At 42.2% G+C, this 1,153,433-nt stretch overlaps 4 protein-coding genes across 8 annotated transcripts; 1 reads left to right on the forward strand and 3 right to left on the reverse strand.

Moving 5' to 3' along the window:
- Nucleotides 1–12,552: 12,552 nt before the first annotated feature.
- Nucleotides 12,553–15,598, reverse strand: dkk1b (dickkopf WNT signaling pathway inhibitor 1b). Its single transcript, XM_060842336.1, has 4 exons — nucleotides 15,245–15,598; nucleotides 14,262–14,412; nucleotides 13,359–13,505; nucleotides 12,553–13,236 (listed from the first exon to the last, which is right to left on the reverse strand). The coding sequence occupies exons 1-4, from the start codon at nucleotides 15,437–15,439 to the stop codon at nucleotides 12,992–12,994; spliced, it is 738 nt and encodes a 245-aa protein (XP_060698319.1). The 5' UTR covers nucleotides 15,440–15,598; the 3' UTR covers nucleotides 12,553–12,991.
- Nucleotides 15,599–36,314: 20,716 nt separating this feature from the next.
- Nucleotides 36,315–863,335, reverse strand: prkg1b (protein kinase cGMP-dependent 1b). Of its 4 annotated transcripts, XM_060841871.1 has the most exons (19): nucleotides 759,727–760,100; nucleotides 664,155–664,321; nucleotides 548,361–548,474; nucleotides 322,100–322,205; nucleotides 301,803–301,866; nucleotides 267,237–267,314; nucleotides 263,817–263,911; nucleotides 191,696–191,761; nucleotides 181,801–181,875; nucleotides 119,171–119,267; nucleotides 83,220–83,359; nucleotides 62,408–62,497; nucleotides 54,462–54,485; nucleotides 53,639–53,780; nucleotides 51,347–51,510; nucleotides 48,414–48,536; nucleotides 48,114–48,176; nucleotides 46,792–46,858; nucleotides 36,315–39,844 (listed from the first exon to the last, which is right to left on the reverse strand). In XM_060841871.1, the coding sequence occupies exons 1-19, from the start codon at nucleotides 760,035–760,037 to the stop codon at nucleotides 39,746–39,748; spliced, it is 2,085 nt and encodes a 694-aa protein (XP_060697854.1). In that variant the 5' UTR covers nucleotides 760,038–760,100; the 3' UTR covers nucleotides 36,315–39,745. The 4 variants fall into 4 exon arrangements, with proteins under 4 accessions (XP_060697854.1, XP_060697856.1, XP_060697857.1 ...); XM_060841873.1 differs by lacking the exons at nucleotides 54,462–54,485; nucleotides 759,727–760,100 and adding an exon at nucleotides 863,073–863,335; XM_060841874.1 differs by lacking the exon at nucleotides 548,361–548,474.
- Nucleotides 863,336–1,003,685: 140,350 nt separating this feature from the next.
- On the forward strand, nucleotides 1,003,686–1,036,706 carry a1cf (apobec1 complementation factor). 2 transcript variants are annotated; one of them, XM_060842337.1, is made up of 11 exons: nucleotides 1,003,686–1,003,784; nucleotides 1,006,581–1,006,715; nucleotides 1,011,333–1,011,463; nucleotides 1,014,018–1,014,256; nucleotides 1,019,715–1,019,879; nucleotides 1,021,807–1,021,904; nucleotides 1,021,998–1,022,268; nucleotides 1,024,547–1,024,764; nucleotides 1,024,864–1,025,000; nucleotides 1,032,645–1,032,775; nucleotides 1,036,555–1,036,706. In XM_060842337.1, the coding sequence occupies exons 1-11, from the start codon at nucleotides 1,003,686–1,003,688 to the stop codon at nucleotides 1,036,704–1,036,706; spliced, it is 1,776 nt and encodes a 591-aa protein (XP_060698320.1). The 2 variants fall into 2 exon arrangements, with proteins under 2 accessions (XP_060698320.1, XP_060698321.1); XM_060842338.1 differs by having other exon boundaries at nucleotides 1,024,571–1,024,764.
- A 13,540-nt stretch (nucleotides 1,036,707–1,050,246) lies between these two features.
- Nucleotides 1,050,247–1,117,028, reverse strand: asah2 (N-acylsphingosine amidohydrolase 2; the record flags this gene model as incomplete). The annotated part of the gene is made up of 19 exons (XM_060841769.1): nucleotides 1,050,247–1,050,439; nucleotides 1,063,071–1,063,159; nucleotides 1,064,857–1,064,916; nucleotides 1,066,690–1,066,842; nucleotides 1,074,388–1,074,483; nucleotides 1,077,378–1,077,476; nucleotides 1,082,853–1,082,892; nucleotides 1,084,879–1,084,973; nucleotides 1,086,204–1,086,319; nucleotides 1,086,465–1,086,546; nucleotides 1,089,541–1,089,645; nucleotides 1,090,864–1,090,950; nucleotides 1,091,770–1,091,895; nucleotides 1,094,803–1,094,923; nucleotides 1,105,879–1,105,956; nucleotides 1,110,466–1,110,593; nucleotides 1,114,710–1,114,886; nucleotides 1,115,895–1,116,044; nucleotides 1,117,020–1,117,028. Coding segments are annotated over 19 exons (2,004 nt in total), but the record flags the coding sequence as incomplete, so codon positions are not given.
- Between the last annotated feature and the right edge of the window lie 36,405 nt (nucleotides 1,117,029–1,153,433).

The following is a 1,153,433-nucleotide window of genomic DNA, read 5'->3' on the forward strand; positions in this document are numbered from 1 at the left end:
GACCAAAGAGCATTTTTCACTGAGTTGAGGGGTCATCCAGGGGCAGTCGATATTTGTCCCTGTACGTGTCCCCGAGGAACAGGCTGCAGGGCGCAGAGTCCTGCATCTCGGGATGATCCTGAGTGTCAGTATGACTTTTCCACTCTTTGTGAAAGCTTCTTCTTCATTAAGCATTTCCCTATTCCATTTGACATGAATTTGATTCTCAGATGGATTGTTGAGCCAAATATGCGAAATTTGAACAAACCCTCAGTAAAGCTGCAACCTCCTGATCTTATCAGTCATATTTAATCTGAATGTGTCCCAAGCTAATAAACTGAGCTTTTGGCATAGGCTACCAGAATACCTATTCCACACCGTTATTGATCCACATTCCATTGTCATTGACGCAACTGTTGTCATGAATATGCACAAAACCTCATACAGGGAGCCTGAGTTTTGGAAGGGAATGAAAATTACTGTTGACTTTGGTTTGGTTCCATCAGCTGAGCAGTGTAGTACCACTATGAATCTTGTCTATTGTTCACTTTCTATGGTTTTCCCGAGAACTGCTTTCAGACCTTTCCACCCTACAATTCAGATTTTGGGCACATTGAAATTAATGTCGTGAGTGTGGTGATGGAAAAACACAGCAGGCCAGGCAGACACCCGAGGAGCAGGAGAATCGATGTTTCGGGTATAAGCCTTTCATCATACTCCTCTCTCTGATCTCCACCATCTGCAATCCTCACACTCTCCACATTGAAATTAGTGGGAATTTTAGCTATGATTCTAATGTAGCAATAACCCTTCTTCTATTCTCTTTTAGGTTTTCACAAGCAGAGGTTCCTCTCACTACAGCACAGCAATCTGGCAAGTTAGTAAATGTTATGGCTTTCAGCTTAAATTGGAACTTCATTTCTTATTTACGACTTCATACTGTGAAGTACTGTAATGTTGAACTGTTTTTTATTTTGCTACATTACACCTAAGATTTTATGTTGGTACCTTGTACCTAAGAAGGCACCGTGAATGGTGACATTATAAACCTTTCACTAATACTCCTTGGATGCACGTGACAATAAAACCTAATTCTAATTCTAATTCTAAAATCAGCTTCATACTGCAGTCTTTTGCAGGCAAGTTCATCAGTCACCTTGTGCAGTATGCTCATGTCTTAAACATACACAGCTTGGGCCTTATTACCTTCTTGAATGAATGTACTAACTTATCAAGTGAGTATAGCCGCAAACATATAATCATGAGCTTAAAAATTGGGGCTAACTCCTAATGCAGGTTTATCTCTTATCTTGCCTTTGTTAGCTGAAAAATGATAGAGTTGACATATACGCATATGAGTTTAAACATGAATAATGGTAGCAAAAAACATATTAGGCTGACTTATGAGCCAGGTCAACTTAAATGTCATGAGCTTTGGTACATAGAATAGAATCATACTGAGGAAAATACAGTCACTGAGTCCATCATGCACGTGCCAACTGTTTGAAAGAGATTTCCAATGAGTCTCATTCTCCTGCGTTTTCCTCTTGGCCTTGCAGATTTAACCTTCTCAGGCACAAAAACCAACCCACTTTTGAAAGTTAGTGTTGATTACTCTTAGACCACATTTTTCAAACAGTAAATTCCATAACTCGCAACATCATGAATTATTCACTCATTTCGACTCCTCGTAAATCCCAACTGTTTTTGGCTAAAGCATTGTTAAAACAAAGAATGTCAATGAAGAATTGCATTTAAAGTCTTGGTTCCAAATGCGCCCATCAATTTAACAAAAACTAATTTTGCAAAGACCACACAGTGAAACTTTGCACAGATGGAAAATGTTCCATCAGCATAACTCATTTGACTCTCTATTTTGGGTGTGGTTCCTGGAAATTGTCCGCTGATTAATCTAGAAAAGGATAATGTCATCATGATTGAACACATTAAAAGACATTACACAAGGGTCCTGCAAGGTTGGAACTGGCAACTTTGTCATTAATATTTTCAGTTTGTCTAAAATTCTAAAAAAAAACCCACAAATGCCTGACACTTACTCTGCTGAAAATATAATGCAATATATCTTGCTACATGATCAGGAATGGCAATAGGTTTCTTGGAATATCTCCTGCTCAATTGACACTATTTTACTAGAAGTGCAATGGGAATATTTTTTACAGCTTGGAGATTTTGTTTCCTAGCCAATTAACTAATTCAATGGTTATTCACAGGCTTCCCAGCTTCTTTAAACTTGTCCTTTAAAAATCGCATGCAAACTACATGGAATCTAAGTAATAGATTGTTTATGATAAACTTAAAGTTAGACATATTTCCAAACTTGCATAAATAAAAAAATCTAAATTGCATAAACTCCAGCTAAAATCATTTGCATTCTCAATATTCTTGAGTAGATTTTCAAAAGATGGCGATCCTAAAAGATCTCTTAGTCCCACATTAGATGGGTGAAGGGATTCCCATTGCAATCCCATTCTAAGCTTCAGGCAAGCCACACATCCATGAACATAGATTCAATCGTTCTTTTGAAGCTCTTTTTGATGAGCTGACTTTAGGCCCTACAAAGCTTATGAAGTTGTAAAGATGTGCCTTTGAGAAACTTTCTCCGTGCATCACAATCTGCTCTGTAATGAAGTTCGTGAGTGCAAAAGGTACTATTCACATATATAATGTTTCACAGCTTAGGGTGTTTGGCAATCATTTGAATATATCATGACAAGGGAAGCATTGCATTAAATTAATATAGATGCCTCTAGGACATTCACAATCCAACCCTTCAACCAGTCTTCACTGAAAGCACAGTACAGAGAAGATCTTAATGAAACCATGAGCTGTCACCCAAGGCTAAGTATACCCAGCAAACTGGAAAGTTTGCCAAATGGTGCTAGACCTGGTTACAAACTTTAAAGGAAAGATGGTAGGCTGTTTTCCTAAGAAAGCGTTCCCCAGCCTTCCCTTCGTTAATTGCTTCCTGATGAAAATCAGAAAAACTGCATTTTTTCCCCTCTTAAATGAGTCTTAATAACCTGTGAGTGGGCAGATTTATCAGGAAAATATCCAGAGGACATTTATTCTAATGAGATGGCCTTGGCAATATTTCTTCCTATTTCCTGTCAACAAGGCAACCGTGCCTTGGCAACTTTCCAACTAATGTGAGGCCTCAAATGCAATGACAAATGATAGAGGGCTCTTAGGGCACACACCACCCACTCCCATAGGATTTCACAGTTTCTTAAAACTAATCTTGTTTTTCAATCGACCTGATAACAATCCGAAACATTCTGGTTGCCTCATCTGTTATGCAGTATGGAAAGGGTACCACTCTGAACTGTATATTAGGTGGAGGTGCAATTGTGAGATGAGTGGTTGGAGTGCAGTTGTAGAAGGAAGCAAAAGGTGGTGTTGGTGTGGAAGTCCTTCTGTTTTATCCAAACTGAGTCTTTGTGGTCTGAGGCCATCCTTGTCATCTTGGGCAACAATGTCAATGGTTTTGTGTTGCATGCATTTCTCCATTCACTGTTTCATTATCCATGCCTGCCCCATATTTTCATCCAAAATGAATGATCAGCCTGTTCATCCTGTCCTGTATTTCACCATCACTGCTCGGCAATGTTGTGCAAGATAAAAATGCAACACTGTCATTTTGTGCTCTGACTACTGGGGGCAGCCCAGGTCTATCTTGATATTTGAAGCCTACCTTCAACATCCTTGATCTGGGACTAACGTGATGCTTATGTTTCTGTCCACGTGCCAGTGTGGCATTTCATCAGTGAGGCTCCTCAGAGGTATCATGAAACACAAACAGATCTGGGGCAGGGAACTGCCACAATGCAAATGCACCATGTCAGCTCCTTGATGGACTGACAAATACATCCAACTCATCCAGCTTAATCTTGAGATGTTGAAAGACTCTCAAGTTGAAAATAGCTGCATTTGTACAATAATTCTTTGCTTAACCAATGCCAGAGGGATTTTGAACATCAGCTATGAAAATCACCATAGGCAACTCTCTCATTAGAGAGAATGAAGAGAGAGAGAAAGAGAGAGAGGGAGAGAAAATGGTGACGTTACGTTGAATATCACCACAGCTCAGATGGGGAATAAGATTTTCATGGTGATCTCGACCAGTAGAGGAATTGGATCCATTCTATGAGTATCACAAATTCATGATCCACCTAATGGAGCTAACTGATGCCTCCACCCCTTAACTGTAATAAATGAACTTCTGTTCAAATGAGATAAAGACAATTTAAACATTCACCTGAACTCTTTACACAGTCTCATCTTTAGTAACCAGTAACCAGTGCTGAAGGTGTGACACTTGAAGCTAAGTTACGTTAGATATTTACAGCAGCAGCTAATGTCCTACGCATAATAATATCTCAGAAGACATTAGTTGCTGCTGTAAATACCACCCTGCCAGAACTAACGAGAACTCCAGTAAGTACCTTATCTACAAACGTCTGAATACACTTCAGTTAAATCTAAACGTCACAAGTTTTAACTGGAGTAGGCTCATAATTGAAAGTGTACTCATTTTAGATTCTGTACAATCCTAACCCACCCATACTGAATGTTAAAACTGCCAAGTCTTTAACTCAAAGCCCATGAACTCATTCAATGTCTGTCTCACCTATTGTGCACGAGATTTCAGTACCATGAAGATTTTTGATTGTATCCTTGCATAAATTGGTTGGAGACATAATATCAAATGCCTACTCATTGTTCTGTTTCCATAGACCAATGGTTTCTCTTGAAAATGGCAAAAGTAGAAATCAAGGAAAAGTTTGAATAAGCTGCATCTTTCAAAACCACAGAATGTGCCAAAACTTATAATAGGTGATGAAGTGGGTATTGAGGTAGAATCACTGCTGTAATATATGGAAAATAGAAGCCACTTTGTGCACAATAAGCTGTCACAAATAGCAATGTAATGTTACACAATTCATTTGTTTTAATGATGTTGGTTGTGGGATAAACACTGGCCAGACAACTCTCCCTTGTTATCTTCAAGATAATGTGATAGGGTGTTTTGCATTCACCTGAGGGGCACTGGGTTCTCAGTTTAATACCTAACTGAATTACGGGAGATGAGAGTGTGGTGCTGGAAAAGCACAGCAGGTCAGGCAACATCCGAGAAGCAGGAAAATCGTTGTTTCAGACAAAAGCCCTTCATCAAGAATCCCGACAGTGTGGGAATGTCTCAGCTTTACACTGAAGTGTCAGTCTGAATTTTGCACTAAGGTCTCTAGAGTAGGATTTGAATCAACAACATTTTAACTCAAAAACAAGGATGCAGTCATGAAAGCACCATCAAATAACTATTTATAATATGTTTGTCATGCCACAACCATGATTGACATCTTTGCTTCTTTTAGCTTAAAGTTCTCTAGCCTTCCGTACATGCCTTATTTTCTAATTTCCTATGATATACAGAATCTGTCATGCATACAGCTTTGTACCCCTTGTTCTAGACAAAACAACCACTTGATCAGCACCCCATCTAAGACCAGTTGGTTTGTGGGGTTAATGATGTCACCATGCAAAAGCGCCTACTAGCTGAAACCAAAAAGGCTTCAAACAGGCTCTACAACTGGCTTTATCATTGGAAAATGCAGCAAGTTGAGCACATGAGTTGCAGGCTATTCCAAAGGATGTGGATGCTCTCGCCAGTCCAACTGAGCTTGGGGATCACCACTTGAAGGCAATTGCTTAGTTTTACTCACAACATAACCTGAACGGAGGGACCCTAGGTCAGCCCACAGCAAAACAAAGCCAAGCTTCGACCAAACAGTTCACATTTTCTTTAGGATCTCTGTAGTTGCTACCGGGTATTCAGACTCGGGACAGCAAAAACATCCCACTAGACTTAAATTGAATAAGATAGCTCACAGGCTGGTATCCAGGAGAGTGCATATCCCGGAAAATCCACCTCCATCTGGTTTAGAATACTTAAATTATTTAGCAACATCCAAATCAGAATCAAAATCAAAATAATCATCTAGCTATATAGACCACCTAGTTCTAATGGATACAGGCCCTGCCATTTCAGGGATCGCAGAACCAGTCTTTAACAAAATTCACTTTGGACTTCAACCATTAAGTTTGTACAAGACCTCAGCAAGGCTGAGAACTTATAAGGAGAACCTTTACAGATTAAAGGTAGAACTTCAGTTCTAGTCTCTAATGAGAAGCAACTGGTTTAGTTACCACTGATTGTAGTAAAAGGCTCTGACCCAAATGATGGGACAAAATTAGGTAACTTACCTAGATTGGCTCATCATTTTTCAATTGGAAAATGGCTGCCTGAGTGACATTCTAATTAAATATGCGCAAGTGTTTCAGGAAGGTCTACAGACTATCAAAAGAGCCGAGGCAACCGTACATGTTGACCAAAAAGCAATTCCATGATTTGGCAAGGCCCGTCCAGTGCCATTTGTCTTATGGGCAAAAGTAGAGGCAGCAATCAGAAGGCTGGAATGCGAAGGAATCATCAAACCAGTTTGTGGAATGGGCAGCACTGGTTGTATTGTTTGTGAAGCCTGAAAGGTCAGTTTGCCTTTGTGGGGATTTTAAAAGCAATGTAAATCCCATTTTGCAGCTGGATAAATACTCAATCCCTTGCGCAGAGGAATCATGCATAAAGTTGGCAGGGGGACTGTCCTTCATGAAGCTGGACTTGAGTCATGCATACTTGTAATTGCAGTTCGATGAGGATCCCAGAATCATGTTACAAATTTGTACCAATATACAAGACTGCCATTACCTGTGTAATCTTTCAGCAGATAATCAAAAACATTTCACAAGGTCTACACCAGTATACCATGTATCTAAATGAGGGTCTAATAACAGGGAAGATCAATAAGGAGCACTGAGAGTCATAGAGTCATAGAGACGTACTGTAGGATCACAGACCCTTCAGTCCAACTCATCCATGCTAACCAGATATCCAAACCTAATCTAGTCCAATTTGCCAGCATTTGGCCCATATCCCTCCAAACCCTTCCTATTTATATACTCATCCAGATGCCTTTTAAATGTTGCAATTGTACTAGCCTCCATCACTTTCTCTGCAGCTCATTCCATCCACATATCACCTCTACGTGAAAGAGTTGCCCCTTAGGTCTCTTTTATATCTTTGCACTCTCACCCTAAACCTATGCCCTCTAGTTCTGGACTCCTCCACCCCTGGGAAAAGACCTTTTCTTTTTATCTTATCCATGCCTCTCATGATTTTATAAACCTCCATAAAGTCACCCATCAGCCTCCGACATTGTAGGGAAAACAGCCCAGCCTATTCAACCTCTCCCTCTACTTCAATTTCTGCAACATCCTTGTAAATCTTTTCTGAACCCTTTCAAGTTTCACAACATCCTTCCGATAGGAAGGGGACCAGAATTGCATACAATATTCCAAAAGTGGCCTAACCAATATCCTGTATAGCTGCAACATGACCTCTCAACTCCTATACTCTGACCAATAAAATAAAGCATACCAAAAGCCTTCTTCACTATCCTATCCACCTGCGATTCTACTTTCATGGAGTTATGAACCTGCACTCAAAGGTCTCTTTGTTCAGCAACACACCTTAGAACCTTACCATTAAGTGTATAGGTCCTGCTAAGATTTGCTCTCCCAAAATGCAGCGCCTTGCATTTATCTAAATTAAACACTATCTGCCTCTCCTCAGACCTTTGGCTCATCTGATCAAGATCCTGTTGTGAACTGAGGTAACCTTCTTCGCTGTCCACTACACCTCCAATTTTGGTGTCATCTGCAAACTTACTAACAATTCCTCCTATACCCAAGGGGAAGCCTGTCGAATGCCTTACTGAAGTCCACATAGATTGCATCTACCACTCTGTCCTCATCAAATCTCTTTGTTACTTTTTCAAAAAAAACTCATTCATGTTCATGAGATATGCTTTCCCATGCACAAAGCCATGTTGACTATTCCTAATCAGCCCTTGCCTTTCCAAGTATGTGTAAATCCTGTCCCTCAGGATTCCCTCCAGCAACTTGCTCACTACCGATGTCAGGTCTATAGTTTCCTGGCTTATCCTTACCACCTTTCTTAAATAGTGGCACCACGCTGGTCAACCTCCAGTCTTCTGGCACCTCACCTGTGACTACTGATGATACAAATATCTCAACAAGAGGCCCAGCAATCAATTCCCTAGCTTCCCACAGAATTCTAGATTACATCTGATCAGGTCCTGGAGATTTATCCACTTTTATGTGTTTCAAGACACCCAGCACTTCCTCCTCTGTAATATGGACATTTTTCAAAATGTCACCATCTATTTCCCTTCATTCTATATCTTCCATGTCCTTCTCCACCGTAACCACTGATGCAAAATGCTCATTTAGTATCTCCTCATCTCCTGCAGCTCCACACATAGACTGCCTTGTTGATCTTTGAGGGGCCCTATTCTCTCCCTAGTTACTCTTTTATCTTTAATGTATTTATAAAAACCCTTTGGATTCTCCTTAACTCTGTTTGCCAAAGTTATCTCATGTCCCCTTGTTGCCCTCCTGATTTCCCTCTTAAGTATACTCCTACTGCCTTTATACTGTTCTAAGGATTCACTTGATCTATCCTGTTTGCACCTGGCATATTAGAGAACTTACAGTCCTTAGACGTTTCTCCCAATTGGTCATCACGATCAGAACTGAAACTTTTTTGGACCCAGAGAGACAATTTCACAGTAGAGGAGGCATATTATCATGAGGAGCAAATGAAGATGTTGACAAGAAGTTATGTCTGGTGGCCAGGATTGGATGCAGACATAACCACGTTGGTGGGGCAGTGCCCAGAGCCACAGCAGTGACAAAAGTTACTGCCATGAGTTCCACAATATTCATGGAAATGGCCAGGTAAACACTGGGCTCAGTTACACATAGACTGTCAGGTTCTTTGATGGGCTCAATGTTCTTAGTCATTGTGAAAGCTCACTCAAAGCACTGGACGTGTATAGAGTTCACTCATCAATCATATGGACGATGATAGAAAAACTGCACACACCTTTGCAATACACAGACAACCAGAAGTGTTGGTCACAGATAATAGTCTATCTTTTCCCAACAGGGAGTTTGAGCATTTCAAAATCTGAAAGGTATGTACATTTAAGATCAGCTACATACTATCCAATGGTCTGGCAGAAAGTGCAATCCAAACATTGAAGGCAGCCTTAAAGAAACAGCCTACAGTTTCACTAAATGTCAAACTGTCCCAGTTCTTGTTTGATTATAGGACCACCCTTCATGCAACAACATGGATAACTCCAACAGAGTTTCTAATGGAGAGAAGACTGTGCACAAGGTTAAATCTGATCTTCCCAGAGCTGGAGGGGAATGGGGCAGTGAAACAGCATAAAGAATATGAAGGCTGGACAACAGACTATGCTACGTAAGAGCGACAGTTTGCTTCAGGGGACAAAGTTTAATGTAAGAACCATGGGAATAGCCCTGCATGAGTAAGAGGTATGGTTGATGTAAGATCAGGTGCAGTGACGTGTAATGTTGGGCTAGGTGTGACTGCCTTGAACAAGGACATGGACCATCTGAAAGATGCGCACTCACAAATGGGGCAGCTATTCAGAACAGTTGGAAAGGCTGACAGAATCCATGGGTTCTCCATCTCCATTAAGCATTGAAGAGGCCTCACAATCTGAGATGGACAGGATGGATGTCGCAGCCTAAATTACATTGCTGCCTGAAGAAGAGAATGAATTTCTTCCGAGGTATTCCAGGTGGAAGAGGCAGGTTCTGTATGTGACACACCGGTCATATCAGATGCAGCATCGGAGGAACCTGACCCAGTGTTAAAACACCCCAGGAGGAGGGAGAAAAAAATAGTACTGGTCTATGGCTTAGGACTTGGGGTGGGGAGGGGTGGGGGAAGCAATGTAGTGATTGAAATGATGTCACCCAACGGGATCTCATCGAACATGACTTCCCTGTTTAGGGTTGTTAATCTGGCCCAATCAGGGAGCCCTAGCTGATGGATACCAACAGAAGTGTCAGACTTCCTGTTCACTCTGAGAGCAGTATCAAGAACTTTCCACGTGTGAGTAAAGAGTGACTCGGTAATGGGATACCATTTCATCTGTGGAGCCATTTCATCTTAAACACAGAGACAAAATTGGGCACCGTTCTCTAAGTGTGGTCCCATGAAAACCCTAGAGTGTAGACCATTAGGTCCAAGGACATTTGCCAGTGCATGCTCTGTTAAATTTATGAGTTCAGAATGTTCATGGCATTCCACAGTTGATTTGTGGCTTCTGAAATGTGCCACCGGGGAGAGGAACATGCTTAAAGGTATGATTGATTTGCACACAAGGTCTCACAAACACAAGATCTGAGGGATGTAAATATTATGCAGTATTATTCCAACCTTTTGGGAGACCGAGTATTAGTAGTAACATGGCAATGCAGTGAACTGCCTATCAAGTTGATGAACATTTTTAGTCAGGGTGAGCTAATCATTCTTGCAAGTCTGCATTCCATGTTTTTTAAAAGTTCTTGCATCTTATTTTAGGGTGGTTGACCAGGCCTGCATTTCCTGCCCACCTTAAATTATCCTTAAGCTGATTGGCTCTCTAAGCCATTGCAGAGGACAGTTACAAGTTAAACACATTGCTCTGGGTCAGAAGTCACATGTCAGCTAGACCAGGTGAGGATGTTAGATTTCCCTCTCAAAACGGCTTTATTGAACCACATGGGTTTTTTGTGACAATTAGCAATGGATTTCATTAGAGAAATCTTTGTTTAAAACCACTATACCACCACCTCTCATCTTATTTTGTAAGTCACGACTAAATGAATTATTAGTGGTTTACTTCAGGGAAGCTCAATACAGACATGAGGGAGAAAGAATAACTGGAGATTTGGTGCATGCATCTCTTATAAAGCATGAATGCAAGCATTGATGTTTTGGGCTACTGACACTGTAAAGGTTAATGGAATAACTTCTAAACCCCTGTGTCCTCTACCCACATCTTACCTGAATGTGAAAAGATCAGGATATTTATTGTAAAGTTAAACAAAGAACTGCTGATGCCAGAAATCTAAAACTAAAACAGAAATTTCTGGAGAAACTCAGCAGGTCTGGCAGTGTCAATGGAGAGAAAGCAGAGTTAATGTTTTGTGTCAGTGACCCTTTAGAACTGAAGAACTTCATTGCATTCGGGCAGTTAGTGCTGTAAGATTTGATTTTTTTTTCTTTCAGTGAAGTTTTCTCTGCCATTCCTTTGATGTGATCCCTGAACTGGCTAATATAAAGAGCAACCATTCAGTTATCCTGGCTATTTCTGGCTTTTAATCTATCAGGATGTGTCAAGTCTCTCCAGGGAGTATTGTGCCTCTAAATCGAGTCTATTATTTAGGTCACTGTTCATGATCTCTGAAAGATTATGTTGTAATTTCAAAAAGGACAAGACCAATCCATGGCATCACTGAATTATATAGGAAAGGGATATCTTGTTGGAAGCTGTGGCAATGCCTTCATATCAAAACAAATTGCCACTGCTTGTTCAAGTATCATCTCCTGCCATTTAATGCTACATTGTCATCAATGACAAATGCTAGCACAACTGAAGTGTATTCATTCCATCTGTGAAGTACAAATTTTGGCAATGAGAGCTGGCACAGCACTGCATTTTTGTGCTTTGTTTCAGGTGTGAGAAGCCTGATCTCCCACTTCTTTTGAATGTTTCCCTTGTGACCTGCATTGGCTAGTTGCTACTGGATTGTTGGAAGGTTTTGTTTACAGGACCTTACTGATAGATGACTAGAATGACTCGAGGTCAGTGGATGAGTTTTGTAGAAGTCCAGAAATGTACATTAGCCAAATCAGAGACTGATGGTTGATTTACGTAACTCTGGTCTGTTGTATTGGATCTGCAGTGTCGTAAATTGGATGTCCTCTTGCCCTATTCCAAAGAACATGGCACATATATATTGCATTGTTTGAGTAAAAGGAAGTCATAGCATTATTCAACAGGCTTCTGCTGACATTGTGCTCCTCACTCTCTCCAAGGATGATTCAGACAAAATGGTGATAAATGGATATCAGTCTGGGAGCATTGAATAGACAGTCACCATGCAACATAGGCAAAACATTTTGTGGAAACCACATCTAAAGACTGACAAGATCTGCAAACTCTGCTGGGAAGATATCAAGGTGAATAAAGGAATACTGACCATTTGAGCTATGTGGGAACATAGAACTTAGAAGCAGGAATAATGCATTTAGGTCTACAAGACTGATTCACTGTTCAAGAAGGTCATGCTGAACTCAACCATGGCTGCAACACTCCTTCCATAATCCTTGACTTCCTGGTCCTTAAAAAATCGACCTGAAAAAATTCCTTTAATAGGTTTATTTGATGGAGATCAACAAGTGCTTGGAATGTTGTAATGTGGTAGGAGTGGCTTTGCAGAGTAAACTTTCACTCCCAATAAGTGTGTATCTTAAAATGATGCTCAGAATATCTGAATTATGATACCACCATAATTAACAATTATAGCTCCCAAATGAGACTGCAGTAACTGGTGACATTTTTATTTCAGTTAAAATATAGAAAATTTATATTACAAGACACTCGTTAACAATAATATAGAACAATTTACAACACTGGCTGAACAGGGAGGAAGGCATTGCAGCATTTTCCACAATACTGGTCAGTCAAGTATTTACAGTGTAAGTGCCAGACTGAATCTTTTACAACACAGTAATTTACTGCAAGCATTACAGTCTACATAGTTCCTTAAAAGGGAACCAAGAAAAGCTCAATACACTTCGAATTCTGAAGGATGCCAGCATGCTTCCAGTCTAAAGCCCGCAAGAGGGGGCTCGGCTCGTTGGCTGATCATGAAACGAAGTCTTCACCATCCACCCCACACCTCCCCCACCTTCCCACCAAACCTCCCTCCCAAGCCCAATGCCTAAAGGTCTTGGGTCAGTCCTTTCACCATTGTTCACAGTGGTTCAGGGTCACTGGCAGGTGTGCAGCCTCGAGCTCTTGCCATGATTCCCTCCTCTCTGTATCCGACATGAGAAACCCTGGGCGCAGTCACATCTCTGGAAGATCTCCAGGCCACGGGAGCCTTTGCGCTTGTGTTTGGTGCACACCTGACCTTCCCTCAGCACCGGTTTGCAGATCTTGGACCAGAAGTGTCGGGCACAGCATAGGCCTTGGTCACAGTCAGAGGATCTGAGGCAAACATCACCTTCTTGTCCTAAAATGGGAAGGGGGAGGGGGGGGTGGGGGAGGAGATGAAGAGAGAAACAGTGAGAAACTTTAAAGACTGAGGTGCAAAGCACAGATTTTGAATCTGTTTGAATTTGCCTGAGCCCCTACCTTTAACTGGATGGGACCGTGCTGGGAGGGTTGTCCTCCTCAGATGACTATCCAGGGTGGTTTGCTGCTCCTCGTGGTTCCAACTATCCAGGATGCTCTCCTCAATTTCACCAGGAGTGTGTTCAACATCATTGGGCATGCACAGTCCTGCAAGACAATTCACACATCAGAGTCCAACTCATTAGTTTCCTCCAAAAACTAAATCATGAACCCGGCTCCCACTACTTCCATTGGCCCAAAGATTCTGACAACTTACACCTGATGGCTATCAATTCCAATGGAGTTCAGGTTAGTCAGTGAACTAAGTCAATCAGTTCCTGTGGTGCAGTGAGTATGGGGCCCTGAGACCCAGCAAACTCAAACAGAGAAGATGGAGGAGGAGGTGAGGGGATTACTGCAGCGGGACCTAGGGTTCGCCTCTTGGCAACTTCAAAAATCCATGATCTTACTTCACTCTGGGGAGACGGAACTGCTGCTTTGGACTAACTGAGGCACCGTAGTGCAACATGGTGTGGATAGAGGAATTTCCTTGTCTTGCGCTTCCCCAAATTTCCAATATGAAACATTTTGCCATCGGGCTGTGTACTTGACATGGAATGTATATTGTGAAGAGTTAACCTGTTGTAGCGGTATTGACAGGATATGTGCGGACAAGTTAAATTTTACTCAAGTTTCTGTAATATTCATGTTGTAACTATAAAATACGTCTAAAAATAAACACAACACTCCGATTGAAAAGTTTCAAGTTTTCATTACTTTTTCTCTCTCCATTAGCCTTTATCCAGTTCGATTAGATCCACAAGATGCCTCTTCCCCTAGCCTAGCCCAGCACAGAGGCAGCGTTTTGTCCTGTTCCCCCACCCCCTCCTCTCTCCCACTCTCTCCCCGCACTATGAGACTCACCATTGCTGCAGCGAGTCCCCGGACAGCACATCGCATCTCGGAGACAGCGCTTCCGTCGCCGGCGGCAGTTCAGGCAATGTTGGGCAGCGGCTCGGGAAGAGGAACAGAACTGCTCGACAGCGCAGTCCCGGTCATCCAGACAACTGGAGATCTGCAAAAAGGGAGCAGAGTTTGGTTATTCCCCCCAAAACCGTGTGGCACAGCAGTACATCAGAGTACACAGGAGCAGACCCTGAACCATTGACACTCCTACAGATGTACACTGAGACTTTCAACACATACAGATATACCCTGAAACACTAATACCCATTCAAACATTACCCTGAGACTGACACACATTCAGATATTATCCTGAACCATTGATAAACCTTCAGATATACCCTGAGACTTTAACACAAATTCAGATATTAACCCACACAAATATACCCTAAAACTCCGACATACATACCCTGAAACGGTGGTATAAAGAAATATAGCCTGAAACAGTGAAGCATTCGCATATATATTCCGCAACATTGGCACATACAATGGCACACTGTCACACACAAATATACTCCGCAAATTTGACACGCAGATATACTCCACAACCTTGGCACACACACACACACACGCACGTACTCCGCAACACACATGCAAGAGGTAGACCCCGCGATACATTCACCAAAACATACCCAATCTCTAACGCACGAATACTGCAATAGTGTAATTGCTGCAACAAAAAGTAGTGTCTCCAAAAAAAACTTCGTCCAACCGAACGGAAATATTTTTGCAACAGACACTGTTGTGTTAGAAACACAGGTCTGAAACATTCAAAAAGTTGGTATAATATTTGACGGCAAAATCTTAAATCGAGAAAATTTCGTAATTCCAATGCAAATATTGACCATTTCAGATGAAACAATGTTTTGTTTTGTTTTGTCTGGATGGCCAGCTGGGTTTTGGAGGGAAGGAGAGGTTCAGGTGCTAGTGGGTTTGACACTGACCTGGAATTGCTCTACAGCGTGGTTCTTGTTGACACTGTGATAAACTACAACCTGGGGAGCCGCGCTGACTGGGTGGCTGGGACTCAATACCACACCATTGGCTGTCTTGATGGCATTCGAGTTGAAGGAGCTCACGGTGTTACAGAGGCAGAAGGTGAGCATCAGCCTGCCAACTCTCACAGCTTCCAAATACATGATCAGCAGCACACTCCGCTCCTGGACACCGCCGGATGAACGCAGCGAGATGAACCAGCCACCAGAGATACCTGACAGAAACCTTGGGAGCAGCGAAGTGATAAATCCAGCTGTCCAGGAACGCGGAGATTTGCCTGCTGGTTAACTCACTGCCCTTGCAGAAACTTTTCCCGAGTGCAGCCGCTTCCTGAGCAGTTTTATAGCTGCTGATGGTACCTATGTTCCCGCCCCCCTCTCTCTCTATGTGTAACATGGGACGGCCTGGGATTTCCACACATATGCTCAGAGAGTTTGCAAACCCACGTGTGTGTGTGTGTCTCTCTCTCTCACCACCCCCAACCCCTCCCCCATCCAAGGTAGAATCAACACTCATTCCCATTAACTTCTTTCATCATTTCCCGAAAGATGCCACCACATTGAGGCTTTCTGAAACCTCTCTCGATCTTTATCTCCCTCTCTCTAATCTGTCTGTCGGAATCTCCCTCTTTTCCTCTCTTCCCTCTGTATCCACCTCTCCCTTATTACATCTCTTTCTCCAACACCCTCTCTTTGTCTCTAACTTTTTAAGCCCCTTTTCTCCAGTTCCCGCTCTCTGTCGCCATCTCCTTTTCCTCTACCTTCCCTCGATCTCCCCCTCCCTCTGTCCCCAAGTGTATCTCCTCTGTATCCATTTTTTTTGCTCCCCTTTCTATCTGTCTCGTCCTCCTCTTGTTTTCCTCTCCCCTCCTTGCCTCTTTCACTCTCTCATTCAGTCTTTCTCGCTCGCTCTGCCTCCCCACTCTGTACCTCATTCTGTCTCTGCCTCTTTTCCTTACAGTTGTCATTCCTTTTCTTCACGATTCTATTCAGAGCTTGGCGATTCGATCACTAACGCTTGTCTCTCTGTCCTCTGTCTCTCTCTCCATGTTTTCTCTCTCTGTGTCACAGTGCCGCTGTGCTCACTTTCTCTCTCTCTCTCTCTCTGATGTATTTTGCTCCCTCTCTGCCTTTCAACCACTGCCTGTTGGTCTTTCTATCCCCTCCTGTCTGCACATCCCCTCTCCCTGCTTCTCTAACTTGCATTGTGTGTCTTTTTTAATGTCTTTTAAATGCCTGTGTCCAAATTGAATAAAACGATTGTGTGGGGATGGCGAATCAGGGGCGGAAAGGAAAGGCTTTTCGCTCTGAATTTCCTCTATTTGTAGAAATCATGGGCGCGGGACCCATCCTGTCGCAATATTCACCCTTTATCCGATGAGTTTCACGTCTGCTTTTTGTTTATTTTGGAGCCACGGAGAGTTTCAGGACCAACACACCCTGTCTGGTTGGGAAATAAAAGAATTGAATGCATTCAGATCATCTTCGCTCCATTAGCAGCATTTGATTGGAACGGGGCCCCAACTTTGAAATCCACTTGATGAAACAGACCAGGGAGATCAAAGAGCTCGGGGAGATTCAGGACAGGGAAGAGTTTACCCAGTGAATTATCATACAGCAAAACAAACACAGGGAATTCAGCGCTGAATAATAAACAAGTTAAGCCGCTTTGTGTGAACTGCTATTGTGGTCTTTGACTTGGTGATAAAACTTAGCGTAGTTTCTCAAATTGTTGAAGAAGTGTCAGCTGATGCAATCTTTACAAAAAAAATTAAACATGGAAATAACCAGGGGGAACGCCTTGTGCACCTGTTCCTCTTTTGGCTGTGAGGTTTTGCTTTGGTTGACATCGCGAATAATGAGTTTGGAACCACAGACTTTTTTTTTCATGTGTGCGTGTTCTTTTCCTTCAAATTGAAGCTTTCTGGTTACAATGCTACGGGGCTCTTTGAAACGGGAGGGAGAAGGCTCCAGGTAAGTATAGCCCTCACTCTCAACCGGGTTTGAAGTGCACCAGCTGTGGTAATGCAAGAAACTCAGGAGACAGTTTGCAAACGGGCCAAGCTGCCAACAGCAACGTTGTTCTCACAGGGATGTTACGCACAGAAGCAGACCATTTGCTCCAGCTGTATGATGTACTTGGTACCATTCCCCTGCCTTGTCCCATAACCCTACCATTATTGCTTAAGAGATAATCAATTCCATCTTGACTGTTTCAAATGAACCTGACTCCACTATTTACAGTACTTATTGGGCAGATTCCAATACTTTACTGTTTGCAGTGGGGTGAGTTCCTCCTCTCAATCTTCAATTGCTCAGAAATGTAGAAAATAGGAGCGGGAGTAGACCATTCAGCCCTTCAAGCCTGCTCCATCACTCACCCTAGCCAAGCTTATCCCTCCACGCGTCAGACTCACTGCCTTTATTCCTGATGAAGGGCTTTAGCCCAAAACGTCGATTTCACTGCACTTTGGATGCTGCCTGAACTGCTGTGCTCTTCCAGCACCACTAATCCAGAATCTGGTTTCCAGCATCTGCAGTCATTGTTTTTACCTTCATGACTGATTATGCAACTCAGTTGCTTTTGTCCCATAATGTTTGGTCCCGTTTAGCCCTCAGAACTATACTTCACTCCTTCTTCAAAACATTCAATGTTTTGGCCTCAACTGCTCGCCACTCTCTAGATGAAGATATTTCTCTTTATCTCAGTTCAACCGTTCATTCCCTCCACCACCAATGCTCAGTAGCAGCAGTGTGTACGGTAGAAATTCACCAAAGATCTTCAGTCCGCAGCTTCTAAACCCATGAACACTGCCAGCTCAAAGGACAAGGGCAGCAGACACATGAGAGCACCAACAACCTGCACATTCCCCTCCAAGCACCTCACCATCCTGACTTGGAAATATATCACCGAACCTTCACTATCCGGAGATTCCCTCTTTGAAGGCACTGTCAATCTACCTACATGGAATGCAGCAGTTCAAGAAGGCAGCTCACCACTACCAGCTATGCCTGCCTCTTCGTAGGCCCCAGCTATGCCTGCCTCTTCGTAGGATATGTGGAACAGTCCATCTTCCGCAACTACACTGGCACCACCCCCCACCTTTTCCTCCGTTACATCGATGACTGTATCGGCGCTGCCTCGTGCTCCCACGAGGAGGTTGAACAGTTCATCAACTTTACTAACACCTTCCATCCTGACCTCAAATTCACCTGGACTGTCTCAGACTCCTCCCTCCCCTTCCTAGACCTTTCCATTTCTATCTCGGGCGACCGACTCAACACAGACATCTACTATAAACCGACTGACTCCCACAGCTACCTGGACTACACCTCCTCCCACCCTGCCCCCTGCAAAAACTCCATCCCATATTCCCAATTCCTTCGTCTCCGCCGCATCTGCTCCCAGGAGGACCAGTTCCAACACCGCACAGCCCAGATGGCCTCCTTCTTCAAGGACCGCAGATTCCCCCCAGACGTGATCGACGATGCCCTCCACCGCATTTCCTCCACTTCCCGCTCCTCCGCCCTTGAGCCCCGCTCCTCCAACTGCCACCAAGACAGAACCCCACTGGTTCTCACCTACCACCCCACCAACCTCCGCATACAACGTATCATCCGCCGTCATTTCCACCACCTCCAAACGGACCCCACCACCAAGGATATATTTCCCTCCCCTCCCCTATCAGCGTTCCGCAAGGACCACTCCCTTCGTGACTCCCTCGTCAGATCCACACCCCCCACCAACCCAACCTCCACCCCCGGCACCTTCCCCTGCAACCGCAGGAAATGTAAAACTTGCGCCCACACCTCCACACTCACTTCCCTCCAAGGCCCCAAGGGATCCTTCCATATCCGCCACAAGTTCACCTGTACCTCCACACACATCATCTATTGCATCCGCTGCACCCGATGTGGCCTCCTCTATACTGGGGAGACAGGCCGCTTACTTGCGGAACGCTTCAGAGAACACCTCTGGGCCGCCCGGACCAACCAACCCAACCACCCCGTGGCTCAACACTTTAACTCTCCCTCCCACTCCACCAAGGACATGCAGGTCCTTGGACTCCTCCACCGGCAGAACATAACAACACGACGGCTGGAGGAGGAGCGCCTCATCTTCCGCCTGGGAACCCTCCAACCACAAGGTATGAATTCAGATTTCTCCAGTTTCCTCATTTCCCCTCCCCCCACCTTGTCTCAGTCGGTTCCCTCAACTCAGCACCGCCCTCCTAACCTGCAATCTCCTTACTGACCTCTCCGCCCCCACCCCACTCCGGCCTATCACCCTCACCTTGACCTCCTTCCACCTATCCCACCTCCATCGCCCCTCCCCCAAGTCCCTCCTCCCTACCTTTTATCTTAGCCTGCTTGGCTACTCTCTCTCATTCCTGATGAAGGGCTTATGCTCGAAACGTCGAATTCCCTATTCCTGAGATGCTGCCTGGCCTGCTGTGCTTTAACCAGCAACACATTTTCAGCTCACCACTACCCTCTGAAAGGCATCCAGGGATGGGCAATAAATGCTGATCAGACAACAACACTCATGTATGAATAAAAATAAATTGGCCTGCCCCATATCTTTAGACCCCTGTTATGGACTGCTTAGCCATAAGGAACATCCTATCTGCATTTGACCCATCTAGTCCTGCCAAACGTTTATCGGTTTCTGTGGGATCTCCTCTCATTCCTTTAAACTCTTCTGAATATTGTCCTAAATGATTCAACCTCTCTTCATACATCAGCCTGCCATCCAAGCAGCAATCCCCAATCACTCCCTCCAAAGTAAGAACTTCCTTCCTCATATAAAAGAGACCAAAACTGCATATAATCTTATAAGGCCCTGTAAATCTGCAACAAGACATCCCTCTTCCTGTACTCGATTCCTCTCACAATGAAGGCCAACATATTACTTGCCTTCTTCACCACCTGCTGCACTTGATTTTTTTTGAGAGTTGTCTCGAATCTGTGTTCTCCTGTTCTCAGTCCTTCCATCATTCCACCATTCTGTCCAGTCTCTTCATAATTATTCCGAGATCATTTGGCTTTTTTTTGATCTTGATTGATAAACATTGGTATGAATACTGGAGTTAACTTCCCTTGTGTTCTTCAAAGTACACACCTGGAACTTTTACATCGATCTGAGAGGGCAATGGGCAGCAGTCCCTCAGTACTGCACTGCAGCTTCAGCCTTGGATGCTGGGCTGAAATCCTGGAGCGTGAAACTTGAAACATCAGCCCTCAGCCAATGGTTCATAGACAAACTTTTCATGCTCTGAATAAATGGACACAAGGAAACTGCAATAGCTACAGCGGTCACTACCAGAGGCCAGGATTGCAAACACAGACCAGATATCTGACTCACTAATCTATGTACTAATGTACCAACAGAAATGGCCAAGAGCAGCACATCTATGTTGCTTTACTCTCAATGACTAACAGAGATATCACAGCAACAGTGTAGAATGGGTGTGACTCTGACTCCTGCATCTTCTGGTGAGAAATCATTTTTGTTTGACATTTCCAGATTTAACAAGATTAAGTTAGGTTATCTGGTTGTTATGAATGGGTTGGACAAAAGGGGCAAATTCCATGCTATACATCTCAATGACTCTATGTATTTCTATTAGGAAATTGAGATATGGGTGGCACAGTGTCTCAGTGGTTAGCACTGCTACCTCACAGTGCCAGGAACCCAAGTTTGATTCCAGCCTCAGTCCGTGTGGAGTCTGCACATTCTCCTCGTGTCTGTGTTGGTTTCGTCCAGGTGCTCAGTTTCCTCCCACTATCCAAAGATGTGTAGGTGAGGTGAATTGGCTATGTTAAATTGCCCATAGTGTTCAGGGATGTGTAGGTAAGTGCATTCATCAGGGGAAATGTCAAGTAGTAGGGTAGGGTATGGATGGGTTACTCTTTGGAGAGTTGGTGTGGATTTTGTTGGGCCAAGTGGCCCGTTTCCACACAGTAGCGATTCTATGAGATATTGATTGGTTAGGAATGTGAGTATGTTGAGAACAACATAATTACTTTTCATTGTAGGCCTGAAAAGCATTTTGGATGTTTGATATTGACACGAATCAATGAAACTGGTATGTAATATTGCATAACATTGAGAGTGATGTTAAAAGGATACAGGCAGCTCTGATTGTCCTTTCTTTGCGAGCATGTTTGCTGCAAATGATCATGACTGACATTTCAGCATGTGTTGGCACAGGGGCTCAGTCAGGCACCCAGGTTCAATTCCAACCTTGGGCTACCACTTGTATGGAGTTTTCATGTTCTCTCTGTGTCTGTGTAGGTTTCTGCTCAGATGCTCTGCTTTCCTCCTGCAGTCCAAAGATGGGCAGATTAGGTAGGTTGACCACGTTAAACTGTTCTGTATTGTCCAGGGATATGCAGGCTAAGTGAATCAGCCATTGTAAATGCTGGGTCACAGGGATGGAGTGGGAGTCTGGGTATGGTGGGTGTTCTTTGGAGTATCAATGTAGACCTGATGGGCTGAATGATCCCTTTCTACATTGTAGGGATTCTATAATTTCACCAACATGGCTACGAGAAGATAATATATTCATGAGTAAATCGTCATCATATTGTTTGATGAGTGTCTATGAATGGATGAATCTTCCCTCATGTTGGGTATTTTGAAGAAAAACCAACCTGGGCAGGAGCTGATGTGATCAAACCTGGACTGCCCAATGCTAAATCAAATCTGGCCACACTTGCAACAGCCAACTTAAATGCAATTAGAGGACACAAAACCCATTACTTTTGAGTAAGGTTGGTTAGTTGAGTTATGCTGAATCAAGACACCCAGGCAATATTTTGTTTTCCTTCCCATCTGAATTGGCAAATAGGAATTTGATCAATGTCAGATTTGGAGGCCATGATGAGGAGGTGCTGGGGTTGGACTGAGGTGGACAAAGTTAAAAATCACACAACACCAGGTTATAGTCCAACAGATTTATTTGGAAGGACAAGCTTTCAGAGCACTGCTCCTTCGTCAGATACCTGATGTTGTGTGATATTTAACTTTTAGATTTGGAGGCAGTAGCCCCTCTGGCAGTGCAGTACTCTCATCCTAAGCACTGGATTTACAGTTTGAATGAAATAATAAAAATCCAGATAGCTTATCATCACATTATCAATTGTTTATATAAATTGGAGTTTTGGGCAAGTTACGTCAACTGTCATGCCCATTGAGCATTTGGGATGTCACCGTACCAAAGCATTTCAGGATTGAATTAAGAGCTGGACATAAATTCATTGAAGGATTTTGCAACGTTTTCCCTCACTACCCATTCCCACTGTCACATCTTTGTAAAACATAAGATGCATCATAACATGAATGCAAAAACCTATGAAATGCTTACAGATCACATTAGTAATAGAACAAATTGTATCATAGGATATTATACTTAAATGAAATAGGTTTGCATTGGGGGCCAGTAGCATAGGTTCAATAAGCCTGTCCATTATTCTGTTTTGAGATGATCAGTGGAGTTGGAGATGGATAAATGATCTGGAAATTTTGATTAGCTACAATTAGGATCACAGAATATGAAGGTTTGTTTTCCTCAAGAAGTTTCATAGCTTGGAATAGAATCCATGAGAAGGTGGATTGAATGAAAGAAGCAGGTCAGATAAGCAGATGACCCTTTTACAGAAGTAAGTCACATTAGTCTTGTAACTATATGTGTTTCTTTAAATACTTATTTAACAACCCTCCCGTGATCACTGGTTAGCACAATGTTGTTTTCAAGCAGAGTCTTGAAATGATTTCTTATCTAAGTAATCCTCCTGAACAATGCATTTTGTTAGTTCCATTCCAGTTAAGTGAAATGGTATTACTGGGATTCTATCAAGAGTTCCAAGTAGGGTGATATTCATAGGATGTGGGTGCCATTGGCTCAGCAGGATTCAACAGCATAGTGGCATTATCACTAGACTGTTAATCCAGAGACCCAGGGAATAGTCTGGTTACCCTGGTTCAAATCCCACCATGGCAGGTAGTGGGATTTGAATCCATAAAAAATTGGAATAAAGATGCTAATGATGACCATGAAATCATTGTTGATAGTTGGGAAAAACCCATCTAGTTAGCTCATGTCTTTTAGGGAAGGACTCTGCCGTCCTTACCTGATTTGGTCTACATGTGACTCCAGACCAAAAGCAATGTGGTTGACTCTTAATTGACCTTTGGGAAGGGCAATAAATGCTTACCTAGCCAGCAACTCCCTTGTACCATGAAAGAATATTAAAAAATTCTAAACTAGGGATTACCCACATCTAATTGCCCAGAGGGCAATTAAGAGTCAACTGCATTTCTGTGGGTCTGGAGTCACATTGTAAGGCAGACCAGGTAAGGATGGCTAATTCATTTCCTTAAAGGACTAGAGTTTTTCTTAAGAATTGAACGTGGTTATATGGTTGCAATTGGACTGTCTTTTTATTCTAGAACATTTTTTGAACTGAATTATACTATAGATTATGTTTTAGCCTCAACCGTCTCTCTGCAATTTCCTACAGTCACTTTCCATGAAGTCTGGACTAATCCTGTCTTCCTTTCATACACCATTGGTGACCTTGCTCTCAGATCTAGGATTCCTCTGAAATCTCTGAGTCCATCATTCCCCTTTTAGGAATCACTTAGTTTATTGAATAAGCTTTTAATCACCCTGCTTGATAAGTGACTCTTGGGTTTGGGGTCAGTTTATTGTGTTTTAATATGTAGTAAATTATCTTGGGAGGTTGGTATCCTTTCAAGGTGCGGTGTAACTGCAAGTTGTTTGTAAAGAAAATGAATCTAGAACATGTAGACATTGCAACTGTCCTTTGTGGTTTACAATATAGTGTACACTGCTAATTATAATTCCACCCCAATCCCCACATGCCAGTATAAGATTTAATTTTTGGTCGATGTGTGAATGTGTGTTGTGTCTGGTATGTAGTTGCAGCACTTTGGCCTGACCCTCACTGTGCCTTTCAGTACAAGCATTGAAGGCTGGCACATTTCAACTTCCAGGACTATTTGCTGAGGAACAACTTAAATTTGGAACAACTTAAATTTCAGGGCAGCTCCTGCAGTGGCGCAATGGCCACTACCTAGAACCTTTCAACCACACTGTACTGAGTAGCTGGGAATCATAATATCCCATGGCTGTGTGCTTTATTTTTTTATTTCAAAAATATACTTTATTCATAAAATAATTTGATGGTCTGTACAATTGGTCATGCCATACATATGGAAACATTTACAAACAGAGATCAGAATTTATCATTTTTTTATACAGGTCTGTACATTTTTCAATCATATGCCCATACGTTTAGCTGAGGCGTCAGCAGAGCCCAAATGACTGCATGGGCCCCCTGTTCTTCTTTAGGCAGGCAGATGTTACACGGTGGTCTTTCCTCACCGCGCCTTGGCGGCAGCTGCCTCAAGCTTCAGCGCATCCCTCAGCACATAGTCCTGGACCTTGGAATGTGCCAGTCTGCAACACTCAGTCGGGGTCAACTCCTTCAGCTGGAAGATCAACAGGTTTCGGAATGACCAGAGACCATCCTTCACCGAGTTGATGATCCTCCAGGCACAGTTGATGTTCGTCTCGGTGTGCGTCCCGGGGAACAGGCCGTAGAGCACGGAGTCCTTTATAAAAATGTATGCTGTAAAACAAGGGTATTGGTCATGTATTGAGGCACCTCAGAGTGGAACATGTTATATAGAAAGCTTCATTTGCATTTTCTGTGATCTCCAGTTTGAAATGTTTGCCCTCAGGCTGTTGCCTGATGTGCAATTTTTTTTGTGTCAATACCAAAACTGCTGTAATTGTATTGAGTGGAACATGTTGAAAAATCGTGCAAATCTTGTGATACGCAAGTCAAAACGTTTTGTAAGATGTTTTGTTTACGACTTTAATAAATAAAGTGTATGCTTTTGACGAAAAAAAGAGCTTTTGGATGGAACCAAGAACAATGCTCCCCAGATCCTTGCTGCAAACCTGGAGTCGCCCTTGCTCTTTGCCTGCCTGCAGATGGGAAAGGAGAGAGAGAGAGGGAGACAGTGTTGTCCACCTATTTCTGGAATGTGCCTTTACAAAGGAGGCCTGTGGACAGATGTGGTGTTTTGTTTTCGTGAGGTTCGTTCTTGGCACCTGTGATGGAAAATTCTGTTTCATAGGGTGTTCCCGGGGGACACACCCAGATGAAAGTGGAGTATCATCAACCGGATGATTTTTTTTTCTCTCGGTGTGCCCAAAACTCTCTGGTGTTGCAGTTCAAGATGTCCACTAAATGAATAATAACCGATGCCGAGATCCAGGATTATGTTCTGAGGGATACACCAAAACTTGGGGACGTTGCTGCAGAGGTGCAGGGGGAATTTCACCATATTTTATTCACTGTTAATGCCTTCCAGCTCGACAGTACACTCACTTCTGGTTAAACTGGCGAAAGCTAGTGATTCCAATTAAACCTGTGGGACTATAACCTGGTGTTGTGTGATTTTTAACTTTGTACACAGTCCAACGCCGGCATCTCCAAATCCTGGTTAAACTCAGAAGTGCTACCGTAGATCCCTGACGTCGGCCTGATTATATTGTCTCGTTGTCAGGCTCTGACGGACAAGGTGGTTACGTGTTATCTGCCTGGGGCCCGTGTTCCTCACCCCTGTGGATAGCAAGGGGTTGGTGTATTGCAACTGAAGTACCCCAGAGTGCAACATATCTTTGGAGAAACGTTGATTGTACTTTGTGTATTATTAAATTCAAAAGTTTTAATCTTGTTTTACACTTTTTTTAATGAATAAAGCACACCTTTGTGATGAAAGAAATTGCGTTGCACTCAGTAGACATGGATGTGAAGTGTTAGATACCATTTGGGGTCACTCTCGGTGGCACCGCCTCCCAGATTAATTTCTCTCCAAATTTCTCTTGCTTTGCTTCCTCCAGATATGGCTGGAAGTGATCATGTAATTTGCGATTCAATACTTCCATTTTTGGACAAACTGAAGCAATTTGTTACATTAAAGGGAAATTGCGACACCCTCCGAGTGAAGTAAACCTGGCGTTGTGATTTTTAACTTTGTCCACCCCAGTCCAACACCGGCTCCTCCACATCATTACACTGACAGCATGAGGTCCCTTCATGCTGTTTTAAAATTTATTTTGTTGGAATATTTTGAATGAAAATGAATCTCAACTCGGAACTAGTTCTTGAAACAAAGTATTCATCTAAGTCCAATTGTTAGAACGCACGAGAGGTTAGTTTAAAAACACGCGGGCCATTGATTAAGTTCTATGCTGTTCAGTATAGAGAACAAAACCAGCAGAAAGTTCATTTAAGTTTAATCGTGTGAATTGTCATTAATCAGAATCTGTGGTAAAAGGGGGATTTGTTTTAACAACTCAGCCAGTGCGGGGAGTGGTGTGGAAAAGAAGGTTATTTAAGGTATTCTTTGATGAAGACAGATCAAACAGAATTGTCAAACAACACTAACCTCGTCTTAATCAGGCTTCGAGGGGATGGCGTTTATACAAACACAACTCTGTTATTTGTTGCCCTTCTCCCTATTGACTGCTACTCAATAAACCATCGGAATAGGTACATCTAATCCTAATTAAGATGCTTGGCTGCCGAACTAATCCATTCAGACTACAGTGGCTGCCCGTAAAGGCTCGAAATACATGTCAATTTTGATTAGAATTGACACAGACTGGGCAAGGTTCAGATCCTGAGCAGTAAGTGATCACTGTACGCCACCTCGTGGTTCCCACTGCAGCGGCGTGAACAGCACTCAGTGCAACCCGTTTCCCAACTGTTTGTGGAAAAGGGGAATTAGAGAAATTGTTTATCGTACGGTTTCCATCGCGAGTGATTAGTCACCCGTAAACAATACCAGTTGTTTTGGTCAATTCAGAGAGAACAAATTGTTTTGATGCAGTTTGCGTGGTTGGAAGAACAGTTTGTTTTGTGTAAGTAAAGATTACCACCACCATTTAAAATGGAAGATTTGTGATAGTTATGGAATAAATAATTTTCGTTGCATGTTGAATGACTGGGATGTTTTGTCTGTTCGTTTTTAGGCTATAGACATTTTTATTTGGTCACATATTTTCAGTACATGTACTTTTTTGTGTAACCGGGTTTTACTTCGTCTAAACTGCGATTATTTCTTTTCATTTCCTGCTGCTTCATCTAAGGGTTAGCCTCGAGTATGGGATACACTTAAAAGGAAAATCATTTCCTCAATAATCTAGTTCGTTTAGGGAAATACTGATACTCCAGACACTACCCTTAGAAGAAAAAAAACTTCCATTTATTTCCCAACCACGGGTTATCCCAAAACAATTTGCAGTCAACTTGTATTTTTTGAAGAGTGGACTCTTTCTGAAAAAAGAAACGTGGTAGCCAATTTGCAAACAGCAAGCTCCCACCAACAAAGATGTGGTAATGGCTAAACTTTGTGTAATTATCTATTTACCAAGTTAAATCTTCAAAGTCAAGCAAGGGTCTCCCAATTTGCTGAATTCAGCATAATTCATCTAACGACTTTGTCTGTATCAGGGACATTCCTTGGGTAAGAACAGTTGTTGTTTGTGTCATTGCTCATGTACATAAGGTGCATATTGTTAACCACACAACAAAGATTATTCCTTTCATAGTGTATATCCAACACAAAAGTGACTTTGCCTCTGTGTTAACTGGTGCTGGTCATTTTTTTTCTTACAACTGCAAATTTTCCTTAAAACATAGAGAATGCTAGAGAAACTCAGCATCTATGGAGAGAAACTAAAGTTACCCTGATTTATTGTTGTCACATGTAAAGTGAAAAATGTTGTGTTGTGCACTATACAGACTGATTGTACCATAACAAGGTGCATCACGGTAGCAGAACAGTGTTACAGCTACAAAGAGGGTGCGGAGAGAGAGAGAGATCAGAATTAAGATTTGAGAATTTTGTCAAAATGTTGAGGTCTCGACAATGGAGTAGAACAGTAGATGCTGAAGATCTGAAATGAAAATAAGTTGCTGGAGAAACTCAGCGGATCTGGCAACAACTGTGGGGAGAAAGCAGAGTTAAACACTTTGAGTCTAATGACTTGGTTTAATTTTTTTAATCTATTCCCCACACTACCGCCTAACAGCGATAGTGCTTATATTTTCCCCAGCACCCATGATGTGCGTGCTGGGGTGTGAGACACAGTGAAAGTCAACAGGTGTATAAATCTTTGTATTTTTTCATCAGAAAGAAAGGAACCACCTGAGGTGCCAGTGACCAGCAGTGCCCTTCACAACAATGGGCAATGCTGCGTGATCAAAACAAAGTGAAGGGGAGGGCACTCCCTGCAGTGCCCACTTCTCCCTGAAAACCTCAAGGCTGTTGGTGGACACCACGTGCTCTCTCTCCAGGGACACCCGGGCTTTGACATAACTGTGGAAGAGGGGCAAGCAATTGGCAGATATGAATACCTCCATGGCCCGCTGCCTTGACCTGTTTACAGCCAGTTTGACTCTTGGTTTAATTGGTCATCAAATCTGGATGGGTATATGAATAGGAAGGGTTTGGAGGGATATGGGCCAGTGCTGGCAGGTGGGACTAGATTGGGTTGGAATATCTGGTCGGCATGGATGAGTTGGACTGAAGAGTCTGTTTCCGTGCTATACATCGCTATGATTCTATGACTCTAAACCAATTATTCAATTGGTTAAATTAATGGTTCATAAATTCAAATAATGTCTGCTAGTTTATTTTTATTTCAAAAATATTTATTTACAAAAATAAGTTTATATGCATAGTCACTAAAGCAATTTTGTTCTGTGCAGTAGTATATGAAGAAACAAACAAACAAACATTGGAACTTGATTCTGTCCAACAAACAAACCAAAGGTATTTGTTACTTGTACAAGTCTATACTTGTGTATATTTGAGGCACTGGGGTTAGCTTTGGGAGGGATAACAGAGCAGACCCTCATTTACCTTCAACAGAAAGACCTCAGACAGTGGTCTTTCCTCACTGCGCCTTGGTGACAGCTACTCCAAGCTTTAGTGTGCCCTGCAGCATGTGGTCCAGGACCTTGGAATGTGCCAGTCTGCAACACTCGGTTGAGGTCACCTCCTTGTTCTGGAAGACCAGGAAATTTCATGCAGACCAAAGAGCATCTTCCACTTTGATGGTCCTCCAGGTGCAGTCAATGTTTGTCTCGGTGTGTGTCCCAGGGAACAGACTGTAAAGCATGGATTCCAGCATCTGGGCGCTGCTTGGGATGAACCTTATCAAAAGCCATTGTGTCCCTCTCCAGACTTTTGTTTGCAAAGGCACATTCCAGCAGGAGATGTGGGACAGTCTCAATCCCAATGCAGTGGCACAGACTAACCAGACCTAGATGAAGAATCTCACAGACCAGCCCAGCAATGTCTTGGTGCTGGTTAGAAAATTCTGGTGATGAGACAGAATGCCAAATGACCTTGACAATCTACTCAGGGGACCATGCGACAGGATCCAGCTTCTTCTTTTCTATTGGGATCTCGAGGATGCTGCATGCTAACCACTTCCTGTTAGACTTGTGGTTAAAGATGTTTTTCTTTGCAAATTTCTCCAGGAGGGACAGGTGATCAGTTCAACTACTTAGTGTTGTGCAGCAACAAGGACAGTCTCATCCTCTGCAACACTGGGGACAGGTAGAACCTTGGTACATAGTGATGCTTGGTGTTTGTGTACCAAAGGTCTGCACACAGCTTCATGCAGTCACATACAAAGGTGACCATCAGGATCAGGGTGGCATTGGGATTGTCCTTCCCCATCACTTAGCCAGAGCTTTGTACATGGTGGTCTGCGAACACGGTCCAGCTTAAACCTCCAGGTGAAGTGGTAGATGGTTCGGGCGACTGCAATGGTGCAAGTTCTGGGAATGGGCCAGACCTGTGCCTTGGTCAACAACAAAGAGAATGCCTCACCCTGATGACCAGATGGAGAGGGAGCAATGCTCTAAAAAGCTCAATTTCTGCCTCACCTTTATGATGTCTTCCTCCCAAACCTTTTACGCATGCCCTGGCCCTCCAAACCATATTCCTAGCACCTGAAGGGGATAAAGAATTGGTTGGCCCAGTTCCGAAAGAACATGACCTCTCTATTGGTTTGATTTACCCAGGCTTCCGAGACCAATTCAAACTGGTTGCAGATATTTTATTTCAAAAATACAGGTTATTCATAAAACTATCTTTCCTTGCATGCATAGTCCCTCTAGAAATTCTGTTCTGCCTGTAGCATATGAAGTAACAAAAAAAAATTGGAGTTCAAACTGGTCACAGTTTTTGTTAATTTTGGATGCTCCTCAGAAATGTTGCTCCTATTGATGGAAGAGCTGGGTTGAACAGGACATCATGTAATTGAGAACTTTGGTGATGTTGATTGAATAAGAAACGTTTGCCAATGCCTTTTCTAATAACAAATATTGGACATAGTTTCCATGAACCCATAGTTTTCAACCAGCATTTAAATCCAGTGACATATAAACAATTGAAGAACATTAAAGCTGCTTAAGATTGAACAGTTATTTATTTAGTATGGAAGATGTTGAACTTCGGAAGAGGCTGCATATGAACCTTTGCTGCTTTCCCATATCACGTAGAGCAGGTGAAATTGAAACTAGTAGAACCTCAACAAATAGTTATCTCTTCATTATCGCACAGCACAGTTGTACCACCGCTGTCACCTTGACAGGAAGAGTCACTCTGCTTTCGCTTCGCAGATGCTGCAGATCTGCTGAGTTTCTCCAGCAATTTCTGACTTCCAGCATTCACAGTTTTTGTTTGTTGAAACAGAATGATTTGGGTTCACCTTATTGTGAATGTGGCATTTCACTCCTGAGCTCACTGAAGAAAGAGATAATGGCCCAGCCCAGCTGGTAGTCCCACCACAGTGAGATTTCAGTGGACCCAGTTCAGCTCTAGATTAAGGCAATGACCCATATTAAAAGTATGCACATGGTCTTGGGAATTTCCATGCATTTTTGTATTCCCAAGCACTTAATCTAACTGACATAGAGAATAGAACTAAGATTACGTGAAACAAACCTGCCTGTGCTCAGCTCTTTGTCAGTATAACTTATACCAACTATTTTCTTTCTCGCCTCCCTCAACAACCTGGGATAGATCCCATCCAGTCCTGGGGATTTGTCCACCTTAATAACCTCTAGCATACGATTTGCTTCAAACTGTCTGTGCACCAAAGAAAATTGGTAACTTAAAGAGCTTACCTAAACCAATGTAATCAGTGGAACTTGTAAGTCTAACCAATGAGCCATTGCCTGAATTGCTGCAGCCACTCTTTTAAATGTACTCACACTGCAGCATGTAGGAGGTTCGAGGGTTTCAACTCGGTGGCACTGATATATTTTCAAGTCAGGATGTTTGAGAGTTGGAGGGGAACTTGATGGTGCTCTTATGTCTCTACTGGCCTTGTAGAAGTCAGACACTTGGGTAGTGTTTTTAAAGAAGTCTTTGGTAACTTATTGTATTGCATCTTCTATATGCTGTGCACTGCAGTCATAGTTCAACAGAAATGGAGGCAATGAGTTTTAACGTGGTAGATAAGGTTCTAATCAGGTGGGCAGCTTTGCTCTGGATGATGTCAAGTTTCCTGAGAGTTGTTGGATCTGCACGCAACCAGCCAAGTGGACAGTCTTCTTGTGCTTTTGAGGAGTCAGAATTACTTCATGTGGAATATTCAGACACACAGAATTCTTATACCCACAGAATGATAATCAAGCAGAGTACATGAAAACACAAACTGTTTCATTATGTGAGGAATTGTAATGAAATGGGACACTGAAATCATCGTCAAACATTTCCAACATTATGATGGAATTCAGCCTTGGATCTGCTTAGAAGGTCAGGGAAATCTCAAAGATTATACAATTAATGGTAGGGCCCTGGGTAGTGTTGTAGAACTGGAAGAGACATAGGGTTTCAGGTACACAATCCTTTGAACTTTGCATCACAAGTAGATGGAGTGATTAAGAAGGTATTTAGCACACTTGCCTTCATTGCTCACACTTTTGAGTACTGGATTTGGGAAGTCTTACAGGGTTGAGGTCTTACAGGGGTACTGTGTGCAGTTCTGTTCGCCCTGCCATAGAAAGGAAATTATTAAGTTAGAGAGGGTTCAGAAAACATTTACCAGGATGTTGCCGGGAATGAAGGGTTTGAGATATAAATAATAAGCTGGGATGTTTTTCACAGGAGAGTAGGAGATTGAGGGGTGACCTTATAGAGGTTTATAAAATCATGAAGGTTCTAGATAAGGTGAATAGCAAGGGTCTTTTATCTAGGGTGGGGGAGTTCAAAACTAGGGGACATATTTTTAAGGTGAGAGGAGAAATTTTTAAAAAGGGCATGAGGGATGACTTTTCTACCCAGAGAGCAGTTATAGTGTGGAATGAACAGTCAGAGGAAGTGCTGGATGCAAGTACAGTTACAACATTTAAAAGACATTTGGATAAGTCAACGAATAGGAAAAGTTTGGAGTGATATGGGCCAAATGCAGGCAAGTGGGACCAGTTTAGTCTCGATGTATCAAGTTTAGACTTGATGTCTCGAGGAATTAAGGGCTACGGGGAGAATGCGGGTAAGTGGAGTTGAAATGCCCATCAGCCATGATTGAATGGCAGAGTGGACTCGATGGGCCAAATGGCCTTACTCCCACTCCTATGTCTTATGGTCTTATAGTCTAGGATATGGGCAGCATGGATGAGTTAGATGGAAGGGTCTGTTTCCATGCTGTATTACTCTATGCTTAAGAGTATTTGGTTGTAATACACCTTGATCATAACTTCCACAATCTTTGCACAGGTTTGTCTAATTCCACTCTATTTCAACTGGAATTTGAAGGAAAATATTTTGGAAATAGGCAAGACTTCTGAAGCAAAGGTATGCCTTCAGTAATGTGGATAATGGCAGAAAATGTGAGAAAATACAGTGAGAGTCAAAAAAACTAATACTCAACATCAAGAATTGGTTACTACCTTACTTCCATTTATTTGCGATCTCATTAATGACATAACTGCCTCATTTATATGCGGTTTGCATTCTTCCCTCCTCTCCCGAAAATCTGGATGGTGACAATTCCAAACATGAAAGTTTAAGTGTGGTGGACGCAGCTTGTTTCTTGTTAACGCTGGGCTCTCCATTCTAATGTCCCCGAATGCTCAATGGACAGTGCCTTCCTCCACCAGCTTCACCGCGTTATTATAGCTGACCTCAGAATCCACTTCAGGTCTCCGTGTCAGAGCTCAGGAACACTGCTAACTTGCAAACTCCTCCCAGTTTGTTTTGTGCAAAGAATCGCAGTGATTTCCCAGCTCTAAGCTTCATTCTTTAGCACTTGCTCATTTTGTGATCACTTGGAGGCAGCAGCCTCTGTGGATTGCATAGATTTTAGTCAGAGGGCAGGAAGGGTTAGTAGTCACAAAATTTGGGGTGAGTGAAAGTTGTTCAGTGGAAATGCTGCATACAATAGTGAGGTTGGTAGCCCATAAGCATTAGTGAGGTTTGTGTCCATTGGCATAGTTACAGTAAGTGTAGTAGTAGAGAGAAGCTGATAGCATTAACCTTGCAGAGCACAAAAACCATTGACCTTTCCCTGCAGTGCTATCTCTTCTATCTGACCTTGGAAGCATGAACCTGGGTTGTTATCTCCTTCCAAGTCAGTTTTGTTTGGTCCCTTAGTGTTCTGTATTGGTTAGCAGTGTAGAGGATAGCCCTTTTCATGATCACCCTGGCCCCTGTCTGGAAAGGAGAATGCCAGCGTCCCTTTCTGAAACACTTTGATACCTGTTCTTGGCTTGCAGCAAGTGAAGTGGTGTGCAGCTGAGCTTTAAATAGGGCACTGTCGACTTATACACAGGAAGTATACAATGGCAGTAGTGGGAGTTTCACCTTTATTATGATTTTAATGAGAAGGATATCAAAGAGGCCAGTTGTATAATTAATGAAGTGAGGAGTGGAAAGTAGGGTGAGAATAGTCACTGTGAGCCATGATAGGACAACTATCATGAAACTCCCCAAAAATAGCACAACCTAAAACAATCTGAAAGTCCAACCCCCAACGTTAATTATGTCTGGTGCTGCTTAGCCATTCTTAAAGTGACAGTGACAGGCTTTAGTGTGGAAATGAAGATGTTGCCACATAATTAAACATTCATTTTGAATGCAGCAATTTGGGTTTGACAATCCCAAATAGCAAAAACAATGGTCTGTGGTTTCCATTCTGATAATAACATCTTACTTTTTGGTGTAATTTGGCTGATATTAGCATAACAGATACAAAAGGTAAAATTTTAAGGGCAAGTTCTACTCTGTACAATTTGAATTAGCTTTAAAAGCATTACCCTAGAAACAAGGAATCACCACTTGAAGTTTTGCTCATGGTGTTCACTTGCAATCCTTCAGTGAAGTTTTACAAATTAAACTGGAATGTTTATGTACAAGGTCAGCAAAAGGTATGTTTTGAAAAGTTTTGATTGTTGAAAAGTTCCCAAGCGACTGGCAATTGAGCCCATACCTTTATGTTTTTCTAAAAGTCATTTTCAATCAGTTTAAAACGTCACTCACAGATGGTGAATTGACACTGATTAAAACTTGTTTTTTTTGTGCAGGCAAACAAAACACTTCTTGCTACCTTATTTCACTGGTTGAAGGCAGATTTTGCTAATGTTGATAATACCAATATGTTTGACAGGCCAGGAAAATGGGCAAAGAAATGGCAGATGGTAGGAAGACTAGAGGAGTAGATTATTTTCTAAGTAGGGAAATTCTTCTGAAGTCTAAACCACAAAGGGACTTAGGAGTCTAAGTTCAGGATTCTCTTAAGGTTAACATGCAGGTTCAGTTGGCAGTTAGAAAGTGTTAGTATTCATTTCAAGAGAGCGAGAATACAAGAGCAGAGATGTACTGCTGAGACAATATAAGGCTCTGGTCAGACAGGAATTGGAATAATCTGAGCAGTTTTGGGCCTCATATCTCAGGAAGGATGTGCCGGTATTGGAGGGACTCCAGGGGAGGTTCACAAGAATGGTCCTGGGTATGAAAGGCTTGTCGTATGACGAGATGTTGAGGATTCTGGATTTGAACTCGATGATGTTTAGAAAGAGAAAGGTGACCTAATTGAAAACTTTACAGAATACCAAGAGGTGTGGATAGCGTGAACATGGAGAAGATGGTTCCAATAGAGACTAGGACCGGATGGCACAGCCACAGAGTGAAGGGATGACCCTTTAGAAATTAGATGAGGAGGAATTTCTTCACCCAGTAGGTGGTGAATCTTTGGAACTCAATGCTGTAGAACAGCATGGAGGTAAATCATTAAGACAAATAGATAGGTTCTTGATAAGTAGGGGGATCAAAGGTTACCAGGAGAAGGCTGGAGAATGGAGCTGAAAAACATATAAGCCATGATTGAATGGTGGAGCAAATACAATGGGCCAAATAGCTTAATTCTGCTCCCAAATCACATGGTCTTTTATCACATGCTTCACGTGCATGTGCAATGTTTTTGAAACTAACTCACTCTCTTAACACAAAAGGTTGTGGAAATTGCAGTTATAAAAACTCCAACTGGTTCTTGAATTATTCAATTGTTTGCTCTGGTTGTATTGATATGAGGTGAAATGTACTGAAAACCAGTTTCATAGATTGGAAGCATCTATTCAACATATTTTGTTGCCTTCCCAGTCCTTTTCTTTGCTGTCCTCTATTCCCTACTTTAACTTATATCTCATCTGATGCACTTTCTTGTCATCATATTCTTATCTTCGATAACCTAACTCACTCGATATCATTATGGCCTATCCAAATTTAATGTGTATAGTCACAATTTCCCTGTTTTAAGAGTCTAACTGAGTCTGTTCGCTGATTTTTACTCACCTAGCTGTCAGGGGAGTATTAAAGATTGGGTTTTCATGCAATCTTTTAAACATTGAAACTCAAAGAGTTTTCATATAAATAGTTCAAAAGTAATCATCTTTATTTTAGCTCTAGAAAGTATATAACAGGCACTCTGCATTGACAGCTGCAGGGAGATACAAGACAAAATCAGGGACAATTAAATATGTAAAAGTTAAAAATCTACAACCAAGGGAGTGCAACAAGCCTGTGAACAGCATTCAGTGACAAAATATACATTTTGACAAATTCGCCATGCTCATCTATTCAAACAGAAAAAAGAAGACTAAATTGGAAACAACTCCCAACAAATACTTCATATAAATTTATAAATGTTCAGTAAGTTGGAACAGTTGATGATAAACTTCGAGTTAAATAGAGACAGGAAATATAGATCTTAAAAGTGGGTATCAGCTATGTTAAGCCAATGCTTGAACACAGTACTCTAATGAGACAGTTTACAGTTATCCTGAAAGATTTTGAACAATGTTCACCAGGGCCACATTCATTGTAATTTGACAACATTAAGGAGATACTTATACCCTAACATTTTGCAACACAGGTATATTAAAAGACGATAGGCTTCCATGTGTCAGCCAAAGTAACGGTAGTTATAGTCATGTGACTTTTGTTTTGTGGCATGTGCACACATTTCACAGAAATGATGCACTATGTCATCACCATTCTCACAGCCTTCCTAAAACTGAACATAACTTCTGGTACCACAGGATATTTACTGTAACTTGTACATCATATTGACAAAAAAGCCTATTGAACCTTACAGAACAGAGAATTTATACAGAAGCCAGTTAAGAAGGATTGATCCTTGAGATTTTTTGTTTGTTTTTGTTTTAAGTTTACGCAGCAAAAGACCAAATTTATAAATTTGTTTGGATGCCATGTGTTTTAAGGCACTTGAGACAATGCCAAAGCTTGTCTAACCTATGGTCTTTAAATTAGTTGAGAATTTGTTTTAGGCAGATAAAGCCTTTGGACTTTATCTTACAGTTAGCTCAACAGCATTGGGCTCTTTTATAACATGGAAAACGCATCAAGTCAGCTAAAAAGAAAAAAAGGGGTTAAATCACATACAGAGTCTCAACACCCAAAACAGATCAACTTATTTGCAATAATATGGAACTTGTGGTCCAATTAAATAAAAACAGGAGATACAATGTTTTGAAAATACAAAGCCGCAAATATGACAAACCCTCTTGACCCACAGTATTTGATTGCTACTTCACATGAGATTGTATCCAGAGCTTCCTCCTTCACTTTCACATTGTATTTACAGGTCCCCCTCCATTATTTCTATGCTCATCTTTCACAATTCACCAGTAATAGAAGTTACATTGTAACCCTGACACTCTTGATGAACTTATCGACACAGAGAGAGCATAAATAAAGAAAACAGCCCAAGAAATACTTAAACATTGCTGATTTTTTTAAAAAAAATCATGATTGATAGATATGTGGCATCTTTTAAATATTGGAATGGGCACTGGGAAAATGTGTTCAGCTTTTTCGTTAATTTTGCAGGACTTTGTATTGCCAAAGGAGAGTTGGTCATTTCACACCTACAGTTTAAAGAATTTTTATGGTGGCTTTCAAAGCAATACCCAGGTGAACTGTGGGCTATAAAGGATTACATCCATGTTTTTCTAAAGAGCATTTACCCTTAAATAAAGACTTGAGATTAAATTCAAAGTGACACCTTGTTAGTATTGAGGGTGATTAATATGTAAGGTAATTAGTGAGATTAGTGGGTGGTTGGTAGTGACCAGCTTTTCCATTCTTAATTCAGCTTCTCACTTTGTCCCCTTTAGTGGTGTCTTTCTACAATAGCACAGAAGAGTAGACGAAGAAAAACATTGAGGTAAAAACAATGACTGCAGATGCTGGAAACCAAATTCTGGATTAGTGGTGCTGGAAGAGCACAGCAGTTCAGGCAGCATCCAAGGAGCAGCGAAATCGACTTTTCGGGCAAAAGCCCTTCATCAGAAAGAAAAACATTGCACTGATGAAGTAAAGTCCACACAGTCCAATGTTCCAATGGGTCTTTTATTAGTGAGAGAGAGAGAGAGAAAGAGGGCAATGACTGGTGGCGCTTTAACCTGAGGACCACACAACTCAGATGAGGCGAGAGGTTAAGAAGGAGAGTCCTTCATGTTAACCTCAGCCAGTGCAGGAATTGAACCCACTTGTTGGTGTTACTCTGTGTCTAGCTGTCTCATTGACTGAGCTAACTGACCCCCTTTGATACAATTCCTGCCCAAATCCCAGGTTGTGCAAAACTAACATGCAGTCAGTCAGAGATATATTTTGAAAAGAAATGATGTAGAAAATGCAACACTTTGTGCAGAACATGGTCCTAAACAACAATGCGATATGCAACTGGATGATTAATTTGTTGACCTTGTTTGAGGGATAAATAAGTTCATTACTTACATTTGATCCATTTCGAAGCTTTTGACTGGGAAGGAGGTCAGAATTCTATTCAAGGAAATCTTAAATAAAAGGCTAGATTTAAAATAAACACACCTTTGAGCAGCATGACTTAGAAATCTAACTGTAATAACAAATTATTAGACACAGTTCCATGAGCCCATAGTTTTCAGCCAGCATTTAAATGCAGTGGCATGTCAAACACAAACGATGACTATTAAAATGCATCTTCAGGCAGTATTTGACCGTCAGTATCTCTACATTGTGATACAGAGAAAGGTATTGGCCTTTACAACGTATAGGAGACCATTTTAATTGTATTTGATCAGGCAGGCACTCATGTTCGAGTGGAAATAAAGTCCCAGTAGCAACAGCAATTGTGCTTTATGCATATAAATATTGATGCCACTATTAAATATATCATTGGAACAGAGATGTAGTATCCAGACTAATAATGAATAAAGTGACTTAATGTGAAGAGTGAGGTTTAATGGTCCTTTTGGAGGGGGGGGGGGTGGAGATACATACACACACTTGTCACACACACACGCAGATGTGCGTACGTGCACTTGAGTGGGAACATCCCGAATTCAATTCTATAGTAAGTATCATTGTCCCCTGAATATAAATCCCCTGAATAAATACCTACATTTGTCTCTTTATTTTAATTAGAAAAACCCCTTAAGTTTACTGGTTTCAAATGACCCATTTTATAACCTTTTTGAGTATTACTTGGTCTCTGGAGCAAAAGCAATAGTCACCTCAGTGAAGGGAAAGCCTTACATGTATGCTAATAAAACAGGTTGCTCTAGGACCACCATCTAAGTTGCTACTTTTCCATTCAAATCTAGAGTGTTTCTTTTTTGAAAGGAACACCATCGCAATTATCTAACGGCGTCGCTCCTAATTCCGCCATTGTCAGTGGAGCAGGCATCAGTCAAGGCATCATGGTGATCCAGAGCACTAATCCTCTTTCTGGTTTTTTTCCCATTTACTGGCAGCCTCTTTTCCACTTTCCTCTGACCAACATGCTGTCCTAGGCAAGGCAGAAGCAAGTTTGCAGGACAGATTTAGAAATCTGCATCCCATCCAGAGTTGTCATCAGGAGGTGGGTCATCATTGTCTTCAGGGAAGCTGTCAAAGTTGCTTGTGTCTGTTGGAGATGTGACCTGCAAAAAGAAACGTCATGACATTTTCAGCTGACAGCTCAAAGTAGGTGAATTCTTATCTCCCGCTTTCAGTACTGGAAGGAGACTTGCAAGGCTACAACATTACAACCAAGTTACTCCTCCACAAACAAAAGAAAACTTTTTTTGCCCGTGTAAAATAAAAACTGAAAGAACTGCGGATGCTGTAAATCAGAAACGAAAAGAGAAGTTGCTGGAAAAGTCAGAGTTAACGTTTCAGGTCCAGTGACCCTTCTTCAGAACCATGCAACTGAAGAAGGGTAACTTGAGATGAAACGTTAACTCTGATTTCTTTCCACAGATGCTGCCAGACCTGCTGAGCTTTTCCAGTAATTTCTGTTCGTGTTTTTTTTTTGCAGTGTCATTCAAAACCTCAGGAAGTTCCCAAAATATTCCACAGCCAATAAAATATTTAAGTTCAGACACTGCAGTAAATGTAAGAAATGCACCAACTAAATTATTTTGTTCTTTGAGCATTGCTGGCAAGGCTAACATTTGTTACCCATCCCTAATAGCCCAGGAGATAGTGGTAGCAAGACACCTTGTTGAAGTACGACTGTCCATTTGATGCAGGCATACATCTCATGCTGTTAGAATGCTCCAGGAAGTTCCTCACGTGACAGGAAGGAACAGTGATTTGGTTCCGAGTCAGGGTGGTATGTGTCTTGAAGGGGAGCTTGCCAGTGATGGTGTTCTCATGCATTCACTGCGCTCGTCTTTCTAAGTAGTAGAGGCCACTGTGTATGTATGACTGGAACAATATGATCTTTTTGCTTCCATGTTCCCTCTAAATGCAGAGACGTACGCAGCGTACTTGGTCTAGTGTGATAGAGGAAAGTGAGGACTGCAGATGCTGGAGAACAGAGTCGAAGAGTGTGGTGGTGGAAAAGCACAGTCGGTCAGGCAACTTCCAGGGAGCAGGACAATCCGCTCCACCCTTTGACCTGTTACCTTCAATTCCACTTTAATCATCTATCGCATTCCCAGGTATCTTGCCCCTAGCCCCACCCCCTCCCATTTATCTCTCAGCCCCCTTGGGCACTGCCTAATTCCTGATGAAGTGCTTATGCTCGAAACATCGATTGCTCCTCGGATGCTGCCTGACCTGCTGTGCTTTTCCACCACCACACTCCACGACTAGTGTGATAGGGGAAAATCACTTGATCATCTAATTAGAGGAACCTATTACCTTAAAGAAGACATAGTTTATTGCATAACATCAACTAGATACAGGTTACATTGATGAGTTTAGAAGATTGAGAAATATAATGAGGTGCTAAAGGGGATTAATAAAGTAGATGCATAAAGGATGTTTCCTCAATGTAGAAGAATAGGTCATAATTTTAGGATATTGGGTAGCAGACTTAAAACAGAGATGAGGAGAAATTACTTCACTCAAAGGGTCAAACATCTGTGAAATTCATGACTCCAGAGTGCAGTGGCTGTTAGGGTCCTGGGTAAATTTAAGGATGAGATAGACAGATCTTTAATTAGTAATAGTTGAAGGGTTAAAGAGAGCATGACTTTAAGGCCGAAATGAGGTCAGCCATGATTGTGTCAAATGGCAGTGCAGGCTCGAGGGGCTGAATTGCTTTCTCCTGATTGTAGTCGAGAGAGTGGTGCTGGAAAAGTACAGCCGGTCAGGCAGCATCTGAGGAGCGGGAAAATCGACGTTTCAGGCATAAGCCCTTCATCAGGAATGAACCTTGTGAGCAAAGGGGTAGAGAGATTTCAATCTCCTGATTTTAGTTCTTATCTTCTTATATGATACTCATTGTTACAGAGACTAGAAGTAGAAGTTTTGTTCACAAGTCCATTTAACATCATTATAGTGGGTGGTGTTTATGATACTCCACATTATTAAGCCTTTCAGATATATACAGCTCCCCCAAAAACTTTTACCCCATTATTAATATATGTTGATGGTGGGGGTTCAGCCCATTCAATGGCAAGGAGTGTTGGTTAGATTCACTCTTGTTGATGAGGGTAGCAGCCTGGCACTTGTGTGGCATGACTGTTGCTGATCACTTATCAACCTAAGCTTGGATCTTGTTGAGTCCCTGCTGTGTATTGGCATGGGCTACTGCTGTGCCTGGGGAGTGTCAATGAGCAGGACTGTCAATAATTTCTTCCACTACTTTGCTAATGACCAAGAGTAGATCGAAGGGGTGATATTTTGCTAGGTAGGATTTGACCTTGTTTTGACCCCTCCTGCACACATTGGACAAAAACTGGTCCAAAAATGACTGGAAATGCTTTAAGCTGAAAATGTGTTGCTGGTTAAAGCGCAGCAGGTCAGGCAGCATCCAAGGAACAGGAAATTCTATGTTTTGGGCAAAAGCCCTTCATCAGAAATGAGGAAAGTGTGATGGAAAGATATCTTAGCCTGCTGGACACACTTTCCTCATTCCTGATGAAGGACTTTTGCCCAAAACGTAGAATTTCCTGTTCCTTGGATGCTGCCTGACCTGCTGCACTTTAACCAGCAACACATTTTCAGCTCTGATCTTCAGCATCTGCAAACCTCACTTTTTACTGCAAATGCTTTAACTCTCGTACAATGTTGGGGAAGTTAAATTCTCCCATAATGACCACCCTGTTCTTTTCACTCCCACCCAGAATAATTTTGCCAATTCTCTCCTCCACCTGCCTAGAACTCTGCGGAGGTCTTTAAAAAACTTCAAGCAGTGTCTTCTCCTCTCCTGTTTCTAACCCCGCCCCATACCACCTCAATAGATGAGTTCTCGTCACTCAGGGATGGTGAGCTGCCTTCTTGAGCTACTGCATTCCACCTGCTGTGGGTTGACCTGCCAGGCCATTAGTGAGGGAATTGTAGGATTTTGACCCAGCCTCAGTGAAGGAATGCTGACTTATTTCCAAATCAGGATGGTGAGTGGCTTGCAGGGGAACTTGAAAGTGCTGGTGTTCCCATATAACTGCTGCCCTTGTCCTTCTAGATGGAAGTGGTTGCGGGTTTGGAAGGTGATGCCTGAGGATCTAAGGTAAATTTCTGCAGTGCATCTTGTAGATAGTACACACTGCTGCTACTGAGCGTTGGAGGTGACGGGAGTGGATGTTTGTGGATGCAGTGCCAATCAAACAGACTGCTTTGATCTGAATGGTGCCAAGCTTCGAATTTTGTTGGGGCTGCACTCAGCTAGGCAAGCGGAGAGTATTCCATCACACTCATGACTTGTGCTTTGTAGATAGTGGACAAGCTTTCAGGAGTCAGAAGGTGTGTTACTTGCAGCAGTATTCCTAGCCTCTGACCTCCTGTTGCAGCCACCGTATATATGTGGTGAGTCCAGTGAGTTTCTGATCAATGGTAACTTCCAGGATGTTGAAAGTGAGAGATTCAGTGATGGTAACATTATTGAATGTCAAGGGGCAGTGGTTAGATTGTCTCTTGTGTGATGATCATAATCTGGCATTTGTGTGGTGTGAATGTTACTTGCCACTTGTCACCTCTGGATATTATCCAGATCTTGCTGTATTTGGACATGATCTGCTGCAATGTCCAAAGAGTCGCGAATGGTGCTGAATGTTGTGTGATCATTGGCAAACATCCCCACTTCTGATTTTGTGGTGGACGGAAATTGATGAAGCAACTGAAGATGGTTGGACATTACCCTGAGGAACTCCATAAGAGATGTCTTGGAGCTGAGATGATTGTCGTCCAACAACCACAACCATCTTCTTATGTATCAGGTACAACTCCAATCACCAAAGAGGTTGCCCCCTGATACCCATTGATTCCAGTTTTGCTAGGGCTCCTTGATGTCACACTTGGTTGAATGCAGCCTTGATGTCAAGGGCTGTCACTGTTACCTCATGACTGGAATTCAGCTCTTTTGTCCATGTTTGAACCAAGGCTATAATGGTCCTGGTAGAACCCAAACTCGGCATTGCTGAGCAGGTGCTGCTTGATAGCACTGTTGATCACACCTTCTATCATTTTACTCTTTAAAACTGAATATTTACCATATCGCATGAGATTTCTTTTAACTGGTATTACAGTACTCACTAGGCTTCTATAAATATAAAAAGATCTCTAGAATTTGAAACAATTATAGGCTAGGACACTATGAACAACATGCCTCCAAGTTCAGTAAATCTATATGCATAGCTGTGAATTTTGAACAATACCCAATGTTACTACATTCTCATGACATTTGACTATTCCCTATTTTGAAGAAGAGGTATTTGGGGAAATCGGGAAAGAACAGAGGTAGTCTGGGAGCTAAGAAACAACCAGTCCAAGGGTGAGGCAGGAACAGGTGGGGGATGATGTGTCTGTGATGTGGGTCAGGTCTCTAGTTATCCACAAGTTAGACTAGGTTTGCAATCTCTAACAATTCCAGACTAAGTATTGTTGAACCGTTCCAAGTTGGTCAGCCTGAAACTTAATTACTTGCAGATGCTGGAATCTGAACTGAAAACAAAAAAAATGCTGGCAATCTCAGTGGGCCAGGCAGCATTCCTAGAGAGAGAGAGAGCAAGCTAACGTTTCAATTTTATGATGTGGAAATGCCAGTGTTGGACTGTGGTGGACAAAGTTAAAAATCACACAACACCAGGTTATAGCCCACCAGGTTTATTTGGAAGCACTAGTTATCAGAGCGCTGCCAGATGACTTTTCATCGGAGCTGAAGTGAAGTGTGGAGGGGCCAGCATTTATATAATGCTGGGGGTGGTTGGTGGGCAAGAAAGGATGTTGATAGTTCAGATTAAGTGATTGGAATGTGAGAATGGCAGGAAAATTGTGTGTCACCTACCAGACTGGAAGGAACAGACAGACAGTCTCACTGGGGTGGGGGAAGGGGAGAAAGGGTGACAGAGAATGTTTCAAGCAATGCTAAAAGAAAGGGAAGAATTGGGTTCACAATTTGAAGGTGTTGAAATAAATATTGAGCCCAGAAGGGTGCCCAGTCTGAAGATGAGATGTTGTTTGCGCTGTGATTCACTGGAGCACTGCAGCATGTTGAGAACAGACAAGTGAGTATGCAAGCAGGATGCTGTATTAAAATGGCCGGCTCAAAGAGCTGGAAAGACGAACATCATCTCCACCCATAAAAAGCAATGGAAGGGTGTGAAAATGAGAATTGAAAGGCTTGCATAGAGGTAAAGAAGTTAAAAGAAAGGATAGGACTGGAAATGTCAGATTTGGGAAAATGTTGTTACAGACTGCCAACACTAGGAGTAAGATGATATGGGCTGAAACATCAGCTGTAGGCCTCCAACATGACAATGTGTCTAACCAGGAATATCAAACCTCCTCTCAGCTCGTGACCTCAGTTCAATCTTGCTGCAAAGAAAACACGGAAACTAGCTGTGGTTTGAATTTTACACTGTTTCTAGGATAGAGAATTAAATCTGATTCTGCACCAAAAATGTCTAATTACAAGTTTGTCTCCTCCCTTTTCATGGTCCAAGGTCCCAAGCATAAGTTCTAGCTTGAACCGTGCTATAAAGTATTGCTTTCCCATTAGCAAGTTGTATTCACTTCTCAAAATGCTACTGCTTATAAACTGAGGAGACCAAGTGCCAACTGGGTGACCACTTTGCTGAACACCTTAGTGCAATCTGCAATTGCCACACAGTGTTTCTAGTGATTTGCCATTTTAATTCTCTGCCCCCACTATCATCAACTCTTTTAGATGAACAATTTTATATTGTAACTGCTCTGCCTTTATTGTTTTGGATTGTCACAAATGGTGGACATGTTAACTCTATTTCCCTCTCTCCACAGATGCTTCAGATTTGAAGAGATTAGATGAGATTCCCTACAGTATGGAAACAGGCCCTTCAGCCCAACCAGTCCACACCGACCCTCCAAAGAATAACCCACCTAGACCCATCTCCCCCCAACCAATGCACCTAACACTATGGGCAATTTAGCATGGCCAATTCAACCCATGCAGACATGGGGAGAACGTGCAAACTCCACACAGTCATCCAAGGCTGGAATCGAACCTGGGACCCTGGTGCTGTGAGGCTGCAGTGCTAGCCACTGTGCCACCCTAATTTGCTGTGTATCTGGAACATGTGCCATTTTCTTTGCTCATGATTTTATTTTCATTGGGTTTGGGTTATAATTAGTTTGGGAGAAAGAACCAACATGGACTTGAAGAACACATTATCAATACCTGGCTGGATGCCTCAAATACCTTCAGATTTAATTAGTTATTGTTGTCATAAGCACAAATACAGCAGTCAGGTTCCCACAAACAGAAAATCAGATTTATAAAGAGCTAATTAATTCTTGGTTACGGGGAGAATGTTGAACATTGAGAGAACTCAAGATGTACTGGCATGTAAACCAAACTTGATTTGGAGTCTCAGGTTACTATGTTAACACAAGGAAAAAGCCACAAGCTATACACAGCACTGAGGTATCAGTCGATACAGTGTACGTATGCTCTGGCATTGAAATGCCGACCACATAACTCAGAGGTAAGATTGCTATGGAACCTGTCACACTAGTATCAAGAGGAAAATTACAAATGTGGCAATTTGCTATCAGCTATCAGGTACTGGAGCTTTAATCATGATTATTGAACATAATTGCCAGCCATGGAATAGCTGTAATTTCAACTTGAAATTATTTATCAGAAATAAAATGTCATCACCAACAGGAATTCTGTGCAAAGGCACTTGCTCACAATGGAGAGAAAAATCCCTTAAACTTTCCAAAACTGATACATCAGAATGATTTTAAGAGATCAACCTTAGCTTGGGTCGTAATGCGCTATGCTTTTGAGTAATATATGAACTCCTTATTTAGAAACACCCTCAGAATCATAGCAGTTAGTTATTACTTGCCAGAGAACAGTTTAGAAATCTGGCAGATCCTGTTTAATAATTTTTTTAACCTAGGTACAACAGGTATGACGAGCAATTATATAAGAATACCTCTGCTGTACACTTACACTGGATACGATTGGAGGTGTTAATGTGCCTTTTCTTAATCCTTCCCAGTTAAAACCTTCAAACCATCTGGAAAAGAAAAGTAAATTTCCTTTGTTGTAAATCTGTTAAAATTTGATGTATTTTCGATTTTATATCAAATAACTTTACTAAGAGCTTCCAAAGCAGGCACATTGTAAGTCAGCCAAGGGTCTTTGTGGGTTCTCCCTAAGCCTTTTGAGATCTGCAAATGCATTAAGGACCAGAAATAGTCTACAAATGCTTCAGATAAATTTTCAAGGAGATTTAGAAAGGCACAACTCAATCTGAGTTTTCTTAGGATCTCAAGACCAATATCCCTCTGGTACAGAACTGTTTGACATTGTTTGTGTTTAACTGACTCATCCAGTACCATGCACATTGTGGCAAGGAAGAAAACAATTCAGAGGGAAGTAGTGAAAGGTGTACTTAGACAAGCTTTCCTCCTGATAATGAAGACCAGGCATTTCATTGTTGCAATTACAGTATGTGGATGAAATGGCATAATGCATTTGCCAAGTTTTTGAGGGGAGGATAGCATTAAATGGCATTTCAGGGAAGGACTTGAAGGAATTGGTGACTCACTTATCAAGAAAATTTGTGTACATGGCAATCAGCTGCACGAGAGTTTCTGATCAGAAGCAGGTTTAGCTGTAATTATGGATGACAATAAGTGGAACAGGACAGGAAATTAATTTGATAAATACTACATTAATAAACATAAGTGTACAAAAGATGAGATTTTCAATGAAGTGTGGATGACGTAATGGCTAATGCAGAAGCCTAAGTCCTACCATTGTGTAAGTACCAAAGGAGATTGGAATCTCATGCATAATTTATAGCCTTGGCCCCAGTTTCCAACCGCAACATTTTCAAAGAAACTTTATACAAGTTTTTTTTTTCTCAATCTTAACTGAGATATAAATCAGTCTCAATGTTTCTTTCCTGGTTGTCTCGCTTAACATTTTAACTAGCATCAGTAACTCAATGTACATGTTAATGAAGACTCACTCATTTTAATTGAAACTTGATTCAGGTCGCCTAACAAGGGGAAAAAAAAACCTCTGAATACTGACTGCACAGTCAATAATTTTTCATGCAGAATAGCAGTTAGAAGAAAGAGGACAAAAGGAGATGATCCATTCATTAAATCAACACATAAGATTACTACATTATAATGTATAAATAGTGATCCAGAGCCCCACATATTTAAAAAAAAACTGATTTTCTTTATTGTTGCCACAAGATCCTAAAGGAATTTGTTTAACACAACGTTGCATAGAGGTGTGATTAAAGATCCACTCACTTGTGCTTTTGAATATCTTTAACTCCATTTTTCAAGTTCCCAAGTCTTTCTGAAGGATTGTCCCTGTTATAAGAGCAGAAAAACATTTTGAACGATTGAAGCCCTCTTTAATACTTCAACTTTATGGTCGTGATTTGACTTGCAGCACAAAACAAATAAGAGTGATACGAGGAGAGGGAGAACCTGCATTGACTTCTTCGTCTAGGTGTTGAACATAGGCAATTGCTCAAATAGGAATCCAACCAGTTATAGGTTGAAGTTTTTACATCTCTCCTCTGACCAAATTGAGTAGGAACACACCTGCATAGTTTCTTGATGAGGTTAGCAGCATTTTTGGTAATCTTCTTTGGAAATTCAATCATATCAATCCCACGAAGTATGATGTTATATGTCTTCATGGGGTCGGGACCTGAGAATGGTGGGCTTTGTAAAAACGAAGAGACAACATAGAATTAGAATGAGTTTCACTATAAGACTTGGAAACCAATAGCTTTCCTTGTCTCAAAACAATTAATACAAGCTCAAGATTATTCTGTCAACTCCATTCGTATAATTGATTTTCTTCTACATGATGCTTGTTTCTTGCCAAAGAATAAAAAAACCCCTGCTCTCACAAGAAATAACTTGTACTGACATAAAACACTTCACGTTCTCTGAGTGTCTCCAATTACATCAGAATTAACCAATGATTTTCCAACATTTATTTATGGCCAAGTGCAGAAGCCAATTTGTACAAAAGGGCCCATCAACAACACAGGGTAGAATAGTTGGTTAAATTTGTTCTTCTGTGAGTTTTGAGAAGATTTGTAGCTCAGGTTGAGGTTTTGGATGTAGGTTTGCTCGCTGAGCTGAAAGGTTCATTTCCAGACCTTTTGTTACCTTACTGGGTAACATCTTCAGTGGGCCTCAGGCGAAGCAATGCTGAAAGTTCCTGCGTTTTAATTTATATGTTTGGGTTTCTTTGGGTTGGTGATGTTGTTTCCTGTGGTGAAGTCACTTCCGGTTCCTTTTCTCAGGGGGTGGTAGATGTGGTCCAACTCGATGTGTTTGTTGATAAAGTTCTGGTTGTAGAGTTCTCCCCTACATCAAAGGCATCTCTGAAATGACTGCCAGACTACTCAGACCCCTTGGCATCATGGGAGCCCACAAACCCACCAACACACTAAAGCAGCAGCTGATGAACTTGAAAGTCCCCATACAGACAATGAACAAAACTAACGTCATTTACAAAATATCATGCAAGGACTGTAGCAAACACTACATTGGACAAACAGGCAGAAAATTAGCCACCAGGATACATGAACACCAACTAGCCACAAAAAGACAAGACCCTCTCTCACTAGTATTCTCACATACGGATGAGGAAGGACACCACTTCGACTGGGACAACACATCCATCCTAGGAGAAGCCAAACAAAGACAAGCATGAGAATTCCTTGAAGCATGGCATTCCAACCGGAACTCTACAACAAACACATCTACCACTCCCTGAGAAAAGGAACAGGAAGTGACTTCACCACAGGAAATGACATCACCAACCCAAAGAAACCCAAACATATAAATAGAAAGCAGGAATTTTCAGCATTGCTTCACCTGAGGCCCACTGAAGATGTTACCTAGTAAGGTAACGAAACAAATGGAAATGAACCTTGCAGCTCAGCGAGCAAACCTACATCCACAATTGGTTCTTCAGTCATGTTATTTGAGATATGCACATTTCTAATCAGTATGATCCAAGAAAGAGCAATGGTTAAATGGTCATTTAATCAGATTACTGTGCTTGGTGAATTGATGGACACAGAGATGAACACAATATTTTCCCTTTTCAGTATGGACTAAGGGATCTTATCTGTCCCCCTGAGTAGTCAGATGAGGTGTTGGTTCACTGTCACATCTGAAGGACAGTTCCTTAGTCAATAGAGAAGGTCATCAATATCAACGTGCAGTGTAGGCCTGAATGGTGTAATCACACTGTGATTTGAGACTTTAGCTTCAACTTCTGCCCCAGAGGCAAGAGTGCTACCAAGTCAGCCAGGCAGGTAGTTTCTCATCAATATTTACAGCAGCATTGAGATTGCATCTGTAACAGTGTTATTTCCTGTTGAGTTGAAAAATGTGGTGCTGGAAAAACACAGCAGGCCAGGCAGCATCCGAGGAGCAGGAGGATCAACGTTTCGGCATTAGCCCTTCTTCAGGAGGGCTCTTGTTGAGTCTGTTTATGAGCTTGAATTCAGTTTGAGCTAACTTATGAGTTTCTGGAGGTGATATATGGCAGCAGTCAGGGATAAATTGTACAGGGGTGCATGGCTTATGTGTCTGCAGCTGTACAGGGCCCTGGTGAGACTGCACCTGGAGTATTATGTGCAATTTTGGTCTCCAAATTTGAGGAAAGACACTCTGGCTATTGAGGGAGTGCAACATAGGTTCACAAGGACAATTCCAAGAATGGTGAGACTATCATATGTTGAAAGGTTGGAGCGACTAGTCTTGTATACACTTGAGTTTAGAAGGGTGAGAGGGGATCTGACTGAGACATATAAGATTATTAAAGGATTGGACACCCTGGAGGCAGAAAGCATTTTTCCGCTGATGGGTGAGTCCAGAACCAGAGGACACAGTTTAAAAAAATAAGGAGTAGGGCATTTAGAACAGAGTTCAGGAGAAACTCCTTCACCCAGAGAGTGGTGGATATATGGAATGCTCTGCCCCAAAAGGCTGTGGAGGCCAAGTCTCTGGATACTTTCAAGAAAGAGATGGTTAGAGCTCTTAAGGATAGTGGAATCAAGGGTTATGGGGATAAGGCAGGAATAGGATACTGATTGTGGGTGATCAGCCATGATCATAATGAATGGTGGTGCTAGCTTGAAGGGCAGAATGGCCTACTGCGGCACATATTGTCTATTGTATTCTAATGACTTTTAAAGAGACGGACTGCGTGTTTCAAAATGTTTACACATTGCATTGTTTGCAGCCCCTTCACAGTTAGAGAAATAATATGGAACTGGAGACTCAGAATCGCAAAGTATGGTGCTGGAAAAGCACAGCAGATCCAGCAGCATCCCAGCAGCAGGAGAATCAACATTTCAGGCACAAGTCCTTCATCAGAAAATGTTACTGCTGCATTTTGACAAGAATTGTGTACTATACTTTCAAGCCTTGTAATATGTTCAGGATGGATGAGCTTATTGAAATAGTTGTAGGTAACAAGGGGCACTGTAAATGTCTTTTCTCACCTGCCAGTCAGGAGTTCATACATAAGGATTCCTAGTGACCAGTAATCTGCTGATATGTCATGGCCTTTGTTCAAGATGATTTCTGGAGCCACATATTCAGGCGTCCCACAGAATGTCCATGTTTTCTTCCCAAACCCTATCTTCTTGGCAAACCCAAAGTCCACCTAGTCACACAGAGACAAATAGCTTTAATTTGTGACTTTGCAAAATCCTCCTGGCCTGTAGTTTGCAACGTAACATTTTGAGTGGCTAATAGAGACACTAATTAATGTTTGGCATAGACATTATTTAGACTCCAAACTCAATCTTCATTCACTGCATTGTGCCAAGTGGTGATGCCAATATATGTAAATTCATGTATATAGTTTTCCTTCACATTTCCTCCAACATATTTCTTTCCCATCAGGGTGGGAAGTTAATCTGGGTTTTGATGCACAACCATTGCACCAATAATCAACATCTGGGACAATTTGAGCAGAATACTGAACCAGATGGATTGTGACCTGAGCTGAAAATGTGTTGCTGGAAAAGCGCAGCAGGGCAGGCAGCATCCAAGGAACAGGAAATTCGATGTTTCGGGCATAAGCCCTTCATCAGGAATGAGGAAAGTGTGTCCAGCAGGCTAAGATAAAAGGTAGGGAGGAGGGGCGATGGAGATGTGATAGGTGGAAGGAGGTCAAGGTGAGGGTGATAGGCCGGAGTGGGGTGGGGGCGGAGAGGTCAGGAAGAAGATTGCAGGTTAGGAGGGCGGTGCTGAGTTCGAGGGATTCGACTGAGACAAGGTGCGGGGAGGGGAAATGAGGAAACTGGAGAAATCTGAGTTCATCCCTTGTGGTTGGCGGGTTCCCAGGCGGAAGATGAGGCGCTCTTCCTCCAACCGTCGTGATGTTATGGTTTGGCAATGGAGGAGTCCAAGGACCTGCATGTCCTTGGTGGAGTGGAGGGAGAGTTAAAGTGTTGAGCCACGGGTTTGTTGGGTTGGTTGGTCCGGGTGTCCCAGAGGTGTTCTCTGAAACGTTCCGCAAGTAGGCGGCCTGTCTCCCCAATATAGAGGAGGCCACATCAGGTGCAGTGGATGCAATAGATGATGTGTGTGGAGGTGCAGGTGAATTTGTGGCAGATATGGAAGGATCCCTTGGGGCCTTGGAGAGAAGTAAGGGAGGAGGTGTGGGCGCAAGTTTTGCATTTCTTGCGGTTGCAGGGGAAGGTGCCGGGAGTGGATTGTGACCTGAGGCTTTCATTGTTACAGGAAATGGAAATCTAAGTTAGGGAAGAAAAAAACTTTCTACGTGCTGTGGCCAGAACATGGACCTAGAAGTCAATATTTAAAATATATGACCTTGATCTCTGAGCGAGATTGCCCAAGGAAACGGTGTTCATCAATAAAACCCAAGAGTTTGAGGTATGACCCTCACATTCATGTTGGACTGAGGAAAGCAGAGCAATCAAAAACAAAATATTTGCTTAAAAAAAACAACCAATGTGCAGAACCAAGTTGAGAATCAATGGAAGCAAAACAGAAATGGTTATAATGTAAAATAATGGATAGGAGAGGAACAGCCAGAAGAATTGAACGGCTTATGTTCTTGGGATTTATTTGAGTATTATTATGAAAAGAATCAGTTGTCAAAGGTTTTTCATCATACACTCATCAGAATAGAACTACAAGGACAGAAAATTGCACAGGAAACAACAATTTATGTTGCAAGAGAACAGGGTGCTGACTGGTTGGCACTTTGGACTCTGATTGGTTGAGCTGGTGCCATGGCAAATGCAACATTTATTCCCAAAGTAAATACAGAAAGTACTGGAAAAGGTCAGCAGGTCTGACCTAGGGTTCTGAGGAAGGGTCACTCGACTTGAAATGTTAACTCTGATTTCTCTCCACAGGTGCTGCCAGACCTGCTGAGCTTTTCCAACAATTTCTGTTTTTGTTTCTGATTTACAGCATCCATAGTTCTTTCAGTTTTTATTTCTTCCCAAATGATTGTTTAAATTCAAACCTGGCAGTTGAATCTGAATACTTAGAGGTGAAGCCATGGGGGAATTTTCTGGGGACATGTTGTTCACCAATCTTTCAACTAAATGCTTTGGCTAATTAACCACGTTAAGCCACTTGTGAATTCTAGATAGCATTGGGTTCAGTGCTGCACTCTATAAACTGAAGGTTTAATTAGCCAGCCGAGGGTGGTTCTAATTTTCCCCTTGCCCCAGCAAACCCATTCCAGTGGCACTACAGAAGCTAATAAGACTGTAGTCCATTTTAATAAGCCACAATGTTTGAGTACTCACCAGTTTAGCGTAACCCCGATGATCAAGGATTAAATTCTCTGGCTTGAGGTCCCTGTAAATAATTCCTTTGGAATGCAAATAGGCAAACGCTTCCACCACACAGGCTGTATAGAAACGAGTGGTAGCATCATCAAATGAACCTCTGCAAGAAAAACACCAAAAAGAATACATTTTCCTGTTTCACTTGACCTGTGATGTGTTAAATGTATGGTTTAGATTGGCATGAGATGCAGCTAGTGGTATAGCCAGGCAATGGTGCAACATGTTGGACTCCACCTTGATGTCATGCGTGCACACTCAATTGTTGTGAGGTACAGTGTGAGCTTTCATGGGGGAGCTGGCTGCAGGAGTGGAATCCTGGATGTCAACGCATGCAAGGTTATTTCCAGAGACTGAATGGAAACCGATTGAATGAATTTGTCCCTCGACAAACTTGGTGGATTTGCTTCAAAACAGTTAGTTTCTCTGTGAAAATGGAACCTATGACAAGGGTTTGCATAATAACAGTATACAATTGTAACAGATGGAACATCAGGCCTTTGAGTTGATGGAGTTCACAGTGAAACGTGGATTTCAGACGTTTTTTGATCTTGAACTACAGAATATGATGGTAAACTGAAGAAACCACAGCTTCGGCACTTGAGACATAAATGCCAAACAGAGTTGTTATCCCATGCAATGGACTAACACCTAACACAATGAAAATGGATCAAGTGGGGTCTTTTAGATGGATGACGCAAGCTGGATGGGTGGAGTGGCTTGTTTGCACATTCCAATTCATGTGATTGCAGTCGAACTGTTTAAATGCACAAGTACCACATACCTTTTAATATTGTCTTCTTTGTATCTACGAAAAAAGGTCAACAAAATATTATTCAAGAAAAAGGGGATGCTACCATATAGCTGGGAACTTGTCCATTTAAGGCCAGTGACCTGTTATTAATGTTTCAATAGAGTTTGGGCACTAAGAGCTATTGGTTTCTTTTTAAAGAAATATTCTGTCAGCTTAAAATATGGGGAGAATTTTCATCTTCTTTGCCTGGGGACACCTGGGAGAGGGTGCTGCCCACCCATTGGATAGCCTTTCCAACTTTCATCCTGCCAATCTCAATGATGTAAAGTTTTGTGGGCACTATAGTGGACAAGGGACGTAATTACATTACTGTCCAACGACAATGGCCATATTCACAATCCAGGCCTTTCGACTGCTGATCAAGTTGCATAACCAAAACCTAAATCTTGTTTTTTGTTAAAATGCCAATCCTGGGGATTACCCTTTAGCTCTCTCTCTCATAACCTACTATGTTGCAATTTGTTTTGCGAAATGAGTTTATGAGTCATTGTAAACAAATGCTGGCACATTTGCCAAAAGAACAGGCTGTTGTTGGACAAAATGTGAAGAATTAATTCATTGAGGGCAGAACAATTTAACTTGCTCTGCCTTCTCTTCAGCACAGATGTTTCCCAAAGTACTTCAGAGATTAAATCAACATTTTCAAAAAATATTCATTTTATACAAGACTTTCACAGTGTATGCTTATCCACCAATCAGAGAGACAATCATATAACCATAGAATCCTTACAGTGTGGAAACAGGCCTTTCAGTCCACACAGACCCTCCAAAGTGTCCTACCCAAATCCATTCCCAATTACTCTACATTTACTGCTGATTAATGCACATAACCTCCACGTCCCTGAACATTACATGCAATTTAGCATGGCCAATTCACCTAATCTGCACATTTTTGGATCCAAGCAGTATGAGAAGCATCATTCCTAGGATGCTAAGCACCTGCAGATTTTTCACGTTCAGAATATAGAGCCAAGTTTTACTGCAATATGATACACCTCAAAGCAAACACTGGATGGGATCATGGATTTAAACGCTTTACTGTCAAATGTTCAGTTCCAACCTTGATCAGGCAAATAATTTATTGGCACAACACAACTATTTCAATATTGCTGGATCCTTCAGTCAGTCATGAAGATACATTGTTTATTGCTACCCTTTGAGAAAGCAGTCCACAATGATCTAGTGATCTCTGCATTATCAATATTTCCTTTCTCAAGTTTGAACTTGATATCAATGGGGATCTCAAGGCATTGAGTGACAGTGATATCACCAAGCACGCAGGCAAACATCATGGTGGAATTCAACACTGCATCCTGTCAAGAAAAGTATAATTGCTAATAGCAATTTATGAATTTTGACATACAGCTGCTCATATGCATATTTCTGAAGCTGCTGTAAATTGATTGGAGCAATAACATTGAACACTGACAACTTCACCATCATCACAACTGCAAAGTCCAGATCCTTGTACATCAGGTCCACTCATGGTCATGTCCAGGGCCAAACTTTAAGGGATGAGAGGGAGCTTTGTTTGACAATATTAGTAGCGTAAAGGACTGAATGAAAAGAATGGTCCTATTTGTATTTCTGCTGTGTACTACAATGGAATAGGCGGTGTCTGGCCACAGACTGGTTCATTTTATTCATTCAGATGGTTCACCTATACGATTGAATACATTGAGCACCATCACAATGATAAGAACGATCATTAGGCCATCTAGCACGGCCCTTGTCGACAGTACTTTCACTGTGCCTTACTAAATCAATCTGACTCTTAATGATTCCCAGGCTGAGATTACGCCCAGTGTGGAAAATTTAATTGAAAAGTACATTTAAAATAATAGGCTACATTAGACCCATTAAGTGGTTAAGTGTGATGGTTTTGCCTTTCTGCTCAGATTTGTCGCCAGATTTTAATAGGTTTCACAGGATACTAGTCATTAATGACTTAACATGAAATCCTTTCATTATTTCCAAAGCATGTTTTGAGGAACACAGCTCTTGCTACAGGACAGCAGATGGCACCACAGGATAGGAGAGTTGTATTGGGTAATCCAATTGTAAATTCTCACAATATACAAAGGTCAGGTAAAAACGTTTGATGGACAGAATAATTTAACATGATTAGAAGAGCTTCTCATATTTTATTATTAATACCGCATAAATCAGCTAGGTATTTTCAATTACTCAATTCTTGGATTTATCATTAAAACTGTTCAAAAGAAGGAATAGTACATGATTCAACCAATAACAACAGTTTATACAAATCAGGTTCAAGAGGCTACAGAGTGATGAGTGCGTTTCAGGCAGAGATATGAGTGAAGTATGTGTGAGAGAGAGAGAGAGAGAGAGACCATGTGTTCACAACGTGAGAGAGTTACTGTGAATACAGGAGTAAGCGAGAATGGAAAGTTTGGGGAGGGAGATTCCAAATAGTTCATCTAACAGACCATGAGGGAAGGAGGAGAGTGAGAGAAATGAAGTGGAGGTAGAGACTATCACACATCTCCTGCTGGAATGTGCCTTTTTTGAAGGAAGTCTGCAGAGAGATGCAGTGGTCCTTGTTGAAGTTCACCCCAACCAGCTCTGTGATGCAGGACTCTGTGCTCTAAGGTCTGTGCTCCGGGACACACGTTGAGACAAACATTGACTTATGTTCTTTTATAGGAATTAAGGGATATGGTGCAAGTGCGGGTAAGTGGAGCTAAGGCCACGAAAAGATCAGCCATGATGGTGGAGAAGACTCAAAGGGCCAGATGGCCTACACTTGCTCCTAGTTCTTATGATGGTGCCTGGAGGAATATCAATTAGGTGAAAGACGCTTTTTTTCTGTCAGATACTTGCTGATCTTCCAGAACAAAGAGTTGCCCTCGACCGAGTGTTGCAGACTGACACATTCAAAGGTCTAGGACTGTGTGCCAACGGACACACTAAAGCTTGGAGCATCTGCCACCAAGTTGCAGTGAGGAAAGACCACTGTCTGAGGTCCTTCTGCCGAAGGTAATTGGGGATGCACTCAGTTATTGGACCCTCCGGCAATGTTATACAAGTTAGAAGTCCTTTGGTTTGTTTGGTGGATAGAGTCAAACTCCAATGTTTGTTTGCTTCTTCCTTGATATATTACTGCACAGAACCGAACTGCTTCAGTAACTATGCATATAAAATGAATAAAATGTATCTTTGAAATAAAAAAGATTGAGAGTAAGGGAGGGAGACAGAATGTTCAAAAGCAAAAGAGTTTGTGTGAGGGAGTGAAGAGACGGGAGAATGAGGGTGACTGTTGGTGTTTTATGTCTGGATGCGAGAGTATAGGGGTGAGAGAGTGCAAGGGAGAGAATGTGCAAGGGGAGAGATTATGAGAGGGTGAGAAAGTGCAGGGGGAGAGATTGTGATGCGGCGAGAGAATGTGATGGGGAGACATTATGAGGGGGTGAGACAGTGTGGGGGGAGACATTGTGAGGTGATGAGTGTGAGGAGGAAGAGATTGTGAGAGTGCAAGGGGAAAGATTGAAAGGGAATGAGAGAGTGTGAGGGAGAGAGATTGTGAGGGGGTGAGAGAGTGCGAGGGAAGAGATTGAAAGGGAGTGAGAGTGTGCTAGGGAGAGAGTTTGTGGGGATTGAGAGAGTGTGAGGGGGAGAGATTGTGAAGGGGAGAGATTGAGAGAGTGTGAGGGGAGAGATTGAGAGGGGATGAGAGAGTGTGAGGGAGAGAGATTGTGCAGGTGAGAGAATGTGAGGGGGAGAGAGTGCAAGGGGGAAAGATCATAATGGGGTGAGAGAGTGTGAAGGGGAGAGATTGTGAGGGGATGAGAAAGTGCGAGGGGAGAAATTGAGAGACAGTGGGAGGGTGCAAGGGGGAGAGATTGTGAGGGGGTGAGAGAGTGCGAGGGAAGAGATTGAAAAGGAGTGAGAGTGTGCTAGGGGGAGAATTTGTGGGGATTGAGAGAGTGTGAGGGGGAGAGATTGAGAGGGGATGTGAGAGTGCGAGGGGGAGAGATTGTGAGGGGGTGAGAGATTGAGATGGCGTAAGAGAGTGCGAAGGAAGAGATTGTGAGGAATGAAAGAGTGTGAGGAGGTGAGAGAGTTTGAGGGTGAGAGATTGTGGGGTAAAGAGATTAAGACAGGGTGAAAGACTGTGAGGGGGAGAGATTGTGAGGGATGAGAGTGTGCAAGGGGGAGAGATTGAGAGGGGCTGAGAGGGAAGGGATTAAGATCATGTGTGAGAGTGTGAGCAGGAGAGAGTGAGAGGGGGTGAGTGTGTGAGGGGAAGAGTTTAAGAGGGGGTTAGAGAGTGTGAGGGGGAGAGATTGGGAGGGGGAGAGATTGTGAGGGGCTGTGAGAGTTTGGGAGAAGAGTTTAAGAAGGGGTGGCAGAGTGTGAGGGGGAGAGATTGAGAGGGGATGAGACAGTGTAAGGTAGAGAGATTGAGAGGATTGAGAGGGCGTGAGAGAATGTGAGGGGGAGAGATTGTGCGGGTGAGAGAGTGTGAGGGGGACAGATTGAGTCAGAGTGAGAGAGTACGAGGGAGAGAGATTGAGGGAGAGAGTTTAAGAGAGGGTGAAGAGTATGTGAGGGAGAGAGACTAAGAGGGGGTGAGCGAGTGTGAGAGGGAGAGGTTAAGAGGGTTTAGATTAGAGTGGTGCTGGAAAAGCACAGCAGGTTAGGCAGCATCCGAGGAGCAGGAAAATCGACATTTCGGGCAAAAGCCCTTCATCAGGAATGGAGCTTAAGAGGCCTAGAGATTAAGAGGGGATGAGACAGTATGAGGGGGAGAGATTAAGACAGGGTGAGAGAGTGTGAGGGGGAGTGATTGAGATGGGATGAGAGAATATGAGGGGGAGAGATTGAGACGGGGTGCAAGAGTGCAAGGGGGAGAGATTAAGAGGGGTGAGTGAGTGTGAGGGGGAGAGATTGAGAGGGGGTGAGAGTGTGAGGAGGCGAGATTAAGAGGGGGTGAAGAGAGAGTTGGGGAGAGATTGTGAGGGTGTGACTGAGTTTGGGGAAGACATTAAGAGGGGTTGAGAGAGTGTGAGGGGGAGAAATTGTGAGGGGGTGAGCGAGTGTGAGGGGAAGAGATTGAGTCAGAGTGAGAAAGTGTGAGGGGTGAAAGAGTGTGAGGGGAAGAGTTTAAAGGGGAGTGAAGGGATTGTGAGGGGGTGAGTGTGTGAGGGGGAGAGATTGTGAGGGGGTGAGTGTGTGATGGGGAAAGATTGTGAGGGGGTGAGTGAGTGTGAGGGGGAGAGATTGAGAGGGAGTGAGTGTGTGATGGGGAGAGATTGAGAGGGGGTGAAGAGAGTGTGGGGGGAGAGATTGAGAGGGAGTGAGTGTGTGATGGGGAGAGATTGAGAGGGGGTGAAGAGAGTGTGGGGGGAGAGATTGAAATGGGGTGCAAGTGTGAAGGGGAGAGATTGTGAGGGAGTGAGCGAGTGTGAGGGGAAGCGTTTGAGAGGGGATGAGAGATTGTGAGGGGGAGAGATTGAAACAGGGTGAAAGAGTGCGAGGGGACAGTGTGAGGGGGTGAGAGAGTTTGTGGGGTGAGATTGTGAGAGAGCGTGAAGGGGAGTGATTGTGAGGGGAAAAGATTGCATGGAGGTGAGAAAAAGGGGATGAGAGAGTACAGGAATGTGAGAATACAGGGGCACATGACAGACTATGGAGGTTGAGGGTAGGGATGAGAATATATGTGGGTTGAAAGCACGGGGTGAATGAGAGTGAGGGGAGGAGAGTGACAGAGGTGAGTATGCAGGATGGTAAGTGTGGGGGAATGAAAGAGATGTGATTCGGTGTGGGGGGATTGAGAGTGTCGGGGGATGAGTGTGGGGAGTGTTGAGAGTGAAGGGGTGACAGTGAGGGGAGAGAGAGTGAGGGGGGAGTGAGAATCAAGGGGGAGAGAGTAGGTTAGGGGATGAGATTGAGGGAGGAGTGTGAGGGGAGAGTGAGAGCAGAGTGAGGGTGGGGGTGGAGTGAGAGTGAAGGGAAGAGGGTGTGTGTAGTGGGGACTAAGAGGCCGGGTGTGCACACAGATCAGAAAAAAACCTACATCATGAACTTTGTCACAAACCCATTGTCATAGACGTGTATGGCACATAAACAGATCTTTTGGTCCAATTTGTCTACGGAACAGGAGATTCGACGGAATCTAAGAATCCAAGGAACAGGAATCTAAGATTCCTGAAGAAGGGCTTATGCCCAAAACGTCGAATCTCCTGTTCCTTGGATGCTGCCTGACCTGCTGCACTTTTCCAGCAACACATTTTCAGCTCTGATCTCCAGCATCCGCGGACCTCACTTTCTCCTCCAATTTGTCTACGTCAACCAGACATCCTAAATTGATCTAATTGCATTTGCCCATACAACTCTAATCCCTTCCTATTCATACACATATCCAGATACCTTTTAATTGGTGAAATTGGATCAGTCTCCACCACTTCCTGTGGCAGCTCATTCCATACATGCACCACCCTCTGTGTGAAAACGTTACTCCTTAGGACCCTGTTAAATCTTTCCTCTTTCACATTAAACCTGTGACCTCTAATTTGGGGAAAAGACCTTGTCTATTCACCCTTATGATTTTATAAACCTTGATAAAGTTACCCCCCAGCCTCTGGTGCTTCAGGGAAAGTGACCCCAGCCTATTCTGCCTCCCCCATAACTCAAAACCTCCAACCACAGCAACATCTTTGTAAATTGCTTTTGCAACTGTTCACATTTAACAACAGCAGGGAGACAAGAATCGAATTCAATATTCTAAAAGTGGCCTCACTATTGTCCTGCACAGCCGAAACATGACATCCCAATAGTTCTGAGGAAAGGTCACTTGACCTAAAATATTTACGCTTGATGTCTCTCCTCAGATGCTGCCAGACTGCTGAGCTTTTCCAGTATTCTGTTTTTGTTACTATACTTAATACCCCAATGATGGCTAGCATGCCAAACTCCTACTTCACCACCCTGTTACCTGTGATTCCACTTTCAAGGAGCTATGCACCTGCACTCCTAGGTCTCTTTGTTTGTCAACACTCCCCCAGGGCCCTACAATTAAGTGTATCAAAATGCAACACCTCACATTTATGTAAATTAAACTCCACCTTCCACTCCTCAGCTCATCTGATCAAGGTCTTGTTGTAATTTGAGATAACCTTCTTCACTGTTTTCTCAAAAATCTTCCATTTTTGTGTCTGCAAACATACTGACTGTACTTCTTATATTACATCTAAATCACTTATATAATGACAAAGTGCAGTGGACCCTGCACCAACCCTTGCAGCACACGACTGGTCACAGGCCTCCAGTCTGAAAAGCAACCATCCACCACCACCCTCTGTCTCCTACCTTCAAGTGAATGTTGTACCTAAATGGCTAGCTCCCTATGGATTCCATTCCTTGCTACCCAGTCTACTGTGTGAAACCTTGTCCAACACCTTGCTGAAGTCCATACAGTAAACAGCCACTGCTCTGCCTTCATCAATCCTCTTGGTCACTTTTTCAAAAACTCAATCATAAGTTAGTGAAACATGATTTCCCATGCACAAAGCCACATTGACTATCCCTGATCTGTCCTTACCTTTCCAAATGCATGTCAATCAGATCCCTCACAATCCCCTTCAACAGCTTACCCAGATTCCGAATCATTCATTGTCAGTCAAATTGCACCAACTCCCACATTGGCTTTTGAACCCATGTTTTCACAGCGTCAGTTTGGCACTCTGAAATTTCTAGTGGCATTTCCACTGCAACAACATCACCCTTCATTTGAACTCACAATGTCCTGACTCAGGGCTGAACACTGTTACTGAAAAAATTGGTCATACCATCAATTTTGAAAACACCAACTTGTTTTGGTGATTGCACATTTTGTCAACGTAAGAACAAACTTTTTCAAAGGAAGTGAACTTGAAGAGAAGTAATCTCCTTACCTGTCCCTGAGTATTGTCCACAGCTCTCCACCAAGGCAAGCCTCCATTAGCATGTACAGATATTTGCTGTCCTTGAATGTCCTGTAGAGCCTATATGATTAATACAAAATGTCAAGGTACAATGGACATTTCTAGTTGATTCAAGCTTTAATTATTTCAGTACCATTCACACTGCCGGTCTGAACATGCTTTGGTCAGCTAACAACTATTTCCTGGATCAGTGGTGCTGGAAGAGCACAGCAGTTCAGGCAGCATCCAACGAGCAGCGAAATCGACGTTTCGGGCAAAAGCCCTTCATCAGGAATAAAGGCAGTGAGCTGGAAGCATGGAGAGATAAGCTAGAGGAGGGTGGGGTGGGGAGAGAGTGGCAGAGAGTACAATGGGTGAGTGGGGGAGGAGATGAAGGTGATAGGTCAGGGAGGAGAGGGTGGAGTGGATAGGTGGAAAAGAAGATAGACAGGTCGGACAAGTCTGTTCAAGTCATGGGGAGAGTGCTGAGCTGGAAGTTTGAAACTAGGATGAGGTGGGGGAAGGGGAAATGAGGAAGCTGTTGAAGTCCACATTGATGCCCTGGGGTTGAAGTGTTCTGAGGCGGAAGATGAGGCGTTCTTCCTCCAGGCGTCTGGTGGTGAGGGAGCGGCGGTGAAGGAGGCCCAGACCTCCATGTCCTCGGCAAAGTGGGAGGGGGAGTTGAAATGTTGGGCCATGGGGCGGTGTGGTTGATTGTGCGGGTATCTCGGAGATGTTCCCTAAAGCGCTCTGCTAGGAGGCGCCCAGTCTCCCCAATGTAGAGGAGACCGCATCGGGAGCAACGGGTACAATAAATGATATTAGTGGATATGCAGGTAAAACTTTGATGGATGTGGAAGGCTCCTTTAGGGCTTTGGATAGAGGTGAGGGAGGAGGTATGGGCACAGGTTTTACAGTTCCTGCAGTGGCAGGGGAAAGTGCCAGGATGGGAGGGTGGGTTGTAGGGGGGCGTGGACCTAACCAGGTAGTCACGGAGGGAATGGTCTTTGCGGAAGGTGGAAAGGGATCCAAGGCCCTAAAGGAGGGTGGAAATAACAGCCTTGACAGCATTCATTTGAAGGCTCCATTTTCTGAAAGAGTGTTTCCCCAGTTTTTGGCCTAGTTGTTAGTATATGATCCTGTGGGAGGGAGGTCACTGGTATATTGGGTTTTTCGTAATCTTTATTAGTAACTGTGAACTGAAAGCATCAGTATTGTTCCTGGGCATTGGTGTAGTTATTGCTCAGTTGCTCCCAGAGAGTGAAGGAGAGTCGATGCATTTTGTCTTGAGAATATGACGTGTAATGGCACATTCCCAGTCATTTCACAGGGACATTATAAAGCAAGGAGTGGCACTAAGCCACATAAGCCTTCACCGCACTAAGTTCACAGAGCTGAATTACATTTTCCTCCTCCTAGATCTTATGTTATAATCAGACATTACATCAAATGGAGTCAAAGAGTCATAGAGGTGTACAGCATGGAAACAAACTCTTCGGTCCAACTTGCCCATGCCAAGCAGATATTATAATCTCGTCCTATTTGTCAGCATTTGGCCCATATCTCTCCAAACTCTTCCTATTCATATACCCATTCACATGCCTTTTAACTATTGCAATTGCACCGGCCTCCTCTACTTCCTCTGGTAACTCATTTCATCCTCTGCATGAAAAGGTTGCCCCCTTAGGTCCCTTTTAAGTTTTTCCCCCTCACCCTAAACCTATGCCCTCTAGTTCTAGACAGCCCCATCCAGGGAAAAGACGTTGTTTATTTATCCTATCCATGCCCTTCATGATTTTATAAACGTCTACAAGGTCACCCCTCCAGGGAAAACAGCCCCAGCTTATTCAGCCTCTCCCTATAGCTCAAATCCTGGCAACATCCTTTTAAATCATTTCTGAACCCTTTCAAGTTTTACAACATCCTACCAATAGAAAGGAGCCCAGAATTGCGCACAATATTCCAAAAGTGGCCAGACCAATATCCTGTACAGCCGCAGCATGATCTCCAAACTCCTATACTCAACGCTCTGACCAATAACAGAAAGCACATTAAGCATCTTCTTCACTATCCTATCTACCTGTAACTCCACTTTCAAGGAGTTATGAACCTGCACTCCAAGGTCTCTTTGTTCAGCAACACTCCCCAGGACCTTGCCATTAAGTGTTTAAGTCCTGCTCTGACCTGATCTTTCAAAAGGCAGCACTTCACATTTATCTAAATTGAATTTTATCTACCAATCATTGGCCCATTGGCCCATCTGATCAAGATCCTGTTGTACTCTGAGGTAACCTTCTTCACTGTCCACTGCACCTCTATTTCTGGTGATCAAAAGTTTGGTCAAACCAATTAAAGGAGGTGAGTGAAGTTGAGAGGCAGAGAGGTTTAGAGGGAATACTCCAGAATTCAGGCAGCTGAAGGCGTGGCCAAGAATGATGCAGTAGTTATTATTGGGAGTGTACAAGAAACTATCAACTAATTGGTACTAATAAATGCAAGTTTTCAAAGAGAATTAAATAATATTTTATTTAATGTCTTAATGAATTTACTGCACAGTTACTGGCACCTGTGTTCCAGTGATAATTCTTTAATTCCAAGAGACTCCAGGACATCCGTGTAGCCGCAAATGGGAATCATCTGATTTATAAGGACTTTTCTCGTATAACCCACTGGTGCAGATGCATTAAATTGAGCCCCACTACTCCCCGATGTAAAATGTTAAAGGTTGTATATAGTGCGCAAATTTCCTTGATTTACTTGATTTTCCAATCAGGTTAATGGGAAGAATGGACCAGGTTTCTATCCTTACCAAGAATGACTATTTATTGCAAATAGTTAGATTCTAGCTGCATGTAATCGGTTATAAAGCTTTAAACATATAATACTACCAAATAAAACTCTAATCCTCTAATAAACTCCCCTTGATATGAACACAGAGACAGACAAACAGACGGGATAAAATACATTAAGAGCAGAGGGGAAAAATTGGAAAGAAGTTTGATGGTCTTTTTTCCCTGGAATGTTATTGAGATGACACTTATAAGTCTTCTGCTGGTCAGAATATTGCCTTAGTCATCTTTCTCTGGATGCTGCCATTGGTTGGTAAGACACACAAGGTCGCTCACTCATTATAAAACCTCTCTGACTTATCACTTAAAAGTTACAGCTTTCACCAACTTTTGCAGGAAGGACAAACTGATTTTGTGTAAGTTTACAGTGAATTTTAACTGCAGAGAGGCGAGAGATCACTCTTGAACTGGGGAAGAACTGAATGCTTCTCTCTCCCTCTCTCTCTCTCTCTGTGTAATATGTTCCCAAATCTGAAGTATTCAGTTACTGGCGAAGTAATCACACAATTGTTGGCAGGCAAAAGGATCTTCATCACAGGTGACTGGTCACTAGTCCAAGAGTGAAGGTAGCAGGGTGGTTGTTATGGGGGACTTTAACTTCCCAGATATTGACTGGGAGAGCTATAGCTCGAGTTCATTAGATGGGTCGGTGTTTGTACAATGTGTGCAGGAGGGTTTCCTGACACAATATGTCGACAGGCCAACAAGAGGGGAGGCTATATTGGATTTGGTTCTAGGTAATGAACCAAACCTGGTTCCAGGCCAGGTGTTAGACTTGGAGGTAGGTGAGCACTTCGGGGACAGTGACCACAACTCGGTGACTTTTACTTTAGTGATGGAGAGGGATAATCGTGCGCCGCAGGGCAAGAGCTATAGCTGGGGGCAGGGAAATTATGATGCAGTGAGGCATGACTTAGGATGTGTGGATTGGAAAAACAGGCTTCAAGAGAAGAACACTAATGAGATGTGGGGATTGTTCAAGGAGCAGCTACTGCGTGTCCTCGATAGGTATGTACCAGTCAGGCATGATGTAAAGGGCCTTGTGAGGCAGCCGTGGTTTAGTAAGGAATTGGAGTCCCTTGTGAAAGGGAAGAAGGCGGCATATGTAAAGATGAGGCGTGAAGGTTCAGTAGGGGCGATTGAGAGTTATAAGGTAGCCAGGAAGGAGCTAAAGAGGGAGCTAAGAGAAGCGAGAAGGGGACATGAAAAGTCTTTAGCTGGTAGGATTAGGGAAAACCCAAAGGCTTTCTATAGGTATGTCAAGAATAAAAGGATGACTAGGGTAGGTATCGGTCCAGTCAAGGATAGTAGTGGGAAGTTGTGTGTGGAGGCGGAGGAGATTGGAGAGACATTAAATCAGTACTTTTCATCAGTATTCACTCAGGAACAGGACACTGTTGCTGATGTGAATATGGAATCACAAATAATTAGAATGGATGCCCTGGAAATCTGCAGGGAAGAGGTTTTGGGAATATTGGAGAGGATGAATATAGATAAGTCTCCTGGGCCTGATGGCATTTACCCCAGGATCCTATGGGAAGCTAGGGAGGAGATAGCAGAGCCATTGGCCTGGATTTTTATGTCGTCATTGTCAACGGGAATAGTACCAGAGGACTGGAGGATAGCGAATGTGGTCCCCTTGTTCAAGAAAGGGAGTAGGGATAGCCCTAGTAACTATAGGCCAGTGAGTCTGACTTCAGTGGTGGGCAAAGTCTTAGAGAGAATGGTAAGGGATAAGATTTATGAACATCTGGGTAGGAATAACGTGATCAGGGATAGCCAGCATGGTTTTGTGAAGGGCAGGTCGTGCCTCACAAACCTTATTGAGTTCTTTGAGAAGGTGACTAAGGAAGTGGATGAGGGTAAAGCAGTAGATGTTGTGTATATGGATTTTAGTAAGGCGTTCGATAAGGTTCCCCATGGTAGGCTAATGTTAAAACTACGGAGGTATGGCATTGAGGATACATTAGAGGTTTGGATTAGGAATTGGCTGGCTGGAAGGAGACAGAGGGTAGTAGTTGATGGATTATGTTCATCTTGGAGCGCAGTTACTAGCGGTGTACCACAAGGATCTGTTTTGGGACCATTGCTTTTTGTTATCTTTATAAATGATCTAGAGGAAGGACTTGAAAGCTGGGTAAGCAAGTTTGCGGATGACACAAAAGTCGGTGGAGTTGTGGATAGTGAGGAAGGAAGTGGTAGGTTACAGCGGGATATAGATAAGTTGCAGAGCTGGGCAGAAATGTGGCAAATGGAATTCAATGTAGCTAAGTGCGAAGTCGTTCACTTTGGTAGGAATAACAAGATGATGGATTACTGGGCTAATGGTAGGCTACTTGGTAGTGTGGATGAGCAGAGGGATCTTGGTGTCCATGTACACAGATCTCTGAAAGTTGCCACCCAGGTAAATAGTGCTGTGAGGAAGGCATATGGTGTACTGGGCTTTATTGGCAGAGGAATTGAGTTCCGGAGTCCAGAGGTCATGTTGCAGTTGTATAAGACTCTGGTGAGGCCTCATCTGGAGTATTGTGTGCAGTTTTGGTCGCCATACTATAGGAAGGATGTGGAAGCTTTAGAACGAGTGCAGAGGAGGTTTACCAGGATGTTGCCTGGAATGGTAGGAAAATCTTATGAGGAAAGGCTGAGGCACTTGGGGCTGTTCTCATTGGAGAAGAGAAGGTTTAGGGGAGATCTGATAGAAGTGTATAAGATGATTAGGGGTTTAGATAGGGTAGATACTAAGAACCTTTTACCGCTAATGGAGTCAGGTGTTACTAGGGGACATAGCTTTAAATTAAGGGGTGGTAGGTATAGGACAGATGTTAGGGGTAGATTCTTCACACAGCGGGTTGTGAGTTCATGGAATGCCCTGCCCGTATCAGTGGTGAACACTCCTTCTTTATGGTCATTTAAGCGGGCATTGGATAGGCATTTGGAAGTTATTGGGCTAGTATAGGTTAGGTAGGATTCGGTCGGCGCAACATCGAGGGCCGAAGGGCCTGTACTGCGCTGTATCCTTCTATGTTCTATGTTCTATAGACCAATCAACTTCTTGTTGCCAGCATAAGTTGCATCTGTAGTCACTCTCATCCAAATGGTCTGCAACTGAAATTTCAATTCCTGCATGTTGAAATAATTGATTATATGATGTTCACCATGGCTGTCAGGTTATTTCCTTTCAGCATCTTTCAAATGCTGTTTTTTAACATATCTCTTTCTCATTTCAGTTCAGATTTTTAAAGAAACAGGGTCATAAAAAGATATGGCCCTTACATTTCAATGACCTTGCCCTCCCAACTTGGAAACTGATGTTAGCCAACAATGGACCAGAGGTCGGCAGCATAATTAAAGGAGAGAGTTCTTTTCCACAGGGGCATCCAAATACTCATTAGAGTATTAATTAGATGAAAATAAGAAGCTTCAATTTTACTTTTAGTAATTTTTCCTTGATTTAAGATATAACACTCAGACTTTCACCAGTTATTGATAAGGATCAGGTCATTCATGCCTGATTGTTAAAACTGTTCAGTTTGACAGTTTCATGTAATACTCTATTGCTCAGACTTGCCTACCAGAAGCAGCAAGTTCATGTCAAAAGGAATTATCTCTAAACATGACAGACTAGGTTCTCATGTGGGTCAGGAAACATAATTTCCCCCCTTTTGCACATTCTGAAATGCATGCACCATCTATATCCGACTTGATGCAGGATTTATTTCTCTTCACAGAGTGGTGGAGTTCACAGTGCATTTTGCAAGCCACGGTGATTTCACAAGGATTCTGAGCAAGGAGGAAAGCTGTTAGAAAATCCACCTCAGTTCTCCAGAGAGGTTCAACTCCTGATATTGTTTAAAGGATACCCATGCCACCATGTCATTTCATGTCACATATGCCACCTCATGTCATATGTGGCACCCCATGTACTCAATCTCCAAATCTCCCTCAAACACCCCATTACCAGGGCTTCTCAGTTCCCTGTATCACCATTACACCCTCTTAAGTATCTTCCGTAGCTGCTGACCTAACATCCATTATATAGAGTCTTCAAAATATATAATTGCAATGCAATAGTAATGATAATTATTTACAAATCATTGGGATAAAACCCTCCAACAACAGCTGTGAATCCAAAAAAAAAACTATCCTTGCTCTGGATTCCAGAAAAGTCTATTCTTTAAGTGCTTTTAGCTCCATTTCTGATTCAGTATGTGGATGTGCCTACGAGAGAAGATATAAAACTTGATCTACTCTTGAGAAATAAGGCAGGGCTGGTGACTGAGGTGTCAGTGGGGGAGCACTTTGGGGCCAGCGACCATAAATCTATTAGTTTCAAAATAGTGATGGATAAGGATAGACCAGATCTAAAAGCTGAAGTTGTAAATCGGAGGAAGGCTAATTTTGATGGTATTAGGCAAGAACTATTGGGGGCAGATGTTCACAGGTAAAGAGACAACTGGAAAATGGGAAGCCTTCAGAAATGAGATAACGAGAGTCCAGAGACAATATCTTCATGTTGGGGTGAAAGGAAAGGCTGGTAGATGTAGGGAATGCTGGATGACTAGAGAAATTGAGGGTTTGGTTAAGAAAAAGAAGGAAGCATATGACAGGTATAGACAGGATAGATCGAGTGAATCTTTAGAAGACTATAAAGGCAGTAGGAGTACACTTCAGAGAGAAATCAGGAGGGGAAAAAAGAGGACATGAGATAGCTTTGGCAAACAGAATGAAGGAGAATCCAATGGGTTTTTACAAATATATTAAGGACAAAAGGGTAACTAAGGAGAGAATACGGCCCCTCAAAGATCAGCAAGGCAGCCTTTGAGTGGAGCCACAGGAGATTGGGTAGATATTAAATGAGTATTTTGCATCAGTGTTTACTGTGGAAAAGGACATGGAAAATATACAATGTGGGGAAATGGATGGTGACATTTTGAAAAATGTCCCTATTACAGAGGAAGAAGTGCTGGATGTCTTGAAATGCATAAAAGTGGATAAATCCCCAGGACCTGATCAGATGTACCCTAGAATTCTGTGGGAAGCTAGGGAAGTGATTACTGGGCCTCTTGCAAAGGTATTTGTATCATCAATAGTCACAGGTGAGGTTCTGGAGGACTGGAGGTTGGCTAACGTAGTGCCACAATTTAGGAAAGGTAGTAAGGATAAGCCAGGGAACTATAGACAAGTGAGCCTGACGTCAGTGGTGGGCATGTTGTTGGAGGGAATCATGAGAGACAGGATTATTTGTATTTGGAAAGGCAAGGACTCATTAGGGATAGTCAACATGGCTTTGTGCATGGGAAATCATGTCTCACAAACTTGATTGAGATTTTTGAAGGATTAACAAAGAGGATTGATGAGGGCAGAGTAGTGGACGTGATCTATATGGACTTCAGTAAGGCCTTCAACAGGGTTCCCCATGGGATACTGGTTAGCAAGGTTAGATATCATAGAATATGGGGAGAACTATCCATTTGCATATAGAACTAGCTCAAAGATAGAAGACAGAGGATGGTGGTGAAGGGGTTTTAGACTGGAGGCCTGTGACCAGTGGTGTGCCAAGCTGTAGTGATCCAAGGATCGGTGCTGGGTCCACGACGTTTTGTCATTTATATAAATGATTTGGATGCGAGCATAAGAGGTATAGTTAGTAAGTTTGCAGATGACATCAAAATTGGAGGTGTAGTGGACAACAAAGAAGGTTACCTCTGATTACAATGGGATCTTGACCAGATGGGCCAATGGGCTGAGAAGTGGCAGATGGAGTTTAATTTAGACAAATGCAATGTGCTGCATTTTGGGAAAGCAAATCTTAGCAGTACATGTACACTTAATGGTAAGGTCCTAGGGCATGTTGCTGAACAAAGAGACCTTGGAGTGCAGGTTCATAACTCTTGGAAAGTAGAGTCGCAGGTAGATAGGATAGTGAAGGCGGCATTTGGTATGCTTTCCTTTATTGGTCAGAGTATTGAGTACAGGAGTTGGGAGGTCATATTGTGGCTGTACAGGATACTGGTTAGGCCACTGTTGGAATATTGTGTGCAATTCTTCCTATCGGAAGGATGTTGTGAAACTTGAAAGTGTTCAGAAAAGATTTATAGGGATGTTGCCAACGTTGGAGGATTTGAGCTATGGGGAGAGTTTGAATAGACTGGGGCTGTTTTCCCTGGAGCGTCGCAGGCTGAGGGGTGACCTTGTAGAGATTTATAAAATCATGAGGGGCATGGATAGGATAAATAGAAAGATTTTCCCCTGGGGTGGAGGGGTCCAGAACTAGAGAGCATAGGTTTAGGGTGAGATGGGAAAGAGATATAAGACGCTGAAGGGACAGCCTTTTCATGCAGAGGGTGGTACATGTATGGAATGAGCTGCCAGAGGAAGTGGTGGAGGCTGGTACAATTGCAACATTTAAAAGGCATCTGGATGGGTATTTGAATAGGAAGGGTTGGAGGGATATGGGTCGGGTACTGTCAAGTGGGTCTAGATTAAGTTGGGACACCTGATCGGCATGGACGAGTTGGAGCAAAGGGTCTCTTTCCATGCTATCCATCTTTCTGACTCTATGACTCTAAGAAGCTACATCCAAGGCATGTTATTAGATGTTGTGGTTCTGCTCTCCGAGCTGGAAGTTTTTGCTGCAAACGTTTCGTTCCCTGGCTAGGGAATATCATCAGTGCTGTTGGAGCCTCGTGTGAAGCGCTGCTTTGATGTTTCTTCCGGTATTTATATTGGTTTGTTCTTGCCGCTTCCGGGTGTCAGTTTCAGCTGCAGTGATTTGTATGTGGGGACCAGGTCGATGTGTCTGTTGATGGATGTTCTTGCCGTTTCCGGGTGTCAGTTTCAGCTGTAGTGGTTTGTATATGGTGTCCAGGTCAATGTGTCTATTGATGGAGTTTGGGGATGAATGCCATGCTTCTAGGAATTCTCTGGCTGTTCTCTGTCTGGCTTGTCCTATGATAGTGGTGTTTTCCCAGTCAAATTCATGTTGCTGGTTGTCTGAGTGTATGGCTACTAGAGATAGCTGGTCGTGTCGTTTTGTGGCTAGCTAATGTTCATGGATGCGGATTGTTAGCTGTCTTCCTGTTTGTCCTATATAGTGTTTTGTGCAGTCCTTGCATGGTATTTTGTAAACTACATTAGTTTGGCTCATGCTGGGTATTGGGTCCTTTGTTCTAGTGAGTTGTTGTCTGAGCGTGGATGTTGGCTTGTGTGCTGTTATGAGTCCTAAGGGTCGCAGTAGTCTGGCTGTCAGTTCTGAGACGCTCCTGACGTATGGTAGAGTGGCTAGTCCTTTTGGTTGTGGCATGTCCTCGTTCCTCGGTCTATCTCTTAGGCATCTGGTGATAAAGTTGCGTGGGTATCCGTTTTTGGCGAATACCTTGTATAGATGTTCCTCTTCCTCTTTTCGCAGTTCTGGTGTACTGCAGTGTGTTGTGGCCCTTTTGAATAGTGTCCTGATGCAGCTTCGTTTGTGTGTGTTGGGGTGGTTACTTTCATAGTTTAAGACTTGGTCTGTGTGTGTTGGTTTCCTGTGTACCCTTGTGGTGAATTCTCCGTTGGGTGTTCTCTCTACTAACACGTCTAGGAAGAAGCATTGCATTCATCTCCAAACTCCATCAACAGACACATTGACCTGGACACCATATACAAACCACTACAGCTGAAACTGACACCCGGAAACGGCATGAACATCCATCAACAGACACATCGACCTGGTCCCCACATACAAATCACTGCAGCTGAAACTGACACCCGGAAGCGGCAAGAACAAACCAATATAAATACCGGAAGAAACATCAAAGCAGCGCTTCACACGAGGCTCCAACAGCACTGATGATATTCCCTAGCCAGGGAACGAAACGTTTGCAGCAAAAACTTCCAGCTCGGCGAGCAGAACCACAACAACGGATACCCGAGCTACAAATCTTCAATCAGATTTTAAGCATGTTATTAGAACCTCTTAAAATTGCCATTAATTCCTGGATCAGCCGACCATCTGCTAGTTGAAATAAATATCCAAGTTTTAAATCCACCTTAGCATTCATAATGGGTACAACTGTAAAAACAAAATCTTCAGGTACATTGTTTAAAACAGATAGAACAAAATGGTATCCAATTACCATTTCAGCCTGTCAGTCAATAAAAGGAAGCAAATGCAGAGATTTTATCAACTTTTAAAGAGGAATTTGTTGTTTTTTAAACATCAAGAACAGTCAGTCAATTTAAATCACAGTGCAAATTATGATAGCAGAATTTGATTTGCCTTATGTTCTGCACTTCTAATATATTACAGGATTTTGACTATGAGAGAATCACTGTAATGCATGACAACAACTATACAATGCTAATCAATATAAGGATCAACTTACTTCTACTGAACAGATTGCTGTGAAGCATCAGTGTTAGAAACACATCTGCATTACGACATAACATCTAATAATGCCATGTGAAAATAACAAAACATCTTATATTCATCTTTCAGAATATTCCCAACCTCTGTAGGGTCCCCTCCCCTCAATAATCGCTTCATGGAGGGATTTTGTTTAGGGCTTCCACAATCCCACACCAAAATTTCCTATGGTCCTCACAATGGGACGCTGACATCAAGAGAGATGAGAGTGAGTCTTACACACCAAGCTCTGCCAATCCACAAACAAGGGCCATATATAACTGGTGCAAGTTCAAGAACACAGCGGAGGATTCCTTCAAAAACAGAGTGCAACATCTTGCACCCAATTCCCATCTCTAGTCGGAGATAAATGTGCATCTTAGTATCTAACAGCCAAAGGGGAGCAAATCCATTACAACTTCTGATTTAACCTCTAAACATATTCAAATTAATATAAATTAACCACAATAGACAATAAGTGCAGGAATAGGCCATTCTGCCCTTTGAGCCTACACCATCATTCAATATGATCATGGCTGATCATCCTTAATCAGTATCCTGTTCCTGCCTTATCTCCATAACCCTTGATTCCATAATCCTTAAGAGCTCTATCCAACACTTTCTTAAATGAATCCAGAGACTGGGCTTCCACTGCCCTCTGGGGCAGAGCATTCCACACAGCCACCACTCTCTGGATGAAGAAGTTTCTCCTCATCTCTGTCCTAAATGGTCTACCCCGTATTTTTAAGCTGTGTCCTCTGGTTCAGCACTCACCCATCAGCGGAAACATGTTTCCTGCCTCCAGAGTGTCCAATCCTTTAATAATCTTATATGTCTTAATCAGATCCCCTCTTAGTCTTCAAAACTCAAGGATATACAAGCCCAGTCGCTCCAGTCTTTCAGTGTAAGGTAATCCCGCCATTCCAGGAAATTGACCTCGTGAACCTACGTTGTACTCCCTCAATAGCCAGAATGTCTTTCCTCAAATTTGGAGACCAGATCTGCACACAGTACTCCAGGTGTGGTCTCACCAGGGCCCTGTACAGCTGCAGAAGAACCTCTTGGCTTCTATACTCAATCCCTCTTGTTATGAAGGCCAGCATGCTATTAGCCTTCCTCACTACCTGCTGTACCTGCATGCTTACCTTCATTGATTGGTGTACAAGAACACCCAGATCTCTCTATACTGCCCCTTTACCTAAATTGATTCCATTTAGGTAGTAATCTGCCTCCCTGTTCTTGCCACCAAAGTGGATAACCATACATTTATCCACATTAAACTGCATCTGCCATGCATCTGACCACTCACTTAACCTGTCCAGGTCACTCTGTAATCTCCTAACATCCTCATCACATTTCACCCTGCCACCCAGCTTAGTATCATCAGCAAATTTGCTAATGTTATTACTAAGTAATAACATTAGTAATGTTATGACTAATACCATCTTTTATATCATTAATATATATTGTAAAAAGCTGCGGTCCCAGTAATGATCCCTGCGGTACCCCACTGGTCACTGCTTGCCATTCCGAAATGGAGCCATTTATCACTACTCTTTGTTTCCTCTCAGCCAACCAACTTTCAATCCAAGTAAGTACTTTGCCCCCAATACCATGCGCACTAATTTTGCTCACTAACCTCCTACGTGAGACTTTGTCAAAAGCTTTCTGCAAGTCCAGGTACACTACGTCTACTGGATCTCCCTCATCCATCTTCAGAGTTATATCCTTAAAAAATTCCAGAAGATTAGTCAAGCATGATTTCCCCTTTATAAATCCATGCTGACTCTGACCTATCCTGTTACTACTATCCAGATGTGTCGTAATTATATTCTTTATAATAGACTCCAGCATCTTTCCCACCACTGAGGTCAGACTAACTGGTCTATAATTTCCTGCTTTCTCTCTCCCACCTGTCTTAAAAAGTGGTTCAACATTAGCCACCCTCCAATCCGCAGGAACTGATCCTGAATCTATTGAACTCTGGAAAATAATCACCAACGCATCCACGATTTCTCGAATCACCTCCTTCAGTACCCTGGGATGTAGACCATCAGGCCCCGGGGACTTATTAATCTTCAGACCTAACAGTCTCTCCAACACCAATTCCTGGCAAATATAAATTCCCTTCATTTCAAGTCCTTCAGCCACTGTTACCTCAGGGAGATTGCTTGTGTCTTCCCCAGTGAACACCGGTCTGAAGTACCAATTCAATTCTTCTGCCATTTCTTTGTTCCCCGTAATATATTCCCCTGCTTCTGTCTTCAAGGTAGCATAGTGGCTCAGTGGTTAGCACTGCTGCTTCACAGTGCCAGGGAACTGGATTCAATTCCTGCCTTGAGTAACTGTCTGTGCGGAGTTTGCACATTTTCCCCTTGTCTGTGTGGGTTTCCTCCCACAATCCAAGAAATTTTCAATTCCGGTGAAGTGGCCATGCTAAATTGCCCATAGTGTTAGGTAGCTTAGCCAGGGGTAAATGTAGGAGTCTGGGTGGGTTACTCTTCTGAGGATGGGTGTGGACTTGCTGGGCCAAAGGGCCTGTTTCCATCCTGTAGGGAAACTAATCTAATGCAATAATGCATTATCTGATAACCAAGTCCCATCTAAGTAAAGGATAAGTTTATTATTCTTGATCATACTTCATCATCATCAATTGGATAGAAGGATTGAATGATGTGTATTGAGTGATAAATTGACTTCATGAGAGTTACACACAAGTTTATTTGAAACAAACTTTGTACTAAGAGAGCCAGGCTCTCTTAACATACTGTATTATTCAGTAACTAAATATTCCTGGTAATTTTTATTAGTAAAATTTTCTCTTAAACAGATGCATGAAATATACAGAAATCTTCAACTTTATTAATCAACAATATTGTTATTTCCTGAATATTTCAACAAAGTCCTTGCAGTATAGTTGTTACCATTTTCACAAACTGGTGCAGCTGCATGACTTAACATTGTAACTGTAATGCTGTTTGTTTTCTGGTACTGAGGAATCTCACACAGCAACAACTAGTTCATGCTCCAGCAACAGGTCTGTAACCATATGCCACCTCATATCAATCATAGATCAAAGCAGAACTGAGCCAGTTGTTCTGGGCGATTTTAGTGGCCATTTATCTTGGAACTACCGCAGTTTGAATTTGTCAATGAATTGTGCTTGGCGTGACACTTAAACTGCTTGAATTAAAAATATGAGAGATGACATACATATCGAGTGATATATATTATGTTGTGGTGAGGCAGGTTAAATCCAATTCTCAGCTTGTGGTATCAGCACCAGTTTTCACTTTGCTGGGAGGCCAATCTGGTTAGAATTTTCAGTATGATTTCAGCTTACATTAGTCTAGTTTTATGAACCATTGCTCATCAGTAACAGTTGTCAAGCTCTCTGTATCATTGTACGGTGGATGAGCTGCCACCATCTTTTTTCAGAGAAGGGTCTCCAGGGCCCATTTGGTCTATGGTGGTTGAGGAAGACCACTTGGTTGACCAACAAGAGGAGGCTCATATCTTCAGCAATATCTTATTACACATAGTACAAGTTATATTGATGTAATAGATATTGTTACAGAGATGTGAGGAGGATAGGAGGTCTCACTCCATGGAGATCCTTAGCTGTTCTCCCACCAAACCTATATGACATCATCATATTCAATGGTGGTGAAGGCTATCCTCACTAATAACCCTTCCATCCCTTACACTTCTACACAACCCAAGCTCCTCTTCATTATTTATATTTATCCATTCATGTGAAGAATTACTTTTATCACTATTTGATGTCACAAACTCAGGCAATATGGAAATTTCACTTTTCTCTAACATCACATTCTCAGTAAACTTGCAAGGTCAGTGGCAGTGTTCCTATTAATTTTGATTTCCCTTTGGAGACCTCAGAGTTTAATGTGTGGCAACGACTTCTGGAACCAATACTGTGAATGATGTCAGACCTCCATTGCAGAATGCAGAACTTGGAGCAGTGGTGTGACCCTTAGAGAGACGGTGGTTATTGGGTCTTTGAGTTGAAGACTGTTTCCTTTGATTTTATTCCTGACAGGGAGAGGTCGGAAAGTCCCATAAACTCCCTTTCAATTGGAGGACCTTTTATCTCTGTGGTTTATTTTGCAGAAGATACTTTGTCTGTTGAAACAGGCAATTACTTCTTTGCAAAGTCAAAAGGATGTTTAATCTCATGAACTTCTTTCCCGGAGAATGGCTGCCCTGTTGAAAAAGACACTTTCATCGCAACAAAAGCCTGGATTACTGAAAAGTAGATATTTTCTTCCCAACCATGTCTGAAACTTTGAACAATCATATTCCTCTTTAGTGTTAGTTTCTATGAAGTCATATGCTCCTTGCTTTCAGTCTGTATGAACAGATCTTTATTCACATTCTATCTATATCTGAGTTGAAGTGTGTAGATTCTTTACTTCAATATGTTATTGAACTCAGCCTTTCATGCACTCTCTGTGATTGTGGTATTGGTGAAACCAACCTGCTCACTTTCTCAGTCATACTATTTAAGCACTGCTGCGTGCTTGCATGATCTCTAACACTGAAAGATATGGAAATAAAATTCCCTGATCGAAATTACATCTTCAGAATCAGCTCAGCATCTGACCTCACACTTATTTGTTCATCAAGCTGTGTTCAACTCCGAGTTACCTCTGTTGAAGATTTATTAATGATTGCAAGTGGAGTACACTGCTGACTATGTGGTTACTCGCAGTTTCTCACAAATCTTGTTGATTCTCACAGCTGAACTCTTTGCTGTGTTGATAATAGTGGAAATCATTTCTGCAAATCAGAATATTGCAAGTTTTCATCACACTTACAGCTTGACACAAATTACCTATGTAATGAGCAAAACTCAATGGATTCAGTCCAAAGTTTGGGTTCCATCATGAATCTAGGGAGCCCAATAAGATCTTCTACAAGGTTTCCTTTGATTGGCTGTTCCACAACTGTCTATTTCTTAACCACATGTTCCTTTAACTGATTGGACACCATTGGATATTTGAAGAAGACTGAGCACAACATATGCATTTATTGTTGAAAGTTCAAATTCTTGATTGCGAAGTATGCATTAGTTCTCTATTGAGGAGAAAGTGAGGTCTGCAGATGCTGGGGATCACAGCTGAAAATGTGTTGTTGGAAAAGTGCAGCAGGTCAGCCAGCATCCAAGGAACAGGAGATTCGACGTTTCGGGCATAAGCCCTTCTTCAGAAATCTGAAGAAGGGCTTATGCCCGAAACGTCGAATCTCCTGTTCCTTGGATGCTGCCAGACCTGCTGCGCTTTTCCAGCAACACATTTTCAGATTAGTTCTCTATTATCTGACACCCCTTATATTACACATTTGCTCATACCAAATCTTTAATCTTACGTAGTAAAGATTTCTGACCCTGTAGATGCTCTGTCATCAGCTATAGACAGTGTGTTTTCAATAATGGTTCAGTACCTGATATCTCAGCACTGAATTAAGCTTGAAATTAGTGAGATGCACATTGACATAAATATCAGCTTGATAGAAGGTTGAGATTCGATCACCTATTTCACCTCTGAAAACTTTACAATTTTCTTCGATTGTAGACTGTTCTACCTTATGAACCTCTATTAGAAAATTAAAATTAATAATTAATATATTCTGATGGTGACCTATTATGTTGCCAATAAACCATTCCTTTTTATTAACTGTGCACTGCTGGTATCTGATAGATCTCCTTGCTCTACAGCACTTATGAGGAATGTTAGTATTTCCCATCTGTCCTACTTTTTAAACTGGTTTTTCATCTGGTCTTTAGGGGGGTTTATAAACATACTTAATTTTGCATATTCTCCTTTGATAAGCTTGATCTTCTCTTTGCAGGATTAATCTGTGTTGCTTCTGAATTTTAAGCTCACACATCATCTGAATGGCTTTCTCTCGAGTCAAATCTTCTTTTGTGTGTAATGAATCTGATAGAGATTCATCAGCATTTTCAATAACAATTCTGTCTCTTATGCATTCTGACTTTAAAACCCTATGGTCACATTTTTCCACGAATCCGTAGAAATCATTAACAAGATTATCAATATATACTCTTGGATGCTGAAACTTCTGATTAAAATTTTCTCTTTCAAGGGTGTTATTTGTTCTAATGGTAAAGTAATTGTCAAAGGCTTTTAATACTTCTTAAAAAGTACCAGCTCATTCTTTTATACTTTGCTGAATTATCACATCATCAACTATAGTCTCAATCAAGCACATGAGCATATTCACTTGTCCAGCTTCTGATTTAATATCTAATTTAGAAGTTATCTGTTTCTTGAAAACTGTTTTCTCCAGGGTATCCAATATTGTACATTGTTTGGCCCATCTCTGAAATTAAATCTCACTGGAAATATTAATTTTGGTAACATGTCTTTTTAATGTGATTAATTATTTTCTTTGTTTTAAAGGCCTTTAATTTGTAAGAATAGCCATGTTACTGCTGTGTACCCCTGACCTGGAAGGTTTTTCTCTGATGAAGAAAGATTCCTACTTTAGTGAATAAATTGGAGGATTTGCACCTTTTGTATAGCTTTCCTGGATGAACTGTGCCAATTGGCAGCCTTGATAAACCATTCCTGTCTCCTTAACAGCTCAACTGAACAAATCCCATCTCGTTAACATACTTGCCCAGATGATTCCCTGTGTTTGGAGTTTGAATAAATGTTTTCTGTCCTTACAACAGTTTTGATAATGAATCTCTTGCTTTTGCTGCAGCCTCAATAGTCCCCTCATTTTCTGCTTCTGTAAGACCTGATCTGCTTAGGCTTTTAAGATGTTCCTTGCTCACATTCATTCTGGCTTTATGTTATTCCTGGGTCTGGAATCTCATTTTAAATTACTTTTGTGGTCTTTCATTTTCTATACTGTAGCTGTGCCTCATGGTACCCATTCAGGATGACAGCGAAGCTGATTATTGAGCCCGGAGTACTTCTGCTTTTCGCTTTTACAACCTGCAAATCTGTATCATCTTTAAAGCTTTAATTATCCAGCAGGGACTTCAACTCCACTCAATGACCCTCCAATGTCCATTCACTCTCTCACTGACCACTAACATGAGACGGCTTCCACAGATCACCAACACCAAATACAATCTGCAACTTCCTTGGAATGGCGCCAACCCCAGGGAGTTCTGAACACTCCTGCTCCAGCATATTTCTTCCCAGATGCCATTCATAGTAATGTTCAGCCAGAAAGTGCCAAGTAGATTAGATTAGATTACTTACAGTGTGGAAACTGGCCCTTCGGCCCTACAAGTCCACACCGACCCGCCGAAGCGCAACCCACCATACCCCTACATTTACCCCTTATCTAACACTAGGGCAATTTAGCATGGCCAATTCAGCTGACCTGCACATCTTTGGACTGTGGGAGGAAACCGGAGCACCCGGAGGAAACCCACACAGACACGGGGAGAATGTGCAAACTCCACACAGTCAGTCACCTGAGTGGGGAATTGAACCCGGGTCTCTGACGCTGTGAGGCAGCAGTGCTAACCACTGCGCCACCGTGCCACTCACCGCGCCGATCCATCTCAGCTTTCTCCAGATGTCCCAGCATCACAGATAACACATTTCAGCCAATTTGATTCATTCCACTAGATATCAAAAATGGCTAGATCCATTAGTTTCTGACACTGGCAATAGTATTGAATATGTGTTTTCCAGTAGCCACTGCAAATCCAGCCAAGTTGTTCCAGTTGAGTTACAACAGTGGCATCTACCCAACAATGTAGAAAATTTCCCAGGTATGTCCTGTACATAAAAAGCAGGATAAATCTAACCCGGCCAATTACCACCCTATCTGTGCATTCTCAGTCATCAGTAAACTGATGGAAGGTGTCATCAACAGGGCTATATAAGCAGCACTTACTCACTAATAACTCAATTTAGGTTCGCTCCTGACCTCATTACACCCTTGGTTCAAACATGGACAAAATAGCTGAATTCCGAAGGTGAGGTGAGAGTCACAGCCCTTGACATCAAGGCTGCCTTCAACCAAGTATGGCATTAAGGAGCCCTGGCAAAACTGGAATCAATGGGTATCAGGTGGCAAACTCTGTACTGATTGGAGTCATACTTGGCACAAAGGAAGATAGTTCCAATTGTTGGAAGGCAGTCATCTAATCTTCAGGATATCTCTGCAGGAGTTCCTCAGGGTAGTGTCCTAGACCCAGCCATCTTCATGTGCTTCATCAATAATCATCCTTCAACACTGTTTGCTTATGTTTGCACAATGGTCAGCACCATTTGTGACTCCTCAGATACTGAATCAATCAGTGTCCAAATGCAGCAAGACTTGGACAATATCTGACAGGTATATTGTCCGGGCAAGCAACATTCATGCCACGCAAACGCCAGGCAGTGACCATCTCTAAGAGACGACCTAACCGTTGCCCCTTGACATTCAATGGTGTTACCATCACTGAATACCTCGTTATCAACATCCTGGAGGTTACCATTAATTAGAAGCTCAACTAGACTGGACCAGCCATATAAATGCAGTGGCTAAAAGAGCAGAACAGAGGCAAGACATCTTGCAGTGAATAGCTCCCTCCTGACTCCCAAACCTGGTCCACTACCTGCAAGGCACAAGTATTTTGGATAGTTCACTGCAGCTTTCAGTTTGAAAATGCCATTGCTCCATAGATTTCTTCAAAATCCTCTTGAGGAAAATCAGTTTTATTTACACAATCTAAAGAATCAAATACAAAATTAATCATTTTGTTCCTCCCAATTTTTTTGGGATTGATTGCATGTTTGAACAGTTTTTGAGAGGCCAACAGGACCTAACTTTATGCTGATAGTTCTCAGCTAAATGTTTGTTAATGGTTAAGATTTTGTTTCCAGTTTTACTTATAGTGAGTGAAATAGCCAGATCCCCAAGCCAATTGCAGCAAACTATGGAACCAAATGAGTAAATTAAGTTTTTTTTAATCAGATCATCATAATTATATGTTGTTTTTGAGTTGTAAATTCTGTCAGTTCAGCCTGAGGTCTATGTTATCACTGTGAAGTTAAAAAGTGTTTAATTTCACTAAAAACCAAAAGAATGGTTGTTTTAAAATTATAAGAATTTTGTTTTGTAAAGTTTGATCATGACTTTCTACTTTTGACATTCATCCTATGTTAATGCCCTAAGCTCAACTTCCACCCATTCCAACTAATTCTATTAATATACCCTTCTGTTCCTTTCTCCATTATATACTTAACTAGCTTCCCGTTAAATACATCGATTCCATTTGTTTTGACTATCCCTCATAATGGCAAGTTCTACGCTGTAAATACTTTATGAGTAATGAATTGGGACAGAATTAAAATATGCTGTATTATTCAGAAACAAATTAGGGCAAGTTGTGAGTGAGAGAGAAAATAGAATTGTATGAGAGAGGATATAATCTGGAATGTTTTAGAAGCAGATGTTATATCAGAGGCATGAGATGTCAGGGTGACCCAATACGGGACCAACAGTTACCTAGTTGACTTGCTGGCTGAGGGCCTTATATATTCAATGACATGATCTGATGGAAACTTACCTCACAATGAAATCAGAATGAGCCTCCTGCATTATCTGTTTCTCTGATCGTATGTGTTCCTGTTGCCGTGTGTCTACTATGTGGCGTTTCTTCAGGATCTTCATTGCAAACGTTTTGGATTCCTCACTCTTTAATTGGACCTTTCAAGAATAAAGAACAAGTTTTATTTGCACTTTCAAAATTGCCTCTGTGTCCTTTACTGTATGGTTTACAATTCTGGAATTTCATTTGTCACTGTACATCGTAATCAATATGTTTTTACTGTTTACTTCCTTTTCTTCTCAAACAAAAATTCCATTTAAACCGTAGACATAATCTGTAGTCAATTAAAACAGTGTTCAATGACATAACATGTAACATTTGCATACATAGGAGACAAAATGTTTAGCATTTCTAGACTGCATTCTGCTTGACATGTGACCCAATGGTTTTGCTTGTGATGAAAGTGAAACTGTCAGTCTTTACCATTATTGCCTGTGGAACTGTCAGCAACCCCTGGTATGCCTTTACCTGCATTTGAATGCAGCAATTGACAAATTCCTGTCAGTGATTCCCATCTTGTTCACAGGATATGTTATTAAAGGTTCTGTTGATGCAAATCTTTGAAATCCTTGGATTTGACAAAGCAAGCTCACATTAGGTACACTGATCTCATTCCAACAACCCCCGCAAAAAGATTAACACATGTTAAATACAGGTTGGGGTGGGTTGGAGGGAGCAGAGAATGTCATGGGTGTATTTCCTGGTGTCCACCAACACACCCTGACCCCCCTGAAATTTTACAAACTGCTGGGCAGACCTAGGGCTGCTTGCTTGTCCTTGTGCCAATTGATGCTCTTATGTGTTCAATTTATAGTCATTTAAGACTCATTCTCTCACTCCACAGCTAATTCATGGGTGGTGAGCTGATGCTGGCAATGGGTGGGAAGCCCTGCAGCTATCTCTGCTTGGGCATTTGACAAGAAGGGAAGAGAGTGGTTACCTATTTGGACTCCTATTTCCAGCAGAGGACTCTCTCATGCTTGAAGAAACCCGACATTTCTCCGTCTCTCCCCGCTCCACACCCATTTCCTTTCTGACCCAGCACTCCCTTACTCCCTTGCTTCAGTACAATCTCAGCTAGATCCCAGCCTTACACTGTGGGCATAAAAATTGTTGGGACCATGTAACTGGCCAACAGCTCTTGGGCACAGACATCTGCAAAGGGGTGGAAGTCTTGGCAAGTAATGATAAGTATGAAATGGCTGAGGGACAATGAGACAGGAAAGGATCCATCAATAAAGCTATTTCAATTTCCATTTATACCATGAGCTAATTTACTGTAAATTTCACCCCTTAATTACTTCTGAACAACATCTCTAACCCTGAAAACTGAAGTCTATGTTTGTAGAAACCCAGCTAGAAGGACAAGGGCAGCAGATCCAAGGGAATGTTACCACTTGCAGGTTTCCCTCCAAGTCAATCACGATCCTGACTCAGAAATGTATCACTGTTCCTTCGTTGTCATGGAGTCAAAATCCTGGAACATTTTTCCCTAAGGGTCTCCCAACACCATGTAGCGTGCAGGGGCTCAAGAAGGGAGCTCAGCATAACTGGGGTTGGGCAATAAAAGCTGGCCATCGAGTGATGCCCACAAGCCAAGCGTGAATTTAAAAAGTGTTTTATTCCACTAAAAACTAAAAGCATGGTAGATTTTTAAAATAGTAAGAATTTTGTTTCGTAAAGTTTGCTCATGATTTTCTATATTTGATATTCATCCCATGTTTATGCCCCGAGCTTTATTTTGCTGCCTGTAAAATGATTAAAAGGTAGACAATAATCAGTTCTCACTACTTCTTCATTGTCAGTCAGTAACAACTCTTCCACATGATTGATTGTTGCGTCTGCTTGATGCCCACAGGGTTGGGAGATGCCAGATATCAACTACAGCTGCTGCCAGAATGCAAGTAACAAGTAACATTGAGAACAGTGACACACACATGAGAGCTCTTATTAGATCATTGCAAGCTATCTTCTTCAAAGTCATTGACAAGCCACTTTGCAAAATCTGAGCCATCAATTACTGGAGAGAGTCTGTTCATTGACAGTGATCTATAATAAATAGCAAGATTCAGACTACCTTTCCACAGATGATTGTAAACCCTTCATATCTATTCTCCAATTAGGCATCTTCTTATTAAAATGATTGAGAAATTGTTCAAAAATTATGCAAGTTCTTAGCTATTTACCTTACTGATCGATATAGTGTACTTGGGATGAATATTGGTAGTGGACAAAAAGTTGTCTGAGTGGCTTCCCTGGTGCCAGGATCAAGGATGTCTCAGAGAGGGTGCAGAATGTTCTCAAGGGGGAGAGGGGTCAGCAAGAGGTCATTGGCCACATTGGAACCAATGACACAGGAAGGGAAAAGGTTGAGATGCTGAAGGGAGAGTACAGAGAGTTAGGCAGGAATTTAAAAAGGAGGTCTTTGAGAGTAGTAATACCTGGATTTCTCCCGGTGCTACGAGCGAGTGAGGACAGAAATAGGAGGATAGAGCAGATGAATGCATGGCTGAGGAGCTGGTGTATGGGAAAAGGATTCACATTTTTGGATCATTGGAATCTCTTTTGGGGTAGAAGTGACCTGTACAAGAAGGACGGATTACACCTAAATTGGAAGGGGACTAATATACTGGCAGGGAAATTTGCTAGAATTGCTTGGGAGGATTTAAACTAGTAAGGTCAGGGGATGGGATACAGGGAGATAGTGAGGAAAGAGATCAATCTGAGACTGGTACAGTTGAGAACAGTAACGAGTCAAACAGTCAGGGCAGGCAGGAACAAGGTACGACTAATAAATTAAACACATTTATTTCAATGCAAGGGGCCTAACAGGAAAGGCAGATGAACTCAGGGCATGGTTAGGAACATGGGACTGGGATATCATAGCAATTACAGAGATGTAGCCCAAGAATGGGCAGGACTGGCAGCTTAATGTTCTAGGATACAAATGCTATAGGAAGGATAGAAAGGGAGGCAAGAGAGGAGGGGGTATGGTGTTTTTAATAAGGGATAGCATTACAGCTGTGCTGAGGGAGGATATTCCTGGAAATACATCCAGGGAAGTTACTTGGGTGGAACTGAGAAACAAAAAACGGATGATCACCTTATTGGGATTGTATTATAGACCCCCTAATAGTCAGAGGGAAATTGAGAAACAAACTTGTAAGGAGATCTCAGCTATCTTCAAGAATAATAGGGTAGTTATGGTAGGGGATTTTAACTTTCCAAACAGACTGGGACTGCCATAGTGTTGAGGGCTTAGATGGAGAGGAATTTGTTAAGTGTGTACAAGACAATTTTCTGATTCAGTATGTGGATGTACCTACTGCAGATGGTGCAAAACTGGACCTACTCTTGGGAAATAAGGCAGGGCAGGTGACTGAGGTGTCAGTGGGGGAGCACTTTGGGGCCAGCGACCATAATTCTATTCGTTTTAAAATAGTGATGGAAAAGGATAGACCAGATCTAAAAGTTGAAGTTCTAAATTGAAGAAAGGCCAATTTTGACGGTACTGGGCAAGAACTTTCAAAAGCTGATTGGGGGCAGATGTTCACAGGTAAAGAGATGGCTGGAAAATGGGAAGCCTTCAGAAATGAGATAAAGGGAATTCAGAGAAAGTATAATCCTGTTAGGGTGAAAGGAAAGGCTGGTAGGTATAGGGAATGCTGGATGACTAAATAAATTGAGGATTTTGTGAAGAAAAAGAAGGAAGCATATGTAAGGTATAGACAGGATAGATCAAGTGAATCCTTAGAAGAGTATAAAGGCAGTAGGAGTATACTTAAGAGGGAAATCAGGAGGGCAAAAAGAGGACATGAAATAGCTTTGCAAATAGAACTAAGGAGAATCCAAAGGGTTTTTATAAATACATTAAGGACAAAAGGGTAACTAAGGAGAGAATAGGGCCCCTCAAAGATCAGCAAGGCAGCCTTTGTATGGAGCCGCAAAAAAGGGGGGAGATGCTGTGGTTCTGTGCGCCGAGCTGGGAATTTGTGTTGCAGACGTTTCGTCCCCTGTCTAGGTGACATCCTCAGTGCTTAGCAGCCTCCTGTGAAGCGCTTCTGTGATCTTTTCTCTGGCATTTGCAGTGGTTTGAATCTACCGCTTCCGGTTGTCAGTTCCTGCTGTCCACTGCAGTGGCCAGTATATTGGGTCCAAGTCGATATGCTTATTGATTGAATCTGTGGATGAGTGCCATGCCTCTGGGAATTCCCTGGCTGTTCTCTGTTTGGCTCATCCTATAATAGTAATAATAATAACTACTATTATAGGACAAGCCAAACAGAGAACAGCCAGGGAATTCCCAGAGGCATGGCACTCATCCACAGATTCAATCAATAAGCACATCGACCTGGACCCAAAATACCGACCACTGTAGCGGACAGCAGGAACTGACAACCGGAAGCGGTAGATTCAAACCACTACAAATACCAGAGGAAAGATCACAGAAGCGCTTCACAGGAGGCTGCCAAGCACTGAGGATGTCACCTAGACAGGGGACGAAACGTCTGCAACACAAATTCCCAGCTCGGCGCACAGAACCACAACAACGAGCACCCGAGCTACAAATCTTCTCACAAACTTTGAAAGGGGGAGATACTAAATGTGTATTTTGCATTAGTATTTACTGTGGAAAAGGATATAGAAGATACAGAAAATAGCGAAATAGATGGTTACACCTTGCAAAATGTCCATATTGCAAGATCCTGTACCTGTTATGTTCACATCCAAATCCAAGAGGAGGAAGTGCTAGATGTCTTGAAATGCATAAAGGTGAATAAATCCCCAGAACCTGATCAGGTGTACCCTAGAACTCTGTGGGAAGCTAGAGAAGTGATTGCTGGGCCTCTTGCTAAGATATTTGTATCATCGATAGTCACAGGTGAGGTGCTGGAAGACTGGAGGTTGGCTAACGTAGTGCCACTCTTTAATAAGGGTAATAAGGACAAGCCAGGGAACTACAGAGCAGTGAGCCTGACGTTGGTGGTGGGCAAGTTGCTGGAGGGAATCCTGAGGGACAGGATGTACATGTATTTGGAAAGGCAAGGACTGATTAAGGATAGCCAACATGGCTTTGTGCATAGGAAATCATGTCTCACAAACTTGATTGAGTTTTTTTGAAGTAGTAACAAAGAAGATTGATGAGGACAGAGCGGTAGATGTGATCTATATGGACTTCAGTAAGGCGTTCAACAAGGTTCCCCATGGGAGACTGATTAGCAAGGTTAGATCTCATGGAATACAGGGAGAACTAGCCATTTGGATACAGACTGGCTCAAAGGTAGAAGTCAGAGGGTGGTGGTGGAGGCTTGTTTTTCAGATTGGAGGCCTGTGACCAGTGGAGTGCCACAAGGATCGATGCTGGGCCCTCTACTTTTTGTCAGTTACATAAATGATTTGGGTGCGAGCATAACAGGTACAGATAGTAAGTTTGCAAATGACACCAAAATTGGAGGTGTAGTGGACAGCGAAGAGGGTTACCTCAGATTACAACATGATCTGGACCAGCTGGGCCAATGGGCTGAGAAGTGGCAGATAATTCAGATAAATGCGAGGTGCTGCATTTTGGGAAAGCAACTCTGAGCAGTTCTTGTACACTTAATGGTAAGAGAGTGTTGCGGCTGTACAGGACATTGGTTAGGCCACTGTTGGAATATTGCGTGCAATTCTGGTCTTCTTCCTATCGGAAAGATGTTGTGAAACTTGAAAGGGTTCAGAAAAGATTTACAAGGATGTTGCCAGGGTTGGAGTATTTGAGCTATAGGGAGAGGCTGAACATGCTTGGGTTGATTTCCATTGAGTGTTGGAGGCTGAGGGGTGACCTTATAGAGATTTACAAAATTATGAGGGGCATGGATAGGATAAATAGACAAAGTCTTTTTCATGGGGTCGGGGAATCCAGAACTAGAGGGCATAGGTTTAGGGTGAGAGGGGAAGATATAAAAGGGACCTAAGGGGCAACTTTTTCATGCAGAGGGTGGTATGTGTATGGAATGAGCTGCCGGAGGAAGTGGTGGAGACTGGTACAATTGCAACATTTAAGAGGCATTTGAATGAGTATATGAATAGGAAGGGTTTGGAGGGATGCTGGCAGGTGGGACTAGATTGGGTTGGGATATCTGGTCGGCATGGATGAGTTGGACCAAAGGATCTGTTTCCATTCTGTACATCTCTACGATCATGACTCTACGACTAAGAGTAGATGAGGAGTTACTTGTCAGAAAAGGGCAATAAAATGAAGATCCTCAGAGATCAGCATTAGAAATATGCGATTTCATCAACTTTACAGCTTTGTGAATGAGGAGGGGTAATAGAAGGCAGCACAGTGGCTCATTGGTTAGCACAGCTACCTCAACGTGCCAGGGACGCAGGTTTGATTCCAGCCTCAGGTGACTGTCTGTGTGGTATTTGGACATTCTCCCCTTGTCTGCGTGGGTTTCCTCTGGGTGCTCTGATTTCCTCCCACAGTCCAAAGATATACAGGTTAGATGAATTGGCCATGCTAAATTGCCCATCGTGTTCAAGGATGTGTAGGTTAGGTGCATTAGTCAGGGGAATGGTTCCGGGTGGGATACTCACTGAAAGGTTGCTGTGACTTGTTGGGCTCAATGGCCTTTTTCCACACTGTAGGGATTCTATGATGAAGATAACCCAGAAATTAGAGAAGAGTTGGACAATGATTGTCAATGTGGACAGCAATGCGATCTTTAGAATAGAAATTTATTGTCACATGTACTTTTACATGAAAAATACAGTGAAAAATGTTATAAGTCACCCCACCACAGTTTCTATTATTCAACCAAATGTAAATTATGGAATATAGGAAGGAAAATAATGGTTGACCCACCTACTCCAGGTATGAGTCAAATGTAGATAAAGATGAAACTGCAAAATAGTTTCACACTTAACCAACCAATTAAATTGAACAATCAAAAACGCAGCAGGATAGTAGAATTGTACAATCAAAATGGTACAAACCGTGGGAAGTCAAGGCCAAACATGCATAGTGCTTGGGCCAAACAATATCTCAAATACTGCACCTGGTTCTAGTTTAACATTCAAATGGGCTGGTTGAAGCTCTAGGGACAGTGTAGCAACAAGAAAGTGATATCAGAGATCCAGGGGAATGGGTCATGAGGAACAACAATGGAAACTTGAGCCATTGAAGCTGGATGGAGCCATGTGAGAAATTTTACTTATAAAGGTACACATGATAGCTAGGAACAGTTGTAAAGAAAGAAGTCAATCTGAAAAACGGCTTTAAACCAAATTTTGACAGTTGGACAGGGAGATGTGTGCACAAATGAGTAAATAAAAGTTACAAGGACTGATATCAGAAGGACCTTTACACATACATGACCAATATTTAATGGAGTTGAGAGTGTGGCGTTGGAAAAGCACAACAGGTCAGGTCGTCTCCGAGGAGCAGGAGAGTAGACGTTACAGGCATAAGCCCTTCATCATATTTCTCCCAATATTTAATGAAACCTGGATAAAGCAGGCTAGAAAAATATTGTGGAACCAATTTTGAACCAAGATCAAAAGCGCAAACTTCCTCAATCAGTTTATAGCCCAACAAAACAGAAATGGTGCAGTTTATAAACAAATAATTTAATTACACATTGTCATTTGGACTTGGGCTGAAAGTTGGCAGCAACAGGATTTATGAGAAACTTTCTCCAAAGTTACAGCAGTGGTAGAAATGTCTGGAAGAAGTTATTGATTATTGCTGAGGGTAGCCTTTGAGGTGTCCTTGGACTCAAAGGTATTGTGCTGTCATCAGCTAACAACTTACCTCCAACCTATGAAGCACTCTGTAAATACAGTACTCAAAAGCATCACATTGTCAAAAAGGATTCTCACTGTGCTAACTTGACCAGCTTTAATCTGTGGTTCACCCGGAACTACCAAAGCTTCAGAAAGCTCTGGGCCAAATGAAGGCTTCAGTGAAAACACAAATACCACATCCCGCACATCGTCAAAGTGTTAAAATGCGTTTCAAGCCAGTTAATTATTTTAAAAAAGTAATCACAATATTTTATCAGCAAGCTTAACATCTAAGTTCCCTCATCAAATAGGGTTTAACTTGTCTGTTTGTTCTAGAAAGAAAAATGTAGGTGGCACAATGGCTCAGTGGTTAGCACTGCTGCCTCACAGCATCAGGGTTTCATTCCAGCCTTAGGGAAACTGCCTGTGTGGAGTTTGCACATTCTCCCCATGTCTGCATGAGTGTCCTCCACGTGCTCCGGTTTCCTCCTACAGTACAAAGATGCGCAGGTCAGGTGAATTGACGTTGCTGAATGCCCATAGTGTTCGTGGATGTGTAGGCTAGGTGCATTATTCAGGGGAAATAGAACATAGAACATTACAGCGCAGAATACGACCTTCGGCCCTTGATCTGTGGAACCAATCTGAAGCCTATCTATCCTACACTATTCCATTTTCATCCATACGTTTATCCAATGACCATTTAAATTCCCTTAACGTTGGTCTGCATTACTGTTGCAAACAGGGCATTCCACACCCTTACTACTCTCTGGGTAAAGAAACTACCTCTGACATCTGTCCTATATCTATCACCCCTCAATTTAAAGCTATGTCCCCTTGTGATAGCCATCACCATCCGAGGAAAAAGGCTCTCACTGTCCACCCTGTCAAACCTCTGATTACCTTGTATACCTTGATTAAGTCACCTCTTAACCTTCTTTTCTCTAATGAAAACAGCCTCAAGTCTCTCAGTCTTTCCTCATAAGACTTTCCCTCCATATCAGGCAACATCCTGGTAAAACTCCACTGCACCTTTCCTAGTGCTTCCACATCCTTCCTATAACACAGCAACCAGAACTGAATGCAATACTCTTAAGTGCAGCCGCACCAGTTTTTTTGTACAGCTACAACATGACCTCATGAGTCCGAAACTCAATCCCTCTATACACCATATGCCGCCTTAACCCTATCAACCTGGGTGGCAACATTTAGGGATCTATGCACACAGAAACTGAGAGCTCTCTGCTCATCCACACGACTAAGAATCTTACCATTAGCCCAGTACTCTGTACTCTTGTTACTTCTTCCAAAGTGAATCGCCTCACACTTTTCCACATTAAACACCATTTTCTACCTCTCAGCCCAGCTCTGCAGCTTGTCTATGTCCCTCTGTAACCTGCAACATCCTTCAGCACCATCCTAGTGTTATCTGCAAATTTACTAACCCAACATCTAGGCCATTAATAAAAATGACAAACAGCAGTGGCCCCAAAACAGCTCCTTGCGGGACACTGCTCGTAACTGAACTCCGGAATGAACATTTCCCATCAACCACCACCCTCTGTCTTCTTTCAGCTAGCCAATTTCTGATCCAAACTGCTACATCACCCTCAATCCCATGCCTCCATATTTCGTGCAATACCCTATCATGGGGAACCTTATCAAATGGCTTACTGAAATCCATAGACACCACATCAACCGTGTTACCTGTGTCCACCAGTTTGGTCACTTTCTCAAAGAACTCAATAAGGCTTTGAGGCATGACCTACCCTTCATAAAACCGTGTTGGCTATCCTTAATCAACTTATTTCTTTCCAGATGATTATAAATCCTATCTTTTATAATCTTTTTCAACATTTTATCCACAACTGAAGTCAGGCTCACTGGTTAATAATTACTAAGGTTGTCTCTATTCCCCTTCTTGAACAAGGGGACAACATTTGCTATCCTCCAGTCTTCTGTTACTATCATTGTAGACAATGACAACATAAAGATCAAAGCCAAAGGCTCTGCAATCTCCTCTCTGGCTTCCCAGAGAATCCTAAAATAAATCCTATCCGGCCCAGGGGACATATCTATTTTCACACTTTCCAGAATTGCTAACACCTCCTGCCTGTGAACCTCAAACCCATTTAGTCTAGTCTACTGTGTCTCAGTATTTTCTTCGACAACAATATCTTTTACCAATCTGAATACTGACAATAAAAATATTCATTTCGTGTTTCCCCTAACTCCTTAGACAGCACGCACAACTTCCCACTACTATCTTTGATTGGCCCTAATCTTTCTCGAGTCACTATTTTATTCCTGATATACCCTTAGAAAGCTTTAGAGTTTTTCTTGATCCTATCTGCCAATGACTTCTCATGTCCCCTCCAGGCTCTTCCTAGCTCTCTCTTTAGGCCTTTCCTGGTTAACTTGTAACTCTCAAGTGCCCGAACTGAGCCTTCACACCTCATCCTAACATCAGCCTTCTTCTTCCTCTTGACAAGATATTCAACTTCTTTAGTAAACCATGGCTCCGTCACTCGACAACTTCCTCCCTGCCTGACCGGTACATACTTATCAAAGCTTCACAATAGCTGTTCCTTGGAAAAGCTTCACATTTCAATTGTGCTCATCTTTGTAGTTTCCTCCCCCATCCTATGCATCCTAAATCTTGCCTAATTGCATCATAATTGCCTTTCCCCCAGCAATAACTCCTGCCCTGCATGACACAATTATCCCTTTCCATCACTAAAGTAAACATAACCAAATTGTGGTCACTATCACCAAAGTGCTCTCCTACCTCCAAATCTAACACCTGGCCAGGTTCATTACCCAGTACCAAATTCAATGTGGCCTTGTCTCTTATTGGCTCGTCTACATACTGTGTCAGGGAACCCTCCTGCACACATTGGACAAAAACTGACCCATCTAAAGTACTTGAACTATAGTGTTCCCATCAATATTGAGGAGGTTAAAGACCCCCATTACAACTACCTTGTTACTCTTGCTCCTCTCCAGAATCGTCTTTGCAATCCTTTTTTCTATATCTCAGGAACTATTCGGAAGCCTATAAAAAATTGCCAACACGATGACCTCTCCTTGCCTGTTTCTCACCTCTACCTTCAGTAGATGGGTTCTCAAACATCCTTTCTGCCACCATAATATTGTCCTTGACTAACAATGCCACACCTTTCCCTCATTTACTGTCTTGTCTGTTCTCACTGAAACATATAAATCCTAGAACCTGCAACAACCATTCCTGTCCCTGCTCTACCCATGTCTCTGAAACGGCCACAATATCAATGTCCCAGGGAGTGTAATATAGAGTAAGAGGGGAATGGGCCTGGGTGGGATACGCTTCAGAGAGTCGGTGTGGACTTGTTGGGCCAAATGGCCTGTTTCCATCCTGTAGGGATTCTATGATGATTCTATAATATACTGTAAGGTGGGGGAATGAGTGGAGGATATGGCCAACGTGACCCAATCTGGATGTGGAGCTTGGGCAATTATCATAGTCGCTTGATTTCCTGAGAAAAAAAATTAAAAATAAAAACAGCATTTTAAAATGGCGTGTTTCTAACAGGGTCAGCAAAATGGACGTTTCTGGTGAGAACAGAACCCAGCACGTCCACTGGCAAACTATTCCCTGGACAGACTTTCTGATTTCTTCTGAAAAAATACCAAAGAACTGTGGATATGGAAATCAGAAACAAAAACAGAAATTTCTGGGAAACTGTGGAGAGAAATCTGAATTAATATTTTGGGTCCAGTGACGCTTCTTCAGAACTAGTTTCTGAGTACTCCATTGGGTGGTCACTGTTTAAGGATCCTGACTGACATAATGACCCAGCAGTGATAAAGCAAACCAAGATAAGTTGTCTCTCAGCCCTTGGAATTTTGGTAACATTATGACTGGAGCCTTTGATGACACATAATTGAACACTTTCACTTCTGCCATTTTTCTGAACTGCAGCCTTCGACATATAGTACTGAAGTGGGGTCATTAACATGTTGTAAGGTTTAAGAAATCTTCTCACCCTATTTGATGAAAGAACTTGGTTGTTAAGCTTGACAATAAAATATTGTGATTACTTTTTTCAAATAATTAACTGGCTTGAAACACATCTTAACACCGTGAGGATGTGCAGGGTGCTATATAAACACACTATTTTTGCTTCTTTGCTCCTTGTCTGTGTGTTGTCCAGGTGCCAAACGCTGGAATATCCTCCCTAACCCTCTCCCACAGTCCACCTTCAAAGACACTCCTTATATCTAGATCTTTCATAAAGCTTAGTCAGCTGCTTTAATGCTTCCTTCTTTGAGCTGGCATTAATTCTTGTCTGATTACATGGCTACGGAGCACTTTAGGACTCTAGGAAGTTAGAAGTGCCATATAAATGTGAGTTGTGGTTATAGCTAGACTTAACAATCCTAGTCAAATAAAGACTGCCACCAATTGAAAATAAAATACTGCAGATGCTGAAAATCTGAAATAAAAATAGAAAACACTGGAAAAACTCAGCAGGTCTGGCAGCATCAGTGGAGAGAGAAACATGGTCAATATTTCAAATCTGATACAACTCTTCTACAGAATGAAAATATGACTAGAAATACTAACTCTGCTTCTCTCTCCACAGATACTGAGAGACCTGCTGAGTTTCTTCAGCGTTCTCTGTTTTGAATATAGCCAACTTGGTTTTTTTGGAAATATGGCTTATTCAGTCAAAACTGCCAGATTGCCTTTCCATGCATTTGTATTTTACTTGTGATGCGAACCAATAAATTAAATGTTGACAATGTTTTGTAATTAATTAAAACATCCACATTTTACTTCTCATGTTTAATTAAAATACAGACTGTTACTGATCAACAAGATTTATTACACCTCATATTGCGTGTCATCACACTTTCAGTCACATGATGGACAATGGAGGTTTACTTTCAGTGAAAAGCATGGCTTGCTGGAATATCTAGTGGAGGCTACAGGATAAATACAGCAAATGTTTTATTAACTTGCACCTATGGGACCAGGAGTATACCAGTCGATCAAATATTCCGGTTGTAAAAACACAGACTAAGTAATAGAAACATAAGGCAAGGGGTATACGCATCACTGTAATACTTTATCTACAGCATAAATCACCTAAATAATAACTTAAATAAAGTACACTGGCAGAGAGCCTTCTCACCCACACTCTTGACTAACAACTCGGAGATCACGAAAATACAGTAATTTGAGGGATGCTCTAATTTTTGCCTTTAATCAAGAATGGCGGTTCACAAGGTGCTGGGTAAAACAATGGTTGCTGTAGTTTCAAAAATGCCAGATACCTTGTAATTATTGTTAAGGCAGAAATCCTATCTCAGGATACAGATAAGAACTTCTACATCCCTTCAGCTTTGCTCATACCACTTGTTAGATTACATGAATCCATCAAATATCCTGTAAACTTAGAAACTCCCAGGATTCATTATTCCAAATTGAAATACAAAAGGAGAAAATTATTGCAATCATTAGAGAATTTCCCTTTAGAGACATAAACTGTGAAATTTCCTCCTCAAACATCTCTGCTTCTGCACCTCTCTTCACCTTTAAAACGTTGCTAAAACATACTTTTCTGACCTTGTTTTTGATCATCATTTTTAGTGTCCCCTTATGTAGCTCAGTGACAAATTTTGATTGATAATATTCTTCTGACGTACCTTGGGATGTTTTAATTACTTGGAGATATTTCAATTTAATACTTCAAATAAAAAAAATACATTTTCCCTCTCCAAGATGTGGTCATTAAATCAAAAATTCATGTTTATTGTAACACTATCCTTCAAACAGTCAATTTTATGATAAATCCAATGTTGTTCTTGTTTATTTTTGTACAGATTTCCAAAATGCCTGCCACTCATTTGTGACTGGACTAGGGTGTAGGTTTGCTCATTGAGCTATAGGTTTGATATCCAGACGTTTCATTACCTGGCTAGGTAACATCATCAGTGGTGGCCTCCAAGTGAAGCGAAGCTGTTGTCTCCTGCTTTCTATTTATATGTTTGTCCTGGATGGGGTTCCTGGGGTTTGTGGTGATGTCATTTCCTGTTCATTTTCTAAGGGGTTGATAGATGGTATCTAGATCTGTGTGTTTGTTTATGGCGTTGTGGTTGGAGTGCCAGGCCTCTAGGAATTCTCTGGCATGTCTTTGCTTAGCCTGTCCCAGGATAGATGTGTTGTCCCAGTCGAAATGGTGGTTTTTTTTCATCCGTGTGTAGGGCTACGTGCGACAGAGGGTCGTGTCTTTTTGTGGCTAGCTGGTGTTCGTGTATCCTGGTGGCTAACTTTCTTCCTATTTGTCCTACATAGTGTTTGTGGCAGTCCTTGCATGGAATTTTGTCCGTGGGTTGTACTGGATCTTTTAAGTTTATTAGTTTTTGTTTGAGAGTGTTGGTGGGTTTGTGTGCTACTAGGATTCCAAGGGATTTTAGTATTCTGGCTGTCATTTCTGAAACTTCTTTGATGTATGGTAAGGTGGTTAGGGTTTCTGGCTGTGTTTGGTCTGCTTGTCGTGGTTTGTTCTTGAGGAATCTGTGGACTGTATTTTTTGAGTATCCGTTCTTCTTGAATACGTTGTATAGGTGGTTCTCCTCTGTTTCCGAAGTTCGTCTGTGCTGCAGTATGTGGTGGCTCGTTGGAATAGTGTTCTGATACAGCTTCGTTTGTGTGTCTTCGGATGGTTGCTGGTGTAGTTAAGTATTTGGTCAGTGTTTGTCGGTTTTCTGTATACGCAGGTTTGTAGTTCTCCGTTGTCCTTTCTTTTGACTTTGACGTCCAGGAATGCGAGTTTGTTGTCAGTTTCTTCCTCCTTGGTGAACCTTATGCCTGTGAGGGTGTTGTTGATGATATTAAATGTCTCTTCTATCTTGTTTTGTTTTGTGATGACAAAGGTGTCATCTAATTAGCAGACCCAGATTTTTGGTTTGATGGTTGGTAAGGGCTGTTTGTTCTAGTCTTTGCATTACCGCTTCTGCTATGAATCCTGATAGTGGAGATCCCATGGGTGTGCCGTTGGTTTGTTTGTAGATTATGTTGTTGACGGTGAAGTGGGTGGTGAGGCACAGGTCCACTAGCTTCATGATGTTCTCGTTGCTAATGTGATTGATGGTGGTTGGTGTGTGTGTGATGGTCTGTTCTAAAAGTGTGGTGAGTGTTTCCTTTGCCAGGTCGATGTTGAGGGAGGTGAACATCGAATGGGATCATTGTTTTGTCTTCCTCTATTTTGGTGTTTTTGATGATTTTTAGGAATTCCTGGGTGGAGTGGATGGAGTTCTGTGGCTCTTCTACTAGGTATTTCAGTCTTGCATGCAGTTCTTTGGCCAGTCTGTAAGTTGGTGTTCCGGGTAGTGAGACTATAGGTCTGAGGGGGGCTCCTGGTTTATGGATTTTTGGTAGTCCGTAGAATCGTGGGGTGTTGGTCCCGTCTGGTTTCATTTTCTGGAATTCCGTCTTGTTTAATTGTCTGGAATTGTGTAATTTTGTTTCCTAGTTGTGGGGTCGGGTCTAGAGCCACCTGTGGGTAGGTGTTGGTGTCTGCGAGTAGTGCATCGGCTTTCTCGATGTAGTCCCTTCTGTTCAGGATGACCGTGAGCCGACCTTTGTCTGCAAGTAATATAACGATGTTTTTGTCTTTTTTGAGGTTTTCTAGGGCTTTCTTTTCGTGTGTGTTCGGTTTGTTTTCCTTCCCTTTTTTGGCTCACAGTAGGTGCAACTGTCTGTCTGATCGTTTGTTGTGTTTCTTCCTTGAGTTTGTTGTCCTTCAATGTGGTTTCTAATGCAGCTAGGAAATCCTTCTTGTCAGCATCTCAGTAATTGAAATTTAGTCCTTTTACTAGTATCGCTTTTTCTCTGTCTGATAGGGTTCGGTCTGATAGGTTCTTTATCCATGCCCCTGTGTTATCGGTTTTGTCTTTGTTTGTGAGTTTGTCAAGTTTTTTCTTCAGGTCCCGGTTTTTCTTTATCTGTGTTTGTCGTTGTTTGGTGTTTATGGCTCGTTCCACCGCGTCTGTCCATACAACGTATTCAAGAAGAACGGATATCAAAAAATACAGTCCACAGATTCCTCAAGAACAAACCACAACAAGCAGACCAAACACAGCCAGAATCCCTAACCACCTTACCATACGTCAAAGAAGTTTCAGAAATGACAGCAAGACTACTAAGACCCCTCGGAATCCTAGTAGCACACAAACCCACCAACACTCTCAAACAAAAACTAACAAACTTAAAAGACCCAGTACAACCCATGGACAAAACCAACGTTGTTAACAAAATTCCATGCAAGGACTGCCACAAACACAATGTAGGACAAACAGGAAGAAAGTTAGCCACCAGGATACACAAACACCAGCTAGCCACAAAAAGACACGACCCTCTCTCCCTCATAGTCCTACACACGGATAAAAAAAACACCATTTCGACTGGGACAACACATCTATCCTGGGACAGGCTAAGCAAAGACATGCCAGAAAATTCCTAGAGGCCTGGCACTCCAACCACAACGCCATAAACAAACACATAGATCTAGATACATCTATCAACCCCTCAGAAAATGAACAGGAAATGACATCACCACAAACCCCAGGAACCCCATCCAGGAGAAAGATATAAATAGAAAGCAGGAGACAACAGCTTCGCTTCACTTGGAGGCTGCCACTGATGATGCTACCTAGCCAGGTAATGAAACGTTTGGATATCAAACCTACAGCTCAGCGAGCAAACCTACACCCTAAACCTCAACCTGAGCTACAAACGTTCACAAACCTTGTGACTGGACTGGTGTTGATCAGCACACAGATTCTAATTATAAGTGCTAAATTACACTCCATAGTTACAGTGGTTCTAATTGATGGTCATTAAGAAAATGACTTGCATGTCAATTTTTTCTTTAACAAGTTTGACTTGCAAAATTAGTTTGCTTTCTCATTATGAAGATTGCTAACTATCTGCTTTAATCTATCCAATCCCTGGAACACTCAACAGTATTGTCCTATCACTGCAGACACTTAAGGTAATGCAATCATTGTTTCGTGTTTAAATGATTTGTCTAATATATTCTTTAACTAATTCCCCTCCGTGACTTTGCCCTCTGATAATTTTCCCATTACTTTCTCTGCTCTGCAGTCAGTTTTTCTTCCTTTTAGTTTCCATAAACCTTTTTTGCTCGACAAGAACACATTAAGATGAAGAGACAGACTATTCACTCCATCGATTAGACCTTGAGATTAGGATTATTTCCTTCTGCTTATTTCACTTTAATTTTGTTTATTTTCCACCATTTGTGTTTGGTGTTGATCCTCATTTTCTCTATCATTTTCTTTCTGATTCATCACATATATATTTTCATGCCCTAACCTTCTACAAAATGAAAACACAACGTTTTCCATTCCTAAACTGTAGCTCTTCCATTTCCCTAGCTCCTCATTCATGACTTGGTTCTATAATTGTTGGCTATCCTAGCCATCCATATAGAGACATGCCTACGTACAGCATGGAACCAGACCCTTTGGTCTAAATCATCCATGCCGACCACATATCCTAAATTAATCCAGTCCCACTTCCCAACATTTGGTCCATATCCCTCTAAACTCTTCTTATTCATGTACCCTCATCCAGATGCCTTTTAAATGTTGTAATTGTGTCAGCGTCTACCACCTCTTCTGGCAGCTCATTCCACACACACTGTGTGAAAAAGTTGCCCCTTAGGTCCCTTTTAAATCTTTCCCACTTTAAACCTCCATTTTTGACCCTCCACCCTGGTGAAAAGACCTTGGCTATTCACCTATCCATGCCCCTCATGATGTTATAACTCTCGGTAAGGTCACCCCTCAGTCTCTGACACTCCAGGGGAAATAGTTCTGATCCTTCAGTTTCTAACAAAAGTCAGGCAAAAGAATTGCTCTCTCCTTCAACATTCAGTTGGTGCTCAATAATTAATCTGCTCTTCCATTCCCCACTTCTGGAAAAAGACCCATTAAATGTTGACTAAGGTGATAAGGGAAACATAAAGCTAAAGATCTATTGGCAAGCAGCTTGATAACTGAGCAGTGAAAGAACACAGAACTTTTAATTTTCTAGAGGGAATTACAAATAAAGCGCTGGAGAACATTATGCAGTGAAGCAATCTCCAACCTGTTTTTTTATTTTGATTATGTGGCTCCTGTGGGTAACTTTCACCCTTTTCATATTTTCATTCTCAGGATGTGGACAAGGCCAGCATTTATTGCTCATCCACACTTCCCCTGCTTTGATACAAACGTGTGGCTTTTCAGGCCACTTCAGAGCAGTGTTAAAAGTCAACCGCACTAGTTTGGCACTGAGTTACATATTTGCCTGACTGGGTAAGAGCAGCAGGTTTCTTTCCCTAAAGGTCATTGGTAAACCAGTTTGGTTTTTCACAATGATTCAATTGCCTTTGGGCACTTTCAAATGATATTTTCCAGTGGGTTCAAATGTGGAAATTGCCAAAATAAGATTTGAACTCACTCCCAGAGTATTAATCCAGGAACAAAACCGTAAACTACAGACAGAAATAACACCCAATCTCTGATCAAAAATCTGATCTTACTGCTCAAACCAACTACTCACCTGGACTTAGAGCCATCCTCAAATTAGATTTGAGACATTGTAGATAAACTGGCTCAGAATAACATGCAAACAATACCAACATAATGGTGTTCAGATAAATATTTAGATTATATTTAGATTTTATTGTTATGTGCGCTCAACTAGAGGTGTGCATTGAGAAGTGTATAATGTTGCCAAACACAGCTCCATCTCAGGTACAAAGGTATTTAGGTACAAAAAAAACCTAGATACAAAGTACTAAAAGAAACACAGTTTTAAAAAAGTTAAGCATACCTTCATAGAATAAGTGGAAAAATAAAGAAATAATGTAATAGTTAACGTTAAAGCCCCTCTTAATATAAACTAGAAATAAAAAGGAATAGAGGTAAAAGTTCAACAGTCTCAGGGTTATTAAGATAGCTGGCCTTTTGACACCTTTAAATATGGTCAGAGGAGATGGCAGCCCTGGATTAGAAATCTCCAGGTCACCATCATGGTGACAATTGGCCATTCACAAACTTTGCTGTTGCACGTTCCATATTCAAAGCTATAAACATATTCTCTCATTGGAAAGCATCTGGCAATACGCCAGCCAGTATTACCAGAGCAACCAACTGTTTACGGCTTCAGGAGCTTTTCATTTCAGAGTGCTGGATGGCAATAACAATTAGCACAGAAGTAATAAATCACCACTCATCCTGACTGTGAGCTTTGCTGGTTGGTAGTTTCAACTTTCTTTTTAATGAAAATGGTCCAACAATCATCTACTTTTCAAAGACTAATTAATTCCATGGGGCACATTATTTAAAACAGTAAACACATTATAAGTTGTAAGTATGTATGCAGTTCATAAACGCATAACAGGCAAACTGACAAGCACAGTCTCATGATTGTACACACACAGCACAGGGAGTCCTTAAAGGTGAACTGTCTTAAAGGCAAGACGAGAATGGTGCTGGAAAAGCACAGCAGGACAAGCAGCATCCGAGGAGCAGGAAAATTAATCAGGAATGAAGGGCTCTTGACAAAGCCAATTAAGTCCCAGGGTGAGGGCAAAAGAGAAGTCCCATTTCATTTGAGAGCCAACAGAACAGACCATGGAAGCAGAATCCTGCTCACCTCTCACTGTGGGAATGACAAGAAGACCTTGGCCAGTTGTGTTCCGAGCTATTTCTAGTCTTAGGTCAAAGGTAAGAGATAAACCATATGATGTATTGAATTCAAGGTAAAAGTTGAATTCACCTTCAGCCTCTGTTAATGTAGAGAATGTTGCAGGCGCACAATAGTTAATGGGACTGGGGAATAGTGGTGCAGGAAAGGAGGAGGATATTTGACCAATTGATCAGTCCCTATCTATAAATAATATCCTTCCCAATGTTAATTGCATAGTAATTCCACATGCATGCGGACATTAACTGGAGATTCGCTTGTGCTCCTATACATAGAAAGAAAGGAAATCTAAGGCTGCTGGATTGGAAGATGCATGTTCCATAATGTGTAGCTCTCTAAATCAATGTTTATAAAGTGTGTAAAGGTTGCCTCTAGTTCTATCCATTGCTACTAGGCTTTCTGAATTAGAACATGGCAGCAAAGAAAAGCTACCAGAGTTTAAGATTGGAAACAAAGAAAAAGATTTTCAATTGTAAAATTAAAATTCTAATCAAAATTCATTGCGGTAAATGACAACAGACAATGGAATTGTCAGGATAAGATTACCCTCCGATACTCTTAAGCACTATGACCAGGGGAATAATGAAGTTGACATGTGGACACAGATTATAGCTCTACCAAAAACCATCAAGAGATGACCTGAATATAGTTGATCCTACAAGAACCAAGTTCATAAGCATTTTGTAAAAGGGATGTTTTTCAGTTGGATGATGAAGATGATTTAGGATTATGTTGGGCTTCCTTTTTGGGAATCTAAAGGAAATGAAATATAATGGGGAGAATTTTCTCAGTCCCTGAAGGACTGAGAAATGGTGAGTCAGTTGGAAAAACATGATAGGATCGGAAGAATGATACTCGTGACTGTAAAAGAAAGATCCAATTTTCCACACAGGGTTTTCATGTTGAGATTAAAATCTTACTGGTGAGTGACAAGAAACCTATTTCCATCGCATTAAAACCTCATTAATATCTAATCTCACCTCACTTCCAAGCAGATTACTATTCTTCCAGGCAGAAAACAGAAACGAGACAATGAAAATTTCTGACATGAAAGTCAGGTGCGGTACCTGCTGGCTCCAGCTCACAGCTTGCTCCTCTGAGCCTCCATCTTGGCCAGCAGTCCCTGGCACCTCAGAGCATGCTCCAAGGGAAGTGACTGACTGCAATGTCTGGCCCTCAGCGGAGGTTGGCGCTAGACGTACACCAGCCTCCCCACTGCATCATGGCACATCTCTGACCCACTTAGAACACAATTACCCAGTTCAACATTGCACTTTGGAGCAAAGCAACACCTTACATTATAATTCTGCTGCTGGACAACTTTGCAGGGACAGGTAGTTTAGGAACAGGCACCCAACTCTTGCTTTGGAGCAGGGCGCACCTTCATGGTCCCTTGCTTGCTTTCTTACACTGATTCTCTTCATGTCTATTTGGATGCTCACAACACCTCTGCACTGCCTAGTCTTGTCTTTTTGCACTTTGCCAACTCCTTCAGATACCAAAGGCTCATAGGCGTATGTCCTGCCTTGCCATTTCATTCAAAAACAAAGTCAGGCAGTTTTTCATGGTTGTCAGCAGTGATCAGTCAAGCAGGTGGACATACGGCACTGTGCTAAATTAATGTCACAAACCGCAAACACGCTGTATATACATGGCCAATGCCTATGGAGCAGTCAGGAGTTTCTGCACCAAGGAGTGGAACATGCTCAGTCCTGCACATCAAGTGCAAGCATTCAAGGAATCAGCAGGAAATAGTTGGGGAAGTGTACGGAGGTCAGGCAGGGGTCTGCCTTTCCAAGTTAGTCAGGGGCAAGGTTTCAATACATCTGCTGCAAATACAACCTCCCACTGTCTTTGCGTGGCGTAGCAGCACCGCATTTATTGGAATATGGTTCCCAATGTCAAAAGCTTTCTGTGACTCTTCTTTTCAGAATTTTCCATGTCCCACTGTAGGGAGAACAATGCTAAACCTTCATTAGTGTGTAATATGAATGTTGGCTGCTCCCATTATTTAGAACTCTTTCTGACACTGTTCGCACAGGATTATTGGAACTGTGATCAATCGATCCATCTGTAGGAGTTATCATTACTGAGGCTGCAGTACAATAAAGATGCAGAGAAATTAGGGAGGAGCAAATGCCTGGGGTCAGCAGTAAACTCCAGTTACTGCAAATGACCTCCATGTGAAGAAATGACAGTTAAAGGCCCCTTCAGGATGTGAAGGTGATATGGGAGGCTATTGAATTGTCTTCAATGAGAGTTCCTTCAGATGAGCTGAGTACAATTATGGTGCAATGTAATAAGCTGTGGAAAACTGCACGAAGTAATTCACTGCAGCTCACAGAGAGAAACTCTCTGTAAAACACTCTGAAGTTACACTCAGCCATTTTTGCTAAGATTTAGCCCGATATGTTAAACATCTATTAGACCTGGTCAGAATTTATATAGATTTGGAAAATACACAGTCATTCCAAGGCCTTTAACAGATTTTTGTATAATATTGACATATTCAATTTGGAGAACCCTGGATTGATCATATGAATGACAATGAACCAGCATTCAGTTCCTGGAGGAGAACCTGTTGAATCTGGTTTCTGTTGCTTTATAAAGAAATTTCTGGGGAACAGTTACTTCCTTCAATCTTTGTGCATTCCACAAGGAGAAAAAACACAGGACCAACTAATAGCCAGATTTTGAAATGGTCCAGAGTTTGGGTGCAGGCATCAATACAATTGAAGAATTAAGATGAGGGAGAATAAGGCTGAAAGCAAATCTTGTTAGAAGATCTTGTTATGAAAGCACAAGACACAAACTGGAACAAAAGTATGGACAAGTGGAATGTCAGGAATCCCCAAAGAATGATAACTGGTGTTTCAGGTATGACTTGAAGTAACTACTGAAGATGAAGAGGCAGAGAAATTAAAATGGCACATGGCCAAGAGAATACTGACAATGAGCATGAAGATAATGTTGATCCAAACCAAATTACATTGGTCACAAGAGCTTTAATCTTGCAATGAATGTGTTGGACATGGAGTTAACTACATAGTATTCTTGTTTTACAGTTGGTTAAAATATTATTTGACTCACTAGAGAGACGTTCAATGCTAGGTTAGGAAATTAAAAAGTATTTTTTTAGGTTTGACAATTAAACACATTAAGGTCATTCAAAGGATTTGTAACTCCATGTGAAATAGTTGAAAGTCCCCTTATGATAACTGATGTAATCTCTTATGAATGCCCAATACCATTGGGTGAACTTTCAATGAAAAAGGCATTCAACAAAACTTGAGATGGAGCATGATTGGACAATTATTTTTGTCAAGTCAGTTGATTCATTTATATTGTGTTCAATTAAAAATCAATCCTCCCATGTTTTATTGGTATTATAGGGATACATCTTCAGACATCTTCATGATCCTCATGGGGATCTAACTGCAGAATTTGTGAACTGAGATTAGAGTATATTTTAAAATTGGGAGTCATGTATGCCAGAATTTTGAATATATTGATTTAGATATTAAACAAAGTAGGTCTGGTATCATTTTAAAGATTTTAGTCGCACCATGGTTAATCATGCTGTTATCTCAGAATGACGATATCAAATCTTACAAGAATAATTGTGAACTTTGATTCATCCATTCAACTAAACCAGTTGTAGAATATAATGTTTTAAAGTTAAGTAATGTATTGGCAACAGGAGTATGTCAAGGGCAAATAAAATATTGAATCTGATAAATGCATGTTTAAATTCTCAGTAATAGGTGATCCAAAGAAATTAAAACCAGTCACATTTAGTGATGAACCACATCCCAATTTTCCCGATGGGTGTTTCAGGGCAGCTGGTTTTATGATATTGCAAATAGGTGATAATAGGAGATGTTATTTTCTCGACTCAGGAAAATAAAAGTCATTGTTAAAAATACCTCGGCAATAAAATGTTGACCTTTGTGAAATTCATGAATGTTGGGTATTATTTGTTAAACATGTGAAGTGAAATTCTTTATACTGGACATACTGAAGGTACAATATGCATGGCATGTTACATAAATAATTATTCATCAGAGAATATTGTATGCTCTGCAAAAATTCAATCACACAAAGATTATGAATTAACCTTGCTAGCTTGAAGCAAGGGTTGAAGGCAAAGCAAATCTCCAAAATTTAAATCACCATTAACTTTTCCCCTGATTGACACAAAGAAATGCCAATTTATGAATGCTCACACTTACAACATGATCCCATAAAGATTCAACATATGAACATTTCCTGTACTTACAAATGGCTATTTTGTCCCGGATTGTGTTTCGACTTGTGGGCAATTCAACTTATGAATGGACTCCTGAACAGGACCTATTTGTGATCCGAGGACTGCCTGTACATGAAATTGTGAGTGGGTCTAGGGGAGGGATGGCTCGATGTCATGCCTTGTACATTGAGACAATATATCAAGAATATAGATATTAGTGATTTAAAGAAAGAGAATGGAATCCAATAATTGTGCTTCATTGTATGCAGATGGTAGCTATCGATTATGACTTCAATTATGATTCTGTATATGGGACAGACTTGAAACTAGCATTGCTGTGCTTGTAGTTCTGCACTGCATATTTCTGTAAATATGACTGCTTTCTGGGCTTTACTGCTTTACTTCTGGGCTTTCTGGATTAGGAAGGTCTGCGTTGTGATGATGAAAACAGAAGATGTTTGCTCCCATTACAGTGAAGCCACTAGCTCAAGAACACATTTTAATTTGGCATTTTTTTAAAAAATCCCATTCATTTTTTTTTAAATCAATAGAAAGTGAAAACAGCAAAAAGTTAGGAGAAGAATTTGGCATTTCAATGCAAAATACCTGCTGTCTTGGAAACATTATGTGGAGAATTTATACTGCATTGGTGCTTCATTTTAAAGTTCAGGCCTGACTGCTCTTGATCATAAAACATAATTTTTCAAAACTGTAGACTGTAGTTAATTCATGAAAGATGCAGTGGCCAAGGTCATTCGTCTAACACTAAAATGAATCCCAAAGGTGATGACTCGTCAAGGACGAAAATGAAAAGACCAAATGCACGTTCTCTAATATAATCAGAATAATGATCTAGGATTGTCAGCAACCTTGAGCTTTTAATCTCTTTCCCTCTGGTAGTAAAGCATTTGAGCCACATTCCTGTTAAAGTCTATGGCACCAAGAACGCATTGTGAAGTGTATTACTCTACTGTATTCTGATCCCAGCTGATTGTATGACTGGACAAATCAGATCAGAGAATGAAATCTAACTTGATAAAAGGTGCATTTTTTTTTAGATTACTGGTACTGACAGTGTAGAAACAGGCCCTTCAGCTCAACAAGTCCACATTGACCCGCCAAAGAGTAACCTATCCAGACCCGTTCCCCTACATTTACACGACAGGCAATTGAGCATGGCCAAGTCACCTAACCTGCACATTTTTGGACTGTAGGAGGAAACCAGAACACCCAGAGGAAACCCACGCAGACACGGGGAGAATGTGCAAACTTCACATAGACAGTTGCCTGAGGCAGGAATTGAACCCGGATCTCTAGCACTGTGAGGCAACAGTGCTAACCACTGTGCCACCCAAATTTTAAATTTAAAAAATTTAGTTAATATGGTTGTCAGTCATCCCACTGTTTCAGTCATTGCAGAAACATAATACACAAAAGAAGAAACAGATTTTAAACAAACCTTTCCAATTATAGAACACTGTTTAGAAAAACCTTCAAATAAACTGGAAAACAAAATTTTCTCATTGATTTTTCTGCTCCTCAGATGCTGCCAAACCTGCTGTGCTTTTCCAGCACCACACTCTATCTCTTTCTATCTATTTTCCAACACCATGAATTTAGAGATTTAAATTCAGAAAAACTACATGCCACTTCTCAAATTCTTAGAGTTCTACTTAACAGGTTCCTGACAGTTTCTTTGCCATGGACTGGGAGACAATTCAATGAGTTCTTCCCAAATCTGTCTGACGCATATTCTCTATCAACTCTAAACTCCTAAATATTTTCGGTTCTAATAACCTGCAGATATCAAAACAAGTTTACCAAGTTTGGAAGCATTACAAGCTAAATTTTTCAACTGAGGCAGCTGTGTTTTCCTTGAGCTGCTTTATACCTAGAGTCATAGAGATATACAGCACGGAAACAAACCCTTTGATCCAACCTGTCCATTCTGACCAGATATCCTGAATTCATCTAGTCCCATTTGCCAGCACTTGATCCATATCCCTCTAAACCTTCCTATTCACGTACCCATCCAGATGCCTTTTAAATGTTGTAATTGTACTAGCCTCCACCACCTCCTCTGACAGCTTATTCCATACACATACCACCTTTTGCATGAAAAAGTTGCCCCTTAGGCCACTTGCAAATCTTTCCCCTCTCACCTTAAACCTATGCCCTCTTGTTTTGTACTCCACTACCCTGGAGAAAAGACCTTAGCTATTCACCCTATCCATGCCCCTCATGATCTTATAAATCTCTATACAATACATATCAGCCTCCGATACTCCAGGGAATATAGCCCCACCATATTCAGTCTCTCCCTATCGCTCAAACCTTCCAACCCTAGCAATATCCTTGTAATTCTTTGTTGAACCCTTTCAAGTTTTATAACAGCTTTCCTATGGCAAGGAGACCAAGATTGAATGCAGTATTCCAAAAGTGGCCTAACCAATGTCCTGTACAGCCATAACATAATCTCCCAACTCCTAAATTCAATGCACTGACCAATAAAGGAAAGCATACCAAACACCTTCTTTACTAACGTCTACCTGTGACTCTACTTTCAAAGAATTGTGAACCTACACTTTTTTTCAGGAACCCTCTCCAGGACCTTACCATTATGTGTATAAGTTCTGCTCTGATTTGCTTTTCCAAAATGCAGCACCTCACTTTATCTAAATTAAACTCCATCTGCTACTCCTCAGCTCATTGGTTCATTTGATCAAGATCCCATTGTACTCTCAGGTAACCTTCTTCCTTGTCCACTACACCTCCAATTTTGATGTCACCTGCAAACATACACACCATACCTCCTATATTCACATCTAAATTGTTTATAGAAATAACAAAAGACTATGGTCTTGGCACCGATCATTGTGGCACACCACTGGTCACAGACCTTCAGTCTGAAAGGCAGCCCTCTACCACCACCCTCTGTCTCCTGCCTTCAAGCCAATTTTGTATCCAAATGGCTCGCTTGCCATGTATTGTACCTGATCCAACCTTGCTAACCAGTCTCCCATGCAGAACTTGTTGAACACCTTGCTGAAGTCCATATAGACAATGTCTATTGTGCTGTCTTCATAAATCTTCTTTATCACTTCTTCAAAAATTCAATGAGTGAGAAATGATTTCCCTAGCACAAAGCCATGCTGACTATCCTTAATCTGTCCATGCCTTTCTAAATACATGTGAATCCTGTTCCTCAGAATCCCTTCCAACAGCTTATCATCACAAGCAGCCTGCTTATCAGTCAGTAGTTCTCTGGCTTTTCCTCACTACCTTTCTTAAATAGTGGTGCCACGTTAGTCACACTCCAGTCTACCAGCACCTCACCTGTGGTTATGGATGATTCTAATATCAACGCAAGGGGCCCAGAAATCTCTTCCCTAGCTTCCCAAAGAATTCTGGGTACACCTCTATGAGTTTAAAATGCCCAGCATCTCCTCCTCTTTATGGGCACTTTTCAATATATCACTATTTATTTTCCAAGCTAGCTTTTACTATCATCTAATCTAAGTGTCACTTAAATGTCCCTAATGTATCTGACTCTATTAGCACAGCTGACAGCGCATTCCACGCACTCACCATTCTCTGTATAAATCTACCCTTTGGGTTTTCTAAATTAGAAACAATTTTTGACTATTCTAAACTGAAGACAAGCTAATAGACTTCAATGTTTATTCTTCCTGTCAGAAATGCCACCTCTCTTCTGTCATTAACTCTAGAGGTTCACAGTCATCCTACTCTCTGACACATACTGGATTAGGTCACTGCGCCAGAAGCATTAAAAAAAATCACAAAGTAACCCATACTCATATACCACTACTTTGAAATCCAATCTCTAAAAGTGATATTTATGGATAGATCACACACCTTTTATTACAATAATACAGTCAAAAACACATATATACCAACAATTACTCTCTTATTCCTTATTGGACAAACAGTAATTAATGAGATCATGCAGATTGAAAGGGTTAAAAATGCTTTATTCTTTCCATTAAAACCAATAATATCATCACAAGATTGATAGGATATATGTAAAAGAACTCGTCAACCATACCTCTTTCATACAGTGTGGCACCTGTTTTTGATGGACTGGTCTGGGAAACCTCCAAGTTTGATAACATGAAGACTTCCTTCATAGCTGGAGCATCCTTCCTCAGATAAGGGACCAAAGCTCCACACAACACCCGGATGTGGTCTCACTAGGCCTTGTACCCTTGCAACAAGGCATTGCTGTTCCTGGGCTTGAGTTCTCTCAGCAACAAACAATTTGCCTTTGTCACTGCCTGCTGCATCTGCCTGTTTAAATGTACACTATAAATATCAAGGAGTTAAAGGATAGCTCTTATAAGTTTGTTCTGCTGGACTAGGCGACTCTCTAGGGCTTTGGCTGGAGGACAACAGCAGAAAGGAATTAATTGGATAGAAAATGATATGTAGCACACTGACCTCTTCCTACTTTCATTAATGATAAGGCACCATGCAAATCCCGTACATGTGCCTCTTGAACCCGTTGGAATCAGTGTAAACTTTTCTAGAAATGAGTAATAGAATGGTCATCATGTTTGTCGCTCTCCTGCATGTGCCATAATTGTTCAAGATGCATCTGATCACTGGACAATGAGAGATATTGGTCCAATGTGCTATTCTAAACCTGCACCAGTTGTTTTAATATCGAAGGGAAGCAAATCCTCAGGAAATGATTTACAGAATGCTAATGATGTTATCTCAGCCATGTAGATACATGCAGTCATAAGAATTCTTCAAGATGCAAACTTCAGTCTCCATCATCCCTGTCAACTCTATAGCTGTCACTGTGTAGACAGCAGTACTTGAGGGCATTCTGTGTTCAATTATAAACAGCTCCCCTCCAAATCCCTTCCCTCTATTCCTTAAGATGAAGCAAACAAGTTTGACCTGAAGCTCAGCTTCAAAACTCACTTCCCAATCTTTCTCTGTCCTCCTCATTTTAGTGGTATCTATTTTTCTTCATTAGCCAAATGTCAGGGCAGTTGCCCAGTGTTGGGTTTACATGTAAGAGAAAGTGAGGACTGCAGATGCTGGAGATCAGAGATGAAAAGTGTGGCGCTGGAAAAGCACAGCAGGTCAGGCAGCATCCGAGGAGCAGGAGAATCGACGTTTTGGGCCATTCCTGATGAAGGGCTTAAAAAAAGGAAACCGCCTTCTTCTCAACTAATGGGGGTACCTCATCCAAAGTCTCAATGAGTGACTAAATGCTGGCAGTTGGCTGATAAGGAAATGTAAATTTGTTTTCTTTCATTCTTTCATACAACGTGGGTGAAATTGGCAAAGCCAATTTTGATATTCTAATTTCTTACCCTAATTGCCCTTGAACTGAGTGGCTTGCTTAGTCATTTTAGCAGACAGGTAAAAGCCAATCATATTGCTGTGGGTCTGGAGGCACATGTTGACCAGACAAGGTAATGATAGTGAACCAGATGGGTTTTTACAATGATCGATGAGTACAATCAGTTCTGCTGTAATGCGCCTTTCGTTAACATGAATTAGCTGTAATATAATTGGTGAATAGGGAACACTATTTTAAATCACAATCTTACAAAATCTGTGTTGGCTATAATGTGATTGGACCGCCAACACTTCCTGGGCAGCACAGTGGCACAGTGCTTAGCACTGCTGCCTCACAGCGCCTGAGACCCAGGTTCAATTCCCGCCTCAGGCAACTGACTGAGTGGAGTTTGTACGTTCTCCCCATGTCTGCGTAGGTTTCCTCCGGGTGCTCTGGTTTCCTCCCACAGTCCAAAGATGTGCGGGTCAGGTGAATTGGCCATGCTAAATAGCCCGTAGTGTTAGGTAAGGGGTAAATGTAGGGGTATGGGTGGGTTGCGTGTCGGTGTGGACTTATTGGGCCAAAGGGCCTGTTTCCACACTGTAAGTAATCTATTCTTAAGTCTTATTTGTATTGCGTGATTTTTGTACAGTGTGGGATTGCACAGGAATGCGACCATTGCATTATAGAAGAAGAGACTGTAATTTTGTTGCATCTTTTATCTGGTTAATTTCAAGTCTTGACTTGTATTAAATTCAAATTATTGATTAAAAAAAAATCCAGTGGCATTACCACTTTGCCATCGTCTGCCCATCAAATCCATTAATAATTCCAGATACCTCAAATAGATCAACTCTAGACAGTACAAATGAAATTTATATTACTATCTCAATAATTTATCCCTTTCAGCTTCAGTATCATGCTGATAATTTGTGATACATTTTCACCAAGGTCAATATAACTGTCCTAAGTTATAGCATTTAACACTGAAAGCACATTTCAAATAGAGTTTCACCATGGCTCTGTACAAACAAAACATAATTTCCTCCCTTTTGAGTTTGAACTCTCTTAAGATAAAGACCAACACACCATTAACCTTTTTCTGACCTGTGCAGAAGCTTTTTTTTATTCAATATTGGGACGTGGGACTTGCTGGCTGGGATAGCAATTATTGCCCATCCCAAACTGCCCTTGAGAAGGTGATGGTGAGCTGCCTTCTTGAACTGCTACAGTCCATGTGGTGTAGTTAGACATATAATGCCCTCTGGGAGAGAATTCCAGGATTTTGACCCAGTGACAGTGAAAAAACTTGTGATATGTTTCCAATTCAGGATGCTGAGTGGTTTGAAGGGGAACTTGCAGGTCGGGGAGTTCCCATGTATCTGCTGCCTTTGTCCTTCGAGATGGAAGTAGTGTGGGTTTGGAAGGTGCTGACTAAGGATCTTTTGTGAATTTTGTAGATGGTACACATTGCAGCTTCTGAGTGTCAGTGAATGTGGTGCCAATCAAATGGGCTGCTTGTGGTGATCTGTGAATAAATAATTTTCTTTGTCCCTTCATAATTCCAAATTATTCACTATTAAAATATTCTGATTTGTCTCTCATATCCAAAGTCAGTGATGTCTCACTTTACCATGTTGAACTCTATCTGCTGCTATTTTGCAACATATTTACCTGCTTACTTCTCTTTGTAACTTCCCCTTTTAATGCACACAATGTCCTCGTCCAATGCGCACAACTATTTTCTAGCCACTTATAACTCTTAACCATCGAAATTATAGATTTGAGATCAAAAGTGTAGAGCGAAAAAAACATGTTCAACTTCACCTCTTAAAATGGTGATGGCAATAGCAATAATTTGAACTTGTAAAACTCTGTGAATGCAGTCATTATTTCATGACATTTCAGATAAGAGAAGTATGGAAGGGGAACAGATTTAACATTAGTAAACATGATATGAAGCTAGCATCCATATGCTTGGTAAAAGACGTAGACTCTGAAGTTGTGGAAAGATGTAGTAACGTGGAAGATCTAGTGAGAGTGTAGCTCAAAACTTGCTAAGATCTAGAGGAAGTATTTTGGAGTGTAAGACCAAGACAGTTAATGGCACTTGAGGTTGAGAAGAAAATGCTTAGTAGGCTAGTGTCAGAAAAGCAGGAAATAGGAACTGGAGAATGGAGAAAGTTATGGGACTTCAGACAGATAAATCTCCAAAACTATAATGGTCTCCATCATAGAATATTAAAATAAAAAAAAGCTTTAAATAAGTGCAGATGCATTTGCCCATTTCTTGCGCAGCATTGCTTATTAAGGACCTGTTTGCCTGGTTTACAATATTTCAGTTGTAGTTGCATTATTTAAGGAGAAAAACTGTCTACCATGCGTGATGATGATTCAGACACCTACCATTGTCAGCACAGAATTGTTAGTTATTTCTTTAAAATACTCATTCGTATGGTTTAACACAAGATTCAATGTATCAAAACTCAATTAAACATGTTGCTGCTTTTTGTCAAATGCCCAGTGAATTCAAGCCCTTAAGTGATTAGTACCACACTCAATAACATTCAAGACCATTAATATTCATGATTAAAAGCATTACATCAAGCATGTGTCCTTGAGTATGAAAAATATATATCATACTAACATTGTGTCTTTGAGTTTAAAACTCTTGAAAGACACAAATTGAATACAAAATGGCAATAACTCAGTGGGAAGAGAACAAATTTAATAGGGTCAAATATGATTCAAGATACTTTCACATTCCACAAGTTAGAAATTGAAACCACTTTTGAACCCATGATCGACGTTGCATGCACATCAAATATGAACACAAAAAGTGACACTGATATGGAGCAAGATTTCCTCCTTCTGGAAGTCTCACACTGCTGTTTGGGATAACAGATCAGCCCCTAATATTGAGTGTAAACCATATTGGGATGGACGATTGCTTTAAGACAGCCAGTATTTATGTAAGACAAATATGTTGCAAAAGTGCAGTTGCAAAAGTCTCAGGCCAAAGAATGCTTCTTTCCTTATCCACAAAAACGTGAACACATCTCGTGACATTGGTCACTTTTCAAACTTCAGGCAGCTCCGTGCTTGCCTCAGTTCAGACCTCGTGTTCGTTCCTAATTTAGTTCCTAGTTCACTCATTGCTCTTCCCCTCCCTACCCTTACGCTCCGTGACTTCAAAGCTCAATCCGCATCCTAAAGCATAATGAAAAGTAAAATAAGAGGCAACCAGTTTAAGTAAAGATCTGATTAACAAGCTGGAGGGAACCAGGCAAAAGCCATCAATAAACATATTTATAGCTTAGATTGTCATCTTAAATACATGTTTATTTTCACACAGACACTTCCATTCATAGGTGTAAGATGAAGTCTTTCATTTAGAGAGCAATGCCCATTCATATCAATGTGAAATCTCAAGTCACGATCTAGAAGATAACTCTCATTCATGTGGTTATATAAGATATATGCAGCATCCACGTAAAAATGTATTACTTGAAGTATAATAGGCTAATAAAGAATGAAGACGGTCTTTGAAGATTTAGTTGTAGAGTTGAAAGATAAAATGGACTGAGGGTACCCTAATGCCTTTCTATCTTTATTTTATTGGTAAAAGAGAAAGGAGTGGATTTTCAACGTTTGAGCTGAATTGAAGTTTAGTTGCAAATCCCCCACTCATTACAGAAACCACTCTGCTACATTTCCCCACTAGAAGTGAAAAATTTGCTTGCTTCGGCAATAGGCAGCTACATTGTGTTGTCAATTTTGTGTGTATATGTATATTAAATTAAAAAAGAGAGAGCTGGGCAAAATGGAATACTTCAGTCCCTTAATGGAAATGTACTGAGATGTTAGTTTACTGCATGGGATCACCTACAATCATAATATTGAACTTGGGAGCTCTTGTTGGTAAATTTTAACTGTATTCTCTACTATTTCTTGCATGCCTGTTTTCTAAGATGTCATAAGGGGTTAAATATTTACCTACTGTGCAGAACAAAAGTTAACATTTTCGCAAAACTTTTTACCTCAAATTGGACAAACATGGAATACATTCCTTGGCTCGCATCAGTTGTTTTATAATTAAAACATGACTGAGAGGCCATGTATCCTGAACCACATGCCAGCCATCCATACAGGTTCATAGAAAATATAACTAACAATTGGTCAATCAAAGGCAGCATGGGAACATTTAGGTTCCCATGAAACAAAAAATGAGACTCTTCATTGAAGAGGCTAAGAAGATTTCTGTGGATGGTATTTTGGTATTATGGTATGGCTAGATATTTTTTGTGGCTAAGAAAGAGAATAAACATAAGGCTTAGCATGAGAACATCCAGATGGTGAATAATAGTCATTGACCCGCACATGAAAGGCTTTGCGGAAGAGATCAATCAATTTGACCAAAAGTACCACAATAATTCATGATTTCATTCATTATGATTTCACAATATATGTTCCCTTCAAAAACGAGGATTGCTGCTAAGAACACAAAACACAATAAATGACTGTTAACAATCCTGGTTAGATTCAGTGGTTTCACACTTGTCTCTGAATGAGAAGGTTACAGGGTTAAGTCCCACAGCAGCGATCTGAGCACACAATCTCACTTGACACTTTAATACAGTATCAAATATGTTGTTGATATGAAAGATACTGTTACATCCTTCAAAAAAACAACACAGGAGCTCTTTTAGTGCTCTGGCTAATGTCCCTCTCACAACTAATGTCACTATCCAGGAAAACGGAAACATTGCTGTTCATGGGATCTTGCTGTGCAAAAAACTGGCTTCACTTTTTCCCTACATTACAACAATGATGAACACTGTTGAAGTACTTCATAGGATCCCTACAGTGTGGAAGCAAGACGTTTGGCTGATTCGGTCTAACACTGACCCTCCGAAGAGCATCTCATCCAGACCCACCCCCTACCCTCTCCTTGTAACATTACATTTTCCAGGACTAATTCACATAGTTGCATGGCCCTGGACACTACAGGGCAATTTAGCAAGGCTAATTCACCTAACCTGCAGATCTTTGGACTCTGGGAGTAAACTGCTGCACCCAGAGGAAATCCATGCAGAAACAGGGAGAATGTACAAAATCCATACAGTCACCCGAGGATGGAATCAAACCCTGGTGCAGTGAGGCAGCAGTACTAACCACTGAGCCACCATGCTGCCTTCATTGAAGCACTATGGGATGCCCTGAAGTAACTGAAAAGTATTGGATAAATGCAAGTTGTTCTTTGATAACAGTTGTACAATGCCACTGGAACAATGGACGTGGCATCTGATATTACAAAGAGGGTTTTCTAGAAAGGGAATCTGCACCATATAGCAACAAAATTAATAACACTGCCCAGGAGCTCAAAATGAAAGTCAAAGATTTGTGTGACTGTAACATCCATTTCTGTCACTCTGTGCTACTAATAGTGATCAAGCAGATCTCTAGTGTCTATTTCAGTGGGCAGCTATGAATTTGAGGTTGAGTGCTTGGTAAAAGCTAAAAAAGGTGCATGGATCCAAGTAGGAAGGATTGCTATTTGACAGGGGACAAACACTCATGCACCTCCTTCCATGCTAACGCTGTAAAGAATACAGTGTGCTACATCATTCTGCCAATTCACTGTGGGTCATATTGTAAAATATTGTAAGATTCACTTTCGCTATTTTTCAACCTCACTTAAGGAATGTATAATTGCAACAAGATATTTGCATGGTCAACATTCTCTGATAAAAGAATAGTAACTCTCAGAATCTTTTCTGAGATTAGATTCTGGTCAAATTCTGAATATTGGTTTTCTAATAAAAGAGAGGGAGGGAGGGAATTGTTGAAGGATATACAAGTGATAGTGTCAGTGCAATCAATCTACCCTAGAAATGCTGCCTAATTCATAAAATTGGCTCTATCTAGACAGTTTTGTACGATACGTAGAAAGATGACTAAGGCACCTGTTATTTCTGTGGACTGCACCCTGGCTGACTTTGCAATGTCTCCTGCCATTGCCTGTAAGGAGCCTGTAGATTGATTTAGTGTGGTTTTCACATGCAGTTCCCATTCCAGGAAGTGCCATTAACCATTGATCAGGTCTCCAATAAGCACTTACTTTCACACAAACCCTTCCTTGCTGAGGTGTAAATGTATCTTACAATGGAGTGTATGTTGGAAGGCTTAGACCTTTCTGGGATATCCTCACTTGCAGTTTCTGCTTTAGCTCTCCAATGTCACCAACAACAAACTCAAAAGCTAACTCACATTTCTGTGTTATCTGAAAGGCATAAATTTTCCCTACACAAACAACCAGCCCTCCACTTTAATAAACCCCCAGTATATTTGCATAGTTCCCACTGATACTGCAATGATAAACATCTCATGATGTACAAAAATCTGCAAAATGAGTTGGTGCTTTAATGCGATTTAAAAACTATTAACGTAACAAGTAATTGCAACAGGAGTGAAATTGTATGTTTGAGGTACCAGCATTTATTTTTAATTTTTACACATTTTTATTAAGGAGCAACAATTTTTTAATGTTGGCATAACCTTTAAAACACACCCTCATTACCATCACTGAAAATGTGGGACTGGAAATTCTGACTTTAGGCAGCAATTTAAAAAAAACATCCTTCATTCTGTTCATTACATACTTCAAAGCCACTTCTTTGACTAGAAAGCATTTTGAAATGTCCTGACATTGTGAAAGGTGCTATATAAATGCAAGTTCATTCTTTTGCTGAACAAAATAAGAGGCAGGGTTAGATAAACCAACTGTTTATAAAAGAAATTGCACCTACCAGCTCAACTCTTCCAAATCCTCCAACTCCCAGCGTATCAATGATGTTAAAATCACATAGTTTCAGGTTTGAAAAGAAGGCAGACTCAGCTTCATATCTAGATTTTGTCACATGAAAAAATGGAAAGTTCTTAGTTGTGATGAAATGGCAATTCTGCAGCATTATTACAGGATGGAAGGGCAACGCAAATGATCTGATCTTAGTTGCTTCATCAACCGGACCTACACTTCCTTGTGTAAACTGACCATGTTCTGGCCCCAGAAATCCAACATCCCAGAAATGTTTACATTCTGCTGCTCCCCTACATTCATCAATTCAGAAAGTGTAGCTAAGGGTCTTGCTGGTATTAATCCTGGACCAAACACATTTGTCTGTATGCCTCTCATTTCTTCACTTCACTTTGGCAATTTTTTTTAAAACGAAAGATTTAAATAACCAATTATTCAAGGCAAGGGAAGGAAGATGTAAATTCTTAGGTTTCCATATCTCATTATCAGAAGTACCTCCCAAACCAATTCCTCGTCTGCAGCTGGTAGAGCTTATCGAGATGGGAGGGATCAGAAATGACAGGTCCACAAAAGTCAGCAGAGAGCAGACACGTCCAGTTTTGCACTAGAAAACCGTTCATAGTGAATATCACAAAGTACTTTCCTACAACATTGTACATGGCTTCAAGGTATTGCACAGCCCAAAGTCTTCATTAATGCATTACTCAGAAGTTGCCTTTTCTGAACTGAGTGACAATATATGAAAGTCAGAACTTGAACACTGCCAAAAATGAATTACCTGAATTTAGAATCTGACAACTACAGATGAGAATGTAGAAGCCCCACATCCATTTACTAACAAGCATGCAGCTTTAAAAATAGCAACATGTGGTGTGCCCTGGTATGAGGAGAAAAATCTGATGATATGCACTATGGATAGGCATCTGGTGGCTAAAAAAAGGGTTAACCACATGATCTGATGATTGGCCTTTAACCCACTTTATTGCAAGGTTCTGAAATGCATTGTCAGGACTGTTCTTTGCCTTATTCTCGATACAACATCTTGAAATTATTTTCCCAGTTAAAATATTAGCTTCCTTCATTTGTGTCTGGAGATGTAACAATGCACAAATGCTTCCTTATAAGCAGTCAGTTATACTTTCAAAAAAAAGACTTGCTGATTGAAGACTTAGCTGTATTTGTATCCAGTCTGAATCTATGAAGGAATATTTTAAGGTACATTGCATCATAAATTTGACAACACCCCAAATGACTATCATCCCTAATCTGCTGATGAAGATGGACCTTTTGATATGTAATTTCCATTCTAAAATGTAGAAAGGACCATCATTTGAGGAATCAAAATGTGTACATGATGCAGGGTCTGCACAACAGTAGCTGACAGATCTCCAAAGGAGAACCCTCAGATATTATACTGATGATCTATCTATCTTCACAGACAGATAAGAAAGATCCTATAATGCTAATCAAAAATAGACAAATTCCCAAAAGTGCTCCTATTGACTGTCCCTCCCTCCTGAAAAACTCTTGTCTCCCTTTCTTCTCCAAAGTGCTTGAGTTTCTTGTCACCTTCCAAATACAACCTTTTCTTTCACTCGGTTTAAATCCTTTGATTTAGATTTCTGTCACTGCCATGATATCAAAAGAGCTGATCCAAGTCACAAACAATAATCTGTGACAGTGACCGTGTTAAACTTATCCTCCTCTTCCTCAATTTTTCTGCAGCCTATGACACAACTGACTATGTCATCCTCCTCGAAAGCCTCTCCTGGGTGTAACAATCCTCACCTCAATCCATTCTTCTCTGCACAATTGCAGCCAGCAAAGGTTACTCATCGCACTCATGTTACATTACCTCTGCAGTTTCCCAACAAACTACATTGGCCCCTTCCTATTTCTCATCTCTGTACAATCCCTTGGTTAAATCTCCCTAAAATATAATCTTAGTCTCCATCTGCACATTGTCACCACCAACCTCTACCTCATCATCAACTCTCACGACCCTGCCATAACCATTCATACTGCCTCTCCAGCTTGTCAAGACAAATAAGCAGAAATTTCACCAAATAAGCACGACTAAGCCCCTATCACAAATTCCATTTCCTTTTGCATCAACTCAATTCTTCATGCTGGGAACTGTGAGGGGATGATCCAAATCTCTTCACATCATGATGTTGTTGATAACTCTGAACTAAATTTCTGATCACACATTCACTCCATCGACAAGACTGCTTACCTCAACTCTGTAACATCACCCAACCCTGGCCTTGCCTCAGTGCTTCTCCTGATGAAACTCTTTCTGATGCCTTTGTCACTCCTCGATTGACTGTTCCAATGATCCCTTGGCTGACCACATAACTTCCACCTTACAAAGACCTGAAGTTATCCAAAACACTGCTTCCTACATTTTGGGTCAACTAACATTCCTCTGTTTGCTGATCTCGATTGGCTCCCTGTCCATCAACACCTTAATGCTACAATTCTCAACTTCCTTTCAAATCCATTGATGGTATCATGACTCCCTAACTGCTTCCTTCCTTGCAACCCTTCAAGATTTGTGTGTTTCTCCAACTCTTGTCTTTACAGTCATCTCTGATGGCTGTGTCTTCAACTGCTTTAGTCCTGAGCTCTGTTCTAACACTTCTAACCTATCTGCCTCACTACCCCGCTCCCCTCCTTCATAGATGATCCTTAATATTTCCTGCATCATTAAGCTTTGTGAATATTGCATGTTGTACTGACGTAAATTTTGTCTGATAACGGTCCTGTAAAATGATTTGGGACTTTTTACGTTGTTAAAGATGTTGTGTAAATACAAGCTCTAGTTATTATTGCTTTTCCTTTCTTTCAAATAGCAAATAGGATATCTATTTAACTTATTTCAAATTATTATAGAGAAAAATCTTAATGGTTGATTTAAAACTGAAGGACAGAAAGTTTGGATAAGTATTTCTATAACATCTGAAATATGATGTCATGCATTCCATTCTCTTTCACAAACTACCGTCTGTTAATGACCAGCAATCAGTTCACAAATCGATCAAAGAAATGTCCAATTACAATTCCTTAAAAGTGGATTTGAAATATTGATACATCCTGGAAAGCAAACATTAATTAAAGTTTGATAGAATGTAGTGCCCTCCTCTTTAACTCTGTACATTTCCAACAGCCATTTGCGAAGCAAATAGATGAGGTTGTTGACCTGCTCACTGAGGTGGTGAGGGAGCGGCGGTGAAGGAGGCCCAGGACCTCCATGTCCTCGGCAGAGTGGGAGGGGGAGTTGAAATGCTGGACATGGGGCGGTGTGGTTGATTGGTGCGGGTGTCCTGGAGATGTTCCCTAAAGCCCTCTGCTAGGATCCGTTGTTCCCGATGCGGTCTCCTCTACAATGGGGAGACTGGGCACCTCCTAGCAGAGCGCTTTAGGGAACATCTCCGGGACACCTGCACCAATCAACCACACCCACACCCAGCATTTCAACTCCCCCTCCCACTCTGCCGAGGAAATGGAGGTCCTGGGCCTCCTTCACCGCCGCTCCCTCACCACCAGACGCCTGGAGGAAGAACGCCTCATCTTCCACCTCGGAACACTTCAACCCCAGGGCATCAATGTGGACTTCAACAGTTTCCTCATTTCCCCTTCCCCCACCTCATCCTAGTTCCAAACTTCCAGCTCAGCACTGTCCCCATGACTTGTCCGGACTTGTCCTACCTACCTAGCTCCTTTTCCACCCATCCACTCCACCCTCTCCTCCCTGACCTATCACCTTCATCCCCTCCCCCACTCACCCATTGTACTCTATGCTACTTTCTCTCCACCCCCACCCTCCTCTAGCTTATCTCTCCACACTTCAGGCTCACTGCCTTTATTCCTGATGAAGGGCTTTTGCCTGAAACGTCGATTTCGCTGCACTTTGGATGCTGCCTGAACTGCTGTGCTCTTCCAGCACCACTGATCCAGAATTAATAGGTTGAATGACCTGCTTCCACACTGTAGGGGTTCCATGGTTAGCTACATACACATTGGAAACTGGATGCATACTGTAAACAAGAAGTGTGCGAATGATACAATTATTTTCCACTGCTGTGAACACTGAAGAATTCTCAGATTGCAAGAGCGAGCAAAGTTCTTGAAGAAAAACAAGCATTGGGATAGTCAGCGAACAGATTCCCTTTGATTCAATTCACAAATCTGCAACAGATGTAACTCAGACAGCAACACAGCTGAGTAAACAAATAACTAGGGCAGATTCAGGACTGATGTTAGACACTGAACTAACTTGGAAGAAACTAGTTCAAACAGAATATTGACTTCTTTATGTTTCCAGGAAAAATCCTCAGCATTTGTGGCAGAGATCAGTCATTATTGATTTTATCAATAATGCGATCACAGAGGGCAGTAAGAGAGTCAAAACCAATCCAAATAGAGTCATAGAGATGTATAGCATGGAACAGACCCTTTGGTCCAACTTGTCCATGCTGACCAGATATCCCAACACGATCTAGTCCCATTTACCAGCTCTTGGCCCATATCCCTCTAAACCCTTCCTATTCATATACCCATCCAAATGCCTTTTAAATTGAATTAACCTCCATTGTATGAAAAAGTTACCCCTTAGTTCCCTTTTAAATCTTTCCCTCTCATCCTAAACCTATGCCCTCTAGTTCTGGATGTCCCACCCCAGGGAACAGACCTTGTCTAGTTACTCTATCTATGCTCCTCAAAATTTTGTAAACCTCTATAAGGTCACCCCTCAGCCTCTGACGCTCCAGGGAAAACAGCCCCAGCCTGTTCAGCCTCTCCTTATAGCTCAAACTATCCAACCCTGGCAACATGTTTGCAAATATTTTCTGAACCCTTTCAAATTTCACTACATCCTTCCTATAGGAGGGAGATCAGAATTGCGTGAAGCTTCAGCACAAATTGACAATAAAAATCAGCGGATTGAAGATATGGTGCTTACAATTTCCAGGGAAGTCATCTATGAGAAGGAATAATCAACATCCAATGATTCAGAAAACTGCAAAGAAGAAATAGTCTGTTCCAGCAGAGATGACAGCCTCTACAGAGAAAATCCAACTGATTAATGGTCCTCCAATTTAAGGGGACCTATAGACTGCAGACTATCAGGAAGAGAATCAGAGCCATTGGTCATCCAGCCATTGAACAAAATCTTTCCAAGTCCAAACAGAATACATTTCCAGAGAATAATGAGACCTCTATATCACCCGAATTTGCAAAATAAACAATGAGAAAAAAGTTTGAGGGAATATGTTATACACAGTTAAAAGGATTAATAATGAGGTGCACCAAAAACAGAGTCATAAAGTAATAGTCATGGAGTCATACAGCACAGAAATGGATCCTTTGGTCCAAACAGTCAATGCCAAACATAATTCCAGACTAAACTAGTCCCACCTATCTGCTCCTGGCACATATTCCTCCAAAACTTTTCTATTCATGTATTTATCCAAATGTCTTTTAAATGTTGTAACTGTGCCCTCGTCCACCACTTCCTCAGAAAGTTTACTCTACACAAGAACCACCCTCTGTGTAAAACATTTGCCCTTCATGTCTTTTTTACATCCTCTTTTACTTAGCTTTCATGTTCTGCCATATTTGACTTTCCTGTCAAACTAACACAACTGATGTCAGAATTAGGTTGTTATGGAAGGAGGAGAATTTCTGTTTCTAAACTGATGTTCTCATTCAGAACCTTGCATGATGTGAGGGAGGTTCAGACAGCGCTGCACAGACAATGGCGTGCCCGAGAGGCAACCCTTCCTGATTTATTGGTGGGCTATTCAATTAGGAGGGCTGAAAATTAGACTCAGTGCACTCCAAATCTGGGTGACACCGCCGAACTGAAGCTTCACGCCAGAAATGCCAATTCTAGAGACTGACCCCAGACATACTTCAGCACAAATATATCAATGTCTTCTGGTCAGTCATGCTGGAGTGAAAATGATTTACCCAAACAGTCACTACAGCACAGAATGAGATTATCACGGAATCCCTACAATGTGGAAGTAGGCCCTTTGGCCCAACAAGTCCACACCAACCCTTCAAAGAGTAACCCACCCAGATTTGTGGGCGGCACGGTGGCACAGTGGTTAGCACTGCTGCCTCACAGCGCCTGTAGACCCGGGTTCAATTCCCGACTCAGGCGACTGACTGTGTGGAGTTTGCACGTTCTCCCCGTGTCTGCGTGGGTTTCCTCCGGGTGCTCCGGTTTCCTCCCACAGTCCAAAGATGTGCGGGTTAGGTGAATTGGCCAAGCTAAATTGCCCGTAGTGTTAGGTAAGGGGTAAATGTAGGGGTATGGGTGGGTTGCGCTTCGGCGGGTCGGTGTGGACTTGTTGGGCCGAAGGGCCTGTTTCCACACTGTAAGTCTAATCAAATCCGTTCCTCTACCCTAATATCCTACAGTTACTTCTGATTAATGCACCTAATCTACACATTCTTCTATACTATGGGCAATTTAGCATGGCCGATTCATCTAACCTGCAAATCTTTGGATTGTGGGAGGAAACTGGAGCACCCGGAGGAAACCCACGTAGACACAGGGAGAACTTGCAAACTTCCCACAGACAGTCGCCCGAGACTGGAATTGAACCCGGGTCCCTGGCGCTGTAAGGAAACAGTGCTAACCACTGAGCCACTGTGCTGCCCCATTATTCAGCCTATGATGTGCATGTTATGCCCTCTACAACACAATCCAATCACTCCCATTCCCCAACTCTATCCCTGTAGGGCTGCACGTTTATTGCAAAATGCCAATCCAAATTCTTGTTGAAAGTGAGTGAGTCTTCACTCCAATCACCCCCACATCAGTGTGCTCCAGGTCAGCACCACTTGCTGCAATAAATAATTTAAGAAAAAATCCCTCTGCGTCTCTTGCCTGAAATCTCTCGTCTGTCTCCTGTTGTCCTCTAAACCACCGACAAATGGGATCAGCCTTTCTTGATTTACTTCCTCTTGTATATCTTGACCCAATCTTCCCTTCTCCAAGGATAATAACATCAGCATCTCCAGCCTTTCCTTGCAGCTAAAGTCTTTATGCCTGGAATTATTCTACTAAATCTCTTGACCCTCTTAAGGGTCTTACCATCTTTCCTGAAGTATGGGAACCACAACTGGACACAATAATCCGTGAAGTTCCTGCAGACCCCCCCTGCTTTCACACTGATTGTCTGTAATTATGAAGCCCAGGTTTCCTTCTCCTTTGCTTATTTCTTTCTCTCAACATACCCTCCCAACTTCAAAGGGCTACACCCACAAACCCACGGTCAATCTGAGCCTGAACACTCTTTGTATACCTGTGCCGCTCTCCTACCCCTTCTGCTAAACTGCATTCCTGCACATTACCTCTCTATTAAATTATCCTGTCACCTGGTTATATCCTGTGGCAGTCAATAGGTACACTCTCATTATCTGCAATACTTCCAAGTTTTGTGTCACTAGCAAATCATGAAATGTCATTTTGCCTTCCAACGTTCAAGTTCTTGAAATGTTTCAGAGAAACCAGTTGGCCTAGCACTACTCCTTTGGGGATAATACTGTCTACCCTCCAGTCTGAAAAACAATCATTTGCCACATTTATCAGAGTCAGAATTTTATCCAAGTGACTCAGATTCTCCTATTCTATGAGCCTCAATGTAATTAACCAGTCTTTTGTGTGACTTTGTCAAAAGGTACCTGCAAATCCAAGTAGACAATATCTATTGCTTTCCCTTCATCCACCCTTCTCTGTTTCTTCATCAAAAAAATAATTAGACTGATCAACCATCATCTGTTTTATAAGTTCTTGCAATTTCTCGAAGTGTCTATTGATTTTAGTTTCTCTGTTTATCACTTATTCACCGATCTGACAGGCTTGTTGTTAGAAGAAATGGTATAACACCCTTTTTTGAATAATGTTTACATTTACCAATCTCCAATCATCTGGCATCTCCTCTGCATTAGTGGTAAATTGGAAAGTTATGGGAAACCCACCTATTATCCCCACCCCTACTTCCCTTAGTAATCTTGGATGCAAGCTATTATTACCCATTACCTCTACCATCTCCAGTTTTACTGATACATTGTCAGATTGCTCTTCCTCAGTAAAGACTGATCAAATGTATTTAAGTATTTTAGATTTGCTCTGCTTCTCTAAACATACATGGCTTTTTTGTACCTAAAAGGCCCTTTTCCACCACTTGCTCCTAGCGTACTATTTAAATACTGGCAGAAGATTTCTGAGTTTCCTTTTATATCAACAGCAATTCTATAAGACTATGATAAGACCACAAAAAGTAGACTAACTAGTCCATTAAATCTACTCTGCCATTGAGTGAGACCATGGCTGACCTGATAACCCTCAACTCCATTTCCTTGCCCCACTGGCATAACACCCAATTTCCCAGTTGATTGAAAATTCAACCTGTCTCAGCCTTGAATGCTTTTAAAGAACCAGCTTCCACAGCTCTCTCTGGTAAAGAATTCCAGAGATTGACTGCCTTCAGAGAGAGAAGAACTTCCTCTTAACCCCGGTCTTAAATGGGTGGCCCCTTACTCTGATGTATGCCCTTTGACTCATGAGGGGATGCTGTTCTTATATTCACCTTGTCAGCCTTATTTTCCTCTTTACTTCTATTCCATTTCACTTCTACACGTTAACTTATTGAATTTAGCCTGGCTCTCACTTGAACAATTCACCAGACATGCATTAGTCACCCTTTGTTGTTGTTTCCATTTCCCTTATCATTAAGGTGGCTTTCATTCCCTTGCCTTTCAACCTTATTGGAATGTACCCGACATGTGCCTGAATTGCCTGTTCCCTACACTGTTCCGTTAAACTTTGCCTACCTCTTCGATTCCAAAGAACTATCAAATACTTCAAAGTGTTATCTTCCTCTCACAGTTGTAACAAGTGCTTGTTGCAACATTAGGCAAAGGATAAAACAATTTCCCTCTCATTGTCACGACTTGGAAACTCCTCTGAGCTGGTATTCCAAAGTGATTTCATTTATATAGAAGCATATTTCAAAGTTTTGGTGAAAATGTATGTTTATTCCACTGAAAGGTGGAAAGGGAAGTTCATCCTTTTCAATTTCTTTTTAATTAAAAAACAGGGCTACAAAAGAATCAAAAATATTGAAGTCTATCACTCTTAGCTTTTGATATATTTTAAAAGGGGCACTAATACTTCCTCTTTACTGTAAAATATTAATTTGTCTGCATGATCCCATTTATCTTTTACCATTAGTTTCCAGATAATTTTACTCTGTTCCAATTTGGGCCTTGCTAGGGTCAATGGGTTACAGCATAGATTTCAAGTGGTACATTTGTTCAGAGGTTCATCCACCATTCTCAATAACATTGGCAGAGAATCCTTTAAAAAAAACCTGAAAGTGGCTGAGTGTACAACTCCTCCTCTTTCTTTGGGTTTTTCATAGATTTTCCATTGGCAGCGAAAAAGCTTGCCGAAGTTCAAAGTCATGGTGTTAGAACCTCGTCTGTGATTCAAGCCAATTACTTGTAATGGCTTAAATGGATGAGATTGTGTCACACTTTCATCATGTACCTTCTAAATGGTGAGCTTTGGTTAGGCAGGAAGTAAGTCACTCCTTGTAGACTTCCAAGTTTCTGACCTGGTCTTCTTACCACAGTGGATATCCAGCTATTATAAACTGGCAGCAATGCTCAAGAAACACAACAGTCAGTTAGATATGGGGACATTCATGATACTCAAGCCCCATTTCACCACTAGACACATCAGGTTTGGAAGATGAAACACTCATAACAAGACCAGCATCAGCTCAGAAAAATGTCTCAAAAAGCAGAGTACTGAAGAATGAACAGTTCTAAGACTTTGATGTCAATGGGTTTATTCTGAATTTGACTTTATGATTATGATGAACAGGGTGGGTGTTTCATTAACATGGTTCAAGAAGCTGGACAAGGAACCACTATAGATTCTGATGAACATTACTGTCAGAAAGAGCACCGAATCATCGTTGCAATAATCAACAGATTCAGTTTTACGGGATCAATGTTTAGCAATCCACAAAAGTGGAGTAGAAACAGTAAATGTTAGTAATACTCAGCAGGTCAGGCAGCATCTGTGGAGAGAAAAATAGAGTGAGTGTTTCAGGTGGAGGATCTATCACCAGAACTGGAAAAACTCGAAACACAAAAGTTGTTAAGCAAGTACAGAGGTACGAAAGGTGAAGCCAGGTAAAAACATTTAAAGGAATGTCTGTGATAGGACGGAAGGCAGGGGAGATTATATAACAAAAGGGATGATTTTTCAATGTAAAGGGAGATGGTAATGGGATGGGTTTACAGGAGCTGAAAATAGCAATAACTGCTATATTACTTTTTCATGAATAAAATGGGACCATTCATTATGATCTAATGTTACTGAAATTAATATTAAGCTTTCAATGCGCCAAATTAAAAGAGAAGAAGCTATGCTGAGAGGTTCTACTAGAGATACGGTTTGGTGGTGTTAAAGTTGGAGAGACCAAAGGCAGCTAAGATGATTGTTCTTCAATCCATGAGTGTGACTGACATTGAGCTTCTGGTCACAGCATTTTAATTCTTCCTTACAAACGACATCCTCAAAAATTTCAAGTAAATCTGTCAAACACAATTTTCCTTCTGTAAAACCATCATCTGATCACACTCTGTTACGTTCCATTTCTGTTGTGGAACGTTTGTCCTCTCCTGCGAAGATAGACATATTGCTCAACCATTTTGTCTTTTCTAATTCCCATAATAATTTCTCCCATCCCTGCTTGTGTCAAAACTAGTGTCATTTACAAAATACCGTGCTGGGACTGTAATAAACACTACATTGGACAAACAGACAGAAAACTAGCCACTAGGATACATGAACACCAATTAGCCATAAAAAGGCAAAGCCTTCTCTCACTAGCATCCTTATGTACAGATGAGGAAGGACACCACTTCGACTGGGACAACACATCCATCCTAGGACAAGCCAAACAGAGACACACACGAGAATTCCTAGAAGCATTACATTCCAACTGGAACTCTATCAACAAACACAAGTTAGACCCCATCTACCACCCCCGAGAAAAGGAACAGCAAGTGACCTCACCACAGGAAATGACATCACCAACCCAAAGAAACCCAGACATATAAATAGAAAGCAGGAATTTTCAGCAATGCTTTGCCTGAAACCCACTGAAGATGTTAGCTAATAGGGTGACGAAACGTCTGGAAATGAACCTTCCAGCTCAACGAGCAAATCTGCATACTATTAGAAGCCACTTCCTTTAATTTAAGAGTAACCTTAGCTTCTTAGATAAGATTCCTATTTTTGATGAGCATGTTAGATGTTTCTTATTGCTTATTTATAGTCATTTCCTTTTATCTGCTCATTCCAATAAACCTTCGCCAGTTCTTTGTTCATACCACTGTATTTGGCTGTGTTTCAATTTAATATTATTGACTGTGATTGCAGTGTGTTGTTTTTAAACTTACCACAGAATTTAATTGCATTTTGATGCCTTGATCCAAGTTGACCGTTTATTCTGAGATTACTAATTAACTCTGCTTTTTCACACTCTTATAGATCCAAAATAACATACTCCTAGTCAATTCCAAAATATGTTGCTCCAAGAAGCTGCCCTGGAAACATTCCACAAACTCATTTGTAGACTCTCCTTCCCAATTTGATTGGTCCAGCCTTGAAAGAAATATTAAAGCCCATCACAATTATCGAATTACCTTTGTTGCAACACCAATAATTGCTTGTTTCATGATCTGTCCAATGGTATATGACTGGTTAAAAAAGCAAAGAGTTGATAAACTAGTCCCAGCAACATCTTGCACATCTTCAGCTTTAATCACTGCACATTGGCTGCAGTAACAGCAGCTGCCTGGGGCTTAAGGTTCTTCACTAGAGCATTCCTTACTCCTTTAATACTTTACTCAAATCTATCCCTTTCAACAGTTTTTGGCCAACTATCCTAATCTCTAATGTGACTTGGTGTCAAGGTTTGTGAAGTAGTTTAATGTGGTACAAGTGCCATATAATTAAAATGTTGTCATTATCAGTAGGTGGAGTGAACATAGGATTTAGTGTCCAAACTGTAGACAAGATAATCGACCAATAAAAGAAATAGCTTTCATCTTCAGCTGTGATCTCCTATTAGGAAACTTGTGGGTGGCTGAAACAGCACTTGGAAGTGAAGGACACCTGTTAACTAAGTTGAATTATTTCCCACAAAGGAAGTGTTACAGAGTGTAGAATGGAATGTGTAGTTCAGCTGCTTGAAACCCAAAGTCAAGGAGTCAGGGGGAGTAGGCGAATGCCATGCACAACTGATTAACACTTGTGTCTCTGAAACATACCCCAGTGAGATCTGTAATTACTGGAATTCCAACCGCCTGTCAGTGAAACCCCAACTGTCAACCAGCAAACTTAATCCTTTCACGTGTGAATAACTTAGATGTGCTGGCTTGTTTGGTGTCACACAACTAACAGCATAACACTGACAGCAACCAACAGCTTCATGTCAACTCAACTTGCTGTCATTGTTACACTAGAAATGTAATCCTTAATTTGACTCATGGCCACAGACTGCAATAAACCAGTAACAAGCAAAAAAAAAAATTCAAAGAGATAACATTAGAAGAACTAAATATGTAAGTATCTTAATACAGTGAATTGACAGGTATGGTTTACTCCTCCATGAAGTTGTGATACATTACTTCTGCACTTCCTGATTTGTGACATTCTGTGTTTCCACGTGAGGGCAGCGCTCTCATCTCTGAGACAGAAGGCTGGGCATTCAAATCCCATTCTACAAATCAGAACACACAACGTAGATTGAGAACCCTCTCGAACTGCAATTTCAGAGCTGTCATTTCCAACCACGGGACGAACACTTGAAATGCCACAGGCTAGATAGCAATGAGCCAAGTGCTGTAAAGCAGGACTGGAATAGGTAGATCTTTGATGATCAGTATGTACACAATGGGCTGAAGGGTCTCCTTCTATGTTGTGAAAACTCTGTGACTCTATGATTGACATCTACTCTTATCTTGTCAGTTGTCCACAGCACCATAAGAACATTAGAAGTAGGAACAGGAGTAGGCCATCTGGCCCTTCAAGCCTGCTCCACTATTTAATGAGATCATGGCTGATCTTTTCATGGACTCAGCTCCACCTACCTGTCCGCTGACCACAACTTGTCATTCCTGTACTGTCCAAAAACCTTTCTATGCCGTAAAAACATTCAACGAGGTAGCCTCAACTGTTTGACTGTGCAGGGAATTTTAGATTCACAACACTTTGGGTGTAGAAGTTCTTCCTCATCTCAGTCTGAAATCTGTTCCCCCTTATTTTGAAGCAGCATCTGCAGCCATGTATTTTCCCCAGCCCACCAGAGTTTGCTGTCTCTAGGAGTAATGTTCCTGGGGATGCAAGGGATACACAGAGATTGGGACTGGGGTGGCTAGTTTGTTATTCACCTGGCTAAACATCATTGTCCAGTTGAACTGAACTCTTCAATACAAAAGGATATCTGCTTCAGTGCAGCTATTTTTAATGGTGCTTCATGGAAAATTAAACACAATATGTTGATAGACTGCCCTGTGTGCAACAGCTGTTATTGGGTGGCATGGACTTCCCCAGCCCTCAAAACCTTCCAATTGGCAGAAACTACTGACATCAAAGAACAAAAAAGTGGCAATCCAACTGTAACATCCCTTGTGGTGTCCGTCAGTTTAGATTTAATTACCAACCTGTTGAAAGGACATAATGTTGAACCTAGGGCATCATAGAAGGCACATCTGAATGACATTTGCTTTTCCCCAGAGCTGCCTATATCTTATTACAAGAATCCAATGTGATTACCAGATACATTAACCATGCTTTCATCTTCCCAGAACTGAATTCCAAAATAAAACAAGGAGCGTCCACCTGGATGGGAGCACACTATTATCACCTGACAGGTTGTCCTAAAATCTTCTGACCATCACCCAATCCCCTCCCTGACCCACATTGGCACCCACTGCAACAATGCCTCCATTTGGGATATCCTTGCATTAAAAGAGCCATCTAAACGGAACCTGTTGTGGTTTGATACAGAGTTGCTTGAAGTTAATTGGAAAACCATAATAATATTTATATTTTGGATCAAATGCCAACTACACAAATAGTTAAAATGCTTTTCATTCTAACACCTATCACTGTGTAATGTGACATCTTATTGTTTTGATTGACCATTGTATGGGCTGTTTGAGTGTTTTCATAATGAACTTTGGACTGAAATGAGAAAAAATCATTTGAAAATCTGTTCAAAAGTGTGGCTATTTATTTTCCCCTCTGCTCAATAATCTATTTCTTGTGTTTGCTTGTGTGTGTGTGTGTGTGTGTGTGTGTGTGTGTGTGTGTGTGTGTGTGTGTGTGTGTGTCTGGGTGTGTGTGTCTGTCTGTCTGTGTGTAATGGGGCGTTTATAACTGTCTATCTATAGTAACTGTCTAATCACCTTGTAATAAATAGTACATTTTGTTCAGTACAGAAACTTGGTCGATGCTTTCTATCTACCTTGGTCTGAAAGTCAGGTAAACTGGGGAACTTCAGGTAATTTTAAAAATGTTTACCTTTTGTGATGACGCTAGCAATTTCAGGGCTTAATTTTCAGCATGTTATCTCAGTGACACATAACACCATTATCTTCATCAGTAAAAACCAAATCAATGCCTTTCCTAACCAGTAGATGGCAGTGGCTAAGGGTACATACACCATCGGATAATGCCATTTCTCAGTCTTTTTCATTGAACATTCAACATCATTAAAGTTGTCATCGATCTTTGTAAACCGTAGCTCAAATTGATAAACGTGACAGGATGCTTGAATTTTACACAAATGGCTTGCTGCAGTGAATAATGTCAAAAGTTGAAAAACATTCCTTGTCAAGAAGCCAGTTCCTTCATTTGGAAACTAAACCTATTTTGTTCTGTCATGTTTTGAACATTTTTACCAAAATAGCAGGCCCAAAGATCTTGAGGGATGTGAAAAGTCATTATTTCAAAACAGATGGAATCCCAAGTGTGCTAAAATGCTTGCTTAACAAAGGGAAGAGTGATAATCAGGAAACTGCAGGATAGTCAACCTAACATCGATGGTGAGAAAGTGAGGACTGCAGATAGGGTCATAGAATCATAGAGATGTACAGCACGGAAACAGACCCTTTGGTCCAACCCGTCCTAATCTAGTTCCATTTGCCAGCACTTGGCCAATATCCCTATAAATTCTTCCTAATCATATACTCATTCTTTTAAATGTATTAATTATCCCAGCCTCCACCACTCCCTCTGGCTGCTCATTCCATACACGTACCACCCTCTGCATGAAAACACTGTCCCTTCGGACTTTTTTATATCTTTCTCCTCTCACACTAAACTTATGCCCTTTGGTTCTGGACTCTCCCACCAAGGGAAAATACCTTGTCTATTTATCCTATCCATGCATCTCATGATTTTATAAACTTCTGTAAAGTCACCCCTCAGCTTCTGATGCTCCAAGGAAAACAGCCACAGCCTATTCAGCCTCTCCCTAGAGCTCAAATCCTCCACCCTGGAAACATCTTTGTAAATATTTTCTGAATCCTTACAAATTTTGCAATATCCTTCCAAGAAGAAGAAGACCAGAATTGCATGCAATGTTCCAAAAGTGGCCTAACCAATGTCCTGTATAGCTGCAACATGACCTCCCAACTCCGTTAGAGCAATAGAGGAAAGCATACCAAGCATCTTCTTCATTATCCTATCTACCTGCGACTCTACTTCCAAGGAACTATGAACCTGCACCCCAAGGTCTCTTGGTTCAGCAACACTCCCCAGGACCTTACCATTAAGTGTATAAGTCCTGCTCTGATTTGCCTTTCCAAAATGCAGCACCTCACATTTATCTAAATTAAACTCTATATGCCACTCCTCAGCCCATTGGCCTTTCTGATCAAGATCCCGTTGTATTCTGAGGTAACCTTCTTCATTGTCCACTACACCTCCAATTTTGGTGTCATCTGCAAACTTACGAAATATACCTCCTAGGTTCACATCCAAATCATTTACATAAATGACGAAAAGCAGTGGGCCCAGCACCGATTCTTGTGGCACACCACTGGTCACAGGCCTCCAGTCTGAAAAACAACCCTCCACCACCACCCTCTGTCTTCTACCTTTGAGCCAGTTCTGTATCCAAATGGTTGGTTCTCCTTGTATTCCATGAGATCTAACCTTGCTAATCAGTCTCCCATGGGGAACCTTATCGAACTGAAGTCCACATAGATCATGTCTACAACTCTGCCCTCATCAGTCTTCTTTGTTACTTCTTCAAAAATCTCAATCAAGTTAGTGAGACATGATTTTCCATGCACAAAGCCATGCTGACTATCCCTAATCAGTCCTTGCCTTTCCAAATACATGCAAATCCTGTCTTTCAGGATTCCCTCCAAAAACGTGCACACCACCGATGTCAGGCTCACTGGTCTAGAGTTCCCTGGCTTTTGCTTGCAACTTTTCTTAAATAGTGGTACCACGTTAGCCAACCTCCAGTCTTCTAGGACCTCACCTGTGACTATCAATGATATAAATATCTCAGCAAGGGACCCACCAATCACTTCTCTAGCTTCTCACAGAGTTCTACAGCACATCTGATTAAGTCCTGGGGATTTTTTCACTTTTATGTGTTTCAAGACATCCAGCACCTCCTCCTCTGTAATGTGGACATTTTTCGTGATGTCACCATCGATTTCCCTACATTCCATATCTTCCATGTCCTTCTCCACAGTAAACACTTGTGCAAAAGACTAGTAGTATCTCCCCATCTCCTGTGGCTCTGCACAAAGGCCATCTTGCTGATCTTTGAGGGGCCCTATTCTGTCCTGAGTTACCCTTTTGTTCTGAATGTATTTATAAAATCCCTTTGGATTCTCCTCAACCCTATTTGCCAAAGCTATCTCATGTTCCCTTTTTGCCCTCCTTAATTCCCTCCTAAGTATACTCCTGCTGTCTTTATAATCTGCTAAGGATTCATTCGATCTCTCCTGTCTCTTACTGACATAAGCTTCCTTCTTTTTCATAACCAAAACCTCAATTTCTCTAGTCATCCAGTTTTCCCTACACCTACCAGCCTTTTATAGAACAGAGAACATGGAACATTACAGCACAGGCCCTTCGGCCCTCGTTGTTGCACCAACCTGTAGAACCAATCTGAAGCCCACCTATCCTACACTATTCCATTATCATTCATATGTTTATTGAATGACCATTTAAATTCCCTTTAAGCTTGCAAGTCTACTACTATTGCAGGTAGTGTGTCCCACACCCCTACTACTCTCTGATTAAAGAAACTATCCTCTGACATCTGTCCTATATCTATCACCCCTCAGTTTAATGCTATGCCCACTCATGCTAGCCATCGTCATCCAAGGAAAAAGACTCTCATTGTCCACCCTATTTAACCCTCTGATTATCTTATATGTTTCAATTAAGTCACCTCTCAACCTTCTTCTCTCTAACGAAAACAGCCTTAAGTTCATCAGCATTTCCTCATAAAACCTTCCTCCATACCAGGGAGCATCCTCATAAATGTCCTCTGAACCCTTTCCAAAGCTTCCACATCCTTCCTATGATAAGGTTACCAGAACTGTACGCAATACTCCAAATGTAGCCGCATCAGAGTTTTGCACAGCTGCAGCATAATATCGTGGCTCTGATATTAATCAATCCCTCTACCAATAAAAGCTTACACACCATATGCCTTCTTAACAATCCTATTAACCTGGGTGGCAACTTTCAGGTATCTATGTACATGGACACCGAGAACTCTCTGCTCATCTACACTTCCAAGAATCTTACCATTAGGCCAATACTCTTTATTCCTGTTGCTCATTCCAAAGTGAATCACCTTACACTTTTCCACATTAAATTTAATTTGCCACCTCTCAGACCAGCTCTGCAGCTTATCTATGTTCCTCTGGAACCTGCAACATCCTTCAACACTATCCACAACTCCACTGACCTTAGTGTCATCTGCAAAATTACTAACCGATCCTTCTACACCCTCATCTAGGTCATTTAGAAAAGTGACAAACAGCAATGGTCCCAAAACAAACCCTTGTGGTGCACCATGAGTAACTGAACTCCAGGATGAATATTTCCCATCAACCACCACCCTCTGTCTTCTTTCAGCTAGCCAATTTCTGATCCAAACCACTAAATCACCCTCAATCCCATGCCTCCATATTTTGTGCAATACCCAACTGTGAGGAACCTTATCAAATGCCTTACTGAAATCCATATACACCATATCAACCACTTTACCATCATCCACCTTTCTGGTCACTGTATCAACGAACTCAATAAGGTTTGTGAAGCATAACCTACCCTACACAAAACCATGTGGACTATCCCTAATCAACTTTTTCCTTTCTGGATGATTATAAATCCTATCTATCTGTCATAACCTTTTCCAACACTTGACCCAAAACCAAAGTAAGGCTCACTGGTCTATAATTACCACGGTTGTCTCTATTCCCCTTCTTGAACAAGGGAACAACATTTGCTATCCTCCAGCCTTCTGGCACTATTCCTGTAGACAATGATGACATGAAGATCAAAGCCAAAAGTTCTGCAATCTCCTCCTTGGCTTCCCAGAGAATCCTAGGATAAATCCCATCCGGCCCAGGAGATTTATCTATTTTCATACTTTCCAGAATTGCTAACACCTCCTCTTTGTGAACCTCAATTCCATCTAATCTAGTAGCCTATATCAGTATTCTCTTTGGCAACATTGACTTTTATCAGTGTGAATACTGACGAAAATTATATTCATTTAACGCTTCCTCTATCTCCTTGGACCCACGCACAACTTCCCACTACCATCCTTGATTGGCTCTAATCTTTCTCTAGTCATTATTTTATTCCTGATATACTTATAGAAAGTTTTAGGGTTATCATTGATCCTATCTGCCAATGGCTTCTCATGTTCCCTACTGGCTCTTCTTAGCTTTCTCTTTAGATCTTTCCTGGCTAACTTGTAAGTCTCAAGTGTCCGAACTGAGCCTTCATATCTCATCCTAACTTAAGTTTTCTTCTTCTTCTTGACAACAGATTCAACTTCTTTAGTAAACCATGGCTCCCTTGCTCGACCACTTCCTCCCTGCCTGGCAGGTACATACTTATCAAGGACATGCAGTAGCTGTTCTGTGAATAAGCTCCACATTTCAATTGTGCCCATCCCCTGCAGTTTCCTTCCCCATCCTATGCATCATAAATCTTGCTTAATCACATCATAATTGCCTTTCCCCCAGCAATAATTTTTGCCCTGCAGTATATGCCTCTCTCTTTCCATCGCTAAAGTAAACATAACTGGTTTGTGGTAACTACCACCAAAGTGCTCACCTAACTCCAAATCTAACATCTGGACAGGTTCATTACTCAGTACCAAATCCAATATGGCCTCGCCCCTTGTTGGTTTGTCTATATACTGTGTCAGGAAACCATCCTGCATACATGGGACAGAAACTGACCCATCTAAAGTACTTCAACTATAGTATTGCCAGTCAATATTTGGAATGTTAAAGACCCCCATAGCAACTACCCTGTTATTCTTGCTCCTATCCAGAATTGTCTTTGCAATCCTTTCCTCTATATCTCTGGAACTATTCAAAAGCTCATAGAAAACTGTCAACAGGGTGCCTCTCCTTTCCTGTTTCTCACCTCAGACCACACTATCTCAGGAGACAAAACCTTTCTGCTAGTGTAATGCCATCTTTGACCAACAATGCCACACCTCGCTCTCTTTTACCATCTTCTCTGTTCTTACTGAAACATCTAAACCCCGGAACCTGCAACAACCATTTCTGTCCCTGCTCTTTCCATGTCTCTGAAATGGCCACAACATCGAAGTCCCAGATACCAACTCTTGCTGCAAGTTTACCCACTTTCCTACAGATGTTGAAACAGACTCACTTCAAACCACCTTCCTGCTTGCTGGTGAACTCTTGTGACCTTGAAACCTCATTTCTGACCTCACTACTCTCAACCTCCTGGGCACTGGAGTGACAGTTTAGGTTCCCATTCTCCTGCTGTATTAGTTTAAACCTTCCCGAAGAGCATTAGCAAATCTGTGCCCCCGCCCCCCCCCCCCCCCACCCCCCAAAAGAGATTGTATCGTTCTGGTTCAGGTGTAGACATCCTGTTTGTGGAGGTCCCACCTACCGCAGAATGTGCCCCAATTATCCAGGTATCCAAAACCCTCCCTCCTGCACCATCCCTGGAGCCATGTTCAACTCCTCTCTCTCCCAATTCCTCGCCTCACTAGCACAGCGCACAGTCAACAAACCAGAGATAACAGCTCTGTTTGTTCTGACACTGAGCTTCCACCCTAGCTCCCTGAATTTCTGCCTTAAATCCTCATCCCTTTCCTACCCATATCATTAATGCAAATGACAGTCATTTCACCCTAATGGGAATATACTATCTCTGGACGCTTCTTATGTCATTTTTGAAGGTTTCCTATTTCCCAGCCATCCCTTTGCTATAATATCCCAGTCCCTTGTTCCTAACTGCCCCCTGAGTTCATTTGCCTTCCCTGTTTGATGTCTTGCAATTGAAGTAAATGCAGTTTAATTTACCAGTCCTACCTTGTTCTCTGCTATGTTCCTGTCTGCCCTGACTGTACCAGTCTCAGATTGATCTCTTCCCTCACTATTTCCCTGAGTCCCACTCACCTCACCTTACTAGTTTAAATCTTCCCGAGCAACTCTAGCAAATCTCCCTGCCAGTATATTAGTCCCCTTCCAATTCAGATGCAATCTGTCCTTCTTGTACAGGTCACTTCTATCTCCAAAGAGATTCCAATGATTCAAAAATGTGAACTGTTCTCCCCTGCACCAGCTCCTCAGCCACGCAATCATCTGTTCTGTCCTCTTATTTCTACCCTCATTAGCTCGTAGCACTGGGAGTAATCCAGATATTACTATGCTCAAGGACTTCTTTAAATTACTGTCTAACTTTCTATATTCTCCCTTCAGAACCTCATCCTTTTCCCTTCCTTTGTCATTAGTTCCAATATGTAAAATGACCTCCTGCTGGTCCCTCTCCTCTTTGAGAACATTCTGCACCCTCTCTGAGATATCCTTGATCCTGGCACTAGGTAGGCAACACACCATTCAGATTTTTCGCTGCTGGCCACAGAAACATCTGGCTTTGTTTCTGACTAGAGAGTCCCCTGTCACAATCAATCGCTTGGAACCGGACGTACCCCTCATTACATTAGAACTGGTCTCAATATCAGAAACTTGGCTGTTCTTGCTACATTCCCCTGAGAGCCCATCACCCCCTACATTTTCCAAAACAGTATACTTGTTTGAGATGGGAATAGCCACAGAAGAGTCCTGCATTACCTACCTACCCGTCTGCCTGACTATATCTGCGGCTTCTCTCCCTTCCTGTAACTGGCATCCATCATCCATCATTGTAAATTCCTTATTACCTCTAAATGTCGTTTCAACTGATCCATGCGACATGATAGGATTCGCAACCAAAGACACTTTCTGCAGATATAATCATCAGTAACATGGAAACTCTCCTTAAACTCCACATCTGACAGGAAGAGCATATCACTCTACTAAAGGCCATCTTTGCTCCTTCACAAACTATAGACCCAGAATATAGCACTGTCCTATTGCTGTAAAAACAGTGCTCCAAGCTAATTTAGTACTTATGGTTTATATTTTTAAAATTTAATCAAGAGACAGATCACAATAAAACATATAATCAAGAAAGAACCCACTCTACTCACTACTGCAGACTCACAGCAAGGCTACACTTAAAAATACTGCACTTATCTGTTCCTGTGCTGTGAGCTCTTCCACACAGGTTCCTCCAAGGTCAGCTGTGAATTTCACTTTTTGTTCGATCAGAGTCGAAAAGTGTGGAGCTGGAAAAGTACAACAGGTTGGGCAGCATCTCCTGCTCCTCAGATGCCGCCTGAGCTGCTGTGCTTTTCCAACTCAACACTTTTTGACTAAAATCAATGATAAGGATAATTTTAGAAATTACAAACTGGCACAATATTAAGTGGCATTTGTAAAAGTACAGGCTCATAAATGAAAGTCAGCACTGATGTGTTAAAGGCAAGCAAAGTTTGCTTGATGGAGTTTTGCTATGAAGTCATACGAAAGGGGTGATGAAGATAGTGAGACTGATGCTGTCTGAAGGGTTTTGAAAGAGCATTTGATAAATTATAATTTAATAGCAAAGTTAAAGCTCAGGGGATTAAAATTACAATGGTACCAAAATTGCCGAGGGAACAGAAATAGAGAGTAGCGATGAACAGTTATTTCTCAGGACGGCAGGGAGCGGTTGGTGCAAGGATTTCTACACATTGTGATACATGTTAGTGTCCTGGCCTTGGGTCTGCAGACAAAAAATTGCTTGGAAATGTAGGACGCAATGCAAAGGATTGTCAAATTCTTCAGGACTGTACAGACAGAGTAGCATAATGAGAAGTCATGTGCTGTTGAAATGGAACACATAGAAGCAGAAAGTATTGCATTATGGTTGGAGGATGGAGGATACTCAGGGGGAATTAAGTAGTAAAGGACAAACAGGGTGAGGGAACATGAAGGCCTGGCAGTGTTTGGATGGGGGTACGGTGGCTCAGTCGTTAGCACAGCTGCCTCACAGAGCCAGGGACCAGGTTCGATTCCACCTTCAGGTGACTGTGTGGAGTTTGCACATTTTCCACATGTCTGCGTGGGTTTCCTCTGGTGCTCTGGCTTCCTCTCACAGCCGATGCGCAGATTAGATGGGTCGGCCATGATAAATTGCCCATTGTGCCCAGGCATGTGCAGGCTAGGTGGATTACCTATGGGAAATGCAGGGCTACAGGGATAGTGTAGGGAGTGGATCTGGATGGGTTCCTCTTCGGAGGGTTGGTGTGGAATCAATGGGCTGAATGGCCTACTTTGATACTGTAGGGATTCTATGATTTGCGCACAAATAGCTGTTGCCAAAAGCACACAGAATCACTCCTTAGATGGAGGAATTCATTCAATTCTAGACATGGCATTTTGGGGAGAATGTCGAGGTCTTCAAGATGGTATTGAAGAGATTTACTAGAATGGCAGCAGGGATGAGGAAATCTAGTTAGACGGGGAGACTGGAGAAGATACAATTAGTTGCCTTAGAAACAAGAAAGAAATTTGACTGATACATTCAAACTCCCCAATGGTTTTGGCAGAGTAAGAAAGAAGAAACTGTTTCCAGTGCAGAAACATTGGAAAACAAAGGATTCATGTTTAAAACGATTCGCAAAAATACGAGAGTCAAGGTGAGGAAACATTTTTAAGAGTTATTTTGATTTGAGATGTGTTCCCTGAAGGAAGCAGATTCAACAGTAATGTTTTTTAAAAAACTGTGTAAATATCTGAAAGAAAAATATTTACAATGCAATCACAAAGTACAAGAGTGTAAAACAAACTGGGTACTCCTGTACTCGCAGGTCAAGGTATTGAGTGGTCGCTTTGATGTGTTGATGCTTCCTATGATATTTTAAAGGGCAGTGTGACTCCTGAAATAACTGCACAGAGGCTGGTATCCCATCACCAAGTCACCCTTTATTTGTGTGTGGAAAGTCCTTGACATTGATCCAGCTCCCTCAGAGCCAGCCCTCAGAGTCTGAGGATCTCTGACACTCAAGCAGAATGCTTGTCATTCAAATTCCGCATGTGTTACCTGGTTTCAGTCCTAAACATAAGGGGAGTTGGGCTCTTACTGTCTGTCAAGGGAGAAGTAACATCAAAGGGAAACTCCCTACCTGAGGTATGCTTGCATGCTCACTGTCTTCATTAGCGCATAATCAATATATGTTTGCAAGTCATTTAGCTTATCCTCACAGATCTCACAGACAGATCATAAAAGTATATTTTTTTAAATGTGGGTTGCATCCTGAAACACAGCAGATAAAATGAGTTCCAACAAGTTTGCTGGAGCAGGTAGCCATACTGTATATAGTTCCAACAGAGATAAGGGGCACTTAGAGGCAAAACGATATACAGCACGGACATAGGCCCTTCAGCCCAACTCGTCCGTGCCAACATGTTAGTTTCCTGAACTGAACTAATCTCATTTGCCTGCATTTGACTCATATCTTGCTAAGCCTTTCCTATCCATGTACCTATCCAAATGTCTTTGAAATGTTGTAATTGTACCCACCACTAACACTTCCTCTGGCAGCTCAGTCCAGATTTGCATCACCCTCGGGACCCTTTTGAATCTTTCCCTTCTCACCTTAAACCTGCACCCTCAGGAGACAGTGAGGGTGAGAGTGATGAAAAGGGGCAGTGATGGATGGAGAGGGTGATTGAGAGGGACAGCGATAGGGAGGTGACGTGGAGGGAGATTGATAGAGAGGGAGAGCAATAGGGAAGGTGAGGTAAAGAGAGAGATTGACAGAGAGGGAGAACGTTGGGGAGGGTGACATGGAGAGAGGGTGATAAAGAGGGAGAATGTTGTTCACTAAGTTGGCAATTTGTTTTTGTTTTAAGTTCTCATTTTTCACTGAATGCAGTATGCTCTTGATAAGGTCCTGGAGGATTTCCTTCTTGTATTTCTACAATTCATGTACTGAGGTTCCCCTACAATGCTGTTGAATGCCAAGGGAAGGTGGTGTTCGAGCTCTTGTTGGAGACTGTCAGTTCCCATTCCCCAACACTTGTGTGATGTGAGTGTTTCTCACCCCTACCGATTGGCTCAGGTGTGGATATTGTTGAAATCTTGTTGCCTGTGAGCAGAAAGCTTTATCACCTGAGGAATTGCAAATGGAGACGGACACCGTGCAATCATCAGTGACCATTCTCGCTCTGGCCTTCTGATCGAGAGAAGGTTACGTTTTAATCGGATGAAGATAGTTTACTAATACATAGTAACCGCTGGAAAGGTTGTCAACATATTTGCAGCTAGACAAATTGTCCTTTAATCAAGGATAAGTGTAATAAATGATAAGGTTTCATTTTTACCCGGTGTAAAATCTTCAATCTTCTTGTATGAAACAGGCAGAAAGAGCAGCAATATGTTGACAATTATAGAATCATTGAATCCCTACATTATGAAAGCAGACCATTCAGCCCATCAAGTATCCAAAGTCTCCGAAGAGCATGTCACCCAGAACCCCCCATCCTATCCCCATAACCCTACATTCCCCATGGCTAAACCAAGTTTGCACATCCCGGGATTGTGGGAGGAATCTGGAGCACCCACAAGAAACCCACATAGACACAGAGAGAATGTGCAAACTCCACGCAGATGGTCACCCGAGGGCAAAATTGAACCCAGGTCCCTGGTGCTGTCAGGCAGCAGTGCTAACCACTGAGGTAACATGCTGCCCACGAAAAGTGTTCAATTTAAAACTGTTGTTTTGATGTTAAATTGTTTAGCACAGAGTACCAAGGCAAACCTTTCAACCAAATACGCAGAAAATGTGTTGCTGGAAAAGCACAGCAGGTCAGGCAGCATCCAAGGAGCAGGAGATTCGACGTTTCAGGCATAAGCCCTTCTTCAGGAATGAGGAAAGTGTGTCCAGCAGGCTAAGATAAAAGGTAGGGAGGAGGGATTTGGGGGAGGGGCGTTGGAGATGCGATAGGTGGAAGGAGGTCAAGGTGAGGGTGATAGGCCGGAGTGGGGTGGGGCGGAGAGGTCAGGGAGAAGATTGCAGGTTAGAAAGGCGGTGCTGAGTTTGAGGGATTTGACTGAGACAAGGTGGTGGGAGGGGAAAAGAGGAAACTGGAGAAATCTGAGTTCCTCCCTTGTGGTTAGAGGGTTCCTAGGCGGAAGATGAGGCGCTCTTCCTCCAACTGTCATGTTGTTATGGTCTGGTGATGGAGGAGTCCAAGGACCTGCATGTCCTTGGTGGAGTGGGAGGGGGAGTTAAAGTGTTGAGCTACAGGGTGGTTGGGTTGGTTGGTCCAGGTGTCCCAGAGGACTTGCAGGTCCTTGGACCACCAAGGACATGCAGGTCCTTGGACTCGTCCATCGCCAGACCATAACAACACGACAGTTGGAGGAAGAGCGCCTCATCTTCCGCCTAGGAACCCTCCAACCATAAGGGAACCACCAAGGACATACAGGTCCTTGGACTCCTCCATCGCCAGACCATAACAACACGACGGTTGGAGGAAGAGCGCTTCATCTTCCGCCTAGGAACCCTCCAACCACATGGGATGAACTCAGATTTCTCCAGTTTCCTCATTTCCCCTCCCCCCACCTTGTCTCAGTCAAATCCCTCTAACTCAGCACCACCATCCTAACCTGCAATCTTCTTCCTGACCTCTCCGCCCCCACCCCACTCTGGCCTATCACCCTCACCTTGACCTCCTTCCACCTATCACATCTCCATCGCCCCTCCCCCAAGTCCCTCCTCCCTACCTTTTATCTTAGCCTGCTGGACACACTTTCCTCATTCCTGAAGAAGGGCTTATGCCCGAAACGTCGAATCTCCTGTTCCTTGGATGCTGCCTGACCTGCTGTGCTTTTCCAGCAACACATTTTCAGCTCTGATCTCCAGCATCTGCAGACCTCACTTTCTCCTCGAAGCATTCAACCAAATAGACAGGCATCTCTGTTGCCAAAATGTATAAAATGTGGAGATGAAGATTTTCTCTACGGTCTGATTTCTAGGATGTAATTCTCTGGGAGGGTAGGGGAAAGACTGTTGATTCAATAGGTGGACATGAAATGTTTCCACAACTGATGCAGCCTGACACTTCTTTTTCTCTTTTGTAGTTTACCTCATTTCTCTATTTTGACCTTTCCTGATTTTTATGTTGCAAAAGGTTTGAGACCTTTTACGCAAATGACCTTCCATCTTATGTATGAATTAGATCATGGCTGATGTGCAGCTTAACTGTATTGACCCACCTCCGTTTTATATGCATTAATGTCCTTGTTAATAAAACTTTATCAGTACAGTCAGTTCTGCTCTGACACGGTAATTCCATTCTCGTGCAATCCTGTGTTATAAAAAAATTGCGTAGAAGCCGCACCATTTAAACTAAAGGGGTAAGAATCGCATTATAACTCATACATGCTTTAAAAGTTCATAGAAACAGTGTCCCCAATTTGTCAATTGCATCAATGAAACACATGTTATAGCTGAATGACCTGTATTAGATGTGAGTTTTTCAATTCAGATTCTATTTGTAAATTTTATACAGCTCAATTTTGTTCTGCAGGTTTGTATATGCTTTTGAACAGCAAATGCTAAACTTATTTGACCCAATAAAAAGGTATATTCCAACCACAGTGACTCACAGCACAGGGGGGAACCATCAGGCAACTTTATTGTGTTAGCTCTTAGCTAAAACAAAAATGTGTCCCACTGATTTACTATCTCTCATAATCCTGAATCACTCCCTACTTCCAACATTGATGTACTCTTGCAGAAAGTATGAAGAGGCATCCTCTTCAACTCCTGTCAGTGCAACGCATTCCATGTTTTAACAACACTATGTGAAGAATGTTCTCAGTCTCTTCTGATGGTTGTCAGTTAAGGGTAATTTGAAAATTTCAAAGCTAATATTGAATGATATTTGTAAGGCAAGGACATCGTGGATAATGGAGCTACAATGAGAACATTGAGTTAAGGTATCGACCAAGTCATGATCTGACTGAATAGCCAAAAAGCACTTGAGGAGCTGTATAGCCTCCTCTTATTCATGTATTATTCTCCAGTTCTGATCACAAATATTTGAAGGTACCCAAGGTATTAATGACCTATTCTTGTCCCTGTATATTGAGACCAGGCTGATTTGCACATTATAACAATCATCACCATTGTGGTCCTACTGGAAGTCTTGAAGGGGAGGCAATAGCCTAGCAGTCCTGTCACAGGATGGTTAACCCAGAGACACATCTGATGTTCTGGAGACCTGGGTTTGAATCCTGCCACGATAGATGGAGAAATTTGACTGCAGCAAAAACAAACTAGATTTAAGAGTGTAATGATGAACATGAATCATTGTCGATTGTTGGGAAAAACCCATCTGGTTCAACATTGTCCTTGAGGGAAGGAAACTGCCACCCTTACCTGGTCTGGCCTACACGTGACTCCAAACCCACAGCAATGTGGTTGCCCTTGAGCAGTTAGGTGTGGGCAAGAAATGCTGGCCTGGCCAGCGATGCCCTCATCCCGTGAGTGAATCAATAACAAAACGTTGGTTCTCTACTTTGTGGAAGTTGCATATTAGAAAATGAGGGATAGCTCCACTGAACTGCCGCAATGGCAAACAAAAATTTATTAAAAAAAGAACACTTTACATTTAATACTTACAATAGTATCTGTTATAAATTATTGGTCAACACTGCCTTGGAAAATGCTTCATTCGTTCATATCACTTGGTTTATTAGTTAAAAAAAAACTTTTGCCATTTCATAATTTTCCCTTGAGCAAGGTTTATTTCCTTCCCACAAAACAACATAATTGAAGCTAATCTATTCAGCTAAATTATAGCTATTTAGTGGCGCTAATTCCAATCTTCCTGTAGACAATAGGGAATGGTTCCTCTTTGTGCAAACATTCAATGTTGTAGCAATAGCTAATTAGAGGTTTTCAATATGATATCTGTTTAGACAAACATGGAAACACTTCATGGTTGTCAATTTTCGAACAACGTTGCTTGTTTGTCTCAGTGCTCGTCATGGCAACATTCATTCTGTGAGGAAAATCTCAAACACCTGCTATAAAAATGGATCAGAAGAACATAGCTCCTTTGATGCACTCAAACTTATAAAGGACTGTCTTCTTCTGAGATTATGAGCTGTGCCTGCCAGTTGTGAACTTTGAAAGACTTGGCAGAGATAGAACAAGCCTTTTAATGAATGACACCAACTTATTCCTGATAGTTGTTTAACATTGCATCAGTATAACTTCACTGTGACCTGGCCCCAAAACGCATTGGACCCTGGCATATAAATGCATTAGATCCTTAGTCCTATGCAATGGCCAGCATCCTCCATCACATGGCTGTCACCATCCAATGTCATCTTGTTGAAACCTTTCCGGATTCTAAAGTCCACCTACATTTCTGGCCAGGATGTCCAAGGGAAGGATACAGACCCTCATAGAACTCCATTGCATTGCAGGAGTGTGCCAGGGAAGTCACTAGTTGCAACAAGGCAAGGTTAAATGCCCAGTGTGAATGTTAGTGAATGGATGGGCGATGGGGTTTTGTGGAAGAGTGGGTAGATGGGTTGGGTAAGGGGGTACGGTGGAAAGTGGGTAAAGTGCTTACTAGGCAGAGTGGCAGGTGTTTAGAGAAGTGAGTCATGGTATAGTCAGGTAGAATCAGAATGGGGATAGTCAAGCTGAGTTGGTGGGTGGACCAGTGTTTGGACATGGTCAAATCTGTGTAAGGAAAATGGGTAGTTTGGGTAGGCCAGTGATGAAAGGGCTTAGTTGAAGGGGTGTGAGTAGGGCAATGAAAGTGGTCAGTATAAGTAATGGGGAAATAAGTTCTATAGTTACATATTGCTAACACTAAGATTTTTCTGACTAACATTTCCTGGGTAATACCCAGGAAAGTACATTGGAACCATCCACAATCTTTGGCTCTACCTCAAGAGTCAGCGACATTTGTTGAAGGTCCCAAAGAATAAGCAAATTGTCCATCAGAATGTAAAACTTTTCAATAATTCACACAAATGCAAATGTTTCAAAATGTCCACAGGACTCGCGTTGGGCCATGTGACTAATCTCCAATGATCCAGAGACAGGAAACTCTGAGCCAATATCCCTTTCTCACAGTATCTCTGTGGCTGAATCCCGGCTGACACTTTTTAATTCTGTTTTGATTAATGCAGCCCTAAGATTCCAGATCTCTGGACTGTACATCCCTGACGCAACTGTTTCAACAGTGATAGAGAGTGGTCTTAATTTGAGGCATAACTGAGGCATTTTGAGGACCTTCTTTGCGATGAGAGAGGTGGAACATTTTTGATATCATACTTCAATGCAGCAGATCCCAGCTGAGAGCTTCCAGCTGTCAAAAGTAGTCAAAGAGATGTCCAGCACGGAAACAGCTTCGGTCCAATCAATCCATGCTGACCAGATATCCTAAACTGATCTGGTCCCACTTGCCAGCATTTGGCCCATATCGCCCTAAACCCTTCCCACTCATGTACTCATACAGATGCCTTTTAAATGTTTTAAATATACCAGCCTCCACCACATCCCTGGCAGCTCATTCCATACATGCACCACCCTCTGTGTGAAAACATTGTCCTTTATGTTTTAAATCTTTCCCCTCTCACCTTAAACCTATGCCCTCTAGTTTTGTGGGTGATGGGGAAAAGGCTGCATAGTTCACATTATTAAACTTCAGCAGTCTAGAGCACTTTATCTATGAAGGAACATTATTCAACATAGAAGCAGAAGATAGAAAGAATTTTAACTAAAGTAATTTTTATTGTCTAGCTCCAAAACCTTTGTCTTGAGTTTATATCAGACTTGGTGCAGGATATTTCTATGCATTAATTTCTGGGAAAAAGACCTTGGCAATTCATCCGAACCATTCATATCCTTTAAGAAAATTTTATGACCACTAGAATACCAAAGGCCTCCCGAGTGCAAATGATGACTGGAACATTTCTCTTTGCTTTAGTAAAAGACCAAGGTTAGCACAACAGCTTGGGTACCTTGACAGCAGCTACACTGGCATGGGTCATCCATTCTGGTTAGTCAAATAGTCATGTCTCTGCAGCTCAGGATAGCATCCTGTCAAGGTCAAGGCATCAGACATAAGGGATTATTCTACCACACTACATTTTTCACACAGCTATGGACCTCAACTTTATTACAGTTTTATACATTTATCTATACATAGAACATTACAGCACAGTACAGGCCCTTCAGCCCTCGATGTTGCACCGCCCTGTGAAACCAATCTGAAGCCCATCTAACCTACACTATTCTATTCTTGATCATATGCCTGTCCAATGACCATTTAAATGTCCGTAAAGTTAGCGAGTCCACTAGTGTTGCAGGCAGTGTGTCCTATGCCCATACTACTCTCTGAATAAAGAAAATACCTCTGACATCTGTCCTATATCTATCACCCCTCAATTTTAAGCCATGCCTCCTCATGCTAGCCATCACATCCAAGGAAAAAATCTCTTGCTGTCCAACCTATCTAACCCTCTGATTATCTTGTATGTTTCAATTAAGTTGTCTCTCAACCTTATTCTCTCTCATAAAAACAGCCTCAAGTCCCTCAGCCTTTCCTCGTAAGACCTTCCCTCCATACCAGGCAACATCCTAGTAAATCTCCTCTGAGCCCTTTCCAAAACTTCCACATCCTTCCTACAATGCGGTGACCAGAACTGTATGCAATACTCCAAATGTGGCTCCACCTGAGTTTTCTACAGCTGCAGCATGATATCATGGTTCCGAAACCCAATCCCTCTGCCAATGAAAGCTAACAACCAAATGCCTTCTTAATACCCCTATCAACCTGGGTGGCAACTTTCAGGGATCTATATACTTGGACACCAAGATCTCTCCACTCATCTATACCACCAGGAACCTTACCAATAGCCCAGTACTCTATACCTATTACACCTTCCAAAGTGAATCACCTCACACCTTTCTGCATAAAACTCCATTTGCCACCTTTCAGTCCAGCTCTGCAGCCTATCTATGTCTCTCTGTAACCTACAACATCCTTTGTCACTATTCACAACTCTACCGACCTTAGTGTCATCCACAAATTTACTAACCCATCCTTCTATGCCCTTACCCAGCTCATTTATATAAATAATAAACAACAGTGGACCCAAAACACATCCTTGTGGTACCCCACTGGCAACTGAACTCCAGGATGAACATTTCCCATCAACCACCACCCTCTGCCTTCTTTCAGCTAGTTAATTTCTGATCCAAACCACTAAATCACCCTCAATCCCATGCCTCCGTATTTTGTGCAATAGCCTATGTGGGGAACCTTATCAAGCTCCTTATTGAAATCCATTTACACCATATCCATCAATGTACCCTCATTCAACTGTTTGGTCACCTTCTGAAAGAGCTCAATAAAGTTTGTGAGGCATGACCTACCCTTCACAAAACCATATTGGCTATCCCTAATCAATTTGATCCTCTCTAGATGATTATAAATCCTATCTCTTATAACCCTTTCCAACACTTTATCCACAATCGAAGTAATTTCCAGGGCTGTCTCTACTCCCCTTCTTGAGTAAGGAAACATTTGCTATCCTCCAGTCTTATGGCACCATTTCTGTAAACAATGATGACATAAAGATCAAAGTCAAAGGCCTTGCAATCTCTTCCCTGTTTTCCCAGAGAATCCAAAGATAAATCCCATCTAGCCCAGGGGACTTATCTATTATTCCACTTCCCAGAATTGCAAACACCTACTGCTTATGCACTTCAATCCCATTTAATCTAGTAGCCTGCATCTCAGTATTCTGCTCAACCACATTGGGTTCACTCAGCGCTTCCCCTTTCTCCTCTGACTCCATGCATAACTTCCCACCACTATGCTTGATTGACACTTCAACCACCCCGTGGCTCAACACTTGACATGCAGGTCCTTGGACTCCTCCATCGCCAGAACATAACAACACGACGGTTGGAGGAAGAGCGCCTCATCTTCCGCCTGGGAACCCTCCAGCCACAAGGGATGAACTCGGATTTCTCCAGTTTCCTCATTTCCCCTCCCCCCACCTTGTCTCAGTCGATTCCCTTGAACTCAGGACCGCCCTCCTAACCTGCAATCCTCTTCCTGACCTCTCCGCCCCCACACCACTCCGGCCTATCACCTTCACCGTGACCTCCTTCCACCTATCACATCTCCATCGCCCCTCCCCAAGTCCCTCCTCCCTACCTTTTATCTTAGCCTGCCTGGCACCCTCTCCTCATTCCTGATGAAGGGCTCTGGCCTGAAATGTCGAATTTCCTGTTCCTTGGATGCTGCCTAACCTGCTGTGCTTTAAACAGCAACACATTTTCAGCTCTGATCTCCAGCATCTGCAGACCTCATTTTAAGATTTTAACCTACTGCGAATCCTCTTACAAGGATGCCTTCCTTGAAGAAGCTCTCTTCCTCCCTCTACAAGGATTTCAGTGAGTCTCTCTCTCACTGCACCCCCCAGGTCATCTCCTCTGCACAGAAGCTCTTCAGCCACATTCTCAAACAGACTCGTTACCACAGCCACATCTCCTTCCTCAGCACCTGCCTACGGAACCGACTGATCCCACATGGACTCCGGACTACATTCCAATCAACAAAATTTGGACCCAACCAGGACAACCTGTACCTACAACAAATCCGAAGCCTCCAGCAACAGACCTCCCTCTGGATCCTCCGCTTCACCCTTGCAGCCATGCGTCGCTACCTACATTCCCTGCAATCAGCCCTGCCCCAGCTCAGGACAACACTCTCACAGACCTGCAAAGGACCTCTACTGTTCTTAACGCTTCAGGGAACACCTCTGGGACACCCGAACCAACCAACCCAACCACCCCGTGGCTCAACACTTTAACTCTCCCTCCCACTCCATTGAAGACATGCAGGTCCTTGGACTCCTCCATCGCCAGAACATAACAACACGACGGTTGGAGGAAGAGCGCCTCATCTTCCGCCTGGGAACCCTCCAGCCACAAGGGATGAACTCGGATTTCTCTAGTTTCCTCATTTCCCCTCCCCCCACCTTGTCTCAGTCGATTCCCTTGAACTCAGCACCGCCCTCCTAACCTGCAATCCTCTTCCTGACCTCTCCGCCCCCACCCCACTCCGGCCTATCACCCTCACCTTGACCTCCTTCCACCTATCACATCTCCATCGCCCCTCCCCCAAGTCCCTCCTCCCTACCTTTTATCTTAGCCTGCCTGGCACCCTCTCCTCATTCCTGATTAAGGGCTCTGGCCCGAAACGTCGAATTTCCTGTTCCTTGGATGCTGCCTAACCTGCTGTGCTTTAACCAGCAACACATTTTCAGCTCTGACCCTAATCTTACTCTAGTCATTCTTTTATTCCTGATATACCTATAGACTTTCCTTGATCCCATCTGTCAATGACTTCCCATGTACCCTCCTGGCTCTTCTTTGCTCTCTCTGGCTACCTTGTAACTCTCAAGCATTCTAACTGAGCCTTCACATCTCATCCTAACATGAGCTTTCTTTTTCCTCTTGACAAGAGATTCAACTTCCTTAGTAAACGGCTCTTGCATTCAACAACTTTCTCCCTGCCTGACTGGTACATACTTATCAAAGATTCGGAATAATTGATCCTTGAATAAGCTCCACATTTCAATTGTGCAGTTTCCTTCTCTATCTTATGCATCCTAAATCTTGCCTAATTACATCATAATTGCCTTTCCCCCAGCTATAATTCTTGGTCTGTGGCATATACCTATCTCTTTCCACCACTAAAGTAAACATAACTGAATTGCGGTCACTGTCACCAAAGTGCTCACCTACCTCCAAATGTAACACTTGACCGGGTTCATTACCCAGTACCAAATCTAATGTGGCCTCACCCCTTGTAGGTCTGTCTACATACTATGTCAGGAAATCCTCCTGCACAGATTGGACAAAAACTGACCCATCTAAAGTACTCGAACTATAATATTTCCAGTCAATATTTGGAAAGTTGAAGCCCCCCATAACAACTACCCTGTCACTCTCGCTCCTTTTGAGGATCATTTTTGCAACCCATTCCTCTACATGTCTGGAACTATGTGGAGGCCTATAGAAAACTCCCAACAGTGTGTTCTCTCATTTCTTGTTTCTATTCTCAGTCCATACTACCTCAGTAAATGAATTCTCAAAATCCTTTCTGCCACTGTAATACTGTCCTTGATTAACAATGCCACACCTTCCTCTCTTTTACTATTTTCTCTATCCTTACTGAAACATCTAAAATCCCAAAACCTGCAATAACAATTCCTGTCCCTATCCTATCCATGTCTCTGAAATGGTAACAACATTGAAATCCCAAGTACCAACCCATGCTGCAAGTTCACCCACCTTATTCCAGATGCTCCTGGCATTGAAGGATACACACTTCAAACCAACTTCTTGCTTCCCAGGGCCTTCTTGAAATCTTTGTTCTGCCTTCACAACTCTCATCCCCCCGTGTACTCTAACTGCAACTTCAGTTCCCATCCCATGCTGAATTAGTTTAAACCCACCCGAACACCATTAGCAAATGTCCCCACAGAATGGTTCAAGTGAAGACCATCCTGTTTGTAGAGGTCCCACCTACCCCAGAAATTGCCCCAATTATCCAAGGTGAGCATAAAATATTCAGTTTTAGACTGAGGAGTCTAAAGATGCATTTTCACTCTTTGAGATTTATTATGATCCTCATTTTGTTCACATTTAAAATGCTGCGACTAGTCAAGCAGGTAAGTTAATTTATTGTTCTCACATGGAAATATTTCAACAAATGATTACTGAAGTTGAAAGCTATATCTCTCCAAGAGATAGGAAAATCAGGGCACTGAAGTCCGGAGGGCGTGGTCTAAAGTGTATGTGGCTATCAGACAGGGAAACAGTGAGACAAAATAAAATACTTCGGACGCTGAAACAACAACTGAAATTGCTGGAGAAACTCAGCAGGTCAGGCAGCATCTGTAGTGAGTAAGTGGACTCTGAAAATGAATCACTGACCTTGAAAAGTTAACTTTTGCTTTCTCTGCACAGGTGCTGCCAGTCCTGTGTTTCTCCATTCAGTTTTGTTTCTGAGGCAGGGAAACAGGTTGAGACTATCCGGTGTTCTGATTTGATTCCCTACAGTGTAGAAACAGGCCCTTCCGCCCAACCAGTCCACACCGACCCTCCAAAGAGTATCCCACCCAGACTCATTTTTCTCTGACTAACGCACATATGGGCAATTTAGCATGGCCAATTCACCTGACCTGCACATCTTTGGACTGTGGGAGGAAACCGGAGCACCCGGAGGAAACCCACGCAAACACAGGGAGAACGTGCAAACTCCACACAGACAGTCGCCCCAAGCTGGGATCGAACCTGGTTACCCTGGTGCTGTGAGGCTGTAGTTCTAACCACTGAGCCACCGTGCCGCCCCAAAAAGCTTAACACACTGAAGCACAAACAGCGACTCACACGAATGGCAGTGGTGAGATTCAAACCCACGCCTCCTTACAGAATGGAGACTTAATCCAGCGCTTTAGACTGCTCAGTCACACTACCAGACACTGCTGCAGCGCAATAGTTTACGACACTTCCTGCACAGATTCACAGAAGGAGCTAGCTGGATGTGGTCCTAGAGTTTGCTGAGGTTTGTGCAAGTATACAGCAGCTGCAAAAGGAGCTAAAGGGGGTGAACTTGTTTTCAAAGTGAACAGAGGGTGATAAACAAAAGAAAAATTGTCTTTGTTTAGTAAAGAAGCACACTAAAAGTTTGATCATTCAAATATTTGAACTTTCAAACCCTAAATAATACAGTAAATGTACAAGGGAACAATGTGGAAGATGAACGAAAGGGATGGATTGCTTCTGTGAAATTCTGATAAGCCGTGCCTGCCAGTATTAGGAGGTGGTTCCACTAGAGGGCAGGCTTGCATAACAAATTGTTAATTATTTGCTGATAATCTCATTGTAATTTGCTTCTTGTTGGATACCAAGTGCTGAAAATGCACTAGTAAACCAATAAGTAAGGTTGTAGCATAAGATTGGATGTCCCTTAAAATATCAGTCTTTGGAAAAACTGATTCTTCATGGTCATACAGATCCTGATGAATACTGAAACATGGGGTGGACACTGAGTTATAGAGTCATAGTCATAGTGGGGTACAGCACGGAAACAGACCATTTGGTCCAACCAGTTCTTGAATGATTTAAATTAACAGGAATTCCTGACACGAAGCTTCAGCCATCGTATGGCAAGGGTCCAGAATTCCACTGCAAAGTACCAAAGCAAGCCACCAAAAATCTGATACCATGGAAGTTGGAGGGGGTGGGTGGTTAATATTCCCTTGTGAATATCAGGAGAGGAATTATGGATTGTAAAAGTCCAATAACAGAACTCCATCAAACTTTGTAAACAGATGCCACCATTTTTGTTGAATATTTTCTCAGGAGGTAGGACACCACATCATATTAAGTGAGGTTCATTCTGGAGTGCAGTGGGGAGTTTGACTCGAATGATGGGATAAGCCGGGATTGTCAGAGCCAAGTTGAGATCTGCTGGCTTTGGTAGGTAAGAGCTGAAAATGTGTTGCTGGTTAAAGCACAGCAGGTCAGGCAGCTTCCAAGGAACAGGAAATTCGACGTTTCGGGCCAGAGCCCTTCATCAGGAATGAAGGTAGGTAAGAGCTTTACCTTCATTTGGTAGGTAAGAGCTTTCCTCATCGCTTATGGCTTTGAAGTGCTCGTGTGACCTTCTCAAGTTGATCTCCTCAAATCAGTTAGTGCCTCTACAACCCTACACCTTCGTGATCAGTGGTCTGATAATCTCCCGACTAACACCTTCATCTCTCCTTCCAGCCTGGTTGCCAGTCCGACTCCATACTCTGTGATGCAATCTCTCCTTTCCCAATGCATTCTCATGCCCCATGACCGCATCGCCAACTTCTGACTGGATTCAAGGATATTTTTGAACTGGGCTTTCTACTCCTGGCTGTTCCATCTTGTCAATCTGGCTAACTATGAAATGGAGTCAAACGGTAGTGGGGGAGGATCTGTTGGCAAGGCCCCAAGGTTCCCAATATTTCAAGATGTCCAGCAAGTGATTGTGATTAAAATGGAAGGGAAGGACTTGTTGAAGGGTTGATGTGGATCCAGGGAGAAAAGGGAGGTTTTCCCCAGCTGCATTGCTTTTCAGAAGCCCACTACTGACCAGTCTCCCACACCAAACTCCTCATGACACAATGACTGAGAATCTAACCTTTCATGGTAAACCACACCACAAATACATATATATCTGCCTTCTGCCAACACTGTACATTGATTGGAGGAAATGTAACACACAAGGTGCCCATGTAGACCTAGAAGTTGAGCAGAAAGTGCAGTATGTGATGACGTGGCTGGTATAACATTGACTGGTGTGAATGAGGCAGTGTTACTGATATGCCTAGGTTGGTATGGTATCTGCCATGGACAAAATGCAGATTTTCCTGATACAATGATTGAATTCCTTCTACGGTGGCACAGTGGTTAGCAATGCTGCCTCACAGTGCCAGAGACCCGGGTTCATTTCCCGCCTCAGGCGACTGACTGTGTGGAGTTTGCACATTCTCCCCGTGTCTGCGTGGGTTTCCTCCGGGTGCTCCGGTTTCCTCCCACAGTCCAAAGATGTGCAGGTCAGGTGAATTGGCCATGCTAAATTGCCCGTAGTGTTAGGTGTAGGGTTAAATGCAGGGGAATGGGTCTGGGTGGGTTGCGCTTTGGCGGGTCGATGTGGACTTGTTGGGCCGAAGGGCCTGTTTCCACACAGTAAATAATCTAAAGTAGAACCATGAACACAGGCCATTCAGCCCTTTGAGTTTGCTCTGTCATTCATTCCACCTGCTCTTTCTCCTCAACACCATCTTTCCCATTCTCCCCTCCATATCCACGATTCCTGTAAAACCCAAAACTCTATCATTCTCTGTCCAGAACACATGGTCGGAACAATGAAAGGAAGAGGTTAATCCATTTAACTCATATAACATCAAATCAATGTGATTATAAAGCACAATCAAATTATTTCAAGTTTTAGAGTTAGTCTTTCTGAAAATGACTTGAGTCCGCACAGAAATAAGTAAAACCTAACAACCATTTTAGGTCAGTTTTATCTTCAGGTATTTGTCCCTCTTTCCTATCAACCTGCTGCCATCCATCTGTCTCCATCCTTTCAAAGTTCTGCCCCAGCTCTGGGCTCCCTTTCCTTATCAAAATCTTTGAGTGTGATGTCTTCTTCCAAATCCAACCTCATCATTCCTGGAGGTCCATGTCAAAAACCCTCTGAACAAGTTTCCAACATGGCCATAGTACTAAGACAGCACTTGTGAAAGATACAGTTTAAGTTCTACTTTAATGTGATAAAGACAAGCATTCCCTCCTCACCATTTTGGCACTTCTGGCATGGTTGACTACATGTCTCCCACGGTTTTCCACCGTCATCCTGCTGACCGGGACTATCCTCAGCTGGCTCCATTCTTATCAATCTCACCTTAACTAGAGAATTACTTGCTAGAGAATGTTCTTTCTTACGTTGCATGGCATCCCTCGCCTCAGCAATAGTCTGAAATTAAACTGGTTTGATCACAACAGCGGGATCTTTTATGACTTTTTAATTTTACATTCAGTCCATTCCTAGGATTGCTCATTTTCATCTGCATAACATTGTCCCATCTCGACTCCTCACTGCTGCAAGACTCCAAAAGACCATCAGTCACAGGAATAGAAGTAGGCCATTCAGCCCATTGAGTCTGCTTCACCATTCAATGAGATCATGGCTGATCTGATAATTCTCATATCCATTATCCCGTCTTTTCCCCCAGAATCCATGATTCTTTTACCAATTAACAATCTGTCTCAACTTTGAATATACTTATTAACTCAATCTCTTGCACCCTCTCTGGTAAAGAATTTCACAGATGAAGAATTACACTCATTGATGTCTTTGTTACCTCTAGAGTCATCCAGCATGGAAACAGACCCTTCAGTCCAACCGTCCATGGTGAACTGTAAACTAGTCCCACCTGCCTGCTCCTGGCCCATAGCCCTCCAAACCTTTCCTATTCGTGTACTTATCCAAATGTCTTTTAAACATTGTAGTAGTACCCATATACACCACATCCTCAGGAACTACCTTCTGTAAAAAATGTGCCCCCCATGCCATTTTTGAATCCCTCTCCTCTCACCTTAACGATGTGCCCTCTAGTCTTGAAAACCCCACCCCAAGGAAAAGACAACTACCATTAACCTTATCTATACCCCTCATTATTTTATAAACTTCTATAAGTTTGCCTCCTAACCTACTAAGCTCCAGTGAACAAAGTCCCAGCCTTTCTTTATAACTCAAACCTTCCATAGCTGGCAACATCCTGGTAAATCTCTTTTGAATCATGCCCAGCTTAATAATATGGTTCCAATAGCTGCTTGACCAGAACCAGATACAGTATTCCAGGACAGACCTCACCAATGCCCTATACAACCTCAACATGACGTCCCAGCCCCTATACTCAAAGGACTGAGCAATGAAGGCTAAACAGCTTCTTAAACACCTTGTCTATATGTGAAGCAAACTTCAAAGAATCATGCACCTGAACCCCTAGGTCCCTCTGTTCTACAACATCACTCAAGGCCCTAATTGTACACTAGCCCATTCTGATGCAGTCCCATTTGCACTCACGCATTCTACTTTTTATAAATTTAAGGTGATTCAAAATTGCTGTTTAACCAGCAGGACTCCTGCTCCGTATTGCCCCCTATGCTTGCTGACTAATATTAACTTCTTCTTAAGCAATTTCTTCATTTTAAAATTGCCATCTTGCATTTTTAAAATCGTATCCTTGCGTCCTAATCCCTCATGATCTTACCCTTCCATATCTTTGAAACCTCCTTCAGCTCTGCAATCTTTTGAGATACCTACAATCTGCTAATTCTGATTTTAATTTTAATTGCTGCACCATTGGTGATATGCCTTTAGCTGCTGAAGCTCCAAGCTGTGGAAAGCTCTCTGTGTGCCATTCTGCCTCTCTCGCTCATAGTCCTCCTTTAAAACACTCATGAAAACCTAAAATGAAAGCAAAGTGCTGCAGAGGTCAGAGACCCTGAAACAAAATCAGAAAGTGCTGGAGAAACTCAGCAGGTCTGGCTGCATCTGTCAAGAGAAGACGAGACAACTTTTCAATTCCAGTGCAATTTCTCTCCCAAAGACGGACTTGAAATGTTCCCTGTTTCTCACTGCCCGACCTGCTGAGTAACTACAGTCCTTCTGATTTTATTGAAGTCAGAGAGTCATAGAGACATACAGCATGGAAACAGACCCTTCGGTCCAACCTGCGCTCGACCAGAACTAAACTAATCTAGTCCCATTTGCCAGCACTTAGCCCATATCCTTCTTAACCCTTCCTATTCATAGACGTATCCAGATGCCTTTTAAAAGTAGCAATTGTACCAGCCGTCATCACTTCCTCTGGCAGCTTATTCCATAAACGTATCACCCTCTGTGTAAAAAATCTCTACCTGTGAAGAAAAACCCATCTCCTGAACCAAGTATCTAATCATCTGACCAAGAATTTCTTTACGTGGCTCAGTGTCATACTTTGTTTCATAATGCTCTTGGATGGTTCATTACAAATCTGAGTTGTTGCTATTGGTTAAATGCTATGAATTTACATTCTCTCCAAATCCAATATGCCTCCAGTCAGGTCAATGAAAGAAATAATGGGGCCTGGTGCTTCTGACATTTCCCGTCACTTTTTCAACAAAAAAGAGAAAATGCTGGAAAATCTCAGCAGGTCTGACAGCATCTGTAAGGAGAGAAAAGAGCTGACGTTTCGAGTCAAACTGACCCTTTGTCAAAGCTTTGACAAAGGGTCAGTTTGACTCAAAACGTCAGCTCTTTTCTCTCTTTACAAATGCTACCAGACCTGCTGAGATTTTCCAGCATTTTCTCTTTTGGTTTCAGATTCCAGCATCCGCAGTAATTTGCTTTTATCCACTTTTTCAACACTGCCTGCTATTTTTCTAAGTCAGGAACAAGGGTCGATATTTTTCTTTCCCACTAAGGCTTCTTCTTCGGATTTTCCTCAGGGTGACATTTTGATTTTAGAATGTTCTTATGTAATGCTCACCAATTCATTTATTCAGTGAAGCAGTTGCATAGAAACACCCTCGGTATTTGTGTTGGCAAATATGGTACTTGGACTCACACAGAAGCAGAATATTGACTTGATTTGATTGAATTTATTTATTTGATTTGTTTGTCACATGTATTTCGTTACAAAGTGTTGTGTAATGTCACCACTTCCCGGATGCCATCTTAAGACAGAAAAGTAAACCAACATGATGAATGTAACGCGTTAAAAGAATGAATCATTGTCCTCAATAACTATCAACCATCCATCAAGTATAAAGTCACAACTATCTATGAAAACATTAAGTTCTTAAACCTTGCGGTATTCATACTGTGACAGCACATCAGGCAAAACTGAGCAATAAACTCTTTTCAAAGTGACACACTTCTCCATGCAAAACCATCACCCCAAACACACTTTTGATAGGTTAGTACATTATGCTAATTTGTTTCCATGTCATATACAACAACGCTGGATCAGTTTAATTAAGCAACTACTCTTCACTGCATCTCAGATCTCAATCTCAGATTTAAATTTAACAGCTGATGCAGTATTTCATAGTTTTCCTCCTGCACATAACAGCTTCTGAACTTCTCAGCCTTAAAATAGAGATCCATATTCGATTGCTTGGAATATCATTATTTCCAGGTTTGCTAGTTCCACGTTAGTTCAATATTCCTTTGTTGACCAGTTTAATTTTCTTACACAGCCTTCCTCCCTCTCTCAACATCCTTGTGACCTTTTCATTGCTTCCAGCCTCCCTTTCCCACCGGTTTCTTATCTCTAGCTTCCTCTCTGGCCTTCATGAAGCTCCCACTCTGTCTTGCATCTATATAGCTCCCTTTTTGTCCCTTTCCTTGCAGCCTGCCTCTCTCTTCCTCGAGCCTTGCAGCATTCCTCTCTATCTCTCTGTTCCCTATGCATCTCCATGCTCTTTATTCATTTCAGCCTCCCTCTCGGTCTCCTTATCTCCACCTTGCAGCATCCCTCACTATCCTTGACCTAATCCCCTCTCCCCGCGCAGCCTCTCTCTAATCTGTGTTTCTGCCTCACACTGCATCTCCATCACCTTGCAGCCATTCTCTCTCTCTCTCTCTCTCTCTTTCCCTCCCACCATCACCCTGCAGACTCCACCTTGCTCACTCCTAGTTTGGCCCAGTCCAGCAATTTAACACCCCAGGGCCTTGCAACTCCTCACTGCTGCCACATATCCTCTGCTGCCCTTACCCTTCTGCTTGATCTAACAGTGAGCCCATCCACAGCAGGTAAGGCCAAGAACAGGCCTGCAACTGCAAGAGCAGTTCCTCAGAGATTCTGCAAATGAATGTACCTGGGTGTTCTGACGACAGGTTTGCCCTCTGTTTCTGTGTGATTTCAGAACTGTGCATGGCTACAGAGCTCAGGCCCCTCTGCAGCATGGGTCCTGGTAACTAGTACAGTATATACCCCTCTGTTGTAGGCCCTGGCCTCCAGTGACACCAAGGTAGAAAGTAGAAGTGTGACAATGCAAATCCACAAAGTAACCTGTGGCGATCATAACAAGGTCAGCCTCATAGAATATGAGATCCCTGATTGGTGCTGTAATCTGGTCCAATTAGGGACCCCTGGCTGACAGATATAAACAGGAGTGTCAGAGGTTCTGCTCACTCTGAGAGCTGGCTCTGAGGCAGTTGGATCAGTGTCAAAAACTCCCCATGTGTAAATAAAGGGTGACTGGGTGACAGGATGCTGGCCTGTGTGGTCTTATTACATAACCCTCTGGAATTGAGAATATGGACAGTGGTGTTGTCTATGATATACACTGACACACTTCATTAAGGAAGAATGAGCTGAAAAACAAACACTGCTTTATTTTGAGCTCTGCAGATGAATAAACAAATTTCTTTGATGTGATCCAGTGTACAGTGACAAAAAAAGCAACTCATTACTGTGCTCTCCTTTAACACTGTAACTGCTAAAATGTAGCAACAAGCCTTTATTTGTTCGGTTGTCAAAGGAGTTGTTTTGCACCATACACAGTAGTGCCTTTTGTAAATTCTACGAAGTTGCAAGTTAATTGCAGTGCTCCATTCAAGCCCAGTGCTTCAGCAAGTCGTTCATTTTAATATCATTCTCTATCCAAGTTATCCGCAGCAGATCTATCCATCATTAAAAGTAATTATGCGTATCTTTTCAATGAACTCCCTTATGAACATCCACACCATGTGCCTACAGATGTAGAACAATCAAATTACTATGTATTTTAAAATCTCTCACAGCATTGAAGTAACCTTAACATAATTGCAAATAATACTTTGTCTATCCTACACGCATGAATTCTGAATAAGAAAAGTGAATACATTAGTTTTGAAAGATAAAAGCTTTTATTTGACACAACTAACTGAACTGCTTGCATTTCTTCCAGATACCGTTACTATGGTGTTTTCTTCAATGATGAATATTCTTTTCGGGTTTTTTTTTTGACCTGGGTAAAGAATCACTCTCTGAAAGAACAAGCCATTGTTTGAGGGGAAAAAAAACAACAGCTGTGCCAAAATCATGCATATTTTCAATTTCTCCTGTGATTCAATGAGATTACATTCCTTCTTTTCCTCCAGAATATGACTTTTAAAGATATAATGCAAACTCCTAGAGTGAAGCAATAGCCTCCTTATATGTTGAATTTAAGGCAATTAACCTGATACTCAGTCTGTGAAAGGGATCGATATCAGGAAGGTGCAGCATTGTTTGTGTCTAAGGACATAAGATTAGTTCAAGAAGGGAGACCCAGCTGTGGCAGCAACAGAGGAATTACACTGCTGTTGGCCACAGGAAAAGGTTATCACAAGAATCCTCTTCAAGTGCCATCTGTGTCTGGCTAAACAGCACCTCCCAGAGTTGCAATGCAGATTTAGCTCTTTAAGCGGTGCAATGGACATGGTCTTTACCTCATGACGACAAGAGAAATGCAGAGAACAGCATCGTTTCCCACTGTAGATGGTATTCTTTCACCTCAAAAAAGCCTGTGGCATTGTCAGGGATTATAGAAAGTCTATTTCTGTTTCAGTTACCGAATCGGAAGATTGTCACCACTCTCTGCCTGATCAGCTATGACAAGCAAGCTCTGATCCAAAGCAATGGAACCACCACAGCTCCAAGACACATTTAGATTTGTGGTTAAGGAAGCCTGTGTTATCGTGCTGATATTCTTCTCAATCTTCCTGCTGTGAAGTTCAACATCACCTTCAGCAAACCTCTTGCAGTATGCAACTGAGCTACTCAACTGAACAAATAGGAACCTGTTCAACTGATGCAGATCGTCTCACCTTCTGGACTTGAATTCCTATTGACAGATGATGCTTGAGTCTGCGATCACTTAGAGGCCAAGCTTCGAGTCATCATCCAAACCTTCACTGAGCTCTACACTAAACACACATGAGACAAAGGTCATCTACCAACCTGCCGCACCATACTGCACTGTCATTTCCTCCCCACTACCCAACATTATCAAATTCCATGACGTGGCCTTGGACAATGTGCACCATTTTCCATACTGTTAACAGGCTAAATATTGATGGCGAGGTTGCTTTCGATGTGTCAGTGCAGCCTGCAGTCAGAATTGGAAGGGAATTTTGGAGACCAGCACCTCAAATGCAGCACTAAACCCACAGTCTACAGAACAATAATAATACCCTCTCGCCTGTATGACTGAGAGACATGGACTATGTAAGCCAATCAGCTCAAAATGCCATAACAGTATTCCAACTTTAACCTCTATAAGATACTGTGAATCTATTTGCAGGAGAGGTGCATTAATGTCAGTGTTCACATTCAGACCAATGTTCCCAAAGCATTGACACGCTTGATCATCATCCACATGCCTGACCCAAGATTCCTGAAATAAGTGATCCATTCAGAGCTTCAATATGGTCAGTGAGCCCCAAGCGGGCTGGCTAAATGCCTCAAGGACATCCCCAAAGCCTCTGAGGAAAGGTGCAATATTCCCACTGACACCGGCAAAATCTTGGCTGCTGCCAAGTGAAGGGAAAACATCTGGGAAGGATCCGTTCATCCACAGTCTCGCCGCTGATGGCATGCTGAAGTCAAGCCTCAATAGCGAAAAGTATGTGGGGCAACTTGGGTAACCCACCCTCCTATTCTGCGGACGGCACGGTGGTTCAGTGGTTAGCACTGCTACCTCACAGCGTCAGGGACCCGGGTTCGATTCCAGCCTCAGGTGACTGTCTGTGTGGAGTTTGTACATTCTCTTCACGTTTGCGTGGGTTTCCTCTCACAATCCAAAGATGTGCAGTGTAAGTGAATTGGCAGTGCTAAATTGCAGGTAAAAACAAGGACTGCAGATTCTAGAAACCAGATTCTAGATTAGAGTGGTGCAGGTCAAGCAGCATCTGAGGATTATTATTATTATTATTATGCCTGATTTCAATCCATTTATCAGTGATATCAGTGCTGTATATGATCAGACAGGGCGTAATATTGCTGAGCCAATCTGCCTAATTCCTGAGGCCAGTTTAGGTTTAAAGCTGAGCTTTTTCTCCTGACAGTATTTGCCATTATACAAGAGTGAGTGCTCACCATGTGCTGCTTTTATTGGATGATGCAGCTCTGTTATTGACATAATCACCCTGCTCATTGGACAATATCAGATGCAGATATTATTGGGAAAGAAAGGGAAAGGGAAAAGAACCAAAGGCCACACAAGCTGACTAGTCTGAACCTTAAAGAAAGCTTAAAGATATTTGTTGTATAGAAAAAAAGGAGGAAGAGCCCAATTATAACATCAGCCTCACTTCTGGCTGCAAGGACAATGAAAGTCTGAATTGGCAGACCACAATGCAATCGATTCTGATCTACAAACACAAGCCCAACTGTAAAGAGAAAAGGATTTATCCCTATGGAACTTTAGTTGCATTTTAATTATTACCATCACACCTTGAAAAACATTGCAGTTATGTTGCTGGCATTACAATCTTTAATACTTCCTTATTTCATTCTTGACTTTCCATTGGTATTATCTGAACTGATGCCATCCCATGTGGCACTAAGAGAAGGGAACTGTATCTAAATGTCCCCAGGATAGAGGTGAGGAGAAACATGACAATGTTCCAAAACGTGGCCCTGAGCTACTGACTCCTTTGGGATCTGAAATTGTCAGACCATTAAGTAAAGGCTGGGGCATGTCCTTTGATCCCCTTAATTAATAGACTTTCACTGTCTTGCTGCAAACACAATAAATGGCATTTGTGTGAGATACCTGTGGTTCATTAACCTTGGTAGGATTTTACATCTATACTCAGATCACCTGATGTAGTTTCACTTAGAGGCGGACAGGATCTCAACATTAAGTAGTAAGATGCAAAGTGTGTGTCCTATTGCCATAAGGTCAGGACCTGCTGAATGGTGAATTTAGTGTTTCCTGGAGTGGTACAGATATCCCTCAAATGGGGCTGATTTGGTGACTTCTCTGAATTCAATTTGCCAGTAGGATCATTTGCCTCTGCAGGAGCTCCTGGGTGGTGATGGTTAAGGTGGGGACTGAGGTGCAGGGTCATTCTGAACACTGATCCACTATCCCCCAGTTCGATCAAGAAATGGGAACCATGAAAAGTCATTGACAGGTTCCTTGTCACAAACTCTATCTGTTGAATAGCAGGCTTTTGAACAGCTACAGTGAGGGGACTCCTTGCAAGACAGGTAAAGAACAAACTAGGGACCCTGTGTAGCCAATTCCTAGAACTAGAAATATGTACAAGCCCCTTCTGTTCTTCCTGGGCAGTCCCTTATGGGTGAGGGACATTAGAATGAGTCCTAAGGTGACTAAAGAATCCACTGCGTGGCCCACAGTCTCTGTCACAGGAGGGGCAAGCAATGATTGGGGTAATCTAGAACATAGAACAGTACAGCACAGAACAGGCCCTTCAGCCCATGATGTTGTGCCGCCCATTGATCCTCATGTACGGTAAACCTAATGTATGAACCCTCAAATTTCTGTAATCATATGCAAGTCCAGCAGTCTCTTAAATGTCGCCAATGACCTTGCGTCCACAACTGCTGGTAGCAATGCATTCCATACTCCCACAATTCTCTGCGTAAAGAACCCGCCTCTGACATCCCTCTATACTTTCCGTCAAACAGCTTAAAACTATGACCCCTTGTGTTAACAATTTCTGCCCTGGGAAAAAGTCTCTGGCTATCAACTCTATCTATGCCTCTCATTATCTTGCACACCTCAATTAGGTCCCCTCTCTTCCTTCTTTTTTCCAATGAGAAAAGTCCGAGCTCAGTCAACCTCTCTTCGTAAGATAAGCCCTCCATTCCAGGCAGCATCCTGATAAACCTCCTCTGAATCCTCTACAAAGCATCCACATCTTTCCTATAATGGGGCGACCAGAACTGGACACAATATTCCAAGTGCGGTCTAACCAAAGTTTTATAGAACTGCAACAAGATCTCACGGCTCTTAAACTCAATCCCCCTGTTAATGAAAGCCAAAACACCATATGCTTTCTTAACAACCCTGTCCACTTGGGTGGCAATTTTTAAGGGATCTATGTACCTGCACACCAAGATCCTGCTGTTCCTCCACACTGCGAAGAATCCTGTCTTTTACGTTCGACATCAGGATGAAGGGCTTTTGCCCAAAACATCGATTTTCCTGCTCCTCGGATTCTGCCTGAACTGCTGTGCTTTACCTGTGCCTTTCTAATCTGGAACCATGCTAAATTGCACATAGCGTTCAGGGATGTGTAGTTTAGGTGCATTAGTCAGGGGTAAATATAGGATAATGGGTAGAGGAATGCAGATGGGTGGGTTACTCTTCGGAGGGTTGGTGTGACCTTGTTGGGCCAAAGGGCCTGTTTCCATACTGCAGCGATTCTATTCTAAGCGAAGTGATGCATTTTGGAAGGTCGAACGTAAAAGACAGGATTCGCAGTGTGGAGGAACAGCAGGATCTTGGTGTGCAGGTACATAGATCCCTTAAAAATTGCCACCCAAGTGGACAGGGTTGTTAAGAAAGCATATGGTGTTTTGGCTTTCATTAACAGGGGGATTGAGTTTAAGAGCCGTGAGATCCTGTTGCAGTTCTATAAAACTTTGGTTCGACCGTACTTGGAATATTGTGTCCAGTTCTGGTCGCCCCATTATAGGAAAGATGTGGATGCTTTGTAGAGGATTCAGAGGAGGTTTATCAGGATGCTGCCTGGAATGGAGGGCTTATCTTACGAAGAGAGGTTGACTGAGCTCGGACTTTTCTCATTGGAAAAAAGAAGGAAGAGAGGGGACCTAATTGAGGTGTGCAAGATAATGAGAGGCATAGATAGAGTTGATAGCCAGAGACTTTTTCCCAGGGCAGAAATTGTTAACACAAGGGGTCATAGTTTTAAGCTGTTTGACGGAAAGTATAGAGGGATGTCAGAGGCGGGTTCTTTACGCAGAGAATTGTGGGAGTATGGAATGCATTGCTACCAGCAGTTGTGGACGCAAGGTCATTGGCGACATTTAAGAGACTGCTGGACTTGCATATGATTACAGAAATTTGAGGGTTCATACATTAGGTTTACCGTACATGAGGATCAATGGGCGGCACAACATCATGGGCTGAAGGGCCTGTTCTGTGCTGTACTGTTCTATGTTCTAGATTACCCCAATCATTGCTTGCCCCTCCTGTGACAGAGACTGTGGGCCACGCAGTGGATTCTTTAGTCACTTTAGGACTCATTCTAATGTCCCTCACCCATAAGGGACTGCCCAGGAAGAACAGAAGGGGCTTGTACATATTTCTAGTTCTAGGAATTGGCTACACAGGGTCCCTAGTTTGTTCTTTACCTGTCTTGCAAGGAGTCCCCTCACTGTAGCTGTTCAAAAGCCTGCTATTCAACAGATAGAGTTTGTGACAAGGAACCTGTCAATGACTTTTCATGGTTCCCATTTCTTGATCGAACTGGGGGATAGTGGATCAGTGTTCAGAATGACCCTGCACCTCAGTCCCCACCTTAACCATCACCACCCAGGAGCTCCTGCAGAGGCAAATGATCCTACTGGCAAATTGAATTCAGAGAAGTCACCAAATCAGCCCCATTTGAGGGATATCTGTACCACTCCAGGAAACACTAAATTCACCATTCAGCAGGTCCTGACCTTATGGCAATAGGACACACACTTTGCATCTTACTACTTAATGTTGAGATCCTGTCCGCCTCTAAGTGAAACTACATCAGGTGATCTGAGTATAGATGTAAAATCCTACCAAGGTTAATGAACCACAGGTATCTCACACAAATGCCATTTATTGTGTTTGCAGCAAGACAGTGAAAGTCTATTAATTAAGGGGATCAAAGGACATGCCCCAGCCTTTACTTAATGGTCTGACAATTTCAGATCCCAAAGGAGTCAGTAGCTCAGGGCCACGTTTTGGAACATTGTCATGTTTCTCCTCACCTCTATCCTGGGGACATTTAGATACAGTTCCCTTCTCTTAGTGCCACATGGGATGGCATCAGTTCAGATAATACCAATGGAAAGTCAAGAATGAAATAAGGAAGTATTAAAGATTGTAATGCCAGCAACATAACTGCAATGTTTTTCAAGGTGTGATGGTAATAATTAAAATGCAACTAAAGTTCCATAGGGATAAATCCTTTTCTCTTTACAGTTGGGCTTGTGTTTGTAGATCAGAATCGATTGCATTGTGGTCTGCCAATTCAGACTTTCATTGTCCTTGCAGCCAGAAGTGAGGCTGATGTTATAATTGGGCTCTTCCTCCTTTTTTTCTATACAACAAATATCTTTAAGCTTTCTTTAAGGTTCAGACTAGTCAGCTTGTGTGGCCTTTGGTTCTTTTCCCTTTCCCTTTCTTTCCCAATAATATCTGCATCTGATATTGTCCAATGAGCAGGGTGATTATGTCAATAACAGAGCTGCATCATCCAATAAAAGCAGCACATGGTGAGCACTCACTCTTGTATAATGGCAAATACTGTCAGGAGAAAAAGCTCAGCTTTAAACCTAAACTGGCCTCAGGAATTAGGCAGATTGGCTCAGCAATATTACGCCCTGTCTGATCATATACAGCACTGATATCACTGATAAATGGATTGAAATCAGGCATAATAATAATAATAATAATTTATCAATTTTGGGGTTTGGAGCTGTGAATGAACACTGAGCTGAAAATGACCTTTGGACTGTGAACAGTAGCTTGTGTTTAAAAAAAAGAGAGAACAAACAAGATGCTGTTTGTTTGAGGACAGGCCTGGGCAGGTTGGTTCTTAATTAAGAGTTTCTATAGATGCTTTGTCACTGGAGGAGCATGGAATGCTTAAACAGACAGTAAATGTTGGCCCTAACAAGGTCAGTACCTGGGTTCTGGTTCCAACAAGTCTGGAAAAGATCTCATGCTCAATGGCAGTTGCTGGATAATAACTGGGACATTGTGAAGGAGATGGTCAGTCTGATAGGGAGAGGCCAGTGTCCTGAGCTAGGTTTTGGACTGTGCTTTCTGAGAAGACGAGCTTGGCTGGTTGACGGTAGATAGGATAGTGAAGAAGGTGTTTGGTCTGCTTTCCTTTATTGGTCAGAGTATTGAGTACAGGAGTTAGGAGGTCATGTTGCGGCTGTACAGGACATTGGTTAGGCCACTGTTGGAATATTGTGTGCAATTCTGGTCTCCTTCCTATCAGAAAGATGTTGTGAAACTTGAAAGGGTTCAGAAAAGATTTACAAGGATATTGCCAGGATTGGAGGATTTGAGCTATAGGGAGAGGCTGAACAGGCTGGGGCTGTTTTCCCTGGAGCAGCAGAAGCTGAGGGTGACGTTAAAATCATGAAAGGCATGGATAGGATAAATAGACAAAGTCTTTTCCCTGGGGTGGGGGAGTCCAGATCTAGAGGGCATAGATTTAGGATGAGAGGGGAAAGATATAAAAGAGACCTAAGAGGTAACTTCTTCACTCAGAGGGTGGTACGTGTATGGAATGAGCTGCCAGAGGAAGTGGTGGAGGTTGGTACATTTGCAACATTTAAAAGGCATTTGGATGGGTATATGAATAGGAAGGGTTTGGAGGGATATGGGCCGGGTGCTGGCAGGTGGGACTAGATTGGGTTGGGATATCTGTTCGGCATGGATGAGTCGGATCGAAGGATCCATTTCTGTGCTGTACATCACTATGACTCTAGGACGCTTTAAAAGCTCCTTGTCTAACTTTGCATTATCAGCTATTGGAAGCTGAGAGATTAGAAACGAAGTTATAAGTAGCACTGGATTTCTCAGAGTAAGGTGAAAAGGTGGCCCTGATCAACATCTTCAAAAAAATCACCCAAGAGACAACCATCTGTGCCGGTGGAACACGGCATTGTGAAAACTAATTAAATAACCTGGCTGGTTTTGTTATTTCTTTCATTTAGCCCTTGATTGTGTTTGTCTGTCTGTCTGTCTGTCTTTGTGTCAATAGGGCTGAAAACACAGGTTACTGAATTTAGACATAGACATCAACGAGTTTATTTTGTTGTTTTATTTTGCTTTGCTGAAAATTACTGCGTTGTTAATAAATTGCTAAGTCTTCTGTTAAAGCTGCAAACTGGTAAGTGAGAATTGATTATTCAAAGAGTCTGGGATTAGTTATTCACAATTCTAGGAGGTAAAAACAATGACTGCAGATGCTGGAAACCAGATTCTGGATTAGTGGTGCTGGAAGAGCACAGCAGTTCAGGCAGCATCCAAGGTGCAGCGAAATCGACATTTCGGGCCAAAGCCCTTCATCAGGAATTGGCTTTTGCCCAAAACATCGATTTTGCTGCTCCTTGGATGCTGCCTGAACTGCTGTGCTCTTCCAGCACCACTATTCGCAACTCTAGTTAGGAACCATCGGGGGCAAATTCAATAATCTTTGAAGGTTTTAATTTACTGCATTGTGATTACCGAGGTAGAAAGATTGGTTTGGTTCACCCGCCTTCATGTTGTAACAATCTGTATGATTGCATGATGCAAAAAGTATGTCATTGGATGTAAAACAATTTGGATGATATAAGGATGTGACAGGTACCATCTAAATGCCACTCATTTCTCTCTTTAATACCTGGACATTTCTTACTGACTTTGTGAAACTGGGACATTTATCCGAAATGTTGATTTCTCACGATGCATTCCTTCACCCATTAAAGGCAGTCAATACACTCAATTGTATCTGTAATTGCTTCTCTGTTAGCACAGTTTTATTGCCAGTCAGTTCAGGAATCCTGAGTCAAGCAGGAGAATCAGGCAAAACAGATGGGACTAAACAGCAACTGACTGAGCAGCTTCACTTTTAGGGAACACTGCATGAAGACAACATTTGATTGCTAATTTGTACTGAGATTCATTGCCAAAACTTGCTTTATTACAGACAGATTATCAGAGATGCCTTGGGTGTCCTCAGCTTGATCTAAAACCTGGAATGAAGTGCAGTTATCCCATGCTGTGGATCTTATCAATGTTGGGACCAATCCAACATCTGTAATTGAGGTGGGTGTAATGCTCCTTGGATTCAGCCCAGCCCATAATAAATAACACTGCCTGAGCTCAAACACAGGGCTGTGTGGAATTACACATGGAAGCTGCCTGTTCAGGAATCTTTAGCAACCACAGAAATCGATCCTATTCAAAAAGAAAAGCACCCAAAATCCACCTGGTAAGTTCATCGGCCTTCCCCTTCCTTAGTGATAGCGAAGTCACGAATATTTTCACCAAAGCGTGTGGCCAATTACTGTCCTCTACAAATGAGTACCAGTCTTTTCTGGGAATTAAACTGCGCACAGAGGACATGAGGTGCATTGATAACTGATCTCCACAGACAGTCCCAGCAGTGGACAATAGGCCAATAAACCAGACCTTGCATTAAGCTGCAGCGTCTCTCGTCCCTTCAGCACCACAAACTACTGGATCTACAGGGACAGATGTGTTGACCGTGTGTTCGGAATTAATGCTGCCATGTGTAAAATCCCAGTGTGCTCAGCACAAGAAACTCCAAATTGTGTGGCATTTATCTGAGCTTTTCAACTTCAATTTCCATCTTGCATTTACCCTGCTCTTTGAACACAGTTTAAAAAAAATCTAAAGGGACTGCACCGAAAAAAAGTAACTGATATTTACACTGAATAGCTCGATGAGAGGAGTCATGAGAGGAGATGAAAAGCATGATCAAAGGGATTGTATTGCTTTTGTGAGTACTTTGACAGGAGGAGGGTGGGGAGAGAGACAAGGGATTCAAAGGACACCAGATTGTGAAGTCAAGGAAGCAATAGTCTAGGATGATGGAATGACACAAGGGTTCTGAATTTCAGAAGACTCCCGGTAGATATAAAAACAGAAAATTGCTGGAAAAGCTCAGCAGATCAGACAACATCATTGGAGAGAAGGCAGAGTTAACATTTCAGCTCAGGAACACTTCTTCAAAATGCTTCCTCAGCAAAAGTATTTTGTGAAGTCTTGCTGCAAGAGAAAGACATTTCAAAGACATGCACCAGACTGGAGTTACAGTATAAGTGGTTTGAGAGACTGAAGTAGAGAATGGCCAGCTAATAATCACAAAGAGCAGGGAAATACATGGGATTAGTGAGAGAGTGCTGCATTATGGGAGAAGCTGTTATCTGCTCAGATGGATACAAAGGATCGCACATTATTTGCAAAACAAAATAGGAAGGCCGTCCAAGTGTACCTTATCCTTTTGTGATTGGCCCCAGATCCCAGCTAAGGGCTCCATGCTCAGGGTATGAGTTACAGCCAATAGCAGAACCAACAAGTTTTCAGTGTTGATCTTGGAAGAGTGAGAGCCTAGAGATACAGCAGCTGTTTACAGGTAGTGCATCCTTCAGGAACAAGATTCTTTAAGGAAACACAAAGAAAATAACAGGAACCCACCTAAGGTATTCCACCCATTCATCATCTCGCTCTTTGAAGTTGTAAATTCAAGAAACTCAAGAGAAAAATGCAAGACATCAAGATATGGAGAAATGAGCAAACATTGTGCCCACAGGCCAATCACCACCACACTTGCAATGACATGGAGATATTATCACTAGACTATTAATACAGAGTCCCAGGATATGTTCTGGGGACCTGGGTTCAAATCTCTTTAAGGCAGATGGTTTAAATTGAATTGAATAAAAATTGGAATGAAGAGTCTGATGATCATGAAATTATGGCCTTTTACCACGCAGTCGGGATTTTATGATTTTGATCCAGAGACACTAAAGGAACAGCTACCCTCATGACAGCTCACCCCCTCACCCGTTTCTCCACTTCAGTGGCATTTCTGCCACATTATGACCCCTAGACACCTACTGCCCTGATAGTCAGGATTTGATTCTCAGCCCCAGCTGGTTAAAATAAATGTACCTGGTCTTCCACAGTGTCTCAGCATGGAGGTTGCCTCCAGTCTCTTTTTGCAGCACCTGCAATGACCAGCATGTGTAAGTGGCGCTGTTGAGCTGCGGACCCTCTGTTGGGACATGATCCTCATGTAAACAATTAATCCCAGCAGTGAGCTGCTAATTGGCTGCTGCCATTAAGACATCATCCCATAGTCCTCGCAGCTGTTGGTGTGGGGTTGTGCCTTACATTTCACCCCGTGGAGGAGCTCGATTTTTGCAGAAAATATTCAGCCTCTTTTTCTGAATACACTGCCGCAGATTCTGGCTGTGACACTGGAGGATAGCTAACTCATAACACTAATTTTAGATTTTGAGAATTATTACACATTTTGGTTGCAGAGTTGCAACACTTTTTGCACTGCATCAAAAAATTAGTGTGGTGCTGGCAAAGATTATTCTGGAAGAAGATATCTGTGGCCAGGCTAAATTAACACTGATTTGCCTAATGAGGAAATGATACAAAGTGGAACATTTCATGTAAATAGCTCCAGCTCAGATTTCTTCTTATTATGTCCAACCACTGCATTGTTCCTGTCAGCTGCCACTCAAACAGCAATGGTTATAATAATCACCATTGTCGTTATGACTGACCCAGATCACCCAACCTGGGCCGGGCTGGACACCATCTCTTCACGAACGCAACTAAGTTTCAGCTGTTTACAGCATCAGACTACCGAACAGTTACTGACAACAAATCAAGAACAGCGATGTCATATGCCATGGTAAACATTGCAAAGAGAAGCTAAATTCTTGATAGCGTGAATATCCTGAGATAAATTTGAATGCATCATTTCATGTCCCTTGCATTTCAAGACCCAACCGCTGAAACACTTATTGACCTGACTCAGGTATCTTTGAGAAATCATGTATACTCATCATAGACATTCATCTGAAAAAAATAGTAAGCAATGCTTTCATCAAAGAGGGAATGATTAAGAGCTAAACTATTAGCTGCAATTATTTTTGGCCGTCTCCATCCAGTTCTTATTAGGTGTGAGCCCATACACGACAAAAATAGCCGCGATATCATCTTACTATTGAGGATATCAAGAAATCCCAGTGTAGGAAATGGAAAAGTACAAGAAAGGGCAGGAATATTGTTGTGGGTTGGGAAAGCCAAGCATTTTCTTGGAATTAGAAGATGAATAATAACTTGGGTTGAAGTTATAGTGAAATGGGAGCAGTATAATGGTAATTCCTGGTTACTGCAGGTATAGATCATAGTTTAAGCTTTAACTTGCATGGCAGACTTGACCAAGGATTGATAATGGTATTTCCCAAGGTCCTAAAGAGAAAAGCCACCATATTCAATTTTTAAAGTGTCTGCCCAGTTGAGAGAAATAATAAACTTGTATTCACTATTACAATTTCAATGCCATCTCGTCTCATTCTCTTGTTTTGACTAAGTGCACTACTGTATATGGTTCTCAGTATTTGCCACTCTGGCTAAAGCATTAGATTAGATTAGATTCCCTACAGTGTGGAAACAGGCCCTTCGGCCCAACCAGTCCATACCGACCCTTTGAAGAGTAACCCACCCAGCTCCATTTCCCTCTGACTAATGTACCTAACATTATCAACAATTTAACATGGCCAGTTTACCTGACCTGCACATCTTTGGTAGGTTGCCATCTCAAACTGGTTAAAGTTCCACATTTGTTGAGAATAACTTCTGGCATTTAAAACTGCACAGACAAATCATCATTACAATGTAGCACTGGGTAATTAGACAACGGACTCTGTACTGTGAGAGACTATATATTCTGTAGATGCATATTGAGATAGCCTGGGTTATTAGCAGATATATTCAGATAGCCTGCATTGTTAAACAAATACAGTGAGAGAGACTGGGTTATTAAACAGATAAAGCAAGTAAGATTGGGTTGTTACACAGTCAGTGAGGCTGAATGGGCTATTAAACAGACAGAGTGAGAGAGATTGGGTTGCTCAACAGACAGTGAGAGAGACTGGGTTATTAAACAAATACGGTGAGATAGATTTGGCTTTCCAAGTTCATTCTAGCATTTATTGCCCATCCCTAATTTCATTTTCAAAGGTGATGATTATTTGCCCTCTTGAGCCACTGCAGTCCTTTTGGTGTAAATAGTCATTAAGGAAGGAGTTCATGCTTTTAACTCAGCAACAGTGAAGAAGAGCAAAATATATCCAAGTCAGGATAGAGACCTGCTTGGCATGAAACTTGCAAGTTGTAGTGTTCACATGTATCTGCTGGTCTTGTCTTTTTAGATGACAATGGTCATGGGATTGTAAAGTACCCTTTAAGAAGCCTTGATGAATTTGGGCAGTGCATTTTATAGATGTCACACAGTTCTGCTACCAAGTATCTGAGGTGGAGGGAGTAAATGTTTGTGGATGTTGTGCCAATTAAGCAGACTGCTTTGGGCTGGATGTTGTTGAGATTCTTGGGAATTATTGGAGCTGCACTCATCTAGGCAAGTGGAGAATATTCCATCACATGTTCCTGACCTGTGTCTTGTAAATGGCGGACAGGATTTGGAAAGTCAGTCATTAGATTCTGCATTCCTAGTCTCTGAACCTGTTCATGTCGTCACAGTATTTAGGTAATTAGTCCAGTGCAGTTTCTGATCAACGGTAACCTCAAAGATGTTAATAGAGTAGGATTAAGTTTTACTTATGCAAATGAAACTTAAGGGCTGATTCGAGATTCTCTCTTGTTGGTGTTGTTCATTGCCTGGCACTTGTGTGATGTGAATGTTACTGGTCAGTCCAAACCTGGATACTGTCCAGGTCTTGTTGCATTCGGGCATGGACTATTTTAGTATCTGAGGAGTCGCAAATGGTGCTGAATATTGCAAATCATTGGAGCACATCCCCACAACTGATCATAATGATGGTGGGGAAGTCATTGATGAAGCAGTTGAAGATAGTTGGGCCTAGGATAGTAACCTGGGGAACTCTTGCAGAGATGTCCTGGAGCTGAGATGACTGACCTTCAACAATAACAACCACCATCTTCCTTTGTGCCAGGTATGACTCCAACCAAAAAGAGTTTTACTCTGATTTATATTAACTTGTGATAGGCTGGGGCTCTTTGACGCCACACTCAGCCAAATGTGTCCTTGATATCGTGGGCAATGGTCCTGGCAGTACCCAAACCGGGCATCACTGAGCAGGTTATTGCTGAGTAGGTGCTGCTTGATAGCACAGTTGATCACACTGTCTATCACTTTACTGATAATCGAGAGTAGACTGATGGGGCGGTAATTGGATTAGTCCTGCTTTTTATGTACAGGACATACTTGGACAATTTTCTACAATTTTCCCAATTCCCGATGAAGGGCTTATGCCTGAAACATCAATTCTCCTGGTCCTTGGATGCTGCCTGACCTGCTGTGCTTTTTCAGCATCACACCCTCGACAATTTTCCACATTGTTGGGTAGATGCCAGTGTTATAACTGTACTGGAACAGCTTGGCTAATGAAAATTGAGCCATCTCATCATTGTGAGAATGCATTGGTCTGTAGTCATCTGTAATCATTATCTGAACTTTCAAAAGGCTTTTGACAAGGTTCCACATAAACAATTAGAAAGGAAAATTAAAACTCATGGTATTTGGGGTAAATGTCGTGACATGGATAAGTGGTAAATTCTGGAGACAAGTCTTCAGTACTATGGTCAGAATGGAGTTAGGGCCCATAGCATTTGCAGTATCCAGTGCTTCCAACCATTTCTTGAAATCACGTGGAGTGAATCGAATTAGTTGAGGACAAGCATGTGTGATGCTGGGGTCAACTGGAGGAGGCTGAAATGGATCAATGACTTCACACAAGCGGATGACGATTACAGCAAATGCTTCAGCCTTATCTTTTTGCATTGATGTGTTGGGCTCAGCCACCAATCAGCATGCTTGTGGAAATTTGTGATGCCTCCTCCTCCATTGAGTTGTTTAATTGTCCATTCCCATTCACGACCGAATGTGACAGGAGTGTAGAGCTTAGATTTGATCCATTGGTTGTGGGATTGTTTAATCTGTCTATCACTTTCTGTGTATGCAGTCTTCAAAGCCCTCCATGGCTTTGCCCCTTCCTATTCCCAACATCCTACAACCTTCTAAAATAAAGCTTTTACCTCCATTTCTGTTCAGTGATTATGGTCAAATCGTACGTGCCCTGTACTCCTTTGGATCGTTTTACAATGTTCAAGCACTATGCAAATCTAAGTTGGTGTTGTACCAGCCAATGCTACTACCTCAACAAAACAGAACGATGCCATCTATGGTAATTCAATGGTACTGCAGGACAAAGCCTGAAGTACTGGAGTTGCATGAACTTAATTTAATTTAAAATCACATGAACTTCATTGCCAGCAAAGATAACCTGAAGCACATCAGCTTTGCAAACCAAAGAGTCTCAACTCCAGGTATGCTACAGATATTGAAAATGCATTAAGTTAGTTAAGTGATGACTAATCTCATAAGAAAAGGAGTAAATCATTCAGTTATTCAATCCTGCTGTGTCATTCGATCAGCTCAGAACTAAGTTGTTCTGCAACTCCACGTACCTGCCTTTTCTCCATATTTCTCAATACCTTTAACCTAACAAAATTGAGCCACCTCATCGTTGTGAGTATGCATTGGCCTGCAGTCATCTGCAATCAGTATCTGGACTTTCAAAAGGCTTTTGACAAGGTTCCACACAAGGGATTAGAAAGGAAAATTAAAGCTCATGGTATTTAGGGTAATGCCTTGACATGGACAGAGAACTGGTTGGCAAACAGGAAGCAGAGAGTTGGGTCCTTTTCAGAGTGGCAGGCAGTAAAAAATTGGGTGATGCAGGGTTCAGTGCGGGGATCCAAACTGTTCACAATATGCATCAACAAGTTGGACTGAGCAATTGAATGCCATATCTCTGAACTTGCAGATGACACTAAACTGGGTGGCAGTGTGTGCTCTGAGGTGGTTGCTAAGAGGCTGCAGGGTGACTTGGACAGACTGGCTCAGTGGGCAATTATTTGGCAAATACAATATAATGTGGATAAATGTGAGGTAATCCACTTTGGCCACAAAAGCAGGAAGATAGATTGTTATCTAAATAGTGGCAGTTTAGGAAAAGGAGAGGTGCAACGAGCCCTGAGTGTCATGGTGGAACAGTTGCTGAAGGTTGGCATGCATGTGCAGCAGGTGGTGAGGAAAGCTAATGGCATGCTCTCCTTCATAGCGAGAGGATTGGAGTTTTGCTGCAGTTATACAGGGCCTTGGTGAATCGCTAGTTTGCATACAGTTTGGTCTCCTAGTCTGAGGAAGGATATTCTTGCTATTGAGGGAGCCTAGTGAAGGTTCACTAGACTGATTTCCAGGATGGCTGGACTGACATGAGGAAAGACTGGATCAACTGGGCTTGTATTTGCTGGAATTTAGAAGAATGGTTGGGGGATGGAGGGAAGGTGATCTCATAAAAACACAAAATCCTGATGGGACTGGACAGGCTAGAAGCAGGAAAAATGTTCCTAATGTTGGGGGAAGTCCAGAACAAGGGGTCATAATCTAAGAATAAGGGGTAAGCCATTTGGGACTGAGGTGAGGGAGAATTTCTTCATGCAGAGAGTTGTAAACCTGTGGAATTCTATCCTACAGGATTTTGTTGGGGCTAGTTCAGCACATATATTCAAGAGGCCCTTGCAGCTAAAGGGATCAAGGGGTATGGGGGAAGGTGGGAATGGGATACTGAGATTGCATGATCAGCCATGATCACTTTGAATGGTGGTGCAGGCTCGAAGGGCCGAATGGCCCACTCCTGCACCATTTTTCTATGTTTCAATCTTTTAGATAACCAAGGCCCAGTACCCCTTGAGATAACCTTGACTTTACTTAAAAAGGGCTAATGCTAATTTAAGCACCATCAACCCTAGCCTGTCTTATGTTGAGCTTTGTCCTCATCACAAGATGTTTTATACATTATTACCTTAAATTGTTATCTCTATTATAATCTGTGTCGAAGGCTTTTTGTCTACTGTCTTTGTAATGGATGAAATATTCTGTATAACAAATCCACTGTTCACGGCATTTTTGGAGATACCGACAGAACTAACCAGTGTGCATGTTCGACTGATTTTAAAAATATCATCATAGCCTGGTTAAGATTGGATTAAGCTTATTCATGGCATATTATACAGGTTGAGACAGGAAACATTGGGCTGCACACACAATTATAACAGCAAGAGGCAACATCAGCTGACCAGAAACATGTTAAACTAAAACGTGAGAAGCTAAACAAAATGAACCAGCTCAAGTGTAAATCAGATCACTTATTGATAGTAACTAGCTCCTTCTATCTCTAATTCATTCTGCTGGCTGAATGAGCAAATCCAATTCCATTACTGAAACATGAAATGAGTTACAGTCACAAATGTACCAATGCTGATGCTCGAAAAAAAATTCACCATTTAACAAAAACAAAAGAAATACCTGAAAGATTAGTGGAGCAGATTCATTAATATATTTCAATACAGTACTAAATGTCTGTTCTTTAAAGAAACGCATTTGTAGAGCAATGGGTGCTAAGCAGGAGAATGGAACCATTTGGGAAGGGCCAGCACAAGTAAAATGGTCTGAATGACCTCCTTTTGTACTGGGTGATTCTATGTATACATTGCACACTGAATTCGGTGGGGTTCACACCATGTCAGTTCTTTAGAAGTGGACTTCTCTAGATGGTAACTCCACAGAATTTTGGGCATTTTCTTTCTCTATTAATACGTTGACATGTTAATGGGAAGCAATGGCCTATTGGTAAAATTGCTAGATTATCAACACAGAAACTCAGCTAACATTCTGGGGGCGTGGGCTCAAATCCTGCCGTGGTGGATTCTGGAATTTGAATTCAATAAAGAATCTGGAATTAAGGAGGGGAAGGTGAGGATGGGAGATCAGAGTCAAAGATCAGATCCAGTGCCATACTTTTTGACTCTGGAATTAAGACTCTAGTGATGATCAGGAAACTATTGTCGAATATTAGAAACACCCACCTGGTTCACTAATGTCCTTCAGGGAAAGAAATCTGCCACCTTTATTTGGTCTGGCTTACATGTGACTTTAGACCCACAGCAATGTGGTTGACTTTTAACTGCCCTCTGGGCAATTAGGGATAGGCAATAAATGTTGGCCGAGCCAGAGACGCCTATATCCAATGAATGAACAAAAACAAAATGTGATTTCTACAATGAAATCAACATCATGTTCAAAGGTTTTGCAAGTTAATCACATGGAAACAAAAGGGATTTTTCTCCAGACTAAGGACTTAATGTTTAACCACCAGCTGCAGAGGGCAGGATTGACAAAGATACAGTTCAAGGAGATACATGACGGACATACTTAGCTTTAGCTTCAGCATCTTCATAGGCTTTGTTGGAAACATCTTCCAGGCCTCCGATCAAGTGCTTGAATGAACTGTAAAAGTCAGAATACAGCTTTCAGCAAATCCACAGACTTATTAAACAACGCAAAACAAAAGAAGGAAAGTCATAAGTCACAAAAACAAACACTGCTGATGAAACTCAGCAGATCTGGCAGAGTCTGTGGGAAGAAAGCAGAGTTAACATTTTGAGTCCGATGGCTCTTCAGCAGAACTGATAGCAGCTAGGAAAATGTGGTATTTATGCTGAAGATGAGCTTGACCCTGTTCACATCACACACTCTCTGGGCTCTGCCTCCATGTATCCACTCACCGCCAACACCCAAAGCTGGTCTGCAGCCACATATACCACCTTTTCTTAGCAGCCATCAGTTGGAGTCACTGGACTTGAAAGATTAACTCTGCTTTCTCCCCACAAATGCTGACAGACCTACTGAGTTTCTCCAGCAATTTCTAGCTTTGTTTCTGATCTATAGTGTCGTAAATTTTTGTTTTATTTAAGGAAGCAAATCAATCTGGGCAAAGTAAACAGCAGGAATATCATACCTTTTACCTGTCACATTTAATAGCCAGGCGCACATGTGTACAATACATTCAACCTTAATATCTTGAGGGTTTTTATGAATAGGAAGGATTTAGAGGGATACAGGCCAAGTGCTAGCAAAGGTGACTAGATTAGGTGAGGAAATATGGTCGTCATGGACAAGCTGTACATCTCTATGACTCTAATTTATGATTTTCACAATGCAGGTTGTGTCCAATCTGCCTGCTAGCTCTCAGGCTTTGAGTCTGTACATTAGACTAGACTAGACTTACAGTGTGGAAACAGGCCCTTCGGCCCAACAAGTCCACACCGACCCGCCGAAGCGAAACCCACCCATACCCCTACATTACCCCTTACCTAACACTACGGGCAATTTAGCATGGCCAATTCACCTAACCCGCACATCTTTGGACTGTGGGAGGAAACCGGAGCACCCGGAGGAAACCCACGCAGACACGGGGAGAACGTGCAAACTCCACACAGTCAGTCGCCTGAGTCGGGAATTGAACCCGGGTCTTCAGGCGCTGTGAGGCAGCAGTGCTAACCACTGTGCCACCGTGCCGCCCAAAGTACATGTACCATCAACAAGTCTAATGAAGGATCCTACAGACATGGGGAGGTCCCAGTGGACTGAAGTCAAGAACTTCCAAACTAATGCAATGTCATACATTATTTACCCGATTTGGAGATGCCGGTGTGTTGGCTATCACCCGATGAAGGAGTGTCGCTCCGAAAGCTGGTGTGCTTCCAATTAAACCTGTTGAATTATTTACCTGGGAGGCACGGGATAAAACATGAAAGCCTTAGAGGGACGCATATTCAGTGAGAAGAGGGAAGGAGGGACTAAGAGCCAGTCACCATTTCACCAGACCTCCTTGGAACAATTATAGAATTGGTGGGACTCTATTTACTTGTTGAAAAAAGAAACAAAAACTGCAAATGATGGAACAATGGGCCCCATTTGGCTTGGGGATTTGAAGACCCACAAGCCTTCGGGATCTAACACAATGCCCAAGGTGAAGCTAATGACCTGTTAACTGGATGTGAATGGCACACTGAGGGACCCTCATGTGGTTGGAATGGTTCACAATGAATGGCACTTTACAACTAACTTGAGACTTTGTCTCATCATAATTGAGGAGTGATCGCATTATTCCAAATGTAGCAAAGACTGACTTTGCAAATTGCTCCTAATAACTTTGATTCCCAAGGTGATCTAAAATCTATTGACCTCAGCCTTGAATGTGCTAAATAATGGAGCATTTGCAACCCTCAAGGCTCGAGAACTCCAAAAATTCACAATCCTCAGAGTGAAGAAGTGTCTCCCATTTCCATCAGAAATGATTGATTTCTTGCGATAAGGGGCCAATCTCTCAAGCCTCTTCGAAACCTTGTATTTTTCAGTCTTAAAAAGGGTTGAATTTACTCAGCATTTTCCTCTCTTTCACCTCAGCTTCTAGATTGCACCAAATCTCAGAGAGAGATGCTGTTGTCCCATTTGATGACTGACCTCTGAAATGTAAATTATGACCAAGGAATAATGCTGCAGTTCCCTACAAGTGCTAGTCATCTCCATTTGCTCAAATACAGCACTGTACGAATCAATTAAAGGATAGCCTCATTTCAAGTTAAACAAGTCCAAGTTAAACAGATGACCGAGAACTAGACAGCGTTATGCAATGTGATGGTGGGGAGTGCTGGAGAAGTGAAAGCTTTCAGGAGGACATGCAGACAGGCACGTGGAATAACAGACACATCGTTGAAGACTCCAATACAGAGAAGTGCAATGTGATACATTTTCGGAGAAATAATTAAAAGTGGTAATATAAAATAAAGGATTTAATTCTAAACTGGATGTATAAACACAGAGACCAGGGTATACGTGTTCAAATCACTGTGAGCAGCAAAGGTGTTTGGGAAAGGGTTTAAAAGCATACAGGAGCCTGAACCTTAATGACTGAAGCATATAATTCCAAAGGGATGAATGACAGGTTAGAAGATTGGACAGAATACAAAGAACAGTTTCAGACAGACTAAAAGAGAAATGAGGGACAGATGTAAGAAAGCTAGCTAGAAGTATAAAATCAGATAGTAAGAGTTTCTGTACGTATTCAAAACAAAAAGTTGCCACAGAGAGTGTGTCTGGGGAATTAATAATGGAAAATAGGACAATGGCACATGAATATAATATATATTTTGTATATCTTTACAGTAACAAACCCAAATAACATTCCAAATAAAATTGTGAATCACAAAGAAAGGGAGTGAGGTATTTAAAATAATTACAATCACGAGAGGACGGGTACTAAGAAAATGATTATAATTAAAATTGAATGTGCAGAATCTGAGTAATTTTTGAATGACATGGGCTATGGTAAGACGTGGGAGAGATGAGACAAGATTCTAATGAGGCCCATCTCAGTATCAGGAGCATCTTACTCCATCTCTTACACTTTTCACAAGTGGCATGGCAAGATTCTCACTAGACAGCAGCAAGTTACCAAGTAAGAAGGAGTTCTTACGATCTGTTAAGTAGGAAATGAAGGAAACCTTTTTTTTTCCTCAAAGGATCAGGTCTTTGAAACTCTCTTCACCACAAAGTGGTAGAGATGGAGCCACTGAATATTGTTAGGCCAGGGGTAACATCGTGGGCCGAAGGGCCTGTTCTGTGCTGTATTGTTCTATGTTCTAAGGGTAAACATATTCTTGACTATAGCAAAGATTATCTTGGGAGGAAGCATTGTGGATTTGATGCCAAAATCTTGTTAAATTGCTGAGCAAGCTGAAGGGGCTTGAGGGACTCCTTTTTGCATGAAGGGTTTGGACAGCATAGATGGGGAGATACCATTCCTATTCATGTAAAGGTTAAAAACCAGAGGTCAAGACTTCATGGTGATTTGCAAAGCGCAACACAAGAGAGACATTTTGAAATCTGCTGTCTGAAAGTGAGGGGAGGGAGATTTAATCTGGGTACTCAAATAAAATGGAGAACTACCTGAAGGGAAATATATTTCTATGCCTGCAGGAGAGGGTTGGAGAGTGAAGAGAGCTCAGTTCTCTTGCAAAGAGGAGGCATTTGTTCAACATCTGGAATAACCATTGTATGATTCACTTAAACTAATGAGTTAGCCTCCCTGATCTCAAATGCAGAAGTGATTACTTTGGACTTGGTCTATCCAGTATCAGACTTGTACATTAAAACATGTCACAGATAATATTTAATTCTGATTTCCACCTTTCCTGTTTTATTTCTGCATTTATGCTGCTCGCTGCTACGGTTGAGCCAGCCCTGACCAAGCATTTAATCTATTGAGAAAGGTCAGATTTCTGCTCTCTGGTTACAATCCTGCATCATAACATTGTGCCAATTTATTTAAGAAGAGTGAATAAGTCTCTCAGAATCCCAATGCAGCAAGATGAGTCAGTTTGAAGTGATCAGCAGGTGGAACCACTTGTTGTTTTATCCATTTATTTGTTCCCTGACAATTAACAGTGATCCGTGACACTCTCACAGAGTGTACAGTTAAAAAGGTCAGAGTGAGAGAGCGTTGAGTGGCCGTCATTGTAGATAGTTCATGAACATTCAAGAAACTGAAGACAACAGTTGCATCCTGAGTTTTACAGCTCACCCAATGTTATTCTCCAATGTATTTTAGCAAGGACCAATAGAATAGAAACCCTACAGTGAGGAAGCAGGCCATTCGACCCGTCAAGTCCAGACCGATTGTCCAAAGAGCACTCCACCTAGGTTCCCCCTACCCTAACATATCCCTGTAACCCTGCATGGAATGTAAAATCAGATTGTGGGAGATTCCCCCAAGAGTGAAACTGTTTCTTCATTTCAAGTTGGGTCGGATCCTACATGGCTTCCAACCCTCCATCGCCATCCTGAAACAAAGCAAAGTTTTCACGGGGTTGGGGTCTTAATGACCTCAGAGAAGGGTTTACTGTCCAATTATTATCTCCCAGAAAGAAAAAAAAGTTAGTAAAGCTGTATTATTTGCAAGTTAACACACTGATCTTAATGAAGCTCAATTTAGAAGGTAAATAGGATCAGTAAATGCCATTTATTGGTCTTTCTCGTTGATCTGAGGAGCAGTATGAAGGAGAAGTAGGTCACGTTCTGGCCTGAATAGGCAGCCATTGCTGTGATTGGTGCCTGTGCATAGTCTTAAAAAACCACGAGAGGACCATCGTCTTCAAATTGTCCGAGGTAAATGGAGAACTGGAAGCCAATTAGTGTAGGGAAACAAAAACAGAAACTGCTGGAAAAACTCAGCAGGTCTGGCAACATCTGCAGAGAGAAAGCAGAGTTCACATTTTGAGTCCAGTGATCTGTTGTCAGAACTTCTTTAGTGTACGGGGAAGCTTGATTCTATTGAAGTTTCATTGTTCCTCAGTTCTTTTTTTTTTAAAAGAAAGGATTCTCTACAGTGAGGAAACAGGCCATTTGGCCCTACAAGTCCACACTGACCCTCCGAAGAGTAACCCACCCAGACCCATTCCCCTACATTTACCCTAGACTAATGCACCTAACCTACCCATCCTTGAAGACTGTGGGGAATTCAACTGACCTGCACATCTTTGGATTGTGGGAGGAAACTGTAGCACCCAGAGGAAACCCAGTCAGACATGGGGAGAATGTGCAAACTCCACACAGAATGTCACCCACGGCTGGAATCGAACCCAAGTCCCTGACGGTGTGAGGCAGCAGTGCTAACCACTGAGCCACCATGCTGCCCCTTTGTTAGTCACACTTCCTCTGTATTTTTATCCGTAGTTAATAATAACATTGCAGTGTGCCACTGTTCTGCTTCCACCAGACTGGTGTTGATCAGCTTTTGAGAGTTGTTAAAGATGTCCTGTCCGGAAAAAAATGAACCCTGAAGCTGAGTTCATCACGACCTCAACAATGTGCCTGATGAACAGCACGAGATACTTTTATTTTCCACACGCACCCCCAGCATCGCCTCATCCCCAGGAGCATTGCAGATTCAAGAATGGAGGCAGCTGGCCAACTCAACAGGTGATCAGAGTAATTTCTTTCCCATTCTGCCTCCAAACTGCTCTGATTAGGAATGGGAAAATCCAGCCACCCAGAGATTCTGGAATTATCCACCAGCCTGTCTGATTTAGCCTTGATCATCCCAAGATATTTTTCTGACTGAGATTCGTGGTGATCATTCTTTAAACCAAAAATGATGCAACGGGTAGAAGAAATAAAATGGCTGAGAGGAAAAGTTGAAGATTGAAATTTAGAAATATTTGCTCATGGCAAAGATTAACGCAACAGTACTTCCCTGTCCTACACCAACATCTGTTAAATTATATATGTACACTAACAGGTAACCACAGTAACTGAAAGGAATTGTCACTTTTGAGTTAGTGTTTGATTTTGGTGAAAGGAGATTTATAAGCGAGTGTACACAGTATGTAAAAAATGTCTAACAGAAAGAGGATTAAACATAGATTTTATAGTTTTTACAGCTCCTATTGCTGAACTATCTCCTTCACACTGAGTGTTTATTTTCTACTTATTCATTCCTTACACCACATTTGCCTACATTTCCTTAATCTCCTCACCACCGCTGACACCTCCACTCTTTCCCTCTCTCGCACTCCCCTCTCTCGCACTCCCCTCTCTCCCTCTAGGTTCAGAAAACCAAGATGACCTCAGAATCCATAGGCCGCACTGGAAAGATATGGCAGGAGTTTTGCTCTGAATCCCAGAGTTACTTGGGTGAATGAGTATTAGGTGAGCAGGATTGGTCTGAGCTGGCAGAGACTCTAAGAATAGAAGAACACACCGAGGACACTATTAGTAATTTCACTTGATTCAATTTGATTTTTTGTCACATGTACCTAGCTACAATGAAAAGTTTTATTTTGCATGCAGTAAAGATAAATCATACCATACAATGTTCATGAAGTTAACAGAACACAGCTAGGAATACAATGTTACAGCTGCAGTGAAGGTGCAGAGAGTGAGACCAACATTAAATTTAAAACTTGAGATATCTGTTCAGAAGTCTGGGGAAGAAGCTGTTTTTGAGTCTATTTGTACATACATATGTTATGATGTGCACACTGGATCAGGGAAGCTGCAAACAAGGGCTATGTGAGGCAGAAAAAGGGAAAATAAACAAATTGGTTTCATTTATATACAAACAAAAAACATGATGTTGAAAACAACAATCTTATGAAACCAAACAAATAGCACTAGCATCATTGGTCACTCATGTGGGAACTGTAAGTAGGACATAGATTTTCTGATGTGCTTCCCATTCTATCAAGCTCACACAGTCAATGAGGCTGTAACAGATATCTTGTAAAGCCAGGGATTCAATAGGAAGGGCAAATAGAGGCCTCATAATCTGCTGTTAAATTACAGATTCAAGAACAGAACACCAACAACAGGTCACAGACCAGAAAAGGTTACAGAGCAAAAAGGTTACATGTAGCATAAAGGATACAGACCAGAGCAGATTTCAGAACCACACAGAGCACACTTTGACCTGACTACTTCTGAAAGTGAAGAACCTTGAATTTGGGGGACATCTAGTTTTCTTCTGCAGTGACATTGCAATGTTATATGGCACACTCATGGCAGGCTGAGGGAGGCTCACTGGGCAGTACGTTTCTCTTCTGCATTATTGTCTGTCACAGTATATCTTACCCACAAGCAGGAAGCTTCTGGAAAAATTCAAGGCTTATACATGTCAAGTGTGCTGAAAATATCCTTTCCCAATACTTCTGCTGGTCACTCCCAAAAAAGGTCTGGATCTGATGTTGAAGAGTATAGTCCCAAATCTAACAATATAATTACATAACCCAGGGTGTAACAATAAGCCTCCCTTGTGATCTGAACTTTGCATTGTGCCTTTCACAAGTGCACTTCGCCAATCTTTCCAAAGGTAGCCTGGCTTGGTAACATGAGGCCAGATGTCTCATTTCACATGCGAATAGATTAAACACTTACTTAGCTGAATGGAATATCTGCCCTGGAGAACTGGGATTAACTAAACCATGTGCTCCACTCTTTACAGGGGTCGATTCACTTAGAGTTATAGAGATGTACAGCACAGAAAAAGACCTTTCGGTCTAACTCGTCCATGCTGACACTTGCTTTCTGAATTCCAGTTCTTTCAGATCGCTTCAAACTGCTAAGCGGATGACTCTCACTTTTCTGAATTTCCACTTCCAGAATGCCAGCCTCAAACCCTCACCTTGCAGTCTCCACTGAACCTAAGTTCTCCGCTATTGCTTTGTCCCACTTCTGACCATTAATATTGTCTTTTTCCTCTGGCCAGGATCCATGCATAGATGACCTACTCTATGAAAACATCAAGGCCTTAGAAAAGGTGCAGTGGAGATTGACTAGAATATTAACATGGGTGAAGGGTTTCAGTCATGTGGGAAATGATGAGATTAGCTGTGATCATTTTCACTATAGAGATGATTGGAGGAAGGTTTGATTGAGATGTTCAAACTTATGAAGAGCTTTGATCAAGTAGGTTTGGTGAAGATTTACACTGGCAAACAGGGTCATTATCAGAGAACACGGGCTGAAAATAATTGTCAAAAGAACTGTTCAAAAGATGAGGAGGCTGTGCCCTGCAGCAAGTTATAATCTTTCTGACAGGATGGTGGAATTTCATCATTAACTTTCACAAAGCAACTGGATTATTTCCTGAAAAAAACTTGCAGAAAATATGGGGAAAGAGCAAGAGAGAGTGGCAGCAAATGGAAAACTCTTTCAAAGTGTTGGTATTGATGGCCCAGAGGTCTTCTTTTGTGCTCATTGATCCATGATCTATTTCCCATTTGGAATGTAAGTTGCACAAATCTACATTCGAACATGAACAAAATGAATATGCTTAACCCCAGGCTAGGATATTGACTCATCACTGTTCCAGGAGTGTGTTCCATAAGTCTGTTCACCTGAATTCACCATGGATACTCAAAGCCTGCGAGCTGACACTTTAAAAACAAAGTGATCAAGAATTCACTTTTAAACACAACATCCAAACATAACACTTTAACAAAATAAGTTCTATGAAGAAAGGAGACCAAATTGTGACAGCAAGGAAACAATTAACAGGATTTCTTGGAATGAACCTAAATTAGTCCAATTTACTGTTGAATCATACGTCACATATCATTCTGTTGGCTCAAATTGAAATTGTATGTGTTCTTTTACTTCAGGTTATCTTCAACATCTTTGAAATTTAACAATGACTCCATGGAATTGCAAATCCAATTCTACACAGAGAGCAAAATGTCAAAATTGATGAATGAACACCCACGACGACTGTCCAGCAAGTTGGTAAAAGCTTTATTTTCTGCATTTGCAATCGTCACAGTTAATCATCAGCAATGCTTCTAGGAAGGTTAAGAGTGATAGAACTACAATCCTCATGGTATGGAACGGCCAGCCACACCTCCGAGTCAACCTACACCAGCTAAGTGGTCACCTGGCCAAGGCAGGTGCCATTTCTATTGTGGAACCCAACCAATTTCATTCCAATAATGATTGCCCTCTATCACTGCACTGCCCTATTTATCTGGCAAGACGTATCCCAATCGAACTTTCTTTATCGCTCTGAATGAATGCTTGCCACTGTCATTTGACCTTTGAGGTGAAGTAATGCATTGAGCTATTACTATGTAACTATGAAGTCTTATAGATTAACAATAACATGTTTGCCACTCCACCACCACATCTCACGGTCAACATGTTATCTAATGCGGTCATGTTCAATAGAACCATTTGAAATGCATTGGGTAGACTCACTGGCCCTAATCCTTATTTGTATTGTCCAAGTTACTGATACCAAGGTGGGAAGAATATCCTCGCCATTCTTCAGCAGAAGATGGCTCAATCTTGAAAACACGAAAGGTTTGTTACTTACTAATTTATAGTATTTGAACCACAGCTGAGAAACAAGATAATCTCTTGTAAAACTATCAGACTCAATTTACACATCACTGCTACTGAAGTAATCTCTCATACTAACATGGTGACAAACACAGAATTGGTTAACTTCACCCAAGAACAGTCCTTGATAATTATTTTTTAACAACCTGTTTGGAGATGTTATTACACACCTTTGGAGCAAGTGAAGTTGAGCTTGGATCTCCTGGCTCAGAGGAAGGGGCACTATCACCACACTCCAAGAGCCCGCCAACATCCTGGTGGAAGGAGTTTACCTTATATTGTCATACAACCCTAACAGGTACTAACTGCCTTATGCAACAACATGGGCCATGACTCACATTAATGTGGAAATGATAAGATTGGTTGTACTTACTCCCTGTCAATCACTAGACAGGTCACTGTTTCAGCTGCGATCACATTAGCCGTCCTCACATCCTCTCTGTAAAAGAAAGGGGTAGAGTGTAAATGAAGGCTATACACATCACTCAGATTTGTTAACAGTACAGAGAATATAGAACATTGAACATAGAACAGTATAGCACAGAACAGGTCCTTCAGCCCACGATGTTGTGCCGCCCATTGATCCTCATATAAGGTAAACCTAATGTACAAACCCTCAAATTTCTGTGACCATATGCATGTCCAGCAGTCTCTTAAATATCCCCAATGACCTCGCTTCCACAACTGCTGCTGGCAACGCATTCCATGCTCCCACAACTCTCTGCGTAAAGAACCCACCTCTGACATCCCCTCTATACTTTCCGCCAAACAGCTTAGGGTAACTCTAAACTTCAACACTTGGCAGGGAACCTGGTGGACATCAGATCTGCCTTATTTTACATAATCTTCACACAGAAAGAACACCAAGCAGTATATACTGAGTGGTAACCAGAGGTAGAGGAGCATCAGAACGTCAGACTCAGAACTGCTGAAAAGCTCTGTATAGATGGCAACAATACCACACTTACAAAAGGCTTTGATTCAATTTTAGGTAGGATTTGATTTATTGCAGTTGCTGCTCTCTGTTTGTAAAAGAAAATAAATATAGACAGACCGCATCTGTGAAGTGTCACTGGAAAGTTAGAGCCATTCTTCTCTTTCCATTAAGTCAGGGAAACGTGAGCCATGCTTGCCAGTGGAAACCAGACAGGCGAGCTGTTAAAGTTGCCCTCAGAGCACTCTGTCACTGTTGATCCATTTTAACCTACTTTTCTGAGCAGGTGATGGACAGACGCAACAAAACTGGCAGGATCTTGCTTAGATATACTGAACAGACTGGAATGGTGCCAGTTGGCCAAGTTTGGTATGTTCTCCAGATGCCTGAGTGAGGAAAACAGCTCAGGATCCCACAGTGTGCCAATCTGCCTGGAAATGCAGTGAGGATTGGAAGAGGCGCAATAGGAAGGTGTTCTCAATTTTTTAATGTTTCAGATGGGAGAAGGACAAGGGGTACACCACAATCTCAAAGTCCACTCACTTCCCACTCTTATGACCATTTTTTATTCATTTCACAAATTAGCTTTACTCATAAAAATACTTTTATCTCCACACATAGTCACTCGAGCAGTTTGGATCTGTGCACTGTTGGGCCTTAGTGGCTGGGCTTTCTGCTACCCAACATTCTTCTCCTAACTACCAGTCATCTGCCACATCTCAATTGTACTGGGTGGGAGATTGGAAGGAACTTTCACAAATGAAACATGGAGGTTAAAGATGTCCTCGTAATGGAATCGTTTTACCTGTCAATCAATGTTTTCTGTATCATGTTTTATGATTATACTCAATGTGACTAGACTGAAAGATTGACAATTCTGATTGGCTGCCTTTTCCAAAGTCCTGACCTTCTCACTTTCACTTCTGAGTTTCTAATGTCCACCTTCGTATTTTGCTGCATTCCTCCAGAATCTGGAAAGTCAGGAAAGTAGGAAACTGGGTGCAGAAGTGCCTGTCTGTTGACTGTGTTAGGAGTACCCTGAAATTCCAAAATGGCATCTCAGCATACTGGTCGAGTGAGTTACATCAGGGTGACATGTCAGTAAGGTGTTTTACTTGCACAGCAAGTCCCCACACGAGTACATGGAACGAGCATATCGTAAGATCAATTGTGATATGAGCCTTTTCAGAACTCAACGCTCCAGCTACATCCTTTCCTAACTTCGCATGTGCTCAGAGGTTAAAAGGACCGTCCACCAGCAGCAGAGTTAAAGATTCATCAGTGACAGGCAGTTGGGTTGCCAACTGCTTCTCTCTGGCCATCGCAACATCTGACATATAGTTCGAGTTTTGTTTAATTTATTCACTTTGAAGTTTGCATTACATATAGACAAAGTGGTTAAAAAAGCATTTTGCACATTTGCTTTCATTGTTCAGTCTTTTGAGTACAGGAGTTGGGATGTCATGTTGTGATTTTACTGGTGAGGCCTCTTCTGGAATACTGTATCTAGTTCTGGTCACCCAGTTATAGGAAGGGTATTATTAAGATGGAGAGGATTTAGAAGACAGTTACCCAGATGTTGTTTGGTATGGATGGTTGGAGTTATAAAGAAAAGCTGCATAAGCTGGAACATTTACTGGAGCTTGGGAGGTGGGAGGCAACCTTACAGAAGTTTATAAATTAATGAGGGGTAAAGATAGGGTTAATGGTAGTTATCCTTTCCCTAAAATGGGTGATTTCAAGACTAGGGGGCACATTTTTAAGGGGAGAGTAGGGAGATTTAAAACAGACATGAGGGGCGAATTATTTATACTGAGGGTGGTTCGTGTGTGGAATGAACTTCTTGAGGAAGTGGTGGATATGGGTATAGTTACCATGGATAAAACACATTTGGATAAGTACATAAAGAGGAAAGGTTTAGAGGGATATGGGCCAGGGACAGGCAGATGAGACTAGTTTAGTTTGGGATTATGTTCAGCATGGACTGGTTGGATCGAAGGATCTGTTTCTGGGCTCTATGACTCTATGAGTTTATGTTGCAGATATCTGCAGGGACCAGTGTGACAGATGGGAAGACTGCAGATAATGGCAGAGAATGCCCTCAAACAGCTGTGGCATTAGAGGGCCTGAGATTGGTTTGCATCCACTTGGCACAGAGGTGGTAGCAGACTGGGCTGGTTGGCTGACACCTAGTGGCAGGGGCATGCCATGAGGAAGATGAGTGCTTTCCAACTAAGGGATGACAGTGGGTTTGTTCCATGGAGCTGCTCTCATTCACCGAGGCTGGTGCCGAATCAATCCCAGTCCTGTTCAGGAGCACTGATTATTGGAATACTGTCAGAGCCAGCAGATGCTTCCATTCCACAGCAGCCTCAATTTCACTTTGAGCAGCACTCCATTGCAGCACTCCTGAGGATATCTTCTCCTAGGCTGAACTGAGACTTCCGGTGGCACAGTCAGGTTGGCAAGCCTTCTTACAGAGTTGGATGGCATTCCCCAAGCTGGGAGTTTGGGCTCCTGCGCAATCCCCATGCAGAGGCGGTGCCAGGCTCCGCCAAGGTCCTTGAGTGGGCCTTTGATTTTCACGAAGTTTTGCTCAATGCATCAAGCATTTTAGCATGTTGACCCATGAGCCTTTTTCTGAGGCTGCATTACTGAAGTGTTGATCTGAGGTCTCTGTTCCAGAATCTCTGTTAACCTTGCCCCTGCCCTGACCACAGGACACACCTACATGCAAAGTCTTGCCAGATGTGAATCAAAGTTCTAAGCTCTACTCTAATGTCCCATACAGTGTTAGTACTTGAACTGGTAGCTGTAAATGTGAATGACAGCTTTCTTTAACAACTCCCTCTCTTCCAGTTTTGCCTGGCTAGGTGGCTTTTCTAGGATATCAGAAAGGAAGAGGTCATTAGGACACTGAGGGGATGTGGAGAAAACAAGGGGTGCATATATAGTCTAAAGATATGCAGGTCAGGTAAATTGCCCATAGTGTTAGGTGCATTAGTCAAAGGGAAATGGGTCTGGGTGGGTTACTGTTCAAAGGGTCGGTATGGACTGGTTGGGCCGAAGGGCCTGTTTCCACACTGTAGGGAATCTAATCTGTAACTTGTAAATCAGAATAAACTGCACAATAAGGGAGAAGTATGGTGTGAGTCACAGGACAATTTCAACTTGAAGAGTTTTGAACCCATTACTGGCCACGACCTTAGACACAGCTGCTCAATGCCAGTTTAACTACCAACCCATATAGAGACTTAAACCTGTTGTATTTTCATGTTTATTTCCTTGACACAGAATTGCCTCTCACATTGGATAGGCCAGCAACACAGGTTCAATTGACTTGGAAATCACAACCAGGTTAACTTAAGAAATAGCTGAAAATGTGTTGCTGGAAAAGCGCAGCAGGTCAGGCAGCATCCAAAGAGCAGGAGAATCGACGTTTCAGACATGAGCCCTTCTTCAGGAATGAGGAAAGTGTGTCCAGCAGGCTAAGATAAAAGGTAGGGAAGAGGGACTTGGGGGAGGGGCATTGGAAATGCAATCGGTCAAAAAGAGGTCAAGGTGAGGGTGATAGGCCAGAGTGGGGGTGGGGGCGGAGAGGTCAGGAAGAAGATTGCAGGTTAGGAAGGCGGTGCTGAGTTCGAGGGATTTGACTGAGACAAGGTGGTGGGAGGGGAAATGAGGAAACTGGAGAAATTTGAGTTCATCCCTTGTGGTTGGAGGATTCCTAGGGGAAGATGAGGCGCTCTTCCTCCAGCCATCATGTTGCTATGGTCTGGCAATGGAGGAGTCCAAGGACCTTAAGAAATAAATTGATAACGCATCCTTTGTCTAACATGCTGCTGTTTCACCCTCATGGTCCTGTAATGTCATTCTGGTCCTGGTTCATTGGCATACTCAATTCTCAAAACAGCAATATAGCACCATCTAATTGCTCTGTGTTTAATTGTTTTCTTAAGCTCCCTCAGTTCCAAGACGATTCAAAAGAAGCACAAGATGTGAACATATTCAGGTTGTTTGCAAATTGTTTCCTGAAAATGAATGTATGTTGTTTCTGGAAAGTATAAAGCCGTGGCAGCCCAACTGATTATTTTAAACTATATGTTTGTGTAACTATTACTGCTCTCAGGATTGTTGAAGTTGGGATGGCATGTTAAGATTATACAGGACATTGGGTGAGGCCTCTTCTGGAGTTTTCTGTGCAGTTGTACATGACCCAACTTAGGAAGGATATTATTAAACCGGAGAGGGTTCAGAAAAGATTTACCAGGATGTTGCCAGGATTGGAGGGTTTGAGTTATCAGGAGAGGCTAGGCATGCTGGGACTTTTTTCCACTTGGAGCATCAAAGTTGAGGGGTGACCTTATAGAGGTTTATAAAACCATGAGGGGGCATGGATATTATGAATTTCGGGTGTATTTTCCTTTTCAGGGACTTTCAAGACGAGGGGACATATTTTTAAGGTGAGAGGAGAAAGATTTGAAAAAGATATGAAGGACAACGTTTTTACACAGAGAGTGGTTGGTGTGTGGAATGAACTTCCAGAGGAGGTGATGGATGTGGGTACAGTTACAAGTTTAAAAGACATTTGGATGTGTACATGAATAAAAAAAAATGTTAGGAGAGCTATGGGCCAAACATAGGCAGTTGGGAGTAGTTTAGTTTGGGGTTATGGACAGCATGGACTAGTTGGACTGAAGGATCTACTTCCATGCTGTATAAGTCTAGACTCTATCACATCCTTCTAAGTTGGGAAATAAAACTTGGTTCTCTGGTTGAACATTCTGCTTGAAATAACATCATCTCCTTTAACACATGACTGTGTAACTCTGAATTTTTTGCAGGCTGTACAAGAAGTGTCATACTTCAAGGCTGTTAAGAAAATAATTTTCTCCAAACACTTAAAAACGATGGAGATCCAATTGAAATGGATCACAATTGTCAAAGAAACAGCAATTACAGAGATAGTGAGAAATGGCTCTTTGAGCCAATCCAAAATAACTGAAATTACATTACAAGGAAGTCATTTTGATAGTGATGATGGTGTCCCTTTAAGAACACAGCTGCCCACATGACTTCAATGCCTTTTGTTATGGTGGGAGGGTAGGAGGAGCTGGGGGAGCTTGTCCCTACAGCAGAGATACTCTTTCATTTCCATTAAAGTTTGCAACTTTCAGAAAAAGATCAAGTTTGTTGCTGTTATGAAACAATTCATAAACAATATCTTTCCCACAGTTAACCACAATTTCCAATCAGTATTTTTTTTGTTAGATACAATGATAAACAGAATATTTAAAACATGCAATAATAAACACAGATCCCCTGTTAACATAACACATTAATCCAGGACAGTGTTATTGCTTGAACAATATAAATACATGAACAAATCCTAAATTCATATGCTGTTACAGTCCCGACACTCATTAATGATTTAACACGCAAGTCTTGTTGATATTAGATGATTTTACAATCAAATGAACTGCACTGAGAGCCAAATATTATGGTTGACATCTCAGATTAACTTAAATAAGTTTTAGAATCCTCTCAAAAATATTTACCCACTTACGTTAGTTGGTTTGTGGTTTCTGGGTTGATTTGTCAACACGTTTCATTTTAATGGCTTCTCATTCCCTTTAGTTAGCAACTGCACTTACATTGTGAGAAACCTAAAGTTAATTTAAAACTCAGTAATACTTTCCTAAGAAAAAACCAACAGGGTACAATTCAGCCAAACAGATGCATTTTAAGGAAAATAAATTCACTAACTCGGATATCTCCCCATCTGTTTCTTCATCAGTGTATTCTGAAGAACTGTTCTCGAACTCTGTTTCAGTATCTGAATTGCTCATATTGCTTTGAAAATCGTTTCCTTCCATTAGACTCCACATCAAACTCTGTCAGCTTTTAAACAGCCAGCTGCAGTATCCTATTCATTAGAAGGAGTCTGGCCTGGGTCCAGAGCACCTCCAGGTTCAACAAGCAACAGGACACCAGGAGTTACAACTGCTGAGGAAGGCAAGAACCCGATACCACCAGGGGCATTTTGAAAAGTACACCGTCGATCCAAAATGTTGGTTTGTCGCTCATCACTGGTGGCCTTTCGTTTACCCAGGCTGCTGCTTCTATCTATATCAGCAATTACAAACCCTCGCACACTGTTTTTGCACTGTACTGTTTCCCTGCCATGGGATACTTTTAACTTGGCTCTTGTAGTCCTCTGCACCTGTTTATTAACATGTTTGTCCCCAAGACAACACTCATCTACTCAACAAATTATCCTTGTGATGAAGCAAGTGTCACCTGCCTGTGATGACCCGGAGTTTATAACCACTGGTAAGATCTCTCACTCCATGCAGAACTGAGCCAACACGTCTTGGAATGCAGGACTGCATTGTAGTGGTGAATTGATCTATGGGATCTAACAGTAGCTATTGCAATGTAGATTAGAAAATTGTATGATGGTTCAGGCATCAATATTCCACTTTGTCCACTGAAGGTCCATGGCAACTGCTACTCACAGGATACTTTGAAATGGAAAACAATGCAAATTAGCTGTATATAAATGGAGGAACAAAACTAAATTCCACTGCAATCTCAAAAGGGCTAAGATTTAATTGATGTAAGATGGTGAACTCTCCCATTGGAGATCTCGACCTTAACCTTGTATGTGGTTTTCCCTTGGCTGACTGCTTCGGAGCATCACTGTGAAGCCATTAGGCAACTATGTCTTTCCCATTGCAAGCAACATAACTAGCAGTGCTCCTGCAGGTGCCCCTTCTCAATGTGCCTGTACCAGTCATTTTCTTCAGTCAGCTAATACTCAACACTTAGATTAGACTTACAGTGTGGAAACAGGCCCTTCGGCCCAACAAGTCCACACCGACCCGCCGAAGCGAAACCCACCCATACCCCTACATTACCCCTTACCTAACACTACGGGCAATTTAGCATGGCCAATTCACCTGACCCGCACATCTTTGGACTGTGGGAGGAAACCGGAGCACCCGGAGGAAACCCACGCAGACACGGGGAGAACGTGCAAACTCCACACAGTCAGTCGCCTGAGTCGGGAATTGAACCCGGGTCTTCAGGCGCTGTGAGGCAGCAGTGCTAACCACTGTGCCACCGTGCCGCCCTGTTCAGTGTGTTTCAGAATCTCGGCTTTCGTCTTGTTCCACCTGATTGCCTATTGTACGAGGCTCAGGTACATGTAACTCTCTCACATCCTGTCAAATAGAAACTAAACATCTTCCAAAATAAGGATTCAAGAAGAATTATTCTCCATTCACTCTGTTCCTCTCCCTTATCCCTTAATGATGAAGACTATTAGATTGTATTCATTTTCTGCACTTGCACTTATAGTAACATTGTCTGCTAAAAATGCTGCTAATTGCAGGATATTCCCACCACCTTCACCTTCATCTCCAATATGAAGTGAAAAACACTAATCAACTTCTTTATCATTAAGATTGGGGCTGCCAGACTGCCTTTGCTATTTTTCTACCTACCACTGCCCCATAGGCCAAACTTCCTTTAAAGTTTTCCCCTTACCTTGGCATAAAATTGCTTCTTGCTGTAGTCTCAAAATGACTTCCCCTCCCGTCTCCAAGCTCAACCCTCAAAGCAAGTTCATTCACAGGACCGGAGCCCCTGCTTCCCACTGATCTCTCAACCACCCCTCGAGTCCCCTTGTTACTCGATATTAATATCAGTTCTTCCTCTTAAGGTGGTGTCCCTCTTTCCTATATATCAGTCATTTGTAATGTAGTTGACATTTAACTGCCCTCTGGACAATTACAGATAGGCATAAATGCTGGTCCAGCCACTAATGTCCACATTTCATGAACAAATGAAAAAAAATCGTCACCTATTGCCTTCGCAAACTATTTACCCATCTCCAACTTATTTTGGGAGCAAACGTGACACCAAAGTTGGTAACTAAATAATCATGGCATAAAGTCACAGATTTCCAACTGAGTATCATTAATGACCATTCTTCATCTCAGCCCATCTACTGGGGAAAAGCCCACACTCATGGCTTTATCTTTAGACTCTGCTTTTTGACCACAATCCTGGTGAAACTGGCTCATTCTACCATCCATAAAGTTTGCTGTATGCTTCCTCACCAAGTCACCAGTGGTCACTGACCAACCTTGTTTCCCAGTCAAGCGATATCTTATTTTAAAAGTCTTATCATTGTTTGCAAATCCTACCAGGGCCTTGAGTATTGATTTGGCCTGACGGGGGTTTATTGGCCTCCAAAACAGACATTGAACTCCGTCACTTCTGAGGCGTTGGGGACCATTGAGAACAATCCTTCAGGAACTTAGATGGCCCACTATTGGACCTTCCCCCTGGTTGCAGGATCTCAGGGATGGGAATGCTATTTGCTGAACTTGACTGGCAGCTCCTCACTGCTGCCTGTGCCACTGGGAGTGGTGGCAGCTGCTTGTAATGCATCAACTGGAGGTCTAGGATCAGTGAGGGAATCAAAGACCAAAAGGGTGAGCGAGGATTCTGAATTACAGTGGACTCAGCAATAATGGATTTCAATTGGCTCATTATTAAACCTAATTTACATCCATCACTGTTGGGGAGGTGACAGACTATGATATTATCACTGGATTGTTAATCCGGAGACCCAGGTAATGCTCTGGGAACCTGGGTTCGAATCTCACCACGGTAGATGGTGGAATTTGAATTTTGAAAAAAAACTGGAATTAAGAACGTAATGATGACCATGAATCCATTGCCAATTGTCAGAAAAACCCACTTGGTTCACTAATGTCCTTTAGGGAAAGACACAGTTGTCCTTAGCTACACGTGACCCCAGACTCACTACAATGTGGTTGACTCTTACCTGCTTTCTGGACAATTAGGAAAGGGAAATAAATGTTGGTGTAACCAATGATGCCCTCAACCTGTTGATTTAATTAAAATAAAAGTCATGAATCCTTCTTCATCCAGGTGGGAATCCACCTTCCCATTCCGAATTAAGTGGAGGAGGATTTGCCACTACTGGGATCTGACCAGGCCTCTCCTGTGATTAAATGACCATGGTTCATGCCATGATAGACTGGAGGAAATTCAATCCTAATCTTCTTCAGTTCAACAGCACTCCAAAGTATGAATGCTCCTCTAAGTCAAGTCACTTGAATACCGCGATTGAATTGATTGCACCTTCAATGGTAGCCATCAGCTGAGGACATTCCTTGTGAACTTCCCCTTCTCTCACTCCTTTTTTCAGAAGCGACTGCCCTAACTTCACATCTTGTGGCGAGGTGCAATTTTAAGTTCTGTGATGTGTTTCAGAGCACTTTATGCCATGAAAGTTGTTGCTTTCATAATACAACAACCGTAAATTAATGTAGGAATAGAAGTGTTTCAACCTGACAATACTAAAATATTAGGGAGGTGGAGCTTTAAAAGCTAAAGTCACAATAGTCCTACCAGATCATATGCTGCTCTCCTGGTAAAGATAGGAGTGACTGGTGGTGATTTAACAGAAGGGTCATCATGTGTCAGGTGAGGTGATGGGGGTGTGGAGAGGTTGAGAAGGAGTGTCCTTCATGGTAGCTTCAACTGGCGCAGGAATTGAACCTATACTATTGGCAACATTCTGCATTGCAGACCAGTCATTCAGACAACTAAGGTCATCTCTTTGGTCATCCACAACCATGAGTTAATGTCTGCAGAACAGGCTTCGAACCTACCGTGACAATTAATGAAGTTTGAATTCAAAAGAAATATGCAATTAAAGAGCTAGCCTAATGGTGACCATGCAGAAATGATCAATTGCCATAAAAAGAACCCATCCTCAATGTCCTTAAGGAAGGAAATCTGCTGGTCTACATGTGGCACCAGACGCACAGCAATCTGGTCGACTCATTACTGCCTTCTGGGCAGGTTATGCTGGCCAAGCCAGCGACCCTCAAATCCCGTGAAAAAATTTTAAAAATGTTAACAGTTCCCTTTATGGCCTTTACAGATCAGGGATATAGACAAAGCAGAAAAGAAGTTGGAGGAGCAACAAACCTTGATATCACTATGCTCAGATCATAATTAAATTATATTCTGCTCATCAAAAGAAGGGAAACATTTATGTACTGGTGACAGGGATGGATTTCTGTCAGACGATCTTAAATATCAATCAGTCACAGTTAATAAGCAAGTTTAAGGTAGTTATTTTTAAACAACCTGTTCAGAGATGTTACAATACACTCCTGGAGCAGGTGAGATTTGAACCTGGAAGTTCTGGTTTAGACTACCACAAGGGCCCTAGTTTGGGGTGTCCTTGGCTTTTCCCACTCTTTGAGAAAACTTAACTTTAGGACTGATACCAGGAAATTACTTTTCTTATAAAGAACAATCAATGTATGAAGCAGACTCCCATGTAGAGCACGGGAAACAAACAAATCCTGCAACTGGTTAAGAAATAATTAAAGTTTATAATGGGTGTGTGGAGATGTTGGAGGGGGTATAAAAGCACATGCTTTCTGAATGTGATTGTTGTTTAAGGTAATGGTTTTGAAAGGGACAATGTTAGAGGTTACATTTGTTTCACCTTGATCTGGTGATATTGTACAGCCTTGGGTGAAAAAAAAGAGGTTGGGAGTGCGGTGCTGGAAAAGCATAGCAGGTCAGGCAGCATCTGAGGAGCAGGAGAGTCGATGCTTTGGGCCAAAGCCCTTCATCAGGATTTCTTCTCCTCGAATGCTGCCTGACCGGCTGTGCTTTTTCCAGCACCACACACTTGATCTGACCTCCAGCATCTGCAGCCTTCACTTTATCCCTGAAAAAAGAGACAAGTTCAGCTCAAGATCATGATGGAATCAAATATGCCATCCCTGTCTCCTAATAATTTTTGTTATTCTAATTAGCCAATATAATTTGTGATAATTATTATAATCACGCTATCAAACGAAGCCTGTTGTTAAGTCTCACTGATGGTTCATTCTCAGCCACTCTAATCCAAGCAGACCAATACAGAAATGAGGCTTAGTAGTCATAATCTACATCAACCATCCAAGATACAGGAGTTGGAAACTACCATCTGATTGCAAAAAAGCAGGAAGGCCCTTAGTAAACAATACAGAGGTACAGATTGCTATTTGACAGAATTTAAAAGTTGAAAAGAAATAAAATACTACAACATTGCTTTAATAGAGAATGGGAAGCTTTATTAAACAGTAATAATATAACATTTATATAACAGAGTTTTAAAGCTTGTAAACCCCTAGAGGACAATGAGAGGTTTGTTCTAGTGCAGAATTATCAAATCTTGGAGCCAGAAGATTAGAAAAAAAAGTGTTGATTTAATGCAAGATTAAAAACTTAAAAGGGAGCAGATTACAAACAGCCTGAGACGTTGCAGATTTAAAACAGATTACAGGAACAAGAATGAATGTGATGGCAGGAGAAATAATATCACCACAAAGATTGAATGTCAAAGATGAGCAGATCGGAAAACTGGATTGGACCTCACAGAGAAACAGTCCTAAAAGGTTCTGCAATGTTTTAAAATTAAATACTTACTCACAACTGAAATAACTCAATACACTATTGTACTCAATATCACTTGGAGGAGTTGATGTTATAAATAATTTCAAAAAGAAAAGAAGGGACACATACTTTTGAAGTTATTCAAATGTTTAATAACTACTTTAATGTAAGAACAAACAAATCCCTTGAAATGGCAAGAAAGCTAGTGGCAGCAATTAGCAAGACTTGCAGATAAGTCCTGAGAGGAAAAGCTCAGGAAAGTAACAGCACATTTCCATTTTCCAAACACTCTGCAGTCACCCACATCACAAGCCAATACAAAGTGTATGCAAAGCAGCAGATACTGCCAATCAGTGTCGGTGCCACTGAGAAAAATCAAAGACACTCACAATGCGCAGCTATGTTAAACGAATGTTATATCCATATTATATCTGTGAAAGTCTAAGTCATTTCCAGAAGATGTGTAGTAGGACATAGTTTCAGAGTAGCAAAAAGCAACATGCTTATTGTTGCCAATTGGTTAAATGTGGTGCTGTGTTTCACAGTTAGTAGGCACTGTACCTTTAAGAGACAGGCTCATGTCATCATCACCATATAGTATGAGCCATGAGGATATCAAGGTTTGTTCTTTGTTTCTCATCAAAAACTGTACAGAATTGATTTATAACCATTATAATGTATTTATACATGATTTTTAAAATGAATAAAGTATATTTTTGAAACAAAAAAAAGTACAAAGAGGATGAGACTCTACGTTAACTGGTGCCACTTGGATCATGACGCACTGATATTCACTACCATAAGTAAGAACTCAATGTCAGTGAGGTCATTCTAAAAGATTGAACCAATGCTTCAAAGTCATTTAGATAAGTGCATGTGTAGGAAATGTTTGTTAGGGACCTGGACCAAGCCTGGGCAGCTGGGACTAGTTTAGTTTGAAATTATGGTTGGCTTGGATTAGTCGGATTGAAAGGTCTGTTTCTGTATGACTCACTGTTTATTACTGCTCCTGATATGTACATATATCACATATTAGCCAACACAATGCCATGTCCGTGACTCATCAAGTCACTACCCTGCTAGAGATAAAATTCTATTATCATGGTTACAGGTCACCACCCACCAGCACTGGGAAAAAGTACTCAAGACATTGATTCAACTGACTTGATTTTGACAGAACTTCTTTATATTAATGGGCAGCTCATTAACCTTTGGCTTGATGCAAGGGTGAGTGCCACTGTTCTATCAGATCAGATGTTGCAGCCTCCAGAGATAAAACCATATGTTCCAGTTGGAGTGACTGTCAAGAGTGAAGGTATGCCATATGAAATTTTGCAATGAGAATGAGAGTTGCAGTGAGATCCTGAGAGTTGAAAATGTATTCATAATTCACAATGAATGCTTCTCATTTTTGAGCCCACATGCATGCCCTGACCTCAACATCCTTCAGGTAGCAAAAAAAATGTTCAACTTGTTTTGTGGGAATACTCAATCCAGAAAGAAATTAAAAGCGAGATTCTTTAGGCTTCTTTGATTCATGGGGAACATAAAAAGGCATTTAGCACATTTGCTTTCATTGCTCAGATCTTTGAGAATAGGAACTGGGACATTATGTCGAGGTTGTACAGGATGTTGGTTAGGCTTCTTCTGGAGTACTGCTTACAGTTCTAGTCTCTCAGTTATCGGAAGGATATTATTACACTGGAGAGGTTTCAGAAGAGATTTCCTAGTATGTTTCTGGCAATGGCGGGTTTGATTGATAGGGAGAGATTGGATAGGCTAGGACGTTTTTCACTGGAGCATAGGAGGTTGAGGGGTGATCTTATAGAGGTTTACAAAATAATAAGGGTTGTAGATAAGGTGAATGAAAGATGATGTTTCCCTGGGGTAGGGATTTCAAGACTAGGGGACATATTCTTCGATGAGAGGAGAAAGATGTGTAAAGATATGAGGGTCTTTTTTTTACATAAAGACTGTGGAATGAACTTCAAAAGTAAATGAGAGAGGCAGGTACAGTTACAAAATTTAAAAGACATTTGAATGGGTACATGAATGAGAAATGTTTGGAGGGAATGGGCCAAGTTCAGGCATGTGGGACTAGTTTAGTTTGGGATTATGATCAGCATGGACTGGTTGGACTGGAGGGTATGTTTCCGTGCTGTATGTCTCTATGTAACCCACTGAAATTATTTCTGTAATTAATTAATTCATATTTTCAATAGGAAGGAAGCCTGTGACTTTATAAAACTGGTGGAAACGTTTTTCGTTCCTATCATCACCAAGAAAGCTTCAGAACACAAAAACTAACAAGGTTTGACAGAAGAAGTAAATATTGAGGACAAGAAAGACCTGTAGAAACCATTCAAATTTATTGAGGGATCTTTTGCTGAAGCTGTACAGACAGCAGAATAGTCTACTGAACAAACTGATACAGCCAACTTCATTGTCAGACAATGCAGCACAGTGGCTCAGTGGATAGCACCACTGCCTCGCAGCATCAGCACCTCAGGCCACTGTCTGTGTGGAGTTTGCACATTTTCCCCGTGTCTGCATGGGTTTCGTCTGGGTGCTCCATCCACAGTCCAAAGATGTGCAGGTAAGGGGAATTGGCCATGCTAAGTTGCCCATAGCATTCAGGGATGCGTAGGTTAGGTGCATTAGTCATAGGAAATGCACAGTAACAGGGCAGGGGAATGGGTCTGGGTGGGATACTCTTCGGGGGGTCGGTGTGAACTTGTGCTGAATGGCCAGTTTCCACACTGTAGGGATTCTATGAAACCATTCTATGAAACAACAAAGAGCAATAGCTCTATCCTTCGTTGTTCAAAGAAGAATTATCAGTGCAAGTGAAAGAGATAACACTAAGTAAGCAACACTCCAAGTACAACGGCTGAGAATGTGAAAATGTCCATTTGCTAGGAAGCTGACTTCTTCCAACAAAGCAACATCTTCCATGATAGGATATTCAAGAGATTTAAAATCTCCCAGATGATAAAATGGGACAATCATTTGAGCCAGCAGGGAAGAATTCTGTTGCAAAGGGAATTCAGGAAATTCAGGGTTTTCCACGTAAGGTGATGAACCAACTACTAAATTTAGCAGGAATGGTGTCCTCCATGAAGGATATCTGAAAGACAGAAGATCCTCAAGTGTAGAAATGATCTACAGATGGGTTAAGGTTAACCCTAAGCCTACTGCAGAATAGAGGTCAGAAGTCACATGACACCAGGTTACAGTCCAACAAGTTTATTGAAATCATAAGCTTTCGGAGTGACACTCCTTCATCAGGTAAATAAAAGTCACCATTCTTCACGTCAAAGACCTACCAAGCTTTCAAGTTGGTAAACAGCCTGTCCTGGAAGAATTGTATAACCTCCAGACCGCCCAAGTGTGTGGGACATCATGAGTTGGCAAATATATATTCAGGTATGTAACTACATTTCTAAGTGTTAATGATAAGCAGGAAAAGGCTGGGGATGGGGGGGGGCAATATTTTGTATGAGGTAGTAGTTCTGAAAGAGTTAATATTAGAAATTGTGTTCAACTCCACCAATTTGATGGTGTCATGCAGTTGTGCGTGGGGAAAGGCATTGTGTATGTGGAGATCCTGATAGGGACAGACATATCATCCCTGGCTTTTGGTAGTAATTACTACCTAACTGACCAATCTATCTTATATGTCTTACTATGATGAAATCAAGCACATCTTTCTGTTAAAACAATCGTCTCATCTTGATAATGCTCACTTGTAAATGTACCCTCTACCATGATTAATAAAACAACCCTTCGACCCAGTATAGAAAGGAGAGTTGGAGGCAGCACCCGATTAAAACATTAGTTCGTGGAGATTAGTTCCGTCATACATATAATAGATTTTATGAGTTAAAATAGGCTGAATGCCTTCCTTATTTTCTGCTTTATTCCTTTCTTTGTGTAGTGCTCGGCTCTAGGTGACAATTCTGTAGATTTACATAATCCCACATGACTAAACAGCAGAGTACTGTATCCAAATTAAAAGCACAGGCAATCTTAAGCATTTATCTTCTGAATAGACATAAATACTTTTATCACTAATTTGTAGAGCAAGCTAATTAAACACAGGCTATGCTAAATTCTTTTAATACATTGCTAATTCGAATTAAGAAGCTCCTGAGATATAGATATATATATATATATAAAAAAACAGCTGCCCTTGGCTTTCTGCATTTAGATAATCAGGAGATACAGTCACATTTTCCCAATTATGTTTTCTACCCACCATTAGTTCCTAATTTTCAATAAAGCACAAGAAATACCCAAAAAGGATAATAATATTTTACTGTGAGAGTGCAGGTGAGGTTGTGACAAAGAAATAAATTTGCAGCCTAATTGCTGTAACTCTGATCTCAGAATCAGGATGTTATCTACATAAGGATAAGGCTCTGTCAATGTCTCTCAACATTTGAAGATGAAACTCCGAAGACCAAAAGGGAATATTAGGATTTTTAAGAATATTATTTGAAAACATTAGAATATTTGAGTTTAACTACTGGAAATATATGTTCAAGAAATTAAGACCAGCAGCCCATTGTCAGAGACACATGGATTCCAGTTGGCTTTGAACAGTAATTTGTTTGCAAATACTATCACTGCTAATATTCTTTCATTCAACCTTTACCCAGAACCTTATTGTAAAAAGGATTCCAATGTAATTCTCTGTCAATATGTAATTGGAAACTATGGGGCACTGAACTAAAGGAGGAGATGTTAGCAGTGACCAAAAACTTAGTCATGGAGGTAGGCTTTAGAAGAGACTTAAAAAAGGAAATGGAGAGAAATACAAGAGGTTTAGGGAAGTTATACGGCCCGGATGAGGAAAGCACAGCCATGAATGGGATGTAGAGAGGACAGCATTTAAGTAATGAAAGACAAGAACAGAAATTGCTGGAAAAGCTCAGCAGGTCTGGCATCATCTGTGGAGAGAATCAGAATTAACGTTTCAGATCAAGCGACCCTTTCTCAAAACACTCTAAAGAGAGATCACAATTCTGGTGTCCCTCCCATAGGAATGATGTTGTGAAACTAGAAAAAGGTTCAGAAAAGATTTGCAAGGATGGTGCCAGGATTGGAGGGTTTGAGCTACAGGGAGAGACTGAATAGGCTGGGGTTGTTTTCCATGGAGCATTGGAGGCTGGGGGCTGACCTTATAGAGGTTTGTAAAATCATTGAGGGGCCTGGATAGGGTAAATTGACAAAGTATTTTCCTTGCGTTGGGAAAGTCCAGAACAGAGGGCATAGGTTCAGGGTGAGAGGGGAAGATTTAAAAGGGACTAAGGGACAACTTTTTAATGAAGAAGGTGGTGCATGTATGTGAGCTGTCAGTGGAAGTGGTGGAGGTTAGTACAATTGCAACATTGAAAAGTGTTGTGGGAGAATTACTCAATGTTCTATAAAAAATTACCAGGAGACGCAGAAAATCCTTCATGAAATCAAACATTAATCTTGCAAAATCAAAGCTGTGGCAGTCAGAAAAATGTCTTCCCTGACTGCCCACAAAGTCTTTGTTCTTCTACGACATATACAGTTGTTCTTCCCACACTTATTGGATAACATTAGCATACCCAATTATGCTGGCTTGCTTTATCCTTCTAAATTAATTGTCTGCCACACTTGTTCCCTCCATCACACTTAACCTATCACATTACAGCACCATCATCTTCAGCATTAGCTCATCTCCCAGTGATTTAACTAACCTATCACAATGCATGACCATTATCTGTTACTGGAACCCTGTAACATGATCCCGGGTATTCATTGCAACACTAACTCTATTACTGCCATAATAACTTGTATAAAAGGCACCTAGATGAGTTTAAGAATAGGAAGGGCTTAGAGGGACATGGGTCAAGTGCTGACAAATGGGACAAGGTTAATTTAGGATATCTGGTTGGCATGGATGAGTTGGACCAAAGTGTCTGTTTCCATGTCATACATGTCCATGACTTTATGACCCAAAACTTTAACTTTGATTTCTCTCCATAGATGCTCCCAGACCTGCTGAACTTTTCCAGCAATTTCTATATTTGCCTCTAATTTGCAGCATCCGCAGTTCTTTCTTTTTTTTTAAGTAATGGAAAGGTTTTTGAGGAATTCAGAGCTCGGGGGTGCGGGGTGCTACAGAGATAGGAAGGAACAAGACCTTGATGGATTTATAGCTTCCTGCAACTGGTGATAGCAGTGAAATTTCTGCACTATTTGGGAATCATTCTGCGTGTGCAATTTTCATTCTAAATATGGGCATTGAAATTTATAATGTGTAGAGTTGAAAGGAAGTGTAAAGACAATTTCATTCTGCTTTGAGAGAAAGCTGAAAATAGTTCTAAACTGCTATCATCATAAACTAGCTCAACATGTGTCAGATAGGAATGTGTTATTTATCAATATACTCTTAATGGTACTTCTGAATAGATAGTCATTTTAATCCGTACAAAGACACAGAGTCAAGAAAACATGCTGGACATCCCATTTGAGCTCAAACCAACTCTTAAGCACGTGTAATACATACAATGTGATTGAAACGATGGAAATGGGTTCACTTGTTCAGTGACTTAGTACAATTGAGAAAACATATCAGGTTCGAAATGGAAGGATAACATCAGGAAGACTGTCTCACTGAATGTTTCCTTCATTCCACCTACAATAGGAATATATTTTCAGATTTTAACGCAGCATTAGTTTGAGCAACAGTCTAGAGGTTCTGCCATTCCATTCTATGAGAAGGATCATACTTGCTTATACCCAAACCAATGTAAAATGAATTGAAAGATTTCAAGGATATATTTTAAACATCAGTAAATTACATGCATTGGGAGATTTCCTTAATATCCATCAACCCATCAGTTCCAGCTCTACTTTAATGGATTTCTGAGATTTTGAGGCATAAATGAACATAAGCCTTCAAATAAGTTCAAACACATTTATGATTTTTGTAACAATTGAACTTATTAACGTGTACTAGAAAAAATAAATGTTGCTGCACTAGAATGCAGTCTTTTGAATTCACTGTGTTTTTTAATCTTCTATTCATGGTAACCTAACCCTGCTATCTACTTGATTCCATAAAGTACTTGGGTTATCCTTTCTCAGCCTCTGGGGTTAAAAAGTTCAATTTTAAAAAATACTTATTTTTCATTTGTATGGCACTTTTCATGACTATGAATAGCTTAAAATATTGTGCAAGTAATGAAGTAGGTTTGAAGTGTGTAAAATATATTCATCAATTCAGTGCTTACAGAAAATTTTAAATTTACAACTGTCACTTTACAACAAATGCTGATGTACTGGGAAGTGAATATTCATTGACTCCTGCAATTGCTAAGAGCTTTTCCACGATGTATTATTATCAGGCTGTCAGCCCTAGCCTTGCACACAACCGAAATCCATGGAATGTACGTATATTGCTGATATTTTGGCTCATAATAATCAGTCTGGTTAGAAAGTTGCTTGGAGCATGTAAGTAGCTTCCAGGGTTCCCAAGCCAATATTAGCAAATGGCCATACAGTAATGAGTCCACAATGCCAATCAGTAAATCCATGGAGAAAGGAAATCGGAAGAATTTTAGATGCGGGAAGTCAAAAACAAAAACAGATACTGTTGGAAAATCTCAGCAGGTCTGGCAGCAGATTTCTGAAGAAGGGTCATGCATCCTGAAACGTTATCTCTGCTTTCTCCCTGCTGATGCTGCCAGACCTACTGAGTTTTCCAGTGATTTCTGTTTTTGTTTCTGAGTAAACGTATAGTGTTGCTCACCATTATTGTACTCAGAAACATATTAAGTAATTTAAGTGCACCATGTGGGCAGACCAATTTATTCAATCATAAGGAAAATAATTAAAAACATTCAAAAACATTAATATTTCTGTCTTTGAATAGATATCTTGCAAATTCCTTTTGCAAAGGTACTTTAAGGTTCTGAAAGATCTGATCAATAGTACTGTCAACGCCTTTAACTATAAGTATTATTGGAATTCCAATTGCAGTTGGCTCTGTGAATGAAAAGTGACCATCTAAAAAAAAATTGTTAAAAATGAACTGCTAGGATAATAAATTATACTGAACTTAGGGGTAAGCCTATGCTCATTGAGTTTGCTTGGGAAATAATTACTCATAGTTGTATTTCTTATGTAATAACTCTACCTTCTGATTAAGTAACTAACACATCTCAGGCTTTGCTCTGATAAAAAAACATACGAGTGAAATAGTCTCAAGGTCAGTCAGAAGTACAATGATCCTCATTTATTTTCAGCTTTAGAACGTGGTGACACAGAGTTGAAACTATGAATAGGGTTCTTGCAAAACATTAGCAAAGGAGTGAAGAGTTACAGCTGCTGATGTTTGTAGGAGAACTCGAGACTCTTTTACACTTCATACTGTGAAACATAATACTTGCCAAGGATTGTTAACCATGTGTTGCAGGAATATGGAAGACCTCAACGTGGAGCAATGTGCAATGCTGGACCTCCTTTCCCTAGAGCTGACTTCCATGGATTTCCGCAGAATGCTAGCCCACAATGGCACGAGTTGAATTGTTCTTTTCAAGGACCATCACAAATGCAATGGGCTGAATGGCGTCTACCATTTTATGCTAAATGGATGATCAGCTGATTATCACATTGCTACTTATAGCACATTGTTGGACAAAAAATGTCTGCTGCATTTCCCATAACAAAAGTTTTTAAATCAACCCATACAGGCATGTGATGACACAAAACTAGGACACGTGGGTCTTGAACCAAGCCTTCCAATCCAGAGGCAGGGACACTACCACTGCGCCACAAGACCCCTAAGGCTGCTGTGTTGGAATCATATTTTTCATTACTATGCTCCAAAAGGATTAAGTGAACTGTAAAACACTTCAGGAAATTCTCAGATTATGTAGGATGCTGTAGAAATGAAAATTCTTCTCAAGATTATGATCTCGACACACACCAAAACAAAAATAATAAGGAACCATAAGTTTCATAAAACAAAGTGGAGAGGCTTTTAATAAATTGTTTTCCAGCACCCTCTAAAGTGGTTTAGTAAAACAATGAGTTATTTTTAATTGTTCTCTACTCCTCAAATATGTTAGTTATTGTCAGGAAAGGCTTATTTTGCGGCAATAAATTTTCTATTTGTGACATTTCATTTTATGTGCATAGATAGATATAGAACTTGAATCTAAATAACTTGCTCATGTCTCATTTATTCACCCATCTCAGAATTAAAAAGATGGACTCATTGCCACATTGCTTCTGTTTCAAAACCTTATACCCATGCACCTGATCTCACATCAGCACGCAGTATTTAAAGTGCACTCACCCAGAAGTTGATTTGATGGATCTGTTTGTAGACAATATTACAATGCACAAAGCAACTGTTATTTACATATCATCAGGGTAGGAGTTTATTGTGGTCAGGTAATGTGTATGCATTGCAAAAACAACTGTTCCCAAATCGATTGGAGCAATTGTCTGGTAATGCAGTGATAATGTCCCCATCTCTGGCTGGAAGGTTTAGGTTTCAGTCCTATCTCAGAATGACATGGCCCTGGAGGTGTGCCCAAACAGGTTGACTGAAAAAAACTATGATAGGGGAAGCTGAAAGTGTGATGATTGGTTAAAGTTGCATGGCATACAACATGGCTCTCTCTGTAAATACAAGCTTCTCACAAAATAAAGACTAGACTCCAGTGCTGTATTCTTTATTGCCTTCAATGTGAATTCTAGCAACAATTACTGAATCCAAATTCACTAACAAAGCACACAATTGGCTGAAGTTCATGGAGTGATGTTTAAATATACATTGTCTACAATGAAGAAGTGCTTATTTTCCACCAGTGAGTGTATTAATGTGAAGACAGAGCTTGGCTTAACTTTTCCCAGTGGCTTTTAAGCACTTGATTTGGCAATTGCTGAAACACTGGTCAAGTATATAACTGCTGGAGATGATAGATATACAAAGCTAATGTACCTGCTGACTCCCATTGGAACAATTATGATACATAATACAGTAACCTTGAGGCAAGTAGACAAAAGCACAACAGTAAATAAATACTTCTAATAGAACAAATTCTTACCAGGACAGGGAAAAGAATTAATGACTTATCATAAAGGAAATCCTGAAGAGAAATATTTGAAATCTTCATCACAAGCTGTGCTTCATGAACATCAGCAATATTCTCTAAACTGTGAAGTTGCTTCAATGGACAGAGGTCTGGAGGTGTGAAATGATTCTAGGTTTTGGAAGCAAGCATTTCATACTCACAGAAACTTAAGTATTGGATGTAGGTTTGCTTGTTGAGTTGAAAGGTTCATTTCCAGACGTTTCATTACCTTACTAGGTAACATCTTCAGTGGACCTCATACAAAGCAATGCTGAAAATTCCTGCTTTCTATTTGTTTGGGTTTCTTTGGGCTGGTGATGTCATTTCCTGCGGTGATGTCATTTCCTGTTCCTTTTCTCGGAGGTAGTAGATGGGGTCTAACTCGGTGTGTTTGTTGGTAGAGTTCTGGTTGGAAATGCCATGCTTCTAGGAATTCTCATGCGTGTCTTTGTTTGGCTTGTCCTAGGATGGATGTGTTGTCCTTCCTCATCCATATGTGAGGGTATCAGTGAGAGAAGGTCATGTCTTCTTGTGGCTAGTTGGTGTTCATGTATCCTGGTGGCTAGTTTTTGTAGTTAACACTACATCGGACAAACAGGCAGAAAACTAGCCACCAGGATACATGAACACCAACAAGCCACAAAACAACATGACCCTCTCTCATTAGTATCCTTACATACAGATGAGGAAGGACACCACTTCGACTGGGACAAGCTAAACAAAGACACGCATGAGAATTCCTAGAAGCATGGCATTCCAACCAGAATTCTATCAACAAACCCATCTACCACCCCCTGAGAAAACGAACAGGAAGTGACTTGACCACAGGAAATGACATCACCACAGGAAATGATATCACCAACCCAAAGAAATCCGAACATATAAATAGACAGCAGGAATATTCAGTATTGCTTCGCATGAGGTCCACTGAAGATCAATAGAGTCATAGAGATGTACAGCATGGAAACAGGCCCTTCGGTCCAACTTGTCCATGCTGACCAGATATCCCAACCGAATCTAGTCCCACCTGCCAGCACCCTGCCCACATCCCTCTAAACCCTTCCTATTCATATACCCATCCAAATGCCTTTTAAATGTTGCAATTGTACCAGCCTCCGCCACTTCCTTTGGCAGTCTAAGGAAAAGTGAAAATGGTAGTTTCAATAGAAGGTAAAAGTTTGAAATTTAATCTGCCAACAAAATGCAATCATAATCTGAAAGAAAAGAAAGCACACATAGTTCAATGAAGTTGGGTGAAGTCACTTTCCCAAATAAATCTGAGTTTTGAAAGCAATATGCTGGATTTAAGCCCACCGTCACCATCTCTCATGGAGAAACTGGAAGAATGAAATGAAGTCCTTATAGGAAGTGGGGTGTGAGGATGTATAGAAGTAGTAATGGTGGGAGTCCAACCCATTTAGAACTATTTGTTTGAGTTTGACCTATTGTTCCCATATGAACTGAGATACGGTGAAAAGTGTTGTTTTGTGTGCTATACAGGCAGATTGTGCCAAACAAAGTGCATCAGGGTAGCAGAACAGAGTTACAGCCACAGAGAGAGAGAGAGAGAGAGAGAGAGAGAGAGAGAGAGAGATATGAGAATTAACATTTGAGAAAGATGTTACCTAACAAGGTAATGAAATGTCTGGAAATGAACCTTTCAGCTCAACAAGCAAACCTACGTTCAAAACCTCAACCTGAGCTACAAATCATCTCAAAACTCACTAAACTTGAGTATCTTCTGCCTGTAGTATTCAGCTCAACCTCTGCAATTTTGTTTCCAGTATTTAACGTGTGAAGGGGGACAAGTGAAGAGGTTATTTTACTGCGATGCAGTGGACATTCGGGTTTCTACTTATTACACCTCAAAGACTGGAGATTAAAAGCCAAAAGAATTCATGTTATGTTAATTGACTTCGTATTCATGACTTATTTACAAATATTACAGGAATCAGAATCAACCTTGGTAAAAAGATATTTTGTGAGGTGTGGATGAGATGTCAATAAAACATAAGGGTTGGTTTTTGTAGTCAGATTGATGTGCTAGATTTATGCTTAATGGATTATCAGGAAAGAATGATGTCTTTTGAGGCTGACTGATGATGAAATCGAATGAGCATGTTAAGAATAGCGTGGAACCATTGAATGTGTTTTTTTTTGTTAAATCAAAATTTAATTACTCATTACTTGCTAAATTCATTTTTGAATTGTTATTATTTTTATGGCCAACAAAAAACATACTGCAAACTTCATTTGACAGATACTTATATTCAAGCATTGCATACTTCTCCATTTTACTCTCATCAGTGAAATTAATTTAGCAACGTCAACCAGGGCAATGAAATGCAGTGCTTTCCTTCTATTCATGGCAAGTGATAGAAACCAATAATTTAATACAATCAGTGCTCAAAGGTACTAAATGGGTGCAATGCCAATAGACCTAATAAGACATGTGTTTCAACTGTTATTTAACTGTTGTTAACTTTGCGCCATTTTGATCTTTCATACTTTAATTTACAACCTTTTTACAATGTTTTTAACCTTTCTCCACTATTAACAACCCCTTTTTGTCATTTGCACTGGGTCTCTATATCATCTGTCCTCTTACCCCCTCCTCCAACTCTGTCAAAAATATAAAAAGGACCCATAATTTCCTTCCAGTTCTGAAGAACAATGATACTGGACTCAAAACATTAAATCTGTTTCTCTCTCTTGACATATGCTGCCATATCTTCTGAGTTTCTCCAGCATTCTCTGTGTTAATTTGTGTGAGATACATCAATTAGATTCTTCAATACCACAATATCCAAACCTGGGTTTTTCTAAACCTATAGTTCCAAATGAGATAAAATAACCTGCTGGAGGCAAAATTACCACTTGGCGATGTGGTGGTCATTGAAGAAAATCAAGCTTTCACGCACCTGATGGTTTTTAAAGGGTGGAATTTCTAACAATCATTGGCTCAACAACAATCAATAAAAATGATTTCTTCAGGGTGTCTACCTGACCTGATGCTCCCTTTCTCCCAGCAACATTGCTTGAACTAAACCCTCCCATCTTCCAGATAACTTCTGGATGTGTCCGATAAGAATGTAGTAACACAGCACTTATTCTTCTCAGGTGAAGTCCTCAATCAATACTATTTCAGCATTGGTAATGTGTTATTGAACTATTTCCTTGAGGTATTTTGATAAGTTTCAAATGTTCTCAAGGCAGCTCCAGCACTAATAACCCTTAATATGGTGACTATCGCTTTATGGAGCACATGCAATCAGCATCAATGCCTTGTCTTCTGCCAAACAGCTACTTATTGTTTGGAGAGAATGTGAATTGAAGCACTAGACTCCAAGATAGCATGCTTTATTGGATGTTAACAAGCAGCTTAAGTGACAGTCAGATTTTTAACAAGCCTCAAGGTTCCATTTCTAATGCCAGTTTCAACTCCTTTTCCAAGGTGATGTCTTGTGCTGAATATAGGGGCTTCTTGAGGCACAGTGGTAGCGTTCCTACCTCTAATCTAGGAGGCTTGGGTTCAAGTCCCACCTGCTCTCAAGGTAGGTGATAACATCTCTCTGAACAGACTGATGAGGAAAATATCTTGCGCTAACTGTGCCTGAACCAGAATATCAGTTTGGCATTCTCCTCTGTGAGTACTGCATGGACCAAAAACTTTATTTAAAAAAAAAATAAATATACTCATAATATTGCAACAAATGTGAGAGCTTGGCTGCATTTCAGTTACCTGTGCTCACACCTCATGCTTTCATGCAATTTTTTAACAACTGTAATTTATTATGACATTTATTCCAGGAATAAAGAAGTAAAAAACATTTTCTTTATAAGTGGTATTACCTGCAAACACAAATGTTGAGTGAACACATTACACATTTCAATGGCATTTATCTGACCAGTCTTTTAATGGAGATGCTGATCACAGGCTAACACCACTACTATCATGGACAGAGGAATACTAAATGAATATGCTAATTATTCAATCATTTACTGCCAACATAAATACCTGTCTTTGTGTACTGTGAAATTTTGAAGCAGGAAGTGTTGATTATGTACAATGGGTTGGTTAGGATCTAAAAGGAAGAAAATACTGAAAGTTCTAAGCTTAGTTTTATTTCAGATTGACTCATCCTAATCTTTCCAGTAAATACTTCAAAGTGATAAATCACTTATTTAAGTTATATCTACGTAGCTTCAGTTGAGACATTGCTCTAGTTATCTGTGGTTTCAGACAGTCCTCGTGACTACTTTTAACATCTTAGTTAAAATATCTGAAAATTGAGAATTTTCCTTGTCTATGTAGCTCTTAACCAAGAGCATCAAAGGGATTAAAGGGTAACGACAAATCACTCTGTGTGGGAGCCTGCTGTGTACAAATTAGCTGCTGTGTTTCCTACATTACAGCCAAGACAACACTTCACAAGTATTTCATTGACTTTTAAGTGTTTGCATGTCATAAAAGGCTTTTTAACAGAAGCTGTTTCTTTTCTTTCTGATGTTTTTGCAGAGATTAACTTTGGCTTGATACATAATCTTATAGTACAGTTCAGGAATGCTGTATACAAACCATAAGAAGGACACACGGGTATCCAGAATCTGTTTAACCATAACAATCACATGTTCAGTCATATCTAAATTTCCTGGCCATAAGTTGTGTTTTGTGTTCTTAAGTTTTTCTTTAAACTTTCTGAAACATTGGCCAAACCAGCCATTTAAATTTCATGCTTTTATCCCAGTGTATTCTGAGCCCAACGTCGTGCCTTCATACTTACACTGTCAAGAATTTAGAATCAGTAGCTTCAAATAGGCTTGGATAATTCAGAAAAGCTATGGTTTGAGTTTCTAGTGTTAGGGATGCGCATTTTATACTGAATTGATTTCAGGCATCAAGTGTCTCAGAAAAAGGTTGTTAACATTGCCTGAAAATCAAACTTTTCACCGTCTTTCTTGGAAGGTCCCTAAATCACTTTTATTTGAGGCAGGCAGTGATAAGGGGGATTGTTAAAGAACGTACTTAATGCTTTCATTTCCGAATTGACTGGCCTGCAATCATCTCACATTTTCTCAAGTGTAAGCTTCTCTCAGCTCAAACTCCTGATCCAATTTCCTTTACAAATAGAATTACACAAAATACAAGCAAGGATTTTCTTATACCCTGAACTGGAGATTCCCTTGCTGAGAGTCTCAGGGAGATTGGTTGACAACACCAAAGGATATCCGTTGAAATGAGCAAGATTTCTTAGGGTCAATAAACAACAATTACATCAGCGTAATACTGGCTAGGGAATTATGCTTTACAGCAATGCTGAACATCGAATATAGAACTGGAGGTGGACTTCTTAATTCCGAATGGGAGTGGTGTAAAATCCAATAGAGGAAATATCTTTTGACAATACTCATGTATGCGCTCAGTTCTGCATTAAACAGGAGAGAAAGGAGTGACATTTATTCAGCAAAACATGGAGCAGAAACATTGTGTTGATTAATTAATAGACAATTCAAATATTGCTTAGAGTTAATTTCACTAGTTAGGAGTCATAGAGATGTACAGCACGGAAACAGACCCTTCAGTCCAACTTATCCATGCCGACCCAACCCAATCTAATCCCACCTGCCAGCACCCGGCCCATATCCCTCCAAACCCACCAGGTGGCTTTTAAATGTTGCAACTGTGGTGCAGATACAATCAGAGTATAGGTGCAGTTTCAGTCAGAGTTATGTTAATCAAGGTACATTAGCATTTGGAATACAGCATTCACCCCATTGAGCCTGCTCTGCCATTTTCTTTTGGCTCCTTTCTGTGTAAACTTCTTCTTTCTTGCCTTCTATTGACTTCTCTAAGTATCCTTTGCTAATAAATAAATTATTGATAAGCAACTTGAAACTGGACAATATCCACAGTCTTTTCTGCAAGAGATACAGCCTTGCAGGAACAAATATTCTGTCTCAGAATTGTAGCTGTAGGATAACAACACATACCCTCACAAGTCATTGATGCATAAGAAGGTTATCCACTAGTGATCCATATTCACCCACAAAGACTAGATTAAAAGAAGTGGCACTGAAATAGCGCCCTTCGTATTAGATCCAAACTGTATTCACAAAATATAATGTCTAGTGTAATCATTGTATGTTGCAGCCAGTTTGCATACAGAAAACAGTAATGTGATGACGACCATACAATATGTTTTTAATGAAGATTTAAATTAATATCCTTTGCTATTGTGTAAGATAGAGTCGATAAGTAGGGTACTGGAAAAGCACAGGAGGTCAGGCAGCATCCAAGGAGCAGGAGAGTCGACGTTTCAGGCATAAGCCCTTCATCAGGAGTGTGGGGAGTACTGAGAGATAAATAGGAGGTTGAGAGTGGGGCTGGGAGGAAGGCAGCTGGGAAAGTGACAAGTGGATGCAGGTGGGGAGTGATGGTGATAGATTGGAGGGTAGGGTGGAGCAGATAGGTGGGAAGGAGGATGAACAGGTAGGACAGTGCCAAGTTGGAGGTTGGATCTGGAATGAGGTAAAGGGAGGGAAAATTTGGAAACTAGTGAAGTTGACGGTGATACTGTGTGGTGAAGGGTCCCAAGGTGGAAGATGATGTGTTCTTCCTCCAGTTGTCAGGTGGCTTGGATATGGTAGCTGAGGAGGCCCACGATTTGCAAGTCCTTGGCAGAGTGGGAGGGGGAGGTGAAGTGGTCGGCCGCAGGGTTTTGAGGTTGTTTGGTGCATTTGTCTTAGAAATGTTCCCTGAAATGTGCTGTGAGTTGGCGTCCTGTCTCCCCAATGTAGAGGAGACCACATCAAGAGCAACAGACACGGTAGATGAGGTGGGTGGATGTGCAGGAAAATCTTTGCCGGATGTGAAAAAGTCCTCTGGAGCCTTGGACGGAGGTGAGTGAGGAAGGTGTGGGTGCAGGTATTACACCTCTTGCAGTGGCAAGGGAAGTTGCTGGGTGTGGAGGGTGGGTTGGTGGGGTGGTGGGGATGGGGGGTGGACATAATGAGGGAGTCATCCACCCACCTCATCTACTGTGACCATTGGTCTCTAAATCAGGGAAACAGAACACCAACTCACAGAGCATTTCAGAGAACATTTTTAGGACACACACCCACCAACCACACCGCCCTGTGGCTGACCACTTCAACACCCCCTCCCACTCCACCAAGGACATGCATGTTCTGGGCCTCCTCCACCGCCAAATCCAAGCCACCCGACAACTGGAGGAAGAACGCCTCATCTTCTGCCTTTGGACCCTTCAACTACATGGCATCACCATTGACTTCACTAGTTTCCAAATCTCCCCTAACCTCACCTTATCCCAGATCCAACCTTCCAATGGCATTTTCCTCTTGACTTGTCCATTTTCCTTCCTACCTACTGACCTATCACAATCATCTCCACCTGCATCCACCTATTGCCTTCCCAGCAACCATCCCCCCCCCCCAGACCCAGCCCCACTCCCCTTATTATCTCTCAGCCCCTTCCCCTCCACACCCCCCTCCCCAACCCCCACTTGACTTACTGAATAAATACTGAAGCTATTGGCCAATATGTTTATTCATAGATCAAGATACTTATCTCTGAACTAACAAATAAGTCTGTTTACATTTTTAGATTAGATTACTTACAGTGTGGAAACAGGCCCTTCGGCCCAACAAGTCCACTCCGACCCGCCGAAGCGCAACCCACCCAGACCCATTCCCCTACATTTACCCCTGTCCCTAACACTACGGGCAATTTAGCACGGCCAATTTACCTGACCAGCAGCACATTTTTGGACTGTGGGAGGAAACTGGAGCACCCGGAGGAAACCCACTCAGACACGGGGAGAATGTGCAAACTCCACACCGTCACCTGAGGCGGGAATTGAACCCGTGTCTCTGGCGCTGTGAGGCAGCAGTACTAACCACTGAGCCACCGTGCCGATCCACTATGTCTGAACGAGAACTCTCATTTAAAAAAAAACACAGCATTATGCCACCGTTCAACTGCTGTTTGCATTGGAGCACCTGCATTAACTGTTTGCATCCCCTCTACGTAAACACACATTGTTAGTGCTAGACTCAAAGAACAAAGGTGGAATTCTTATAAATAAGATTTCACTACGATATAATATGATAATTGTCACCACATTGCAATCTCATGTTCACTGTAACCTAATTACTTTTTTCTGATGCTGGGATTTGCACTGACAATGAAACAGCTCAGCCAATCGAGGAATATGTCTCAATGTAACATCATTAATTTAATGGAGGCAGTTCTCAGTAAAACTGGATGCCTGTGTGTGAATATTGGGGTTGATAAAATGTGGAGCTGGAAAAGGCACAGTAGGTCAAGTAGCATCAGAAGGAGCAGGAGAATCAGCTTTTCAGGCAGGACCCTTCATCAGGATGAAAGAAGGGTCCTGCTCAAAACATCGACTCCCCTGCTCCTCTGATGCTGTTTGACGTGCTGTGCTTTTTCCAGCTCCACATTTTATTGACCCTGACTTACCAGCATCTGCAATCCTCACTATCTCCAAGTGTGTGTGAATGTTCACATCATTCTGCCACTGACTGTAGTCTGACAGCTCTCTATGTCCAGAATTAGGGTTCTAATCTCCAAGCCTGAAGTGTTAGTGTCAGTTAGATCAGTTGGTTGGATGGCCTGTTTGGAATGCAGGTTAATGCCATGGGTTCAATTCTAACACCAGCTGAGCTTTCCATGACATACCTTCTCAACCTTGGGGGAGTCCAGAACGAGGGCATAGGTTTAGGGTGACGGGGAAAAATTTAAAAGGGACCTAAGGGGCAAATTTTCACGCAGAGGATGGTGCGTGTATGAACTGAGCTGCCATGGGAAGTGATGGAGGCTGGACATTACAGCATTTAAAGGCATCTAGGTGTGTATATGAATAAGTAGGGTTAAGAGGGATATGGGCCAAGTGCTGGAAAAATGGGATTAGATTAGGTTGGGACATCTGGTTGGCATGGACGAGTTGCACCAAATGGTGTATTTCCATGTTGTGCATCTCTATGACTCTATAGCTCTCCCTTTGCATTAGTTGTGGTGACCCTCAGGTTAAGCCTTTAATCAGAGATCAGCCCTCTTACCTAATCTCAAGAAACACTTGTAACTCAATAATTCCTAGGTCAGATGTCTGAACTGGCATGTGAGATGATTAGATCATTTCCCTCTGTAAGGATGGAGAGTACAGTTTTGAAATATTATTAAACTGCAGCGTAGCATGAATACAAACGGTTTACCTGCACAAATCAGTTGTGAAAATGTTCTCTGATGTAGAAAGCAGCATTTATAACTTACTCAATCCATTGCGTTGGTCCAGACATAATTCGCATTAAATGCATTGCAGGAACAAGTCAAGGTTTTTTTTGATAATACTATCCAAATCCACAACCTCTATTACTTAAAAAGACCAAAAAGTATGAGGCATATGAATGTTCCCTTCAAGACACACATTTTCTGGAAATATATTAGCATTCCTTCATCACTTATTCGGTCCAAATCCACAATCTACCTTTTTAACAGCACTGTTCCACCACACAGATTATAGCAGCTCAAGCAACACTTCCACTTTCACAAGGGCAGTTTGGTATGGATCTGTGGTATGTTGGTCTTATTGGTCATGCTTGCAACCCACAAGGGAAAAATTAAAAATGAAAGAAAATCAGTATTTTTCGACAAATGGTGAAAAACTGAATGAAGAGGTCCATCTTATGGGCTTCCCAATGTGCCACTGTTCTTACATCATATATCTGGTTCACCAACCACTTATTTGGGGCTACTCATAGTTGCAGTTATGCAGAGGATGTAACAACATCAGCAGAAAATGATAACCCTCACTCTTGCAACTCTACATACAGAGTTTGCCCATTTAAGTGGACAATTGCATTAAATCTCTCCTCAGTCTGAAAATGGCAACTATCGTACAGCACAATGATGCCATAGACCCCTCAACAATCCATTTTTATCATACTCCTTTAAATTTGTTGGCTAGAAATATTAGTTGATTTTCCCAAGAGTGCAGTGCACTATAACTGGAAGAACACTGAGTGCTTATAGACACTTTTTAAATGCCAAGGGTCACTTGAAGCATTTCCAAGAACTGTGTATGTACATGTGATTACAAAACCATTTTCACTTTTGTTGCTGGATATATACATTATATTTGCATATGGATATTCATATAATTTTTTTGCTGAGTGTAAGCTGGTAGCTATTAGGTAGAAAATTGGGATCCCATTCTAGAAATTCAAAGCCTTATCGTTTTATCTCCAGCACCTTTTATTTTCATTAGTTCTGAGGTCAGAATGCTTGGCTGAACACGACGTGATGATAAATCAGCCTATCATGGGAGAAAGGGGTTGAAAATTTCCATCGCTCAATTACACCAAGGAAAAAGGCAAGCACTTTTTCATTAGCTCAGCAAATTCAACAGTAATGTCAACATCGCCATGCCATAAGTCAGGAGGTAATCACTTAAAACCATTTGGTCCAAAATTCTGAGTTGCTACAACATTTTTTTCCAAAAGTAAACAAATGTATGAAGACAATAATATTGGTTATTTGTTTTATTAGTGGCTTATTTAATCTCTTTTCAGGTCAGAACGTTTCTTTTCCCCCAAGATCTATATCATTCTGCACTTGGCAAAAGTTCAGGGACTAATGTCATGTGCTTTCAGGTTTCCTAAAGAATCTCCAAGACAGGATTGAGTCAAGGCACTTTTCAGGCATTCAGACTAACTCTCTTTGATGAGCATTTGGGTCTTTGCTATACCAGTAAAGGGATTAATATATGATATCAGAACCCCTTGGGATATTTGTGTAAGAGGTAGGTAATAGTGACACCCGATCAAATGGAACTGTGGTCTGTCTTATTTGATATGTTGAAGTAAAGCCTGTTAATCATCACTCAGATCTGTGTAGACCTCATCTGAATCATGGATTCCAAAACATTAGTCCTTTTTGCCACCAATGCGGGTCCCCTTCTGGACGGCTCTCTCTCCTTCATAGGATTCTCCCTCTAATGAGGAAATCTGGTTGGTATTTATTAGAAAACTATGTAGTTTCCTTCCCTCTCTGTTTTGCCTTCAGTCTCTAAGCCCCTTGCAGACTCCCCTACCTCCATCACTCAATCTCAGGGACTTCTTCTCGAGGCTGTGGTCAGTGCAGAGGGAATGCCTGAGCTGAAGCTGCTAACAGATACTTTCTTTCTTGCGCCAGCACAAACTTTGGATCCACATGCTTCAAAATCCCTTACCTGAGACTTTGTATCAGCACATGGTGCCAAGTAACTTTTCATCAATTCCTTCAGGCTGCAACTTGTGTTGATAGGTCCCACCCTGAGGTCCCTCTCAGTTACCTTCAGCATCTAAGCATAAAAGTTTACAACCGATTGTGGAGAGGGCAAATAAAAATCCCAACTTCACTCATGACATGACAGAAAAAGTTAAATCATGCCTCTTTCAATAAACTTGCAAAAGTTGCTATTTCTGTTACCTGAACAAATTATTGAGTTTTGAGAAGATTTGTAGCTCAGGTTAAAGTTCTGGATGTAGGTTTGCTCGCTGAGCTGGAAATTTCATTTTTACACATTTTGTCACCATACTAGGTACCAACTAGTCAAAAAACGACATGACCCTCTCTCACTATCCTTACATACAGATAAGGAAGAACACCACTTTGACTGGGACAACACATCCATCCTAGGACAAGCCAAGCAGAGACATGCATGAGAATTCCTAGAAGCATTGCATTCCAACTGGAACTCTAACAACAAACACATTGACACGGATCCCATTTATCACCCCTTGAGTAAAAAAAAACAGGAAATGACATCACTACAGGAAATGATGTCAACACAGGAAATGACGTCACCAACCCAAGAAAACCCAAACATATAAATAGAAAGCAGGAAACACCTGCAGTGCTTTGTCCAGAGGCTCAAAGAAGATGTAACCTAGTATGGTGATGAAACGTCTGAAAATGAACCTTCCAGCTCAGCGAGCAAACCTACATCCAGTACCTGAACAAATTGCTACAGCTTTGTTTCTTTTGCTCATTATGAATGAAGAAATCTGCAGATTTACAGGTTGCACATAGAGATTGCCTTTCACAAACAAATAGATTCCACAGCATTTCACAGGAATGTTAATCCAATCAGATTTGAAACTGAACAACATAAGGAAGCATCAGCAGAGGGCATGTAAATAGTGTTTTTCTTCATTCACAATTGGTGAGCATTGCTACTGAGGCCAGCATTTCTTTAAAGGTTTTAAGGAGCATCTCAAATGAGTAGATCAAAGTTGACAGTTGGAGAGGTTAAAGGAGGTCATTCCAGAGTTTAGGGCCTAAGAGATTTTTAATAATATTCATCCAAGGATTGCAAACATCACTAATACATTTATTGCTCATCGTCAGTTACAAGTCACAGTTAGACAGATTGCCTTCCCCTAACAGGCACTGGATTGGTTTGTAACAACATGGTCACTAACTGGCTAGCTTTTTATTTCAGAATTTTATACTACTAGGCCATCACCTCCCTGGGCCATACATGCCTAATGCACAGTGGGGGTGAGGTGGGGAATTTCTCCTTCTCATGCATCCTGTACTAGAAGGGAGAAACTCACAGGAGACAATGAAGAACTTGCAGCAAATTACTCACCCAGCTTTTACCAAGACACATTGGGTGGTGTCCAAGGGCCCTAGAGCTTCCTGTATTTCCATGCCCTTATCCTGTGTCTTCTTTTACAGCGTCAGAACTTCTGTTAAATGCCTTTGTGATAAGTTTTGCATCATATTGATTAGGATAGCACAGAAGGAGACCTTACAGCCCATCCAGTCAGCCTCACTTCTTTCCAAGAGAAATCCAGTCATTCCTCCATTCAACCACTGATCTGTTTGGCCTCAAGTTTTATCTCTCTAAGCACTTTCTGAATCACTTGTCCAATCATGAATTGATTGCTTGCTGTTGCTATATTCACCAGTGAACCCATCACAAAGGAAAAGTGAGAGAACCAGCCAGTGATTGAAGGAGTGGCTCCTCTCGCATTCTCTGCCTCCCACATACAAAGGGTGACCATGCTGTGGTTAGTCATCGCTGCCAAGAGGGAACATGTTGTCAGAACATGCCCCTCCCCCCTGACTCCCCTCACCCAGACTCCTCCCCCTCAAGGCAACAGTCCCAGTGAACAGCACCATCTGCATGCCTGCCACCATGTCTCCTGAGCCCTGACCCGTTCCTGAGGCCCCGGCAAATGCGAGGATTGCAGATGCTGGAGATCAGAGTTGAGACTGTGGTGCTGGAAAAGCACAGCAGGTCAGGCAGCATCTGAGGAGCAGGAAAGTCAATGTTTCAGGCAAAAGCCCTTCATCAGGCTTACCTGGCTTACTTATCCACATCCACCCCCCACCCACCACCCCCCCCCCAAGCAGGTGATAATGTCCCAGCCATGTGCTGTCCAAGGCTCCAGTGATCATTAATCCGTAATATCCCACTGCCCATACCATCTGCGGCCACCACTTCCAGTCTCTGATTGGCCAGCACCAGGATGTGTGGCAGGAAGTAACTCCAGGTGGAGACAGGAATCCTGACAGCAGCCGGCATACTGCCATGTTCAAACTAACTCCCAACCGAACTCCAAGGAAATGGGTTGCGGAGGGAATAAGGCCCACCCCCATTGCCATTAAACTCTGGTGCTGAAATCCAAAGGAGACAAGCAGGAGCTTGAAAGAACACAGCAAGCCAAACGGCACCAGGAGGTGGAAAAGCCAATGTTTGTAGAAGATGAATGGATTCGGGAGCTCAAATGTGAGTTAGAACCAATTCTGGTGCATCTACAACTTGATGTTGAGCATGCAGGTAGATGGCACAGTGACAGTCATAGACCTGACTGGTCAGAGATGAAGCCATCAGCATATATCTGGAAATGGTCTGAATGCTCTTCAAAAAGCAGAATTCCATGAGGAATGAGAAAGACCACTCAGGGAGATGTACAGGCTGTAGAGATGGAAGTAGAAGCCTTTGCTCGCATGAGCCAAGTAGGAATGGAATTGTAAGTGGCTGGTGGAACCTGGAGAAGACTGAGTGAATGAACAATTAAAGCTACACATTGTGAAGAGAGTGATGATGGATAAGATGAAGTGCTTGCTGTAGCATGAAACACAAGAGATTTTGATCAGGCAGTCCAAAGAGATGTTTACATAGTATATACACACATATTGAGCATGCATTTCCTCTTTATCACAATTTCCTTTTACCCACCATACATCAATTCAAATATTTCATCCAAATCTCTGTCATACTTCAAAAAGTATGAAGAAACAAAAGCAGGTGTTAGACACAGGATCCAAAGTTTGCAGTGACCGCCCTGATCAACACTGTACAAAAGAAGAGTCAACTTAGAACATAGAACATTACTGCACAGTACAGGTCCTTTGGCCCTCGATGTTGCGCCGACCAGTCATACCAATCTGAAGCCCATCTAACCTACACTATTCCATAAGTTTGTCCAATGATGACTTAAATGCACTTAAAGTTGGCGAATCTACTACCGTTGCAGACAAAGCATTCCATGATTTTACTACTCTCTGAGTAAAGAAACTACCTCTGACATCTGTCCTATATCTATCATCCCTCAATTTAAAGCTATGCCCCTTCATGCTCGCCGTCACCATACTTGGAAAAAGGCTCTCCTTGTCCATTCTATCTAACTCTCTGTTTATCTTCTACATCTCTATTAAGTCACCTCTCAACCTTCTTCTCTCCAATGAAAACAGCCTCAAGTCCCTCAGCCTTTCCTTGTAAGACCTCCCCTCCATACCGGGCAACATCCTAGTAAATCTCCTCTGCAGTCTTTCCAAAGCTTCCACATCCTTCTTATAACGTGGTGACCAGAACTGTACACAATACTCCAAGTGACAAAGGATGTTGTAGGTTAGAGATATATAGATAAGCTGCAGAGCTGGGCTGAGAGGTAGCAAATGGAGTTTAATGCGGACAAGTGTGAGGTGATACACTTTAGTCAGAGTAACCGGAATGCAAAGTACTAGGCTAATGGTAAGACTCTTGGTAGTAAGATGAGCAGAGAGATCTCTGTGTTTTGCACCAGAGTTTTGTACAGCTGTAGCGTAACCTCATGGTTCCAAAACTTGATCCCTCAATTAACAAAAGCTAAAACACTGTATACCTTCTGAACAATTCTGTCAACCTGGGTGGCAACTTTCAAGGGTCTGTGTACCTGGACACAGAGATCTCTCTGTTCATCTTCACTACCAAGAGTCTTACCATTAGCCCAGTACTTTGCATTCTGGTTACTCCGACCAAAGTGTATCACCTCACACTTGTCCACATTAAACTCCACCTCTCAGCCCAGCTCTGCAGCTTATCTCTGTATCTCTTACCTACAACATCCTTTGTCACTATCCACAACTTCTCCGACCTTAGTGTCGTCTGCGAATTTACCAATCCACCCTTCTACACCCTCATCCAGGTCACTTATAAAAATGACGAACTTTGGGGTCCATAACTTGTGGGAAAGTATAGCAGGTAATCAGTAAACAAGGCTGGCAGGGCCACACGAGGGAACAAACAACAACAGCACAAAAGGTGCACTGGCTACTGCCAGAGTCAGGCAATTACAAGTGCTGCATAAAGTTTGTGTGTTGTTCATCTTAATCTGAATAGAAAACAGTACACACCACAAATCTCAACTCTGCACCTAAAAAAGCAGAGTAAATACTGTCTTGTTCAATACTTTTAATTCCCAGTGGCCTTCTCGAAAGACACCCAGACATCCCAATTGTTCAAAAGTAGACATCATGGTTCAGGAATGAGGTGCAGCACCACATTCTCCATGGCAACTGGAGCTGGGAAAAAGATATGACCTTGCTGGCATCAGCCATAGCCCCAGAAAATAATAAATAAAAATGTAAATAATGTGGCACAATTTCAATGATTATGTGTATAGCCATGTGAAAAAAAAACACATATACAGAAATCTCCTCCCTGTGCAACATTTACTTCACTTTCTGATCCTGATCTCAGTACTAGCCCAGATTTGGTCTGGGGCCATGCCTACCAGGCTGCCAAGATGGGGACAGAAAGTCACATGTTGCTCTGAATACGTAACTCTATCCGAAGGAGATGTGTACAAACCGACCAAGCTCTGGGCAGCTGGTCTGCAAGATCTTTGCCCCAATTATGGAGAAAAGTAGAAAATGAATGTTGGATTGGTGAATTGACAGCGTGACTGTGTTGCTATCAGTGCATATAGCTCCTTTTTACAACATCAGAGGGGAATGCTAGAGCACTGCCAGTTTCACCATACTGAACTACACCAGGCAGATGCTGCTGCACAATATTAATGTGATGTATCTGATGTAGTTTACTGTTAACCAACCATTAAAGGACAAATCAGAGTTTTATTTCTAGTTAGTGCTTAACATTAAGAAATGTTCTGAACAGTGTATTTTGACTCATTGTTCAACTAAGCATTCACTACAAGTGAAGTCTTAGAACCTCAATTTCTATCATGGATAAGGTTGTAAGCATCCTCACCTTAAAGGTAACAAAATGATTTGTAAATCTTGTTAAAAATCAAAGTAGCTGATTGAATTGGAGCTGGGCATTGACTAATCTGCTGAACATGCTAATGAGTGTCAATCTATGCTTATTAAATTTGTGTCGCAGTTAAGATCAAACATCCTTTGATCCAAATAGATGTCTTTCGTTAATTCAACACTGTTCAGTGGATCTGCACTGGGTTGATACATTATTGAGCTGGATGTCAAGTTAAAATGTCACATTCTCTGTGAATAAAACACACAAAATCCTTAGGGGACTTAACTGTCTTGACAAGAGAGGTTCTAATGATTTCACCTTGATATTCAACAGCATTACCACTGCTGAATCTCCCACTACCAACATCCTGGGGGTTATCATTGTCTAGAAACTTAACTGGATTAGCCAAATAAATACTGTGACCCACTCAGGTTGACAGAGTAAATGTGGAAAGTTTGTTGCCCCTTGTGGGATAATCTAAGAACAGAAAGCATAATTTTGGAATAAAGGGTTCACACATTGAAGACCGAGATAAAAAGAAATTGCCTCTCTCAGAGGGTTGTGAATCCTGTAAAATCCTTTACTGCAGAGGGCTGCTGAAGTTGTCAGTAAAAATATTCAGGACTGAGATAGACATTCAATCAATCAGGGAACCAGGGGTTATGGGGAAAAGAAAGAAAATGAACCGAAGGATTATCAGATTGGCGATGCTCTCGTTGAGTGGCTGAGTCAAGGTGAGAGGTCAAATTACTTCTTTCTTCTCCAACATCTTCTGGTCTCATGAGATGACAATTTAGGCTCTGAGGCATGAGAGGAAATAGTGGAAAAGTGGGCGCATAACCAACTCCACATCGATTATCAAAAACACTCGTAGTGCTGATATTTCATGGTGAAACTTAACCCAGAGTCTACGTGGGACTAGGCTTCTGTAAACAGCAGGCTTTAGAGATAATTGTCAAAAAAGCCAGGCAGGAACTTAGGATGATATTTTCTCTCAGCAATTTGTTCTGATCTAGAATACACTCACTGAAATTGAAGTTGAAAGATTTAATAGCAAATTTCAAAAGGGAAATTAATATACACTTAAAGGTATGATTTGCATAAGATGAGGTAAAAGAAGAAAAGTGGGACTAACTAGACAGCTCTTTCAGAGAGTCGTGGAAAGATCACATCTGTTGATTATTTTTCTGCAACTTTGATTGCAGACAGAAATGGGAAACAACCAACTGAGAACCAAGGATTGCTGAAGGATTACTGCACTTTTTAAAAGCAAGTAACTTTGCACACACTGTAAGCATTGTTTAAACAGTTACTTGTTCAAGCAGTACTGGAAGCCGAGAATCCAGAAGAGTTAAAGCCAAGAGATCTATTGTATTCATTCAGTCATGAGACGTGGACATTGCTGGCTGGTTAGCATTTATTGCCCAAACCTAGTTGATCATTAGAAGGTGGTGGTGAGCTGCCTTCTTGAACCACTGCAGTTGTAGTTTGACCCACAGTGTTCTTCGGGACGGAATTCCAGGATTTTAACCCAGTGACAGTGGTGGAACAGCAATATATTTCCCATACAGGATGGTGAGTGGCTTGGAGAGGAGCTTGAAGGTGCTGGTGTTCCCATATAACTGCTGCCCTTGTCCTTCTAGATAGAAGTGGTTGTAGATTTGGAAGGTGCTGCCTAAGGATCTTTGGTGAATTTCTGCAGTGCATCTTGTAGATAGCACACACTGCTGCTACTGAGGATTGGAGGTGATGGGAGTGGATGTTTGTGGATGCAGTGTCAATCAAGCAGACTGCTTTGTCCTGAATGGTGTCAAGCTTGAGGGTTGTTGGGGCTGCATCCATCCAGGCAAGTGGGGAGCATCCCATTATACCTTGACCGGTGCCTAATAAGTGGTGGGTAGATTTTGTGGAGTCAGGAAGTGAGTTACTCACTGCAGTATTCCTCGCTTCAGACCTGGTCTTGTAAAAATATATTTATATAGGAGTCCAGTTGAGTTTCTGGTCAATGATAATCCTCAGGATATTGATAGTGGGGGATTCAGTGATGGTAATACCACTGAATGTTAAGGGGCGGTATTTAGATTGTCCCTTATTGGAAACAGTTGTTGCCCTGCATTTGTGTGGCACCGATGTTACTTGCCATTTGTCAGCCCAGGCCTGGACATTGTCCCGACCTTGTTGCATTTGAACATAGACAGCTTCAGTATCTGAGGAGTCATGAATGATGCTGAAAATTGAGCAATCTTCGGCGAACATCTCCATTCTGATCTCACGTTGGACGGAAGGTCCTTGATGAAGCAGCTGAAGATGGTTGAGTCTAGGACACTACCCTGAAGAACTCCTGCTGAGATGACGGAGCTCCAACAACCACAACCATTTTCCTATGGGCCAGGTATGACTCCAATCAGCAGAGAGTTTGCACACTCATATCCATTGACTCCAATTTTGCTCGGGCCTCTTGGTACTACACTCATTTGAATACAGCTTTAATGTCAAGGGCTGTCACTCTCACCACAACTCTGAAATTCAGCTCTTTTATCCATGTTTGAACCTAGGCTGAAATGAGGTCAGGAGCCGAGTGGCCTTGGCAAAACGCAAACTGGGAATTACTGAGCAGGTGCTGCTTGATCGCTCTGTTGATGATACCTTCCATCATTTTACTGATAATTGAGAGCAGACTGACAGGGTGGTACTTAGCCAGGTTGGATTTGTCTTGCAGGACGTACCTGGACATCTTTCCACCTGGTCAGGTAGATGCCAGTGTTAGAACTGTATGGGAACAGCTTGGCTAGGGATGTAGTAAGTTCTAGATCATGAGTGTTCAGCACGATTGTCGGAATGTCATCAGGGCCCGTAGCCTTTGCAGTACCCAGGGTGCATCTAATAATTTCTTGATATCACATGGAGTGAATCTAACTGATTGATGACTAACATCTGCAAAGCTGAGGATTACCAGAGGAGGCTTAGATGCTTCATCCAAGTGACACTTCTGGCTGACAAATGCTGCAAAATCTTCAGCCCATCTTTTACACTGAGGTGTTGGACTCTATCATTGAGGATGAGGATATTTGTGGGGCATCCTTCTCCAGTAAACAGTTCAATTGTCCACCGCCATTTACGACTGGGTGTGACAGGATTGCAGAGCTTAAATCTCATCAGATGGTTTTGAGATACTTATTTCTATCACTTGCTGCTTATCCTGTTTGGTAGCTTCACTACGTTGAAACCACATCTTCGGGTATACTTGGTGCTGCTCCTGGCATATCCTCCTGCACTTTGCACTGGACCAGGATTGATCCCCTGGCTTGGTAATGTTTGAGTGAGAGATATGCCAGGCCATGAGGTTGCAGATTGTGCTGGAGTACAATTCTGCTGCTGTTGATGGCCCACACCAGCTCAGATGCCCAGTCTGGAGTGACTATATCTGTTCAAAATTTATCTGATTTAGCACGGTGATTGTGTTGTGTAGCACTATGAAGAATATCACAATGAGAAGGTGGAACTTTGTCACCACAAGGACTGTGCAGTGATCACTCTTACTGATACTGTCATGGAGAGATACATCTGCAACTAACAGTTGGTAAGGATGAGGTCAAGTATGTATTTCCCTCTTGTTGGTTCCCTCACCATGAGCTGCAGAAACAGTCTCATAGTGATGTCCTTTAGGACCTGATCAGTCCAATCATAGTGCTGCTGCTGAGTTACTTTTGGTGGTGGGGACCTTGAAATACCAGAAGATATTCTGTGCCCTTACCACCCTCAGTGCTTCCTCCAAGTGTTGCTCAACATGGAGGATTATAGCATCAACTATAACTATGGGTGAGGTGCTGAATGGCCGGAGAGTGGCTAATGTTGTGCCTTTGTTTCAAAAGGGATGTAAACAGAAGCCTAGGAACTTGTTTAATCAGTATTCACATTTACATTGGAAAAGGGCAATGTTACTGAGAAAACGGAGATACGGGCTAGTAGATTAGATGGGATTGCAGTTGACAAAGAGGAGGTTTTAGTAATTTTGGAAAATCTGAAAATAGATAAGACCCCTGGGCCGGATGGCCGAAGCATGTTGTAGGTTACAGAGAGACATAGATAAGCTGCAGAGCTGTGCTCAGAAGTGGCAAATGCAGTTTAATGCAGAAAAATGTGAGGTACTTCACTTTGGAAGAAGTAATAGGAATGCAGAGTACTGGGCTAATAGTAAAATTCTTGATAGTGTAGATGAGCAGAGAGATCTCTGTGTCTAGATGCATAAATCCTTGAAAGTTGCCACCCAGGTTGACAGGGTTGTTAAGGCGGCATATGGTGTATTGGTGTTTATTGGTAGGGGGATTGAATTTCAATGCCACAAGGTCATGCTTCAGCTGTACAAGACACTGATAAGGCCACATCTGGAGTATTGTGTGCTGTTCTGGTCACCACATTATAGGAAGGATGTGGAAGTTTTGGAAAGGGTTCAGAGGAGATTTACTAGGATGTTGCCTGGTATGGAAGGAAGGTCTTAGAAGGAAAAGCTGAGGGAACTGAGGCTGTTTCCATTGGAGAGAAGAAGGTTGAGAGGTGACTTAATGGAGACATATGAGATAATCAGAGGGTTAGATAGATGATGAAGACTAACAGGAGGGAACATGGCTTTAAATTGAGGGGTGATAGACTTAGGACAGATATCAGGAGTAATGTTTTCACTCAGAGAGTTGTACGGGCTTGGATGACCTACCTGCCATGTAGACTCACTGACGTTAAGGGCATTTAAATGGTCATTGGACATAATAATGGAACGGTGTAGGTTAGATGGGCATCAGATTAATGTCACAGGTCGGTGCAACATCGAGAGCCGAAGGGCCTGTACTGTCCTCTCATGTCCATTGTTCTAACTATAGACCTGTGAGCATGACTTCAGTGGTAGGCAAGTTGTTGGGAGTGATTTTGAAAGATAGGATTTATATACATTTGGAGAGGCAAGGAATGATTAGGGATAGTCAGCATGGTTTTGTGTGAGGGAAAATTGGTTGAGTTTTGTTAAGGAAGCAACCAAGACGATCGACAAGGGCAGAGTGGTAGACATTGTTAATTTGGACTTTAGTAAAGCCTTTGAGAAGATTCCACATGCTCAACCAATTCGTGAAGTGGGATTCAGGGTGAGCTTGCCAATTGGATACAAAATTGGTGGTAGACAGAGTTGTGTGGTGGAGGGTTGTTTTTCAGACTGGAGGCCTGTTGCCCACAGAGTTCCACATGATTTTGTGCTGGGTCCACTTTCGGTGGTCACTTATATAAATGATGTGCTGAAAAATTTGAAGGCATGACTAGTAAGTTTGCAGGTGACATCAAAATTGGAGAGTGGACACTAAAACTACAAAGAGATCTTGACCAATTGGTTCAGGAGAGGCACATGGAGTTTAATTTGGATAAATGTGAGGTACTGCATTTTTGTAAAACAGACAAGGGCAGGACTTATAGAATTAAAAATAAAGCCTTGAGTAGTGCTGTAGAACAAAGAGATCTAGGGTTTCAGGTACATAATTCTTTGATGTTTGTGTCATATGTAAGCAGGGTGGATAAGGAAGTGTCTAACATGCTTGCCTTCATTGCTCAGACTTTTGAGTATAGGGGTTGGGACATCATGTTGAGGTTGTACAGGACTTCGATGAGACCTCTTCTGGAGTACAGTGTTCAGTTCTGGTCTCCCTGTTGTAAGGAAGGATACTACGCTGGAGAGGGTTCAGAAAAGATTTGTCTTCAGAAAAAGATGTTGCCAGTTATGTTGAAAATGATGTTTGAGTTATAAAGAGGAGCTGGATAGCCTGGGGCTTTTTTCACTGTGGGGGGATCTGGTAGAGCTTTATAAAATCACGAAGGGTGTACATCAGATGAATGGCAGGTGTCTTTTGTCTAGAGTGGGGGATTTCAAGATTAGGGGGCACTTTTTAATGCGAGAGGAGAAAGATTTTAAAAAGACACAGGGACAACTTTTTGAACAGAGAGTGGTTCTTGTGGGGAATGAACTGCCAGCGGAAGTGGTGGATGCAGGTACAGTTATAACATTTAAAAAACATTTGGATGCGTGCACGGTTAAGCAATATTTGGAGGGATATGGACCAAGCGCAGGCAGGTGGGACTAGTTTAGGTGGTTTATTGTCAGCATGGACTGGTTAGACTGAAGCTCTGTTTGTGTGCTGTATGACTTCATGACTCTACCAACCAAGGGAAGATGGTACATGGTATTCAGTTGGAATAATTAACTTGAAGCCATGAGACTGCATGAGGCCTGGTACCAAGCGTTGAGGACTCTCTCCCAACTGTATATCATTGTGCCACCACCTCTGCTGGACTCTGTCCTGCCAGTGGAACAGGACATATCCAGAGATAGTGATCATGGTGTCTGGGAAGTATGATTCTGTGAGCATGTCTATGTTAGGCTGGTGCTTGACCTGTCTGTGAGACAGATCTCCCAATTTTGGCAATACCCCCAAGATGTTATCAAGGAGGACTTTGCAGGGTCGACAGGGCAGTTTCTGCTGCTGCCTTTTCTGGCAGCTTGGCCATTGCTTGGTGGTCTGTCTGGTTTCCTTTATTTGTTGAGACTTCACAGGGATTACTGCAACTGAGCTGTTTGTTAGGCCATTTCAGAGGGCAGCTGAGAGTCAACCACATTGGTGTGGGTCAGGAGTTACGTTGAGGAATGGAGCATTGACTGGCAACATTGATCGTTTTGACAGTGGTCATTTGCCAACAGCTATGTAATTAGCTGCCAGGTATCTGAACAGCTGGGAGTGTTAGAAAATGAATGACAATTTATTCTCACTCACACTCTAATGAGCAAGTAGTAAAATGCAATGAAAACCTTCAACTGTCACCAGAATTTGGTGCCATTCGAATAGTTTAAGAATAAAAAGGCAAAGCTGAAAAGAAGTCTATCTTTGTTGCGCTGCCTGCATCATGAGTCCCAAGGCCTGAACTGACTGACCAATGATAGCTGCACCAGACACACCAAATGTTGGAGTCACCATTCATCAGGCGCCATCTCATTGACAGGCCACCGATGCTGGGTCCCATGCTTTTTGTCAAACTGGATCTTGAAAGTCCTGGAAATTGGGAAACTTTGCTTACTCTTATAAAATCTTTCACTTTTGTGTCAAAATCTCAGAATAATGTTGCTTTATTGCCAGCATGCCTACCCCAGTACGATGTGGCAGTCTGAATAGATACCGTGGGCTCAATTGTTTCCTTTGTATTGTTTCATGCTGTCATTCTGAATCTCTGTATTTTCATACATCAGCATGTAAGCCTGAGTATTTAATTATGTCAGGAAGATGCATTGGAACATTACAAACACTGAATGATTCACTAATACGCATTTACAGCTCCAACAATTAAGCTGTTTATAGTTTGACTTGACAGTGAACCTCTTGTTTATGCACCATTCATCTGTCATTGCTTGTATTTAAAGTTCACTTCCTACAAACTACTGGCATAAATGTAAGTGAAATTGTAGCCTTTCTGTATTGCAGCATTTACTGATAGACATGTTTTCTCTGTTGTATGTTTCTTTGAATTTGTGCTTGACAAACGCTCAACATTCCAACTGATTGTGGAGTCAGGTCACCAGGGACTCTGGGGAATGTTATTTACTTGTCAACAGCTGAAAATTTCGTCCTTGCAGACCTTAGCCAACAGGAATCATAGCCACATGTATTCCTATCCAAATAATTCAGCTTCCTTTGTTGCTGTTCTTACAATGATCTTTTAAAAAAAATGTCAGTGGAACAAACTTTTAGGTTTTTTTTTAAGGCTTCCAAGTTCAAACGAAAAGCTCCAAGTTCTTTATTTTCTTCATCTTATTTTCAGATTAATCAATCAGTCAGTTACAGGAAAAAATTTCTCCTCACCTGTTGAATAGATTTTACTTACAATGTTTATATTTACAGTGCAAGTCTCACAACGACAGAGTTGCAAGTTTAAACCAACTGCTAAAATATCCAGAGTTGGAAGATGCTCCTCAGTTGCACGAGGGATACCTTTAATCTGGGCACATATCAATCACGAGGTTTGAAAGATCACCAATTTTGGTCACGGATGAGTTATCAATGTCACTGCTATGCTCAAGTATCCCCCAATTATTTACACCATTCCATCAAACCCTCTGAATCGCTGTGCTGACCTTGCCAACTCTTAACTGATGAGGATTTACCTCACAAACTGACTGGGAAAATCTCTCAACATTGGGAGCAGATGCTTCAGGTATGCCAGCAAATATGATTATTGTGGTCTCCTAATCACCATTCAATCACCACAGTTAACTATCTACAAGGTACAATGTATGAGGCTGATAGAATAATCCCCATTTGCTCTGATGGCGCTCAAAAAAAAGCACAACATCATCTCGGACAAAGTATCCCACTGATCGACACCCCATTCACCACCTTAAGCATTCATGCCTGTTTCCAGCAGGGCAAATTGGCAGCAGTGTGGACCATCAGTAGCAGGTCTGCACCTCCCAAACTGGAAACCACCACCTTCTGAAAAGGATCAGGGCAGCAGCTATATACGAACATGACCACCTGCAAGTTCCCCTCGGGTCACACCCCAGGCTGAATTCAAAATATCCTGGCCCAGAATTTCCTGCCATCAGTGAAGCAGCCAGATATACTGCTGGCCATCCCACAGAATCTGTACATACCTGGTCTGTGGACTGTAGTGAATACTCGCTCCTGCAGTAGGACCCAGTATCCATGCCCCAATTTAACATCACAAGCTGAAGACATGCCCTTTCAGCTTAGGTGCCAGCAAGTTAAACTTCATGATTTTTAAAGATATTCTCAAGCAAGGGCACATGCTTACACATTTAGAAAGTATAGCAGAATATTTGAAACCAGCAGTGGAGTCTGTCCCCATTCAGCTCCTTTCCATCTTCTCCTCTGAACCCTTGAGCACGCCTCCTCATCAACCACAGGCCCCTCTCGGCCTCTTCCTCAAACCCTTTACCATACTGTGCTCACCCCCACCCTACCAACTCCCTCCTTCACTCAAAGCAACCTCTGGTTCATTTCCACCTTGCACTCAGACCGTCCAATCACCAGCAACCATCACCACCTCCACTCAACTTCCTGCCTGCACTCCTTCCCCACTGCTGCAGAAACTCCCAGCTTCTCTATAGACTAGGAGACCCCTTGGCAATGTGAATCGATTGTGACTAACATTACCCGCTGGAGTTTCCCAAGCACAACTGCATAGACAGCACAATTGCAAACCACTGTGCTTTCCCAAGCGCAGGTTTGACCTCAAGCATGTGCATTCAAGACAGCTTCATTCCTGCCAGTGAGTTCACTCAAATCAGGGATTTCAGATTGCCATCTCAACTACCCACTGCTTTAAGCTAGCTGACAGCATATTTCATTTGGAACAAAAGTGTCTGGAGAATGAAGGCCTGAACCGAGGCTGCAAATTAAATAGTTCAGCAGAATGCTCTGTCCACAGTGATATTAATGTTAATATTCAGCCTCATTAGCTTCCTGCAGATGTGACACCGCAGAGATCCTGAATCATGCCGAAATCAGACTGGGCACAAACAATGTCGAGTGGAGAACTGTTGGCAGATTGAAAATTATTTATAAAAATGGACACAGAGAGGGAAAAGATGTATTTCCACATGTGTGTGCTGGTCCCTCAGAACAAGGATGATGCTTGCTCATATACAAACCTGGATGCAGAATCTTTAAACATAGAGAGGCTAAGAGAGAGGCAGTCACCAAGTTTCTGGCCAGACCAGAGTCTCTCCCACTCTTCCCGCCTGGCGTAGATGCAGGAGAACAATTTAGTAATCAACCAGTTTGGCCACATTATGACATATCTTCCACAGGCATCAAGTCCTGAGATGGAGTTTGAACCTGCCAGTTTCTAACCGAGAGCTAGACACAGCATCATTGCACCACAAGCCATGAATAAAGTGCAGTGCAGTGCAGAGCTGAAACAGGCCCTTCGGCCCACCAACACAGCATTGACCCACCCTACCTTTCTAAATGAAATACCTGCTGCCTCAAAGTAGTTCACATTTGTCCACACCCCACCTATTGATATATCTGTCATAAATGTCTTAAACGTTGCTCTTGTGTCTGCAACAATCACTGTCAGCGTACTTCAGGCTCTTACCATCCTCTGGGTAAAAACGTACCTCTCACATAGAATCACAGAATCCCTACAGGGTGGAAGCAGACCGCACCAAGCCTCCGAAAAGCATCCCACCCGGACTCAGCCCCTTACCCTCCTCCTGTAACCCTGCATTTCCTTTGGCTGATCCATCTAGCCTGCACACCTCTGGACACTATGAGCAATTCAGCATGGCCAATCCACTTAATTACCTCCTTTAAACTTTCTCCCTTTTTACCTGAAACCTATATCCCCTTGTATGTGACCGCTGGGTAAATCTTACTTTCGAAATATGACATCCAACAAGATACTAAATTAACATTCAATATCCCTGAAAATCCACACGTAGATTTACATAGCTGTCACACTCCCATTTGCCAATCCTCTCAAATACAGCCTATCAAATGGTGGCATGGTGACTCAGTGGTTAGTATTGCTGCATCACAGTGCCAGGGACCCGGGTTCAATTCTAGCCTCGGGCGACTGTCTGTAGGAGTTTGTACATTCTCCTTGCGCCTGTGTGGGTTTCCTCTGGGTGCTTCGGTTTCCTCACACAATCCAAAGATGAGCAGGTTAGGTGGATCGGTCATGCTAAATTGCTCATAGTGTCCAGGCGTGTGTAGGTTAGGTGCAATAGTCAGGGCTAAACATAGAGCAGTAGGGTAGGGGAATCGATCTGGGTGGGATATTCTTCGGAGGGTCAATGTGGACTTGTTGGGCCAAATGGCTTGTTTCCATATTCTAGGGATCCTATGATTTTAAGTCTAATATTAGCTCATTTCAAGATTTGTAATGGGAATATAATGCAGTCTTTAATGTGCTAAGAGCAGCTAATTTGCAACATGCTGAATCATGTGGGGCGGCGGGATGAGTTGCATGGAGCATTGAGGCAGTGAGAAGGTCTCAAGCTCGATGGGATCGGTGCCAGTTACTGCAATAGGTACCTGATGTGATTCAATACCAGCCGTAGGACATGCCTTCACGAGGTAAATCTCACTGGACCAGTGAAAACAGGAGCAAGCCCTGTCAGAAGACAAGGAAAAAAGATTCATAATTCCAAAAATGCTAACTTTGAAACACTAAAGATGCTGGAGATGTTGGAGGGGTGAAGAACCTCAGAAAGAGAGAGAGACAGAGAGACAGAGAGACTGAGAGACTGAGAGACTGAGAGACAGAGAGACAGAGAGACAAAGGTGGGCAAACAAAAGAGTGGGAAAATGTCATTCAGGGAAAATAGTGATTGACAACACTTATTGTCACCCGCTAGGTGCCCTGATCCGACGTAATTGGGTGGCTTGTCAGACCATTTCAGACAACATGCTGATGTTAAACTGAAGTGTCATATAGGCCTATGGGTTAAAGGTTTTATAAGGGTCAGTGTTGGGACCACAATTATTCATGTTACACATTAATGATCGAGGCAAAGAAACTGAGGGCATTGTTGCTAAGCTTGCCGATGACACAAAGATAAGTGGAGGGACAGGTAATGTTGGGGTAGCTAGAGGCTACAGAAGGACTTGGACAGACTAGGAAAATGGGGTAAAGAAGTGGCAGGTGAAATATCACTTGGGGAAGTGCGAGACTCTGCACTTCGATTGGAAGAACAGAGACACGGACTATTTTTTTAAATGGAGAAAGTCTTCAGAAATCTAAGGCACAAAGAGACTTTGAATTCCTAGTTCAGGATTCTGTTAAGGTTAAGATGCAGGTTCAGTTGGCAGTTAAGGTGGCAAATGCAATGTTCGCATTCATTTCGAAAGGGCTAGAAATCAACAAAGGGTATGTACTGCTGAGGCTGTATAGCACTCTGGTCAGACCACATTTAGAATATTGTGAGGAGTTTTTGACCACATAACTAACGAAGGATGGGTTAGTATTACAGAAGAGATTTTTGAAGAATGATCCCAGTATGAAGATCTTGTCATTTGAGTACTCTGGGTCTGTACTCAATGGAGTTTAGTAGGATTGTGGGGATGGGGATGGGGAAATCTCATTGTACCTTACAGAATACTGAGAATGTCTGGACACACCAGAAGGAGAAGTGTGAAGGAACGACCCATTAGAACTGAGATAAGGAGGGATTTCTTCAGAGGGTGGTGAATAAAGGAAACTCATTGTTGCAGAAGGCTCTGGAGATGAAGTCATTGATTGTACTTAAGACAGAGATAGATAGGTTCTTAATTAGTAAGGGGACCAAGGGTTATAAGGAGAAGGCAGGAGATTGGGTTGAGAAACATATCATTGAATGGTGGGGCAGACCAGTAAGTTGAATGACCTAATTTGGTTTCTGCACCTTAGAACCATAGAAATGCAGAGGGAGCTGTTCAGTTCAACTTGTCCATGCCAAACCGAAGATACTCAGATGCCCTTTCTAATCCCATCTTCCTGCACACGGCCAATAGCCCTTCGGCTTACAGCACCTATATTACAGATCCAGATACTTTTTAGGATAATTTATGGTCTCTGCCTCCACCCCAACTCAGGCAGTGAATTCCAGACATCCACCAGCCTCTGAGTATAACATGTTTCCTCATATCCCCTCCATTCCTTTCTGCCACTTAGCTTGAATCTATGACCTCTGGTTTGAACTCTGCTAAGGAAACAGGCTCCTCTTGTCGACTCTATCTCTAACCTTCTCAATTTTGTAAATGGGCCCCTCAGCCTTCCCTGTTCCAAAGAAAACAACCCCAACTTCTCCAGTCTCTCCCCATTGCTACAATTCCCAGGCCCTGGGGCAACATTCTAGTACATCTTCTCTGCACTCTTGCCAGTGAAATTATGTCCTTGCTGTAATGTGCTGACCAGAGCTACACACAATATTCCAGATGTGGCCTCACCAGTGTCTTATACAGTTTCATCATTATAGCCCTACTTTTGTAATCTGCACCTCTGACAATGAAGGAGAACATTTGGTACAACCTTACCTATCTGTACTGCCACCTTTAGGAAGCTGTGCACTTGGATGCCAAGATATCTCACTTCATCGTCCCCTCAGTCTCTTCCCATTTATTGTGTAATTCCCTTTATTGCCAAAATTGTGGTGCTGGAAAGGCACAGCAAGTCAGGCAGCATCCGAAGAACAGGAGAATCAACATTTTGGGCATAAGCCCTTCATCACAAACCCTTCCTGATGAAGGATATTTGCCTGAAACATTGACTCTCCTGCTCCTCGAATGCTGCCTGACCTGCTGTGCTTTTCCAGTGCCACACTTTTCAACTCCCTTCTCCAGCATCTGCAGTCCTCACTTTCTCCTAATTCCTTTTATTGTTTGACCTGCCTAAATGCATTACTTTGCACATCTCAGGGTTGAACTCCACCTGCCACTTGCCTGCCAACCTCATCAACCCATCTATATCATTTTGGACCTTACAGCTATTCTCTACATGGCCAATTGTTGTGTTAGCTGCAAATTTCCCAATTGTGCCCCCCATGTTCAAGTTAATATACAAAACAAACAGCAGGGGTCCCAACACTGAGCCTGTGGAACACCACTACAAACAACTTTCCAGTCACACGGGCAACCATTGACCAATCAAACAAATTTTCTTCCATTGTTGTGGAACTGAGTCTTTGCAACAATCCAACAGCTGCATAACCACATTTTCCAGTTTTTTTATGAAGAAGTTAAATATATGTTACCATGGTGGGAGCTCAGCTCCTGTCTTTATCCAGGTCTATGGATTACTACATCAGGAATAGAAGCACTCCACTGCCATATATGAGCAATAGTTGTTAATGTAGCGATCACAATACCATGTCACCGTCATTTAATTTTTTATGCTGTTAACGACACCAATATTGGTGCCACTGAAATTAACGTTTCTTTCACTGCACACTGCTTCATCATTCCTTAACCAGGTAAAGATATGGCTAAACCAATCAACTCTTACTGAGAGCATTAGCAGTGGGCATTTTCAGCACATGTTTGCTGAGAAGTTTTAAGAAGAACAGGTAATTACAGATTTTTTAAAAAAAGCTAACCAGATTTAATAAAAGGTGATTCAGACAAAAGTAGATCATGAAGCTGTACATTGAAGAAAAAGGTCAGGAAACGAGCCAAGTACAAACTAGGGTTCTACGGAAGAAAAAAATCAAGTTGTGTGATTAAAAGAAAAGTTTGAGAGATTATGCTAATTAATCAGGAAAGTGTGATTAATAGACAAAAACTCATTCAGATTAAATTATTTTATATAATATTGAGCATATGTCCCCTCAATCAGACAAGGGCTGGAAATGGCAAGGAAAATAGTTATAGCTACTATATACTTCAGTCAATTTGATTCACACCATAAGATATGAAGAAACAGCTGAAAGCAATGGCCATAGGCTCTGTCAGCATTCCAGCAATAGTCAGCTCTTCCAGCATGAAGTTGAGCCTGTGTAAGGAGGGACAGAGTCATAATGAGAATTTGAGTAGATTGGGCCTGTACTCTTTTGAATTTAGAAGAGCAAAAGGTGACTTTATTGCTATTATTATTCTGAGGGGACGTGACAGGTTAGATGTGAAAATGATTGTCTCACAATGGGAAACAACGTCTAATAACAGAGGACAGAATGTCAGAATAAGTTGTTGCCCTTTTAAGACAGTGAGGAAGAATTTGTTCGACCAGAAGGTTGTGAATTTGTAGAATTCTTTACTGCAGAAGGCTGTCAAGGCTGGTGAATTGAGCATATTCAAGGGTGAGACAGACGCATCTTAATCAGTGAGGGAATCAAGAGTTATGGGGAAAAGGAAAGGATGTTGGTTAGGCTGCTTTTGGAATATTGCGTGCAAGTCTGGTCTCCTTCCTATTGGAAGGATGTTGTGAGACTTGAAAGGGTTCAGAAAAGATTGACAAGGATGCTGCCAGGTTTGGAGGATTTGAGCTTTAGGGAGAAGCTGAATTGGCGGGGGCTGTTTTCCCTGGAACGTCGGAGGGGTTGAGAGGTGACCTTATAGAGGCTTACAAAATCAAGAGGGGCATGGATAGGGTAAAGAGACAAGGTCATTTCCCTATGGTGGACAAGTCCAAAATAGAGGTCATAGGTTTAAGGTGAGAGAGGAAAGATTTAAAAGGGACTTAAGGGGCAACCTTTTCACACAGAGGGTGGTGCATGCATGGAATAAGCTGCCAGAAAAAGTGGTGGAAGCTGATACAATTACAGCATTTAAAAGACATCTGGATGGGTATATGAATAGGAAGGGTTTGGAGGGATATGGGCCAGATACTGGCAGGTGGGACTAGATTGGGTTGGGATATTTGATCGGCATGGACAAATTGGACCGAAGGGTCTGCTTATGTGCTATACATCTCAAGGACCCTATGACTCTAAGTAGAGTTGCAGATTATCATATCACCCATCATCTGATTGAATGGCACATCAGACTTGAGGGGCCGAATGGCCTGTTTCTGCTCCTGAATCTCATGGTCCTAGTACAGAAGAGATGTGCTCCAGAACAGGCCATTCCCCTGGCCAAGCAGTTCTAGTACAGCTACAACACTAGCATCAATCTGGAAAACAGCCCAGGTGTATGCATTCCACAAAAAGCAGGACCAATCCAATCTGGCTAATTTCCTTTCCATCAGCCCACAATTGACCGCCAGTTAAACAGCGCTGTCATGCAGTGCCTGCCAAGCACACATGCTCAGTTTAAGTTCTGCCAGGGTCACTCAGCTCTTGACCCCATTCTTTCTTCGTTCAAACATGGACAAAAAAAGCTAAATTCCAGAGATGAGATGGTTGGTCCTTGACATCAAGGCCTCATTTGACCATGTCTGACATCAAAGACGCTGAAAATGTGTTGCTGGTTAAAGCACAGCAGTTCAGGCAGCATCCAAGGAACAGGAAATTCGACGTTTTGGGCCAGAGCCCATCATACCTGTACAAAGATGGCGACTGTGGTTGTTTAGGGATAGTCACCTCAGATACTTGACATCTCTAGAGGAGCTCCTCAAGGCAATGTCTTAGGTCCAACCAGCAACACCTGCTTCAGTGGTGACCTTCCCTCCATTATAACATCAGAAATGAGGATGTTTACTCATGACTGCACAATTTCTAGCATCATTTGTGATTCCTCAGTACATAGGGGATTACCATTGACCAGAAAATGAACAGGACTTACCATGTAAATACAGTGACTACAAGGACAGGTCAGAGGCTAGGAATAGTACAGCAAGTAGCTCATCTCCTGACTCCCTAAAACATGTCCACTATCTACAAGGTACAAGTCAGGAATGTGATGGAATATCCCCACTTGCCTGGATGAGTACAGCTCCAATACCACTCAAGAAGCTTGACACCATCCAGGACAAAGCAGCCCATATGACTGGCATCACATCCACAAACATTCAAATCCTCTACCACCGATGCTTACTAGTAGCAGTGTGTACCAACTATAGGATCCACCTAACCTATGACCACTACTTTCTACAAGGTCAAGGACAGCAGATATATGGGAACACCACCACAAACACATTCCCCTCACCATCCTGACTTGGAAATACATCAGTGCTCCTTGAGTGTTACTGGGCCAAAATCCTGGAACTCTCTCCCAAAAGCTATTGGGATTACACCTGCAGCAAATGGACAGCAGCAATTTCAGAAAATAGCTCAGTCCCACTCTCTGAAAGGCATTTGGGGGTGGGCAATTAATACTGGCCCTGCAGCAACGCCCATATCCCTAAATGAAAGTTGAAAAAAATTCCCCAATCCTCACTCAGCACTGTTTTTGATCTTCATTGCCATTAAGTGAACAAAAGATTGGACAATTCGCAACATAATGCAAGTAACCACACATTTTCATCAAAAATTGGCACAAAATACATATTAACGGAAAGCCGCATTTTTGACAAAATTGTCAATATTTTCTTAATGTGAAACCACCTCAAAAATCAGCACTGTGCTGAAGCTACCTTTATCCAGTCAACTTTGGAGATTGCACCACACTTTCTCTCTATTGAAGACTTGGAAGAAGATGATCCCTTGACAGTGATGAAAGGCTAACACAGTCCATTTCTTTAATAAGACATCAATAAAAAGAAAACAAGGACATGATGAATGCACTTGCTTGCAGTTGTTCTACTGGAGATGGACAGCAATGCGACTCCCATATTTGTTGGCAGAGGGTCAAACAAGTCACTCGCTGGCTACATTGGCTTTGCAATTTGGCTGCCTCTGTGTTCAGCAGGGACTAAACAACATTATCCCAATACAATGTGATGCACCAGTCTGCCCTTCTTAAAGGCAGTCTGTCCCTCTTAAAGGGAAATTACACTGAACAATAAGAATGGAAAGGATGGAAAATGGAATAAGGCATTTCCAGGAGGATGATACAATATTAGAGACATTGTGGGTAGGAGGGGAAAGATGGAGCTTCTGCAGGAGGTCAAAAGGCACTCAAAGATCACCGTCAAAAGGGAAACGGGCACTGGTCACCACAAGAGATCAATTTATGGTGTCTGCATGAAAGGATCTGTCAGCAGAATCGCAAGAAGTTTGATGACCTCATTTGGGTAGTCATAGTGAATGAACACATCTTCACACAATATCTCATGTGGACAAAACCAACCTTGCAGGCTGATCAATGCAAGCTTCCACATCACCCACACTGGTGCTCAGAATGAAAGGTTCACATATAAAACTCAACCACATTTCCCGACGCTACCAGGCTCACACCCACTCAGAGACAGAGACACTCTCATGGTCTCTGCATAGCTTCAATCTATTCATCAATGACAAAAACATCACCCAGATAATATCCCACACCATTATTACCATTATGCCCTTTTCTTTGCAGGACAAGGCAAAACACAATAGAAAATTGTCTTAAGTGTGAGACACTTTGTTTGTTAATTGTCAGGAACAATCATGTCAAACTCCATAGACAGTTATGTTTCAATAAGATCACCTCTCATCCTTCTCAATTCACATGAGTATGGGCCCAACCTTTCCTCATAAGACTATTGTCTCATTAAATAAAAGTATGAGTCAAGGGAAACCTCTTTGAACTGCTTTCAATTCTTATATATCTTCCTTTAAGCACATAAGCCAGAAATAACATGCTAGATGTGGTCCCATCACCTATTTTTGTACTCAGACTTCCTTGCAATGAAGTCAACACTATTTGCCTTCCTAATTAACTGCAGTAGCTGCATTGCTAACCATTTGAGGTTCATATGCAGGAATACACAGACTCCGCTGTATTGCGATCACTTTCCATTTTAATAATCTTCTGTCTTAATCTTCCTGACAAAGTGAAAATTCACATTTTCTAGATTAACAAATAGTTTACACCCCCCAGAGGGCAGTTTTACAGAAATGTTTACAACAAATACAGAAAAGGATACATTCTGTGTCTTCATTTCAGGAGACTTACACCTGAAAGCTTTATTAATACAAGTATTCAACCACAATATGTAGAATACATATTGGTCTTATGAGGAAAGGCTGAGAGACTTGGGTATGTTCTCACTGGAAAGAAGGTGACTAAGAGGGGATTTGATAGAGGCATACAAGATGATCAGAGGATTAGATAGGTAGACAGTGAAAGTCTTTTTCCTAGGATGGTGTCGTCAGCTTGTACGAGATGGCATAGCTATAAATTGAGGGGTGATGGATTTAAGATGGATGTCAGAGGCAGGTTATTTCCTCAGAGAGTGGTAAGGGCTTGGAATGCCCTGCCTGCCAATGTAGTTAATTCAGTTACATTAGGGAGATTTAAACAATCCTTGGATAAACACATGGATATGATGGGATTTTGTAGGGGGGTGGGCTTAGATTAGTTCACAGGTCAGCGCAACATCGAGGGCAGAAGGGTCTGTTCTGCACTGTATTGCTCTATGTTCTATGTCTCCATACCCAGATCATTTTTATCATTTATTTTGATGAACAGTCAGAAAACTCAAAATGCTAACTCTGCTTTCTACTCACAGATGCTTCCAGATCTGCTCAGTTTCTCCAGCAATTTGTTTCAATTTCAGATCTTCAGCAACTGTAGTTCTTTATTTCATTCTTACTAGTGTCGCTTGTTCAGAAACACAAATACATTTCCTAAGTACCTTCTTTTCTCTCCAACATGTCAGCCATGTTGGCTCAGCCAGCATTTATTGCCCTTCCCTGATTGGCTTGGAGATGGTCATCATGAGGCACTTTCTTGAATTGCTACAGTCTGTTGGGTGTAAGTATGTCCACAGCATTGTTAGGGAGAGAGTTCCAGAGGGTTAAGCCATGACAGTGAAGGAAAGGCAATATTGTTCCAAGTCAGGGTGGCTTGTGGTTTAGAAGGCAACTTGCAGCTGGTGTTATTCCAATACGTCCATTGTCATTGAGTCACACAGCGCAGAAACAGAGCTTCGGTCCAAAACCAGTGCATGCTGACCACAATCCCAAACTAAACTTGTCCCACCTGCCTGCGCTTGGCCCATATCCCTCCAAATATTTCTCATTCATAAACTTACCCAACTGTTTTTTAAATGTTGTAACTGTACCTGTATCCATCACTTCCTCTGGAAGTTCATTCCACACACAAACTACAGTGTGTAAAAAAGTTGCTCTGCATGTCTTTTTAAAATCTTTCTCTGCTCACTTTATTCCCTAGACTTGAAATTCTTCACCCCAGGGAAAAGACACCAGCAATTCACCTCATCTACACCCCTCATGATTTTTTAAACTTTATAAGCCCAACCCTCAACCTTCTATGTCCCAGTGAAAAAAGTCACAGCTCATCCAGCCTCTCCTTAGACCTTAAAACTTTTATTCCTGGCAACATCCTGGCATATCTCTTCTGAAACCTCTTCATCTTAACTGTATCCTTGTTCTTCAAGATAGAAGTGGTTGAGAGTTTGGAAGTGGTGTTGATGTCAGTGCATCTTGGTACACAGTGTTAACACAATGTAGTCAAAAGCATGCCAGCCAAGTGAGCTGCTTTTTCTTCGAGAGTGTCAAGCTTCTTAGTTGCTGTTGGAGCTGCATCCATCAAGATAATACAGTTATTCCATCATTTTCTTTATTAGCTGGAGAGTACTTTGGGATGTGCTCATCCATACCAGCACCCTTGTAGTGCTCAGAGTGGAACATTGGTTGGTTCATGTTAAGTGATGTGGCCTCATTTATAGCTACCAGAGTTGATGCAAAAATGTACAATTTAGTGCCTCGATTAGCCAAACCACTACAGAATGATCTGAAGTTACGGATTGCAAAATCAAACTGCTGTCTCCACAACAAAAGAATAAGCTACAGGCGTCCATCCACCAATAACTGCCATCAATTATCCAATCTGACATTTATCTACTTCTCACTGAATGTTATATCTTACAGGCTTCTGAAACACAATGACTGATACTACAAGGTGGACAACAGACAGCCCAAAACTTCATATCCACCAAGAACTGAAATGCTCATTGACAATCGGTTACCTTTTAGAAAAAGGTAAGGATATAGCAGTGGAACAGAAATGTTCCTGGATTTATCTGATTGTTGAGATCATGATGTAAGTTTTAACATTCAAGCTTAGCTGAAGTAATCTATCCATTCAGTTCCACTCTGACTACCAATTCATCTTATTCTAATATAAGACATGCACAATCTGACCTTGGGGACATTGGAAAAGGAGGAGACCTTTCAGCCACTCCAGTGGAACTTGGAGCAAAGTCAGATCATGGTCAATTCATTTAACTGCATTTACCCCTCTGTTGGTTTTGGAAGGATTAAGATCCACACTAAGAAAAAAAACTAACAATTTTGAGACTTTCAATTCACAAAGTTCAATAGTTCTTTGAGCAAAGCCTTTCAAATTTTGACTCTCATCTGTGTGAAGAGGTGTGTGCTAACAGCACTCCTGACTGGTTTATCTCTAACTTTATGGCTCTCTTCCATGTTCTAGACTCCAGCATATTGAAGACATAAAGCAAAAAATGATTAGTTGATTTGTTTATAAGTTGTATGAAAATTTAATAAAAGTGCAGATCTGATTCCCCATCTCCATCTCACAGAAATGCATCCACCACTGTTTCCTAATGCAACCTCCCTTTTGCACTCATTTCAAGTCCTTGTGGGAAAAAGTCATATTGTGGCATTCTCCCAGCAATACTCAGTGTGATTACAGTGCAGTGTACATGAAAGTCCTAATAGTAGACCTCTCCTGGGTCAACACATGCAATCCCAATAATCTTTCCTCAATCCATTTAGACAGTACTCTAGATTGTTATTGTATGGGAAGTACAATAGATTACCAGTAAGCATAACTTACAATAAATGCATCAGGATTTATACACCGAACAGCTCCAGTTAATCGGTTTCCTCTTAAAAACACATGATGCTTAGACAGATGAAAATTATACTAATGTGTCACCATTTTTCTTTTGGGATATAATTTGTCTTGTTGGACAGAATTATGACAGTACTGTACTTTTACAAGCAAGACAGTTGTATGTTCTTCTTAATCTTTGTGATTGGCATGTAAGATTAATACAGGACTGATCCTAATTTGTTATTGAAAGAAGGATAGCTCCCTGAGGCAGCAGCATTATATTCGGTACACAAGAAGTGCAAATGGCTCCGAATGCTGGTGATTAAAGATATCTATGTGACCAGATCAGTGTACCAGGCATAAAAATGCATTTGGGGGAAGAATGAGGTTGTCTACTACAATACACAGATTGCATTGTATTGCATTGTCCAGTACTTTTGTCACTCCATCACTAGTGACATTGCCTTCAGCTACCTAGGCGTTAAACTCTAGAACATATCTGTCTTTCTCTCTTCATTTAAGAGGCTGCTTAAAATCGACCTCTTCAACCAAGACTTTGGTCACCTCCTGTAATTTTCAAATATCAAATTTTGTTTGAGATTTCCATGGGGAGCACTTTGCAGGGCAATAGATCATCCAGCTCCTTTTGGAGGGATGTGGTGGTAAAGGGTCAGGGAAGTCTATTGGATGGTGAGCAGCTGAGCTGGTGGGAGTAACTTTTTAAAAAAACTATTAGCATAATTGAAGCAGAATTCTCCAACATCTCCAACCTTAATGGATTCTTTTGGAGGGTCTTAGACACAGGGAAATTGTCTATCAAAAATGTCTACTTCCCTCCCCTGCAATTCCCACAGAATAAACTGCACCTGGAGTTCTACATGGAACTGACCACCAACTCCAGTCTGTGCTATTCCAATGACTATGTGGCCAATGGAATATACAGTTCTTTATATCAGATGACCAACAGGCTTGGTCAAAGAGATAGGTTTTAAGGAGTACATTCACGAACAAAAACCTGGTACAGAGGCTGAGAGGTGCAGGGAAGATATTTTGGAGTTTACAGCCGAGGCAAGTCGTAGGTAGATAGGGTAGTGAAGGAGGTGTTTGGTATGCTTGCCTTTATTGGTCAGTGCATTGAGTATAGGAGTTGTGAGGTCATATTGCAGCTGTACAGGACATTGGTTAGACTACTTTTGAAATATCGTGAGCAGTTCTGGTCCCTCTGCTATCAGAAGGATGTTGTGAAATGTGAAAGGGTTCAAAAAAGATTTTCAAGGATGTTATCATGATTGGAGGGTTTGAGCCATAGGGAGAGGCGGAATAAGCTGGGACTGGTTTCCCTGGATTGTTGAAGGCTGAGGGGTGACCTTATAGAGGTTTATAAAATATGAGGGGCATGGATAGGGTAAATAGACAAGGTCTTTTCCCTAAAGTGGGCAAATCCAAAACTAGAGGTCATCAGTTTAAAGTGAGAGGGGAAAGATTTAAAAGGGACCTAAGGGGCAACCTTTTCACACAGAGGGTGGTACGTGTATGGAATGAGCCACCAGAGGATGTGGTAAAGGGTGGTACAATTATAACATTTAAAAGGCATCTGGTGGTTATATGAATAGGAGGGGTTTAGAGGGATATGGATGAAATGTGGCCAAATCGGACTATTTAGGATATCTGGTCAGCAATGAATGAATTGGACTGAAGGGTCTGTTTCCGTGCTTTATATCTCTGTAACTTTATAAATGAAGGTGCTCACAAATGACTGTGACCTCAACTAATCGAAAATGTTTCTCTAAGTATTCTACTAATTCTTTTCAAAATCCTTAAAAAACTCAATCAAATCACCCATTAAACATTTCTATCACAAGTTTGGTTTCTGCACTTTTGTCTCAATCTACCTCTGGAAACATTCTGGTGAATCTGTGCCACAGTCCTTCCAACATCCATATATCCTACAGTTACTGCAGTGTACAGAATGATGCACAATATACCAGATATGGTTTACCAGGGCTTGGTACAGCTATAGTGAAAATTTATTCCCTTTATATTTTGCTCTCATTCCATTAATGTTCTTTGATTTTTCTTTCCCACCTGATTACTAAATGTCAGCGTTTTGCCAATGTGAACCTCTAAAGTTCTTTTGGACTTCCATTAGTCACAGCTTTCATCATTTAAAATATTCCTAGATCAGTTTCTTTTCGTTCCACTATAAATGGCAAACTTAACTGTTTGGAAATCCATCTGTCATACTTTTTTGTCCAATCAATCAATTAACTTTACCATCATGATAAACTTCAATACACGGCTCTACAATGTGTTATCAAAGGGTTTAAGAAATACTATGAATTATCCAGTATGGATCCTTCCATTTTGAAAATAAACACATTAGATTCACTGTTCGTCTTCTGAGATTTGTTTAAAAAATTATTTAATCTATTTTTCTAATCAATCTGTTCAGAGATGTTATTGCACACCTCTAGAATAGGTGGGACTTGAACCTGGGGCTCCTGGTCTAGGGTAGTGACTTAACCACTGCATCATAGGAAGGCCCAACTGTTTGTCTTCCATCGCCTAACCCATCTCCTAATAATTTGTCGTCAAGTCCTTGAGCTTCAATTTTAGCTAGACCATGTGAAACTTCACTTTCTGGAATTCCATATAAACTACAGCCATGGACAACATCCCATAGCTACTTCACTATTAACTTCTTCAAAATAATTCAGTTAGGTGTGTTATGATCAGATTTGTTTTTTTTTTAATGCTCAGTCACTCTAATCTTAATTAATCCTAATTATAATATCCTTGTTTCCTTCATCACCATTCTAGTATAATGATGATACACCTTCAATTTTCTAATCAAAACAGTGAATAATTACAGCTAAAGTAGTTGCAATTTCCTCACTAACTTTACTGAAAACACAAGGGTGAAAACATCAGTGCCTAAGCGTAAGTGCCTTTATTTTCAAACACTGTTTTCTTGCTTACATTACTGTGCCTGAGTTTCACCCTGGAAAGGTAGCACAGGAAGAGTATAGTATACCAATGAAAACTGACACAAAATAATTACATCTCTTCTGCAATCTCTTTATTTCCATTTGCATTGTTACCTCCAACTGCTTTTAAAGAGATCAACAAAGAGAAGCTAATCTGATAACTTGTGATTTTTTTCACTATTCTATGCATTTCTCCCAGTGTCCAAGTCCACACTTCTCTGTGCACTTTTGTAAACTCTTTTCTTTAGTTTTATTTTATTTCTTTCCTCTCTTAAGTAGAGCTCTTGTCCCTTGCCATCATGCACTAAGCTAATCTATCAAAGTCTCCTTATAATTTACTGTTCTTTTAAATAATAATCTTGCCCATCAGCCTGATACTTTGACTCCTTGCCACTTGACCCAGCCCATCCCTCTCTGCCAGCTTGTCACCACGTGGGCAACACTACACTTGCATTCACTTCACTGCCAGCACCAACCTCATCCCCATTATGGGACCCAACCAAAACCTTCTCCTGAACTTCCCCACCTCCAGCTCCAATCTACAAGAGCCAATCCATCACTCACCTGGTATCTAAAGGGTCTAATGTCACTCCTCTGCAACCATCAGTTCCAGAGATGGGACTGAAAGCGAGACCTCCTGGCCCATAGGGAGGGAGCTTGGTGGAACCACAAGCAACACCACCAGGCTGAATGAGTTAGGATGTCATATTGCAGCTGTACAGGTCATGTTTTTGACATTAGAATCCCTAAAGTGTGGAAACAGGCCCTTTGGCCCAACAAGCCCACACCGACCCTCTGAAACGTATCCCACCCAAACCCATTCTCCTTCACTATTACTCGACATTTACCAATAACTACCACAATGCTGAGCACTATGGGCAATTTAGCTTGGCCAACTCACCTAACCTGCGCATCTTTGGATTGTGGGAGGAAATCAGAGCACCCAGAGGAAAACCACATAGACAGTCACCCGAGGCTGGAACCGAACCCAAGTCCCTGACACTGTGAGACAGCAGTGCTAACCACTGAACCACTATGCCACCCTTTGTTAGGCCCCTTTTGGAATACAGTGTTCAGTTCTGGTCTCCCTGCTACAGGAAAGATGCTGTTAAGCTTGAAAGGGTTCAGAAAAAAGGTTAACATGGATGTTGCCAGGCTTGGAGGGTTTGAGCTATAGAGAGAGGCCGAATAGGCTGGGACTGTTTTCCTTGAAACGTCAGAGATTGAGGGGTGACTTTATAAAGGTTTATAAAATCATGAAGTGCATGAAAAGGGAGAATAGCCAAGGTCTTTTTCATAGGGCTAGGGGGGTCTAAAACTAGAGGGCATAGATTTAAGGTGATGGGGAAAAGATAAAAGAGGCACCTAAGGAACAACGTTTTCACACAGAAGGTGGTGCGTGTATGGAACGAGCTGCCAGAGGAAGTGGTGAAGCCTGGTACAAGTACAACATCTAAAAGGCATCTGGATTGGTACATGAATAGGAAGGGTTTAGAGGGATTTGGCAAATGAGACTAGATTAGTTTAGAATATCCGGCATGGGCAAGTTGGATCGAATGGTGTGTTCCGTGTTGTATATCTCTATGGCTCGGTATTCTGAAGGGGAGTGCACAAGAGAAAACCCCAAGATTGTGAGGAGGAGGAGTTGGGGATCATGTTGGTACATCGAGACAGGTCGGGAAGAGCTGGGATAAGTCCCATAACCACCCCATCCCTCAGTCCCCACCGGCTCCCCACTCAAGGACAGAGCAGGGCAAAGTATCTAGTGCCTGCTGGTCACTGAGACCCTCTCATTGGCTGAAAAAGTGTGACCGAGCAGCTCTCAATAATTGACCATTTGGCAAGGCAGACAGTCCAGGCCTTGTTCACTCACCCAAGAAACTACAGACAAGTCGGGAGTGGGCGGGAGGGCAGCAGATTAATTCTACCCCAGGTTAAAATTGGAAGAACATGATCAGAACCAAAAATTGAAACCCCCCAACTCTCTCTGCATAGACTTTCCTGCCGTCTGTTCTAAAGCTCTTACATGCAATGTTGTTCTGGAAAACAAAAGCTTATGACATCGGGAGGAAATTGTTGGTATGGACAGAAGGCAACTGAGCTCTCAGGAAACAGAAAACTGGCATAAATGGGTCATTTCCCAGTTAGCAACATGTAACAAGTGCACTTCACAGGGAATGTGTGCTGGAGCCTGACTTGTTACTATTTACATAAACAATTTGGTGACAGCAAGGCAAGTTATGAAGAGGATATAAGGAGTGTACAATTGGGTATGATAAGTTAAGTGAGGGGTTAAAGATTAGCAAATAGAGGATAGAATGGGAAAATGTGAAAATGTCCATTTTGGGCAGAAAGGATAAAAAAAAATCTAAAATATGAGATTGTAGAGCTAGTGCATTAAGCATAAAGTCTTAGTATGCAGGTAAAGCAAGTCATTAGGAAAACCAACAGAATGTCATCATTTAAGTACAACAAAGAACCACAAATGGTAATGTTTACGATGTTATCAATTATTGCAAGAGGAAATGAAAGTAAACATAAGTGGTTATGCCTCAGTTACACAAGGCATTATTGAGACCACATATAGAGTATTATGTACAGTATCGGTCTCTTTATTTAAGGAAGAATGTAAGTGTACTGGAAGCATTCCAGAGAAAGTTTACTAAAATGATACCTGGAATGGACGGGTTATATGAGTAGGACATGTTGTACTAGCTATACCTGTACCCAGTGGAGTTTAGATGGGCAGGAGGTGACTTGTTTAAACATAAATCATCTCGCTTGGTCTTGACAGGTGCATATGGAAAGGATTTCCCTTGAGTGAAAATATAAACCCACGGGTCATATCGTGAAAATTCAGGGTCACCTATTTAAGACAGAGACAGCAACAAGACGATACGTTTTCTCACAGAGGCTCTCGAGTCTTGCCAGTGGAAGCACACTCCTTGAATGGCTTTAAGACACAGGAAGGTAGATTTTCGATAAGCAAGGAGGTGAGTTATTGGAGAGTTTCTGGAAATGTGGGGGAATCAGATCAGCCACAATCTTAGTGAATTGTACAGCAAACTCAAGGGGCTAAGTGGCGTCCTCCTGCTCCTAATCACACGGGTGTTCAGCTCCATCTCTCTGATCCTTTGTTCTTGACTCAACTGTTGGAAACAGTCTGCCTCTATCTAATCTGACCTCTCCTTTTAGTACACGCTAAACACAGTCCTGGTCTCACTCCTACCCATCATAATTTGAAGCAAAATGAGTTCTGAATTATACTTGACAATAGATGAGGTGGAACACTGTCATTAAATGGAAAACAACTTCAGTGAACAACTAAAACAAGCTTTAGTAATAAATCAGCTGATATACATTGTCAAAGGTAAACAATAGTGAAAAGTAATCAATCATGACTTTGAGATGATATTGAAAACTGCCCAAGATTCATGCTTACTTATCACCAGCATCATTTGATTTATCTCCAGCCTTCCATTTTATATATCTTTCATAACTTCTAAAGATACGCAGTTTCATAACATTTAATGGGCATTCTGTACATCTTCAAAATGAAATCAGATATATGTTTACAAGTATTGAAATTTAAATTAACCAAAAGTTTTTTGTTTTTAAAAGCTTCAGACACATGCATTTTGGGTAATTTCATTTCTTTACTTAATCAAAAGGCCAGGATGAATCAGATGTTTAGTGTTGGAGTTTCAGTACGATTAAAGTCCCATTAACAAACTGACTGTACAATACACCCTCTGCAGAAACTGAATTACTGCTTACTGCAGCGATTATGTCTATGCTTTCGAGAGAGACAGATTGTAATCCCTGAGGCATTATTAAAACCCATTGGTCTGTTCAAAATAGCAATGTATTATCCTCTAGGTGTCAGCACCTGCGCAGGATGCAAAGAATCTGTGGAGATGCTCTCAAATGTTTTTCCCTTTGGGCAATTTGCTGTGTATTTATTTACAGCTTCACTCTGCCTTTTTGTGTATCTATTTCTACGCTCTGTTTCTCTTAAAAGCAAATGCTGCAAAGTTGTGAGGATCTGCCAATGACTTGGAAGATCTTGCCGGGGGGGGGGGGAAGCAGAGGTGTTGCGTGTTGTGTGTCCCAACCTCCAGTTACCACGTAGCTTATCCACATACTCTGAAAACCATTTATTTCAATCCTAAAAATATCAATTGATCCTCAGTGTTTTGAAGCATCATCTCTCCAATACCTCACACTGAGTCTATCTCTGCCACTTTCACTATTGCCTGCAACACTTTCCATCACCCTCTTCAACCTCAATGCCATTAACATGGCATGCCCTCTGTACCACCTACTCACTCGCTAGGGTTGCCTACCCAGCTTCACAAACAACAGTGCCATCCAATTTTATCTCCAATATTACCCACCTCTGCCTTATCCCAGACAAAAGCAGCCCACAATAGGGCAGGAATAGTCAAGAGAGATGGTGGGCTGTCCAATACATGGCCCCTCATCCCTGTTGAGGAGAAGATCCTGATTCTGACCAGCCTGAGTAGCTGCTTAACAGTAACCAAGCCCCCAGAATGGTATTGTAGGCTGCCTTTGACTTACTGTGCTGGGACCTGCTAATGGAAGGCTATCTCACTTGACTGTGGTTGGCTGACAACCATGAGAACCTTTCTGACTTTGTCTCTGTGCTAAATATCATGGCAATTGTGAGCCTGGTCTCTCTGGCTGATGGGGAAAAAAAGCAAGACAAGGCAGGGGGCACTATGAGCATCCAGGTAGGCTCAAAGTGTGTGAGTGCTAATTGAACAACTCAAGTTGCAGCCTGGTCCAATTTACAAGCTGGATGCATGTCTCTGAGCCCGGGGTGGGGGTGTCTGAACTGCAGCATTAAAATTATGGTTGCTGATGCTGCATTAAAGTATAGGAACTGTAATTAGATCAGAGATGTGCCCTAGGGGATTTTCGAGGCTGGTACATGGATGCCAATGTCCATGAACCTGGAGTGTGTGCGGCCAGTACCTGTGGAGCGTATGCTGAGATGTTGCTGCCTGGTATCCAACATGCAAGTTTTCCCAAAGCAAGCAGTGTGTTGGAGTGGCTATCTCCGCTCTGACTGCCAAACAGAGAATTCTCGATGTCTGGTTTGCTTGTGGCGGATGGTAGAATAAGAAGTTAATGAGGCAAGATTTGCAGTTTGTTAACAAGCAATCACCAGAATCTCATCTTGATGCCTGAAACTCAGTTAGTAGATGCAGCCACTTTTTCCTGACGTTGCCATTGACTTCACTAGACTTGTGGTTCTGCCACATTTAGAAACATCAAAAATAGGTGCGGGAGTGGGCCATTCAGTCCTTCAAGCCTGCACCATCATCTAATATGATCATGGCTGATCATCCCACCCACTTCCCAAATTCCTGGATCCCTTTAGCTGCAAGGATCACATCTAGCTCCATCCTGAATTTTTCTAATGACTTGGTCCCAACAGCTTCCTGTGGGAGAGAATTCCACAGGTTCACAACTCTTTGAATGAAGAAATTCTTCCTCATCTTAGTCCAGAATGGCTTGCCACTTATTCTTAGACTGTGACCTCTAATTCTGGACTTCCCAAACATCAGGGACATTCTTCCCACATCAAGCCGATCCAGTTCCATCAGGATTTCTCACCATAGCACGCATTGTCCAGACCCCGATAAGAATCTACCCCCAGTCCTCAACCTGGCAGTACAGTGAAAGCTGTAGTTTTGTAAAATCAGAGCTTTCAGGTTACGTTCACCTTCAAAGTCTCGATGCTTATCTGATGGAACCCATCACCTGTCCAAAACTTGTCTGACTTTTGCACCTTTGATTTTACTGGGATAAAAATAAGATGGGATCTGTAATGGACTAGTGACATACAATCCAGGAATTGAAGGGGAGTATGAACCATGCTGAGTTACAGTCTACTTCTAGCTACCTGTACAATTGATGAGAGATTTGATATTTATCTTTTCGTCCATGGAAGGTGGTTATCGCAGGTTAGGATAGCATTTATTTCCCATTCCTTATTGTCCAGAGGTAATTCCAAACTAACCACATTGCTCTAGGTTTGGGGTCATCTCCAGGCCAGACCAGGTGAGGCCAGCAGATTTCCTTCCCTAAAGGACACTAGTGAAGCATAACTAAAGGAGTAAACACTAAAGCGTTTCTAATAATCTTTCCGACAAGACTATGGTTCACTAAGCCAAATCCCCAGCGGCTGTTTTTCTGCTATCACCCACATCCCAGTTTTTTCCTGTTATATGGGATAATATAGACATTGCTGCATTAGACAGCGATACCCTGTTGCAAGCAAATGTACAGCAAGTTCCTCTGCCAGAAGTTATTTACCTCATTGATTATATTCCATGTATCATCAGAATATGAATAAAATGAGTCCTGTGACGGTATTAAATCTCACAATCAGCAAGATCCAAAAATCATTTATTCTCTAATAAAACTTGGGAGGAATGTCTAAATATTTTTGTTTTAATTGCCATTGTGTTCCTTGATTGTCATTGACGTCCCAGAAAATTAGGCGTGGGTGCTCATTTTGTTTTTGGAAACATTGCACTTCAACTCTCTCTCCCAACACTATCTGAAGTGTCACTACAAACCACTTCACACAACTCTCCCTGTCAAACATCAGCAAGCAGCAATACTGGACTGGTCAGAAAAGATGATTGTCCTCAGTCGGTGGCAATTATACTTGAGAACCAACTTTTATTGTATGAATCCATTCATCTCTGTTTGGAGAAGTATAACATGCCCCAACAACGTTCTGAGTACCTACAGGTAGACACTGGCTCGCCACAGACACGTTAGGTTTGCCTACAGTGACTCCTATCAAATAGTTACATTCAACCTCTTACACGAAGATCAAACAAAAGATTTTGAGACTTGTATCTGCCAAGAAAAGGCACTGAGGAGAAATGAACTGACACAAAAGTGAGAAGAAAATAACAAAATGGTGACAAAAAAAAAATCAAAAATGGATACTTCTTGCAAAATAACACAAGCTGCAAGACAAGAGTTCTTCAAACATTAATGTGGATAGAAAGATTGACATTACCTTTGATGATTGGTAATGTTTAAGTATAGTAGATAGCGTCAGTCTTGGTGGGTAACTTCAAACACATGAAAGGGTGCTGCTGGTAAGATTTGGGGTCCATATGCAAACAACTCTGAAGGTTTCTGAAAAAATCTAATTTAGATCAAGACAGCATTGTGTCATGAGCATGGAGGCATCGATCCAACTGCGCACATGGCATGTGGCCCACAGTCCGAGTGGAAATGTCATGGGTTGACCTTGAAGTAGATCCTTGCTGCTGAGGGATACAAATGGGAAGCAGGCAGCCAGTGCTGCTGACTCAACATTTCTTGGTTAAGAGACAAATCAATCACTGCCAGACCCTGGAATCAGGCCACAGGATAGCAATGGACAAATGCCTCCCAGTGCTGTTTTAAGAAGGGATAATAACTGGGCTAATCCATCCACTGAAATAGCACAGAGAGAAGTTTAAGAAAAGCACATTAATGTTTGTATTATTGTGTTTGCAAAATCCCCTGACTTAGTTCAACAACAGTTAACCAATGGTCAATAAATCCTTATCCTAAATATAGGCTGTTGTGCAGATTCACAAAGTACAAATGTTTTTCGGTGCTTAACATGTTAAAAGACAAGTATTAGGCAATCAGCTCACACAACAGTAAGCCAGGTCGCTGACTGTCTATTTTCTTTATCAGCCATAACTGAAACTGAGTGCTGGGTTAACAGATTCAGCACCATGGATCCAAACACTCTCTGTACATGGGGACAGCTTATAGTGTCTGTGTCTTTCATTACTGCATTCTGCTTTCCCGCAACTTTACTGATCTGTTTTCCATAAGCTTACATCTCGCTGCAAGAATATTCAAGTGACTTTCTGTATACCAGTCAGCCGTGAGTGGTATATGTGTACAGTGTCAGACCACATCCCTGCCCTAATCCTGGCTGAGTTCTCTAGATCACCTTCTGGCAGCTCAGTGACAGAATATGCAGCAGAAATTCGCAAGAGGCAGGAATGCTGATGTCAGTGAAAGATGGTGCAATAATGGATGCTGCACAGATTGAGTACAATGATGGAAGGATCATCATACATGAGGTCATGTAACATGACCCTCACATGGTGACCGCTAAGTATGGTAGATGCGGTGACCATTCATTGTTTTCAAATAGAAATGGAATTGAGGGTGGCAAGGTGACCCAGTGTTTAGCTCTGTTGCCTCATAGCGCCAGGGACCTGGGTTTGATTCCAGCCTTGGGCAACTGTCTGTGTGAAGTTTGCACATTCTCCCCATGTCTGTGTGGGTTTCCTCCGGATGCTCCAGTTTCATCCCACAGTCCAAAGGTTAGGTGAATTGACCATGCCAAATTGCCTATAGTATCCAGACCGTGCAGGTTAGGTAAGTTAGCTCTGGGAGATGCAGCATTATGGGGATAAGTAGGGGGTTGAGTATGGATGGGATGCTCTGCAGAGGATCAGTGCCGAATGGCCTGCTTCTGCACTCTAGGGATTCAATGAAGAAGAACAGCAGAAGCTATTTTATTAAGAAATGTCACAATTATTGGGAGCACAGAAAGACTCCACTGGGGCATTTGTATTGTTACTTTTGCACTAATGCAGTTTGCAGGACATCATCATCAAGGATTCAGTAGGTGGCAATTATACATGAGAACCAACTTTTATTACATGAATCCATTCATCTCAGTTTGGAGAATTATAACATGCTCCAATAATGTTCTGAGTATCTCCAGGTCGACACTGGCTCGCCACAGGCCCATTAGTTTTGCCTATAGTGACTCCTATCAAATAGTTACATGCAATCTCTTACATGAAGATCAAACAAGACATTTTGAGTCAAGCATCTGCAAACTTCCTCTCATTTTACAACAAAAATGAACATTCCTTTCAATAGAAATTAATTCATATTAAGCTTCTAAAGTAAAATAGGCTGTTTCCCAATGGACTTACCCCTGCAGAGCTTTTTCTCCAAACCAATCTCCCTTTCCTAATGTCCGAAGAAATACAGCTTCTTCATTTGATGACTCTTCCCGTGTCACATTCACCTGCCAAAATTAAACAAAGAACCACCGACATTGATTTTTCACTTATAGGAGTAGATACAATTTCTCCGTCATCTAAATCATCATTCCGCTTGTTCCAAACGCACTAGGATAGCCGGGCAGATGATCCTATCTGCATTGACAAGTTCCTTTAAACCTTAACCTGTACTTTATTCTTACAGTCAAACCTATCTGGCTGTTCCACTCAAGAGGCTTCACAACTGCTTACATTATTGTCCTATGTCCACACTGAACATTTGGAAGAGGGCAGAGTACAGAAGCGAACTGATATTCCCTTCTTCTGGCCATTTTCCCAAGTTTCTCCTTGTGCCATACAGATCAAGGTATTTACACTCGAATCCATTCAGACAGCAAGAATCCAATTTAAAAGAGGAATTAATGGGGTAGTATAAGCAGATAGCTTTCTTTGCATAGTCACAATACCAAGCTCCCCCTTCCAAAACCTAATCAGCTTTCTGTTCCAAGCCAAGTAGAGAGTAGGTGACTTATCAAAAAACAGTTCACACTAACACCACATAAGACTCTGGATTCATTGAGTTGCAATGAAACTACCATGGAGTGTTCTGGCTCTCAGCCTGACTGCTAGCCTGTCATGGAGAAAATTGAGTCCAAAAGGTAATTCAGATACTGCATTCCCTATCTAATGGTAGCAGCACTGGAGAAAGAAACATTTTGAGTCCAATATGACATTTCTTCAAAACTGAAATTGTGGAACTATGGTCTGAAGACAAGTCACATTAGACTCACAATGTTTCGGTTCTGTCTTCACAGATGCTGCCACACATTCCAATTTCCTCCAGCACTTGTTGTTTTTATTTCAGATTTCCACATCCAGACTAATTTGCATTTGACGTTAATAGATCTCTGTGGTTAAAATAATTTGGCTTTTGCAGAGATAATTAAATAAAGTTTGCTTGGAAAAAATAACTACATTCCTACCTTCCACAATGATTGAGCAATTATTTTCACAAACATCCTATTGATTGATTGATTTTATTGTTGTCACGTGTGCCGAGACACAGTGAGAAGTGTTGTTTTGTGCGCTATACAAGCAGATCATACCATACAAAGTGCATCAGGGTAGCAGAACAGAGTATAGAATAGTGTTACAGCCACAGAGTAGGTGCAGAGATGCATTCAAAGGTCTGATAACAGCGGGGAAGAAGCTGTTCTTGAATCTGTTCGTATGAGTATTCAAACTTTTGTATCTTCTGCCTGACGAAAGAGCGTAGAATGGAGTATAACCAGGGTAGGAGGGGACTTTGATTATGTTGGTCGTTATCAGGAGGCAGTGGGAGGTATAGATGGAGTGAATAGATGGAAGGCTGGTCTGCATGACAGACTGGGCTGCGTACACGATTCTCTGTAGTTTCCTATGGTCTTGGAAATAGCAGTTACCATACCACACTGTGATGCATCAAGATAGGATGCTTTCTATGGTGCATCTATAAAAATTGTTGGGGGTCTTGTGGACATATCAAATTTTCTTAGCCCCCTAAGAAAGTAGAGATACCATTGTACTTTCTTGACTGTTGCATCAATGTGGGTGGACCAGGACAGATTGTTGGTGATCATCATTCCCAGGAACCTGATGCTCTGTCGACCATCTCCACCTCAGCTCCATTGATGCAGACTGGAGCATGCTCCCACTGTGCTTCCTGGAGTCAATGACCAGCTCCTTCATTTTGCTGATGTTGACGGAGATATTATTGCCTTTACACCATGCCATGAAACACTCTATCTCTTTCCTTATTCTGTCTCACCATGGTTTGGGATATGACTTCCAACATTGGTGTCATCAGCAAACTTGGAAATGGAGTTGGGATGGAATTTGGCCACACAGTCATGAGTTTATGAGGTGGGCAGTACAGGGTTAAGTATGCAGCCTTTTAGAGCACTGGTGTTGAGGGTTATGGCGGAGGAGGTCTTTTGCCTATTTTTACTGATTGAGCTTAATGGGCCAGAAACCCCAGGATACAGAGCAGGGAGCCGCGACCTAAATCTTGGTGTTTACAGATGAGCTTGTTTGGAATTAAGTCATAGAAGGAAGAACTTAAGTCAATAAGTAGGAGGCTGACATTGATATCCTTGCAATCCAGGGATGTATTCAAGGCTAGAGAAAATGGTGCCTGCTGTGGACATATTGTGCTAGGAGGTGAATTGCAAAGGATCAGGGCAACCTGATAAGCTGGGGTTGATGTCAGCCATGACTAACCTCTCAAAGCACTTAACAATTACAGAGGTATATATGGAAGGATAGTAACATCCATACATCAGAAGAAGTGCTAAACATCCTGCAAAGATGTTAAATATAGTGTTCTCTAAATGTTTCAAGCAATATAACTGTCAGAAACAACTGCAACGTTTATATTCCATTCTGTCACAAAACTGAAATGTTCTAGTCAATAATAGAATCTGCCTTACGAAACCAGAACTCTGTAAATTGTCAGGTATAGGGAATGAAGTATTTAAACCTAATTCCATTCTAAAAAAGAATGACTAAAGACTAAAGCAGCAAAATCATAAAATAGCACCCAACTAACAACATTTAACAGCCCTGAGATTCCTGTCCACAGTATGTATGTGTATGTGTGTACACACACACACTTTATATATAGGTAAACAGATGCATCAAAATGCAGATCTTTCAGCTGCACAAAAAGTTACCTCTGTCACAATTAGAAAAAGGTTCAGCGTTCTCATGAAAAAATTCAGAAAACCTGTAGAAAATAGTAGTCTATTCCACATATCAACTAAACTCTGGGAGATGAATAATCCCTAATGTCTAACATAGTCCTGTATCACATGGAGCCGTGTGATATGTGCAACAGCTACACAAATGCTGTTGTGAATTATAAATATATTGAAATTTTAAATAAAGTTCAGCTTGCCTCCTCGGGCTGCTACCAAGAAAGGATTTGCTCTTGTTATCCATTGTGTTGTTCACTTTTCTCCTGAATTTGAGTTGCTCAGTAGGAATATTATACCCAGAAATCAATTCAAGCAGCCTTAAAGATTTGACACTGGTTAACGTAATTGGTCACTAAACAGTGGAAACCAAAGAACTGCGGATGATGGAAATCAGAAACAGAAACAGAAATTGCTGGGAAAATGCAGGAGATCTGGCAACATCTGCAAGAAAAAGCAGAATGAACATTTTGAGTTCAGTGACCTTCTTCAGAACTGATCTAAAGAAAGGTCACTGGACCCGAAAGGTCAATTCTGCTTTCTCCCCATAGATGCTGCTCGACCTGTTCAGTTTTTCCAGCAATTTCTGTTTGTGTAATGCACTCGGACTTTGACTTACCTTCCCCTTGCTAATAATGAAGAAAGTGTCCCCTCGAGCTCCTTGCCTAATAATGTACTCCCCATCTTCGTAATATGTCTGCAAGAGAAAGAAAACAGAATTCATTCCAAATTCTCCTGGGATTGTCAGTGGCAAATAACATGAGTGGCTGGTTCACAGATGGGACAATGTCAACAGCATATGAACAGGCGCAAATATCAGAGCAAAACCCAGCAATGCAAGTTATTTAAATATTCAGAAGTAGTTTCTTGTGGTTTGTGTTTCGTTTTTTCTTCTCAGAGAGCTCTCCAACAGAGAGAGATTTGACAGTGAGTAATGCTGAGCTATCCAAGTTGAGTGTATCACGGTCCAGTTTAATTCTGTCCATCGCCAAACTCTACACAAGTGTACATTTCCTGAGGAGTGAATAATTCACAACTAAGATTGCAAATTCACCCTGCACTTGTTATTTCGATATCCAACTGTGAGAAAGTGAGGACTGCAGATGCTGGAGATCAGAGCTGAAAAATATGTTGCTGGAAAAGTGCAGCAGGTCAGGCAGCATCCAAGGAGCAGGAGAATTGACGTTTCGGGCATAAGCCCTTCTTCAGGAACTGTGAGTCAAAGAGTGTGGTGCTGGAAAAGCACAGCCGGTCAGGTGGCATCCGAGGAACAGGAGAATCGATGTTTCAAGCATAAGCCCTTCATCAGGAATGAGGCTTATGCTCAAAATGACGATTCTCCTGTTCCTCAGATGCTGCCTGACCGGCTGTGCTTTTCCAGCACCACACTCTTTGACTTTGATCCTCCAGCATCTGCAGTCCTCACTTTCTCCATATCTAATTGCAATTCAAAATCAACAAGATTAGCAGAGGCTAGGAATGTGAACAAACCATTAAAGCAGAGTTGGTTGTCTAACTCCTTTGGATGGTATCTCTCCCCACGAAATCAAAAAGAAATGTATATGTCACAAGTATTTCAAATCCCCAAAATTTACTGATATATTTAACTCACATCTTTTGAATTCAGTTCTGAAACGCGTTCACATTTGCTACACAGTTCTAACACAAGGGGGTGTCAGAGAGGTAGTATTCACTGTAAGATTCATTATAGCCAGTTGCAACAGTCATAGAGTCATACTCATAGAGATATACAGTCGCTAAGCAACATTCTAAAAAGTAGGGCTGGGAGTAGAACCGCAGAAGTTTAGCTATCACGAAGGATGGAAACCTCATGCTCATTGAAGTAATGATACCAGTAATTTTCAGAGTACATATGAGTACTGTGGAATCTCACCCATCTCTAGCACGGGTTCTGAAATCCCACAATGAGATTATTAATTTTAATGAACTCATTTAGGATTTTAAAATGGTGTGCACTCTCATAAATTGTCCCAATATATCTTAGGATCCTTACAGCATGAGAGCAGTCCAATTGGCTGATGGACTCTGGCTAACAGAGAAAATTAGATGGGAATTGTAACATTCACGGGATATGGTGCTACAATGGGTGACATATTCAATCCTGACCAGGAACAAGGCTGGGGCTTATTCAAAGGCTTTCAATAAGACAACCAGCTCTATTACAGGGTTAAACTGTGACTTAAAGGTCAGGGTTTGTTTGAGTCAGTTAGTCAGAGATCGTGGAGACAGAGGGCTGCTACATCAGGTTGCCTGTCAGTCAGCAAGCTCCATTGCAAAAAGGGTGCTGCAGGTTCACTGAATTTGGGATTCAGAGAAGTCCTGTCAGCTGAGAAGTGATGGGGGTAGGGCTCAGGATAAGCCCTAAAATCAAGTTCAATTAGAAGCAGTTTATGAGCTTAGTGTAGCTGAGAGCGGAGTGTGGGAAGCCCACAGTAAGTATTAGCTTGGTGCAGCTGACAATAGTCGGAGCTTAGAGAATTCCCATCCGCACTTGCTTGGTGAAGTTAGCTGTCTGTGCAAAATTAGAATTATGCAAGCGGAGAGATGATGGAGTATAGTCTTAAGAATTTATGGGAGGTTAAGCACAGGAAAAGAATGGTTGCAATTGTAAAGGAGTGACCAGTCGTCGGGTAATCCATATCAAAACAGTTTTTGGGGGAGTATCAGAATGAAGAAATGGAATCCTAATGAGATGTAATAACTGCAATGTCACGAACATTGGAGTGGTTGATTCTAGCTGAAAATGTGTTGCTGGTTAAAGCGCAGCAGGAGAGGCAGCATCCAAGGAACAGGAAATTCGACGTTTCGGGCACAAGCCCTTCATCAGGAATGAGGAAAGGGTGTCCAGCAGGCTGGATTCTAAGAAATTGTGGGATCTATCTGACTGCATTTACTATTTAATGTGTTCTGGATGTTAGAATATTGTTATGGCACAGGGTAAATGCTCCTGCTTAATTTAATCCAGCAACACAGAAAAGATTTATCCTGTGCAGTAATCTGTGAAAAGTCGATAGGCCAAGAACAAGATTAGATTAGATTACATTCCCTACAGTGTGGAAACAGGGCCTTCAGCCCAACCAGTCCACACCGCCCCACTAAAGAGTAACCCACCCAGACCCATTTCTTTCTGGCTAATGCACCTAACACTATGGGCAATTTAACATGGCCAATACGCCTGGCCTGCACATCTTTGTGATTGTGGGAGAGAACCAGAGCACCCGGAGTAAACCCACACAGATACAGGGAGAATATGCAAACTCCACAGGACAGTCACCCGAGGCTGGAATTGAACCTGGGACCCTTGTGCTGTGAGGCAGCAGTGCTAACCACTGAGCCACTGTGCCGCCCCAAACAAGTTAAAGTAAAAATTAACAACTCCATTTCTTAAAGTATAACAAAGAAAAATTAACTAACAACTATTTACAATTCCTTCCTTGAACCTATCTTTTACCTTCCCTTCTATAACACTGGTGTGATTAAACTTCCAATTGAGATTTATAAAACAACATTTCTTTCCTCAAAACCAGGCAGCTTTAGTTTCTCCTCTGTATTTCAGTATCTTTTCTTCTTCTTGGGGATTCTGCTTTATGGGTTACTGATTGATAAAAGTACTTTTAAGAGTGCTATTTTTCAGGCAGTCTTTTTTACATGCTGGTGGTGTGGCAGTTTTCCTCTCAACTGTTCATTTTTTCCACACTCTTATACCCCCAAAGCATCAGATTGTGGTCATTGGCTTTTAGGATTGTCAATACACTAAATTCAAACTTGATTGGAATTTAGCATTTTCACAGCATAATTTGAACTGATGGCCTAATTCGAATCGGTTTTGTCGTTTCCAAGCAACTAGCTAATTTAGCTTTGGACCAAGTGTTACATTGTTACCTTTTTGAGAACACATGGTGCTGTCAGGTAGCTCTACCAACTTTTAACTCTCCTAAAGGTACAGTACACCTACATCTTCAAAACACTTCCCTCTTAAGAAAAAATGAACAATCATAATGAAAAACGGCTTCATTTTTTTCCTCAACATTTTAAACACAGAGATAATTTTAATATAAGTTCACTTTAACTTCTTCCCATCTCCCTGTATAGATATACCATTAAAGAAAGACAAATCTCATCTAAACTCTCAGTTAAATCCACGATAACACATCTGCAATTATATTCTTACGTTCCACAACATGAACAATTTTTAAAAGTCTGGAACGTAAGACTCCAACGAAATTGTCTCATATTCTTGTCTTCAAAGTGTTCTAAGAATGTAAGTGGATTGTGATCCGTGTACACCGCCATCTCTGACACATTGTTCGTGACATACATATTAAAATGGTGTAAGGCCACTCAATAGTTCCTTTTCGATTGTGGAGTATTTCCTCTGATCGATGTTAATCTTCTTCGAAAAGTAACCAACTGGCAGTTCAATCCCATCCTCATCTTCCTGTAGGAGTACAGCTCCAACTCCATGGTAGCATCGATGGTCATTTAAAAGGTTTAAAAAGTTTGGTATAGCTAAAATTGGTTTGGTCGTTAATATGACTTTCAAATGATCGAATGCCTCCTGGCATGGTTCTGTCCACCGAAACTTTGTGTTCTTCTTCAGCAAATCGGTTTACGGTGCCACTACATTGCTGACATTTGAAACAAACGTCTGATAGAATCCGCTGAGTCTGAGGAATTGAAGCACCTCTTTCTTCGAGCTTGTTTGTGGAAATTCCTCAATGGGTTTTATCTTTGCATTCCGTAGGGTCAACCTTACATGACCGATGTTATGTCCCAAGAACATCACCTCTGCTTTCGCGAATTCAATTTTATTTAAGTTTATCACCAGTTTTGCTTCTTGTAGTCGTTCAAAGGGCTCTGCTAACTGTACCATGTGATCTTTCCAGGACTTACAAGGTAGACTGCATCGGTTGTTAACCCAGCCACAACTCTGTTCATGAGCCTTTGGAATGTGGCAGGTGCGTTCTTCATTCCAAAGGGCATCACTTTAAATTGATATAGCCCATTTGGGGTGACAAACACAGATTTCTTTCACCATCTCTGATAAAAGTACCTGCAGTAATCATGCAGTGAGTCCAACTTGGTGATGTAACTGACTTGTCCGACTTCCTCGATACAGTCCTCCAATCTAAGAATTGGATAGGAGTCCGATTTTGTAATGGCAGTGACCGTCCGATAATCCACGCAGAATCGTTGAATCGTGCCTGGTTTGGGAACTAAGACGATTGGCAAACTCCACTCGCTCTGGCTTGGTTCGATGATGTCCTCGTCGAGCATGGCCTCCACCTCCACCTGGACCTGTCTGGCTTTGAAAGGATTAAGCCGATAGGAGTGTTGTTTTATTGGAGCAGTATTCACTACATCTACTCCATGTACAATAACATCAGTCCTCCCCATCTGATTCCTACATATGTCCTCATACTGCAGTAACAAACCTTTCAACTGTGTTCTATGCTCCTGAGACAGACAATTTACTAACTTACCCCACTCCTCAAGGACTTCGTCATCATTTAATCTACTTTGAGACACCTCAAAATCCACATCATCTGGATTTAACGAACACCGGTTTCTCCAGTTCTTTCTCTCTTGTATAATGCAGTTTCAACATGTTCACATGACATACCTGATACCTTTATTTTCTATCTGGCATCTTTACTAGATAATTCACCTGACTCAACTTTTTCTCAACTTGAGAGGGACCATTAAATCTGGCTTTGAAGGGATCTCCCATCACTGGTGACAGTACTAACATGTCATCCCCTGGGGAAAACATCAGAGTCTCAGAGCTTTTATCTGCCACCTGCTTCATTCTAGACTGTTCCCTCTTCAGGTGCTGTTTAGCTAACGCACCGACTTAATTTAGTCTCTCCCTCACCTCCGATACATAATCTCAGTGTGAGATCTCTGACTTTGGTCCTGTCAGTTTCTCTTTAATTAATTACAAAGGGCCTCTCACTTCATGACCGAATATTGACTGGAAGGGAGTGAACTGAGTAGATTCGTTTGGGGCCTCTCTAATGGCAAACAATACGAATGGGATACCTTTATCCCAATCATTCGGGTAATCCTGACAGTGTGCTCTCAACATGCACATCAGTCTGATGCCACCCTTCTAAAGCTGCCTGAGATTCAGGATGGTACGCACTGGATTGAAAGTGCCATATACCTAAGCTATCCATAACCTCTAAGTAGCCGAGCAGTAAAATTTCACCCTTGGTCTGACTGAATCTCTCTGGATAGCCCATACCAAGTGAAGAAAGCTATTAACTCCTCTACTGTCCTTTTTGCCTTGATACTCCGTAACGGAATTACCTCCGGAAATCTGGGAGACACATCCATTATGGTTAACAAGTACTGGTTCCCACTTTTAGTTCTCAGGAGGGGACCTACACAATCAATTATAACTTGTGTAAAAGGTTCTTCAAATGCGGCAATTGGCAACAAAGGTACTGGTTTTATTACTGCCTGTGGCTGACCTATGATTTGGTATGTAGGACGTATACGGTAAAAGTTAACCACATCCTTGTGAATTCAGGCCAATAAAAATGTTTTTGTACCCGAGCCTGAGTATTTCGTACCCCAGTGACCTCTTATAGGTAGTTCATGTCCTACCCGTAACATCTCCTGGCAACACTAAGTAATCTAATCTAAAAATCTCAAAAAACACACTCTGGAGCACTTCAGCCCATTTTTCCACTGCACTGACCTGCAGTAATCTCCATTTTCACCTTAGGATTCTATCTTTCAGATAATAACCCGCCAGAATATTCTCTGCCTCCTTTCCAGAGTACGCATCCACACTCCTGTCTGACCCTCTGCCTGTTCACGTTTTTCCTGCACCATTACATCAAAGAGGGTATCCACTAACTGAACCTCAACTCCGTCATCTTTCTCTTTAGTTTTCACTTCATGCTGTGCACAGTCTGGGAAAATAGCAGGATATTTCTGTTTTAACTCTTCAGTTTCTTGATCTTCCTTGAGCTTCTCCACAACAAGGGATGTCACTCCTACCTTGGATCCTGCCAAATCATTCCCAAGAACAAACCGAATTCCTGGAACTGACATTCTGTCAATTCCTCCCACTGTAACTTCCCCATTCTGGAGTTGGCACTCGAACCTGACCTGTCCATCTATCCCACAAATTACCACACTCTCGGGTAACAGATTAGAAAGGGTGCTTATTCAGTCATCTCTTACTATCAGCGACTGGTTAAATTTATAACTTTGTGTCCTTCTCCCTTGTTCTTTCTGACTAAACTTTCCCGACAGAGGCGCACTCTTTATAGACATCAGGTACCACCTCCATATCCAGCCCCTGCCTAGGCTGTGCACTTTCCTGCTCTTCGTGAGTCTCCTTTACTACCTTCACTAATGCCACTGGGTTCATTATTTTTAACCACATCTTTTCCCATAGTGCCTTTCTTTAATGACTAGCACTGTGTCTCTATGTGTCCCGCCCTCTGGCAGTGAAAACACCTTTTCCCCATGCACCTCTAAACCCACCGGCACTGTGTCCCACTCCATTACAGTGAAAATGCCTGAGGCCTTTCGCCTCCTGCCCACCCTCTTGGGCTTCTTTAACCTGTGGTAAAATCTTACTAGTGCACTCAACTCTTGATCCTTTCTCCCAATTTCTATACCTCACTGGATGAAATTCTGGCCAGAAGCTTGTCTTATGGACCAACATATACTCATCTGCTAATTCTGCTGCCTTTCTCACTTCCTGAACTTTCCGTTCCTCCACATGAATTCTTATCATCTCTGGAAGTGAGTTTTTAAATTCCTCCAGCAGAATAATCTCTCTGAGAGCCTCAAATGTCCAATCTATGTTCAAAGCACGCACCCGTTAATCAAAATGACTCTGTTTAATTGTTTCAAACTCAACACGGTTCCTTCTTTGTGTTTCTGAAGTGCTGTCTATATGCTTCTGGTATGAATTCATTAGCACTTAAAATGGCCTATTTAATCTCTTCATAATCTCTTGACACCTCATCTGACAGTGCGGCAAATACCTCACTAGCTCTGCCTACCAGTTTAATCTGAACTAGCATTACCCATAAATCCTCAAACCACTCCATCTGCCGAGCACCTTTTTCAAATGAAATAAAAAAAGGCTTCAATACTTTTGTTACCAAAGTGTGGCAAAGTTTTGACATATATATTACCTTCTCTTTTAACCTCCATTCTGTTAACTTGTCTTTGCTGACTAAGTCGCAACTTTTCAAGTTCAAATTCCTCTTTTTGCTCAGCTAAGACCTAGCTTTCTCTTTCTTTTTCCTCTTTCTCTCTCTCTTTGCTCAGCCACAAAGCTTCTCTCTCTTTCTTTTTCCTCTCTCTCCTCACTTCTCTCTCTCTCTCTCTTTCCCTTTATCATCCAACTCCATTTTCCTTAAATTGTAATTTAAGTTTTTCTACCTCTACTGAACTTGTCTGTTTCTGACACACCTAAGTGTTTGAGAAGAACAATTTCAGCTTTACTTTTGTCCTTGGTTAAATCCAAACCTAACTTATTTTCCAATTCTAAAAATAATGCCTTTTTCTTTCCTTCTAAACTTTCTTGGCAAATTTGAGAATCATCTTCAAACCCCAAAACCTCTTTAGCAATTTTAAGAGTCATTTCTCTCACTTTTATTTTAACCAACCACAAGTCACCAAAAGTAAACAAATTGTCTCACCAACATTTTAGTTAAACATTAAGGACGCTAACCTGCAAGTGTTTAAATCTGTTGAGATTTTTCATACCCCCAAATCTATTCAAATCTGTCTAAACCAGTTCAAATCCCAGACCTGAGCCCCCAAACTGTTATGACATGGGGTAAACTCTCCTGCTTAATTTAATCCAGTAACACAGTGCAGTAATCTGTGAAAATTCGACTGGCCAAGAACTAGTTAAAGTAAAAATTAACAACTTCATTTCTTAAAGTATAACAGGATAATTAACTAACAACTATTTACAACTCCTTCCTCTAACCTATCTTTTACTTTCCCTTCTATAACACTGGTCCAATTAAACTCCCAATGAAGATTTACAAAACAACACTTCTTTTCCTAAACCAGGCAGCTTTAGTTTCTCCTCTGTATTCCTGTCTTCTTTACTTCTTGGGGATTCTGCTTCACAGATTACAGGTTGATAGAGGTACTTTTAAGAAAACTATTTTTCCATCAGTCTTTTTACAGGCAGTTCTCCTCTCAATTGTTCATTTTTTCTCGGTCTTAGACCCCCAAAGCATCGGATTGTGTCATTGGCTTTTAAGATTATCAATATACTAAATTCAAACTTGATTGGTATTTGGTATTTTTCAGGGTATAATTTGAACTGATTGGCCTAATTTGAATCTGTTTTGTCAATTCCAGGCAACCAGCTAATTTAGCTTTCAACCAAGTGTTACATTGTTACCTTATTGAGAACACTTGGTGCTGTCAGGTAGCTCTACCAGCTTTTAACTCTCTTAAAGGTACAGTACACCTACATCTTCATAACAATATATTGTAAACTGGTATGTTGTTCTAACTTTGTACAGTAACATTTATTTAGCTTGCTCAGAACCTAGTAATCTTGCATCTTTATTCCCTTCGTAGTCAGATCTCACACTTTAGTTACTAAAAATAAAAATCACTGATTCCTCACTAGATCACTTGTGTCCAGAATCATAGTACTAGGCAGGTCATATGACTACTTGACTCACATGTCTACCCAATAAATGTATGCAAATCGAGATCTGATCACAGAGGTTGGCAGCTCAGAAGATACAAAAGCTTTAACACACATACCAACAAGTTCAAGAACTACTTCTTCCCCACTGTTATTAGATTTCTGAATGGACCTCTCAAATTTCAAAATAATGTGATTTTGCTTTTGTACACCTTCTTTGCAGTCTTTACTTGATATTCCTCACTATGGTCAATCATCCCATGATCTTTGTATGGCATGATATGCCTATACTGCATGCAAAACAAAACTTTTACGGCATCTAGGTACACATGACAATAATAAATCAAATCCGATCAAAAACAAGCACCTAATTATTCTAAGGAGGAGAAAGTGAGGTCTGCAGATGCTGGAGATCCCAAAATGTCGAATTTCCTGTTCCTTGGATGCTGCCTGACCTGCTGCGCTTTTCCAGCAACACATTTTCAGACCTAACTATTCTAACCCTATTTTCCAGCATAGCGTTGTATATGTCGGCATCACTTGTATTGTGTCACCCAGGACTGCCTTCCCTATTCCCAAAACCCTTGTAAAAACTCCCACCTCACTCCATCCCAGTATTCTACCAGGGAGCAACCAATGTGGCCAACTGCTGTGAGGCACTGGCAAGTTGCCTTTGATAAGCTGGCATCGGATGGGCATTTCTTAATTCCTCTAAAGTATTTAAGGTAAAAGCTGGATTACAGTTAGCACTACTTGAAGCATAACAGTCGAGGGAATAGCCACCGTATCTGTTTGCACAAGCTTGTTGCTGGTTAAATCCCTTCGTTACGATGCAGGTCATCAAATTATAATGCACTGCACTTCCACTGCCCCATAAGTTCCATTCAATTAAATGTTCTTGAAGTGAAGAGTTGGACAAATAGTTGCATGACAATCAACTCAGGTAAAAAAATCCTTCACAGACCTAGGCTGTGATTTTCGCTGAGGCGGTAAGTGGTGTCAGAGACCACAGTGTGAAATGCTGACACCATTCATGCTGCAACTAAGTGTTGCTCAGTTGCATTAAAATGATTCCCAGCAAGCTGTTCCACAGCATCAATAAATGTGTCAAGCTGTCAGAGCCAACATTGCCTTACGGGCTGTCAATAGGCCTGTCCTCAATTTGCTGTAAAATTTGAGACCACCAGAGTATTCAATTAGAGGTCAGGAAGTGTGTGAGAGAAGAATTGATCATAATGGGTGCACAAAGGATGATTTAGCGTAGGAGGGCAAATTTGATACACATCTGTTGCAATGCCTGACAGAAAGGGATTGCTACACAAAGGCATACTGTGTGCATAATAGTAGAGGAGGTTATCAACAAACAGGTAACAAATAAACTTGCTAATTCAATAGGCACAGAACAGTTGCACCATGTAGAATTCCTGAGAGACTGTGCTTTCATGCGCATGATGTGAGATTCTAAATGGTCAGAAGTCTGACAACCTCATGAAGTGAGCTGCTGGTGGTAAAGTTGAAAAGGTATGTCTTGTGGGTTTATGGAAAGCAAAGGCAGCTTTAGGCTTGTGCAAAGTATCCCAGCTTTTGCCACTTGCTGTCTGTAATTTTCCGAGAGTTGGGTTTGATCACATTTGGTTGTGGCCAAAATATTTCCTGCCAGTCAGAGTTGCGATCATCTCCGGCAACAATTCATATTGTTAAACCAGGCTCAAAACGTACCTCCATTGAACTAGTACTGCAATTGTCAGGATAATTCATTACATATGATTCAAAGTTAAACATAACGATTTCTGATTTTTTTCAATAAATTTTAATCATTGTGACCTATTGTTACCAAATGGACTGATCTATAAGTCGGCCATTGTTTTATTTTATATATCTTTATTATTTTCCAAAGGGAAACCACTCAATACAACTGGAGATTTCTGCTATTAATAGTGAACAAGGAATTGAAATTTGACTTGAGGGATATAAAGCTACTGACACAGCTTCTCCTACTGGTTATACTGCATGCCTGCTAATTAGTTTCATGTAAAATAATAGAACAGATTATCATCCGGACATACACCTGGCCAGCAGAAATTGTTGGCTTTGCATCTTCTCCCAAGTCAAATTTCATTCCCATCTCTAAAATCTCCAATTAAAATTGTACTTGCAATACTAAATTATTCTATAAGGTTCTGTTCAACTATCTCTGAGCATCCTTGTACCACTAAAACAATAAAAGAAAATAGAAATGAGAAATGGCATTACTTTATCAAGGTGCAAGATATGTTATGAACACAATCAACAAAGGTGAGCCCATGGATGTAGTATACATAGATTTTCAAAAAGTTCTTTATAAAGTGCTAATCATGAGGCTGGTTGGAAAAAAATCAAAGCATATGGGATAGCAGGTATACTGGTTTGATTATTCATTGGCTAACAGGCAGAAAACAGAGAATTATAGGAATAAATCTCAAGTTGGCAGGTTGTGGCTAGTGCGGCAGGGCAGGGACCAGTACTTGAAGCGCCAGTGAAAAATCAATGATTAGTAGGTGGGGAGCCAAATGTAATAATTTCAATTTTATGATATAAATTTAAATAGGGATTTGTATTATGAGGAAGATGTAAAGTAGTTTCAGCAGGGTTTGAACAGGAATAGTAAATGGACAAAAACATGGCAAATCGAATATAAATGTAGAAAAACCTAAGGTTTTGTCGGAGGAACAGATGTGCAGAGTATCTCTGATAGGGTAAGAGATTAAAAGTGTCAATGAGGATTTGAGTCGTGAAGCCCTGCTTCAATTATATAGGAGCTCAGTTAGATTGCACCTGAAGTGCAGTGTGCAGTTTTGTCCTCCTTAACTCAGGGAAGGTATTTTGCTGTTGGGATGTTTCATGATTCTGATTACGTGTTATACAAAACTGCTCCAAAAAGAACCAAATCAGGTGAGACAGGACTGTGCCCAAAGCAAGGCCAAAATTGAACAGCACACTGTGGCTCTCAGTGCCAGGACTGAATGTGGATCCTGATTTCACATGGGTAACTAGCTGGGTCAGAGAGATGATTTTACAAACAGCAGCCTATCTCTGCAGTTTGCACGGGTTGCATCTCAAAATGAGCCATAAACATTCAGAACTAATCTGTTAGACAGCAGGGGCAGGATGGTGATTATGCGAGAACATCTCTTGCGAATACTCACACGGCTGTTGCACCAACATCTCCACCATACTCCTGCCCTGGTTTCAGTATCTGGGGGATCAAACAGGAGGAACTTTGACAGAGAGCTTTACAGGCAGCACTGCCCACTCACTAGGAGTGGTGAACACAAGGAGGGACAATATCAAGTGGAAGATTGCTGACCATTTGGTCTAGGCCTGAGAATTCCAGGGAACGCCAGTATGGTCTGAAATGGATCAGGCAGAAGTCCAGAATCAGATGCTCTGGCCATTTTTATTACATTTTCATTTACATTGAACAGATGTCAGACTTTAGAACAAAAGATTATGCATTTTAAGTATATTATTGGAGAATTCAGTTTGTCACAATCCTGTTGCACTTGCCTCACTGTTATTTGCTGCTGGCACAGATTTACTTTCACTGGATCTTTGATCTCTTCGAGCAAGAGCAGTTTGCCAGAATTGCCCATTTGAACATGTAATGTTTCTGAAATCATTAGATAATATACTTACTCCCAAATCAGCATTTAAAAGGGATCTGATGCACTAATAATTACGTTACCAAGGGTTATCCAAACAAATAAACCGTGTAAAACACAGCTGCTGAAATAGCAACCTTGAAAGTACCAGACTACTGCACAATGTGAAGATTAAATGCTGCATTTTTTGTCCTGGAGCATTTCTTCCTCTATTGAAGAAAAAACTGACTGTGAATCAATATCATGGAGTTCAGAGTTGAAGATGGGTATACAGAAACAGGAGAAGGCCATTTCACTCATTAAGCCTGTCATACCACTCAATGAGATCTTGAGAAGTGTGACCGAACACCAGTTACCTACCTTTGGCTTATAGCCTATAATACATTTGGATGCTCAGCAATTTTCAGTGAAATTATACCTCAGATTCTTATTCTGTATTTCTGTAGACCAACGAATTAAGCCTAAAGGTTTGCTTGTCAACTTTGTTATTCTGCTGATGTTCCGTCTGTCCCAGGAAAAGGCATAGCAATGCCTTATATAGAGTCAACATCTCTCTAATTGGATCCTCATCGTCTGCCTTAATACTACCCTGCTACACTCGTGTATTCTAAATATCCCCCACTCCCACACCATCTCAGCTGCTTGGCATCCAGTCCTTCAAGCCTGAAGATATATCATATGGACTCAAAACACTAACTCTGTCTCCCTCTCGTATTATTTTTCCCAGATCTCCAGCACTTGCACTCGTTGGCTCTTATTTCAGTCCTTCAAGTCTGTTCTACCATTCCATTGTAGAATGGAGTTGTTCTTTATATTTTGTGCATCTTAGTTCTGTAACAATTAATATCAGAAACTATTTTTTTAAAATCTCAATTTTGCAATTTTCCAATTGACAAGAACTTTGGATTTCCATCCATATAACTATTGGGCACTGTATTATAGAGGTAATGGAGTTAGTAATCCAGGGATATCAGCAAAATTATAATTAAATGCCATCAAGGTGGTTTGAGAATTTGAATTCAATTTAAATAAAATCTGGAGTTATGAATCGAGCTATAGTAAAAGAGACCATGAAACTGTCAGGTTGCTATCCAAATTTGACTCAGGTTGCTATAAGGTCTTGCCTCGCTTATACAGCTCAGACTGGCTTATATGTAACTCCAGCCCCCCCCCAAAGCAGTTGACTCTTAATCAGGAGGTTTGCTGATCATTTATGAAATCGGACTGGAAATGAGAAAAATCTGTGCAAGTTCTTACTTCTGATTCAAATGCAAAACGTGCTGGAGAAACTCAGTATATTTAGCAGCATCGGTGGAAAGGGGAGAGGTTTAAAGTCAGAGGGGATAGAGACAAAATAATCCAGAGGGGCAATTTGTTTCACACAGAGGGTGGTGAGTGTCTGGAATGGATTGTCAAATGGAATGGTGGAGGCAAGTACAATTTTGCATTTAAGGAACATTTGGACAGGTACATGGATGTCAACCGAATGCAGGCAAATGGGATCAAATTATTTCTGAAAATTGGGCGGTGTGGACAAGTTGGGCTGAAGGGTGTTTCCATGCTGTAAACCTGTATGAATGTACATCACCTGAAATAACAAGCTTCTCAGTCATATCAAATTGCCACAAAGTGGTATTGACAATGTGGTGTCAAAAAGATTTAAAGGTAGCCCATTACAAGCTTCCCAAGGTCGAGGAATGAGCTATAAATACCTAGCCTTGCCAACAGCACACACATTTCTACAATGAAACTGTGACCATTGCATGAGGTGGATGTCAGTTCAGCAACAGGTCATGATTTGCTTGTGTGTGGATACATATATGCATCAAAAAAATGATAGCATCACAACATGCAGAGGTTCCTGAGGAACTAATGAATCAGGAGTGTGCCATTATTGAAATAAGTCTTGGTTGAGTTTGAACTTAGTTCCCAAAGATAAAGGAACAGTCTCCTAAACTAAAGCTTCTCCGATCATGATGCTAATTTCAATAATGGAAAAGGCACTACCCTTAGGGAACCTTTTGTTTATTTAATGGGTCTTTGATACATCGAAATATGTAGTATTCTATGAATATTCAACCTGCACTGCATTCCAGCCTGTATTGTCGGCAGTATCTGGAGAAGGCACTAATTAGTACGGATTCTTTTTCTTCCTTGGTACAATGTGGGAAGCAGATTTTCCAAACCAAGCCCGTCATTCCCAGAATGTGAATGACAACACAGCAATGACAGAGTGGAGAAAACAGTGAAAAGAAGTATGGGATTTAAAAAGTACTCACTCACGGTGTCACCTGTAGCCGATAGTGGTGTAAACCAGTTAAGTGCTGGCAATATTGCTAGTTGGCAATTTATGTTTTCCCAGAATGGGTATTGTGTCAGCCATGCATCCATCAACAGGGGGCCCACGTAGTCATTTGGGCTCTGCTGACGCCTCAGCTAAATATATGGGCACATGATTGAAAAATGTACTGACCTGCATATAAAAATGATAAATTCTGATCTCTGTGTGTAAATGTTTACGTATGTATGGCATGACCAACTGTACAGACCATCAAATTATTTTATGAATAAAGTATATTTTTTAAATTAAAAAAAATCCATCATCTCTACCCAATGTGGCTACAGAAGCTCAGCGCCATTTTTGGGTCCAGATCATATTACGGTGGGTCACTCACCAGGAACTAGCAAGCAGTTGCGAACCAGGTTGGGAAATACAGTAGCTCAGTGTGTAAGTTAATATGAACATGTTAATTAGGAGCAGGAGTAAGTCACTTGGCCCCGAAACCTTGCTCTGCCATTTGACTAGATCATAACTGATCCGTTATTGGCCTGATCTCCACTTCCCTGCCTACCACTGCCTTGTTAGTCAAACATTAATCTAACTATGCCTTAATAAAGTCAGAAACTGGTCATAAGAAGCAGTAGTTGAGGGAGGGGGAAATATTACCTGAGGTCCTGACCCAACAAGTTGGTTTAAAATGGTTATTTCTGAGGCACAGATGGCATGGGCAGTCTCTTCTGATATCCTCTGGAGTTCTGACTAGGTCTATAGATTCTGGTCCCAGCAGCAGGGTAATTAGTGCCCGGTGTGACTGCCCCAATCTCTCATCCACCCTCAGATACGTCCCTTCCTACTCTAAGTACACATGAGCTGAGTCAGGGACAAAGTCTGGCAATATTCTGAGCAGACATTAGGCAATGGCATGAGTGTATATCTTGAGGTTTACCTTGGGATTGCATGTAACACCAGGGCTGAGTGCAGAGTAGATTGTCAGAATGTTGCCTGGGACATCGATCAAGTCAGCAGTGAACAAATGGGGTGCCAAGCAAAAATAATGGCTTCTGTTTCCCATAAGATACCTGGAGGAAATTTCTGTTCTTCCAGTGCTGGGTGTCAGATAGCAGTTTGATTATTTGATAATATGATGGTAGTGCAAGGTGTAGGGATTGAAAGCCCAAGCCCAGCGCATGGGGAGAGATGGAGCCCAGCCCGTAGGGAGAGATGGAGCCCAGCACAGGACCGGGGAGAGATCGAACCCAGCACAGGTGCAGGGAGAGATCGAGCCCAGTGCGCAGGGAGAGATCAGTGTGGGAGATATCGAGAGAGAGAGAGAGAGAGAGAGAGAGATCGAGAAAGAGAGAGAGAGATCGAGCTAAGTCTCAGGGAGAAATCAAACCCAGTTTGAGAGGGAGGATGGAGCCCAGTGCGGGAGATAGACATCTAACCCAGTAGGAGAGAGAGAGATCGGACCCAGTGCATGTGAGAGATGAAGGCCAGTGCTTGGGAGAGGGATCGAGCCCAGTTTGAGAGCGAGAGAGAGAAATCGAGCCCACTGTGGGGGAGAGAGATCGAGTCCAGTGTGTGAAAGAGGGAGTGGGGATGAGAGATTGGGTCCAGTGCCCATTGTGAGAGAGAGCTTTGGCCCATTGTGGGAGGGGGAGAGGGGGAGAGAGAGAGAGAGAGAGAGAGAGAGAGAGAGAGAGAGAGAGAGAGAGAGAGAGAGAGAGAGAGAGAGAGAGATCGGTCCCAATGTGATCGAGCCCAGTGCGGGAGACAGATGAAGCCGAGCGCATGGGAGATCACGCATGGTGTCACAGAGAGACGATGGCAGTTGGTGGTGAGATGGCAGCACAGAGGCACAGAAGAGAGATGGAGCCCTCATAGGAAAGTTCAGTATGGAACAACTGCAGGCCCAAGGATAAAGGAGGACTGTAATTTGGAACTTTTAACTTTATTTCTTATTTATTTCTTTATACTGTGAAGAACTGTAAATGTTGAACTTTTACCTTATTTCTTCACTATTCTACTCTTGGCCTATGATTTTGTATACCTTGTACCTAAGATGACACAATGAACTTGAGGACACGTTACAATATAACCATTCCTACTTCTCATAATTGAGGAATAGTGGAAAATTCAGGAGAGGTGCTGTTGATGTGAACCTTGTTATTGTCAGTGAAGCTGAGCAAATTGATGCTGTTGTTTTGCACGATGATGCCAAGAGGAAGCATTTGCATGAAACACAGGAAAGCAAGAAAGATGGATCATTGAGTAACACCAGAGCTAATCGAGTTGGATGAAATAAAGTAACCTGAATGTGTTAGATATCAAGAGAACATCCTACTGCTCTGCCTAACAATGTGCCTCAATTTACATGTAAAAAAAAACATACCTGTTAGAATCTAAACTTTCAGGGACCGAATGTAGCTTTTCCCTAGTGTTGATTCTATATGACTGTGCAAAACTGTCTCACGCTTTACAAATTTTAATTTCCCCACGCAGCCGTTCAAATTTACTGAATAAATGCTCTGTGGGAGACAGAAAAGAAACTTGCTCCAGAAAGGTAAAAGGTCAGCGATTCATCTGTTTATTGTCAAGCCTGTGAGTGAACGATCATCAAACACCTTCTTGTGTAACCTCAGAACATAATTACTGCCTTAGGTGTACCTTGGTATTTGTTGTCTGCCTGACAAGAAGGACCTTCAGGGGTCACCTGCCATGAATCACCTGGACAGGTTTTTTTTTGACAATTTTGCTGGCCTACTCCACTCTGATGACATTTCAGAAATTCTTTGGAAATCTGGTACAACCCTTACCCTTTTTGTTGTTTGCATCTCACTTCTCAAATGCAATCGGCATGATCATACATCAGCAGATAGAATGTCCTGCCATCAGCTTCTCTGGCTGAATTACTCCATCTCTTTCATCTTATTTTAGTGCTTCCAAGAAAAGATATTATCACTGAATTTTTAAAAAAAACATATATTTTGTTGCCAGCTTTCTCTTTGATGAATCTGAACTGCATGCCCTATTCTTATTCATTTCACTACTTGAATAATTATTTATTTTCCCTTTAGAGATGGTCTCCTGTACAATCTGTTGGTCAAGATTGAATCATTCAAATCTTCCTATTGCTCCTCACTTTTTTAAACATTGTCTTGCTCTCACGTCTGTTAAACCCTGATCCCATTTCACTGTATATTAACAAACTAAATGTAGACTTGTTCAAATTGCTCAAGAAAACATATATTGAGAGACTGAATGACAACATTCAGGTTCAGACTGAATACTATAATCTGCATTTTTATTTCACACTCGCAGATCATCAATCAGTCCAAGTTGGGATAATATATTTCACTGCATCACCTGAAACCAATATCATTTGGGGAAACAAAACAATATACAACTCTACTGAGTGAGGACAACTGAACAAGATTAGTTTTGGATTTCTCCAGCAGAGATTCTGCCTAGACATGAATACGGTAGAATTGATACATGTTAAAAAGTATATAGAAAGGTCCTAATTAGATAATGTGATGGCCTTCACCAAATCAACACAGGCATTGGTCACATCACTAACCGTGTGAGGACCATTTTGTATGCATTGCAATCTTTAGGCATCTTAGGGTAGTATTTCCCCAAAGGTTTACCCCATGATCCATTTCAAGTGCTGAAAAATGCTGTGATCCACCAGTTCATAACTAAAGAGTGTGAGAGAATCATAGAATGCCTAGAGTGTGGAAACAGGCCATGTGGCCCAAAAAGTCCACACCAATCCTCCGAAGAGTAACTTACCCAGACCCATTCCCCTACACTATTAATCTACATTTACCCCTGACTAATGCACCTAACCTATACATCCTGAATATCAAGTGCAATTTAGCATGGCCAATTCACCGAACTTGGACATATTTGGATTGTGGGAGGAAACCGGAACACCCCGAGGAAACCCACGCAGACATATGGAAAACATGCAAACTCCACACAGATAGTCACCCAAGGCTGGAATTGAACCAGGGTCCCTGGCACTGTGAGGCAGCAGTGCTGAATGATGGCTTTGTAGTTGGGGCAAGAAGACCTATAATGCACTCCCACCTCTGACTGAAGGACCATGCACCTCAGAGGTACTGACTTCACAATATCCACTTGTGACACCAATTGGGGTCCTGACCTCCACTGTGTGAATTCTCCTTTTCTTTAATTCATTCACAGCAAGAGACCGTTGCTGGCAAGACCAGCATTTATTTTTCATCGCATGTTTGTGTGTGCGTGTGTGTGAGTGTGCGTGCATGTGTCCATGTGTGTGAGAGAGAGATAAGTTCCTAATTACTAACAATCACAGCTCACTCCCTCATACTGCCTAATATATACTACATGTGAGATTACGTGGTGGCCTGTGTTAACTCTGCTGCATCATCTAATGTGTGTTGACCCTGGTTTTAGGTGCTTTACTATTACAGCAGCTGAATAAGAATGTCCAATTCCTTTCAGACTGTAGGAATGGACTATCACTGCAGGAGTACAGCTCACTAGGGAAACATTGTGGCTCCCTGAAAACAGCTGACCATGCAATGGCAGGAAATGATCACCTGATAGGAAAACCAGCCCAGCAGTGTCAATGCTACACTATTGCATACAGCCAGAGCCAATGGGACAGATGGCAAGACCATCTAGGTAGTGGCTTCTCCATACCATTCAAAGGCACCTTGAGGGTCAGGAAAAGAGGTTTCTTAAACGAAAAAAACTAAAACACAATGACCTTATTGCCAACAGATGAATAGAATAGAAAACTAATCTATTGTTAGTCTCAGTTAATATCCAATATTCAAACTTCTAATTCAATTATGCTAATAATACACTGCAATACCTTTTCTCTTCCTTATAGAGATCAAGACAATATTTGGAAATTTAGCTCATTAGCTGTGGGAGATGTGAGGTCCTCTATCACTAAGTTCTTCCTTTGATAAAGGACTTAGACTTTGAAATCTACATCTGAATGCTGACAACAACTGGAGAAACCATTTAATCTAAATTTAGCAATTAATGTAGTTTTCTTCACAAATGTGTGTCTTCGTGATACAGGCGACAGGTAATGAATAAACATCAAGCATCTTTTTTTAAGGCATTTTGCAATGCTCCTGTTCCATTTTGAACACAGCAAATTAGATGAGAGCAAATAATACATTTTCATAAGTTTGCATTTGATCCACTAAAGACCGTGGTTAATGAAATACCAAGGAGACTATTAGCGTGCCTTGAAAATTATGCATTTTCACTCCCAAGTGAGAGTGGTTAATTTATGACTTTTTGACTGGAAAATGTGGAAAACCAATTTATAAAGTATTATACTGTTCAGTTGCTCATGACTTTGCTTTTCTTTGTTCTTATTCCTGTGTTTGGCTTCAGTGTTGTGTGCTCCTGGAGAAATGCTTTATTGATAAACACAGCAAACATAAATGATTCATCCTGCATGAGTCTGAGGTACTTGGATGGAGGGATGATCCTGTGGTCGTGTCTTTGCCTCTGAGTCAGAAGGTTGTTGATACAAGTCCCACTCCATAGAGCAGTGCAAAAGATTCAGAATGACACCCCCGATGGTGTACTTAAAGAGCTCTGCATGATAAAATACAGTGAAAAGTTTTCATTTGTCACCTCAAAATGGTGCCGTTTTGAATAAATTAGGCAGAAGGGAAACCAGAAAGGTATAGCTTGAAGAGAGTCCATCAGCCCTGAACCAGCTCATCACCATCAACAATGCTTACGCTGCCATCCTCTTCCACCACTTGCCCGCTGTCTACAGCAGACCCAACCAACATTGAAGTCACTGGTCCTCAGGTGCCATCTTTGCTGCTGGGCCGATATTCCTCTGTCACCACCTTACTGCCACCTGCACTGGACCCACCAATGTCAGAGTTACGCCCCTTGTGGCTGGGCCCATGTCGATGTTTCTGTGATGCCCGTCTTCCACTGCTTCAAAGTCACCAACACTGGACTCAACCAGCAATGAAGATAATGTCACCTACTGTTGGGTTGAGGGTTCGGGTACTCAGAAATGTCCACCATTTTCCGCAACTGAGGATTCCTCACTATTGCTGTCAATAGAGCCCTTAGCCCATGTTTGATCTATCTCACGTGCTTCTGCCCTCACTCATTCCCTTCCCTCCTATAACAATGATAGTGTCCCCATCATCCTCACTTATTTACCATCCCACCAGTATTCCCATCCAAAGGATTGTAAGCCATCATCTCCAATGGAATGCCGCAAGCAGCCATCCTTATCTTGTCAGCATTCCACAGGGACCATTTCCTCCAGGACACCATAGTCCACTCCCCTTTCACTCCCAACGCCTCCCCACACTCCCAAGGCACTCTACCGTGCAAATTGCAAAAGATGTAAGACCTGCCCATTTCCCTCCTCGGTCCTCACTATCCACAGCCCCAGTCACACTGTCTAGCTGTAGCAGCGATTTATCTGCACTTCACTCAATCTGATTTATTGTATTTGCTGCTCAGTGTGATCTCTACATGGGGGCAGACCAAACGCAGAGGGTGACCACTTGGCAGAATACCTCTATTCTGTCCACAAACATAACCCTGAGCTTCCTGTTGCCTTCCACTTCAATGTGTCACTGTGTTCCCACCCCAACATTGCTGTCACAGGCCTGCTGCAGTGTTCCAACGAATCTAAGCACAAGCTCAAAGAACAACATCTCATTTTCCACCTGGTGATGCTGCAACTCTCAGACTCAACCTTAAGTTCAGTATAGCCTGATTCTGTCTTTCCATGATTTTACCCACCCCACCCCGATCCTGTTATGACGTGTTGCTTTTAGCACAGTCACCCTAATTACCAAGTCTGTTGTCATATTATATGGGTTTCTTTCAAAACAGCTCACCCATTTTCTCCAACCCTTAGCTTTTATTAGCACTCATTCAGCTTTTCTCCAGTCCTAACCTGCTATCCATAAATCTCCTTGTTACTTAACTCTTTCATATCTCTCGATATCTCTCTCTGGGCTCCATCTCCACCTTCCTGCTCACCTATTGCCTTCCCCCCACCACCCCAACATCATTTCCAGCATAAATGCCACTTTTTCCGAGCTGCTAATAATTTGAATGAAGAGTCACTGGATTTGAAATGTTGACTCTGCTTTCTTCTACGGATGCAGCCAGACCTGCTGAGTTTCTCCAGCAATTAAGTTACCTCTCCTTCCTTCAATCTGAAGTTCGCGCCCACTTAAAGAAAACCATCATCACCCATGCCAAAGACAACATTATGCTGTGTACCTCAATGACTAGCACCCTGGGGTTCGGACCTCCATAGTTATGAAGTGCTTCGAGTCATGGCTCACATCAACACCAGCCTATCAAATTGCCTTGATCCTTTTCGATTCATCTACTGACGTAATGTGTCCACAGCTGACACAATCTCCCTAGCCCTACACTCATCCCTGGAACACCTGGCTAACAAGGATACCTATAGCAAGCTCCGGTTTACTGATTACAGTTCCTCTTTCAACACCATAATCCCAAACAACCTCATCCACCATAATCCTCAACATCGGTGTTCCAAAAGGCTGCATACTCAGCCCATTACTGCCCTCCTCAAACACTCGATGTGTGGCAAAATTCCACCCCAAATCCATCTTCAAGTTTGCAGAGGACACCAATAATGTAGATCAGTTCTCAAGCAATGACAAGACAGAATATAGGAAAGTGATTGATTGCTTAGTGACATGGTGTAAAGACAACAATCTCTCCCTCAGTGTCAGCAAAATAACAGAGCTGGTCATTGACTCCAAGAATCAGAGTGGAGGGCACAGCCACCTGTATCAATGGTGGTGAAGTGGAGAGCATCGGGTTCCTGGGAGTGATGATCACTGACAATCTGTCCTGGTCCACTCACAGGAACAAGACAGTCAACAAAGCACAACATCTTTACTTCCGCAGCAGCTAAGGAAATTCAGTATTTCCATAAAGGACTCTTACCAGTTTTTATAGCTGCACCATAGAAAGCACCCTATGTTGAAGCATCACAGTTCTGGATGTAGGTTTGCTCGCTGAGCTGGAAGGTTCATTTCCAGATATTTTGTCACCCGACTAGGTAACATCTTCAGTGGGCCTCAAGGTGAAGCACTGTTGATAATTCCTGCTTTCTATTTATGTGTTTGGGCCGGTGACATCATTTCCTGTTGTGACATCATTTAATGTGATGTCATTTCCTGTTCTTTTTCTCAAGAGGTGGTAGATGGGGTCTAACTCGATGTGTTTGTTGAGAGTTCCGGTTGGAATGCCATGCTTCTAGCAATTCTCGTGCGTGTCTCTGTTTGGCTTGTCCTAGGATGGATGTGTTATCCCATGAAGATGAGGAAGAACACCACTTCGACTGGGACAACACATCCATCCTAGGACAAGCCAAACAGAGACACGCACAAGAATTCCTATAAGCATGGCATTCCAACTGGAACTCTATCAACAAACACACTGAGTTAGACTTCACCTACTAACCACTTAGAAAAAGAACAGGAAATGACATCACCACAGGAAATGATGTCACCAACCCAAAGAAACCCAAAATATAAATAGAAAGCAGGAATTATCACAGTGCTTTCTCTGAGGCCCACTGAAGATGTTACCTAGTAGAGTGACGAAACGTTTGAAAAAGAACCTTCCAGCTCAGCGAGCACACCTGCACCCAGAATTTCAACCCGAGCTACAAATTTTCTCAAAACTCGCTAAGCATCAGTGTTGTATGGCAACTGCTTTTCCACGAGAAACTAGTGAATCAAAACACAGCCCAGTCCATCACTCAAACTAGCTTCCATCCATAATTTCTATTGCCATGGGAAAGCAAACATCACAATCGAAGACCCCTCCCACCACAGCTTTACTCTCTTCCACACTCTTCCATTGGATAGAAGATACAAAAATTTGAATACACGCATAAATACACTCAAGAACAGTTTCTTCCCTGCTATTATCAGACTTTTGGAACAGACCTCTCTCTACACCTTCTCTGAAGCTGTTACACTGTATTCTGCACTCTGTTCTGCTACCCTGGTAAACCTTTTAAGGCTTTCACTGCATCTAGGTACATGTGATAAAAATAAAGCAAATCAAATTTCAGCTTTTGTTTCAGATCTCCAGCATCTACATCTTTGCTTTATTTGCATCTTCTTTTAGTCATGGAGTTTTGAAGTCATAAAGATGTACAGCATGGAAACAGATCTCCAACTTGCCCACGCCAACCAGATATTCTAAATTAATTGCCAGCACTTGGCCCATATCCCTCTAAACCTTCCTGATCATGTACACATCTAGGTGCCTTTTAAATGTTGTAATTGTACCAACCTCCAGCATTTCCTCTGGCTGCTCATTCCATGCATGTATCACCCTCTGCATGTAAAAATTGCCCTTTAGGTCCCTTGTAAACTTTTCCCCTCTCACCCTAAACCTATGCCCTCTAGTTCTGATTCCCCTACCACCACCTGAGAGAAAATACCTTGTCTACCCCCTATCCATGCCACTCATGATTTTAAAAACCTCTAGAAGGTCACCCTTTAAATCTCTGACACTCCAGGGAAAACAGTCCCAGCCTATTCCACCCTCTCCCATAGCTCAAACCCTCCAATCCTAGCAACATCACCTCAAATACTCTAGATTAATATGGATGTTATTTCTGTTGGTTTTGCAAGAATTGCACACAATCTGTATACACATAAGATGAAAACATTGCAGAATAGCACATGGATTACAGAAAGCAAATCACATCTATAGTATAACTGAAAGCACCCGATTAAAAATGAAGTACTTATGAAGTGTGATCCCTATTATACTGTATGAAACACAGCAAGATTTAACGTATCACCATCCTCCTTGAGAGAAAGCTTTTCACATTTCAAATAATGTAACAATTTTCCACACTTTAAAGAGGTTCGCGAAAGATATTTTCAAAATGTGACAATTGGGACCATTGCTAATGGTAAAATGATAACAGGAGCTGAAATGCAGACCACAGCAAAGAAAGAAGAAAAAGGCCCTTACAATCAGCTCTTCAGCACACCAAACATCTGCAAAAACACTGGATAGTTTTTAAATAAACAATACAGTCAAATGGAAATTCATGCAGTAAAATCCGATGACATCTTGTCAGTTTTGTGTGACATTCAAAAAAGGCCATTCATTGAAAAGATATTAATCTATTTCTTGTAAATGTGTTCATGCTGCCACCAATACAGCAGACGGATATAATGTATATAAATGTTTATTAATGATAGCACCAATCATTTCAAAGTTCATGTCATGAACGATCTAGTCCTAATCAGAAAACATTCACCAATGAATTCATCCAAATACAACAAGTAGAAAGGCACTTTAAACAAACAATTCCACTGCGCTTCATCCTCTCACAAGATTGGTAATGTTGCTTTTGCAGCCAGGTTTACATTTGCTGCACATAATACACAACAGGACTCTCTTCCCTTATGTCTATGCTAAAAACTGTCCCAGATTGCAACAGTGGTATGGAATTGTTTGTGTTGACTGGGTTGCAAGGCTGAGCTTGGGACAGTTTGCTGCCACCAAGTCAGTCTTTAATAAGATGTTGTTTTTTTTTTGCACGATAGCTATCGATTGTATGGTAAGATGGACATGGTTACTCGGACTATGAAGAGACCAAGCTTTCTCTAATCAGGTACAAACACAGAAAAAAAACTCTCCAGGTCTGGCAGCATCTGTGGAAAGAAACAAAGTTGATGCTGAGTCCAGTATGACTTTTCTTCAGAACTGATACTTAGCTGCTCCACCTTATTCCCATCCAAGGCATATGACATAACTGGATTGTGTGGAGCTTAGTAAAGTCATGAACATGAACCTTTTCTAAAGGCATCGCCTTATATGACTTCTCCCTTCCATCCCCAGCTTTATTGCCACAAGTAAAATTTATATATCCTTTATCTGTGATGACATCTGCAAATACCTCTACCTCCATCCAAGTCTCTGAATATACAAATTCAGGTAGTCTGAAGTCTGTTCTTGATACAACGTAGTCCATCAAGCCTCTCTACACTGAATGACCATTAATCACTCGGATGTCCTTTACTGAAGCATTAATAGATAATCCCTTATCACGAGGAACTTTATCTCCTTAATTTTAACTGCAATGGCATTCTTCCATTTGAATTAGGCAGTTCCTTCATAACATCATTTGGGTGTCTTTTAATTTCCTGTATTCCCTTCATAGAAGACAGCTGCTTTGTTGAAGTATGCATTTTGTTTTTCCTACACACCGAATTTCTGAGACGGACAATCACTTAGAGTCACAGTCTTAGAAATGTACAACACAGAAACAGACCCTTTGGTCCAACTTGTCCATGCCGACCAGATATCCCAATCCAAGCTAGTGCCATCGGCCGGCACCCAGCCCATATCCCTCTAAACTCTTTCTATTCATATACCCATCCAGATGCCTCTTAAATGTTGCAATTGTACCAGCCTCCACTACATCCTCTGGCAGCTCATCCCATGCACGAATCACTCTCTGCATGAAAACGTTGCCCCTTAGGTCTCTTTTATATCTTTCCCCTCTCACCCTAAACCAATGCCCTCTAGCCCTGGACTCCTGCAACCCAGGGAAAAGACTTCATCTATTTCTCTATCCATGCCCCTCATTATTCTAAAAACCTCTATAAGGTCACCCCACAGCCCTAGCCTATTCAACTCTCTCTATAGCCCAAAACCTCCAACCCTGGCAACATCCTTGTAAATCTTTTCTGAACCCTTACAAGTTTCACAAGCTTCTAGGAATTCCTAGAAGCATGGTATTCCAACCAGAACTCTATTAACTAACACATCGAGTTAGACCCCATCTACCACCCCCTGAGAAAAGAAACAGGACGTGACTTCACCACAGGAAATAACATCACCAACCCAAAGAAACCCAAACATATCAATAGAAAGCAGGAATTTTCAGCATTGCTTCGCATGAGGTCCACTGAAGATGTTACCTAGTAAGGTAGTGAACGTCTGGAAATGAATCTTTCAGCTCAGCCCATCATGTCTTAAAATAAGCATCCACACCTTGTGCCAATCTTCTGAATTTCCCATATCCTTGCATACCGTCTCTATTCGAACGATCATCCAATGCCCTCTTGAATACCTCAGTAGAACTGCCTCAACCACATTTCCAGGCAGTGCATTCCATACCCAAACTACTCGTGCGGGAATTTTTTTTCCCCTCACATCACCCCTGTTACATTAGCACCTCATTTTAAAACTATACCCTCGATTTCTTTTCCTTTGTATAAGTGGGAACATTATCCCTAGGTACTCCATCCAGCCCACTCACGATTATGAAAGCTTCTGTCAAATCTCACATCCAAGGGGAGCGGTCTGAACTTCAATATATCCTGATAAGGTCCTCATTCCTGGAACCATTCTTGCAAATTGCTTCACACTCTGTCTAATGTACTCCTTTTCTATCATGTGATGCCCATTACCATATACAATACTCCAGATGAGGTTTAACAAATGTCTTATGCAAGTTCAACATCACATCCTTGCTCTTTTACCTGATTCTCTTATTAAGAAAGCTGAGAACACTATCTTTTATCAATTGCTCTCTCCACATGTCCTGCTATCTTCAGTCATATACACCCAGGTCCCTTTTCTCCTCTACCCCTTTTAGAATTTTATGTTGTCCTTCAACGTTCTTCTAATCAAAGTGCATCAGTTCACACTTCTCCGCATTCAAGCTCATTTGTCACCTTTCCACTAACTCCACCAACTTGTCAATGTCCTTTTGGAGTTTGACACTGGTCTGTCTTGTTCACATTTTTCTATTCTTTCAAGTTCTGTGTCATCTGCACATCAGGATCCAGATCATTAAGATATATCAGGAAAGCACCAGCTCCAATATCAATCCCTGATGAATTCCACTATGGACCTTCCTCCAGCCTGAAAAGCATCCATTGACTCTCTGTTTCTTATCACTTAGTCAACTTTGAATTCATGTTGTTACTGTCTCTTCAACACTATGGCTTATTCCTTTTCTCAAAGTCTGCTGTGTGGCACAATGAAAGCCATGCATATCATATCAACAGCATTACCCTCACTGAGCCCATTACCCCTTCAAAAACTCCAGAAAGTTTGTCAAATACAATTGCCCCTTTAGAAATCCTCTCTAATTTTTTTTTCCATCTTTTCTGTGCAACTACTCTTTCTACATCACATAATTATGTTTCAAAGCTTCCCCACCACTGAAATTAAACTGACTGATCCATAATTGCTGGGTTTATCCTTACAATTTTCTTGAACAAAGTCATAATAGTGGCAATTTTCCAGCCTTCAGGCATCTGCTTAATAGCAAGGAAAGTCTGAAAGATTATGGCCTGTGCCTATGTAACTTCTACCTTCATGACCTTCAAAATGGCCAGGTGAATTGGCCATGCTAAAATAGTGTTCGGTGTATTAGTCAGAGGGAAATGGGTCTGGGTGTTACTCTATGGCGGCACGGTGGCACAGTGGTTAGCACTGCTGCCTCACAGCGCCAGAGACCCGGGTTCAATTCCCGCCTCAGGTGACTGTCTGTGTGGAGTTTGCAAATTCTCCCCGTGTCTGCGTGGGTTTCCTCCGGGTGCTCCGGTTTCCTCCCACAGTCCAAAGATGTGCGGGTCAGGTGAATTGGCCATGCTAAATTGCCCGTAGTGTAAGGTAAGGGGTAAATGTAGGGGTATGGGTGGGTTGCGCTTCGGCGGGTCGGTGTGGACTTGTTGGGCCGAAGGGCCTGTTTCCACACTGTAAGTAATCTAAAAAAAAATCCTTGGATGTATCTCATCTGCTCCTGGTGCCTTATCATCTTTCAGCATAACACAGTATAATTAAACAGACAACAGTCAATGTAATGTATTTGAACTTCCAAAAGCCATTTCATAAAGGCACTACACATAATGCTCCATAATAAGATGAAAGCCATGGTGTTGAGGGGAGCATACTAGCACGGATAAAGCATTTTCCAATTAATGGAACACAGGGCATTGAGAATAAAGAGTAATTTAAGATTGTCAACCTGTAGCCAGCAAAGTGCTGCTTTGCTGGAGAAAGTCAAATGATTTACAATATACATAAAAAGTAGGGTTGTTGCTGGTGTTGTAGAACAAAGAGACCTTGGAGGTCGGGTACATAATTCTTTGAAATTTACATCTCATGCAAACAGGGTGGTTAAGAAGGTATTTAGATTGCCTTTATTGCTTAGAACACTGAGTATAGGATTTGGGAAGTCATGTTAGAGTTGTGCGGGACGTTGGTGAGACCTCTTTTGGAGTACTATGTGCAATTCTGTTTGCTGTTTTATAGGAAGGATATCTTCAAGCTGGCGAGGGTTCAGCAAAGATTTACCAGGATGCTGCAGAGAAGATTTGAGTTACAGGGAGAGGCTGGACAGGCTGGGGCTCCTTTCACTAGAGAGTAAGAGGTTGAGGGGTGAAATTATAGAGGTTTATAAAATCATGAGGGGTATAGATAAGGTAAATGTTAGGTGTCTTTATCCTTCCATGGGGAAGTTTTAAGACCTGGGAGCATATTTTTAAGATGAGAGGAGAAAGATTTTGAAAGATCGTTTTACACAGAGTGGTTCACATGTGGAATGAGCTTCCTAAGGAATTGGTAGGTGTGGATACAGTTACAACATTTAAACAACTTTTGGATAAGCACATGGATAAGAAGCTTTTGGAGGGATATGGGCTAAGTGCAGGGGGGTAGGACTAGCTGAGTTTTGATCGTGGTTGGTATGGACTAGTTGGACTGAAGCGTGTATTTCTGTGCTGCATGACTTTATGACTAATGACTTGGATAATGGAAATAACTGTACTATTGTTAAGCTTGCAAATAGCACAAATATGGGGAGGAATGTAATTAGTGAGAATAATACAGTCTGCTAAGGAAGAAAGACAGGTTAAATGACAGGGCAAAAACTTGCAAGGTGAAATATAATAGTAGGACAATGTGAGGTTATGCATTTTGCCAGAAAGAATAGAGCAGCTGAATATTACTTAAATGTGGAAGGACTGTGAAAAGCTGCAGCACAGAGAAATTTGATGGGGTTCTAGTACATGAATCACAAAGAGAACACATAGGATTAGCAGGCAGAGGGTAGGCAAATGTTTATTCAAAGGGAATGGGGTATAAAAAAGGACTTGCTCAAATTATACAGTCAGACTCCAGCTGGAATACAGTATACAGTTTCCATCTCCGTAACTAAGGAACTGTATACTGTCATTCCAACACAGGCTCACTAAACAGATCCCACATAAAGATGGATTTTCAGATGAGGAAAGGTTGGTTGGGTTGGCTTTGTGCTCAGTGGATCTCAGAAGAATGAGAGAAGGTCTTATTGAAATGTAAGATTCTTTGGAGGATTAACAGGGTTAGGAGTGGGGAGATTGTTTTCCCTTGAGGGTGGGTCTAGGACTAGAGGGTATTATGTCAACAGGAGGGATCACCAAGAATAAGCTCGATGCAAGGAGGAACTTTTTTTCTCTGGTGGTAGTGAATCTGTGGAACTTTTTACAGCAGAGGGCTGCAGAGTTTGGAATGTTAAAGATACTGGAGGCTGAGATCAACAGATTTATAACCATTAAGGGAAACAATGGTTATGTGGATAATGTAGGAAAATGAAGTTGAGGATTAACAGATCAACCTTGAACTTACTGAATGGTGGAGTGGACACTCTAGGTTGAATGGACTTCTGCTCCTAGATCTTATGGTTTATGCGATTACATTTTATTCACCAGGTTAGGTTAGTGCCTGAACAATTTCAGTTAGAAATTGATCAATGAACTCCCATTGTTTGTACTGGGCATTCATTTGCTCCTCATCTGCATCTTCTTGCAAACTTTGCTGGTTTTTGTCATCCAAGTTATCTTCAGTGATGATAGAAAGAGGAAACATTTCTGTCAATGCTGTGTAATCTCCTATTTCCATCCTGCTGACAGTGTTCAAGACTTTTCTCATGCCGGTGGAGGTAATTCAGTGGATTCTGACTGTTTTTTGCATTCCTCCACAAGTCCGGGAAGTCCAGTTGAATATTTTATCAATTGTCACTTGACCTTTTGCTCCTGAGCCAATTCTTCTTTGGCTGGTTCGTCTTTGGACAGGGTAAAAACAAGGACTGCAGAAGCTGGAAACCAGAGTCTAGATTAGAGTGGTGCTGGAAAAGCACAGCAGGTCAGGCAGCATCTGAGGAGCAGGAAAATCGACGTTTCGGGCAAAAGCCCTTGCTCCTCAAATGCTGCCGGACCTGCTGTGCTTTTCCAGCATCAATCTAATCTAGACCCTTGCCTTTAGACAGTCTTGCCATAACACTATCTCATTTGACCTGCTCACCATTCATTGTAACTTGCTGAACTCCCTCTGCTACTTCAGGAAGTTTGAGGTCCAAGGTTTGAGGACTTGCTTAACTGTCAGTTTTCTTGATTATGAATAATGTATACATTCTCTACAATCTTACCCCCTTGTTTGCAAGGCTGCTTACAGCATATTTTTCATCTCAAGAGCTATTCTACTGGGACTGTGTAATTTTATCTCAATAGGTTGTAACTTTTGTTTCTTCACCCATGCTAAATGACTAATCCAATGGTTAAACTCACCCGACATGAAGCTTAAAATTAATGAGATATCTGCTGACATAAACATCTCTCAAATTTGAGTGGGTTCGAGGTCACCAATTCGATTTTTTTTCTAATACCTCTGACTCTACCATAATAAAATTCTAGCATGAATAGCCAGTTGACTTGTGCTGCTCTGCACTGTGACTTACTTTTGACACATTTTCTAGAAGTGATGCATCATTTTGCAGATATTGCATTCTTTGTTAATTTCTGTGCACTGCTCATGCATGACATTTTCTTGTTCTACAGCACTGACAGAGATTCTTAATATCTGTTATGTGACTTACACTTTGTGCTAATTTGTCACATTTGTCTTTAGGATTTTTATACCTTATTAGTTGATTGGATTCTGTTACTCTGTGATATGTTATTCTTCTCACAGGGTTTCTGTGAGAATTTTCCTACTTTCTGCTTCTAATACAACATGAATAAACTTACCCTAAAATGAAATCTTCTTTGGACTGCAATTCATCTCACAAAACTTGATAGCTAATTCCCAACAACAATTCTCTCTCTTATGAATACAGATTTCAAAGCTCGATTGTCACACCTTCATGTGAATTTGTACAGATCATTAATGAAATAATTTACTATTTGACCTGGATGCTTAACTCTTCCATTAAATCTTTGAAGAATTCAATTTGTTTGCAGCTTAAAGTAATTATTGAAAGCTTCAAAATCTCCATCAAAAACATCAATACATTCTTTTATGTTTTGAATAGTCATAACTTCTTCAGTAGTAAGTCCTATTAAACCCAAAAGTGTACTTACGTGTTCAGCTTCTAATTTATTCTCTAGCTTGGAGGCAACTCTATAACTTAAGAACTGTTTTCTCCAAGATGCCCAAGCCTGTGTTCAACTTTGATCAGTCTCTGAAGGCAAGTATTCCAGACAACATTATTTCTGTTCCCAATTCTTCCTCATGTCATTACTTGCTATTTTCTTGTCAGAGCTTTTTAATTCTGCAGTGTCTCAGTGCTGTTTTATTCTGTTTGCCAAGCAGACTTCTAAATCAGAGACATAGCAATGCTTGTTTATTTTCCTTGAACTAAAGGTTTAAATGCTGTAACATCACAGAATCCCTACAATGTGGAAGGCCCATCGAGTCCACACCAACCCCTCCAAAGAACATCTCACCCAGACCCAGCTCACGACCCTTTTCCTTTAACCCATGGCTAACCCACTTAGCTTGCATACCTTTGGATGATTTAGCATGGCCAATCCACTTAACATCATTGGACTGTGGAGGAAACCAGAGTACCCAGAAAAAACCCACACAGAATATGTAAACTCCACAAACAGTTACCTGAGGCTGGAATCAAACCCTGGTGTCTGGGGCTGTGAGGCAGCAGTGCTAACCACTGAGCCACCATGCAACTCTTTCAAAATGAGGCTCAACCACAGTAACTACTTACTGAGGATTCCCTTATGCTTTTGCAGTCAAAACCGAAGCTTCCTGCTATCTGCATATGAAAAAGAGTTTTTTTCCTTTTTCACTGCCTATTTAAAAAAAACACCTTTCCCATAACTTTCTTGGTGGCTGCAGCCTTTAATCATTTATTTCCTACTTAAACCACACTTTAAATAATGGAAATTCCACTATTATTGCTGCTTCAATTGTTTTTGTCTCATTCTCTTCTGTAAAACTGTCTATTTAAAACTTTGAAGTGTCCCTTAAGTCACCTTAACTTTGGATTTAGGACACAACCAGGCCTGAAACCGCAGTTAATTTGATTCGATGGTCCTTCATTCCTCATTGTAGCTGAACCCCATAGTATCTCCTTGCCACAGTGGCAATGCTCCTTGTGAACTGTAATTGTTCCTTCTTTTTCCAACTTATAGCTTTTTTAGCCCATTCTGTGCCATGAAATTAATGACTTCCTTTTGCCCAACCAGGAGTTGTTTAAACTGAAAACAATAAATGCTGGAGATCACTGTGAGTCAGGCAGCATCCATGGAGAGCGAGCAAGCTAATGTTTCAAATCTAGGTGACTCTTTCCTCACAGAGATCTGATACCTGCTCACTTCCTAGCTGAACCTCTATCGAGACTGCTCCAAAAGATTTCACCTCCCAACAGAATGAGTACCGCCAGTTGTGATTGGCTTCTAGCTCACACATACTGCTCACAAGGTCTGAAACAAATGTTTGATCATTAAATGCTGTTTCTCCCTCATTGATCTTTCCCATAGTTTGGCTGCACACCTTTATATGGTTCAGCTGTTGCAGATGCCCATTGTTTGTCTGAGTATTCCTTAACCACGTAAAGTTTTAAACACTGCAAGTGTTCAGCATCGAGGTCCATTGGCATTTTCATACTTGGTACCTTGTGGTATTTAATAATAATGGAGGAGAAAGTGAGGACTGCAAATGCTGGAGATCAGAGTGTGGTGCTGGAAAAGTACAGTCGGTCAGGCAGCATCCGAGGAGAAGGAGAATCGACGTTTCAAACATAAGCTCTTCCTCAGGAACCTAAATCAAAGTCTGCCTAAATGAAATTCCAAAGTGCCCTCCCAATCATCAAGTTGTGAGTTTTGAAATACCAACAATTACCAGCATGTGATTGGTGTAATTTCATCCCAACAAGTGAGTGTCCATAAGAAGGGGGCTCCCAAACAAGATTAGTTTTTTACATGTTAGCAATCAGGTACAAATTACAGTACAAATATAGACATTGTTATTAGACAAGAAGAAACTCAGGATATATGTCTTTACTCCAACAGATGTATGCTGTTCTGCATTATCCTACTGAGTCACATGGGGACATCATCAACATGGGGCGAGCTTAATGTGGTCTCCAACTTTAATCCTTTCAGAATCATTACTTCATTAGGTCATTTCCTCAATGACAGTTCTACAATTTTAGTTACCAAGCAAAAAGCAGATCACACTAGATACAAGATTGATGTTGTAAATGTCATCACTCACCTCTTCAAGAACGTCAGCTAGCTTGCTGAGTATTTCCTCTGAAAGGTTCTGGAATGTTGGAACACTGTGGAATAGAAAAATACTTCATCAATAAGAGAAACTTTCATTTTCCAGAAGGAAGGATTACACATCAAACCTAATTATTACTCAGCATCAACAAAGTACTAATAGAAAGCATGAAGAAGTAGATAGATTTACAAAATATGACACAGGTACATCAGTAGGTCACTCACTCCAACAGGTCTGCTCTGCTGCTCATGGCTAATCTGATAATCCTCAACTTCCCTTTCCTGTCTTATCTCCATAACCTTTGCTTCCCTCATGGATTAAAAATCTCTATCTCAACCTTAAATGTACTTAAATGACCCAGCTTCAACAGCCCATTGTGGTAAATAATTCCACAGATTCACTACTCATTTAAAGAAAAATTCCTCCACATCGCTCTCTTAACTGGATGACCCTTTACTCTGCGACTATAGCCTTTGGTGCTAGGGGAAACAATTTTTTAGTATCTACACTGTCAGGCCCTCTAAGAACATTATAACTTTATTAAAATATATCTCTCATTCTTCTACACTCCAATAAGTACAAGCCCAAGCTACATCAACCTTCGTCATAAGAAAATCCTTCCATACCCGGGATCTGCCTTGTGAATCTGCTCTGGACTCCTTCCAATAACAGTACATATTAGTTTCAAGAAGTTGTGGTTGAATTGGTGCCTTTTATAGTTTTAGCAAGACCTCCATAATTTTATACTCCATTTCTTTTTGAAATACAGGCCAAAAATTTCATTTGTCTCCTCTGAGACCTGCTGAACTTATGATCTATCTATAAAAGATCACCAAATCCCTGTGCTGTAACCATTTGCAGTCTTTCCCCATTCAAATAACATTCAGTTCTCCTGCACAAAGGCATAGTCTCACATTCTCCCACACTATCATCCATCTGCCTAACTTTTGCCCACTCACTCAACCTGTCTACATCCCACTGTGGACTCACTGTGTCATCCTCTCTACCTGACTTGTTACTTATTTGTGTATCATCTGCAGACTTGGTGATAAAACATTCACCTCCATCATACGAGTCATTAATATATATTGCAAATAATTGTGGCCTCATCACACAAGACAGCATTAGATACAGATGGCCATCCTGAAAATGCACCCACCATCTCCATCCCAGCTCTCTGTCCTTTAGCTAGCCAATCCTGTGTCTATAATGTGCCACCTTCAACATTCTGGACTCTTTTCTTATCAAGTCGCCTTGTGTTGTAGCCTATCAAATAACTTTTGGAAATTCAACAACTTCATCTGCTGCTTCTATCCTACTTGTCACTTCTCCAAAAACCTTTTTTTTTCAGGCATGCACGACAAAGGGTGTCTCAGTGGTTAGCACTGTTGCCTCACAGCGCCTGGGACCCAAGTTCAATTCCACCCTCAGGCAACTGTCAGTGTGGAGTTAGCACATTCTCCCAGTATCTGTGTGGGCTTCCTCTGGGTGCTCCGGTTTCCTCCCACAGTCCAAAGGTGTGCAGCTCAAGTGGATTGGCCATGCTAAATTGTCCACAGTGTCAAGGGATATGCAGGCTAGGTGAATTACCAAGGGAAATGCAGTGGTAGGGTTATGAGGGTATGGGTAGGATGCTTTTCAGAGGATTGGTGTGGACTCGATGGGCCTTCTTCCACACTGGAGGGATTCTATTTCATTATGTATTTTTTGCGCACTGCTATTACATCCTTCATAATAGTTTAGCTCTTCCCGTGTGGCAGATGTTCAGCGAGCCAATCAACAGTTCCATTTGTTTTGTCTTGCTTCCTGTTTTGAATAAGGGTGCTACACTGACATTTTTCCAAACTTCTGGGACTAGTCCAGACACTAAGGATTCTTGCAAGATTGCTATCAGTATGTCCACTAATTCTGCAGCTAATTATTTTAAAATTCTAGGGTGCAACACATTTGATCCAGGAGACTTATCAGCAATTAGCTAGATTAGTTTTCTTCACACGTTTTCTCTCTAGTGAAGGTAATTATGTTTATTTCATCCTCCCTCTCCCTTTATTATTTAGCAATTTTGGAATTCAATTAATGTCTTCTACCATGAAAATAATGCAAAGTATTTAATGCAACTCATCTGTCATTTTGCTGTTCATCAGGTGATAAGATAGTATGAGCATTGATTACTGAAATCTCCCTTTACAATTGGCACACTGGTACAGTTTTCATAGTGGCCATAATCCCACTAAGGAGCTGCAAACTCATATTGCTTCAAACCATGAACCATGTTTATGTTTTCTTCGGAACTACTGTTGCAATTTTTGAGGAACTCCGTGCATTCACTTTTCGTAGTGATTGGAACATGGGCCAGGCTGATCTCATTGACTAGGAGATCCTTGATTGGGGTTGTTAACCTGGGCTAATCAGGGAGCCCTGGCTGACAGATATAAACAGGAGATTCTCTTCAGTCTGGGGACTGGCTCTGAGCTGGCTGCTCAGAGCCCATGTACTGTGCACACGTAAATAAAGGGTGACTTGGTGACGGGATACCAGCCTGTGTGCAATTATTTCATTTTCCATTATAAATCATTCTCAATATTGGTTTTGTTTGTTTAGATTACAATAAAACCATGTGAATTTTGAAGTTCAAATTCCATTTGCCTCACCTAAGAATTCCATTTTACTTAAGCTACATTTACTGGCACAGTTTACATATATTTTGGTATTGATGCAGTACTCAACATCAAGGCAAGACTATCACATACACACACTAAAGATGGGAGGCACGATGCGCTCTTTGAGTTTGCGCTAAGTGTAACTGGGAGCCCGGGGTGAACAATTATCCTGGTGAAACTCATTCATGAATCCACATTCACATCACTTACGTAAGCAAACTTTAACATAAGGATTGTGGAGGAATGAGCTAGCGCAATCTAAGTAGAATTGTCACTTCCAGGGAAGAATATGGAGCACAAAAAGACAGAATAAGCTCCCAATTTAGACAATTAATCATGTATGCATAAACATTCTAATGATACAATGAATTCATTAAATTTACCCAAGCTTTCAATAATAAAACTCATGTTTATCAACATTTGTGCACAATGTTAACCATAAGCCAACTCTCAATTTTCTTTTAAATGCCATTCATAGTACAAAACAAACACTGATAGCCTATGCTGCCTCCCATTGTCATAAACCTGGCTCCAAAACTATGAGCCGATGCCCAAATTTGCACAATAAATCTAAAGAGCATTCAGTCACAAGGTCACTCTGCTATGTTTCATGAATTATCCGTCAACCAGTGTCAGTCGTTAATTTTTGACTGATCTCGAATGGAAATCTAGGCTAGCTGTTCATAATGTTTTTACATGGCTACTTTATGCCAGCTCTGTAGTCAAAATGAAATTAAGGATAGGACTCCCCCAGCCGGAAGTGGACACTTGAGTGATTTATAACACCCACAATAAGGTTGTTGCTTTCCCATTCGACCTGTATCAATAGCAAATAGGCTGCTTATCCTGAGATCAGCATGTCCCAGTTCACATGTCATACTGCGCCAAGCACTGGGAGGGTTGGTAGGAAGCAGAGTTGTGCCAGGAAGGCCAAAAATAGCTAAATACTAAAGTGGGCACTTAACATTTTTAAGCATAATGCTCTTTCTCTCAGTTTATCAACTGATATAGTGCAAACCAATTGCTTTATTCAGCCATCAGTATTGTTCAAAACAAATAGCAATGGAGCAAATACTTGCCTATACTGTTCCTGGTACAGAGTTGGAATGGATATTAGAATGGTCTGCAGTTTTAGCTCACAATATTTCATCCAAGAAGCACAAAGTGGGATTTTTAATCCAATGTCACGAAATCATTTTTAAAGAACAAACCTTAAATATAATAATAATCCACATTCATATTACATTTTAGTTATGCACGATACGGAGGAAAACAGTATTTAAATAAAAATTTACACTAATTTGCATTAAACTTAGACAAGCTGTTACTTTATAGAATGGGCAAGTATAAATAATCACTTTACACCAATCCCTACAACCCACAACCCCACATTTTCCATGCATGACAATGTTCTGACCTCTACCCTGTTCAGAGATAACATTAAGTAGTACAGCCAGTTGTGTGAATGAGAGCTGGAAATTACCAAGCAAACAGACTACATGGAGGGGGCAGCTAGAGTTCAATGTGGTGAAATGGGACATCATCCTGCTTGGATCCAAGAAAGACAACATTAGAATATTATCTGAATGGAGATAGACAATGACCTGCGAGGGAGCAAATGGATAGAAGTGTTCACATACACAAATCATTAACTGTTGGAATGAAAAGCAATGACAACGCACTATAATCCACATAATAGAACCATAGACCTTTATTTGTTGTACTGTCTCTCATTGAAACATTCAAAATACTTAAAGGGATAGACAGAAGTGAAATGTTTTCCCTGATACATAGAATTCGTAGTATGGAAGCAAGCCATTCAGACTATTGAGTCCATACTGACTCTCTGAAGAGCATCCCACCCAGACCCACACCCTTCCCCCCCCCCCACCCCCCACCACACACAATCCCATAACCCTGCATTTTCCATGGCTAACCCACCCAGCCTGCACATGCCTGGACACAATGGGGCAATTTAGCCTGGTCAATCCACCTAATCTGCACACTTTTTGACTGAGGAAGGTCACTGGAGCACCCAGAGGAAACCCACGCGGACACGGGAATGACTGCACACAGAGTGGCCTGAGGCTAGAACTGAACCGGACACTGTGCGGCAGCAGTGCTCATAACTGAGCCACCATATTACTGCTTGGCTGGGGAATCAAGCGACATTTTTAAAAATAAGGTGGGGGCACGGATAATTGAGTGTGAATATCATACTAATCAGTACATAAGATGAAGAGAGAAGTATTATTTCAGACGGTTAAGAGTTTTTGGAATTTTGTGTCTCAGGGAGCTTTCGAAACTTAGCATTTCATTAACGTTTGAAGGAGAGATGGAAACATTTCTGATGGCCAATGACAAAAAAGCTGTGAGTAAAGGGCATTGAAGTGTTCAATCAACTATGATCACGTTTAACGGGGGAGCAGGCATGATGGGCTGAATGGACTAACTCTGTTCCTATTTTAGGGTTAATTAGAAATCAAAGGGGAGCATCGGACAGGCCCAGTCTGCAGCAGCAGTCAGCTTTGAGCACTACCACACAGAGGCTACTACAGGGCAAATGGAGCAAAAGAAAGCTGCTTGGTTGCTGCTGTTGTAGCATGTATTTCAGTAGTTTGCATTAGCTTCGAAAAGGCTGAGGGAGAGACTCTTCACAAACCCAAACTTCATAAATATACCCAACGTGCAGCATGCTCAGTAAGGGGTGACATTAACTTAGACTGTAAAGCAGCCTTCTCTTTGAATTTTATTGATCATTCATCTTTTGAAGCAAAAGGTGAATTCAGTGGTGCAGGGAATATCCAGACGGACAGCAGGACATCGGAGGGCAGACTGCCAAATTTAACTTGTTTCTCGGAATATAAAAGGTCAAGAGGTAATCTAATCAAGGTGTTTCGGTTGATGGTGGTATTTGACTGGGAAGATACAGAAGCCAGAATAAACGGGCATGCCCTTCAGGGAATGGGTCTCCTCCATTGTTAAATTCAAATCAGCCAAATTGTTCAGGGTTGATGTTGAAAAGCACATTTCCACACAAACCTTTGGAGAGTCTGCAACAGATTTGCCCAAATTGTTGAGTTCACTTGGGCACAACACTGAATAAGCAAGAGAAACTCTGGTGGGATTTGTCCTGTGGAGTTGAGGGCCCCAAGGTTAGGTTCCATGTCAATCAGAAGTCCACCCCATTAGGGGAAGTGGTGGGGTGGTGCACAGTCATCAGAGATTTCTCCCCTGTTCGTCAGATAGCAGCCTGAGAGTGGACTCTCAAATGTTGGTTTTGAAAATGTATCAGGCCGTCTCTTTGGGTATTTAAACAGGAAAGTGCCTCATGATTGAGGTCATTACTTTCCAAACTTTGCAAATGTTACTTAGAAAAAAAATCCCCTCAGTAACTGACATCTCATTGCAAGGGACAGGGAGAGTGGAGGTGAAATCCCAGAGGGTAGAGTCAAGTTGTAGTTGGAGCCAGGCATGGAGGGGTGGTGGGGTCTTGAAACCTATCTGGAGATGGATTCCCCACCAGGACTACTGTGCAGGGATGAAATGTAGCCAAAAGACTCATGTCTGTTTTCATACACACCCTTAGCAAGTCCTGGGCCCCCTCTACTACCAAATCCAAGCCACTAGAGAACTGGAGGAAGAACACCTCATCTACACGGGACCGTACAACTACATGGTGTCAGCATCGACTTCACTTGTTTCCAAATCCCCCCTTCCCCCACCTCATCCCAGATCTAACCCTCCAACTCGGCAACACCCTCTTCAACTGTCCAACCTGTCTATCTTCCTTCCCACCTATCTGCTCCACCCTCCCCAGTGACCTATCACCATCACCTCATCTGCGTCAACTTATCACCCTCCAAGCTACCTTCCCCCCCACCCCACCCCCCAATTTATCCCTAGCTCCCTCCCCCGCAACAGCATCCCGCCCCCCATCCCACCCCCACACATTCCTGATGAAGGACTTATGCCTGAAACATCAACTCTCCCCCTCCTCACAGCCTGACGTGCTGTGTTTTTCCAGTGTCACACTTTTTGACTCTCACAGTCTCAGAAATGCCGAAAGATCCAGCTCCCCATCTTTGTACATGGGGGTGGGGGGGGATTCTCACCATATTTCTGCTGAGGAGGCAATGAAGCACCAGTCTAACAACCAGCAACTTCAACGTTTAGAATGATTAAAATCCCCAAATGTCTGGAACACTCAACCAATCTGAATTGCTTAAATGAACACTTCAAACATCGTCGCTTGCCCAGAGCATGTGCCAGCAGTGCAGTGACATAACTCACCTGACCTCAAAAGAAAGTAATCCACAAAAATGGAACAATTTCTGTTCAATGGACTTCCCCTTTCATGAAGCAGTGTTGAAACTGGTGACAGAATGGGGGAGTTTCCATCAACATGAAATCTTCAAGCAGGCGAAGCAACCTTGAAGAATGCTTACAAGCAGAAAGCATGGGCTATCCTTCACTTTTTATCAATTTTACAAAGTGGCATAATCACAGGATTTGTATGGTACTGAAGGAGGCTACCCAACCCATCACACTTGGACCAGCTCTACTACCCAGTGCCAGTTCCCTTTGTCTCTGTATGCCATCACTCTTCCAAAAACTATCCAATGCCCTCATTAATGCCTCAAACCTGTCCCCACCACATTTCCAGGCAGTGTATTCCATATCCTAACAACTCGCTGTGTGAAGAAGATTTTTCTCGCATCATCTCATCCATAATCATTGCACACACCCTTAGGAAGCTGAAATCTCAGAAACAACCCTGAAGAGCAGAATACTTAAAAAGTTTCAGAACTATAGCAATGAAAAAATTGACTTCATATAAATACTAAATTAGATTGGTTTTTCAGGACCAGAGCAAAAGTCGTTATGTGGTAGTTACCCCAGTTCCACCTCATTAACAAGCCTTATACAGGGCAGGGCAAGGGAAGGATTAAAAGCAATTTTAAAACATAAATGGAGACATTCTCATTAGCTAAATGATTTCTTGAATGTGCTGTGTCTGATGATTAAATACTGAACAGCAGGTGAGCTCCAGATGGACACAGGAAGTGCTTCAGTGAGACTCACTGACGAAGTGCAGCATTCCCAACGACACCTGGGAACCACTGGCCCAAGACTGTCCAAATTGGAGGAGGTGGTTCCAGGAAGGCATCAAGTACCCCGAGACATGCCGTCGAGAAAAATAAAAGCCAGGTGAAAACATCAGCAGCCCTGCCCCAAGTGTAACACAGCTTGCAGTAGCCACATGGGTCCCTACAGCCACCTACAGACTCACCCAGAGAGTGAAAGAGAGTCATCCTCATCTGCAAGGGACCACCGATGATGACTGCAACCTGTGGAGATCACTGACAATAACTCTTGGTTTCTAAATTTACCTGTGCAGGTAAATTTGCTCTCAAATTTCATGCAGCGATGATGGTGAATAGCAGCAATTTCACTCCCATTAAGACTGGGAAAATTCACCTTCAGGAATTAAAACTGTTCAGTCCATGAATCCTGCTCATCTGATCCTCGTTGTTCTTCTCTTGAAAATCCTACACAAACCTTTATTTACACATGCACCATTGCTACTTTGTGGTGAGTAAAACTTAATACATCATATAAACTTGTATGTAAATAATGCCTGGGATCACTAGCCTGGATTCATGCCCAGTTTCACTCTATCACACAGTCCTGGTTCAATGAATCATCCAGCCCGTTACCTTTGCAATATGTAATAATTATGCAACTGATCGATTTAAATGAAATGTTTTGTGGCTGTTTGGATTAATTTTATGCTTTACTCAACTTCTAAAATCAGTGCAGAGCAAACGACAGATCAAAATGTTCTAGGTTTTGAGAAATAACCAAATGACAAGTCATGATTGGCTGTGGAAAAAAAATCAGAGCAGGAATAACACATTAATGGCTTGCAGATTGCAAGAGAGATAAAATAAAGGATCAAATCCGATATTACATTCCATCAAATGCAGGTGTCTCACAAACTTAATGTGGGTGAAAAGAAAAGGAAGGTTGATCAGGATTTCCCTTTGTAATTAAAAATTGCTGCATAGAAGATGCCCCACAGAATGAGTTCCTGTAATTGCTGATCACAGCTGATAATTCCAACTGTGAAGAACAGATGAAGTCCATAGGTGGTGCTGTTTACAAATGCCAGCCTTGAAAATATCTCACCAAGCACCAAGAGCAGATCTTCTCCGGTTATAATGGGGAAACACAGCACTGTTTGTGGATGGGAAACCCTTTAGCTGATCCACCAGGATTTTCCTCCAAACGTGACTTGATGCGAATACAATATCTCCATGAGAAAGTTGAACAGACACATTGTGATAAAATACAAATAGGGGACTTTGTGCCATCATCGCCAGTCCAATCAGAAGGGGTGCAAGAAACAATGATTCTCGCACTCAGAGGGATATTGCAGAGAATGAGACATTGTGGCTTAAGGTAGTTTCTTGCGGCAGTGACCAATCTCATTGGTCAAGAAGCAGAATTTAAAACTTTAAAGAACACTTTAAAAAGTCCTTCAGACTGCTCTATGAATCACACAATGTTGGAGTGAAATGCAAAAACAAATACTCAACTCCTGCCCTTGATACCAAAACTGACCTGAGTGATGGGATGGGGAGAAGTCCTGGTTTACCAGAGATCTGATACCACAGGGACCGTGAAGAAAATCTTCACCCTGGGACCTCTCTCCATTTACCTTATCCCCGGAGCAAAACAAACTGTTCAACGATGAGTGTAGCATGCTGAATGCTTTAATACAGTTAAATTGTTCAGTTTAGTGACAATGCGTTTCTTAAAATTGTTGTTGCTCTTCATGTAAGACGACTGAAGTTCCCATTCTAAGTGACACTTGAATCAATTGAGAGTCAACTTAATCCTAAATCAGGAGAAAAACAGTTTGAATATAATTCAGGTTTGCCCACACCACTTGCCATTTTAGAGGTGAAATTCCATCTGCTATTTTGTTAGTAGCAATCAAAGTGACCATAAAGTTGACAGAACGTTGTAAAAGCTAAATCACTTCTCTAATATGTTTCGGGGTAAGAAGCTTGCTGGTCTGGTCAATGGGGAGAAAGTGAGGTCTGCAGATGCTGGAGATCAGAGCTGAAAATGTATTGCTGGAAAAGCGCAGCAGGTCAGGCAACATCCAAGGAACAGGAAATTCAACTTTTCGGGCATAAGCCCTTCATCAATATATTGTTCCCAGCACACAGAAACGTGCTCAGCTCTAACCACCCACACAAATGATACAGCCACCAGTCACGTGTACTGTATTAACATCAAGTTACTTCCACTTGGTTATACCAACCCACTCTCAAGGTGACCAGTAATGCTAGCACTGCTGTCTTCTAGCGTCAGGGAATCCAAGATCAATTCCAGCCTCAGACGATAGTCTGCGTGGAGTTTACACATTCTCCCTGTGTCCACATGGATTTCCTTCTGGTGCTCCGGTTTCCTCCCACAGTCCAAAGGCAGGTGGGTTGCCTATGCTATGTTGTCCCGTAGTGTCCAGGGATGTGCAGGCGAGTTGGAGTAGCCATGGGAAATACAGGGTTACAAAGTAGGAGGGTAGGTCTGGGTGGAATGATGTTTGAAGGTTTGGTGTGGATGCGATGGACTGAATGGTCTACTTCCACACTGTAGAGATTTTATGTAGATATAAATAATCTAATGGCAGTACCTGAAGAAAAATAGGATGTCCTAGAGTCATAGAGATGTACAGCATGGAAACAGACCCTTTGGTCCAACTCGTCCATGCCAACCAGATATTCTAAATTAATCTAGTCCCATTTGCCAGCACTTGCCTCATATCCCTCTAAACCCTTCCTATTCAAATATCCATCCAGATGCCTTTTAAGTGTTGTAATTATACTAGCCTCCACCACATCCTCTGGCAGCTCATTCCATGCACGTACCACCCTCTGCATGAAAACATTGCCTCTCAGGTCACTTTTATATATTTCCTCTCACCTTAAACCTATAGTTCTGGCCTGCCTCATCCCAGGGAAAAGACTTTCTCCACTTATCCTATCCAAGCACTAAATGATTTTATAAACCTCTATAAGGTCATCCCTCAGCCTCCAATGCTCCAGGGAAAACAGTCCCAGCCTATTCAGCTTCTCCCTCAAGCTCAAATCCTCCAACTCTGGCAACATCCTTATAAATCTTTGCTGAACCCTTTCAAGTTTCACAACATCATTTTGATAGGAAGGAGATCAGAATTGCACACAATATTCCATAGGTGACCGAACCAACATCCTGTACAGCTGCAGCATGACCTCTTAACTCCTATACTCAATGTTCTGACCAGTAAAGGAAAGCATATCAAATGCCTTCTTCACTACCCTAACAACCTGTGACTCTGCTTTGAAGGAACTATTAATCTGCAGTCTAAGGTCTTTATGTCCTGCCCATGCAATAAAACCATCGGGTAAAAAGTGAGGTCTGCAGATGCTGGAGATCACAGCTGAAAATGTGTTGCTGGTTAAAGCACAGCAGGTCAGGCAGCATCCAAGGAATAGGAAATTCGACGTTTCGGGCATAAGCCCTTCATCAGGAATGATGAAGGGCTTATGCCCGAAACGTCGAATTTCCTATTCCTTGGATGCTGCCTGACCTGCTGTGCTTTAACCAGCAACACATTTTCAGCATGCAATAAAACCACCAGAGACAGACAAAGTGTTCTGAAGAACAGTCATACTGGACTCCAAACATTAACTCTGTTTCTCTCTCCACAGGCACTACTCCACACCAACTGAGTTTCTCCGGTATTTTATTCATTTGCTTCAGATTTTCCACAGTATTTTGCTTTAATATGATCGCTGTTTCCTTTGTCTTTATGTGCCTGCATAAAAATGACAGTACTTCAAAAATAACAACTGGTTTTGAAGTGCTTTGAGAGTTCCGGATGATGTGGTAGGTGTTATTGAAACACCATTTCTTTCAGTCAAATGCAGATTTTCTTTCAAGGTCAAGTTGTTTTCCCGTAATTGAGGAGGAATACTTAGGTGTATCGCTTAGTTGATTTAGAAAGAGTTTATACTGTGATTTTCGGCTTCACTTATTTGGACACTGGGGCTTGCAGATTCAGAACCTCTCAGTTCAGTGTGTGTTCAGTCCTGAGTTTCATCTTGTGCTAGATTTGCAAGTCTACATAACTTTAGCTTCCATAATGTCAAATAGTGGAGAAGTCAACAACCGGAATTCTCCTATTCCCCTCAGTTCGATAAGCCGAAACAGTTCTTGCGTGGAGGGAATCATAACTGGCTTCTAAGTTCCATCATTATCACTATTCTGACAATTGTCATGTACAAAGAAAAAAATCCCTTTAAAAATGCCACGGTACTTACTTTGACACAAGTGCTTATAATAAAACTGACAGGATCTGGGAGAGACAATTTATTAAATGTGAAATGTGTGGCAGAATCAGATGAAAAGGCTGGCGAGGTCCATCTCAATATTGAGATCATTTTGCTCCCAAGTTCATGCTTTTCACAAGCTCATTGCGAGATTCTCCCGTAGACAGATATGAAATTGATGGCAATTACAGTGTGTTCTGGTATAACGTAACAGTTGCATTCCTCTGCAGCCCCGCACTACAGAAAACCGCTATAGAAAATTGCATTGTAAAAGATCACCAGGTAAAATTGCGATACCCATTCAGTGGAAAATTTGCATTATCCAAACAGCACCCACTTTTCATCAATTGCATTACAGCCAATTCGCGTTGACAAACCACACATTTTACCAGAATGAACTTGCTTGCTAAGTGCCGTGTTAATGGCACAATTTATTAATACAGAGGGACCTCAATTATCCGAACGAGATGGGTGGGCACTTTTTCGTTCAGATAATTGATTATTCTGTTAATTGATTTTCTCTGGGGCTCGGAGTTTTCTGTGAAGTCTGCTCCCCTTTCAGGAGACTAGGCAACAGCACACACCATCCCGTCCTCCAAATGTCATCCACCCACTCTGCCCGCCCACACCCACCCCCAACACCATCTGTCCATCCCCACCCCCCTCCCAACACCGTCCACTATCATCCTGCACCCCTGTTCAAACCTTACCCACCGTCTGTCCCCCATCTGCGCTCTCATGCCTTCCCCCCTCCGCCAACACCCAATTTTTTGACAGGTTCCACCTCTGCCCTGTACAGGACAATGTTGGCGAGATTATCTGGGGAAGCAGGGTTCAGAGTACACCCTTATGTAGAACTCCAGAGAAAGTGTGAGGGGAGAGAAACAGAGAGGGCAGGAAGTTAGTCTTTTAGAGACAGTGCCTGGACTGTCCAGGCCAGTTCTCGTCAGCATTTCAGTGAGCTAAGGTCGTTTTTAATCATTATACCTGTAAACAAAAGATGTGATCAGGGTTGAAACAGCTCTTTGACGTAATGTTTCTATTGGGGCCCTAAGATCCCCTTTGGATAATCCGAAACCTGGATAATTGATATTCAGATAATTGAGGTTCCTCTGTATTAAGCCTTCCATCTTACCCAACAAGTTCAATGCCAGGAAAATCTGGCAAAGCAGGCAGCAGACTCCGTGCACCACACACTCCAAAAACAACATCAATGCTGCCTACAATCAAACAGTAGCCCACGGCATAACCCATGGGCATCAGTCGCATGTGCCCCTCATCCATAAACATCAGCATCTGCCAATCTCCCATGATCACCCTGGCACTTCCACTGTTAACTAGCAGCACACTGGAAGGTGCTTCAGTAATGAGCATTTGAAAGGCTGCAACGGAGATAGAGCAAATCTGCAAACAGAGATGGGCACCCACCTTGCAGAATGGACCAGGCTGCATCTCGAGTGCTGTCTGCTTTTTCTCTCAGCACCTGAGAGAAGGATGCTGGATGCTCATAGACCCACTCAGCTGGGGACAGGGGAGGGAGAAGGTCAGGGTGGGGTCTTGCAGCCATTGGATTGAGCCTCCAGCAGTACAATTGTGAAAGTGGGAACAGGACTTGAAAGGGGGAGCCATATGATAAAAACGGCCGGGAAGGATGTCACCTGTGGATTGCTGTCCATAGTCAGGAGCACCATGGATTTGGAGGATTTGAAGGGGTGCTGTTCAGCCTGAGGATTGCAGCCATTTGCAAAGGAACACTCAGTGCCACCTCCCATCAAACTGGAAATGGAAGGAGTGCAATTTGGTCAAGGGGCAGGTGAAGTGGTCTCAGGCTGGAACATACAAAACTCTAATGGCTGTTTTAGGCATAGCCCTGGGTGCCTCTTTTGATGCTTCAGATTAGACAAAGAGAAACTTTATATATACAGGAGAACTGAGAACCACACAGCCCCAGGAGAGGCAATGATAACTGAGGAAACTCTGATTTTTAAAAAAAAATAGATTGTGTTTTTCAGGTCAGAATTGCATTGCCTGAGGGTGTGGTGGAGGGAATTTCAATCGCAGCTTCTAAGCGACATGAACAATGAGAAGAAAAATTTGACGGGCTGTGGGGAAAGGCAAGATTGCGGCACAAGGTGTATTGCACTTGCAAGCAGACAGTACAAAAGGTGGTATGCTAAATGGTGCCCCCTTGTGGTGTAATCATACTGTGTATCGACCAAGACTTCAGGCTCAATGAATGACTGGAAACTGCCTGCTAAATAGGACAGTGGCACATCAATTCCTTGCATAGAGCATTCATTGATAATGGTTTGATTTCTATGAATGCCACTTCGCTTTCACTCCTACGTGCTACGCTTGAATTAACCACATCAGAAATGTACTTAATTTCCACTACAACAAAGAAAGAACTGTGTTCCAACCAGACAACTGTGACATCAGATGCTCTGGAAGAGGATGTTGTCCACAGTATCTATGACTGACATTACAGAGAATATACCCTCACTTTAAAATGGTGCTGCACATATCAGCTGAGCACTTTTTAAACTTACTGAGAGATGTTTTTAAATTTCTTCCTAGCAGTATATCTCACTCCCTAAACTGTAGTCTTCCCCAGCTTGACAATCATCGACGATTTCCATTCTCCTCTGGTTCTTTGTAATTACCCCAATTTACATCACTCAGCTGTAATTTCAGTTGCCGAGCTTCTAAAATCTAAATGCAGTCCATAAACTTCTCCCCCTCTCTTTTCTCCTTGAAGATGATCCTTAAAAATCTATCTCTTGACAAAATTTTTGGTCCAGTCTATATGTGACTTCATTTCCAACGCTGTCTGATGTTTCCATGAGGTACCTTTATTCTGGAGACGATGCTGTACACCCCACAATCTATTGTCCTTGTTGATTTAACTATACTGTGTGACAAACAACTGGAACAGGAGACAAGCGAATGGTCTTTTTAAAAAGGGCAGGTCCTGTTAAAGAAAGCCTCTTTATAAATCCAATATTAATTGATAAAAATGCAACCTTTTTACAAATTGAGCATCTAATTAATGGAAGCACTTTTAGAAAGCAGAACAACCAAAGCAGTTTAGAAATGGGAACAATTCACTTGAAGTTACAATCACTGTTGCAATGCATGACTGTCTTGTTGTGCACAGCAAGATCCCACAAATAGAAATGCAACCCGTGACCATTTTCTTTTGGGAAAAAAGATGTGTTGAATGAGGGAGAAAAATGTCTATGACACCAAGGGCAACTTCCCAAAAGAATGCCATGCAATTGTTTATTAATCTGAGGGAGAAATTGAGGTCTCAGTTTTGTAATCTCATCAGAAAGATGACAGTGCAGCACTCCCTCGATCCTTCCCCCGGGTGTCCGTTGAGATTCTGTGCTCAGGGCTCTGGTGTGGGCCCCAATCCCATAATACTTCTGACTGAAAGCAAGCATTGCTACCAAGTGAGTGTGACTGACATTGTCTACATCTTTATGATAGCATTCACTAAACCTATTCTGAGGAATAGAAATACAGCTGGATATCAGAGACCATAATTCGATTGGGAAATCAGGAAATATTTCTCTTGGGAACTAAGGCAGGTCAAGTGAGTGCGGTGGGGGAGCACTTTGGTGCCAGTGATCATAACTCTATTAGTTTTAAAATCGTTATGGAAAAGGACAGACCTGATCTAAAGGTTCGAGTTCTAAGTTGGAGGACGGCCAATTTTGACAGTATTAGGCAAGAACTTTCAAAAGCTGATTGGGAGAGGCTATTCACAAGGGAAATGGATGGTTAGAAAGTGGGAAGCCTTCAAAAATGAGGTAACATGAATCCAGTGGCAAGGCTGGAATGCTGGATGACGAGAGAAATTGAGACTCTGGTCAAGAAAAGGGTCACAGGAGATGTCCCCACATGCCATCTTTTGTACAGAGATGAGTTTGATAAAGCCTATTAATGCTCAGTCACCAGAGTGTAGACCACTCTGATCACATGGGGCACATGGTGGGCAGACTCCCACAACTGGAAGCAAGCAACAGGAAGTGAAGCCTAGAAACAGCAAAGTGCTACTGGTGAATGTTGAGACCAGCCCAACAATCTGATCCCAGAGGGAGGGGAAATCCTGAAGAGAAGGCCAGCAGTCTCAGCAAAGTGACCAATTTCAATATCCATCTGGCCACCAGACCACAGAGAGGGAAAGGCCAAATAGATTCATAGAATCCCTACAATACAGAAAGAGGTCATTCAGCCCAACCAGCATCCCATCCAGACTCTATCCTCATAACCCCACAGTTTATTAAGGTTAATCTACCTGGCCTAAACATCCCTGAACATGACAGGGCAATTTAGCATAGCCAATCCACGTAACTTTGGACTGTGGGAGGAAATCAGAGCAGCTAAAGGAAATCCACGCAAACATGGGAGAGAACATGAAAACTCCACACAAGGCTGGAATTGAACCCAGGTCCCTGGCTCTGAGGGACTGTGCAAACCACTGAGCCACCACGCCACCCAATATGAGGCTAAAAAGCCTCAAATGAAAGATCATAGCAGAGAATGCCACAAACCATTGGTAGGGTGGGGGGATTAATTAATAAGCACAGTGAGTAAGAAACCATTGCAGATCATACGCGTTTCAAGTTTGAGAGTAAGAAACATGGGCCAGAAACAATAGAGTTTAACTTAAATAGGGGAGTACAACTGATTGAGGATAGAGTTAGCTGAGGTAAACGGGGTGGATAGATTAGCATGGATGAGAGTAAGCAAGACTCTCAGCAAAAATGCATCCCAGTAAGAGGGAAAGAATCTAAGAGACAGAGAGCAGGAGAGAGACAGAGAGCAGGAGAGAGCAACAGACAGAGACAGACAGACAGAGACAGACAGACAGACAGAGACAGACAGACAGAGAGCGAGACAGTTAAGAGAAGTATTAAATTGAAAGGAAACCCATGTAAGGAGGCAAAAGTCAGATGACAGCCCTGTAAACTAGGATACATTCAGAATTTATCCAAGGAGCACTAAAAAGTTAACCAAGAGAGAATAAAATAAACTTAGCAAAGTAGTTATAACTTGTCAGTAAAAACTGACAATAAAACTTCTTTAAATATAGATAAAAGAAGAGAGAGGCCAAGTGAACAGAGGTCCCTTTGAAAATGAATCTGGGGAAACAGTTAAGGGAAACAAGGATGTGGCAGAGGACTTCAACAAATATTTTGCATTAGTCTTTATAGTGGGTGATACTTCAAACACCCCATTCATAGTAAAGAATGCAGGGGGGGGAATTAAATACCATCAACATCACTAGAGAAGCATTTGACAAAAATTAATGGGGCTAAGTCCCCTGGCCCTGATGGCTTGCACCCTAGGATCCTAAGATAGGTAATGAGACAGGTAATGGTGGATGCATTGATTGTAATTCTCCTCAAATTCTTGAATTTCAGGGAAATGCCAGAGGATTGGAAAACTGCCAATGTGACACCCCTGTTCAAAAAGGGAGCAAATTAAAATATACTAATTAGCCTAAAATCTATGATTAGAAAAGTATTGGAATCAATTAAGTAATGGTAGAACATTTGGAAAATCATAATCTAATCGAACAGAGTCAGTCCAGTTTCACAAAAGGGATGTCATGTCTGACTAATTTATTGGAGATTATTGAGGAAGTCTCAAGCAAAGTGGATGGAGGGGAACCAACTGTTGTGTTGTGAATTCGAGAAAGCATTTGACAAGGCACCTCACAAAAGATTAAGTCATAAGATAAAAGCCCATGATGTTGGAGGTAATATACTACCATGGATAGAGAAATGGCTGATTAGCAGGTAACAGTGAGTGGATGTGTAACTTCTTTTCGAACAGGGAACCTGTAACCAGTGAGATTCCACAGACATCAATGCTGAGATTACAATTGTTTACAATATATATTAATGGCGTGGAGGAAGGAAGTGAATATACTGTAACGAGATTTGCAGACAGCTCAAAAATAGGTGGAAAGGCAACTTATGAGGAGAATGCAAATATTTTACAGAGAGAAATTTGTAGATTAAGTGTGCAAAAAGTTGGCAAATGGAGGAGAATGTGAAAAAAACGTGAAGCAGTTCACTTTGGAAGGGAGAACAAAAGAACAGGGTATTATTTAAATGGTGAAAAACTGCAGAAAGCTGCAACACCAAGGGACTTGTGGATACTCTGCTCAAAACCCAGGAAGCTAACACATCAGTGCAGCAGGTAATGGGGAAGGTGAATGGAACATTGGCCCTTACTTCAAGGGGGTTGGAGTAGAAGAGTGAAACTGAAATGGTACAAGATGCTGATGAAACCACATTTGGAGTACTGAGAGCTGTTTTGGTGCTCTTCTTTAAAGTAGGATACCATTTCATGAGAGGCAATTCAGAGATGGTTCACTAGGATGATGTCAAGTATGGAGGAAATGTCTTATGTGCAAATATTAAACAAGTCGGGGCTCTACTGACTGGAGTTGAGAAGAATGAGAGGTGATCTCACTGAAACACACAGGATTCTTAAGGGGCTTGACAGGGTAAACAGTGGGAAGATGTTTCCCCTCATGGTAGAATCCAAGACCAGAGGGCATAGTCTTAGAATAAAGGAGCACCAATTTAAGACTTTGATGTGAAGGAATTTCTTCTATCAGAGGGTTAGAGTCCTTGGAACACCTTGCCATTGAGAGCTGTGTGAGCAGAGTCCTTGTGCATATTTAAGCATGAGTTAGGTAGATAGATCCTTGAGCAGCAGCAGAATCAAGGGTTATGGGGAAAATTCAGGAAAGCGGAGATGAGTAATGTTGGATCAGCCATGATCCAATTGAATGGTGCAGCAGGGTCAAGGAGCCATGGCTTGCTCTTGTCCCTATTTCTTATAGTCAGGATCTGAGGCTGTATGGTTCCAGAGCTTTCCACTCTTAACATTCCTTATAAGTAATAACATTGAATAAAACCAGTTCATGTCCACTGAAATGAATATAGACCTGATTCCACTACACCTTGGAAGACTCCCAATGTCTATTGCTCTCAACCTCAGTCTAATAACCCTAATAAACCTTAAATATGTGGAAATGCAGTGAAAATTAAGAGAAATATCATCTTCACAATTCCCATCTGTGATTATTTTTCTGAAATGCATCAAATTTAGAAAATAAGTGACATTATATGGACAGTTTCAGGTCATCCACAAATGATGACAATCTGGGTGCCATTTCGTTTTGGTTTCACATGTGTATTAATAATAGGATTTTCAAAACTGCAAGTAAAGCTGACTTATACAGGAAGCACTTTCAAATTTGGAAGGTCCACAGGGAAAGATGACTGCATTTTGCGTATTATTCCCATGCCCTATACATCACCCCATTACATTCTCTTCCACATTCTCTCTTTTTTTCCCAAGTGACATTCAACCAATTATAGTTTGCCAGGAAAAACAAAGAACAAACTCTTTGTAACTCAAACTTGTGTGAAATTAAAAGAGGTTAACTTTGGAGTGCAACTTTGCATTGAGCACTGGGAAAGTATTGTTCCTTGTAAAACCTTGGAGATTGAATTAGTTGATTATCAGGAGTTGTTGTCTTTTCCAAAATGCTTGTCACTTCCCACAATCTCTGCTGCCCTTCTGGAAAAAATTGCTTTAGAGGGATCTTTCATGTAACAATGTTTAATATGATGGTTCTGACTGCACAAATTTTTTCAAGGAATCAATTATTTTCCTTTCTTTTTAAACCATAAAGAGTTTGCCAACTTGTATTTCTAATTGAAATGATTCCTAAGTAAATTAATATTACAATGTGTATTAACATAACAATTCCAGTTATGAAGTAACACAATCTTGTCAGCATATTCCATTATATGTGAAAGGGGAAAACTACAATTTTCCTATCTGTTTAGTGTTTCTGAAGTGTCACAATGAGAAATAGCAGATTCATAACTTAGACAGTCCCAACCATCTATGACAAGATGAAATAGTTGCTTTTTCACTTGTGTTACCCACACATATGTCTGCAGCTTCACGGTAACATTTGAAAATTGCAAAATCCAATGGGAATGAGCAATCCACCTAATTAAAATAAATGAAGAGGTTGGATTTAACACGGGCTTTCTGGGGAGCTGCACACACACTGTGGAATCAAACAGAAGGCACAAGCTGGTTAATAGCAGTTGTTACTGTTATTAGACATGGAGTGGGAGGAAATGACTTTAATGTTGTTTCAAACAGGGAGGAAACAAATGTAACAAAAATAACGAACCTCTTTAGAAATTCCATATATTCGGCATGCTTGATTAGGCCTGTCCTCATCATTATTGTCTGAAAACATTGTCGATCGATGGCCCAGAGTTTTACATTCGTAAGAGCTGTCAAAGCACAAATGGAGAAATACAGTTAAACAACAAGTGAAAAAGGTTACCTTTACCAGAAAGAAAGCACATCTGGACTTATTTCTAAGAGTGTTCTTTACTTGGAGGTATAATTACTGCTAGGCCAATTTAATTCCTCCAAAAGTAAATGAGTAAGCATAACTGGGTATTCACGGGCGGCACGGTGGCACAGTGGTTAGCACTGCTGCCTCACAGCGCCAGAGACCTGGGTTCAATTCCTGCCTCAGGCGACTGTCTGTGTGGAGTTTGCACGTTCTCCCCGTGTCTGCGTGGGTTTCCTCCGGATGCTCCGGTTTCCTCCCACAGTCCAAAGATGTGCGGGTCAGGTGAATTGGCCATGCTAAATTGCCCGTAGTGTTAGGTAATGGGGTAAATGTATGGGTATGGGTGGGTTGCGCTTCGGCGGGTCGGTGTGGACTTGTTGGGCCGAAGGGCCTGTTTCCACACTGTAAGTAATCTAATCTAATTATAACAATGCTTAAAGTTAAATTGAATTAGCTTTATTGTTACATGTAGTCACATGAGTACAGTGAAAAGTTTACAAGTCCCCATTTATGACACCATCTTAGATACAAAGATACCTAGATACAGATTCTGGAATACAAATTCTTCAAAAGAAAAAATTCGTAAAATAAGGAAATAAGATGTCCAGCATTACAGACCATCAAAAGCACAGAAATCATAATAATAAATTAGAAAAATAAAGAAATAAAAAGTTCAGAGGAACAGTAGCCCTTCACTATTCATTCAGGCTTAACATTTTGACTATGGGAATTACAAAAGTAAATGAGTAAGCATAACTGGGTATTCAACTAACTGCAAGTTTATACTGCTCACTGTGTTAAAGGATTTCCCCTCATACCTGTCAATCTACCTGATTAGCCAGGAGTCAGAACTGAAACTTTCAATAAACAAACTACAAAAACTTTAACATACTGGAGAATGTTATTCCATATTAGATTAGATTACCTACAGTGTGGAAATGGGCCCTTTGGCCCAACAAGTCCACACCAACCCTCTGAAGAGGAAACCACCGCCTTATATTTACCTCTGACTAATCCACCTACCACTACGGGCAATTTAGCATGGCCAATTCATCTAACCATGGATTCATCGTGTTTCTACCAAGAGTTGAAATTTAAACACTTCTATCTTCCAAAAGTGCAGTCACTAACCAATGCTTTAGTGAGTTGCCTGAATTCATTTCCCAACTATTACTGGAGGTCATCTACTCTTCAGCAATCCCACTGCACTGTCCACTATTTGCAATTGTAGCATAGTCAATTTTGATTGGATGTTTTCTAGAGGACGTCAATACATGAACCCTTGACAGCAAAAGATCTCCCAAAATGCCTCACTCATGCACCAACATATATACAACTGCCATTCAACTTGAACCAAAAACAAAAGTTGGTGGAAAGGCTCGGCAGGTCTGGCAGCATCTGTGAAGAAAGGGTGATTGGACCCAAAATGTTATGCATGCTGCCAGACCTGCTGAGTTTCTCCAGCAATTCCTGTTTTTGTTTCTGATTTTCAGCATCTTTAGTTTTTTTTTAATTTTGTGTCACTCAACCTAACTCCATGGAGAACCTAACGTCAACTGGTGTGAAAATAGATTCTGTTACCTAATTGCTCAATAACCAAGAATCAACAAACAGCTAGTATTCACCTCTCCAATGATTTTACAACCAAAAATTGAAAATGTTCAGAAAAACACAACTTTTTAAACATTTTACAAATATTTCTCTGAGCTTACTTGTAGAAATTCAAATGAACAATTCTACACAAATGACCCAGGCACTGAAGAAAATTGTTTAAACCACTGCAACCACAGGAAACTCATTAATTCAGCGAACATACAAAATGTCCCTTAACATTTCTATCACTCCATCTAATCAGTTCCAGGCTGGAATCCATCAATTAGCAAACAACTTCAAAATACAATTAGCTTTACAAGTAAGCTATACATTGACTGGTTAGGTTTCAATTGAAATCAGGCAATTGGGCCCAACCAGCTTATGTCTAGATTTATCACTCAGTAGTAAATCCAATTAGCCACCAATACCACTTCCTTTCAAACTCCTTTTCTTCACCCATCTAGCCAATCTAATTTTGAGCACTAACAGTTTGTACCTGAACCACCAACTGGAATGCAAATTCCATATTCTCATGATCTATATTAAAAGAAAAAAGTTTCCTTTTGTTCCAAATCTTTTAAATTTCATCTTCTATTTATGGCTCTTCATACCTCACTGCTCAACTACCAGAGAAACATGCTGTTGACTGTGTCCCATCTATCCCTAATGTTGAATGTTTATATTTCAATTCCTAATAATCCGTGATGTTCAAATTAAAACATCTAATTTCTCAATATTGGTATATAAATACATTGCTCTATTTGCTCATTCCAGATAGCTATTTGGTGAATCTATTTTGCAATCTGTACATAAAACAATATCTTTCTTGCAGTTGGCATTCAAATGCGAATAATATCTGAGGGAGTTATGTAGGTTCACCTTTCCCTCCTGGTTTTTATATCGTACATCTCCAATTAAACCCTAAAATTCTATTAGCTTGTTTGATCCTTTACAAACAAGAAAAGCAAAATATTCAGACAAGGTTGATCCTTTATCTCTCCACAGTAACTAAACACTCTGCCTCTTGATCAGGAAAGGCAGAGCTCTGAGGTGGTTATACCAACATGACATTTTTTTTAGATTATATTACTTAAAGTGTGGAAACAAGCCCTTCGGCCCAACAAGCCCACACCGACCCGCCGAAGCGCAACCCACCCATACCCCTACATTTACCCCTTACCTAACACTACGGGCAATTTAGCATGGCCAATTCACCTGACCCGCACATCTTTGGACTGTGGGAGGAAACCGGAGCACCCGAAGGAAACCCACGCAGACACGGGGAGAACGTGCAAACTCCACACAGTCAGTGGCCTGAGTCGGGAATTGAACCCGGGTCTCAAGCGCTGTGAGGCAGCAGTGCTAACCACTGTGCCACCGTGCCGCCCATTTGAGATATAAGTCAGAAACTCCAGATGAAATTGTCCCTTTAATGTGCATTTTGATTCACAATTTGATCAAGGGAATTAAGTGAAGACAATCAGTGAAGAGTTTGCATAAAACAATAACAAATTGCTTTTGTAGAGCACCTTTCAGAGTTCCAAGGTGCATTGCACACCTACAAACTTAATTACAGAGCAAATCAAATCCACTTACATACAAATATTAAAATTCATAAACTCAATTAATATTTCTAATTATGTATTTCTGCCACATTGTCAGCTGTCCTTGCAATATTACAAACTTCAAATACTACATTCAACATTCAATTAAAAGGATAGATAAAATACAGAATGGGAATTTTGTCTTCAAACTGCTTAGACTTCTGTATGTATTAATTTTGCCTCACATCTTGACTTCACCGAACAGAGACAGAATGAAAGCACCAAATGCAGGCTCTTTACTCTCTGCTCCCTCATTCAGTATGGCATATTCAGTATTACACATCATTTCCCAGGCCTGAGCCAAAAGAACAGCACAGGTACAACATTATGCCGATGATTGAGAAAATCCAGGCACAGGTCACCCCTTTTACATGCTACACTCAAGTATGATCAAAATCTGATTCCACAAACCCTCTGCTGATGAATTAACACATCTCCACCCCATATTACAATAACACCGCTCAAGCAAGATACCCAAATTTTCACCAGCTCTGCATGAGCTGCTGCAATTTTAAGTGCAACAGAATCTGGACCTGGAAGGGATTGGGGGCAGAGATGGTAGGTGGTCATGATCGGGTATAATGGTAAATTTGGTAGTCAGGTTAATACTTTCTCAGGAGTTACTGCAGGTTTTAATTCCTCTAGCTCTTCTGGTAATACTTTCAATTTTGCCTGTTTGACAGCTCATAATACTTTATTCCATATACTTTGAATGCATTTGGATGAGAGGAGAATAACTTGCATTACAAAATCTTCCACAGACTGTTTATGGGGGAACAAGGTGGTTGTGGTAATGTCACTGGACTAATGTACTGGAGGTCCAGACAAATACTCTGGGTCACAGGCTCAAATCCCGCCACAGCAACTGTGGAATATGAATTTACTTTAAAAATATCTGGAAATTAAAGCTTATCTCAGTAACAGTGATCATGAAACCATTATCAATCATTCTAAAAGTCCACCTGGTTCACTGATGTCTTTTTTCGGGAAGGGAAATCTACTACCTCTGTCAGGCTTCCATGTCACTCCAGACAACTGCAATATGGATGCCTCCCAGTTGCTCTCTGAAAGGGCCTGGTCAAACCAGCTCAGTTCGCACCCAATTAGAACATAGAACATAGAACATAGAAAAACACAGCGCAGTACAGGCCCTTTGGCCCTTGATATTGCACCGACCCATGCCCACCTAACTGACACTAGCCCACTATCCTCCATATGCCTAGCCAATGCCCGTTTAAATGCCCATAACGAGGGAAAGTCCACCACTGTTACTGGCAAGGCATTCCATGAACTCACGACTCGCTGAGTAAAGAATCTACCCCTAACATCTGTCCTATACCTACATCCCCTTAATTTAAAGCTATGTCCCCTCGTAATAGCTGACTCCAATTGGGTGTGGGCATAAAAAATGCTGACCCTAGCCAGTAACATTCTCATCCCATAAAAGAATCATATAAAAGCATTTTTTTAATGGTTCTGTTTCAAATGTTATCTTCAAATTTTGTGCATAAGAGAATTAAATAATACTGATAAAAGGTGTGCGCATAGTACTTTGAGGGTCTGTTCATGCTGTTTTGCAGTAATTATCCATTACAGTATTTTATACGTGTTAGCCTATGCAACCTAGTGTTTCATGGAATTTCAGTATCATTCACTAATAGCTGTTTCAGGAATTCCACACCAATGACACAAAACTTCCAATTAACTTCAGAATAGATCTGCTAAATATCTTATCAAACATATCAAAGAATGGCCACTTGCCTCGTCATGTTTGCTGTTCCTGGATGTCTCCATCACAGGAGCAGAGTCTTGATACAGTTCAAAGGAGGCAAAGACACTCCCTGCATGATAGCGGAGACCTGGGCATGGCCCTTAAGGACAGCAGCAAACAGCACAGAGATTTACACTGCAAGTGCAGCAAAAGCTGTGTGTGTCTTTATTTTTAATTTGTTCCTTTTCTAACATACCATTGCTAATTTTATTGACTACCTGTAATATAATGATTTCAATTTAAAGATTTAATATCATTGCGATTTAATAATTCCAATTAGATTTTCTTACATATTTTAATGTTCAAAGTTACTTAATGATTTTCAGAGAAAGTTGTAAGTCACTTTTGAGTCTATCAATTTACGAGATATATAGGTAGGGTTGACAGTCAGAATCTTTTCCCAAAGGTTGAAATGTCTAATGCTAGGAGACATGCAATTGAGGTGAGAGATGGAAAGTTCAAAGGAGATGTGATAGTCAAGTGTTTCTCTTTTACACAGAGAGTGGTAGGTGTCAGGAACATGTTGCCAGGAGTGGTGGTGGTGATTGATAAAATAGGGACATTTAAGATGAGCACGTGAATACGCAAGGAATGGAGGGATATGGACCAAGGGCAGGCAGAAGGGATGAGTTTAATTTGGTGTCATGTTTGGCCCACTATCGGAAGGCCGAAGGGCCCATTCCAGTGCTGTACTGCTCTATGTTCTCTGTAGCTAAACACTGTTAGCAAGAGGATGGGTGACAGGTAGGTAGGGTGCCAGATGGATGGGGGTGGCGATGTGGCAGGTGGGTACGGTGGATGGGCTTAGGGTGGTTCAAAGACAATTGGATAGGTCGGGGGAAGTGATGGATGTTGGGCACGTCAGACAGGACACTGGGGATGGGGATAGAGTTGGATCAGGATGTGGAGGATGTGGTGGAGGGAGACAGGAAAATCAAGTTTGACCATATGATCAAAAATGTGGGTCTTTTTGAGTGTAGGGCTAGGCCTCAGGTGTCTTTGTGGCATTGTTTGGGTGAAGGATTATGAGATAAGGTGATGTTGGGTTCAGAGTTAGGGTTAAGGTTAGGTTTAACACCAACCCCAAGCACAGTGGTCTATGGAAGGTTGGCAGGGGTGAGCGGTGGTTGGGTCAAAGTCCCCATTCAGTTTGTTGGAGGAAGTGGTCAGGGACAGAGATGTCAGGTGGCCAAGGTGGGACAATGGAGTGTCATGTTAAAACTTTCCGTAACTCCTGAGAAACTGTTAATTCCTCTAACTTGGCCTGAGTAACGATCAAAATTGGAGTGTCTGACTTTCACTCTAACTTGGCCTGAGTAACTATCAAAATTGGAGTGTCTGACTTTCACTCTAACTTGGCCTGAGTAACTATCAAAATTGGAGTGTCTGACTTTCACTCTAAGTTGGGGACATTTTCAGAGGGTTGCAGATGCCAGAGATTCAATGTTTAAAACTTCCCAGGCAGTTCCTATGGAGTCAGGGGTCATCTGCACAATGCTGACACGGAGCTCCAGTGTGCACTGCTGCAACAACGGTCCACCTGTTGGAAGATATGAGCTTGTGTCTGTACACAGACATGTACGAAACAGCACCGAGTCTGCGGTGCTCTCAAGGTTTTAATTAACGGATATGTTTGCAGTAACGATAAACAAAATGTTGAATCAGAGTGTGAACTTCAATTCTGTCATTAAATCAGTCAACTCTAGGCAATCCAATGGTGTGGGATTCTCACTTATGAGTCTTTTAACCCCCTCCACCAAAAGTACTTGAAAGGAGAAATGTGTCTCCTGATTCTAGTAAATAACCAAATACTATTCATGGATTTTTCATACAGTCAGTTTGTAACAATTTTCCTCATTTCATTTTTTAAAATTCTATTGCTGTATTCTTTTTCTGTCACTGATTCATCTCAGCTTCTGGATTTATCCACCCTTTTCCTTGCTGTTGATGGCTTGCGAATGAAAGGCCTATTTGTCAAGACAGATTGCTGTATTCAAGAGTTTAGACAGCATTGTAAAATTCAATATCGTTCTTCCTCCCCTTTCTTTGTGCCAGCACAACCAGTCTGAACAGTCACTTCCCACTGAAAATATTCAACTTTAGTTTAAAAGACCACATCATAGTTCACTAATCATTTAATGTGCCATGCTCTGTAACACATGTCTTGTTGAAAGAAGCTATTGCCAACTTACACCATCCAAACCCATTGAAGAGGACACTTATTTTAATAGATAATTTGAGAAATTATTTACAAGAACAACTTTACTCTAATTACTCTTTCATTTTATAGGTAGTCTGCAAGCCAATAAGATTAACCTCATCTATTTGGTTCCCTTCTGAGTATACTTTACGCAATTTTGAAAAGAAAGATATCAGAAACAAACTGCAGTGTTTAGTCTAAAAAGCATCAGTTTATGAGTCTTGAAGAGTTAGGCTGAATATAAAATAAATGTTAAGACAACTTTGGAATTAGTGTAACAACAAACTGTCCTCTACGCACCTTTTTCTCTCTTCAAACTGATGTGCTTTTTTCAAGTATTGATTTTTAGCTAATCTCTCTGGATTTCAATAAGATAAACTCAAATATTGGGAACTGTTAACAGCAGTAAAGTCATGAGCAACAGCATTCAGGCAGGTATTGACTATTGACTGATATATTTCAGCCTGATCCCTAGCTAGGATTTCTGAAATTCTGCTCACTGCAGGCAGCTTTTGGAGAATTGTAAATGCAGATCCGAGAGCTTTCAAACTATTGCCATTGTAGTTCCATAATCGGGCAATACAGTGGCTCAGAAGTTAGTACTGCTGTTTCACACCGCCACAGTCCCAGGTTCAATTCCTCCCTCAGGTGACTGCCTGTGTAGAGTTTGCATATTCTCTCAGTGTCTGCATGGGTTTCCTTGGGTGCTTTAGTTTCCTCCCACAGTCCAAAGACATGTAGGTGGATTGGCCATCGGAAATTATCCATCGGGTTCTGGGATGTGTAGGCTAGGCGGGTGAGCCATGGGAAATGTAGGGTTATAGGGATAGGGTGGGGCTGGGCAGTATGCTCTTTGGGGGGGTCAGTGTGGACTTGAGCTGAATGGCCTGCTTCCACTATAGGGACTCAACGATTCTCTGCACACATGAGAGCAGACATTCCAGTCTGACTATCAGGGAAGGGAAGGAGGGTTGCAATGTTGAAAGGGCTGTGTTATAAATGAGCAAGAGGGCTGAAGGCCCACCTATTCTTTCAATTGCATGTAAAAGATTCCATTTTACTATTTACAGAGCGCAAACTAAGGCTTTCTGGGATTATGGCTAACATTTACCTTTCAAACAGATCAGTTTGTCATCAGCTTGTTGCTGTTTGTGGGAACTTAGCTGTGAGAAAATTGGCTGCCTTGTTCCTACGTTGGTAGTTCACATGATAAAACCAATCTCAGTGGCTATAAAGAGCTTTGGGACAATAGGAGGTTATGAATGGACTATGAAAACCTATAAACTTGCTTTTGTATAACGTAACAACAATTTTCTAAAGACTTTTGCTTTTCTTTGTGAATTATTGCTGCTGGAGAAAGTGTGGTTTCTCTTGAATTACGAACAGTTAAATTGGCCTTGAGTTGCTGGTTTTATTGAAGTCCGAACCATGTACCAGAACATTAGACCTACATCCAATACCAGTTAGTTTGGCTATCCTAAGGGGATCTCTTGCATTAACCTAAAGTAACATTGAAAATGTTAAACATGCTAGAAAATAAACGTAAATTTTGTCTTCACATTTTTCAAACTTCCTTAAAGTGGAGGCTGGAGGAGTCAGGATATTAATCTTGTCTCCACAGCAATAATACCAACCTCTGACTGACTGCTCCTGACTGTACCTTCTCAAGTGACCTCCTTCAGCTCCCTTAGCATCATTGCTAGTGTTACCTGCTCCCTAAATCAGATCCAACAACAAAAGAAACCTCCAAGCAAGTAGTTGCAATATCAAGCATTCCATAGAATCCCTGGAGTATGGAAGCAGGCCATTCAGCCCATCAAGTCCTCCAATAAGCATTTCACCCACTCACCTACTTTCCCCCTCTAACCCCACATTTCCCACAGCCAATCTACCTAATTTACACATTCCTGTACACTATGAACAATTTAACATGGCCAATCCACCTAACCTGCAAATCTTTGGATTGTGGGAGGAAACCGGAGCACCCAGAGAAAACCCACACAGACAAGGGGACAACGTGTAAATTCCATACAGCCAGTTGCCCGAAGGTAGAATTGAACCCAGGTCCCTGGTGCTGTGAGGCAGCATTACTAACCACTGAGCCAACATGTACGGGCAGAACAAACAACAGTTCGCAAAACTGCCTACAAGGTCAGGAATATATGTACACATTTGCAAACCAGCTTTTCTGGAAATTGGCAATCCCATGCAATGTGCCACTCTGACCCTGCTTTGTTATGAAGGGAGGGAGTTGGAGGTTTTGCTCAGGGGTCCTTCAGAAATGTAGAACTGCACTTCCATGCTGACAGTCTGCTCCATGCACAGAACATTACTGCAACTTGGAGCTCACTGACACATTATAATGTAATGCTGCTGCTATGCGACTCTGTACACAGAGACAGACACCCAGTTCATGCACCAGGGCAGGGTGCATAACAGAGCCCTGAGCATCCACTTACACTTAGCACAGTGAGGACGCTTGTCACACCGCTGAAAATCAAAAGTTGGACATGTTGGTGAATGGCACTATCAAACATCACACCCACAGCATGCAGCAGCAGCTTGAGTGGTGAACACATTGTATGCGCTTCAACCGAATGGCTGACTCTGAAAGTGAAATAGGACCAGTCCTGCGTCAAGTCAAGGGGGCTATGGTCAGTCAGTGGGTGCCAACACAGTCTGTCAAACAGGTTGTTGAATCTCAGTGCAGAGTGTTGGCCAGAGGCAACAAGTAGGTGTCTGGAGATTACTGGGCAGTCACTCAGAAATCAGTCATGGGGCTGATCTGTCCTCAGTCAAGAAAGGTAGTGAGGTGTCATAGGTGAGGAAGCACAGCAGGAAGGGCGGGTGATTTAGGGAGAGGGGATAAGTAAGAGCCATTGTGGAATGACGCTGCATGCAACAGTGAGAGCAGTAGGTGATGACCTTTGATGGGAGTTGGGTGCAGTAACAGATGGGATGAGAGTGAGGTGGTAGAGTGAAGATGGCAGTACTTATTGTTGTGCAGCACAATCCCCTGCACCCTTCATTAACTTGGGTAATAAAAGCAAAACACAATGGATGCTAGAAATCTGAAAAAAAAAACCAAGTGAGAGAGAAACACAGCAGGGCTAGAAGTATCTGTTAAGAGACAAGAAAGGCTTAGCAGTACAAGTCCAGTATGACTCTTGAAAAGGATTCAAATTTAACTTGAGGTATTAAATCTGTACTGGTACTGCTAGACCATCAGGGTTTCTCTGGCACTTTGATTTCACAATAACCTTGATGACTACCTCAGACCAGACAGGCTGTAGGGTTACCTCTGGCGGCCCTGGGGAAAGGGGACAGGACTCCATTGCACCATTCCATCCAGGGAGACCTCCAAAGTCCCTGTGTTGCAGGCCACCAACATTTCTCTCTTGGCTCTGTAATCTGCACTTGGAAGGACAGGTTCTGACTTGCAGCATTTGAAACGATACACACCCAGGGTTTAAATATAGTACCCACGGCATGAACACTCTGTACCGCTTACAATTACATGACAACAGCATCTTTGAGACTAATGAGATGAGCAATCAAGAATTGTGAGAGAAAAGTCACCATCGCACATGAAGGGATAGTATCTATGTACCTTCTCAAAATTGACACCGTCAAAATATGGGAAAATTCCACCCATAGTCACTGTTCACAGCTATAATGAAATAAAAAAAACACAGCAAATAATCTGTGTCAGTGATGTATATTGATCAGATACTGAGGAGGACTTCCATGTCTTTTCATGGAAAACTATTATGGGATATTTTAGGTCTGCCAGAGAAGACCTTGTCTTTTAGATTAAAAATTCATTCAATGACAGGAGTGTACCATTCCCTTAGTACTGGACAGGAGTCTCCATCTCCAGTTCAATTATCTGGAATTGGACTTGGACTCTCAGTCTTCTGAGTCCAATGAGAGTGGTACCACAAAGACATGGCTGAAACGTACATGTTCCAATCTGTTCCGATGATTTTCCGAGCCTTGTTATTTGACCTTCATGGGAAATAGTGATTCTTCCATTGAGACCCCTATTTCGATTAACTGTGGATAATGTGGCATTGTGTAAAATGAAGCAAGCTATCCCGATAATTCAATCAATGGGATTGCACTGCCAGATGTGATATTTGGCAGACAGGGATTCACAATTCTGAAGTCAAGGTCTGTAACAGGTTCCTTGAGTTCAGTTGAGAGGTCACTGAATTTGCATCGATTGACTTTAAAATCCCTGGGCTGAAGTAGAGCTAAAAATCATGGAGATTAAAATGACTTGAAGATCAACAGCTCCTGCAATTCTGCAAAATGTACTTTGCACTGAATAGAAAATGACAGGTTAATGAAACATAGCTTTGTGATCATGCTTCTGTGTCAATGAATATTTAGCAAAGCTTTTGCTTGTTTATAAAATGCAGCCTCGAGGACCTGCAGAAGCTCCAGTTTCGATGAAGGTTTTGAGCAATTATAGTGTTCCTTCATGCTTGAATTCTTTTAATTTTAAAAGCTGCTATCATAACTGTCCACCTCCTAGGATCACCTAGATTCTTGTTAGTGCAACCAAAAATAATAACATGATACCATTTCCCAGAGTTAAGCTGCTGCTTTGTGTATGAAGGAAGAAGCTTGTCAAACCATGGCATTTACTGGTTTATCATGTTCCAATGGAGATGAAATCTGCCACACCGCATCAGGAAGCAGCTGGTTAATGTAACTGTGATCACATACAGTCTCCAGTTCCTTTACATTGCCTTTACTCCATACATCCTAGATTGGAACCAGGGCTTTTCTTGTTATTTTCCCCTTGATGCTTCTCCTCTAGAAGAGGGAGTGCAGAAACTGTGATGATAATTTACGTGGAATTGCGTTGCATTTGCAGCGCAGAATCTGGTCACTCTGCATAACTGGTCTGTTCGATTATGATAGGTGAAAGTGAGGACTGCAGATGCTGGAGATCAGAGTCAAGATTAGAGAGGTGCTGGAAAAGCACAGCAGGTCAGGCAGTATCAGAGGAGCAGGAAAATCAACATTTCGGGTAGGAGCCCTTCATCAGGAATGAGGCTGGGAGCCTCCGGGGTGGAGAGATAAATGGGAGGGGGTGGGGCTGGGAAGAAGGTAGCAAAGAGTGCAATAGGTGGATGGAGGTGAGGAGAAAGGTGATAGATCGGAGAGGAGGGTGGAATAGATAGGTGGGAAGGAAGATTGGCAGGTAGGACAGGTCATGAGGATGGTGCTGAGTCGGAAGGTTGGAACTGGGGTAAGGTGGGGGGAGGAGAAGTCCACATTGATGCCCTGGGATTGAAGTGTTCTGAGGCAGAAGATGAGGCATTCTTCCTCCAGGTGTCAGGTGGTGAGGGAGTGGCGATGGAGGAGGACAAGGTTAGTATTGCACACTGTCGACACTACCAAAGTGTACAATACCACACATGTATAGAAGCCGCTGCTATCCAACCAGATGGCTGGCATTCACTTAAGCCAAGTGAAATACTCCAGGGTTGATGCAGTGAAGAAGCAAGAGAAGAATGTGGACCACACAGGAGCTGTGGATGACCATAAACAGAAGGCCATCTCCCACTTTGGGAACAGACTGCAGAACTCATGGAAAACCCAAAAACTGGGAAAAGAAATGCAAAACAAAGATAGAAGATGGTAAGAGAGTTACTGGAGGCAGAGCAATCTAACACATGAGAAAGAAAAAGAACCATTGTTATGAAGAAAATATGCAAAACCAAATGAACAGGTTGCAATCAGATGCTGAAATTCTCCAGGATCATACCGAAGGACACAAAGACAGAAACGATAAGAGCTAACTTGGATAGCTCAGGCAGCAAAAGAAAGTGGCTTCCAGAATTGCACAGCCCTCCAGGATGAAAGCTTAGAATTAGAGAATAAAGTTGCCGATCTTCATGAGCCAAAGGCTGAGCAAGACTCAACCTGGCAAAGTAAGTGAGCACATGTGGAAGAGAATGTGCAAGGTGGACAGTTAGCACCAGGAAGCATCCAAGAGTGAGAGCCTGAACATCAGCTCAAAGCTTTGCCAGCAGATGCTGCAAATGGAAGAACTTGGAAAAGAAAAGAATGAGTGTGCTGAGTTCAGACAGTGAAATGACGACTTGCAGAGACAGCTTGACATTATATCACATTAGAGACCAACAATTTGCTAGAGGTTTACTGGCATGTTTGAAAGAGGAGAAATGAAATGCACGGAGCCGAGCAGTCCGAGCACAGCTGAAGCTGCAACACAAGTGAATACAGATGCATTAGAGTGATTAGAGTGGTAGAATTATCAGAACGAGCTTGAGGAGACATTACTGCCAGGCCGAAGCCCAACTGAGAAGCATTGCGTCAGCTCAAAGGAAGAGGCATACCATTTATCATCTAAGCAATGCCATTAATGAATCTCTGAGAGCGGAAAACAAGCTATAAAATATTTAAGGTGCTCAGTTTAATTATGAAAGTCCAATCATAATCATCTTTAAGTTTTGATGTCATCTTTCCTCCTTTTTCATGTTCTATTGACATTGAGACACATTATAGGATTTTTTAAAGAGAAATAACGGCATTTTTAATATTATTCCATATGGTTTAGAAACTCTCTCACTTACACATGCCAGGGTATATATTGTTTTTAAGGCTGTTCTTCAAATATTTCTCAAAGGGCACAAACTCATGTCATAACAAAAATGTTCTGTCTTTGTTTTGACTAATGCATTATTTAGACCCACATTATTTAGAAGCAGAAGTAGAAGTGATCATCAAAATTCTCAATAATTATCAACCCTCCATTTAACCTGAAGCCACAAAACACAATGAAAGCATTAATTTCCACATACCACATTATTTCAACAGGTATCAGAAAATATGTATGTGTGAACAACAATTTTTTTTCAAAATAACTAACACACAGACAGGCACATCAAAATCTATCATCCTAAGCATACCTTTCACAAATGGACGAGGACACAGCCAATGCATTTCATGTGCAAAAAGCTGGAAGAATTCAGCTCAACATTTGCTACTCATTACTGCAATTCAGATTTCAAACTTTGATTTTAATTTAACAAATGACAGAGTGTTCATTACAATAGCATATCCTACATTTTGTTTCCCCTCCTGCATACATTACCTCATGAACATATGCAGCTTTAAGCTAGAGACTCCACATTTATTTGCAAGTTCATTACCTTGGCCAGCAGTTAGCTCAGAATTTCTTTAAATTTCTTCGGTTTCCTTTGAAACCTCTCCCTTCCCAACAATAATGTTCCGCTCTTCTTTCTTTTTTAGCTTTGCTCTCTAACTGTGCCCAAATTGCAGATTCTCCTTCTATTCCCACCACATTTTCAGCCTCATCACACCCCATCCACACTCCTTCCAGCTTCCTCCACTTCCCCCAACCTATGTGCAGCTTCCAACTCCACTTTCACTCCCTTTGCAGCCTTTCCTCATTGTCCTATTGGTCTCCCTTGACCCTTACCTCTCTTGGTCCTGCAACCTTTCTCTTCCCCTGTGGCAGATTCCAACCCCATTAAACCTACCTACATCCCAGTAGGCAGAATTAGTGGGCAACCTGGTGGCTCAGTGGTTAGAACCACTGTCTCACAGCGCCAGAGATACAGGCTCGATTCCAACCTTGGGTGACTGACTGTGTTGAGTTTGCACGTTCTCCCCATGTCTGCGTGAGTCTCCCTCGAGTTTTTCTCCCACAATCCAAAGATATGCAGGTCAAGTGAATTAGTCATGCTAAATTGTCTATAGGGTTGAGGGATGTGTAGGTTAGATGCATTAGTCAGGGGGACTGTAGAGTAATAGGGAAGGGGAATGGGTGTGGGTCGGTTACTCTGTAGAGGGTCAATGTCGATTTGTTGGGCCAAAATGGCTGTTTCCACATTGTAGGTATTCTATGAATTCCCAACAGATGACACCACCTAGCCTCATCCACTATCTAGTTTAATCTGCACACGTTGGGATAAGTCACCAAGATCACACAGCAACATGATTTAAATGTTCAAATGCACGTGAGAACCCTGAGTCAATGCCATTCCTAATCCAGTGAAAATGGGGAATACACTGTTTGTGGGCAGCACTTAGATTTTCCAATGATTTCTAACATTTTTGCCAGAGGGTCTCTGATGAGGTGAATGTCTTGGCTAATCTTATGATCCCAATTTTCATTCACATTGTAGGGGTGAAGTAACGATGAAGTTGAAGAAAATCAGTATGGCCTAGGCAATGCAACATGTGTAGGCCAACTCAGAGATACCTTCAGATAATATCCTGAAAGAATTTGTGCTCAGTCATCTGATGGTTTTGTAACAATGATGCAGACAAGGAGCTCCAGCAGTCAATGAAACAACACCATTTCAGTTTGAACAAGTGAAGAGAAAGAAATGCCATTTGATGCAGCAGATTCTATTCAGTAGCTTGCTTCTCAAACAATCACCATCGTAGGATTCACTCAGAAAACAGGTTTGCCAAGGTCTGGCTAATCATGGAGCAAACACCATTGAGTCTAAGTACAACTCTCACCGGATGTGTTAAGTTCAAGTTCAAGCTCTGTGTTGGTTAATTCAGCAGACCATTAAGTAGTTTGTCCTATTCACCCAATGCCTTGTGCAAAGCTGCACACAATTACAGACTTTATTTACCACATTATTGCTATTGTTAAGGAGTCACCAATTCACTGGAATGGAGAGTTTGAGTTATAGGATAGACTGGGACTGTTTTCACTGGAGCTCAGGAAAATGAGGGATGACCTTATAGAGGTTTATAAAATTACGAGAGGCATGGATATGGTGAAATAGTCAAGGTCTTTTTCTTGGGTAGGGGAGTCCAAAACTAGACGGCATGGGTTTAAGGTGAGAGGGGAAAGATTTAAAAAGGACCAGAGGGGTAACTTTTTCATGAAGAGAGTGGTACTTGAATGGAACAAATTGCCAGAGGAAGTAGTGGAGGCTGGTACAATTACAACATTTAAAAGGCATCTGAAGGGTAAATGAACAGAAAGGGTTGAGGGGGATATGGGTCAAGTGCTGACAAATGGGACTAGGTTGATTGCAATGTCTGGTCAGTGTAGATGAGTTGGTCCGAAGGGTCTGTTTCTGTGCTGTATGACTCTACATTAGTGGCTGCAATACTGGGCAATAAAAGGTACTTATATCGGCAACCAACCAATGTATAAGTAGTACTGACTACATGCAGCAATCATTTAAAAGCAATTTAACTTTGGAATCTACAACACACAAGTGTTGAATCACTGACTCGGATCCCCATGCTGTTGTTTAGGAGCTAGCCAATTTAACTCTTCTCATTACAGAAGGAGCAGAAACTTGGCCACACTCTTACACTCTCAAACACGGCTTGAATTTAGTTCTGTGCCACTTCAGTGGGAAATGTCATTGTTATGCCATTAAGCTGCTAATAGTCTAGAAATTTAAATTGAGTTAGTGTAAAAATAATTGAACCTGCAGCATTTCGATGCAAAATCGATGGCATGTTCTCAGTGCAGTCAAACAGAATTGATGCGACCTTTAATTTAAAATGCCACTTGCTACAGTAATGACCATTCTAGGTATGCAGTCATCCTGTGGTTCATTGGTTCCTTTAATACTGCTTGACACATCCATATTTTGAGTTGAAGGTGAACTTCTGGTTACTCACTTGTGAATAAAAATATCACTATTTTCATAGAATGACTTACCTGTGCTCTTAAGAGATGAGGAAAATTTTTAAAGAATTATGGAACCCAATGAATGTGAAAACACAGAGGGGGATTATGAGATGCATTGTCCCAAAGCCAGCTCTTCATCAAATGGTCCAATTCTCATGCCCTTTATCCACGGTCCTGTATTTATTTCCTTCATAAATATTTTTCTAATTCCCTTTTGAAAGTTACTATTAAATCTGCGGTTGCTATTCCTTCTGGTGATGTTTCCCAGAACATAGAGCTATCTACGTGAAGACAGATATAATATTTCAAATGTCCTCACTCAGGAAGACTGGATCAAGTTCATAATTTTGTCTTGTAGTGAGCACACAACCATTTGAAATAAAATGTGCTTGAAGAATAAAATCTAAGCCATAAAAGGCCATGTCACAAAATATCGCCATGGGATGAGGAGTTTTCAAAGTCTAGAGTAAAATTGGAAAAGGAACATAGGAAAGCAAAGAGAGGGCACAAGAAAATACTGCCAAGTACATTAAAAAATACCAATATACCAGAACCAGGGGATAAATAAAGGAAAATATAGGGCTGAGAATGACTCATGAAAATAACGCGTGAGTGGAAGCAGAAGACATGCGCAGGATTGTTAATGAATACTTTGCCCCTGAGTTCATGTGAGTGAGTGAGTGAGAGAGTGAGAGAGTGAGAGAGTGAGAGAGAGAGAGAGTGAGAGAGAGAGAGAGTGTGTGTGTGTGTGTGTGTGTGTGTGTGTGTGTGAGTGTGTGAGAGAGAGACAGACAGACAATGTGCACGTTGACTAGTATTCAATGCCAGCAATACAGGTCTTGCTTGTTGGCTACAGAGGGCCATGTCACTACTTTTCAGGAAAGTCTGCAGAAAATGCCAACAGGCACTCAATTGGAAAGCAAAGGGCCTTCTACTGAAACAAGGACCTCGGAGACTGAAGATCACTGCCAGCCAATCAGAGGCCATCAGTAGACATGATGGCTTCTGCCTGTTCTGCATCCACTTGTTCTCATCCCAACTGCACAAGTCAGATCCCAGAACGACTTCTGGTCTGAAGGATCATATTTTCTTTGTTTGATTTCAGTTAACATGTTGATCAGTCACTGAAACACAGTCACACGAGACTGCAAAGATGCTTTAACAACAGAACTTTATTACACAAAAGTACAAACCCAATAAAAAGCAAACCAACCTATCTAACTATAGAGGTCAATTTAGAAAAATCTTAAAACACACAGAAAAAAAAAGTTTTCAACATACTTTCCATTACCAGCTCTTTCGAGACATAAGGACATATTTATGAGGGGAAAGATATAAAAGGGACCTAAGTCACAACTTTTTTTCCACACAGTGGGTGGTATGTATATGGAATGAGCTGCCAGAGGTACAATTGCAACTTTAAAATGGCATTTGGATGGGTATATGAATAGGAAGAGTTTGGAGGGATACGGACTGGGTGCTGGCAGGTGGGGATTGGGTTGGGATAACTGGTCGGCATGGATGGGTTGGACCGAAGGGTTTGTTTTCTTGCTGTACATCTCTATGACTCTATGATCTTACTGAATGATGGACCAGAGCCTGAGATATACTGTAGATCATATCTGTTCCTATTTCCTGTAATAGGAGGGTTTATATTTCTTTTATTTGAAAATTTAATAAACATGTGTGATTAGTGTAACCTCAAGCGAATAATCAGGTGTTCATTACACATCACAGTATTCTTTAAAGGTTTAAGAAACCAAAAAAGTTTTCAGAAGTTATATTTCATTTGATCACTTGAAAATTAGGCTCTCACAGCAAATATTTGAAACTTGAATTTCAGTCCACTGACATTTGGAAATCGTAAAAACAAATAAACAGTGTTGATCATTCGATCTTTGACAAAAGCTTTCCATGGATGAACAAACTTTTGTTGTAGCCTTACCATCACACAATTTTCATTAGATGAAGTGAAAAAACAAATCAAATAATAAAACAAAAATCGCACTAAAAGCACTGTGAACATTAAGGACACAAACAACATGAATATCACTAATAGCATTAAGAACATCAATCCAATTGTTGAGATGCACACTGCTTTTATTATGAAACAAGTCAGATCCCAGACAGAAATATAGTTTGATGGACCATATTGTGTGTTTTTATTTGCTTTTAAAAAGCTGGTTTATCACTGAACCACAAACACACAATACTGCAGATTTGGTGTCAATGATAAAACAATACTTACTGACACAAACAAAATGAAAATAAAATAATCAAAATATCTATCAACACAACTTTATAGATTTCAAAACATACAACAAAAATAATCTCATTAATCCCAAAAGTATCCTATTACAGTACTCAGAGATAATTCCCTTCCCTATTATTCCATAAGCCTTAATTTAATTGGACCCTGAACTACAGTCTTGAGAATCTGACAGTGCCTTCCCAGGGCATTCATGCATCTGAGCTTAAACTTTCTCAGTTTTAAATAATTCTTTCAGGGTTTTATTCAAACATATCTAGTCTGGAATATTACCCTGTACTAAACTTCTTACACTAAGGCAATGTAAAGTACCTTTCCCTTTATCATTAGCAACTAATTACAAATCAACCCTTTTAGATAAGAACCCTGTAGAACTACTCAACTAAAACTTAAACTAAAACTGTTGAAGTTTCTCTCAATTGGAGTTTCCATTCTAAGATTAAAAAGTCTAGTATTTTCCATCGGAAAGCTTATGTAATGCACTACATAATTTTATCATGCTTCATTAACCCATTAAATCTTGAAGGTAATCTTTCTCAAACTGTTCGAAAAGAAATCACCATGAACACAGAAATGTGGACAAGTTAATCACCAATCCTCTTCAGACACACAAAAATCCCATGTGCCATCGTTCTAAACTTTAATATTAAAACTCAAAAATAAGTTATGTTAAAATATAAATAAATAACACACTCTGCATCACACCATTAACACCACTAAGAGCACTAATACCACTCAAAACTCTAGTGACACTAATATCAGGAAGGACACTTCTTGAGCAGATGACAGTCTCAAAGTGCTTGTATGCTTGCTTCTCATTAAATATGCAGTCAATACTGTGAACACACTTCAGTGAAACATCTACAAATTTCATACTTGCACATTTCTGGAAGTCAGTGGGAGATCATTATCATAATAATGCCAAGCATTCTTTTTTCTTTCATTACGTATCTCTCCTGCAGAATGGTTTTTTGATGGGCTCCAAAGTAAATCGCCAGATGATCAGTGAGAATTTTGAATGAGGCTGCATAAAGCTGAATACCTTGAATAGTTCATTAGAACATTCTCAAAGAATCACAGAATGGCACAATACAGCACTTGAGGATGTTATTCAGCCAACTGTTTCAATACAACTCTTTGGTACTGTTATCTAATGTTACTACCCTGCTCCTTTCCCATAACTCTGTAAAGATATTTTCTTCACATATTTCTCCAATTCTTCTTCAAATGTAATTCATGAATCTGCTTTCATTGTCTTTTCAGGCAATATCTTCAAAATTGAAGCAAACTATTCTTTTTAAAAAAATGCTTCTGCATGTCTTCTAATTACAACTGGAAATAAATGCTCCAATTTTATTTATTCATCCACGGGACAAGGCACCACCGGCTGGGCCTGCATTTATTGCCTAATTGCCTTGAAGAATGTGGTGGTAAGCAGTCTCCTTGAGCTTTTTTTTAGATTAGACTTACAGTGTGGAAACAGGCCCTTCGGCCCAACAAGTCCACACCGACCCGCCGAAGCGCAACCCACCCATACCCCTACATTTACCCCTTACCTAACACTAGGGGCAATTTAGCTTGGCCAATTCACCTGACCCGCACATCTTTGTGACTGTGGGAGGAAACCGGAGCACCCGGAGGAAACCCACGCAGACATGGGGAGAACGTGCAAACTCCACACAGTCAGTCGCCTGAGTCGGGAATTGAACCCGGGTCTACAGGCGCTGTGAGGCAGCAGTGCTAACCACTGTGCCACCGTGCCGCCCCATTGCAGTCTTTGTAGTTTGGGGCCATCCCCAGTTCTATTAGAAAGGGGACGCCAGGATTTGGACTCAGCAACAGTGCAGGAACATCATACTGTTTGAAATTAAGTGAGAGACTTGGAAAGGAAAGTTCAGGTAGCGGGAACATTCTAACCCAGGGTCTTAAACCAGAATTTGTTTATTCCATCATTTGTTCCATTCTGCACAGTGGAAAGATAATTATCGTAATCTCTGCTGGAAGTTTGCAACCTGTAATTGTTCCCCTTATTGCTTTTAGTAAGTGTACCTGGGACAGACTATTACAACCTATCTTCACAGTCTCTTACTCATGTCTGCTGGTGTCACTGCTACACCATGCTATATATCAACAACTTATTGTTATGGCCATTCTCACTTAATTACACAAATAGCTTTGTGCTGATGTCAAGATACTTTTCTAATCCCTGTTCAACTGATCCATTTTATCTACCATTACTGCCTTCTCACCCAATAGCTTTACAAAGTGAACTTTTCACTACTGGCTCCATGTTACTATATTAGTGTCAGACAGATGTACAGCAGGGAAACAGGCCCTTTGGTCCAACTCATCCATGCCGACCAGATATCCTAAACTAATCCAGTCCCATTTGCCAGCACTTGACCCATATCCCTCTCAACCCTTCTTATTCATATCCCCATCCAGATGCCTTTTAAATGTTGCAATTGTACCAGCCTCCATCACTTCTTCTGGCAGCTCATTTCATACACGCACCACCCTCTGTGTGAAAAAGTTGCCCCTCAGGTCCCTTTTAAAATTTTCCCCTCTCTCTGCTCTCTATTTCTGGACTCCGCACCCCAGGGAAAAGACCTTATCTGTTTGTATCCACCTTATATAATTGGTTAGTTTCCACGCATTTTCATCCTCAGGACGTGAGGAACAAGACTAGTTTGTCTCAGTTGCCCTGAGAAGGTGGTAACAGGCTTTTCTTTCTCTTGAACCTCCTCTGGTTTCCTCACACAGATCAAAGGTGTGCAGGTTATGTGGATTGGTCATGGGAAATGCAGAGTTACAGTGATAGGATTGGGGATTGGGGATGGGGGGTTGGTGGAACAGTGTGGACTCAGTGGACCAAATGGTCTGCTTCCACACTGCAGAGATTCTGAGAATCAAAGTTGTTGAGATGACAGAGGGTCTGTTTTTTTGGTTACCTTAGAGAGCAGTTAAAAGTCAACCAGGTTAGAGTGGGACCACGTGTAGACCAAACCAAAATGTGTGAGGTTCCCTTTCCTAAACAATATTTGCCACAATTTAAAAATTCTCATTCTTGCTTTCAAATTCCTCCAATGTTTCCTCTCTCGTTTTATAAACTCTTCCAACCCTATAACCTTGAACTTAAGATTCCTCTAAATAGGCCCCTCAACCCTGCTCCACCATTCAACAAGATTATGGCTGAATGTCTACATTATTGTAAGACTTAAGTTTACCTGATTTTAAGTTCAGGAGAGAAATCCTTTTCTCAATAGACTTCATGTTCTAATGCATGCATAGAATGCCAGTATGACAGGCTGTGGATATTCTGTAGCATTTTTCTTTTTAATCATGTACAATAGTGGTAAACATGGATTATCAATCTTTGACTTCCTTCATCTGTTTTTACTGCCAGGACTTTCACGGACTATGACGATTTTTAAGGAGGATACATACTGAACTAAAATGGCTGCCATGGTCACCTGATCACAAATTGAGACAAGTCCAGGACACCAGTGTGGAATAAACTAAATAGACTTCAGTGAAATCATCATTTAAGCTTAAGACAGTAAAGCCAGGTGACTGAGTCAGCATCAAGAATTTTGCATTTCCCGTTTAATTCACATTTGTGACAAATTGCACATGGTAGAATAGGAATGCTTCTCCGTTACTAGTGTCAAAAAGTGTGGTGCTGGAAAAGCACAGCAGGTCAGGCAGCATCCGAGGTGCTGGTGACTGATGTTTCGAGCATAAGCTCATTCTCACTCTGTCCTTACCTGTAATTAGTTCAGCTTGGAAAGAGAATGGAGATGGACTCAAGAATACATCAAGTGTCATACACTCAGTTCTGAAGATGAGTCATTGGACACAAAATGTTAACTCTGCTTTTCCACCATAGATGCTGCCAAACCTGCCGAGTTTCTCCAGCAATTTCTGCTTGTGTTTCATATCTTCAGCAACCACAGTTTTGTTTTATTTTGCCATACTTCAGCTCCTGCATTGAACAGCAAAGCAGAAGAAACAACATGGATTCATGATAGCAGAATCTGGAAGTCTTGCTCTGTTTCATTCCTTTTCCTGTTTCTTGCCATCTCGAAAGACTGTGCCCAGTGAAAAAGCAATTTGGGAAAATAACATTTCATCAAAAACTCAAAAGTTACCTGCAAATACTGCCACTGCTGTGGATATGAGTTGGCAACTAATCAACTGTGTTTAGGTTTAAGATCCAATACCTTGCAAACTCTAAGTTGGTTGCCTTATTTTCCTCTGATTGTACCCTCTCTCTTTTCTATACTTACTACCTATGTTTGTGTGTATGTTAATGATTGAATGAATGATTTAGCCAGGTATATGTTACAGTGAGGAAAATAGTAAAATACAGTGAATAGCACTTCAACTGTCACCAGAATCCAGTGCCATTTTGAACAGTTTTAAGAATAAGAAAAAAAAGAAAGATAGAGTTGAAAGAGAGTCCTTCATCAGAATTTTCCTGATGAAGGGCTTTTGCCCAAAATGTCGATTCTCCTGCTCCTCGGATGCTGCCTGACATGCTGTACTTTTCCAGCACCACTCTAATCTTGACTCTAATCTCCAGCATCTGCAGTACTTACTTCTGCCTAAAAGAGCTTCCACCAGCCCTGAGCCAGCTCATCATCAACAACACCTATGCTGCCATCATAGTCATTTTTTTCTTCATGTTAGAAGTCTTATTTTATTACTCTTTCCCCCTCTGTGTTAGCAGGTGATAAAATTCTTCTTTCTTTCACTCAACAAAACCTTGTAACCAGCTGTTTGATTTTGATCTACTTAACTGTGACTAACCTGAGGAGGTTAAAAGGGCTGAGTTTATCACCCTTCCTGATTTCATAGTGACATGCATTTAGAATACCTCGCTAATTGGGTCATCAGGAGTATGCCTGAGTGGTTCTGGAGCGTGCAAAGGTAGACCATGGGACAGGAACTAGCCCCAAACACACAGCACAGGACCCAATGTGGCCAAGCAAGGTAAGTCAAGTAGCAAAAGGCTTCAAGCAGTTAAAGCTTAGAAGTTCTGGGAATTAGTACGTGCAGCTGAAAGTTGAGCTTAAAACTGTGGAAATACTGTAGGAGATCTCTGGAGCAATAGGAGCTCAGAAGAAGTCTGTGAGTGATCAGTAATTCAGTTTGGTTGAGAGCGGAGCTGAAGGAAGTCCCACTAGCAATATTTGCTTGGTGCAGCTGAGAAATATTGGACCTTGGATAAATCCATGGGCAGTACCTGTATAGTAAAGTTAATAATGTGCAGAATTGTGCCTGTGAGTAAGTGCTGGAGTGCAGTCTCCATAACTGAGGGGAATGCAGTCTTAGGAAAAGAGAGTGAACTGCCAGAATATAAGCAGATGTTGAAGCAGTCTGTGACATAACAGCATGTGTGGAAGTTCCAAAGATAAGGCTGACCCATAGTGTCACTAATGTCTGGTGTGATTAATGAGATATTCATGGGATCTGTATTGCTTCCATTTACTTTCTGATTCGGGGTTGGAGGGGGGGGTAATATTTAAATGCAGTTTATTACCCATATTTAGTTAATGTTAATTTTGGATTTGAGTATACATACATAGCACATTGTAGAAGTTTTTAAACTTTAGCATCTTAAATTTATTTCTATTTGTTCAACACGGTGAAATTTTTATTTCCGTTGCAAGTATCTGGAATCTCAAACATTGTCTGTTTTAAAAGAAACAAGTCATTGGTCCCCAGCCAAACTGCAACATAAAATTGGCAGTCTTGTCAGAGATCATAACAATATCAATTGCACTTCCTGACCTAAAAGTCTCCAGCATACGCAATACTTGCCATGTGTAACGCCCCTTTCTCGCCTTATTCCAATTTTTTTGGTCTCTTGCTCTACCCAGATGCCCTGATTTGATCAAGTTACCAATGATGGCTGTGTTTTCCACTGACTAGGCCCTACATTCTAAAATTCTAACACCACATTCTCACACCTCAACCTTTTCATGGTTTCTCTCCTCTTAAAAATGCTGCTTAAAATCTATCCTTTTAGACAAGCCTTTTGTCATCTGCTCAGGATCTCCTTAGGTAGCTCACTGTTCACGTTGTCTGTTAATACTCCTATGAACTACCTTAACATGTTTCACAATATTAAAATTCTTACATAAATGCAAGTTCTTGTAACAAATCTACTGGATTTGCACAACAATCTCACAGTTTTGTGATCATTTTTACTGATACCAGATTCACATTTTAGCTTTATCCTTATCGTTGTGGAATTGGCTACTATCACTGTCATCACCAGCTTGGTCCTGTGCAGTTTTCAATTCTCATCTTGATGCTTCTATCCTTGTATTAGCTCTGCCACAATTGTTTCAAGGGTCCTTTTTTTAATATACACAAGGGATGCTTTTTGAGAACCAATTCCTTCAACAACAATCTGCCTTCATGAGCATTATTTGCAGAGCAGTTGCGGCAACTGCTTTTGCCAGAATTATTCTGGTCATGTTCTATCTTTTCTTTTTCACTGGAAATGTCAACAAATGTATCTTGATAATAAACAGGCTTGTCACATTACTATCTTTATTCAATTTACTCCAGTCTCCCTGGCAATCTTCCATTTGTGCTTGGAGCCCTTAAGCTAACACTGATGTCTACAGCTTGTTATTCCATGGTCTGATCTGATGATGTACAAGGAGTTTAAAACTACTTCATTCCTGAAACTATTCCACTTTATCCGTGCTCAAATGTAATACATCTGGGGTTTCCTTACCAGCGGAGGGATTTATTTGTTTACAGTTCTCCACCTTTCTTTGTAAGTCTTTCACTTGTAAATCAGAAGTTGAATTCCATGATGTAAATTCTTGCTTCAATTTGCATCATCAAGAAATGTATCATAAAATATCTCTTTGTTTAACTCCTACACGTCCCAAAAGTAAGGAAGTTACAGATGAGGGATACACTGTGTTCATGGAACTTAAAGTATATCGGTATGTAGACTGTACCTCTTGAGCTTTTCCATTGGCTGATGAGTTACAGAACAATTCTACAACTGAATAAATATTTAAAGGAGAAAAGATCACAGGGTTGTGAAAAAAGAGCAGAGAAGAGTGTGTAATTACTTCAGTAGCTGTTTCAGAAGAGCTGGTAGAGGCACAGTGGCAAGTAGCCTTCTGCAATATACTGTTGTACATTTCAGGTTTAATTAACATAGGAGACTGATGTTACTTTCTCATATGCATGCTGAGATGGGATCCTCCTCCTCACTACAGTTCCCAGATTATACATTGTAGCTAAAGCTACAGGAAAAATCATTAATCATGAAGATCCTGGTTTCTCTTCCTCTTTATTGTCATCATGAGAGGCTCTCTTCCTGTAGATGAATCATCTGAATGTTATATCTCCTATAACATGTCCACACGTTCTTTTACAGAATTTGCATTTGAAGGGGTCTGATTTCTTTTGATTATCTTTGTGCATTAATCTTGATAAAATTTCAGTAGAATTCTGCAAATGTTGAGGCATAGAAAAGTTAAGCCTTGCTATTCACTTCAGAGATCTAATCACCCACATCAGCAGCTGCAAAGACTGACAATAAACTTGTGCTGAATAGATGTCATCTCGTAACAAATGATCTCATCAGACAGAACCAAAGTAGCTTCAGGAAGGAAAGGTGAACAATTGGTCACATGCCCACATTGAGAAGGTGAACAATTGGTCACATGCCCACATTGAGAAGGCTTACTGAAGAAAGAGATAAAAACAAAATATCGTTACATATCATTCATGGATTCTAAGACGAACTTAATTCCATCCATCTTGATGAAGTGCTCAAAATTCTTAAGGCAAATAAAATTCGATACAATCTCCAAAAAGCGACTCGAACTTGCAGCTGAGAGCTGAAGGAAAATGGCTTAAGATTTCACATTTTAACAAATAACATTAACAAATAAATAGAAAAAGAAACGCAAAGTGCTAGAGACACTTAGCAAGTTTGGCAGCATCTGGGAAGAGAGAAACAAAGTTAACACTAATTCAACTCATTAGCACTGTTTCTGTCTGCCTCAATGCTGTCAGAACCGCTTTCTATATCCAACATTTTGTGTTTACTTCAGATTTCCAAGTTTCACAGTAGATTTCTTTTTAGAGAAAGCACTACTCAATAAACACTATTTTCTTTTTGTTGACAAATTGTGCGCTTTAAGCTCCAAAGAGCGACACTTGCTACCACCCACTTGGGAAAATGCACTGATTGTCGAACTCCAGTCCTGCCTGGGCTCACCGCTTAAAATTATGATCTAATCAGAGTATGTAAAGTCCCTGATTTACCTGTCTGTTGGAATCTAGTCAACAGAAAATACTAACCAGGGTGCTGAACTTAACAAAAAATGGCTATTTATTGCAAATAAATGAATCCGAATCACAAATAAACAGCTATGAACTATCAACATGTGGCTCTATTAGTTAAAAATCTAAATCTCTTTAGAACCCCTTGTCTCTCAAATTCAGATGAACACAAATGAAAAAGAATTGGTTTTATACGTGGAAAGGAAGGGTGTGGGATACTCAGTTCAATAGCACCAGTCTCCAGGGTTTGCTGAGGTGATCCCTTTGACTTTCTGTTCCTCAATCTCCTTTCTCCAGGTTCTTTCCAATTCTTTGCATTAAACACAGGACAGTTGGTGCACTGACGATGACAGCTTGTTAGTGACTGGTAAAAGGCAACAGTGTACAACAACTGGTACAATGAAAGCCTGCTTTCTTTAGGTTTCAGGTATTTCTCCTGCAGAGAAAGACACACATCATTATGCCCTTCTAGTAGTCCTCTACAGGCTTCTCACTGTATTACTAATATCACAAGCTGTTCAACCTTACAAGAACCAGAAACTTGTCATGTTGATGATATTTAGCATCTCCAACTGGTCACAACTACACAAACTACTCAAATCTCACTGTGCACACACCTTGGTGCAGTGCCACCTACAACTAGCTTCCCCCACTGCTTGAACACTCGCAGCCATTAACTTGTATACTGACCAAGTCTATAATTTAATGGATAGCCTACAGAGACAGAGACAGAGACAGAGACAATCAGTGTACATTGAGGTTGTGGATGTGCATAGTCTGCAGTAAGGATAGCACAGGTACAAGCTGAGATTGACAGCACATGCGATACCCCTGTAGAAATTTCGTTGCTGGGCTCCCCAAAGTGGTAGCAGGGTAGGGGAGGTTTCAATGGGTTGGATTACAGAAAGTGGTTGAGGAATATGAACATCTAATGAGACTAGTTTGCCACAGGCCTGCCTTGGAACCCATATTCCTCAGTGAAGAGACAGGTCATCTCCATTAGCACACTTCAAGGCCTAATCATGATGCGGCATCAATGATCAATGTCTCAACATCCATGCAAACACCACGGGTGCTGTGATGGCAGTTCAGACTGAAGTCATGCCAGCTAATTTAACTTGATGCCATCAGGTTCAAAGTGCTATCATCCGAGCTACAATCCCTGTGTTACAGTTTAACAATATACTGTAAAACAGGATACTGGGATTTTTCTTCTAATTCATTCATGGGATAAAGGCCATTGCTGGCTAGACCAGCATTTATTGCCCATCCCTAATTTCCCAGAGACAACCACATTGCTGTGGATCTGGAGTCACATGTAGGCCAGACCAGGTAAGGAAGACATCGTTCCTTCCTTAAAAGGACATCAGCATATTAGATGGTTTTTTCTCAGAACTGAATGGATTGATGGTCATCACAAAACTCTTAACACCAGACTTTTATTGGATTCAAATTCTATCATCTGCTGTGGTGGGATTTGAACTCGGGTCGCCAGAACATTACCTAGGTCTCTGGATTAACTGTTCAGTGATAATACCACTAGGCCATCACATCCCTCAGGATTATCAAGGTGCTGCTCCAGTGAAGCGGTAATGATGCATCTGCCTGTCTCTTTTAGGAAGGTTGAAGTCATACCCCTATCACTTACTGTCACCAGTCGCCCTGGCTGGACTGCTACAGCTACGTAGGACCAGTGCTGTTCAACATTGTCCTCCAAGACCAAGTACATGTTGCCACATTGAAAATCAGCAGCCAGCCACCAGGCAAGTTCGAGTTACTGAGGCAGCACCACATTAGATCAGGAAGCCAGGTGAATGCAGATAATGACAGGCATGAAGGGAATGTGCCAGGCTGATTGACCGTTGTATACAATATATAGTATCTTTATTTGTAAAGTCCATTGGTGTCCTCTTGCTGTGACTTTCATTTTTGCACTTGGGCCAAGCCAAAATGATGATGGCCCCCAACAGAGAGAAGATAGAAAGAGGTGAATGGGAAATTACAGTTTTGGTTCCTGGTAGTACATTTGGATATATTTATCATAGACAGAAAGCAGAAAGAGGATGCCTTGGTTACCTCCTTCCTTCCTCCTGCAGTTATGTTCCTGTTCCCTACCTGCTCATTGTATAGCTGGTGATAAGGGCTATGTCCTCATAGTGGTGAGATCATAAAGGATGAAGCAGACCATCAAAAGTCCTGGTCCCGCCAGCCAGAGAACTCCGCACTGCAGTCCAGACAGTACACCAATGGTCTACATGATCACATCGTAGGAGGTAGCATGGCTCTCATTCAATGCATGCTGCCCATGTCAGTACGGACCACATACCAGAGTCAGCAGCCATGTTGTAAGCAGATAGCCCTCAATATCCAGAAGCACACTTTGGCCGGTAGTGCAAGTTTGTTCACTAATGGGCTGGTAAAGCTATTGGATCAGGTATGGGGCAGAATTGGTGTATATGGAACTTCTGGCACCTGCACCAATAAGGGAATCCACGGACTGAGGAAAATTTCATGTTTGATTGTGCCTGCTTCTGTCTGGAAAAAGAGTGGATTGTTACTTCCCTTTCACCTCCCTCACACAACAAACTAAGAGATGCTGGAAATAATCAAACTCCAACATGGAAGGAGGCAGATGGATAAAAGCTGCTCACTGTAGTCACCTTCATATACACTGGTGATGAATTCCTTGCTCTGCTCTGAGGTTAGCGTTGCTGCTGGTAGATCTCAGTGAGAACATCCTGACTGAACAGCAGGCACTGCATACATTATACCTCTCCAAGGGTCAGGTCAGGGGTCCTGAAAACCTCGGACGTACATTTCCTTCACTTGAGCCCTCCAATACACCTTCCCCTCTTGGAGATATGTATGTTGCGTTTTATATTTTCAAGTTATATTCTATTCTAAAGGTTATGGCTGCAACTGTTTCTGCAACAGTCTTCAGTTTAGCAGGGAAAGCATCAAGCAGTTGGAACAGCCAATAGCTAACCTGCACGGATTTGGTGATCCTCTGCAATAGTGATGATGAAGGAGGTTTCATTCTGTTGGTTAGCTCAGTGGGTTTATGACAGGATGCTGGCTGGTCTCTTGAACTTTAAAATAACATTGTGGTGTCAAATCAGCATGATATGCGGATTGACATTGTCTGCTCTGTATATTTCTGTTAGTGTTTTACAGCATCTTGCTATTGCCCTCACTAATTAGCACCCAATGGGATTTGCTCCAGAAATACAAATGCATGCTGCGGACATCATTTCAGAGATCTACGAGGATTCAGAGCACCAAAAGAATGGACACAAATGGCCCATATTTTGCATTCTAGCTTTTTCAGTACCGGAGTGAAGCCACTGAAAAATAATCTCTAAACAAGAATCACACCTTGTTTCAGAGCAAGTGAAGAATTCATCGTGTCTTCTGAATTTGTACCATTAACACAGGTGTAAGAGATTCTCACATCTTGGCTTCAGTGAAATAAAGGACTTTTCCTTTCCTTCTATAGTCTTTATTTGATTGAATCAGAAAGGTGCACGGCTTGAAGGGGAGCCTGTAGGTGGCGATGTTCCTGTGCGTTTACTGCCCTTATTTATCTGGGTGATAGAGGTTCCGAATTTTGAAGATGCTATTTAATGAGTCTTGGTGAGTTACTACGGTACTTCTTGTAAATGGTACACATCTCTACCACTGCATACCAGTGGTGGGGGGAGTCAAGGTTTAGGTAATTGGATGGGGTGCTCTTCAAGTGGGTTGGTTTGTCCTGAATAGCGTCAAGTTTTTTGAATGTTACTGGAACCACACCCATCCAATCAAACAGGGAGTATTTCATCACACTCCTCACTTATGCCTTGCTGATGATGGTCAGATTTTGGGAATCAGAAGATGAGTTACTTGCTGCAGTATTCTTCTCTCCCTATTTACCTGCTCTTTTCACCATAGTATTCATATGCTGGTCCAGTTCAGTTCCTACTTAACAATAATGCCCAGAATGGATGAACATTAATCCGTTTCAAAAAGTAGGTCTCCTTCACAATCAATTTTTCTGTTTTAGCATCAGCATATATTTACCAGATTTAAATTTTCAGCATACCACAGTGATACAGGAGTTTGAACTCAAAACTGCTGAGTAATTGTAGTGCAATAATGAATAAATCACCATTTATCTTATCAAACTCACACCAGTCTATTGCAATTCTACGTTCAGCAGACAGATTTATTCTTAAATAGTATTTTGCCAAATGTTGTCAGTGGATTGCAATCTGTTTGACACATTATTACTGGAAATGTTGCTCAGTTTGCCAGCACAGCTGTCAACCTAATGCGTTGCACACAAGATTTGATGAAATGAAATAAATAGCCAATCGATTTATTTTTTGAAGGTATTGGTCAAGGAGCAGCTGTAGTCCACCACACCAGGAAAGTGTCTGCCCTTTTTCAAGCATTGCTGTGGGATCTTTAACAGCTCCTCAAAGAGAAGACAAGATCTTGGTTTAACTTCTAATCACAAGCATAGCCCCAACATAAATCAAAAACTCACCTGGATTTTACTGACACATGTTAACACAATTGAGGGATCACTTAATCTATCCCTTTTGTTTGAAACAATGATAAAACAGCTACAACACTCATCTAGATTTAGTTAACGACAGAGATCAAATGTGTTGCTGGAAAAGCCCAGCAGGTCAGGCAGCATCCAAGGAGCAGGAGAATCGACGTTTCAGGCATGAGCCCTTTTTCAGGAAGGGCTCATTCCTGAAGAAGGGCTCATGCCCGAAACATCGATTCTCCTGCTCCTTGGATACTGCCTGACCTGCTGCACTTTTCCAGCAACACATTTTCAGCTCTGATCTCCAGCATTTGCAGACCTCACTTTCTCCTCTTATTTAAGAACAGCACAACATTCACTTATTTTCTGGAGGGATGTATTTACTGAGTGTATTTGACAGACAATAGTTAATTTCTTCAAATGCAACAACCCATTTGAAGATACTTCAAATTCTGATATCAAATTGCATTTGGGTAAACAATTATTATACAGGTTTCTGCACTCAGAACAACTGACAACTTTCATCTTTAAAAAGGGGTACAATATACAAGCCAGTCAATTTTTTAAAAATGAAGTTCTTTTATTTTTGCATACAACAAATCTTTCAAGACTGCTGCTTTTGGTTTGACAAATCAATCAACATTAAATACTTTCCTTAAGTTTTTTTTGCTGCAGGTATTTTCCACTACCATTCATTAATTCCCTTGTACAAAATCTGTCTCCTTCATTTTCATGGTCAAACAGTGGTACAGTGGTAATTTTACTGGACTAGCAAACCACAGGGGATAGACGCCATATTGGACTTGCAATCCAAAGCCCCAGTACAATGTTCTGGGAATATAGGGTTGAATCCAACCGTGGTAGATGTTGAAAATCAAACTCAACTAAAAAAAAACCTGGAATTAAAAGTTAGTCTGATGATTCCCAAGCAACCATTGTTGATTATAGCTAAAAAGGAATCTGGTTCACTAATTCCCTGTTGGGAAAGAATCCTGACTTTGAGTACAGAAGTAAGGAAATCTTGTTTCAATTTTTAAGCACTTGGTTCAACTGCACCTGGAGTGCTTAGAGCAGTTTTGATCTCCTTACCTCAGGAAGGATATTATTGTCATAGAGGGAATGCAAGAAGGGTCACTAGACTTGTTCCTAGATTGGTGGGAGTGTCCAATGGAGAGAGATTGGGCAACCTGGGCCTGTATTCTCTTGAGTTTTGATGATTGAATGGTGATCTCATTTTAACCTACAAAATACTTCAAGAGATAGAGAGGGTAGATGTTTCATGTGGTTGAGGAGTCTTGAAAAAAAGGAGCAGAATATAAATTAAGGGGAATGCCATTTCAGTCAGAGATGAGGAGAAATTATTTCACTCACAGGATATCATGAACCTGTGGAATTCTCTACCACAGAGATTTGTGGGGGCTCAGAGTATGTTTGAGGTAGAAACAAAAATAGAAATTGCTGAAAAAAACTCAGTAGGGCTGGCAGTATCAACGGAGAGAAATCAGAGTTCATGTGTCAGGTCCAGTGAACCTTCCTCAGCACCTCATGGGACCCGAAATGTCAACTCCCGATTTCTGTCCACAGATGCTGCCAGACCTGCTGAGCTTTTCCAGCAATTTCTGATTTCCAGCTTCCACAATTCTTTTGGTTTTTATGTTTGAGATAGATGTTGATAGAATTTTGATTATTTAGTGGCATATGAGGGTTATGTGAATGAAGTGAGTGAAAAGCATTGAATTGTTCGATCAGCCATGATCCTAATGAATAGCAGAGTAGGCTTGACAGGTGAAATAGTCTACTCATGATCCTATATTCCAAAGGTTAGGCTAGTGTTCTGGGGACAAGTGTTCAAATCCTTCCACAGCAGCTTGTGGAATTTAAGTTCATCGGAAAGATGCTGTGAAACTTGAAAGGGTTCAGAAAAGATTCATAAAGATCTTGCCAGGGTTGGAGGATTTGAGCTATAGGGAGAGGCTGAACAGGCTGGAGCAGTTTTCTCTGGATCGTCAGAGGCTGAGGGGTAACCTTATACAGGTTTACAAAATTGAGGGGCATGGATACGATAAATAGGCAAAGTCTTTTCCCTGTGGTCGGGGAGTCCAGAACTAGAGGGCATAGATTTAGGGTGAGAGAGGAAAGATATAAAAGAAACCTAAGGGGCAATGTTTTCACACCGAAGGTAGTATGGGTATGGAATGAGCTGCCAGAGGAAGTGGTGGGGGCTGGTACAATTGCAACATTTAATAGGCATTTGGATGTGTATATGAATAGGAAGGGTTTGGAGGGATATGGACTAGGTGCTGGCAGGTGGGACTAGATTGGGTGGGATATCTGCTTGGCATGGACAGGTTAGACTAAAGGGTCTGTTTCCATGCTGTACATCTATGACTCTTAATACATTTGGAAGCTCGTCTCAGTAATGGTGACCGTGTCAATTGGCATTAAAATCCAAACTTGTTCACAAATATCTTTCAGGGAAAGATGTTTACCATCCTTACCTGGTCTGACTGACATGTGACTGATCACTCCAACAAAATGGCTGACACTCACTTGCCCTCTGAAAAGGCCTTAACAAAGCACATAGGTAAATGACAATTACAAATGTCAACAAGTGAAGTTTTGCCAGTGATGCTCAGTTCCCATTAAAGATTATGTTTTAAAATCCACTTAAAACCCAAACACATTCTGATGGAAACATTTACTGAAATATGCCTTCCTTAACAAACATCTACCTGACTCACTACACACCCCATGCAAATAATGAGTCAAATATAAGATTTGTTACCTATACCTCTAAATGGCCAGGTCTCCTCATTTCCCCTGCTCTCACCTCCAGTCCCACTTCAATCATTAGGCTTCAATTATGCCTTTCATTCCACTTGGCATTAACAATGTGAACTTCAGTTTGGTCCACTCATTCTTCTGTTTTAGTGCAGTGGGTGTATAGATTGGTTTAATAATGTGACAAAGATAATCATGGCTTACACTATCGAAGGTTAAGTACATAATTTATAAACACACTCAGATTATTAAATTAATTTTAAAGTGTAGATCTAATAACAAAATAATGATACATATTGCAAAACTGTACTGAGCAGGAAAACAAAGCTATTAAAAGTATCAAAAATATAATAATCCTTGATGAATCTTTCTCTCTATAACTTTGATTATTCTACGGCTGCATGTTCACGCTACACAGTTTGGGCAAGATTTGGAGTCCTGTGTTTTATAAATTCATCATTGTTTCTTTAGTTTTCCCCTAGTGTAAATGCAGAACTCATTTTAGATTTTTTTAAACAAAAATCTTTATCTATTTCCAGCCATACTGTCAAGGACTCTTCAGTTTCTCATTTCAGTGTCTCACTCATGAATGTATACTCCCATTCCTTGCTTTTCTACTGGGAATACTTTACCCCATATTTAACCACATTAAATTGCATTTGCCCTATGTGCATCCATTCCATTGCCTGGATGAGTGCAGTTCCGGTATTTTCCGCAAGCATTTTACAACCTGCCTCAAACCTTCCACGATTATGACATTATCAAACTTGAAGATTGTTCAAGAAAAATTCATGATTTTTTAAAATCATTTATGGGATTTGGATATCACTGGCAAGGCTAGCATTTATTGTCACATCCTTAACTGGAAAATGTGACTGTGAGCTGCTTTTGTTACCTGTGGGAGGTGCCGGGGTGCAGGCACACCCATAGGAACTGGAAAGAAGAAAATTCCAGAGTGTTGAAGATAAGAACAAGGAGCAAGAGGAGGCAATCTGGTCCCTTGAGCCTGCGCTGCCATTCAAAAAGATCATGGCTCATCCTTTTGTGGCCTCAGCTCACTTACCCACCCTCTCACCACAATGCTTAATTCCTTTACTGTTCAAAAAGAATCTACCTTAGCTTTAAGAACATTCAATGAGGAAGCCTCAACTACTTCACTGAGTAGGGAATTCCATAGATTCACAATCCTCTGAGTGAAGAAGTTCCTTCTCAGTTCAGTCCTAAATCTGTTCCCCCTAATTTTGAGGCTATGCCCTTTTGGTCTAGTTTCACTCAGTGGAAACATCCTCTCTACTTCTATCTTATCTATTCCCTTCATAACTGCACGCAGTCTTCTAGGTGTGGCCTCACCAGCACCCTATACAGCTGCAACATAACCTCCCTGCTTTTAAACTCAATCCCTTTAGCAATGAAGGACAAAATTCCATTTACCGCCTTATTTACCTGTTGCACCTGCAGACCAACCTGCATGGACAAGGATACCCAGGTCTCTCTGCACAGCAGTGTGCTGCAATTTCTTACCATTCATGTAATAGGCCTTTTTACTGTGATTCCTTCACATGGATGACTTCACGTTTATTAACATTGTACTCCATCTGCCCGACCTTTGCCCACTCACTTAAGCTATCTATCCCTCTGCAAAGTTTCACAGTTCTCTGCACACTTTGCCCTCCCACTCATCTTAGTGCCATCTGCAAACTTTGACACATTACACGCAGTCCCCCACTCCAAATCATCTATGCAAATTGTGAATAATTGCAGTCCAACACTGATTCCTGAGGCACACCACTGGTCATTAATTGGCAACCAGAATAGCACTCATTTATTCCCACTCGTTTCTTCCTGTTAGTTAACCAATGCTCTATCCATGCTAATACATTATCCATAAAGCCTTGCATCTTAATCTTAGGTGACAACAGTGAAGGAATAGTGACACCGTTTCAAACCAGAATGGTGTGCACCTGGAAAAAAGCTTAAAGACAGTCATGTTCCCATGGATTTGCTGCCCTTGTCATTTTATGTGGCAGATGTGTGTTTAGAACATGTTGATGGAAGAGCCTTAGTGAGTCACTGTATCCTGCAGATGGTACCCATTGCTGCCTCTACAGATCGATAGTGAATGTGGTGAATGGAATCAGGTAGGCCACCTTGTCCTGGATGGCATCAAGCTTCGTCAATGTTGTTGGAGCTGCAAACATCCAGGCAAGGGGACTGCATTGTAGTGCACTCCTGAACTTTTTAATTGTAGATTGTAGACAGACATTGACAGAAAGTGACTCTTCAGAGTCTCTGACCTGTTCTTGTAGCCATAGTATTGAAATGACTGGTCCGGTTCAGCTTCTGGTCAATTGTATCTCCAAGGAATTACTGTTGACATTGAAGGACTCAGTGATAGATTAGATTAGATTAGATTACTTAGAGTTTGGAAACAGGCCCTTCGGCCCAACAAGTCTACACCGACCCGCAGGATGGAGTGATAGTAATGTCATTGATGGTTAAAGTCACTGATTTGATTCTGTCTTGTTGTAGACGGTTGTTGTCTGCAAACTGAGGGGGAATAAGGTTGTTTGCTCCTTATCTGCCCAAGCAACATAAATATGGCAAGCACGACTTGAGTCTACAAATCTTTAACAGATCACCTTGATTAAATCATCTACTTCTACATGGGCTTAATAACTTCATTTCAAATTATGGAATCTAAAATAATTTTATAACAGTAAACTAATAGTTCTGCAGTTTCTGTTGTTAACTTCATTTTCTGTTTAATTCTATTGTGATAAATTGACTGTTCATCTGCTCTTTAGCACTAATTACATATTTAAGGCAGATTGGAAAATTTGTGACTGGGTGTCATAGCTTGTTTCTGTCTTTTTTCCTCCACAGTACATCCAATCAAACCCAATGACGTATCCACCTCGAATTGCATTCACCTGTTTCAGTGCTAATTCGTTCACCAGTTTTCACAAGTAATTTTTCCATTTCATTCACTAACGCACCAACATTCTCCCACCACCTTTTGCTAAGGTCAATGGCAAAGCTTCGTTTAATACATTATCAGACTGCTTCCTTCTTCTCCACTCATCAGTAAACTGGATCTCTCCAGCAAAACAAACTTTGAATTATTTTTCCTATTCACCTACTATTTTACAAAGTTTGTTCAAGAGTAAAGCCCACTATATTCTTACCTTCAGAAACAACTTTCATTCCCAGCAGGAATTATATTATATTTTCTGCCTTGTTGCTCTGCAGAATTTGCAATATATATAAAAAAATAATGACTTCCTTATTCAGTGGTTTATTTTTCCTTATGTCCTTGAAACATAACAATCAAATATCTGTAAAAATAAAAGTTTTTCATTTTACTCCCTTTTTCCTGAGGTCCTGTTTACACTTGTGATTTCTGTTAGTGCTGTCATTTGTTTATTCTTGCCTTACCTGTGGCTGGACCCATCAGACGCTGGTTATTTTCCAGAGAGGAATTGGAGAAATAGGAAGAATGAACAAAAAAAAAGCCAACCCTCTCCCAGACAGGAAGTGAACTAGCTCGTCCGACCCGCAATTTACTCTCCATTCACCTTTGATATTTTAGTAACATACTTCCTTTAGCTGTGAATGGTGCATGAGCCTGGAATATCAAGGAACGTTATGTGGGCTTACAAGCAGAAAAGCATAAACTGAAAACATTCTGCTGAGGAAATATGGTGGTCATTTCACTCATGGTCCAGATGCTGACACTAATGCTCTCAGATTTTTATGCAAATACCACCATGGCATCTTATGGAATTTAAATTCAATTAACAAATTTGGAATGTAAAGCTATTATCAGTCATGGCGGGCCAAGATAACAGATTGACTTTTGTAAAAACCTGTCCAGTTCACTTTCAGAAGGAAATCTATTACCTGATACACAAGACTACAGGTCCATAACTGTGTGATTGCCTCTTAACTGTCCTATGCGATGACCTAAAAGCTGTTGCGTTTAAGAGCTTTTAGGGTTGAAAATGCTGTCATTTCTAGTGATGCCCACATCCCAAGAATGAATAAAAAAAAATATGACATGGAGGTGCTGGTGTTGGACTGTGTGGGGGACAAAATTAAAAATCACATAATAGCAGGTTACAGTCCAAAAGGTTTATTTGGAAGTACAAGCTTTCAGAGCACTGCTCCTTCGTCAGGTAGCTGGTGGGGCAGGATCACAGGACACAGAATTTATAGTAAAACATCAAAGTGATGCAAAGTATTGAACAAACCTACATTGCTGTTAAGTCTTTGATCATTTAGAATGGGAAAGCAGTGATTAAAGACTTAACAGCAATGTAGGTTTGTTTAATATTCCGCTTCAGTTGTATGACACTTTGATCTTTTCCTATAAATTCTGTGTCCTATGATCCTACCCCACTAGCTACATGATGAAGGAGCAGGGCTCTGAAAGCTTATGCTTCCAAAAAAACCTGTTGGGCTATAACCTGGTGTTGTATCATTTTAAAGAAAAATAAACATTGTTGTACTTGGACATTGGCAAATATTGACACATCATAATAAGTCAGCTTCCTGTTACATATGCTCTGTTAACAGCTAACTCGAAAATGCAACTTTAAAAAAAAGGATTTGTGATTTACACATGAAAGAAGTGAAACTATCACTGTATTCTAACAGATGAAAAGCTTAACAGACAATCAATTTTTCAATGTATAATTTTAGTTACATCACACTGTAAATTTTTGCTATAAATTCTGTGTTAGGATTGAGACCTCCACTATCATCTGATGTAGGAGCGTCGCTCCGAAGGCTAGTGTGCTTCCAATTAAACCTGTTGGACTATAACCTGGCGTTGTGTGATTTTTAACTTTGTAGAATGCTAGGTCATTTCTGCCTACACTGTCAACTCTGCTGACTAAAGATACATTGCTCCATGGTTTCACTTATTCACATTTCATTTTGACCTTTTGTGAAAGCTAAAATGCTCTGAAATGCAAACACAAATTTCTGTTGTCATTTCATATCATTCACATAGTTAGCTCTGATGTCTCTTTTGAAACACATGCACATGGATGACTCACTGCTGTGACCATGAGAAAGCTTAGACAATCATCAAACAAAGAGCAAAAGTGTTAATATAGCCAGTATGATTAAACAGCATCTGGATTCAATTGGATTATTTGGCACATTTTCCCATTTTTTATTCTATTCAAAATGATCACTGAAGTAGCAATGTGCTCCAAAAGTGATCATTTTATCAGTATTGTAAAATGCCAGAGAAATGTCACTCCTCCACTTTGCTATTTTGATGATGATTAACTGGGGATGACATGTCTTTTATGACTGATGTCAGTACATCCTTAGTCAAAACTTTTGAGAGTCAGATTTATTGGTTTATGTCGTTGAGCATCCTAACTACCCATTAGTTAAGGTGGTTCCTGGACAGTCCACTTTTCCCAAGTGTCTGCTAGATTTACGAGAGTAATTTTCTTACTGACCTAGGTTCCATGACCCAAATTCCTTGTGGTCTCGAGACATATTTAACAGCATTGGACTAGATGCACATTTGAGCAATGTTTTCTTTCATTCAAATCAAAATCTGAAATCAAAACATTTCTAAATACTTCAAACTATGACAATGAACAAATATAGAAAGGCAGTTAGTCTGGATAATGGAAGTGTTTGGTTGAGATTTGTGCTAAGTTTTGATTTGATTTATTCCTGTCATGTACACAGTGGTGCGGTGAGAAGTTTTGCCTTACATGCTTAACAGGTAGATCATACTATACAAGTACATCAGGGTAACAGAACAAAGTGCAGGATATAATGTTGCAATGTTGGGATAACTTGGGAGCCTTTTAAAGATGGCAGGCAGGTTACAATTTTGGAATTCCCAACTTCATTCGTATTATTTCTGACTTACAGCCTTTTTTTCTTAAGGTGTGGGGTGGTGTGGGTTACAACTCTGATCCGAGACGCCCAACTTGGCCAGCTATAAAATGATTGTATGGGTAGAACTTGTCTCAACCAGGCCTGTATTCATTCGAGTTTGGGAAAATGAGAGGGGATCTCATGGAAACCTGTAAATGACTGACATGGGTGCACAGCCTGGACGTAGGGATGACCCTTCCTTTAGCTTGATAGCACATGGGGTATGGGGTGGAGGTGTGGAGGTCCAGAACAAGGGGACATGACCTCAGTATATAAGGTAGACCATTTACAACTGAGATAAGGAGAAATGTGTTCACTCAGAGTGGAGAACCTGTAGAATTTTCTGTAACCTAAAGTTATGCATGTTTAACTGAATATCTTTAAGGAATAAACAGATTTCTGAACACTAAACATGCAAAGGGACATGGCGGGAAAAAGAGGAGTATGGTGCTAAGATAGAGGATCAACCATGAGCATTTTGAATGGTAAAGGAGGTTTGATGGGCCAAATGACACAATGCTGTTTCTGTTTTCTACATTCCTATGTCGTAGACCTCTGCAATGTTCATACAACCAACTCTTAAAGGACACGTGGTTCATAGCACCTCAGAGGTTAGGGTGAGAGAACATAGCCTGTCATGGGGCATGGACCACAGGTGGAGGGCTACAAGCTGGCATGAGGACTGTGAAGCGATGTGTGGCGCCGAAAGGGCTGAGGGTGCATGAGGGGTGAAAAGGGTATGATGATGGGCAAGAGGCTACGTGAGAGTGAGAGGGCTTCACATTTTCACTAGCAATGGAATGGAGTCCCACAGCACTGTGTCAACACCAGACACCCTCAGAATTCTTTCCTAGGTCGGCTAATTCAGCAACAGTCCACACCCACCTGGCCTGGTCTCCAGAACCACTGTCACCTGAAGATAGCATGCAATTGCAAATAACTCTGCTGGGTAGCTCTTCCAGCATTGAGAATAAAGGTTTCTCCAGCTTTTGGAAGAAGCACCTGATAAATTGATGAGACTGAATTAAAACAAACACTGTCCGAAATCCATTGTATCCCTCACTCCAAACAGAGCTCACCCATCCCAAGTAACAACACATTGACTTCTTTCCTCACATCTGAAAGTGTTCAGCCTTCTCCCTCAATGCCTAACAGTTCCCACCACCATGTTCCCACCAATCCCCATTCACACCACACCCCAACAGCACTCACCCCCTCCATCATTCCTCAGCGTTCACTTAACATCAGTCTAACTGGAAAGACAGATTCCAGAAAGTGAGTCTGGTTGGAAGTGGGATGTGCAGGAGGGAGTGAGTACTGTCACTGGGGGTGGGGCAGAAGGAAACATGTTCCAGAGGATGAAGGAGAAGTGAAGAGGTCTGGGGAAGGGACTAGGGTTCGGGAGGGTGGGGGAAGCAGCACTGCCTGTTGGCAGAGTGAGGGACATTACTGTAGGTGTTGAATTAATATAGACAGTCCAGGTGATCAATTGCAAGTAAGGTCCCTGAACAGGCAGAACACCTGCACTGAAAAAGGGCTAAGAAAATCTGTGAGTAAACCAAGGAAAGTATAAGATAAACAGTCCATGTCTCCGAAGTTATAGCCATCTGATCCACCTGTAATTGGAAATATGGAATAATCTGAGTTGGGTAAAATTTACAATCAGAAGTTTAAACCTGCCACATGAGTAATGCGGATTTGCTAACTGGGGTGGGGAGGAAGGGGGTATTCCAAGGTGCACCAGCGGTTTAAGCTGAGTTAAAGGACATATCCCATATTATAGGACTTTTCAGAAAATCAATGATGAGATGTGTACATCACTGGCTGGGCCAGCATTTATTGCCCATCCCTAACTAACTTGGCGGTCATGGTGGTGAGCTGCCTTCTTGGACTACTGAAGTGCTGGCAATGTTGGGACATGCACAGTGATGTTAGGAAGCCTTCTTAGTATTTCAGATCATCACTGGCTTTAAAATCAACCGATATCTAATTGTTCATCTAAACCCATCACTTTCTGAAACAGGATTGGCAGCCAAGCATTAAATATTCTAAAATCTGATTGAAGATTTGTAGCTCGGGTATCCGTTGTTGTGGTTCTGCTCGCCGAGCTGGAAGTTTTTGCTGCAAATGTTTCGTTCCCTGGCTAGGGAACATCATCAGTGCTGTTGGAGCCTCGTGTGAAGCGCTGCTTTGATGTTTCTTCCGGTATTTATATTGGTTTGTTCTTGCCGCTTCCGGGTGTCAGTTTCAGCTGCAGTGATTTGTATGTGGGGTCCAGGTCGATGTGTCTGTTGATGGATGTTCTTGCCGTTTCCGGGTGTCAGTTTCAGCTGTAGTGGTTTGTATATGGTGTCCAGGTCAATGTGTCTGTTGATGGAGTTTGGGGATGAATGCCATGCTTCTAGGAATTCTCTGGCTGTTCTCTGTCTGGCTTGTCCTATGATAGTGGTGTTTTCCCAGTCAAATTCATGTTGCTGGTTGTCTGAGTGTATGGCTACTAGAGATAGCTGGTCATGTCGTTTTGTGGCTAGCTGATGTTCATGGATGCGGATTGTTAGCTGTCTTCCTGTTTGTCCTATATAGTGTTTTGTGCAGTCCTTGCATGGCATTTTGTAAACTACGTTAGTTTGGCTCATGCTGGGTATTGGGTCCTTTGTTCTAGTGAGTTGTTGTCTGAGCGTGGATGTTGGTTTGTGTGCTGTTATGAGTCCTAAGGGTCGCAGTAGTCTGGCTGTCAGTTCTGAGACGCTCCTGACGTATGGTAGAGTGGCTAGTCCTTTTGGTTGTGGCATGTCCTCGTTCCTCGGTCTATCTCTTAGGCATCTGGTGATAAAGTTGCGTGGGTATCCGTTCTTGGCTAATACCTTGTATAGATGTTCCTCTTCCTCTTTTCGCAGTTCTGGTGTACTGCAATGTGTTGTGGCCCTTTTGAATAGTGTCCTGATGCAGCTTCGTTTGTGTGTGTTGGTGTGGTTACTTTCATAGTTTAAGACTTGGTCTGTGTGTGTTGGTTTCCTGTGTACCCTTGTGGTGAATTCTCCGTTGGGTGTTCTCTCTACTAACACGTCTAGGAATGGGAGTTGGCTATCCTTTTCCTCTTCTCGTGTGAATCGGATTCCTTTGAGTGTGGCGTTGATGATTCGGTGTGTTTTTTCTATATCTGTGTTTTTGATGATAACTGAAACACCTAGTCAGCGGATCCAAACACTCCATACAATCAACACAGGAATTCTTGGACGTCATCAGGAATACACACATAGACAAAGAAGAAACCATGGTATCATTCGACGTGACGGCACTGTTCACTTCAATTGACAAAACCCTAGCCAGAGAAACAATAGCCAACCTACTGGACATACATAACAGAACACAGGAAGCCAAACCTATCAACAAGGACGGCATACTTAAACTACTGGACCTGTGCCTCACCACACACTTTACATTCAACAATCAGATATACAAACCAATCAACGGAACACCCATGGGATCACCAATCTCGGGACTCATAGCAGAGGCAGTTATGCAAAGGTTAGAACATACAGCCATACCACAAATCCAACCCAAACTCTGGATCAGATATGTTGATGACACCTTTGTAATCATCAAAAACACAGATATAGAAAAAACACACCGAATCATCAACGCCACACTCACAGGAATCCGATTCACACGAGAAGAGGAAAAGGATAGCCAACTCCCATTCCTAGACGTGTTAGTAGAGAGAACACCCAACGGAGAATTCACCACAAGGGTACACAGGAAACCAACACACACAGACCAAGTCTTAAACTATGAAAGTAACCACCCCAACACACACAAACGAAGCTGTATCAGGACACTATTCAAAAGGGCCACAGCACACTGCAATACACCAGAACTGCGAAAAGAGGAAGAGGAACATCTATACAAGGTATTCGCCAAGAACGGATACCCACGCAACTTTATTACCAGATGCCTAAGAGATAGACCGAGGAACGAGGACATGCCACAACCAAAAGGACTAGCCACTCTACCATACGTCAGGAGCGTCTCAGAACTGACAGCCAGACTACTGCGACCCTTAGGACTCATAACAGCACACAAACCAACATCCACGCTCAGACAACAACTCACTAGAACAAAGGACCCAATACCCAGCATGAGCCAAACTAACGTAGTTTACAAAATACCATGCAAGGACTGCACAAAACACTATATAGGACAAACAGGAAGACAGCTAACAATCCGCATCCATGAACATCAGCTAGCCACAAAACGACACGACCAGCTATCTCTAGTAGCCATACACTCAGACAACCAGCAACATGAATTTGACTGGGAAAACACCACTATCATAGGACAAGCCAGACAGAGAACAGCCAGAGAATTCCTAGAAGCATGGCATTCATCCCCAAACTCCATCAACAGACACATTGACCTGGACACCATATACAAACCACTACAGCTGAAACTGACACCCGGAAACGACAAGAACATCCATCAACAGATACATCGACCTGGACCCCACATACAAATCACTGCAGCTGAAACTGACACCCGGAAGCGGCAAGAACAAACCAATATAAATACTGGAAGAAACATCAAAGCAGCGCTTCACACGAGGCTCCAACAGGACTGATGATGTTCCCTAGCCAGGGAACGAAACGTTTGCAGCAAAAACTTCCAGCTCGGCGAGCAGAACCACAACATTAAATATTCTGAAACTTTCCTTTTTATTCCAGACATGGTAAATTACTGTTCAATAAGACTAGAATGATTTTGCTGTGAACATATCAAACCTAATTGACAATGAGAAGATCCTGAAGCCCATTCTTAGCAGCTAACTGAATGAAGCAAGCTGGTTGTGACAGTGATTTCTACATTAAGCACACATTATCATGGTCATACGGGTGCTGGGAAAAGCTCATGAATGAAAATATCACCTCAGTAATCATGATCAACTTTTAATTTAATAATTAGGCTTACATTCCCTGCTGTTCTATGGTGCTTTGTATCAAATTTCATCCAGTGCTGTTTATTTTCTCCAAACATCTATCTTCTGATGTTGCTCATTGATTTTAACTTTCTGCAACACTGAACGTATTTGTTGCACAGCCTTGAGCTACAAATTGACTTTACTGACTAAGTATTTCCAAGTGCCTCTAATACATTTGTTTATTTTCATACTTCCAAGCACTTGCTTGTTCATAAAATGTTGATTAGTCACTGTTGACATATCCCTGACCTTACCTTTTCACTCTGACACAGTTCTTACAGTTCAGATACAGCTCAATTAGCATCCTCCCAGCATGATGAAATAAAACTTCATTATATGTGGTCCAACACGGAGGTAAGAAAGCATCGTCCAGATGATGCACCTTCTGTGGCTGACTAACCACCTATTGTTCCGCATTGTTACCTTGAATTTACAAAAATCAATCCCACACAAAACCAAAGGTTACAGACTGAACTTAAGCTGTAACCATATGGAAAAGGAGACAATGATCAAAAATAAAAATGCGCTTTCCACAGCACCTTCCAGACCTGCGATCATTACCATCTCGAAGGACAAGCAACACAGGCTGCAGTTACATCACCACTGCAAGGTCCCTTCCAAGCCCCACACCACCCAGGCTCAGAACAAATATTTTACGCTAAATTCTGTGACCTATAATTATAAATTTCTAATTTGGAAATAGAACCAATCTGACTTAAGGTTGGGATAAAGGCAGGTTCTAACCTCACACCTTTAAAGCTGAGATGTCACCTTAAGTTATCTCAGGAATGAGATTTGAAAGAAGTTCTGGGATTTACATATTAAATCAATCAAAACCTGCATCCCCGTTCTAAGTGATCAAAGACATAACATCAATCTAGGTTTGTTCAATACGTTGCATCAGTTGTAGGACACTTTGATCTTTCATGATAAAATCTCTGATCTATGTCCTATGATCCTGCCCCACTAGTTTCCTGAAGAAGATGCAGCGTTCCAAAAGCTTGTACGTCTAAATAAACTTGTTGGACCACAATCTGATGTTGTGTGATTTTAAACTTTGCCCACCCCAGTCCAACACTGGTGCTTCCACATCAGAGATATATCAGCCATCCCATCGCTGTTGCTTAGTCAAAATCTTGGAAGTCCCTTGCTAACAGCACTGAGGGGGCAACTGCAATATGTGGACTGCAGCAGTTCAAGACAGCAGCTCTTCACCTACTTCTCTGTGCAATTAGAGATGGGGAATAAATACTGGCCCAGCCAGTAATGCTCACAGCCCAAGAATAAATATGTTGAACTCAAATGATAAGAGCAAATTCCATTTTGAGCAGCATGAATACAAAGGCCACGTAACAATAAAGCAGGAAGATAATTAACATGTACATATTGATGGAGTTTCACATAAATTAATTGAAATGCTTTCAACAAGAAAATAGACATTAAACACACTCTGATCATTGTTATATATGAGGTAATTTAAATTATCTAAACATTAATGAAAATGACTTGACACTGAGTAAGTTTTCAATATCAAAAGGATGATCTTTATTAGCTAATTACTTCATTCATTGGGTCCCTTAATTCTGAGCTCCTCACCTTTATCTAGATGTGTTCATCAGTGGTCAGCTGGTCACCTAGTTTCCACTTCAGTCTAATGGAAACATTCAGATGAAAGATCTTATTGCACCTTCAAATGTCACAGAATGGTTATGACTGGCAAGCAGTGGAATGACCAACTCATTTCCTGACTTTCCAGCTATTAAACATTAGCAGGAATAAGATCACAAGGATAAGTGCAATAAGTGAAGACATCTCCCTGTGGAAACATAATGCTTTGGTGGCTTGCCACTAATTAATTAAGCAATTAATATGCAAGAAGTTTCAGGAGCATCCCCACCTTCATTTGATGCCAATGACTGTATGAGAGATTAGACTGATGGGTCTGTAACAAAGCTCCTGCCAGTTATGCAAAGTCGATGGTTCATCTTTGATATCATAGTATCAGTACGGTGTGTAGCAGGCCATTTCTCTTACCAAATCCATACTGACCCATCTCCCTGCATTTTACATGGTTAATCCAGTTTGGCCAATCTGCACAATTTTGGATTGTGGGAGAAACCAGACCACACCCAAAACAGATACAGGGAGAATGTGCAAGCTCCACATGGACAGCTGCCCGAGGCTGGAGTCGAACCCAGGTTCCTGGTACTATGAGGCAGCAATGCTAACCCTGAGCCACCAGACCACATGTGTCTTTCTCCTGAGATCCCCAATGTCACTGAATCTCCAGGCCTCAGCCAACATGACAAATGACATCAAGAAATGGATGGTTTTATGTTGGGAAATGGCAAATGATGAAGTCCAGGCATGCCTCCAGAAAATCTGTTCTAGTTTTGTTACGATACTGAAGATTACCCATGATTCCAATTAGCACCTCATCAGTCTGTTCTCAACTATTAACAAAATAAGGGAAATCTCATTGATGATGATGCTGCCAAGTAGCATTTGTCAGCTTCCTTTAGATTTAGCCAGGGCCAACTAGCTCTAAAACTCATTAAAGTCTTAGTCCAAATATAGACAAAAGAACTGAATACCTGAGGTAATTTGAGAATGACTGCCATTGATATTATGGCAGCATTTGACCAAGTTTAGCATCTAGGAGTTCTGACAAAATTGAAGTCAATTGGAACTTGAGTGAAAGTTTGTCACTTGTTAGCATTATACTCACAACAAAGGAAGATGGTTGTTGTTGTTGGAAGCTAATCATCCCAATTCCAGAAAATTTCAGAAGATCCTCAGGGTACTGTCCATGGTGGCCCACCAGCCCTCTTTCCCATCCCCCCCCCCTCCTCCACCCATGTTAAAATGCTTTGTCATTACCTGACCTTCAGCATAAAAGGACAGATTGGGAATGTTTACTTTTCTTCACCACCACAACTGAGACCCTTGCTCCTGTTGTCATTGCCATTTCTCCAATGCACTCCCAACCATTTCTTGATGTCATTGGAATGTTTCAAGTTGGCTGAGGCCTGATTTCAGTGATGATGGGGATCCCAGCAGAAAGTTAAGATGAACCATCACTTTGCACATCTGATTGGACGTTGTGACAAATGCCTCAAGCTTTGTTTCTTGTACTGATTGCATAAAAGCTGAAAATGTGTTGCTGGAAAAGCGCAGCAGGTCAGGCAGCATCCAAGGATCAGGAGAGTCAATATTTCGGGCATGAGCCCTCAGCTCTGATCTCCAGCGTCTGCAGTCCTCACTTTCTCCTCCCTGATTGCATAAAGGACAATTTCCATTTGTTACTCTTCACAGAACACAGCTAGATTTGGACAATGTTAGGGTTGATAGTTTCTAACTAAATTATCCTCTCAAAGAATTCCAGATTCCCACCACCCACTGAGTGAAAGAAATTCACAACCTCGTTGCCTTCTACTGCTCATCTTAAAGCCAATGCAATGCTAATATCGGATAAGAGGCAATTAACATTCGTGGCATCTGAATGTCAGGCAACACTAATCTCTTAAAGATGGTTAAAGTAAAATCACAATAGTTCTACCCAGCTATAACACTGTTGTCTCATTAGAGAGACAACCGGTAGTGGTTCAACCCGAGGGTCACCAGACATTGAGAAGATGAATCCTTCATGGTAACCTCAGTCAGTGTGGGAATTGATCCCATGAATTTGACATCACTCTGTTGTCGAGTGCAAACTGACCTAAGCACTCCCCAGCAGCATTGGCATTACTGAATTTTCAATGATTGACATCCTGGGTGTCACCACCGAAAAGAAACTAAACCAGCTGTATACAGGAGAATTCTGTGATGAATAACTCAACTTCAGACTCCCAGAGCCTGTGTACCCACTGCAAAGTAAGAGTCAGGAGTGGGAATACTCTCCACTTGCCTGGATGAGCACAGCTTCAACGGCATTCGAGAAGTCACCATGAGGTATTTGCCATGTTTCAAACAAATTAAGTCACCTTGCTGCGAGCATTCCAGTGAAGTATTCAAGGTTTTGAAGTAATTGGAATTAATTACAGCTCCGTGTGAGAGCTGAGGGGAATCACTTTCCCTTTGCTGACTGGACTTTCCAACTTACTCAAGTGTCAGGCAGAAAACAACAACTTTCAGAGTGAGTGAGAGCTCTTTTTCATCTGTGTAGATGTTCTTTAAATCAACCTGTTCAGACATAGTGTAGCACATGTCAACAGCAGGTGAGATTTCAACCGGGATGTTCTAACCCAGAGGTAGGGACACTACCACTGCACCACTAGACTCCATCTTTATCCTTGGATATTAGGAAGTTTCACATATACTTCCTAATGATGGCACTAATTGGGGACATACAAGATTACTCATTAAATTCAACAGATCTTTCATGTAGAGGATAGTAAGTGTATGGAATGAGCTGCCAGAGGAAGTGGTGGAGGCTGGTGCAATTGCAACGTTTAAAAGGCATCTGGATGGGTCTATGAATAGGAAGGGTTTGGAGGGATATAGGCCGGGTGCTGGCAGTTGGGACTAGATTGGGTTGGGATATCTGATCGGCATGGACGGGTTGGACCGAAGGGTCTGTTTCCGTGCAGTCCATCTCTATAACTTGAAAAGTATCCTACTGAAAAATAAAATGAATCAAAATTCTCAAGAAATTATTCTCTTACTAAAATTCACCTGTACTTCAGAGGCTCAGACCAACACCACAAATGGAGCCAGAATTGCATCAACCACATAACATCTCTCAACAACAATGCTTACACTAAATTTGATCTTCCAGAAATGTCTTATTCACAAAAACTGAACCAAGTACATCCCTCAAGAAAAAGTATACGAGTATTTTTTTCAAAAAGCGCATTCCTCCTTGTTGTTCTATGTTCCTTCTAACATTTTGAAACCTCAACCTGACCCATTGCTTTCATGCCTCACCAGAATTTATTCTAAACTTGCAAAAATATCCTTCTTCCTTCTAGCAGGTCCAGCAGTACATACGCTCACTTTTTCAAACTCTCACTCACCATCATCATTTTTTGTGGGCAGCACGGTGGTTAGCACTGCTGCCTCACAGCGCCAGAGACCCAGGTTCACAGGCGACTGCCTGTGTGGAGTTTGCACATTCTCCCCGTGTCTGTGTGGGTTTCCTCCGGGTGCTCCGGTTTCCTCCCACAGTCAAAAAATGCGCAGGTTAGGTGGATTGACCATGCTAAATTGCCCGTAGTGTTGGGTGGAGGGGTAAATATCGGGGAATGGGTCTGGGTGGGTTGCGCTTCAGCGGGTTGGTGTGGACTTATTGGGCTGAAGGGCCTGTTTCCACACTGTAAGTAATCTAATCTAATTATTCCAACTTTGTCATGTTTTTGATGTCCCGCTACATGCCCAGCCTTTCTGTGCTGTATGGTTTTCTCAGTAATGGAATTAGCTTTTTCATGTGATGTCCTGGAAGAGTAGTCGATAATTAAGTCGGTAAAGCCAAAGAAAGTTCAATCATGAGGGAACGTAAGAGACGAGACAGCGAAAACTATTAACAGAATTACGTAAATTACACAATGAAGTCAAATATTGAAGGTAATTCAAATTAAACCCTAAAAACAAGGGTATGTGTACAAATTTTAAAAATGCAGAACACAAACCAGCAAAATGTGGATCAGAAATGTAAGACTGTCCCGCTTCATAGTTATACAGTTGAAGTCAATATAACCTGGTGGTTGAAGCATTACTGCCCGTTTTGCACTATTCTTCGAGGAGAAAGTGAGGTCTGCAGATGCTGGAGATCAGAGCTGAAAATGTGTTGCTGGAAAAGCACAGCAGGTCAGGCAGCATCCAAGGAACAGGAGTTTCGACGTTTCGGGCATAAGCCCTTCTTCAGGAATGTACTATTTTTGTACTATTGCCAATGTCAAATTCCAATCTTTTGGGGCTGGCTCAAATTGAATGCCACAGTTATCACAACTCCTAGAGCTAGGAGCTTTCTCTCTGTCTCTCAGCGCTGAGACCCTAGATCAGATTTCTAGTGCTTCCTAAACCAAGAATTGACCTCACAGCTGCAGAGAAATTTGGATTTTGCTTTCCCTTAAGCTGTTCGCACTTGCTGCAGTGGTCCTGGAATTTCAATTTCTAATGTCCTTCTAGCTCCATTATGCCATACCCTTGAATGTCCCCTTGACATGAAATTTTCATCCTTGTAGTGCCAGGCACTCAGTCCTTCGGTTTGAAATTTGTGACACAGTTAGACAGGGTGGTTAAGAAGGGGGTTAGCATGCTTGCTTTCATTGCACAGACCTTTGAGTATACAGGTTGGGATATCATATTGAGTTGTACAGGATATTGATGAGGTCTCTTCTTTGTGCAGTCCTGGTCACCCTGCTATAGAAAGGCTAGTACTGAATTGGAGTGGGGTCAGAAAAGATTTACCAGCATGTTGCTGAGAATGGAGGGTTTGAGTTAAAGAGACTTTTTTCACTGGAATGTAAGATGTTGAGGAGTGACCTTATGCAGGGGTTGACAAAATCATGAAGGGCACAGATAAGGTGAATAGCAAGGGTCTTTTTCCTGTGGTGGGGGAGTTTAAAAATAGGGGGCAAATTCTTAAGGTGAGAAGAGTAAGTTTTAAAAAGAACATGAGGAGCAACATTTTTACACAGAGAATGGTTAGTGTTTGGAATGAACTGCCAGAGGAAGTGATGGATGCAGGTACAGTTACAATATGTAAAATACATTTGAATTAGTACATCAATAGGAAGGGTTTGGAGGGATATGGGCCAAGTGAAAACATGGGGGACTAGATTAGTTTGGGAACATGGTTGGCATGGACTAGTTGGACGGAAGGGTCTGTTTCCATGCTGATTAGACAGTTTCTATGGCAGTGTACCTTTAAAGAAGAGGAAGAAGGGGGTGAAAATGAATGCACGTGTAAAATTAATGATCAGTTTGAAGTTGTTTCTGCTCAACATGGAATATAACTTTACCACATGAATTGGTAATGCTTTGTACTTAATCACGGTATACTGATGAGTGTGGAGACAGTGACGCAATGTGTCTGACTTCAGATCAGAGATTGTAGGTTTTCCTCCTGTCTGGTTTGAGTGCAGTTGACAACTTATCAGGTTCTACAGAGAGGAGAAATATGCCTGGGTGGGATGCTATTCAGAGGGTCAGTGTGGACTCATTGAGCCAAATGGCCTGATTCCACACTGTAAGGTTTCTATGGACAGTTCAACATAAGGAGTGGCATCTAAACATGCAGCAGGTCATTAGCAAAGCAATCTATACCTGAAGCAGCATCTGTTCTACATTCAAGATTAGAGTAATGCTGGAAAAGAACAGCAGGTCAGGCAGTATCTAAGGAGCAGGAAAATCAGCGTTTCGGGTAGGAGCCCTTCCTCAGGAAGGCCCATTCTTGATGAAAGGCTCTTGCCTGAAACACTGATTTTCCTGCTCCACAGATGCTGCCTGACCTGCTGTGCTTTTCCAGCATCACTCTAATCTTGACTCTAATCTCCAACATCTGCAGTCCTCACTTTCGCCCTCTGTTCAACATTCACCCCAGTCTATCTATATTCTCTGACAGTCCCTTATGCTTTCTGCTACTCCGCCAACCTTTGTGTCATCTGCAAACTTGCTGATCATACCAACAGTGCCCTCTTCCAGATCATTTATGTATATTACAAACAACAGTGGCCCCAACACTGACCCCTGTGGAACACACTGGTTACCTTTCTCCATATCGCGAAACTCCCTTCAACCACTTCTGTCTCCTGTTGCTCAACTAGTTCTTTATCCACCTAGCAAGAACACCCTGCACAGCATGTGACTTCACTTTCTCCATTAGTCTACAATGGGAACCTTATCAAACGCCTTACTAAAGTCCATGTATAGGAGGGGTTTGGAGGGATATGAGCCGGGTGTTGGCAGGTGGGACTAGATTGTGTTGGGATATCTGGTCAGCATGAACTGGTTGGACTGAAGAGTCTGTTTTCATGCTGCACCTCTCTATGACCCTATGACTGTAAGTCACCTTTCAACCTTTCCTCGTAAAACTTTGCCTCCATACCAGGCAACATCCAAGTAAATCTCCTCTGAACCCTTTCCAAAGCTTCCACATCCTTTCTATAACGTGGTGACCAGAACTGCATGCAACACTCTAAGTGTGGCTGCACCAAAGTTTTGTGCAGCTCAGCATAACCTCATGGTTCCGAAACTCGATCCCTCTACTAATAAATGCTAACACACTGTATGCCTTCTTAATAGCCTACCAACCTGGATGGCACTGAGATCTCTCTGCTCATCTATACTGCCAAGACTCTGTATTCTGTCTTCCTGTTACTCCTTCCAAAGTGAATCACCTTACACTTTCCTGCATAAAACTCCACTTGCCACCTCTCAGCCCAGTTCTATGTCCCTCTGTAACCTACAACATTCTTTGGCACTATCCGCAACTGTACTGACCTTAGTGTCATCCGTAAATTTACTAACCCATCCTTCTATGCCCTCATCCAGGTCGTTTATGAAAATGATAAACAGCAGTGGATCCAAAACAGATCCTTGCTGTACACCACTGGTAAGTGAACTCCAGGATGAACATTTCCCATCAACCACCACCCTCTGTCTTCTTTCAGCTAGCCAACTTCTGATCCAAACCACTGAATCACCCTCAATCCCATGCCTCCCTTTGTTGTGCAGTAGCCCACCATGGAAAACCTTATCAAATGCCTTACTGAAATCCATAGACACCACACCAACCACATTACCCTCATCCATCTGTTTGGGGACCATATCAAAGAACTCAATAAGGTTTGTGAGGTACAACCTACCCTTCACAAAACTGTGTTGACTATACCTAATTAACTTATTCCTTTCTAGATGATTATAAATCCTATCTCTTATAACCTTTTCCAACACTTTACCCACAACCGAAGTAAGGCTCACTGGTCTATAATTACTAGGGTCGTCTCTACTCCCCTTCTTGAACAAGGGAACAACATTTGCTATCCTCCAGTGTTCTGGCATGAATCCTGTAGACAATGATGACATAAAGGTCAGAGCCAAAGAACTCTGCAATCTCCTCCCTAGGTTCCAGAGAATCCTAGGATAAATCCCATCTGTCCCAGGGAACTTATCTATTTTCACACTTTACAGAATTTCTAACACCCCCTCCCTGTGAACCTCAATCCCATCTAGTCTAGCAGCCTGTTCCTCAGTATTCTCCTTGACAACACTGTCTTTTTCCAATGTGAATACTGACGAAAAGTATTCATCTAACACTTCCTCGATCTCTTCTGACTCCACACACAGCTTCCCACTATTGTCCTTGATTGGCCCTATTTTACTCTTATGTGGTTGACTCTTAACTACCTCTGGACAATTAGGGATGGACATAGTCAGCCATGCCTCATCTCGTGAATGAATAAAAAAAATTAGACATCAATTTCATTCTGGATAATGCTAAGGTAAGATCATGTTACACCCCTTAACTATTCCTACCTTACGTTGCCTGAATTTCACACCTATGGAGTATAATCCAAGCCATGACTGTACATTAAGATTCTGGTTTAAACCATCATTTTTTCTTGTTGTTTAACTGATTTTTGTTCCTATTCCACGACTAACAGACTCTGGGAGTTACCTCGAAGGAACAATTCAATGGGGTGAATGTAGAACAGATACTGCTTCAGGTTTGGATAATATTGCCTATGATCTGCTCCTCTGTGCAACCCAGATGCCACTTCTTGTGTTGAATGACCCAGTGACTTAGCACATAACATCATCAATTCATGTGGCACCTTGCTCTGAAAAATGTTGCATATAATTTACATTTGAGCATTAGATTGAAACATTGAGGAGATGATTCGTTATTAAGATCATGACTGTGCTGTAGTGCAGTCTAACCAGTGTAACTTCTCTGCTGTATCCCTGTAGCTCTTCAAAATTGTTGCCCTCAAGCGTGCATCCAATTTCATTTTGAAGTCATTGAGCATCGCTTCCAAGGAATGCATTAGGTTATGTAAACTGACAGGTTTCCTAACATCTCCGCTAAAATGGCCTGAATCTCAATAACGAAGCTGCTGGCTGACCGGAATATTAAAACAATTCAGGCAAACATGAAAAACCGAGTTAAGATCACACAACACCAGGTTATAGTCCAACAGGTTTATTTGGAAGCACTAGCTTTCGGAGCGCTGCTCCTTCATCAGGTGGTTCCAAAAGCTAGTGCTTCCAATTAAACCTATAACCTGGTGTTGTGAGATTTTTACCTTTGTAAATCCCAGTCCAACACCGGCATCCCCAAGTTGTGAAAAACCGAAATGCATTCTCCCTCGTGGGTATGCGCTCCAAAAAAAATTATTGCAGCTACTTGAAGAGGAGTTAAAAACACCTGAAGAATGAATGTGTCAGAAACAAGAATGTTGACGGCACCTATGTATCGATGGACACTCTTGGTGAAGGAAGCATCAGTCACTGAACAGTTGTTTGTTCCTTATGGCCTGATTACACTGTGTTCATTGTTATGAATAACTAGCTTCCATTTCTGATATTGCTCACTGTTATGGTGAGGTACACAAGACTATGACAGGTGTGGATAAAGAAGAATTGCTCCCATTAGATAATGGTATATGGACTGGTGACACAGATTTAAGAATTTGGACAAAAGGTAAAAAGGGATTTAAGGAAGAACCTTTCTTCAGCAGGTTGCAAGTGGGAGCTCATTGCCCATGAAGGCTGACGGACTGTGAATGATTTCAAATTGAAATTAGAAGAGGAACGATGGGAACTAATTTAGGGGTGTGGGGGCTGCTCATTAGATCAAACTGGATTAATCCAGCGTGGACCCAATGAGCTGAAGGGCTTTTTGGCGGGCCAGTCGATTGCATGCGCTCAAGACAAATTTAATAGCAATGTTTTTTTTCGCTTAAGGATTCTAGAGGGGTCTATATATCAAAAAATGTCATATTTCAAAAACACATGGGCGAAATTTTACATTTCTCAAAACCTTTCCAGTTTGAATTAAATAAGGAATGTAATTTCTGTGCTATGTATTTATGTCTAAATAAGTATGGACATTCTTCACAAAGAATATGCTTCAGAGAGACGACAGATAAATAAGCCTCCCAGTCCTTTACTGGATGTGCTCACACAGCCATTAAAGTCTAAGGTTAAACATATTTCGCAAAATTGATTGAATGGATTTGTATGATTGAATCTTTCTTCTTCTTTTGTGATACCTATTATTGTTGCCAGGCAACATGCTGGTAACCCCTAGTAGCAACAGGATGGCATTAATACTGTAATTCTGAGCCTTTATATAAAGACTCCATCTACTCAATGGATCTCACACTGTCATTCTCATTTCAAGACCGGTTTGATATAGGTTACTAAATGTAGAAAGGCAATGGTCATGTAACTTGTCCAAAACAATTCTTTAGTGAAGCCTGCTGAAGGAGAGAGTGTGTCCTATTGAATGTCAAATCATTTCAAATGCTTCATTGGGAAATGCCTGTACACTTACTGCTCTAACTTATTTGTTATGATTTGTTGTGATCTCCTGTGTTTTACAATGATTGGCTACAGCTAGCTGAGGAATGGAAATTAGAGGGTAAAATTTCACAAGTGGGGATTATTGGCATGGAGCTTGAGCCAGGAGCTGTACATAATGGGAAATCTCAGTCTGGCATTTAGTATTACCCAGGAGTTACTGTGAGTGGCCAATAAACCTCGAGAGCAGCATTCAGAAAATTGCTCCTTTAGCGTCGTAGTCAAAGCCTCAAAATGTTACCAAGCAATGGATGCAAAACATTTTCAATCATCATCCTTCGTAAAATAAAACATTAAAGAAATTTGCTGAAGATGGATAGAAAAAGAGGTAGATAGAAACAGGTTGATACAGACAGGAAGTCAGGCAGATTGATACAGGTAAGTGGGTCTGTAAGTAAATGTGCAGCAGTAGAGAAATAGTTAGAGTGCTAGGGACATACAGAGATAAGTAACCCAGAGCCAGTAAAGTGCACTAAGAACCAGCCCTCAAAATGGATAGGACTTTCTGCTCCATTATAAAGTCAAAAGTGAGAATCGTGCTCGATTAGTAATTTGGACTTATAACATTCACATGACACAAGGCCAAGCAATGAGAATTTCCAACACAGGAGATTATAACCATCTCTCACAACATTCAGTGATCTTATGGCTGAGTTCCCCAGTGTCAACGGAGGTTACCATTGGCCAGAAGCTATACTGAACCAGCTAAATATGTAGCTACAAGAGCAGGTCAAAAGTCTGGGAATTCTGTACTGAGTAATCCACCTCCTGACTCCCAAAGCCTGTCACAAGTCAGGAGTGTGATGGAATACTTCCCATTTGCCTGGATGGATGCTGCCCCAACAACACTCAAGAAACTCAACACCATCCAGGACAAAGCAGTTCATTTTATCCATACTCTAGTGCACTGCTGTCCACGTTCACATTCCAATGGCAGCAGTATGCACCACAGCAGTTGCAGTGCCAAGAATCCTTTGCCAGTGCCTTTCAAAAACTTAAAAGGTGAAGAGCAACTGGTAGATAGGGACACCACTTTTGCAAGTCCCCCTCCAAATCACACACCATCCCACCTTGAAACTATATTGTCATTCCTTCATTGTTGTTTGGTCAAAATGTTGGAAATCCTTTCTTAAAAGCACTATGATGTACATTCACCACATGGACCACAGCAGGTCAGGAAAGTGGCTCACCACCACTTTCTTGAGGGTAATTAAGGACAGGCAACAAATGCTGGCCTGGTTGGTGATGCTCAAATCCAGTGACTGGATAAAGAAACAATGGTCAATATATCTATGCAGAAATCTTGATGGGACAGAGATTGGAGGAATCAGAGAAAGGAACAAAACAAAAAGTGTTTCACAGCTATTAAAGTAGTTCTGAAGTGTTGTTATACTGTGGCAATGTTGTAAATGCTAATAGCTAATTTGTGCACAAGCTCCCATAGCAGCAATGCCATAATGCCAGAAGAATCATATTTTAGTGGTTTTGGGCGGCACGGTGGCACAGTGGTTAGCACTGCTGCCTCACAGCGCCTGAGACCCAGGTTCATTTCCCGACTCAGGCGACTGACTGTGTGGAGTTTGCACGTTCTCCCCGTGTCAGCGTGGGTTTCCTCCGGGTGCTCCGGTTTCCTCCCACAGTCCAACGATGTGCGGGTCAGGTGAATTGGCCATGCTAAATTGCCCGTAGTGTTAGGTAAGTGGTAAATGTAGGGGAATGGGTGGGTTTCGCTTCGGCGGGTCGGTGTGGACTTGTTGGGCCGAAGGGCCTGTTTCCACACTGTAAGTAATCTAATCTCTTAGTGATGCTGGATGAGAAGCAAGTACTAGCCGAGACATTATGGAGAACTTTTCTCTTCTAAAGAAAGTCAATTTGTTTCTTTTTACATTTGTCTTAGAGCATGTTAGGCAGCAATTTTAACAGCTCTTCTGAAAGACAGCACCTCAGACAGTGTAGCTCCTGCTCAGTAAGGCAGAGGATGGTCAGTCACTGTTCTCACTCTGAAACAGTTCAGGGTGTCCTGGGACTGAACATGTGGAGAACCTTTTACTATGCGAGCACAATTGGCCCTGAACACAAGCAGCCAAAGTTTTCTCTTCTGTTCTATTCCTCCGTTCCACTGTTTATTTCACTTAAATATCTTCTTACAACTTGTACAAAAATGGAGGAAATGACTGGTGTCAAGAGAGTGGTGCTGGAAAAGCACAGCAGGTCAGGCAACATCCGAAGAGCAGGAAAATTGACATTTCGGGCAAAAGCCCTTCATCAGGCTCATTCCTGATGAAGGACTTTTGTACGAAACGGTGAATTTCCTGCTTCTCGGATGCTGCCTGACCTGCTGTGCTTTTCCAGTACCACACTCTCGACTCTGATCTCCCGTGTCTGAAGCCCTCCCTTTCGCCTAGCAGAAATGACCAGTGGTCAACTCCAATGGACAGAGCAACTGTATTTACCTACTTAAGATTATCAGAAAGTTTTATTTGTGTTCCATGATTCTCACCATATCATCAAATTCAAGACTTGACTGAATCTCAGATTTGCACTGGTATGGTGGTGAACTATTTGAACTACGCTAACAGGCTGCTCACAATGTTATATTGCTTAGTTCGATTTGCAGCCAGTTTCACTCAATCATTTGAAATTCCAGCTGTCTGGAAAAAAGCAGATTTCCAACAGGCTGCCCCAGTAATAGAAGTGAAATGGCAGGCACACAGAACCTAAAAACACTGCATGTTTCACTCTTTTATTGTCTAAGGAAAGTGTGGTTTGAAATTTACTTCACAGAGTCTGGTTTAGCACCTCATTCAAAACATGCAATGGCTTACAAGACCAACAAGAAGTGAAAGGCTGTTAATGTTGGGAAGGAGTTCAATCTGAACATTTGGTAAAGCGAACAGTGCAATAACCAGAATTCATTCAGTGTTTTTTTCACACTTCCCATAGTCCCAAGTCATAATTCCAGCATGAGCAAAGTGAAATAGCAAAGCATTTTCCACTGTGCAGAAACTAATCTGCTATCTTTTAAAGTATTTGTGAAAGGAATCAATCATGACTAACTATGTAAATATGCCGCATAACCAAATTGAACAAGGTGTGAAATTTAAATTATCATACCTTAAAAGGATTTGTTATGCTGATACAGTATTTAAATCTAATCATGTTTAAAACATTTTCTGAGTTGTATTTAAAACGTAATTCAAATGATATTTGTAACTTGTTCCAAAGTAAGATTAAGCCGTTTCAACTAGAAATTTGTCGGGTTGGAAACAAGGCACTCGATTTGACGTTAGTTCTTTCTGTTAGTGGTCTTTTCCCTTGAATATTCAGTGACTCAATATCTTCTTGACCCTAACTATTAGGGGACACCAAAGAAAATCAGGTGATTTTGATTAATCGTTCCAGAATAGAATTATGATTTATAGATAAAGAAATTATGCAGAAAATTACACAGGATTGGTCATAAAGGATTAATATATTTCATTGGATTGATATGTCCTGGGCATAGATGTTAAATAATCTTTTGAAGGACCATATTTACTCTCCTGGTTATGGTAGGCCTCTCAGCAAATGTAGTGAGCCAGAAGTGGGAATGGGGTCTCCAATAGGAAAATTGCACTGCATTTTATCATGGGGAGGGGGGGTGGCATTAGCAGGAAGAGGGCTTACTTATACCTATGGCCATTGATATTTGACTCTGATTATTAATTCAACAGCTGTCAGAAATCTCCAGGGCCCATAGTGAGCATCCAGAGGGAACAAGTGAATCCAAAATACTCCAGCTACTATTTGCTTCCAGGTTGTCCAGGGACCACTTGTTTTGCTCAACAAGCCCTCAGATCCTGGTGCCAGATGAACCTTGGCCCTGATACACCTCATTCCATCAACATTTCACGTATGAGGTTGTAGATATGTACTGTATCTACCTTTAAGACAGATTGGATGCTGGCATGGATCTAGAGAGGCACAGAGTGTGCTGAACAACTTACAACTGTAACATTTGGTGAAACAAATAGCTGGAGCTTCGTTCCCACAGTACAAAGCAAATTCAAATTTAGCTCCCAGATACCAAAATCCAATCAAATTTGAATTTGATTGTTTTGGATGACATCAAACCAAACCAATGAAACAACCCGATATTTTGGGGTATAAAATTGGACATTTTGAACAGTTAGGGAAAGAACAGCAAAGAGCAACCAAGCAAGTATCAACTTAAGGCCAGCCGAATAATTCTCTGAAAGGTATCTGTCCATAAAACAATTTGCAGCAGAAGACCGAAGCCGACCGAGAGAAATCTACAGAGAAAGTTCAACATCTGAAGACAATGGGTTTAAGAGTGATTTGCCATAAATTCAAGAGGGAATTTATCAGACCAGTATTGCAGAGTGGGAGGTGGAAATTGGTTTAAGAGAAAGGAGTTGCAAATAGTTGATCAGATGTAACCTAGAACTCTGAGAAGCTAGAGAAGTGAGTGCCAGGCTTCTTGCTGAGATATTTGTATCATTAATAGTCACAGGTGAGGTGCCAGCAGGCAGACTGGAGGTTGGTTAACATGGTGCCACTGTTTAAGAAGGGTGGTCAGGACAAGCCAGGGAACTATAGACCGGTGAGCCTGACCTCGGTGGTGGGCAAGTTATTGGAGGGAATCCTGAGGGACAGGACGTACATGTATTTGGAAAGGCAAGGACTGATTCGGGATAGTCAACATGGCTTTGTGCATGGGAAATCACGTTTCACAAACATAATTGAGTTTTTTTGGAGAAGTAACAAAGAAGATTGATGAGGGCAGAGTGGTAGATGTGATCTACATGGGCTTCAGCAAGGCGTTCAACAAGATTCCCCATGGGACGCTGATTAGCAAGGTTAGATCTCACAGAATACAGAGAGAATTAGCCATTTGAATACAGAACTGCCTAAAAGGGAGAAGACAGAAGGTGGTGGTGGAGGGTTGTTTTTCAGACTGGAGGCCTGTGACCAGTGGAGCGCCACAAGGATCGGTGCTGGGACCTCTACTTTTTGTCATTTACATAAATGATTTGGATGTGAGCATAAGAGATACAGTTAGTAAGTTTGCAGATGACACCAAAATTGAAGGTGCAGTGGACAGCGAACAGGGTTACCTCAGATTACAACAGGATCTGGACCAGATGGGCCAATGGGCTGAGAAGTGGCAGATGGAGTTTAATTCAGATATATGCGAGGTGCTGCATTTTGGGAAAGTAAATCTTAGCCGGACTTATACGCTTAATGGTAAGGTCCTAGGGAGTGTTGCTAAACAAAGAGACCTTGGAGTGCAGGTTCATAGCTCCTTGAAAGTGGAGTCACAGGTAGATAGGAGAGTGAAGGCAGCATTTGGTATGCTTTCTTTTATTGGTCAGAGTATTGAGTACAGGAGTTGGGAGGTCATGTTGCAGTTGTACAGAACACTGGTTAGGACCACTGTTGGAATATTGCATGCAATTCTTGACTCCTTCTTATCAGAAAGATGTTGTAAAACTTGAAAGGGTTCAGAAAAGACTTACAAGGATGTTGCCAGGGTTGGAGGATTTGAGCTATAGGGAGAGGCTAAACAGGCTGGGGCTGTTTTTCCCTGGAGCGTCGGAGGTTAAGGGGTGACCTTATAGATGTTTACAAAATCATGAGGGGCATGGATAGGATAAACAGACTAAGTCTTTTCCCTGGGGTCAGGGAGTCCAGAACTAGAGGGCATAGGTTTAGGGTGAGGGGGAAAAGATATAAAAGAAACCTAAGAGGCAACTTCTTCACTCAGAGGATAGTATGTGCATGGAATGAGCTACCAGAGGAAGTAGGGGAAGCTGGTACAACTGCAACATTTAAAATGCATTTGGATGGGCATATGAATAGGAAGGGTTTGGAGGGATATGGGCCGGGTGCTGGCAGGTGGGACTAGATTGGGTTGGGATATCTGGTCGGCATGGACGGGTTGGACCAAAGTGTGTGTTTCCACGCTATACATCTCTATGACCCTTTGACTCTATGCTCTCTTTTGGACTTAAAGAATAAAGTTGTTAATTTTTCTTTAAATCCTAAGATCTGGGATAGTTCTTTGCCTCTCGAAATTGAGCAGATTACAGCACAAGGTGAGCTTTTCTGTGTGGATGGTTTAAATTAGCAGAGGGGTTTACCCTGTGTAATAACAGTTTGGGGGCTCATCACCAGGATTTGAACTGTTTGGGTCTTGGATTCGTGACTTGGATGGGTTTAAACAGATCCAGTCTGAGATTTGGACAGTTTTGAAAAGATTTGGGGTATGAAGAAAGCCCAGTAGATTTAAACACTTGCTGGTTAGTGTGCTAGATCTTCAAATAAAACATTGGTGAGACAATTAGTTTAAATTTTGGTTAGTTGTGTTGGTTAAATTAGAACTGAGAGAAATTTTTCTTAATTGTTAAAGAGGTTCTTGGACATGAAGATGATTCTCAAATTTACTAAATAAGTTTAGAAACAAAAGAAAAGACCATATTCTTAGGATTAACAAAGAATTGGGTTTAGATTAGATTACTTACAGTGTGGAAACAGGCCCTTCGGCCCAACAAGTCCACACCGACCTGCCGAAGCGCAACCCACCCATTCCACCCTTACCTAACACTACGGGCAATATAGCATGGCCAATTCACCTGACCCGCTCATCTTTGGACTGTGGGAGGAAACTGGAGCACCCGGAGGAAACCCACACAGACACAGGGCGAATGTGCAAACTCCACACAGACAGTCGCCTGAGATGGGAATTGAACCCGAGTCTCTGGCGCTGTGAGGCAGCAGTGCTAACCACTGTGCCACCGTGCCGCCCACTAAATTAACCAAGGACAAAAGTAAAGCTGAAATTATGAGGGAATTACTCAAACACTTGGGTGTGTCAGAGAAACAGACAAGTGCAGTCAAGGTAGTAAAACTTTAAATTACAATTGAGGAAAATGGAGTTGGAAGATAAACAACGGGAGCAAGAAGAAAGAAAGAGAGAGGAAAAAAGAAAGAGAGAGAGAGAAAGATCTTATCTGAGTGAAAAGAGAATTTCAACTTGAGAAGTTGTGACTTAGTCAGAAAGTCAAGATAACAGGATGGAATTTAAAAGACTGATATATACAAATATGTCAAAACTCTGTCATATTTGGATGAGAAAGATGTCAAAGCCTTCTTTATTTCATTTGAAAAATTGGCTTGGCAGATGGGGTGATCTGAGGATTTATGGGTAATACTAGTTCAGACTAAACTGGTAGGCCGAGCGAGTGAGGTATTTGCTGTGCTATCAGATGAGGGGTCAAGAGATTATGAAGAGGTCAAACAGGCTATTTTAAGTGCTTTTAATTGGAACCATATAGGCAGAAGCATATAGACAGCAGTTCAGAAACACAAAGGAGGAGCCAGGTCTGACTTGTGCTGAATTTGAAATAATTAAACATTGTGATAGATGGATGTGAGCCTTAAAGATAGATAAGATCTATGAGGCTGTAAGAGAGATTATTCTGCTGGAGGAGTTTAAAAACTCACTTTCAGAGGTGATAAGAATTCATGTGGATAAACAGAAAGTTCAGGAAGTGAGAAAGGCAGCAGAATTAACAGGTGAGTACATGTTGGTGCATAAGACAAACTTTCGGCCAGAATGTCATCCTGTGAGGGATAGAAGTTGGGAGAAGGGGAAACAAAGAGTAGAGAACACTGGTAAGTGTTTACCACTGGTTAAAAATAAGCCAAACTGGGTGGAAAGGATGTGAACGGCCTTAGGTGTTTCCATTGTGGTAAAGTGGGATATGTAAAGTCACAGTGCCGGTCGTTAAAGAAAGGCACTGTGGGAAAAGATGGTGGAAAAGAAGTTAAGCCAGTGGCATTTCTGAAAGTAGTAAAGGAAACCCCTAGAAAAGCAGAGAAGTTGCGGGAGAGTGCACAGCCTAGACAGGGCTGGGTATGGAGTTACTGGCTGATCTCTATAAAGAATTCACCTGTGGGTAAAGTTTACTCAGAAAGAACAGGGGGAGAAGGGCAAGAAGTTATTATTTTGAGAAGTACAGCATCTACCCAATCTCTAAGTGTAAGAGATGAGCTAATTTGCACTCTTTCTGATCTGTTACCCAAGAGTGTAGTAATTTGTCGGATAGATTGGAAGCAATTTAGCTTTTCCCTGTGTAAGATCAGGGTGGAGTGCCAACTCAAGACTGGGAAGGTAAGAATGGGAGTGTTTGACAGAATGTCAGTTCCAGGAATCTAGTTTGCTCTTGGGAATGATTTAGCAAGGCCAAGGTGGGAGCAACACCCTTGTTGTGAAGAAACCCAAGGAAGATCAAGAAACTGAGAAGTTAAAATGGAAATATCCTGGTATTTTCCCAGACTGTGTAGTAACCAGATCCCACTATCATAAGTCACAGCACGAAGCAAAAACTAAAGAGAAAGATGAAGGAGTTGAGGTTCAGTTATCGGACATCCTGTTTGATGTAATGGTGCAGGAAACACCTGAACAGGCAGAGGGTCAGGCAGATGTTTTTAATTCTGAAAGGCTCAGAGACTTGCAACACCAAGACAAGATAATAAAGGTATATATGTGGGTGCATACTCCGAAAATGAGACAGAATATTCCAAAGGGTTATTATCTGAAAAACAGAATCCTAAGATGAAAATGGAAACCATGGCAGGTCAGTGCAGAGGAGAAATGAGCCAAAGTGCACCTGATAGTGTTGATGGTAGCATACAGGCAGGAAGTGTTCCAGGTTTCACATTAACTACCTGTAGAAGATCACCTTGGGGTACAAAAGACTCGGGTTAAGGTACAAACGCATTTTTATTGGCCTGGAATGCACAAGGATGTGGTTAGCTTTTGCCGTATATGTCGTATGTGCCAAATCGTAGGTCAGCCACAGGCAGTAATAAAACCAGTACCTTTGTTGCCAATTGCCGCATTTGAAGAACCTTTCACACGGTTATAATTGATTGTGTCGGTCCCCTCCTGAGAACTAAAAGTGGGAACCAGTGCTTGTTAACCATAATGGATGTGTCTCCCAGATTTCTGGAGGCAATTCCATTACGGAGTATCAAGGCAAAAAGGACAGTAGAGGAGTTAGTAGCTTTCTTCACATGGTATGGGCTATCCAGAGCAATTCAGTCAGACCAATGGTCAAATTTTACTGCTAGGCTGTTTAAGATGGTCATGGTTAGCTTAGGTATGTGACTCTTTAAATCCAGCATGTGAATCTCAGGGAGCTTTAGAAAGGTGGCATATTGAGGCCACCTGAAGATCATATTGAGAGGATTACCCGAATGATTGGGATAAAGGTATCCTATTATATTGTTTGCCATTAGAGATGCCTCAAACTCTAAATCTACTCAGTTTACTCCCTTCCAGTTAATACTCTGTCATGAAGTGAGAGGCCCTTTGAAATTAAAGAAAAATTGACAGGACCAAAAAGTCGGAGATCTCACACTTTTATTATGTATCAGAGGTGAGGCAGAGATTAAATTGAGTAGGTGAATTAGCAAAACAGCCCCTAAAGAAGGCATAAATCATAGAATGAAGCAAGTAGCAGATTACAAACTCTGAGACTCGGACGTTTTCGCAAGGAGATGATGTATTAATACTGTTACCAGTGATAGGAGATCACTTCAAAGCCAGGTTTAGTGGTCCCTATCAAACTGAGAAAATATTGAGTGAGGTGAACTATCTAATAAAGATGCCAGATAGAAAAAAAATGTAACGGGTATACCATTGAACATGTTGAAACTGTATTACACTCGAGAGAAAGAACTGGACAAACGGGTGTTAGATACTGCCCCAGAGAGTGAGGAATCAAATCCAGATGATGTGGACTTTGAGGTACCTCAAAATACGTTAAATAATCCTTGAGGAGTGGGATAGGTTAGGAAATTATCTGTCTCAGGAGCATAGAACACAGTTAAAAGGTTTGTTCCTGCAGTATGAGGACATATGTAGGAATCAGATGGGGAGGACTGACGCTATTGTACATGATGTAGATGTAGGGAATACTGCTCCAATAAAACAACACCCCTATCGGCTTAATCCTTTCAAACCCAGACACATCCAGGTGGAGGTGGAGGCCATGCTCGACGAAAACATCATCGAACCAAGCCAGAGCGAGTGGAGTTCACCAATCGTCTTAGTTCCCAAACTGGGCGGACTCAACAATTCTGTGTGGATTATTGGAAGGTTAATGCCATTACAAAATCGGACTCATATCCAATTCCTAGATTGAAGGACTGTATCGAGGAGGTCGGACAAGTCAGTTCCATCACCAAGTTGGACACACTGCGTGATTACTGCAGGTACCTTTATCAGAGATGGTGAAAGAAATTTCTGTGTTAATAACCCCAAATGGGCTATATCAGTTTAAACTGAGCCCCTTTGGAATGAAGAACGCACTTGTCATGTTCCAAAGACTTATGAACAGAGTTGTGGTTGGGTTAACAAACTGTGCATTCTAATTGGATGATGTAGCAATCTTTAGTAAGTCCAGGAAAGATCACATAGTACAGTTGGCAGAGCTCTTTGAATGACTATGAGAAGCAAAACTGGGTATAAACTTAAACAAGATTTAATTCACGAAAGCAGAGATGATGTTCTTGGGACATAACATTGGTCATAGAAGGTTGACCCCACAGAACGCAAAGAGGAGGCCAGCGAGGAATTTCCACAACCAACCTCGAAGAAAGAGGTGTTTCCATTTTTGGGACGAAGTGGATTCCATCAGAAGTTTGGAACAAACTTCAACAGTGCAGTGGCACCATTAACCGATTTGCTGAAGAAGAACACAAAGTGTTGATGGACAAATCAATGCCAGGAGGCACCAGACCATTTGAAGTAAATACTAACCACCGCATCACCTTTCGCCACACCAAACTTTTCCATACCCATCAAAGTCTCCATCGATGCTAATGACATCGGAGTTGGAGCTGTACTGCTACAGGAAGATGATGAGATTGAACTGCCAGTTGGTTACTTTTCAAAGTAACTCAACGTCCACCAGAGGAAATACTCCATGATTAAAAAGAACGATTGAGTTTGGTACTGGCCTTGCAACATTTTCATATGTATATCACAAACAATGTGTCAGAAAAGGTTGTTTATATGGATCGCAATCCTCTTACATTTTTGTAACAATTTATAGACAAGAATATGAGACTATTTCATTGGAATCTTATGTTACAGACTTTTAATTTACAGATTATACATCTTGCGAGTCATAAGAATGTAATCGCAGATGTATTATCAAGGATTTAATTGATAAAGTTTAGATGAGATTGTTATCTATCCAATGTCATATATATGGGAAGAAGTTAAGATGAACTTAGATGAAATTTATATGTATGCCATGGTAACAGAGAAGGAATAGAAAAAAAGAAGCCATCTTTTCATTACGACAGTTCATTTTTTCTTAAGGGGGAGGTGTGAAGAAGTTGGAGGTGTATATTGTAACTTTAAGAGAGAGTGGAAGCTGGCACAGATGTAAAGAGGCACAGAGTATGCTGAACAATTTACAAATGCTGGAGCTGTGTTACCATAGTACCCATCAAATTCAAATTCGGCTATCTAGTTTAAATTATGCCCCAGATACCAAAATCCAATCATGGGAGTCCGTGGACCATGTATATATTGGGTGTGGGGTGCTTGCACCCCCTTTTTGATTTTCTAGAAACCTCCTTCTCTTTTTATGGTTGCACTTCAGTCCCATGCTGCTGATCTTTGGGCACCTGATACAGAGGGAGGAGGGCAGGTCTGAAGACCTCCTCGTGGGTCTGCTCCTGAGTCTGGCCAAACTGGCCATAAACAGGTCCAGGCAGTGGGCCGTGGAGGAGGCCGTTAGGGCCGACTGCCTACCCCTCTTCCACGGTTATGTTAGAGCCCGGGTGTCCTTGGAGAAGGAGCACGCGGTGTCCACCAACACCCTGAAGTTGTTCAGGGAGAGGTGGGTGCCGCAGGGAGTGGAGTGCATCATTTCCCCCTCCAACTCTACTTTGATTTAGTCCCTGCCCTCCCCTTCACTGTTTGATCACACAGCATTGCCCTTTGATGTGAAGGGCACTGCTTGTCACTGGCCACTCGGGTGTTTCCTTTCTTCCTGGTGGTGGAAACTAAATAAAGATTCATGCACCTTCTGTCTCTCACTGTGTCTCACACCTGCACACACACACAACATGGGTGCTGGGGAGAAATAAGCACTACCACAGTTAGGCGGTAGTGTGGGGGTAAAGAAAAGAATAAATAAATAAATAAATATGTAAGTAAATAAGTAAATAAATAATTAGTTAATCAGGAGTCTACTGGCCTCTCAGTTATTTCTGTAACACCACCCATGGTGATGCTGTCATAGATTACACTGCCTTGTTGTTTGTCTATAAACCAGTTTGTTAACACACACATGACTCTAATCTCTACCAGCTAGACCTTCAGGGAGAACACTCTGCATTCCCAATACAAACAAACAAAATCCAATCAAATTTGAATTTTATGTTTTGGACGACATTGAACCTATGAAACAATCTGATGCTTTGGGGTATAAAATCAGACATTTTGAACAGATGGGAAGGGAACAGCAAAGAGCAGTCAAGCAAGCACCAACGTAAGGCCAGCTGAATAACTCTCTGAAAGGTTTCTGTCCGGAAGAAATTTGTGCAGAAGACCAAAGCCGATCTAAAGAAATCCACAGAGAAACTTCGACATCCGAAGACAACAGCTGGGTTTGACAGTGATTTGCCGTAAATTTAAGATGGAATTTATCAGACCGGTATTGTAGAGAGGGAGGTAGAAATAGGTTTAAGAGAAAGGAGTTATAAATAGTTGTTGTTTATTCTTTAAGTCCAAAAGAGAACAGTAAAGTTGTTAATTTTTCTTTAAATCACGAGATCTGGGATAGTTCTTTGCCTCTTGATATTGAGCAGCACAAGGTGAGCTTTTCTGTGTGGGATAGTTTAAAATGGCAGAGGGGTTTACCCCATGTCATAACAACTTAAATAATTTGATCTAAACAACAAGTAAGGGCTAGGCATTATTGTCTACTCCTAGGCTTTAAAGCATTGTCCAATTAGAAAGATAGGAAGAAAACGATGAGGCCTGCACAACTGTAGAGTGTGTGATCTTCATTGATTATCGATGAAGATAACAGGTTCAAGATTCTCATGCTAGGTTCATGGTCTCACTTGTCCCTAGTTCTTGGATCGCCTCCAATCCCACATAACTGAGAAATCGGTGATCTTTCATCGACTTCCATCACTTCACAATTGGCAGCCATGCCTTCAGCTATCTCGACACCTGAATTCCCTCATGAAAACATGCTGCTACTCCATTTTTTTAAAATCAACTTTTCTGTTTAAGCTTTCAGACACAACTTCTAATGTCTCCTTTTTTTAGCTTAGCGCCACTGAGTCCCATTACCGTTCGATGAAGTGCTCTGAAATGTTTTACTACAATAATGGCACACTCTAAGTGTGTTGCAGTTCTAAACGACATCAGAGGCGATCTGTAACAATCAACCAGGACTTTTCAGTAATCCTAAACTTGTTGTTGATCCCTGCCACTGTTCTGCTAACCATAAAAATGTCAGACAATCAGGGTAGGCCATTTACTCCAAGACCTGCTGTTCTATTTCTAATGTCTACATCAGATGTTTTATGGTTGAGCAGAACAGTAAACTTATTGAAGCTTTACATCACTGACTGACTCAAGGCAATTTTACACGTGTACCAGCTTTTACCAGCATCTGTCTATGCAGCTACATGAGCTCCACAGTAGGGACACAGTGCAGCTTTTAAACAACCGCATCTGCTTGGCATTACTGGACAAGTTCTCTGCTTCTTCTAAACAATCAGACAGGTATGTATTCCACCGCACTTCCACACCCAACTCCTTCCAACTGTGCCCCCAAATCAGGCAGGAATGATGAGCTTTTGCTGTCAGCTCACCTTCTCAATGAGACAACGAGTTAGTCAGAAAATAAGAGAAAATAAAATGAAAATAAGCTGTTATTCAAAACAATACAATTATTACTTATGCAACACTTCAAAGTACTTAAGATGCAACAACTGCCCTCTTGCGTCCTCTCTCTTCTCAAGGCTCACGATCCCGAGCACCCTTCACAGTTGAAGCAGCAGTTTTCTTTCAATAGATTTAGATTAGATTACTTACACAGTGTGGAAATAGGCCCTTCGGCCTAACAAGTCCACACTGACCCGCCGAAGCGCAACCCACCCAGACCCATTCCCCTACATTTACCCCTTCACCTAACACTACGGGCAATTTAGCATGGCCAATTCACCTAACCTGCACATTTTTTGGACTGTGGGAGGAAACCGGAGCAGCTGGAGGAAACCCACGCAGACATGGGGAGAATGTGCGAACTCCACACAGTCAGTCGCCTGAGACAATATGGTGAATTGTGTTCCCTGCTCATGATGTGATATCTCCAACAATGTGGAAACTAAAAACAGACTGGGTGACAGCTTTGCAGAACACTGCTATTGAGTTGATGAGCACAACCTGAGCTTGCAGTGACCCATCGCTTTAATTCACAACCGTTCTGACCTCCCTGACCTTGGGTTCCTGTTGTGTTCCAGTGGTGTTCAAAACAAGCTCAAGCAACAGCGCCTTCCCTTTTTACTGGATGCTTCACATCACTGAGTTTAGCAAATTTCAATTCTAACCTCTGCCCCAATTTTGTTTCCCATCTTGGTTTTATTTTTTCTGTTATGTTTCTGTCTTTCTCCTTTACGCACAGACAGCAGGTTTCAGGAGTCAGCTACTCACAACTCCTCTGAGTATACTTTTCACTTTGCTTTTTGTCCCATCATCACTCCCTTTGTATTTGCAGTATTGAAACTTTTGTCATTTAATCTGTCTTGTCTTCATCTGTCTTTCCATCTGTTTTAAATCTCATTATTTCATTTGGTCAAAACTCATAACACTCCTAACTTGCCTCAGTTCTGATGAAGTGGCGTAAACATTAAAATGAATCTTACGTTTTGTTTTGGCTAATTGCCAGTTTTATTGAGTTTCTTGGAGGGTTTTGTTTTTGCCCCGAGTCCCAGTGAGAAGTCAAAGAAAGTGCAGACTGGAGATCAGAGTCAGGAGTGTGGTGCTGGAAAAGCACAGCAGATCAGGTAGCATCTGAGGAGTGGGAGAATCAAAGTTTCATGCATAAGCCCTTCATCAGGAATTCCTGATGAAGGGCTTTTGCCTGAAACGTCGATTCCCCTGGTCCTCCGATGCGGCCTGGTCTGCTGTGCTTTCCCAGCACCACACTCCTGACTCCCTGTAAGGAGTCTCCTGCACCTTAATAAACTTGCCTCATTGACGACTGACTCAACCCTATGACCCTCCTCTTGTCCAATTCTAGCCCCACCTTACCATTCACCATTCCTGGAACAAATCACCACCCACCAGGTGTCTGCTGAAGGGCTAACATTCCTGATTGCCTGCGCCACATTTAAAACACCACTGGGCACCAAGATGGGCACAGGTATTCCAAAGCTGCCCTGCACAGAGATGATGGGAGGGATGGCCACTGAGAAGAGCGAAAATGGCATTGTGATCGTCTAACGGAGGCATGGAGGTCCTGGTGGATGGGGTGATGCACAAGAGGGGCATCCTCTTCATGGCAGACCTTGGGAGCATGGTCCAGTGTTGCCACTCATGGTCAATGCAGTCTCTATGGTCCAAAAGGATGACCAACATTGCTGCCAGTTCAATGACCCTCTCCGCTCCATATTCTTCTCTCTGATATCCCATGCCCTTTCGTTATTGTGCCCACGTCTCAATTACTGCCCCATCAGTCTACTCTCGATGATCAGTAAAGTGGCAGGTGTCATCAACAGTGGTATCAAGCAGCACCTGCTCAGCGATGCCCAGTTTTGGTTCTGTCAGGGCCACTCAGCTCCTGACCTCATTACAGCCTTGGTTCAAACATGGACAAGACAGCTGAATTCCAGAGGTGAGGCAAGAGCGACAGCCTTTGACAACAAGGCTGCAAGTTACACAGCACGGCATCAAAAAACTCTGGTAAAACTGGAAGCAATCGGTGTCAAGGGCAAATACTCCACTGGTTGGAGTCATAGCTGGCACATAGGAAGAGGGTTGTGGTTGCTGGAGGTCATTCATCGTAACTCCAGGACATCTCAGCAAGAGATGTCAGGATGGTGTCCTAGGCCCAACCATCTTCAGCTATTCTACCAATGACTTCCCTCCACCATAAGTTCAGAGGTGGGGATGTTTGCCGATATCTCATTCTTTCAAAGTCACATTGCCAGACAGCTGTAGTGTCAGTTAGCTGGTTCACTGGTTTGTAATTCAGGAGGATGTCAATACATCCGCTCAATTCCTGTACCTCTGGCTGAGATTCCAAAAGGACTCCCTTCGACTTCCCCACTCACCTGAGGTGTGGTGACCCTCAGTTTAAACCATAATCTCTCTAATGAGAGAGCAGCCCTATGGCCTGGTAGGACTATGACAGCTTTAACTTTACTGTAATGAAGTTGAAGATATGAGGAATGTTTCAGAGTGCACTGATACAAAAGGGTAGATTTTAAAACATTTCTGAGCCATAACTGATTTAGGAAGATTCATTGACATTGCAATGGATTGAAAAATAGAGAATGAAATAATTCATTACTATAGTCAATTATCACCCCATGAAGCTTCAATTAATCTCAATATTTGAAATAATTGTTAGAAATCCTGTGCATCTATTGCATGGACATTTTGAATATAATAATCCATGACAGTTCAAATTGATTATCAGATGTTATCATTTTCTATAAATAGCAGCAAAGATGGCCTCCTCTAAATGCAAAACTGCTCAAGTTAAATTATCTGCTAATTGAATTTCTCCAGCATTGCTTAATTAAAATTAGTGGATAATTCAATTCCTTTTTCAAGATGAAATCTGTGCTTGGATGTAGTGGGCTGTAGAAGATGTTTATCCAATGACTAGAATGCAACACCCTTACATGCTCATGAGATTATATGTTTGCACATTTTCCCGATGACTGCTCAGGTTTCCTTCAGGTACCCTGGCTTCCTCACACCGTCCAAAAGATGTGCAGGTTAGATGCATTGACCATGTTAAACTGCCCAGTAAGATTCAGGATGTTCAGGCTTGGTGAACTAGCCATGGTAAATGCAGGGTAAATGGGAATAGGATGGGCCTGGGTTGGATTCTCTTCAGAGGGTCAGTGCAGACTCAAGGGGCCAAATGGCCTCTATCTGCCTTGTAAGAATTCGATCAATTATTATAACTGTAATTGGGTCTATGCATTTATTGTGGAGTACATCATCATGCCACTAGCCCTTTATTCCCATCTAAATGGGATTATTTAGTACCATAGGAACAGATGTAGGCCATTCAGCCCATCAAACTTGCTACTGTTTATGGTTGATCACCTTACCCTCACTCAATATCATTTAAGCGCATTTCAAACATTCATCACCTTCTGAGTAGGGAAATTTGGTTTTAAATTGCCTACAACTATACTTATTTGTTCTAGAGTCATTTACTATATCCCATCCACATCTGCCATGTCAGTATGAATTTGTCAGCTTTAATAATCACCATCTCACATGCTTTGAAATTCTAAAGAATACACGCCCAGTTTTCTCATTGACTCCTCCTAAGACAACCCACCTCCACATTAAGACAATCCTGTGAAAACACTCCCTCTGCGACAAGTATATGCTTTTCCAGATAACAAGACCGAAAACTACACAACACTCCAGGTGTAACCTCACCAAGATTCCATACAATTGTAGACTGACATCTACGCTCAAGACTCCTTGTGATCAAAATCTGACAAATCAATGCCTGCAGAAATTAGGTCCAGGTTAATCATGTGCTACAATGCATCGCAGCTACTTCAACAATGTATAGGCATCCAGACCAATGTGTATCCCTCAACCAGCATCATTCAAACAAATCATTGGATGTTTTTAGGTCTGTTAGTGTGCAACTAGATGGGATGTTTTCACAGTGACTTCAAATCTGAAGTGATTCCAACCTGAAAAAAGCTACGGTTTGCAAATGTAAGCTCTTCCTGAATCTTTCAGGAGAAACTGGGAAACATAAATGCATCAATCCCCTGGGTTTAACAGAATGGAAAACAACCAAAGTCCTTTTAATAACTGAATTAAGTTATTTAGTTAAACTTAAAAGGACACATGTGAAGAATGCAGGTGAAATAAATAATACTAAGATGGCTATCCATGTTGTGGAATTGCAGCGAAGCGAGTATGTTTTAGGCTTAAGGGGTAAAAATGAAGGCACATATTGAAGACAAAATAAAAACTTAAAACAATCACATTCACTTGTAACAAGTTATTAATTAGGATCCCAGGCTCTTTAGAGTTCAAACTGTTAATTGAGACTTTTTTGAGTAACTGTATTTTTGCAGAATTCAGATTCCAACTTAAAATGACACATGAAGGAAAATGCAATCAAAAGAACCAATTATTGCTGCAGAATCATCTGATAATAGTCAGAGAAAGATGGAGTTCTTATAGATTTCACATACATCAGCAGGACAAGCGATGAATGAGTAAGATTGACATTGATAGATTGATTCATGTTGAGTAAAGGGTATCAAGGGAAATGGAGCAAAAACAGGCAAATGGAGACTTCTTTAGGCAGGCCACTGTCTAATTGAATGGGAGAGCAGTCACAAGAAGCCGAGTGGCCAACATGTGGACCAAGTGTGTTAGTACATCACAATTCGGTTTAAAACAAAGTCATGTAGCCACGAAGGACACAGGTTCAATGTGTAGACTGCTTGGAGTTCATTCACCATTGATAAGGGATTAACCTCAGGGTGACCAAGGACTGTCCACTCCTGATCACCATCTGATAGTCCCTGTAGATTGCGTATACATCGCTTCATGGACATGACTACTCCAACTTGCTGTTTAGAGGAAATACTTACTGGCAAGGCACAGACATTGTACAACTAATCAATACCCATTGAGTCACCAACCTCAGAGGACTACAAGAGAATCCAAGATGGAGGACAGGAAAATCTCTGGCTGTAACAGGTTCCTCCTTTTTTGAGGTATTTTAGGTGTTGGAGGTGATTTCCTCAAATTCCAGGAGCAAACATGACTGTTTTATATGCTGTTGCATTGTTTTGGAACTTTGAAGAAAAAGAAGAGTTAAAACAACAGCACTTTTAAAAAGAGAGAGGAACAGACAAACGCAGCACGTGGTCAGGTCAGCGCAGGACAGAGAGAGACAGAAAAAGAAACCCACACTGTTAACTGACACAGCAGTGAACCTGCGTAGTTACTGCCTTCATTGTTTGAATTCATGTATCGCTGAACATCGTAGTGCATCTGGGAAAATTAACAAACACCGAAATTCACAACTGATTGTGGAGGAACCTGTTTGGGAGAGGTCACAGCACAGAAACAGATAAGTGAATATTTTTAAGTGTGGCCTTACAGTAAGTCTGCAGTAGTGAGTAGAGTGGCTTCTTTCTAAAGCATATGTTTAATTGAGATATGTCTCTTGATTAACCTTAAACATTTTAAGCCATCAGTATTAAATTAGCCTGGAGAAGTATTTTGTAAAGGAATAAGACAGTGCTATTTTCTGGGTCTGTATATTGGAAAAAGCAAAAATGGCCTTTAGAAAAGTGATATGCTCTTGTCGGATATGGGAGTTTATGGAGAGTTTATGTGTTACTGAGGATTATATCTGCAATAAATGCCATTGGTTGTGAATCCTGTCAGATCGAATGGATCGGTTGGAGAGACAGTTAGAGGCAATGAGGAATTTACCGGAGCAAAGCTATATGATGGATGGCAATTATAGGAAGGGAAAAAAGTTGCAGATACAGTCACATAGATGGGTTAACTCCAGGAAAGGTAAGAGAGGTAAGCAGGTAGTGTGGAAGTCTTCAGTGGCTATCCCCATTTCAAACAAGTATGCTGTTTATCAAACATAGAGGGTGATGGATTCCCAGGGGAATGTAGCAAGAACAGCCAAGTTTCTGGTACTGAGACTGGCTCTAATGCAATGAGGGGTGCACTGGGTTCAAAGAGAACAATTGTGTTAGGGGATTCTCTAGACCGAAGCACAGGGATGTTTCTGTGGCCAGCAGTGAAAAATCAGAATGGTGTGTTGCCTCCTGGTGCCAGGGTCAAGGATGTCTCAGAGAGGGTGCAGAATGTTCTCAAGGGGGAGAGGGACCAGCAGGAGGTGATTGTACACCTTGGAACCAATGACATTGGAAGGGAAAAGGCTGAGATTCTGAAGGGAGAATATAAAGAGTTAGGAAGGAATTTAAAAAGGAGGTCCTCGAGAGTAGTAATATGTGAATTACTCCCGGTGCTACGAGCTAGTGAGGGCAGGAATAGGAGGATAGAGCAGATGAATGCATGGCTGAGGAGCTGGTGAATAGGAGATTTTTTGGATCATTGGAATCTCTTCTGGGATAGAAGTGATCTGTACAAGAAGGACTGATTGGAAGGGGACTAATATACTGGCAGATACATTTGTTAGAGCTGCTCGGGAGGATTTAAACTATTAAGATGGGCGGGCAGGGGGGCCCCAGGGAGATACTGAGGAAAGAGATCAATCTGAGCCAAAACAAACAAACAAACAAATAAACAAACAAACAAACAAACAAACAGTCAGGGCAGGAAGGGACAATGCAGAGAAGAATGTATGGACCAATAAATTAAATTGCATTTAATTTCAATGTAAGAGGCCGAACAGGGAAGGTAGATAAACTTGGGCTAGTTAGGAACATGGGACTGGGATATCATAGTTATTACAGAAATGTGGCTCAGGGATAGACAGGACTGGCAGCTTAATGTTCCAGGATACAAATGCTACAGGAAGGACAGAAAGGGAGGCAAGAGAGGAGGGGGAGTTGCACTTTTGATAAGGGATAGCATTGCAGCTGTGCTGAGGGAGGATATTCCCAGAAATACATCCAGGGAAGTTATTTGGGTGGAACTGAGAAATAAGAAAGGGATGATCACCTTATTGGGATTGTATTACAGACGCCCTATTAGTCAGAGGGAAATTGAGAAACAGATTTGTAAGGTGATCTCAGTTACCTGTAAGAATAATAAGGTGGTTATGGTAAGGGAATTTAACTTTCCAAACAGACTGGGACTGCCATAGTGTTGAGGGCTTAGATGGAGAGGAATTTGTTAAGTGTGTACAAGACAATTTTCTAATTCAGTATGTGGATGTACCTACTAGAAAAGGTGCAAAACTAGACCTACTCTTGGGAAATAAGGCAGGACAGGTGACTGAGGTGTCAGTAGGGAAGCACTTTGGGGCCAGCGACCATAATTCTATTAGTTTTAAAATAGTGATGGAAAAGGACAGACCAGATCTAAAAGTTGAAGTCCTAAATTGGAGGAAGGCTAATTTTGACAGTATTAGGCAAGAACTTTCAAAAGCTGATTGGGGGCAGATATTCACAGGTAAAGGGACGGCTGGAAAATGTGAAGCCTTCAGAAGTGAGATAACGAGAGTCCAGAGACAGTGTATTCCTGTTAGGGTGAAGGGGGGTGCTGGTAGGTATAGGAAATGCTGGTTGACTAAAGAAATGGGGGGTTTGGTTAAGAAAAAGAAGGAAGCATATGTAAGGTATAGACAGGATAGATTGAATGAATCCTGAGAAGAGTACAAAGGAAGTAGGAGTATACTTAACAGGGAAATCGGGGTGGGGGAGGGCAAAAAGGGAACATGACATAGCTTTGGCAAATAGAGTTAAGGAGAATCCAAAGGATTTTACAAATACATTAAGGACAAAAGGGTAACAAGGGAGAGAATAGGGCCCCTCAAAGATAAGCAAGGCGGCCTTTGTGTGGAACCACAGGAGATGGGGGGAGATACTTAATGAGTATTTTACATCACTATTTACTGTATAAAAGAATATGGAAGATATAGAATGTAGGGAAATAGATGGTGACATCTTGAAAAATGCCCATATTACAGAGGAGGAAGTGCTGGATGTCTTGAAACACATAAAAGTAGATAAATCCCCAGGACCTGATCAGGTGTACCCGACATCTCTGTGGAAAGCTAGAGGAGTGATTGTGGGGCGACTTATTGAGATATTTGTATTATTGATAGTCGCAGGTGAGGTGCCGGAAGACTGGAGGTTGGCAAACGTGGTGCCACTGTTTAAGAAAGGTGGTAAGGACAAGCCAAGGAACTATAGACCAGTGAGCCTGACTTCAGTGGTGGGCAAGTTGTTGGAGGGAATCCTGAGGCACAGGATGTACATGTATTTGGAAAGGCAAGGAATGATTAGGGATAGTCAACATGGTGTTGTGCATGGGAAATCATGTCTCACAAACTTGATTGAGTTTTTTGAAGGAGTAACAAAGAGAATTGATGAGGGCAGAGCAGTGGACATGATCTAATATGGACTTCAGTAAGGCGTTCGGCAAGGTTCCCCATGGCAGACTGGTTATCAAGGTTAGATCCCACAGAATACAAGGAGAACCAGCCATTTGGATACAGAACTGGCTCAAAAGGCAGAAGACAGAGGATGGTGGTGGTGTGGGGTTGTTTTTCAGACTGGAGGCCTGTGACCAGTGGAGTGCCACACGAATCAGTACTGGGTCCACTAATCTTCATGAGGTATAGTTAGTAAGTTTGCAAAAAACCCAAAAGTTGGAGGTGCCATGGACAGTGAAGAAGGTTACATCAGATTACAATGGGATCTTGATCAGATGGGCCTATGGGCTGAGAAGTGGCAGATGGAATTTAATTCAGATAAATGCAAGGTGCTGCATTTTGGGAAAGCAAATCTTAGCAGGAATTAAGGTCTTGGGGGAGTGTTGCTGAACAAAGAGACCTTGGAGTGCAGGCTCATAGCTCCTTGAAAGTGGAGTCGCAGGTAGATAGGATAGTAAAGAAGGTGTTTAGTATGATTTCCTTTATTAGTCAGAGTATTGAGTACAGGAGTTGGGAGGTCATGTTGCAGCTGTAGAGGACATTGGTTCAGCCACTGTTGGAATATTACATGCAATTCTGGTCTCCTTCCTATTGGAGTCATGTTGTGAAGCTTAAAAGGGTTCAGAAAAGATTCACAAGGATGTTGCCAGGGTTGGAGCATTTGAGCTACAGGGAGAGACTGAACAGGGTGGGGCTGTTTTCCCTGGAGTGTCGGAGGCTAAGATGCGATCTTATAGAGGTTTACAAGATCATGAGGGGTATGGATATGATTAATTGACAAAGTCTCTTCCCTGGGGTGAGGGAGTCCAGAACTAGAGGGCATAGGTTTAGGGTAAGTGAGCAATGATAAACAAGAAAGCAAAGAGCAACTTACTCACACAGAGGGTGGTGCGTGTATGGAATGAGCTGCCAGAGGAAGCGGTGGAGGCTAGTACAACTGCAACATTTAAAAGGCATCTGGATGGGTATATGAATAGGAAGGGTTGGAGGGATATGGGCCGGGTGCTGGTAGGTGGGACTAAATTGGGTTGGGATGTCTGATTGGCATGAACAAGCCAATGGGTCTGTTTTCGTGCTGTACATTTTATGGCTCTGTGACTATACAAGAATACTCTGCATTACTGAAAAGTGATAGCAACAGTGAATAATACCTCAAACCTCAGAACGACAATCTTAATCCTCAAGAATATTAAGTCATGATGACTTTCAGCAGACATCAGCATGAATGAAATAGCTGGAAAAACACATGATGTACTATCTATTCCAGTCATATTAGCTTTATGAGCATAGCAATTTATCGCAGCTAAAGAATACACAGGGCAATAACCACCTCCACTTCCCCAGAGTGTTTTGTTGGAGAATTATCATTACAAATGGTTTTGTATTCAGATGTGCTCGAGGTATTTGTCTCTGCACCAACAGGCAACACATAAATGAATACAATTACAAGGAGAGCTCTATTAAAAAGTGGTATATCAAAAATTCTCAATGATAACAGCCGTGAGCACTGCTCAGAGATGCTAGTTTATGTGCATATTATGTGAAAAATACAACTGCAGTGCCTAGGTTTTATTTGGATCATTTCTACCCGACTGCGTCACTATCAGATAAACTTTCTGTCACGTCTTTAAACCAAAGGCACCAGGAAGTCTGTATTATGTTAGTTTATTTTTCAAATTTCAATTCCTCAAGGAAAATGTTTATAAGTACGGCCCTAACCCAGGTGTTGTGCGTTTCGCTTTCTGACTTTGCAGATTAATTTTGAAGAAAGCAAGAGTGAAACAAATCAATGTGCTTCTGCCCCGTGGCAAAGAATTGCATGCAGGAGTGGGTTACACTTAGGCATGTCAAATTAGAATTGATACATTAGCCGAGAAAACAAAAAAAATGCATCCAACAGAACAAGCAAAACACAAAATAAAGGGATGAAATGGGATGTAAAATAATGGCATAATTCATCTCTATTGCTACCAGAGTAAAATATGCTAACCCATAATCATTGTAACTTCGTTGAAAACAGGAGAATTCACCCAAGTTTCAATGCTTTTCAGAGCTTCCGGGTGTGGTGGTAGCATGGTACACAGTCATTTTACATCAAATCTTCAGCTATCTCCTTGACAGGTTGAACAATGAGGGGGACAGACTTCAGGTAAAGTTGGATTCAGCGAAACCATGTACAGCTAGCTCACAACTGAACACCAAGTAGCGAGCTTCATTCATCAAATCACTTTCGCAACTTGACATAGCACCAAGAATTTAAAATAAATTTGAGGAGGACAACTAGATTTCAGAGGACACTTGAAAACAAGTCTGGCATTTATTGGCCATTCCTAATAGCCCTGAAAGGTGGTGGTAAGCCACTTTCTAAAACTGCTGTAGAACATGTGGTTATATGCTGTGGTGTTATGAAAGTCGTTCCAGGATTTTGAGGGAACAGCAATATATTTCTGAGTCAGGATAGTGAGTAACCCAGACATGTTGTTGCCCCCCTTACATCTGTTGTCCTTCACCTTGTGGATGGCAAAAATGACGGGCTGGGAAGGTGCTGATAAACAGCCTCAATGAGTTGCTGCAGTACATCTTATCATTGGTACATCAAGCTGCTACTCTGCATCAGTGATGGAGCAAGTGAATGTTTAAAATGTTGCTACCTCCTTCCTCTTTGCTGTAACATTACGGAGTTGTCAATCAGCAGCAAACGGTCCATTGTTTGTGGTTCCTCAGTGGAATCTAGCATCACTAAGTACCTGTCTGTGCAAACACCATTCCAGTATAAGAATAAAAAAAAGAGCAACTAACACATTGCCAGAGGCATTAAAAAAACCTCAATTTACTTTTATAAATGTCTTTGGAGATTAGGGAACAAACATTTGCTGCATACTCGTAGATTCTATAGACCACAGAGATGATTTTTTATTTCTATTTGGATGGCATGATGCAGCTTCATTTGATGCTCATGATTTACATCAATTCCATCTCTTAGTTATGCTCTGCACTGCATTTAAGTCCACTTCAACTGAAAGTTTACAATGTGCTTATATTTTTGCTTCAACTTTTAAATATCAAGCTGCTTTTTACATTTATACATTGCCAATAAAGAATTCACTTTGTCAACATTGTAAATCATATATATACAGCAACAGAAATTGATTAACACTTTCTTGTTGATAATAATGATTTAGCACAATCCAAAGTGTTGAATCCTTTATTCCATCAACTATTGCACTCCTAAGGTGTTAATGGGCAAACAATCCCCTCTGTGACACTGCAAGAAAGCTCCGATGGAACACTGGTAACTTACTGCAGCCACCTGATTAGACAAAAGTCAGACCATGCTTCAGAACCATCCATACCTGCAAAAACTTACTCTAACCCAGCTCTGCAACTTTCTCCTGTTCTATTCCAGTTTTCAGTTTTTGCTCTCGTTTCCCTCGGCAATGCTTCAATGCTCACTTCCCAAGTGTCTGCACCCTTCCCTTCTCCTTATTCCTTCAATACCTCCTCCCCATCTTCAAAAGTCTCCTTCATAGTTATCTCACTGACTGAGCCATTCATTACATTACCCCACCTCCAAATTTTGTCCTACTGTTTGCTCAAGTCTTCCATACTGTAATGTATTTTGGAACACATTGTTACCTTCTATCTAACAATGTAAGTTGTCATATAGGGTAGATGACAACTATCACACAGCTAGTTGCACCTTTAATAGGATTAAATTATTTTAAATTAAGATTAAAATGATTTAAACATTTAGAGTTCTGTTTCTCACAGATTGACAGCACATGTTATAATTTGTGTGAATAGGACAACTCTGCACAGTAACACGTGTCTGATTCTGTTGTAGAGGGAATTCTAATTGATTCAGAGCTATCCAGGTCTGTGCACACTACATTTGAGCAGTTCTTGATTGAATTGTCCTTTGCTCATGACCAAGACACTCTCACCGACACTACTAGGGAAATACTGGGATACAGCAAGGTGATAAATCAATTTGAGGTATTTGATGATTCAAGCATGAGACAGCACTGAAGAACCTACAGTGAAAATGAGAAAATGTTGAAGATAGTTTTGAATGTTTCACATGCGGATTCCAGATAGTTTGAATAGTTTTGGATAATGGAGCTTAGCTAGAATCAGCCAAATGAATTGCGCGAGGTGGAAAAACTGCAGCAATCAGTAAGATTTCTGTCAATCAGAAGACAGACATAGGTGGTGAATAGCTTAGAATCACAGAATCCCTACAGTGCAGAAAGAGGCCATTTGGCCCAGCGAATGGTGTTAACCTCAACACTTTGGATAGTATTCCTAATTTCAATGAGCAAGCCGGATGCTTCTGTTTAAATGGAATGGCTGTGGAAATGTCAACAACATTATCGGACTGGACAGTTTTCCAACAATTCAACTTCAATAATGATAATCAGAAACAGCAACCAATCACATGATATCTGCAATAATAATCGATTGTGGCTTCTTAAGTTGGTAACTACTTCAGTCGTTGGTAGGAAACTCATTGATGCAGCTCGAATTTATGTAAACTGCAATTGGAGTCTGACAGACTGTAGCAAGCAGCCAGGCTCATACTGGTTACCTTTGTAACAGAACATTAAAATTAAACAGAACAGTCTGAAAATATGCGAAGGAGTGAACAGGCACAGTTTATGTTAGTGATGGAGGCAGCTTTAGCTCAATGATCTTGAGAATTTGGCAGGAGATCAGGAAGAAACTGCAGAATGTAAATAGTATCAAGTAAAAGCTGTGAACATGACAACTATATAACGTAGCAACTCAGGACATATATGGACATGTTAGAAGGGAGTATTGAGAGATATGAAGAAATAAAGCAGCCGTGGGAAAGAGAATACATTGGAGGAAGGAGTTTCCACAGGGTAATCATTCCGGCTGAATCCCTGCTGCAAAACTGGGACATAAAAAAGTTTGAGTGCAGCAGGTTTTGGACTGAATGGTCAAATACAATCTGCAACATCCCTGGAAGCAAAGAAAGAGTTTTTCACAGTGTCTCAGATTTGTGGGCACAGGGCTTACAGGAATATGCAGAACTATAAGTCTATCATTGGCTTAATCAGGATTGGAAGGGCATGCTGCAGCTGTACAGGACATTGGCTAGGCAACTGGATTAGCTCAGTTGGCTGAGTCATTGGTTTACAGAACAGTGTGATATGAAAGTATGGGTTCAATTCCCATCACTGGTTTGAGGTTACCATGAAGGATTCTCCTCAACCGCTTCCCCTGCCTGGGTTCTAGTGGCGCTCAGGTTAAATCACTACCAGTCATGATTCTCTCTAACGAGAAAGTAGTCTTGATGGTCTGGTAAGTTTATGGTGACAACCAGATTACACTACAATGGGGAAACAGGCCCTTCGGCCCAACAAGTCCACAACGACCCTCCGAAGACCAACCTACCCAGACCCATTCCCCTACCTTTACCCCATTCACCTAACACTATGGGCAATTCAGCATGGCCAATTCACCTAACCTGCACATTTTTGGACTGTGGGAGGAAACCAGAGCACCCGGAGGAAACCCACGCAGACACAGGGAGAATGTGCAAACAAACAGCCTGATGCGGGAATTGAACCAGGGTCCCTGGTACTGTGAGGCAGCAGTGCGAACCACTGTTCCACTGTGCCACTTATAATCCAACATTTGGAATACAACATTCAATTCTGGTCTCCCTGCTGTATTAAAGAAGTTGTGAAACCTGAAAAGGTTCAAAAAAGCTTGACAAGGATGTTTCCAGGATTGGATGGTTTGAGCTTTAGGGAAAGGCTGAGGCTACTTTCCATGGAGCGTCAGAGGCTGCAGGGTGACCTTATAGAGGTTTATAAAATAATGAAAGACATGGACAGGGTGAATAGTCGAGGTCTTTTCGCTGAGGTGGGGGAATCCAAAATTAGAGCATATAGTTTTGGAGTCAGAGGGGAAAAATTTAAAAGGGACCTGAGGGACTATTTTTTCCACACAGAGGGTGGTGCTTGCATGGAATATGCTGCCAGAGGAAGTGGTGGAGATTGGTACAATTATAATATTTAAAAGGCATCTGGATGGGCATACGAATAAGGAAGGATTTAGAGAGATATGGGCCAAATGCTGACAAATGGGAATAGATTAATTTAAGGTTTGTGCGAAGATTTGTAGCTCGGGTGCTCGTTGTTGTGGTTCTGTTCGCCGAGCTGGAAGTTTTTGTTGCAAACGTTTCGTCCCCTGGCTAGGCGACATCATCAGTGCTTTGGAGCCTCCTGCGAAGTGCTTCTTTGATGCTTCTTCCGGTATTTATAGTGGTCTGCCCTTGCCACTTCCGGGTGTCAGTTTCAGCTGTCCGCTGTAGTGGTTGGTATATTGGGTCCAGGTCAATGTGTTTGTTGATGGAGTTTGTGGATGAATGCCATGCCTCTAGGAATTCCCTGGCTGTTCTCTGTCTGGCTTGCCCTATGATAGTAGTGTTTTCCCAGTCGAATTCATGTTGCTTGTTGTCTGCGTGTGTGGCTACTAGGGATAGCTGGTCATGTCGTTTCGTGGCTAGTTGATGTTCATGTATGCGGATTGTTAGCTGTCTTCCTGTTTGTCCTATATAGTGTTTTGTGCAGTCCTTGCATGGTATTTTGTAAACTACATTACCCAACATGAGCAAAACTACTGGACTTGTGCCTCACTACACACTTTACATTCAACAACCAGATATACGAACAAATCAACGGAACACCCATGGGATAACCAATCTCGGGACTCATAGCAGAGGCAGTTATGCAAAGGTTAGCCCTACCACAAATTCAACCCAACCTCTGGGTCAGATATGTCGATGACACGTTTGTAATCATCAAAAACACGGAAATAGAAAATACACACCGGATCATCAACGCCACACTCACAGGAATCCGATTCATGAGAGAAGAAAAAAAGGATAGCCAACTCCCATTCCTAGACGTGATAGTACAGAGAACACCGAACGGAGAATTCACCACAAGGGTACACAGGAAAACAACACACGCAGACCAAGTCCTAAACTATGAAAGTAACCACCCCAACACACACAAATGAAGCTGCATCAGGACACTATTCAAAAGGGCCACAACACACTGCAGTACACCAGAACTGCGAAAAGAGGAAGAGGAACACCTATACAAGGTATTCGCCAAAAACGGACACCCGAGCAACTTTATCAACAGATGCCTAAGAGACAGACCACGGAACGAGGACATGCCACAACCAAAAGGACTATCCACACTACCATACATCAGGAGCATTTCAGAACTGACAGCCAGACTACTGCGACCCTTAGGACACATAACGGCACACAAACCAACAGCCACGCTCAGACAACAACTCACTAGAACAAAGGACCCGATACCCAACATGAGCAAAACTAATGTAGTTTACAAAATACCATGCAAGGACTGCACAAAACACTATATAGGACAAACAGGAAGATAGCTAACAATCCGCATACATGAACATCAACTAGCCACAAAACGACACGACCAGCTATCCCTAGTAGCCACACACGCAGACAACAAGCAACATGAATTCGACTGGGAAAACACTACTATCATAGGGCAAGCCAGACAGAGAACAGCCAGGGAATTCCTAGAGGCATGGCATTCATCCACAAACTCCGTCAACAAACACATCGACCTGGACCCAATATACCAACCACTACAGCGGACAGCTGAAACTGACACCCGGAAGCGGCAAGGGCAGACCACTATAAATACCGGAAGAAACATCAAAGAAGCGCTTCGCAGGAGGCTCCAAAGCACTGATGATGTCGCCTAGCCAGGGGACGAAACGTTTGCAACAAAAACTTCCAGCTCGGCGAATAGAACCACAACATAGATTAATTTAGGATATCTGGTCGGCATGGATGAATTGGACTGAAAGGTCTGTTTATGTGCTGTACATTTCTATGACTCTACCTTACATCCAAATGTCCCTGTACACTATATATGTTATACTACTGGAACAGGTAGCGTGTCCTCTCAGTCTAACATTACACTTTCTCAAGCCTTCAGGGATGCTTTGAGCCCCGACTTAATTCAGGCATGCAGAGGCTATTTATTTCAGAGGACTGGGAGCCTAATTTACATGAAGCTATTGAGACAAGTAAATCACTTTAGTTGCAGGTCTGACCAAGGCTTGGCCAAGATCCAAGCCTGAAGTGAAAGCTGACAGCAATAGGAGGAAGATAATGTAAGAAATAGGAACATTAGAAGGCCATTCAGTCCTTTGATCATAACTGGTCTACTTCAACACCAATCCTGTAATCTTTCAAAATCCTTTTTGACAATTTTAATATTTTACATCCTTGGGTCTGTTTGATCTCCTTTTTAACCTATTTTCTATTCAACTTGCTCTGCAATGTTATTACACACTGCTGGAGCAGATGGAACTTGAACCCAGGCCTATTAGCCCACAGGTCGGGATGTTTTGAGACCCAAAAACGTTCAGAAAAGATTTACAAAGACGTTGCCATGGTTGGACAGTTTGAGCTATAAGGAAAGGCTGAATAGTCTGGAGCTGCTTTCATAGCTCACTGTTCCATAAGATACCCCAGCTATGTTTATTTTTAATACATTGTAATAAGCCTGGTTAGAGATGTTATCATGTACCTTTAGAGCAGGCGGGATTGAACCCAGGCCTCCTGCTTCAGAGGTCTGAGCCTGCTTTTTATTTAAAATCTCGTTTTCTAATCAATCTGAATCAGAGAGATTGTTACGTACGGATTTATGGAGCAAGTGGGATTTGAACCCGGACCCCCCCGCTCCCCTGCCCCAATTCCAGGGGCTTCAATGACACGACAGTCTCTGGGTTTGCTTGACAAAATTTTTTTTCAACCTATTTTTAGTCCACCTGTTCAGAGATGTTATTATACACCTCTGGATCAAGTGGGACTCTGGGTTTGCTTTTCAAAACAAAAAATTAACCTATTTGAGTGAAGAAATCCTTCTTAATCCCAGTCATTAGTACCTGCCCCTTGTTCTAACTCTGTCCCCTGTTTTGTTTCCTCCCACACCAGGAGATACATCCTTCCTACATCTACCCTACTGATCCCTGTGAGAAGATTCTACGCTTGAAATATCTTCCAGAGAATATACTTCCAATGTATTTCTCCTTATCTCATCGGACAATCCCTCCATCCCAAGAATTGGTTGGGGGCATTCCCTCAATGGCAATCTTTCTATGAGGAGTCAGAAACTGCATGCAATACCCTTGGTCTATATAATTACAGTAAAAAGAATTTTAATCCAATACTCCGATCCTGTTGTAATAAAGGTCAACGTATTATTTGCAGTCTGAATTGCTTGCTGTACCCGCCTTATATCTTTCAGTGACCCACAAACAAAAACACCTATTCGAGTGTGTTTGAAATTTACCATCTCCCAGTTTGACACCATTTCAGAAATGGTCCATTTCTGTCTTTCTTACCAAAGTGGATAACTTCCCATTGTTTTTCATTGTATTCCATCTGCCAACTTAAGTCTCTCTCTCTAATGCTGAAGCATGTTTGCATCCTCCTCACAACTCAGTTCCACCTTTTTTTCAAAGAAGATGGCAGCAGCAAAGGTAGGCAGGGTTTAGGCCTCTGGGCCTGTCCACTCTAGGCAGCTGCTTCTTTCCTCACCCTTTTTGTCTTCTCTCCTTTTCTTTTTCTTTGTCTTCTTCCTGTCAGTGGCAGAGCAGGTGACAGCACAGAAATAGAGCAGCCAGAGCGGGACTCTTGGCAAAGTGGAGGCCTAACCTGGTGGCGGAGTCAGGGCGGGTTGGGGGGGAGGGGAGGTGGGCTTCTGGTTGTGGAGTGTGTGGGAGCTGGGATAGGTGGCCTGTAGGCAGGATGGTCCCAGCGTCTGGTCTCTGAAGAGTGGCGACTCCAACACTGGTGGGTCTGGCACAGGCAGCAGCGCAGATGTGGTTGGACAGCCAGCTCAGGGCTCAAGACTCATGGTAGAGGCAGCGAAAGAAAGGTGGACTCTCGTTCAGCTTTGCCTTTTTATTCTTGAAGTATTCGAATGGCACCAGATTGTGGCGACAGTTGAAGTTTTTCACCGTATTTTACCCCACTTCGTTCATTGTAGCATATAAGCGACAATAAATCATAATTCATTCATTCACCCAGTTTTGAGTCAAGTCTGAATCTGGAAATATTACATTTAATCCCCTCATTTTTAGAATTAATACGAACAGCTGAGATCCAAGCATTGACCTTTGCAATATGTCCTGAGAGGACCGCAATTTCCCCTCAGGCATGGTTGACGATGCTCTCCACCGCATCTCCTCCACTTCCTGCTCCTCTGCCCTTGAACCCCACCCCTCCAATCGCCACCAGGACAGAACCTCACTGGTCCTCACCTACGACCCCACCAACCTCCAGATACATCGTATCATCCTTCGTCATTTCCGCCACCTCCAAACGGACCCCACCACCAAGGATATATTTCCCTCCTCTCCCCTATCAGCATTCCAGGAAGACCACTCCCTCGTCAGGTCCACACCCCCCACCAATCCAACCTCCTCTCCCGGCATCTTCCCCTGCATCCGCAAGAAATGCAAAACTTGCACCCACACCTCCCCCCTTACTTCCTTCCAAGGCCCCAAGGGATCCTTCCATTTCCATCACAAATTCACCTGCACCTCCACACACATCATTTACTGCATTCGCTGCACCCGATTTGGCCTCCTATAATTGGGGAGACAGGCCGCCTACTTGCGGAACGTTTCAGAAAACACCTCTGGGACACCCGGATCAACCAAACCAACCGCCCCGTGGCTGAACACCAACTCCCCCTCCCACTCCGCCAAGGACATGCAGGTCCTTGGCCTCCTCCATCACCAGACCATGGCAACATGACGCCTGGAGGAAGAGCGCCTCATCTTCCGCCTAGGAACCCTCGAACCAGAAGGGATGAATGTAGATTTCTCCACCTTCATTTCCCCTCCCCCCACCTTATCTCAGTCCCAACCCTCGGACTCAGCACCGCCTTCTTGACCTGCAATCTTCTTCCCGACCTCTCTGCCCCCAACCCCTCTCCAGCCTATCACCCTCACCTTAACCTCCTTCCACCTATCGCATTCCCAACACCCCTCCCCCAAGTCCCTCCTCCCTCCCTTTTATCTTAGCCTGCTTGGCACATCCTCCTTATTCTTGAAGAAGGGCTTATGCCCGAAACGTCGATTCTCCGGCTCCTTTGATGCTGCCTGACCTGCTGTGCTTTTCCAGCAACACATGTTTCAGCTCTGATCTCCAGCGTTTGCAGTCCTCACTTTCTTCTAATATGTCCTGAGAGGCAGTCTACCAATGTGGGAGTGGCCCATTGGTTCTAATTTCTGCTTTCTTTCCAATAATAAATTTTCAATCCATGCTAGTGTATTCCCCCCTATCCTATGTGCTTCAATTTTGTGTGGGACTTTATCAAAAGCCTCCTGAAAACCTCAACATACCACATGCATTTATTCCCCTTTACCTCTTCTGCTAGCTATATCTTCAGGCAACTCTAGCAGGTTTGTAAAACATGATCAGCAAGGTTACATCCCAGTGAGGAAGAAAGACTCATGAAAGGGGCACATTATCTGTGGCTAAATAAGGAAGGTCAACTTAAATGAAAGAGTAAAGATTCAGCAAAGATTCAGATATTCAAAAAAGCAAGATTGGACAGAATAATTTTGAAAAAGCAAATGATGCAAAAAGAATAATGAGGAGGGTGGAATTTGAGTATGAGAAAAAGCTAAGTTGGGTTGGGGGTGTGGTAATTTGTTTTCTCTCAGAGAGTCGTGGATCTGTATAACTTCTCTTCCTCACAGATTGGTGGATGCAAGATCATGGAATATTTTTTAAGGCAGTGGTGGAGAGGCTCATGCCTAGCAAGATAGTCAAAGAGGTTCAGGGATAGGCAGCAAGGTGAAATGGAGGCCATAATCAGATGAGGCATGATTTTATGGAATGACAAATAAAAACAGGGGCCTGGTGCAACAACAATTTAATTCTCACTTTCTCAAATCCTGGAGCAATGCATATGGTTGCAGAATGTTTCATATTAGTGGTTGTAATGATGCGTTTAACATAGCATCATAATAATGGTACATGTTATTAATGTGCCATTGTTATGCTGCAACTCTTTCAAGTACTTACATGTCTATATACTTTTCCTGACCCAGCTATATTGGCTAACAATATATTGGTTTGGGGTCCATCAACGTCCAAACTTTAAATAAGCATGATGTACAATTATCCCATCTTGCAGTTGTTGAAATCCAAGTGGATTTTAGCTGTCAGCTTGAGTTCCATGATTAGTTCAGCCAGCAGATGCAGTTTAATCTTTCAGTAAGACAATATGCACAACTAGGAGAGAACCTTAGTCAGTACCTGCAGTGTAGCAATACCTAAGACATGTTACAGTAATCAGTTTACTCAAAATAATTTCATCAATAAGACACCTTTTGTAAAGTAGCAACAGGCAACCATTGACGTACAGATACAAAGCATTCACCTCCCTCCCTTTATAGGAACCGATAATGTAGATACGGGTGATAGAGATCTGGGAAAAGCACTTGTGTGCGTCCTGATAATCCATGATTCACATGAGTGAATCATAAACTTTACTGTGCCCATGATTGCCATGCGAATGTGTCGGTTCTCATGCAAATGCAAACCATTTAACTTCTGCAGCAACTAACTGTTTAAAGGCCTCAATGCAAACCTTGTTTGTATTGTCAGATACACAGGGTAAGGCATCTACATCCCTCAAGTCAGGCAATTGTCCATTGAAATAACCTTGGATTGCCATAAATATTTACCACATGGAAGGAGGCTATTGAGCCCATTGTATCAGCATCAACTGATGAGAAGCCAAGCTTATCCTATTTCTGGTTCTTAACCCATAGCCTCTCAAGTTATGACTCTACAAGTGCTTGTCCAAGTAGATTGTCCTAGAATCCCTACAGTGTGGAAACAAGCCCTTACCGACTCTCTGAGCAGTAACCTATCCAGACTCAAAGTACTTTTTAAATGTTATGTGGTTTTGTCTCCACCATCAGTCAGCCATTTCCACATCCCCTCCACCCTCTGAGTAATAATAGATCCCTTGAACCACTCCAAACCTCAAAATCTTACCCCAAATATGGATACTTCATAAAAGGGGTATTGGGCCTTCCTATCCACTCCATCTGGATCCCTTACATGTTATACATTTCAATTGGGTCTCTCCTTAACATCATCTGTTCGAAAGAAAAGCTAAAATATCCAGCCTTCTCTCATAAATAAAATTCCTCAATTAAGGCAACATTCTCATAAATCTCCTCAGAACACCTCGAGCACACTCACATCTTTCCTATAATGCAGTGACCAGAGTTTCACACAGTATTTCAACTGCAGCGTAACTAGTGTTTCATACAGTTGCAGTGTAACTTTCTAACTCCTAGATTCTACATCTTGGGCAAGAAAAGCAAGAAACCTATATGCTTGCTTGAACTATCTTGTCATTGTCTCTCTGCCTATGTATTCTGCGCCTGTGTGTTTCCCTCCACTTCACCTGACGAAGCAGCAGTGCTCTTAAAGCTTGCAATTCTAAATAAACCTGTTGGACTGTAACCTGGTATTGCGTAACTTCTGACTTTGTCCATCTCAGTCCAACATGAGTACCTTCACATCCTTGTTAACCTTAGCTAAATTCATCACATTATATTTTTCTTACTGAACTCCATTTGCCACTGCCTTGCCCACCTGACCAGTTGATGCGTATTTTCACACAATTCTCATTTATTCTTTGTTATCAACCACATGGCCAAATTTTGTATCAGCCTCAAAGGTCTTAATGATACCTCCCATATTTAAGACCATATCACTGATATTTAATATATAATATGCCACTCAGGTAAGGTTTACAACACTTAACAGGGGAAAATCCCATTGATGAAAACCATTAAAAGCTTTTAAATTTCCAGTAGTTAATCTCTTACAAAACAACAGTCAAGCCTCTATTCATACTCTACACCAAAAACAGTTAAAGCATTTACGTAAAATCTTAAGTTGCAGTCATTTTATGAACTATTCTGTCTGGGTCACTCAATTGTCTCAGTTTCAGGTTAGAGTTTGAATCATTAGGATTCAATGTGCAAAAGGTGTGAAAACAAGATATCAAATGTGTACAAACTTGGGTGAAATATCATTAACAAGCAGTTAACACAGAAAACTAGCTCCAGACTCAATCTGTGTGCCATACTCATTTATGCTTTGAGGAATTAGTCATGCTGGTATTAACGTGCAGCACCTCAATATAACTCATCCATTTGTTCCTTATTCATGAAGAGTTATTGTATGCACTGAGGAATTTGAGCTTCATAGATACAATCATCAGCTTACAGATGAATTGAATCATTTGACATTTTGTTAGAAGCAGAATTTTCTAAGCTTGCACCAAAACAATAAAGTAAGTTTGAACCCACGGTACAAAGACGATCAAGTAACTCCACTGAAATGCACAAACTGCCCATATTTTAACCAATTAGTATATTCTTCCTGTTGGATAGTCCCTTGAGATTGAGGGCAACTTGCTTAGGCTCTGCTTGTGAGTTGGCTCTGCTTGATGAGTGGAACGTACCAATGCGGGATTTTATATAATGTGGTGCATTCAGTGAAGACCAACCGTCAAGCAGTGTCAGCAAGCACAGCCTTGGTCCAAGGGCAAGGGTTCTCAAGATGTTTGGAGGTTAGGCTCTGCAGTCAAGTATCAGCACAAGTGCATATTCCTCCCCTCCCCAGACAGAGGGCCATCCACACCCCAGTTCCCTGCTGTATGCCATACTGTGTTACTGGGTCCCAATCCTGATAATTATTGCTCCATTCTCTATCTGCACTCCTATTTGAAGTTGAATAAAACAGCCTTGTTAATTATCCAAACTTGCATTAGGAAAGAGTTAAAAGTGTAGAGGGACAGCTGGTTATTTTTATTGGGGTGGACATTGAGATTACAAGGCAAGTGGCATTAATGAAGTTATGAATGGACCGAGGATGAGAATGTAAGGTTAGATTAGATTACTTACAGCGTGGAGACAGGCCCTTCGGCCCAAAACGTCCCCACTGACCCTCCGAAGAGCAACCCACCCAGACCTATTCCTCTACATTTACCCCTTCACTGAACACTACGGGCAATTTAGCATGGCCAACTCACCTAACCTGCACTTTTTTTTGAACTGTGGGAGGAAACCGGAGCACCCGGAGGAAACCCACGCAGACACAAGGAGAACGTGCAAACTCCACACAGACAGGTGCCTGAGGCAGGAATTGAACCCGGGTCTCTGGCGCTGTGAGGCAGCAGTGCTAACCACTGTGCCACCATGCCCACCCCAATATATGATTCGACTCCCTACAGTGTGAAAACAGGCCCTTCGGCCCAACCAGTCTACACTGACCGTCCAAAGAGCCATTCCCCTGAATGATCCACTTAACACTACGGGCAATTTAGAATGGCCAATCCACCTAACCTGCACATCTTTGGATTGTGGGAGGAAACCCACACAGACACGGGGAGAATGTACAAACTCCACACAGACAGCTGCTCGAGGTGGGAATTGAACCCAGGTCCCTGACGCTGTGAGGCAGCAGTGCTAACCACTGTGCCACCGTGCCGCCGAAGATTCACAACCCTCTGCACTAAATTCTGTCTGACTGTGTCACAGAAATCAAGATGTCTTGGTTACGCCCAGGCTTAACAGGTGTCTGTGGTAGAGTGGGAGAATAAGTTAAGAACAATATAAAAGTTAAGATGATCAGAGGAGGGGTAACTGGTGAGAGTTGAGGATCAGCCTGAAATATAGTGAGAATTAGGACTGAGACCACAACAGGTAAAAAAAAGTGGACTTTTTTTTAGATTAGATTACTTACAGTGTGGTAACAGGCCCTTCGTCCCAACAAGTCCACATCGACCTGCCAAAGTGCAACCCCCACCACCCCCCCCCCATATAATTACCCCTTCACCTAACAATACGGGCAATTTAGCATGGCCAATTCACCTAACCTGCACATTTTTGGACTGTGGGTGGAAACCAGAGCACCCGAGGAAACCCACGCAGACACGGGGAGAATGTGCAAACTCCACACAGCCAGTCACCTGAGACTGGAATTGAACCCGGTCTCTGGCGCTGTGAGGCAGCAGTACTAACCACTGTGCCACCGTGGACTTGATGAAACAGAAATTAGAAACAGTGATCAATGTTGTCTAATGCTGGTCAACTAAGCCATAAGATGTAGGCAACTTAATCCAAGCAATTTGAGCTCACATGCCCCAGTGTGTAAGCCACTGAGAGCCCTGTAAGGTTTAGCCCAATGAAAGAGTCTTTCAGAAGGAAGCACATTGCAGGTATTTAATCAGGCAGTGGAGGGATTTCTCTGGGCTCAACAACCCCAACAGTTGAAATCCCAAATCCCTGAGTGTTGTCAGCAAATTGGAAGCTGGCAGCTATTCATTGTAGGTAAACAATTCCAAAGATTCACAACCCTCTGCATTAAAAACAAATCCTCCTTATCCTGGTCCTAAATTGTGTTTACTTGAGTTGTAGGCTCCTCAGCCAGGGAAGACATCTCACCAACATCTATTCTCTCTGTCCCTTTAACCAATCTGCTGGAAAGGCTCAGCAGGTCAGGCAGCATCTATGGCGAGAAGTAAGAGTTAACGTTTTGGGTCAAGTCAGCCTTCCTCAGAAATTGAGGCGGCTCTGAAGACAGAGGATGGGAATGTAATCATAAACTAAATTCTGTCTGACAATGTCTCAGAAATCAAGATGTCTTGGTTACGTCCAGGTTTAACAGCTGCCTACTGTAGAGTAGGAGAATTTTATTCAGAAATTGAGGAAGTTCTGAGCAAGTTTCTCTCAGCCCAAAATGTTGACTCTATCCACAGATGCTGCCAGATCTGTTAAGATTTTCCAGCAATTTCTATTTCCATCTCTGATTTACAGCATCCACAGTTCTTTCAGTTTTTCTGTAAGTAATCTGGCGGTTTCAACTGGAACTAGTGAGTACAAGCTCATTACCAATTACATTAGGGTAGAGTAGCTGTTATCTTTCTAAATTCAAGTCAAACATTCAACAGCTTTTAAAAGTTCCCATTGAGTCTGAAAAGAAAATCTAATGCCTTGATCAATGCTAAGTGGTCCAAATAGTTTAACCTTGGTTCAGGTGCCAACACTCCTGCCTGTGACTCAGAAGATCATAGATTCAATAAGTACCTGAGATTTGAGTATACAATCTTGCTGGCACTCTAATGCAGTACAGGAGGAGGAGGAGGTTCCAGCTTTCTCAGGAGTCATTACGTTTCAGCCATGTCTGGTCTCTCAAATGGCTATAAAGATCCTAGGACACTCTTTAGGACTACAAAAAATACAGAAAGGCTATCACTGGAGGCCTGGTCAAACTTCATCCCTTAACCAACATGAGTGAAAATGACGACAATGCTTCAGAGATAAGTTCCTTGCTCAAGTTTTACTTCCTGAGGTGAATTCAAAACAAATGAATGACTACAAACCTAGGTTTTTGTTCATTATGATAGGGAAGGCCAATGAAGTCTGTTACAACAGTTATTTGTGAGCATTTGTTTAACATTCTAGTCAAAGATGTGTTATTTTTCAACTCTTGTTGCCAGGTTTAAATTTAATGAAATTTTGAGCACGTAAACAGTATTCTCCGAACAAAGAAAGCCACATCATGAGTTGCCCCTTGGGATGATATGATTAATCTAACCTGTGAAGATGAAAATTGCCCAAATGTTCAGGAAGCTAGACTGACTGCAAATAAAGCTTTTATCTCCTGTAACAGTGGTATAGCTGAATGGTTTTCTCCTCATCAATTGTTCCACAATCAACTATGGCCTTGACAACCCAAAACACAAACACTTCTTGAATGGCACATCTCAAAATTTATAACCATTTGTTCCCTTGTTTGCTGAAATCTACTGACAGAATGATGGAACTGCAGGGTAACATTGCAGTGGTTTGAAGTCCCCAGATCTGAACACTCCTCTCCTTCAAACTCAAGATGTTGAAAATGCCTGTGAAGATTTAGAATAAAAGGCCAACAGGCGTTTCTCATGCCTTCAAAATGTCACAAGTGGATAGTTCTGCTTTCAGGGAAGTGAATCCTGAGGTAGGAGGCTAAGTCATCCTGACAATGGTGACATCAGCCTAAGTTGCTGTCAGTGGCTATGATCATTGAGGAAGTTTCTTTTAAATATGGGTATAAGTAGTCTGATGTCTATCATTGGGAATATCACAATAAGGGAGTAGAGAGAGCTTTAGGAACACTCTAGATATGAGTAGACATGAGTAGTAACAGGCAATACTCTAGTGAGACTTTGGCTGTTAAGTCCTTCTGCCCTCATCCCTATCCTTCCCTCCCACAACAACGATAGGGTCCCTCTGGTCCTCACTTACCACCCCACCAGGTTTAGCATTCAAAGGATTGTAAGCTGACATTTGTGTCAACTCCAATAGGATGTCACAATAAATATTTCCATACCCCTGCCTTAAATAATTAGATCATAAATCATCCCTTCACTTGCTACTCAGCTGTTGACACTTTATTCACACCGTTTGACACTTCTGATACCTGCAAAGACTTGTTATTCAGTCCGTCAACACTCCATTCACTATTTCTTTTGACACTTAATTACTGGAATTATCTTGCCATTACCTCTCTGCCTATAAATTCTGCGCCTGTCCACTTCCCTCGACTTTACCTGACAAAGAACCGGCGCTCCGAAAGCTGGTGATTTCAAATAAACCACTTTTCCAAGTGGCCTGTCAGCCCACCACATCAATGTTTTGGTACCTGTGAAAGAGGTTGCCAATGACATAGCTCCATCTGGAGTCAGATATGTAAGCAATATCAGAAAGAAGCCTGTTTCTGTCTTTATTTATCTTGGTTAGCTGACCCTATTTGAAGCTACTTGGAAGTTATGAGGATACTGCACCAAGTTTGTGACTTTACCAATAACATTCTTTTCTATATTAACAAACCCAGAAAAAAAGGCACTCAATGTTTCCTAATGTTTGTGGAAACCTTTTCCTCATTACCAATCCTTTAAAGATTAGGGAATTGGCAGAAATACACCCCTTTGCACTGTGGCCATCAAATGTGGGCAGATATTTCTTTCTTTCTCAATTTAAAGCTTTGAGAGTTTCTTAAACCAGGGCATATAAAATACTGAGTAAAAAGTGAGGTCTGCAGATGCTGGAGATCAGAGCTGAAAATGTGTTGCTGGTTAAAGCACAGCAGGTCAGGCAGCATCCAAGGAGCAGGAAATTCGACGTTTCGGGCCAGAGCCTGAATTCCTGATTAAGGGCTCTGGCCCGAAACATCGAATTTCCTGTTCCTTGGATGCTGTCTGACCTGCTGTGCTTTGACCAGCAACACATTTTCAGCTCATATAAAATACTGATATTGAAGATGAATTCTCCAATCAGTTCTGATGTCAGTTTGTAATATTTCAACAACCTGTTCATGTAGAACTAGATGGCTCATTGATGCCTTCAGGAAAATAAATCACCATGAACCCGACTTTTAATTCCATCAATTATTGATGATAATCTGAAAGTAGATGTTTCCCTGCATACATTTATATCCAGCATTTATGGAAGGTGAGACCCGGAACATATAACCTATTATAATCTATAGGATACTGAATCCTTCATTGTACTGCATGTAGTTCTGATCTGACTACCAAATTAGTCCCATTGATACAAATTTTTCCCACTTCAGCTATTTCAAACCAATGCCCAGTGAAAAGGAATGACTGAATTCACTTCCCATGACCCTTTCAGACACTGCATTCAAAATCACACTCATTTCAGAGAACACATCTAGAGAAAACGAGCTTTGTCACCTTCAAAGACCCTGGGTCCTTCTATTTTTCCCTTTAAATTGCACCAATTAGTTTTATGGCCACTCATCATCGCTCCCGCAAAAATAAATCACTTCAGAACTCTCTGCCTTCAATTTGATCTGACTTGCATTCACCCATTTCATCAGTGCACCTTTTGAAGTTTGTCACTCTCCTCTTTGTTATTTTCATTTCTGAGTATTGTCTATAAATAGTCAAATTATCCCCATACACGAGCCCTAACCCAGGTCATCAATGTATGGGCATTTCTTTTGCTTTTGTAACATTAGCAAGTGTCAGGCAATGACCACTTCTAAAATGTGAGAGACGACCTCCTTTTGACATTTGACAGCATTATCTTACGTCAGCATGTTAAACCCTAATATAATGAATAGAGCGAACTTCACTGGACTAGTCATATAAATACTGTGGCCAGAACCAAAAATCAGAGGCTGGGAATTCTGCAATATGTAAGTTATCCCTTGACTCCTCAAAGCCTTTCCACTAGCTACAAGATACAATTCAGGAGTGTGATCGAATTCTGTCCAACTGGATGAATGAGAGTTCAACAAGGCTCAAGAAGTTCCCTGCCATCCAGGACAAAGTCAGCCCTCTTGATGAAACATTTTTCACATCTGCTCCCTCCATCAGACAATGACAATAGCATGCCTCACATACAAGATGCACTGCAGCAACTCACCAATAATGCCTTTAAAACCCCCATTAGCCAGAAAGATAAGAGCAGCAGTTGCATGGGAACACAAGTGCAAGTTTTCCTCCAAGCCACACATCATCCTGGCTTGGAACTCCAGCACCTTTCCTTCACTGTCATTGTGGATGTAATTGTACCACAGGGCCGACTCAGGTTCAAGAACCAGCTCAACACCACCTTCACTGGGCAATTAGGGAAGACAATAAATACCAGCTTTCTCATCAACTCTCACATCCCATGAATGAATAAAGTGTGGAAAATAACTGTTCATTAATGCTTCTGATTGACTTTGTTTATCTCCCTCCAGTTGCTGTCTGATCTGCTGCGTTTTTCTAACATTGTCTGCTTATATTTCGATTTTCCAGCATCTGGAGCATTTCATTACTCTCACTAATTTGCCACTTAGCCAGCTTTGTATTAATGTCACCAATGTCTCTTTAATCCCACAAACTTTAACTTTTCTAACAAGTCCATTGTGTGATAATTAATCAAACGTGCATTGAAGATTTAAATATACAGCAACATTTGTACTTTCCTTATCTGTGACTTCAAAGAACTCAATCAAGTTACTCAAACACAATTTGCCTTCAGAAATTTATGCCAGCTTATTGTGTAATTTTTCAAATACCAATTAATTTGGTGTAGTTTAACATCTCAGTATTTCCTCACCTCTGGCGTTAGGCTGAATACTCTGTAGTCGATATCTTTTTGCCCTCCTTTGTAACAGATAACAGCATTTACAATTTTCCAGTGATCTAGCACCATCACATAACTAAACATAATACAGAAAACTCAAGCCTGGAAACTCTTGGATTTTCAGTATTCCTTAGGTCATCAAACTCAATGACTTATCTACTTTTGAAAACAGCCAGCCATTTGAATAACCTCCTCTTCACCTATTTTTATCCTGTCAAAATTCTCTAAAACTTCTTCCTTTACTGTGACGATGGGGCCCTTTGCTTTCATGATAATGGGCGGTGCAGTTGCTCAGTATTAGCACTGCTGCCTCACAGAGACTCAGGTTCAATACCACCCTCTGGTGACCGTCTGCTTGGAGTTTGCACATTCTCCCACTGCCTGCGTGGGGTTTCTTTTGGGTGCTCTGGTTTCCTCCCACAGTCCAAAGACGTGCAAGTTAGGTGAATTGCCCATTGTGTCCAGTGATGTACAGGCTAGGTGGATTAGCTGTGGGAAATGCAGGGTTACAGGGATAGAGTGGGGGAGCTGTCCTGGGTGGGATGCTCTTCTGAGGGTTGTGGACTCAATGGGCCGAATGGCCTACTTTCACACTGCAGGGATTCTATGATTTAATATTTCAGCTGTGCCCTCAACCTTCACAACAACTCTCCCTTTAATATTGATTGCCTGCAGTTGCTTTTGTCGACTGTATTGTCATTTGCACTTACAAATGACATTTAATATTACCTCCTGTTGTCCAGTAGTCTATTCTCATCCTCCCTTTCTCCCTTGTTGCTTCGTTCTTACTTCTCCGTGTGCTAATTATACTCTGCTGAATAATGAAGCTGATCTCTAAAATAAAAAGAAACGTAATATAATCTATTTATCTTTAGTTATCTCAGGAGGTCTCATTTTAGAAGGTCTTCTTATCCTCCATGTGGGACTGTGTATAATCTGTATCTGCGCTCTCTTCTTTAAAAGTTTCCCATTGCTCATTTGCAGTTTTACCAATCAGTTTTTAATTCCAGTTGACCCTAGGCCAGATCATTTCTGAGCTCACTGAAACTAGCCCTCTTGTGGCTGAACATTTTTAGGTTTGCATATTCCTTTGTTATATTCCAAGACGACTCTGAACCTGATAATATTATGGCCATTGCATTCTAAACTCAACTTAGTCTCCTTACATTTTTCCTTTATTGATCTGGCTTATTTTTGGACATTAAGTTGCAATCTCAGACCTGGCAAAGCTAACATTTCACTCTATTAAAGATGCTGGTGAAATTGACATTACTGTACATGGTGTTCGCTCCAATTCAAGGGATCTGGTGTCTGAAACCACCAGCTATCCAGAAATGCTAAACAAATGGGAGTCAGGAAGGTTCTAACATTAGCAGGAAGTCCTGTTAGGAAGTCCAAGGCAGGCACAATGCAAGCTGCAACCCTTTCAGTCATTCTTCATCAGTCATTCTTCAACAATCACACACTTTGCTGTGGTCCCTGATGTTGCAAACAATAATTTATCCTTTAACCTATGTTTCTTTTCTCCTCCACTTTTTCTGGAATTACAACTGCTGAGGCAGTGATCTTTTATGTCTTTCTTTATTTATATTAAAAAAATTCTTCCATTTCCTTCTATTTCAAAATATCAAATGAACTCCAAGGAAAAGAAATGTCACGATTCATGACATTCCGATCTGCTTTAGTAAAGAGGAAACGTTACGATGCTCAAGAATTTTACCCGAATGGATCCCAAAGTGGACAGTGACTGGGCAAAGGTGGATTAGAAATTGACTGGTGTTATAATATTAGTGATGCTTTTTGAGTTGGATTGAAGTACTTAATTAGTAAAAAGAAGAGGGGGAGGGAAAAAAATAGGTTAAGGGATAAACATCAGGGACAACACTACTGTTCAGTGAGCCATGGAACTGCTCCATTCCAAAGATGGCTATGTCAACAATGGTACTCCCTGGCTACTCCATTGGGAAATAAACCTAGATTTATTGAAGTATCTGGAGTACAATTTGGACCCATCATCTTTCTTGGAGGCACTGAGTTATGACAAACATCCAAGAAGAACAGTGTTACTCTCCAAGCAAGCCAGCAATGTATGCTCTCTAGTGCAACATAGGCCTCTCTGGTTGGCCGGAGGTTGGTAAGAGTCAACTGGCATTATTTGTATTCACCTATTTGTTCACAAGAGGCAGGTATTGTAGAATAATCCACCATCTATATCCAACCCCTAATCACCCTTGAGATGAGGACTGGACACTGTGTAGGCCAAACTGAGCCAGGGATTCAGCTTCTCACAGGATCAGTGAAAAAAATTTAAATTTTTTGCCAGCCATAGACCAGCAGATTCATTGCATGCTGCAGACTACCAGGAAGGTGATTTGTAGATGGTTCCTTCCAGAACAATCCAGGCTGTGGAATCAGTGCTGTGTGATGCCAATGGTCCATGTGATCCAGTTCTTACAGTTGCTTGGTTCTCATTCCATGCCTGCTGCACATATGCATACACATTGCAACCACAGCCATGTTGCCAACAGAAAGCCCTTACTGTCCAACAGCTTTAGACTGCCATAGTGGTGAAATACAGAGTACCACTGAAGATTGAAAGTGTTGTGAATGTTATAAGGATATAGACATTGAGCTGCATGATGTATTGTCTGTGGACACACCTTTGAGCTACTGAAATCCTTTTTAGTTCAGAACGATGATAAACTTAAAATGAGTGTATGCAATGCTGTATGGGTGCAGTCACTGATACCCTTGTGTTGTGTTATATCTCATACTCAGGAGACAGGTTTACCTTCAAGGTGTGTGTAACGAGTGGTAGCTCAGGTGCCTGGTGCAGTTGTTGTGGGTATGTTCACCGAGCTGGGAAGTTGCAGATGTTTCGTCCCCTGTCGAGGTGACACCCAACGGCACTGAGAATGTCACTGCGAAAGGGGACGAAATGTCTGAAATCCAAACTCCCAGCTCGGCAAACATATCCACAGCAACTGCAACCAGCTTATCTTAATCAAGACTGTGTGCTAGATTTAACCTAAGAGTCACATTATACCTTAGACTATTGGAAACAGGACACTCTGCTGGAAGAATTATCTTTTGTTTTAACATGATAGCTTAATATTAACCTGGGTCTGAGAAATGTAATTTTTTTATACAATAAATTGTCTGGAGAATACCTCAATATCACTTCTGAGGAAGGGTCACTGGACCTGAAATGTTAAATCTGATTCCTCTCCACAGATGCTGCCAGATCTGCTGAGCTTTTCCAACAAATTGTTTGCGTTTCTGATTCACAGCTCCCATAGTTCCTTTGGTTTTTATCACAATATTTATGCTCAGTCTCTTATGTTATACATAAGTATTACTACATCAATTAAACACCGTTTAGGCCAGACTGATGACCATCTCCATTGTGGAAAACCTGCAATCCTTACACATCCTCACTCTCATTTTGCCTGCTTCTCTATTGTCAGACCAAAATATAGCATTGCAAAACAAACTAAGAGAGGTTACTTTTTAATAGCAGGTTAGAGAGATCCAGACATATAAAACTTTATTCCTGATGAAGGGCTTTTGCCCATAACTTCGATTTTACTGCTCCTCGGATGTTGCCTGAACTGCTGTGCTCTTTCAGCACCACTAATCCAGAATATAAAACTCACAGTCATTTCTACACATATTGGTGATGTGCTCCTTGTTCCTGCTCTGAGGTTGCAATTGCAGTTGTAGCCATAATTGGAGCAGAGTTTAGGGGTGGTTTCCTTAGTGATGCATAATTTTGCAAACGTGAGCTAATTACTTGTTACTGAGACTCAGATATGGTCCCTGAAAACCCAGGGTGTATGAATTCTTCAGCTGAGAATTCCTCTCTTCTCCTTTACCCCCTTATCTAGCCTCATGACCCCTACTCATTCTCCAAGTCATAGAAACAGACCCTTCAATCCAACTCATGCTTGCCAACCAGGTTTCCAAACTAAACTAGTCCTATTTGCCAGTGTTTGGCCCTTATACCACTAAACCCTTCCTATTCATGTACTTGCCCAAATGTCTTTTAAACATTGTAAGTGTACCTGCATCTACCACTTCCTCTGGCAGTTCATTCCACATATGCATCACCCGGTATGTGAAAACGTTGCCCCTTGGGTCTTTATAGATCTTTCTCCTCTCACCTTAAAATTATGCCCTTTAGTTTTGAACGCCCTTACCTTTTGGAAAAGGCATTGCTATTCATTTTATCTATGCTCATTATGACTTTATGAACCTCTACAGTCACCCAGCAACCTCCTACACTTCAGGGAAAGAGGTCCCAGCCTATCCTTATAACTCGAACCAGTCCCAGTAACCTCCTGGGAAACCTTTTCTGCCTTTGAAGAGCGATACCTACTAGGCCAGCTATGTCTGATAACAACTGATTGGTATCCAAGCCTATCAGTTATTAATGAATTACTTCAGCAGTATCCCCCCAATTCCTTGTAGGTGACTATAACTTTTAACAAGTTGGGGAGGACACCCAACACATTCACAGTGACAGAGAAATCAATTTTCTCTTTCCCCAAGTAATTGCCAATTTCTTTATGTTATGCTGCTGGGGAGGATGATACATTGTCATTGATTGCATAGTCAACTGCACAAGAAGCCCCAAAATAGCAGCACAATTAGAAAAGGCAGTACCACCAAGACCAATTTCACCTTGCACCACCAGCGCCCCCCCCAAACCCCGTTACCCCATAGTTAAACATTACAGAAACCAAAAACACTGGATGCATTCTCATTTAATCACCATCGACCACCATACAGCCATACAGCATGGAAAAAGACCTTTCAGTCCATGGCAACCATAATCCCAAACTAAACTAGTCCCACCTGCCTCTGCTTGGCCCATATCCCTCTAAACATATCTTATTCATGTGCTTATCCATTGTAACTGTACCCACATCCACCACTTCGTCTCAACATTCATTCCACACATGAACCACACTCAGTGTAAAAACAAAATCGTTCCTCATATATTATAGACTAGACCAGACTCCGTCAAAATATTTTAAGAAGGTGACCCACACCTTCACCTTTTCTTATGTCAAAGGCAAATGTAAAGTGATGTGTTGCAGATCCAATTCGACTGCTCAAACTGCTCGACGTGAAACAAAACACAATTTATTTAAACACTATAGTTAAAACACAACAAAAGAAAGAAGAATGTATAATAATGTAACTCTGTTGGAAAACTCAGAATAATAAACACAGTAACTATTACTAATTAACTGTTCCAATATAGTAACATCCCATAAGCCAACCTTTGGCAAAAAAGCAAATTCAGAAATCAAATTGTCTCAAATGCAACCTCGCAGCAGAGAGAGAGAAAAAAAAATCAAGAGAAATTTCAGAGATAGTAGCAGCCAGGAGACATTTACTGCAGCTTTTGCCCTGTGGAGACTCCAAAATGCAATACCTCATGGGTTTTGAGAAGATTTGTAGCTCAGGTTGAGGTTTTGGATGTAGGTTTGCTCACTGAGCTGAAAGGTTCATTTCCAGACATTTCATTATCTTACTGGGTAAGATCTTCAATGGCCCTCATGCAAAACAATGCTGAAAATTCCTGCTTTCTATTTATATGTTTGAGTTTCTGTGTGTTGGTGATGTCATTTCCTGTTCCTTTTCTCAGGTGGTGGTAGATGGGAGTCTAACTTGATGTGTTTGTTGGTAAGAGTTCCGGTTGGAATGCCATGCTTCTAGGAATTCTCGTGTGCGTCTTTGTTTGGCTTGTCCGAGGATGGATTTATTGTCCCAGTCGAAGTGTTGTCCTTCCTCATCCATATGTGAGGATACTAGTGAGTGAGGGTCATGTCTTTTTGTGGCTAGTTGGTGTTTATGTGTCCTGGTGGCTAGCTTTCTGTCTGTTTGTCCAATGTAGTGTTTGTTACAGTCCTTGCATGGTATTTTGTAAATGGCATAAGTTTTGCTCATTATCTGTATAGGGTCTTTCAAGTTCATTAGCTGCTGTTTTAGTGTGTTGGTGGGTTTGTGGGCTACCATGATGCCAAGGGGTCTGAGTAGTCTGGCAGTCATTTCCAAGATGCCTTTGATGCAGGCGAGAGTGGCTGGGGTCTCTAGACTTTTTTGTCTGCTTGTTTGGGTTTGTTGCTGAGTGTGGACTGTGTTCATTGAGTACCCTTTCTTTTTGAATATATGGTATAGATGATTTTCCTCTGCTCTGCGTAGTTCCTCTATGCTGCAGTGTGTGGTGGCTCATTGATATAATGTTCTGATGCAGCTTCATTTGTGGTTGTTGGGATGACTGCTGCTGTAGTTCAGTATTTGGTCCATATGTATTGTTTTCCTGTAGATGCTGGTTTGAAGCTCCCCATTGGCTGTTCGCTCTATTGTGACATCTCGGAATGGCAGTTTGTTGTTGTTTTCCTCCTCTTTAGTGAATTTTATGCCAGTAAGGGTATTATTGATGGTCTTGAAGGTTTCCTCTAACTTGTTTTGTTTAGTGATGACAAAGGTGTCATCCACGTAGCGGACCCAGAGTTTGGGTTGGATGGTTGGCAGAGCTGTTGCTCAAGTCTCTGCATTACTGCCTGTGCTAAGAACCCTGATATTGGTGATCCTATGGGTGGTCAGTTGGTTTGTCTGTAAGTTTTGTTGTTGAAGGTGAAGTAGGGCATAGGTCTACTAGCTTGATGATATTGTCTTTGTTGATGAAGTTAGTGCTGTTTGGTGTCTGTGTCTTTGGGTCTTCTAATAGTGTAGTCAATGTTTCCTTGGCCAGCTTAATGTTGATTGAGTAAACAGGGCTGTTACATCAAGGGAGACCATTATTTCATTCTCTTCCATCTCAGTGTCTTTGGTGGTCCTCAGGAATTCTTCGGTGGAGTGGATAGAGTGGCATGAGCCTTCTAGTAAGCCTTCGTGTAACTCCTTGGCCACTCTAAGTTGGTGTTCCAGATAGTGAGACTATAGGTCTGAGGGGGGGCTCCTGGTTTGTGAATTTTGGGTAATCCATAGAAGCGTGGTGTGTTGGATCTGTCTGGTTTCATTTTTTGGAAGTCGGTCTTATTTATTTGTCCAGATTTCTGAAGTTTTTGAGTAGGGCTGTGATTCGGTTCTCTAGTTGTGGGGTCGGGTCTATTGCCACTTGTTGGTAAGTGTTGCTATCTGTAAGTAGTGCATTTGCTTTTTCAATTTAGTTACTTCGATTTAGAATGACTGTTAAGCGTCCTTTGTCTGCAGGTAGGATAACAATGTTTTATCTTATTTTAGTCTTTCCAGTGCTTTCCCTTCTTGTGTATTGAGTGTGTTTCCTTCCTTTTTTCTGCTTAATGTTGTTGTGACTACTTGTCTGATGGATTATTGGGTTTCTTCTGTGAGTTGGTTATCTTTTAGTGTTGTTTCTAAGGCTTCTAAGAGATCTTTCTTGCCCGCATCCAGGCAGTTGTAATTTAATCCTCTTACTAAGACGGCTTTTTCAGTGTCTGTAAGGGTCTGTTTTGTCATTGTTGTTACTTTGTGTAAGTTTGTCTAGTTTTTCCCGCAAGTTTAATTTTTTCATTTTCTGTGTTTGTTGTTGTCTAATTTCTATGAATTGTTGTACTGTGTCTGTCCATTCATGGTCTGTTGCATGACTGAGTAGAAATTTTTGATGCAAAATTTCCTGGTTGTATTTACGGAGTCTGTTTTGGACATCATTAATCCATTTCTCTCAGCATTCTGCGGCCATTTTGCTCTCCTATTCTTATGGCTACTGTGGTGTTAAGAGGAGGTTTGTATTGAAGACATTTTGGCCCATTTCCTTAGGCATTTGTGCAGGAAGTACAGCTGTTCGCAGGTGGCACTCTGTTGGATGGCATTCATTTCCCATTTTCAGGCAAGTTTTAGCGTATCGCGCCCATAGGTCTTAGCGAGTTTTGACAAGATTTATAGCTTAGGTTGAGGTTTTGGATGTAGGTTTGCTACTTAGAGACTACTCAGACCCCTTGGCATCATGGTAGCCCACAAACCCACCAACACACTAAAACAGCAGCCAATGAATTTGAAAGGTCCCATACAGACAATGAGCAAAACTAACCACATTAACAAAATACCGTGCAAGGACTATAACAAACACTACATTGGACAAGCAGAAAACTAGCCACAAAAAGACATGACTCTCTCTCATTAGTATCCTCACATACGGATGAGGATGGACACCACTTCAACTGAGACAAAACATCCATCCTAGGACAAGCCAAAGACATACACAAGAATTCCTAGGAGCATGACCTTCCAACCGGAACTCTAAACAACAAACACATAGAGTTAGATCCCATCTACCAACCCCCTGAGAAAAGGAACAGGAAATGGCTTAATCACAGTAAATAACATCACCACAGGAAATGACATCACCAGCCCAAAGAAACCCAAACATATAAATAGAAAACAGGAATTTTCAGCATTGCTTCACATGAGGTCCACTGAAGGTGTTACCTAGTAAGGTAACGAAACGTCTTGAAATGAACCTTTCAGCTCAGCAAGCAAACCTACATGCAATACCTCATGTTCACAACTTAAACTCCATCTGCCACTTCACAGCCCATTGATCCAATTGATCAAGATCTCTTTGAATTCTCAGATAACCTTCCTCACTGTTCACCATCAATTTTGATATCATCCACAAACTTACTAACCATGCTTCCTGTATTCACATCTAAATATTTAGGTCATGCAGAGGACAGATAGAAATTGCTTGCTGTCCTGATTTCTCTGTGTACTGCCTAATCGACATCGTGGTGAAGCTTGTCTTTCACAACGATGACTTGAGTGATGTGATCAGGACCTCCTCACTCCTGGAAGGACATGAGGAAAGGAAATGCTAAGAGGAGTTGTCCAAAAGCTCCTCAATAGCAAAACAGGGAAAGGAAAATTATGCATTTCACTGGCTGTGAAAAGGCAGCTTCACCAGCATCGTGGGCCCAGTCACTGTAGGTCAACATGACACTGAAGTCTGATCTATCAAAAGCATGTGTTTAAAGACAGTGGTCCAAATGGCCAATGTTAAATGAAACATGTCCGCCCATAGATATCTAGGTTGAGATTAGGCCAGTTCAGTATTACAAAAATCATGACAGAAACGAGTGAAACTGAGTGACAAACATGCACGATGACAACCTAATTTCCTCAAGATTTGGAGGTGCCAGTGTTGGACTGGGGTGTACAAAGTTAAAAATCACACAACACCAGGTTATAGTCCAACAGGTTTAATTGGAAGCACATTAGCTTTCGGGGCGACGCTCCTTCATCAGGTGATAGTGGAGGACTCGATCGTAACACAGAATTTATAGCTGTTTATAGCTATAAATTCTGTGTTAGGATTGAGCCCTCCACTATCACCTGATGAAGGAGCGTCGCTCTGAAAGCTAGTGTGCTTCCAATTAAACCTGTTGGACTATAACCTGGTGTTGTGTGATTTTTAATTTCTTCAATATATATTAAAGTGCAAATTAAATTCTTTCAGTAAATAATTACAGATGTCTTTGAATCCTAAAAGTTAGCATCTCAATTCATCAAAGCAATGTCAATCTGAAAGTCAGCAACATAAAAGATCCAACTAACTAAATCATCCCACTGTTTCCAATGCCTTCCCATCAACAAGGACAATTCTCTCTTTGGAGCTCACAGGCTTGTGGCACGCATTAACAAGGTCAGATATTTGGAATGGCTGCCACCAGGTATAATCTACTGTTAAGATAAATTCTGAATATAAAATCATGACAAAACATTTAAAGTGGAGGAATTGTTCTTTATTCTTTCATGGTAGTGGAGTTTTTCCTCATGTTCTTCAAGATTATGCACTAACTACAGCTGTGCAGGTAAACAGCTCACTTTCATAACTCTGTCACTGCAACAGTCAAGTAATTGCTAAGTGCTTTGCTGAAGTGTCCCAGAGAGAAATATTCAGTGAGAAATGCCACAGTGTATTAGCACAACCTTAGATCTAGACAAAAGTAATGCAGAGGATTGATCTCATATTTTGACACTTCACAGCACCATGTGCTGGATTACTGTGCATTCAGACTGGGAAAAATTCAATTATCTCAAGGCTGCCGTTGAAACAAGTCTCTTGCAAACCTGAAAGAAACATCTCACAGATAATTCTCCTGAGCAAAGGGTATGAGGTGGCTGGTGAGCTGAAAGGACAAACGGGCCATGTGCAACTACAGGGAAGATAAAAGAAATGCCAGTGTGTACTCCAGTAATTAGAGAAACTATATGCTGAATCACTTGTATACAATTCTTTGAAAATACTTTTCTAAATGTTGAATTCATGTACAGAAAATCTGCTGCCCTAGTATATTTATTCTAAGCAATAATTGCTTCACTAAATTGACTTGAAACACTTACAAAAGAAATTTAGGTATAATGTATTCAGGCAAAAATCAGAGGAACCACAGTGATTTGATTTCATATGATTTTATTTATTGTTGTCACATGTACTTAAGTACAATGAAAAGTTGTGTTTTGTGTGCAGTACAGGCAGATCATATCACACAAAGGAATAGGATGATTGAAGAGCGAGGAATATAAGAAGAAGGTGCACAAAAAGATCAATCGACATTAGATTTAAAACTTGAGAGGTCCATTGAAAAGTCTAATAACAGTGGGGAAGAAGCCATTCTGGAATCTGTTAGCATGTGTGTTTAAGTGTTTGCATCTTCTGCCTGATGGAAGAGGTTGGAAGAGATTACAATCAGGGCAGGAGGAATCTTTAATGATATTGTAGACAATAGACAATAGACAATAGGTGCAGGAGTAGGCCATTCAGCCCTTCGAGCCTGCACCGCCATTCAATATGATCATGGCTGATCATTCCTAATCAGTATCCTGTTCCTGCCTTATCTCCATAACCCTTGATTCCACTATCTTTGAGATCTCTATCCAACTCTTTCTTAAATGAATCCAGAGACTGGGCCTCCACAGCCCTCTGGGGCAGAGCATTCCACACAGCCACCACTTTCTGGGTGAAGAAGTTTTTCCTCATCTCTGTCCTAAATGGACTACCCTGTATTTTTAAGCTGTATCCTCTGGTTCGGCGCTTACCCATCAGCGGAAACATGTGTAGTTACCAACATCGTCCACTGGACATTCCTGTTATTATCCATTAAATTAACGAACCCACTCCTTTCGGGGTAAAGCATTAGAGCCAAATCCAATCTACACAATAGCAAACGAGGCTAGGTTATTAAAATTTGAATAAGGCAAAACTCACTGCCTTTTATGAAGATCCCAGACTGACAAATGTTTCCTTCAAAGTACTTAATGGTGCAACATCCCAGCAGAAAGAAGCTTCAATTTCTTAGACAAAAATATCAAAATCTTAATTCCTCATCAGTGATTTCTTAATGGCAGGGACTGGCCTTCCCCATCCAGCATTACTTCAGTATGTGCCATGGAGATGGATCAGGTGAGCATGACATTAGAACTTGAGATTAGAGATGATACAACTGTTTTCAAAATAAAAGAGGATGTTAAACAAACTTCAAACTCAAAGAAGAGCTCATATTAGCAAGTTAGGCTTTGGAAATAAAAATAGACAAAATTGGGAAGGATTAGTCAATACTGAGGATGATTCAAGTTTGAAGGAGAACACTAATAAATCTGAAGAATGGGACAATTGCAAACAAAGTTTATCACGGGAAAGTGTTAAATAGTACATTTTGTTAAGGAGTTTGTAAAGACAGGGTTTAATGGTTTGGTAGATGAGCCTTTGAGGTAAGCTGTGAAGTCACAGTGACCTCAGTAGTTATGTTGTGCTATATTTGACCCTGTACAACACAGAGCACATTGCACTGTGGCTTTACCACTTTTACAGTGGAATTATAAAGATAGTTTAACTGTTACTAAGACACCTGGCTTGAACTTGTACTAAATCCTAAAGAACTGTCACTAGACCATGATCAAACAGAGGTCACAGATTGGAAAATGTGGTCGAGGAGCAAAGGATCTGGGAGCACATCCACACAAATCACTAAAAATAGCAACAAGTCCATAAAAGTTAAAGAAAAAAACTAGGCACAGGGATGCTTGAACAGTAATTAAGTTGTGCTAAAATTATGTCGACCCTTTTTTGGACCAAAGTTGAAGTATCGCGTACAATTTCTGGTGGAGTACTATAAAAGTGATATCGAGGCCTTGGAATGTACACAAAAGCAATCAGCAAGGATGACCCCTGAACTGTGGCTGCGTGCATATCCGAAAAGAACAGACAGACTGGGTTTCTTCCATCCTGACATGAGAAGGTTGAAAGATGACCAATACAGAACTTAAAAATGATCACGGGTTTTAATAGTGTAAACATAGCTGGTGCTAAATTAGATTGTTTGTGAAATCAGAGTTAAAGATCATATTCCTCATCCTGAGGAAGGACTCATACCCGAAACATCGATTCTCCTGCTCCTTGGATGCTGCCTGACCTGCTGTGCTTTTCCAGCAACACATTTTCGGCTAAAGAACATAATAACCTGGGCCCATTGATTGAAATGTAGAGGCTATGCCATCTTCATTTTCTTGTTGTTTGCAGTTAGTGCTAGCTCTGCTGTTCAGATCCTGCGTTCCTACATCAGCAGGTAGTCATGGACGAGTTCTTCGTGACTCTTCAGTGCCAAAAAAGATTTATATTGGACTCAAAAGGGTAACTCTGCTTCCCTCCATAGATGCAGCCAGACCCGCCAAATCACACTAACACGTTTTCTTTTCATTTCATATTTTCAACATCTTCAGTACTTTCCTTTTAATTGAGTGTTCAATATCAGTGACAAAGCAAAAGGTAAGAAAATCAGTCAGGTTCTTCAATCCCACTTCCCTGCTCAAGATTAATATCTGCCCAAGGCAAGTGCCAGCTTGTTTGATTTGGAGGTGGAGCAGGACCAGGGTGATAGGTCTCAGTCATCTCTATTCGTTCTGTTAATAAAATGCACAGCTTATTGCCCAGCAATAGCTCTATGGTGGAGCACACACACCTTGGTATCAGGTGGCTATGGGTTTCAAGTGCCACTCCACTACATGTAGCAAGTGCTATCTTTCAGCTGAGGTGTTAAACAAGGGTGTCATCTTTTCTCTCAGCTGGACCTTTAAGATGCAGTGGCACTATTTGAAGAACAGGGAGTTTTTGCCAGTGTTCTGCCTAATATGGTTCTTTGTATGCTCTCTCTAAAAATCAATTATCTGATCATTTTCACAGTGATGTGCTACCTATCTGTTCACAAACTGACTATCATGGTTACGACACTGCAACATTGTGAAGTGCTTTGGAACATCTTAAGGTTAAACCGTGACATACAAATGAAAGGATTTTATGGAAACCCTATGATCACGGTATGATTGTGATTTCATCCCATAGTCAGATTATCTACCAACTTGCAAAACCCCAATATAACAACTAAAAATGATATTTTCTTCTCCTTATTTCTGCACTTGTGTTAATTTTTAAAAAGTTACTCTTGGAACATTTTCCAATTCTGAAAAAAACCCACCATCAACTGAAACATGAACTTGGTTTCTCTCGTCAAAGTTGGTGCTTAACCTGAGTATTTCCAACATTTTGTATTTTATGCCATATTGCTTTTGCGTGGAAAACATACAAAGATCAGGAACAGGGCCTTTGACCCAACAAGCCTGCACCAATAGATGAGGCCTATCTAAACTACATCGTCCATATCTCTCTATTCACTTGACATGTTTCTGTCAAACTATCTCTTCAACTAGATTTCCCATTCTGATTGCACCAAATCTCTGAGGTTTTCGTTGACTTTATAACAGTAAAGAAACAAGTCTCCTGTTCTACAGAGGAGGAGTTCAGAAGTGTCCAACTTGATTTTAACTTTGTGTGAAAACTCATTAAAACCCTGCCACAGAGTCTCCATGGGAAACCTTCAAAGAGCGAACAGAAGCAGCTGACTTCAAAACCCCAGCTCAAGCAGTTACTCCAAAAACAGTAAATCATGGCTGTACATTTAGCCCATGCTCAACTTTATGCCACCATTTCAGTGTGTTTCAGAAAGGGGCAGAAGGGAGACTATTTAACTTTGATGTGCTGGGACTAGGTCACGTACACGAAAGCTATATCCCCAAATACTGAGCAGTTTCAACTCAGTGTCATGACAACAAATTCAAACATTGACAATAGGAGGAGTAGGCCACTTGGGCACTCAATATCATGGCTGTTCGGCCAATTCAAGACTGTGTGTTTCTGCTTTCTCCCTTTGATCCCTCAAAACTATGTGTAACTCCTTGAAAACATTCAATGTTCTGGCCTCAAACACTCGCTGCAGTGCAGGTAGTTCCACAGATTCACCATTTTCTGGGTGAAGAAATTTCTCTTCAGGTCAGTCCAAAATGGCTGACCCTGCCTTATCAGACTGTGACCCCTGATTCTGTATTCCCCAGACATCAGGAACATCTTCCCTACATCTGTCTTGTCTCAACATGTTAGAATTTTACAGATTTCATGAGATCCACCCACTCAGTCTTCTGAACCTGCATGAACACAGTACTAACTGATCCAGTCTCTCATCATATATCAGCCCTGTCATCTCAGGAATCAAACTGGAAAATCTTTGTTGCATTCCCTCCATAGCCAAAACATCCTTCCTCAGGAAAGGAGACCAAAACTACACACAATACTCCAGTGTGGTCTCAGCAAGGCCCCGTCCAACAATAGGGTGATTTTATGTCATTTTTTAATGGAACAAAACATTTACAAGGTATTTTACAGGAGCATTGGGAGACAAACAATGACTGAGTCACATGAGGAACAAAGAACAAAGAAAATTTACAGCTCAGGAACAAGCCCTTCGGCCCTCCAAGCCTGAGCTGATCCAAATGTACTGTCTAAACCTGTTGGTCAATTCCTAAGCATCTGTATCCCTCTGCTCCCCACCTACTCATGCATCTGTCCAGACGCATCTTAAATGAATCTACCATGCCTGCCTCTACCACCTCTGCTGGCAACATGTTCCAGATGCCACCACCCTCTGTGTGAAGTACTTGCCGCTTGCATCCCCCCTTAAACTTTCCATCCCTCACCTTGAAAACGTGACCTCTTGTTATGGAATCCTTCACCCTGGGAAAAAAGCTTGTCTCTATCCACCCTGTCCATACCCTTCATGATTTTGTAAACCTCAATCAGGGCCCCCCTCAATCTCCTTTCTTCTAATGAAAATAAACCTAACCTACTCAACCTCTCTTCATAGCTAGCAGCTTCCATACCACGCAACATCTTCATAAACCTTCTCTGCACCCTCTCCAAAGCATCCACATCCTTTTGGTAATGTGGCGAACCGAATTGTACACAGTATTCTAAATGTGACCGAACCAATGTTCTGTACAATTTTAACATGACCTGCCAGCTCTTATACTCAACAGCCCGTCCAATGAAGGCAAGCATACTATATGCCTTCTTGACCACTCCATCCACCTGTGCAGCAACCTTCAGGGTACAATGGACCTGCACTCCCAGATCTCTCTGCCCATCAACTTTTCCCAAGGCTCTTCTGTGCATTGTATAATTCTTTCTAGAATTAGTCTTGCCTAAATGCATCACCTCACATTTGTCTGGACTGAAATCCATCTGCCACTTTTCCGCCAAACTCTCCAGTCTATCTGTATCCTCCTGTATTCTTTGACAGTTACTTATGCTTTCTGCTACTCCACCAGTCTTCACGCCATCTGCAAAACTGCTGATCACACCAACAGTGACCTCTTCCAGATCATTTATGTATATTACAAACAAATGGCCCCAACACTGACCCCTGTGGAACACATTGGTTACCTTTCTCCATTTCGAGAAACTCCCTTCCACTGCTACTCTCTATCTCCTGTTACTCAACCAGTCCTTTATCCACCTAACTAGAACACCCTGCACACCATGTGACTTCACTTTCTCCATTAGTCTACAATGGGGAACCTTATCAAACACCTTACTAAAGTCCATGTAAATGACATCAACAGCTCTTCCTTCATCTAACAACTTGGTCACTTACTCAAAGAAGTTGGTAAGGCACAATCTCCCCCGCACAAAACCATGTTGCCCATTACTGATAAGCCCATTCTTTTCTAAATATAAATAGATCCTATCCCTGAGTACCTTCTCCAGCAACTTTCCCAGCACTGACATCAGGGTCACTGGTCTGTAGTTACCTGGAATAACCCTACTACCCTTCTTGTACAGGGGGGACAACATGAGCAACTTTCCAGTCCTCCTGCACCTCACCTGTACTTAAGGACGCCACAAAGATATCTGTCAGGGCCCCAGATAATTTCTCTCTCACCTCCCTCAGCAACCTAGGATAGATCCCATCTGGTCCTGGGGATTTATCCACCTTAATAACCTCTAGCATACCCAACACGTCTTCCCTATTTATGTCAACGTGATCCAGACTAATCAAACTTCTATCTCTAATCTCAAGATTCATCATGTTCCTCTCCTCAGTGAACACCGATGCAAAGTAATCATTCAGAATCTCACCCATTCTCTTAGGTTCGACACACATCCTTCCTTCATTATCCTTTAGTGGACCAATCCTTTCTCTAGTTACCCACTTGCTTCTTACATTAGAATAAAATGTTTTGGGATTCTCTTTAATTCTGCTTGCTAAAGCTATTTCATGACCCATTTAACCCACTTGATTTCTCATTTAAGACTTGTCCTACTCTTCTAATATTCCTCCAGGGCCTGTTCGGTTCTTAGCTGTCTAGACCTTATGTACGCTTCCCTTTTCCTCTTGGCTAATCGTACAATTTCTCCTGTCATCCACAGTTCACGAATCCTGCCCTTTCCTATCCTTTGCCTTCAACGGGAAATGCCTATCCTGCACTATCTTTAACCTATCTTTGAAAGCCTCCACATATCAAATGTGGACTTCCCTTCAAATAGCTGTGTCCAATCCACATTTCCCAACTCCAGCCTAACTTTGGCCCAGTTTAGTACTCTTCCCTTAGGACTACTCTCATCTTTATCTACGAGTATTCTAAAACTTACAGAATTGTGGTGACTATTCCCAAAGAAATCCCCAACCGCAACTTCTGCCACCTGTCCTGGCTCATTCCCCAGTATCAGGTCCAATATGGCTCCTTCCCTCATCGGACTATTGTCTTACTGCTCTAGAAAATTCTCCTGGACGCTTCGTACAAATTCTGCCCCATCCAGACCTCTGACGCTAAGTGTAACCTAGTCAATGTTGGGAAAATTAAAATCTCCCATCACCACTACCCTATTGCCTCGACATCTTTCGATAATCTGTTTACCTATTTGTTCTTCTATCTCACGATCCAACGGTGTGACTGCACCCTTCTTATTTCTCAGCTTCACCCATAATGCCTCACTACCCATGACCTCCATGGTGTCCTCCTTTAGCACAGCCATATATCATCCTTGACCAGCAATGCAACTCCAATCCCCTTTTACTTCCCTCCCTGTCCTGTCTGAAGCATCTATATCCTGGAACATTTAGTTGCCAATCATCATGCCCTTCCTCCAACCAAGTCTCTGTGATTGCAATAACGTCATACTCCCAGGCACCAATCCAAGCCCTATGTTCATCTGCCTTACACACTATACTCCTGGAATTAAATTAGATGCATTTCAGGCCACCAGTAGTTTTGCGCTTATCTGCTCTCTGCCTACTCTTCCCTTTATTAATGTTATCTTCATGATTCTTACAGTCTCCAGTCACTACCTCGCTGCCTACTTGTTTTCTCTTCTGGTTCCCAGTCCCTTGCCACATTAGTTTAAAACCTCCCCAACAGCAGAGGCAAAAACTCCCCCAAGGACATTGGTTCTGGTCTGGTTCAGATGTAGACCGTCCCTTTTGTAATAGTCCCACCTTCCCCAGAACTGGTCCCAATGTCTGAACCCCTCCCTCCTACACCATCTCTCAAGCCATGTGTTCATCCTGCCTATTCTTTCATTTTTACGCTGGCTAGCACGTGGCACTGGTCGTGATCCCGAGATCACTACCTTTGAGATCCTCCACTTTAACTTCTCTCCTAGATATTAGGTCAGATGACCAAATGTTGCTCAAAGAGGCAAAGGAGTTAATGGAAGGAGAAAAGTGAAGAACTGAGGTGGAGAAACTTTGGCAAGATCTCTGGAGTTTGCAGGACAGGTTCAATCCCAGCCTTTCAGCCTGATTAACGTGAGCGAAAGTGAGGACTGCCAATGCTGGAGATCAGAGTTTAGAGTCTGGTGCTGGAAAAGCACAGCAGGTCAGGCAGCATCCAAGGAGCAGGAGAGTCAACGTTTCAGGCATAAGCCCTTCATGAGGAATGAGGCTTGTGGCCCAAGGGGGCTGAGAGATAATTGGAGGTTGTAGGGCTGGGGGATAGGTTGCCAGGAATGCAATAGGTAGATGAGGGTAGGGCTGAAGGTGATAGGTCGGAGAAAAAGGTGGAGTGGATAGATGTAAAAGGAAGATGGACAGGTAGGCTAGTTCAAGAAGGCAGTGCCAAGTTGAAGGTTGGGTCTGGGATAAGGTGAGGGGAGGGAAATGATGACGCTGGTGAAATCCACATTGATCCTGTGTGGTTGGAGGGTCCCAAGGCGGAAGAGGAGGTGTTCTTCCTCCAGGCATCGGGTGATTAGGGTTTGGCAATGGAGGAGGCCCAGGATCTGTTAGGGTTTGGTGCCTTTCCCTTTCCCTGCCTGAGATAGGAGCCAGACGTCAGTCCATTGGTGTTTGCTTCTTCACATAGTTTCATTTTTTGGGGTAATTTAACTAAGCAGCCCATAGGATCTGCGAACTCACACTGAAACTGTACCTCCCCTTCTTCCACCATCCCCCAAGAAAACTTCTTCAAGAGTAGGAAAGAAAGGAAGAGTTAAGGAAAATGGAGATCCAGAATGGGTGGCACAGTGGTTAGCACTTCTGCCTCACAGCACCAGGGACCTGGGTTCAATTCCTGCCTCAGGAACCGTCTGTGTGGAGTTTGCACATTCTCCCCGTGTCTGCGTGGGTTTCCTCCAGGTGCTCCGGTTTCCTCCCACAGTCCAAAAATGTGCCGGTTAGGTTAATTGGCCATGCTAAATTGCCTGTAGTGTTAGGTGAAGGGTAAATGTAGGGGAATGGGTCTGGGTGGTTTACTTTACAGAGGGTTGGTGTGGACTTGTTGGGCCGAAGGGCCTGTTTCCACACTGTAAGTAATTGTTGTACTCCAGACTGAATAGATGTTCCCCTATTCAATCTGCTGTGCAGTTCTCTGCTCATGTTGCGGCAGTAATTCCTACTCAAGTTCAGTCACAAATTCAACATGAAAACATTCAATAAAACACAGCATGATCTAATGTATGTGGAGAATGTCAGTAAGCATGGCGAATGATATAGAGAAAAAAGCAGTGAGCTTGTCTGATCAGAGGACTGCAACCAAACATGATGAATACTCTGAGGACAAACATGAGGGAAGATCGGTTGCTAGCTCAATCAATTGGAATACTTTTCAGAACTTAGTTAATGAAGGATTTTTTGTTGTCTTAATCAAACTTTAAAAAATCTACAGTTTGCACTGGTTATCAATCAAACATGTTACATCTGTCCAATTAGCTTAACTTCTTAAAGTACACTTCCAGCACCCCCAGAAATCGATATAAACCAATGGATAATTGGACCTTAGCTGGCCCCCATCTTCCTTCATCAGTTCATTATGGCTCACCTCAATCGATAGTTATTCAATTGTCAGAGGTTTTGTGTTGATAGCCATTGGAAACAAGTTGTCCCACTGTACAATTGACATGCAATTGTGTCTGAGGTGGTCAAGTTGATGAGTCACCAAATGCAAAAGCAGAAGGGTATTGTTTGGGCTGTTGAACTACAGTATTCTGAGGAGTTGAAACCTGGGTGAATTCAGTCTAAAATAGCTCAGTGTGTGTATTCACCTGGAGCAAGTGTTGTTCCTCTTTAGTAAACTGCGAACCTGGATTTTAAGAAGTTGTTCTCCTGCTGATTGAAAGAGCAGTAAACAGTGATCACGAGAAAACATGTTTGGGAGAAATGGACTCTATTCAGATATTTTGTTTTAATGGAATTAGAACTCATTTTCTATGCAATCGTTCTGTCCAGTTGGCGTTGCCTCTTTGTCTCAAACTATACTCGCTACAACATAACTCATCAAGAATTACACTTTGTGTCATGTACAAAGATTACTTTTCATCAGATTATATTCCCTTGATGGATTCCTGTACTGATTCCTTCTTCTCATCACTAACCCTTTTCCCAAAACCATCCTCCATCCAATCAACAGCTAACTTATTTATTCTAGCACAAGGCTTTTGTTAATATACCCTGTAACTCATAATTTCAAAAAGAAAGTTAGGAACATAATTTCGCTTGGCCAGTTCCTAATATTTACAAACCTCATCAATTTTTTTTTAATGTGCAGATATATTTCCAACTGCTATTAGTGCCTAGCTGTTGTCCTTAAGTCAAATCAATGCCCCTGAGCTCAAAGACTTTGTTATCTCTCGCACAGTATCATTTCCTTGTCCATCGAAAATAAATTTTAAACCATTCCTTTTTACTCTCATTGATTTTTTTTTTCAACAGCAAATTTAATCATAGAAACATGCTTTTATTTCAAAGAGTGTGGATATGTGTACACGATATTAGTGAGCAAGTGTATGAACTGGCTGATTTCGCAGCCCCTGGTAATAATACAGAAAGCCCCCATTTCTCATTGTGTAGATTTTGTAAAACCCCGAACTAATTATATTACATTGTGGTGTCTGTGAAAGGGAAGGTGACGACAGCAGGAGTGACAGCAGTATCAATGGTGGGAGTGGTCAGAACAATCACGCTGGCAGTAGCAACAGTTGTGGCAGTAATAATTGTGCTGAAAGTGGTAGTAATTATAACAGTAGCAATAACTGAGTGTGGATCATGGGTAACTATGCAGCAAAGCATTTTCACCTTCGGTTTCAATGTGTCTAAAGGAATGGATAAGAGTTACAGTAGCAGATGGTTTGCAGCAGAGCATGAGTTAACTGTCTTACAAGTGGATGGAGGCAGTCTTTGAACTGGAAGGGATATGTGGTCTCAAATATCTTTTAATCAGTAGAGCACTGACTTAGCAAACTGGCTCAACAAAGGTAGGGATAGCAAGTATCATAAACCAATGCTGAGATTAGTTTGTAGGTCCCCAGGCAAACACTGCTGGATAGAGCTATAAACAAAAACACATCGGAACTTGCACAAAAGGCAGTAAAATAATTGTGGCAGACTTTAAACTTCTTGTAGACTGGCTCAATCAAACTGGTCAAAATGTTCAGGTAGACAAGTCATGTGGACCACTTTTGTGATAGTTTTCTCGAAGAATATGTTGCAGAACCAATTCAGGACAAAAACAACCTTATCTTTAGGATCAGGCAATGAGACTGGGTTAATTACTGATGTGACAGTAAAATGTCTACTGGGAAATAACAATTCTAACACAATTGCATTTGATTTGAATATTTTTTTAAAAAATATTCATTCATGGGCATCACTGAGCAGGTTATTGCTGGGCATCACTATCCGGCCAGCATTTATCGCCTGACCCTAGTTGCTTCTTGAGATGGTGGTGATGAGCTGCCTTCTTGAACTGCTGCAACCCTTGTCCTGTAGGTTGACCCTTAGGGATGGCATTGCAGGATTTTGAGCCAACAACAGTGAAGGAATGGTGATACATTTCCAAATCAGGATAGTGAGTGGTTTCAAGGGGAACTTGCAGGGGTTCGAGTATCTGCTGTCCTTGTCCTTCTAGGTGGATATGGTCATGGGTTTGAAAGTTACTGTCTGAGGATCTTTGGTGAATTTCTGCAGCGCACCTTGAAGATAGAATACATTGCTGCTACAGAGCATCGGTATTGGAAGGAGTGGATGCTTGTGGATGTGGTACCAATCAAGTGCGCTGCATTGTCCTGAATGGTATCAAGTTTCTTGACTGTTGTTGGATCTTCCAGGCAAGTGGGGAGTATTCCATCACACTTTATGGAGGCTTTAGGGAGTCAGGAGGTGAGTTACTCGCTGCAGTATTCCTAGCTTCTGACTTGCTTTTGTAGCCATTGTGTTTCAATGGTGATTGCAGTTGAGTTTCTGGTGATTGGTAACCCCAAGGATGTTGCAGTGGGCGTTTCAGTGATCGTAGCACCATTGAATGTCAAGCGGCAGTTGTTAGACTGTCTCTTTTGGAGATGGTCATAGCCTAACATTTATGTGGTGTGAACATTACTTGCCACTTGTCAGCTCAAGTCTGAACATTTTCCAGATCTTGTTGCACTTAAACATGGCCTGCTTCAGTATCTGAAGGATTGCAAATACTGCTGAACATTATGCAATCATTGGCAAACATCTCGACTTCTGACCTTACGATGGAGGGAAGGTCATTGAGGATGCAACTGAAGATGGTTAGACCCGGAGGAACTCCTGCGATGACTGACCTTTAACAGCCATGACCACCTTCCTATGTGTCAGGTATGACTCCAACCAACAGAGAGCTTGCTCCCTGATACCCACTGATTCTACTTTTACTAGGGATCCTTTATGCCACATTCAGTTGAATGCAGCCTTGATATCAAGGGCTGTCACTCTCACCTCACCTCTGGAATTCAGCTGTTTTGTCCATGTTTGAACCAAGGCTGTATTGAGGTCAGGAACTGAGTGGCCTTGGCAGAACCCAAACTGGGCATCGCTGAGCAGGTTATTGCTGAGCAGGTGCTGCTTAATATCACTGAGAATGACACCTACTATCATTTTACTGATGATCGAGAGTAGACTGATGGGACAGTAATTGGTTGGGTTGGATTTGTCCTGCTTTTTATGTACAGGACATACCTGGATACTTTTCCACATTGTTGGCTAGATGCTAGTGTTGTAACTGTATGGAATAGTTTGGCTAGGGGAGTTACAAGTTTTGGAGCACAAATCTTCAGTACTATTGCAGAATGTTATCAGGGCCCACAGGTTTTGTAGTAGCCAGCACCTCTAACTATCTCTTGATAGCACATAAAGTGAATTGTCGGCTGAGTTTCTGGATTAATAATCTAGCAATTAGGCCATTGCTTCCTATGTGATGCAAACAAGTGTCTTGAAGATAAATAGAGCTAAGCACTTAAGTGCAAGAGATGGTCAACGTTGATTGGCTGGACAGACTAAAAGGTATAGCAGCAAATAAGGAGTGGAAAACATTTCAAGAAACAATGCAACATTTTCAACAAAAATACACTTCATAATAAACAAAACTAAGGTAAAAGATCCATTCAAGGCCTACCAAGGATTTGCCCTCCACTATCAGTGTCCTCTCTCAGGCCAACATCCCTATCATTGAGGCACTGGTAACTATCAAGCAGATGCATTGGACATACCACATTGTCGACATACCTGTTACAGGATTTCCAAAACAAACTTTCTATTCCAACTTGCATCAAGACAAATCAGTCACCAGGGCAGTCAAGGAAACCTGCCTCAAGGATGGCATCAAAGCTTCCGTGAAATAAAATACATTTTACTGACTCTTGGGAATATCTTGCCCAAGACCACCATGGAGACCACCATGCCCAAACTGGAGAAGAAGCTTCTACAAAGGTGCCACCCATCCCAAGAATTTCCAACAGATTGAGGTCAACTGTTAATGGTTGAAGGAGTGTGTGATAATCCAAACATTCCATCCAGCTGCCTCTTCAAACACCTTTTTGTCCCACGTACAGTGAGATTGGTAGATCTAGCAGTGGAGTGTCAGTCACTTCAGGACCCACAAGTGGAAGAAAATCATTGATCTTAAGGGACTGCCTCAGAAGGCACTAAAAAGGTTAAGGATGATATTAGATTAAAAGAACAGAATCATTGCAAAGAACTGTATTAGGTCTGAGAATTGAAAAAATGTTAGAAATCAGAGAAGTTTGAGTTATATGGAGACATTGGATAGGCTGGGACTTTTTCCCCTGGAGTGTTGGAGATTGAGGGGCAACCTAATGGAGATTTATTAAATCAAGAGGGATATAGACAGGGTTAATTTTAGGTGCCTTTTTCCTAGGATGGGGGATTTCAAGACTAGGGAACATACTGTTATGGTGAGAGGAGAAAGATTTTAAATATACAAGGGGCACGTTCTTTACATACTCAGTGTGGAATGAACTGTCAGAGGAAATAGTAAAGGTTGGTACAGTTACAATGTTTAAAAGACATTGAGATAAGTACATGAATAAGAAATGTTTGGAGGGATATCAGCAGGCAGATGGGACCAGTTTAGTTTGGGAATATGGTCAGCATGGACTGGTTGGACCAAAGGGCCTGTTTCCGTGCTCTAGCATTCTATGACTCTAAAAGGATTATCATAAACTTGATAAAATGGATAAAACATATCATAAGAATGCTTATGGATATATCACAAGGAAGAGAATGGATAAAATAAACTCTGGTCCTTAAAAGCAGAGACAAGAGAATTTATTGTAGGGAGTGAGCAAAGGCAGAGACATTTTGCAAATATTTTAGATTACTTACAGTGTGGAAACAGGCCCTTTAGCCCAACAAGTCCACACCGACCCACCACCCACCCAGACCCATTTACTCCTTCACTCAATACTACAGGCAATTTAGCATAGCCAATTCACCTAACCTGCGCATTTTTGGACTGTGGGAGGAAACCGGAGCACCCGGAGGAAACCCATGTAGACACAGGGAGAATGTGCAAACTCCACACAGTCAGTCTCTTGAGGCGGGAATTGATCCCAGGTCCCAGGCACTGTGAGGCAGCAGGGCTAACCACTGTGCCACCCCCTGCCTCTTCTACTGGGAAGACAGGCACACATTACATTACCAGAAACAGATGGTAAACTGGCTTAGTACGGATGACAAATTAGGATAAGAATTAAAGTAATTAGTATGAGCAAAGGAAAAATACTGGAGAAACTCAGGCGATTAAAATCTGACACATGCCCAAGTCCTCATAGCTTGTATACAAGAATTCTGAAGAAGTACCTGCAGATATAATGGATGCACTAGTTATGATTTTCCAAAATTCCTAAGATTCTAGAAGGTCCCACAAACATGACACCGCTATCTGAGAAAGGAGGTTGAAAGCAAACAGGAAACCACAGGCTAGTGTGTCTGACTTGCCAGAATCTATTATTAAGGAAACCTTAATAATACACTTAAAAAATACTTAGTTTTATTCAAATAAGTTAACAATATGGAATCGTATGTAACAAATTTAGTAGTGTTGTTTGAGAACTGTGGACTGAAACTGAGAAAAAATACAAATTGCGCTGAAAAGGGGAGGATGTGCGAGGAATTGTTTTCGGTTGGGAAAGAAATGAGTGAAGCTAGCTGTAGCATGTGAGACAATGTTAATTTTGGGGCATGTTGAATCAGATGTTCTGGCATCTCCTGTGAGATCAGGAGAGCTTAGCATAGAGATGACTCTCTGATTGGTCAGGCTGCAGTTTACCACATGCTCAGAAGGAAATTCAGAGAACTGGCGAAACTTCCAGAAGTTAGCTAGATCATTGACTCTTTTTTTCCTTTTCACTGTTAGTGCAAGTGTCCTTGAAACAAATTTTCTTGACCCTCCTCATAACAGATTGTCTTGATGCAGTTTGGAATAGAAAGCTTGCTTTGCAACTCCTGCAACAGCTACATACAGAATGTGGATTACCCAATGGCACTGATTGATCGTTCCCAGTGCCTCAGTGATAGAGATGTTGGCCAGAGAGAGGGCACTGATATCAGAGTGCAACTCCTTAGTGAAAGAATTTCACTTAGTGTAAGGTTGCTCTCTCCAATCCTCGAAGGTGGTCATTTCAGTCTCCCCAGGGTTGAACTGAAGTAATTTTCGGCTGATCTCAGACTAAGTCGATGAATAGATGAGAGATATTGGAGAGTGGAAGAGTGTCATATCAAAGATCGCAGAGTGGGTGAATCACATGGGAAGCAATTTGTGACTGAAAACTACACTGTGAAGCAGATGTACATATGAATTTCTGGATGGACTAGGCCCCTCATCATTTATAAATTAATCAAATCATCAAAGTTTTCCGTATCTCTCTATTATAAACAAAATTATTGCTTTCTACAACCGGAAAGGTGCTTTTTCATGCTTTATAGAACGTAGTGCTTTGCTCCCAACAAACATTTAGGAAGACTGTATTCAACTGCCACTTTCAATGATACAGGACTCCATTCACGTTCTAATCTACAAACATATGGTCCGACACTGTTCCATTTCATTGCATTTGGATTTCGTCCAAAACTATTAAATCAATGCAGCTGTGAACTCAACTCTCCCCTCAATAGACAGGAAGGCCTCCATTCACTGCTGAACTGTCTAGCATTAGAAACACAATGACATTGGCAAACATCCGTTTCGATTAATGGTTGGAAAGTTGGAGCTCTCCAATTTGAATTTGAAAACACAACCCATTACTTTTCATCACGCAACTGGTATGATTAGAAGAGATACAATTGCACAAATTCACAAGCTAATCTATTGAAGATGAACAGAAAAAATATGACAGAAAAAAAACTGTTACTGTAGGAAGTGGAAGCGGCTGATAAAAGAATAAAATAAACAATTTTTAGTATTTAACATTTTATCTAAGAAGCAGATTGTAAAAATGTGACCAACTCAGCATGGGGCTGAGCATATCCTATTCATTGAACATGTTATTTATTCTTTGTCGAATATGGCCATTGCTGGCTGACCAACATGTCTTGCCTGTCCCTTGATGCCCTTGAGAAGCTGGTGGCGTTCTTGAGTTGTTGTTGGAGCTGCACCAATCCAGGCAAGTGAGTAGTATTCCTTCACACTCCTGACTTGTGCTTTCTCGATGGTGGACAGGCTTCAGGGAGTCAGGAGATGTGTTACTCGCTGCAGTAATCCTAGCATCTGACCTGCTTTTGTAGCCACTGTGTTTATGTGCTGAGTGCAGTTGAGTTTCTGATCAATAGTAACCCCTGGGATATTGATAGTGGTAAATTCAGTGATGGTAACACCATTGAATGTCAAGAGGCCCTGGTTGGATTGTCTCTCCCAGAGATAGGAGAAAGTGAGGACTGCAGATGCTGGAGATCAGAGCTGAAAATGTGTTGCTGGAAAAGCGCAGCAGGTCAGGCAGCATCCAAGGAGCAGGAGAATCAACGTTTCGGGCATGAGCCCTTCTTCAGGAATGAGGAGAGTGTGCCAAGCAGGCTAAGATAAAAGGTAGGGAGGGGGGACTTGGGAGAGTGGCATTGGGAATACAATAGGTGGAAGGAGGTTAAGGTGAGGGTGATAGGCCGGAGTGGGGGTGCGGGCGGAGAGGTCAGGAAGAAGATTGCAGGTTGGGAAGGTGGTGCTGAGTTCGAGGGTTGGGACTTAGACAAGGTGGGGCGAGGGGAAATGAGGAAACTGGAGAAATCTGAGTTCATCCCTTGTGGTTGGAGGGTTCTTTAATTTCCGAACTTTTTGTTTAGTGTATAGATTCTTCTGTGGATGAAGAACAGCAGAGGTCCTTTGCAGGTCTGTGAGAGTGTTGTCCTGAGCTGGGGTAGGGCTGACTGCAGGGTGTGTAGGTAGCGGCGCATAGCTGCAAGCGTGGAACGGAGGATCTGGAGGGAGGCCTGTTGCTGGAGGCTTCAGATTTGTTGGAGGTACCGGTTGTCCTGGTTGGGTCCAAATTGTGTTGGTCTGAACATAGTCCGGAGACCGTGCTGGGTCAGTCGGTTCCGTAGGCAAGTGCTGACGAAGGAGATGTGGCTGTGGTAATGAGTCTGTTTCAGGACATGGCTGAAGAGCTCTGGGCAGAGGAGATGACCTGGGGGGTGCTGTGAGAGAGGAACTCACTGAAATCCTTGTAGAAGGAGGAAGAGAGCTTTCTCAAGGAAGGCATCCTTGCAAGGGGATTCGCAGTAGGTTAAAAGATCCTAGAAGATTTTAACCTATTACATATCCTCTTGCAAGGATTCCTTCCTTGAAGAAGCTCTCTTCCTCCGTCTATAAGGATCTCAGTGAGTCCCTCTCTCACAGCACCCCCCAGGTCATCTCCTCTGCCCAGAAGCTCTTCAGCCACGTTCTCCATCAGACTCGCTACCACAGCCACATCTCCTTCCTCAGCACCTGCCTACGGAACCGACTGACCCAGCACGGTCTCCGGACTATGTTCAGACCAACACCATTTGGACCCAACCAGGACAACCTGTACCTACAACAAATCCGAAGCCTCCAGCAACAGACCTCCCTCCGGATCCTCCACTCCACGTTTGCAGCCATGCGCCGCTACCTACATTCCCTGCAATTAGCCCTGCCCCAGCTCAGGACAACACTCTCACAGACCTGCAAAGGACCTCTGCTGTTCTTCATCCACAGAAGAATCCATACACTAAACAAAAAGTTCTTCCTAGCCATATCGGAAATTAAAGAACCCTCCAACCTCAAGGGATGAACTCAGATTTCTCCAGTTTCCTCATTTCCCCTCCCCCCCACCTTGTCTCAGTCCCAACCCTCGAACTCAGCACCACCTTCCTAACCTGCAATCTTCTTCCTGACCTCTCCACCCCGGCCTATCACACTCACCTTAACCTCCTTCCACCTATCGCATTTCCAACGCCCCTCCCCCAAGTCCCCTCTCCCTACCTTTTATCTTAGCCTGCTTGGCACATTCTCATCATTCCCGAAGAAGGGCTCTGGCCCGAAACGTTGATTCTCCTACTCCTTGGATGCTGCCTGACCTGCTGCGCTCTCCCAGAGATAGTCATTGCCTGGCATTTAGGTTGCCTGAATGTTACTTGCCTCTTGTCAGTCTATGTCTGGACATTGTCAGATCTTGTTGCATTTGAACATGGACTGCTATTGCTCACAATTACAATATAGCAGTCCTAGAGATGAGTATGAGCAGAGCAGTGCTGCTCAGTCTTCTCCAGATTTAGCTGGACTCAACCAGCATGTTGCTAAGAAATCCATGCAGCTGCTTTGAAAAAATAAATGGGCCTAGGTTCCTGCTCCTGATCACAGTAATTTCAGAAGTGTTCAATTCGACTGTCAAGTCCCTTATTGTGAAATGACTCTGCCAAAACTCATTTTTTAGAATTCATTTCTGGAATTGGGTGTCATTGGCTAGCCAACATTGATAGCCCATCTCTATTTTCCCTTGAGAAGGTGGGAGTGAGCTGCCTTCTTGAATCGCTGCAGTCCACATGCTGTGGGCTGACCCACAATGCTGGTAGGGAGGGAAGTCCAGGATTTTGACCCAACAACCATGAAGGAACAGTGGCATATTTCCAAGTCAGGGTGGTGAGTAGCGCTTGCAGGTGGTGGTGTTCCCAAGTTTTTACCAAGTACCTGCTGTCCTTGGCCTTCTAGATTGAAATGGTCGTAGGTTTGGAAGGTGCTGTCTAAGGATCTTTGGTGAATTTCTGCAGTGTATCTTGTAGATAGTACATTGTTACTGAGCGCTGATGATGGAGGGATTGGATGTTTGCATATGTGGTGCCAATCAAGTGAGTTGCTTTGTTCTGAGTGGTGTCAAGTTTCTTGAGTGTTCTTGGAACTGGACTCATCTAGGGAAGTGGAGCGTATTCTATCACACTCTTGATCAAGTTAAAAATCACACAACACCAGGTTATAGTCCAACAGGTTTATTTGGAAGCACTAGTTTTTGGAGTGCTGCTCCTTCATCAGGTGATTGTGGAGAGTAAGATTATAAGACACAGAATTTATAATAAAAGTTATATCACACTGTAAACTTTTGCTATAAAGCACGGTGACACAGTGGTTAGCACTGTTGCCTCACAGCGCCAGGGACCTGGGTTCAATTCCCGACTCAGGCGACTGACTGTGTGGAGTTTGCACGTTCTCCCCGTGTCTGCGTGGGTTTCCTCCGGGTGCTCCGGTTTCCTCCCACAGTCCAAAGATGTGCGGGTCAGGTGAATTGGCCATGCTAAATTGCCTGTAGAGTTAGGTAAGGGGTATATGTAGGGGTATGGGTGGGTTGCGCTTCGGCGGGTCAGTGTGGACTTGTTGGGCCGAAGGGCCTGTTTCCACACTGTAAGTAATCTAATCTAATTCTGTGTCACACGATCTTATTCTCCACAATCATCTGATGAAGGAGCAGTGCTCTGAAAGCTAGTGCTTCCAAATAAACCTGTTGGACTATAACCTGGAGTTGTATGATTTTTAATTTTGTATACCCCAGTCCAACACCGGCATCTCCAAATCACTCCTGACATGTGCCTTGTAGATGGTGGATAGACTTTGGGGTGGAGGAGGTGAGTTACTCGCCACAGTATCCCTAGTCTCTGACATGCTCTTGTAGTCATTGTGTTTATGTGGTGGGTCCAGTAGAGTTTCTGGTCAATGGCAACCACAAGGACGTTGACAGTGGGGGATTCAGTGATGGTAATACAGTTGAATGTCAAGGGGCAGTGGTTAGAGTGTCTCTTATTGGTGATGGTCATTGTCTGGCATTTGTGTGGCATGAATGTTACTTGCCACTTACCGACTCGAACCTGGATATTGTCCAGATTTTGTTGCATTTGAGCATAGACTGCTTCAGAATCTGAGTCGTCGCGAATGGTATTGAATACTGTGAAATCATTGGCGAACATCTCCACTTCTGATCTTATAACAGAGGGAAGGTCATTGATGAAGCAGCTGAAGGTGGTTGGCCTAGGACACTATGCTGAGGGACTCCTGCAGTGATGTCCTGGAGCTGAGATGACTGACCCTCCACAACCATCTTCCTTTGTGCCAGATATGACTCGAACCAGCAGAGTGTTTGCTCTCTGATACCTATTGAATCAATGGGTATCAGGGAGCAAACATACTGCTGGGTTAGTCATACCTGGCATAAAGAAAGATGGTTGTGGTTTTGCCAGGGCTGCTTGATGCCATACTCAGTCAAATGTGGCCTTGATGTCAAGGGCTGTCACTCTCACCTCACCTCTGGAATTCAGCTCTTCAGTCCATGTTTGAACCAAGGCTGTAATGAGATCAGGAGCGGAGTGATCTTGGCAAACTGGGGTCACTGAGCAGTTATTGCTGAGCAGGTGCTGCTTGATAGCACTGTTGATGACCCCTTCCATCACTTTATTGATCTGCAAGGATTATGATGAGTAATGACTGTTTGAGCACTGAGTCATTAGATAATTAATACCCTGTGTCTTTATAATCATTACAGGGAACCAATACCCAATATATGCAGAATGAATGTAATTTATAAGATCCCATGCAGCAACTACACTAAGCACTATGTAGGACACCAAATAGCAACTAAGCGACATGACTGCCTCTCCCTGGTATCCATACACATGGACAAGAACCATGAGTTTGACTGGGACACACAATGATACTGGGACAGACTAAACAAAGAACAGCAAGGAATTCTTGGAAGTGTGATACTCTTCCTTGGATCCCATCAACAAACACATTGACCCCCTAGACCCAATATACAAACCGCTACAATGGAAAAACTGGAACTGGCACCAACCGGAAACAGCTCAGACACAACCACATCAATTCAAAGCAGAACAGTAGAGCAGTGCTTCACAGGGGGCAACAAAGCACAGATGATGTCACCTAGAAAGGGGTTGAAACATCCGCCAACAAACCTACCAGCTCAGCAAACAGACCAACACCAAATCCAATATCACATGTTTCCAGTGATACGTTCTATATTCTATACAGAAGGCAATCAGTAAAGAGAATGTTCACATGGATGTTAGTGAAAGGATCAGAATTAGTTTAACAATAGGGCAGCATGGTGACTCAGTGGTTAGCACTGCTGCCTCACAGCGCCAGGGACCTGGTTTGATTTCACCCTCGGCTGACTGTCTGTGTGAAGTTTGCACATTCTCCTCGTGTCTGCATGGGCTTCCTCTGGGTGCTCCAGTTTCCTCCCACTGTCCAAAGATCTGCAGGTTAGGTTGATTGGCCGTGTTAAATTGTCCACGGTGTTCCAGGGAACTGCAAGCTAAGTGGATTAAGCATGAGATATGCAGGGTTCTAGGGGAGGTGGGTGGGATTCTCTTCAGAGGGTTGGTGTCGACTCGACGGAGTGAATGGCCTGCTATAGACATCCTGTGATTCTAACAACAGTCTACTCCTCCAGGGAGCCACTCTGAAAGGGAACATAGATCACAGAGTCAGATGTAGAGAGCTCCAATTCTCCAACCTTGTCAGACTCTCACACTGATCAAGTGGGTTCTGGTACCAGGATAGAAGCCATGGTCCACCAGAGAGCTTCCTGCGAGACATTGCCCCAAACTCTCTTGACCCAGGTAACTATCACCCTTCCTGTCCATTTAGCCAGCTAGGGCAGGAGCAGTTCCAAACACATACCTGACTGCAGATTAGGAAGTGCATTTCAAGTAAACCATCCCCGTCAGCTTGTCCATGCCCACAGTCCAGCTCCTACCTCACAGCCAAGTTGCCCTGATACTGCCTCTCCACTACTCAGTGCTGCTTCCAAGTTTATAATTCATTTGTACCCAGTCTAGAGAATTAAACTCTGCACTTCAACACACCGACCCTGGTAGCTGTGCTTTCAGCTGCCTAGACCCTAATCTCTGGAATACAATCCGTAATCTTTCATATCCCTATCTTCCTCCTTGAAACCTTTATCCTCTGGATCAGATTTTTATTTTTTTACCATTACATTAGATTAGATTCCCTACAGTGTGGAAACAGGCCCTTCGACCCAACAAGTCCACACCAACCCTCCAAACAGTAACCCACCCAGTCCCATTTCCCTCTGACAAATGCACTTAACACTATGGTCAATTTAGCATGGCCAATTCACTTAACCTGTGGGAGGAAACTGGAGCATCTGGAGGAAACCCATGCAGACACAGGGAGAATGTGAAAACTCTACACAGACAGTTGAGGCTGGAATTGAACCTGGTAACTCTGGTGCTGTGAGGCAGCAGTGCTAACCACTGAGCCATGCCACCCATATTCATTCATGGGATGTTGGCATCACTGGCTAGGTCAGCATTTATTGCTCATCCCTAATCACCCAGAGGGCAGTTAGGAGTCAACCACATTGTTGTGGGTCTGGAGTAACATATAGGCCAGACCAGGTAATGGTGGCAGATTTCCATCCCTAAAGGGCATTAGTGAGCCAGTGAGATTTTCTTTCCCTAGCAATCAGCAATGGTCTCATGGCCATCATTAGACTCTTATTTCCAGATTATTATTGAATTCAAATTCCAGAATGTGCCATGGAGGATTTGAAGCCCGGACCCCCAGAACATAACCTGGTGTCTGGATTAATAGTCTGGCGATGATAACACAATGCTGTAGCCTACCTGCTTTCTAATCTCAAATGAATCAGTGTAAAATGCTCTTGTGAAGACATCTTACTAAAGGCACTACGTAAACACAACTTTTCAACAATTCAATAACTCAGGCCATAGTTTTGCGAGGTGAGGCATTTTCAAAGGTAGCCATGTTCAGTCCATTTGGAGCAGGGAGTAGCACTAACAGAAACATTGGGAGAGATGCTGGTTTGATCACGGTTGGAGAGGAGAACGGCAAGATGAATTTGACAGAAGAGAAGTGGAAACCTGAAGAGAGAATGGGGAGGAGGGGAGGACAGGCAGTGTGGGGGAAGATTCAGATACCAGTTTGCATAGAGAAGAGGAAACTGACACATTCTAAAAGGGGCAAGAAATACCATCCCATGAACTGGGTTGTGGGGCAAGAATAAAGAATGACTTTGCTAACAGAGAGGAGGTAGTAGCCACTCCAGCAGTCTAGAACTAGCATCAGATTTTTATGTAGTTAAACTATTGACAGTTTCCGCTTATGCACATGACAAGATGCATCTATGATTGGGTTTAAAGTAATTGCAGCTCCATGACTATCCTATGAAAGACATGAGATTTCTTCTTACTGATTCTAAGCTGTGTTTATATTCCTTATTTACTCCTGAATTTACTACTTCTATGATTCTATGGGGCTGTGCTTTGTTTGAATTGGTTGGGCCTGGAAATTAAAGGGCTGCTTTCAGTACTGTTGTTTAACCATTGTTAGAGGTTGGTATCCCATCACCAAGTCACCCTTTATTCACACGTTTATTGTTGTCGACACCGGTCCAGCTTCCTCAGAGCCAGCTCTGACACTCCTGTTCTCAGCTGTCAACCAGGGCTTCCTGATTGGACCAGGTTAACAGCCCCAAACAGGGAACTCATATTCTATGAGGTTGACCTGGCTAACCTTGTTAGTCCCAATGGATGCTGTCTGACTCGCTGTGATCTCTAACATTTGTTGTTTTCAGTTTGTTACAATTACTACAGTTCTGAGCTGGGATTCATCCATCAAATTTACCACACGATGTGAAGGCTGCTGGTCATTAGTGAATCAACCACTTTAATTTGTCTGCCCTCACAAACCCATGGTTCACTGACATAGGACCCATTTTGGCCAAAGGAAAATGAGGCAATAGGTGGGGACTCATGCAACGTCTATTTTTGTCTTGGAATTTTCTTCCACACCCGCCTCCAGTGTCTAGGAAAATTCAGCACGAAATCTGGTGAGAGCAATCCTCAATACAACCATTTCTATACATTCCCCCATGTCAGACTGATGTCTGATTAGATTAGATTAGATACCCTACAGTACAGAAACAGGCCCTTCGACCCAACAAGTCCACACCAACCCTCTGAAGGGCAACCCACCCAGACCCATTCCCCCACCCTACATTTACCCCTGACTAATGCACCTACCATTATGGGCAATTTAGCATGGCATATTCACCTGGCCAGCACACCTTTGGATTTTTGATAATTGGATCTTTGTCTCAATTGCTCAAATTTTGAAATGCAGCTGGCCTCAAAAAGCTTGATGTTGACACTTGGTGCTGTAGCCTACTCTTAAACCTCTTCAATCTTGAGTGCGACAGTAAAAAATAACCGAAGTAAAAGAGTGTTGCCATCTAAACCTTGTCAAGTAGCAAGAGTCAGTGACTATCATACAGTTAATGCAACAGTCCCAATGAAATTTTGTCCAAATTAATGACAGAATTCTTCCTTCTAATTTTAAGAGTCAGTGTTGCTTCGCAGCCTTGATTTAAGAATGGCTACATTGTGTTTTTCAGTGATAAGCACCAGGAAAGGTAAGCATTATCAAGCCCCAGAACATGCCTGCTATATTTTAATAGGATTTTGGCAGGAAACATACACGTACTACAAGCCAGAAGTATATCACCTGCCATACTGCTAGTATATTGTAGTTGGAAATAAATATTTATAGTTAAGGGCTATCTGGAAAGAAAACAAGAGATTGATAAGTATTTAGGTATTCTCTGTATTGAAAAAGACTTCTTTCCGTGTCATTTGTTTGAAATTAAGCCAACCGGTAAGTTGCATTTTACCGAAAATCAAGTGACTTTAGAGTAACAGCCAAGTAAAGCTTTCAAAGTGATAAGAGATAGGCTTTATTTACTTTAATTACTGGAAAAATCTGGTTTTGAAAGGACTGGGAACCACTATTCGAATAGTCATTTCTGGTCTTGGAATTCTGTTCAGCAGACCAGGGAGTCTATGTCAAACCAGAAGATAAAAGATACTCTCATGTATGTTGAATCCTCTCTTTGAAGTCTTTTTTAATTGTTTCCTACTTCTGATTTACATTAATATTTTCTAATTTATTATTCATGATACTTTCCAGATTCTACTGTCAGACCCTCAAAAGCAGGTTTTCCTTAATCTATAATTCTACCCCTTGTCATGTATATATTATTTAGAATCATTTTCCAAAATGATACTATAATCCGGTTCCCAGTAGAAGTCTCTGGGAACCTGTCAGAGATCCCAACAATAGTATTTCTGTCCCTGGTAAAGCATGAAGAGGTAGATTGCTATCATTTCTCAGGTACTCAAATCCAAATTGGTTGTAATCAGAACTGGACTTTTATAATCAATTTATGGCTGTCAACAATTCAACTTCATTTTAATAGGAGATCCATTGGATGTCAGAAGATATCAATTACATCCTTTGTTTGCAGCCCCTTGGGTTATTACTCCCAGTTTTGTCTACTTAAAAACTATTACCTCTGCAGGGATTTATCTTTTGACACGGTGTGAGTGTGTCTGTGCATGGGATTCAGAGGATACGGTTAATTTCAGATCAAAGTTTCAGCATGAATCAGTGTTTGCCACTGGCTTTAAGAATTTGTTTTGTCTTTAATAAACAGATTCTTTTCTGTTTATTAATGAAAGCTGGTGAACATTTGTTTTATTGTAGATTGTAAGGTAAAAGAGAAACTTTTGTCCATTGTGCTAATTGAATCAACACATTTACACAGCCCTACTGGTTATCAGCACATTCATTCCATCACAGACTTAACAGTGTCCAGACTTGAAACAAATAACAAGTACACATCCTAAGCGTATCAGTCCAGAGTATAAAGCCTGCCTGAGGATGTACGGAAACATTGGTATATTCTGAGGCAGTCAGCCTCAGACTGCGAGAGAGCGAGGCAACCACTACATGCAGCAAGGATACCAAATTCCACTCAGTTTTGTCAAAGTACTGGGAAATCAATGGAGTGTATACTGGGTAGCTGATGCACTGCTCCTCATTTCATGCCCCCTTTCTAGTCAAGCTTCATTTCTATGCACTGCATTACACAGTCCAGAAACATCAACAAAACCATTATTTTCAATCTTTTTGCTATTTTGTTATTGTTGTCCTGTCTATCCTTTAATCCCATCACAATTTATCTTTATTACTTTGATGTTTGTAGAACAGTTTTCAATTTTGTTTCATGTTTCTTGAATACTTATTTTCATAGTTTCCCTTTGCCTTGCTGATTTTGACTTCTCATCTAATAGCCTCATTATTCTTTCATCATACTCTCTTCTGTTCTTCAGGTTTTTAACACGTGTCCTTTTTGGATTTCAATTATTCCTTCATATTTTTATGCATCAATAGTGATTCATTAAGGCTTAGCTTGTTTTCAACATTATTTTATAAAAGAGGAATATCTACATCAACACTTCCACTTTTTTTCATATAATTTTTTCAAATTCTATCATCGGACCCAAAAAATCAGGTTCCCTTTAATCTATAAATCGAGCCTTTGTCATGTTTATGTCCTTCAGAATAATTTTCCGAAATCATACTTTATTATGATCATTATTTCATAGATGTTCCCTCACTTGTACTTCCCTTATCTGGTTATTTCCACTGTCTCAACCTGTGTCCACTTGCAGACAGTTTATGTCCTTGCCAGAATGTGACCTGCCATCTATTTTTGTCTGATACTTCAACAGTTTCATTCAGGTTAAAAGCACTGAATCAATACCAGAGCTTTTCCAGCAATTTGTTTTTGTATCCCCTGTCTATTATGAAGTGGTCCATAAAATGTGCCTGTTAGTGTAATTGATCCTATTTTATCATTTATAATCTGCAAAAGTTTAATTTGTAATTCTACTTTATTTTTCTGTAGCCTGTCTCAATAATCCCTAGATAGTACGGTTGTTTGTATTATATTCCTACCTCTGTACCCCTGTTTATAAGTAAATAGCAACATCCAATGAAAACTTTGAGCTGACCATTCTCTCATTCGTCCCCATCCCCCTGTAAGGGCTGAAGGCAGGAGCAGACTCGAAGCAAGTGAGCAACAGATCCTGCAGTGGTGCTTTACCAAGGGCAGTCAGTCAATTATGACTCGATCAGTGTCCCCATCAAAGGTGGCCACCACTGAGGTCACATAATGAAATGGATGGTACACCGATGCCAATGTGCCCTTGACATCCAGCTGAAAGTCTTTCTTGTAATGAGTGGGCTCAAGTTTCAGGGGCTTGCTCCCTGATCTATAGAATGGTCACAAATTAGGGACCCTCTCATCATACACTTTCCGCTCTGCGCACCCAACTCCCAACCATCTCTAATCTAGGAACCCATTGACACATTGCCAGAATTTACCTAGTAACCTCCCTCCATGCCCATCAAGCTCTTTTGACACCAGTAAAATGCCAGTAGGCAGTGGACATGGTCCTCAAGTGGACCTTTGTTGGCTATAACCTCCCATTGACAGTGAGGTCCCTGCCAATAGAAAAATGCCACAGTGGCAGGAAGATTCGGGGCTTCCATCCTGACATCACCAGACTTTTTCAGAAGTACTCCTGTCTTTAGATGGTTAACAAAATCCAGCCCTTTGAGAACAAATTAGAAATTCACTGCTGACTAATGTGCTACCTGTATTGTTACAGTGCTGTTAACATGATTGAAATAGCTAAATTATCAGACAAAAACAGATGACAGGATACATTCTGACAAGGACATAAGCTATCTGTAAGCAGACATAGATAAATCGAGCAAGTAGACATAAACTTGGTTGATGGAGTTTAATGCAAAAAAAAAGTGTTCATGCATTTTGGCAGAAGAATGAAAAGGCAGGCTATTACTTAAATGGAGAGAGACTCAGAGAATGTACAGTACAGATGGATCCAGGTGTTCTTGTGCATGAAGCATAACATGTTAAGATGAGGGTGCTTTTGTTGGCCTTCGTTGCTCAGGGGTTGGAGTTTAAAAATGGGGAAGTCTTGCTACAAGTGTACAGCGTCCAGGCTACAACTGGAGTATGTGTGCAATTTTGGGCCCTGTATTTAAGACAGGATAGACTGGCATTGAAGACAATTCTAAAAGAGATTTGAAGCTTATTTCTGAGATGAAAGCATTAACTTATTGAGATAGTTAAATAAGCAAGACGTATTTGTGAGAGTTTGAGGGGTGATCTCATGAAAAAAGACATGCTTGAGAGTGGGCTTGACAGAGGAGATACAGGTTACAAACACCCGACTTACAAACGTACTGTACTTACAAACCGAACTCCGGCTTCTCACCTTTAAAAATTACTTTTTAGAAATCTGACCTCCCTACAACGTTTCGTCCTAATGAACGAACAGACTAATTTGCCCGTACCTGTTCCAACTTGCACACAAATTCGGGTTACGAACAGTAGAAAAAATGGAACTCATTTGTAACCTGGGGACTTCCTGGATTGAGAAGATATTTGAACTCATGGAGGAATCTCAAACGAGGGGACATAGGTTACAGCATTGAAAACTGAGGTATGAAGAAATTTCTTCTCAAAGATGGTAGTGAATATCTGAAATTCTCCATTTCAGCGAGTTATAGAGGCTAAATTGTTAACGTTTAAGGTGGAGGTCGATACATTCTTAAAACATTGAGGAGTTGAGGGCAATGAGGAACTGGCAGAAAAAAGAGAGTTTTGGCCAACTGTAGATCAACTGTGTTCTAATAGAACAGCAGGGCAGGTTGGAGAGGTCAAATGGACTACTCGCTCCTATTTCTTACATTCTTATGTTAAAAATTAGATGAATCCTTTCAGACAACAGCACTGTTTCCAGCTGGTGGCATTACGAAATGCAAAAGAATTTGAAACCTTTAAGACAACGACTCCAAGCGTGATCGAGATGTGAGTATACCATGGCACTTAAAAACGTGATGCGTAATCCTAAGCTTGGCCGTTCCTTCATTTTCTAAACCTACTCTATCAACGTGCCTTACAAGACAGCTTCTGCGGAGATTCCTTCCTTTCACAGTTTAACCATGTGATAATATATGGTGAGCATGGAGATTCACAGCAATAAATTAGATCTCTCAAGCATTGATGACCTTGCAATGAATTCTGTGCATATATATAAATATATATCAGTAACCGTATCCCAGACAGAGTGAGAAGCTGGAGTCAACTAGGAACAGAGACACAGGCAGAGGATTAAATAAATCCTTCAGAAAATATAAAAACACTTCGGTAACTGATAAGCAGTACCAGAAAACGAGAGACATATTAAAGATACAATCTAATTTTGAGACTCCTGATGACAGTTGAAACCATTTGAACCTAATTCTTATAGTTTATTACAACAACAGAACTCAATTAGATTACAGAGTCATAAATCACTCCAGTCTGTCGTGCATTTTTCATGTGGTAAAATAATAATCATACTGTCAAAAATTTCCAATACCCGAGCAGTCTATAAAAATGAGCAATTCACATAGTAGTTTATAATTTCAGTTAAGCAAAACCAATTTTGATATGCTCTGTATTGAAACAACAGGGATTGGGAGTGGAGCATGTACAGTTTCCATAGAGAAGCATGAGAACCACTGCATTACCAACATGTGGAACGCTTGTTTCACTGGTCAATGCTGAGAGATGCACTGCATAGTGGATTCAATGGCTCTTCTGCAGGGAGAACATTTATCATTGTACATGTCACTTTTCACCAAGTCTAAACTGAAAGAATCTGGGTCATCCATTCTTGCACTCCCTTCACAGGTCACATCTTTCATCACTTAAGTCATCCTCCAGGCTGTTTGCCCATTTTCTTCACTGGAGCACGCATTGCAAAGTTTCAAGACATTGTAAGGTGTTTCCAATGCCAGAATTGTTTGAGGGTTAAGGAGTAAATCTGATCTAATGAACTAGCTTTATTGTGAAGGTTGCTGTTAATGACAATGGACTCTATTTCCCATCAATGTACATGGAATTACTAGTCACCACAGCAAAGTGGTTTTAAAGGATCATTTGCAAAGTGCCTGCAATATGACAAAAATGTCCCAAGGTGCTTAATAAATGTGTTTTTTTTTAACAAAACTTTCGACTATTAGCTCAAAAAAAAACAAACTGAGGACACCGAAATCGGAAACAAGAAATGAAATGCTGGATGACTAAAGAAATTGAGGGTTGGTTAAGAAAAAGAAGGAAGCATATGTCAGGTATAGACAGGATAGATCGAGTGAATCCTTAGAAGAGTATAAAGAAAGTAGGAGTGTACTTAAGAGAGAAATCAGGAGGACAAAATGGGGACATGAGATAGCTTTGGCAAATAGAGTTAAGGAGAATCTCAAGGGTTTTTACAAATATATTAAGGACAAAAGGGTAACTAGGGAGAGAATTGGGCCCCTCAAAGATCAGCAAGGCGACCTTTGTGTGGAGCCACAAAAAATGGGGGAGATATTAAAAGAATATTTTGTATCAGTGGACAGCGAAGAGCATTACCTCAGATTACAACAGGATCTGGACCAGATGGGCCAATGAGCTGAGCAGTGGCAGATGGAGTTTAATTCAGATAAATGCGAGGTGCTGCATTTTGGGAAGCAAATCTTAGCAGGACTTATACACTTAATGGTAAGGTCCTAGGAAGTGTTGCTGAACAAAGAGACCTTGGAGTGCAGGTTCATAGCTCCTCGAAAGTGGCGTTGCAGGCAGATAGGATAGTGAAGAAGGCGTTTGGTATGCTTTCCTTTATTGGTCAGAGTATTGAGTACAGGAGTTGGGAGGTCATGTTGCTGCTGTACAGGACATTGGTTAGGTCACTGTTGGAATATTACGTGCAATTCTGGTGTCCTTCCTATCGGAAAGATGTTGTGAAACTTGAAAGGGTTCAGAAAAGATTTACAAGGATGTTGCCTAGGTTGGAGGATCTGAGCTAGAGGGATAGGCTGAACAGGCTGGGACTGTTTTCCCTGGAGCGTTGGAGGCTGAGGGGTGACCTTATAGAGGTTTACAAAATTATGAGGGGCATGGATAGGATAAATAAACAAAGTCTTTTTCCTGGGGTGGGGGAGTCCAGATCTAGAGGGCATAGGTTTAGGGTGAGAGGGGAAAGACATAAAAGAGACCTAAGGGGCAACTTTTTCACGCAGAGGGTGGTATGTGTATGGAATGAGCTGCCAGAGGAAGTGGTGGAGGCTGGTACAATTGCAACATTTAAGAGGCATCTGGATGGGTATATGAATAGGAAGGATTTGGAGGGATATGGGCCAGGTGCTGGCAGGTGGGACTAGATTGGGTTGGGATATCGGGTCGGCATGGACGGGTTGGACTGAAGGGTTTGTTTCCATGCTGTACATCTCTATGACTCTAAATTACTAGAGAAACTCAGTTGGTCTGGCAGCACCTGTGGAGAGAAAGCACACTGACCCTTCCTCAGAATTGATTGTAGCAGATATGTTGACGATAGTCAAAAAGTACTCCCAGAAATGTGGAATGACATCTGGGAAAATCCAAAAAAAATCTCCATTTGTAACAGAACCCAGGCCATTCAGTGCAAGATACTTCATAGGGCCCATATGGCACCAGAACGATTGGCAAAATTTAGGGCTGGAGCATCTCCCATGTGCCCCAAATATAAAACAGAAGTGGGCACTCTTACACATTCCTCATGGACATGTTATAAGATCCGCAAATACTGGACCAGAGTATAAATGCCCTGACAGAAATCTTGGGAACGAAAATTACAGTGGATCCAGTATCTCTTCTTCTGGGCTTCTCGAGCTTACCTTCTCTGGATGTGCACGGGAGGAAATTATTTTCCATTCTCTCCTTCTGTGCAAGGAAAAATATCTTACTAAACTGGGTGGCTTAGGGCCCCCCAGGACTTTCAAATTGGCACAGATTAATCATGGAATGTATTCCCCTTGACTTCCTGACAAATATGGTGCACCAAAAAACTGAATTATTCTATAAAATACGACAGACCTTTTTGCATTACATAGATACAGATATTTCGACCATTCTATTAAGGGCTTTCATCTAGTTGAGGTAACGGCTCTGGCTGGTCCGGGGCACCTTGGGAGAGGAATCCTGCATGAATATGGGTTTTATTACGATTTGATGTTAACTCATTCCGAGCACATAGTTCACTACTTAATTACTAGGTTATCCTTTTTTCTCTTGAATAATGTAAGATATTTGATCATACACTCTGATTAGTTACAGGTTGGATTAGTAGTTAGTTGAGTTTTGTCTTTTTCTTTTTCTTCTCTGTATCTTTTCTTTTTGTTTGACAGGTTTTGGCTATTATTTATTTACGATTTAATTGTATATTAGTGTTTGTACTTGTGTTTTTTTTATTTGTAAACTTGTAAATTTTCAATAAAAATGTCTAATAAAAAAAAGTGTGGTGCTGGAAAAGCACAGCAGGTCAGGCAGCATCCAAGGAGCAGGAGAGTCCATGTTTTAGGCATGAGCCCTTCATCAGGAATGTGGGGGTGTGGGGGTGGCGCTGAGAGATAAATATGCTGGTAGTAGTGGGGCTGGATGGAAGATAGCTGGGAAGGTGACAGGTAGATGGAAGTGGGGGGTGATGTTGATAGGTTGGAGGGGAGGGTGGAGTGGATAGGTGGGAAGACAGGTCAGATAGGTCATGGGGCAGAATGAGTTAGAGGGTTGGATCTGGGATGAGGTGGGGGGAGGGGAGGAAACCGGTGAAGGCAACATTGATACCGTGTGGTTGGAGGGTCCCAAAGTGGAAGATGAGGTATCCTCTGTCCAGGAGTAGGGTGGCTTGGATTTGGTGGTGGAGGCCCAGGACTTGCACGTCCTTGGGGAGTTGAAGAGGTCGACCAGAGGGCGGTGGGGTTGTTTGGGGCGTGTGTCCCAGAGGTGTTCTCTGAAACGTTTCACAAGTTGGCATTCTGTCTCCCCATTGTTAGAGAAGATGGCGCAGAGAGAGCAGGGAGGAGTAAACAATAGTTGGAAATGAAGCTCATGGAGGAAGAAAAATAGTTGGGCAAATATTGGTATAGATACAGGTTAGTGCAAGAGAATCAACAGTTACTAATGGTGACCATTAATGGCTGACAATGGGATGGTTGTGGGAGCAGCCGATGTGATGACAAGGTCTGGTGCGCAGAGTTGGATTAAGGACATGGAAGAAGGTGTTCTGGCCCTAAAATGATGGAAATTGGTGTTGAGTCCTGAAGGCTGCAGGGTCCCCAAGTGGACAATGAAATGCTGTTCATCTACCCCATGCTGAGCTTCACTGGAGCACTGTACCAAGCCCCTGACCCAGAGAATGTTAGACAATTAAAACCCTCATTTAATTTCTAGGTATCAATTACATTAATTCTGTAATATATTACAGACCCCCCTCAAACAATATCACTTTAACTATTAGGGCACTGATACTACACCACTCCCTCCCAGACCCAACATCTCCCTCCTTTGCACAAGTTCCAAAGTCTCTGCTCTCCACCTGACAGCCTCTGCCCAGGTAACATTTTATCCCCACCACTGGACCCGACACTCTCTTCTCTCTCCCTCCATGGCATGCACCTCTCTCCTGAATCCAACATCCCCCCCTACTCCAGACCCAGCCTTTCAGAGGCGCTGTCAAAATGGTATTCTCTAATGGACAACAATTAAACATCAGCATATGGCAACCACTGCCATGAACATACTTGCCTGGTTTGCTATTCCCCTGACTATCCACCAGCACAAGGGTCACACCCCCACAGGTCTGATGAAGCCCCATGCAGGTTCTCCTATCAGACATATGGAGCTCTTTCTCAACATAAAATAACAGAATGGAGTAGCAATCAGACTGTGATTGCCATTCCTTGGGAAATCCAGCCTGAAATGGAAAAAAAGTAGTCTCTCATTATTTGAAAGCTGTGCCTTGAGATAGGAGGTGGATCAGAAAGACATACAGACACATGTTCAGGAGGCTGTGCCAGATGGGTCAATTCCAGGGCTCAAGCTCCAAGGGCCTGCACAGAGTGTCGCAGGATGTTCAATGATCTCATACCAATGATCAAGGTCAATGCATCCACCTGCCATATTCTTCAAACTGCACCATAAGTCTCAGACATTCCATTCACTCAGGCACCAATAATCATGATCAAATCAGGACTCATAACTAACTAACTGATGCTTCACACCACCTGCACACATTGCAGAAAGACATATTACCAATATCTCACCACTTACACTCATTGACTATTATTCAACCATGGTAGCCACACAAGCCAAATTGATGTCACAACACTCACTGACATATGTCCTTTTTCTGTTATGGGAAATGGCAAGGCTGAACTGGAGGGGTACAGCTGGAGATTTAAAGGTAATTTTCTCCAAGTATGTAGTTGAGCATGTGAGATGGAGCAAGGTTATAGTGACTTCAGATTTGAGTCCATAGGGTTTCAAGGTAGATAACTTTTCTTACTGTTCTCCATATAAAGTTATTTTCAATAAAATCTGGTGCTGTTCACTCAGAGTGTACATCTCACATAACTTCCTAAATGACCTACCCTTGTATCCTTAGAACATGACCCCTGGTTCTGGACTCCCCAGGCATTGAGAACATCCCTCCTGCATTGACCTGATCTAATCCAAATAGTCTACACTGCAACTATTTCTATGAAAGCAAAGGCTTTACCTTTATCTGACCAGCTAGATAACAGACAGCCTGACCAGACAGTATATTGGGTAAACTGGCACTGAGAGTTCAGCAGATACCATGTTGTGACAAGGCTCCAACAGGAACACAGACAAGAACCAGGTCATTACATCATGGTATATAATCAGTGGCAATGCTTGACAAAGAATTGGAGAAGAACGACAATATAATTATTGCATTCAATTCATATTTCAGCTTAAGAAAGTGGGTAAGGTTTCATCAATGTAATTACAGGTTGGGAGAATCAATTGACCCCTTGATAATAGATTATCAGGGATGATGCCTCAAGGATGATACCAATATAGAAACATGAAAGGCAAACTTGTACAGAATCACATTGTTGGAGGAAGTGAGGACTGCAGATGCTGGAGATCAGAGCTTAAAAATGTGTTGCGGGAAAAGCGCAGCAGGTCAGGCAGCATCAAAGGAGCAAGATATGTCGATTCTTCTGCTCCTTTGATGCTGCCTGACCTGCTGCGCTTTTCCAGCAACACATTTTTATGCTGGAATCATACTGTTGTCGGGACTGTAGTCTTCCTGAGATTTTACAGTCTCAAGAAGGCCTTATATTACAAAACAGAGTGTAGTATACCAGACAGGCTGAACTTGGTAAGTAAATCAGGCTACTTATCCAAAACCCCAGAGAACGTCCTTGGGTTTCAGGTCATTGACTGAAATTCAGCCCAATTCATTAATCATAAAAGTAATAACATAGTGACAATACAGCTTCCACCATCAGAAGACAATGTTACATCGATATTACAACTTGACTGTTGTGGTAGGAAGAACCCACAACAACGACAGCCCTGCTCAGCCACGGAACCAGAATGTCATGCATGCCTTGGACTGGTCATTTTCAATCTGCTTGATAAAGTGGTAACAGGAGACTTCAAGCTATATTCCAAACATTTAAAGACAGAGTACCTCAATTTGCTATGGTAGAAGAAATTGATGCACTGGAAGACCTAGATAATCTCGACTCTTCTTGAGTCAACGATAGGCCTTCAGGATGAACGCTGGTATTGAAGTAAATGGCACAGAAGCTCCTTGAATTGGATGCTAGAGAGATGCATCAGTCCTTTCAGATCTTGCACGATGGTTGAGGCCAGGAGCCCCAGGACCATCATCTGAGCTCACAGAATACACAATCTAGAATAAGATACCAGATGCATTCTATGCTTTACTACAATGGAAAAGAAAATATGGAGACCTAATCAATTATAATGCTTTATAAAGCAAAACTGTTTGTGTAGCTTTAGATATTCTTAGGTCAGCAGATATCAAAGACACTGCAGTCCTAGCATTGCGAGAGAGTGGAACAGACCCACTGTTTCTCTTGAAGCAGAAGCTGGAAATAGCAGACAATGGTAGTACTTGGAAGCAAGGAAATGCCTGTGTGCAAGTTACGAAAGCAAGTGAAGCTCCAGAAATGTTTACAACAAATAAAGTGACCAAAGACACAGTGGTATCAAGAGTAATGTGTTGGAAAGACGGAACATGCAAGGGTGTGATCTCTCAAACTCAAGTCCCCTGAAGTTTCAGTCGGGCTGAATGATGCCAAACTTGCACAGACAAAAACCAATTGAATGTAACAAATCACGACCATATCCAATTTCAGCTTTGCCCATTTAAGCAAAAAACAATCTTTAAACCTCAAGAGAGGCCCACCAAAGAGTGGCAGCACTTCAGATAGCCAACAACAAGCTATCTAGGGAGAACATAGAACATAGAACATAGAAGGATACAGCGCAGTACAGGCCCTTCGGCCCTCGATGTTGCACCGACCGAATCCTACCTAACCTATACTAGCCCAATAACTTCCAAATGCCTATCCAATGCCCGCTTAAATGACCATAAAGAAGGAGAGTTCACCACTGATACGGGCAGGGCATTCCATGAACTCACAACCCGCTGTGTGAAGAATCTACCCCTAACATCTGTCCTATACCTACCACCCCTTAATTTAAAGCTATGTCCCCTAGTAACACCTGACTCCATTAGCAGTAAAAGGTTCTTAGTATCTACCCTATCTAAACCCCTAATCATCTTATACACTTCTATCAGATCTCCCCTAAACTTTCTCTTCTCCAATGAGAACAGCCCCAAGTGCCTCAGCCTTTCCTCATAAGATTTTCCTACCATTCCAGGCAACATCCTGGTAAACCTCCTCTGCACTCGTTCTAAAGCTTCCACATCCTTCCTATAGTATGGCGACCAAAACTGCACACAATACTCCAGATGAGGCCTCACCAGAGTCTTATACAACTGCAACATGACCTCAGGACTCCGGAACTCAATTCCTCTGCCAATAAAGCCCAGTACACCATATGCCTTCCTCACAGCACTATTTACCTGGGTGGCAACTTTCAGAGATCTGTGTACATAGACACCAAGATCCCTCTGCTCATCCACACTACCAAGTAGCCTACCATTAGCCCAGTAATCCATCATCTTGTTATTCCTACCAAAGTGAACGACTTCGCACTTAGCTACATTGAATTCCATTTGCCACATTTCCGCCCAGCTCTGCAACTTATCTATATCCCGCTGTAACCTACCACTTCCTTCCTCACTATCCACAACTCCACCGACTTTTGTGTCATCCGCAATCTGTAATGGCCACAACATCGAAGTCCCAGGTACCAACCCACGCTGCAAGTTCACCTACATTATTCCTTATACTTCTGGCATTGAAGTATACACACTTCAATCCACCTTTCTGGTAATCCTTAAATAGAATGTGGATCATGTTTATTTTTAATGCACAGAAATTATTTGTGGCAGATGCAGGCTGTGAGAAAAAATCCAACTGTAGGCCATGGACGTACCAAAGCGTTGTTTCAGTCCCCCGAACACCCATCATCAGCTATGGAACCAGAGCAACACCGGGTCATGTGGAAATGAAGTCTGGGACTATAATGGTCCAGGTCAGGTGAGCTCTTTTACCTTTCTCTGTAAATAGTTATAATTAATAAGGCCTGTTGCTGTTCATTCACAACAGCATAGATTTCACGTTACTACAACAGGCACATCTGAATATTCTGATCACCTTCCATGGAAGAGATGGTGCTGGACGTTATTTGGATGGTTGTTGCTGAGGCAACGGCTAGCAGCAGATCTACTTTCAAGATGGTGGCATCCTCAGAGCTGACCTTCCTTCTCCATCCCATTCTCCTCCATCCCAGACTCTCTTTTGTGTTGCAAGGTGCAGATGGTGTCGGCGCGCACCTCTTATTTTTTTTAACCACTCCCTGCGCTGCAAACGTACACTTTTACCTTTCTCTTTTCAAACACCCAGGAAGAGTAATCTGGTCAGGCAGTGGACAAACAACAAGGAGACTGTGATAATGAAAGCTACGCAATCATTTGAGTTCACACTGGGAACATCCAGCTCAGATACGGTCACTGGACTCCGAGGGATCTGCAGCTGGTGAAATATAAGGCACAAGTGGTCTGCACGCAGGGCAGTGGGACGAGGAGGATACAATTGTTAACTTTTCAGTGAAGTTTCACATGCAATCTACTGCTGGAGATTCAGATGAGGATTTCAGTGAAGCGACACATAGGAAAAAAACTGATGGAGAAGCAAATAAATGTTTGGTGCACTGTCACTTCTGCCAAAGAGCCTGTCAGGCTCATTGACGAGTCCGTCTTTAGATTGGGCTTTAAGCAAAAGTTGGAACCTCTCCAGTATGGAATCAATGAGCCATTCTGTTAGCTCTCTGTGGACCAACGGAGAATGCAACAGCATCTTAGCTTCTCTTAAGGTAAGCTTGCAGGTTAAGTCAGTAGTTAGGAAGTCAAATACAATATTGTCATTCACTCAAGAGGACTAGAATATAAAAGTAGGGATGTACTTCTGAGGCTTTATAAGGCTCTGATCAGACCACATTTAGAGTACTATGAGCAATCTTAGGCCCCAAACCCCAGGAAGGATGCACTGGACCTGGAGCAGGTCCAGAAGGGATTCACAAGGATGATCCCAGGAATGAAAGGCTTAACATATGAGGAACATTTGAGGACTTTGGATTGCTGGGTGGCACAGTGGCTCAGTGGTTAGCACTATGCCTCACAGCGACAGGGACCTGGGTTCGATGCCAAGCCTTGGGTGACTGTCTGTGTGGAGTTTGCACATTCTCCCTGGGCCTGCGATGGTTTCCTGCCACATTCCAAAGATGTGCAGGTCAGGTGACTTGGCCATGCTAAATTGCCCTTCATGTTCAGGGATGTGTAGGTTAGGTGCATTAGTTAGGGGGTTGGGTCTGGGTGGGATGCTCTTCAGCAAGTCAGTGTGGACTTGTTGGGCCAAATGGCCTATTTCCACACTGTAGGGATTCTATGATGCTCAATGGAATTTAGAAGGATAGGAGGGGATCTAACTGAAACTTACAGAATACTGAACGGCCTGGACACAGTGGGTGTTGGGAAGATGTTCTCATTGGTAGGAGATGTGTTGCTGGAAAAGCACAGCAGGTCGGGCAGCATCCAAGGAGCAGGAGATTCGACGTTTCGGGCATAAGCCCTTCTTCAGGAAACTTCCTGAAGAAGGGCTTATGCCCGAAACATCGAATCTCTTGCTCCTTGGATGCTGCCTGACCTGCTGCGCTTTTCCAGCAACACATTTTCAGCTCTGATCGCCAGCATCTACAGACCTCACTTTCTCCTCATTGGTAGGAGAGACAAGGACATGAGGGCACAGCTTTAGAGGGAAGGGAAGACCATTCAGAACAGAGCTAAGGAGAAACTTCTTTAGCCAGAGAGTGGTGAATCTGTGGACTTCATTGCCACAGAAAGCTGTGGAGGCCAGGTCATTGAGTATATTTAAAACAGAGATACGTAAGATCTCTATTGTCAATGGGGATCAAAGGTTACAGGAAGAAAACAGGAAAATAGCATTGTAAAACCTCTCATTCATGATCGAACGGCAGGGCAGACGCAATGACATGAATGGTCTAATTCCTATTCCTATATCTTTTGGTCTTCAACTGTGCCACTTTTATTCTGGAGCAGGATTTCAATTTTGATTGATTTATGACATGAATGTTGTCACAAAATACAGTGAAAGATGTGGTACAGCGTTGCCACTTTCTTGTGCCAAAGCTTTTCTGTATTTGACCATGATCTCCTTCACACACAAAGGGGGAAGGTATACAAGTCATAATTTTCTCAAGCAGTAGCTCTCATCAGAGGTCTGAGTGCAGCCCTGGTGGCTCCAGTAACAGCCAATATCTATGGATGGCACTTAGAGGTTTAGATTTAGATTGTTTAGATTCTCTACAATATGGAAACAGACCATTTGGTCCAACAAGTCCACACTGACTTTCCATAGACTAACCCACCCAGACCCATTCCCCTAGCCTATATTTACCCCTGACTAATGCACCTGTCACTATGGGCAATTTGCGATGGCCAATTCACCTGACCTGCACATCTTTTGGATTGTGGGAAGAAACTGGAGTCCCGGAGGAAATGTACAGGTAAGTTGGATTGGCCATGCTAAATAGTCCATTGTGTCCTAGGATGTGTAGGTTAGGTGGATTAGCCATGGGAAATGCAGGATTATGGGGATAGGGTAGAAGGGTGAGTCTAGCTGGGATGCTTTTCAGAGGGTCGGTGTGGACTTGTTGAGCGGAATGGCCTGTGCAAGATCTTGAGCAGACAGGAGGATGTCAGGAGTTAAACTATCTTTGGTGGACAGCAGTTGCGCTGATCACATCTTGATGATGATGTGTTGCCAGACTGCCGTGGTGTTCATCAGTTGCATCCTTTTCATACCACAGCTAAACTGGATTGTTTATGACAAGGATTCAATTATTCAAACAGGCTGCAGATGTTCCACTTTCTCAACACCTTCGCCAAGAATGTCAGATGCAGTCTGTTGGACCTCATATATAATTTACAATCTGAATTGATTGACTTAGTGGGATGTGTACCAAACCATCACACAACAATGATGCCTTGATTTACAAACCCTATCTAGTTTCTGGTCACATCTCACCATACAGCCTGTGCAGCTTTTTATTATCATATTTAACTTGTTCCCCCGCCCATCTGTTGCTTCTTATTTTGAAGTAATGAAGCAATGTTAAAGTGTGATTTATTTTGTTTCCTGCATGAAATATCTGGTGAACAGATTGGTCTGCCACATCATTGAGATTGGTTTTACCTGTTTCTAGGCTCTGCAGGTGGCATTTGGGGACAAAATGACATCTGTCACCCTCAAGCAACCATATTGGTGAGGGCATTATGCTTACACAATCACTGGCAGTGCATACTATATTTGTTTACTACCTTGGGGGCCATTTTGGAGCTTAATGTTCCAGCTAATGGCCTCTCTTAACCCTCGCACATTTGAAAGTGTATTCAGCAGCAATGTGAACTTTGACCTGTGCAATTTAAAGGAAACAGGTTAAATGCTGGTTGATTTTTGTTTTCCCTTGAAAGCTGCTTTGATTCTGTGAAGGATGAATGTTTTCTGTATTTGCAGAAGTTCATAGGGAGTGATGGAGCAGGCACTTAGCTAACCTCAAAGCTTCCACACAAATTGCAACCCCAATTCCCCATGCATCAACAGTTTTACACCAGTCTTACTATCATAGAGTGAACTCAGCCAAAGCTAACAAAAAAATAAACATTCCAAATTAAATTGAGAGAGGATATTATGCTGTATTATATACGGAAGTCAACTAAGCAGCGGCACGGTGGCACAGTGGTTAGCACTGCTGCCTCACAGCGCCTGAGACCCGGGTTCAATTCCCTACTCAGGCAACTGTCTGTGTGGAGTTTGCACGTTCTCCCCGTGTCTGCGTGGGTTTCCTCCGGGTGCTCCGGTTTCCTCCCACAGTCCAAAGATGTGCGGGTCAGGTGAATTGGCCATGCTAAATTGCAAGTGGTGTTAGGTAAGGGGTAAAATGTAGGGGTATGGGTGGGTTGCGCTTCGGCGGGTCGGTGTGGACTTGTTGGGCCGAAGGGCCTGTTTCCACACTGTAAGTAATCTAATCTAAGCAGCCTTGAGTATTCCCATGTCGTCCCTGTCTTCCATGTACCTTTGCTTAGTTCGGTGTTCCGACACAGTACAACTCTGGTGCCTTTGCTCTGGCTTGAGAAAGCTTGATGTGGAGGTGCCGGTGTTGGACTGGGATGTACACAGTTAAAAATCACACAACACCAGGTTATAGTCCAACAGGTTTAATTGGAAGCACACTAGCTTTCGTAGTGACGCTCCTTCATCAGGTGATAGTGGAGGGCACAATTGTAAGACACAGAATTTATAGTAAAAGTTTACAGTGTGATATAAATGAAATTATACATTGGAAAATACCTTGATTGTTTGTTCAGTTTCTCATCTGTTAGAATGACTGTGTTAGTTTTACTTTCATTTGTAAATCACAAAACTTCTTCTGAAAAGTTACATTCTCAGGTGAACTTTAACAAGAGGTATCAGCCCAGATAATACATTAACATTTTAAAAAAATAGTTTTGCAATTTACATATGAAAGAAGTGAAACTATCATGGTCATTTTAACAGATGAGAGACTGAACAAACAATCAAGGTATTTTCCAATGTATAATTTCAGTTACATCACACTGTAAACTTTTGCTATAAATTCTGTGTTTTACAATTGTATCCTCCACAACCACCTGATGAAGGAGCGTCGTTCCGAAAGCTAATGCTTTCAACTAAACCTGTTGGACTATAACCTGGTGTTGTGTGATTTTTAACTTTGAGCAAGCCTGACAGATTTCAGTGGGGATGTCCTTCAGTAAAAGACAATCCCAAGTTCAGACTGTGCTGTCAATATGGGAGCAGTAGTGAGGACCGGCTTGCTGAGAGGCTTGCTCGTCTGATAGTGGAAGGAGGATGGAGACCATTTCCCTGAGGGAGGGGAGCAAGTGAGGGCTCCATTGACCTCAGCTGGAGTGGCACTTCTTCAATCCACACAATACCAGGGACCCAGGTTCAATTCCCACCTCGGCTGACTGTCTGAGTGGAGGTTGCACATTCTTCCTGTAGCTGCGTGGAATTCCTTCGGGTGCTCCGGTTTCCTCCCACAATTCAAAAAATGTGCAGGTTAGGTGAATTGGCCATGCTAAATTGCCCATAGTGTTAACGTGCATTAGTCAGGGGTAAATATAGGTAGGGGAATGGGTCTGGGTGGGTTACTCTTTGGAGGGTCGGTGTGGACTTGTTGGACCAAATGGTCTGTTTCCATACTATAGGTAGTCTAAACAATCTAAATCGCACATTCAGAAATTTGTGTCATGGTCAAGTATATTGAGTCTTAAAAGTGAAATAAATTATCAGTAAATATCAACAATTTGGATGGATATTGTCTCCGAAACATAAAAGGAAAGAACATGAAAATGGAAGATCCAATTAAATATTCAGTTTACACTTCTTTCTTCATCCAGCAGTCCTCTCAGTCATCTCCAAGTAATCATGTCTACTTGGATTGCTTGGATGCCCAGCAATCAGCTTCCAATTCTCAAATCAATCTGTTTTCCATGGTCTCCCTATCCTCCTGAATGACCGACCTCATAACTTTCTGGGTCCTTCGATTTGATGAAATTCACATTATAAATCACCATCTACTCTCGAATCACTACCTTCACGCAAATGATTTTCCTTTAAGCTTTGCTTTTGTTTGGCATTAATCATACTGTCCTCCACCACTTTGGATCTTAGCTCCTTTCTATTGTCACCTTATACATTCTGCCATAAGAAAAGCTGAACTTCATCCCCACCTCTCCCCCAGTCTTAGTTTCGTTGGGCTCACCAAATGGAAGAGAATTGAATAATGTCAGCAAGAATCTGTATTGACTCACGTCACAATCTAAAATCTTTTCTCAGCAATGGTTTTGTGTGCAGTCAGTTCTGTGCCTCACCATACAACTATTGTCACCATTTTACTTAAATGTACAAAACTGCAAGGCCTGCTCAATGTGGTGTGGTCAAAGAAAACCAGTCCTGGTCATTTGGAAGAGGCTCCTGTATTGAACAAGAATAGCAACTAGTTCGAATTTATGTTAGACATTATTACAGAGATGTTTGGAAGGTTCTGGAATCAGATCTAACTCAAGATCCTACACTGTTCTGGCCAAAAATCCATTCCTTATATTAACCCTTTCAAACCCTTACAAATACAGGCTTGTCACATTGTGTGGTGAAAAAGACTCAAAATCCCTGCTCTTCATCACCTTTGAATGCAAGGACAGGGGGGTGGTGGTTTCCATGCTGCACACGTGACAAGCCCCAAAGTTACAAAGACCAGTTTCAGCTATGGAATTAGATACAGTTAAACTCACCATAGCCCCAGAGGACCATAGAGAGAAGAGAGACAGACAGACAGAGGAGAGAGAGAGAGAAAGAAGGAACGAGAGAGAAAGAGAGAAAGCTGGTAATGAGTTCAACCTGAGGGTCACCACACCTCAGGTGACAAACAAGACTGAGCAATGAGGCAACCTTCGATTTTAGGAAGACATATTTTCATGTAACCTGTATTAGCTTTCTTAACAATTTCTCTAAAAGATGCATGACTGGGAACTGCCATAGTGATGTCTGAGTTCTATCAATTCTAGTTTGATGATTTTAGATGAACACTACGCACATAAGGATACCTGTATTTCATGAGTCACTCACTGATGCACACAACAATGCTGGTCGTACATGCTATGCATCATTTTTCATGGCACGGCTGGCCACATTTGCTTGGCAGCAGCTGCCTAGTAGCATGGTTCAATAATCCAGTATTGTTCTTCTGTGTCCCTTTACTCTGTTGCTTTGGATACTATTTATATAATTTATTTTATAATTTAAGGTCTTTCATGCTTTCTCAGCCTTTCTCTTGGACCTTTCTAATCAAACTCCTCCTCCTTTCTCTTCCCTACGATTTCCATTCTATCCATGTGTCTTATAAGTGCTTCTTTGTCTTCTCAATTTTCATCACATTTTCTGCTGAAGTGCTCCTCCTGGAATGATGATGATTATTAGACAGAAAAAAGCTGACCAGGAGATGGAACAACATGTGCATATGAAGCATATGGCCCCGGTCTAAAGCTGGAAAATAGGCCTGCCAGTCCAGACGGCATAGAAAGAAAAGCCAGAAAAGAGATTCAGAATTTTACATTTGGGGAGACTCAGGGAAAAGAGCTGATAACATTTGAGCAATGAGGGATGTTATGGTCAGCCAACCGACTGGGATTAAATGGACTGGACCTGAAGGGATTAATGAGTCAGAGATGTAAGATGCATTCTGGATGATAGTGGTGGTGGCAGGCAGGTTATGTCCAGTGTAGGACATAATACCAGAAGCAGTCATAGACTCAGGATGTTAGATTACAACAGTGATGTTTATAAGATTAGGAGTGTGATAATCCCTATAAGGTCAATGGGGAATCACTCATTAATCTCATGGAGCTCATTGAGTATGAGTTCTCTTGGTAACAGCTAGAACTCATCATCTAAGCTCTTTAAAAAGATCTGGAGGGGTCCTCTTGTGGCACATTGGGAAAGCCCCTAGCCCTTGAACGAGAGGCTTGGGTTCAAGTCCCACCTGGTCCACAGGTATGTAATAACATCTGAGCAGGTTGATAAGAAAAGTTGGAGAAAGCAGACTCAGGCCCCTTCCTCTCTCCCTCCCACCTGTCACCTTTATATGCATTGCCCTTAAAAGGCTTTGTATGCAAGTATTGAATTAGTTACATGGGTGCGTAATTGGTAGTGTTCGAAAAGGGGAAAAAATCAGTGATTTTGGTGGTGGGAGAGTCACTCAGTTGCGTATCATAGAAAACAAAAAAAAAATCAAAGGACACTTGTGGCACAATGATAGTGTCTCTACTTAGGCAGCACGGTGGCTCAGTGGTTAGCACTGCTGCCTCACAGCGCCAGGGACCCAGGCTCGATTCCAGCCTCGGGCGACTGTTTGTGGAGTTTGCACATTCTCCCCATGTCTGCGTGGGTTTCCTCCACAATCCAACAGTGTGCAGGTCAGGTGGATTGGCCATACTAAATTGCCCACAGTGGTCAGGGTGTGTAGGTTAGGTTCATTAGTCAGGGGCAAATATAAGAAAATAGGGTAGGGGAATGGGGCTGGGAGGGTTACTCTTCGGAGGGTCAGTGCAGACTTGTTGAGCCGAAGGGCCTGTTTCCACACTGTAGGGATTCTGTGATTCTGCACCGGGAAGCCTGGGTTCAAATCCCACCTGCTTCAGATGTGTGTAATAACATCTCTGAATAGATGGATTATAAAGCAGATCTGATATATACATAAAATATCTTAAAAGACATGATTTTTTTTTTAAAAGACTCAATTTAATTTTTCTTTAAAAGATAGATCCAAAATAAATAACTTTCTTGAGGTGCAATGGTAGTTTCCTACCCCTGGACCAGGAGGGCTGGATTCAAGACTCACCCGCTTGAGCGAGGAAATTAACATCTCTGAACAAATGGATTTTTTCAAAAAAGGAAAAACAATAAAGCAGACTCAATTTATATTAAAAGAAACTGTAAAAAACTGATGCAAATTTTAAAAAGAACTAAACATAAGGTTCTTGTGGCAAGTGGTAGTGTCTTTACCTCTGAGCCAGAAGGACTAGGTTCAATGCCCATCTGCTCCAGAAATGTGTCATAACACATGCGCACAGAGTGATTAAAAGTATCTACAAACTGAACTTCACTTTCCTGCATTTAAATGCGGATGTTGCCCGTAGAAAGGGTATTGCCTTTTGCTGGTAGTGTGTTCTTAAGTGATTTGTTGTAATTAAAGGTTTAACATAATGCAATCTTGGGACAGCTGGGTAGAAAGGAAAGATTTAGTTGGACTGAGTGTCTTGGGTCTGAAAATAGTGAGAAAACAAATCTCTGGCAACATTCACCGGTGAGATGGGTCTAGATATAACAAGAGGTCTGGGAACATTTTTAGCTGATTTCTGAAAGGAGTAATGAAGTTTGTAAACACTCCCCAGGGGTAAATTCTGAAAGGGATTGTGGCTTAGTAGCAGGCAAGTTTGCAGCTACCATCCACCATCTTCAAAATGCACTCCGTTCATCAGTGATGCACAGTGCAAGCAGTAACTAAAAGATACACTGCAATAACCTACTGAGTCTCCACCATCCAAACCCAGGACCTAGAGCACCTAGAAGGTCAGGAGCAACAAATACGTACGAACAACAAGTTTTCCACCATCTTGATTTGGAAATAAATCACCCTTCCTTCAGTGTTGCCGGATCCAATTCCTCCAGCCTCACCAACTCTGTGATATATCTACATGCCAAGGATAGCAATGGTGCAATAGACAATAGGCAATAGGTGCAGGAGTAGGCCATTCTGCCCTTCGAGCCTGCACCACCATTGAATTTGAGCATGGCTGATCATTCTCAAACAATGTCCTGTTCCTGCCTTATCTCCATAACCCTTGATTCCACTATCCTTGAGAGCTCTATCCAACTCTTTCTTAAATGAATCCAGAGACTGGGCCTCCATTGCCTTCTGGGGCAGAGCATTCCACACACCCACCACTCTCTGGGTGAAGAAGTTTCTCCTCATCTCTGTCCTAAATGGCCTACCCCTTATTTTTAAGCTGTGTCCTCTGGTTCAGGACTCACCCATCAGCAGAAACATGTTTCCTGCCTCCAGAGTGTCCAATCCTTTAATAATCTTATACGTCTCAATCAGATCCCCTCTCAGTCTTTTAAACTCAAGGGTACACAAGCCCAGTCGCTCCAATCTTTCAACATAAGATAGTCCCGCCATTCCAGGAATTGACCTCGTGAACCTACACTGCATTCCCTCAATAGCCAGAATGTCTTTCCTCAAATTTGGAGACCAGAACTGCACACAATATTCCAGGTGTGGTCTCACCAGGGCCCTGTACAGCTGCGGAAGAACCTCTTTGCTTCTATACTCAATCCCTCTTGTTATGAAGGTCAGCATGCTATTAGCCTTTTTCACTACCTGCTGTACCTGCATGCTTACCTTCATTGACTGGTGTACAAGACCACCTAGATCTCTTTGTACTGCCCCTTTACCTAAATTGATTCCATTTAGGTAGTAATCTGCCTTCCTGTTCTTGCCACTAAAGTGGATAACCATACATTTATCCACATTAAACTGCATCTGCCATACATCTGTCCACTCACCTAACCTGTCCAGGTCATCCTGTAATCTCTTAACATCCTCCTCACATTTCACCCTGCCCCCCAGCTTTATATCATCAGCAAATTTGCTAATGTTACTATTAATACCATCTTCTATATCATTAACATATATTGTAAAAAGCTGCGGTCCCGGCACTGATCCCTGCGGGACCCCACTGGTCACTGCCTGCCATTCCGAAAGGGAGCCGTTTATCACGACTCTTTGTTTCCTGTCAGCCAATCAACTTTCAATCCAAGTTAGTATTTTGCCCCCAATACCATGCACCCTAATTTTGCTCACTAACCTCCTATGTGGGACTTTATCAAAGGCTTTCTGAAAGTCCAGGTATACTACATCCACTGGATCTCCCTTGTCCATTTTCAGTTACATCCTCAAAAAATTCCAGAAGGTTAGTCAAGCATGATTTCCCCTTCATAAATCCATGCTGACTCTGACCTTTCCTGTTACTGCTATCCAGATGTGTCGTAATTTCATCCTTTATAATTGACTTCAGCATCTTTCCCACCACTGAGGTCAGACTAACTGTTCTATAATTTCCTGTTTTCTCTCTCACTCCTTTCTTAAAAAGTGGTACATTAGCCACCTCCAATCCGCAAGAACTGATCCCGATTCCATCGAACTCTGGAAAATAATCACCAACGCATCCACGATTTCTCGAGCCACCTCCTTCAGTACCCTGGGATGTAGACTTATCAGCCTTCAGACCTAACAATCTCTCCAACACCAATTCCTGGCAAATATAAATTCCCTTAAGTTCAGGTCCTTCAGCCACTGCTACCTCAGGGAGATTGCTTGTGTCTTCCCCAGTGAACACAGGTCTGAAGTACCAATTCAACTCTTCTGCCATTTCTTTGTTCCCCGTAATATATTCCCCTGTTTCTGTCTACAAGGGCCCAATTTTAGTCTTAACCATTTTTATGCCTTTCACATACCTAAAAAGGCTTTTACTATCCTCCTTTCTATTTTTGGCCAGTTTACCTTCGTACTTCATTTTTTCTCTGCGTATTTCCTTCTTAGTTATCCTCTGTTATTCTTTAAAAGCTTCCCAGTCCTCCGTTTTCCCACTTATCTTTGCTACGTTATACTTTTTCTCTCACCACCTTCTCCAAGCAACAAATGCGTCCCAGCCTGGACTATCTATGCCCAGTGAATGATTGAGAAAGTAATCTCATACCTGTGCACAGACCGTGACTTGAAAATAGTCAGACCAAAGAAGACAACACAAAAGTTGTCAGCAATGAAGTACAAGCATTTGTTAACAGTAATACCTGGATTTAACTTCTGTGAAGACAAATGTAACTTATCAGCAATATGTAAATGTAAGTAAGCCAAAGTCTGAAGGGAAACAGTTAAATATCTACTGTGCTGCAAGTCCATTTTCTTTATTGACCTATCATTGTCACATCCTCAGTAAAGAGTAATTTGTTTGTTCTGCATGATCTGCAGTTTGTAAACCCATCTGAACTTCGTGTTTTTCATTTTGTTAATTTGAGATATCAAGAAAACTACAGATCCCTGAATTATATTTATGCCCCAAAATAAGAATATGTTTGTCAATCTTTGGTAACTGTCTCTGCATTTAATGCATTATGTTTCACCTCCATTCTTCTGAGGCTCAGTCCACCTGGCCCATATATATCCATTCAGAATTGGCTCCTCACTGAGAACCAAAACTATTGGAAATATCTCGGTTTTATCCTGACAATTTGCTGCAATGCTATGATGCTGCAATTCTGAATTTATGGACCAAAAGTGTTTTACAGCATCCAAATGCATTTAATTATCACAACAATTTTCTGGGTGAGCTTTGAATCTGATAATACATATTCCCCACAATCGTTCTTATTGAATCCTGCAGCACAGTGGTGCAACGTGGCCACTCACGCTGTGCCAACCCTTTGAGAGATGCACCCCATTAGTCCTAGTGCTGTGTTCCTTTCCCATTGCCCCGCATTGTCTTCCTCACTGCTTCTTACGCTCTCGTTTACTCTGATTTCCATTGCTGTGTTTGTAAAACATTGATGTATTTCTCTGCCATTGCAATTTGTAATAGGGTGCTTTTGTTCTAGTCCTTTGCAGTGCTGGCATATTTCCATTTGTTTTAAATAGCAGGGCTCTCAGTCGCTACTCTTCCCATTCAGTTTCTTATTTGTTCACTTGTCTATTTGAATCCACTTGCATCTTTCCGAGCGAATTTCATGACCATTGCAATTTTCCCTTTCCTCCTTTTGCCAAGGTCAGATTGGTTTCAGGCAGAAGCTCTTGTTGAATGGAATTTGAACGAGAGCCACAGATTAATCCAAAATTCTGCACGTTGTCTGAAAGTGGCCTGAACCCGTTTTCATGTTTTCTCAGGAGTGTTTTGTCAGACCAGGTCTTCTCCCTCTTTCTTTTCCTTCCAGTGGAATTGAAGACATTCAACAATGATAGACAAAAGTGAGGACTGCAGATGCTGGAAATGAGAGTCTAGATTAGAGTGGAGCTGGAAAAGCACAGCAAGTCAGGCAGCATCCAAGGGGCAGGAAAATCGACGTTTCGGGCAAAAGCCCTTCATCAGGAACAACAATGATACCCACGGCAGAGATGGTTGGTTTGATAGGCTCTATCTTGCATTGAGATCCACATTGTTCCACTTACAGGCTTAAGCTTGAGGTACAGAATTGCAGTGAAATGAAAGCACAAACAGGTCATTGAGTGAAAATGTTTTAATATGCCCCATATAAAATCCCAACCTGTTCCCATATTCCTTTATTTTCCTTTCATTCACAACCTGCCAATCTAATCTCTTTTTATTGATATGGTTTCTGTTTCAGTCACTCATAATGTCACAATAGTGGAAGAGGTTGAAAGCCAATCACAGAGCTACACTTCACTTTCAGCACAGTGGTATGCACTTGGGAGTTGCTGCCCTGGGAACCCTCAACATTGACTCTGGACCCCATGAGGTCTCATGGCATCATGTCAAAAATGGGCATGGAAATCGCCTGCTGATTACCATGTACCATCCACCCTCAGCTGATGAATCACTCCTCTTCCATGTTGAACAACACTTGAAGGAAGCACTAAGAGTAGCAAGGGCAAGAGAAGGTACTCTGGATGGGCACTTTAATGTCCACTGTAGAGTATGCTTTGACAGTCCCATTACTTATTAAGTTGGTTGAGTCTTAAAAGATATCGCTGCTAGACTGGGTCTGTGGCAGGAGGCGAGCGAACCAACAAGTAGTAAAAACATATGTGACCTCAGCACCATTAATATTTTCCACAAATGTATGAATCCATGACAGTCTCAGTAAGAGCGTCCACTGTGTGATCCTTTTGGAATGAAAGTCTTACCTTCATACAGAGAGTATCTTTTCATCACTTCGTATGGCACAATCATTATGCTAAATGGAATCAACTCTCAACAGCTCTATGACCTCAAGGCAGGGCATCCATGAGACACTTTAGGCCATCAACATCAGCAGCTTTATACTCCAAAACAATCTGCAACCTCATGGCCTGGCATATGCCCCACTCAACCATTAACATCAAGTCAGGGGGTCAACTTTGGTTCAATAGACAGTGCAGGAGGACATGCCAGGTTCAACACCAGGCATGCCTAAAATTGAGGTGACAATCTGGTGAAGCTCCATTACAGCACTACTTATGTGCAAAACAGCAAATGAGAAACTGAGTTAAGCGATTCCATAATGAACAGAGCTCTGCAGTCCTGCCACAACCAATCATGCATCGTGCTAAAGTCATACCTGACACTTAGGAAAGTGGTTATAGCTGAAGACTGTTTCTTTCTGCTGCAGGTATCTCTGCAGGAATTCAGCAGGGCAGTATCCTCAGCCCAACTAGCTGCTTCATCAATGACCTTCACTTCATCATAGGGTCAGAAACGGAAATGTTTGCTGATGACAGTGCATTGCTCAGTGATTCTACAAAAACTGAAGCAGTCCACGCCCAAAGGCTGCAAGACCTGGATGATATCCAGGTTTTGGTTGAAAAGTAGCAAGTAATAATCATGCTGCAAAAGTCCCAGATGATGAACATCTTTAACAAGAAAAAATTGAACCATCATCCCTCACATTCAATGATATTACCATCACTGAATCCCTCACTATCGTCATCCTGGGAGTTACCATTGACTAGAAACTCAATGGCACTAGCCATATAAATACTGTGGCTATAAGAGCAATTCAGGGGCTAGGGACCCTATGGCAGGTAACTCCTTTGTCCACCATGTACAAGGCACAAGTCAGGACTGTGATGGAATACTCCCTACTTGCCTAGATGGTTGCATCGCCAACAACACTCAAGAGGCTTGACACTATCCAGGACAAAGGACCTTGCTGGATTGGCTCCCCCATCCACAAACATCCATTCCCTCCAATGCCAATGCTCAGAGGCAGCAGTGTGTACTATCTATAAGATGCGCTGCAGATGTTCACTGAAGATCCTTAGACAGCACCTTCCAAAGCCATGACTACTACTATCTAGAAGGGCACAAGCAGCAGATACAGGGGAATGTTATCACCTGTAAGTTCTCCTCCAAGCCACTCACCATCCTGATTTGAAAGTATTTTCCTGCTTTTTCAATATCATTGGGTCAAAATCATGGAATTGCCTCGATAATGGCATTTTGGATCTTCGTACAACACATGGATTGTCAAACAAGACAGCAGCTCTCCAGAATCTCTCAAAGGCAAATAGGGTTGGGTAATAAATGTTGGTCCAGTTCGCGATATCCACTCTCATAAATGAATTAAACAAATAAATTCAGAAAGTCCACAACCTCACTTGCATATTAATCTCGCATCCCCTCACCTGGCCTCACCAATCCATGCGAACAGTTTGGTCGACCACTTTGTTCATACAAGAAAAAGCTCCCCGGTTATTACCTTTGGTCTAAACTCTGCCTCAGTCTTCCAAGATTTTCTCTACGATTATTGGCAATTCAAGCAGCCCTGCCCGAGAATCTGCACTACACAGTCAGTAAGACATAAATGTTTCCATTTAACTCGCTTTGAAAGATTTCCCATTCCCTCAGCAGTTCGCTGAACTCTAGTTCCCATTTTTATGCATTCTTTCTGCCATTTTGTCTTGTGTTACCCATTAGCTAATGTCTTTAAAAAAAAGTCTTCATTGCCATAGTTTCATTGTTGTAGTCCTGCTTCAGAAAACAAGTACAGTATATCATTCAGGAAAACATGACCAATGAACAAGCCTGTGTTAGTAAGATATAATGCACTTGTACAAGGGTTCCAACTACAGAAACACTGAGATGTTTGTAAAAGATATATTTCAAAATTGGTTTCCGAGCAACAATTGCCCAAAGACGAATTTCTGGTGGTAAAGCCAAAAGTGAGTGAGTCCTTCAATATCAGAAGACTATTTGGCCTGAAGTTCCCAATCAACTAGATTAATAAGCGATTAATAAGTAATTATGAAGAAGCACTTATTTTATAGAATCATCAAAATGGGTCACTTTTCCCAAAACAAAATGAATGAATGGCATTTGCCAGGTAGCTCCTGATAGTAAAGTCACTAAAATAACTGTACACAGGCCAGTACCTGTCACCAACTCACCCTTTAATTACATGTGCACCATACATAGGCTCTGACCAGGCAGCTCAGAGCCAGTCCTTCGAGTGAGGAGACTCTCTGAATCAGTTTACTCCTGACAGCCAGGGCTTCCTGATTGGTCCAGGTTAACAGCCCCATTCAAGGATCTCAGTCAATGAGCTCCAACCTGACCCTGGCTCCAATCACTACAGTAACATAAGCAAACTCTGCGACTACATTACCCATTGACCTCTGTCAGCGTTAGTGCTGTGAAAACCTCAGCAGAAAGAAAAAATACTTGACTACTTGGTTCAAAAGAGAATTTTACTTTAAAATATCCTGTATTGCAGTTGTGAACAGCATTTCCTTTCAAAAACAAATCCAATAAAAATCACTGGTTTGGTTTGTCAAAGATTCAACAATATATAATTGAACATCAAAAAACGATTAAAACATGATTAATCTTGCTTGAAATTGCTTCATGGACAACTGCCCGTTAGTGAATGAAGCAACAATATCTTAATCCTGGATTGTCTAATCATCCTTTTTCATATGTATTGAAGTCTTGGAGTGTAGGCGCATACATAAATATCAACTTGCATTAAAAAAAATGCCCACATCACTGTAAATGTCCCTAGGCTTTTCATAAATTAGATTACTTACAGTGTGGAAACAGGCCCTTCGGCCCAACAAGTCCACACCGACCCGCCGAAGCGACAACCCACCCATACCCCTACATATACCCCTTACCTAACACTACGGGCAATTTAGCATGGCCAATTTACCTGACCCGCACATCTTTGGACTGTGGGAGGAAACCGGAGCACCCGGAGGAAACCCACGCAGACACGGGGAGAACGTGCAAACTCCACACAGTCAGTCGCCTGAGGCGGGAATTGAACCCAGGTCCCTGGCGCTGTGAGGCAGCAGTGCTAACCACTGTGCCACCGTGCCGCCCAAATGTCCCTAGGCTGTCAGTTCAGAAATGCTCTTGATGTATGGTAGTGTGGCTAGTCCTCTGAATTGTGGCATGTCCTCGTTCCATTGTCTTTCCCTTAGGCATCTGTTAATGAATTTGCACTGGTATCCGTTTTTGGCAAATACATTGTATAGGTGTTCTTCTTCCTCTTTTGCAGTTCTGGTGTACTGCAGTGTGTTGTGGCCCTCTTGAACAGTGTCTTGATGCAACTTCTTTTGTGTGTGTTGGGGTGGTTGCTTTCGTAGTTCAGGACTTGGACTGTGTGTGTGGCTTTCCTGTATACCTTTGTGGTGAATTCTCCGTTAGGTGTTCTCTGTACCATCACATCTAGGAATGGAGTTGGTTGTCCTTTTCTTCCTCTCTGGGTCAGATATGTGGATGACACCTTTGTAATCATTAAACACACAGAAATAGAGAACACACACTGGATCACCAATGCCACAATCACAGGAATCCGATTCACTAGAGAGGAAGAAAAGGACAACCAATTCCTACTCCTAGACGTGATGGTACGGAGAACACCAAACGGAGAATTCACCACAAAAGTATACAGGAAAGCCACACACACAGACCAAGTCCTGAACAATGAAAGCAACCACCCCAACACACACAAAAGAAGTTGCATCAAGACACTGCTCAAAAGGGCCACAACACACTGCAGAACATGAGAACTGCAAAAAGAGGAAGAAGAACACCTATATAATGTACTCACCAAAAACGGATACCATACCCACGCAATTTCATCAACAGATGCCTAAGGGAAAGATAACAGAACGAGGACATGCCGCAACCCAAAGGACTAGCCACACTGCCATACATCAGGAGCATTTCCGAACTGACAGCCAGACTACTGCGACCACTAGGACTCATAACAGCACACAAACCAACAGCCACTCTCAGACAACAACTCACCAGAACGAAGGACCCGATACCCAGCATGAGCAAAACCAATGTAGTGTACAAAGTCCCATGCAAGGACTGCACAAGACACTACATAGGACAAACAGGAAGACAGCTAATGATCTGCATCCATGAACACCAACTAGCCATGAAACGACACGACCAGCTATCCTTAGTAGCCACACACGCAGATGACAAGCAACATGAGTTCGACTGGGACAACACTACTATTATAGGACAAGCCAAACAGAGAACAGCCAGGGAATTCCTAGAGGCATGGCACTCATCCACAGATTCAATCAATAAGCACGTCGACCTGGACCCAATATACCGACCACTGCAACGGACAGCTGGAACTGACAACCGGAAGCGGCAGAGACAAACCACTATAAATACTGGAAGAAACATCACAGAAGCGCTTCACAGGAGGCTCCCAAGCACTGAGGATGTCACCTAGACAGGAGACGAAACGTCTGCAACACAAATTCCCAGCTTGGTGAACAGAACCACAACAACGAGCACCCGAGCTACAAATCTTCTCACAAACTTTTCATAGGGATTGCTATCAGACAAAATCTGACACTGAATAAGGAGATAAGGACAACAAGTGAAATGTTGACAAATAAACTTTGGGCTAAGACTGTACAAAACAAGTGTTGTGAAATACAGCTAGCAGAATATCTCCTGGGGTTCAGGAGATGGATTGTCATGACCCAGAGATAGTGGTTCAATGAGGCCGGTATAGGAAACATCGTCACTTGCAGCCACAAGTTCATGGGCTGGACAGACATGAATTGTCCTACTTTTCCAACCTATCAGCTTCAATAAACGTCCTACTTACGCAAGAACAAAACCTGAGCTTTGGAGAACTGTCTTAGGAATAAAGCTTAAACTATGCAATAGACACCAGGTTTTTCTGAACTGAATTAATATACTTGTCAGCATAAATCATGCCACAGATAGAGAAGAATCTTAGTGAATCTTCACAAATTGATTATTAAGGTTATTGGTTAATCTCAAAGCTGTAGCAATTTAAGGTTACTTTTGGGAAAGGATAAGAAATTGTAGGGTTACATTTTAAAGCACTTCCATTAAGAGAGAAAGCTAGAGGACTAACTATTAACCCAGGGATTGGTGCTGGGACAACTCCTGTTGACAATTTACATCAATTACTCAGTCAGAAACCTGGCAATTAACTGTCAGAAATTCATGCATTACCAAAGCAATAACATCAAGGAGTTAAAGAATGACAGGATGAGTTAATTAAAATAAGTAAGTGAGAAAAAGGAGTATGATATTCAATATAATACATTCCATCTTGGAAAACAGAATGAACAGGATGAATGGTACTATTTAACTAAGGATGAAGTTCAAAGACATTTGGAGTCTAGTTTTCAACATTTTAAAAGTTTATTTATGCTTGGCCAGAGGGTGTGCCAGTGGCAAGGCCAGACCTTATTCCTAATTATTCTTGTAAACTGATGCCGAACCTTCCTGTTGTGTCATTACAGTGTGGGTGCTCCCACAATGGTGTTAGGGAGGGAGTGTACCAGTAATTTGACCCAGTAAAGTAGGAGCAATGCTGATATGTCCAAGACAAGATTGTGGGGCAATTGAGGATGATGGCTTTTCCAAGTGTCTGTTGTCCTTGTCCTTCTAAACAGCAGATATCATAAGTTTGCAAGACAATGCTGATGTTACCTTGGCAACTCGCAGGTCTAGTTAATGAAAAGCAGCAATCAGAAAAGCTAAATGAATGTTGAATTAGATAATGTAAACAATAAGATATCAGTCAGAGGTATGGCTGATTGCATTGTACACAGTAGTGGTCAGGCCATAACCTGAGATAAATAGTTTGGCGTATTCAGCAAACAGCGTTCAATGCATAGGATGACTTTCTGGATACACAGTCATGGAGACAGAATGTCACAAACGTATGGGACATTGTTTTGGGGGTAGCCAGGGAAACTGCAGGATGGCTCAACACGGATTAGCAAAAATGCACTGACCGATACATCTGGTCCCTAATCATTTTGTGATACCACAATTTCTAAAATGGCAACATTGCAAAATCTTAGCTGATCACAATTTATGAAGTGCTTTTCTCTCCTAGGTGTATGTCAACTTGCTGCCATCTTAAACATAGATTAGTGACTATTTCTTAACTGAGCAAACTCGGAGGGTGATGGTATAATCAATTTTAAGGAAAGAAACTCAAATAGTTGGCATTACAGCAAAAAAAAATAGAAAACTGCTCCAAAGCAAGATCATCTTTTTTTTTAACTGACGGTGAATCACCTTTGACAGGCCATTTCCACAAGAAATAAAAAGCAAGACCAAAGGTAAGCAAAGAAAACAAACAGAAATATGATGGTAAGCAGTGATCACTTTTAGTGGGAAATGACACAGTAGATTATTTGGGGTTAGCAATGCATAAAAATAACGCAATTTATTGCAAGACAAAATACCACAGTTGCAACAAATGAATTCTCAACACAGCAACATTTGTGAAGTAAACTAAGGTTGACATGTTATAAAGAAAATTATTTCTCCTACAATTAAAGATAGCATGGCCTGCTCTGGTTACACAGGAAGTGTATTCTTGACATTGGGTAGCCAAGAGGGCAAGAGGCTGAGTGTTGATATGACAGAGGTACTGAGGCGCACAGACAAAGGCAGCATTATTCTTGTTGTAAGTGTCTGACATTGGAATAATTAAGCAAACAGCATGTGATAATAGACACATCTTCCAAACTTAGAAACTCAAATGTCGCATTTGCATTAATTCCATTTCATTAACAATAACGGGTTGGTCCAAACAATAATTAAAGAAATAGAAATTCAATGTAATTATGTAGCAGCTAATGCCCTGGATCTGGTCCAGCAACAAAGCAATTTTGTCTCAGACTCATGTCCAACTTTGACATGCTGATACGATTAACAATGGTTTCTTCGGATTGTGGAGAGGTGGGAATGCCAGTTAGGCTGTATTTGTGAAGTGGGGTTTGCAATTCATGCAAAACATTTGTCTCGAAACTTATCTCAAACATTGCAGCGAAAGAGTGTGTAGGTGAGGAATCTGAAAGAGGCTTTAGGGATGGAGCAGGGAGGAAAAGACTCTGTAGGAATTGTACTGGCAAATAAAGGCTGAGATGGAATAAATTTTCCCAGCAAAAAGATCGATTAGCTTCTCGTTCTTGACAATAGAGACAGGAAAAGTGGGAGGGTGGGAGATGGAAGGAGAGGGAAGTATGGGTGGGAGGAGGGACAAGGAGGTGGAGGAAAATGGAATTAGTCAGGGATGGAAATGGGAAGAGTACGAGGTATTAGCGATGGAAGGGTAAAGGCATGGAAGATTGACAGCTGCAGTTGTCACAGTATGATAAAGCATATCTCACCTCATCAGGGAGAGACCTTGTTCCATTCAGGAAAGACAGGTGTGATAGCAGTAGGAGCTGGTAATAGTGACTGGAAAGTTCAGATCAAGATAGGAATAATGCACCATGGTAAGGAAAGAAATGGAGGAAGTGTTGATGGTAGAGATCAAAATGCCAGACAAGATAATACAAGAGCATAATTTGATGTCTGCCAACATTGAGGATGAAGAACGGTATATTTGAAATACACATTTAAGATGGGGAATAATTGTTAAAAGCTATCAAAACAGATGTGGAAAATGATATTTAAAATCAAAAATATACCTAACACAAAACATATAGATCTGTCATGCAATCAAGGTATTTAGGAATTGGCTAGAAGATTTGAGATTGCATACCCAGTGTTAGATGGATTTACAATGTACTGACCATTGAAAGATTCAAGTCAATGGTGATCAAGGAGCACCTGCTTTTGTTGCGGCAAGGTCCTGGGTTCTGAGGAGACTATTTCCAGTGGAACCAGGATGGTTCTCACCTGTCCATTAATGCTCAAGGACATTCCAATGAGGAAATTCTATCTGGTTTGCCACGCTTGTGGTTCTATGGTTTGTTTGGTTTCGGCTGTGCTATGCCGCTGCGCTACGTTGCATTTCACCTTTGTTGAATCTCAGTGAATGGGAATTCACACTCTATAGGTAGACCCCGTCAGACGAAGAGGAGCAAAGATCAAATAAATACTACCAGAGGCTCATACAGGAATCAATGCATTAAATGGAATCGGCAAGAGGAAGCATCAAACTTTAAAAAATATCAGGTTACTATAAATCCTTAATCTTATTATAGCTAATAGAAGAAAGTCATCTCGTTTAATATTAAATTTGCGCTGAATTGGAAAGTGATGTACAACATATGAAAAGAACAGGACAGGGAGATTTAGTTTTAAGTAATATAAGGAATACATGTTTTAGTTTAACTGTGACAGAGATTGCACGTAAGGAACACAACTGAAATAAATGCTTTGATGCACAAGAGCCAGGCTGTTGACTAAGACAAAGTGAAGGTCTCTTCTATAAATCTGTCCTAATAACACAAGGTCAAGGACTGCATAATTTCAAGCAAAGCTGTTAAGGAAATAACTAAATTGCTTGGAGTTTGGATGCTGAACAAAACAACAAACCTGAACAATTGTAAACAGTTTGTGGTGGCAAGTCAGGAAAACATAAAACATTTACAGTAAACCTACACAGAAGTCCATAGAGATGCTTAACACATTTCCAGTTTAAGATTTCCAGATGTTATCATTCTGTTTCTCTCAAATTAGACTGACTAAAAATGGATAAATTGACAGGAGGAAAAAATCATTCATTTGCCACACATTGGAATCATCAACTGCCTATAGCTCCAGAGTTCTCTTTTTTTTTAAATATTAATTCGCCTTTAAAGATTCAGGTCTATTAAGAAAATGCAATAACACTATATAACAAATTAGATGCTATTTTGAGAAAGCAACTTTGAAAAATTAAGAAATTGCATTTACAAATGTCTTTCATATTCTCAGAACCTAGCAGAGCGGTTTACAGCAAATGAGGTATGTTTGAAGTATATTCCTCATTGTTATTGAAATTGAAAGCAAATGATTTACGCCAAGCATGTGAACTTTCACAAGTGTCAATAAAATGCATGGCCAGCTTTTGATTAAAAGATTAACTTGGCCAGGTTGCAGGTAGATAGGATAGCGAAGAAGGCATTTGATATGCTTCCCATAATTGGAGAGAGTATTGAGTACAGGAGTTGGGAGGTCATGTTGTGGATGTACAGGCCATTAGTTAGGCCACTTTTGGAATATTTTGTGCAATTCTGATCTCCCTCCTGTCAGATGTTGTGAAACTGAAAGGGTTCTGAAAAGGTCTACCATTGTTGGAGGATTTGAGCCACAGGGAAGGGCTGAATAGGCTGGGGCTGTTTTCCTTGCAACGTTAGAGGCTGAGGGGTGACCTTCTTGAGGTTTATAAAATCATGAGAGGCATGGATAGGATAAATAAATAAGGTCTTATCCCTGGGGTGGGGGAGTCCAGAACTAGAGGGCACAGGTTTAGGGTGAGAGGGGAAAGGTATAAAAGAGACCTAAGGGGCAACTTTTTCACACAGAGGGTGGTACGTATATGGAATGAGCTGCCGGAGGAAGTGGTGGAGGCTGGTACAATTACACGATTTAAAAGGCATCTGGATAGATATGTGAACAGGAAGGGTTTAGAGGGAGATGGATCAAGTGCTGGCAAATGGGACTAGTTTAGGATATAGAACATAGAACATAGAAAAATACAGCGCAGTACAGGCCCTTCGGCCCTCAATGTTGCGCCAACCAAAGTCTACCTAACCTACACTAGCCCAATAACCTCCATATGCTTATCCAATGCCCGCTTAAATGACCATAAAGAGGGAGAGTTCACCACTGCTACTGGCAGGGCATTCCATGAACTCACAACCCGCTGAAAGAATCTACCCCTAACATCTGTCCTATACCTACCACCCCTTAATTTAAAACTGTGTCCCCTAGTAACAGCTGACTCCATTAACAGAAAAAGGTTCTCAGTGTCTACCCTTTCTAAACCCCTAATCATCTTGTACACCTCTATCAAATCTCCCCTAAACCTTCTTTTCTCCAATGAGAACAGCCCCAAGTGCCTCAGCCTTTCCTCATACGATCTTCCTACCATGCCAGGCAACATCCTGGTAAATAATATCTGGTCAGCAAGGACAAATTGGACCAAAGGGTCTGTTTCCATGCTGTATATTTCTCTACAACTCTATGACACTGGGTCCTCTTCAAATTGTAGCAAAGGAGCTTCAGAGCGATCCTGAAGGGATATTGTGTTCTCAGGTCAGACAACATTTTGCAGGAGCTCGAGGGAAAATAAGTTAGATTGAATTGCCTTGATAAATAAAAGTTAATCTAATACAAAAACTGAAACGATAAGAAATTTCAGCAACTAATAAAGATTCACATTTCTGTCATATTAATGTAATGCTTTCTGGAGGTTTAGATTAATTATTTTTATTCTGCAATTTTAAATAACTATTTCAAACTACTACACTGCAGCTCTTTGTACTTTCAACTGTGCAGCAAGCTTTTTTTTTAATTTATAGACTCGTGTACTATTTTGGGACATTCCTTCAAAAGTGCTGAAGAGTATTTATCCCCCAACTAACATCATTAAACAAAATAGGGTGGCAAGATGACTCAGTGGTTAGCTGTACTGTCTCCCAGCACCAGGAACGTGGGCTTGATTACACCCTCGGAAAAATGTCTGTGAGCAGTCGATCTGTTCTTCCTGTGTCTGTGTGGGTTATCTCAGGGTGCTCCGGTTTCCTCCCACAGTTGAAAGATGTTCAGGTTTGATGGATTGGCCATGGAAACTACTCCACAGTGTCTAGGGATGGGCAGGCTAGGTGGGTTAGCCATGGGAAATGCAGAGATAAGGAGGGGAGGTCTGTGTGGGATGTTCATTGGAAGGTTATTGTAGACCCGATGGGCTGAATGGTCTACTTCCACATGTACGCATTCTATGAGCATCATTAAATAAAGTGATTCTCTGCTTATAAATGTTTATAGGTACTTGTGCACAAATTGCCTGCTGCATTTTCTACATTACACTGGCTGAATTATTTAACTCCAATAGAGTTCATTGCCTCCTGGGACGCTGAGGCTGTGAAAATGCAGGGTATTCATTTCTCTTATTGAGACAAGGAAAGTGAATGCAAGCTACTTTATGAATTTTTGGTAGTCAGCTTAGACCCAATGAGGCCTATGATCATTGTTCAACGTCTTCTGTATCCCATACACCCAAGAGAAAACTACTTTTCCAAAATGTAGACCATGCATATTCTAAAACTAAGAATATTTACTTTAAAAACAATCAGATAGACTTCCCAAATGTTTAGGAAATTCCTCTTGTAATACAGAAGGTTACAGCATAGCCCATCTGGTTCAACACCTGCATTCCCTCAATATTGGAGAATTCCAAATTGCAAATCCCATTGTTTATTCCTGGTATCCATTTCTGCTTCAGGTCCTAAGCCACCTTCAAATAGATAATGCTTAATTTATCCATCCTGGTAGAGAACTGCTCTCAAAATTGGCAACCTCAAAGCTGACGCCAGGTCAAATTTTGGGTTTTGCCAGGGATTTTGAGTAGTGCACAGCGGGCAGAAGGCTTTGACCAATCCACCTGGGACAGGGGGCAGTAAGGTCAGGGTTGCTCAGAGCATGAGGATGGACTAGCCACACAGGCAATAAAACAGGTCACAACAGGTTTTGTTTTAAAAAAGTGCGTCGTACATCAAGAAATAGGACGAGCCTGTTCAGTGCTTCAAACAAACTGGGCACAACGGTGTGCTGCATGCCCAGTACAAAGGAATTGATATCAGCCCGAAGGAAGTGAGAGGAAAATGGTCAAACACATCAATGCAAGCAACCACGGAATTAAGGCAAAGGAAGGCAAGAGAAGCACTCTACTGGCTGAAGATTAAGAATTAAATTGAGAACCACATTAGTCAGTGCAATGCTTGCTATGACTAGCAAGCTAGTCACTCATGATGATACATCCCCTTCATACTCACTGAATGGGATTACCTTACCCACTTAGCCTAACATTCTGACTCCTGAGAGGTGCACCAGCTAACTTCTACGACCCACTAAAATTGTCGAGTGCCTAAAAACATCCTGAAGAAGGGTTATATCCGAAACGTCAACTCCTCCACCTCCTGATGCTGCCTGACTTGTGTTCTTACAGCCTCCTGCCTGTCTACTTTGGATTCCAGCATCTGCAGGGTTTTTTGTCTTGAAAAACACTCTTCAATTATTACACTTTTCCTGGATATTGTGATCAGTGACGGTAGTCCTCAGTTCACAAGTGAAAAATTCAGTTACTTCAAGAAGGATCAAGAAATACTTGATATGTTATCTGTACACTTTCCCCAGTGAATGAGTGACACTGTGATATACTATCTGCATCCTTTCCCCAGTGAAACAGCGAGACTGTGATATACTATCTGCATCCTTTCCCCAGTGAAACAGCGAGACTGTGATATACTATCTGGACACTTTCCAAAGTGAAACAGTGAGACTGTGATATACTATCTGTTGCGGTTCTGTTCGGCGAGCTGGAAGTTTTTGTTGCAAACGTTTCGTCCCCTGGCTAGGCGACATCATCAATGCTCTGGAGCCTCCTGCGAAGCTCCATACTATCTGCATACTTTCCCCGGTCAAACAGCGGGACTGTGATATACTATCTGCACACTTTCCCCAGTGAAACAGCGAGACTGATATACTATCTGCACACTTTCCCCAGTGAAACAGCGGGACGGTGATATACTATGTGGAAACTTTCCCCAGTGAAACAGTGAGGCTGTGATATACTATCTGCACACTTTCCCCAGCGAAACAGCGAGGCTGTGATATACCATCTGGACACTTTCCCCAGTCAAACAGCGGGAATGTGATATACTATCTGTACACTTTCCCCAGTGAAACAGCAAGACTGTGATATACTATCTGCACACTTTCCCCAGCGAGACTGTGATATACTATCTGCACACTTTCCCCAGTCAAACAGTGAGGCTGTGATATACTATCTGCACACATTCCCCAGTGAAACAGCGGGACTGTGATATACCATCTGGACACTTTCCCCAGTGAAACAGCGGGACTGTGATATACTACCTGCACACTTTCCCCAGTGAAACAGCGGGACTGTGATATACTATCTGGACACTTTCCCCAGTGAAACAGCGAGGCTGTGATATACTATCTGGACACTTTCCCCAGTGAAACAGCGGGACTGTGATATACTACCTGCACACTTTCCCCAGTGAAACAGTGAGACTGTGATATACCATCTGGACACTTTCCCCAGTGAAACAGCGAGGCTGTGATATACTATCTGGACACTTTCCCCAGTGAAACAGTGAGACTGTGATATACTATCTGCACACTTTCCCCAGTGAAACAGCGAGACTGTGATATACTATCTGGACACTTTCCCCAGTGAAACAGCGAGGCTGTGATATACTATCTGCACACTTTCCCCAGTGAAACAGCGGGACTGTGATATACTATCTGCACACTTTCCCCAGTGAAACAGCAAGACTGTGATATACCATCTGGACACTTTCCCCAGTGAAACAGCGAGGCTGTGATATACTATCTGCACACTTTGCCCAGTGAAACAGCGGGATTGTGATATACTACCTGCACACTATCCCCAGTGAAACAGCAAGACTGTGATATACCATCTGGACACTTTCCCCAGTGAAACAGCGGGACTGTGATATACTATTTGCACACTTTCCCCAGTGAAACAGCGGGAATGTGATATACTATCTGCACACTTTCCCCAGTGAAACAGTGAGGCTGTGATATACTATCTGCACACTTTCCCCAGTCAAACAGCGGGACTGTGATATACTACCTGCACACTTTCCCCAGTGAAACAGCGGGATTGTGATATATTATCTGCACACTTTCCAAAGTGAAAGCGATGAGGCTGTGATATACTATCTGCACCCTTTCCCCAGTGAAACAGCGAGACTGTGATATACTATCTGCACACTTTCCCCAGTGAAACAGTGAGACTGTGATATACTATCTGCACACTTTCCCCAGTGAAACAGCGAGACTGTGATATACCATCTGGACACTTTCCCCAGTGAAACAGCGAGGCTGTGATATACTATCTGCACACTTTGCCCAGTGAAACAGCAGGACTGTGATATACTATCTGCACACTATCCCCAGTGAAACAGCAAGACTGTGATATACCATCTGGACAGTTTCCCCAGTGAAACAGCGAGGCTGTGATATACTATCTGCACACTTTCCCCAGTGAAACAGCGGGAATGTGATATACTATCTGAATACTTTCCCCAGTGAAACAGTGAGGCTGTGATATACTATCTGGACACTTTCCCCAGTGAAACAGCGAAACTGTGATATACTATCTGCACACTTTCCCCAGTGAAACAGTGAGGCTGTGATATACTATCTGCACACTTTCCCCAGTGAAACAGCGAGACTGTGATATACTAACTGCAAACTTTCCCCAGTGAAACAGCGGGACTGTGATATACTATATGGACACTTTCCCCAGTCAAACAGCGAGGCTGTGATATACTATCTGCACACCTTCCCCAGTGAAACAGCGAGGCTGTGATATACTATCTAGACACTTTCCCCAGTGAAACAGCGGGACTGTGATATACTATCTGCATACTTTCCCCAGTGAAGCAGCGAGACTGTGATATACTATCTGTACACTTTGCCCAGTGAAACAGCGAGACTGTGATATACTATCTGCACACTTTCCCCAGCGAGACTGTGATATACTATCTGCACACTTTCCCCAGTGAAACAGTGAGACTGTGATATACTATCTGTACACTTTCCCCAGTGAAACAGCGAGACTGTGATATACTATCTGGACAGTTTCCCCAGTGAAACAGCGAGGCTGTGATATACTATCTGCACACTTTCCCCAGTGAAACAGCGGGAATGTGATATACTATCTGAATACTTTCCCCAGTGAAACAGTGAGGCTGTGATATACTATCTGGACACTTTCCCCAGTGAAACAGCGAAACTGTGATATACTATCTGCACACTTTCCCCAGTGAAACAGTGAGGCTGTGATATACTATCTGCACACTTTCCCCAGTGAAACAGCGAGACTGTGATATACTAACTGCAAACTTTCCCCAGTGAAACAGCGGGACTGTGATATACTATATGGACACTTTCCCCAGTCAAACAGCGAGGCTGTGATATACTATCTGCACACCTTCCCCAGTGAAACAGCGAGGCTGTGATATACTATCTAGACACTTTCCCCAGTGAAACAGCGGGACTGTGATATACTATCTGCACACTTTCCCCAGTGAAACAGTGAGAATGTGATATACTATCTGCACACATTCCCCAGCGAGACTGTGATATACTATCTGCACACTTTCCCCAGCGGGACTGTGATATACTATCTGGACACATTCCCCAGTGAAACAGCGGGACTGTGATATACTATCTGCACACTTTCCCCAGTGAAACAGTGAGACTGTGATATACTATCTGTACACTTTCCCCAGTGAAACAGCGAGACTGTGATATACTATCTGCACACTTTCCCCAGTGAAACAGCGAGACTGTGATATACTATCTGCACACTTTCCCCAGTGAAACAGCGAGATTGTGATATACTATCTGCACACCTTCCTCAGTGAAACAGCGAGGCTGTGATATACCATCTGGACACTTTCCCCAGTCAAACAGCGGGACTGTGAAATACTATCTGTACACTTTCCCCAGTGAAACAGCGGGATTGTGATATATTATCTGTACACTTTCCCCAGTGAAACAGCGAGGCTGTGATATACTATCTGCACACCTTCCCCAGTGAAACAGCGAGGCTGTGATATACTATCTGCACACTTTGCCCAGTGAAACAGCGGGACTGTGATATACTATCTGCACACTATCCCCAGTGAAACAGCGAGGCTGTGATATACTATCTGCACACTTTGCCCAGTGAAACAGCGAGGCTGTGATATCCCATCTGGACACTTTCCCCAGTGAAACAGCGAGACTGTGATATACTATCTGCACACTTTCCCCAGTGAAACAGTGGGACTGTGATATACTATCTGTACACTTTCCCCAGTGAAACAGTGAGGCTGTGATATACTATCTGCACACTTTCCTCAGTGAAACAGCGCGACTGTGATATACCATCTGCACACTTTTCCCAGTGAAACAGTGAGGCTGTGATATACTATCTGCACACTTTCCCCAGTGAAATAGCAAGTCTGTGATATACCATCTGGACACTTTCCCCAGTGAAACAGCGAGATTGTGATATACTATCTGCACGCTTTCCCCAGTGAGACTGTGATATACTATCTGCACACTTTCCCCAGTCAAACTGTGAGGCTGTGGTATACTATCTGCACACTTTCCCCAGTGAAACAGCGGGACTGTGATATACTATCTGCACACTTTCCCCAGTGAAACAGTGAGGCTGTGATATACTATCTGCACACTTTCCCCAGTGAAACAGTGAGACTGTGATATACTATCTGCACACTTTCCCCAGCGAGACTGTGATATACTATCTGCATACTTTCCCCAGCGGGACTGTGATATACTATCTGGACACATTCCCCAGTGAAACAGCGAGACTGTGATATACTATCTGGACACTTTCCCCAGTGAAACAGCGAGACTGTGATATACTATCTGCACACTTTCCCCAGTGAAACAGCGAGATTGTGATATACTATCTGCACACCTTCCTCAGTGAAACAGCGAGGCTGTGATATATCATCTGGACACTTTCCCTAGTCAAACAGCGGGACTGTGATATACTATCTGTACACTTTCCTCAGTGAAACAGCGGGATTGTGATATATTATCTGTACACTTTCCCCAGTGAAACAGCGAGGCTGTGATATACTATATGGACACTTTCCCCAGTGAAACAGCGAGGCTGTGATATACTATCTGCACACTTTGCCCAGTGAAACAGCGGGACTGTGATATACTATATGGACACTTTCCCCAGTCAAACAGCGGGACTGTGATATACTATCTGGACACTTTCCCCAGTGAAACAGCGGGACTGTGATATACTATCTGCATACTTTCCCCAGTGAAACAGCGAGACTGTGATATACTATCTGCACACTTTCCCCAGTGAAACAGCGAGGCTGTGATATGTTATCTTCACACTTTCCTCAGTCAAATAGCAAGGCTGTGATGCCAGTGGAAAGGAATCATAAAGAAATCATGCATATCCAACACAGATGCATTCAAGGCAGTCCTCATGTAAACAACACTCCCCAAAGAAGGAACATCACCCAAAAGCCAACAACTCAGGAGCGGACCCTACAGGAACAATCATGATTAAAAGATGATGCGAGCAATGTAAAATTCATGTAATTATGCAAAAACTGACAAGAACTGCACTTGCGTGCAAGAAATATTCTTGATTACTTTTATAAAAGGTGGGATGCTTGGAGTATAAACGTAACCCTTCTCTGGCAATAGCCTTGTGACCTGGGCCATGAGACACAAAACATTGGAGAATCCACTCCAATGAAGATAGATTATGCCCAGATTATAGTTTTGTGAACACAGGTCTACTGATTACAGAGGTACTCTCCCCAATTACAGAGGTACTCTCCCCGATTACAGAACTGTTCTCCCCAATTACAGATCTGCTCTCCCCAATTACAGAGCTGTCCTCACCGATTACAGAGTAATCAGGTACTCTCCCTGATTACAAAACTGTTCTCCCAGATTACAGAGCCGCTCTCCCGGATTACAGAGCTGTTCTTCCCAATTACAGAGCTGGTCTCCCCGATTACAGACCTGTCCTCCCCGATTACAGACCTGCCCTCCCCGATTACAGCACTGCTCTCCCCGATTACAGAGCAGCTCTCCCTGGTTACAGAAGTCTCTCCCCGATTACAGAGCTGTTCTCCCCAATTACAGAGCTGGTCTCCCCGATTACAGAGCTGTTCTCCCCCGATTACAGCACTGCTCTCCCTGATTACAGAGGGCTCTCCCCGATTACAGAGCTGGTCTCCCCGATTACAGAGCTGTGCTCACGGATTACAGAGGGCTCTCCATGATTACAGAGCTGTACTCCCCGATTACAGAAGGCTCTCCCCGATTACGGAGCTGTTTTCCCCAATTACAAAGCTGTTCTCCCCGATTACAGAGCTGTTCTCCCCAATTACAGCACTGCTCTCCCTGATTACAGAGGGCTCTCCCTGATTACAGAGCTGGTCTCCCCGATTACAGCACTGCTCTCCCCGATTAGAGCTGCTCTCCCCGATTACAGCACTGCTCTCCCTGATTACAGAGGGCTCTCCCCAATTACAGAGCTGTGCTCACCGATTACAATGCCGCTCTCCCTGATTACAGCACTGCTCTCCCTGATTACAGAACTGTGCTCACCGACTACAGTGCTGTTCTCCCCGATTACAGCGCTGCTCTCCCTGATTACAGAGCTGCTCTCCCTGATTACAGAGCTGGTCTCCCCGATTACAGCACTGCTCTCCCCGATTAGAGCTGCTCTCCCCGATTACAGCACTGCTCTCCCTGATTACAGAGGGCTCTCCCCGATTACAGACCTGTCCTCCCGATTACAGAGCTGCTCTCCCCGATTACAGAGCTGTGCTCACCGATTACAGCGCTGTTCTCCCCGATTACAACGCCGCTCCCCCGATTACAGCACTGCTCTCCCTGATTACAGAGGGCTCTCCCCGATTACAGGGCTGTTCTCTCCAATTACAATGCCGCTCTCCCTGATTACAGCACTGCTCTCCCCGATTACAGAACTGTGCTCACCGATTACAGTGCTGCTCTCCCCGATTACAGCACTGCTCTTCCTGATTACAGAGGGCTCTCCCCGATTACAGACCTGTCCTCCCCGATTACAGAGCTGTGCTCACCGATTACAGAGCTGTGCTCACTGATTAAAGAGGGCTATCACCAATTACTGAGCTGTTCTCCCTGATTACAATGCTGCTCCCCCGATTACAATGCTGCTCCCCCGATTACAATGCTGCTCCCCCGATTACAGCACTGCTCTCCCTGATTACAGAGGGCTCTCCCCGATTACAGAACTGTGCTCACTGATTACAGAGCTGTTCTCCCCGATTACAGCGCTGTTCTCCCCGATTACAGCGCTGCTCTCCCCGATTACAGCGCTGATCTCCCCAATTACAGAGGGCTCTCCCCAATTACAGAGCTGTGCTCACCGATTCCAGTGCTGCTCTCCCTGATTACAGAGCTGCTCTCCCCGATTACAGCGCTGCTCTCCCCGATTACAGCACTGCTCTCCCCGATTACAGCACTGCTCTCCCCGATTACAGCACTGCTCTCCCTGATTACAGAGGGCTCTCCCCGATTACAGACCTGTCCTCCCGATTACAGAGCTGCTCTCCCCAATTACAGAGCTGTTCTCCCCGATTACAACGCTGCTCCCCCGATTACAGCACTGCTCTCCCTGATTACAGAGGGCTCTCCCCGATTACAGAGCTGTGCTCACCGATTACAGAGCTGTTCTCCCCGATTACAATGCCGCTCTCCCTGATTACAGCACTGCTCTCCCCGATTACAGAACTGTGCTCACCGATTACAGTGCTGTTCTCCCCGATTACCGCGCTGCTCTCCCCGATTACAGAGCCGTGCTCACCGATTACAGAGCTGTTCTCCCCAATTACAGAGCTGCTCTCCCCGATTACAGCGCTGGTCTCCCGGATTACAGAGGGCTCTCCCCGATTACAGAGCTGTCCTCCCCGATTACAGCGCTGCTCTCCCCGATTACAGCACTGCTCTCCCTGATTACAGAGGGCTCTCCCCGATTACAGACCTGTCCTCCCCGATTACAGAGCTGTGCTCACCGATTACAGAGCTGTGCTCACCGATTACAGAGGGCTATCGCCAATTACTGAGCTGTTCTCCCTGATTACAGAGCTGGTCTCCCCGATTACAGAGCTGGTCTCCCTGTTACAGAACTGTTCTCCCCTATTACAGAGCTGTACTCCCTGATTACAGAGCTGGTCTCTCCGATTACAGAGCTGGTCTCCCCGATTACACAGGGCTCTCCCTGATTACAGAGCTGTTCTCCCCAGTTAAAGAATTGTTCTCCCTGATTACAGAGCTGTCATCCCAATTAGAGACCTGTCCTCCCCGATTACAGAGCTGCTCTCCCTGATTACAGAGGTCTCTCCCTGATTACTGAGCTGTTCTCCCCGATTACAGAGCTGGTCTCATCGATTACAGAGCTGCTCTCCCCAATTACAGAGCTGTGCTCACCGATTATAGGGGTCTCTCCCTGATTACAGAGATCTCCTCCCCAATTACAGAGGGCTCTCCCAGTTACAGAGCTGCTCTCCCCGATTACAGAGCTGTGCTCACCGATTACAGGTGTCTCTCCCCGATTACAGAGCTGGTCTCCCCGAATACACAGGGGTCTCCCTGATTACTGAGGGCTCTCGCCGATAACAGAGGGTGCTCCCTGATTACAGAGGGCTTTCGCCGATTACAGAGCTGTCCTCACCGATTACAGAGCTGATCTCCCCGATTACAGAGCTGTGCTCACCGATTACAGAGCTGCTCTCCCCGATTACAGAGCTGCTCTCCCCGATTACAGAGCTGGTCTCCCCAATTACAGAGCTGCTCTCCCCGATTACAGAGCTGGTCTCCCCAATTACAGAGCTGGTCTCCCCGATTACAGCGCTGTGCTCACGGATTACAGAGGGCTCTCCCCGATTACGGAGCTGTGCTCACCGATTACAGAGCTGTTCTCCCCGATTACAATGCCGCTCTCCCTGATTACAGCACTGCTCTCCCCGATTACAGAACTGTGCTCACCGATTACAGTGCTGTTCTCCCCGATTACAGCGCTGCTCTCCCCGACTACAGAGCTGTTCTCCCTGATTACAGAGCTGCTCTCCCCGATTACAGCGCTGGTCTCCCGGATTACAGAGGGTTTCTCACCGATTACAGAGCTGTTCTCCCCGATTATAATGCCGCTCTCCCTGATTACAGCACTGCTCTCCCCGATTACAGAACTGTGCTCACCGATTACAGTGCTGTTCTCCCCGATTACAGCGCTGCTCTCCCCGATTACAGAGCTGTGCTCACCAATTACAGTGCTGCTCTCCCCGATTACAGAGCTGCTCTCCCCGATTACAGCGCTGCTCTCCCCGATTACAGCGCTGCTCTCCCTGATTACAGAGGGCTCTCCCCGATTACAGACCTGTCCTCCCCGATTACAGAGCTGCTCTCCCCGATTACAGCACTGCTCTCCCTGATTACAGAAGTATCTCCCTGATTACTGAGCTGTTCTCCCCAATTATAGAGCTGGTCTCCCTGATTACAGAGCTGTGCTCACGGATTACAGAGGGCTCTCCACGATTACAGAGCTGTTTTCCCCAGTTAGAGACCTGTCCTCCCCGATTACAGCACTGCTCTCCCTGAATACAGAGCTGCTCTCCCCAATTACAGAGCTGCTCTCCCTGATTACAGCGCAGCTCTGCACGATTACAGAGCTGCTCTCCCCGATTACAGCGCTGCTCTCCCTGATTACAGCACTGCTCTCCCTGATTACAGAGGGGTCTCCCCGATTACAGAGCTGTGCTTACTGATTACAGAGCTGTTCTCCCCGATTACAGCGCTGCTCTCCCTGATTACAGCGCTGCTCTCCCGGATTACGGAGAGCTCTCTCCGATTACAGAGCTGTGCTCACCGATTACAGAGCTGTTCTCCTCAATTACAGCGCTGCTCTCCCTGATTACAGCACTGCTCTCCCTGGTTACAGAGGGCTCTCCCCGATTACAGAGCTGTGCTCACCAATTACAGTGCTGCTCTCCCCAATTACAGCGCTGCTCTCCCGGATTACAGAGGGCTCTCTCCGATTACAGAGCTGTGCTCACCGATTACAGTGCTGCTCTTCCTGATTACAGAGGGCTCTCTCCGATTACAGAGCTGTTATCGCCAATTACAGATCTGGTCTTCCCGATTACAGCGCTGGTCTCCCCGATTACAGAGCTGGTCTCCCCAGTTAAAGAGTTGTTCTCCCCAATTACACAACTGTCCTCCCCGATTACAGACTTGTCCTCCCCGATTACAGCACTGCTCTCCCCGATTACTGAGCTGTTCTCCCCGATTACTGAGCTGGTCTCCCCAATTACAGAGCTGTGCTCACAGATTACAGAGGGGTCTCCACGATTACCGAACTGTGCTCCCCAATTACAGAGCTGCTCTCCCTGATTACAGAGCTGGTCTCTCCGATTACACAGGGCTCTCCCTGATTACAGAGCTTTTCTCCACAGTTAAAGAGCTGTTCTCCCCGATTACACAGCTGTCCTCCCCAATTAGAGACCTGTCCTCCCCGATTACAGAGCTGTCCTCCCCGATTACAGAGCTGCTCTCACCGATTACAGAGCTGCTCTCACCGATTACAGAGCTGCTCTCACCGATTACAGAGCTGCTCTCACCGATTACAGAGCTGCTCTCCCCGATTACAGAGCTGCTCTCACCGATTACAGAGCTGCTCTCACCGATTACAGAGCTGCTCTCCCCGATTACAGAGCTGCTCTCCCCGATTACAAAGCTGCTCTCCCCAATTACAGAGCTGTGCTCACCGATTACAGAGCTGTGCTCACTGATTACAGAGCTGTGCTCACTGATTACAGAGCTGCTTTCCCTGATTATAGAGCTGTCTTCCCCGATTACAGCGCTGCTCTCTCCAATTACAGAGGGCTCTCCCTGATTACAGCGCTGTGCTCACTGATTATGGAGGACTCTCCCCGATTACTGAGCTGTTCTCCCCGATTTCAGAGCTGTTCTCCCCGATTACAGAGCTGGTCTCCCCGATTACAGCACTGCTCTCCCTGATTACAGAGCAGTCCTCCCCGATTACAGAGCTGTTCTCTCTACCTTTCTCCTTGATGTTGACCAGTGTTTAAAAAAAGATTGATTTGACCCCAGGCAAAGCTCACGTTAGTGACCAACGGATCACCAGGTGTGAACAAGCATTGTCTTAACATTTTACAAAAAACAAAAATGTGCCTTCGTAATTTCCAATGAGATCTACTGTGGACATTGAAATGTTCTTCAACTACAATTATCCCTGCTATCTGAAAGCAGAGAATTCCTATGAAATCTTTCGCAAGCTGAAATGGGGTAAAGCGAAGAAACATTAATTTAAATGGGAAAAATTTCACCTCTTTTCATTAAAGTGAAAGTCCTCTTCAGATTTCTTTCAGTTCGTGAAAACAGGTACTAGCGTAGGTCTTTCATAAAAGTGAAGTGTGAATGTTTGAAAAGCAGGGGATAACTGTATAAGCCTGAAGTCACCTTACTGCTTTGCATTGTTATCGCTTCTTTCTTTTATTTGAAACGTTTCATATTTTTGCAGTGTGCATGCTATTAACAGGAAGACTGACCAGAGCTTAACCTTAGTAAAGGATGATCATTTCCAAAGCTAGTACAGTTGATTTCTTTTTAAAGCCTCATAACAGCTGGTCACTTTAAGTCTCCAACTGGTAACTGCATAAGAATTGCAGTGTGCTGTGGTCTGCAGGGCTTTTACTGTGGATTACAGTAAGGCTGAACAATGGACAGAGATCCTCATCTCCACATCCTGCTTCCGACCCCAGTAGCCTCTCAGGAACTGCATTAGAAATGAGGCTGGTATTTATTACAGGTCAGGTTCATTAAACACGAAATGTAGAGAGAGCGAGAGAGAGGGAGAGAGAAGAATGTAACTGCGAGTCACGATATCTTCATATTCATGAGTTAATTAGTTGGGCAAATTGAATCGTGCAAAAGTTATACATGATGCTTTATTTCTTTGTGAATTTTCATGAAGCTTAATAGCGTATTATTCAACCATTTGGGAGGAATGGATTAACTAATAAATGCTTTGCTATCAGCAGATGGATCTTTAGGGATTCTAGCAATGGCCCAGAATCCCTCGGGAATACTGGCTTGTTGCTGGAATGCTATAGAAGGCAAGTGATTAGTTTGAAATAAGGAGAGGCCACTTCACTAACATGAAAGAGGAAACCAGGAGGACATAAATACCATCTCCATCATGTGACCAGCTTTGAGAATGATAGGACTTCAACAGTAAGTGGGCTGACATTCAGCTCATCAGGTGGAATGGTCGTTTCGGCTTTTTGCCAGGAGGACAGTATACATTTATTGCGGATCTGTTCTGGTTGATTGCTGCTAAGAAGCTGCAGCAGGGAAGAAGAGTCAGCCGAATATTTAATGTTGTAGACTGCAATCTGTGCTGTACTTTCACAACATCCAGTCTTGGAGTGAATCTCAGTTTGTTTCATCTTCCTCATTCTCAACATGACCAACAACAACTGATATCAACGTTACCAATAAAACATGCAGAGAAGTCCCACCTGCAAAAGTCTGAAGGTGTTTTACAACGTCCAGCTGTTTTACAGAAGCTCAGCTTCAGACTGAGTGAAGTTATTATCGTTGCTGCTGTATCACTGACTCTATTTTCTCTACAATCTTTGCTCTGCAGTTTCAACCACTGGAAGCTTAAAATCATTATCGATCAAATGTTTATATTCTGATCTCACATTCTTTCCGAAACCAGGAAGCCTTGGCTCCAAATCTGTATCATTGCGTCAGCTTTTTGGCTGCTCAGTCAGTCATACATGTACCCCCACACCTGACCTCAACAAAACTTCTTTCTCTCGCATCACATCTGCTCATTCACCATGACCTCCAATGTGACACATCCCCACACAAATCCTTCTCCATTCCAATGGGGGCAGTTTGAGAGATAGGGGCACTATGGGTCCACTGCATTTTGTCATTTATACAAACAATTTGGATGTGAACATAGGAAACATGGTTAGTAACTTTGCAAATGACATCAAAATTGGAGGTGTAATGGACTGTGAAGGAGGTTACCTCAGAATACAACGGAATCTTAATCAGATAGGCCAATGAGTGAGAGGTACAGTTTAATTCAGATAAATGTGAGGTGCTGTGTTTTGCAAAGATAAATCAGAGCAGGACTTATACAACTTGACGGTAAGGTCCTGGGCAGTGTTGCTGAACAAAAAGACCTTGGAGTGTAGATTCATAGTTCCTTGAAAGTAGAGTTGCAGGTGGACAGGATAGTGAAAGCAGCATTTGGTATGCTTTCCTTTATTGGTCATTAGGTATAGGACTTGGGAGATCATGTTGCAGCTGTACAGGATATTGGTTTGACCACTTTTGGAGTATTGAGTGCAATTCTGACCTCCCTCTTTATAGGGAGAATGTTGTGAAACTTGAAAGAGTTCAGAAAAGATTTATAAGAATATTGCCAGCATTGGAGGGTTTGAGCGATAGGGAAAGGCCAAAAAGGCTGCAGCTATTTTCTCTGGAGCATCGGAGGCTGAGGGGGTGAGAAGTTTATAAAATCATGAGTGGCATGGATAGGATAAACTGACAAGGTCCTTTCCCTGGGGTGGGGGAGTCTACAACTAGAGGGCATAGGTTTAGGGTGAGTGGGGAAAGATGTAATAGGGACCTAAGAGGTAACTTTTTCACACAGAGGGTGGTGCGTGTATGGAATAAGCTGCCAGTGGAAGTGGTGGAGGCTGGTACAATTACAATATTTAAAAGGCATCTGGATGGGTAGATGGATAGGAAGGGTTTAGAAGGATATGGGCCAGGTGTTGCCAGGTAAGACTAGGTTTATGTAGGATATGTGGCCAGCATGGACTGAAGGGTCTGTTTCCATGCTGTATATCTCTCGGATTCTGACTCTCTGATACTGAGGGATTCTTTTATTTTTATTTGCTCACAGGATGTGGGTGCCTCTGGTTAGACCAACATTTATTGTCCACACCTAACTGCCCAGAGGTAATGTTGTAGGTCTGGAGTCACATGGAGGCCAAACCAGGTAAGGATGGCAGATTTCTTTCCCTAAAAGGCATTAGTGAACCAGATGGATTTTCTTCAGCAATCGATCTATGGTCGTCATTAGACTCTTAATTCAAGATTGGTTTTGAATTCAAATTCCACCATCTGCCATGGTGGGACTTGGACCCAGGTCCCCAGAACATTCAGTTCTGAATTAATAGTTTAGCAATAATACCTCTAAGCCATTGCCAACACCCCCACACCCCACAAAGGATAGCTTCCTGATGTACCATGGAAGTTTCTCAGAGTTGCATTAGAATTGGCCAATCAGGCCAACAATTGACATTTGTAATGGCCCAATTTGGGGCGATGTTCTGGTCTCTTTCTATTTTTCTTCACAGAAAGTCTCCTCTCCCCTTCTCAGTCAGCCACAAAAAGATCACATTGACATTACTGGAATCCGTCAAGTACATATTAATAAGGCAGGGACCAACTCAGGTGGAGTAGGAACCAAGTGGGGATTCTGTCTTTGCACAATTGTTTTAACACTATCATACCAACCCCACTAATTACAGATAGCGGTCTTAGAGTTCCAATCTCTAATTCATAAATCTGAATCTTATCTCTGGCAGACAGACTGGGGTAAAATTCCAATTGACGTTTTGGGAGAGAACATGAATTGTAGAAACTCTGATCTTCATCCCAACACTTTGCTTCACAATTACTTGTGAAATAATAATGAATAGAAAAAATGGAATTGTAAAATATTTGTGCAGAGTGCTGTTATATGTATGGCCCAGATATATTAGAAATAAGGTGGATGAGGTGGAGGCTAGTTTGGAAATTGGCAGATACGATGTTGTGGGGATAACTGAGACGTGGCCTTGAAGTGGACAGGGCCTGGGAAATGAATATTCAAGGTTACACGTGCTATCATAAGGACAGACTGACTGGCAGAGCGGGTGGGGTGGCCCTGTTGGTAAGGAATGATATTCAGTCCTTTGCGCAGGGGGATCTAGAATCAAGGGATGTAGAATCGGTATGGATACAGCTGAGAAATACTAAGGGTAGAAAGACCCTATTGGGAGTTATCTACAGGTCCCAAACAGTAGCCTGGATGTAGTGTGTAAGTTGAACAAGGAGCTGAAATTGGCCTGTCGCAAAGATATTACTACAGTTGTTATGGGGGATTTCAACATGCAGGTAGACTGGGAGAATCAGGATGGTACTGGACCCCAAGAAAGGGAGTTTGTGGAGTGCCTCTGAGATGGATTCTTAGAACAGCTTGTGCTGTAGCCTACCAGTGAGAAAGCAATTCTGGATCTGGTGTTGTGCAACGACCCGGATTTGATCAGGAACCTCAAAGTAAAGGAGCCATTAGGAGGTAGAGACCATAATACAATAAGCTTTAATCTGCAGTTTGAAAGGGACAGGGTAAAATCGGAAGTGACAATATTTCAGTTGAATAAGGGGAACTATGAAGCTATGAGGGAGGAGCTGGCCAAAGTTCAATGATGCAATACCTTAGCAGGGATGGCAGTGGAGCAACAATGGCGGGTATTTCTGGGTATAATGTAGAAGGTGCAGGATCAGTTCATTCCAAAAAGGAAGAAAGATCCTAAGGGGAGGCAGGGGCGGCTGTGGCTGATGAGGGAAGTTAAGGACCATATAAAGACAAAAGGGAAAAAGTATAACATAGCAAAGATGAGTGGTAAATCGGAGCTCTGGGAAGCTTCTAAAGAACAATAGAGGATAACTAAAAAGGAAATACGCAAAGAAAAAAATAAGGTATGAAGGTAAACTGGCCAAAAAATATAAAGGAGGATAGTAAAGGCTTTTTTAGGTATGTGAAAGGAAAAAAAAATGGTTAAGACTAAAATTGGGCCCTTGAAGACAGAAATGGGTGAATTTATTACGGGGAATAAAGAAATGGCAGAAGAATTGAATTTGTACTTTAGATCTGTCTTCACTGGGGAAGACACGAGCAATCTCCCAGATGTAATAGTGGCTGAAAGACCTGAACTGAAGGGAATTTATATTAGGCAGGAAATGGTGTTGGAGAGACTGTCAGGTCTGAAGGTTGATAAATTCCCGAGACCTGATAGTCTACCTCCCAGGGTACTGAATGAGGTGGCTCTAGAAATCATGGATGCATTGGTGATCATTTTCCAATGTTCCATAGATTCAGGATCAGTTCCTGTGGATTGGAGGGTGGCTAATGTTGTACCACTTTTTAAGAAAGGAGGGAGAGAGAAAACAGAATTATAGACCAGTTAGTCTGACCTCAGTGGTGGGAAAAATGCTGGAGTTAATTATAAAGGATGAAATTACAACACATCTGGATAGCAGTAACAGGATAGGTCAGAGTCAGCATGGATTTATGATGGGGAAATCATGCTTGACTAATCTTCTGGAATTTTTCGAGGATGTAACTCTGAAGATGGACAAGGGAGATCCAGTGGATGTAGCATACCTGGACTTTCAGAAAACCTTTGATAAAGTCCCACATAGGAGGTTAGTGAGCAAACTTAGGGCACATGGTATTAGGGGCAAAATACTGACATGGATTGAAAATTGGTTGGCTGATAGGAAACAAAGAGTAGCGATAAACGGCTCCCTTTCGGAATGGCAGGCGGTGACCAGTGGTGTGCCGCAGGGATCAGTACTGGGACCGCAGCTTTTTACAATGTATATTAATGATATAGATGAAGGTATTAAAAGTAATATTAGCAAATGTGCTGATGACACAAAGCTGGGTGGCAGGGTGAAATGTGAGGAGGATGTTAGGAGAATACAGGGTGACCTGGACATACTAGATGAGCGTATGGATGCATGGCAGATGCAGTTTAATGTGGATAAATGTGTGGTTATCCACTTTGATGGCAAGAGCAGGAAGGCAGATTACTACCTAAATGGAGTCAAGCTGGGTAAAGGGGCAGTACAATGAGATCTAGGTGTTCATGTACATCAGTCACTGAAAACAAGCATGCAGGTACAGCAGGCAGTGAAGAAAGCTAATAGCATGCTGGCCTTCATAACAAGGGGAATTGAGTATAGAAGCAAAGAGATCCTTCTGCAGCTGTACAGGGCCCTGGTGAGACTGCACCTGGAATATTGTGCACAGTTTTGGTCTCCAAATTTGAGGAAAGACATTCTGGCTATTGAGGGAGTGCAGCATAAGTTCACGAGGTCAATTCCCTGAATGGTGGGACTATCTTACGCCGAAAGATTGGAGCGACTGGGCTTGTATATGCTTGAGTTTAGAAGGCTGAGAAGGGATCTGATTGAGATGTGTAAGATTATTAAAGGATTGGACACTCTGGAGGCAGGAAGCATGTTTCCGCTGATGGGTGAGTGCCGAACCAGAGGACACAGTTTAAAAATAAGGGGTAGGCCACTTAGAACAGAGTTGAGGAGAAACTACTTCACCCAGACAGTGGTGGGTGTATGGAATGCTCTGCCCCAGAAGGCTCTGGAGGCCAAGTCTCTGGATACTTTCAAGAAAGAGTTGGATAGAGCTCTTAAGGATAGTGGAATCAAAGGTTATGGGGATAAGGCAGGAACAGGATACTGATTGAGGATGATCAGCCATGATCATAATAAATAGTGGTGCTGGCTTGAAGGGCAGAATGGCCTACTCCTACACCTATTGTCTATTGTATGTTCACTCCAAGGATTGAGTATCCCTGTAGCCTACACAGAAGGAATTAAAATCCCTCTTCACAATGATGTTCTGGGTGATTTCAATCCAAATGTTTCAGCTCCTTGTGAGGTACAAATTTGTATTATTTCAGCTATCTCACTCACAGCCATTCTAAAGCAAGACAGTATGGGAATACACAGCAGACTCAGCTGTAATGATTTGGAAATTGCAGAGCAATGTTGTTGCATTGTAAGATATATTGCCCATTTTCTGTCAAACATCAAAAAAATTGCAAAATGTTTTGACTTGATGTTAGCACACTTCCTCTACAAAAACATACAGAACAAAGAAATGTTTGTGTTTAAACCTACATATTGATGTTAAATACATATTCTGACACAAACCTCTCCCATAAGGAACATGAAATGCAATTAATTGCACATTTAAGCTACCGAGCAAAAGTATTTTTCTGCTATCTAATAACTGTGCCACACATCAGCATGTACCAGTCGGATCAAACAACTTCTTCCATTCTGTAAGTTTGATGCAGTCTTAATGGGTCTACGTACACTTCAGTTAATAGTACAGATCTGACAATGATAAAGGAGCTTGTATTCTTCCTCCATTGAATAGTCAGCAGGGGATTGGGAAACAGCCTAATGGTGTGTGATAATATGAGATACATAAGTTACTTCATACTGGTTCCTGACCAACTGGTCAAAGTAGTAACAATCTCACAGTAGTGCCAGCTTATGGGACAATACAAAAGAGGATTAAAGATGCAGTTAAATGAAAGCATAAAATCTGATAATAACTTGAACCAAGTGGGAATGTTCAGTCCAATCTTTATAACTAACTTTATAATAATGCCCTCATTAGTAGCAGTTTTTTCCAAGGCTCACAGATAAGATAAAATTATCATTACTGGGAGGTCGAAAATTAAAATGAGAGGAAGTGATTGTAATGAAAAAAACTCCTAAAATCATTTTCAGAGAGAATGGGCAAACAGAAACAAATATAAAACATGAGGGAAAGATACAAGAGTATATTCATCAATTACCAGGAAACAATTCACCAAATATATCTTTGGTTTCAAAGTAAATTCTAGTAATTAATCGTTACGCCTTGGTGATGTTTGTAGCATTGTCTATAGCAATTGTGAAAAACAAAAAGTTCCATCTGAAGAAGGGTCACTCCACCCGAAATATTAACCCTAATTTCTCTCCACAGACCTGCTGAGCTTTTCTAGCAATTTCTATTTTTGTTTCTGATTTCCAACATCTGCACGTTCTTCCCATTTTTAAAAAAATCTGACAGCCTGGCCACTAATCAAGACTTTAGGGCCTTGCAGGGGTGGGATAAGCAAAAAGCCCCAAACTCTCCTAATAAGGTCATCTGAAATGTGCACAAAGAGTTTATCTTTTATCTTCTGCTTATCTTACATCATATGTGCCACTATTTTGAAATATCTTGATAGACTATAATGTGAGGCAACTAACAATGCACTTAAAGAACATGTCCACTTGATAAAGCACAGTGCGTAATACAATTCATGAGATTGAGCAAGCTTTATAATTGTGACACATGCTCCATACAGGAACAGAATTTTAGTCAGGATTGAGGTGAACACAAGCAAAATCTCACAGATATGTGGTAGCACCCTGCCTCTGAGTCAGGAGCTATAGGTTTGGGTTGCACTCCAGGACTTAATGTCTGTGGAAGATCTGTTCATAACATTGATTATCAGCCTGCAAAATCCTTCCTGATAAAGGCAAGGGTAGAAGGCAGCAAACTGCAGAAAGCAACAGCAAAGCACGGCCAGACCTTACCAGCAGAGCCTATGGCTGCCATCTGCATCTTAGGCATGGTAAGTGGAGTAAGAGACAGTGAGAATTAAACGCACAAGTCTCACAATCAGATGGATCAAAGTTAAAACAAAGACGGCATTAAAGTTGATCTCCTGAAATTCAGGATTGAGTACCTTGGAGCTCAGATTGCAATTGGAACAACTCAGCACTATGGGGGAATTATGCTTCACAAAAATTCCAAAGATAAAAACTGAGAATAAAAGAAGAGATCGAATTCTGTTTAACTTCACAGTTTTAAAATAAATATGGTACACTGCTGCCTTCTATTAAGATTTTCTTTCTCTTCCTCTCTCGGACGCCAAATATCTATAAAATATTGTTAACTGAATGAAATTCAGACCAGAAAGCAAATGGTTCAAGTTGGATATCGAACCCATAAAACAGATCAGAGTTGCAATAGCTTAGCAAGAGGGACCTTAATAACGAAAGATGTTACATCAAAGCATGATATTACCTTCAAACCATCACTTATTCCTCTTCCTGTTTCTTGCATCTAACACTAAACAGGTTGGGGGAGATAACCTTATGCTGATGTAGCCAAACAACAAGACAGAGATTCACATTCATCTCAGACTGCAGGAACAGGGACATCAGGCTGACACGGTGACTCAGTGGTTAGCACTGCAGCCTCAGTGCCAGATACCTGGGTTCAATTCAAGCTCTGGGTGACTGTGTGGAGTTTGCATATTCTCCATATGAGTGTGTGGGTTTCCTCTGGGTGGGGGTGTGGGGGTTTCCTCCCACAGTCCAAAGGTGTGCAGGTTAGGTGGATTGGCCACACTAAATTGCCCATCGTGTCCAGGGATGTGCAGGCGATGTGCAATAACCAGGGGAAATGTGGGGTTATAGAGTCGGGAGGATGCTCTTCAGAAGGTCAATGCAGACCTGATGGACTGAATGGCTTCTATATGCACAGTGGGGATTCTATGACACATCACATTCATATCATGTCTTCATATTCCTCTATTATCATCAATAGTCTAGACTGAAGCAGGGTACTTTATAATTTAGGTATGTTGAAAGAGGCTAATAGTGTCAGGTATAAAGGTTAGGACGCCAGTGATGGTGAGAGACAGTCCATAATATTGTAAAGTACCCATAGGGTAGAACAACTTTTATGTTTGTAATATTTGTACAATACTTGGTTCTGTTCTGATACTTTGTTACACATAATGAGAAGAACCACATTCAAGGATAATTTCTACTCAAGATAATCAAAATTAAACTGACAGAAGGTTTGACTGAGTCACTTGAAGAGGTAATGAAGAGTTGAAAAGATCAACACTCATCCTCAGGACATTGTAACCTGAAACCCCTGGGACACTGTGAATTTGCAACAAGAAGACAAACTGTACAGAAATTGCTGCAGTAACTTGCAAAACAACTGGTCAGTACAAAATGAGCACACTTCCAATGATCTTTGGTCGAAGCCCCCGAAAACATTTGGACTCACTAGGAAGGACAGGTCTGTTTAAAGCAAGACTCTGAGAGAGGTTGGCATCAAGTAAAGGAAGGCACTGAGAAATGACGCATTCCAGGAGGCTGGGACAAATGAGACAGCAGACGGGTTGTGCCTGGAGGTTTAACCTGCCTGACCTCCAGGTAAGTCCATGAGTTTGCTGCATCTCTTTATTAACCCCCACCCCCTCCCCCCAGCTCACCCCAATCCTTTCACTCACTGCCTCCTCATCTCAGGATCTGCCAATTGACCTATTGTTTGCCAGTCGACTCTGAATCACATGGAACCAATAGGCTCTCTGTCCAAAGCAATCTAACCGATGTCTGGGAATGAAAAGGCCTCAAAACTTAAAAGTCACATTAAGGAAGCAGCAATAGTGATAGTGAACATCATGAAATTATTTAACACCAAATTAAAGATACATTCAAGGCCTCTGTCAGTGCAAAGACTGACCCTCTCAATTAAAGTTACGATGAAAATCATGATGGCAGATTTCAAAGAATAAATTGGCAAGAAAGTTTACCTTTAAAATAAAAATCCTGTCAGTGCTTCACTTACATCTATAAACATGATGCTAACTTGAGAAGTTAGGCCTTCACTGCTTTGTTCAGAGATTCTATCACTGTTATGACTGTAAAGGTACATTTTCAAGTCTGTGCTGTAACCTCGATAATTATTTAGTCACAAATTCAATTGGAACATTTAACAAGAGAGAGATTGCACACAAAGTGCTGACTTTAATGCATTTTCAGTTGCATTTTAATGCAGCTGTTTATAACCTGCAACTAGGGAAGCATCAGTGCTAGGATTCACTTGGAAAAATGTGGATTAATCCATGTCAGCCGACTGGAACTGGGTACAGCCAGAACTGGGTGTGCTTAGAAGAAGTGACAAAGAGCTAATGAGAGTAATATACTTGACGTTGTATAAATGGTCATTCTAAAAGCATTTGACAAATTACAACACTAATAGACATGAGAAAAAAAGTGGTGCCTGTGGGATTTAAGAGGCAGTAGCAGCATGGATACCAAATTGGCTATGAGGCAAAGAAAAAGGAGTTTGGGAGACAGTTATTTATCAGACTGGAGCGAAGTAAATATTGGTGTTCCTGAGGTGCATACTAAAATCAGACTTTTCTTGAGAACCGGAAATGTGGAACTGTTGGTTGTACTGCATTGGCCGAGTTTCATTCTTTTCTATTATAACCAGACAATAACTGATTGGGTTTTCTATTGCTCCTTGACCACATCATCCATTGGCTTTCACATGCGCACAGGCAACACCCAGCTCCACCTCACCATCAACTCTCTTGATACTTCCACTATCTCAGAATTAGCGGTTTGTCTGACACCCAATGCTGAATGAGCAGAAATTGAAGAGCTAAATTATTTTTTGCCCCATTACAAACTCTACAGTCTACATTCCCTATTTAGTGACTCCATTCAACCCCCTGGCCTCACATTATCCTATGTTTTGCAGACAGTTTCTGAAGATATAGCTGACTACATCAGTGACCCAAATGCATATACAGTATACATTCTGAACTTAAAAACTTCATATTGTGGAACAAACAGCAAGTATCAAGCACACACACACTTAAAAAAACATGGTGATAAAACAGATGCAAAATCAGAACAGGACCACAATGAAGACTCACTGAGTGAGTCTGTTGTAAATAGAATGTACTCTAAAATATGGTCCAAATGTAGTAACTCTAACCAGCATTCTAACAAAGTACAGTAGCCTCAAGCAAAGATCACTACAACAAAAGCTGCATGACTAGAGAAGAAAATAACATGTATTAGTTAACACTGTTTATTTGCTTCTCAATCTCACCTGTCTAGAAATAAACCCCCCTGTTGGATTTGCTTCTTTTTTAGATTTACAAAGCACATTACTCTTTGCACGTTTGTACTCCTAGATTGCTTTACTACATTGAGACTGGAGATACTCAAAAGAAATGCATTTTTTTGAGGTATACAATCTCTACTTTTTGAAAATAAATGAAATTTTGAAATCCATTCGACTTGAAGTTCAAATGTTATGATCCAAGGCTGAAATCTGGCTTCAAACCTCATATTTTGTTTCTTAATCTAAGGAGGTAGTATTTCAGTGGAACACAAACAGTCAATGCTACAAGACATGGTCTTAATAAAAAAAAAGTTTATTACATTAAGGAAATTATAATAAAATGTGTGAACAAAGCTAGTTACATATAACACAATTAGGTAGATTTCAAAATAAACTAAAAAAAACATTTATCCCAACACTATCAATTTACAGTACTCAAACAGAATGCCCTCTCTATCACATCTGTGTGTTTAGCTGACCTGCTTCTTTGAATTCTCAGTCTTGAGAGTTTGATAGTCTCCGCCTTTGATTATTCACACAATTCAGCTTAGACTTTCTCAGCTTTGAATAAGCAGTTCAGGGTTCTAACAAAACAGTTCTGGTCTAGAACTAGCAAACTAAAATTCTCTGCTGGGGTAACTTATTTCTGAACTGTTCTGTATATCTCCTTTCTTTAAATGTAAAAATATAAATGCTTTCTAACTTCAAACAAGATTTCTGCAAACTGAAAACCTACAGCTTTCTAAACAATGGGCTTTTCTCCTAAGCAAAAATATTACATGCACATCTTTGTAAACTGAAAGCAATACTCCTCAGTGGTTACTCTGTTCACCTTCCCAATGCAAACAAATTCCCTTTATCTCTCCAGAAGCTCCTCATCTCATTCCAGTTTGAAACAAAATCATGGTTCCAGAAATACTAACAAAATCATCATTAAACTTCCAACACATATTGACCAAAATCCATTTGCCACAAGGTCAAAACCAAAACTCTAAAATAATTTATATGGATATCATCCAGGATAAAGCAGCCCACTTGATAGACAACACATCCATAAACATCCACTCTATCCACCACTAACGCTCAGTTGCAGCAATGTGTATTAGTTACAAGACGCGCTGCAGAAATTCACCAAATATCCTAGCACAGCACTTTCCAAACCCATGACTACTTCCATCTAGAAGGACAAGGGCAGCAGACACATGGGAACACCAACACTTGCAAGTTCTCCTCCAAGCCATTCATCCTGATTTGGAAGTATATCACATTCCTTCAGTGGCAAAGAGTCAAAATTCTAGAATTCCTTCCCTAGTGGTATTGTGGGTCAACCTATAACAGGTGGACTACAGCAGTTAAATGCAGCAGCTCACCACCATCACCTCAAGGGCAACGAGGGACAGGCAATAAATACTGGTCAGCTAGTGACATCCATATCCCGTGAGTCAATAAAAAAAGGTACACAAATCACACACCTGACCTCACATGCTCTAAGTTTGATTATTCTGACAACTACCTTTCTCATTTCTAGCTTAAATTCCCTCATATCTTTTGATTTAGGGCAGCACAGTGGCTCAGTGGTTAGCACTGCTGCCTCACAGTGCCAGAGAACCAAGTTTGATCCCTACCTCGAACATCTGTCTGTGTGGAGTTTGCACATTCTCCCCATGTCTGCATGGGTTTTCTCTGGATGCTCCAGTTTCCTCCCACAGTCCAAAGATGTGCAGGCTCGGTGAATTGGCCATGCTAAATTGCCCTTAGTGATAGGTGCATTAGTCAGGGGTAAATATAGGGGTAGGGGAATGGGTCTGGTTGGGTAACTCTTCGGAGGGTCAGTGTGGACTTGTTGGGCCAAATGGCCTGTTTCCATTCTGTAGGGGATCTAATCTCTCTTTTGATTCCCAGAATTTCAATCTCTTTGTAAATAATGAAGCAAACTCTAGCTCTGCCTGATGGTTCTCATTAGATCTTTTCATGCATATAAGAAGTGTGCATTTGCTCATGGCCTATTATTACTTGAATATTAATTATGGGCATTTTGTTTTATTTCCATTATGTTATTTTACCCTTTATTCATGATATTTTCCAAAGTAGTTACACTGTGCAAAATGGAACTGCAAATCTGTTCTTCAAGTTATTCTGACTCACTACAATTTATTGTCTTTAGTTCCCCTGTTTGGTCACAATGTAATACCATTTTCAAAGTACCTTTAACTCAATCGATTGCCAAATCACAATAAGGTCAGTAGCACCTTCATTGACTATATATTAAAAGAATATTTCATTCCTTCCCAAAGATCTTCTAATCAGGTTTGCTTTAAGGCACATTCTCCACTAAATAAAACAGAAATTCCAGCTCACTGTCTTGTCAGTCAATATGTTAGATTATAAATGAACACATGGACCCCTTGTTGTGGAACACTTCCTATACCAGTATTAATATGCTCTGCCTTTGGGATTAAAGTCTCCTATTGATTAAAGGGCTTTATTCTAAGTCAAGACACATTGACTGCCATCAACGAGTAAAAATATTAATCAAACCATAAAGTGACAGAAATTATAACTTTCCCTTTCAATCAAATATTTAAGCTAAGAATTCTCAACATTCATTAAAATAATTCCCAAGAGGTAAGTACAGTTTCATCAAACTCAAAACTTTGTAACTGCAAATGCCAAAGATCAAAATAGATGTACAATTTATGTTATGAATTAGAAATCTAATTTTAATATATATCTTATTTATATTATAAAGATTGTCTGTTTAATTCAAAATGATGATTATGGTCCAAGGATTAAATGTAATCAATAGACTATGTACACTGCAGATTCTATGCTGGTCAAAGACGGTTAAGATGATGCAGGGACGTGCCTGTCATTTTCCATAAAGTAAACTTCACACAGCCTAGCAGCACAGAGGGTAATGTCGAGAGAAAGTAACTACACCCAATTGCAGGTTGGCAATGCCTACCTTCTGATTTGATTTAAGCTTTATTTTCAAGGATATGAGGGTTGCTGTGTATTACAAATTCTCCTCCCCTTGTTAATTTCTCATGGAATGTAGGTGTTATTCGCGAGGTCAAAGGCTCTTCAGCTATTTCTGAGGACAGTTAAAAGCCAACCATATGGTGGTGTGTCGAGAGAGACAGTGAGACCAGACCAAGTCAGAATGACAGATTTCCTGCCCGGAACTTGATTGTCTTTTTACAAGAGTAGTTGAGAGTTTCATGGTCACCAGTATAAAGACTAGTTTTATATTTCAGATTTATTAGTTGAGATCAAATTCTAGCAGCTAGTTGCAGGGCATTCGAGTAACACTCTTGTTATGGACTAGGCCAAACCCCTCAAAACCTCTTTAAGCAGGTAGGCCAGACTATAACTTTGCTATTTGTTTAGCTGGGTGTGTGGTAGATATTTCTGGTGTAAACTAGCTGGGTCGGCTGCCAAGTGTTAAACAAACAAAATTTGTTTTCAAAATTATGGAATGAAAGGCTAAGAACAGAAAACAGAATACCGTATAACTTATCTTATCCAAACCCGACTTAATGATGCTGTTCCAAAAATAACGTGGAAGAAGTCCCAATGCACACACCCCTTAGCACAAAAGGTCAAATCAAACAAAGGCTTACAGTTTGCACGGACACAGGGAAGTGCAACAGCTAGTTTCCAACATCCCCTGCTGCAAATAAACCAAAAGACCTCAGCTGCCAGGACTGGTCACTCCCCTTTCATAATACAAGTTATTTCTAAAACATGAAAGCGTTTGGTTGAGGTATCATCTGTTCAGGGAGGGAACAAAAAAGGTCCCAATAAACCATTCATCTCTGCACCAACTCAACCGTTTTGGAGACTGGACTGTTTGAAGACCCCTCTGAGAAACCTCAAAGACACACTAACTTTGAGAAAATGGACCAGCTTTGTGCCACTCTGCCTTACTAAACTAGTGACATTACCATTATGTTACCGTCTCCCTTTCTTGCCTGGTCAAGACATATCAGTGCATACAAAACTTGAAGAAAAGGTTTGCTTATTTTGCACCATTCAGATCAACTCTGAGGTTCACCAACTTTAGCACTATTTTTATGTCATCTGACTTGGGAACTATGAAATTTCAAACCAAATAACACAGATGTTTCGCTGCCAACTTTCAGGGTCTTTTCCACTTCCCCACCTCCCCAGCCTCATTTCTCAAAGTTGATTAACTTTGAATGTTGGACCTCATGTAATCGCATGCTTTCAAACCTTGAAATCAACATCTACAGAGGCACTGAGAACTCTTTGGCAACTTCAGCTAAGAAAATTTGTTGCCTTTTAGCAATCACTCCACTGCATAATTCCATCAGCACAAGTCCCATACTACCTATTAAACAAACTGAGGTTTATGGGGACCGCAAAACAAATGCTTACAGAATTGATCCACAGACTTATAAATAGAAATCAGTTGATATAAGAGTGAATAAATCTTGTTGGGGGAAGCTAACAGCGGTGTCTTCTACCAGTGGTGACGATGGATGACGGTGGTTTACACTGAGTCACATTCAGCCATTTTTGAGATAAACTGATTTCTATTTAATTAATTCAGCAGATCTGAATAAAAGTGATGTCTACAGCAAGTTTATAGAACACATCTTAAATATCTCTTAGGAAACACAGCAGTATGAGAAACAAAACTAGAAATTGCTGGAAAAGCTCAGCAGGTCTGGCAGCATCTGTGGAGAGAAATCAGAGTTAACATTTTGGGTGGAGTGACCCTTCCTCAGGACCGTGTAGTTCTGAACAGTATGAGAAATTAACAGATTTACAGATGATGTGATGTATTTTCAGACAAACATGTAAAATGAAATCAATAGTTCTTTTTTAATGCTGCTGACTTTAAATATAAATTAAAATGATATGGTAGGCTGGTTTTTCCCATGTTCTTATTAGTTTGATGATTAATCCTTTCAATAGGTTGCATACAATTCACCAGTTTACAGATAGAGAAACAGGATTTGAATTATTGTACCTCTTTTTTTTCCCTTTTTGAAACAAACTGTAGTGTATTCCCTCAAAACCACCAACTGCAAAGTCTAATTTTTTAAATGACCTGCAACAAATTGGCTTAAAATCGAAGTAAGTTTATTCAGCCTTTCATACTCAGCGTGATGGTTGGGGGTTGCGGGGAATGATTGATGCACAAAAGAAATAGAAGAAAAGAACAGAAAGAGGTCACAACTCACTTATTCAACAGGTAGATGTGACTTTGCCTGACGCTGGAAAGTCAGGATCTAGTGAATGTTCTTCCTGTAGGAGCTCAAAATCAGACCATGGCGGTTGTTGTCTGAAGTTTCAAGCTTCCTTTTAAAGTTAAAAAGAAGCACAGCAAGATAATGTTGATCTGATGAATGATTATTATGGCATCTGAACTGATTCATTGTTGATCCATTTTACCTGTGACAACAGGAATCTACCAGAGAGCTAGGATAAGAGAGATGTGACTTGAGGCTGACTTTGCTGAGCCTGGAATGAAGTTTTCAGTCTTACAGACAGACTCAATATTTAGGGTCGACCAATTTTAATTTACAAGGCTCATGCATTGAGGTCCAGAAATTGCACATCTCCACAGGCCTACAGTGTGACAGGTCCTGAAAAGAGTCAGTTTTATTTTAACAATTGGTTCTTATTCACCTTTGGAGATAAAGTTGATTATTAGCACCTTAAGATTCTACGTCCCTGATGAAAGCCTATCATTCAGGAAACGAGATAAATGGTGAACCTTTAGCCATATTCTTCCTCTTCCAACAGAGTTCTTTGCCCAAAGGCCTAATGTAGTCCTGGAGTGATCAATACTGATGGTAGATGCTCCACGTTCCTTCCATAAATGCAACTTCTATGACCATTAAACCTTGGGACTAGAATTGAATCTAGCACCTCTAGCTTAGACACAGTGCTGCTACCCACTGCATCACAAGATCTCCACTCTGTTAAGGACTAGCTTTTAATGTATGTGTATGACAGTTGATGGCACATTCTTTGGAGGAGATGTCATCTATTTACCATTACAGCTTGAGTAAGGTCATCAGAACACATTCGCTATTACTGACATGAACATTCAGTTTGAGGGCTTTTTTTCAACTTCATCTTTTAGTCTATAAATCTGCTAGTATCCCAGCTGGCAGGAGAATTTGACATGTTTGGCATAGGCAGGCATAATCCAGCTGCTTACAGGTACATCAGAGCAAATGCATTGTCATCCAATTTCCTTCGTCTGCATGTACTCATTGCCCCTGATGTGAACCACTTGCGGGAGGTGATGGCCTGGTGGTATTATCATTGGACTGTTAACCCAGTGCTTTGGGGATGGAAACTGCCATATTTACCTGGTCTATCCTCCATGTGACTCCAGGCCCACAGTGACAATGGTTGACACTCAACTGCCCTCTGGGCAAATAGGGATAGGCAGTAAATGTTGGTCTGGCCAGTGACACCCACATCCCATGAATGAATTTTAAAAAAACATTGAGTGAGAAGTTTCAACATTCAGACTTAATATGCCCCTCTGTCAAAGGTTACTTTGGTTCACCAATTCATTGCTTTACTAATCTATCATCAAAAGAGTTCCCTATTTTTCCACGGTACAAGCACTAAAAGCTCCAGGTTTCTTCCGAGTGCTCTAGTTTCCTCCTACACTCCAAAGATGTGCAGGTTAGGTGAATTGCCCATGCTAAATTGCCCGTCATGTGTAGGTTAGGTGCAGTAGTAAGGAGAAATGGAGAGTAATAGGGTTGGGGAGTGGGCTTGGGTGGGTTGCTCTTCGGTGGGTCGGTGTGCACCTATTGGGTCAGATGGCCTGTTTCCACACTGTGGGGATTCTTTGATTCTAATATTAGGGGTACTAGCAGACCATTGAAACACAGGTGGTGTCATGGGCAAATCTAAATCTCTCTTCACCCACATTCCACAAACTAACATTTGCCTGAAACGTCGATTTTCCTGTTCCTCGGATGCTGCCTGACCTGCTGTGTTTTTCCAGCAACACTCTGATCTAAACTCTGGTTTCCAGCATCTGCGGTCCTCACTTTTGCCTAGTTTCCCCAAACAAGTCAATTGTTAATGATCAGAAAGGGGAACCCTGCCTGAATTCCCTTCCCACAATTCAGAGACCGGAACCTCCAGGCCGTGGGGATAAATTGTGTTAACATGAACCAGGTATCTAACCCAGAATGTTCCCAATCTGCATGAATCAACCAGTTACTGCATTTTGAATCAAAGAAACAATAACTTTTTATCATCATTTTGAAAAACAGGCTTTTTTAAAATTCTTTTCCATTGCACTTAAACAGCAGAATCTCTGGTGATAACAGTTTCCAATCAATTTGTAGAATTTATGGTAATTACATAATTATCTTAGTTTTTGCCTACGCTCATTTAAGCATCTCCAAGGAATTCTCTGTAACACCATCGATGTAATAAATTAGCTATATGTTTCTAACTGTCTTCATCAAACCATCTCATACCAGTAACATTTGCCTGCACAAGACAAAATATCAGTGGTCATAATCTTTCTGTATCTGTCGTTTGAATGATCCACTGTAACTGGGTGCAGGAAAATTAAACAATCTAATTGTATTTTCACATCTGAATTCACATTTATATTCAGTCAACCTTAGCATGACTGCTCCATCATTAGCTTATCACAGGCTCACAATATTCTCAAACCACATTCGGGAACAAAAATAATGTCAAAATAAAAAACCTTTTGGCTGCTCAAGGAAGTGCATTATTTACAGAAAATAAAGAGCTTGCATAAAATGACTGTCACGTAAGACCATAAAAGTCTAAGCTGTGTAAGCAACATTTAGCTGCATTTTTGGGTGGCATACTGGCTCAGTGGTTACCACTGCTACCTCACAGTGCCAGAGACCTAAGTTCAATTCCTGCCCCAGATGACTGTCTGTGTGGAGTTTGCACATTCTCCCCATGTCTGCATGGGTTTCCTCCAGGTGCTCTGGTTTCCTCCCACAGTCCAAAGATGTGCAGGTCAGGTGAATTGGCCATGCTAAATTGCCCATAATGTAGGTTATCAGTCAGGGGTAAATAAAGGTAGGGGAAGGGGTCTGGTGGGTTACTCTTCAGAGAGTTGGTGTGGACTTGTTGGGCCAAATGGCCAGTTTCCATACTGTAGGGAATCTAATCTTAAGAGTTTTCTGAAGTTAAAAATTTGAATGCTCCTTTAAGAAAAGACAGAATTTGTTCCTGTTCAAGATCCTTACATTGTTACTAAATTGGTTACAGGGTATATTTAAGAGAAACCAACCTATGATAGAAATTGGTTGATAATGGGTCTTAATTCTATTGCCCAAATGTTCTAAATACATGATAAATACATGACACAATAAGGCATTTATTTGGGAAAGGTAGCTCAACCATGGCTACATTCAAGGAAGAGACGTACAAGTGGGCTAGAAAGAGCAACAGACCTGATGATTGGGAGCAAAGGAGGACAAAGAGATTGATTGACTGGGCAGTAGGCTTGTTGAGAACATACACATCGGTTGTAAAAGCTTCTATCGGTATATGAAGAGAAGTTGATTAATTAAGAAAAATGGAGATCCATTACAGACAGAAATAGGGTAAGTTATAACTGGGAACAAAGAAATGGCAGACTAATTAAATACATACTTTAGTTCTGTCTTCATAAAGGAGAAAAACATTATGTCTCAAAAGTCATAAAAACACAAGGTTGAGAGGAAGGAACAAAAGGAAATTGGTATTCATAGGGAAATGGTGTTGGAGAAACTGATGGAATTAAAGACTGACAAATCCTCAGGGTCCAATAATCTACATCCCAGAGTGCTAAAGGAAGTATCGCTAGAAATAGTAGGTGGTCAACTTTAAAGTTTCTATACATTTTGGGCAGTTTCTGTACAGATTGGAGGGTAGCTAACGCAGCATGACTTCTTTTTGAAAAAATGAGGTCGAGATAAAACACAGGTTAGCCTGCCATTGGTGGTGGGGGAAATGCTAGAGTCCATTCTGAACGATTCAATTGCAGACCACCTGCAAAACAGTGTCAGCATCAGACTGAGTCAGCACTGATTTACGAAAGGGAAATCATGCTTGAGAAACCTATTGGAATTTCTTAAAGGATGTAACTTAGAGTTGATAAAGGGGAGTCAGTGGATGTGGTTCCTTTGGACTTTCAGAAGGCTTTTGATAAGGTCCCACATAAGAGATTAGCATGTAAAACTAAAGCGCATAGCTGTAGGGATCATGTACTGACATGGACAAAGAACTGCTTGGCTGACAGAAACAAAAAATAGACATAATTTTTTTTTCCCAAGGGGCAATCAGTGACAAGTGGACACCTCAGGAAGCAGTGCCTGGACTCCAGTTATGCGCAATATATATTAATGTTTTAGATGTGGGATCTAAATGTAATATCTCCACATTTGCAGGTAACATACATCTGGCTGGGTGGGTGAATTTGGAGGAGGATGTTGAGATGTTTCAGTGCAACTTTGTCAAGTTGAGAGAGTGAGCAAATGCACAGCAGATAAGGTATAATGTGAATAAATGTGAGCTTATCCACTTTGGTAACAAAATCAGGAAACTAGATGATCAGAATGGATACAGATTGAGAAGAGGGAGATGCAGCAAAACCTGGGTGTTCTTGCTCAACTGTTGCTGAAAGTAAGCATGCAGATACAGCAGGAAGTAAAGAAGGCAAACGATATGTTGAAGGGGTGTCATATTGACAGGATTTGAGTACCAAGCAGGGATGTCTTGCTACAATTGTACAGGGCCTTGGTGAAATCAAACTCAGAGTACAGTGTGACTCAGAGTACAGTGTGCAGTTCTAGTCTCCTTACCTGAGAAAAGATATTCTGACTATGGAATGCATGTAACAAAGGTTTACCAGACCGATTCCTGGGATGGCAGGACTCACATATGAAGAGAGACTGAATTGGTTTGGACTATATTGCTAGAATTTTGAAGAATGAGGAAGGATCCCACAGAAACCTATAAAATTATAACAGTTCTAGACAGGGTAAACACAAGAAGGATTTTCCCCATGACCAGGTAGTCTAGAACCAGATACTGGGTAGGCCATTTTGGATAAAGATGAAGCAAAATATTTTCATTCAGAGTGTGGTGACTGTGGAATTCTCTGCCACAGAAAGAGGCCAAGGACAAAATGTTAAATGTTTTCAAGAAGAAGTTAAATATGATCCTTTAGGCTAAAGGGATAAAAAGTAATGAGGAGAAGGCAGGAACAGAGGACGGAGTTGGGTGATCAGACATGATCATATTGAGTGGCAGAGCAGGCTTGAAGGGCTAAACGGCCTACTCCTGTTCCTATTCTCTATGCACAAAGAGTGTGGTGCTAGAAAAGCACAGCCAGTCAGACAGCATCTGAACAGCAGCAGAATCGATGTTTCAGGCATAAGCCTTTCATCATTCCTGATGAAGGGCTTATGCCTGGAACGTTGATTCTCCTGCTCCTCAGGCGCTGCCTGATCGGCTGTGCTTTTCCAGCATCACATTCTTCGACTCCAAACTCCAGCATGTGCAGTCCTCACTTTCTCCTATTGTGTATGCTGTTTCATACAAGGTATGGTGAGAATGTGGAATCAGTGATCACAAGTAGCGGCTGAAGCAGATAATGCTGAGGCATTCAAGGGAAAGTTCGATGCCAGTTTGCAACCTAAACACCGGCGGATTGTTATACTTGATTCAACTGTATACATTTCTTGCCTCCATATATGTAAATATATAACCTTATGACATGGCTGGGAAATGTCTTGAAATCTTTCATATACAATGCAATGGTGATTATCACAAAATCACTAAGTAATTATAAGGAAGAATATATATTTCACCATAACTGTTCCATGCAGAAAGAGAGTGAAATCTGACATTCAGATTTTAATTTTAGTTCAAAATGGCTCCATGAATCTACAGTGAGTCCTATTCCAATGTGTTCAATTTGTGCAAAGCTGATTTTCCTGATAAGAGACCAGGCTTCACTGTTCTTCCTGTCAGGTATTGCTTATTGTACTGTTACAACATGAATTTTTCAGCTTAGCCTTTTTAAGTTTCAGAGGTCCCAGTCACATTGGTCTCTAAACGTTAGCCTGGATATTCATGTTTGAGGCAGCTGGCAGAAGCTGGGCAGGTAGCAGAAGGTACCTCATGCCACCCTGTTCAGGTATGGCCCTCCACCCTCTTCTTCTGGACTGTCATGCACCTTAACAAGAGGACATCAAGGTGGTTAAAGGGGCATATAGAGTCATAGAGATGTACAACACGGAAACAAACCCTTCAGTCCAACTCGTCCATGCCAACCAGATATTCTAAATTAATCAAGTCCCATTTGACAGCATTTGCCCCACATCCCTCTAAACCCTTCCTAGTCATGTACCCATCGAGTTGTTGGAATTGGACTAGCCATTACCACTTCTCCTGGCAGCTTGTGCCATACATGTACCACCCTCTGCTGAAAAAAGTTGTCCCTCAGGTCCCTTTTAAATCTTTCCCCTCTCAATTTAAAGTTACACCCTCTAGTTTTAGACTCCCCTATCATTGGAAAAAGACTTTGGTTATTCAGCCTGTCCATGCCCCTTATGATTGTATAAGGCCTAAATCTCTATAAGCCACCCTTCAGCCTCCAACCTTTCTGGAGAAAAGGCCCCAGTCTATTCAGCCTCTCTCTATAGCTCAAAATGCAGCAACATCCTTGTAATTTTTTTCTGAACCCTTTCAATTATAACTGCATACCCGAGGCATGATGAGTCCCGCTTACGTGCTGTGACCCATCACTCTTTAAAAGGTTGGCCTGATTATGAAAACCACAGAGGAGTAGGCCATGCCCAGCTCTGTAATGGAACCAACCACTCAGGAGGGCTAAGTGCATGCATATGACCTTAACTGACCAGACAGGCCCTGGTGCAAATTGGAAAGACCCAAGAATAATAGGATAATTCAAACATTCTTGAGTCCAGAACCTGCACACTACTTTTAAAGATTATCCCAACTCAGAGAAATTCCAGGCCATGAACTCTGTTTCTCTCCCTATAGATGCTGCCAGACCTGCTGAGTTTTCTGTTCTTAATTCAGATTTCCAGCACCCAGAGAGTTTTTCTATTAATGTACTATTTCATCTACCACTACAACAACAAGTTGCATTTCTGTAAAACATTTGACAAAATAAACCTTTATTTATTAGTTTGAATAACATTAGCCTTGCATGTTTAACCTTCTCTTGTTTTCACAGCCATTACCCTTGATCATTTTGTTGAGTGCCAGGACTCATGGAACTATTTGAATGAGTGTAGTCAAGTCTTCTTGGTGTCTTGACCAAGATACACCTAAAATAGATTATATGGGAACCTCGCAGACAATTTGGCTGCTAACGCTTCCTGTATTATAACAGCGATTGCACTTTAATGGCATGTAATTGGCTCTAAAGTGCATTGGGATATCCAGATAGTCATGCAAGAAGCCATTCTTTAATATCTAAGGTGAAGCTTTGTTATTTCAAAATCAGCTCCTGTTTTATATTCAGTTATTCAATTGCTCTCATGGCAAGCTTCGGTTTATCAGCTGCTAGTTTTGCAGTGAATAAAGTATTCTAAAATTTTTAATCATCCAAGCTCAGTGATTAAGATGACCTTGTACTTTATGTGTGTCCTGTAGGCTGTCCCTTCAATCATTAACAACGATCTATAGTCACAGCACAAAGGCATCTGAATGTATGTCTATCTGTGCGTGTGTTTTAAATAGCCAATTGAAAAGTAGCTGAAAGAATTTGTTCCAATATGATTTGCAGAAATGTAGACAACTATTAGATATGTTAATAATTCTGAAACCACGTGCCCTGTGTGAAATTGAGAAATATAGAAACAAACATCAACCATTCAGACTCTCAAAAAGACCAGACATCAAGATTTATAGGGGCGACATGGTGGCTCAGTGGTTAGCTCTCCTTATATCACCAGGGACCCAGGTTCGATTCCAGCCTCAGGCAACTGTCTGTGCGGTGTTTGCGTATTCCCCCAGTGTCTGTGTGGGTTTCTTCCTGGTGATCTGGTTTCCTCCCACAGTCCACAGATGTGCCAGTTAGGTGGACTGTCATACTAAATTGCCCGTAGTGTCTGGGGATGTACAGGCAAGGTGGATTAGACATGGGAAAGGCAGGATTACAGGAACAGGATGGGGGAGTGGGTCTGAGAGGGATGCTTTCTGGAGGGTTGATGTGGACTTGATGGACCAAATGCCTGCTTCCACATTGTATTCTCTGATGATAAAGTGGCTGTCATGCAGACCATTGGTTAGTCTTAGTGACCAATTTTAGACCTGTGACTTTAGCCATTGGAAGGACAAGGGCAGCCAATGCACATGAACACCACCATCTGCAAATTTCCATCCAGACCATGCTATGCACCTTCCTGACTTGGAATGATGTTTCTGTATCCAAGGCAACTATTTGTGTGGAGACATCCTTGAAGAAACTTTTTTTTCCATCAGCAAAATGATTAGAACAACAAAAACATATAAACAAGATAACTTTGTAAAAATACTGAGAGATAAATAACATAGCAAGGGGTTCAGAAACAATTTTGGAACAGGGTCACTATGACCTCAAGAGAATAAACAACTACCACTTCGCAGGTAAGAGAGAACTTTTGTCATAGTATGAGGTTAAACTATGTATAACTTTATAAGTAACTTTCTAATAGAGCTGACATTGCAATCATAGAACCATGCTGTTGAAACAGGCCATTCGGCACATCAAGACCACACCACACCTTTGAAGAGCATCCCACTCAGACCCACCCTCTCTATCCTATCCTTGTAACCCTGCGTATCCCATGTTCAATCCACCTAACAGGCACATTCTTGGACAGTGGGAGAAAACCAGAGCACATAGGGAATACCCACGCAGACATGGAGAGAATGCACAATCTCCACACCGTCACCCGAGGATGGAATGAACAACCTGGGTCCCCACCGCTATGAGGCAGCAATGCTAACCACTGAGCCACTGTGTCACCCCAAATATTATAACAATTGGTAGAAATTAACATCCTTTTTAATTTCTGTACTGAGATCAGCAAGGAATATGAATTGCATGACCAAATTTGAAAAGTCATTCATAATAAGTATTCAATACAGCTGGCAAAAGTCTCGGACATGATAACCAGTATGGGAACGTGTCAAAAGCCCAAGGATAGGTAATAGGGGGTCTGGCGAACATCACAACTTGATGAGAGGACTCAAGGTGGACCACGAAGTTGTCCATCTTTGATCGTATATTCACAGGTTTGGGTGTGTAGGTCAGAGGATGTCAATGTTGCGTGGAATAATTGTAACATGGTATGAATACATATCCTATACTTTCTTTGGGAAAGGTAGAGTGTCACTGACCTCTGACCTGAGCTGTAATTATGAGGGCAACTGGGCACCATGTGAAAGCCAGATTCAGTGATCTCTGGCATCCCTCGCACGTATGGTAAAGGACTTTCAAATAAAGGTCGATAATAAAGGTGTACTACTGAACATGGGACCTCAGACTCCTTGTTAACTCACTCTCCAATGTATTTCAATCTGAAAATACTAGTCTAAAATCACAAACCCTAGAGCAATAGCAACTTTACTGATTAAATGAGCCACTTTAAAGAAAGAGAAAACAAAACACTCGCGAAGGAAAACTAAAAACATGAGGCAACAAAATGGAGGATAATGCAGACACTAATTATGAAAGCACTAAGAAAAATATCCTGATATCCTCACAGAAAAAAATACCAACAGCATATACCTTTACAATTTATGGCTGAGTATATTGAGAACAGGCACAGTGTGTAAGCATCAAATGAACTGAAAGAAATTCCATATAAATTAAAGGTGCAAATGTGTTTCCAGAAACAATGTGTTATTTTCCATGGATACAAATGTTCTGAAAATGCATCCATTTCATTTGCAATTCCAATGAAACCAACCTATACAATTGCTCAGAATAGTTAAAACGTCTGATAATTGTACACATGCCTGGGAAACCATTCACCACCACCTCATTATGGTTTGTTTTCGTCCAATGTCTCGTTGTGATAAACATGTTGAAAGTTTGCCTTGGGCCCCCATGTCTTCACACATCTCTGAAATCTCTATGCAACACATCGACTCGACAGAAAAATAATTAACATCAACATTATTAATCCACTTCCACAAAAATCAAAACACCTTCATCGTTAGAAATGTTTTATTTCCAGTACTGGCATCACATGAGCAATCAATGACTGTCCAAAACTTCAAGGGATTTTCCAATGTTATCACTGTGATACATCACAGAGATTTTGGTCAGATTCCTCAGTCACTTTCCAAGAACAGAATTGGAAGAAAATGGCCACTGAGCTGAAAAGATGTAAGTCGCGCTTTTGTTTTCATCTCCTGTTATTTTCAGCAGAGCAGAGGGAACGGAGGCAAGGCAGGAAACTCCTGTTGCTACTTATACAAAGCTGAGCAACCAACCAGGAGAGGGCATTTCAAAACCTTGACAATTTCCAGCAGGATAGCTGCAGTTAAAAGGTATAATTTAGGAAGGTCTCTAAGTAAAGGAGGGACAGTAGAAAAAAGTGAGTAAAGTGGTGTTGCCACATTTACAGTTCTTGTCGAAATGGGGCAGCACGGTGGCTCAGTAACTAGTGCTGCTACCTCACAGCGCCAGGGACCTGGGTTTGATTCCACCCTCGGGCTACTGTCTGGGTGGAGTTTGTACATTCTCCTCCATGTCTGTGCGAGTTTTCTCCCACAGTCTAAATGTGCAGTTTAGGTGGATTGCCCATGCTAAATTGCCCATAGTGTCCAGGGATGAGCAGGATTAAAGTTGGGAGTCGGGCTCTTTGGAGGGTCGGTGTAAACTCAATGGGCTGAATGGTTTCTCCTACACTGTAGGGATTTTATGATTCTGTGCTTACTGAAGTGAATGATAACGGGTGCTGTGATGGGAAAATGTAAGTAGCCATTAAATAAGGTGATTCCCAATTTATTACTTCTGACAGCCGGCAAACTGCTCAGTCAAAAACACTGTAAGTGGAACAGCCTTCTAAAGTATTGAAACAGATGACCCACTGGAAAAAGTGTTATTGTACAATATTAAAAGGCTGGCCTAGATTTAAAAAAAAGTTTTTCAGGGATTTGCATGTTATTGGCTTGGACAGTATCTGTTGCCTACTCCTAATCATCCAGAGAGTGGTAATGAGTCAATCACGACATCACTATACATTTGGATCAGATTGGATAAGGTCAGATTTCCTTCCCTTAAGACTATATGTTCATAAGATGTAGGAACAGAAGTAGGCCATTCAATGCATTAGTCTGCTCCACCATTCAATGAGAATATGACTCATCTGGTAACACAGTTTCTAGTTTCCCTAAGATTTCTTACCTATTTAAAATCGGTCTTTCACAGTCAAGTCAGAAGGAATACCTCAGAATTACCTCAGAAGAAATCGCAGAATATTTACAGCATATGTTGGGGTTATTCAATAAATGCTGTCTCTTTTCAAGAGCAATTCAACTATTCCCACTACCACACTCTTTCCTCGTATCCCTGAAAATATTTTCTCTTCAGGCACTTGTAAGCCACAATTGAATCTGACTTTATACAATTTCAGGTAGGACTTTCCTCATCCGAATCACTTGCAATGAAAATATATGTACCCGCCATTGGTTGTTCTGCTAATAACCTGAAATGTGCGTCCTCTGATTCTCAAGCCTTCCACAATGAAAAGAAATTCTGTCTACTTTGTCTGGACTCCTCAGGTTTTGAAGATAGCCATCAAAACTCCTCTCAACTTTCGAAGGAAAAACATTGCCTTCTTCTTCAGTTATTCCACATCCTTGAAGTCCCTCAGCCCTGGCGTGTCAGTCTTACAATTTTTGTTAGGCAGGCTCACTAAAGCATTCACTTTCGCCCTCAAACATGGTGTCCAGAATTAGTCAGAATACCCCAGATGAGTCTGAACCACTGTATTACAACATCATACCTCCTTCCTTTTGAGTATTATGTCTCTATTTATAAATCTCATGATCCCTTTTAAACACTTTCTAACCCGCCTTATTAGCATCGATGATTTGCGCATTTCTACTACCAGGTGTCTCAATGCTTGAGTTGCTTTTAGAACTGTACACTTTATATTGCCTGCTGACCAAAATGTACCACGTCTTAATTCTCCTGGTTAAATTTAATCTTTCACAAGCTTCTTAATTGCACCAGCCTATGCCCTCTTGAATTATCTTATTATTCTCCTCTTGATAACAAGTCAATACACAGCACAATTGACCCTCAATGGCTGTGAAATAAAATATGATGAATAAAATTATACTGATTTGAGGGTAACAGCGAAATCAATCTCCCACTAGTGGAGGTTCCCTGACACTATCAGTGAGGATTGGTAGGCTTACCCAGTGCCAATATTTTCCCTTGCATAAGTCTGCACTTTGGGTAATTGGGAGCTACAAAATTGAATAGGTCATTAAAGGGAGGAAAGTTCACAATCTTATATTATTAAATACCATGTTACTTATGAAGAAAGAAATTATGAACAGTCTTACAAAATAAGACTCCACCTAAAATTCTAACACTTAGTAATAATTCCTGCCACAGTTTGCAAAAGGAGAGTCAGTGAATAAGAATGCCCATATGTTCATGTGAAGTTTCAATCTGTCCGATAAAAGCACTTGAGCAGGTGAATACTCTGAAATGTCTGCCTTATTGAGTAATAACTTGAAAGAAATTCAATGCAATCAGGAGACATGGCAAGGTAAGCGTAGCGACCTTGATATATGCCTGCTTTCTAGCCATAAAAGATATAGACCCAATATAAGTGCCCACTTAAGTACAAAGAAAATAGTTAACCCTCTTGTGTGCAATTGTGGAATACAATTGCAGTTGGACACAAGAGGGTTGCACACAATATAAAAGTGGAAAGTTCAGCTTCTAATGAGCAGAAACACAATCCTAGTCAGCTTCTTAGAGCTTGAAACACAGAATGATGCAGTTCTGGCTAGTAGCTGACTGCCTACATGACCTAATCATTGTTAACATCTTCCAAACTTTGTAGGCCAGCTCTGAAATCAACTGCACAGTTTGACCATGCCCCTGAATGCTGTTGAAACCAGCCATGGTCTTGTAACCACTCCCTCAAGTCTCCATCTATCCCAATAAGGGAGTCTAATGTGAACAACCTGTCATCAGGTTTGATCCTCCAACTCATGGAGCACTGGACACACGTTATGGATTGGATAGTGGGACAAAGACACTGCAGAGCCATCAATGGGCAATTCACAATATAAAACTAGTGGAAGTAACACAGATCAAATTTTTTAAAATTGATTTTTACAGTGTACATAGTGCTTCCTTATTAAGGACCATGAAAAGATAATTTAAAAAAAACTTGGAAAGATGATAACTCAGCTTTGGAAGTAGAAATCCAGTAATCTCTCTTGAATGAAACAGTATTGTGGTTTGAGAGCAAAACTAAAGAGGTCAATGGCATGATCATTACTGTAAATGGTTGTCATCATCCAGCCCTGCAACAACATATCTATCTGTTCATGAACACTGTCTACTTCCCTCCTCCACTCGGTGTGAGCCTGCACTTACATGCAACTCATTATCAACCTTATCCACACTTTGGCCTTAAACTACAGGATAACTTTTTGAAGCAGTATAGAGTAAAGTGGCAATGACAGAAACTGCTGGAGAAACGCAGTCGAAAAACTCAAAGATAAACAGAGGTAATGTTGAACTAAAAACAGAAGTTGCTGAAAAAGCTCAAGAGGTCTGGCAGCATCTGTGAAGAGAAATCAGAGTTAATGTTTTGGTTCCGGTGACTCTGACTCAGAAAGGTTTCTGGTTGAGGTTCTGGATATAGGTTTGCTCACTGAGCTGGAAGATTTGTTTTTCAGACGTTTTGACACAATACTAAGTAACATCATCGATGAGCCTCTGGATGAGGCATTGGTGGCATGGCCCACTTTCTATTTATGTGTTTAGGTTTCCTTGGATTTGTGACATCATTTCCTGTGGTGACGTCATTTCCGGTTCTTTTTCTCAGGGGTGGTAAATGGGATCCAAGTCAATGCGTTTGTTGAGTGTTCCAGTTAGAATGCTATGCTTTTAGGAATTCTCATGTGTGTCTCTGTTTGACTTGTCCTAGGATGGATGTGTTGTCCCAGTCGAAGTGGTGTCTTTCCTCATCAGTATGTGAGGATACTAGTAAGAGTGGGTCATGTCTTTTTGTGGCTAGTTGATGTCCATGTATCCTGGTGGCTAGTTTTCTGCCTGTTTGTCCAACGTAGTGTTTGTTACGGTTCTTGTAAGTATTTTGTAAATGACATTAATTTTGCTTGTTGTCTGTATAGGGTCTTTCAAGTTCATTAGCTGCTGTTTTAGTGTGTTGGTGGGTTTGTGGGCTCCCATGATGCCAAGGGGTCTGAGTAGTCTGGCAGTCATTTCCGAGGTGTCTTTGATGTAGGGGAGAGTGGCTAGGGTTTCGGGATGTGTTTTGTCTTCTTGTTGGGATGTGTTGCTGAGAAATCGGCAGACTGTGTTCATTGGGTACCTGTTCTTTTTGAATACACTGTATAGGTGATTTTCTTCTGCTCTGTGTAGTTCCTCTATGCTACAGTGTGTGGTGTCTCATTGAAATAATGTTCTAATGCAGCTTCGTTTGTGGGTGTAGGCAGGATTACTTCTGTAGTTTAGTCAAGGATCACTGGCTAGACTTGCTACAGTACAGTCCACTGCCTGAATGTTCCTTCCAATGGAATCATTACTTTATCTGCACTTTGTTCTGAAACTTCTTATTGTATTCGAAACATCTCATAGTTACAAAGGTAGCCTTAGATACTTTCACTTCTTTGAAACACTTAAATAATGCAGGCAAAACAGACCAATAATTAAATCATCCAGGCACAAAATGCACAACAAGTGCTTATACTCTGCGCTACATCTTTTGGTTAGAAATAATCTGAACTTTTGGCAACTTGTCAACTTGAATCGCTGATTGCCACGTTGCTTCAACCAGGGACTCTCGGGACTTCATTAGTTGGATCGTGCAAGACTGAAGCAATCATCAGGGTCTCACTGAGCAAACTGAAGGCTTTAGCAAAAAGACACAAACACATGGGGAGGGAAAAAAAATATGCAAAATTCTTGAGGCAGGAGTAGATAAATGACTGCTGCCAAAAGACTGTCAAAGCTAATTCATCCGATCCTGTTTGATAAATGAGACCCAAAGTAGGGCAGACTCGTTGAGCAAGCGTGTGATGACTTGATAAGGGACAAACGCTAGCTGAGCACAACCACGTCAACATTGGGTAACTCAGAACCTCACTGCTGAAATGTGGAGTGAGCTTGCCTCTGGCATTGTCGGCTACCTGCTGCAAAGTTTTGGAGCACTACAAGCCCATTATTATCCATGCATGCATACCTGCAGCAAGGGTCTCCATCGCTGAAAAAAAAACAAGGCAAAGTGGGAGTCATATCTACTGCATTTCTCCATCTGCCATGCCTTCAGCAGTTAATGATTCCACAGTGCAGATTCCTACGACCAACCTCCTCGATATATTTCAGGCAGGTAGCCTAGACCCTAACTTTTTCTTATTTTAAAAGTTGTTGTGAAGTGCCATGATCTAGTTGTAATACGATGGGTCAAACATTAAGCAAAACACAATCTACAATCTATTTAAACACAATAGTTGAAATACAAACAAAGGAAAGAAGAATTTAAAATAGCCTACCTATTGGAAAACTTAAAGGAATGATAGATATAGTACCTATTACTAATTTTCAATGGACAGCCAATAAGGTTACTTCAGAGTACAACAGGATCTTGACCAATGAGCGGCAGATAGAGTTTAATTTATATAAATGTGAGGTGCTGCATTTTGGTAAGTCAAATCGGGGCTGCATTTATACACTTCATGGTCAGGTCCTGGGGACAGTACCAAACAAAGAGTGCAGGTTCATAGTTCCCTGAATGTGGAGTTGCAGGAATGATAGTGAAGAAGGCATTTGGTATGCTTGCCTTTATTGGTCAGTGCACTGAATATGGGAGTTAGGAAGTCATGTTGTACTATACAGGACATTGTCCTGATGCAAGGCTTTTGCCCAAAATGTCGATTTTCCTGCTCCTCATATGCTGCCTGACCTGCTGTGCTTTTCCAGCACCATTCTGATCTAAACTCTGGTTTCCAGCATCTGCAGTCCTCACTTTTGCCTAGGACATTGGTTAGGGCCACTTTTGGGATATGCATTCAATCCTGGTCTCCCTGCTATAGGAAAGATGTTGTGAAACGTGAAGGGTTCAGAAAAGATTTACAAGGATGCCCCTTCCCTTTCCCTGCTTTCTGCATATAAAGCAACATTTCCTAGCTACCATCAGTTCTGAGGAATGATCACTGGGCCTGAAACGTTAACTCTGATTTCTCTCCACAGATGCTGCCAGTCCTGCAGGGCTTTTCCAGTAATTTCTGTTTTGTTTCTGATTTCCAGCATCCACAGTTCTTTTGATTTTTACAAGGATGATGCCAGGATTGGAGGATTTGAGCTACAGGGAGAGGCTGAGTAGGCTGGGGTTGTTTTCCCTGGAGCATCAAAGGCTGAAAGATGACCTTAGGGTGGTTTATAAAATCGTGAGGGGCATGGATAGGATAAATAGACAAGGTCGTTTCCCTGGGGTGGGGAAGTCCAAAACAAGAGGGCATAGGATTAAGGTGAGAGGGGAAAGATTTAAACGGGATCTCGAGGCAACTTTTTCACACAGAGGGTGGTGCATGTATGGAATGAGTTGCCAGAGGAAGTGGTGGAGGCTGGTACAATTGCAACATTTAAAAGGCATCTGGATGGGCATATGGATAGGAAGGGTTTTGGAGGGATATGGGCCTGGTGCTGGCAGGTGGGACTAGATTGGATTGGGATATCTGGTCGACATGGATGAGATGGACTTAAGGGTCTGTTTCCATGCTGTACATCTCTAAGATTCTAAATAGGTGATGACATAATTTGTGTAAAATACATTCTTACACTTGAGAGAGATACTGCAATGTTACAACGCAGTTAATTGTCAACATTAAAATCAAATGCAAAGACATTTGCAGATGGAAACGAACACAAATTAGAAAAAAAGGTCAAACGCTGCAACTATTCCCAGTCTCTCTGAATGCACAAAATGAATTTGTTTGAACAGGTGATAAAATATATTTCTTTTTCAGGCATGTCATTGATTTGCTCTTTTGCAAATACGTTTTAGAAGTAATAATAGTGGGAATCATAGCAGTCTCACTGAGTTATAGTCTAATTCTGAATGTGAACCCATGCTAGAACTCAGTGCTGTGATCTTGACTTTGAAAATTGTTACATCAGAACAATTAGAGGTGCCAGAGTGTAGCTGGCTGAGATTTTAAGTTGCATCTTGTACTGATACAATTTCGGGCAAAAATCAAAGTATTATAGTACTTTTAATCTTTTTCAGACATTTTTATCACTGACTATGTGGTTATCAACTAATGACTGTATTGATTAACGTCAGCACAAGTTGCTATCCTGAACAATTAGGGAAAAAAAGCCCTAAAACCCTCATGGAAGTTGTGAAAATTAATTGCCTAACTCCCCAACTCTGCAAAGCACTCTTAGCATTGTACTTCACTAACATTTACAGCCAGGATTGTTTATCCCAATGTGAGTCGCCCTTGGGAAAACCAACTTGTTCAAAGATTCTACAGACAGTACACCCACGCTCGCACACCAGGCTATACACAACACACAGTGAGGGCAAAGAATTCTAATCAACAGAAAAAAAATGTTTTTTTTAAAGTAAGTTTTAAAAGTTGAGAATTCCAGTGGCATTTGAATACAGTAAGAAGGACAAATTATAGGAGAATACTATATTACTATCTCAACCTGCTGTAGCCCTACACTTCAGTACATGGAGACACACAGGAGTAGACAGGCGTGTTTAGTACCAGACATCTGATAAAGCGTTTATGCCCAAAACGTCTATTTTCCTGCTACCTGACCTGTTGTGCTTTTCCAGCACCACACTCTCGACTCTGACATGTGTGGCCAATGCAACCTTCCCAAGGTGAGGTGCCCAGAACTGTACAGGGTCGTCTAAAGGGTGAGTTTTATGGGACAACTTATTCCTTGAACGCATCAGTTAAAAATTTAAAAATATCATAATGCTGGGAGAGACCTTCATTACATGACAATGCGACTTAAATCCCTCAGGAACAGGAAGTTCTGCCTTCAAAAGCTGCCACTTATTCTAACTGAACCAAAAGCAAGCAGTGGCCATTTCTGAGACCCATGGAGTCTCAAGAAGAGGGGTAATATCTCCTGGACTTAAGATCTGGGGATTTTTGGCTGAGGAGAAATTGAGGACCCTAGCAAGGGGCAGGGAGGGTACAAGGTCAGATTCAAGAGGCATAAAACGTGGGCATAAAGCCTGCCCCAGAGAGGCTCAGGTGCTCACCTCGAAGAAAGGAACACCCTTTCTTGTAGGCTTTCAGCTGGAGTTGTTGCTGAAATATGACTTCTATCCATTGAATATCAAAATCAGCATTCCATTAGTGTCTTTGATTAGTTTCTGCGCCTATTTGTAAGATTCCTATCGATCTCAATTTACTTAAGACCTCCATCATTTACAGCTTTCACCAATTTAGAGAATATCTTGTTCTAGCCATTTCAAGTTCCCAATGAAGACCTCAGTTCTGCCCACACTGAAATCCACTTTGCATTTGAGTTTAAACCATTTGGTACAGTTTTGTCCATTTATCTAATCTATTAATATTTCTTTTCAATTTGATGTCTCAGTCTGCTTATGATGATGCCCATCTTGTAATGTCTGAGTCACATCTTGCCAATGAGCGGACCTGTCCACTGTCCTGTCTCACATAGTACAGCCAGCATGCATACTGGGTCCATAATTTGCCAGTAATCCTAAAACTTAGCGAGCAGTTTGTTATGAGGAATTTGATCAGATGCCTTTTGAGATTCAATATAAACAACATCAAGGGGAATTGCTCTGACCACTACTTGAGTCACATGTACAAAACACTCAGTCATGAGATATCACCTATAATTCCATGTGCTTTTTCCCCGATCAGCTGAAAAGTCCAAGGCATTCAATCACTACACTTAAATTATCCAATCTAACAAATCCCTGACAACAAATGATGGGCAATTTTCCTCAACAGATGTTGACAATTCCCTAGCTCTCCCACGTTTTTTTAAATTGTGCTATTACATGCCCAAATTTCCCAACCTGTGGTATGTAGATTAAGTGAGTGCCCGCTCATTCCCAAGCGGTGGGTGAGCTGCCATTTGGAGATGGTACCATAATGCAGCTCCAGATTTGGAAAGGTTCGTGCCATCTCACAAGGGTGTTACCTGGAACAGGATAAGCATGACGCTGGAACTGTACAATGGTGTTTGGGAGCAGCTTAAAGAGCTGCAATTGTATCTGGATTCTTGGATATGGTCATGGAAATCCCGCTGGAGCAGGCTGAGAATCAGGATGGGCAATGGGGAAACAAATCACTCCCATTTATATTGTGAATGTGTCCTATGCAGAATCCAATGGGAACAGTCCTCAGTCAAACTTCCCTTTCTTGCCACTGTCTCACATAATCTCTCCCTTGTCACTCACCAATATATCTTTTCCAGTCCAAGCATGTTACTTAAACAATTCATCTATTGAATACATGTTCAATTATTAATTGAATTATTAATTATTAACTGTGTGACTGATTACATGATCCAGTGTTCCCAAGAGTGGCATGGTGGCTCAATGGTTAGCACTGCTGTCTCTCAGCACCAGGGACCTGGGTTCAATTCAACCCTCTAGGTGACCATCTGTGTGGAGTTTGCATGTTCTCTCCATGTCTGCGTGAGTTCCCTTTGAGTACTCTGATTGCCTCCCACAGATCAAAGATGTGCAGGGTATTTGGATTGGCCATGCTAAATTGCCCATAGTGTCCAGGAAATGTGGATTAGCCATGGGAAATCCAAGGCTATGGGAATAAATAAGAGGATGGGTCTGGATGGATGCTCTTCAGAGAGTTGTGTGCAGTTGATGGGCTGAATGGCCTACTTCCATACTGCACTAATTCTATAGTTCTAAGAGATCCTCACAGGTTGACGGAGAAGTCTGGGTGTAAGAAAGATATAATTACACATGCCCTAACACTACCTTCTTTCTCACCTTTTCTCCATCTGTAAGAATGCCAACAAGAGGCACTCAACTCTTACCAAGCACCAGCTCAGAAGTGGCAATCCCAACGGCTCAGTCACTTGAAGTGGAGGTGAAGTTGCACTCTCCATAAGGAGGTAGCAATGAACAGAAAGGCCAAGGAGAGAATGTTCATATTCCTTTGAGCGAAAGAAAGCTCTAAGTTGAAGATGACTAGTTGTCTCTTTTCATAGTTAGACCATAGTTGGTGCTTATGGTGGAGCATAGAAAAGTTACAGCACAGAAAGAGGCCAATAAATCCATCCTGGTGCCTACATGGCTGACATAACTAGACCACCCTCTACCTCAATTTTAATCTCACTTTCCAACACCAGGTCTGTGGCCTTGCAGGTACAACCCTTTAACTGCAAATCCAGATCACTTTCAAATAAAATGAGGATTTCAATTTCAATCACCAAACTGGATAGAAAATTCCAAACACCCATCACTCTCCAAATAGAAAGTTTTTTACTCATGTTATCCCTTGTCCTTCTATCAATCACCTTAAAATTATGTCTGCTGGGTAACTGGCCTCTCCATGAGGGGAAAACAGGTTTTCCATGTCCATTCTATCCAAACATGCCATTATTTTGTACACCTGGAACAGCTTCCTGCGAAAAGAAAACAATCCTAGCCTATCCATTCCCTTCTCACACCAGGAATTTCCAAATCCTAACAACATTTTTGTAAATCTCTGTAACCCGTCTAGACGTTCCAGTAATATGGTGACTAGAACTACACACAAACTCCAAATGTGGCTTGGCTAGTGTATTTTATCCCTGTGCTTGTATTTCACAGCTCACTCATATGTCTTTGTTCCCATCTTGCCTACTTGTCCTGGCGCCTTCAGGAACCTGTAAACATGCAATCCATTTATTGTATATTTCCTCGCTCTGAGTGCTTCCTAAATGTATAAGCTCACTCTTCTCTAAATTGAATTATTTTTGCCAATTTTGCACCCACTCAACCTTTGATATCTTCCTGCATGGAAAGTCACTACCTTCACTTATCAATCATCTGGTCAATTTTTATGTCATTTGCAAATTTCCCAAATCATACCACCCACATGAAACTCTAAATCATTAATATGTACTTCAAAGGGCAAGGAACCCAACACTGAGTCCCATGGAACGCACAGGAGACTGTTTTCCATTCACAAAGACATCCATACACTGTCACTCTTTGTTTCCTATCACTGAGCCAATTTTGAATCCAACTCACCATGTTCCCATATCCAATGGGTTTTAATTTTTCTGACCAGTCTGCCATATGGAACTTTATCAGGTGCCTCACTAAACTCCATGTCAACAACATTCACTCTACTAACATTATCAATTCCCCTTGTTAGTTCCTCAAAAATTCAATTAGGTTCATAACACACAACCTTCCCATAACAAAACCATGCTACTTAAGGAATGTTTGGATATGGCAGCATGGTGGCTCAGTGGTTAGCACTACTGCCTCACAGAGCCAAGGACTCAGGTTCGATTCCAGCCTCAGGCAATTGTGTGTGTGGAATTTGCATATTCTCCCCATCCAGGTGCTGTGGTTTCCTCCCATCATAGAATCTCTATAGTGTGGAAACAGGCCATTAGGCCCACAAGTCCACACCGACCCTCCAAACAGTACCCCACCCAGACCCATTCCCCTTGACTAATGCACTTAATGTACATATCCCTGAACACTATGGGCAATTTAACATGACCAATTGAACCAGGATCTTTGGCACTATGAGGCAGCAATGCTAACCACAGAGCCACTATGCTGCCCCAAAGGTGTGTGGGTAAGTTAAATTGCCCATAGTGTCTTAGGAATGTGTAGGATTAGCCATGGGAAAGGCAGAATTATGGGGATAGGGTCGAAGGGTGAGTCTGGTTGGGATGCTCTTCAGAGGGTCAGTGTGAACTTGTTGAGCTTAATGGCCTGTTTCCATCCTGTATGGATTCAAAACATTACATGGATGGGATAGGTATTGGGGATAGGGACCAAACACAGTTCAATTATGAAAATTGAGTGGCATGGACAAATTGCACTGAAGGGCCAGTATCCCTGCTATAAACCTCTCTTGCTATTTCTAAGCAATCTATGCCTTTCGAGTAACAGTTAAGCCTCTCACTCAGTCTTGATTGTTTTAATTTGTCCAGCACCGAGGTCAGACTGACTGACCTAGAATTATTTGGCCAGTCGTTCACACCCATTTTGAAAAGCACACTGTTCACTGACCTCCAATACCTCATCTGAATCTAGTGAGCTTTTGAAATTGATCCTCAGAGCCTCCATCGTTTTGGCACTGGCTTCCGTTAAGAGGTGAAGATGGAATGACTCTAGACACTATGTGAATTTATTTACAGTTCTGATGACCTACATCTGTTGGCTCCCTTCCATGTTGGGAGCTCCTATTTTATCCTCCCCAGTAGGAATCCAAAAGTAGCTTCACATATAGTTGTCCTCATACATGATTATGCCTTTTACCACAACAATGAAGAGTGGACTGCATTAAAGAACAAATAGGGTGGGGAGGACTACGGCATCACCTAATGTCAGTCCAATCTGATAGCTTTGTCCTTCAACACTCAATACTAAACTATTCTTTGTAATGGACACTGAAATACTGATAAAGTGACGACCTTCAAGTACAAATGAGAAACTAAAACAAACGAGTAGATCTCAATATAATTAATTTGCACAGCACAAGGCAAATAACCAAAAAGCAAATGTCTGTCAAATTATGTCTTTTTTTGTGTGTGCATATCTGTATATTAATGGGATTACTGCAATATTGTTAGTACAGCATTATTCGAAGAAAATATCCTTTTAAAATTGTAGTGTTCTTACATAGACTGTGCACCTTTTTTCTAATACAAAACATAAATTAAAGTTTCAATATGCAGCAGTTTCAATTTGAAGATAACCTTAAGCATGGCATTCACTGTATTCTTTGCTGCTGGAGTAATTGTTCAAATTCAAGCGTTGTTGAACAATGATCTTTTGAACTTGAAGATGAAGGATTTATGGTTAAAAGGTCATATTTCTGAGAAAATCCAATCTCTCCTTCACCCCAATTAAAAATCAGAAAGCCCTAATTAATTGTGTTTCCATCTAAGTACTAGAAATCCAAATTGCTACATATTTATTTTATTATTTCTTGTTTGTTTCTTATTTACTACTTTAAACAGTCAAGAATTGTAATGTCAAACTTTGATTTCTTTATTTTTCTTCTTTTTAACCTAAGATTTTGTACCAAGGTACCTTGTACCCATGATGGTGCTGTGAATGGCGACATTGCAAATCTTTCACTGTAATCCTGTATCCTTGCGCTTCAGTACACGTGACAATAAACTCAATTCTAATTTCAAATCAAACACGACCTATCTAATTCCAGTGATCTGGGGAGGATGGTTCTAAATTCAGATTGGAGTATTACATGTTGTAAAATGTTCCCATGTCATAAAACAGGAAATTAGCAAAGCAACACAACTTGAATGTGATCACACAGCAGCACATGGTGCATTGAAGAGGAGCTTACTTTTCACTGTGGCAGTCCTGGTGCAGTTGTACAGGATGGCAAGCTCACCAAACACCTTGCCTGGTCCCATGGTGCACAGCTTCACTCCTTCTTTTGTCACTTCAACCTTGCCGTCTAGAGAAAAAGACAAAGCACACTGTTGCTTCCTGCTTTAAGTTTAATACAATTCAACTGCTTCAAATGTAAATGTAACACACACAAGAGCAAATTTCCCAATTATTCAATCCCACTTGGAATGTATTACAAAATACAAAACCTCACAGAATCCCTACAGTGTGGAAACACAGCCCCATCAACCCTCTGAAGAGTAACTCACCCAGACCCATTCCCCAATATCTACCCTGGACTAATGCACTGAGTCTACACATCCCTGAACACTATGAGCAATTTAGCGTGGTCAATTCACCGAGCCTGCACATCTTTGGACTGTGGGAGAAAACCAGAGCTTCCAGGGGAAATACACGCAGACACGGGGAGAATGTACAAACCGTACACAGTCGCCCGAGGCTGGAATCAAACCTGTGTCTTTGGCTCTGTGAGGTAGCAGCGCTAACCATTGACCCACTGTGCTGCCCCAACCTATCACATGTTTCTCCATCCAGTTTCCTGTGGGTGCAACATTGACCCTCTATTCGCTTCATACATTTCATATAAATTTGCAAGCATTTATTGCAGACACTTATTATTATACACATAAAAGTGCCAGGACATATTTCATAGCTACAATATTGAGTCCTCGGAAAAAGAAACTGAAAACTATACAAAAATTCGGAACATAATTTAAAGTTGCTACTTTCACAAAAGCCCAAAGAAGGTTTTATGTAAACAAATAATCATTCACTTGTCTCTTTATTATTAGTTATGTAACCAAAATAGCATCACTGTGGATGGTTCTTTATTTATTTCTGTTCAAATTTATCTTTTGAAAATAGGCAAACAGCAAATAATTTCACAACAGCAGCAATTGACAAAAGAGTTATTTGGCACTTAAGTTTTATAATTTAAGTATTGTTATGGACTAGGCCACACCATTCAAAACATTCTTAAGCATGCAGCCCAGATCATAACTTTACAATTTGTTTCAGGAAGTGTACAGTGAAAATTACCTGGAGTAAGTTAGCGAGGTTGGCTAGCAGGTTTTAAAACAGACAAAAATGTATTCACAAAATTACACAATGAAACACAAAGAACAGAATAAAAAAGCCTACAGAACTCAGTCTATCAAAACTAGACTAAATTATGCTATTTCAAATATATACAACGGTCTCACAAAGCAAACACCCTTACAACACAGTTTTTAAAAAATGGAACTGATGCTTACAGGTTGAAGCTAGAAGGGCAGAAAGTGAGAGAACCTGTCCACATAGTCCACTGCTGAACTCTCTGTAAGTAAAGGGGAAGCAGTGGTGTAGTGGTAATGTCACTGCACTTGTATCCTAGATACCCCCCAGGACATAGGCTTGAATCCCACCATGGGTGATGGTAAAATAGGAATTCAATAAAAAAATTCTGGAACATAAAAAAACTTAGTCGAATGGCAACCATTACCGATTGTTGTAAAAACACATCTGGTTCACTAAGATCCTTTAGGAAAGGGCAATCTGCCATCCTTACTGACATGCGACTCTATACCTGCAACAATGTGGTCAAAGAATAACTGCCCTCTTGGCACAGAGGGGTGGGTAATAAATGTTGACTGAGCCAGCAACATTCACCATCCACAATAAATATTTTAAAAACTCACCATAGTAACTTCTCACAAGCCACTGTGTCCTTCCTTCCAACATATTATGCCTAGAATTAGAGACGACATGAGCAAAATACTGACATGTTCAGGTTTAGGGTAACTTCCTGGGTTTTTGTACTCAATACCTTGTCATATGGTATGGTATGTTGCCTTCCAGGTGCTAGGGTCAGGGAAATCTCGGATCGAGTCTACAGGATTCGTAAGGGGGAGGGAGAGCAGCCAGAAGTCGTGGTACACATCGGGATCAATGACAAAGCTAGGAAAGAGGATGAGGACCTAAGAAGTGAATATAGGGAGTTAGCTTGGAAGTTAAAAGACAGGATGAGCAGAGTAGTAGTCATACAATTGCTACAGGTGCCGCATGGTAGTGAGGCTAGGAACGGAGAGTGTATGCATCTGAACATGCAGGACCAGTTTTGGTGTGAGGGTTTCAGATATGTGGATCATTGGGATACCTTCTGGGGAAGGTGGGACGTGTACAAGGAGGATTGGTTGCACCTAACCTGAAGGGGCAACGATATCCTGGGCAGGAGGTTTGCTATAACTCTTTGCAAGGGTTTAAACTAATTTTGCAGGGGAATAGGAAACCAGAGCTACAAATCAGAGGATGGGGTAGCTGTGAACAGGCAGATACAGCATGCTGTGGGAGTTTGTGAGGAAGGATACACAGTTGATAAGGTAAAGTTGAAGTCAGGATGATGGATTGAAGTGTGTCTATTTTAACATAAGGAGTGTCAGGAATAAGGGTGATGAAAGTCAAGCAGGAATCAGTACTTGCAGCTACGTTGTTGTGGTCATTATGGAGACTTGGATATCACAGCATTAGGAATGGTTGTTGCATGTTCCAGGGTTCAGATGCTTCCAAAGGAATAGGGAGAGGGTAAAAGAGGTGGGGGAGATGGCATTGTTAATCAGGGATGGTATAACAGCTGCAGAAAGGGAGGTTGTCAAGGAGGGCTTGTCTACTGAGTCATTATGGGTGGAAGTCAGAAACAGAAAAGGAACAGTCACTTTATTGATAGTTTTCTATTGACCCCACCCCCCCACCCCAATAGCAACAGATGAGCAAATTGGAAGGCAGATTTTGGAAAGGTGCAAAGTAACAGGGTTGTTGTCATGGTTAATGTCAAATTTCCTAATACTGATTGGAACCTCCTTAGGGCAAATAGTTTGGATGGAGCAGACTTTGTCAGGTGTGTCCAGGAAGGATTGCTGACTCAATATGTCGATAGGCCAAGACATTGGTTCAGCCACATTTAGAATACTGTGTACAGTTCTGGTCGCCATATTACCAAAAGGATATGGACACTTTGGAGAGGGTGCAGAGAAGGTTTATGAAGATGTTGCTTGGTATGGAAGGTGCTAGCTATGAAGAGAGGTTGAGTAGGTTAGGTTTATTTTCACTAGAAAAAAGGAGATTGAGGAACACCTGATTGAGGTTTACAAAATTCTGAAGAGTAAAGACAGGGTGGATCGAGACAAGCTTTTTCCCCAGGGTGAAGGATTCAATAACCAGAGGTCATGCTTTCAAGGTGAGAGGTGGAAAGTTTAAGGGGGATACACGCGGCAAGTACTTGACACAGAGGGTGGTGGGCATTTGGAACGCATTGCCAGCAGAGGTGGTAGAGGCAGGCAAGGTAGATTCATTTAAGATGCATCTGGACAGATGCATGAGTAGGTGGGGAGCAGAGGGGTACAGATGCTTGGGAAATGACTGACAGGTTTAGACAGTACATTTGGATCAGCTCAGGCTTGAAGGGCTGAAGGGCCTGTTCCTGGGCTGTAAATTTTCTTTGTTCTTTGTTCTTTCTTTGTTCTAACTAGAGGGGAGGCCATATTGGATTTGGTGCTTGGCAACGAACCAGGTCAGGTGTCAAATCTCTCAGTGGGAGAGCATTTCAGTGATAGTGATCACAACTCCCTGACCTTTACTATAGTCATGGAGAGGGATAGGAGTAGAAAGTATGAGAAAGTATTTAATTGGAGGAGAGGAAATCATGATGCTATTAGACAGGAGCTGTGGAGCATAAATTGGAAACAGATATTCTCAGGGAAATACATGATAGAAATGTGGAGGTTGTTTAGGGAGCATTTGCTGCAAGTGCTAGATAGGTTTGTCCTACTGAGGCAAGGAAGGGATGGTAGGGTGAAAGAACCTCGGATGACAAGAGATGTGGAACATCTAGTCAAGAGGAAGAAGAAAGCTTAATTAAGGTTGAGGAAGCAAGAATCAGCCAGGGCTCCAGAAGGTTACAAGGTTGTCAGGAAGAAACTGAAGAATGGACTTGGGAGAGCTGGAAGGATGCATGAAAAGGGCTTAGTGGGTAGGATTAAGGAAAATCCCAAAGTGTTCTACACTTATGTGAGGAACAAAAGGATGACCAGAGTGAGGATAAGGTCAATCAGAGATAGTGGAGGGAACTTGTACTTGGAATCAGAGGAACTAGGGGAGGTCCTTAATGAATACTTTGCTTCAGTATTCACAGTGAGACGGAGCTTGTCGTTTGTGAGGGCGGTGTGACACAGCCTGATAAGCTTGAACAGGTTGATGTTAACAAGGAGGGTGTGCTGGAAATTCTGAAAAACATTTAAGTCCCCTGGGCCAAGCAGGATGTACCCAGGGTTACTAATGGAAACAAGGGAAGAGATGGCTGCAGCTTTGGGATAAGGTTTGCATCCTCACTGCCCACTGGAGTAGTACTAAATGATTAGAGGATGGCAAATGTTATTTCCTTGTTCAAGAATGGAAATAGGAACAATCCTTGGAATCACAGACCAGTCAGTCATACATCAGTGGTGGGCAAATTACTGGAGAATATTCTTAGAGACAGGATTTATGATTATTTGGAAAAGAATAGTTTGATTAGAGTTAGTCAGCATGGCTAGCTCATTCAGAAAGTAGGGAGGCATGGGATACAGGGAAATCTGGCTGTCTGAATACAGAATTGGCTGGCACAGAGAAGACAGAACGTGTTAGTTGATGAAAAGTATTCAGCCTGGAGCTTGGTGACCAGTGGTGTTCTGCAGGGATCAGTTCTGGGACCTTTGCGCTTTGTGATTTGTATAGAATACTCAGATAAGGTAGTAGGAGGCTGGGTTAGTAGGTTTCCCGATGACACAAAGTTTGGTGGAGTTGTGGATAGTGTGGAGGACTGTTGTGGTTATGAGACATTGACAGAATGCAGAACTGGGCTGTGAAGCCACAGATGGAATTCAACCTGGAAAAGTGTGAAGTGGTTCATTTTGGAAGTCAAATTTGAATGCAGAACACATGGTTAAAGGTAGGATTCTTGGGAGTGTGGAGGAACAGATGGATCTTGGGGTCCACATCCATAGATCCCTGAAGGTTGCCACTGAAGTTGATAGGGTTGTTAAAAAGGCATATGGTATGTTGGCTTTCATTAGCAGGGGAATTGAGTTTAAGAGTCACAAGGTTATGCTGCAGCTCTCTGAAGCCCTAGTTAGTCCACACTTGGAATATTGTCTTCAGTTCTGGTCGCCTCATTATAGGAAGGATATGGAAGCTTTAGAGAGGATGCAGAGGAGATTTATCAGCATGTGCCTGGAATGAAGGATAGGTCTTATAAAGAAATGTTGAGGAAGCTAGGGCTTTGCTCATTGGAGTGAAGAAGGATGAGCGGTGACTTGATAGAAATGTACAAGATGATGAGAGGCACAGATAGAGTGGATAGCCAGAAACCTTTTCCCCAAGGCAGAAATGGCTATCGCAAGGGGGCATAATCTTAAGGTGATTGGAGGAAGGTTTAGGAGGGATGTAAGAGATAGGTTCTTTACACAGAGTGTGGTGGGTGTGTGGAATGCACTGCCAGCAGGGGTAGTAGAGTCAGATTCATTAGGGACATTTAAGCCACATTTTGATAGGCACATAGATGATGATAAAATGAAGGACATGTAGGCTCGTTTGATCTTAGAATAGGATAAAAGGTTGGAACAACATTGATGGCTGAAGGGCCTGTCCTGTTCTATGTTATAAAGCTCAAGATTTTATTTTCTTCATTAACTACTTGGCAAAGATTCGACATCCCCAGATGTCTCCAGTGTTGACCTGTTTCTCAAATATATCATTTAACTTGCAACATCTTTCCTCACCCTTCTGACCAAAATGTACCTTCTGTCACTTCTCCGCAGTGAATTTCACCTTTTGTTCCCTTCCCCACCTCCCCCCCCCACCCCCCACCCCCACCCAACCCCACTTGTGGGCGGCACGGTGGCAATGGTTAGCACTGCTGCCTCACAGTGCCAGAGACCGGGTTCAATTCCCGCCTCAGGCGACTGACTGTGTGGAGTTTGCACATTCTCCCCGTGACTGCGTGGGTTTCCTCTGGGTGCTCCAGTTTCCTCCCACAATCCAAAAATGTGCAGGTTAGGCGGATTGGCCATGCTAAATTGCCTGTAGTGTTAGGTGCAGGGGTAAATGTAGGGGAATGGGTCAGTGTGGACTTGTTAGGTCGAAGGGCCTGTTTCCATACTGTAAGTAATCTAATCTAATCCTTCCCATAAACTACCTAGATACTCTCAAAATCTATTGTTATTCCTTTCTCACAGTTTCAGACTTTGGATTATCTAGAAATTTAAAATACAGTAGCCCCACCCACGGGGTGTGCTATCTGCAACCTGTTAGAGGTCTCTTCTAACTTACATTGCACCATGTAAAAGACCTACCACTGTAGCCATAAACCATCAATAGGTGTGAACCCCTTCATCTAAGTGGAGAAATTTACCTTCGCAGCAGCCTTCTAGTTCCCTATAATATGTTTGTGCCACAGTAAATCCTGGGTAATTGAAACCACAGAGACCGGACCCGTGAATATGGGGGTCGCCCTGCATAGCCCTGCACCTTCCAATCCAAGTCATAAAATTGTATCAAAAACAACAGGATCCCAGGCCTGAACCGTAGAGAACACCACTTCATTTTGAAAAATAGCCATTCTCAATAACCTTACTATTGATACCCAACAATTTGCTTTCCACTGTACTCCTAATCTTCTCGGCCCATGGGCTTCAATTGCTGCGTAGTTGTACTTCAAAAAACTTTTGAAAGTGTATACACACAACATTAGACTGTACTGCCCCAAACCACACTGTCTAATAGCTCATCAAAATCCACGATCAAGTTAATCAAACACAACTTGCTGTCACCAACTTCATTGGGCTTTCCTCCATTACCCCATAATTGCCAAGTGGCTGCTAATTTTTTTCTTGTGTCTTTGGCTGTCAATTTTTCCTGAAACTAGTTAATTTTCATCTAAATGGTGCATGGTCTTATTTGAATTTAACATGCAACAGAAGCATTCTTTGCCTTCATGGGGAAGGACAATGACAGCCAAATAGGTGAAAAAAGACTGCTTGTGTATTTTATTTTGGCATGTGGCAGACACTGGTTTCTGATTGGCAGTTTCGAAAGACAAAGTCGGGGTGATAGGTATAATGTTTGTTTGGGGGTTCTAGCATTTCTGTTCTGAGTTGTAATGAGTCAGCACTAGGCATGATGAGGTTAAAATATAACACACACTTTGCGACACATTTCAATTCCTGACTGATACTTATAAATCGGATTGACAGTCAATTTTCCATGGTGTGTGAAGTGACAGATCGGAGAGGTTTAGTGATATAGATACAAGATTCAAATGCACTCACAAACTCATCCCTGCCAGCCCGTTTACGTGGTGTAATGTAAGCTCGAAGAGACTGCAGGTTCCAGATAGCACACGCATTAAAGGAAATAACCATCACTATAGCTCAAACCTTTACTGTTCAATTTGAACATAAATCGCAGTAAGATTCTAATGCAACTTTACTCAACATTTTCACCTTTTTTTTAAATTGATCCCTGCATTGAGAAAGGCCCTTGCCTCTTAAACATTCTACAGTGTCCTGGACATGCCCTATATCTTATCAGGATATACCAAATCTGAAAGTTATGATTATCAGGAAGGATTGAGCTGAATAGAATTATTTTTTCAGAGAATGGTTGAGTCTCTGAGGTGATGGAGCAGAGATCTTCACTAATGATAAAGTGCTTGTTGAAAAGATGCTTTTACAGAGGACACAACCAATTGAATTTGCTCTTTCTGCGTTGTAATCACATTGTGTTTCTATGTTTCCTCTTTTACAGCGTCCAGGGCTAGGGCTCAGGAAAATAGGATAATCACTAATAAATCCAACAAAGTACAGAACCTTAGAAAATAGGTGATGGGTTTAGGTAGCGGATCTGGATTGGCACAGGCTTGGGAGGGCCGAAGGACCTATTCCTGTGCTGCAATTTTCTTTGTTCTCTGTTCAACAGGAAGTTGAGAAGCACTGTCTTTATTCAGAGTGTGGTTGAAAGATGAGCTCACAGGAAGCAGCTCAGTTGAGTGGCATAGATGCTTTAAGGGGAAGATAGACAAGTAAATGAGGAAAAAAACAGAACCTGCTACTGGTCGGGTTCAATGGAAAGGAGTGACAAGGTGAGCATGTTCATCATAAACAATGGTTATGGGACCAAATGATCGGTTGATGCTCGATTATACGCTGTAATTCTAAAAGTTGCAACTACATTAATTAAAAACGCAATTCAATATTGAATGGCTAGAGGTTTCTTTTTGAAAAAATGTACTTATCCAACATTCATCCATATGTAGTAAATGGTGCATACATTATCCAGCCTTACATAATTCAGATTTCAGGTTATTTCCACAGGGTTTTTGGACTCAGGTCATTACAGAATCAGTTTCAGATGAACCTGGTGCCGATGGAGGTTCGATTCTAGAAAGATGAGTTTTCCCAGGTGACAAGTTAAAAATACGAAGCTACACCATGTCAAGTGTAATGGTTTCAACGCATCATTGGATGCACTGATACCAGTCATGGCAACTGTAGGTAATGCGTGACTGGACTGCCAGAGAGTAGTTGAATACATTGTCAGTACTTCCAACTCCCAGATCATACAAAATGCTAAAGTAAAATTCAATGCTCACAAACTACTCTCAGGGGAGGTGTGTCAAAATAAATTTGGAGTGGAGATGATATTGCAGCAATGTGGGTCTGACTCACTGACCTATACTCCTGTCAAGTGCAGGAAAAGAGGAAAAGTATCCACCATAGAAACTCACTGGTGTCTCCGTGGCCAGGCATGTGCATTTTCAGCTCATGCCCTTGTTATGATCCCTATTAGAGATTCCAGACTGAAATCAGGCTTGGTCGATCTTTTGTTTTGCATTTTAGTTAAAATGGTGCTCACCACTGAAATATAGTCACACAAAGTTAGTGTGTTTTTTTAAAAACAACAGAACAGAAATTAATTACATAAAAACTGGAAACTAAAAAAAGCAAGCTATCTGGATATAGAAGATTACTTTAAAAATCTTAAATCTTTAATCTAAAAATCTTAGATAGCAAAACAAAGCTTTCAACTACTTTCTAATACAATGCAGTGTAGAAACTCAGTCAGGAGAACTCAGACAGACTGGTGAAAAGGGCAGACAAATGGTACAGCCACATTAAATATATAACTGTGAAGTGAGGCACTTTAGAACAAACAACAAGCAGTGGGAATGTCATCTCAAAATGGTAATTCTGAGATTAAAAGCAGAGAGATCTGATGGTCCATGCTTAATGTGACGAGAAAATATTGATTTCATGATTAATAAGGGAAGGGGGGCATTTGGAGATGCCAAATTTTCACAATTCACTGCTCAGGCCTTAGTACTACATTTTAAGAAGGATGTCAAGATTTCTGAAGGTTTGTAGCTCAGGTTGAGTTTTAGGTGTAGGTTTGCTCGCTGAGCTGTAGGTTTGATATCCAGATGTTTCATTACCTGACTAGGTAACATCATCACTGGTGACCTTCAAGTGAAGCAAAGCCATTGTCTCTTGCTTTCTATTTATATGTTTGTCCTGGATGAGGTTCCTGGAGTTTGTGGTGATGTCATTTCCTGTTCATTTTCTGAGAGGTTGATAGATGGCATCTAGATCTATGTGTTTGTTTATGGTGTTGTGGCTGGAGTGCCAGGCCTCTAAGAATTCTCTGGCATGTCTTTGCTTAGCCTGTCCCAGGATAGTTTTTGTTTGAGAGTGTTGGTGGGTTTGTAGGATTCTGATGGGTCTTAGTAGTCTGGCTGTCATTTCTGAAAGCTTCTTTGATGTATGGTAAATGACAGCCAGACTACTAAGACCCATCAGAATCCTAGTAGCACACAAACCCACCAACACTCTCAAACAAACACTAACAAACTTAAAAGACCCAGTACAACCCATGGATGAAACAAACGTCATCTACAAAATTCCATGCAAGGACTTCCACAAATACTATGTAGGACAAACAGGAAGAAAGTTAGCCACCAGGATACATGAACACCAGCTAGCCACAAAAAGACACGACCCTCTCTCCCTTGTAGCCCTACACACGGATTAAAAAAAAACACCATTTCAACTGGGACAACACATCTATCCTGGGACAGGCTAAGCAAAGGTATGCTAGAGAATTCCTAGAGGCCTGGCACTCCAACCACAACGCCATAAACAAACACATAGATCTAGATCCCATCTATCAACCCCTCAGAAAATGAACAGGAAATGACATCACCACAAACTCCAGGAACCTCATCCAAGACAAACATATAAATAGAGAGCAGGAGACAACAGCTTCTCTTCACTTGGAGGTCACCACTGATGATGTTACCTAGCCAGGTAATGAAACGTCTGGAGATCAAACCTACAGCTCAGTGAGCAAACCTACACCCTAAAGGATGTCAAGAAGCAGGAGAGGGTACAGTAATATGTAATCAAAGCTGCAAAGAGTTTCAATAGAGCAAAAAAGGAGAAACTGCTTCTTTAAATAACTAGGTTGAGGAGCAGAGGTCATCAATTTAAAACATTTGGTAAAAGGTAAATTTAAATGTACTTCCAGAAAACTCCCCTGCAGGGTTAATGGGAGAAGGGTTTGACATGGAACTAAATTGGAAAACTTTGCCAGAGAACTGACACAGTGGCAATGGGACAAATGGTCTCATGCTACACTAACAGATTCCATGATTGATTGCTGTGTTTGGATGGCTATGATGATAGCTCTTCGAATGAAGACCTAAGGGGAGGTTAGAGAGGGTTACCTCAGGCCATTCATTGAACTCTTTGAGGAGGTATTTTTTAAAAATGAATTGAAGAATATCTCATTGAGATTCGCTTGTCAACACATTGAGCTGGGGAATACCGTCTAACCTGAGGAGGCCTATGAAAATCAGAGCAACCCAATGTCGCTAAATGCCATGGGGCTTCAACATGTTTCCTGAGGATGGAAGACCCATCAAATGTTCAGAAAATTTCAGCAAACGCAAATAAACATATTAAATTTTCTCATTCCCATCAACTGGTTGTCCAAATCCAATTATTTAGAAAAACTCTTTTTGCTGAATTTGAATCACAAAGTTTGTCATTTGACAGGGCTTTTGCATCTTGAATAGTTTTGTTTCTTAATTCTATACAAACCGCAAAGCCTCAGAACTTTGACAATTAGCAACATTAGGACAGTGGAAATGTGAACCTTTGGGAAATTAAACTGAGCTGAGCTGAATTGGTTAGTTACAGCAAGTCAAAAGACTGACATTGTTAGCGTGACTCATCACTGCAGAATCTTCTAGAATGCTTGTGCACGCTCTGAGAGCTTACAATTTTTCAAAAGCTGTCTTACTTTTCTTGGATCTTTGTAAAAGATCAGAATTTCTTTTGGTCTCAGTTATCATAAATACCTGTCAGCTCCTATTGTATAACTTCACTTTAAAATAAATACTTTACCAGCTGAGTTTTTTTTGCTTTGAATGCCATGGTTGTTACATTAATAATGCTGCTTCATCTTTTACTCCAGTTTTCATATGTAAAGCAAAGGGAACGAGAATAAACTAAAGCAGAAAAATGTGGCAGTGGAAAGGCAAAGTGACCTAGTTCGTGAACCATGGTACAGCATTCATTATTCGGCTGCTTCAATTTTCTGGTCTGAAGTGGGAGGACAGAGCGGATATAAGGCAAGGAAATGAATTTGACATATCACTGAAGTCATCATTGTAGTGTTCAGGAGCTGATACACTATTACCATCGTCTACATTGCATTCTCAGTAAGTCATGAACACTTTGACATATCTTCCTTTGATATCTAGACCTCAACCAACATCATTTAAAAAAAAACAAATCCAGTTATCTGCTCAGTAATTCCTTGCTGTTTGTGGGCATTTGCTGTATTCACATTGGCTGCTATGTTTCCTACAATACACTGTAAAAGTACGGCATTGAGTGGAAAGCACTCTAGGATATTCCAGTTCTTCAATGTTTTTCAGCAGAACATTGCTTTAAGATCATTCCACTTCCTGGTAAACCAAGATAGTGCACCCGTTAAAGCCTCAGCAATGAACTGTACACATGGATTATATCACGACACCATTTACTTCTATGTTCATATGGCAGACTAGATTTATATCTAACTTACATTGTGAATTATCTAGCCATTGTCGGAATTAGATAAATAGTAAAATAAAATTTGAAAAACCCAAAATCTAAACAATTTGGTAACTAAGCAAGGAGTTACACTGATTCAACTTGTGCAATTTTGACTAGATACATGGTCAATTCCTCATGTTAAATATTATTCAGGAGATTAACATATGAAAAAAAAGAATCAGGCAATGATAGTTATTCTGACACCATTACACTTTTGATAGCCTTATTGCCTTCTCAATTAAATTTCATCCCTTTCATCACGCACACATTATCTCATTAATACACTCACACATATTCAAAATTTAAATTCAATGTTCCCAATATTAAAATAAAATGCAGTTGAGTTGAACAGTCATTAATTCTTCAGATGTGATCTTTGCAAAAAAAAAGTAAAATAGTTTTAAAATCATGGATTAATTGTCAACAGGGCCAAGATAGAAAAAACAAAAAAAAACAAACAAAACATAGAGAAGATTTTAGCAATTAATCAAAAATTGTCTAACATGAGGACATTGGCATGAGACATAAAACAGTGCGCACTTAAACCAAGGATACCTCAGCCTGGATTTGTGTTTCTGGATCAGCAGTGCAGAGTCAGCAAAACATTCAGTTCTCCAAACACACCCTGGGAGAAAGTGCTGAGGACACGATGTTTTTCAGCCCAAGGGAGCTGAGGTTTCTGGGAGCTGGGCCAGGCAACTGAAGTGAAGCAAGTACAGAAGCTGCCAGATCAGGATGCCAGCAAAGTGAAAGCCTTTGCTTGGTGTACCAGTGTGGTGTTGAAGTATAAAAGGTAGGCAATATAATAAAAGCATCCCAACACTCTGCTCACTGCCCACCTCCCACAATCTATCTATTGTCCCCATAACCGTAACCTCTCAAACTCCATGCTAACATGTCCCAGAACCCAAGCCCCAGTGCCCTTTATTGATCCTATTTCAACTTAGTTCCATCTCATGCCTGCCCATCACTAATCCTTGACTCACATCTACCAGCTAACTCATCAAATCTCCCATATTGGTACACCTTAGAACCATATAAAGATGAAAGAAAATAAAGTATCTATTGTTTCACTTTATTTAAAACATTCATAAAACCCCTAATTGATTATATATACATTTTTTTAATTACATAATATTCTGTAACAACAAACATTTTATTCAAGTAATCCCTTGTCAAGCAAACATTGGAATTTGTGGACTCAGTTTAAGGAGTCTACAACCACTTGAAGCTGTGAAATAACACATATTACGTTAATAAAAAGACATGAAATCAGTCATTCAGCGCATTAATCTCATAGCAGCTTATCTCACCTGACAGAGTGAGACAGCAAACACCTTTTTTTTAAAGCATCCCATTTTTTTCAAATGGAGAGATATTTAAATTGATGCTAGATGCCTTATATAATTGCGATTTTGATGTTATCATTTCACAGGTATCTTTTGATCTCATCAGCTATATGAGGTTGGTCCAATACCAAAAAACTGCAATCTTCACAAAGGCTACTAGGGCACCTATTACATGCATTTATTCTCATCTGTTCAATCGTTGTTCTGGACATCCCCAAAAGCTTCTCCAGGGAATTTGATTTTATATCTCCATGCTTTTAGCATTGGCCAGTAGCAAATGTACAATTGATCACTTGAAATCAGTTTTATATCAGCTTCATTTTGCCAAAGGCCCATTCCAGTTGGTCAGTCAACATGCCTTGCACAATCAGCTCTGTGTTGGCAAGTTTTACTTTCCCATGCACCATCGTTTCCACACACATTCTTTGATCCCAAGTATCAACTTACAGTATAAATAAAACATGCGTTTCTGAGCTGGAAAAAAATCAAGGACAACTGTTGATGCCAACCTCGCAATTTGTAGATGAAAGGGACATTAACTTTAATGCCAGGAATAGCCAAAAGCATGAATTTTATTCCAAAATGTTAGATTGTTTTATACACTAGATTGACTTACACTACTTGATCTATGATACTCTGAATTGTAATCACTTGCAATGCAGGAACTATAGTAGCCAAAGTTCACTCAGCAGGAATTAAGTGGTAATGAGCCAGATAATTCCTTTTTAGTGTTGATTGAGAGGTAAATATTGACCATCTGCACACCAGACAAAATGCCTTGAATTTTCTTCAAAAGCTTGACATTGATTTTTTTTACATCCCTCTGGTAGCAGCTTCAATTTAACATCTCATCCTCTGCCAGTGTCGCACTCCTTCAGTACTGCACTGTGCCAACTGAGAATCTGGAGTTTGGTATGAATGGAGAACCTGTTGGATTAGAGGCAGAAGAGCTGCCTCAGAGCTAAGATATATGTGAGTGCGTTCTGTGCAGTGAGATGGAAAATAATGCTAGGCTTAATTCTGGAAAACTATGGAGGCAAATCAATCTGACTAATATTGGTGCAGGAGCTACACATTTCTTGGATGGCTGATCAAAACAAAGATCAAAATAATTACAAAACTGGTAAAAGTTTGATGATATCTCCAAAGGCAAGCCATCTAACAAATTTACTTACTTGACCTACTTAACTGAAATGCTGAATCTTTGAGGTAAGCTTTACATATAATTAATTTGAGGTATATTTTCAAGTTTGGTATGCTTGCCTTTATTGAGGACGGGATTCAGAGGCCATTTGTGGCTGTATAGGACATTGGTTAGGCCACTTTTGGAATGCTGCATCTAATTCGGGTCACCCTGCTATAGGAAAGGTTTTGTGAAACTCAAAAGGGTTTAGAAAAAATTTGCAAACATGTTGCCAGGGTTGGGAAGTTCGACCCATAGGAAATGACTGAATAGGCTGGGGCAATTTTCCCTGGAGCATGAGAGGCTCAGAGGTGACCTCCGTGGTTAACACTGCTGCCTCACAGCGTCAGAGACCTGGGTTTGATTCCAGCCTTGGACATCTGTCTCTGTGGAATTTGCACATTTTCTCCGTGTCTGCATGGGTTTCCTCAGAGTGCTCCAGTTTCCTCCCACAGTCCAAATGTGTGCAGATTAGGTGGATTGACCATGTTAAATTATCCACAGTGTTCAGGGATGTGTAGGTTAGGTGCATTAATCTGGGATAAATGTAGAGTAATAGGATAGGAGAATGGATTTGGGTGGGCTACTCTTTGGAGGGTCAGTGTGGACAGGTTGGGCCAAATTGCCGGTTTCCACACTGTAGGGATTCTATGATTCTTATAGAGGATTTTAAAATCATGAGGGACACAGGTTGGGTGAATAGCCAAAGTCTTTTATCTGGGGTAGTGGAGTCTAAAACTAGAGGGCAAAGGTTTAGCTTGAGAGGGGAAAGATATTAAAGGGACCTAGGGGGCAATGTTTTCACAAAGAAGGTGGTAAGTGTATGGAATGAGCTGCCAGAGGAAGTGGTGGAGGTTGGTACAATTGCAACATTTAAAAGGTATCTGGATGGATATATGAATAGAAAGGGTTTAGAAAGATATGCCATATACTGGCAAATGGGACTAAATTAATTTAAGATATCTGGTCGGCATGAAAGAGTTGATCTGTTTCTGTGCTGTACAACTCTAAGACTCCAAGTTAAAAATTCAAACTTGGTCAGTGTCTAGATTGGGTAGCTGAACTGCTTTGCCAAACTTAAATCTGTCAAAAATCCAGTTTCTAAGATTCTAGAAACAAAATACATGTGGGATGGAATGTTCCCAGACCATGAATGATGTGGATAATGGTGTGCAAGTTGAATCATGTGAAATCAACTTCAAGGATTTTTCCACCATTGAGACTAAACAATTCCGTTGCACAAAACTAAGTGTTCAGTGGCAAGATGAGATTCTCACTAGCAAGGAGTGAGAGTCCTCCTTGCATGCATTAGCTTCCTCATTATTACTTTATCTTGCCTCATTGATGTGCAGTTTCCCATTCTCCCATCTACTGGATAGGAAATAGATGGTGACACATCCCGATACAAGAGTCAGTGTGGTGGCTTGGTGACTCCAGTTCACCTCTTGGGCCTCTGGACCTCATCAGACAGCAATATCTCAGGGCACGTGCCACGAGCAGCGACCAAGCACATCCCCACCATTGAGCAGACCCTCCAGCTCCTTGTTGGCAAAGCAAGGTGCCAATTGGCCTTTGTCCAACATGCCCAAGGCAATTAAAACTAACCATGCAGGGTAGCTACAAACTGCCAACACTTGACTGGGTGCAAGGCTAGACTTCAAAAATAACACCAGTACCAGGAATCCTGGGAGAGAATAGGATGAGTGGGATGCCATATTGATATGGTGCACAGATGATTGGGTAACTCTGGGAAGGCAGCACAAAAAAACCTGAGGAACCTTGCATGAAACCTGCCAAAAAAGACAGTTGATTTCTGTTTAAGATTCAGTCCATCCTGTCATCATTAACAAAGTGCTGGAATTTAGCATGGGAAATGGTATTCAGATGGAGCTGTGTACTTTAACAATCAATGTCCTAAATTCTTCAGACCAAAATTCAAACAAAAGCATTTGGATAGTACCGTTCACAACATCATCGGGCATTGCACATATTTGGCTGAAACATTTCAACAAATGACACAAACTGAAAATTTTTGACATCATAACTAGGTTATGGCTGAATGGCCATTGAGCAACACTGGGAGCTATCAAACATGAAAAAAGGTTAGTTTTCTGTGAAATATTTAGTTAAGAGGAACATACAGACAAGAAAGCCTTTACTAGGAGGTAAAGGCTTTATTTTTATTCCTGATGAAGGGCTTCTGCCCGAAACATCGATTTCGCTGCACTTTGGATGCTGCCTGAACTGCTGTGCTCTTCCAGCACCACTGATCCAGGATCTGGTTTCCAGCATCTGCAGTCATTGTTTTTACCTCGTTGATGTTAACCTTACTGCGAATCCTCTTGCAAGGATGCCTGCCTTAAAGAAGTTTTCCTCCTCGCTCTACAAGAATCTCAGGGAGTCCCTCTCCCACTGCAACTCCCAGGTCATTTCCTCTGCCCTAAAACTCTTCCACCATGTCGTGAAACAAACTCGCTATCACAGCCACATTTGTTTCCTCAGTGCCTGCCTCCGTAACCAACTCATCCCACACGGACTCCGAACCACCTTTAAGCCAACAGAGTTCGGACCGGAACAGGACAAACAGTACAGACTACAGATTCAAAAACACCAGCAACGGTTCTCCTTCAAGGTCCTCCGCTCCACGGTTGCAGCAATGCAACGGCACCTAACCTCTCCACAGTCAGCCCTGCCTCAGCTGAGGGCCACACTCTCTCAGAATTGACCCACTCTGCCCTACATCCTCAGGAGAATTCATACTCTCAACAAACAGTATTTCAATTCCATCTCAAACATCAAAAACTGTAAGTACAACAAACTTTTATCTACTTTTTTATTCCTGATGAAGGGCTTTTGCCCAAAACGTCGATTTCACTGCACTTTGGATGCTGCCTTAACTGCTGTGCTCTTCCAGCACCACTGATCCAGAGCCTTTACTGGGAAAGAGTTCCAACGTGATTTTAAATCCACACTATAATATGAATCTGTGCTGCTCTCGGGAACTAGTTTGGACAGCCTGAAGAGTTCTACCTGACTGAGTTTTGTAAGTAATTACTCTCCAAGTCCTTGAAATACTTACCAGAGGAATCAATTCCCGAATAATACAGAAAAGCTCAGTTGCAATGTTTTTAAAAAAATACATGTGCAATTCCTTACATTTTTTTTCTGAATTTCAATTCTTCTCATCAAAAATCAAAGAAATAGTTTGCATTTATGCAGCACTTTTCACAAATCCAGAGCATCTAAAAATACTGTACATCCAATATCCATGAAGTGTGATCACTGTTGTAATGATTGAAACTCAGAGCCAATTTGTGAACAGCAACGTCACATGGACAGTAAAATGGCAAAGATCAGATAATCTGCTTAATTTTAAATGTGTTGCCAGAAACTTAGGTATTTGACAGGGCACCAGGAGAATCCCCATTTCCTCTTCAAAGTGTTTCTTTGAATAAACTGGCCTTTCAACTTTGTATGTTCTAAATGATGTCACATTCCACCCATAAATATGAAACCACACACACAAATTGTCAATCTTTCCAACAACCGAAGAGAAATTCAATGGAGTCACTGATGGACTGGACAAATTAAAACTGATGGGCGTCAGTCTACATTTCTGAGGAAAAACAATACCTCCAATAAAATTGAAAGTGTTATTGACTTAGCACAGAGAATTACTGATGGGTGCAGGGACAATCATGAATGGTGGCTAAGAGATTACAGCTCAGATATCTTTGTTTATCTGCCTGAAAATGAAATTGGAGATTACATTACGAGACAATTAGCAGGACACTGAGGAGCACAACAGTACCAGAGGTGATCAGCCTAGTGAGGAATCTGAAACCTCTGGAGAATATTTGCAGAGGTCAGGCTGAACAGGGCTAAACCGTCCTAGGGCTGAATCATCATCCAATTGTCCACAATTTTATTTCGATATTACTTACTTTTTATTAGAGTTATATTAAAGAAAAGTGAAGGAGATAATCAAAACTCAGATAGGTGATCGGGCAGTTACCTTACACTGATTACACTGTATTATCAACAGTAATACTACATTGCAAGGATCAAATCTTACAGCAAACTCACACCATATAATGACACATGATTTTAATCAATTTTGCAATTTTCTCTTCAGCTAGGTATGTAATGGTATTTTTTAAAAAAGCATTTAAGCTGAACCATCTCTCTTGTATATATCCCATTAAATGGCAGTCCCAATCTATGAAGCATTCAAATCTACTATGTTTAAATAATGGCCTGGACTGCTGTTAAAAGTATACTGCAGAGTGTTTTAGCTGTGTGTCAATTTAAAGGTTCAGGGCTCTTAGTTATCAGTTGGTATATTCAGATTAACATCAATCTGATAAAAGCACTGCAAGTGCTTTGATGACCAACCACACTAAGTTGGTAAATGCTGAACTTGTTGAAAGAAATGTCCCTTGCATGCTTGTGTTTCATGTTCTTCATGGCCACACAAGCAGAAGAAAGTCACTCCATGCATTGTGGTCTATTTGGTATGTTGCCATATCAATAAATACAAACATCAAAAACAAAATTGTTTCTACCCTGGTTGGGAATAGCAGCAGGCTATTCAGGCCTTGAACATAACTGGTCCACCATTCGGATAGATCGTGATTAATCTGCAGCTCAAAAAATAGTTTGCATAGCACCTTTCATGAGCTGTATAATTCAATTTCAAATGTAACAAAGTCTTTCTAAAGTGTAGTCACTGCTGGATTCGAAGAAACCCAACAGCTAATTTGCAAACAGTCAGCTCCTCCAAACAGAAATGTGATAAAGACCAGATCATTTGCTTCTCTAATGCAAAATGTGGTGTAATCTTGTCAAGCTCCATTTGAGCAAACAGCAGATTTCAAGCAGAGTAAATTTGATTAAGGTGGGAGGAAGTGATCTTTTTGTAAAGATTTTTCTATCTTTTGGCACTCTTTAGTAAATTGTACTCAAGTGAGGGATATGGACCCAGGAAATGGCACTGAGGAAATGATCACCCATGATCTAGAACAACAGGGAAGCCTCGAAAAAGTGATTCATCTCTTCCTGTTTCCATGTTTAGTGATATAATTTGACTTATCGTTCTTTGATCTGAAACACAATGTCCTTACCCAACAACAAAAGCTATCAGTCTCAATCCAGAATATTTGCTTCTCACAGCATTCACAGTGTATTGTGGCAGAGTTTCATAAGCTTTTAAATGAAAAAGCACTTTCATATTTTACTTCCTAGCAATGTTATGGACTCGACCAAAACCCATCGAAATATGTTAAGAATATTGGGCCTACACTAACTTTTGCTGACTTCAAAGGCAAGTGTCAGCCATTGCATTCCAGATGCAATTCAATTGGTCAAGTTACTAGATTTGAAGGAAAACACTCTTATTTCATACTCTACAGCTCAAACACAATGAAAGAAGCAATTGGAATAACAACTCAACTGAAAAAATTAACAGAACAATACAATCCTAATGAGTACCTGTTCCAGTACAGTGACATCCCACAATAACACCTCTGGCAAAGGCAATATCAGTAAGATAGATCGCCTCCCAGGCAACTGTCCAGTCCAAGAAGAAAAGAAAATCAAGAGATAACTCTGATAGAGAAAGTGGCAGGGAGAGATGCGTTGCAGCTTCCAAACCCATCTTCAAGATTCCAGCAGCAACTGCTACTGAACTAAAACTGAAAATCCGAGTTCTGAGGGAATCTGAACCCACCCATTGAGGCTGCTTCTATTGTTCCGACCTTTAAAAAAACTAAACCTCAAGGCCTCACAAACTGTCTATTTTGGGCTTTGAAGCAGACCACTCTGATCTTACCGTTTCTTCATAAAACAAGACAATTACACATCTTAAAGCCATACTATCATCACAATGGTTTGCCAATTAAATTAATGATATCGTGTGGTACATGTCTGGATAATCCAAGCTAATTGATGAGTTACAGATTTTGCTTTCTGAATGATATCATTTGGCAATCTTTGTGACCATTGACAACAGCAGTGTACATAAACCCAATTGGACAGAGGCTAAGATTGTAAAGATTTTATGTTATCAATTCATTTTATTCTGGCCATTTAGAAATCATAACAGTTTTAAACCAGTATGTACATTTGCTCGCTGAACTGGAAAGTTTATGTTTGGAAATACGTTTCATCACCATACTAGGTAACACCATCAGTAAGTCTCCACTGAAGCACCGGTGTTAGTGACCCACATTCTATGTATGTGTTTCGGTTTTCCTTGGGTTGGTGACATCATTTCCCGCTCTTTTTCTCAGAGGGTGGTAAATGGGGTCCAAGTCGATGTGTTTCCTGATAGAGTTCGATTGGAATGCCATGCTTCTAGGAATTCTCGTGCATTTTAAATCATGATGCAAAGCAAAAAAAAAAATTGCTTGAAATATATTAAAGAACCTCCAAGGTATTACTCAGACTTGGAGGTTCCAGTATTGCTGTTCAAGATGGCAGCAGCAGGGTAGGTAGCATTCAGGCTCCTGAGCCCATTCACTCCTGATTACCAGGTCATCTGCATCTTCTTTTCCTCCATTTTTTTCTTTCTTTCATCTTTTTCTTATTTGTATCACCAGCGCTGAATGAGGAAGGAGGCTTCGACAGGGTCCAGAGTGAGACTCAGGGCAGCAATGGCATTGTGAGCCCGGAGTGGGACTCTGGTGTGGTGGTGGCAAGTGATAGTGAGCCCTGAATGGGAGTCTGACAGCAATAATGAGATAAAGTGAAGTCCTGTTGATTGGGGGTGACAAGGCATCAGTAACATTGGAGTTTCAGAGCGGGACTCCTGTTGGCAGCAGGGGAGCAGATGAAGAACAAAGTTATATTGTTTTTTTTAAAGTTCTTTAAAATGACATTGGACCGTGATGACAATTGAAGCTTTTCACTCCATAACAATAAATCACCATTCAATATATTCAAAGCAGGCTACAGGGTGGATGGTTTGAATGTGCATGTTGCTGAAAATATCTCAAAAGTGAGAAACTTGTGCTTACAGCCATTTAGAGACGTATTTTTTGCTTAACTCGAGTTAATCAGGCAATTATTATATGATTGGCATGTCACACATGCCAACCTCCCCGATGTTTATCCCACTGAAAATCAATGTGGGCAGATAGTACAAGGAGTAAAATATGTGTTCCATTGAAATACTGCTCAGGCACCACTTATAGAATGCCTTCCATAAGTATTGGGAGACTAAGGACCAGTAGATGTTGGCATGTCAAGGACTGAAGTACAGGACTGGATGGAGGAAACTCACCAAATGTTTGGCACTCACGGATCTAGGAGACCATCAAGGAGAGTTTTGAAAAGCTTGGTGTCACGGTGGATAAGATTTCAGTGGTGCTAGTAAAATGGTGATGGAGATGGGCGATGCTTGTGAGCAGAATCCACATAATCATTCAAAATTTGCCCTACTTCTTGCAAGCTCTACTCATGCACATTCATCGAATCCCTACATTGTGGAAGCAGGCCATTTGGCCCATTGAGTCCAGACTGGTCCTCCAAAGAGCATCCCAACCAAACCCATCCCCCTACACAATCTCTGCACTCCCCATGGCTAATCCACCTCGCCTGCACATCCCTGGACATTGTTGGTAATTTAGCACAGCCAATCCAACTGACCTGCACATCTTTAGACTGTGGGAGGAAACCGGAGCAAACCTACACAGACATGGGGAGAATGTGCAAACTCCACACAGACAGTCACCCGAATTGAACCCGGATCCCTGGCACTGTGAGGCTGCAGTGCTAACCACAGAGCCACTGAGCCAGCCTATTAAGTTGTGATAAACACAAAACTTGTAAAATTAAAAGGAAATCATTCCAGTAGTTTTTATTGAAAGATATAAATATTGAAATCAGTATTTCCTATGTTTTTTGAATATCCTTCCAGCTGAGCATTCTTGCGCTTGATGTGTGGAAAGGTCTTTGCAGCGGTGGTATTGTCCCTATTTCTGGGTAAGCTGAACAAGGTGATTAAAAAAACATTTTATCAACATGCTGTGTGGTAACCATGGAACCAACAGTTGTTGTAATAAATATTTATCTGCACCTGTAAACCACATTAATATAACACAGTTCAATCTCCCAAATGAATTACAAAGTTAAAATTATATATAATTAGGTTAATTTACATCCTTAAATTTCATAACTACAGCAATACCGAATCAACATGAGCAAGTTATGCATTGTCAGTCGGCACATCAACAAGTTTTGTTATATTTCTTAAAGCTTGATGCATAATTTATCAAAAAAAAGCTTGAATCAGGTTTGCTCAAAAAAAATGTTTTATGATCAGAACTGCCTCATGCTCATCTCCAGAAGGAGTAGGCAAGGGGTGAAGTCCCAAGACAGATAGCCAGCAGCAGCTGGGGGGATGGGTGAGAGGGACAGCCTGAGAAAGGAGGCCAGCAGCACCCGGGGGAGTGGGTGAGAGGAACAGCCTGAGAAAGGAGGCCAGCAGCAGCTGGGGGAGTGGGTGAGAGGAACAGCCTGAGAAAGGAGGCCAGCAGCACCAGGGGAGTGGGTGAGAGGAACAGCCTGAGAAAGGAGGCCAGCAGTACCTGGGGGTGTGGTGAGAGGGACAGCCTGAGATAGGAGGCCAGCAGCACCAGGGGAGTGGGTGAGAGGAACAGCCTGAGATAGGAGGCCAGCAGCAGCTGAAGGAGTGGGTGAGAGGAACAGCCTGAGAAAGGAGGCCAGCAGCAGCTGGGGGAGTGGGTGAGAGGAACAGCCTGAGAAAGGAGGCCAGCAGCACCTGGGGGAGTGGGTGAGAGGAACAGCCTGAGAAAGGAGGCCAGCAATACCTGGGGGAGTGGGTGAGAGGAACAGCCTGAGAAAAGAGGCCAGCAGCAACTGGGGGAGCTGACAAGGAAAATATTCCAGAAGGGGCCATTTGTCCAGTTCTGTCTGTGGTTTCATAGGGGACTGACTATTTTCTATGATAATCAAATGTGTTGTCACAGTATTTTTTTTTTATTTATCTTTTATAACTTGGCCTACTTTAGTAATTGGAAGGTTTTATAAGGAGAAGAAAGGTTCCCAATAGGAAGAAAGTAATATATTCGTTGGAGCTTTTCCTGTTGAACTTTGAAAATTTCACTCTGGATGAGTAGAATGTTTATTGAAATAACAATAGAAGCACACGCACAACTAAAGACATTGATTAAAAATATAATCACTACATTAATTATGCTGTAAATATGGCTGGGCAAATGGTGTAATGTGGCTATAGAATGTGGGAGCTCCTGGATTCCAGTGTGATCAGGAAGAAACAGGTCTGTCGTAAGAGATGGCAGCTGGAAAAACTTCAGCTCAGCGTTATTGAGCTAAAGGCACTGCGACCCATCAGGGGTAGGCAAAGTTATCTGGACACTTTCTTTCAGGAGACATCACAACTAGGATCATGCGCTCTGATCCACGGTCAGCACCAAGAGGGTCTGACTGTGAGTGACGCAATTATAAGGGTGTAGAAGGTAGAGCAGGAGAACCTCACTCCTTGCAATTGTCCATCAAATTTGAGATTTTTGTGTCCATACAGCCAAAATCAACATGAGCAAGCAAACTGGCCATGTTGTACAGGAAACTATTTTAATGGGGTAATGAATAGACAAGTGGTGGTAGTAGGGAGTAGCATAGATGCGGGGGTGGATGTGGTGGGGATGTAGTTGCTGTATTCTCTGCTATGTTATGTGTCTGATGCCACAGTTCAGGGCATCTATTGAGAGCTGGAGAGGGACTTTTAGACTGGGGAAGAATCTCGTTATCATGACAGTAGGTACAATGACTTAGGTAAGACTAGGAAAATATTTTATGTAGTGCATATTGACAGCGAGGGGCTAAATTACAAAGCAGAATCTCCAAGGCAATCATCTCGAATGCTATCTGAGCCATGAGCAGATAGAGAAGATAAGAACAGAGAAATGAATGTGTAACTGCAAGATTAATATAGGAGGATTGGGTTTAATTTATGGAACAGCAATACTAAAGAAGGTGAAAGCTATAGTTTTGAGATGGGCTTCATATGAATCATGCTGAGAACAGTCCTCCATTGAATCTTAAGGCAAGATACTAGAGAGGCTTTAAACTAATTAATGTGAGAAAAGATTATATAAGACAAGATGTGATAAATCAAATGGGAACAACGCTGTTATAGAACAAGGCATTAAGTTGGGTAATGGTAATGAGTGTGGGGCAGGAAAGGACCTAAATATTGAGGGATATCTGACATTTTGAAAAAACAGAAAGCTGTGTGGGTTGCTCGGATAAGGAAGGACGTCTTTAGCACAGTAGTGAGAGATTACTTTAAATTCAAAAAGTGAGGCACTGAATTCATTTGTTTGGAAATAAGTAAGAAAAGTAAGAGATCCCTTGTAGGAGCAGTTTGTTGGCCAATTAACGGTAGTTGTATAGTATAGTAGCCAGTCATAGAGTCATAGAGATATACAGTACGGAAATAGGCCATTCAGCCCAACTCCATCCATGCTGACCAGGTTTCCTTAACTGAACTAGTCCTATTTGCCTGCGTTTGGCCTCTACCTTTAAAAATTTCCTATCCATGTACCCTGGGATTCAGGTGTACAATTCTGTGAAATTTGCATCCCAGGTAGACAGGATGGTTAAGAAGGCGTTTAGTATGTGGAATGAGCTGCCAGAGGAAGTGATGGATGCAGGTTCAGTTACAATATTTAAAAGACATTTGGATAAGTTCATGAATAAGAATGGTTTGGAACGATATGGACCAAATACCCATATGGGAGGTGGGAACTTGGTCAGCATGGATTGGTTGGATTGAAAGCTCTGTTTCCTTGTTACATGACTCTATGTCTTTTAACATGGCAATTATACCCTTCTCTACCACTTCCTCTGGCAACTCATTCCGTACATGCATCACTGTGTGAAAATTTTGCCTCTCTGGTCCCCTTTAAGTCTTGCCCCTCTCACCTTAAACTGATGCCCTCTAGTTTTGCACTCTCCTACCTTGAGGAAAAGACATTGGCCTATTCACCCTATCTCTGCCGCTCATGATTTTATAAACCTCTATGATTCACCCTCCTATGGTCCAGGGAAAAAAGTCCCAGCCTATCCTACCTCTCCTTCTAACTCAAACCTTCCAATCCTGATTACCTCATGGTAAATCGTTTTTTGCACCTTTTCCAGTTTAATAACACCTTCCTAAAGGAGGGCAACCAGAACTGCACGCAGTAAAAAATGCATAGTGCTTACTGCTGGGGCATCAAATACTTATAATCTATATCAACGTCTTGGATGGACACTGAATGGTTAACTGAAAGGGCAAAAGAAAACGTAGATGCAGTGTAATGTGGGAAACTGTGAACATGTCCAATTTGGAGAGATAATAGAAAAGCAATGTAATTGAAGAGAAACTGCAGAACTCCGTGTCACAGGGAGATCTGGTTGTCCTTGTATAATGAAGCACAAAAAAGGTAGTTTGGCAGCTACAGCAGGCAATTAGGAAGGTGAATGGAAAATTGGTGTTTATTGTAAAGGAAATAGGTTCAAAAAGGACATTATTTTTTCCTAATCTGCACAGGATCTTCGTGAGACGATATCTGTACGATTTTGAAGTAAGCTTGCCTCCTACAGGTTGTTTTTTTTACCTGATGTAGCAATGTTTGTTATCTCCCATAACATATGAAACTGGGATGCAAATATTGTGGGATTGAAAAATCCAACAGATATTTCTCACAATTAGCTACTGCATACAAATATTACTTTTCTTTAGGCTCCAGTGTCTGGGTTAATACTCAGCTATATTTTATAACAGTGCTTGTAGGACAGTGCTGTGCTTCAGTAAAGAAAAGATGGGAGGTGAGATCATTACACTTTTTAAATTTACACAAGCATACTGACTGAGACATGATGCAACTGTTTTGGTCTTCTTATTTGAAAAAGCATATATTTGCATGAGACACTGTTAAGGAAGGTTCACTGGGATGAAGGTGATAAATTGAATAGTTTGGTATTTACCAATAGGTTGGGGGGGTGAGGGGGATTGTTAGACGGGGATAAGATCGCATTGGAAAACATAAGATCATATGGGGATTTGACAGTGTGGATGCTGTAGGATGTTTCCCCTTGTAGTGAAGTTAGAAGTAGGTAAAGCAATTTAACAATAAGATATTTCATTGCTTACAGAGAGTTCAGATTTTTTTCTCTCTCTCAGAGTCATTTGTGTGGAGTTATTTCCCCCAGAAAACAGTGGAGGCTGTGTCATTGAAGTTTTATAGGCTGACTTTGATGGAATTTTGATTAACAAGGGTTATAACAGGGAAGTGGAGCCGTGACCACAATCAGATCAACCAACACTGTGTGCATGACAGAGCAAGCTCAAAGAGCTTAATAGTCCGTTGTTGTTCCAAACATTCTATGTTCCCAGCTCTAAAGCAATCAGGGATGAGCAAATAAATGTTTGCATCACCAGCACATTTCAGTAACAACTGATTTTTTTAAAAAATCAAAGGTAGGACATGAAAGATTTAATAAAAATTATTTAGTTCATTTGATTTTTCCTTTGTGAAGAACCTATTGCCAATTATGAATGAAATATTAAACAAATCTCACTTTCCAAATATATTGTCCATTAAGAGTCGAAGGAAAGTTAACATTGCTGTTCTAGAAAGTTCTTCATTTTTGTAGCTAAGCAACCCTCAACAAGTCTATGCTTAATTTGCTATTGCAACACAGATTTGTAATCAAAACATTTCAAACCTATTCTATTATCTAGTTCAAGTGTGGAGAGGTATCAATGTTGTCAATACTGATGACTACATACTCATTTCTCTTGCAATCATATGCCTGATGGTTTTTACCCTTTAAGAGGGAAGTCAAATAATTCCCTGCAGATCATCATTTGTAGCAATATATCAGAATTCTGCTATCTGTATGACTGAGAAATTCAAATCAGAAACAGCCAGGAACAGAATAACTGAGAAATGGCAGCCTTTGAAAGAATACTAACTACTCACTAAACTTCTGAGTCTACAATCCGGGCCGATTGTTCCACTCTCTGTCTCCCGGGACAAGCTGAAGGGCATTTAATTGGGCAGGACGGTAATATGCATGGACCCTGCCATTTTCCCGTCTTTGCCAGAATTAAGTCAAAGTGGAAGGGCCCATGGTCAGATTTCCCACACCACCCTCAACTATGGCTCCAGTGACTAATTAATGACTACTTAAGGCTCTCACCCCATCACTGGGATTGGCTGCATGACAGATGAACCAGATCAGTTCATCTCCCCAGGGTGGTACCTTTCAATCAAGGGACTCAACCTTCTTCGCTTTTGCTGCCAACCCCACGACAGACTTCTCCCTCATAATGAGAAGCCCCTTTCTCAACACTGCCTGCTTGTAGCTAGGTCCACTCAATCATCCTAGGACTCTGTTGTTCTGGGAGCAGTCAGGGCCTGCCCAGAGGCGCTGCTGAGCAAAAGGGTATTCCTCAGACAGCGACTCTGCTATGGAATCACATGACAGTACTTTTAAGATTTTTTTCAAGCAGTGAAGATATAGAATAGTCCTTTCATAAACATATGCAGAATATTACAGCACACAATCCATGCCAATGATTATGTCCCATAGTAACCACTTTCTACCTTAATTTATTTAACTCTCTCAATATATTCTTCTGACCTTTCCTCCCTCATGCATTTACCTAGATCCGCCTTTTAATGCATCAATGCAAACTTGTCTCAATTACTCTAAGTGATAGTGAGCTCCACATTTCCATTAGTTTCTGAATAAAGACATTTTTACTGAAACCTGAACTGGATTATCAGTGACTCTTATATATTTAAGTTTCTACCATAAGTTTAAATGCTTCCACCTTATCTTCTCATGGACTCTTGCCTTGAGAATAGTAGGAGAAAGTGAGGGCTGCAGATGCTGGAGATCAGAGTCGAGAGTGTGGTGCTGGAAAAGCACAGCAGGTCAGGCAGCATCCGAGGAGCAGGAGAAATGATGTTTCGGGCATAAGCCCTTCATTAGGAATTTTGAGAATAGTCTGGTCTGTTCAGTCTTTCCTGATAGCTGTCCCCCTCAATCCAGTATCACCTTAGTCAATCATTTTCTGGACATTCTGTTGTTTTATGTCATAGATTCCAGATCAGATGGGCATATACTTTGAAGGCAATTACATGGTACCACAACATTTCCTGTATGAAGATACTCACCTCAACTTGAGTCATTTTTTTCTATTTAATGGAATCAATGCAGTGTAATTTGTGTATGATATACAGTAATGTCAGTAAGCATAGAACATAAGCACAAAACATAAGCTACATAAATCTGCGATATTGTTGCCTTGTAAATGGCCAGTGTTTAAAATTAACTTCAAAACATCATACCCAACAGAACCCATCTATCTGTGGTATGTGTTATGTAGCCCAACATATAGTAAAAACATCATGGTAGCAATTGTGAGCACAAAAATCTAGTCATGACAGCTAATCCGTGTCAGTAAGTGTGTTCAAAAGGCTGAAAGGATGACAACACAACAGGCACTTGTGACAAGTCTTCTACCGAACATTCAAAGCTGAAATTAGAATACAAAAACCAAATGTTTCATACAAAACAAAACAAAACCCTACAAAACGGCACTAAAGCACAGTGAGTACTGTACCGCTGAGAAAATAAATGGAATTGAAAGGAAGTTTTAAATGGTTCTGAAAGGAGCTCCATAAGTGCTCACAGCAAATATAGCATAAAGAAAATATAACGTATAGCATCTGACCCTAACCAGATGGTCAAGTCCACCATGTTAATTTTTAATTTTGTTTTAATCGTGAATTCCACCTACAGGTTAAAAACCTATTACGACTAGCCCACAATTTTTAAAGGGGCAGCATTGTACAGTAAAGGTGCAGAAAGGCCAATGAAACAGAAAACCATAACAGTGCAACATGGCGTCTTACACTGGAACTTTAAAGAGCAAAAAGATGGAAAGCAAATGAATACACGTTGATCAGCAATCCATTGACATTCTGTTAGAATTTCAGTTACAGTCATAGAGTCATAGAGGTGTACAGCATAGAAACAAACCCTTCAGTCCAACCTGTCCATGTCGACCAGATATCTCAACCCAATCTAGTCCCACCTGCCAGCACCCGGCCCATATCCCTCCAAACCCTTCCTATTCATATACCCATCCAAATGCCTCTTAAATGTTGCAATTGTACCAGCATCCACCACATCCTCTGGCAGCTCATTCCATACATGTACCACCCTCTTTGTGAAAAAGATGCCCTTTAGGTCTCTTTTATATCTTTCCCCTCTCACCCTAAACCTATGCCTCTAGTTCTGGACTCCTCGACCAGAGAAAAGACTTTGTCTATTTATCCTATCCATGCCCCTCATAATTTTGTAAACCTCTATAAGGTCACCCCCCAGCCTCCGAAACTCCAGGGAAAATAGCCCCAGCCTGTTCAGCCTCTCCCTGTAGCTCAAATCCTCCAACCCTGGCAACATCCTTGGAAATCTTTTCTGAACCCTTTCAAGTTTCACAGCATCTTTCCGATAGGAAGGAGACCAGAATTGCCTGCAATATTCCAACAGTGGCCTAACCAATGTCCTGTACAGCCGCAACATGACTTCCCAACTCCTAACCAATAAAGGAAAGCACACAAAACTCCTTCTTCACTATCCTATCTACCTGTGACTCCACTTTCAAGGAGCTATGAACCTTCACTCCAAGGTCTTTTTGTTCAGCAACACTCCCTAGGATCTTATCTTTAAGTGTATAAGTCCTGCTAAGATTTGCTTTCCCAAAATGCAGCACCTTGCATTTATTTAAATTAAACTCGATCTGCTACTTCTCAGCCCATTGACCCATCTGGTCCAGATCCTGTTGTAATCTGAGGTAACCCTCTTCGCTATCCACTACACCTCCAATTTTTGTGACATCTGCAAACTTACTAACTGTACCTCTTATGCTCGCATACATATCATTTATGTAAATGACAAAACATAGAGGACCCAGCACCGATCCTTGTGGCACTCCACTGGTCACAGGCCTCCAGTCTGAAAAACAACCTTCCACCACCACCCTCTGTCTTCTACCTTTGAGCCAGTTCTGTATCCAAATGGATACAGTTGCTTAAAAAAAGAATTAATCCTTATTTATAAAAAAAAACTGAAAGAACTGCAGATGCTGGAAATTAAAACAAAATGAGAAATTGGTGGAAAATCTAAGCAGAGCTGAAAATGTGTTGCTGGTTAAAGCACAGCAGGTTAGGCAGCATCCAAGGAACAGGAAATTCGACGTTTCGGGCCAGAGCCCTTCATCAGGAACATTTCCTGTTCCTTGGATGCTGCCTAACCTGCTGTGCTTTAACCAGCAACACATTTTCAGCTCTGATCTCCAGCATCTGCAGACCTCACTTTTTATTGGAAAATCTAAGCAGATCTGGCAGCATCTGTGGAGAGAGATCAGCGTTAACATTTCAGGTCTCGTGACCCTTCTTCAGAAGAGGGGTTCTGAAGAAGAATCACTGGACCCCAAAATGTTAATGCTGATCTCTCCCCACAGATCTAGCCTGGTCAGCTGAGATTTCCAGCAATTTGTTTTTATTTTTAACCTTTATTTTATAGCAGATTGTTGGCAAAGAACAGCCAGTCAAAACTTAGCATTTTGAAAACTGAGGGATTAAGACAAATAAAATTCTCGGCTATTCCTATTGATAACTGCAATCGCACTGACAACATTATTCAGATTTTATAAGATCAACTTTTAATGTTAGAATCAATTTCAGAATGCACATGTCATATTGAACACTGTCAGGAGAAACAATTGTTCACTTGTTATCACAATGGTATTGGATGCGATTTGACCAGAGCTAATTTAACGGAAAGGCTTATGCAACTGGTCATTGCTGAAGGATTCGATGGGTATAAAGGCAAAGCACTTCAGCACACACTGAAAGAATATACCACTGATGATCTCGTTGAAGAGGTGCATAATATGAACCACCTATCATGCAGAAAAACCATCACATCGCCATGACAATGTGCAATGAAAGGTAGCACACTACAGAGTGAAGCTACATTGCCAGCTCATGATAACTTTATAAAGATCAAATCTAGTCATGTTGCCCATCCACCAAGATGTTATTTGAATGTACAGATACAGCATGTACAGGGATGCATATGCAAAATTATCAGAAAACAATTCCTACTCTTTAAAGGGAAAGGGGATGGGGTGAGGGTTGGGGGACAGTTGAAGCTTTTGTATTGGGATAGATTTCAGACTGGATAGGTCTGTACCTTTAAGACAGTTACATGACATGACAACACATGTCATTTCAGCATCCGCATTGCCTTCAGTCACTCCCCATGCAATGGAGTCAGTGTAATTGGTTGTTTGTACAATGTACAGTATCATCAGGAAGTACAGAATACAGATGACATGTATAACTTTGAGAAACCATATCTCTATAAATAGTTTTTGTGTTGTAAGTAAGCTGATGTTTGAATCAACAGAAACAGACCATCCGTGTTGTACGTTATGTGGGCTAACACATAGTAAACCCACAACCAGCATCACATTCTCCAGTGTTTCTATATCCAGTTGCATTATGTAGAGACAAAAAAAACTGGAGAATAAGTAATATAGACCCAGCAGCATGAATAATTTGGTACGCAGTGCAAGTGAGGTAAATGGGTTAGTGGTGAAGTCTAACGGTATAGTTCAAAATGCATTATCATCCCTGACCATCCACTTCTTTTAATAATCAGATGCAGGATATTTATTCTCCTAATTTGCTGCGGCCACAGTTAACAGCAGAAATGAGATGGACATGGGAAGATATAGACACTTAAGAAATACAGAAACCAATAAGAACCCATCAGTTGTATTTATAGTTATTATTGGACCACACATTCAATGTTCTTGCCCTTTGCTCATGTGATGTTGAAACAAGACTGACTTGGGTTAACAGACCTAATCCCACACTGAAACGCATTTACCTCATCTGCACAAGCAATGTTTAGGTCAAAATCAAACAAGGATAACAGGCTAATGTTTATGGTAATAGACACGCAACACAGAGGTTGGGAGTTCAAATCCCATTATGCACGCTGTGAAATGATGATAAGTATGAACTCAGCTGGTTCACTCATATCCTTTAAGGCAGGGAACTTGCCAAGTCTGCAGAGTTGAAAAATGTGTTGCTGGAAAAGCGCAGCAGGTCAGGCAGCATCCAAGGAGCAGGAGAATTGACGTTTCGGGCATCAGCCCGAAATGTCGATTCTCCTGCTCCTTGGATGCTGCCTGACCTGCTGTGCTTTTCCAGCAACACATTTTTCAGCTCTGATCTCCAGCATCTGCAATCCTCACTTTTTACAAGTCTGCAGAGTCCAGCCTACATGTGACTCCAATCCCTCAGAGTCTCTTGCAGCAAATTCTCCTGCTCCTTGGATGCTGCCTGACCTGCTGCGCTTTTCCAGCAACACATTTTTCAATTCTATGGACTTGGCAAGTGTAATGAGTACGACAGAAGCAAATATTATACACTGTATGAGTTAACACAAGACTCAGTACCCTAGGACACCATTGTTTTCTTATATTTACACTATTCATAGATGAGTGTACAAATCATGACATTGCCGGGGAAAAAAAGACTGTGGGCCCTTACCAGAGGCAAGGCTGTACTGTACAGTCACTGACAAAGAGCACCAGCAAGGGCAGCAATCTCAGTGGGCTGTAGGATTAAAGAATAGTAGGGTTTCAGTACATCTCTTAGTGCGTCAGGAGAACTATGTTGACCACCAATCCTTCTGCTTTCAGGAATGAGAAACTTGTGATCATTCCACATGAAGACAAAATGGTGGACCGCATACAAGGAGCATGAAATAAGACTTAACAAAAGATTCCAGAAATTATACACAAGTGAATTATTCCAATGTCACAATGAAGGCTAATTGGTTCCAGAAGCAGATCAGAGGTTTTTTCAAACAGTTCCTGAATATCAGAATGCATTATCATTTTTCCACAACTCCCAAAACACCGCACAATTTAATTACAATGCGAGTGGGATAATAATTTCCCAAAAGCAATTCATATAAGGCCACTTAACATGAAGAAAGTTCTTGAAAGATTTCAATTTTAAGGATGAAATTGCGCTGAACAGCTTAGACAAGAGCAGCAGGAGCTTTTGCTAACTGAAGATTATGGTGACTATCCTCGATATGAAGGCAGCATTTGATTGGAGTGCTGGAGTTTGTAGGAATCCCTTCAGATACATACTGAAGCACATTCCAAGCCATACCTGTGGCAGTACTGTTTGTTCTGAGTGATACTTCAATTAAATGCCCACATTTCAATCAAGTACTTCTGTAATAATACTGCCACAATCCTCCAAAATCACTTGAAGAGAAGTCAAACATGATCCTGACAAGCAATTCAACTGCTGCAAAGCCTTCACTTTTGATCTGCATTGAGGCATCCCACTTTCTGCATAACTGTGGCCTCTTTTCTACCAGACATTGAGTGACGGCCTTTGTTCTCCGGTCTTAAAGCAGCAGCTATTGGCCTAATTAACGCCATGATTCTAATCTTCCAAAATTCTCTAGATTTGGGAAAGGTTCCATTAGTTTAGAAAAATTATTGCATTGTACAACAAAAGAAGACAGAAAACAGTAAACTACAAACCAGTTAGCTCAACCTATCATGCATGGAGAAATTGTTAGATATTATTAAACAAGTTATGGCGGGACAAGGGAAAACTCCAATATCATCTGGCAGAGTCAACAAAGGGTTTGGTGAAATGTGAGAAGCAACTTGATTCAATACATAGCACTCCTGTAGGGACATGACAGGGTTAGATGTGAGAGGGCATTATCTCCCATTGAAGAGTGTGGCTCACTGTTTAAAAATAAAGAGAGCATCCATTTAAAACAGAGATGAGGTGTTGTTTCTAATCTCAGAAGGTTGAGAGCCTTTGAAGCTTTTCATTAAAAGATGACCGAAGCAGATTCTTGAATATTTTAGTCAGAGGTGATCAGTTTCTTCGTAAACAAGGAGCTAAAGGTTATCAGGGGTTTTACAGGATTGTGGAGTTGAGGTTACAATCAGATCAGCTATAATCTTAATAAAAAGCAGGCTTGAGGGGTCAAATGATCTAACACATGTTATTATGGGATATGGAAAGATAGGCAGAGAGGGAACATATTGAAAAGGGCTTTAAAATCGTCAAATGAGAATGGTGGCATTTGGTCTCATTCACAGCAGCCATGTGTGCCACTTTAAACTGGGAAGTCTTGTGTAGTCTATGAGCTAGAAGTAGGTGAGGCAACCACCCAATCCTCCAATTTGGGTAATTGCCCTTTCTCTACCAGGGAGGGGCTTCTGCTAACTGAAGCTTATGGTGACTATCCCTAATATCAAGGCAGCATTTGATTGAGTGCAGCATGAAGGAGCACTGGCAAGACTAAAGTCAGTGACAATAAGAAAGAGCTATCCAATGGTTGGAGTTGCTCCTGCCAGAAAAGAAGATAGTCTTGGTTGTTGGAGTTCAATGATCTCAACCCAGGACTTCCCTCAGTGTAGTGTCCTGGGTCCAACAATCTGTAGCTTTTTCAATGTCTTTTACTCCAATATAAGGTCAAAAGTGGGAATGTTGCCTGATGATTGCACAATGTTAGTCTACATTCAGTACAGATACTAAAGCAGTCCATGTTCCTTTGTAGTAGCATTTACACTGGCTGAGCCAATAAGTGGCAAGTAACATTTGTACCATACAAATGACAAAAAGTGGCCATCCTCAACAAGAATCTAACCATCTCCCTTTAGCACTCAACGGTATTACCATCATTGAATTCCCTCACTAACATCATCCTGGAGGCTGCAATTCATCTGGAACTGAATTGGACCAGCCCTATAAACAAAGTAGCTGCAAGAGCATGCCAGAAGTTAGGAATTCTGCACAGGGTAACTCACCTCCTGACTCCCCAAAGCCTGTCCACCATCGACAAAGCATAAGTCAGGAGTGTGACAGAATACTCCCCACTTGCCTAGATGAGTGCAGCTCCAATAACACTCAAGAAGCTCTATACCACCAAGGACAAAGTAGCTCACTTGGCACTCCATCCATCATATTTAGCAGTCAGTCCTTTATAATCAACTCTCAGTAGTAGCAGTGTGGAGCATCTACACAATGCACTGCAGCAGCTTCAACAGCACCTTCCAAACCCACAACCTCCACCACCTAGAAGGCAGCAGCTATATGAGAAACACTATCACTGTGGGAACATTCCCTCCAAGTTACTCACTCTCCTGACTTGAAAATATATCATCATTCCTTCAGTGACACTGGCTCAAAATCCTGGAACTCCTTCCATCATAGCATTCAGGGCCGACCTGCATGCATGAACTGTGTGGTTCAAGCTGGGAGCTCAACACCACCCTCTCCAGAAACAACCAGGGTTGGACAATAATTGCTGGTCTAGCCAGCAATGCCCACAACCTGTGAAAGCACATAGGCAACAAAGAGCAACCTTCCACCTTTTCCAGCATCACCTTGTTCATCCTCCAACAAGCACAGAATGTCATGTACTGCTGCAGCTGACAGTAAAATCACTCATATCGCTTTTAATTGGGAGTGTGCAGACACTGGTTAGGGATTAATATGTGCTGGGTTGCTCATGACCAATTAAGTACTGATTTTAATGAGACATTAGCCTTTCCAAAGTAAAAAGTAAATTGCAGATTTCAGTGTGTTTTGTCGCTCAGTTGAGAACTTCAACCTTTTTTTGTTCTTAACATGATTGCCTTTATGTGTGTGCAGCATGAAGTTAAGAATTTGCATTGTTCGGAAGCAGAGCAACCGACGAAGATAATTACAGATTTAAGGTGCTAGGAAATTCTGCAAAGGTGATCTTCTTTCCTTTGGGAAAGAGGACGCTTTGAGTAGTTTTTGTCAAAATGCTTTAAGATTGAGGAAGGCAGTGACAAATTTGATCAGAGCAATTTGTTTAACTTACAGGAGATGGAAATACTGGTATTTTCTGAACAAAAATCACAGAGAAACTAAATTATTGTTCTGCCACTGTTGACTGTCTGTCAACTACTCAGGAATTACCAATGGACCAATTGCTGTTGGAATTCTGCATTCAGCAAGTGTGTAACTAGAAGGTTCCAGAACAACCAAGTTCAGAAATATCAAGGAGTAGCCCTGCATATGTCATGTTAAAAAAGATTAATTACAAGGATATAGGGAAAAAAAATAAATTGGCCCTGCCAGGTTAAAATCTTCAAGGAGAAAGTGAGGACTGCAGATCTGGAGATCAGAGCTGAAAATGTGTTGCTGGAAAAGCGCAGCAGGTCAGGCAGCATCCAAGGAGCAGGAGAATCGACGTTTCGGGCATAAGCCTGAAGAAGGGCTCATGCCCGAAACGTCGATTCTCTTGTTCCTTGGATGCTGCCTGACCTGCTGTGCTTTTCCAGCAACACATTTTCAGCCCTTCCAGGTTAAATATAGTTAAAAATCAAACAATACCAGGTTAAAGTCCAACAGGTTTGTTTGGAAGCATTGCTTTCGGAGTTTTCAGGTACCTGATGAAGGAGCAGCACTACAAAAGCTAGTGCTTCCAAATAAACCTGTTGGACTATAACCTGGTGTTGTGAGATTTTTAACTTTGTCCACCCTTGTCCAACACCGGCTCCTCCACATCAAAGTGAAATATAGGTTTAGGATTAATATAGATGAAAGAAAAGTGATCTCAAATGGATCAATTAAAAAGAATCATAAAGCAAAGATTCTATTAGGTGAAAGGGAGGTATGACTCTTATGGTGGACTGGTAGTGTCCCTGCCTCTGCTGTAGAAGACATGAGTTCGAGCCCCAGAGGTGTGTCACAACATACCTGAATAGGTTGATTAAAAAATGCAAAATGAGGGGATTTCACAATGTGGGACCTTGAAGAATTATTCGCAAATAATGGCCAGAAGGCAAGGAGGAACCTCAAAAAGGAAATTGGTTCAAATGCAGAATATTGTCAATTTATTGCTCTCTTCCTTTCGTTTTGATTCTACAACAGTAAGAGTGCAACGAGGGAAAAAAGTGAGAAGAGATGAGACAAAGTCTACATTGAGAATGAGCATGAGGTAGTTACTGCATGAAAAGCGAATATCCAACTAAAGTCAACATCAGCATAAATTTGATGGACATCCGAGAAAGGGTGGAAGAACCAAGATGAGCAAGCATTCAGGATCAGCTGATACTAAACAGCAAGTATAAGGCCATAAGACAAAGGAGCAGAATTAGGCCATTCTGCCCACTGAGTCTGCTTTGCCATTTGATCATGACTGATATGTTCCCCAAACTACATTCACCTGCCTTTTCTCCATAACCCTTGATCCCATTACTCAGCAAGAGCCTGTCCATCTCTGTCTGAAATACACTCAATGACTTGGCCTCCACAGCTTTCTGCAGCATTGAGTTCCATGGATAAATCACTCTCTGACAGAAGAAATTCCTCCTAATTTTAGTCATAAAGGGTCATCCATTCACTCTGAGGCTAGTCCCTCAGGTCTTAGTCTCTCTTATTTGTTGAAACATCTTCTCCATGTTCACTCTATCCAGGTGTCTCAGTATTCTGTAAGTTTCAGTTAGATCCATCCTCAGTCTTCGAGGAGAAAGTGAGGACTGCAGATGCTGGAGATCAGAGCTGAAAATGTGTTGCTGGAAAAGCGCAGCAGGTCAGGCAGCATCCAAAGAGCAGGAGAATCGATGTTTCAGGCATGAGCCTGAAGAAGGGCTTATGCCCGAAACGTCGATTCTCCTGCTCTTTGGATGCTGCCTGACCTGATGCGCTTTTCCAGTAACACATTTTCAGCCCATCCTCAGTCTTCTCACTCTGTTGAGTACAGGCACAGACTCTTCAACCGCTCCTCACAATGACCAGCCCTTCATCTCCAAGGTCATTCCTGCAAACCTCCTCTGCATTCCCTCCTATGCCAACACATTTTCCTTAGATACGGGACCCAAAATTGCTCACAACTAACTGCTTATACTAATAAATGGATGAGATTTGTTCATTATTAATAATGATGGAGGGAAACAATGAATGTTGGGAAGTTCTGGAAGATTTAAAATGTGTCTAACTTGGTGTCATTCAGAGTAACAAATCAGACCCAATTCATTAATCCTTCATTCTCCAGCAGATAAAATGAACATAGTAAAACCATTAAATTGGTAAATTTGAGAATTACCTGAAGGATAATCACTAATTAATATGCATCCAGAAGTGAAACTTGCTTCAGTAATTTACTAGATTTCTTTTGAATAAATTGAGATTATACTGTGAGAATACCTCTCACACAATATAAGTTAATATTCAGGAAATTATGTTAATACTAGGCTGAGTGAACATTCAGATTTGTCAAACAGCAATATTGATAAATTAGTTTTATTTAGTTTCTTTAACATAGGAAAAAATGTCCCAACATTTCTCAGACTGATAAGGAAAAAGCAAACAAGGTTAAAGTAGCAAATAATGAGAAGTCAGAAGTGGAAGGGTTTGGTAAGGGAATTATTCAAGCAGTAAGTAAGGAGACAGTCAATGTGAGTGAAATACATCACTCAGGTAAGTTAAAGTCAGTCAGTAAAGGCGCTATAATCTCAGAAGACCATAAGGCTGCTCTCTCATTCAAGAGTGATAACTGGTGGTGGTTAAAACGGAGGATGTTAAATCCATTCTGTAATGAACATTGTCTATTGTGGCTGTGGAGGCTGATTCATGAGTAAGTCGGCACAACAGAATCAAGCTGCATAGTGCTCTGCTGCTGCTAACTGAAAACCCAGGAACTAGAACCACTTCAGAAACAAAACACAGAACTGGTTGACGGTTTACATCAAGGGACTGACATGTGCTGAATGACAGGAGATGTCTAGTATTCTCCATCTTCAAAAGGAGACGCATATGTAGGAGTATGAGAAAATATAAACTTAGAGCGACTTCATTGAAGCAAAGGAGTAAAAGGTTTAAATCAATGAAAGGCAAATTTAGGACAAGTACTAGAATCATCTAAAACAGAATTGAATATTGTGATGGAGGGTATGAGACTATTGGGAAGGTTTAGCTGGTGACTTTCTTTATCTACATTGAGCTTGCGAGCTTTGAAATGGCTTGCTTATATACCAAGCAGGGGTGTGTGTGTGTGTGTTACAAACACTGTGAATTATTCAGATGCACCATAATTCAGCCGGTGGTACTCATGTCTCTCAGAAAGTTGTGAATTTGAGTTTTATTTCATAGATGTAGCACAGAATCAGGGTGAGACAGACTCTCTGGTGCTGTACTGATCACAATACACTGTCGTGCAGGTGAGATGTTAAACTACGCACCATCTGCCTTCTCAGGTGATGTACCAGATCCATGACATGAGTTTGATGAAGAAAATGGAATTTGCTTTTGGTGTCTCTGTCAATATTTGTCCCTCAGCCAATATTACTACAAAACAAAGCAGCAGGTCATTATCATCATATTCTTGTTTGTGGGATCTTGCAGTGTACAAATTGGCAGCACCATTTCCGTATCGTGACTATGACTCTGGGCAGAACCATACAGGGCCTGAACAATGTGGGCTATGGTGGCATAACCAGATGGGAATTCCAGCCAGGCCTCTCTCAACACTGGGAGCTTCTCGTGACATCATTCATGCTTTTAACAAGTGATGTGGCAAGTTTCTCATTCAGCAGCAGTTTAGGCAGATATTTGCTTGTTAAACACCTTATTAATGGCCCAACTTGCCTCATTAATACTCAGCCTCCCATCTTTGTAAAGACATCAAAAAAGCTGCTTCCTGATGTTGGTCAGGACCAAACAGCATTAGGTGCACTCACCTCTCAGCCATAGAAATTAGAATTTGATGGTTGCCAGTCCCTCACAACCCTCTTGGCACCTCTCCAATTCACTCGCAGGACACCCAGGAAGCACAGACTTACATTGTAGGGCACATCGAGCAGTGTAAGGCTGCTGCAAGGACACTTTGTGCACAGATACAGGTACCCAGCTCATTGATTGGACCAGGCTGCATCACAGGGTCACTCCCTTAGTCCTTGCTCACTTACATGTCTTTATGCTCTCACCATAAATACCTCGCCTGGCTTGTTAGTGTTTAGATTAGATTACTTACAGCGTGGAAATAGGCCCTTCGGTCCAACAAGTCCACACCGACCCTCCAAAGAGCAACCCACCCAGGCCCATTCTCCTACATTTACCCCTTCACCTAACACAACAGGCAACTTAGCGTGGCCAATTCACCTAACCTGCATATCCCAGAGGAAACACACGCAGACCCAGGGATAATGTGCAAATTCCACACAGACAGTTGCCCGAGGCGGGAATTGAACCCGGGTCTCTGGGGCTGTGAGGCAGCAGTGCTAACCACTGTGCCACCGTGCCGCCCACAGTGTGTTGGTGCTTCACTCAGAACCGCATTGAAGTGCTCCTATGTGCAGATGCACAGGCAGCTGCTTACCCCATTGGTCAGGAGGGGTCAGTCTGTGGGGAGAGACACTTGAGATACGGTTCACTGAGACATCAATCTAACTCCAATAACCTGTGCCAGCTGCCAAATACTGCACATTTATTCAAACAAACAAACATGTCAGAAAGTATGTGGGCAAGTCATTCTCAGTCCAGTTAAGGGAGACCACTTTTGGTCAGGGCATTCTGGTATTGTTAGTCTGGGGCACAGTCTACACACAGCCCAGGGACTTGCCCACAGGCAGTCATCAGCTTGGGCTGCTCACAGGCAGAGGACCTGTTCGACTGCAGTGTGAGGCGTGGACATTGGTCACTCATCTTGGGCCAGCAGCAACAGTCAGAGGAATGGCATGTCTACTGTCGGGAGTTGTGATGATGGTGATTGGGGACTGCACCAGCTCCAAGATCACAGCACAGCCTTTTTGCTGTAATATTTTAGTCACTCAGCCGGCGCAGTATCTTCACAAAGTTGATGCAGATGCTGCAACCCAGGCAACGGGACTGCTGGAGATCTACTTCCACATCTTGGAGCAGTGTTGGGAGTCGGAGGGGTGGGGTTGGGGGCTCCACCACCATCTGGACAGAGTATGCAACACTCTGTATAATTAAAGCAGATGTTGTGAGAGATGCCTCTGGTCTCTGGATAGAGCAGCCACAAGAACAGAGGCAGTCTACCAAGGAGAAGAATGAGACCACTGGGGAGAAGGAAGCTTTCCTTGTGGATGGCAGTGCTCAGCTGCAGTGGGCCTTACAAAGCAGACAGGAGCTGACCAACACCTGATTCCAATAGATACGAAGTTCATCACGGACTGTCAAAGTCAAGATCCCAACATTTGGTTTGCATTGTGAATGCGAACCGCAGCTTTTTGTGTTCCCTCTTTCTGGCTGACAATAAAAGCTTTTGTTCGGAGATGTCTGATCACTTGGTTTTCCTTAACTTTCCACAGCTGAACAATGGAGCATGTGGGTGACCAGTGGGGAAACAGAACTAGGAATCCTGAGAAGATCTTCAGACAGGATATGTCTAAGCACGGATAAACTATCCTGATGATTAAATGGTGGCTTGCACAAGAGAATAAGGAAGTGTGTATTATTTGAGGAAGTGCCCACCATGTGCCCTGAACAGCCTGGCTTCAGTGATGGCTGTGCCATTACAGCCAGTGAGGAGCAACACGGGATTGACAACACTCGTCCAGGTGCACAGTGGCCCCTCAAACGATGGCACAGAGGCCGGGCATGCCGATCTTTCAGCGGATAAACACAGAGTGGCGAGTCATTCTGGGAACAGTGCATGGTAAGGTGGGAATATAATCAGATGTCAGGGGCGGGCAAGGTAAGTGGTTAAGTCCATTAAGGTTAGGTGCATTAATAAGAGGGAAATGGGACTGTGTGGTTTATTCTTTGGAGGGTCGGTGTGGACTTGTTGGGCCGAAGGGCCTGTTTCCACACTGTAGGGAATCTAATCTAATCTTAAATGAGGCTCATTTTGTAAGATATGGCAATAAAACCCATAAAGCCTTGCAGCAGGAGTCCCTCCAAAAATCTGATGCAACTCAAACATCGCCAATAAAGAAAATATATAAGGTTCTATCCTTCTAAAGTAATTCACTGGCTGTCGATTTGGAAATGTCCTGAGGCGATGAAAGGTGATTTATAAATGGGAGTCTTCATTCAGTGTGAAAGTTGGCATGTTAAAATACTTCACATTATAAATAATATGCAGATAGAAAAAAGGTAACTCTGTACAAACAAGTATATTCCTGTTATGTATTATCCAGCAATAACATTACACGAGTGACAGTGAGAGAAAAGGCATATAGTGGTTGTTAGTATAATAGAGAATAAGGTCTGTCATGCTGGGGTCAGCTACAGAGTGCACAGGTTTGAATGTCATTGAAAGGGAAAAGAATGGAGACAATACAAAATGAAAGAAAAGCAAACTCCATTACAGAAGGTACTCTTTTTGATTTGTACAACAGTAGAACTAAGATTAGAGCAGCTCAGCTTTATGCAGAACAAATTCACCAGGAACATCCAGCTCCTGTAACACATGGATATTAAAGACTGACACTCCAGTGCTGTATTCTTCATTAATCTTCTTAAATTTTTAAATTATTTTTCTCCAGGAAGAAAACCTGCCAGGAGATTCAATATAAAGAGTAATAGCCTGAGAAGGAATTCAACAAGCACACCAAGATATTGGGAGACAAAACAATGGGAGCAGAGTAGAGAATTGACAAGTACCCCATGGTATCGGAGTTAAAAATCACACAACACCAGGTTACAGTCCAACAGGTTTAATTGGAAGCACTAGCTTTCGGAGCGACGCTCCTTCATCACAACCACCTGATGAAGGAGCGGCGCTCCGAAAGCTAGTGCTTCCAATTAAACCTGTTGGACTGTAACCTGGTGTTGTGTGATTTTTAACTTTATACACCCCAGTCCAACACTGGCATCTCCAAATCATGGTACCTGAGGTGGGAGAGAGAAGAACTCAGTGAATAGAAAACAGGAGAATTCCTATCATCTTCATAAAGGAAGGAGCTGCAGAAGCCAAAACAAGCACTCTCTTAAATGGCATTAGTAAAGCAGAGCTCACTGTTAATGAGTCAATTCCAGGTTTTATGAATTGAATTTAAACTTTGTCAGTTGCTATGGTGGAATTTGAACTTATGTTCCCAGAGTATTAGCCTGGACCTCTGATTATTAGTCAAGTGACATAACCACAACGCCAGCATCTCCACTTCACAACCACCTTACCAGCTAACCCTGGGCAGGCTTAGGGAGCCACTTGCTGATGAAGTAAAAAGAAGCTTGGAGCATCTATTACAGCCTTCACTGTATTAAAAAGTCTTATTGATAAAGCCCCTTCAAAAAATGTTAATCCTTTCAAGCATTTAATCCCTTTTAAAAGCATCATTTGTGTTTACATGCCCTCATCAAAGGGTCTCAGAGCTGTCAATCAAATTATGAATTTATATCATCGCCACCTGCCACCTCATGGTAATGACAGATTTTAGAAGAAACCAGTTATAATATGATAATGGCAGTTCTCAACTTCTTTCAATAAGCCTCTATTGATTTTACAAGCATGGGTCAATGGTCACTATTTTCTTCAAATTTTAAAGAATCAAAGAATTAACTAACTTGACAACACTCCAGATCTTATCCTCCTTTTATACTACTCATGTCGATTCTTAAAAAGCTTAAGTTACACAATGCTGAAAATTGACATAACGCGAATAAAAATGAGTCCGTTGTCCTCCTGGGCTCAGATTTCCTCTGTGTGTGAATGATATTCTACCTCCTTTCCCCTGTTGAATCTGTCACAAATGGGGGCAGGGCCTCTGGATCTGGTCCTGTTTCCATTTTGGATAAACTGCAGTCTCAATGAAGCCACCCAAATTCCAGGCCAGCAACTTTATAAGCAGAAAGTGCAGCTAACTGTTCTTTTGCAATCAAGTGTTAAAACCTGTACATGGTTCCCGATCTCTGTGACAACCAGGTCGAATTGCTTGTTGCTCGGGAAATTTATTATGTTGTCACATGGCTTTTCTACCAGTCTGATTTCAAAGGAAGCCACATTCTCCCTTCCAAATGCTCCAAATTTACCTCAAAGTATAGGGGGCAGTTTAAAACATGGCTTTGTTATCAAGTCCAGAAGTCATAGCACAGCATGAATACAAAATTGGCTGCATGGCAGAAAACAGACAGTAATGGTGCTTGTTTTGGCTTCTGCTGCTCCTTCCTTTATGCTGATCATGGGACTTCTGTCTTTTATTCACTCTGTTCTTTTCCTTCCCACCTCTGATGCCTTGGCATACTTGAGAGTGCAGTGCTGGAAAAGCACAGCAGGTCAGGCAGCATCCGAGGAGCAGGAGAATCGACGTTTCGGGCAAAAGCCTTTCATCAGAAAGGGCTTTTGCCTTGGTATACTTGTCTATTCTCAATGTTAACAGTGGAACTCCCTAGGAATCAGACTAAGTACTTTTCTTAATATTGATTGACAACCTAAACTAGAGTGCACAGGACACAACCTCAAAATTTGCAGATGGAACATAACGGGGAAGTACAACAAACTGTGAGAAAGGTACTGATAGACAGCGAGAGAATAGAGGGAACCTGCGGAATGGGCAGGCAGATGGAAAATTAAGTTTGCAGGCAAATGAAGTGTTATGCAGGAAGACTGAGAGGCAAGACAAAACATAAAGGTACAAGCGTAAATTAGAGTGCAGGGACAGAGTAACCTAGGGGTATATATGTACAAATTGTTGAAGGTGACACAATAAGTTGGGAAATTAGTTAGAAAGACCTCCAAGGGCCTAGGCTTTATAAATTGAAGCATCAAGTAAAACAGCAAGGAAGTTAAGACCTTCGACAAAATATTGATTCACCTCAATTATTCTGCCTAATTCTGGATACACCACTTTGGGGAAGGACGTGAAGATTTTGTTTGAGAGAATGGTCCCACAGAAGAATGACTTCAGTTATAAGGAAAGATTGCAGAAATTATGGTTATTCTCCTTAAAGAGAAAGTTGAGGAGAGATTTGTTAAAATTGAGGGTGTGGACTGTGTAGGTATAGAAAAACCTGTCACCTTTGAAGTTTCAACAAGCAGAAGACACCAGTTAAAGCCAAAGGTGACTTGAGGAAATACATATTTATAACATGAGAGAATAAAAACTGGACAGCACTCTCCTGAGTGTGTGGTCGGAGATGTTTCAGTTGCAAATTTCAAAAGGGTATTAGAGAAGCTGCACAGAAAATAGTTGCAGGGCTTCTGGAAAAGGGCATATGTGTGGAACTTGCTCAGTTGATCTCATTGACAGCCAGCTCAGACATGATGAACTGAGCGGTTGCTTCTGTAATACTCCCACCCACATTCAGTCTTAATTGTCGCACAAGATAATAATACATGCCCTCAATGATTAAACTTCACTAAGTTTGAACTTTATGTATCCTATGTTTTAATTTATCCATACTATCTTTTGAATTTATAGCAAACTTTACAATGGAATGGGGACAGTTCAATGGCTCTGTGGTTAGCACTGCTGCCTCACAGCGCCAGGGACCCAGGTTCAATTCCAGCCTCAAGCGACTGTGTGTGGAGTTTGCACATTCTCTGCATGGGTTACCACAGGGTGTTCCACTTTCCTCCCACATTCCAAAGGTGTACACGTTAGGTGGATTGACCATGAGAAATTGCCCATAGTTCCAGGGAAGTGCATGCTAGATGGATTAGCCATGGGAAATGCAGGATTACAGGGGTGGGGTAACAGAGTAAGTCTGGGTGGGTTGGTTTTCGGAGGGTCAGTGTAAACTCGATGGACCTGTTAGCCTGCTTCCATTATGTAGGGATTCTACGAATCTTAATTAAATTGACTTTTTATTTTTATTGATGGTCACAATTCCAAATAGAAATAATCACAGCAGAAACATAAGAAGGCATGGATAGGAGAAGAGGTGTCAGAACATTTGAGTCAGAAGTTGAAGAAAACCCAATAACATAAAGCACGAGAAAACACCTGGGCATGAAAGAAAAGACTGGAATAGTAAAGCTGATAGCTGATATACGTCACGACTGAGAGATTGTCAGCAGTGCCCTCTCTGGATGCGCTGCTAGAAATTGAGCAAACTCTTTCAAAAGAAACTAGAAGCAGTAGAAGGCCATTCAGCCCTTCAAACCTGGTCTGTCAAAGTAAATTTTCATCTTGTACGGTTGTCTGGCTTTAATATAATCAATTAACTAAGACAGTTAACAGTACCTGTTCCATCTGCATTACTCTGTTACCATGCACCATCACCACTCATCCACATTCTCACTGGCCATGTTTAATGTGTCCATTTACAACCTAGCAGAGCAACTACAGAACAAATTTGGAAGATGCCAATAAAAGTTTTCAATTCTATTGATTCAAGTCATTATCTGCTTTCAAACCAGCTTTATGCAAATACCTTAATAATCTAAAATTTTTGCAGAAAGATTCATATTTTGAAAAACATCTGCTGGAAAAACATAATGTTAACATTAATCCTCTTCCACTATTCCATTTACCCTGCAAACAAAACCGAGCAAACACCTCATCTTATTTGTAATTAAGATAAAGTTGGCAAGAAATTGGATGCAAAATTAAGCATTTATTATTTAAATTGTTAGGTCTTGATAGCAGAACTTGATTGTTAACTTACTGCGGCAAGAGTATTTTGATGTCATTTTAAATCAAAAATTATGGAATTTTTTTGAAAGTAAAATAATGGGCAAGTGTCTGAACTTGCATTATTCCAAAGGTGAAAAAAACTTATAATTGCATTTTGCAGCATTCCCATTTGAGTTGTGTGTAGACATAAAGTCTATCATCTAATCTAGATTAATATGGATTTCTAATAACTGATAGGGGGAAAGGTGGCCAGTACGTAGCAAAGTATTTCTGACAGCAGTAACATTTTAATAAATGCTCTAACAAAATTGCAACTATCGACATTCAGCTTATTCCTTCAACAGCATTTCCCAAGAGTCCCACTGATCAAGATGTTATGCAAAGTATGGAGAGATGTCTGCTACTGTGCATCTCATTTATTTCTAGTTTGTGCTTTTTGTGTTTATTTTCACTTTCACAGCTGGCTATGACTGCTGTTTGGCTATTTTCCAGTAGGTCAGTTCCTTCCGTATGAAATCTGTTCCTCTCATTATTCAATACTTGCTTATCCTAAACCCCTCTTGTAGCTAACGTTCAGCTTAGTTCATTATATACAGGTCACAGTTATTCAATTATCTCTGGACTGGTCCATGAAGCTCCACAGACAACAGACCAATTGGCTCAATCAGTTCTTCCAAGTGGACTGCAGATATGTTCCCTGCTCTGCTTAAATACCCATTTAATTGAAAAAAAATCTTTTCATTTCCCTTTTTGTCCAACAACACATCTGACCCTGTCCTGAAAGTTGGCACAGTTACCATTTCGAGTAAAAAGTGAGGTCTGCAGATGCTGGAGATCAGAGCTGAAAATGTGTTGCTGGTTAAAGGGATGAAGGTCCTGATGAAGGGCTCTGGCCCGAAACATCGAATTTCCTGTTCCTTGGATGCTGCCTGACCTGCTGTGCTTCAACCAGCAACACATTTTCAGCACAGTTACCATTTCAGTGAGTCACCCCCTTGTTGCAAAAGCCCATACAAGGTAATTTTGCCTGTTCTCTGCCCTAACGTACATTTATCGTATATTTATATTCATGTGGTCAAGGCTCCTTTGTTGTTGGTTGCAGTTTATTTCCAGCCATGGTGTTCCATCCCTTCGTAACTTGAAACATCCTCCTCAATTCTAATTAAAAAGGTTACCGTTTGAGGCCAATACCACCACTAGATGGAGCAACATGCACTCATGCATAAAATTGCAATGTTGGTTTGGATTTGATGCACAACTATCTCCAATACCATTCAGAATGAAAGGAAATCCAATCAAAGGGAGTGAATGGCCATTCTTGATGAGATTCATAAAGAAAAAATATCTGTTCAGTATCAGCCTCGATGGCTATGGGCTTCCACATATATTAAAAACACTTGCATCTGAAATGCAGCATCATCGAATTTCAGAAACAACAAAAAATTATATTTGACCATATATTAGAGAATTCATTATTTCTAATTATGGTCTGAAATGACAAAATAGCTATTTTAAAAACCAAGGATGATTGGAGGATTGTGGCATTGTTTAAAAGCATGTGATTTGATACTGGCTGTAAATACTGTGTACAGCGCTGTTGGTTCAAGCAGTAATTGAAATTTAGTTCACAGAAGAACTGGAACTGAATGTTTGCGTATTAGTGAAGTTTTGGTTGGTGACTAGTTGTGGATTGGTTTATGGATTAATGACCAGTTAACAATGAAAAAGACCTTCTGCCTCCCAACAAATATGCAATTGTTTCTCAGATTGCTCAACATCTTAGAGCTGTGAACATGATACAGAGATGTTTTTGGACTAAAAAAGGTTCACTGCTCCAAAATGCAAAGGCTTCTGTTAGTTATGAGAAAGAGGAACCTGGTAGATCTGCATTGCTTTCACATCTCCACCTGCCTGGTTCTAGACTTTCTATGACACAGTGTCCAACTATAGGTATTCATAAAGACTGCTCTAGTTTTACCATTTTAGACCAGCCCTCTTGGTGGCTAATTCAGAGAGTTCTTCTACAAAATAAATCTGTCCCCCGTGAGAGTTCAATCCGTGTTGGAGTTGTTCCGGCTCCTTACCAAATACATCACGAAAGAGCTCATGTTGTGAGCACAACATGAGCAAGTCACTGCCTAGAAATCAGTGGAAAGCAGCACAGGCTTCCACTGTTATCAATGTTTGACAGCTGAAATCCACAGGAAATGTTCCTAATCCTCTTCAGTTGCTCTTTTGCTAGGGTTTAAAATAATAAATCCGCTACATATCCTATTGAAACCAACAGTGCAGTGAACTGCATTGGTTATGGAGACTAGAGACTGAAAGAGAATTTGGAACATCCAAAATACTCCAAGAGAACCAGCAAGCATTGAGGGGACTGACAGCCTGAGCACGCACTGCGACAATTTGCTTTATTCCTTCACCTCTGTGTTAGACACCTATTATCGAATGTATTGGGTTGTGGTACTGAAGGAAGTCCATCACTGAAGTATCAAAACTAATTCAAGTCATTCTTGATTGACTGCCATCCATGCCCCTGCTGCGAGATTGTCCTCCCACATCAATCATCTAATAGACAGTGGCCCACAGTTGCCTGAGAATGCAGCCCACTGCACATTATGAGAAACATGCCCACACTGCCAGTCAGTTACTTGCAGAATGGTTAATTTAACATACCTTCAAATTCAGAGCAGATTTCGCCAACCCCCCCCTTGAGCCCGCTCCTACATTAAAAAAAGTCATGGCTGATTTGACTGTAACCTCAAACCTGCATTCCTACCTCACCCTGACTATATTTCATGCCATTGTTCAAGAAACTATCCATGTCTTCCTTCAAAATATTCAAGAACTGTTTCCACTGTCTTTTCAGGAAGAGGTTTTCAAAAGGTCATAATCCTCTTGACACAATCCTCTTACATTTCTAAACTCAATTCGCTTGCCAGGCCTTCTCAGAATCATGCATTTTTCAGTAACATTACCATTCTAAACTCTTAAGAATTAACAGCCTTATCTGTTTAGCCATTCTTGGTACGTCCACCCTTCATCTGGAGAATTAGCCTAGTGATTTTCTTTTGAACAGCTTCCAAACAGAATCGTGGAGTAGTTAAGATTAGGGGTGCTTAAGAACCCAGAATGAGAACAGAGAGACAGAAAGATAGAAAACAGCCAGGGTAGGCCTTTCAGCACTTTCAGCCTACTCCACATTCAATATGATCTTGTCTGATCATCCAACTCAATTCCCCTATCCTTTCTCCCCACACCCTTTAATCCTTTAGCCCCATGAACTATATCTGAATCATTCTTGAAAACATTCAATGTTTTGACCTCAACAGAATTCTATAGCAGGGAATGTCACCACTCTCTCAGTGACAATTTCCCCTCAGCTTAGACCTTACGTGGCCGAGCAAATATCCTGAGATCCTTGGCTCTCACAGAGTCATAAACTAAAGGACAGTATATGGACAAAATAGGAATGATGATTTTAAAACTGCAAACCACATATCTGTGGTGATGAATAAACAAAATATATGGAACTTGAGTACATCACTTGACTTCATAATGCACTTTAGACAGCAGACCGGCTTAAGGTAAATTGAAATTTTATGATAAAATCATTGAGTCATACAATTTTAGATAAACCAAAAAGAAGAGATTAATGGACGAATTTAGTTTCTCTCTCTATTTACTTTTAAACCATGTCCCTTTTCACAACCATTTAGCGTGAACTATATTTTTATTAAGCCATTTTATCAACAAACAGTTGGCATAGATGAGTTGGGCCAATGGACCTGTTTCCATGCTGTATACCTCTATGATTAACTGAAACACTCACAATACAGTTGAATCAATTTTGTTTTGCACTGGATGTTCTCAATGCCTCAATGATGGACAGGAAGGTGTACTTTCCACAGAAGCATCCCGCATGGCATATTGGGTGTATTGCTTCACCTTAACATCGAACATTGGTTCTACAAAAAATTAGCTTCTCGTTTCTATCTTCAGTTGCCCACTTTAGTGAGAAGACTCCTACGACATGCTTGCAAACATTCTGTAGATGCGAACACAGTCTCCAAAATTTCAACAAAACCGAATAACCGAATTTGTGGGCGGCACGGTGGCACAGTGGTTAGCACTGCTGCCTCACAGCGCTAGAGACCCGGGTTCAATTTTCCTGCCTCAGGCGACTCTCTGCGTGGAGTTTGCACATTCTCCCCGTGTCTGCGTGGGTTTCCTCCGGGTGCTCCGGTTTCCTCCCACAGTCCAAAAATGTGCAGGTTAGGTGAATTGGCCATGCTAAATTGCCCGTAGCGTTAGGTGAAGGGGTAAATGTAGGAGTATGGGTCTGGGTGGTATGCGGGTCGGTGTGGACTTGTTGGGCCGAAGGGCCTGTTTCCACACTGTAAGTAATCTAATCTAATCTAACCTCATGTTACTCTGATAAACGAGCCAAAAACAAATTCCATGCTGTTAGACTGCTGTTGTTGACACATCATTCCACTTACTCCCATTAATATCAAACACTTACTTGCATACATGACATAAGTAAAGTTGCAGAGCACATTGGAGTGAGATTTAAATGTCTAACTCCAATGTGTGGGCGGCACGGTGGCACAGTGGTTAGCACTGCTGCCTCACAGCGCCTATAGACCCGGGTTCAATTCCCGACTCAGGCGACTGACTGTGTGGAGTTTGCACGTTCTCCCCGTGTCTGCGTGGGTTTCCTCCGGGTGCTCCGGTTTCCTCCCACAGTCACAAAGATGTGCGGGTCAGGTGAATTGGCCAAGCTAAATTGCCCATAGTGTTAGGTAAGGGGTAAATGTAGGGGTATGGGTGGGTTGCGCTTCGGCGGGTCGGTGTGGACTTGTTGGGCCGAAGGGCCTGTTTCCACACTGTAAGTCTAATCTAAGTCTAATCTAATCTAACTAGCAACGTCAGAACAACAGCATACCATTCAGTCCCTTGAGCCTGTTCTGCCATTCAATGAGATCATAGTTGATCTTAACCATAACTTCAAATACCTGCCTTTAGCCCATATTCTTCAACACCTTTGTTTTTTTTTAAGCAATCTTAGATAACTTGGGGTTTATTGGCAGTTGGTGGCTGAATGGGGAGGTAGTAGGATGGGTCTTGGAGGATGATAATATTGCAGGGCAGAACCAGTGAGGTGAGGAGAAAGTAGTATGATAGCACCAGCTTTGTTAATAATCATGCCGTGACAGAGTTTGTGACACTATGGTTGTATCAAAGATATTTTAAGATTAGCATTTACTCAGGCCACATACTTGTGAAGACTTGAGGACGTGATGATCCAGTAGAATCTGAGAATTCAGAGGAAGAAAGACATAGGGTCCATGTATGAAACTGGGCCCAACAGATACACAATAAATCAGTTTCCTCTCTCTCTCTGCACAACTGTCAAGTATTAGCATTGTACATTCTTTTTCAAAATCAGTAAACTATATCAGATGCAAAGGTTTTGTAACTGATTTTCATGTTGGCATCTGACATGTCAACACTGAAGTGCATATGGACTTTTAATCCCCACATTATTTTTCCTCAAGGAGGGCTGCTCAATTCAAAAACTGACTGAAGATGTCAACTCAGTAACTGTTTCCCAGAATCCTATGTGGGCCCATGGAATCTCATCTGCACAGAGACATGGAATCTTCAAATGGAAAGGAGATATTAAGTACTAACTCATAACTTTAAGAGAAGCCAGTAAATATCACAGCACTGCTGGTAAAGGGAAATGTCAACTGTCAAAAGAAACCAGGACAAAAGGATTACAATTAACCTGCAAAATCTTGAAACTTGAAATCCATCATCCAACTGCCAACATCATTACTACTAATACTATCAATTGCTATAATATTCAACTATTTACACATTGTGAACAACTCAAAGACCAAACCATTTTTTTAAAACCTTTTTGTACTAATTTCTTATTCTTTACCTGTATCTATGTGTAGTGCATTCTTATTTGTTTGCATATCAAGTAACAAGCAAACCCACTCTTGTTAACTGCTTATTATAGCTCTTTTTAAAACAAATTCATTTGGAGAAAGGTATACATAAAGGAAGGGATACAATCTTTTTTTATCAAATTGACCTTGCTGCAACTAACCAAGAGATGGAGAATAAATAAAGCAAGGAATCATCTCATTCCCCCTTAGCTGGGAGCCCAGTGAGTTGGGGATCCAATCTGAAGCCAGAATAAATTGGGGGTCATTGCCCAGGGACTGGTCATTGCAAAATTTTCCATTTTGGGCACAAACATTGCCAGAATGAATTACCACTGCAGTTTAGGACCATAAATTCTAGTTAAAATTTTAAACATTATTTTCTTACTTTTCCATTTTTTTCCCTCTCTTAATCCAATCTTTATTTCCTTATCTTTATTTCACATGTATATCTGACTATCGAACAGACCTCTCAAATATTAATTCTGATTTCACTCTCTGCACCTTCTCTGCAGCTATAACACTGTATTCTGCACTCTGTTCTGCCACCCTAGTGCACTTCATATTGTACAATCAACATATAAAGCATGCAAAACAACACTTTTCACTGTATTTCAGTACATATGACAATAATAAAATCAAACTCAAATATATGTTGACCCTGTTGAACATATTATCTTATCCCTAATTTGCTTTGCTTATCTATTTTAATGCCATCATGTATTGTGATGGTTTCATTGCTCACTGAGGTCCCAAATCCTTGTTATCGCATCATTCCAATGTTAGTTCACACTTACAGATATTTGCAATGACAAAACAATTTGAACACAAGGATGAGCAAGAACAGCCAAATCATGGTGTTCAACACAAGAAGTCCAGTTACAATATATTCCTAACAATTCAGCATGGATAGAAAGAGTGTGTTTCCGTGCTACATGACTCTATGAGTGAACATATTATACTGTACACGCTTATGGCTTATGAGGCTACTTCAGATAGTTTTGACAAATTAATATTTAGACTGGACTAGGATTACATGTAGACTAAAGACATAGGATTTCAGTAACTGTAGCACAAAGGACCCTTGCCACTTCCACTTAAAAATCCCACCAATATTAGCTCATTTTTCCATAGGTCCTGTCAACAGGCACCTGAAGCCCAGAAAACACGATCCCTGAGGTGGATTAGAAGTACTAGTAGAAACAGTAATGAGGACTGATGCGATCATGAGTAGTAATAGGTATGTAGATCCTCTCATTATCCTTCATAAGAACTCTGAAACTCAGATAAGCTCCACGTATCTGCAGCACTCCAGATACAACCAATTATTTCTGCAGTCCTTTTATCTGGGCTTAACATTTAGCTGCGGAACAGCACGCTAGACTCTTATGGCCTTGGTAATTACACTGCTGGCAATCAACAGGGAATTAATTTCTTGGGCTGAATCTTAACTCCCAACAATAAATGGACTAGGGTCATGCCAGAGGTTAAAGTGAAAAGAATCGGGAGCAGGAATCGAACACTCCTTTAAGTCACACACTTCCAGTTTTAATGAACACAGGATAAAGAGCAGACCACTTTGGTCACAGGTGATTGGCAGACAATTTAAATATTATAATGAGTTTGTATGCCATTTGTTATTCTACACCTTTAACTTGAAAGTAGAGTGTGCTCTGCCCTGTCTCCTTTCAACATTGACAGGATAGGGACGATCTAAGGTTAGATACAGACTAAAGCTCCCTCTATGCCTAGTCCATGTCAGCTTGGTTTTCTGTCTTTAAAATGGCAAGACAAGGATTATCGAGGTACAAGACATTCGAGCACTGCTTGGGAGTTAGGAGGAGCAGTGCTTCCCCAAAGCTCAAAATACTTATCTCCCCAACACTCCTCCAACCCGACTCACTAATATTTCCTCAACTATTAATCTGCGAGCACTGATAGAGCCCTTCCCACTGCGATCCAGGTTCCCACACCGTCAACCTAACATTCCTTCTTGATCAGTGCTGTCCAATCTCACCTGGTTTCTATGACTGAGCTCCCAGGAAAACCATCCGACCACTCCCCATTTCCACCGTAACCTCCCTCTCTCCGACAGTCATGTCTCTTCCTCTCTCCCCAGCGATCATCAGGATATATCCTTCTGTGGAGTGCACCCCCCTGTCTCCCCAGGTGCAGCTGTCAGCTCGCAATAGCTCCAGACCAATGAAGCTGCCATAATAAGAGAATCCAGTATTCTGAGTTTCCTGCTCTCACAAAAGCTCCCCTTACACTCACCTCCAGGCTGAAGCACAGTCCAATGTTTCTGCTATCAACAGCAGTATTCAGGGTCTGCCTTGTGCAAATCTGGAAACCTATTTTAGGCCATCTGGACCAACAAGCAATTTTCACCTCTAAAAATAAAACCTGAGCTAATATTTCCAGTCAAAACGAAGCCGTTTACTAGTTGACGAGCAGGTCCCTCCAATCTGCCCATTGGCTGTGACCCTGATGCCATCTCACATTCTGGGATCAGGGCCAATTGTTTCTTTTTTGAACAGAACACATTGTCAAAGGAATGAGTACCTCATGTATGGGCGAGGGAATTCATCACAGTCCTTTGCCACAACAAAACATCACTTCCATTTCCCTGGCACTTCTAACCTAACAAAACAATACAAGTTGCCTCACAGAGTGTTATCAAATAAAATGACACCAATCCACAAAGGACACTTTTAATGCAAATGACTAAATTCTTGGTCAGAGAAGTACTTTTGGGAAGAGTGTCTTAACCAAGGACAGAGAAGTAAATTGAGAGGAGGGTTTAAGCGGGGACTCAGCGTCTGAAGGCAACTCTACAGCTGCTAGATGGAAGGATATGGGAACATCTGCCATTGCACAAGTTTTTCCATGTTAGACACAAAACAGTCAGGCAAAGAGTGGAGTCTTGCCAAATGAGTTTGTTCTTAGCTTCCATCAGGGAATAAATTTATTAATTGCCTGGCTGCATTGTTGAAATCAGCCTGCTCTTTCATTTGTGTCTTGGAGAAATTGGAGATGAACATTAGGTATTTTAACCGTAAGATGAATTACACAGCGCTAACAGATGCATGTTTCCAAAAGATTAAAGGAGAATAAACTGTTCCTAGCAGCAAGAGAGTCTGTAACCAGAGGGTTACAGAATTAAAACAGTTGCCAAAAAAAGGAGAACTTCTTTTATGTAGGGTGTTGTTATGACCTGCTATGCACTGCATGAAAAAGGTGGTGCAGACAGACTCAATGCAAACTTTCAAAAGGGGACTGGATTAATACATTAGACAGAAAATATGTTGGGCTACGAGGAAACAACATCTGTGAGTGGAACTAACTGGAAAATTCTTCTGAAGAGCCAGCACATACAAGGGTTTCATAGCATCCTCCAGTGTTGCAAGGTTTGATAATTCTTACATATTTCACAGAATCAGTTGCTTAGTAACAGATAATTCTGACTAAGAAAGTGAGTCAATAATTACACCAACAAATAGAAAATAACTGTGTATTAGCTACATTATCTTATTAGGATAGTGCTGGCGTAAACAAGTGCCAAGCATTGTGGCAAAAGTTAACTTTGGAGAGGGCACACAATGGAGATTGAGTGACAATGGATCAGCCATTCACTTCACACTGTTTGTGGGCAGCATCGTGGCCCAGTGCCTGAGATCAGGTTTGATTCCAGCCTCAGGTGGCTGTGTGGCATTTCCATGTCTGTGCAGGTTTCCTCCCAGTGGTCCAGTTTCGTCCCACAGTCCAAAGATGTGCAGGTTAGGTGAATTGGCAATGCTAAATTGCCCATAGTGCCAGAGGATGTGCAGGCGAGGTGGATTAGTCATGGGAACTGCAGGTTGATGGGGATAGAGTGGGATGTGAGTCTAGGAGGGATGCTGTTCAGAGGGGCAATGTGGACTCAATGGTCCAAATGGCCTGCTTCCATAGTGTAGAAAATCCACAATACTTCCCACACAGTTTCTCGTTCCATTATTTTGCTGCTGCCTTTGTGTGTCCCTGCTAAATTGGAATTGCATCTCCCATAACCATCAGGGTATTCTTGCAAACCTACAATGAAGCTAGCAATCCAATGGTCAAATAAAGAATCTCCAGGTGTAAGAAATATGTAGAGAAATATAAATTCCAACACCTCAAGGAATGAATCATTCCTGGCTACAAAAGTGAATCAGAAACCCCAGTTTCATTATACTCTCCACCATAGCTAAAGGCTGGCTAAATTGGGTCTTCATTCATTTTGGTTCAGTTGAAGTTTTTCTCAGAACCTTGGGTGGCCACCTAGAGCAAGTGGTGGACCTCAGAGACATGTATATTGGGGGTGGGAGTGAGGGTAGGGTTTCTTTTAAGACCCAGCAGGCAATGCGGCTGCTGAGTAAAGTAGGCATCAAGTTGCCCTGCTCTGGTTTTCCAGGGGTGAATATGGCAGAGCACCTAACTTTGGAAATAGTATGGCACTTGCGCCTACAGAGCATGACCAGAATACTTTGCGTTTGTCCATGTCCCATTCTCTGTGTCCCCTACCTTAGGTGTTAGCTGAGGGCAGCTGCCAGTAAGGCAGGTAACCCAGACTGGAATGCTAATAATGGGAGAGCATTGTTTGAAAGGGCAACTGGCAACATTAGATCATCCAAATGATTTTAGTGAGATGGCGAGTGGCCTTAATTGCCTGCAACAAGTACCTGAGAAATCGCAACCTGACAATAAACATGTGCTATCTTGATTATAATGCATTCTAGTGTGTTAAACAAACCTGAGCTTCATTTGATCTGATAATTCTTTACATACTCTTGGAGTTTATTTTGTTATAGCTGGTTCCATTTAATCACAGCATTGTGTATGATTAATTGCACAAGTCCATGTGATAAGGGAGTTGAAGGAAATCACCAACAAATTAAGCTGCACTTGGCTAATTTTTCATTCTATGACTGAGCAAATGAATTCCAATTAAAGCATCAGGAAGTTGATAATATACTGATACTAAGGACCGTGCAAATAAGAGAATGAATGTTTGTGCATACAAGTTAACTAACATGCAAGTTTGTTTTTGATAAAAGTTTCTCAATTTTCTCCCCTCATCCTTTTTCGATGTATGATGCCCAATCTCACTGATGTTAAGTTACCACAGTTCGACAAGCATCACTAAATAAAAGTGAAAAGGACACACCAGCCTGGGCAGACTACATCTGTCGTTATTACCTCATATTCTGAGGGTCATCTTAAACAGAAAATCCTGCATTCATTCATCAAGCATGTCCCCAATATCTGACTCTAACTTCTGCCCTCAGCCTCCCTCATGGTCCCAATTAAGGACAATGGAAATAAAAGTTATCGCACCTCCTTTTCATCTAAGCATTTTACAGCTTTTCAGCATTAAAATTGAATTCAAAAGTTTCACACGCTTCCCACTTCCACCTTTTTTTTGGTAATAGTTCTGCTATTGTCCTCTTGATCCAACTTTTATCTGACCCACTACAATCTTCATATGCTTTGCACAATCATCCCCTTTTTAAATAACCGCTCCTGCCTTTTGTTTCATAACTTTCATTCTTCCTCCCTCCTTCCTTTCCCTGTCTTTCTACTTGCTTATCATCTGTTACACCTCTAATAGTTTCCAAATCTGATGAAAGTTCATCAATCCAGAATATTAAGTCTGTCCATCCATCTGCAGTTATTGGATGACCTGCAATGTGTTTCTGATTTTATTTCAAAATTCCAGCATGTGCAGTATTTCACAAAGTCCATGCTGCAAGCCTCAAAAGGCATTTATTCAACTTCATGAAAACTATCAAGTGATCAATCATTGTTGCAGAGTTCAACATTTGAGATAAATCTTCCTTTCTTGCTGCCAGTTCACGACTTTGCTCCTTCCAAATTGAATAAAAGACATTAGCCTGATGTGAAATTTCCTCTCCTCCTGGCAAAGTAAACACTCAGCAAATAAACATCTCGAGAGGTTGCTTTTTGTTTGTGATATCTGCTGTTTTGAGTCAGGGTGTCCACGTTGCTCACTGCCAAGAAAGCAGGCGGCAGTTGCAACAGAAGTTTCATTCAACTTTGAACTCATTGCCAATTGCACCCGAACAACCTCCTATGCTATTTAAATCCTTCTGAAGTCAAAAGTCTAGGAGACCACCAGGGTCATTAATACGAACAACCCAAGATAAAATGTATCATGTTTAATTGGCTGCTTTTTCTCTAAAGCTTCCTCCTCTGCGTGAGTCCATGCAGTTTTCTTCGGTATTGTGGGTCCGGCCCGGGTTTTGAAAGGGGGAAGAGGGAAATCTGCTCCTCAAGCCCAGACCTGTGAAATGGAGTAAGTGGGCTTTGTCTTAAAGTCTCCTGCCAGACCTGCTGAATTTCTCCAGCAATTTCTGTTTCGTTTCAGATGTTCACAGCATCTGTCGTTCTTGGTTTTATTTAAGGCAAATGATATGCTGGCTTTATAGTGAGTCGTAGAGTCATAGAGTCATAGAGATGTACAGCACAGAAACAGACCCTTCGGTCCAACCCGTCCATGCCGACCAAATATCCCAACCCAATCTAGTCCCACCTGCCAGCACTCAGCCCATACCCCTCCAAAGCCTTCTTATTCATATACCCATTGAAATGCCTCTTAAATGTTGCAATTGTACCAGCCTCCACCACTTCCTCTGGCAGCTCATTCCATACATGTACCACCCTCTGTGTGATAAAGGTGCACCTTAGGTCTCTTTTATATCTTTCCCCTCTCATTCAGTACTCTGACCAATAAAAGAAAGCATACAAAATGCCTTCTTCACTATCCTATCTACCAGCGACTCCACTTTCAAGAAGCTATGAACCTGCACTCCAAGGTCTCTTTGTTCAGCAACACTCCCTAGGACCGTAACATTAAGTGTATATGTCCTGTTAAGATTTGCTTTCCCAAATGCAGCACCTCGCATTTATCTGAATTAAACTCCATCTGCCACTTCTCTGCCCATTGGCCATTCTGTCAAGATCCTGCTGTAATCTGAGGTAACCCTCTTTGTTGTCCACTACACCCACATATTGAGCAGAGATGTCCTGCTAAAACAAGACTTTTTGAGGCTACACCTGGGGTATTGTGTGCAGTTTTGCAGTTCTTTATCTTAGGAAAGCTGTTCTGGCTATGGAGGGAGTGCAACAAAGGTTTCCCAGACTCATTCCTCACCTCATCTACAGTATCCATTGCTCCCAAATGGTCTCCCTTACATTGGGGAGACAGGACACTTACATGTGGAACGCTTCAGAGAACATCTCCGAGACATCTGCACTAACAAACTCCACCCCCATAGCCGAACACTTTAACTCCCCTTCCTGCTCTGCCAAGGATATGCAGGTTCTGGGCCTCCTCCACTGCCAAACTCTAACCACCCAGTGCCTAGAGGAAGAACACCTCACCTTTCGCCTCAGGACCCTCCAACCACAAGGGATCAATGTGGATTTCACCAGTTTCCCCATTTCCCCTCCCCCACCTTATTCAGATCTAACCTTTCAACTTGGCAACACCCTCTTGACCTCGCCCACCTGTCCATCTTCCTTCCCACCTATCTGCTCCACCCTCCTCTCCGACTTATCACCTTCACCCTCAATCTGATTTACTTATCGTATTCTCAGCTCCCTTCCTCCCAGCCCCACTTCCCTCCTATTTATCTCTCAACATCCCCCCACCTTGAACCACCCCGTTACTCCTCATGAAAAGCTTACGCTCAAAATGTTGACTCTCATCCTCTTCGGATGCTGCCTGACCTGATGTGCTTTTCCAGCACCACACACTTCCACTCTGACCCCTTGGACAACAGGACTGATCTGTGAAGGTCGGTTCAGAATATATTCGCTGGAGTTTAGAAGAATGTCAGGGGATCTCATAGGAAGCTGTAAAATTCTAGCAGGGCAAGGACAGACCCAATGACCAGAAATAGGATCACAGTCTAAGGGATAAAGGACGGGCTACTTAGGAGTGGGATCAGCAGATTTGTGAGCCTCTGGAATTCTCTGTCACAGAGGCTGAAACATTGAATATTTTCAAGAAGGAGTTCTGAAAAGTTCTGAAGGCTTGGGGAGGGGCAGTCAAAGAGTATAGGGAGAAAGCAGGAATAGAGTATTAATTTGGATGATTAGCCTTGCTCATACTGAACTGCAAAGCAGGCTGTAAGGGCTGAATGCCCTCATCTGTTCCTATTTTCTATACTGATGTGATTCCATCTTCAAACTCTTCCATTTTTAACTTCATTGCTCAGACCTTTGAGGATAAGAGTTGGGATGTCATGTTGAGGTTGTACATTGGTGAGGCCTCTTCTGGAGTACTGTGTCCAGTTCTGGTCGCCCAGTTATAGGAAAGTTATTATTCAACTGGAGAGGGTTCAGAAGGGACTTAGCAGGATTTTGCCAGGAATGGGAGGAATTGAGTTATAAGGAGAGGCTGCTTGGCTGAGACCTTTCTCACTGGATCATAGGAGGGATGGCCTTCTTGAGGTTTATAAAATCCTGAGAGGCATACAAAGGTGAAAGGCAGGTGTCTTTCCTGAGGGTGAGGATTTCAAGACGGGGGACATAACTTTAAGGTGAGAGGAGAAAGATTTTTAAAAAGGACATGAGGGTATTTTTTTACGCAGAGTGGTTAGTGTGTGGAATGGACTTCCTGAGAAGTGATGGATATGGGCACAGTTAAAACATTTTAAAACATTGAGATAATTATTTGAATAAGGAATGTTTGGAGGGATATGGGCAGATGGGACTAGGTTAGTTTGGGATTATGGTCAGCATGGACTAACTGAAGGGTCTGTTTCTGGGTGTTATGACTCTGTGGCCCTAATTGAGGGATTCCAGGAAATAAAGACCACCAGCATTTTGAGGTGCTGCTCGAAATGAACACTTGGTCTCAAACAGAGAAATGTGATGCAATCAGATGATGAATGTGTTTCCTGCTTCCTTACCACAGCATCCACGCCTTATTCCTGTTGCAGAGAGAAGACCCTCTTAGGGAAAGTTATAGCAATGTAAAATGGACATAAGTCAGAAAATTCTTCATTAAGATTGCTGCTCACCATTTTGCACTTACCATGCAATTCCCATCTTCAAATTCAAACAGTTGTTGAATACCATTGCTCAACTTACTGAAGCAGACTCCTTTTCATTTGTATTATTCACTGATGTTATCTTCTCAGGGACACAACTGTTTTTGCCTCCATACAGTTGGAACAAATTCCTGCTGCGATATTCATGCGGTCACCCAGTATATTAATTTCTTTTTGCATATCATATCTGGTACATTTTGATGCATTACAATCTCTTTAACCAAATAGCTATACTATTTCTGTTGCCACTTATTTTCATAGTATAATTGGTGTCTGACCAAAAGTTTAAAGACTAAGTTCTGTTACCTTTTCCCCCAATACCTTATTGATTGTCATAGTCAATTGCTTACAGATATGACTAACTCCTGTACGTGTCAAATCCTTCACAGCTGAAAAGATGAGTTTGCTGGACTGGCCTGATCAAGTGCAAAAGGATATAACATTCCAATTATCTAGAGTCTATTTATTTACCTTCACTGGCTCAGCTACTATTTCAAATTAGACAAGGCACAATGAACACTGATTGGCTTTAGTCTATCCTGCCTTAGGTAGTCTGAAAACCAGTTTCTCCTCATTTCATTCATTCACTTTCTTCAAATAAAATTTGTTCTGCTTTGCAGTTTTACTTTTAACAAAAAAAGCTTGTTTAGTTCTGATCCTTCTTTGGCTGTGCTTAATTCCAATTTTGACAAACACCCTAAGGAAAGTATTGCAAGCATGGAATTCTGAAAATACACGACTAAGTCACCAATTAATGAAGTTACCTACCATCTTCTGAGTGAAACTGCGACTGCTAATGAACATTGGCCTTGCTGGGTGAATGACTAGACAAAAGAATAGAAATAGATAATTTACTATCCAATAGCCATTACTGGGACATGGCTGGAAGGTGACAGAGGTTGGTAACTGAATATTCTGGGGTATGGACATAACACCTCAAGTAAAGCAATCTGAAAACTGACTGTGTCCAATAAATCAGACATTTTTGAAATGGTCAAGTTGCTAGATCTGTTTTCATTTCTGGGCATAAGTGGGTACTGCAGATGTTGGGGATTACAGTCAAGATTAGAGTGGTGCTGGAAAAGCACAGCAGGCCAGGCAGCATCCAAGGAGCAGGAAAATCGACATTTTGGGCAAAACCCCTTCATTGGAAATCTGATGCCCTGATGAAGGGCTTTTGCCCGAAACATCAATTCTCCTGCTCCTCAGATGCTGCCTGACCTGCTGTGCTTTTCCAGTACCACTCAGATCTGTTTTCAGTTCTGTCTAATTGATTATACTTCTGCTGAGTTTTTCACTGGTCTTCTTCCTTCATTTCTGTTTTTGCCCCTCAGAAAACGAAACTTTCACTTTTAGTTGCTATTGAAGAACAGAATTATTCTCCTGACTTTGTGGATATTTTTGTCATGAGCCCTTCTTCAGGAATGCCCGAAACGTCGACTCTCCTGCTTCTTGGATGCTGCCTGACCTGCTGCGCTTTTCCAGCAACACATTTTCAGCTCTGATCTCCAGGATCTGCAGTCCTCACTTTCTCCTAGATATTTTTGTCAATTGTTCCTTGCTCTTCCCCAGCCATCATATGCAGTTGAGTAGATGGCGATGGGATAAGAAAAATGCATGGCTACTGCAGAACACAACGTGGTTCTGCCAGGCTCAGAGTTACTACCAGCATCTGTGGCACTGCAGGAGGAGGGCTATCCAACTCTTGGGACAGGACTATTATTTGCAATTTAATGCTTTTGATGAAGCAGAGCCCTGGCCCCTAGGGAAAATCGGTCAGAAGCATTTATTTTCAGGTCAACCTCTTTCCCAATCTCTTTAATACTTACCTTAAGGTCTTTATTGGTATTAAGCAATGGATGTCCAAAACCTGGGAAAGTCTTAAACCTGGCCTGAAGGTGGTGAATTTGGCACACTCGTTCTGTATTCGCAATTTCAGAAGGATAGTTAAAAGAAAGTAAGTCTCTAGGATAAGATCAGAACCATAATGAGAAATAACATATTTTAATGGATAACGTTTAAGAGCAAGCAGTTGAGTGCTGTTTTCTTTAAGTTTCATAATCTAAAGATTGTTCTTTTGACAAATGTGTACATTCTCTACACTGTACTTGTCAAAATTTTGTGCAACATCAAACTCAAAACATACTTTAGCCACTTTTTTCAGTCTGGCTGCCTTTTCAAATGAGTTGAAATACTTTTAACTCCATCTCGGTATATTTAGGCACTAAGCATAGACATTTTAGCTAAATCTTTTGGAATCAAAATTATCCTCCAAGCCACTCTCTTTAATTTCTTTCTTCAATCTGAGGTTTTCTCTCTGGACAATTTCTGTTGTCTAATTTCCCTAGCTCTTTTGAATTCAAGTGTTTAACATTCCATTTCCCTTTCCACCAATCTCTGCTTTTCTCTCTGCATACTTACCGTTACAAGCTTTCTTATTTCCAATTCTCTTTTTCTTCAACTTCAAGCATTTTTTTCATGTCCTTTCTCTCTAAATTAAATTGCTTTTTATTTCTAGCATTTCCATCTTTGCGACTTTTACTGGTGTCATAGTAATCTCAGTTCTCTCTTCTTTTAATTTGAAAGGTTGGATAATCACTTTCACCATCCTTAAGTAATGCATTTTTTATTTCTGCCATCATTTTATCTGTTAACTCTCTTCATTGGATATTTCAAGATGTCTCCATATTTCACCAACACGTAATAGTGAGTTTACAGAGAAAGTGACAGCAGTAATAAAAAGTGTATTTCATCAGGAGGATGAAAATTTTCAAATTTTCTGCTAATTCTTCTTCACCCAGAAAATTCAATGCAGCATTCAAAACCATTTGCAAGTTAGATGCATTGGCTGGATCTTCCAAAATTTGGAAAGATCCCAGCAAATCAAAAAACTGCAAATGTAAGCGACCTCCACCACCACCTCCCCCCTCCCCCCTCCCCCCCCCCCCCGCCCCCCCCCCACCCACCTCTATTCAAGAAATGCGGAAGCAATGGCTAGAAAATAGGAATCTATACACCAGTGAACATCAATGTTTTTGAAGAAAATGTTGGAATATATTAAGAAGACAGTTATAGCAGGACATATACTGGCGGCACGGTGGCACCCAGGGCGGCACGGTGGCACAGTGGTTAGCACTGCTGCCTCACAGCACCAGGGACCTGGGTTCAATTCCCGCCTCAGGTGACTGACTGTGTGGAGTTTGCACATTCTCCCCGTGTCTGCGTGGGTTTCCTCCGGGTGCTCCGGTTTCCTCCCACAGTCACAAAGATGTGCGGGTCAGGTGAATTGGCCATGCTAAATTGCCCGTAGTGTTAGGTAAGGGGTAAATGTAGGGGTATGGGTGGGTTGCGCTTCGGCGGGTCGGTGTGGACTTGTTGGGCCGAAGGGCCTGTTTCCATACTGTAAGTAATCTAAAAAATATACATATACAATCATAATACAATCAGATAGAGTCAGCACGGCTCTGTGAAACAGAAATCATGCTTGAAACTTGACCAGGGTGTTTTTTTCTTAAGATATAAGGAGAAGGTTGAATAAAAAGGGAAAAAGTAGATACAGTGTTTTGGACTTCAAAAAGGCATCCCTCAGAGTGTAACTTAAATGCTTATTGCATAAGATGCTAATGGTACTGGGGTGACATATTAACGTGGATACAGGGTTGGCTAACGAACAAAAGACCGAGTCAGGATGAATGGGTCATTTTAAAGTTGATAAACCGTAACTACTAATGGGATGTCAAAGGAACTGGTTTTGTGCAAGGAAAATTGCATCTCACAAATTTGATTGCATTTAAGAAAGTTAACAAGTTTGATGATGGCAGAGCAGTTGACGCTGTTGACTTGGATTTTAATAAAGTCTTCGACAAACTTCCACTAATTAGTAAAGTTAGGTCATACGGGATTCAGGGTGAGCTTACCAATTAGAGACATAATTGGCTTAACAGCAGGAGATAAAGCGTGGCAGAGTGTGGCTTTTCGGACTGGAGGGTTGAGACCAGCAGTGTTCCACAGGGATCGGTTTGGGGTCCGCTTTTGTTTGGCATTTATGTAAATGATTAGGATGAGAATGTAGAAGGCATGGTTAGTAAGTTTGCTGACCATACCAAAATCAGTGGCACAGTAGACATTAAAGAATGCTTTCTAAGAATACAAAGTGATCTTGATCTAGTGGGTCAATGGACTGACAAATGGTAGATGGAGTTCAATCTGGACAAATGTGAGGTATTGTAGTTTGGTACAACAATCAAAGATAGGGCTTACACAATTAATGTTGGGGCCTTTAGTAGTGTAATAGAACAGAGGGACCTTGGGTTTAGGTACATAATTATTTGATGTTTGCATCACAAACTTCAAATAATTATGTGGTTAAAAAAAGTGTTTGGCACACTTGCCTTCATTGCTCTGTCCTTTGAGTGTAGGAGTTGGAAAGTCATGGTGAGGTTGCACAGGACACTGGAGAGGCCTCTTCTGGAATACTGTGTCCAATTCTAGTCTCACAGTTATAGGAAGGGTATTATTAAGCTGGAGGGGGTTCAGGAGAGGTTTACCAGGATGTTGCCAGTTAAGGAAAATTTGAGTCAGAAAGAAAGGCAGGATAGGCTGGGACTTTTTCACTGGAGCATAGCAGGTTGGAAGGCAACCTTATTTGAAGTTTACAAAATAATGAGAGATATGGATAGGGTTAATGATAGTTGTGTTTTCCCTAGGATGGGGGATTTCAAGACCAGTGAGCACATTTTAAGTTGATAGGGAATACATTTTTAAAAAAAATATTAGGGGCAACATTTTTTTACACAGAGAGTGACTTGTGTGAGAAATGAATTTCCAGAGGAAGTGGTGGGTGCGGGTACATTTACAACATTGAAAAGGCATTTGGATAAGTACATGGATAGGAACTGTTTGGAGGGATATGGGCCAGGAGCAGGCAAGTGGGACTGGTTTTAATTTGGGATTATGGTGAGTATGGACTGGTTGGGCTGAAAGGTCTGTTTTCGTGTTGTATTATTTTGTAACACTATGAATTAATGCCAGAGCCTTAATTTCTCAATAAATAGAAATGACTCGGATGAAGGATGTGGTATAGCTAAATTTGTTGAGATATGTAGGGAGACAAGTCATGAGAGGACAAATAATGTTTACAGTCTGATGTATGCCGGTTAATTGGGTGAGCAAAAACAAAATGGCAGGCAAAATATAATGTGGGAAATTGTGAAGTTATCTACCTCCAGCAAAAAAAGGGAATATTTTATATTACATAACTGGTGAAATGAGAGAGATTTGGATACACTTGTGCATAAAACATAAAATGTTAGTTTGCAGATACAGCAAATAATTAGGAAGGGAAACATCATGTTGGCTTTTATTTCAAACAAGGTGGTGTAAAAATGGGAATGTTTTGCGACAACCGCACAGGACATTGGTGAAAACACACCAACTGTTTCTACTGGTTGGATTTTCTCATTTAGAGAGGGATGTTGGGGAGCTTTAGAGCTAATTCAGAGATGGTTCAACTGATTCATTCCTTGGTTGAAGTGGTTGTCTTATGAGAAAAGCTTGAGCAATCGGGACCTAGACTCAGCTTAAATGAGAAGTGATTTTACTGAAAAGGTATAAGATGGATGCTGAGGGTTCTAACATGGGGGCTGTTGACAGCAGTATTATCCTTTGTGGGCGAATTCAGAACTTGGGAGCCTAGTTTCAGAAGGAGGTATCTTCCATTTGAATCTGAGATATGAAGGGATTTCATCTCTCAGATCTTCATGAATGTTGGGAGTCGCTGCTACAGACAGCTGTGTTGGCTGAGTCATTGAGCATATTTAAGGCTGAGATAGACATCTTTTTGAAGTATGGAGAGTTAAGGTTTATGGGGGACAGACAGAAACATGATGTTAAGCCCAATGACAGATCAGTCTTAATGCATTGTGGAGCTGGCTTGAGGGGCTATAGGGACCATTCCTGTTACTACTTCTTATATTCTCAAACCAAAAAGATTTTTTTATTATGTGTCTGTAAGGAACAAGTTCATATTTTGAGTTTTAGTTATTTCACAAAGCATCTGCATGGCTTCAGAATCTAGTGCTTTCTTCTCCCATTTCCAACACTGTCTTTTTTCTCATATTACTAAAACACTACTATTTTAAAGCTGTTATTTGAAGCAATAAGGTCAAAAAGTACACATTAAGATCATACTTCCGAGCCAGACTCTGACTTATTTATTTTATACTACTTAATCTCTGTTCTTGCTGCTGAGTTTTCTTGTATCCTTTCCCAATTTCCTGCCAATGGTTTCCTTTCAGCAATCAGTCACTTCCTGCCATCAGTGATGAGATTCCTATCTCTAAAAAGTCAATGAGGGTTGTCTTTCTTTCAACTGATGATACCCAAGGGGAGTTCATGTAACTAATTCTGAAAGCTTCAATCCCTGAATGTCAGATGTATGTGTAAGTGATCACTTGCAGAGAGTGAATTTAACTCTTTCTACTCTCCTCCTGAATCACAGGTCACTGCAGGAATATCTGGTTTGTGGCCCTGACACTGAAAACAATGTGCAGCCAATTTTCAGCTCTTCTGATTTTCAGGCGCCAATCAGATGTTATTTTTCATGAGAGCTCTGTCGAGATTTAAGTTGTGAACCTCAGCTGACAGTCCACTCCTACTGAGAGAGTGCTTCCCTGCTGAAAGTGTTGCTTTTTGGATGCTTGATGTGAAGTATGTGTACGCCTCTTTAGCCAACCCAAGTGAATATAGAAGGTCAAATGTTATTTTAGTCGAAAGAAAACGTTATCGGGGAAAGTGAATGAAATGGGTTTCAAAAATATTAACTAGTTACATTTTTGAGAGGAGATGGATTGACGGGGAAAGTAAGAAGGTGGGAGAAACTGATCTCTGGAGGTGAGCCAATGTCTTTGAAATGTAATAAATTTTTATTTCTTGTTCCTTCAAGAAAATGTCAACTAAATACAAAAGCATTCCCTGGCTCCAAGCCAGGACACAATCTTCTACACACCCACTTTTGAGAGTAAGTGTCAGGCACAGTAGTTCCTATTAGATTACTGATTCATGAACATGTCACAATCATTGAACCTGCAGTACGAACACCTGATGTGAAGCACATGGACACCGACAAACATTGTCAGTCTAGGTGCCAAATAGACCTCCACAAACAATAAAAACAGCATCCATTAAATTCCTTTTCATAGAAGTTAATATTTTCAAGCAACATTCTAATGCTAATCTTTATTGCACTGTTCTAGTCAACACTGCATTTATTAACCTAAGATAAGGATTGCTCACCACCATCTGTCATTAACATCAGTATCTTTTCCAATATCAATTGGTCCTATGGAGATTTCAATGGCCTTATCTATCTGGGATGATTGTAGCTACCTGTTGCATCAGTAGATAGTTTAGTTTGCTTAATGTTTTGCCTTATCTGAAACCCTCTGACACTGTTGTAGTTTATCCATTTAAAGTGATGGGGTATTTCCCACCATCACGCTGTTACACCAAATCTGTCCTCTTGACATTACCAGTTATTGATCTAGAGCTCAGCACCAATGTTGTCCCTTGGGGTACACGCAATACCACTGACCACTATCCACACAAGAAATCCTTGCACTGGTAATCAGTGCTCAGATCACTGTTTACCATCTTCATCCCCACTCCACTGCCCACTGCCTACCTTCACTCAGAGAACAGTAAACAGTGATGGAGCAGGGTCAGCCCAATGAAGGCGGTGAGGGCCAGGAGCAGGGTGAACAAATGTTTGACATCCATAACTATGTGAATGCTACAATCCCAGGATTTTAATTAAATTGATTTGAAAAACATTTGAAACTGACTCTTTTTAATTGCTCCCACTCTTTGATACAACCCAAGTGTCACTGCAACTACATGGGTGACAGGTAAGTTCCTTGCCAGTGTGGTGACAACACACACACACACACACACACACACACACACACACACACACACACACACACACACACACACACACACACACACACACACACACACACACACACCCCTAATCATTTTGTGACTGTAGATAGTTGCAGGCTCTAGCTAGTGGTTCGAGAGTGTGGTGCTGGAAAAGCACAGCAGACCAGGTAGCATCCGAGGAGCAGAAGAATCGACTTTCAGGGCAAAAGCCCTTCATCAGCCCTTTCCAGATGAAAGGCTTTTGCGCAAACATCAATTCTCCTGCTCCTCGGATGCTGCCTGACCTGCTGTGCTTCTCCAGCAGCACACTCTCAACTCCTTGTCCAGCTACCCGTTGTTAAGTTGTCTTCGAGCCTTGAACTTGATCTTTGTCAACTATTTCGCCTTTGCCTCACTTGTGGCAATCACTGTGGTTATCACTTACAAAATGGTTTTGACTTTTGTCGAAATGTTTTTGTTTTCCTTCTCTCTGCCTGTCAGTTTTCTCTAACATTTAATTCTCATGGTAGGTCTGTCCTGCTCTCCTTGATTCATAATTCAGGTCATGCATTAAATTCATACTTGCCTGCCTCTTGAGGTGGGCATAGAAGATCTTAAGACGGTACTTTGGAAAAAAACAGAACAGTTCATCATTTGATCCTGACCATTACCTATCCCTTATCCAACCTCACAAAAAATAATAGAGTATCTATTTAGCCTCACCTTGCTGTATATAAATAACCTTCCGCAGTGCCTATATTATAACAGTGATTACATTTCAAAATTACTTCATCAAGTCTAAAGAAATCTTGGGATATCTTGAATCACCAAAGTATAAAAGCAAGTTTTCTTCCTTATGAATTTTATTGCTTATTATTTGATCTGCATTTTTTTTCCAGAAAATAATCTATGCTGTATAAGCAGTAAACTGGTGGTAACAGTTTGTATGTACATCACTGTGAGGGCAGTGTTATGATTTGAAGCATGAAAACATCAGTTCAAATTTCTGGCTCAGTAGTTAGTACTGTTGCCTCTCAGCGCAAGGGTCCCAGGTTCAATTCCAGCCTCGGGCATCCGCGTGTGTGGAGTTTGCACATTCTCCCCATGTCTGCATGGGTTTCCTCTGGGGGCTACAGTTTCCTCCCATAGTCCAAAGATGTGCAGGTCAGGTGAACTGGCCATGCTAGATCGTCCAAAGTGTTAGGTGCATTATCCAGAGGGATAAAGATCTGGGTGGGTTGCTCTTCGGAGGGTCGGTGTGGACTTGCTGGGCTGCAGGACCTGTTTTCACACTGTAGGGAATGTAATCAAATTTAATAAAGGCAAAACTAGCAATGGAAGGTGGCACTATTGACTGAAAAAAATGATCATATGTGAGAGGAAGCATAGAAACATAAAAAGTAGCAGCAGCAGGCCATTTGGCCCTTTGAGACTGCTCTGTCATTCAATGTGACCATTTGATTTGATTTTTTTTATTGTCGCATGTACCAAGACGCAGTCAAAAGTATTGTTTTGTATGCTAACTCGACAAATCATACCTTGCGTGAGCGCATCAGGGTAATAGAACAGAATGCGAATGTAGCTTTCCAGCTACAGAGAAGGTGCAGAGAAAGATCAACTCTAACTTATGACAGATCCATCTATGAGTCTGCCAACAGCGGGGAAGAAATTGCTCTTAAATCTGTTAGCACGTGCCTGATGAAAAAGGGTGAAAGATAGTATAACCGGGTGGGAGGCACCTTTGATTGTGTTGGCTGTCTTCATGAGGGAGCAGGAAGTGCAGACAGGTTCAATGGAAGGGTTTTTGTGATGGACTGGACTGTACTCATAAAGCTCTGTGAGATCATTTCTAAAGCACAAACTTTTAAAACGTGTATTGGCTGTAATGGGATTGCATCACCAACACTTGAAGCACTGTTTCTAAAGCAGGATTTTTCTACAATGCGGGGTTGCACAAGAACGCAACCATTGCATTACAGAAAACCTACCTGCAGTTAGAGTCAATAGTCATGAGGAAAATGTCATATGATCACCTTGGCTGGAGAGATGAGCAAGGGACATAAAAAGAGCAGGCTGAAAGTACAAAGAGTTTCAATTAGGTTATCAGTGATTGATTATCTATGCATCAAAAAATACTTGGAGATGCAGTCGAAAAAAGACAGAGATCCTGGCAATAGATCGAATGTTTATTAAGACCTGTCATTAAGCAACAGCAATTTGATCAGTCACCATGATAATTCAGGAAGTGTATTTCTTTAGGAATGGTGTATCGTGTAATTCTAGCCTTTGTTGCCCTAAACCACAGACGAAAAAACCTGGGAGTCAATATTTCTAAGGAGCTTTCCCCATTTGTTTTGAAGGCAGAAGATGAACCTCCTTGAGGGGGGTGGCATGGTGGCTCAGTGGTTAGCACTGCTGCCATCACAGCACCAGGGTCCCAGGTTCAACTCCAGCCTCGGGCGACTCTCTGTGTGGAGTTCGCATGTTCACCTCGTGTCTGCGTGGGTTTGCTCCCACAGTCACAAAGATGTGTAGGTTAGGTAAATTGGCCATGTTAAATTGCCCATAGTGTTGGGTGCATTAGTCAGAGCAGGGGTGGGTTGCTCTTCGGAGGGTCGGTGTGGACTTGCTGGGCCGAAGGGCCTGTTTCCACACTGTAGGGAATCTAATCTAACCTCTTGCAGGATTTCTCAGGGAGTGCTGGAGGAGGCATTAGCATGAAAGCATGGTTGCAGAAATATTTTAAAAGTACTTGGAACATGCATTTGCATACCATAAGCCGGAAAGTGGGATTACGCTGGCTGTCTCCTTATCGGTCAGTGTAGATATGCTAAGCTGAACAGCTTCACTCCATTCTGTGAATTTCTATCATTCTATCAAAGCACAGTTGCTGACGGAACGGTTGCTATATCACAATTCCAATTAGTCCTTCTTCACAACTTTCAATTAAAATGTTTCCACATACTATCAATCCTCAAGCATTACAAAGCTTTAGATCTCTTTGAGCCCATCTAACGATGCAAGTTTTAATCATTTTAATAAATATGTCATTGCAAAATTAATTTGTAATTTCCTTTCTTATTCTAATCTCCATGTGAAGCAAACATAAGCGCATTCTGCTTTAATAAAAGGTAGACAGAAGTGACCACAACCTACCTTATTCCTCCTTCACAAATACTACGACCCTGTACATTTAAAGTACATCTCTGCCCCTTCTCCTAACAAACTCAAACTTATTAGGTGACCAGTCTGCTACTGTCCAAGGTAATAAAAGGATAGCACAGATAGTGTATTAGCCAATTAACTTTCTGAAAGTTTACTTTTGCCAACACTAATCTGCTGTGCTGGGGAGTAAGATGTTGCACTCAGTATAGCTGCCTCAAGATATTTTTTCTGAGCTTTTCTTCCAGTACCTTTCTGCTTTTGACTATATTTGACCCAGGTGCTTCTGAAAAATCACACAGATTGTTTTAAGCCTCCTTGCAATAATCAGTTCCTTTCTTTGTACGTCCCTGCTGACTTCCACATGAAAGGTTTAAAGGGAATCCAGAATTGCACAGAAGATCTATTATAGTTAGCTAACAGCCAACTCACTAAATCAAACACCTTCTTTTCTATCGTTCCCCCCAACCATCAGCTGCAATCCTCAGCCAGGTCTGAGTTCAGAAAGAGCTGCATCTAAGTTCAAATTCACCTTCACTCACCATGAGTGCAATACTGCACTGAAGTAAGATACTGAAAGGATGTGAAGACAATAGATCCCAATGTTTATGATGGCGTATTGCTTAAAAACAATTGTATTTTTAAAGAAGTCTTTCATGGAATGTGTGCACCTCTGCCTAAGTCCGCATTAGTTTCCCAACTCTAATTGGGATGGTGGAAATGGCAGGTTAGGTCATGTCCAGGCTCCTTGCCTATCCTCTCGCCTGACCAGCTGCATCCATACTGTTTCTCTTATTTCCTAACTTAGCTTTCATATCAAATTCATCTTTTCTTCTTTCTGTGGGCAGAGGTGGAGGAGTGAGGTTGAGGGGAAATGAAACAGCAGATGATTCCTTGTGGCCATGGTGAATTCAGCAGATACTTCAATGGTGTCGCTGAGAGTTGGATGTCACAGTCCAAGGGAGTTGGGACACTGGAGTTTTCACAGTCACCCAGTGCTTGCCGCATCTCAAATTTCACTGACTTCATTGGTGTACTTGGTGAATGGACCTTACTGAGACTAGCTATTATGAGTGACTAATAATTAAGCACCTACTGGCTTTCATTTGCAGACTCAGTGATTTAAATAAATTGAGGATTTGGTGAGTCCTTTTCAGTAGCTCTGGCGGCGATGAGGCTAATTTAGCAGTGGTTTTGATGGAAGGGACATGGTGGCTCTATCCAGGTGCCCTTGAGCTGGTGGCAGGAGGCTTCATCAGTACCATGTGGATCCATCATGGCAACTTCATAGAGACTTCCTGCAGCCAATTCATAAAACCAATCTAATCTAAGAGCTGCAGAGTGACCAGAAAATGAAGTTTGACTTAAATTGTCTCATTTGTTTTCATAATTTATCGAATTAAATGGTGCTAGTTTGTCACAACTTATGCACAAGTTACAGTATTTTCATAAAAATAAGGAACAATAAAATACAATAGTAATTATCCTCAAGAAGATATGGGAAGCCACTACAACTTACTAAGTCATTTGAGAGACCAGTGAAGAGTGCAGTGTATTGGTATGGATCTGGAGTCACATGTAGGCCAGAGCATATAATCGCTGCTGCAAATGTGTTGCTGGTCAAAGCACAGCAGGTTAGGCAGCATCTCAGGAATAGAGAATTCGACGTTTCGAGCATAAGCCCTTCATCAGGAATAAGAGAGAGAGAGCCAAGCCGGCTAAGATAAAAGGTAGGGAGGAGGGACTAGGGGGAGGGGCGATGGAGGTGGGATAGGTGGAAGGAGGTCAAGGTGAGGGTGATAGGCCGGAGTGGGGTGGGGGCGGAGAGGTCAGGAAGAGGATTGCAGGTTAGGAGGGCGGTGCTGAGTTGAGGGAACCGACTGAGACAAGGTGGGGGGAGGGGAAATGAGGAAGCTGGAGAAATCTGAATTCATACCTTGTGGTTGGAGGGTTCCCAGGCGGAAGATGAGGCGCTCCTCCTCCAGCCGTCGTGTAGTTGTGTTCTGCCGGTGGAGGAGTCCAAGGACCTGCATGTCCTCGGTGGAGTGGGAGGGGGAGTTAAAGTGTTGAGCCACGGGGTGATTGGGTTGGTTGGTTCGGGCGGCCCAGAGGTGTTCTCTGAAGCGTTCCGCAAGTAAGCGGCCTGTCTCACCAATATAGAGGAGGCCACATCGGGTGCAGCGGATGCAATAGATGATGTGTGTGGAGGTACAGGTGAACTTGTGGCGGATATGGAAGGATCCCTTGGGGCCTTGGAGGGAAGTGAGTGTGGAGGTGTGGGCGCAAGTTTTACATTTCCTGCGGTTGCAGGGTTGCAGATTCCCATTCCTACAAATCATTAATGACCCAGATGGGCTTTTTTCAAGTTAGCTGATGATGAATGGACTGTGTTGAGACTAACTAATAGTGACTGACTAGTAACCCACTGCCTTCCATTTGCAAACTCAGTGATTAAAATAAATTGAATACAAATTCCATCAACAGCCATAGTGGGATTTGAATTCACATCCCCAGTGCCTGTGAGGAAGTTAAAAAGCCAAAAGGAATCAGCTACATGTTTTACTTCTCTTTCAAGCCATACTGGGGACTCAAGGGTTAAACATTCCACTACCAAAGACACACATTGCATTAGCAACTGCATGCCTGTCCTCTTACAGAATAATCAGAACATCTCAATAGGGAGGAGGTTGACTGTAGAGAAGGAATCTATTGGAGCCACACATGTGGATTCCTCTGCAGCCCCAGGCAAAACTATTTGTCCTCCCCAGACAAGACTGATAGCCTTGGCCACAGCCCTGTTAAACTGCCTCCTGCTCCCATAGTCTTGCTTTCCCTCCGTATTAGCAGAGATAAGTGAATCCCCCATTGAGAACAGAGAAAACCGTTCTGTTTCAATCTCTTCCCATCAACACATAATCATGAAGAATGCAATGATCAGTCCCTGTAATCCAGTCACTCCTTATAATTATAATTGCCCATCTTAAACAATGTAACAGCAATAAACCATGTGACTTATAGACCTTTTATATTATTCCTATAAAAAGTACTGCCTTTGTGTGTAGAGCAGGGATTTGTGGAGAAGTGTCACCACAAGTAGATGCATGATTACGTTGGGAATCTCTCGCTGGCTGTCCAATAATAAAGCAGCTATCGTTATACTGAAACTTGTGTCGTCCAAATTTGTAGAACAAAATACACAACATTTAGTGCCATGACTTGGACTTCAACATAGGGAATATCTCACTGGGCTGAGTAAGTGACACATAAGTCTGAATTGAACAGAACAGAGTGGTAAGGATGCCCCTGGGCATTTTACCCCAGACTGCTCCTTGTGCTCAGCCAGCCAATCTGTGCCCCGCCCAGTGGAACTGGTACCTCGAAGAGATTGAACAAACCACCTGGACCCAGCTTGGAAGGTTGGAAATTTTTGTCGGATTGCTCTGAATTGCTGCCGGGTGACACTGACTAATCTATTTTTCCTGTAGGAGAAAGGTCAGGACTGAGAACCCCAGTCAGGGAAGTGGTGATCACTTCCTGACGGATTCGGTTTTGGGAGCTGCCTCTTTCAGATGTGGCCGGTGGAAATTAGTATATAATAAGGAAAGAGAGCAGGCTCGGTAAATTCTTCACCCCGCAGGGTTGATATAGTCGATGGAAATTGTTAATAGCAGAGCAAGGAGTCATAAAGTAACATGGGACAGTCCCTCCGAGTAGTTGGGAAGGGGGACAATCTGTGAGAAAATACCTGAGCAGGAAAGTGGTTATAGGGGCTGTAGGCCTTTCAGAGATTGGCCATTTTGGTAAATTGTTATATACAAACTCAAGGATATCCAATTTGAATTTTTGAGTGATTGTGATGGTATATGCGGTGAAAGCTTTCATTTGAATTGTGAATTGATTGCAAAACTGACTTAGTGCTTTTAATTGCGATTGCGTTCAAACAATTGACCAGGATGCCAGTGTTTAGTCCTGCCTGTGTGGGTTTTGTGGTGTTTGTTTCTTGTTTGTTTGCTTATAGAATGCTGAGTTGAACTCTAAAATGCCAGAGGAAGGCTGCACCCGGGGACAGGTAAGTCTTGTCTCACTGAGAAGGGTGGCCAAGCGTCAGTCTGCCTTCTCACGGAGGACACAGGAGCGTCCCGTTGCAAGAATAAGATGTGGGGAGAGGAAATATAGAGGGTGGGTACAGAGACCCTTTGTGGGGTAGGATTCATGTGAGGTAAAAACAATGATCCAATGCCTGTGCATTTAGGAAGGTGGCTATGGGCCATCAGTCCCCTAAAATTAAAGAGATCGCACACATCATCCCGAGGGCTCTTTCAGGAGGCCCTTCCACCAGCCTGTCGCCCTATTCCCCTCAGTATCCCCAAAGTTACCGTCAGTGCTGAACAATCTGACCCTCGGGTGGGTGAGGTCGCTGCTTTGGTCACTCCCGGCTACGCAGAGGGAGGCTGTAACAATTCTCAATACTGGGCTACAACTTACTCGTGCCAGTCCTCAACAGGATTCTAGTGTCTGGACGGAATGTGATGGCGATTTGTGAAGTTTATCTGCTCATTCCTTAACAAAAAAAAATCTAAACCTAACATTGAGGAAAATCACCTCAGACTTTAATATTTGTTCATTAAGTGGAGGAATTACACTGACCTTTATACAGTTTAATTTAAAAATTGTAAAATAGAGTGTAAAGGTGGATCTGGATGTACCAAATCAACAATATTGTTTTCAGAAAATGATGCTGGTTGAATTGAATCTCGTGTTTTGGACTCGTTACCTCCACTTAATTTTAAAACTGCCGAATCTCCTTTGTCAGTATGGAGTGCCAATCAGAGCTTTATTCAATGTCAATGTCCCTTCCTCACTGAGAAATGAAGTCAGTTCAACATTACCTTGCTAAAAAAATCACGTAGCAAAGGTTAAGATACTGTTGTAAATATCTGTGTCTTTGGGTCAGTCATTATTTGTACATATGAAGCATCTTGACAGGACTTTTATTAATGCTGCTGCAGTCATTTCACAGCCTAGGACATTATAAATGAGAAACGACTGATCAGAACTGCTTGGGAAAAAAAACAAATTGGGGATTTAAATTGAAAGACGAGAACCAGGTAATTATAATGGAGTTCAGAGTTGGAAACTGCACATGCTATGTTATAGCACTGGATTTTTGATTAAATGAATTTCTAATTTATATTGAAGACTCTTAACAAAACTTCTACTCAATAGGCAAAAAACTTGTGATTTGGTCAGCTGAATGAACATGCATGTAATTAAACAATCCTGCTACAGTTTCATTCATACAACACTAAGCAGATTTGAATCATTTCTGTGACTTTGAAATCTGTTTGTTTGTTCTTATTACTTCACAGTGCAATGTCTAGTCACTTGTTCAGTTTCTATCTCTCATTAAATATTTTTTAACTTTTTAAAACAATTTGTACTATCCTGAACTGCATTATCACAGTTAGTTAATTAATTAATTGGCAATGCTTTATACCTTTCCACATTGTCAGTGATCTGTGTCATTGCCCCATGGTTACTTTAAAGCATGGCTACATTGATTAATGTTCAAGTGGTGCAGAAGTTATGGTAATATGAGGAAACATGGCGGTAGCATAGCAAGTGAGGAACCATTAAGGGAAAGTGAGACTTTGAGCTCCTCATGCAAAGCACTGGCACTGAAACAAGGGGTTGAAGAGCCTTCTGTGTGGTAGCCATCTTTACTTTTACTCAATAAGCTTGCCTAGGAGTAGGACCATTCCTGATGAAGGGCTTATGCTCGAAACGTCGAATTCTCTATTCCTGAGATGCTGCCTGGCCTGCTGTGCTTTGACCAGCAACACATTTGCAGCTGTGATCTCCAGCATCTGCAGACCTCATTTTTTACTAGGAGTAGGACAAACCTAATAGATGGGATTGTTTACACTGCCATTTCTGAACAGTATGGAGGCAATACTTCTCATAGATGTTGAAATTGGATGTATTAATGACCATGTTTTAAAACAAAGGGAACAGCAGAATCAGCATAAAGAAGCTAAAGCTGAATAAGATAAACAAGAGGGGCTAAAGCAAAAAAAAGCTGTAGAGAGAACATCAGCACTTCTCAGGAGCCTGAACTCAGGTCTGGCATAGCGACCCTGTTTGAGGAGGGAGAGAATGATACCGAGGTAGAGGGGGAATGGGGCTGTTATCCTAGTGCACTGGTGCCTCCCATTGAGCCACCTATGACTCTGTCAGCGCCGCTGTGCTCAAGTCCCGAGAAAACCTGTAAAGCTGATAGACGAAACCAAAGGTACCCTGTTCCCTTTGCACTGGAGTTCACCATCTCCATGACACTAACCCAAAAACTATGCTCCCCGTAAAACAGCTACTGAACCCCAAGACAAATGAGGAAGATGAGCCCCAAGTATCGGTGTCTATGTCCCCTGGAAACCCTAAGATTTGATTGTGATAATGAATCAGGTTCCAGATCGCTAAAGATAAATCTGCCCAATTCGCCCAATACATCCGGTGCTCAATTCAAATGAACAATGCAACACCCCGGCATCTGTTGTATGATCTTGTCACCAGAAAATGTTGCTAAGTGGTAGGAACAAATGGGTGAGGGTGACAGAAAGGGACCAGTCCACACATGCTGATTTAAATGACAGATTCAAAGAGGACACCTCGAATGTCACGGACATGGCATAGCCATATCACATGGATTGGATTGGTCTGAGAACACCAGAACACAGACGAGGAGAGCCCTTATTTATTACTGAGATAGTCAGGTCATGCTTTGAAGGTCATACAATAATTGAGTTTGTTCAGCTGCCCCATGATCACAACACACCTTCAGCCAGTACTGATGAATTTCATTGGGACCGGAATACCACAAACCTGCCTCTTCAACATGGGAACTTCACTTATTATATGGATGACAACTCCTTTATTTTGCCCATAGGTCAGTGATGCTCCAGATACACAATTGCTATGGATTCTAAAGTGGTTGAAGGTGCAGGTTTCCTGATGAAGGGCTTTTACCCGAAACATCGATTTCACTGCTCATTGGATGCTACCTGAACTGCTGTGCTCTTCCAGCACCACTGATCCAGAATCTGGTTTCCAGCATCTGCAGTCATTGTTTTTACCTTTGAGACTCCACTGTCAGCACAGAAGGCTGAATTGTTTGCCTTCACTCTGGCCTGCATCCTGGCGGAAGGGCATTCACCAATATTTATATGGACTCTTGCTATGCTTTCAGTGTTGCCCATGAGTATGGTGCCTTTTGGAAGGTTAAAAAACCTCCACAGGGCAACCCATTAGTAACACTATTTTTGTGCATAATCTTTTGCTGGCCTCACAGTTACCATTCACACTGTGGCCATTGACAGAATCCCCAAAGGCAATGCGTAAGTAGATGCCAGACGCCAAGCAGGCAGCCTTACACCCCACTTTCCTGGTTCCGTTGGGCTCACAGCAACACCTGGTTAAAAAATGTATGAGGACGGGTATGCTAGACCTGGGTGAGATATATCACTTACAGAGGGACAGTCCTGCAGAGGAACACAGACTGTGGGTCACAGATGGGGTGCACCCTTGATGTTCATACCAAATTGTGGGGCAGGCCTGTGTTCCTTCTTTGCTTTTTCCAATCTTGGTGGATTATGCACATAACTGTACACATCTAGGCAAGGAGGGAATGATCAGCACTTTGCTACAGACCTGGTGGCACCCTGATTCACAAAACAATGGCCGAGAAGCAAGCCAAAGCATGCTTGATCTGCAAAAAGACAAATGCTGAAAAACGAATGCCTTGCAGTTCTTGAATACCCCCCTTGCCTGATGGGTCCGTACTTCTTTGTGCATAATCTTTTGCTGGTCTCATAGTTGAATGGTTACTGCATCAAAGCCTTTCCAGTGACCTTGCTAACACCGAAGACACATGGGAATGGCAGTCCGCAGGGTATAACCTGACCTTATTCAGGGACTGGTGTAAACTTAATTACAACTAATCGCATTGACCTCCGTCCCTTGTCTTTCTCAACAACACCATCGATTACACCATTTGTTTCAGGTGGGAAGGGAAACCCTCTAAAGGTACTGATGTGGGGACGAGTAAGTGCTGTTTTGCTACCTCCTGGGTCAAACCTTTTCAGAATTTAAGAGAATAAGGCTACTTTGTGTTTGATTGGTCTGATGTCCCAAACAGAACATCAGGCTGTCTCTGGAATAACCCTGCTCCCAGGTTTTATGTGTGTGTTGGGGATGTGGCACATACTTTATTTGTAGGTTGAACGCCTACCCTTGGCTTCCCTCTGATTGGAGGGGGTCATGTTACATAGGGTATGTTGTACCTCGCATTCACATTTTGGACAACTTACCCTCACTCCCGAGACCCAGAATGTCCCTCACCTTGGTGGGAATGTTCTCTTCTCCAATGGAAATCTACTTACATGCCCAAAAACTTAGTCAGCTCCATTAACTTAGTCCACTAACATCATTGATCTCTCTAAACAAATTACACTGGAAATCCAGACTCTCCAAACTGTTGACAATAGGTTTAGCAATGGCACAGAGGGGTGGCCACTAGGGGGCGTTCTTGGAGGACTGGGAGGCCTGCTGTTACATATCAGAATTACAATACTAATTGTAATCGCCTGCATTCTAGTTCTCTGGTGCTTGTGGCCACTGTTGTCTGAGTATTTTCGTTATAGGTCCTGAAGGTTCCTGATTGACCATTGAATGATAACAGGAGGGAAACAGCAAGTTAGAAAGCCACAAAGTGATCAGCTCCATGTTTCACTTCTCTTTCAAGCCATACTGAGGACTTAAGGCTTAAACACTCCACTACTAAAGACACTCAATGCAGCAATAATTGCATGTCTGTCCTCTTACAGAATAATCAGAATATCTCAATAGGGAGGAGGTTGACTGTATCTTAGAGAAGGAATCCACTAGAGCCACACATGTGGATTCCTCTGCAGCCTCAGGCAAAGCTATTTGTCCTCCCCAGACAAGACTGATAGCCTTGGCCACAATCCTGTTAAACTGCCGCCTCCTCCCATTATCTTGCTTCCCTCCAAATTAGCATAGGTGTGTGAATCCCCCATTGAGAACAGGCAAAAACCCATCTGTTTCAATCTCCTCCCATCAATACATGATCGTGAAGAATACAATAATCAGTCCCTGTAATTCATTCACTCGTTATAATTATAATTACCCATCGTAAACAATATAATGACAATCAACCATGTGAGTTATGGGCGGCACGGTGGCACAGCGGTTAGCACTGCTGCCTCACAGCGCCTGAGACCCGGGTTCAATTCCCGACTCAGGCGACTGACTGTGTGGAGTTTGCACGTTCTCCCCGTGTCTGCGTGGGTTTCCGCTGGGTGCTCCGGTTTCCTCCCACAGTCAGGTGAATTGGCCATGCTAAATTGCCCGTAGTGTTAAGTAAAGGGTAAATGTAGGGGTATGGGTGGGTTGCGCTTCGGCGGGTCGGTGTGGACTTGTTGGGCCGAAGGGCCTGTTTCCACACTGTAAGTAATCTAATCTAAATATTTTGTATTATTCCTAGAAAAAGCACTGCCTTTGTGTGTAGCACAGAGATTCATGGAGAAATGTCACCATAAGTAGATGCACGACAACTTTTGGGGACATTGAGAATCTCTCGCCGACTGTCAGATAGTACAGCATCTCCCGTTGTACTGAAACTGGTGTTGCCCAGATTTGTAGAACAAACTATACATCAACACCTGGGCTCCTGGATTATCAGTCCAGTGGCATTACCAATTCTCCAGCATCTCCCCAATGACACAGTAGTCCTACCTCCAGGGTAGCACGGGAGCCACAACCAAGATTTTTATTTGCTTCTTTAAAAAGTGTAGTTCCAGATTTAATTTCTCTGTCTCTTGCCCATCTCTATCAGTAGAGCATCAGAGATTGTGATCAAAGTGGGTATTAAAACGTGTTTATCAAACAACAGCAAATATGAAGGGAACCTGACAAAATAGCAACAATTATGATGCCTGGTTAAACTGAATAAATGTTTGAGAGATTAAAATACAACAGTAAATATTCCACAAAAGGAAAAAGCTGTACTAAAAGTGGATGGTGAGGGTACAAGGGAGAATAGAAGACAAGGGGCCTTATATACATCCACAGAAACTAAATTACTTCAATGCTTAGCTTGATGAAAAAAAGATAGTGTGGACTGATGAAGACAAGATCTTGTGGATTGAGGCAAGGACAGTTAGAAAAAAAGTCAGTGATGGATGGTGTAGATTGGATTGACAAAGGACAGGGAAGTCATTTTGTAGGATAGGGAAACTGACACAGCAAGAACATCAATCTTCAAGGATTACAATTACGCAAACAGTGACATGGGAAAGTACAAACAGAAGAAGCATTAAAGATAATTGCATCTTTGAAGATGTGGCACAGGATTGTACCGTTATAAGTGACCAAAATGTCAGGAAACCTTTATTACTGACCTAGCTTTAATAAATAATGTAACTGTAGAGGGAAAAAAACATTTCAGTGATCCTTCTAATACTTGCTCTGAAATTCCAATAACTTACAAATATTTTTTAAAATCTATTTCAGTGAATTAAAATATAACACAATAAAAGGATAAAAATCAATAATACAAAAAAGGAAAAATTTGTTCCTCATACCACTGGACAGCAATATTGAACATGGCTCAGGAAAATATAATTTAGCAGAGGACTTTAAAATCTTACAAAAAATCCAGTAAACTGGAGAACTGAATAGATCATAAAGATGAACAAACAGTGTAGAAAAATAACATATGCCAAGAAAAACCTCTTATGTAAACCCATTGAGAATGCCACAGTAACAACAAAGGCTTGCTTTCAATTCAAACTGAGGATGAATGAGAAAATATTCACCAGATAAGATATTAGCATGATGACATCAATCACAGAAGGTCCTTTATTTCAACTTATTGACCCACAACATCACTTACACGGGGGGTCTGAGTTATCTTAAATTGCTTAAAAATAATGTATCCGCAGCTGGAGAACAGGCCTTTGTTTACATTCCACGCCTCATGACACCTAATATGATTTGCAGTCAATTAATTTTTTGAGTATAATCATTTTTGCAATAAATAATTGGTGACTGACACCATGACACCTTCAACAAACATGGAAAAGTTAGTGGTAAATTGGCAATGTGGCACATATTTTCAGTGAAAGTGAGGAAACAACAGAAGTATGTAAAATTCCACCAGTCTTACATTAGTAATTGGTAAAACAATGGGATTGATATTATCTTTATGTGAACAGCTTAGTCATGGCAACCAACATGGCTCTGTCAGCCAAACCTCAGTGCTTCTGTTCTTCTGTCTGAGTCAGATGACTTATAGACCCAATTCAGGTCAAAAGCATGAAAAATATAATCGGTATACACTAGAGCAGTATTGAGAGACTGCTGCACTGACTCTAATTTCTGACATTAACTCTGATTTCTCTCCACAAATGCTGCCAGACCTGCTGAGTTTTTTTTCAGCAATCTGTGTTTATGTTGCCCATATTAGAGGGGTTCATTTTGCAGGCAGGAGAAAGTGAGGACTGCAGATGCTGGGGGGAGATCAGAATCAAAAAGCAAGGTGCTGGAAAAGCACAGCTGGTCAAGCAGCATCCAAGGAGCGGGAGAGTTGTCACTTCAAGCATGTGCTCTTCATCAGGTACATTCGGTCAGCTGCCTGACTGGCTGTGCTTTTCCAGCACCACACTTTTTGACTATTTTTTTCAGGCATCCAGGAGAGCCTTTAAATCAGGCATTAACCTCCTTTCTGTTTAACCCCTATTTTTGAACACCTCTGAGAGAACTGAACCTGTCAGTTCCTCTCAGGTTCTGTTTACATGGAGATACGGCCTAGCAGGAAAGATCTGAAGTTTCTTTACAGTACTCGACCTGAGATTTCCTGGACCTCTTGATCCTACAAGGAAGGAAAAATAATGAATAAAGAAAAAGTACCCATTTCGCAGGCCTCTTCCATCCCTGCCTTGTGTTGCCACCAAGTTCACTGGGTCGTACATGCATCAGTGACTCTGCGATTAAAATAGGAGCCATGTGCTGTTGAAATTGTTTTTCTCTGTCTGTTATTTAAAGAACAGGCCTCTCATTTCAAAGGGATATCTTTGCTCAGAAGGGCAGCATATGCGAGCAGGCTTCAGGAAGGTATTAGCGACTTTGTGTCATTTTACCCGTCCACTCATTTGACATCCTCTCACTCTACAGTCAAAATTACTCAGATCATATTCCAGTAAGATCAACCTGATATAGCGATCCCTGGATCATGTCCTTTTTGCATATGAAATGAGGTTATTTTCTGCACAAAATCATGAGCTGACCTGCTTTTAGCAGCTTTGTGTCGCCTTAAAGTTTAATAAAATGAGAGCAAATATAAAGAATCCTGTTCCACAGGAAGAAAAGTTTAGATTCTCCTCCTTGCTAATACTTAAACGGCCTTAAAGCCTTTTGTTTCCCTCTTTTTGACTGAATTCAGAAAAATGACAGTGACAGTTTACTAACTCTCTGGCCAGAATTCTTTGATTTTCAGTTCAAGTCTCAGGACAGGCATGTTTAACGATGACTGACTTGCTGCTCCCATCACTGAAGTATCGCCACCTCACTTCAGCTAGAGTTTCATGGGGAGAGGGCTATTGGAGACAAGGTCATGGGTTATCTTTAGGAGACAACCCCCTCATAACCCATCTGTGCCTCTAATTACCCCTGGATTAGGGCAAGCACTAGATATCCAATAACCCAAACCAGCAAGCAAGACTTCTCATATGCCAGACAGGCAGCTACAGGGCACAAGGAAGGTGAAACTTTAAATGACCATTAGTGAACACTTAAAGGCCTTCACTGTTGGAAACTCAGAAGATATTAGGATAACTTCATGAATAGGAAAGGTTTGAAGGGATATGGGTCAAACACAGTCAGGTGGGATTAGTTTTAGTTTCCCGCCTCAGGCGACTGACTGTGTGGAGTTTGCACATTCTCCCCGTGTCTGCGTGGGTTTCCTCAGGGTGCGCCAGTTTCCTCCCACAGTCCAAAAGTCTGCAGGTTAGGTGAATTGGCCATGCTCAATTGCCTGTAGTGTTAGGTGCAGGGGTAAATGTAGGGGAATGGGTCTGGGTGGGTTGCACTTCGGCGGGTCGGTGTGGACTTGTTGGGCCGAAGGGCCTGTTTCCACACTGTAAGTAATCTAATCTAGTTTAGGAACTAGTTGGACTGAAGGGTCTGTTTCCATGCTGTATGACTCTATAAGTCTCCACTGGACCTTCTCATTTCATTGGTGAGATGGCAATAATGACACCAGTACCTCTTCAGGACCAAATCTCCCAACAGTACGCCTTCTCACCAACTCTCTCACCCCATCAGGGAGGCAAATTTCTGCCCAGTTTTACTCCTGTCCTCATTACCCTTAATAAAAGGTAGCTCACTTCACTGGAATTTGTTTTTTCAGAAAAAAATAAAATCGACAGCTATTTAGTAAAGTGTTCCCTTACATTAAAATACACCCATTAACCATTACCTTTCTTACTGCTTCATATTTCATTTATCATTTTCTTTCAACACTTATTTGCTGTGATTACTCTCCATTTTCTTTTTCAATATTCTACTGTATATCCTTTAAATATTCCTGTTGAGATCCCATTTTAAATACTGCATCATTTTTAAGTAACCCAACATGATTTCAATTTTAAATACTGTGGTGGTGTTCATTTGTTTTGTTTTAACATATGTTATTCTTCATTCGAAATATGCCACCTCTTTTTCAGATATCACTGTGTTCCCTATATTAAATTTCCCATGTACTCTCGGTTAAAAGCAATAAATTACCTTACTCAATGTCGTAGCTGATTACTTTTAAGAAGCTCCAATTCTAATTTCTTTTCATGGACTTCTTTCATTTATATATAAACATATGAAAATAACAAGCAGGAAAAGATCAGCAGCCCCATAAAGCCTGCCTTAGAACCCCATGGTCCAGCTGCAAAGTCCTGGGCAACTTGAGATCTGACGAGAAAGAGGTCACTGGACCCAAAATGTCAACTCTGGTCTCTCTCCTCAGACGCTGCCATCCCTACTGAGTTTTGCCAGCAATTTCTGCTTTTGTTGAAAACAAAAACTGATCTAGAAATAAATGTGATTGTGGTTCTGTTCGCTGAGCTGGGAATTTGTGTTGCAGACGTTTCATCCCCTGTCTAGGTGACATCCTCAGTACTTGGGAGCCTCCTATGAAGTGGGCGGCACGGTGGCACAGTGGTTAGCACTGCTGCCTCACAGCGCCAGAGACCCGGGTTCAATTCCCGACTCAGGCGACTGACTGTGTGGAGTTTGCACGTTCTCCCCGTGTCTGCGTGGGTTTCCTCCAGGTGCTCCGGTTTCCTCCCACAGTCCAAAGATGTGGGGGTCAGGTGAATTGGCCATGCTAAATTGCCCGTAGCGTTAGGTAAGGGGTAAATGTAGGGATATGGGTGGGTTTCGCTTCGGCGGGTCGGTGTGGACTTGTTGGGCCGAAGGGCCTGTTTCCACACTGTAAGTCTAATCTAATCTAAAGTGCTTCTGTGATGTTTCCTCCGGCATTTATAGTGGTTTGTCTCTGCTGCTTCCGGTTGTCAGTTCCAGCTGTCCGTAGGAGTGGCCGGTATATTGGGTCCAGGTCAATGCGCTTATTGATAAGCACAATCTGTCCATACAGGAGAACTACAACCTTTAGTTTGAAAGAATCAGGTGATTAATTGATTTCCCAGGTAAGGTAGGAAACATTGACTCATTGCAAAATTAATGGAGTGATAAGCAACTTATTTTCAAATATTGGTCTGCCGTAAAGGCAATGGCAGGGAGAGTTTTGATCAAACATAATGAATAATTCAACACATAAAATCCATCGAAACCACTACAGTAGTTCTCTGAGCAGGTCAGCCACAGAGTGTGGTCTGATTAGGTAATGGCATAAGCAATGAATGGAGACTGAAGCTCAGCGCCAACACAGCAACATATTTCTTCATCTAAGTACAAGGATGACTCCACAACCACTGACGTCTTTTCTACTGTTATTAAATTGTGCATTGCTTTGCACACCGAGGATGGAGGGGAATATTTATTTTACGTGGAGATGAGGCAAATACACAAGTATCAATCAGCCAAGATAAACACAGTTAGTCATCAGAAGCTGTGATGAGTATAATTCTGTGTGGTTTTTGAGTGAGTTACAATTCAGTCTGATGCTTGGTTTGGAGCAGCAGTAACTTGGCAGTGACGTACTCAGCATACAGCTGGAATGTACTTTCATCACAGAACTCAAGATGATTGGGAAGCTGGTGATAACTTGTAGAAGCCAGTAAGATTTAGTCATGTTTCATACTGATTCTTAGAATTTGACTTTACCTAAAATTCTGTCAACATTTTAAACATAATTTACACACCTGAGTGAATGTTTACAGTTCTTTCAGTAAAATCTTGCTCTATGATTATTTATTAACAATTCCCAATATATACTGTAGCTCATTTATTTTGATGTGGCAGCCTGAGCTGAATTTATCAATAATATTAATATTTTGTATTATTTGCTAAGGATTCCCATTTTCTTTATAAGTTGCTCTCATCTCTGCTTTTTAGTTTTCTCTGTTTACAGTTGAAATCAGTTCAGTTGCACTTTCTGAATTGTCCCATATTATACAGCATTCCCCACCACCCTACATATCCCTACCTGGGTATATTCTGGTTCATTAGGGTACAAATGGTCTTGTATGAAAATATGAAATGGGAGATAGTAAAGCAGCACACAATCTCCTTGTCTCCAGAATTTCCAGAGGAGAGCAGGGGAATATGCTGGTGTTCTGGACAATCATTAGCCCTGAACCAATGCCTCCAGAAATAAGAACACAGGAGTCATTTACCTCAACGACGTTTGTGGGTCTTTTGCTATTTGTCTAATATAAAACTTGCGGTGACTGTAAAACATTTGAAACAGCCTTTAAGGTGAAATCTAGCTCCAAATTATTCTTTGAACAAAATATCCTTGAATGTTTGAGGACACATCTTCCATTGCAGAAGAGAATAGCTAACTGGAACCTTGCTACAAGAAATATTCCTGAAGCTTCATTCACCTATTGTGTGTGGGAGCTAGTGACAAGGTTTCGTGAAACTCCATATGCAGTGCATATTGGCTGCTGGTGATGGAGATTCTCTCATTGCCACAATGCCAGGAGAATTAAGTAAAATAGGAGATTAACTGATTCAGAGATAGAAGCCCAGGATTCCATACTAATTGTATCATGGGTTATTTCAAATCATGCCCTCATTTTCCTTCAGAGTCTTCTGCCATAGCTCCTGATGTTATGTTTCAAAAGGACATTATGGCTGTTGTTAATTGGGGCATTCTGGCGTCATAAAGGAACTATTATATAAATGCAATCCTTTCTTAACAGTGGATTTCATTCATGGTTTATTGGTTCACTAGACCAAAATCAAAGACTGCTGAGTTAGTAAACAACTGGCTCATCCCAGGATTCAAATTTAAGATGCAAATTAGTTTTGACCTAATTGAATGGCAGAAGAGGCTTGAGGGGCCAAATGGCGGACTCTATTCTGATGTTCCTAAGAAGGTAGAAAATAAAGGAGTAACCTAGTCTTCCAGCATTAGTTAATACAGATAATATTTGTCATCCATTTTGCTTTTGTCCCATTCAAGGTAAACACTGTGGTTGATCCTTTACTTCACAAAATGGTATGATTTTTGTCGACATTCTATTGTCTTCCTTCTCTTGCCTGTCAATTTACTTCTAACATTTAATCCCCATCGTCTAAGGCTTTCATCTTCTACCCTGCTCTCCTTGATTCATATTTCAGTTGATGCATTAAACAGATACCTTGACTGCCTCTTAAGGTGACTGTAGAAGATCTTATGACAGTATTTTGGAAAAGAACAGAAGAGTTCATCACTTGATCCTGATCAATTATACATACATTGCTGCACATTGGTAGCACAGAGAACTTAAACTGGTAGGCAGTGAATGATTATAGATGTCCTTTACATAATCGAAGCATCCATTAATTTTGTTTTAAAAGCAAGGAAAATATTTTCAACAATGATGAGGACATTCTACTGCCCCCTTTTCTTCACTTAATACTATGCAGTGTGATTAAAATGGGAGGTTTTTTTTTAGAAAACCTTATATCGCACTTTCAAAATCATAGGATGACCCAAAGCACTTTACAGTCAGTAAAGTGATTTTACAATTTAGTTGCTGTTAGAAATCAGCAAATGTAACAACCAATCAGCACACAGCAAGCACAATATGGTGGAAGCACAAAAAGTACTAGAGAAACTCAGCAGGTCTGGCAGCATCCACTGAGAGAAAAATGAAATTAACATCATTAGTTCAGTATGACTCTACTTCCAACAATGTGATAATGGCCAAACCATCTGTGAACTGGAGAATAAACAGCTAGGCTGCTATCTTCCTCAAAATAGAACCTTGTGATCTTTTCCATCTATATGAGAGGACAGACTGGGCCTTCAGTTTAATGCCAAATGCAAAAAAATGAGCACTTCCCAACCATTCCCTCAGCACCTGGGCGGCATGGTGGCACAGTGGCACAGTGCCACCGTGCTGCTTTAGGGCGGCACAGTGGCACAGTGGTTAGCACTGCTGCCTCACAGCGCCAGGGACCTGGGTTCAATTCCCGCCTCAGGCGACTGACTGTGTGGAGTTTGCACGTTCTCCCCGTGTCTGCGTGGGTTTCCTCCGGGTGCTCCGGTTTCCTCCCACAGTCCAAAGATGTGCGGGTCAGGTGAAAAATTGCCTAAATTGCCATGCTAAATTGCCCGTAGTGTTAGGTAAGGGGTAAATGTAGGGGTAGGGGTATGGGTGGGTTGCGCTTCGGCGGGTCGGTGTGGACTTGTTGGGCCAAAGGGCCTGTTTCCACACTGTAAGTAATCTAATCTAAGTAATCTAATCTAATCACCTCACTGGGTGGTCAGCCTTTGATTTTTATCGTCAAGTCCTTAAAGAGGGAATCGAAAAGAAAGATGAGCTGGAGGAACAAGGCAGTAAAAGGACAAACCACACAAAGGTAAATTCAGATCAGGTGTGAGAAAGTATTTCTTCACACAAAGATGCCTAAGCATGGTCTTTCGGGGTTAGAAGTCACATGACATAAGGTTATAGTCCAAAAGGTTTATTTGGAATCACAAGCTTTCGGAGCGCTGCTCCTTCATCACCTGATTAAAGGCTCTGAAATGCTTGTGATTTCAAATAAACCCATTGGACTATAACTTGGTGTTGTGTGACTTCTGACTTACTTTGTCTACCCCTGTCCAACACCAGCACCTCCACATCATGGTCTTTCAGGATTGATAATGAGCGAAAGAAAAGCTTGGTAGTCACTTAAGAGATTGATATTAGAAGAAGGGATGGGATGAGGAGATTCAACCCCTCTGACTGTAAACTTCAAATATTCATTCCTGCTGTCCTGTTAATCTTTCAATTTCTTGCTTAACAAGAATTTACTTTGCTTCAAAAATATTCAAGAAGTCTCCTTTCACCACTTTTTCAGAAAGAATTCCACAGGCTCATGACTCTGACAGAAAGGAGTTATCATGATCTCAGTTTTAAATGGGTGAACCTTGGTTTTAAACACTGACCCTTCATTCCAGGTTCTCCCACTGGAAGATTCGTCTAGACTCAGGATTGTGTTGAGCGAGTTTCTCAACCAAGTTGCTTCTCACTTGTCAAATCTCCAATGCATATCAGCCAACAGTGTTCAACCTTTCCTCATAATCCAATGTATTCATCTCCTTCCAGAACTGCAGATATCTGATGCACTATTCCTCACAGAGATTGAGACCAGAAGAATGCTTTCTGACAACTCTCAGTGGATTAGCCTTTTGCTAGACGGTGCTGTTTCAAAGACCGTAAGGTAAAATCACTGTAGTCCCAATGACCTCAGGGTTGCTTTCTCCTTAGACAGAGATGAGTTTAACCTGAGGCCACCCATCTAACTGAGCTTACTGATCCCTATTCAAATATCATAGTAACCAATCTTCCTTTACTTCTTTTTTCTGGTTATTGTGTCAATTATCTTCAATCGTGTTTCTCCTGCCAGGAGAAACAGTTCCTCCATATCTATTCTATCAAATCTTCCACAAAGTTGAACTCCTCCAATAAATTGGTCCTTGACATTCCTTACTCAAAGGAGAATCTTAGATTAGATTACTTACAGTGTGGAAACAGGCCCTTCGGCCCAACAAGTCCACACCGACCTGCCAAAGCGCACCCCACCCATACCCCGATATTTACCCCTTATCTAACACTACGGACAATTTAGCATAGCTAATTCACCTGACCCGTACATCTTTGGACTGTGGGAGGAAACCAGAGCACCCGGAGGAAACCCACGCAGACACGGGGAGAACATGCAAACTCCACACAGTCAGTCGCCTGAGGCGGGAATTAAACCCGGGTCTCTGGCACTGTGATTTTTCCAGTACCTCCAAATAACCAAAAATCATGATCTCTGGTACTGCACTTTCACCAGAACAACATCAGAAGCTGACATTTCAAAGCACTGCTGTTAGTTTTGCTGCTGAGAGCTAATATGTCTTGTCACACATCAGCCTGACACAGCAGGATGAGTTATCTAAATCCTGAAAGCTGCAGAAAGTGAACCAGACAGAACAATGTGTTCGGCTGAGTTGGAGCACCCAAGTGTAACTCACTCAAAACACACAGTGTTAAAATTGAATGCACCAAATCTAGAGACACTGTAAGACATAGGAACAAAGGTAGGCCATTCAGCCCATCGAGTCTGCTCCGCCATTCAATCTGATCATCCTCAACTTCACTTTTCTGCCTTGTCCCCATAACCCTTGATTCTCTTCCAGATAAAAAAAATCCGTCATTTCAGCATTAATATAGCTAACAACTCAGTCTCAACTGCCTTCTGTGGTAAAGAATTCCACAGATTCACAACCCACAAGAAGGTATTTCTCCTCATCTCTGAGTAATTTTGAGACGAGGCTTTCTGATCCTAGACAGTTCCATAATGGAAACAACATTTTTGCATCTATCCTGTCAAGTCCTCTCAGAATCTGTATGTTTCCAAAAGGTCACCTCCCAATCCAATGACTATGGCCCAATCTACTCAACCTCTCCTCAAAAGGTATCTCTTCATACCTGCTTTTAGCTTAATGAACTTTCTCTGGACTGCCTCCAATGTCAGTCTATCTTTCTGTAAATAATGGACCAGATCTATGTGAAGTATTCCAGCTGTAATCTGACATGTTCCTTCTAACAACTTTAGCAAAAAAAAGGCCAACTTTTAAATTCAGTTCACTTTGGAATAAAGACCAACATTCATGTTGCCTTTCCTATTACCCATTGAACTTGGATGATAGTTTTTTTGCTGTATGCTCAGAAATAGACAAATTACATACAACTGCATCAGTGAAAATGAAACTCATGCCAAATATAATAGAAAAGGAACTGAAATTCTCACATTTAGTGAAAATTTGAGTTTTCTTGGACAGGAACTCCCAAATTGCACCCTTCTGCAGTCTTCTTCCATTTAAAATAACATTCAGCTTTCCTACCAACGCGTGTAGCCACAGGTTTCCCCAAATTATTTTCATCTGCCAAGTTTTTGCTCACTCACTTAACCTGTCTATATTCCTCTGCAGACCCTGTCATCTTCACAAGCTGCCTTCCCATCTATTTCTGTGTCATCTGAACAGAGCTTATGTCTGTCTCAGCTGAATGTTACTTTGTGACCCTCTGCCTCAATTCCTTTTCTGAAACCATGTAGCATTGCAGAGGTAGAAGAGGAAGCTTAACAATGTACAATGCTGGTGAGGGGTCTTGTCTGAAATGTTGACTTGCCTGCTCTTCTGATGCTGCTTGATCAGCTGTGCTTTATCCAGGTCCACATTTTATCGAGGCTGGTAAGAAGGCCTTGAATATTATTTAGGAGGCTTTACAAATGAGATGGCTGAAATTGCATTCTATAGTACTTGGCTTTACTTTCCCTTCTTGTGATAGGTTGTACCAATACTGCAACTCTATACTAACAAAACCAATGACCATAATGACCGATCTGTATCCTTTATTGGAACAAATGTCCTTTGTGTTTGAAGTCAGTACCATTAATTGTATCTTACAGCAAAGGAAATCAAAACCAGAAGCAGGATGTAAAGCTTTTATAAGAAAAAGCACCCAAAAAAATATTAACTACACCATTTGAAGCCAAGTCAAATGGGCATGTATAACTAATTGTGCCCATTGTATGGGAAACTTTTAGATCAGATGGTGAAACATAGGGTGTGCAAATCCCAAGTACCTGAGGGAATACATCCATGGGTTCTGAAGGAATTCAGTGCATTCATCAGCTCCATCATTAGCCTTTCCAATGGTATCAAAAGGGGGAGCTTGAGAAGAAAGTGACAGATAGAGCATTCGTTCGGTGTACCAACCAGTCATCTAATTTAACCCCAATTCCAGTTACAGAGATCACAGCTCATCAGAGAACAGGGGCTTCAAACAGATTCAAATGTGGACAGCAATGATCTTATTCAGGTTCTGATGTGATTTAACTGATGATCACAGTGATTTAAGATGTATCTAGACAGTTACATGAATGGGCAGGGAGCAAAGGGGTACAGATTCTTAGAAAATAGGTGGCAGGTTTAGATACAAGATATAGATTGGCACAGGCTTGGAAGGTCAAAGGGCCTATCCCTGTGCTGTAATGTTCTTTGTTCTGCTCGTGGGCCTCAGAGATAAACAGTGATGAAACTTTTCCACATCAACTGAGTGAGCACTTAACAATCAAGCTGGTCTTGAAACATTAACACTGTTTCTCTCTCCACTGAGGCTGCCAGACCTACTGAGTATCTCCAGCGTTTTCCTTTACTGTATCAGCATCAAAAATATTGTTGAGAGGTGGGTTCCTGCAGTTACATTTAGCAGATAGGAGAAAAATGGAAAGTTTCTGTCTGTGGAAGTTATCAGTGAATCAGTTAGGTTTCTATGACAACCTGGCAACTTCACATTTACAATCGCAGCTTTTCATTTCCAGATGTGTTTTTAATAAGTTGTGAGCTCCAGGTAAACTGTGATACACCAAATAGCTTCACTGTACCCACATCGTTGTGAAGACACCGTTAGAAGTCATTGCATGAAAGCTGCAGCAGTCCAACCTTATCTATATTATATTCTCAGAAAAAATGTCAGCATTAAACTTAAAATACAATTATCTGGGAGCAATGTAACTTTTGAAAGAATCGAGCCTGTAATTACAGAAACTGAATCAGCAATGGGTCTACATTGACGGTGGGGAGTGGGTGGGGGGGCATAATAAGCAGAAAGGAACACCCCAGTCCACAGCTACTCACCACTGGTTTTGTCAATCAGTTTCAATAAAACTGAACCAAGCACAAAGAAAGACAGAATGCAAATCGTCAATGGATGAGTTCAATCTTCCATATTATAAATCCTCGGTGGTATGCTTGTGTCCAGCTGAAGTTTTACACAAGCAGCATAAACAAACAATCACACTCATTGCCCAGGGGTTTGGCCATCCAGTCAGAAAAGATGAAAGCTCTGAGTTGTGAAATAGGGGATTAATTGCAACTTCTATCCATTGTGCATTACTGGTAATATTAGATCACTTTCCTTTATAAAACTCCACCCAAATTTCTGTCCAATTATTGACAAGTCTGCTGGCTGCACAGCACATGGCCAATTTATTCGCACACGCTCCACTCAAAACATAAAGATTTAAGTTACCTAAATTAAATTAGTTCTGAAGATTTGAAACATTAACTCTTTACTCTCCCCACAGATAATGCCAGAGTTGTTGAGATTCTCCAGCATCTTCTGTGCTTTTTGCTTTTATGCTAATGTTTAAATTACGTCTGTCCCGCATTCGACCGAGGCCTTCAAATGATTAACTAACTGGGTCAGGATGCGCAGATGCTATTAGACAGTTGTTTGTCAGTAGCTCACAGGGCTATTCTGATCTTGCGGCCTCAGCAACTTGCAGCTGTGATGAGCTCATGATTTGGAGATGCCAGTGTTGGACTGGGGTGTACAGAGTTTAAAATGGTTAGCACTGCTGCCTCATTGTAAGTAATCTAATCTAAAAACATCAGGTCACACAACAACCACCTGGTGAAGGAGCAGCACTCCGAAAGCTAGTGCTTCCAATTAAACCTATTGGACTATAACCTGATATTGTGTGATGAGCTCAGGCACCTTGTTTGACCTATAAAGCAGGAAGGAGAGATCACACTCCAGATTCAGACACTACCCAAGTGAGTATATCTCTCTGGGATTTGGAATGGCATGAGAATGGAACTAGCAAATCTTTCTTTGCTTTCTCCTTTTTAAATTTCAGTGTTTAGTTAAAACATGAAGGAGGTAGTTGACTCAGCTGATTAACTGATAACTGTCCCTCAATCAGCTGAAGACCGAATATGAACTTGATAGGTGTTGATTACAACTGAAGTTTAACTCGCGTGGGTCATCTCAGCCCTATTGAAATAGGAGTCTGTTGAAAGTATGTGATCAGGAAGGAGAGATCTCTAGAGTGAAATGCAGCTTGAGTGAGTATATGTTCTTGGATTTGGAGCAGTGTGGGAATTTGGTGTGGGGGAAAGAGGTATTTTGTTTTTGTCTGTCAGTTTGTAAAGTCTTTTTAACAGGAGCAATTGAAGCCCATGATGTTACAAAGAGGAACATTCTAGAAAAACCATAAATTGTTTGGTTAGTAATAGCTGCTAATTTGATTATCCACTATATGATGCTTTCAGTTTAAATGTAGGAGACATTTTTTTTAGAATTAAGAACTAAAAGATCAGTGCAGGCTTAGGCGATGTGTGGTACCTGTTTGTGGAGGGAACTGTTGAACCTCATTATGGTTCATCGCTAGGTAGTATCAGGACATACTGAAGAAGGGTTAGACCCACAACAACGATTTCTCCACCTCCTGATGCTGCCTGGCTTGCTGTGTTTTTCCAGCCTCCTGCCTGTCTACCTTGTCCCAGATGATGTCAAGTATTATTGCAGCTGCATTCATCCAGGCAAATGGAGAGTATTCTGTTACACTTTTGATTTGAACCTTGTAAAAGATGGACAAGCTATGGCCAGTCACAGGTTACACTCGCCACTAGGCCTCTGGCCTAGTCTTATAGCCACAATATTTATATTGCTTGTTCAGTTCAGTTTCTAGTCAATTCTGACAACATGCGTCACAGTAATTTGTGTCGTGGTGCGAGTTTAGATGTATCTACACTCTATTGGTAAGACAATTTCTCCTTGAAATCATAAAGCAATAATCTAAAAGCTAACCCAAGTCCCCAACAAACCCACATTCATTCTCTCATGACTCTCAAAGACTGCAGGGACTGTGCACTGCTGCATAATGTAAGCATTGGGCACATCCTGGGGTAATGAGTGAGTATTCATGTACTATCTGAACATTTACAAGGGGTTTCAGTTCAGGTTATAGTCGGGTTTCACTCTTGTCGGTACAGCATGGGTTACTTGCTTTATATGTGGTTATATGTGGTTTAACTATCTAGTTGCTCATGGACTGAGACAGCCTTGAAGAACTTCATTGTTTAACATCTCCAAGACCATCACAGCTCGAGAGCTCAATAAACTATACTGTCATAGCTCAGTCCTCAGTGACGCATAAATGCTGAAAACAAGTCATCTCCAAGTAGAAGAGGCATTGTCTGTAAATTTGGAGGTTTGGTTTGGTCTGAATTAAAATTCTACCTCACTACGATATTATTAGAGGACATTACCAAGTCAGTTTTCCATTGCTGTCTTTAGATTCTTGCAGTTTGAAATGCCATTTTCCTACACTATAAAAGTATATTCATTGATTGTGACAGTGGAGTTAATAAAGGTGCCCTGTAAAAGGAGGTCTTCCTAATTATTGTTACAAGTGAATAAACAGCCTGAGGCATCCTTGAGCTCGAAGGTTTCAGCTCCTGCTCTAATTGTATTTAGTTAATGTTGGAACCCAATGGGAAAACCCATCTGTCCCTATTTTGTAAGGTGACACTAGGAATGAAGCAGTGTCTGTGAAGACTGCAGACTGGGCCTGTGAACAGAGAGTTTCAGCAAAGGTTAGGAAATGGAAAGGGTAAACAAGCTGACATGCTGTTAAACATGATAGCACATGTATGTTCTCTGCCAAAATTAACCACAGGTCAACACCAACTCAAGTAGCAATTTTGCTTTGAGGATTAGAGTGAAGTACACCAGTCCGGTTTTTCTGTGCCTGCTTTGTAAGAGCGAAGTGGAGCTTGTGTTAACTCAGCACAGCACCTCCTTTTATAATGATGATTCCACTTGAATCTATACTGGAAATGGAGCCTGGCTTCTCGATAATACTGTCTCCTTTGTGCAAAGTAAACTCTGCAGGAAAGAACTTACCAGGAATTCAGTAAATGCCACCTTTGGAGTCTTTGGCTGATCCATTTCAGAAAATTTGCTCATGGGTTGTTCTCCTCATTAACAAGCCTCAACATTAATCACATGTCCCATTCAGAAACTGGCAGAAGACAAGGGCAAGGGAGTGGACTAAGGTAGCTCAAGTCAGGAAATTTCCCAGTTCAATGCATGTATCTCAGAGAAAAAAATGGGCACTGAATCCAGGGATTCTCGTATGTGGTGCATGCAGGGATGACGTGCGTGTGTTGGCCCTAGACCCAGACAGATGACAGTCAAAAGGACTGCAAAGTAGGCTGCTTAATAAGGCCCACTTGCATTTCTGGGATTCTCTCCCAGCTTTTTGTTTTGATCAGGCCCTCTAGCCCTCACCTCATCACTCCTCATCCTTTCCCTTGCCAGTAAAACTGACATCTGCTGGAAACCGGGCAGACACTCCTGATTGGGGTCACCATCACCATTTTTTAGGATGCTCAAAACCTTCACAACCCCGTGAAAACCAGGCACATTGTAACTGCGGCTGAAGCATTAAAAGTCAGAGAGCCAGGGTCTCGCTCCTGTCTGGTGAACTGAATGCTTACATTTTGGCATAACACAATTAACATTCAGTAAAAGTCTAGATATGTAGATGTAGGATGTGAGTAGGTTGGTGTGGAATATAAACATAAGTACACAAATAGGCACTTTGGAGTTGCAAATTCTAATCAACATATAATTCCACATAAGTGCGAAGGGAAGCTAGACAACTGTCAGGCTGAGATATTACAGAGTGCAGACTTCATTCAATCTCAAAAACAAACATTGCACTTTGATTTTCTAGCAGTTATACGATGTCGTTATTCGGATAAAACATCAAACCTGGAGCTAATCCTGTGACTAGGTTACACACATGCTTTCAGGAAAAGAGCATTATGTGCCCTTCATTCTTCAAGTAGTCACTTCCAAGAAAGTTCATTTTGCTAACTTATTGGAATTTAACATTTTGAAATAAGCGGTTTTAACATTGATGTACATCCACTCCAGCTGCGCGTCATCCACTGAAGTGAACTGTTTTAAACAGAGCTGGAAAAATTACTTTCCTCATGTTAGTTTGAAGTCTTTGATATCAACTAATGTGAAAATAGCCCTATTCTCATGGCCAACAAGTATGGAGAGATTGGAGAAGCCAGGATTGTTTTAACAGGAGAAATTGTGAAGGGAAGTTTGAATAGAGAAGTTCAAAATGATGAAGGATTTTTAATCGAGTTAAAAGAGCTGTCACCAGAGGATGTAGATATAAGATCATTCATTAATGATCCAGAGCAGAAATAAGGATCCACATATGTATGCAGCTTATGATCTGGAGTGCACTATCAGACAGCATGATGGGAGCAGATTGAATCGTAACTATGAAAGGGAGCTGGAATAAACACTTGGAATCAAATCACTTGCAGGGCGATGGAGAGGGGGAGGGAGAGGGGGAGTGAGGAGAGTCAAGTTGCTCTGTCAAGATAGCACCAGCAACATTCCCCACCTTTTCCTCCGCTACATTGATTGCATCGGTGCCACCTCGTGCTCCCACAAGGAAGTTCAACAGTACATCAACTTCACCAACACATTCCACCCTGGCCTTAAATTCACCTGGACCATCTCTAACACCTGCCTCTCATTCCTGGACCTCTCCATCACCATCAAAGGTGACCGACTCAACACTGATATTTTCTACAAACCCGCTGATTCCCACAGCTACCTGGATTACACCTCCTCCCACCCTGCCTCCTGCAAAAATGCTATCCCATATTCCCAATTCTTCCGCCTTCACTACATCTGCTCCCAGGCGGACCAGTTCCACCACAGAACACACCAGATGGCCTCTTTCTTTAAAAATTGAAATTTCCCCTCCCATGTGGTTGAAGATGTTTTCCAACTCCCACACCTCCACCCTCGAACCCCACTCCTCCAACCGCAACAAGGACAGAACCCCCCTGGTCTTCACTTTCCATCCCACGAACCTCTGTATACATCACATTATCCTCCACCATTTCCGCCGTATACAAATGGACCCCACCACCAGGGATACATTTCCCTTCCCACCCCTATCCGCTTTCTGCAACGACCGTTCCCTCTGTGACTACCTGGTCAGGTCCACACCCCCCAACAACCCACCCTCCCATCCCTGCACCTTCCCCTGCCGCTGCAGGAATTGTAAAACCTCTGCCCACACCTCCCCACTTACCTCTGTCCCAAGCCCCAAAGGTTCTTCCACATCCATCAAAGTTTCAGCTGCACTTCCACACGTCATTTACTGTATAAGTTGCTCCCAATGTGGTCTCCTCTACATTGGGGAGACAGGACGCTTACTCGCAGAGTGGTTTAGAGAACATCTCCGGGTCACCCGCACCAAATAACCCCACCGCCCTGAGGGTGAACATTTCAACTCCCTCTCCCACTCTGCCGAGGACATGCAGGTCCTGGGTCTCCTCCATCGCCACTCCCATACCACATGACGCCTGGAGGAAGAAGGCCTCATCTTCCACCTCAGGACATTCCATCCCCATGGCATCAATGTGGATTTCAACAGTTTCCTCATTTCCCTACCCCCACCTTATCCCAGTTCCACACTGCCCTCGTGACCTGCCCCACCTGTCCATCTTCCTTCCCACCTATCCGCTCCACCCTCCCTCCAACCTATGACCTTTACCCCCACTTTCACCTACCTATTGCACTCTCAGCTACCTTCCCCCCCACCCCCTTCCCATTTCTCTCTCCACCCCTGAGGCTCCCAGCCTCATTACTGATGAAGGGCTTTTGCCCGAAATGTCAATTTTCCTGCTCCCCAGGATGCTGCCTGACCTGCTGTGCTTTTCCAGCACCTCACTCTCGACTCTAAATTTCCAGCACCTGCAGTCCTCACTTTCGCCCAGCTCTGTCATGGAACCTACATACGTGTAAAGCACCAAATTATCCCCGTGAACTTATTCCACCAATGTCACATTATCCAATGTCTCTCATTGTGAATCAACTATGATCTGCCAAATAATTTTAATCTTGAAACATTGACACAGTCACCTGGCTCTATACTGTTATTCTCAAATGTACCAATTAATCCTACTGCAATGGGCCAATTAAAACTCAATAATACAATTTATTTTTTGTATCGTTTTAGTGTGGTTGTCCTGGAATTTGGGCTTAATGCTTAAGTCCTGAATGTGGTGTCTATGGCTAGGATTTACCATTTTGAAATAAAAATATAGCAGCAAGTCTCTCAGATGGCATCAATACTGCCCATGATTAGAACTTGTTATCACACAATTACATGCTTCTCAGCTTATTATCTACACAAATGAGATGCTGTAGGAGTTCATCAGGGAGCTGTAGGAAGAAAATGAACTGCTGCACTCTACAAGGATACATCTGACTGTCGTTTTGCTGTACCTCACAGTCAGATGGGCATCACTCATTCTGTCACTGCACAGACATTGCAGACATGCCCAAAGACGGTATGATATGCAGTCAAGGGTTCACATCCACCTCATCCCCTTAAACTGCTAACACTTCCTTCCCACTGCACTTTCTACTTGGTACAGCTCACCATCTCATATTGGTAATGCACACTCTCAAAATTAGAGTGGTGATGGAAAAGCACAGCAGGTCAGGCAGCATCCAAGGAGCAGGAAAATCGACGTTTCGGGCAAAAGCCCTTCATCGGGAATGGGGAAGTAAGAAAAACCCAAAATCCCAGAGTCCAAGGTCTGCAGAGACTGGGCACCTGTTGAACCTCCTGCAGAAGTTGTGCCTCTGTATTCAGCCATTCAGAGACATGGTCAACCTGCAGAAAGTGACCAGGGAGGGGATGGTGGAACCAGGTAGGTGTACTGGAGACCATTGGTCAGCTACAATGTAGCTTGTTCTCATGCTCATTGTGGTCCCTCCAGCATGGAGACCCACATTCAGCATGGAGTGACATGGTGGCTCATTGGTTAACACTGCTGCCTCAGGCATCCGGGTTCGATTCCAGCCTTGGACGACTGTCTGTGTGGACTTTGCACATTCTCCCCGTGTTTCCTCCAGGTGCTCTGGTTTCCTCCCACAATCCAAAAATGGTCATGCTAAATTGCCCATAGTGCTAGGTGCATTAGTCAGAGGCAAATGGGTTCAGGTGGGTTACTCTTTGGAGGGTCAGTGTGGATTTGTTGGGCCGAAGGGCGTGTTTCCACACTGTAGGGAATCTAGTCCAATCTAATCTGAATCAACAGACACCTCCACCCCCCCCCCTCACCCCACCCCCGGTGGTTGCCACATCTCTCTAGCCATGGATCATCAGCATCAGCAAGGTAAGAGGGAGATGAGGCATGTATTAACAGGCTCCAAGAAGAAAAGCCCTGTCAAACAGTTGGCATTATCAAAAAGATACATAACATTTTATACCATGAGGTGTTAACAGTGAAAATGACTGTGCCAAGTTACTCCAAATTGGAGCCAAATTGAAAGAAGCAAATTCACACACTGTAAACTACAGTGTTGTCAGAGAGGATGCAATTAAAGCTCACTGCTTTCTGCAGCACTGTGGGGCTAGTGAGCGTATGAGGTGTATAATGAGATAGGTGAGGATGGGAGAGAGATTGGTAGTATTCACCAGGGAGCAGACTCCCTGATGTAGCAAAAACATTTGAGTCACAAGAGCCACTTTAACACAACATATAGGAGCGTACAGGAATGGAACTGCTCACTGTATTCCAGCTTCATCCATGCTAACATTGATCCAGAATACGTTTCTCCACATATTTTAGCTGTCACAGGTGAGACCATCAGACCCACAGTTGAAAGAGGGGGACAAAACCCAATATTTATTGCACAGATAAATCAAATCGAAAAGCAAGTCAATTCTTGAGATGTTTTTGGATTTGATTTATTGTTGTCAAATTTACCCAAGTATAGTGAAAAGTTTGGTTTTGTGTACAGTATAGGCAGATCATACCAGACAAAGTGCATTATGGTACTGGAACAGAGCAGAGAAGGTGCACATAGAACAAATTCAACATTAAGTTTAAAATTTGACAGTTCCATTCAAAAATCTAAGTGTGGAAGAAGCTGTTCCTGATGCAGAGGGCTGATAGCAAATCTGCAAGTAAATAATATCCAGAACGGAAAAAAATTCTCATCCCATTTTCATCATCCTGGAAGTGGAAAGCTCCAAACCTGTCCCAGAGCTTGTGATGGAGGCTGCACACCACTAGAGTGCAGAACATCCAGTCTGACTGTGTTCTGTCTGACCGATTCCTCACCTTCACGAGGCCAATGGTCTATGCACAGCAGAGTTGAGGACTGTGAAATGCCACAGAGATCCTCAGTAGCTCCCTGAAACAATCCATGAGCAAAGAAATTAATGGCAACTATTATCTTTGGGGTTACTGAAATGGAGTTGGTGCCCAGTCCCTGTGAGCACAGGTTCCCATACAGCAACTAGCAGAGGTTGTGACTCAATGGCTCAGAAGATCTTGTGTCATTGTTTAAACAGTTCTCTGCTATCTGCAGGTAGCTACACTTAAGCCTGGAGCTCCTGTTCCAAGCAGAGCTCTCCTCCTCCGTGAAGGCTGTTGTCCTGCTATATCTCCCTCAGGAGTTTGTCTAACAGCTGGTAGCAGCAGCTGTTGTTGTTGCTGATACAATTAAAGGGAGGATTACCCCTGACCACATCAAGGTTATGTCTCACCCGTAGACCAGCGTCTGCTCTATATGGTTCTGCATTGCTGTGGTTCTTGAGAGGACCGACATCACAGGAGCTTGGTAGAATGTACTATTGCTGACTTACTTTCTCCGGAACCCCAGGATGGCATTCTAAATGAGCCAATTGAAGGCAGATGGATAGTATTACACAAATACTGGACTCCTGATTACTAGAGTATGCCTTTTGGAGGCATCCAGTCCTGAACACTAAAACCCTTCCAAAAATCAAATACAATATTAATCAGTCCATCCCTCACTGCAGTCCCCCAACCCTACATTGGTCAGTTCATTTGACATTGACAAAGCAGCACCCTACGTGTAGTTGACTTTCTGACTGATATTGTCAGCTTCAGGATTTTGCATTTGCTGTGATGATTAAAAGGCTCCAACTGTGACCCATAATAACTACCCAGCCCTCCCCTGACCTCTCATCTCCTCTCCTGTATTACACTCCTGGTTTCCCTGATGACCCTTCAGCGTCTCTTCATTTCAGTTGAACGCCTTTACATCACCATGTATGCCCCTCCTTCCCACCCCTTTACATCACCATGTAAGCCTCTCCTTCCCACCCCTTTACATCACCATGTAAGCCCCTCCTTCCCACCCCTTTATGTCACCATGTAAGCCCCTCCTTCCCACCCCTTTACATCACCATGTAAGCCCCTCCTTCCCACCCCTTTACATCACCATGTAAGCCCCTCCTTCCCACCCCTTTACATCACCATGTATGCCCCTCCTTCCCACCCCTTTATGTCACCATGTAAGCCCCTCCTTCCCACCCTTTTACATCATCATGTAAGCCCCTCCTTCCCACCCCTTTACATCACCATGTATGCCCCTTCTTCCCACCCTTTTACATCACCATGTAAGCCCCTCCTTCCCACCCCTTTACATCATCATGTAAGCCCCTCCTTCCCACCCCTTTACGTCACCATGTAAGCCCCTCCTTCCCACCCCTTTACATCACCATGTAAGCCCCTCCTTCCCACCCTTTTACATCATCATGTAAGCCCCTCCTTCCCACCCCTTTACATCACCATGTATGCCCCTTCTTCCCACCCCTTTACATCACCATGTAAGCCCCTCCTTCCCACCCTTTTACATCACCATGTAAGTCCCTCCTTCCCACCCCTTTACATCATCATGTAAGCCCCTCCTTCCCACCCCTTTACATCACCATGTATGCCCCTTCTTCCCACCCCCTTCACCCCTGAGCCATTGCTCGTCGAGCTGCCAATAAAACTGGCCGCAGAGCAGAAAATAAAGTCACAAAAAGAAAAGACAACTCTATCTTCCATTCTGTATGACTTTAAGAATATGTTCCTCTGCCTCAATAATCCATTGGGTCTGAGAGGTCCCTAAATGGACTATGTACACTGTGCTATATTTAAAGGGCATTGAAAATATTTCACAAATATAAACACAGCACTTTGAATGTTTGACAATCAGTTAACATTGTACTTAAGTCCAGTCACAAATCTGAATCAGTCGTATTGCCTGTGATCAGGAATCATTATAATTAAATGGTAATGTTGCTGTGCTCTTTACAAGATTGATATGCAAAATGAAAACAAAATCCAGAGGCAATATCAGTTTGATGTTTTGCCAGGTGCTTGATTTTTGTGACCATGCTTCTAGTTCATTGAACATACTCAGAAGATTTCAATGCATTTGAAGTTTTAAAAAATATACACTCTCACAAAGTGGCATGGTGGCTCAGTGGTTAGCACTGCTACCTCACAGTGCCAGGGACCTGGGTTTGATTCCAGCCTCGGGTGATTGTCTGTGTGGAGTTTGCATGTTCTCCCCGTGTCTGCATGGGTTTCCTCTGAGTGCTTTGGTTTTCTCCCACAATCCAAAGATGTGCAGCTCAGGTGAATTGGCCAGGCTAAATTGCCCACTGTGTTAGATGCATTAGTCAGAGGGAATGGGTCTGGGTGGGTTACTCTTCAGTGGGTTGGTGTGGACTCGTTGGGCTGAAGGGCCAGCTTCCACACTGCAGGGAATCTAATCTGGAGCAGCTTGAAGCTGGACTTAACTGCCTTTACTGTCCTTTCACATTTAATGTAATAGTCATTCCTTACTAAAGTCAAAGTCATTGTCATGGTCACATAGAAAGGTAAAACAACCCCTCCTTACCTTTCTCATATCTATCCTTAACTGCCCAACTGTACTGTTCGGAGGGGTGTTCCAGGATTTTGACACTGTGAGAATGAAAGAACAGTAAGTGATATATTGTGAGATTTGGTACAGAGAGACCTGCGGGGCATCTTTCAGGTGGTGGTATTCCCTTGTGCATGACACCCTTGTTCCACTTGGTGAATCGGATCATGGGATGGCAAGTTGCTGTGATGAACTTTGTCAATGTTTTATCATGTCACCCCGGCAGTGTGAATGTTTAGGGTGCTGGATGGCCTGCCAATCAAGTCGACTGCTTTGTCTTGGATCGTTTCAGATCCCTGAGTGATGTTAGAGCTGCAACCATCCAGGCATCAACTGCATCAGCCAAGTCCCAGAGGAAACTCGATTATGTGAGCGACACAGGCGGAGAGTATTCCATTCAGATAATTGAATACCGGATAACACAGTTTAGCCAAGCATTGGGACCTTGCGATCTTGTTTTGATAATCTGAAATTTGGATAATTGAAGGCTGCTGTGCATATTGTAGGACACCCTTTTGACTCATTTCACTTGTTCTTGCAGGTGAGATGTAACAACAGCATGCAGTCAAACCTGGCTGCATCTTTTACCTAACGTGGAGGAGACCGTACTGACTGTCATGGAGAGTCTTGGAGGGGGCTGAACAGATTGATGAGCAGGCTATCTGCATAACTATATCCTCCACCCAGCATTGTTGGTAAGGTATCACTAGAGGTAGGAAATGAACACTTGGCTGGGTCAGCCTGCAGATGGCAGTGTATATAAATGCCCTGAGGGATTGGCAGTAATTCTATGAAGAGAGGGCCTACTGTCCTCTATTAGGATGACAATGCGCCTCACTGTGGCCATTCACCAGTGTCCTTCTTATACTCTCCCAGCTAGCCAGTCCACACTTCTGCTGCTCCAACTTGATGTGGTGTGTTCTGAAGCTGCACCATAGAGGATGAGACTTGCTCAACATCATCCTCAAAAAACATTTGCAGTCTCACAGTGTGACAATCTTAGAAATCACACAACACCAGATTATAGTCCAACAGGTTTATTTGGAAGCAATAGCTTTCGGAGCACTGCTCCTCCATCAGGTGATTGTGTGACATGAACAGCTTTCCACCAGCCAGAATCCACAGTCACTGGAGTAGCGCGGTTAAGGAACACTAGGCTAGGCAAAGATACCAAGGGGATGTTACAAGCTAAGCACTTTCTCAGGTGTCAGTCATCTGCTCAATTGTTTCTCCTATATTCCTATTTGACACCAATATAGGAACTGGAACATTACCCAATCAACTCTGTAAAGTCCTCCTCACTAACGTCCTGGACTTGTGCAGAGATTGAGACAGCTGTCCCACAGATGAATCAAGTAACAGCCTGACATAGTCATACTCACCAAATCACTCTTCTCATGCCCCAGGCATGACCATCATTGATGCTGTGCGTTTTGTGTCCCAGCAACAGGAAAGCCTGACATTAGGTATAAAGTCTGAAGGAGTGTCCTGAGAATTCTTAAAATTGGCTTCAGACCCCATGAATTCTCGGCATTAGGTCAAACATAGACAAGGAAACCTCCTCCTGTTACTGCTCCTAGCTGATGAATCATTAGCCATTCAAACTAAACACCAAACTACCAGTTGCAAATGCATCTGTTCATGATAGTATTGGTGGGGCAGCTACCACAGTTCTTATTAAGACAGAAGTCCATCTTCAAACTGACTTTAATCTCTGTTGGGTTGTGCTGCTACCACCATGCTACAATGGACACACATAGAGCAGCTCCAGCAGCTTAAAAATAGAAGTCCATGAGGCCATCAACAACAACAAAATTATATTCAAAAACAAACTGTAAATTGCTGCTTGGCACATCTAACGTAACCAGTGAGCCAAGGGTTCAACCCAGAGCATACCAAAAACAGCACTATGCTTATTAATGGAAATGAACATAAGTCTTTAGATACTAAGCTGTTCACGCAATAGACAAAGTCGCAATCAACACTCAAGCTTTAACTGAGGCAATAAGACAAATAACTAACATTCATGCTGCATAAATGCCAAGCAGTGACCAGCTGCAACAAGAGGATTTAACCATCTTACCTCGATATTCAATGGTATTACTGACTCCCCAACTATCAACATCCTGGAGACTACCACTGATGAGAAATTGAACTGGACTAGCCATAGTCATTATGGGGCTACAGGTCAGACCAGAGGCTCACCTCTTGACTCCCCAGCAACCGTCCACCACTACAAGGTAGAAATGGAGTGGGATGGAATACTCACCATTTGCCTGAATGAATGCAGCTTCAACAACACTAAAGACCCACGTATGCAAATCCCAATCATTGTTGGAGAGAGTGAATGGTTAATGCGAAGTAGCTCTGTAATAGCAGTGTATATGCATCCAAGATATACTATTGAATCTTTTCAGACTTGATAGTGATTGCCACCTTCCAAAGATGCAGTCTGTGTTCCATTAATGCAGAGATCTCAGATCAGCAGGCAATGTGCCTTTTAACAATCTGGTGATGTTCCTATTAAAGTACCTGCCTCCCCTTCAGTAGACACAGCTGTAGTAAAAGTAACAGCCTAGGTAAAAACAAGGACTGCAGATGCTGGAAGCCAGAGTCTAGATTAGAGTGGTGCTGGAAAAGCACAGCAGGTCAGGCAGCATCCGAGGAGCAGGAAAATTGACGTTTCGGGCAAAAGTCCTTCGGCTTTTGCCTGAAATGTCGATTTTCCTGCTCCTTGGATACTTCCTGACCTGCTGTGCTTTTCCAGCACCACTCTAATCTAGACTAAAAGTAACAGCCTGTTTGCTATCACTGTACCTTTTGATCCATACAGTAAGCACAGGAACCATACAAAATGCCAGTCTGTGGTCTTACAGCAATATAATACCTGTTGTCACATAGACAGGAAGAATAGAGAAGCCAAATACTATAAATGTAGAAAGACTGCAGTAAGCAATAGAGCAGAGGGATTTAAGGCCTCGTCTAGGAATCACAAAAAAACTAGCATCCAAGTTCAGCAAGTGATGACACAAATGGAATATTGGCCTTTATTTCAATGGGAATGGAATATAAATGTGGGGAGAATTTGCCAAAACTCTACATGGCACTCACTATTCAACAGCTGGAATACTGTAAATAGTTTTGGGCCCCTTACCTAAGGAAGGATATCTTGGAATTGGAGGCAGTCCAATGAAAGTTCCTTTGGGTGATCCCAGGTATGTAGCTCTGTCTTATGATGAGAGGTGGAGTAGATTGGACCTGTACTCATTGGAATATGGGGGAATGAGAGGCAATCTTATTGAAACATACAAGATTCTTTGAGGACTTGACAGGTTAGATCTGGAAAAGCTGTTTTCCCTTGTGGGAGAGCCTAAGACCAGTCAGCATAATCTCAGAATAAGGTGTATCACATTTCAGACAGATGAGAAGGAATTCTTTCTCTCAAAGGATTGTGATTCTGTGGAATTCTTTCCCACAGAGGGTTATTGAGGCTGAGATAGCCAAATTTTTGATGAATGAGGAAATCAAGAGTTGCGGGGGAAAAGACAGACAAGTGAAGTTGAAGGTTATGAGATCAGCCATGACTGCATTCAGTGGTGGAGCAGACTCAATGGGCTGAAAGGCCTAACTTCAGCTTCTATGTCTTATTGTCATTAATAAACATTAAGACATCTTTCTCAATAAGAACAAAATCTTTATGGTATATGCTACAAGGACTAACATAGGGAATGATTTGGAGATGCCAGTGTTGGACTGGGATGTCCAAAATTAAAAATTACACAATACCAGGTTATAGTCCAACAGGTTTGTTTAGAAGCACTAGCCTTTGGAGCGCTGCTCCTTCACCTGATAAAGGAGCAGCTCTCCGAAAGCTAATACCTCTAAATAAACTTATTGGACTGGTATTGTGTGATTTTCGACTAACATAAGGAAAGCAGATACGTTATACTGGCAATGGTGTTTTACACAAAAACCACATTAACCTTCAAGGCTAACAGGAAGCAGCTTCATAGCAACATTAACACATGCAAGCTCTTTTCCAGGTCAACACCATCCTGATTTGGAATTACATCACCATTCCTTCATAATCATTTGGCCAAGATCCTTGAACTCTCTTACTAACAGCCCTGCAGATGTCTCTACATCACATGGACTGCAGTGGTTTAAGACCTTCTGGTGGACAAAGAAGAATCAACAACAGATATATTGGCATTCCAATCCTGTGAATGAATTAAAAGTAGAAATATCTAGTGTTCCCTTTAATACTGGAATGTCCCTAACACAGTAACAGAGCACATCACCGTGAGCCAGTGAAGGGATTTGTGTCTCTACGACTCCAAACTCAAGTTTTACGTGATTCACATTTTTTTTCTGTTCTGCCATTGTAACTGTTCTACTTCAAGGTCATTATCATTGTTCGTTCTTTCTCCAGTACCACAGATGCTGCTATTCAGTTCCCCTGGTTAATGTTCTCTAATTTTTTTTTGCTATTATCTCCATGACAACTAGCAACATTATTAGAGCTGCCTAGGAATTTGGCCTGGATAGCAAGTTCCTCCAACAACTGTCCTCATTACACTATTTGAAAAAAAATCCAGAATTTATGACGCCATTAAAGCTGAAATGTGGGACAAGATACTGTATTCGGATTATTTGGAATAGAACCCTGGCACCAAGGAGCTCTGGCAGCCTCCCTCCAAGTCAGATCCCGATGTTTCTTCCCCGTGGTCTTTAAATCAACTTTGTGGCCTGTTAACCATCAACTTCTCAACAGCAATTACCTTCTCAGTCTTTCCAGCAAGATTCTCATCCCATGCTGAAATGGGAAATGAGCACACGGCCTGACATTCAGAATTGGGAGGAGGCCAAGATGATTCATTCACTTGGCATTTCTTGCAGAAGATGATGGTGAGCAGTTTTTGCCTTGTTTTGTGCATTGGTGCTCCTCCATCATTGGGATTGGATGCTTTGTCAAGCTTCCTCCTCCAATTCATTGTATTGTTGCCATTGCCATTCACAAGTAGATGTGGCAGGATTGCAGAGTTTTTAATCTGACCAGTTGGTTGGGGGATTGCTTTAGCCATTTATAGCAAGTTGCTTCTGTTGTTGACATCTCATTTCCAGGAATGCCTGAGCATGTCCTCCTGCACTCCTTGTTGAATTAGATTCGATACCCCAGCTTGCTAGTAATGGAAGATTGATATATACTGGTACTAGGTTCGCGATTCTGGTGAAATACAACTTGCAGTCTACAGAGCAAAGAAGACAGAACCACATTTCTCTCAGCAGCAATTTCCTGCTCAGCTTGGAGCAAAGTGAACTCCCATTTCGAATGGGATTAACTCCTGGTGTATTTTGTTTTATTCTATGATGGAAACATGTTGACCCACATGCGTGAACCATCCTGATAAAGGATATTGAACATCCATTCAAGTGCCTCATAAATGCACAGATGCAGCTTTCCAGTAGATAGCACCACTTCTTTCTATGGGGCTGTTTGGTATCAATATATTATTGTCCTGGCTAAAATCAGATCTACAAAATACAGTTTCTAACTTCAAATGTTTGTGCCATTTGCTGATTGCACTGATAATGTCTGAAAGCATGGGTTCATATTTGTGTCCTTATTATATTGGTTCATTCACAGCCTTTAAGAATTTTTTTTCTATTAAATTTACTAATAAAGCTGCCATTCTCCCGGATGATCACAGTGCTGTTTTCTCATGAGAGAGAAAGATGGCTGGTGGTGGTTTAACCCGAGGGTCACTGTGCCTCAGCCAAGGAGGGGGGAGGTTGAGATGGTGGAATCTTCCTGTTTCAAACAGTCACAACTTTTATAACCTGGGTGAGGAGAATGGCAGTATAGTCAGGTCACAGAATGTGAGCAACTCCAGCTCAAACAAATCTTCAGAAAATGCTTGATAATGATTTTGGTGGCTATTTATCCACTTTCTGATCTAGCATCTGGACCTAGTCTTTTCTTTGAGAACATGAAAGAGATTTGATATTTCTTGGTTTTGGGACAATGCTCACATTCCAAGAAACTGTGGCAATAGCACATTGGATTTATTTACTCTCCTGAACTAAATCTGTGCAATTCCACATGCACAAAAACTACAAACAATCCTTAAGAAGCCATTCCGTTGCAAATGCATTTTCAATGTGATGCAACTGCCATGCATTGTTAGAAAAATGCATAAGCTAAAGGTTAAAAAATAACACTTTAAACAGCAATATGAACTTGAAATTAGAATAGGAATTTGTTTTGAACTTAAGACTTCCTGAATTTATGTTCAACTTTTGTGTCCTACTTGTTGGGTCAAATAATCAATACATCATAGCACACCATTAGCATTTGAAAAACGTTAGCACCATTCTAGGTCAACACTTCATCTGAATTACTTTCCTGCAGTGTGTGTTCTGGAACTGAAAGTACATGGGCATTCAAACATGCCCTATCATCACGTCAATGGAATGAAGGGAAAATTGGCCAGTACCCAGGTATGCTGGGTTCAGACTTGGCATCACACGTACAGAATGATCTTGTGAAGTTGAAACCTCTAACCACTCTTGCAAGGCCGCAGTGAGGGAAAGGCTCTCGGTCACAATTACTTCCCATACCTTCAGTTGAACCCAGTATACTAATGGCACAGTCACAACTGTTGAGAATAGCATACTGACTGAGCAGAGAACAGATGTGTGGATCACTTCGGTTTATTGGTAAAACCAATCCTTTGTACAGCATTAGTGGAATTACAGGTGCCTCAGCTGTCCCGTTTTGCAGGTTCTGACCAATGATTGGCAGCTTTCCATGATGTGTGGTGGGAGTCAGCAACAAAAGTCTAGGGCAGACTGGCATCAAACTGGCAAGCTACTTTCAGGTACCAGTGACACTATGAATAGAGAGATTACAAGCATTGACAGTCTTGAGAATGAACTCATAAACTCATTTAGGAAGAATGGGTCTATGATGTTCTTGCACACGCAAAGTTAACCTTGTACACATTCCTCATAGATGAGAGTCGAATAGAGATGCAAATTAAACTAGCCTTGCAGACACTCTGGAGGACAGTGCGAACCTAAATCTGAACTAATACTAAAAGCTGCAAATCTATTGAGGAGAAACCAGACCTCTCTCCCAACATTTGTACGTATGTCACACCAGAAATGATTCTTCAGCCTTTTTGATCACACTAATTCACAGAGAGCAATGAGGGAATGATTATTTAACAAATCTAAAACAACTTGCAATGGAAAACAGACAATTGGGCTTTGATTTGGACTAAATGGGCAATCTTTAAAAAGGCATGAGGCTGCCAAACAAGTCATATGGACTGAATGTATGGGTGTCCCAGAATCATTTTTTACATTGGATATTTCTTTCCAAAAGGTGTAGTTTGATCAAATTTTAATTTAGCATTACACTAAATTGCAAAAAATACTATTTCTAAATCACAGCAGAGTCCTTACAAGAACATTTTTGGCATAAAAATGCTGGATAATCATTGTTGTCCAATTTCAAAGCAGGAGATATAAGATCCTTTGTTGATGCTAAAAGTTTCCTTCCTCCTTACTTAATCCTAAGCAATAAGATAACATGGAAAAAAATCAATAGTTAATTGAAACAGTGCAATTGTCTACAATGTTCTCACAATTAAATTACCCCCTACGTGAGCCAATGTCTGAAGATTAGCATTCACAACTCCTTCATTATCAGTTAACTGCATGGTGCAGCTGAGAGTATAACTGATGTTATGGGCAACTGACTGTTGTCTGTTATGTAGGTGTTAGATACATAAATGGTGGCTCAGTGATTTGTAATCATAGAAATCCTACAGTGTGGCAGCAGACCAATTGGCCCAATGAGTCCACACTGACCCACCAAAGAGCATCCCACCCAGTCCCACCTCCTTACCCTATCCCTGGAACCCTGCATTTTTCATGGCTAATCCACTTAAACTGCACATCTTTGGACTGTTGGTGGAAACCAGAGCATCTGAAGGAAACCCACGCAGACTGGGGGAGAATTTCCAAACTCCACACAGACAGCAATGCTGCCCCAAATTGTATATTTCTTGATTCCATTGTGACTGTTGAATTAGTAGCACATACTTTAAAATGAAATTGCTTTTTGCATGGTTGACACAATCCTTCAAAAGTCAGGACAAGGAGAGACTGCTAATGTTAATATTTCCAGGAGCGCCCTTCACAGAAAATGATTGCCTACAACACCGGCCTATGATTAGCATCAAAAATAGTAATTTAACTCCAGACCCATGAGGAGTTGTGGGATCACAGAGCAACTGAGGTGAATGATAAAGATGCATTTAAGGGAAAGCTAGATAAACATGACTGGAGGGAATAGGAAGCTATGCAGGTAGAGATAGATGAAGGAAACTTGTGCTGATTATAAAGAACAGCACAAACCATTTGGGCAAATCATCTTTCTCTGCAGTTCGATTGAATCCAACCATGTAAATTACTGTGACTCATTAAAATGGAGCTGCAATACTTTCAATAAATAAATTGAAAAGAAGATCTCATAGCAAGTGGATGATCAGTTACTGCCTAAGTGATAATGGTTAAATGCAGTCCTCGTTTATAATAATGATATACTGTATTGGAAACAATACAAACATATTGCAGAATTATTTCCTCCTTATACTCTGCAAAGGAAATCCATTCCTAATATAATCACTCCACAACTAATTTTTATTGTAAAGGATTTAAGAAAAATAATAGCAATTTACTCAATGAACATAAAGGTGATTATTCTGAGGCAAGTAGTCCTAGTGCAGACTCCTTTAGATCTGTTGGTGCAGTATTAAAAATTCAAATAACTTACCTTCCATTACATAAACCAGAGATCCCACATCACCCTCTTTGATAATACAGCTGTCCTTGGCATATTCTACTGGGTACATGCAGTCTACAATTTCTTGAATCTGAGACAACTCCAGATTTTTCATGAAGTCATTATCCAGGATCGCTTCCTTAATCAGTTCTTTGGACCTAAAGTTAAAGAAATTGAAAGTTATCAGCAGGAATTCTAATGAACAGCACACCAGTCGCAAATAGAATGAAAACGTCTTGCCATAAAGAAGTTTGCAAAATCCATCCAAACAGGATGAACAGTAAGTGGTGTTTATGAAATGTTGCTTACAATTAATATTAGGGAAAAAAATGGAAAGAGGCAATTTTTGAAAATAAGGGTCTTTCATTTAGGATAGAGATGAGACCTTTTTTTATCCCCTTTTAATGAGTCACAGTAATTTACATGGTTGGATTAAATAGAACTGCAGAGAAAGACAATTTGCTCAAATGGTTTGTGCTGTTCTTTATAATCAGCACAAGCTTCCTTCATCTATCTCTACCTGCATAGCTTCCTATTCCCTCCAGTCATGTTTATCTAGCTTTCCCTTAAATGCATCTTTATCATTCACCTCAGTTGCTCTGTGATCCCACAATTCCTCATGGGTCTGGAGTTAAATTACTATTTTTGATGCTAATCATAGGCATCAAAAATCATAGAATTCTCTTACTCAGACAATGGTAGAGGCAGACTAAGAGAATATTTTTAAGCAGGAGTGGATAGGTTCTTGATTAACATGGGAATCAAAGTTGATTGGGGACAGACAGGTATGTGGAGTTCAGTTCACATTCAGAACAGTCATGATCTTGTTAAATGGCAGATCAAGCTCAAGGGGTTGAATGGTTTACTCCTGCTCAGAAGATGAATATTCAAATGTTTGTATAATAGTCTGGAAGTAAAGCCTGAAAATATCAATGCCACCATCTGTAACTCTTCATTGGTTTAAACACACTTCCTAATGGTGATTTAATTGCTTTCATCTTGACTAATGTGCCTAGTTTAAAGTAGAATCTCAGTACAATAGAAATCATCTCTGGCTATGAAAAATATAATCAAAGAGGAAAGACAAATAATACATTTTACTGAGATAAAACTGACCATAAACTTGATGTTAAAATATCAGCCCCTCTTTCTGTACAGTGATGCAATGCATCAGGCAAATGACAGCTGTACAAAGGATAAAGCAGAGAATAACCCAGTGTAATAGTTTGAACTGGGTAAAATCGTTACTGACACCATAGACCAACTTGAAAGGTACGAGCAATATGAAAGTATGTTTGGAGTCCACCAGCACAATTCAAAGTGTAGACGCGTGCTCTATTTACAGTAGGGAATCGTGAAAGTACTCCAAAGACTGAAGACAATGAAGGTAGGTAATGCAAGCAAAGAAATTGTTGGGGATGGCCAAACCAAACAAAAACTGCAAAAACATGTCATTGGTCCTTGAGATCCATAGCATTGCACTTTAAATTAAAAATCAACTTGTAGAAATAACTTGTGTTTAGAAAATTCCTCCCCCACGTTTTCTGATCATTGAAACAATTGCAGCTTTCAAGGCAGATATATTTCTATGAAGTCAGGGTATCAATGGCTAACAGTAAAGGTGCAAAAAACAAGGTGTGATCTGCATTGATCATTGCGCTGCTTATGTCTCGTTGCTATATGCAGCTTGTTTATTGTGCTGTACCATCTCTGTTGGATTGTTTTGCAGTGATACATATCTGCATCTTAAGGCAGCATTGATTTTTTTTACATTATTCCCTGCGTAGTAACATCTAGGTTGTTGCACAGTTGCTCGCCTACGCAGTTTTAAGGGAAATTCAGCAACTATTCAATTGAATAATTAAGTGATACAGATTCAAGGGGCTGAAGAACCTACTCCTGTTCCTAATATTCATACATCACAAAATTCACACCTAGGCAAGGCTCTGAAGTGCATTTGTTGTTATGAAGACAGATATTTAAAATTTATCTTCCAAGTACTTGTCTCATTTCCAATATATTTGCTTAGTTCACAGTAAAATTAAAGTAAACATCAACAGACAGATCCTAACATTTATCATTTTAGAATATTAAATGCTGATTTGTTTATCTTCACTTGGAATTTTATGAAACATTTTTATTGAACAATTATACTATTGAGGATTACCATTTCCTGCTTGGAGTCCATTTTGTGATAACAGGTCCATTAGAATTGTCAATAGATTTCCAAAGAACAAGACATACTGCTCGTGATGAAAAGTCAGGCAGCAATTAATGCTGGTCCCAAAGGCAATAATATGCAGCTGCAATATTGAAGGAACAAAACAATGATGACTTGAACTGTCTTGTAACTTTATGACTATTCTAGAAAAGTGTTGCAAAAGTGAAAGATCACTTCGCTCAAATTTACACAATGAATTTGAACGACCGTGAATTTTGACATGATTCAGTGAATGCCATAATGGAAACACTCTGCACTGAATAATGGCAGTAGTCCTGGAATACTCCAATATTCCTGTGCACCACGTTAATTATGCCTCACATGAGATGTCAGATAAACCTTTAATAGATTCAAACCACATGACCAAATGGAATAAAACTCTCAGTCTCCATCTTACTGAAGTCTTCCAACATGACACACTGGGGAAGTATGCTACTATACATCTGAATTGCCCATCTTGAGCCCAGTGCCTAAGAATGCATTGTACATCTGTAATTACCAAGAGCTGTATTAAAGTCCATTGAAGTCTTGGAGAACAGGTGACCCCTGTTTCACCATCCTAAGTTTGCACCATGATGAAAGGAGGGTTCTCTTCATTCCACTTCAAACAAGGAACTAGGAGCAGGAGTAGAGATATTTGGCCATTTGAACCTGTACCAGTACTCAACATGATCATAACTAATGATATTTCTCAGTGCCATATTTCCACTATTTCTCTATACCTCTCAATGCCTTTAATAATATTTAAAAATATATCCATCTCACTCTTCAACTTATGCAGTAACTTGGCCTCCACAGCCTTCTGTGGTAGAGAATTCTATGGGTTCACAACCCTTTGATTGAAGATATGCTTCCTCAATATTTATGGCATATCCCATATCCTGAGACTATGACTCCTGCACTGAGACTCCCCAAACAAGAGAAATATCCTTCTTGTTCCTCGTCTGTACAGCCCTGTGAGAATTTTACACACTTTAAGCAGGACCCTTCTCATTTTTTTCTAAACTTCATGAATACAGGTCCAGTTGAGCCAATCTCTTCTCATTGGACAGTCCTGTGATCCCAAGTATCAGTCTAGTGAACTTTCTCTGCACTCCCCCTATGGCAAGTATATCCTTTCTCAAGTAGAGTGACTAAAACTGTAAGCAGTAGTCCAGGAGTGGTTTCCCCAAGGGTGTCTATAACTGCAGTAGGACCTCCCTACTTCTGAACCCAAATTCTCTTGGAATGAAGGCCAATATACCATTTGCCTTTCTAATGACTTGCTGCACCAGCCTGTCTGCTTTAATTTATGGGTGTACAATGAACACCCAGATCCCTTTGTACATCCACACTTCCAAGATATCACATCAAAGTATGTTTGTTTCTGACAATGTTATATGTCTCGTCTCTGGAGCTAATACTATCCCTAATTTCTTTCACATGCCATAGTTAAACCACTTTTTCTGTTTATTTCTATGCCAAACTAAATAAATAATTGTTGCAATTCATGCAAATGTTCTGCAAATATTAACCATCATGTATCCACCATCAACCCCTTGAGTAAGGTTCCTCAAACCATTCTTGGCAATGTGCACCTCATATCCTCATAGTTTACTTATTCAGATCCAGGGCCACAGTTTAAGATTTGATGGTTTCACTCTCCAGCTAAATGAAGAATCCAATCAGATTGTGATCACACTTCCCCAAGAGACCCCACGTTAAAAGATTCTTAATTAACCCTTTCTCATTGCACAGTATCCAGTCTAAATGGTCTTGAGTTGATTCCTCAATAATTTTGTCCAAAAAACAAACTATTGTGCATGCGCTCCAGGAAATCATCCTCTACAATATCATTGCTCGTTTGGTTTTTCCAACCTGTATGTAAATTAAAATCACCTATGATGACAGTTGTACCTCATAGCCGGCATCTATGATTTATTGTTTAATGCCTTCCCTTACATTTCCACTTCTGTTTATGGGCCCATGGACAACCCTCAGTAATATTTTCTGTCCCTTGATGCTGCTTATCTCCACCCACTCAGCCTCCACATCATAACTTTCCGAGCCAAATATCCTTCCACATTATTGAATTAATTGGCAAGAATGAGATTTCTGACTTGAACTGTGTAGTGACAAATGGGACAGAGTAAAAATACAGTATTCCCCCAGGGTGTGGGGATAAGGGTCAACAAGCAGACCAACCCAATCATGGCCATCCCTCTGTAGATGCTGCCATTGTATTGATGCAAAGGGCTGCTGAGGGCAGTTGTACATTAAGAGAGATAGTGGGCAGGGAATTTTGTGTGTGGAGGCTGGAGATCAAGCTTACAAAAGCCCAGAGATAAAGGAAAATTGAGAAATTCCTATATCTGATTTTCTTCTTAAGAAACAGAATAATTTTACACCGCTGCAATTTGACTGCTACATTTGATCTTAGAGTGAACTATTTTGCTCCGGTTTGTGACATACTCTGGGTCAAAGAGCAGAGTCATTGAGGTATACAGTACAGAAATAGGCCTTTCAACCCAATCTTCCCATGCTTAAACTGAAATAGTCCCATTTGCCTGCATTTGGCCCATACTTACCTAAACTGTTCCTACCTATGAATATGTCCAAACAGCTTTTAAATGTCGTAGTTAGAGGTAGAGCGATGACTTGATGGGAAATTTAAGTTTTGGGAGTTCTACCAAATGTTACAGTGTGGAAATAAGCTCTTCGGCCCAAGAAGCCCACACCGACTCTCCGAAGAACAACCCACCCAGACCCATTTCCCTACATTTACCCCTTCACCTAACCCTACGGGCAATTTAGCATGCCCAATTCACCTAACCTGCACATTTTTGGACTGTGGGAGGAAACCGGAACACCCGGAGGAAACCCACGCAGACATGGGGAGAATGGGCAAACCACACAGACAATTGCCTGAGATGGGAATTGAACCCAGGTCTCTGGCGCTGTGAGGCAGCAGTGCCAGCCACTGTGCCGGTGTTGGACTGGGGTGTACACAGTTAAAAATCACACAACGTCTGGTTACAGTCCAACATGTTTAATTGGAAGCATTAGCTTTCAGAGTGCTGCTCCTTCATCAGGTGATTGCTGAAGGAACAGTGCTCCGAAAACTACCAAATATTGTGTTTGTCTGAGAGATGTGAGAGAGACTATTTGGGCAAAAAAAAGGATAATTTCCACTGCAAGCAAGTATAGTGTGAAAACAGACAGTTTGCCCTGTGGGAACTGAAAGACATGCATCTCCCAGTGGGTCAGATGAGACCAGGTTAAGACAAAATGATTTTGATTCCAAAGCCACAATTGGATCACAACATTTTTGAGCTGATAGGTGCCAGAGTGGGGGAAGGCAAGATCTGGAGAATTTGACCTGGTTTGTGGCAGGCACTGATGTTTCACTGAAAGCTTTTATATTTGGACTGTTCAAGATATATCAAGTCAGCAATTGTGTTCAAAACTTTTCCAGAAACTGCTGTGAAAAGATGGGGAAAAGAGTTTTAAGCTTGGAGGTTTGGGACCATCGAACAAATGTACCCTTGTAAGAGAACTAGACAGAATTTACTAGTGTGAACAGAGAGTAATTATGCTTGATATAAATGGGTTGGTCAGATGGGCTGAGCAGTTTCAAATGGAATTCAATCCAGGGGCGGCAAGGTGGCTCAGTGGTTAGCACTGCTGCCTCACAGTGTCAGGGATCCAGGTTCAATTCCAACTTCAGGTATCACTTTGTGGAGTTTGCACATTCTCCCTGTGTCTGGGTGGGTTTCCTCCAGGTTCCTCCCATAATCCAAAGATTAGGTGGATTGGCCATGATAAATTGCCCAATAGTGTTCAGCAATGTGTAATTTAAGTGGGTTAGCTGTGGGAAATGCAGGGATAGGGTCTGAAAAGTGGCTCTGGGTGGGATGCTCTTCAGAGAGTCACTGTGGACTTGTTGGACAAAATGGCCTGTTTCCACACTGCAGGGATTCAGTGATTTTTGTGAGGGATGATGCACTTGGGAATGTATGGTGAAGAGTAGGACCCTGGTAAGAAAGTAGCAAAGCGACCTTACTGTAAACATCCACTATCTCTCAGGATAGAAGGACAGGTAGATAAGATGGTAAAGAAAGCATGTGGGATACTTGCTTTCACGATCCAAGGCATAGAACATCAGATCAGGGAGGTTATGCTGGAACTGTATAAAATGCTAGTTAGGCCCAAGCTGAAGAATTGTGTGCAATTCTGGAATCTACATTATAGGAGGGATTTGATTGCACTGGAGAGAGTGCAGAGGACATTTACTAGATGTTACCTGGGTTGGAAAGTTTCACATATAAAAAGAGACTGGATAGACTGAGATTGTTTTCCCTGGAGCAGAAGCGACTGACAGAGGACATGACTGAGATATACAAAGGTATGAGGGGCATAGGCAGGCTAGACAGGAGGAAGTGAGGACTGCAGATGCTGGAGAGCAGAGTAGACTGGAAGAAATATTTCCCTTTGGTGGAGGAATCAGTGACGGGTGGGGCATGGATTTAAGGTAAAGGATACAAAGTTTAGAGAGGATGTGAGGTTTTTTTTAATTCACAAAGTGGTAGGAATCTGAAAAGGATGGTAGAGACAGAAATCTTCCTAACATGTAACAAATATCTAGATGTACACATGCAATGCCAAGGCATACACAGTGTGCTGTAGATCTCTATGGGCCTATGAGAATGCTCAAGTGTCAAATTGAGGGACCTTAAAGATAAACAGATGTCTCTGCAGTTAAGCAGCACAGTGGAAGCTGCACAAGCACCCCTCAACACAGAAAAGGATGTAAACAAAGAGTTAGAGACCTATATCTGAAAGTTGAGCAGGGTCGGGTGGATAACTAAGCTGCATTCCAGGTAATGGTCAGCCAGATTAGATTTGATTCCCTACAGTATGGAAACAGACCATTTGGCCCTCCGAAGAGTAACCCACACAGACCCATTCCCCGATCCTATATTTACCCCTGACTAATGCACCTAACACTATGGGCAATTAAGTATGACCAATTCACCTGACCTGCACATCTTTGGATTGTGGGAGGAATCCCACGCAGACACAGGGAGAATGTGCAAACTCTATGCAGACAGTCGCCCGAGGCAGGAATCGAACCCAGGTCCCTGGCGCTGTGAGGCAGCAGTGTTAACCACTGAGCTACCATGCCACTGATCATAGTACATATACAATTGAAAATTCGGGAGCTACAGGGTCAGCTGAGGCAGTGAGATACTGTTGCGTTGGCAGTAACAGCTTGACTTACAGGAGAGGTAGAACAGCGGCATGATAAACATTTACTATCATCTAATAGGGTCATAGAGTCATAGAGACGTACAGCATGGAAACAGACCCTTCGGTCCAACCCGTCCATGAAACCCAGATATCCCAACCCAATCTAGTCCCACCTGCCAGCACCCGGCCCATATCCCTCCAACCTTTCTTATTCATGCACACATCCAAATGCCTCCTAAATGTAGCAATTGTACCAGCCTCCACCACATCCTCTGGCAGCTCATTCCATACACGTACCACCCTCTGTGTGAAAAAGTTGCCCTTTAGGTCTCTTTTATATCTTTCCCCTCTCACCCTAAACCTATGCCCTCTGGACTCCCCGACCCCAGGGAAAAGACTTTGTTTATTTATCCTATCCATGCCCCTCATAATTTTGTAAACTTCTAGAAGGTCACCCCTCAGCCTCCGATGCTCCAGGGAAAACAAGCCCCAGCCTATTCAGCCTCTCCTGTGGAAGGACACAAAGATGAAGCTAGGGAACAGGTAATGATTATATTTAATTCAGGTTAATTTGGTGAGCACATTACTTGATGTGCAGAAAAAAGTTGAAGTTTGTGAAGTGTGACTTCTAAGCCTGGATTCTGTCCAGCCAGCATTTTACATCTAGTAGTTAATGCATAGCTACATGGAGGTGAGGTTGAGATTTAACTGGACATACCACCACAGGAACTGTGTAATGGTTTCTCATGGGAGAACAATCGTTCTCAGTTCAGGAATAGGTGTCCCTATACCATTACCAAGGATGGGATTACAACCTCAATTTAAGGGGAAGCTGGGATCCTGGCCTGAGAGTGAAGGATTCAGATAAATGTGGCTATTTAGTCAATACAAAGACCAGAATGAAAATGTTTGTGTGGGTTTACCCAGACTTGGTGATCAAAGATGTTGAAAGGATATTCCAGAGCACACCCAACCTCACAATTAGGCCAACTGTTGATCATGCCATGGTGATGAATGGCACCAGTAGTTTTTACGTTGTTAGAGACTGTATTTGAGCTTTAACAAACAAACATAAAGCCACAAACCACCAGCAAGTCTGCCACCAGATTGCAAAGGAGAAAGAAAGTTGGCACTTGAAGTCAAATGTGACTTCTTCAGATGTTTAACAGTGACTACTATTGTATAAATGACATCCTGTTATATGGCAAGATCTTGGACAAATATTGAAATATTTTCAAACCTCTCATTGAGATCCATGTAAATGTTTAAATAGACTTCAAGCATTGTATTTTTTAATAATTCATAGAAATTGGCTTCTGTATTTTTTTCCTTTTCAAATCTCTGATGTTGTAAATGAATTGATGTTTGTTGACTGTTATATTGTATAAAGAGCCACACACATTACACAAATTCCAAAATGACAAATGACTAAAAACTCACTGTGATTCTTAACAGTATGCTATCAACCATATACCAATGAAAATATGAATCCCCACAAAACAGACTGAAGTATTAAAATGATCATAACCACAGGTCAGCAGCCAAGTACTGTGGATTATTTTTATACTTATAATTCCAAAATGTTATGTCTTCTCTTAAAAAGCAAAGGCAGACTGATATATCCAAAGATGGCAATAGGTTGAATTAGTCTCCTTTTGGAGACAGAGAAAGACCAAAGAGTGTCACACCACTGGATGCAAAGTGGACTTCAAAAAAAAAGTCCTCCAAGGTATGGGAAAAGTCAGAAAAAAAGCAGGTCTAAACAGACTGGACTGTGATCGCTGGTGAATACAAAGATAACAAGGAGCTGATGACCCTCTCCACTCCCTCCCCCCTCCAATTTAACAGCAAACTCCCAAAGTATAGTCAGTTCATCTTTCTTTTCCTTTGAAGTCAGATTCAACACTGCTGGAGTGTGCTGGTGAGACTGTACTATCTTATGTATACCAGCCTAGGTTTAATTGAGAAGTCTACAATCAAAGAACTATTCCATATTCAGACCTGTGCCACAGGTAAACTCTCTCTCTCATTCACTCAGTGTTATCAGTCAGCTAGTTAGCAGCCTGACAAAAGGAAATAGGGCAAAAAAGGACTCCCTCTTACCCTGTAGACTGGAATTCAATCACAGTCAGAAGGAATCAGAACGATAGAATCTCATCAACTGTTGATAACCTCCAATGCAACAGCCTCAACTTTCAACTAGTTGCTTTTCATGAACAATTCAGAGGCTGATCTCTATTTTCTTTTGAAACTGGTAGTGTGTGTACATGTGTGTGTGTTTATGTGCACGCGAGTGCGCACCAATTCTTTTCTGCATTTTGGAATACTGCATGCAATTCTGGTCTCCCTGCTCTTGGAAAGACATTGTGAAAATTGAAAGTGTTCAGAGGGTTTGAGTAATAGTGAGAGGCTGAATAGGCTGGAATGTCGGAGGCTGAGGGGTGTCTTTGTAGGGGTTTATAAAATCATGAGACATGGATAGGGAGAATAGCCAAGGTCTTTTCCCTGGGGTAGGCGAGTCCAAAACTAGAGAGTATAGGTTTAAGGTGAGATTTAAAAGGGATCTCAGGGCAACCTTTTCACTCAGAGGGTGGTGCGTGGATGGAACGTGCTGCCAGAGGAAGTGGTGGAGGCTGGTACAATTATAGCATTTAAAAGGCATCTGGATGGGTTCATGAATAGGAAGGGTTTAGAGGGATATGAGCCAAATGCTAGCAAAAAGAACAAGATTAGTTTAGAATATCTGGTCGTTTTAGATGATCTGTTTCTATGCTGTACATTTCTATGATTCTATGAGTATTTAGTAACGAATAAACTCACTCTTTAAAACAAAGAACAAAGAAAATTTACAGCCCAGGTACAGGGCCTTTGGCCCTCCAACCCTGAGCCAATCCAAATGTACTGTCTAAACCTGTTGGTCAATTCCTGTACCCCTCTACTCCCAACCTACTCATGCATCTGTCCAGACGCATCTTAAATGACTCTACTGTGCCTGCCTCTACCACCTCTGCTGGTAATGCATTCCAAATGCCCACCACCCTCTGTGTATTTGCCGCGTGTATATCCCTTAAACTTTCCACCTCTCACCTTGAAAGCATGACTTCTTGCTCTTGAATCCTTCAGCCTGTGGAAAAAGCTTGTTTCTATCCACTCTGTCTATATCCTTCATGATTTTGTAAACCTCAATCTCCTTTTTTCTAGTGAAAATAAACCTAACCTACTCAACTTTTCTTCATAGCTAGCACCTTCCATACCAGGCAACATCCTCGTAAACCTTTTATGCACCCTCTCCAAAGTGTCCACATTCTTTTGGTAATGTGGCAAACAGAACTGTACACAGTATTCTAAATGTGGCCGAACCAATGTCTTGTACAATTTTAACATGACCTGCCAGCTCTTGTACTCAATACCCTGTCCAATGGAGGCAAGTATACCACATAGCTTCTTGATCACTCTATCCACCTGTACAGAAATCTTCAGGGTACAATGGACCTGAACTCCCAGAACTCAAGAAAGTTTGCTTAAATTGGCTCCTTTTACAAGACAAATTTATTCAGGGTCTGGGAGGAAGGTTTCCATTTTTTGAATTAACCTTGTTAATTAATCAAGAAGGCAGGTGAAATAAGCCTAAACAACCTGTGGTAATGCACTCCAGGGAAAAAAAACACACACACACACACACACACACACACACACACACACGGACAAAGTGACAGGAACTTTAATCCAAATCTAAATTTATAATGCAGTGACTGTTGTCAGATAGAAACAATTCCCATGATGACTATTTTAAAACAATAATACTGCCTGCATCTCCAGGAATTGAACAAACTTCTGCAACCTAATCCATCAGAATGACAGAAACTTGCAGTGGCACAAATGAAACTAATTACCATTATTGAAGGAATAAACATGGCATTAGTCATGAGAAACATCTAATTGCCAAAACACACAATGCAATTAGAAGTAAACACGTTCTAATTTTACTGCCATGGTTGTCGCAAACAGAGTAATCTGCAAATTTAATCAAACTAATATATTCATTAAATACGAGTGGCAATACTCAAGAAACCAGAGGAGATAGCTTCACCTCCACAATCAGATGGTAAGTAAAAGCAGCACCAGGCATATCCAAATAGGAGATACCAACCAGGTGAAGCTATAACACAGCAGCTATAACCTGCTCTTCAAACAGCAGAAGCAGCATGCAGGAGGCAAGATTAAGTGTTTCCCACAACTAACAGATTAGAATGAAGCCCCGAAGCTCTGCTACAGTGGTGATGGACAACTAAACAACTCATTGCAGCAGGCTCCACAAATAACCCAATCATTAATGATGGGTGAGCCCAGCACTTCAGTGCAAAAGATGAAACTGAAACATTTTGCATGGATCCTCAGCCTGAAATGCAGAGTGGATGATCCATCTCCACCTCCACCAGAGGCCAACGGTACCTTAGATGCCATCTTCAACTAAATTGACTCACTCCTCGTGATATCAAAAAAATCAACGAAGATTCTGGATTCTGCAAAGGCTATGGTCCCTAGCAACATTCTGGCAACAGTATTGAAGAATAATACTCTAAAACTAGCCACCACCTTGGTTAAGCTATTCCAGTCCAGCAACAACACTAGTATCTAACCAGAAATGTGGATAATTCGCCAGATGTGCCCTGTACATAAAAAGCAGTAAAGCTGTAACCTGGATAACTGCTGCTTCATCAGTACCACCTATCAGCAATAAAGTGTTGGAAGGGATCGATCTAAGTACTAGCAAGTGCCATTTTCTCAGCAATAATCTACTCACTAATGCTCAATTTGGGTTCCGGTCAGGGCCAATCAACTTTCTGACCTCACTATAGCCTTTTTCCAACATGAACAAAAGAACATAACTGCAAAGGGGAAGTGAGAGTGAGTGACCTTGACATTAAGACCAAAATTGACACAACCCAATTTGGAACTGGAATCAGTAAGATTCAGGGTAAATTTCTCCACTGGCTGGAGTCAGACCTGGCACATTGGTGATTGTGATTGTTGGGGGCTCAGTTATCTCAGATCCATCATTGCAATACTCCCTCAGGGGAACTACTTTTCAACCAACCTATTCAAACACATTGTGCCACATCTGGAACAGGTGGACTTGAACCCAGGTCTCCTGAGCCCAGAGGTAGTGACCCTGCCATGATGACAAAAGAGCTCTTAGTTTGTCAGAGTACATATTTTCAGAGCTGCTGTCTCTCTCTCTCTCTCTCTCTCTCACACACACACACACACACACACACACACACATGGGACTTGAACTTGAGTCTCCTAGTCTAGAGGTAGGAAACTACCTGTACCATAAGAGCCCATAAGCTGTCAAGTGTTGACTAGGAATTCAATCCAGGCCATGGAGGTGAGAGTACAGAATCCTAGCCTCTAAACTACTTGAAGAGTTAATAATTTGCTGAGGTAGGAATGCAACAGTGTTTTCAGTTAGTCAGGCCTGTTCTTGTACATTTAAATTTAACAATGTTTTGTATGGTAACTTGCTAAAAGTGTAGATATTTCTAATCAACGTCTTCGAACAGCTTGGATCTACCTCTACAGCAGGACGGACTTGAACCTGGGTCTTGTGATCCAGGAGTGGTGTCATTACCACAGTGCCACAAGAATCCTAGTTTCTCAGGGTATTATTTTTTACCTATATTTCTAAACAACCTGTTCAAAGATGCTCTGGAACAGGTGAGACTTGAATCTGGGCCTCTCAGTCCAGGTTTAGGGACATTAACACGATGCCAAAAGAACTCCAGTTCCTCAGCATAGTGTCCTAAGCCCAACGGTATTCAGTTGCTCATGAATGACCTTCCCTCCATCATAAAGTACAGTGAGGTATTCATTGATGTTTGCACAACATTCAGCACCATTCGCAGCTCCTCAAACACTGAAGCAGTCCATGTTCAAATACAGCAAGATCAGGACAATTTCCAGATTTGGGTCGACAAGTGACAACTAACATTCACTCCGCAGTTACCAGGCAATTCCCATTTCCAGCAAGAAAGAATCCAACCGTCACCCCCATGGAGATTCAACTGTGTCATCCTTGCTGATTCGCTCATTATCAATGTCCTGGGGTAAGTGTTGACCAGAAAATGAATGGGGGTGGTTGCGTAAATAGTCCAGGTTCCACAGCAAATCAGAAGCTAAGAATCCTGCCTTCCCCAAAGCCTGTACACCATCTACACAGCCTAAGTCAGGAATGTGATAGAATACACTTCCTTGGATGTATTCAACACTCAAGAAGCTTATTGTGATTATTTCTGATGATCAACCACAAGAGTCTCAAGTCCATATTTATGGACACAGGGAGAGTCTACCCTTGACTAACTAGAACAGAACTCTGCTAAATACAAGAAACCCATAAGTTTTATGCTTAAATATTCAGTTCATTTATCAAATTCCAAACTTTCTGTGCATAGTCATATGAAAAACAGATTCCCCTTATCTTCCCCTATTCTGCCTCCATCCCTGGTATAGTCCACTTCAACACTTATCTGTTTATTAAGCAATCCAAGTTTTATTGCATTGCTGCAGACTTACAATAAACTAGAAGTATTAAAACTGTTGAGTTCAACAATTTATATTTCAACAGTAAGTAATTTCAAATGTCTACAATGGAGTCTGGCCACATGCAAGGCAGGTTGTTTTAAACACAAAATAAAACAGTTAAAAAAAGCTTATTACAGCCTTCCAGCAGGAAATTGGACTTATACCAGTGATTTACTTTTATGCAGATCTGTGAAGTCACAAACATTGACAGTATTTTAGAATTCACAGGTCCAACATTCCTAAGATTCTCTCTCTGAACCAGTTAATCCGCTATGATCTTCCTGATCTTTCCTTTAGGTCTTTCTGCAGGATTCTGCTGATCTCTGTATCCCTCCTTGACCGTTCAGGAGAGATATTAGGAAGCACTTCCACACAAAGGATTTTCGAAATTCTCTTTCTCAAATAGCATTGAATGCTGGATCAGTTGTTAATTTTAAATTTGAGATTTTATATGCATTTTTTTAATATGAAGGGATATGGACCAACTGTAGGTAAATGGAGTTGGCCAAAGATCAGCCATGATCTCATTCAATGGTAGAATAAAGTCACGGGGCTGAATGCCTTATTCCTGTTCCTATATTCCTTTATCCCTGTATGGTGTACAAGGTCCATCTGAAGAATCCTGTTCCTTTGGTTTTTAAATCCCTTAGGCTGAATCTTATGTACTTTTTTAGCTAAGTCCAAGTTGGATCAAGTTTGTTGGAGGTAATGTTGTCATGAGGCTAAGTGAGTTCACTCACCTTTCTAGACTCACTTCATTACTTAGCAACCACACCCCTACTCAACATACTGTCTCGTTATCACCATTGTTAACAGCTAACCTGAGAATGCAACTTTTTTAAAAGGGTTTGGTGATTTACACATGAAAGAAGTGAAACTATCATGATATTCTAACAGATGAAAGGCTTAACAGACAATCAATTTTTCAATGTATAATTTCAGTTACATCACACTGTAAATTTTTGCTATAAATTCTGTGTGTTAGGATTGAGCCCTCCACTATCACCTGATGAAGGAGCATCGCTCCGAAAGCTAGTGTGCTTCCAATTAAACCTGTTGGACTATAACCTGGTGTTGTGTGATTTTTAACTTTGTTCACTCCAGTCCAACACCGGCATCTCCAAATCAACACCCCTCTGCATCTCTCACATCTGATTCCTAACCACTTGCCGTGCCCAGAAGAGCTCATGCCTGAATAGATACCTGCTGGAATACCTTTGTGCCCAAACCATCTCTAAAAGCCTGTTGTAAACCAGAACAAGCTGTCATCTGGAGCTGCCCTGCACAGTTGTTGCAATTTGCCCCCCCCCCCAGACATGGCAGCCAGGGGGAAAATTGGTTGGCTGACAGGAAACAAAGAGCAGTGATAAACGGCTCCCTTTTGGAATGGCAGGCGGTGACCAGTGGGTTACCGTAGGGATCAGTACTGGGACCGCAGCTTTTTACAATATATGTTAATGATATAGAAGATGGTATTAATAGTAACATTAGCAAATTTGCTGATGATACAAAGCTGGGGGGCAGGGTAAAATGTGAGGAGGATGTTAGGAGATTACAGGGTGACCTGGACAGGTTAGGTGAGTGGACAGATGCATGGCAGATGCAGTTTACTGTGGATAAATGTATGGTTATCCACTTTAGTGGCAAGAACAGGAAGGCAGATTACTACCTAAATGGAGTCAAGTTAGGTAAAGGGGCAGTACAAAGAGATCTGGGTGTTCTTGCACACCAGTCAATGAAGGCAAGCATGCAGGTACAGCAGGCAGTGAACAAAGCTAATAGCATGCTGACCTTCATAATAAGAGGGATTGAGTATAGAAGCAAAGAAGCTCTTCTGCAGCTGTACAGGGCCCTGGTGAGACCACACCTGGAATATTGTGTGCAGTTCTGGTCTCCAAATTCGAGGAAAGACATTCTGGCTATTGAGGGAGTGCAGTGTAGTTCACGAGGTCAATTCCTGGAATGGTGGGACTATCTTATGTTGAAAGATTGGAGAGACTGGGCTTGTATACCCTTGAGTTTAGAAGACTGAGAAGGGATCTGATTGAGACATATAAGATTATTAAAGGATTGGACACTCTGGAGGCAGGAAACATGTTTCCGCTGATGGTGAGTCCAGAACCAGAGAACACAACTTAAAAATAAGGAGTAGGCCATTTAGGACAGAGATGAGGAGAAACTTCTTCACCCAGAGAGTGGTGGCTGTGTGGAATGTTCTGCCCCAGAGGGCAGTGGAGGCCCAATCTCTGGATTCATTTAAGAAAGAGTTGGATAGAGCTCTCAATGATAGTGGAATCAAGGGTTATGGAGATAAGGCAGGAACAGGATACTGATTGAGGCTGATCTGTCATGATCATAATGAATGGTGGTGCAAGCTCGAAGGGCAGAATGGCCTACTCCTGCACCTATTGTCTGGTGACTCATGCTCTGTTGCTCTCACTACTGCCTGTAACATCTTTCACACTTTCTCACCCATCCACAACCCTGACACCACTAACCCTGCATACCCTCTGTACTACCTACTCACTACTCATTTACAACACCTACTTCTCATCTTCCATAATATCTGCCTCTCTTTCTTATTCCAAATGGAAAACATAAGAAATAGGATCAGGCGGAGGCCATTTGGCCCATCAAGTCGGCTCCGCCACTGAATAAGATCATGGCTGATCTTTTCATGGACTCAGTGCCTGCCCACTCACCGTAACCCTTAATTCCTTTACTGTTCAAAATTCTAACTTTGCCACAAAAACATTCAACAAAGCTTTCTTCAAAAGTTTCACTGGGAAGGGAATTCCACAGATACCTCCTTAGCTCAGTCCGAAATCTGCTCCCCCTTTGTTTTGAGTTTTTGCTCCCTGGTTCTAGTTTCACCCGGCAGTAAAAACAACCTTCCTGCTTCTATCACATCGATTCCCCTCATAACTTTATAGGTTTCTATAATGTCCCACCCAATGAGTTACCTCATTGATTTTAACCCTACTGCGAATCCTCTTGCAAGGATGCCTGCCTTGAAGAAGTTTTCCTCCTCTCTCTACAAGAATCTCAGGGAGTCCCTCTCACACTGCAACTCCCAGGTCATTTCCTCTGCCCTGAAGCTACTCTATGCTACTTTCTCCCCACTCCCACTCTCCTCTAACTTATCTCTCCACACTTCAGACTCACTGCCTTTATTCCTGATGAAGGGCTTTTGCCCGAAACGTCGATTTCGCTGCACTTTGGATGCTGCCTGAACTGCTGTGCTCTTCCAGCACCACTGATCCAGAATCTGGTTTCCAGCATCTGCAGTCATTGTTTTTACCTACCTGGGTATAGTCCCAGTCTACTCAATTGCTCCTCATAAGGCAATTATGGAATCAACCTAGTGAACCTCCTCTGCATCCCATCCAGTGCCAGTACATCTTTTCTCGATAAGGAGACCAAAACTGCACGCAGTACTCCAGGTGTGGCCTCACCAGCAAAACAGCCCACAGTAGGGCAGAAAGAGTCAAGAGGGATGGTGGGCTGCCTGATATTCAACTCCTCAATCCTCAGAATAACAGGATGCTGATTCTGACCACCCTGAGAAAACCCTGTTCCGATATTGGAGGCTGCCCTTGATTTAACGTGCTAGGAGCCCCTCGCTGAAGGCTATCATTGATTGACTGCTGGCAACCATGAAACACCTCCTGCTTTGTATCTGCACTGCATGACAAAACTGTAGGAATATAAACCTGGTACATCCAGCTGAGGGATCAAAGAGGCAAGGAAAGGCCATACAAGGCAGGGATATGCTGCGGGCATCCAGGTAGGCTCAGAGTGAGTGTATACTCTGACAGTGAGTGAAGAGCCTGGAGATGCTTTTGGTCCAGTCCCTGAGCAGCAGTGGGGGGTAGGATTGGCTTTTGAGGAGAGACTGAGTAGACTGGGAGTATATTCATTGGAATTTAGAAGAATAAGGGGCATTTTATAGAAACTTATGAGATTATGCTCTATGAAACTGGGAAAAGAGAATGTAGCCTCAATATTAGGGGGAGCAGATTTAGGACTGAATTGAGAAGGAACTTCTTCACCCAGAAGGTTGTGAATCTATGGAATTCCCTGCCCAGTGAATCAGTTGAGACTTCCTCAGTAAATGTTTTTAAAGCTAAGATAGATAATTTTTTTTGAACAGTAAAGGAATTAAGGGTTATGGTAAGAGAGCGGGTAAGTGGAGCTGAGGCCACGAAAAGATCAGCTCAAAGAGTCAGATGGCCTATTCCTGCTCCTGTTTCTCATGTTCCTATGTCCATGTTGCAGCATCACAATGAGAGTGGTCAGTGTACTTTGAGGTGGAGCACTGAAGAGCAGAAGCATATTGTAAGTAAATCACATAAGTGCCATGATGTTCTTAGAAGCTGGCCCATATCTGGTGCCAACATCCATGGGTGTGTTGTCTCTATGTGGCAGGTGTCCATGGATTGTGTTCTGCAATGTCACTACCCAGTGTCTAGGGTGAATACTGTTTGGAGAAAATGGTAATCTGAATCTACATGGTTTCCTTGTCGAGTTTTCCCAATGCCAAGCTTGTTTGGCCAATATGGCAAAATGGTAGATTGGGCTATTAACAAGGGTTTAGATCAGTGTGGCGCTGGAAACGCACAGCAGGTCAGGCAGCATCTGAGGAGCAGGAAAATTGATGTTTCAGGCAAAAGTCCTTCATCAGGAATAGCTATTAACAAGGCCTTTAACAAGCAATAATCACCATTAATTGACAACTTACTGTTGTCCTCATGAGAATCCCACCACACTATTTGTGAAAAGCATAAAATAGTTCATATTGTTCCCAACATTGAGTTTGATCGTACTGCACATGTCGTCTGATTTTGCTACACACTCCTCCATAGTCAATGTTGCTCAGATGCCTACAAAATTCCCACCTTACAATCATTTAACTCTTGCAAAGGTCAATACTATCCAGGAAAAGCAGTCCATTTTATTGGCACCTCACCCACCACTATAGGAGGGTATCCACTGACTGGGGACAAAGACTCAGGGGCAGGCAGGATTCAGGCAAGTGGAAGACATTTATTCCTGCAGAAACCAGTTAATGCAGGGAGAGGGCCACAGGATCTTCCCCGAATCTGGCCTCGATGTACAAAAATAATTACTCGCTTAATCTTCAGCTCATATCAGAAGAAAGATCAATGACACAATCTTGATTTTTACAAGGAAATACAACATTTTTATTTAATTTGTTACAATAATCAAATACAATAATCACTGTCCTTCCCCCTTAATTCCATACACACCATCCTATAAAAGAACCTGATTAATGATGGGCATTCCTATGGATGGCCCCAGGTTCCCCTGATCTCGTAGTATTTAACAGACACCATAATTGCTAGGCCTTAGAATCTTTCTATGCACCATATTCATTTGCTTTCCAATGTTACTGGCTATACTCCTTCAGGTCTGTCTCAGGTATGCTTATCTCTATGAATTGTTTAAATTCTGTTATTCATTGTATTCCATTTGCTGCCTTTATCCAATCCATTTATTCCTCTTATAATTCCCACTGTCCTAATTATATATGTAAAAATACAAAAGACAATTAGTTTTAACTACTTGCTATAAGGTTTGTAATACTGATTTCTGTTATAAAGTTTGTAATAAAGTTCTACAGTTAGCACTTTGTGATCAATAGGCATAATAGAAAGTGTTTCCTAAAGCTAATTAACTTCCTATCTCGGTTTAAACACTTTTTCTTGCATTATGCTTTAGTTATAAGTATATAAAACTAAAACCACTCCGATGATTCTCTGATGAATCTTTAACTAAAACCTTTTTTAAATATTTTGAGTTATTCCTAAAAATTAATGATAACAAAATTAGTTGTTCCTGCAGCTATTTAGGGAGTTAATACTCACACCTGGTGTTATTCATTTACTGAGACAATCATCCTTTCATTAATGGGACTGGGATCAGTTACTTGTCTATCTTTCCGCATGTTCTTATCAAAACTGTTTCAGATGGTGCTCGCAAGGAAGGTCCCTTTCACTGGTGTTGGTGTAGCTCTGTTCAAATATACCATTGTTTTTCACTTAAAGGCTAGAATAACCTGTTTGTCGTGTTTATCTCATTTCAGCCATTTTGTTTAATACTGGGGCAGGCTGCCTTGTTTTATTTAATTCATGTCAGCTATTTTGTGTTTTTCAAACATGGGCCATTTTAGTATCTGCAGGTATGGGCCTACAACCACCCTTCAACATTCACTCCCTTCACCACTGACACATTATGGCAGCAGCATATACCCTCAACAAGATGCCTTGCATCAACTCCTTTGACACCATCTTCTAAATCTGTGACTCCTACCACCAAGAAGGACAAAGGGAGTAGATGTATGGGAACACCACTGCCTCTAAAATCTCCTCCAATCCACACCTCATTCCAACTAGAAGCGACATTACTGTTTGTTCCCTGTCACAGACAAAATCCTGGAGCTCCCTTGCTAAAAGCACCCGAGAACTACAGTGATTCAAAGAGGTAATTTACAATGAGCAATAGCTACCAGTATAACTCAGAATGCCCACGTTGCATAAATGAATATAAAAAGCTCTGCTGGGAACTCGATCTCCATCACCAGACATGCCTCGTTTCTATGATGTATGGTGTATTTCCTTATCTATTGATAGGTCCATCTTCTGTATCATTTTATTGGGGCTCAGCTTTATCTTCCCGGCTGTACCCTTTATTCTGTGATTGGTGTTCTACAATTGGACATAAAGGACCAGATGTTGTTCAAACTAAAGTCTGGAAACATTGAAGCCAACTTTAGCTCATGTTAAAGCCACCACAACCAATCCCCCAATTCCATTCAATCAATTTCTTCACGACCTGCCTAATAGAAGACAGCCTGTGTCTTTCCTGAATTTCATCTGATTTTCAAAAACCTTCAACCAGTCTATTACATGGATCGTATATTTCACTTTGAGAATATTGTCCCCTTCCATCTAAATCTCACATATCCTATCGCTGAAATACTAAAGTATTGTCAACTTCAGATTTGATCTATCTAGCACCTTCTGAGCAAATCAAGCAAACATTAATTCATTCGGAACTTGACTGACCACATCCCAACCCACATCAAAATTCGGACACCTATCACTACTCTTTCCATAGCTCTTCAGCCCCGAGTGTAATCATTTCTAGACCTTTACCCTCATTCACATTTATAGTCCTACCTATGCAACTCCATTCAGCCTATATCCAAACCTGAATCTTTACGTCTACAGAGGGTCAGGTACAGCATCTTCACTTATCCTGCTTCTACACTCATTCCATGTTGATGCAACAGTCAAGAAAACACCACCTTGCTTCCACTTCCTCAGGAGGCTAAGGAAATTCAGCACGTCCATAAAGACTCACTCCAATTTTTATAGATGCACCATAGAAACATCCTATTTGGTACGGCAACTGTTCTGTCCAAGACTGTAAGAAACTACGCAGAGTTGTAAATACAGCCCAGTTAATCACACCGGCCAATCTTCCATCCATTGACTCCATTTATACTTCTCACTGCCTCGGATAGGCAGCCAACATCATCAAAAGACCCATCCCACCTCGGTTATAAACTCTTCCAAATTCTTCCATCTGGCAGAAGATACAAAAGCTTAAACAACATGTATCAACAGATTCGAGATCAGCTTCTTCCCCATTATGATTAAACTTTTGAATGGACCTTTCAAATTTCAAATTTAATGTTATCTAACTCCTTGTGCACCTTCTCTGCAACTGGACCAATGTACTCCTTGCTCTGTTCTTTTACCCCAGTGTAGTTTGTATGGTATGATCTGAATGTAGTGCATGCAAAACAAAACTTTTCACTGTACTGAGGTATATGTCACAATAATAAATCAAATGAAAAAAGGCATTGCCCACTTAAACCTTGTCTTGTCACATCATTCTCTGTCTTTGGTGACCTTCCTTCATTCCTTACTCAATTGTTCATTTTTCGGCCAATTTCATCCTTTACCTTGGTGCCTTGAGACACTGAAGAGCATGAAATAAGTGATATTACAACTATGCTTAAACTGTGATAATCTGGGAAATCAAGAATGGTGAAACAGTTTTAATGTTTACCAATGTAGTGACTGTGTCAGTTATTTCTTATCATTTATACATCCCTTGCACACAATAATAAATGCCACATCTTTAAAAAATACACACACTAGCAAAACAGATTGTTCCATTGCTAAGAAGGTGTGAACAGTTGGATTTCAGCCAATGAAGAAAACAAAGGTCAAAATGGAGACTTGTTGCGAATTCCACTTGTGGCTAATTAAAGGGAGTTTAAATTAGATTCAAAGTTGAAAATCACACAGCACCAGGTTAGAGTCCAACAGGTTTATTTGGAAACACTACCTTTCGGAGTGCTGCTCCTTCATCAGGTGATTGTGGAGTAGATTCATGATCATTCTGAGGGAGGTCCAGACTAGAAACCCAATGAGTAGCTATATTAGAACAATATCCTTTTTACGTCATTCTACATGGCTGTGGACTTGAGTTAACTGAATATTGCTTCTCAAAGGAAATAAATTATGTTAAGACGACAAATACATTCTGAGAGGTGTCTTCATTATTAATTAATACAAGTAGCCAAAAGCACAGAGAGCAAAAGTGTCATGTTTAAACTTATTTTTTTTAAAAACCCCTGAATATAAAATGTATGTGGCTTTTTGATTTATTTTGCTTCTTTATATTCCTCCTTTATAAAAGTTTAATCAGATTTCTTGTAAATGATGTTATGATCCCTTCCATTTCTGATAAATCATGTTCTCAAACCTCAGAAGAAAGTTTTTATTATAATTTGTCCATTTTAATTTAATTATAATCCCAAATTTAATCTCAATTTGCCAATCAGCTGAAACAATGTTTTCTTCCTCAAAGGTTTTCATAATTCAAATGTTGTTTATTAGATCACCATGTAACCTTTGTCATGCCTGCGTAAAACAAGCACGTCTCCTTCGCTATATCCTCAAAGTTCTAACATCCTCTGCTGAATCTTTGCAGGACCTTCCCCATGGTTTAAGATGCCACTGACATTGGAGTGCTCAGAAGTTCAAACAATATTTAATCTGCCCGAATCAACACTTTGTATAACTTAACCACAAATTCTTCCTTCTAAGTTCTGTGCATCTATTCATAAAAGCTAAAATCCCACTCTCCTTTTTCTATATGATCTACATCTGCATTTCTAAACAGCTCGGCTTCTCCACTCTGCTAAAAGCACTTTGCTGCATCTTTATCACACGTTAACTAGCAAGGAATCTGCTCAATATTCCATTAAGTATCAATTTAAAGCAATGCGCTTTTAACATTTCATCTTTCACAATCAAGCTGACAGGACTCAAAGCAAAAGGGAACTTCTATAATATACCCAATAAAGCAATTTAAGATGCCAAAATTGTAGCAGTGATTTTATTACTGTACTGTCTTGACTTTAATAGTCCCAATTTGTCTGATGTGTCATGAACTAATATGCAAAATTGGTTCATATTAGGTTTTAAACTGTGTAGTATCTGCCACTTTGCTAAACAGTAAAATGCCTTGATAGGTTTTGGTAATACATATATTGGGCTTATATTAGTTGAAGTATATGACAGGACAATAACACAATCAATCAATCAACTACTGAACAACAATCAAACTGAAAAAAAATTAATCTGCTTGATCAAATTATTTCAGCATTTAGAAAGACAGAATCTTTGATACAAATATATTGCTGAATATAATTCTTCCAAAAGATCACCTTAGATCCAACTTAGAAACACAGAACCCCTACAAGTAAGGAAGCAAGCCAATCAGCCCATCGAGTCCACACTGACCCTCTGAAGAGTCCAACTCAGATCCACCGCCATCCCCATCCCCCCATTCCCCCATCACCTCCCCCCAGCTCCCCCCCCCACACACACACACTCAAAATCCCTGTAACCTTGCATTTACCATGGCCAATCCTCCTAACCAACATATTTTTGGACTGAGAGAAGAAACTGCAGCACGCGAAGGAAACCCACGTAGTCACAGGGAAAACATGCAAACTCCATCGAGACAATCACCATAGGGTGGAATCAAACCCAGATCCCTGCCACAATGAGGCAATGATGCTAACCACTGAGCCACTGTGCTGCCCTATTACACCATTATGAGAGGCAGCTTTCACAGCACAGAGAATTTCGAGTAAGGTAAAATTTTATAATTCACTTTGCACCAGTTATCTTCATTACAGGGCAAACCTTAATCACTTTCCATTAATGAAAAATCATGTTAAATCATTCTCCATTGGAAATACAATAATATTGGTGCTCAATCAGCCTTCACCTCTGATTATGTTTTCCTTATTCTACCATTGTTTTGCGCTGCAATTTTCATTTTTGGACAGTGAGGAAGATAAGGCAACTACCTGAACAACGATTACCTCTTAGGTTGTAAGCTCTTTGGTGTATCAACAGTGCAAGAGAAGAGTATGACCCAAGATGAGAGCAATGGTCTCAGCAAGAGTTAAAAGTTGTTGACATTAAAAAAGAAAAGCATTTTGAATGGTAGGGTGATTCCACAATGTGGCTCTTCCAAAAGGTGCAATAGTCTCAATGGGTCGCAGGTTTGCAATCCCTGATTTTCCCTCCATTTTAAATTAACATGCAAGTGAAAGTCAAGAAAGAAAGGCTTGCTTAATACAATCACATGCTATCCCATAGCACTTTGCAGCCAATGAAAGAGAGTTTGATATAGAGTCATGACACATGGCAGCTAATCAGCACACAGTAAATGCCTATAAACAGCTATGCAATTATAGAACTAGGTAACCTGCTTTTGAGAGACTGATTAATGGAAATAGTTTGGCTAAAAATTCCTCTGTTGCTGTACAAAACAGTGCAATTAGATCTTTTAGACCTGAGCAGCATCAGTTTAACATCCCACCCAAAAAGCAGCATCTCTGACAGTACAGCACACCACCAGCACTGCCGTAAATTGCCAATCTGGATTTTTGTGCACAAAGTCTGTAAAGGACTTGAACCCAAATCTTTGCAGCTTAGAGGTACGAACATTGCCAGCTAAGCTGCCACTAACACAATGAATAATAGCACAGACTAATCTATCTGCTTCACCCTTGATTTAGCAACACAGGAAGAGAAGTACATCAATCAGATCATGGATGATCTGCACCTTAAATCCATCCTTATCCAACAAAGGCATTGCAATCTCAGTTTTGTCTTTTCAACTGACCCAGGCTCAGATGTTCTGAAGAGAAAGAATTTCAGATTTCCACTATCTTTTGTGACAAAAAGTGCTTCCTGATATCACTCCTGAATGACTTCATGGTTGGAAATGCAGGTACACGTTCACTAGGCTAGAAACTCAAAGACCTTCTCATTCATAAACTTTTCCAGAGACAAATAGTTCTTTCCCACCATGGGACACCATGCTGCCATTGGCCAGTCGTCTGCTCAGTGAAATGTTCATTTTTCATGATGTCTATGGCTTTGACAACCTATGTAAGTAGATACAGTTATTGAAGAGGACTCAATAACATAAGGCTAAACATATTTGATCATTTCTTTGACATTCACATGCTTGCCACTACTTACACTCTAACAAATTATCAAATGTGTACTTATACATATGCTAATCACCAGACGTTTGATGGGAGTATCATATTAAAGAACAAAATCAAATTACTTGACTACAAATTACACCCTTGTCAGAAAATTCAGACAAGGTTCTTTTGCCCCATTCAAAACATTACACTGGAAGATTCGAGGATGTTGTGAGCATATGTGAAACTGCAATAAATTTCCACTCATCTGAAATAAACATAGTCCAAATGTTCTGATTGCAATTATATTTGTCCCTTCACTACTGCAAACATTTCAAACAATCGAACACCACAGGACCTTGCAGCACAAGAGGAGGCCCCTGAGGACACTGAGCCATTGCCACGTGTTCAAAAGAACAATCCAAACCAGTCCTTGGTCTTTCCCTGTATACTTGTACATTTTCCATTCTTCATTATGTATCCAATTTCAATACACCAGAGAAAAGTATGTCAGATTTTAAAGGGTTGTGTAATATTGCATTGTTTTCTTTAATAGATGTGCCACAACTATTCAATTATTTGCTTCTTGAGTATCAGATAATTCCTATTTCTTCCTTATGTAAAACATACCTAAACCTGAGCACTTCTCTATTTTATTTGCTAGTTCAAGGCCAACTACAGACAAAAATGTATCATCCAGGCTGACATTTCAGGAACATTCTGAAGAGGAGACACCCAACGCGAAAGGTTGTTAGACTTGCCAGCTTTCAGAAAGATGGTGTGTGGAGGTGTATTTGTCTGCTCAAGTGGATGTGAATGATCTCAAGTGGGTATGAATGATCCCCCAGAACCATTAGAAGAACAAGAAGTTGTCTTCAATGTTCATCCTTCAACCCACTGCACCAGAAATCAGATTAACTGCACCTCTATCCCTTTCTGCTGCATACAATTCCGTAATAAGTGGTAACACATCAAAAATAAATCAGTTGTTCATAAACTGCTTTGAAATACAGTGAGGACATGAAAATTGCTTTTAAAAAATCTCATAAATATAGGAAACCCTCTAGAAACATTTATATAAATGGTTTGGATGTGAAGAAAGGAGGTATAATTAGTAAGTGGGCAGATGACATCAAAATTGGTGTAATGGACAGTGAAGACAGTTATCCCAGAGTACAATGGGATTATGACCAAGTGGGACAATGGGTCGAGCATTGCCAGATGGAGTTTACTTTAGAGAAATGTGAGGTACCGCATTTTGGAAAGGCAAATCAGGCAAGGATTTATACACTTATTGGTAAGATCCTGGGAAGTGTTCCTTGAAAGTGGAGTTGCAGATAGATAGTGTGGTGAAGCTGGCATTTGGAATACTTGCCTTTATTGGTCAGTACATTGAGTATGGGGGTTGGGAGGTTATGTTGCGGCTGTACAGGATATTAATTAGGCCACTTTTGGAATACTGCATTTAACTCTGGTCTCCCTGCTTGAAGAAAGATGTTGTCAAACTTGAAAGGGTTCAGAAAAGATTACAAGGATGTTGTTGGGGTTAGAGGGTTCAAGCTATAGGGAGAGGCTGAATAGGATGGAACTATTTTCCATGGAGTGTCGGAGGCTGAGGTGTGACCTTATTGAGGTTTATGAAATCATGAGGGACAAGGATAGAGTGAATAGTCAAGGTCTTTTTTTCCCAGGGTAGGGGAGTCCAAAACTAGAGATGGCATAGAGTTAAGGTGAGAGGGAAAGATTTAAAAACGGATCTCAGGGGCAACTTTTTCACACAGAGGGTTGTGCGTGTATGGAACGAGGTGCCAAAGGAAGTGTTGGAGGTTGGTACAATTGCAACATTTAAAAGGCATCCAGATAGGTATATGAGTAGGAAGGGTTTGGAGGGAAATGGGGCAAATAGGACTAGATTAATTTAGGACATCTGGTCGGCATTAACAAGTTGGTCTGTTCTGTGCTCTACAATTCTGGGACTTAAAATGACAATTGTAATAAGATTGGTTAACATGGAGTTTTATTATCGTGATGAACTTTTGTAGAGATCATGGGGAGTATTGATGATTTTCGATAGAAACTTTAGTACTAGACTAAAGAATTAGATTAGCACGTGCAGAGTCGGTTGACTAGGAACAGAATAGAAGGCTAGTCGACTACAATATACAAAGCTGTAATTAGGGGTATCAAGTAGCTGATCAAAGTAGTGGAATATAGGCAGTGGAATCCCACAAGTATCGATGCAGGGTGGAACCTGCTGCCTCACAGCGCCAGAGACCCGGGTTCAATTCCTGACTCAGGTGACTGACTGTGTGGAGTTTGCACGTTCTCTCCGTGTCTGCGTGGGTTTCCTCCGGGTGCACCGGTTTCCTCCCACAGTCCAAAGATGTGCAGGTTAGGTGAATTGGCCATGCTAAATTGCCTGTAGTGTTAGGTAAGGGGTAAATGTAGGGGAATGGGTGGGTTGCGCTTCGGCGGGTCGATGTGGACTTGTTGGATCGAAGGGCCTGTTTCCACACTGTAAGTAATCTAATCTAATCTAATCTCATCTAAAACCCATCGTTATTCACAATTTAGATGAATGATTTTGATTTGGGTTCAAAAACGCATCTATTAGACATCTGCACAAAAAAACATTTGGGAAGAAAACTTTGCACAGATAACAATAAATTAAAAGAATATGTTAAAATATTTGTAAAATGGCCATTTAGTTGAAAAATTAATGTCAAAAGTTGCAACACAGGCCAATATCTCACAACAAAATTAAACTAAGCATCACATATAAAAAGTTAGAACGGGGAAATAAAACATTTATGCTAAATTTGTATTGAAGCTCATTTACTTGGAAATACTGAATAAGAAGGAGACTCTAGAGATGATGCAAATAAATTTACAAAAGTGATTGCAAATGTATGAGATCATACAAATGGAAAGAATAAAAATGATGAACATTTCTCTTTTGGAAGGTGAAGGCATAGGAGTAGCTCATGGAGTTTTCAAAATTAGGGGGAGGTTTTGATACAATGAACTTGGGAGAGAGGGTGGAATGGTTTCTTTTTAATTTTAGAATTTTAATTTGTAGAGTTATATGTTTGTGGTTATAACTGTTTGTACGTGGCTATGGGCTAATTACTTGTAATAAATCATAACTATTATTCTGTGCAGAAATCTGATTAGTGCTTTCTATCAACTTGAGTCTGAAAATCAGATCAATGTTTGTGATGATTCAGGAAAAAAGAGGGTGTGATTTCCTGCTCACTACCCCAGTGAGTCCTGGCAGTATTTCCTTGCATAATTTAATTTCTTCTGCATTGCATCAATTGCCAACCCTCCCTTTTGAACTTCTTTTAACCTATTACATTTCTAACTTAGCCCACTTCAGATAAAAGTCCACAAATCTGAAACGTTCGCATTGTTTCTCTCTCCATGGTTGTCCCCGGCCTGCAGAGAGCTTTCTGTTTTTAGCTTCCTTCTCAGCATCCACAGCAGCAGAGGGATTTCTCTATCCCTGAGAGTGAACCAATCTCTGACTGAGTCCTCCCATACCACTGACACTAGCCAAAGACCTCCTTCTTCTGCAAAAGTCCCTTCTTCCTCTTCCCTCCCCCTTGGCTGAATACATATTTGCCTGTAGAGTGTATTAAAGGCTGTCTGGACTTCATAGTTTGAGAATGTCCATGATTTCAAGGTGTCGCTTCTGTCTGTCACAGTACAAATAATTGTGTGGTCAATATGTCCATTTATTAAGGCAGTTTACCGTTTTAACAGAGATCAAACTACTCAAAGTGAATGTGTAAACAGCAGTATTAAAATACAAACCAGAAGATTTTTCACATGGTTATGTGTTCTCCACCAATACTTTCAACTGTCCTTTCTAACCTGAAATGTTCAACTTCTTTATACATACTGACTGAATTTCTTCAATTTCAGCTACACAGCAAATGCTTATTTCAATTGGTAATTTTGGACAGTGCAACAGCAGATCAGTAATCCTACCCACTGGGAATCAAATTGGCACAGCCATGCCACATGATTGTGTGCAACTTCCACCATCTAGCAGGACAAGGGTCACAGGTGCATTGGGAAAACACTGCCTACAAGCTACACTCCCTCTAATTCCCTCAGACTTCCAAGGTCCGTGTGCAGCACAGAGGCTGGAGAAACTGGAAGTGAATGCTCCGGCACAGCATCGGAAGGCTGTTCTGCCTGCATGGATCTTTACACCATCCACGTGTCCACTCAGTTTACAGAGAGGATTCCTCTCCAAGTCAGTCGCCTCCTGGTTTGGAACTAATCACTGTTCCTTCACTGGAACTCCCTCCCTTCCTTCACTGTGAGCATGGACCCTCACATGGACTGCATTGATTCAAGAAGGCAACTCAACATACCTTTTCAAGGGCACTTGTAGAGTTGTACAGCACAGAATTAGGCCCTTCAGTCCAACTTGTCCATGCCAACCAGATATCCTCAATTAACCTAATCCCATTTGCCAGCATTTAGCCCACGTCATTCAACACGGAAACAACCCTTCAGTCCAACTATTCCATGCCAACTACATTAACATACTAAATTCTTTCCACTTGCCTGCATTTGGCCCAATCCCTCTAAACCTTTCCTATTCATGCAACTATCCAAATGTGTTTTAAATGTTCTAACTGTACCTGCAACTATTATTTTCTCTAGCAGTTCATTCCACATGCAAACCACCCTCTGTGTGAAAGCGTTACCCCTCGGGTCCCTTCTACGTCTTTCCCCTCTCACCCTCGAAATATGCCCTCTAGTCTTGAAATTCCCCAGCTTAGGGAAAAGACTTTTGCTAATCACCTTATCCATGCCCCTCATGATTTTGTGAACCTCTATAAGGTCACCCCTCAACCTCATTCTCTCCAGTGGATAAAGTCACAGCCTATCCAGCCTCTCCTTTCCAACTTAAACCATCCAGTCCTGGTAACATCTTTGTAACTCTTTTCTGCACCCTCTCCAATTTAATAATATCATTAGGGATGGGCAATAAATATTGGCCGAGATAGCAATGCCCATATTCCATGAATGAATTACAAAATGCTGAACTCAGCTCACTGATAGTTAAATGTTCACGATCGGAACCCACAATAGGAGCTGATGCATTATCCAAGTGTTAACAACATTAAGTTGATTTGAGAGAAGTTAAGCTGGCTGTCAAGTTATATTGTAACTTAAAAAAAAGAAAAAAAAATTAAAAGTACAACTGCAATCTTACGTTGAAATGCTGTGTTAAGTTTCCTGAATTTGCTGTTCTTAATTAATGGCAGCATCTGAGGAGCAAGAGAATCGGATGTTTCAGGCAAGAGCCCTTCACCAGGAATAAAACATTGATTCTCCTGCTCCTCGGATGCTGCCTGACCTGCTGTGCTTTTCCAGCACCACACTCTCGACTCTGATCTTCAACATCTGCAGTCCTCACTTTTACCCTGCTCTCATTTGATGCTTATTGTATCCAATACCTTAGACTCAATAATAAGGGCTCCAGTGGTACAGTGACTGTGTCCCTACCTCCAAGCCTGAAGGCCCAAGTGTGCAAGTCTCACTTGCTTCAGAGGTGTGTCATAACAAAGCTGAACAGGTTGATAAAGAAATATTTATAGCCAAGAGTAAAATAGAACCAAACACATCATCAAATCACTCAATCGTTCTTCCAGTAAAATGAAAATATGTATTATTTGTCTTGGGGCGGGATGGGGGGGCGCGGTGTGTGCATAGAGATTATCTAATCTAGTCAACCATCATGGGATAGAGAATAAAATTGATAGGTTATTCTGTGAAAAGAAGACAGGTACCTCAATGTTTGAGAACATTAGCAAAAAGATAGACATAATTCACATTTATTGTGATCCCCTGTAATGTTTGATAGACCTATTACAGAAATAGACCATCTCATCTCACACGGAAGAATGCTGTGCTGAGTGCAAGACCTTGTGTGTCATCTGTGGGAGCCATAAAGCAAGTGAGAAAAATGGTAAGAGAAAGAAATTTTTCTAAGACCCACACAGGCCCTGATACAAACATTTGTTTTTCCACACAAGATTTTTTGGAAGCTCCTGGATGTGGGAACTGAGGCAGGAGGGGTTGTAATTTCTCACTGCAACATTATTGCTCCTAGCATTTTTGGGAAGGTCAGTTCGAAACCTGGAGTGCCTACTCAACTCAACATGATAATTAAAAGGCCAGAGACTAACTCGTGGTATGATGAGCTAGCTGTATGGGGTCTTATGGTGACAGTGCTCCAGAAAGCTTATGAGGTTGGCACAACCGCTAACAGTTCCCCAGTCTTGTCTACTTGGTTACAACTGGAGACCACAGGACACCACTGCTGAACAATCTCCCCTCCACAATGGTATTCTGACCACTGTGGCCATCTTTGTGTCAGACATTTTAAATGTGTTGAGGGGCCACCTGAAGATGGAGGTTCCCTCCCTTTTTTTTACATTCCAGAATAGTAGTTCCTTTGGAGAAGGTGAACCTCCTGTTAACCCTCCAGCTTTGACCCTCCTCTCAGGCCCTTCCCTCAGGCAGACTCACCCTCTGGCCAATAATTGGCCAATCCAGGCAAAACCAATATCAGATGACAACTGCCAACATGGCACAATGTCATAACTCATGTTTGCCCCCAACATTGGGATCACAAGCCAATCTGGCCCATATTTTTACTGGTTCTCTTTGTTGGGACCAGAGAGACTGCGTGGTGTGAGAGCACCATGAATCTCCTCAGGAAGAGAGCCCTTACTCCATGGAGCTTGAATAGCGCCACCTGCTGGTGTAGACCCTTGAGTGTCCATTAACTGGCCACTTAGTGGCTTCAATTAGTGCAACAATGGGCAGGTTGCTTGATACCAAACCCCGTGGTGCTGGTGAAATGCCCCTGCCAGCATGCATGCAATGTCACAAACCTTGCCAAGGTGCCACCCGTTTCTCAAGGGTGGGTCGGAGTGACATGCCATACATCTCCAGCCCAAGCAAGGATAATCCCAGAGGTATAGAAGTTGTGAACAGGACGTTCAAAATATCCATTCCATCCAAAGTGTTACACACTATTAATTATTCATCCAGGGCTCCCTCCAAATGTCCTACTGGTATTTTACACAAAATTCTCCTAATACAAACTAAGTCCTAGATACTTGTAAACATAGGCCTCTCATACTGTTTGCATGAAATATTTGCTCCAAAGCAAAATGTTTTTCATATTGGAAGAATTCAATAGTAGAAGCATTTTTTAACCCCTTGAGTGACACAGGAAATCAGGGATGCACAGGCATCAGATGAAGTATGAGTCTGTCATTGGTGTCCATAATGCTACATCACTTAAGCATGAGGTGCTGCTTACAATCAAGTGTCTTGATTGATTCATCATCCAATTAGTAGCATTATTGCCCCCAGCATGAGGGGATCTCTTTGGTCTCTCACCTATTGGTTATCAAATCAGCCCTTTCTGAATCAATCTGCAGCAGTTACCAACAGATACAGAGCACAAATGCAGACGCTAAGCCACAAGCACACTGCTGCCAGTCTGCCTCTCCTCATGCAGCAGCTTATCCAATTGTGTGGACACAATCAGTCACTCACAATTCCCTCAGTCTCTTTACAGGATAGAACAGTCTGTGCACAGTACAGCTAACGAGAGTGGAAGAGCTGAGAGAGATGTTCTGTTCATATCACAGCTGCTGTCTTGCTCTTTGGGTGGAAGACAATTTTCACGGTGTCAAATTTATCAAGCGACAATGAGTCTGCAGTCAGAGGGGCTTTGGGACTCAAAGTAAAGGTCTTAGACACAATGCCATACTTAATCTATTCGCACCATCATAAATTCACCAAGCACCAACACTCAAGGACTGTGTTGAAATTATACATATTGGAGTCACCAGGTTCAACATGAAACAAATTGCTCCTGCATATTGACAGTACTGTCAAGTTCTGATGTACACCGCAGTCATCCTTTAAGTGAGTTTTGCTGCTTTTACGAAGGATGACATATGAATCAGATTCTGACTTACAAATGACCCAAATGAACTCAGTTTGGACATATTCAATTGGCTATGTCAGCCGAACCATTCAAAAGAATACTCCTACCACCATTCCGAAGAATAATCGTAAAATGATAGTTACCATGGCAACAAATGGGAATGAATGAAACTCTTGGCCCCAACTTAACAACTGTTTAGGTTTTAAGTAAATCAAGCCCAATTGAATATTAAATAGTGCAAGTAGTGATCCCTCCTGATTTCTAATGCACTCCACCATTATCCTTACTCCACCATTCTTTAAGGCAACAACTAATGCCTAGGCTACTGTTCCAAGCATCACTGCAGTAAATGAGATTCTTTTCAAGTCAGCTTGGGCAATCATTGTCTATACACTGTCCTGACATGGATGAAATCAAAGAATCCTGTCCTTATACAATACCTATTCATATTTGGAGAATAAAGAATGATCAATCTTAATCCATCCCACCTATCCTGGAAAGGATGCCCACACGACAATCAACAGAGAAAACGTATTGCTTCTTCTTGCCCAATGTGATAACTGGATGACCTTACAGAGGTTTGTGAAATCATGTGGGGCACGGATAGTCTAAATATACAATTTCTCTGGTGTGGGGGCATCCAGAACAAGTCCAGTCTGGCATGGTGGCTCACAGCTCCAGGGACCCAGGTTTGATTCCAGCTTGGGGCAACTGTCCATGTGGATTAGTTTAGATTAGATTAGATTACTTACAGTGTGGAAACAGGCCCTTTCGACCCAACAAGTCCACACCGACCCGCCGAAGCGCAACCCACCCCATACCCCTAACCAAACACTACGGGCAATTTAGCATGGCCAATTCACCTGACCCGCACATCTTTGGACTGTGGGAGGAAACCGGAGAACCCGGAGGAAACCCATGCAGACACGGGGAGAATGTGCAAACTCCACACAGTCAGTCGCCTGAGTCAGGAATTGAACCCGGGTCTCAGGCGCTGTGAGGCAGCAGTGCTAACCACTGTGCCACCGTGCCGCCCACATTGTCCCTGCGCCTATGTGGGTTTCCTCCAGGTGCTCTGGTTTCCTCCCACAATCCAAAGATGTGCAGGTTAGGTAGATTGGCCATACTAAATTACCCATCATGTTAGGTGCATTAGTCAGAGGGAAATGGTCTGTGTGGATTACTCTTCAGAGCGTCAGTGTGGATTTGTTGTGCCAAATGGCCTGTTTTCCCACTTTAGGGAATCTAATCTAGTCTAGAGGGTATAGGTTTAGGGTAAGAAGGGAAAAAAATTAAAAGGGACCTAAGGAGCAACTTTTTCACACAGAGGGTGGTGCATGTATGGAATGAGCTGCCAGAGGAAGTGGTGGAGCCTAGTAAAATTGCAACATTTAAAAGGCATCTGTATGGGTATATGAAGACAAAGGGTTGAAAGAGACATGGGCCAAATGCTGGCAAATGGGACTAGATATTAGGTTAGGATATCTAACTGGATCGCAGGGACTGTTTCTATGCTGTACATCTGTATGACTCTATGGTGCAGTGTCCCTAATTCTGAGGGAGAAGGTCAGCGTTCAAGACCCACCTGCCTAAGAGGCTTGTGAAAACACATCTGAACTGGTTGAGTAAAATACCTATAACTGGACTCTTTAGTTTAGGTGTTCACTATGTCTGCCTGAGTCAAAAGTGATCGTCACTAAGGTACAAAACTTATTGGGTTCTAAATGATGCCATCAGGATCTTGAAGGTATTTTAAATGCTGACTAAGTAGGATAGTAAGCATCCTTGTGTGAATCCTGATAAGATGGAGATCAACCAACATGTATTTGGAAAGGCAAGGACTGCTTACGGTAGTTAATGTGGCTTTGTGCATGGGAAATCATACCTCACAAACTTGATTGAGTTTTTTGAAGAAGTAACAAAGAGGATTGATGAGGGCAGAGAAGTAAACGTGATCTATATGGACTTCAGTAAGGCATTTGACAAGGTTCCTCATGGGAGACTAGTTAGTAAGGTTAGATCTCATAGAATACAAAGAGAACTAGCCATTTGGATACAGAACTGACTCAAACGTAGAAGACAGAGGGTGGTGGTAGAGGGTTGTTTTTCAGACTGGAGACCTGCGATCAGTGGTGTGCCACAAAAATCAGTGATGGTTCCACTGCTTTTCACCATTTGTATAAATGATTTGAACATGAACATAGGAGGTATAGTTAGTAAGTTTGCAGATGACACTAAAATTGGAGATGTAGTGAACAACGAAGAAGGTTACCTCAGATTACAACATGATCTTGATCAGATGGGGCCAATGGGCTGAGGAGTGGCAGATGGAGTTTAGTTTAGATAAATGTGAGGTGCTGCATTTTGGAAAAGCAAATCAGAACAGAATTTATCCATTTAATGGTAAGGTCTTAGAGAATGTTGTTGAACAAAGAGACCTTGGAGTGCAGGTTCATAGTTCCTTGAAAGTAAAGTTGCAGGTAGGTCGGATAGTGAAGAAGGCATTTGGTATGCTTTCCTTTATTCATCAGAGTATTGAGTACAGGAGTTGGGAGGTCATGTTGTGGCTTTACAGGTCATTGGTTAGGCCACTGTTGGAATATTGCATGCAATTCTGGTCCCCTTCCTATCGGAAAGATGTTGTGAAACTTGAAAGGGTTCAGCAAAGATTTACAAGGATATTGCCAGGGTTGGAGGATTTGAGTTACAGGGAGTGGCTGAATAGACTGGGGCTGTTTTCCCTGGAGCCTCGAAGGCTGAGGGGTGACCTTATAGAGGTTTATAAAATCACGAGGGGCATGGACAGGATAAGGCCTTTTCCCTGGAGTGTGTGAGGGATTCCAGAACTCGAGGGCATAGGTTTAGAGTGAGAGGGGACAGATATAAAAGGGACCTAAGGGGCAACATTTTCACACAGAGGGTGGTACGTGTATGGAATGAGCTGCCAGAGGAAGTATTGGAGACTGGTACAATTACAACATTTAAAAGACATCTGAATGGGAAGGGTTTAAAGGAACACGGACCAAGTGCTGGCAAATGAGACTAGATTAGGTTGGGATATCTGTTGGGCATGGAAAAGTTGTACCGAAGGGTCTGTTTCCATGCTGTACATCTCTATGACTCTAAGATTCTCAGCAACATCTGTTTTCAGGCCTCTGGCCCAGAAACTGCAGACAGACGGCTAATAATCAAGTGAGCAGTCTAGGATTTTATAGGCGCTGACCGCGTTATCACATCGACATAACAGCAGGAGAAAATTGTCCAGGTCTGTGTGTGAAGTAGAAGATCAGATCCGAGAGTGAGGGAATGAGGAAGGCTGGTCACTGCAGTTAGTATTTATCTTTGTCCAATTCTTTCCTGTACAGCATCGGTTTTCCCAGCAGCAATCAGTGGGTGCTGGCTGCCTCAAGGTCACAACAGAGAGATAAAATTGGGCATGAAGCTCCAAGCATTATATCACTGTATTATTCATAAACATTAAGAACTAACTGTTATGCAAATATACATCCAAGGTGATGCATTTGCACTGCAGTCGCATGCTGCACAGCAATACATCAGTCCATGAGCCACATGGAGAACTGTAAGAGATACGCCTGACCAAGCTCTGCCATTGAGAGTTAAATATTGAGAATACTGAGAGTATGGAAATCTGAAGCAAACACAGGAGGAACTCAACAGGTCTGACAGCATTGGTGGACAGAGAACCAGAAGAAATGTCACACTGGACTCAAAATATTAACTCTGATTGTCTATCAAACAGATGTTGAGTTTCTGCAGCGTTTTCTGCCTTTATCAATTTGGTGTTATGACAAACTTAAAACCAGCAACACAGAAAAGATTTATCCCGTGCAGTAATCTGTGAAAGTTGATAGGCCAAGAGCTAGTTAAAGTAAAAGTTGACAATTTTATTTCTTAAAGTCTAACAGAGAATAATTAAATAACAACTAATAACAACTCTTTTCTCTAACCTATCTTTTACCTTTCCTTCTATATATACCTTTCCTTCTAGTCTGATAAAACTCCTGATTCCGACTTACAAAACAAATCTTCTTATGTCAAAACCAGGCAGCTTTAGTTTTTCCTCTATGTTTCGGTCTTCTGTTCATCTTCTTGGGGATTGTGCTTCACAGGTCACAGATCGATAAAGGGACATTTAAGAGAGCTATTTTTTTCAGGCAGTCTTTTTTACATGCTGGTGGTTTGTCAGTTCTCTTCTCAGCTGTTCAATTTTCCCCAGTCTTATACCCCCAAAGCATCGGATTGTGTCATTGGCTTTTAAGATTGTCAATATATTACATTCAAACTGGATTGGGGTTTGGTAGTTTTCGGAGTATAATTTAAACTAATTGGCCAAATTTATTTTGTCATTTCAAGGCAACCAGCTAATCGAGTTGTTTGATTGTTGCATTTCATATATTTTTCAGAACACTTGGTTCTGTCGCTTTTAACTCTCTTAAAGGTACAGGACCCACATCCTCATAACATTGGAGTGAGAATATTTCTAACTACAGGGACCAGAAGATATAACGCATTGTTTGCACATGACAATGAACTATAATCATCGCTTTTGATATGGGTAACCAATGCTTTTTGCCAAACTGACGTCCACCCCCAAGAATTGTGCACATACAGAACAGTCACAACCCTGGGCATAAGGTTGCACCTGCATCACTGAAGTGTTGGTGCTGTGCAGGCAAATTTGCAAACTGTTCAGTTTTAAATGTATGTGTGTGGAGCTAAGAACTCAATCTCTGAGTTCAACAACTTATGCCTGGGATAGTGCAGCTCTTGACAACCATTCTGTCACCTTAATCAGTAAAACCTGGTTGAAAATAAGACCATCTCTCTCTCCAAAAACATCTGTGAACATTGTGATTTACCCAATGGGCAACTTGCCATCTGAGTTGGATAGACAGCTGGCTGACAGGAAGTTATTAAGATATAGGGGATATGACAACCAGACCTTCAAATACATGGCTGTTTTTGGAAAGTGTGGGGTGGCATATAGGGATGCAAGAGATTATAGAACTGCTACAATATGAAAGCAGGCCATTCAGCCCATCAAGCCCATACCGACACTCTGAAGAACATCTCAACCTTCCCTCTGCATTTCTCCTGGCCAATCCATCTAGCCTGTTTATCTTTGGACTGTGGGAGGAAACCGGAGCATCCAGAGGAAACCCACGCAGACACTGGGAGAATGTGTAAACTCCACACAGACAGTGCCCTGGCACTGAGGCAGCAGAGCTAACCACTGAGCCACTGTGTCACCCCGTGTAACAGGGACAATTTGGCACTCATTGTACCTCCCAGCAGTCCAATTCACATACCCAGTTAAAGCCGTCCTCCACTACTGCAGGATAACAAGACTGAGTGATTTTCTTGACCCCAGCTTAATGTCACATTCCCCCATGAGATCAGCTAATTCAAGGCCAGAACACCAAATCAAATCCGCTGCCTGCTAGTCTGTCTAGCCTTCAGGCTGCACCAGCTGGTGCCTTTTCTCTGCAGGCCATCAGGCAAGCCTCACAGTCTGTTTCTTTCCACTGAGGTAAACATTCAGACAACGCAATGGCATGTTGTTATAGAAATCCTTTCTGGTATGAAATGGTAGGATAATGGCATTCCCACTTTCAGCTGGTTTGTCAGAACAGATGCAAGAGGACTATCCCAAAAATGCCTGAAGATGAAATCCAGGTGGAACTCAGACAGGCCTTCCTGCTGATTAAACACACAGCTGCTTGCTTCTACCCCTCCGTCCAGGCTCAGTAACATTCCTATAACAGGCACAACTGAAAGAAGAGGGATGAGTTGTGAAGATTTCGAAAGAAAATGCCCACACTCCCCAGCTGTACTTACTAGAAGCTTGTTTGCAGTCTGGAAGCCTTCGATCTGTTTATTATTATGCCAACTTATCAGATGTGGAGGGGCTGGTGATGGACTGGGGTGTACAAAGTTAAAAGTCACACAAAACCAGGTTATAGTCCAACAGGTTTATTTGGAAGCATTAGCTTTCAGACTGCTGCTCCTTCATCAGGTGGTTGTGGAGAATAAGATCATAAGATGCAGAATTTATAGCAAAAGATTACAGTGCCAAACAGTAATATATTGAACAAACCTGGATTTTTCAGTCTTCCATCTTTTAGATTGCAGGATTTGGTTCATTAATATGTAACTCGCAGAACTTCTTTTAAGTCACTTTAGGTTATCTCAACAAGGTGACTTAAAAGAAGTTCTGCGAGTTACATATTAATGAACCAAAACCCGCATTCTAAAAGACGTAAGATTTAACAATCTAGGTTTGTTCAATATATCACAGTATGGCACGGCAACCTTTAGCTATAAATTCTGTGTCTTATGATCTTATACTCCACAGCTACTTGTTGAAGGAGCCACACTCTGAAAGCTAGTGTTACCAAATAAACCTGCTGAACTATAATCTGGTATAACCTGGTGATTTTAAACGTATCAAATGGCATCACAAGTTCAAATCTGCTTTTCCAATTCACGACAGCGCATTCGACTCAGTGATGGTTTTCTGCACAAATGCTGAAAAGACTAGATGGTTTCAATCTCTAATGATCACAAAACTGTCAAGTCAATAGCATTACCACTGTCCTGAGTAGGTTTATTAAAGCTGGCTCTCAGTGGTATGTGGAGCAAACCAGCTGCAGCCACAACAGGAACACAACAGCAATCTGATGATATAATGGCAGCAAGAGCTGCCCCACTGAAATCTGTTTTGTCTTTAGAGTTATACTCTGATAAGTCTGACTGTGTGCAGTAATAGGATGTGCAGGTGTCTGGCAAATGTGTATGTGGCAAAGGCACAGGCAAGCAAATGTGATATGTGCAGAGGGGCATATGTGATATATGCGTGCTTGGGCACCACATGTGTGAGTGTTTCAAAACTGTGTGGATAAATATGGGGCCAAGATTAGAGTGGTGGTGGAAAAGCCCAGCAGGTCAGGCAGCATCCGAGGAGCAGGAAAATCAATGTTTCGGACAAAAGCCCTTCATCTGGAATAATCTCCAGCATCTGCAGTACTCATTTTCGCCTGGATAAATGTGAGTGCAGGCATGCACATGTCTATGTAATACATACTGGTAAATAAATGCACTTGTGAATGTCTGCAGTACATAATTGTGTGGACATGTATGGCACACACTGGTGCATGTACATAGAAAAGTGATATATAAATATGTGTAGTGGACTATATGCAGGTATGTCATATATACATGCAGTACACAATGTTGTGTTGCATACTTGTACACTTGTGCAGTGTTTCTATATGAATTTATATTTGGATTTGTTCGTTAAATTTTAATGCACTGAAAATACACTGGATGCTAAGTATTTCATGTCAACTACGAATGATAATAAAGGTGATCTCTTCCACCCGTTTTCAAACAGAACATCATATACATTGAGAACCCAGTAAATCACTTCCAACTTTAGCTTTATATTTCTGGCTAAGCAGCCTGAATCAGATTAACCAGGGATAGAAAAATAACCAATACGTACAATGCCTTTAAGATATAAAATGTCCCAAGGTACCAACAAAGTAGCACAACAAAAACACAATGTCTGGAGGGAGAGTTTAGCACAGATGACTGAAGACCCAAGAGAAAAGATAAAAAGGTTTTTAAATGGAGCGATAGAAAGACAAGGAGGGATCTTGACAGAAAGTGTTGAAGAGCTGTATCCTGCCAGCCAAAAGCTCTGCCATCATACTTGTGATCAATTCATGACTAAATTAAAATAGAAGGCTGAGAGATACTTTTAATGCACTTCAAATATATTGCATGCTTTTAGAAATTTTAAATCAGTTTCATAACTGCTGGAGACGGACTTCAAGGGCATTACGAAGAGTGGAATGTATTACCAAAGGAATACATGTTGGCCTCCAATGGCTTAGAGGCAGAACATGTTAGAAACAAAGTAAGAGCAACTAAAGAGAGCTCAATGATTAAACACAATGTTTGACAAACTCAGAAGTGGTGAACTTATCAGAGAACTTAACAAACCTGTTTCAAGGTGAGGTTCCCCCAAACTGAGAGGAAAAGATGGAAGAGAGCTGAATGATTGTGGTAGAGAACAATAAGTTTGGGGAAGTTTACTACTGGATGCAATCGCAATCAAACGTGAAGAAGATCTAGACATTGTTTGGTGATGGGCGTAGTCACAGAGTGGTCGTGTAGGGATGGCAAAAGATGCATGAGCGTGAACTACCACAACAGCAGAATTCCACGTGCAAAGAAAAGGCTGGAAACTAAATGTGACTTGAAATTCCGGTCTAATCTTAACCTTATACAAATCTAGCTCTTGCACAATGTCTTGAGCTATTTTCAGTTTTAGAAGGATATCAAATACAATGTCTATAGTAAGCAGTATAAATTTCAGTTGATTAAGTGAGATGCTCCATTTTCAATCAGCCAGCTAAACAGACTTAGAGGTTGCAGAAAGGACACTTGAGTAACAAGGGGTATGAGTTAACTAAGTGAAAAGTACAACACACTCCACTTATATTTGATGGTAGGCTAAGAGACACTCATGAATGTATTGCTCACGACTTACAAATTTCACAGCCATTAGGTTTAATGCTGATAACAAATTACAAACTCATCACAAGAGAAAGAGCAAAAGAGATGTGATTCAAGGAATTAAATATGAAAATCACCAATGCTTGAGAGCATTAAATAAAGCCACATAACTAAATATTCACAGCAGAGTTGCTACAAAGTGATATTTAGACACAAAGCCATTAAGCAATCAAACAGGTGTAGTCCATACAGCAATGACTATACAACCCAGGGGAATCTGTCCCATCAGTCAAAAAGGTCTATGCTGATATTGAACTGTTACTCCATTTTTATGCCAATTACTATATTCCTTGTTTTCCTAAAAGACCAAAAGTCCCCAACCTTGAATATACTCAAATATAAAGTGTTCACAAGGCTTAGAATTAGGTTTATTGTCATGGGTATTCAAGTACAGGAGTACATGAAACGTTTACAATGTTGTTCGACATGGCACCATCTTAGGTACATAGTACGTTGGTACAAATCTGAGATACAAAATAGGTTAAAAAAAAGTTATATTACCTTACAGATATTCATGGTACAAGTGAGAAAAATAAGGATTAAAGTTAAAAAAAATTACAATTTTTCTATAAGGGCCTGCAGGTAGGTAAATGCAAGGGGCTTCCACACATGGTCTGACTGGTCTCGCAAGCTGCTGACTGCCTGCACTGGTCCCTAGTCCAACAACCACCTCGCACCGAACCGGGCACTCTGTCTGTCCGTGCTCTGCTCAGGCCTCCTGCCTGCTGTCTGTCCCCACTCCCCTCAGGCCCCCAGCCTGCTGTCTGTCCCCACTCCCCTCAGGCTTCCAGCCTGCTGTCTGTCCCCACTCCCCTCAAGCCCCCAGCCTGCTGTCTGTCCCCACTCCCCTCAGGCCTCTTGCCCACTGTCTGTCCCCATTCCCCTCAGGCCTCCTGCCCCCTGTCTGCCCCCACTCCCTCTCGGGCCCCCAGCCCGCTGTCTGTCCCCACTCCCCTCGGGCCCCCAGCCTGCTGTCTGTCCCCACTCCCTTCAAGCCTCCAGCCTGCTGTCTGTCCCCACTCCCTTCAAGCCTCCAGCCCGCTGTCTGTCCCCACTCTCCTCAGGCCTCCTGCCCACTATCTGTCCCCTCCCCTCAAGCCCCTCGCCCGCTGTCTGTCCCCACTCCCCTCAGGCCCCCAGCCCGCTGTCTGTCCCCACTCCCCTCAGGCCCCCAGCCCGCTGTCTGTCCCCACTCCCCTCGGGCCCCCAGCCTGCTGTCTGTCCCCACTCCCCACAAGCCTCCAGCCCGCTGTCTTTCCCCACTCCCCTCAGGCCTCCTGCCCACTTGAAATGTGGAGACCCATAGGTTCAATTGTTGCAGAATTTCTTTATACATTTATTCCAAATTCCTTGCAACATAAGCCATATGAGATTTGCCTTCAGAACTGTTTGCTTTATCTGCATGTGACCTTTCCAAGTTTCTTCTGAACATATCCAATGCTTTTCGTCATTAATATTTACAAGTTTCATGCACAAAAATATTCTGCTTTTCTGTTCCTCTAACCAACGTTAATAATCTCATATTTCCCATATCATATTCCATTTGCCCTTTTCTTGCTCACTGACCTAATCTGCCCGCATCCCTTTGTAAACTTTCCACATCCTTCACAAGACTTGATTTCCAACTGTCTTTATATTGTCAGCAAACTGAGATATTTTATTCTGTCTCTTTATCCAAGATATTAAAACTGACCGAAAATATTTGAGACCCCAGCTCGGATACTTTTACATAGTCACAGCTTTCCAACTTTAAAATGTCCCATTTATCACTGCTATTGTCCATCAATCAATACTCTGCCCATGTTAAAATATAAGCTCCAATGCAATGAGTCCCTGTCTTATTTATTTTTTGTGTAGTATCTTATCAAATGTCTTTTGTAAATACAGATATTCTACATCCCCTGGTTCCCTCTTATTTACCCTATAGTTATTATTATTATGATATTACATAATATTATGATATTATTATATATTATTATGATATCTACAACTCATCTTCCGATAACTTTGGCAGTCTCTATGAAGATTGATGAGGTAGGGAACAAAGTGAAGTTGAGGCCACAACAGATCAGCTATGATCTTATCAAATGGAGAAGTATGTTTCAGGGGCTGAATGGCCTCTTTCTATTCATTGCTTCATTCAAGGCTGAGCCTAAGAGTTCATTCACTCAGCATACAGGAGCCAAATTCATTTTGTTAACTCAAAACCTCTGATGCGTAACAGAGCAGAACAAACTGTCAGTAACAAAATAGATCACGTAGCAATTGTGAAGAGAAAAATACAAGTTAATCTTTATAACTTGCCAAAAGATTGAAGGATAAGCAATTATTTTCACTGGGCTGGTCTAAAATTGAGCAGGAATGGGGGCAATTGAGAATGTGTTATGTGAAAGAGAAGCAACATATTTGCCAATCAAGTCTGAAAGTCATTTATTTTCATCAGCTCCCTCTCGGTGTTTAGAATTTCTGTAGTCATGGTACATCCTGGCCTCTGAATCAAAAGGCTGTGGGTTCAAGTCCCGCCCTGGATACTAAAGCACACTATCTGGGTTGGTCCTGCCTGTATTGTATTTCCATTAAACTAAGACTCCAGCTGCACCCTGAGCACAAAATAGGTCTATCATGCCTCACTGATGTGGCACACTGGAAATCAAGCCCTCTATCTCTTAGTCAATCATGAAAGTTCAAGATTTTAAAAGTAATTCGCAAAATCCCTAAACTGCCTGACTTTCAGACACAGATTGATAGAAAACACAAAAGCAGGTTTCTGCATATAACAAGAACCGTTATTTATTAAAGATAATTGGATTCTAGTTACTGGTAAACAATTTAAATAAATTAAGAGAATTCTACAAGTTAAAACTCCTAACCTCTTATAAATTTCACCTTACACACACAAGTACAAAACAAGTGATGTGAAAAAAATGTAGAGGAAAATAACTAGAAAAATAGTTCTGCCAATTGTCATTGTGAAACATCAAGGAAGGATGTGGAAGCTTAAGAGAAGGTGCAGAGGAGATTTACCAGGATGCTGCCTGGACTGGAGGGCATGTCTTAGGAAGTAAGGTGGATTGGAGCAAAGAAGGGTAAGAGGTGATTTGATAGAGATGTACAAGATGACGAGGAGCATAGTATGAATAGAAACTTTTTCCCAGGGCAGAAATGGCTATCACAAGGGAGCATAATTTTAAGATGCTTGGAGGAGGGTTTAGGGGAGATGTCAGAGGTATGTCCTTTACAGAGTGAGTGGTGGGTGCGTGGAATGCATTGCCAGCAGTGGTAGTAGAGTCAAATACATTAGGGACATTTAAGCGTCTCTTAGATAGGCACATGGATGATAGCAAAGTAAAGGATATGTGGGTTAGTTTAATCTTAGAGTATGATAAAAGGTCAGCACACTATCAGAGTGGCTACAGACATGTTCGGCCACACAGCCGGGAGAAAATGTTCTCTTGACTTGAGCCTTTTCGATGGTGGTCTGGCCATGGGCAGTCAGGAGCTGAGTTACTCACTGCAATATTCCGAGCTTCTGACCTAGCCACTGTATTTACAATCCAGTTCAGTTTCTGGTCAATGGTGTTGATAATGGGGAAATTAGAATTGCTGTTGCCTTGGATATGGTCATTGCCTGGCACTTGGATGCCACAACTGTTCCTTGCTGCTTGATATTCCAAATCTGGGTATTGTCCAGGTTTTGCTGCATACATACATGGACTGTTTCAGTATCTTAGGATTTGTGACAGTGCTATACATTGTGTAACCATCAGTGAACATTCCTGCTTCTGACCTAATGACAGCAGGAAAGTAATTGATGAAGCAGCTGAAGATAGTTGGGCCTAGAACACTACCCTGAGGAACTCCTGCAGAGATTCCCTGGAGCTGAGATGACTGACCTCCTACAACCACAACCATCTTCCCAAGTGACAAATATGAATCCAATAGGCAGAGAGTTTCCCCTATTTCCATTGAGTCCAGTTTTCCTAAGGCTCCTTGATGCCACATTAAGTCAAATGCAGCCTTGGAGTTCAGTTCTTTTGTCCATGTTTGGACCACTTAACGAAATAAGGAGCTGAGTGGTGGAACCCAAATGGGGCCTTAGCGAGGAGGTTGTTGCTGTGTAAGTACTGCTCGACAGTCATTGCTTCCATCACTTCACTGATGATCAAAGGTAAACTAATGGGGCAGTAACTATCCTGGTGCATGTGTACAGGGCATCCCTGGGTAATTTTCTACATTGTGTTCTACATGCCAGAGTTGTTGGTGGAAGAACTTGGCTGAGGCTACAGCATGTTCTCAAGCACAAATCTTCAGGACTACTGCAGGAGTATTGTCAAAATCCATAACATTTACAGGAGCCAGTACCTTCAGTTGTTTCTGGATATCCTTTGGAAAGAACTGATTTGGCAGAAGACTATTATCTGTGATGCTGCAGACCTCAGGAAGAGGGCAAGATGGATCATCCATTCCGGCTGAAGATTGCTGTGAATGCTTATCTTTTGCTCTGATGTGCTGGGCTCCCCCATCTTGAGAATGGAGGTATTTGTGGAGCTTCCTGCAATAAGTTGTATTAAGTAGACCCAACCATTATTTGACTGGTTGTGGCAGGGCTGCAGAGCTTAGAGCTGAGACAGAGTTAAGCAAGCCCACAACCAATGTATATCACTTGCTGCTTATGCTGTTCACCGTGCAAGTAGTTCTGTTTGGGAGCTTCATCAGATTGTCAACTCATTTTTAGGTACGCCTGGCACTACTCTTGCCCTCCTACACTTTCCATTGAACAAGAATTGACCGCCTGGCTTCCAAGTAATGGTGGGAGGGGTTGGGGGGGATTTTCTGAGCCAAGGGGTTGCAAACTGAAGTGCAGTTCTGCTGCCTTCAGTGAAGCCCACAGTGCCTCAAGGATGTCCATTCTTGAGTTGCTAGATCTTTAACATGGTAACAGTTCCATACAACACGATGGATGATACTCTCAATGAGAAGACAAGACTTTGTCTCCACAAGAAAATTAGGTGATCACACCTACCAATATTGTCATTGACAGATGCACCTATGAAAGGTAGATTGGTAAGGATGAGGTAAAGTAGGTCTTTTTCCTATTGTTGGTTTCCACACCACCTGCCACAGACCCAGTTGAGCAACTACGTCCTTTAGGATTCAATTGGTTTGGTCAGTGCTGCTGAGACACTCTTGGTGGTAGGTATTGAAGCTCCCCCACCCAAAGTACTTTCTGCACCCTTGCCACCCTCACTGCTTCCTCCAAGTGGTGTTCAGCGTGGAGGAGAACTGATTCATCAGCTGAAGGGGAAGGAAGGTTTCCTTGCCTGTGTGATTTGAAAACCAAATGAAGATACAAAGTGAGAGATAACATTCACTTCCATCAACCTTCCATCTAAAGTTTGAAGAATAAAGGAAATTATCATTTTTTGACAACTCATGGCTAAAAGCAACATGCCTGATTCAAACGCTCAATAGATCTTGCATTTTCAAACTCGAAAGTACAATTCCCCAGTTACATCGTGAAAACGAGGTACAGTCCCTGTAGGAAACACAAATAATTTAAATGGGAAATTTCTCACTTCAACAAGGATGTAGGAGGAAATTTGACAAAAAAAAAGCTAAGTAAGTGGGTCAGGCACTTCAGAAAACATTTTTCTCTGAAATGGTTGCAACTATGTAATGCAACAGTTCATGATGTCATTGGAGTAATGTCAGAAGTGTAACTACATTCTGAGGCCCACTGAAGATGTTACCTAGTAGGGTGATGAAACGCCTGGAAATGAACCTTCCAGCTCAGTGAGCAAACCTACATCCAGAACCTCAACCTGAGGTACAAATCTTCTCAAAACTCGTGTAATTACATTACTGACAATATTCTTTATTAATTGATAATACAGTACTGCATATGTAGATATATGGAATATGCCAGTGATGATGTAACCTTGACTGCATGTTATATATTGAATATTCTACACATCTTTTTAACCTCCACATGGGTACTATTAAGTAAACAATTCAGGTTCTGGGCCTGATGGTTTATCAGTTTAGAAAAATCGTCTTGAAAATCCTCAGGCCACGCTCCTGGTGTGGTCACAAAAACCACACCCCACCAGCACTCTTTGGGGTCAATTCTGACGAAGCTTGTGGGGTCAGGAGAATGGCAATTAAATGCCCACAGTGCAGGTAGAACTGCATTATGTCACTAAAATTCCTGAACTGGGGCAAACTGGCCTCTGGAGACTTACGAATTAGTTAATTAATCCATAGAAACTTGCTGAATGATTCATTGACAATGAACTGTTATTAATGCACATTTCAGCCAACGACTTCAAGCAAACAGAATGCATTATGAACTTTCAGAATTGCCAGAAATTGCTGGTTGACTTACATCTCTCCACAAGTAGACTCACACAAACTGCATTCCACCTTCAATCACAGCAGTATTGTTTGCTGGATTTGCACACTGAGCTGCAGCAAGCCAGGAGATGTAACTTAGGAGCTTAATGACCCTCTTAACAATGTGATAATTGTTAACGTATTGCCAATTAACCTTCCTGGCCCAGAAAGGGAATTACTTAACGCGCTGAGTCTCATTACTTCATGCAACAGATTCCTTTGGAATTTAAAAAATTAAGAGGTGGAACTTTTGTCTCAAACAGTAATGCAAAATAAACAGCATCAGCAGCATTGTAGATATTTTCTTACCAACCTGTTCTGAGATGTTATTACACACCTCTGGAACAGGTGCAATTTGAATCCAAATCTCCTGGTTAAGAGATAGGGACATTGCCACTGCAACACAAAAGCTCACTTGAAATAATTTGTTTCTGATTATCATTTTGCATCACAATTGCTGAGATGGATCTATACCCCATAAATCTTTACATCTTTTCCTTACTGTTCAGTCTCTTGTCTTGTCCCTCTCTCTCAACCTTTTTTTTTCTTCTTTCTCTGTTTCTTTTTCCACATTGAATTTGACTCTAGTTTATCCAGCTGCAAATGTGTTGCTGGTCAAAGCACAGCAGGTTAGGCAGCATCTCAGGAATAGAGAATTCGACGTTTCGAGCATAAGCCCTTCACTCCAATTCATCAACTCTCTATTGTTTCTTTCTCAATGCTTACATTCACACAAATGAAGGGGATAAACCCATCATTCACTGAGGTCTCAGGTGCCTTGTTTATCCTCACTGTTTCACCAGCAGCTCACGAGTAAAATACTTTTGAGTTGACCGGAAAAAAATATAATCACTGACACAAACCATAACTCACGGGCGCGTCTACTCTGTTCTTGCTTAGCAATGGGGGTTTATGCCCATATTCATGAATTCAAGTTCAAGACAGACTAGTCAAAAAGAAGAATTGCCTTCAGGTTTGAGCTGCTTTCTTACACTGTTTATTATATATTAAAATTAATATCACAATTCACACCATTCAGAGAAATACAGAGTCTAAAATTGCTGTTACACTATTAAAATGCTAGTTGGTCTACTCTATGTTCTTCTCTATACATGCTTCAAACACTCATATAGCTAGATTTCAGGATCCTGCCTAGCTCTATGTTGTTTCTCTCTTTACCCCTTACCTCTTCCTCTCCCCCCCCACCCGACCATGCTGTTTTTGCCAGTGAGAAGCATCTCCATCACGTTGTTGCAAACATCCTTAACAAAACCCTGACAAAACACACCTCATCAAGCTCATTTCAAAAACATTGATTAACATTCTCGAATGAGTTAGGTAAATATTTGTGCGACATTCATGAGAATTTCTTTCCCTCATCTCTCCCATCCCTCCTCTTCATTCATCTGTGTTAATATGCAGCCAGCAAAAGTACATGAAACGATGTACAAGCACCTGAGGTAGCTTTGGGGAGCTTTAATTTTCTTTGTTGGTTTTGTTTAGATCAGCAATGCTTTACGAAGAGTCTTGCATTGGGATTTTTCCTCCTGGATTGGGTGAATCGTATTAATTCTCCAAGAAAAGAGTGATTTTTGTTCATCTATAGACAGTTGGTCCCCATATAAAGAAATTTGTTAAACTGCAATGTTGACCTAAGGCATGAGTATATATGTGGTCTTACAATCTAGTTTGATGTTAGTCCGTCCTTTAGACCGTTGCATATCTCATAGAAGTCACTTCTTCCCTTACAGTTAAGAGTGGACAGGTTTATCTATGCTGGTAGAGAATTTTGGAACAAGACCTATGACAGGGTATTGTAGCATCAGACTGCTTAGGATTTCACGTCAATGTTGTCACATCCAGTAGGGCTCTCAGATGAGAAGTCTGCCTCCTTTAGTTGTCCTTGTGGGCCCCACGGTAGCACAGTGGTTAGCACTGCTACCTCACAGTGCCAGAGACCTGGGTTCAATGCCTGCCTCAGGCAACTGTGTGGAGTTTGCACATTCTCCCTGTGTCTGCGTGGGTTTCCTCCCACAATCCAAAAATGTGCAGGTTAGGTGAATTGGCCATGCTAAATTGTCCATAGTGTTAGGTGAAGGGGTAAGCGTAGGGGAATGGGTCTGGGTGGGTTGCGCTTCGGCAAGTCAGTGTGGACTTGTTGGACCGAAGGGCCTGTTTCCACACTGTAAGTAATCTAATATAATGACTAGACAACATTCATTATAGAGTGTTCTATATTGATTGGATCTTTTGTTGAATACTTCTTCATGGCCAGTTTTCCAGTCTGCATCCACTGCTATTTGGACTCATTGATCTAGAGTTGGATCCTCCTTTTATTCTTGACTTAGTTAAGAGACCAAAGATGATTGTTTATAAATGAAATCATGCTGCATGTTTTCATAGTTTCATTGTCCAGACAATATCCACAGGTCATTAATGACACTATCTACATACTCACCTGGGAGATGGGATCTGGTACTGAAGTGTTATCTCACCAGCCTCCTATCTGTTCTGGAACTGAAATATTAATCCACATCTGTTCCGAGGTTGTCAAACATAATTTGTTTCTCACTGATCTGTTGTCGATGAATGCCTGATGAAGAGCTTATGCCCAAAGCGTCTATTCTCCTGCTCCTCGGATGTTGCCTGACCTGCTGTGCTTTTCCAGACTCTGAGCTCCAGCACCTGCAGTCCTCACTTTCTCCTGTAAGGTATTGTGCCTTCTGCGTTTGCCAACTTGCTGATCCGATCTGATCACTTCAAATTTTCTAATGGAAAGATCAGCACAGGTGAATTTTGTTGTATTGTTTCACCTATTTTTCTAACCACCCTGTTCAATGGTGTTATTACACACCTCTGAGCAGGTGGGACTTGAACTTGGGCCTCTCAATCCAGGGGTAGGGACTCTACTTCTACAAGACAAGGTCGCACACAATTCCTGCTCCCCTCTCATAGCTCCCACCCTCATTGCATTATTTCAATGTTGATAAGCACTTGAATTTGTTGAATATTTCTTCAATCTGGATGATGATGGTTAGAAATTTGATCTCCTTGGCCTATACCCATTTTGTGGCCTTGCAGTATTATTAATTGGTTAAAATAGTTGAGACTTTGTTGGGGGCTGTGCAAAAACTGAAAGATGTTACGGTTTCTGCTGTATTAAATGTTCTCTCAAATCAATTTTGCATCAGCAACATGGCATCTTCAAATGATAACACTCATTTTCCAAGGTAGTTGAAGGATCTCTGAGACACCTATAGACAGAAACCTCCTCAACATTGTGTTAATAAGGTTCAATGATTTTTTGACTGTATCAAAGATGGTTGCCATGGAGCAGTCAAGTTAATATCTTTTCTACGTAAGGACTGTTCACACCAGATTCAACACCACATGATCAGATTCATGTCTTTTTTCTTTATTTATGGTGTTGCTCTTTCAAATCGATTAAGCTTTTCGTTGCTGAATAAAGCTTATGTTTTTGCCCAATATTTATTCCTGACTTTTTTCAACTGATTTACTCGAAGTCTTTTCCTGAAGAATTTTCTTAACTTGCTTGTGCTGCTGACTATGTTGATTAAATAGTCTTGAAATTGTTAAATCAATGCTCGAAGTTGAAACTCCTATTTCCCAGCTTAGTTTTTCTGACTCTCCTATATGGCTTGGATTCATGGACAGTCTACAGCAGACACCTCAAGACACTGGAGCAGTCCCATCAACGCTGCCTGCTCGAGATTCAGCAAATCCATTGGGAAGAAAGATACACCAACACCAACATCCTCGACCAGGCCAACATCCACAGTATGAAGGCAATGACCTTGATCGGTGGGCTGGGCATATCACCTGCATGGAGGAGAAAGTGAGGACTGCAGATGCTGGAGATCAGAGCTGAAAATGTGTTGCTGGAAAAGCGCAGCAGATCAGGCAGCATCCAAGGAGCTGGACAATCGACATTTCGGGCATGAGCCCTTCTTCAGGAAAAGAAGGGCTTTCCTGAAGAAGGACTCATGCCTGAAACATCGATTCTCCTGCTCCTTGGATGCTGCCTGACCTGCTGCGCTTTTCCAGCAACACATTTTCAGCTCATATCACCTGCACGACTGATATAAGACTCCTCAAGCAGGTGCTCTACTCCCAGCTCCGAAACAGCACGCAAGCTCCAGGTGGACACAGGAAGTGCTTCAGTGATACCCTCAAGACCTCACTGGTGAAGTGCAGCATTTCCACTGACTCCTAGCAACCATTGGCCCAAGACAGTCCAAATTGGAGGAGGAGCGTCCGGGAAGGTGTCGAGCACTCGCCTTCAGGAAAAAGTGGAAGCCGGGTGAAAACAGTGAGAGGATCGTGCTGTCACATCAATGCCCCACCCACCCCTTCCCATAACCACCTTCTGGCCCAAGTGTAACAGAGTCTGCAGAAGCTGCATCAGACTGGACAGCCGCATACAGACTCACCCTGAGAGTGGAAAAGAGTCAATATCATCTGCAAGAGATCACCAATGAATGAGCTTTTTCAGCTGGAAACAAGATTTTCTGTATTTTTTTCCCCTTCTAATGGATGGAATCTTCGTTAGCTGTCTGATCAACAATCTCTTTTCACTGGAACTCAATCTATATTTATCCCTTTAGCTGCTTTCACTGCTCCCATTGTGTTCCTCACTGGTTGCAAAAGGCTTTCATTGAGATTTACAGCTGCTTTTTGTGGTTTCTCTTCTGTTCAGAGATTTTTCTTTCTTCAGAGCAGCCATTCAGATCGGAGGCTTTTCACATTGATTCTAAAGCTGTGCTGATGATTTTTATTTTAAAGTTCTTCTCTCCAAAGGAATTCAGTTTTGCTTCCTGACCTTCACTAGTTTCATCAACAGTGGATTCCAATGCTGCCATGATCTTTCTCTCGTGTGGTTTTAAGCTCACATCCAAACATTTGTGTTCAAGACAAAAGACTTGATTAAGCAAAGACATGCAGAGATATGGGCCAAAGGCAGGGAGATAGAGTTAAGCCACAGATCAGCCAGGATCTCCTGACAGGTCTACCTCTGTTCCTGCGTACTGGTGGAGAAGGTAGGCTCAAAAACTGTCACCAGACTTGACCTTCTTCATCACACTGTTTGCTATAAATTAAAACTAAACACTGCAATACATGTTATTCAAATATATTAGGCTCTCGTTTTGTAGCTACATTAATGAAGGACTCTATGGTCTAAATACTAGTTAGTCGACTCCACATTCTTCTCCCTTTCTGAACTCTGCCCACACTGTGCTTGTTATTTCCAGTGATGAGCAGTTCTGTGACATTATCAAACGGTTGCTCCAGGATCCTCAACCACTTATGCAGCAGGTTCACGATTTCTCATATACTTCCATACACGGTGTTTCACTTCCAGTTTCACGGAACACTGTGAAACTTTGCTTATTGGCTGAAGCAGCAACTTTGAATGCAGTGAGCTCGGTAAGGTACACCAAGAAAACTCACTCTGACTCATCGCGAGAATCACTTCACCAAACATAATCTGACTCACACTCAGCCAAAAATGCTAAGCCCCATAAATTCTCTCATTAAGAGAAAATTAAAGGGTCTGGAGATTATATGAGAGAGTGAGACAAGGCTGTCTTTTTTTTTAACCTGGGTCAAATGGTCTGTTTGCAGGCTATAACATTTTTTTTGCTTTTGATGAACTTAAAAAGGACTTGTCTGACTGGCTTTTTCTGGATAATCCTTTGGTGTTTCTTACCAGAGACATAATAATGTACCAGACTGTTTAGCATCTTGTCTGTCCTGCTTGCAAATGCACATAATCCTTATTCAAAAATAAAACAAATTAAGCAGTTCAGAAAAATGTCTGGTGCAGCTGATATCATCAGTCTTCAACAGTGAAGAAAGACAAAATCTAATTCAAATGGACTATTCCCATGAGAGAAGCGGGATGATTACCTGATGGCACACGGCTTCCTACACATTAAATGTATACGATTAGGTTTTATGTCACAGGGAGTACTGGCCTCATCAATAGAAGCTGCCACTTGCAGTAATATTTTGAAAATACTGAGAGCAAATCCAAATTAAAATATGCTTTACTTTCTGTCAGTTTAAGCAAAATGAGAATGTAATATCTCAACGTTATTGCCAGCGAGGGCTTGGTCCACAAAGGCAGAACTATATGAACCTTCGACAGCTAAGTTCCCCATTTATGTCACTTCAGCATTGAAGCAATTAAATCAAAAAATTTGCAGGCCTTTTATTGTAAGATAACAGATGAGACTAAGAAAGCAGTATTTACAACAGAAAATATTCTCCCCATCCTCCTCTCCGTTTATTCTTTTTGACACGGAGATGTCTATTTAAAAAAACAACAAAGTCTTGCATTTTTGTGAATCCTTGTGCAACCTCATAATATCACAAGGTGCTTAACAGACAATTAAGTGCTTAATTGGTAGAGATATCATTGTGATGTAGGGACTAGAGCTTTCACAGAAAACTCCCACGAACAGCAATGGTAATCTCTTTGAGCGATTCTCACGGTGAAGGATAAATATCAGGCAGGATCCTTCAGGCAACTCCTTAGCATTCTTTCAAATTGCACTGTAGCAACTTTTACATCACGACTCCTCCTATATTGCAGCATTCCAAGTGAATTGTCAGCCTGGACTACAGTCCTCATGGCGAAAGTGAGTACTGCAGATGCTAGAGATTCAAGTCGACCGCATTCTGCTGTCTGTAGATTAGATTAGATTACATACAGTGTGGAAACAGGCCCTTCAGCCCAACAAGTCCACACCGACCCTCTGAAAAAGCAACCCACTCAGACCCATTCCCCTACCCCTAACACTAAGGCAATTTAGCATGGCCAATTCACCTAACCTGCACATTTTTGGACTGTGGGAGGAAACCGGAGCACTTGGAGGGAACCCACGCAGACACAGGGAGAATGTGCAAACTCCACACAGTTACCTGAGGCGGGAATTGAATCCGGGTCTCTTGCGCTGAGAGGCAGCAGTGCTAACCACTGTGCCACCGTGCCGCCCAATTATTGGTATTCTGCAAAAGACTGTTTCTGTTCTTTAGTTGGCATTAAGTTATTCAAAAAAAGTATTAGTATTTATGACCTGTGCCTCTGATTAACTTCACAGCAACCTGACATTCAGGTTTGAAGGTAGGGGTATATACAACTGAGAAACTGGAATTATAATTGCCCTAAAATTTCCCGAAATTGGAGAGCCAATTTTATTGCACTTTCTCTCAGTTTTTGTTCTGAATGTTCTGAAAAATTTCACAGCTTTCAAAAGAACTGTTTCTCCACAGCAATTTCACAAAACAGCTGGATCATAGTGCAATCTACAGGTTTTACACACAGATCTGTTCCACAATCAGCAGCATCTGGATGGAATTGCTTAGTGCAATCCAAAAATTGTTAATCAGAACCGTCAATTGCTAATCCACTTCCAATTATGTGTAATAGTCTTTCAGCTAATCATATTAAAGACAGCTCCAGCCCTTAACAGCCCCACTTATATCCAATGTTCATAGCGTAATTTTTCACAGTCAAATGACTGGAAATATGGGAGCTGTGCACTTGGTCTAGCCCTGAGGCTGTTGGATTTTTGGATCAGGCTATTGAGGCTTTCAAACATTGAAGGGTTATCAGCCCATAAAGTTAGGCAAAGTTGCCTTAGTTGCAGAGGACTGTAAGGCTGCTTTCTCATTAGAGAGGGAGAGAGATGACTGGTGATCATTTAGCTTGAGGATTACTATGCAAGGGGAGAGATTGAGAAGAAGAGTCTTTCATGGTAACCCAGCCAATGTGGGTATTAGACCCATGCTGTCGACATCACTGCATCGTAAACCAGCCATCCATCTGGCTGAGATAGCTCTACTGGCCTATGTGGACCTTGCTTCCCCAAACATCTCTTTGGTAAAGTCAAAATAGTGCAGATGAAATATAATCACAAAAGGCTAGAAATACCAAGAGATCTGGTAACATTGCTGAAGGGAAAAGAACCAGATTACAGGTTGATGGTTGGTTTTTGACCTGAAACAATGGAAACCAGAAGAACTGGGCCAGATAGCCAGAGACCTTTGCGAAGTCCCAGCAAACTGGCTCTGCAAGGAAGCTCAAAGTGCCGATGGGTAATTCCCAGGTCCATGCCTGAATGTCACCGACTGTACTAGAGATTGGAGAGATCCAGCTAACTGAGCTGATTAGTTACTCACTGTATGGGCATGCCTGCTCATGATGCTGTCTGACCATTACTCATGGTGAAGATTACTACTGATATCCACCTTCAGTGTAGGAAACCATGTGGTCTGCTTGGCTGTGTGAGATAGGGCAAAACCACTTCCTGGTATAACTAGAAATGTCACTTGAAATTAACAAGATATATTTTATTACATGTTACTAGGTAACATTGATATAATAGCCATTGCTACAGATACTTTAAGGTCTGCTGGCAGAGTGGTATTGTCCCTACCTGTGGGCAAAGGCCCAGGTTCAGGGCCCACTTGCTCCAGAGGTGTACCATAACATCCCTGAACAGATTGATTAGAAAATATCTACAGAGACTTTGATAAGGTCTCACTCTTTCACAATTTTCAGCTGATTTGCCAACCAATCCATATAGCATCATTATAGTGGGTGCTGCTTATGGCACTCCTCAATATTAATCCTTTAGATGCATAAACAGCTTCATCTAGGAAATGTTAGACCGATTAAAATCTTGTTTACCTTCTTGGTAACTGGACTGAATTCCTGCATCCCACTGAATCCCTCCAACATTTCGACTCCCCGATCTCCTGATCCAAACTTACCATCCAACCCACCCATGACTTTACCTACAGTGCCACACTATCCAGTTGGCACTCCACCATCCTACTCACCCCTCCCACTCACACAGCTAGACGTTATCTCAATGCCCGAAATGTTTGTCAATGTGTTTGCCAATGACAGTTTGCCAGAATATAGCAACTGAAGCTGTAAAAGGTAGGCATGATTACTCATTCCCCCTAACAAGCCTGTGCCAGGAAGAAGGACCCTGATGAAACACCGCTCTGCATTTCACTGGGTGCAGCGAGAAATGTGGAGCTCCGTCCCTGCGTAAAGAAACAGGAGGGAGTGACAGTCTGGCAGTGATCACCACTCCTTGGAAAATTCAGATTATTAATTCCATTTCTGTCTTTTCACAGAAACTGCTAAGTACTTTGAGTATTATCTGTTCCTTTTTAGATTAAAATCCTATGGCACTGAGGGAAAACAGAAGATTTGCATTTATGCATCATTTTTCATAGAATCTCCGCAGTATGAAATCAGGCCTTTCAGCCCATCGAGTCCACAGTGACCCTCTGCACAGCATCCCATTTAGACCCACCCTATCCCTGTAACCTTGCATTTCCCATGGCTAACCCACTCAGCCAGCATATCCCTAGACACCATGGGCAATTTAGCTCAGCCAATTCACCTAACCTGCACATCTTTGGACTGGAGGAAACCCACACAGACACAGAGAGAATGTGCAAGCTCCACACAGACAGTCATGCAAGGCTGGAATCAAACGCAGCTCCCTGGCACTGTGAGGCAGCAGTGCTAACCACTGGGATACCATGCCACTCTTTTTGATGGGGTCTGGGTATCATAAAGCACTTCCAGCCAATTGAGTAATCTTGAAATGCAGCGGAATTGGAATGCAGGAACCACAGCAGCTAATATGTGCACAACAAAGTTCAAAAGTGGAATGTTCAAGGAGAAAGTGAGGACTGCAGATGCTGGAGATCAGAGCTGAAAATGTGTTGCTGGAAAAGCGCAGCAGGTCAGGCAGCATCCAAGGAACAGGAGATTCCCTGGGGTGTGCAGTGAGAGAGGGACTCACTGAAATCTTTGTAGAGGGAAAAAGAGAGCTTCTTCAAGGAAGGAATCTCCTGTTCCTTGGATGCTGCCTGACCTGCTGCGCTTTTCCAGCAACACATTTTCAGCTCAAAAGTGGAATGCAATGGTAGACAAAAATCATTACAATAGATTAAGGTTAAGGGATACATTTTGACCTGGACATCAGGAGAATGTCTTTAATATTCTTTAAAATAGTGGTACAAAATAGGGCAGGCATGGTGGCTCAGAGGTTAGCACTGCTGCCTCACAGCTCTCGGGACCTGGGTTCGATTCCAGCCTCGGGAGACTGTCTGTGTGGAGTGTGCATGTCCTGCATGGATTTCCTCCCACATTACAATGATGTGCAGCCCAGGTGAATTGGCCAGGCTTAATTGGCCATAGTGTTCAGGGATGTGTAGGTTAAGTACCTTAAGTCAGGGGTAAATGTAGAGTAGAGCAATAGGGTAGGGGAATAGGTCTGGGTGGGTAACTCTTCAGAGGACTCGTTGGGCCAAATGGCCTGTTTCCACACTGTAGGGATTCTATGATCCTGTGAAATCTTCCACATCCATGAGAGAGGCTGGGCATTGGTTGAAAGCTCTCGTCTAAAAAATGGCACCTACAGCCTAGAATCTATGTCCAAGAATCTCATGTGGGATTTGAACCCACAATGTTCCAGCTCAGAAGCAATAAAGGGACCACCTTTGCATTATTCACGCCACGAGGAAGACGTTTACAGGAAGACATTTACCAAGAATGGAGCGAGGCAGGACTGAAAATCAAAACAGGAAAGGGAAACAGTGGCACACAGGCATAAGAAGAAATTGCATGAAAGAAGAAGGAGAAAAACATTTGACCAACAGACTTATTTGATACTCCTGGTATGGTGTGGATCAATGCTGTTTCCAACAGAACAAGCTCTTGAACTGAACTTGCTAAGGCTGCGAGGGAAATGTTCTGAGGTATGGTAAATATTCCCCATCAGTGGGGAAAATTAACAGGCAAATCACACTTTTCGCTGACACATCATTTGAATAATGAATATATTAAGGAGGACATACCTCAGACTCTGAAGCTAAAGAAACAAGACATTATTATCAGACAATTGGAATGGCTAGCAACTCAAAAATAAGTTTAAGAGAAAGATTTCATCATCTTGCATTGTGAGGATATTCTCCAGAAGTGTTTTTGTATGCCTACCGCACTTTGTTCTATCTCAACCACAACTCTATTTCTTATCATTTATCATCCCCCATTCACAAATCCCAGTTGCCTGGATCTTGTGTCGTCTCTTCACGTTACATTTTAGCTGATGGGCAAAGCAACCAATTTAGAGTAGAATCTTAATCTACAGCTCATCGCATCATCAACAAAACAGCGATTCAGTTTTTTTTCTTTCAATATCTCCTAATTGTGCATGTTTTTCCTTCTATGTAAACACAAATGTCATTATAGTTGTCAGAACGTATTTAGAAATTGCCATTTGTGATTTGCAGGTATATTCCATGTCCTGTTTGTAAGTCAGGCACCGTTGTTTTTGAGCTTAACTGAGGGAGTCACATGAATAATGTGGTGACAAGAATAAGGCAGAGATAAGGGGCTGAACTTTGCAACAAATGCTCAACTTTTGATTTCTCAACACCCCTTGATTATCTATAAGAGATGGTAATGCATGCAAATAGATACAAGTAGTCAATTTCCGTTGACTAGTGAGATTCTCATCTCGCTGTTCAACATTTAGTTAGGCAATCATACAGTTTGCTCTTGACATCAAGGTTCTGCTTACTGCCAATTTTAACATATTTTCCAAACGTTCTCACCAATGTCATGTTGTTCAGGAGTTGAGAAGATTCTGCCCAAAATCTTTATCAGTGCTGTATTAAGGCTCTGAAAGTGCTTCCGCAAAACCATATTCAGAGTATCATTAGTATAAGGAATGAGGGGCTCTCGGAGCAAAACACCACCTTCTCATTTGGGAACTAAACGTGGCTTTGCCTTCCTCTCCCACATCCCAAGAACAAACTCAATGTGTTCATTTCATTGTAACATCAGAAGTTTCAATCTTGGACATGTTGGCAACAAGCAGAAAGACTTCCTCATGGGCAAGGAAGGAAAACTGGAAGGCGGGTTGGCCTCGGTCATTCACTCATTCCAATTCCAAAACTGCCATTGACAGAAAGGAATGATTTTGCTTTTACTCAATATTAATGGTGACCACATTTGGGCAGGTGACTGAAAATGTAGACAGAGATAGATTTTAAAAGCATCGTGAAGAAAGGACGGCGAGGTGAGGAGGGAGGGAATTCAAAAGTATGGGGCCATTGCTTCCAACAGTATGGCCACCAATGGTGGAGCATTCGACTACGGGAATAAATTGAAGGCCCAAAGTGGAGGAATGTAGATATCCAAAACAGTTACAAGGCAGAAAGAAATATTAGAGTCAGTGGGGAAAGATCATGGTGGGTATTTGAAACCCCTAATGAAAATTTGAAAATCAAGCCACTGCTTGACCAGAAGGCAATGTGGGACAAACTACAACATCATACTGTGGGGAAACAAAAAGCAATCATCTTACAACAATTCACCTTAGTATTCAAACAAAGCCAACAACAGTTTGACACAGCTAGAACTGGAATTGGTTAATATCCACAGGCTACGAAAAGCTCTCAGTTATTATCAAAGCAACAATAAATGGGAGAATAGTTGGGTGGTTTCACAACACTGAGGTTATATAACCACAGTCATTGTTATTGTGGTTCACATTGCAACGTTAACACAATGTTCTCCAACTCAAACTGAGGGCCAAGGGCATTTGTGTTCAGCAACTTGAAGGATGTCATTGCTTTTCTACGATTGATACGTTTACCATGGCACTCCCATAGGCATATTGGGACATACTGGGGACTATTAAGCAGAGCAAGACTCAATGAATATGAGACAGGTGGAATGTAAGGTTTCTCAGTATAGAATCTGAACCATTTTGAGGGCAATTAAACAACACCATCCAATCTACCAACACACACACAAATCTCAAGAGTTGGGCAAGCATCCAACAGCAACAGTGTTGAACCAAGCTGGACTCTTTACATCATGGAAGTTGAAGTGATTTGAATGTCGGCATAAGGAAGGGGAACAGGTTTCACACTGGGCAGCAGATTAACTAGAAATATTTGATGGGATCAAGCAGGCTATGAAACCAGCATCATCTGTTTTTCCGAGTGGTTCATTTTAAAAAGACCACTGGTTAAGCATAAACTGCTCACTGGTTCACAAAGTAGCACAAGGTATTACACACATCCAATAGCTCTGAAGCATTTCATTGATAGGTCCCAACCTGAAACAGATAAGTAACTGTGAAATCTTCAATAGTGGTCACAGTGGAGTGTTAGGACAGTGAAGTTCAGGATGCAGGGAGGAGGCATGAAATTGTTCTGGAGCTCAGGTGGGGCAGTGCCATGCAAGGAGCAGTTAGCAATAATATGCCACCTTTAGCCATTGCAATTTTTACTCCCATGGCACGGTGGCTCATTGGTTAGCACCGCTGCCTCACAGCACCCACAACCTGGGTTTGATTCCAGTCTCAAGTGATTGTCTCTGTAGAGTGTGCACATTCTCCCCATATCTGCTTGGGTTTCTTTGGATGCTCCAGTTTCCTCCCACAGTCCAAAGATGTGCAGATTAGGTGGTCTGGCCATGCTAAATTGACCATAGTATCCAAAGATTTGCAGGCTATTTGGATTAGCCATGACAAATGCAGGGTTACAGGGCTAGGATAGGGGCTTGTTGTAGTGGTTCTGTTCGCCGAGTTGGAAGTTTTTGTTGCAAACGTTTCGTCCCCTGGCTAGGAGACATCATCAGTGCTCTGGAGCCTCCTGCGAAGCGCTTCTTTGATATTTCTTCCGGCATTTATAGTGGTCTGTCCTTGCCGCTTCCGGGTGTCAGTTTCAGCTGTCCGCTGTAGTGATTGGTATATTGGGTCCAGGTCGATGTGTCTGTTGATGGAGTTTGTGGATGAATGCCATGCCTCTAGGAATTCCCTGGCTGTTCTCTGTCTGGCTTGCCCTATGATAGTAGTGTTTTCCCAGTTGAATTCATGTTGCTTGTTGTCTGAGTGTGTGGCTACTAGGGATAGCTGGCCGTGTCGTTTCGTGGCTAGTTGGTGTTCATGTATGCAGATTGTTAGCTGTCTTCCTGTTTGTCCTATATAGTGTTTAGTGCAGTCCTTGCATGGTATTTTATAAACTACATTAGTTTTGCTCATGTTGGGTATTGGCTCCTTTGTTCTAGTAAGTTGTTGTCTGAGCGTGGCTGTTGGTTTGTGTGCCGTTATGAGTCCTAGGGGTCGCAGTAGTCTGGCTGTCAGTTCTGAAACGCTCCTGATGTATGGTAGTGTGGCTAGTCCTTTTGGTTGTGGCATGTCCTCGTTCCATGGTCTATCTCTTAGGCATCTGTTGATAAAGTTGCGCGGGTATCCGTTTTTGGCGAATACCTTGTATAGCTGTTCCTCTTCCTCTTTTCACAGTTCTGGTGTACTGCAGTGTGTTGTAGCTCTTTTGAATAGTGTCCTGATGCAGCTTCGTTTGTGTGTGTTGGGGTGGTTACTTTCATAGTTTAGGACTTGGTCTGTGTGTGTTGTTTTCCTGTGTATCCTTGTGGTGAATTCTCCGTTCGGTGTTCTCTGTACTATCACGTCTAGGAATGGGAGTTGGCTATCCTTTTCTACTTCTCTCGTGAATCGGATGCCTGTGAGTGTGGCGTTGATGATCCGGTGTGTTTTTTCTATTTCCGTGTTTTTGATGATTACGAAAGTGTCATCGACATATCTGACCCAGAGTTTGGGTTGAATTTGTGGTAGGGCTGTTTGTTCTGACCTTTGCATAACTGCCTCTGCTATGAGTCCCGAGATTGGTGATCCCATGGGTGTTCCGTTGATTTGTTCGTATATCTGATTGTTGAATGTAAAGTGTGTAGTGAGGCATAAGTCCAGTAGTTTAAGTATGCCGTCTTTGTTGATAGGTTCCGCCTCCTGTTTTCTGTTATGTATGTCCAGTAGGTTGGCTATTGTTTCTCTGGCTAGGGTTTTGTCAATTGAAGTGAACAGTGCCGTTACGTCAAATGAGATCATGGTTTCTTCTTTGTCTATGTATGTATTCCTGATGGCGTCCAAGAATTCCTGTGTTGATTGTATGGAGTGTTTGGATCCGCTGACCAGGTGTTTCAGTTTCTGTTGTAGTTCTTTGGCCAGTTTGTATGCTGGTGTCCCTGGTAGTGATACTATGGGTCTGAGTGGGATGCCTGGTTTGTGTACTTTGGGTAGTCCATAGAATCTGGGGGTGTTGTTGCTTTCCGGTTTCATTCTTCGTAGGTCCGCTTTGGTTATCTGTCCGTTTTTTTGTAGATTCCTTAGAGTGTTATTTATTCTATTGGTGAGTTGTGGTGTGGGGGCCGAATCCTTCATTTGGTACGTGTTGGTGTCTGCTAGTAGGTGTTGTGCTTTTTTGATGTAGTCTGATTTATCATAGCAGAGGCAGTTATGCAAAGGTTAGAACCAACAGCCCTACCACAAATTCAACCCAAACTCTGGGTCAGATATGTCAATGACACTTTCGTAATCATCAAAAACACGGAAATAGAAAAAACACACCGGATCATCAACGCCACGCTCACAGGCATCCGATTCACGAGAGAAGTAGAAAAGGATAGCCAACTCCCATTCCTAGACGTGATAGTACAGAGAACACCGAACGGAGAATACACCACAAGGGTATACAGGAAAACAACACACATAGACCAAGTCCTAAACTATGAAAGTAGCCACCCCAACACACACAAACGAAGCTGCATCAGGACACTATTCAAAAGAGCTACAACACACTGCAGTACACCAGAACTGCGAAAAGAGGAAGAGGAACAGCTATACAAGGTATTCGCCAAAAACGGATACCCGCGCAACTTTATCAACAGATGCCTAAGAGATAGACCACGGAACGAGGACATGCCACAACCAAAAGGACTAGCCACACTACCATTCAACAGGAGCGTTTCAGAACTGAAAGCCAGACTACTGCGACCCCTAGGACTCATAACGGCACACAAACCAACAGCCACGCTCAGACAACAACTTACTAGAACAAAGGAGCCAATACCCAACATGAGCAAAACTAATGTAGTTTATAAAATACCATGCAAGGACTGCACTAAACACTATATAGGACAAACAGGAAGACAGCTAACAATCCGCATACATGAACACCAACTAGCCACGAAACGACACGGCCAGCTATCCCTAGTAGCCACACACTCAGACAACAAGCAACATGAATTCAACTGGGAAAACACTACTATCATAGGGCAAGCCAGACAGAGAACAGCCAGGGAATTCCTAGAGGCATGGCATTCATCCACAAACTCCATCAACAGACACATCGACCTGGATCCAATATACCAATCACTACAGCGGACAGCTGAAACTGACACCCGGAAGCGGCAAGGACAGACCACTATAAATGCCGGAAGAAACATCAAAGAAGCGCTTCGCAGGAGGCTCCAGAGCACTGATGATGTCTCCTAGCCAGGGGACGAAACGTTTGCAACAAAATCTTCCAGCTCGGCGAACAGAACCACTACAACAAGCACCCGAGCTACAAATCTTCGCACAAACTTTGAATAGGGGCTTGTGTCGCTCTTGGGAGGGTAGGTGTAGACTCGATGAGCCAAACGACCTACTTTCACACTGTGAGGATTCTATGATTCTATGTAGAGAATGAGAAAATTGACCACCACTTCCATCCTCAGTAAGATGCTTTATCACAGAATCTGAACATTCTTTGTCTCATGTGAACTAGCCCTGAGACTGCCAACCCAACGGTGATTTATGCAGCTCACCCTTTCCATTTGAAACTTGCTTCAACCTAAGCAAATTTTGTTTATGTCAAACCCTTATCTAATCGACACAATGAGATTCTCAACTCATCAGATTGGACAGAGTTCAAACCAAGAGATGAAAGTCCAATGCATGGTCCCACAATGTCAGCCAATCCTGTGTGATCTCAGATCAGCTGAATTAGCAGCTTTGATGTCATTATTTGAATAAACTAATTTTACAGACTGTACAAGAACTGAGTTACCACCTAGAGTGATAGGTCGTGAGTGTGTGTTCATGCATGGAGCAGGGGGAAGTCTATGGGAGATAACTTGTTTGGAACCTAGATGCTGGAGTTCCCACACTCACTGTGTTGTTGACCTGGTAGTCAACCAGATGCCAACCTTATCGAAAGGCTTGGCTCCCAGTCAGGAGGAGAGGATTCTCATGATTGTACCAGAAGGTAGGTTCATACCATAAAGCATGGAGAAGTGGCCAAGTGTCAGTATACAATCCTTGGGGATCACAGGAACATGAGAAATTGAAGGTGCAGGCCATTCAACCCCTCGAGTTTACTACACTATTCAATATAAATATGATCATGCTGGATTGGATTGTGGCCTTAACCTCACATTTGTGTCTGACCTTCCATTATGTCCTTGTCAAGCAAAACTCTGTCAGAGATGTGAATACATTCGATGACCCACAGGAGGGTTATCCATCCCACATTGTGGAGGGTGTGGATCCCCAAAGGATCTGGACCAATGTCTGAGTGCTGGCGTCCTGGGGAAAGTAATCAGATCCCAAAGCCCAGGGGAATGTCAGCAACCTGGAGTGAGGTCAGACACATGGGTTTGGGAGGCTGATGGGAGCTGAAGGTCTGCTGCCTCACAGGGAAAGGTGAGAGGGGAGTGGAAGGTTGCATTTACCTGATGATGGGGCCTGAGCAGTAGGTATGCTGGCTCCACCATCTGACTGTTCTCACCTGGCTTTAGTGAGGCTCAGGCAGTCCAGCCATTCAGAATTTAATTTCAATCGTGGAAAACGAGATAGCTAAGTGCCTTATATGATACAGAATGTGCCACCCTGCCTCTTTGGTCAATCACTCACCCAGGTTTCATTAAAAACTGATGGGTTGGAGGCAGTTTGTGTTAGGATTCCCAATTTTATATTCACCTCATGGAATTTACAGGATCTCTGTTTAATGTCCAATCAAAAAAACAGCACTGACGACAATGGAGCATTTGGTCAGCACTCCACAGAAAAGGTGGCCTAGATTTTGCAGTTTTCTGGAGTGGGGCTTAAATCCACACCTTTTGACTATGAGTGCTGCCAATTAAAACAAGGTTTGTAATCTCAGATTAAATATTTTGGGCTGAATGTTCATTGTGCAATGAATTACCTTCCTCTATCACACAAACGGCCGGTGCTCCTCCGACATAAGTTAAACCACAGCAGATAGACGGGCATACCTACTCAATCGAGCTTTGAAATAAATCTAATTTGTTGTATAATTAGGCAAACTGAAATGTTAGCAACCTCCGCACCTTGCTAAGCAAAGGGATAATGGTTCACTTCTCTCTCTTTCTCCATCAAAATGACCTTCTGGTTTTCACACCCAACAATAATCAGATATTGTGTATTGATCTTACAAATGGCCACATGTATGGGCATTTAAATCACTGTAAGTAGATACTCTTTGCTGCCTGATCACAGGAAAACAGTCTGACTGGTTCTCGCAGTTGGTGCGTCTCTGCATTTGAATTTAATGGTCTAAAGCAACTTCCATGTCAAGTTTGAGCTTTTCGAAACAATGTAATATTAAATACAAACATTATAAATGCAGATATGGTGCTGATAATTTCTCAGGTTCAATGGTGCCTATCACTTGAAATAGAATCTGAAAATTTTACTATTATCAGAACAGATGGCCATTGCCTCAAATCTTCTTACAACGTACAGCTTTGTGAAGAGCAATTGAGGAGAAGGCTGATCCTAAAGCCTGCTCATGGTGTACTGTTATTGATTTACTTTCACATCACAGTAATTCTAACCTCTATCAGTTACGCCAGAAAGAAGCAGCCAATTTTATCGTACAGACATCACTCAACTGATGAATTAAGATTGACCTTGAAGCATGGGTCAGATTAGTAAACTCAACAAAAAATGTTCTCGCCGGCGAAAGTGAGATGCTGGAGATTAGAGTCAAGATTAGAGTGGTCCTAAAAATCCAGGAACCCTTCATTCCTGATGGAAGGCTCGCCGTCTGGTTCTCACCTACCACCCCACCAACCTCCGTATACAACGTATCATCCGTCGTCATTTCCGCCACCTCCAAACGGACCCCACCACCAGGGATATATTTCCCTCCCCTCCCCTATCAGCGTTCCGCAAAGACCACTCCCTTCGTGACTCCCTCGTCAGGTCCACACCCCCCATCAACCCAACCTCCACTCCCGGCACCTTCCCCTGCAACCGCAGGAAATGTAAAACTTGCGCCCACACCTCCTCCCTCACTTCCCTCCAAGGCCCCAAGGGATCCTTCCATATCCGCCACAAGTTCACCTGTACCTCCACACACATCATCTATTTCATCCGCTGCACCCAATGTGGCCTCCTCTATATTGGGGAGACGGGCCGCTTACTTGCAGAACGCTTCAGAGAACACCTCTGGGACGCCCGGACCAACCAACCCATCCACCCCGTGGCTCAACACTTTAACTCTCCCTCCCACTCCACCGAGGACATGCAGGTCCTTGGACTCCTCCACCGGCAGAACATAACAACACGACAGCTGGAGGAGGAGCGCCTCATCTTCCGCCTGGGAACCCTCCAACCACAAGGAATGAACTCAGATTTCTCCAGTTTCCTCATTTCCCCTCTCCCCAACTTGTCTCAGTCTATTCCCTTGAACTCAGCACCGCCCTCCTAACCTGCAATCTTCTTCTTGACCTCTCCACCCCCACCCCACTCCGGCCTATCACCCTCACCTTGACCTCCTTCCACCTATCACATCTCTATCGCCCCTCCCCCAAGTCCCTCCTCCCTACCTTTTATCTTAGCCTGCCTGGCACACTCTCCTCATTCCTGATGAAGGGCTCTGGCCCGAAACGTCGAATTTCCTATTCCTTGGATGCTGCCTAACCTGCTGTGCTTTAACCAGCAACACATTTTCAGCTCCTTACCGAAACGTCAATTTTCCTGCTCCTTGGATGCTGCCTGATCTGCTGTGCTTTTCCAGCATCACTATAATCTTGACAAAAATTGTTCCAGTGCCTACTTGATGCTTATATTTCAGCGAATGTTAAATAGGTGATAACAAATCTGCAAAAGAGGCAAGATCTGTGAATACATTGTATCATTGACAAAGCCAAATTTGGAATGGAATTGTTGAATGTTAGAAGGCTCTCTTATAAAACAGAAATTAAGAGCATAATTTTGCACTCCTGTGGCAGATAGGCCAGGACAGGAAATCTTCTAATTCAATGGACCCACTTCAGTATTCAGTCACTTGGTTTGTGTTATGTGGAGGTGGGGTATTAGTTACAGGGTTGACCCACCAACCAAAGAAGCAGAGTATAAGGTGCCAGCAGGGAAGGCGGATGTTGAGCGAAGTCCACCTATGTTCTCTGCACCTTGGCTTCAGTTGTTGGAGAAGATTTCAGGAACTCTAGACCGGCAGGCTCCTTTATACCCTCCTCCACGTCAACTCCATAGCTACCCACCTACTAGTCACAATGAGAAAAACCACAGTAACCACGTGGAAATGAACAATTATCTTACAAAAAAAAACAGCTGTTCTCATCACATATATTTGATAGTTAAAATAGTTATATTCATGGAAGATTTTAAACTGCAAGGGTTTAGCTCTTATTTTGTTCCAAACAGTCTCTTAAAGCTGTGATTTCAGTATCCCTTGTGGAGATTGATAACTTTTGAAATTCAGCCAAGTCTTCATAATGAACAGCACACAGGGAAATGTCAACACAGAACACTATTGAAATGGCTCAAATGGACGCTCTATCAGCTCAATCAAAGCTGTCCAGCAGTCATCTTTTAAAAACAAACCATCACCAACAGCTGCAGCCTTTCTTTTTAAAGGAACACAGTACAAAAATAATGATGGGTTTATCAAATAACTTCAAATCATGAGGATTACGTAGAGCTAATTGACCATTCAGGAGGAGTGTTCACATCGACTCCATAAATGTATGACTCCCACACTGTCATCAAACAGTTGCTCCCTCTATCCTTTTAGCTTCTCTATCAAGACCCATTTCACCCTCCTTTCCCCACCTCCCCAGGGCCAAGCCTGCTTTTGTGATAATATCTCCTCTTCCATAACCTTCTTAATTCGTCCTTATTGTTTTGTATTGTTGTCACCCCTGACGACGCCTTAATGATGTATTGGGGTTTTTTTGGGCCCCACCAAGGTCAGAAACAGAAGCAACTGAAAATATAATGACAGATGCTGGTTTTACCGAAGTGCATTAGGTAACAACAGGGCTATCGAGCTCCATGAAGTGGGAAGGCAATTGGACTCATTAAGATAAATGCTGTGGATGCTGGAGAAACTCAGCAGGTTGGCAGCTTCTATGGAGAGAGAAACAGAGGTAATGATTCTTCTTCACTTCTGAAGAAGTCATGCTGGACTCGAAATAGCAATTTGGCTTTTAGATGCTGCCAGACCTACTGAGTTTCTCCAGCAATTTGTGTTTGTTTCAAGCTGGTTAAGCTGTTCTGCCTCCCTCTTTCCTTTAACCTACAAATGATACGCTCGCTTTGCATTTGCAGTCATATCTGTGCAACCACGACTGGCTATTATCTATACTAAAAGCAGTTCACCAATCTTGGGTCAATTTTCTATCTCCTCAGATCTATTTCCTTCTCTAAATTCTTTGCTGCACCACACAACTCAGTGTCAACAGCAAATGTGAGCACTGCATTGTCTCTGAGCTGCTCCAGATGAAATGAGCAAAAGGAATTGAACATCAAACCCTGATGAATTCCACTTGCAACTGCAGCCAATTGGGAAGCTGCTTCATTTAAAACCACTTGTTGTTTCTTACACTTCAGCCAATTCCTCATTTCACCCTTCATCGGACTTCATTTGCATGCATAATCCCTCCTCAGGTATTTTATCAAACCTTTTGGAAATTCAACTCAATGATATTGCTATCAATCAGTAATATAGTCTCTGTGTTGGGACTGAATTTTGAGACAAATTTCACCTCAAATTCCCACTTCAGGTTGAACAGAAAAGGAAAGCATTGGGTAGCAAAAGCAAGAAGGCAGATTATTTTGATATGAAATCCAGGGACAGTCTGAATGGTGACTGATTGGAAAAAGGAGGTGCTACAAGAAGAGCTGGATGCCCTTGCATACCAATTGCCCCAAGTAAGCCTGCAGATGCTGCAGGCGATGCAGAATGCAAATGGTATGTTGGTTTTCACAGTGAGAGAGTTCAAGGATCTCGTTGCAGTTGTATTGGTGAGCTCACAGCTGGAACAGTATGTGCAGTTTTGGGCTGCTTATCTAAGGAAGGAAGTTCTGCCGTTCAAGGGAGTGTAACAAACTTTACCAGACTGGTTCCTGGGATGAAAGGAAGAGAGACTGTATCCACAAAAGGAAAATGGAATGCTGGCAGGAAATTCAATAAAGGGACTCAAAATGACCGAGGAGTCATTTGCTGAGCAAAAACGAGGAAATACCATTTTCACCTGCAGATGTGTCAATTGCCAAATGACACAGATGTAACATGATTGACAGTGGAACTGGGGAAATGAAGTGTTTTTTTTAATAATGTAGCATGACCTGGGATGCACTGCTTAAAAGGTAACTGATTCAATAGTAACATTCAAAAGGAAATATGATTGTCTACTTAAAAAACAATGCAGAGCTATCAGAGGAGAACAGCGACTAATTCTTCTCAGTGCAAATAAATGTTGTCCTCGTCAACGACCTCGAGATCTCAGAAAGGAATGAGTGAAAATTGAACAGAGCTTGCACAAAGTGGCATTCTGCTGTGCTGTAAGATTCGATCCTCTCTGCTGGGCCCTCTTGCTGCAGTATTCTCGTGACCACTTCAGGGACTGCCTAAAAATGCACTAAGCCTCTCAAACACTCACAATCCATGCTGGATGTCTTCAATCAATCCTGTACATTGTGAACTCAGCTCAGTCCATTACGCAAACCGGCCTTCCATTCATTGGCTCCACCCACACTCTCCGCTATCTTGGGAAAGCCTGTTTCCTATAACATATTTGCAGTCTAAATTCTAGTACTCTATTTATATCTCTTCAGATATTCTTTTTTGAATACTAGTAGCTAAAATAGTTCTCTATATTGCTGAAGTGACTATCTCTCATTGCTTATCCTTTTGGCTGCTCATAAGAATTGGTAAGGTTGCGTCTTTTTTTTAAAGTATCTTTTCATACTTTCTTTTAAGTTTATAGAAGCTATATCCAACTCTTCTAACTCTTTGTTGCACCACACAACTCAGTGTCATCAGCACATGTGAGCACTGCACTATCACCTGCTCCAGATGAAATGAGGCAGAAAGAACAGAAAGGAAGTGAACATCAAACCCTGACGATTTCCACTTGTGACTACAGACCATTGGGAAGCTAGTTCCCTCTTTATTATTCTCTCTTCTCATTTCTGTAAAACAAACCCTCATAAAATACAATATAAGCATTTTTTATAAATCTGAAATGTGCTAAATGTACTAAAAAGGTACTTAATAGACTGAATCTTCAAACTTATTCTGTCACTCCAAGGTAGCTTGAAGGTGGTTCATGGCTGAACATGTCATCCAATGTTCACCTCCTGCAGTATTGCTCCTCACAGACAGTGTTGGTGAAGATAGCCCACATGAAATATTAAGAATCAATGTCTAATTTTGTTACTGAACATCTCCTCTTGAAGGTCTCTCATTTCTTGAGCTTGTTTTTCATTTAATCACTTTTTACAACCGAACAGGTGTCTTCTTCTACCGTTGTTTCCTTACCTACTGATTTCATCCCACGGCTGTGGGTCTTCATTCCGTCACCTCTTATCTTCAAGGTCTACAAAGACCTAAGCAGCCCCAGTTACATGATTTCTACTAAATTCAAGTAGGAATCTGGGGCAATTCCCATTTATGACCAATTGTAGTTAACCTCCATTGTATCACCAGGTGACAACCGAGGTAGAGATTCAGTCTCAATTAGTATTAAAGCTACTACAGAGATTGGTGATTGGAACCATTGCAGAATATTCAAAATGAGTTGGTATTCTTTTATTTCTTTTCAGTTGCTTGGAGTGAGTTCAGATTCAAACCATGACAGAAATCACTTCCCAGAAGTAAATTCCAAAAAGACTTTGGCATTCCTTAGGCTACAATATTTTAGCAGTGACTGTTCAGGCTTCGGTATCTGTTGAACCTTTTTCAAAGTTAACATTACGTTTAGTCATTTGCTTCATACTGCACCCAGACCCAGGCACCAGGTTCTGTCATATTCTACAAATATGCAGACAAGTCTAAAAAATTGTGGTTGTTTATCCAGTTCAGAATGACACTGCAGTAAGTGCCTGGCTTCTTCAATAAAGCACACCATCTGGAAGGGGGTCTATTTGTATTGTTTTTGCTGATTCACGTCAAGTTTTGTATCGGAATGCTTCTGACTGCATACCAATGCCAAACTTCCTTAAAAGGGTAAAAAATATGGCAGGTTGGTTCTGCTGTAGCACTTTCCCAATACGTTCATTAACACTTGCATTGCTGGTGGTAAGGGGTTTTCCAGTTCTTCTTAATCAGTCAAGAATAAAACTAAAATTTCATATTAGCAGAAAATGGTTTGTTTGTTGAAGATTGAGTTCAATGGAACAGTTTCATCCCAACTTCAAACCCATTCTGACAACAGCTACCTTTACGAATATAACTAATGATTGTTACTTTATTTTATTTCAAAACAAGGATTGAGAGTGACAATGTGCATTTTTATGGCATCTTTAAAAAGCAGGGTGAGGGTAAAGTCATCACAGTTCTCCTGGACTATAGAGCTGCTCTCTCATTAGAGAGAGAGAGAGACGCCAGGTGGTGGTTTAAACTGAGCATCAGGGTAAAGGGAGCAGTTGAGAAGGAGAGTCCTTCATGATAACCTCAATCAGTGCTGCCATTTCAATGGAAATACCATCAAAGAAATGCTAATGTAATTCCTGAAACCAATTCCACAAGGATTTGGGCAAAGCACCTTCAACATGAACTTTGACAGATTGAATACAAGTGTCCAAATGGCCAAGAAAAGCATCTTGCTTGCTCTCAACCCTCAGTTGTGTGGGGCCTGTTCCGGGAGCGAACAAAGAAATATTTCAAATACACTCTGAAGCCCTCCTTGAAGTGACAACAGCAGAAGTGCTTGCTGCCGTGTGATTCAAAATGGCAGCAACGTGCCCATGAAGCAGCATTATATTTTGAGTTACAGCATCAAGGCAAAGAAGCAGCAAAGAAAGAAGCAAATTCTGCACTTCAGATCCCCCCCAACTCATGACATATCCTGGTACACGTGCCAAAAGGTCAAGGAGTTGGACTGTTCAGCCATAATAAAACCCACGACAGAACCCACAGACCCGGAGTAAACACCATCCTCAAGAGGCAGCCATGAAGCAGTTGCAGCAGTATGCATGTTCAGCAGTGGTTGCTAGGATACCAAACACCGCTGTAAGCAGAGCAGAAAGATGTTCAATATGTTTGCTGCAATGCTATTCAAACCAACGCAGCATTAAAGCGTACAAATCTGAAATGTGTCGCCACTTTCAAATGCATGAAAAAGAACACATTTCTAGACAAATAACACTCCCTATCTGCAGCATTCCCAAAATGCAGTCTCAGTATAACATCATATCCAATGCCACAGTTCCACCAGCATTGACCATAGGCCATCTGGCATCACACCTCTTCAAGAAACCTGATGTGAATCCCAAATATAATAACAACCCCACAGATAGCCACTTTCCCTTTTGTGTAATGTCAAATCTTAAAACAATAAATTTGATGAACTTCAACCCATTGTAGTTGAAAGAAATGATGATATTGTGTCAATGACTGAGACATATAGAACAGATCTACCGTTTAACCATGAATCCATCCCAATACACACTGTACTATCAAACTAAAGGCTCATTGTCGTGGAGGTGCAGTGACACTTTGAGGTACAATGAAATGAGTGGAATACTTGGAACAAACTCAGGTCTTGATACACCTTAATTTTTGTTTTGTGGAATACAGTGAGACTGGAAAGATGATGTCAAGCTTTTTCGGTTATCTTAGTCTCCAAGCCCCAGCCAGCCAATTGCGTTACAGAACTGTTGACCGACCATCACCGATCAAAAATAAACAACTTTCTTCTACACCTTCATGGTCATACTGACAAACTCTACATCAATTTAAAATTGGTCAAATGCAACATGTCCCTAACTTAGTACAGATTATAAACATCCCAAAATGTGAAGAATGTTTTGGATCAGATCCCCGTGTCTGCGTGGGTTTCCTCCGGGTGCTCCGGTTTCCTCCCACAGTCCAAAGATGTGCGGGTCAGGTGAATTGGCCATGCTAAATTGCCCGTAGTGTTAGGTAAGGGGTATATGTAGGGGTATGGGTGGGTTGCGCTTCGGCGGGTCGGTGTGGACTTGTTGGGCTGAAGGGCCTGTTTCCACACTGTAAGTAATCTAATCTAATCTAATCTAATCTAACCATTACAAACACAGCTATATCATCACTGTACGAAGAACTTGAATCCCTGCCTTCACTTGGTAATAGTGATAACGTCACTGATCTTCAGTTATAACAATAGATATTAACCTAATCAATCTGTTCAGATGTTATGGCACAGACTAGAGCTGGTGGGGGTTGAAGCCAGGCCTCCTGGCTTTACGGAAACTATCACTATCAACAGGAGCCCTTTACAGAATTAAAGTCTACAAACATCTCCCACTCAGATTCATGAGCATGCAACATGCTAACTGAAAGACCAGGTATTCAGCATTTAGAACATGACTCATGATTGGGTTTGTGATTGATCAAAATGAAACCATCAATGAAAATTGTCAAGTATAAAACCCTTAACTCATTTCTCAATGAGAAAATCAAAACATACATCTGTTAAGGCTTGGATCACAACTGGTATCTAATCAATGATTCACAAACAGCACGCTGCCTATTACCATAACAGCAGTCTGTATAGACACTGATGAAACAAGGTGAATCACATCAAGGATTAGTCCTCTCAAGTCTAGTTATGATCTGGTTAGAGACAAATAACTTCTTGCTTAAAATAGATGAAGTTTGGGAATGCCAAATCCTTACTAATCAAATAAAGCCACAAGATTAGAGGGTTTTAAACAATTAAACATAACTTCATTATATTAAGTCAATGAAGTAGCACAGTAAATATGCACGGTGGCTCAGTGGTTAGCACTGCTGCCTCACAGCACCAGGCACCTGGGTTCAATTCCTGCCTTGGGCAACTGTCTATGCGGAGTTTGCACGTTCTCCCCATGTCTGCTTGGGTTTCCTCCGGTTTCCTCCCATAGTCCAAAGATGTGAAGGTCAGGTGAATTGGCCATGCTAATTTGCCCGTAGTGATAGGCCCATTAGTCAGGAGTAATGGGTCCGGGTGGGTTACTCTTCAGAGGGTTGGTGTGGACTGGTTGGGCCAAAGGGCCTGTTTCCACACTGTAGGGTATCAAATCTAAAAAAAAATTATGATACTGAACTTTCACTCTTGCATACATAATCAGTACGATGCAAACATTAACTAGGAGAAAGTGAGGTCTGCAGATGCTGGAGATCAGAGATGAAAATGTGTTGCTGGAAAAGCGCAGCAGGTCAGACAGCATACAAGGAATAGGAAATTCGACATTTCGGGCATAAGCCCTTCTTCAGGAATTCCTTGGATGCTGCCTGACCTGCTGCGCTTTTCCAGCAACACATTTTCAGCAAACATTAACTAACCAGCAAATAATGGTCAAGCAAGTAAAATGCAAATTGTTCAGCAGTTTTAGCAACCCACCCACAAATCATATACTTACGGAAAATCATAAATGTCTCATCAACACTTGGCTCTTCCTCCAGAGAGATTTCCACAAAAGTCTTCAGCTCTTAACTACTTCCAGTGTCACTCAGACCTGGAATTCCAAGACATTGGTTTACCTCCAACACAGCACAGCCCTGCTAACACGGAGTCAGCATTCTACACCAAATCACTGCCTGGAACCCCTTCCCCCCGTTCTTTTCACCATCTCTGCAGATGTCGCTTTTCTTCCTGGATCCCTCCTTTCACCTCTCAGGAGACCTGGCCAAAGACAAACAAGATGGCAGCTACAGGGCAGGACGTATTCAGGATTCTGGCCTGTTGACTTATCACTAGGCCTGCTGCATCCTTCTTTTTCTTCCTCTGTTTTTTGACATTTTTTTCTAACATCATTTTACCTTCTGCGGGTGGCTTCGAATGAAAACGGAGGTACTAGGAGGACATTGCAACGTGGTGTGGATCCTGCTGATGTTCATGGCTGATTTGGTGGCGGCGGAAGACGAGGAGGGTCCAGGCCTGGGATCCCAATGACCCGGGCTTTCCTTGAGGTTTCTGCAGTGTCATGGTTACTGTGGCCCAGCCTGGGATTCCTGTGGGCAGCTGCAGTGGCTGTTTCTGTCGGTGGTCGGTCTGCGTCTCCCTGTCTCTGCTTCAGTCAGCCTGTGGCGCCATGTGGCATTTTCTTCACCATTGCAGAGGGTCTGGCCTGGGATTTCAATGGAGTTGGGAGGTCGTGGGGGGGGGAATCCTCCAACCCCAGCCCATACAATGCACTAAGTGGACATTGTCTAGAATTCTTGATTTTTTTTCTGTTATATTATCATGGAAGGCGTGTTATTCTGAACGTTTTACTTATTTACTCATTTTTTCTAATTTATTATCATTATTTTGTACTTTTGAAGGTCTGTGTTGCTTATTAACTTCTTTATTTTTCTAATTTTTTTCTCTCCAGAAGGATCGGTGCTGGGGCCACTACTTTTCATCATCTATATGAACGGTTTGGATGTGAGCATAAGAGGTACAGTTAGTAAGTTTGCAGATGACATTAAAATTGGAGGTGTAGTGGACAGCGAAGATTACCTCAGATTACAACGGGATCTTGACCAGATGGGCCAATGGGCTGAGGAGTGGCAGATGGAGTTTAATTTAGATAAATGCGAGGTGCTGCATTTTGGAAAGAGCAGTCAGTGCAGGATATATTCACTTAATGGTAATGTCCTAGGGACTGTTGCTGAACAAAGAGACCTTGGAGTGCAGGTTCATTGCTCCTTGAAAGTGGAGTCGTAGGTAGGGACAGGATAGAGAAGAAGGCCTCACTTTAGGAAAGATGTGGAAGCTTTGGAGAGGGTGCAGAGAAGATTTACCAGGATGTTGCCGGGAATGGAGAATAGGTCGTACGAGGATAGGTTGAGAGTTCTCGGCCTTTTCTCGTTGGAATGGCGAAGGATGAGGGGTGACTTGATAGAGGTTTAAAAGATAATCAGAGGAATAGATAGAGTAGACAGTCAGAAACTTTTTCCCCGGGTACAACAGAGTGTTACAAGGGGACATAAATTTAAGGTGAAGGGTGGAAGGTATAGGGGAGATGTCAGGGGTGGGTTCTTTACCCAGAGAGTTGGGGGGGGCATGGAATGCGCTGCCCGTGGGAGTGGTAGAGTCAGAATCATTGGCTACCTTTAAGCGGCAATTGGATAGGTACATGGATGGGTGCTTAATCTAGGATAGATGTTCGGCACAACATCGTGGGCCGAAGGGCCTGTTCTGTGCTGTATTGTTCTATGTTCTATGTTCTAAGGCGCTTGGTATGCTTTCCTTTATTGGTCAGAGTATTGAGTACAGGAATTGGGGGGTCATTTGCAGCTGTACATGATATTGGTTAGACCAGTTTTGGAATATTGCAATTCTGGTTGCCTTCCTAATGGAAGGATGTTGTGAACTTTGAAAGAGTTCAGCAAAGATTTACAAGGATGTTGCCAGGGTTGGAGGATTTGAGCTATGGGGAGAGGCTGAACAGGCTGGGGCTGTTTTCCCTGGAGCGTCGGAGGCTGAGGGGTGACCTTATAGAGGTTTATAAAATCACGAGAGGCGTGGATAGGATAAATAGACAAGGTCATTTCCCTGGGGTAGGGGAGTACAGAACTTGGGTTCAGGGTAAGAGGGGAAAGATATGAAAGAGACCTAAGGGACAACATTTTGATGCAGAGGGTGGTATGTATATGGAATGAACTGCCAGAGGAAGTGGTGGAGGCTGGTACAATTGCAACGTTTAAGAGGCATTTGGATGGGTATATGAATTGGAAGAGTTTGGAGGGGTATGGGCCAGGTGCTGGCAGGTGGAACTAGATTGGGTTGGGATATCTGGTCTGCATGGACAGGTTGGACCGAAGGGTCTGTTTCCATGCTGTACATCTTAATGACTCTAAGAATCTGTACTCAAGAATTTGTACCAATGTACCTTGAAATGGCACTGGAAGTGGCGACTTGAAAACATTTCAGTGTACTCATGCGAGTACACGTGACAGTAAAGCTAGTTCAAGCCCCCATTGAGAAAATGTGCGCATCTCTCTCACCAATCATTCTGCTGAGTTACACAAAAGCTTCATTGCACGGTAGTCAATGAGAAGTATGATGAAATATTTAGATAATCGACAGTTTGGTAACGGCTCCACATTCAACTCTATCTTAATTACAAACATAAAACATCATCAAGAGAAGGGCTCGCTGATGCATGCAAAATCTTAGGTCACAACCTCACCATGAAAATATCCTGAATTTATGAATGAACTTGGAATCTGTACTCTGGATTTCCGACTTCCTCAACTGTTGACAACAATGTGTTTGACGCAAATTGAGTGTTTCCAGTTGGGTACCACCACATGCTGTGATTCCCAGAGGACGACATCAGAGACTGTTATATTTTTAACTAAGATAAACAATGCTTGTAATGACATTATCTTGCTTATTTATTGCTGTAAAAATCTGCCTGACATTTTTCTCCTGTTTTATTCATTTTATCCAACTTTAGGACATGGAGTCGCTGGATCCCTCGTTGCCCTTTGGGAGATGGTGATAAGCAGCTATGCTGAACTACTGCAGTCCACTTATGGAAGGTACATTTACAATGCTGTTAGGGAGGAAATTCCAGGATTACAAACCAACAACATTGAAGAAATAGTGGCACCTTTCTAAGTCATTGCGGGGCTTGACTGAGATCCAGTGTAGGTCAATGAACACAGGAGTGTAAGAGCATTGTGACTTGGTGAGAGATAAGACCCAGCCAGCAAAACTTTGGATGTCCTCAAGTTTACATACACAGCTAATATTAGAGACAGTAACAGTGCGGGCAGAGCGAATAAGACAGTAACAGTGCAGGGTTAGTGACGGAGACAGTAACTGTGCAGGGTCAGAGATGGAGACAGTAACAGTGCGGGGTCACTGACGGCTACAGTATTGGTGCGGGGTCAGTGACGGAGACAGTAACAGGGTGGGGTCAGTGATGGAGACAGTAACAGCGCAGGGTCAGTGACGGAGACAGTAACGGTGCAGGGTCAGTGATGGAGACAGTAACAATGAGGGGTCCGTGATGGAGACAGTAACAGTGCAGGGTCAGTGACAGAGACAGTAACAGTGTGGGGTCACTGACAGCGACAGTATTGGTGCGGGGTCAGTGACGGAGACAGTAACAGGGTGGGGTCCGTGATGGAGACAGTAACAGTGCAGGATTAGTGACGTAGGCAGTAACAGTGCGGGGTCAGTGAGAGACAGTAACAGAGTGGGGTCAGTGATGGAGACAGTAACAGTGTGGGGTCAGTGATGGAGACAGTAACAGTGTGGGGTCAGTGATGGAGACAGTAACGGTGTGGGGTCAGTGATGGAGACAGTAACAGTGTAGGGTCAGTGACGGAGACAGTAACTGAGTGGGGTCAGTGATGGAGACAGTAACTGAGTGGGGTCAGTGACGGAGACAGTAACTGAGTGGGGTCAGTGATGGAGACAGTAACAGTGTGGGGTCAGTGATGGAGACAGTAACAGTGCGGGGTCAGTGATGGAGACAGTAACAGTGTGGGGTCAGTGATGGAGACAGTAACAGTGCGGGGTCAGTGATGGAGACAGTAACAGTGCGGGTCAGTGATGGAGACAGTAACAGTGTGGGGTCAGTGATGGAGACAGTAACAGTGCGGGGTCAGTGAGGGAGACAGTAACAGTGCGGGGTCAGTGAGGGAGACAGTAACAGTGCGGGGTCAGTGATGGAGACAGTAACAGTGTGGGGTCAGTGATGGAGACAGTAACAGTGCGGGGTCAGTGATGGAGACAGTAACAGTGCGGGGTCAGTGATGGAGACAGTAACAGTGCGGGGTCAGTGATGGAGACAGTAACAGTGCGGGGTCAGTGATGGAGACAGTAACAGTGTGGGGTCAGTGATGGAGACAGTAACAGTGCGGGTCAGTGATGGAGATACTAGAAGTGTGGGGTCAATGATATTTTTCTTCAAAAGGAAAAAGCTGGTATGAACATGCATGTTAGTCTTTCTGAAGATTTTCAACTTAGGAATTGACTTCAACCACAATTTCAAATAGAGCACTCAAACTGAATTGAACATTCCAGAAAGATGTGTTGTTTGTAAACAACATGCCTATATGGTGATTAACTAAATAGTTCGGGCCACAAGTTGAAAAATGTACTTTGTGATTACATTTTAAATAAATACAATACCTGTAGTCCAAAACCAATTAGCTAAGCAATTTTTCTGGAGAATGAATAAGTACATTCTTCAGAGGCACCGTGACCATCGAGATAAGGCAGGTGTAATTGCTCCTGTCTGAACAAAGTACATCAATCTGGACAAAGAAATCTGTAATCATCGGAAATCTTCAGCCCTGTTTGGGACTTACAAAGCAGACAAAGCACTTCTCAGCCTCCTCCCAGGGCTCAACTTCGCCTTCAGTTGGACACCTCAAACGGTACTCTTCTGCTTCAGCTGTCATCCAGCCTGTTGCTGACCGCACTCAATCTCTTATTGACCCCTCGTCGCAACAACAGTCCAACACCATCTTCGATTATTCCCTCCGTAACATCTCCCTTCAGCCTGCAGGTGAGGAACCCCTCCCTCTGCACCACCCACTGCCAATTATCCACTTCAGTCTGTTTTAAATCCATGAGCTGCTGCTGATAATCAGGCAGACCCATTCAGTCAGCTCTGGTAGGCCTTAAAACCCTATGGGCTGTGTTTAATAATGACACACTGTCCATCGTACGAGGATGACCCTTAAGGATTTCTCCATTATTTAAGACACTCTGCAACTGTGTATGGTGCTACGTCTCGGCACCAATATCCCCTTATTTAGAGCTCCCTTCCCCTCCGACCTGGGTGAAAGATGGAAAGCTGAATTGGGTGTAAATGGGGGCCACATGGGATACATTTCGTACTGCACACCAAGCTGAGAATCATCGAAGCACACTGATGTTCACATCATTACAGCATGCACTCCGTAAACCTGGAGACATTTCTAAACTTCTTGACTGTACGCCTGCACCGAAGAAGGAAGCCACTGCATTTTTTGACCGTGTCTGCGGCACGGTCGCCCTCTATTCTGGGGATACTGAAGGTGGACAGTCCCCTCAGTTTAATGCAATGCTGTTGCAGGTTTTGCCTGACAGGGTAGCATCTTCAATACAAACTGATAATATGAATTGGTCAGATGATAGTGAAGTCCAGATGTGACGTGTGGTGTCTTACTACCTGAGCAATGGCCATGATGACCGGCCTGGTCTTGATACTGTAGCCCGCATCAAGCAGGGGTTTGTACAGAGATCTGCTCGCCACTGTTCTCCTAGTCCCACTATGGAACAGGGACACCAGACTGACCAGCACAGGTACACATCATTTCGTAATGACCACTGCACTTCACCACATGGGACCCCTTCCCATCATGCCTCTGGGCAGCTTGGCCACTATGCCAGGGATTGTTCATTACCCTCTAAACAGGGCCAGGGTTCTCACCGGAAGCACACATCCTTCACTACCTCTCACCCTTTCTGACTATCCTAGGCCAACTATCCTGTCCTCTCAGGAGACCACGCTGATGGACCTACAGCAATACCATGCACTGAAGGGATCTCCCTTCGCTTTATGATTGACCCCAGTGTGATTCACTCTCACCTAACTTGGTCCAAGATTCAAAGATATAATTTTCCCCTCTCTTGATGAATATGTGGAAACTTCTGGTTTGATGGGGAACCTGTTGTTTGCCCACTTCCTGTCCAGTTTGAAGGCTGTTAGCTGTTCTATTCCATTTGCTGTCACTCACGCCTGAGGTGTCAATCTGACTGGACGCGACTTACTCTGCCCTTTGCAGGTAGGGATTGTGTGCTTGATGGGGGCATATCAAAATGCAATTTCCCTGAAGCCTGCCCTCGTACCTTACCCCTCTTCGCTCCTCCTCATGGGGGTCAATTGATTTTCATGCCTCTGACTTCACCCCCTCCCCCTTTTAGATGTTCCTGATCCCTCTGTCACTCTTTGCTCTGATCACACAGGCTGCTCTGTTCAGATGCAGAATATTTATCAGACTGTGACAGTTATTGGCCTCACTGAGGGGATGGGAGGGCTCTGCCTTCCTTGTCAAGGTGCACCTGTCATCTCTGGCACCAACCAGGACTCACGGCTCCCCACATCACCCTCACTGTTCATGAGGGCCATCGCTAGGATTTTAAGCTGCAGTTTTGCGATGGCAAGCAGCTGATTAGTTTTATTTCAAAAGGCAAACTTTTCCTCAGGGTTCCCGGGTGTATTTTTCACAGCCTTTCTGCGTGACTGGCATACTGGCCCACCACGTCGCTGATAAGTCCCTAACCTCAGAGGTTCCTCCTGACTTATGGGCAATGACCAAACATGAACTTGGACTCACTAAGGTTCCCTCAATTAAGATCAAACCAGGCTTGCTCTTGCCCTAGATTCCACAGTACCCTTTGCATCCAGAGGCTGAGCAAGGAGCCTCTGAAATGATCCAGTCTTTCCTTACACAGGGAATTTTACTTCCATGCTGGTCACCTTGCAACACCCCGATCCTTCTGGACTTGATTATCAGTCCAAGATCTCCACCATATCAATCATACCGTGGAAGCTTTGCATCCTATTGTGCCCAACCAAGTTAAAATTCTCAGTAGCGTCCCGCCTGAAACATGTCTTTTCACTCTTGTTGACTTTCAGCATGCTTTTTTTTTGGCGTTTCCCCTCACTCCAGCCTTACAGTATTTGTCTGCCTTCACGTTTATAGGCCCAGTATACTTGGACTTGACTCCCACAGGATTTCATTCATTCTCCTACCCTCTTTTCACAGGTACTGCACTCCCAGTTGACCACACTAATGCCCCCTGGAGGACCCACTATCTTTCAATAGTGGATGACATACTCATTTCTAGCACTGTTTGGTATAATAACAAACAGGACACAGTTTACCAACTGACATGTCTCCATTCATGGGGGATATGTGATCCCACCTACTCAGGTTCAGAAGTGTCAATTACAAGTTAAATTTTTGAGTGTGTTAATCAGTGCGACTGATTGTTCCCTCACCCAGACGCAATTACCCCCATCTTACAAACCCCACCCCCTACCTCATCCAGGATGAGAGCCTTTTTGGGGCTGGTCAATTTTTGCAGGCAGTGGCTTCCAAACATGACAACTTATCGTAGAGCCCTTACTCCTTATTCCTCTCTGAATGCTTCCCTTAACTTTCAGTTGTCTGACTCAGCCATGCAGTCAGTTTCTGCCCTCAAAGATACCTCAGCCGCAGCCCCAGCAGTAGGCTGACCACTGTATGACAGACCCTTTCAGTTGTATTTTAGTCTAATAGGAGAATGTGCTACTGGTGTCCCAACTCAACAGCATTGTGACCGTTGTCGCCCGGTGGGCTGTTATTCCACTAAGTTGGCTCCTGTTGCCTGTGGTCTCCCTCCATGCCCTCAAATCCTAACTGCTGTCCACCTGTTAGTACAGGCAGCTTCTAACCCGACCCTTCACCAGCCTGTACAGGTGTACGCCTCGCACTCTGCTGTCAACCTCCTCACATCTCAGCAGACCCAACATCCCACTCATGCTCATCTGAGTTACTGAGATCTCACTATCGCAGACCCCTTACCTCTCGTTTCGCTACTACTCCACCTCAAATCCTGCTACCTTCCTTGAGCAACTCCCTGATCTTCCTGACGAGGAGGTTAAACAGTTCATCAACTTTACCAACACCTTCCATCCCGACCTCAAATTCACCTGGACTGTCTCAGACTCCTCCCTCCCCTTCCTAGACCTTTCCATTTCTATCTCGGGCGACCGAATCAACACAGACATCTACTATAAACCGACTGACTCCCACAGCTACCTGGACGACACCTCCTCCCACCCTGCCCCCTGTAAAAACGCCATCCCATATTCCCAATTCCTTCATCTCTGCCGCATCTGGTCCCAGGAGGACCGGTTCCAATACCGTACAGCCCAGATGGCCTCCTTCTTCAAAGACCGCAGATTCCCCCCAGACATGATTGATGATGCTCTCCACCGCATCTCCTCCACTTCCCGCTCCTCCGTCCTTGAGCCCCGCCCCCCCCAACTGCCACCAGGACAGAACCCCACTGGTTCTCACCTACCATCCCACCAACCTCCGTATACAGCATATCATCCGCCGTCATTTCCGCCACCTCCAAACGGACCCCACCACCAGGGATATATTTCCCTCCCCTCCCCTATCAGCGTTCCGCAAAGACCACTCCCTTCGTGACTCCCTCGTCAGGTCCACACCCCCCATCAACCCAACCTCCACTCCCGGCACCTTCCCCTGCAACCGCAGGAAATGCAAAACTTGCGCCCACACCTCCTCCCTTACCTCTCTCCAAGGCCCCAAGGGATCCTTCCATAGCCGCCACAAATTCACCAGCACCTCCACACACATCATCTATTTCATCCGCTGCACCCAATGTGGCCTCCTCTATATTGGGGAGATGGGCCGCCTACTTGCAGAACGCTTCAGGGAACACCTCTGGGATGCCCGGACCAACCAACCCAACCACCCCATGGCTCAACACTTTAACTCTCCCTCCCACTCCACCGAGGACATGCAGGTCCTTGGACTCCTCCATCGCCAGACCATAACAACACGACGGTTGGAGGAAGAGCGCCTCATCTTCCGCCTGGGAACCCTCCAACCACAAGGGATGAACTCAGATTTCTCCAGTTTCCTCATTTCCCCTCCCCCCACCTTGTCTCAGTCGATTCCCTCGAACTCAGCTCCGCCCTCCTAACCTGCAATTTTCTTCCTGACCTCTCCGCCCCCACCCCACTCCGGCCTATCACCCTCACCTTGACCTCCTTCCACCTATCACATCTCCATCACCCCTCCCCCAAGTCCCTCCTCCCTACCTTTTATCTTAGCCTGCTGGACACAATTTCCTCATTCCTGATGAACGGCTTTTGCCCGAAATGTCGAATTTCCTGTTCCTTGGATGCTGCCTGACCTGCTGCGCTTTAACCAGCAACACATTTTCAGCTCTGATCTCCAGCATCTGCAGACCTCACTTTTTACTCGAAGATATTCCCCACTCTGGGTTGCCTAAGATGATAAGCTCTGACAATGGGTCACATTTTTCTGGCCTGAATCAATACTGAACTGTGTGAATCACTTTCAGTTAAACAGCTACTGCACTGCACGTATCACACAGAGACAGTGGGGATTGTGGAATGGGCCAACTGTACCCGAAAAGAAAAGTTGTCTAAATTAGTCGAAGACACAGGGTTAAATGGGCTCAAAGTTTTGTCCTTGGCACTATTTCACATGTGAGTGACTCCATATTCACAGATTGGACAGAGATAGTTCATGGTCAGCCAATGAGGGCTTCATGGGATGCTCATACTGAACCCCTAAAGGGCATGGAGCTCCATGTAATGGGTGAGCAAATGCAGAATTACTTGGAACAGTTAACTCTTTCTCTCAAGTTTCTTCACTCACAGGTCCAACAATCGCATTGCCCAACTGAGGAAAACACAATCGCCTCCCAACATCCACGAGTAAACCCAGGGACCGACGTGTTGGTCAAGAACTGGGAAAGAAACACATGAGGACATCGCTCGAGTGGCCCCTTTCAAGTCCTACTAGCAACACCAACCTCAGTCACAACCGAAGGACATTCCAATTGGGTTCACCTATCTGATTGGAAGAAGGTTACTCCTCAACCAGTCAACAACACAGCATGATCATTTTGGTACTCTTTGGACTTTTTAAACTCTTCGGGGTAGGTGAACATTTGACAAACCAGCCTATTCAGGAACTGCATGCAAACACTTATTTACATATGTCATATATGTACACTGAGAAATTGAATATAAGTGTTGGGTTGGTACACATATCAATTCAAGAGAAGGAATACCTATTCACCCCGGCCCTTTCTGTATATCAGAAACAGTTGAGTGGATGTTACAATGGAATCACACAAGGCTTAATGGGGAAATGAGGATATGGGAATCAGGAGGTTATGAAATGATTACATTCTCAACATGGTATCAGCCCACATATAATCACAACTCAGTTGTCCCTTTCCCTTACAGTCCATTTGAATAACGTGACATGGTGCCTATGCTTTTGAAAGTTAGGACAGGGAATGTTAATGGGGCAAAGCAAATGTAATCTCACATTTGACTGGCAAGGCCCAGTAGTCAGTATTTCAAGAAATGGGATGTCCAACTGTGATTGGACCAGGATATAGAATATTACATCCGATAGTCCATGGGTCTAATCCACCTTGGATGACATTGGGCTGATGATTTTACAGCATACAATGGCACATACTTTATATGTGGCACCAAAGCATACCCATGTCTTCCTGCCAATTGGATAGGATCCTGCTGTCTAGGTTATGTTGTTCCCTACATGCATCACCTGACCTCCCTTAAGCACCACCACGAACTATAAGAGCCATTACTGGGCTGGTCCAGTTCCTCATGTTGTCTTTTCCGTTATATAGAATGGATCAAGTACCCAGCGAATTGGTTCACCCAGCCTCAGCACTGGGATACCTGGCCAACGAGACAGCTTTAGAAGCCAAGGTAACTGGACAAGCTCGGACTGAGGTCTCAGCTGAGCTAGTGGCTGTCCGGACAGTGGCACTGCAGAAATGACTGGCTTTGCATTATCTGCTAGCCTCGCAAGGGGGAACATGTGCTGTTGTGGGTCAGAAGTGCTGGACTTACATTCCAGATTCCTCTGAAAATATTACCAACCGAGCTGAACTTATTAAGCAACACGCTGACTACATACAAGACATTGGGAAAGAACTCCATGATTATAACCCACCGAGTTTGTTGGGTCACGGAATGTTTGATTAGATCTTTAAACACTAGAGATTTGACACGATAGCCCTCATGAACTAGTACTATTGCTAGCAGGAATAGGGTTACTTGTCTGCTTATGCCAATGCATTTCCAATCAGATTTTCAAAATGCCTATATAACTGATTGTCATGATATGACAAAAGGGGGAAATGTAGTATTGTGGAAAAACATTTCACATTGCATGATGGGGAAAAACTTGGTCAAGTCTCAAGTTATAATTCAGTAAGTTATAAGCCAAAAGTTCACAAACAGCTTTCAGGAACGGTGGCACAGTGGTTAGCACTGCTGCCTCACGGCACCAGAGACCCGGGTTCAATTCCCGCCTCAGGCAACTGTCTGTGTGTAGTTTGCACGTTCTCCCAGTGTCTGCGTGGGTTTTCTCCAGGTGCTCTGGTTTCGTCCCACAGTCCAAAACTGTGCAGCTTAAGTGAACTGGTCATGCTAAATTGCCTGTAGTGTTAGGTGTAGGGGAATGGGTCTGGGTGGGTTGCTTTTCGGAGGGTTGGTGTGGACTTGTTGGGCTGAAGGGCCTGTTTCAACATGGTAAGTAATTTAAACAAATATAAAACTTCAGCCATCTTTTTCATGGCTCCTTGCATATTTCGAACTGCAGATCTCAGCCGAAACAAAAGATCCATAGAATAGAAACAGAGTTATGGAATGATGCAAATGATTAATTTTCTTTTAGACTAAGGTTCAGTATTACAGGTGACACACTTTTCATGATAATCTGTAATTGCTCAGCATATTTTAAAATGTGTAATGAGCTCCTTTTCTTGTGCAAGGTGTGAAACTTGGAAGGGAAGCAGGGAACAAATGGGATCCCTCCTCTTTCCAAGTCTCAGTCAAATTGCTTCAAGTATTTACTATAAAGGCTGAATATTGTCAGTTCAACTGATTTTTGAGTATTGTTGATTTCTTTTGCTCTTACAGATCCCTGCGAATTAAATTCTGATAGGCCACAAAGTACTGATCGACAGCAGCATAACAGCATTGTGGGTGGCACGGTGGCACAGTGGTTAGCACTGCTGCCTCACAGCACTCGAGACCCGGGTTCAATTCCCGCCTCGGGCGACTGACTGTGTGGAGTTTGCACATTCTCCCCGTGTCTGCGTGGGTTTCCTCTGGGTGCTCTGGTTTCCTCCCACAGTCCAAAGATGTGCAGGTCAGGTGAATTGGCCATGCTAAATTGCCTGTAGTGTTGGGTAAGGGGTAAAAAAAAAATGTAGGGGTATGGGTGGGTTGCACTTCGGCGGGTCGGTGTGGACTAATTCTGTTTAATTATACCCGAAGGGCCTGTTTCCAAACATCCACTCAGAGTAGGGCCTGTAGCACATCCATAACTGGAATGGGGATTGAACCTCGTGCCATTGGCACCAATCTGATTCGGATTGGTCACCCAACCAAGCTGCTTCCTCAGACAGACCAACTTGCTGTAGCATCGTACATTTTTACATGCAGGTTACAACCTAAAGGGATGAATAATGATAGCAAAGGCCCCAGTTACCTTTCATCACAAGGCTGATCAGAAACTTCTCCCGCTCTTATCACCAGGGGGCCACCGGTGAAAACTGAAACGGAAACAGAAGTTGCTGGAAAAGCTCAGCAGTATCTGTGTGGAGAGAAATCAGAGTTAACGTTTCAGGTCTGGTGACCTTTCCTCAGAACTAAAAGGATGGGTCACCAGACCCAAGACATTAACTCTGATCTCTCTGCACAGATGCTGCCAGACCTGCTGAGCTTTTCCAGCAACTTCTGTTTCTGATTCCAATTGACAGCATCTGCAGTTCTTTCAGTTTTTGATGGTCAAAGCTGCATTGGTGTCTAGGGGAACAATTCGCAGGTAAATACTCAACCTCAGCTTTACTTTGCAAGTTCACCTTCCATCTACTGGAAATTCAATACAGGGTTTTGCCTCCGAGCTTGGGGACAGTACCCATTGCAGTACAAGACTTCCTCGAACAGATAGCAACAAGCACTGAAGTACAGATGAATTGAAAGATTAGCATCACTTGGTCAGATTCCTCCCTGTTGAACAGTACAACACCTTGTCCTGTCATTGAAGGTGCTCTTAGTGCGACACATAGCAGTGGAGGTGGGAGTGGGAGAACGGTGGTGAGAGAGTGGAGGGGATGACGTTCCCTCTCTCTCAACAAAACAGCCCTTTGTGCCCCAAACATTTCCAAACTTGGCAGAAAAACCTAAACAAAATTTCAGTCCCCAGCGCCCTCTGCTCAGCATCCAATGCAAAAACCAAATCAGGAATTACAATGAGGGAAGGCAGTGACACAATGATACTATCAGTGGACCAGTAATTTGGGAAACCCCAGGCCAATGTTGTGAAAACAAAGCGTTCAAATTCCATCGTGGCAGATGGTCACAATTAAACGGAATAAATAAATTTCTTGCCGACCATTGTTAGTTGTCATAAAAATCCACCTCATTCATGAATAGCCTTCAGGGAGGGTAATCTGTCGTCTTTACCTGGTCTGGCCTGTACCTCACTCTCAGTCCAATGTAGTTGACTCTTAACTGTCCTCTGAAATGGCCTAACAAGCCACTCAGTTCAAGGACAATTAAGGATAGTCAACAAATGCCAGTTTTGCCAGTGAAATCCACATCCCATGTCAAGAATTAGATAATTCTAAAAGAATCAGTGATGGCACTCCAAACTATTCTAATGACTCAGGTTTTCTGAAGCAAAATCTCAATCATCACTTGACTGAGTCCAAGTAAAATTGAAAAAGGAGTTAATACTCCCATGTGGTTCTGTTTAATTATACCCATATTCCCCACAGCTCCCAGAAACTCCAATGCAAGTAATATAAATAACATCACCATATGACACAGATTTTTAATTGGCCATTGCAGTGTTACACCTGCTGGAATATACAATCCTGAAAAAAACACAAGTAATTAGCAGACAGCAATATCCTTTCAGTGAAATATTGCCCTGCTCACAATCTGGATGGTGACCTTAGACAACTGCAATTTGTTTTCCCATTGTTCAATAACATGAATCCGCACAAATCACATCTGATGTAAAATGGGCAACAAGACTTGAACATATGACTGAAAACTTTTCAATTACTATGTTACAGGATCACACCAAGCTACAGTGTAAATGTCCCAGGGAGAGTCACTCCAGGTTACAGCGTGAATGCCCCAGGGACAGTCACTCCAGGCTGCAGCATGAATGCCCCAGGGACAGTCACTCCAGGCTGCAGCATGAATGCCCCAGGTTCAGTTACTCCAGGCTACAGCGTGAATACCCCAGGTTCAGTTACTCCAGGCTACAGCGTGAATGCCCCAGGGACAGTCAGTCCAGGCTAAGCGTGAATGCCCCAGGGTCAGTCACTCCAGGCTACAGCATGAATACCCCAGGGAGAGTGACTCCAGGCTATAGTGTGAATGCCCCAGGGACAGACACTCCAGACTACAACATGAATACCCGAGGGTCAGTCAGTCCAGACTACAGCAGGAATACCCCAGGGACAGTCAGTCCAGACTACAGCGTGAATGCCCCAGGGTCAGTTACTCTAGGCTACAGCCTGAATGGTCAGTCACTCCAAGCTACAATGTGACTGCCCCAGGGACAGTCACTCCAGGCTACAATGTGAATACCCCAGGGTCAATCACTCTAGGCTACAGTGTGAATGCATCAGGGACAGTCACTCCATTCTACACTGTGAATGTCTCAGGGTCAGTCACTCCAGACTGCAGCATGAATGCCCCAGGGACAGCCAGTCCAGACTACATGTGAATGCCCCAGAGTCAGTCACTCCAGGCTACAGCATGAATGCCCCAGGGACAGTCACTCCAGGCTACAGAGTGAATGCCCCAGAGACAGTCACTCCAGGCTACAGAGTGAATACCCCAGAGACAGTCACTCCAGGCTACAGAGTGAATACCCCAGAGACAGTCACTCCAGGCTACAGCATGAATGCCCCAGGGACAGTCACTCCAGGCTACAGCGTGAATGCCCCAGAGACAGTTACTCCAGACTACAGTGTGAATGCCCCACAGATAGTCACTCCAGGTTACAGCGTGAATGTTCTCAGAAAGATTGTTCCAGACTAAAGTATAAAAGAGGCCGTCACTCCAGCCTATAGTACAATTCTGCCAGGAATAGTGATTACAGAATGGTCACTCCATAATTCTAGAAACAATCACTCTACCCATAGTGCAATACCCGACAGTCAGTCATTCCAGCTTACAATTAGCTGGGTGCACTCATATTACCCTCTGCGACTTTCAGTTCTCTAAATGCGGGCAAGTCTTTAGCAACTGTTCACTGAGCCACATCAATGTGTTGTGATTCTTTTATCAATGGCTAAAGCAGGGATGCTTGCCCTGAGACTACCTCAAACAGAACTAAGACTTTTTTGTATTCATTCACAAAATGCAGTGTCTCCTCACTAGGCCAGCACTTATCCATCCATCCCGAATTACCTCTTTCGGGCTGAGGGGCCTGCTGGGATCATTCCGGGTGACATTAGGAGTCCATCAGAGTGCTGTGGGTCACATGGAGGCCAAACCAGGTAAGGACCAAGGTACGGGCCAAATGCTGGCAAAGGGCACCAGAATAATTTAAGATCTGGTCAGCATGGACGAGTTGGTCTAAAGGATCTGTTTCTGTGCTGTACATCTCTATGACATCCCTAAAGAAGGTGAAAGTGAGGACTGCAGATGCTGGAGATCAGAGTCGAGAGCGTGGTGCTGGAAAAGCACAGCACATCAAGCAGCATCCGAAGAGCAGGAGAGTTGACGTTTCAGGCAAAAGCCCTTCACCAGGAATCCTGACAAAGGACTTTTGCCCAAAACATCGACTCTCCTGCTCCTCGGATGCTGGATGAGCTGCTGTGCTTTTCCTGCGCCACCCTTTTCGACTCTGCCTCTCCAACATCTGCAGTCCTCACTTTCTCCTATGACTGTATGACTGCAGATTTTCTTCCCTAAAGGATCTTTGTGATTGCTTACAACAATGAATTGTTATTATGGTCACCATTAAGCTACCTTTTAATTCCATGTTTTAATTGAACTCAAACATCACCATTTGCCACTGTGAGATTTGCATCCATAACCCCAGGGCATTAAACAAAAAAACCCCAAAGACCTGTGGATGGTGGAAATTAGAAACATAACTAGAAATTGCTGGGAAGACTCAGCAGGTCTGGCAGCATGAATGGAGAGAAAGTGGAGTTAAAATCAGTGACTTTGTGTGTCCCCAGAACATTAGCCTGGGGTTCTGGATGGCGAGCACAGTGACATGACCACACTGCCCCGTCCCAGGAGGAAGGATTTATTGGAACACTCCTAAGGCTGAGGAACCTACACTCCAGGGACAGATTGGAAAAAGTGAAGATTGCAGATGCTGGAGTGTCAGGGTCGATAAACGTGGCAAAAGACAGCGCTCTTTACAGCTCCAGTTACAAAGTGAAATCATTTTCACTTTGACAAACAAAAACAAGCAAATTGTCATAGAGTGTGACATTGAAATGGAGTTTCCATAAAATAAAGCAGCCTCCCGCATGCTGCAGGGTATATGTAGGTAAGAAGGCCATGGCTTCGTGGTAATATCACAGGATTGTTCATCCAGAAACCCAGGTCGTCTTCTGGGGACTCAAACCTGAGTCCCCATTCGGGCAAATGGTGGAATGTGAATTCAACAGGAAAAGAAACTGGATTTGTAAATCTAATGATGACTATTTTTCAATTGTTTGAAAAAAAATATCTAGTTCACTTCAAGGAAGGAAACTGCCATCCTTACCCGGTCTGACTTACATGTGACTCCAGACCCACAGCAATGTGGATGACTCTTAACTGCCTCTGGGCAATTAGGGATGAGCAATAAATACTGGCCTGGCCAGTGACACCTTCATCCCATGACTGAATTTTTAAAAAAGAATGATATAAGATCATTGGAAGATTTTGTATTCATTTTTGTTTATGATGGGTTGTTGGAGGGGGTGCAGGAGTGAAAAATAAAACCATGAGGAATCAGGATTTGGTGACTGGAATAGGAATAAAGTTGAGGAGATTGACAGATTGAATGATAATCGTGGTGGTTCGATCATGCCTGTCCTGGTGACAATTAACTCCCTGACTAACTCTGGGCTCCCACGTCCGTGAGAGACCAGAGAGTCTAGTAATCACAGCAGGAACTTCATTAAAGTAGTACAGCAGTGGTATATCATCCCGAGGGTTAGCTACACGCCTCCAGTACAGTACGCCCTGTCTGCCTACAGCAAGTCATCTAAAATCAACCTGTTGAGGGGCGCTGTGGCACATCTCCAAAGCAGCTATGCTTCTGGCTCCTAGGGAGACACTGCTACTGAATCACAAGTGACCCCCCCCCCTGCCTAGTCATTCTTAGCTGGCAGCTAGAGGTCTCCAGCATTAACTGGCCACAGACTACACTTTACTTCTAAAGAGAGGGCCGAAGGGACAGTTGTAGAAGTGGACACAATGAGCACTGCAGACACCGAGACAGACAGTGAGGGGGAACTAATTGCTTAGTTCACATTGACAGTCTGAAGTAATGCTTCATGTCGGTCTTTGTGAAGGGGTCACCTTGTCTATTATGTCAGATCCCTGTCAGGAGCAACATCAAGGCAAAAAAAAAATACAGCATGCTCCTCCAGTTGGTGAGAGATTGGGAAGCGTGGATTTGCCAGCACTGACCGGGGGTACACAATGCTGTGAAACATTGACTGAACCACATGGAGGGATAAGCAGCAGCTTGTGAAAGCTCGGCTCTACTTGAACCTGTTCCAATTTGCCCTGTCATTTGTCACAGAGCCAGAAGCTGATGATGCTGAGAGCAGGGAGAGAGGTCAGTGTGAGCAGCTAGAAATCATTCAAGGGCCTGTCCTGCTGACCAGCTCCCTCCACCACCCAACACACACACACACACACACACAATCTCTCTCTCTCTCTTCTCCCTGGGGTGTCCTATACCCAGGTTACAGACACAGGCTGCCCCCTCTAACTCACACTCACTGAATCACTCCGCCTGCTCTCGTCACTCTCTGAGTGATTTACCCATTCACTCCTCTCCCTCCCCAGCCCTGGCAGATCTGTTCTGTATCCCCCACTCCAACCCCAGCACATGGCTCAATACAGAAGCCTCTGCCTCCTTCACACCGACTGATAAGTCACTTGGTATTGCTGTGGGCCTAGAGGCAATGCTGCAGATTGGGGGCAAAGGCAATGTAACTGTGGACTGAGATTAACCTGCAGTGACTGGGCAAGTGAGAGCTCAGTGTGTGAGAGATAAACACTGTGTCTGTGGGAGAGAGAGAGAGACAGTATGTGTGTGACATACAGTATGTGTATGTGAGAGACAGAGAGAAGACGGACAGGCAGCATGTGTGTGGATGTGACAGAAAGACAGAAGAACAGAGACTGTGTGTTTGTGTGTGTGTGAGAGGGAGAGAAAGAGAGACAGAGAGACAACCTATGTGTGATATAGGCAGTAATGTACATATGAGAGTGTATCTGTGTATGCATGAGAGACAGAGTTTGTGCGTGAGACTGTGACAGAGACAGTGAGATACTGTTTGTATGAGAGAAAGACAGTATATGTGTGAGAGAAAGACACAAACATAATGTGTGAAAGAGACTGTGTGTAGAGAGATGGAGACAGCGCGTGTGTTTGTGAGAGACTGTGTGAGAGAGAGAGATGGAGACTGTGTGTGTTTGTGAGAGACTGTGTGTGAGAGAGATGGAGACAGTGTGTGTTTGAGTTTGTGAGAGAGACTGTGTGAGCAGGAGAGACAGAGAAAGTGAGAGAGCGCGAAGGTACAGACGAAACTGCTTACTGTGCACTTTTCGGATAGAAGGGGAGGGTAACATGGTTCAGGTCCTGGATGTCGAAGGCGGTGGGCTCCGCTGAGATGGCCTGCCTTTTAGTTCTCTGCTGTTCCTGCAGTGAGCCCGCACACTGGCCTGCGCTGTGTTTGCTGGCCGGCTTGATCACTGAGCGGTACTTGTCCAACTCATTCTGCAACCTCTGGATCAGGTCATCTTTCTGGTCCAGCTCCAGCTCCAGCTCATCGATCAGGGCATCCCGCTGCCTCAGCTCCTCGATCTTCTCCTGGAGAGCATACTGCAGGTCCCGCAGAGTTCCCATCTCAGTGCTGGGGAGCTCTCCCTCCGCCAACTTTCCCCAAAGTCACCGCCCACTTTGCGGAACTTTCCCAGAGAATCCGGCTGCTCGCTGCTCTGTTATAACAGCAGGGTTTGTCTGACCAACTTCACACCCACCCTCCCTCCCCTACTGCCCCCTTCTAAAAAAAATATAACATCAACCTGGGCCAGCGGCCAGTTTGGGAAGTGGTTTTTGTTTGAGGATGATTTCTGTGCCAGCGATATCGCCCGTCCTTCCGGCACTGCTCAGTCCACAGCTGGGAGCCTCTCTCTCTCTCTCCTTCCCTCACACACACACACACACACACTCTCTCTCTCTCTCTCTCACTGCCTTACGTCAATGCTCCATCTACAAGGCAACTGTGGCGCCTACAGGCCCCTGCAGGAGTTACAACCCAACAGCTCCATCCTCCCTCCTCTCCCCTCCACTTGTCCCCAGCTCTATACCCCTCCCTCTCTCTCGCTCTCCCCACCCCCTTCTCTCCTCCCCCCGCACCCCCTTCACTTGTTCCCATCTGCAATCCTCTCTGTCTTTCCCACCCCCTTCTCTCTCTCCCAACCCCTCTCCCTCATCCCCTGACTTGTCCATCCCCCACCTCTCTCCCCCCCATACCCCTTCACTTGTTCCCAGCTCCAAGCCTCCCTCTCTCTTTCCCACCCCCTCTCTCATCCTACCCCCTCTCTCTCCACAATCCTTCTCCATCCCTTCACTCCTCCATCCCTCCTCTGTCTCCCCTCACTTGTTCCCATTTGAAACCCCCTCTCTCCTTCCCTCCCCTCTTTTGTCTCCCCATCCTTGACTTGTTCCCCCCACCCCTTCACTTGTCCCCCCTACCCCTTCACTTGTCCCCCCCACTTCACTTGTCCCCCCCACCTGTCCCCCCACCCTTGTTCCCCCTTCCCCCCACCCCCTTCACTTGTTCCCCTTTCACTTGTTCCCAGCTGCAACCCCACCCCCCTTCCCCTCCGCTGTTGCTTGTTCGAACTTTCTAAGGACTTTGCAGTATTTGTGATGTCCGAGTGTCACAGCTTCCTGTTCTGTACTGAATTACTATCCTCCCCAGTCAATCTCTGCTGGGACAGTGGCCGTGACCCCTGACCCTGACCCTGGGGGTGGGGTTCAGCTGCATTTTGTCCGGCAGTTTGACTTTCTCCTTCATTTCATTGCCTCAACCTACTTTGATAACCTCGTTTTTCCACAATGTGTGAAAATATAAAAGCAAGTTGAGTTCAGACCTGTTGTTATTTTGTCACATTTTAAAGGCGGGCTGGGACGCACACTGTCAAACACAATCTCACTCAAGTTTTAAATGCACATAGGGTCGTTTCTGTAACTCGTTTAATTTAAAATGTTAAAAAACCACACAACACCAGGTTATAGTCCAACAGGTTTAATTGGAAGCACTCGCTTTCGGAGCGACGCTCCTTCAGGTGGTTGTCACTCCAAAAGCTAGTGCTTCCAATTAAACCTGTTGGACTATAACCTGGTGTTGTGTGGTTTTTAACTTTGTACACCCCCGTCCAAAACCGGCATCTCCAAATCATGATTTTAAGATGTATTTTAGTATCAAAAAAAATACAACTTAACATCCACTTAGAACATTAACTCCATCTCAATGTCATCGCTCTGACATTAAAGTTGTATTTTTAAAAGTTCAATAAATTCAGGACGTTTCTGGTTGAATTGCCCAACTTGTTGAGTTTGACTCTCAAATGTGTTGTAGCTTTAGGTACAATGAGGTCCACAGTGAGTGAGGGTTAATATGTCTACGTTTAAAACGTACTTCATGCAGCTTTTCACATTTTAAGGTTTCCCAGTGACTGTCAGAAAGCAGGTACAACGTTTAACATAACTGCAAACAATACACTTTTATAAATGGCTGGAGTGAAAGGAGATTTATCTGATTTCATTCTCATGAGAAATGAGAGCTGGACACTGCGCTTCAGTGTAAGCAATAGCGCCGACTAGCGCGCTTCCTCTGGATGTGTTCAGTTTGGAATCCACTGACAAACTTTTCGAAGTTCAAAGCATAAAGTACAAGTGGAACTAAAGTGGAACTATTGCACAATTCCTGGTGATATCTGATAAACTAAACCAGCTATGTGGCTAACCTGCTCAACTCCATTGGAAGACTTGAAACAATACAGAGGAACCTCGATTATCCGAATACCAATGATCTGAAAATTGGATTACCCGAGGTCCCGACAGAAACGTTACATCAAAGACATGTGTCCAATGATCGTGTCTCTTGTTTACAGTGATTAAAAGTGCTGCTAAGAACAGTCCTGGGCTGATGGGAGCGCAGGCACTGTCTCTAAATGACTGACCTACCACCCACCCACCCCCTCTCTGTCACACACTCTTTCTCTCTTCCCACACAGGGGTATACCCTAAACCCCCCCTTCCCCAGACAATGTCTCAAACATTGTCCTGTAAAAGGCAAACGTGGAACCTGTCAAAGAGTTGCAGTAAAGAGTTGTGTGTGTGTGTGTATGTCTGTGTCTGTGAGTCTGTGCTATTTGGAGACTCCCCCCCCCACAAAGGCAGCAGCAGCAGTAGTAGTCTTGTTGTTGGTGTCCAGTCTGGCTGCCCCGGAGAGGGGGTGGGAGCCGGGCAGTGTTGGACGGGTGTTGGGACGCGTTTTGGGGTCGGGTGAGGGGCAGTGTTGGAAGAGGTTTCAGTTGGGTGGGGTACGGAGAACAGGACTGGGGGCAGGCAGGGGGCGGTGTACGGACGGGGTTTGAGGGTGTGGGTGGGGGAGCCGTATTGGACAGGTTTGGGAGTGGCCGGGGGGGATGTTGGGCGGGGTTTGGAAGTGGGAGGGGGTCGGTGTTGTACAGGTTTGGGAGTGGGCAGGGGGGCAGTGTTGGACAGGTTTGGGAGCAGGCAGGTGGGCGGTGTTGGATGGGGTTTGGGGGTGGGCGGGGGGGCGGTGTTGTACAGGTTTGGGAGTTGGCAGGGGGGTGTTGTACAGGTTTGGGAGCGGACGGGGGGTGGTGTTAGATGGGGTTTGCGAGTGGGCAAGGGGGGGCGGTGTTGGATGTGGTTTGGGACCGGGCTGGGGGGGGGGGGGCGGTGTTGTACAGGTTTGGGAGCAGGTGGGGGGCAGTGTTCGACAGGTTTGGGAGCGGGTGGGGGCGCGGTATTCGACAGGTTTGTGAGCGGGGGACATTTTTGGGTAGTTTTGGGACCGGGTGGGATGGGCGGTGTTGGATGGGATTTGGGAGCGTGCGGGAGGGCTGTGTTGTGCAGGTTCGGAAGCGGGTGGGGGGGCGGTGTTGGATGGGGTTTGTGGGCGAGTGGGTGGGCAGTGATGGATAGGTTTGGGAGCGGGCGTAGGGGCAGTGTTGGACAGGTTTGGGACTGGGTAGTGGGACAGTGTTAGATGGGGTTTGGGAGTGGGCAGGGAGGCGGTGTTGGGCAGGTTTGGGAGGCGGCAGAGGGGGTGTTGTTGGATGGGGTTTGGGAGCGGGTAAGGGGACGTGGTGTTGGACAGGTTTGGAGCGAGAGGGGGTTCAGTTCTGTTCAGGTTTGGGAGCGAGCTGGGGGGACGGTGTTGGATGGGGTTTGGGAGCGGGCAGGGGGGTGGTGTTGTACAGGTTTGGGAGCGGGTGGAGGGGTGCTGTTGGGCAGGTTGGGGAGCAGGCGGGGGGCAGTGTTAGATGGGGTTTGGGAGCGGGCTGGGCGGGACTGTGTTGGGCAGGATTGGGAGCGGGCAGGAGGGGCGGTGTTGGATGGGGTTTAGGAGCAGAGGGCGGGGGGTGGTGTTGTACAGGATTGGGAGGGGCGGGGGGCAGTGTTGTACAGGTTTGGGCGTGGAGAGGTTGTGCGGTGTTGGATGGGGTTTGGGAGCGGGTGGGGGGGTGGTGTTGGATGGAGTCTGGGAGCAGGCAGGAGGGGTGGTGTTGTACAGGATTGGGAGCGGGCAGGAGGAGGCGGTGTTGGATGGGGTTTGAGAGCAGGCAGGATGTGCAGTGTCGGATGGGGTTTGGGATTGGGTGGGGGGGGTGGTGTAGAATGGGGTTTGGGAGCAGGCGGGGGGCAGTGTTGTACATGTTTGGGAGCATGCGGGGGGCGGTGTTGGGCAGGCTTGGGAGCGGGCGGGGGGGCGGAGTTGGTCAGGTTTGGGAGCGGGGGGGCTGTGTTGGATATTTTGGAAGTGGACAAGGGGGTGCAGTGTTGTACAGGTTTTGGAGTGGGCAGGGGGAGGCCGTGTTGGATGGGGTTTGGGAGTGGGCAGGGGGCGGTGTTGTACAGGTTTGGGAGCGGGCGAGGGGGGGCAGTGTTGTACAGGTTTGGGAGCGGGCGGGGGGGTTGTTGTGCAGGTTTGAGAGCGGGCGGGGGAGCGTTGTTGGACAGGTTTGGGAATGGGTGTGGAGCATTGTTGGATGGGGTTTGGGAGCGGGCAGGGTTGCAGTGTTGGACAGGTTTGGGAGCGGGACGGGCGGGAGGTGTTGGATGGCGTTTGGGAGCGGGTAGGGAGCGCGGTGTTGGACAGATTTGGGAGAGGGCGGGGGGTGCGTTGTTGGATGGGATTTGGGAGCGGGAGCAGGTGCGGTGTTGCACAGGTCTGGGAGCGGGCGGGGGAACGGTGTTGTACAGGATTGGGAGCAGGCAGGGGGGGCCGTATTGGACAGGTTTGGGAGCGGGCGGGGGGGCGGTATTGTACAGGATTGGGAGCTGGTGGGGGCGGTGTTGTACAGGATTGAAAGCGGGCGGGGGGGGGGCGGTGTTGGATGGGGTTTGGGAATGGCCGGGGGGACGGTTTGGTACAGGTTTTGGAGTGTGCAAGGGGGTCGGTGTTGGACAGGTTTGGGAGCGGGCAGGGGAGCGGTGTTGGACGGGGTTTGAGAGTTGGTGAGGGGGCGGTGTTGTACAGGATATGGATGGGGCGGGGGGGGGGGGGCGGTGTTGTACATGTTTGGGACCAGGCAGGGGGACGGTGTTGATGGCGTTTGGGAGTGGGCAAGGGGGGCGGTGTTGTACAGGATTGGGAGCAGGCGGGGGGCAGTATTGTACAGGATTTGGAGTGGGCAGGGGGGTGTTGTTGGATGGGGTTTGAGAGCAGGCAGGGGGGAGCGGTGTTGGGCAGGTTTGGGAGAGAGCAGGGGAATGGTGTTGGACAGGTTTGGGAGTGGGCGGGGGCAGTGTTGGACAGGTTTGGGAGTGGGCATGGGGAGGCGGTGTTGTACAGGATTGGGAGTGGGCAAGGGTGTCGGTGTTGGATGGGATTTGGGAGCGGGCGGGGGGAGGCAGTGTTTTACAGGATTGGGAGCGGGAGTAGGGGCGGTGTTGGATGTGGTTTCGGAGTGGGCGGGGGGTGGTGTTTTGCAGGATTGGGAATGGACGGGGGGTGGTGTTGTACAGGCTTGGGAGCGTGTGGGAGGGTGGTATTGTACAGAATTGGGTGCAGGCGGGGGGCAGTGTTGTACAGGATTTGGAGTGGGCAGGGGGGCGTTGTTGGATTGGGTTTGGGAGTGGGTGGGGGGTGGTGTTGGATGGGTTTGGGAGCGGGCAGGGCGGTGTGTTGTTGGATGGGGTTTGGGAGCGGACGGGTGGCGTTGTTGGATGGAGTTTGGGAGCGGGCAGGGTGCAGTGTTGGGCAGGTTTGGGAGCGGGCAGGGGAGCGGTGTTGGATAGGATTTGGGAGCGGGCGGGGTTGTTGTTGGATGGCGTTTGGGAGTGGGTAGGGGCGCGGTGTTGGGCAGGTTTGGGAGCGGGCAGGGGGGCACGGTGTTGGATGGGGTTTGGGAGCGGGCGGGGGGGGCAGTGTTGCACAGGTTTGGGAGTGGGCCGGGGAATGGTGTTGGACAGGTTTGGGAGTGGGCGGGGGGGTTGTTTTGGACAGGTTTGGAAGGGGCAAGGAGGCGGTGTTGGACTGAATTGGGAGCGGGCGGGGGGCAGTGTTGGACAGGTTTGGGAGTGGTCATGGGGGGCAGTGTTGATGGGGGTTGGGAGCGGGCAGGGGGCGCAGTGTTGTACAGGATTGGGAGCGGACGGGGTGTCGGTGTTGGATGGTGTTTGGAAGTGGGCAGGGGGAGGTGATGTTGGGCAGGTTTGGGAGTGGGCGGGGGGACGGTGTTCGACAGGTTTGGGAGTGGGCAAGGGGGGGCGGTGTTGTACAGATTTGGGAGTGGGCAAGGGGTCGGTGTTGGATGGGGTTTGGGAGTGGGCAAGGGGGGGCAGTGTTGGATGGGGTTTGGGAGTGGGCAAGGGAGAGCGGTGTTGGATGGGGTTTGGGAGTGGGCAAGGGGGGGCAGTGTTGGATGGGGTTTGGGAGTGGGCAAAGAGGGGCGGTGCTGGATGGGATTTGGGAGTGGGCAGGGGGTCGGTGTTGGATGGGGTTTGGGAATGGGCAAGGGGGGTTGGTGTTGGATGGGGTTTGGGAATGGGCAAGGGGGGGCATTGTTGGATGGGGTTTGGGAGTGGGCAAAGAGGGGTGGTGCTGGATGGGATTTGGGAGTGGGCAGGGGGGCGGTGTTGGATGGGGTTTGGGAGTGGGCAAGGGGGGTTGGTGTTGGATGGGGTTTGGGAATGGGCAAGGGGGGGCGGTGTTGGATGGGGTTTGGGAATGGGCAAGGGGGGGCGGTGTTGGATGGGGTTTGGGAGTGGGCAAGGGGGGTTGGTGTTGGATGGGGTTTGGGAATGGGCAAGGGGGGTCGGTGATGGATGGGGTTTGGGAGTGGGCAAGGGGGGTTGGTGTTGGATGGGGTTTGGGAGTGGGCAAGGGGGGTTGGTGTTGGATGGGGTTTGGGAGTGGGCAAGGGGGGTCGGTGTTGGATGGGGTTTGGGAGTGGGCAAGGGGGGGGCAGTGTTGGATGGGGTTTGGGAGTGGGCAAAGAGGGGCGGTGCTGGATGGGATTTGGGAATGGGCAGGGGGTCGGTGTTGGATGGGGTTTGGGAATGGGCAAGGGGGGTTGGTGTTGGATGGGGTTTGGGAATGGGCAAGGGGGGGCAGTGTTGGATGGGGTTTGGGAGTGGGCAAGGGGGGTTGGTGTTGGATGGGGTTTGGGAATGGGCAAGGGGGGTCGGTGTTGGATGGGGTTTGGGAATGGGCAAGGGGGGTCGGTGTTGGATGGGGTTTGGGAATGGGCAAGGGGGGCGGTGTTGGATGGGGTTTGGGAGTGGGCAGGGGGAGGAAACGGTGTTGTACAGGTTTGGGAATTGGCAAGGTGGGAGCGGTGTTGTACAGGTTTTGGAGTGGGCAAGGGGGTCGGTATTGGATGAGGTTTGGGAGTAGGCATGGGGGGGCCGTGTTGGACAGGTTTGGGAGCGGGCGATGGGGCGGTGTTATGCAGGATTGGGAGCGGGCAGGGGGGTAGTGTTGTCCAGGTTTACGAGCGGGCGGGGGGGTGTTGTCATACAGGTTTGGGAGCGAGCAGGGGAGGCGAAGTTGTACAGGTTTGGGAGCAGGTGGGGGGAGGCGATGTTGGATGGGGTTTCGGAGTGGGCGGGGGGGTGTTGTTGTGCAGGATTGGGAGTGGGCAGGGGGGAGCGGTGTTGGATGGGGTTTCGGAGTGAGCGGGGGGGGTGGTGTTGTGCAGGATTGGGAGTGGGCAGGGGGGAGCGGTGTTGGATGGGGTTTGGGAGCGTGTAGGGGCGCAGTGTTGGACTGGATTGGGAGCGGGCGGGGTGGCAGTGTTGGGCAGGTTTGGGAGAGGGCAGGGGAATGGTGTTGGACAGGTTTGAGAGGGGGCATGGGAGGCGATGTTGTACAGGATTGGGAGCAGTTGGGGGGCCAGCGTTGGACAGGTTTGGGACTGGGCAGGGGGAGGTGGTGTTGTACAGGTTTGGGAGTGGGCGGGGGGGGCAGTGTTGGATGGGGTTTCGGAGTGGGCAGAGGGGCATTGTCATACAGGTTTGGGAGCAGATGGCGGGGGCGGTGTTGGGCAGATTTGGGAGCAGGCAAGGGGGCTGTGTTAGATGGGGTTTGGGAGCGGGCTGGGGGGGCTGTGTTGGACAGGTTTGGGAGAGTGTGGTGGGGCGGTGTTGTACTGGTTTGGGAGAGGGCGGGTGGGCGATGGTGGACAGGTTTGGGCGCGGAGAGGTTGTGCGGTGTTGAATGGGGTTTGGGAGCGGGTGGGGGAGTGGTGTTGGACAGGAGGGACGGTGTTGGATGGGGTTTGGGAGCGGGTGGAGGGGTGGTGTTGTACAGGTTTGGGAGTGGGTGGGGGCGTTGTTGGATAGAATTTGGGTGTGGGCAGTGGGTGGTGTTGGATGGGATTTGGGAGCGGGCTGGAGGGGCGGTGTTGGACGGGTTTGGGGGCGGGCTGGGGGGGCGTTGTTGGATGGGGTTGGGGAGCGGGTGGGTGGCGGTGTTGGACAGGTTTGGGAGCATGAGGGGGGTCGGTTCTGTTCAGGTTTGGGAGCGGGCTGGGGGGACGGTCTTGGATGGGGTTTGGGAATGAGCTGGGGGGGACTATGTTGGGCAGGATTGGGAGTGGGCAGGAGGGACTGTGTTGGACAGGTTTGGGAGAGTGTGGTGGGGGCGGTGTTGTACAGGTTTGGGAGCGGGGGTGCGGTGTTGGGCAGGTTTGGGAGAGGGCGGGTAGGCGGTGTTGGACAGGTTTGGGCACGGAGAGGGTGTGCGGTGTTGGATGGGGTTTGGGAGCGGGTGGGGGTGTGGTGTTGGACAGGTTTGGGAGCGGAGGGGGTGCTGTTGGGCAGGTTTGGGAGCGGGCAGGAGGGCAGTGTTGGATGGGGTTTGGGAGCAGGCAGGAGGGGCGGTGTTGGATGGGGTTTGGGAGCGGGCAGGGGGGCGGTGTTGGACTGGATTGGGAGCGGGAGGGGGGAGATGGTGTTGGATGGGGTTTGGGAGCGGGCTGAGGGGCTGTGTTGTACAGGTTTGAGAGCGGGTGGGGGGCAGTGTTGGGCAGGTTTGGGAGTGGGTGGGGGGTGGAGTTGGACAGGTTTGGGAGTGGGCACAGGTCAGTGTTCGATGGGGTTTGGGAGCGGGCGGGTGGGTGGTGTTGGGTAGGTTTGGGAGCAGGTGGGGGGAGCGGTGTTGGATGGGGCTTGGGAGCGGACGGAGGTGCAGTGTTGGACAGGAGGGGCAGTGTTGGATGGGGTTTGAGAGTGGGTGGGGGTCGGTGTTGGACAGGTTTGGGAGTGGGCATGGGGGCACTGTTGGACAGGTCTGGGAGCGGGCAAGGGGGGGCAGTGTTGTACAAGATTGCGAGCGGGCGGGGGGCGGTGATGGACTGGATTGGGAGCGGGCGGGGGGAGACGGTGTTGGATGGGGTTTGGGAGCAGGCGGGAGGCGGTGTTGTACAGGATTGGGAGCCGCCAGGGCGAGGCGGTGTTGCATGGGGTTTCAGAGTGGGCAGGGGGAGGCCGTGTTGGATGTGGTTTGGGAGCGGGTGGGGGGGGCGGTGTTGTACAGAACTGGGAGCGGGCGGGGGGTGGTGTTGTACAGGATTTGGAGCGGGTGGGGGGGGTAGTGTTGTACAGGATTGGGAGCGTGTGGGAGGGGCGGTGTTGTACAGAGTTGGGAGCGAGCAGGGGGAGGCGGTGTTGGATGGGGTTTGGGAGCGGGAGTGCGGCGGTGTTGTGCAGGACTGGGAGCTGGCTGGGGGGTGCAGTGTTGGATGGGGTTTGAGAGTGGGCAGAAGGGTGGTGTTGTACAGGTTTGAGAGTGGGCAGGTGGGAGGTGTTGGATGGGGTTGGGAGCGTGCAGGCGATGCGGTGTTACAGGATTGGGAGCGGGCGGGGTGGCGGTGTTGTACAGGTTTGGGGGTGGGCAAGGTGGGGGGACGCTGTTGTACAGGTTTAGGAGTGTGCAGGGGGGTGGTGTTGGATGGGGTTGGGAGCGTGCAGGCGATGCGGTGTTGTACAGGGTTGGGAGCGTGTGGGAGGGGCGGTGTTGTACAGGGTTGGGAGCGTGTGGGAGGGGCGGTGTTGTACAGGGTTGGGATCGGGCAGGGGGAGGCGGTGTGGGATGGGGTTTGGGAGCGGGAGTGCGGCGGTGCGTTGTTGGATGGGGTTTGAGCGAGGGCGGGGTGCAGTGTTGGACAGGTTTGGTAGCGGGCAGGGGGGAGCGGTGTTGTGCTGGTTTGGGAGCAGGTGGGGGGGCGGTGTTGTACAGGATTGGGAGCAGGTGGGGGACGGTGTTGTGCAGGATTGGGAGCGGGGGGGTGGGTGGTGATGGATGGGGTTTGGGAGTGGGCGGGGGGGTGGTATTGTACAGGTTTGGGAACAGGTGGGGGGGCGGTGTTGTACATTTTTGAGAGCAGGTGGGGGGGGCAGTGTTGTGCAGGTTTGGGACCGGGCAGTGGTGTGGGGGGGGAACGGTGTTGGACAGGTTTGGGAGAGGGAAGGGCGGGAGGTGTTGGATGGGGTTTGGGAGCAGGTGGGGGGGGCGGTGTTGGACTGGTTTGGGAGTGGGTAGGGGGAGACGGTGTTGTACAGGATTGGGAGTGGGCAGGGGTGCGGTGTTGAATGGGGTTCTGGGTTGCCGGGGGGCGGTGTTGAACAGGGTTGGGGGCGGTGTTGATCGGGGGTTGGGGGCGGTGTTGATCGGGGTTGGGGGGCGGTGTTGATCGGGGTTGGGGGCGGTGTTGATCGGGGTTGGGGGGCGGTGTTGATCGGGGTTGGGGGCGGTGTTGATCGGGGTTGGGGGGCGGTGTTGATCGGGGTTGGGGGCGGTGTTGATCGGGGTTGGGGGGGCGGTGTTGATCGGGGTTGGGGGGCGGTGTTGATCGGGGGTTGGGGGCGGTGTTGATCGGGGGTTGGGGGGCGGTGTTGAATCGGGGTTGGGGGCGGTGTTGATCGGGGTTTGGGGGCGGTGTTGATCGGGGTTTGGGGGCGGTGTTGAATCGGGGTTGGGGTGGGGGGGGTGCAGGGGCTTGCGCCAACTGTGATGATGCCTTAGCTCCTGACCAGGGAGCAGACTTTACAGAAAATTCCCTGCCCCAGAGGAAAGGTGTTGAATTGATTCACCGAATAATCAATTATCCGGAAGAATTAATGCCTGCCTGTTCGGATAATCGAGGTTCCTCTGTAAAAGCTGGAGATCACAACAGGTCACAGAGTATGAAAACACACCCTTCAGTCCCACCAGTCCATGCCAAACATAATCCCAAACTAATCTAGTCCCACCTGCCTGCTCCTGGCCAATTTCCATCCAAACTTTTCCAATTTGTGTACCTATCCAAATGTCTTTTAAACATTGTAATTGTTTCTGCATTCTGCACTTTGTCAGGGAGTTCATTCCACAAACAAACCACCTCTATGTAAAAAAAAAGTCTTCTTTAAGTAACCTTAAAGATGCACCCCAGTCTTGAAATTCCCCATTACCCCATCTATACCTCTCATTATTGTATAAACATCAAGCAGATTGCCTCTCAACCTCCTACGCTCCGGTGAAAAAAAGTCCCAGCCCTTCTTTAAAACTCCATAACTGAGAATATCTTGGTAAATCTCTTCTGAACCCTCTCCTTCCTATAACTGGTTGACCAGAACTGGACACAGTATTCCAGAAGAAGCCTCACCAATGTCCAGTACAACCTCAACTAGACTTTACAACTCCAGTACTCAAAGGACTGAGCAATTGCCAAATGCCATTTTAACCACCCTGTCTATATTTAATGAAAACTTCAAAGAATTATGTATCTGCACCCAGAGGTCCCTCTATTCTACAACACAACAGCGGGATATAGATAGGCTGCAGAGCTTGGCAGAAAGGTGGCAAATGGAGTTAAATGTAGCTAAGTGTGAAGTGATTCACTTTGGTAAGAGTAACAAGAAGATGGAGTACTGGGCTAATGGTCGGATACTTGGTAGTGTGGATGAGCAGAGGGATCTTGGTGTCCATGTACACAGATCTCTGAAAGTTGCCACCCTGGTAAATAGTGCTGTGAAGAAGGCATATGGCATACTGGCTTTTATTTGTAGAGGAATTGAGTTCTGGAGTCCTGAGGTCATGTTGCAGTTGTATAAGGCTCTGGTGCGGCCACATCTGGAGTATTGTGTGCAGTTTTGGTCGCCATACTATAGGAAGGATGTGGAGGCACTGGAGCGGGTGCAAAGCAGGATGTTGCCTGGTATGGTAGGAAGATCGTATGAGGAAAGGCTGAAGCACTTGGGGCTGTTTTCATTGGAGAAAAGAAGGTTTAGGGGTGACTTGATAGAGGTGTACAAGATGATTAGGGGTTTAGATAGGGTTGACCATGAGAACCTTTTTCCACGTATGGAGTCAGATATTACGAGGGGGCATAGCTTTAAATTAAGGGGTGGTAGGTATAGGACTGATGTTAGGGGTAGATTCTTTACTCAGCGAGTCGTGAGTTCATGGAATGCCCTGCCAGTAACAGTGGTGGACTCTCCCTCTTTATGGGCATTTAAATGGGCATTGGATAGGCATATGGAGGATAGTGGGCTAGTGTAGGTTAGGTGGGCTTGGATCGGCGCAACATCGAGGGCCGAAGGGCCTGTACTGTGCTGTATTTTTCTATGTTCTATGTTCTACTACCCAAGGCCCTATCGATAATTGCATAAGTCTTGTCCCTGTTTGTTGTACCGAAATGCAATACTTGCATTTATTCAGACTGAACTTCTTCTGTCATTTTGCAGCCCTTTGACCCATTTGATCAAGATCCCTTTGTAATCTTAGAAAACCTTCTTCACGGTCTACTCCAACACCAATGTTGGTGTCTTCCACAAACTTATTAACCATGCCTTCTACATTCTCATCCAAATCATTAATGATAACAAACAAAAGAGGACTCAGAATCAATCCCTGGTCACAGGCCTCCAGTCCGAAAAGTAACCCTTCACCATTACACTCAGTCACCTGCCATTAAGCTAATTGTGTATCCAGTTGACAAGCTCATCCTGAATTCCATGTGACCTAACTTTACTGATTGGTCTACCGTGCACAATCTTGTTAAAGACTTTACTAAAATTCAAATAAACAATGTCTAATGTTCTACCCTCAATCCTTTTGGTAACTTCCTCAAAAAACTCAATCAAGTTTTTGGAAGCATACAAAACCCCACTGACTATTTGGCAGCACGGTGGTTAGTGCTGCTGCCTCACAGCAGCAGGGTCCCAGGATCAATCCCAGCCTTGGGGGACTGTCTGTGTGGAGTTTGCACATTCTCTCCATATCTGCATAGGTTTGAGCCGGTTTCCTCCCGCAGTCCAAAGATGTGCAGGTCAGGTGAACTGGCCATGCTAAATTGCCCAGAGTGTTAGATGCATTAGTCAGAGAGAAATGGGTTTGGGTGGGTTACTCTTCGGAGGGTCGGTGAGTTGGTTGGGCTGAAGGGCCGGTTTCCACACTGTAGGGAATCTAATCCCTAATCAATTTTTGCCTCTAAACGTCCATAAATATTACCTTTTATAATCACCTCCAACAGTTTACATGCAACTGAAGTCAGACTCACAGGTCTATAGTCCCCTGATTTCTCCTTACAATCACTCTTAAGCAAAGGGACAGCATTGGCCACCCTCCAATCATTAGGCACCTCAGGCAGCATCTATGGAGAGAGGGCAAGCTAACATTGAGTCTCGAGAACGCTTCATCTGAGCTGAAGTGAAGTGCGGAGGGGGCAGCATTTCTGCCATAATTTGGGGTGTGGGTAGTGAGTTTAGGGTGCTGACAGAGAAAAGATGTTGATAGTTCAGAGTAAGTGATCGGAATGTGAGGATGGCAGAACAATGGTGTGTTTCCTGCCTGACTTGAAAGGTCAGACAGTCCCCACTGGGATGGGAGGAGGGAAGAGACGACACAACATGGTAAAAGAAAGGAAAGAAATGGGGGCTGGTTCACAATTTGAAGGTGTTGAACTCAAAATTAAACCCAGAAGGCTGTGAAGTGCCTAGTGTGAAGATGAGATGTTGTTCCTCCAGTTTGTGCTGTGAGTGACTGGAACACTGCAGCATGCCAAGGGCAGACATGTGGGCGTGCTGTCCCCTCCACACTTCACTCACCTCTAAAGAAGATTCATGCAGACTCAAGACATTAGAGTGCTCTCTGTCCATGGACACTGTTTGATGCCCACATGTCTGTCCTCGGTGTGTTCCAGTGATTCACAACGCAGACTGCAGGAATAACACCCCATCATTACAATTTACAGCCTTCAGAACTTAGTTTTGAAGCTATGGATGGTGATGGCAAAGGCTTCAATTTCTTGCCAGCTCCTGTTTGACCACACCATCTTTGGGCAACAAGTCCTGGGTTGAGACTTGAAGCTTCTACCTCAGAGTTGCTACCCACTGCACTGCAAAACCTCCCCTTCTAAATTAATGGACTTTAAATGTGCCTTATCGCTGAACATATGCTCTACCAGAATGACTGTTAAAGAGACACCAGATGAAGGAAAATTAACTCAGAGCTGGTCTAAATAAACCTGGCAAAGCACATTTATGGAGGACCTTCAAAAGCAGGACCCTCCCTGGGCTGATATGAGAGGGCTTCTAATGGATAAAGACTGGTAGCAGAATCTTGTCTCATGCTGGAACAGGGGACATAAGTCTACGTGTAAGTTTATGGCCAAGTGAGATGGGGAGAACAAACTTCAGGAATTGCATATTTCCATATCGCGTGGACGGTTTGTGTCATTCCATGAGTCTCACGTTAACAATTCACTCTGAGCTTCCCAATGAATTTCTCAAGGTAGCTTTTATGTACTCATTCCCAATTGCACTAAAGGTAGATCTTTCAGGAAGTTAGGATCAGTGTTTAACATTGTAAGCCACCTTTTAATGGGCCGTAAAGGAAACATTCAAAACAGTTCAATCTCATTTCTGTAGGAGATAAGCTATTTTTAGAGCTTATTTCTAACTTTAAAATGTTAAAGTTAGAAATAAGATGTCCCTCTTTTTCTTTTATCTCAGTCTTTCTTTCCCTCTCATTTCTCTTTCTGAACCTGACTGGACACGAATTCATCCCATTTTTGTTCCTTCCTAAATCTTATTGTTAAAAGGCAGACTGTTGTTACTGTCCCTCACCAAGACCTCGGAGGCAGCGTTACCTTCATTGTGGCAGTATCAGTCCACACATCCAACACTTTCCAGCTATTAATTCCCTTTCTGAGCCAATGTGGCTGACCTCACATTTGTCTCAACCTGAAATCCATTTGCTACAGTTTGGCCCAAGCAGTTAATCCATTAATATCTCATTACAATCATTTGTCAGTTCTGGAGGTAGATGGGCATGTTTCAGGCCCAGAAGTAATAGCCTTAGGCACACTTACGAATGTTCACAACATACAGCGAAAAGTGACATGATCGGGGTATCAATTGTTCCACAATGTGATCTATTTCAGTGTCCAGCAAATCAGCACTGTTTACTCACACAATGTAAAAATGGTGTTCTCCTTTTGCGTGAACTTTTTTTTTTGCACTGATGAGGTAAGACAGAAAGCTTTCACAAAATACAACTTTTCTCAGCAATGATATAACCTTTCCCTAATTCCATGCTTTCGTCTATACTGCTGACAATGTCACCTATCTACGCGTCATCAGCAAGTCTGAATGTGTGGCTTTATATCAAACCACGCAAGTTGCCAATAAATATTTGAGACTCTTAAAACACACATCTTTACAGGACACCGCAATCCAAATAATTTAAAGAGAAGAAACAGTGCACAAAAAGGAATTTAAAAGACAAAGGAAATTTGGCCTTCATCCCAAAGGGGTTAGAATGTAAAGAGGCTGATGTGCTTCAGTCAAAAAAGGAAGAACCGGTAAAATTTATGATTGATGTACATTGGTCCAATGCATTCTATATACCTCACAATAGCGCTCCAGTATAACCAACACACACATTTCAAAGAGTTTCTTAAACTGGTCTCTCCCTCTAAAGCCTTGATCATTCATAATCAGGACTACTGTGTGCAGTTCTGGGCATCATTAGCTTTGGACAAGTGTAGTACAGATTCATCAGAATGGAGTCTGGTCTGTGAAAACTCTGTTCCATAAAGGATAGAAAATGATGGGCAATCCAATCAAGGAGCTTGAAATTTCACAATGGTTTGATAGGCTAGGTGTGGAGGAATTGTCTTCCTTGGTGAAGGAATTAAGAACTGGGAGACACAACTTGAGAGAAAGGGTATTTGGAATAAAGGCACTTTTTTTACATGAAAGGAAGTAAAAGTCAAGAGTCATTGAATCAATTGAAACGTTGACGATGGGTTTTGATAGATTTAGTCTAAAAGAGTATGAAGGGATATGGAGCAAAGACAAGTATGTAGAGGCAAGGTGCCCTTCAGTTATGATTAGATTAGATTCCCTACAGTGTGGAAACAGGCCCTTCGGCCCAACAAGTCCACACCGACCCGCCAAAATGCAACCCACACAGACCCATTCCCCTCCATTTTACCCCTTCACCTAACACTACGGGCAATTTAGCATGGCCAATCCACCTATTTTTGGACTGTGGGAGGAAACTCACACAGACACAGGGAGAATGACAAACCCCACACAGTCAGTCGCCTGAGGCGGGAATTGAACCCGGGTCTCTAGCACTGTGAGGCAACAGTGCTAACCACTGTGCCGCCCATTATTGCTGGATAGACTATTCATGTTTCTATATTCCAGTTTTATATTTGTACTTGAATTCTGGAAGTAAGTGCATTGGAATTAAAAATCTACTGATGACCATGAAATCATTCCTGATTGTCGGAAAAACTCATCTGGCTCACTAGAATGGAATAGAATATCCTTTATTGTCACGTGTACTCCAGTATAGGAGTACAGTGAAAAGGTTTTTACAATGGCTGCCTCGAAGGGCGCCATCTAGGGTACAAGTACTGAAGAACAAATCTTAGATACAAAGAGAAATAAATGGAAAAGTAGTAGCATTACTTACAGAGCCAAAAAAAAGTTAGAAGTAAGGTAGTTATAACATAGTTAAAGGATTGACATTACAGTCTGGTAAATAATTTCAGATTGATATTATGTTGCAGCAGCTCAGTGAGCATATAGCCTGAAAGTCCTCACCAGACCCCAGTCCAACAACAATGAGATGACATATTGGCTTAGTGGTGAGCATTTGTGCCTCACAGCACCAGGACAGCACCAGGGACACGGGTTCAACTCCTGCCTTGGCTGACATCTGTGTGGAGTTTGCATAGTCTTCCTGTGTGGATTTTCTCTGGGTGCTCCAGTTTCTGCCCACAATCCAAAGGTGTGCAGGTCAGGTGAATTGACCATACTAAATTGCCCATAGTGATAGGTGCATTAGTCAAGGTAGGGGAATGGGACTGGGCGGGTTGCTCTTCCAAGGATCGTTATGTACTTGTTGGGCCGAAGGGTCTGTTCCCATACTGTAGGGAATCTAATGTAAACAGTCCTGCTCCGCACCAAGCCTCTAGTCTGCCCTGCCAGACACTCAGTTGTGGTGCTCTCCCTTTTGCAGATCTCCAGAACTTGTTTCCATTCACGCCGCACCAAGGATTATTCTCCTCCTGCTGCTCTGGGACTGCTAAAATGGGAGAAAAAAATGAGTAAAGAAAAAGACCAGATGGAGTGTGCTATGCTGCCACTTGCTGGAAGATGCTCTTCAGGGAAAGAAAGCTGCCATCTTCACCAAATCTGACCTACATGTGGCCCTGGACCCAGAGCAATATGGTTGACTCTCACTCACCCTCTGATATGCCTAGAAAGCCATTTAGTTCAAGTGCAGCTAGGGACAGGTAATAAATGCTGGCCGGCCAGCGATGCCTACACCCTGTCAGTTAACAAAACATGAAACATTCTGAAACCAACAAAAATTGTTCAAAAGCACACAAGTGACTTTAAAATGGCAGATTTGATTTCTTTAGAAGTCATGCCTGATACACCAATCATGGTTTAATGAAGAGCTACTGTGACAAATTAAATTCAATAAAATCACTGTTCACGTTAAAATTCAAAATTACATTAGAACCAACAGAGTCACCACCATCTTCATTTATAACTCTGCAGTAAGGGTATGATTTGTCTCACTTGTTAATGTACTTAGCAGGTCCTTTAAGGCTGGAAAAGTTGAGAAAGCTGTTAAAAATGGCTTCGAAATGCTTGGCTTTCTAAGCTGCAGGTTAGAGAACAAAGGCAAAGTCATAGAGTCATAGAGACATACAGCATGGAAACAGACACTTCGGTCCAACCCGTCCATGACCAGATATCCCAACCCAATCTAGTCCCACCTGCCAGCACCCAGCCCATATCCCCCCAAACCCTTCCTATTCATATACCCATTTAAATGCCTCTTAAATGTTGCAATTGTACTAGCCTCCACCACATTCTCTGGCAGCTCATTCCATACACGTACCACCCTCTGTGTGAAAAAGTTGCCCCTTAGGTCTCTTTTTGTATCCTGGGTCTCAAGTCCCGGTACAAACTGGATCATCTGTATAATTCTCCTGGAAAAGTTAAAAATCACACAACACCAGATTGTATTCCAACAGGATTAATTGGGGAATCACCAGCTTTTGGAACGCTGTTTCTTCATCAGGTGCGCTCCGAAAGCTAGTACTTCCAAATAAACCTGTTGGACTATAACCTGATGTAGTGTGATTTTTAACTTTGCACACCCCAGTCCAACACCGGCATCTCCAAATCATGACGACCATCTCCTGGAAAAAGAGACTTCTCAAAGTAGACATTGGCAGGCAATGTAAAAACCTCAGCCATTTCAGTCGCCAGTCTTTAAAAGGTGACTGCAGTATTGTCGGGATCTATCTAATCAGTTCCTTTCTTTAGTAAAGCGTACGGCGCTTTTACCTCAGTTTGTTTTGAAGATTTGTTTTACCCAAATTAAACTTGTGTGTCAATATGTTTTGAAGAATTAGTGCTTTGTCAGGGTCAGCATACAATGCTTGGGAGACACCAATTATATCATTATCAGAGAGGATGACCCGCGTCACTAATATTGCTAAATAAGACTGGTCATTCTCATGTTGCTGATTTGAGGCTGGTGGCTCGGGTTCAATTACTGCAATGGGTGAGGTCACCATGGGAGGTTCAACTTTGTGCCTCACCAGAGGGGTAATGGCCCTCAAGTGAAACTCACCATCATTTCTCTCTCTGAGAGAACAGTCTATGGTCTTCTGGGACTATGCTGGATGTTACAGTTTGTGAACCCTCGCTGGGTACAAATTTGCTGCTTGCCAACATTTTAGTAGCACTTCAAAATGCGGTTAGTCGCAAAGTGTTTGGGGAATGCCCTGGGATTGTGGAAGGCACCATATAAAGTCTAAGTCTTCTTTGGTTTAACCTCCACATAAATTGGGCTGTTGCAGAAATCAGGTAACAGGCAATGCCACACAAATTATTGAGACTGAATCACAATTTCTTTGCAAAATTTGATGATTCACATCGCTGCATGAAAGAAAGTCTGTAGCAGCAAATAGGCTGTTGTGTCTTATTGTTAAGACAAGCACTGAACCTTATTATAGTGATGATTTGGAGATGCCGGTGTTGGACTGGGGTGTATAAAGTTAAAAATCACACAACACCAGGTTATAGTCCAACAGGTTTAATTGGAAGCACACTAGCGATGCTCCTTCACCAGGTGTTTGTGGAGGGCTCGATCATATAAATTCTGTTACGATCGAGCCCTCCACTATCACCTGATGAAGGAGCGTCGCTCCGAAAGTTAGTGTGCTTCCAATTAAACCTGTTAGACTATAACCTGGTGTTGTGTGATTTTTAACTTTATTATGGTGAGGGTGACTCACTGAACCCGCACATTGAGATTCATGCCTTTGTCCACTGATCAAGTCAGGTTGCTGCATCCCTGACTAGCCTTACCTACCTTAACATTGGCAAAAAGGCTCCCAATTAAAAGTTTAAACCTTCCCCCTGAGGGAAGCGTTGATGCAAGGTAATATATACAAAGACTAACAAAAGTAAATTAGTGCACACAATCTGCTGCTTCAAATGTAGTTCTGAACGAGGCAGAAGCTATGATATTTCTTTTAACATGAATTATTTATTTCCATTGAAAAATCCTGCAAATGTAAATATGCTATTATAGGAAGATACATACGCTTTCCATACCTAATCAGTACCAAAATAGATCACAGTTATGAATAATTTGTGGAACTCTGGCTACCTACATGCCTGTACTAATGACCTGAAAAGGAGAGCAAAAATTTAAGAGTTTAACGTTCAAAAGTTGAAAGAGTTTCACTGAAGCATGGGTAGGAGATCGAGCATTCATAAATGAACTTTATAAAGACCCAGCTATCTCTCAGTTTAATATACATTTTTACACTTCGGTTGTACTGTGCACAAGTTGCACTTTAAATGTCATTCAATATCCTGAAAAGCATCTTGTATAAATTCATAAGACTGTTCGTGCAAAGGCATAGAATGTCAGTTTACCTGCCCATGTTTGAGTATTGCAATATCATCACAATAATATTTGACCAAATCATATGTGTGTGGTTAAAATATAATGGGCTGGCCTTTCTGAGGATTGGCAATTGCACTCAAATTGCCACAGCCCCTCCTTTCTCACATTAAGAACAAGCTCATATTATAGTCCAACAGGTTTATTTGGAAGCACTAACATTTAAAGTGCTGTTCACAATCACCTGATGAAGGAGCAGTACTTCAAAAGCTAGTGTGCTTCCAAATAAATCTGTTGGGCTATTACCTGGTGTTGGGTGATGTTTAACTTTGTCCACCCCAGTCCAACACCGGCACCTCCAAATCAGAAGAAAGAATTGGCATTTCCAGTAGAAGAGTTTAAACAGGTGCTTCTTCAGAAATGCAAAGCACACTTAAACCTGACAGGTTGCTCATAGTACAAGATTGTAGATGCAAAACAAACCAGATCTCTTTTCATAGTCGAAAATTGTGGTGCTGGAAAAGCACAGCAGGTCAACGCAGGAGAGTCAATGTTTTGGGCAAAAATCTTTCATCAAAAGGCTGTGCTTTTCCAGCGCCACACTTTTTGACTCTGATCTCCATCGTCTGCAGTCCTCAATTTCTCCATATTTCGTTTTATTTCAGTCAGTTGCTGTATTATGCAATTTAAGTGTCCTGCCACTTTGATAGCTTGCTTGTGGTTATGGATGGCGTCTGAGGAAGGTGTAGTTTGGAGTGTACATGGTAACTTGGGTATTTCATTTAATATAGTTACACATATATTAGGCTAAGGCTTTGAATATCTACCTGTTCTTGAGTAAGTATTTACTTTAATGAAAAGGAACCCTCTGAAATCACCAATTCAAATGGATGTTTTCAGAGTGTTCAATGTGGAGGGCAATTGCCTACTGAAACTTAAATTTCCTGAATAGTTCCCTTGGCGTCTATGGAATCCCAAAGTATAGCAATTGCCAATCCTCAGAAAGGCCAGCCCATTGTATTTTAAACACACACATATGATTTGGTCAAATATTATTGTGATGATATTGCAATACTCAAACATGGGCAGGTAAACTGACATTCTATGCCTTTGCATGAACAGTCTTATGAATTTATACAAGATGCTTTTCAGGATATTGAATAATATTTAAAGTGCAACTTGTGCACAGTACAACCGAAGTGTAAAAATGTATATTAAACTGAGAGATAGCTGGGTCTTTATAAAGTTCATTTATGAATGCTCGATCTCCTACCCATGCTTCAGTGAAACTCTTTCAACTTTTGAACGTTAAACTCTTAAATTTTTGCTCTCCTTTTCAGGTCATTAGTACAGGCATGTAGGTAGTCAGAGTTCCACAAACTCATCTGCACAGAAACAACCACCTCACCATTACAAAATCCAAATTGAATTCAGAAAAACCACACGTAAGCAGAGAACACAGGTAGGAGCAGGTTATTTTTTGCACAGAAATGGGGAGTGATGCATTTTTAAATTAACTGTAGGAAAAATAAGTACACAATAAATCGTGGAGTAAGGTTTTAGGTAAATCACAGTTAAAATGTATTGCACTGTTCAAACACTGAGGAATGTAACTACCGAATACGAGGGATTAGAGATTACAGTAAATAGATGAGATTGTAGACGTAAAGACTTTTTTCACGGCAGCAGAGAAAATTAAGAAGTGACAGAATAGAGATAATCAAGGCTGTGAAGGACTTTGATGGCATAAATAACTTTGCATTATTTCCGCAGGTCAGCAACATACTAAAAACAAAAGAGGGTATGGCTTTAAGAAATTCACAGCCGAGTCAAAACAAGGTTAGTTTATGGAATTCTTTACACATAGCTGGCTAACAATTGCATGTCAAACTGTGATGCAGAGGGCTGGAATTTGGAAACGATCTGTATTGATTCTGGTGGAGACCAGGACTTGCAATAGGATCTGTGTTCCCTCCTTTCATTCATGCAGGCAGCTTTTGTTCTTAAAGGTAGTCTGTCCCTCTTAAAGGGAAACTATACTGGATTAAGTGAGGCTGCTGCTGAACATTACAGGTTACAAGCCCAAATAAGGAAAATAGAACACGAGGAAAGGGAAGGGCAGGGTGTCTTGTATGTAGCACTAGAGTCTTTAGTGGTGGAGGTGAATATAGGCAGACACTCCTTGTTTCCATAAACCCTCAAATGAAACCACTTTGAATGTTTCAGAAATCAGTGATCGAGGAAGTTAATTTCAGGCAACTGTGCCTGACCACTCTGCCACAGGAGTTTACACATGGGTGACCACAGGCAGTCAGTTTATCATCATGTCAAATCTAACCATCACGCCAACAGGCTCTCAGTCCATCCAACATTAACCCGCAACCCCCACTCAGCTACAGTCCCTGCAACCCAGGGCTCTTGTTATCATTCACACACTTCATCTCGTCTTCATACATCCCCCACTGCTTTCACACACTTCCAGCTATTCAGCAATAGCTTGCAAGTCACTCTAATATAGTGTAATAAAATGATGTATTCTGCCATTTCTCTTGCAGGACAAAGTGGTGTGCAGTCGGAGAGAACAGATCATTTGCAATTCCTGAGCGTTTTGGAGGAGGTAGGTCCAGGCATTGTGAGCCATTTACCACACAGTCTTTGCCATTTGTCATCATGAATATTTTCAGTTATGCCAATGTATTCTTGTCTTGTGTTCCTTACCAATAACCAGCTCCCCTCTCCTTCTGCTTTCTGACATGGGAAATAAAAGATTAGATTAGATTAGATTACTTACAGTGTGGAAACAGGCCCTTCAGCCCAACAAGTCCACACCGACCCGCCGAAGCGCAACCCACCAACTGCTGACTCTGGGGCTCTCGCTTTCCTCCCAACCTCACATTCTTTCACACCAACCCAACATTTCCCAATTTGCTTCTCTCAGATAATGCAAAGTTGATGGCTGGTCAACTCCAGAACGTGGAAGGACAGAGAGAAATTGCATTGCACTGGGGTAGAAGGTCTCATTACCTGATCTGACCATCACAGCCAGCAGCTCTGATAATGGCACTCCATGGATCCTAAAGACTGGTATGGAGCATACGGAAAATCTCTGGGAATGGCTGGGTGATAGCTTGGTCAGGGTGTAAAGGCTAGTTCATGTCTCAGCTCACCAGAAAGCATTGTGACAGATGAGACCACTAGAGCAGATCGCCAATAGGTATGCACACTCAAGATGCTGGGGTGTGTTGGCAGCCTTGCCAGGCAGCCTCCTGTCATTACCAAGGGGCATGGAGAAATCTGAATCCCAGGGAGAAGCAGGCATTGTAATCTTCCTCTTTTCACAATGCAACGGACTCAGAGGCAGAGACTTCATCCAGACTGCTTGCAGCTATTGCAACAGCAGGTCACCAATGCCTTGACTCTCCCTATAAGGATGTAGTGACGCAGAATCATTGAATTCCTAAAATATGGAAAGAGGCCATTCTGCCCATCGAGTCAGCATTGACCCTCCCTCCCGAAAGAGCATTCCATCCAAAACTAGCCCCCATCCCTACATTTCTTACAGCTAATTCACCTAGCCTGCACATACCTAACCACCACAGAGTAATTTTAGCACGGTCAATCCCCTTAACCTGCACATCTTTGGGACTGTGGGTGAAACCTGGAGCACCTGAAGGAAATCCATGCAGATATGGGGACAATGTGCAAATTCCACGCTGACAGTCGCCCGAGGGTGAAGTCGGATCTGGGTCCCTGGCACTGTGAGACAGCAATGCTAACCACTGAGCCTCTGTGCTGCCATATTCTGCCAAATCCAGAAACTCATGACAACAATTCACAAAACATTCCAGATGACTTTCAAACACTTCACATCTGCAGATATTATTCAAATACTGATTTGTTTATAGATTGGTTGTTTGTCCTTTTAGCTGACACTATTTTAGGTCTGATCTTGCAGCTGTACACAAGTATTTTTTGAAAGGTCTGACATTGTCATTGCGGTGTTAAGATAAGACAATCTCAGTAGCTTCCATTGCCCTTGAGAGAAACATACTGAGAACAAAGTGCACACATCCCAAGGCAACATAATGCACACTACCCAACAACTTGTAGCATTTGAATTTCACAGTCATAAAGTTTAGAAAATAAAACTGACCTTCACAAGTAAATGTTGAAGGTGCATCCATATAAAGAATCAGATATATGTCTTATAAATAAAACAACTAAAATGTATAAACTGTAACAAGTGAGGTGTTGCAATTATGGTATTCTATATATTATCCCACATCTATTGCAAAGAATCAGATTCATACTGTGCCAGGTATCAACCAGCTGAAAGCTAGCTATGTACATTAACATGACATTGCAGACTTGTATAAACAGTCTGGGTTCTGCGGATGCATGGCTTGCTATTATATTGCCCATGGAGTTGACTGGCAGGCAGACTGGCTGACTGCTTGCTTAAGTGCTGACTAAATGTACAGAGAGCAAGATGGAGCCTTCTTATACTAGAATGCCACATATCATGAGATCATTTGATTCTCTGAAAGGTATAATGTCTTTTTGTGCAATAATACAACATAGTGACTGTGGCATCAACTGGCATAAAGCCAATTGGCCAAATAATATGGTTTTGATTTCAATCTAGCTTCCAACTATGCCAAAGCTAGGAATTACTTACAAATGGCAACTTTGTGATGCCTAATGTTGTCACATGTATCAGAAAAAAAAAGTACTTTTAAAAATAATGTTCCTGGGATGTTGCATGCTAGGCCAATGTTTCTTGCCTATCCCTAACTGCCCTGAAAAAGCAGAGGGTGCTGCCTTCCAGAATTGTTGCAATCGATTTGTCTCAGAACTGTCACAGTGTCAAGAGGAAGTTTCAGGAGTTTGATCCAATAGTGTCATGGTCACACTGTGTGAAAACAGACCTTTTAGTCCAACAGGTCCATGCTGAACAAAATCCCAATCTAAACTAGTCCCACGTGCTTGCTCCTGGCCCATTTCCCTACAATCCTTTCCCTCTCATGTACTGATCAAAATGTCTTTTGAACATTGTAATTGTGCCCACTCCCACCACTTCCTCGGGAAGTTCATTCCACACATGAACCACTCTCTGTGTAAAACATTTGCCCCTCATGTGTATTTTAACTCTCTCCTCTCACCTTAAAAAATGCTCCTTGTCTTGAAATCTCTCATCAGGGAAAAAAACATCTACCATTAACCCTATCTATACTCCTCATGATTTTATAAACTTCTATAAGGTCACCTTTCAACACCCCACGCTCCACTGAAAAAGTCCCAGCCTATCCGTAATTAAATTCAATGCCACGTTGCACAAAGTGATTAACAGTTGAGATTTATTCATTATCTCTTTCTCCAACAAACACCAATTGATTGTTGATCTGAGTGTAGTTTATACTTTATGTATGTAACAGTGTGAACAATATATCATAATTGAAGACATTTATATCTGCACCCATATCTATGCAATTGATTTAGTTAATGTCTATAGTCCAACTATATTGAACATACATTGGAAAGGCCACCTAGTTATAAAAGTGCCATCTCATACTTCTGCCCTAAACCACTTTTCAAATAGCAGAGTGACAGAATAAATGAGCAAAGATATCACATCATTGTGCTTGGTCTCAAAAAGCTAATTCTAAGACAGTATCTTTCACTGATCAGTTGTCTGTGAAGCACATTGAAGCATTCTAAGGACATTAAGCTATTGTATAAATTCATTTTTTTTCTTTCTTCACAAGGTTTTCAGTCATTTTTCTTGAAGTATTAATCTTGTGAAGAATGCAGTAAATAATGACTTTTATCACCACAGACATTCAAAGGTACAATGCTTTTTGGGTCACGAGGCAATGTTCTTTATCAAGCATCATGTCACATGGAAACTAATGATAACAACTGAAAATCATTGAATTCGGTTTCAGTTATTCAGTGAATGCTAAATAGACAGAACGTGAACATGTCTTGTCAGCTTGTAGGTCATATCCACTGACTGGGGCAGACATCTCTTAAGAGGGTCACGTGTTTGCAACATGCAGCCTGAGTATAAAACCAACATTGCAGATCAACCAGCAATCAGAGGAATCATCCGAGTTCATATCAGTTGATACTCAAGAAAGTGATGAGTTCTGAGGACCCAAAACATTAACTCTGATTTCTCTCCACAGATGCTACTGGACCTGCTGAATTTTTCCAGCAGGTTCTGTTTTTGTTTCAGAGTGATGGCAGAATCTGCACTTGTTTAGTTTATACTAAAGATTTCATGGACAACAGTATTACCCAGCTAAGCTGTGTATCTATACCTACTAGAAATGGGAGGAAACAATTGTTTTTCTAGGAACCAACCACTGTTGCCGGGTCAGGATCTTCGGAAATCCTGCCTAATTTCTTTCAAAAGGAAATTCACCAATTTTCTTTGTCAGATAACGATATCAAGAGAAGTGCAGCTAAAGGGAGCAAATTGAATATGCTGTAGCTGTATAAAGCCCTGGTTAGATCACACTTGGAATATTGCCTTCAGTTCTGGTCGCTTTATTATAGGAAGGATGCGGAAGTTCGAGAGAGGGTGCAGAGAAGATTTACCAGAGGACTGGAGGGCAGGTCTTATGAAGAAAGGTTGAGGGAGCCACAGCTTTTCTCATTGAAGTGAAGAAGGATGAGCAGTGACTTGATAGAAATGTACAAGATGATGAGAGGCATAGATAGAGTGGATAACCAGAAACTTATTTTTCCCCAGGGTAGAAATGGCTACCACAAAGGGGCATAATTTTAAGGTGATTGGAGGAAAATTTAGGGGAGATGTCAGAAGTAGGTTCTTTACACAGAGAGTGGTGGGTGCATGGAATGCACTGCCAGCAGTATTAGTAAAGTCAGATACATTAGGGACATTTAAGCGACATATGAATAGGTACACGGATGTTTGTAAGATGGAGGACATGTCGGTTAATTTGATCTCAGAGTAGGATAAAAGGTTGGCACAACATCAAGGGCCAAAGGGCCTGTATTGGGCTGTACTGTTCTATAGGAGAAAGTGAGGACTGCAGATGCTGGAGATCAGAGCTGAAAATGTGTTGCTGGAAAAGCGCAGCAGGTCAGGCAGCATCCAAGGAGCAGGCCTGATGAAGGGCTTATGCCCGAAACGTCGAATCTCCTGTTCCTTGGATGCTGCCTGATCTGCTGCGCTTTTCCAGCAACATATTTTCAGCTCTGTACTGTTCTATATTTTATAACAGCTGAAAAATGTGTTGCTGGAAAAGTTCAACAGGTCAGGCAGCATCCAAGGAGCAGGAGAATTGACGTTTTGGGCATAAGCCCTTCTTCAGGCCTGCTCCCTAGATGATGCCTGACCTGCTGCGCTTTTCCAGCAACACATTTTTCAGCTCTGATCTCCAGCATCTGCAGTCCTCACTTTCTCCTATATTCTATAACACCAGACCTAACTGACTGGCAGAGCAGGCTTAAGGACTGAAAGTGGGGCACTGCTGTGACTATGTGCCACAATTTTTCACTTCCCAACATACCAGCTGTCATCAAACTTCAAAACGAAGTCTGAATTAAGCATATGCAAAGACATACAAGGTCTGATCTTTTGTTAAGTCATGTACCTAGCAGTGCCTGCGTCCATCAGAGAGCTCAGGCATCACAGAAAACAAAAGGTTTATTTTACAGTTATGACTGATTTGACAAAATTGTATGAAATCACAACTGAAAAACAGTATCGAATGTGTTAATCAATATCAGAAACATTTCCGATTAAAAGGCTAACATAAAAATATTCAGTTACCAGTGAAATCAACCAACATGATGAAAGAAACAAGAAATAAAATATTAAGTCCAATTTCCATTTATCTCACACATAACAAGATAAAATGAACTCTTTGACATTGCCAAGTCAGTGCACTGAAATAAAGTGCAAGCCGTTATATTCCAGCACTCGTTTGTTCAGCAATTACAGCAGGTAACCTGTGATATATGAGACCTTGCGCTTTGAAATTCAACCACTGTTTAATTTGGGTTCGGGTGTCGGTTAAGCAGTAGCACTTTCACCTTCGAGTGACAAGGTCACTGATTAAAGTCTCCAAAGTGTGCACACATGACCCAGGTCATCAAATCAGTGCTGCCTTCACTGGGGTTAGGCATGGAGTTCTATACTAATAGGTCACATACAAATGAAGAAGAGTAGCGAGTCAGGAATCCATTTGTTACTGTTAGGGCTTTGCCAAGGCTACGTAACTAAACCACAGCATTAGAATCCTTGACTATCCATCCTTATACTCTGCTTCCCATAACGACTTTATTCCATTCCCCAGTTCCTCCACCTTCGTTGCATCTGTTCTGTTGATGTCAACTTCAACTCCAAAATGTCCACCTTCTTCCTCAACCAAGGATTTTCCCAGCACCCTAGTTGACAGTGCACTCAGCCAGGTCTGACTCATCTCCTGCACTTCGGCCCTCACTCCCTCCCTTCCCACCCACATCAGTGATAGGGTCCTCCTTGTCCTCACCTACCATCCCAGCAGCATCCACATCTGAGCGTCATTTCCGCCACCTCCCGAGGGATGCCACCACCAAACGTATAATTCCCACCCCTCCCTGCCCCCGCCAACCTTCTGCAAGGACCATTTCCTCTGAGACACCCTGATCCACTTCTCCTTCACTCCCAACACGCGCCCCCCCCCCCAACACACCTTCCCCTATTTACGCCAAAGGTGTAACATCTGCCCGTTCCTGTCCATTTACCTCCTGCCTCCTCAGTATCCAAGGACCCAAACGTGCCTTCCAAACTTTACCTGAACTTCTCCCAATCTAGTCTACTACCTTCACTGCTCACAATGTGATCTCCTCAACACTGGGGCAACAAAGCGTAGACTGGGTGACTGCTTCTCAGAACATCTACGTTCTGTCCACCAAAAAGACCCTGAGCTTCCAGTTGCCTGCACCTTTCAAACCCCACCCTGTTCCCTGGCCAATATCTCTGTCTCAAGCTTGCTGCAGTGTTCCAGCGAAGTTCAGCGCAGGCTGCAAGAACAGCACCTCATTTTCCACTTGGGAACTCTACAGCCTTCTGGACTCAATATCAAGTTCAACAATTTTAGGGCTTGAGGCATCTTCTTCCATGACCTCACCCTAACGCCCACACACTAGGCCTTGTTATCACATGGTCTGCTATTACACACAACATTGCGAGCCTAGAATAGTCTTCATTAGCAGCTAAGCATTCTCCTTGGCTGATTGTTATCCACCCCTTTTGTCTGTCCAACTGCTTCTCTCTCTTTGGGCTCTATCTCCACCTATTGTTTCCTCCTTATCCCTTCCCCTACCTTCTGTATAAAACACAACTTTTTCATAGCTACCATCAGTTGTAAGGAACTCACTTAACTCTCAACAAATCTCTCTGCTCAGATGCTGCCAGCAATTGCTCTTTTTGTTTCCGATTTCCAGCATCCACAGTTCTTTCGGACTTTATGAGAATCCTAAGTCCCAGTCGGAGATGTCAAGTGGAATAACACATTCAATCTGTCAGAGGGAGGATTTCTGGTTGAAAAAGAGACCCTGACAATGGACAGAAGGTAACATTGATTCTTGAGGCATCAAGGATGGAAAGGAGACTTGGGAAAACTGCCACGTGGGTGCCAGACTCCTACCAGTAGGCCATGCTGCAGCCTTTGAGGGATTGAACCGAGAGGATGTTTCCCAGAGGCTGCAGGAAAGGGTCAGTCACTCACAGCAAAAAGGTGTGAATGGAAGTGGAGGAGGAGTGTGATCCATTGAAAATGTATGCAGAGGCCCAAGGGGGTTCAAGGCCCAGTGAATGGAATGTGACATCACACATGTCAAACCCTACCCTCTGGTTTTCACAGAACTCTTCTGCATAAAACCTCTGAGGACAAGAAGACATTTGTGCCTGCCCAGGTATCTCCCATCACCATCTGAACGGTCTCACTTTTATGCCGACCCATAACCTACACCTCATAATCATCTTCCCCAAATGCTCACTCACCTCTCCACGTATTGCGTTTCTCACACTCCCAAACTATTTTTTAAAAATATGTTCCCTGTAAGGAAAGAAATCAGAGTATGCAGAAGTTGAGGAGAGGCAAAGAACCAGAGTTTGTGGGGGATTGGAGGAAGGTGAGGTAATGACCTACTGTGAGATGCTGAGGCCATGGAAGCACTGGTGCTCTCATGTCAAGGGAGTTGATTGTTCGTCTGTAGATCCTTGACTGATAGCCTAATGTCCACACACACGTACAAACCTGGAGCAGGAGGAGACCACTCAGATCCTCAGGACTGCTCTGCCATTCAATAAAATCATGGCTGAGTGACTTACTCCATGTTCCCACCTACCGAATAATCCAGATAAAGCTCCACCTTAAAAATATTCAAAGACTCTGCTTCCACCATCTTTTCAAGAAGAGGTTCCAAAAACTTACAAGTTCTTCTCATCTCTGTCTAAATGGACAACTCTTTATTTTTAATCGCCAGTTATAGTTTCTCTGACAAGGGAAAGCAACCTTTGCAAAACCCTTCAGGGTTTTATATTTTTCATGAAAGTTGCCTCAAACTCTTCTGAACTTCAGTGGATAAAAGCCAGCCTGTTCAAGCCACCCACTGCAGGTATCAGTCTGGTAAACATTGTCTGAAGTGTTGCAATACATTAATACTCTTTCTTAACAAGGATACAAATGCTGGGCAAAGTGCCTCACATGTGGTCTCACCAATGCACTGAAGCATAACCTCCCCACTTCTGTATTCAATTCTGCTCACAATAAATGATAACATCCTATTAACTCTCATAATTATTTGTTACCCATGCATACTCCCTTTTTGTGATTCATACACGAGAACACCTACATCTCTTTGCACCTCATAGTTCAGCAATCACTCACCATTTAGATTATATGCTTTGTTTTTATTCTTCCTAACAAAATGGACAATTCACATTTTTCTTGTGTTTTAATTAGGATTTTCTGACTAGTTTGCTGATTTCCTATTGAGTGCAGCTTATAGCTATAAAAAGTAAGAGCAAGTTGAAGTCTATCTGAGCATACCTTGATACCTCTGATGGATTCACATCCAACTAATGTATAGCCAATATTATACATGAATGCCAAGGATAGTTTCCATAAGTTCCACAAACTGCTAATCAGATTAATGACCTCTTGATCTGTTTTAGTAATTCAGTTGTTGGTGAAACTTTAAACCTACACTTCCTGCCCTACTCCCTGTTCTCTTTGAATAGTGACATGGATGTCTGCTATTCACATAGAATAGAATCCCTACAGTGTGGAAATGGGCCATTTGGCCCAACATGTCTCCACTGACTCTCTGACGAGCATCCCATCCAGACTCACCCTCCTACGCCATCCCTGTAAACTGGCATTTCCCATGGCTCATCCACATAACCTACACATCCCTGAACACAGCAGGCCATTTAGCACGGCCAATGCACCTAACCTGCACATCTTTGTTGGAGGAAACCAGAGCATCTAGAGGAAATCCATGCAGACACAGGGAGAATGGGCAAACTACACACAGACAGTTGCCCAAGGCTGGATTCGAACCCGGCTTCCTGGCGCTGTGAGCAGCAGTGCTAACCACTGAGGCGCAGTGCTACACCTGAACAGGCAGAAGCTATTTTTCAAATTTGTGGAGCACAGTGTGCACTAACAAAGTAGCTCCTCTTTTATACTAGAGAAATGGACCGTGGCTTAAACACAATCTTTTGATCTGCAATCAGAGAACTTGAGAGTGAAATAATTTTAGTTCATATTCCAATTTCTAGATGTTTGTCCACACACCTATCCGATTCTTTTGCATTTACTTGCTTATGTTGTCTACACAACTTATTTTTCTATCTATCTTTGTGTCATCAACAAATTAGTAACCATAACTAAAGCACATACATTGGCTTAAAAACATATTAAGGGAACACAACAAACAATAAAAACCAGAGCAGATAAAAAGGCCTAAATTTGATATATTATGGCTGGAGACAAGGTGTTAATACCTGTCTCTGGAAAACTGTTCAATCAAAGTTCACGGGATCTTATCAAGTCAAAAAGAAACTAAATAATGTAAGTTACATAGTGAGAACTCCAGAGAGGAGAAAGAATTGGTCAGTGTGTCATTTTAACATGTTAAAAAGATATTATGACAAGGAAGATAGTCATAAGAGAAGTATACTTATAGTTGTGAAAGAAATAGGGACTGAAACATCAGAGAAATTAGACAATGAATCAGAAGTTGACCCTTGAACAATATTTGGAATTGCCAGTGTTAGACTGGGGTGTACACAGTTAAAAATCACACAACACCAGGTTATAGTCCAACAAGTTTAATTGGAAGCACACTAGCTTTCGGAGCAATGCTCCTTCATCAGGTGATTGTGTCCCGATGAAGGAGAGTCGCTCCGAAAGCTAGTGTGCTTCCAATTAAACCTGTTGGACTATAACGGTGTTGTGTGATTTTTAACCTTGAACAATAAGTTTGGAATATATACAGGCATTTAAAAGGTTAGATAGCTTGGAAGTGATTTATGAAGGCTTTTATAGAAACAGAAATAGATTGGTGGGAATTGGCCATGAAGAATGGTATTGATTTTTCATGATGTTAATGTGAAGGATGCATCAGCTATAAAACAACACCCATACAGACTCAATCCAGAGAGTTTAGTTCAGGTGAGGGACAATATTAATTCAAGATGAGCAACAACATTATTGAACTGAGTCATAACAGCTGGAGCTCATCGATCATGATGGTGCTGAAACCAAGTGGTTGACAAAGATTCTGTATTTATTGTCCCAATGTCAGCTTTGGAACAAAGTGTGACACATTGCCTATCCCAAGATTGGTGGGTTGCATTGACTGAATTGGTCATACACAATCCATCACCAAAATCGACTTGCTGAAAGGATATTGGTGGCAAGTTTCATTGACTGAATAAATCACTGAAATAATAGCTTTTGTAACAAAGAATGGACTTTTCAATGCAATTTCATTTAGAATGAAAAAAATGCACCAGCACCATTCCTATGATTGACCAATAAGGTCACTGAGGGACTATGGAACTGTGCTGGCCGCCTCAATGATTTGGGAGCTTGATTTGGGGTGGTGGTGGAGGTGGTTGATATCAAGTCTGGTGGTGATGGTTCCCACTGGAGAAGGGCTTGTCAGCTCTTAGAGGAGCCCGGGGTAGAGAGAGCATCAAGTCCAAAGGCCCAGGAGCTGTAAGGTCTGGCAGAAGGGAGTATGGGAGTAGGGCTGTTAGGATGGAGAAGAGGAAGTGATGGGTCTGAGGTGAAGGACTGTGTCAGGTCAGGGTCTAGGGAATAGAAGAGGTCTGGTGGAGGTGGCATGGAGAATTTGCAACATTGGGCATTCTGCATGTTAGGCCTCAGTAATATTACTCATTTCACTGAGCAATTTCCCTTTAAATTACTAAACTCACAACACAAGAGATGCTTTTCACACAGTAATCACTGGTACAGCCATTAAGATGCTCAAATACATCTGGGAAATGGTTCCACTCTGGAACAGATATTTTCTTTACCATTTCCTATGCTCCGCCATTCAATTATAATCATGGCTGACCCTTTTCGTATCTCATTGCCCTTTTCCTGTTTTCTACCAATGCACCTTGATGCCTTTACAATCTAAACTAAATCTCTTTCCTGAACATACTTAGTGACTTGACTTCCACAACCTTCTGTGGTAGTGAATTCCACAAATTCACTGCCCTTACAATGAAGAAATCTTCCCTCATCTCAGTCCTAAATAGTGTACCCTATATCCCAAGACTGGGTTGAATCGTTGTAAACTCCTCAATGAAGGAAAACATCCTCCCTGCCTCTCAAGCTGTCCAGCCCTGAGAGAGTTTTATCCATTTCAATCAGAGCCCCTCTCATTCTTCTAAATTCGAGTGAATACAAGCCCAATCAAACCGATCTCTCCTCATAGAGCAGTACTGCCACCCCTGTATTCAGCCAAGTAAACCTTTGCTGCACTCTCTCTATGGCATGAGAGCTTCTTTTCATTCATTTTTGGGACTGGGCATCACTGGCTGTACCAGCACGTATTGCCCGCTCCTAATTGCCCTTGGAAAGGTGATGGCGAGCTACCTTCGTGAACTGCTGCACTCCTTGTGCTGTAGGTTGCTTTGTTGAGACTTTGTAGCAATTGATACAACTGAGTAGCTTGCTAGGCCATTTCAGTGGTTGTTGACATTGCATGTGTCTGGAGTCACACATAGGCCAGACCAAGGGAGGGTGGCAGATGTCCATCTCTGAAGGGCATCAGTGAGCCAGATAGGTTTTTTCTGACAATCAACAATGGTTTCATGGTCATCAGTAGATTCCTAATTCCAGAGCCTTTAAAAATTGAATTCAAATTCCAACATCTGCCATGTCAGGATTCAAACATAGGTCTCCAGACCATTTACTGAGTTTCTAGATTAATGGTCTTACTATAACACCATTAGGCCATTGTCTCCACATGAGAGGAATCATATTTAAATCAACCTAGTTTAAAATTGTAAGTGGAAGCAATTTAGTCATGTTTCTGACCCAATGGCACATTTTTAGGCCTTTATATCCTACTGTTCTGCACCAAATCCTAACATCCCACTCCTCCCACTCTCTGGCATTAACTGAAGAACAGCAGTGGGTTCTCCTAATATCTTACCCAATATTTATCTCTGAACTAACAGATTACCAGATCACATTTCACTGATGTCATAATAATAACTGTATTTTCATTGGCTTTTAAGCAATTGGAATGCCCTGATGGCACAAAAGGCACTATGTAAATGAAGATGTTTCATTTATAATTTGTACTGTATTCCAAATGGTTAAAGCAGTTGCATCTATTTTACCTATTTATTATTCAGCATGCCTTGAGCAATTTCTTCACATCTTTTAGTTAAGAGAAGTTCAAAAGACTGAAGCAAAAAAACCTTGTAGTGAGCAACGATGCACAATTATTTATTTTTTGAAGGAGATAGTGCATCAAAATCCTCAAGTTTAAGTATGTCCTGTTCAGCATAAAGTACTAACAAGCACTGAGATAGCAGAAAAATACACATTCATCTTTTTGGTTTTCTAGGTATTGAGCCTCACTATTAAAAATCAAATTCTTAGTGGAATTAAGATAGCGCTCATTTGAAAGGTTGGAATAAGTTGCCTTCCATATGCATCCAAGGATTAGAGATTATTTATTTAACTGCGATAAGTGAGAGGATAAACTGTATTCATTGATCGATCCAAAGCGAATAATGCCAACGCATTAATTTATGTTCTGGGAAATGGTAAAGAAAAAAAAATCTGCTTTACAGTTTCAGAGCAGAATTCTTCCAAATTTATTTCCAGATCTTCCCAGTGGAGTAGGAACTGGGGAGGCATCCATGTGGTTGAGGGACTGAGCTTTGTAAGAATTCTGTGCAGCTTCAATTTATGATTTATTATGAGCAACTTAACTGCTGTACCAGTGATTGATGTGTAAAAAACACCTCATGTCCAGGGTGTAGTTACTTAATTGAAAGGACTATCGGTCAATGAAGTAAGAAATATCACTGAGCGCTAACCTGTGTCAGGAGAAGTTTAGGATAAATTGGTGGACGATGCCTTACCAGATTTCATTTCTCGTTACAGTAATGGTGGCTGATTGAGCAATCACTCTTCACTAAATGGTTCCAAGACACATTATGTATCATCGTACATGGTTAACCACTTCTGAGCTTACAGAATGGGGTCAAAGAGTTAGGCTTCTCATTTATCATAGATTCTCTCAATGTCAATTCTGCACCAACTGCTTAACCTCAAATCAGGAGCCCACTCTGCTTTCTATTCTTTATGAACTTACTTAACCTCCACGTGTAGATCAGCCTTAACTTTGCTGTTGGCTTCAACCCCCTTTCCAGCTTCAGGTGTACTCTGCTTTCCCTTGAGCAGTGGGAGAACACGGTCTGTGTTCCTGAATTAATGTCCAGTCAAGCCTCTGGTCCTATAATCAGAGTTGAATCCTGACATTTCAAATTCCAGCACCATCAGCACCACCTTCTCAAGGGCAACGTGGAACAGGCAATAAATGCTGGACAGCCAGTGATGCCAACACAAAATATACAAAAAAACCCACAAAATACAGGACAACCTCGATTTTCCGAACGAGGCGGGAGGGGTGTATTTTGCTCAGATAACTGATCTGATGATAAACAAGCAGTAATTTATGAGTGCTAGTTATTGAACATGCCTCGGTTACCTGGCAAATTATGCCATAATGCTATTTTACTGATACCTAATCTATTATAAATAAGCATTAATTTGAGTGCCAGTTATCCAAACATTTCTCAGTTATCCAGCAATGCACACCATGATACCTTTTAACTGATGACTGAATGCTGAGTTGCCTACTGCCATTTTTACGAGACCTTGAGGTCTTGTTTGGATAATCTGAAATTCGGATAATTGATGTTTGCATAACTGAGGTTGTACTATATACACCCCTTTTAAACTAAATGTTCTGAAACTAGCCATTTAACATTTGTTAAAAGTATCAGAAAAGTTGGTATCAGAAATAAGGAAATAACAATAAATTCATTTTCTTAACACATTTACACACCAGTGCATTGAATTTACAGCAAAGGAGCAGGTCACATGGCCCAGCTGATGCTCTATATGATTCGCCAATCATGTCTCATCCAACTTTATTAGCATAACGTTCAATTGGAGAATAGTTAATCATCAAACAGACAAATACCGATACAGATATGGAGAATAATGGATGCCTGGGAGTGATTCCAAGAAATTAGTTTCACCGAGGGATTCAGTTGATATCAAATAACAAGTGAGCTGGGTGCAGAAGTTTCTTATTATCATTTGAGTTCTGAACATTATTTATACATTTTCCCTGATATATATATATATATATATATATATATATAGATAGATAGATAGATAGATAGATAGATGATATTCACCCTAAGCTCACAAACAGCTCTATCCAGTTCCAAGAATGGTGATCAAATAAACAATTTACACGGTACCCGAGGAGATATAAGAAGGACTGTGTCATCTCACCAGAACTTGATGACAAATGATTTTCTTAGATCTGTGAACACAGCAGAAAACAACTGATCTACTGAACACAAAAGTTGCCTGAAGTCAGCAATAAGCTTCAACAGAGAATCTGTTCTTTAGATCTATAATATATCATTGGTACACACATTGACAATGATCACTGGAACCTTCTACACCCAGTCCAAGTTCCTCTTCAGCCCTGAAGGGTTGTCTTTGAACCTGGCACATGAGAAGCAACACAGCCTTGTTTACATAATTTCTCCTCAAGAAGTAGACTGTCTGAGAGGATGGTAGGAGCAAGTTCCATTGACACATTGAATCAGGATTTAGATTGATTTTTGAAAAGGAAATATAGTGCAGCTTGCTGGGTAGAAAGCAGATGAATGGCAATGAGTGAACAGCTCTTTTGGAGGGTGGGTGCAAACACAATGGGTCAAAAGGCCTCCTTCTGTACTGCAACAATCCTATGAAGCCTCTGACTAATAACTTGTGCAATATATATGTATGTCTCATTGCCTTTAATGTGATAAAGTCCTGAGATGCTTCGCAAGAGAGTGATTGGACAACATGTGATACTGAACCACATCAGATGATTAAAGGCATATAGCCAAAAGCTCAGACAATAAGCTTGCACTGATGGCAGTGAGTTGGGAAGCTTTAGGGTGAGATTCATTGAGTTGAAGGCCCAGGCAGCTGAAGAAACGGCCACCAACAGAGGATGATGAAAATGAAGTTGTGCGAAAGGACAAAACAGGAGGAACCACCAAGACCTGGGCCAATCACAGGAGGTTAGAGAGAAGGAGGGAGAGAGGGAGAGGGAGCACGCGAGCAAGAGAAAAGGGGATTGTGGAGGAATTTTCAAAAAACAGAGCAGTATTTTCCAGCTAAGATAGACCAGCATGATGAGCCACTGCAGATTAATGGACACATGAATAACAGGTGAACAGGTTGAGTTAGGACAAGCACACAATATCAAATATGTTTGTGATGTAAGGCATTCCAGACAAGTGAATGTTACCCTCAAATAATTCCACATTAACTCGATTGAATCTGTATAAAAAACATGTTACTGTTTTCTTGACAATTTGAACAAGTATGACATACTATGTTCTTATATTTAATTTGCTCAAGAACATGAGAAATTGGATCTTTAGTTGGGATCATGATTTCCTGTAATGGAGTCTTACATTGTCATAAAGCGTGAAAGGGCTTAACAGATCTTCAAGATGAGAGATTCTTATAAAGTTTAGCCCCTCAAACGAGATATGACTTGTGAAAAACTCTCATTTCAGAAAAAATGTAATCACCCTGAATGGGCAATGGACAGCTGATGGAAGGAAGAACAAAACTTCTGCACAGGTAAGAGCTGAAGTAACAAAGTGAGTGTGTGTGAATTTCATGCTTCTGTTCAATATGAGCATGAACCATATAGGCCTTCCACTTGATCTAATTTAGATCAGTATTTACAAACACTTCCAGAATCCTAATTCAGTGAGAAGTAGAATGTCACCCAAGATCTAATCCTGATTTGCTCATGACCTGGTTCTCCAATGATCATAGAAGCATACAGTGAAATGAGGCTTTTCAGCCCATAGAGCCTATTGCTGCAGTGATGAGATGGTTAAGATGGCCTTAAACAATGTGATAGAGAAATAAGCCTTATGGACTGTGGAATCTAACTTTTGAGAGGGAATGTTCTTTTAACTGTAAAATCACCTCAAAACAGTGTTAATTTTCATTTGATTGAAGACATGATTTTGACTCAAACTTGCCCAATAATTCATTCAACTCCAAAATATTAGCAAAAATGAAACCATGGAGGAGAAAGTGAGGTCTGCAGATGCTGGAGATCAGAGCTGAAAATGTGTTGCTGGAAAAGCGCAGCCGGTCAGGCAGCATCCAAGGTACAGGAAATTCGACGTTTCGGGCATAAGCCCTTCTTCAGGAATCTACGACGTTTCGGGCATAAGCCCTTCTTCAGGAATCCTGAAGAAGGGCTTATGCCCGAAACGTCGATTCTCTTGTTCCTTGGATGCTGCCTGACCTGCTGCGCTTTTCCAGCAACACATTTTCAAAAATGGAACCATGTTTGGCTAGCCATTGTACTTGACACAGCTTGGAGTATAACTTCAGTGGTATCATTCTGGGTGTTAGGAAACCCTCAAGGAGTCTTCGTATTTTCAAGCCATTTTAAAATCCATCAGCCAGAGCAGAGCCTTGTGAAAACGTGCAAATAGCCATGTGCAGAACAGTCTAAATGACAGTGTGAGTGATACACTTGCAAACTGCTTCCTACTTTGGACCAATACAAGAATACAATGAAAGACTGAGCTCCTGTAACATGAAACACTTTAATCTCATTTCCCAGAAACCGAATGGGTAACTAAACTAGGGTAAAACGTGAGGTCAATATCTCAAGGGGGTAACCTAATATGGTGCAGTTCTGAGCTTTAGGAGCTACTGTCTCATGCCATTAAAAAACTGAATGCACACAGCTCTTTGCTAGATGTTCATTCGCCATGAGACCCTGTCACAACAATGCAGAGCAGGACAATTACTTGTATTCTGCTCTTTGTATTGATGAGAATACCAAAGATTGGCACATGGAACAAAGAAAAATGCTTTTAAGAAAAAGAAAGAACATGACGCCCAGTCAGAGATAATAATCATCTGTATTAATGTCTAATCTCAATCATCGAAAGTTTTATTTGTGCACCTTTTGTCTGGTTCGCCAAACAGCTGCACCAAAAGGCTGCAAAATACATGGAGGAGGAGTGGACATTTCAAGAAAGCGGACTTGTATCTATTGTTACTGACATGATTGTTTCACAAAGGCTACAAAAAAAAAATAACGATTTCAACAAACGTTTTACAGACAGCAAACTTATCTTTGCTTTTCCTCTTAGCTTCAACGTAATCTAAAGGTCTGGAAATCCATGAACTCTTTTGGAATCGTGATAGAAACCAAGAGAGTCAAGATGCATAGTGGAATGAAAAACACATACTGCGCAGTTTTTAACAACTTGTCCAATCAGCTCACCGTAATACAGTGTTTGTAAGCAAGCAAACACAAATTAGCAGCTAACTCAATGGAAAAATAATTGGATGTGTGAGCAAAAGATGCCACTCTAACCCTTTCTTTTTCAATTAATTCATTCAGAGTGGGCCTTGCTGGCTGGGCTAACCGTAAGACTATAAGAATTAAATCATTCGTCCTAATGAGGCTGATGTGTTTCTCAATGCCATTCTCCTGCCTTCCCAATGTAACCCTTGATCCCCGTACCAGCTATCTCTGTCTTAAATACACACAATGATTCGGCCTCCACAGTTCTCTGCGGCAATGAGTTCCACAGATTCTCCACCCTCTGGCTAAAGAATTCACTCCTCATCTTAGTTCTAAAGGGTTACCCCTTCACTCTGAGGCTGTGCCCTCGGATCCTAGTCTCCCACACTAGTGGAAACATCTTCTCCACCTCACTCTATGTGGGGCTCTCAGTCAGATCCCCCTGCCCCCTTATCCTTCTAAACTCCATTGAGTGCAGACTCTCAGTTCTCAACTGCTCCTCATATGACAAGTCGTTCAGCCCTGGGATCATTCTTGTGAACCTCTTCTGGACCCCCTCCAAAGGCAGTACATCCTTCCTGAGATACTGGGCTCAATACTGCCCACAGCCTTTTACAGCCACAGCAGTAACATCCCTGCTTTTGTGTTCTAGTCCTATTGAAATGAATGCTAACACTACATTCACCATCTTAACTACCAACTGAACCTACATGTCAACCTTAAGAAAACCCTGAACTAGGACTCCCAAGTTCCTTTGTGCTACAGATTTCTGAAATCTTTCCCTATTTAAAAGATAAGCTACGGCCATGGTCTATGGTTAGCACTGCAGCCTCGCAATGCCAGGGACCTGGATTTGATTCCATCCTCAGGCATCTGTCGATGTGGGGTTTGCACATTCTCCCAATGTCTGCGTGAAATTCCTCCGGGTGATCCGGTTTCCCCCTCACAGTCCAAAATGTGCAGGTTAGGTGTGTTGGCCAAGGGAAATGCAGGTTTAGAGTAAGGGGTGGGTGTGGGGCTGGGGGGTGGGGTCGGGCCTTTGAGGGTCAGTGTAGTCTCGATGGGCCAAATGGCCTGCTTCCACACCATTGGAATTCTATGATACTCTTTTCTGCCTGCCAAAGTGCCTACCTCCCACTTTTCTACATTGCATTCTATCTGTCACTTCTTTGCCCACTCTCCTAGCCCTTCCAGATCCCTCTATACCCTTCCTGCTTCTCTACACTAAATGCCCCTCCACCAATCTTTGTGTGAAACTTAGAAACAATGCCCCCAGTTCCTTCATCCAAATCATTAATGCACAACATGTATAATTGTGATCCCAAAGTCTCAATAGATATGTTCACAGGTTTTAGAAGGTGTTTTCTGAGGACCATTGGTGAATTTATGCAGTTTATTCCATACATGGTATACACCGCTGCGATAGGCATTAGTGGTGGATGGAGTGGGTGCTTGTGGATGTGATGTCAATCAAATGGCCTGCCTCATTCTGGATGGTGTCGAGCTTCTTGAGTGTTGTTGGGTTTGCAAGTGGGAAATATTCCATCACAATCCTAACCTATGCTTCATAGATGATCGAAAAAGTTTGGGGGATTCTGGAGGTGAGTTATTCACTGCAAGATTGCTCACTACTGATCTGTTCTTGGAGCCACTATGTGGCTGGTCCAGTTCAGTTTCTGGTCAATGGTCCCTCCCAAATGTTGATAATGGGAGAGTTAGTGATGGTAATGCCATTGAATGTCAAGGGATGATGGTTCGATTCTCTGTTTTGGACATGGTCATTGCCTGGCACTTGTGGCATCAATGTTACTTGCCACTTATCACTTCAAACCTGGATAGTGTGCAGGTCTTGCTGCATTTAGGCATGTAATGCTTCAATATCTAAGTAGTCGCAAACGGTGAAGGTTATAGAATAATTGGCAAAAATCCCCACTTTCCTGACCTTATAATGGAAGGAAGGTCATTGCTGGAACTGGTTGGGCCAGAACACTTCCCTGAGAAACTATCCCACACTATCATTTACACTGACATAACATCCACCACTCTTGCACTTTATGATGCCTTACTGACACACAAGTTGTTCAAAAACATTAGTTGCTCTATATCTTATTTATGTTAGAATAATGCAGAAATAGTTTAGATTAGATTCTTTACAGTGTGGAAACAGGCCATTCAGCCCCACCAATCCTCCAAAAGAGGAACCCACCCAGACCCATTTCCCTCTGACTACCGCACCTGACACTATGGGGCAATTTGCATGGAACCGAGGTAAATTATATTGTAAATATTCATATTGAGCTATTTTCTAATTGTAGAAAACTCTAATATTTTCTAAATGTAGTTTTCTTTGTTCAGGGTGCACAATTGTATTTAGAATTTCCCTGAGGCAGCTCAGGTTGTGGGCAATAAGTTCCTGAGAACATTGCTGGAATTTATAACTGAGGTGTAATTCTATCCGGGCACAGGTGGACTCGAAAGGGTCTTTTCTTTCCCATTGTTTTATTTTCCTATCCCAAGCTGCTACAACATACCTTCAACTGTCTCTTTACAGCACCACCCAAATCATCCCTGGGTCTAATCAAATGACCAATTCATACACACAGCTTGTCAGGGGCAATGCAATAACAGCAGCAGTGAGGGAAAGCCAGGCAGAAAGGAAGGGGAGCCCTGGCTCTTTTACATAAAGGAACTCATCACCTAATTAGCAAATCACCTGATTATTCAAAATGACAAACATTAGAGGCAATGTGATATTCAGCCAAAACTCATAGCAAAGGGATCGCCCAATCAAAATGGTGTTTGTGAGGAGAAAATGGACTCAGTTTCCCCCAGTGTCCACCTATCAGCTATTGGCTCAGGTCACAGATGTAACTTCCGAAGAGAGGTGAGCTGTCAGGAATTATAATGCATTCCACCACCCATTGCCTGGACTTGTTGATGGTGATGTTGGCCAGGCCCATGAGGACATCTTCTGACCCAGCCACTGTCTCTACACCAGGTCCCCAAAGATGGGAGCATAGCACTGAAGTGCAACCTCAAGAGCATTTAGAGATAACTAAACATTGGTTGCAACCTCCCACAACCAATGTAAACCGTGTATCCATAGCATTACAAAACACACGTTTAGCCTAGGTGCCTGCCTCACCTTAAACTAGAATTGGATAGGGCTGCTTGCAAGCAACACCCCCCCAGCTCCAGGTCTCAATGGGAATCGGGAGGACTCCTGTTCCCAGCCCTCCACTGGAAAACCACCCCCCTCCCCCCCACCCCCCCCCCCCCCCCGCTGCTCATGGGTAAATGGAAAGACAAGGTGTATTCAGGTGGCAGATGAAGATCTGCAGCAGCCCATACAGGAAACCCTTCTGTTCTATACGGAAGGACAGAGAGGGGGTTTCCATGTTGCAGCTCATATTGTGGGCACCGGCTCCTGAGAGAGATTTGGGAACCCCAGGCCTGATGTGAAATTCCGGGTAAAGGAATGCTCCAAAGGGTTAAAGATCCTGGCTGTGGAATACAAAGTCCATTGAGCATCCTCTGTTTTGGACCAACTCTGGATCTATTCTGGTTGACCCTGTAAAGACTGTGTCTTTTTGTTTTCTATACTTTCTAAAACTGTGGACTGAAATGAGAAGAAAAAAACTGTTTTAAAGCCAAAGTTTCACAACGTTGACGATGTGTTTTGAAGGTAAGGAATTTCCTTCCTGTTTGTGTAGTTGTAGGTTCCAGCAACATTCAGACAAACTGGGGCTAAAGGGTTGTTTACAAATGAAGCTGATTTGTGTGGAGCGCCAGTCAGAGCAGAGGAGAAAGCAGCAGGTCTGCTGCAGCCATAAATATAACTTCCATCTCTCGGTCCTCTTCAATAAGCCATTTTAAACCTGGGAAAACCAGCTTATCCTTTCTCCAGCAGCTGCTGCAAATAGTGACTTCGAATTGGATAAGTCTAAGACTGTGCATAAGTGAACCAGCCACCCTGTGCCTCTTGCAATCCAGTGGAAGCTTTTGAAAAGAGGAAGGAATGGTCAAATCTGCAAGAACCAACACATCTTATGAACAAAGACTACAGAACTTTTCCAGTTTTCTCTCTGTCCATGTTTCCTTTTTCCCTGTTTATGTTTGTCTGTGTGTATAGAGGTGAGTTTAGAAGGAATTTAGAGTTTTAATTTTTAGGAGTTTTAGCTGAATGATTTAACTGTAATGAGAAGCTAAAAAGTTGTAATACCTAATGTTTCTTATTAAGTAGAGAAACCTGCGATATGCTTTCTATCAGTTAGTTTTAGGGATTTTGCACATTTCTTTAAAAACTTTAATTTTGGTGATGACATAAAGAATGATTTTCAGTGCAATATCCCAGACAGTCACAAACATCCCTAAAGGGGCCTCCATTTCTTGATCCTTTGCTTTGCCCACTTCCTTCTCCTCCTGAATCTCTCAAGATTCTTCCCATCTTGCCAAAGTCATAAAAATATCTCCTCAATGTGACCCAGCAAGTTCACCCAAAGACTCCTACACCAGGTCCTAATCATTCAACATCATCATCTCAAGACTTGATTCCACCAGTGCTCCCTCAGTAGTTCCCTCCTGAACTCTCAAATCCAGCCATTCAGAGCCGCTGACACAATGGGCCCAAACAATTATTACTCGTCCTCGACAACCTCAAACATACCAACTTCATATCCTTGCCCTCATTTTGACATCCTTTCATGAACTTTCTCCACTCTCACTCTATATTCCCCTCCAGCCTTATGCCTAAACTTGCTACCTATATTCTCCTCCTCTTATTTTGCTGCTGGTGGATACTTCCAACATCACACACTCACTCTTCTTTGCTTCTTCACCCTCCCCATTTCTATGCAGTTGCCACAAGAACATGTCTCAGGCTGTACGAGGCTGCTGCCTGCTCTTCCTAACTATCCAGATTTGAGTGTATCATATGAATGAGTTGTGGCTCTGTGAAGGATGTGGATTCTATCAGTTTGAGCAGTAAACCCAGAGGGACACTGCAGCGCAGTACTAAGTGCGTGGCTGCACTGTCATCGATGACATCTTTCAGATAACACATTAAACTGAAACCTCATTTCCACTCACACAATTTAATTTAATTTGGCGTCATGTTCAGCACAATATTGTGGGCCGAAGGGCCTGTTCCTGTGCTGTACTGGACCGTTCCAAGTACAAGGTCACTCGGCTCTATTGCAAGGAAGAGAAATGGAGCTTGTCCTGATATCCTCATCAATACTTGTCTCTTAATAAACATCATTAAAAAGTTTATGATTTATTTAATTGTTAATTGTGGAATTTTACTGTCTGCAAACTGGTGCTGCATTTTCTACACTACAACACCGTCTACTTTTCACATCATATTTAATACCATATAATATAAAATTGCCTGAAAATTACTTCGGAGCATCCAGAGGCTGTGAATGGTATTATAAAAATATAAGTGTTTATTTCTTTATTTAAAGTGTTAAGCTCTAATGAAGAGACCAACACTACACTCTAGTGGTGGAAATATTTTTTTTTAAATCTGCTGGACTGATATTTTAATAATTTATTTTAATTCTGATGCCACAAGAGAAATAAAAGCATGTTCTGATAGAATTAAATTGCTGCAGCTGGCACTAGGAAGCTCATTACCTCATTCCAAGGGGAAAATCACTTCCACGTGTCTTCTAGATATATTTAGTATTGACTGCACTTTATTTCAGAATGACTCTTAAACATTCATTAACGGCAACATTGTCTGTTTTACACAAAAGCAATCAGCGACTCTCAATTAGCTCCCATCCCCCAGTACACCATTTTGCAGTGCTTCAGCTTCCCATTCAACATCCTCACGTGACTTAATTTGTTAAAAAAATTATTACATTCATTTCCACTCACTTGTCACAAATAACACAGCAACAGTGTCTCACTTCAATTTTGTGGTCGTACTCTTACTGGATGTTATTGCTATCCTAGATAATATTTCAAACACATTTTGGAGGACTTGAGAAATCTGATAACAAGCAAATTTTCACCAAATATTGTGATGAATGTGAATCACAAGTGAGGGCACTGTGCAGTTTTAATCCATCAGGTCTGTCTCCTCTCCCTTCCAACTGAATAAATATGCTTTAAAAAGGGGGAAGGGGGTGTGAGTTTATTTCAACAGCAATAACAGAATATGAATAACAGTATGAATAACGGTTTAGTTCAGTAACCTTTGTAATACTGGTGATTTTCAGAAAAAGGAACAACCAACATTTCACACTAACCTTTATCTTAATACCTGATAGTAAAATCTGTTCTTGGAAGTTAAAAAGTTTGGAACCAAAGAGCATTAAAAGAGGCCTCCAACGTTCAGTGCTCAAACTATAATATAACTGTTTTCAGTGCTAGAAGAATCTGTAATTAAAGGCAACAGAATCCCACAAGCATACGGCATGGAAATCCTTCAGTCCAACCAGTCCATGGCTGAACATAATCCCAAACTAAACTCATCCTTCCTGCCTGCTCCTGCCCCATATTCCTCCAAACCTCTCTTACTCATGTACTTATCCAAGTTTTCTTTAAACACAATCATACCTAGATCCATCACTTCTTTGGGAAGTTCCATTTTACACAGGAACCAACCTCTGTATAAAAAATTTGCCCCTCATCTTTTTTAAATCTCTCTCTCCTCTCACCTTAAAAATGTGCCCCCGGTCTTGAAATCCCTCCATCCTAAGGAAAAGACAACTACCATTAACTCCATCTATGCCCCTCATGATTTTAGAAACTTCTATCAGGTGACTTCCCCACCTCCTACGCTCCAGCGAAAATAGTCTCAGCCTTTCTTTATAATTGAAACCTCCCATACTCAGTAACATCTTCTGAGCCCTCTCCAACTTAATAACATCATTCCTATAACTGGACAACATGAAGAAACTGCTTTTTAAATCATCAGTGAGTGGTTGTCATCTCAAATGTACAGTCTGAAAGGGTGGCGGAAGTAGATTCAATAGTAACATTCAAAGGACAATTGTGTAACTACTTAAAAGAATAAGGATTTAGAGAACCACAAAGAACACCACAGGAGGGGACCTTTGTTGGTCATTCTACCAAAGAGCCAGTTATAGAGAATTGAGACAAATGGCCAAAAACATTATGACATGATTCTTATATATAAACTGCCTACAGTGCGGAAGCAGGCCATTCCGGACCACACTGACCCTCCAAGGAGCATCCTCGCAACACCAACTCCCCCCCATTACCCTATCCCTGTAACCCTACATTTCTCATGGTTAATCCACCTAACCTGCACATCCTACAGAAACTACGGGCAATTTGGCATTGCCAATCCATCTAACTGCATATCTTTGGACTGTGGGAGGAAACCGGAGTACCTGGAGGCCACCCACACAGACACTGAAGAACGTGCAAACTCCACACAGACAGTCGCCCAAGGGTGGAATTGAAGCCAGGTCGCTGGCACTGTGAGGCAGCCGTGCTAACCACTGTGCCACCACTAAGATCAGTTTGTAAGTATTAGAAGAAATGTAAACATCAAGAAAGCACACTCTTGTACCAACAGAGTTTAAGGATGGAGTCAATTCCGCCAACATTTTCCCAACAATGGCTTTAAGTGTCTCCCTCAAAAAAAAAATCTCCTGTATATCTGCTGGCATTACTACCAATTCCTGGATCTGCTGGCCTTCTGAATACTCTGATTTCAGTTATTGCCATGTCATGAGTAGCTTTAAGATGTAGACTCATGCTCAACAGAAATCCGACTGAGAATGCTCCATCTCACTTGATTTAGGATTACTAAAGCTTGCAAAAAAGATCAGGCTGTCATCCAATCACTCTCTATTAAATTCAAACCTCAACTCCATAGATCAAACAGCAGAATTCTAATTCACCACTCTCTGAAGCTTTCATTCAGATGTATTGTTGAGCAATATACACACCTAATGCAGAGTGAGAAACAAATCAGCACTGTCATTACTTAATGGACAAGTAGTAAAATATCATGCCAAAATTGTAATGTTGTTGTTAATGGGCTTTCTGAAATTTTATAGCATTAGAGGTGATAAGAATGTGCCTGCTGAGCCACTTATATGATTGCAACACAACCTCCTTTCGAAGCATACATTTACTATCAAATTAATAATCCATTAGAGGAACTTTTTGAAATACAGTACACGGATAATGGCTGCGTGATTTTAGTTTGTATCAATTTTATCAGCTTGTGTAGAGGCTGCATCTGATATATTTCAATTCTCATTGTTTTAAATACCTATTTCACTTTAAAACAATAAATATGCAATAGTAAAAATATTCATATTGTTGCAATATAGCCTTTATCCGTTCTTCTAGATTAGAATTTATTCATGAATTCTTTATTTTTATACTTCTAACCTTGAAAGCACCTCAGACAAAGGGATGGTTTCAAATATCTCCCTTTACTACTTCCTGACAAGCTCTTCCGACTGAAATCAATAAGCATATGAGTAGCTTGAATAATCTATCTTCTAATTGCTGGGCAAGTCTGAATACTTGCATTCAGTTTTAACGCTACCTACATTTACTGTTACAAGTGTTACTAAAATGAGATAGGTATATAGATGTCGATATGAATGTACAATTATTCCAAACTTACAAATGCACAAGGACGTTTGCTTAATCTTAACACCATCAGCTGGGATGCGGCCGAGTGGAAACTGAAGTTGCCAAACTTGGTAGCATTGCTGCTATGTCCATCATTGCTCACAGTTATTTAAAGAGCTCTGGTGTAAACTTATTTACCAGGGATAAAAACGTATATCAAATGAGACATTGAGTTTCAAATCATCTTGGAAGCTTTGAAATGTACGTAGCAAATTTATTGCAGCTGTCTAATTGTAATTTTATATACTATACAAAGAAGGTCAATATAACCTTTAGAATGGATGTGACAAATTACACAATGGTTTGCAGAGGTCACATGACTATTCTTGTTATAGAGTCGTACAGCAGGGAAACAGACTCTTTGGTCCAACCAGTCCATGTCAATTATAATCCCAAACTAAACTAGTCCCACCAGCCTGTGCTTGGCCCATATCCTTCCAAACATTTCTTATTCATGTACTCATCCAAATGGGAGAAAGTGAGGACTGCAGGTGCTAGAGATCGGAGACGAGACTGTGTTGCTGGGAAAGCACAGCCAGTCAGGCAACATCTGAGGAACAGGAGAATTGACGTTTCGGGCATAAGCCTGATGAAAGGTTTAAGCTTGAAAGAATGATCCTCCTGCTCCTTGGATACTGCCTGACCGGCTGTGCTTTCCCAGCACCACACTCTCAACTCATCCAAATATCTTTTGAATGTTGTAACTGTACCCGCGTCCACCATTTCCTCAGGAAGTTCATTCCACACACGAACCACTCGCTGTGTAAAACAAGTTGCCCCTCATGTTCTCCTCTCAGCTTAAAAATATGTCGCTTAGTCTTGAAATCCCTCACCTGCCATTCACCATATTTATGCCCCCATGATTTTATAAACCTCTATAAGGTAAACCTCAACCTTGTATGCTCTAACGAACAAACTCCCAGCCTGTCCAGCCTCTCCCTATAACTCAAACCCTCAACTTCTGGCAACATCCTGGTAAATCTTTTCAGAACCTTCTCCACCTTAATAATATCCTTCCTATAACAGGGCAATCAGAATTGGACGCAGTGCTCCAGAAGAGGTCTCACCAACATACATTCTCAACATGACGTCCCAACTCCTATACTCAATGAAGTCAAACATGCCAAACGCCTTCTCAACCACTCTGTCTACCTATGACACGTATTTCAAAGTATAACACACTTAATTCACTGTCATCCAAAATACAAACACGTTATCTCAGCATCAATCACATTTTGGAATTTGTTTAAATCTCAGACAACATAATAGGTCCTGATAAAGGTGGAAGGATTCAAACATTCTCAGAAGAAACTGAAGTATTACTAATCCACTCCAATCCCCATCCCTCATACACACACACACTCACACTCACACATACACATACCCACACACACACACACACACTCTCTCACACACACACACAACCAAACTCACACACACTCACACATACACACACACACACACACACTCACATACACACACTCACACACACACACTCACACACACACCCACACTCATACTAATCCACTCCAATCCCCATCCCTCCCACAAACACACCCACACACACACACTCACACATACACATACCCACACACACACACTCACACACACACACACACATACACACACACTCACACCCACACACTCACACACACACCCCCACACACACACTCATACATACACACACACTCATCACACACACATACACACACACTCTCTCACACACACACACACACTCACACACACTCACACACACACACTCACACAGAGACACACACATACTCAGACACACACATACTCAGACACACACAGACATCCACACGCACACTCACACACAGAGACACACACACACAACATTCATTTTCTCCCAAAGCCTGATGCAGTGACAGAATTGGCATATATCAGCAAACATCCAGCTGGAGAAGATGTCACAGATGAATAGATATTTGAACCCCATTACTTCAGAAAGTAATAAATCTTCAAATAACAGGTCTCAATGAAAACAGAATGGCCATATTTTCATCTTCCTAAGCATCTCTGATCCATGTTTAACCTTTCTATCCACATTTTAATTAATAACTAGATTACTTCTTCATTTAGTAACTTTCAGAAGTAAATGCAAACAGTAATTGCTGGAGAAACTCAGCAGTTTTGTCAGCATGTGTGCAGAGAAAATAATGTTGACAGTTCGAGTCCAGTGATCCTTCTTCAGAATATATCAAGGGTCAGCAGAAACATTAGCATGGGTCTCTCTTCACCGATGTTGACAAACATGCTGAGTTTCTCCAACAATTTCTGTTTCATTTGTTTCAAATCACCAGCATATGACTTTTCTTGTTTAATTTTAACTTTCAGAAATAGTTAAGTGATCTTAATCTTGTTGAACTTGAAATCTTTGTTTTTTTTTGTTTGTTTGGAATGCTTAAGAGAAAAATTATGAATGGGGGCTAAATAAAAATTCATAAATCACTGAACACTCTGTAGACATGTCCTGCTATGGGCATGACATATTGAAAACCTTAAAAGCAGCTATGCAAAGTCATACAACACCTTAACCTGTGTTAGGGGATAACAGGAGAACCCTGCTTAAAAGTAGTGGAAGGAGCTTTTAATTGGATATGTATACTCAGGTACGTGACAGTATTTTTAGGGCTATTATTAGATGGACAATTATTGAAATGAAACCAGCAGCATAATATATTAACTAGAAAACACAATTTCACCCACTGTGAGAGTCAAATTGTTCTCGTTCACAAACATTGTAAAGTTTCTTGTACTCAGTTGGGAAGCGTATGCCAATTAGAAGGTGTCAGTAACATTTTAAGTAACAGCCACTGCTTTATTCTTAAACATCTCATCTTTTGCACAATATCAGAAGATTATATCTTCCTGCAGCAGCACTGAAACTTTTCAGATTTGATAAAGGGACACCCCAAGCTGTTTTTGGCCAAGTAACAATTTGACAAGTCTCCTGGGCACACACAGTGCTTTGTTAGCAGCAGGCAATATTGTCATGATCAGCCTGACCTTGGAAGCTCCACTTATGGATTTGGACCCTGAAGCTGGTATTGAGCTGACAACATAAATATAATGGTGGCATCCACTTCCTTTCCATTTAACTCTTGGGCCTCTAGTCTGATGTCTGCTGTTATATTGAATATAAAGTAAGAGAATGTCTATGGATAGAACTGAGTCTGATGAACTTTGTTATGCCATACTAATCTTACCTCTTAGCAAGGGATGACATCCCCCACATTCTTCAACTATCTGGGGGCACTAATTAGAGTCATCAAGTCATAGAGATGTACAGCATGGAAACAGACCCTTCATTCCAACCCGTCCATGCTGACCACATATCCAATCCCAACTAGTCCCACCTGCCAGCACCTGGCCCATATCCCTCCAAACCCTTCCTATTCATATACCCATCCAGATGCCTTTTAAATGTTGTAATTGTACCAGCCTCCACCACTTCTTCTGGCAGCTCATTCCATACACGTACCACCCTCTGCATGAAAAAGTTGCCCGTTGGGTCCCTGTTATATCTTTCCCCTCTCACCCTAAACCTATGCCCACTAGGTCTGGACTCCCCCATTCCAGGGAAAAGACTTTCTCTATTTATTAATTCTCCAACATTAACTGTTTAAACCCTGATTAATCCATAGTAAGGCTTTTTTTAAAAACAGTTTTGTGTTAAAGTCACACAGCATGGAAACAGACTCTTCAGTCCAATCAGTCCATGCCAACCACAATCCCAAACTAACTCAGTCTCACCTGGCTGCGCTTGGCCCATATCCCTCCAAACCATTTCCTATTCATGAACTTATCCAAATGTCTTTCAAATGTTGTAACTACACCAGCATCCACCACTTTCCCTGGCAGTTCATTCTACATATGAACCACTGTGTAAACAATGTTGCCCCTCATGTCTGTTTTAAATCTGTCCCCTCCCACCTTAAAAATATGCCTACTAGTTTTGAATTCCCCCTCTCTGGAGAAAAGACCCCTTGCCATTCACTTTATCTAAATTCACTTCACTGTATCCCTCATGATTTTATAAGTCTCAAAAAGGTCACCCCTCAACTGCCCATACTCCAGTGAAAGAAATCCCAGCTTATCCAGTCTATATTTATATCTCAAACCCACCATTCCTGTAGTTTAAAGCTTTCCTCCACAGCTACAAAAACAACTTTCAATCTACTGTCACTAAAACAATTTTGGATCCAACTTGTCCAGGATCAAAAGTCATTTGCCTTCTTGACCAGTCTCCTATATGTCACCTTGTCGAAAACCTTAGTAAAATCATTGTAGATTATATCATCTACAACGCCTGGTCAACTTCTCAAAAAACTCAATCAAACCTGTTAGACATGATCTTCCCCTAACAAAGCCTTGCTGACTATTCTCGAATAATCCATCCCTCTATAAATGGAGATAAATTCTGTCCCACAAAGTTTCTTCCAAAATTTTCCCTACCACTGATATCATGCTCATTGGCCTATTATTCCCTGGTTCAGCCCTAGCACCCGTCTAGACTTAACTGTCTTAAAATCCTCTGGCATCTCCCACAGCAGCCTAGGTTACATCAAATCTAGGCTTAGGAATTTATCCAATTTTAAGCCTGTTAAAACCACAAAATACCTCTTCTCTCTTAATGCCAGTTTGTTCAAATATATCATAGTTACCCCTAATTTCTATATTTACATTTTCGATGGTGAACACAAGGTAATCAATTCAAACCTTAGGTATTTCTTCTGGCTCCATAGAGATTGCCACTTTGTGTGGTTATTCTCTTGTGTCTAACTTACAAAATGCCTTTGGATTATCCTTTATTTTACCTACTTGTGTTTTTTCTATACTCCTTTGGAGCTTCTATACCTGCTGTTTTTAGCCCTCAATTTCGAACAAAAGAATCCTGTTTTTCCTTTGCAATCATGTATATTCCTTGCCTTCCTGGACACATTTTCACCATCTGCCTCCCTCACCGTCACCGTTATAAGAACATGTGGGCTCAGTATTTATTTTAAATGCCTCTGATGGAGGTTTTCCGTGATGTAACTGCTCCCCGTCCACAGAATCCATATTAAAAACTTGCTTTCCCTCAATTCAGAACCTTTATATCTTGACCAACTTTGTTCTTTTCCATATCTACCTTAAACCTTGCAGCATTATGTCACTATCACCGAAACGGTCCCCCAATAAAACTTCTACTCAATGCAAAAAATGAGTTCCTTCATTGTCCTGTCTCTCTTGTAGGGCTTTTGACACAATGACATAAACAACTCTTCTGGCCATACTTCAGGAATCCTGTGCCGTCTCTCAGCCTTTTTCACTGTGTCTGCCCCAGTTAATTTTGGGGAAGTTGAAATCCCTGATTATTATTACCCTGTTAAATTTTACACTTCTCAGAGATTTGTTTGTCTAATTGCAATTCTAATCTCCCTTTATGACTTCCATTTTGTTTTTAAACTCTACCTGTATGGCCTCAATCAAGCAACTATTTAAGATATAAGACTTCCATTTTGCAATAATTGATTCCTTGCTCAATAGTGCACCACCTCCTGCACAGTTCTGACAAAGGGTCACTGGAATCAAAGTGTTAACTTTCCCCCCTCTGTAAATGCTGCTAGACCTATGTTTCTCCAGCATTAATTTTGTCCTTTGTGCCTTAACTTGACCATATATGCTCTACCTTCCAGCTGACTTGATTTTTCTCTTTGCCTGTGCATTACTCCCTATTTCACCTCCACTCTATATAATCATTCACCTGTCAAATTAGTTTATGCCCCCACTTACAGGAACTGGCAAACCTCCCTTAAGGATGTTGGTCCCACTACCATTCAGATGTAAATCATCTGGACATGTAACGGTTCCACTTTCCTCAGAATTCGAACCAATGATTCAGGAATCTAAAGCACTCCCCCCTGTACCAACATTTCGGCCACATATTCATCTGCTCTATCAGCCTATGCCTATAGTCACTGTCATGTGGCAAGGAGTAATCCAGAGATTGCAACTTTTAAGGACCTGCTTTCAGTCTGCAACCTAGCTCCCTAATTACTTGATGCCTCTGTCATTGGTACCAATATGAACCACAACCTCTAACTGTTTATCTTCCTGCTTCAGAATATCCTGCAGCCAGTGATAATTTTGACTCTTGTCTACTGGAAGGCAACACTATCCTGAAGTTATGTCTGTAGCCAGAGGAATGCTGATTATACCCCTCACTATTGAATTTTCTGCAAATATTGCTGTTTCTTTTGATAGATCAAATAAAGGTCCAATGAACATGTATATAAAAACATAAAATTAGAGAAGAATGTGATTGTCAGCCACCAAAGAAAGCATGTTTCGGTAACAATATTTCCTCTTATCTGAGTAGGACTGAAGGGTCTCTTTCTGTGCTGTACATCTCTGTGACTCTAAGTATCTGAATGGATATGTGACTAGGAGGGGTTTAGAGGGACATGGGTCTAATCCTGGCAAATTGGACTAGATAAATTTAGGATATCTGGCTGGCATGGAAGAGGTGTTTCCATGTTGTACATCTCCATGACCCTAAATAAAGGGTTCTGTTAAGAAAAACTTTAAAATATCTGAAAAAAACAAAATTCCAGACATTTTAAATCAATGGAGACTATGCTGGAATATTAGCATGCCTTGATCAGAAAAGTGAAACTCAGATACATGTTTAATCAATAACAACATCTAAGATGAATAGATATTACCATCCAAAACCATATTTTGTGAAACATACTGAGATCCAGCTTGACAATGCTTTTAAGGGCAACCTCAACAGTCATGGTCATTGAGCTTTGATCAAACCTGAAGTAAGTTTCACACAGGTACAGATTAGATTATGCAAGTGCAGAAAATATTCAGCTTGGAATTGTGGCCTTCTAGGTTTGTGCTAGTGCAGTAAAAGATGGAGATGTTCCTGTGGTCTCACTTTGCCTACATCCCTCAGTGGAATGATGAACAAATCGAAGTGCTCCCTCCAGCAAAAGCCTGACTTTTCTCACAGCAGAAATGTATAGTTTGCTTGGAAACCCAATGAGTTAATGTCCCACATCCATTCCACTTTAATCATCTTACTCCATTCTGTCTGCACCATCTTCTTCTACTCCCTTCTCCATCATAAATATCTCACTTAAATGTACTGGTGCAATCCATTACATCCTCTCTGTGGTAGCAAGTTGCATGTTCTCACCCATACAGAAATCCCTCCTAAATTCTGTATTTGATCAGTTAGCAGTTATGTAATTCTTTATTATTGTTAATCTTTAATGCCCTTTACTCTAGACACAAAGAGAGGTCAAAACAGTTTCTCCATCATACAGAACCTCTTCGAGATCTCTCTCAGCTTTCTAGACGTAGTATTTTTAGAGGAGGGTGACATCAAATTAACAGCTTCCAAGCTAATACTTGGTTTACAGCTGTTTTAGCCAGTACACATTTGACACTTCAATGACTGGCACACAGATCTGATTCCAATTTCTCAAGTCTTCGTGTGATTATAATTTCTTTCTGTAAGGAATGGGATTATAATAATTTTCCTATTAACATAAAAGAAGAGAATGCTGGCAACATTTAGGCTGGTTACGCAGCACCATTGGAGAGAGAAACCATTAATATTTCAGCTCGATCACCAGAACTATTGAAAATATAGTTCTCCTTGCTAATGCTTGCAAGCATTATCTGTTCATGTATCAGTCTTAAAATCTGCCGTATTTTCTTGATTAATTTGTCATTCAGTTGCAGGTGTTGATGAAAGCTGGAATTGAACTGACCTACTGTGAGAAAAAAAAGTTTTAGCACGTTTTTTTTCAAAATATGCAAGCAGTTCATATTCAAATGCTGGCCATAATTTTAGCAGTTGATAATGAAGAAGTAACAAAGATCTAGAGTATTGTATGATTCAGAGCAGCATCCTGGGATCAAAAAGAAGCAGCAGGTAACAAAGAAAGCAAGTCACCATATCACTGAAGAAGCTCAGTCTCCACTGAGAGGGGAAGAGGGACAAAGAGTGTGCGTCCGACTCCAGATATGTGAGAACAGGTGGGATCTGCATTCTACTTTCTCCAGAATATTTACACACTATCATCGAAAATTTACACACAGAAAATACTTTGCAGAAAATATTTCTTCCACTAACAACAGATCATTGTCGACTCATGACCTCATATAAAGTTTTCATGAGGAGTGTTATGAGATTAGGCTTTTCTATATTTGAGTGAGGGACTGTTTAGAAATTGAGCACTAGGTATGTTTGGAAGAAGAGTGTTCAAGATTTAGGTGAAGATGCATTTATGAGTGGGAGTATTGGGAAGTTGAAATCCGGGAATGCTTTGAGTGGCAAATTAAGGAAAACTTTGTGTGTTCACGGGATGGGTGCAGATTTAGGTCTAGATGTGTTTTGGGAAGGGGGAGTATTGAAGATGCTGGTTATAGTGCAGATTCGCGTGCTGGAGATTTGGGTCTGGTCTTTGTTTAGGAATTGAAAGTTGTAGGGTTGGGTCGGGTATTCATTGAGAATCAGGGATGATTGAGAGATTTGTACCTGGTGATTAATACAGATGTGCAGCTGTTGGAGGTTTGGGTCTGGGTGTGTTTGGGGTGATTTCAGAGATTTGAGTCTTGTTTTTTTTGGGGCAGTGTTGGAGATTTGGGTCTGGATGTTTTTTGGGAGATGTTACAGATTTGAGTCTGGGTCTATCTGGGGTGATGTTGAAGATTTGTATCTGGATTTGTTTGGGGCAATGTGGGGGATTTGGGTCTGGATTTGTTTGGAGGGGGTGTTGGAGATTTGGATCTGGGTGTGTTTGGGGGGATTGTTGAAAATTTGAGTCTCTGCGTGTTTAGGCATTCGTGGTGAAGTTGGAGATTTGAGACAGGATGTGTCTCGTGCAATGTTGAATATTTGGGTTCGGGCCTGTCTGGGGCAGTGGTGGATATTTGGGGCTGGGTGTGTTCGGGGCAATGTAACCAATGTCCCATACAGCTGCAACATGATGTCCCAACTCCTATACTCAATGCTTTGACCAATAAAGGAAAGCATACCAAACACCTTCTTCACTATTCTATCTACCTGCAACTCTACTTTCAAGGAGCTATGAAGCTGCACTCCAAGGTCTCCTTTTTCAGCAACACTCTTGAGGACCTTACCATTAAGTGTATAAGTCCTGCTAAGATTTGCTTTCCCAAAATGCAGCACCTCACATTTATCTGAATTAAACTCCATCTGCCACTTCTCAGCCCATTGGCCCATCTGGTCAAGATCCAGTTGTAATCTGAGGCAACCCTCTTCGCTGTCCACTACATCTCCAATTTTGGTGTCATCTGCAAACTTACTAACTGTACCTCCTATGTTCATATCCAAATCATTTATATAAATGATGAAAAGCAGTGGACTCAGCACTGATCCTTGTGGCACTCCACTGGTCACAGGCCTCCAGTCTGAAAAACCCTCCACAACCACCCTCTGTCTTCTACCTTTGAGCCAGTTCTGTATCCAAATAGCTAGTTCTCCCTGTATTCAATGGGATCTAACCTTGCTCACCAGTGTCCCATGGGAAACCTTGTCGAATGCCTTACTGAAATCCATATACATCTTGTCAACCATTTTGCTCTCATTGCACCTTTTTCAAAAAACTGAATCAAGTTCGTGAGACATGATTTCCTATGCATAACGCCATGTTGACTATCCCTAATCAGTCCTTGCCTTTCCAAATATGTATAAGTCCTGGCCATCAGGACTCTGTCCAACAATTTGCCCACCACTGACATCAGGCTCACCGGTCTATAGTTCCTTGTCTTGTCCTTAACACCCTTCTTAAACAGTGGCACCACATTAGCCAATCTCCAGTCATCCGGCACCTCACCTGTGACTATCGATGATACAAATATCTCAGCAAGAGGCCCAGCAATCACTTCTCGAGCTTCCCACAGAGTTCTGGGTAGACCTGATCAGGTCCTGGGGATTTATCCACCTTTACGCATTTTACGACATCCAGCACTTCCTCCTCTGTAATATGGACATTTTTCAAGATGTCACCATCTATTTCTCCACATTCTATATCTTTCATGTCCTTTTCCATAGTAAACACTGATGCAAAATACTCATTTATTATCTCCCCCATGTCCTGCGGCTCCACAAAATGGTGTGTATGTAGTGTAGTTGGAGATTTGGGTCTGGGTGTATTTGGGGGGATGTTGGAGATTTGGTTCTGGGTGTGTCTGGGTCAATGTTGGAGATTTGCATTTAGGAGTGTTTGGGGTTTAGGGCAATGTTGGATAATTGGGACTGTGTCTGTTGGGGATAATGTTGGACATTTCATTCTGGTTGTGTTTGGGTGATGTTGAAGATTAGTGTCTGGAGGTGTTTGAGGTGATCTTGGAGATTTGGGGCTAGTGTGTTTGAGGTGATGTTGGAGTTTTGAGTCTATGTTTTTCTCAGGCGATGCGGGAGATTTTGCACTGGGTGTATTTTGGGTGATGTTGGTGATTTGGATCTGGGTGTGTTCAGTGTCTTTTTGTAGATTTGGGTCTAGGTGTGTTTTGGTGAAATGTTGGAAATTTGGATCTGGATGTGTTTCGGGCGACGGTTGAGATTTGGGTCTGGAGGTGTTTGGGGGTTTGGGGTGAAATTTGATAGTTAGATCTGTGCCAGTTTGAGGTGTTGTTGGACATTTCAATCTGGCTGTGTTTTGGGCCATGTGGAGATTTGAGTCAAGTGGCCCTTCATGAGTTCTAAGACCCAAAATGTTAATTAGAATTTCACTTCCCAGATGCTGCCAGATCTGCAGAGCATTTCCGACTGGAAATTTTCCAGCAATTTCTGTTTCTGTTTCTGATTTACAGCATCTGCAGTGAGGTTGGTTTTTGGAGATTTGGGTCTGGGTGTGTTTGGGACAATCTTGGAGATTTGGGTCTGGGTATATTTGGGGTGATTGGGGAGAATGATGTCTGCATTTGTTTGGGGCGATGTTGGAGACTGGACCTGGGAGTGTTTGGGAGTCTGGAGTGGTGTTGGATAGTTGGGTCTGTCTTAGTTTGTGGCAATGTTTGAGAGTTGGGTCTGAGCGTGTTTGGGGTGAATATGGAGATTTGCGTCCTGGAGTATTTAGGATGATGTTGAAGGTTTGGGTGAGGAAGTAATTGGAGGTTCAGGGCAATGACGGGTGTTTTGATCTTAAGTGTCTTTGGGGCGATGTTGAACATTTGGGTCTGAGTGTGTTTAGGGCGGTCTTGGATATTTGGTTCTGGGTGTGTTTAGGGTGATGTTGGAGATTTGGATCGAGGTGGTTTGGAGTGATATGAGATATTTGGGTCTGAGAGTATTTGGAGTGATATTGGAGATTGGATCAGGGAGTGTTTGTGAGTATTTTGGGTGATGTTGGAGATTGGATCAGGGAGTGTTTGTGAGTATTTGGGGTGATGTTGGAGATTTGTGTCAAGTGATCCTTCACAAGTTCTGGATGCAAAACGTTAAATCTGAATTCTCTCCACAGATACTGCTAGACCTGCTGAGTTTTTCCAGCAAATTCTGTTTCTGATTTACAGCACCTACAAGTCCTTTCATTTTTGGAGATTTGTTTCTGAGTACATTTGTTGTAACATTCAGGTTTTGGATCTGGGTGTTATGTGTTGATGTTGTAGATTGGGTTTGAGACTGTATGGAGGCTTGGGAATGTTGGATAGTTGGTTCTGTGTGTCTTTGGGTTGATGTGGGACATTTGATTCCGGGTTTTTCTCAGGTGTTGTGGGAGATTTGAGTCTAGGTATGTTTGAGGTGTTGTTGGTGATTTGTGTCTGGGTGTGTTTATGATGATGTTGGAGATTTGAATCTGAGTGTTTTTGAGGTGATGTTGCAGATTTGGGACCAGATGGGTTAGCGGCGCACTTGGTGATTTGTGTATAGGGGTGTTTGGGGTGTTGATGAAGATTTTGGTCTGGGTGTGTTTCTGGCGATGTCCAATATTTCAGTATGGATGTGATGGGATGATGTTTGAACTTTGGGACTGAGTGCGTTAGGGTAAATATGGAGATTTGGAAATGAGTGTGTTTGGGGCAATGCTGGAGATTTAGTCAGGTTATTTCTCGGTTGCTGATGGAGAAATGGTTCTGGGTGTGCTGGAGTGATGTTGGAGATTTGAGTCTGAGTGTGTTTGGGGAGATGTTGGAGATTTGTGTTTGAAAGTATTTGGGGCGGAGTTGGAGATTTGGGTCTGAGTGTGTTTGTGGAGATGTTGGAGATTTGGGTCTGACTGTGTTTGGGGTGATGTTGGAGATTTGGGCCTGAGTGTGTTTGGGGCGATGTTGGAGATTTGGGACAATGTGTGTTTGGGGAGATGTTGGAGATTTGGGCCTGAGTGTGTTTGGGGAGATGTTGGAGATTTGGGACAATGTGTGTTTGGGGTGATTTGGAGATTTGGGTCTGTGTGTGTTTGGGGAGATGTTGGAGATTTGGTTCTGAGTGAGTTTGGGGCGGAGTTGGAGATTTGGGTCTGAGTGTGTTTGGGGCGATGTTGGAGATTTGGGTTAGAGTGTGTTTGGGGCGATGTTGGAGATTTGAGTCAATGCGTGTTTGGGGAGATGTTGGAGATTTTGGCCTGAGTGTGTTTGGGGAGATGTTGGAGATTTGGGACAATGTGTGTTTGGGGCGATGTTGGAGATTTGGGCCTGAGTGTGTTTGGGGAGATGTTGGAGATTTGGGTCTGAGAGTGTTTGGGGTGATTTTGGAGATTTGGTTCTGAGTGTGTTTGGGGTGATGTTGGAGATTTGGGTCTTAGTATGTTTGGGGCAGAGTTGGAGATTTGGGTCTGAGTGTGTTTGGGGCAATGTTGGTGATTTGGGTCTGAGTTTGTTTGGGGAGCTGTTGGTGATTTGGGTCAATGTTTGTGTGGTGTGATGTTGGAAATTTGGGTCAGAGTGTGTTTGGGGCGATGTTGGAGTTTTGGGTCTGAGTGTGTTTGGGGTGATGTTGGAGATTTGGGTCTGTGAGTGTTTGGGGTGATTTTGGAGATTTGGTTCTGAGTGTGTTTGGGGTGATGTTGGAGATTTTGGATCTAAGTATGTTTGGAGTGATGTTGGAGATTTGGGTCTGTGAGTGTTTGGGGTGATTTTGGAGATTTGGTTCTGAGTGTGTTTGGGGTGATGTTGGAGATTTTGGATCTGAGTGTGGTTGGAGTGATGTTGGAGATTTGGGTCAATGTCTGTTTGGAGTGATGTTAGAGATTTGGGTCTATGTGTTTTTGGAGTGATGTTGGAGATTTGGGTCTGAGTGTGTTTTGGCTAATGTTGGAGATTTGAGTCTGAGTGTATTTGGGGAGATGTTGGAGACATGAGTCTGAGTGTGTTTGGGGAGATGTTGGAGATTTGGGTCTGACTGTGTTTGGGGTGATGTTGGAGATTTGGATCTGAGTGTGTTTGGGGCGATGCTGGAGATTTGGGTCAATGTGTGATTGGGGCGGAATTGGAGTTTTGGGTCAATGTGTGTTTGGGGTGATGTTGGAGGTTTGGGTCTGAGTGTATTTTGGGAGAAGTTGGAGATTTGGATCTGAGTGTGTTTGGGGCAATGTTGGAGATTTGTGTCTGAGTGTGGTTGGAGTGATCTTGGAGATTTAGGTCAATGTCTGTTTAGAGTGATATTAGAGATTTGGGTCTATGTGCTTTTGGAGTGATGTGGGAGATTTTGGTCTGAGTGTTTTTGGGGTGATGTTAGAGATTTGGGTCTGAGTATGTTTGGGGAGATGTTCGAGATTTGGGTCTGAGTGTGTTTGGGGTTATTTTGGAGATTTGGGTCAGGGTGGGTTTGGGGTGATTTTGGAGATAGGGATCAATGTGTGTTTGGAGTGATGCTGGAAATTTGGATCTGAATGTGTTTGGGACGATGTTGGAGATTTGGGTCTGAGTTTGTTTGGGACAGAGTTGGAGATTTGGGTCAATTTGTGTTTGGGACAATGTTGGTGATTTGCGTCTGAGTTTGTTTGGTGAGATGTTGGAGTTTGGGAACAGAGTGTGTTTGGGGAGATGTTGGAGATTGGGAACAGAGTGTGTTTGGGGTGATGTTGGATATTTGGGTCAATGTGTGTTTCGGGCGATGTTGGAGATTTGGGTCTGAGTGTGTTTGGGGTGATTTTGGAGATTTGGTTCTGAGTGTGTTTGGGGTGATGTTGGAGATTTGGTTCTGAGTGTATTTGGAAATACGTTGGAGATTTGGATCTGAGTGTGGTTGGACTGATGTTGGAGATTTGGGTCATTGTCTCTTTGGAGTGGTGTTAGAGATTTGGGTCTATGTGTTTTTGGAGTGATGTTGGAGATTTGGGTCAGAGTGTGCTTGGGGTGATGTTGCAGATTTGAATCTGAGTGTATTTGGGGAAATGTTGGAAATATGGGTCTGAGTGTGTTTGGAGTGATGTTGTAGATTTAGGTCTGAGTGTGTTTGGAGCAGAGTTAGAGTTTTGGATTTGAGTGTGTTTGGGATGATGTTGGAGATTTGAGTCTGAGTGTGTTTGTGGAGATGTTGGAGATTTGGATCTGAGCGTGTTTGGGGCAATGCTGGAGATTTGGGTCAATGTGTGTTTGGGGTGATGTTGGAGATTTGTGTCTGAGTGTGTTTGGGGCGATGTTGGAGATTTGTGTCTGAGGGTGGTTGGAGTGATCTTGGAGATTTGGATCAGAGCGTGTTTGGGGCAATGCTGGAGATTTGGGTCAATGTGTGTTTGGGGCGGAATTGGAGATTTGGGTCAATGTGTGTTTGGGGAGATGTTCGAGATTTGGGTCTGAGTGTGTTTGGGGTTATTTTGGAGATTTGGGTCAGGGTGTGTTTGTGGTGATTTTGGAGATAGGGATCAATGTGTGTTTGGGGTGATGTTGGAGATTTGGGTCAGAGTGTGTTTGGGGTTATTTTGGAGATTTGGGTCAGGGTGTGTTTGGGGTGATTTTGGAGATAGGGATCAATGTGTGTTTGGAGTGATGCTGGAAATTTGGATCTGAATGTGTTTGGGACGATGTTGGAGATTTGGGCCTGAGTGTGTTTGCGGCAGAGTTGGAGATTTGGGTCAATTTGTGTTTGGGACAATGTTGGTGATTTGTGTCTGAGTTTGTTTGGTGAGATGTTGGAGTTTGGGAACAGAGTGTGTTTGGGGAGATGTTGGAGATTGGGAACAGAGTGTGTTTGGGGTGATGTTGGATATTTGGGTCAATGCGTGTTTCGGGCGATGTTGGAGATTTGGGTCTGAGTGTGTTTGGGGTGATTTTGGAGATTTGGTTCTGAGTGTGTTTGGGGTGATGTTGGAGATTTGGTTCTGAGTGTATTTGGAAATACGTTGGAGATTTGGATCTGAGTGTGGTTGGACTGATGTTGGAGATTTGGGTCATTGTCTGTTTGGAGTGATGTTAGAGATTTGGGTCTATGTGTTTTTGGAGTGATGTTGGAGATTTGGGTCAGAGTGTGCTTGGGGTGATGTTGCAGATTTGAATCTGAGTGTATTTGGGGAAATGTTGGAAATATGGGTCTGAGTGTGTTTGGAGCAGAGTTGGAGTTTTGGATTTGAGTGTGTTTGGGATGATGTTGGAGATTTGAGTCTGAGCGTGTTTGGGGCAATGCTGGAGATTTGGGTCAATGTGTGTTTGGGGCGGAATTGGAGATTTGGGTCAATGTGTGTTTGGGGAGATGTTCGAGATTTGGGTCAGAGTGTGTTTGGGGTTATTTTGGAGATTTGGGTCAGGGTGGGTTTGGGGTGATTTTGGAGATAGGGATCAATGTGTGTTTGGAGTGATGCTGGAAATTTGGATCTGAATGTGTTTGGGACGATGTTGGAGATTTGGGCCTGAGTGTGTTTGCGGCAGAGTTGGAGATTTGGGTCAATTTGTGTTTGGGGCAATGTTGGTGAGTTGCGTCTGAGTTTGTTTGGGGAGATGTTGGAGATTGGGAACAGAGTGTGTTTGGGTGATGTTGGAGATTTGGGTCAATGTGTGTGTGGTGTGATGTTGGAGATTTGGGCCTGAGTGTGTTTGGGGTGATGTTGGAGATTTGGGTCTTAGTATGTTTGGGGCAGAGTTGGAGATTTGGGTCTGAGTGTGTTTGGGGCAATGTTGGTGATTTGGGTCTGAGTTTGTTTGGGGAGCTGTTGGTGATTTGGGTCAATGTGTGTGTGGTGTGATGTTGGAAATTTGGGTCAGAGTGTGTTTGGGGCGATGTTGGAGTTTTGGGTCTGAGTGTGTTTGGGGTGATGTTGGAGATTTGGGTCTGTGAGTGTTTGGGGTGATTTTGGAGATTTGGTTCTGAGTGTGTTTGGGGTGATGTTGGAGATTTTGGATCTGAGTGTGTTTGGAGTGATGTTGGAGATTTGGGTCTGTGAGTGTTTGGGGTGATTTTGGAGATTTGGTTCTGAGTGTGTTTGGGGTGATGTTGGAGATTTTGGATCTGAGTGTGGTTGGAGTGATGTTGGAGATTTGGGTCAATGTCTGTTTGGAGTGATGTTAGAGATTTGGGTCTATGTGTTTTTGGAGTGATGTTGGAGATTTGGGTCTGAGTGTGTTTTGGCTAATGTTGGAGATTTGAGTCTGAGTGTATTTGGGGAGATGTTGGAGACATGAGTCTGAGTGTGTTTGGGGAGATGTTGGAGATTTGGGTCTGACTGTGTTTGGGGTGATGTTGGAGATTTGGATCTGAGTGTGTTTGGGGCGATGCTGGAGATTTGGGTCAATGTGTGATTGGGGCGGAATTGGAGTTTTGGGTCAATGTGTGTTTGGGGTGATGTTGGAGGTTTGGGTCTGAGTGTATTTTGGGAGAAGTTGGAGATTTGGATCTGAGTGTGTTTGGGGCAATGTTGGAGATTTGTGTCTGAGTGTGGTTGGAGTGATCTTGGAGATTTAGGTCAATGTCTGTTTAGAGTGATATTAGAGATTTGGGTCTATGTGCTTTTGGAGTGATGTGGGACATTTTGGTCTGAGTGTTTTTGGGGTGATGTTAGAGATTTGGGTCTGAGTATGTTTGGGGAGATGTTCGAGATTTGGGTCTGAGTGTGTTTGGGGTTATTTTGGAGATTTGGGTCAGGGTGGGTTTGGGGTGATTTTGGAGATAGGGATCAATGTGTGTTTGGAGTGATGCTGGAAATTTGGATCTGAATGTGTTTGGGACGATGTTGGAGATTTGGGTCTGAGTGTGTTATGGGAGATGTTGGAGATTTGGGTCTGAGTGTGTTTGGGGTGATGTTGGATATTTGGGTCAATGTGTGTTTGGGGCAATGTTGGTGATTTGCGTCTGAGTTTGTTTGGGGAGATGTTGGAGATTGGGAACAGAGTGTGTTTGGGGTGATGTTGGAGATTTGGGTCAATGTGTGTGTGGTGTGATGTTGGAAATTTGGGTCAGAGTGTGTTTGGGGCGATGTTGGAGTTTTGGGTCTGAGTGTGTTTGGGGTGATGTTGGAGATTTGGGTCTGTGAGTGTTTGGGGTGATTTTGGAGATTTGGTTCTGAGTGTGTTTGGGGTGATGTTGGAGATTTTGGATCTAAGTATGTTTGGAGTGATGTTGGAGATTTGGGTCTGTGAGTGTTTGGGGTGATTTTGGAGATTTGGTTCTGAGTGTGTTTGGGGTGATGTTGGAGATTTTGGATCTGAGTGTGGTTGGAGTGATGTTGGAGATTTGGGTCAATGTCTGTTTGGAGTGATGTTAGAGATTTGGGTCTATGTGTTTTTGGAGTGATGTTGGAGATTTGGGTCTGAGTGTGTTTTGGCTAATGTTGGAGATTTGAGTCTGAGTGTATTTGGGGAGATGTTGGAGACATGAGTCTGAGTGTGTTTGGGGAGATGTTGGAGATTTGGGTCTGACTGTGTTTGGGGTGATGTTGGAGATTTGGATCTGAGTGTGTTTGGGGCGATGCTGGAGATTTGGGTCAATGTGTGATTGGGGCGGAATTGGAGTTTTGGGTCAATGTGTGTTTGGGGTGATGTTGGAGGTTTGGGTCTGAGTGTATTTTGGGAGAAGTTGGAGATTTGGATCTGAGTGTGTTTGGGGCAATGTTGGAGATTTGTGTCTGAGTGTGGTTGGAGTGATCTTGGAGATTTAGGTCAATGTCTGTTTAGAGTGATATTAGAGATTTGGGTCTATGTGCTTTTGGAGTGATGTGGGAGATTTTGGTCTGAGTGTTTTTGGGGTGATGTTAGAGATTTGGGTCTGAGTATGTTTGGGGAGATGTTCGAGATTTGGGCCTGAGTGTGTTTGGGGTTATTTTGGAGATTTGGGTCAGGGTGGGTTTGGGGTGATTTTGGAGATAGGGATCAATGTGTGTTTGGAGTGATGCTGGAAATTTGGATCTGAATGTGTTTGGGACGATGTTGGAGATTTGGGTCTGAGTTTGTTTGGGACAGAGTTGGAGATTTGGGTCAATTTGTGTTTGGGACAATGTTGGTGATTTGCGTCTGAGTTTGTTTGGTGAGATGTTGGAGTTTGGGAACAGAGTGTGTTTGGGGAGATGTTGGAGATTGGGAACAGAGTGTGTTTGGGGTGATGTTGGATATTTGGGTCAATGTGTGTTTCGGGCGATGTTGGAGATTTGGGTCTGAGTGTGTTTGGGGTGATTTTGGAGATTTGGTTCTGAGTGTGTTTGGGGTGATGTTGGAGATTTGGTTCTGAGTGTATTTGGAAATACGTTGGAGATTTGGATCTGAGTGTGGTTGGACTGATGTTGGAGATTTGGGTCATTGTCTCTTTGGAGTGGTGTTAGAGATTTGGGTCTATGTGTTTTTGGAGTGATGTTGGAGATTTGGGTCAGAGTGTGCTTGGGGTGATGTTGCAGATTTGAATCTGAGTGTATTTGGGGAAATGTTGGAAATATGGGTCTGAGTGTGTTTGGAGTGATGTTGTAGATTTAGGTCTGAGTGTGTTTGGAGCAGAGTTAGAGTTTTGGATTTGAGTGTGTTTGGGATGATGTTGGAGATTTGAGTCTGAGTGTGTTTGTGGAGATGTTGGAGATTTGGATCTGAGCGTGTTTGGGGCAATGCTGGAGATTTGGGTCAATGTGTGTTTGGGGTGATGTTGGAGATTTGTGTCTGAGTGTGTTTGGGGCGGTGTTGGAGATTTGTGTCTGAGGGTGGTTGGAGTGATCTTGGAGATTTGGATCAGAGCGTGTTTGGGGCAATGCTGGAGATTTGGGTCAATGTGTGTTTGGGGCGGAATTGGAGATTTGGGTCAATGTGTGTTTGGGGAGATGTTCGAGATTTGGGTCTGAGTGTGTTTGGGGTTATTTTGGAGATTTGGGTCAGGGTGTGTTTGTGGTGATTTTGGAGATAGGGATCAATGTGTGTTTGGGGTGATGTTGGAGATTTGGGTCAGAGTGTGTTTGGGGTTATTTTGGAGATTTGGGTCAGGGTGTGTTTGGGGTGATTTTGGAGATAGGGATCAATGTGTGTTTGGAGTGATGCTGGAAATTTGGATCTGAATGTGTTTGGGACGATGTTGGAGATTTGGGCCTGAGTGTGTTTGCGGCAGAGTTGGAGATTTGGGTCAATTTGTGTTTGGGACAATGTTGGTGATTTGTGTCTGAGTTTGTTTGGTGAGATGTTGGAGTTTGGGAACAGAGTGTGTTTGGGGAGATGTTGGAGATTGGGAACAGAGTGTGTTTGGGGTGATGTTGGATATTTGGGTCAATGCGTGTTTCGGGCGATGTTGGAGATTTGGGTCTGAGTGTGTTTGGGGTGATTTTGGAGATTTGGTTCTGAGTGTGTTTGGGGTGATGTTGGAGATTTGGTTCTGAGTGTATTTGGAAATACGTTGGAGATTTGGATCTGAGTGTGGTTGGACTGATGTTGGAGATTTGGGTCATTGTCTGTTTGGAGTGATGTTAGAGATTTGGGTCTATGTGTTTTTGGAGTGATGTTGGAGATTTGGGTCAGAGTGTGCTTGGGGTGATGTTGCAGATTTGAATCTGAGTGTATTTGGGGAAATGTTGGAAATATGGGTCTGAGTGTGTTTGGAGCAGAGTTGGAGTTTTGGATTTGAGTGTGTTTGGGATGATGTTGGAGATTTGAGTCTGAGCGTGTTTGGGGCAATGCTGGAGATTTGGGTCAATGTGTGTTTGGGGCGGAATTGGAGATTTGGGTCAATGTGTGTTTGGGGAGATGTTCGAGATTTGGGTCAGAGTGTGTTTGGGGTTATTTTGGAGATTTGGGTCAGGGTGGGTTTGGGGTGATTTTGGAGATAGGGATCAATGTGTGTTTGGAGTGATGCTGGAAATTTGGATCTGAATGTGTTTGGGACGATGTTGGAGATTTGGGCCTGAGTGTGTTTGCGGCAGAGTTGGAGATTTGGGTCAATTTGTGTTTGGGGCAATGTTGGTGAGTTGCGTCTGAGTTTGTTTGGGGAGATGTTGGAGATTGGGAACAGAGTGTGTTTGGGGTGATGTTGGAGATTTGGGTCAATGTGTGTGTGGTGTGATGTTGGAGATTTGGGCCTGAGTGTGTTTGGGGTGATGTTGGAGATTTGGGTCTTAGTATGTTTGGGGCAGAGTTGGAGATTTGGGTCTGAGTGTGTTTGGGGCAATGTTGGTGATTTGGGTCTGAGTTTGTTTGGGGAGCTGTTGGTGATTTGGGTCAATGTGTGTGTGGTGTGATGTTGGAAATTTGGGTCAGAGTGTGTTTGGGGCGATGTTGGAGTTTTGGGTCTGAGTGTGTTTGGGGTGATGTTGGAGATTTGGGTCTGTGAGTGTTTGGGGTGATTTTGGAGATTTGGTTCTGAGTGTGTTTGGGGTGATGTTGGAGATTTTGGATCTGAGTGTGTTTGGAGTGATGTTGGAGATTTGGGTCTGTGAGTGTTTGGGGTGATTTTGGAGATTTGGTTCTGAGTGTGTTTGGGGTGATGTTGGAGATTTTGGATCTGAGTGTGGTTGGAGTGATGTTGGAGATTTGGGTCAATGTCTGTTTGGAGTGATGTTAGAGATTTGGGTCTATGTGTTTTTGGAGTGATGTTGGAGATTTGGGTCTGAGTGTGTTTTGGCTAATGTTGGAGATTTGAGTCTGAGTGTATTTGGGGAGATGTTGGAGACATGAGTCTGAGTGTGTTTGGGGAGATGTTGGAGATTTGGGTCTGACTGTGTTTGGGGTGATGTTGGAGATTTGGATCTGAGTGTGTTTGGGGCGATGCTGGAGATTTGGGTCAATGTGTGATTGGGGCGGAATTGGAGTTTTGGGTCAATGTGTGTTTGGGGTGATGTTGGAGGTTTGGGTCTGAGTGTATTTTGGGAGAAGTTGGAGATTTGGATCTGAGTGTGTTTGGGGCAATGTTGGAGATTTGTGTCTGAGTGTGGTTGGAGTGATCTTGGAGATTTAGGTCAATGTCTGTTTAGAGTGATATTAGAGATTTGGGTCTATGTGCTTTTGGAGTGATGTGGGACATTTTGGTCTGAGTGTTTTTGGGGTGATGTTAGAGATTTGGGTCTGAGTATGTTTGGGGAGATGTTCGAGATTTGGGTCTGAGTGTGTTTGGGGTTATTTTGGAGATTTGGGTCAGGGTGGGTTTGGGGTGATTTTGGAGATAGGGATCAATGTGTGTTTGGAGTGATGCTGGAAATTTGGATCTGAATGTGTTTGGGACGATGTTGGAGATTTGGGTCTGAGTGTGTTATGGGAGATGTTGGAGATTTGGGTCTGAGTGTGTTTGGGGTGATGTTGGATATTTGGGTCAATGTGTGTTTGGGGCAATGTTGGTGATTTGCGTCTGAGTTTGTTTGGGGAGATGTTGGAGATTGGGAACAGAGTGTGTTTGGGGTGATGTTGGAGATTTGGGTCAATGTGTGTGTGGTGTGATGTTGGAAATTTGGGTCAATGTGTGTTTGGGGTGATGTTGGAGATTTGAGCCTGAGTGTGTTTGGGGCGATGTTGGAGATTTGGGTCTGAATGTGTTTGGGACGATGTTGGAGATTTGGGCCTGAGTGTGTTTGCGGCACAGTTGGAGATTTGGGTCAATTTGTGTTTGGGGCAATGTTGGTGAGTTGCGTCTGAGTTTGTTTGGGGAGATGTTGGAGATTGGGAACAGAGTGTGTTTGGGTGATGTTGGAGATTTGGGTCAATGTGTGTGTGGTGTGATGTTGGAGATTTGGGCCTGAGTGTGTTTGGGGCGATGTTGGAGATTTGGGTCTGAGTGTGTTATGGGAGATGTTGGAGATTTGGGTCTGAGTGTGTTTGGGGTGATGTTGGATATTTGGGTCAATGTGTGTTTGGGGCAATGTTGGTGATTTGCGTCTGAGTTTGTTTGGGGAGATGTTGGAGATTGGGAACAGAGTGTGTTTGGGGTGATGTTGGAGATTTGGGTCAATGTGTGTGTGGTGTGATGTTGGAAATTTGGGTCAATGTGTGTTTGGGGTGATGTTGGAGATTTGAGCCTGAGTGTGTTTGGGGCGATGTTGGAGATTTGGGTCTGACTGTGTTTGGGGCGATGTTGGAGATTTGGATCTGAGTGTATTTGGGGCGATGCTAGAGATTTGGGTCAATGTGTGTTTCGGGTGATGTTAGAGATTTGGTTCTGAGTGTGTTTTGGGAGAAGTTGAAGATTTGGATCTGAGTGTGTTTGGGAAGATGTTGGAGATTTGGGTCAGAGTGTGTTGGGTTCATTTTGGAGATTTGGGTCAAGGTGTGTTTGGGGTGATGTTGGAGATTTGGATGAGGGTGTGTTTGGGGTGATTTTGGAGATAGGGATCAATGTGTGTTTGGAGTGATGCTGGAAATTTGGATCTGAATGTGTTTGGGACGATTTTGGAGATTTGGGTCTGATTTTGTTTGGGGCAGAGTTGGAGATTTGGGTCGATTTGTGTTTGGGGCAATGTTGGTGATTTGCGTCTGAGTTTGTTTGGTGAGATGTTGGAGTTTGGGAACAGAGTGTGTTTGGGGAGATGTTGGAGATTGGGAACAGAGTGTGTTTGGGGTGATGTTAGAGATTTGGGCCAATGTGTTTTTGAGGTGATGTTGGAGATTTGGGTCTGTGAGTGTTATAGGAGATGTTGGAGATTTGGGTCTGAGTGTGTTTGAGGTGATGTTGGATATTTGGGTCAATGTGTGTTTGGGGAGATGTTGGAGATTTGGGTCTGTGAGTGTTATGGGAGATGTTGGAGATTTGGGTCTGAGTGTGTTTGGGGTGATGTTTGAGATTTGGGTCAATGTGTGTTTCGGGCGATGTTGGAGATTTGGGCCTGAGTGTGTTTGGGGTGATGTTGGAGATTTGGGTCTGTGAGTGTTTGGGGTGATTTTGGAGATTTGGTTCTGAGTGTGTTTGGGGTGATGTTGGAGATTTGGTTCTGAGTGTATTTGGAAATACATTGGAGATTTGGATCTGAGTGTGGTTGGACTGATGTTGGAGATTTGGGTCATTGTCTGTTTGGAGTGATGTTGGAGATTTGGGTCTATGTGTTTTTGGAGTGATGTTGGAGATTTGGGTCAGAGTGTGCTTGGGGTGATGTTGCAGATTTGAATCTGAGTGTATTTGGGGAAATGTTGGAAATTTGGGTCTGAGTGTGTTTGGAGTGATGTTGTAGATTTGGGTCTGAGTGTGTTTGGAGCAGAGTTGGAGTTTTGGATTTGAGTGTGTTTGGGATGATGTTGGAGATTTGAGTCTGAGTTGTTTGTGGAGATGTTGGAGATTTGGATCTGAGCGTGTTTGGGGCAATGCTCGAGATTTGGGTCAATGTGTGTTTGGGGCGGAATTGGAGATTTGGGTCAATGTGTGTTAGGGGTGATGTTGGAGATTTGTGTCTGAGTGTGTTTGGGGCGATGGAGATTTGTGTCTGAGTGTGGTTGGAGTGATGTTGGAGATTTGGGTCAGAGTGTGTTTGGGGCGATGTTGGAGATTTGTGTCTGAGTGTGGTTGGAGTGATGTTGGAGATTTGGGTCAGAGTGTGGTTGGAGTGATCTTGGAGATTTAGGTCAATGTCTGTTTAGAGTGATGTTACAGATTTGGGTCTGTGTGTTTTTGGAGTGATGTGGGAGGTTTTGGTCTGTGTGTGGTTGGGGCGATGTTCGAGATTTGGGTCTGAGTACGTTTGGGGTGATGTTGGAGATTTGGGTCAGAGTGTGTTCTGGGTTATTTTGGAGATTTGGGCAGTGTGTGTTTGGGGTGATTTTGGAAATGGAGATAAATGTGTGTTTGGAGTGATGCTGGAGATTTGGATCTGAATGTGTTTGGTGCGATGTTGGAGATTTGGGTCTGAGTGTGTTTGGGGTGATATTGGAGATTTGGGTCAGAGTGTGTTTGGGGCGATGCTGGAGATTTGGGTCAATGTGTGACTGGGGAGATGTTGGATATTTGAGTCTGAGTAAGTTTGGGGAGATGTTGGAGATTTGGTTCGGAATGTATTTTGGGAGAAGTTGGAGATTTGGATCTGAGTGTGTTTGGGAAGATGTTGGAGATTTGGGTCAGAGTGTGGTTGGAGTGATGTTAGAGATTTGGGTCTATGTTTTTGGAGTGATGTGGGAGATTTTGGTCTGAGTGTGGTTGGGGCGATGTTCGAGATTTGGTTCTGAGTGTGTTTGGGGAGATGTTGGACATTTGAGACTGAGTGTGTTTGGGGAGATGTTGGAGATTTGGTTCTGAGTGTATTTTGGGATAAGTTGGAGATTTGGATCGGAATGGGTTTGGGAAGATGTTGGAGATTTGGGTCAGAGTGTGTTTGGGGCTATGTTGGAGATTTGTGTCTGAGTATGGTTGCAGTGATGTTTGAGATTTGGATCAATATCTGTTTAGAGTGATGTTAGAGATTTGGGTCTATGTGTTTTTGGAGTGATGTGGGAGATTTTGGTCCGAGTGTGTTTGGAGCGATGTTCGAGATTTGGGTCTGAGTGTGTTTGGGGTGATTTTAGAGATTTGGGTCAGAGTGTGTTTGGAGCGATGTTGGAGATTTGTGTCTGAGTGTAGTTGGAGTGATTTTGGAGATTTGGGTTAATGTCTGTTTAGAGTGATGTTAGAGATTTGGGTCTATGTGTTTTTGGAGTGATGTGGGAGATTTTGGTCTGAGTGTGGTTGGGGCGATGTTCGAGATTTGGTTCTGAGTGTGTTTGGGGAGATGTTGGACATTTGAGACTGAGTGTGTTTGGGGAGATGTTGGAGATTTGGTTCTGAGTGTATTTTGGGATAAGTTGGAGATTTGGATCGGAATGGGTTTGGGAAGATGTTGGAGATTTGGGTCAGAGTGTGTTTGGGGCTATGTTGGAGATTTGTGTCTGAGTATGGTTGCAGTGATGTTTGAGATTTGGATCAATATCTGTTTAGAGTGATGTTAGAGATTTGGGTCTATGTGTTTTTGGAGTGATGTGGGAGATTTTGGTCCGAGTGTGTTTGGAGCGATGTTCGAGATTTGGGTCTGAGTGTGTTTGGGGTGATTTTAGAGATTTGGGTCAGAGTGTGTTTGGAGCGATGTTGGAGATTTGTGTCTGAGTGTAGTTGGAGTGATTTTGGAGATTTGGGTTAATGTCTGTTTAGAGTGATGTTAGAGATTTGGGTCTATGTGTTTTTGGAGTGATGTGGGAGATTTTGGTTTGAGTGTGTTTGGGGTGATGTTGGAGATTTGGGTCAGAGTGTATTTGGGGAGATGTTGGAGATTTGGGTCTGAGTGTGTTTGGGGTGATGTTTGAGATTTGGTTCTGATTGAGTTTGGGGAGATGTTGGATATTTGAGTCTGACTGTGTTTGGGGAGATATTGGAGATTTGGTTCTGAGTGTATTTTGGGATGGGTTGGAGATTTGGATCTGAGTGTGTTTGGGAAGATGTTGGAGATTTTGGTCAGAGTGTGTCTGGGGCAATGTTGGAGATTTGTGTCTGAGTGTGTTTGGGGTGATGTTGGAGATTTGGGTCTGAGTGTATTTTGGGAGAAGTTGGAGATTTGGATCTGAGTGTGTTTGGGAAGATGTTGGAGATTTGTGTCTGAGTGTGGTTGGAGTGATGTTGGAGATTTGGGTCAATGTCTGTTTAGAGTGATGTTACAGATTTGGGTCTATGTGTTTTTGGAGTGATGTGGGAGATTTTGGTCTGAGTGTGGTTGGGGCGTTGTTCGAGATTTGGGTCTGAGTATGTTATGGGTTATTTTGGAGATTTGGGTCAGGGTGTGTTTTGGGTGATTTTGGAGATAGTGATCAATGTGTGTTTGGAGTGATGCTGGAGATTTGGTTTTGAATGTTTTTGGGACAATGTTGGAGTTTTGGATCCGAGTGTGTTTGGGGCGATGTTGGAGATTTGGGCCAGAGTGTGTTTGGGGAGATGTTGGAGATTTGTGTCTGAGTGTGTTTGGGATAATTTTGGGAATTTGAGACTGAGTGTGTTTGGGGCGATGTTAGAGATTTGGGTATGAGTGTGTTTGGGGAGATGTTGGAGATTTGGGTCAGAGTGTGTTTGGCGAGATGTTGGATATTTGAGTCTAAGTGTGTTTGGGGAGATGTTGGATATTTGAGTCTGAGTGTGTTTGGGGAGATGTTGGAGATTTGTTTCTGAGTGTGGTTGGAGTGATGTTTGAGATTTGGGTCTATGTGTTTTTGGAGTGATGGGGAAGATTTTGGTCTGAGTGTGGTTGGGGCGATGTTTGAGATTTGGTTCTGAGTGAGTTTGGGGAGATGTTGGATATTTGAGTCTGACTGTGTTTGGGGAGATGTTGGAGATTTGGTTCTGAGTGTATTTTGGGATATGTTGGAGATTTGGGTCTGAGCGTGTTTGGGGTGATGTTGGAGATTTGTTTCAATGCGTGTTTCGGGTGATGTTGGAGATTTGGGTCTGTGAGTGTTTGGGGTGATGTTTGAGATTTGGGTCAGAGTGTGTTTGACGAGATGTTGGAGATTTCGGTCTGAGTGTGTTTGGGGTGATTTTGGAGATTTGGGTCTGTGAGTGTTTGGGGTGATGTTGGAGATTTGGTTCTGAGTGTATTTGGAAATACATTGGAGATTTGGATCTGAGTGTGGTTGGACTGATGTTGGAGATTTGGGTCATTGTCTGTTTGGAGTGATGTTAGAGATTTGGGTCTATGTGTTTTTGGAGTGATGGTGGAGATTTGGGTCTATGAGTGCTTGGGGTGATGTTGCAGATTTGGGTCAATGTGTGTTTGGGGCGATGTTGGAGATTTGGTTCTGAGTGTATTTAGGGATATGTTGGAGATTTGGATCTGAGTGTGGTTGGAGTGATGTTTGAGATTTGTGTCAATATCTGTTCAGAGTGATGTTAGAGATTTGGGCCTATGTGTTTTTAGAGTGATGTTGGAGATTTTGGTCTGAGTGTGTTTGGGGTGATGTTGCAGATTTGGGTATGAGTGTATTTGGCAAGATGTTGGATATTTGAGTCTGAGTGTGTTTGGGGAGATTTTGGAGATTTGAGTCTGAGTGTGTTTGGAAGATGTTGGAGATTTGGGTCAGAGTGTGCTTGGAAGATGTTGGAGATTTGTGTCTGAGTGATGTTTGAGATTTGGGTCTATGTGTTTTTGGAGTGATGTGGGAGATTTTGGTCTGAGTGAGTTTGGGGAGATGTTGGATATTTGTGTCTGAGTGTGTTTGGGGAGATGTTGGATATTTGAGTCTGAAATGTGTTTTGGGTGATGTTGGAGGTTTGGGTCTGAGTGTGTTTGGGGCAGAGTTGGAGTTTTGAATCTGAGTGTGTTTGGGGTGATGTTGCAGATTTGAGTCTGAGTGTGTTTGGGGAGATGTTGGAGATTTGGGTCTGACTGTGTTTGGGGTGATGTTGGAGATTTGGATCAGAGTGTGTTTGGGCGATGCTGGAGTTTTGGGTCAATGTGTGTTTGGGGTTATGTTGGAGTTATGGGTCTGAGTGTATTTTGGGAGAAGTTGGAGATTTGGATCTGAGTGTGTTTGGGAATTATCTGGAGATTTGGGTCAGAATGTGTTTAGGGCGATGTTGCAGATTTGTGTCTGAGTGTGGTTGGAGTGATCTTGGAGATTTGGGTCAATGTCTCTTTAGAGTGATGTTAGAGATTTGGGTCTATGTATTTTTGGAGTGATGTGGGAGATTTTGGTCTGAGTGTGGTTGGGGTGATGTTAGAGATTTGGGTCTGAGTATGTTTGGGGTGATGTTGGAGATTTGGGTCAGAGTGTGTTTGGGGTTATTTTGGAGATTTGGGTCAGGGTGTGTTTGGGGTGATGTTGGAGATAGGGATCAATGTGTGTTTGGAGTGATACTGGAAATTTGGATCTGAATGTGTTTGGGACGATGTTGGAGATTTGGGCCTGAGTGTGTTTGCGGCAGAGTTGGAGATTTGGGTCAATTTGTGTTTGGGGCAATGTTGGTGAGTTGCGTCTGAGTTTGTTTGGGGAGATGTTGGAGATTGGGAACAGAGTGTGTTTGGGTGATGTTGGAGATTTGGGTCAATGTGTGGTTGGTGTGATGTTGGAGATTTGGGCCTGAGTGTGTTTGGGGCGATGTTGGAGATTTGGGTCTGAGTGTGTTATGGGAGATGTTGGAGATTTGGGTCTGAGTGTGTTTGGGGTGATGTTGGATATTTGGGTCAATGTGTGTTTGGGGCAATGTTAGTGATTTGCGTCTGAGTTTGTTTGGGGAGATGTTGGAGATTGGGAACAGAGTGTGTTTGGGGTGATGTTGGAGATTTGGGTCAATGTGTGTGTGGTGTAATGTTGGAAATTTGGGTCAATGTGTGTTTGGGGTGATGTTGGAGATTTGAGCCTGAGTGTGTTTGGGGCAATGTTGGAGATTTGGGTCTGAGTGTGTTTGGGACGATGTTGGAGATTTGGATCAGAGTGTGTTTGGGGCGATGTTGGAGATTTGCGTCAATGTGTGTTTGGGGCGAAGTTGGATATTTGGGTCTGAGTGTGTTTGGGGCGACGTTGGAGATTTGGGTCTGAGTGTGTTTGGGATGATTTTGGGAATTTGGGACAGAGTGTGTTTGGGGCGACGGTGGAGATTTGGGTCTGAGTGTGTTTGTGGCGATGTTGTAGATTTGGATCTGAGTGTGTTTGGCGAAAGTTGGAGATTTGTGTCTGAGTGTGTTTGGGGCGATGTTGGAGATTTGCTTCTGAGTGGGTTTGGGGTTACGTTGGAGATTTGGTTCTGAGTGTGTTTGGGGAGATGTTGGAGATTTGGGTCAGAGTGTGTTTGGGGTTATGTTGGAAATTTGGGTCTGAGTGTGTTTGGGGCAATGTTGGAGATTTGGGTCAGTGTGTATGTGGGGCAATGCTGGAGATTTGGGTCTGAGCGTGTTTGGGGTGATTTTGGAGATTTTCTTCTGAGTGTGTTTGGGGCGATGTTGGAGATTTGTGTCTGAGTGTGGTTGGAGCAATGTTGGAGATTCAGGTCAATGTCTGTTTAGAGTGATGTCAGAGATTTGGGTCTATGTGTTTTTGGAGCGATGTGGGAGATTTTGGTCTGAGTGTGTTTGGGGTGATGTTGGAGATTTGGGTCAGAGTGTGTTTCGAGTGATGTGGGAGATTTTGGTCTGAGTGTGGTTTGGGGGGATATTGGAGATTTGGGTCTGAGTGTGTTTGGGGTGATGTTGGAGATTTGTGTCTGAGTGTGGTTGGAGCAATGTTGGAGATTCAGGTCAATGTCTGTTTAGAGTGATGTTAGAGTTTTGGGTCTATGTGTTTTTGGAGTGATGTGGGAGATTTTGGTCTGAGTGTGTTTGGGGTGATTTTGGAGATTTGGGTCAGAGTGTGTTTCGAGTGATGTGGGAGATTTTGGTCTGAGTGTGTTTGGGGCGATATTGGAGATTTGGGTCTGAGTGTGTTTGGGGTGATGTTGGAGATTTGTGTCAATGTGTGTTTGGGACGATGTTGGAGACTTGAGTCAGAGTGTGTTTGGGGTGATGTTGGAGATTTTGGTCTGAATGAGTTTGGGGTGATGTTGGAGGTTTGGGTCTGAGTGTGTTTGGGGCGATGTTGAGGATTTGGGTCTGAGTGTATTTGGCAAGATGTTGGAGATTTGTGCCTGAGTGTGTTTGGGGAGATGTTGGAGATTTGGATCTGTGTGTGTTTGGGACGATGTTGGAGATTTGCGTCAATGTGTGTTTGGGGCGAAGTTGGATATTTGGGTCTGACTGTGTTTCGGGAGATGTTGGAGATTTGGGTCTGAGTGTGTTTGGGGTGATGTTGGAGACTCGTGTCTGAGTGTGTTTGGGATGATTTTGGGAATTTGGGACTCAGTGTATTTGGGGCGATGTTAGAGATTTGGGTCTGAGTGTGTTTGGGACGATGCTAGAGATTTGCTTCTGAGTGGGTTTGGGGTTACGTTGGAGATTTGGGTCTGAGTGTATTTGGGGAGATGTTAGAGATTTAGGGCAATGTCTGTTTAGAGTGATGTTAGAGATTTGGGTCTGAGTGTATTTGGGGAGATGTTAGAGATTAGATTAGATTAGATTTACAGTGTGGAAACAGGCCCTTCGGCCCAACAAGTCCACACCGACCCGCCGAAGCGAAACCCACCCATACCCCTACATTTACCCCTTACCTAACACTACGGGCAATTTAGCATGGCCAATTCACCTGACCCGCACATCTTTGTGACTGTGGGAGGAAACCGGAGCACCCGGAGGAAACCCACGCTGACACGGGGAGAACGTGCAAACTCCACACAGTCAGTCGCCTGAGTCGGGAATTGAACCCGGGTCTTCAAGCGCTGTGAGGCAGCAGTGCTAACCACTGTGCCACCGTGCCGCCCGCTAATTTAGGGCAATGTCTGTTTAGAGTGATGTTAGAGATTTGGGTCTATGTGTTTTAGGAGTGATGTGGGAGATTTTGGTCTGAGTGTATTTGGGGCGATGTTGGAGATTTGGGTCTGAGTGTGTTTGGGACGATGCTAGAGATTTGCTTCTGAGTGGGTTTGGGGTTACGTTGGAGATTTGGGTCTGAGTGTATTTGGGGAGATGTTAGAGATTTAGGTCAATGTCTGTTTAGAGTGATGTTAGAGATTTGGGTCTATGTGTTTTAGGAGTGATGTGGGAGATTTTGGTCTGAGTGTGTTTGGGGTGATGTTGGAGATTTGGGTCAGAGTGTGTTTGGAGTGATGTGGGTAATTTTGGACTGAGTGTGTTTGCAGTGATGTTGGAGATTTGGATCTGAGTGTGTTTGGGGTGATCTTGGAGATTTGGGCGTGAGTATGTTTGGGGTGATGTTGGAGATTTGTGTCTGAGTGTGTTTGAGACGATGTTGGCTATTTGTGCCTGCGTGTGTTTGGAAAGATGTTGGAGATTTGGGCCTGAGTGTGTTTGGGTGGAGTTGGAGATTTGGGTCTTAGTGTCTTTGGGACGATGATCGAGATTTGAATCAGAGTGTGTTTGGAGTGATGTGGGGGATTTTGGTCTGAGAGTGTTTAGGGTGATGCTGGAGATTTGTTTCTGAGTGTGTTTGGGGCGATGTTGTAGATTTTGGTCTGAGTGTATTTGGGGAGATGTTGGAGATTTGGGTCAGAATGTGTTTGGCGAGATGTTGGAGATTTTTGTCTGAGTGTGTTTGGGGTGATGTTGGAGATTTGGATCTGAGTGTGTTTGGGGCAATGTTGGAGATTTGGATCTGAGTGTGTTTGGGGTGATGTTGGAGATTTGGGACAGAGTGTGTTTGGCGAGATGTCGGAGATTAGTGTCTGAGTGTGTTTGCGATGATTTTGGAGATTTGGGACTTAATGTGTTTGAGGCGATGTTGGAGATTTGGGCCTGAGTGTGTTTGGGGTGATGTTGGAGATTTGGGTCTGAGTGTGTTTAGGACGATGTTGGAGGTTTAGTTCTGAGTGTGTTTGCGGAGATGTCGGAGATTAGTGTCTGAGTGTGTTTGGGATGTTTTTGTAGATTTGGGTCAATGTGTGTTTGGGGAGATGTTGGAGATTTGGGTCAAGGTGTGTTTGGGGTGATTTTGGAGATAGGGATCAATGTGTGTTTGGAGTGTTGTGGGAGATTTTGGTCTGACTGTGTTTGGGGCGATGTTGGAGATTTGGGTCTGAGTATGTTTGGGGCGATGTTGGAGATTTGTGTCAATGTGTGTTTGGGGCGATGTTGTAGTTTTGTGTCAGACTGTGTTTGTGGTAATGTTGGAGATTTGGATCTGAGTGTATTTTTGCACGATGTTGGAGATTTAGGTCTGAGTGTGTTTGGGGTGATTTTAGTGATTTGGGTCAGGGTGTTGTTGGAGTGATGTTGGAGATTTGGGTCATTGTGTGTTTGGGGTGATGTTAGAGATTTGGGTCTATGAGTTTTTGGAGTGATGTTGGAGATTTGGGTCAAAATGTGTTTGGAGTGATGTTGGAGATTTGGGTCAGAGTGTATTTGGGGAGATGTTGGAGATTTGGGTCAAAGTGTATTTGGTGTGATGTTGGTGATTTGTGTCTGAGTGTGTTTGGGGCGATGTTGTAGATTTGTATCTGAGTGTGTTTGGCGAGGTGTTGGAGATTTGTGTCTGAGTGTGTTTGGGGCGATGTTGGAGATTTGCTTTTGAGTGGGTTTGGGGTTACGTTGGAGATTTGGGTCTGAGTGTGTTTGGGGAGATGTTGGAGATTTGGGTCAGAGTGTGTTTGGAAAGATGTTGGAGATTTGGGTCTGAGTGCATTTTGGGAGATATTGGAGATTTGGATCTGAGTGTGTTTGGGGCGATGTTGGAGATTTGGGTCAGTGTGTATGTGCGGCAATGCTGGAGATTTGGGTCTGAGCGTGTTTGGGGTGATTTTGGAGATTTTCTTCTGAGTGTGTTTGGGGCGATGTTGGAGATTTGTGTCTGAGTGTGGTTGGAGCAATGTTGGAGATTTAGGTCAATGTCTGTTTAGAGTGATGTTAGAGATTTGGGTCTATGTGTTTCTGGAGTGATGTGGGAGATGTTGGTCTGAGTGTGTTTGGATTGGTGTTTGATATTTGGGTCTGAATGTATTTGGGGAGATGTTGGAGATTTCGGTCTGAGTGTGTTTGAGGTGATGTTAGAGATTTGGATCTGAGTGTGTTTGGGGCGATGTTGGAGATTTGGGCCTGAGTGTGTTTGGGGCGATATTGGAGATTTTGGTCTGAGTGTGTTTGGGGTGATGTTGGAGATTTGTGTCAATGTGTCTTTGGGGCGATGTTGGAGTTTTGTGTCAGACTGTGTGTGTGGTAATGTTGGAGATTTGGATCTGAGTGTATTTTTGCACGATGTTGGAGATTTAGGTCTGAGTGTGTTTGGGTTGGTGTTTGAGATTTGGGTCTGAGTGTATTTGGGGAGATGTTGGAGATTTAGGTCTGAGTGTGTTTGAGGTGATGTTGGAGATTTGGGCCTGAGTGTGTTTGGGGCGATATTGGAGATTTGGGTCTGAGTGTGTTTGGGGTGATGTTGTAGATTTGTGTCAATATATGTTTGGGACGATGTTGGAGACATGAGTCAGAGTGTATTTGGGGTGATGTTGGAGATTTTGGTCTGAATGTGTTTGGGGTGATGTTGGAGGTTTGGGTCTGAGTGTGTTTGGGGCGATGTTGTTGATTTGGGTCTGTGTGTGTTTGGTGCGATGGAGATTTGGGTCAGAGTGTTTGGCGAGATGTTGGAGATTTGTGTCTGAGTGTGTTTGGGGTGATGTTGGAGACTAGTGTCTGAGTGTGTTTGGGATGATTTTGGGAATTTGGGCCTGAGTGTGTTTGGGGCGATGTTGGAGATTTGAGTCAGAGTGTGTTTGGAGTGATGTGGAAAATTTTGGACTGAGTGTGTTTGCAGTGATGTTGGAGATTTGGATCTGAGTGTGTTTGGGGTGATCTTGGAGATTTGGGTGTGAGTATGTTTGGGGTGATGTTGGAGATTTGGATCTGAGTGTGTTTGAGACGATGTTGGCGATTTGTGCCTGCGTGTGTGTGGAAAGATGTTGGAGATTTGGGCCTGAGTGTGTTTGGGTGGAGTTGGAGATTTGGGTCTGAGTGTCTTTGGGACGATGATGGAGATTTGAATCAGAGTGTGTTTGGAGTGATGTGGGAGATTTTGGTCTGAGTGTGTTTGGGGTGATGCTGGAGATTTGTTTCTGAGTGTGTTTGGGGTGATGTTGTAGATTTTGGTCTGAGTGTGTTTGGGGAGATGTTGGATATTTGGGTCAGAATGTGTTTGGCGAGATGTTGGAGATTTTTGTCTGAGTGTGTTTGGGGTGATGTTGGAGATTTGGATCTGAGTGTGTTTGGGGTGATGTTGGAGATTTGGATCTGGGTGTGTTTGGGGTGATGTTGGGGATTTGGATCTGAGTGTGTTTGGGGCAATGTTGGAGATTTGGTTCTGAATGTGTTTGGGGCGATTTTGGAGATTTGTGTCAGACTGTGTTTGGGGTAATGTTAGAGATTTGGATCTGAGTGTGTTTGAGGTGATGTTGGAGATTTGGGTCAGAGTGTGTTTGCGACGATTTTGGAGATTTGGGACATAGTGTGTTTGAGGCGATGTTGGAGATTTCTGCCTGAGTGTGTTTGGGGTGATGTTGGAGATTTGGGTCTGAGTGTGTTTCGGACGATGTTGGAGGTTTAGTTCTGGGTGTGTTTGGGGAGATGTCGGAGATTAGTGTCTGAGTGTTTTTGGGATGATTTTGGAGATTTGGGACTTAGTGTGTTTGGGGAGTTGTTGGAGATTTGGGCCTGAGTGTGTTTTGGGGTGATTTTTGAGATAGGGATCAATGTGTGTTTGGAGTGTTGTGGGGGATTTTGGTCTGAGTGTGTTTGGGGCGATGTTGGAGATTTGGGTCTGAGTGTGTTTGGGGCGATGTTGGAGATTTGTGTCAATGTGTCTTTGGGGCGATGTTGGAGTTTTGTGTCAGAGTGTATTTGGGGTGATGTTGGAGATTTGGATCTGAGTGTATTTTTGCATGATGTTGGAGATTTAGGTCTGAGTGTGTTTTGGGCGATGTTGGAGGTTAGTGTCTGAGTGTGTTTGGGATGAGTTTGGGGATTTGGGACTGAGTGTGGTTGGAGTGATGTTGGAGATTTGGGTCAATGTGTGTTTGGAGTGATGTTAGAGATTTGGGTCTATGTGTTTTTGGAGTGATGTTGGAGATTTGGGTCAGAGTGTGTTTGGAGTGATATTGGAGATTTGTGTCTGAGTGTGTTTGGGAGGAATTTGGGGATTTGGGACTGAGTGTGTTTGGGGTGATTTTAGTGATTTGGGTCAGGGTGTTGTTGGAGTGATGTTGGAGATTTGGGTCAATGTGTGTTTGGGGTGATGTTAGAGATTTGTGTCTACGAGTGTTTGGAGTGATGTTGGAGATTTGGGTCAAAATGTGTTTGGAGTGATTTTGGAGATTTGGGTCTGAGTGTGTTTGGGGCAATGTTGGAGGTTTGGTTCAGAGTGTGTCTGGCGAGATGATGGAGATTTGGGTCAGGGTGTGTTTGGGGTGATTTTGGAGATCGGGGTCAATGTGTGTTTGGATTGATTGGAGTGATTTGTGTCTGAGTGTGTTTGGGGTGATGTTGGAGGTTTGGGTCTGAGTGTGTTTGCAGTGATGTTGGATATTTGGATCTGAGTGTATTCGGGGAGATGTTGGAGATGAGTGTCGTAGTGTGTTTGGGATGATTTTGTAGATTTTGGACTGAGTGTGTTTGGGGCGATGTTGGAGATTTGGGTCTGAGTCTATTTGGGGCAATGCTGGAGATTTGGGTCTGAGTCTGTTTGGGTTGATTTGGGAGATTTGGGTCTGAGTGTGTTTCGTGAGATATTGCAGATTTGGGTTTGAGTGTGTTTGGAGTGATGTTGGAGATTTGGGTCTGAGTGTGTTTGGGGCGATGTTTGAGATTTGGTATACAATGTGTGTTTGGGGCGCAGGTGGATATTTGGATCAATGTGTGTTTGGGGTGATGTTGGAGTTTTGTGTCTGAGTGTGTTTTGCACGATGTTGGAGGACTGGTTCTGAGTGTGTTTGGGGAGATGTCGGAGATTAGTGTCTGAGTGTGTTTGGGGCGATGTTGAAGATTTGGGTCTGAGTGTCTTTGGGGCGATGTTGGAGATTTGGTTCAATGTGTGTTTCGGGCGATGTTGGAAATTTGGATTTGAGTGTATTCGGGGTGATTTTGGAGATTTAGTTCTGAGTGTGTTTGGGGTGATTTTGGAGATTTGGGTCTTATTGTATTTGGGGAGATGTTGGAGATTTGGTTCTGAGTGTGTTTGGGCTGATGTTGGTGATTTGGATCTGAGTGCATTTGGGAAGATGTTGGAGATTTGGGTTAATCTGTTTGGAGTGATGTTGGAGATTTGGATCTATGTGTTTTTGGAGTGATGTAGATTTGGGTCAGAGCGTGTTTGGAGTGATGTTGGATATTTGGGTCTGAGTGTGTTTGGGGAGATGTTGCAGGTTTGGGTCTGAGTGTGTTTGGGGAGATGTTGGAGATTAGTGTCAGAGTGTGTTTGGGATGATTTTGGAGATTTGGGACTGAGTGTGTTTGGGGCGATGCTGGAGATTTGTGTCAAGTGTGTTTGTGGCGATGTTGGAGATTTGTGTCAATGTGTGTTTGGGGCGATGTTGGAGATTTGGGTCAGAGGGTGTTTGGGGGCGATGTTGGAGATTTGGATCAGTGAGTGTTTGGGACGATGTTGGAGATTTGGGTCTGAGTGTGTTTGGAGTGATGTTGGAGATTTGGGTCTGAGTGTGTTTGGAGTGATGTTGGAGATTTGAGTCAGAATGTGTTTAGGGATATGTTGGTGATTTGTGCCTGTCTGTGTTTGGGGTGATGTTGGATAATTCGGTCTGAGTGTGTTTCGGGAGATATAGGAGATATGGTTCAGAGTGTGTTTGGGGTGGTGTTGGAGATTTGTGTCTGAGTGTGTTTGGGGCAGTGTTGGAGATTTGTGTCAATGTGTGTTTGGGGCGATGTTGGAGATTTGGGTCTGAGTGTGTTTGTGGCGATGTTGGAGATTTGTGTCAATGAGTGTTTGGGGCGATGTTGGAGATTTGGATCTGAGTGTGTTTTGGACGATGTTGGAGATTTGGGTTTGAGTGTGTTTGGGGAGATGTTGGAGATTTGGATCTATGTGTTTTTGGAGCGATGTTTGAGATTTGGGTCAGAGTGTTTTTAGAGTGATGTTGGAGATTTTGGTCTGAGTGTGTTTGGGGCGATGTTGGAGATTAGTGTCTGAGTGTGCTTGGGATGAATTTGGAGGTTTGGGGCTGAGTGTGTTTGGAGTGATGTTAGAGATTTGGGTCTATGTGTTTTTGGAGTGATGTTGGAGATTTGGGTCAGAGTATGTTTTGGGCAATGTTGGAGGTTTGGTTCAGAGTCTGTCAGGCGAGATGATGGAGATTTGGGTCAGTGTGTTTGGGGTGATTTTGGAGAATTGGGTCAGGATGTGTTTGGGTTGATTTTGGAAATTGGGGTCAATGTGTTTGGAGTGATGGGAGTGATTTGTGTCTGAGTGTGTTTGGAGTGATGTTAGAGGTTTGGATCTGTGTGTTTTTGGAGTGATGTCGGAGATTTGAGTCAGAATGTGTTTAGAGATATGTTGGTGATTTGAGTGAGTGTGTTTGGGAGATGTTGGAGATTTCGGTCTGAGTGTGTTTGGGGAGATGTTGGAGATTTCAGTCTGAGTGTGTTTGGGGAGATGTTGGAGATTTGGTTCTGAGTGTGTTTGGGGACACGCTGGAGACTTGGGTCTGAGTGTGTTTGGGGTGATGTTGGAGATTTAGGTATGAGTGTGTTTGTGGCGATGTTGGAGATTTGTGTCAATGTGTGTTTGGGGCGATGTTAGAGATTTGGGTCTGAGTGTGTTTGGGGTGATGTTGGAGATTTGGGTATGAGTGTGTTTGAGACGATGTTGGAGATTTGGGTCAATGTGTGTTTGGGGTAATGTTGGAGATTTGTGGCAGGGTGTGTTTGGGGGAATTCCCGAGATTTGGGTCTGAGTGTGTTTGGGAGGATGTTGGAGATTTTGGTCAGAGTGTGTTTGGAGCGATGTTGAAGATTTACATCTGAGTGTATTTGGAGTGATGTTCAAGATTTGGTTCAGAGTGTGTTTGGGAAGATGTTGGAGATTTGGGTCAGAGTGTGTTTGGGGCGATGTTGCAGATTTGTGTCTGAGTGTGGTTGGAGTAATGTTGGTGACGTGGGTCAATGTCTCTTTGGAGTGATGTTGGAGATTTGGGTCAGAGTGTGTTTGGAGTGATGTGGCAGATTTGGCTCTGAGTGTGTTTGGGGGAATGTTGAAGATTTGAGTCTGTGTGTGTTTGGGGAGATGTTGGAGATTTGAGTCAGAATGTGTTATATTGGTGATTTGTGCCTGACTGTGTTTGGGGTGATGTTGGATAATTCGGTCTGAGTGTGTTTCGGGAGATGTAGGAGATTTGGTTCTGAGTGTGTTTGGGAAGATTTTGGAGATTTGGGTCAGAGTGTGTTTGGGGCGATGTTGCAGATTTGTGTCTGAGTGTGGTTGGAGTAATGTTGGTGATTTGGGTCAATGTCTCTTTGGAGTGATGTTGGAGATTTGGGTCTATATGTTTTTGGAGTGATGTTGGAGATTCGGGTCAGAGTGTGTTTGGAGTGATGTGGCAGATTTGGGTCTGAGTGTGTTTGGGGAGATGTTGGTGATTTGTGCCTGACTGTGTTTGGGGTGATGTTGGATAATTCGGTCTGAGTGTTTTTCGGGAGATGTGGAAGATTTGGTTCAGAGTGTGTTTGGGGTGGTTTTGGAGATTTGTGTCTGAGTGTGTTTGGGGTGATGTTGGAGGTTTAGGTCTGAGTGTGTTTGGCGAGATGTTGGAGATTAGTGCTTGAGTGTGTTTGGGATGAATTTGGAGATTTGGGACTGAGTGTGTTTGGGGCGATGTTGGAGATTTGTGTCAATGTGTGTTTGGGGCGATGTTGGAGATTTGGATCTGAGTGTATTTTGGATGATGTTGGAGATTTGGGTCTGAGTGTGTTTGGGGAGATTTTGGAGATTTGGGTCTATGTGTTTTTGGAGCGATGTTTGAGATTTGGGTCAGAGTGTGTTTAGAGTGATGTTGGAGATTTGGTTCTGAGTGTGTTTGGGGACATGCTGGAGACTTGGGTCTGAGTGTGTTTGGAGTGATGTTGGAGATTTGGGTCAATATGTGTTTGGAGTGATGTTCGAGATTTGGTTCAGAGTGTGTTTGGAGTGATGTGGGAGATTTTGGTCTGAGTGTGTTTGGGGCAATGTTGCAGGTTTGAGTCTGAGTGTGTTTGTGGCGATGTTGGGGATTTGGGTCTGAGTGTGTTTTGAGTTATGTTGGAGATTTGTGTTTGAGTGTGTTTGGGGCGATGTTGGAGATTTGGGTCTGAGTGTTTTTTGGACGTTGTTGGAGATTTGGGTCTGAGTGTGTTTGGGGAGATGTTGGAGATTTGGGTCTATGTGTTTTTGGAGCGATGTTTGAGATTTGCCAGAGTGTGTTTAGAGTGATGTTGGAGATTTTGGTCTGAGTGTGTTTGGGGCGATGTTGAGGATTTGGGTCTGAGTGTATTTGGCAAGATGTTGGAGATTTGTGCCTGAGTGTGTTTGGGGAGATGTTGGAGATTTGGATCTGTGTGTGTTTGGGACGATGTTGGAGATTTGCGTCAATGTGTGTTTGGGGCGAAGTTGGATATTTGGGTCTGACTGTGTTTCGGGAGATGTTGGAGATTTGGGTCTGAGTGTGTTTGGGGTGATGTTGGAGACTCGTGTCTGAGTGTGTTTGGGATGATTTTGGGAATTTGGGACTCAGTGTATTTGGGGCGATGTTAGAGATTTGGGTCTGAGTGTGTTTGGGACGATGCTAGAGATTTGCTTCTGAGTGGGTTTGGGGTTACGTTGGAGATTTGGGTCTGAGTGTATTTGGGGAGATGTTAGAGATTTAGGGCAATGTCTGTTTAGAGTGATGTTAGAGATTTGGGTCTATGTGTTTTAGGAGTGATGTGGGAGATTTTGGTCTGAGTGTATTTGGGGCGATGTTGGAGATTTGGGTCTGAGTGTGTTTGGGACGATGCTAGAGATTTGCTTCTGAGTGGGTTTGGGGTTACGTTGGAGATTTGGGTCTGAGTGTATTTGGGGAGATGTTAGAGATTTAGGTCAATGTCTGTTTAGAGTGATGTTAGAGATTTGGGTCTATGTGTTTTAGGAGTGATGTGGGAGATTTTGGTCTGAGTGTGTTTGGGGTGATGTTGGAGATTTGGGTCAGAGTGTGTTTGGAGTGATGTGGGTAATTTTGGACTGAGTGTGTTTGCAGTGATGTTGGAGATTTGGATCTGAGTGTGTTTGGGGTGATCTTGGAGATTTGGGCGTGAGTATGTTTGGGGTGATGTTGGAGATTTGTGTCTGAGTGTGTTTGAGACGATGTTGGCTATTTGTGCCTGCGTGTGTTTGGAAAGATGTTGGAGATTTGGGCCTGAGTGTGTTTGGGTGGAGTTGGAGATTTGGGTCTTAGTGTCTTTGGGACGATGATCGAGATTTGAATCAGAGTGTGTTTGGAGTGATGTGGGGGATTTTGGTCTGAGAGTGTTTAGGGTGATGCTGGAGATTTGTTTCTGAGTGTGTTTGGGGCGATGTTGTAGATTTTGGTCTGAGTGTATTTGGGGAGATGTTGGAGATTTGGGTCAGAATGTGTTTGGCGAGATGTTGGAGATTTTTGTCTGAGTGTGTTTGGGGTGATGTTGGAGATTTGGATCTGAGTGTGTTTGGGGCAATGTTGGAGATTTGGATCTGAGTGTGTTTGGGGTGATGTTGGAGATTTGGGACAGAGTGTGTTTGGCGAGATGTCGGAGATTAGTGTCTGAGTGTGTTTGCGATGATTTTGGAGATTTGGGACTTAATGTGTTTGAGGCGATGTTGGAGATTTGGGCCTGAGTGTGTTTGGGGTGATGTTGGAGATTTGGGTCTGAGTGTGTTTAGGACGATGTTGGAGGTTTAGTTCTGAGTGTGTTTGCGGAGATGTCGGAGATTAGTGTCTGAGTGTGTTTGGGATGTTTTTGTAGATTTGGGTCAATGTGTGTTTGGGGAGATGTTGGAGATTTGGGTCAAGGTGTGTTTGGGGTGATTTTGGAGATAGGGATCAATGTGTGTTTGGAGTGTTGTGGGAGATTTTGGTCTGACTGTGTTTGGGGCGATGTTGGAGATTTGGGTCTGAGTATGTTTGGGGCGATGTTGGAGATTTGTGTCAATGTGTGTTTGGGGCGATGTTGTAGTTTTGTGTCAGACTGTGTTTGTGGTAATGTTGGAGATTTGGATCTGAGTGTATTTTTGCACGATGTTGGAGATTTAGGTCTGAGTGTGTTTGGGGTGATTTTAGTGATTTGGGTCAGGGTGTTGTTGGAGTGATGTTGGAGATTTGGGTCATTGTGTGTTTGGGGTGATGTTAGAGATTTGGGTCTATGAGTTTTTGGAGTGATGTTGGAGATTTGGGTCAAAATGTGTTTGGAGTGATGTTGGAGATTTGGGTCAGAGTGTATTTGGGGAGATGTTGGAGATTTGGGTCAAAGTGTATTTGGTGTGATGTTGGTGATTTGTGTCTGAGTGTGTTTGGGGCGATGTTGTAGATTTGTATCTGAGTGTGTTTGGCGAGGTGTTGGAGATTTGTGTCTGAGTGTGTTTGGGGCGATGTTGGAGATTTGCTTTTGAGTGGGTTTGGGGTTACGTTGGAGATTTGGGTCTGAGTGTGTTTGGGGAGATGTTGGAGATTTGGGTCAGAGTGTGTTTGGAAAGATGTTGGAGATTTGGGTCTGAGTGCATTTTGGGAGATATTGGAGATTTGGATCTGAGTGTGTTTGGGGCGATGTTGGAGATTTGGGTCAGTGTGTATGTGCGGCAATGCTGGAGATTTGGGTCTGAGCGTGTTTGGGGTGATTTTGGAGATTTTCTTCTGAGTGTGTTTGGGGCGATGTTGGAGATTTGTGTCTGAGTGTGGTTGGAGCAATGTTGGAGATTTAGGTCAATGTCTGTTTAGAGTGATGTTAGAGATTTGGGTCTATGTGTTTCTGGAGTGATGTGGGAGATGTTGGTCTGAGTGTGTTTGGATTGGTGTTTGATATTTGGGTCTGAATGTATTTGGGGAGATGTTGGAGATTTCGGTCTGAGTGTGTTTGAGGTGATGTTAGAGATTTGGATCTGAGTGTGTTTGGGGCGATGTTGGAGATTTGGGCCTGAGTGTGTTTGGGGCGATATTGGAGATTTTGGTCTGAGTGTGTTTGGGGTGATGTTGGAGATTTGTGTCAATGTGTCTTTGGGGCGATGTTGGAGTTTTGTGTCAGACTGTGTGTGTGGTAATGTTGGAGATTTGGATCTGAGTGTATTTTTGCACGATGTTGGAGATTTAGGTCTGAGTGTGTTTGGGTTGGTGTTTGAGATTTGGGTCTGAGTGTATTTGGGGAGATGTTGGAGATTTAGGTCTGAGTGTGTTTGAGGTGATGTTGGAGATTTGGGCCTGAGTGTGTTTGGGGCGATATTGGAGATTTGGGTCTGAGTGTGTTTGGGGTGATGTTGTAGATTTGTGTCAATATATGTTTGGGACGATGTTGGAGACATGAGTCAGAGTGTATTTGGGGTGATGTTGGAGATTTTGGTCTGAATGTGTTTGGGGTGATGTTGGAGGTTTGGGTCTGAGTGTGTTTGGGGCGATGTTGTTGATTTGGGTCTGTGTGTGTTTGGTGCGATGGAGATTTGGGTCAGAGTGTTTGGCGAGATGTTGGAGATTTGTGTCTGAGTGTGTTTGGGGTGATGTTGGAGACTAGTGTCTGAGTGTGTTTGGGATGATTTTGGGAATTTGGGCCTGAGTGTGTTTGGGGCGATGTTGGAGATTTGAGTCAGAGTGTGTTTGGAGTGATGTGGAAAATTTTGGACTGAGTGTGTTTGCAGTGATGTTGGAGATTTGGATCTGAGTGTGTTTGGGGTGATCTTGGAGATTTGGGTGTGAGTATGTTTGGGGTGATGTTGGAGATTTGGATCTGAGTGTGTTTGAGACGATGTTGGCGATTTGTGCCTGCGTGTGTGTGGAAAGATGTTGGAGATTTGGGCCTGAGTGTGTTTGGGTGGAGTTGGAGATTTGGGTCTGAGTGTCTTTGGGACGATGATGGAGATTTGAATCAGAGTGTGTTTGGAGTGATGTGGGAGATTTTGGTCTGAGTGTGTTTGGGGTGATGCTGGAGATTTGTTTCTGAGTGTGTTTGGGGTGATGTTGTAGATTTTGGTCTGAGTGTGTTTGGGGAGATGTTGGATATTTGGGTCAGAATGTGTTTGGCGAGATGTTGGAGATTTTTGTCTGAGTGTGTTTGGGGTGATGTTGGAGATTTGGATCTGAGTGTGTTTGGGGTGATGTTGGAGATTTGGATCTGGGTGTGTTTGGGGTGATGTTGGGGATTTGGATCTGAGTGTGTTTGGGGCAATGTTGGAGATTTGGTTCTGAATGTGTTTGGGGCGATTTTGGAGATTTGTGTCAGACTGTGTTTGGGGTAATGTTAGAGATTTGGATCTGAGTGTGTTTGAGGTGATGTTGGAGATTTGGGTCAGAGTGTGTTTGCGACGATTTTGGAGATTTGGGACATAGTGTGTTTGAGGCGATGTTGGAGATTTCTGCCTGAGTGTGTTTGGGGTGATGTTGGAGATTTGGGTCTGAGTGTGTTTCGGACGATGTTGGAGGTTTAGTTCTGGGTGTGTTTGGGGAGATGTCGGAGATTAGTGTCTGAGTGTTTTTGGGATGATTTTGGAGATTTGGGACTTAGTGTGTTTGGGGAGTTGTTGGAGATTTGGGCCTGAGTGTGTTTTGGGGTGATTTTTGAGATAGGGATCAATGTGTGTTTGGAGTGTTGTGGGGGATTTTGGTCTGAGTGTGTTTGGGGCGATGTTGGAGATTTGGGTCTGAGTGTGTTTGGGGCGATGTTGGAGATTTGTGTCAATGTGTCTTTGGGGCGATGTTGGAGTTTTGTGTCAGAGTGTATTTGGGGTGATGTTGGAGATTTGGATCTGAGTGTATTTTTGCATGATGTTGGAGATTTAGGTCTGAGTGTGTTTTGGGCGATGTTGGAGGTTAGTGTCTGAGTGTGTTTGGGATGAGTTTGGGGATTTGGGACTGAGTGTGGTTGGAGTGATGTTGGAGATTTGGGTCAATGTGTGTTTGGAGTGATGTTAGAGATTTGGGTCTATGTGTTTTTGGAGTGATGTTGGAGATTTGGGTCAGAGTGTGTTTGGAGTGATATTGGAGATTTGTGTCTGAGTGTGTTTGGGAGGAATTTGGGGATTTGGGACTGAGTGTGTTTGGGGTGATTTTAGTGATTTGGGTCAGGGTGTTGTTGGAGTGATGTTGGAGATTTGGGTCAATGTGTGTTTGGGGTGATGTTAGAGATTTGTGTCTACGAGTTTTTGGAGTGATGTTGGAGATTTGGGTCAAAATGTGTTTGGAGTGATTTTGGAGATTTGGGTCTGAGTGTGTTTGGGGCAATGTTGGAGGTTTGGTTCAGAGTGTGTCTGGCGAGATGATGGAGATTTGGGTCAGGGTGTGTTTGGGGTGATTTTGGAGATCGGGGTCAATGTGTGTTTGGATTGATTGGAGTGATTTGTGTCTGAGTGTGTTTGGGGTGATGTTGGAGGTTTGGGTCTGAGTGTGTTTGCAGTGATGTTGGATATTTGGATCTGAGTGTATTCGGGGAGATGTTGGAGATGAGTGTCGTAGTGTGTTTGGGATGATTTTGTAGATTTTGGACTGAGTGTGTTTGGGGCGATGTTGGAGATTTGGGTCTGAGTCTATTTGGGGCAATGCTGGAGATTTGGGTCTGAGTCTGTTTGGGTTGATTTGGGAGATTTGGGTCTGAGTGTGTTTCGTGAGATATTGCAGATTTGGGTTTGAGTGTGTTTGGAGTGATGTTGGAGATTTGGGTCTGAGTGTGTTTGGGGCGATGTTTGAGATTTGGTATACAATGTGTGTTTGGGGCGCAGGTGGATATTTGGATCAATGTGTGTTTGGGGTGATGTTGGAGTTTTGTGTCTGAGTGTGTTTTGCACGATGTTGGAGGACTGGTTCTGAGTGTGTTTGGGGAGATGTCGGAGATTAGTGTCTGAGTGTGTTTGGGGCGATGTTGAAGATTTGGGTCTGAGTGTCTTTGGGGCGATGTTGGAGATTTGGTTCAATGTGTGTTTCGGGCGATGTTGGAAATTTGGATTTGAGTGTATTCGGGGTGATTTTGGAGATTTAGTTCTGAGTGTGTTTGGGGTGATTTTGGAGATTTGGGTCTTATTGTATTTGGGGAGATGTTGGAGATTTGGTTCTGAGTGTGTTTGGGCTGATGTTGGTGATTTGGATCTGAGTGCATTTGGGAAGATGTTGGAGATTTGGGTTAATCTGTTTGGAGTGATGTTGGAGATTTGGATCTATGTGTTTTTGGAGTGATGTAGATTTGGGTCAGAGCGTGTTTGGAGTGATGTTGGATATTTGGGTCTGAGTGTGTTTGGGGAGATGTTGCAGGTTTGGGTCTGAGTGTGTTTGGGGAGATGTTGGAGATTAGTGTCAGAGTGTGTTTGGGATGATTTTGGAGATTTGGGACTGAGTGTGTTTGGGGCGATGCTGGAGATTTGTGTCAATGTGTGTTTGGGGCGATGTTGGAGATTTGGGTCAGAGGGTGTTTGGGGGCGATGTTGGAGATTTGGATCAGTGAGTGTTTGGGACGATGTTGGAGATTTGGGTCTGAGTGTGTTTGGAGTGATGTTGGAGATTTGGGTCTGAGTGTGTTTGGAGTGATGTTGGAGATTTGAGTCAGAATGTGTTTAGGGATATGTTGGTGATTTGTGCCTGTCTGTGTTTGGGGTGATGTTGGATAATTCGGTCTGAGTGTGTTTCGGGAGATATAGGAGATATGGTTCAGAGTGTGTTTGGGGTGGTGTTGGAGATTTGTGTCTGAGTGTGTTTGGGGCAGTGTTGGAGATTTGTGTCAATGTGTGTTTGGGGCGATGTTGGAGATTTGGGTCTGAGTGTGTTTGTGGCGATGTTGGAGATTTGTGTCAATGAGTGTTTGGGGCGATGTTGGAGATTTGGATCTGAGTGTGTTTTGGACGATGTTGGAGATTTGGGTTTGAGTGTGTTTGGGGAGATGTTGGAGATTTGGATCTATGTGTTTTTGGAGCGATGTTTGAGATTTGGGTCAGAGTGTTTTTAGAGTGATGTTGGAGATTTTGGTCTGAGTGTGTTTGGGGCGATGTTGGAGATTAGTGTCTGAGTGTGCTTGGGATGAATTTGGAGGTTTGGGGCTGAGTGTGTTTGGAGTGATGTTAGAGATTTGGGTCTATGTGTTTTTGGAGTGATGTTGGAGATTTGGGTCAGAGTATGTTTTGGGCAATGTTGGAGGTTTGGTTCAGAGTCTGTCAGGCGAGATGATGGAGATTTGGGTCAGTGTGTTTGGGGTGATTTTGGAGAATTGGGTCAGGATGTGTTTGGGTTGATTTTGGAAATTGGGGTCAATGTGTTTGGAGTGATGGGAGTGATTTGTGTCTGAGTGTGTTTGGAGTGATGTTAGAGGTTTGGATCTGTGTGTTTTTGGAGTGATGTCGGAGATTTGAGTCAGAATGTGTTTAGAGATATGTTGGTGATTTGAGTGAGTGTGTTTGGGAGATGTTGGAGATTTCGGTCTGAGTGTGTTTGGGGAGATGTTGGAGATTTCAGTCTGAGTGTGTTTGGGGAGATGTTGGAGATTTGGTTCTGAGTGTGTTTGGGGACACGCTGGAGACTTGGGTCTGAGTGTGTTTGGGGTGATGTTGGAGATTTAGGTATGAGTGTGTTTGTGGCGATGTTGGAGATTTGTGTCAATGTGTGTTTGGGGCGATGTTAGAGATTTGGGTCTGAGTGTGTTTGGGGTGATGTTGGAGATTTGGGTATGAGTGTGTTTGAGACGATGTTGGAGATTTGGGTCAATGTGTGTTTGGGGTAATGTTGGAGATTTGTGGCAGGGTGTGTTTGGGGGAATTCCCGAGATTTGGGTCTGAGTGTGTTTGGGAGGATGTTGGAGATTTTGGTCAGAGTGTGTTTGGAGCGATGTTGAAGATTTACATCTGAGTGTATTTGGAGTGATGTTCAAGATTTGGTTCAGAGTGTGTTTGGGAAGATGTTGGAGATTTGGGTCAGAGTGTGTTTGGGGCGATGTTGCAGATTTGTGTCTGAGTGTGGTTGGAGTAATGTTGGTGACGTGGGTCAATGTCTCTTTGGAGTGATGTTGGAGATTTGGGTCAGAGTGTGTTTGGAGTGATGTGGCAGATTTGGCTCTGAGTGTGTTTGGGGGAATGTTGAAGATTTGAGTCTGTGTGTGTTTGGGGAGATGTTGGAGATTTGAGTCAGAATGTGTTATATTGGTGATTTGTGCCTGACTGTGTTTGGGGTGATGTTGGATAATTCGGTCTGAGTGTGTTTCGGGAGATGTAGGAGATTTGGTTCTGAGTGTGTTTGGGAAGATTTTGGAGATTTGGGTCAGAGTGTGTTTGGGGCGATGTTGCAGATTTGTGTCTGAGTGTGGTTGGAGTAATGTTGGTGATTTGGGTCAATGTCTCTTTGGAGTGATGTTGGAGATTTGGGTCTATATGTTTTTGGAGTGATGTTGGAGATTCGGGTCAGAGTGTGTTTGGAGTGATGTGGCAGATTTGGGTCTGAGTGTGTTTGGGGAGATGTTGGTGATTTGTGCCTGACTGTGTTTGGGGTGATGTTGGATAATTCGGTCTGAGTGTTTTTCGGGAGATGTGGAAGATTTGGTTCAGAGTGTGTTTGGGGTGGTTTTGGAGATTTGTGTCTGAGTGTGTTTGGGGTGATGTTGGAGGTTTAGGTCTGAGTGTGTTTGGCGAGATGTTGGAGATTAGTGCTTGAGTGTGTTTGGGATGAATTTGGAGATTTGGGACTGAGTGTGTTTGGGGCGATGTTGGAGATTTGTGTCAATGTGTGTTTGGGGCGATGTTGGAGATTTGGATCTGAGTGTATTTTGGATGATGTTGGAGATTTGGGTCTGAGTGTGTTTGGGGAGATTTTGGAGATTTGGGTCTATGTGTTTTTGGAGCGATGTTTGAGATTTGGGTCAGAGTGTGTTTAGAGTGATGTTGGAGATTTGGTTCTGAGTGTGTTTGGGGACATGCTGGAGACTTGGGTCTGAGTGTGTTTGGAGTGATGTTGGAGATTTGGGTCAATATGTGTTTGGAGTGATGTTCGAGATTTGGTTCAGAGTGTGTTTGGAGTGATGTGGGAGATTTTGGTCTGAGTGTGTTTGGGGCAATGTTGCAGGTTTGAGTCTGAGTGTGTTTGTGGCGATGTTGGGGATTTGGGTCTGAGTGTGTTTTGAGTTATGTTGGAGATTTGTGTTTGAGTGTGTTTGGGGCGATGTTGGAGATTTGGGTCTGAGTGTTTTTTGGACGTTGTTGGAGATTTGGGTCTGAGTGTGTTTGGGGAGATGTTGGAGATTTGGGTCTATGTGTTTTTGGAGCGATGTTTGAGATTTGCCAGAGTGTGTTTAGAGTGATGTTGGAGATTTTGGTCTGAGTGTGTTTGGGGCAATGTTGGAGATTTGTGTCTGAGTGTGCTTGGGATGAATTTGGAGATTTGGGGCTGAGTGTGTTTGGAGTGATGTTAGAGATTCGGGTCAGAGTATGTTTGGGGCAATGTTGGAGGTTTGGTTCAGAGTCTGTCTGGCGAGATGATGGAGATTTGGGTCAGTGTGTTTGGGGTAATTTTGGAGAATTGGGTCAGGGTGTGTTTGGGGTGATTTTGGAAATTGGGGTCAATGTGTTTGGAGTGATGGGAGTGATTTGTGTCTGAGTGTGTTTGGAGTGATGTTAGAGGTTTGGGTCTATGTGTTTTTGGAGTGATGTCGGAGATTTGAGTCAGAATGTTTTCAGGGATATGTTGGTGATTTGAGTGAGTGTGTTTGGGAGATGTTGGAGATTTCGGTCTGAGTGTGTTTGGGGAGATGTTGGAGATTTGGTTCTGAGTGTGTTTGGGGTCATGCTGGAGACTTGGGTCTGAGTGTGTTTGGGGTGATGTTGGAGATTTAGGTATGAGTGTGTTTGTGGTGATGTTGGAGATTTGTGTCAATGTGTGTTTGGGGCGATGTTAGAGATTTGGGTCTGAGTGTGTTTGGGGTGATGTTGGAGATTTGGGTATGAGTGTGTTTGAGACGATGTTGGAGATTTGGGTCAATGTGTGTTTGGGGTAATGTTGGAGATTTGTGGCAGGGTGTGTTTGGGGGAATACCCAAGATTTGGGTCTGAGTGTGTTTGGGGTGATTTTGGAGATTTGGATCTGAGTGTGTTTGGGAGGATGTTGGAGATTTCGGTCAGAGTGTGTTTGGAACGATGTTGAAGATTTACATCTGAGTGTGGTTAGAGTGATGTTGGAGATTTGGGTCAATATGTGTTTGGAGTGATGTTCGAGATTTGGTTCAGAGTGTGTTTGGAGTGATGTGGGAGATTTGGGTCTGAGTGTGTTTGGGGCAATGTTGGAGATTTGAGTCTGAGTGTATTTGTGGCGATTTGGAGATTTGGGTCTGAGTGTGTTTGGAGTAATGTTGGAGATTTGTGTCTGAGTGTGTTTGGGGCGATGTTGGAGATTTGGGTCTGAGTGTGTTTGGAGTAATGTTGGAGATTTGTGTCTGAGTATGTTTGGGAAGATGTTGGAGATTTGGGTCAGAGTGTTTGGGGTGATTTTGCAGATTTGTGTCTGAGTGTGTTTGGGAAGATGTTGGAGATTTGGGTCAGTGTGTTTGGGGTGATTTTGGAGAATTGGGACAGGGTGTGTTTGGTGTGATTGTGGAGATTGGGGGACAATGTGTGTTTGAATGACGAGAGTGATTTGAGTCTGAGTGTGTTCGGGGTGATATTGGAGGTTTGAGTCTGACTGTGTTTGCAGTGATGTTGGAGATTTGGGTCTGACTGTGTTTGGGGTGGTGTTGGAGATGTGGGCCTGAGTTTGTTTGGGGTGATGTTGGAGATTTGGGTCTGAGTGTGTTTGGGGTGATGTTGGAGATTTGGGTCTGAGTGTGTTTGGGGTGATGTTGGAGATTTGGTTCTGAGTGTGTTTGGGTTATGTTGGAGGTTTGGTTCTGAGTGTATTTGGGGAGATGTTGGAGATGAGTGTCGGAGTGTGTTTGGGATGATTTTGGAGATTTGGATCTGAGTGTGTTTGGGGTATTGTTGGAGATTTGGGTCTGAATGTATTTGGGGAGATGTTTGAGATTTGGATCTGAGTGTGTTTGGGAGAATGTTGGAGATTTCGGTCAGAGTGTGTTTGCAGCAATGTTGGAGATTTATGTCTGAGTGTGGTTGGAGTGATGTTGGAGATTTAGGTCAATATGTGTTTGGAGTGATGTTCGAGATTTGGTTCAGAGTGTGTTTGGAGTGATGTGGGAGATTTTGGTCTGAGTGTGTTTGGGGCAATGTTGGAGATTTGGGTCAATTTGTATTTGGGGCATAGTTGGAGATTTGGGTCTGAGTGTGTTTGGGATGATGTTGGAGATTTGGGTCAATGTGTGTTTGGGGCGATTTTGGAGATTTGGGTCAATGTGCGTTTGGGGTGATGTTGGAGATTTGGGTCTGAGTGTGTTTGGGATGATGTTGGAGATTTGGGTCTGAGTGTGTTTGCGGTGATGTTGGAGATTTGGGTCAGGGTGTGTTTGGGGCGATGTTGGAGATTTGGGTCTGAGTGTGTTTGGGGAGATGTTGGAGATTTGAGTCTGAGTGTGTTTGGGACAATTTTGGAGATTTGGGTCTGAGTGTGTTTGGGGTGATGCTGGAGATTTGGTTCTGAGTGTGTTTGGGAAGATGTTGGAGATTTGAGTCAGAGTATGTTTGGGGCGATGTTGCAGATTTGTGTCTGAGTGTGGTTGGAGTAATGTTGGTGATTTGGGTCAATGTCTCTTTGGAGTGATGTTGGAGATTTGGGTCTATATGTTTTTGGAGTGATGTTGGAGATTCGGGTCAGAGTGTGTTTGGAATGATGTGGGAGATTTGGGTCTGAGTGTGTTTGGGGGAATGTTGAAGATTTGAGTCTGTGTTTAATTGGTGGAGATATTGGAGATTTGAGTCTGAGTGTGTTTGGGGCGGAGTGGAGATTTAGGTCAGGGTGTGTTTGGGGCAATGTTGGTGATTTCGGTCTGAGTGTGTTTGGGGATATGTTGGTGATTTGTGCCTGACTGTTTGAAGCGATGTTGGAGATTTTGGTCTGAGTGTGTTTGGGGTGAAATTAGTGAGTTAGTTCTCGTTGCATTTCCAGTAATATTGGAGATTTGAGTTTGGCTGTGTTTGGAGTTTTGTTAGTGATTTAGGTCTGGGTGTGTTTGGGATGTTGTTCGTGATTTAGGTCTTGGTGTACTTCTGGTAATATTGGAGATTTGGGTTTGGCTGTGTTTGGGGTGTTGTTAGTGATTTAGTTCTGCATGTATTTTTTGTAGTATTGGAGATTTGGATCTGGCTGTGTTTGGGGTGATGTCGAACAATTTGTTCTGTGTGTGCTTAGAGTGAGTTTGAGATTTGGGTTTGTGTGTATTTCGGATGACGTTGGGGATTTTGTTCTGGGTTTTTTGAGATCAATCTCGGAAATTTGGTTCTGAGTGAGTTTTGGTGGCGTTGATGATTTGGGTCTGGATGTGTTTATGATGATGTTGGAGAATTTGGTCTGGAGGTATCTCGGGTGATGTTGGAGTTTTCTGTCTGGGTTTCTCTTGGGTAGTGTGAGAGATTTAGGTTTGGGTGTGTTTGGGACAATCTGGGAGAATTGAGTTTGTGTGTGGGGTGATGTCGGAGAGTTGTGTCTGGGTACACTTGTGAAGAGTTTGCAGAGTTGGGTCTGTTTGTACTTGGGGCGATCGGGGAGATTTCAGTCTGGGTTTGTTTGGGATGATGATGGATGTATGCATTGGGAGTGTTTGGGGAGTTTGTGTTGAAAGTGGAGATTTGTTTCCTGGTGTGTTTGGATGAGATTGGAAATTTGGATCTGGCTTTTTGGGGCAGTGAAGCAGACTTGGGTTTGGGTGTCTGGTTCAATGTTAAAGATTGGGTCTGTGTGTGTCTGCGGTGATGTTGAAGATTTGGATCTGGGTGTTTTTCGTGTGATGTTGCATATTTGGGGCAAATGTGTTTGGGGTATTGTTGAAGCTTTGAGTCTGGGTGTGTTTGGGGCAATGCTGGAGATTTGAGGTGAGTGCGATTTGAGCAGTGTTGGAAGTTTGGGTCTGGGTATGTTTGTTGACACCCGACATTTAATTCTGAATGTGTGTGTGTCGATGTTGGATCTGGTAGTGTTTTCAGGTTTGGGTGATGTTGGATATTTTGGTTTGTGTCTGTTCCGGGTGATTCTTGGACTTTTGGGGCTGGGTGTGTTTGGGGGCAGAATTGTATCTGGGTTTGGGCGATGTGGCAGAACTGTACCGGGGTTTTGTTGAGAGATTGTAGCACACTGTTGGTGATTTGTTACTGAGAGATGTTTTTTTTTCTCTGCCCAGTGGTGACTGTACTCTCTGAAAGACGATGAATGACATCAGTGTCTCAGACATGACCTGTGGAAAGGCGCGATCAAAGTTTTCACTTGACTGTCTGTCTGCAACCATCTCTCTCATTCCGGGAAAGGCTATTATTTTCCAATGGGCGCATCAATTATTTACCAACAGCTTTAGCAACAGCCGTTGCGTCCGGAAGTTCTGTATCTGCAGCTGAACTCCGGCAGGTCGCAGGGGGATTTCGTGTCCTCGCCCAGCTGTCTGTCAGTGCCGAGAGGGTTAAGTGCTTCCTAATATTCCCTCGGGGCCCCACTGAGTCCCCCAGGACAAGTCCCATTAGCTAGTCAATAAACACCCATAAATTGAAAGTGATTTCACTCTCCCAGCTGACAGCTGAAGAGAGAAAATCCTGAATCCTCCAGACCATCAATAAATCACCTGGCTTGTCCATTTCAGTCACTGTTTCCTAAAAGGTAAACGCGTTTGATACATTGTTCGACGGAAATAAAGTTTCGCGCGTCGGAATGAATCCAGAGCCAGCGCTACTCGGATTTGAGAAAGATCTGACATTTTGGGGTTTGTTTTTAGTGACAGTGAGATCCCACCTCAATGATAGTTCCCATCGAAGGGCAACATGGACAGGAAATCGCACAGCAGCATCTCAGATATCCCAACCGCGATGGCTACAGGAGGGGAACAAGTGATCATTGGGAGAGTGACCCTTAGTACAGCAGCAGGGTCGAGCACTGGACGAGGAATGCCGAGAGTGGGATGCTTTAATGGTCAGGGTGTTTCATAACTTACACACTGTCAACTACAGAACAGCGATTACTGAACTATTTCCTCTCTGTGAGATACAGGCAATTGCTCAGAGCAAACCAAATCTCAATATTGAGTTGGAATGAGAAAACTAGTCAGTCAGACAACGGGGTGATAGTGCTCAGTGAGCCGAGCTTTCCGAGCCGTCCTGCTTCAGGTTCCCAGCTACATCCCCCTGCTTCAGGTTTGGGTAATTTTACGTGAAGTAATTATGACACATCCAGGTAGTTTTTTTTTAAATCAACACTTGCCTATCCGCGTTAGAATATCCACCAGTTCAAAAACTCTTCAATCGGGACAAAAATGCCCCTAAAATCACGCAGCCCACAATACCGGCCAAAACCGATCCCTCTCGAGCTCTAAAAGGGAGCTCCCACAGACGGGGCTCTCATGAAATTTGAGAGACAGAAACACAAGCAGAGAGAGAGGGAGAGGGAGAGAGAAACAGAGACAGAGAGAGAAAAACAGAGACACAGACACAGAGAGAGCGAGAAACAGAGACAGAGAAAGGCAGAAACAGAGAGAGCCAGAGGCACAGAGAGTGAGAGAGACACACATAGAGACAGACAGAGACAGAGACACACACAGAAAGAGAGACGCACGCACACACAGACACAGACACGCAGAGAGACAGAGACATAGGGAGAGACAGAGAGCCAGGGGCACAGAGAGAGTGAGAGCCAGAGAGTGAGAGAGACAGAAACATATATATATAGAGAGAGAGGGAGAGATAAGCTTTGAGAGAATGAGACAGAGAGTGAGAGACACAGGGAGAGTGTGAGAGAGATACTGGACATGGTTTGCACTGCTTACCTCTCTGACTTGGCATATCTCCTGAAGGACTGGCGGGTAAGATCCTGAAAGGAGCGGTAAGTCTGGGGCTCGGCCGAGATGCCCTGTGCCCTCCGGGTCCTCGGGGCCATCTGGGTACTGGGCAACACCGATTGGCATTTGTGCAACTTTCTCTTCAGCTCCTGGATCTCTTCGTCCTTTTCCAGTAACCGGGATTCCAGCTCCCGGATCCGGCTGTCCTTCAGGATCAGGACGGCAGCGAAATCCTTCTCCAGGTCGCCCATCTCCCACAGCCTGCCGGGGACGGCACTGGGGGCTACTCCAACACACTACAACAACACGAGAATTGTCAAAGCGACCGCTAGCCCAGAGCTGAGAGGGAGAGCCGGAGCTGGGTACAGGGAGTGCTCAGAATGAATCCAGTCTGGATTGAGCCGGACCTCCCCCTGGGAGCCGGAGGTCAGCTTTCATTCACAAACCAATGAGGGGCTCGCTCGCCCTCCCGGATCAGATCGCTTCCATCGGACCTTCCCTCCGCCAGGGAGACAGGGACAGGGCGATGCTGCTCAGCAGTCAGTGCCCTTCAAATAACAGCAACTCTCTCATGTGACCGGCCAGGCGGGTGTGCCGGCAGTCCCACACTCACAGGGAGCGGACTCACACACACACACAGTTAGACACACACCCAGCCCTCACACACTGTTACACACACACTTACACAGACACACTGACCCAGCCCTCACACACTGTTACACACACACTTACACAGACACACTGACCCAGCCCTCACACACTGTTCCACATACACACTTACACAGACACACTGACCCAGCCCTCACACACTGTTACACACACACTTACACAGACACACTGACCCAGCCCTCACACACTGTTCCACACACACACTTACACAGACACACTGACCCAGCCCTTACAAACTGTTACACACACACACACACACTTACACAGACACACTGACCCAGCCCTCACACACTGTTACACACACACTTAGACACACTGACCCAGCCCTCACACACTGTTACACACACACATACTTACACAGACACACTGACCCAGCCCTTACACACTGTTACACACACACACTTACACAGACACACTGACCCAGCCCTCACACTCTGTTTTACACACACACTTATACAGACACACTGACCTAGCCCTCACACACTGTTACACACACACACACACTTACACAGACACACTGACCCAGCCCTAACACACTGTTACACACACACTTACACAGACACACTGACCCAGGCCTCACACACTGTTACACACACACACTTACACAGACACACTGACCCAGTCCTCACACACTATTTTACACACACACACTTACACAGACACACTGACACAGTCCTCACACACTGTTACACACATACTTACACAGACACACTGACCCAGCCCTTACACACTGTTACACACACACACTTACACAGACACACTGACCCAGCCCTTACACACTGTTACACACACACACTTACACAGACACACTGACCCAGTCCTCACACACTGTTACACACACACACTTACACAGACACACTGACCCAGCCCTTACACACTGTTACACACACACACTTACACAGACACACTGACCCAGTCCTCACACACTATTTTACACACACACACTTACACAGACACACTGACACAGCCCTCACACACTGTTACACACACACACTTACACAGACACACTGACCCAGCCCTCACACACTGTTACACACACACCCACTTACACAGACACACTGACCCAGCCCTCACACACTGTTACACACACACACACTTACACAGACACACTGACCCGGCCCTCACACACTGTTTTACACACACCCACTTACACAGACACTCTGACCCAGCCCTCACACACTGTTATACACACACACCCACTTACACAGACACACTGACCCAGCCCTCACACACTGTTTTACACACACCCACTTACACAGACACACTGACCCAGCCCTCACACACTGTTACACACACACTTACACAGACACACTGACCCAGCCCTCACACACTGTTTTACGCACACACACTTACACAGAAACACTGACCCAGCTCTCACGCACTGTTTTACACAAACATACACTGACACAGCCCTCACACACTGTCACACACACTGACGTGGCCCTCACACACTGTTTTACACATATTCACTGACACAGCCCTCACACACTGACACGGCCCTCACACACTGTTACACACGTACCTCACACTGACAGACATATACTAACACACACTGACCCTCGCATACTGACAAGCCCAAAAACTGACACACAAAAACCCTGCCACACACATTCACTATCACTGGCAGATCCTCACACACTGACAAAATGCCTCCCACACACACATACAATGGCACACAGACAGTTACTGATAATGACAAACCCATACACACAGACACTGACAGTCCCTCATCCCATAACACATACATATTCACACACATAGGTACAGGCACAACACTGGTACAAACACACACAGATACAGACATACTCTCACAAATTGAAACAGACACACATGAACATACACTAACATGTACTACACACTGACACACAACATCAAATATTGACAAACACAAATGACACACAGATAGTCACTGATACACAGACAGTGGCAGGCACACATTGATACTGACAGACCCTTACACACTGACACCAACAGACTCACACATTGACACACAGACACTGACACTCAGATAGCCAGTAACAATCCCAACCCAATCACACATGCATTGACACTCAGACATACACTGATACTGACAGATCCAAACACTCAGATATATACTGACAGACCCTCTCTCTCACAACCACACACTGACCCTCACACACTGATACACAGGCACACACTGACACTGACAAACCTTCACACACTGACAATTAAATATACACTGACAAACTCTCACACGGATAAACATTGACAGAATTTCACACATTGACAGACACACGGACACACAGGTATACACTGATACTGAAAGACCCTCACAGACACACGCACACTGGTACAAAGAATACATTGGTATTGACAGATTCTTTTACACTGAAATTCAGATATTTACTGACAGACTCTCTCTCACACACACTGACACACAGACATGTACTAACACTGACAGATCCTCACATACTGACACTCACTGACACTAACAGATACTCTCACACTGACAAATGTACACACACTGACACTCAGATACTGACATTCACAGACCAATGTGCACTGACACACATTCATGCGTTGAGAGAACCTCACACACTGACATGTGCCCACATTGAAACACACACACACAAGGAACCCAACAGACCTTCACACATTGACCTATCCACATAGACAGAACCTCACACAGACATATATACACACTGACAGTCCCTTATCCACTAACACAGACACACATTCACAGGTGTAGGCACATCATTGGCACATAGACACAGACATACTCACACGTATACACACACACAAAGACACAAACACACACACACACACACAGACACACACACAGACAGATATTGACAGTTGCTGACACTGACATACATAAGAACCAAGAGCAGGGGTAGGCCACTCTGCCATTCAATAAGATCATGGCTGATCTTTTCATGGCCTCAGCTCCACTTACCCACCCTCTCAGCATAACCCTTAATTTCTTTACTGTTCAAAAAAAAAATCTATTTTTGCCTTCAAACATTCAATGAAATATTCTCAACTGCTTCCTTGGGCAGGACATTCCACAGACTCACAATCCTTTGGGTGAAGAAGTTCCTCCCCAACTCAGTCAGAAATTTGCTCCCCCTTGTTTGGAGCCTATGCCCCTAGTTCTAGCTTCACTCGTTAGTGGAAACAACCTTCCTGCTTCTTTCTTATTGATTCCCTTCGTCATTTTATATGTTTCTATAAGATCCTCCCTTGTAGTTCCAATGAGTATAGTCCTAGCCTACTCATCTGTCCTTATAAGACAAACCCTTCGACTCCGGAATCAACCGAGTGAATCTCCCTGCACCCCCTCCAGTGCCAGTACTTTCTTTCTCAAGTAAGGAGACCAAAACTGCACACAGTACACCAGGTGTGGCCTCACCAGCACCATGTACAGCTGCGGCATAACCTCCCAACTTTAAAACCCCATCCCTCCAGCAATGAAGGACAATATTCCATTTGCCATCTTAATTACCTGCTGCAGCTGAAAACCAACCTTTTGTGATTTATGTACCAGGACACCCAGGTCCCTCTGCATGACAACAATGCTGCAATTTTTCACCATTTAAATAATAGTCCATTTTGCTGTTATTCTTACCAAAATGGATGACCTCACATTTACCAACATTGTACTCTATCTGCCAGGCCCTTGCTCTTTCACTTAATTTATCTAAATTCTTCTGCAGACTTTCAGTGTCCTCTGCACATTTTGCTCTACCACTCATTTCATGTTATCTGTGAACTTTGACATGATACACATGGTTACCAACTCTAAACCATCTATGTAAATTATAAATAATTATGATCCCACAGCTGATCCCTGAGGCATACCACTAGCCACTGATCGCCAACCAGAAGAATACCTACTTACCCCCAATCTTCTTTCCATGCTAATACATCATCCGTAACACCACGCAACTTTATCTTAAGCAGCAACCTTTTGTCTGGCACATTGTCGAATGCCTTCTGGAAATCCAAATATACCACATCCACTGGTTCCCCATTGTCCAAAACGCTCGTCATGTCCTCAAAGAATTCCAATAAATTAGTTAAACATGACCTGCCTTTCATGAACCCATACTGCACCTGCCTGATGGAACAATTTACATTTCTATCCAGATGTCTAGCAATTTCTTCCTTAATTATAGATTCAAGCATTTTCCCCACTCCAGAAGTTAAGCTAACAAGCCTACAGTTACCTCCTTTGGTCCACCTCCTTTTTAAACAGTGGCATCATACTTGCTGCTTTTCAATCTGCCTGAACTACCCCAGGGTCCAACAAATGTTAGTAAATTACTACAAACACAAAATTACCACAACCAAATAGATTGGGGTTCGATCTTTCCCCATCTCTTTTAGACCCATGGAACACATTCCATTGGGGCCAGGAGACCTGTCTTCCTTTAGCTTACCCAACATGACCTCTTCAGTGATAATGATCATTTCTAGATCCTCATTTGCCACCAACTACTGGCATGTGATTCTTGTCTTCCACTGTGAAGACCAACACAAGATACCTGTTGAATGCCTTGCCATTTCCTCATTTTCCATTATTAAATCCCTCTTCTTATCCTGTAAAGGACCTATGCTTACTTGAGCCATTATTTTTCTTCTACATATTTGTAGAAACTTATGCTATCTGTTTTTATATTCTGAGCTCGTTCATACGAACACTGACAGACCCTCACGCATTGACAGACTCTCACTCACCAACACAGACTCGCATTCACACATAAAGATACAGGCACAACACTGGCAAACAGACACATAGAGATATAGGTACACACATATTGATACAGAGATACACTGAAAGACACACAGAGATACTGAAAGACACACACAAGGGTATAGAAACATACACTGATGCACATCTATTGGCACCCAGACTGACATATACGTACACTGGTGTACAGAAACACAGACACTCACAGACCCTCACGCACTGACACACAGACACACTGACACTCAAACACAGACTGATACTGACAGACACACAAGCTGATACACAAAAAAAACGCACACTGACATACACTTAGAGAGATTTAACCGCGCACATTGAAACACAGCTATGCACATCCAGACTGACGCATATGTATCCACACACACACATAGATTTGGCACAGTGGCTGACACAGAAACCTCTATGCAGCAGCATTACCTGGGTATACCAAAGGCAAAAGACTGCAAATATCCAACCCCACCATGCCACTGACACCCCCAATGCCATCCACAACCATCCCATAAATCACCATCAACACCACATCTAGGTAATGTGGCATGAGAGACAAACAGCCCTTCTGACTGAGAGGAAAACATTGTTGTCTGCCCTGGGTGATGGACTGTATAGAACTTTTGTACACTCCTGTCCCACTGCAGTTTACTATAACGTAGTATACTCATGCCCTACTGCTGTACACTGTAATGTAGTACATTGCTGCCCCACTGCAGTGTATTATAATGTAGTACACACCTGCCCCACTGCAGTGTTTTGTAATGTGGTACACTCCTGCCCACTGTAGTCTGCTGTAATGTTGAACCAACATGCCCCAGTGCAGTGTCCTGCAATGTCATACACTCCTGCCCAACTGTAGTGTATTGTATTGTAGTAAACTCGTGATCCATTGCAGGGTACTGTAATATAGTAAACTCCTGTTGTTGTGGTTCTGTTCGCCGAGCTGGGAGTTTTTGTTGCAAACGTTTCGTCCCCTTTCTCGGTGACATCCTCAGTGCTTGGGAGCCTCCTGTGAAACGCTTCTGTGCTGATTCCTCCGGCATTTATAATGGGTTATGTAGTACTCATAACAGCACACAAACCAACAGCCACTCTCAGACAACAACTCACCAGGACAAAGGACCCGATACCCAGCATGAGCAAAACCAATGTAGTGTACAAAATCCCATGCAAGGACTGCACAAAACACTACATAGGACAAACAGGAAGACAGCTAACAATCCGCATCCATGAACACCAATTAGCCACGAAACGACACGACCAGCTATCCTTAGTAGCCACACACTCAGATGACAAACAACATGAATTCGATTGGGACAACACGACTATTATAGGGCAAGCCAAACAGAGAACAGCCAGGGAATTCCTAGAGGCATGGCACTCATCCACAAATTCTATAAACAAACATATCGACCTAGACCCTATATACCGGCCACTGCAGCGGACAGCAACTGACAACCGGAAGCAGCAGAGACAAACCACTATAAATGCCAGAGGAATCAGCACAGAAGCACTTCACAGGAGGCTCCCAAGCACTGAGGATGTCACCTAGAAAGGGGACGAAACGTTTGCAACAAAAACTCCCAGCTCGGTGAACAGAACCACAACAACGAGCACCCGAGCTACAAATCTTCTCCCAAACTTTGAGTAAACTCCTGTTCCCGGCAGTAAATTGTAATATAGTACGCTACTGCCCACTGCAGTATACTGTAATGTAGTACACTCCTGACCCACTGCAATGTATACTGTAATGTAGTACACTCCTGCCCCACTGCAGCATACTGTAATGTAGTACACCCCTGCCTCACTGCAGTGTACTGTAATGCAGCACACTCCTGACCCACTGCAATGTATACTGTAATGTAGTACACTCCTGCCCCACTGCAGCATACTGTAATATAGTACACCCCTGCCTCACTGCAGTGTATTGTAATGCAGTACACTCCTGACCCACTGCAATGTACACTGTAATGTAGTACACCCCTGCCTCACTGCAGTATACTGTAATGTAGTACACCCCTGCCTCACTGCAGTATACTGTAATATAGTACACCCCTGCCTCACTGCAGTGTACAGTAATGCAGTACACTCCTGACCCACTGCAATGTACACTGTAATGTAGTACACCCCTGCCTCACTGCAGCATACTGTAATGTAGTACACTCTCGCCTTGCTGCAGTGTACTGTAACATAATACACTCCTGCCCCAGTGCATTGTACTGCAATGTAGTACACTCTTGCCTCACTGCAGTGTACTGTAACGTAGTACACTCCTGCTCCACAGCAGTGTACTGTAATGTAGTGTACTCCTGTCCCACTGCAGTGTACTGTAACGTTGTAAACCCCTGTCCATTGAAGTGTCCTGTAACGTAGTACATTTCTGCCCCACTGCAGAGTACTGTAATGTCGTCAACTCCTGCCTCAATGCAGTGTACTGTAATGTAGTACAGTCTTGCCACACTGCAGTCTACTGTAATGTAGTGCATTCCTGCCCACTGCAGTGTACTGTAATGCAGTACACTCCTGCCCCAATGCAATCTACTGTAACATTGTAAACCTCCGTCCATTGAAGTGTACTGTAAAATAGTGCACTCCTGCCCCACTGCAGAGTACTGTAATGTCGTCAACTCCTGCCCCTCTACAGTATACAAAGTGGATAACCATACATTTATCCACATTAAACTGCATCTGCCATGCATCTGACCACTCACCTAACCTGTCCACGTCACCCTGCAATCTCCTAACATCCTCCTCACATTTCACCCTGCCACCCAGCTTAGTATCATCAGCAAATTTGCTAATGTTATTGCTAATACCATCTTCTATATCATTAATATATATTGTAAAAAGCTGCGGTCCCAGCACTGATCCCTGTGGTACCCCACTGGTCACTGCCTGCCATTCCGAAATGGAGCCGTTTATCACTACTGTTTGTTTCCTGTCAGCCAACCAACTTTCAATCCAAGTTAGTACTTTGCCCCCAATACCATGTGCCCTAATTTTGCTCACTAACCTCCTACTGGGGCTTTATCAAAAGCTTTCTGAAAGTCCAAATACACTACATCTACTGGATCTCTCTTGTCCATCTTCAGAGTTACATCCTCAAAAAATTCCAGAAGATTAGTCAAGCATGATTTCCCCTTCATAAATCCATGCTGACTCTGACCTATCCTGTTACTACTGTCCAGATGTGTCGTAATTTCATCCTTTATAGTAGACTCCAGTATCTTTCCCACCACTGAGGTCAGATTAACTGGTCTATTAATCCTGCTTTCTCTCTCCCACCTTTCTTAAAAAGTGGTACAACATTAGCCACCCTCCAATCTGCAGGAACTGATCCCGGATCTATTGAACTCTGGAAAATAATCACCAACACATCCATGATTTCTCGAGCCACCTCCTTCAGTACCCTGGGATGTAGACCATCAGGCCCGGGGGAATTATCAACCTTCAGACCTAACAGTCTCTCCAACACCAATACCTGGCAAATATAAATTCCCTTCAGTTCAGATCCTTCAGCCACTGTTGCCTCGGGGAGATTGCTTGTGTCTTCCCCAGTGAACACAGATCTGAAGTACCAATTCAATTCTTCTGCCATTTCTTTGTTTCCCATAATATATTCCCCTGTTTCTGTCTTCAAGGGCCCAATTTTTGTCTTAACCATTTTTTTGCCTTTCACATACCTAAAAAAGCTTTTACTATCCTCCTTTCTATTTTTGGCCAGTTTACCTTCGTACCTCATTTGTTCTTTGCGTATTTCGTTCTTAGTAATCCTCTATTGTTCTTTAAAAACTTCCCAGTCCTCAGTTTTCCCACTCATCTTTGCTTTGTTTTTTTTCTCTTTTAACTTTATATGTTTCTTAACTTCTCTCATCAGCCACGGCCACCCATGCCTCCACCTAGGATCTTTCTTCATTTTTGGAATGAACTGATCCTGCATCTTCTGCATTATACACAGAAATATCTGCTGTTGTTCCTCCACTGTCATCCCTACTAAGGTATTGCACCATTGAACTTTGGCCAGCTCCTCCCCTCATAGCTCCATAGTCCCCTTTATTCAACAGAAATATTGTCACTTCCGATTGCACCCTCTCCCTCTCAAATTGCAGATTGAAGTTTATTGTATTGTGGTCACTACGTCCCAATGGCTCCTTCACTTCGGGGTCCCTGATCAATTCTGGTTCGTTGCACAGTACCAGATCCAGAATTGTCTTCTCCCTGGTCGGCTCCAGCACCAGCTGTTCTAAGAATCCATCTTGGAGGCACTCCACAAAGTCTCTTTCTTGAGGTCCAATACCATCCTGATTCTCCCAGTCTATCTGCATGTTGAAATCCCCCATAACAACTGTAGTGACATCGTTACCACAGGCCAATTTCAGCTCCTGATTCAACTTACATCCGACATCCAGACTGCTGTTTGGGGGCCTGTAGATAACTCCCAAGAGTGTCTTTTTACCCTTAGAATTTCTCAGCTCTATCCATACTGACTCTACATCCCCTGATTCTAGGTCCCCCCGCGCAAGGGACCGGGTATCATCCCTTACTAACATGGCCACCCCACCCCCTCTGCCCGTCAGTCTATCCTTACGATAGCACATGTAGCTTGAATATTCATTCCCCAGGCCTTTACCATTTGAAGCCACGTCTCAGTTATCCCCACAATATCGTGTCTGCCAATTTCCAAAAGAGCCTCAAGATCATCCATCTTATTTCTAATGCTTCATGCATTCAGATATAGTATTTTTAATTTGTTACTGCCCTCACCCTTCCCATCAACTCCTATTTCACTCAACCTTACAGCATGATCCCTTTCTGAGTTTTCTGCCTCATTGATACAGTTGTCTTTCTTGACTTCCCTTGTTCTAACTTTCCCTCCAATTTCCTTCTTAAACATCCAGTTTGTCCCCTCCCCCCGCTACTTAGTTTAAACGTAGCTGTCTTGCAGTAGCAAACCTGCCTGCCAGAATGCTGGTCCCTAACCTATTAAGGTGCAAACTGTCACTCTTGTATAATTTATGCTTACCACAAAACATACCCCAGTGATCCAAGAATTTAAATCCTTGCTTCCTGCACCAGTTCCCCAGCCACACTTTCAAATCCATTATCGCCCTGTTTCTGGCCGCACCAGCCCGAGGAACTGGAAGCAAACCAGAGGTAACCACCCTGGACGTCCTGTGCAACTGTATCAATGAAGCAGAAACGCGATTCTCCTGCTCCTTGGATGCTGCCTGACCTGCTGTGCTTTTCCAGCAACACATTTTTCAACCGTAATGTAGAACACTCCTGCCCCACTGCAGTGCACCGTAATACAGTACATTCCTGCCCCACTGCACTATACTGTGATGTAGTGAACTCCTGCCCCACTGCAGTGCACTATAATGCAGTACACTCCTGCCCCACTGTAGAGTAATGTAATATAGTACCCACCTGCAACATTGCAGTGTACTATAATGTAGTACACCCCTGCCCCAATGCAGTGTACTGTAATGTTGAAAACCCCCACCCCACTGAAGTGTACTGTAAAGTAGTACATCCCTGCCCCTTTGCAGTGTACTGTAATTTAGTACATCCCTTCCCCACTGCAGTCGACTGTAATATAGTACACCCATGCCCCACAGCAGTCTACTGCAATGTAGTATACCCCTGCCCCACTTCAGCATGCTGTAATGTAGCACACTCCTGCCACATTGTAAACGAGTGTGATGTAGTACATTCTTTCCCAGTGCAGTGTACTATAATGTAGTACACTCCTGCCCCACGACATTGTACCTGTAATGTAGTGCACTCCTGCCCACTGCAGTGTACTGTAATATAGTACACTCCTGCCCCACGGCAATGTACTGTAACGTGGCACAATCCGGCCCCACTGCAGAGTACTGTAATGTTGAAAACCCCCACCCCACTGCAGTGTACTGTAAAGTAGTACACTCCTGCCCCATGGTAGTGTACTCTAATATAGTACACCCCTGCTCAATTGCAGTCTACTGTGATGTAGTACACTCCCGCCCCAGTGCAGTGTACTGTAATATAATACACTCCTGCCCCACTGCAGTATGTTGTAATGTAGTACACTCATGCCCCACTGCAGTGTGTTGAAATATACAACAGTCCTGCCCCATCGCAGTGTACTGTAATGGAATACACTCCTGCCCTACTGCAATGTAGTGTAATGTAGTACATTGCTGCTCCACGGCAGTGTACTGTAATGTAGTACACTCCTGCCCCACTGCAGTCTGTTGTAATGGCCAGTCCTGGCCCATCGCAGTCCATCATAATGGAATACACTCCTGCCCTACTGCAGTGTACTGTAATGTAGTACATTGCTGCCCTATTGCAATGTACTGTAATGTTGTGCTCTCCTGCCCCCCCTGCAGTGTTCTGTGATGTAGCACACTCTGGATCGAGTGAAATGTCCAGTACAATGAACAGTACTCAAGTATATTCCTGGCCCAGTGCAGTGTACATGCCTCAGTACACTCCAGACCAAGTGCAATGGATTGTAATGTTGTACTCTCTGGAGCAAGTGCAGTGTATTATTTTGGAATACACTCCTGATCCAATGCAGTATGTTATACTGCTGTACATTTATTGACCAGAATTTGTGGGTGTGGGTGTTTCAGGCTGGGCCAGTTATATTCCCCTCCACTAGGTGTCCCTTGTGAAGGTAGTGGTCTGCTGGCTTCTTGAACTATTGCAGTCCATGTGCTGTGGATTGACCCATAATGCCCTCTGGGAGAGAACTCCATGGTTTTGATCTAACAACATTGAAGAACGGTGATGTGTTTCCAAGTCGGGATGGTGAGTGGCTTCGAGGGGAACTTTCAGTTGGCAATGTTCCTGGATATCTTCTGCCCATGTCCTTCTAGATGGACGTGGTTATGGGTCTGGAAGGTGCTGCCTAAGGACCTTGCGTGTATTCCTGTAGGGCATCTTGTACACACTGCTGCTACTGAGTGTCAGTTAAGCAGTTTTCTTTGTCCTGGATGGTGTCAAGCTTCTTGAGTGTTGTTGGAGTTGTATCCGTCCAGGCAAATGGGGAGTATTGCATCACAGTCCTGACCTGTGTCTTGTAGGTGATGGATAGGCTTTGGGAGTTAGGAGGTGAGTCACTCGCTGTAATATTCCTTGCCTCTGACCTGTTCTTGCTTGTTTATGCAGTGAGTCCAGTTGAGTTTCTGGTCAATGGTAACTCCCAGGATGGTGAGAGTGGAGTTTTCAGTGATGGTAACACCATTGAATGCCAACGGGCAGTGGTTAAATTGTTTCTCACAGGTGATGGTCATTGCCTGGCATTTGTGGGCACAAACTTTATCTGCCACTTGTTAGCCCAAGCATGGATATTGTCCACATCTTGTTGCATTTGAACATAGACAGCTTCAGTATTGGAGGAATTGCGAATGGTGCTGAACATTATGCAATCATCGGTGACCATCCCCATCTCTGACCTTATGATAGAGGGATTGTCATTGATGAAGCAGCTGAAGATGGCTGATCCTAGGACGTTACCCTGAGGAATTCCTGCAGAGATATGCTGGAGCTGAGATGACTAACACCCAACAACTACGACCATCTTCCTTTGTGCCAGATATGACTCTAGCCACCGGAGAGTTTGCCCCCGGTTTCCCATTGAATCTAGTTTTGCTAGGGCTCCTTGATGCCACACTCAGTTGAATGCAGCCTGGATGTTAAGGGCTGTTATTCCCACCTCATCTCTGGAATTCTGCTGTCTTGTCCATGTTTAAACCAAGGCTGTAATGAAGTCAGTAGCTGAATGGTCTTGGGAGAACCCAAACTGGGCATCACTGAGCAGGTTATTGCTGAGCAGGTACTGCTTGATAGCACTATTGATCACAACTTCTATTACTTTACTGATGATTAAGAGTAGAGGTATTGAGCGATAATTGGCTGGGTTGGATTTGTCCTGTTTTTATGTGCAGGATGTACCTGGTTAATTTTGCACATTGTCACATAGATGTCAATATTGTAACTGTACTGGAAGCGCTTCGCTAGGGCAAGTACTGGAGCACAAGTCAGGGCCTGTAGCCTTTGCAGTCCCCAGTATCTCCAACTGTTTCTTGACATCACGTGGAGTGAATCGAACTGGCTAAAGACTAGTAGCTGTGATGCTGAGAATCACTGGAGGAGGCTGAGATGGATCATCTGCTCGGCCCTTCTGGATGAGGATCGCTGTGATAACTTCACCCTTATCATTTGCACTGATGTCCTGGGCTCTTCCGTCATTGAGGATGGGGATATTTGTGGAGCCTCTCCCTCCAGTGAGTTGTTTAATTGTTCATCACCATTCACAACTGGATGTGGCAGGACTGCAGAGCTTAGATCTGATCCATTGGTTGTGGGATTGCTTAGCTCTGTCTATCATTGGCTGCTTGTCCTGTTTGGTATGCAGGTAGGCCTGTTTGGCTTGACACTTCCTCTTCAGGTATACCTGGTGCTGCTCCTGTCATGCCTTCCTGCACTCTCCACTGAACCAGAGTTGATGCCCTGGCTTGATGGTAATGATTGAGTCAGGGATATGCCAGGCCATGAGGTTGCACTGGAGTACAATTCTGCTGCTGTTAATGGGCCCACAGAGCCTCATGGATGCCCAGTATTGGGTTGCCAGGTCTGTTTGAATTCCGTCCCATTTAACACAGTGATAGTGTCACACAACACAGTGGAGAGTATTCTCAATGTGACAGTGGGACTTGCTCTCCATAAGGACCATGGGGTGATCACACTTCCCGATACTGTCATGGACAGATGCATATACAGCCAGCAGGTCAGTAAGGGTGAGGTTAAGTTTGATTTTCCCTATTGTTGGTTCCCTCACCACCTGCTGCAGACTGTCAGACATTCCTGTCTTATTATGACTTGAAGTTAATTTGTTCTGAGCATGTACCTTATTATTTACTTATTATGTGATTTTTTTTTCCTTTTGAGTAATGTAAGACATTTTATTATGCGTTCTGGTTAGTTATAGGTTAGATTATTAGTTAGTTGAGTTTTTTTTTAATCTGTTCTCTTTGTTTGCTATGTTCTGGCTATTATTTATTTAATATTTATTTGTATATTAATGTTTGTATTTTTGTGTGCATTATTTTGTAAGTGTGTAATAATATGTTGTAAAAAATTCTTTTTCTTCAATAAAAATATCTATCAAAAAAATAGGCAAATGATGGTGCTCCTTTTGTTCAAAACAGCCTTTTATCTAGAAACAATCCATTGTGTTTACAGCATCAGGTCTGATTCTGGTGATTTCTAGTCAACCTGTTCTAAGTTATTATTCCGACATTTTGGAGTAAATGGAACTTGAACTCGAGCCTCCTTGCTCAGAGGGAGGATGTCTACCACATCGGACTGTGAATCTGCTGTCCCATACGACTCCAGGTAATGATTAACTATGTCAGGGGCTTGGCTCTGGACTGTAGCTCTGATCATCCTCCCCAGGTGAACAGCTGACCTGCCGCCCACTTTATCCAGTGCACAAACGATCTCTTCAGTGAATGGGCCAGTCTCATGCCTTAGCATTGTACTGGCCACTAACCATCTCCAAGTGTGTAGACTAGAACTGTGCTGGAAAAGCACAGCAGGTCAGGCAGCATCCGAGGAGCAGGAAAATCGATGTTTCGGGAATGGCTTTTGCCTGAAACGTCGATTTTCCTGCTCCTCAGATGCTGCCTGACTTGCTGTGCTTTTCCAGCACCACTCTAATCTAGACTCTGATCTCCAGCATCTGCAGTACCCACATTCGCCTATCTCCAAGTGTGTCAGTCCTTTGATTCCCACTTTAAAGAGAGTATCACCTCTAGGAGGAATGATTATTGCAGCTACACCTTGTCTTGGGATATTTATTTATCCACCACCAGGTGTCTTCAAAAAATCCAACTTGTGCCCAATTACTCCTCTCTTTGGAAAAAAAACTTGCACCGAAGGTGCCTTTTCTAATTATTTTTATTTCATTTTGCAATTAAGTTACAGATTTATGACCAAAAAATGCAGCTGTAATGTGGAAAAGCGAGAGTTGAAAGTTTCTTGTTAATGCTGAGACTTGCAGCAATCTGCTTCATGCTAATATGATACAAAAACCTTTAGCTGACGTTTTACCGAAGGGAGGATTTTTCAGCAATGTATCCTGACTACAAGGGGGAGCCAGCGCCACCATGTGGCTACCCCCACCATTGACAAATGTCCGGAAAAGCAAATGCACTCACAGAGAGGCTTCTGCAAACCATCATTGGGAAGTGAGAACAGAAAGGTTTTCAATCAGCTTTCCCTCCGAGAGGTGGCATTGGAGCGAAAGGTCACCACTCCAAGCGAGGCACAGACAAACTACTGTCCAGGAGATACACTCGATCAAAGTGCATTGAGAAATGAGAGATGCTGCATGTACAGCAGAACCCAGGGAAGGGGCAGTGTGTCTTTGAGGTGACAGTGGCAGGGCGACTGTGCCAGTTTATTTGCAATGCCAAGGCTGTCTGACGCGAAATATAGTTATAGAGTTGTTCAACATGGAAACGGACCCTTTGGTCCAATTTGTCCATGCCAACCAGATATCTTAACCTAATCTAGTCTCATTTGCCAGCACTTGGCCCATATCCCTCTAAACCCTTTCTATTCATGAATCCCTCCAGATGTCTTTTAATTGTACCAGCCTCCACCACCACCTCTGGCAGTTCATTCCATACACGCACCACCCTCTGCGTGAAAAAGTTGCCCGTTAGGTCCCTTTTATATCTTTCCCCTTTCAGCTTAAACCTACACCCTCTAGTTTTGGCCTCTCTTATCCTGGGAAAAAGACTTTGTCTATTCATCCTACCCACACCCCCTCATGATTTTATAAACCTTTATAAGGTCACCACTCAGCCTCCGACGCTACAAGGAAAACAGCCCCAGCCTATTCAGCCTCGCCCTATAGCTCAATCCCTCCAACTCCAGCAGCATCCACATAAATCTTATCTGCATCTCCCTGAAACACACCATTCTTCCAAGTTGTACTTAATTTAAATACATGAGCATCGTAAATAAACAGGCATCCCTTCCACCAACCCCACTCCCTCCCTTGTCAGTTTTATTATGAATTGGGAAAAATCCATTGTCCTCTCACAATGGCCTGACTAATTTAATGTATTTATCAAATAACCCTCTACTTCAAAAATGGCATTGACAGATCGAGATTATTGAGGTGAGCAACATGGAGACTGAGACAATCTGCATTACATGGCAACAGAGGCAAGACATGGTTCCTCCTCATTTTATCCCTCACTCCCAGGACCTCATTTCAACTTCAGCCAGACAATGTGAGGACAAAAGTTTTCTTTCTCACTTTGCACCAACTTGAGCGTTGCAGTGTGAATCTGTTTTAAGATTGGAGATAATGGCATAGCGCAGTTGAGAATCTGCAGCATCACTGCTTATAACTTCAATTTCCAGCGCACACAACGCAGAGTAGTCCGCTGTTTAAAGAAGATCCCAGAACATTATTGAATGCTGAGCACTTTCGAAGATTGCAGTAGAGTTAATATAAATGTCAGGGATGGAAGAACATAGGAAATGGGAGTAGGCCATTCAGTCTGCTGTGTCATAATTGATCATCTCAATATTATTTTCCCACACTAACCCCAGACTTCTGGGCATATTCAAAGTCTAGAAATCTGTCACTTTCTGCCTCGCACACATCCTGTGACTCAGTCCCCCCCGTCCTCTAGGGTAAAGAATCCTAAATTGATTGATTGATTTATTGGTTGTCATGTACGGAGGCGCTGTGTTGTTTTGCATTCTGTACAGGCTGATTGGTCCATACTAAGTGCACCAGAGTAGCAGAACAGAGCTCAGAACACAGTGATACAGCCACAGAGAAGGTGCAGAGAGAGATGAGAATGACCATTTCAGAGGTCTGTTCAGAAGTCTGATAACAGCGGGGAAAAAGCTGTTCTTGAATCTATTTGTACGTGTACGTTTTCAAACTTTTATATCTTCTGCCCACCGGAAGAGGGTAAAAGGGAGTATAATCAGGGGTGGGAGGGGTCTTTGATTATATTGGTTGCTTTCCCGAGGCAGTGGGGAGTAGAGATGGAGTCAATGGATGAAGACGTACTGCGTGATGGACTGGGCTGTGTTCGTGACTCTCCGTAGTTTCTCACTGTCTTGAGATTATCAGTTACTGTGCCAAGCTGTGATGCATCCAGTTAGGATGCTTTCTCTGGTGCATCTATAAAAACTGATAAGAGTCCTTGTGGACATGTCGAATTTCCTTTGCCTTCTGAGGAAGTAGAAACGTTGTTGTGCCTTCTTGACCATCGTGACAACATGGGTGAACCAGGACAGATTGTTGGTGATTGACGCTCCCAGGAACCTGATGCTCTTGACCATCTCCACCTCAGCTCCATTGAAACAGACAAGGAGGTGCCCTCCTCTCCACTTCCTGAAGTCAATGGCCAACTCCTTTGTTTTGCAGAGAAATCGTTGTATTTACACCAAGTGCACAAAGCACTCAATCTCTTTCCTGCATTCTATCTCATTGTAGTTTGAGATCTGACCTACAATGGTGGTGGCATTAGCATATGGTGTTGGGGTAGAAGTTGGGCAAGCGGATGAGTGCATAAGGAGTATATGACTGAGTACACAGTCTTGTGGGTCACCTTTGTTGTCACCTATTCTTACTGATGGCGGTCTATTGTTCAAGAAGTTGAGGATCCAGTTACAGAGGAGGGAACCACAACCTAGGTCTCAGAATTTAGAGATGACTTTGTTTGGAATTATGGTGCTGAAAATGGAGCTGGGTAATCAATAAGTCGGAGTCTGATGTCAGTATCCTTACTATCCAGTGTTGTTTTATCACCCGCTCAGTGAAGAACTTCCAACTCATGTCAATCCCAAATAGCCTACCCCTACTTCTGAGAGAGTGTGTCCCCTTGTCCCATACACCTTCCCTACCCCACACACCTGACACATCTTTCCGGCAACTAACTTGTCGAGTTTTTGTAACTTCCATTGAGAATGCCTTTCATTCTTCCAAATTCAAGAAAAGACAGGTCCAGTCTCCTCAACATCTGCTCAGAAACTGTTCCATTATACCAGGAAATAGTCGAGTGAACCTTTATTGCCTTCTGTCTGTGGCAATTATATCCATCCTTGAGTAAGGAGCTTGAAACACAACACTCCAGACATGGTCTCACCAAGGCTCAATGCTTTTCAGCAAGACATCTTTACCCCTATACTCAAATCCACAGGCAATAAAGACTAACGTACCATTTGCCTTCCTAATTGTTTGCTACACTATCAACATTGGAAAGTGTTGAAGTCCCAACTCTCCTATCTAAATGTGTAAGCTTTGTGGAGGGTGGTATGATGGCTCAGTGGTTAGCACTGTTGCCTCACAGTGCCAGGGTCCCAGGTTTGACTCCAGCCTCCAGTGACTGTTTGTGTGGAGTTTGCACACACCAGGTGTCTGTGTGAGTTTCCTCCGGATGTCTGGTTTCCTCCTACAGTCCAAAGATGTGCAGGTCAGGTAAATTGGCCATGCTAAATTGTCCATAGTGTTAGGTGCATTAATCAAAGGGAAATGGGACTGGGTAGGTTACTCTGCGGAGGGTCAGTGTGGACTGGTTGGGCCGAGGGGCCTGTTTCCACATTGTAGGAAATCTAATCTTATTACAGTGCTCTGTGTCTAGGAAAACAGAAAACTCCTCTGGATGACCTGATTGGGAGATTCCCTTTAGTGAGACTCAACAACAGCTCTATACCTACCCAAGCCCACCAGCATACATTACCTTTGCACTAAACATACAAACAATGAGTGAGTGTCTGCTTCTCTCCCTAACCCCATGCTCACATTGAGTAAAACAAGCCAACCACCACCTCACACCCACCCCACTCTCACCTCCTCTGAAATTTAACTGCATTTATTTTCAGGTAATTAAATGAGATAAATATTTCATTCTCCAATTTGCAAGATTAATATAATCATCACCCTCCCGACCCCCCCAAAGAAACATGAGGAAGCAATTAATCTCTGCATTGAGAAATAAGCCATTTCGGAGTGAGATGAGGAATGCCTTCATTCAGAGGATTGTGAATCTGTGGAATTCTCTGGCCCAGTGGATTGTGGAGGCTCAGTCATTGTGTGCTTTCGACACTGAGATTGATGTATTTCTAAATATTCAAGATGTAGTGTAGCAACATGGTATGGAAGTCAATCACCCATAATCTCATTGTATGGTGAGTCAGGTTTGATGGGCCAAATGGCCTAATCCTGCTTCTATTTCTTCTGTTCCTAGCGGTAAACATTGGGTGCACAAGGCATTGTAATTCATTTCATGCATCGCAATGATAACTTCATTTACTGATTTGGAAAATTTCAAGGCTGAGTCCTTATGCATAAAATTATAATTGAGCTTTAAACTCGGCCTTTACTCGTTGTGACTTCTGTTTATCTTTCACTCGAGTCAACCTCAGTGTTCTGTTCCCATAGGTCCTGCAATTGTTTGGAGGTTGGTGCTTGCAAAATGCTTCTTCGCATTCTGATCCACAGAAAGATGTTTTTGACTCAGAAAATTATGTGAAACCCCATACTGCTAGATGACCAGCCTGCAGCATCTTTATTGAGAGGAGCTCAGCTCTGTCTGGAGTCCAGGTTTAGACTGTGTAGAGGTGACTGTGAGCTTCATATCAGGTACCTGTGATGACGTTAGCAGTGCCTCTGACATTCCTGTATATTTACTGATCAGTAATATGCATTTGATTACCTGGAAATAAGTTTGCCACACGCTGTAAAAAGCAAAGTTTGTGGAGAATGGTATTCTGGCCTAGAGGCAAGGTAGCTTAAAAAGACCAAACATCTTGGCATCTTGCTCTGGTTAGAATACAAGAAATTTAAGGAGCAACAAAAGACAATTAGGCCCAAACACTTTTTTTCTTATTTCCCATTGTTCAGTTCCATCCATCTGTTTGATTTCTTATTGTATTCTGAAGTCTCCAGAACTTGTTAAATGATCTCCCCCATATAAATATAAAACAAAATGTCAATGCACACAGCTGAGTTAGTATATATAAAGAAAAGAGGTAGGGAAAGGTGTTTCAGGATAGCATCACTAACTTGCATTGATACAGCACTTTTAATACAGTGAAAAGGAGTGTGGAAAAGATATAGTGATAAGAATGCATGACTGAAAGTCTGGTTAAAGAGGTAAATTTAAGCAAAGTTTTAAATAAGGAGTCTAGGGATAACATTCCAGAGCTATGGTCAGGCTAAAAGACCAATTCGTGTATCGGCTGAGGTCACCGTGAATGGTCCCACCTTCTCAACCTCATCCATTGCTGGAGCTGTGGTGACCCTCAGGTTAAACTCACCACTTGTGGTCTCAGCCCTGTGGTCTTCTGGGACTGTAGTGACTTTATCTTTTAACAAGTGGATTCTGACTGTGATTCTAATGGCTGTCTGGATTACATCCATGAGTGTACCTTACTAGCTTGGGAGACAGCTCTGAATGTCTGATGTGACAGTGAATCCGACAAAATCAATCTTCGGAGCTCTGATTTGGAAGCCACATTATGTTGTTCAGAAGCAGCAAACTTTAACCAGTGGCTGGTTTGGAATTTCTTATCATAAATCTTCAGATAATTTTTTGATTCTTCAACACTGTGAGAATTAATTTACAATTGAATTTGTTCAGGAAAGACAAAGATCGTATGTAGGGGACGTCCAGAGCGTAATGCCCAGAAATCACATTCAGATGTTTCCAACTGAAGATTAGATTCAAGTGTAAGGCTTTTCATTAATAATTATCTGATGAAGAAACATTGGCAGATGGGGAAAATGAGCTGAGTTCCTTTTGCAGAGAGCTTTCAGGAACAGAATGAGCTGAATGGCCTCCATCATCTTATTATTGCTGCACAGGCCACGTTTCGCTATTGTCAAAAGGAATCAATGACTATGTAAAACGCATCCATTTAGGAACCACCATTTCAAACTAAATGCACCCTTTCTAAAACTCTCCTTGGTCAGTCTCCCAAGTGACTCCCATCTCCCTACACCTATACATGTTTCCTACATCGCCTTGGGATTTAGAAATATGTTTTCTGAAGTATCACAGCGCACACTTATTATACATTTTCAAAGAATATTTTCTGATGATTCAGTACAGTTTCACATTTAGAATTTGGTTATAACATCATCAAATGAATGTATTCAATCAAAGATGAATGAATAAGTAAGTAACCAATGTACAATACCATTACCAACGTCTCAAAATAAACGGTATCTGATCATTATTATACATCTTTCTGCGACTCTTCGCTTGGTACAATTTAACATATACACTTCCTTTATTACAACAGTGAGAATAATTCAAATAGTATGAGAGTTAATTGGCTAATAATTGTTCTGGAACATCTGAAATCACCAATGTCATTACATAAGTTCAGATCAGAGGCCGCCCTCAAGGTGCTGCCTGTCTTTTACCAGGGCCTGATCACTGTCTGGAACATGGTCGAATCACATCACGCCTACCCTCCGGCAGGAGTAGCGGCAGTCGTCAGGGAGCCATTGCTCAGAATCCGCACCTCCTTACTCGCGGGTTCGAGTGGCTGTCAGATGGAGCGCCGTAGCGGTGAGGGTGACCAGGGTCAGGGACGTGCTGGGTGCCGGGGGCCTGGGCTGGACGTTGCCGCAAGACATAGCGAGCAGGGCAGCAGTAGACGTCCGGTACGTGGCCACTGCCAGCCGACGCCTTAAAACAGCGGTGCTCGGACCCGACGTAGTGCACCAGTTGAAGGATGTTCAGGTGTGCGGTGGAATCCCATCCGCGCTCACCCCTGCCGAGGCGGAATTTCACATTGGCCCCAAGGTCCCGTACTTCCCGCGGGAGCCTGTGCCCCACAACCTGAACCGCCTCTGGAATTTTAGTTTTGTCCCTTTTAAGGATGTAGAACGGTGGGCCCTGTATTGACTGCTGCTGCACACCGTCCAACTCTTCTCCCTCATCCACCGCCCGGACACGCCCTGGCGTGCCCATTTGCCACCGTGTGGTGGGGATCCCCAGTGGAGGGCTCTCTACGCGGGTGTCCTCCCCCTTTCTCTCAGGGATCTGAGGTGGAGGGTGTTGCACGCAGCGGTCCCCTGCAACCACAGATTGCGGTGGTTCACGGATTCCCAGCCCAACTGCTTGTTCGGTGGTTCTGTGGAGTCCGTGGACCATGTGTATATTGGGTATGGGCGTTTGCACTCCCTTTTTGATTTTCTTGAAAACCTCCTCCTCTGCTTTTGGTTGCACTTCAGTCCCACGCTCCTGATCTTCGGGCACCCAGTATGGAGGAGGGAGGGCAGGTCTGAAGACCTCCTCATGGGTCTGCTCCTGGACCTGGCCAAACTGGCCATAAACAGGTCCAGGCAGCGGGGCGTGGAGGGGGTCGTTAGGGCCGACTGCCTGCCCCTCTTCCGCGGTTACGTTAGGGCCCGGGTGTCCTTGGAGAAGGAGCACGCGGTGTCCACCAACACCCTGGAGTTGTTCAGGGAGAGGTGGGCGCCGCAGGGAGTGGAGTGCATTATTTCCCCTGCCAACTCTGTTTTGATTTAATCCCTGCCCTCCCCTTCACTGTTTGATCACACAGCATTGCCCTTTGATGTGAAGGGCACTGCTTGTCACTGGCCACTCGGGTGTTTCCTTTCTTCCTGGTGGTGGAAATTTGAATAAAGATTCATGCACCTTCTGTCTCTCACTGTGTCTCACACCCGCACACACACACAACATGGGTGCTGGGGAAATAATAAGCACTACCGCAGTGAGGCAGTAGTGTGGGGGGGTTAAGAAATAAACAGGTCCTGTTCTCTCTGAGAGCTGGCTCTTGAGGGAGCTGAGCTGAAAATGTATTGCTGGAAAAGCGCAGCAGGTCAGGCAACAGGAGAATCGACGTTTCAGGCATGCGCCCTTCTTCAGGAATGAGGAGAGTGTGCCAAGCCGGCTAAGATAAAAGGTAGGGGGGAGGGACTTGGGGGAGGGGCATTGGAAGTGCAATAGGTGGAAGGAGGTTAAGGTGAGGGTGATAGGCCGGAGTGGGGGTGGGGGTGGAGAGGTCAGGAAGAAGATTGCAGGTTAGGAAGGTGGTGCTGAGTTCGAGGGAATCGACTGAGACAAGGTGGGGGGAGGGGAAAAGAGGAAACTGGAGAAATCTGAGTTCATCCCTTGTGGTTGGAGGGCTCCTAGGCAGAAGATGAGGCGCTCTTCCTCCAGCCGTCATGTTGCTATGGTCTGGCGATGGAGGACTCCAAGGACCTGCATGTCCTTGGTGGAGTGGGAGGGGAGTTGAAGTGTTAAGCCATGCGGTGGTTAGTTTGGTTGATACGGGTGTCCCAGAGGTGTTCTCTGTAGGTGGCCTGTATCCCCAATATAGAGGAGGCCACATCGGGTGCAGCGGATGCAGTAAATGATGTGTGTGGAGGTGCAGGTGAATTTGTGGCGGATATGGAAGGATCCCTTGGGGCCTTGAAGGGAAGTGAGGGAGGAGGTGTGGGCACAAGTTTTGCATTTCTTGCGGTTGCAGGGGAAGGTACCGGGAGTGGAGGGTGGGTTGGTGGGGGGGTGTGGACCTGACGAGGGAGTCACGGAGGGAGTGGTCTTTTCGGAACACTAATAGGGAAGGGGAGGGAAATATATCCCTGGTGGTGGGGTCTGTTTGGAGGTGGCTGAAATGACAATGGATGATATGATGTATATGGAGGTTGGTGGGGTGGTAGGTGAGGACCAGTGGGGTTCTGTCCTGTGGCGATTGGAGGGGCGGGGCTCAAGGGTGGAGAAGCGGGAACTGGAGGAGATGCAGTGGAGGGCATCGTCGATCACGTCTGGGGGGAAATTGCGGTCTTTGAAGAAGGAGGCCATCTGTGTTGTACGGTATTGGAACTGGTCCTCCTGGGAGCAGATGCGGCGGAAACAAAGAAATTGGGAATATGGGATGGCATTTTTACAGGGGGCAGGGTGGGAGGGTGTGTGTGTGTACTGCAAGGACTCTCCTCCTTGACTGCGTCAGAGGGGAAGGGGTCTGTCTCTGGGAAAAAAAATAAATTCAGATCATTCTTTCTGTTTGCAGTTGTCTATTCTGTAAGGAGTCAAGATAATAAAAAAAATAAACTCTAAGAGCTGTGCTAGTCATTTATCTAATACTTTTAAATATTGTGGAGTAAACTCGAACTCATCCAAAATTCTGTTGCGCATGCACTACCTCACAGCAAGCTCTATTCACCTAATGTCTCTTCAATCATGGACCTACATTGGTTCCCAGTCATGCAACATTTTAATTTTAACATGTTCATCTTTGTTTTCAAATTCCTCCATGGTTTCACTTACAGTCTCATTACTTTCCAAGATATCTGTGCTCCTCTGTTTTTTGACATCTCAACGTCCACAATGGAGCCGCAGAAAATGGGGGAGATACTAAATAATGATTTTGCATCAGCATTTACTGCGGAAAAGGATATGGAAGATACAGACTGTAGGGAAAGAGATGGTGACATCTTGCAAAATGTCCAGATTACAGAGGAGGAAGTGCTGGATGTCTTGAAACGGTTAAGAGTGGATAAATCCCCAGGACCTGATCAGGTGTACCCTAGAACTCTGTGGGAAGCTAGAGAAGTGATTGCTGGACCTCTTGCTGAGATATTTGTATAATCGATAGTCACAGGTGAAATGCCAGAAGACTAGAGGTTGGCAAATGTGGTGCCACTGTTTAAGAAGGGCGGTAAAGACAAACCAGGGAACTATAGACCGGTGAGCCTGACCTCGGTGGTGGGCAAGTTGTTGGAGGGAATCCTGAGGGACAGGATGTACAACTTTTGGAAAGGCAAGGACTGATTAGGGAGAGTCAACATGGCTTTGTGCATGGGAAATCATGTCTCACAAACTTGATTGAATTTTTTGAAGAAGTAACAAAGAGGATTGATGAGGGCAGAGCAGTAGTTGTGATCTATATGGACTTCGGTAAGGCGTTCGACAAGGTTCCCATGGGAGACTGATTAGCAAGGTTAGATCTCATGGAATACAGGGGGATCTAGCCATTTGGATACAGAACTGGCTCAAAGATAGAAGACAGAGGGTGGTGGTGGAGGTTTTTTCAGACTGGAGGCCTGTGACCAGTAGAGTGTCACAAGGATCGGTGCTGGGTCCTCTACTTTTTGTCATTTACATAAATGATTTGGATGCGAGCATAAGAGGTACAGTTAGTAAGTTTGCAGATGACACCAAAATTGGTGGTGTAGTAGACAGCGAAGAGGATTACCTCAGATTACAACAGGATCTGGACCAGATGGGCCAATGGGCTGAGAAGTGGCAGATGGAGTTTAATTCAGATAAATACGAAGTGCTGCATTTTGGGAAAGCAAACTTTAGTAGGAATTACATATTTAATGGTAAGTTGCTAGGGACTGTTGCTGAACAAAGAGACCTTGGAGTGCAAGCTCATAGCTCCTTGAAAGTGGAGTCACAGGTAGATAGGATCGCGAAGAAGGCTTTTGGTATGCTTGCTTTTATTGATCAGAGTATTGAGTACAGGCGTTGGGAGGTCATAGTGTGTCTGTACAGGACATTGTTTAGGCCACTGTTAGAATATTGCGTGCAATTCTGGTCTCCTTCCTATCGGAAAGATGTTGTGAAACTTGAAAGGGTTCAGAAAAAATTTACAAGGATGTTGCCAGGGTCGGAGGATCTGAGCTCCTCCAAATACCTGTTTAAACCCTTTACGCAAGTTTATGTAAAGTCTCCCTTTACCCACGATACAGAAGTAAAGAATCATAGAGTGATAATTGAATGTGTAAAAAGGTTTTTAAAAAAGTCATTCATTGATCATTTTGCATTATGTAAAAAAAAGCCTTCTGCTACAGTGCAACAAAAATGTCAATCATCCAGGCCCTCTGACATTTCAGTGGTTGGTGTGGGTTTCTTGAGGAACCACAGGGGGCATGGTAGGGAGGTTTGTGATAATATAGGATGTTGAGGGGTGAGTGTTAGAGGATATTTCTGTCTATCTGTCTCAGACAAAGTCCCACAGCATTGAGGTAGTCTTTGAAACAGCGTACTCCAGCGTCCTAAAGCCCCATTGCAGCTACCATTGAACATTTGCTGGTGTTTGTTGGCCTGACTGCAGCCAGGAAATGAAGATTTTGTCCTTATCAACCCTTTCTAATGAGGCAGGAGACCGAATTTGGGAACTATCCTGACTCCCACTACCTGCCTTGAGAATGATAAAGGGTGAAAGGGTGAAGGGGAATGAGTGTGTGTGTGCATCATGGGTCACTTGTTTAGAGGTGCTCTCTGTCAGATTAGAAGGTAAAACTACAGCCCTATCTGACCCCTTGTGTTGATGTTTAAGACACTGTGGTGTTATTTTGAAAGCATCCTGGTGAATAATTAACCCTAAACCAAAATCTCAAAAGATTGATCAGTCTGTGAGGTCTTGCTGTTTGTAAATTGGCTTGATGTCTGTTCAAAATTCATAACAGTGACAGAAAGAGTGGCACATGTCTCCAAATGTGACAAATCAAGTGTATAATTGGTGTGCTGAAACGAAGGCTCTGCTGCTTTGACAGGTCTGTGCTGTGCTATTTGGCAGCCACACAAAAGAACCCAGAATACGGCGTGCTACATCGTTTTGAAATACTCCATTGTCACCAACTCACTCAGGAGAGTCCAGAGACTGGGGAAGATGCTGGGTACAGTCATGGTGTGTGGTGGTTAGGCTTGTGCTAATATGTTATACCCTATCATACATGTTGAACAATTCACGACAATTTAATTCTGTTAATCATATTTATCTGCACCAAACCATCAAACGCCACAAGCTTCAGTATATTGCAATTTCACTTCAACATTTCTGCTTCCAGATTGCATTTGCACTTGGAAAGTCCAATCGCATTGAAGATAGGAATACGTATTTTCTTGGCAAGTTGCAAATGGCTCATAGAAAAGTCAAATGGAAATTCACCCCAGTGACAGTTTGGGTAACCAGCAAAAAATTAGGTTGGCAGACACAAAAATAAACAAATATTTTTTGATGCAAATTGAAAATGCAGGGATGCATATTGAATTAGACAAGACTCATGAATGTGATGTGAATAAATTTCATGCATATAAAAATTTATATGGAATAATGGATATGAGCTTTGCAAATCTGCAACTGCAACTGCTAAAGTTGTATTCAAACATTAGAAGTCAAACCTTTTGAAATTTTACCAAATATGGTTAACGAAGAGAATTAAGCCACAACCTTTAAATTCCCACATTGACAACAGTTAGAAAATACAATGGTCAATTTTGTGAGGTAATGAGCTGATGAGGTTTGTGATTACCGTGTGAGTGCACAGAGTAAGATATTGTCAGCTAACCTCCGCAATATGATTAATGTCGACTGAATACGGGAAAGCTTCCAGGCTGGAGGCACTCATTGATAGTGCAGTGGAAGATCATTACAGACATTAAATGATTCTAATGACAAGAGGCATTCCAACTTCTCTATTTGCATAGTTCACTCTAAGACAGTGACATTATCGCTTTCGGTATTTCAATAAATACTGCCTTTGAACCCTTCTTGCAAAATGGAGTCACTTGAGGTGAGTGTGTTGTGGGAGGTGTGATTCAAAAACGGTACTGTTTATGAATCATTTGAAGTTAACTACATTAGTTTTCAGGACAAAATTTTCCATTTGTTGTTTGTTTTCATAGAATTGACAAATCCTGACAGTGTGGAAGCAGACCATTTAGCCCATTGAGTTCACACTATCCCTCTGAAGCGCATGAGCCTCCCCCCACTCCCCCCCACCCCCCATCTTATCCCCATAACTCTGCAGCCCTCATGGTTAATCCACCTAACCTGCACATCCCTGGACATATGGTCACTTTCCCATGGCCAATCCTCCCAAACTGCCCTCCTTTGGACTGTGGGAGGAAACCCACACAGACACCGTGAGAATGTGCAAACTCCACACAGTCACCTGAGGGTGGAACTGACCATGTGTCTCTGCTACTGTGAGGCAGCAGCGCTAACCATTGGACACAACACCCTTTATTTGGTTTTATTTCAATCCTTTTTCCTCCACAGTCTGACTTTCACACATATTGAAAAACATGGTGCTGGAAAAACACAGCAGGTCAGGCAGCATCCGAGGAGCAGGAGAGTCGATGTTTTGGGCATAAGCCCTTCATTAGGAATGGGGGTGGGTGGGACGTGTGGGGCTAGAGATAAACAGGAGGATGAGGAAGGTAGCTGGGAAGGCATTGGGAAAGGGAAGTGGGGGCAGGGAGTGATGGTGATAGGTCGGAGGGGGGAGTGGAGCAGATAGATGGGAAGGAAGATGGACAGGTAGGACAGTTCAAGATGGGGTTAGAGGGTTGGATCTGGGAGGAGGTGAGGGGAGGGGAGATGAGGAAACTGGTGAAGTCTATGTTGATGCTGTGTAGTTGGAGGGTCCCAAGGCAGAAGATGAGGCATTCTTCCTTTAGGTGTTGGGCGGCTTGGATTTGGTGGTAGAGGAGGCCCAGGACTTGCATGTCCTTGGCAGAGTGGGACAGGGGTTGAAGTGGTCAACCACAAGGTGGTGGGATTGTTTGGTACATGTGACTCTGAGATGTTCTCTAAACCATTCCATGAGTTGGCGTCCGGTCTCCCCAGTATAGGAGAGACCACCATCACATGTGCCCCGTCATATTGTGCACCTGCCTGACATAGGTTATACATCTTATTGACACTCAATTACAGTATAACTGGAGCCATCTGGCTTTTTGTCCTCACAAACAAAGGTAAAGCCTAAGTCACCTTAGTCCAACGAGATCATAGGGCTGCTCTTCATTAGAATGGGATGATGGGTGATGGTTTAACCCTAGGGTCACCATGCCTCAGGTGAGGAGAAGCACCCTACATGGTAACCTCAGGCAGTAAGGGCATTACACCCAGCCTATTGGTGTTATTCTGCCCTTTCAAGTTCCTCGTGACAATAACAGGGTTTCAAATCCCACAGTAATTGAGGTCATTAGTAAACAGGTTCGGGATAAGACTAGGGCCCTGAGCAATCGGTGTGGACTTGTTGGGCCGAAGGGCCTGTTTCCACACTGTAAGTAATCTAGTCTAATCTAATCATCTCAATCCAAACACTTTCCTGAGGAGTGTCCTCACTACAGAGTAACCGAGAGACTAATCATCTTAGACTCAGTGTGTGAGGGAGCTATGGGGAAGTGACACTCAAACTAAGCACTTAAACTATTTGACTGTATATTCCAATTGAAATTTCTCTGTTTCTCTGGTGGTTGAAAAGCAATGAGAAATTGTAGAGGCCAAATTACCAAAGCCCGACCTGGTTGTCCCAAACCTAGAGGCAGCCATTTTATTGACTCTCCACCCTTTTTCAAGCAAAAATCTCCGTGCATGAGACTCTGTCACTGATGCTTCATCAGTGAAACCGTTTCAGAAATCCACCACCTGCTATAATTAAAACTACAAATGGAGAGGTTACAAATATTAGGAAAACAAGCTAAGGTCTAGAAAAGAGAAGGCTGAGATTGGCCTGATAGAGGTTTCTAAAGCAATGAAAGGTTTTAATGTAAAGCAGTCCTTTCTATTTGTGAGGGAGCCTGTACCTAGGGATTATAAATACAAAAAAGCTACAAATAGATCACTAATGAATTCAGGAAGAATTTAGTTGATTCTATTCACACTGAATGCCATCCAGGCTTGTCTTCTGGCTTTCATGTTTATTGTTCATTGTTTTCTGTCTCTCAGATGTCACCCCCTTTCCCCTTTAAATCTAAGGCAGTCATCCCTTATTTTCAGAGAACAAGCCTTGACCCAGCCATCCTTGCAAACAGCCATCTCACCTCCAAAATCCCTTTCATTTTCAATTGCTGTCTTTATATTGTCATCTCACAATCCTTAGGCAAAAGTGAGAACTGCAGGTGCTAGAGATTAGAGTTGAGAGTGTGGAGCTGGAAAAGCACAGCAGATCAGGCATCTTCATGAAGGGCTTTTACCTGAAATGTCGATTCTCCTGCTCCTCAGATGCTGCCTGACCTGCTGTGCTTTTGCAGCACCCACACTCTCGATCTCCCAATCCTTGGCCAGCTTTCCTCAAACGTTATATTTGCTTCCAGAGTACAGAAAGGATTCCTATCAAATTCACAAATGATGTTCTCCATGCCTGTGGTAAAGGTTACCTCTGCCTCCTCAGCTTTCGCGATTCATCTGCAGCATTTGACAGAGCTGACCATGCTATTCTTCTCCAACATCTCTCTATCATCATACGGTTGAGTAAGACCACACTTACCAGATTCTCTTCTCCTTTATTGGAGTATCAGTGTAATGGCTTCCATCCCTGCCCCCACATGGTTATCTTTGGTGTCCCATAAGGATCCGACATCCTTTAATCTTTCTTCCCTTCTTGGTATCATCTCCCAAAAGCATGCTTTTAGTTTTTATATGACCAATACCAGTTCTGCCTTTCTACGTCCTCATTAAACCCCTGAGTTGTTGGCAAGTAAAGCAGACTGCCTGTCCAATATTCACTACCAATTGAGCAAAGATTTTGTCCAGTGAAACATTTGGGAAGCCCAGAGCCATTGTCTTCAGTACCTGCTATAAAACCAGGTTTGGCCATCCTCCTCCATCTTACAGACTGTACACTTCAGCTCATCATAAATTCTCCTGCTTATGCCTTAGCTTACATCAAGCCCCGTTCACCTATCAACCAAGCCATCACTGACTTACATTGACCTTGGTCAAGTAATAAATTCATTCAAAAATGTTGCCATATTTTTCAATTTCTTCAATGGCCTCAATCCTCCCTAGCTCTGTAATTTCTTGCAGCTCAATAACCCTTTTTTACATCTCACTGGGGTACAGCATTTCTCACAGTGATCACAAAAGTTAAAGATTTTGTCGAAGTACGCAAGATTCCTACAGTTACCTGTCTTTTCGACCGAAGTTCACCAAAAGCATGGACTAGGTAACTGTACTTCACAAGAATTACTATTTATTGCAAATGAATCGATTCTAGTTACAGGTAAATAAAAATAGAGAAACATCTGACTTACATCTTATCATGCAATCTCATATTGGGGTGTCATTTTCAAGATCTAACATGTAACAATTTCCTCTCGAGTCGCAGGGTTGAACAGCATGAAACACATCCTTCATTCCCACTCATCCATGCCAACCAGATATCCTAAATTAATCTAGTCCCCTTTGCCAGCATTTGGCCTATATCCCTACTCATATACCCATCCAGATGTCTTTGTTATGTCACGGGACAAACCCTCCTGCTTAATTTAAACCAGCAACAGAGAAATGATATACCCCATGCGGTAATCTGGGAAAATTCGAGACACCAAAAATTATTTAAAGCAAAAATGAACAACTTCATTTCTTAAAGTATAACAGAGAATAATGAACGAACAACTCCTTCCTCTAAGCTATCTTTTACTTTCCCTTCTATAATACTAGTCTGATAAAACCCCTGATTAAGATTTACTGGAAAATTCAAATTTCAAAACCAGCCAGCTGTTGAATCTTCTCTTTATCTCTTCCTCTGTAGATTTGCTCTCCAGGTCAGTGTTGATGTTTTTTCCCTGCACAAACTCCTTCTCAACAGGTTCGTCTCACAGAGTTCTGACTAACAGCTTACACTTGTTGGTCTTTTGGCAGTTCTCCCCCCACTGTCCAATTTTTCCTGGGCTTATACCCCCACAACATTGAATTGTGTCATTGGCTTTTAATATTGTCAACATACTGAATTCAAACCTGATTGGAGTTTGGCTTTTTTGGGGTATAATTTAAACTGATTTGCCGAATTTGAATTTGCTTTGTCGTCTCCAGGCAACCCAGCTAATCGAGTTGTTTGACCAAATGTTACATTGTTACCTTATTCAGAACACTTGGCGCTGTGTCAGGTAATTCTGCTAGCTTTTTACTCTCTTAAAGGTACAGTACCCCTTACGTCTTCATAACATCTTTTAAATATTGTAATTGTACCAGCTTCTATCACTTCCTCTGGAAGTTCATTCCATACACGTACCACCCTCTGCATGAAAAAGTTGCCCCTTAAGTCCCTTTTAAAACTTGCCCCTCTCACCTTAAACCTATACCCTCTAGGTTTGGATTCCCTTACCCTGGGAAAAAAAAAGAGCTTGGCTATTTATTCTATCCATGTCTCTTGTGATTTCATAAACCTCAATAAGATCACCCCTCAGCTTCCAACACTCCAGGGAAAATAGCTGTATCCTATTCAATCCCTCCCTGTAGCTCAAACCCTCCAACTGTGGCAAAATCCTTTAAAGTCTCTTCTGAACCCTTTAAAGTTTCACAACATCTTTTCTATAGCAGGGATACCAGAACTGAACACAGTATTCCAAAAATGGCCTAACCAATGTCCAGTCCAGCCGCAACATGACAGCCCAACTTCTATACTCAATGCACTGACCAACGAATTACTTAGGAGTGACTGCTTTATATCATCCTGCATTGTTTTCTGACTTGCATACAAATTGACTTGTGAACAGGACCCGTTCACAACCCAGGGACTGCGTATATGAACCATCAATGCACAATCCTACTGGTTAATACACTTAACCTTCCTTATAAAACCCCTCCTACACACACATACAGACAGACATGCAAACATTGGTGTTATGGGTGAAGGGGTAAAACTGGGAAGGCAGTTTGAGGCTTCACTGAAATGACTATTTTGGCTTCCCAGGACTTTGTCAATCTTCTCTCTCTTGCATAAAATGTTTTTCACTTTCTTGCAGTGGCAAAGAGCGTCTGGTTCACAAATTATAATGACTCTGGTTTTTTGGTTATAAGCAAACACTTATAACAATTCATGAGAGAAACAAACAGGCTTTCTTCAGACTAGTCAGCTACTTGTTGATGGCTGAATCTCATTTTGTACATTCTCGCTTGATGGGGCTCATCTGCAACTGTATCTCCCCCAATGCTTGAACAAACAACTGTATAAATAGCACTTGCAATGAGTCTTGATGACCTGCTTTTTGAAAAATGCACTAATACTTTCCACAGTCCTTGGTTTATAAAACAGCCCTTTTCCCATATCAGTCCAGAACGAAAAATAAAGAAAAAAGTTTAAAAAGATACAGCCTTTACACTGCTAAGGCATCTGCATTCATTGAAATCTGTCTTCATGAGCATCCCCAATTACAATGGGTCCACTCTGAGCTCTGTGTTCTAGATTGGGCTCAGTAGATACAATCTGCTGATCACATCGCAGACACAAGTCCACCGTTAACAGATAACGTGGAAGCTGTGGTCTTGGACACTCAGAGACTGCTGGAGGCCAAGAGCCTTGTAGCTGTCAAGCCCCTGGATTTGCCTACAAAACACTTGATGCATTGTCAAAGAGAAGGCATGCAACATCAAGCAGAAGTTCAAAATTTGTGCGAAGATTTGTAGCTCGGGTGCTCGTTGTTGTGGTTCTGTTCGCCGAGCTGGAAGTTTTTGTTGCAAACGTTTCGTCCCCTGGCTAGGAGACATCATCAGTGCTCTGGAGCCTCCTGCGAAGCGCTTTTTTGATGTTTCTTCCGGTATTTATAGTGGTCTGTCCTTGCCGCTTCCGGGTGTCAGTTTCAGCTGTCCGCTGTAGTGGTTGGTATATTGGGTCCAGGTCAATGTGTTTGTTGATGGAGTTTGTGGATGAATGCCATGCCTCTAGGAATTCCCTGGCTGTTCTCTGTCTGGCTTGCCCTATGATAGTAGTGTTTTCCCAGTCCAATTCATGTTGCTTGTTGTCTGAGTGTGCGGCTACTAGGGATAGCTGGCCGTGTCGTTTCGTGGCTAGTTGGTGTTCATGTATGCGGATTGTTAGCTATCTTCCTGTTTGTCCTATGTATTGTTTTGTGCAGTCCTTGCATGGTATTTTATAAACTACATTAGTTTTGCTCATATTGGGTATTGGCTCCTTTGTTCTAGTAAGTTGTTGTCTGAGCGTGGCTGTTGGTTTGTGTGCTGTTATGAGTCCTAAGGCTCGCAGTAAAGTTGCGCGGGTATCCGTTTTTGGCGAATACCTTGTATAGGTGTTCCTCTTCCTCTTTTCGCAGTTCGGGTGTACTGCAGTGTGTTGTGGCTCTTTTGAATAGTGTCCTGATGCAGCTTCGTTTGTGTGTGTTGGGGTGGTTACTTTCATAGTTTAGGACTTGGTCTGTGTGTGTTGTTTTCCTGTGTACCCTTGTGGTGAATTCTCCGTTCGGTGTTCTCTGTACTATCACGTCTAGGAATGGGAGTTGTCTATCCTTTTCTACTTCTCTCATGAATCGGATGCCTGTGAGTGTGGCGTTGATGATCCGGTGTGTTTTTTTTTATCAACAGATGCCTAAGAGATAGACCATGGAACGAGGACATGCCACAACCAAAAGGACTAGCCACACTACCATACATCAGGAGCGTTTCAGAACTGACAGCCAGACTACTGCGACCCTTAGGACTCATAACGGCACACAAACCAACAGCCACGCTCAGACAACAACTTACTAGAACAAAGGAGCCAATAGATGAAAATGTGTTGCTGGTTAAAGCACAGCAGGTCAGGCAGCATCCAAGGAACAGGAAATTCGACGTTTCGGGCATAGGCCCTTCATCAGGAATGAGGAGAGGGTGCCAGGCAGGCTAAGATAAAAGGTAGGGAGGAGGGACTTGGGGGAGGGGCGATGGAGATGTGATAGGTGGAAGGAGGTCAAGGTGAGGGTGATAGGCCGGAGTGGGGTGGGGGCGGAGAGGTTAGGAAGAAGATTGCAGGTTAGGAGGCCGGTGCTGAGTTGAGGGAACCGACTGAAACAAGGTGGGGGGAGGGGAAATGAGGAAACTGGAGAAATCTGAGTTCATCCCTTGTGGTTGGAGGGTTCCCAGGCGGAAGATGAGGCGCTCTTCCTCCAACCGTCGTGTTGTTATGTTTTGCCGGTGGAGGAGTCCAAGGACCTGCATGTCCTCGGTGGAGTGGGAGGGAGAGTTAAAGTGTTGAGCCACGGGGTGGTTGGGTTGGTTGGTCCGGGCGTCCCTGAAGTGTTCTCTGAAGCGTTCCGCAAGTAAGCGGCCTGTCTCCCCAATATAGAGGAGGCCACATCGGGTGCAGCGGATGCAATAGATGATGTGTGTGGAGGTACAGGTGAATTTGTGGCGGATATGGAAGGATCCCTTGGGGCCTTGCAGGGAAGTGAGGGAGGAGGTGTGGGCGCAAGTTTTACATTTCCTGCGGTTGCAGGGGAAGGTGCCGGGAGTGGAGGTTGGGTTGGTGGGGGGTGTGGACCTGACGAGGGAGTCACGAAGGGAGTGGTCTTTACGGAACGCTGATAGGGGAGGGGAGGGAAATATATCCCTGGTGGTGGGGTCCGTTTGGAGGTGGCGGAAATGACGGTGGATGATACGTTGTATACGGAGGTTGGTGGGGTGGTAGGTGAGAACCAGTGGGGTTCTGTCTTGGTGGCGGTTGGAGGAGCGGGGCTCAAGGGCGGAGGAGCGGGAAGTGGAGGAGATGCGGTGGAGGGCATCGTCGATCACGCTTGGGGGGAATCTGCGGTCCCTGAAGAAGATCTTCACCATCCCTCCAGACCTCCCCCTCTCTGAGGATGAAAGATCAGTCCTCAGCAGAGGCCTCACCTTCATTCCCCTACGCCCTCGAATCAATGAGTTCAACACGCGGCGAGATATTGAACAATTCTTCCGCCGCCTTCGCCTCCGTGCCTACTTTCACAACCAAGACTCCCGCCCACCCTCTGACGACCCCTTCTCCCGCCTCCAACGCACCCCATCCACCTGGACACCCTGTGCTGGCCTCTTACCCGCCCTCGATCTATTTATAGCCAACTGCCGCCGCGACATTAACCGACTCAACCTGTCCACCCCTCTCCCCCACTCCAACCTCTCACCCACAGAACGTGCAGCCCTCCACTCCCTCCGCTCCAATCCCAACCTCACCATCAAACCGGCAGACAAGGGAGGTGCGGTAGTAGTTTGGCGCACCGACCTTTATACCGCTGAGGCCAAACGCCAACTCGCAGACACCTCCTCTTATCGCCCCCTCGACCACGACCCCACCTCCCACCACCAAACCATCATCTCCCAGACCATCCATAACCTCATCACCTCAGGGGATCTCCCATCCACCGCCTCCAACCTCATAGTCCCACAACCCCGCACCACCCGTTTCTACTTCCTGCCCAAAATCCACAAACCTGACTGCCCCGGCCGACCCATTGTCTCAGCTTGCTCCTGCCCCACCGAACTCATCTCCGCATACCTCGACACGGTTCTGTCCCCTTTAGTCCAAGAACTCCCCACCTACGTTCGGGACACCACCCACGCCGTCCACCTCCTCCAGGATTTTCGCTTCCCCGGTCCCCAACGCCTTATTTTCACAATGGACATCCAGTCCCTGTACACCTCCATCCCCCATCACGAAGGACTCAAAGCCCTCCGCTTCTTCCTTTCCCGCCTCACCAACCAGTACCCTTCCACTGACACCCTCCTTCGACTGACTGAACTGGTCCTCACCCTGAATAACTTCTCTTTTCAATCCTCCCACTTCCTCCAAACTAAAGGAGTTGCCATGGGCACCCGCTTGGGCCCCGCTATGCCTGTCTCTTCGTAGGATATGTGGAACAGTCCATCTTCCGCAACTACACTGGCACCACCCCCCACCTTTTCCTCCGCTACATCGTTGACTGTATCGGTGCTGCCTCGTGCTCCCACGAGGAGGTTAAACAGTTCATCAACTTTACTAACACCTTCCATCCCAACCTCAAATTCACCTGGACTGTCTCAGACTCCTCCCTCCCCTTCCAAGACCTTTCCATTTCTATCTCAGGCGACAGACTCAACACAGACATCTACTATAAACCAACTAACTCCCACAGCTATCTGGACTACACCTCCTCCCACCCTGCCCCCTGTAAAAACTCCATCCCATATTCCCAATTCCTTCATCTCCGCCGCATCTGCTCCCAGGAGGACCAGTTCCAACACCGCACAGCCCAGATGGCCTCCTTCTTCAAGGACCGCAGATTCCCCCCAAACGTGATCGACGATGCCCTCCACCGCATCTCCTCCACTTCCTGCTCCTCTGCCCTTGAGCCCCGCTCCTCCAACCACCACCAAGACAGAATCCCACTGGTTCTCACCTACCACCCCACCGACCTCCGTATACAACGTATCATCCGCCGTCATTTCCGCCACCTCCAAACGAACCCCACCACCAGGGATATATTTCCCTCCCCTCCCCTATCAGCGTTCCGTAAAGACCACTCCCTTCGTGACTCCCTCGTCAGGTCCACACCCCCCACCAACCCAACCTCCACTCCCGGCACCTTCCCCTGCAACCGCAGGAAATGTAAAACTTGCGCCCACACCTCCTCCCTCACTTCCTGCCAAGGCCCCAAGGGATCCTTCCATATCCGCCACAAGTTCACCTGTACCTCCACACACATCATCTATTGCATCCGCTGCACCCGATGTAGCCTCCTCTATATTGGGGAGACAGGCCGCTTACTTGCGGAACGCTTCAGAGAACACTTCAGGGACGCCCGGACCAACCAACCCAACCACCCCGTGGCTTAACACTTTAACTCTCCCTCCCACTCCACCGAGGACATGCAGGTCCTTGGACTCCTCCACCGGCAAAACATAACAACACGACGGTTGGAGGAAGAACGCCTCATCTTCCGCCTGGGAACCCTCCAACCACAAGGGATGAACTCAGATTTCTCCAGTTTCCTCATTTCCCCTCCCCCCACCTTGTCTCAGTCGGTTCCCTCAACTCAGCACCGGCCTCCTAACCTGCAATCTTCTTCCTAACCTCTCCGCCCCCACCCCACTCTGGCCTATCACCCTCACCTTGACCTCCTTCCACCTATCACATCTCCATCACCCCTCCCCCAAGTCCCTCCTCCCTACCTTTTATCTTAGCCTGCCTGGCACCCTCTCCTCATTCCTGATGAAGGGCTTATGCCCGAAACGTCGAATTTCCTATTCCTTGGATGCTGCCTGACCTGCTGTGCTTTAACCAGCAACACATTTTCAACTGTGACCTCCAGCATCTGCAGACCTCATTTTTTACCCAAAGGAGCCAATACCCAACATGAGCAAAACTAATGTAGTTTATAAAATACCATGCAAGGACTGCACAAAACACTATATAGGACAAACAGGAAGACAGCTAACAATCTGCATACATGAACACCAACTAGCCACGAAACGACACGACCAGCTATCCCTAGTAGCCACACACTCAGACAACAAGCAACATGAATTCGACTGGGAAAGCACTACTATCATGGGGCAAGCCAGACAGAGAACAGCCAGGGAATTCCTAGAGGCATGGCATTCATCCACAAACTCCATCAACAAACACATCGACCTGGACCCAATATACCAACCACTACAGCGGACAGCTGAAACAGACACCCGGAAGCGGCAAGGACAGACCACTATAAATACCGGAAGAAACGTCAAAGAAGCGCTTCGCAGGAGGTTCCAGAGCACTGATGATGTCTCCTAGCCAGGGGACGAAACGTTTGCAACAAAAACTTCCAGCTCGGCGAACAGAACCACTACATCAAGCAGAAGTGTTTGAGCCAATGATTAGATCAGAGTGCAGTTTGGAGGAATCCATCCCACTGTCATAGCTCCAGAATACAAATGCCTGTCTGCCTGTGTGGGTGAGGTAATGACCACCTTAGACACCCAGGTCTAGCAGCAAGCTCAGTATCTGCTGGATACGTACTCCATCACATGGCTAGGTGAGAGGAGGTTGGAGCACAGTGACTATCTTCCTGATCTCTGTTCTCATCTAAGAGTTAGAGAGGAACCATTGCATGCCAACTGGGAGAAGCAGCATCCTGAATGTTCATTCCATGACAGTGCAATGATGCCCTGCCAATGCACATCCTCCCTGCCAGTGATCCCACCGCCTCCAGCAGGTCAGGCGAAGGGGCTGAGGCTGAGACCCTGAGTAGGCTGGCACCCCTCCCAGGCCAGAGGATGCCTGTCAGCATCATTGCAAACTAACAAAACACAGCACGATTGTAAATGTCGGGACAATCCCTAGACGTAGTGAGAAATAAAAAAGATAAATTTTAATGCATATAACAGATGTTTAATTACTATAATCACATTAGTACAAATAATGATGTTTGCATTTTCTTTATCTTTGTTGTATTCACACTGTGTTGATAGTTCCTGCAATGGTTTCGGTTCTTAATGGGCATTGTACTTTGTACCCCATCAGGCTCAGGTGATGTGGGCTAATTGAGACATCATTTATTGCCTCACATCAACAGGAGTGTCATCTCTGAACATGCTGACATCAGTAGGATGCAACTTGGCCATTATTTGTCGAGCAACCCAGGAGGTAGTGGGTCACCTGGATTTGTTCCCTCTATGGCTGCTTTCTGAGCAACCGCTGCATTACTTCATTGCATGACTTGATGGGGTTGTGCTATGAGTGGTGAAGGGTATGTGAGTGGAAAAGAATTTGACCAATGAAATGTGACTCTATCTCCATTGGACAGCCTCTTTGCCTAGCACTCATTGGACTCCATTCTTCATCCAATGGTCATCCTCTGTACAACTGGATTACCAAACCTTTACCTTATTCACTGATTGGACATATAGACTATCTTTAAAGGAGCAATTACTCACTTCAAAGTCCAGGAAAGTGACTATCTCATCTGTTGCATGTCCCTTATATAGAGTCATAAAACTGAAGACACATATTTCTTGCTTGCACAGAATTGAATTGAGATGTGGAGATCTTTTATATCTTTCTCCTCTCACCCTAAGCCTAAGCCCTCTAGATCTGGACACCCCCACCCCAGGTAAAAGACTTTGTCCAGTTATCCTACCCATGCTCCTCATGATTTTATAAACCTTTATAATGTCACCCCTCAGCCTCCGACGCTCCAGGGAAAACAGCCCCAGCCTGTTCAGCCTCTCCCTGTAGCTCAGATCCTCCAAACCTGGCAACATCCTTGTAAATCATTTCTGAATCCTTTCAAGTTTCACAACATCTTTCTGATAGGAAGGAGATCAGAATTGCACACAATATTCCAACAGTGGCCTAACCAATGTCCTGTACAGCCGCAACATGACCTCGCAACTTCTATACTCAATACTCTGACCAATAAAGGAAAGCATACCAAACACCTTCTTCACTATCCTATCTACCTGCGACTCCACTTTCAAGGAGCTATGAACCTGCACTCCAAAGTCTCTTTGTTCAGCAACACTCCCTAGGACCTTACCATTAAGTGTATAAGTCCTGCTAAGATTTGCTTTCCCAAAATGCAGCACCTCGCATTTATCTGAATTAAACTCCATCTGCCACTTCTCAGCCCATTGGCCCATCTGATCAAGATCCTGTTGTAATCTGAGGTAACCCTCTTCGCTGCCCACTATTCCTCCAGTTTTGGTGTCATCTGCAAACTTACTAACTGTACCTCTTATGCTCGCATCCAAATCATTTATGTAAATGATGCATGCACTTCTTGGGCATAATGTAGATATTGAAGAGGACTGCAGTGGTGCTTTGAGTGACAGTTTCCTGCAGACATGCTGCAGCCAGCAAATGGCAGCATTGAACAAGGCAACCACTTCAATTTAATTTCATGGCTGCACTAGCACATGACACGCGAGATTGTTTTCTGAATAAAATGACTCGTCAAGTGCCATTGCCTGCCTTTATCCTCTAGTTTAGAGACAAAAATACTGCAGATGCTGGAATCCAAAGTAGACAGGCAGGAGGCTGGACACAGTAAGCCAGGCAGCACCAGGAGGGGGAGAAGGTGACGTTTCGGGTGTAACCCTTCTTCAGGACCTTCAATGTCGCCTTCTGCACCTCCTGACGCTGCCTGGCTTGCTGTGTTCCAGCCTCCTGCCTGTCTACTTTATCCTCTATTTGACTTCTTCAACTGTGCACGCCCGTCCGTGCATCTCTCACTGCAGACAACTGCTTCCAGTATAAGTGAACTCTCTGCAGCATGTATCATGGCTCTTCATCGGTGTAAATGTGACTTTTTAAAGGATGATCCCATTCACACTGTGAATCAATGCACTGCAGGATCAGTGACAGCACCTGCTGAACAGAGCAATAATGTTTCTTTGGGGCGATGTACAGTTACCCTAGTCCAACACTGGCATCTCCAAATCAATGTTCAGATATCCCAGTCCAACACCAGTATCTCCAAATCAATGTTCAGATACCCTAGTCCAACACCAGCTTCATCAAATCAATGTACAGATTCCCCAGTCCAACACCAGTATCTCCAAATCGATGTACAGATACCCCAGTCCAACACCAGCATCTCCATATCAATGTACAGACACCCCAGTCCAACACCAGCATTTTCATATCAATATACAGACACCCCAGTCCAACACCAGCATTTTCATATCAATGTACAGATATCCCCGTCCAACACCAGCATCTCCAAATCAATGTTCAGATACCCCAGTCCAACACCAGCATTTTCATATCAATGTTCAGATACCCCAGTCCAACACCAGCATCTCCATATCAATGTACAGACTCCCCAGTCCAACACCAGCATCTCCATATCAATGTACAGACACCCCAGTCCAACACCAGCATCTCCATATCAATGTACAGACTCCCCAGTCCAACACCAGCATCTCCATATCAATGTACAGACTCCCTCGTCCAACACCAGCATCTCCATATCAATGTACAGAAACCCCCGTCCAACACCAGTATCTCCAAATCAATGTACAGATACCCCAGTCCAACACCAGCATCTCCATATCAATGTACAGACATGTAGGTATTAGTTTGGACTCATCTTTTGAACTTGAGTCCGTAAAGAATTTTCAACAAAGAATTGTGCTTTCTTACAATCTAATGAACACCACGTGTGTGCATGTTCAACGGCTCCCATTCATTAGAACAAAGAAATCTACAATTTTAGCACTTCTATTGTTGAATCTGAATCTATTCTCAGGAACGTGTGAATTGTAATACCTATGAACTCATTTTCATTTTTATGTGAAACCTTTATTAAGGAAGGCAAATTCTTAACATGACAAGCCCTTAGAAAGCACGACATTTTGATATGAAAATTGAGAAAGACATTCCCAAATCATTTCAGAAGGTTAAATCATGAGGCCAATCTAACAGATGAATATTATTGAACCAGGAGGAGATAGTGCCGTTGTGACAAGGGTGAAACTTATCCACATTGTCTACACTACAGAAAAATACCGTTCTGAGTAAGTGCTGGTTTGTGAAGGTAACTTATACAGTCAACCTTCCCAAGTACATTTGCTTTGTATCTTTGTAAGTCAACTGTACAACTGACAGAGTCTTGAAAAATGCAACATGTCTAATTATATTATAAAGTAGGTACTGAAGCCTCATATTTTTCAGCAAGTAATTATTATCAGTAACTCATTTTTCAGTCACATTAATTGCAATTGTTTAATGTCAAACCTGCCTCGCTTTCCTAAAACATGTCTAGCTAAAGCAGTTGCATAACACATTGTCACAATTTTATCTCAGTTTATGTCTAGACTAATAGTGAGAAATATTATTTAGCAGCAATTCAACCTAACTACATTACATTCTGATACTCATACACCATGAGGGTTGCTTAAGCGATCGGACTACTTTGAAACTTTCTCACTGAAAGAAAATAACTTGGAATGTCAGTGCTTGCGTCTTCATTATGTTCCCTTCATGTCACAAAGCTCTCTTCAGCTGAGTGCCCAGTCCAATTAAATGGTCTGTACCCTTGGCAATGCCATTGATATATAGTATGCAGCAGGACCTTGAATAAAATGCATGTATTTGGTAAACTAAACTCAATGTAATTGTCTTGGTGGAGAGTTTGCAAATTTTGTCTCAAACCCACAGAACCAGGGGATTGTTGTGGAGCTGAAGGGGGTCATTTGGGCCTCGAACCTTCACTGCTTCTCTGAGCATTTTGACTTCGAGCCAATCTCCAGGCGTTCCTCTGAAAGCCTAAGTGTTGCAGTGAGTGTAGGCCCTTAGCTCACAAACCCAGAGACCCTCTACTCTGTCTGCTTTCACCTTTTCTTATTTCTCTGTTTTTTTTTAAAGTTTACAGTTATTACAGTTAGTATCAAGATTCATCTTACCTTCTTTTAACAGCTTGGGTGGAAGGCCTCATCTGGCCAGTAACAAGGTGACTTCCAGCAGCCCAATGTGGTGGTCTCCCAGTGTGGTAGTCTCCCAGTGTGGTAGTCTCCCAGAGTGGTGGTCTCCTGGTGTGGTAGTCGCCCAGCGTGGTGGTCTCCTGATGTGGTAATCTGCCAACGTGGTGGTCTCCCAACATGGTAGTCTCCCAGCGTGGCCGTCTCCCAGATGGTAGTTTCCCAGAGTTATAGTCTCCCAGCATGGTGGCCTCCCAGTGTGGTAATCTTCCAGCGTGGTGGTCTCCCAGCGTGGTGGTCTCCCAGCGTGGTGGTCTCACAGTGTGGTAGTCTCCCAGTGTGGTAGTCTCCCAGCGTGGTGGTCTCCCAGCGCGGTGGTCTCCCAGTGTGGTAGTATCCCAGTGTGGTAGTGTCCCAGCGTGGTGGTTTCCCAATGTGGCGGTCTCTCAGTGTAGTAGTCACCCAGCATGGTGGTCTCCTATTGTGGCGGTCTCCCAGTGTGGTGGTCTCCTGGTGTGGTAGTCTCCCAGCGTGGTGGTATTCTGGTTTGGTAGTCTCCTAGCATGGTGGTCTCCTGGTGTGGTAGTCTCCCAGTGTGGTGGTCTCCCAGTGTCGTAGTCTCCAAGCGTGGTGATCTCCTGGTGTGGTAGTCTCCCAACGTGATGGTCTCCTGGTGTGGTAGTCTCCCAGCGTGGCGGTCTCCTGGTGTGGTGGTCTCCCAGTATGGTAGTCACCAGGCATGATTGTCTCCTGGTGTGGCAGTATCCCAGTGTGGTGGTCTCCTGGTGTGGCGGTCTCCTGGTGTGGTGGTCTCCCAGTGTGGTAGTCTCCCAGTGTGGTGGTCTCCCAGTGTGGTAGTCTCCCAGTGTGGTGGTCTCCTGGTGTGGCAGTCTCCCAGTGTGGTGGTCTCCCAGCATGGTAGTCTCCCAGTGTTGTGGTCTCCCAGCATGGTAGTCTCCTGGCGTGGTGGTATCCTGGTGTGGCAGTCTCCCAGTATGGTGTTCTCCCAGTGTCGTAGTCTCCAAGCATGGTGATCTCCTGGTGTATTAGTCACCCAGCGTGGCGGTCTGCTGGTGTGGCGGTCTCCTGGTGTAGTGGTCTCCCAGTGTGGTAGTCTCCCAGAGTGGTGATCTCCCAATGTGGCGGTCTCCCAGTGTGGTAGTCTCCCAGTGTGGTGGTTTCCCAGTGTGGTGGTCTCCTGGTGTGGCAGTCTCCCAGTGTGGTGGTCTCCCAGCATGGTAGTCTCCCAGTGTTGTGGTCTCCCAGCATGGTAGTCTCCTGGCGTGGCGGTATCCTGGTGTGGCAGTCTCCCAGTAATGTGTTCTCCCAGTGTCATAGTCTCCAAGCATGGTGATCTCCTGGTGTATTAGTCACCCAGCGTGGTGGTCTCCTGGTGTGGTAGTCTCCCAAAGTGGTGGTCTCCCAATGCCATAGTCTCCCAGCGTGGTGGTCGGCTGGTGCGGTAGTCACCCAGCGTGTTGGTCTTCTGGTGTGGTAGTCTCACAATGTGGTGGTCTCCCAATGTCATAGTCTCCCAGCGTGGTCGTCTCCTGGTGTGGTAGTCTCCCAGCGTGGTGGCCTCCTGGTGTGGTAGTCTCCCAGTATCATAATCTCCCAGTGTCGTAGTCTCCCAGTGTCGTAGTGTCCTGGTGTGGTCGTCTCCTGGTGTGGTAGCCTCCTGGTGTGGTAGCCTCCCAGCCTGGTGGCCTCCTTGTGGTAGTCTCCCAGCATGGTGGTCTCCCGGTGTGGTAGTCTCCCAGTGTCGTAGTCTCCCAGCGTGGTGGTCTCCTGGTGTGGTAGTTGCCCTGCATGGTAATCTCCCAGTGTGGCAGTCGCCCAGTGTGGTGGTCTCCCAGTGTGGTGGTCTCCTGGTGTGGCAGTCTCCCAGTATGGTGTTCTCCCAGTGTCGTAGTCTCCAAGCATGGTGATCTCCTGGTGTATTAGTCACCCAGCGTGGCGGTCTGCTGGTGTGGCGGTCTCCTGGTGTAGTGGTCTCCCAGTGTGGTAGTCTCCCAGAGTGGTGATCTCCCAATGTGGCAGTCTCCCAGTGTGGTAGTCTCCCAGTGTGGTAGTCTCCCAGTGTGGTGGTTTCCCAGTGTGGTGGTCTCCTGGTGTGGCAGTCTCCCAGTATGGTGTTCTCCCAGTGTCATAGTCTCCAAGCATGGTGATCTCCTGGTGTATTAGTCACCCAGCATGGTGGTCTCCTGGTGTGGTAGTCTCCCAAAGTGGTGGTCTCCCAATGCCATAGTCTCCCAGCGTGGTGGTCTGCTGGTGCGGTAGTCACCCAGCGTGGTGGTCTTCTGGTGTGGTAGTCTCACAATGTGGTGGTCTCCCAATGTCATAGTCTCCCAGCTTGGTCGTCTCCTGGTGTGGTAGTCTCCCAGCGTGGTGGCCTCCTGGTGTGGTAGTCTCCCAGTATCGTAATCTCCCAGTGTCGTAGTCTCCCAGTGTCGTAGTCTCCCAGCGTGGTGGTCTCCTGGTGTGGTAGTTGCCCTGCATGGTAATCTCCCAGTGTGGCAGTCGCCCAGTGTGGTGGTCTCCCAGTGTGGTGGTCTCCCAGCGAGGTGGTCTCCTGGTGTGGCAGTCTCCCAGTGTGGTGGTCTCCTGGTCTGGCAGTCTCCCAGTGTGGTGGTCTCCTGGTGTGGTAGTCTCCCAGCTTGGTGGTCTCCTGGTGTGGAAGTCTCCCAGTGTGGTGGTCTCCTGGTGTGGTGGTCTCCTGATGTGGTAGTCTCCCAGCGTGGTGGTCTCCTGGTGTGGTAGTCTCCCAGCATGGTGGTCTCCCTGTGTGGTGGTCTCCTGGTGTGGTAGTCTCCCAGCGTGATGGTCTCCTAGTGTGGTATTCTCCCAGTGTGGTGGTCTCCCAATGTGGTGGTCTCCCATTGTGGTATTCACCCAGCGTGGTGGTCTCCTGGTGTCGTTGTCTCCTAATGTGGCGGTCTCCCAGTGTCGTAGTCTCCCAGCGTGGTGGTATTCTGGTTTGGTAGTCTCCAAGCGTGGTGGTCTCCTGGTGTGGTAGTCTCCCAGCGTGATATTCTCCCAGTGTGGTGGTCTCCTGGTGTCGTAGTCTCCAAGCATGGTGTCCTCCCAGTGTCATTGTCTCCAAGCGTGGTGATCTCCTGGTGTGGTAGTCGCCCAGCGTGGTGGTCTCCTGGTGTGGTGGTATCCTGGTGTGGTAGTCACCTGGTGTGGTGGTCTTCTGGTGTGGTAGTCTCCCAATGTGGTGGTCTCCCAATGTCATAGTCTCCCAGCGTGGTCGTCTCCTGGTGTGGTAGTCTCCCAGCGTGGTGGCCTCTTGGTGTGGTAGTCTCCCAGTGTCGTAGTCTCCCAGTGTGGTAGTCTCCCAGCGTGGTGGCCTCTTGGTGTGGTAGTCTCCCAGTGTCGTAGTCTCCCAGTGTGGTAGTCTCCCAGCATGGTAATCTCCAAGCATGGTATTCTCCCAGGGTGGTGGTCTCCCAATGTGGCGGTCTCCCAGTGTGGTATTCGCCTAGCATGATGGTCTCCTGGTGTGGTAGTCTCCCAGTGTGGTAGTCTCCCGGTGTGGTAGTCTCCCAGTGTGGTAGTCTCCCAGCGTGGTAGTCTCCCAGCGTGGTAGTCTCCCAGCGTGGTAGTCTCCTGGTGTGGTAGTCTCCTGGTGTGGTAGTCTCCTGGTGTGGTAGTCTCCCAGTCTGGTGGTCTCTCAGCGTGGTGGTCTCCTGGTGTGGTAGTCTCCTAGCGTGGTGGTCTCCCAGCGTGGTAGTCTCCCAGCCTGGTGGTCTCCCAGCATACTGGTCTCCCAGCGTAGTGGACTCCCAGCCTGGTAGTCTCCTGGTGTAGTAGTCTCCTGGTGTGGTAGTCTCCCAGTGTGGTGGTCTCCCAGCTTGGTAATCTCCTGGTGTGGTAGTTGCCCAGCATGGTGGGATCCTGGTGTGGTAGTCTCCCAGCATGGTGGTCTCCCGGTGTGGTAGTCTCCCAATGTGGTGGTCTCCCAGTGTCATAGACTCCAAGCATAGTGGTCTCCTGGTGTGGTGGTCTCCTCGTGTGGTAGTCTCCCAGCGTGGTGGTATCCTGGTGTGGTAGTCTCCTGGTGTGGTGGTCTCCCAGTGTGGTGGTCTCCCAGCTTGGTAATCTCCTGGTGTGGTAGTTGCCCAGCGTGGTGGGATCCTGGTGTGGTAGTCTCCAAGCACGGTGGTCTCCTGGTATAGTAGTCTCCCAGCATAGTGGTCTCCCGGTGTGGTAGTCTCCCAATGTGGTAGTTTCCCAGTGTCATAGTCTCCAAGCGTGGTGATCTCCTGGTGTGGTAGTCACCAAGCATAGTGGTCTCCTGGTGTGGTGGTCTCCTCATGTGGTAGTCTCCCAGCGTGGTGGTATCCTGGTGTGGTAGTCTCCTGATGTGGTGGTCTCCCAGTGTCGTAGTCTCCCAGCGTGGTGGTTTCCTGGTGTCGTAGTCACCCAGCGTGGTGGCCTCCCGGTGTGGTAGTCTCCCAATGTGGCAGTCTCCCAGTGTCGTAGTCTCCCAGCGAGGTCGTTTCCTCGTGTGGTAGTCTCCCAGCATGGTGGTTTCCTGGTGTGGTAGTCTCCCAGTGTGGTGGTCTCCCAGTTGCTTAGTCTCCCAGCGTGGTTGTCTCACAGCGTGGTGGTCTCCCAGCGTGGTGGTCTCCTGGTGTGGTAGTCTCCCAGCATGGTGGTCTCCCAGTGTGGTGGTCTCCCGGTGCGCTGGTCTCCCAGTGTGGTGGTCTCCCAGTTTGGCAGTCTCATGGCATGGTTGTTTCCCAATGTGGTGGCCTCCCGGTGTGGTAATCTCCCAGCGTGGTGGTCTTTGTGTGACGATCTCCTGGTGTAGTGGTCTCCCAATGTGGGTGGTCTTCCAGTGTGGGTAGTCTCCCATGTTGTAGTCTCCTGGTGTGGTGGTTTCCTTGTGTGGAGTTCACCCAGTGTACTGGTTTCCTGGTGTGGTGGTCACCCAGTATGCTGGTTTCCCAGTGTCGTAGTCTCCAAGTGTGGTGATCTCCTGGTGTGGTAGTCGCCCAGCATGGTGGTCTCCTGGTGTGGTGGTCTCCCAATCTGGTGGTCTCCCAGTGTCGTAGTCTCCCAGTGTGGTGGTCTCCTGGTGTGGTAATCTCCCAGCGTGGTGGTCTCTGTGTGACGGTCTCCTGGTATAGTTGTCTCCCAGCGTGGGTGGTCTTCTGGTGTGGGTAGTCTCCCCGTGTAGTGGTCTCTTGGTGTGGTGGTTTCCTGGTGTGGAGGTCACCCAGTGTGCTGGTTTCCTGGTTGGCTGGTCTCCTGGTGCTGAGGTCTCCCGGTGCTGTGGTCTTCGGGTGCTGAGGTCTCCCGGTGCTGAGGTCTTCTGGTGCTGTAGTCTCCCGGTGCTGTGGACTCCCGGTGCTGAGGTCTCCCGGTGCTGAGGTCTCCCGGTGCTGAGGTCTCCCGGTGCTATGGTCACCTGGTGTGGTGGCCTCCTGGTGTGGCAGTCTCCCTGTATGCTGGCCTTGTCCTGGCATGGTGGTCTTCTTTGACATCTGCTTCCAGGTATTCCAGCACTCTGACGTGGCATTCCCATCCTGGAATGGCAGTCTCATCCCACTGAGTCTTCTGGGTATTCTACTGTTCCTGAATCAGCTCTCCCTGAGCCCAGGAGCTTCTAACTGAGTGTGATGAACTTTGTCTTAATTTTATTGTTTATAATTATCAAGTATGACTTCTGTATTAATATAGACTCTGTGATAGGGTGACTTATAAAACTTTGCACTGTATTTTTCATGTAAAGCTACATATGACAATAATTTTCTATTCTATGTTATTCTTTTGTTGAATGCCTTAATTGGAGCCGCCTCCATCACATTTCCAGACGGTGTGACCCACACCTTAGCTACAAGTTTTCCCTACCTCACATTTGCTTCTTTTGTAAAACAGACTTTATTTGTGTCCTCTGCTTCTTGATGCGTTTGAGGAGAAACAATTTCTTCTGATGTACTCTGCCCAGGTCCCTCATGATTTTGAAAGCATCTAACAAATCTCCTCTTAAACTTCTCCTCACTCAGGAGAACAGTTCCAACTTCCTCCCATCTATCCACATAACTAAAGCTTCTCATTCCTGGAACCAGTCTTATTTCAAGGGGGTTAGAATATAAGAGGGGGCAAGTCTTCCTGCTTCTGTACAATGTGCTGGTGAGACCACATTTGGAATGCTGGAAAGATATCATTTTATCGGAGGCAGTTCAGAGAGTATTCACTAGGATGATTCCTGATGCAGAAGGAATGCCTTTTGAGCAAAGGCTCAACAATTTGGGACACTAACTGGAATTTAAAAGAGAGAGAGGTGATCCACTTGATTCTTAAAGGGCTTGACAGGGTAAATGCTGACAGGATGTTTCCCCTCATGGGGCAGGCCTACGACCAGAGGGCATACTCTCAGAATAAAGGGATGCCGACTTAAGACTGAGATAGGGAGGAATTTCTTCTCTCAAAGAGTTTTGAGTCTTTGGAACTCCTTGCCTCAGAGAACCATGAGGGCAGAGTCCTTGTGTATATTTAAGGCTGAGATAGAGAGATTCTTGGTCAGTAGGAGAATCATGGATTACAGGAAAAGGGCAGGAAAGTGGACATAAGGAATTTCAGATCTGCCATGATCCTATCGAATGGTGGAGCAACCTAATTCTGTTCCTTTCTCTTATGGCCTTGCAGTCTCGTAAACCTCTTCTGTAACTTTTAATGCACTGAAATTCTTCCTAATGAGGTGCCCAGAACTGTGCACATGACTCCAGCTAACTTCAAACTAGTTTCCTATAGAAAAAGTACTATAACATTCCTGCTATAGTACTCCAGGCCCCAGGCCCCATGAACCCAGAATATTGCATCCACATTAACAGCTCTCTGGACCTTTCCAGGCACCGTTAGTAACTGATGCACATATATACCCAGGTTTCTTTGTTCCTACACAACTTGTAGACTGGTACCCTATACTTTACATGTATCTCCACATGCTTTGTACCAAAATGCATACCTCACACTTCTCTACATTGAAATTCATCTGCCACCTATCTATCGGCCCACTCCACCAATGTGTCAGTTTGGTTTTGAAATTCAACATTGACCTCCTCATAGTTTACAATAGTTCCAAGTTTTATGTCGACTGTAAATTTTGGAATTGGCTCCTGTATGTCAAGATCGAAATAATTCCTATGCATGTATCAGGGAAAAGCCAGTTCCCAGTACTATCCCTTGTGGAACTCAACTACACATATTCCTCCAGCCTGAAAAATGCTCATTAACTCCTACTTTATTCCCTATTCCTGAGCCAATTTTGTGACCATGGTGCTATTGCCTCTTTTACTCCATGAGCTGTAACTTTCCTCACATGTCTGTTGTGTGGCACTATATATCAAACACTTCTTGCTAACCCACGTACACCATACCAACAGCATTGCCCCTGATCAGCCCTTTGTTACCTTTTCCAAGAACATCAGCATGTTAGACAAGATTTTCCCTTAACAAATCCATGCTGCCTCGTCCAAATTAATTCATATGTTCCCACCTGGCTTTAATCCTACCTTGAATAATTGTTTCTGGATGATTCCTGTTAAACCAGCTGGTCTGTAACTCTGTTTTTTTTTGTATGAAAGCATAATGTTTGCAACTCAGCAGAGCACTGGTAGAACATTGACTCCCAGGCATATTGAAAGATCATTGTCAGCGCCTCTGCAATTTCCACTGTTACTTCCCTCAATATCTCATCTGGTCTCTAGGCCTTGTCAATTTGCTTTAATTTGCTTTAATTTGGTTGTATTGTCACTGTTAACTTCAAGGCATCAGTCTGACTTAGTGCAATTTTCAGTTTTTTGATTCAAGCAGACTGGGAACAACAGAGTCCTGCAATGGGGCTCCCAATAAGACATCATTGACAGTATTATGCCATTCATTGAAGCCATACCACCTCTCTATCCATTTCCACCTGCGTATGATCTGTTAGGCCAGTAGCTTCCTATTAATCCTGGAGTTTATGGCATTCTCTATGTAAGAGGTAGAATATAAATCAAATTTGATATTTGGAATGTTGCTGCAAAGATGAAGAGTCATCAAGGATCTTTGAAATTTGTTTATGGGATCTGAGCACCAATTACTATGATCAAAATGTATAGCCTGTCCCTACTGCTACTGATAAGAATTGCCTTTTTGAACAACTGCAGTCTATCTACACCCACACTGCTGTTAGGAAGAGAGTTTCAAGATATTAACTGACAGCATACTCCCAGATTCGGATTGTGCGTGACTTGGAGGCAGCAGTGTTCACATGTCCCTGTTTTCCTTTTCCTCCTGGCCATGTAGGCTTTGGGCTTGGAAGGTGTTCTTGATGAATCTTTGATCTATTGCTGTAATGCATCTTATAGATAATACACACTGCAGCCATACTGCACTGGTGGTGGGGGAGGGGAAAGTGAATGTTTAAGGTGGTGGATGGATGTCAGACCTTCTTTGACCTTTGCCCTATGACCTTGAGATCAGAAGAATATGATTGTTGAAACAACAGCAGTTGGACCTAGGACGTGACCTTGAGACAGTTCAGCTGTGATGGTTGGAATTTGAGACAAAGTAATAATACGCAAATGGAAGGTGAAAACTGTTGGTGGCTAAGTTGCTTTCATTTTCATTACTGGGATGTGGGCATGACTGAAAAGGGCAGTATTTATTACCCATCTCTAATTTCCCCTCAGCAGTGAAGGGAATTCCAGGATCTTGACACAGTGATTGTGAAGTAACAATGATAAATTTCCAATCAGGGTGGTATGTAGCTTTGAGGGGAACTTGCAGGTGGCCATGTTTCATGAACCTAAAGCCCTTGTCCTTCTTGCTGATGAGTCACATCACAACCACTGTGCAGCAGTGCTGAACGGAAGAATAATTCAGCCCAAGTAAGTGAGTGCTTTGTCCTGGATGGTGTCAGGCCTTGGTGAGTTCCAATTAGCCTTGCAAGTGGGAGTATTCCATCATATTCCTAAGTTATACTGCGCAGATGATAGAAAGCAATGGAGAGACGGGCTATAAGGGGTGCCTATTGTTGTAAACAAAACCACTGACCTAATCGTAAAACCATAAAATTTATTTGTTTGCTCCAGTTTAGTTTCCGGTGAATAGTAAGCTCTAAGATGTTGATTGTTTTGGGATTTAATTATGGCAATGCCACTGAATGCCAAGGGGCATCGCTTAGATTCTCTTTTGTGGGCCTGAATGTTAATTGCCACTTATCAGCCGGAACTTTGCTAAATAAAAGCAAAATACTGTAGATGCTGGAAATCTGAAACTAACAAAGCTGTAGAAAGTCAGCAGGTCTGGCAGTATCTGTGGAGAGAGAAACAGAGTTAAGATTTCAAGTTTGGTAATGACTTTTCTTCAGAATGTTGACTCAAAAATGAATTAATAAATTAAAGATGGAACACAACTCTTTCTTTCTCCACACTTGCTACCAGACCTGCTGAGTTTCTCCAGCATTCTCTAACACTTGATTTATGTATGCATATGTATTTTCAGACAATCTGTCTAGACATGAAACAACTCCTGTCCAAGGAAGCTAGCATTTGACCTAAGACCTTCTGGCCCAGAGGCAGGAACATGATCACTGCACCTCAAGACTGTTAATCTGTTTCATTAGTTGAATAGTTGTGAATGGTACTGACAATCTGCAATCATCAGTGAGCATTTGACATAATGCTGATGGGGAGATAAGTGATGAAGCAGCTGAAGTTGGTTGAGCCTCAGAAACTGTCCCGAATGTCCAGAAGCTGAGAATGTCCATGTTCATTTAGTGTAATCATGAACCTAGTCAATGGGAGGCATTCCTCCTGATTTATATTGAGTATCAAATGCAACATTGATGTTAAAAGCAATGTTAAAGCTTCATCTCAGCTCCAGACTCCAGCTCTTTTATCCAGGTTTGGACTATGACTAGAATGAAGCACAGAGTTGACTGGCTCTAACAGAACCAAAACGGAACATTTTTGAGCAGTTACTTGGAAGTACTGCTTGATAGCTCAATAAACTTTTTTTATTCACTCATGAGATGTGAGCATTGCTGGCTGACCAGCATTTATTGCCCATTCCTAATTGCCCTTGAGAAGGTGGTGGTGAGCTGCTTTCTTGAACTGCTGCAGTCCACCTGCAGTGAGTTAACCCACAATGCCCTTAGGGGAGGGAAGTCTAGCACCAGTAAAGTAACAACAATATATTTCTGTTGTAGAAAATCTCAGGAGTCACCTTGAGCATTAACAGACTTTATTAGATGGCCATGGGGAATATGTCATCACTCAGAGAGAGAGAGAGAGAGAAAGAGAGAAAGAGAGAGAGAGAGAGAGAGAGGTGTAGTCTGAAGTAATATAAAATGATACAGGTTATATTGTATTTTAGGCAGGGGCTGACCGTTAGTTGTAGAAATCATCGGGTCAGGTGAAGTCATGGTCAACCCCTCTTTTTGCCACAGATGGTTCCCAATTAAACAGGCTCGAATGTTAGCACATACCAGATTGTTTACACAAGGGTCTGCAGGAACCAGGAACAGATAAGAGGCACAAATGAGCCGTACATCAGGATGAAAGCAGAACTAGTCTAGGGACTGGGGGGGAAGCGAGGGCAAGCAGACAGTTGCAAAGGTTATTTTGGAAAAGTAGTTACAGCAGCACTTCTTCAAAGCAGTGTGTCAGCAACATGTGCTTTAACTGGAGGGACCAGATATGTGACAAAATGGCTGCCAGGCAGAGTGTCTCAAATTTTCTTCCACAATTTCCAAATCATGATGGTGAGTGGTATCGAGGGGAGCTTGAAAGTGGTGGTGTTCCCATGTATCTGCTGTCCTTATCCTTCTAGGTGGAAGTGGTCGTGTGTTTGGAAGGTGCTATCTAAGGTTCTTTGATGAATTTCTGCAGCGCATCTTTTAAATAGTACACATTGCTGCTCTTGAGTGTCAGGGGTGGAGGAAGTGGATGCATGTAGATGTGATGCCAATCAAGTGGGCTGTTTTGTCCTGGATGATGTCAAGCTTCTTGAGTGTTGTTGGGGTTGCACTCCTGAACTTGACCTGAATGGTGGACAAGCTTTGGAGAGTCAGGAGGTGAATTACTCCTAACCTCTGATGTGCTCTTGTAGCCACTGTGTTTATGTGGTGGGTCCAGTTGAGTTTCTAGTCAATGGTGACCTCAAGGATGCTGACAGTTGGGATTCAATGATGGTAACATCTTTGAATGACAATGGAATGTTGTCAGATTCTTTCTTATTGGTCATGATCATAGCTTGACATTTGTGATGCACAAATGTTACTTGCTGCTTGTCAAACCAAGCCTTAGTATTGTCCAGATCTTGTTGTATTTGAACATGAAGTGCTTCAGTATCTGAGGAATAGTGGATGGTGCTGAATGTTGCGCAATCATCAGCAAACATCTCCACTTCTGACTTTATGATGGATGGAGCAGCTGAAAATGGTTGGGCCTAGGACACTATCTTGCGGAACTCCTACAGAGATCTCCTGGAGCTAGATAATTGACCTTCAACAACTACGACCAAGTTCCTATGTGCAAGGTATGACTCCAACCAGCAGAGAGCTTGTTGCTTGATGCTCATTGATTCCAGTTTTGCCAGGATTACTTGATGCCACACGCAACTATTTTTAAGTGTGCCCAGTGTTGCTCCTGACGTGCCCTCCTGCACTAGCCATTGAACCAAAGTTAATGGTTGAGTAGGGGATATGCTGGGCCATATGATTGCAGATTGTGTTGGAGTATAATTCAGCTGCTGTTAACGGCTCACAGAGCCTCATGGATGCCCAGTCTTAAGTTGCTAGATCTGTTCGAAGTCTGTCCCAGTTAGCACAGTGATTTTGTCTCACAACACAAGGAGGTTATTCTCAATGTGAAAGTGGGACTTCATCTCTCCAAGGACTGTGTGGTGATCATTCTTACTGATACTGTCATGGACAGATACATCTGCAACCAGCAGATGGTAACGATGAGGTTAATATGTTTTTCCCTCTTGTTGGTTCCCTCACCACCTGCTGCAGACACAGTCTAACAGCTGTGTCCTTGAGGACCTGACCAGTTTGATAAGTACTCCCACTCAGAGTACATGTTGCACCCTTGCCACACTCAATGCCTTCTCCAAATTTTATTCAGCATGGAAGAGTACTGGATCATCAGCTGGGGGAGGACGTTACGTAATAATCAGCAGGAGGTTTCCATGCTCAGGTTTAACCTGAAGCCATGAAACATCATGAGGCCCAGAGTCAATGTTGTTGACTCCCAGGTCAACTCACTTCTGACTGTATACCACTGTGCATCCTTCTCTGTTGGGTCTGGCCTGTCGGCAAGATGGGACATATCCAGGGATGGTGATGGTGATGTCTGGGACACTGTCTGTGAGGTATGACCATGTCAGGCTGTGAGACAGCTCTCCCAGATTTGTCAGTAGACCCCAGATATACGTAAAGAGGACTTTGCATGGTTGACAGGGCTGTTTCTGCCATTGTCTTTTCAGCGCCTAGATTGTCGCCAGGTGATCTGTCCGGTTTCATTTCTTTGTGTTTTCGTAGTGGTTGATATAACTGAGTGACTAGCTAGGTCATTTCAGAGGGCAGCTGAGAGTCAACCACGTTACTGTGGGTCTGGAGTCACATGAAGACCAGACCAGGTGAGGATGGGAGATTTCCTTCCCTCACATACGGCATGAATTCTATTATTGCAGGTGATTAAAAGTTGACTGATAGGGAAGTATTTCTTTAGGACTGGATTTGTCTTGCTCTATGTGAACAGGAGATGCTAGGGTAGTTTTCCACAGCGCTGGGTAGATGACAGTGTTGTATCTCTACTGTAACAGCTTGGCCAAGATGCAGTTAGTTCTGGACAATAAGTCTGAAGTACAACAACTGGCATGTTTTCGCGGCCCACTGCCTTAGTTGGATCTGGTCTCCATAGCCAATTCTTGATCTCACATGGTGTGTATTGAATTGGCTGAAGGAGAGCTTCACGGATACTGTGGTCCTCAGGAGGAGGCCAAGATGGATCATGTTCTGGCCGTAGATGATTGTAAACATTTCAGCCTTGTCTTTAGCATTCTCATGCTGGATTCTGCCGTCATTAAGAACAGGGATGTTTGCCCTCTGAGTGGTTGTTTCTCATCTACTTTCAACTATAATTAAATGTCACAGAACTTAGGCCTGATCTCTTAGTTGTGGGATTTGTGAGCTCTATTCATAACATGCTGGTTTTGGTGATTTTCATGCATTTACCCTCTATTGTAGCGAGTGTTGGCAACAATGTTTGGCTACATTTGATGTTGCTCCTGGAAATATTCTCCCATACTCCTCAACTGAACCACAATTAATCCCTTGGCTTGATGGTAATGGTACAGTGAGGGATGCACGAGGCCAGGGGGCTACTGATTGTGGTTAAATACAATCCTGCTGCTGCTGGATGGGTGCCCAATTATGAGCTGCTAGATCTGTTCTGAACATATTACGTTTAGGACAGTGACAGTGCCGCATGACTGTAGAAGCTGGCAATAATGAGAAGATGGGACTTTGTCTCCACAGAAGTTACTCATACCCATACCATTGTAGGCAGATACATCAGAGACCAGTCAATTGGTGAGGACAATGCCAAGCAGGTTTTCCTCTCTTGTTATTTTTCTTGCCACCTGCCACAGACCCAGTCTAGTAGATCTGCCTTCAGAACTCTCAGCTCAGTCAGTAGTGCCAACAGACAATCCTGGTCATGGACTCTGTTCTGCACCCAGTTTATATTCTATGTCCCTACAACCCTCACAGCTTCTTCGAAGTGGCATTTATAATAGAGAAGTGTTGTTTCATCAGTTTGAGGTAAAGGGGCACAGGGTACAATAGGTGGTAATCAGTAGGATGTGTACTTGCCCTAATTTGTCCTGATGCCATGAAACTTCATGGGTTCCAAAGGTAATATTGATGACTGTCAGATCTTCTCCATGCTGACTCTATACCACTGTCTTGCCACCTTTGTTACATTTGTCCAGCTGCTGGACTCGCACTTATCTTGGATTGGGGATGAAGGAGTCCGGGACATTGACTGAAAGCTATGAATTGATGAGTATGACAATGGCAGCTTGTTGTTTGACTGATCTGTGAGACAGGTATCCTAGCTTTGGAGCAAGTCTCTAGGTATGAATGAGGAGGGTGCTGTAGGGTTGTTGAGTTTGAATCTAATCAATAGGTCACTATAGTGATTGATTTGATTTTAGTCTTATTGTAATTGATTTGTTCAATGAGTGGCTTGCTTGGCCATTTCAACGACATCTCAAACATAACCACGTTGCTGGTGGTTTGGAGTCACGTACACAGCAGATTAGGTAAAGAATGCAGAGCAGAATTGTTGAATAATAGAGCAACTAATCATTAATCTTGAGTACAAACAGTAATCGAAATGGTTAATACAATGGTGTCCTTTATATTAAGGACATTGAAATACATAACTGAAGAATTTTTGATACATTTGTGCAAAGCCTTGATCAGACTGCTCCAGGAGTTCCAGGTTTTAGACACCATAGTTTTAGAAGGATATATCAGTCTTGCGTGGTTACAGCACAAATCCACCAGAATGATAACAGAATAACAGTATAAGATAAGAAAAGAGCTTGTATAAACCGAGCCTGTCTTCCTTTGAGTCTAGAAGGTTGAGGGATAATCTAATCAAGGCCTTTAAAATTACAAAGGGATTCAGTAATGTATTTCTTCTGATCAGGATTAGAATTAGGAAGCTTATTTTTTTCTTCTTTGATACACAAAGGGATGTGAAAATTTAGAGCATATTCATTAGAGGTCAGTAGATAGAGGAGTCACAGGAAAATTTGAGATAGGTGGCAAGATATGGGTAAAAGGTTGTTCAATGAGGTTGAGTTATGGATCAGCTATGAGCACTAAGATAGGCCGGAGGGGCTGAACTGCCTCCTTCTGATTCTGTGTTCATGTTCAGTCATTACTACAGTCATCACAAGCTAGAGATGCAAAAAATATACTTTGGACAAGAGCCCTGGCCTTGGCTGCAAGCTATGAACTTTACAACAATGCAGATAACACTCAGTAAACACATTCACCTTGAATGCTTTAGCTGATATACAGTCAGGATCACAGTCTGTGGGCCCACAGACAGAAATTAAATGTACATTTATTCCCAACTACAGGCAGCATGGACTCTGATCCATGGACACTGTAGCTGGCCTGATGCAATAAAGTTCTCACACACCTGCGATTACACTCCTAGCTATATTGTGGAGGTTCTTCAACACGACAATAACAGTTAAGTTCTCACATTTCATACACTGCAGATCAAATGCTTCTGCTTTTAGCCCTGCTTCACAGTTGAGCACCTCTCCCTCCCTCAGAATAAATATGAAACTTTAGTTTAGGTGATGCATAACAGCCTGAAGCTCAATGAACTCAAGTCTGGATACCAAATCCCAACTGGAGTTTGTCTGTTCTTTCTTCGCAAGCAGGAATACTTTAGGCCGGTAAAATTGTAGCCAACCACCAGGCTGACAACTTCACGACAAGGGTTAAACTGGACCTCAAATTCATGACCTTCATTTAAAACTGGAAATCAAAGGTGTCAACCATTGAACGAATCATGTTGCTATTCATTAAGATACATGCACTGAATTGTCAGTAGTTGTTGATCAGTCCAAATGGAGAATTAAGAATATACAGACTATTATGACAGGGCAGAGATCAGGTTTGGACTGACTTAGGTCTAACGTGCTATTCCTTTACCACATATCCTAATGAGGTAGAAAGGTGTCCTGTTCTCCATCGGTGACATCCTGCAACTTACAGTCATAGGGATGTACAGCATGGAAACAAACCCTTTGGTCCAACTCGCTCAAGCTGACCAGATATCCTAAATTAATCTAGTCCCATTTACAAGTATTTTGCCCATATCCCTCTAATCATTTCCTATTCATCTACCCATCCAGATGCCATTCAAATGTTGTAATTATACCAGCAACCATCATTTCCTCTGGCAGCTCATTCCATACACACACGACTCTCTGTGTGAACATGTTGCTCCTTAGGTACCTTTTAAATCTTTAGTTTTGGACTCCTGTACCCTCAGGAAAAGACTTTAACTATTTACCTTATCAATGCTCCCATTACTTTATAAACTTTGTGAGGTCACTCCTCAGTGTCAAGGGAAAACAGTCCTAATCTATTCAGCCTTTTCCAAACCCTTCAACCTTGGTAACATCTTTGTAAATCTTTTCTGAACCCCTTCAAGTTTAACAACATCATTGGTGCAGCAGGAAGAGCAAAGTTGAATGCAGTATGCCAAAAGTGGCTTATCAAATGTCCTGTTCAGTTGCAACATGACCTCCCAACTCCTATACTCAATGCACTGACCAATAAAGGCAAGCATACCAAACACCTTCTTCAATTTTCAAGGATCTATGAAACTGCCCACCAAGGTCTCTTTATTCAGCAACACTCCCCAGCACCTTACCATTAAATGTATAAATCGTTCCCTGTTTTGCCCTACCCCAAAATGTAGCACCTCGCATTTATCAAGATTAAACTCCATCTGGCACTCCTCCACCCATCAGGCCAAGTGATCAAGGTGCTGTTGTACTCTCAGGTAACTTTCTTTGCTGTCCACTACACCTCCAATTTTGGTGTTATCTGCAAATTTAATGACCATATTTCTATGTTCACATCTAAATCATTTATATAAATTACAAAACGCAGTGGACCCAGCACCAATCCATGTGGCATACCCACTGGTCACAGGCCTTCAGTCTGAAAAGCACCCTCCACCACCATCCTCAGTGTTCTACCTTCAAGTCAGTTCTGTATCCATGTGGCTCGTTCTCCCTATATAAGGTGTATGTTTGCTCACTGAGCTGTAGGTTTGATAACCAGATGTTTCATTACCTGGCTAGGTAACATCATCAGTGGCAGCCTCCAAGTGAAGCGAAGCTGTTATCTCCTGCTTTCTATTTATGTGTTTGTCCTGGATGGGAGAAAAATATAAATAGAAAGCAGGAGACAATGGCTTTGCTTCACTTGAAGGTCACCACTGATGTTGTTACCTAGCCAGGTAATGAAACGTCTGGATATCAAACCTACAGCTCAGCGAGCAAACCTACACCCTAAACCTCAACCTGAGCTACAAACCTTCACAAACCTTGCTTCTCCCTGTATTCCATGTGACCTAACCTTGCAAACCAGTCTACCAGGGGAACCCTTGTCGAACATCTTACTGAAGTTGATATAGACAACATTTACCACTCTGCATTCACCAATCTTCTTTGTCACTTCTTTAAAAAACTCAATCAAGTTAGTGAGACACAATTTCTTACGCAAAAAGCCATGTTGATTATCCCTTGCCTTTCCAAATACATGTCAATTCTGCCCCTCAGAATCCCCTCCAACAACTTGCCCACCAGTAATGTCAGGCTTACCGCTCTGTAGTTCCCTGGCTTTCCCTTACCACCTTCCTTAAATGCTTCAGAACAATTCACAAAACAAAAAAGGAAAACCAGAAAAGTCCCAAATAGAAAAATACAGCGCAGTACAGGCCCTTCGGCCCTCGATGTTGCGTCGTCGGCCCTCGATGTTGCGCCGTAATGTATCAATGTATCAAATGCATCAATTGAGTGGGCTACTCAACTAAATGGAAACAATAAAGAGCTGCAAGCCATTCGTCATTGCCCCATAATGAGATTTAGTTACCTCAAATCAGGTTGATAGAATCCTTCAGGTCCAATAGGAGGGAGACGGAGAATGACTAAAGTGTATATCTTATTATGACAATGAATAAATATTTATTTATGTAAATGACATGAAAAGCAAATGAGAATGGAAGAATAAATGGCTGAATCCAAATAAAGAAGTATGTAAATTATGATATTAAACATATAATAACTTGCACATTCTCCTTTATGTTTTTTGAAATAAGATCCACAACTTGTGGAAAATGTGATAGCATCCAATTTTCCTTTTAAGCAAAATGCTAATTTATATTTTGCATTGAGAAGCACACTTATCACAAATGTCTTCTAGATCATTCTTTACATAAAATTTGATTATGTTTCGAGGGTCCATTTTCAGACTCCACCTTCTTGTCAAGGAAATGTATTAGTTCATATTCCTAACCATCAAATTATCCTTGAATTACCATAATATCCTTCAAACAAATGTTGCCAAGGAATATAAATAAGCAATACAGTAACTGATCAAAAATAAACACTTCATAGCAGATTATATTTCACTCAGTAGAAATTCATTTACATTCAATTTGAATGCCAACTATGGCACAAGACATTGATCTTTTGTTCAGAGGCGTGTATGTTAAAGTGGCAAAGAATTGTGAAAATTAACTAAATAAATCAGTTCACATAATCACTCCCTTACTCTCCCTTCTGCCTCAGCCACAGACTTGTTGCAATGGACTAGATATTTGGATGGACTTCTTAAACAGCCACCTTGATATTTTGCAAGATGGGGCATTTTGTGGGTGCCATCTTTTTCAGTGGGAATCTAATCTTTTTTATTCACTCATGGACATGGGCATTGCTGACTGGCTACCATTTATTGCCCGTTCCTAAGTCCCCTTGAGAAGCTGGTGGTGAGCTGTCATTTTGAACTGCTGCGGTCCATTTGCTGTAGGTTGACCCACAATGCACTAGGGAGGGAATTCCAGGATTTTGACCCAGTGACAGTGGGGGACCTATTTCCGAGTCAGGATGATGAGTGGCTTGGAAGGGGAACTTGAAGATGTTGGTGTTCCCAGGTGTCTGTTTCCCAATGTCCTTCTAGATGGAAGTGACCATGAGTTTGAAAGATGTTGTCTAAGAATTTTTGCCAAATTTCTGCAGTGCATCTTGTAGATAGGTTACACTCCTGCCACTGAGCATTGGTGATTGAGGGAGTGGGTGCTTGAGGGAGGGTGTCATCAAGAGTGTTATTGGAGCTGTACTCAACCAGACAAGTAGGAAGTATTCCATCACATACCTGATTTGTGTCTTGAGACAGAACGTTTGAAAGTTGATTGGAGTTGACTGTTCACAGGAAAAGGGATGACTGGCAAGTTGGAGGCATTCAAAAGTGAGATAACCAGGATTCAGTGGCATTATGCCTTTCAGAGTGGAGGGTACGTCTGGTAAGAGTGGGAAGCAATGGATGAATAGCTATTGTGTCCAGTAGAGAATAAGAAGGAGGAATATGTTAGGCTTGGACAACTGGAATCAAGTGAATCTCTTGAAGAGTATAAAGGATGTAGGGGCATTCTTAAGAGGGAAATCAGGAAAGTTAAAATCTAGGGAGAGAATCAAGTCCCAGACCAACGAGGTCAAATATGCATGAAACTACAAGAGATAGGAAAGAGATCAAATTAATATTTTGCATCAGTTTTTACTGTGGAGAAAGAAAAGGCAGCTGGGGAAATAAATGTTGATGCCTTAAAATAATCCACATTACAGAAGAAGAGGTGCTGGAGGTCTTAAAACACATAAAGGTAGACAAACCCTTGAACCTGAACAACTGCATCCCAAGAGGTTGTAGGAAGTTAGGGAAGAAATTTCAGGGCCTCCAGCAGAGATATTTGTATCATCGATAAGCACAGGTGAGGTGCCAGAGGGTGGCTAATATTGTGCTTTTATTTAAGAAAACTGTAAGGAGAAGCCTGGGAACTATTGACAGCTGAGTCTGACATTGGTAATAGGTGATATGTTGGAAGGGATCTTGAGGGATAGCATTTACATGCATTTGGAGAACCAAGGCCTGACTAGGGAGGGTCAACATGGCTTTGTACATTGGAAATCATGTCTCATTAACTCGATTAAATTTTTTGAGGAGGTAACCAAAACGATTGATGAAGACAGAGCAGTAGACCTTGTCTATATAGATGTTAGTGAAGCCTTTGACAAGGTTCTGCATGGTAGACTAATTAGTAAAGTTAGATCATATGGGATTCAGGGACACTTTTCCAATTGGTACAAAATTGACTTGACAGTAGGAGACAGAAGTTGGTGGTGGAGGCTTGTTTTTCATACTGGAGGATTGTGACCAGCGTTATTCCACACAGATCAAGGTTGGGTCGACTTTTGTTTGTTATTTATATAATCGATTTGGATGAGAATTTAAGAGGTATGGTTAGTAAGTTTGTGGATAACACAATAATTGGTGGAATGGCCAATAGTAAAGAAGGTTATCTAAGATTACCAAGGGATCTTGATCAATTGAGCCAATAGGTTGAGGAGTGGCAGATGGAGTTTAATTTGGATGAATGCAAGGTATTGTATTTTGGTAAAGTGAACAAAGGCAGGACTTATACAGATCATGACAGGGCCCTTGGTAGTGTTCAGGAACATCATTCTTTGAAGGTTGCATCACACATAGACAGAGTGGCTAGCACACTTGCATTCATTGCTCAGACAATTGAGTATAGGAATTGAGATATCATGTTGAGGTTGTACAGGATTTTGGTGAGGCCACTTTTGGAGTATTGTGTACAGTTCTGGTCACCTTGTAATAGGAAGGATATCATCAAATGGGGGAAGGTTTAGAAAAGATTTACCAGGATTTGCCAGGACTAGGTTATAAGGGGAGCCTGGACAGGCTGGGACATTTTTCACTGTAGCATAGGAGGTTGAGAGGTGACCTTATAGAGGTTTGTAAAATCATAAGGGGTTTAGATGAGGTGAAAAGTAAAGGTCTTTTCCCTAGGGTAGGGAAGTTCAAAACTAGAGGGTAGATGTTTATGGTGAGATGGCAAAGACTTAAAAAGGACCTGGGGTGGGGGTGGGGGGTGGGTCAACCTTTTTACACAGTGGATGTTTCGTATATGGAATGAATTGCCAGTGAATGTGGCAGATGAACGTATAGTTACAACATTTAAAAGACATTTGGATAGGTATATGAATAGGAAAGGCGTAGAAGGATAAGGGCCAAATGCAGGCAAGTGGGACTAATTTAGTTTAGGAAACTTGATCAGGCTGAAGGGTCTGTTTCCATGCTGTATGACTGTGAGTCTGAGTCAGGAGGTGAATTACTCGCAATAGTATTCCTAGCCTCTAATCCAGTATTGTTGTCACTACGTTTATGTGGTGGATCCAGTTGAAGTTCTCATCAATGGTAACCCCAACCATATTGATATTGGGGGATTCATGATGATGATGCCATTGAATGCAAGGGTCAAGGTTAGATTGTCTCTTACTGGAGATGGTCATAGCCTGGCATGTGTTACTTGCCACACAGTAGCCATGGATATTGTCCAGATTTTATAGTCATAGTCATATGTTGTGCATTTGGACATGGACTGCTTCAGTATCTGAAACACAAATGATACTGAACATTGTGCAATCATCAGCAATCAGTCTCACTTCTGACCTTAAGATGGAGAAATGGTCATTGATGAAACACCTGGAGATGGTTGACCCTTGGACACTACCCTGAGGATCTCCTGCAGAGATGTTCAGGAGCTGAGACAATGGATCTCCAACATGACCATCTTATGATGTGCCACATATGACTCCAACCATTGGAGAGTTTCCCCCCCAATTCCCATTTATTCTAATTTTGTTCAGGCTCCTTGATGACATACTCAGTCAAATGCAGCCTCAATGTCAAGCTCTGTCACTCTCACCTCACCTATAACCTACTGGAAGTGTGTGCTAATAATAGTGAGGCAAGCGCAACAGTACATTGAGGACCTTTGTTCCCGGCAGAATGAAAACTCTCGCTCCTGAATCAATGGGATTTAAGAATTGTGAAAGGAAGCGAGAGGAAAGATGTGTAGGAAAGTGAATAACAGCCCAATTAAACTCTTAACTCATGGTAGCTGGTTTCTGGCATGTATTTGTGGCTGGATGCATTTCCAAAAGTGGCTAAGTCTTCCATCTCATGTCTCATTGGTATACTCCTTGGCCAATTAACAACTGGAGCCCAAATATGCTGTGGTTCTTATGAGACTGCAGCATCATGCAGACTAACTTGGTCCTCATCCTCACTGAGCAGCAACATTCTGACTTAACGTTGATGTTGACTCTGTTTCTATCTCCACAGATGCTGCCAGGCCTGCTGAGCTCCTCCAGCATTCTCTCTACTAGTACAGAGTGTTCAATTAGTGACTTATCACAGACAAGATGTCACCTACTTCACTCTCCTCCGCCGAGTATAGGTTGAAAATCTCCTCATAAACAATATTGCCTTCAAGCGAGGGGAAGCTGGGTGTGGGGGACAAGGTAAGTAAATTTAAGGAAATGAACAGAAGCTAATGAACTGACTGAACTAACCAGTGGGCTTAAAATGTTATAAAGATTTTGTAATTGAGTTCCTTGGTCATAGCAAATAATTAGCAAGAGGAGTGTGTCCCTGATCACTATGGATGTTGTAAGTATTAATATTGGAGCACCAAAATGCTTTTCAAATCTTTGTGGCATTAGAATTGAGATCCAGAGAGAATTCTTGCAAATATAACCACAAATTTGCAGATTGAGGAAGGTTAAAATCTTCGAGTAAACCTCGACACGGTCCTGTCCCCTTTAGTCCAAGAACTCCCCACCTACGTTCGGGACACCACCCACGCCCTCCACCTCCTCCAGGATTTTCGCTTCCCCGGTCCCCAACGCCTTATCTTCACGATGGACATCCAGTCCCTGTACACCTCCATCCCCCATCACGAAGGACTCAAAGCCCTCCGCTTCTTCCTTTCCCACCGCACCAACCAGTACCCTTCCACTGACACCCTCCTTCGACTGACTGAACTGGTCCTCACCCTGAATAACTTCTCTTTTCAATCCTCCCACTTCCTCCAAACTAAAGGAGTTGCCATGGGCACCCGCATGGGCCCCAGCTATGCCTGCCTCTTCGTAGGATATGTGGAACAGTCCATCTTCCGCAACTACACTGGCACCACCCCCCACCTTTTCCTCCGCTACATCGATGACTGTATCGGCGCTGCCTCGTGCTCCCACGAGGAGGTTGAACAGTTCATCAACTTTACTAACACCTTCCATCCCAACCTGAAATTCACCTGGACTGTCTCAGACTCCTCCCTCCCCTTCCTAGACCTTTCCATTTCTATCTCGGGCAACCGACTCAACACAGACATCTATTATAAACCGACTGACTCCCACAGCTACCTGGACTACACCTCCTCCCACCCTGCCCCCTGTAAAAACTCCATCCCATATTCCCAATTCCTTCGTCTCCGCCGCATCTGCTCCCAGGAGGACCAATTCCAACACCGCACAGCCCAGATGGCCTCCTTCTTCAAGGACCGCAGATTCCCCCCAGACGTGATCGACGATGCCCTCCACCGCATCTCCTCCACTTCCCGCTCCTCCGCCCTTGAGCCCCGCTCCTCCAACCGCCACCAAGACAGAACCCCACTGGTTCTCACCTACCACCCCACCAACCTGCGCATACAACGTATTATCCGCCGCCATTTCCGCCACCTCCAAACGGACCCCACCACCAAGGATATATTTCCCTCCCCTCCCCTATCAGCGTTCCGCAAAGACCACTCCCTTCGTGACTCCCTTGTCAGATCCACACCCCCCACCAACCCAACCTCCACCCCCGGCACCTTCCCCTGCAACCGCAGGAAATGTAAAACTTGCGCCCACACCTCCACACTCACTTCCCTCCAAGGCCCCAAGGGATCCTTCCATATCTGCCACAAGTTCACCTGTACCTCCACACACATCATCTATTGCATCCACTGCACCCGATGTGGCCTCCTCTATATTGGTGAGACAGGCCGCTTACTTGCGGAACGCTTCAGAGAACACCTCTGGGCCGCCCGAACCAACCAACCCAATCACCCCGTGGCTCAACACTTTAACTCCCCCTCCCACTCCACCGAGGACATGCAGGTCCTTGGACTCCTCCACCGGCAGAACACAACTACACGACGGCTGGAGGAGGAGCGCCTCATCTTCCGCCTGGGAACCCTCCAACCACAAGGTATGAATTCAGATTTCTCCAGCTTCCTCATTTCCCCTCCCCCCACCTTGTCTCAGTCAGTTCCCTCAACTCAGCACCGCCCTCCTAACCTGCAATCCTCTTCCTGACCTCTCCGCCCCCACCCCACTCCGGCCTATCACCCTCACATTGACCTCCTTCCACCTATCCCACCTCCATCGCCCCTCCCCCTAGTCCCTCCTCCCTACCTTTTATCTCAGCCTGCTTGGCTCTCTCTCTCTTATTCCTGATGAAGGGCTTATGCTCGAAACGTCGAATTCTCTATTCCTGAGATGCTGCCTAACCTGCTGTGCTTTGACCAGCAACACATTTGCAGATTGAGGAAGGAGCAGGAATACTGCAGATAGAAAAGATAAATAGCCAAAAGATCCATAAAATGTCACTTCATCCAGATTCCTCCTTTCTTGACAGAAGTGCTGGCTGCCTAAAACATATTTACTTTAAAATCACCAGTGACTAATGTAAAAAAAACACATATTTTTATTGAAAATGAGAAAAATCAATGCTGCTTTAAAAAGAAGGGAATGTGCAAATTGTTCTCAGTTTGGAAAGGAACAAGCAAAACTAACCATGAGTTGAATTTTACCAGGAATCCACCAAGTGTCAATTTTGGTGAGTCTCTTGGAGGGTTTAATGCAGGAGACCATGCGAATTTTCGTATGCTATCTTCCTAAACCCACCTCCTTATCTATACCCATATAGCTCATTGTATTCTCCCACTTGCCAAAGGCAGAATTATGACACGCTGCTGAGAACCTCCTGCGATTCTTGGTACATTCTTTACACTCTAGCAAGGCATCCAATCCGCAGTTACTCTGCAGAGTTCCTGACAAGATCACCACCCATCAGTCATGTCAGATGGAGAGATATTGGCATCTTGGTCTCCCGATGGTACTTGGAGATCCTAGAAGATGGGTTTGCATGCAATCATTGCCCATGGAGCATGTCCTGCGATGTTGGTGACTGATTAAGATTCAGAGGAACAAGTGGCTAGCTGGAATTCCAGACTACTGCTCTGACCTCCATGGTGGGAGTTATTGTTATATAGTCTCTCCCCAGCAGGTAGGAAAATGGAAAATTCCATATTAATGAGGTGAAATGACGTAAGAATGAGGACTGTGATACATTGGATTGTGATACATACAGATATATCTCTCATCACTCAGTAGTGAGAATCTCATCTCACTATACAAAAATTAGTTAGAAAATTAAACATTTTGCTACTGGTATCTGGTATCTCCTCACTGCCAATCTCATGTGATTCTCCAAATCTCTTTCTTGCAATTGCCCAAGTTACAGGGAAGATTTCTTTTGGTGGACATTGAATCTAAATAAACTGCTGCCATTTGTTTTATTTTAGCCACTTGTGGGACAAGGCCATTACTGGCTGGAACAGCATTTATTGCCTGTTGCTAGTTTCTCTTAAGAAGATAGTTGTGAGCTGCCTTCTTAAACCACTGCAGTCCATGTGCTATATGTAGGCTCACAACACCCTTAGGGAGAGAATTCTAGGGTCTTGACCAAGTGACAGTGAAGAAACTGTGATATATTTCCAAGTCAGGGTGATGCTTGACTGGGTGGGGAACTTGCAGGTAGTTCTGTTCCCATGTGTCAGCTGTCCTTGTCCTCCTAGATGGTAAAGGCCGTGTGCTTTTGTCTAAGCTTTGGAAGGTGATGACTAAGGAACTCTAGTGGACTTCACTGGAGGATAAGGAGACCTTAGGAGAAAGTGAGGACTGCAGATGCTGGAGATCAGAGTCAAAAAGTGTGGTGCTGGAAAAGCACAGCAGTCAGGCAGCATCCAAGGAGCAGGAGAATCGACGTTTCGAGCACAATCTCTTTAACAGGAATGTGTGGGTAAGGCAAAGGGGGCTAAGAGATAAGTGGGATTGGAGTGGGTCTGGGGATAAGGTAGTTGGGAATGCAACAGGTAGATGAAGGTGGGGGTTGATGGTGATAGATCGGAGCGGAGGGTGGAACGGATAGATGGGAAGGAAGGTGGACAGGTAGGACAGTTCAAGAGGGTTGGATCTGAGATAAGATGAGGAAACTGGTAAAATCAACATTGATCGTATGGTTAGAGGGTCCCAAGGCGATCTTAAGGAGAGATTATACAGTAACAAGCCTCTGATTGGTCAGGCTATAGTTTATTTCAGGTCTTGTGAGAGAATTGAAACAGTGAAGTGAGGAAACCTCCAGAAGTTGACTGGATCTCTTGTCCTCCTTTCTCTGTAAGCTGCCCACTGCAACTTTCTGTGAAAAGCAATAATTCTAATGATTACTGAAAGAAATAATTCAAAAACAAAAAGAAAGATCCCAGATCCAACAAATCAACCAGTGGACTGAAGGCTGACCATCGCTGGACAGATAAAATAGTGGGACTATTGAAGATTTGAGAGGACAGTGAAAATAATCCATCTATGATTGTGATTTGGACTGGAGACACAGAAATGCACTCTTCTGATTTACATTCGAAATATTTAAATTTTGATTTTTTTTTTCTCTTTGAGTGTCTGTGTGTGTGGAGTGTTGGAAATTTAAAAAGGGTAAAGTTCAGGTTCCATAAATTAGAAAAGGTTTCTTTTCACCACACCTATTGGACAGTGTTACGGCAAATAGTCGTTTTTTTTTTCCTGACATGGATTGCTTATATTCTGAGTAACAGCCTTTTGGAAGCAAATTGAAGTTTTGGTGGTTTCATTAAATTTTCACATTTGTGGTGACTCCAGGAATTGTGGGGATTGATTTCCAGCACAGTATCCAAGCAAGCCATTGTCACAAATACGTAACTTGAGCTTTAGATCAGACAACAAATTACTGACACAAAAAAATGGATCAGAAATATTAGGAGACACTTCAGGATAGGTGGGAATAGAACCCAGGCCTCCTGGTCCTGAGTTAGGGACACTACCACAGTGCCACAAGGTTTCCTCAGTTCATCATTGTACATTGGCTTTTTTGATTTGCAACTGGGAATTTACCAGCACCAACCAATCAATCAGAACATTCCTCTCATCAATGAAAACGAACCTTGAATTGATCAAAGCAATCAGAAGTCATTGTGTTTATAAAAGAAAGGATAACTTTAACTTATATATTGCTTTTCATAGTTTCTGGATATCCCAAAGCAGTTCAAAAGTCAGGACATTTTGAAATGTAGTCACCGGTGAATTGCAGAGTCATGAGAAGCCAATTAATACATGGCTAGCTCCCACAAGCAGCAGACAAGAATGTATGGATTATTTGTTCCAGTGAAAGCTAGCAATAGCTGTAGTTGGTTGATGGATAAATCTTGGCCAGGATTAGGAAGAACTCTCCTGTTGTTCTTCAAGATGGTTTCATTGATATTTTACTTTAGTGAAAGGGATGGTAGGAACTTGATTGAACAGCACCACCAACAGTACATCACATCTTCAGCATGTATCACCTCCTCTAACATGTATCATTCCTTCAGTACTGCATAAGAATGTCAACCTAGATATCCTCTTGTTCCTGATGAAGGGCTTATGCTCGAAACGTCGAATTCTCTATTCCTGAGATGCTGCCTAACCTGCTGTGCTTTGACCAGCAACACATTTGCAATTGTGCTCAAATGTCTAGACTGATATTTGAACCCATAGCCTTGTGAACCTAAAGCTTAGGCCTTTAAACATTAACTTCATATTAGTGTTGGAATGTGACATCATTCATTACATACAGCAACAACCCTTGTTACCATAAACAGAGAGAGGATTATTTGAACCTAAGGAATGTCATGGGATGTGTGTGTGCCTCTATGTGTGACTGCATGAATAAATAATTGCATGGGCAATTATCCTATTCATTCTTTAGTAAAATATTTGGGGTTTTAGAATTTCAGTTCTTTTCCATTTGTGATATCAGTGCAAACTTGGCAAAAACAGTCAGGCCAGTGCAAAGATTACAGAATTTTGAACGCAAGTGAACCATGCCTCTAATTATCTACTTTCATGATTTCTGAGAGGCTTTACGCTGTTTGAGATTCAAACAACTCTGACCAAGCCCACTCACAGGTTATAGTCACGCTGATTCAAAAAGGCTCTTTAACTTCTCCAGCACAAAGGTGTACAAGAAAAGTTTAAAAACTTAATTTACTATAAACCAACAATGTCCAGCAAGGCAACAATTGCACGAAACTATTTTAGTTATTTTTACAAGCCATTTTCAATTCCTTTATATCAAGTTACCTTCAATTTGAATCAATACGCACTTCAGAAATAGGTTTGATCTTGATGACAAGCTTTATTAATGAAACTGTCCTTCACTGCATAAAATTTCAATATATCAAGGGAGCCTTTTTTTAAATCAAAAGAAAAAAAAAAATTCTCTGTTATTTGTTGCCCAATAGTTGCTGCCCAAGTCTTCAACGAAGACTTTAGGTTTATGATCATGCAAATTAATCTCACTATAAACTTGAACTACAACCAAACCAGTTCAATTTCCTGCTAATGTTCCAACCAAAACCTCTATATAGACTCTGTACAATGTTACAAAACAATAGCTCATCTGAACAATTCCTGGGTGTTTTATCCTCCAAAACACATTAGTTTCTTATGGTATTTCTTAATGATGCAGAAGTGTTTATAATAACAGAGTCTACTTCATTATGAAATCAATAAAGTACCATTCTATTACTAAAGTGTAGACTGTATGATCATCATTATCTTGCTAGCTGAGCAATCCTCTATAAACACCAATCCCCTTATGTCATTGTATACACACTACTTTTCAAGATCAGATCCATCAGTCAAACACAATTTGTTTGATACTTTCAAATTCCATAGATGAGTACACACGTGTGGGTGTACTATGTGAATATCAGGAACGCTGATGATATCCCTCTTGCCCGAGGGTATAGTACTGAGGATTGCTTCCTTAGTCTCTCTTTCTGATTAGCAGTTGCCAGGGAATAAGGTGGGATAGAGCTCTTGGACGTTTTCTGTTAGCTGACCCGAGATTATCAATCTCTGAAGTATGGTCACTGGCCCTGAGAAGTTAATTCTGTTTTCTCTCCACAGATGCTGCCAGACCTGCTGAGTTTTTCAAGCAATTTCTGTTTTTGTTTCTGATTTCCAGCATCCTTAGTTCTTTGATTTTTCATCAATCTCTACACCTCCTAATGGAGAGGTGGTGACGCCACAGTGGTAATGTTATTGGACTAATAACTCAGAGTTTGAGTCTGATGTTTTGGTTCAAATCCTTCCATGTAGAGGTGAAGCTGGAATTCAATAAACAAATCGAGGAAAAGGGCTCTTTTGGCACAGTGGTAGTGTCCCTGGGTTCAAGTCCTACCTGCTCCAGAGTGTGTAGCAATAACTCTGAGCAGACTGATTAGAAAATGTCTCCACACCTCTTGGGTTAATAGCTGATCTGCTACTTTTTCCAAAAGTAGTAAAGTAGAATTCTCCATCTCCTTCCTGGGAATAAATTTGGAACAGTTGGGTTTTGAGGCCTGTTTGGGAGTTTTGACTCTTATTACGCAGGATGAGATGTTCCTGAGCAACTTCAAGCTGCTTTTGGTCTCTCACCCTCTGCATTTGCAGCTCCAACTCCAACGTCTGTAGCTGGAAATACCTGGCCCCTCCTACCTCACTTTTCTCAGGCTTGCTTTTCTAATTTGACCCTTTCATTTTTGCACTTGAATTTCTGATTATTTCTCTGCTTCTTGTATTCATTGTTCCGTTGTTTTTCTCTGAGCCTTATACTCCAGCTCCATTTATAGCTTTGTCAATGCTATTTGGGTTAAAGGAACACAGCCTGGCTCCAATTCAGCTTCTGCTATACACCTGACTGCAGACTGAATGCAAAATGCTCAGCTAATATTCTCAAAATTTCAGCTCTTTGTCTTACGTGTTACCTGTTTAGCAAATGTTAAAATGCTCCGTGTATAAGGATCCTAGCTTTTGCCAGTTTAAACCCTCCTGATCAATAGACTCTTGCGCGTGAAAAGGGGTTTTGCAATGGAACTAAGTGCTCCTGGAATGCTCAGCATCAGTGACGCTCCAAGGTTGTAGACAAAAGCTGATTCAATACTGTTGCTGTGTGAGAGAACAGACAGGAAACACCAATGCAGGCAAATGGATAGGCTGGAAGATTTTGAGATTAAATTCAAGGAATATGATAATAAGATTCTGATGCAGATATGAAGGATGTAAAGTTAGAGTCAATGGCAAGGTCGTGTCTCAGCTATTGTCCACAGAAGGGCCCTGAGGCAGAAACAGGATTCACAAGATTCCACCGTTCTTTTCCCCTCTGGTTTGTTGTTTTCCTACAGGAAAGACTTGTCTGGGGAAATTCCTGAACTCCCAGCAAACATTCTAGGCTGAGGGACAACTTTCATCAGTTGCCATGATCTGATTGGAACCATTGAAAACCCCCAAACATTACCCAGACTGAGGGACCTCATACAAGACCACTTACTCAGAGACAGACACTCCTTAGAGTGTGGGTTGAAAGCATGCTAGGGGCAAGTACATGTTACCAAGCATGAAGCAGCTGGGCAAAACTGAGGGGCCTTTCTAATGTACAATTCACCTGCCCCAATCATGAACTCTACAAGTGGATAAATGGGTTCTGCTCCATCATTCATTCACTCACCTTACACAATATCATTCACCAAATTATACCTTTCCAACAATATTGTAGATAGCACCAGCACCAGCTGTTTAGTCCCACCAGCAAGACAGATACACAAAGACAGTGGCATGGCGATATCCAAACGGGAGGGATTGAACATTGCGAAGGATATGGGCCCTGACAACATTCCAGCAATAGTACTAAAGGCTTGTGCTCCATGACCAGCTATGCCCCTGATCCAACTGTCCCCATACAGCTACAACATTGGCATCTACACACAAATGTGTAAAACTGCCCAGATAGGTCTATCCACAAAAACAAGACAAATCCACCTGACCACTTATCGCCCATCTTGATCATCAGTAAAGTTATTGAGCAACACTTGCTCAGCACCAAACTACTCACAAACGTTCATTCTGGGTTCCATAAGCACAAGTCAGTTCCTGAGCTCATTACAGCTTTAATCTAACTATCGACAGCACAGGTGAACTCAGGAGGTGAAGTGAGAGTGCTTGGCCTTGGCACTAAGGCCGCATTTGACCAGGTGGAGCATCAAGGAGCCCTAGCAAAAGTGGAGTCAATGGGAATCCAGGGAACAGTTCTCTGCTGATTGCAGTCATATCTATCAGAAAGCTATGACTCCAAAATGATTAGAGCTCTGTGCAGGCTCTCTGGTCAGTCCCCAACGATATGCAACAGCTAACTGATGTGACTAAAATGTCTGGTGGCCTCAGTTTTGGGAATGAACACTGTTACTTTATTTCAATGGAAACATTCACCAAACACTTTGGCAACAAAAGTCTTACAATAATGCTCTTAAAATCATTTCAGTTCCCAACCTATTGACTCCACTCCCTCCTGGTAACTGTTTGAAACTGAACAAGACTGTTTACAACATTGGTGTTAATGACCCTGAGATGCGATTCCAATCACAGAGTCATAGAGATGTACATCACGGAAACAAACCCATCAGTTCAACCCATCCATGCTGACCAGATATCCCAACCCAATCTAGTCCCACCTGCCAGCACCCGGCCCATATCCCTCCAAACCCTTCCTATTCATATACCCATCCAAATGCCTCTTAAATGTTGCAATTGTACCAGCCTCCACCACTTCCTCTGACAGCTCATTCCATACACATACCACCTTCTGAGTGAAAAAGTTGCCTCTTAGGTCACTTTTACATCTTTCCCCTCTCACCCTAAACCTATGCCCTCTAGTTCTGGATTCCCAGACCCAAGGGAAAAGACTTTGTCTAGTTATCCTATCCATGACCCTCATGATTTTATAAACCTCTATAAGGTCACCCCTCAGCCTCTGATGTTCCAGCGAAAATAGCCCTAGCCTATTCAACCTCTCCCTATGGCTCAAATCCTCTAACCCTGGCAACATCCTTGTAAATCTTTTCTGAACCCTTTCAAGTTTCACAACATCTTTCTGATAGGAAGGAGACCAGAATTGCACGCAATATTCCAACAGTGGCCTAATCAATGTCCTGTACAGCTGCAGCATGACCTCCCAACTCCTGTAATCAATACTCTGACCAATAAAGGAAAGCATACCAAACACCTTCTTCATTATCCTATCTACCTGCGACTCCACTTTCAAGGAGCTGTGAACCTACACTCCAAGGTTTCTTTGTTCAGCAACATCCCCTAGGACCTTACCATTCAGTGTATAAGTCCTACCCTGATTTGCTTTTCCAAAATGCAACAGCTCACATTTATCTAAATTAAATTCCATCTTTTCTGGCCCCTTGAACATTCATTGGTGATTACGTCTTCAACAGAATTATTTCCCTAATCCTCTCTACTTCTCTTTCTTCTTTAAGATGTTCCTTCTAAAACAGTTTTCTGGCCATCTTCCCTAATATCATCCTACAGGGCTCCGTGTGAAATCTTGTTTCATAACCCCTTTGTGAAGTGCAGAGAAAGCTACTACATAAATGTAAGTTATTGTTGAAACTCTTTAACAGAAGAATTTATCACACTCTAATGATAATGATTTGGAGATGTCAGTGTTGGACTGGGGTGTACAAAGTTAAAAATCACACAACACCAGGTTATGGTTCAACAGGTTTAATTGGAAGCACTAGCTTTTGAAACCACCTGATGAAGGAGCAGAACTGTGAAAGCTAGTGCTTCCAAATAAACCTGTTGGACCATAACCTGGTGTTGTGTGATTTTTAACTAATGATAATAATTTGTAAGAAAATACTGCATTAGTAAACTCTAGTCTTATTGCACCAACTTAGCTCCAAATCCTGGATACTACTGATCACCAAGTGCAAAGATCAAAAGTTCATCATGGTTGAAGAAGGACTTCTGGTCAACATCATCACTGAATCTAGACACTTCTTAAATGATTCCAGGGCTTCCTACATCACTCCATCTGGAAGTCATGTGTATCACTGATCTCAGTCATAATATACCTTTTAGCAGTGTACATTGGTGGTCTCTTGTCCTGCCTCCAGCAATTTAAGTGAAATGAATATTCTGGAGTAAGTGCTCTCTGTTTACCGTTCTATAACTTGACCAGAGCACTTCACTGGAATCTATTTATGAGCATGAGACCTCACGAGAAGGAGGGAAAGCATGCGACTGAAGGACAAATATAACCCTTTCTTCAAAGGATAAAGAATAAAGATGGCTCTACATTAATAAAGATGCACTCTCCAAAACTAGATGAAACAGCACTGCTGCTATGGGGCATGAATGCTAAGTACTGGCAACCAAATAAATTCCTCCCTTAGCTCTTTCTCAAAACTACTGAGAAGGAAAAACAAAATGTAACAGCATGTTCATAATATTAAAGTGTATTTGTTGACTTTAAATGATGGAATGATACAGCCACAGGATGAGATCATTGGCCTATCATAGGTCTTTGAAACAGTTAGCTAATTTTTCCACACCTTGAGTCTATCTCAAAGCCCTAAAAGTTCCTAACCTTCAATCATATCCAGTTCCTTTTTTGAATGTTGCCACTGAATGTACTTCTATTACCCTTTCAAGCAGCCCATTGCTGTATCAACTGTAAAATGTCTTCAAGTCATCTCTCGTTCTTTTGCATATCACCTTAAATCAATGGTTATTGACTGTTTTGTTGCTGAGAACATTTTCTTCTCATTTGCATGAACAAAATCATTTGTGATTTTGCTCAAATCTCCTCTCATTGTATTTCAAGATTATTGTATTCAATTGGGAAGTGGGAAGTGGGAGAGTGGCAGAGAGGTGTGTTAAAGCCTCCGAAAAGATGCATAAGTGATTTCTTAGAATGGGACTGGATGAGAGATTTCTGTTGTTTGGAGAGAGTAGTGTTATGATCTAAGCTGATGGAAATACTGGACAAGTTCAGATCACAGAATAAAAACTAGCTTGATAGACCACAGTTTTTATTTTTATGATTTGGTTACATTGTGGTCAGTCACTGCACATATGGACAAGAGACTGAACGTGCCGTTTCAACAGAAGAACTCAAAGCTTATTACACACAAAAAAGAAACAAAGTTTTACACACATAACACACACACACATATATTTATATAAAAAAAGTAAGACATAATTTTGTTTCTTTTTATCTGTACATATAATGTCAATTTGGAAAGATCTTATTATAAACAGAAAGAAAGATTCAATTTCCTTTCCCACCAAACTAATTTACAGACACTCAACCCCAGAGATGTCCCAAACCTATCTCAACTCTTTAATTTCTAAGTCAAACTGATGAGGTCACAAGCATTTCCTTTTAACAGCTTACCGCCATTATTAGGTGTGGTTCTTTCAGAACATGTCTTTCCCTGAGACATACAGAAATAAGCTAACTTGAAATGGTGAAAAAAAACTCTTTTTTTTCCCAACCCTGTCTGCTTGGACTGCCAAAACAACGTAAAACTTCTTTCCAACTCGGATGGCCTAGAGCTTGCTGAAATTAAGGTGTTCTTCTTCTGATATGCATAGTTTCCACTAAAACTGGATATGCTTGTGACCATTTACATTCGTTTCTTTCTGGGTTGTAAATCTTAAATTAATTGACACCTCAGCAATTATCTCACAAGGCAGCTTGTCTCATCATTTAGATTAAGTCAAATATTTCTTAGAAATGCTGCTTTGACCCAGTGCTTAAAAAAGGGTCAGAGGTCCTGACACCTAAAAATAATAAATCATCTTCATAGAACTAAAAACCAAAAACCCATTTGTCTCTACTATAGAACACAGACTCTGAAATTGAGATCAAGTATTTTCTAAACACTCGTCATACCAGAGAAAGTAGAATTTGCTCCTTCTTGCATAGAATGTCCAGAGAAGATTTGACAGAGGTATTCAAAGTTATACCTTTACAATGTCATTGACATTTTCCTGTCACTGTCAGGAAAATGGATGGAATCCTATGCACTAGCAACATTCCAAGAAAACTGGATAAATATTTGAGATAGGAGAAAATACCGAGATATGGAGAAGGAGAAAGGAAGTATATTTACATAGCTCCACTACAATGTTAATATAGTTACAATGGGCTGAATGATCTCTTACTATTCTGTACCATTCAATGCTTCTCTCCCAGAAATTTGGCAGGATTCGCATACATGGTTATTTACAAAGGTTACATGGTCTCTCCATTGTTGAGGCAGTTAGTAAGTCATGCTAGAAGGTCCTTGTTCACTACCCTGAAATATCTCAAGAGTCAAATTAACCAAAGGGTCAGTGAATAAATGGGGAAGTCAATCATGACAAGTGGACAGCCTCTGATGAAAAGGATAGAGAGGAAATAAAAGAAGAAAAAAATGCTGAAAATAGTCAACAGTTCTAGTAAGATCTGTGGGGGGGGGGGGGGAGAGAGAGAGAGAGAGAAACAAAGTAAACATCTCAGATCAATAATCTCTTGTGAGAACTGGAAATTGAGATATAATTAGCTTTGACTAATATACAAGCAGGGAAAGAGATCAGAAGGGTGATATCGGGGTGGGGGCTCTGTAAGGAACAGAATAAGATTATCAGTGGGAAGACTTCCACCCTCTTCCCTTTCTCTTCAGATTCATGACAGATATCCCCCTGTGTCCACACCTTCCAACTCACCAGTCTCCATATTCAACAGACTCCCCTCCCTGTCATTTTCACCCACTCCAGTTTGTTGTCATTACCAACACATCTTCTCTCCCTTTTCAACAGTCTGAAAGGACATGACACTCCGATACACTGTTTAATTTACCTCCAGCAGCCTCTCCTCTACCGAATCCACCTTCCCATTCAAGTACGGTAAATATATCGCCAAGTCTTTCTTCTTTTCCAAGTCGTGATGCAAATATACTTTTTTCAATTTAGCATTTGCTGCTTACAATGTGGCCTCTTTTGCACTGGCAGAACTGAACTATTCACTTCAGTCTGAAAGGATGGGCTTGAGCTTTCAAACATGATAGGTTCCCACGTCTCCATTCTACTCCCAATCCAATCTCTCCAGCCTCTATCTCATATAGAGTTCTTATGCAACTCATGATCTTATAAGGCCCATGGACAATCACTCATTAATCTCCCCATGGTGCTCTTTAAGTATGAGTTCCCTTGGTAACAAGGCAGTGGCCTGCCCCCTGCTGGAACTCATCACCTGAACCCTTTTTAAAGCAGACCAAGGGATGAATCTGTCCTGGACTGGGAATAGTCTTTGTCCATCACAAGTAGTGACTCGGTTTTGGTGTTCAACAATAAATGATGGTCCTTTCCAGTCAAGCTTCTTGAGTTATCACAGCAACACAATAGAAGTCCAAGGAATATCTCATCTTTCAATAAGAGACTTTACAAACAGCAAACTCAGCATTGAGTTCATAATTGCAGACCAAAGTGCCTGTTCTGTCTTTGTGCCTTGCAGGGTCTGATTCTGCTGTAGTGATTTACAGTTCCTCTAGACCCTCCTTTATTACCCTATATCATTCTACATTGATTCTGTATCATTCCTGCCTTCAGCCCTAACACTTTCCCTTCCTCCAATTTTGAATTGGCCTGTCCTCAGTACTTGCTTTTATAGTAATATCTCTTGAGCTTGTTCCAGTTCTGACAAAATATCAGGAACCTGAAATATTAATTCTGTTTCTACTCGCACAGAGGCTGTTGAGCATTTCTCGAATTTCCTTTTTTTATTTCACGTTTCTAATATCCACAGCATTTAGTCTTCATGGGAGGTTAAGGGAAAGGCACACCCAGTGTCCAAGTTGGGAAATGTATCCTCTAGGTTGGACTTGAGCCTCACAGATGAAGCCAGTCTCCAGACTGATCCTTAGCCTGTGAAGAATTAATTTGTTTCTGCGGGATAGTCGACTCAGGAGGTTCAGTAGAATCTGCCACAACTCCCTGGGTAAGTAGGAGAAGTAAAGAAAATTCAGCTGGGGTTTTCCACTCCTCATTAACTATTGATCCCAGCTGAGAAAGGCATACTGGATGAAGAAAACACTGAACTGTGATGCCCCTCACAGAGGAATACCCCACTCATCTTCAATTAATAATGGGCAAATCACAAAAAAAGGATGTTCTCTGAGGTCTGTAATCACCTCAGCTTTCTAGATGAAAAAGAAACTGATGGGTTAATTCTAGAAGGAGTAAACAAATAGAAATTGTGAAATTCCGATGTATGCCGAGAAACGATGAGCCAGGCATATCGTATAGACACTGAATGATGTTAGTTTGCAATGAACTCCAATGTTTATCTATTTCACACACATGCACACTAACTATGATATTATAGTGGATGTTTGTGTATGTCCATAAATAAAAGCAAAATGCAACCAATACTGGAAATCTCAAATGGAAAATGGATTCAGTTCTGAAGAGCAGTCATATCAGACTCAAATGGTAACTCTGTTTTTTCTCTTCACAGATGCTGCCAAACCTTCTGAGTTTACCACAGCACTTTATGTTTTTGTATGTGTATGGAAAGTTGCTTAAGGAACATATGTTGCATATGTCTTTTCTTTACTGTGATGTTAACTCTTCCTGAGTGGAAATCTTTGTACCATACCTTTGCAGACTGCAACAAAATGTTTACGGCATGGACCATAAATCTATTCAGTGTGTCAACTCTATAAAGGCATAAGCAATATATTAGCAGGCAAGTTAAGTTCACTCAACACAGCTGGAGTTGACCCAAATTCCCATAAAGCAAAGCACAATAAATCACATCACAGTTTATTGCCAGTTTAAAATCAACTCGGTAATTGTATGTGTGCATACTTACTATGTTAGAGTGTCAGTAAAAAGATATACTAATATACAATTATACATTCAATGCTCCATCTTCTCTTGAAAAAAGAACCAGGTGTACAGTGCAGGGTGAAGCATGTATAATGGAGGATGAAGCATGTATAGGGCTACAGATGCAAGAGTGGTGCTTTGTGCTTTACAGAATGTCACAGTGCCCCAGTGTACCCAATTGTGTATAACCTGGTTGGCATTATTTATGAAGTATTATTCCAAACACTTCATACCAGCAGGTTGGCCATCAGCTGAATGGGAATAAAGAGATCCGATTCTTGGTCCACTGAATTCATGCTCAACATACACTCCGTGGCTAATTTCCCAAAAAAGGTGGCAATATTTTTCCAAGAAATTTCCTTTTACATGTAAAAGAAAACTTGTTGAGCCAGATTTTATAATAGTAAACCGAAACAATAGTAAACCGTGCCACTAATAGTGGATTTTACTGCCATTGTGGCAAAGTTTACATTGTACAGGAGACTTATATTTTAATTCATATTATTTTAAATATGGTGTAAGTTAAACATGCTTTCATGGTCTTTGCAGTTTATGGTGTCGTCAAGGGACAGTTATCTGCACTATTTCACTCATAAATGCCACAGATATCTCTAGAATAGATGAAACTACATTTTCCCTATTGATAAATTTTACTCCTTAACATAGTCACACCGAAACAAAGTGCTACAATTCATCAGAAAGCCAAGTCAAAACTTAACCCTCCAATTTTGATTGCAGAATCATTTGAAATCGACCGGGAAAAGGCGAGGATAGAACTACAGAATAGCCCGTAAGGTCGAAGCAACTTTATTTTTGCGTGACTTCATAGAATCCCCAGAGTGTGGAAGCAAGCCAATCCACCTTGACACTATGGATAATTTAGCATGGTCAATCCACTTAACCTGCACATCTTTGTGACTGTGGGAGGAGATTGGAGCACCCGGAGGAACCCCATGTAGACATGGGGAGAATGTGCAAACTGCACCCAAGGGTGGAATCGAGCCCAAGTCCTTGGCAATGTGAGGCAGCAGTACTAACCACTAAACCAGGCAAGCCTGCCACGTGATTTTATACAAATCAATTCACATTCAAATAATCAGTTCTTAAGATTCACAAATTCCTTGAGTGGACTGGCAATGCCAGGGTTAAAAATGTAAAAGCTCACAATTATTATGGCTGTTGAGCTTCTTAAGTGATCTTCCATCACGTGTGTTTTTTTAAAAAAATTGATTTAATAGAGATACATCGTGCATACATCAAGACCATAGTGATTGATTGCCCTTGGTTCACCTCGCCCCAGTTAGCACATTCAAAATGGTCAACTGAGTACTTGCCAGTGCCTTACAATGTCAATGTTCCTTGGTGAGGAACTCATTCCAAGGCACTGGGATATGATCAGACACAGTCATGGTTAAGAAAACAAAAGTTTCAAACTATGACTATTTCTGCAAAGAAAATGTCATGTTAAGAGAACTTGATACATTTCTTTCCTTTTTGAGGAATATTAAACCGAGAGCAAACGTTTAACCATTTACCAAAATGGGAGTTGTGCCACTAATAGTGGATTTTACAGCCATTGTGGCAGAGTTTACATTGTACTTATATTTTAATTCATATTATTTTAAATATGGTGTAAGTTAAACATGCTTTCATGGTCTTTGCAGTTTATGGTGTCGTCAAGGGACAGTTATCTGTGCTATTTCACTCATAAATGCCACAGATATCTCTAGAATAGATAAAACTACATTTTCCCTATTGATAAATTTTACTCCTTAACATAGTCAAGAGATCTTGTGGTTATAGTTTTTAGTGTGTGGCTGATTGCAGTTACAGCATTCTACCTCAATAAGACACCTGGACTGGAAGGTATGTATACAATGCACAGTTTCAATTTCTAGCCTAATTCAAATTGCTTTGTTCTATTTTTTCAGATATGACTTTTAATTTTCCTTTCCCTGCTCTCCCCCTCCTACATTAAATCCTCCCATTTGAGTCTGACCACGTTGTCTACCTTCTGCATGGTTCCAGATAAATTCAAAGTAAAAGTCAAGAACAAGGGATTGTTCCTGGTGCCCTTCCTGCAGCTCTCTGTCACAAGCACATTATTAAAAACATCTCAAACAGGATGTAGGTATCACTGGCAAGGGCAGCATGCATTGGCCATCCCTAATTGCCTACCTCAGACATCTGAGAGTCAAGCAAACTGCAAAGAGTCTAATGCCTCAGGTAGCCCACCGCTGGTAAGGAGAGGAGATTTCATTCCCTAACGGACATTAGTAAATTCAATGCATTTTTAATGACAATCTACAATAACTTAAATGGACATCATTACTGATTTATTCAAGAATTTAAAATCCACCAGTTGACATGGGGGATGTTGAACCTATGTCCCAAGAGCATTGTTCTGGGTTTGTGGATTAGTCCAGTCACATTATCATTGTGTCACCATCTCCCTATAACTCATTTTAGATTTCAGCTGTGCCTTTCCTTTCATCAAGAAACTGTATTCCTGATGAAGGACTTTTGCCCGAAACGTCGATTTTCCTGCTCCTCGGATGCTGCCTGACCTGCTGTGCTTTTCCAGCACCACTTTAATCTAAACTCTGGTTTCCAGCATCTGCTGTCATTGTTTTTACCTTTCACCAAGAAGCACTCGTGTCTGAGGATCTACAGTCTGTCTTCAGCTGGAGAGAAATAGGAAGGATGGCAGTGTTGTCCCTTTAGCAGAACACATTTGTGGCAATAAATCTCTTGGCAACAGTATTTCCAGAATTCACTGGCACTTTTTACATTTTCCTTTGGAGTTGGATTCCCAAGCCCTGACATTTAGCATTTCCAGTGTTTTGAATATCCATGTGGATAGGTTTAATAGCCTGAACACCAGGAGGCATGTTTATAGTACATTCTAAGCCTAAGACTAAAGGGAGATAGCACAGCGGGTGTTTAATGCAAATTTCTGGACTGATTATCAGCTTTTATATATTCCGCTATAAATTTTAAAGGAAGGAATAAAATTGGATGGTCCACCCAGCTACAAGGATAAACCTAGATCTCTCAACTCTATAATGTCCTATTAACATCTGGAGGCTTGTCCCTCAGTCTAATCAAGCCAACTCCTGAAACAGGCTTAAAATCATATCTTACAGACCATGTTCCAGATGACACCACGAGCATCCTTGGGTATCTGCCATCCTAGAGGCAGAATACAGTCAGCAGAGGTGGTGGTACAATGGGGAAGGCCTTGGGAGCCCTCAACATTAACTCATGAAGTCTCGTGGCATCAGGTGAATTATGGAGAAGGAAACATCCTGTTGACTTTCATATCCCTTTCCCCAGGCACTTCTTCCAAGGCTCAGCTGATGAATCATTAGTCCTTTCAAAGAAAACAAATATAAAATACAGTAGATCCCCGTACCTATGGGGGATACGTTCCAGGACCTACTGGGGAAGCCTGAAACCGCAGATAGGAGCAAACCCATTCAATTCAATGAGAAACATACCAACATGGTTGCCTCCTGGTCTGCGGTTTCCTATGATATGTGCCGGCCTCAGTAATCCGTTAGTTACTCAAACCGTGGAAAGCGATTGCACAGATACGGGGTCGCCCTGTATAAATATCATTTGAAATATAAACTGGGAAAACGGAGGTTTGGATATTGTAGTGTTGCAAAGAATGCATTAGTTCTTTTTTAAACAAGAGAAAGTGGAACTGTATGGAGTTCACCTACTGGTTATGCAATGTCATCTTCCTTCTGGAGAAACCGGATTTGATAACAGATTATAGAGTCATAGGGTACAGCATGGAAACAGACCCTTCAGTCCAACGCGTCCATGCTGACTAGATATCCCAACCCAATCTAGTCCCACCTGTCAGCACCTGGCCCATATCCCTCCAATCCCTTCCTATTCATATACCCATGCAGATGCCTTTTAAATGTTACAATTGTACTAGTCTCCACCACTTCCTCTGGCAGCTCATTCCATACACGTACCATCCTCTGAGTTAGGAAGTTGCCCCTTAGGTCTCTTTTATATCTTTCCCCATATACCCTAAACCTATGCCCTCTAGTTCTGGACTCCCCCACCCCAGGGAAAAGACTTTGTCTAGTTATCCTATCCATGACCCTCATGATTTTATAAACCTCTCTAAGATCACCCCTCAGCATCCGACACTCCAGAGAAAACAGCCCTAGCCTATTCAACCTCTCCCTATAGCTCGAATTGTACGCAATATTCCAACAGTGGCCTAACCAATGTCCCGTACTGCCACAACATGACCTCCCAACTCCTGTACTCAATACTCTGACCAATAAAGGAAAGCATACCAAACGGCTTCTTCACTATCCTACCTACCTGTGACTCCACTGCCAAGGAGCTATGAACCTGCACTCCAAAGTCTCTTTGTTCAGCAACACTCCCTAGGACCTTACCATTAAGTGGATAAGACCTGCTAAGATTCCCAAAATGCAGCACCTCACATTTATCTAAATTAAGTTCCATCTGCCACTTCTCAGCCCATTGGCCCATCTGATCAAGATCCCACTGTACTCTGAGGTAATCTTCTTCGCTGTCGACTATACCTCCAATTTTGGTGTCATCTGCAAACTTACGAACTGTATCTCTTATGCTTCCATCCAAATCATTTATTTAAATGATGAAACGTTGTGGACCCAACTCTGATCCTTGTGGCATTCCACTGGTCACAGACCTCCAGTCTGAAAAACAACCCTCCACCATCACCCTCTGTCTTCTACCTTTGAGCCAGTTCTGTATCCAAATGGCTAGTTCTCCCTGTATTCCATGAGATCTAACCTTGCTAACCAGTCTCCCTTGAGGAACCTTGTCAAACGCCTTACTGAAGTCCATATAGATCACATCTACCACTCTGCCATCATCAATCCTCTTTGCTACTTCTTCATAAAACTTAATTAAGTTTGTGAGACTTGATTTCCCACGCATAAAGCCATGTTGACTATTCTTAATCACTCCTTACCTTTCCAAATACACCTACATCCTGTCCCTCAGGAATGCCTCCAACAACTTACCCAACCAACATCAGGCTCACTGGTCCATAGTTCCCTGGCTTGTCCTTACTACCTTTCTTAACAGGGGCACCACATTAGCCAACCTCCAGTCTTCCGGCACTTTACCTGTGACTATCGGTGATACAAATATCTCAGTAAGAGGCCCCGCATCACTTTCCTAGCTTCCCACAGAGTTCTAAGGTACATTTGATCAGGTCCTGGTGATTTATCCACTTTTATGCATTTCAAAACATCCAGCATTTCCTCCTCTGTAATATGGATATTTTTCAAGATGTCACCATCTATTTCCCTACATTCTATACCTTCCATGTCCTTTTCCACACTAAATACTGATGCAAAATACTCATTTTAGTATCTCCCCCAACTCCTGCAGCTCCACACAAAGGCTGCCTTGCTGATCTTTGAGGGGCCCTATTCTCTCCCTCATTACCCTTTTGTCCTTAATGTATTTGTAAAAATCCTTTGGGTTCTCCTTAACGCTATTTGCCAAAGCTATCTCATGTCAAAGGACTCACTCAATCTATCCTGTCTATACCTGACATATGCTTCCTTCTTTTTCTTAACCAAACCCTCAATTTCTTTAGTCATCCAGCATTCCCTATACCTACCAGCCTTCCCTTTCACCCTGACAGGAATATACTTTCTCTGAATTCCCTTTATCTCCTTTCTGAAGGCTTCCCATTTTCCAGCCACCCCTTTACCTGTGAACATCTGCCCCCAATCAGCTTTTGAAAGTTCTTGCCTAATACTGTCAAAATTGGTCTTTCTCCAATTTAGAACTTCAGCTTTTAGATCTGGTCTATCCTTTTCCATCACTATTTTAAAACGAATAGAATTGTGGTCACTGGCCCCAAAGTGCTCCCCCACTGACACCTCAGCCACCTGTCCTGCCTTATTTCCCAAGAGTAAGTCATGTTTTGCACCTTCTCTAGTAGGTACATCCACATACTGAATCAGAAAATTGTCTTGTACACACTTAACAAGTTCCTCTCCATTTAAACCTTTAACACTATGGCAGTCCCAGTCTGTGTTTGGAAAGTTAAAATCCCCTACCATAACCACCTTATTATTCTTACAGATAGCTGAGATCTCCTTACAAATTTGTTTCGCAATTTCCCTTTGACTATTAGGGGGTCTGTAATATAATCCCAATAGGGTGATCATCCCTTTCTTATTTCTCAGTTCCACCCAAATAACTTCCCTGTATGTATTTCTGGGAATATCCTCCCTGAGTACAGCTGTAATGCTATCCCTTATCCCAAAATGCCACTCCCCCTCCTCTCTTGTCTCCCTTTCTGTCCTTCCTATAGCATTTGTATCCTGGAACATTAAGCTGCCAGGCCTGTCCATCTCTGAGCCACATTTCTATAATTGCTATGATATCCCAGTCCCATGTTTCTAACCATGCCCTGAGTTCATCTGCCTTCCCTGTTAGGCCTCTTACATTGAAATAAATGCAGTTTAATTTGTCAGTCCTACCTTGTTCGCTGCTTTGTTGCTGCCTGCCCTGACTGCTGGACTTGCGTTTATTCTCAACTGTATCAGTCTCAGACTGATCTCTTTCCTCACTATCTCCCTGGGTCCCAGCCCCACCTTACGAGTTTAAATCCTCCTGAGCAACACTAGCAACTCTCCCTGCCAGTATATTAGTTCTCTTCCAATTTAGGTGTAATCCGTCCTTCTGATACAGGTCATTTCTACCCCAAAACAGCTTCCAATGATCCAAAAATGTGAATCCTCCTCCCAAACACCAGCTCCTTAGCCATGCAATCATCTGCTCTGTCCTCCTATTCCTGCCCTCCCTAGCTCGTAGCATTGAGAGTAATCCAGATATTACTACTCTCGAGGACCTCCTTTTTAAATTCCTGCCTAACTCTCTGTAATCTCCCTTCAGAATCTCAACCTTTTCCCTTCCTATGTCATTAGTTCTAATGTGTGCAATGACCTCCTGTTGGTCCCTCTCTCCCTTGAGAACATTCTGCACCCTCTCTGAGACATCCTTGATCCTGACACCAGGGAAGCAACACACCATTCTGATTTTTTGCTGCTGGTCACAGAAACGTCTGTATGGACCTCGGACTAGAGAATCTTCTAACACAATCGATCACTTGTAACTGACATACCTCTCATTACATTAAAGCCAGTCTCAATTCCAGAAACTTGGCTGCTCATGCTACATACCCCTGAGTGTCCATCACCCCCTACATTTTCCAAAACAGCATACTTGTTTGAAATAGAGATAGCCACAGAAGACTCCTGCACTAGCTGCCTATCTCTCTTACCTTTCCTGGAGTTAACCCATCTCTGTGACTGTATCAGACAAGAAGAGTGTATCACTCTACTAAGGGCCATTTTGGCTTCTTTCAATCTGCAGACCCAGAACATAGCACTACAAAACACTGCTCCAGGCTAAAATAATACTTATGGCTTATATTTTAAGTTTAATCAAAAGACATAGCTCAGTAAAACGTATAATCTGAAAGAACCCACTCTACTCACTACTGTAGACTTACTTTAAGGCTGCGCTTAATATCCATTTATCTGTCTCTGTGCTGTGACCTTTCCAAACAGGTTCCTCCTGTTGAGAATTTCACTGTTTGTTAATTTTCCCAGACACACTCCGATGTCCAGCGATACATGAATTCAAACAGCAAAGGCAGTAACTGCTAACTCTGTCAGTTAGCAATGTGGGTTTTCTCTCTTTCTCGCTCTCCCTCTCTCTCCTGCACTGCCCTCACCATGTGCTTCCTTTGTCTGCTCTTCTCCCTTTAAAAACTGCTGTTGTTTTGACTTTTTTTCTCCAAAGTTCCAAAACAATGCAGCAGCGTATAACACAGTACTTGCTGCTCCTGGAATTCGAGGAAATCACCTCCAACACCTAAAATACCTCAAAAAAAGGAGCAGGTCTTACAGCCAGAAATTTCTTTCATGAGATTTATTTGCTCAACCCTGCTTTACTGGAGAGTGCAGGAAGGCATACCAGGAGCAGCACCAGATATACCTAATAAAAAGTCAACCTGGTGAAGCTATCAAACAGGATTACTTGCTCAGGAGTCAGATTTAAGACCTTGTTTTCCCAGATATACATTAATGATCTGGATTTTGGTTTAGAATGTACAATTTCAATGTTTTCTGATAACACTAAAAATGTAAACTGTCCAAAAAGATATTTCCAAGTTGGTGGAGCGGGTGGCAAATGATGTTCAAAATAGAGAAGGGTGAGATGCTGCACTTTGACTGGAAGAACAATGAAAGGCAATATAAAGTAAGGGATACAATTCTAAAAGGGGTGCAGGAGCAGAGGGACCTGGGTGTATATTTGCACAGATGACTGAAAGTGGTAGGAGAGGTAGAGAGAACAGTTGATAAAGCATATGGAGTTTATTTATAGGGATGTAGGGTACAAGTGTAAGGAACCTGTATAAGACACTTCTCAGCTGAAGTATTGTGTACAATTGTGGACCACACATAATCAAAAAAATGTGAATGCCGAAGCAATTTACTAGAATAGTTCCAGAAATGGGAAGCCTCAGTTATAGAGTCATGGACTGATACAACGTGGAAACAGACCCATTGTTCTAGCTCATCCATGCCGACCAGACATCCCAATCTGACCTAGTTCTATTTGCCAGCATTTGGCCCATATCCCTCCAAACCCTTCCTATTCATATACCCATCCAGATGCCTTTTAAATGTTATTATTGTACCAGCCTCCACCACTTCCTCTGGCTACTCATTCCATACATGTAGCACCCTTTGTGTGAAAAACCACCCTTAGATTCCTGTCAAATCTTTCCCCTCACCTTAAACCTATGCTTTCAAGTTTAGGGCTCGCTCACTCCAGGGAAAAATACCTTGGCTATTCACCCTATCCAAGTCCCTCATGATTTTATAAACCTCTATAAGGTCACCCCTCAGCCTCTGACATTCCAGAGGAAACAGCTCCAGCCTATTCAGCCTTTCCCTATAGCTCAAACCCTCCAACCCTGGCAGTATCTTTGGGAATCTCTAAGCATGGTCTCAAGCTTACCAACATCCTTCCTATAGAGGGATGATTAGAATTGTATGCAATATTCTAAAAGTGGGCTTCGTCAGTACAGCCCTAACATGATGTCCCAATTCCTATACTCAATATTCTGTCCAATGAAGGTTCTGAGATTATATTAAAGAAGTTGAGGCTGTTCTCCTTGGAGAGAGGAAATATGTAAAGAGATTTGATAGATCATTCAAGTAGTTCAGCCTCTGAACATCAAATCTCAAATGGGTGTGAGATCCTAAAATGGTATCTTCAACATTTCTCATCAGAGTTCCTTAAAATTCAGTTTTAACATTGCATTTATAAATATATTGAGCACAAAATTGCAACCAAGTCTGCAGTGCATGGAAGTGTCAGTGTCTTTGCCTTTGAAATGTTTTTGTAGTTTCCTCAAACATCAATGTCAACAACATTTAAAAGGTGCTTTCCAGCGTTGAAAAAAAGTTTACATGATGTCTTGGGACAATTTTTAAACTAAAGTAATCATTCATTGAGTTTCACCATCAAAGATGGTGACTTTCATCAAAGGACAATTTTGAGAAGCCTTTGCATTATTCCACTCAATTAGTAAAGGTGAACAGGTAGCTTCAATTTAAAATTTCACACAATTTGTGATGAATATTTGAGTCAAGCTGTTACTAAAGGGTGGATAGTATTGGAGAACTCAAAGGGAAACTGCACAGATGCTTCACAGTACAACCATTTATATACATTTTATTTAGAACAAGAACAAAGACCAAAGGAAAGTACAGCACAGGAATAAGCCCCTTAGCCCTCCAAGCCTGTGCCAATCACCATTCCCTAACTAAACTAAAAACAAACCTTCTGCCCTTATTCAGTCCCTATCCCTCTACTCCCTCCCTATTCATGCAACCGTCCAGATGCCTCTTAAATGTTGCCATTGTGCCTGCTTCCACCTCCTCTTCTGGCAGTGTGTTCCCATCACTCTCTGGGTGAACTCATTTATGTGACTTTGCCATGATAAAATGTATCAAGATGCTTCATGAGGGAATTATCAAATAAAATTTGATACCAAATTGTATGAGGAGCTCAGAGGATAGGTGATCAAAAGGTAGTTCAAAAATAGAGATTTCAAAGGTCGTCTTAAAGGAAGAGCAAAAGACAGAGGGCATAAAAGACTAAAAAATAAATTCTCGCACTTCAAATCGCAAAGCCATGAGAATTAGAGTTGCTCAAGAGGTTAGTGAAGGCTGAGGCAGGTCACAGAGAGAAGGAAGGTGCATGGTAACTGGTGGCTTTGCAAACAAAGTTGAACATTTGAAAATCAGACCATTTCTGGTCTAAGGAGGCAGGCTCTTGCGTTCTTCATTCAGAAGGTGCCCTGCTCTCTGAAGATACCAGGCATATCAGATTAGCCAGCAGTCCCATTGCCATCAGAATGCTAGGGCCTAAAAGAGCACACAGAGGTCGATGGCTGCCCAGAGAAACTAATCCCAGAGTGGGAAGGGATGCCCATACTCAGGGAGTGGGGAGACACAGGGGAAGGGACAAGCTTCTCTTGGGCAGGTGGTAAGGAAAAACAGTACAATTACATCTCAAGGTGACCGATGCACAAAGTATCCCCCTTTCTTTCAAATAAGCATTTAAAAGCCTGCCCACTCTCTTCTGACTGCCCATGCCAGCTGTATTTTAACATGGCCTGCATATTATGAGGGTCTATTGAGCTTTTAACAAACTTAATTGTCACCTTTTTATTAATTTACAAATGGTGAGTGGCCTGTCAAATTCCATGCCCACCCACGCTCCATATTGTAGCTTGGGATGGGTGGAAATGTTGCAGACTGTTTTATATGTAAAGCATCCCACCCCCCCACACCCCCCCCCCCCCCCCCACCACCCCCACACGTACACACCAAAAAAGAACATCTATGTCCTATCCAGCCTCACAGCTGAATCAAAGGTGAGACAGAGCAGTACATGTTATTAATTTTGAACTGAGACTGGACCGATTTACTGCAGGCACTTCACCCAGCCCAAAAGATTTCTGCACTACTGTGTTAAGCTTCACCATGACACTTGAGCAGATTCAAGGAAACAGGAGAATTGACATTTCAGGCACAAGCCTGTCATTCCTGAAGAAGGCCTTGTGCCTGAAACGTCAATTCTCCTGTGTTTCCTGAAGAAGGGCTTGTGCCCGAAACGTCGATTCTCCTGTTCCTTTGATGCTGCCTGACCTGCTGCGCTTTTCCAGCAACACATTTTCAGCACTTGAGCAGATTGCCAATATACAGTCAAGTCAGAGCTATGAAGGAAGAAAAAGTCTCAGGACTTATAAAAATCTGAAGATTTATTCATTGCAATTAGGCATTAAAATTAGAGTGTTAAGTTAGCAGAAAAATGCAACAAAGCAATAAGGATACTCCCATCGTTGGCATTTTATGAACTCATTGGTCCAAAGGATGAAGTATGTTGCACGAGTACAATATTACTGTCTCAATTAAACGACAAAATAAATCAACTAACAGTTGGATCTCATAATGCCCAATACAATTTTTATTTTTTCTATCATATCTTTGGGTAGCTTTTCAACTGTCTATCCAGCTGTTGAACAGTTTTTGTAGATCTGATGCCTGCTATAAAATCCAGCCAATTCCCACTTCAGTCATAGTGAGAATGAAATATTGGGCAATTTCAGAAATGGTGCAGTTGATCTCCAGTGTCTGTTAATGCCCAGGAGACAAGTTGAAAATCTACAGTACTGTATTCCCTAATCTTATAAAATGTCCCTGGAAGAATTTAATGATGATTTAGATTTCTGATCAGCACAAGCTTGTGACACTTGTAAGAGTTTAGTGTCATCATTAAAGAATAACCCAGACAGAGGAATTATAACTGTCAATAGTTGATGTAAAATCACTAAAAGCACAACAAACAGTGGAAACTTACTCATACTTTGCACAGTACTTGAACTATAGGATTATTTTATGTCCAGTCAGCATAATTTGCCATTAATTTCAATCATCAAAGATTACAATCGTCAGAATTTTACATTCTCCCAGAGGGTGGGATGGTAGTGGGGGAAAGGGGTTCCTAAATATTGGATGCCATGGCAGAAACTTTGCAGGTGGGCAAGGGAAGGTGTCTGCTTTACAGACTCCCATGCTCATCAAAGTAACCTTCAAACAAGATAATTTCTCCACCACCAAACCAGGTTTCCTCTCTCCCCACCTGCCCTGATGATCCTGAGTCCCTGTCCATCTGCTGGGTCTTGATAACCTGCCTCTGGCAAAGCCCTGGACTTTCCTTTAGCTCCTCTGATGTCTCCCTTTGGACTTTGCCTGCAATCCCAGACAGCACTGCTGAGTCAAGAGTACTGCCAGTCACTTCTATGGCCAGCAACTCTTTTGGTGGGTCCTCCTTTCTAATGCAGGCAGAAGGCCCACTCAAGCCAATAAGTGGCCTAATGGCTATTCATGAAATTGTTACAGGCCATTCAGTGCACTTAATCTGTTACCTGCATCTTCCCCATAATCTAGCAGACCATTTCTATTCAAATAATCATCCAATGCCCTCTTGAATTCCTCAATTGAACCTGCCTCCACCATATTTTCAGGCAGTGCATTCCATATTATCCCATTATATAGCGACAAAGTGGATGCTTTTGCGGCGCAGTGGTCCTGCCTCTACCTCTAAGATCTAGGTTCAAGTCCCATCTGTCTGGGAGGTATATTGCAGCAGGACTGAACGGGTTATTACCTATAGATAACCATAGCTGTAGGATGAACCAACCAAGCAGAGGTGGGCTCACAACCAACTTTAGCATTCCGGGATAAAATTCAATTATAAATATAATTTCAAGGCAATTGGTTTTGAGAATTCAATAGGTAGCATCATTTGTGGCCAATTTAAAATGGCAGCAGCCTAACCTCCACTGAAACATTGTGCTTGCATTTGCTCTTTCTGGACATCATTCCATGTGGTCTGCTGGAATGCCTTGAAAGGTTGAGGGAGACCATTGAATCAGAACAGCGCCTGCTGAAAAGGAAGCATGATGTATGTCTGCATTCATCTAGCAGCTGGGAGCCTCCATGTTGGTGGTGTTGCTATAATGCAGTGGAAACCAATTAAGTTGGCTGTCCACATTTTTTTGTGATCATTTAAATACATCCAAATGCAACTCGAGGAGCAAGTATGGTGTGCACCAGCAGATCAATGATCATTTTAGTATCGAGCAACAGAGCAAGGTTTTCATATCGTCTTATTGCATTTTAGTGCAGCACCAATGGAGAAAGGATTATTATCTCCAATACAATTTACAATCAGAAAGTAAGTGTGGATGACTGTGCCCAGCACCACAACAAACAAACAAATAGAGAATGACCAACACTATGCATTTGGCAGAGAGTTTGAGTTTGAAATTCAACTACAAACACTTGGGTCCCAGCAATAGTTTCTCAAATATTCATCCAGCCCAGATCGTGGAAGTTAACAACAGCATAAGACCGAGGAAGCTGGAAATCTGAAATGAAGATTCCGAAGATGAGTCATGCTGGACTCGAAATGTTAACTCTTGTTTGACTCTCCACAGATGCTGCTAGACCTGCTGAGTTACCCTAGAATTCTCTGTTTTTATTTCATAGAAGTTCTTACTAATAATGAGGAATGTTAGTCAGGAACAGGGGGAATCTCCCTCACCTTCTTTGAATGGCACCTTGAATTCTTTAAGAAGCCAGCTAATGTGTCCTTAATTCAACAGCACAGGCTCAATTCCACGACTGTCCTCTTCCAGATGTCTTTTCAAATCATTCTGGGCATGTTGTAAGGTAAGATAGGGCTGGTAACAGGCATGAGCAAAATCAAGAGGCAGGGTAGGGAGTTAATCAGGTGTATTTGGTAAAATGTAGGAAGGAATCTCATAGAGCCTCCTGGACAGAATCCTTCCAAAACATTCAATGCAACTCACATTTAGCCAAAAAAAAAGATTCATCCCATTTACTGTTTCTCTTGCTTTAGATGCTGCCAGACCTGCTAGATTTTTCCGCCACAGTCTTTTTTTTAAATTTCAGATCTCCAGTTTGTGTAGTATTCTCGTTAAAGGATTGGCCAATCATGTTGTTTGCCATCAAAAGCCCTTCCTCAACTGGGAAAACAAGACTCCTGAGTGTGGTAGAAATGGTGAGTGCAGTGTCTACACAGAATGCATATGGATTGGGTATATTCACTGCTGGGAGGAGAAAGTGAGGACTGCAGATGCTGGAGATCAGAGCTGAAAATGTGTTGCTGGAAAAGCGCAGCAGGTCAGGCAGCATCCAAGGAGCAGGAGATTCAATGTTTCGGGCATAAGCCTTTCTTATTCACTGCTGTCCAACCTGAAAAGTCCTAAAGTACAGATCTGCCAAATTAGATTTGCAAAACCGAGTGAGCCCAGCAAAGGTTGACAATATTCAGGCTGGAGTTGATAAGTCCCAAGTAACATTCACATTACACTTATATCAGGCAATGACAGACTCCAGCTGAAGTGATTCCATAGTAACATCCCTTACATTCAACAATACTATCTTCACCAAATCCCCTGCCATCAATATCTTGTGTGTCACCATTGATCAGGAATTTAATTGGCGCAGTCACATCTATACTATGACTCCAATAAACACTCAGAGGTTGTAAATTGATGAATGATTCGCCCCCACACTCCACAAGGTACAAGTTTTATGGGAGTATTATGGAATAGTCTCCACTAGCCTGGAAGGTGTATCTCTGGTAATACTCACTCTATTCAGGATAAAGATTGGTTGGCAACCCACCTTAGAGCTACAAGCATTGTCTCCCGCAACCACCAGCACACTGTAGCTGCAATGTGTCCCACCAAAACATTCCAATCAGATACACAGCAAGCCTCCTTCAACAACACCTTTCACACCTGTAAATATATAGAAGGACAAGAACTACAGACACATTGAAATACCACAACAAGCAAGTTATCCTTCAACTCATGCACCATCCTAACTGACTAAGAAAGAAATTCACATGGCTTCACCGTCACTGGATAAAAACCCTGATTTTTCTGATTAATGTTATGTACCTTTACCAGACACTGTAATGATTCAAGATGATGGCTCAATGCCACTTTCTCAACAGCAGTTAGAAATTTATAATGTAGGTTTGCGCGCTGAGCTGTAGGTTTGATATCCAGACGTTTCATTACCTGGCTAGGTAACATCATCAATGGCGATGGGATTCCTGGGGTTTGTGGTGATGTCATTTCCTCTCTCCCTCCTAGCCCTACACACGGATGACAAAACCACCATTTCGACTGGGACAACATATCTATCCTGGGACAGGCTAAGCAAAAACATGCCAGAGAATTCCTAGAGGCCTGGCACTCCAACCACAATGCCATAAACAAACACATAGATCTAGATGCCATCTATCAACCCCTCAGAAAACGAACATCACCACAAACCCCACGAACCCCATCCAGGACAAACATATAAATAGAAAGCAGGAGACAACAGCTTCGCTTCACTTGGCGGTTGCCACTGATGATGTTACCTAGCCAGGTAATGAAACGTCTGGATATCAAACTGACAGCTCAGCGAGCAAACCTACACCCTAAACCTCAACCTGAGCTACAAACCTTCACAAACCTTGCAGCAGTTAGAAATAAACAAACGTTGACCTTGCTCAAATGTCCCACATTGTCTGAATGAATACATTTTAAAAATCAATTACAGGAGTCCGACACAATCCCGCTTGACTCTTCTTATGGATTGTGGAATGTTCTATTCTATGCTTCTGTTTTGTCCTTTAGAATTTGATTTGATCAATAATTTGTTGGTTTTGGTTATAGATGCATTATGCAGGTGTTGTTGGCTAAAGCTGTATTTCCTTCCCATCTCAAAGTGCCCTGCAGAAGTAAATTTATTTCTCCACCAAAGTATTGGATTCTGAACTTTTCTGAAATGCCACATAGGATTATATCCAAATATCACAATGTTGTCAGTGGAAAGCATTTATGTAAACACATGCTTTATAAAATCTAGGCTTATTGTAAATGTCAGATCAAACAGCAACTTGTTAAAAAAAATGTAAAGTATAATCCTCATAATACACTAGTAAAAATTTAAGTATTCATTGTAAAATATAAGTCTCATCTTCAGGTTTTTTGAAAGAAGTTCACATATATAAAATCTGGCTACATTCTCCAGCCATAAAGTATTTAGCCTAAAATTAATTCAATCTGCCCTTTAAAATCATTAAATTAAGTCATTTTTACAAGCTTGGATACTAGGTCTGAAAATGTAGCATAGCACAAACAATATTTGGAAGTGCTATTTCCTTTTCAGGCTCTATTTTAAGTGTAGAGGTAGGCCATTTGGCCCATAGAGTCCACACTGCCCCGTAACTCCACAAATTGATGTATGATATGCAAGTTATGTACCATCTTCAGTTATAGTAGGTGTCGAACGAAGATTTATCATATATTGAGGAAATTGTTGAAGACCAATTCATAAAACTAAAGAATAAAATTGTGCATTTTTGCCGATTTTGAACAATGTATAATATGAATCACAAGAGTGTCACCTTTTTTGAAATCTTCCTTATTTTAAGCAAAATTAAAGCTTCTCAGCACAATAAACACAAAACACCATAATCTATTAATACTTTTAATGGAAAAAAATTGCTACAGTCATTAAGAAAGCAGATTAACGATCTCATAAAGAAATAGAAAGATGAGATCCCAAATATGATTATAACTAGGATAAGCTAGTACTGGAATTTAGGTATCCGGAAAAATGGGAAAAGTCCTTTTTTCTATGTGTTAGTCTATATAACATATAACACAGAGAATTGGGTTCTTCTTGAGACAGACATCTTGATATTTATTGTCAACCTTAACCACGTACATGGTTACAAAAGGGAAAGGTAATGCTGTCATAGTCCTACCCAACAATAGTGGTGCTCCCTCATTAGACAGAGAAGGCTGAGCATCACCACACCTCAGGCAAGGGGAGAGTTTGGAAAGCTGGGACCTTCATAGTAATCTCAGCCAGTGCAGGAATTTAACCTGCGCTGCTGGCAGCAACTCTGTATGGAAGTCAGTCATGCAGCCAACTGAGCTAAAACATTGAAGACTTAGCTACTCAGTATGGGTTCTGTGCTTGTTGATGTTACTGCACATTACATACACATAGCTGACTGACTGAAGACAGTACATGGATTCCACTACAGAGTGAAAAGAGAGATAGTGAGTGGAGGTAAGGAAAGTACATTTATGCTAGAGCACCATGTTTCAGGATGTGACATGACTGTGTTAAAACGTACAGACATCTTTGATTTGGAAGCTATATCACAAAACAAAAGAACTCCCTTTATTTACGTGAATAAACGGGAATCCTCTTTTGATATCATGTGCAAGGATGCATTATGGATACATTGTCTCTACATTCACATAATACCTTGGTGAGTAAGACATGATCAGATCTGGTCCTCATAAAGTTATCACACCTGAGCAGTGCAGCTTCACTGTTTGGTGTGCTCTCTGTATTATTAAAGCCATAGATCAAAAATCACACAACACCAGGTTATAGTCCAACGGGCTTATTTGCAAACACTAGCTTTTGGAGCACTGTTCCTTCGTCAGTTATTAGTGAGAGAGGAAGACCGTAGATACAGAATTTATAAGGAAACGATAAAAGGGTCTATTCTATGTCTAAGGTCTTCTTGTCTTACTAACTCCTGATAAAGGAGCAGCACTCTGAAAGCTAGTGTCTTCAAATAAACCCGTTGGACTATAACCTGATGTTGTGTGCTTTTTTTCACCTTGTCCAACCCAGTCCAACACCGGCACCTCTACATTATAGAGTCATAGAGCACAGCAACAGACCCTTTGATTCAACTAGTCCATGCTGAACATGATGCCAAACTAAACTGTTCCCACCTGCCTGGTCCTGGTTCATATCCCTCCAAAACTTTCCTATTCATGTACTTACCCAAATGTCTTTTAAATTTTGAAATTGTATTCACATGGATCATTTCCTCAGGAAGTTCCTTCCACATGAAAACCACCCTCTGTGTAAAAATATTGCCCCTCATGTTTTAATTTAAATCTCTCTCCTCTCACCTTCAAAATGTGCCCCCCATCATGAAAATCCTCACCCTAGGGAAAAGACGATTACTGTTAACTCTACTTATATCCCTCACTATTTCATAAACTTCTGTCAGGTTACTTCTCAACCATGTACACTCCAGTGAAAAAGGTCGTGGCCTAACGAGCCTTTCTTTATAACTCAAACCTTCCATACATGGCAACATCCGAGTAAATCTCCTCGGAACCCTTTCTAGCTTAATATTGTTCCTATAACTGGACAACTAGAATGACTAGCCCCTGTAATCCAGAAGAGGCTTCACCAATGTCCTGCACAACCTTAACCTGACTTCCCAAATCCTTTACTCAAAGGACTGATGGATGGTTGCATAATCATTTGGAATGGATGTGCGGTTATTTTCTGTCATTGTATCTACAATGTCAGAGTTATCACCCTGTGAGGTGATGAAATGCAGTTTGGGATATGTTGCCTATTCTTAATTATCCATTACTCATTATTACATCGGATGATCCACGCTAGGCATAACAACTTGGTATCTCTCCATGTTCATGCAAATGTCTCAAAGCTGTATACTTTGTCTTGGTTCAAGTAGCAATAACTTTCTGCAATCTAGTTGATCAAGCTCCTGTACAAGTTTATCCCTTATTTTCAACAATGTTCAATACTGTTGGGTGATGAGAGTGTGGGAAGGAAGAACCATGTAGATCTATTTCCCAAACATGAAAGCTGCAGGTGAGGTTAAAATATTGCCTTGAAGAGCGGCACATAGATTTAACATAGCTGTCCAAACATCTTGGCAAGTTGCTTTACATTTGATGATCATAGATTCTATAGTACTGGACATTGCATCCTGCCCGATGAATCAACTGAGGGTAGTAAGAAGAAAAAGTGTTATGTTAAACATCCCATTTCCTACACATCTAGGAAGGGTGCATGAGTCAACTGTGGACTATTGTCAGATGTAATATGTTGAGGTATACTGAGCATACTGAATATCACAGCTAATGTGTCCGCAACCTTTGGTAGTTTTAGTTTGTCACACAAAAGGGAATTTGGTTAATGAGTCAGTCATGGGAACGTAATCATGTCCATGAATAGTTCTAAATATCATGGTAATATTGCTCAGAAAGAATCTCATGTGGAAGAAAGGTTCTCTTGATTATTAAGAGTGATGGAACTGGCACGTTTCATGTGACTTGATTCATTGATTGCTGTTTTTATTGATACATTAATTCACCATCCCCTTGTTTTTGTGCCCATGTTCTCTATACGTACATGGTTTAGCATGTTTGATGTTGTCACTTGATCATCCTTGAAAGGTTACATTCTAGGAGAGTCCTAGTTTGTCTCTGAATCACTTGAAAGAACAAAACAAGTTGGGCATCTTTTTGATGTGTTCAGACTACCCAATGATTATTGTCTTCTGTTACAGCTGGTCATTGTCCATGGCAACCACATGACATCAATGTGGACTTTACCAGTTTCCTCATTTCCCCTCCCCCCACCTTATCCCAGTTCCAACCTTCCAGCTCAGCACCACTCTCATGACCTGTCCCAGCTGACCATCTTCCTTCCCACCTTTTCGCTCCACCCTGCCCTCCAACCTATCACCTATACCCCCACCTCCATTTACCTATTGCACTCTCAGTTACCTTGCCCCCAGCCCCACCCCTCTCCCATTTATCTCTCCATCCCCAACGCTCCCAGCCTCATTTCTGATGAAGGGCTTTTGCCCAAAACATTGATTTCCTCCTCCTCAGAAGCTGCCTGACCTGCTGTGTTTTTCTAACACCAAACTCTTGACACTAATCTCCAACATCTGCAATCCTCACTTTTGCCCATTGTCCAATATAGATTGCTACATCTGCTCTGTTGGGTCACAACCAAAACGTTGAGGTCAATATTGCAAGTTGAAATCTCTGCTATTGCAAATGACAGATTTGTCACCTCATGGATTGTGAAAATATGCAGATGTGGATATGCTATCATATCAATAGTAAGTGGTCTGTCAATTTAAACAATGTAACAGGTTTCAGGTATCCATTCTGAGGATTTGTATTGGCATTTAAGATTGATGATGCTAATATATGGAATGTCAGCCCTGTTGTAAGCTTTTCCAGTCTGGGTAGCACCATGTTGTGCCAGTTTGTGGAGTACAACTTATGTAGGATACATAAAAGGATGATATTTGCACTTGCACCTGTGCCAATTTTGGTATATGTAGTGTATTACTTTTGGGGTGTATAACATCAATAGAAGCAGAGGTGTCAGCTTTTCTGATGACTCTTATGTTGGGTTTGAGTTGACCACATCTACTATCTGACTGTGGTCTATAAGCTATAATGTTGTGGTTACCATTTGGTCTTAGCTGACCTACTCATGTGCCATAGATGGAATTTTGGAATTTTCTTTGACGTTATTCCTTGGTTGGCTGTCCTTCACATGTTGCTCTGGAGCATTGAGTTGTACTTTGGGTTTTCTCTGGCTGGTTGGATTTCCTAAACATTTTGGCTCATATCCCCTTGTGGAACATAGTTGGCATATGTCACGAAATCATGGTGAGTAAGACAATCCCCATCTCATGCAAGATTTGGATATTCCACAGCTGTTGATGGCTGCAATAGCTGTTCCACAGATAACCATTTGCAGATGCAGTTGGGCTGCTTCAACTGCTTGGAACTTTTGCCCTTCTTTCGATTTTCTAGAAGGGTTTCCCTGAAGAATTTAACAGATGTCAAAGCAATGACCAATTCCAGTAGCCTTTCAGCTAAAATAACTTGTGAAGTCAAATTCTGTACCTTTGTGTCAACATCCTCCAGTTCATTTTTTGATTATTTCACTTGTTAATAGTATGACACAAACTCAAGTTGGTAAAACGTAAAATTGACTCCAACTTTGAAATGATCATCCAAACTCTGAGAACATTCATCAGAGCTTTTGCAGCTATTGTCAGATATGATGCAATATTTTGTTATTTGCAACCCTTCACTGGCCAAATTGATACATTCAGCTGTCATTCTCTGCCAGTTGTCTGCTGATCCATAACGTGAAAACTGATTCTTTCTTTAAACAATTGACGTTCTGTTTGAATGCCGTGGATTACCAATACAATGTAACAGGTTTGCATCCACCTATCATGTGTAGCTTTATGCTCTTTAAGATACTAGTGTAAGAATCTGTATTTTAATTTATGATGTGGAGGTGCCAGTGTTGGACTGGGGTGGACAAAGGGAGAAATATCACAATACCAGGTTATAGTCCAATAGGGGCGGCACGGTGGCACAGTGGTTAGCACTGCTGCCTCACAGCGCCTGTAGACCAGGGTTCAATTCCCGACTCAGGCGACTGACTGTGTGGAGTTTGCACGTTCTCCCCGTGTCTGCGTGGGTTTCCTCCGGGTGCTCCGGTTTCCTCCCACAGTCACAAAGATGTGTGGGTCAGGTGAATTGGCCAAGCTAAATTGCCCGTAGTGTTAGGTAAGGGGTATGGGTGGGTTGCGCTTCGGCGGGTCGGTGTGGACTTGTTGGGCCGAAGGGCCTGTTTCCACACTGTAAGTCTAATCTAATCTAAAAAAAGGTTTATTTAGAAGCACTACCTTTCGGACTGCCGCTCCTTCATCAGGTAGCTTTTAGCTTTTTAATTTAGTCAGACCTATTGTAAGCAGTTAGCTTATTTTGTGGAGATTGTATTACATATTTCCACTTCCCCAAATTGTGGAAGATTCATAGGGGAATGATATTAGAACCAGTGTCAATTTTAGCACGTAGTGCATGCTACCCATTAGAGTTATGTAATTTTAAATGGTCATTTTAAAGATTAAAGTTTTTGTAGGTCTCTTGTAAATTATTATTTTTGCTTAAAAAGAGAGGTACAGTACTCATTGTATTTCAGTATAACCTTGTAGCTTTCAGGTTCAGTTGTAGAACTTCAGTCTTGATTTTAGTCAGAATCTCAGACAGATTGATGGATGACTATTAGTCAAAGACTTTTCAAACCCCTCTCACTGCTGTCACTCTGTCACTTTAGTGACCACTTACTGCCAGTAATTAGCTGTCATGAATAGTTTTATTGCCCACTTATTGTCACCACAAAGCATTATATTGGTTTTCTATATGTTAACATATACCACAGAGAGTTGGGCTCTCATTGAGACAGATGTTTTGAAAATTTTTAACAACACTAATGTGGCAATAATATCAAAGACTTGCGCACATCATGTAGGGTCTGTGCTTACTGATGTTACACCACAGGACATTCAAAAACCTGATTGACTGAAGACACTGCAATTACTTCATTTCACAAAGACAGTGGCTGAAAGTAAGGAGGAGGACATTTACTCTGAATGTTACATGTCATGATGTCATGTGTTACATCACAGGGTTAACCCCCCCTACTTAACTTAAACCAGCAACACAGAAAAGATTTATCCCATGCAGTAATCTGTGAAAATTTGAGAGGCCAAGAACTCTTTAGAGTAAAAATTAACAACTTTATCTCTTAAAGTATAACAGAGAATAATGAACGAACAACTCCTTCCTCTAACCTATCTTTTACTTTCCCTTCTATAATACTAGTACAATAAAACCCTAGATTAAGATTTACTGGAAAATTCAAATTTCAAAACCAGCCAGCTGTTGAATCTTCTCTTTACATCTTCCTCTGTAGATTTGCTCTCCAGGTCGGTGTTGATGATTTTTCCCTGCGCAAACTCTTTCTCTAGATAGGTACCTCTCACAGAGTTCTGACTAGCAGCCTACATCTGTTGGTGTTTGGCAATTCTCCCTCAACTGTTCAATTTTTCCCGGTCTTATACTCCCAAAGCATCAGTTGTGTCATTGGCTTTTAATATTGTCAACATACTAAATTCAAGCTTGATTGCAGTTTGGTCATTTTTTGGGGGTATAATTTAAACTGATTGGCCTAATTCAAATTTGTTGTTGTCTCCAGGCAACCAACTGCACTAGCTGCAAGACCAAAATATTGTTTTATATTGTTCAGAACACTTGGTGCTGTCAGGCAGTTCTGCTAGATTTTAATTTTCTTAAAGGTACAGTTCACCCACATCTTCATAACACCTCCCTCCTTACAAAAAAAAGGAACAATCATAATGGAAAAATGGCTTCTTTTTTCTAACCTTTAAACACCTTACCCTAACAATCCTGATAACTTTAATACAATTTCACCTTAGCTTCTTCTCATAACTGTATATATAACATTAAATAAATACAAATCTCATCTAAACTTTATCAGTTAAATCTGTGATAATGCATCTGTGATTACATTCTTATGACCCGCAACATGAACGATTTTTAAATTAAAAGTCTGTAACATAAGGGGCGGCACGGTGGCTCAGTGGTTAGCACTGCTGCCTCACAGCGCCAGGGACTCGGGTTCGATTCCAGCCTCGGGTGACTGTGTGGAGTTTGCATCTTCTCTCCGTGTCTGCGTGGGTTTCCTTTGGGTGCCCTGGTTTCCTCCCACAGTCCAAAGATGTGCAGGTCAGGTGAATTGCCCATGGAGTTAGATGCATTAGTTAGGGGGAATGGGTCTGGGTAGGTTACTCTTCGGGGGGTCGGTGTGGATGAGTTGGGCCGAAGGGCCTGTTTCCACACTGTAGGGAATCTAAAAAAGAATAAGACTCCAATGAAATGGTCTCATATTCTTGTCTTCAAAGCATTCTAAAAATGTAAGAGAATTGTGATCAGTGCGCACCACTGTCTCCGACACATTGTTTGTGACATACACATTAAAATGTTGTAAGGTCGGTACCAAACTCAATAGTTCCTTTTCAATTGTGGAGTATTTTTTCTGATCGATGTTGATCTTCTTTGAAAAGTAACCACCTAGCAGTTCAATCCCATCCTCATCTTCCTGTAGGAGTACAGCCTCAACTCCAATGTCATTAGCATCAATGGTGACTTTAAAAGCTTTTGAAAAGTTTGTGTTGCTCAAACTGGTTTGGTGGTTAATATGGCTTTCAAATGGTCGAATACCTCTGGCATGGTTCTGTCCACCGAAACTTTGTGTTCTTCTTCAGCAAATCGGTTAATGGTGCTACCACACTGCAGAAGTTTGGAACAAACGTCAGATGGAATCAGTTGAGATCTAAGAATAAAAGCACTTCGTTCTTAGAGGCTGGTCATGGAAATTCCTCAATGGCCTTCATCTTTGTGTTCCCTAGGGTCAACCTTCCATGACCTCCTCTGCTTTCGCGAATTCAGTTTTATTTAAATTTATCACCAGTTTTGCTTCTCATAGTCATTCAAAGAGCTCTGCCAACTGTACTATGTGATCTTTCCAGATCACGACACATCCTTACAGACTGCACAGTTTGTTAACCCAGCCAGACTTCTGTTCATGAGCCTTTCAAACATGGCAGATGCATTCTTCATTCCAAAGGGCCTCACTTTAAACTGATATAGCCCAAACACAGAAATTTGTTTCACCATCTCTGATAAAGGTACCTGCCAGTAACCATGCATTAAGTCCAACTTGGTGATGTAACTGGCTTGTCCGACTTCCTCGATACAATCCTTCAATCTAGGAATTGGATAGGAGTCTGATTTTGTAACGGCGGTGACCTTCCGATAATCCATGCAGAATCGTTGAGTCATGTCTGGTTTAGGAACTAAGACAATCGGCGAACTCCACTCGCTCTGGCTTGGTTCGATGATGTCCTCGTCGAGCATGGCCTCCACCTCCACCTGGACCTGTCTGGCTTTGAAAGGATTAAGCCGATAGGGGAGTTGTTTTATTGGAGCAGTATTCACTACATCTACTCCATGTACAATAACATCAGTCCTCCCCATCTGATTCCTACATATGTCCTCATACTGCAGTAACAAACCTTTTAACTGTGTTCTATGCTTCTAAGACAGATAATTTACTAACTTATCCCACTCCTCAAGGACTTCTTCATTTTTTAATCTATTTTGAGGCACATTAAAATCCACATCATCTGGATTTGATTCCTCACTCTCTGGGGCAGTAACTAACACCTGTTGTCCAGTTCTTTCTCTCTAGTGTAATACGGGTTCAATACGTTCACATGACATACCTGATATCTTTATTTCTATCTGGCATCTTTACTAGATAGTTCACCTGACTCAACTTTTTCTCAACTTGAGAGGGACCATTAAATCTGGCTTTGAAGGGATCTCCCATCACTGGTGACAGTACTAACATGTCATCCCCTGGGGAAAACATCAGAGTCTCAGAGCTTTTACCTGCCACCTGCTTCATTCTATACTGTGTCCTCTTCAGGTGCTGTTTAGCTAATGCACCGACTTAATTTAGTCTCTCCCTCACCTCCGATACATAATCTCAGTGTGAGATCTCTGACTTTGGTCCTGTTAATTTCTCTTTAATTAATTACAAAGGGCCTCTCACTTCATGACCGAATATTGACTGGAAGGGAGTGAACTGAGTAGATCCGTTTGGGGCCTCTCTAATGGCAAACAATACGAATGGGATACCTTTATCCTAATCATTCGGGTAATCCTGACAGTGTGCTCTCAACATGCTCATCAGTCTGATGCCACCCTTCTAAAGCTGCCTGAGATTCAGGATGGTACGCACTGGATTGAAAGTGCTATATACCTAAGCTATCCATAGCTCCTTAAACAGCCTAGCAGTAAAATTTCACCCTTGGTCTGATTGAATCTCTCTGGATAGCCCATACCATGTGAAGAAAGCTACTAACTCCTCTACTGCCCTTTTTGCCTTGATACTCCGTAATGGAATTGCCTCCGGAAATCTGGGAGACACATCCATTATGGTTAACAAGCCCTGGTTCCCACTTTTAGTTCTCAGGAGGGGTCCTACACAATCAATTATAACTTGTGTAAAAGGTTCTTCAAATGCGGCAATTGGCAACAAAGGTACTGGTTTTATTACTGCCTGTGGCTGACCTATGATTTGGTATGTAGGACGTATACGGCAAAAGTTAACCACATCCTTGTGCATTCCAGGCCAATAAAAATGTTTTTGTACCTTAGCCTGAGTCTTTCGTACCCCAGTGACCTCTTACAGGTAGTTCATGTGCTACCTGTGACACTTCCTGTCTGTATGCTACTGGCAACACAATCTGGTGCACTTTGGCCCATTTCTCCTCTGCACTGACCTGCCAAGGTCTCCATTTCTATCTTCGGATTCCATCTTTCCGATAATAACCCTCTGGAATATTCTCTGCTTCCTGTTTGGAGTACGCATCCACATATATATCTTTTATCCTCTTGCTGTTACAAGTCCCTTAGCCTTTCAAGACTAAACACGTCTGTCTGACCTACTGCCTGTTCAGGTGTTTCCTGCACCATTACATCAAACAGGGTGTCCACTAACTGAACCTCAACTCCTTCAACTTTATCTTTAGTTTTTGCTTCGTGCTGTGACTTATGATAGTGGGATCTGGTTACCACACAGTCTGGGAAAATACCAGGACATTTCTCTTTTAACTTCTCAGTTTCTTGGTCTTCCTTGGGTTTCTCCACAACAAGGGGTGTTGCTCTCACCTTGGATCCTGCCAAATCATTCCCAAGAACAAACTGAATTCCTGGAACTGACACTCTGTCATTCCCTCCTGCTGTAACTTCTCCACTCTTGAGTTGGCACTCCAACCTGATCTTCCATAGGGGAACACGAAATTTCTGTCCATCTCTCCCACAAATTACCACACTTTCGGGTAACCAATCAGAAAGAGTGCATATTCACACATCCCTTACTGTCAGCAACTGGTTAGATCTTGTATCTTTCAAAATTATAACTTCTTGTCCTTCTCCCCTGTTCTTTCTGAGTAAACTTTCCCCCACAGATGCAAATCCGTTGTAGAGATCAGGTACTAACTCCATTCCCAGCCCCTGCCTCGGCTGTGCACTCTTCTGCAGCTCCTCAGCTCTTCTTGGGGTCTCCTTTACCATCACTAGCTTCTTTTATCACATCTTTTCCCACAACACCTTTCTTTAATGTCCAGCACTGTGTCTTTATGTGTCCCATTCTCTGACAGTGAAAACGTCTTTGCTCAGTGCCTTCTGAAACCACTGGGACTGTAATTTTCTGTGTCCATTACAGCGAAAACACCTGAGGCCTTTCACTTCCTTTCCACCCTCTTGGGCTTCTTTTTTATTCCGTGGTCAATTCTTACCAGTGTTCTCTACTCTTAGTTTCAGAGTGTAGCATCTCCTCTTCTCCCAACAGGAAGAAATTCTGGCTGGAAGCTTGTCTTCAGCACCAACTTGTACTTACCTGCTAATTCTGCTGCCCTTCTTGCTTCCTGAACTTTCCGTTCATCCACATGAACTCTTACCATCTCTGGAAGTGAGTTTTTAAACTCATCCAGCAGAGTAATCTCTCATAGAGCCTCAAAGGTCCTATCTATTTTCAAAGCGTACACCCAGCCATCAAAATGACTATGTTCAATTCTTTTGAACTTAACATAAGTCTAACCGGGCTTCTTCTTTGAGTTTCTGAACCACTGTCTATGTGCTTCTGGTACCAACTCATAAGCACTTAAAATAGCCTGTTTAACCTCTTTATAATCTCTTGACCTCTTATCTGACCAGCGCGGCAAATACCTCACTAGTTCTGCCTACCAGTTTAGTCTGAACGAGTATTACCCATAAATCCTCAGGTCACTCCATCTGCCTAGCTTCCTTATTAGGCTTCAACACCGTTCACATCAAAATGTTGCAGAGGCTTGACAGATTTGTATGCATCATTACCTTCTCTTTTAATCTCCCTCCTGTTAACTTGACTTTGCTCACTAAGTCGCAACTGCCCTCGTTCAAATTTTCTTTCTTGTTGCATCTCCTTTTTCTCTCTCTGCCTTTGCTCAGGTAAGAATCTTCTCTCTCTCTCTCTGTCTCTCTTTTTCTCTCCCTCTCTCTTCCTTTGTTTTATCTTCTAAATCCATTTTCCTCGATTGTAATTTAAGTTTTTCTACCTCTATTGCACTTGTCTGTTTCTCTGACATACCTAAGTGTTTGAAAAGGACAATTTCAGCTTTACTTTTGTCCTTGGTTAAATCCAAATCTAACTTACTCATTACTTCTAAAAGTATCACCTTTTTCTTTCCTTCTAAACTTTCTTGGCAAATTTGAGAATCATCTCCAAATCCCAAAACCTCTTTAACAATTTTAAGAGCCATTTCTCTCACTTTTAATTTAATCAACCACAAGTCACCAAAAGTAAACAAATTGTCTCACCTACATTTTATTTAAAGATCTAGGACACTAATTGTAAGTGTTTAAGTCTGCTGGGATGTTTGTACCCCCAAATCTATTCAAACCTGCCTAAACCAGTTAAATCTTGAATGGAAGCCCGCAAAACATTACATCACGGGGTAAACCCCACTGCTTAACTTAAACCAGCAACACAGTAAAGATTTATCCCGTGCAGTAATCTGTGAAAATTTGAGCAGCCAAGAACTCTTTAGAGTAAAAATTAACAACTTTATCTCTTAAAGTATAACAGAGAATAATGAACGAAAAACTCCTTCCTCTAACCTATCTTTTACTTTCCCTTCTATAATACTATAGTGGGCGGCACGGTGGCACAGTGGTTAGCACTGCTGCCTCACAGCGCCTGAGACCCGGGTTCAATTCCCGACTCAGGCGACTGACTGTGTGGAGTTTGCATGTTCTCCCCGTGTCTGCGTGGGTTTCCTCCGGGTGCTCCGGTTTCCTCCCACAGTCCAAAGATGTGCGGGTCAGGTGAATTGGCCATGCTAAATTGCCCGCAGTGTTAGGTAAGGGGTAAATGCAGAGGTATGGGTGGGTTGCGCTTCAGCGGGTCGGTGTGGACCTGTTGGGCCGAAGGGCCTGTTTGCATACTGTAAGTAATCTAATCTAATCTAAACTAGTCCGATAAAATCCCTGAAGAAGATTTACTGAAAAATTCAAATTTCAAAACCAGCTGTTGAACCTCTCCTTGTACCTTCCTCTGTAGATTTGCTCTCCAGATCGGTGTTGATGGTTTTCTCTATGCAAACTCTTTCTCTAGACAGGTACCTCTCACAGAGTTCTGACTATCAGCCTACATCTGTTGGTCTTTTGACAGTTCTCCTCCCAACTGTTAATTTTTTTCCCAGTCTTATACCCCCATAACATCGGATTGACTTTTACTCAATATACTAAATTCAAACTTGATGGCAGTTTGGTAATTTTTGGGAGTATAATTTAAACTGATTGGCATAATTCAAATTTGTTTTTGCCTCCAGGCAACTAGCTACACTAGCTACTGGACCAAAAGGTTACATTGTATCTTATTCAGGACACTTAGTGCTGTCAGGTAGTTCTGCCAGCTTTTAACTTTCTTAAAAGTACACTAAACCCACATCTTCATGACAATGAGTAGAAGTTTCCAGTTCCAAAGAAGTATGTTAACTCATTAAAACCTTTTTGATATTGCAGCATTGTTCAGTGAGTCATCAAACAAAAGCACCGTATCACTAGAATTAGAAAAAAAAACCTCTACATTTTCAAGTATGGAATTGGCTTGTAGAGCACTGCATGGTGTTGGATATACAGTCTTAGCTTAAAGCATGTGGTACCACTACCACTAAACCTGGTGGCTGGATGAACATCAATCTGTGCATAAGGAATTCTCCTCTGAAAGTGATGGTTTCCTCAGTTGGTGGTTGAGTTTTATCATTTATTTTGTATTAATTAAAGAATTGTTCAGTTGCTCACTCCCAAAATGTCTTTGCGTTTTCAAACATAGGAAAGAACCACCTTCAACATACACCTGCATAGAAGTGAATGGCACAGAAGGTGACCAGCCAGCTTATTGTATAGGTGAGTTACAATAATACTTTGCTGAATCTTGGTTAGACCACATTTTGTGAAGAGTATGCAGTGAAATGGAGCACTGGAAAGGACGCAGCAGTGATCTACAAAGGCGTTAACATGAATGAGTTATGGGTTTATATAGCAGAAAAGGATTGGCAAATTGAATCTCTTTACTTCAGAGAAAAACCAAGAGGGTTGACTTAATTAGATACTTACAACGATGAAAGATTTCGATAGAGTGGATAGAGTGTGAATGTTTTCTCTTGTGGAAAATGGCATAATCAGAAGCCATCAATATACAATAGCCTTTTTACCCAAAGAGTGATCAGCGATCATTACCACCAGGGAATGTTTGAAGAGATTACTGCAGATCTAGTTAAGGTGACGCTAGCCAATAATATGAAGGAGAAAGTATGGACATTTACGCTTTTAGACTTAAATGAGAAAAGATGAGAAGAGGCTCAAGTGCAGTATAAATGTCAGCATGCACTATTTGGGCCAAATGGCCTGTTGCCAACCAGTATATCTAATGAAATATGTATGAATCAACTCTTTGTTGGAGGAGAGCAAAGCTGATCCCCGCTTTGCTATGATCTCACTAAAAATGCTGCGTGTTCATCCACTTCAAATATTTTGTCTGTACTTCCCTTAAAACATGATTTGGAGATGCCGGTGTTGGACTGGGGTGTACACAGTTAAAAATCATACAACACCAGGTTATAGTCCAACAGGTTTAATTGGAAGCACACTAGCTTTCGGAGCAATGCTCCTTCATCAGGTGGTAGTGGAGGGCTCAATCCTAACACACAGAATTTATAGCAAAAATTTACAGTGTGATGTAACTGAAATTATACATTGAAAAATTGATTGTCTGTTAAGCCTTTCATCTGTTTGAATACCATGATAGTTTCACTTCTTTCATGTGTAAATCACAAAACCCTTTTTATTAAAGAAGTTGCATTCTTGGGTTAGCTGTTAACAATGGTGATAGCTAGATAATATATTGAAGGTGTTGGCTCCCTGTGTTCTCTGTCTATGCCGTGATGTTTAGATTGATTCTAATCTAAAGAGTGAGATAACGGAGTTTTACATGAATGCATGCAGTTTTTGAGCAAAGTACAATGTAACCCTGCAAGTACAAATTCACCCCACAAAATATGTGTGTGCATGTTGGTCTTTGTCTGTCTGTCTGTGTGTGTGTCTGTCTGTGTTGGGGATTGTGAGTGAAAAAGTGTATGTGTGTGTGTAGTGAGTGCAGTGTGTCTTAAGTCTGTGAGGGGGTGCATGTGTGAGTGTGGGAGTGTGTGTGTCTGTAAGGATGTATGGGTGTCTGTGTGTATGTGTGTCTGTGTGTATGTGTGTACCTGTGTGTGTGTGTGTGTGAGTGTGTGTGTGTGTAGGAGTATCTGTGTGTGTGTGTGTAGTGCAATGGTGGTCACCTGTAATGTGACATGAACCCAAGGTTCCGGTTGAGGCCCTCCCTATGGGTACCGAACTTAGCTATCAGCCTCTGCTCGGCCACTTTTCTCTACTGCCTGTCCCAAAGTCCACCTTGGAAGATGGTCACCCAAAGGTCCAAGGCTGAATGTCCTGGCCCACTGAAGTGTTCCCCAACTGGGAGGGAACCCTCCTGTCTGTTGATTATTGTGCGGTGCCCATTCATCCGTTGTCGTAGCTTTTGCTCAGTTTTCCCAATGTACCATGCCTCTGGGCATCCTTGCCTGCAACGTATAAGATAGACAACGTTGGCTGAGTCACATGAGTACCTGCCATGTACAAGGTGGGAGGTGTCCCCACGTGTAATGGTGGTATCTATGTCCACACTCTGACACATCTTGCAGCGTCTACCGTGACAGGGTTGTAAGGAGTTGTCCTGAGGGCCTGGCAGTTTGCTACGAACAGCGATCTGTTTGAGGTTTGGCAGTTGTTTAAAGGCAAGTAGTGGAGGTGTGGGGAAGGTCTTGGTGAGGTGTTCATCCTCATTGATAATGTGTTGTAGGTCACGAAGAACATGGCATAATTTTTCAGCTCCTGGAAGTACTGAACAACGAAGGGTACCCTGTCAGTTGCAGCACGTGTCTGTCTCCTGAGGAGGTCATTACGGTTCCTTGCTGTGGCACATCGGAACTGGCAGTCGATGAGTTGAGCATCGTACTCCATTCTTGTGAGGGCATCCCCGAGTACTTCCAGGTGTCTGTCACGTTCCTCCTCATCTGAGCAGATCCAGTGTATACGTAGGGCTTGTCCATAGGGGATGGCTGTTTTAATATGTTTTGGGTGGAAGTTGGAGAAGTGTAGCATTGTGAGGTTGTCTGTGGGTTTGCGGTAGAGTGTGGTGCTGAGGTGTCTGTCCTTGATGGAGACGCATATGTCCAAGAATGAGACAGATAGTTGAGAGTAATCCATGGTGAGTTTGATGGTGGGATGAAACTTGTTGATGTCACTGTGTAGTTTTATCAGTGACTCCTCACCATGGGTCCAGAGGAAGAAAATGTCATCAATGCATCTGGTGTACAATGTTAGTTGGAGATCCTGCATAGAGAAGAAATTTTGTTCGAACCTGTGTATAAAAATGTTGGCATATTGGGGTGCACATTTGGTCCCCATGGCTGTTCCGTGTGTCTGGATGAAGGACTGGTTGTCGAAGGTGAAGACGTTGTGATCAAGGATAAAGTGGATGAGTTATAGGATGGTGTTTGGAGATTGGCAGTTGTTGGTGTTTAGTACTGAGGCTGTTGCCGCGATGCCATCATTGTGGGGGATGCTGGTGTAGAGTGCGGAAACGTCCATTGTGACGAGGAATGTTCCCGGTTTGACTGGTCCATGGGTGCTTAGTTTCTGTAAGAAATCCGTAGTGTCACAACAGAAGCTGGAGATCCCCTGTACAATAGGTTTCAAGATACCTTCCACATCGCTGGAGAGATTCTCACATAGGGTCCCATTGCCCGACACGATGGGACATCCTGATGTGTTGGCTTTGTGTACCTTTGGAAGGCAGTAGAAGTTGCCTACAAGAGAAGTACGTGGGATGAGGGCGCGTAGGGAACTCTGAAGGACTGGATCCAAAGTTCTGATCAGAGTGTTTAATTCTTGGGTGTGTTCTTTGGTGGAATCAGCTGGTATTTGCCTGTAGCATTCCTGGTTGTTTAGTTGTCGGTACACTTCCTTGCAGTAATCTGTTCTATTCTGAATGACAATGGCTCCTCCTTTATCTGCTGGTTTGATGACAATGTTGTGTTTGGTTTTGCGAGCCTGGATGGCTTTGCGTTGTGTACAGGTGATGTTTTGCTCTACATTGTGGGTACGGCTGATGAATCTGGCATTTATATATTTCCGGACGATTTGAGCATACTTTTCCCTTTAAACATGCAGTGCTGTCTGATTTGACTTCTTCCTGTGACAAAGCATTCCATACTTGAACAGTTTTCTACAGGGAGAGACAGTTCCCCTAATCTTTCTCCTCATTCACGAGTGAATCAAAATCCTAGAACTCTTCCCTAATGGCATGATGGGTCTATTTATAGACATGCATTGCGGTGATTCAAGGATGCAGCTCACCACCACCTTCTCAAGGACAGATAGGGGTACTTAGGAAAAATTATAGGTAGGGATGTCACCACTTGTTCTCAATGGTCAGAGAAGATGAGAAATGGAGTTAGTTAGGAGGGGTAAGAACAGCTTCCGCTCTCTAATGATCTCAGTTAAAATGGTCCAGTGAGTATATAATTAAGCTCTGATGCAATTCATCATATTCACCAATTTCATAGGTTTACATAAGAAGAATGGAATAAGGTCAGTTCTAAGTGTGATGAAGTCACACACAGAAATGTCACATAGCATAGGTCAGCAATTTAAAAGAATGTTTGAGATAATACTAGGTGTTAGTTGAACTTTATCTCACATGGGAAAACAAGAAATTAAGTTCAGTAAACAAAAGCTTGAACCTTAGGATACCCATAAGCAAAATAAATAATTTTGAACTTCAGGTTTTTGATAACATTACCAAATAACAAGATTTTTTTTTAAAAAGTCATCAACGTTTAGAGAGAATGAAAATTTCTGTCATATCTTATCTCATCTGTCAAACATCTGCAGTGTTCAAATACAATAAATTACTTCAAAGGCGAGTGAGAATTTGTAAACATCTAGTTCAATAGTGTAATGTGACCTGACAGATAGGATCTCAGGATAACATTCATCCAAAGGACTCTACTGTCAAATGTGCAGCACGCCATGATAGCCCTGAACTTTAGATCATGACCCTCGAAATCTCAATCTTTGACTCAGAAGTGGGAGTGAGGTCATTTGCATAGTGTTTTACAATGTTACAAATCAGGATTTTTCAGCTCAACTCAAATCAATTTAAATAACGCATTTGCTAGGAACTGCATGATATGAATGAGAAATCATTCCTGAGAATTAACCATTACTTTCTTAGCTCGGTATTTTGCAACATTGATTGCATGGGGTGCCAATCATTCACTTGAGTCCACTTTTTAAGGTGGCAAATGTTATACTACCAGAGCACATATTGTTCAGGATAAAAATAATGGTCAAATTTATTCATATATAGATTCACACAGAAGTAGAAGATACAAAAAAGGTCACTAAGCGTATAAAATAAGGCATACATAACATAGAGACGATTTCAATAAAATAAAAGTTCCAAAATGTATGCTACGTATTTTAAAAACCAATTCTGATGAAAAGCACTGAATTCTCCTTGGGAAATACAGTACAGAATAGGAAACCAAAACCCTTAGTGAAAACCCCATACTTTCAAAATCTTCCCAGGATTTCAAAGACCAGTTTTAGATCAAACATTTTATATAAAAGCTACCATCTAGAAAGGAGGGAGAGAAAATCTGTGGTACAGCAGACCAGCTAGTCTATAATTAGGTATCAGGGAAATTCTAACATCTAGTAAGAAAACCCAATGCACTTATACAGTCATAATATAATTAAACAAATTCAACATGATTTTTCAAAAAGGAAGCTTATAAGGAAATTTAAAAGGAAATATTATCCAATAGCAGAATCGTATCTTATATTGGATATCGTCCGAGATTTCCAGTCACAGGCTGGTTCAGTATAGTTACCCATTGTGGAGTTAAAGGAAATCATTCTTTGATAAAACCTAGCAGTCATTGGGATGCATTTGGAATAGCTGTATTCTACTTGCATTTCCAAAAGGCATTTGATAAGATGCCATATAAAAGGTTAAGATGCAAAATAAGGGCTCATTGAGTTGGCAGCAATATACCAGCATTATATATTAGATAGGCTACTGACAAAAACCAGAAAATAGGGATAGACCCTATCAAAAAACGCATTGACTTGGACCCCTATTACCACCCCCTGAGAGAAAGAACAGGAAATGACACCACCACAGGAAATGACATCACCATCCTAAGGAAACCTAAACACATAAATAGAAAGTGCTTCACTAGAGGCTCACTGATAATGTTACCTATTATGGTGATGAAAGGTCTGAAAACGAACCTTCCAGCTGAGTGAGCAAGCTTACATCTAGAACTTCAACCTGAGCTACAAATCTACTCAAAACTGTTCGCAGAATTTTCAGTTTGGCAGAGTAACCAGTGAGTGTCATGAAGATCTGTCCTGGATTGTAGCTGTTTACAAGCTGTATTAATGACTTAATGACAAAGGATGGCAAGTAATTAATCAATGTTTGTCAATGATAGAAAACTCGCTGTGAATGTAAGCTGTGAGAAGGACACAAAGAGGCTGGAGAAAGATAGACGCAGGTTTACTGATTGTGATGTAGGGAAATGGAAAAATATTAATTTTGAAAATAATAATGAGAAAAATAGAATATGTTTTTAAGATGTGTGTTTTTTTAGTGCAAGGAAACTTGGGTTTATGCATTCAAGGAAAAAGTAAACATTAGTAAGTTGAGATAGCAAGCAGTTAAGACTGGGTATTAAAGGGTTCACTTAGGCCCAGGAGACAACATTGGGAATTAATAACAAAGGAGTTGCTCTGAAATTTGTACTTTCATGTGACATTGCTGCTTGGCATAGATTTGAGCATTGTCTGTGAAACCCAGAAATATTAGTAGTTATAATAAGTTTGTTGGTTTCCATAGAAACCCATAACTTAAACACTGCTAAAAAGAGACAGAAAGTCAAGTATTTTCATCTTGTAATCATCAAGACTGAAGCACAATCAACCAATCTTAGAAAGGGTCATCAATTTATTTAGCAAAAGAAGAGAATGCTGATTGGTTGGACAATGGTCGGCAAAGGAGATACAACAGAAACTGTTACCTGTCATCTTAGTTTGCTTGTTCAACTCAGACCAGGTTGGTACACTCAGATTGGTCAGGCTGTTGCTGTCAGGAATGCATCAGCAATTATCCTATGTGACCATCTTTTCTTTAATGACAGGAAGTATGATGTTAGTATTTGATAATGTATAACTTAAGATCAAAAGAAAGGAAAGCCTGATTTCAAAAACAAATTTAAAAACCATTTTGTCAATGAAAAACAAGATAATGCATAGGGCAAATTCCTCTTGCCTACAAAGAACATTCCTTTGTATGAATATGTTTCAGTGTCAGTGTGATGCCAGGAATGGGGGGCCTTGCATCCCAATGACTGCTAGGTTTTATCAAAGAATGATTTCCTTTAACTCCACAATGGGTAACTATACTGAACCAGCCTGTGACTGGAAATCTCGGACGATATCCAACATAAGATACGACTCTGCTATTGGATAATATTTCCTAATTATTCCTGATTGTGCCAAGAATTACATTGGAAACTAATTTAAAAATATCTGTCGAGCTAATAGTTTGATTCATTTGCTAAGCTGGAAACTAAATTTGGAAGGTTAAGTATGTATCTTTGTAGTCCAATAATCTCAACAATTTCCATTCTAAATTAATTATTGTTCTCTTGCCAAGAAGAATATTCCCCAACAAGAATTTTCTTACTTAGTGGTTTAGTATATCCCAATAATATTTTGAAAAATAAATATTGACATTAGAGATGATACAGTGAAAGTTATTAGATTTGGCATGAGGGGCCAATCTATAATGAGATAATATAGCCCAATTTATTCTATCTTGCATTTATAAGTGTGAGAAGTTATTTCATTGAAACATAGATGATTCATAGACTTGTGGAATGTTTACAGCACAGACAGTAGCCATTCAGCCCACTGTGTCCATACCAGTCAATGAGATTTGACTCCATTAATCCCATTTTTCAGGTCTTGGCCAAAAACTTTAAAGGTTATGGCAATACAAATGAATATTGAACTACTGCTTAAATCCTATAAGTAGTTTTTGACTCAACCACCACTTCAGCAAGTGAGTTTCACACTCCTAACATACTCTACATGAACAAAATCTTTCAACTCTACTCTTCTACATTCTATTTTAAATCTTATGTCCCCTTGCTTTTGTCTCTCTACAAATTGAAAATGTGCCCGCTGTCCATCCCAAATGTCCCTTATAATCTGACATTCCTCTATCAGGTTTCCTCTCAACCTTCTCTGCTCAGGGAGAACAACTTGAGTCTTTCCTCTAGCATAGACTCTCCAGCCAAAGAATCATCCTAATAAATGTCCACTGCATACTCTCTAGTTCAATCACATCTTTCCTACAGTACAATGATCAGAAATGCACACACATACTCCAGTTGTAATCTAACCAGTATTTTATGCAGGTCCAGCATAATCTCCTTGCTCTTGTGCTCTATAACTCATTTAATAAAGGCAAGCATCCTATATGTCTTCCAAATCAGCTTATCTACCTGTCCTGCTCCCTAAACGGATCTGTGGATATGAACGTCAAGGTCTCTCTGATCTTCGGTACTTTTCAGGGTCCTACCATTCATAGTGTAGTCCCTTGCTTTGTAAGACCTTTCCATGTGCATTACCTCACACTTTTTCAGGTTGAATTCCATTTGCCCAAGTGACCAGCTTGTTGATATCCTCCTGCAGTTTATAGCTATCCTCCTCACTATCCCTAACCCTATCAATTTTCATGTCGTTTGTGAACTTCTTGATCGTAACCCCTACATTTAAGTCCAAATCAATAATGAACATCACATAATGGTCCCTGCCAAACCCCCGGGAAACAGAATTCCAGTCACAGAAACATTGCTCCAGCATCATCCTCTGCTTCTGGCTTCTCAGCAAACATTGCATCTCATGGGCCCTAACTTTCTTGATCTTACCCACTTTATGGTCTAAAGTGCAAGTAGATCACAGAAAATGGATTACCTTCATCAACAGTCCTCAAAGATTTCACTAAATTTGGCAAACACAACCTTTCCTTAACAGCTTAATGCTATTAACACCTAATGAATCTGTGTTTTTGCAAGTGCAGATCATATTCTGTCATCAGAATTCTTGCGAATAATTTCCCTATTATAAGTATATTCAAGGTTGAGATGGACAGATTTTTAATCAGTACTGATGGGTCTGTAACTTCCTGGCTTATTACTTCTGTCAATTTTGAATCATGGGACAATGTTAGCAGCCTCCAATCCTCTGGCAGGTCACCTGTGGCCAGAGAAGATTTGGAAATTACTGCCCAGACCCCTGATATCTCATCTCTTCCCTCCTGCAATACATCTAATGTGAGCCTGTGAATTTATCCACTCTTAAGGCTGTTAAATCTGTTTATTTCTAATTTCAGTTTGTAAATTTATTCTAATATTTCAGTGTTCCACCCTGATGTCTATGCCAGTGTTGTCCTTTTCCATTGTGAAGACCAATGTAAAGTATTAATTAAGGACTGTGCCCATATCTTTCAAGTCCACACAAAGACTACTTCTATGCTCCCTATCTACTCTCCTGCCTTTCATATATTTTAGAAAACCCTTTAGATACTCCTATATTCTACTTGCCAATGCTTTCTCATGCATTCTTTTAGGTCCCCCACTTTAAGCTCCCTCATGTGCCTTTTATACTCCACTAGGGACTCTGCAGTATTGAGCCCTTGACATTTGCCATAATCTTCTCTCTTTTATTAAATGCTAACCTTTATGTCTCTTGATATCGAAAGTTCTCTTATCTTGGTCCTAACTTTGTCTTTACAGAAACATTTTTGCTCTATACTCTCATTACTCACTCCTTGAATGCTCCCAACTGCTCTGGGAGTTTTATTTGCAAGTAGCTCCAAGTCCATTGGGGCCATATTGTGACCTGTCTTAGAAAATTAGCCTTTCTCCAGTTTGGAAGTTTTATTCCCAGACCAGCCGCATTCTTTTCCATAACTATCCTAAACCTAATTGAGTTACAGATATTATCACCAAATATTCCCTTTCTAATACCATTCCACTTTCCCAGGTTCATTTCCAAATTTAGATCCAGAACTGGGCCCATATTTCTATCTACTGGCTAAGGAAGTTCTACTGGTTACAACTTGACAATTTTATTGCTTCCCCACTTTGCACATTAAAACTATCTCAGTTAATATAAACTAGGTAAAATTTTTATTACTGACATTTATTCTTACAAGTTCTAAATTGGAGGAAGTTTTGACGGTATTAGGCAAGAACTTTCAAAAGCTGATTGGGTGCAGATGTTTGCAAGTAAGGACAAGTGGAAAATGGGAAGCCTTTAGAAATGAGATAATGAGTCCAGAGACAGTATATTCCTGTTAGTGTGAAAGGAAAGGCTGGTAGGCGTAGGGATTGCTGGATAACTGGAGAGAAGGACATAAAAGATATAGAATGTAGGGAAATAGGTAGTGACATCATGAAAAATGTCCATATTACAGAGGAGGAAGTGCTGGATGTCTTGAAATGCATAAAGGTGGATAAATCCCCAGGATTTGATCAGGTGTACCTGAGAACTCTGTGGGAAGCTAGAGAAGGGATTGCTGGGCCCCTTGCTGAGACATTTGTATCATCGATAGTCAGAGGTGAGGTGCCAGAACTGGTTGGCTAACTTGATACTATTATTTTAAAAAGGTGGTAAGGACACGCCAGGGAACTGTAGAATGGTGAGCCTGATGTCAATGGTGGACAAGCTGTTGGAGGGAATCCTTGGGGACAAGATTTACATGTATTTGGAAAGGCAAGGACTGATTCGGGATAGTCAACATGGCTTTGTGCATGGGAAATCATGTCTCACAAACTTGACTGAATTTTTTGAACAAGTAACAAAGAGGATTGATGAGAGCAGAGTGGTTGACATGATCTATATGGACTTCAGTAAGGCGTTCAACAAGGTTCCCCATGGGACACTGGTTAGCAAGGTTAGATTTCAAGGAATACAGGGAAAACTAGCCATTTGGACACAGAACTGGCTCAAAGGTAGAAGACAGAGGGTGGTGGTTGAAGGTTGTTTTTCAAATTGGAAGCCTGTGATCGGTGGAGTGCCACAAGGGTCAGTACTGGGTCCACTACTTTTCATCATTTATATAAATGATTTGGATATGAACATTGGTGATATAGTTAGCAGGTTTGCAGATGACATCAGACTTGGAGGTGTAGTGGGAAGCAAAGAAGGTTACCTCGGAGTACAATGGGATTTTGATCAAAGGGTCAATGGGCTGAGAAGTGGCAGATGGAGTTCAATTCAGCTAAATGCAAGGTGCTGCATTTTGAGAAAGCAAATCTTAACAGGACTTATACACTTAATGATAACGTCCTGGGGAGTGTTGCTGAACACAGAGACCTTGGAGTGCAGATTCATAGCTCCTTGAAAGTAGAGTAGCAGGTAGATAGGATAATGAAGAAGGTGTTTGGTATGCTTTCCTTTGTTGGTTAGAGCATAGGGTATAGGAGTTGGGAGGTCAAGTTGCGGCTGTATAGGATGTTGGTTAGGCCACTGTTGGAATATTGCAGGCAATTCCCATATCCTCCCTATCAGAAGGATGTTGTGAAACTTGAAAGGGTTAAGAAAAGATTTATAAACATGTTGCCAGGGTTGGAGGATTTGAGCTACAGGGAGAGGCTGAATAGGCTGGGGCTGCTTTTTCTGGAGCGTCAGAGGCTGAGGGTATATAAAATCATGAGGGACATGGATAGAATAAATTGACAAAGTCTTTTCCCTAGGGTGAGGGAGTCCAGAACCAGACAGCATAGGGTTTAGGATGAAGGCAAAAGATGTAAAAGGGACCTAAGGGGCAACCTTTTCACACGAGGGTGGTACGTGTATGGAATGAGCTGCCAGAGGAAGTGGTGGAAGCTAGCACAATTGTATTATTTAAAAGGCATCTGGATGGGTATATGAATAGGAATGGTTTAGAGGGAATATGGGCCAAGTGCTGACAAATGAGACTGGATTGGGCTGGGGTGAATGAGTTGGACCAAAAGGTCTGTTTCCATGCATTACATCTCTATGACATAGAGAAACAGAGTCTTCGGCCCAACTCATGCATGCTGACCAGCTTTCTTAAACTGGACTAATCCCATTTGCCTGCATTTGGCCCAGGGCCTTCTAAATCTTTCATATCCTTCACTCAACTGTTGATGCTCTCTCTCTCTCTCTCTGCCTGTCTCTCTCTGGCTGTACGTGGACCTATAGTACATACTCAACAACATTTTTTGTCCTTTAGTGTATTTAAAATTTTTTTTATTACCCATTCTCTGATCCTTCCAAGATATTAGCCCTCCTGATGGCTAGAATTGACCAACAAAGCAACCCAGCCACTTTTCTTCTATCCTCCTCCCTGTCACATGACACCAGGTTATAATCCATCAGTTTATTTGAAATCACATGCTATCGGAGCACTGCTCCTTCGTCGGCTGAAGTCACTCTGAAAGCTTGTGATTTCAAGTAAACCTGTTGGACTATAACCTGGAGTCGTGGGGCTAGTAGCTTTGTCTACCCTAGTCCAACACCAGCACCTCCACATTAAGGCCTCTCTATCTTGTCTAATACCCTGTAACTAGGGAATGCTGAGTTGCCAATCCCACTCATCTTTCAGCCAATTCTTGGTCATTGCAGTGATATCATACTCCCGTGTATCTGTCTGCGTCCTCAGATCATCTCTTTTCCTCTTCAAGCATTAAAATATATTCCATCTAGTCCTGCAAAATTCACTTATTTCTTATCCAGCCTATGCCTTCGAGATTCACCCTCTAGCATTTTGACTTCAAATTTCTTCTCAGCTTCTCTCCCCTCTGAGCTATTTGTCACAATCCCATTTCCTGGCTAAAACAGCTTCAATATATACCAACAGCAATAGAAACTTCCCTGTGAGGAACTTGATTCCATTCCTGCCCAAATGTAACACATCCACCTTACACAGATCCCATCTCGTTCAGAAACTGTCTCACTATTTTAGAAATCTGAAGCCGTCCCTCCTGCACTATCTCTCCAGCCACACATTCGTCTGTTCCATCCTTCTATTCCTACTCTCACTACTGTATGGCACTCAAAGCAAACCAGAGATTATTGCCTTTGAAATCCTGCTTTTCAATTTCTGACCTAACTCATAAACACTGCTTGCAGGACCCCATTCCTTTTTCTTCCAATGTCATTGGTCCAAAAAGGACCACGAGCTTCAGTTGTTCACCCTCCCCTTTAAGAATGGCCTGCAGTCATTCCATGCTATCCTCGACCCTGGCACCTGGGTGGCACCATCCCGTACTGGAGTTACATCTAAACCACACTGTCCTCATAACAAATCCCTTATCCCTACTACCCTTCCACATCTCTTCCTCCCACCACCAACCAGCGGGACCAACCACAATGTCGTCATCTTGGCTTTGACCATCACTCTCACTATTATCCAAGAATGGTTTGAGAGTGAGATGTTCATGAGGAATTCCCCTCCCCCCCCTCCCCTATCTATCTGGCAGTCACTGATTCCCTCTTTGCCTGCACCTCCTTAAGCTCCAGGATGACCATGTCCAGATTTGTGATACCCAAGAAGTTTTCAGTCCCATTGAGCTACCACTCGAGCTCTAAATACCTTGAGACTGTTGAAAACTAATGAAAACATTAGTCAGATATAGGGGATTGTATAACGGAGAATAGAGAAGTGGCCAATAAACTAAATTCACCCTAGGTATAAAGCAATGAGAAGAGAACAATTGGTAATGTAGTATTGATGAGTGACCAGAATATGATAGAATTCATCGTCAAGGTGGTGAGTGAGGTAGTTGATTCGGTGACGAGGGTTCCTGAATCTTAATAAGGGAAACTGTGATGACATGAGACATGAATTGGCTAAAATAGATTGAGAAATGTTATTGAAAGGAATGACAATGGATAGGCAATGGCAAACATTCAAAGAGCAAGTGGGTGAGTGAGTAAAATTGTTTAATCCTACCTGGTGCAAGAGTACAAAGAGAACAGTGACTTATAAGGGATAGTATTACATACAGAAAAGAGGCTAAAAATTGACAAGATAAAACTAAAGATCTGACATTTGAGAATAGTTTAGGAAGACAATGGACTTTAAGAACTGAAAAATAGAGAATAAGTATAAACTTGTGGGGAACATTAAAGCTAATTGTAAAAGTTTCTATGGATATATAAAGGGAAAAAGATTGGTGAAAACAAATGCAGGCCACTGACAGACAGAAAATGGGGGGATTTATAATGGTGAACAAAGAAATTGCTGACAAACTAAATTTATACTTCACTTCGCTGCCACATGTGCTGGTAGCTCATTATACTGAAACTTGGCTGAGCTGTGTTTAAGTTGAACATAACATGTTGAATGTAGTCATTTTTGGGCAGTACAGTGGCTCAGTGGTTAGCACTGCTGCCTTACAGTGCCAGGAACCCAAGTTTGATTCCAGCCTCGGGCAACTGTCTGTGTGGAGTTTGCACATTCTCCCCGTGTCTGCGTGGGTTTTCTCCAGGTGCTCAGGTTTTATCCCACAATCCAAAGATGTGCAGGTGAGGTGAATTGGCCATGCTAAATTACCCATGGTGTTCAGTGATGTGTAGATTTGGAGATGCCGGTGTTGGACTGTGGTGTACAAAGTTAAAAATCACACAACACCAGGCTATAGTTCAGCAGGTTTAATTGGAAGCACACTAGCTTTCGGAGCGACGCTCCTTCATCAGGTGATAGTGGAGGGCTCGATCGTAACACAGAATTTATAGCAGAAATTTGCAGTGTGTTGTAACTGAAATTATACATTGAAAAATCAATTTTTAACAGTGATGTGTAGGTTAGGTGCATTAGTCAGGGGGAAATGTAGAGTAACAGGCTAGGGGAATGGGTCAGGGTGGGTTACTCTTTGGAGGGTCAGTGGGGACTTGGACCAAATGGTCTATTTCCACACTGTAGGGATTCGATAATTCTGTCTTCACAAAGGATGATACAAGTAAATATACCAGAAATGATGGGGAACATGGTGTTTAGTGAGAGAGACTGCAAAATCTGTCATCGTAGAGAAATTGTGTTGAATAAATTGACAGGATTGAACTTTGACTAATCCTCAGGGTAATCTACAGTCCAGACTACCTAAGGAAGTGGCCCTAGAAATAACAGTTATATTGGTGGCCATTATCTAAGATTCTTTACACTAGGAAACAGTTTCTACAGGTTGGAGGGTAACTAATGTAACCCCACTATGTTAAAGGGAGGTAGGGAGAAAGTAGGGAATTACAGACCAGTGAATCTGACATTGGTAGTGAGGAAGATGCTCGAGTCCATTGTCAAGGATTTTATAGCAGAGTGCTTAAATGGTAGAATCATACATAGCATGGATTTACACAAGGAAAATCATGCTTGACAAGTCTACTGGAATTCTTCAAGGATGCAACTAACAGTGTTGATCAGAGGGACCCAGTGGATGTGGTTTATTCCACAAAGTCTCACATGAGCAATTAATGTATAAATTAAATGAAAGAGATTGGAGTTAGATCGAGAATTGGTTAGCAGGCATGAAACAAAGAGTAGGCGTAGGCAGGTTGTTTTCAGAATGGCAGGTAGTGATTCATGGGGTACTGCAGGGAACAGTAAAAAGGACCCCAGCTATTCACAATATATCTTAATGACTTAGATGGGGGGAACTAAATGTAATTTCTGAGCAGTGAGGAGAATGCAAAGATGTTGCAGTATGATTCAGAGTCATAGAGATGTACAGCATGGAAACAGACTCTTTGGTCCTACCCGTCCATACCGACCAGATATCCCAACCCAATCTAGTCCCACCTGCCAGCACCCGGCCCATATCCCTCTGAACCCTTCCTATTCATATACCCATCCAAATGCCTCTTAAATGTGGCAATTGTACCAGCCTCCACCACATTCTCTGGCAGCTCATTCCATACACATACCACCTTCTGAGTGAATAAGTTGCCTCTTAGGTCTGTTTTATATCTTTCTCCTCTCACCCTAAACCTATGCCCTCTAGTTCTGGACTCCCCGATCCAAGGGAAAAGACTTTGTCTAGTTATCCTATCCATGACCCTCATGATTTTATAAACCTCTATCAGGTCACCCCTCAGCCTCTGACGCTCCACGGAAAGCAGCCCCAGCCTGTTCAGCCTCTCCCTGTAGCTCAGATCCTCCAACCCTGGCAACATCCTTGTAAATATTTTCTGAACCCTTTCAAGTTTCACAATATCTTTCCGATAAGAAAGAGACCAGATTGCATGTAATATTCCAACAGTGGCCTAACCAATGTCCTGTACAGCAGCAACATGACCTCTCAACTCCTGTACTCAGTACTCTGACCAATAAAGGAAAACACATCAAACGCCTTCTTCACTATCCTATCTACCTGCGACTCCACTCTCTAGGAGCTATGAACCTGCACTCCAAGCTGTCTTTGTTCAGCAACACTCCCTAGGACCTTACCATTGAGTGTAAAAGTCTTGGTAAGATTTGCTTTCCCAAAATGCAGCACCTCGCATTTAACTGAATTAAACTCCATCTGCCACTTCTCAGCCCATTGGCCCATCTGGTCCAGATCCTGTTGTAATCGGAGGTAACCCTCTTTGCTGTCCACTACACCTCCAATTTTGGTGTCATCTGCAGACTTACTAACTGTACCTCTTATGCTCGCATCCAAATCATTTATGTAAATGACAAAAAGTAGAGGGCCCAGACTGATCCTTGTGGTACTCCACTGGTCACAGGCCTCCAGTCTGAAAAACAACCCTCCACCACCACCCTCTGTCTTCTACCTTTGAGCCAGTTCTGTATCCAAATAGCTAGTTCTCCCTGTATTCCATGAGATCTAAGCTTGCTAATCAGTCTCCCATGGGGAACCTTGTTGTATGCCTTACTGAAGTCCATACAGATCACATCTACTGCTCTGCCCTCATCAATCCTCTTTGTTACTTTGTCAAAAAACTCAATCAAGTTTGTAAGATATGATCTCCCACGCACAAAGCCATGTTGACTATCCTAAATCAGTCCTTGCCTTTCCAAATACATGCACATCCTGTCCCTCAGGATTCCCTCCAACAACGTGCCCACCACCGTGGTCAGGCTCACCTGTCTATATTTCCCTGGCTTATCTTTACTACGCTTCTTAAACAGTGGCATCACGTTTGCCAACTTCCAGTCTTCCAGCATCTCACCTGTGATTATTGATGATACAAATATCTCAGCAAGAGGCCCAGCAATCACTTCTCTAGCTTCCCACAGAGTTCTCGGATACACCTGATCAGGTCCTGGGGATTTATCCACTTTTAACCGTTTCAAGACATCCAGCACTTCCTCCTCTGTAATCTGGACATTTTGCAAGATGTCACCACCTATTTCCCTACAGTCTATATACTGATGCAAAATATTCATTTAGTATCTCCCCCATTTTCTGTGGCTCCACACAAAGGCCGCCTTGCTGATCTTTGAGGGGCCCTATTCTCTTCCTAGTTACCCTTTTGTCCTTCATATATTTGTAAAAACCATTTGGATTCTCCTTAATTCTATTTGCCAAAGCTATCTCATGTCCCCATTTTGCCCTCCTGATTTCCCACTTAAGTATACTCCTGCTTTCTTTATACTCTTCTAAGGATTCACTCGATCTATCCTGTCTATACCTGACATATGCTTCCTTCTTTTTCTTAACTAAACCCCCCAATTTCTTTTATCATCCAGCATTCCCTATACCAACCAGCCTTTCCTTTCACCCTGACAGGAATAAACTTTCTCTGGATTCTTGTTATCTCATTTCTGAAGGCTTCCATTTTCCAGCCGTCCTTTTACCTGCGAACATCTGCCTCCAATTAGCTTTCGAAAGTTATTGCCTAATACCGTCAAAATTGGCCTTTCTCCAATTTAGAACTTCAGCTTTTAGATCTGGTCTATCCTTTTCCATCACTATTTTAAAACGAATAGAATTATGGTCACTGGCCCCAAAGTGCTCCCCCACTGACACCTCAGTCACCTGCCCTGCCTTATTTCCCAAGAGTAGGTCAGGTTTTGCACCTTCTCTAGTAGGTACATCCACATACTGAATCAGAAAATTGTCTTGTACACATTTAAGAAATTCCTCTCCATCTAAACCTTTAACACTATGGCAGTCCCAGTCGATGTTTAAAAAGTTAAAATGCCCTACCATAACTACCTTATTATTCTTACAGATAGCTGAGATCTCCTTACAAGTTTGTTTCTCAATTTCCCTCTGACTACTAGGGTGTCTATAATACAATCCCAATAAGGTGATCATCCCTTTCTTATTTCTCAGTTCCACCCAAATAACTTCCCTGGATGTATTTCCAGGAATATCCTCCCTCAGCACAGTTGTAATGCTATCCCTTATCAAAAATACCACTCCCCCTCCTCTCTTGCCTCCCTTTCTATCCTTCCTGTAGCATTTGTATCCTGGAACATTAAGCTGCCAGTCCTGCCCATCCCTGAGCCATGTTTCCGGAATTGCTATGATATCCTAGTCCCATGTTCCTCACCATGCCCTAAGTTCATCTGCCTTCCCTGTTAGGCCCCTTGCATTGAAATAAATGCAGTTTAATTTATTAGTCCTACCTGGTCGCTGCCTGCCCTGACTGTTTGACTCACTTCTGTTCTCAGTGTACCCGTTTCAGATCTCTCTCTTTCCTCACTATCTCCCTGGGTCCCAACGCGCCCCCACCCCCCTTTCTACCCCAAAAGAGATTTCGATGATCCAAAAATGTGAATCCTTCTCCCATACACCAGCTCCTCAGCCATGCATTCATCTGCTCTATCCTTCTATTCCTGCCCTCATTAGCTCGTAGCACTGGAAGTAATCCAGATATTACTACCATGGAGGACCTCCTTTTTAAATTTCTGCCTAACTCTCTGTAATCTCCCTTCAGAGTCTCAACCTTTTCCTTTCCAATGTCTTTGGTTCCAATGTGGACAATGATCTCCTGCTGGCCCCTCTCCCCCGTGAGAACATTCTGCACCCTCTCTGAGACATCCTTGATCCTGACACCAGGGAAACAACACACCATTCTGCTTTTTCTCTGCTAGCCACAGAAACGTCTGTCTGTACCTCTGACTACAGAATCCCCTAACACAATTGATCTCTTGGAAGCTGACATACCCCTCATTGCATTAGAGCCAGTCTCAATACCAGAAATTTGGCTGTTCGTGCTACGTTCCTCTGAGAATCCATCACCCACTACATTTTCCAAAACAGCATACCTGTTTGAAATGGGTATATCCACAAAAGGCTCTTGCCTTAGGTGCCGACCTCTCTCACCCCTCCTGGAGTTAACCCCTCTATGTGACTGTATCTGAGACATTCCCCACCCCCCACCCCTTCCTATAACTGCCATCCATCACATACTGTCGCTGTTGCAAATTCCTCATCACTTCTATCTGTCTCACCAACCGATCCACTCGATCTGATAAGATTCACATCCAACAGCATTTATGGCAGATATAATCTGCAGTAACCCTTAAACTCTCTTTAAACTCCCACATCTGACAAGAAGTACATATCACTGCAAAGGCCATTTTTGCTCCTTCACAATCTACAGACCCAGATAATAACACCGTCTTATTCCTCTACAAACACCGCCCCAGGTTAAATTAATAGCTGTGGCTTATATTTTAAGTTTAATCAAGAGACTTATCTCCAAAAACATATAATCAAGAAAGAACCCACTGTACCCACTACTGCAGCCTTACTATTGGACAGACTTAAAATAACAATTAACTTATCTGATTCTGTGCTGTGAACTTTGCCCAACAGTTCCTCCAAGATTAGTTGTGAATTTCACTGTTTGTTAATTTTCCCAGATGCACTCCGATGTCCAGCGACACACGAATTCAAACAGCAAAGGTGGGAACTGTGCAGGTTCTCTCTCTCTCTCCTGCACTGTCCTCATCATGTGCTTCCTTTGTCTGCTCTTCTCCCTTTTAAAGCTGCTGATGTTTTAACTTTTTTTTCAAAGTTTCAAAACAATGCAACAGCATATAAAACAGTAATTGCTGCTCCTGGAATTCGAGGAAATCACCTCCAACACCTAAAATACCTCAAAAAAAAGGAGCAGCCCCTGCAGCCAGAAATTTTTCCCGTCCTCCATCTTGGATTACCCAGAAAGGCTGAGTGAGTAAATGCATGGTATGGATAAATGTGTAATCAGCAAAAATAATAATAGAATTATTATTTGAATGGCTGTGAATGGAGAGAGTGGAATGTTCAATAACAGGGAGAAAATGAGGTCTGCAGATGCTGAAGATCGAGAGTGTGGTGCTGGAGACAGCATCCGAGGAGCAGGAGAATCGATGTTTTGGGTCTGGGTGGCCTTGTGCACCACTCGCTAAAAGTAACCGGCAATGTAGGAAATTGTATGTTGCCCTTCAAAGCAAGGAGATCTGAGTACAGGAAGAAGGATGTCTTGCTGCAATTATACAGGGCATTGGTGAGGCCACACCTGGAATATTGTGTGCAGCTTTGATCTCCTTGTCTGTGAGGAAGGATGTTCTTGCTACAGATGGAGTGCACCAATTGATTCCTGGGATGGCAGGATTGACATATGAGGAGAAACTGAGTCAGTCAGGATTGTTTTCACTGGAGTTTAGAAGAATGAGGGGGAGTTTCATAAAAACCTATACAATTCTAACAGGACAAGACAGGTTCGATGCTGGAAGGATGTTGCTAATGTTGGGGGAGTTCAGAACTAGGGTTTATAGGTTAAGGATAAGGGAATTAACTGTTTAGTACTGAGATGAGGAGAAATTTCTTCACCCAGAGAGTGGTGCACCAGTGGAATTTAATAATACAGAAAGTGGTTGAGGCCAAAACATTACATGTTTCAAGATGGAGGGAGATGCAGCTCTTGTGGCTAAAGCAATCAAGGGGAATGGGAGAAAGGCAGGATTAGGGTATTGATCTACATGATCACCATGATCATATTGAATGGCAGAGCAGGCTAGAGGGATCGAAAGGCTTACTCCTGCTCCTGTCTTCTTTGTAACAACAAGCAACATTGTTTACAGCAGCAACTTGTCCATTTGAGGGGCTGGAAATCAGACATCTCAAAGAACTGCAGCAGCTTCCAAAAACAGGGCATTTTTCTTGCTTAAACAGGAAACATCTCCAGGAATTTCAATGCCATGTCAAGTTTGATTGGTTATTAGACAGAGCCATTGCCACCCTCATGAAGAGAGCTGGGGCCAAGCAGGGGATCCTGTTCCTGCTTTCAGAGCTGAAGTGCTTTAAGAGTTGGAAGAGATGTCATTCTACTTCCCAATCACTGTCAAGTACACCTTCCTGGATACCGGAGCAACGGACATCTTCACAAGGTCATCAAGGCCCAGCAGCACTCACACAGTTTTCCAAAGCATGGGCTATCACCTGGATCAAACCCAATGTAGTTCAAGCCCACTTCCCTTCACAGAAATTCACAATAACATATATCTAAGTCCAACACTTTGTCGCGTAGTCTCAGTTTTAACATGTTAAAATGTTAACAATAAATGCACTGGAAAGTCCATGAAAGTGGCTAGTGAATTGACCAAAGAATAATTGGCAGTGTTGGGACAACTCTACACAAATTCCAAATTATTACATGGTTATGAATTTTTATTTATTCAGTCACTGTTGACTGGTGACACTGATGCATAACCCCTTGGCTCCCTTGTAACCCCTGTCTGCTACTGGACCATGTATCTAAAGCCGGGTCACGTGTCAGGTTATGGATGACCCTTTAATAATACTGGGAAAGTTTTGCATGGAATACACCCTTGCTATAAGAAAGATGTGCATTTATATAGTGCTTTCATGACTACAGGAAGCAGCCAGCAAAGAATTGTTCTTTTTTAAGTGTAGTCAGTGCTGTAATGTTGGAAATTGTTGTAAGCATTTTCCATCAGATGTCACCTGCTCCTGTCCTATTCATCACCAACAAGAGCCACAGCAAAGTCAACCAAACTTTTATTTATTAAAAAACTAATGGGAGATTTGCCAATTGGGTGCTGTATTATTAAACAATGTGAATACATGGGATTTTTATTTTGGTTTGAGCGAGAACAGCTTCCTGTAAAGCCTGGCTCTGTCACAGTATGACTCTCAGTTTTACCTCTGTACAATAACCTTCTAGTTGCCAATCAAGCCGAGCAAAGGCTGCTCTGTGGGGAGATAGACTGAGTTAAAGTTTAACCTGGGCTGATTGTTAAACAGTCGTCCAGCTGAACCTTTGGATTTTTGATATGATGATTACAGAATAACATTGGTGACACGTCGCAAACCTCATCATAATCAAGGAGGACTTTTCCGGGCGCTGATCTCTCAAATTGCTCAGGTACTACATTTGTGGGTTTTTTTGTTTTATTTGGAGGGGATGGGGTCGTGCTTGGGGTTAATTCGGCAAGTTAGTTGTTTCCCTCCAGTGAAATGTCTCTGAGGGAAAGGTACGGGGGAAGCTTGCGATCGTGTGAGGGGCTGTTTTAATTATATTTTGAAGTTTCCTATGTTGAGGGAGCTGGGCTGTGGTGACTGCAATCTTCGCTGGGGTACTCAGTGAAGTTTGAACAGGACACAAAAAAAGGGGGAGATCATTGATTCACTTCGTGAAAACGCCCTTTTTTGAGGCAATTAAAGATTGGAAACCTTTGCAGTGCTCACATACACAAAGTTGAAGGTAAAGCATCTTTAAAACGAGCCTTCAAAATCTCTCCCTGGTGTTTTGGGTCACTTTCAAGGAGATATTGCGGGGGAAGGGGGGTGGGTGGATTTCTGTGACAAAGATTATTGCTGTACTGTGCAATGGTCTCCGACAGCAGATGGAGTTTTCAACTAAAGTCAACATCTGAAACGAGCCTCGATCGATCCGCACAAGACCAGCACACCAAACCCTGTTATCTCGTGTGTGCAAACAGTAACTAGGGCTCCTCCAAAGAGCTCTCTCACTCTGACGGTGAACGTGCATCGCTCAGAGCAGGAGTTGGCGTGGTCAGGTGAAAGCAAGTCTCCCCCCCCAAGAGTACTGCAGTAAAAATGCTGAGCAAGGAATTCTACCACCTCTCTCCAAAACTGGGCTGTCCAACATCACGTGGCTGCTGGGGGTGGGTGGTTACAACCAGACTGTGATTACGACATTCCGATCCCACTTCTAAAACACGCTAGATAAATAACTTTTTTTAAAATACAAAAACCAAGGTCCACAAGAGTGCAGCCCCAAACCCAGATTGATCACTCAGAGGTAAATGCATGACATGAACTGTTCCATTCCACGCGAAAGTGCTTTGCTGAGCCCTCCCTCGCACCAACAAGGGAAAGCTAGCAATGACTGATGGCAATACTGGTGCAGGGACACACAGATTTACAAATGCAAGCGTGTCAATCTCCAGATTTGTGACTGATAAGGGAGGAAAAGAGTGTAGGGAACAGGCAAAAAATGAGGGGGAGGGGGTTATGTAATGACCAGTAATGACTTACCTAGTATGGGCCAGGCCTGAGGGGCCGAATGGCCTACTACTGTTCGTATGCACCTATGTTAGGACTTAAATCTTACCCCATTTCTGTTTCTGACTTCATTGGCATATTGTAAGGAGGCACATGATTGATTTATTAACTATCGATCTTTTAATACAATAGAAAACTTAGATTCTCAATAATTTCAGTTATTTTCTGAAAACTTATCATACAATCCCTCCAGTGTGGGAGCAGGCCATTTGGCTCAAGTCCACACCACCCCTGCAAAGATGGTCCTACCCAGACCCACTCCACTACCCTATCCCTGTAACCCTGTAATTAGCATACCTAATCCACACATTTTTGGACTGTGGGAGGAAACCAGAGCACCTGCAGTTAATTCACACATACACAGGGAGAATGTGCAAATTCCGTACAGGGTGGATTTGAATCGGGTCCCTGGTACTGTGAGGCAGCAGTGCTCACCACTGAACCCCTTATCTTAAAAATAATCTTAATTTTGAGGAGAAAGTTGGTAATTGGAGTTTACATTATGGAAAGCTCATGTGCATGATTGTAGAGGCCACAGTTATCACTGTCACATTTATATCATTTTTTCAGTTCTGATTTGTTTATGATGGATTGTGGCCAACAGTGCTCTGTGGGGATAAGAAATCTAACCACACTATTTGTCTTTTTGATGATTTTTAAACTGATGATGTCAAGTTACAAAACTTATTTACCATAGGAAATAATTTTCCTGGCTTATTTTATTTAAAACCCTATCATTTTTCATGCATTTCTCAAACCTTGTCTTAACTCTCATGTCAAATGTGATAACCTCTGCTATCTCTTCATAACTAAAGCTGTTCATCCTTCATCTCAATTTTTTGAATCACTTTCGTAGTATCACCATGGCTTTGAGATTATCCCTAATAATACACAAAGATGTGGATGTAATGTTCTAACTGTGATTGGAAGATTCAACAGAAATGGTCTGTAGTTGCTTTGTAATGCGAAATTTAAGTGTTTCTGAAAAAAAGAGACATGTTGGGGAAACATCTTACACTCATCAGGACAGATGCAAGAATACAAAATTGCAAAAAGAACAGTGATTTATACTGCATCAGAAAAGGTTACTGATCAATGGGGTCCCAATGTCAGGCAGCATTGAGATGGTGGTAGCATCACTGGATTATAATCCCGACTCCCAGGAGAATGTTCTGGACGCAAGGTACACATCCCATAATGGCAGATGGTATGTCGAATTTAAAAATAAATATAAATTTAAATGTAACTCCCTTTCAAATGATGTAAGCCCCATCTAATTTATTAATGCTCATTGTGGAAGGAAATCTGCCTAAATGTGACTCCAATCCAACAATGATGTGATTGACTGTCTGACTAATTAGCGATAGGCAATAAAGGCCTACTTAGTGACACCTTTACCCACGAGTGAATTTAGGAGCATTGGGTGTAGGAATAGGCAATCATAGAAACCTATTCGGCCCATCAAGTCTGCACAGACAGTCTGAAGAGCATCTCAGCCAGACCTACCTCCCCACCATATCCCTGTAATCATGTATTTCCCATCGCCAATCCCATCTCTGGACACGAGGGAAAGTTTAGCACGGCCAATCCACCTAACCTGCATGTCTTTGGACTGTGAGAGGAAACTGGCCAGTACAAGTCTACTCTGACATTTAATACAATCATGGCCAATTGTACACATCAATGCCTTTTGCCACACTTTACATATAACACTTTATGCCATAAATAACCAAAATGTCATCATCAAAATGTACTCAAAGACTGAGTTTTCACAACCCTCTGATTTAAGCAATTCCAAAGATTCACTCGCCATTCAATAAAAAACTCATCTGTATTTCTTAATAGAAAAGTGCTGCATTTCAGATGAGACGTTAGCTTAGCAGGATGTATAAGATCCCTTGTCGTTATTTCAGTGAACAGAAGGAGTTCTCCCCAGTGCCCTAAATAAAATTTATCGCTCAATCTACACCATAAAACATCAGATTGTCTGGTCATGATCACATTGCTGATTTTGGGAGCTTGCTGTTTGCAAATTAGTTGCTGTATTTCCTTCAATATTCCAACAGTGACTATATTTCAAAAAGTATTTCATTTGTTTTGTAATGTCCTTCACGACGTTCACTGGTCATGAAATATGCTACATATATATGAGCAAGACTTTAGTTGGCACATCATTTAAAAACATGGTTAAGAAGCACAAAGTGGGCTAAATTTTTTGTTCCCCAAAAATGGGCGCTAGGAGTAAGTAATTAACTTAGATCCATGGATTACAGTGCAGACAGATTGCCAGTTTCATGTTGTTTACTCACTTCAGTGATTTCAATTTATAGCCAGTGCAAACTGTGCTGTTGACTGACTAGACACATCATCAAGGGGAGACAGTGGTTGGCACCACTTAGAGCCAGTTGCAATGTTTAAAGAAAAGATGCATTTTAGTTTCATCCAGCAATGTCAGCTGGGCAGGAGGAGGATTTGACCTGGGAAACATCGAACGATGACACAAAGTGGGACACAATGGACTTCAAGGTTATAAAATCTTGCAGAAAAGGCAATGCTGGAGGAGGTGGAAAGGTGTAGAAGTTCTCTATGACTGCACAGGGCAACAATGCTCTGTAGACACCCACTCAGAGTCTGATAACTATGGGAGTTAGTGCTGGGATTCAGGACCCCCCACCCAAAGACCTGGATACAGTGCAGTAAGAAGTTCAGTGAACTCAAAACAAGTGGTCAAGGTCAGCAAATGTAACTTTGAGTGGCATATCCTACCAACTGCAATAGCTTTACACACTGCTCAACTCCCCAGTTTGCCAACTACTATAACAACAATCTCTATCAATCATTACATTTATCTGATAGTGATATGTTGCAACTGATCCTAATACAGTATGCATGGCTTCAAGCAGTTGTCCATGCAACATTTAGATTTGGGTGATCTATTTTCTTTCCACTGAACGGCACCTCTAAATGTGATTATGTGGCTGTGCACTTTGTTTCTCACACACCAAAGCCTGTGTGGATTGCAACCACAACATCTCTGATTTACACGCTGATGATAGTTTGAGCATGCATGTGCTACTCTGCACTTCACAACCCCAGCTTTGTGGTTTTCTTCTTTCCTATATTGAAGAAATGCAACCTGACCAATGGTGGGGTAGGGAAGGGGCTATGGTAGTTTGGAATTGGCAAGAAAACAGTGATAATTTATAGCCTCTAGTTTAGATATTGATACTGCTCATAATTTAGGGATAACAGAGAGATGGAATCCGCACATGGTGAGACCCTCGGTACAGGTGGTCTGCAGTAAGGGCATGAAACAAGGGGGTACTTATAGGTTTCAATGTGCTGGACCCTTAGGCTGCACACATGTCCTGTTGCAGAGAACCCAGAGGAAGATTTGATTGGGCAACAGAAGAACTCTGCTGAGCTTGATACTTGCCTGCCTTGGGAATCTCACCAGAAAATCCGAGGTCAATGATGAACAGCACAAAGGGGTTTGACACAGTTTGGCATCGTACAGTGAGCAGAGTTTGAGTCCAACTCTTCCAGCATAGAAATGGGAGTCAACTCCATGTAGATATTTGTGGGCCAGGTCATAATGCTGGTATGATAACCAATGGCTCAGTTTTCATTGCAGTACAACAGCAATCACCCTGTATCACAGTGCTTCTGTGACGGCTCAGCCTGCTGTTATCATGGATATTGATTATACTGTGCAAAGGGGTTTGCAGAGTTTCACAGCAGTTCAATAATTTATCTGTCACTGGTCACCAGGATCACCGAAATGTCTCTCCAGGGGACTGGCAGTAGTTTTGTGGAGCTAGTTTTGCTGTCCTCTCTCAGGGAAACGACATTCACCCTTCCACTCCCACCCCTCTGACAGTGCCCTTGTGTTGTTTGAGAGTTCATTTTGTTTTTGTTGCTGCCATGGTGATTCATTCCCCTGCCAGGCCTTCTAGCTATAGATCTGCTCAAAGATGTCCTATAAAACCACCAGCGGTCACCATCAGTGAAAGTCAGTGCCTTCCAGCTACTTCTCTCAGCAAGATCTGCCATTGTATTCAGAACCTCAGTGACCTTCCTGACACACTGGTCCTCACACCCCTCCAACATTGCAGTTGTGGCTGCAGGAAATGACTGATTTCATTGAGAAGATCTTGACTGAAGTGAAACCATCTTCTATATTGTTCCTCACTGACATAAGAATCGGCTGCAGAAAATCCAAATGAATACAGCCTCCAGTAAGAAACCTCTCTCTCTATCTCCCCTCCCTCCTCTCCCCAAACCCTCTCTCTTATAGTAACTTGTCCTGCTCTATATAGCCTTTGTTCACACTCAAAGCCATGCTGTATTCCAAGCAGGATATATCCAACAGCCTTCCTTATATGACATTTGGTACAATTTGCTGCAGACATATAAGACATGCATTTGCAGCACTAAAGGCACTGATAGTATCTTCATAATGAGTCTAATGATCTCAATTTCTCATCCCTGGTGCTCCAGACCATGTGTTAGACCACCAACATCTGCCTGAAATCATTATGTACTGTGATGGACATCTCAACAGCACCAAACCTTTGGTCCCAGAATACAGTCAATAGTTTGTAGTTTAGTTGAGACTTTCCACATAATAGAAGTAGGAACCTGCAGCATGAACAGGTGTCTACACTTATTGAGTGCATTGTAATCATATGTTTCTGGCCTTTCCAATAATACATTTGCACTGTAATCATATATTTCTGGACTCCCCAATGATATTTTTAAAGAGTGAATAGGCCTGATGGTACAGACAGTAACTATAATTCCCTTTGTTCAGGGAATTCCTTGCTCATTGTAACTCACTTGGCTTGCTTTCAAAATCAGCATATGGCTAAAACCTAAAGTAACAGAGCAACCATATTCTAACATCAAACTATGGCCTTACACAAATGGCATGTCACATGATGTAGGCACAAGGGGTCCACTGTCAGCAGTGAAATGTCCTGCTGTCATTGCCCTTTGCAGTTACAGAGGAGCGCTATACTTTTCCACTCTCTTCAACAAAGTCCCTATCGTGAGATGGCATAACCTTGGCGCCTTAAAGTGAATATCTCCCCATTACAACTGTGACTCTGAAACGCAAAAGAATGAAATAAGTGACAATACCAACTGAACTCTGATGCGACTTTTTAATAAGCTAAACTCATGGAAAAGTAAGTTGGCTTTATTTCTGTCCGCAATGCCACATTGATGTGTTCTGCAATTGCCAACATCTGCTCCCTCTTGCTTTGCTTTGGTCCAACTGTGTCATTGCTGCCCTGTTAAAACTGCAAGCATTGTTTTTCAATTGTCACCTTAATCAAGGTGTTATGAATTTCACACTCCTTTTAATGGTCTGATGATCTTCTATTTCCCATTTCAATGATGTGGGCCCTTCCAAATCTAAGAATGTAATGGGACTTGCCAATGAGAGTACAGGCAGAGAGTGCACTGGGTGGCTTTCCAACTGCCTGATCGTTTTGCAATTTTCCAGGAAATGGCTTCAACCCAACAGAGGGCCTATAGTCCAATGAATGGCTACGTATAGAACACTTTCCACCCTGCCTTCAACTTTGGGGCCAGGAAAGGGTTTCAGGCATTTGGTGGTCAAGGTGGCAGCAATCCCAGCAGGTCATCCTGTTCATCCTGAAGGAGAGCAGCAATCCTTCATTACTTGCCTCTTTTTCATATCATGTCCCCTGTTCTCCAAGATCTGTTTCCATCTCCAGTCCCATCTCCATCAGTAGGCTCTTCATCTCCCCTCCCTGCCCTCCAAATTACATCCTTGACCAGTCCCCCTCATTTCCCCTGGGCCTTACCCCGTGAAACCCCACACTCCTGTTGTCCTGTGGACCCCAGCACAATGTGTCCGGGACCTTCTTCTGGTTTGAGTAGTAGCTGACACTCATGGTGGCACTGCTGGGTTGGGTGGCAGCACTATGAGGTGGCATGTATACTCAAGTGAGGGGCTTCACTTGCAGTCAATTAACGCTTCTTGAAATGTTATGTGTCGGTGGGGAGGGAGGGGTGCAGACAGCATCTATGGGTCTATATCCATGGAGGTGTTATTACCAAATTGAGCAGATAATTCAGGTGAAACGTCTTTAACCAGAGAGTGATCAACTTTGCTGCCGGGTAAATTAAAATGAATAATGTAAATGTAGATAAACACACAAGTGAAAATGGAATATAGGCTTGTGCAGTAATAGTGAGATGAAGCAGAGATGCAGGAGGTTTGCATGAATTAAGAAACTGCGCATGGAGCATTTGGGTTGAATGGCTTGTTTCTGTGCATTAAATTCAAAGTGATTATATGTAATTTTACATAATTCTGTGAGATGGGTGTTGTCTATCACTTACAGGTATAATTGCAGATTAATGGCATTTTCTTACAGAACTTTGAAACAACGAACCAAACTTTTTATGTAATTTTACTTAAATACGTTTTGAATTTGGATTTGATTGCAGTGAGCACCTCTAATTATCCTGATTTATTTTGCTGATAATCATTCACAATGGAATCAAATCAAAAAAACGGGGATGGATTGACCGGCACTCAAAAAGAAGCAACATTACGTGCATTGATTCACCGCACAGGATATAGCTTGGTGCAGGTAGGAGCTCACATCCACCAGGTCAGAAGAATTACAGTGATTGTTTTAAAACCAAACCGCTTCTCATCAGTGCCTAAAGACTCCACTATCCCACCATTCAATTCGGTCATGCCTGATCAGAACGTCAAATCCATTTGCCTGCCTGATTTTCATATCCCTACATACCAACAACTTAACAAAAAACTATGTATTTAAGTTCTGAAAGTTCCAGTTAGACCATAAGACATAGGAGCAGAAAAGGTCATTTGGCCAATCAAATCCATTCCATTATTCAATGAGTGTACTGGGAGTGGTCTGCTACTCTCTGTGTGGATAAAAAACACTTGCTGATTTCACTCTGAATGGTCTAGCTCAAATATAAAGATTATGTCCATATTAATGGAATAACCTACACCATTAAATATGAATATCTTATCATTTATAAATGTCATTGGTAGAATTGTGCTTAAAAAGAGTAAAATATGATGAAAATATTTTTATAAAAGAAGGTTTTTATCTTTGCTACTTTCATTTCAGTAGTTATCTGTCTTAGAAACAACTAAAACTAATATTCAGTCTATCATGCCTGTTGCAGCAAATAGTTTATTTTATTCCCACTTTACAGCTCTTGGTCTGTAGCTCTGTAGATTACAAGACTTTACTTTCATCCTCAATTCTTCTTAAGTATAATGTTTTAAAATGTACCTCATTACCCCTTTTCAACCTGAAATTTCAGGTACCCCTTACCATTGAGGTGAAGAAGAAGGTTCACCCCAATATCTTATTAATCCTTCTCCCCACCACTCCCTGGTTATTGACATCTCTGCTAAGGAAATAGAGCTTTCCTTTCCGTTCTATCTAGGCGCCACCTAATTATATGTGCCTTAATTAAATTTAATCCTAAACCTCCATTTCAACGAACACAGCTTATCCAATCTTATCTCATAGTTAACAATCGGCATTCACCATCTGTACTGATTCCTGATGAAGGGCTTTTGCCAAAAATGTCAATTTTCCTGCTCCTCGGATGCTGCCTGAACTGCTGCGCTTTTCTAGCACCACTCTAATCTAGACTCTGGTTTCCAGCATCTGTGGTCATTGTTTTTACCTACCATCTGTACAGTATAATTTCCGTACCTGCTGTAATGTGGTGACCAGAATTCCATGCAGAACTCTAACTGTCATCTAAATAGTGTTTTAAGAAATGTTCCAGCATAACTCACCAGCATTTTACATTCTGTGCTTCAGCTCATTAATAATGTATTCCTTCTACTTGCTTAACCACGTTGCCTACCACTTCATGGATCTGAGGACACGCATTCAAATGTTCCTCTGTTCATCAACGCTTCTCAGTCCTACCATTTATTATGTATTTCCTTGCCTTCTTAATCACATTGCTTTATACTTAAGTGACTAAACAGACCCATTGCTGCGTCCCTGTAATCATTTCTTTGATCAGCCACAAAAAAGTTTGATTTGCACCTAACCTGGACTAATCTTTCTTTAATCATCTTGTCGAATGCAATCATAATAAATCTGCTCTTAGTCCAAATCAGTGCAATACTTCTAAATCGTGGAAGTTAGCTTAGTAATTTATTTTGACAATAAGTCTGTGATATGGCTGGAATTATTTGTCATTACACCTAAAACTGCAATTGTTCAAATGGAAGTTTTGAATTGGAATGATGTTAAGCAGCTTCAGAGACAAAGGGTTGTTTCTGTTAAAATGCAAAGATTAAGCAAGATCAAGGATAATGTACACAATAGTTTTACATATTATGTTTTTGAAGTTTTTTATAGTCTATAAAAGTTCAATACAAGATTACAAATCAATTCATACATAGAGAAGTTTGATTCACCTTCAAACTGGACAATGATCACTTGCTAAAATGAACTGATGTGCAAAATCTTTGGATTTAACCATTTTTTCCCATTTGTTGTGTTAAGGAAATTCCTGGATTCACCCCCACAATAACTGACAATATTATACTGAGACGGGAGATTTGAGAGGAATTGAATTTGTACAGGAACAGCACAGAAAAGATAACATAACAGGGATCTGTTTTCATTTACCCTGATATTTTTCATTTTTATTTTGTTGTTCAATCCATTGAAGTAAAGCATCAATGTGTGAAGTTGTGAAGAGTCAACATTGCAATCAGTCATAAAGAATGGACTTTAAAGGAGAGTGAAAATTAGAGTATACGTTTAATTCTAATCATAGTTCATGAATGCTAGAATTCAAACAGCACTGTGTGTAAAGGCATTTTATCAGTGTCAGTAATTGATGTTTATTCAGGTATATTAACGGCTGCTCAACTTTTATTGCTGGCTTAAAATCCTTGATTTTTTTTTATTAGTATTTTTTAGTGTCAAATTGTAACATCAAAAAGCAGAAAATCTGAGGGGAAGAATTGGACTCCAAAATAATATATTCGTCACTCAATAACAATAAACCAAATTAGAACAAAACACAGATTTGATTTTGTCAGTCACAAATATATAAATAATACATTATTTTATGTGCCAACACTTTGAAATTAAGGCAGAGCTCTGCAGAGATCAGATGGAGGTGAATCATACAGGTTTGACACTTGGGGGATAAACGCTGTGTGAAACAAAATCTCTCTTCACATTATTTTATGACACCATGTGATTTTATTCCTTGTTACTGACTCAGTATTTTGTTCCATCTTCTGGGTGTAAATAACATCCAGTTTACCTGACTGAAGATGTCAACCGTCTAATATTTATTGAAGGGTTTTGTTATATTTTTAAAAAATGAACAGCAATTATCTGATCTCCTTTTCTTTGCAGGAAAATGGACAAAGAAAATATGGGGGACCCCCTCCAGGGTGGGAAGGCCCACCTCCTGAGAGGGGCTGTGAGATTTTCATTGGCAAATTGCCACGGGATCTTTACGAAGATGAACTTGTACCCGTCTTGGAAAATGTAATATTTTATGTCAGCTTTCTAACTTACTTTCTGTCTGTCTCATTAGAAACACATCAAGGCAATTAAAATCAGGCTACGACTATGTGTTACAGGCAGCTGGATTTCAAATAGTTTTCATCGATGGGTAGATATTTTCATGATTGGGTTTTATTATAAAATTAGGGCAGGAATTGCTTCCTTTCAGGTTATTGTTCAAGTTTCATTGCACAGATAAATTTTTGTTCCTTCCCCATGCCACCTGCTTTCAGTTTCCCAAGTGTCTACTAACTGTCCTTGAGTTAGTTATTAATTATCATTTGGCAACTGATTCCTTGTTGAAGTACAGATCAAATCACAAGTTCATAATGCTGAGGCAGTTTGTTTATGCACCAAGTTACTGCATCACTGGGCTATCAAAGAGTCATAGAGATGTATAACATGAACAGACGCTTCGGTCCAACCCGTCCATGCCGACCAGATATTCCAACCCAATCTAGTCCCACCTACTAGCACCCAGCCCATATCCCTCTAAACCGTTCCTATTCATAGACCCATCCAAATGCCTCTTAAATGTTGCAATTGTTCCAGTCTACACCACTTCCTCTGGTAGCTCATTCCATACACGTACCATCCTCTGCGTGAAAAAGTTGCCACTTGGGTCTCTTTTCCGGCGCTCCAGAGAAAACAGCCCCAGCCTGTTCAGCCTCTCCCTATAGCTCAAATCCTCCAACCTTGGCAACATCCTTGTAAATCTTTACTGAACCCTTTCAAGTTTCACAACATCTTTCCGATAGGAAGGAGACCAGAATTGCATGCAATATTCCAACAGTGGTCTAACCAATGTCCTGTACAGCCACAACATGACCTCCCAACTCCTGTACTCAGTACTCTGACCAATAAAGGAAAGCATACCAAACGCTTTCTTCACTATCCTATCTACCTGCGACTCCACTTTCAAGGAGCTATGAACCTGCATTCCAAGGTCTCTTTGTTCAGCAACACTCCCTCGGACCTTACCATTAAGTGGATAAGTCCTGCTAAGATTTGCTTTCCCGAAATGCAGCACCTCGCAGAAATGTGTTTTTGATAGTACGATTGAGGAACAGAACTTCGGCATCACCAACTTTATACCACAATTTCAGTACATCCTCTGAACATTTGAACTCAATCGATTTAGTACTTAAACTCTCTCCACTGCTGCCTCAGACATTTTGGACATGGTGGGTGACAAGTTAAATAAACAGATATCTGTAGATTTCCTATACATCCAATATGCAGTCTCATAATTTTGCCCAAATTTAATCTGCCACTGATGAACCCAGTGGGAATCTATATTGACATATTTTCTGGATTCTTCAGTTGCCTCCTTTGTGATAATCTTATTGCTGAAACATAAGATTGCAGGTCTGTGACAGGATTAGAGAGGTCCCAGGCAGACTCACAGAAATCCAACTCCATAGACAGTCAGCACTGTCACAATGAGCTAACTCCAATTACAAATAACATCCATTGCCTTTTGTTTAATCATTAACTTGATATTTGAAGGCCTTAGAGTTTATCACGCAAAGACTTTATCAGAGGTATCTTGTAAAATTATGATGCATTATGTTTTGGTATGGGAGTGTCTGTTCAGAGCTGTTCAGGCCTGATATTAAAATGTTTTTTCAAACAGTGTTTATTTACACTATTAACAAATCTGGCCTAAGCTTTTGTAGTTCCAAGCTTACTACAATAGGCACATCAACAGGCATCCACACTAGCTCATCTACTTCTCTGTTGAAGGCTAACCTTACACACCATAAGTTATCCCTTCCTATGAAACCTATTAAGATTGATTGATAAAGATCTACCCTTTTAATGGGTGTCTTTAATGATACTATTACCATACAAGGATTCTCACTTTTTTGTGCTGTTGATATTTTCCAATTATTTAGGTCAGGTTAATGGGTTTCAAATATGATATGAACAATCCTCACCATGTGGTATAGAGCTATCTATTCTATAGCTCACCATGGAGTCGGTTTAATGTCACCATGCTCCTTTACTGTAGAGATCAGCGCCTGTAGACCCGGGTTCAATTCCCGACTCAGGCGACTGACTGTGTGGAGTTTGCACGTTCTCCCCGTGTCTGCGTGGGTTTCCTCCGGGCGCTCCGGTTTCCTCCCACAGTCCAAAGATGTGCGGGTCAGGTGAATTGGCTAAGCTAAATTGCCTGTAGTGTTAGGTAAGGGGTAAACGTAGGGGTATGGGTGGGTTGCGCTTCGGCGGGTCGGTGTGGACTTGTTGGGCCGAAGGGCCTGTTTCCACACTGTAAGTCTAATCTAATCATTAGGGTCTGCTTGGCATGGTGTGGTAGTGGAGATCTATGTGCTGATCTGACAAGAAGGGGATATCATCTTAAACAAGATGGCATTATTGCACGGTAGCAACTGGGTACCCATTACCCTGACTGTTGCTGAGACTATCAGGTGGATAGGTCCATATGAAATTATCATATTTCACCTCAGTATTAAACCTACACCTTTGTACATCAGGTTGCTCTGTTACCTTTTTCAAAATGGAAACCAAACCTGGCTGTTTCTATTCTGTTGGTCACTCCCCTTGTTCATTGACAAACTCAAAGTAGTCACTGTTGGACACATCTTCTTCCTTGACTCCCTGAACCATGAGGTGGAAGCTTATCAACCTCTTGATTAATTTACGTTTGGCACCTTAAGACCTGTGCTGTTAATGAGGCTGAAGTTCAAGAGTGCATGAGAAGTATTAACATTTTTGTAGGAGTCATGCAGATGAGTGGCGGTTAAGCAACATTACGAAAAATAAACCAAAAAAAGCACAAAATTATGATATGAAAGCTGAAAATATTGGGAATATACAGCAAGTCAGTCAGCTTTAATGGAGAAAGTTAAAAACACCACTTTGGACTGAGTGATGCTTTTGACTTTGTACATTTTATCTATCATTATTATATCTAGTATACTCAATACAAAGAAATACTATGAATGGTTTTCATTTGAACTGTAGTAAAACATTTTTTCATCAGGAATCCATGCAACACTGAAGTTCAAAGCTAGATTTATGTGCTAAAGTATTACAGAAAGGCTAAACGATACAGCTTTCAAACTCAGAAACAAAGAATTATTACAGAGTTGAGTAGAATCAGTGATGATATATTCTCTTCCTTCAATGTGTTGTCAAACTAGAAAACTACTGTCAGTTAATACTTGTACAGCAAACCTTATTTTAACCGGCACCTTAGAACCAGCTCTCCTGATAAACTGGCAAAAGCTATATACCTGTACCTGAAATACCAGACATTTACTATATTATTGCAATGTCCGAGTAGTCATTTGAGGGTGCAAGTGTGAAAGCTATTTAAGGCAAAAGCACATTATTACACCTTGATTTATTCTGTAAGTAAAGTACAACAGTGATGTATATCTCCCTAAACTATGTTTCATTTACTTGCTGTGTGTTTTTACATTCATTATGTGGACCACTTGATTACCTGGAATATTTGATCAACCAGCACACTTCTAGTCCCATGGGTGCCAGTTCATAAAGAGTTTGCTATTTTGCCTGAAAATTAAAGTAAATTAACTATCCATAGATATTGATATTAGTAGCAGTAAAATACAGCATCCATTAACTGTAACTTTACTACTATTTTCTATTCTTGAGAAAACAAAAGCTATTTACAATAATGCTTACAAAAAAACTCTCACTTGTCATCAGTACTGACTAAAACCTCAACAGGTGTAATGTTGGTGGCAGCCAAAATGTTCTGCATTTTTCTAGCAAATACATGGACTGCTCATGCAATAATGGTCTACAGAGTCTGTAGACTGAAATATCCAACTTGCCATGATCGTCCATCTATTCGCCACAGTCATTGGGTTTAGGAAGACTGACATTGCCCAACACCGGTGACAGCCTGAGATGCGCGACTTCCACATAAAGAGAAGAGCATTTCTTGTCCTAATCATATATTAAACACTATCAGGTCACCAATTTCATTATTGCTTCGGACATTGCTGCACTAAAAATGGCTCCTCTGTTCACCTGGAAATGAGTAGTGGCCAACCTTTCAAATGTAAAATATAAAGAAAGAATTTTCATGAATGTAGCATTTATTCATGACCCAAAGCACTGTGGGTTCGGTTAGCCTACTTGCCTGGATGACTGGTTTGTGATGAAGAGAGATGCCAACATTGTGGGTTCCAATCCCACATTGGCTAAGGTTGCCATAAAAGACTCCCCTTTTCAACATCTCCCTTCACCTGAGGTATGGTGACCAACAGGTTCAACCCTCATTAGTCATCTCTCTTTAGATGAGAGAGCAGTTTTACTGCAACTTTATCTTTACTGTACACAATGAGTACCTCATCATGAATAGTCGCTTTTGCACTGTAGGAAACATGGCAGAACATTTGTTGACAGCTAGCTGCCACAAAATGCACTAAGTCAAATGGACAGATAATCTATTTTGGTCATGTTGGTTAAAGAATAAATAAACAGGTGCAAAAAGTTGAAACTTCTAATTTATATTGCTTGATTTGCTTATCTTGCTTGCATTAAGCACAACCATCCTGAATACAGGTGCTCATTTCACCATTTTCTTGCTTTCTCCTTCAGATTGGAAAAATATATGAATTACGGATGATGATGGACTTTAATGGCAATAATAGAGGATATGCCTTTGTATTGTTTACTAATAGACAAGATGCCAAGAATGCAATTAAACAACTTAATAATTATGAAATAAGGTTAGTTAATGATGGAGCCGAGATGTACAGGTCTGGTGTTGAGCAGTGCCTTGAATTTGAGACTTACATAACTCATACCAGCCATCAGTATGTTTACTCAAGCATTGGCAAATGTGTCATGATAAAAACATAACACAGATGAACTAACATTACAGGTTCTTGTATTACAGAAAGCTCACTATACCTTACATTGGCAAATGACATCCAATCAATTCATCAGCTCAAAGAAATCTGGCATTTCTAATCATAGTTATATGTAATGTATTAGCGTAATAGTACAAAAACTAATATTCAGTGACCCAGCCTGTAAAACTCATTCATGTATGGAGATGTGGGGAGTTGTATCAGGGTAATGATCCAGTACGATGTGGAAAACTCTAAAGTTCAGATTTCCCTGCGATTAAATTCATAACCCATGGCTTTTGCGACTGACAGTTCCCTGCCAGGAAGTCAGCATAATTGACAGAATTAGCATCAAAAGTGTGGAAAAGCACAGCAGGTCAGGCAGCATCCGAGGAGCAGGAGAGTCAACATTTCGGGCATAAGCCCTTCATCGGGAATTCCTGATGAATCGCTAATGCCTGAAACGTCCACTCTCCTGCTCCACAGATGCTGCCTGACCTGCTGTCCTTTTCCAGCACCATACCTTTTGACTTTGATCTCCAACATCTGCAGACCTCACTTTCTCCTTGACAGAATTAGCATCCAATTGTATGGGAACATTTCAGAGGAATTTGCAAGAAGCTGGGAGGGTGCTGCAATCCTCATCCCTGAGGTGTTTAATCATGAAGGATTTCCAATCTCTGAGGATGTGGGGATCTAATCCCAGTTGGGTGGAGGGTAGTCTGATTGTGGATAACCCATTGTGTCTGCAGGAAGCATTAACATTGCCTCCAGAGCTGTCCTAACCTCCCAATAGTTCCTCGGCTTCCTGAGGTCCAGAAAACCTGCCCAGTCTCTGTTACAACAGAAGAAGTAGATTAACTACATCCACATGTCAACCATATTAACATATTTAACTAATTTCCCTAGTGTAGGACCTACAGAAAAATTGAAAATCCATGGGTTGGAGCCAGTTTCTTAACACACAATTGCACAGTTTGTAAATTTCATCACAACATTCACACTCAATTCCCTCAGGAAGTTTTAAAAGTCACCAGATACCAGTATCAGTGCAAATATATCTCCAAACTCAAGAGCATTAGCAGACACCAACCAATACATGGGCTGGAGAAAGGTCGCACGATTGTGAACTAGTGTCAAGTTTATTAACAAAAGCAGTTTATAAACCAGAATCTAAATTCTCTTATTAGTTTTTGTATATGCTTGGAATTGAATTTGTTGAAGTGCAAGTTGTATACTCCTGTATTTTGCCTGTTGGCATTGCTGACTTACACCGTGCCTTAAAGAAAACCAAGTGACAAATGAGCGCTGTAACCAAAAGGTTAATTACCCAGTTCCTGCATTAAACCTCAGAAAATTGCAGAGGGAACAAATTAGCCTGTTGAAAATCATCCATTACTTCATGTCACTCTAAGAATTCACTACAAGTGCCTAAAGTGCAATGCAAATTTCTGTGGGTTTCCTCTCTCTGTAAAAGGAACATTTGTGAATATATTCACACCATGAACTAACCTGTAAGGAAAATGCAGAATGTAGATGAAATAACTCCACAGAGACTGGTATCCCATCACCAAGTCACCCTTTATGATTAGATTACCTACAGTGTGTAGATAGGACCTTCGGCCCAACAAGTCTACACCGACCCTCCGAAGAGAAACCCACACCCCTTTATTTACTCCTGACTAATCCACCTAACACTACAGGCAATTTAGCATGGCCAATTCACCTAACCTGCACATCTTTGGACTGTGGAAGGAAACCAGAACACCCAGAGGAAACCCACACAGACACAGGGAGAATGTGCAAACTCCACACAGACAGTTGCCCGAGGTGGGGATTGAACCCGGGTCCCTGGCTCTGTGAGGCAGCAGTGCTAACCACTGTGCCGCCCCTTATTTACACATGGAGAACCCTTAGCATTGATCCAACTCCCTCAGAGCCAGCTCTCACAGGGAACAGACCCCCCAACACTCCTGTTTATATCTTTCAGCCAGGGCTCCCTGATTGAGGAAGATTAACAGCCCTAATCAGGGCACCTATTTTCTATGAGGTCCACCTGGCTGACTTTGTTACAATCACTACAATAGAAGGGTGAAGAGGAGAAACGGTTTTCACTGGCAGGTGGATTGGCTCCTAGAGGACACAGATTTAGGCTAATCAATAAAAGAACCAAGGAGAAATGTGGAAAAGTTTTTTCCTTTTTGAAAGAAAATCCAACAGCATTTGTCAAAGCGAATGGAATATACATTTGAAAAGGAAAAAACAGCATGTGAGGAAAGAGCAAATTCGTGGAACTATTTGCATAATTATTTGAATGACCCAGGCGAGGGATGATGGAAAAAATGCCATCCTTCGGGAATGTAAGAGTCTATGAAGAATATTTATTTGATGATCAGCTGAAGTAAGCCCTCGGTGTTGTCTTTACCTGCAGAAATGGCCGCCTCTTGGGTGTGTGTGCAAGTGTGGACAATTGCCGGCTGTTTGTTGGTGGGATTCCTAAAACAAAGCGGAGGGATGAGATTCTGGCAGAGATGAAGAAGGTCACAGAAGGGGTGATGGATGTCATTGTGTACCCCAGCGCAGCAGACAAGACCAAAAATCGAGGATTTGCCTTTGTAGAATATGACAGTCATCGAGCTGCAGCAATGGCAAGGCGCAAACTGTTACCAGGTTGGAAACTTATTATGGTATATTTTGCAAGGAGTAACGGACAGATCAACCGAGATCTATCAAAAATCAACATTCTGCTTTTAATGTTAATGCACGTCCTCACTGTGAAATCTGTAACTGTCAAATATACAGATTTTGATCTTTTTTGACTAATAGAGTATAGAGATGTACAGTTCAAAACAGACCTTCAGTGCAACTATCTCTGCCGACCAGATATCTTAAATTAATCTAGTCCCTTTTGCCAGCATTTGGCCTATATCCCTCCGAACCCTTCCTATTTATTTGCCCATTCTGATGCCTTTTAAATGTTGTTGCTATACCAGCCTCTACCACTTCCTCTGGTAACTCATTCCATACAAGTACCACCTTCTGTGTGAAAAAGTTGCTGCTTAGGTCCCTTTTCCCTCTAACATTAAACCTATGCCCTCTAGTTTTGGAGTCCCCCAACCCAGGGAAAAATTCTTGTCTATTTATCCTATCCATGCCCTTCATGATTTTATAAACCTCTATAAGGTCAACTCTCAGTCTCTGACCCACCAGAGAAAACAGCCCCGGCCTATTCAGCCTCTCCCTATAGCTCAAACCCTCCAAACCTGACAACATCCTTGTAAATCTTTTCTGAAATCCTTTCAAGTTTTACAACATCCCTTCTATTACAAGGAGACTGAATTGCACACAATATTCAAAATGTGGCCTAACCAATGTACTGTACAGCCACAACATGACCACCCAACTCCTATATTCAATACATTGACCAATAAAGGAAAGCATACCAAACACCTTCTTCACTATCCTATCTACCTGTGACTCCACTTTCAAGGAACTATGAACCTGCACTCCAAGGTCTCTTTGTTCAGCAACACTCTCCAGGACCTTACCATTAAGTGTATAAGTCCTACCCTGATATGCCTTTCCAAAATGCAGCACCTCAAATTTATCTAAAATAAACCCCATCTGACACTCCTCAGCCCACATGTTCAAGATCCTATTGTAATCTGAGGTAACCTTCTTCGCTGTCCTCTAGCCTTCCAATTTGTGTCAGCTGCAAGCTCACTAACTATACATCCTATGTTCACATCCAAATCATTTTAAATAAACGACGAAAAGCATTGGACACAGCACCGATCCTTGTGACACACCACTGGTCACACACCTCCAGTCTGAAAAATAACCCTTCACCACCATCCTCTGTCTTCCACCTTCAAGCCACTTCTGTATCCAAATAGCTATTTCTCCCATTACTCATGAGATAACCTTGCTAACCAGTCTATCATGACAAACTTTGTCGAATGCCTTACTGAAGTCCACATAGATCATGTCCACCGTTCTGCTCCATCAATCCTCTTTGTTACTTCAGAAAAGTCAATCAAGTTTGTGAGACATGATTTCCCATGCACAAAACCATGTTGACTATCGCTAATCTGTCTTTGCCTTTCCAAATACATGTAAATCCTGTCCTTCAGGATTCCCTCCAACAACTTGCCCACCACTGACATCAGGCTCACCAGTGTACAGTACCTTGTAGTCAACATGATAACTGTGGGCCATTTTAAGAGTTCAAAATAGTATGAAAAGTCGTCATTCTCGTACCATCTTGTGGGAACTGCAGGCATCTGCTGTTGCCTTACCACTTCAAAGATAAAGTATAAAAATCAAAACATTTAATTGTTAAATGATCACAGTCAGATTAGCAATAGTTAACTGAAGAATTGAGGTAAAGCATCAAAAGTAAGGGAAAACCACTTAACTGCCCAAAGCTCAGCATGTCAGAAAACTGTTCAGAATAGAAAGAATGGCAGAAGATGAATAAAAGGTTAATCAGAAGAAGAAATTACACTATGAGAGGAAGCTAGCTAGAAATGTACAGCAAAAGTTTTCCAAGGTGATAAAAACAAAAGATCAAGTAAAGAGTGACAGTGGGGAGTTAAAATATATAACAAGGAAATGTACAAATATTTTGCTTCTGTCTTCACTATAGAGGATTCAAAAAAGTTCCAGTAATAACTGAAAACTAGGAGGTAGAATGGAGATAGGAACTCACCAAAGTCATAATCATCAGGGAAGTGGTACTGAGCAAACTGCTGGAGATGTGGGCTAGCAGGTCTCTGGGTCCAGAGTGACTTCATCCTAGCGAATTCCATGAGGTTGCTATAAGATAGTAGATATGCTGTTGTTAATGTTCCGAATTCACTACATTCAGGCATGGTACCATCAGATTGGAAAATAGCAGAGATAACCCTTTCGTTCAAGAACGGACAGAACCAGAAAAAAGAAAATAATAGACCAATTGGCTTGATGTCTGTCACAGGGAAGCATTTGAATTAATCATTAAAGAAATTAACACTGCACACATCAAGAAATTTAAAGTAACCGGGAAGAGTCAGCAAGGTTTTGTCGAAGGTTTAACCAATTTATTGTAGTTCTTGGAAGGATTTACATGTACTGTGAATAAAGGGAAGCCTGTCGATGTACTGTTTCCAGGTTGCTGTAAGGTGTTTGACAAGGTGCCATAATCAAAGGTTATTATGGAAAATAGAAGCATATTGTATCATGGGTTACGTATTAGCATGGACAAAAAATTGACTGGCTGCCAGAAAACAGTGTATGCAGAAAAAGGTGTTTGTGTAATTGACAGAAAATGTCAAGTGAAGTCCCAGAGGGGTTAGTGCTGGGTCCTTAACTTAATTGCAATTGGCATCAATGACGTAGATGAGGACAGTGAAGAAATGGCAGCTGTATAAGTAAAAGGCATGCTGAACAGGATCCATAAAGATTTTGCACACCGATCTCGATGAGGTCAATGAAAGGGCGAAATCTGGCAGATAGAGTGAGGAAATATGAAGTTGTTAGAGGAAGACTGAAAAAGCAGTGTATTGCTTAAACAGTGAATGACTGGAGAGTTCTGAGATGCAGAGGGATTAAGGTATCCTGGTGCATGGATCACAAAACGTTTGTGTATAGCTATAGCACATAATCGCAAGGCAAATGGAATGCTGTCCATCATTACTAGATGTATTGAACATAATGGTAAGGGTTTTGTGTTTCAAGGTGAGAACACATCACAAATAATATGAACAGTTTAAATCCATTGGAGGCTATTCAATGATGGTTTACTCAATTGATACTGTTAATGATGGCGGTGGTTGGACAAACGGGGCTTGTTCCCCCTGGAGTTTAGAGGAGTGAGACGTGCCTTCATTAAAGTATATACGAACCTGAATATTGTTAGCAATGTGGATGTGGAAGGATATCTTCTCTTGTGGGTCAGTCCAAACGTAAGGAGTACTGTTTCAAAATTAGGGTCACCCTTTCAAAACAGAAATGAGGGAAAAAAAAGGATTGTGTCTCTCTCAGAAGGTGGCAAAGGCAGGATCATCAAATAGTTTTAAGTCAGAAATTGATAGATTCTTGTTAGGGAAGGGAATTTAAGGTCGATAGGAACATGGAATTTGAAACACAAACAAATCAGCCATGATCTTATTAAATGGTGGTGCGGGCTTAAGATGCTGAATGGACTACTTCAGCTCCTATTTTGTACAGTTGGAAAAATATAATCTGCTTCACCAAAGAAATTCCTAAAGCGAAGTCTCCAATCCCTGATTGAAACATACTGCTCATTTGATTCTTCCCAGTGAGTTGCAATATTTAGCAAATGCTCAAGAGCCAACCCAATCTTTCCCAACCTTTAGAAACCATTCTGTGCTATGTTCCAACCTGTATAAGGTGCAAAGTCGCACAGAGACACTAACATACCAGCAGGGTTTAATCTTGGCATGTCATTCAGCTTCCAGCAGTATGTGTGAAATTATTTCACTTGAGGACCTGCAGCCCCCAACCAGTTTCCAACCTAGAATTCCTCCATAGTCTTACTCAAACACTGAGAAAGGGTAGAAATTGGTTATGCACTGGTTCTCTCTGCCAGGCTGAGCAAAAACCAAACCTGCATTTATTTATTTGCGAATGGGACACCTCTAATGGGTCAGTACTTTCGGGTTTTAGGAAGTGAGGGCAGTCGCAATACAAACAGGGACCAACAGATTGCAATGCAAAATTGAATGGTTTTCATGTAGGTTTGTGAAATTCTCCCTCTTAAATGAATTCATTTTAAAGCCTTGTCCAACAGTTGTGTGTTTATATAGAAACCACCAACTATTACCTAGTTCATCCTTGCCTCTCAGTTTATCAAAGGCCTGATCATGTAATTCACCTTTTTTTGAGTTAATATAAGTTGACTTCTACAAATTTCTCTCAAAATCTTTAACCATGCAATTACCAATGTTACTCTTCTCTGATCTGTCTTCAGTGTTCTAACATCCTTGAGAAAGCATAGCACCTCTACAGAATCAGCTCACCAAGGGCCTACACAAGATTAGATTTTTGTTAAAAGCACTTATACTAACACAGACCCACAATTGAATTAAGGCTTGACTCCATGCTGCCTGGGAGTGGGTTTGGTGAGTGAGCATGTCCAAGTCTTCTCTCCTAGCAACTGATTTGTAAACACTTAGAGGTTGCAATCAGTAGCGACCTCATATTTATAAATCAAGATATCTTCAGGAGGTAAAATTTGACTCAGTGCTGATTCTAGACTTCCTATGCTGCCTGGATGTTGGCTACTGCTATAATGCAAACAGACCTAGAGTTAAATGCCACCAAGATCTCGAGAGATGCCTCTTCTTTCTGAGGGGCAGATCTTACTGGAATAAGATCATCTTGATAAAAGGAGCTGATATGTCTTGGAAAATGGCCTGGTTCCAGCATCTAGTTTCATCAGTCAGACAATGGTGCTTGAAAAGCTTAGAAAATTATACAATCTCAGAGCACTGCACAAGGACAGTCACCACATCATACCTAGAGTAATAGAGTCACAGAGATGTACAGCAAGGAAACAAACCCTTTGGTCCAACTCATCCATGCCAACTAGATATCCCAGCCCAATCTTGTCCTACCTGCCAGCACCCTCCTGTGCTAAATCTTTGTAGATTTATGTCATCCATAACTATCAGCCACTGCACATGCCTGATAACCCTGCATTTGGTGTCAGTCTTGCACTAGAGGGCACACTTTTCCACAGCAGGTCCATCAGGCTGAGGTGTCATTAATATGTCTAATGCTTGTATTAATTTTTAGTCAATCTTAATTCATTTCAATTGTTTAGAGGCCTGTTATTTTAGAGTCCACTAAAACTTTTCACAGCCACAATACACGATAATTTGAAGAAGCCGATTTGTACTTGACATGTGTGGGCAATTCTAGGTTGCTATGCAAATGCACAGTTTGGAAGCGATGTTGGATATGTCTATAATAACCAAGGCTGACTATCTTCAAATACTGGATGATACAATACAAACTTGCAACTGGAAACTTACCACTGTTCCACCCCTTAGAGCTGGTGCCTCTGAATGTACGACTTTATGAAGAAACTTGTTACTGACGAGTTGCTGTCTTTCCAATGCAGGAAGGATTCAATTATGGGGGCACCCAATAGCAGTGGACTGGGCTGAACCAGAGGTTGAAGTTGATGAGGAAACAATGTCATCAGTTAAAATTTTATATGTACGTAATCTTATGCTACCAACCAGTGAAGAAGCAATTGAGAAAGAATTTAATAGCATCAAACCAGGTAAGATCAGTATAAGCCAAGCATGCAGATTGTGTGAATTGGAACGAATTTGGACTCATTCCAAAATTCTAGAATTTTCCGTTCAGTTTGTAAAATGACTGAATTAAATTCGATGCAGCAACCTTTATTCACTATTATCAATTTAGCACAAGCTTATATTTAATAATATTTTAAAATTGAAAAATCTAGAATCTTTGATAATCTAAATTCTCAAATTTTTTAGTCATTGTAATGTAATGACTGGAGGAGCATGGAAATAGGGTTCAACCCTTTCAGCTCCTTGTGATTGTTCCATTCATCCATTAGCTCACAGCCAATCTGGTTCATAACACCATCTATCTGTCTTTGTTCCATCATCCCTAATATTATGCCTAACCAATCTCAATCAATCTCAATCTTGATATTTTCAACTGGCGTCTCCTCAACAGCTCACTGGAGACAGAATACAAAATTTCCACTAGGAGAAAGTGAGGACTGCTGATGCTGGATTTCAGAGTCAGCAAGTGTGGTACTGGAAGGGCTTTTGCCCGAAAGTTCGATTGCCCTGCTTCTCGTATGCTGCCTGACCTGCTTTCCTAGTGCCATGCCTTTCAACAAAATTTCCACTACGCATTTGTGTTCAAAGATGAGCTTTCCGATATTACTCCTGAACAATCTTGCTCTAATTTTAAGATTCTGTCCCCTTATTCTAAATTTACCCACTAGAGAAAAGCCTATATTTTTTAAAAATTCACTTGTTGGACGTGGGTATTGTTGGCTGGCCAGTGTTTTTATTGCCTACCCCTTTCACCAGCTTTGACCATCTTAGACACCCTAATTCAATCACCCTTAATCTCCTGTGTTCAGTGATTAGCTTCTGCAGCAACTTGTCCAGCCCCCTGCAGTAACACCTTCCAACCCTGCAATCGCAATAGGGTGGTGGTTGCAAGGACATAGGAGCTCCATTCCCTGCAAGTTCACCTCTCAGTCACACGATAGTCTGCCTTGGAACTCCTTTGTCATTCATTCACTGACACTGGGTCAAAATCCTGGAACCCTCTCCTGAACAGGAAGTAGCTATACCAGCTACGATGCAGCCCCTGAAGAGATGGCACATCACACCTTGACAGTGGTGGGCAATAAGTGCTGGCCTTGACAATGATGATCACAAACCAATATTGAAGAAAAGAAATTAAAGGGGATGTCTATGCAACAGGTCCTCATGGTTTAACACTTTCTGTCTCAGGGTCATTCTGGGAGACTGCAGTACACCCATTCACACAATTCCAGTCCTCCTGAGGCGTATGCACAGAGCTGAGTAAGACGCTAGTAAGATCTAATGAGTGCTGTTTACATCTAGAATTTCTACCCCTCTGTATTAGCCAGAGCCCTCCAGAGATAAAGATAAATATTCCTTTAGCCTTTTTTAAAAAAAAGGTCATATTCAGAATTAATTTACCTTGATGTGACCCGGGAGATTGCATGGCTGCTGACTGGGGCTGATATTGTGGGTCCAAAATGCGCAGTCATGTTGCTTAGTTACAACATGACTGAGCAGGGCAAACTGCACAGAGCAGATGGAAGACAGACTTTTGCTGTTCGTTCCTTTCAGTTATTTGTATTAATGGTTGAGAGATAATTTTTTTTGTTTTCCACATTTGTTTGATCGTCAAGTGATTTTAAGTCGCAGTGTTTTAAATTGGTGTGAATGTATCCTCAAGCGTAACATTGTTATGGATTTGCTAACATTGTGCAATTTAGCAGGTTCACGTCTTCTCCAATATATATTGTGCTCAGAACAGGAATGCAATTTGATACCATTGCATTTGTGACAGAATTGATTAAACGCAAATGATCAGAGAATTTAATGATGACTAGGATTTCAAATACTGGAGGATGATGTGGGTATTTCAGTGCTCATGAACTTGGATCAATGTGTTGCTTTCAGGCACAGTTGAAAGAGTCAAGAAAATCCGAGATTATGCATTTGTTCATTTTGTCACCCGAGAAGACGCAATTAACGCCATGCACAGGATGAATGGAAAGGTATTATTGGAATTTCTATTAACCGAGGTGAACCATGAGTAATGCACTGGAAGATATTGATGATAATTCATAATTTCTGTGTACTCTCTGAAGGTGTTGGATGGCTCTCCAATTGAAGTCACTCTGGCAAAGCCTGTGGATAAGGACAGTTATGTGCGTTACACCCGAGGGACAGGAGGCCGAGGGGCATTGCTGCAAGGAGAATATACCTACACCTTAGGACAGGTATATGATCCTGCAGCTGCCTACCTTGGGGCTCCTGTCTTCTATGCACCCCAGGCCTACACTGCTATTCCCCATCTGCGGTTCCCAAACAAGGGGCATCTCAGTGCAAGGGGGATGATACGGGCTCCCTCGGTGAGAGGTAATTCCATCTTTCTGCAATAACAACAAATCAGAAATACTACAACAGTATTGATTTGTCAGAAGCTGGTGCCTTGATAAGTCACTAATTGCTTTGAAGACAGGCATCTGAATGCAATCTTAAGATCAGTGAAATAAAATGGGTTCAAGGATTGGTGAAAGAGCTTGAAGATTCTGATTAGGATGTCACATTAGTCTAACAGACCGGAGGCATTGTTGCTATTTCCTATTGATCAAGAGCAAAGCAGAAGGAACGCATAAATATTTCCAGTTCTGTTATTCGGAAAGTTCAAGTTCTAACAAAAGTCTTTCTAACAATCAATCGATGCAATTGATGTTTAGGAAAATTTAACACACCAAATGTTAACATTACTGAGATTAATGTCTCAATTAATATCTTAACTCTTGGCCCACAATGCTAAATCCTTTTAGTTGTTGGTAGACTGGTGTAGAAAGGACTGTCATCAGAATGGTTTGTAGAAATGTCAGACTTACAACTGAGGTTGGAAATGGGTGAGGAATAAAGAGTACACATTAGTTTGGTGATACCATTATTGGTAAAATGCCTTTAGGCTGTAAATATTGAGGGTAAGGTCTTCATCTACAGGATGATGACATATTCAGTAAACTGCAGTTCATATCTACAAGCTTGAACACCCCCAGTTGTTACAGAGGCACTGCTGTGTCAGCAGGCTGTCTCGATTGCCCCTGTACAGTGCAGAACTGTGGCCACATTTTGTTTTTAAACTTTAAACATTCTTCATCCTTTATCCTGGGTCCCCTCTCATTCTCCAATCTGCGTCAGCAGTATCTACCTGTCACGGTTGAGCTGACAATGCCGCTAGTGGTGGAGAGTTTTCTATTGGGCACATGAACCCTGGGAGCCTACCCACACAGCCCTTACTTTGACAGGACTCCCAGAATCAACCAATTAATTGTCTGCCACCTCCAAGATGTACCTTGTGGTCTCACTGCTGGCATTTGTGGGATCCTGACCTGCACCTTAACCAACAGCATGATCAGGCTTGGAAATAGAATCCAGCCGACTGCGAGTGTGTGACCATAGGACTACATTCTCCAAATAACACTATTCATTTGTCTACCAGTCGGTATTCAACCATTCCGTTCATAAAGAAAATAAACATTTGAATTGCAGTAATTTTCCAATATTATGTTCAATTAGGAGGCAGCTCTCTTAACTTATCTGCACCAAGAGCAATCATTTCTTCTGTCATATTTCAATTATGGGATGTACTTCTGTGTTAGAGAGGACAATGATGCAAAGGGAAGTGAGTGGGTGGTGTCTGCAAAAGGTTCAGTTGTTGCAGTAAAATTGCTTGAAGCATTTTAATTTTTACAGCTTTGATGTGCAAACTTACCAATCTTGCTTTAAAAGTAAAAGATCACATGCATGTGATCCTGACTTGCAACAATATAGTTTGAATTATTTGCACATCACCAAAACAATAGAGAGTGGAACAATTTGCCATTTGGGCAATCAACATAGCTTTTACATATCATGCCTTTTAGTCAAAAAAAGCTTTTTTCCTCGTTACATTCTGCTGAAATAATTGTAGTGTCTTACTAAGGAACCAGCTTGACAAATGACTGTAATATTAAAGGAAAAGTTCTGTGGTTAAATGTTCAAAGCATGTCAAACTTGGGGTTCAGATGGTTTTCAATCAATAATTATAGCTGTTTGATTTCCTTATTCATAACTTAAAAATTAAAATCAGATCTCCATGAAGGGTTACAAATTCAATCCAAAGGCCTCTTATTTTGAATTGAAATGTTTGGCCACTAAGCATTTTGTATTCAATACAGAAATAACAAAACAGAATCAGTTTGAATCCATGCATGTTTAAAATAATGCTCAACCTCAAACATAAGGAATATTTTAAAAGACGAGCTCAACAGAAAAGAATCGGCAATATTTTTTGCACAGAGTCTATGTGCCAAAAATTCCTCCTGAGGCATAAAAAACACGCCCTGGGATCTTTTCCCCTACACGTTTTGTTCATTCATTTGCAAGGTACGGCTGATAAGTTCATCTTAGAACCTCTTCCATGGACTACAATCAAGCAAGATGTTTTTACCAATGTCATGCCTTGTTAAGTTTCATATCACCACATGATTCACCAAAGTTTGCGGTATCCATTTCTTTAGTCATGACTATCATCTTTCAACAAGCTTGATGATTGAGGTTTAGCCTTTTCATTTAAAAACGAGAATCAAATTGATTTCTGGTGATTCAGTTTGATGCCTTCTTGCATTCCTAGAAATTTACATGAATGTACCTGTAGGGGCTGCAGGAGTTAGAGGGCTAGGAGGACGAGGTTATTTGGCTTATACGGGTGTTGGGCGTGGTTATGCAGGTTACCACGTGAAGGCAGACAGAAGGCAAGAGGAGAAACTTTACGACCTCTTGCCTGGAATGGAGCTCACTCCAACCAACCCAGTGACCCTGAAACCACAAGGAATAAAGCACCCATCTCAGGTACGAACATCAATGAATTCATCCAAAAGGTTTCCAAACTTCGCCAATGTCGTTCAGTGAAACTAACAAGGAGACAAAATAAATTGTGTCTTAATGCAGGTCTTAGAAGATATCTGCCAAAAAAACAGCTGGGGACAGCCTGTTTACCAACTTCACTCAGCAATTGGACCTGACCAGCGACAACTCTTTGTATATAAGATCACTATTCCTGCTCTTGCTAATCAGTATGCAAACATGTACGTAATAGCATTTAATTTTGCAACATATTTTTACAGCTTACGTTTCACACTGCAAGTCTAATCTAAAAATCTAATTGGGGGGATCTGAATGTAACTTTATTGTAAAGGGAGGAAAATGCTTCATGGGTCTTTAACAGAAAGAGCATAATAGTGGGATAATCTCTTTTTACTGACACTGGTTGGCTAGGGCACTGGGGGGTTCCCCTGTTCGTTACACAACAGCGCAATGGGATCTTTCACGTCAGAGTTGGTCTCTCTGATGGTCCAGTGTTTCAGTCTAGATAGTGTGCTCTTATTCTCTGCCGTGGGATTTCAACTCACAGCCTTTCAATTCATGGATGAAGAGTTAGCCCCTAAATCATAGCTGATGCCATGGTTGCTAGGGCTTTAAGTACAAAGTTTCATATAGCTCCACATTGCAGGCAGTGTAACTCCAGGGCAGTGCTGGATGCCATTTGCAAGTTCTCCAGGAAGTCAATTGGATGATTCAAAATTTACGACTAGAACCCTACACTTCAGTAACACCCCTACTTGGCACTACCCCCATCCAAACAAAAGAGCTCGTTGCTCAGCATGGAGCACAGAAGTATGTTAGATAGAAATGTGTGCCATGCCCATCACCCATCCACCCCCATTGGAATTTTACCACTGGCAAGATAGGTACTGGGCAACCCACTTGCCCTTAAGTCCATTGACGATTCTAGTGGACAATATATGGCCATTTAGGGCCTGCACCCACTACCACTGGAATTTTATTGCTACTGTGTATCCCCAAGTTACATATTGAGGCAGTCAGGTACATCCTGGTGGTTTGACAGTGCTCCCAGAAAGCCTCCCTCCCCACCAATTCAGGATGCCTTGGCCTTTGGCGAGCCTTCCTTTCCCTACCAGAATGGGCGGTCGCTATTTGATCAACGCACCTCCCTCTCGCAACCTTCCATTCACAGCCCACAATCCCTCTCTTGCTTGGAGCCTGACTGACTGCTCCTGCTGAGCATGACCACCACTGTACTGCCACATTAACATGCTTCTCCAGCCTCCATAGCAACTCCAGGTCAGGGAGTGTCTACGGTTCTATTAGTGGCCACCAGAGGCACAACTGAGTCTGACAAGCTGGCTACTCTCTGATTGGCCACTTAGAGGTAATACAGCTATCTTCAAGGTGGCAGAAAGTGTGACCCTAAAAATCTGATGACTGTAAAACCCACTTACAGATTCCATTTCCTGTAGAAGTGGATTCAGTGCAGCTGTGGTAAATCCCAACGTATACTTCTGATCGTCTGAATAGAATGTTCCCTTAGCTGTTCCTTAAATAACGAGATGCTTTTTCCTTAAAATAAACATGTCCTGAATATTGTTCTGAAGAAGTCATACAAGACTCAAAAAATTACCTCTCTTTCTTTCTCCACAGATGCTGCTAGACCTGCTGAGTTTCTCCAGCACTCTGTGTCTGTGTTTTGTATTGTGCATCAGGTGCAATGATTTCAATCTGAATTGAAATGTTCTTTCTTGATGCAGTTAAATTGAAGATCTTTTTACACAGTGTATTATTTATTTCATTGTGGGCACGACAGAACAGCTGTTCCTGACAAACGTGCTGACAAAAATTCTTTGATATTCAAGTCAAATCATTTTCAAAAATTTCAAAACCAACGACAGCTTGCATAAAACACTTAACAGAACAAACATAACTAAGTCCTCAGCTCCCAACACTCTGTAGCCTCACTGCTGCCACCTTCATATAAAAGCTGGGAGTGCAAGGTAAATCTTAATCATTTTTAAAGGAATAGCTCAGAAGGAAATGATGTAGAAGGAAGATTTAATTTTAGTATTTTCATCCTTTATGAATTTTCAAGCATTGCTTAGAAGCTGCTTTGAATTTTCTCAAGTCATTTCCATTAATCCACAATCAACAGACACTTTAAAATAGCACTTGAGGTAAGGCACCAATTTCAAACTAACAGATTAGCAGATTTTCCCTTTCTGATTTCCTAACCTAATAGATATCTGGATTTATATGGGAGAAACTGAGAGATCAGTACTATAACTTAAATCTATTAAAGTAATTTCATTTTCTACAGAAAGTTTCTAACCAGTACTACAGCTACATGAATAAATGTAATATGGAAATTACAGTCTTTAAGTGTATAACAAGCTTTTTGTGGGATGTGGGTGTTGCTGGCTGGCCAGTATTTATTCTCCATCACTAGTTGTCCTTGAGAAGATGATAGTGAGCTGCCTCCACCTGCTTGTGGAGTCCAGCCACAATCCTATTAGGGAGAGAACTCTAGCGATAATGAAGGAGTGGTGATATATTTCCCAGTCAGGATGGTAAGTGAATTGGAATGGAACTTGTAGGGGGCAGTTTTTCCATATATCTGTTGCTGTTCTCCTTCTAGATGGAAGTGATCATGGGTTTGGAAGGTGCTGTCTAAGGATCTTTAGTGAATTTCTGCATCTTGTAGGTAGTACACACTGTTGCTACTGAGCATTGGTGGTGGAGGGAGTAGATGCTTGTGAGTGTAATGCCAATCAAGTGGGCTTTTTGTCCTGGATGGTGTCAAGTTTCTTGAGTGTTGTTGGGGCTGCATTTATCCAGATAAGTGGGAGTATTCCATCACACTCTGACTTGTGCCTTGGAAATGGTGAACAGGCTTTGGAGAGTCAGGAGGGGTGTTACTTGCCACAGTATACTGAGCTTCTGACGTGCTTTTGTAGCTAATGTGTTTATGTTGTGAGTCCAGTTGAGTTTCTGGTCACTGATAACCCCCAGGATGCTGACGATGGCATAATCACACTGATGGTGACACTGTTGAATATCAAGGGGCTCACAAAATGCTTCCTATTGATTCTGTTCACAAGCAAGAAGATGTTTATCTACTATTGTATCTCTGTGCAGCAAAGCAAGGCAGGGAAAAGGCTAGATATTGTTCAAGATTGTGGTCTGAACTCTGGAAAACAAAAACAAACAGTATTTAACAACTATCAGGTCTCTAAGAAGTCATCACAGGAAGCTAATATTCTGAAATGAAAGGCTCCAGTAAACAGCAGCTTCTTGTCTTCAGAATTCTTAAGTTGGTGATTTTACAGTTAGACTTATAAATGAAACAAAAGAGGATTTATGATGAGAAGGTCAACAACTGATATGGTGAGATTTAGTTCTGTGGTGAAAGAAACACATTGATTTATTTCTTGTGGCATTTGATGACAAAGACAGTGTCAGTGAAAAATACTTGATATATTTGAAGTTTTCTCTGTCCATCATGTACTTTAGTAGGAAATGTTCTCTCTCAGTTGAAGTTCGTGAATTGTAAGAACATGTAGACCCCACAGAATTTGTAGTCAGTGCAACAAGCTAACAAAGTAGGCAAATCGAGACATTCCTGGAAGGTGGATGAGGGAACTGGATGGATATGCATTAGGAGAGTTTCTGCATCACTTCCAGAAAGCGATAGATACAAGAGAAGCTCCCCCAAATCAATAGACTGAAAGATGCTTTGGATACTGTGTTAAAGAGGTTCTAATTGACATTCTTCTAACTGTCCTGTTCCTTGAGAACGGTCATGCCAGAGAAATGAGATTCCTGTCTTGAATCCTTGTTAGGAGAGGGGAAAAAAAAATCAAAAGCATATTTTTAAAAATACAGAAGCAGGGTAGGCTGTTCAGCCAATCAAGCACCCACCCTCAGAGTCCCACAATCACTTAAGCTAATCACTTCCTATATACACCTGTAAAAACTATTGTTTTTACATTTGTCACCAGTTTTCAAAGTTAACATTCTCATTTTTTATTAGCTTTTTAGTCATCTGTTGCTGGTTCTAAAAGTAATACCCAGTTCTCTGGTGAATCATTAGATTTTGCTGCTGTGTGTGCCTAGTTTTTGTTTGGATGCTCACCTTGATAGCCTTCTCATTGAGCCCTTCTTTTGGACTAGAGATGATGTTGTTGTTGAGCGCTGCTTAAATGTCTGCTGCTGCTGATCTACTGACCCTTCCCTCAGTCTATTTTGCCAGCCCCGCTTTAGCCAACTCTTCCTTCATATTTCTGTAATTGAATCATAGAATCCACACAGTGCAGAAAGAGGCCATTTGGCCGATCGAGTGTGCCAACCCTCTGCAGAGCAACCCACCCAGACCCACCCCTGGAACCTATTCACGTAACCCCACATTGACCTTAGTCAATCTCAGAACATTGGTTTGAGATCCAAATTGCTCTCCCTCAAATTGAATTCAAAATTCTACCAGATCACTACCTTCTTAGAGGATTCCTAACTATTAGATCTCTTATTAATTCTTTCTCACTACATCATTACTAGATCTAAAATAGCCTGTTTTGTAGCAGGTTCTGCAAGATGCTGCTCTAAAAAACAATCCCTGATAAGCACTACAGATTTGCCTTCCATATCACATTTGCCCTTCTTGTTCATCCAGTTAATATAGAGATTAAAATGACCTAAGAGAGTTGTCATGCCCTTCTCACAGTTTTCATTACTTCCTGATTTATACTTTTTCCTGCAGTGAGGCAACTCTTTAGGGACCTATAGATGAGTCCCACCCATGATTTCTTTTCCTTGCTATTCCTTATTTCCACCCAAACTGATTAGACATCACAATCCATCACACCGATATCACTACTCACCAATGCACGGATACCATACTTTATTAACAAAGCTACCACACTCCTTGTCCTTTTTGCCTCTTCTTCTGGGATATTGCATACTCTTTACTATTGAGATCTCAGTTACCCTGCAACCATGTCTCCATATTAGCAATGAAGTCATATTAATTTGTCTCTATTTGTGCCATCAATTCATTCTTTCTTGTTACAAATGCTGTGTGCATTCAAATAGCTTTAAACTTTGACTTGTTAACCATTATTACTTACTCTCATTGTAAATTCTGCTGCACCCTTCTGCTCCTTCCGATCACTACTCTGTATCTCTGCTATCTCATTACTCCTGATGTTTTAAACTTCCCTTCAATTAAACCCTCCCCTGTTACTCACTAATTAGTTTAAAGCCCTATCTACAAACCTCAGGTTTGTAATTCAGCAGGTTCAAATGAAGCTCGTCCTAATGGAACAGTGCTCTTCCTCACCAGTACTGGCGTGAGTGCTCCATAAACTGGAAGCCATTCCTCCCACATCAAGCTTTGAGCCATGCATTTACCTCTATGATCTCTTTTACATTACATCAATTTGCATGTGGCTCAGGTAGTAATCCACAAGTGATCATGTTTATTGTTCTGCTATTTAATTCAGTCCTGAGCTACTCAATCTCTCAGCAGCACCTCTTTCCTAGTCCTACTTAAGCTAAATTCTGGATCTCAATACCTACTTCACTTGAAGTCATACACTGCTGACCCATGGAGCAAATCTGAAGGAATTAATGTAAGGGATATGACTGTCTCCTAAAACTGAGTGTCCAGGTACCCCTCCCCCCCAGATGTATCACAGTGTGTACAACTCGACTCCAGCTCAAATCTTAGCCAACTTCTCACTCAGGCAGTCAGCACTTGCTGCTAATATGGTCACAGTGGATAACACCATTGTCCAGCAGCTCCCACATATTACAGCTGCAACACATTGTCAAAATATTTCAAATGTATTTAATTAACTAATTTGGATGCTAAAAGTGAATTTCCTAACTTTACTCTTCAGATGTAGTAATATCTGTCTATTTAAGCTATTTTGCCAATTAAGAAGACATTGAAGAAATATCCAGCAAATATCTGTTTTTCTGTGACATCACAGTTCAGCTCTGGGAGGTAGATGCAGGTCAAAGGTGCTCTTTGCCACCATTTTATACCTTTTGGCATTGCTTTTCTCATCCTGATCTATTCTCCCAGTCTGCTTCACAGTTATACTGACTTGCCACGCAAAAGCAAAAATTGCTGGAAAAGCTCAGCAGGTCTGGCAGCATCTGTGGAAAAAAATCAGAGTTAACGTTTCCAGTGACCCTGGAACCTTCCCTGCAAATTCTGTTTTTGATTCTAATTCACAGCATCTGCAGTTCTTTTGATTTTTACAAAATATGCTGAAGGCCTTGGTAATTAACGCACTGTTGTGTCAAACACAAGAATGTTTTGAACTATTAAGTATATGTGGAGAATCACAAAATTATACATTTTACCCACACATGGCCAATTAGTCACCTGAAGGCTTTGAATATTTGAAAAGAATCCCCTGCAACGTTCAGTCCGACAACTAAGAAAGTACAAAATCTCCTATCGTTCATCCTAAGACTGAGCTCAGAGTTATCTCAGCAGTCCAGTAGAGGAAACAAAGAGTTATGAATAGATTGGGGGGGGGGGTATTAGGATAAAAAGACATGGAATTAGATTTTCATCATTAAGGCAGAATCTTGAATTAGGATATTTCCTAACTTGGCAGATCCATCTCCATGAAAATGGATCCTATGTGCACTGTTTCCACCTGGGAAGGCAGAGTTGGGATCAATTTGGCTCCATCAATCCTGAAACCTGTTTGGATATTGCTATGCAGAAAGACAAGTGCAGAGACAGACCGGTTAGATGGCTGACATCATTTCTCCAGGACTATACCCAAGTTGTATCTAGACCCTTTAGCCCTCAGCCCTCCATGACCAGACATCTCCATCTCCATTATTAACTTGTCCCAATGACCCCATGTCTTGTACGTTTTATTCTCCATCTTTATCCTCTAAGTTCATTCACCCACATGCACCACAGAACCATGTACCGATAGTGGCAAGTCTTGAAATGTACTTTAAAAATAACACTAATTCAAACGTGTGCTTTGAAAAGACAACCTTCACAACCCTGTAACAGACCCAATTAGAGCAATCATAGTATCAATAACAAAGACTTTACCTCATTTTACACTTTTTAATCTCTTCCAAATAAATATATAGGCATTGAACAACAGCAGTTCTAAAAGAGAATAGAAAGATCAATCAAAGAACACGTTCGATTTCAGCCTGTGAAAACAGACCCCTGATTATCTAATCCATTTGTGAGTTTTGAAGCCCAGCCAAGCATTGATAACAAGGTTATCTGTAAACTCTATCAACAAAACCCAATTATTAAACAAACTGGAAGGCATAGGTTTAAGGTGAGAGGAGGAAGATTGAAAAGGGACCAAAGGGGAAACAGAGGGTGGGGCATGCATAGAATGAGCTGCCAGAGGAAGTGATGGAGGCTGGTACAATTAAAACATTCATGGGTACATGAATAGGAAAGTTTTAGAGAGATGTGGACCAAGGTTAGGTGAATTAGCTATGCTAAATTTCACATAGTGTTCAGGGATGTGTAAGTTTCCACACTGTAAGGATTCTATGATTCTATAAATGTTGGCAAATGGGACATGTTCAGTTTATGCTCAAAGGGCTTATGCTCAAAACATCAACTCCCTTGCTCCTCGGATTCTGCCCTGCTGTGCTTTTCCACCACCACACTTTTTGACTCTGATCTCCAGCATCTGCAGTCCTCACTTTCTTCTAGTTCAGTTGAGGACCTGGTTGGGATGGATGAGGTGGGCCGAAGGGTGTGTTTCTACGACTCTACTTATTTTCTCTATGACTCTTATTTTCTCAGTCAACTTGCTGTAATGGATTGTATTGGATGATCATACTAAGAAGTGAACAGTCTATTTTCTTTCTTGCAGCCAACCATTCACACCACCCAAACTGTGTACATCTGTCGAAGAAGCAAAGAGTTATGCAGCAGAGCATGTCCTTCAGATCCTAGGTCTTCAGAGTGAAGGGACGGAGCCTCCCGCAGCTGCAGCTTTCACAGGTATGTGAAGGTCTAGACTGACAGCAACTATTGCAAATTGAAGCAATGTGAGAAGAACCATTTTATTCATGTATAATTTACAACTCCATTTGATGTCCTGAGGATAATATGTCTTGTGTTCATAAAGACGAAAGGTTTCAAGTTTAGGGAGTGGAACCATGTTGTCTCTTGAGTTCTGAAATGGAGAAAGAGCAATTTCCCTGTACGTCACGCCGTGCCTTAACTGCAAAGGATATTTACTGGCCCAAATCTATAAGACATCGGAGCAAGAATGAGCCAAACAGGCCCACAAATATCTTATTTATTATCATCTTGGCTGATGTGATCACAGTCTTACCTTCACCTTCCTGTCTGTTCCCTCTGTCGCCCCATGCCATATCTTTGTAAATCAAAAATCTATCTCACCCAACATTGACTATATTCAATGAGCCAACCTCAAGTACTTTATTGAGGGAGAAAATTCCAAGACCTGATGACTTTCAGAGAGAAGGAATTACCCCTCATCTCCATTTAAAATGGGAGGGCCTTTATTTTGAAACTGTGTGCCCTTCCAATTCCCCTCCAAAACTCTCCCCGAATCTTATATGCTTCAATAGGATCAGCTCTCATTTTTCTAAACTGAGTATAGAACCAAACTGCTCAATCTTTGCTCATGATGAACCTCTCAGCCAGGAATCAATGTTTTCTGAACTTCCCCCCAATTCATAAGTATGTCCCTCCTTATGTAAGGAGAGCAAAACTGCACTTTGATTGCAGTTTCATCAATACCCTCCACAGCTTCAGTAAATCTTCCCTACTTTTATACTTCATCCTATTTGCATTAAAGACTAATATTTCATTTGTATTCCTAGTTACTTACTGTACCTGGACGGTAATTTTTAGTGATTCGTGTACAGGCAGATCGTCCAGAGTGTAGCATTCTGCAGTCACCCTCCATTTAAATAATACTTTCCTATTCCTCCTACTAAAATGGAGAATCTTTCGTTTGCTCATATTGTGTTCCTAGTAAGTTGATCCAACACTAAATACGTGAAAACACTGACTTGAATTGGAAATGTTAAATTAAAATAAGCACTTTGTTATTATCTCAGACCTTAAGCAAACCTTCATTAATCTCAGTTTAAAATCTAACAGAGATAATGTGGCTGAACAAGCTAAAGCACTTAGTTAATGCTCCAGCTTCTCAGGTGGTAGGAGTTTGAATCCTCCTGCTGCCAATGTACTTCAGTGGCTTGATTCGATAAACAAGTGGAACTACTGATGAAATTGGCAGGATTTTATGTTATCTTGAGGAACAAGGGTTATGAACCTACCTTTGGTCCAGAAGCTCTGTGTTCAAGCCCCTTGCCCCGAAGGTGTTGACAGCACATCTGAACAGAGTCTGGACAGCTGAGGAACCTGGGTACTCACGCACCAGAAACCTCTACAGGCTGTTCTTCATATGGAGCCTGATATCCACTGGAAATGTTCAGTACGGCTTTTGAAGTGCTGTTATAATTTCCGTTCCGAGGATCAGCAGCTTATCATTATGGAGAAAATGTGGTTTAAGAAATGAAAATAAAATGCAAGCATGCTGCCACTTTTTAAAATAGACTGGCATTACCCATCCTGAACCAGACCAAGCGTAGTTCTTCTTAATACATTGAATTGAATTGCATATACCTCTGGTTCCTGCTGGACGCTATATATTTAAGCCAAGAGCCTGAGAAAGCCCTTTAATAGTGTGCATTACACATCAAGATTAAATGAAACATTGGGACTACAACAAGTTCCTAAAAAAGAAAAGAGCTGTTCCTGCAGCAAGGTTTATGTTCATGAACTTACTCCAGCTGCCTTATGAAGAGAGCAGGCAGATGCAACTGCATGTAGGGGTGAGGTGAAAAAGACATTTACAAGTAAAGATTTGCAAATTCAGTTGAACTAAACTCCCTGAAAGTTGAAACAACTGTAATCATCCTTATCTTAGCTCCTTTCAGCACATTTACTTTCGTTCTCCTATCCAAACGTACTTAACTATTGGGGTCGAGAGTGTAATGCTGGAAAAGCACAGCAGGTCAGGCAGCATCCAAGGAGCACGAGAATCGATGTTGAGCATACACCCTTCATCGGGAATGAGGACTTGGGGGTGCATTGAGAGAGCTTCTCACTGAGATCTTTGTAGAGAGAGGAGGAGAACTTCCTCAAGGTAGGCATCCTTGGAAGGGGCTTCGCAGTAAGGTTGCAATCAACTAAGAGACAGTGAGGTCTGTAGATGTTGGAGATCAGAGTCGAGAGTGTGGTGCTGGAAAAGCACAGCAGGTCAGGAGCAGGAGAATCAACGTTTTGGGCATAAGCCCTTCATCAGGTATCTTAAATATTGGCAGAGTATCTGCTTGAGGTTGTTTATTTCCCCCAGGAGTCCTATGGCAATTAGAACATTATTACTAATAACCTGGGACTATGTAACTACCTGCAGCGTTATTCTGATAACACGTCATGATGTCTCTGCTGAAAAATACGGAGTCCAGCAGGAATCAGAGGTGTTTGCAATCAAATTCAACGCTAATTCGAATGTATTATGAGGAGCTGTGCTTGGCTTGTTTCAGATTGGGTAATGTCTGTCTAGAATAACAGAAGAGAGTGATTCAGAGGGAAAAAAAATGAAGTACAAGGTTAGTATTTTCAAACACAAAATGCCAGAAATAATGAGAGCAACCATCGAGAGAGGAAAGCAGTGTTAATATTTCAGGTCAATGGTAGGTCATTTTTAACTCTGTTTATGCATGCAGTCTGATGTATTGAGTATTTCCAGTAGATGCTGTTTTTACATTGAATTTCTAGCGTCCATTGTATTTTGCTTTTGTGTTTACATTTACAAGCTCTTCGAACTTGTCAAAAGGAACATTTTTCCCAATTGAAAAATGAGACTGGCAATCATTAGAGTAAACTTGACTTGTAGGTTATTATTAAATGGGGATATTGTACTCTACTTTGAAAATACGAGCTGTTGTGAGGCATTCGGCCTGGATTCAAGGGCCTCCATGTATCTCAAGAGCACCCAGTTGGGATTGCACATGCTCAACAATTATGTCTAGGGCCTAGAAAATAACATGTTGCAATTAACAATTACATTCAAAAGCACACATGCCTAATGATTGAATTTGATGCTTAAAGAAAGGGGAGCTGGCCTGAATGAATTATAGAAGCAATTTTCAAAAGGTGTGACAAGCACTTACCCTGGGTGACTGCTGTCAATCTGTCTCACAAAGATGGGACAAACATGTTTCCAGTGAGCAGTAAGAATCGGATCTCTGTAAATAAAGCATTTTGCAATGAGCAATCCTGAGAAGAGCACTTTGACATAAATTACGCTTTCAGAGTACCTGCTGGCAGAAGGGAACGGAGTTTGCTGAGAGATCTTGTCAAGAAAATCACTGACCCATGACGTTTTGACTAATGTGCTGCAGAGAAGTGCAAAGTTCATTGCTGCCTGCATGTACTTGGCAAGTCCCTCCACACCTGGCCGCAGAGCTGATTATTAACATTTGGATCAGAAATGCTGGAAAGTCAGGTTTTGTTATGTAGTAGTGTGATCAGTTGAGTTCACCAAGTCAAAAACCAACAATAATTCAAAAAAGAAAATCTTCACTGCACCGAAAATTTCATTTACTATCTCCAACTTGTAACCGAGCACCCAGGGTAATGGTTTGCTTTGCATCTTCTTTCAGGCAGACCTCTGTCTATGCCTGTCTCGTACTTGGCTTCATCCACTGATCTCCCATTCCCATGTTATGCTACAGGCTACACATTAGCAGGAGCAGCAGCCACTGTGGCAGCGACACAACTGAAACAAGCGGTTGCCCTTGGCCAGGACTTAGCCACATATGCCACGTATGAAGGTTATCCCACATTCGCAGTGCCAACGCGTGGTGACACCTATGGAGCTTTCTGAGAAGACTTGGACAATGATGCGCAGCCCTGCTAACACACATTAAGAGCAACAATGGGAACGATGATTAAAATGAATAGCCAAATATAGATATAGATTAATGGAATGTGATTATTCTTAATAGTATGATTTCAATAACCGTGTAGACAATTTGAATAAAAGCTAGAATGTAATTAGGTTGCAAGTCTAATCAGCTTGTACACAAAGATATCTATCTATCTATATATATGAATATATATACATACATTAAGGATGTATCTTAAGTTAAGAGAACTTTTAAGACAAAAGTAAGAAAGCTATATAGCCCTTTAATATTTTTATATTTCTCAGGTATAATTTGGCCTTCATGTTTACATAGTAATTCATATTTGTGCCATACAGGATACTCAGTTATTAGAGGACTATTAAAGTGTTCACGTGAGGTGTGTGCAGCTACTTTAGGTATGCATTACTAAAAAGCATCCATTTTGCATCATCTGCATTTAATGATAATGTTCATGTTTACTCAATTTCAACATATTATTGGGGTTGCCTTGTCCCAAATATGAATCCCTACCATAGCCTAGTAGATGGCCCCTGCATAACAGGATATTATTCCGAATATTTCCATGACCAAATATAAAACAAACCATATCTGACAGGTGATGTGAGCAGGGATGGTTGAAAAGAAGTTCTAACCTACAGCTGCTATATTCCAATAACCAAGTACAGTAGCATGTGAAGTTGAGGTTTTGTTCAGTGTTTAGCAACCGTTTTAATGATTCCCTTTCTCCAATTTTCGGGCTGAGTCTTTAGTTTAAAATGGAACAAAACTATGCTTTATTGTATTGTGCCAAAAAAAGGCATTGACATTATATTTGAATTTTGTAAGGTATTCAGGAAGATGCCAAAGCCACAGACAGTGATAACAGTATTAAAACATGCGCCTGGGAGCGTTTAGAACCTATTTTTGTACCAGTCGTCAAAATATCAATGTTTGTACAGAATAAAACATTTTCTCTCAGATATTGAAATGTTCTTTAAAGAAAATTATCAATCATTCACTTAAACAAAACTGTTATCGGGGAAAATTGCTGACTAATAAAACCTAAAAATAAATTGGCACGACAGAATCATGGGAAAACTATCCGTTTGTTTGTGTAATTGTTGCGTTTTAAAATAAGGAATATTGTGAAGCCATAGCATGTTTCATTGGATTATAATTTCTCTTGGTCCAGTTACCATCAGAGATGGTGAAAAACATCCATCTCGATCTTTCATCAGTAATGACAATCTTTCAGAATGTACTCAATAAGTGTGATACGAATAATTAATGATGTTTACTTCATTTCCAACTCTGTTTCCAATAAATGTTTCACAAAACTACCCTTTGCTTTGATGCCCTTTCAATCACGTGAGCAGCTTGTAAAAGCCATGGAAGTTGGTAACATTATCTCATGATAACATTTTCTCATTTCTATATCAGACCTTCATGGACTCTAGAGATGTGCACCCATGAACTAAGCTAGCACTTGCCGTGTTGAAGGACTTTTCAATGAGATGTTACACCAAAGCCTCATATTCACTCTTAGGAGAACATAAGGAATCCCGTGGTACCATTTTGAAGAGAAAAGTAAGGTTTTGAGGTGGCTTTTGAAAATTATAAATCCCTACAGTGTGGAAACAGGCCCTTTGGTCCAACAAGTCCACACCGACTCTCTGAAGAGTAACCCACCCAGACCCATTCTCCCTATCCTATTTTTACCCCTGACTAATACACCAAATCTACACATCCCTGAACACTATGAGAAATTTAGCATAGCCAATTCACCTAACCTACATATCTTTGGACAGTGACAGGAAATCGGAGCACCTGAAGGAAACCCAAGCAGACGTGGGGAGAATGTGCAAACTCCACACAGGGCAGGCTGGAATCGAACTAGGGTCCCTGGCGCTGTGAGGCAGCAGTGCTAACTGCTGAGCCACCATGCCAGCCAATGGGTTTAAAGTATCAAAGTGTATGGTTTTAGAGATGGTAGTAACAAGATAGCTGAAGGTTCTGCCACTAATGCAGAAGAGAAAGAGGCCAGCGAAACCAATTAGTCTCTAATGTATTTGCCAATATTTTTTCCCTAACTAAAACCATACTATCTCCGCTACTGGAAGGAAATTTTATGCAAACTGGCTGCCCAATTTTCCACATTTCAATAGGGATTGCACTTCAAGAAATATTTTCTTGGCTTTACAGCACTGTCGAATATCCTGAAGACCTGAAAGACACTATAGAAATGCAAACCAAAAACTATAAGAATTGTGGATGCCAGAAATCAAAACAAAAACAGAAATTGCGAATAAAACTCAGCAGGTCTGGCAGCATCTGCAGAGAGAAATCAGGGTTAACATTTTGTTGGTATAAATCTAATTTTAATGCAGAAGATGGGATTGGAATGGGGGGGGGGGGGGGAGCGGGGGGGAGTTGGGGAAGAGTAAACAGTAAGTGGAGATAGCCCCCAAAGAGAAAGAAAGCATTTCAACAGAAGAAGGAGGAGTTGAAGTTCAATTTGGGAGGAAGAATAGCTGCTAATGAGGCTATTAGTGGCTGACGGTGGGTTGTGTGTGGTAGCAACCCATATGTTAACAAAGACTGGGATGTGGGGGCTGGGGTAAGGATATGGGCTCAACCCCTAAAATTGTTGAACTCAATACTGAGTATGAAAGGCTGTAGAGTTCCCAAGAGGAAAAGGTGCTGTTCTTCCAGCCTACACTCAGCTTTACTGGAGCACTGCAGCAAGCCTGAGACAGAGATGTTGGCAAGCTATTGTAAGTCTTTATTAACAGCCTCAAAAGCCAAGTCACATGAGCTGATGGTTTGATTCATTCTCCTTTCATGTGCTTCCTCTACTCCTGCCTTAATGGCAGCACCTTCATCCACCTTGTCACTACTATTCATAACCCAATATGAACCCCTTTGGTACTGTCCAATCCATCCCCAAAAGCCACCTCAAAACCTCTCCTTTTACTATATCTATTGTCTAATGCACGTTCCTGCTTCTTAGGTATTCATTTCTCTTTGATAAATCAAAGGCCATGAGTATGTGCAATTTTCTTAATTCACTCACTAGTCCTCTGCGTTGAACTGATGCTATGATGACTTCCAATAATTGGTGCAAATCGCAATGGTGGACAGGAGGAGTAAAAGTTTTTTTTTAAAAACTCATGATATTTGTTCTCGGATATACAAACTAAACACAGATAAATGAAAGAAATGTGTTGGGACACACTAGCTGGTTTCCTTCGAAATCTATGAAGAACCTCTCTGAACATGACTGGGGAAGCTCAGGACTTGCAAACATCCGAAATGGCGGGAAAACCTAAAGCATTTGACTAAATAAGGATAGGTCTGAATGAATTAGAAAATAAGCTGATCTCAGTATTTTAAAAAGTGAGATTTATGTTTTGCCTGAATTTTGTTTCTTCTTCAATCCTATTAATTCAAGGAAAATTAATAGCAATAGGAACGGAAACAACAAAAGGAGCAAATGTTTTCCTCTTGAACTTGTAAGATGTCCAAACTATCTTCAATCAGTCTCCCATTTTTTTAAATGTAATCTAAATATGCAACTCTGCTAGTGCTAAATACTTCGTACACGTGAGGTGAGAGTTAAGGCCCTTTCTAATGTCACAGTATCGTTCATTAGGGATGAACAGCAGATTAGACTTTACAGAAATAAGGTATTTTGGTAACAGATCAGGATCCTAATGTACTTACAGACATACCGACCTTTCTCATTCTGACCTGTGTATCTCATCCACGTCCCACACCTCCACCCTCAAACCCACCCCTCCAACCGCAGGAAGGACAGAACCCCCCGGGTCCTCACCTTCCACCCTACCAACCTTCTATGGAAGCTTTTATGTTCCATAGAAGGCTTCCTTACAGCGTGTCTAATTTAATCTATTTTACTGAGATAGCTTCACTTCCGAACCACCGATGAGTGATGATTACGTGCAGACACTTATCAAATGTTCCTTAATTCCAGATGACATCTACTCAAGGCTGAAGATTTCTCCCCTAGGTCTTCATGTGACAATAGAGGTTCATTTTCAACCCACCATTTTGTCAACACATGGGACCAGGATGTCCCTTGGAGTGCAAAATCAGCTGGTTTTCCTTCTAGATATGGGCAAATGGGACTAGATTTATTTTCAATGGCTGGTTGGCGTGGATGGCATGGATGGTTTGTTTCCATGTTGTTTGTACAGCGTTATGACTGCATGTACAGCAGATGATTGCTCTCTGGCGTAATCTAGAACACCAGATCATAGTTCTAGACTAAAGGGTGTCAGATTTAAAATAATAATTAGGAGGAATTACTCCACTCAAAGTAGCATGTATCTGTGGAAATCACTACCTCGCAGTACCAATAAATTGCATCATCTGCCGACATTTCCACCACCTCCAAACGGACCCTTCCCTCCGTGACCATCTGGTCAGGTCCACGCCCCCCCAATAACCCACCCTCCCCTCCTGGCACCTTCCCCTTCCAATAGGAATTGCGAAACCTGCTCCCACACCTCCTCCCTCACCTCTATCCAAGGCCCCAAAGGAGCCTTCCACATCCATCAAAGATTTACCTGCACATCCACCAATGTCATTTATTGTAACCGTAGCTCTCAATGCGGTCTTCTCTGCATTGGGGAGACTGGACGCCTTCTCACAGAGCACTTTAGGGAACATCTCCAAGACATCTGCACCAATCAACCCCACCGCCCTGTGACCCAACATTTCAACTCTGCCGAGTGGGATCCTGGGCCTCCTCCACCGCCACTCCCTCACCACCCGGCGCCAGGAGGAAGAAGATCTCATCTTCTGCCTCGGAACACTTCAGCCCCAGTGCATCAAAGTGGACTTCACCAGTTTCCTCATTTCCCCTCCCCCCCCGACCTTACCCCAGTTCCAGCCTTCCAGCTCAGCAGCATCCTCATTACATGTCCTATCTGCCAATCTTCCTTCCCACCCATCCACTCCACCCTCACCTCTGACCTATCACCTTGATCTCCACCTCCATCCACCTATTGTACTCTCGGCTACCTTCTCCCCAGCCTCACCCCCCTCCCATTTATCACTCCACCCCTGAGGCTTCCTTCCTTCATTCCTGATGAAGGGCTTTTGCCTGAAACGTTGATTTTCCTGCTCCTCGGATGCTGCCTGGCCTGCTGTGCTTTTCCAGCACCACTCTAATCTAAATTAAAAGAAGTCTACTCCAGTTAAGATGACCATAGCTGTCTGGCAGACTCCTGTGTGAATCCATCGAACGTGACCTCTGCAGCTGTACAGAGTCAGGGAAACTTCAAGCAAAAAGGTTAAAATGGAAGAGATAAGACACCCAATCCCTGTGGGCATGTTTTTTTGTTTTATTCTTCCAGGGATATACAAAATGAGAAACAAAACACCTGCAACTCCTGGTCTGTCAGTGTTAGCTGTCTGATTTCCTCACACATGCACTAGTGTCTTGCAATGTTCATAGCTTCCAAACTGTCATTAACACCCTGCACTACAGATAAAGAAAGGGAAGATGTATTAACTCATTCTGCATGTGGCCACCTGGCACCACTGAAAACAAGCTGGGGGTAAACAGAATTCAGTCCACCTGCAGAAAAGTCAAGAAACCCAAAATCAACTACTCAACACCATTGAGACTGGTAACAACCACTGTAATGATTCCGATGTCTACTGTATTCTGTCACCAATGCCTCAAAGACTGATCCTTTTCATTTTGGATTCACTTCTAACGCACTATATGTGTTATTGTCTGCTTTCTCATGCTTACTAACTAATAGAATCACTCTTTCATTGACTCAAGAAAGATTTCTTATAAAACATGAATACATTTGATTTGGAAGGAAGGTAGCCAAAAGGAAAGGGATCCTTTCTAATAGACCTTGTTCTGACCAGCTGAGAGGGTGGCTCAGTAACAAAGAGATTCAGTTCCTCTCTCCTTGCCCAGAACTATTTTGGGTGTCCCATTTGGATTCCTATCAAATTGCGGGACTTCACCCAGGGATTGGTCATAAACAATGTAATTCACCACCATCTTCTAGTGCAAGCCATGTATATTTTGTTTAATTCCTCCCATTCCTGCTTTGGCCAATATACATCCTGTGATCATTCACACACAGGAACATTTTTTACTGCACAAGTCAAGCTGTCTTGGCAAATTATTCCCATTGTTTTTGTTTAGTCGTTGTGGTCAGTTTACTCTCACAGGTGAACCGAGCGCTGGAGCAAGTCCTTGTGGATATAACAGTATTTCTTCACATCATGGACACATGCTGCTCAGCTGAAAGTTCAGTATGATTCAATTTAACCTGAATATTCCCCAGCGTTAGCTGCACGTGCTTAACAAAATCAGAAAAGCCTAATTTTAGATGTCCCAAACTTGCTGACCTTTTTGTTTTCCATTAATATCAATTTACACCTGATATAAAATAAATCTCCTGTCATCTCTAAATAGGGGTTGGGAGAAGATCAAGAAATAAATCCACAAGCTTTTATATTCCATAGAATGCTTCTTTACAGCGTGTCCAATTTCATCTATTTTACTGAGATAGCTTCACTTCCGAACCACCGATGAGTGATGATTACGTGCAGACACTTATTGAATATTCCTTAATTCCAGATGACATCTACTCAAGGCTGAAGGTCTCTCCCCTAGGTCTTCATGTGACAATAGAGGTTCATTTTCAACCCACCATTTTGTCAACACATGAGACCAGGATGTCCCTTGGAGTGCAAAATCAGCTGGTTTTCCTTCTAGATATGGGCAAATGGGACTAGATTTATTTTCAATGGCTGGTTGGCATGGATGGCATGGATGGTTTGTTTCCATGTTGTACAGCGTTATGACTGCATGTACAGCAGATGATTGCTCTCTGGCGTAATCTAGAACACCAGATCATAGTTCTAGACTAAAGGGTGTCAGATTTGAAACAGTAATGAAGAGGAATTACTCCACTCAAAGTAGCATGTATCTGTCGAAATCACTACCTCACAGGACATTGCACGCTGGGACATTGAGTTTGCTTTGGAGGAGGCAGTCAGATTTTTAATTAATAATGAGAGGGTTAAAGGAAACAGGCAGGAAAGTGGAATTGAGACCAATATAAGATCAGCATTACCTGACGGAGCAGGCAAAGTGTGATGCAGCTTGATGGACAGGTTGAATGACTGGTAGCAGTCTCCTTCCAGTTATGAATGTCAATGCCGTCTGCTTCAAAAGGAACTTCACGATGAATTTGAAATGTTTTCTTTGGCCTCTCTTGGAACATTGGCCATCTGAGATTTGGAAACCAGGACCTGGTGGAGATGCTTTTAGACATTTGAACACAGTGTCAATCCGTCAAAGTTGATTTTGTAGGAATTTTGCTTGAATGCTTGTGGAGAAGGCTATAGGAAGGACATTAGCACTTGTTTTCCTATCCTTGCATTGAAACCAGGGGAAGTTGCTGAAGCATTGTTGATTAAAATTGTCTTGCATTTTTTGTGTCTCTTAATACATAATGCAGTGCATTAATGTCATGGTGACAACTGTTCTGTACAGTAGCACAGTGGTTGACTTATCAATTTATCAGCTGTTTCATCAATGACCTTCCCTCCAACATAAGATCAGAAGTGGGGATGTTCACCAATGATTGTACAATGTTCAGCACCATTCAGGACTCCTCAGATATTGAAGATGTAATGTCCAAATGCGCCAAGAATGGGACAATATCCAGACTTGGGCTGACAATGATCACATAAATTCCAGGCTATGACCATCACCAATAAGAGACAATCTATTAAAATTCAATGATGTTATCATCCCTGAATTCCCGCATGGTGACTCAGTGGTTAGCACTACTGCCTCACAGTGCCAGAGAACAGGGTTCAATTCCCATCTTGGGCAGCTGTATGTGTGGAGTTTGCAAATTCTCCCCGTGTCTGCGTGGGTTTCCTCCGGGTAATCCAGTTTCCTCCCACAATCCAAAGATGTGCAGGTTTGGTGAATTGGCCATGCTAAATTACCTAAAGTGTTAGGTGAAGGGGTAAATGTAGGGGAATGGGTCTAGGTGGGTTGCTCTTTGGAGGGTCGGTGTGGGCTGTTGGGCCGAAGAGCCAATTTCCACACTGTAAATAATCTAATCTATATCCTGGGGGTTACGATGATCTTATTAAATGGTGGAGCGGACTCAATGGGTCAAGTGGCTAACTTCTGCTCTTCTTGCTCATGGTCATATGGTTGATTCATGTCATTGTCCTGTTGGTTTCAGAGATTTGTCATGACAGTTATTTGATGCATACAGTCATCCATTGTTTGCCCGCAAAGGTTTACATTCTATCCTCCCCTGTCAGCCACCAAGTACCCCCATTCTCTACCGAAGTTATCATTTCACTATTCAGGCTGCCCCATGACCCTTCGTCCTACACCATTTCTGCTGAGCTCCATTTACCACCAGAGCCTCTTCCTTTTGTAAAGGAAACTAAACTAAATTAAATGACATAAGTGGATCAGGTGGCTCTTTCTGACAATTGGCAATGGTTTCAGAATTAGAATCCTAACTGTGCAGTCCACACCAACCCTCCGAAGAGTGTCCCACCCAGACCCATTCCCTTACATTTGCTCCTGACTCATGCACCTAACCTATACATTTTCTGCACACTGTGGGCAATTTAGTACGGCCAATTCACCTAAACTGCACGTCTTTGGATTGTGGGAAGGAACCAGAGCACCTGGAGGAAACCCACAGAGACATGAGAAGAATGTGCAAACTCCACACAGACAGTTGCTCAAGGCTGGAATTGAACCCGGGTCCCTGGTGCTGTAAGGCAGCAGTGCTAGCCCCTGTGCCATCCCAAGGACATGTACATCATTACATTCTTAATTCCAGATTTTCATTAAATTCAAATTCCACCATCTGCCATGGTAGAAATTGAACCTTGGTCCCCAGAACATTATCTGGATTAACAGTCCATTTCCTCCTCTAGTAGTTCTCTCACTAATGGTCTTTCACCCATGGATTCTATCACAGAATACTCAATGATAGTCAAGAGAGTATGAGTTACCACTGTGATTGAGGAGTTATTCAAATTTTCTTTCCATCATTGACTGAAGTAGAGACAATACAGAAAACATGACAAGATAAATCTGTTGTTCCCAAATCAGTTTAAACAACAAGACTAACCCCATTCCTTTCAGTAAAACAGAAAGTGGAATGTTAAAGGACAGACTGAAAAAAAAACATTTTCCCAAAAAAGGAAAATATAATTTCTGGTGCCATTCTTCCCACAGACATTTAACTTAGACTAGAATCTTTTGTGAGTGTGGTTTTGCTCTCTCAATTATGCAAACTATCTAGCACAGCCTTTGATGAAATGATCACAGAGGGACACAGGCAAATATTGCTTAGTATTCGGGAATGTAGAAAGTATGTTAACATACCAAGAAACACTAACTTGGGAACAATGTGAACCAATCCTATCAAAGCGACATCCTGAATTTCTTTGAATAGTTTATGACAAGTCAGATGCAATCTCCAATATTCTACTTATTTGCTGATCCATTATTCAGAGGTCTCATTTTAAGAAGATCCTGACAACTTTGTTGTATTTTTTTTCTCAGTTATCAATGGTTGGAGTCCAAACCTCCACCAGAGCATAAAACCTCTGCTGTGGTTTCTGGAATCAGATCAATCAAAGATGTTCAATGAAAGACAAAGTTACTGGAATTCCCTTTCACTGGGGTCGTGTAGACGTAGGATTGAAATTCCTGCAGCAGCTAAAAGGCTGAACATCATCAAGAGGCTCTCTCTTTCAAATCAGAACATTGGCTTGTGGAAGTTATTAGTGAAAATGCCTGCAGGGCCCACACGCTGTTTTAAGGTCAATCAGCTTCTTGTAGCTTGTGACATCCATGTCCCGTGAAAGCATTAAAAAAAGCTTTTGTTATATATTAGAACTACCAACAGATTAAATTGGCGTGGCAAACATTGTTAAGGACACCTTCAGGAGTTTCAGATGTTAGGTTTCACTCCTTCAGGATCCTAAGCAGTTCTGCCCATATGTCCATATAACATCACGAGATGGTGCTCTTGGCATTCCTGAAGAAGGGCTTATGCCCGAAACGTCGAATCTCCTGCCCCTTGGATGCTGCCTAACCTGCTGCGCTTTTCCAGCAACACATTTTCAGTTCATTCCTCAGTATTAACCCATTCATACCTGTGTACAATAATGCTCATCCAACACTTCAGCATTTGCCGAACTACACTGATGACCATTTAAAACTCTCCTCAGATTTAGATAATTGCGTGGCTTTTCTCCACCCCATCTCAGTAGCTTTCTTCAACCCTGCACACTGCATATCAGCTACCCTCTTCCCCCAATTCAGAACCCTCTGTTAAACTGACTCTAGACCATACTCTGGTATAACCTTGATTAAACCCATACAGCTCTGTACCATCCCTTCCTCCTTCAAGACTGCCTATAACCATCCCCCTCCTTCCTTCAATTCATCTTCCTACAAATCTACCTCTGACAAAATGTCTATTTTTGTCACGTTACACATTTCTGAAGTATCTTGGGGCATTAAAGGATGCTATACAAATGAACAGTGACAGTAATTCAATGCACTCTATTTTAAAAACATACAGAATATGTACATTGAGATAATGTTCAAAATCAATTTTTTTTAAAGTGGATCATCAATTTTTTTGATATAGCATTTTTGAAACTGCTCATTCAATTCCAATCATATTCTGCATAAAAAGTTGGTCACTCAAGATAATATTGGTCTTCATGACTACTGCCAGAACGGACCTCTTTTTAATTGCTTCTTGGGATGTGGCCATTGCTGGCTGGGCCAGTATTTATTGCCTGTTCCTAGTTGCCTTTGTGAAGGTGGTGGTAAGCTGTCTTCTTGAACCATTGCAGTCCACCTGCTGTTAGTTGACCCACAATGGCTCTTTGATGATGATGCTACAAAGGATGACTCAATTATCTCTCAGTCAACTTTATGGCCAAATCTCTGAGCCTGGCCTGTCTCAGCTGTTTCCATTGTTGGAATCCACTCAACACATGGTCAATACTGGAAGCCAGGATTCTGGGAATAGGTTGGCAGGTGGGTAAGGGAGTAGTGCGCTAAGTGGGTAATGAGGTGGGGAGTCCGTTGAGTTATGACACAGAGTGCTATATTTTGTGAGGAGGGTATTGTAAGGGTGTCAAGGCGGGTGAGGAGATAATGTGGAGGCATTTGAAGGGTGATTGATTGTATAAGATGCCAAGTGGGTGATGGAGTAGGGTGGCAGCTACTGAGGGATTGGAAGAGTTATATTTCATGTGTGTCAGAGGACAGGGTGCCAGGCAAATGAGGGGTATAGGGTTGCAATTGGGGAAATACAGCTGATAAATGAGGGGATAAGATAGGATAGAATAGCTAAAATTGGAGGGTCTTGTAATATCCGGTGTTCAGGTAGGAGGTTTGAATATCCAGAGTGAGGGGGAGACAGGCTGAAAGTTGACAGTTTTGTGGGGCTCCACATGCAGGAACAAGGGGGTCAAGTCAAGTATCAGAGGTCAGGCAGGGGTCGGGAAGGTTGTTTTGGGGTGGGGGGTTGTCCGCCCACGGGGATGAGGGGAGTTAATTGGTGCTTAGTGGAATGAGGGCCAGGAACCTGACGGCTGCTTCCTTCGGGGATTGGATGATATTTGAGGATTGGGGTGAGGGAGGGAGCAGAATTACTGACTGGAAAGTAAATGTGAGTTTTCCTTTATTTAGGTAACTGGGAGATCAAGCAAGTTTTTAATTCCTTTAACTTTTCCAGGCTAACTATTCTGGTAAATCAATAAGGACCCTCCAAAGTCTCCAATTATAATTCAGAGCTGGGACCTTTTCAGAATCAGTTCGGAGGCTAAATAATTGCCCAATGGAAGTTTGCGGTCCCTGGACAAAGACGCTTTGGCTTTTTGAAAAGTCCTGACGCACATGTCTTTCAAGTTATATCCAGGCTCCAAGTATCCTGAGACCTAAGATCTGGGCTATTCTTTCACAACCTTTCTTTCCTTAAATGCTGAACCTTGTGACAGACTTCCTGTATTCAGATTTTTACACCTACTGCCAACTCCGAATAATTCTTAGTTAGAACATATTGACCTGGCTTTCAATATCTTTTTGACAATTAAAGCTTTTTTGTTAACAACAGGTCATGACATGTGCTTGCTCCACAGGAGAGGGCGGTCTATTTTCCAACATTTGTGTTTTTTTTTCAAATTAAAGCAAATACCAGTTAAGTCCACTTGCAAATCTGACCAATGCCAAGGTGATAATTCAAAGTAAACTCACTAGAAAGCAGTGGAACTATCATGTTATCAGCAGATAATGTCCACCAGCATATTTAAATTCAATTAAGTATTACAATTACTGATGGGTAAGAACATACCACAATTCATCCAAGATGGCTGCCTCGTAAAGGGCACTGCAGTGGGATATTGGCAAGGTGTTGACTTAATTCGACCCAATTAGCAAAATCCACCTCAAAGAAGTGAGGCATTGTATATTATTTGCTCACTTTAATTCACCCTTTCCTTGAAATATAGTCAAGATAACCAAGTAATGAATCATTCTGCAACTTAAAGCTGTTGAATTGTACATTTGTGAGTAGACAGGCTGGAAAGACCATGTGTACTTTATGGATGTATATCTAGTAATTCTATTTAAACACTTGAGAAGCCCTTAATTTTTAATGTCAATCATTTCAAGTGTTTTTTAATCTATAAACCTAATGAGTTAAAGTGTTTTGGTTTGGGCTAGTGTCCACATTCTTAATCATAACAACAGCTTGATATCATAAGGAAAGGAAGAAAATTACTACTGAATATTAGCATGATAATTCAAGGTTTAGAAAAATAAGCTGTAATTGTTTGTCAATACTGTTCCTGTAATTAAACAGCAAAGTAATGTGCAAATGTTTAATGATTGTGTGGTATCAACCAGTAAAGCCAAATCAAATACAACTAATTGAATCAAATTTTGTTTTATTAATTGACAATCCTGCTCCAGGAAACTTGGGGATTAACCAAGTTATCACTAAAGGGAATTCAAGGTAATCACTTGATTTAGTGGGCACAATTTCAAGTATTTTAGATTTGCTCAGTTCTCTTTTTCACCTCAACACATAAGAATATTAGAAAATATTTCCAATCAAAACCAAGGCTATTTGTTATGGAAAAACGATCAACTTTGTCAATATTATTATTTCATTTTATTTTACTGACTAATCATTGACTACACACTCAGCGTGGGCAAGTTGAGCAATCTTCCAGATGTTAAGGCAATTTATTAATGCTTTTGCGCAATTTGGGAATCTCCCATCTTATATCTGCCCTGGAAACATGCCTGGTAACAATCAATAGCAAATCATTCAACCAAATCATGAATATAATGCACAGATTTATTCTCTTTTAAATTCACTGCTCCATGGTAAAAATCAAATAGAATTTAAATTGCAAAATGTAAACATAATTTTTAATGGTTTATGAGTTTAATTTCCTCACTTCAAAAGGGGATGAGGAGCCCTCATAAGGAGTGAAGACCGGTTTCAGAAACTGGAGTGTCTTAAAGTGGCCAAAATGGCGCACTTTGTATATTCCGAGCTCTGCAGTGTGAGGGATGTGCCAGGCCACTGTGACATTGCTATTACCTTTAGGTGCTTTGTTCCAGTACAATCTAAAAACAAAAACAAACTTCCATTATTAAATGCAAACAGAATAAATCCCACAGTCACCTGCAAAAAAGTTTCGCGACCTTCACATTAATAAATTAACACAAAGTCAGGCTGTGAAGCTCATGCTAACCAATGTTTGCAAGGTGGATGCGAAAACAACATATCGGGGAGGAAACTTGGTGATACAAAATGGTGTTGGTGAATTGGCCACCGGTTTTATGCAGCACCTGATAATTAACTCCTTTGACTGCAATGAAGCTGAATACCAGCTGCTGCATACAATGGACACTGAACCCAGATTGCATCACCATCCAAATTATTTCTACCCTATCTCCATAATTCTTGAAGACATGGCACACGGAAAATTGAATAAAGGTTAGAATGTTCTTCAGCCTGAAGCTGCCCTTTTAACAAGGTTATGTTGTCCTTGGCTTTGTTTTCCAGAGAGGTTATAAAAGCAGCGATTCCGAAAGATCTAGGCTTAGATGGGTTTTGGGGCTAAATTGATTCTCGCTAACAGATACTGCCAAGGGAAAAAAGGCTTTCAAGTTTTGAAAAAACACTTGTACATTGAAATGGGAATGGCCAATTCTCCCAGCTCAGTTTTCCTTTAGTCTGGTTTGGTTTTTGCCAGTCTGGCTATTCACTGAAAGCAATTTAAAGCTGTTGGTCCATGTTGACCCTCCCTCTCTCTGACATCTCTCCTCTCAGAACCCGCGTTTTGGGCATAAGCCCTTCATCAGGAATGTGAGCTTTGCCTGAACTGTCGACTCTCCTGCTCCTCGGATGCTGTCTGACCTTCTGTGCTTTTCCAGCACCACGCTTTTCGACTCTGATCTCCAGCATCTGCAGTCCTCGCTTCCTCCGTATCCAAATTAATTGTCCATGTTACCTCATCAAAGAATTCCAGCAAGTTAGACAAACCGGATTTGTGCTTAACAAATTCATGTTAGCTTTCCTTACATTTCGTCATGAATTATTGTTTGTAAACGTTTCACTACAGCTAATCTGAAACTGACTGGCCTGTAGTTACTGGGATTATTTTTACACCCTTTCAAAAAAACATGCTGAGAACACTTTTAGTAAGCATATAACTTTTGAACAAGCATGAAATATTTATTCTCCAAGCCCGTGGTATAACCCCTGAGTCAAAGATTGGAATATTATGGTCAAGACTTTTGCAATTTCTATTCTCACTTCTCTCAGTATCATTGCATTCACCTTAGCCAGTCCTAGTGCTCTATCAACTTTCGGTACACAGCCTTTTTAAAACCTCCTTTTTATAAATTTGAAACTCTTCCAGTATCTGGATTAACTCCACTTTCCCCACAACCTGCCCAGCATTATCTTCCTTAGTAAAGACAGGTGCAAAATATTCAAATGTCAGCTACCTCCATCCATCAAATCTTTTTTTTGATCCCTGACTGACCCAAACCTTCCTTTTTTTCCTATGAACGTCTTTGATACGTTGAACAGAAAATGAATCAACTGTTTCGAACTGTGGTTGTTTGTATTTCTGAAGGTTGCATCAGGGTCAGACAATTTAGCATTCACTCCAATATCTTTAAAACTAATAAAAGAAAGAATTTTTTTTAACATTCCTAGAATGAATCTCTTGGTTTGCTCATAATAGGGTGCTGCAAGTTAAATTCATGAAGATTTAACTCAATCCTGAAGGGTTGACAGCTTTAACCAACAAACTTAGTAATTTTCTTTTGTTTCTTCCTCCTGCTGAGTAGCAGTTGGTTTTGAACCGGCTATTGAACAAAGCAAACCCAATCTGTTCATGTCTACTTTCAGTGTAATTGTGTAATCCTTTAAACTGTTCAACTAGAAAGGCTACTTTCGACTAAACTGCAAACACACACACAATTCCTTTCAGTAAGTTTCGTGCATTTGAACTTCTGTTTTACAGTCATGGCTTAGTTTGCAGCTGGCACTTTAAATACACTCTCAAATAGGTTTCTGGCTTTGCAAATCACCATCTCCACACAGAGCATGGTTCGAACAATGATAATCTCCTGATGTCTGTGCAAACTCTTACTGCTAACAATTATTATCAATACTAGATTAAACCAGCTCTCAGTTTCTGAACAAATAACAGTTAGACTCTGTTAATAATCTCCATGATGGAACCCTCTCTTAGACCCCAGAGCCAATCAGAGATCGATCTTTGGGGGTCATTGAACCAGCTTAAGCAGACATAGTTCCATGAGGGCATCTGTACTGAAGTTTCTCAACATTAGCCTACGCTTTTCAATAGTGCTCGCATAAATCCAGCTGGGACCATTCAAATAGACCAGAGACAAGTTCTAATTGTCGGATTTTTTTTAAACACATTCCTGGTATAAATGATAATATTGGTTCAGCAATATACAGCCTACAGCAAAGAAAAGCTAGACTTAAAATTCCAATTTTGGCTTTGATTGATTAATATCTACTAATTGATTGAAGAAGACACCTTTCCTCCTAAACTATTACAGTAACCACAGAGGGCAATAAAACTATAAAATCTTGATCTACGTTGCAAATGCATTTCAACTGGCCTATGGCCAATTGGGGGTGAAATTAGTTTTAAATCTACAGACTCCACAAGGTGTCAGATTTTCACCGAAAGTGTTATTATATTTTACTTCATTCAGACAACAGTATAAATCTAACACATAGTTCATCTCTTGCCTTCCTTCAACTTCTCAACAATAAACCATTTATTTATAAACCATTTACTCTTAGACTTCCTTTAAAGTCTCAGATGTAACACTTTGCATATTTTAGTTGCTGCCTAGTTGTTCTTTGCTCCCTTGTTGTCGGATTAAAGTTCTGTCCTTTTGCAATGAATAAAACCAGTTTGGTTAAGGAGGTTATTTTGACATTGCCCAGGTCTCTACCCTTCCTGTCACCTTGTATGATTTTCATTCTAACATTTTACCCATAAAGTGCATCATCACAGAATTTGTCATCACTGCAGAAACTTCAATAAATCTGGAAAACAGGATTCCAGTAAACATTCAACATCAAAACATAACAAAGAACTGCTAATGCTGGTAATCTAAAACAAAGACCCAAATTTGTTCTCTCTCCACAGATGCTGCCAGACCTGCTGAGTTTCTCCAGCAATTTTGTTTTGGTTTCAAACATGCATCATGATGGTTATATGTTCTTAACATGTTGGGGGATCAGTGAGAGCTTACAGTGAATGCACTATGTGAACTTTATAACAGAGAAAAACGAATATATGGCAGGTGAGTGTTTTGGAGAGTTTCGAGTTCCTTACTGCTCACATTACTAACAGGGTCAATACTGTGAAGCTAGCTTTTTGAAGTAACAAATATTCCCAGTTCAAAAAATTATTTCTGAAATAAATTGGGACAAGCAGCAGTCCGCCAACAGCAGCTAAATTCGAAACTTTGCTGATAAGAAAGATTATTTTTAAAAGCTTGAAACTCAGACAGAAAAACAATTCCACAATGTTGGAATTTGACTTGCTGGTTATCCATGTTACATCTGTGATGAATAAAAGAATATATTTAATGTCCTCAACTGGAAAGTGATGGCCCAGTAGTATTGTCACGAGACTATTAATTGAAAATCTCAGCTAATGTCCTGGAGGTCAGGGTCAAATCCAGCCATGGCAGATGGTGGAATTTGAATTGAACAAAACAATGTCTGGAGTGAAGAGTCTACTGATGACCATAAAACCATTGTCAATTGTTGAAACAACCCATCTGGTTCGGTGATCTCCTTCAGGGAAGGAAATCTGTCATCCTCACCATGTCTGGCCTACATGTGATTCCAGGCCCGCAGCAATGTGGTTGACTCTCAGATACCCTCTGATATGACATAGCAAGGCATTCAGTTCTACCAATCGCTACAAAGTCTCAAAAAAATGAAACCAGATGGATCGTTTGGCATCGACCTAGGTACCAGAAAAGATGACGGCAGAAACAGCCCTGCAAAGTCCTCCATAATAATACTTGAGTGCTACAGCCAAAATTGGGAGAGCTGTCTCACATACTGGGCAAGCAACAGGCTGAAATAGTCATACTCACAGAATCATACATTACAATGTCCCAGACACCAACATCACCGTCACTGGAGATGTCCTTCCGTTAACTTTTTTTTCATTGAGTGGAAGCAAGCTTGACAGCTAATTACCAATTTACATCGACTAACTTCATAAATGTCCAGGTACTCAACTTCAATGGTGTTGATTGAGAGGAAAATGTTGGTAAAAAGGAAAAAGTGAGGTCTGCAGATGCTGGAGATCAGAGCTGAAAATGTGTTGCTGGAAAAGGGCAGCAGGTCAGGCAGCATCCAAGGAGAAGAGTCGACGTTTCGGGCATAAGCCCTTTGTCAGGATTCCTGCTGCTGCTCGATTCTCCTGCTCCTTGGATGCTGCCTGACCTGCTGCGCTTTTCCAGCAACACATTTTTCAGGAAAGTGTTGGTCACAATACCTGGGAAGCTCACTGCAAATCTTCAAATAGTGGTTGGGAACTCAATACATTCAACTGATGCTGGTGTCTGGGACATTGTCTATAGGGTATGATTCCGTGAGTATGACTACGTCAGGCTCTTGCTTGACTAGTCTGCGTGACAGCTCTCCCAATTTTGGCACTATTGCCCAGATATTAGTAAGGAGAAGTTTGCAGGATTGACAGGGACGTTTCTGTCATTAACTTTTCCAGTGCCTGGGTTGATGCCAAGCGATCTATCTGGTTTCATTTCTTTGTAACTTTGTAGCAATTGGTATAACTGAAGCCTTACCAGGTCATTTCAGAGGGCATTTGAGAGTCAACACATTATGTAGGTCTGGAATCACATGTAGGACCTTGAGGTTTAACATCACATCTGAAAGATGCTTGCTAGCTGCACAATATTTTCACTAATTGACTGTCTTTAACTTTTTGCATGCAAGCTTTCAGATTTTCCTAAGCCATGTACTTACATAATGGCAGAAATATAGACTCGCCTTAATTAAAATGATAACATGCTCAATGCTCCATGTAGGAATAATTGTGCATGCCTGGCCTTAGGAAATGACATGCAAACACTGAGGTTAGCTAATTGTGTGCAATGCTAAGTAGTATTCGGAGACATCCAGTCAGGACAATACAAAGTACTTTCTGAGAAAAGATGTTGTGATAAATGCCTTAGTAGGCTGATGTATCCACTTCAATTTTATGTTATGTTAAACATAAGGAAACTGGAAGATATTATGAGGAAATTGGAAGACATTGAATTGAGGATCATCAAAACATATCACCTTTAATGTGTTGCTATAGTATTATTTTTGAATGCTGTATAATTAATAAATCTTAATGTGCACCTGCTGTTACAATGTTCTTTTCCCTTGTAGTTTTGGCTTCAAACATCACGTTATCAAAGTAGCCATAAGCACTTAATGCATGTAGGGCATTGTGGGATGAAATCTAAGGTAGCAAGATTGTCTATTTTTCAGTGCACACTTGTGGTTTTATGCGAGCAATCCTTTCATTGAATGCAACACAACCCAAGACATCAGCTCTGGTTCCCGTACTGCAGTCAGTGTGCAAATGGTGCGTTATGTCCAACCATTACTATTGTTTTCACTTGACTATCAAGCTTGCCTGATTTCTCCCAAGAATCTGTAAACGAAAAGCCGTAAATGATATGGATTTTGGTTTCTTGTAACAGGAATATCTCCTTTGTCCTCGCATCATGTTATTTTGCTACTTTAAGCTTTCAGGTCTGATTTTGGTTTACCTACACCAATGAAAATTGTTGCATTTTATTAATAAAAGCATAGTACTAAAGCGAAGCTATTCTGAACCTTTATAAAGGATTGTTCTGCCTCAACTGGAGGATTGTATCAAGTCCTTCCACTTTAGGAAGAATGCACAGGTTGAAGAAAAGGTGCTGAAAAGATTCACAACAATGATCGAAGATGAGAGACTGTGTTTATGTGGTTAGATGGGAGGAGACATGCTTTCTGCCCTCAGAGAGGAGGCGGCTGAGGGTAGATTTGATACAGGTTTCCAAAATCACAAACAACCTGAAAGGGGTAGGCAGAGAGAAGCTCTTCCTTTGATAGAAAGGTCAAGGATCAGACAGCACAAGGAAGGTGACAAAAGAGCCAAAGATGGCATGATAAATATTATTTACTCAGTGAGTGGCTGGGGTTGGAAATAGACTGCTCTTAAAGAGCAGTGAAGGTAGATTCCATTGTGGCTCTGAAAAAGGAAATGGATAAGAACGCAGAGAGGGAGATTCGCAGGGCTATGGGTTAGAGAATCAGACTGGCAGAATCAGATACAAACATGCGAATTTACAGCAGTAACAGGCCATTTGGCCCCTCAAGCCATGCTCTGTCTGTCAGTAAAATCATAGCTCATCTGTTCGTGTTTTGAATTTTGCATTCCCATCTACCTTTCACAATGATTCCCTTACCTATCAACAATCTATTGAACTGCAGTTTAAATATTCAATGAAAATTGATGAATTGTTCTCACTAAGAGGCCTTCTGTGTTGAAATTATTCTGTATCACAATCCTTCCTTCACTGTCATAACGATCAGAACTAAGAGCTTACCTGGGAGATTATATGCAGTGTCAATTTATTAAATAAGCTCAGTCGCTACCACATAAGTTAGGTTTTGCTGCTGAATATTATTGAAGTTTTCTCTGTGCTGCACTGGGCAAAAAATTCAAAAACTCAGATGAATTGCTTGAAGATTGAGCTTTCATGATTCCACATGCTGTGCAACTGGGAAAGATCGACTCATGAAATAATAACAGTCACGTAAACTCTGCATTCAGATGTACCCATTAGCGAAGCACAAGACTTTCAGTGACATTGGGTACTGGAAGAAACCTTAAATAATTCAACAGTTTAAGATTGACCAAATAAGCCAAACTTTCAGCCTTTGCTGGAACTGAACTGCTGAATCATGTTAATATCTTTATTGCTCAATCGGGACTTATTACCACATCCACAAACAACATCTCTCTGCATGAAATCAAGCAAACACAGAGGAAGAAATTTGGGCCATTGGACTCTCAGAAGGAACTAATCAATTAGATTGCACTCCACAGGCCTTCCTCCGTAACCCAGCAATTTCCACCATCCTTTAAGGACTTACCTAACTTCTATTTGAAAGGCATGATTAAATCTGCCTCCAATAAATTCTCAGGAAGTACACACCAGAACATAAATACTTGCTGCACAAAAAAAAAATTCAGATAGCTGCCAATCTGTTTAAATATGTCTCTTGCAGGTCTAGACAGTTCTGTTTGGATAGGTGAACATGGTCATGCAACCCCCGAAGCATGCTCCAAAATTCATCAAGTCATGCAACTGTACATAATGTATCAGCTGATGTGCCATAGTTATGTGATGTCTACATCAGCTGTAAGTGCTTCACTTTAGTTTGTGGTAGTCTTTAAAGACATTACTTGAAACATAATGTCAGAAGTTACCACATTGTCAGAAGTGTGCAGTTGAGATTGTGAGAATTTTCAGAGAGCCAGCTCCTCAAAAAAAACAAAAAATAATTTAAAACACCGTCTGAAACTTTGAAGTGGTGGGCAAATCAGAATGGCTATGAATTTTCTATGCACTTCTGCCTGGAAGGGAAACAAGATGTGAGACAGATTTGGATGTTCTTTCACTCATGATGATAAAGCAAGGAAATATCTGCAGAATTGAGCAATTATTGTAGTATCCCTGTTATCAGTTCAGAGGAAATAGTGGCATAAACCTCATATTGGACCCTAGATCTCAGTGAGGAGCAGATGACCCAGACAAGAGAGATTTTTAGAAGTTTGAAGGCTTACTTTGAATCACATATTGCATTTTTTATGAATCATATATGTTCAACATTTGAGTCCATGGGAAGAAAGAGGCTTTGGATCAATATGTGATGGCACTAATAAACCAGCTGAATCCTGAGATTTCAGTTAACTGTAAGCTAATCTCATTAAAGACAAGATTGTCATAGACGTAAAGGATTCGGTCATGACACATGCCAGCTGAGCGAGAAGTGTACTCTGAGGAAAATTCTTGATATGTGCAGAAGTTCTGATGTTGTCAGTTGTCAGATTAAAGTGTATTAATAGGAGAAAGTATTTTCCCACTATGCTAAGAGACATTCCCAGCTAAACAAGAAAAATGATAAAATATGTACAGAGAGCACCCAAAACGATTAAGAGGAGAGGATAGGACGTAAGCATTACAGGGGACATCACACAAAAAAAGATATGTCCAACATGGGGAAATCTGCCCAGAGACTCAATCACTTTGCACTTAAGGCATATAAAACTAACTGCTGGAGAGATGCTAGCCAATGGTCCTGGGATCGCGTGATACCATGCACCAGGTTATCACCAAGTCTGAAGGGGATAGGTGGCTAGTGACTGTTAGAATGATGGCTATATCTCTCCTTGACATCCAATAACCATCACTGATTACCTTACTATCAACATCCTGGCAGTTACCACTGACTAGAAACAGAACTGGACTAGTCATATAAACACAGAAATTGCTGGTGAAACTCCGGTCTGGATGCATCTGTGGAAACTGAAGTTCTGATGAAATCTCACCGGACTCAAAATGTCAACTCACCTTTCTCTCCAGATCTGCCAGATATGCTGAGATTACCCAGAGATTTCTCTTTTGTTTCAGATCTCCAGCATCTTTGTTTTATTTTGCCTATGTAGACATATGGCTACAACAGCAGATCAGAGGATAGGAATCCTGCGTTAGTAACTCACCTCTCAATTCCCCAAAGCCTGCCCACCATCAATAAGGGCCCAGTCAGGAGGGATATGGAATACACGCCACTTGTTTGGATGAATGCAGCTCCAACAACACTTAGGAAGCTTGATACCATCCAGGACTTGATTGGCACTTCATCAAGCATCCACTCCCTCCACCACTGACATTCAGTAGCAGCAGTGTATACCATCTACAAGATACACTGCAGAACCTTAGACAGCAGCTTCCAAATCCATAACCACTTCCACCTAGAAGGACAAGAGCAGCAGATACGTGGGAACACCAGCACCTTCATGTTCCCCTCCAAGCCACTCAACATCCTGATTTGGAATATATCACCATTTCTTCAGTGTCACTGAATCAAAATCTTGGAACTCCTAATTGAATGGCACCATATCAACAAACATTTACTCTCTCTTCTGCCAATGTACTGTAGCATTAAGGACTGTAGTGGTTCAAGAAAACAGTTCATCACATTCATCTCAAGAGCAATTAGGGATGGGCAAAAATTGCTGGCTGAGCCAGTATACCCACACTGTCCTGAACAACTAAAAGAAACCTTAGCAATTGATCACTTTCTCACACATTATTCACTGAAATGGTGACTTCAGCCTATCATAAAGTACTTTTCTACACACAAATCCAGCAGCAGAAAGGGAGGTAGCGACAGTTCCTCAATTGATGGACATCCCTAGACATAGACCATCATATGGCTCGTATTCATTAAGGAATCTGTACCCCAACAATTCCATGATATGCTCAACAGGAAAGGATACATTTCAACCATAAACACATATTATGCAACCATTCCCTGAATTGATCCTGTGCAATGCCTGTGAGGCTATCATACTGGCAGAGTTTTGAGGGACAAAGATAGTTCAATGAACCAATCACTGGTTGTTCACAGGTGCTGAGTAATAGTTACAACTAGTAACGGGACAGCTGGCATGATCTCTATTCCTTTCATCTAATGGGTGTATAAGGGTGCTCAGTGCACAGATATTTGAGATGCTGAAGCAACAGCTACATTTTTGTACCAGTCATACAGAGTGTCACCATACTTTATCATTATTTTATATATGTAATTGCTTCTGCATTGCCAAGGGCAGTACGATCCACATTCTCACACCCCTTTCTTTTTTGACTTACCTTTTAAGTGTCTTCTGCATTTGTTTTAAAAGTAGCCTGCAGAAATTTGTTGCATAGATTTTACTTGTTAATGGGTGGGAATTCAGAAAGGAGTTGAGAAAATATACTGATGTGAGCATGTACAAGGAAAGCATTAAGCTCAGTGTTGATACAGGTAGGTTCAATGACAGATGGTGAATCCTTGCATCTGAACTGTTTGTTTGCATTGTTTTATGAGTCAGCCAAAAGGTGCAGTATCCTGTTCTCGAACCCCAAATTATTCTTACATTCAAAGCACAATGGATCACAGATTAATTACAATTAAAGTAAAATATATTTATAATCTTATTAGCAAAGCTACAAATAGCAGAAGTTGTAGGTTTTTTTTGTTTGGTGCTTGACAAGAATGCAAAATAGTTGCTTTTTAAAGACACCTTGCAATAGTTTCTATTTTAGAAATTAGCAGCCAACAGAACAATTTAAGTTTTAGGTTTATGCTCATATGAAAACCCTTGTGTTAAGTTATCACAAAATGTAACATGAAGGAGTTCTTATGAAGAAACGACTCATAACATCTTGCACTAATATAAAAAGCAGTTCAGATGTGATGAGGGATCAAGTATCTAAGTAGAGATTTTCCAAAAGCATCCTGCATTGTCACTTTCCTACTTATTGCCATTCAGTCATGCAGCCTATAAACTTATATACAGAGACCTACAGTGAGGCAGCTATTCAAACATACAAACTCAACATTAGAATTTGACACGATCAACCTGTCCTATCTTCAGCCTCACAAAGACATACCTGTCTCCTGTGGGATCATTGTAAATTAATCACTTCCCATAACAATATTACATACTCAATTGTTTTAAAATGCAGACTCACTTTTAATGAGAAAGCTTTTTTTCCCTAATTACACCAGAATTAACCTCGTGGAATTAATCATTCCTCACTTTAGCAGCTTGATTGACACTAACAAAAACGCCAACAAAACAATTTTAGTAATTAACTTTCAGCGTACTACCAATAAAAAGCAGCTTGGAACTATCCTTGGAATTTCAAAGCTTCAGATATTGACTTCTGGTCAGGTGTTGAACTTCTCTCTCTGAGGCAGTCGTCACTTCCACTCCCTCACTCGGGGAAAGATAAGTTATTCACAAATGTTCTCGTAATGAAATCTTGAGTGGATTATATCAGACTAAAAAGTCCAATCTATTCATTAGAAGAATTAACAAGAACATGTGGCACAGTGGTTGTCACTGCTGCCTCACAGCGCCAGGGACCCCAGTTTAATTCCAGCCTCGGGTAACTGTCTGTGTGGAGTTTGCACATTGTCCCTGTGTCTGTTTGGGTTTCCTCCGGGTGCTCTGGTTTCCTCCCACAGTCCAAAGATGTACAGGTTAGGTGGATTAGCCATGCTAAATTGCCCATATTGTCCAAGGATGTGCAGACTATAGGGATTAGCCATGGGAAATGCAGGGTTACAGATGGGAAGAAGTGTATGATGGGGATGGGTCTGGGTGGGAAGATCTTCAGAGGGTCGGTGTGGACTTAATGTGCCAAATGGCCTGCTTCCACACTGTAGGGATTCTAAGATTCTGTGACTCTCGTTACTTAAATTACATCCTCCAAATGGATAATGAGGTACAGGGCAGTGATTATGTGTGAACATGGAATGAATAGTGTTTTGACCTTTTACATCACAGAAAGGAGGAAGTACACAGAGGAAAATGGAACAGGGTGGCAAAGGAAGACTCAATATTTAGGAAGGTGCACTTCTACATTTATTGATCCTTATCATCCAACTGACTGACAATAATCTGCAGGCTGATGTCATTCATGGAGGTTGTGGCTTGAATTTTGGTTTGCTGATATGCAGACTCATTGCAAGCTTTAATACATCAACAGCTAATACCACCTTGCAATAGCCCTAAGTGAGGCGAATAGTTGGTCTGTATTTAAAATAAAAATCAGATTCAAAGTGTTCATCGCATGTTGTAAACCTTTTTAAAAAGCCAGTCTACCTGACCCAAAGTACCATGTGACAATAGCATCTTACTTCAGGATTTTGGGAGACACGTAGCTACTTAATAAACAATGGGCATTTTCATGGTGTGTTTCCCAAAGTCATCCCAAGGTCCTTCACAGAAGCTCATGGAGAGTAATGTAAGCGTCAGAGATATCAACCGAAAGGTTGATCAAAGAGCTGAGCATTATGGATGGTCTAAAAAAAGCAGAACAAGATGAAGAGGAGAAAAGACACAAAGAAATTTAGGCAAATAGGTAAACTATTCACATATGGAGGCACTGCGTTCATCCCTACACACTGCATGTTCAAAATTCTTCCAATCAACAAATACAGCAGTTTCAAAATAACCAAGATATTTAAAATATAAACGATTCTTTAAGCAATTTGAGCTATTCTAAACAGTTCCTTGTGCAGTTGAAGAGCCAATGGATTCCAGTTCCTCACTCTTGGATAAGGGACAGTAATTGGGATCCTTCCCAGGATGAGGAACAGTGAATTGGAAATCATCTTAGGATGATGAGCCATTGATAGGAATTCTCTCAGGATAAAGAAGCAGTGGTTAGGATTCTTCCCAAGGGGATGAAGAAAGCATTTCAAGTCCTACTTAATTATTTGAAACATTAATTTGAATTGGAGTACATTGATTAAAGAGGAAATGTTAATAGCTAAGGACTATATCTGCTCCTGATTTAATTCTAATGACAATCGAGAAAGAAGGGTTACCTGGTATCCCAGGAAGCATCATTGTACATGACAATCCAATTTCCAGTGTCATTCTCATATTTTTCTACTGTCAGAAACGTTCCACCAGTCTAAAACAGACACAGTATTGTGCAAGTGTGAAAAATAGTCAGGCCGAGATTTCAATTAATAAATGAATGTGATAACAAACAGTTTAGTAGTTAAGTTAAATGACAATAGAATTTCAATTATTTGTGTTCTCTTTTCTAATTATCCTGAGGGATCTTTTTCCTATCAGCAACATTCCTCCATTCTACAAAGTCTAATGCGACAGATCACAACTGTACCACTATACAGTCACTTAGTATCTAGGTCCCAGGTTACCATAGTTACAGCGAGTTAGACCAAAAAGTCTCCCCCCAATGGTGATACCAGCCATAATGTTCCTTTTACAAAGGTGATACTATTGGTCTTGTGCTGATTTCCATGTGATCTCATTTGCAGACATTCCAATCTCATCAATGAACAAATACCAAGACTGTCCGCAGTACAGAAAGTGAAGAGATCTATCCGAGGTGTTGAATATAATTGAAGGATTTGATATGACAGTTCTTTCCTCTATTGTTGAGAGACCAGAATAAGGAGACATGCTCTACAACTTGTAACCAAACCATTCATGCTAACATCAGGATGACATTGTACAAAGGGATTGGCAAACTGGAACTCTCTCTCCAAAATTGCTGTTGAAATTGCATGAACAATAAATGCCTTGATTGAAATTGATTCATTGTTATTAAGTGAGAGCGTTATTCAGTAAGATTTTTGGCAAGGTTCTGAAACTAAAGCAGGTCGATGGATTAATGATGCAAACCAGCCATGATCCATGTTCAAAGGCTGAATGGCCTACTCTGATGTTCTCCATGTGTTTGTCAGTAACTGTGTGCCAAAAAGGACACTAAAACCATGTGTAGGAGCAGATATAGGTCATTTGGCCCATCAAGTGTGCTCTATCATTGAATGGGATCATGGCTGATCTGATAATCCAAAACTTCACCTTACTGCTTTTCCCCCCAAAACCTTTGAATCTCTGAATGATTTAAAAAAATCTGTCTTTCAGCCCTGAATATGCTTATGGACCCAGCCTCAACAGCCCTCTGCAGTAAAAACTTCCTCAAATAGACTATCCTCTGAGAGAAACATTTCCTATCTCCATCGTAAATGAGCGATGCATCAGTCTGAGATTTTGCCCTCTGGTCCTAGCTTGTCCCACAAAGTGAACAAAAAAATCTCAGCATCCAAACTATCAAGCTCTCGATGAAACCTGTATGTTTCCATAAGGCCTCACCTGATTACTTGACCCCAAACTACTCAACCTGTCCTCATAAGAAAATCTCTCCATGACGAGGGATCTACTGGGTTGGAATGTGAGGTGTGGATGGGGAGCTGTAAAATTTAAAAGCTGCTGTCACACAGGATTTAAGAATTCTCAGCCAGCTTTGCTGCTGGTCTAACTGACTCAGCTCACAGGTCAATCAAGCAAGGGGAGGGACTTAAAACATGAAAATCATGAACAGACTCACTTCCCTTTCACTAGTGAGGTCATGCCCATTCTTATGAGTGAGCACAGCCTTTGTTTGAAAGTGCTCAGTATTTGTCAGCTTTATTGTGAATACCTTTTTGTGATATTGTATTGGATCTCACACCCACTATTTGAAATGGCCTATGGTACAGGATGAAAGTGCGTCTCCTGAAGGCAATCTGCTCATTTCAAGTAAGTGCAAATGTTTTAGCACGCCCCTCCTCCCAAGTATCTGATTGAATCACATACCATAGAAGCCACCGAGTTCCGAGGATTCCCACTCACAAACGTCACTTCTGCAATATCGCCCTACAGCAAATACAAACATGTGAATAGATATAAATAGCATTGATCTTGGTTGTTCCTTCATTCCGTCAAAGCTAAGCATAAAATCACAAAGTTAAAAATCGCACAACACTGGGTTATAGTTCAACAGGTTTATTTAGAAGCACTACTCCTTCATCAGGTGCTTCATCACAACCACCTGATGAAGGAACAGCACTCCGAAAGCTCGTGCTTCTAAATAAACCTGTTGAACTATAACCTGGTGTTGTGTAATTTTTAACATTGTAAGCCCAGTCCCACACTGGCACCTCCAAATCATAAAATATCACAACTTCTCAAACCAAACAGTTTAGACATATTTTGAAGTGCAAAGTAAGCACATTTCCCACAGCTCACCAAGCATATAAAAATACATATCATAAAGACCTTATTCCTGATGAAGGGCTTATGCACAAAACGTCAATTCTCCTGCTCCTTGGATGTTGCCTGACCTGCTGTGCTTTTCCAGCAACACACACTCGACTATCATAAAGACCTGTCTCACTCTTAACTTGTACTATTTTATTCAATCTACGGTTACCTCTCAAATCTCACCTTACTCTCAAACAAGAGATTTGCCTCAGTAACCAATAAAAACCTCATTACCACTTATGCATGAATGCCCTTGGTCCCAGGTGATCAGCAATGACTATCTCATAAAAGTTGTTTGCTTGGGTTGCAAACACAATGAGATAAAATCATTCTTGGGCAGTTAGGTTGTTTACAGCAGAAAGCTGAGAGCGTGTAAGCTTTCAGTCGGTTCAGAATGTGTACACAGGAGGATCGATAGGGATAATTTTGTTTCAACGAGGCACTGTGATATAAGGAGAAATTTTCCTGAAACCAAGTCAAACTGAATTCAGTGAGTTTGTTATGGGTCGGGAGGTGTGGGGGGAGGCTAAATTGCATCAGGAAGACAAATGCCAGACACAAAATTCCAGAAAGGAAGACAGCTTATTTCAGGGGACAAAGTGCCAAAACCACGGGGATGACCCTGCATGGGTAAGAGGCTTGGCTGATGTGAGGCCAAGCCCCATGACCTACACAGTTTGGGTCAGTGAGGCGGACCTCATGAAGCATGTAGACCACACGAAAGTTACAAACTCACAAAACATACCCGGTCCCTCAGAACATCCGAACAGACTGTCGGAAACCATGGGTTGTCTCCATCTGTCTCGTGAAGAAGCCTCAGAGTTCGAGATGGACACAATGGATGTCACAGCCTCAATGCCTTTAACACCTGAAGAAGAGCATTCATTTGTTCCAAGAAGCTCCAGGTGCAAGAAGCAGGCTATAGTCTGGTGCACATTGCCCATATCTTAGGCTGAGTTGGAGGAACCGGATACAGTGCAAAAGCACCCCAGGGGAGGGTACGAGATAAAAAACAGGCCTACGTCCCCGGGCATATAGGGAGAGAGACAAAGTGATTGTAGAGAGGTCAGCTCATAGAATATGGGTTCCCTGATTGGGGCTGTTAACCTGGTCCATTCAGGGAATCAGAGCTGACAGATATAAACAGGAGTGTCAGAGGTTCTGCTCACTCTAGCAGCTGGCTCTGAGGAAGCTGGATCAGTGCGAACATGTTAATAAAGGATGACTTGGTGAAGCGATACCGGCCCCTGGGAAGTTATTCCCAAAGGGAAAACCATGTGCTGATTAAACGGCTGAAATCTGCAGCTGTAAATCACAATTCCTTCCAATTCCCAAATTTTGTAAACATGTTAATTATGGAAATATGGATAAACATGCATTACTTACCAGTCTGTATGATCCTTGCACATCTATTAGTACATCACCAAAAGATGTATTAGCCGGCGTTTTATCAACTGGATTCGGGAACAGCAATGAGATCAGCTGCTTGTCAGAAAAATCAGGTGGCTCTGGACCTTTGGGCAACTGATTGACAGAATCCTAGAGCATGGGAAACAATTACAGTTTATAATAAGCCTTTTGCTGGTCATAGACCCAACGACAAAGGAAGGAAATGATTCTGAAATTAATTGAGGAAATTAGATAAAGTACTGTAGTCACAAAGTTTGAACAAAGTGTCATTTATGGTGTTAGAACTGGATCAGGATAAAGAAACTAAAAATAAGTTCACTTCCTAATGCTCAAGCAACATTGCCGAAAACAAGATATTTCATCTGGTAAACAGAAGGTCGGAATGGTCTACAAGTTCAGTCTGAATGAGCTGTTGTAGAATTTAAAGGATATGTAGATGGACCTCTGAAGTAAGGTGTTGCGTAGCTGTAACATCAGCAGCCATGTACAAGTACTGAGGGAGGCTGGAACCCATACAGTGCAGTGCATGCTACTCTGCAGCCTTACTATCATGCACAATTGTTTAATAAACACTGTTAACCTAGAAACCTGGCCTGAGCTGAAAAGAAAACCTGAAGAACCTATTTTAGAACATGTTACTGCATGGTGGTTGCAGTGAACACATGGGTAAGGTATAGATGGTGCTTTTCTTAGAAGGATCTGAAGATTCGTGAGGCAATGTTTGCGTGAGCATGAGGCACGACTGATTTAAAAAGCAAAAATTCTCAAAAGACTTCCCAAGCATCGAGACTTGACGGCTTACACAAAGTAGGATGAAGTAGTTGAAGGTGAGATAAGATGAACAGCTTTTTGGAACAGCTTGTCATGGAGCCCACAAGGGGGCAGGCTATTCTGGACCTAGTGCTATGTAATGAACCAGACTTTATATAAAAAAAATTAAAGTAAGGGAACACTTAGGAAGCAGTGATCATAATATGGTAGAGTTCAGTCTGCAGTTTGAAAGAGAGAAGACAAAATTGGATGTAATGGTGTTACAGTGACATAAAGATAATTGTGAAGGCATGAGAGAGGAACTGACGAAAATAGACTGGAAGCAGAGCCTAGCGGGGAAGACAGTAGAGCAAAAATGGCAGGAGTTTGTGGGTATAATTGAGGACACTGTACAGAGGTTCATTCCCAAGAAAAGAAAGATTATCCGGGGAGGGATTAGACAGCCATGGCTGACAAAGGAAGTCAGGAAATATATTAAAGAAAAAGAGAGATTCTATAAAGTGGCCAAGAGCAGTGGGAAATCAGAAGATTGGGAAGGCTACAAAAACAAACAGAGGATAACAAAGAGAGAAATAAGGAAGGAGAGGATCAAATATGAAGGTAGGCTAGCCAGTAATATTAGAAATGATAGTAAAAGTTTCTTTCAATACATAAGAAACAAACGACAGGCGAAAGTAGACATTGGGCCACTTCAAACTGATGCTGGAAGCCTAGTGATGGGAGATAAGGAAATAGCAGGAGAACTTAACAAGTACTTTGCATCAGTCTTCACAGTGGAAGAATGAGTAATATCCCAACAATTAAAGGGAGTCAGGGGGCTGAGTTGAGTATGGTTGCCATTACAAAAGAGAAAGTGGTAGAAAAGCCAAAAGGTCTTAATATTGATTAATCTCCTGGCCCCAATGGGATACATCCTAGAGTTCTGAGGGAGGTGGCTGAGGAAATAGTGGAGGCATTGGTTGAGATCTTTCAAAAGTCACTGGAGTCAGGGAAAGTCCCAGATGATTGGAAGATCGCTGTTGTTCAAGGAAGGATCTAGACAAAAGATGGAAAATTATAGGTCAATAAGCCTCACCTTGGTTGTTGGTAAAATTCTAGAATTCATCATTAAGGATGAGGTTTCTAAATTCTTGGAAGAGCAGAGTCGGATTAGAACAAGTCAACATGGATTTAGTAATGGGAGGTCGTGCCTGATAAACCTGTTGGAATTCTTTGAAGAGGTGACAAGTAGGTTAGACCAGGGAAACCCAGTGAATGTGGTCTATCTAGACCTCCAAAAGGCCTTTGATAAGGTGCCACACGGGAGGCTGCTGAGCAAGGTGAGGGCCCATTGTGTTCGAGGTGAACTACTGGTATGGATTGAGGATTGGCTGTCTGACAGAAGGCAGAAAATTGGGATAAAAGGTTCTTTTTCAGAATGGCAGCTGGTGACAAGCGGTGTCCCGCAGGGTTCAGTGTTGGGGCCGCAGCTGTTCACGTTATATATTAATGATCTGGATGAAGGGACTGGGGACATTCTAGTGAAGTCTGCCGATGATATGAAGTTAGGTGGACAGGCAGGTAGTACTGAGGAAGTGGGGAGGCTGCAGAGGGATCTAGGCAGTTTGGGAGAGTAGTCCAAGAAATGGCTGATGGAATTCAACGCGAGCAAATCCGAGGTCTTGCACTTTGGAAAAAAGAATACAAGCATAGACTACTTTCTAAATGGTGAGAAAATTTGTAAAGCCAAAGTACAAAGGGATCTGGGAGTGCTAGTCAAGGATTCTCTGAAGGTAAACATGCAGGTTGAGTCCGTGATTAAGAAAGCGAATGCAACATTGTCATTTATCTCAAGAGGGTTGGAATATAAAGGCAGAGATGTGTTACTGAGACTTTATAAAGCTCTGGTTAGGCCCCATTTGGAGTACTGTGTCCAATTTTGGTCCCCACACCTCAGGAAGGACATATTGACACTGGAGTGTGTCCAGCGGAGATTCACACGGATGATCCCTGGAATGGTAGGTCTAACATATGAGGAACGGCTGAGGATCCTGGGATTGTATTCATTGGAGTTTAGGAGATTAATAGAAACTTACAAGATAATACATGGCTTGGAAAGGGTGGATGCTAGGAGATTGTTTCCATTAGGCGAGGAGACTAGGTCCCGTGGACACAGCCTTAGAATTAGAGGGGGTCAATTCAGAACAGAAATGCAGAGACATTTCTTCAGCCAGAGAGTGGTGGGCCTGTGGAATTCATTGCCACAGAGTGCAGTGGAGGTTGGGACGCTAAATGTCTTCAAGGCAGAGATTGATAACTTCTTGGTGTCACAAGGAATTAACGGCTACGGAGAGATTGCGGGTAAGTGGAGTTGAAATACCCATCAGCCATGATTGAATGGCGGAGTGGACTCGATGGGCCGAATGGCCTTACTTCCACTCCTATGTCTTATGGTCTTATGAGGCATACTTCAAAATGGAAGCATGCTTGCAGCAGATCAGTGGTCCTTTCCTTTCCAAGTCCCTTCAATGCTGTTGAAGGAATGATAAGGGCACATGGATTGGAGTTGTGGTACAGAGTCCCCACAGGTCTGTGTGAAGCAGAAACAGCAATAGTTCAAGCCTCTGAAGAGATCCTTAACCAGCAAGATGTTGGTGAAACCTCAGGAGAAAGTTTCAGTCAGCCCCAGCGGCCTTTGATGTTTACTTCCAAGAACTTTATTATTGAATGCGCCAAGTGTAAACAAGGATCCCATTTGACTCAATGCACTCCATTGAGGATTTATATAAGGTGACTATTTTTATGAACAACACAGAATTCAGCAATGAGTTTATTCAGATTCTTGACACCATACTGCTGATATAGTCTCATCTGAACAGGCCTGACAAGATACAGCAAGCGATGCAATGGATGAGGCAGGATCAGCCATAAAATACAAACCCCAAGAGATGGTTCAACACAAGTCTGAACCTCAGCTTGACTCCATTCATTGGCTAGGCCCAAAGATGTCTGTCTCTTCCTACAGAAGCCTACCAAAAATTGTTCAGAAAAAAGGTAGGAACCACTATTTTGAACAGATGGCATTTTAATGGAAGGAAGCATTGCAAGCATTAAGAATGTCCAGTAGGAGGCACACAATTTATCCTAGCAGGCTCGAACACTTTGCTATTTCAAAAATAAACCAAATTAACAAACTGAACTAAAAGCAGAATACATGGAAGTTCCACATTTTCTTGGTAAGTAGGAGTCATTAGCTTGACAGTAAATGTTGACGATCTGGACCAGGATTACTGAGGTAACATCGAAAGTCAAGAATTTTGATGCTAAATCACTTCTTGATTATTAGTGTGTTTATTTGACAGTTAAGAATGGCTTCAGACTATATACCTTTGACCTCTCAAAATTAAGAATGATGGTCTGGACACCTTTTCATTTGAAGGTAATTTTGCATGAATATGTGCCTACAATTGTATTGTTATTAAGGAGCCTTTTTACAGCATACAAAATCCTTGCTGAATTAGCAGGTATGCATCCCAATAAGTCTTTTATAGAGGCACCAGAGTTTGAGCCGAGGTTAAGGACGTTTCCTATCAAGGTGGTGACAACGTTCTACTTTATAATGAACTGCCATGCCTAGGTGATGCCTATATACCATCTCATTAGATTCCATTATATACAACAGCCTCTCCAGCAATTTGAGTTTTCATCTACAACAGATTGGAAGCCAATTGTGATGATTCCCCATCACTTTCTCTGCCAACTGAAGTCACAAAAATACTCGAGGATGTTCTATGAAGAACTTTCTTTTCTCAGATTTTCCATGAGTTTGACAGGTTTTGGGGTCCTTCTCCAGCTCTGTTTGAAGAGGATGAGCCTCTTTCTACTTCAGGGATTCCTAACAGGAAACAAGTCCTGGAATGAACCTTATAGCATTCCATGTCCAAAAGACAAGACCTGGACTATGCCCAGGATTGAGCTGAAAGGTGGCAAGTAACCTTCACAACACACTAATACTGGGCACTGACCACCTTTAACAAGATAGAACATAATTATTGTCCCTTCACATTCAATGGTGTTACTATCACTGAATCCCCCTACCATCAACATCCTGGGGGTCACCATTGAGCAGAAACTGACCTGGAACAGTAATGTAGTGCTGCAAGAACAGGAGTGTGAAAAAATACTTCCCACTTGCCTGGATGGGTGCAGTTCCAACAACACTCAAGAAGCTTGATACCATCCACGACAAAGTAGCCTACTTGATGGGCACATCAACATACATCTGCTCCTACCACAACACTGAGTAGCAATAGCATGTACTATCTACAAGATGTACTGCAGAAATTCACCAAAGATTCATAGAGAGCACCTTCCCAAACCTATGACCACAAAGGACAGGGGCAGCAGATATATGACAACACCGCCACTTTCAATTCGCCTCAAAGCACTCACCGTCCTGACTTGGAAATATGTAGCTATTCCTTTGTATTCACTGGATCAAAATCTGGAATTCCCTTCCAAATGGCATTGTGGGTCTACCTGTGAGGGTCAGCAGTTAGAGGGCAGCAGTTCAAGAAGGGTGCTCACCACCATCTTCTCAACAGCCATTGCAGTTGGAAAATAAATGGTGGCCACCCAATGATGGCCACAGTCCATGATTGAATAAAAAAATACCATGCAACTAGCAGAGCTAGTTCCACCTTTCAAGACTCTTCAAATCTCGATGCAGTACACTAAGAACTCTCTGATATTTTTCCACATTAGACACATTAGACTCTTTAGTTACTCCAATGTGGATGCTAGTTTCAGTGGCCAACAGTGTTATTGGAAAGAACATGGTGTGAATCTATTGATGATGCAATAAAAGTGTCAATACTTCCAGCTTTACAAGGTGGTCACAATGATCTTTCATTTGGCAGTATGCCTCATGTGACTATCCAAGAATACAAAGGACTGAAAATTTGGTACTGACAGAAAATTCTCCAGCAACACTGAAGCATGATAATACTATTCTGTTTCTGAATGAGAGGCTGGAAGATTCTCCATCTTCGTCCACAGACACTGTCAGACGTGATGGCAGTCAAACCCGAGATTCCTTCCCTCTCACTTTTTAATCCCGGATACCTTGCAGTAACCTGAGACGCCATTTTGACAGTCCTGACTGAGAATCATCCAGTGTCAGCAATAACCTTTGAAGAGATTTTTGTTCATTCTTCATAGTTCCTCCAGGAATCGTTTAAAGGAGTGAATTGATACTTTGCAGTCTTCCGAAGGTTCACTCCTTTCTTCATCCTACACCTGAGAATGTGGTAGAAGGACCTTCAGATGTCATCGCCCTTCTGCTGTAGTTGACCAATGATGCTGCTCAGCTCTTCTTCAATGGTTCAACTTCCCCCTTGAACAGTCTTTCATTGTCAGATCTTCTCTTCAACAGAAGATAGCATGAAAGAGACAAAACTAATTGCTGTTCAGTCAAGCAGAAGTTGTACCCTCTCTGTGCGCTCCATCCACATTTACCTTGATGCAGTTGACTGTAGACCAACTATCCTCTCAGTACAATAGGATACAGGATGATGTTAGTGTTCCCATTGATTTGGTTCAAGCTGCTGGAAGTGCAAATTCAGGTCCACCAGCCCATTTCAGACAAGGAAAATTTTGAAGTCTCCACCGCACTTGAACTGATGAAGAATGGCGTTTGAAGGAGATGTTGGAGATGGACATTCAGTCAATGATGGAAAAGTTTCAGTTCAATGTTTCAGCTCATAATGTCAAGAAAACACATTTAGTTCATAACGTTGGAAACTGACAAGGTACTGGGGAAGATGTAGAGATAAAGTTAAATGAATGTGTAGATGAGGCTATGAGATAAGCTGTGACCTCAGTAGTCATATGCTAATATTCTAAGAGATTGGAATCTGTACAACACAGAACTTGCTGCACTGTAGAATTACCATCACGTACAGTCCAGTAACAAAGAGTGTTTAACAGTAGCCTGGGCATTTGGCTGAGGTCTCAAAAGTATCCAATTTAGAACAGTTTACAAAAGCCACGTTTTGTGATTCAGCACCCTGAGGAGTTTTAGTATAATCGGATTCCGAAAACACGTTATGAAATAAAATCCTAAAAAAATTTAAATTATATAACTGTTGGACTTTTGAAAGTAGGTGAAGCTTGAAACTGTTAAATACAATATCTGGCTTGAATATCCATCATCAGTAACTGCTCGTATCTCCCAGTTCATCCGGAGTATTCCATGTACAGACGGTCACCAATTTACAAATGTTCGACTTATGATTACTTATACTTATGAATGAGATTCCATATTAACATTAATTCTAAAGATCCAATATCTGAGCATTTGTTTGTATGTCTGAACAGCTATTTTATATTGTACTGTACTGTTCTTCCACTTGTGCACAATTCTACTTACAACTTACAAACCTACTCAGAATTGAAACCCTTTCATAACCTGGGGACTGCCTATACTGGAAATGGCAAGCAAAGTCCACTGAGGCATTTCGTTTTCTAGTTTTTAAGATATTACACAAAGTCTAACACACTGTATCCTGACAGGACTATAATTATGCATCACACTCATCCAAGATACAGATTGTACCATTACATTTTTGTAGGGGTAAACCCAAGTTTCCCAAATTCATGAATGGTCTTAACCTTTAACTCTGGGCACAGTAAAAGCATGAAATAAAATTACTAGATTTAAACAAAAGCAACTTTCGACAAGTTAGTGTCTAATCACATACATTAACTTAATTGACTCGGGGTTCATATCTATATGGTAATTTATGTATAAAATTGAAAATAAAATTAATGAAAGAGGTTAATCTATGTTTACTTGGACCATTCATTAGCAGGTTTTCAGATAATCATCTCTGAAAATGAAAAACAATAAACATGCAGACTGACCTCTGCTATGGCCTTAGCCAAACCTTTAAACTGTTGGATGTAGGCTGAGAGTGTGTGAGGTCCATATATGGTTGATGCAGCCTCATAGCGTTGAACCTGTTAAACAAATGAATATTAATTAATTATCTGATGGGCAGAAATAAACTGGAACAATGAGTTACTAAGCTCAATGCTAAGGCATTAATACTGTTGGTGGAACAGATGGATCAGATATAGGTCCAGCATTGAAATTTGGGTGGTGTATATTGAAGAAATTGCATAGTAGCCTGCTGCTGGTAAGGTCCAATGAACTTATTGAAACAGCATCAGTTATTGTCAGGTCAACCGAATTTTCAATAGGATCCCTACTGGCATTTATGAAAGACTGATACCCTGCTTCAGGTGCTAGCCTTGGTTAACTTTTTCTGCCCTGACCAAATGATGTGGGCTGCATACCTGGAAGCACATGTGCCCCAACACTATCCTAGAATCATAGAATACCTACAGTGTGGAAACAGGCCATTCAGACCAACACATCCACACCGACCCTCTGAAGAGTAACCCACTGAGACCTTAAACTATTACTCTACATTTACCCCTGACTAATGCAACTAACCTACACATCCCTGAACACTGTGGGTAATTTAGCATGGCCAACTCACTTAACCTGCACATCTTTGGACTGTGGGAGTAAACGGGAGCACCTGGAGGAAACCCACACAGGCACGGAGTATGTGCAAACTCCACACAGACAGTCACCCAAGGCTGGCATCGAAATACTCAGCTGCTAAATTACTTAGAGGCTAAGTCACTCATTTTGCGCTCAGAAATTTGGAGTGTCACCAGTGAACTTCTCCCCTACATACCATTCTGCAGGAGGAACAAAAATCTACTTTGACTTTGGACAAAAAAATTGCATCAATCTTCAGATTGTGTCATGCATTCAATTCATTGGCAATGACATGTCTCAATCCTCATCCTGACCTCAGAAATTCACATCAAACAAGGGCATGGGCTGGAGAAACAGCATGTGTAGATTGAAGATAATGAATACTGATTTTACATAAGGGACACATTAGGCAATGTCCAAAGTCTCTGACTGTAGAAGAGTAATTTTCAAGAAATCGTCACCTAAGTTTGATGGCACAGAGGAAAGAGTGAAGTGAGGTCAAATACAGACACTAGTCTGAAACCTCTCTCGGCTTGGAGGGCTAGGCCTGAAAGTTCAAATTGAACCTTCCATGTACAGTATAGCGTGTAAAATTACACAATTTCTGACTGAGCCACTAGATGGAGAACTGTGCTAAAGCAAAGCGCTCCATATGCCAGCTTCATGTTGAACAGTAATGCTGAGGGCACACTGAAGTAAAGGAATATAATGACTAACGTTGTAGAAGCAAATTTCTGACGAATCTCCAGCCCGTTCAATTTGACTGATAAAACTCGTAAATGATTTGAGCAGAAATAACATTTTGGATTGTAAAGGGTCTCTGCAAATTCTAAAATTACAGTGTTAAAAATCTCACTACATCAAGTTATAGTCCAACAGATTTATTTGAAAGCACTAACTTTCGGAGCACTGTTCCTTCATCAGGTGGTTGTGACCACCTCTTGATAAAGGAGCGTCATTCCAAAAGCTAGTGCTTCCAAATAAACCTGTTGGACTATAACCTGATGTTATGAGATTTTTAACTTTGTACACCCTAGTCCAACACCGGTTCCTCCAAATCATAAAATTACTGTAGCTGCTAGCTGAATTGAGAGTGATATGAGGGGAAGAAAATGTGGAAACTGTGAAAGCTAAAAACATTCTGTGCTGTAGGAAGTTTCCTCTTGGAATCAAATCTATCAGAAACCATAAGCCAATTTCCCCAGTAGTGACAACTCTGAAAATCAAGAGCCTGCGATTAATAACAATGACCAAAGACAAAGTCGTCCTTTGTCTCTCTGAAGAGAAACCAGCCCCTTGCAATTAGTGAGGAAACCAACAGGAAAACAAACCATTTACAAAATCTAATTGCAATGATCCTCTTCATTATTCACTACCCTCATCAATACAGAGTAAACCACTGACCGGATTTTATTTTCATTTGTTCACAGGTTGTATGCAACATTAGCTGGACCAGCAGTTATTGCCCATCTGTAATTGCTGTTGAGAAGGTGGTAGTTCGCCCTCCAGGTCATTGTTATCTAAGATTAGAACTGCAGAATTCAGAGATAGAGAGAGAACTAGGTATTTGTGTACAACAGTGAGAGTTAATATGCAGGTAGAAGGCTAACTCAATGGAGGGAAGAGAGACCCCGATGATCCTCTCAGCTGTCCTCACTATCCGTTGTAGGGTCTTACAATCAGGAGCAATTCCCGAACCAGGCAGTGATGCAGCAGCTCAGGGTATCCTCTAGAATGTGGTGACAGTGGGGTGGTGGGAGGTGGGCTTTCCTCAGCCTGCACATAAAGTAGAGACACTACTGGGCTTTCTTGGCTATGGGGCTGTTGTTGAGGGTCCAAGTGAGATTCTCTGCCAAGTGAACGCCAAGAAATGTGGTGCTCTTCATGATCTCCACGGGGGAGCCGTGGATGTCCAGCAGAGAGTGATCGTTCCGTGACTTCCTGAAGTCAACAACCATCTCTTTTGACTCTCTTTGTTCAGAGACAGATTGTTGGCCCTGCACCAGTGTGTTAGCCATTGCACTTCCTCTCTGCATGCTGACTTGTCACTCATGCTGAGGATTATCAGCAAACGTGATGTGATTTAACCTGAGTATTGCTGCACAGTTGTGTGGGTTCACCAGATAGGCACTGGGAAAGAATGGGTTATCTTATGAAGATAATTTGGACAGACCAAAGCCAGGAACCAACAAATGTTTACCCTTGAATTGATTAAGAATAGTTATCATTTTAAAAGGAAAGAGAACCAGCAAGTATTCTGGTGCAATTTTATTAATTTAAATTATGCTTCCACAACACAAAACCTGTTGTTGAAGTACCCTCTGAAAATATGGTTCATTACCTGATATTCTTCATATGTCGTGATATAATGTGTATAAACATTACATAGCCCTGAGACAACGACATCAACATCCTTCAATGACCCAGTGGATTCAAGCTCCTGCCAGGGAAGAAGTAAGGCATTTATTATTACTGTTGCATCGACAATATCAGTGATAATAGGAGTATTTATTAGCCCTTCTTAATAGTTAGTTCCCTTCATTCAAAACTGCTTGACAATTTCTAATATTAAATATTATTAAGTATCTTCTGACAATACATAATAATTGCCTTGGGAATTAAGGTTTGAGGGAGTTTATTGACAGAGAGGTAGGGTTTTGGTCAGGGAGTTTATTAACGGAGGGTTAGGGTTTTGGTCAGGAATGTGCTTGCTTCTTGTCAAGCTTTCTGATTTAGTAAGCTTGGTTTCGTACTACTGTTGTAATATGGCTATCATTCTGGCATCTCCAAATCATCACTCTGGCCAAGATTACTCATGACTGTGTGGAGGGGGCCATTTTCTTTTAAGGGACACAGTAATTCTTTCAGCACTGGAGCACACTCTGATGTCCTTATTGTTAGTTCAGGATTTGCTATTAACTGAGGTGTGGGGGATGGGAGCTAATGATTGAAGATGTTTGACACTGAGCGAGGGATGTAGCAACAAGCAACAGAGATTTTGAAAAATTTAGAGACAGATTTGAATCTCCTTGAAAGTACAGGCATACACTACAATCAGATCAACTTTGAATTACTCACTTAGCCAATAAAAACTTAACATACCCAGAGAACATTTCCTCCAAAATAAATGACAGTCTGGGCTAATACCATGAACAGAATCTCAGCATTTAAAGAGAAGTAAGGAAAAACTCCATTTATTTCACACCCCAGGAAGTCCCAGAGGTTTCATAGCAAATTGGATATTTTTGCTCTTGATTAGCAGTCAATGTTTTAAGATGGCCTTATGAATTTATTTCCGCTTGTTGCAGACTACCTACATTTATCATTTTAGATTAGATTAGATTCCCTACAGTGTGGAAACAGGCCCTTCGGCCCAACCAGTCCCCACTGACCCTCCAAAGAGTAACCCTTATTGACCCATTTCCCTCTGACTAATGCACTTAATACTATGGGCAATTTAACATGGTCAATTCACCTGACCTGCGCATCTTTGGATTGTGGGAGGAAACCGGAGCACTCGGAGGAAACCCACACAGACACGGGGAGAACTTGCAAACTCCACACAGTCAGTCGTCCGAGGCTGAAATCGAACCTGGGACCCTGGTGCTGTGAGGCAGCAGTGCTAACCACTGAGCCAGCGTGCCATCGATTTATAAGCTTAAATTCAAATATTCACAGACAATTCGACAGAAGTGCAATGGGGTACGAGAACACTAAAATAAGGCAATACATGAATGTCTTTGCTTTAAAAAGCTGACGGTACAATAATACTAAAACAAGTAGTAATGGCAGGGTGCGAGAGGTTAGCAGCTGTGAGTTAAGTTTTGCAATGACAACTTGGGGGACCCAGGCATTAGAGAAGAACAAACTGAAATTGCTCACTCGTATGTACAAGTACAGACAGAATGGTCAAACTGTCCTCCCTCACACATGTCCCCAAACAGTGGTGTAATTAGAATGATAGACTGTAGGGGGAGGTGTAATATAATGGATTAGAATTTTAGACTGGAAGAGGAAATATAGTGCCATGAATTAGAATCATAGACTGCAGGGGACGATGTGGAAGAATAAATTAGAATCAGAGACTTGGAGAAGGTGAAGTGTAAGGGGTTAATTCTAGTTGCATAATGTGCTCATGATTATAACATCACATAAAGCAATGCAACATCACATGATCTTGCTCACTTACAGCATCATGACAAGTTAAAGCCACAGTAATGGGCTGCTTAATGAAGTTATTGTGCCCTTCCTTACTTCTCTTTAAATCCTCAGCAGATTCTGCACTAGTACATTTGACCAATAATGTACATAGTGTTAAACTCAGTGTACATATACTCAGAGTACAGAACACATATAGAGTTAAACTCAGTTCCTTTAATGCCAAAGTAACAATAAAAATTTTCACGAATGATGCTTACTCCGGAGGTTAGCTGTGACCTTCAGTTCTTTGCCTAAAGGTCAGGAGTTCAAGTCTGTCTCCAGTGCCCTGAGCACAAAAGCTACACTGACACTCTAGTTCAGCACTCTAAGGCATTATCATTATGAGAGTTAAACTCAATTCAATTCAGAGCCTGTCTACCTACTCAAGTAGACATAAAAATTCTCATTGGACACTACTGCAAAGAGTATCAGTGAGGATCTTCCAGGTGTCATGACCAAGATTTACTTTTTGAACAAACATTATTGGAAATATATAACTATTCAGTGTTTACAGCTGATGGAAGCTAGCTGTATGTAAAATGGTTACATTTTCTAAGTAATTCATTGGCAGTAAAATGATTTTTGGCTTCCAGAAATTGTGACAGGTTCTCGAAATAACAAAATGTTTCTTTTACTGACAGTTCACCAAGTTAACATTTCAAAGGTTTTATAGTGATTTCAGCACTTAAGAGTTTAATGGGGCTATTAATGTTAGCAAGGGAATGAGGCTGAGCTTTACGGTGTAGTGTTGCTACACAGTGTATTTGAGTTGCAGTGAGCTGTGCTCTATAGTTTATTTTCACGTTACAAAGCAGGTTCAGGCATTGTGCAGAGGCTATTATGAAGTGGGAAGGTCAGAAAGATGGAATCACTCAGGACCATTCCTGTAAATAGGGATGAACAGGAAAGCAGACAGACTGCTTATTCACCATGGATATCCAATCGCTCAACACCTCCATCCGCCATGACCAGGGCCTCCAAGCCCTCTGTTTCTTCCTCTCCCGACATCCCCAACAGTACCCTTCCACCGACACTCTCATTCATTTGGCTGAATCCGTAACAATTTCTCCTTCAAATCCTCCCACTTCCTCCAGACCAAAGAGGTAACCATGGGCATACGTATGGGCCCCAGCTATGCCTGTCTCTTTGTTGGCTACGTAGAACAGACAATCTTCCCTAGTTACACTGGCATCACTCCCCACCTCTTCCTCCATTACATTGATGATTGCATTGGCACCACCTTGTGCTCCCGCGAGGAGGTTGAGCAATTCATCAACTTCGCCAACACATTCCACCCTGACCTTAAATTCACCTGGACCATCTCTGACACCTCCCTCCCCTTCCTGGACCTCTCCATCTCCATTAATGCTGACCGACTTGACACTGACATTTTTTACAAACCCACCGACTCCCACAGCTGCCTGGATTACACCTCTTCCTACCCTACCTCCTGCAAAAATGCGATCCCGTATTCCCAATTCTTCCACCTCTGCCATATCTGCTCCCAGGAGGACCAGTTCCACCACAGAACACACCAGATGGCCTCCTTCTTTAGAGACCGCAATCTCCCTTCCCACGTGGTTAAAGATGCCCTTCAACGCATCTCGTCCACATCCCGCACCTCCGCCCTCAAATCCCACCCCTCCAACTGTAACAAGGACAGTCCCCCCCGGTGCTCACATTCCACCCTACCTTCACATAAACCACATTATCCTATGACATTTCCGCCATCTCCAAACAGATCCCACCACCAGGGATATGTTTCCCTTCCCCCCCCACATCTGTCTTCCGCAAAGACCATTCCCTCCGTGACTACCTGGTCAGGTCCATGCCACCCCCTACAACCCACCCTCCCGTCCTGGCACCTTCCCCTGCCACCACAGGAATTGCAAAACCTGCGCCCACATCTCTTCCCTCACCTCCATCCAAGGCCCTAAAGAAGCCATCCACATCCATCAAAGTTTTATCTGATTATCCACCAATGTCATTTATTGTATCCATTGCTCCCGATGCGGTCTCCTCTACATTGGGGAGACTGGACGCTTCCTAGCAGAGCGCTTTAGGGAACATCTCTGGAACACTCGCACCAATCAGCCCCACCACCCCGTGGCCCAACATTTCAACTCCCCCTCCCACTCTGCCGAGGACATGGAGGTCCTGGGCCTCCTTCACCACCGTTCCCTCACCACCTGACGCCTGGAGGAAGAACGCCTCATCGTCCACCTAGGAACACTTCAATCCCGTGGCATCAATGTGGATTTCACCAATTTCCTCATATCCCCTTCCCCCACCTCACCCCAGCTCCAAACTTCTAGCTCAGCAGAGCCCTCATGACCTGCCCTACCTGCCTATCCACTCCACCCTCCTCCCTGACCTATCACCTCCATCCCCACCCCCATTCACCTATTGTATTCTATGCTACTTTCTCTCCTCCCTCACCCCCTCTCATTTATCTCTCCACTCTGCAGGCACCCTGCCTCTGTTCCTGATGAAGGGCGTTTGCCCAAAACGTCGATTTCCCTGCTCCTCGGATGCTGCCTGACCTGCTGTGCTTTCCCAGCACCACTCTAATCTAGTCTGCTTATTGATCTTAAGCAAGGACAAGAGACAGAGTTTGTTACGGGGGGAAACATAGTTAACATGAATGAAAGCGAGATTATCTGTGAGAGTAATGTGCAATCTGCAAATATTTGATGGAAACATCAATTTATTTTTGAAGAAGTAATCTAATCTAAAAATAAATTGATGTTTCCATCAAATATTTGCAGATTGCACATTACTCTCACAGATAATCTCGCTTTCATTCATGTTAACTATGTTTCCTCCCGTAACAAACTCTGTCTCTTGTCCTTGCTTAAGATCAATAAGCAGACTAGATTAGAGTGGTGCTGGAAAAGCACAGCAGGTCAGGCAGCATCCGAGGAGCAGGGAAATCGACGTTTTGGACAAACGCCCTTCATCAGCAGTAGAGGCAGGGTGCCTGCAGAGTGCAGAGATAAATGAGAGGGGGTGAGGGTGGAGAGAAAGTAGCACAGAGTACAATAGGTGAATGGGGGTGGGGATGGAGGTAATATGTCAGAGAGGAGGGTGGAGTGGATCAAATCAAATTTGATTTGATGCACTTCATTAAAAGTACAAAATTATCATGAAAGCACTTGTTTTGCATTAGTTGTGATACAGGCCTCAGTCGGTCCCAAACATCTTCCTTTTTAAGTCTAGAGGGCGAGAATCCGTGAACTATTCATCCCCAGAGGGTACTGCAAGTAATCTGCCTAATCCAGTTCCTACTCCACATTCACAGTGGATATTTTCTGGCAAGTATCTCTGGATAGCAATGAAGAAGAAACAAAGATCAATTGTTTGGTTAATCTCCAGTCTGAAATAGGAACATGAAATGCCTCAGCTGTTCCCTGGCTGAGATCAGTTGATAAAGCACAGAGCATTATTATAATCAGGACTTTCTGACCTGTGAACTGTAATGCTGCATTCAATGGTGCTTTTATCCACCAGATCATCAGGGGAATCAGCTGAGATCTTTTTGATATATGTCTCAGCTTAACCATCTTTGAATACATCTAAGGTACTCGGTGTAACTTGACATTGATTAATAACTTACATGCTTCACAGCTTCTCGCAGCCTTCTTCCTGACATAGTGCTAAGGAAAGGAAATCGAAAAGGAAATTGGGAGACTTTAACAGCTTCTATATACAACGATAGTTAACCAGTGAACAATCCATCAATCCAAACTAGTTATTTCATTTGACAAATGGACTACCTGAAAGCATTTAAATCAATAATTGGTGGTTAAGTAACATTGCATGTCATTAAAATGGACAGCATGATAACAAACATTGGCAACAGGTACATTAGGCTACAACAGTGTAATGTACTGGGCCAATGACCACCCCTTCTATAAAATAAACAGAAAGATGATAGGGATGCAATTTTCCCTTCTCTGGAGGTGGTGACTATCTTGATGACAGGTCATAATCATAGATTATTAATGAACATACTGAACTTTTAGTGCAACTTGTGTTTTAGTTTTGAAAGACAATAGAGTGCCAAATGAATAGGAATGTATTGCATTGACTGGATGGAAGATTTCTGGGGATTATCCTTAGCATTGAGGAAGATCCTAGAATGTTCAATTTGACAAGACTCAAGAAAGTTTTAAAGAGAAAAACTTCAAAAAGGGGAAGTGCACTGCAAACTGGATTGCAATCTCCTGTGAGATATCTCAAAACATGAACATAGAGACCGCAGTCTGGCCAAGAAACATGTTTGTGTCTTCTCCTTTCTACAATACAACAGAACAAAGTTAACAATTATTTTCAAACCTGGTCTATGTGCGCTAATGACTGACGTGAAGGTCAAAGATGCAAAGTCTTCCTTAGGCTGCAGCTTAAACAAAACTGTCTCTCGCTTTAATGAAGTCAGAAAACAATTAAAACTGTAGTCAAAAGCAAATGGAAAAAAGGCCTCCCATCTTGGGATGGCTTGTTGGTTCAGTGGTTAGCACTGCTGCCTCACAGTACCAGTGACCCAGGTTCAATTTCACCCTCAGGCAACTGTCTACCTGAAGTTTGCACATTCTCCCCATGTCTGCGTGAGTTTCATCCGGGTGCTCCAATTTCCTCCCCCCATCCAAAGATATGCAGGTTAGGTGAAGTGGCCATACTAAATTGCCCATGGTGTTCAGGAATGTGTAGATTAGATGCGTTAGACAGGGGGTAAATGTCAAGTAAAGGGGAATTGGGTGGGATACTGTTCAGAGGGTCAGTGTGGACTTGTTGGGCCAAAGGGCCTGTTTCCACACTGTAGGGATTCTTTGATTCTTTGAAAAGAATGTAGCCTTTGTAAATTAACCATGTGGAGGTGACTCAAGAAGGGGAGCCAGCTCAGTTCATCCTCATTGGAGCTTAACAATTTAGGGTATCCCAGTGGAACTGTACTAAATTGTGAACATCACCAGGGCTTGGTCACAAGATGAGGAAAATAGAAAAAAGGAGAAATAATTGGGTAAGATTGCACTGGAGAGATATTCACCACAACCCCCTAACCACCCCACCCCTTGCCACCACCTCAGTGATTAGGTCTTGTGAGGAAGGTCTAGTGGGCCTTTGTCAACTTGTCAGCAGCAAAGGTCCTTAAATGACCTATGAACAGCCATTTAAGGATCTCTACATATTCAGGGAACAGAAAGGGTAGATGAAGTAGTTTTTTTTTGGGGGGGGGGGCGGGGAGGGGGGGGGTGTTGGTGGCGGGGAGCAGGGGGCAACGGAGCTGAGTCTAAACATTAGAGCCAGACTTTTCAGGAATGAAATTAAGAAATATTTTATTTGCAAAATATGTCAGAAGTTTGGATCACTCTTAGCAAGTGGCAACTAATGCTAGTTCATTCTAAAACCAAGACTAACTGATTTTTGTCAACCGGAATTTAAGGAGTTTGATTGTAATCTCACTGACTGGTAAATCAGGCTTGAGAGGCAAAATGGACTATCCTTATCCCAATCTGCCATTATGCAGCAGCTATAAGGTTTTACAATGAATTTAACTGCTCAGTGACTGCAGGAAGGAATCCGATGGGAACTGAAACCATTGCTTTATAATGTGGCTCCAGAAAACTTCAGCAGAGACTCACGTGAACTCTCCAGGAACAGCTGTGATCGCCAGCGTCCCAAGGGTAAGAATTTGTATATCCACAATTTCCGGATGCCAAGGTAGAGGTTTAGTCATCTGGAAGGTAAGGATGTAGCACTCAGTTAAATACGACCCTGCTGTGATAAATTTTGCATTTGAATGGAAGTTGTTGTCATGTAGATCAAAGAGAAAGGAGAGGAGTTTGCAGCAAATAGAAATAACCTGATAAGATTACTTCATCATTGAAGAGTAAATTGTGTACTAGTAGCATTCACACTTTGTTAGGATGAAGGAACTTTCTAAAGATTTGTATGAAGGGAACCAGAGAAAGCAGTACCTTACAGGAGTGAGATCTGATTACTGAGGGCTCAATGTGGTAGAAAGGTTTATGTTCGCACTCTGTCTCTTTCAGAAAAGGTCATCAAATCAAACCATTTCTCTCAACAAGCCCAGTCTTGTGGAAAATCAATTCTCAGGGTCAAGGCAAGGACCTGCTCTAAGAATACCCTTTTTAATCAGACGTCAATGGACTTCAAATCAGAAATAATGTGATTTTGTTTTTGCGTAAATTATTGTATTCAATGTGGAACCATTAAAGTTCACCCCTGAAGCAACCATAAGCCGGGAATCTGTCAGGATGATGAAGATGCAGTCTAGATTCCATCTATGTACAGACTGTTCAACATTGATTTTTCCAGTGTTTATGATGAAGCATTATATCTTGTAGGGGAAACCCCCAAGAGAGAAGGACATGTCAGAGATCCTAAACACACAGGTGCCGAGTCTCTTCTTCTTGCTCCCCCACAACTAGACTCCTGAATGTCACTAAAAAGAGGGGAATCAATGTGGATAGTCCTGTTGATTACTTCTAGTTATTGGACTGGCTGTGTGGTCTGCTGGGACCCGGAACAGGGTGAACATCAGAAATATAAATTTGGGCCGGGAAATGCACTCCACCATTTTCCTGCCACTCGTGATTGGGTCGTCAAGGTCTGAGTTTGCTTCTTAGAGACTAGTGTGAATGAGATTTTGCACAGAGCTGCAGATAGTGGAACCTTGAAAAGAACTACTTAATTGAAAGTGAAATTAATTAGACCTTTTAAAGTCTTTTCTTTAATATTTTCACATTCTTTCTGGAAGGTGGGAGCACATTTTGTTTGGCTAAGATAGCCCTCTGGGTGAACGTGGATTACCCGTTCAGTTAACAGTTAATCAGAAATTTATAAAATGTGCAACAAACACTTATGGTGTGACATCTCACAGCGTAGCAGAAGCAGAGAATCTTGAGTTATTTTGTAATATTCAATAAGTAAAGAATGAACGCACTTCTCCTGTACTGAAAAGGATTGGTTTAGGATGATGGCAATCCTGCGTCTCATTGGACGGTTTTCCCAGGAGCATGTCACGGACGGCATCCCAAAATGGATCTCCTTCAATGGTTCCTATGGACACATCACCACAACACAAGTCAAAACCTACTTCATGGTGGTGGGACCGTCTCATATACTGCGCGATGCAGCTTAATTTTCATTCTCTTTACTTTTGCCGGGAGAACATTTCTTTCTAAGCAGCAAGCTCCAGACTTACCCTGTGTAAAGTTAAAGGCTCCAACACCATCAGTTGTGCCAGCAGCAAAGCTGTACCCAAGGGCAGGTTTACACGTGTGACCCTGGAGGAGGAAAGCTCCATTAACATGAGTTACACCATCATCATCATCAGCAGCAGTCCCTCACAGACAAGGATAACTCTCTTCCACTCTTAGGGTGAGTCCGTGGGTAGTTGTCCAAACTGATGCAGCTGTCACACACAACCTCAACATTTACTGCCCAAATGTTATAAAGAAAACACTGAGGTGTTTTCCTTCATGTCACACACTATAATTTGTATTGTGCGTTCTTTAAAACTGTGTACCACCATATTTACGTCCTTTACCTATTAGGAAAGGGAGATAGTTAATTTCAGAAAGAGCTGGACAACACATCAAACATTTTAACATTTCCATCAAAATACTTGCTCGGAATAATGGACAACCAAAGGTCAAAGGAAAATGAAAATCCTAAAAAGCAACTAATTTCAATAAGGAAAAGTACTGGAGAAATTAATAGTATGAAAAGCCAAACAAATCCTCCCACCTTAATAGCTAAGGTCTTTTCCCCAGGATGGGTGAGTCCAGAACTAGAGGGCATAGGTTTAAGGAGAGAGAGGAAGATAGAAAAGAGACCTAAGGGACAACTTTTTCACACAGAGGGTGGTGTGCGTCTGAAATGAGCTGCCAGAGGATATGTTGGAGGCTGGCACAATTACAGCATTTAAAAAACATCTGGATGGGTATATCAATAGGAAGTGTTGAGCGGAATATGGGCCAAGTGCTGGCAAATGGGACTAGATTAATTTAGAATTAAGGGCTGGATCGAAGGGTCTGTTCCTATGCTATACATCTCTATGACTCTGTGATGGCCTACAACCTAGGATTCCAAAGAAAGTGGACCATCCAAAATTTCCTAAATTATTTAACAATCACAATGATTTGATCTGAAAGAGATCTAAGTTACTTGTCTTTACATCAGACATTTCCAAAATTACGCTTTCTCCACAAACTAATGCATTTCTATATCCAACCTAAATCCACCTCTTTTAATGATGATATTAGGGTTTTCTCCTTTGGTTAAATCTTTATAAAAAGACAGAGAAAGATCTATTTCTTTTGAGGCCCAGAGTCATGAATCTTGAGCACCTTTTCAAGTTATCCATATGAGTAGAAAATGGCTGCATCATTTAGATATGAACCTATCGAGAAACCTATAAGACATCTTTGGAATGACTACGAGAAATGCAATGGGCAAACACTGGAAAAAGAGCTGGACTTCGGAGTGGAGCCTGTCATTTCCTTTCTGTTTTGGCAGAGCAAAAGATTTGAAGAAATGAGAGGGCCAAACCTTGAGACTTGGCTTGGCAAACAGCTATTCTCTGTTGGCTCAAAAGTACTGAAAATCACATAAGGAGATATTTTCCACAGGCAGGGACATCAGACATGATAGAGCATAGAACAGTACAGCATATAACAGATATGTCTCATTCCCTGTCATTTGCATCAAAACAACACTGATTATCAACAACACTGAGGACTGGAAGCACCAATGTATAAAATTTAAGTTTTCTTTGGCAAAATAGTGAAGTATAAAAACTTCCAACCTTTCACGAAAATATGAGAACATGGTAGGAAGAGATAATGAGAGGGTTGGAGACTTGTTCAGAGTAGAAATACGAACAGTAGCTTTTCAACTGAATGTTCAGTTTCTATGTTATGGACTGCATATTGTGCTATGTACTCTCTAATGCACCACATAGCAGCATGCCATGATACAGATTTTCCTCTTTCATAGCTCTCCACATGTGAAATGCAAAGTATAGTTATTGGAGATCATAAAACTGAATTTTTCTCATATTTTCCATCCAGCATGAATGGCTGCTTATAGCAGTTATCGAACACATCCATTTTCATAAACAACTAAAGGCAAGTTAAAGATAATGATTAGAAAGGCTCTGCCCACTGACGCCTTGTGTCCCAACTTATTTTTGAGAAACGGAATTGGATATTCTTAGGAAACATGAAAACTAACTGTACGATGAAGGTGGGCCAATGGTCATTCTGATATCATTGGTAGTTAGTCTTGTTGCCATTGGTTATAAGGATTCAAACAATTGACACAGTAGGTTGTTAATCCCAAGAAGATGACCAAGTGATCAGCATCAGAGAGAGCAATGGTCATCATGTCCTCGTCTGATGGCAGAGCTCACCAGGCAATGGCCTTCTTTGGATGGAAGATGAATCAGAAGATTTCCTTAACAGTCCTGTCAGGCAGCAGAATGTGGCCTTCACAACTTCAATGAGATTGACTCACTCTGTGCCACTTGCCTACTCATCCTCTCATATTGGTGAACCATCCTTGATTACCATTGCTTATATATATTTTTGTTCCATTTCACCAATGGATCACATCTAAGTTGCTGCTTAGCACATTAACAAACTATGTGAAAATTCCTTACTGAGGGTGGGCTGCCTATACTAGGTGGCTGTGATCCTGAACTCTCAAAATCAATATCATGTGTGGAAAAAAACAGCTAGCTCTAGTGCCATAATCATGTTGTGAAAGAACATGGACTCAGGAAACTAGGTTGGAATATTGGAGAGTGGAGCCACAGGTAAAAGGAGACACCTTTGCACTACCAAAGATGATTCACCAATGGGTCAAGCCCACACAATTATTTTCTTTCCTTTTGACCTTCTTTCTTCTGAAAACCTTTCAGATAATGGGCTGAGAAATTATCTACCTCTTGCTTCGCCCAATGCATGTCAGACTGCCATTTTCATTCCACCCTCTGAACTTCGTTTTCAACCTAATATCACTGGGCAAGGAGAGTATCCAAGTTATTTTTCAGGGTTAGAGTGGATGGTGTGATGTTGTAGTTCAACAAAAAAAGGAAGGTTTTTTTTGGTAGAATGATTTTCAACCCCCTGCTACCCATAAAGCCTTCCCTGACAGAGCTCCCTAAGGATTATGTTGGAGCACTTTGTTGAACTTACTGACCACAAACGTGGCCCATGAGTCTAATCAAGTAAAGGTTGCCTTACAAAAGAGAGAAAACAAAGGCTGGTACTCACTGAATGTGTTGAATTGAATTGAACTGTGACATCAGTCATGTTGACCCACTGATGAGCAAAGCTGACAGGACCTTTTATTTCTCTCGTAGCTGTTCTAGACAATTCCTAGGAATAAAATTCACATCAGATAAGAAATTGTAAAACAAGGGAGCAGCAATTCTGCATTTTAATTCACAAAGCTTGCACCTCCTTGGGTGACTTGTATCTTATTAATTCTTTTATAATTTTTCAGCAATGCAAGGAAATCTTTACATCACTGTTAGGGCAAAGAATGTATCACCCCGCCCTCTCAGTGGAGAATACACAACTAATGCTTGTGGTGTCCAAATATACAGGAATTCTGCCACAGCTGCAGTGCTGTATGTGTCAGCATTAAATTCTCAGCCAACTTATTCTGAGAATTTCTGTCTGAGTTGTCGTAATCACAATTGCAGAGCTCCTCCGAGCAGTCGGGTCGTTGGCCATTGAAGATGACCAGACAGAGAGGAGTGACTTAGCACAAAGTATAGAGCAGCAACTTGATTCCATGACTGTGGAGTCAGTGGGATTGCTTAAGGTCCTGAGTCTTGCCTTTTAGCATCAGAAAAATACACGCTCAAGCATCAGCTGGATTAAATTAAACCAAAGGAATCCTATTGATGCTAATAATATGGGTCATACGTAATGTTATAAAATGTTGAGACCCCAGCACTGATCCCTGTGACACCTCACTTGTTACGTTGAGCCAACAAGAGGATTATATTTTTGCAAACACTATTTCCAGTGAGCTCGCCAATCTACCATCCCATATGATACCCCTTATAATATGTGCTTGTATTTTCCACAATAATCTTTGAAGTGGCACCTCATCAAATGCTTTTTGGAAATCTAAGTACAGCACATCCACTAAATCCACAGCACATGCTGCTTCTTCAAAGAGCTTCAATTCATTGCTACAAAATTATTTCCCTTTCACAGAGTCATGTTGACTCGCCTGAATACTTTGAATTTTTTGAAGTGTATGGTAATAATGCCTTTAATAACAGCACATAACATCTTTCCTATGACAGGTGGTAAGCCAGTAGGTTATGTTTTCTTGCATTCTATTTCCCACCCTTTTTAAATAATAGAGTTACATGTGCAATTTTCTAATTTGAAGGAATCTTTCCCAAATTTAGGGAATTTTGGAAATTAAGCTAGCACCATAATGATCTCACTAGCCACTTACTCTAAACTAATGAAAGGACAGCTCTTCTACCTAATTATCTTTAACAAACAATGTTTTAGTATTTATGTCTGATCAATCTGTGCTGCTGGATTATAATCTCACCAGGTAATGCTCACCTTTGCTTTATTGTAGATGTGCTTTCCAATGATTGCAGTGCTTTCAAACATGTCCTTCCCAGGACCTGCAGACATACACATCGATGGCTGTAAAGTTAAGGGTAAGGTGGTTGGGGGTGGGGGTGGGGGTGGGGGTGGGGTGGGGGGGTGGGGGTGGGGTGGGGGGGTGCAAGAAGAAAGATGCAGAAAATCACCGTGAATCATGGACCTATAAAACTAGTTAGTGCATAGCTTTAGAGTGTGTGCTCACTGGAGCCAACCAGAACCCACTTGTTCTTGCATTTAAACTCATGGACAACTGAGAAACAATTTCTAGCACAGGGGTAGAAATCTTTTTTTTTAAAGAAGCATGATATTTAACAGTTAGATTTTCCAAATGTTAGTAAATTCCAACGAAAACTAAAGGGAATACCAAATGTACACATAAGTCCTGCTTTTTAAACATAATAATATTCATGTACAAGGCACAGCAGTAGGCCATCAGCCCTTGAAGCTAATTCATCACATAGTCAATCTAACTGTAACCACAAACCCACACTCATACCTACCACAGTAATCTTGCTTACCCAGCATCTACACAGCTCTCTGTTACAAATATTCAAAGTCACTTCAGAAAGAGAGTTCTGAAGATTGTCAAACAGCAGTGAGAATAGCAATTACCTCATTTCTGTTTTAAATGGGTGGAAATATGGTTATTTTTATTTGGTTGGCTGGAGTAGAGTAAAGAGGAGAGAATATTGTATTAAGTTGTTCAGGTTAAAGGACAATTGCTGACGTAACTGAGAGCTGGAGGCATGAGGTGGGCTTTCTTGGCAGCAGTGTGGTTTAAGGGCTACAAAGTGAGATTTTGATGCTGCCATCGACCAGCCGTTAAAAGCATTCAGAAATATCAAACACTGGACTTACTCCTCCAATAGGGCAGGTGCTCTCAGGATTGCTGCATGTTTCCCCTGTGTTCACACAGTGAGGACCCATTGTGTTCGAAGAGACATCTCCCAAATTGGAGGAAGCAAATGCTGCCACAAATGGTCCCTGTAAATGCAAAAATCAAGGCAAAATATCAACACAACCATTCAGCACGTTGCTTTATGATGTTCTGCAAGCAGGCTAGAATGGCGAGAGGTGGGAACTGTGAACAACAGTAGATATAACTGACATTTAAACAGCTGAGTTATTCAGAAACGTATATTAATACCATGTACATAATTTATATTATGTTTATTAATAATTTATAGTTTATAGGAAGGAGTAATTAAATTTGCAAGCCATATTAAAGTTGAAGATCACAGAAGCAGAATTAACTTAGAGATTGCTGAAGCCTCCATTCCAGTCTAATCAGGGAGGTTTCAAAGGCTCAATATGCTCAAACTGTAAATTGCATTTCCCCACAGTTCCACTTAAGCCTGAAGTGGGGCTTTGAGCATATTGGTCACCTTCCTTGCAGATTGCATTCATATTCGCTTGTAATTGGCTATTCTAGTTAAGCATTTCCAAAGTGTAAAGGACATTCATCTGCAATTTTCCATTACTGAGAAATGAACTTCTGCCATATCGCAATTATAATCTATCTGCAGTAACCTTTTGCATTGGTACATTTAAAAAAAACCTGAGGCCTCAGCTAACTAATAGTTCAAATTCTTAATGATAAAGAATCCTCAATCCTCCATGAAATCACAACCTGAAAGGAGTCATCAGCCTTTAATCTTCCTGACCACAGCAACATAATTTCTTAAATGGTTTGGAGGCAGGTCACATAACTTCAGGTAAACTATTTTTAGAAAGGTTATTTAACAAGTTAACAGTGAACAGTAAAATATTGGAATATTTCTGGGTCATGGTGCAACACTGATCTCATTGAGTTACAGATTATTAAATGGAATGAGCAATGTCTTTGAGCTATGTCAACTTATCATGGGTAAATAGCATAGGATGGTGGTTTGCAAGAGCTAACAGTTATCTTCAGATTTTGGGAAGAGTTCAAATTAATGGAGTTTTAATATTAGTGGAAGAGTAATTATCATAACTTTGTTGGTGCATTAATGAGCTTGAACAGGCAAATATGATACAGGTTAAGGGACTATATAGTGTACATTTATTAACAGCTTGGCCACTCATAAAAGGATTTTATTCTGTTTGATTTATCATTGCTTTATTCCCACTTTGCCCTTTCCTAAAGGCAGTAGGATTTACTCAGGATCCGATTAGGGGAGCAATGTAAATCCTCAGCACGTGGTTATTTTCCATTTCAGAGCCTAGACTGGGAAGATTGTCTTTCAGCTCCACAGAGAGTGGGGAATAGCACACCCAAACCTAATTCTTGCTTTAATTTACATCTTCCATTTTACAGGGAGCATTGTTTAAAGCTGGAAGTGTGTTGCTGGAAAAGCGCAGCAGGTCAGGCAGCATCCAAGTAGCAGGAGAATCGATGTTTCTGGCATAAGGGCTTATGCCCGAAACGTCGAAACTCCTGCTCCTTGGATGCTGCCTGACCTGCTGCGCTTTTCCAGCAACACATTTCCAGCTCTGATCTCCAGCATCTGCAGTCCTCACTATCTCCTCGAGCATTGTTTAAAGCCAAGGATGAATGTTTCTCTCCCGCGCACAGGAGTAAAGACGCCAGCAGCATCACACACACCTCGTAGAACATAGAACAGTACAGGAACAGGCCCTTCCGTCCATGATGCTGTGCTGGACACGATGCCAAATTAAAGTAATCCCTTCTGACTGCCTTTGGTCCATATCCCTCCATTGTCTGCATATTCATGTGCTATCTAAACACATCTTAAACACTCCTATTGTATCTGCCTCCACCATTACCCCTGGCAGTGCATTCCAGGCACCTACCAGTGTCTGTGTGAAAAACTTGCCCCTCACATCTCTTTTTAACATTTCCCCTTACCTTAATTATCGGTTGAGATTACTCAAAATGTGTAATAAATTAAATAAACATTGACTGTTATATTTTGGCTGAGTGCTGTCCTGTGTGTTAATTGATGCAATATGGAAGACAAATACAGACTTCTTGAAGTTTATTAACAATACTAACTATTTACATTTCAACAAAATGGAAAACATGCACATGGTTTTGTTTCAATGTTTCTGGTGTTACCGTACATTGCAGACACATAACTAACTAATTGACTGAACACACAACATATCATGAAGGGCATAGATAAGGTGAATAGCAAGGGTGTTTTCCCTGAGTCAGCAGACTTCAAAACTTAGAGGGCATATTTTGAGCTAAGAGGAGAAAGATTTGAAAAGGAAATGAGGGGCAATTTTTCAAACAGTTTGCATTTGGGATGAATTGCCAGAGGAAGTGGTGAATGCAGGTCCATTTAAAAGACATTTGGATAAGTACACAGATAAGAATGGTTTGGAGGAATATGGGCAAAACACAGGCAGGTGGGACTACTTTAGTTCTGGAACATGGTCAGCTAGTTGGACCAAAAGGTCTGTTTCCATGCTGAATGACTCTATAATGCACTGAGACACCAAGGTGAGTACTTTCATATTGGAATGTCACGGGTACACTTCCAGTCTAGTCAGGAATGTATGCCAAATCATTTCAAACACAGCTGCCAATTTGGGCCCAGCCAAGTCCCAGGAAGTGCAAGGTGATAATGACATTTGTTTATGGTATTGTTGATTGAGGAATACTAGACAGCCTTCTTCCTGCTCTTTATTAAACAGAACCATGGGATCTTCTCGATCCACCCAACATCTCATTTGAAAGATGGCATCTCTGACATGCAGACTTAAATGGCAATCTAGTTTTCTGGACTCATGTTTCTGGAACAGGATTGAGAACTCAACCTCCTAGCCCACACAGTTGCACTGATATTGCTGACCGTGCCTATAGCTGTCATATTAAAGCCATTATAGTGCTCTCAACATATAGATCTCCACGCAACATTGATACGTTTATGTGTTATTCACCTCCCCAGTCAAAGAGCCTGTGTTCTTCTCCTGTTCAAACAGGTAAGATGCATATCCCATGTTGTCACTGCTAACCAGGTGATTGGTATTGTTCATGCTGACAGGATGGACAGCAAACCAGCTACAACAAAGCAGAAAGGAGCAAAACAAGTGAGTGTTAAAAATGGCTAAGGAAATGGTTAACAGCATCTGCAGGTAAAAATATATCATTGTGCCTCTGGTCTCTTCCAATACATAAATATTTGGAGAGCAGGTACAATACCCCTTACCCACAAAGTGGTATATAAAATGAACATACTTTAAGAAAGTATCAAATTAAATTGGGGAATTTAAATGCTTAAAGCTTTAAAGAGAATTAAGACAATATCTTTTGTTGACAATTTTACCATGTATGAGACTGATGATTTTTAAAAATAAATTTATTTTCCAGTGACCAATGGAAAAACTAAAGAACAAGACTTTTAATGTGACAAACAAATTACTCAACATAAACATAATATTAGTTATCAGCCAACTAATACATCAAAATGAACACAAAGGTACTTTCATACTAGCTACCACAATCAAAATACGTGTTGTAATTCTTTCCACAGTGTACCATACTTCTGACAGCTAGGTAGCATTTCCCTGCCATGTTAGATTGGAACTCGCAATACCTTTGAAATTCATTCCACTTAGTCTCAGTATTCCTGAACAGACTTCTACCAAAAACCAGGCAACTCCATGTTCTTAAAGTTTCCAAAAGGTCCATGAGTTGCATCTTTTTTTCCCAAACAGAGAACTGGATTCTCACCAACATCCTGTTTGGCTGCTAACCCAAAACCTTATTTTCCTGCTCTTCACAGCCGTAGTTACATTCTTTCCTTGCTTGCTCTCTCTCTCTCTCTCTCGATTACGGTGTCTGTCTTCAAAAAGGAAATGTACCTTTCCTGTGTCAAGTTATAAAAACCATCACGTGATTTTCAATAGGTTTCATTTTAAGGTTTCTTTACCCATGACATCAGTTTGTATGGACTAGGGTTTTGTTTGACCAACATACCCTCCACCCAGAACATTCTCTTTCACCCTAGGCTAAACAACTGTTTAGACAGCTTTCAATTAGAACAATTAACAGCCTGAAGCCAAATTTCAAAATAATTCAAATGCACAATATCAGGATGAGGTTACTGGTTTTTATAGCATTGAGTTGCAAAGTTGCAGTTAATAAACTTCTGAAGTTTTGTATTGGCCTGCGTCCTTTTGAAATTATCTGAACTGTAAGCACTTCATTTCAGTGGGTTCCACCTGAGGTGATCTGTGAGATTGAATTTAGGGTTTTGATAAAATATATTGTAACTTATGCAGATAAGGAAAATGCAAGTAAAAAGGAGAGAGGGAGCTGCAAAAGGAGAGCGAGCGAGCGAGGTCATTTTGCTAACTATGACAGTGACTGGCAGATTTTGAAATTTGATCCAAAGAAAACCTATTAAATCAAATCACCATGTGTGTTACCAGAAGTCTTAAAGTAAGAGAAATGCTCATTGCATACAGGAGCTTTACACATCATAGCAGCATATGACAGGTGGAGGAAGGCAAGGGGAACAAAGACAGAGAAGAAGTGAAACAGAAACCATTAATAAATAGTTACTTTGATAGTTATCGCCTGAAATACAGAAAGCATGGAAGACAAAGTCAGAGAAAGCATCACACAAACAATGAACAAGGAAAAGAAGCATAAATACCATCAAAGATCAGTCTTCCTGCAACTGTACTTTACAGTAACAGTATGTAATACGTGGTAATTAAATCACCATTGTTATGTATGGGAAAAGCCATTTTGATTATCAGAGCTCATTCATTCATTAAGAAATGTCCATTCAGGAAACAATACTTTCTGAAAGATTTTATCTCATGTTCACAGTGTTGCCATTCTGAAACATCACACCATCTGACTCATTGTACGCAATGCTATAGAAAATTCACTGGTAAGTTTAATAACACAGTCACAAGTATAAATTTAAACAAGTTTGAAAATGACCCATGTTGCATAATAAATTCTTTTTTCTAATGTACCTGAAGAATTTTTATGGCCAAAATGATTTGGAATATTATATACTTTTCTGTAGAAAGAGCCATAAGTAAAAGTGCATAAAATTAATTTCAGTTCTACAAAATCATAAAATCCAAATTCATTTGCAACTGTTGCTAACTGTCAGAAGAGGAGGTACATTTACTTTTATAGCATTGCTTTCTTATTATGAAATATTGTGCTTTAAAGCAACTTCCTATTCCATTTTTCTTTTCGAACCATTGGCACCCATTCGTTATGTGAGCTGTGGGACTGTGGTTGGAGTAGCTGAGAAATGTGCGATATTTATTAAGTCACGATTCAGACTTGGCGTCATTTTCCTTTCTAGCAGCTAGTTAAATGCTATAGGAATGGTTGCACAGTATACTTGACGATTGTATTCCTCTCACTGATGCAAAACAATGCCAACATGTATAAACGTATTTATGAGAGTTGGGTCATTCTATGATTTCTATATGACATTCTTTAGAGTCTCAGTATGTCATAAAGTGTAATTACGCTACAGAAAAACGTAGCAGCCAATTTGAACACAAGATTCCATGAACCAACAAAGTGATAAATGACCAGATAACCTGACTTTAATAAATTTGATTGAGAGAATAAATGTTGGCCAGTTTGTAAGGAAAACTAATAATACTATCACAACCACCTAAAACAACCAATAGGGCCTTGGTTTAACATCTCGTCTGAACAGCACATCTCTAACACTGAGGTACCTGCTTCAGGCCTTCACTGAATTGTTTAGATTATGAACTTAAATCTCCTGGATTTACACAAAAATTCACTTTTATTCCACTTTTACTCTCCAGGAAAATGGTACCACTGGCTGAAAGGTGGGATTTGGAATGTTGGCTTCTTTACTTTTGATAAGAGACCTTCAGTCTTTACAGCAAATCCATGATGAGGACTCCATGTAGAAAGATATTCAAGCTGCTGATGTTTCAATGGTAATGGAACTAGTAAACTACAGTTAATGCCAAACAACAATATCTATGTTTCTTTATTTATAATATTCAAGGATAAAAGTTCAATAATACAACCATTACCTTGATGGCTACACTTAATAATATCAAGAATATGAACCAATGATTGAACCAATATGAACAATTGTATAAATATAGTAAGATTCCTATAAAGCCACATTTTCAAATGTGCAATATTGCTCTTCATAATGTTTACGATTTTGGCTTCAGTCCAGTAACCACTCGCATAAGAAGATCTTATAGAAGATTCAAAAACTATAACATTCAATAGTTAGGGAGAAATAGAAAGTTTTTGAATTGAAATGCAATGATGCACTTGTGCCCTTTCTAGTCTGCTGCAGTTATGTAATGACTACATGCTACAGTGCACATTAACTGTCAATGCACTCCTTAAGTTCACTTCACGTAAAGACATTGAGTTAAACCCAGAGGTGTATTGTACACAAAACCTTAGTACCAGAACAGAATAATATTTGCAATTCTTCACCACTCAATAATCACTGATCTGAAATACTTTCACTCTCAATTCCTTCAATGATCTGGATGCAGTTCATCCAGCCCTAGTGCTTTGCCAAGTTTAAGTGCCAACTGTCAATCCAAACTTCCCACTTGTCAATTTTGTACGCTTGTAGTGACAGAGTTTTCTCTTTTGTCACAATGGCCTGGTTCACAGCCACCTCCTTGGCAAAGTGTTCATTTAATACCTGAGCTATGTCCCATGTCTCCATTTGTAAGGCAGCCTTTCAGTCCTTAATTGGTTCTACCCCTCCTTTTACCACCTTATACTATTAATATGACAGGAGAAAACCTTGGGATTTTTCATATCCTGGCCATTATATATTCTAATAATCCCTCTTCACTTCTCTAAAATACATTTTTACATCCCCTCTGCACCTTCCCTTGGCTCTCAGCTGTATTTTCAACTTGGCATCTGTCATAATCAATATTTTCCTTTTTTATCTTAATTTCCATCTGCTTTCTCATCTGGGGACTCTGGATTTGTTTGCCACACTATTCTCTTTTGTGGGAATGTACCATGACTATGCCCAAATCACTTCTTTTTTGAAGTTAGCCCAATTTTTATCAACTGTTTCTTCCACCAACCTTAAATTCAATGGGACTGCGTCCGATAGACTGGAATTAGACTCTCCCCAGTTAATTATTCTGACTCTGGATTGCCTATTCCCCATTTCTATTGTCTTCCAAACCAAACAGTATAATGATCGCATCTTCTAAATGCTCCTCCTGAAACCTCATCTACTTAGCTCACCTCTTTTTCAAGAACCAGGCCCTTAACCTCTTTGGAACCTCCTCTTCCCAGCACTCCACTGCTATCACAACCAACAATACAACCTCTTTCCTATCTTTACTGGACACCCAAGAATATGTAACACCCAGTCCGAATGTTTCTTGAGCCAGATCTCTGTCAACACCACAACATATTTCCACATGGCAATCTGTGCCCTTAGCTCCCCCATCATAGTGACTATTCTTCATGTATTCATATACATGCACAATAACCTTGGTTTAGAATTCATTACTTTCTCTCTTACTCTGACGTCACTTATCAACTTTCTGTTCTCTTTACCAGTGTTATCTGTTTCTCCAAGTATTTTGTGCATCCTGGTATTCTTCTCTAATAGCTTTTCCTGTTTCCAAAGCTCTGCTGAGTCAGTTTAAGGCTCTCCCAACAACACTAGCGAATTTCCAAAAAGGGAATCTGTCCTCTCTCTGTTCTGCTGCAACCCCTCCAGGATAAGAAGTGTTAGAGGGAGATGCAAGCAATTAGTGGAGATTTAATGGACAGGACTCAGAAATTGAAAGAGTTTTAAGGTTGTATTCAGTGCCATAAGCCCCATGGTAGCAAATATGAAGCAGGAGAATGTATTAATTCAAATAATAAACAAGCTTTAGCAAAGCAAGACAGTCTATATTGGAATAAGCAGCTGAGATCAGGTTAGAAAGAAGCAAATGGCTTGAATATGTTCAGGATACTGTAGACTTCTCCATTTCAGGTCCTGGGCCAGCAAGGGGCAAGCTACATCAGATTTAATAATGAGCAATAAGCTAGATTTTTTTATTAGCCAAACAGTACTTCAGCAGTTATTTATTGCACCCATAATTTAATTGAGTTCAATGTTGCATTTGAAAAGGCAAAATGCAAAAGTGACTAGCAGTCTAGATTTCTGTAAGGCTGACTCCATTGCGAGAGACAGAGACTGTCCACAGCAAATTAGACAAAATATTTATGGATAAATGGACAGATGATAGGAAGGAAGTGCTTAAAAAGGAATTTGCAATACGGAAGCACTTTATACACCTAAGAAGTCTACTTAGCAAGCAAAAGGGAATGGACAATCACAGAAGTAAACAAGAGCACAAACATAAAACATTACAGTGCAGCACAGGCCCTTCAGCCCTCAATGTTGTGCCAACTTGTGAAACCAATCTGAAGCCCATCTAACCTATACTATTCCATTATCATCCATAAAACTATCCAATGACCATTTAAATGCCACTAAAGTTGGCGAATCCACTCTTGTCGCAGGCAGGGCATTCCACACCCTTACTACTCTCTGAGTAAAGAAGCTACCTCTGACACCTGTCCTATTTCTATCACCACTCAATTTAAAGCTAGGTCCTCTTGTGCTAGCCATCACCATCCAAGGAAAAAGGCTCTCACTGTCCACCTTATCTAATCCTCTGATCATCTTGTATGCCTCTATTAAGTCATCTCTTAACAATCTTCTCTCTAACAAAAACAGCCTCAAGTGCCTCAGCCTTTCCTCATATGACGTTTCCTCCAGACCAGGCAACATCCTGGTAAATCTCCTCTGCACCCTTTCCAATGCTTCCACAGCCTTCCTATAATGTGGCAACCAGAACTGTATGGCCGCACCAGAGTATTGTACAGCTGCAACATAACATCATGGATCCAAACCTCAATCCCTCTCCCAATAAAAGCTAACACACCATATGTGTTCTCAACAACCCTACCAACCTGGTGGCAACTTGTAGGGATCTATGCACATGGACATCAAGATCTCTCTGCTCATCTACACACCAAGAATCTTACCATTAGCTTAGTACTCTTTATTATTGTTGCTTCTTCCAAAGTGAATCACCTCACACTTTTCCACATTAAACTCTATTTGCTACCTCTCAGCCCAGCTCTGCAGCTTATCTATGTCCCTCTGTCACCTGCAGCATCCTTTGTCATGATCCACAACTCCACCGACCTTAGCGTTATCTGTAAATTTAGTAACCCATTCTTCTATGCCTTCATCCAGATCATTTATAAAAATAACAAATAGCAGTGGCACCAAAACAGATCCTTGTGATACACCACTAGTAACTGAACTCCAGGGTGAACATTTCCAATTAATCACCAGTCTTCTTTCAGTTAGCCAATTTCTGATCCAATCTGCTAAATTGCCCTCAATCCCATGCCTTCGTATTTTTAGCAATAGGCTACTGTGGGGAACCTTATCAAATGTTTTACTGAAATCCATATATACCAAATCAACCACTTTACCCTCATCCTCCTGTTTGGTCACCACCTCAAAGAACTCAATAAGGTTTGAAAGGCACAACCTACCCCTTACAAAACTGTGTTGACTATCTCTAATCAAATTATTCCTTTCTGGATGATTATAAATCCTATCCCTTATAATTGCTTATAAAACAGTTTATCCACAATCGAAGTAAGGCTCATTGGTCTATAATTACTAGGGTTGTCTCTACTCCTCTTCTTGAACAATGGGACAGTATTTGCTATTCTATTCTGGCACTATTCCTATAGACAATAATGACATAAAGATCAAAGCCAAAGGCTCTGCAATATCCTCCCTAGTTTCCCAGAGAATCCTAGAATAAATCCTATCTGGCCCAGGAGACTTATCTATTTTCACACTTTCCAGAATTGCAAACACCTCCTCCTTATGAACCTCAATGCCACCTAGCCTAATAGCCTGTATCTTAGTATTCTCCTTAACAACATTGTCTTTTTCCTGTGTGAATGCAGGCAAAAAATATTCATTTAGCACCTTTCCTATCTCTTTGGACTCCAAACACAACTTCCCACGACTGTCTTTGACTGGCACTAATGTTTCTCTAGTCAATCTTTTATTCCTGACATAGCAAGAGTTCCTCGGAAGCTGCCTGACCAGCTGTGCTTTTCCAGCACACCACACTCTTCAACTCTGATCTCCAGCATCTGAAGTCCTAACTTTCTCCATACCCACAGAAAGCTTTAGGGTTTCCCTTGATCATACTTGCCAACAACTTCTCATGTCCCCTCCTGGCTCCTTTTAGCTCTCTCTTTAGGTCCATCCTAGCTAACATGTAACTCTCAACTGCCCTAACTGAGCCTTCACATAAGCCTCCTTCTTCCACTTGACAAGAGATTCAATTTCCTTAGTAAACCATGGCTTTCGTGCTCGACCACTTCCTCCCTGCCTGACAGGTACGGATTTATCAACGACACACAGTAGCTATTCCTTGAATAATTTCCACATTTCAATTGTGCCCATCCCCTGCAGTTTCCTTCTCCATCCTATGCATTCTAAATATTGCCTAATCACACCATAATTGCCTTCCCCCCAGCTATAACTCTTGCCCTGCAGTATATACCTATCCCTTTCCATCACTAAAGTAAACACAATCAAAACGTGGTCACTATCACCAAAGTACTCACCTACCTCCAAATCTAACACCTGGCCAAGTTCATTACCCCGTACCAAAGCCAATGTGGCCTTGCCCCTTGTTGGTCTATCTACATACTGTGTCAGGAAACCCTCCTGCACACACTGGACAAAAACTGACCCATCTAAAGTACTTGAACTATTGCATTTCCAGTCAATATTTGGAAAGTTAGAGGCCCCCATAACAACTATCCTGTTACTTTCGCTTCTATCCAGAATTATCTTTGCTATCCTTTCCTCTACACTTCTGGAACTTGTTGGAGGCCTATAAAATCTCCAAAAAAATGATCCCTCCTTTCCAGTTTCTAACCTCAGCACATATTACCTCAGTAGATGAGTCCTCTTCAAACGTCCTTTCTGCCCCCGTAATACTGTCCTTAACTAACAATGCCACACCTACCCTCCTTTAGCACCTTCCTTGTTCTTACTGAAACATCTAAACTCCGGAACCTGCAACAACCAATCCTGTCCCTGCTCTATCCATATCTCCAAAATGGTCACAACATCGAAGTCCCAAGTGCCAACCTTGCTGCAAGTTCACCACCTTATTCTGGATGCTCTGTATGCATCCGAATAGAAAATGATTGAAACTGGTAATGAGTTGCTGTACAGTACTTGGAAGACTAGAATACTATGGGCAGAAGTCATGCTTCAACAATGTACAGCCCTGCCTAAATCACACCTGGAGGAATATGTTCAGTTCCAGCCACCATAGTTTTGGAAGGATGCATTAACCTTAGAAACAATGCAGCAAAGTTTTACCAGAATGACATTTGAACTCAAAGAATTAAATCATGAGGAGCAATCACGCAACTTAGGATCATATATCTTCAATGCTAGATAAATTAGAAGTGATTTGATTGAACTTCACAAGATATTAATAGGATCATGCTCCTGCTATATGGCGATCCTCGCACTTGGGGATATTAATGCCAGGAACTTTAAGAGGACAGTTGGGAAATATTTCAAATGGCTGATGTAAATTTGGAATGGTTTTTCACAAGCAGCTGTTTCTGGGCCAGTTGTTAGTAATAAGTTTGAGGTCGTTGGTTTTGTGCTACCTACAGTATGAAGAAATACCGTGCAATGACACGCATATGGAGTTAAATCACAAATCGGCCATGATCTGATTGAATGACAGGAGCATACCTATGGGGTTAAATGGCCTTGGCCTGCTGCCAATGAAACACAGTATGACTTTAGCTCTTTAATGGATCAGCTTGTGTAGTCAGGTCCAAGCTCGAGAAAAAGGCTATTTTTTTACCTTCAGTTTACTGACACTTATCACATGCTGTGCGTGATCTTCTTTATCATTTAGATATATTCTGCTTCCTACTGAACATGTTCTGTGTCCAGCTATACATTAATACCATTAGTGTATCAAGTTATAAATTAATAAATAAATGTAATATATTAAACAGATAAATTACAGGTACCCAGCACAACAGATCATTTGTTAGAATCACAGACTGTCCTACTGTGGTGTTAAAGCTCAGGATTCTTCTCCAGTTATCTCACCAGAATGCTTATCCCAGAGATACAACAAAAACAATCCCACAGAGTCTCTGCCCAATTCAAATTTGCTTCAAACTTGCCTTCAAACTGATAATCAAGATAATTCCATTCACCATTTTTGAAGACAACTCATTCAAACTTGTATCTTAAATTTCCACAACAAAATGCACATTTGCAACACTGAAAGAGCAATACTGTTTCTCTGTCGAAATGGACCTTGTTGTGTATCTTGGCTTGGCTTGTCATGCACTCTGGCTCCAAGGTTGGCCACAGCATGAATGATCTTGCCTCACTGCCTGTCCCACAGAGATACTTTTGACTTTGTCTTTCCACGTCATATTGGTCCTTCCTGTGCCTGCTGTATTTTCAGGTGCCGTGCCTTGCAAGACCTCTTTCTTCAAACACTAGTCAAACCACCCTCGAAGGTAGAAGACAGAGGGTGGTGGTGGAGGATTGTTTCTCAGGCTGGAGGCCTGTGACCAGTGGAGTGCCACAAGGATCGGTGCTGGGTCCACTACTTTTCATCATTTATATAGAACATTTGGATGTGAACATAAGAGGTAAGTTTGCAGATGACACCAAAATTGGAGATGTAGAGGACAGCGAGGAAGGTTACCTCAGATTACAATGCGATCTTGATCAGATGGGCCAATGTACTGAGGAGTGGCAGATAGAGTTTAATTTAAATAAATGCGAGGTTTTATATTTTTGGAAAGCAAATCTTAACAGGACCTATACACTTAATGGTAAGGTCCCAGGGCGTGTTGCTGAACAAAGAGACCTTGGAGCGCAGGTTCATAGTTCCTTGAAAGTCGAGTCGCAGGTAGACAGGATAGTGAAGGCGGCATTTAATATTTTTCCTTTATTGGTCAGAGTATTGAGTACAGGAGTTGGGAGGTCATGTTGCAGCTGTACAGGATGTTGGTTAGGCCACTGTTGGAATATTGCATGTAATTCTGGTCTCTTTCCTATCGGAAGGATGTTGTGACATTTGAAAGGGTTCCGAAAAGACTTACAAGGATGTTGCCAGCGTTGGAGGATTTGAGCTATAGGGAGAGTTTGAAAAGGCTGGGGCTGTTCTCCCTGAGCATTGGAGGCTGAGGGGTGACCTTATAGAGGTTTATAAAATCATGAGGGGCATGGATAGGGTAAATAGACAAGGTCTCTTCTCTGGGGTGGACAAGTCCAGAACTAGAGGGCATAGGCTTATGGTGAGAGGGGAAAGATATTAAGGAGACCTAAGTGGCAACTTTTTAATATAGAGGGTGGTGTGTGTATGGAATGAGCTGCCAGGGGAAGTGGTGAAGGCTGGTACAATTGCAACATTGAAAAAACATCTGGATGGGTATATGGAGAGGAAGGGTTTGGAGAGATATGAGCTGGGTGCTGGCAAGTGGGACTAGATCAGGTTGGAATATCTGATCAGTTTTGATGAATTGCACCCACGGGTCTGTTCCCGTGCTGTACATCTCTATGACAGTTGCTGAAAGCTTTTAAAGAATCCTGGGCATTAAAATCATTTCAGATTATGACACCAGAGATCCCAAATGCTACAGGAAAAACACATCTGGCATGTAATCTATAGAAACTGAAAGCACAATTATTATTGCATTTCAAATCCTTTCAATGAAAGAATTTCAAGAGCAAATGAATTTTCCTTGGGTTTCCCACTTGGGAATGAAGATTCTCCCAAAGTGTGCATATCCTTTGGGGAGCTATGAACTCCATCAATTTATTGAAGGGACCTGAACAGTCTAAGATCAGTGACCACCCCAAATAGGTTCAACAAGATGTGGAAATAATGTACCTGAGAATGCCAATGCCATGTCCATCGAGATCCACCATTTTGAGTAGGACCAGTTCTTTATCTGTATTTGATTTGTACCTATATAAATGATAACATTCAATTAAGTTAGTACACAGACCATTTTTGATATTTATTTTATTTATCTCATTACTCTATCTAAACTTTCATTCATTCCACTCAAAGAAAGGCAACAAAATGAAAAGATGCTGCTTCCCACCTTATTGTAAATCACAAACAACTGCAAGCTAATTTCTAAGCACATTGAATCTCAAGACTTGCTCAATAATAGATTTCAGTGAATACTCTTGTCAATTTTTATAAGTGCGCCATCGAGAGCATTCTGTCTGGATGTACCATTACCTAGTATGGCAACTGTACCATTCAAGATCGGAGGCGGTTTCAGAGTGGTGAATTCGGCCCGGACAATCTCCCATCTACCAGGGCTGCTGTCAAGGAAAGGCCGCCAGCACTCTCAAAGATCCATCCCACCCTGGCAATGTTTTTCTACAACCTGTACCATCGGGAAGAAGGTACAGAAGCCTGAACACACGCACCAGCCAGTTTTGAAACAGTTTCTACCCTATTGTTGTTAGAATACTGAATGGACTCACAAACTCTTAGCATTTACCTGTACCTGTGTTTTTGTTTTTGCCACTGTTTACCTATTATTTACTATCTATGCTACTTAACTATGTGATCTGCCTGTATTGCTCGCAAGACAAAGCTTTTCACTATTCCTTGGTACAAGTGACAATAAATTCACTTCAATTCAATTAAGTGAAGGGAAATTCTCATTTTATTTGGGAGAACCTGTTCATAATTCATGCAATTTCCAAATATGTTGGGCTCTTGAACATCTAAAGATACTGATAAGAATGCAAGCTTTTAAGAAGCAGAGGAAGAGGAGGAGAACTACCTTACAAATGCAAAAGGATTTGGAATGTAGTTCTGAGAAATTCATAGTCAGTAGTGGAGAATACAGCAGGTAGCAATGGACATAGAGAGAAATAGATGGTCCAAGCTATCCAAAGCAATCTAATATTTCTCTCTGAAAGCTAGTGTGCTTCCAATTAAACCTGTTGGACTATAACCTGGTGTTGCGTGATTTTTTAACCTTGCACACCCCAGTCCAACACCAGCAGCTCCAAATCAAGATATCTCGGAGCAGGTTGCAGCAAGGCTATGGAATAACCTAATGATGAAGACCTTTGAACTGATCTACAGGGATATTTGATGCTGTGGAAGTGATCAATTTATTGGAAAGTTTCCATGAGAAGGCACAGGCCGTATATTAATTACAGAAAATCCATTATTCCTCCAGGAGGTGGTAAAATACCCTGATGATCCTGAGCACTGTACCATGCAGTGTTAAAGGAGAGTTTCTTATCACGCTGAAACACACCATCAATTATTTCTGGATAAAAGCAAATTACTGCGGATGCTGGAATCTGAAACCAAAAGAGAAAATGCTGGAAAATGTCAGCAGGTCTGGCAGCATCTGTAAGGAGAGAAAAGAACTGATTTTTTGAGTCGAACTGACCCTTTGTCAAAGCTCCTTTTAAGAAACGTGGGCTCAATCGGGACAAAGGGTCAGTTAGACTCGAAACATCAGCGCTTTTCTCTCCTTACAGATGCTGCTAGACCTGCTGAGATTTCCCAGCATTTTCTCTTTTGGTATCATTATTTCTGTAGTGCAGTGACTTTATGAAACATCACAACCATCCTGTGTCAGCAGCATCCCACATGCCCAGGAACAGGAAAGGCAGATTGGCATTCATACAGCATTTTTCATGACCTCTGAATGTTCCAAAGTACTTTCCAGTCACTGAAATTCTTTTGAAGTTTTATCATCGTTGTGGTGCAGGTAAACAGAATGCTTTCAAGCTTTAGCCAAAATGTTATGCTCAGGTCATGGAAGAGATTTGAAATCACAAACTCGGAATCAAAACGGAGTGCGCTATTGACTGAGCCATGGCTAAAAGACTGTGTGTATATACCAATTATGAAGGCAAAAGTTACTGCTATTTTCTTTTAAATCATGTAAGAGGCATCGGAAATTCGGGTAACTTCTGGAGACTCAACTGTCTCCATCTACAGTCGAAAAGTGTGGCGCTGGAAAAGCACAGCAGGTCGGGCAGCATCTGAGGAGCAGGAGAGTCAACATTTCAGGCATAAGCCCTTCATCAGGAATGTCTCCATCTTCAGTGTGTGTCATAGATTATCACAAAAAATACATCCTGGGCTCCAATGCAAACAATTAGAATATACACACGCTTCAATTATTATACTTTTCAAAATAACTGGCATAATAGAGAAATAGAAATGGTGAAATGGGTTCAGTTAGTAAATACAGAAGTTGTTTCAATCTTCAGGTAGAATGTGCAGCTACGTATGAGATGGAGCTATAGGTCTGTGGTGTCAGTAATGGCAGTGATAGGCAAGGGATCATGGAACAAAGAAACAACTCAAAGTAAAAGAGAAAATGATTTGATGTATTCAGCTGTTGGTGTCAATTTTGCTCTTGTACAGACATTTTTAAAATAGCCTAACATTTTAAAATCACGAACATAAATATGATTTAAATGGATCAAGGCTGCAGAATAGAAGGAGTTAGGTGCCCTCATGCATCAACCACAAAAAACCTAGTGCCAAAGTTCAGTTCATAATAAGGACTTTGCAACCCTTATTTCAACTGGAACAGAGTATAAAAATGGGGAAGTCTTGCTAAAACTATACACGCACTGGTCAGACCATAAGTAAAATAAAGCTTCGATTCTCTTAATTAAGGAAAGATATACTGGCATTGGAGACAGTCCAGAAAAGGTTCACTATGCTAATCTTGGGTATGGACAGATTTTCTCTTGAGGAGAGGTTAAGTATGTTGGGTGTGTACTTATTACAGTTTACAAGAACAATAAGGAACCTTATTGAAATGTATAAGATTAGATTACTCACAGTGTGGAAACAGGCCCTTCGGCCCAACAAGTCCGCACTGACCCGCCGAAGCGCAACCCACCCATACCCCTACATATACCCCTTACCTAACACTACGGGCAATTTAGCATGGCCAATTCACCTGACCCGCACATCTTTGGACTGTGGGAGGAAACCGGAGCACCCGGAGGAAACCCACACAGACACGGGGAGAACGTGCAAACTCCACACAGTCAGTCGCCTGAAGTGGGAATTGAACCCAGGTCCCTGGTGCTGTGAGGCAGCAGTGCTAACCACTGTGCCACCGTGCCGCCTTAGGGATTCTTAGTGATGTTGACATAATAGATGCTGAGAGATTGTTTCCCATTCTGGGAATCTGGGAACAGAAGGTAATAATCTCAGAGTATCGGGTCACCCATTTAAAGCAGGGATGGAGAGAACTTTTCTCTTGCAAATGATAGTGAATCTGTGCAATTTCTTATCACACTACCCAGCAGAGATTGGGTTGTTAATAAGGCTGAGTAAGACAGATTTTTAATCAGTAAGGGAATCAAGATTTATGGGGATAAATCAGGAAAGTGGAATGCCGGATAATCAGATTAGCTGTGAATGGCAGAGCAGACTATATGGGTTGAATGGTCTACTTCTGCTACCTCATCTTATGGTCTCACGATCTTCACTGCATAATTGTTCCATAGTTAGTCAGAATACTGAATTATTAAAGTGCAGGAGATCACTTGACCCATTGCCTGCATCAACATTCCAAATGATCAGCTCATTTAATGCCATTTGCCTGCCCTTTCCCCATAACCCTACACGTTATTCACTTTCAAATAACCACTATATTTTCCCTTGTGAACGCCTTGATTGCACTTGTTTCCACCATAATCTCATGAATTCTCTAGCCATTTGTTGTGTGTAAAGCATTTTGCTTGTGTGCTTTTGCTTCTTCTGTGAATTACTTCAAATTCTGTGCCCTCTCAAACTTGATCCTTTCACGAGTGGGAACATTTCTTCAATTTAATCTATCTAGACTGTACACGACTTTAAATATTTCTATAAGGTGTCCTCTCAACCTTCTTTTCTCCAAGGTAGTCAGTAGCAACTTGTATCTTCAGCACTGAAATTCCTCATCCTGGAATCGTTCTCTTCTGCGCTGTCTCTAGCTTTTTCACAAGTTTCCTAAAGTTTAGTGCATATGATTTAAGATGTAATGCTCCAGCTGGGGTCTAAGTAGTGTCTTGTACAAGTTCAACATTACCACCTTGCTCATGCACAGGAATAGTTTAGTTGGGAAATCTAGTCAGCATTGACGAGTTTGCCTGAAGGGTCTGTATCAGTGCAGTACAACTCTATGACACCCTCTACCCCTATTAACAAAGCTTAGAATACTGTATGCTTTATTAGCTGTTCTTCCAATTTGTCCTTCCAATTTTAACGACTTTCAATGGTTATGGAAATTCATCCAATAGAAAATCTGTAAGCCAGCTTAATGGATAACTAAATAACAAACTCAAGCACTATTTACTAATTGAGCTGGCATTACCATTGCTATGGTTACACTATTTGCTTTGCTTCCACTTCTCATATAGACTTGCTGATTACTTGTCAAGCCCATAAAATATTCAGTTGATTCTTATTTCCATTGGGTACCTGGCTCGTTCTCCTTGTGGATTCTGTAAGTAAGAATAGGGGCTTCTGTTTATGTTGCTGCCTTCCACTTCTCCCTTATTGATAAATATTCTTCCTGCCTTCATGTTCTTGTGTGCAATATCAATGCTCTGAGGAAATAGGAATTGAAAAAGACAGATGCAAAGCATATTAATGCAGCAAAAATCCAAATTTGTCCAACCACATCATTTGAAGCAAATATATAACATTTTGGAAACAAAAGTCCACAGTATTCAAAAACAATGATTGTTCCTGTGACCTACACATTTGAAAGTTTTAATTTCAGACAGGCATCAAGAAGTATTTAAAAGCAAAGGGCAATTTGGTCCAAATTGTTCTCATATACCTCAGGCATTTCTGATTAGAAAATGGGAGGTATGAATGAATCAACTCTGTGTTAGCAACTTTTCTTGACAGGAATAAATATTAGGGGAAGGAGGCAATTCATATTTGGGAATATACCACTTTTTAAAACTAAATTGATTCCATACAATTTCATTCATCAGACCAAATAGCTTAAAACATCTTTTGTCAAGTAAAACGACTGTAATTTTATATCTAAAGTAATGTGGTATTACATTATTTGTAATGTACATTCAAATGACTAAGAGCAGGAAATGGTCTTTAGACTCAGTAAGCTTTCTCCATTTCGCATAAAATCAAATAAAGCAATAAGCTTTCCATTATCTGAGAAGCACATTTTCCAATTTACTTCTGTCATCGTTTATCAAAGTGATGATAGGTAATTAAGGAACGTTTCCATTGAAAATGTATTAAGTTACATTATATTTTTGGAAATTTCATCTCAGAAACATTACCTTTTTAAATAGAAGACAGAGCAAAATGGTTGCTGACATAAACTATCCAGAAGGTAACATAACGTGAGACATGTGTCATGCTTCATCAGGTGACACAGCGTTTAAAAAAAAGCTACACTCACAGAAAATGCCCCAACTTAAGTTGAGACAATAGGTACAGATATTGGAACTTGATTTTGGACAAATACACAAAACATTCAACCCAATGTAGACATTTTGTATGTTACATTTTTCCATGTGCTTGATTGACATTTTGCCTCATATATAAATTTCTTCTTCTCTATCTTCTGTTTGGGGAGAGAGAGAGAGAGAGAGAGAAGAAGAAAGTGAGAAGGCGGAAGAGAGAGAAAAAAGAAGAAATGGAATCTGTAGAACTTAGCATTACTTCAGGATATTCTGAAGCATTTCATAGTCTTTTGAAGAGTAGGTATTATTGCAATGTTGGAAACATGGCAGCAACCTTGCACACGACGACGAGGTAGTGTCCTGTTATTCTGTTTATAATCTGGTTTTGTGATGTTGTTTCAGAGATTAGCATTGAAGACCAGGGAAGGCCATTGAATTCTGCTGTGAGATCTTTCATCAAAGGAGGAGTTTTCCATTTAGTCTTTCATTTGGCAGACAGCATCTCAAAATACACAGCGTTCCTGCTGAACTGAAGAGTTGGTTATGTGCTCAAGCCTTTGCAGTAGAATCTGAATCCAGCCCCATTAGACTCAGAGGCCTGAAGGGCATGGGCCCAGATCAAATTACACTCTAGTCTAATGTAACAGATGTGACTGTCATTTTCTGTCTCTAGTGTGGTTTCTTTACTTACGTGCTTAATGGCCACTAAATGAGTGTGTCAGTTTATAACCTGAGACATCTTGCAGTGAATCAATAGGTCTATAGCCTTCAGAAGAGTACGTGAGGGCATATGATATAGTCATAAAGAGACAGGAAGTGAAGTCATAAGGACTTCCTATTTGATCCTTGATCTCTTATTTTGGTATTGATTGACATAAGACATAGCCAGCCTGATAGGGAGCAAGAGCTCATCTGATCCAATAACTGGGGTTAAAACTCCAATTGGTAACCATTGTTACTAAAAAGAAGACAACCCTTCTTGAATGATAAATCATTAAATAAGACCATTAGAAACCTTCTCAGTTGGAATGATATTATTCAGAGCCATACTTGATTAATTTAGAATGTGATACTGAACATTAATCTGCTGAAATAATAACACTCTAATACACATCCAGAACATGTGGGAATCTGAAATACATTGATTGCACGCACATTGAAGATAAAGGAAGTGGGACATGTGAAAACTGTTTGGTTACCATTATATTTGACTAGTTCAAACGCCATCAACAAAAGGCTGGCCCATAGAAGACAGAGGATGGTAGTAAATGAAAAGTATTAAGCCTGGAGCTCGGTGCCCAGTGGTGTTCTGCTGGGATCAGTTCTGGGACCTCTGCTTTTTGTGATTTTTATAAATGACTTGGATTACGTGGAAATGTGGGTTAGTAAGCTTGCCGATGACATGAAGGTTGGTCAAATTGTGGATAGTGTGGAGGGCTGTTGTAGGTTACAACAAGACGTTGACAGAATGCAGAGCTGGGCTGAGAAGTGAAAGTTGGTGTTCAACCTGGAAAAGTGTGAAGCTTTGGAGGTCGAATTTGAATGCAGATTATAGGGTTAAAGGCAGGGTTCTTGGCAGTGTGGAGAGCAGAGGGATCTTGAGGTCCACAATCACAGATTCCTCAAAGTTGCCACCCAAGTTGACAGGGTTGTTAAGAAGGTGTTTGGTGTGTTGGCTTTCATTAGCAGAGGAATTGAGTTTAAGAGCCATGAGATTACGCTGTAGATCGATAAAGCCATGGTTAACCATACTTGGAATATTGTCTTCAAAGTCTGGTTGAAGATTTGTAGCTCGGGTGTCCGTTGTTGTGGTTCTGTTCGCCGAGCTGGATGTTTTTGCTGCAAACGTTTCGTTCCCTGGCTAGGGAACATCATCAGTGCTATTGGAGCCTCCTGTGAAGCGCTGCTTTGATGTTTCATCAAAGAAACATCAAAGCAGCGCTTCACAGGAGGCTCCAATAGCACTGATGATGTTCCCTAGCCAGGGAACGAAACGTTTGCAGCAAAAACATCCAGCTCGGCGAACAGAACCACAACAATATTGTCTTCAGTTCTGGTCATCTCATTATAAAAAGGATGTGGAAGCTTTAGAGAGGATGCAGAGCAGATTTACCAGGATGTTGCTTGGACTTGAGGGCAGGTCTTATGAAGAAAGGTTGAGGGAGCTATGGCTTTTCTCATTGGAGTGAAGAAGGATGAGAGGTGACTTGATAGAGGTGTACAAGATGATGAGAGGCATAGATAGAGTGGATAGTCAGAGTGGAAATGGCTATTCATGAGGAGGCATAATTTTAAGGTGATTGGAGGAAGATTGAGGGGAGATATCAGAGGTAGGTTCTTTACACAGAGAATGGTGGGTTTGTGGAGTGCACTGCCAACAGTGGTAGTAGAGTCATTAGGGACATTTAAGTGAATCTTGGATAGGCAAATGGATGATAGTACAATGAAGGGTATTGTAGGTTAATTTGATCTTAAAGTAGGATAATATGTCGGCACAACATCAGGGGCCGAAGGGCCTGTACTGTGCTGTACTGTTTTATGTTCTAAAAGGCAATAAATCACTTGAACTGCAAATTGGTGATTGTTTCCAAGTGTCAAGAAACAATTGTTAAATTTCCTTTGAAGAATTAGGAAGTTGGAGAGTTACAAGAGTTTGTTTGAAACTTAACCATCACTGAAGGAAGCATAAGATTTATCTGCTGCCTGCATTGGAAACAGACACTGGTTGATAATGTGACCCACTCACCTATTTTCAAGGTCATCTGATGTTGTTCCAGGTCAGAAAATTACATGCTCCATTTGTGGGGCCAATTTGTTCACATAATCTAGGCAAATACTTAAAGGAGGGAGTGTGCAATTTCTGAGAGACCAACTTTTTGATGAGCTGTTAATCTGTTTCTCTGCTCAGATGAATGGAAAAGATCTGTGGCAGGACTTGATGCCAAGAAGGGATGTCGTTACATGTTTGGGTCCATAATCTTCCCTCATACAACATTAGGACAAACAGATTATATGATGATTTATCCATTTTCTGTTATGCTATGTATAATTGCTGTTTTACTAATAGTGACAGCATTTCCAGAGTAGTCTATTGGCTGTGATAAATATTGGAATAATCTTCCTTTATTAGTGAACACAAAGGGAGTTTTGCTCTTATTTACACATGATCTACATTTTAGTTAATTCTTCAATATTCACTGGCTAATGTACTATTTGTACAAAATATTACACTTAAACACATAATCATTATTATATAATAAAATACAAAGCAGAATGTCTAACCTTTATTATGCCATGAATTAAGGCATTGATGGATGGTTTGATGTAACCTTTGCTTGTGATCAGACAGAGTGTGTACTGAAAGTAACCTGCAGGACCAGAGTGGGTATGGGTCCCACTCAAGACAACATTGTCTTGCCTATAGAGATCTCCATATTTGCTCTTTAGTCTTTTTATAACCTAAAATAGATATATGTAACAGTGTTAGTATGATGAAACTAAATTATCTTGATTAACATGTTGTTGATATAGTCTTGAACATAAAGGCAAATTAAGAATTTACAGAACTTAGATGCTCATTTTTGGAATTGAAGTTATTAAGCACTAACAGTTGTCTATCTCGAGATTCCTATAATTTTATCCATACAGACTGTCTGAATCACATAATATAAGGAGTGTGTTCATTTGGCTCACCACAGACATTACTTTTGGTAATACAAAACAGAAATACAGGTGGATAACTATATATTAACAAGCATGAAACATTTTTAATATGGTGTAAACACACAATGCAGCTTTGTTCTTAGCTTACAGTACAATGGAGAAAATATTTTGCTCCCTGCCTTTCAACACTCAAGGCAGTAAGAAAAAGTGCCCTTTCAGACTGGTCTGCAAATAAAAGGTCAACAATAGCCATGGGAAGAAAGAAATTCTGGGACACATTAGAAAATTCAAAGTGTTGTCCAAACTTAATACTCATTTAATGCAGTGAAACAATCAAGCAGATTGTACTACCCTTAGGAAAAGATGAAAATGAATGGAGCCTTTATAACATAAATAAATCCTGAACACAGTTCATGAAGATAACCAAGAAAACACGGTCAACCTGCAAATGGAAAAAAAATTCAATGAAGCAGAGATTTAACTTCCAGCTTAAAACAGCCCGCAATCCAGGGCCTGATCTGTAAAAAATGGGTGTTTTGCAGACACCACTCAGGTCCGCAGCATCAGCCTACAAATGTTTTTTTTTGGCATTTCTGTTTCTCTTTGTTTTCCTGGGGATACTAAAATGATTAATGACTGCTAGTTAGGCCAACTAGATCAAGGCTTGTGCCCGAAACGTCGAATTTCCTGTTCCTTGGATGCTGCCTGACCTGCTGCGCTTTAACCCGCAACACATTTTCAACTAGAACAATAGAAAGGAAGAAAAAGCTGTCAGTCAGGATAAGTACACAAGTTAGTGCTTACCTCTAACCTGAGCTTCTGAGATACCATCCCAATGTCAGCAGTGACGAACACCACCCTCTTTGCAGTGCCAGGGTCTGCTACAATAAAAGCCCGACTGTACAGGCGAGTATGGAGTCCTGCAGCAGTTTGCTCTGGATTGGCATATCCCATCTACACATTGGCAAAAGCAAGTGTTTACATTGCAAATCACATGGGACCTTCCTGATATCACATCAGCATTATACCAATGTACCCTTTACATTATCAGCATTCAAGATTCGTCTGGTAGTTGGTATTGTCAGTGTGAAAAAGCAAGATTCGCATGTCAAGTATAGCACAGGTTTACAAAACATTTCAATCAAGCTTCAAAGACATTTATTTTGTAAGATTTTCAGTCTTTGGGGAACTTGGTAGAACTTTGAATTGGATCAGTGTAATGTTTTTGTCTTTTACTGCAGTGGTGCTGAATTCATGAGATGATCTATAACAGATTGAGAAGCCAGAGTGGGAAAAATACTTTTCTTTCTCATCCTTGTAGGTGCTTTCATTTCAGTTTGACTCTTAAGCAGATGGCAACGTTGCTTGAAAAGCAATGTACCCAAGTAAAAAACATGTCCAGTCACACTCGCGAACACAAAACTAATCCGATCATGTGCATCTACAATGTTTATTAGATTCAGCAAATGGAAATGACAATTTCATGTCCACTTTATCCCAAAGCCACAGGATAATTGCATCAATCTCAAAAGCTGATTGTCTGGTTCAAGACCAGACTGATCTTTATCCTAAAGAACAGAGGCTGAGCAACAATTTCAAATCTGTGTATGCATGTGACACAAGAGTACTGATAAAAGGGGACAGTCTCCATGTGATTGTGGTGATTTTTTGTGGGAGCTGTTTCGAATAAAAACAGTGAAAGGGCAAAACTGTCTTACACAGTCAAGACTTTGCACGGAGAGTTGAAATTTGGGCCTGTAGGCAAGGATTGCGATTCGTAGAATTGCTACAGTGTGGAAGCAGGACATTTGGCCCATTGAGTCCACACCAACCCTCTGAAGAGAATCGCACCTAGACTCAGCCCCCTACCCTATCCCTGCAGCCCTGCATTACCCATATCTAATCCCCCTAGCCTGCACATCCCTGGACCATGGGCAATTTAGCCTGGTCAATTTACCTAAACTGCACATTTGGATTGTGGGAGGAAACTGGAGCACCCAGAGTAAACTCACACAGACATAGGGAGAATGTACAAACTCCACACAGACAGTAACCCGAGTGAGTATTCGAACCCAGGCTCCTGGCTCTGTGAGGTAGCAGTACAAATGACTGAGCCACCATGCTGCCTGAAGGATAATCAGGAAGAGGGAGAAAAACAAAGGCATGGACTACTGTGAACAGGTACATATGGATAGAAATAGTGTAAGAAATAAAAGCAGAAAACAAGAGGAATGGGAGGTTACAATGGTCTAATGTTGGTGGAAACTTGGATTGAAGCCAGACAGGAATGAACTAAAATTGTCACAGGATAATTTGAGAGAGGGGGAGAGGAAGCAGAAAGGAAGGCACGATGGCCTGGTTAATACAGTTATTGAGAAGTATGTTTTAAATTATCAACACTGCTCCAACTGAGTCCATCTGGTAGAATTAACAAATAATTAAGGAACACCTTTTAAACTCAAAGTGAGCAGGGTCTTCAGATCACATTCAAGATTATTACTTTAATCTGAGCAATGTTTATCTGGTAATGAAAAGCAAAGTAGGGTGTGCAACAGACTGATGGGTGAATAATGACCACCTAAGGATTAGATTCTTTGGAAATACATAAAAGGAAAGTAAATTCAAGATAATCCTGTTGACTGGAAGGAATACCAAACCAGCAGAGGGCGAAATTTCATAATGGGATGGATACATGTCAACTCATTATGAGCAGAGTGGATTGTCAACAACCAGGATTCCATGGATAAACAAAGGGATTAGAATAGAAAGCAACATATTAAAGAAGCAAAATAGAGACAGATTGGGAATGCGTAAAGAGAGTAGAGAAAATAATAGCAGTCACAAAGGGAAGAAAAGCATTTGACACAAACTGGAGAGTCTCTCTCAGATACACATCGCCCAGATCCTTTACTAACATGCCTTCTGACTCACTTGCTCCACAAAATTTAAGGAAACATCTTGACCCCGTAAATATATAATATTTACTGAATTGCCAAAGCTCTGAGAGGAAGAATGCAGGAGGATGCAGATACACCAATGTAGTTGTTAAGTGCCGGATGCAGTACAGAGCAGATAAAAATAAAATATCACATTGTAGGTTGAAGAAAGTTTGGAATTTATACCCTGAATGGAAGGAGTCTCCACAGAATGAAGGGACAGTGAAACCCAGAGATGCTCTAAACTGGAACGACAGTTAAAAGAAAACATGAGAAAGGAAATGGCGATTCAGGGTTAAATACAGACTCAGAATAGAAAAGCAAGGAAATGAGTTAACTTTGTAAAAGCCAATAGAACTGTATCTTATAACTCCAGAGACAAAGGGAATTTCCCAGAATGAAACCAAGAAAGGAGAGTTATACCTCCGAAGATTGACAAAAGTGGGATCTTTTCTCTGGAGTGAGAGAAGGTCAAGTGGAGGGCATGCAATGCAATGGATGTTTTCAAAATTATAAATGGAGTCGAGACAATAAATAGTGAGAGGTTCTTCTCACTGGAAAGCTGACAGGAATATTCAGATTTTTATCAGAACAAAGCAAACATAAGAGATGTGTTTTCATTCTGAACATTGTCAGGCTATGCAATGCTTTATTGGATGCAGCTATTGAGACAGAATATCTTTTAATTGGAACTGGGTATGCATCTGCAAAGGAGATAATACACATGGAAAAGAGCTGAAAAATTGGGATTATACTAGACCCTTGAATTTGGAGAGTTAATACAAGCACAGGCACAATTGGTTAATGACACCTTTCTCTCCTAAAACATCTCTCTAATTTTCAAGCAACAGTGAAATGACACTGAATTACCCCTATAACATGCGTTGCAAACTGATTGGGAGGTAGCATACAGAGAGGAGAAACAAAGATCTGTTTGGGACGATTTAATTACTACTGTTCCCATGAATCTGTACTGTGTTAATGGTTTTGGTAATACTCATCATGGCCATGGATGAAGGAACAGTGGACTATATAACCAATTTTACAGATATGATGAGTGTTAATGGGAGATTCAGTAGATAGAATCATAGAGATGTATAGCACGGAAACAGATCCTTCAGTCCAATACGTCCATACCGACCAGATATCTTAAATTAACCTAGTCCCATTTATCAGCACTTGGTCCATATCCCTCTAAACTTTTCCTATTCATGTACCCATACAGATGCCTTTTAAATGTTGTAATTGTACCAGCCTCCACCACTTCCAATGGCAGCTCATTCCTCACACACACCACCCTCTGTGTGAAAAAGTTGCCCCTTAAGTCCTTTTTAGATCTTTCCCCTGTCACCTTAAACCTCTGCTCTAGTTTTGGATTCCCACACCCCAGGAAGTAGATGAGAAATGGATATATTCAGAATAAAAACAGTCAAAACTGCCGCAAAGCTTTCACTTTGGAGCCAAGCAAGTTAAAGAAGGGCATACTTTCTAAACTTAAGAAATTAGGAATAGTAGAGGATCAAAGAGATGGAGGTGCTTTTGTGCAAATCTCAAAAAGCTGTGGTGACAAAGTACAACTGAGAATGAGAGAGAAATCGAAACAGGAAACAGTGGAGGAACTCAGCAGGTCTAGCAGCATCTGTGGCGAAAGAGAAACAGAGTTAGCATTTCAGGTCTAATATGACACTTCTTCAAAACTGAAACAAAAACCTCTAAAGAACAGTCATACTTAACATCAAACGTTAACTGTCACTCCACAGAAGCTGCTGGGTTTCTCCGACATTATCTGTTTTGAGATTTCCGGCATCACAGTCAGTTGCTTTTAAAGCTTAAAAAAAATGTTGGGGGTTTATCTCAAGAAATAGGAATTCAGAGGGACAGCAGGTACACCCTTCCACATGTGTACAGCCTTGTCAGACCCCATCTTGAGTTCTCCCGTCAGCCCTGGACATCAAACTTAAGTGAAGATGCAATTGTTTTGAAGTGATACAGTGCAGTTTTATAGTAATGTTTAATGATGACGCAATCTAAAATGAAAACAATAGAAATCACATGGCTATAACAAAACACAAATATCCTTACAGATGCATTTCTCCAAATATTTCTGACTGATATGGTGCTTAATCCACTGCTCGTTCTTGGCCAGTAGAACACTGTCTTTTTTAAACTTGAAACAATTTATTGGTAGTTTGGATGGATGTGCTTCAGCATCTTTTCTCTTTAAGGATACTGTTTCTATTTTCTTTGAACAAGGTACTATCTTGGGCTATCAGCTGATCTCTATATGCCCAATACATTCATCTTCCAATAGGTGTGTCCTTGATGGTTTCAGGTCATCTATTCATTATTACTCGCTTCAGTACTTCAAGTTTTGCTTTGCTTGTTTTCAGCTCCAAATGCCTCTGCTATTTGAATCTGGAAGATTTCTCACTCTGCCTGAGAAACCTCAACTTTTGTCATTGGAAGTACAGCTCTCAATGTGCTTTAGCTCCTCTGACATGCACATCATTTCCAAGTTAAAGCTTTTCAAAGGAAGTAACATATGTCGCTGATGCTTTCGAGCAGAAACTAGTGGTTTGAGAAAGATGCTTTGAAGTATTCTGTGGTCGGACTCTGCTGTCAGTGCGTCTGACAGAGGACCAGGCACTCTTTCTCAATCTGAGTGTGGTGTTGGTCAGTTTGCATGTTTGTCCTAGCTGCATAGTCCTGTCTTATTGCTAATAGAATGCGAGGTAACCAAACTGCTTACCTCAGTATTGGTGTCATCATCATTTGTGTTGTAATTCAATAGAAAGTTGTTCCTTTGTTCTGTGCTCTAATGCTATTGCACAGCCTTCAGGGAGCATGCAAGAAGCTTGATATTGTGACCACAATTTAAACAAATATTTTCTTCAGGAGTTCGTGAATCCGAAAAGACCCTGATGAACAGTCATCTAGACTCGAAACATTAGCTTGCTCTCTCTCCACAGTTCCTGCCTGACCTGCTGTGATTGCCATCATTCTTTGTTTTCAAATACATCATCAGACAATAGACAATAGGTGCAGGAGTAGGCCATTCAGCCCTTCGAGCCTGCACCGCCATTCAATGTGATCATGGCTGATCATTCCTAATCAGTATCCACTTCCTGCATTATCTCCATAACCCTTGATTCCACTATCATTAGATTCACTTGTGTTGGTCACTGCACATCTGCTTCAGGTCTGACCTCGTGAGGGTCTGGAAAAGTCCTTTTGCTGTCAGTATCCAATCTCAATACATAATTCCAGTGATCTTTAATTGCATCTCTTCTTGTTCAACTTCAGGCACACCTAGTAAAACCTCTCGAGCAATTGCAACAAATTCAAATCATAGTCAGCGTTGGCTTCTTCCATTGTGTCTCCACAACCACAATAATTTCCACTCTGGGAGGATCACTATCCCTTGCTGCCTGCCTTTCACTCTTCCTGAGCAGTGCAGATGCAACATGGTGTGCACAACATCCTTATCCTTTCCTCATTCCTGAAGAAGGGCTTATGCCCGAAACGTCGAATCTCCTGTTCCTTGGATGCTGCCTGACCTGCTGCGCTTTTCCAGCAACACATTTTCAGATCTGATTGAAGATTTGTAGCTCGGGTATCCGTTGTTGTGGTTCTGCTCGCCGAGCTGGAAGTTTTTGCTGCAAACGTTTCGTTCCCTGGCTAGGGAACATCATCAGTGCTGTTGGAGCCTCGTGTGAAGCGCTGCTTTGATGTTTCTTCTGGTATTTATAGTGGTTTGTTCTTGCCGCTTCCGGGTGTCAGTTTCAGCTGCAGTGATTTGTATGTGGGGTCCAGGTCGATGTGTCTGTTGATGGATGTTCTTGCCGTTCCGGGTGTTAGTTTCAGCTGTAGTGGTTTGTATATGGTGTCCAGGTCAATGTGTCTGTTGATGGAGTTTGGGGATGAATGCCATGCTTCTAGGAATTCTCTGGCTGTTCTCTGTCTGGCTTGTCCTATGATAGTGGTGTTTGCCCAGTCAAATTCATGTTGCTGGTTGTCTGAGTGTATGGCTACTAGAGATAGCTGGTCGTGTCGTTTTGTGGCTAGCTGATGTTCATGGATGCGGATTGTTAGCTGTCTTCCTGTTTGTCCTATATAGTGTTTTGTGCAGTCCTTGCATGGTATTTTGTAAACTACGTTAGTTTGGCTCATGCTGGGTATTGGGTCCTTTGTTCTAGTGAGTTGTTGTCTGAGCGTGGATGTTGGCTTGTGTGCTGTTATGAGTCCTAAGGGTCGCAGTAGTCTGGCTGTCAGTTCTGAGACGCTCCTGACGTATGGTAGAGTGGCTAGTCCTTTTGGTTGTGGCATGTCCTCGTTCCTCGGTCTATCTCTTAGGCATCTGGTGATAAAGTTGCGTGGGTATCCGTTTTTGGCGAATACCTTGTATAGATGTTCCTCTTCCTCTTTTCGCAGTTCTGGTGTACTGCAGTGTGTTGTGGCCCTTTTGAATAGTGTCCTGATGCAGCTTCGTTTGTGTGTGTTGGGGTGGTTACTTTCATAGTTTAAGACTTGGTCTGTGTGTGTTGGTTTCCTGGACACCATATACAAAGCACTACAGCTGAAACTGACACCCGGGAACGGCAAGAACATCCATCAACAGACACATCGACCTGGACCCCACATACAAATCACTGCAGCTGAAACTGACACCCGGAAGCAGCAAGAACAAACCACTATAAATACCAGAAGAAACATCAAAGCAGCGCTTCACACGAGGCTCTAACAGCACTGATGATGTTCCCTAGCCAGGGAACGAAACGTTTGCAGCAAAAACTTCCAGTTCGGCGAGCAGAACCACAACAACACATTTTCAGCTCTGATCTCCAGCATCTGCAGTTCTCACTTTCTCCACAACATTCTTATCCCACAAACATGAAGAATATTATTAAATTAGAAAGTGTATAGAAAAGATTTACATGGATGTTACTGGGACTGGAGATTTGAGTTGTAAGGAGAGGCCGGGACTTCTTTCATAGGAGGTTGAGGGGTGACCTTATGGAGATTTATAAAATTTTGAGGGGCATAGATAAGGTGAATAGCTAAGTCTTCTGACTAAGGTAGGGGAGTTCAAAACAAGAGGGCATAATTTTAAGGTGAGAAGAGAAAGATTTAAAAGGGACCTAATGGGTAACATTTTCGTACAGAGGGTGATTTGTCGTGTGGAATGAGCTGCCAGAGGAAGTGATACAGTTACAACATGCAAAAGACATTTGGACAGCTACATGAATAGGAAAGTTTTAGAGAGAAATGGGTCAAGTGCAGGCAAGTGGGATTGGTTTAGATAAGAAAATTTGGTCGGCATGGACTAGTTGAATCAATCTGTGCTCTATGACTCTCTGAGTAGTGTCTTGAGTGTAGTTAGAAAACTGATGCTTTCATCCAGCATCACTTGCCATTGATCATCCTTCTTGGGGGCGGTACAGTGGCACAGTGGTTAGCACTGCTGCCTCACAGCACCAGAGACCCGGGTTCAATTCCCGCCTCAGGTAACTGACTGTGTGGAGTTTGCATATTCTCCTCATGTCTGCATGGATTTCCTCCGGGTGCTCCGGTTTCCTCCCACAATCCAAAAACGTGCAGGTTAGGTGAAATGGCCATTCTAAATTGCCTATAGTGTTAGGTGAAGGGGTAAATGTAAGGGAATAGGTCGGGGTGGGTTGCGGTTCAGCAGGTCGGTGTGGACTTGTTGGGCCGAATGGCCTGTTTCCACACTGTAAGTAACCTAATCTAATCTATTCTTGGTACAAAAGATCTTTGCCTTGGCAGATTATGACAAAACTTATTCAATGGGTGGCACAGTGAGTTTTCTTTAAAGCTTTCTTGAGATACTTTGCATCGATGCATTCTCTCAGTCCACTGCACTGCTTCCATGTTGCTAATCCAGTCTGTCAGAGCTGTCAGTTAAAGAGTCATAGAGTCATACAGCATGGAAACAGACTCTGGTTCAATTTGCCCATATTGACCAGATATCTTCAACTGACCTAGTCCTATCTGCCAACATTTGGCCCATATCCCTCTAAACCCTTCTCATTTTATACCCATCCAGATGTTTTTTTAAATCTTACAAATGTACCCTCCTCCACCACTTCCTCTGGCAGCTTGTTCCATACATATATCACCCACTGCATGAAAAAGTTGCCCCTCAAGTCCTTTTTAAATCTTTCCTCTCTAGCCTTAAACTTATGTCCTCTAGGTTTTGATTCCCCCACCCTAGGAAAAACATCTTTCCTGCATCCTCTTGAATTTAACATCCTTCCTACAGGCTGACCAGAATCGAATGCAGTATTCTAAACGTGGCCTGACCAATGTCCTGTACAACCGCAACATGACACCCCAATTCCTATAGTCAATGCACTGATCAATGAAGGCAGGTGTGTCAAAAACTTTCCTCACCATCCTGTTTACCTGTGACTCCACTTTCAAAGAACTATGCCTCGATTACTCCCTTCATGTCCAGCTCTTCCAAGTTGTCTTTGAGACTGGACTTGAGGAACTCACCTCAGTTGATGCTGACTTGGTCTCACTGTCTGATCTAGGCGATATTCACCAGGAAGATATCGAGACCTACAAAAACATCTTCGTAATCTTCCAGAATCTGTTCAACAGTCAATGGCTTCCTGTCCTGTGAAGCATCACAAATCTCGTCTGGCATGTGTAGGATGATCAATTCAAGCATTAGGCTCACCTCAGCGGAGATGGATGGATTTTGTGAAACACCTATCTGGAACTGAAAACCTTAACCTTTCTGCTATGTTGTGCCCTCACCTTCTTTTATCCACTTGGGATTCTCTTGTATAACCTTAACATTCTGATCGAGGGTTTCACATTGGCTCACCATAATGAGCCTTTTGCACAGGTCTGCAAAGCTTTTGATATTCCATGATGCACCAGTGGCAATCTGACACTTCACACGCATATCACATCCTCTTTCAGCAGTCATACACAGAATCATTCTCAGAGTTACAAACCATTTTCCATCTTTAGACTTGACAAAGTCAACCTGTTGTAGAGTATTCATTAGAATAATCATCTGATATATCTTTGGTTTATTTTTTTCCTATGAACACTTGTGCATGAAGCGATTCATCCTTTTGCAGTTAGACCACTGCTTTCCACAGGCTAGACATGCCACCTCCTCTTTTGTACAGTGTTCTTTGCAATTGTTGCATACTGTCCTCTGCTCTTGATCTTTCTGCTGCTCCGTCTACAAATAGATATTCCTTTTGACCATGAGATTCTTATTAGACCTGGGTTGTCTGTTGCCATAATACAAAGCCTTATCTGTTCTCCCATTAATAAACTGTAGTTGATGATTGACAACTTCAGAATTTTTGCAGGTTAACAGATTTCTTGAGAGTAAGCAGCTTTGCTCTCAACCTGTGCACTTGCAGCAGGATCACTTCTGCTAGGAGACATTCCTATCTCTGATAGGATCATCTTTCAGTTGTCTACACTCTCAGGATTCAACTAGGTGTACCAATGCTGTCACATAGTGCTCAATATTCTCCCTCTCTTCCACTGTTCTGATATTAAATAGATATCAATAATGAGTAACATTTAATAGAATGTACAATATGTATCCTCAAAGCTTTCAAAAGGCTTCCAGTCTGGCTTTTCTGTTTTCAGTGAGGTCTAGAGTGTAATACAGTTCAGGTCATAAGTTTGCTTGCTGAGCTGGTAGACTTGTTCTCAGATGTTTCGTCATCATGCTAGGTAACATCATCAGTGAGCCTCCATTGAAACACTAGTGTTCTGTGCTGCTTTCTACTTGTGTGTCTTGGTCCATTGTGGTGGGTGATAGCACTTCCAGTTAATTTTCCGAGAGGTTGGTCAATGGTGTCGAAGTTGATGTGTTTGTTAATGGAGTTCCAGTTTGAATGCCAGGCTTTTAGGAATTCCTGTGCATGTCTTTGTTTAGCCTGTCCCAAGATGAATGTATTGTCCCAGTCGAACTGGTGTCCCTCATTGTCTTTGTGAATGGATACCAGTGATAGTTGGTCATGTCCTTTGGTGACTAGTTGGTGATTGTGTATCTTGGTGGCTAGTTCCTGCCAGTCTGTCCAATGTAATGTTTGTTGCAGTCCTTGCTGGGTATTTTATATGTGATGTTCATTCTGCTGGTTGTTGGTACAGGGTCCTTTAGATTCATCATGAAACATTCACTGTTTCAGTGTGTTGGTAGGTTTGTGGGCTACCATGATGCCAAGGGTCCAGAGTAGTCTGGTCGTCATGTGATGTGATGTAATTATGCAAGTCTAATTCTAGAGCGAATTATACAATGAATGGAAGAGCCTTGGGAAAAGTTGATGGGCAGAGACATCTGGAGTGCAGGTCCATTGTACTCTGAAGGTTGCTGCACAGGTGGATAGAGTGGTCAAGAAGGCATATAGTATGCTTGCCTTCGTTGGACGGGATATTGAGTGTAAGAGCTGACAGGTCATTTTAAAATTGTACAAGGCATTGGTTCGGCCGCATTTAGAGTACTGTGTACAGTTCTGGTCGCCACATTACCAAAAGGTTGTGGAAACGATGCAGGGAAGGTTTACAAGGATGTTACCTGGCATGGAAGGCGCTAGCTATGAAGAGAGGTTGAGTAGGTTAGGTTTATTTCATTAGAAAAAAGGAGATTGAGGGGGTGGGGGCCTGATTGAGGTTTACAAAATCATGAAGGATATAGACAGATTGGATAGAGACAAGCTTTTTCCCCAGGGTGAAGGATTCAATAATGAGAGTTCATGCTTTCAAGGTGAGAAGTGGAAAGTTTAAGGGAGATACACATGGCAAGTACTTCACACAGAGGTTGGTGGCATCTGGAACGCATTGCCAGCAGAGGTGGTAGAGGCAGGCATGGTAGATTCATTTAAGATGCGTCTGGACAGATGTATGAGCAGGTGGGGAGCAGATGCTTTGGACTTGACCGATAGGTTTAGACAGTACATTTGGATCAGCTCAGGCTTGGAGAGCCGAAAGGCCTGTTCCTGGACTGTAATTTTTCTTTGCTCTTTGTCATCTCTGAGATGTCTTCAATGATGGTAGTGTGGCTGGAGTCTCTGGGCGTGTTGTTTCTTATTGTTTAGGTTTGTTATGTAAGAATCAGCAGACTGTGCTTATCAAGTACTTGTTTTTCTTGAATATGTATCACAGGCATTTTTTTTCAGCATCTCATAGTTCCTGGGTGCTGCAGTGTGTTGTGGCTCATTTAAATAATGCCCTGATGCAGCTCCATATGTGGGTATAGGGATGATTGCTCCTGTAGTTGAGAATCTAAAGTGAAAGTAACCTCTAGCAAAGGTTACATGGCTATGGCAAGTGACAAGTGTTCACTGCCACATTAGATAAATTCCTAATTAGGGTATGCTCTTTGAAATCCAATTTTCTAAACAGGTTTAGAAATTTAAAAGGTTGTGCTAACTTGGCTTGTGGAAGATTGAGGAAGTGTCTAATAGAAGACTTAACATTATAAAACAAATCTAAAGATTAGATTAGATTACTTACAGTGTGGAAACAGGCCCTTCGGCCCAACAAGTCCACACCGACCCGCCGAAGCGCAACCCACCCATACCCCTACATTTACCTCTTATCTAACACTACGGGCAATTTAGCATGGCCAATTCACCTGACCCGCACATCTTTGGACTGTGGGAGGAAACCGGAGCACCCGGAGGAAACCCACGCAGACACGGGGAGAACGTGCAAACTCCACACAGTCAGTCGCCTGAGGCGGGAATCGAACCCGGGTCTCTGGCGCTGTGAGGCAGCAGTGCTAACCACTGTGCCACCGTGCCGCCCACAAGGATGGATAGAGACAAAGTGCAGGGCAAATGTTTGTGTACACAGCCATTCAGTAAGCTCCTAACCCCAGAGCAAAAGTGCCGTTGTTTCCAACAGAGAACAATATTTGTTAACTATTTATAGTGTAGGATGGACAGAGTGTTCAGAGGAAGCTATAGGGTACACAAATATAGTGCATGGTATTGAAAATCTGCACAAAGGCACATTGAAGCCTCCATTGTCACAGAAGTGATAAAAGAGCAAATAATTATTCAAATAAGTTAACATACCAAAGGCACATCTGCAATTGGCCCTGTACAATCCGCACGTCCAGCTCCAATCAGGTAATAGCTTGTTGATTCTGTAACGTTAAATTCTGAATTTGAAAGGACATAATAGGCAGTGTTTATTAATTGAAATAAAAACCGAATCCCTATCAGTTTTCCAAGATGTTCACGTGATAAGTCAGTACAGTGCAATCTCCAGGCACCTTACAGATCTTCTGAATCATATGATGCCTCCAATTTGTGAATACAGCTGATGGAAAGGGGAAGCAGCACGGATAAATATCGGTGCATTTAAATATGACTTCATAGCGGATTTGATTTGTGTTTAGAGCCGAGAGATTCTGTGCAGGTTTGCTCCAGCAATACTGCTGCCTTTCATGGAGACGGGGCCAGAATGAACAACAGAAGCAATGGGGAAGAGACCTGCAGATGTAAAAACAAGGGTAAAAAAGGGGGATGGATCTCATGAGATCATGTGAACTCTCAGAACCAAAACATTGGCCTTGATATCCCAACAGGAGAAAGTGAGGTCTGCAGATGCTGGAGATCAGAGCTGAAAATGTGTTGCTGGAAAAGCGCAACAGGTCAGGCAGCATCCAAGGAGCAGGAGAGTCGACGTTTCGGGCATGAGCCCTTCTTCAGGGCTCATGCCAAGACGTCGACTCTCCTGCTCCTTGGATGCTGCCTGACCTGCTGCACTTTTCCAGCAACACATTTTCAGCTCTTGATATCCCAACAGCCAGAGAGCAATTGGAGGTCCACTGACTAGAGTTACAAGATAGTCATGCAATAGACTCCATGGGAATTTGTACCTTGCGACGGACAATTTCCATGTCTAGAACACAGCTTAGTTATTTCGCTGATAATAAATGATCAACTCTTAGTGAATCAAAGTATTGATGTTAACATTTCATATTCCACTTTGAAGTACAAGTTGCTTCTTTTTCAGTGACAAAGCCTATGGCACTTTAAAGGTACTGTTGCCCTACTCGACCCAGCCACATACCATCTGTTGAAGCTTTTTCAGCTCGGACAAAGAATAGAGCAATGAAGGTCACAGCCACCACGGTCATGAGAACAAACAGCACGGAAAGTACAATCGTCAGGGACGAGCAGGTATTTCTTCTGTTTCTGGAACTCATTCTTCAGACCAAATCTGGGGAGAAATAAAACAATTAGAGCCTCTGAAAAGGACTGTAGCCAGAATCTACCCAACCAGGTCCAGGTGCCATCACAGTTCTGTGAGAACTCTGATGGGTCAGCTACCATGGGCTACAAACCTTTTACTAGTTGCTGCCTTTTCAATGTTACAGATACCCAAGGCTCTTCTGGTGTAGTGGCAATGGCCATTCTCTGAGCCAGGAGGGCTGGGTTCAGGTCCCACCTGCTCCCAAGCAGTTATATATTTTATCTGAACAGGTTGATTAAAAATATCTACACACACATATCACCTTGAGCAATGCACAATATTAATTTGTGTAGCCAATAAAGAAACCTAGATAATTACAGACAACTTACAAGTTGGAATATATGTGAGAGTGGCAAGCCACATTTAGTGTCATTATTGAATTACCTAAGAATCGAGTGGTGGGCCAACTTACATTATTGAAAATGTCGAAAGTCAAAATGCTCCAACAATGGGTGCTGTGCTTCATGGTGATAGCTTGTACAACTGGAGGATGGTATGACTGAACTGGGAAGACTGATAATCACAAACCATCCCAAAATGTATCAATTCCCAGTCAAACCACCAAGATGATCAATTTGCCTGACAGACCACTATTCAATCAATTCAGACCAGATTTTGTCATTAACAGGAAATAACTATTTGTTGGAAACCACTTGGAGTCAGAGAGTCATCGAGAGGTACAGCACAGACCCTTTGGTCTAATTCATCCACGCTGACCATTATCCTAGCCTAATCTAGTCCCATGGGCCAGCACTTGGCCCATATCCCTTCAAACCCTTCCAATCATATACCCATCCAGATGCCTTTTAAATGTGGCAATTGTACCAGCCTCTATCACTTCCTTTGGCAGCTCATTCCACACACTCACACCACCCTCTGTGTGAAAACGTTGCCCCTTAAGTCCTTTTTATATCTTTTCCCTCACACCCTAAACCTATGCCCTCTAGTTCTAGACACCCCCGCCATGGAAAAGACCTTGTCTCTTTACCCTATCCATGACCTCATGATTTTATAAATCTCCATAAAGGTCACCCCTCAGCCTCCAGGGAAAACAGACCCAGCCATTCAGGTTCTCCCTATAGGTCAACCCCTCGAACTCTGGCAACATCCTTGTAAATCTTTGTTGAACCCTTTCAAGTTTGGAGACCAAAATTGCACGCAATATTCCAACAGTGGCCTAATCAATGGCCTGCACAGCCGCAACATGACGCCCCAATTCCTGTACTCAATACTCTGACCAATAAAGGAAATTTTACCAAACTCCTACATCACTATCCTATCTATCTATGACTCTACTTTCAAGGACCTATGAATCTATGCTTCAAGGTCTCTTTGTTCAGCCACACTCCGCAGGACCTGAATGTTAAGTGTACAAGTCCTGCTCTGATTTGCCTTTTCAAAATGCAGCACCTCACATTTATCTAAATTAAACTCCATCTGCCACTCCTCAGCCCATTGGCCCATCTGATAAAGATCCCATTGTACTCCAGGGTAACCTTCTTCACTGTCCACTACACCTCCAGTTTTGGTGTCATCTGCAAACTTACTAACTATACCTCCTATATTCACATCCAAACCATTCATATAAATGATGAATTATATGGATCCAGCACCGATCCTTGTGGCACACAGGCCTCCAGTCTGAAATCACTCCTCCACCACCACCCTCTGTCTTCTACCATTGAGTCAGTTCTGTATTCAAACAGTTAGTGCTCCCTGTATTCCATAAGATGTAACCTTGCTAACCAGTCTCCCATGAGGAATCTTGTCAAACGCTTTACTGAAGTCCACATAGACCATGTCCACCACTCTGCCATCATCAATCCTCTTTATTACTTCTTCAAAAAACCCAATCAAGTTCATGAGACATGATTTCCCATGCACAAAGCCATGCTGACCATCTCTGGTCAGTCCTTGCCTTTTAATACAAATCAGTGGAAAGAAGGAAATTGTAATTTACTACCATGCAATCAAAACTATACTCCTTTAAAAACACTAATTAGGTGCACACACATACACACACTTGCAACCACAATTTAGACAAAAGGCGAATAGTTTGGCACAGATATAAAGTGGAAAAAGAATATAGATCACGTTAACAAAGTTCAGAGGGTGACAAGTCCAGATTTCAAGGGTGAGTGAACTCATCTCTCCGAATCATTTTTTTTGATTTTTAACAATGATGACACACTGTTGTCTGTAGGTTGAAGGTCAGTCTTTGATTTGAGGGTTGAGCGGGTGCCAAGCCCAGATGTGTTAAGAACCTTGTCACTCGAGTAGAAACATGCTGTGCAGTCTGTACAGAGCCTGCTCTTTGAATAGAATCAACAGCAATGCAAGTTCTACCAGAGCATTAACCGAAGTTCCACAGCAGCTGAAACTAGTACAAGGTACAACATTTGCAAGAAAACTCGAGCTTTGACTCTTGCTCTTGTGAGGGGATTCTAGGATTTTAAAATCTCCTTCTTTAAGCCATCTACCTGTTTCATTTACCCTCAACATCCCACTTGGAGCTGACAGGATATTTTAAGAGGGTGCTCTAGAGGGTACTCATGGATTCAGGTTTTAAAGTCTCCACCAGGACATTGCAGGAACATGAAAAGCAGTACACTATTTTTGAGAGAGAATAAAGAGAAGTGGGAAAAAGAGTGGAAATAAAACTTGAGCTGGGAGCTCTCAACTGTATTTAATTTGCCTGCAAGATAAGCAGAAAAACAGCACTATAATACAACAAGCTCACCCATACTCTGCATCTCATTTATCTTTTCTTTTGCTAATGCAAAGGTGCTGTTCAAAGGATAGTGGCAGTAAAGAATGTGGTCTTCTGCTTGGGTCCTAATGCAAATTATTGATTTCTTCTTCCCACCCCTCTGTGCCCTGGTTCGGACTTCACAGCCCGAATTCATGAGCCAGACTGGGTTGAAGAGGAACCAAAGGGTTGTGAATATGTGGAATTTGCTGCCCAGTGAAGCAGTTGAATGTTTTTAAGGCAGAGATAGATAGATTTTTAGATTAGATTCCCTACAGAGTGGAAACAGGCCCTTCGGCCCAACCAGTCCACACCGACCCTCCAGAGAGGAACAGGGAAATTGACGTTTCGGGTAAAAGCCTTTCATCAGCCCCAGTGAAGGGCTTTTGCCCGAAACGTCGATTTTCCTGCCCCGCTGTGCTTTTCCAGCACCACTCTAATCTTGGACTAGTAATCAAACCCATATTGGGGTAGCGTGGTGACTCAGTGGTTAGCACTGCTGCCTCACAGCATAGGGTTCCGGGATCGATTCCAACCTCAGGTGACTTTCTGTATGGAGTTTGCACATTCTCCCTGTGTCTGCGTGGGTTTCCTCTGGATGCTCTGGTTTCCTTCCACAATCCAAAGATGTACAGGTTAGGTGAATTAGCCATACTGTTCAGACATGAGTAGGTCAGGTGCATTACTCAGGGTAAATATAGGATAATGAGGTGGGTCATTCTTCAGAAGGTTGGTGTGGACTTGTTTGGCCAAAGGACCTATGCTCACACTGCAGGGATTGTTTCTGATCTCATTTATGATTGGGGCCTGTTTTGTCAAGTCAAGTTATGGCACCCCTTGTCTCTGTCTCTGTCTCTGTCTCTCTGATACAATGAAGCACTTGCTGGTTTCATAGAATTTCATGGAAACATAGAATTCCTATATACAGAAAGAGGCCATTTGGCCCATCAAGTCTGCACTGATTGTCTGAAAAGCATCCCACCGAGTCCCAGCACCTTAACCTAACCCTGTAACCCCGCATTTCCCATGGTCAATCCACCTAATCTGCACGCAGAGTCATAGAGATGTATAGCGCAGAAACAGACCCTTCGGTCCAACCTGTCCATGCTGACCAGATATCTTAACCCAATCTAGACCCACCTGCCAGCACCTGGCCCATATCCCTCCAAACCCTTCCTATTCATGCACCCATCCAAATGCCTCTTAAATGTTGCAATTGTACCAGCCTCCATCACATCCTCTGGCAGCTCATTCCATATATGTACCACCCTCTGTGTGAAAATGGTGCCCCTTAGGTCTCTTTTCTAACTTTCCCCTCTCATCCTAAACCTATACCTTCTAGTTCTGGACTCCCCGACCCCAGGGAAAAGACTTTGTCTATTTACCCTATCCATGCCCCTCATAATTTTGTAAACCTCTATAAGGTCACCCCTCAACGCTCCAGGGAAAACAGCCCCAAACTGTTCAGCCTCTCTCTGTAGCTCAGATCCTCCAACCCTGGCAACATCCTTGTAAATCTTTTCTGAACACTTTCAAGTTTCACAACATTTTTCCGATAGGAAGGAGACCATCTTTGGACTGCGGAAAGAAACCGGAGCACCTGGAGGAAACACACGCAGACACGGGGAGAATGTGCAAACTCCACCCAGACAGTCACCCGAGGCTGGAATTGAACCCAGGTCCTTGGCACTGTGAGGCAGCAATGCTAACCATTTGGGACAATTAGAGATTCCCAACTCAACAGTTGGATTGGATGAAAAAAAATCAAAGTGATTCCTCCATTAGATAGGACGTTTTGTACTTTTTTTTAAATGCATTTAAGAAATATGGCCATTATAGAAAAGCTGACATTTGCCACCTATCCCTGATAACCCTTGAATTGATTGGCTCTATAGACCATTTCAGAGGGTGAGTAAGACAATGATTAAACAGTGATAAGAATCATTTGGATAGAAATAACATGCAATGGTATGGGGAGAAAACAGGAGGTTGTCACGAGGTAATGATGCTCCTTTTCAGAGACACTAAGTATGATGGTCATTCTGCATCATTATGATTCTAGAAGTCACCCATATTGATGTAGGACTGCAGTCATGTGAAGCCCAGGCCAGGTAAGGATGACAGATTTCCTTCCTGACAGAATATTAGCCAACCAGACGTGTTCTTACAACAATCAGGTATGTGTAGATGATCACTATTATACTGGCTTTTTATTCTCAATTTTTTTTTTGAACGAATTCAACTATCACCATCAGCTCCTGTCCTCAAAATGTTATTCTGAGATTCTGGATTACCTGCTCCAATGGCATTATCTCTGCACCACTGCCTCCCCTAAATGAATAGGCTGAATACTCATGGATGTGTCAGAGGATCATAGGAACAGGAGTAGGTATTTCAGCCCCTCAAGCCTGCTCTGCCATTCAATGAGATCACGTCTGACCTGTGGCCTATGTGCATATGCCTGCCTTGCACCCATATCCCTTAATACCCTTACTTAATAAAAAAAATTGCCTGTTTCAGATTTAAATGTAACAATTGAATCAGCATCAACCACTTTTTGCAGAAGAGTTCCAAACCTCCATTGCTCTTTCCACACCAAAGTACTTTCTGACACCTCTCCTGAATGGCCTGGCCCGAATTCTTAGTTTATGTCCCTGGTTCTAGAATCTTCCACCAGTGCAAACACAGTATGTCTTTATCTAGCCTGTATTTCCCTGTTAATATCCTGAAGACTTTGATTACACCATCCATTAAATGTCTAAAATCTAGAGAAAACAGGTCTAATTGGTCTAATCCCTTTTAACTTAACCCTTACAAACCTGTATTGAATTCTCCTCCAGGGTCAAAGCATCCTTCCTAAGATGTGGTGCCCAGACTTGCTCACAGTACTCTAAACAGGGTTTAACTCAGGTTGTGTAAAACGGCAGCATATTGTCTGCATCCCTATATTCCATCTCGTTAGGTATGAAGATCAGCATTCCAATCACCTTTTTAGAGTCATAGAGATGTACAGCACGGAAACAGACCCTTCGGACCAACTTGTCCGTGCCGACCAGATATCCCAACCCAATCTAGTCCCACCTGCCAGCACCCGGCCCATATCCCTCCAAACCCTTTCTATTCATATACCCATCCAAATGCCTCTTAAATGTTGCAATTGTACCAGCCTCCACCATTTCCTCTGGCAGCTCATTCCATACACGTACCACCCTCTGCATGAAAAAAATTGCCACTTAGGTCTTTTTTATATCTTCACCCTCCTCACTCTAAATCTATGCCCTCTAGTTCTGGACTCCCTCACCCCAGGGAAGAGACTTTGTCTATTTATTCTATCCATACCCCTTCATGATTTTATAAACCTCTATAAGGTCATCCCTCAGCCTCTGGTGCTCCAGGGAAAACAGCCCCAGCCTAGAATATTTCCTGCACATGTTCATGGCATTTTAAACAGTTATGCATGTGAAACCCCAAAATCTCATTGGACATCCACTGAATTTCACTTCGTACCTTCTCAGTCCAAAATGGGTAACCTCACCCTTGCTTATGTTAAAATCTATTTGCCACAGCTTTGCCCATTCATCTCGTCTATCAATAACCTGTTGTAATTTTATGCTGTTGTCAACACTATCTACAAAGTTTCTCTGATGTGGAGGAGCCGGATTTGGACTGGGGTGGACAATGTTAAAAATCACACAACACCAGGTCATAGTCCAACAGGTTTATTTGACAGTACCAGCTTGTCCTTCCAAGTAAAACTTTTGGACTCTAACCTGGTGTTGTGAGATTTTTTTAACTTTGTGCAAAGCTTCCCACTTTGTCGTCCACAACTTTGGATATTTTTATGCCATTATCTAAGTTGTTAATGAATATTGTGAATTCTTTGTGTTTTGATAAGTCCTTTCTTTTAGTTTTATGCTATCCTTTACCTCGTTAGACTAACCTGGCTGTTTTGTTTATAAGGTGGAGATTTTCTTTTCTGGTACAAACTGCTTTGGAATAGTATTACAGGTTTGTTTGACCACCCTCCACTGCTGTTTTACCGATTAGCAGAGCTTCCCAGTGTATTGTGGACAGTCCCTGCCTCATCCCATTGAAGTCTGCCCTACTTAAACCCAAACTTCTAGTATCCAATCTTTGCTTGTTTCTGAAAACGTTACCTGAAACTCAATGTTATGATCACTATTTGATAAATGCTCTATGGCCTTGCACCCTACCTATTACTGTAATCTCACAATTCCCTACTACCCTCCTAGGACTCTACTCCTGTCCTCACGAGCATCTCTGATTAGAATCTCTACACAACGGCTGCCAAATGCAAAGACCCCAAACTCTGGAATTCCATCTGAATTGCATTCTTCAGTTCATTGCAATCATACAAATCGTTGAACAAGCATCGGTAACGTGAGGTAGCAACTTGTACTCCAGTGGCAGTGCTGTGAAGGGAACTTGTGTTGGCCACTAGGGCCCTGACGGAGCACTTAACAAGAAGAACTGTAAAGTTGAACATGTTCTTCTGATTTCATCATTTTTCTGCCATGATATTCTATATTTTGTTTTACTTTTATGTTTTAAGATGGCATTGGAGGGTGGTGACAGTGTACAACACTCTTCACTGTATTTTGAAACAGAATACGTGTAAAAATAAATTAATCCTATAAATCAAATATTGTGGGTACTTAATTTGAAGACAGGTCTCTCTCTCTTTCTCTCTCTCAAAATATATAATTGTGATGCTATGTAGACATGTCTGACCTGTAGGGCTATTGCATCATTCTGTCCATATATATATATATATATATATATATCTACGTTGGGTCATGATCATGATAGACAGAAGATTAACATGTGGCTTTAAGGATACATGCATACCACATAATAATCACTCTTGTTCCCCTATCTCTGTCACTTCTTTTAAGGCACTCCATTAAATTTCCCTCTTAAACAAACAAACATATCCTAACGTCCTCTTAATTGGCTGAGTGTCAAATTGTGACTGATGCTGCTCCTGATCTGCACTTTGGGATATTTCACTACAATAATCGCAGTATATCGATGTAGACTGTTGCCTCTGCTGTATTTTCAGATGGGTGTCAAGCTGATGGTGAGAGAGCCAGAATTAATGTCACAATTCCTGGATCCTGGAAATCAAAGCTCACCTTGGTTCCTAGCTCTGATTATGAAGCAGACATTTTTGCATGAGTTGCTTATATACACGTGTTGGAGGACAACGACTTTGGACTCAGCTGTGACAGACAAAACATGTGGACCCTCAAAATTACAAAAAGAGACAAGAATTCTGAGCAAAATTAAGCCTCAGACATGATTTGTGAATTCTCAAGATTTTTCCCAGTCATTCAAAATGATCAATGATCAAGGTTCATAGCTCCTTGAAAGTGGAGTCGCAGGTAGATAGGATAGTGAAGGCGGCATTTGGCATGCTTTCCTTTATTGGTCAGGGTATTGAGTACAGGAGTTGGGAGGTCATGTTGCAGCTGTACAGGACATTAGTTAGGCCACTGTTGGAAGATTGCGTGCAATTCTGGTCTCCTCCCTATCGGAAAGACGTTGTGAAATATGAAAGGGTTCAGAAAAGATTTCCAAGGATATTGCCAGGGTTGGAGGATCTGAGCTACAGAGAGAGGCTGAACAGGCTGGAGCTGTTTTCCCTGGAGCGTCGGAGGCTAAAGGGTGACCTTATAGAGGTTTACAAAATTATGAGGGGCATGGATAGGGTAAATAGACAAAGTCTTTTCCCTGGGGTCGGGGAGTCCAGAACTAGAGGGTATAGGTTTAGGATGAGAGGGGAAAGATATAAAAGAGACCTAGGGGAACTTTTTCACATAGAGGGTGGTACGCATATGGAACGAGCTGCCAGAGAAAGTGGTGGAGGTTGGTACAATTGCAACATTTAAGAGGCATTTGGATGGGTATATAAATAGGAAGGGTTTGGAGGGATATAGGCCAGGTGCTGGCAGGTGGAATGAGATTGGGTTGGGATATCTGGTCAGCATGGACCAAAGGGTCTGTTTCCATGTTGTACATCTCTATGATTCTAGATGCTAGTGGATGTGCCATTGGAGATTTTGACTGTGGACCGTTGATTGGGGTTAGATTGCAAATGCTGCACTGAGGGAGAACTACACAGCATCATGGAGAGGTGTGAACAGAACTGATGGGGGATCAGGGACTGGGCCAACAACAAGGGACATATTCCTGATGAAGGGCTTTTGCCCGAAACGTCGATTTCACGGCACATTGGATGCTGCCTGAACTGCTGTGCTCTTCCAGCACTACTAATCCAGAATCTGGTTTCCAGCATCTGCAGTCATTGTTTTTACCTCACATATTTGCAAGGGCATGTCAAGGTTGAGATGGGAGAGTTGGGGGTAGTGTGATATGTGCTGTGTCTGACAGGGTTAGATAACAATGGACCCCTTCAGTTCTAGAGTGATGGTGGTGACAGAGGCTAAATCCCTGCACTCTGACATGATATTTACCATTGCCCACGGCTTGAACATGCCAATCAATATAACATGAATAATATCCTAGCCTTTGTGCATAGTGCCTGTAACATAAAAATGTCTGGGAATGAGTTAGAATGTCCTTAGTGTAAAATTCCCCTTCCCCCACTATTCCCCACCCCCTTCATGGCTGACCAACATTCCCTCTTTGGTTTCTATGGCATTTCCTAGAGTCAGTCATCTCAGTTATGATGAACTTTGCTCCTGCTTGACCGAGTAGCTGCCGATGCCAAACTCGACATCCAGTGCCTTTGCTGCAGCTTCTCCCAGAGAGAGGAGCCACATGCTGAGCTCATCCCAGATGGACAGCCCACATTCTGTACCTGACAAAAGGGCACAGCGTCAGAAAGAAACAAAGAGGAAATTCGTCAGCCAGAGTGTGGTGCATCTGTGAAACACGTTGCTGCAGAAGGTTGTGGGGAGTGTCTTTAAGACAGAGCTAGTTTCTTGATTGGCTAGGTGATCAAAGGTTACAGGGAATGTGGCTGAGAAACATATCAGCCATGATTGAATGGCAGAACAAACCCAATGGGCTGAATGGCCTAATTCTGTTGCTATATGTTATGGCCTCATGAGCGTGTCTCAGACAGACAGGGTGCACTCTGTCCCAGAGTGTGTTTCAGACAGACAGTTAGGGTGCACTCTGTATCAGAGCTATTCTGTAGAGATGAGCTGCCCCAGATTGCATACCAAACCTTACTCTGTACTGAATGTTTATTAGAAACCCATCAACTGCTACAGCTACCTAAACTTCCTATCCTCACACTCTGCTTCCTACTTAGACTCAATTCTATTCTTCCAGTTTCTCTGTCTCCTTGTAACTTTTCTCATGATTCCATCTTCCATAATGATGTCTTCCTTTTCCCTAAACAAAAGGACAGACTACCCCTGCCCCAAACTATAGTCTACACACCTCCAACTGTTTCCAACCCATTTCCTATTGTTCGAACTGTGCAATTGCTCCTCCCTCCTGGAACAGTGAGAGGGTTTCCTTTGTCTTCATGTTCCAGACTACCAAGGTCTATTTTTAACAAGATTATCCTTTCCCTTTTCCCCTCACCTCCAGCCTTCTGGCAGCACCAAACATTTGGGTTCTGCCCGTGCCACTCAGTTCCTGACCTCGATTGCAGCCTTGGTCCAATGGAGCTGAATTCCCGAGGTAAGGTAAGAGTGACTGCCTGTGACGTTAAGGCTGCAGTTGACCTAAAGTGTCATCCTTTACCTTAATAATATTAAAATACACTTCTTTCATCAACGTTTCGGGAAGACAGATCCAAAGACTGGCAATCCTCTGCTAGGAAAATAATCACATAATTTCAATGATGTCTGATTCTTAAACAACAAATCCTAGACATAGATTTTCCAACTACCTTGTCAATAATCCTCAGGATTTTATAGGTCATCTCTTTCATATCCAAACTTCATAGTTATGGCTATACTGTCCAATATTTCCTCATAAGACAACCCATTCTTTCCATATTTTACCTCACTAAACCTTATCAAACCATGTCTAATGCATTTACATTCTTCCTTACATACCTACCCACAGTACTTCAGATGTGGTCTCACTACTGTCCTGTAAAACGTAAGCATAACTCCCTTACTTCTACATTCATTTCCCTTCAATAACTGATAACATTCCAAACAACTTGCCTGGTTACTGGCCGTACCTGCTTACTAACATGTCATTATTCATGCACAAAGCTGCTCACCTCCCTCTGTATCCCAGAGCTCGGCAATCACTCCCCATTTGACATTTCTATTCTTCCTGCCAAAATGGTCAAATCTACATTTTCACTCCATTTATCACACCTTAGCCCGCTCACTTCACATGTCAATATCTTTTCGCAGCCTATTCACGCCCTCTTCATAATTTACTTTTTTACTGGGCTTTTTGCAATCAGCAAACCTGACAAACTTACCTTCCCTTCATCGGAGTCTTTCATATCAGTTGCAAAAGTTTCTGGACCTGGCACCAATCCCTGTTTCACACTGCTCATTGTATTCTTGCCAACCTGAAAAAGATCCATTTATTCCTACCCTCTACTTTCTGTTAGCCACCTAATCATTGATCTATGCCAATATATTACCACCTTACACCGAGACCTTTCACTTTCCTCAATAGCCTTTCATGTTGCATGTTGTCAAATCGATTGTCTTCTAATGGCTTGCTTTACTCTTGCCCAGGAGAAAGTGAGGAAGAAGGGCTCATGCCTGAAACATCGATTCTCCTGCTCCTTGGATGCGACCTGACCTGCTGCGCTTTTCCAGCAACACATTTTCAGCTTTACTCTTGCCCAGTCAGACTCATTTGCAGATCAGAATTAGGCCCAACAGTTTGACCCAAAGACCACCAGCTTGTCAAATCCATCTAGGTTAATCAATGAGATTCTTACCTCAATCATGAACCATTGACTCCAGCCGCAGGCAGCACTGTGTCAGAGCTTCAGCTCTTGATGATATATTGAACATTTGCCATCAGGCAACTACACGTAGCACTGCAGCTGATTAGATATCGTTGAGTAATAAGAGCACAATTTGAGACCGTTGATACTGCGGACTTTCAGCTAATCCTATAGAAGGGGATAATTTAATAACTTGTCAATGATAAAAGAAAAATCAACTTGAAAAGATCGAACATGCATACATTGATAGTTCAAAGCAACAGCCACTTAGAATTCTAAAATGGAGTAAATTAAAACTAAACTGAACTCAGTTTTGCTGTTTTTAAGACGACGCTAAATTAATTATCATTTTCTTAAAACTATGATCAGAAGTTGCATAATCAAGTTGATAAACTGAGTTCATTGAGCAAGTACATTGCTAAGCTCTATCTTGCGATCTTAAGCAAAAAGGTACAAACTCCCACATGTGTGATAATGTTATTTACTGCTGGTCTGTCAACTTCTAATAAAAAATAAACTGGAGATGTCACTGCTTCAGCTGCTTCACAGTTCCAGCACACATTCACTACTTTTATGTGAAACTTCAGTCATGAATTTCTTGGTGTCATGAAGTTAGGATATTGATGACATGCCCGGAAAGGCTGGTGAGACCTTATGGACAAACTGTAACCTGTGATTGGACTTAAGGCATTCAGTAACCTTAATGTTGAAAGGATTTTTAAAGAGCCAAGGGAGATTTTCTTCACAGAGAGCATCAATAATATTCAAGAATTGGGTATTTCATCTCTCTAAATCTGAGATTCCATTGTTTTGTACATTGTTGGCATGTCTTTGTCTTCTATTATTGCGAAGATTTCAACCTGTCTATTATTGTCTGTTTTTCTTTAGCTTCGTCTTGCTAGTGTTAGATCATTGGTTGTGTTTACTGAAATAGAAATGTACAGGAATTTAACATGAAGAATCAATAATCTAATTGAAAAGGTAGAATTTTAAAGTCATTAATACTGTCTGTCTTGTAAATTAGGGAAATGTAGCTGCATTAACACCCAGTACAGTGACAATAACTTAAGCCATCCAATGGAACTTGAAGCAAAACAATTCAACATCTATACCTAGCCTTTAGAATTTATCGAACATTATTTCATTGAAACAGTGCTATCAAGATGATCTTCAAGGAGAAAGTGAGGACTGCAGATGCTGGGGATCAGAGCTGAAAATGTGTTGCTGGAAAAGCGCAGCAGGTCAGGCAGCATCCAAGGAGCAGGAGATTCGACGTTTCGGGCATAAGCCCTTCTTCAAGATGATCTGTCAAAACACAAAGGCACAAGCCAGTGTTTAATGAGTTCAGAAGTGATATTTGAGTTAAACAATATTTATAAGAGGTCATAATGCTTTTACAAAAAAAAAACTATCAGAGCCTACCAAATGGCTACTGAAATATCCGTGCAACCTGAGCAAGAGAAAGATTAAAGACGGCCGAGAAGCTCCGAAGACTGGAAGTAGTGCCGCAGCGATCATAAACAGGCAGTAAGCAGGAGGAGGTCAGGAAACAAGACAGAAGCAGTGTTATGCCATCAAGAATATGCCCATTGATACTGTGGCCACACTGCTCAATCCTGAAAAAGCAATGCAGTAAATTATCTCAAGCCTCTGGTTTCCCTTCCATTTATGTTGCTACATCCTACATCAGCACAACGTTTAAATACTGGGAGGCTCAGTAACACGGCAACATTAAGTCTGTGTTCATGCATTAACGTCGCAGAACACAAAAGCTTTAGTGATATTAGCAAAATCGAATACACAATAATGTTAAGTTAATGTAAAAAAGTATGAAATGTTATTCCTGCATATTCTGAGTTGCATGACTCTATAATCCTGTCTTGACTCTACACAGTCCCCACTATTGTACGTCCTTTTCATTGCAAGTTCATTTGTTGCTACTTCCAGAATTTAAATTTTTTTAAAAAGTATTAGAACAGTTAATTTTCTCATTGTTTGTTTAGATGTCAAATTCAAAGTGCGAACTCAAGTACCATTCTCGTTGTGGTGTGGAGGCAAACAAGTGAATTTGTCAGCAGCCCCAAACTATGACTGCAAATAAATGAATACATCCAGGATATGAAAGGATTAAAATGTTAGCCACCTTACTTGTTGATAAATATACAATAAAAATAGATTGTAAAAAAAAGATTACTCTTATCTGGATGCCAAGGTTTCTTTTAATCAAAAGGTTTATGAAACTTAAAACATAATCAGAGGAGGCAAAGTCCCTAGTTACATACCTTTGCATCTCTGCAAATTCTGAAGAATATGCGGTTCCTTGGGAGTTGCCATCATTTTACACTGCTTTGTGATAATAAGATAGCATTCGATAAGTTGTAAGTCTTAACTTATCAAGAACAAAATTTTTAAAATGCAGTTTTGCAAAGGATCATTACTTTATCAAAAGATTCAAAGGTACTAGTTCATATTGCTGGGTTAGTCTACTGAAATGATCAGGTGACTCCTCGTTTTCCACTGAAGAATTATGGTACTTCAAGCCTGAGTGGCATTGACTGGCAAGAGAAATACAGACAAGTTAATGGAAATAACACAAATGTTGTTGAGGAGGTTAAAGCCAGGCATCGCAGGCTGCTACAACAACAACTAGCACATAGCATTAGGTTAAAAGAACCATTCACATTTTAGGCCTAAACTGAAGCATTGGATAAAAATATATTTTCTATGTTAATTAACTGTCATAAAAGAGTCAACTTAATCTTCACACATTAATTGCACAAAATATCCACTGAGGCCAGTTATATCCAGTACCCCAAAATTCAAATACCTCCATCTGGTTAACCATCAGGCCTGCTTCAAAAAGATGCAGTATGGTGGGACACAAAACGTGCGGCTTTATTTGACAAACTCTGCCAAATATCCAGAATGGAGTCACAGTGAGGTGATAGAAACAGGCATCTTTCAAGTTTTATGTGCAGGTTTGGTTCCCTTATTTGAGGGAAGGTGTACTGGCTTTGGAGGCAGTTCAAAGGAAGTTTGATCTCAGAGATGAGATGTTTGTTATATGAAGAGATAGTGAACAGTTTAGGCCTATACTCTCCGGAATTTTGAAGACTGAAGGAAGATCAAATTGATGCATTCAAGATGATTAAAGGGTGCGAATAAAATAGAAGTGGAGGGGATGCTTTCTCTTGTGGACCATTCTAGGATGAGAGGTCTTGGATAAGGAGTTGATGAAGGTAGTGAACCCCAAAAAGTAAAATGTTCTGTTTCAATGGCTTATCCTAGTATTTAGAGGCAGTGGGAATTCAAAGGTTAAAGGTCACCGATTGGAATGATTCCGTATGTATTTGACCATATACCTGCCCAGTGGCAGGCAGAGACCAGAGATCACCACAGGGGTCTGGCTGCCCCTCAACCACCAAAACCATGTGGAGCCATACGTGTACATTTCACTCCCAGCTCAGAGTGAAGATACTCGCTTTTTGAATAGGACTGGCAGCCCTAGTCAGGCATCCCATTAACTACCTCCTGGTCCATTCATATATTTCCTTGCCAGTGAACAAGAGTATGCAAAGACTAACCACACTACTGATTCTAAAACCTATTATCTACCCCTTTATCAATTAGCATGAGATTGAGAACAGTACTGTCACAAGTCCTGTGATTGGTTTAATATTATCACAGGAATCCAGCGATCTCCAGCCATCGAGAGCGAAAAACACATTGTTAACGAGATTTGTATTCCACCCCGTGATGTCAGAGTCTTTTGTATCAATTATACTCAAACAATGTATAAAAAAACGTTATCAACTTGTAATGTCCAGCAAGTGCTTCCTCAAGAAGGCTGCCTGACTCCTTTTGGTGGCACTTGGGATCTCGCTTGTGGTTTTCAGAAATGAAGTAGCTCGGATCTGAAGCTGATGTTTGTGGAGGAGCAAATTTAAAACAGAGTTGAGGAGAAACAACTCTCAGAGTTGTGAATCTGTGGAATTCACTTCCACGAGGGGAGGTGGATACTGGGTCAGTGAGTACATTTTAAGAGTTAGACAGAGGTTTAGTTCATAATGGGGGTTCAAGGGATACGGAGAGAAAGCAGGAAAATGGGGGGGGGGGGGAAGAATCAGATCAACCATGATCGAATGGTAGAGCAAACCCGATGGGCTGAATGGCCTAATTCTGTTCCCATGTCATATGAATTTATAAGACAGTTCATATAAGTTAGAATCCAGTTTTTTCCATGTTGTAGTATCTCATTCATAACCTAACTTAGTCAGTTTCCATCTTCAGGAATGAAGCCCAAAATGGAGGAGCCCATTTCCATGCTGAATGACCTATGAACTCTATTTTCAAAGTTTTGATCATATGCCTGCAATTTGTTTTAGTCCTGCAAACAGCAACAAAGTGGTGGCATTCATAGCGAAAAGAGTCCCAAACCAGCCTTGTTGCCTAAATGCTGTCTTTTTTTATTGTCCTTACACAAGTAAGGTGCCTAAACATTTCACACAACAGATGAACTACACATCACCTCATGTTTAGAATATTGTATGTTGTGTGGTTTTCTGCAAGCCTGAAGTGAGGATATCCATCGTTCTGGTCTAACTAGAACAGCATCCTTGAGTAAATAATGAAATTTATTACATCACTGCAACAATTTCAAAATTACAGAATTATTAGAAAGGTCGAGCAGCTAACAAACCATTGGTAAATCTCCTACAAGCTTTCTTTACTGTGATCTAGTCCCCATAACACCATCACAATGAGTGGGTGCTTACTGCATTCAAGTCATATTTAATTCTTTCAGGCAAACACACAGACCCCAATGTTTTTGACAATTGTGTAATTCCAGAATGCCTAATTTTGCATGACCTCCTCAGATATTCAATATCTACTTTGAATCTGGACAATAAATAATAGGTCCAAACTGTGTTTGCTGTATAGACTGATGGAATAATAAAAAAGGATAAAATACCTCATTTCCTTAACATTATTATCCTCAAAATTCACAATTCTAAATCAGGGAAAGAAAAATATGTTGAGACTAGATTTAAAATACATTAGTTATCTCATTATATTTCATCTGGTAAATTCTTCCCAACTACTTAGACGTCTTCCCTTTACTGCGTAGAAGCATTTTCCAACCTTGCAGAAAAGCTGCCATTTATCCTGATTTTTCAGTAATTTGATGCTACTACAACTTTAGCACAAGTACTGTTGTGATGTTTTGCCAGCCTTGTACCTGCAGATTATAATTTACTGACAAGCTAAACAAGATTTTGGGCTCCCTGTATAGTCATCATTAGTATAAATCTAAATTCTGATTGTACTTTGAGATAGATGGACGGGAACACTTCATGACCAATGTTAGTTTTGAGACCAAACCTTTATTATTTGAATGATTTTCCCCTCAGTTTAATGCATAGCACATAATGAAAATATCCAAATACTTATTTCAGTGGATTAGAACATTCTCAAATGCAAATAAGTTGTGATATTAGGATGCAGTTTAAAAATGGTATCATTTACGAGCTCAATTTTTATGCCTTAACGTGCACAGTCTTTTTTTTAAACACTTTTTAATAGATCTGAAATATCTATACACCATTCTTCACAAATATTATCTTTCACAATAACAGAACAAACAAGTGGCATAAATCTTCAATTGTGTTTAATAGTCCAGTTCAGTTGTGCTTCTTGTGTATTACAGTCTATCAAATGAATGCATTTGTTAATGAAGTTGAAGATGACTGGGCAGTTCAGATAGTACTCAGATGTTTAGCACCCCAACAACCACAAACTTTGTACTCAGTCTGAATCCAACCAATGAAGAATTCGCCACTCAGCTCCTCGAGGTCACACTCATCTCCCTCGAGTTCAACTCATTTGATCATTTTTGAACCAAGCCTGAGAGGAGGTCAAGAGCCAATTGATGTTGTGGAACCAACACTAGATCTGTAAGCAGTTATTACTTTTACTTCATTACGGAGTAAATGTCACATGATAACCATCAATTGCAAAATGAAGAAAATATTTTAATTAATGCATCATGACAGTCCAGAGTTATTTTATTAAATTATATTGGGTGACGAATGCAGGTTATTCAATACAAGTCTAACTGATAATAAATATAATCCACTATGTATACAATTTCTGTATAATTTACAGCAAATGATTTATTGAACAATCTTGTTGTAACTCATTTCCATAACTATCATTTGATGATATGCTTGAAACTGGGATAAAAGCACAAATATTAATGGGCGTAAACATTCTGATCCATCCAACTCAGCCCACACCATTGCCTCACTCTGTGTATCACAACACATATGCGTTTTATTTTACCCAATCTGTGATCTCCTGGGAGGGTGTAAAAATCAGACTTAAAAGAGAACAGGCCAAATTTGCCGGGATAAGAATATTGGCAAGTTTCTCTCCAACTCAAAATAATCAAAGCTAGTCCACATCAATCTGACCCCATTTCTCTGAAGAACTTGGGTTTAGTAATGAATATCTTCTTCAGAGTCAAAAATCATACAGCACCGTGTTATAGTGCAACAGGTTTATTTGAAACCACAAGCTTTCGGAGTCCCGCACCTTCAACATGTAGTCAGTGAGAAGGAATACACTGGAGATGGAATTTAAAAGTTGTCTCTCCAAAGTATTCGCTCTCTGCGTATCTGAAGGGACAGGGCTCCAAAAGCTTGGTTTCAAATAAATCTGTTGGACTGTAACCTAGTGTCGTGTGATTTTTGCCTTTGCCCACCCCAGTCCAACACCGGTGCCTCCACATTATTCCTCAATCAGACACAAGTCAATTTCTCAGAGAAACTCTGTGAATGTATATCCATGGCACGAGACAACAGCCTGATCTGGACGCTGAGTATTCTCTGGGCAAAAAATAACTAACTCTGATTTCTGTTCTAGATCTGGTCTGAGACATCAAATTTCTGACCTAACTTCTCACAAACCTACTTTATTAGAACAAATTCTCAACTGGTACATAGCATATTCCCTTCATCATCATTTAAGCTCATGTTTGATCAGCCCTCCAGTTACTTCTTGATAGCATACAGTTTTAAATCTGTTAACCCATCTGGATCAGGTCTTATGTTGAGAATTAGTCTAGTCATCATCCTCTGCACCCTTTTCAAAGCCTCAATATTAGCCATCAAGCAAGAAACCCAAAACTGTGCACAGTATTTCAAGTGAGGTCTGACATAGGTCTTGTGAAAGGATAAAATAGTATGTTAAGGCTTGTATGTAATTGTCTAATGAATGCATTAAGCTGTCCTCATCCACATTAGGGCTGGTTAAATAGGAGAGAAAAGGAAGCATTAACAATGAACTGGAGTATCAAGGAATAAATTAAAGAGCAGGATCTCACGGATGATTATCTTGTGATCATTACCTGAACCCACGTGCAAATTGCCATAAGGATACGCAGATTAAAAAGACAAACATTTGTTGTTGGAAAGAGATTCATGTTATAAGACACTGGCATCCATCTTGGGCAGGGAGTGACTGTACTGATGGCACATGCTGCACCAAAACCGAAACAGGATCAGGATTCTATGATTCCATCATAAGGCTGCTCAAAATCAGGGTTCCGACCCCATGTGGAGTCATGAGCTGAAAGTTTGGGGGCACAAACTCAAAAGTAGCAATGACTGTAAAGAAGCTTTGACTAAATTCTAACAACTGTTTCTCATGCTAACACAGTCCCCACCTGCATAGGGATCCCCCTGGTTTTTGCAGGTCTCCTTTATCATGCACACTCGGTTCTCAAATAGGGGGATCATGTCAACTTTCAGGTCTCAAAATGGGGTCAGAGTGGGAAAAACATTTTGGAAGCACATTCCCAGCAGAAAGAATAAGAATCAAGAACAGAAGTAGGCCATTCAGCCCTTTGAGTCCGCACATCCAATTAGATTACAACTAATCTACTACAATCTTCCTGCAGTACCTTTGCGTTTCTCATGCTTGAATGTGTAGATATCTATCAATCTCAGTCTTGAACTTACTCAATGACTGAGCTTCAACAGCCCCCGGAGCACAGAATTCCAAAGATTTACACAATATGTGAAGAAACACCATTTCATTTCAGTCCTAAATGGCCTGAACTTTATTCTAAGGCTGTGTCCCTGGATTTGAGACCCTCAATCAGCAGAATTACCCTTGCTGCACTTACCCTGTAAAAAATTTATATTTTCAAAGGAGTTCATCTTCTAAACTCCACAGGTTAAAGGACCAATTTCCTCATTCGAAAGTTCCTCCATCCCAGGAGTTAGTTGTGTTGCACTCCCTCCATTAACCACAGGGTAGTGAATCTGTGCAACTCAATGCTGCAGAAATCTGTGGAGGTCAAATCATTGAGTCCATTTAAGACAAATATAGATTGGTAAGGGGATCAAGAATTGAGGACTAGGCAGAAGAATGGGCTGAAGAAGCATATTATGATTGAATGGTGAGTTGATTTGCTAGGATGAAAGGCCTAACTCTGCTCCTCTATCTTATCATCTTAGTACAAGTAGTTATTTCTATAGTTCAGAAAACCAAAATTGCACACAATGTACACATTGATCCAACAAATAGGATCAAAGGTGCATTTTAGATTTTAAACTAGCTTTAAAATAGAATTAACAGTAAGCAAGGATAAAAGAAGATGGAAGCAAAGATCAGGCCATGCTAGCCAATAACAGTATCAAACTTTCAGGAAACAGAAATACCTAACACAAAATTAACCTTTGAAATAAAAATGAAGATTGATAAAAACAAATTAAGGAATCTACTTGGCAAAGGACATAACATCTAAAATAAAACGGAAAACTAATTGTGTTAATTTGCAAGTAGGAAACACATAGCAAGGATAATTGGAAAACAGCTTCCAAATGAATAGGAAAAGCATTTACCAATTTAGGAATGATAGAATGAAGGGCTCACTGGTGCAGCTGTTCAAACAAGTAAATATGACTAACATGGAGATAGAAGCAAATTACAAATACACTGAGACAAAGAATGAGAAGAGACCACATGTTGGTAAATGTGTACAAACCACTCTCACATTGGAAGAATATGAAGCTAAACATATTAAAATAATAAATGATACAGAAAATCATAGGAGGGGAACGAAGGGAAGCAAACTAACCTTTTGCATTGTGGGTAGGGCTCTTTTGGTTCAAAGCCAGAACTATTGTTCAATCTAGTTATAAGTTATGAACCTGAGTGACAGAGAGAGCAGTGCGACAACAGCAATCACAACATAATGCTTCGCAGATGTACCGAGCGACAAGGGAATAGATTAGGAAAAAAAACCCAAACAGTGAGCAAATAGATCCAGGGAACGGCAACAGGAAAAATATTAATATAGTAATATTTGAGATGTTTCAAAAATTGATGAATACAATTTGAAAAACAAGCTCACAAATATTGAAGAGGTCAGGGTAAAATTGATTCGAAAGAAAAAGACTTGCTAAGTATGTGAACAATAAACATTGCAAAGTAGAGAAAATTAGTGCCAGGTTGTTAGGAAAGCTAATATGAAAAGGCAAACTACTACTTTAGAAAAGGAGAGTAAATATAAGCAATATTAGTTAGATTCATACCTCGAGGAAAATGAACAGAGGGATTGGGACAGTCCGAGGAAATCAAAAAAAAGTCATATCACACCAAAATATTGAATTATATTGTCTATTTGCCATAGATAATTAGGATGCACAGAACATTCAAAGACATAAGGGGGGGGGGCTATCCCAACATTAGGAATGAAAGGAGTATAGGCTAAAAGAGAATAAAATACAGACCTAATCTAGATTGATTGTATTTATGTATACTAAAATATAGGAGAAGGCAGCAGAGGCATTAATACCTATAAATATCATAAAAGGTAAGTGATGCCAGGGGACTAGCATCTACAGCTACTATTCTTCCAGTTCAAAAAGGAAATAGAAGTCATCAATGGAACCACAGACAGGTAAAAACAGAAGTCAGTGATCGAATAGATATTGTAACCTTTACAAACCTTATTGAACAGAGAAAACAGCTTGCTATGCAGTGGGTGCAACATGCATTGATTTACAGAAGACATTAAAGTATATAATAAAGTAATGACAAGATCAGAGCATTTGAACTTGGTGGGCCAATTAGTAGAATTGTTACTAAGCTGGTTACAACAAAAAAAACGATAGAAACAGGAAGTATTTTATGGAACCTCTGTTCTAGGACCACTGTGGCTCACAATTTATATAAATGCACATTTCAAAATCAAAATGTGCTGCAGACACCAAACAGTAAAGACAATTAGTAAATGATTGACTAGAGAAGGCAGTAGTATAGTGAGGATATCACTGGGCTAGTGATTTAGAGTCCTGAAGAGTCCCTGGGGACATAGTTCTGAATCTCACCATGGCATACGGTGAAATCTGACTTAAATAAAGTCAACATTAACAAAAGGAAGTCTAATGGTGATCACACAACCTTTTTGACTGTTGTAAACACCCATTCAGTCATTGGCATCATTTTGTGAAAAAAAACCTACCATCCTTAACTGGCCAGGTCCAGACTGGACGCCTGACTTACGGTCCTAACAGTGTTCTGCAATGGCCCAGAGAATTAACCAGTTCAAGGATAATTGGGAAACAAGGCAACCTTGCGAGCAACATCCATGTCCCACATAAGAATAAAACATTGAAGCAGTCTGTGGCCAAAAAAACGTGACCAAACTTGCAGATATTTCAAAATAAATGTATTTTGTAGTAGCATCCATTAGTAAGCAAAATAAGGATGCCACCTACTTTTCACAAGTGAGACCTTAAGTGGGGAAAAGAGACAGTTCCAAGGGGAAAAGTTCATTTATTAATAAGTCCATTTATTAACAGTAGCAACATAGATTTTTTTAAAAAGTTGTCAAAAAACAAAGTGGTTTATTTCTAGCAATAGAAATCAACGTTGTTGTGTTGTATAAAAACTTTGGTTAGGTCATAATCTATACTATGTAGAGTTCTGGTCTCCAGTTTACAACAAGAATGTAGAAGTATGAGAAAAAGTACAAAATAACTACACAGATGATATTAGAACAGGGTAGAATTATCCAAACAGGCCAAACAACCTCTTCTCCTTAAGCTGACCAAGGGTTGGGCCAGTGAAGATATTTAAGATATAAGGAATCCAAGTATGACCTTTGCAGAGCCATTAAGCTAGCCAAGGACCATACCGATCCAAACTACAGATCCAGACAGACACCCGGAGACTATGGCAAGGACTGAATGGCAACACAGGTTCTAAAAAGAGACAGTACAAGAGAGTAGACAATGACACATCCCACCCAGATAGTCTCAACGCCTTCTGCTCGCTTTGAGCATAATTTTGGCAGAGAGGTAACGCCTATTTCAACAAGTCCTGACACACCTATTTCCCCAACAATCACTGCATCAGAGGTCAGATCAGTTTTCCTACATGTGAATCCAAGGAAAGCAAAGAGGCCAGATGGAGTACCAGGCCGTGCACTCAGCATGCGCACATCAACTGGCAGAGGTTTCTTGGACATCCTCAACCTCTCCCTGCAGCAGGCCACTGTCCCTGCCTGTTTCAAGAGGGCCAACATCATCCCTGTGCCTAATGCAGCATGTCTCAATGATTATCGCCCAGTGGCCCTAACGTCAGTGGTCATGAAGTGCTTTGAAATGCTGGTCATGGCATTAATTAACTCCAGGTAAAAACAATGACTGCAGATGCTGGAAACCAGATTCTGGATTAGTGGTGATGGAAGAGCACAGCAGTTCAGGCAGCATCCAAAGTGCAGCGAAATCGACGTTTCGGGTAAAAACAACTCCAGCCTCCCCACTACTCTTGACCCACTCCAACTTGCCTATCAGACCAACAGACCCACATCAGATGCCATATCAGTTGCCCTTCACTCCTCCCTAGAACATCTTGACACCAAGAACAGCTAAGTAAGAATCCTACTCATTGACTACACTTCAGCCTTCAACACTATTATCCCCTCGAGGCTGATTATTGAACTTAGTGATCACAGACTAAGCCCCACTCTCTGCATCTGGATCCTCAGTTTCCTGACCCACAGGACACAATCAGTGTAGATTGGGGACAATATTGCATCCTCACTAACACTTAACACTGGAGCCCCCCCCCCAGGGGTGCGTACTCAGCCCCTTAATGTACTCACTGCATACCCATTACAGCATCATCAAATACCAGAATAATGCCATTTGCAAGTTCGCTGATGACATCACCATAGTTGGTTGAATCTCAGATGGTGACGAAACAGACTACAGACATAAGGTGGAACACCTGGAAAAATGGTGCACTGAGAACAACCTAGCTCTCAATGCTGGCAAAAACAAGGAACTCATTCTTGACTTTCCGCAGGATGTTACTTATGCCCCCCTACACATCAACAGCACAGAGGTGGAACAAATGGAGTATCTCAACCTCCTGGGAGTGGTCATCCA

Source organism: Hemiscyllium ocellatum, chromosome 22 (assembly GCF_020745735.1).
Source record: "Hemiscyllium ocellatum isolate sHemOce1 chromosome 22, sHemOce1.pat.X.cur, whole genome shotgun sequence".
In the NCBI taxonomy this organism is placed as follows: Eukaryota; Metazoa; Chordata; class Chondrichthyes; order Orectolobiformes; family Hemiscylliidae; genus Hemiscyllium; species Hemiscyllium ocellatum.

Coding starts and splice junctions, on each gene's coding strand:
- a1cf (XM_060842337.1), top strand. CDS start 1,003,686: ATGGAATCAAATCAAAAAAACGGGGATGGATTGACCGGCACTCAAAAA. Junction 1,019,880..1,021,806: donor ATTTAATAGCATCAAACCAG/GTAAGATCAGTA, acceptor TGTTGCTTTCAG/GCACAGTTGAAAGAGTCAAG. Junction 1,032,776..1,036,554: donor CGCAGCTGCAGCTTTCACAG/GTATGTGAAGGT, acceptor GTTATGCTACAG/GCTACACATTAGCAGGAGCA.
- prkg1b (XM_060841871.1), bottom strand. CDS start 760,037: ATGGGAACTCTGCGGGACCTGCAGTATGCTCTCCAGGAGAAGATCGAG. Junction 54,486..62,407: donor TGGACAATACTCAGGGACAG/GTAAGGAGATTA, acceptor CTTTTTTCGTAG/ATACAAAGAAGACAATATTA. Junction 51,511..53,638: donor ATCGGGGTTACGCTAAACTG/GTGAGTACTCAA, acceptor CTGTGTGACTAG/GTGGACTTTGGGTTTGCCAA.
- dkk1b (XM_060842336.1), bottom strand. CDS start 15,439: ATGTATTTGGAAGCTGTGAGAGTTGGCAGGCTGATGCTCACCTTCTGC. Junction 14,413..15,244: donor ACGCTGTAGAGCAATTCCAG/GTCAGTGTCAAA, acceptor CCCTTTTTGCAG/ATCTCCAGTTGTCTGGATGA. Junction 13,506..14,261: donor GGGGACTCGCTGCAGCAATG/GTGAGTCTCATA, acceptor ATTGTCTTGCAG/GACTGTGCATGCCCAATGAT.